Consider the following 1,153,433-nt stretch of genomic DNA (forward strand, 5'->3'; position numbering starts at 1 on the left):
TCCGGTTGGATTGGGCACAAGATGTGCTCCAGCAGGGAAGGACGGAACTCAAAAGGTACTAAAACAGCAGCAGCTAATGAAGCATCTATAGAGGAATCGACCACACGTCAAGTGTCCAGTGTCCTAAAGAAAGTGATTCTACTGCTTTCTCAACTTCCTTGGCTGCGCAATGAAACTCATCATGACAGGATCGAACAAATCTTTTGAAGATGTCCTCCTCGAGGACTCAGAAAACGAGGCATACGCAACCGTGGTAGTAATTCTGGATTTGACTATGGTCCAGTTTCTGCAGTTAAATCTCAACCATTATAAGGCCGCTTCAGCGGCACTAAAGGTCCTTCTGATGGCAGGAGAATTTGACGTGGATCTTTTCCAGGAACCATGGTTGTGTGGATGACTGAGAATTCCTGAATTTAAGCTATTCAAGGGTACAGGAAATGGGAGACACAGAGCCTGTATTCTTTCAAAAACTAGTCTACATTTTGAAAAAGATTCAGATTAGCCAGCCTTAAAAAATATATGTCTCATTGCAGGCTGGCTCCCTTATATATGGCACAAGATTCGAAGATACCACCTTCAAGCCTAAAGTTAACGGTTGAAGCCGCTTCTGCTGGGAAAAAAATGCCTCATTGTAGGAAGTGATACTGATACACATCAACAGATATGGGGAAGTTCGGCTATCAACGAAGGGGGTGAGCTGTTTATCGAACATATATTATTTACAATTTGGCGTTTTCTAACAAAGAAAATAAACCGTCCTTTTTTTACCAGGAACAGGCAGGAGGTACTAGATGTTACTTGTTTATTGGAGCATATAAGCGGAAGGATATGCGACTCGGAAGGGCTGGATAACAACAGAATCAATGAAATTTTCACTAAAGACAAAACTTCAATGAAATTTTCTCTAAAGACAAAATTTCAATGAAATTTTCTCTAAAGACAAAATTTTAATGATATCTTCTCTAAAGACATAATTTTAATGAAATTTTCTCTAAAGACAAAATTTTAATGAAATTTTCTCTAAAGACAAAATTTTAATGAAATCTTCTCTAAAGACAAAATTTTAATGAAATTTCCTCTAAACACAATGCAATCTTCTCTTATGACAAAATTACAAAGCAATTTTCTCTAAGGACAAAATTTTATGAAATTTTCTCTAAAGACAGAATTTCTAAAATATTTCTAAAGACAAAATTTCAATGATATCTTCTCTAAAGACAAAATTTAATGAAATGTTCTTCAAAGGCATAACATCAATGAAATTTCCTCTAAAGACAAAATTTAAATGAAATTTACTCTAAGGACAAAATTTCAATATGTCTAAAGACATAATTTCAACGAAATTTCCTCTAAAGACAAAATGTTAATTTTCCGTTAAGACAAAATTTCTGTGAAATTTTCCCTAAATTGCATTAAAATTTTGTCTGTCTTTAGAAAGAATTTCATTAACATTTTGTCTTTAGAAAAAATTGCATTGAACCTTGTCATAAGAGAAGATTGCATTGACATTTTGTCTTTCGAGTAAATTTCGTTAAAATTTTGTCTTTAGAGAATTTCATTGAAATTTTGTCTTTAGAGAAGATTTAACTAAAGTTTTGTCTTTTGAGAAAATTGCATTGAAATTTTGTCTTAAGAGAATATTGTATTTCATTAAAGTTTTGTCTTAGAGAAAATTTCATTGAAATTTTGTCTTAAGAGAAAATTATAATAGAAAATTATAATAATAAAATTATAATATAAAATATAAACCGATCACGCGATTTGAATTCAAGAGACTTTAGAGGACGCAATTAGTGTCTGATGTGGCCGAAATTTTTAAAGTAGTTTTTTCCCCATAACTTGATAGAGCTCCAATATATTTGAAAAAGTAATCCAAAGCACTCATCGCATGCGAGCCATGGTGGAGGCTATATAAGTTTCCACCCGGCGGAACTTAATGCTCTTTTACTTAAATTGCACCCTGAAGCTCTACAAGAAGATGGGTTTATTTACAAGATTTTTAACTCTTTCGGACCACTTTGACTAAAATTTCGGCTTAAGAAGTTAATTCGGAAATCATTTTATGGGAGATCAATTTCCGAATTTAGAGCAGAAAACTTCATTCCATCAAAAGAATAAAGCATTGTGTTAACATGTCATGGGTGTAAAAAAAAAGACATTAAAGCGTATTACAAAGGACTACGTTAGTGCACCCCCTCCCTTCTTCTTGATGCTGCCATCCAGTATTCTATTTATTTAGAACGCCTATAAGAGGTTGAGACACAAAACACAAGATGTTCCCATGAAACATATTTTTGATTGCCACGCTACTTTTTGATACTTGTATCTAAACATTTACATACTTCATATATCGATTACGCAAGTGCCAAGGTCGAAAACCAGGCTAATTAAATTCACTGTCACCGAAATGAAACTTTGCTCAACCACGCTCATTAAATAATTTCATGAAACACCCACAGTGGCGCTGGGGAGTTTGTTAGGTTTTTTTACAGTAATGAGTAGTCTTTTGGCAAACTGCTTAGCAATCTCGCTAGCTTCAATAAGAGTACTTTATTTACTACAGATATCCCTCTACGAATGTTCCACTTGTACAATGCATACCATTCGGTTATTAGTATCAATAATATATTAATTTGTTCTAAAATTTTTATTGATATACGGAATATTATTTTGTACAATCTTCTAATTTTATAGACAATTACCAATTTGTAGAAAGAGAAGCAAATAGGAACAAATTCTAGATAATGGTGATAGAAATACTGCCAGCAAGATAGTGGGATCAAGTTTTTTATACCCACCACTATAAGATAGGCGGTATACTATTGTAGTCATTTCGTTTATAACACCTCGATATATATACATCTGGTACCCCATGAAGTATACATATTCTTGATCGTCGTGACATTCTTAGTCCATCTAGCCATGTCCGTCCGTCTGTGGAGATCATGATAACGGTCTAACGAATAAAGATACCCGCTTATTTTTGCAAACATACGTTTTATTATTCTACGTCGTTGGAGATTTCAAATGAGTCATATCTGTTCATGTTTTGATATAGCTCCCATACATATTGGTTCTTCTAGTTGACTTCTTTAATGTCTAAAAGCTGCAATTATTATTGGATTCGTGTTCTGTGACATCTTCAAATGATCGTGCCTAGTATGGTCCAAATCGGTATATAACCTGATATAGCTCCCGTATAAGCCAATCTCTCTATTTGACTTCTTGTTTGTTTGTTTGTTTGTTTATAGAGAGTAACATCAGAATAACAAGGTCATATCGGATATGTTAAAGTGTTGACTCGCAATAGAGTACATAATACATTGAATACTATCTTAAATGTAATATTAACCAATATTATATATGTTTAATATCTTAAATTAAAATTCGTTGTACATACATAGGACGTAAACTTGTGTTTCACTTGAAGAATTAAATGGCTCATTTTAAAAAGAAATGGAATTGCTTATGTTCTGTATGTTGGGTGGTAGGTTGTTCCAGAGACGTACACTATGCACAATGTATTGGCGTTCTGAGATTTGAGTGTCAAGTCAAGGTCACGGTTAGATCTGGCTAATTTCAGATGTAAGATATTCTGGTGTTCTGTTACGACTTCCAAGTATGGCTCAAATAGCTCTATAACCTGTTTTAGGTCCCATATTAACCGATCCCCCGACATGACTTCTTGATCCCTGACAAGCCGCAATCGTTGGCTGATTAGGCTAAAATTTGCACGTTGTGTTTTGTTTTGACATCTAGCATTCATAGTAGGTATTGTCCAAATCAGTCGGTAATCTGATTTAGATCCCACATAAACCCATCACCTTGTTAGCCTTCTACTGCTTCTAAATGATTTAAATGTTGTCTGGTTTAGCAGAAGTTTTGAAAGTTACGCCCTATAGAGACTCAATAAGTAAAATCGCAAAATCGGTTCACTAGGGAGCTATATCAGGTTATGGACCGATTGGGAATATATTTGACACGTATGTTGAAGGTCAAATTTTGTGCAAAATTACAGCTAAATCAGGCAATAATTGCGCCATCAGGTGGCTCAATAAGTGCAATCGGGAGATCGGTTTATATTAGGAGCTATATCAGTTTAGGACAGATTCAGACCATGCTAGGATGGAGACCATAGAAGAAGTCGTTGTACAAAATATCAGCGAAATCGGGTAAGGAATGCGCCTTCTAGAGGCTTAAGAATTATAATCGGGAGATCATGCAAAATGTCAGGCAAATCGGATAAGAAATGCGCAATCTAGTGGCGCAAGAAGTCAAGAGATCGGTTTATATGACAGCTATATCAAAACATAGACCGATATGGAGAAATAAGTGTGCAAAATTTTATGCGCCTAGCTTTACTCCTTCGAAAGTTAGCGTGCTTTCGACAGGCAGACAATCGGACATGGCTAGATCGACGTATAATGTCCTGACGAACAAGAATATGTATACTTTAGATTAATATTTCGAGGTGTTACAAACGGAATGTAGAAATTGGTATGCCCCCATCCTATGGTGGAAGTAAAAATATTCTAATATCTGTATGTATCTGTGTAAGAAGCTAGTTTCTTATATGCAATAATTCTGTGTACGAAAGAACGCATATAAGAAAAAAAAGTTGGATTTTTTTGGACTTTCTTATATCCGTCGTCTACTGTCAGTCTAGTTATATTCGTCCGTCCGTTAAACAGAAACACCTGAAATCACGATAGCGTTCGAATGAATGAGGCTATCCGCATAAAATTTTTCATGGAAAATTCTCATTGATGTAGGTCGTCGGCTGTTGCAATTGTGCCATTTGCTCACAATTGATCTAATTTAAATTTTAAACTGTTCCACACTGAGCTTATTTAAAATAAGTAAGAGCGTGCTAAGTTCGGCCGGGCCGAATCTTATATACCCTCCACCATGGATTGCATTTGTCGAGTTCTATGCGTAGTATCTCTTTTTAGGAAAACAAAGAATATTGAATAAGAACTGTTAGGCTATTGGAGCTATATCAAGTTATAGTCCGATTCGGACCACAAATGAATGCTGAACATTGTAGAAGTCATTGTATAATATTTCAGTTCATTCGGATAAGAATTGCGCCTTGTAGGGGCTCAAGAAGCAAAATCGGGATATAGGTTTATATGGGAGCTGTATCAAGCTATTGAACGATTCAGACCATATTAGACACGTATGTTAAAGGTCATGAGAGAAGCCGTTGTACAAAATTTCTGCCAAATCGGATGACAATTGCGCCCTCTAGAGGCTCAAGAAGTCGAAATCCCAGATCGGTTTATACGTCAGCTATCAGGTTATGTACCCGTTTGCGCCATACTTAGCACAGTTATTGGAAGTCATACCAAAACACCTCATGCAAAATTTCAGCCTAATCGGATGAGAATTGCACCCTCTAGAGGCCTAAAAAGCCAAGATCCCAGAACGGTTTATATTGCAGCATATCAGGTTATGTACCGATTTGCGCCTTACTTAGCACAGTTATTGGAAGTCAAAACAAAACATCTCATGTAAAATTTGAAACAAATCGGATGAGAATTGAGCGCTCTATAGGCTCAAGAAGTCAAGACCCAATATCGGTTTATATGGCAGCTATATCAAAACATGGACCGATTAGAACCATACTTAACGCAGTTGTTGTATACCAGTGATACCAAAACACCACGTGCAAAATTTCAGTCAAATCGGATAAGAATTGCGCCTTCTAAAAGCTCAAGAAGTTAAGACCCAAGATCGGTTTATATGGCAGCTATATCAGGCTATGAACCGATTTTGACCATACTTAACACACTGGTTGGAAATAATATCAAAATACTACGTGCACTTTCAACATTTGTGCGAAGTATGGTCCAAATCGGTCCATAAACTGGCATAGGTGCACTACAAACTGATATTGGATCTTGACTTTTTGAGCCACTAGAGGGCGTAATTCTTACTCGATTTGGCTGAAATTTTGCATGAGGTGTTTTATTATGACTTACAACAACTCTGCCGAGTATGGTTGAAATCGGTTCATAACCTGATATGGCTGCCATATAAGCCGATCTTGGGTCTTGACTTCTTGAGTTTTTAGAAGGCGCAATTCTTATCCGATTTGGCTGTAATTTTGGAAGTGGTGTTTTGGTATCACTTTCATCATTTGTTCGAAGTATTATTCCAATTCGGAGTGTTATTCCACATATAACCTGGTATATGTGCCATATAAACCGATCTTGGATCTTGACTTCTTGAGCCGCTAGAGGGCGCAATTATCGATTTGGCTAAAATTTTGCAATTTTTCAATTCAATCTTTCTGTTTCTTCATTTAATTTATTTCAACATACAAGAAATATCCCAGCAAAAACTTGTAGACGTCATTATTTTTGGCATGTAAAATAATGGATAACTCATTACCCTAAGATTTACAAGCTGCTAAAATATAACGAGTTATCAACAAGAATACCATCTGTGTTACCGGTAGTACAAATGTCGTTACATACAACATTCGATGAAGCTCAAGAATAAGCACTTATTTGTAATAATAGAAAACAAGTAAAAAGGCGTTAAGTTCGGCCGGGCCGAACTTTGGATACCCACCACCTCGGGTATATATGTAAACCACCTTTCATCAAAATTCGGTGAAAATTTCATACCATATACTCATATACCTCATACCGATCTGAACTATATACGACACGGATGTCGAAAAGCCGGACATAAGTCACTGTGTAAAATTTCAGTGAAATCGGATTATAAATGCGCCTTTTATGGGGCCAAGACTTTAAATCGAGATATCGGTCTACATGGCAGCTATATCCAAATCTGGACCGATTTGCGCCAAGTTGCATAAACATGTCGAAGAGCCTAACACTAAGCACTGTCCCAAATTTCGGCGAAATCGGACAATAAATGCCTCTTTTATGGGCCCTAAACCTTAAATCCAGAGATCGGTCTATATGGCAGCTATATTCAAATCTGGACCGATCTGGGCAAACTTAAAGAAGGACGTCGAAGAGCCTAACCAAACTCACTGTCTCAAATTTCAGCGACATCGGACAATAAATGCGTCTTTTATGGCCCCAAAACCTAAAACCTAGATATCGGCCCAAAACCATAAATCAAGAAATCGGTCTATATGGCAGCTATATCCAAATTTGAACCGATCTGGACCAAATTGAAGAAATATGTCAAAGGGCCTAAGACAACTCACTGACCCAAATTTCAGCGAAATCGGACCATAAATGTGGCTTTTATGGGCCTTAGACCCTAAATCGGAGGATCGGTCTATATGGCAGCTATATCCCAATCTGGACCGATCTGAGCCAAAATGACGAAGGATGTCGAAGGGCCTAACACAACTCACTGTCCCAATTTTCAACAAAATCGGATAATAAATATGGCTTTTATGGGCCTACGACCCTAAATCGGCGGATCAGTCTATATGGGGGCTATATCAAGATATAGTCCGATATAGCCCATCTTCGAACTTAACCTGCTTATGGACAAAAAAAGAATCTGTGCAAAATTTCAGCTCAATATCTCTATTTTTAAAGACTGTAGCGTGATTTCAACAGACAGACGGACGGACATGGCTAGATCGTCTTAGATTTTTACGCTGATCAAGAATATATATACTTTATAGGGTCGGAAATGGATATTTCGATGTGTTGCAAACGGAATGACAAAATGAATATACCCCCATCCTTCGGTGGTGGGTATAACAAGTAAAAGCGTGCAAAGTTCGGCCGGGCCGAATCTTATATACCCTCCACCGTGGATCGCATTTGTCGAGTTCTTTTCCCGGCATCTCTTCTTAGGCAAAAACAAGTAAAAGCGTGCTAAGTTCGGCCGGGCCGAATCTTATATACCCTCCACCATGGATCGCATTTGTCGAGTTCTTTTCCCAGCATCTCTTTTTAGGCAAAAAAGGATATAAGAAAAGAGTTGCTCTGCTATTAAAACGATATCAAGATATGGTCCGGTTCGGACCACAATTAAATTATATGTTGGAGACCTGTGTAAAATTTCAGCCAATTCGTATAAGAATTGCGCCCATTGGGGCTCACGAAGTAAAATAGAGAGAACAATTTATATGGGATCTGTATCGGGCTATAGACCGATTCAGACCATAATAAACACGTTTGTTGATGGTCATGAGAGGATCCGTCGTACAAAATTTCAGGCATATCGGATAATAATTGCGACCTCTAGGGGTCAAGAAGTCAAGATCCCAGATCGGTTAATATGGCAGCTATATCAGGTTATGAACCGATTTGAACCTTATTTGACACAGTTGTTGAAAGTAAAAATAAAATACGTCATGCAAAATTTCAGCCAAATCGGATAGGAATTACGCCCTCCAGAAGCTCAAGAAATCAAATCCCCAGATCTGTTTATATGACAGCTATATCAGGTTATGAACCGATTTGAACCATACTTGGCACAGTTGTTGGATATCATAACGAAATACTTCGTGCAAAAATTCATTCACATCGGATAAGAATTGTACCCTCTAGAGGGTCAAGAAGTCAAGACCCAAGATCGGTTTATATGGCAGCTATATCAGGTTATGGACCGATTTGAACCATACTTGGCACAGTTCTTGGCTATCATAACAAAACACGTCGTGCGAAATTCCATTCCAATCGGATAAGAATTGCGCCCTCTAGGGGGTCAAGAAGTCAAGACCCAAGATCGGTTTATATGGTAGCTATATCAGGTTATGGACCGATTTGAACCATACTTGGCACTGTTGTTGGATATAATAACAAAACACGACGTGCAAAATTTCATCCCAATCGGATAAGAATTGCGCACTCTAGAGGCTCAAGAAGTCAAGACCCAAGATCGGTTTATATGGCAGCTATATCAGGTTATGGACCGATTTGAACCATACTTGGTACAGTTGTTGGATATCATAACAAAACACGTCGTGCAAAATTTCATTCCTATCGGATAAGAATTGCGCACTCTAGAGGGTCAAGAAGTCAAGACCCAAGATCGGTTTATATGGCAGCTATATCAGGTTATGGACCGATTTGAACCATACTTGGCACAGTTGTTGGATATCATAACAAAACACGTCGTGCAAAATTTCATTCCTATCGGATAAGAATTGCGCACTCTAGAGGGTCAAGAAGTCAAGACCCAAGATCGGTTTATATGGCAGCTATATCAGGTTATGGACCGATTTGAACCATACTTGGTACAGTTGTTGGATATAATAACAAAACACGACGTGCAAAATTTCATTCAAATCGGGTAAGAATTGCGCACGCTAGAGGCTCAAGAAGGCAAGACCCAAGATCGGTTTATATGGCAGCTATATCAGGTTATGGACCGATTTGAACCATACTTGGTACAGTTGTTGGATATAATAACAAAACACGTCGTGCAAAATTTCATTCCTATCGGATAAGAATTGCGCCCTCTAGGGGGTCAAGAAGTCAAGACCCAAGATCGGTTTATATGGTAGCTATATCAGGTTATGGACCGATTTGAACCATACTTGGCACTGTTGTTGGATATAATAACAAAACACGACGTGCAAAATTTTATCCCAATCGGATAAGAATTGCGCACTCTAGAGGCTCAAGAAGTCAAGACCCAAGATCGGTTTATATGGCAGCTATATCAGGTTATGGACCGATTTGAACCATACTTGGTACAGTTGTTGGATATCATAACAAAACACGTCGTGCAAAATTTCATTCCTATCGGATAAGAATTGCGCACTCTAGAGGGTCAAGAAGTCAAGACCCAAGATCGGTTTATATGGCAGCTATATCAGGTTATGGACCGATTTGAACCATACTTGGCACTGTTGTTGGATATAATAACAAAACACGACGTGCAAAATTTCATCCCAATCGGATAAGAATTGCGCACGCTAGAGGGTCAAGAAGTCAAGACCCAAGATCGGTTTATATGGCAGCTATATCAGGTTATGGACCGATTTGAACCATACTTGGCACAGTTGTTGGATATCATAACAAAACACGTCGTGCAAAATTTCATTCCTATCGGATAAGAATTGCGCACTCTAGAGGGTCAAGAATTCAAGACCCAAGATCGGTTTATATGGCAGCTATATCAGGTTATGGACCGATTTGAACCATACTTGGTACAGTTGTTGGATATCATAACAAAACACGTCGTGCAAAATTTCATTCCTATCAGATAAGAATTGCGCACTCTAGAGGGTCAAGAAGTCAAGACCCAAGATCGATTTATATGGGAGCTGTATCGGGCTATAGACCGATTCAGACCATAATAAACAGGTATGTTAATGGTAATGAGAGAATCGTACAAAAGTTGTACAAAATTTCAGGCAAATGGGATAATAATTGCGACCTCTAGAGGCTCAAGAAGTCAAGACACCAGATCGGTTTATATGGCAGCTATATCAGGTTATGAACAGACTTGTACTTTTTTGGACATAGTTGTTGAAAATAACAATAAAAAAAGTCTTGCGAAATTTCAGGCAAATCGGATAGAAATTGCGCCCTCTAGAAGCTCAAGAAGTCAAGTCCCCAGATCTGTTTATATGACAGCTATATCAGGTTATGAACCGATTTGAACCATATTTGGCACAGTTGTTGGATATCATAACCAAATACTATGTGCCAAAATTCAAAGGCTCAAGAAGTCAAGACCCAAGATCGGTTTATATGACAGCTATATAAGGTTATAAACCGATTTGAGCCATACTTGGCACAGTTGTTGGATATCGTAACAAAACACTTCGTGCAAAAGTTCATTCTAATCGGATAAGAATTGCGCACTCTAGAGGCTCAAGAAGTCAAGACCCAAGATCGGTTTATATGGCAGCTATATCAGGTTATAAACCGATTGGAACCATACTTGGCACAGTTGTTGGATATCATAACAAAACACGTCGTGCAAAATTTCATCCCAATCGGTTAAGAATTGCGCACTCTAGAGGCTCAAGAAGTCAAGACCCAAGTTCGGTTTATATGGCAGCTATATCAAAACATGGACCGATATAGCCCATTTACAATACCAACCGACCTAATAAGAAGTATTTGTGCAACATTTCAAGCGGCTAGCTTTACTTTTTCCGAACTTAGCGTGCTTTCGACAGACAGACGGACGGACATGGCTAGATCGACATAAAATTTCACGACGATCAAGAATATATATACTTTATGGGGTCACAGACGAATATTTCGAGTAGTTACAATCAGAACGACGAAATTAGTATACCCCCCATCTTATGGTGGAGGGTATAAAAATCATTATCATAACCTTGGTATTGGTAAAAATGCCATTAACAAACTGCGGGCAAATTTATCTCATACCCACGAGTGCGGTCCGTTACAAGGTTAAGCTCGATGATAAGGGACCTCCATTTTAATGGCGAGTCCGAATGGTTTGACGCAAAGCCACACCACTTAATAGCATTAGGAGGGAAATGCTATGTCGCCATTAATATATAAAATATTTTTGAATTTTTCTACCTCCCCACAAATCCGTTGATTGTTCCGTATGCTGTAGGCGTATTTGTAAAGAAATAAAAAATTTTAAAATCATTTTGCCGAGATTCGAACTCGGGACCTTTGTAGTTTCTGAGGCACAAAACTACTAAAATCACTCCCATGTGTTAGAATATTGTGTCTATAAATAGAATATGTCAAACAAACACAAAAGCATGACCATCTTTAATGAAATAGAATCAAAGTGGATGAATGCGTAAATCATCTGCTTTGAAAACGGAAGGTTCTTGGTCCAACTCTCGGCTGGGATGAAGGTAAGGTTTTAATTGCATCTATAATTTGTATTATCCATATAAAATTTGTCTTCAAAGAAACTGAGTATTGAGAACGTGATGGTGGGGAAAGGCGCGAACCGGTTTATATCTAAGTAGTTATTTTTTAGCAACGTTCAACTAAAAAACTTCGTGCTGCAAGCTCTATGCATTCGACCGCTGTCGTGATTTCCACAGACGGACGGACGAGCATGGTTAAATCGACTTAGAATCTCAAGACGATCAAGAATATGTTTATATACTTTATGGGGTCGCATATCAGTATCTCGAGGTGTTCCAAACGGAATGACTAGATTATTATATCCTCCTTCCTATGGTGGTGTGTATAAACATTTTATAATGTGAAGTTCCATTTCATTCAATGATTTATTTTTAAACAATAGCACAGCAAAGAACTTTCCAAAGCAAGACAAAATATGTGGTGGTGCTTAAAAGTATTTGAACCCCTATCCGTATAGCGATTTCTGATTCGTCATGAATCTTCATCAGCAGATCATGAATCATGGTGCTTTACATACCAACCCAACCAGAGCAGGGTGTAAACATCGTTGTCCGAGCAAAATATTTCAAAAAACCTAACAAATTTCTTCCCACCGTATTACAATTGTAAACTAAATTAAAATACAATCAATCATTTTGTAACAGTTATTATTTAGTTAACAACATACGATACCGACCCGAACTTTATCCAAATTTTGTTTACATTTGTGAACAAAATAATTAATATATTGACCAAAACAACTCACTATTCGGTACTTTGCCAGTTTCGGGAAATAAAAAAATCGGGTAAAAAATACGACTTCTATGGGCTCAAAACCTCAATTGAGCAGATCGGTGTATATGGAAGCTATATTTAAATATAGTCCGATATTGATCATATTCGGTCCGAATGTCGGAGGTCCTTTCGCAACTTATTTGCAAAAGACTGGAACTATGTTCGTTTTTCGTCGAAACCCCACGTTTTTAGCGATTACTTTTTTCAAACACTATACAAATATCAATAATATAATAATACTTTTATTAAAATTTTACCATAAGTAATGAGAGAATGTCCCACAGAAGAAATCAGATATTTGTTTGCTTTAAAATCAATTGCTTAAAAAAGTAATCGCCGACAAATATCGCGAAAAGCGATTAAGACCTTTAATCGGCAGATCGGTCTGTGCGACAGCTATATTCACACAAAGTCTGATTAGGCCCAGTTTCGAACATAACCAGGCAAAATGGAAAAATATAGTTCTGTCCAAAATTTCAGATCAATATCTCAATGGCGGATTCTGGACGGACGGACGGAAAGACACAAGGACATCGCTAAATTGCCTTTGAATTTTACGACAATCAAGAATATAGGCAAACATTTTCTAGGGTCGCAAATGCATATTTCCATGTGTTGCAAACAGAATGACTAAATGAATATATATACTATTATGGTTGGTATAAAAATTAATTTTCGATCAAAATCGAAATGGGCCGTTCATCCGCTAACCCTTAAAATTGAAAGTAAATCCTACCATATATATCAATAATGAAAGGTTTTGTCAGGGTACAAAAAAAAACTGTATATTTGTCACAAATTCTGGCAAGAATTTATCGCAAACAGCTTGTACTTTTATCGTAAACAAAGTCTTACGTGTAGCATTAACGAAGTCTACCTGTCAAAAATTTCCTCTATGTGAAACGAATTATTTTTGTCGTGTAGGCTTATATGTGCCACTGTACTTCCTTCCTTATCTCGTTGATGAGGAGTGTCAAGTTTTTCACTTTAATAATAATGGCAAAGTAGGAAATCTGTACTCTATCATGTATGTACCGTGTAAATGTACAAGTTATATGGGGGCTGTCTGTTCACGCATTGCAACTCTCAACGTTATATAGTATCTGGTGTATTGGTTGCATGAATCGCCCTTTGAGAATGAAGTTGTTTGTGATCACTTCACCCACCACCAGAGCCCCAACAAGGGAAAAAGAACTCTCTCACTGTGAGCAGCAATCAGTCAGTTAAGTGTGAGTATGGGCCTTAATTGCACTGCTTCCCAAACAATGAAGAAGTGCGATAAGCGGAAAATTACACTCACGAAACGATAATGTGGACGATCAAACTGTAGAGACGAAAACAGGCATTACTGAGCGCTCCGTCTTCCCGACTTTTAGCGCTGCTTATTCAGTTGGAAATGTGGACGCATTAAGGTGTGATCGTCTGTCCGTTTGCTCGTCGCCACAGCGAAACATAAACAACCAAATGTAAATACAACGCCAAAGCTATTTAATGCCGAGTGATAAACTCGTCGGTCGCGCGCTATAAAACAAGCGAACGGGTAAACCACCATGAGTGCGGGGGGTACTTCTCGTTCAACAAAACAAAAACATAAATTCCCCATAATCGCGTGTCTCGGTGTGATAAAGTGTCATTTGGAAAGCCATCAACCCTTTTTATCGGTTGTTAGGCACAAACAAAGCAAATATGCGTTTATTGTCCGCAGAAGTGGCCTACGAAAATGCCAGACCTTTGAATGTGAAAACAATCTTAGCACGATCCCATTCGTCTATAATTTTACAGTGCTAGCTAGTGCTAATAACCACACATAAAAAACAAATATGATAGAAAATACTTATATGCACCTGGAGCAACAAAATTCTTTACAAATTGTTTTTGTATTTGATTACACAAAATTGCTCATTCATGTTCAATTCTTTTCCTAACGTTTCAAATGTTGTGTTGTGTGTTGTGCTACAGTATTTCTCAATTATCCTCGCCATGTGTTTTGTATTATAGGCCATCAAACCACAATTTTTGATTGCTCGTCTTTGTTCCGCAGACTGTAACTTCCCACCATTCGGAGTTAGTCTGGGAATAAGGTGTGGAAACCAACAGCCTGCTAGGTGTCACCGTGCTGTAATTAAGTCGGGGGTGTAGAAAGTTTCAACTTGAAACTTTCCAATACTTAGACCTATATTACAATTTTTTTGCAAGAACATTGTTTTATCATACAATAACCCAAAATGTCAATTTGGTTGAAATTGTTCAAAAACATTCGAAATAATTAAATCAGATGATATAATAGTATGGAGCGTTCACTCGAATCATTTTGAACCAACACTAGTTAAAATGAACTCAATTGCTGCAATATTAAACTTCATCAAAGACGTTCATAGGTTAGGTTGAAAAGAGGGTGCGCCCCATGCCGCTACGGACATACACCTTAGCCAGTAATCGGCTTGTTCTGCGCTCTAAAAACTATAAAGTAACCTTTAAAAAGAACATTTTAAGTTTGGAATTCCGTGCTACTTACAAAATCCTTAATTGTTTTCAATACCACTCCCCTAAGTTGGTTCATGTCTGGTATTGTGTGGCCCGTTGTCAAACGATGCAGATTTTGCCATCCTCAGAGAAGGCCTTAATCTCCTTCTTACACTGCAAGACTGTTCGTGACCTTACCGTCGTGGTTGTTATTGCCCTTATGGCAATTTTACTGTCGGTAAAGATGTTCACACTCGACGTCCACACCACCTCACGCATTCCGCCATCGCCCGGATCTCCGCCTGCAGGATCGTATTATGGTCAGGCAGACTAAAACAGATCGCAGTCCCAGGGTTCTGTTTTAGACGTTCATACTTTATTGTTTATGTTTGACATGTTCTACTTACAGACACAATGTCACACCAGTGAAAACCAAAGAGGGCGAAAAAGGAGAAGAGTTGGCATTAGGGCGAAATTCGGGATGGCCAGTGACAAAAGTTAAAGACACAACATGTTTGAATTGCTTACGACATTTCTTTGTTCCTTTTATTCCAACTTTCGGTTGAAAAGAAACAAATACGAACAAATGCCCGAATCAAAACAGGAAAATCTTCAAGTTTTTCAACCCTCCATGTGAATCCAATTGGAATACATCGAACAGGTTGTGTCCTTAAGAAGAAGCCTAAGCAGAAACCCACACTTCTTCTCTTTCACCCTCTTTGGTGAAAATAAGTTTAACATAAAATAACATTTTGGCATAAAATGGGTAGGAGCTTTGTGGCATAGAGCATGTGATTCTGCTTTTCCATACAATAGCTTTTTTCTGAGTGTACATCGATTGGTGGAGGAAACTATTTAAATTGTAGGCAATGAGATTTTCTAGCAGGTGGACCGAACTGCTAAATCAACTGGAAAAGCCCTAAAACCTTCAAAATATCCAAAATCAAACTGTACTAAAAATCAAAGCCCTCTTTGAATCAACTGCACAGGACAAAGTGACTTTATTCACCCTTTGAGCATCGTCGTACTATGGGCAGCGTTGTGTTGCTTAACCGTAACTTTCATGGTGTTTTTTCCAAAGAGAATTCGCGGAAGTGTATTCAGTTGAGTTATCATCGCTTTTGAAATTTCACAATTTCAAAACAAAGTTTTTATACCCTCCACCATAAGATGGGGGGTATACTAATTTCGTCATTCTGTTTGTAACTACTCGAAATATTCGTATGAGACCCCATAAAGTATATATATTCTTGATCGTCGTGACATTTTATGTCGATCTAGCCATGTCCGTCCGTCTGTCCGTCCGTCCGTCCGTCTGTCTGTCGAAAGCACGCTAACTTCCGAAGGAGTAAAGCTAGCCGCTTGAAATTTTGCACAAATACTTCTTATTAGTGTAGGTCGGTTGGTATTGTAAATGGGCCATATCGGTCCATGTTTTGATATAGCTGCCATATAAACCGATCTTGGGTCTTGACTTCTTGAGCCTCTAGAGTGCGCAATTCTTATCCGATTGGAATGAAATTTTGCACGACGTGTTTTGTTATTATATCCAACAACTGCGCCAAGTATAGTTCAAATCGGTCCATAACCTGATAAAGCTGCCATATAAACCGATCTTGGGTCTTGACTTCTTGAGCCTCTAGCGTGCGCAATTCTTATCCGATCAGAATGAAATTTTGCACGACGTGTTTTGCTATTATATCCAACAACTGTGCCAAGTATGGTTCAAATCGGTCCATAACCTGATATAGCTGCCATATAAACCGATCTTGGGTCTTGACTTCTTGAGCCTCTAGAGGGCGCAATTCTAATCCGAATGGAATGGAATTTTGCACGACGTGTTTTGTTATGATACCCAACAACTGTGCCAAGTATGGCTCCAATCGGTCCATAACCTGATATAGCTGCCATATAAACCGATCTTGGGTCTTGACTTCTTGAGCCTCTAGAGGGCACAATTCTTATCCGATTTGAATGAATTTTTGCACGAAGTATTTCGTAATGATATCCAACAACTGTGCCAAGTATGGTTGAAATCGGTTCATAACCTGATATAGCTGTCATATAAACAGATCTGGCGATTTGACTTCTTGAGCTTTTAGAGGGCGCAATTCCTGTCCGATTTGGCTGAAATTTTGCATGACGTATTTTATTTTTACTTTCAACAACTGTGTCAAATAAGGTTCAAATCGGTTCATAACCTGATATAGCTGCCATATAAACCGATCTGGGATCTTGACTTCTTGACCCATAGAGGTCGCAATTATTATCCGATATGCCTGAAATTTTGTACGACGGGTCCTCTCATGACCATCAACAAACGTGTTTATTATGGTCTGAATCGGTCTATAGCCCGATACAGATCCCATATAAATCGTTCTCTCTATTTTACTTCGTGAGCCCCAATGGGCGCAATTCTTATACGAATTGGCTGAAATTTTACACAGGTCTCCAACATATAATTTAATTGTGGTCCGAACCGGACCATATCTTGATATCGTTTTAATAGCAGAGCAACTCTTTTCTTATATCCTTTTTTGCCTAAGAAGAGATGCCGGGAAAAGAACTCGACAAATGCGATCCATGGTGGAGGGTATATAAGATTCGGCCCGGCCGAACTTAGCACGCTTTTACTTGTTCATGTTAAAACTTCTCTACCAAGTGGTTCCATTCCTTAATGGGATGTTCATGGGAAATGTTAGTAGTGCCGGCTTTAGTAGTTCGGCTAGTGCCGAAGAAATTTGCCACAATCGGTTCCAGATAGTATCAAACTTATTATTAAAAAAACAAATGAACAAAGAACAAATGCATTTGTTCTGGTCGCAAGCAACTGGGATATAAAAATAATAATGCAATTTTAAACATAACATGTAAAAGTTCAGCCGGGCCGAATCCTGCGAACCCAACACCATGGATTCTGCTGAAAAATTATTTCGTTTAATTTTGCGAACCCACCACCACAATTTTATTCTACATACCAGCAAAACTTAAAGCATCTAGGAAACGAATAAGGAAAATCCAGAGGTTGTAGACTGATTTGGACCGTATTTGGCACAGTTGTTGGAAGTGGTAACAGAACACCACATCCAAAATTTCAGCCAAATCTGACAAAAATTGGGGCTTGTATCTCAATAGTCCAATCGGCAGATCGGTTTATATGGGAGCTATACCAGGTTACAGACTTATTGTTGCAAGTCGTAACAGAAAACTATGGGCAACATTTTAGCTATATCGGACAAAAATTGCGGCTTGTAAGGGCTCAAGAAGTCTAGTCGGGAGATCGGTTTATATGGGAGGTATATATTTAAATATGGACCGATATGGCAACTCCTAACGATCCACATAAATACTAAGTATCTCTTCAAATTTCAAGCGGTTAGTTCTCGAGTTCCACTACACACATACTGCTATTATAGTATGACGGACGGACGGACATGGCTAGATCGACTTAAAATGACATGACGATCAAGAATATATATACCTTAAGGGATCTCAAATGCATATTTCGAGCTGTTACAAACAGAATGAGGGTGGGGGTATAAAAACATATGTAAATGTGTCTCCATGGATGTTTATAATCACCACTGAATGTATACTTCCATATACTTTTTTCTTTAAATTTAGGTACAAAAGCCCATGCCAAATATGTACACATTAGTAGAGCAATAGCAAAAAACGAGAGAAAGATATGTATACAATGGATGGATCAGGTAGCTTCGTTTTAGTAATATTCCACAAACTGAAACTATCTTTCCGACTTTCAAGAAAAAATTCTTTAAAAAAATAGCCTAAAGTAATAAAAGCAAGTAACAGGCAAACATAAAAAGTAGCATAACAATTTTTTTCAGCAGATTTTGTTTGCCGATTTGTTTGACATAAATGTTGCTGTAGTAAATATTTTTGCTGTTTTGAATAACAAATTTGGTTGAGTGTAGATTAGTATAACCATCCCATGGTGGTGGGTATACAAATATTCTTTTTTTTACAAACCGGTACAGGGTCGGATGTTTTGTTGGCATCACTAAAAATGAGCCCGGCTATTTTATTACAAAATCACAATTATTGCACAAATATCCAACGGAATATCTCAAACTGCAATATATTATGACCAGTTTAACGCTAGAACATCTCCTATTGGCTTATTCAACGCCTTTAACTAAGCCAATGATTTTTTAATGACTTCTATGTGTTGCAATAGATTTGCAATTAGCTGGTCCACACCGCACAAATAGATGGTAAACTCCAATTAAAATACTTTTTTTTTGTTTTTGACTTTTTCGGACTTTTGTGGTCATGTTTCGAAATGCATACACATGTCCGATCCAAATTCTTTCGATTTTTTTATACCCTCCACCATTGGATGGGGGTATACTAATGTCCTCATTCTGTTTGTAACTCCTCGAAATATTCGCCCCAGACCCAGATAAAGTATATATATTTTTGATCGTCATGACATTTTATATCGATCTAGCCATGTCCGTCCGTCTGTCCGTCGAAAGCACTCTAATTTTCGCAGGAATAAAGCTAACGGCTTGAAATTTTGCACAAATACTTCTTATAGGTGTAGGTCGATTGGGATTGTAAATGGGCCATATCGGTCCATGTTTTGATATAGCAGCCATAAAAACCGATCTTGGGTTTTGACTTTTTGAGCCAATAGAGGGCGCAATTTTTGCACGTGGTATTTTGGTATCACTTACAACGACTGTGCTAAGTATGGTTCAAATCCGTAACCTGATATAGCTGCCATATAAACCGATCTTGAATCTTGATTTCTTGAGCCACTAGAGAACGCAATTCTTATCTGATTAGGCTGACATTTTGCACGGGATGTTTTGTTATGATTTTCAACAAATGTGCCAAGTATGGGTAAAATCGGTGCATAACCTGATATAGCTGTCATATAATGCGATCAGGGGTGTTCTTAAGCCTTTAGAGGGCGCAAATCCTATCCGATTACGTTGAAATTTTACTTGACGTGTTTCGTTATGAGTTCCAACAACTGTGCATTTTACGGTTCAAATCGGCTCATAACCTGATACAGCTGCCATATAAACCGATCTGGGATCTTCACTTCTTAAGCCTTTATAGGGCGCAATTATTATATGATTTGGGTGTCAAATACGGTCTGAATCGGTCTATAACCTAATACAGCTCCCCTATTAAACGATTTCCCTATTTTACATTCCAAGCCCCTAAAGGGCGCAATTCTTATTCGATTTGACTGAATTTTTACACATTGACTTCTACTATGGTCTCCAACATTAATTTCATTATGGTCCGAATCTGACCATAACTTGTTTTAAAAGATTTTTATTAATAAATAATAAAAATATTTATCTGCATATCGTAAGGAGATAATTTTCGATGGTCTTTTAAAAACTCTTTTAGTTTTTCAACAGATTTTTATCGAAATACTATATTAGATAACATTAATATTTTGCTAGTATATGCAGATATTACAATAAGTGAGGTTCTTATTTTTAAACCCACCACTTTTTTTTTAATAAATAATAAAAATATTTATCTGCATATCGTAAGGAGATAATTTTCGATGGTCTTTTAAAAACTCTTTTAGTTTTTCAACAGATTTTTATCGAAATACTATATTAGATAACATTAATATTTTGCTAGTATATGCAGATATTACAATAAGTGAGGTTCTTATTTTTAAACCCACCACCGTAGGATAGAGGGTGTATTCAATTAGTCATTCCGTTTGCAACACATCGAAATATCAATTTCCGACCCTACAAAGTATATGTATAAGGGATTGTCGTAAAATTTTTCCGTGTGACTGTCCGTCTGTCCGTCCGTCTGTTGTAATCATTCTACAGGCTTCAAAAATTGAGATATTAGGCTGAAATTTGGCACACATACGTCTTTTTGATGCACGCTGGTTAAGTTCTTGTACGGGCCAAATCGGACAATATTTGGATATAGCTGCTATATAGACCGATTTTCCGATAAAGCGTCTGAAATTTGCTGAAATTTGAAACAGTGAGTTTTTCTGAACGATATTTGACCTTACTATGGTTCAGATCGGTTTTTAATATGATATATCTGCCAAAAAAACCAATATTTTGTTCTACAAAATTGAATAGTGGCATATATATTAGACCACTCAATGTCCGTGCTGAATTTGGGTGTTTAAGTTATCCAATTTTCCCTGCATTGTGATGAAATGGGGTTTACTTTTACTTTTTACTTATTTTTAAGTAGGCTAGAGCCTGCTATTGCTTGTGCTCATTGAAATAACCTCTTTCAAGCCCTCGATAGACTAAATAAACGAAATGAAGGATACTTCCTTATGTCAGGATATTCCGGTTCCTGACATAAGGAAGATTGTCAGTGATACATTATTTCCTAGGAACGCGAAACAATTAATTATCGATTGGTCAGTTGTCCGAACCTTGCATTACTGGATACCTGGTTTTTCCAACTAATGTTTTTCCCACCAACTTCGACCTCAAAAAATTTACAACGCATGGGAATAAACATTACTCCCACTACAACTTCTCGATATGACTTTCCGATTTTCTTATCGCATGGTGAACTGACTGTGAGGTTCTCATGCTAGGCATGGTGAACTGACTGTGAGATTCTCATGCTAGGCAATTGCAAACAAATAAGAGTACTTCGTATCGTGTCACAGCACACAGTGGGATAGAACCGAAAAAAACTAGTAGAACATATGCCGTATGAGAACGGGTAGAGATATCTCTTTGAATGAATTTGAATTTGGAATGGTTAAAGCTGTGGTGTTAGCCAAATCGAGTGCAAAATTTTAGCAATTTACGAAGTCATTTGTGGTTCGACTGATTATTCTTTATTAACAATATATATACCTTAAGTTTTTTTTTCTTTTTTTTTTTTGTGAAGAGGACATATTATAGATATGTTTTAAGTGAAATTTGAATAAGGTATGTCAACTTAAACTGGTGCTATATGTACTTCAAAATATGCAATTTTTTATTAAAAAATTGAAAAAAGATCCCACCAAACGAATCTCGGCTCAAATTTCAACAAATAAAAGTTAAAACTTATATATCCCCGAAACCAGTAGATATATTGTAGACTTCTTTGTAGCACTATCCAGCAAAAAAAGAATTTTGAAATTCGGACCACCAAAAGAATTTTGAAATTCGAACCACATCGGCGATCCACTTTAGAGGCCTACCGAAAGACGCCAGGACAACATAGGTACTAGAAATTACAACTACACACGATCTAACTAACACCTCAGCTCTAACCATTCCAAATTTCAAAGAGATATCTAAACCCGTTCTCCCACGGCATATATTTTACTAGTTTTTTTCGATTTTCTCCCACTGTGTGTTGGAGCATTTCCTATGCCATTGACCGGCTTTCGCGTCTAACAGACACCTGTACTTGGGTGGGGACACAATATCAGACATGAACCAACGTGTTAGGGAAAATAATTAAGGTTTTTGTAAGTAGCACAGATTTCCTAACATAGAAGTTCTTTTTCGAGCCAGCAGGCTTAGGTATATGTCCATAGCGACAATGGGGCGGATTAATATCCGCACCCTCTTTTCAACCTAACATAACCCATCCAAACGTCCCGCCGTTTCCATTTTCTTGGTTTCATTTTAGTTATTCCTTAGAGCTGTTTAAATTTGCCATATCACCAATAATCCAAACGCAATGAAGTACGTTTAATTTATATCAATCAGACTCTTAGCGAAATGTTTATCTGAGTTATAAATTATGAATGAAGCGGACACATACACACACGAGAGAGCAAACAAACATACATGTATACACGTGCAAACATACGTTTCGGTAGGCGAAGCACCGTGCTACATGTGACTATAACAACAGCAACAACAGTGTGAAGTGTAATTTTAAAGCAAACAAACAAAAGCGGAAAAGAGTAGATACTAAGCCGCTGTTAAGTATAAATTAAATAAAAATATACGATAAACGAAAACAACAACGAACCTACGGAAACCATCAGCAGTAGGAATGAGCAGCAACACGCAATCATGTCAAAGTACCAGAAATTAGCAAACAATGACTACAGCACGTCAACGCTAACGGACGATGAAAACTTTGCGATTTTTCCCCAAGGCAGCAGCGATGATCATCAGAACGATGACGACGCTTATCAGGTGGAAGATCTCATCCAGTACAACGACAAAAATGCCCTGCTGGAGCATAATACCAAAAACATAAACAGTAGCCCAAGCACCCCCGTTGTGGCATTTATGAATGGAGCGGACCCCAGGCTCCGCAGTGGCAACGTCAACGGCAACAGCAGCAATTTATTAATAACCACACATGATTTCGATGACAGCACAATGGAAATCCCACTACTGCAACGTGGGACCAGCAGCGACAACAACCACAATGGCAGCTACAACAACAAGGCAAGTGTATTTATAAATTCGATAGGGGTACTCATTTTAAATTTTAGTAGTAATATTTCCTTATTGGGTATCGCCAAACTCTACCCATAAATAGTAAGAGCAAATTAATTTCATGGAGAGAACCATAGCCAAAGTGGTGGAATTAATAATTCACTCAGAAGAATCATTTGTTGTCATGGTGATCGAGACAATAAGTAACTTGTAAAAGTCTACATACGTGTGTCTATCCGAATGTCCCTTGGTTACTACAAATGCCAATGTTACTGTAGGAAATGTCAATAGTAGTTCTATACTGACATACTAGTGACTTTGTCACCAGAACTACTAACAAATTATACCCACCCCCATGGTTTTTTCTATAGACATTTTATATGTGCTTGTCATTCAGAAGTCATAATTGGCATTGCCAATAGTAAGTCTTTAGGGAATTTATAGAGACAATGCGAGATATATGGGGCATTGTCAATAGTATGTCAGCATGGGCATTATATAGACATTTTTAATAATTTAGTGCGTAATTTTCTAAATTTTCACTCAATTTCAAAACTAGCTTCAGCTAGGGCACTAAAATTATTTTAAACTAATACATATTTATTTATTTGTTTAAAATATATATTTAATAATTTAATTTAAATGCTTTTTGCTATACTATTCTTTGAATAGAAAATATTAAACAATGGTCTAAAAACAGACAAACAGACAAACCGTACGAATGGCACGTCGAATGTGGTGTAGGTCATTGCCTATACACAAAACAGCACTGGCAGCATCAACCAATGCACAGTGTGATGAGAAAACAAGTAAAAAGGCGTTAAGTTCGGCCGGGCCGAACTTTGGATACCCACCACCTCGGGTATATATGTAAACCATCTTTCATCAAAATTCGGTGAAAATTTTATACCTTATGTCCCATATCAGTTATATCAAAATAAGTTCCGATTTGGACCATATACTAATAAGTACACTAGCTATATCTAAAAACAAGTCATTGTTCAATTATGTATAACAAAATTTTGGTCCTTTTAGCTATATCTAAAAATAAACCGATTTGAACCATATACAATATGGATGTCGAAAAGCCTAACATAAGTCAATGTGACAAATTTCAGTTAAATCGGATTATAAATGCGTCTTTTTTGGGGCCAAGACTTTAAATCGAGATATCGGTCTATATGGCAGCTATATCGAAATCTTGATCGACCTGAGTGAAATTGAAAAAGGATATCGAAGGGCCCAACACAACTCACTGTCCCAAATTGTGGCGACATCGGACAATAAACGCGCTTTTTCTGGCCCCAAAACCAAAAACCGAGAGATCGGTCTATATGGCAGCTATATCCAAATCTTGACCGATCTGTGCCATAATGCAGAATTATGTCAAGAGGTTGAATCTAACCCAATGTCCCAAATTTCGGCGACATCGGACAATAAATGCGCCTTTTATGGGCTTTAGACCCTAAATAGGAGGATCGGTCGACATGACAGCTATATCCAAATCTGGACCGATCTGAGCCAAATTGACAAAGGATGTCGAAGGGCCTAACACAACTCACTGTCCCAAATTGCAGCAAAATCGGATAATAAATGTGGCTTTTATGGGCCTAACACCCTAAATCGGAGGATCGGTCTATATGGCAGCTATATCCAAATCTGAACCGATCTAGACCAAATTTACGAAGGATGTCGAGGGGCCTTACACAACTAACTGTCTTAAATTTCAGTAAAATCGGATAATAAATGTGGCTTTTATGGGCCTAAGACCCTAAATGCGAAGATCGGTCTATATGGCAGCTATATCCAAATCTGGACCGATCTGGACTAAAAAGACGAACGATGTCAGAGAGCCTAATACAACTCACTATCCCAAATTGCAGCAAAATCGGATAATAAATGTGGCTTTTATGGGCCTAAGACCCCAAATCTGAGGATCGGTCTATATGGCAGCTATATCCAAATCTGGACCGATCTGGGCCAAATTGACGAAGGATGTCGAAGAGCCTAACACAACTCGCTGTGTCAAATTTCAGCAAAATCGGTTAATAAATGTGGCTTTTATGGGCCAAAGACCCTAAATCGGCGTATCGGTCTATATGGGGGCTATATCAAGATATGGTCCGATATAGCTCATCTTCGAACTTAACCTGCTTATGGACAAAAAAAGACTCTGTGCAAAATTTTAGCTTAACATCTCTATTTTTTAAGACTGTAGCGTGATTTCAACAGACAGACGGACGGACATGTCTAGATCGTCTTAGATTTTTAAGCTGATCAAGAATATATATACTTTATAAGGTCGGAAATGGATATTTCGATGTGTTGCAAACGGAATGACAAAATGAATATACCCCCATCCTTCGGTGGTGGGTATAAAAAACATGAATTTATCCAGTTCATATGCAAAATTTCAGGGCCATAGAAGTTCCAGGGGCCTTCAAAGTTGGTGTCATCTCGGCCCTATAAAATTTTGTTCGGGCTGTCAAAAACGAATTTATGGTCCGATTTTGAATTTTGGAACGTGCTTAAAAAGCTATAGAAAAACTAAATAAATGCAAGTGATATCTTTTATAGTGTCCAAGAAATTTGCGTAACTAATTTTTTTTTTTTTTTTGAAATTTTCGCAGAGGCAGTTCTCATATTTTATTGCTTGTGAAAACATATCTGAGTTAATTTCAAACTGATTTGGAAAGCTAATAAAATTTACTGTTTTTTTTTTTTTTGTTGCGATATATGCTAAGATCCGATTCTTCAGTCAAAAGTTATGCGAGTCACAAATCAAAAAATGTGAAAAAAGTCAATTTTTGTATGGGGGATTTTGGTTACTTTCATCAAGAAATGTGACCAAAATTTGTTCTCATTTTTTAAAAAGATATTCATCTACAAATTTGTAAAAAATTAGAACGATATCTTTAGTAGTTTTGGTTTTATGATGTTTTCAATTTGAGATTTATTTTTCACAAATTTGAAAATCAGACCATAAATGCGCTTTTGGCAGCACGAGCAACATTTTATGGGGCCAAGGTGACCAACTTTGAAGTGGCCTGAAATTGTCCATATAAACTAGATATAACGTCTGCTATAACTATGTAAAATTTCATGAAGATATCTCTATCCGTTCCAAAATGCCAGACTTATTCCACTTATTTTTTTCCCATCCCACTGCGCGTTGGGGGCGATCGCCCCCAGAACAAAAGAATTTTGCAAAAGATGTTTGTTGCTATTGGCGTCGTTGGATAAGTTAGATTTGAATAAGAGAAGTAAGATTTGATTTATTTTCTAATGCGCTTGTGAATCAAGTCGTCTTAAAGAGCCCTGTTAAGATGTGTTGGGATGGTTGTAAACACCATAATTAATTTGACATAGCCCGCTCATGATATTTCTTGGTCGAAATTGAAATCGCGATACGGGTAACCGGTCAAATGCTTCTAGCAACAAAACACTCTCGCAGACTTTTAAATGATTTTTACTATACTATTCTTTGAATAGAAAGCATTAAACAATGGTCTAATGCCGGACAATATCCTGCAATGGAATCTCAATATATTTAATAAAGAAAAAACTTTTATAAAATAAAACTTCTCAAAGTTTTAATAAAATTTTTGGTGATAAAAAAATTGTAACATTGACAAAAGTTTATAAGAATTTTTGTCACTTTTTGTAAATGTTAAAAAAAATGTTTCAATGAATTGTGGTAATGTTTTATCTATGTATATCAAGTTTTGAAAAAATTGTTTGTTAATGTGTAGCAATATTAAAAAATCTAATATAAATGTCTTGTTTCATTATAATTTTATAAATGGACCGTGCGGCAAATAAATTAGTAAATTAAATATTTTGTCAATATTTGATAAACATTTTGATCAACAATTTTTTTTTTTTGTTTTTTTATGTGTAGCTGCCAAATGATCAGTCAAAAATTGCTGTGTCCAAATACCTGATATCGGTTGCGTTCAGCATTATCTTCAAGAATTATATTCTTCAGCAATATCAATTTAGTACAAACAAAAATTGGTTACATATGGGTCAGCTTATGTTGCTAATTAGCATCACTTGCTAAAATTGATTTGCTTTTTTTCGAAAAGATTTATGAACATGAAAAATTATTTTCAACTAAAACAATTGAGAAAACGATTAAAAAACAAGTAAAAGCGTGCTAGGTTTGGCCGGTCGAATCTTATATACCATCTACCATGGAACGCATTTGTCACGTTCTTTGGCCGATATCTCTTTATAGACTAACAAAGCATAATGGGTAAGAATTGCTATGCCATGAACCGATTGGAGCTATACTTTGTTTGGCTGTTGGAGACCCAAGTGGAATTTGTTGTGCAAAATTTCAGCCAAATCGAAGAAGAATTGCGTCCTATAGCGAAATAAAATTGGGAGATCTGTTTATATGGGAGCTATATCAGGTTATGGGCCGATCCAGGCCATATTTCATACTAGAAGTTGTTGCGCAAAATTTCAGATAAGAATTGCTCCCTCTAGAGGCTCGAGAAATATAATCGGGAGATCGGTTTAATTGGAGTTGCATCAGGTTGTGAACTGAGTTGTGTCATACTTTGCACAGTTGTTGATGGTCAAACCAAAACAGTTCATGCAATATTTCAGCCAAATAGGATAATAATTTCGCCCTCTACCGGCTCACGAAGTCAAGATCCGAGATCGGTTTATATTGGAGCTGTATCAGGTTATGAACCGATATCCGGTTATGAGCAGAGTTGTTTGAAGTCATATTTAAAACAGTTGGTGAAATTTGTCATCCAAATTCTTATCCGACCTGCACTAATAAGAAGTATTTATACAAAATTTGAAGCATCTATCTTGAACATGGACAGACATGGCTAAATCGACTAAGAATGTCAAGACTATCAAGAATATATATTCTTTGTTGGGTCTCAGATCAATATTTCGATGTGTTACAAATGGAGTGACGAAATTAGTATAAACCCATCCTATGATGGAGAGTAAAAAAAAAAACAAAAAATATAGTTTGCCAACTGACAATAAAAACAATGTAGACAATTTTGTGACAATGTCACATACATTGTAGACTAAAAGTGTAAAGATTAGAAATTTTGAGTATTTTTCAATGCGCAGGTAAAGTTTTTGGATGTGCCAAATCGGACTCTATTTCAATTTAAATTAATAATGTTCCTTTGTACAAGGTTTTTATGCTTATTTCATTTTTATACCCAACACCGAAAGATGGGGGTATGTTTATTTTGTCATTCCGTTTGCAACACATTAAAATATTCATTTCCGACCCCATAAAGTATATTCATTCTTGATCTTCGTAAAAATCTAGAACGATATAAACCTGTCCGTCCGTCTGTCTGCTGAAATCACGAAACAGTGCACAGATTCTTTTTTTGTCCATAGTCAGGTTAAGTTCGAAGATGGGCTATATCTAACTATATCTTCACATAGCCACCATATTGACCGATCTGCCGATTTAAGGTCTTAGGCCCAAAGCCACATTTATTAAAATATTTTGCTTAAATTTGAGACATTGAATTTTGCAAAGCCACTCGACACCCTTCTTTAATTTGGCCCAGATTTCGATATAGCTCATATAGACATATCTCTCGATTTAAGGCCTTTGGTCCATAAATGGAAATGGAAGAACGCAATTCTTATACGATTTGGATAAAATCTGGTACAACGGTTTCTCCTACGACCTTCAACATAAGTGCCAAATATGATGTAGCTTCCCTATAAAGTATAAATTCATTGCCCAGTATCTTTTTATAGGCAAACAAATAATACTATGCTATTGGAGCTATATCAGGTTTTGGACCGATTAGAACCATACTTGGTACATTTGTTGGAGGTCATAGGAAAATTCATCGTGAAATTTCAGCCAAAACGGATAAGAGATCGGTTTATTTGGAAGCTATATCTAAATGTGGACCGATTTGACTAATGTACAGTCCCAACCGTTTTGATACCCACCACTGAAGGATGGGCATATATTCATTTTGTCTTTCCGTTTGCAACACATCGAAATATCCATTTCCGACCCTATAAAGTATATATATTCATGATCAGCATAAAAATTTTAAACCATCTAGCCATACCCTTCCGGCTGTCTGTTGAAATCACGCTACAGTCTTAAAAAATAGAGATATTGAGCTGAAACTTTGCACAGGTTCTTTTTTTGACCATAAGCATGTTAAGTTCGAAGATGGGCTATAATGAACTATATCTTGATATAGCCCCCATATAGACCAATCCGCCGATTTAGGGTCTTAGGCCCATAAAAGCCACATTTATTATCTGATTTTGCATGAAATTTGGTGCAGTGAGTTTTGTTAGGCCCTTCGAAATCTTTCTTTATTTGGCCCAGATCGGTTCAGATTTGGATATAGCTGCCATATAGACCGATCTCTCGACTCAAGGTCTTGGACCAATTGAAGGCGCATTTATTGTCCGATTTCGCCAAAATTTGGGACAGTGAGTTGTGTTAGGTCCTTCGACATCCTTCTTTAGTTTTAAGCTTTAAAGGCGCATTTATTGTCCGATTTCGACGAAATTTGGGACAGTGCGTTGTGTTAGTCTCTTCGATATTTTTCTGCAACTTGGCCCACATCGGTAAAGTTTTGGATATAGCTGCATATAGACCGCTATCTCGATTTAAAATCTTGGCCCCATAAAAGGCGCATTTATAATAATAATCGATTTAACTGAAATTTGACACAGTGACTTATGTTAGGCTTCTCGACATCCGTGTCGTATATGGTTCAGATCGGTTTATTTTTAGATATAGCTACTAAAAAGACCAATATTTTGTTATACACAATTGAACAATGACTGGTGGAGGCCACCGTTGCGCAGAGGTTAGCATGTCCGCCTATGACGCTGAACACCTGGGTTCGAATCCTGGCGAGACCATCAGAAACAAGTAAAAGCGTGATAAGTTCGGCCGGGCCGAATCTTACATACCCTCCACCATGGATCGCATTTGTCGAGTTTTTTTTTCCCCCGACATCTCTTCTTAGGCAAAACGGGATATAAGAAAAGATTTGCTCTGCTATTAGAGCGATATCAAGATATGGTATGGTAATATGTCAGCCAATTCGAATAAGAATTGCGCCCTTTGGGGGCTCAAGAAGTAAAATAGAGAGATCGATTTATATGGGAGCTGTATCGGCCTATAGACCGATTCAGACCATAATAAACACGTATGTTGATGGTCATGGGAGAATCCGTCGTACAAAATTTCAGGCAAATCGGATAATAATTGCGACTTCTAGAGGCTCAAGAAGTCAAGATCCCAGATCGGTTTATATGACAGCTATATCATGTTATAGACCGATTTGAATCATTCTTGGCATAGTTGTTGGATATCATAATGAAATACTTCGTGCAAAAATTCATTCAAATCGGACAAGAATTGCACACTCTAGAGGCTCAAGAAGTCAAGACCCAAGATTGGATTATATGGCAGCTATATCAGTTTATGGATTGATTTGAACCATACTTGGCACAGTTGTTGGACATCATAACAAAACACGTCGTGCAAAATTTCATTCAAATCGGATAAGAATTGCGCCCTCTAGAGGCTCAAGAAGTCAAGAAGTCAAGACCCAAGATCGGTTTATATGGCAGCTATATCAAAACATGGACCGATATGGCCCATTTACAATACCGACCTACACTAATAAAAAGTATTTGTGCAAAATTTCAAGCGGCTAGCTTTACTCCTTCGGAAGTTAACGTGCTTTCGACAGACAGACGGTCAGACGGACGGACGGACAGACGGACGGACAGACATGGCTAGATCGACATAAAATGTCACGACGATATATATACTTTATGGGGTTTCAGACGAATATTTCGAGTAGTTACAAACAGAATGACGAAATTAGTATACCCCCCCATCTTATGGTGGATGGGTATAAAAATGTTTAGCGGTGGCTTGCCATGACTTGACTTATGCGATGGAAAGGAGACTTATCACTGTGTAGTTGGCATTTACGTGTACTGTCTTTTCCATTCTTGTATACGTATCGTAGAATCCTAAGGTTCCATGCATCGGGTATGCTTTCTTCGCGTTATATGTTTAATTCTTTGGTAGTATTTTCTAACTTTATTCTGACTTCTGAACATCTCGATTCGCTCACTTTCACTTCTATCCATTTCTTCTTTCTTCCTACACAATAGACTTTTCTGCATTTCCTCCTTCTTTCTGCGGAAAAGTCGTTTCTTCTCCCTCATTTTCTCCCGATATCTCTCCTTTGCCTGACGCGTTTCTACAGAATATATGGTTTCCATGTACGCCGCATTCGCGGCTTCAGTAGCATTTCGATGGGCAATGATTAGCCATTGCTGCGCTATATCATGTGGGTGCGAGTTTTTGCTCCAACAAGGTAATGATCCGAACCCATGTTCGCTTTTCGGATCTTCTGACACATTTCCATCAATTAAAACGTGGCCAAATTGATTTTCTGCTTTTTTGATCGTGGGACAGCAATGTAGCCTAATGAATATTAGACTGTCAAAATCCGGTGTAGCATACTGCCATCCTTGCACTAAAACCTTGCAGCATGACTTTAATGACATTGTAAGTTAACTTTTAGCTCTCATGAAACATATATTTCGTCTATCTATCCTTGTCTTCTGTAGAATGTGTTCTAGTGTACGATTAACCACAAATCCACAGCCCAAATCATGTCACAGCTATAATACAATGGTCTCCTTTTCTTATTAGTGTTATTTCTCTCCCTTAAGGGACTTCGTGAAAGACCGTAGTTTCGGGCTTATCCCTTTCTTGTGCATTCGCCATTGCATATACTCGGACATTCCAGATGGAGACTCACAAATCATGGACAGGAAACAGCCTAGTATCAAATTAATTTCCAAAGTTACAAACAACTTCCTTTTCCATTTGCATCTCCGATCATTGAGCTCGTCTCGAAAGAGAAACAAAACAAAAGTTTTAAAATTTAATGATCTTCGACCTAACAGACAAAAAAAACTTGAAAAATTAAAAATTCGGCAGAGCCCGGCCAGGATTCGAACCTGGGCAAACTGAGCCAGGGCGAGAGCCATTGCTGTTGTCTAGCGTTCGAAGCCATCAATACAACTTCCAACAGATGCACAAAATCATGTGTAGTACGGAAGAAGTGTAATTTGCCACAGAAAGAATGTCTGTCATTACACAAAAATACATGCATTGGGAAAAAGTACAACTAATAGAAAGGGTTGTCGAGCGTGGTTAATGTGGTAATTATATCATAGATGCGTTTTCGTTAATAATACGATTCAAATGCAACATACCATCGCACTGCCCTTGAAGTCATCAAACCTAATATGGTTGAAAAGTCTTCTAACCGAAGACGAAACGCGTCCCATAGTGGTTGGTGTGTATTGCTATCCTTGGCTTTCCTTTTCCATTTGCATCTCCGATCATTGAATTCGTCTAGAAAGAGAAACAAAACAAACTTAATGCCTCCATATGCTAAGGAACAGGTGGATAAATTGTGTGTCCAATGGGATAAATATAAGGGAGAAAGTGGCACAGGTCACGCCACAGGGGGGCATTTTATCGCCATTACTATGGGTGACCACCATAAATGACCTATTACGGATGCTGACTGAGGAGGGATTTAAACCCGTCTGCTGCGCGGACGATGTTATAATACTTCTAAGAGGTAAGGATCCGAACGAGTTATGCAGAAGGGCCGAAAGGCTCTTGCATATGGCATATGACTGGGCTAGACCCAGAGGTCTCAATGTTAACCCAGAGAAGACTGAAAATGCCTGTTCACCAGGAAGACGATTTCGATATCTGACAAGGTCAAATACTTAGGTGTGATCTTGGACAGGAAACTGAATTGGAAGTGTCACATTCAGGAGCGTACTGAGAAGGCTCACAGATGTTGGGCACTATGTAGACGGGCCGTAGGCTCGTAGGCTCGGAGCGGAGCCCACTAGGGCACTGGAGACTATTCTAGATATCCGACCCATTGACATACCAATTAAGTGTGAGGCAGCCACTGCGGCTATGAGACTTACGGCGATGGGAGAATGGATTGAGAATGGGAGCAGCTCATACCATCGCGGTATAATCGAGGCGACGGTAGGAAAACTGGAAGGAAGTGAAGAGATTTCCGATCGGGTACATGAGATGAACCTTGAAGTCGAGTGCGACGCACTGCTGCCATCGTCACAGTCTTGGATTGACGGAACCCAAGTATTGCTATCTGGAAGATCATGTTACACGGATGGATCAAAGCTAGAGGACAGAGTGGGCCTGGGTGTTTATATTGAAAACCCAAGGACTGACATCAGTTTTAGACTGCCTGATCATAATACGGTCCTGCAGGCGGAGATCTGGGCGATCACGGAATACGTGGTGTGGTGCTAACGCGAGGACGTCGAGTCTGGACATCTTTACCGATAGTAAAATTGCCATAAGGGCAGTGACAACCAGGACGGTAAGGTCACGAACAGTCTTGCAGTGTAAGAAGGACGCCTTCTCTGAGGATGGGAAAATGCCCATCGTTTGGGTGCCGGGTCATAACGGAGTAAGGAGAAATGAAAGGGCAGACGATTTGGCGGTGAAGGCCAGAGGACTGCCGTCAATAAACTTGGTTAACCCGAAGCCTTTTGTGTCGACGCAGTCCGTGTTTAGGGAGTGGGCGACGAATCTGCATGCAACATTGTGGAACAGCGAAACGGTCGGTAGGACGACGAAAATCCTATGGGGGGATCCAGATCGCGAGAAGACGAGGCTATTACTGAAAGGAAGCAAGAAGAAGGTCAGTATTGCTATTGGTATCATAACGGGGCACATAGGGCTACGAGCTCACTTATATAAAATCGGTGCGGCAAGTGATAGCATGTGTAGGGCATGCGGGGAAGATAATGAGTCGTTGGAGCATTTCCTTTGCCATTGCCCGGCTTTCGCATCCAACAGATACCGGTACTTAGGTGGAGACACAATATCAGACATGAACCAACTTCGGGGACTGGCATAGAAAACAATTAAGGATTTTGTAAGTAGCACGGAATTCCCAATTTAATATTTTCTTTTTGAGGTTACTTTATAGTTTTTAAAGCGCACAACAGGCCGATTACTGGCTTAGGTGTATGTCCATAGTGGCATGGACGGATTAATATCTGCACCCTCTTTTTAACCTAACCTAACCTAATGCCTTCTCATAGTAAGTTCGGCCGGGCCGAACTTTGGATACCCACCACCTCGGGTATAGAGGTAAACCTCCTTTGGTCACAATCCGATGAAAATTGGGCGCATAGGTTACTATGCGCCCAAATTCGGCACGGACATTGAGTGGTCTTACAAATATAAGTCACTGTTGAATTTTGTATTGTATTTCAAATTTCAACAAAATCGGGTAATAAATAATGCTTTTATGAGCTTCAGACACTTAACCGGTATATCGGCCTATATGACAGCTATATCTAAATACAGTCCTATTTTTACCATATTTGGGTCGGATGGCGGGTGGCCTAAAACTACTCACTGTTTCAAATTTCAACGAAATCGGATAATAAGTAGGACTTTTATGGGCTGCAGACTCTTTTTCGATAAGTCGGTTAAAAAATAAAGCTTTTATGGCCTTAAGACCCTTTATCGGGAGATCGTTCTATATGGTAGCTATATCTAAATATAGTCCGATCTCAACCATACATGGGTCAGATGTCGGGAGGCCTAAAACTACTCTCTGTTTAAAATTTCAGCAAAATCGAATGAAAAATAAAGTTTTTTTGGGCATTAGACCCTTTATCGGAAAATCGGTCTATATAGCAGTTATATAGATCAAGAACTTAACCAGCGATCGGAAATTGATATTTCGATGTATTGCATCCTACGGTGGTGGGTATAAAAAAGTTCCAAATAACCTCATCTCTATTTGCGAAAGCTTAGTTATTATTGTTTATTCTTCATACAGCAGTTTTCTAAATGATGGTTTAGCGATTCCTTTTGATGCATACATTGCATTTATTCAGCATACTAACTAAAACTAAACACATTGTATTCAAATAATTACAATATTTGTTTTACTTTTGAGTATATATTATGCTATCCTTGCGGCTGTGTTTACATCCGTGTGTGGGTTTCAAATGATGTTTTCAAAACCAACGAAATTATTGTGGCAGATGTGCTGAAGCCCAAGTTATTCCAAATGCACCCGTCCGTTTATTTCTGACAATTGCGCCAATTAACAATGAATTGTTATTTGTATGCCTTCAAAAAATAAATGCATATGCAGGTAATATAATGAGATTTCTTTTATTTACGAAAGCTGTTCGGCATTGTAAACATTTATTTCAAATTGAATTAGAATTGAAATACTTCAAATAAAGTATTGATTTTTTTTTTCAACGAATGTTCATGTTCATTCGTCAACATAGTACAAGAACCTACACAACATCTCGTATGTAATTACAAGTATAAACTGTGTATTCCACGTGCAATGCTGCCTTTGGCCATGTTTTAACATTTGCCATCAACATGCCATAGTGTTTCAAAGTAATGAAGACGAAGTTGGCTTAACAAATGTTTTCGACTTTTCGCCAATCCCGAGCTACAAATTGATTGTTTTTTGTTAAGACATCCACCATTCAATATTTTTATACCCACCACCATAGGATGGGTGTATACTAATCTAGTCACTCCGTTTGTAACACCTCGAAATATTCGTCTAAGATCCCATAAAATAAATATTTTCTTGATCGACTCGACATTCTAAGTCGATCTAGCTATGTACGTCGGTCCGTCCGTCTGTCGAAATCACGATAGCGGTCGAACTCAAATTATTATGCCCTTCAAATAAATTTATTTTGTATAAATTGTTAGCAGAATTCATGGTGGTGGGTTCCCAAGGTTCGGCCCGGCCGAACTTAGCGCGCATTTACTTGTTTATTATAAAGTAATTAAAGCACAATTTAAAACTGACCCAGAAAATTGTACGCGGGTTAAAAATTTTACAAATCATATTCTAACCTGAGATGTTATTTTGAGTCACACGGTATTTCGGTAGCTGTAACTTTTGACGGTTTTATTCTTTGACATCTGACAAGTAGAACCTAAGCCATTTGCTGTGTTTTATTTTAGTCCTGGATAGAAGGACAAACAATAAAACGCAAAAAAGTTTCAAGCGGTAACGCAAACTGCCAAACTCTAAAAACAATGCAAGAAAAAAAAAAAAGAGTGAATATATTTGTAAAATTTATAAATAAAACCTGCAAAACATGTATGGGCATAGAAGTCAAATATAATGTTTGAAGAGTTGAACACGTAATTTTATGGATAATGAGTTTCAATTTTATTTTGCCATTCACAAACCAAATCAGGAATTTGCCGTTTGTAATTGATTGGCCAGTCGAGCGAACCGTGCATTACCGAGAAAATTAATTTTTCTCCCGAACCATTCTTATGTAGAATCGACTTCGGGCTAATGTCTTCGCCACCGACATTGACGTTCAGAAATTTAAGACGATTATCAATAAAAACATCTCCCTCTTTCCCCCCTTTGATGATTAACTTTTCAAATTTCCAACGCAATGAACTTTTAAGAACCTTTTATAGTTCGGATTGGACAACCCTTGCGTTGCAATCTGCTAACTGACAGCTCTATCGTTAAGTTTGACATTTTTGAGGTTTTGACATACGAGCGCTATTTATGTTATCTACAGTAACTTAAAAGATTCATCTCGTTCAAAAAATGGAATTAAATCGTGAACATTTTCGTACGATTATTTTTTACAACTTTCGACGTGTATTAACTCAATAACAGTGCATCGAGGAACTTGATTCAATTTTTAGCGATGAAGCTCCATCACTCCAAGACGAAGTTCGTGAAGGTCGTCCAGAATCAATTGTTATTCCAAAAATCGTTAATGTTGTGCGCCTGATATTGCAATATCATCATGTGACCTATCGTGAGATTGAGACAACCTTAGGCGTTAGTGGGACCAGCAAACAATCAAAGTTGCATGAACATTTGACCGCCAAAAAAATTTGTTCGCATTGGATCCCACACAATTTGTCAATCGCTCAAAAAAGGCTCTTGTCGATTGGTCGAAAAAAATGCTCCAAAAATACGAAACAACTGAATTTTTGAGCACTTAAAACATCGATTTGATGCATCATCGGCGGTATAGTCCTGATTTATTTTTATTCCCGTATGTAAAAAATAAAATGAGAGGACAACGTTTTTCGACACTTGAAGAAGCGGTTGATGCGTTCAGAATGCATGTTTTGGAGATACCTCGATCAGAATGACAAAAGCGCTTCGACAATAGGTTCAAACGCATGCAAAACTGCATAGATTTGAATGGCGGATATATTGAAAAACAATAAAGCGATTTTCGATGATTAATATTTGTTTTTGTGTTCTCTCATCCCGAAATATAAAAGGCAACACTCGTGTAGGGGACATTCCCTGCGTGTTGGATACGTGGAAAAAAATAATCTGGACCGATTTTGATAAAATTTAACAAAAATCTCAACTGTCATAAGATTTTGATTAGTGCTTGCAGTGATAATAAGGCGATACATATATATGGCAGCTTTATCTAAATCTGAACCACTTTCTATAAAATCAGAACCGCCTTCTATAAAATTGCTGAGAGTCATTAGAAAATTCTTCGTGCCAAATTTCGAGAAATCGGTTAACAAATGACCACATTATTACAATATTACTCAAAATCGGACGAACATATATATGGAATACAGGGACGTAGCCAGGATTGTCGCTACTGGGAGCAAGAACTGGCCCAGAGTTAGAGCTGACTTTGTACTGCTTGCCAACACACTATTTATAGGCCGATTCTAATCTATAAACCCTTCAAAATGTGGTTTTCTTTGCCAATATCTTAGTTTTGTGGGGATAGTTTTGGCGAATCAGCTTCAGCATTTTGCTGAAATTTTTTCTTTGCGCTCATATTAATTTGCTCTCAAACTAGTTTTACGATTTAAACAGATTATTGTTTGTATCGGTCCATTGGTGTTAAATGAATTTTTTCCATAAAATTTTACGCGAACAAATTGAAAAAATTAAGCAGCTATAAGTGTTTAATATTTCAAAAAAAAAAATTAACCATTAACTTCTCCTTCGAACTTTATCAAAATCGATCGAAACCCCCTTTTTTGTGGAAAATATGTCCGGTTACAATTGCATCCAACTATTGCCGTATATGGCTATAATTTGTATCATCTATTGTACAAAAATTAAATTGTTGCGCTTTGTTTGTTTGTCTGTTCTGTATAAATTCAAAAACGGCTGAACCGATTTTCATGAAATTTTCGCAGATGGAAGAGCTTGACCCCCTAATGAATACAGGGTACTTTATCTTTTGATATCTGGACCATCCCCCTTACCGCAATTTTCAAAAAGCCCAGATATTAGAGATAGGTGCACCGATTTAAGCAAAATTTTGTATGCCGCCTTATGGTAACCCAGAAACACAAATTGGTATACATCTTTTGGATCTTTGGTGAACGCCCCACCAAAAAACTCATCCAAACGGACATGTTTGCTGATTGGGACAATATGGGTATCAAATAAAAGGTATTTGAGAGTAGAGTACAACTTGATATAAAAATTTGACACCACCACCATTTTGTCGGGGGGCGCCCTACCCCCAAAAAACATTCAAAAATTTCATATTTACTAATTCGGGCAATATGAAAGTTAATTGGAGGTAGAGTAAGAATTTAGTATAAGAAATTGATCCAAGGTGTTTACGGGACCTCCCCAATCCAAAAACTCCCCAAAGCGGGTATTATGGGATTTAAAGGAAAGGTAGAGTACCAATCTGATATCTGGATTCTCCCCAATTTTCAAAAAACCTAGATTTCGGAGATGGGTTCACCGATTTAAGCAAAATTTTGAAAACTCACAAAATTGGTATACAACTTTAGGGCAAATAATCTGGGGGGATACCCCACCCAAAAACCCATCCACATGCACATGATTACGGATTGGGACAATATGGATATCAAATGAGGGCAAGTTCGAACTTTGTAAAAAAATGTTCCCCCAAGTTTCGAGGGCTACCAAACATTCATGTTGGCAGACCGGAGTAGAGTAAGAATTTGATATCCAAATTTAGGAAAATATACTATTTCTTGGGTTGGGCAGTCTCCCAAGAAAAAACAATAGGCGACCGGAAAAAAAAACCATCAACCCAATATATATGCCGTTCGGGACAAAAAAGGCAACAATAAGAGGTCCAGTTGTGCATATAACAAATACTATAAAAAATAATTGTGTTTCTCCTGACCGAAACTATCCAACAAGTAATATAAAAATATAAAAAAGGGGAACTATACCATCCACAAAAATTTTTCTTTAAAAAATTATGAATATATGAAATTTCATCCAATGGACAATGAAATCGAGGGTCAAGCGTAATGAGTTAAAATTTTATCATTTTTCAAGTTTTTTGCCTGTTAGGGCGAGATCATTCATTTTTTTTTTCTTTTTTAAGTCTTCTAACCAAAGACGAAACGTGTCCCACAGTGGTTGATGTGTGTTGCTATCTTTGGCTTTCCTTTTCTATTTGCATCTCCCATCATTGAGCTCGTCTCGAAAGATAAACAAACAAAAATTAAAATTTTATCTTAAAAAATATTTATTGAAAATTGTCTATAGAAAAAATTTAGGAAAATGTTTTCGTTTTGAAAAATGTTAATTATTGAAATTGAAATCTTATTGAAATCTTTCTATTATAAAAAATAATTTCGAGGATGCCCTGGCCTGAGCAACATATTGCCTTTAGACAATATTTCATTGAAACTGTGACTTTAGAAAAAAAATGTTTTTTTTTTAAATTTTTTCCTTTTATGGAAAATATTTCAATATGAGATTTTTCATTTTGTTATTGTTTCTATTTAGCAGAATAAAAAAAACTTTAGAAATGGTTAGCCTAATTGTACTGTTGCAAAATGTATTGAGCAGGCACAAAAAATTTTATTGAAAAATTGGCTTCAATACAACTTCGAACAGATGGACATAATCATGTTTACCACGGGAGTAGTGCAATTGTCACAGAAAAAAAAGTCTTTCATTACACAAAAGCACATGCATTGGGAAAAAGTACAACTAATGGGGAGGGTTGTCGAGCGTGGTTAATATGGTAATTGCATCATAGAGGCGTTTTCGCAATTAATACGATTCAAATACAACTTTAACGATTTCAAGCAACAGCAAACAACATTAATAACAAAATAAATTCAAAATTCATTTCAAGTTCAAAATTTATTTATTCAAAATTCAATTTCTGGTTTTGCTTAATTTTTTTAATTTTATTGAATTATTTTTTACACGGTTTTATTCTTTTATACTTTTCTCCTGATTTCAATTAAATTTTTTTCTAATTTGATCTGATTTTGATTTTAATAAAATTTGTTTGTCATATATTATGTGTAAAGCTTATATATTCTTAGTTAAATGTTTTATCTTTGAAAATGTCAAATATTCATTTAAAAGGATAAATAATTGTACACAATTCCTGTACTGTAACCATAAGACGCAAGTCTTGTTGTACAGGATAATAATATATACATAAATAAATTTATAACTGCCAAAATCATATTTTTGTCTTTAAACAAAAAACGTATGGCCAAAGATGTCAAAAATTAATATTAATGCTAGAATCATAATTTACGTAAATTTGACGCATTATTAACGCATAGTTCTAGGGTTAATGTATATGTATAGTTAATATTTCGAATATAATTTAACAAATCATTTATGGGTTCTTCCAAAAGTTGAAAAATTTTAATTCAGTTCATTGAGTTATGAACTCAACGAATTTTTTTATTTAAAATAACAAAAAATTTAAAACAAACTTTTTGATTAAAATGAGAGAATAAGCATGCTTGCTGCTTTGGCAAACATAGGGTTTGTTGCTTTAGCAAACATTTCTGTCTGCTATTTTATCTAACGTTGTTTAACTACAAAATCAGCTGCAATATTGAACATATATTGCTGCTGAAAAAAAAATTGTTGCTACAATACCCATTAAATTGCTCTGCTATATGAGAATATTTTGTTTGGTGTTCCAAGGGCCATTTCCGTCACAAAATTTGATAACTTTAAAAAGAATTATTTCTATTTTCAAAAATTTTTTTTTATAATATTTTTTTATGAAATTAAAATAAAAAGAAAGATTTTGTTACAACAGGTAAACTAATAAAGTTAATCCTATTAATACACAAAAAAGTGGCTGTAAATTGACTACGAAGACATGTACGAAATATGGATGGTTCCACTTGTCACACATGTAATGACGATGTTTATTGGCTGCCACCATTCTTTGATTCTATATCTAGGGTCGTTGCAAAAACATTAATCAATTAGCCCATTATAATTCAACATTTAAAAGATGAGATAAATAGGCATATAACGATATTTAAAGAAAATAACAACCCAAAATCATTGAAAATATGAGTCATATAATAGACGGGATGAAGATTTGTTTAAAAAAATCCACAGACTTTTAAATCTGTTTCCAATATAAAGCAAACAGTCTGCTGATAATAGCAGGCAGTGTTTGCTATTATCAGCAGACTTTTTCTATGAGTATAGGTGTTTGAAGATGAAAATTTTTTAGAAAAAATAATTTTTCGCTCTACTACCTCCATGTTCATGTCAGTCCGAATATTTTTAGTTTCGACTTGAATATTATAGCAAACTAAATATAAAATTGTACTAGAGAAATTTATTTAGTTTTTATGAACTTTTGTCCATTGGCCTTATATATACATCGCCGCCCACTGGAAAGCACATACTCAACAAATATAATAATCCTTATTTTTTTTTATTGTAGCAGAAAATGTTATAAAAGCACATCGTTATTTTTTTTTTTTTTTTTTTTTTTGTATACTTAAGGACAATACAACAAAAACAAAACAAGTTCATAAATTCAACTAAAATATTTGGACCATTTTTTTTATTTAATTCTAAAGATAATAAATACCCTTACAGACTAATAACATTTGAACAGAAAATTCAAGGATTTTATAAGTTTTTGATAAAAGTTATTAATGAACGTTCACGAAATTATAGTTTAGCCCAAAAAACTTAAAAGAAATCCATAAATAGCAAAATGGGACGAGCTATGTTCTTGTGTGTCAAAATAGGAGCGAAATTATGGGCTATAGCGAATATGGACTTCCACTTCACTATATAGCTAAAAAGGCAAAAGTCTAGGGTCGAAAGGTTATTGCTGATTTTTTAAGAGACGTCGAACACGATTTCGTGAATGGTAAAGTTCGATCCGAAATTGCGTTTATAAATCCTGACATAAGTACTATACCCAGACAAACCTAAAATATCCTTGATTTAGCTTTCCAAATCAAGCAAAATTTTAGCGCAAATTTCTGTTTATGGACAGCAAATGCTTTTTTATGGTGGCTCGCGTTTGAAACGAATATTAATAAATAATTAATCACCCCTAGATAATCTTTATTGCGATGGTCTTCGATTTCTTGTCTTGTCATGTGGACAAAATGGTGTTAACTGTTTATATTTTTTAACAAATATTACATTAAACGCACACTTTTGTAGAAAATGTGTTTACAGCACAAAAATGTACCTTTGCTCATGGCATTAGTAGTCAATTCTTGGATTTAACACCAACCTTTGGGGTCCTGTAGTGATCACCATATATTCCAGAAATAAATATTTTAGAAAGAGTATAGGGATTGATGGCAAATAAATTTTTCATGTCGGAAAAATTATTTTCTTAAAAAACAAAATTATTTGAGGGAAAAAAATCGAAAGCCGAAAAATCTTGGTTCTCTATTTAAAATATTGTAATAATAAAATCTGACTTCAACTTTTATGTCTATACTTATTTAAATTAGGACTTTCTATTCAAAAGAACCAAATATTTGACTTGAATTTATGACTTAGTTTTGTTTTTGTTGTATTGTCTTTAATTATTTATATAAAAGGGAACAGATTTTAGATATATTATTTTGAAAATAGACAGGTTTTAAAAAATAACTATTTACTAAACTACCATTTCCACAACAATTTAAAAGAAAATTAAGATTAGTGCATTTATTGAGCAAGTGCTATTCAAGTGAGTGGCAGTGTATGTGTTATTTTGTGAGCTTGGGCATAGTTGTGTAAGAGTATTAAAAGATTGTGGAACACACAACCGACACCCTATTACTTATATTTGCGTAAATGTGTGTGTGTGTGTGTGTGTGCGGGTGTGTGTGTGTGGGGGTGTGTGCGGGTGTGTGTGTGTGGGGGGGGGAGATGGTACCCAGGGAGACCCTACAACATTTTATGTTAACGTTACGCTTGTTGTAATCATATTTTTATTTGAATTGTTGAATAATTCCTTTGTTTTAATTTTGTTCTATTCCATAACAGGATGATTTGGAATATGGTTGCCTGTGCCAACAGAAAGGATTTGCATCCAACCTCAACTGCAATTCCGCAAAGACCGCTAAATCAAAAATCCTCTGGGCCGTCGGTATGTGTTGCATATTTATGGTAAGTGCTCCAAGCTCTTTGTTATGGAAGATCAACAACGATTCCATGCATGTATGTGTGTAATAAATATACACACATATATGACTGTAAAACTCTTGTATATTGTACTGAATCCACATCCGACAATGGTGTGTGTATGCGTAACACTATTTAAACACCCTCATCTATACAGAATTTACATTGGCCTACACATGCACTAAGGCGGACACCTAAATATTTCTGTGGTATTGACACAAACACCTTAAGTCGGTTTTTAGTTAAAAATTGGTAGGTTTGGTAAATGATTTTTTTTTCATCTAATAACATTAATTTTTGCTAAAGATAGACATATGAAACCAGCAGACATTGTTTGCAAAAAATTGTTGCATTCCCATTTCCATCAGACTATCTGTTATTATTCCAATTTTTTTTTAATTTCACTAACAAATTTCTCTGAGTATGGCCTTTCTGCAATATTGTACACAAACATTTGAAGCCAAGATGCAACCATGAACCCCAGAAGTCTAGATTATAAGTATAAAGAAATTTTTGTTTTGTGCATTTTAAAAGTGGGCGTACCAGATTTAGTAGCCTTTGCAAAGTAAGATGTTGCATAAAAGTGAAAGTAGGAAAATGTTGCAAGTAACCAAGAAAAATTTTTGAGTATAAATTGTACATTTGTTATCTTTTTATACCCACCACCGTAGGATTCCGTTTGAAACATATCTAAATATCCATTTCTGACTTTATTGCATTGTATATATATTCTTGATCGTCGTAAAAATCTAAGACGGTCTCAACATGTCCGTCGATCTGCCGGATAAATCACGCTACAGTCTTTAAAAATACAAATATTGGTCTTAGGCCCATTAAAGCCATATTTATAGTCCGATTCGGATGAACTCAGGAACCGTGAACCGTGTAAGACCTCTCGACATCCTTATTCAATTTACATATAGCTGCCATATAGACCGATCTCTCGTTTTAGTGTCTTGAGCCCATTAAAACCACATCTAATATCCGGTTTCGCAGAAATTTGGGACAGTAAGTTGTGTAAAGCCTCTTGATATATTTCTTCAATACGGCCAGATCAGTTCAGATTTAGATATAGCTGCCATATAGATCGATCTATCCATTTAAGGTCTTGGGCCAATAAATGGCGAATTTATTGTACGATTTCGTTAAAATTTTGGCCAGTAAGTTATGTAAATCCCCTCGACATCTTTGTTTAATTTCGCCCAGTTTGATCCAGATTTGGGTATGGCTGTCACATATGGTCCTGGGCGCATAATAGGGTCATTTATTGTCCAATTTCAGAGAAATTTGGTATAGCATGTTGTGTTAGGCTCCTCGACATCCCTCCTCTATACGGTCCAGATTTCGATATATCTGTCATATATACCGATATCCTGATCTAAGGTTTAAGGCTCATAAAAGGTGAATTAGTTAACCGATTTTTCTGAAATTGAGTACAATGGGTTCGTTGTAACTGAATGATCATTGAAATTAAAAGATCAGTCTAAATGGGACCGAACTTTCAATTTAAGGTGTTAGGCCCATAACAGATGTATTTATTGTAAGAATTCAATGAAATTTGTCAAAGCGAGTTGTGTTAGGCTCCTCAACATACCTTTTCAATACGGTCTACGTTTGGATATACCATTTACTGATTTTGCAGAAGTTTTGCACAATTAGTTCTGATAGACCCTTCGACATTCTTACCGAGTATGATATTTCGATATAGCTGCCATATATACCGATCTCCCGATTTAATTTCTTGGGACAATAAAAGTGCGTTCATAATTCGATTTCGCTGAAATTTGACATAATGGGCTGTGTTAGACTCTTTAATGTTCGTGTTCTATATGGTTCAGATCGGTCTATATTTGGATATAGCTGTCCTTAAGCCCATAATAGGTAAATTTTTTAACCAATAAATTTGGTACAAATATTTGTGTTAATTTTTTAATAGTTTTTGTTGAAATATAAAGCTGAGCAAAATGGTGGTTTAAGACACTCCGGGCTCAATATAGTAAATTTGCTCTTCTCTATTCGCCTAGTACCATATTGCAAAGTGGAGAAGGTTCAACATCATCAAAGCCTTGAAGACTCTTCATGACACATTAAAAACAGGGCTACCTATTGACCAACAAATCCAGAATGAAATCAATTGCAATTTATATTGAAAATTATAGTATATACATATTTTGAAACCCTATTAAAGCTCTACCAAGACTGCTGATCTTTATTGAGATTCAATGTTTTCAACACAAAATTCTGGGAGGGGTTTCATATTGGTATTATATATTGGTATTACTACAAAATCCGAACTAAATGAAAATCATACAATTTCAAACTGAATATCGTTGACTAACATTACACCCTTTCCACAATATTTTCAAAATTATTGTTGTCCACAATAAAATTTTCACTGTAGTCATTTTCCATTTTACTGTAGGCTTTTATAAGCCCATATTTTGAGTTTAACAAGTCTTATCATTTTGTACTCGTCTTTTATATTTTCATATATACTTTTTAATCATATTCTTCTGCACAAAAAAATGTTTAATTACCCGCTTTAGTACAAAAAGGCAGATAAGGAAAATGCAAACAACAAAATTTACAGCACGGCGAAACAAGACACATAATTCGGTAACAATGTCAATATAAACTACAACTATGGTTTCTTACTGGAAACTAATTCTAGAACAAAGAAAACTTCTAGGCATTTATACTGGTACAACGGTCAATATGTTGTTGTTTTATGGATCGTGATCTTGTTGGTCTTAACAACCTCCGTCCTTCTAGCCATGTCCGTCCGTTCGACTGTGGAAATCAAAAAAGCGATAGAACGAGTTTGCTGAGAATCTTTTTGTTAATTTTGGTCGTTGGGAATTGTAAACGGGCCAAATCGATCCATATTTGGATAGCGGTTCCATGGAGGCCACCGTAGTACAGAGGTAAGCATGTTAGCCTATGACACTAAAAGCCTTGGGTGTCACCGTAGCGCAGAGGTACGCATGTTAGCCAATGACGCTAAAAGCATTGGGTGTCACCTCCTAATGCTGGCGACATATCTAAAGAACTTTGCCATGTAAAAACTTCTCCCCAAAGAGGTGTGATCTGGTTGAGAGATATGCGACAGTTAAGGGCAGTTCGGAAATATGTTTCCCGCAAATTTAATGGCAGTCTGAAAAGATGCCATTTGTCGCACAGGTTTGTGTTTTTTCATTGCAAAATCATATATTGAATTTGAATATTTGAATATAGCTGTCTTATAGAGCAATGTCCAGATAAAAGGATTTAAGCCGATTAAAGGCGCATTCATTCATTCGAACTTGCTGAAATTTGGAAAAGAAAGTTGTATAAGGGCCCTAAACTTTCTCGCTGAGTATGGTTTACATCAGAACATATTTGAATACAGGTGCCAATAGATCGATCTTCCAATTGAAGAGTTGAGCCGATTAGGCGAATTTTTCATCCGATTTCACTGAATCTTTAAACTTTGTTTAAGACCCCATACTTAGACATCCTGGTTCAAAAACATCTCAACATTGACTATGTTAGGTTTGGTGTAGATATCTTTATCCGTTCATTCACAAGATTTTTCACTGTATTACATGTCATCCATATAATTTCTCAGCCCCTATTTTTTATTATACCCACCACCGAAGGATGGGGGTATATTCATTTTGTCATTCCGTTTGCAACACATCGAAATATCCATTTCCGACCCTATAAAGTATATATATTTTTAATCAGCGTAAACATCTAAAACGATCCAGCCATGTCCTTCCGTCTGTCTGTTGAAATCACGCTACAGTCTTCAAAAATAAAGATATTGAGCTGAAACTTTGCTCAGATTCTATTTTTGTCCATAAGCAGGTTAATTTCGAAGATGGGCTATATCGAACTATATCTTGATATAGTCCCCTTATTGACCGATCCGCCGATTTATGGTCTTAGGACCACAAAAGCCACATTTATTATCCGATTTTGCTGAAATTTGGGACAGTGAGTTGTGTTAGGCCACTCGACTTACTTCTACAATTCGGCCCCGATCGGTCCAGATTTGGATTTAGCTGCCATATAGGCCGATCTCTCGATTTGAGGTATTGGGCCCATAAAAGGCGCATTTATTGTCCGATGTCGCCGAAATTTGGGACAGTGAGTTGCATTGGTCCTCTCGACATCTCTTTACAATATGGATCAGATCGGCCCAGATTTGGATATAGCAACCATATATACCGATCGCTCGATACAAGGTATTGGGCCCATAAAAGGCGCATTTATTGTATAATTTGGCCAAAATTTGGGACAGTGAGTTGCGTTAGGTTCTTCGGGACAGTGAGTTGTGAAATTTGGGACTGTGAGTTGTGTTATGTCCTTCGTCAGCCCTCTTCAATATACCCAGATCGGTTCAGATTTGGATATCACATTTCGCTGAAATTTCACAGTGACTTATGTTAGGCTTTTCGACATCCTAGTCGTTTATGTTTCAGAAAGGTCTATATTAGGAAATGGCTAAAAAAATATTTTTCTAAGAATTGAACAATGACTTGTACTTAATAGACCACTCAATATCCGTGCCGAATTTAGTCAAAATCGGACCATATTTAGATAAAGCTGCCATGTGGGCATATATTATGAATTTTTTCATCGGATTATGACGAATAGTGGTTATCATGAATACCCGAGGAGGTGGATATCCAAAGTTCGGCCCTGTCCGAACTTAACGCCTTTTTACTTGTTTTTGCCTTAAGGCTGGTACTATGTTCGCTTTTCGCAATTACTTTCTTTAGATAAAAAGATTTTGAAGCAATAAAAATTGATGATTTCATTAAGGACATTCCCTATAACTTACGAAACAATTTTAATAAAAGTATAAAGTTATCATTGAGATTTAGTTATTTTTCAAAAAAGTAATAGCGAAAAGCATGTGTTTTCAAAAGTGAAAAACAAACTTAGTACCAGCCATTAAATGAAAATGGCTTGAGTGCGGGAAGCTAAACACAAATTTGCCCGTGAATATTCCATTAAGGAACAGAAGCAAACTTCTCAAATATATGTGCTGTTCTATTCAAGTTTAAGCTCAATGAACGAACGGCATGCTGCAGTTCTACACATCTTAAGGGAGAAGCTTTTACATGGCAAAGAACCTCTAAAAATTAAACATTTTATATGATGTTCTCGCCAGGATTCGAATCCAAGCGTTCAGCGTCATATGCGGACATGCTACCCCCTGCGCTACGGTCTCCACCGTGGTACAGTTCTTTTCATCAAATAGCGGCTCAGGTATGGTGTAATCCACATTGCCTGCAACATCTAAGTGTGCCGCCAAACTTTGCTTTGAGTTAACAGCATATGCGTCCTGACGTGGTTAAGGGTGCAAAACGAAATAAAACGCAAACAATTAACAAATTTATGAATATTTTTAATTTTGCTTCCTGACACGTCACTTATATTTTTTCGAATCAATCAAATTTTTCTGTACAATGAAAAGAAAATGGCAATCCAATGCCTACTCAATTTAACATATTTTTTAAAACTCATAAGTGTTATATAAACTAACAAGGAAAATGAAAACTTAACCTACCTTGTTAAAAAAATAAATAATTTAAACGATTGAGAATAATAAATGTGGATACACCACAGTACCCCCTCCCTAGTGAAAACGAAATTTATACTCCAGGAGCAAATGATACTTTCTTTCCGGATCGTAATTTCATTGTTGACGTTCCTTGTGAATTGCTTGAAGTATCCGGAACTTGAATTTATTCTGATTCATTTAAGAGATAGGCGGGTTTGAGTCGGTCGATAGATATAACCTTTTCATCCTGGCCTCGTCTAATTTTGAATATCTTACTATTCCGCGAAATTACTTGAAATGGGCCTTCGTAGGGAGGTTGTAGAGGTTTTCGAACTGCATCATTTCTTACAAAAACATGTGAGCATTTCAGTAGATCCATGGGTACAAAAATTGTATGCTTCCCATATCTTTTTCCAGAAGTTGGTCTTATATTTTGCATATTATTATGAAATTCATCGTTCCAATTGTCTGAATATTTGGAGTTGACGTTATCAAATATCTCACCAGGAAGTCTGAGGTTGGTACCAAAAACCATTTCAGCAGAAGAATAACCAACATCTTGAATAATTGCCGAGTGCAAACCCATCATAACTACAGGAAGAATTTCTACCCAATTCTGCGACTTGTATGACTTGAGAGCTGCCTTCATTGTTCTATGCCATCTTTCAATTTGGCCATTGCTTTGCGGATTGTATGGTGATGTATGGGTAACATTTACTCCTAATAACCGCGAAAATTCTCGAAAAAGAGCAGATTCAAATTGTCTTCCCTGATCGGTTGTAATAGATGACGGAACTCCATATCGGGAAACCCAGCCTGACAGAAATGCTGAAGCAACGGTTGTTGCTGTTATGTCTGTCAACGGTATAGCCTCGGTCCATCGGGTAAATCTGTCAATACAAGTGAGAACATACCTGAAATTTTGACATAGAGGTAGCGGACCAACCAAATCGATGCTGATGTTTTTAAAACGTTCCGTTGGTAACTCAAAATTTCCGAGAGGACTCTTGACGTGGCGATTAACCTTTGCCTTTTGACAGGATATACAACATTTGGTCCAAACATGCAGGTCCTTAGATATTGATGGCCAAACAAAACGAGTTTTAATCACGCTTGTTGTTGCTCGGATGCTTGGATGAGATATTCCATGTAGTGATTCAAAAAGAGGCTTGCGAAAATGTTTGGTTATATATGGTCGTATTGCTTTTGTTGACACATCACAATAAACTTTAACATTTGAGCCAGGGACAACAATTTTTTTAAAGATAAAAGATGTGTTAACTTTTAGTAATTGTTGTAATTCTATGTCGGACTCTTGCGAACGAGCCAATTCGTTGTAATCCAAAGGTGATGGTAATGATACTGCATCAAATCGAGATAATGCGTCTGCAACTGTGTTATCTTTTCCGGAAATATGTCTTATGTCGACAGTATGCTGCCCTATGTAATCAAGGTGTCGCAGTTGCCGTGGGGATGCCTTCTCCGGTTTCTGTTTAAATACATATATTAGGGGTTTGTGGTCTGGGCAAATAAAGAACTCTCTTCCTTCCAAAAAATATTGGAAGTGTTTAAGTGCTGAGTATGCTGCGAGAAGTTCTCTGTCATATGCACTATATTTCATTTGAGACGAGCTCAATTTCTTTGAGAAAAATGCTATGGGTTTCCACTCACCGCTAATAAATTGTTGTAAAACTCCACCCATTCCTGTATCCGATGCATCAATCCACAAAGATGTCGGAGCATTGAGTTTTGGATGAACAAGTAGAGCTGCATCAGCAAATGAGTTCTTGCATTCCTTGAAAGCTTCAAGTAAGTCCTCTGTCCATTGGATCTTTGCGTTCGTTCCCTTTTTATTTCCAGAACAGATTGCATGAAGTTTTGACTGTTGATGTGCTGCATTAGGAATAAATCGTCTATAAAAATTTATCATTCCTAAAAACCTTCGCAGCTCTTTTTCAGTTTCTGGCAACTTGTAGCCTTTGATTGCTTCTACGCGGGATGGCAGAGGTTTGATACCATCTAAATTGACTACATATCCTAAAAATTCGACTTTTGCAACTCCGAGCACCGACTTAGAATAATTAATAGTAACACCAAACTCTCGAAATCTTGAAAATAATTTCCTGAGATATTCCAAGTGCTCCTCTTTGTTGTTTGACGCAATAAGGATATCATCTATATAGGCGTAACAGAAATGAAACGCTGAAAAGACTGAGCTGCATTACAAAGTCCAAAGCTCATTCGAGGAAACTCAAATAACCCAAATGGAGTTATAATTGCAGTCTTAGCAATGTCAGATTCTTCAACTGGTATTTGATGATATGCTTTAACAAGGTTCACTTTACTAAATATTTGCTTGCCGCTCAACATGTGTCCAAAATCGTGTATGTGAGGAACAGGATAGCGGTCGGGAGTGGTAACAGCATTTAAACGGCGGTAGTCGCCACATAGACGCCACTCTCCATTTGACTTCGGGACTAAATGCAACGGACTTGCCCAGGAACTTTTCGAAGGACGACATATACCTTGTTGCAGCATCAAATCAAACTCACGCTTTACAATTTTGAGTTTCTCAGGGGACAATCTTCGTGCTTTTGCATGAACCGGTGGAACTTCAGTGTGGATAACATGCTTCACAGAATGCTTTGCTGGTGAAATACGATTGTCACTTTGCGTCAGTTCAGGAAAAAGCTTGCAAAATTCTGAGTTTTTTTAAATTGATTTTACAGAATTTAAAGATCCAGAAAATAACGTTGCTTTACTTTCTGACATGGACCTATTATCTATCAGACGATTGTTCTTAACATCAACCAATAACCCAAAATGGCTAAGAAAATCAGCGCACAGTGGGCCAAATGGCAAAAAAATTGGAAATAAGTCTACAACTTTTTATCTGTTGATTTTAGCCATACAAAATGTTCTAGACATTTGTAGAGGAGGACATAGGCTTTCAGAAAAGTGCTGTTGTTGGTCCATATCTTTAATACAGGGTGAGCTACAGGGTGTGAAAGTTGACCACTTTTGACTTCTCCAAGCTTCTGGGGGCCATAACTTTTGATCTACTCAACCGATTTACATGATTTAGGACTCTAGAGAAAGAGCTTGACAAGATCTAAAACTTATGCATAAAGTACCATGCCATCGTGTACTGTTAAGGAGTTATGAATTGTTTAATTTTAAAATATGAAAATTTGGCCTTGGTTTTTTTCAGTGTTTTTTAAATAACTCCGTCAATTTTAAAGCTATAAACTTCATACTTCACACAAATTATGCCAGCATATGTGTGCATAAAATACAAAAGGAATCACGTGAATATCTTTGGCGGTTTAAAAATGGCATCGTTTTCAATATGAAAAATATTTTTTTTGTCAAAAAATTGCAAAATTTTTCAAAAAAGATACTCCCATTTCCTTTAAGTTTTCGCAAACTTTGGCCATCAAAGCATTATCATTTCTTTCCATTTTCACAAAGTCGAGGTATTAAGAAAAGTTTTAAGTGCTAATTTGGCTAATTTCGATATCAAACAACACCGTTATCTTAAGACCAAAATGGCCAATTTTTTTACTAAACTTCAAAAGTTTCTCACTGGAAAAAAAGTTCCACGGGGATTTTTTCGCTTTTTTTGAACTTAAATGAAAGCTTAAAATGTTCCCAACATTTTAAGGTATGTCTCGCCATATCCTAGCCATAAATGAGATCGTAGCGATCAAAATACTGAAAAAAGTCAATTTTCAAGTAGTGCTATATTCATTGCTAAAAAACAAGTATTACGTCACATTTTATTGCAAAGATGTTAAATAAACTTTTATTTGGTAACACTTCTTCTACAAAACACAAAAAGAATCATGGAAATATCTCTATTCTATTCCATTTTATGGAACCGGCAATAAAAAAGTCAATTTTTCAAAAAAGTCGAATTTCCCAAATTTTGTTTTTGTTGTCCTAATTGCACATGACACACTATAGCCATATTTACGCAACATACCTTATCGTAAAGGAAATTTTCATACCTTTCCAACGATGTATAAAACATTTCTCAACTCGGATTCTATCTACTCTAAAATTCATTTACACTTCATTAAACTCTATATAAAAATGTCTATTTGTGAAATGGAACCTTATATGGGGCCTACACTAAAACATTGATAGATTTGCCCAGGGTTTACAATACAAATGTGTTAGAATAAAAAAAGGTCTCCTGCCAAAGTTTAAAAAAATTGGAATAAAAATATGTGTTTTAGAGCGAAAACACTTCGCATCGGCGTGCGTTTATATGTATATTAGCTACTCCCAAAATAAAAAAGCATTTTAGTTTTGTATTATTTGATTTTATTCTCTACCAAATAATCTAAGGTATCAAAATTTAAAAGCTCTTTAATTTGAATGGCATCGGGATCGTCCTTATCTATATCGTCACATATTTTTGGTAGCCATTTAGTTCTGATGCTGTATAGTACCGGATCAGACGATAACAATAAATATTGAAGTAAATCATAATTTTGGTTAAATTTGGTGCTCTTTCGGGTATTGAAAAGCCGGAACTGTTTAACATCTCTATTACGGGATTCCTGAGCTTCTTCTGTAAGTTCTCCTAACGGAAGTATGTTGTATTCCACAATTTCCTTGCCATGATGTAAGACTTTATGTACTGTCGGTGTTAAAGCTTTCCACGAATATAAATCAGATAAAATGTTTTTTGTGTCATTACTATAAGCTTCAAATTTGGTTGAATTTATCATCTTTTTGCTATTGATTACAGCCAAAATCACTTTGAATCGTCTTAGCAAGTGTTCATCAAGACCGGTTATTTTAGATGTCGATACGGGGTCCTCAAAAAACCGCCTTGCCGAGTTGCCATCATTTGTGCTTCCGTATCCGTAAAGAGGTTTATCTATTATAAGTCCCTTTTGTTTAAACTCCAACTGGATTCGATTCTTCTCTTCCTGCCTCATTTTGTGAAGATCTTGGTTGTTTCTAGCAGAGACATCGCGGTTTCCAGGGCTAGTCCGATATTTAAGGTCATACGATAAATGCAAACAATACTCCATGAATCGAATTCTACAGTGCAGGGGCGAAATACCGAAATTGAGCGCATTTTCGTTTACTATATTTTCATCAGACTTGTCCTCGAATTGCCCATTCTTCTTGCCACAAATATTGCATCTCCAATTGGACATAACGCCAGTTAATGCGTTTGCCACCTTTCCATCGATCATAGTGAGTTGTAGTTGAAACGAAACTTTTATATTTCTTCCCAATTGGTTTATAACAATCATGGGTAATGCAGCAATTTCTTCCTTTATTTCGTTCACCAAAGATCGTGTTGTGTTCCGGTCTTCCTTTGTATACTCAAACCGAATTGGGCGACATAAATATTTTGACCCAGGTGTTCTATTTATCCATATATCTTGAAATGCATTTTCTTTCGATGATGAAGATTGGTCCTTGTACAATCTCATTCTCAATGGTACTAATGATGCCATGAAAATTGATGCGAAGTTGGTATCTATTTCTGTTTGTTGCTTATATTCGGAAAATCCAGATGATCCATCACAACCCCATTTGCTGATCAAAACCACTTCGGAATTATTACATGTGTTCAACTGTTCTTCAGTAAAATTAGAAATAATTCTAACAGCTGTATTTTCAACAAGATCAGCAAGTTTCACTCTTGCTTTTAATTCGTCCACGTATATATTTGATGGCACCATTTTCGTCCTGGTGTTGTACAATTTATGTTTTGAGGGTAAACAACCCCATCCTTTTTCACGAAGAGCCTTCCTCATTGTTGAGTATTTGTTTCTTGAGAGGCCTAGGTTCAAAATCAGGGCCAGTGCATCTTCCTCCGTGAATTCTGTAGTCGATTTTGGAGTTGGAATACTTTCTACCATTCTCTTTACCCTTTTCGGAGATGCTAATGGTAAAACATCGACAATTCGTCCAACATTTTTTGGTTGTGTTTTTAACAATGCTGTTTTGAACGTATCTTTTATTAAATTTGGCGGATGTGCCGCCAATAGTTCCTCTTGTTTTTTCTTTTTGGTTTTCTCCGTAACTTCGTCGTATGCTTTGCTAGGCCGGCCGGGAATCAGCGGTTTAATTTCAATAAGTAGATCCGATTTCAGCCACTTCTCATACATTTTGAAAAACTTGATTTTTGCGAATGAACATTCTGGCAACCTTCTCTCAAATGATTTGTAGAATTTTTCAAGTTTGTCTAAAGCGTCTTTATTTAGCCTTATTCCATATATGTGGTCCAAAGTGTAAACAAGTTCCTTAAATGACTCCGTGTATGATTTGGAATCATTTTTGATGTCCCATACAATTTTCGAAAGAGTGGAATACTTCAGTATGACTTCCATAACTTATAAATGTCCTTTACGCCTCTACAAAATATAATGAAGAAAATTTGGATTTTGTTCAAATATTTATGCAATATATTCACAATTAATGACCCATTTCAGGTATCAGACGCAATCGTAAAAAGGGGTCCAAAGTGCCTCTTTTTACTTACTCTTCTATAATTATTTACCTGGACTCGAATTTGGTTAAAAAAAATGACAATGAATTTTTTATGGGTAGGTTTTTTCACATTCATTGATACGGTGGATTTCCTGGGAATTCGACATAGCGAAACAGGTAACATTTGTCTGCATCAAATCTTAACACAAATATATATATATATGCAGGTATATTTCTAGGTTACTTTTTATTCAAAAATCATCAGCTTACATTAAAAATAGATGTAGGTACTATACAAACGCACGCCGATGCGAAGTGTTTTCGCTCTAAAACACATATTTTTATTCCAATTTTTTTAAACTTTGGCAGGAGACCTTTTTTTATTCTAACACATTTGTATTGTAAACCCTGGGCAAATCTATCAATGTTTTAGTGTAGGCCCCATATAAGGTTCCATTTCACAAATAGACATTTTTATATAGAGTTTAATGAAGTGTAAATGAATTTTAGAGTAGATAGAATCCGAGTTGAGAAATGTTTTATACATCGTTGGAAAGGTATGAAAATTTCCTTTACGATAAGGTATGTTGCGTAAATATGGCTATAGTGTGTCATGTGCAATTAGGACAACAAAAACAAAATTTGGGAAATTCGACTTTTTTGAAAAATTGACTTTTTTATTGCCGGTTCCATAAAATGGAATAGAATAGAGATATTTCCATGATTCTTTTTGTGTTTTGTAGAAGAAGTGTTACCAAATAAAAGTTTATTTAACATCTTTGCAATAAAATGTGACGTAATACTTGTTTTTTAGCAATGAATATAGCACTACTTGAAAATTGACTTTTTTCAGTATTTTGATCGCTACGATCTCATTTATGGCTAGGATATGGCGAGACATACCTTAAAATGTTGGGAACATTTTAAGCTTTCATTTAAGTTCAAAAAAAGCGAAAAAATCCCCGTGGAACTTTTTTTCCAGTGAGAAACTTTTGAAGTTTAGTAAAAAAATTGGCCATTTTGGTCTTAAGATAACGGTGTTGTTTGATATCGAAATTAGCCAAATTAGCACTTAAAACTTTTCTTAATACCTCGACTTTGTGAAAATGGAAAGAAATGATAATGCTTTGATGGCCAAAGTTTGCGAAAACTTAAAGGAAATGGGAGTATCTTTTTTGAAAAATTTTGCAATTTTTTGACAAAAAAAATATTTTTCATATTGAAAACGATGCCATTTTTAAACCGCCAAAGATATTCACGTGATTCCTTTTGTATTTTATGCACACATATGCTGGCATAATTTGTGTGAAGTATGAAGTTTATAGCTTTAAAATTGACGGAGTTATTTAAAAAACACTGAAAAAAACCAAGGCCAAATTTTCATATTTTAAAATTAAACAATTCATAACTCCTTAACAGTACACGATGGCATGGTACTTTATGCATAAGTTTTTTAGATCTTGTCAAGCTCTTTCTCTAGAGTCCTAAATCATGTAAATCGGTTGAGTAGATCAAAAGTTATGGCCCCCAGAAGCTTGGAGAAGTCAAAAGTGGTCAACTTTCACACCCTGTAGCTCACCCTGTATTAAAGATATGGACCAACAACAGCACTTTTCTGAAAGCCTATGTCCTCCTCTACAAATGTCTAGAACATTTTGTATGGCTAAAATCAACAGATAAAAAGTTGTAGACTTATTTCCAATTTTTTTGCCATTTGGCCCACTGTGCAGCGCCAATTATTGGTCTGTTAACACTGGCAACGATAAAATTCCAGGTAAATTTTCGGTTGAGGCCAAGGCTTAAGGTAAGAGTTTTTATACCAAATGTTTTAATGGGGGACTCATTAGCAGCTATTAATTCAAGACTTGATGGATTTTGGCGTTTTTCAGTTGAGGTAGCCGGGAACACAGATACATCAGCCCCAGTATCGATGAGAAACTCATATTTGAGGTTTGCATCACGAACAAAAAGGCGACATATCTGTTGGCAATCCTCATCCGTCACCGAAGATGAGGAGCCTTTTAGTTTTCCGGAGAAAAATTTGGCACAAATGAGCAGGGCTGGACACATTTTTTAGCACGATCACCAAACTTATAATGATACCAACAAAAAGGTTTATCACGTAACTTACTATGTGACCTGCCTCTTGATTTTGAACGGCTTCTTGATTGATTTGCGAGTGCCTCGATTTTCTCGATTATTTCTTCATATTTGGCTGTTAAATCCCGAATTTGTGTCGACTCTGTCGGTTTTCTTGAGGATATAGCACTAACATCCCATGATCCCGCGGTTTCAGAAATCTTATCGGCCATAGCCGCCAAATTGCTTAAAGATTCATTGCTTACCGAAAAAATTGCTTGAGTTTGCTTCGGAAGTCGTTGCGTCCAGAGAGTTTTTAAAAGTTCATCCGAAACCTCACCAGAGGCTAAACAGATCATCTCACAAAGCAATGTTGATGGTTTTTTATCGCCAAGTTCCATTTCACGCAACAAACGCTTCAACCGACTTCCGCCTGTATCACATGTGGATACACCACATAATATATTGTCCCTCAGCGGACCTATCTTTGCAGATCTACAGATCAGAATTGTCCGTTATGCATAGTTTAGTAAGTAAGTTGTTAATAAACTTTCTTACAGCCTAGAAACTCCGAAGTCAATCATGAGGAAGATTGACTTCGGTGTTACATTATTCAAAGCACCCTCAATATCAAGATATGCTATGTACAATTATTCCTATATTCCTTGACAGTGAGAGAATCCCATATTAAGCCTTCTAAGTCGTGAATGGCTGCTTCAGTGGGTTAGCTCGTGCTATATACATACATGCTGTTGCCGAGACAGACAGGTGTTCTTCAGAGATCTTTGCCCTACGATATGTATCTATCAACCTCTCTAGAGTCTTTGCCAAAGGGGTTGACAGACTTATAGCCAGAAAATCTTTCGCTTTCGTGTTGGTAAAAATAAAAGGAATTAGATTTAGTTAGGCGGCCACTCTAAGGTGCATACATTCAAAATATTTTTAAGCATGTGTGTGAGTGGTTAAACGAGAATGTTGATAACATAACCAACCAACTACCTCCATTCCGCACACACTCATGACTATTACGTGTCTAGAGATCCACTCATGTTTATTGTTTTCGTTTTCAACAACAATTTCTTTTTCAATGTTTTCGGTTCGGTAGTTACCTTTTCATTTTTTTTTCTGTTCTGTTTTTGTTTCTCCCCCTCCATTTGCTGTTGCCGATGCCATTGCTGCCGTTCCTTCTGCTACTACTCCATGTAGATTGTTGAATTCCTGGGTGGCTACATAGCCGGAAGCTTAGCCATTATGACGGATGCCGCACATTTAGCATCAGATTGCATTAGTTTCGTTATTGGTCTGGTAGCCATCTGTTTGGGCAGTAGACCGCCGGATGCAAAAATGTCATTTGGATACAAACGTGTGGGTACGTATAACTTTACCATAATCGCCTCTAACCAACTAACAAATACAAGCAACACACACACACTACATTACCTTAACTTGTACATATCCACCTATACATATGTACAACGCTTTAGTAAAGCCATTGAACATTACTTAATTTTGAGTGCATTTTAGTAAATTCCTCGACCCAGGTGAGAGTATCTGTGTATTCTGGTTATGGATAAGGACCATAGCAACACAGTATCAGTCGATTTTGTGGCAAGCAGATTGGAAGAATAGAGAAAGTACTTCCACGATGGAAGCCATTTTGAAACAGAAATATACGATGCTTTATCGATGAAGTGGGAAAAAAGAAAAAAAGACACAAACATTTGAATTGATTGTGCGATATGCGCATATAGTATTTTATATGTAAGTGAAGACCACATTTAATTCGTGATTGCATGCCACATCCAAAACTATGGTTACAACTTTCGAGATACTTGTTGTTCATTCGTTAATATCCTATCAAAGAAATTCTATAGGGGTCATTGGCGTAGCGGGGGAGGGTGCTAGGGAAGCTAAGCACCCCCCAGCGAATCTGGAGCACCCCCCCAGAATGTTAGTTAGTATCAACTACTGTTAACTATTGGTTGTATTCTATTGTATTACAAACCTTCCGATCCTAAAAACAAGTAAAAAGGCGTTAAGTTTGGCCGGGCCGAACTTTGGATGCCCACCACCTCGGGTATATATGTAAACCACCTTTCGTCAAAATCCGGTGCAAAATGCATACCTTATGCCCCATAGGAGCTATATCAAATATGTTCCGATTTGGACCAAATGCTAATAGGTACAAGTCATTGTCCGATTGTGTATAATAAAATATTGGTCTTTTTAGTAGCTATATCCAAAAATAAAAATTTCGAAGAGCCTACCACAATTCACTGTCCAAAATTTCATTGACATCGGACAATAAATGCGCCTTTTATGGCCCCAAACCCTAAATCGAGAGATCAGTTTATATCGCAGCTATATTCAAATCTGAACCGATCTGGGCCAAATTAAAGAAGGTTGTCGAAGGCTCTAACACAACGCACTGTCCCAAATTTCGGCGACATCGGACACTAAATGCGCTTTTTATGGCCCAAAACCTCAAATTGAGAGATCGGTCTTTATGGCAGCTATATCCAAATCTGAACCGATCTGTGCCATATTGCAGAAGTATATTGAAGGGCTTAACTTAACTCACTGTCTAAAATTTTGGCGACATCGGACATTAAATGCGCCTTTAATGGACCCAAATCCTCAAATCGAGATATCGGTCTATATGGCAGCTATATCCAAATCTGGACCAATCTGGGCCAAATTGACGAAGGACGTCGAAGGGCCTAACACAACTCACTGTCCCAAATTTTGACGAAATCGGACAATAACTGCGTCTTTTATGGGCCCAAGACCTTCAATCGAAAGATCGGTCTATATAACACCTATATCCAAATCAAAGGGCCTAACACAACTCACTGTCCCAAATTTCAGCAAAATCGGATAATACATGTGGTTTTTATGGTCCTAAGACCCTAAATCGGAGGATCGGTATATATGATAGCTATATCCAAATCTGAACCGATCTGGACCAAATTGACAATTTGGTCCGATTTCAGCGAAATCGGATGATAAATGTGGGTTTTATTGGCCTAAGACCCTAAATCGGCGGATCGGTCTTTATGGGAGCTATATCAAGATATAGTGTATAGCCCATCTTAGAACTTAACCTCCTTATAGACACAAAAAAGAATCTGTGATTTAAACAGACAGGCGGGCAGACGGACAGACGGACGGACATGTCTAGATGGTCTTAGATTTTTACGCTGATCAAAAATATATATACTTTAGAGGTTCGGAAATGGATATTTCGACGTGTTGCAAACGGAATGACAAAATGAATATACCCCCATCCCTTGGTGGTGGGTATAATAAACCGTTAAGAAAAACTTTATTTGCTTACGAAAGTCATTAGCGTACTTTATTTGCAAAGCAATGGGGACGAATTGTGAATCTGCATTATTTACTGGAGTTCTTCTCCGTAGACATAATTAGGTACTATATTCTTATACTAAATACTCTGGCGAGTTACATATAATTTTACCTTTAAAGAGAAAATTTTGGGACCAAATTTCGAAAAGAAGCCTGCAGGTAAGTTGAAAAGCCAGCAAAAATTAAACAAAAACTCAATCCCCTCAATATTGTTATTTAAAAAAGTTATATTATAGAGTAAAATCACAATAAATCAAACACCGATTATGTGCAAATGCTTTGAACGCGTTCGAATCCTGGCGAGAACATCTGACTGAGCGGTATTTATCCCCTCTTAATGTTGGCGACATTTGCGAGGTACAATATCATGCATGGTCATTTAAAAAATTTTCCCCAAAGAGGTGTAACACTGCGGGAAGCCATTCAGACTCGGCTATAAAAGAGGTCCCTAACCATTGAGTTTAAACTTGAATCGGAAAGCACTCATATTCTTCCTTAGGGTAATGTTCTCATTAGGGAAGGAATGACACTTCAGACATTTCGACTTAAATATGGATATCAAATTCGTGCTGCACTTCCAAATCCCTTTAATTTGAGCCCCATATTGCCATGGCTGGTAAATACAAACCGTTTGGAGGGTATTTTGGGGCTGGAGCGGCCACCGGCACTTTGCACTGAAAACATATATCAAATTAGCTCTTCATTGCCAACGAAAATCCACTCCCTAATAACTTTCATTTGAGTCCCATATAGCCATGGTCAGCTAAAATGCCCATTTGGTGGAATTTGGGGTGGGCGACGTCCCATTACTTGGACCTAATGTTTTATGCCATATTTGTAATCAACCGCCCAATACTTTTCATTTGAGTCCCATATTGGCATTCGAATATATCTGTTTAGAAGAGTTTTGGGGTTGGAGGTTGCCCTTTGGGTATTTGGACCCAAATTTTTATACCATATTCTTTTTCTGGTCTCCAATACCTTTCATTTGATACCCTTATTGTGCCCATCGGGCAATTTTCGGATATGTGTGGCGTTTTTGTGGTAAGGGGGTGGGTCCGCCTCCACCATATATCTAAAAATTATACAGCCTACGTTTCCTTCCAGACAACCGTGCACAATCTTTGAAAATGTTAAGAAAATCGGTTCAGCCAAGTATCATCATAGTCATAATGGGTCTAATAGCGTTTTTGAGAGGCGGCGTGATCCCCATATACTACGATCTGAATTTGTATGCCAGATTTGAAATCTACTCCCGAAGACCTTTCATTTGAGCCCAATGTTGAAATGAACGTCCAATATGTCCGCTTGGGGGAGTTTTGGGTTTAAGGCGGCCCGATGGGTACTTAGACTTAAATTTTAATATCATATTCGTATTCTACTCTCCAGTGCCTTTCATTTGATACCTTTGTTGTCCCGATCGGTCCACTTTTGATTTTGGGTTGTGTTTTTGGCATAAGGGGAGGGTTCGTCCCCCTTCCGATACCGAAAAATTATATGGCCTGGAAGGAACCATAGCTTCCAGACCAACCTACACAATATGCGAAAATTTCGAGAAAATCGGTTCTGCTGTTTTTCAGTCTCTACAGAACAAACAAACCGAGTCCCATATATCCGTGATTGGCTAATGTGTCCATTTTGGGCGTTTTTATGGAAGTGGAGTGACCGCGTATACTTCGACATGAATATGTATGCCAGATTCGTTGTCTACTTCCGCATACTTTTCTTTTTACACCCTATTGTCCTTATCTCACTTTTGATTTTGGGTGGTGTTTTTGGCGTAACGTATAAATTATAAAGCCTATTCCTACTTTCGGACCATATTCGTAATCTACACCTGAATACCTTTCATTTGAGTCCCATATTGTCATGATCATCAAATAAAACTACCTTAAGCGATTTTTGGGCTGGGGCGGCCCCCAGGTACATTGACCCAACTTTTATTATGAAATTCGTAGTCTACTCTTGAATTCAGTTAAATCCCATATTGTCCCGATCGGTTCACTTTTATTTTTGGGTAGTACTTTTGGGGTAAGGGGGAGGTTCCGCCCCCCTCCCGATATCAAAAAATTATATGGCCCATGTTTCCTTCCAGACCAACCTACACAATCTGTGAAAATTTCAAGGTAATCGGTTCAGCCGTTTTTGAGTCTATGCGGAACAAACAAACAAACACAAATTGAATTTTATTTATAAGAAAGATTGCTTTACTTATTCATTCGCTCTTTGCTAATTATTCACATCTAATTCCCTGATGCTGTAATAGCAAGATGAGTGCAATTTTGAAACTTAAACCTTACTGCTGAAAACTCTATAGCTGGCTGAAAATACCAGCTTGCCTTCCAAGCAGAACTTCAAAAATATTTAAAAAGAAAATTCGCAAAATCAGAAAGTATAATGCAATTCAAGGGACATTTTGAAATTGAAGATGAACGTGAAAATAGTTCGATTGTTTAAGCAGATTAGTAGGATAGAGAAAGTAACATTTCGGCATTTTTTTCCAAAGCGAGTCAAATATTATGCCGAAAGAGATGATTTTTATTTGTGGAATATTGCTGCAAAGAAATGAACTGATCAACAGCTTCCTTGTACACATGAATTCGCATCCAATGTTTTAAATGTCGAAAAGTGGCTAAACTCGTTTACAATTTTTTGCTATGCTAATTTGATAATGACTGTCATGGCTACATATTTCTAAATTTTATGAAAGAAGGCTATGGAATTTAAACATCAACTGAGACATACATTTCCATTTGCCTACTGGTCAACATCTCAGTCATGAAACCTTCTGAAATCTACCTCTGCTCTCATTGCATTGACCGCAACGTCTACTGGCACACATATCTCCGTTTGCTTTCTGAAAAATATCTCATTATAAAACTTCAAATCCCAAATCTTCCTGTGACAACATTTATTCGAATTATGGTCTACCTATGTATGTAGGAGTATTACATTGACTTCCACAACATAATTTGTCCCTTGTTTAATATCCATTGCTTATAAAGGGTGATTTTTTTGAGGTTAGGATTTTCATGCATTAGTATTTGACAGATCACGTGGGATTTCAGACATGGTGTCAAAGAGAAAGATGCTCAGTATGCTTTGACATTTCATCATGAATAGACTTACTAACGAGCAACGCTTGCAAATCATTGAATTTTATTACCAAAATCAGTGTTCGGTTCGAAATGTGTTCAAATTGGTCTTAGATGGTCTTAGATTTTTACGCTGATCAAAAATATATATACTTTAGAGGTTCGGAAATGGATATTTCGACGTGTTGCAAACGGAATGACAAAATGAATATACCCCCATCCCTTGGTGGTGGGTATAATAAACCGTTAAGAAAAACTTTATTTGCTTACGAAAGTCATTAGCGTACTTTATTTGCAAAGCAATGGGGACGAATTGTGAATCTGCATTATTTACTGGAGTTCTTCTCCGTAGACATAATTAGGTACTATATTCTTATACTAAATACTCTGGCGAGTTACATATAATTTTACCTTTAAAGAGAAAAGCCAGCAAAAATTAAACAAAAACTCAATCCCCTCAATATTGTTATTTAAAAAAGTTATATTATAGAGTAAAATCACAATAAATCAAACACCGATTATGTGCAAATGCTTTGAACGCGTTCGAATCCTGGCGAGAACATCTGACTGAGCGGTATTTATCCCCTCTTAATGTTGGCGACATTTGCGAGGTACAATATCATGCATGGTCATTTAAAAAATTTTCCCCAAAGAGGTGTAACACTGCGGGAAGCCATTCAGACTCGGCTATAAAAGAGGTCCCTAACCATTGAGTTTAAACTTGAATCGGAAAGCACTCATATTCTTCCTTAGGGTAATGTTCTCATTAGGGAAGGAATGACACTTCAGACATTTCGACTTAAATATGGATATCAAATTCGTGCTGCACTTCCAAATCCCTTTAATTTGAGCCCCATATTGCCATGGCTGGTAAATACGAACCGTTTGGAGGGTATTTTGGGGCTGGAGCGGCCACCGGCACTTTGCACTGAAAACATATATCAAATTAGCTCTTCATTGCCAACGAAAATCCACTCCCTAATAACTTTCATTTGAGTCCCATATAGCCATGGTCAGCTAAAATGCCCATTTGGTGGAATTTGGGGTGGGCGACGTCCCATTACTTGGACCTAATGTTTTATGCCATATTTGTAATCAACCGCCCAATACTTTTCATTTGAGTCCCATATTGGCATTCGAATATATCTGTTTAGAAGAGTTTTGGGGTTGGAGGTTGCCCTTTGGGTATTTGGACCCAAATTTTTATACCATATTCTTTTTCTGGTCTCCAATACCTTTCATTTGATACCCTTATTGTGCCCATCGGGCAATTTTCGGATATGTGTGGCGTTTTTGTGGTAAGGGGGTGGGTCCGCCTCCACCATATATCTAAAAATTATACAGCCTACGTTTCCTTCCAGACAACCGTGCACAATCTTTGAAAATGTTAAGAAAATCGGTTCAGCCAAGTATCATCATAGTCATAATGGGTCTAATAGCGTTTTTGAGAGGCGGCGTGATCCCCATATACTATGATCTGAATTTGTATGCCAGATTTGAAATCTACTCCCGAAGACCTTTCATTTGAGCCCAATGTTGAAATGAACGTCCAATATGTCCGCTTGGGGGAGTTTTGGGTTTAAGGCGGCCCGATGGGTACTTAGACTTAAATTTTAATATCATATTCGTATTCTACTCTCCAGTGCCTTTCATTTGATACCTTTGTTGTCCCGATCGGTCCACTTTTGATTTTGGGTTGTGTTTTTGGCATAAGGGGAGGGTTCGTCCCCCTTCCGATACCGAAAAATTATATGGCCTGGAAGGAACCATAGCTTCCAGACCAACCTACACAATATGCGAAAATTTCGAGAAAATCGGTTCTGCTGTTTTTCAGTCTCTACAGAACAAACAAACCGAGTCCCATATATCCGTGATTGGCTAATGTGTCCATTTTGGGCGTTTTTATGGAAGTGGAGTGACCGCGTATACTTCGACATGAATATGTATGCCAGATTCGTTGTCTACTTCCGCATACTTTTCTTTTTACACCCTATTGTCCTTATCTCACTTTTGATTTTGGGTGGTGTTTTTGGCGTAACGTATAAATTATAAAGCCTATTCCTACTTTCGGACCATATTCGTAATCTACACCTGAATACCTTTCATTTGAGTCCCATATTGTCATGATCATCAAATAAAACTACCTTAAGCGATTTTTGGGCTGGGGCGGCCCCCAGGTACATTGACCCAACTTTTATTATGAAATTCGTAGTCTACTCTTGAATTCAGTTAAATCCCATATTGTCCCGATCGGTTCACTTTTATTTTTGGGTAGTACTTTTGGGGTAAGGGGGAGGTTCCGCCCCCCTCCCGATATCAAAAAATTATATGGCCCATGTTTCCTTCCAGACCAACCTACACAATCTGTGAAAATTTCAAGGTAATCGGTTCAGCCGTTTTTGAGTCTATGCGGAACAAACAAACAAACACAAATTGAATTTTATTTATAAGAAAGATTGCTTTACTTATTCATTCGCTCTTTGCTAATTATTCACATCTAATTCCCTGATGCTGTAATAGCAAGATGAGTGCAATTTTGAAACTTAAACCTTACTGCTGAAAACTCTATAGCTAGCTGAAAATACCAGCTTGCCTTCCAAGCAGAACTTCAAAAATATTTAAAAAGAAAATTCGCAAAATCAGAAAGTATAATGCAATTCAAGGGACATTTTGAAATTGAAGATGAACGTGAAAATAGTTCGATTGTTTAAGCAGATTAGTAGGATAGAGAAAGTAACATTTCGGCATTTTTTTCCAAAGCGAGTCAAATATTATGCCGAAAGAGATGATTTTTATTTGTGGAATATTGCTGCAAAGAAATGAACTGATCAACAGCTTCCTTGTACACATGAATTCGCATCCAATGTTTTAAATGTCGAAAAGTGGCTAAACTCGTTTACAATTTTTTGCTATGCTAATTTGATAATGACTGTCATGGCTACATATTTCTAAATTTTATGAAAGAAGGCTATGGAATTTAAACATCAACTGAGACATACATTTCCATTTGCCTACTGGTCAACATCTCAGTCATGAAACCTTCTGAAATCTACCTCTGCTCTCATTGCATTGACCGCAACGTCTACTGGCACACATATCTCCGTTTGCTTTCTGAAAAATATCTCATTATAAAACTTCAAATCCCAAATCTTCCTGTGACAACATTTATTCGAATTATGGTCTACCTATGTATGTAGGAGTATTACATTGACTTCCACAACATAATTTGTCCCTTGTTTAATATCCATTGCTTATAAAGGGTGATTTTTTTGAGGTTAGGATTTTCATGCATTAGTATTTGACAGATCACGTGGGATTTCAGACATGGTGTCAAAGAGAAAGATGCTCAGTATGCTTTGACATTTCATCATGAATAGACTTACTAACGAGCAACGCTTGCAAATCATTGAATTTTATTACCAAAATCAGTGTTCGGTTCGAAATGTGTTCAAATTGGTCTTAGATGGTCTTAGATTTTTACGCTGATCAAAAATATATATACTTTAGAGGTTCGGAAATGGATATTTCGACGTGTTGCAAACGGAATGACAAAATGAATATACCCCCATCCCTTGGTGGTGGGTATAATAAACCGTTAAGAAAAACTTTATTTGCTTACGAAAGTCATTAGCGTACTTTATTTGCAAAGCAATGGGGACGAATTGTGAATCTGCATTATTTACTGGAGTTCTTCTCCGTAGACATAATTAGGTACTATATTCTTATACTAAATACTCTGGCGAGTTACATATAATTTTACCTTTAAAGAGAAAAGCCAGCAAAAATTAAACAAAAACTCAATCCCCTCAATATTGTTATTTAAAAAAGTTATATTATAGAGTAAAATCACAATAAATCAAACACCGATTATGTGCAAATGCTTTGAACGCGTTCGAATCCTGGCGAGAACATCTGACTGAGCGGTATTTATCCCCTCTTAATGTTGGCGACATTTGCGAGGTACAATATCATGCATGGTCATTTAAAAAATTTTCCCCAAAGAGGTGTAACACTGCGGGAAGCCATTCAGACTCGGCTATAAAAGAGGTCCCTAACCATTGGGTTTAAACTTGAATCGGAAAGCACTCATATTCTTCCTTAGGGTAATGTTCTCATTAGGGAAGGAATGACACTTCAGACATTTCGACTTAAATATGGATATCAAATTCGTGCTGCACTTCCAAATCCCTTTAATTTGAGCCCCATATTGCCATGGCTGGTAAATACGAACCGTTTGGAGGGTATTTTGGGGCTGGAGCGGCCACCGGCACTTTGCACTGAAAACATATATCAAATTAGCTCTTCATTGCCAACGAAAATCCACTCCCTAATAACTTTCATTTGAGTCCCATATAGCCATGGTCAGCTAAAATGCCCATTTGGTGGAATTTGGGGTGGGCGACGTCCCATTACTTGGACCTAATGTTTTATGCCATATTTGTAATCAACCGCCCAATACTTTTCATTTGAGTCCCATATTGGCATTCGAATATATCTGTTTAGAAGAGTTTTGGGGTTGGAGGTTGCCCTTTGGGTATTTGGACCCAAATTTTTATACCATATTCTTTTTCTGGTCTCCAATACCTTTCATTTGATACCCTTATTGTGCCCATCGGGCAATTTTCGGATATGTGTGGCGTTTTTGTGGTAAGGGGGTGGGTCCGCCTCCACCATATATCTAAAAATTATACAGCCTACGTTTCCTTCCAGACAACCGTGCACAATCTTTGAAAATGTTAAGAAAATCGGTTCAGCCAAGTATCATCATAGTCATAATGGGTCTAATAGCGTTTTTGAGAGGCGGCGTGATCCCCATATACTACGATCTGAATTTGTATGCCAGATTTGAAATCTACTCCCGAAGACCTTTCATTTGAGCCCAATGTTGAAATGAACGTCCAATATGTCCGCTTGGGGGAGTTTTGGGTTTAAGGCGGCCCGATGGGTACTTAGACTTAAATTTTAATATCATATTCGTATTCTACTCTCCAGTGCCTTTCATTTGATACCTTTGTTGTCCCGATCGGTCCACTTTTGATTTTGGGTTGTGTTTTTGGCATAAGGGGAGGGTTCGTCCCCCTTCCGATACCGAAAAATTATATGGCCTGGAAGGAACCATAGCTTCCAGACCAACCTACACAATATGCGAAAATTTCGAGAAAATCGGTTCTGCTGTTTTTCAGTCTCTACAGAACAAACAAACCGAGTCCCATATATCCGTGATTGGCTAATGTGTCCATTTTGGGCGTTTTTATGGAAGTGGAGTGACCGCGTATACTTCGACATGAATATGTATGCCAGATTCGTTGTCTACTTCCGCATACTTTTCTTTTTACACCCTATTGTCCTTATCTCACTTTTGATTTTGGGTGGTGTTTTTGGCGTAACGTATAAATTATAAAGCCTATTCCTACTTTCGGACCATATTCGTAATCTACACCTGAATACCTTTCATTTGAGTCCCATATTGTCATGATCATCAAATAAAACTACCTTAAGCGATTTTTGGGCTGGGGCGGCCCCCAGGTACATTGACCCAACTTTTATTATGAAATTCGTAGTCTACTCTTGAATTCAGTTAAATCCCATATTGTCCCGATCGGTTCACTTTTATTTTTGGGTAGTACTTTTGGGGTAAGGGGGAGGTTCCGCCCCCCTCCCGATATCAAAAAATTATATGGCCCATGTTTCCTTCCAGACCAACCTACACAATCTGTGAAAATTTCAAGGTAATCGGTTCAGCCGTTTTTGAGTCTATGCGGAACAAACAAACAAACATAAATTGAATTTTATTTATAAGAAAGATTGCTTTACTTATTCATTCGCTCTTTGCTAATTATTCACATCTAATTCCCTGATGCTGTAATAGCAAGATGAGTGCAATTTTGAAACTTAAACCTTACTGCTGAAAACTCTATAGCTGGCTGAAAATACCAGCTTGCCTTCCAAGCAGAACTTCAAAAATATTTAAAAAGAAAATTCGCAAAATCAGAAAGTATAATGCAATTCAAGGGACATTTTGAAATTGAAGATGAACGTGAAAATAGTTCGATTGTTTAAGCAGATTAGTAGGATAGAGAAAGTAACATTTCGGCATTTTTTTCCAAAGCGAGTCAAATATTATGCCGAAAGAGATGATTTTTATTTGTGGAATATTGCTGCAAAGAAATGAACTGATCAACAGCTTCCTTGTACACATGAATTCGCATCCAATGTTTTAAATGTCGAAAAGTGGCTAAACTCGTTTACAATTTTTTGCTATGCTAATTTGATAATGACTGTCATGGCTACATATTTCTAAATTTTATGAAAGAAGGCTATGGAATTTAAACATCAACTGAGACATACATTTCCATTTGCCTACTGGTCAACATCTCAGTCATGAAACCTTCTGAAATCTACCTCTGCTCTCATTGCATTGACCGCAACGTCTACTGGCACACATATCTCCGTTTGCTTTCTGAAAAATATCTCATTATAAAACTTCAAATCCCAAATCTTCCTGTGACAACATTTATTCGAATTATGGTCTACCTATGTATGTAGGAGTATTACATTGACTTCCACAACATAATTTGTCCCTTGTTTAATATCCATTGCTTATAAAGGGTGATTTTTTTGAGGTTAGGATTTTCATGCATTAGTATTTGACAGATCACGTGGGATTTCAGACATGGTGTCAAAGAGAAAGATGCTCAGTATGCTTTGACATTTCATCATGAATAGACTTACTAACGAGCAACGCTTGCAAATCATTGAATTTTATTACCAAAATCAGTGTTCGGTTCGAAATGTGTTCAAATTTTGACAAATTTTGTTCAGCGATGAGGCTCATTTCTGGTTGAATGGCTACGTAAATAAGCAAAATTGCCGCATTTGGAGTGAAGAGCAACCAGAAGCCGTTCAAGAACTGCCCATGCATCCCGAAAAATGCACTGTTTGGTGTGGTTTGTACGCTGGTGGAATCATTGGACCGTATTTTTTCAAAGATGCTGTTGGACGCAACGTTACGGTGAATGAACACATTTCGAACCGAACACTGATTTTGGTAATAAAATTCAATGATTTGCAAGCGTTGCTCGTTAGTAAGTCTATTCATGATGAAATGTCAAAGCATACTGAGCATCTTTCTCTTTGACACCATGTCTGAAATCCCACGTGATCTGTCAAATACTAATGCATGAAAATCCTAACCTCAAAAAAATCACCCTTTATTAGCCACAACAACATCATCATATCACTGTGTGCAACGCAGCAACAAAATTCCATCCCTTTCTGAATATCCATTATTGTTGCATGATATTGTTTCTCATTTGAAAATCATGTGTGCATTGCAACAACAACATTCTGTTACTCGTTCTCTATCCATTGCTGTTGGATGTATTTAAATGATTGTTACTTGAAACCACATATATTTATTGCTGTCTTACTTTAAAACTCAACAATATTACTTTAATGTTTCGTTTGTGTCGCAGACCACGCGTGATCTGTGGAAAGTTATGCTATTATTCATGTTTGCCCGTTATGTGTTTTGATTATCGATCGGGCAATTTTTCTGATTTTCGTTCTAAAAATTAAAACCTTCTCTTTCAATTTATTATATTTTGATTTACACTCCTTCTAATAACACTATCATAAACTATGTAACAGTAATTTTCAGCAAACAGCTGACTTTCAGGCTTTAAATAAAATTAAAAAATTAAATATGGACTAAAGTCCACCTTTTCATACCCATCCTCTTAGAATACACAGAAGTTCTGAAAAACACACATACACATATAAAGGTATGACTTTCGGGAGAATTATAAGTGTTGGAGCTGTGTGTATATAAACCGATTAAATTTAGCGATGTCATAAATCATAAATAAGTACGATATGCCAGATTTTTTAAATAAAGGTCGAAAAATCTTCACATAATTTCCATATTTGTTCAAATAGGAGGAACATACAATATGGGACTATATCCATATTTGGACAGATTTTGACCAAAATTACCAGTTACAGTAGAAGTCATAAAAAAAAATCGTTCAAAATTTAGAACCGATCGGTTGATAAAAGGGATTGGTATGTCCTAAAAAATGAATTTCGGGGCTATACTAAATCTGAAACGAATCACCAATCATATCAAGAATCATAAGAGCATATTATATGCCGAACTTCGTGAAGATTGGATTAAAAAATCTTCAAATTATTGGAATATTAGTAAAAATCGAGGGAACAAAAGAAAGAAAAATATATTTAAATCTGAGCAGATAGCATCCATTTCAATAGCCTTCCAAACTCAAATGACCAAATCGAATCAAGAAGTGATTCTGAGTCGTTCGCTATACTTAAAATGAATTCATGTATTTTGCCTTTGATGGTTACAAACATATTCACTATCTTATAATATTCCGCATCACAGGAGTGGTATAGGGAATAAAAATAGTTATATACAGCGGTCAAAAAAAGTATTCATCATTCAATGTTTTTTTTTAATAAGTCTACAAAACACAATTGGAATAAAAACATATTAAACTAATGATGCAGTAGTGCTTGTGTGATATATATGTACACAATTTCATTGTTTTTAAAGAAAAAAATAGTATTTATTGGAACAAAAAGGGCCATTTTACAGCTGAACACAAAAAATTAAACAAAAAAAGTATTCATCATTGCAAAAAAACAAAAAAATAAATAACATAATTTAAAAAAATTAATACTTTGTTATTCGACCACCGCGTCTTATAACTTCTTTTAAACGGTTTGACATCGATTGGACTAATTTAGCGGTTATATTTTGGTCTATATTAGTCCATTCCTCCATTATCACCTGTTGCATTTGACTCTTGCTCGAAAAATTGCGCGTTCTCAATTTGCGTTCGAGATGTTCCCAAAGATGTTCAATTGGGTTCAAGTCGGGACTTTGAGGAGGAGTTTTAATGACTTTGGGGCAGTTATACAGCATCCACATCTTGGTATTTAAAGCAGAATGTTTGGGGTCATTATCTTGATAATATTGAAAGTTATTACCAAGCCCAAGTTTTACAGCACTATCTTTTAAATTCCTCTTTAAAATGTCAATGTAATACTTATGATCCATTACTCCATTAATAATTTCAAGATTTCCCGCTCCTGAAGCCGCCATACACCCCCAAACCATTAAACCACCTCCACCATGTTTTACAGTAGCAACTGTGTTTCGTTCTTCAAGCTCTGTATTTGGTTTTCTGTACACTATGACCTTTCCATCGCACCCAAAAAGATTAAACTTGCTCTCGTCTGCAAAAATGACTGTTTTGCAAAATGATTCGGGCTGTTTTACATACATTTTTGCGAAGTTTAGCCTTTTCACTCGGTTTATTTTATTTATAAAGGGCTTCTTACGTGCAGTTCTTCCTCTGTAACTATGCCTTTTGAGTGTATTTCGAATTGTTTGTGTAGTAACTTCCTTCCCTAAATATTCCATAGTGTTTTTACGAAGAATGGTCGCATTTGTCTTCGGAGTTTTCTGAACTTGCCGCACTAGCCAACGCACATCTCCAACTGAAAGTGCTTTTGGTCGACCAGATCTTGGTTTATTGTCAACAGTTTTCGTTTCTGTCCACTTTCTGATGATGGATTGTATAGTAGATCGTGGTCTATTTAATATTTCACTGATAGTTTTTTGAGTTAAACCATTCCTGTGGTGTTTTATTATCAAAACTTTTACCTCATCAGAAACCTCGTTTTGCTTACGACCCATTTTGACAAAAACTATATTTTCAATGAAATTAAATATTTGCTGTCAAGGGCAAAGCCTCCTTTACTAAATAAAACAGAAAAGGGGGATTCCCAAATAATATTTGAATTTGACTTTGATGATAGCACATCAATGATGAATACTTTTTTTGTTCTGTTTTTGGTGTTATTATATAAAATTGCATTTTTTGCGCTAATTAAATTTATTTTTTGAATTTATTTTAAAACATATTACGAAAAATAAACTATTGCATAAAACTGCATTATTTGTTTACTTTAAATTTTCTTCAATTACCCAAAATAAGTGAATTTATTATCAATTTTGCTAATGATGAATACTTTTTTTGACCGCTGTACGTTCGTAAAAAGAATAATTTTTGGTCACATACATATTTTTCTAAAATTTAAGCGATTCTGCGAAACAATTTATTCTGCATTCAGATATCCCAGAAAACCAAATATTGTAAATTGCTTTCGATGTTCGACATGCTATGGGATGTTCGATATGCTCTAATAAAGGGTGATTTTTTTGAGGTTAGGATTTTCATGCATTAGTATTTGACAGATCACGTGGGATTTCAGACATGGTTTCAAAGAGAAAGATGCTCAGTATGCTTTGACATTTCATCATGAATAGACTTACTAACGAGCAACGCTTGCTGTGTTCGGTTCGAAATGTGTTCATTCACCGTTCAGCGATGAGGCTCATTTCTGGTTGAATGGCTACGTAAATAAGCAAAATTGCCGCATTTGGAGTGAAGAGCAACCAGAAGCCGTTCAAGAACTGCCCATGCATCCCGAAAAATGCACTGTTTGGTGTGGTTTGTACGCTGGTGGAATCATTGGACCGTATTTTTTCAAAGATGCTGTTGGACGCAACGTTACGGTGAATGAACACATTTCGAACGGAACACTGATTTTGGTAATAAAATTCAATGATTTGCAAGCGTTGCTCGTTAGTAAGTATTCATGATGAAATGTCAAAGCATACTGAGCATCTTTCTCTTTGACACCATGTCTGAAATCCCACGTGATCTGTCAAATACTAATGCATGAAAATCCTAACCTCAAAAAAATCACCCTTTATTAGCCACAACAACATCATCATATCACTGTGTGCAACGCAGCAACAAAATTCCATCCCTTTCTGAATATCCATTATTGTTGCATGATATTGTTTCTCAAACAATTTATTCTGCATTCAGATATCCCAGAAAACCAAATATTGTAAATTGCTTTCGATGTTCGACATGCTATGGGATGTTCGATATGCTCTAATAAAGGGTGATTTTTTTGAGGTTAGGATTTTCATGCATTAGTATTTGACAGATCACGTGGGATTTCAGACATGGTTTCAAAGAGAAAGATGCTCAGTATGCTTTGACATTTCATCATGAATAGACTTACTAACGAGCAACGCTTGCTGTGTTCGGTTCGAAATGTGTTCATTCACCGTTCAGCGATGAGGCTCATTTCTGGTTGAATGGCTACGTAAATAAGCAAAATTGCCGCATTTGGAGTGAAGAGCAACCAGAAGCCGTTCAAGAACTGCCCATGCATCCCGAAAAATGCACTGTTTGGTGTGGTTTGTACGCTGGTGGAATCATTGGACCGTATTTTTTCAAAGATGCTGTTGGACGCAACGTTACGGTGAATGAACACATTTCGAACGGAACACTGATTTTGGTAATAAAATTCAATGATTTGCAAGCGTTGCTCGTTAGTAAGTATTCATGATGAAATGTCAAAGCATACTGAGCATCTTTCTCTTTGACACCATGTCTGAAATCCCACGTGATCTGTCAAATACTAATGCATGAAAATCCTAACCTCAAAAAAATCACCCTTTATTAGCCACAACAACATCATCATATCACTGTGTGCAACGCAGCAACAAAATTCCATCCCTTTCTGAATATCCATTATTGTTGCATGATATTGTTTCTCATTTGAAAATCATGTGTGCATTGCAACAACAACATTCTGTTCCTCGTTCTCTATCCATTGCTGTTGGATGTATTTAAATGATTGTTACTTGAAACCACATATATTTATTGCTGTCTTACTTTAAAACTCAACAATATTACTTTAATGTTTCGTTTGTGTCGCAGACCACGCGTGATCTGTGGAAAGTTATGCTATTATTCATGTTTGCCCGTTATGTGTTTTGATTATCGATCGGGCAATTTTTCTGATTTTCGTTCTAAAAATTAAAACCTTCTCTTTCAATTTATTATATTTTGATTTACACTCCTTCTAATAACACCATCATAAACTATGTAACAGTAATTTTCAGCAAACAGCTGACTTTCAGGCTTTAAATAAAATTAAAAAATTAAATATTGACTAAAGTCCACCTTTTCATACCCATCCTCTTAGAATACACAGAAGTTCTGAAAAACACACATACACATATAAAGGTATGACTTTCGGGAGAATTATAAGTGTTGGAGCTGTGTGTATATAAACCGATTAAATTTAGCGATGTCATAAATCATAAATAAGTACGATATGCCAGATTTTTTAAATAAAGGTCGAAAAATCTTCACATAATTTCCATATTTGTTCAAATAGGAGGAACATACAATATGGGACTATATCCATATTTGGACAGATTTTGACCAAAATTACCAGTTACAGTAGAAGTCATAAAAAAAATCGTTCAAAATTTAGAACCGATCGGTTGATAAAAGGGATTGGTATGTCCTAAAAATGAATTTCGGGGCTATACTAAATCTGAAACGAATCACCAATCATATCAAGAATCATAAGAGCATATTATATGCCGAACTTCGTGAAGATTGGATTAAAAAATCTTCAAATCATTGGAATATTAGTAAAAATCGAGGGAACAAAAGAAAGAAAAATATATTTAAATCTGAGCAGATAGCATCCATTTCAATAGCCTTCCAAACTCAAATGACCAAATCGAATCAAGAAGTGATTCTGAGTCGTTCGCTATACTTAAAATGAATTCATGTATTTTGCCTTTGATGGTTACAAACATATTCACTATCTTATAATATTCCGCATCACAGGAGTGGTATAGGGAATAAAAATAGTTATATACGTTCGTAAAAAGAATAATTTTTGGTCACATACATATTTTTCTAAAATTTAAGCGATTCTGCGAAACAATTTATTCTGCATTCAGATATCCCAGAAAACCAAATATTGTAAATTGCTTTCGATGTTCGACATGCTATGGGATGTTCGATATGCTCTAATACAAAAAATTCGACAATTTACCATTATATCGTTAATTAAAAGTTTTTTATCTCATAGCTTTGAACGAGACAGAAAGGAAGAGTACATAAAACTTTCTAGAATTGCTCTCAATCATTAAAAATAAATATGAGATACTAAATGAAAACAAGTTCTTTGCTTTGCATCGCTTCATAGGCATACAAAGCATAACAGCGTAATGGATAAAAATTGATATGCTATTGGAGGTATACGTAAATCAGGTTACAGACCGATTCGGGTCATATATTTTTTAGATTTTGGAAACCATAGTAGAAGTCATTGCGTAAAATTTGATCCAAATCGGATATGAATTGCGCCATATATGGCGGAAGATTGGTTTATATGTGAGCTTTATCAGGTTATTAACCGATTCTGACCCTATATAACATGCATGTTGCATTCATAGAATAAATTTCAGCCAAATCAGAAAAAAACTCCACTCTCTAGGGAATACAAATAGTAACATGGTTATGTGGGAGCTACACAGAAGAAATATTGACCTATTTATGACCAATTAAATACGGTATTGACTTATAAAAAAAGTTTCAAATAAGGTGTTAATAGCTTTAATAATTTTTGACATAGGTTAGGAAAGGTTTAAGTGGCAGTCTGCCATCAGACTTACTTTGACATTTTCGTCAATTATGATACCACAGGGACAGAAGAAGGAATATGGCTTCTAGTTCCTACCGCTGAACAATCCACATCGCCTTAAAAAGCCTAACAACTTGCGAATGTTCACATCCGCTAAATCAGATATGTTCTCAAATAAATTAAAACCTAAAGTGGAACTCTTTCGGACTGCTAGTGTAGGACACACACACAGCGAACATCTGCTGTTATAGTCCCTTCTTCTTCGATGTCCTCACCGCTTTTGCAAATGTCCTTACTACCTTCAGCCTGTCAGTACATTTCCGATTAGACAATGACCTGTCATGACGGACACAATGACTGAGACGTCTGCTCTGGCCAATGACAGCAAAGCGGTACACCTCTTTTAATCCAGATTAGGCCACATAGTTTTGGAATGCTCACATTCCCCTCTTAGTGACCACCTATCACTTGATGTCCTTCGGGCCTGGGCCTGAAAACTTAGCTCACATGTCGCTAAAGGCATATCCAGAGATTCCAGTTTTTCTGGAATGTATAAGGTTTTTCTTAGTATCGCAAGATCATCCGCTTTACAATTGCCTGGGATATCTCTGTGGCCGGCACCCAGAACAGGTAAATTTTGAACTGTTCAGCTATCTCTTTGAGAAATCTGCGCAAATAGAGGGCGGATTTTGTGTTCAGAAATACGTTCTCCAGGGGTTTAATGGCTGCCTGAGAAGATATTTATGCCAATCGTCGTTATGATATTATATTTTAGCCAATCCACGACTTCTTTGATTGCAAAGATCTCCGCTTGGTACACACTGCAGAGGTCGGTTAACCTTCGCGATATGACCAGTTCTAGATTTTCAAAATTCACTCCAAAGCCCACCTGGTCGTTTAGTTTGGATCCGTATAGAAATAGTTTACCATCCGTATAGAAATCCATGAAGGAATAGTGGTACAGTACTTTTTATCAAAAAGCGACTCAGTTAGGGTGTAATCCACACTGCCTGCAACATCGGACATTGTATCAAGGATAACACTGTGTCCGTAGCCGCCATATGACCAAAGATAAAGCGGAAAAATTTAGGATATGCACAATTAAAGTATACAACTTCCAAACGCAACAAATTGTGGGAAATTGTATTATGCAAACGTGGTATATATGACATATGTATAAATATTATTTATATTATCTTATTTTAATAGTTAATTATCCATATAGAGATATATTGACTTGAAAAATGGCGCTGAGAGCAGAAGAAAACATATGTGGATCTAGATTTACTGGTACTGTACCCTAATGGTTCGATTAGTATTTATTACAATTCATTGTCAATACGGATATAAACTTATTTGTTTATAACACTCTTAAAAGACGCTGTCCCCGTCATTGAAGAGAGGTTCATAACGGAAACGAAAATTTTTATTCTTTTTCCGCAGCATGGGAGTATTAAACAAAAAAAATATTTTTATTTTTAAGCTACATATATCTTGTTTTATCTGCAATTTAATCCAATGATATAAAAAGTTTTTTATTCATGTGAAAAATATCAATTATTTGTTCCTATTACCAAATTGTTCCAAAAAACCAAATTGCAAAATTGTTAACCATAACTCAAATTCCTTCATATGACAGATTTCAGCAAATTTTTTTAGTTTAATGTAAAAATTTCTTAATTGAATCTAGACATGAGGTTTTAGACCGATTCAGACCTTACTTAGCATGTACGATAAGAATTACAAGAAGTATACAAATATTGACTCGTCAAATAAAAGCAATTTTATAATGCGCAAACATTCTAAGACGAACTGTTTGGGGTTTTGTAAGAGTTATTTGTTCAGAAACCTTTATGATTTGGTCCGGAATCAGAATCACTTAGATCTTTAGCCCATTGTAATACCACTGGAACAAGTTCGGATGTGAGAAGACGAGGTCATTTCTGGGAGGAAGCAGGGAGATGATCAGTAGTGCTTTCGATGTCACTACAGGTCACAAAAGAAGGCGCACTTTTGTATACTAAGTGCAGTAAGTAATATCGTGTGCAGGTCATGTGGAAAAGATAATAAGAAGTTGCCAATGCCAACTGATTTCGGCACTTGGGTGCGGATACGATGACAGATTTGAACCAGCTTAGCGACAAAGAATGAATAACAATTAAGGATTTCGTGGGCAGTACGGAAATCCCCACTTAAATTTCTTCGGGAATAAGTTTCGGATTAAGAGCGCACATTAGGCCGATTACTGGCTTAGTTGTATGTCCATACTGGCATAGAATGGATTAGAATCCGCACCATGTTTTCATCCTTGCCTAACCTATTCCAGTAGTTGTAAGATTTTATGTCTCACATTCCCAGTACCATTGAGAAGTTTAAATTAGAAGTGCACAAAATGAAAATTTCCTTTCTGCCAACATTCATGCCCAGTTCACACCTGCATTTATGCTCTTTGTTTCAGTCATTGTTGAGATAGCAACGAACAAACGGATTTATTTCTACTATTATTTTACAAATTAATGTCTTTTACTGATTTAATGCTATAAAGGAATTACAACTATTGAAGATTCCTTAATATTATGTTTATGATTAAAGACCCTCAAACGATCTGTCTAATAAACTAATCTCTACTGATCTATAACAATTTGAAGAGGATTTCTTCTCACACATGTACAGAAAAAAGTTGGCTAAAAGATTTTTCCTTGATTGAAGGATTTTAGGAATGATTACGAGCCAAAGAATCAAAACTTCTAAATAGAGATTTTTTCGTAAAATTTAAGTTGCTATATACTAACGGCCACAACCGTTCCTTTCGAATCTCGATAGCTGATTGATTATCATTTTACTTCCCACATGACTGTTGTTTTAAACTTACTGTCTTTATTTAAAAAAACTTAATAGTTAAAGCCGCTCCTATTGGTAAGGTTGTTCTATGTCTTTAACAAAGGTAAAATATTGTCTTTCCTCAAGTCAATTTTCTAACATTCAACGACATTTTTACCTTTATTGCAAAATTTGTGTCTTAAATCGCAAGACACAAAGTTACAGATCTATTTAACTAACAAACCCCATAAGACGGAAAATCCTTAACATCAAGCAAGAAATCTTTGAACAAATGAAAACTGTAGAAATATGACAAAAATACTTAAAATAGCCTACAAAACTTTTCGAACTTCTGGGTTCAAATCCTGGCGAGAACACAAGAAACACTTTCAGCGGTGATTATCTCCTCCCAATGCTGGCGATATTTGTAAGGTACATTGCCGTGTAAAAACTTCTCTACACAGAGATGTCACCCAGCGGCACGCCGTTTGGACACGGTTATAAAAAGGAGGTCCCTTTTCGTTGTTGCTTGTTCTTAAATGCAAGTAATGCTATTTTTCTATTTATATAAACAAAAATTTTTGTAAGCCTTATTTTAAAATTTGTAATTTCGGCACTAAAAAACGGTTTGTCCTTATTCTAAAGATTTGAGGCAAAGATTAGCAAACTTTATGAAAAGATGATCAATTTTCCAATATTTTAAGGAAACATTCCCTTTGGTGAAAAATATTTTCTTGCATACTAAGGAGTTCTAATTCCAAATGGTAGGTTAAAAAAATCCTTAACTTTCCGTCTTGTTATTAACGACAAAAATTTAAATGAAGGTCAAAATATCGAAATTGACCTTGGACAAGACACTAATGAATCGTAGTTAAATATCCTTACAAATGGCCTTACAAATAGGAGCGTCTTTAAATGCTTAATTTTTTAGGTTAAAATGCTTAGTTAGAAAAGAAAGAATATATCAAAAACAAAAACAAGTAAAAAGGCGTTAAGTTCGGCCGGGCCAAACTTTGGATACTCACCACCTCGGGTATATATGTAAACCACCTTTCGTCAAAATCCGGTCAAAAAATCATATATTATGCCCCATAACAGCTATATTGAAATATGTTACGATTTGGACCAAACACTAATAAGTACAAGTCAATTGTGTATAACAAAATATTGGTCATTTTAGTAGCTATATCCAAAAATAAACCGATCTGAACCATATACGAAACGGATGTCGAAAAGCCTAACATAAGTCACTGTGTCATATTGGGTTGCCCAAAAAGTAATTGGGGATTTTTTAAAAGAAAGTAAATGCATTTTTAATAAAGCTTAGAATAAACTTTAATCAAATATACTTTTTTACACTTTTTTTCTAAAGCAAGCTAAAAGTAACAGCGGATAACTGACAGAAGAAAGAATGCAATTACAGAGTCACAAGCTGTGAAAAAATTTGTCAACGCCGACTATATGAAAAATCCGCAATTACTTTTTGGGCTACCCAATATTTCAGTGAAATCGGACTATAAATGGGCCTTATATGGACCCAAAACCTTAAATCGAGAGAAAGGTCTATATGGCATCTATACCCAAACCTGAACCGATCTGTGCCATATTGCAGAAGTATGTCGAGGGGCTTAACTTAACTCACTTTCCCAAATTTCGGCGACATCGGACAATAAATGCGCCTTTTATGGGCCCAAGACCTTAAATCGAGAGATCGGTCTATATGCGAGCTATATCCAACTCTGGACCGATCTGGGTCAAATTGAAGAAGGATGACGAGGGGCATAACACAACTCACTGTCCAAATTTCAGCAAAATCGGATAATAAATGTGGCTTTTATGGGCCTAAGACCATAAATCAGAGGAACGGTATACATAACAACTATATCCAAATTTGAACCGATCTGGGCCAAATTGACGAAGGATGTCGAAGGGTCTAATACAACTCACTGTCTTAAATTCCAACAAAATCGGATAATAAATGTGGCTTTTATGGGCATAAGACCATAAATCAGAGGAACGGTATATATAACAACTATATCCAAATTTGAACCGATCTGGGCCAAATTGACGAAGGTTGTCGAAGGGTCTAATACAACTCACCGTCATAAATTTCAACAAAATCGGATAATAAATGTGGCTTTTAGGGGCATAAGACCCTAAATCGGCCGATCGGTCTATATGGGGGCTATATCAAGATATAGTCCGATTTAGCCCATCTTCGAACTTAACCTGTTTATGGACAAAAAAGGAACCTGTGGAAAATTTCAGCTCAATATCTCTATTTTTAAAGACTGTAGCGTGATTTCAACAGACAGATGGACGGACATGTCTAGATCGTCTTAAATTTTTACGCTGATCAAGAATATATATACTTTATAGGGTCGGAAATGGATATTTCGATGTGTTGCAAACGGAATGACCAAATGAATATACCCCCATCCTTCGATGGTGGGTATAGTAATTGGACAGTCATCTTTGAAGTAAAATAAGAATCAACAAGCGATCAAAATTTTAAACGGATAGTCATGTCCGTTAATAATTAGGAAATTAAATTTAAATATAGCATATTTATTTTAAAGTTTTGATTGTTTGGCTCGTTTTTATTACTAAAATCCTACGACGAAGGAAAAATCCTTAATTTTGTCATATTTCCACAGAAATGTTGGAAAATTTGTCATCTATAAATTAGTTTGGATCTAAGGTTCAAATCTTCAGAATTAGGACAATTTTTTCAGTGTGGTCAGTTTTATTTTCACGTTGTACAACATTAGTTTAAATTCATCCTAGGTGTGAGACCCCCCCATAGTTCTTTAGGATGTCCAACCTCAATTCCTCCTGTCATGACTAGGACCTTTAAATTCTCCGTGGAGGACAAACAAATAATGTTGTATTGGGTTGCCCAAAACGTAATTGCGGATTTTTCATATAGTCGGCGTTGACAAATTTTTTCACAGCTTGTGACTCTGTAATTGCATTCTTTCTTCTGTCAGTTATCAGCTGTTACTTTTAGTTTGCTTTAGAAAAAAAGCGTAAAAAAAGTATATTTGATTAAAGTTCATTCTAAGTTTTATTAAAAATTCATTTACTCTCTTTTAAAAAATCCGCAATTACTTTTTGGGCAACCGATACATTACCACTGTTATGGTATTAGCCTCATCACCAGTATCTCGCGGGAATGCATCTTCATAAGACTCTTTTGGTCTTGTTATGATGAGTTTCTTTACTCATCCAGTTAATAAACTTTATGCGTTCCTAAATCAACCAAATGAATTAGGGCTTGTCTTGTCCAGTCTCGGAGACTTCAACTCCTCTTCCGATCGGAAAAGAGTTGTTTCCCGTTTTCACAAATCCGGTAGATTTTATTAATTTGGATGAAAGTTCACTCGACAAGTTTTCTTCAACAACTGATTAGTCGTCACTTGATTCCCCAACCCCACCACTTCTATTGACAAACCGAACTCCGTGTTAATACAACGATCCAGAACTGCTTTAGATGACGAAAATTTCTTTCGGAAATTCCGATCTTAAGCAGCTTTTATTCGTTGGGATACTTATGGATGATTGTGTGCATTTGTGTTCCATATATGTACATGTGTATATTTGTGTAATGAGAATTTTCTAAAATTTCTATTTTACATTCCTATTTATTTATATTTGCAGAGGTTATGGGCGCACTAGCATCCATACTTGGCATTTGGATTCTAACCGCAACTCTGGTTCTGGTTGCTATACAACGCATGTATGCCAATGACTATGATCTCAGTGCAGACACCATGATGGTCATCTCTGCCATTGGAATTTTAATTAATATCATGTAAGTGTGAATATGCTGCAAAACGTACATTTACTTATGCTTATATTTCAATGGCAATGGCCTCATCGCTATTACAAATGATAAAAAAGCACAATTCGCATATTCAGCATTCTATATCACTACTTTTTTTGTTTTAAATTAAGTGAATATTCATTTTACTCCCATTTCCTACTGAACAGGCGATCTGAAATTGATTCATTATTTACAACAAGTATCTTTATGTAGGGCATCGCTAAAGAAAACATTTGTTCCTACTTTAAGGACAAATTACATTTAAAGATGATAATTCTCCAATCTATAAAGGAAAAATTTCCTTCGATGGACGATATTAAATTTAAAGCACAAAACTTTTTTGCTTGAATTGCATATGCACAAACAAATTTCATATTATATGTAATTGCCCTTGTCTTAGGATAATAACGTAATGCTGATTGTGTCCTTAAAAACATAAATTTCTACAGTAATTCCTCGATTTACGTCGTCTCGGTTAATACTGTTTCGATTTATGTCGTTAAAAAAAATGTGTCCCTAGTAACTTCGATTTCTGTCGTCTCATTAGTCTCAAAGAAGAAACCGGTCAATGTGCTTTGTCGGTAGTACTCGTTGTTTACTTCGAGGAATTCCAAAGTTGGTAAATTTGCGTGTCTCGTTATAGTCGTTCATTATTTGTTTTGTGAATTTTAGCCGACGTACTTGTTTGCTTATTTGGTAAAAAGGCTCATAATATAATCAAGACATTAGGCTTGCCAAGTACAGTTTACGTGTAAAATCGAAATAAAAAATTCATTTTTTGAAAAAAGTAAAATGTTTAACGACAAAAATCACAAATTAAACGAGTCCTTAAACTCACCAAAAAATACGATTCTGATGCTGGTTCGGAAGCGTAAAAAATTTGTAAGACCCCGCTGCCTCAGGATTAGGTTAGGTTGAAAAGACGGTGCGGATATTAATCCGCCCCATGCCACTATGGACATACACCTAAGCCAGCAATCGGCTGCTTGTGCTCTCTGAATATTAACAAGTAAAAAGGCGTTAAGTTTGGCCGTGCCGAACTTTGGATAGCCACGACCTCGGGAATATATGTAAACCACCTTTCATCTAAATCCGATGAAAATTGCATACCTTATGTCCCATAGCAGTTATATAGAAATATTGGGTTGCCCAAAAAGTAATTACGAATTTTTCATATAGTCGGCGTTGACAAATTTTTTCACAGCTTGTGACTCTGTAATTGCATTTTTTCTTCTGCCAGTTATCAGCTGTTACTTTTAGCTTGCTTTAGAAAAAAAGTTTTAAAAAAAGTATATTTGATTAAAGTTCATTCTAAGTTTTATTAAAAATGCATTTACTTTCTTTTACAAAATCCGCAATTACTTTTTGGGCAACCAATATCTTCCGATTTGGACGAAATACTAATAAGTACAAGTCATTGTTCAATTGTGTATAACAAAATCTTGGTCTTTTTAGTAGATATATCTAAAAATAAACCGATCTGAACTATATACGACATGGATATCGAAAGGCCTAACATAAGTCACTGTGTCAAAATTCAGAAATATATGGAGGGGCTTAACTTATCTCTCTGTCCCAATTTTCGGCAACATCGGACAATAAATGTGCCTTCTATGGGCCCAAAACATTAAATTGAGAGATCGGTCTATATGACAGCTATATCCAAATCTGAACCGTTCTGAGTGAAATTGAAGAAGTATGTTGAAGGGCCTAACACAACTCACTATCCCAAATTTCGGCGACATCGGACAATAAATACGCTTTTTATGGCCCCAATACCTAAAACCGAGAGATCGGTCTATATGGCAGCTATATCCAAATCTGGACCGATATGTGCCATATTGCAGCAGTATGTCAAGGGGGTTAATTTAACTCACTATCCCAAATTTTGGTGACATCGGAAAACAAATGCCTATTTTTTAGCTATATGGCACCTATATCCAAATCTGATCCGATCAGTAGTAAATGTGGCTTTTATGGGCCTAAGACCCTAAATCGGAGGATCGATCTATATGGCAGCTATATCCAAATCTGGACCGATCTGGGCCAAATTGACGAAGGATATCGTAGGGCCTAACACAACTCACTGTCTCAAATTTCAGCAAACTAGTGTAATAAATGTAGCTTTTATGGGCCTAAAACCCTAAATCGGCCGATCGGTCTATATGGGGGCTATATCAAGATATTGTCCGATTTAGCCCATCTTCGAACTTAACCTTATGCTTATGGACAAGAAAAGAATCTGTGCAAAGTTTCGGCTCAATATCTCTATTTTTAAAGACTGTAGCGTGATTTCAACAGACAGACGGACGGGCATGTCATGATCGTCTTAGTTTTTTTACGCTGATCAAGAATTTATATTCTTTATGGGGTCGGAAATGGATATTTCGATGTGTTGCAAACGGAATGACAAAATGAATATACTCCCATCCTTCGGTGGTGGGTTTAGAAAAGTAGCCTCGAAAAAGAAAATCTAAATTAGGAATTTCGTGCTACTTACAAAATCTTTAATTGTTTTCCATGCTACGCTCCTAAGTTGGTTCATGTCTGGTATTGTGTCCCCATCTAAGTGCCGGTATCTGTTAGACGCAAAAGCCGGAAAATAACATAGAAAATGCAATAACATAGATCACACCTAAGTATTTGATCTTTCGATATCTGACAAGGTCAAATACTTAGGTGTGATCTTGAACAGGAAACTGAATTGGAAGTGTCACATTCAGGAGCGTACTGAGAAGGCTCACAGATGTTGGGCACTGTGTAGACGGGCCGTAGGCTCGAAATGGGGCCTGAATCCGAGCGTAATCCACAGGCTCTACAGGAGCGTGATTAGAACAATCCTTACTTACGCCTCAGTAGTTTGGTGGATTGCTATGGAGAAAAAGTGCAACATAAGGACCACACAACAGGTTCAGAGAACATGTTGTCTTGGCATAGGCGGAGCGATGAGGACCACGCCCACTAGGGCACTGGAAACTATTCTAGATATCCGACCCATTGACATACAGATTAAGAATGAGCCCTGCGGCTATGAGACTTAAGGCGATGGGAGAATGGATTGGGAATGGGAGCAGCTCATACCATCGCGTTATAATCGAGGCGACAATAGGAAGCCTGGAAAGAAGGGAAGAGGTTTCCGATCAGATGCCTAAGACGAACATTGAAGTCGGGTGGGAGGCTCTGCTGCCATCGGCACATCCATCTGGAAGATCATGTTACTCGGATGAATTAAAGCTAGATGACAGAGTGGGCTTGGGGGTATACATTAAGAACCTAGGGACTGAGATCTGTTTAGACTGCCTGACCATAATACGGTCCTGCAGGCGGAGATCCGGGCCATCACGGAATGCGTGAGTGGCGTGGTGCTAACGCGAAGACGTCGAGTGTGAACATCTTTTCCGACAGTAAAATTGCCATAAGGGCAATAACAACCAGGACGGTAAGGTCACGAGCAGTCTTGCAGAGTAAGAAGGAGATTAACGCCTTCTCTGAGGATGCCAAAATCCGCATCGTTTGGGTGCCGGGCCATAACGGAGTAAGGAGAAATGAAAGGGCAGACGATTTGGCGGTGAAGGCCAGAGGACTGCCGTCAATAAACTTGGTTAAGCCGAAGCTTTTCGGGACGACGCAGTCCGAGTTAAGGGAGTGGGCGACGAATATGCATGCAACATTGTGGAACAGCGAAACGGTCTGTAGGACGGCGAAAATCCTATCCTATCCAGATCGTGAGAAGACGAGGCTATTACTGAAATGAAGCAAGAAGGAGGTCAGTATAGCTATTGGTATCATAACGGGACACATAGGACTACCAGCTCACTTATGTAAAATCGGTGCGGCAAGTGATAGCATGTGTAGGCCATGCGGGGAAGTTGGTGAGACGTTGAAGCATTTCCTTTGTCATTCGCGTCCAACAGATACCGGCATTTAGGTGGAGACACAATACCAGACATGAACCAACTTAGGGGAGTGGTATTGAAAACAATTATGGATTTTGTAAGTAGCACGGAATTCCTAACTTAAAATTTTGTTTTTTGAGGTTACTTTATAGATCTTAGAGCGCACAACAAGCCCATTGCTGGCTTAGGTGTATGTCCATAGTGGCATGGGGCGGATTAATATATGCACCCTCTTTTCAACCTAACCTAACCTACTCTTTCAAAAGCAGGAGATGGTCAACTTTTACAACTCGTATATTTATAATGATAAGACGATTAAAGTTTACTTTTGCGAAAGCAATGAAAGCAACGAAATGTCCTTTAGCAACGAGTACTACAACCCAAGTTATCAAGCTTATTTCGCGAGAGAAGGCTTGTGCATTCCAATACGCAAGCTTCTGGCCATTACGATTGAATGTATATTGCATTCCATTTGATTCGAAAAGTAAATATTTATCTTGTTATATTTATTTTCAATATTTCCAGCATGATTTTTATTTTACACACTTCGTCTGCTGAGCTGCCAGAAGGTGGTATAGGTGCTTCCCATGGCCACAGTCATAGTCACAACCATGGCCACAATCATAGCCATAATCAACATCATGGTCATAGTCATCATCACAGCTCACCGCAGTCTCATTCGCCTCATTTTCAGCGTCGCCATCTCCGACATAGTTTGGAGAGCAGCCATCTGCACTTGGAACATTCAGCGCAGTCAATCGTTACATCGAGTACCATTTTGGCCACTTCTGGCCATGATGGTAGATGTGGAAACACCTTGCCTGTTGACACTAGCAAAGCAACATCACCAGAGCTGTCGCCTGGGCCACTTGTAGAAAATGGCTTGATACAGCAAAGGTCTCATTCACCCCATTTTCAGCGAAACCATCTCCGGCACAATTCTGATAGCAACCATCCGCACTTGGAGCGTTCAACGGGGTCAATCGTTACGTCGAGCATAACGTCTGCCTCTGGTGGCCACACTGGTGAAGGTGACACCAGCGTAGCAACAGCACTGGAGCTGTCGCCCAGCCCGCTGGTTGTCGGCGGAAATGGCTTGAAACACCAACAAGATGGGTAAGAATTTATTGAAATAAAATTGCTTGCGGCTATTTATTTAAATGTCGACATTTGAATGCGATAAAAATAAAAGAGAACAGTTTTTCCAATGCCCACTCAGTCCTTTTAAAGAGAGGAGGTCTATGCAACTATGGCATTCACTTTAAATTAAGGTCACGTGCGAGCGAAGCGTAACAATGTGAAAAATGCTACATTCGCTTTAATTCTCTATTAACCAGAGTAGCTTTGGCGTAAAGTCTTTATTGCAAAATATCCACTGCATTAAGGTGTTGACCATCTCGTGACGCACAGTACTCGATATTCAATTTGTAAAGATCGACGTTTGGGAAAATTTATCAATTTGCTACAGGCCATACCCAGAGAAATTAGTCAGCTGATATACAAGCAAACATTCTCTGCGAATATTAAATCAAAAATTTTAAACTTTTGAATGAATTCATTAAAAAATTTTTAACTAAACTAAACAATGTAGGCATTTGCTATATATTAAAAAAAAAAACTGGGCATTTTAAGCGTTAATAATTTGTAATATAATATGAGTAGTTATTCTGTCTGCTGTTTTGTAAATTCGTTTAAAATTTAGTAAATTGTAGATAATTAAAAAACATTTACGTGATATGCTTGTAAAATTGAAAAATATGATGAAATATAAAAATTTTTGGAATATTTGTGACATATTTTTTTAACTTTTTGCCATTTGAAAACAGCAGAAAATGTTTGCTTTTTAAGCAAGAAATTACTGTTTCTCATTTTATAAAAACTTTTGATGTGAATTTTTGTATCACGAAATGAATTTGTTTCGGCATAATTTTTGTTACATTTCACAAATTTCAGGAAACACAAAAACTTGAATCTACGGGCAGCAATGATACACGTTATTGGCGATCTCGTTCAAAGCTGTGGAGTTTTCATCGCTTCAATATTCATTAAAATTTATGTAAGTATTTTGCATTGGTCTACACAGCAACTTTATCCAAATATTTTCCTATCTGGAATATAATTCACTCAGATGTCGAGGAATCTTCATTTAAGTTTCCAATTTTCAAGGAAATCGTGTAATAAATGCGTGTGTCTTGGGGTCTTATCCCTCAATCGGGAGATCGGTCTATATGGCAGCTGTATCCAAATATGATCCGATCTGGACCATATTTAACATGGAAGTTCAGGGGCCTAAAAATACGCGTTTTAAATGCTCAAAACGGTTAACCATCCTGTTTACATGGGTGCTTTAGATAGATAGAGCTTGTCAATGCCCCATGTTCACACTGAACTTTTTGCTTTTCGTCAGATTTTGTTGTAATATATTTAATATACTTCAATTATTAATTAAGGACATGAATATATATATTTATAGAAAGATACAGTCCGATATAGCATATTGAGAAAATTCACTTCCTTCTTACATTCGAAAAGGCCAAATTGAAAATTTGTTTGCCTCATTTTTATTAAAATCTCAATATAAAAGTAAAAAATTTCGACGAGGTCCCAAGGGACCTCATCTTGCACTAATACAGGAAAATTATAAAAGTTTTTTAAAATCGCCTCAAACAAATGAATCGGCCCAATCCAAGTTTTAGCCATAAAGTTTTATTGTTTTGCGTCAAAAACTAAGAAGCTATAGCCAAATAATGTTGGAAAACGTACCTAGGAACTTCATCGTACACCAAAGGGTTAAGAGTAACAGCAATTCTTGAATGGACAGTGCAATAATAATAAGGGGTTTTTATGGCCTAGTCCGGGAGCACCCGAGAGCTAATACTAAAAGAATTTTGTCAGAAAAATAATATACAATACTCTTACAATCTAACAAAATATTGCCCAACGCACTGTGAGATGGAATTGAAAAAACTAATAAAATTTCAAATTTCGCTTAAAACGCATTATTACAAAATAAAGGAAAACAAGTAAGAAGGCATTAAGTTCGGCCGGACCGAAATTGGATACCCATAACTTCGGCCTTATATCTTAAACACCTTTCATCATAATCAGATGAAAATTGCTTCAATAATGAACCCATAGCAGCTATACCGAAATACGGTCCTATCTGGACCAAACTCGGCACTGACATGGATATAGTCCGATCTCCATCATATTCTGGAAAAATATGAAAGGGTCGACTAATTAAGACCTTAAATCGGTCTATATGGCAGCTATATCCAAATATAAACCAATATGGACCATATTGAACACGGACGTCGAAAAGCCTAAAACAGTTCACTGTGCGAAATTTCGGCCAAATCTGTTAACAAATACGTCTTAAGAGCCCAAGAATTTAAGTCGGGAGATCGATATTAACTATACCCGGTACGAATGTCGAGGGTCCCAACACAACTCATTGGGCTAAATTTCAGCAAAGTCGGAAATTAAATAGGACTTTTAGGAGCCCAAGATATTCTTCTGGTTAACGGAATTTGGTTTTCTGTCACAGCTGTTTTTTTGTTTACCAATTGCTGCGTAATATAAGGTGTATTCGCGTACTTATCCAATAACAATTTGCCACTAAAAATTTGCAGGAGACTAAGAAACTTCTGCTGGGGGAAAAACCGTCAGCACAAATTTGCAACCACTAATTTACAAAATTCTCCAAATGCTTTTCACTCTCACACTCTCTTTTATTGGGAAAAGGAACGACTTTCCGTAAACGTTTGTGCACATTTTTGAGTACGCGAACACTCTAATTGCTGATGAGCGGACTGAAATGGCTAGATAGCCATAAGTTTTTACAACGATAAACTTAATGAATGATGTATACTTTAAAAGGTCTCAAATTGATGTTTGGACGTGTTGACAAAATGAATATACGCCACCCTTCGATGGTGGGTATAAAAATTAAGGTGTTAAAGCAAGTTTTGTCAGTAAAGACATTTTTCGGCAAAAAAGGTTCAAGATATCTTAATTGATACAAATGTTTTTGCCAATTAAAATCCAGCATCAAAATGAAAATTGAACCTCAAAAGCCTTCGGATATCGCAAAATACGAAGCGAGTCTTGCCAAAAATTTTCAAAACATGTAAATTAAAAGTCGATGTCATCCCACTGTGCAACGTAATCTGAGTTTAAAATTTCTAAAAGACCAATTGTTTAAATTTTTTTTCATTTATATGAGAAAAACGGATTGGAATAGCACAACCACAACGCTCTTTAAGAAATTCTACAAACAAACTTTTTATGGATTTAAGTATAGTTAGTGGTTGAACAAGTTTTGAAAGTTTTCTAAATTTTAGTAAGCCTTAATTCCTGTTTTCTTAGAGATATTCTTATATATCTCATCCTCGTTGGCTGTAATGCTAATCCTAACCTGGCTGTAGTTCTAGGTATGATAGCATTTGATGTAATTTTCACGCTGACATTAACCGGGCCATCCTATTCGTATGGATAAAAATTCAAAGAAACTTGACGAGTGATTTTGAGTATATATGGACAGACAGACAAACAAACATACTACAAAATAAGAAAAAGCATGCCAAGTTCGGCCGGACCGAATCTTGGAAGCTCACTACCATGGATTCTGTCAAAAATTTACAGAAAATAAATTATAATTTTATTCTTCATACAAACTTCTGTCAAACCAGCAAACATTAAAGCTTCTAGGAACCGAATAAGGATAATCGAGAGAACGGTTTATTTGGGAGCTATATCAGATTATATACTGATTTGGACTGCACTTGGCACAGTTGTTGGAACTCGTCACAGAATATCTTTTGCAAAATTTTAGCTAAATCAGACAAAAATTGCGGCTTGTAAGGGCTCAAAAACTCATATTGGGAGACCGGTTTATATGGGAACTATATCAGGTTATAAACCGACTTGAACCGTATTTGCCACAGTTTTTGGAAGTAAGAAAGTCTCTACAAGAGACTTGACCAACAAATTATTGAAATTTTGTAAACTTTGAACAAATTATTTAGTTGCGGTAGGTGTTAAAATAGGCGTACTGCCATGTAGAGCACAAAACTCCATTCACGACTTGCAACCACAGGTTCGAGTTCCCAGGTTAAAACAAATTTAATTTTTTTTTCATTCAACTTATTTTTGGAAATTCGGCATACAAATATGAACTTCGTAATCGGAGAAAAAAATTTAAGGCCGTTTGTACCTTTTTTATACCCTCCACCCTAGGATGAGGGTTTACTATTTTCATCATTCTGTCTGCTAAGCATAAATCGAATTGGTCTACGTTTTAATTAGCTGTCATATAAACCGATCTTGAATCTTGACTTCTTGAGCCCTTACAAGCCGCAATTTTTGTCCGATTTGGTTGAAATTTGGAAAAGATGTTTTGTTATGACCTTAACCAACTGTGCCAAGTACGGTCTAAATCGGTCTATAACCTGATATAGCTGCCATATAAACCGATTTTGATTTCTTGAGCCTCTAGAGAGCGCAATTGTTAACCTATTTGGCTAAGATTTTGTACAACGGCTTCTCCGATGACCCTCAACATACGTGTCAAATATGACCTGAAGCGGTCTATAGCCTTATAGGGCTCCCATATTAACCGTTCTCCCTATTTTACTTCTTGATCCCCTAAATGGCGCAATTCTTATTAGAATTAGGTGAAAATTTACACAATGAATTCTACTATGGTCTCCAATTTTTAATCCAATTATGGTCCGACCATAACTTGATATAGCTCCAATAGCATAGCAATTATTTTCTTTTATCCCTTGTTTGTCTAAAAAGATATACCGGGAAAAGAACTCCACAAGTGCGATCCATGGTGAAAGTTATATAAGATTCGGCCCAGCCGAACTTAGCACGCTTTTACTTGTTTTTATACCCTCCACTATAGGATGGGGGTATACTTATTTCGTCATTCTGTTTGTAACACGTCGAAATATGCGCCTGAGACCCCATAGTGTATATATATTCTTGATCGTCATGTCATTTTAAGTCGATCTAGCCATGTCCGTCCGTCTGTCTGTCGAAATCACGCTTACCTTCGAAGGAGTAAAGTTAGCCGCTTGAAATTTTGCACAAATACCTTTGAGTAGTCTAGGTGGGTTGGGATTGTAAATGGTCAAAATCTGTTCATGTTTTGACATAGATCTAGCCGATCTTAGATCTTGACTTCTTGAGCCTCTAGAGAGCGCAATTCTCGTCCGATTTGACTGAAATTTTGCACATTTTGGTATCACTCCCAACAACAGCATTAAGTATGATTCAAATCGATTCATAATCTGCTATAGCTGTCATATAAACCGATCTTGTGTCTAATATGGTCTGAATCGATCAATACCTTAATACAGCTCCCATATAAACCGATCTCCCGATTTTGCTTCTTGAGCCCCTACAAGACGCAATTCTTATCCGAATGAACTGAAATATTACACAATGACTTCTACAATGTTCAGCATTCATTTTTGGCCCGAATCGAACTATAACTTGATATAGCTCCAATAGCATAACAGTTCTTATTCAATATTTTTTGTTTGCCTAAAAAGAGATACGGCGCATAGAACTCGACAAATGCGATCCATGGTGGAGGGTATATAAGATTCGGCCCGGCCGAATTTAGCACGCTCTTACTTGTTAAATTTAATTAATTGAGACACTTGTTACTTTGCAGGTGTACTTGTTGAGTAACTTCATCGTCAAGAAGATGATGTCGGTAGGCTAGTAGATGCGTGCAAGACTACCAAACATAAGACCATGAGTTTAATCTTCTTCTGCGGCACCAAAATTACTAAAATTTGTTTTTAAAGGAAATAGTAGAGAGAGCGACAGAGAAAACACCGAGAGCAGCAGTAAAACGAACGAGACAAAGCTGGGCGAGCCGAATAAAGAAAATAGAAACACCACCACTCAAAGCAAAGCAAATGCGGCATGCTGGTAGCTGGTTTTTATACACTAATTTCGTCATTCTGTTTCCAACACCTCGAAATATGCGTCTAATTGTATATATATTCATGATCGTCATGACATTTTAAATCGATCTAGCCATGTCCGTCCTTCCGTCCGCCTGTCTGTCAAAAACATGCTAACTTTCGAAGGAGTAAAGGTAGGCGATTGCAATTTTGCACAAATACTTTTTATTAGCGTAGGTCGGTTGGGATTATAAATAAGCCAAATGGGTCTATGTTTTGATATAGCTGCCATATTGACCGATCTGGGATCTTAACTTCTTGAGCCTCCAGAGAGCGCCATTCTTATCCGATTTGACTGAAATTTTGCACGTAGTCTTTTGATATCACTTCCAACAACTGTGCTTGGTATGGTCAAAATCGGTTCATTGCCTGATATATATAAACCGATTTGGGTCTTGACTTCTTGAGTTTTTAGAAGGCGCAATTCTTATCCGATTTGGCTGTAATTTCGTATGATGTGTTTTATTATGACTTCCAACAACTGTGCCGAGTTTGGTCAAAATCGGTACATAGCCTGATATAGCTGCCATGTAAACCGATATTGGGTCTTGATTTCTTGAGCTTTTAGAAGGCTCAATTCTTATCCGATTTGGCTGAAATGAGGTGTTTTGGTATCAGATCGAGAGACATCTCGCTACTACTATACAGTAATTCGAATCAATATTTGCTCCTCTGATCGATCGTACGACTGTCTAACAAGGATCATTACGTGATTAATCTTCTTTGTCGTCGTTTGACGGGGGGACAACCATTTGGGCTTGTGAATGTTCTGATGGTGAAATCTTCTATGTCCGTTTTAACAGACTTGTAAACATTTATCATAAACTCTATTTTTTTATTTATTAACTAAGCCAATGTTTCATGTTTATTGAATGATTGCAGCCGAGGGCAGTTATCCTGGATCCATTATGTACGTTATTATTTTCCATCATTGTTATAATGACAACGCTCAACCTTTTCAAAGAATCAATACACATACTTATGGATTCAGTTCCTAATGGCATTTCTCTTGAAGAGCTCGAAATGGAATTGCTCGACATTGAGGGAGTCAAGTAAGTATTGTATAACTCCTCTACGACGAATAAGAACTAAATGCTTGCAACTATTTTATGCAGATCTGTCCATCATCTAAACGTTTGGAATCACACTTCAAACCACAGTGTGCTAATGGCCCATTTAGTCATAGGTAGACACTACAAATCAAATTCACCAAAGGTCATATCGTTTTGTTTTGAACCAACTAACCACACCTTACCACATGTTTCATTTCAGACTTTCTTGCCGATAGCAACAATATTCTAATGCATGCCACTCAGATAGCCAGCAGCCCTAAGTACAATGTGAAACACAGTACCATACAAATAGAACGTGCTGCCTTATAAATTGCCAAGGAACCAACAATCACAACATCATATTGGTCGTAAATTGCATTGTAAATTGTACATGGAACAATAGCAGTAGACTTCGTTGTTGTGCTGTGAGAAGTAGCTATCAATAGCTGTTTCATATTACAAAGAAATTGTTAAAAAATTCTGCCTTAAATTAAGTGCAAAAGGAGTACCATAACTCGTTAACTTTTAGTTTTTACGCAAAAATCACGAGATGTGTATATCGTCAGCCTAATGCTATCTTGTTTCATACGCCATTATGTGCAATCGAGAAAAAAACACTTTAAGTTGGAGTCTCAATTACTTAAAACTGGGCCGTAAATGTGTTTTTTTAACGTTACCATGTTCATGCATTTCTAAACAATATGCCCTTAAACGTTTAATATTTTTCGGCCAGAAATAAACGTTATGTAGCCCATTTTTCGAAAATAGTTAATTGTTGTTTTGTTCCATATCCAAATTTTGTTTACATTTTTTAGAATTTTGTTTTACGTGTAACATAATGTGTACCAATATAGCATTGAATTAACATAAGGTGTTCCACCTCCAATTGAGAATATTTTTATTAAAAAAAAAATAATAATAATCTTTTCATTTTAATGCGGTTTTACTATGAAACAAATTGGATTTTTCTTAGAAAATATATAACAAGAAAAAACTAGCCCATATAGCACTCGCCACGCTAGAAACGTATGCCGAAGGCGTGTTGTCTGTGATCAAATCCATCTGTTATCTGGCAATTTCTTTTCAATAATCAATTAAAATCCTTCAATTTCTGGTCATATTCAATCTCATGATCATTAGCTCTACTCACTCCCTTTGGGTGAAATAATGTAAAAAGTATGGATAATGGAAATGGATATTTCGATATGTTCCAAATGGAATTACAAAGAGGATATTCAAATATAGATCTACCAAGCCTTCTCTTGGTAGATCTAAATTTGATAACAACTCTATAAGATGATGTGACCAATTATCTCCAAATATGTTGAATGGTTGTCGACAAATGAATGTATGCAATTGATTTCTTCTATATTAGAGTAGTCACGCTCAAAAAATATTTCTAATATTTTCAATAGAGACTACAGAAATATTTGATTGCGGTACTGGTTTTTTGATTGCAATTTTATGGTACGCAAGAATGCATGTTGAAATTCGGCATTAGCTTAGTCACACTTCGCATTCAGTAAATCCAATAACATTCATTCAGTGGGACTACTTCTGGACTCAAAGCCACGTTATTTTCCCCTTTCATTGGTTTCAAACCCGTATGGTAAATCTCAAATTAAGATTTTAGGAATTTAAAAGTTGTTTTTAGTTATATATTTAAATAATTTGAGTAAAAATTGAGCACGTGAAACATGGTAGCACTATCAATTTGATTTGTCAAAAATATATATAATTTTGAATATGAAACAAAACCCAGGATTTAATAAAAGTGGATATGGAGCAAACTTAATCTCAATATCTCAAAAACTAAGCGAGATACGAAAAAATTTATTGAAAATTCTGAAAGTTCGTACCTTGAAACGATCCTAACTAAAAGGATCGAAAATGGCTTATGGAGCAAGTTAGCATTTGATCGAATATATTTATAGCGAAAAATTTACTTATCATACCTTTTAAACAAGATTCTAATCAAATATGACCAAAGAGCCTAAGTAAAGCTTAAATGTATTAAAAATGTATTAGACCATCTTAAATAAAGTTTTAGAATAATTACAGAATTTTAAAATTCAGAATCAACTCTTCTTTTATTTATAAGCTGTTGTCATTTTTTCGGTATGACTTAATGGCTTGTTAAGAATATTCATAATCTTTCATATTTTCGTCCGATTAGACTTACTATGTTTAGTTAGTCATAAGAGAATTATTCAAATTATTATTATATTATCAACCAACACCAATATAACATACGCGTCAATAGGTGTGCTTTATTTTAGTACAATATAGTGAAGTGCAATGAAATTTTTATGAATATGACCTTTATCCAGGACAACAAAGTTCTGGATAAATTACCAGTGCAGGTTTGTGTAGATCATCTGTTTTCAAGATCGCCATGATATGTTTTTCACAACTAAGTGTGGCCATTTGCAGAAGTACCTCTTATTTGGATAGTAATATAAAATGAAAACCGATTACTTATACAATTGCGTACACAAATCTTAATAAAATATAATTGACTGCTTTGTCCTCACATTTTTTGCCAATTTTAGCTATAAATTTTAGAAATATTCTCACTTTTCTCCTCGTATTGTTTTGACAGGTTGGCAAATGGCGTATACTAATTTCGTCATTCTGTTTGTAACTACTCGAAATATTTGTCTGAGACCCCATAAAGTATATATATTCTTGATGGTCGTGACATTTTATGTCGATCTAGGCATGTCCGTCCGTCCGTCTGTCTGTCGAAAGCACACTAACTTCCGAAGGAGTAAAGCTAGCCGCTTGAAATACTTCTTATTAGTGTAGGTCAGTTGGTATTGTAAATGGGCCATATCGGTCCATGTTTTGATATAGCTGTCATATAAACCAATCTTGGGTCTTGACTTCTTGAGCCTCTAGAGTCCGCATTTCTTATCCGATTGGAATGAAATTTTGCACGACGTGTTTTGTTATGATATCCAATAATTGTGCCAAGTATGGTTTGAATCGGTCCATAACCTGATATAGCTGTCATATAAACCGATCTTGTGTCTTGAATTCTTGAGTCTCTAGAGTGCGCAATTCTTATCCGATTGGAATGAAATTTTGCACGACGTGTTTTGTTATGATATCCAACAACTGTGTCAAGTATGGTTCAAATCGGTCCATAACCTGATTTAGCTGCCATATAAACAGACCTTGGGTCTTGACTTCTTGAGCCTCTAGAGGGCGCAATTCTTATCCGATTTGAATGAATTTTGGCACGACGTGTTTTGTTATGATATCCAACAACTATGCCAAGTATGGTTCAAATCGATTCATAACCTGATATAGCTGTCATATAAACCGATCTGGGATCTTGAATTTTTGAGCCTGTAGAGGTCGCAATTATTATCCGATTTCCCTGAAATTTTGTACGACGGATTCTCTCATGACCATAAACACACGTGTTTATTATGGTCTGAATCGGTCTATAGCCCGATACAGCTCCCATATAAATCGATCTCTTTATTTTATTTTCTTATTCGAATTGGCTGACATTTTACACAGGTCTAAAAAATATAATTTAATTGTGGTCCAAACCGGACCATATCTTGATATCGCTCTAATAGCAGAGCAAATCTTTTCATATATTCTGTTTTGCCTAAGAAGAGATGCCAGGAAAAGAACTCGACAAATGCGATCCATGATGGAGGGTATATAAGATTCGGCCCGGCCGAACTTAGCACGCTTTTACTTGTCTATTCTTATATATAAAAATCAATTTGTGTTTGTTTGTATGTTTGTGTGTTCCTTATAGACTCAGAAACGGCTGAACCGATTTTCTTTCTTCTTTTCACAAATGGTGCATACTGACCCCGTGGTGAAAATAGGGTACTACATTTTTTGATATCTGAAGGGGGGGCGGACCCTCCCCCTTACCCTAATTTTCAGAAATGCCAGATCTCGAAGATGGGTGGAGTGATTTAAGCCAAATTTTGTGTGCTCTCATATAGTACCCTAAAAATAAAAATTTGGTATCCAAATTTCGGATGGGCTACCCAGGGGGGCTGCCCCACCCTAAAGCCTACCAACCATATATTTATACCAATCACAACAATATGGGACTCAAATGAAAGGTAATTAGGATGAGAAAACTTATCTGATATCCAATTGTCGGACCATGTACTAGGTAGAACAACCCAAGCCCTAAAACACCCCTAAATCGGACATATTTACCGACAATGGCAATTTGGGACTCAAATGAAAGATATTTGCGAGTAGAATACGAATCTGATATCCAAATGTGGGACTACGATTCTGGGGGTCCACCCCTTCCCTAAAACACTCCGAAACTGGACTTATTTACTGACCATGGGAATATGGGGCTTGAATAGAAGGTATTTGAATTTAGAATACGAATCTGATATCCAAATATGGGTCCAAGAGTTTGGGGGCCGCCTTCCACCAAAAACATCCCCCAAAGGGGACAAATTTACGACCATAGCAATATGGCGCTCAAATGAAAGCTCTTTGGGAGTAAAGCACGAATTTAATATCAATGTTCGGAAAAAGTGTTTATGGGGCCACGCCACCTTCACAAGACCACCCAAATAGTAAGTATTTGCTGACTATTGCAATATAAGGCTCAAATAAGAGGGATTTTCGAGTATAACACGAATCCGATATATATTTTCAAGGCCAACTCACTGAGTAGCCGCCCATCCCCAAAAACACCCCCTAAGCCGGTCATGTTTGCCGACATTTGGAAGTAGACCACGTATCTGATATCAACATTAGGGACGAACTCTATAGGGGACGTCCCATAACCATAACAACCCCCAAATAGGGCGTATTTACTCACCAAGACAATTTGGGGAGTAAAGAGAGTGGAACTAAATATCTTTAATTTTTAGGGCCAAAACCCCTAACCGTACATATTTGCTGGCATTTGCAATAAGGAGTTTAAATGAGATTAGAAAACGATTTTGATATCAATTTTTGAGGCCAATTGCAATACGTTTCAAATAAATGATATATAGATATATGAGAATAGACCACATTGCTGATATATGTATTTTCAGGGCTTAATGTTGGGGGACCATCTTGGATAATGTTGGAGGCCACCGTAGCGCAGAGGTTAGCATGTCCGCCTATGACGCTGAACGCCTGGGTTCGAATCCTGGCGAGACCATCGGAAAAAATTTTCAACTGTGGTTTTCTCCACCTTATGCTGGCAACATTTATGAAGTACTATGCCATGTAAAACTTCTCTCCCAAGAGGTGTCGCACTGCGGCACGCCGTTTGTACTTGACTATAAAAAGGAGGCCCCTTATCATTGAGTTTTAAAACTTGAATCGGACTCCACTCATTGATATGTGAGAAGTTTGCCGCTGTTCCTTAGTGGAATGTGCAAAAATGGGCAAAATTTGCATTTGCAATGTGGGGCGACCACCCATATCCCCACAACACCCCTAAATCGGGCATATTTACCAACCATGTCTATGTGGAGCTTAAATACAAGGTATTGAGGGGTAGAGCAAGAATTGATACCCAATTCTTTGGGGGTCTATTCCTTTCCTAAAATACCCCACAAACAGTAATTTTGTACTGACCATCACAATATGGGACTCAAATGATAGTATATAGGACCATGTATTAAGGGCATCACCCCTTCCCCAAAACACCCCTCAAAGGGTAAAAATTTTTCGACCATTCCAATATGTGGCTCAAATGAAAGGTATTTGAGATTTCTGGGCCATGTGTTTGGGGGACGCCTCATCGTGTAAACTCCCCTTAAAGCAATGGCAATATGTGGTTTAAATAAATGGTATTTGAGAAATTTTCCCGGGAAATTCTACAACGGACAACGTGGCGCCAGAAGAGGTTGTCACTGATACGTATTCATCGGAGGCCATTAGGGAAACTCTGTCTGAGCGGAAAATTCTCTGGGCGATAAGAAGTTTCGACTCCTTTTAGTCGACAGGCTCTGATGATGTATCACCGGTTGAATTACAAGCTGTGTCTGATAGACTGGTTCCCTGGTCTATATATACCTGTGGGATGCAGGGACACGGTAATTTTTAATTCCGGTAATTTTTATTCCGAAAGCAGGAAAACCTTACCACACGAGTCGAAAGATTTTCGTCCTAAAAGTCTGTCATCCTTTATAATGAAGACTCTTGAGAGGTTAATAGAAACATATCTTAGGGCAAAGATCCCTGGAGATCGCCAGTCGCGGCAGCAGCATGCAAATAGTAAAGGCAAATCGACTGAAACAGCCCTTCACGACCTAGTCTGCTACATAGAGGGTTCTCTCGCTGTCAACGAATAGGCAATGGTAGCATTTCTTGACATTGAAGGTGGTTTCAATAATGTATAACCGACGTCAATCATGAAGGGGTTGGAGTTTCTAGGCATCAACTCTACCGTAAGAAAGTTAATTAATAACTTACGTTCTAAAAGATGTATTACGGCAGGCTTGAGATCTGTGGATCTAGAAAGATGGGTTAGAAGAGGAACAAAGAGATGTACTGTCTCCTCTACTTTTGAATATAGCCATTAACAACATATTATTGTCTCTGGAAGGAAAAGACGTAAAAGTGGTCGCGTATGCTGACGACGTGGCAATTACGGTTAGGGGAAAGTTTCCCAGCACTCTAAGAGATATACTTCAAAAAGCTCTACGTCCAACAGCAAAGAGGGCTACCGAAAGTGGTCTGTGTGTAAATCCGTGCAAGACAGAAGTAGTTTTTTCAGCACGATATACAAGTTGCCTACAGTGGAACTTGTGTGGAGAGAATGTTCCATTTACAGAAAGCGCAAAATACCTGGGTGTTTTGCTGGACAGGAAATTAAACTTCAAATCCAACATTTTGGAAAGGGCAAGAAAGGCCACTCTTGCCCTATACACCTGCAAGAGAACCATTGGCAAAATCTGGGGATTTAGAACGCGTATCATGAATTGGGTATATACTGCAGTTGTCAGACCTACAATATTATGGTATATGGTGTTGTGGTCTGGTGGACTGCGCTTCAAAAATACACCTACTGCTTAACACTTAAGATCGGTTTATATAGGAGCTATATCTAAATCTGAACCTATATGGTCAATGTGCAATACCCAACAACCTTCATCGATATAAAGTATATGTGCAAAATTTCAAGCGAAATTTCGACTGACTGGCGAACACAGATAGATCGACTCAGAACGTCGAGACGATCATGAATATATATACTTTATGGGGTCTTAGACGAATATTTCGAAGTTTTACAAACGGAATGACTAGATTAGTATACGACCGCTATCGTGATTTCGGCAGACTAACTGGCAAACACGGATAGATCGACTCAGAACATCGAGACGATCAGAATACATATACTTTATGGGGTCTTAGACGAATATTTCGAAGTTTTACAAACGGAATGACTAGATTAATATACCCCCATCCTATGGTGGTGGATATTAAAATAACGAACGAATGGTGAGGGACAAAATACACCATGTTTAAATTTCAACAGTATCATGGTTAAATTTTAACATAGTATGTACTAAAATTGACTATTCATATTGCATGAAAACTAAAAAAAACTATGGTTAAATTTCGCAATCTTATTTAATTAATTAGCATTGCAGTTTGACCAAATATATTGTAGAATATTTCGTATTATATAATAAAAATTGACAATATACTTAAAGTATATATTATGCTGCCCAAATATGGTTATGTCAACCATATTTTATTTCTCTGCGTGTAGGACGGTTGGTATTGCAAATGTGCCAAATCGGCTGACGTTTAGATATAGCTCCCATATAAACCGAATATACCTCTTAAGCCTCTAGAGGGCGCGATTCTTATCCGATTTAGCTGAAATATTGAACGAGAACCTTTCCTATCATCTCCAACAGGTGTATCGAATATGGTTCTAATCGATCAAAACCCTGATATAGCTCTCATATAAAGCGCTCTCCTGAATATTCTTTTTAAGCCACTAGAGGTCGCAATTCTTATTCGATTTGGCTGAAATATTGCATGAGGTTCTAATCGGATCAAAACCTGACAAAACCGAATATTCTTTTTGAGTCTCCAAACGGCGCAATTCTTATCCAATATTCAAAAAAATCCATGGGGATTTCTTGTTCTAATCATTCATTAGTTTCCGCCTATAAAGATAAACCGTCGAAAGAACTTGACAAATGCGATCCACGGAGAAGGGTATTTAAGATTCGGCCTAGCCGAACTTATCACCCTTTTACTTGTGTTTTTTTATACCCTCCGCCATAGGATGAGGGTATGCTAATTTCGTCATTCTGTTTGTAACTACTCGAAATACTCGTCTGAGATCCCATAAAGTATATATACTCTTAATCGTTGTGACATTTTATTGTCGATCTAGCCATGTCCGTCTGTCGAAAGCACGCTGACTTTTGAAGGAGTAAAGCTAGCCACTTGAAATTTTGCACAAATACTTCTTATTAGTGTAGGTCGGTTGGGATTGTAAATGGGCCATATCGGCCCATTACAGCTGCCATATAAACCGATCTTGGATCTTGACTTCTTGAGTCTCTAGAGTGAGCACTTCTTATCCGATTGGACGACGTGTTTTATTGAACCTCTAGAGGTCGCAATTGTTATCCGATTTGCCTGAAATTTTGTACGACGGATCCTCTCATGACCATCAACATATGTTTTATTATGGCCTGAATCGGTCTATAGCCCGATACAGCTCCCATATAAATCGATCTCTCTATTTTACTTCTTGAGCCCCAAAGGGCGCAATTCTTATACGAATTGGCTGACATTTTACACAGGTCTCCAACATATAATTTAATTGTGGTCCAAGCCGGACCATATCTTGTTATCGCTCCAATAGCAGAGCAAATCTTTTCTTATATCCTTTTTTTGCCTAAGACGAAATGCCGGGAAAAGAACTCAACAAATGCGATCCATGGTGGAGGGTATATAAGATTCGGCCCGGCCGATCTTAGCACGCTTTTACTTGTTTAATTCTAGTAAATACCGATTGCAATATCCGATTAAAATCACAATTCAATTTTCGATTTTTATGCCACATCATAATATTGACCCGGGATCCTATAAAGAACTTTTAGTCTTGATTCTCTGAACATTCTAGCGGTCGAACGAATAAAGACATTAGCTTGAAATTTTGAGCACATACTATTTATTGATGAAGGTGGCTGGAGATATTAAATTGACAATATCGGCTGAGATTTAGATAAAGCTCCCTTATATAATGGCCTTTCAACTTGACTGCCTGACCCCCAGAAGATGCAATTATTATCCGATTGAATTAAAATTTTCAACATAGTGTTCTGTTACGACATCCAACGATCGTATAGTTCAAACAGGTGTATAACCGTATATAGCTTCCAAATCAGTCTAAAATCTCTTATAGCACCCATATGAACCCATCTCCCAATTAGCCTTCTACTGCTTCAATTTTTGCCTGGTTTGACAGAAACTTGGTATGTAGAGTAAAATTATACCCTTAATTTAAGTTCAATGGTTGAGAAGTACCTAGATTGTTTAAAAATCCAATCCAGTTCATCGGTAGCTAATTCCTCGGACAAAAGAAGGCCGATATTCCCTCTCGATAATTTTTAAATTCCTAAAGCAATTTATATCAGCAATACTACTCGTATGCCGCTAATTATCATAAGCCGGGGTTATGCAACGTTTAAAGCTTGAGTAATCTGAAATTGCTTAAATTTTCTTCTGAAGAATTACAATTAATTACATACTCTTTTTATTTTTCACATAAGCCAAATGTGTTGTCGAGAATTATCGCAGAGGTCCTTGCCTATCACAAGTATGCTCCCACACATGTCCACAGGTTCGAGAAGCCAAACAGCAGCAGCAAAAATGCATAATGCCTGTATCAGTCAGTAATCCACTTCAATGCCAATTCTGTCAAGCGCTATACCACAGCTCCTTCTTTATGGCAACGTTTAGCATTCGCAATCCAACGTGGCGAAATGCGAACATGGAAATTGTCGACGACGCACTTCACACACAATACGCTTGCATTATCAATGTTCGGTAATTGCAAACACAGTTAACTAACAAATATTATAAAAGCAGTATACATTTTTATCTGAATTCATGCTCCGTTTCGAAAGGAAAAACAGAAAACCCAGAAAGTACTGGAAGTTTTCAAAAACAAAATCATTTGCTAAATTTTTGGACATCTTCACTATATGGAATTTGTACCAAATTTCGAAAAATATAATTATTTTTATAGCAATTTTCGTTTAAATTACTTTTACGATTTGCCACTGTTTAATAAATACAGTTTCGGTTTGAATACATGTACTGCTTTAGTTGAAAGTCATAAAGAAATGCATATAGAAGTATTTTTTATTCGAATAGATCAAGAGTTCTGGTTATATGTATATAAACCGATTCAAACCAAATTTGATATAGAAGCTGCGGGGTAATAAAAGAATGTTAATTACAAAATTTAAGTCATATCAAACATAAAGTGTTCAAGATGTCAAATCGTAAGATCGGTTTATATAGCAGCTATATTAGAGCACCGTGGAGCAGAGGTTAGCATATCCGCCTATGACACCGAACGCCTGGCTTCAATTCCCAGAGTGAGCATCACTGCTTATCCCTTTACTTAACTTACTTTACTGGCTACATTTGTGAGGTATCCTGCAATGTCGCTATGCTTAGCAATGTCTCTACCAAGTGAATAACTGAATTGTTTCGCAATTTCTTTGAGATAAATACAACCTAGCAATGTACGACCTTTGAAGCCATCACACATAAAGAACTCTGATGACAACCCCCCTTACCAAGGGCTCAAAACGCGTCAAATGGTGTGGTGTATCTATGGTTTCTTTTATTTTTCCATTGTACAGAATTTCCGTTCATTACGCTCATCTCGAAAGAGAAATTATCACTGAATTATTGGATGTTGACGCATAGTGCAGCAAAGTCTTTGTACATTTTTTCACCTTTCACATTTCAAAATCAAAAAACCTTCGAAAATTGCAAAATACAAAGCCAATATCGATAACACCTCAGCTTTAACCATTTAAAATTTCAAAGAGTTATCTCTATCCGTTCTCAAATGGCATATTTTCTTTACGGTCCAAATCGGTCTATAATGTTATGTAGCTCCCATATAAACCGATCTCCCGATTTGAATTCTTAAGCTCTTATAAGCCGCAATTTTCGTCCGATTTCGTTCTTTTGTGACTTTCAATTACTGTGACAAGTAAGGTTTAAATCGGTCTATAACCTATTATAGCTCCCCTATATACCGATCTACGGATTTGACATCTTTAGCCCCAGAAAGCCGCAATTTTCGTCCGATTTAGGTAAAACTTTGCTCATTGTATTCTGTTATGACCTTCAAAAACTGTACCAAGTACGGTCCAAATAGGTCTATAGTTCCCATATAAACCGATCTCCCGATTTGACTTCTTGAGCCCTTGGCAGCCTCAATTTTTGTCCGATTTGACTGAAATTTTGCATGTAGTGTTCCGTTCCGACTTTTAACAACTGTGTCAAGTACGGTTCGAATCGGTCTATATCAGGTTATAGACCATTAGCTTCAATATAAACTGATCGCCCTATTTGACTTCTTGAGCCCTTAAAGCCGGAACTTTTGTCCGATTCGTTTTGTTTTTTTTTTGGGGCTTATGCCCATTTTTATACCCTCCACCATAGGATGGGGGGTACACTAATTTCGTCATTCTGTTTGTAACTACTCATAAAGTATATATATTCTTGATCGTCGCGACATTTTATGTCGATCTAGCCATGTCCGTCCGTCTGTCCGTCCGTCCGTCTGTCTGTCGAAAGCTAGCTAACTTCCGAAGGAGTAAAGCTAGCCGCTTGAAATTTTGCATAAATACTTCATATTGGTGTAGGTCGTTTGGTATTGTAAATGGGCCATATCGGTCCATGTTTTGATATAGCTGTCATATAAACCGATCTTGGGTCTTGACTTCTGGAGCCTCTAGAGTGCGCAAGTCTTATCCGATTGGAATGAAATTATGGACGACGTGTTTTGTTATGATATCCAAAAACTATGGCAAGTATGATTCAAATCGGTTCATAACCTGATATAGCTGTCATATAAACCGATCTTGGGTCTTGACTTCTTGAGCCTCTATAGTGCGCAATTCTTATCCGATTGGAATAAAATTTTGCACGACGTGTTTTGTTATGATATATAATTACTGTGTCAAGTATGGTTCAAATCGACCATTACCTGATATAGCTGTCATATAAACCGATCTTGAGTCTTGAATTCTGGAGCCTCTAGAGTGCGCAATTCTTATCCGATTGGAATGAAATTTTGCACGACGTGTTTTGATATGATATCCAACAACTGTGCCAAGTATGGTTCAAATCGGTTCATAACCTGATATAGCTGTCATATAAACCGATCTGGGATCTTGACTTCTTGAGCCTCTAGAGGTCGCAATTATTATCCGATATGCCTGAAATTTTGTGCGACGGATCCTCTCATGACCATCAACATACGTGTTTATTATGGTCTGAATCGGTCTATAGCCCGATACAGCTCCCATATAAATCGATCTCTCTATTTTACTTCTTGAGCACCCAAAGGGCGCAATTCTTATTCGAATTGGTTGACATTTTACACAGGTCTCCAACATATAATTTAACTGTGGTCCAAACCGGACCATAACTTGATATCGCTCTAATAGCAGAGCAAATCTTTTCTTATATCCTTTTTTGCCTAAGAAGAGATGCCGGGAAAAGAACTCGAGAAATGCGATCCATGGTGGAGGGTATATAAGATTCGGCCCGGCCGAACTTAGCACGCTTTTACTTGTTATAAGCTTGGTTTTAGCTATATTTATTTTCAGGCCGACTTTAGTTGCGTTTTCAGTCAAGCGTTCCAGCTTTGCTTCTATGTAATTAGAACTGTGCGAATTTTGCTGAAAACAAGAAATATTTAAAATTTTGGGTTGGGGTTCTATAACTTTTCTGGGGATGCTTAGCCCACACCCCAAATGCTTTTCTACGCTAATGGTCAAAAGAGAAACCTTCGTGCCAAATTTCGTGAAGATTGGATTTTTACCCACACTTTCTTTTTCAGTAGGGTATCTCAATGGGCCAGACTGGCCTCCAAGAAACCCCACGTTTCAAAGTGGGCTACCCATACAACCAAAATCTTAACCTTCTGATTTGTGGTGGAAGTTTAAATGATGGGTGATTACTTTAGCTCGTTGTTCCAGATTCTGATTTCGGGGCATTGCCCACATTAAATGATTTTATGGAAATCAATATATCCTCAGTACTAAAGGATTTCTGTTGATGTCATCGAGTAGATTATCTCTTCCTTTACTGGTAAACTCATTATGATAACTGCTTTTTCGAGGTGTTTCTTTCATGCTTTCATTTGTTGCCTTTTATCCATAAGGAAGTCGTTGGTTGAAGGCGACGCCAACGCACATCGATCTATGGTGTAGCAAGAATACAACCGAAAGAGGTGAGTCACTTCACTGCATCTATGGAAACACCCCAATGTTTTACAACCAGAGAACAAGTTATAGACATAACGCTTGTAACGAATAGTGACTTGGTTGAAGTTTTGACCTTTTCGGATGGCTACAGAATAGGTTTTCAGGTAAGGGCACTAGGGAAAAGGAAGAAAGTCCTATAGGAATCCAAGGATGGCAATTTGGGATAGATTCAGGGAACATATGTGGAGGATTGATCTCTTGGGACCTATATCGGACGCCCCAAGGCGGGAAAGATAAACTAGAGCATAATAGGCTAATTAGACTGTCATCGTGTTTACTTAAAACACTGGAAATACTGGTTGACGTTGAGGTAAGGGAGGGACAACAACGGAGAATTTCAGAGTCGCACAACATTTATACTACAAAGAAAGTTCGGTAGAAACGGCATTACATGAAGTGGCATGTGAGGTCGAGATGTTTCTCAACAGAAGGCGGTGGCGGCCTTCCTCGATATTGAGTGGTAATATAATAACAAGAAGATAAGGTCGATAGTTCCCGCCTGGACCATACGGAGGCCCACATGAGTGTCTCCTAGTGGACGGATTACATGCTTCGCGGCAGGATTATTAGTGAAGACTTGGGAGAGAGTGTGGTCAGAAGGCGGGTGAATAGAGGAACGCCTAAAGAAGCGGGGGCTGTGACGCTAAAGTAGCGCTTAGGATTGGCATGCTGGGAGAAGGCATACACTGCCACTGCACCACTCTGAAGGCTATGGACGCCGGAGGTAAGCTAAGTTTGATGGGATCTAAAATCCGTTCTAAAAATGCGTGTATGATTCATATTCTACTATCAAAGTCCCTTATGGTGATTTCGATTCTGGAAAAAATGTTGCACTCATAAGAAACAACAAATTTGGAAATGTCGCCCCAATCCTGTCAAAGTGTTGCACTTTTTACATTTTCAATCGAACATGTTTCTATGCAGAACTTAACAATTATAAATGTGCTAAGTTCGGCCGGGCTGAATCTTGGGAACCCACCACCATGGATTCTGCTAAGTACAGTCCGAATCGGTCAAGAACATGATATAGCTCCCATATAAACCGATTGCCCGATTTAACTTCTTGAGCCCTTACAAGCCGAGATTTTCATCCGTTTTGGTTGAAATTTTATGCTATGCGTCTCAACAACTGTGCCAAGTATGGTCCAAATCGGTCTATAACCAGATATGACTCCCATATTTTAGCAGAATCCATGGAGGTGGGCTCCCAAAATTCGGCCCGGCCGAACTTAGCACGCTTTTACTCGTTTGAATTCCAATTAGCTTTTTATCTTCTTTATACAATTTTCAAATAAACCAATTTTAAAGATGCGCTTAGTTGTGATAATATCGGTGTTAACATTGTCCCGATTGTCATTCATGTCCGTTAAATGGAACAAGGGCAGCTTGTGGCTGCCCTTGTTCCCAAATTCGAATATCAGATTCGTATATTACCCCCAAAGTCATTTTATTTAAATCCTACATTGTCCCAGTCGATCCGCATGAGCGTTTGGTGGATATTTGGAATATCTCAGACACTTGTTCTTTAATATTCAGAGTTGGTTTTTTTTCTCATCAGACACTTGGTATATAAAATTAATATCTGATTTGTATTCCACTGCCAATGACATCTTATATGAGTCCCATATTGTGTCAATCGGCCCACATGTTCACTAAAATATTATTAACTCTACGTTTGAATTTTCGGGAGGGCGGAACGGCCCACCTGTCTCCACATTTTGATACATATTTTGAATTATCCTCTCAAATGCCATTTAAAAAAAAAAAATTTTAGCTTTGGTTATCCCTTCCTAATGCTGGCGACATTTGTAAAGTACTTTGCCCTGTAGAAGCTTCTCCCCAAATAAGCGTCGCACTGCGGCACGTCGTTATAAAAAGGAGGCCTCTCATCATTGAGCTTAAACTTGAATCGGACAGCACTCGTTGATGTGTGGGAAGCTTGCCTTTATTCTTTAATGGAATGTTATTGGGCAAATTTGCATTTGCAACAATCCGAAAATAAATGCTGCCCGAATTTTTTAACAGAAATACCCATTTTGGGCAGAGTTGATTTCTAAATTGGCATTTTAAATACATTTGCTGTGGTGGCTGCAAATATTGTTTGGTGCTAAAAAATTTTTGCATGGATTTATGAAGTAAAAAAACATAAGCCCAAATAGGGGATCTAAGCTTTGCATTTTGAGCACAAGAGGGATTTTTAAATCTTTTAATAAAAAATTGCCTATTTTCAAGTACATGTAGCACCCGTTTAAGTTGACATATCTTGTTCAAACTTCACTTAAAACGCATTTAAAGTATGTCCTCTTCGGGAAAAAACCAGTGGAGAAAGGCAAAAGTCAGGCGGAGCCCTACACCACCGAGTCTGCATACTACTTTTAATACATGGAAGGATATATATCGGAGCTATATCTAAATCTGATCCGATTTCTTTTAAAATCAATTTTGTCCTTGGACTAAAAAAGTGACTTGTGCAACAAATGCGTCCTGTACCTTGAATGCAAGAATACATGGACAGACCGACCGACGGACAAAGATAAATCGAATCAGGAAGTGATTCCAAGCTGATCGGTATACTTATCAGTGGGTCTACCACATCTACTTCCTAGCGTTGCAAAGAAATGCTCAAACTTTCAATACCCTGTACCACAGTGGTGATGTAGGTCATAAAAATTAAGGAATTTGAGCAAGTTTTAAAGAAAATAATTTTTTTAACCAAAAAATGCAGACGAAGATTTTCCAGCCCGAACAATTTTGCCTAACCTAACCTTATATATCTCTTTCCGCTCTCAAATGAAATATTTTGACCTGCGTAATAAATCATAAAAATAAGGATTATATATTTTTCCCAGAGTTATCAACGTCGGATGCAACAGTTATGAGATAGTTCTTCTCTGGCAATCGCTACATCGCTACCAAAAAATGCAGATGAAGATTTTCCAGCCCGAACAATTTTGCCTAACCTAACTTTATATTACTCTTTCCGCTCTCAAATGAAATATTTTGACCTGCGTAATAAATCATAAAAATAAGGATTATATATTTTTCCCAGAGTTATCAACGTCGGATGCAACAGTTATGAGATAGTTCTTCTCTGGCAATCGCTACATTAGGATTAGAATAGCTCGGCCAGCATCGAATCCGATAACCTTCCGTAAAAGTTGAAATCCAACATGATAAAATTCGGAAGACTATTCAGAAGAAGATTTGTGCAAGATAATTTAGATTATCTAAGCATAGAAGACATAGACGTCAATGTCAACAGGACTACAAATAGAGAAATAAACAAGATAATTAGAGCGGCAAAACGTGCCTCCTGGAAGTGTTTCTGCGACCATAGGACGATAGCTTTAATGACACCGCCAAGATGAAAATGTTTCTCTCAAAAAATCATGTCCAAACTGAAACGTTAGTAAAACGTGGGAGCGAGAGCAGAGACAATGTAGGACATTTTGAGATTTGAATTTTCCACATGATTCGACAGGACTCAAGGAGATACCGGAATCTTCGAATAGTGAGATTGATCGAAGGCTTATCATTACAGAAGTTATGGTAATGGAAGCCTTGAGGAGGTTCAAATCATTTAAGTCACCCGGACCTTATGGAATATTTCCGGCGCAACTACAAAAGGAGGGCGACTATCTGGCGCCCTTAAATACAAACAACAAGCCTATGTCAATGGAAGGTCGGTGGAGGCTGTCCAGCACGAGGTTATGCATAAAATAGAAGAATCTTTCGATGGGCTTTTAACAGTGTGCGTACCGACGCACTGATACTATCCTTAGACCAGTTCCGGGTAGTAAGGAACTGGATAAACCATATGCTAAGGTGGATAAATTGTGGGAGAAAGTGAAGAGGACTGAGGAGGAATTTGAACCCCACGATGTTACAATACTTCTAAGAGGCTAGGATCTGAACCAGCCATGCAGCGGGGCCGAAAATGTCTTGCAAATGGCATGCAACTGGGCTAGACCTGGGGTCTCAATGTTGTTGTGCCTATTCACGGGGAAGACGAATGTGGATCAATTTGACGCACCACGTTTCCTCAATAGAACGACTTCGATATATGACAGGGTCAAAGTGTGAAGTGATCTTGGATAGGAAACTGAATTGGAAGTGTCAAATTCAGGAGCGTACCGAAAAAACTCACAGGTGTTGGACACTATGTAGTATAGTCCACTGGCTCTACAGAAACGTGATTGGACCAATACTTACTAACGCCTCAGTAGTTCGGAGGACTGCGATGGAGAAAAGTTCAACGAAAGAATAATTCAACAAGTTCAGAGAACATGTTGCCTTGGCATATGCCGAGCGATAAAAACAACCCACACTAGGACCGTGGAGACTATTCTAGATATCTGACCTATTGATATACATAGTAAGTGTAAGGCTGCCACTGCGGCTATGAGATTTAAAGCTATAAGAAAATTGACGGAGGAAAGAAGATCGTCACATCATAATGGTATAATCGAGACGACCATATGAAACCGGGAAGAAATGGAAGAGGTTTCCGATCGGATACCTGAGATAACACTTGAAGTTAAATGCGAACCACTGCTGACAGCGGCACAGTCTTGGGTTGATGGAAATCTGGTATTGTCATCTGGAAATCACGATACACAGATGGATCAAAACTAGAAGACATAGTGCGCCTGGGGGTCTACATTGAGAACCCAGGGACTGCCTAACCATAATAAGGTTCTGTAGGCAGAAATCACGGAATATATAAGGTCGTGTGGTGTTAACACGAGCACATCGAGTGTCAACATCATTACTGCCGGCAAACTGCCCATTTAGGACAATAACAACCAGTATGGTAAGGCCACGAACAGACTTGGAGTGTAAGAAGGAGATTAACGCCTTCTCAGAGAACGGCACGATCCTCAACGTTAGGGTGGCGGGTCATAACGGAGCAAGGGGAATGAAAAAACAGACGAATTGGCAGTGAAGCCCACAGACTGACGTCAAGCTTTCGGTGTCATAACAGGATATATAGCTCTACGATCTCACTTTGGCAAAATAGGTGCTGCAAGTGATAGCATGTGGGGAAGATAATGAGACGTTGGAGCATTTCCTACGTCATTGCCCGGCTTTCGCGGCTAACAGACACCGGGACTTAGGTGATGACACGACTTAGAGGCGCCGTATGGAAAACAATTTAGGTTTTTTTATGTATCACGGAATTCCTAACCCAGATTTCGTTTTTCGAGTTTACTTTTTATTATTTAGAGCGCACAACAAGCCGAGTACTGGCGTAGGTATATGGACATAGTGGCATGGGGCTGATTAATATCCGCACACTCTTTTCAATCTAACCTTACACTACTGATTCTATGACGTAAACTTAATAAGAAGATGCAAATACAGCGAAAAAATTAAAATGGTCGATAATTCATATCAAAAAATTTTACGTACATTAAAAGCATAAAACTATTTTGATAAATGCCAACTAAAAACAAATGACGCACATAGAGAACATTAAGAACTATGAAGAAACAGATCAGCAAAACAAGTAAAAGATTGCTAAGTTCGGCCGGGCCAAATCTTATATACCCTCCACCATAGATCGCATTTGTCAAGTTCTCTGAATTTTTTTTTAAATACATATGAGCTATATGAAGTTATTGACCGATATGGACCGTGTCATGCCGAACAAATCATAGAAAAATATTGCATCGAAAATTTCGGGCAAATTGAATATTAATTGGGCTCTCAAGAGGCTCAGAAAGTCAAATTGGGAGATCGGTTTATATGGCAGCTATATCAGGTTATCAATCGATGAGATCGTACTTTGCACAGTTGTTAGAAGTCATACTAAAACGACATATGCAAATCTTCAGCCATATTATATATGCCAAGAAGTCAAATCAAGAGATCGGTCTATATGGCAGTTTTTTATTACAAAACACATCATGCAAAATTTTAGACAAATCGGATAAGAATTGCGCCCTCTAGAAGCTCAAGAAGTCAAGACCCAAGATTGGTTTATATGGTAGCTATATCAAAACATGGACATGGATTTGGCGCATTTACAATTCCAACTGACCTACACTAATAAGAATTATTTGTGCAAAATTTATATTACGGGCATGACTAGATCGACTTTAAATGTCATAACGTTCAAGAATCTTATATTTAAAAATCAATTTGTGTTTGTTTATTTGTTCCGTATAGACTCAAAAACGGGTGAACCGACTAGCTTGAAATTTTTACAGATTGTGTAGGTTGGTCTGGAAGGAAACACAGGCTATATAATTTTTTTGGTATCGTGAGGAGGCCGGACCCTCCCCTTACCCCAAAAATAATGCCAAAAAATAAAAGTGCACCCATCGGGACAATATGGGATTCAAATGAAAGGTATTCAAGAGTAGAGTAAGTAAGCCCCATATGTACCTGAGGGGCCGCCCCAGCCCCAAAACCCCTTAAAATAGGTTTATTTAACGATAATGACAAAATGGGACTCAAATAAAAGGTATTGGGGAGTACATAGATAACGAATCTTGCATACAAATTCATGTCGAAGTATAGGGGGTCACCCCACCCCACCCCCACAAAAACGCCAAAAATGGGCACCTTAGCCAATTACGGATATATGGGACTCGGTTTGTTTGTTCCGTATAAATTAAAAAACAGCAGAAGCGATTTTCTCGAAATTTTAGCATATTGTGTATGTTGGTCTGGAAGGAAACATAGGCTATATAACTTTTCGATAACGGAAGAATGACGGCCCTGCCCCTTATGCCAAAAACACAACCCAAAATTAAAAGTGGATCGATCGGGACAATATAGGTATCAAATGAGAGGTATTGGAGAGTAGAATACGAATATGGTATTAAAATTTAAGTCTTAGTACACATCGGGCCGCCCCAGCGCCAAAATTCTCCCAAACAGACATATGGGGCTCAAATGAAAAGTATTCGGAAGTAGACTTCGAATCTGGCATACAAAATCTGATCGAAGTATAGGGGGTCACGCGACCCCCCAAAAACGTTATTGGGCCCCTTATGACTATATGATATTTGGCTGAACCGATTTTCCTAAAATTTCCATAGATTTTTTAAATTTTAGATATCGGTTGGAGGCGGACCCTCCCCCTTACTCAAAAAACGCCACCCATATCCGAAAGTGGTCCGATGGGCACAATAAGAGTATCAAATGAAAGGTATTGGAGACAAGAAAACGAATATGGTATTAAAATTTGCACGGTCCATGCACGAATTTAATATCCATATTTGAGTCGAAATGTCTGAGGTGCCATCCCTCCCCTAATGAGAACATTACACTAAGGAAGAACATTACCAACAGGAAGCGATAAAGGGCAAATTCTCACACATCAATGAGTGCTTTCCGATTCAAGTTTAAACTTAATGATAAGGGTCCTTTTTCATAGCCGAGTCCGAACGGCATCCCGAATTGCGACACCTCTTTGCGGAAAATTTTTTAAATGACCGTATATGGCATTGCACCTCGTAAATGTCGCATGCATGCGTGACATGCATGTTTTAACGTAGAAATGCTTATATATTTTAAGTATTAGGCATTTTGCTAACAAAGTTTCCAATTTAAAAACGTGAGATATTTTGTAATGTTTTAAAATTTTAATGATATCTGATTGTTGGTGTTTACAATTGGTAATATGTGATATATCGGAGTTTTATTTCTAAATGTAATATGGTTACAGAATGTAAAGTATTAAAAATATTTTTTATATATATTTAATTACATTTGCACATTCCGCAAATTAAAGGTTTTTTTAAAGACGCTTTTTGCTAACAATTTATTATGAGATTCAAAAGAAATAGGAGATGTTGCCCATAATATTGCACACATTGCTTCAAATTTCATCGAAATCGAATGAAAAATGCTCCTTTTGTGGACTCAATACCCTATTTCGGGAGATCGGTCTATATGGCAACTATATCCAAATATGGTCCGATCTGGAATACATTCAACAAAAGGTGTAAGGATCTACCAAAACTCATTGTTCCAAATTTCATCGGAATCGGAAAAAACTGCTTCTTTAATGGGCTCAATACTCAAAGCGTGAACGATATGTTGAGAGTGAGTGCAACCCAAACACAAAGAGCAAGAGTAAACCTAAATTCATACCCACTTTCCAAGAGTACGCAAAAAAAAAAAAAAAAGCAAAAGCGTGCTAAGTTCGACCGGGCCAAGTTTAAAAATGTATACAAAATTAATCAAGTTGAAGGGCATTGTTTGAAACAGTTTTTAGAAGTCGTAACAGAACACCATATGCCAAATTTCGAACAAATCGGACAAATATTGCTGCTTGTAAGGACCTTATGGGAGCTATATCAGGTTATAGACCGATTTGGACAGTACTCGACACAGTTGTTGGAAGTCATAACAAAACACTACATGCTCAATTTCAACCAAATCGGAAAAATTTGGGGCTTGTAAAGGCTCAAGAAGTCAAATCGGGTGATCGGTTTATATGGGAGCTATATCAGGTTATAAACTGATTCAGAACGTATTTGGTACAGTTGTTGGAAGTCCTAACAGAACACCACATGTACAATTTCAGCCAAATCGGACAAAATTTGCGGCTTTTAAGGGCTCAAGAAGTCAAATATGGAGATCGGTTCATATGGGAGCTATATCTAGATCTAAACCGATATTGCCCATTTGCAATCCCCAACGACCTACATCGTTGTTAAGTATCTGTGCAAAATTTCGGGGTGGGTTACCAATTAAACCAAACCCTAAGACCCCTTCACTTCACTATTTGTTCCCAACAAGTTATATATACGAGTATTAATCGATTTCTTTACACTTAAATACAGTTCTGCATATACTACAACGTCATTTAAAAAATGTTCGACGTTTCTTCTTCTGCACGATATAGTTGGATTTCACGCTATGCTTAAGATCCACTTCTTATAATATAAAATCCCAGTTAATTTGTATACCCTCCGCCCTAGGATTAGGGGTAAACTAATTTCGTCAATTCGTTTATAACACCTCGAAATATGCGTCTAGCCATGTCCGTCCGTCTGTCGAAAGCACGCTAAATTTCGATAGAGTAAAGCTAGCTTGAAATTTTGCACAAATACTTCTTATTAGTGTAGGTCGGTTAGGATTGTAAATGAGCCAAATCGGTTCATGTTTTGATATAGCTGCAATACAAACCCATCTTGGGTCTTGACTTCTAAAGCTTCTAGAGTGCACAATTCTCATCCGATTTGGCTGAAATTTTGCATGACATGTTTCGTTATGACTTTCGAGAACTATGCTATGTATGGTTTAAATTGGTATTTAACCTGATATAGCTGCCATGATAAACTGATAGGGACGCAATTCTTATACGATTTGGCGAAATTTTGCATGAAGTGTTTAATTTTGACTTCGCACAAATGTATCAAGTATGGTCTTAATCAGTCCATATCCTGATATAGCCACCATATAATCCGATCTCCCGATAAGACTTCTTGGGGTTCTACAGGGCGCAATTCTTATCCAATATAGTAGAAATTTTGCATATGTCGTTTTGGTATGACTTCCAACAACTGTTCTAAGTGTGGTCTAAATCGGTATATAAACTGATAATGCTGCTATATAAACCGATCTCCAAGTTTGACTTTATGAGACTCTATAGGCCTCAATTATTACTCGATTTGCCTGAAATTTTGTAGGTGGTATTTTTCTATATCTGTCGTTTTTATACCCACCACCGTAGGATGAAGGTACATTCATTTTGTCATTCCGTTTGCAACACATCGAAATATCCATTTCCGGACCTATAAAGTATATATATTCTTGATCAGCTTAAAAATCGAAGACGATCTAGCCATGTCTGTCCGTCTGTCTGTTGAAATCCCGCTACAGTCTTTAAAAATAAAGATATTGAGCTGAAACTTTGCACAGATTCTTTTTTTGTTCATAAGCATGTTAAGTTCGAAGGTGGGATATATCGGACTATATGTTGATATAGCCCCCATATAGACCGATCCGCCGATTTAGGGTCTTAGACACATAAAAGCCACATTTATTATCCGAATTTACTGCAATTTGGGAAGTGAGTTGTGTTAGACCCTTCGAAATCTTTCTTCAATTTGGCTCCGATCGGTCCAGATTTGGATATAGCTGCCATATAGATCGATCTCTCGATTTAAGGTTTTGGGCCCATTAAAGGCGCATTTATTGTCCGATGTCGCCGAAATTTGGGACGTTGAGTTGTACTAGGCTTTTCGACATTTTTCTGCAACTTGGCCCAAATTGGTCCAGATTTGGATATAGCTGCCAAAAAGACAGATATCTCGATTTAAAGTCTTGGCCCCATAAAAGGCGCATTTATAGTCCGATTTCACTTAAATTTGACACAGTGACTTATGTTAGGCCTTTCGACATCCGTATCATATATGGTTCAGTTTATTTTTAAATATATATAGAAAAGATCAATGTTTTGTTATACGCAATTTAACAATGACTTGTACTTATTAGTATTTGGTTGTTACTTACTACTTACTAGTTATCGTGACTTGTACTTATTAGTATTTGGTCGTACTTATTAGTATGGGGCATAAGGTATGCATTTTTGTCCGGATTTTGACGAAAGGTGGTTTACATATATAACCGAAGTGCTGGGTTTCCAAAGTTCGGCCCGGCCGAACTAAAAACCTTTTTACTGGTTCTCTTTGAAAATGTCATTCAAGGAACTAGAAAAATGCGATCCATGGTGGAGGGTATATAAGATTTGGCTCGACCGAACTTGTTGAGTTGGTTTTTTGCAATGCTAGAGATAATTGTAAGTGTAGTAACTATGGGGCAGCATCCAGCATTCTTTTATTAGATGTTCAGAAAAAAATTGACATTCAGCAGATAAATCAAATCGACGTAAAATGTCATGGTATTGCAAAGTATTGCATAAGTAGTACTTTATGGGAACAAAATGATGAACATAGAATAATTGTATCGCTGATTGAAGGTGTTAACAAGGGGTTAAGAATGGGATCTATTATTAGGCGAATGTATTTAAATGAATGAAAAGTTCAAAACTAGATAGACACTAGACGTAAAACTTTTTCGCGGTTTCTATTTTCATATTCGTCGAATATAGACTTATCTCACTTTGACTTCAGCCGACCGAAATTTGCAATGAGCATTCAGCAGTTGGTTGAGTATTTTGTAATTGAATTGTTAAGTATTTGCAAGAGTAAATAATATTTTATGAGTGCTTTTGTGTATGACTCGATTTCGGTCTTTGGTCACATTGCAGTTATCCTCGTTTCGATGATTTATGTTGTTCCATTAATAGCAATTACACCACAATTGATATGAAGTATAATGAGATTTTGACTTTAACCAGGATAACAAGGATACTTTTAAAAGAGCAAAAGCGTATTAATAAGAAAAAAACTGTACATGTGTTTAAAGTTAAATGCCATGATTAAATTGTTCAATTCTTGCAAAATAACTATAGATTTAAAATTATGCAAATGATTTTTTGAATTTGATAGCCACAGTGGGAAATTGCTCCTGCGAAAAGGAATCAGCAATACTAGAAGTTCAAACACACCCTTGAAAAGAAAAATACATGAAAAATATAACCGCCTTGCAACATGTGCGACAAATAGCAAAAAGCTCAAAATAACATTCAGATGTTGTGTGCAGAAGATCCATTCTCCACACGGTAGTACATACTCAGAAGTCAGAGAACAGGAGCCGAATTACGGCATATGTGATAGAGAACGCTTTTGTATCGAATGAAATTTCATCTTGTATTTAAAAGGTGTTATACCATTTGTATATAAATTTCCATGGCAAATTTTTTATAAATAATAATCGAATCAAACTTGTGCGTTCTTAAATTTCGAAAATTCACGTTCAGTAAAGAGATATACAATTCACAATAGAGAGATTTCAAACTATTTTACTCGTTTACGTATGCGATAATTCGGCCCTAGGTTGGCAATATATGTAGCGCCGCCGGAAGAGATTGTCACTGAAATGCGTTCGTTGGGGATTGTTGAAACCCAGGCCAGGTCCTGATATGGTGCCACCAGTTAAAATACAAGCTTTGTCGGACTAAGGACGATATATTCTGCTTGTAAAGTCAGGACTCAACGATAATTTTTATTATAGAAACAGAAAAACCATACAACACGGAAAATAGATATTCGTCCAATTAATCTATTGGGTTGCCAAAAAGTAATTGCGGATTTTTTAAAAGAAAGTAAATGCATTTTTAATAAAACTTAGAATGAACTTTAATCAAATATACTCTTTTACACTTTTTTTCTAAAGCAAGCTAAAAGTAACAGCTGATAACTAACAGAAGAAAGAATGCAATTACAGAGTCACAAGTTGTGAAAAAATTTGTCAACGCCGACTATATGAAAAATCCGCAATTACTTTTTGGGCAACCCAATATAATACTTTATGTAAAAGACTCTAACGTTACCGTTGTGACCCTAAGGGCACTTTGACCCTTAATTGAGACCTTGACCCTTTGATTGTATTCCCACTTTTTCCCTTTATCGTTTTTGCTTCCGTCTTTGTTAACACCTTTGGTAATATGCCCTAGGCTTGTTAGATCCACCATTTAAAGATAAATGCGGATATATAAAATAATATCTAGGACGATCTAGTCAATATCCGTACGTATATCTGTTAAAATCACGCTACCTCTATGCACAGATTCTTTTTTTGTCCATAGGCAGGTTTGGTTAGGTTAGGTTGAAAAGAGGGTGCAGATATTAATCTGCCCCATGCCACTATAGACATACACTAAAGCCAGTAATCGAATTGTTGTGCGCTTAAAAAACTAAAAAGTAACCTCAAAAAAGAAATTTTCATGGTAGGACTTCCGTGCTACTTACAAAATCCTTAATTGTTTTCCATACCACTCCCCTAAGTTGATTCATGTCTGGTATCGTGTCCCCACCTAAGTACACACCTTGCCGCACCGAATTTGCATAAGTGAGCTCGTAGTCTTATGTGTCCCGTTATGACACCAAAAGCTATACAGACTTCTTTCTTACATCCTTTCAGTAATAGCCTCGTCCTCTCACGATTCGGCTCACCCCAAACAATTTTCGCCGTCCTACCTTTTATGTACCCATTTTGCAGATTATCTCGCTTATTTTGTATGGAGAAAAATGCTTACTTAGCGCCTAAGCTTCTTCTTTTATATCTGTTTATTATATCTGTTTATTAATGGCATTTTAATTGTTTTATTTACCCATCTGGTAGATTCACTAGCTTATGGACAAATCATACGTTCTCCCCGCTAAATGCATAGTATTTAAACGTTGACCAACACTAACACTCATCCGAAAGCAACAACACCCAAACGAAAATATCAAACAACAAAACAAACAAAAATTTAATTTTAATCATAAAATGTTTCTCGAATTTCATAATTGTTATTTCAATAAAATTGTTCTAAATACAAGTAAAAAGGCATTAAGTTCGGACGGGCCGAACTTTGGATACCCACCACCTCGGTTATATATATTGAAAACCTTTCGTCATAATACAGTAAAAAATGCATAATTTATGATCCCATAGCAGCTATATATAAATATGGTCTGATCTCCACCATTTTCTAGAAGGCTTTGTAAAGCTAACACAACTTATTGTACCGCATTCATCGGTTAAAAAATGCACCTTTTATGGGCCTAAGAACTTAAATCGGGAGATCGGTATATGTATATGACAACTACATCCAACTGTAGACGGATCGGAACTATATAGAACACTAATGTCGATAAGCTTAACAAAATCGTGTAACAAACGTGCTTTTATAGTCCCAAGAACTTAAATCGGGAAATCGGAACATATGGCAGCTATATCCAAATCTGGTCTGATCGTATTGAATAGGTATGTCGAGGAGCCTAACACAACTCCATATACAAAATTTCTGGGAAATCGAAAAATAAATCAGACCATTTTGGACCCAAAAACTTAAATCGAGATATCCGTCTATATGACAGCTATATCTAACCCTGGAGCGATCTTGACCAAATTAAACAGGATCTTGAGAGGCCAAAAACAACTTACTGTCCCAAAATTCAGGGGAATCGGATAATAAATGTAAGTTTAATGGCACTCAGACCTTTAATCGGCAGATCGGTCTATATGGGGGCTTTATCAAGAAATATTTCCATATAGCCAATTTTCGAATTTAACCTGTCTATGGACAAAAAACGAATCTGTGCATAGTTTCAGCTCAATATCTGTATTTTTATACCCACCACCGAGGGATAGGGGTATATTCATTTTGTCATTCCGTTTGCAACTCATCGAAATATCCGTTTCCGACCCTATAAAGTATATATATATTCTTGATCTGCGCAAAAATCTTAGACGATCTAGACATGTCCATCCGTCTTTCCGTCTGTCTGTTGAAATCACGCTACAGTCTTTAAAAATAAAGATATTGAGCTGAAATTTTGCACAAATTCTTTTTTGTCCATAAACAGGTTAAGTTCGAAGATGGGCTATATCGATCGGACTATATCAAGATATAGTCCGATCGGCCAATTTAGGGTCTTGGATTTTGGGATTTTGCTGAAATTTAAGACAGTGAGTTGCATTAGGCCCTTCGACATCCTTCATCAATTTGGCACAGATCGGTCAAGATTTGAATATAGCTGCCAAATATATCCCGATCGTCCGATTTATGGTCTTAGGCCCATAAAAGCAAATTTAAAATGCAAAGCATTTAGCGGGATGAGCGTTTTCCTAGTTCATAAGCTGCGAATCCGCTAGATTGGTAAATAAAACGACCCAACTATTTGATAAAATTTACTAAAAATGTAAATTTGCTCATGAGGCTAAAGCATTAAGTGGTGTGAAAAGTGTTTGCATTTAAATAGAGATAACAATATTTTGGTTAACTTATATCGTCGCCACATGAATGACCTAGGTTTAAGTAATAAAGAGATAGATGCAATTAATACCATTGTTTGAAAGTGAGCTAGAAGTCTCAGTTTAAGTGCGATTCCAATGCAATTTGTAAAAGAGAATATTATTACTCTTCTACACATTTATGCTAAATTTCGTCCATATCCGACCATATTTGAACATAGCTGCCTTATAGACCGATCTCCCGATTTGTGATGTAGTTTGCATACTGGAATCAAAAGGAAAAAATGGAGGGTATACATTTCTCTATTTCAAAACAAATGTTTCTCCTTTAAAGCATGGGACGGTATAATGTGCACTTTCCCACTGAATGGCTGAGTGGCCGTTACTCAATGAAAAACAAGTAAAAAAGCGTTAAATTCGGCTTGGCCGAACTTTGGATAACCACCACCTCGGGTATGTATGTAAACCATCTTTCGTCAAAATCCGGTGCAAAATTCATATCTTATGCACCATAGCAGCTATATCAATATATGTTGGACGATTTGGGCCAAATACTAATAAGTAAAAGTCATTGTTCAATTGTATATAACAAAATATTGTTTTTTTTTAGTAGTTATATCTAAAAACAAACCGATCTGAACTATATAAGAAACGGATATCGAAAAGCATAATATAAGTCAGTATGTAAAGTTTCAGTGTAATCGGATTAAAAATGCGCCTTTTATGGGGCCAAGACTTTAAATCGAGAGATCGTTCTATATGGCAGCTGTATCCACATCTTGATCGATCTAGACAAAATTGCAGAAATATGTGGAGGGGCTTAACTTAACTCTCTGTCCAAAATTTCTGCAACATCGAAAAATAAATGAGCCTTTTATGGGCCTAAAACATTAAATCGAGAGATCGGTCTTTATGGCTATATAGCTATATCCAAATCTGGACCGATCGCAGTGAAATGGAAGAAGGATGTCAAAGGGCCTGACACAACTCACTGTCCTAAATTGCGGCGACATCGGACAATAAATGCGTTTTTTATGGCCCCAAAACCTAAAACCGAGAGATCGGTCTATATGGCAGCTATATCCAAATCTGGACCGATCTGTGCCATAATGCAGAAGTATGTCAAGGGGCCTATCTTAACTCACTGTCCCAAATTTCGGCGACATCGGACAATAAATGCGCCTCTTATAGGCCTAAAATCCTAAATCGGAGGATCGGTCTATATGGCAACTACATCCAAATCTGGACCGATCTGAGCCAAATTGGCGAAGGATATCGAAGGGCCTGACGCAACTCACTGTCCCAAATTTCAGCAAAATCGGATAATAAAGGTGGCTTTTACGGGCCTAAGACCCAAAATAGGAGGATCGGTCTATATGGCAGCTATATTCAAATCTGAGCCAAATTTACGAAGGATGAGGAAGGGTCCAACACAACAAACTGTCTCAAATTTCAGCAAAATCGGATAATAAATGTGGCTTTTATGGGATTAAGACCCAAAATAGGAGGATCGGTCTATATGGCAGCTATATCCAAATCTGGACCGATCTGAGCCAAATTTACGAAGGATGTCGAAAGGGCCCAAATCAACTCACTGTCTCAAATTTCAGCAAAATCGGACAATAAATCCTAAATCGGAGGATCGGTCTATATGGCAGCTATATCCAAATCTGGACCGATCTGAGCCACATTTACGAAGTATGTCGGTGGGCCCAACACAACTCACTGTCCCAAATTTCAGCAAAATCGGATAATAAATGTGGCTTTTATGGGCCTAAGACCCAAAATAGGAGGATCGGTCTATATGGCAGCTATATCCAAATCTGGACCGATCTGAGCCACATTTACGAAGTATGTCGGTGGGCCCAACACAACTCACTGTCCCAAATTTCAGCAAAATCGGATAATAAATGTGGCTTTTATGGGCCTAAGACCCAAAATAGGAGGATCGGTCTATATAGAAGCTATATCCAAATCTGGACCGATTTGGGCCAAATTTACGAAAGATGTCGAAGGGCCTGACGCAACTCACTGTCCCAAATTTTAGCAAAATCGGATAATAAATGTGGCTTTTATGGGCCTAAGACCCAAAATCGGCGGATAGGTCTATATGGGGTCTATATCAAGATATAGTCCGATATAGCCCATTTTCCAACTTAACCTTCTTATGGACGAAAAAAGATTCTGTGCAAAGTTTCAGCTCAATATCTCTATTTTTGAAGACTGTAGCGTGAATTCAACAGACAGACGGACAGACGGACGGACACGTCTAGATCGTCTTATATTTTTACGCTGATCAAGAATATATATACTTTATAGGGTCGGAAATGGATATTTCGATGTGTTGCAAACGGAATGACAAAATGAATGTACCCCCATCCTTTGGTGGTGGGTATAAACATCTTTTGAACGTCTTCCTACGACTTCGAGCTCATACTCTTTGCCAAATGGAAGAAACACAAAATAAAAATATATAAACGAATCAATTTCATGTGTAACATGGCATCTATCGACGTAAGCGAACCATTTGTGGCTTAATCAAATTTTTAAATTTACGAGTAAAAGTCCAATTCTTTCCCACAAACGAAGTCGCTGAATGTTTTACCACTCACAAAATGACTCTAACATCAAACTGTGCTTTCTAGTACTTCCCCAACAAAACAGGTTTTTTTGTTCTAAAAATATTCCAACCGTTTTATTTTTTGCGTGTATATTATATACCCTTCCTATGTGGGTGGGTATATAAATGGATATATGGTATTTTTGAATACAAAATCCATCTTTGATTGCCACAGATCTCTCAGCGAGATGAACAGTTTAGAATTAACCTGTAGGGGGTGCCGGGCCTATGAGATATCTCAGGTGACAACTAGCAAACTAAGGCACTATCTGAAACACTTTCCAGAGAAATTGGAATCAATTGGTATGCCCATGGCGACAAGTATTCTTCTTCGAGATGAGGCCCAAAGATCAACGGATAACAGATGGTCCAGCTTTTCCTTGAAGTGGTCTACCTTCCTTGTCTTTGGGTAGAATAGAAGTTCCACTCATTGTGTTCGTCATGTTTGATTGAAAATGTTTGATTGAAAAAAATGCTCATAGGCTATACAATGCTATTGACGATTTCTGTAGAAACTCCGAGGAGGAAGACGTGAATGAAAGGGAAACCATTGAACATCTGCTTTTTTAATGCTTTGAGCTTTTTTAATGCGATTTGTCTGGTTCAAAGGTAGAAGTATCTTCCTTCTTCTGTTCCTGTGATATCACAAAGGATTTTTGATGTCACACAATCTGACCTGCCGAAATTGGATATGAATACTATAATTTCTCTTGTCTTGTTTGGTCTTTCTATATACGAAAATTTTAGGAATGCTGCGATAATAGCAGCCAAATGGGACGCTAAGTAGCCCACCTCCTTCTATAGTAATGCCGGAAATATTCCATTTGCCTACGGAATATTTTTGATTGCAAAAGTGTTTCGTTAGCCGCAAATGGTTATTCATTATTATTCCTATTAGAAAGAAAGGGTCAGTTTTTGAGCGCATAGACCAGTGATGGGTAAAAATACTCACACTATTGCACAATACTATGTACGTACACAAGAAAATAGTCCCAAGCAAGCACATGAGCATGCACAGTATTGCAATTGTGTGCTCGTCACTGTCAAAGACACATTCTCAAAAACAATTTTTTTTTCCTTTTTTGTTTTGACTGAGCAAGGAGTCAGTATATTTTGCGGCTCGGTCGAGTGCTGATTGCAAACTCGGAAAGTGACAACTTTTAAAGTTTCGCCTTAGGAAAAAATACGCTAGTATGTCTAATGCCAAAAATCATTTGAGCAACAGACACATGGCTGCTAGGTACAAGAAAACACGACAAAATTTTTTAAGGAACATTTATGCGATAAAGAAATGTCCATCCCAAAGTAGGCTTTTAAATTTGCGAAAACAACAACTCATATAAGTATTTACATACCCTCCACCATAGTGTGGAGGTGCACTAATTTCGTCATTCCGTTTGTAACACCTCGAATTATTCGTCTAAGACCCCATTAAGCATATATATTCTTTATCATAATTAAAGGGTGATTTTTTTGAGGTTAGGAATTTCATGCATTAGTATTTGACAGATCACGTGGGATTTCAGACATGGTGTCAAAGAGAAAGATGCTCAGTATGCTTTGACATTTCATCATGAATAGACTTACTAACGAGCAACGCTTGCAAATCATTGAATTTTATTACCAAAATCAGTGTTCGGTTCGAAATGTGTTCATTCACCGTAACGTTGCGTCCAACAGCATCTTTGAAAAAATACGGTCCAATGATTCCACCAGCGTACAAACCACACCAAACAGTGCATTTTTCGGGATGCATGGGCAGTTCTTGAACGGCTTCTGGTTGCTCTTCACTCCAAATGCGGCAATTTTGCTTATTTACGTAGCCATTCAACCAGAAATGAGCCTCATCGCTGAACAAAATTTTTCGATAAAAAAGCGGATTTTCTGCCAACTTTTCTAGGGCCCATTCACTGAAAATGATTTGCAAGCGTTGCTCGTTAGTAAGTCTATTCATGATGAAATGTCAAAGCATACTGAGCATCTTTCTCTTTGACACCATGTCTGAAATCCCACGTGATCTGTCAAATACTAATGCATGAAAATCCTAACCTCAAAAAAATCACCCTTTACATTTTAAGTCGATCTAGCCATGTCCGTCCGTCCGCCTGTCGAAAGCACGCTAAAATTTTAAGAAGTACAGATAGGCGCTTCAAATTTTGGACAAATACTTCTTATCAGAGTAGGGTGGGTTGGGATTGTAAATGGACCAAATCGGTTGATGTTTTGTTATAGCTCCATATAAACAAATCATGGGTCTTGACTTCTTGAGCCACTAGAGGGCGTAATTCTCATCCGATTTGGCAAAAATTTTGACTGAAATGTGTTTTTTATGACTTTCAACAACTGTGCTTAGTATGTTTCAAATCGGTTTATAACCTGATGTAGCTGTATAAACCGATCTTGGGTCTTGACTAGAGGGCGCAAATCTCATCCGATTTGGCTTAAACGGCTTCTCCAATGACATTAAACATATGTGTCCAATATGGTCTGAATCGATCTATCGCTCGATACAGCTCCCATATTAACCGATCTTCCGATTAAGCTTCTTGAGCTCCTACAAGGCGCAATTCTCCTCCGAATGGACTGAAATATTACCCAATGATGGTCTTCAACATTAAATTAATTTATGGTCCAAATCGGACTATAACTTGATATATTTAGCTCCAATAGCATATCAATTCTTATCAATTATTCTTTGTTTTCCCAAAACAGAGATACCGCGCAAATAACTCGACAAATGCGATCCACGGACCCCCCAACGTTGACCCCCCCAACGAAAAAAGGGCCATGATTTGCGGATCTGACCTGGAATGTCCGCACTCTTTATAGAGAAGGTGCAGTATACGCGCTGGCGGATGTATTAGAGAAGTACAAGGCGGATATTACCGCCTTACAGGAAGTGCGATGAACTGGGTATGGCGACAATACAACACTTAACGGTGGCGAACTATAATATAGCTGCCATGAATATGGCTATGGATTTGTCGTTAGTCGGAGACTAAAACACCTTGTCTCCAGCTTTACTCCAATGGATGAGAGGTTAGCCACAATCCTCATAAAAGCCAAATTCTTCAACATCAGCCTTATTTGTGCCCATGGCCCGACGAAAGACAAAGACGAGCAGACCAAGGATATTTTCTACCAGCGCCTAGAGAGAAAATATGACAGCTGCCCCGCCCATGATATTAAAATCGTTCTGGGAGATTTTAATGCGAAGGTAGGGAAGGAAGACATTTTTGGACCAACAGTCGGAATGTTTAGTCTCCTCAAGATAACGTCCTGTAATGGGTTGAGGCCAACAGATTTCGCGGCGTCAAAAAACTTGGTAGCTAGTAGCACCAGATTTCAACATAAAAATATTCACAAAGCCATATAGCTGTATCCCCGATCAAAACATGAGGCGACACGCTGATAAGGCGTATGCATCAGCTTATCTGCGCAATATGGCTAGAAGAACGCATATCCGATGATTGGAACCTCAGCATACTATGTCTCGTACACAAGAAAGGAGACAATATGGAATGAGCCAACTACAGAGGAATAAGCCTGCTAGCCATCGCATACAAGATACTCTCGAGCGTACTATGTGAACGAATAAAACCTAAAGTCAATAAGATAATTGGGCCTTATCAATGCGGCTTAAGGCCGGTAAATCCACCATGGACCAGATATTCACACTGCGCCAAATTCTGGAAAAGACCTGAGAAGGACAAATCAACACCTACCATCTCTTTGTTGACTACAAAGCCGCCTTCGATACTCCTTTGCGTTCAAAGGTATTTCAAGCCATATCTGAGTTTGGTATCACTGCAAAATTAATAAGACTCTGCAGGATGACACTTGCTGATACGCGTTCCTCCGTAAGAATAGGAAAGAATCTCTCCGAACCATTTAATACCAAACGAGGTTTCAGACAAGGAGACAGCCTATCGTGTGAACTCTTTAATATCCTGTTGGAGAAAATTATACGAGATGCAGATATGGCACATTACTCACAAGAAAACACATACTACTCGCCTATGCCGACGACATCGAAATCATAGGTCGGTCGTCGGAAGTAGTAACTGCTGCCAGTTAATGGAGATAAGACGAAAAGGATGGTTTCAACTCCTAAAACGTCTTGTACAACCGAACAGATAAAGAAAATGGAGAAAATTGGGAACACAACTACCTAGGCACCGCCGTAGTCGAAACGAATGACACCAGTTTTAAGATAAAGCGAAAAATAATACTGGCAAACAAATGCTACTTTGGACTTAGTAAGCAGTTTAGAAACAAGGCCACCTCTCGACAGACGAAGATAACACTATACAAGAGACTGATACTACTCGTGTTGTTATATGGTTCTGAAGCATGGGTACTTGTGAAAGCAGATAAGGCAGTGCTTGGAGTATTTGAGAGAAAGATTCTTCGTAAAATATATGGACCAGTTTGCGATAATGGAGAATATTGGCGACGTATGAACCACGAGCTGTATGAGCTGTATGACGACGATAGCATTGTTACACCCATCAAAATACAACGGCTGCGTTATGTCAGAATAGATGAAGAAGCTTCAGCAAAGAAGTCTTTTGTAGGCAAACACGGTGGTACACTCAAACCGGGAATACCTTTTGGTCCGATGGAAAGATCAAGTTGTGAGAGACACCTCGAAACTTGCTGTTAGAGATTTTAGAATGAGGGCAGAAGACCGAGGCGCTTCTGTCATAGTTAATTAAAGCAAAGTAAACCAAACTTCGTTTTAAGCATATTATTAAGCATTATATGAGTAAAGTTTCCAATGTTCGGGTGGAACTTACTCGTGGTTCTAAATTAATTTGTCAAAGTGACAGTTTACATGACCAAAATGATGCAAATCGCGTAGAAGTTTTCTATAACTTTCATTGATGCACGCAGAGTTTTCTTTCATGAAACACAAGCACATTTAAGTGATAGGGAATTTACCCACCACCGAAGGGTGGGTGTATATTCATTTTGTCATTCCGTTTGCAATACATCAAAATATCCTTTTCCGAACCTATAAAGTATATATATTCTTGATCAGCGTAAAAATCTAAGACGATCTAGGCATGTCCGTCCGTCTGTCTGTTGAAACCAAGCTACAGTCTTTAAAAATAGAGATATTGAGCTGAAACTTTAGACAGATTATTTTTTTTTTGTCCATAAGCAGGTTAAGTTCGAAGATGGACTATATTGGACCTTATTTTGATATAGCCCCCATATAGACCGATCCTCCGATTTAGGGACTTAGGCCCATAAAAGCCACATTTATAATCCGATTTTGCTGAAATTTGAGACAGTGAGTTGTGTTAGGCCCTTCCACATCCTTCGTCAATTTGGCCCAAATCGGTCCAGATTTGGATATAGCTGCCATATAGATCGATCCTCCGATTTAGGGTCTTAGGCCCATAAAAGCCACATTTATTACCCGATTTTGCTGAAATTTGGGACAGTGAGTTATGTTAGGCCCTTCGACATCTTTCTTCAATTTGGCCCTGATTGATTCAGATTTGGATATAGCTGCCATATAGACCGATTTCTCGATTTAAGGTTTTGGGCCCATAAAAGGCGCGTTTATTGCCCGATATCGCCGAAATTTGGGAGGGTGAGTTATGTTATGTTTGGGTATCATAACATTCGGCCCGGCCGAACTTAACGTCTTTTTACTTGTTTTCACAAGCAACGTTGCTCATCAATGATGCAAAATTCATGAGAAATCGCCACTATACAGTGTAGGTGTCCGAACTTGCTTTTAAGCGCACATGCTTAACTGTTTAATGTAAGAAAATGTTTAATGTTGTAAAATCCACTAAAATATTACTAATTATAAATGTTGCATTAAAAAGTTGTACTGACTACTTCCAATTTAATATGAACTAGTGTTATAAGCCACAAACTCATAACTAATCGATTTTATTATTAGTTTTATATGTTTTTCATATTTTGTTATTATGAGGTATTAAGTTATTATTGAATGCGATTGACATGTAAAAACACTCTCCTGATAGCTTGGATTTTTTTTTGCCTGTGCAAATATCTCTGCTAAAAGTTCATCTGTTGTGTGAATGTTAAACAATTGAAAAACGTATGGCAATGATTCACGCTCCAAGGGTTTTTTTGTTCTTGAAATTTTTTATTGCGGGCCTACAGGTATCGTTATTGTCGTTTTTTCATTACTGTTATACAACAAAATATATAAAACAAGCAACTCATTCAATGGATAAACAAGTAAAAAGGCGTTAAGTTCGGCCGGGCCGAACTTTGGATACCCACCACCTCGGGTATATATGTAAACCACCTTTCATCAAAATTCGGTAAAAATTTCATACCTTATACTCATATACCTCATACCGATCTGAACTATATACGACACGCATGTCGAAAAGCCGAACATAAGACACTGTGTCAAATTTCAGTGAAATCGGATTATAAATGCGCCTTTTATGGGGCCAAGACTTTAAATCGAGCTATCGGCCTACATGGCAGCTATATCCAAATCTGGACCGATTTGGGCCAAGTTGCATAAACATGTCGAAGAGCCTAACACTAAGCACTGTCCCAAATTTCGGCGAAATCGGACAATAAATGCCTCTTTTATGGGCCCTAAACCTTAAATCCAGAGATCGGTCTATATGGCAGCTATATTCAAATCTGGACCGATCTGGGCAAAATTGACGAAGGACGTCGAAGAGCCTAACCAAACTCACTGTCTCAAATTTCAGCGACATCGGACGATAAATGCGTCTTTTATGTCCCCAAAACCTAAAACCTAGATATCGGTCTATATGACAGCTATATCCAAATCTGGACCGATCTGTGCGATATTGCAGAAGTATGTCAAGGGGCTTAACGTAACTCACTGTTCCAAATTTCGGCGACATCGGGCAATAAATGAGCATTTTATGGGCCCAAAACCATAAATCAAGAAATCGGTCTATATGGCAGCTATATCCAAATTTGAACCGATCTGGACCAAACTGAAGAAATATGTCAAAGGGCCTAACACAACTCACTGTCCCAAATTTCAGCAAAATCGGATAATGAATGTGGATTTTATGGGCCTTACACCATAAATCGGAAGATCGGTCTATATGGCAGCTATATCCAAATCTGAACCGATCTGGACCAAATTAAAGAAATATGTCAAAGGGCCTAACACAACTCACTGTCCCAAATTTCAGCGAAATCGGACAATAAATGTGGCTTTTATGGGCCTTAGACCATAAATCGGAGGATCGGTCTATATGGCAGCTATATCCAAATCTGGACCGATCTGAGCCAAATTGACAAAGGATGTCGAAGGGCCTAACACAACTCACTGTCCCAAATTTCAACAAAATCGGATAATAAATGTAGCTTTTATGGGCCTAAGACCCTAAATCGGCGGATCGGTCTATATGGGGGCTATATCAAGATATAGTCCGATATAGCCCATCTTCGAACTTAACCTGCTTATGAACAAAATAAGAATCTGTGCAAAATTTCAGCTCAATATCTCTATTTTTAAAGACTGTAGCGTGATTTCAACAGACAGACGGACAGACGGACAGACGGACGGACATGGCTAGATCGTCTTAGATTTTCACGCTGATCAAGAATATATATACTTTATAGGGTCGGAAATGGATATTTCGATGTGTTGCAAACGGAATGACAAAATGAATATACCCCCATCCTTCGGTGGTGGGTATAAAAAAAGAGAACAAGTGAGAAAAGTCAATAATAATATTTTATAAAATAACGTAAATATTGACTTCCGAATTGGGAGGCTGTAACACGATGTAATAAACCTTTATAAATAAGTATTTAAAGGCAAATAACCGTGTATATGTAACTAGCTCAGAATAAATTAATCAAAATGACCATTGGCTACGGCAATCCTTCTGAAAATAATACAAGAAAATTAAAGGGTTTTTATTTATGAAAAATACAAAATATATATGGATTCTATCACAGAACTTCTGATATTCAGAAACAAATCGCAACTTCAGTTCATATATTGAGTACGATAGATTATTGCAATATATTCTATTCAAATATAGATGTATGTCATTTGCTGAACCTGAGGATGGATACCATCCCACATTGACTGTTGAACTTTAGTTGCGGAGTGGTTTGGTTAAAGATGTTCCATTAAAGGGCACGGGATTTGGATTTAATTTTGGCGGTGTCAACTTTGATCTGTTGCGATCGACTTTATTCGTCATTGGGGTTGGGGTTCTGATTGCGACATGGTTTTGCGAAATTCGTCTCTTTATAATGTGCTGAATTATGCTCTGTTCCCACTGTGAGGCCTAATTCTGAAAGGGAACCAGCATGGTCTACCCCGTACCTTGGAAGTTTAGTAATGTTAAAAGTTAACTTTTTAAGAAATTTAAGATATGCAATACTTCATTGAATTATACCAATTATTCGAGAGTGAGGACTCACTACAACACTGAGAATATGAGTTTTATTCTGATTATCTTGCCAGGATGAGGAGTTGTCTTTACAGTACTCCTAGTGGCTTGAGTGGGTTGAATTGCAATATTTCCAAGGGGTTATTCTAACTGAGCATGAGGTGCTGAATGATTTCAAGTCATTGAAGTGTTCCACGACTCCAGAGCCGGATGGTGTTCCGGCGTATATTCTTCAATATTGTGCTAGATTTCTATAGGCCACTTATGGCTTTATTCAATGATTCACTATCTTCAGGATGTATTCCTCATTCCTGGAAGTTGAGTTATATAATTCCTTTACATAAAAATTGTTGCAGATGTATTATTAAGAATTATAGGGGTATTGCGAAATTAAATGCAATATCAAAGCTGTTTGAACTGCAGTTTTCTCAAAGGATATCTCATTTTGTCAAACCAATTATTTCACCCTACCAACACGACATTGTTAGGGTTAGGGGGAGGTCGACCTTGACCAATCCATTGGAACTGACATGTCATGCATATGATGATTTTGTAAACAGATTTCAAACAGATGTAATTGAATTGTAGTTAGGCTTTTGATACTATGATGGATGATTAATGACTGTTTAAACTAGACATCTCATCTCTTTTGAATTGGATAGCTTCTTATTTACAAGACCGTTCACAGATAGTTTACTTCAATGATATAGCTGCTTATTCTGTTATTCCACAGGGCAGCAATTTGGGTCCATTGCTGTTCGTTCTTTACTTAAATGATCTTCCATCTCTTATTTAGTCTTCAAGGATTTTAGTGTTCCCAGATGTTGTGAAACTGTTTTGTAATTTGGATTCTCCGAATCGGTCACTGTGCTTGCAGAGCGATATGCACTCTCTGGTTGACTGGTGCAGTGTTAATGGCATGGCGCTTAATCTGAAGAAGTGCAAACAGTTGTCTGTGACTGTGACCTGTCCCAGGTGTCTATTATATAGGTTCTTATAAGTTGGATAATGTTGATTCGCTTACTGATATTAGTGTTATTTTGGAAAGTAGATTACGTTTTGATTGCACATTGACTCGTGCATCAATAAAGCAAAGTCGATGTTGGGTTTTATAAAATGGTGGTTCAAGGTGTTTGATGATCCTTATGCTTAATCCGGCATACATTGGAATACTCTTGTGTGATTTGGAATCCATTCAACAGGTGTTTCTCAGGTGGAATTAACTCAGTCCAACTTTTTCTTTTTGCGCCTAGGGGCTTTCCATGGAATTCAACTGATCTCCGTGGGAACTTGATGGCCATTGGTTATTTAATTGCGCCAATAACTCGTCTTGTTATATTGAGCATCATTGACACTCGGTATTTAAACAAGAGCCGTACCTACCGGCCTCTCACTGAGACTCTGCGCTTGATACCACTGATTGCCTACAACTGCAGTTGCAGATACTCCCTATGAAGCACTCAACTATCCGCAACCCGTGGCCGTGCCCGGTAGCTCTCAGCTAAGCTTCTCATTATAACGATGAATACCATACAGATCCCATTGCGGGTATCAGAAGGGTAAATATTGGGTTGCCTAAAAAGTAATTGCGGATTTTTTAAAAGAAAGTAAATGCATTTTTAATAAAACTGAGAATGAACTTTAATCAAATATATAATTGCCATTTTGTTCGACAACCTTTTGCCATCTTCCTGGCAAATTTAGTATTCCACGCTCATAGAACTTCTGGCCTTTATCTGCAAAAAACTGAACCAAGTGCGATTTTATAGCCTCATCATTGCCGAAAGTATTACCATTTAAGGAGTTCTGCAAAGATCGAAATAAATGGTAGTCTGATGGTGCAAGGTCAGGGCTATATGGTGGATGCATCAAAAGTTCCCAGCCAAGCTCACTCAGTTTTTGGCGAGTGACCAAAGATGTGTGCGGTCTAGCGTTGTCCTGGTGGAATATGACACCTTTACGATTGACCAATTCTGGTCGCTTCTCCTTGATGGCTGTATTCAATTTGTCCAATTGTTGACAATAAACATCCGAATTAATCGTTTGGTTCATTGGAAGAAACGGGACGATTTGAAACAGGCTATCATTAAAAAAATTTCTTAATACCACTGCTTTATGAAAATTAAAATATATTGCAATTCTATGGTGGTAAAAGTTTGCGAAAACTTGAACAGAATGGGAGTATTTTTTTTTAATATATGTGTGGAATTGTCAGTGCATAGATTAAAAATTGGCGGAGATATTAAGAAAACAAAAAAAAAACCAAGCCAAAATTTTGATATTTGAAAATAAGGTTAAATTAGACGTTTTCATCCATTGTGAAACCACAGGAACAAAAGATGATAGATGCCTTCTAGTTCCTAATGCTGAACCAACCAAAAAAAAGCCCAATAACTTACGAATTTTCCATTTCTCAAAGAAAATGAACTCCTTCTGACAGCCAGTGCGAAACATACATACAGCAGATGTTCTATCATCACTGGCAACCTTCAGTCTGTCAGCATGTTTTCCGATCAGACAGTGACCTGTCACGACGCACACAATGACTGCGACGTCTGTCCTAGCCAGTGACAGCAAAGCGGTAGACAGACCTCTTCAAGTCTAGATTAGGTCACATAATTTTGGAATGCTCACTGCGCCCCCCTTTGTGTCCGTCTAGCATTCGTTGGCCTTCGGGTCTGATCCTGAAAACTTACCTTACATGTCGCTAGAGGCATACGAACAGATTCCAGTTCCCAAAGAATATGTACGGTAGTTCCTAGTCTCACAAGCACATCCGGTTTACAATTCTTTGGGACATCTCTGTGGCTCGGCACCCAGAACAGGTAAATTTGGAACTGTTCAGCTGGCTCGTTGACAGATACGCTCTCCAGGGAGCCCCAATCGATTCTATCAGGAATACTGGAATAGTACTTCTTATCAAAAAGCGGCTCAGGTAGGGTGTTATTTGAATTGACAGTACGGTTGATATTATTTAAAGTTTGAAGATTATTCATGCAAACGTTGACCGAAACTACGCCTCAAATGGTTTATCCGTTTAGTTCAATTTTGGCATACTCTTTCTAACCTTTCGGCCGCTATCTCTCGAATAAATCTCTCAATGTTGTCTTCCAATGCATCAATTGATAGCGCTCACCATTCACATTTACGTTACGATTCGCATCATCTTTGAAGAAGTACGGTCCAATGATGCCACCAGCCCACAAACCTTACCAAACTTTGAGCTTTTCTGGATACATTAGTAGCTCTTACAATGCTTCTGACTGACCTTCACTTCAAAATCGACAATTCTGCTTATTAACGTACCCATTGAGCCAAAAATTAACTTAATCGCTGAACACAATTTGAATACGATGAACTTTCTTAGCAGAGGACCCATTTTGATAATAAAATTCAATAATTTGCAAGCGTTGTTCGTTCGTAAGACGATTCTTGGTTAAATTTTAGACCAAACTGAAGATGTTTGACAGTCAAACAAAACACGAAACGTGGGTGAGCTGTTTAAACCAGTGTTGCCAAAAAGATAATCGCAAAAAATCACCTTTTAGTAGGCTTATCGCCATAAATTTATTTTTTCATATAGAATCCACCAAGTGCGACGAGACACTAAAGCAGTTTCAAAAATCTCATTCCTAAGAATTTTGAGAAATTTTTTTGTTTGATTTTTTCGATATAAAAAATAGCCGACTTTCGACAATATGACGGAATATTTTTGTACCCTTCACCACCACCGTGGTACATGGTATTATAACTTGGTGCATTTTTTGTAACATCTAAAAGGAAAAGAGATAGACCGATTGATAAGTATACCGATTGACTCAGAATCGGTTTCTGATTCTTTTTAGCTATGTCCGTCTGTCCACTTGTGTACAAACTGCAGGTTCCAATTTTCATCCGATCGTCTTCAAAATTGGTACTGGCTTGTACTACTGTTACTGTTTTGGCCAAGAGGCGAAACCTATTGAAATTGGAAAAAGTCGGTTCAGATTTCCATACAGCTTCTATACATATGTTCTTCCGATTTGGCAGGAAGGTATATCTCTTGTTTCTCGACATTTCTGATGAATTTCATAGAAATCGATTCAGATTTAAATACAGAGTCTCTGCAAGCTCATTTATTGACCAAGCCTCTCAAAAAATTTTGCAATGCTTTCCTCAACGATTACCACAATATCTAACAAGTAAAAGCGTGCTAAGTTCGGCCGGGCCGAATCTTATATACCCTCCACCATGGATCGCATTTGTCGAGTTCTTTTCCCGGCATCTCTTCTTATGCAAAAAAGGATATAAGAAAAGAGTTGCTCTGCTATTAAAACGATATCAAGATATGGTCCGGTTCGGACCACAATTAAATTATATGTTGGAGACCTGTGTAAAATTTCAGCCAATTCGTATAAGAATTGCGCCCATTGGGGCTCACGAAGTAAAATAGAGAGAACGATTTATATGGGATCTGTATCGGGCTATAGACCGATTCAGACCATAATAAACACGTTTGTTGATGGTCATGAGAGGACCCGTCGTACAAAATTTCAGCCATATCGGATAATAATTGCGACCTCTAGGGGTCAAGAAGTCAAGATCCCAGATCGGTTTATATGGCAGCTATATTAGGTTATGAACCGATTTGAACCTTATTTGACACAGTTGTTGAAAGTAAAAATAAAATACATCATGCAAAATTTCAGCCAAATTGGACAGGAATTGCGCCCTCTAAAAGCTCAAGAAGTCAAATCGCCAGATCTGTTTATATGACAGCTATATCAGGTTATGAACTGATTTCAACCATACTTGGCACAGTTGTTGGATATCATTACGAAAAACTTCGTGCAAAAATTCATTCAAATCGGATAAGAATTGTGCCCTCTAGAGGCTCAAGAGGTCAAGACCTAAGATCGATTTATATGGCAGCTATATCAGGTTATGGACCGATTTAAACCATACTTGGCACAGTTGTTTGGTATCATAACAAAACACGTCGTGCGAAACTCCATTCCATTCGGATTAGAATTGCGCCCTCTAGAGGCTCAAGAAGTCAAGACCCAAGATCGGTTTATATGGTAGCTATGTCAGGTTATGGACCGATTTGAACCATATTTGGCAAAGTTGTTGGATATAATAACAAAACACGTCGTGCAAAATTTCATTTCAATCGGATAATAATTGCGCACTCTAGAGGCTCAAGAAGTCAAGACCCAAGATCGGTTTATATGGCAGCTATATCAGGTTATGAACCGATTTGAACTATACTTGGCGCAGTTGTTGGATATCATAACAAAACACGTCGTGCGAAATTCCATTCCATTCGGATAAGAATTGCGCACTCTAGAGGCTCAAGAAGTCAAGACCCAAGATCGGTTTATATGGCAGCTATATCAGGTTATGAACCGATTTGAACTATACTTGGCGCAGTTGTTGGATATCATAACAAAACACGTCGTGCAAAATTTCATTCTAATCGGATAAGAATTGCGCACGCTAGATGCTCAAGAAGTCAAGACCCAAGATCGGTTTATATGGCAGCTATATCAGGTTATGAACCGATTTGAACTATACTTGGCGCAGTTGTTGGATATCATAACGAAATACTTCGTGCAAAAATTTATTCAAATCGGATAAGAATTGTGCCCTCTAGAGGCTCAAGAAGTCAAGACCCAAGATCGGTTTATATGGCAGCTATATCAGGTTATGAACCGATTTAAACCATACTTGGCACAGTTGTTGGGTATCATAACAAAACACGTCGTGCGAAATTCCATTCCATTCGGATAAGAATTGCGCCCTCTAGAGGCTCAAGAAGTCAAGACCTAAGATCGGTTTATATGGCAGCTATATCAGGTTATGAACCGATTTGAACTATACTTGGCGCAGTTGTTGGATATCATAACAAAACACGTCGTGCAAAATTTCATTCTAATCGGATAAGAATTGCGCACTCTAGAGGCTCAAGAAGTCAAGACCCAAGATCGGTTTATATGGCAGCTATATCAAAACATGGACCGATATGGCCCATTTACAATACCAACCGACCTACACTAATAAGAAGTATTTGTGCAAAATTTCAAGCGGCTAGCTTTACTCCTTCGGAAGTTAGCGTGCTTTCGACAGACAGACGGACGGACGGACGGACAGACAGACGGACATGGCTAGATCGACATAAAATGTCACGACGATCAAGAATATATATACTTTATGGGGTCTCATACAAATATTTCGAGTAGTTACAAACAGAATGACGAAATAAGTATACCCCCCATCTTATGGTGGAGGGTATAAAAATGTTGCTCGAAATTGGTTCAGATTTAGATATAAATAGCTCCCATATATATGTTTGTCAGATTTTGGGAATTTTGCAATAATATTGTCATATCTCAACCGTAGTTATTACAGTTTAAACATATTTGCTCGAATTTTTATACGGATAGTTTAATAACCTACCTGAAAACCTCCGCCGAGTTTTATCAAAATTGTATATAGCACCCACTTTGGAGTAAGTATAGAATATTATACAGTCGTCACCGAATCAATTTAGATTTTTTTATTGATTTTTAACAAGTTTCTTTCGTCCACTTTACGCCAATACAAATTTCAATAGGATACCTCTTTTCTTACTCGATTTAGAATTTTTCTTAGACATCACTATTTTTGCGTATTTTTCTACTCATACGTCATTAATGGGTTAAGCTGGACGTCGACAAGCAATGGCAATGTCATACTCTACTCGACTGACCCAAATACTGGAAAGCACTTCTTTTTCCATAATATTATCAGAAGCATTTCCAAAGAAACTTATGGTGCGATCAGGAGTAGGAAAATGCTAATGAAGCCAAGAATATGGTATGCAGAGCACTCCTGCACAGGTATACCAACTTATACATCTCTAAACAAGGTGTTAGAAATTTAGGAAGAAGCGCAAACGATTGTGGCATGGAAAGCATCTTGCATTTTTTTTTAATTAAACACAAACCATTTTAATATGACGTTTAATCTCTTGATGTATGACATATGTAGTTATATTTATTTATTTGGCATCGACAACACTACAAGGATTAAAGAACAAACATTTTATATAAGAAAACTATTCGAAATGTGTATTCCCATCTTAGATGAAGATAGAGAGTAAGTCATTCAATCCCATCAATAATCGAATTAGCTATAAAATCTCTTGTTGTACATTAACTTACAGCTGCTATTTTAAGCAAAGTTGCTCTATATCAATCCTTAACCCTTTCGTTTTTCTACCGACAAAGAAACATAATTTAATAGCTCCATTTATTAGTAACGCTGTAAAGCAAATCGTCCGTTTAAATCTTATGGTATATTTTAATTATTAACATTAATCATTCTGTATAAAGCAATTTTACTCAATCCAGTAACTACGAGTATAAATTATTAGCCAAATTAAGACAAAGCTACCAAAAAGGACAAAGCCAAAGGCAAGTGCACCGATTGTCCCCAGAGACTATATGCGTTGTGTACAAAGAAAAATAACCTCAAATTATAAAACCATTTAAAAGTGTATGCCAACAAAATTTATTAATATATCGGTTATTAAAAATCAATCAGATTATTGCGTAAGGAGAAAACATTAAATTTTTCAGGAGAAGTACATCTTCCAGTACGCAGTGACCCGCAAAGAAAAAAAAACATACATGCAACAAAATATTTCATTAAACAAAACCGAAATTTTTGACAAGCAAACTTCTTTTGTAAAACACAAAGGAAATATATTTTCAATACATTTCCTTGCCATCCTCTTAAATGCCAAGACATTGGTTGTTATAGGCCCGATGGTCAGTTTACTGCCCGTAAAAATGTTCACACTCGACGTCCTCGCGTTAAAACTATACCACCTCCGAGTCTTTCATCGGCAAGGGCTGCCGCCTCAGTGTACAACACACTGCAACAACAACAACAACCACCTGCACGCAAAAAATAATTCATTTCACAAACAAACGTTGACTTTGTTTACTATAAAAATATTTTCTTTTGCGTTGTGACAAATATAAAGGTTATTTTGCTCTGACAATAGCTTTTATTCTTGATATATAGAACACGTTATTGGGGACTAGTTTTTCTTTATTTTTAATTTAGTTTAAATTATGTATGATATTTGTTATACCCACCACCATAAGATGAGAGTACACTAATCTAGTCATTCCGTTTGTAACACCTCGATATATTGATCTAGGACCCCATAATGTATATATATTCTTGATCGTCTCGAAATTCTGATTCGAACTAGCCATGTCCGTCCGTCCGTTTGTCGAAATCACGATAGCTAGCCGCTAGAAATTTTAGCACAGATACTTTATATTGATGTAGGACATCTTCCGATTTGACTTCTTGAGCCCCTGGAAGCCGCAACTTTGTTCGATCTGGCTGAAATTTTGCACATATTGTTCTGTTATGACTTCCAACCACTGTGACAAGTACGGTTTAAATCTGTGTATAACCTGATATAGATCCCATATAATATATGACTTCTTGAGCCCCCGGAGCCGCATCCGATTTGGCTGAAATTTTGTAAATGGTGTTCTGTTATGATTCCCAACAACTGTGCCAAGTACGGTTCGATTCGGTCAAGAATATGATATAGCTCCACATATAAACCGATCTCCCGATTTGACTTCTTGCCTCGATTTTTATCCGATTTGGTTGAAAATTTTATATAGTGTTCTGTTATGACTCTCAACAACTGCGCCAAGTACAGTCCAATTCAGTCTATAACAAGATATAGCTCCCATATTTTAGCAGAATCCTTCGTGGTGGTTCCCAAGAATCGGTCCGGTCGAACTTAGCACGCTTTTACTTGTTTAATTTTAAAATGGTGAGGAAATAGGTCCTATTTGCGGGTGGGACGTCGGTTAGACAGTTGGTCCCGAATGTTGATATCACATTCGCAGTCTACTCCCAATTACCTTTCATGAGCCCCATGTGTCCATAGTCGGGAAAAATGACCGTTTTAGGGGCTGTTTTTTGAGGGATGGGGTGGCCACTCAGTAACTTGGCCTTGAAAATATATACCAGATTCTTATTTTATTCTAAAATACCTCTTATTTGAGCCCCATATTACAATGGTCAGCAAATACGTCCTTATGGGTGGTTTTATGGGGTTGGGGTGGCCCAGAAACACTTTTCCCGAATATTGATATCAGATTCGTGCTTTACTCCCAAAGACTTTTCATTTGAGCCCTATATTGCTATGATCGTAAATTTGTTCCCTTTGGGGGGTGTTTTGGGGAAGGGGTGGACCCCAGTAGGGTAAGTTGGACTGTTTAAATTCACATTAATTATGCATGGAGAGTTAATTACTTCTTAATTACTTCTTTATTACTTCTTAATTACTTCTTTAATGGGGTCAAATCATGTTGTTATAAAACTGTCATTGATATGGAAATTATGTAGCCCTTTTTTGTTAGGGGATCCTCATTGTACATTGATATCTATGCTATGTCACCCTTTCTTGTTGTGGGATCCTCATTATGTTGTTATAAAACTGTCATTGATATAGAAATTATGTAGCCCTTTTTTGTTAGGGGATCCTCATTGTACATTGATCTCTATGTATGCTAGGGAGGGTTCGGCCTAGCCCTTTTTGTTGTGGGATCCTCATCATGTTGTTATAAAACTGTCATTGATATGGAAACTATGTAGCTCTTTTTTATAAGGGGAATGGGGGATTCGAACTTGTGCAAGCTGCTTTTTCGATTAGGAATTTGGGATCCTACATTTTTAGTTCTGGGTGTTATTTTTAATTAGGGATGGTGTTGATTTAACTGATAAGTGGGATTGAAACTATTTGGTTCGTCAATTATTGAGTTATAAAAATTCATTGAATGTGACCCTCACTGTATGCTATGAATGCTGTGGGTCTTGCTCATTTGGGATTGGGATGTTAGAGATTGATGGCGGTAACTGATAAGTGGGATTGATTCTTTTTGGGTCGTAAATCATGGTGTTATAAAAATGTCATTGATATGGAAGCTATGTAACCCTTTGTTTATTGTGGGATTCATCGTCATTATATATTGGTTTTCATTGTGCTTCTATAAAAGTGTGAGAAGAAAGCCACATCTTGAATAGTATTGAAAGTGCAAACTTAGCGTCATGTCTGATAATTTGGAATTGATAAGTAAATTTAATAACAAAAATCTAAAACCAATTTTAAATGTGAAGGATATGGTACTGCATCATGAATACGTTATTGATGGTTGTTATCGGACCACAACCAAATACGGAGATGCGGTAGTGCTGAGCTTGGAGGGACATACGTTATATTTGCCTAAACGTTTTAATGCTTTGGATGATATAACCATACGATGCATCAACGAAGGATCCTTTTCTATTTCCAAACAGCCTTTATTAGATGATGAGGATAAATCCCTGAGCAGATTGGAACTGAAGCAGCAAATAACTGCATGCGCCTTTTACAGTCCATATTTAAATGTTTAAAATACCTTTTATAAATATCGAGAATAATTTTAAGAAAAGTAAATAAAAATAATAAATTAAAACAACATAGTCTTTTTATTTGTTTATTTAACATTTTATTTCATCATATATTATTTCATCAAAAGAATTGATTGCATTACTTTCAATAAATACAAACATTTTATATAAATTATTAACAGCACACTTAAACTTTTGATCCTTATGAATTGGGCAATTAGTGAAATAATTTCTCATTTTTCTGAAACTTGTTTTATATTCTATGTTTACAATATTTGTACTTAGATATTTTTCTAAAAATTCCTTTTTAATTTGTCCAATCACCAAAACGTAATTGTAACTGTTCAATGGACATAAAATATCCCCAACGCAGTTGTAATTTATGCTTCCATCAGACCAGTCCAAGCCGTGTACATACTTCTTACAGTATGCGTTTTTTCTTCTTCCCTCCTTCAGTAGTTCTCTGCTGTCGAAAGGAGACCTAAACAAACAATAGTTTGGTACTACTGAAAACCCACTCATATAGGCAAATTCTTTAATATATATACTATTGTCATTTCCATGACAATATTGAAAATCAACCAGTACAAAATTGGGTAGATTAAAATTTGACATTTCGGTGGAAGGTTTGAAAAAGACTAAATCTCAAGAATCTCAACATGCCCTTATATTCGAAAAATTATTGGGAGAAGGCGTTAGTATATTTTAAAACGTCACTAAGAATGGATCAGGAAAGTAAAAAGGAAAACTCACATTTCCAAACTCGTGAAGTTGTTTTCGAGATGGAATATTTCGTCGACCTGAATTTGAAAGTAACTTGCGGCTTTTCTATCATGCTTTTCGAACCTATAATATGGTTACAGAAAAGGAAAAACTATATTGGACTGACACGGGAATTGTGGCTACATCTAATTACGTACAGAGCCTACATTCAAGCTTGTTTGGATCAATATGATTTTTTCCTTGACTCATTTAAATTGTTGGATGACCAAAGAAATGAACACATTCAATTGGATTTTGTGAATAAAAATGGCAGATCATATCTTGTTTTAATTCAAGGCAAAAACAAAATAAAACTGGATAGCGAGGCCTGGAGGTCTATATGCCGGAATGGCATATTTCTAACATCTTTCATTTGCTGGAACAATATATTGAGGAAACAAATTGCTCATTTCTACAACAATTACTACATACCAACATGCGCAGCACTAAAAAAGACAAATGTTCTGGTTTCTGAAATACCTGGGTTCAATGAGCCGGACATTGAAATTGATTTGTTACGTCTGTGTTATGAGTTTAGTAAAAAAATGCCTCATATTATAAAACAAGATATTAAAATTTACAATCTAATACAAAGAATGGAAAATAAATAATATATGCATTATATTTAAATAAAAAAAAAACCAAGATGTCTTTTCATTTTAATATTATTTGGAATTTTATTGTTTATATTGGAGTAAAAATTTTAAACATAAGTGACCGCAATTAAAAGAATCAAAATTTTGTTTTCTATTATAATTGTATTTTATATCGCTACCTAAATATTTTATTATTTCTATTGGTGGTTGAAGATTTCCAAAACTATCAAAGTATTCCACTAGGTCTCCATTTTTATAATAAGCAACCCAATGAGTTCCAGATCCTTTATATGAATCAAGGTTTACTATTCCACATTCGTTATGGTGAACATTTTTTGGAAGTTTATCTCTCATAAAAACTCCTCTAAAATTTGAAATATGTTTTCGTGCAAATAATTTTATATCCAAATCAGTTAGAGGTCGATTAGGTACATAGCTGCTTCAAAAGTTTTTTGAAATGTTACTCTTATTACATATGATTCCCATTCCATTTTTAAATGGTTTAAGGTATAGTCCCTTTCCCATTGCTATGGACTCCATACTTTTGTCGTGTCTGATGTTTTCTTCCAGTTGCTTTTTAGCATTATTCGCAGAGCTAACTAACTTGGCTATTGAAGATACACCTGAAGTTAGTCCACCTAAAGCGCCGAGTGCTGTTATAATTGGTACTAATGGCAAAAACCCACCAATTTTGGGTACTCTTATAACTCTTGGGATAATTACATCTCCTTTATTCTTTTTAAGCATTTTATGAATAGCTTTCCTTGCTATTTTAATGGCGGAGCTAATGTCTTGGGGTTTTTCTTTCCTTAAAATTGTTGTCGTTTTCTTTATTGCGTTCGAAAAAGTTTTTTGTCCTGCCGCTTTCTTATATTTTTTCTTCTCCACACCCATACCAAATTTGACTTTAGCCTTCATCGCGTTGGTGACCAAATACGGGTTAATTTTTTCTCCTAAAGTACTATCGTTTGCTTTAAACCGTTCCCATGCCCTTTCAGCTAGCTCTCGATCAGCTTTATTTCGTTCTTCTATATCACTGGTTTTCGAATACGCTATATCATGAGTTTTACATGCGGCGTCAAGACCATTTATGCCTTTGTCTCCTCGTTTCAAACGTTTCTCGAGCTTAGTACCAGGTCCGCAGAATTGATATCCGGGTAAATGAAGTTCGAAAGGTAGGGAATTAATAAATCTGTTTAATAGTCCTCTTCCTTGAATGGATCTTTTGCGACTAACTTTATTTTGATTGAATATGAGCATTTTATACTTGTCGGTTTTTTTTTTTTCTACAATAAATAAATTGGTTTAGCAAAAAATTTAGTTAGTTAACAAAATGCGATTAGTTAAGCAAGATACAAAAATTTATGTGCGAAATTTAGACTTCGTTCATAATCATCCAAAAACTATAAAACTGTCTACTACCGAATTCCATAAGGGCTTTAATAGTGGGACCATCGAATTGTGGAAAGACTAACGTTATGGTTAGTTTAATTGAAAGCCCTAACGGATTAAAATTTGAGAATATTTATTTATACTCAAAATCTTTATATCAACCCAAGTACGAGTATCTAAGACAACTTATAACACCTATAAAGGGAATGGGATATTTTACATTTAATAATAATGAGAAGGTTATTTCATCAGACATGGCGAAACCTAACTCAATTATGATATTTGATGATGTTGCGTGTGAAAAGCAGAATAACATAAGAGACTATTTTACTATGGGGCGACATAAAAATATTGATTCATTTTATTTATGTCAAACATATACGCATATACCTAAACATTTGGTTCGTGACAATGCAAATTTTATAATTATGTTCAAGCAGGATGGAATGAATATGAAACACATTTATAATGATCATGTGAGAGGTGATATGACGTTCCAAGAATTTGAGAGGATTTGTCAGGAATGTTGGCAAGATAAATATGGATTTATAATAATTAATAAGGATAATGAAATCACATGTGGCCGATATAGAAAAGGGTTTGATACATACATTTACATTTAGTAATAAATATATTTCCGATTGATGAAGACGTAAGCTTGTAAAATTAACTCCAAAACCACAAATATATCTAGACAGAGAGCAAAGCTATACAAAAAAAAATTATGATGAATACCAATCTTTTAAAGGAATTGGTTAAAACTAGAAAAATTTTAAAAAGAAAATTTCAAAGCATAATATTGGGTGAAGAGGAGACTTTGCAGAATTTGCGTCGCACATTCGATCCAGTCACACAACCAATTAATAAAATATTGAAACTATCTAAAGACAAAATTAAACAATCAAATGCAAAGACTGAATCGTTGAAAATGGAAAATACCGATTTTAATGAAGAAAATAAGAAGTTAAAAACTAAACTTGATAATGGAAAGGAAGATATTGATGATGCCATAGAGGATGGTAATGATGGCGAAGAGGAAGAGGAATTCTTTTCCCAGTCAGAAGACGAAGATGGTGTGGACTTATCAAAATTACATAGAGATAAAAAACTAGACACCGTTTTTGGACCACATAAAGATTCGAATGGAGTTTGGAAATTTGGAGATTCCATAATAGATATTAACGAAGATAAAATCATTGTTGGAAATCATTCATGGGCGTATACGCCGGGCTTATTTCAGTTGCTTTTTTATAAAAAGCCACACAACTATGATGCATTGGAATTGGATATATATAAAAAAATATTAATAGATACAAACGCACATAAGAGGAATTATAATCCGAACGAGCGGATTAAAGGGAATAAGGGTTATAAATATAAAAACATTATTCAAAAGCTGTTTGATACTACTTACATAGGTAAAGGATTAATGACTACAATTTCAGAAAAATCCAACTATATATACTGGGATCCCAATGAGCTAGTAGATCGTCTTAAGCTCCTAATAGCATCAAAACAAGCTGGTCATACGAATCAAAACAATGAAATTATTTCTATTATTGAAGAACTCAAGGAAGCGGATATAATATATTGGCAATAGTAAACCTCAATTAATCATAAAATGAGTGTCGATAAGTTCGGTCATTTTTCAAATTCAACACATTATAAAAAAAAATGTTTCAAAAATATTTGGAATTTTTATTGACAGGCATAATAACATCGATATCCAATATAAAAAGATTAAAAATTTTGATCCTCCGGCGGAAGATACAGACGCAGTCAACAAAGCTTATCTTCAAAAACAAATCTACCACTCTAGAGACATTTTAAAAAGAGATTTAAATATTGAAGTTAACAACATTCGACAGGAAATAACACAAATGAAGATAAGTCTGAGTCAGTTATTTGAATTAATTTCTACTATGCCTGAAAACCCTACCATTATCTACAATAATCATAACTAAGCTATGGAAAAAAGAGACGTTGCTAACGAAATTCACACCCAAGCTCGTAAAAACTTTCCACGTCGCAGAGTTATTATGAGGGGTATTGATGACCTCTGGCAAGCTGATTTAGTCGAAATGGGAAACTATTCCACAATAAACAAAGGTTATAAATATCTATTGACTGTAATAGACACATTTTCCAAATATGCTTGGGCAGAAGCAACTAAATCGAAAAAGGCTTGTGATGTTTCAAAAGCGTTTCAAAAAATTCTTAGTATGGGGAGGATACCAAAAAATTTACAAACAGATGATGGAAAAGAATTTTTTAATTCAGACTTTAAAAAACTTATGGAAAAGTATTCAATTAATCACTACTCAACCTATAGCGTAATTAAGGCGTCGATTGTGGAACGTTTTAATCGAACATTAAAATCGCAAATGTTTCGAGAATTTTCTTTTAATGGCACGTACCATTGGATCGATATGTATAAAGCTTTAATAGATAAATATAATCGACAAAAACATAGAACAATAAAAATGGCTCCAGTCGAAGTAAATTCCAAAAATGAACAAAATCTATTAAAAACCGTATATAGTCACTTGAAAATACATAAAATCTCCCAATATCATTTGGGAGACTACGTCCGCATAAGTAAATATAAGAGCATATTTGAAAAAGGATATACTCCAAATTTTAGTACAGAGATTTTTCGTATAAGACGTATACAAAACACAAACCCCACCACATATCTACTTGAAGACTATCAGGGAAATCCCATAAAAGGAGCTTTTTATAAGGAAGAGATTTTACTCACAAAACACCCTGATGTATATCTCGTTGAGAAGATTTTAAAAACAAAGGGAGAAATGGCTTATGTTAAATGGTTAGGATTTTCTAATGAACATAACTCTTGGATAAATAAAAATGAAATATTATAATTTTTTTTTTTTTTGTTTTGAATGAACAAATAAATAAAAACTAATGAAACTAAAAACGTGTTTCCATTCATCAATTACTCATCATCATGTCAATTACGTTAGCATTAACCGGGAGATCTCCAATTTTGACTGCTTCGTACTTTCCTCCCATTCAATTAAATGACGATTACGAATGTGCTTTAGTTGACTTTCATTCATATAATACAATTCCTAACATTGATTATGATAATAATTTGTTTCATATTGGTGATAGTGTTATTGAAATTCCAGTTGGATCGTACGAACTCGAAGATATTGTAGACTTTATAAAAAGCGCTTATAGAAAGGATAACGCGCTTAATACTCTGGATATAGAAGCAAATAACAATACACTTCAAATCGAAATTTTTTCTTCGGAACATGTTATAAATTTCCATCAAGATCGGTCTATTGGTCCGTTGTTTGGATTTGAAGATCGAGTTTTAGTCCCTAACATAAAGCATACGTCTCACATGCCAGTAAACATCATGAAAGTAAATGCAATTCAAATTTGTTGTAATATTACAACTGGAGCATATATGAATAATTCTCCAGCACATATTATCCATGAGTTCGCAATAAACGTGTCTCCAGGATATAAATTAGACGAAATTCCCAGGAACCTTATTTATTTACCAGTAAACGTTAACGAAATAAGTCGCATAAAAGTTTGGATTGTTGATCAAGAAACGCGTCTGATTAATTTTAGAGGGGAAGAAATAACACTTCGATTACATCTTAAACCTAAATCAAAATGATTATTTTTAATAAATATAATAATAAAAGGACCAAACATAACATTCCGATTCGAGCTGTCAACATTAAAAGACGGCTTTTAACTCAAGAAAATAAATTGTTTTTAAAATCCTTAAAATTAAAATTAAAAAGCCATGTCTGAAATTTTAAATGTACTAGAGAAACCATACTCTGATGATAATATTGTTAAAAAGGACTATCATAGCTACGTACCATATATTCAATCCTTCAAAAATAATGACGAAATTAGAATAACAATTCAAAATCAAGATTTATATATCCTACCTAGCGAAAGCTACCTATATATAGAGGGTTCCATTACACTGGAAGATGGAAAAAGTACACTTAATGGACGATTGCGAAATAACTGTGTTGCGTATATGTTCGATGAAATTCGCTATGAAATTAATGGTGTAGAAATAGATAGAACACGATATTTGGGTATTTCTAAAAACTACATTTCAATAAATAGTATTGAAAATAATATGATGCTGAATGCTGGCTGGAGCAAAGAAACCGATTTGAACAAGCAGAAGTTCAATTTTTATGTGCCACTAAATAAGTTATTGGGATTTTCTGAGGATTTCACGAAAGTTGTTTTAAATTGTAAACATGACCTTATACTCCTACGAAGTTCCACTGATTTGAATGCCTGCTATTCAACTACCCAAACGGAAAAAGTTAAAATTAATATAACGAATATAACATGGAGAATTCCCCATGTTCATATCTCAGATGAAACGAAGCTAAAAATAATGAAAACAATTAAAGATGGAAAGACTATACCAATCACGTTTCGTAGCTGGGATTGTCATTTTAATCCTACATTTCCCGGTGCAGTCAAGTGCAATTGGAACGTTAAACTTTCTGTAAATAGGGAGAGACCACGTTTTTTAGTATTTGCATTTGAAAATAACAAAAAATTTATCCATTGTAACTTAACAAATTTCAAAGTACATTTAAACTCAGATATTTACCCATACGATGATCTTAATATAAAATTTGATGATAATCGTTATGCAGTTCTTTATGATATGTATGCAAGATTTCAACAAAGCTTTTATATGAAGGAACCGCAACCTCTCCTGTCATGTGATGAATTCAAAGAAACCCCTATAACTGTAATTGATGTTAGTCATCAAAATGAGACAATAAAAGCCGGGCCTATTGATGTTAAAATTGAATTCGAAACCAGCCAATCCATTCCTGAAAATACGTCGGCATATTGTTCGATCGTTTCATCGAATACACACCTTTGACTGGAACTGTTCGAAAAATCATTTAATAAACAAACACATTTTATTGAAAATATTTTTTTTTTTTTTATTTTATTTAATTTTAATTTTCTTATCAAGTATTTAATAATTAAAATAAATAAGCCTTAAAGGTAAATTATAAAATTGTAGTTTTTTTTTTACATATTAAGGTAGTCAAGCAGGTCCATTAAATCGTTATCACTATAAGATTCGATATTGTCTGCATCCATTTCCGTTGTATAATCTATACTTATGCTCTGTAAGTTGTTTTCGGTTGCCATTTTATAATGGCCCCATGCATATGTATTAATTTTATCTTCCCTGATTTTTCTTTTTGTGTCTAAGGGACTTAAAACTACTTTGGTTAACTTATCCGTATAAATATTATGAAGTTTAGATCGGAATGACAACATGCTGCCAGTAGGTTTTATGCCGTTCAAAAGACATTCCTTATAATTTTCAAGAGAATAACCCTCTATGACACATTTTTTCACCCCTTTGGCCTTATTTATTTCGCTACCTTCATCTAATTTGTACGAATACATTTTCGGTCCTAGGCCAACAAATTCTGACATCAATGTACCTCCATTTTCTTCTTTCATGTAACCCATTTCTTTTTTATTTTTTAGAGGAAATCCAAACGGATTATTTGCATCATAATTTGAAGTATCGAAATATTTCTCTACATCGTCTTTTATTTCTGCATAGAAATCCTCGGAAGAAATAGTGTAAATAAAGGAATCAGTATCCATATAATTTAACTGACACCTTTCACCAAATTTCTTTTTCATGTAATTATAGTGAAAATCATACATGATTAATTTTGCTATTTCTAATATACAAAATCCAACGTATATTGGCTTATCATAGATTACTTTAGTGCGGTCCATTTGAACAGCCCAAAATTCATTTGAAAATTGAGACAAACTATTAAAGTTTGGTTTGGATATAAGTCTTTCCAAACCAATTTTTTTCTTATTTGAATACTCCCATTCGGTTACAAGTTTTACGTCTTTTCTATTATCGACGTTTTCCATCGTTTTGCCGTATACCGAGTTATTCAGTAGCTTGAAAAAATCTTTTTCAAACGAATTCGTTGCTTTTTTCCTCTCATCTGTGTTAGTGTTAACAAATGGAGCAAGCCACGGTTCTTGTCTAAATTCTAAAACTCGGTGGACCTTTTTTAAAATTAAACCATTCTCAAGGCATTGCTTCAATACCAAATAATGAGTCGTATAATTTCGCTTTGGTGTAAGATCGGCAACCAGCTTTTTGTATTTAGCTCCACCGATTTTTTTATTTTCCGCAGCAAAAGGTAGATCATTATGATGATCATGTAAGTGATCTGGATAATCCAAATCAACTTCATAAATGTAACCTATGGGGGAGTCATCAACAAAGTCCAGAATTCTTTGTACATCACTAATAATTTCATTTCCCTTAAGCCATTTAAAGTCGCCACATGGGAGAAAACGCATCATAGCGGCCCCATATAGATTGTTGACATCAAAATACATAAGGAAAGTAGAAAGAAGTAATGGATTGAAATCGCTTAGGTACCTATTATTTGCTTTCGTATGTCTTCTAGAACACTGAGTTATTCCTCCTCGAATAGCATTCTTAATAAAATTGTACATATCTAAATCGGTAAACAGCTCTAAGCTTATGTTAGTGTTCCGAAGTATAGCATCAAAAGATAGACCTGGTGCTGTATAGTACTGGCATGGATCTAATTTGTGGACTTTTTTACACAAACGTCGGAAATTTTCAAAAACATCAGTAAGTAGTAGAACATCTGTTTTTAAATACAATTCCATATAGTCCTGTAAAGTACCACAATTAAATGTATGCCATACTTCTTTGGCATGCGTATAATCTTCGCTGCTACATTTTTTGTTATACAATTTGCTAAAGAAAGCCTCAATGGGAGGAAGTCGTGTTTCGGCTAGTTTATCAAACGAAGTCAGGTATTCGTAGCAAAATACGCCCTTTTTCCTCATTAAATTAAATTCCCTATCGCTTGGAAAATGTGACCTAACTGACTTCATAGTATCTCCCGCCAGATTGTTTGCTAGAGAATCTAAACTTGCCGCCATAAACCTGAGGGAGTCTAAAAATCTATACTCTAAAATTTTTCCGCCACCTAAATATACTTTATGGGATAGGGCAATGTATCGCTCCTTATTTTCTGGCAGTACTGTTGTATTACCAGGAATATTTTTAAGGAGGTCTTTCACAAATAAGTGACAATCATAAGCCGAAAAGTTGTGAAAGAAAATGGGTATAAATGTTGGTACAGTGTGATCTAAATTACATTTATTATGGGCAGGTCCTCTGTATTTTCCAGTAATGTGACAGTGATCACGAACCCTATCACTACCTAATAATTTCTCACATACATGGCAGTTTTGAGCTACTTGAAAATTGAACTCCTCAGAGGGTGATAATGATGTCATAGGGGTATTTAGACTTAAATAATTTTCGTAAATAAACCTACACTCCTGATCGATGCTTTTAACAAAAACCTCGGCAGCATCTTCTCCCGTATAAATATTAAATTTGTCTAACCTATCATCAAAACTACATTTAATATTATAACTAAAAGCACATGGAATGTGCTTACTTAGGGATTTACTATTACTGTCGTTAACATTTTCAAGTACACATTCAAAATCTGCGTAAATTGAAAATGGAACGTCCATTGTCTTTTTAGAGTTGGAAAACTCCATAAACTTGTTGGCTTCCTCAGGGAGATATGTTACAACTCTTCCACATTCTCGCTTATGATGATCCATCATGTTGGGGTTCCTGGTGTGCTGGAAACACTGGTTGAAGAAGTACAATTTATTTGCGTTTGATGTAACCTGCCTATGTAAAAGTCTGTAAAAAAAAAAAAAAAAATAGTCATTTAATTAATTACACATTGTATTATTGGTTTTATTACCTTGACGTGTCTCTTACTAACACATAATGCTCTCTCTCATTATTTTCCAGCAACAACAAGTTCACGTGGGTCTCCTTTTCCATTTGGGTAATGTAGTACGGCCCAACAACATGATCTGTTTTGACTTCATATCCCAAAACATTTACACTTATATTTGGGTTGTTTTTTTCGAATATGATTATGTCTCTAAGGGCCATGGGAAAATTCAATCCATTGAAGTTGAGACATACACCGTTTGTCAAAGTTATTATATTCTGTTTGATATGCACGGGGTACGAGGATGTTCTTGTTGGGTTTCTTGGCTTTGGTGTTGTTAAGGCTGCTACCATACACCACTTAAAGCAAAATTCATCGTCATTAAGAATATTGCAGCAAGCGCGTCTATCTGCTAATTTTTTCGGTGTTTTTATATGTTGGGAGCCTCTTAAAACTGTACATTTATTTATGTTAATGTAGAGTTTTTCAATATTGACTAAAGCCCATCCAGAATCTCTTTCCTGGAACTCTGACATTTTAGTTTTAATTTCCTCTACATGGCAGCTCAATAGAGTCGCTTCTTGTTATTTGCGACATTTTGGAGGTGTGATGCATAATTGTTTTTTTCCATTCATCACTGCAAAGTTTGGTATATTGTGCTTGTAATTGAAAATTAAATTTCACGCAAATATGCTCCGCTAAACTTTCCATAATAAGATTCTCTATGCAATCTATACCTCCGGAGAGAAAATTGTTAATATTCAGAGTTTCTTTAATGGTTGAATATTCATATTTAGCCAACCGATTTTTAAAATCGCTGCTGGTTTGTTTTATGAATTGAGCTCTCATCGCAATGCTATTACGTTTATGGGCATTGGTTTTCAAGTGGGTATACCACTTTCTAACGGGTACTCCAATATTGCAGCATTTACAAACTTTGTCTTGGGCAGCTCTCGATCTTGATGGTATATCTTCATTCAAATCTTGTTGTTGGGCCTGTGGTTGAATAGGTTGATTTCCTAGGAACTGCTGTTCCTGATGTTGTTGTTGTAGAGCAGCTCTCGAAGTCGAAGGAACATTTCCATTGAAAATATGTTGTTGGATCAGTGCTTGTTGTTCTTCTCTCTGGTTTTCTGGATGTAGTTTACTTAGAATTTGATCTAATTCATTCAAGTAGTAAGCCATCTCATCCAGATCCAAGTCATTTTCGATTTGTTCGCTTCGAGGAATATTTTGCTCGTGATGTTTAACCAGCTCTTCTTGTTGTTCTCGTTGTTGTTGTTCTTGAACTTGTTGTTGTCGTTGATGTTGTTGATGATGATGATGTTGTTGTTGATGATGTTGTTGTAGATGATGTTGTTGTTGATGATTTTGTTGTTGATGATGTTGTTGTTGATGATGTTGTTGTTCATGATGTTGTTGTTGATGATGTTGTTGTTGAAAAGCGTCCGACGTTGAATACATATTAACAAACTGGTGTTGGGCCTGTGCCTGTTTCCATTGTTTATCTTCTTTCTGCATATTTTCTTTGAATTTTCCACCGTTTTGTTGTTTCCGCACTATCTTTAGTTGGGATTTTTTTCCACCAACATTTTTTTCTTTATTGTGTGCTACTAGCATGTGGAAATTAAGCGCATGCCTACTTAGTTGCACAACGCCACACATACTACACTGCCTATGTGCTTCTTTTACGTGAATTTTTAAATTCAAAACGGAGACGAAATTTTCTTGGCAAATTTCGCAAGTGTATAAAGCCATTTTTGTTTTGTTTTGTTTGTTTTTTTTTTTTTTTGTTATTATATTTAAATGTTTTCTTTTGGTTGTTGTTTTTTTTTTTGCTTTATTTACCACTGCACTGAATGTTTGTTTAGCGTATTTAAATAAACGCACTTTGCAAATTAGGCAAAAATCACAAAAAATTTTTAACGATGGTACTTTGGCGCGTTAAAAATTCACTTGGAATTTTGTTTAAATGTTTATATTTTGAGGGAAAAATTCAATTCGAAAATTTTTAATAATGGTACTTCGACGGATTAAAAACAATTCTATGTTCGTTCAATGGCGAGTTAGATGGAACTGAAATCGAAATTCCAATGTTTGTGGTTGAATTTCAAAATTGGAATCCATTCGTCTTACATTTCTACTACAATAGATAAGAGTTCTTCCAATTTTTTTTTTTTTTTTTAAACCTTTTATTTTTCTATCCAAACTCCTTTGCATTCCAACACTTTTACAACATCAACGAACATAAGTATCACGACTAGTTTATCAATACAATCTAAATAGCTTCTAATGAAATGTACACCATACAACGACACTAACATGTTTGTGTCTGACCAATAAAATCTCTAAGTGGATAGAAACAAACCAAAATCAACCCCAAAACCACGAAACCCCTTCCCCCACCCAAAAAAAAGGAACACATAGTTTTTAATTGTTTTTTTTTTTTTTTGTTTTATTTATATAAATTTCTCTTAAAATTCATTTATAATTCTTTATACTTTTACAGGAAATGTATAAAAACCTTTCTAAAATACTAAAAATAGCTGGATCCATTTCTGTATTCCAGTCCGCTTCAACTTTTCTTAACTCTTGGTCCAATACGGACTCTTTCTCCTCTTCCGATTTCCGCAACATATCGTCTTCGACCGATCCAGGTATAGGCTGGCTGTTTGGGTCGAAATGGTTTGGGAACAATCTCCATGGAAATATTTCCTGGGTAGAATTTCCATCATCTTGCTCATCATCAGTCTCAGGAATACATTCCTCATCGTCACTTATGAGTTGTTGACTTTGTGAGGCCTCACATTGTTGTAAAATTTTTTGGGAAAAATCCAAAAATACTTCTTTGCTCTCCTGCGAAAATAGATTTTGGCTAAGTTGGACAGAAATAGCAACAGGTTCATTAATTGAATTATGAAAATTGTTGCTCTCATTCTGTATTTTTTGATTCTCATCCTGTTGGGAAAACAAAGTCTGGCTCATTTGGAAATGTTGGTTTGCCATCTTATTCTTCAGATAGAAATCTTAGAAATGATAGGTTTTTTCAAATTCTTTCGTGTTTTTATTAGAAATCACACAGATAATATTCCTTACTACCTAGTCGCATTTAACAACACAATGAAGCGTTTATAGATACCACTCACTGGCAACATATAGAGACCAAAAAAATTAAAAACTCAGAGTTAGAAAACGACCATCAACCCCTTAATAAACATATCCTACACACTTTACAACACACACACACACAAGAAATGCGCAAGTGCCACAGCATTCATAAAATGCAGTGACGGTCACACTTTAAGTGGAAAAAAGTCAACATTAATCCCCAACTAAGGCACCCATGAAAACAATTATTAGATAATAACCAAACCAAACATTCCCTTTTTTCTGCCTTACCGCAGTTTACATTTTTACAACACACAAAAAATGAGCAAGACCCACAGCATTCATAGCATACAGTGAGGGTCACATTCAATGAATTTTTATAATTCAATAATTGACGAACCAAATAGTTTCAATCCCACTTATCAGTTAAATCAACACCATCCCTAATTAAAAATAACACCCAGAACTAAAAATGTAGGATCCCAAATTCCTAATCGAAAAAGCAGCTTGCACAAGTGCGAATCCCCCATTCCCCTTACAAAAAAGAGCTACATAGTTTCCATATCAATGACAGTTTTATAACAACATAATGAGGATCCCCTAACAAAAAAGGGCTACATTATTTCCATATCAATGACAGTTTTAAAACAACATAATGAGGATCCCACAACAAGAAAGGGTGACATAGCATAGAGATCAATGTACAATGAGGATCCCCTTTAAAAAAAGGGCTACATAATTTCCATATCAATGACAGTTTTATAACAACATAATGAGGATCCCACAACAAGAAAGGGTGACATAGCATAGAGATCAATGTACAATGAGGATCCCCTAACAAAAAAGGGCTACATAATTTCCATATCAATGACAGTTTTATAACAACATGATTTGACCCCATTAAAGAAGTAATTAAGAAGTAATAAAGAAGTAATTAAGAAGTAATTAACTCTCCATGCATAATTAATGTGAATTTAAACAGTCCAACTTACCCTACTGACCCCCAGAAACTTGGTCCCACATTTAGATATCAAATTCCTAATCTACTCGCAAATACAATTCATTTGAGTCCTATATTGCCATTTTCGATATATATGTCCGATTAAGGAGGGTTTTGGGGGTTGGGTGATCCCCCAAATACTTGATCCGACAATTGGATATCTGATACGTTTTCTACTCTAAAATACCTTTCATTTGTGTCCCATATTGTCGTGATTGGACTATATATATATTTGGTAGGTTTCGGGGGTTGGGCGTCCCCCTAGGCAGCCCATCCGAGATTTGGATACCAATTTTTTGTTTGTAGGTTACTGTAAGAGAGCACACAAAATTTCTGTTAAATCGCACCACCCATATCCAAGATCTGGCGTTTCTTATAATTAGGGTAAAGAGGAGGGTCCGCCCACCCTTCAGATATCAAAAAATATAGTACCCTATTTTCACTACATGAACATTATACACCATCTGTTTAAATTTCAAGAAAATCGGTTCGGCCGTTTCTGAATCTATAAGGAACACACAAACAAACCTACAAACAAAAACAAATTGATAAGGAGGATATCTAATTAAGACACCTCTCCAAATATCAGAGCATTTATAATGGGAGCAATATATAATCTGAACCGCTTTTGATGAAAATAGGTAAAATTTGTGTAGATAAATAAAAATCCAATCCTCACAAAATTTCGTACAGATCGGTCGTATATTGTATAACGTATTGTATAATAATATATGCGCAAAATTTTAAGAGGATCGCTTTGTAAATGCCCTTACAAAGGTTCTAGAAATAAAAAGCAGCTGAAACAGTTATATGGGAGCTATATCCAAATCTTATCCGATTTTTATGAAGTTTACCAGTAATCTTATGAGTCATAAGAAAATCTTTTCGTGAAGATCAGTTGACACATGACCACATTAAAAATGTTTTAGCAAACGTACTATACCAAATTTGAACGGCCTATTATGACCATATCAAAAGATATTCAATAAAAACCGCCATCTATAAAATTAGGTTTTTGTCGCATAAGCAATTTTCGCGGGAAGGGCACGATATGTTAGTTAGCTTGTCTGTAGCAAAATGTCCATTGAAGCCAACGAAAAATTAACAACGAATCTATTTTAAGAGAGCAAAGCAAATGGCTTCAAATTTTGCAGTCATAACAAAACCCTGCGTGCAAAATGTCAGCTCAATCAAATTATAAGAGCGGCTTTTAGGGGCTCAAGATGTCAAATTTGGAGTTCAGTTTATATGGGAGTTATATCAGGTTATAGATCGACTCAGACCTTGGCTACTTGGCACGATTGTTGGAAGTCGTAACGGAACACTTTGTGCATAATTTGAGCCCAATCGGTTAATAATTGTAGCTTCTAGGAACTCAAGAAGTCAAGTTGAGGGTCTACTTCATGTGAGAGCTATATCCAAATCTGAACCTATATGGCCCATTTGCAATCCCCAATGACCTTCATCAATAAGAAGTATTTGTACAAAATTTCATGCAGCTAGCTCTACGCGTTTGACCGTTATCACGATTTCTACAGATAGTGGGACATGAGGACATACACACGGACGAACATGGCGTAATCGACTTAAAATGTCAAAACCATCAAGAATATATATACTTAACGGGGTCGCAGATCAATATTTTGGGGTGTTACAAACGGAATGACATGATAAGTATAACCCCCATTCTATGGTGGTGTGTATAATAACAGAATAAAATAAAAAGCAACATAATTTGTTATACAAAATACCAAAAATGTCTGCTAAAACAACAGTTTTTGTTTCCCAAAGATGGGAAAGCAGACATTAATTCTATTTCAGCTAGCTTAAGGCTGGTGTTCTAGCAAATATTTTCGTCCGCTTTTTACAAAATCTGCTAAAATATTCTCTATATTTCAGTGAACTTGGCCTTACTGTTAGCATGCTGCTGGCGAGACAGGTTATCTCCAGGGATCTTTGCTCTAAGATATGTTTCTAACAACCTCTCTGGAGTCTTTAGTACAAAGGCTGACATACTAACAGGAAGAAAATCTTTCGGCTTCATGTGGTTAGGTTTTCCTGCTTTCGGAATGGAAGTGACCTTTGTGCCCCTCTATCCCAAAGGTATACACGATATGCTGATACAAGCAGAGTATATCTCCCTAAGCCAAACCAACTACTCTAGGCACAAAGTAATTCACCAGGTGATACATCATCAGGGCCTGGCGCCTTAAAGGAGTCGATGCTTCTTATCGCCCAAAGGATTTTCGGCGCATACACAATTTCCCCAATAATCTCCGACAAATACATATCAGTGCCAACCTCTTCTGGAGCTACATTGTCCGTTGGAGAGTTCGAAGGGGAATGTATATCAACGAGTAGTTCTAGTGTTTCCTCACTAGACATTGTCCATACCTTCTCGGACTTCTGAATGTATCATACCGTAAAAGGTTTCGAGGATTGGATCTTCCTTAGCCCTTCTCAGCTCGTTCTTGTATTTTGTTTAAGAGCTTTCTGCAACCCTTCCTTAGACTAACTAGTTCTGGGGTCCACCATGGCGGGCGCTGTTTGCTCCTTGGTTTGGCTGTAGGACATGCTGACACACGCGAGTCATTTACAGCCTTCCTGATCCGCTGGACCATTACGTCTCTGTCCTCCGCAGTTTCCGCTTACCTTATAAGTCTGGAGGGGATAGTCGTGCAGAATGTGTGCCGAAGTTTATTTCATTGCACCTTTCTTCTGTTTAGCATAAAAAAAGTTTGCTGAAAATAGCAAACACTGTCTGCTGAATATTAGTAGTTAATTTTGCTACAATTACAGTTCCAGAATATTACCGAAAAGAAATTACCTGATCAACAGATCCTTGTTCACATGACATCGCATGCATTTGGCATACATTTCGAAAGGTGCCTAAACTCGCTACTCAATTGATTGCTCCGTTAATATACACATGACTGCACTCAACGAAATTTGTTATTTAAAAAAGCAAAAATGTTTGCTAAAACAACAAGTTTGTTTAAAAGATGAAGCAGACATTGCTGCAGTTTCAGCAAACTGCTAGTGCTGCTATTTTAACAAACATTACGTACTTCTATTTCAGCTAACAAAACCTGTTGTTTTAAAGACAAAAAACTGCTTAAATATTGAAAAAAATTTGGTGAAATGCTATTATTTATGATTACCTGCCATGTGTTTTGATTACTTTGGGCATTTATTCTACCAGCTAATGACCATGACAAAGTATGTTGGAAAAGAAGTTTTCAATTTGCGTAATATTTATGAAAGATAATTACCTGATCAACAGATTATTGTTCACTACGCCATTGCTGTCATTGGTATGCAGGTGGCGAAAAGTCCCTCGTCAATTTTATTTATCTGCTAATGCCCACACTGTCGTGGCTACTAGCTTTATAGCTCATTTTTGCTTATATTGTTATTATATGAAAAATCCGTATGGAGTGTAAAAAAACCTCTGAGACACACATATCAATTTGCCTATTGGTCAATATCTCATTCAAAAACTGCATTAAATCTGGTTGTCTCATTTTTGTTTTTTGGTCTATCTATGAATGCAAAGTGTTGTCCTTTCTTACTTTTCGCTTCTGCGAGGAAACCCATTTGTCTGGTTTTTCTGATATTTTGCCTTTATACTTTTCTCGTATGTGATGAACAACAGTCACAAGGTATTTTAAACAAGGAAATGCCGCATGAGTGCTTCGTACCAACTTGATGCTTATAATGCATGTGCACTGTGTATTGTCTACAATAACGATGACGGTTTTTTATATGCCACAAAACGCATGTAGACTGTCTGCGCACAAAATTCTTTTACAAACAGCGTGTGCAATGAACAATAAAACAGCAGAGTGAGTGTGCGACCCCAAATTATTTGACATGTGATCATTCTCTTTCATTTTATTTCTCTTAACAAACCCATCATAAATTAAGCATCAGTTATTTTCAGCTAACAGCACATATTTAAGCTTTAAGCCTGTTGTTCTGAAATAGCAGAACTACTGCTATAATTGCAGAACTATTGTAGCCAAGATCCACTGAAACACACATTTTCATTGGCCTCCTTAAAGTTCTATCCCTGGCTTTCTATACCCTGCTGTTGAATGTTTCATCACTTGAATGTTGTTTTGACCACGCGTTATCTGTTGAATGTTATGCTATTATTTATGTTTGTCTTTTGCGAAGATGGGGGGTATACTAATTTCGTCATTCTGATTGTAACTACTCGAAATATTCGTCCATAAAGTATATATATTCTTGATCGTCGTGAAATTTTATGTCGATCTAGCCATGTCCGTCCATCTGTCTGTCGAAAGCACGCTAACTTCCGAAGGAGTAAAGCTAGCCGCTTGAAATTTTGCACAAATACTTCTTATTAGTGTAGGTCGGTTGGTATTGTAAATGGGCCATTTCGATCCATGGGTCTTGACTTCTTGAGCCTCTAGAGTGCGCATTTCTTATCCGATTGGAATGAAATTTTGCACGACGTGTTTTGTTATGATATCCAACAACTGTGCCAAGTATGGTTAAAATCGGTCCATAACCTGATATAGCTGCCATATAAACCGATCTGGGGTCTTGACTTCTTGAGCCTCTAGAGTGCGCAATTCTTATCCGATTGGAATGAAATTTTGCACGACGTGTTTTGTTACGATATCCAACAACTGTGCCAAGTATGGTTCAAATCAGTCCATAACCTTATATAGCTGTCATATATACCGATCTTGGGTCTTGATTTCTTGTGCCTCTAGAGGGCGCAATTCCTATCCGATTTGAATGAATTTTGGCACGTAGTATTTTGTTATGATATCCAACCACTGTGCCAAATATGGTTCAAATCGGTTCATTAGCTGATATAGATGTCATATAAACAGATCTGGGGACTTGACTTCTTGACCCCTAGAGGTCGCAATTCCTATCCGATTTGGCTGAAATTTCGCAAGACGTTTTTTATTGTTACTTTCAACAATTATGTCAAATAAAGTACAAGTCGGTTCATAACTGGGATCTTGACTTCTTGAGCCTCCAGAGGTCGCAATTATTATCCGATTTGCCTGAAATTTTGTACGATGGATTCTTTCATGACCATCAACATACGTGTTTATTATGGTCTGAATCGGTCCATAGCCCCATACAGCTCCCATATAAATCGATCTCTCTATTTTACTTTTTGAGATCACAAAGAGCGCAATTCTTATTCGAATTGGCTGACATTTTACACAGGTCTCCAACATATAATTTAATTGTGGTCCAAACAGGACCATATCTTGATATCGCTCTAATAGCAGAGCAAATCTTTTCTTATATCCTTTTTTTTTTGCCTAAGAAGAGATGCCGGGAAAAGAACTCGACAAATGCGATCCATGGTGGAGGGTATATAAGATTCGGCCCGGCCGAACTTAGCACGCTTTTACTTGTTATTATATCACATATTTTTTTCTGGCAACGATCAGGTATTTTCCCTCCTTTCAAAAAATTAAAACCTTTTCTTTCATTTGATTTTATTTTATTCTTTTTTCAACAACCCATCATATTTTGAGCAGCAGTCATTTTTAACAAGCAGCAGACTTTTCAGCAGTAAATTGCAGACATTTAGCTCTAAAGCAGTTCTACTGCTGTAATACTCGTAAAATTAACTACTAACAGTCAGCAGATAGTGTTTGCTATTATCAGCTGTCATATGGGTGTACAAACCCAGAAACGGAGTTCTCTAATGATAACATTTAATTCGCAAGTAATAAATTCGATAAACCCAAAACATATTTTAATAAATTGCTAAAATGTACTTAACAATTATTCAATGTCCAGTTCTCATGGACGAAGTATTACAACAATAATTTTTATCAGTTCTTACATTAAAACTTTTGTATGTGTACCCAAAAAGGCCACAAAAAATTAATTTACTTGGTAATTTTACGATTTGTTTGATTAGTCTGGTTTTCAAGCTAATCCGATTTGTATGAATGCGCCTTAAAGGCATTATAGTCCATCTAAATGGATGTTGAGGTTAAGTTTAATTAGCTGGCCCACACATTGGAACAGAAATGTTAAAATATCCGGTGACGCACACAAAAACACAGCAAAAGGATTTGTACTCTTTTTGGAAGACACATGCAATCAGGCATATCGAAGATTTATATCTATTGTCATGCTTGAGTTAGCTTTAGAAATATTTTAGAGATTCACTCAATCATTTATATCCGACTATTCTTAAAGAATATTCGACCAATAATTAATGGACTCTTGGGTAATGAAATGGTTATCCTAAACCGAACGCATACAAAATATCTGTAGCAGGCAAAACATATTTTAATAATCCAAAAAGTTTGATGTTGTGTGAATTCTGGTAATCTCTACAGAGCATTGAATATTTAATACGGCTTATGCATATGGGAAAACTAAACGTCAGATATTTTTGAGTCGTCGAGTTAAGTCTACGCAATACAAATTTATTGAAGATAATCATATTTTGGGATACAATGAAATAATATTGACATCATATTACACACAAGTCTTAATGTAAAAGATAAAGTAATTGGGAAGAATATCAATTAATATAAAACAATAGAATGTGAAGCAAAAATTTTTAGATGTCAAAGATGTTTGCCTCTGTTCCTTAAGGGAATGTTCATGGACAAATTTCCATTTGCAAAGAAAAATAAGGCAATACAAAATAAAGGACATCATGGAATATCTTAAAGATGAGAACAAACAAACTTTGGCCATTACAAACGCATAGGTGGATATTGGACAACACATACGTATACATGTACAGTGGAGGGCAAAAAATGCATACTTTTGCACCTTATTGTGTACTACGTGCACAAAAACATAAGCCGATGGGGCTTGAAATATTTGAAACATATATTAGTGTGCCAACCACTGTATAAGAGGCATGTGTGATGACTTTCACAATAAAAAATATTTCCGTTATGATTTAAAGTAGTCAACTTTTACAAACCTCTAGTCTAGTTCCCAACTCTTAATAGCCGATTTTATCAGCAATTATTAACGAAGTCAACACGTGAACAAAAATTTTATTTTCCAAACTTCTGGTAATTTATGTCTACTGTTTTGGATAAGCAGTTAACTTAATGTGAGTTTTCTTAAATATTCCGCGTTCTAACTATAGATAATATAGAATCATCTAAAATAGACAATTTCTCTCTTAATGAACAAAACACACTAATGGTAGTATCGGGCTGAGTTGGAATAGATTAGATTGAAAACAGTGTGTTGATATTAAACCGCCCATGCCACTATGGACGTACATATAAACCAGTAATCGGCTTGTTTTGCTCTCTTAATAACAAAAAGTAACCTCGAAAAAGAACAAAATCCCTAATCGTTTTCCATACCGCGCCCCTTAGTTGGTTTATGTCTGGTATTGTGTCCCACCTAATCACCGGTGTCTGTTAGCCACGAAAGCCGGGCAATGACATGGGATATGCTCCAAAGTTTCATCGATTCACATACATGCCCTACACATGATGTACCTTGCCGCACCGATTTTCCATAAGTGAGCCCGTAGCCTTATGTGTCCTGTTATGATACCGAAAGCTTTACTTACCTCTAGCTGACTTACACTCAGTAAGAGCCTCGATCTCCCCATAGGATTTTCCTCTTCCTACCGACAGTTTCGCTATTCCACAGAATCACATGTGCGATAAGGTACACGCTCTTAACTAGGACTTAACAACTGTGTACGTTGTGATTTAGGTTAAAGGAAAATAAATTATTTGTGGCAACCACATTAAATGAATGTGGTGGCACAACTATAGAAACGTGGTTGCATCCACATATGATTTTTTTATTGTCAAAAAATCTAAATTGTTTTGATGGGCTTCGATTCGCGTTTTTCTCAGCATCGAGACTTAATACTTGTTTAAAACAAGGTACAAAATATGAATTTTAAATTTAATTACATATACAGTCGGAATGTTTGTATCTATAGCTACAATTAAAAACACTAATTTTAAGGTTCGAAACAAAATTCAAAGCTCTCTTTTTGTTTTGTATAAAGGATTATTCCTTTAAAGGGGATCGAAAACGAAAAAGGAGCTAAGGAACTAAAAAAAGAAACTAGTTCCTTTTGTGGAACGGAACTAAAACGATCGAAAATGAAAAAGGATCTAAGGAACTAAGAAAAGGAACTAGTTCCTTTTGTGGAACGGAACTAAAAGGAGCCATCACTAAAAGGAACTAAAATTCCCCCTTACTCCGTTAACACAACAGTGGTGAAAGTTCTGAATCCTGACTATGGTCCGGTTACTACAGATAAATCTCCACCATTGTAAGGCCGCTTCGGCGGCACTAAAGGTCCTCCTGATGGCTGGGGGATTTAACGTGGTTCTTATCCATGAACCATGGGTGTGTAGAGGAATGGTACGTGGACCAAGAATTCCGGGATTTAAACTTCTCAAGGGTACGGGGAATGGGAGACACAGAGCCTGTATTCTTGCAAAGTGTAGTCTAAATGTTTTTCTTCTTCCGTCGCCAAGCACTGAAGATTTAGTAGTAGCCAGCCTTGAAATAAACAAGTCTTATTACTGACTGGCTTCCCTATATATGGCACACGATTCAGAGATGCTGCCTTCAAACCTTAAGTCGCTGGTAGGAAGTGATGCTAATGCACATCACCAGATATGGGGAAGTTTGGATGTCAACGAAAGTGGTGAGCTGCCTGTCGAATATATTATAAGTTTCATTCAGGCGAGTTGTAATAAAATGGATAAACAGACCTTTTTTACCAGGAACAGGTAGGAGGCACTAAATATAACCGTTGTGTCGGAAGATATAAGTGAAAAAATTTGCGACTGGGATGACCACAGCTTCTCTGATCATCGTTATATTAGTTTTAGCCTTGGAAAAAACATTGAAGTAGTGGTCCCTCGGCTAAACAGAAGAAAGGCGAATTGGGATAAATTTCGTCACAAATTCTGCACCACTATCCCTTCTAGACTAGAAAAGGAAGTAGAAACTACGGAGAATGACTCGCTTGTGTCACCATGCTCTAGTGCCAAGCCAAGGGGCAAACAGCGACCGCCATGGTGGACCCCAGAGCTGGTTGGTCTAAGAAAGGACTATAGAAAACTCTTTTACAGAGCAAAAGCCACAAGAGCACCACACGATTGGGACTTCTATAAGGCACAGCTAAGAAAATATAAGGGCGAGCTGAGAAAGGCTCAGAAAAAATCCTGGGTAGAATTCTGCAGCTCCATGGAGGATACATCTGAGGCCTCTAGGCTAAGGAAGATTCTGCCTTTAAGTCCCAGGCCCTGATGATGTATTACCAGTTGAATTACAAGCTGTGTCTGATAGACTGGATCCCTGGCTTGGGGAGATATGCTCTGCTTGTATCAGAATGTCATATATACTTGTGGGATGGACACGAAGGTCATTTTCATTCTGAAAGCAGGAAAACCCTACCACACGAAGGCGAAAGATTTGCGTAATATTAGTCAGTCATCCTTTATGCTGAAGACTCTTGAGAGGTTGATAGAAACATATCTTAGGGCAAAGATCCCTGGAGATCGTCTGTCATGGCAGCAGCTTGCATATAGTTTAGGCAAATCCACTGAAACAGCCCTTTACGACCTAATCGGCTACATAGAGGGTTCTCTCGCTGTCAAGGAATATACAGTGGAAGCATTTCTTGACATTGAAGGTGCTTTCAATAACGTAAAACCGGCGTCAATCATAAAGGAGTTGGAGTTTCTAGGCATCAACTCTACCCTAAGAAAGTTTATTAATAACTTACTTACTAAAAGATGCATTACGGCAGGCTTGGGATCTGTGGATCTAAAAAGATGGGTCAGTAGAGAAAAGGCGTAAAAGTGATCGCGTATGCTGATCACGTGGCAATTGCGGTTAGGGGGAAGTTTCCCAGTACTCTAAAGTTTCCCGAACTTTGTTTACCCACCCCCTCGGGAATATATGTAAACTCTCTTTCGTCACAAACCGGTGAAGGTTTACAGTTTCAAATTTTAGCGAAATCGGTTAAAAAATAAAGCTTTTATGGTCTTCAGACACTTTTAGGGCAGATCGGTCTATGTGACAGCTGTATCTAAATATAGTCCTATCTGTACCATATTTGGGTTGGAAGTTGGGAGGCTTAAAACTGCGCACTTTTCCAAATTTCAGCGAAATCGGACAAAAAAAAGCTTTTATGGCCTTCAGACCCTTTATCGGGAGATTGGTCTATATGGCAGCTATATCTAAATATAGTTCGATCTGAACCATATTTAGATCAGATGTCGGAAGGCTAAAAATAACTCACTGTTTCAAATTTCACCGGGTAATTATTAAAGCTTTTATGATCTTCAGACCCTTTATCGGGAGGTCGGTCTATATGGCAGCTATATCTAAATGTAGTCCGATTTGAACTATATTTAGGTCAGATATCGGGAGTTTTAAAAAAACCCACTGTTTTAATTTTCAACGAAATCGGGTAATAAATAAAGCTCTTATGGGCTTCAGACCCTTTATAGGGAGATCGGTCTATATGGTAGCTATATCTAAATATAGCCCGATCTGTACCATTTTTGGGTCAGTTGTCAGGAAGCCTTAAACCACTCATTGATTCAAATTTGAGCAAAATCGGATGAAAAATAAAGTTTTACTGGGCATAAGACCCTTTATCGTAAAATGGGACTATATAGCAGCTATATCCAAATATGATCCGATTTGGCCCGTTCAAGAACTTAACCAGCGTGCGTCAAAAAGACGTATTTGTGCCAAATTTCAGCTCAATATCTAAATTTTTGAAGCCTGTAGAGTGATGACAACAGACGGACGGACAGACACACGGACATCGTTAAATCGTCTTAGAATTTTACGACGATCCGAAATATATATACTTTGTAGGGTCGGAAATTGATGTTTGATGCGTTGCAAATGGAATGACTAAATGAATATACTAGGGGATATATCCTACGGTGGTGGGTATAAAAATATGGTACCGCACCTTTAAATCCGCATCTGAGAGATCCATATGAAACAAAACATCTTGTAAAAGAACGCACATCTTTTCTTCTTCCGTTCCCACAGCACCACAATGTGTTATATGAGCAAAGTGAATTTAACTGTAGGTTAACACCATAACCTAATATAAGTGAAGACATTCCTATAAAGTATTTTCTTCGAATAATTTTTGAAACGCCTCAAGCGAAATACATAACAGACTAATTGCACAGCATATCTCCACATTTTCAAGTTTAACTCTTAAATTGCAATCGATGCTTTGGCCACATACATACAAAATTATTTTTGATTTTCCTGCTGTATCACACACCATCACTTTTCCTTTAAATCTGTGAAAAAGGGAATACTTGTTAATTAAAATTTCCAGCAAATTTGCTATCAGCGCATGAGGTCAAGAACATGCTGTCGAGCATGAACACTTAAGGCTTTTCGATTGGTAACCTTCTGAAAATACAACCATCCTGCCATCCTTTTATTCCGATGTTGTGAAAACTTTTTCCAATTTGCAACGTAAAAAAGTTTATTGAAACCATCGCCTATATATGAAAACAGTGTTGCCAGAATTTGGCAACCCTCCACCATAGATCGCATTTGTCGAGTTCTTTTCCCGGCATCTCTTCTTAGGCAAAAAAGGGATAAAAGAAAAGATTTGCTCTGCTGTTAGAGCGATATCACGATATGGTCCGGTACGGACGACAAATTAATTATATGTTGGAGACCTGTGTAAAATATCAGCCAATTCGAATAAGAATTTGGGGCCTCAAGAAGTGAAAGAGAGAGATCGATTTCTATGGGAGCTGTATCTGGCTATAGACGGATTCAGACTATAATAAACACGTATGTTGATGGTCATGGTCAAAAATGGAGATAAGATGAAATGGATGGTTTAAACTCCCAAAAAGCCTTATACAACCGAGCAGATAAAGAACATGGAGAAAGTTGGGAATCACAAGTTTGAGATAATCAGTAACTTTATCTACCTCGGCACCGCCGTAACCGAAACGAATGACACCAGTTTTGCCATAAAGCAAAGAATAATACTGGCAAACAGATGCTACTTTGGACTAAGTAAGCAGTTTAGAAACAAGGCCATCTCTCGACAGACGAAGACTACACTTTACAAGACACTGATACTACCCGTGCTGTTATATGGTTCTGAAGCATGGGTACTTATGAAAGCAGATGAGGCAGTGCTTGGAGTATTTGAGAGAAAGATTCTTCGTAAAATATATGAACCAGTTTGCGTTAACGGAGAATATAGGCGACGTATGAACCACGAGCTGTATGACGACGATAGCATAGTTACACGCATCAAAATACAACGGCTCCGTTGGCTAGGTCATGTTGTCAGAATGGATGAAGAAGCTCCAGCAAAGAAGTCTTTTGAAGGCAAACACGGTGGTACACGCAAACTGGGAAGACCAAAAGCCCGATGGAAAGATCAAGTTGTGGGAGACACCTCGAAACTTGGTGTCAGAGATTTTAGAATGAGCGCAGAAGGTCGAGGCGCTTGGAACGCTATTCTACGTTCGGCTAGTGGAACAAATATTCTGTCATAGCCAATTAAAGTAAGTAAAGTTGATGGCCATGAGGAGATCCGTCGAACAAAATTTCAGACAAATCGGATAATAATTGCGACCTCTAGAGTCTCAAGAAGTCAAGATCCCAGATCGGTTTATTTTGGCAGCTATAGCAGGTTATGGACCGATTTAAACCTTATTCGGCACAGTTGTGGAAAGTCATAATAAAATACTTTATGCAAAATTTCAGCCAAATCGAATAAGAGATCAAGTCCCCAGATCTGTTTATATGACAGCTATATAAGGTTATGGACCGATTTGAACCATACTTGGCACAGTTGTTGGCAGTCATAGCGAAACACGTCGTGCAAAATTCCATTCCAATCGGATAAGAATTGCGCCCTCTAAAGGCTCTAGAAATCAAGATCCGAAATGGGTTTATATGGCAGCTATATCAAAACATAGACCGATATGGCCCATTTACAATCCCAACCGACCTACACTAATAAGAAATATTTGTGTAAAATTTCAAGAGGCTAGCTTTACTCCTTCGAAAGTTAGCGTGCTTTCGACAGACAGACGGACAGATGTTCATCAGAGGAATTTTGTTGGAAATTTGTTGCACAAATAAGGCTTTTTCGGAACACATTTTTTCTTTAGATTTATTTCTTTCCTACTACAAAATTTTCTTATGCATGCGTACGAGTATGTACATCTATATGTTTCTGCATATCTGTTTGTCGAAATAAGACTAGTCTCGGTATCCTTGCCCGACCGTGCCCTCATACCGTTATGTTTGTAATGATGTTGTTCATTTGTAATGGTGTTGCCTACACAGAGTGCAAAAATGTTTACACCGTGACAAGTCTACGGTGTAGACTTTCATAGTAAACTACACCACAATAGTTGCGTACACTGAATATCAGGATATTCGGATATAAATATAGGTAAACTTCACGCTGATTGCCGTCATTAAAGCAATTTTGTTTGAATATTTGGAAATATTTATTTTGTCTGCGTCCTCAGTTTTACGTAAAAATTTAATACCGGTATTCACAAAGCTCCTGCTCCTTAATGGAATGTTCATGGGCAAATTTGCATTTGCATTCACAAAGCTTAATGCAGCTTTGAATAAATTATTATTTGACATTTCTATAAGGAAATAAAAAGTTAACTGGGCTTAAAACCATATTAATTTTTTTATACCCTCCACCATAAGATGGGGGGTATACTAATTTCGTCATTCTGTTTGTAACTACTCGAAATATTCGTCTGAGACCCTGAAAATGTTGGGGGTTAGCTCTGGAGGAAAGTGGATGGTTTAATCACTGGAGTCGTGGAAAATATTTCTCGGAGTAGAAATATTTTCCTCGCAAGGTGAGTTTGGGGAGAATAGGAAAAAAATGAAAACACAGGTGGGTTAGAAATTGGGAATTTACAATTATCTCTTTATTGGATGGAAAAGAAAGCTCTGAATTGGAGATTGAACGAAACTCTTACCAGGAAGAACAGCAGTGGTTGAAGCCCAGATAATAAGTAAGTTTGAAATAGGAAAAAGAAAAGGAAAAGGCCGACGGAGTACACAAGGCTGCTGAAAGCGAGACATCTTTAGTACAAAGAGAGACACACACACACACACATATAAAGTATGAGGTATGTGGGTGTATGCAAATGCAAATAGCTGCGAAACTTAGAAAGTAGATTAGGGGGACCAGGTAGGAACAAGGTTTGGCATTAACATTACCGGCCCCCTTGCAGTACACCTGCAATAAAAAAAAGGAAAAATGCAACTGTGTGTACTCGCACCAGCTTACAATTACTCGCACGGAATATAATTGAAAACTCTATGAAAACGGACGTTATGAATCTAATTACTCTAGTTATGAATTTAATTACTCTAGTAAGGAAAGGAAATGTTGACATAATAGTTGTATAGCTCCGTAGAATAGCCAAAGGATCACTCCATCATCAGGATCCAGCTGGTACATGGAAAAGGCAAGCTTGTCAGTAGTGGACATCCTTCTATGAATCAAACCGCTCAATGGACCTGTTTAAAAGATAGAGCTTGTGCTTCGCTAGTAAAGTAAAAATCAACAGTGCATTTCATAACTCTTTTATTCAGTTTGGATTAAATTCATTGATACCGAAGAATAATGAGAACGCTGTAGTGCGCTCAGTGCGAACAGACACCATAGATCACCCAACCAAAAATAGTACTTTGTGCCGTAGGCAAACCATTCTGGGCGTATACACCCTCTGCGATGACCCTGGGATAAAGATCGACACCAATTACAATATCCACCGGGGCCGATTTGAAAAATTTCGAATCCGCAAAGAATAAGTGGGGGAAATGTCTTTTAAATGATTCCGGAAGCGATTCAGCTGGCGTCACCGTTGAAATGCGGTTACTCACACGAAATGTGCCTTCAATGGTTACCGTTTCGTCGAATCTGGAGGTCAGGCGAAGTGGGCATATGGTCTCCTCTTTCAGGCTCAATGTCGTGAGCGCCAACGAATCTACCAATCTCTTGGAGATCCTGCTCACCGGAGACCCCGAGTCGAGAAGGCACCGGGCTGTGGATCGTTCAGACTTGCCTTTTACCTTAACGAGCACCGTAGGAAGCAACACAATGCTGTTCTGTCGAAGAATAGCCGAAAGAGATGTCCTCTGCTTAGAAGACGGTGATGGCGAAAAATCCCTCGGTGGGCACGAATCCTTTGACTTCCGCTCAGGAGTGTTGGGACGCGATTGCTTCCGATCGCTCTTAAGAAGGGCATCCCGTAGTTTCGGATCGACGTGGAGGAGGGTATGATGGCTCTTTTTGCAGTGGTGACACCGGTGACTGCTAGAGCAGGATACCACCAAGTGGTCATGAGCCAGACAGTTGAAGCAGTAACTATGCCTTCGAACTGCTTCCAAACGATCTGCCATTTTCATTTCCAAAAACCTTTGGCAAGATCGTAGGGCATGAGACCGGTGACAGATACGGCAATCGTATTTTTCCTTCTTGTAGGGAACCGCGGATGACTTCCTTTGTGTCTCTTTGGTATACTTGGGCATGATAATCTATGGTGGCAAAACAAACAATAGGGAAGTGATGGGAAAGAATAGAAAATCTGTGTTTAATTCGGAGAGGAAATGACGACAAGCTTGGTAATGGGTCGCGTAATGGTGCCCTTCTGAGTCACCACGTCAGCAACCCGAACTCTGCGATCAGTGCCGAAATACGTCTTGCAAACTCTGCCTAGACGCCAAACATTTGGTGGAAGGTTGTCATCTTGAATAACGACTAGTGTGTTCTCTTCTATATTCTTTTCTGAACTTTGCCATTTAACTCGCTTTTGTAGTTCTCGTAAATATTCGTTCTTCCATCGAACGCAAAAACTCTGATGAATAGCCTTAAGTCTCTGCCATCGGTTCAAAATCGATACAGGACTCTCCTCAATGCGTGGATCGATCGGAGCAAGAATGGGAGTACCAATCAAGAAATGACCTGGAGTTAAGGCAGCGAAATCGTTAGGATCACTGGATATAGGAGACAACGGGCGCGAATTGAGGCATGCTTCAATTCTCGACAGGATTGTCGAGAACTCTTCAAATGTAAATTTGAAGGAACCAGCAAATTTTCGAAAATGGGACTTAAAACTCTTTACTCCCGCTTCCCAGAGTCCTCCCATATGAGGAGCTCCAGGCGGGATGAAATGCCAACTCAAAGACTGGTGCGCATAGTTCGACTCAGTTCCAGCACGAGCAGCATGAATAAATTCTCTCTCTAAGATCCTGGAAGCTCCGACGAAAGTTGTACCGTTATCGGAATATAGATGCAACGGACAACCCCGCCGAGAAACAAAACGATGGAAAGCCGCTAAGAACGTGGGAGTGGACAAATCGGACGTCGCCTCTAAGTGTATCGCCTTTGTGGAGAAGCACACGAAAACGCAGACGTAGCCTTTCGTAATACGACAGGCCCGCCCACTGTAACTCTTTATGTCGAAAGGACCCGCGAAATCCAAACCCGTTCGAGTGAATGGACGAGTGAACTCGGTGCGCTCTGGCGGCAAAGCCGCCATGAGCTGCTGCTGACAACGCCTCTTGTAGAGAATGCAAGGCTTGCACTTATTGATGGTCGTTTTGATTAAATTCTTGACCTTCGGGATCCAGTACTGTGATCTGACCATACGAAGTACAAGCTGATTCCCACCGTGGATAGTAAGTTGGTGGATGAACTTCACGAGCAGCCTGGAATATTGACAACCGTAGGGCATTATTATCGGGTGTCTCTCATTGTACGGAAGGCCGACTGACGATTCCAGCCGGCCACATGAACGAATTAGCCCCTCAGCGTCCAGGAACGGGTTTAAGTTCAGAATAGAACTTGATTTCGAAATTTGCTCTTGTGACGACAAACACTTGTACTCATTTGGAAAACACGCTTTTTGACACACTCGAATCAATCCATCTCTAACCAGTACAAGCTCAGAACTTGTGATCAAAGTGGACTGCTTTGAAAAGCTGGAACGAAATCTTGGATGAGTACGATAGAAGAATCGATACACATAAGCCAGTACACGTAGCGCTCGTGGATAGGAAGAAAAACGTTCAAGAACGTCCTGGTAGTTCTGAAAGTAAGTATGATGAACCTTTATGGCTTTACGCTCCAAATCTATCTCGGGAATAGTGGATTGAACAGAATTAGGCCAACACTCAGGGGAGTCGCGGAGCCACTCAGGTCCCGACCACCACAACTCATTTGCGACGATATCCTGAGGCAGGAGACCTCGGCTAGCGAGGTCGGCAGGATTCGTCTCTGAAGGAACATGACCGAACTTGGAGGGGTCAACCACTTGAACTATACTTGAAATTCGGTTTGCAACAAATGTTGCCCAACAACACGGAGGTTTCGAAAGCCAGGAAAGGACAATAGTGGAGTCTGTCCAACAGAAAAGAGAATACTTGGGAATGTTAAGTGTCGGAAGTAATGTATCTAACATCTCTGCCAATAGAACAGCCCCACAAAGCTCTAACCTCGGAATGGACAATGTCTTAACAGGAGCCACTCTTGTCTTTGAATAGACCAAATGTGTGGAGACCGAAGTAGTTGTAGCTATTCGCACATACAAAGCTGCTGCGTATGCCCTTTCTGAAGCATCACAGAAGCCATGGAATTGAATATCGGCGGAAGGAACATAATGAAGCCACCTCGGAATTCGAACTTCATTTATAGCCGAATAACACGTCTGAAACTCTTTCCACTTTGCAAGTGTGCCAGGGGTAACGACCTCGTCCCAGCCCGTACCCTCTGACCATATCCTCTGCATAAGAATCTTTGCTACCACAATACATGGCGATAGCCAACCAGCAGGATCGAAAAGCTTTGAAATCTGGGAAAGGAGTTCTCTTTTAGTATCTCTGGATGAATCTGGGAATGGCTTGGTAGTGAAATAGAACGAATCGGATCGAGCATTCCAACGAATTCCTAGCATTTTTGCTGTGCTACTGTCGTCGAAGTCCAAAAAATCTTCACACAGCAAATGATCGGAAGGAAGACCTGCTAGAATATCCTTTGAATTTGCTGTCCATTTTCTCAGGAGGAAGCCGGCCGAAGCCAAAGCGGATATCAACTGCTCCTTAGACTGCATTGCCTTCTGCAGCGAATGTGCACCCACTAGGGCATCATCCACGTACATAGAACTGCGAAGTATTTCACTGGCAATAGGATGACTGGATTGAACGTCATCAGCAAGTTGGAAAAGAGTGCGAATAGCTAAGTATGGAGCACAATTCACACCGAAAGTGACAGTCTTCAACTCGAAATCTTGAACGTCGTCACTTGGATCTCTTCGAAATAGAACTCTTTGGAACGGTGTGTGATTGGGATGAACTCTAATCTGCCGGTACATCTTTTGAATGTCGGCATTGAACACATACCGAAAGAATCGCCACTTGAGAATCAACACAGTCAGATCACTCTGCAACACAGGACCTGTATGCAAAGTGTCATTAAGACTCACGCCATTAGAGGAAGGTGAAGAAGCATTGAAAACCACCCGAACTTTGGTGGTAGTGCTCTCTGGTTTTATAACCGCATGGTGCGGCAGGTAGTAATGAGACGCACTTCCCATAGAACTAGAAGTCTCAACTTGACACATGTGGCTTAAATTCGCGTACTCTTGGATAACGGAATCATACTCATCCTTGAACGCAAGATTGCGAAGGAGGCGGACTTCATTTCTCAAAAATTGGGCCATAGCACTTGTCCGTGAATTACCTAGAGATATACTCTTGGGAAAATCTCTTTTGAACGGAAGATGAACAACGTACCTTCCATCTTCATCCCTCTTAGTAGTTGAAACGAACAATTCCTCACAAAATCTATCAGCTGCTGACACAAAGTTCTTCCTTGGAAGATTCTCCACCTCCCAAAATCTCGAAATCTCTTTGTCCAAAGAGATTTCACAAAAGTTGGAAATAATTCTGGAATATGGAGATGGAGATTGGATCGGAATGGGGCCAGTCAAAATCCATCCAAAGATGGTATTTTGGCCCATCAAGGAACCACAAATATCATGCTTCACGCCGGACCGCATGATGGAAGGAAGGAAGTCACCACCAATCAGAATATCAATACTGGAACTCCTGTGAAATAGTGGATCTGCCAGCTCGAATTGGGGCAGCTGAGAGAAGATGGAGGGGGGTATTGAATGAGATGGAAGGGCACCAGATAAATTAGTAATAACGAAGGCCTTAACCGAAATTTGAGCATCTGCATATCTCGAACATAGAAGCAGAGTACATTCCTTTCGAACGGAAGCAGCCATGGAATCATTCAGACCAGAAATCTGAGCATTGACTTTTCTATATGGGAGCTGCAATCTATTGAAAAGTCTCTCTGAAATGAATGTACCCTGCGACCCAGAATCCAAAAGCACTCGTGCCTGGTACGTAACACCCAAGTGCAACACATCAACCAAAGCAGTCCCCAGCAAAACGCCACGAGAACTGGAAGAGAAATAGGTTTGAACGACTCCCGTACCAGAACTAGTGGACTGTATAGGACTAGGAGCGAAAGGTGAGGAGTTTGCATTCAAACCTGAATTTGTATTTGCCGGAGTCTGCACTCTTGAGTTACTGGCCTCTGGATTAGCGGAACTCTCATGAAGCAAAGTATTATGCTTCCTCTGGCACTGGAAACAAGTGTTCTTGCTTGTACAATTTCGAACGTGATGAGTTTTAGAAAAACAGTTCAAACACAGACCTTGCTTCCTTATCTCGGACTTTCTCTGATTAATGTCCATTGCTATGAACTTAGGACACTTCCTAATCACATGGAACTCTCTTGGACATAAAGGACATTGTGGACCCGAAACTCTCACTTGGAATGAATTAATATTTCTCGAACTCTTAGTATTCGTGCTATTGGATTTTGAATCTTGATCCCTTGCATTGGGATTGGCACGCATTTCAGAAACGGACTCCAGTGTCCGGTATCTATTCGTAAGAAAGGAGTCAAGGTCAGACCACTTAGGAATTGCAGTCTTATCTGCGAGACCCTGCTCCCATAAGGTAAGTGTGGACTCTGGAAGACGATTCGAACAGAGAAATACGAATAGAGGGTCCCAACCTCTGACATCAATGTCATACAACTCTAGGGCCGAGATACAAGAAGTAAGGTCGCGCTGCAACTGTTTAAGTGCACTGGCGGACTCTTTGGAAATGGAAGGAAGATTGAACAAAACCTTTAGCTGCCCGTTAACAAGGATTCGTCTATTCTCATAACGAGCGCATAGATTTTTCCATGCCAAATGGAAACCATCATTCGTCAAAGGGCTCCTCTGAACAATGTCACGAGCCTCGCCTCGCGTTTTTTGCGTCAAGTGAAACAGACGCTCGACAAAACTAAGTCTGGAATTCTTTATGTACACTGCCGTAAACATGTCTCTGAAAGTAGGCCAGGACATGTAATCACCGTGGAAAACCTCTGTATCACATGGCGGGAGATGAAAGGAATAATCAGTCCTTCCCGTAGAAGACGGAGTGTCTTGAAATTCTGGATGACCTTCGGAAACAGGTGGATTTGCGACAAGACGTTGGCTTGGAGAAATCTTAGTTGCCGGCAACTGAAACTCCTCCGCGAGCTGTGACAATGTCGCCAAGCAGTTGCAGTAAGTCACATAAGAACTCTTAAACTTGGCTCGGAAGGTCTCCAGCTCGGATGCATTTACGGAATCGTCTGCTCCGCCCTCGTCTTCGTCTTGCTCACTATCACGATCAGCCATGAATGTATCGAAAGTGGACTTAATGTCGCTCCATAATGACTTCAGCTCTGTCATGTGTATATTAATTAAGTGAATCGATGAGAGCGGAAGCGTATTATCACCTATATCAGCATTGAATGCGACAAGGCGATCAGCTAAGCGAATGAACGACTCTAAAGACATATTCGAACTTGAAAGAAAAAAGTAGAATTAGCTCTGAACCAGACGCACTTAACTCTCTTAAATAGGTTAGGGAAAAAACCTATCTAAATGAACAGTAAATCCGAAAAAATGGAACTGGTATCGAAAAAAAAACGTTGAAAATGACGTAGGCGTATGCGTAATATTTCCGGAAAACAGAAGAATGAACAGTTGCGCCGGTTGAAATAAGTTCGAAATGCCTCTATAGTATTGAAACACTTAAAATCAGCAGAGGAAAAAAAATTCTCTTGAAAATTATGAAAATTCGAACTTTTTGGATCCAAAAGTCGACCTTGGCTCACTGTAGGGTGCAAATACGATTTTTGCTTTACACGAACACCAAACGAAAACAGTCTCGTGAAGAAAATCAGAAAAAAATTTACTTTTCGAAAAAATCAAAGTTTTGTACCAAAAGTCGACTATGACCGGCTGTAGGGTGCACTATATATATCTCTGACCGATCAGGGTATCACACAAATGCATATATATGCCAATGGAACCAAAATATAAGGTATGTCTCAAACGCCCCGAGTCGCGACCACACAAACGGAATGACTGTAGGGTGCACGGCAAACAAAGAGTATATAAGAGCGAATGAACAAATTCAAAGCAACACAGAAGTCTCTTATTCTCTTCGCAGTAGCAATGTCACCCGCAACGAAACTCAATAGAAGCGAATAACAAGAAATGTTTGTATGTACGTTCAGTTGTGTGTATATATGGATGTATGTATATTGGATGTTAGTTATGGAGATCAACGTTGGTTAGTTCTAAAAAAAAAACAATAACAACAATCACTGTGCTTGTAGGAAAGGCTGTGGAAGTGCGAGAACTATTAACAACGACGAAATAATGCTATGGGCAGCGCGACTGCAGCATATGAAAGAGGGCAAAGATCACTTTCAATGCACCACGATTGAAAAAGAAAAGAAACCAAAGGAACACACTGCCGCGACACCGATTGAAATATAAAATCTTATGTTATTTTTTTGCAAATTAATGGCAATTCTTACAGAGGCAAAGCACACTGTTACTTAAATTTCTCTATGGAATTTAATGAAATTCACTTCCACCAAATTTTAAGAAAATTAATAACCGAATAGTTGGAAAAAAAATTTTTTCAGTACGGTTTTTGAAAAATTTTATTTCGAAGCACTGTTTAGGAAATGTCGAAATGCCGTCGGCAAAACACAACTGAAGCACAATGAATATTTGGAAAAAAGCACTATTGTTTTCACTTTTTATGGAATAGAACAAAGCACAAACTCACCTTTTTTTCTATGATGACGATGATGATATGTATGTTGGATGAAATGGTGATGAAGGGATGATTTCCAGTAATAAATCCGGCTCGAAGGACCACAATGAAAATGTTGGGGGTTAGCTCTGGAGGAAAGTGGATGGTTTAATCACTGGAGTCGTGGAAAATATTTCTCGGAGTAGAAATATTTTCCTCGCAAGGTGAGTTTGGGGAGAATAGGAAAAAAATGAAAACACAGGTGGGTTAGAAATTGGGAATTTACAATTATCTCTTTATTGGATGGAAAAGAAAGCTCTGAATTGGAGATTGAACGAAACTCTTACCAGGAAGAACAGCAGTGGTTGAAGCCCAGATAATAAGTAAGTTTGAAATAGGAAAAAGAAAAGGAAAAGGCCGACGGAGTACACAAGGCTGCTGAAAGCGAGACATCTTTAGTACAAAGAGAGACACACACACACACACATATAAAGTATGAGGTATGTGGGTGTATGCAAATGCAAATAGCTGCGAAACTTAGAAAGTAGATTAGGGGGACCAGGTAGGAACAAGGTTTGGCATTAACAGACCCCATAAAGTATATATATTCTTGATCGTCGTGACATTTTATGTCGATCTAGCCATGTCCGTCGGTCTGTCCGTCCGTCCGTCCGTCTGTCTGTCGAAAGCACGCTAACTTCCGAAGGAGTAAAGCTAACCGCTTGAAATTTTGCACAAATACTTGCTATTAGTGTAGGTCAGTTGGTATTGTAAATGGGCCATATCGGTCCATGTTTTGATATAGCTGCCATATAAACCGATCCTGGGTCTTGACTTCTTGAGCCTCTAGAGTGCGCAATTCTTATCCGATTAGAATGAAATTTTGCACGACGTGTTTTGTTATGATATCCAACAACTGCGCCAAGTATAGTTCAAATCGGTTCATAACCTGATATAGCTGCCATATAAACCGATCTTGGGTCTTGACTTCTTGAGCATCTAGCGTGCGCAATTCTTATCCGATTAGAATGAAATTTTGCACGACGTGTTTTGTTATGATGTCCAACAACTGTGCCAAGTATGGTTCAAATCGGTCCATAACCTGATATAGCTGCCATATAAACCGATCTTAGGTCTTGACTTCTTGAGCCTCTAGAGGGCGCAATTCTTATCCGAATGGAATGGAATTTCGCACGACGTGTTTTGTTATGATACCCAACAACTGTGCCAAGTATGGTTTAAATCGGTTCATAACTTGATATAGCTGCCATATAAACCGATCTTGGGTCTTGACTTCTTGAGCCTCTAGAGGGCACAATTCTTATCCGATTTGAATAAATTTTTGCACGAAGTATTTCGTTATGATATCCAACAACTGTGCCAAGTATGAAATCGGTCCATAACCTGATATAGCTGTCATTTAAACAGATCTGGGGATTTGACTTCTTGAGCTTTTAGAGGGCGCAATTCTTATCCGATTTGGCTGAAATTTTGCATGACGTATTTTATTTTTACTTTCAACAACTGTGTCAAATAAGGTTCAAATCGGTTCATAACCTGATATAGCTGCCATATAAACCGATCTGGGATCTTGACTTCATGACCCATAGAGGTCGCAATTATTATCCGATATGCCTGAAATTTTGTACGACGGATCCTCTCATGACCATCAACAAACGTGTTTATTATGGTCTGAATCGGTCTATAGCCCGATACAGATCCCATATAAATCGTTCTCCCTATTTTACTTCGTGAGCCCCAATGGGCGCAATTCTTATACGAATTGGCTGAAATTTTACACAGGTCTCCAACATATAATTTAATTGTGGTCCGAACCGGACCATATCTTGATATCGTTTTAATAGCAGAGCAACTCTTTTCTTATATCCTTTTTTGCCTAAGAAGAGATGCCGGGAAAAGAACTCGACAAATGCGATCCATGGTGGAGGGTATATAAGATTCGGCCCGGCCGAACTTAGCACGCTTTTACTTGTTTTTTCTTTTTAAGTTCCGCATATGAACTTGTTCGCTTAAACATCTAACTCGGCTCTGCCGCAACCGAAACAAATGACACCAGTTTTGAAATATAACGAAGGATAAATTTACAGATGCTACTTTGAGCAAGCAGATGAGGAGCAAAGCCACCTCTCGACACACGAAAATTACACTTTACAAGACTCTGATACTACCCTGTTGTTGTATGGCTCCGAAGAATGGGTACTTGCAAAAGCTGATGAGGCGCTACTTGGAGTGTTAGAGAGAAAAATCCTCCGTAAAATAAATAGACCAGTCCGCGTTAATGGAGAATATAGGCGTCGTACAAACCATGAACTGTATGACGACGATAGCATAGCTTAAGGCATCAAAATACAACGGCTGCGTTGGCTCGGTCATATTGTCAGAATAGATGAAGATGCTCCTGCAAAGAAGTTCTTTGAAGGCGACGAAAAAGGGGAAGACAAAAACTCCGATGAAGAGACCAAGTGTCAGAGAATGGAGAAGGAGCGCAGAAGATCAAGGCGCTGCTTGGACATCTATTCTACGCTCGGTTGAGGAATAAATTTCCGTAACGGCCAATTAAAGTAAAATGTCGTCTTCTGATTATGAAGAGGATAGTAACTCTGGTGTATTTCTAGAGAAATTATTTTTAAAAGTGATCCAATGTCATTGCCGAATAATGCGTTAATAATCTATATAAACCAATTTATGTTATATGTAAAATATTATTTAGATTTACAGGACAGTTGGCACAAAGTGTTAAGAATTCAAACGACTAAATTTGTTTGTGGAAATTGGTTTTTGTTGATGCAATTCTCATATATATGTGGACATTTTATAAATTTCAGAATCCATATTTTTGCTCGATATGATCACCTTTTTCCTCGACTTTTGCTCTGAGTCGGTAAAAAAGGGTTGCAAGCTATTTGGCCCTTTCGATCGTTTCGCTGTTTCACAATGTTGCATGCGCATTCGTCGCCCACTCCCTTAACTCGGACTGCGTCGACCCGAAAGGCTTCGGGTTTACCTAGTTTATTGACGGCAGTCCCCCGGCCTTCACCGCCAAATCGTTAATCTCCTTCTTACACTGCAAGACAGTTCGTGACCTTACCGTCCCGGTTGTTATTGCCCTTATGGCAATTTACTGTCGGTAAAGATGTTAACACTCGACATCCTCGCGTTAGCACCATACCACTTCACGCATTCCGTGATCGTCCGGATCTCCGCCTGCAGGATCGTACTATGGCCAGGCAATCTAAAACAGATTTCAGTCGCTGGGTTCCCAATGTGGACCCCAGGCCCACTCTGTCCTCTACCTTTTATCCAACCGTGTTACATGATCTTCCGGATGGCAATACTAGAGTTTCGTCAATCCAAGATGGTGCCGATGGCAGCAGTGCATCGCACTCGACTTCAAGGTTCATCTCAGGTATTCGATAGGAAACCTCTCCCCTTCCTTCCAGGTTTCCTATCGTCGCCTCGATTATACCGCGATGGTATGAGCAGCTCCCATCCTCAATCCATTCTCCCATCGCCTTAAGTCTCATAGCCGCAGTGGCTGCCTCACACTTAATCTGTATGTCAATGTATAATTTAATTTTAATTGTAATTTATTTATTTACACCCGCACAACAAGAATATAAAATTCTTATAATTGAAGTGCGGGTAATATCTCCATGATTGTACATAGTAAACACTTAAAACTAAGAATCTATAGCTATACAATACATCACAGATTTTGAATGAATAACTTACTAACGGAAAAAACAAACATTTGTGGCTTTGTAGATTTGAATTTAAAAGAAAAAAAAAAAACAAAAGTGAATTTATCAATTAAAGAGGAATTAATAGACTTAGTTGATTCGAAAAAAAAGAAATTAAGGTTAGTATAAAAGAATAAAAATAAATATATAAATGAGTCTTAACATTCATCAACTTAATGCAGTAAAATGTTTCCAAAGTCTGGTTTTAAATGTTGCCGAGTTACTGAGTAATTGCAGATAGTTAGGAAGTGAATTCCAGAGACGTACAGCGAATATGAACATATGCCATTTAGAAACAAGCCTCCGATACATTTTGGGAATGATTTTTTTTCCTCTAGTAGAACTGGCGAAATCAATAAATCCATACAGATATTGTGGTGCTTGCGTGTAGATCAGTTTATGCAGGAAAGTAAGCGATCTTAGGAACAACAAGTGCTGTAAGGAGACGCCATACAGAGATAAAGAGTATTCAGAGATGGGATCGCGCCGTCTCAAGCCAAATACATAACGAGTAACGCTATTAAAAAAGGTGTTTAGCTTACGTATACTTACCGAATCGCAATTAGCAAACAACTCACAGCCGTAGAGAATGCCAGGAACAAGATAAGTCTTTGCCAAGAGAGACCTAACCCTCAGCGGAGTAACCGACTGAGTGGCCCAGAGAGCACGCAATTTTGAATATCCCTGACCAACGACAGAGTCGATATGATTACTCCAAGTCAGAGTGCTGTTAATACAACGCCCAAGTTCTTTGCATGAGGAACGATTTCCAATCTAGAGTCGTTAATGAATATACCGACATCACATGAAAAACGAGGCAGCCTGTTTCTGATAACCACACTTTGGACTTTACAGGGTTGAGACACAGGCCATTGGCTTTCGCCCACGTGCTGACTCTTGACAGATCATGATTAAGCAGACGTATGTTTTCAGCAATCTCATCCCTCGGACTGCCGATATATATTTGTACATCGTCAGCGTACATATGTCCCTCAATAAGACAATTGACCCGCCTAGTCGTTACTGCACAATGAAAAGAGGACTCAGAATTGATCCTTGAGGAACACCTTTTAAAACAAGCAGAGGTGCCGGTAGAGAAGACTTATAACTGACGGACTGAGTGCGGTGTGACAGGTACGACAAAATAAGACGAACGGACGTAGAAGAAAAATTTTAAAGATGTCTCATCTTATCACATAACAAGGAATGATCCACAGTGTCAAATGCCTTAGAATGGTCAAGAAGAACAAGGAAATTTATCTTGTCATTCTCCAAATTGGCCCTGATCCTATCAGTGACCTCTGCCAAGGCAGTTACGCAGCTGTGGTTAGGTCGAAACCCCGACTGTCTCACATATAACAAAGAGTTCTCGTTGACAAAAGACGACATTTGCAAATACAAAAATTTCTCAAAGACCTTTGACAAGTAGCAAAGAATCGAAATTGGTCTATATTCCTTGGAATTTTTAGGCAGTGGGATGACTTTGGCATGTTTCCACGCTAATGGAAAGTAACTCGTGGTCAAAATCCTATTGAAAACAAAGGTTGCATGAGGAATAATAAGGGGGAGCAAGAGTCTTACAAATCTAGGATCAATGCCATCAAATCCGACAGCGTTAGACTTTACAGTCGCGACGCACTCAAGGACAACTTATTGACATGGTCTCTTGCTGAGCGAAAGGCATCATGTAACTCAGGCGTCCTGAAACGTCTCCACCTGTGATGCGATATATTCCTCACGTGAATAGCCGAATGAATATCCCGGGAGAACCACGGTTTCGATCTGGAGGACACTTCTCTAGTCTTGAGTGGAGCCGTAAGTTCCTGTAGGTCACGGATATTCCTCTGTAGAAAGTCAGTTTGTTCATCGATAGTTTCCATACGAAATATCAGATCCCAGTCGATAAGCACAGCACTCGAAAGCAAAAAATCATGGTCGAGACGGGCAAAGTCTCTTTATGAATAAGTTTCCCTAGTCCTGGTGTGCTCAAATTCATAACATAAAAAGATCAAGTCATGGTTCGAAAAACATGAGGCTGACAGTTGGTCGTATAGGAGGACTTTAGAAGTGTCACTAACAATGTACAGTTCGAGAAGCGTGCTGGAGGATGCGGAAAATGCGTAGGAATTGTTGAATTGACAGACAAAAGCCCCAAGGAAGACATTTCAAACGTCAAGCCCGTGTCCTGTAAAATGTTAGAGTTGAAGTCCCCAGCAACCACAATGTCTGAGTAAGCAAGAGAGAGAGGTTCAAGGACAGAGAAAAAATCTCGCGTATCCGTACGGTTGTTCGGTCTATAAACGCACCCCACTAGGAGCTTAGTATCGGCAGCAGACACCTCAACAAAAACATATTTAATTGGGCCATCTGGGTTACACTTTGTACATAACTGAGTATTCAGGTAGTTTCTCACATACAGAGCGGTGCCGCCCCCACGACGTAATCTATCAGCTCTATGCACGCTATATCCTGAAAGATCAATAAACGCATTAGGTGTTGATTGATTCAGCCACGTCTTCGATACACACACTATATCAATATCAGAGTTCTCAAAAATCATCTTGAATTCGTCAAGCTTGTTATTCAGGCTTTGGGCATGAATATGACAGATATTTAATCCCTTATGTTGCCTAGACAATATCCTGATCATATTCTCCGTTGTATCTCTAGTATTAGTTGTAGCAGTCATATTTAAAGAAGTAAAACGATTTAATTAAATTTGTTATGGGTGAAGATAAATTAATTTTGATGAATGATAAGATACTATAATAAAAATGTAAGAAATGCATGGCAAAAGAACTAAATATAGGATAACATGAATGACATGAGATTAGTTGAGGTTTATGAGATGATGTTAGTAGTAGGATTTTGTGTGTGATTAGTATGACGAAACCCATTTAAAGCATCAGAATTTTCAATGCATACCGGAACGTCGCTGGGATCACGCTTCACATACTCTAGTCCTTTGAAAGTGTAAGCTGAGTGTAAAAGTTTCTTTCTTTTTAGGGAGAGTGCATCTTGTAAGATTCTATAGTTTGAATTCGAAATATTTTCATTTATATAGAACTGACAAGTTGAGTCAAATCCAATCAGGTTGAGAGATAAGGTGGTATTGTTTCTCTTCCGAAATTCAGATAGTCTTTTCAAAAGGATATTTTTGTCATACGGAGACGTCAATGTAGCAATAATTACTCCATCCGGTGAATTTCTTTCTTTAGTGTTGTTTCTGTTTCTTAGCCGGTGTATAGATTTGAGTTTTGGAGTCGGAATATTACAGCTTGTGCAGATTTTTGTGAAAATGTTGTTTAGGTTTTCATTATCATTGAAAGGGATTCCATTTATACGAAGATTTGCAGCAACCATTTATACGAAGATTTGCAGTTTGATCTCTTTTAATTCCAGTTTGAGCACATCGATTTCACATACTGCAGTCTCTAGTTTCGTGACTCTATCACTGATATCAGCAATGTCTGCACGTAACTCACATAATCTTTTGTCCAGTTCATTAAAGATTCGGTTTTCAGATTCTTTTAACAATGACTTCATACGATCTTCGATTCTATCGCTTAGCTTCTCAAAACGGTCATCAAATATCTGCATCAAGCGAAGTGGGTAGTCAGAGAGCCTTGGTGTCTTTGTGATGTTACCAACCAATGTGCGGTGTAACATGCTATCACGGTTCCTCTTGACTGCCTTGGAATCCATGCTGATGCTTTCATTAGGGTCGAGGGGCCGTGCAAAATCGGCTGGATTCGAAGATTGGGATGACATTGTTGGGGTATTCATCTTTTTTTTTCTCGGTGTAAGTATTGAATACAGTGAAGAAAGTTGTTCTTATTGGGGTTGAGCAATTCCGTGATAGGTGTTACCAGGTTTGAGTTTTAATTATAAAGACCCAACAACATAACCGAACGATAGAAGGTAAACAATAATTTCGCTTTGACCCACTGTATTTAAATTTAACGGTCAAATTTACTATTGTGAATTATGTTTAAGCGACTTCGCAATTTATATTTGACGTTTCGCTTGACACTTCTCTTTTATTCTCACAGTCAGTTCTCTAAGTGTTTTAGCTTCTCACTCGTTGTTGTTCTTGTAATGTTACTTGTTTGTAATTTCGGCTTTGCTTTTTCTTTTACACAAAAATAAATTGCAAATGCTTGTAACACATAACACTTTCTGTTACTCGAATATGATTATTATTGAACACAGGGTGTACCACTTGTTGAATTTGCTTTTATTTGTATCTTTTTGTGGTTTATGAACAGAGTATGGAGTGTTTTATCAGGAGCTCAAATGAACACGTCTACACGCTACAAGTGATCTTCGTTTAATCTAGAATAGTCTCCAGTGACATAGTAGGCGTTGTCCTCATTGCTCCGCCTATGCCAAGACAACATGTTCTCTGAACCTGTTGTATGGTCCTTATGTTGCACTTTTTCTCCATAGCAGTCCACCAAACAACTGAGGCGTAAGTAAGTATTGTTTTAGTCACGCTCCCGTAGTGCCAGTGGGCTATCCTAGGATTCAGGCCACATTTCGAGCCTACGGCCCGTCTACATAGTGCCCAACTCCTGTGAGCCTGTGGGTTAACATTAAGACCTCTGGGTCTAGCCCAGTCATATGCCATATGCAAGACCCTTTCGGCCCTTCTGCATAGCTCGTTCGGATCCTTACCTCTTAGAAGTATTATAACATCGTACGTGTAGCAGACGGGTTCAAATCCCTCCTTAGTCAGCATCCGTAATAGGTCACCCATAGTAGTGGCGATAAAATGCCCCCCTGTGGCGTGCCCTGTGCCACTTTCTCCCTTATATTTATGCCATTGGACACACAATTTATCCACCAGTTGCTTAGCATATGGTTTATCCAGTCCCTATGGACCGGGTCTACCCGGTACTGATCTAAGGATTGGATCAGTGTGTCGCTCCGCACTTTGTTAAAAGCCCCGTCGATGTCAATGCATACCGCCAGCGTGTACGTTTTGGCATCGAACAATTCTTCTATTTTATGCACAACCTCATGCAGGGCAGTCTCCACCGACCTTACCTTGACATAGGCATGCTGTTTGTATCTAAGCAGTTCGCTGGATGTCATACTCTTTATCATGGTGTCCACAACACGTTCCATGGTTTTGGGTTGGAATAAAATTATGCGTGACTGAATATGAATACATGACAACATACATGTACGTACACACATTGTTATATTAAACTATTTTCCTATTGGTCAACAGCTCCCCATATTGTATATTTTTTACTCAACCTTAGATTTAAGAATTTATTGTTAGAATAAGATTTTCTCATACTAATTGTGACGAAAATAAAGAAAATCAGACTGGTCTTGAAGTCTGACACACAACATCGCTCTATATTTATTACGTAGCGATCCTGCCAGCTATATCCATATATATAGAGTCTCTATATCGGGAGATTGGTCTAAATGGCAGCTATATCCAAATCTGGACCACATTTCACAGCAATGGGTAGGGGTCTTCCAAAACTGACTGTGCCAAATTTCATCAAAATCGGATGAAACATGTGCCATTTATAGGCCCAATACCAGAGATTCGGAGCTGAGCAGACCCAATTATGACGGAGCGGGAGCGGAGGGGTTTTCAATCTCAAAACCCGCTCCGCTCCGACGAAATAAAAATCTTTTAAATAAGCTTTTTTATGCCCATCACCATAGGAATGGCAGTCATTCTGTTTGCAACACATTGAAATACAAATTTCCTACCCTATTTCGTTGTCTGTCTATCCGTCTTTTCGTCAATGTGTCCGTCTGTTGTAATGTAACAGTCTTCAAAAATTGAGATATTGAACTGAAATTTGGCACAGATTCGTATTTTTCTCATACACAGCTTCTCCTGTGGGTTCTTCTAAGCTCCTCGACATACTTGCCAAAAATTATGCCGATCGGACTATATTTAGGTTTATCTGCAATATAGACCGATCTGCCGGAATAGGGTCTTAAGGCCATAACATGCGCAATTATGACCCGATTTCACTAAAATTTTAAACAGTTATTTGTATTAGGCCTTCCTTAATCCAAAACAAGCAGGGTCTAGATCGGACTATATTTGGATACATCTGCCAAATAGAACGATATCGTGATTTTCATTGAAATTCTGAACAGTGAGTTGTGGGCTTTTGACACCCACATCAAATATAGTCTCGAACAGACAATATTTATATATGACTGCCATATAGACCGATTTTTAGGTATAGGGTCTTAATGCTATAACATGCGCACTTTTAACTCGAACTCGTGGAAAATTGGAAAATTGAGTTACACTACGCTTTCCGATATACGGACTGAGTATGGTCCATATTAGGGCTCCGGAGTCGAGCAATTTTTACTAGACTTCGACTTGGGGAAGATTGCTCGTTTTCGACCCCAATTGCGAGCATTTTTTTAATATTTTTCCAACAAAAATTAAATTAAAAAAATAAAAATATAAATTTTTATTCTCTAAGCAATATGTTTTTCTAGCAAAAAAAAATATTTTCTTAATATTTTGTGACCACATAGCGAAGAGAGTTGGATTTAATTGACTTCGACTGCACCTGCTTTCATAAGTAGTAAACTTGTCGACAATAATTTAATTTTTTAGCATAGAAACCTTCAAATGCAACAACACTCTAAATTGGTTTCCAGAAATCTCAATCCAAAAATATGTTGAGAAAATTTTTTGAGCTATAAAAATTGCCGACTTTCGACAAGCGATTTTCCCCCAAAACATTACCTTGTAATAATTCGGCCGGGCCGAATCTTATATACCCTCCACCATGGAGCGCATTTGTCGAGTTCTTTTCCCGGCATCTCTTCTTAGGCAAAAAAGGATATAAAAAAAAATTTGCTTTGCTATTAGAGCTATATCAAGATATGGTCCGGTTCGGACCACAATTAAATTATATGTTGGAGACCTGTGTAAAATTTCAGCCAATTCGAATAAGAATTGCGCCCATTGGGGGCTCAAGAAGTAAAATAGAGAGAACGATTTATATGGGAGCTGTATTGGGCAATAGACCGATTCAGACCATAATAAACACGTTTGTTGATGGTCATGAGAGGATCCATCTTACAAAATTTCAGGCATATCGATTAATAATTGCGACCTCTAGAGGCTCAAGAAGTCAAGACCCAAGATCGGTTTATATGACAGCTATATAAGGTTATTGACCGATTTGAACCATACTTGGCCAGTTGTTGGATATCATAATAAAACACGTCGTGCAAAATTTCATTCCAATCGGATAGGAACTGCGCACTCTAGAGGCTCAAGAAGTCAAGACCCCAGATCGGCTTATATGGCAGCTATATCAGGTTATGGACCGATTTAAACCATACTTGGCACAATTGTTGGATATAATAACGAAACACGTCGTGCAAAATTTCATTCCAATCGGATAAGAATTGCGCACTCTAGAGGCTCAAGAAGTCAAGACCCAAGATCGGTTTATATGGCAGCTTTATCAGGTTATGGACCGATTTGAACTATACTTGGCACAGTTATTGAATATCATAACAAAACACGTCGTGCAAAATTTCATTCCTATCGGATAAGAATTGCGCACTCTAGAGGCTCAAGAAGTCAAGACCCAAGATCGGTTTATATGGCAGCTATATCAAAACATGGACCGATATGGCCTATTTACAATACCAACCGACCTACACTAATAAGAAGTATTTGTGCAAAATTTCAAGCGGCTAGCTTTACTCCTTCGGAAGTTAGCGTGCTTTCGACAGACAGACGGACGGACGGACGGACATGGCTAGATCGACATAAAATTTCACGACGATCAAGAATATATATACTTTATAGAGTCTCAGACGAATATTTCGAGTAGTTACAATCAGAATGACGAAATTAGTATACCCCCATCTTATGGTGGAGGGTATAAAAATGTTTTAACTGGTTTCATTCATTCATTTTCATTACATTACCTCTTTCGTAACTCGAGCAAGAATTTTTTTAAGACTGTTCTATTTTTGAGTATTTTTCTAAACATTAGTCGTTAATGGGTAAAGTTATTCTTTCCATATTCGACCATCTATTCGGTGGCCGTTGCAAATAAGTCATTTGGTTCAGGTTGATTTTAGTTTATAATAATAAACAATTTTAAAATACTTACAAATTAATTCGTACTACTTTTCTGAGTACTGACTTTCAAACTGTTCGAAAACTGAGCTTATTCAAAAATTGGCTGGAAGTTTTTAACATTTTTATAACCTACCACCGTGGAGACCACCGTAGCGTAGAGGTTAGTATGTCCGCCTGTGACGTTGAATGCCCGGGTTCGAATCCTGGCGTGAACATCAGAATAAATTTGTCAGCCTTGGTTATCCTCTCCTAATGCAGGCGACATTTGTGAGGTACTTTGCCAACCTGTTTAGATTTGGATAATGCTCCCATATATATGTTCGTCCGATTTGGACTAATATTGCAATAATATCATCATTTGTCAACCGATCCTCTCGATATAAGACACAGAAGTTTCTTCTATGACTCTTCTTATCACTAGTGAATTCCATAGAAATCGGTTCGGATTTAGATATAGAACCCAAGTATGTGTGTCGTCCGACATTCACTTCTTGAGCATTGTGGATTTATCAACCGATCTTCTCAAAATCTTGCACAACTATTTCCTCTATGACTCTTACAATATGTACGGATTTTGGTCGAAATTCAACAAAGAGACATTTTAAACAAAATTTTCCATTTTCTTTTTAAAATTTTTCTTAGACGTAAAATTTTATTGAAATTTTTTCTAATGCATAAAATTTTAATAAAATTATTTCCAAATATAAAATTTTTACAAATATTTTTCCAAATGCTAAATTAAAATTTTTTTAAACAAAATTTCAATGCATATTGTTCCTTAAACAAAAGGTTATTGCAATTTTTTCTAAAAAAAATTTCAATAACAAATTTTTGATAGTCAAATTTTCAATAAAGAAATTTTTCAAATTTTTTAAGACCAAATTTAAATATTTTTTTTTTAAATCTTACTAAAGACAAAATTTCCATGCAATTCTCTCTAAAAACAAAGGTTAGGTTAGGATTAAGTGGCAGTCTGCCATTAGACTCACTTAGACGTTTTCATTGTGATACCACAGGAACAGAAGAACGAAGATCCCTTCTAGTTCATACCGTTGAACCATCCAGATCGACTTTAAAAGCCCAATAACTTGCCAATGTTCACATCCGCTAAATGAGACAGGTTCTCAAAGAAATGAGAACCCGAAATTGAACTCCTTCTGACTGCTAGTGCGGGACACACGCATAGAAGGTATTCTATACTCTCATCTTCTTCGATGTCCTCACAGCTTCTGCAAAAGACGTTGCTGGCAACCTTCAGTCTGTCAGCATGTTTTCTGATTAGATAGTGACCTGTCATGACGGACACAGTATCCCTGGAATGTGTAGGGTAGTTCCTAGTCACGCAAGCTCATCCGCTTTTCAATTCCCTGGGATACCTCTGTGGCCCGGCACCCAGGACAGGTGAATTTTGAGCCTTTCAGCCAAATAGTTGAGAGATCTGCGACAGTCGAGGGCGGTTTTTGTGTTCTCTAGAGATTTAATCGCTGCTTAGCTGTCTGAGAAGATATTTATGCCAACCGTCGTAATGATATGATATCTTAGCCATTCCACCACTTCCTTAATTGCAAGGATCTCTGCTTGATACACACTGCAGTGGTCGGGTAGCCTTTTCGGTATGACCAGTTCTAGACCTTTAGAGAACACCCCAAAGCCCACCTGGCTTTGGGGTATGTAACTTCTGTTAGGGATATCTTAGTTCTAATCGGTTCTATCAGGAATAGTGGTACAGTACTTTTTATCAAAAAGCGGCTCAGGTAGGGTGTACTCCACACTGCCTGGAACATCGGATATTGTATCGAGGATAACACAATGTCCGTAGCCGCCACATAACCAATGAGAAAGCTCCCTTAACCTCACGGCAGTGTTAGCTGCAATTTGGGTAGCCACAATGTCAAGAGGCATAAGATGGTGTCGTACTCAGTGCGGCTGGGATGCACAAACAAGCCATCCTTTGGATCCGTTAGGTATTGAGTAGTTGAGTAGATCACAACACCATATAGAATAATAGATCTGACAACCGCAGTATATACCCAATGCATTACACTCTGTCTAAGCCCCCAATTTAGTCATGCGAAGAAAGAATAGGTTCGGCCTTGTTCTTAAGATTCGAACCAGTTGTCTTCGTCAAAAGCCCCTGCCGACCAGTCGTCCGTCGGCTAATGGAGCCTGGAGCATCAACTCCACCAGTCGAGGTTTCAGTAGCAGACAACATGCTACGGCCTGACACCACCACCGCAGCTGTTGGGTCATTGGAGTCCATTCCAAGCCTACTCCCGGGCTTTACATCTGCCGCTCCACTGGAAACAGACGCAGATCATCAACCGCCTAATGTATAATTTCATCGCAGCTTTCCTTGAATGACTTCAAATGTTTTCTTCCAAAAATAATGATCTATTTCGACCAACAGGAAAATTCTTGCGGAGCGAAAGAACAAAACGTCCGCTCCACTCAACGGTTTAAACAAGACTCTCTAAAAACAAAATTTCAATGCATTTTTTTTTATTTTTTTTTTTTCAAAAAACAGCATTTAAATTTTTTTTCTAAAGACAAAATTTTAACTACCTTTTTTAAGACAAAATTTAATGATTTTTTTTAAGAAAATATGTTAATAAAACTTAAATTTTTAAATTTAAATGAAATTTTTGTGAAAAAAATTATTGAAAGTTTCTTTAAAAACAAAACATCAATAACATTTTCTCTAAAAACAAAATTTCGACAAAACTTTCTCTCAGAAAAACATCCCTGAAAAATTGATTGTTTATTTTTTTTAAATTAATATTATATTTTTTAGTAATAATAATAAAATACTTCAATGAAAATTTCGCCCTCTAGTGGCTTAGGAAGGCAAGACTCTAGATCGGTTTCTGTGGCAGCTATATCAGGTTATGAACCGATGAGGACCATACTTAGCACAGTTATTGGAAGTCATACCAAAACACTTCATGCAAAATGTCAGCCAAATCGGCTCGGCTCATAATTGCGCTCTCTAAAAACATAAGAAGTCACGAAGAAGTGAACCGTACGTAGCACATTTGTTGAAAGTCATAACATAACACTTCATGCCAAATTTCTGCCAAATCGGATGTGAATTGCGTTCTCAAGTGGCTCAAGAAGTCAAGATCCAAGATCGGTTTATTTGGCAGCTATATCAGATTATGAACCAATTTAAACTATACTTAGCACAGTTTTTGGAAGTGATACCAAAACACCATGTGCCAAATTTCTCTAGATGCTCAAAGTTAGCGCGCTTTCGCCAGGTGGATGGATATGGCTAGATCGACTTAAAATGTCATGACTTTCATATTTCTAGATGTTACAAACGGAATGGCAAAATTAGTATGCCCCCATCCAATGGTGGAGAGTATAACAAGTAAAAGCGTGCTAAGTTCGGCCGGGCCGAATCTTATATACTCTCCACCATGGATCGCATTTGTCGAGTTCCTTTCCCGGCATCTCTTCTTAGGCAAAAAAAAGGATATAAGAAAAGATTTGCTCTGCTATTAGAGCGATATCAAGATATGGTCCGGTTTGGACCACAATTAAATTATATGTTGGAGACCTGTGTAAAATGTCATCCAATTCGAATAAGAATTGCGCCCTTTAGGGACTCAAGAAGTAAAATAGAGAGATCGATTTATATGGGAGCTGTATCGGGCTATAGACCGATTCAGACCATAATAAACACGTATGTTAATGGTCATGAGAGAATACGTCGTACAAAATTTCAGGCAAATCGGATAATAATTGCGACCTCTAGAGGCTCAAGAAGTCAAGATCCCAGATCCGTTTATATGGCAGCTATATTAGGTTATGAACCGACTTGTACTTTATTTGACATAGTTGTTGAAAGTAACAATAAAAAACGTCTTGCGAAATTTCAGCCAAGTCGGATAGAAATTGCGCCCTCTAGAAGCTCAAGAAGTCAAGTCCTCAGATCTGTTTATATGACAGCTATATCAGGTTATGGACCGATTTGAACCATACTTGGCATAGTTGTTGGATATCACAACAAAACACGTCGTGCGAAATTTCTTTCCAATCGGATAAGAATTGCGCACTCTACAGGCTCAAGAAGTCAAGACCCAAGATCGGTTTATATGGCAGCTATATCAAGTTATAAACCGATTTGAACCATACTTGGTACAGTTGTTAGATATCATAACAAAACACGTCGTGCAAAATTTCATCCCAATCGGATAAGAATTGCGCACTCTAGAGGCTCAAGAAGTCAAGACCCAAGATCGGTTTATATGGCAGCTATATCAAAACATGGACCGATATGGCCCATTTACAATACCAACCGACCTACACTAATAAGAAGTATTTGTGCAAAATTTCAAGCGGCTAGCTTTACTCCTTCGGAATTTAGCGTGCTTTCGACGGACGGACATGGCTAGATCGACATAGAATTTCACGACGATCAAGAATATATATACTTTATGGGGTCTCAAACGAATATTTCGAGTAGTTACAATCAGAATGACGAAATTAGTATACCCCCCATCTTATGGTGGAGGGTATAAAAATAAATTTATGGCGATAAGCCTACTACTTTTTATAACAGGTGCCATTTTATGCCAAACTCATTAAAATCCATTTTTCTTCTAAATGGTCATAAAATTTAAAGAAAATAATTTTTGTTGTTGTAAAAATATAGTTGCGTACGATAAAAGAATTTTTTTTCCAAAAATTTTTAACTCTAAATACTGAAGATACAAAATTTAATCAAAATCAGACAAGGGAATCGAGATGGAGAAATGGGGCTTCTATCGGATGTGGTCTGTATTTGGAAATAATATGAATCTCAGGGTAATATAAGCACTCGACTATAAGGATGATAACTAATGAATTTGATGCTCGAAATTGGACCACAAATTTCACCAATATGCAACGAAAAAGAGGATATATGATAATACAAAAAAAAAAAAAAATATTAGTTCAATAAATATTCAATGGTATTAGGGTGACTTGTGGCAATACAAGTTGGTAGAAGTTAGGTTATCTTACTGAAATCGGATGATTTTTATAAGGTAGCAATATTAGGTTAGAGACGGATTCAGAACATACTTTTCATGTTTTTTCAGCCAAATTGAATATGAATTGTGCCCTATAGAGGCTTAGGAAGTAAAATCGGAAGGTTAGAGTTTTATTAGCTTATAGACTTGTTAAGACCATGTTGGATGATGGAGGTCGTATGAGAAATTTTGCAAAGTTTTACCCATATCGGATAAGAATTGATCCCTCTAGGGAAATTAAAAGATAGAATATGGGAATATGGGAATATGGGCCCAAATTGAATCATATTCGACAAAATGTGTAGAGGTCTACCATAACTAAATGTGTCAAATTTCATCGAAATCGGATGAAAAATGCTCCTTTTATAGGCTCAATACTCCATATCGGGTGATCGGTCTATATGGCAGCTATATCCAAATATGGTCCGATCTGCACCGCTGCTATATCCAATATAGTCCGATCTGGACCGTAATTCACAGGAATGGGTAGAGGGTCTAGCAGAACTCACTGTGCAAAATAGAATATCGGATGAAAAATAAGCTACTTTTTGCCGCAAGACTTTTAGTCGGCTATATATAAATAAAGTCAAACTTTATGAGACCAGGAAGCCAGATTTATATACAAAGAATACAAAATAATTAAATATTGTTTGCAAAATGTTTTATGCAGCCAAAATATCTGCAATACCCGTGTATTTACCAAATTTTCTGGGTAAATAGCCATCTCTAGCAATGACGAAAAATTTTACTTGTTTGCACATGCGGTAATTCGGCCCCTGTATTGTAAGCAGAGGAGAAATATACATATAAAATAGTTATAAAATTTTAAGATTATGAACTTAAATTTATTTATTTCGTATTTTTAATACGTATGTTTGCAATAGAATACATCACTAAATATGGCGAATATGCTCATCCCAAGTCAAATTTGACTATAAGTTAAATTGTATAAATATAAAAAAATGTGTGTTCTTCTTCAGGCATATAGCATTATATATGGTCAGACCTGTAATACTATATAGTGTGGTGTACTGGTGAACTGCTATTCAAAATTCCACCTACTGGCTATGCTGAACCTAATTCCTCTCGATATTGTGGCTAGACATATGATGCAATCACTGCTGTGAGAATATGGCAGCTTTTACTTTGGTTTGATACAATGTCGGATGTTCCAGGCAATGTGAAGGCGCTTTTCTATAAAAAGTACTGAACCACTATTTCTGATCGAAACGATTGGAACTGCGATATCAATGTGGGTGTAAGGTGTTAAAATATGTACTAAAATATAAACTAAATGCTACAAACTAGACTATCTTGAAAGTACTTTGAATTCATATAATAAAAAACTGCAAAGAAAAAAATTGCAAAAATAAACTTTATTGAACAACAGTCTGAATTAAACCAAACTCCACTGCAACTTCAATATCATCTTTCGCTGCAACATCAACACAACCAACATCTGCAATATTGGCACCATCCAGCATCGTCATTGACTTCTCTAACTCACTCGTCCAGTCCGGCATCAGCGAGGGATCTTGCAGCGGGCCAGTAGACCGTTTTTATTGCCACTTTGCTTTTGTTTGACCGATACGCTCTCATTTAGATCCTAAAATAACAATGGAAGAAACATTAGTTAATCAACTATTATCACGCATTAGTATACGAATTTGAGATGGGTAAGAAGGAAAACTAGGTAATGCTGAATTAATGAGGCATCACTTGACGTTCGAGAGCAACATTTCTTTAAATCAACCTTATCCGAATATAACAATCTCGTAGGAAACGAGCGGCATAAGCTTTAAGTTACATATAGTAAAGAAATCGGTCTCCCGATTAGTCTTCTACGGACCCTAGAAGCTTTAATTTTAACCTGGTTTGACGGAAGTCTAGTACTTAAAGTGCAACTATGCCCTTAAACTTAGTTCATTTTGTGTAAACTTTTAGCAAAATCCATGGTGGTAGGTACCCAAAATTCGGCCCGGTTGAACTTGTAAATTTTGTTTTTCGTTTTTCATTAAATGAAAAGAAGAAAAAGCGTGCTAAGTTCGGTCGGACCGAAACTTATATACTCTCCACCATGGATCACATTTGTCAAGTTCTTTGTCCGATATCTCTTTATTGGCAAACAAAGCATAATGGATAAGAATTGCTATGCTATTGGAGCTATACCAAGTTATGAACTGATCGGAACCATACTTGGTTTGGCTGTTGGAGACCGAAGTTGAAGTCATTATGCAAAATTTCAAGCAGATCGGAGAAGAATCGCGGCCAATACTGGCTCAAGAAATAAAATCGGAAGATCTGTTTATATTCGAACTATAGACCATGGTCTAAATTTAGACCAGTAGTTCCTAGTCTCGCAGGCTCGTCCGCTTTAAAATTTCCTGGAATATCTCTGTGGTCCGGCACCCAGAACAGGTTAATTTTGCCCTGTTCCGCCATGTCGTTGAGAGATCTGCGATGTTGAAAGGCGGTGCTTCCGTATAGAAGTCTATGTAACTTCTATTACCAAGGATATCGTAGTTCCAATCGGTTCTATCAGAAATAGTAGTACAGTACTTTATATCAAAAAGCGGCTCAGGTAGGGTGTAATCCACACTGCCTGGAACATCAGACGTTGTATGAAGGATAAAGTAATATCCGTAGCCGCCACATGACCAAAGAGAAAGCTCCCTTAACCTCAGGGCAGTGGTCGCAGCAATTTTTCTAGCCACAATGTCCAGAGTCATTAGATGTAGAATTAAATTCAGTTCATCAGATGGTATCATCTACATTGCGGGTGTGATGCACAAACAAGCCATCCTTTGGATCCGGAGTCTATTGAACAGTAGCGCCGTCCATCAGACCACAATACCATATAGCATTATAGGTCTGACAACTGCAGTATATACCCAGTGCATGAAGCGCGGTATAAACCCCCAACTTTTGCCAATGGTGTATAGAGCAAGAGTTGCCTTTCTTGCTCTTTCCAAAGCGTTAGATTTGAAGTTCAATTTCCTGTCCAACAAAACTCCCAGGTATTTTGCGCTGTCTGTAAATGGAACATTCTCTCCTCCTGCTGTATCTCCTGCTGAAAAGAACTACTTCTTTCTTGCACCGATTTACGCCTAGACCATTTTCCGTAACCCACTTCGCTGTTGCACATAAGCTTCCTGAAGTATATCTCTAAGAGTGTTGGGAAACTCTCCTAGCCGCAATTGCCACGTTTTCAGCGTACGCGACGACTTTTTCGTCTTTTTCTTCCAGAGACAGTAATATGTTGTTAATGGCTATATTCCAAATAGGGGACATAGTACACCTCCTTGAGGTGTTCCACTGCTGACCCATCTTTTTAGATCCACAGATCCCAAGCCTGCCGTAATGAATCTTTTAGTAAGTAAGTTATTAATAAACTATCTTACGGTAGAGTTGATGCCTAGAAACTCCAACTCCTTCATAATTTACGTCGGCTTTAAATTGTTGAGAGCACCTTCAATGTCAAGAAATACTACCATTGTAGCATTATAGCGAAAGAACCCTCTATGTAGTCGACTAAGTCGCGAAGGGCTGCTTCGATGGATTTGACTTTAATATATGCATGCTGCTGCCGAGACAGGCGATCTCCAGGGATTTTTAGCCTAAGGAATGTTTTTATCAACCTCTCAAGAGTCTTCAGCATAAAGGATAACAGACTAATAGGACGAATATTTTTCGCCTCCGTATTGTAAGGTTTTCTTGCTTTCGGAATTAATATGACCTTCGTTTCCCTCCATCCAACTGCTATAAATGACCAGCTGATAAAAGCAGAGTATATATCTCTAAGTCAAGGGACCAGTCTATCAGATACAGCTTCTAATTCAGCCGGTAATACTATATAATAATATAATAATAATTATAGCATTATAGCGAAAGAACCCTCTATGTAGTCGACTAAGTCGCGAAGGGCTGCTTCGATGGATTTGACTTTAATATATGCATGCTGCTGCCGAGACAGGCGATCTCCAGGGATTTTTAGCCTAAGGAATGTTTTTATCAACCTCTCAAGAGTCTTCAGCATAAAGGATAACAGACTAATAGGACGAATATTTTTCGCCTTTTGCTTTGGCTTTTGCTCTGTTGAAGAGTTTTCTGCAGTCCTTCCTTAGACCAACCAGCTCTGGACCTTCGTGCAAAACAGACGGGCAGAATTTGTGCCGAAATTTATCCCAATCCGCCTTCCTTCTGTTTAGCCGAGGGACCACTTCTGCAGCATTTTCTCCAAGGCTGAAAATAATATGACGATGATCATAGAAGCTGTGGTAATCCAACAGATCCCGATACAAAAATAATATTTAGTACCTCCTGCTTGTTACTGGTAATAAAGGTCGATTTATCAACTTTTTTACAAATCGCTAGATTTTAAAACACATTCGATAAGCAGCTCAACCCTTTGGTTGACATCCGAATTCCCCATATCTGGTGATGTGCATTAGCATCACTTCCTACAATGAGGCTCTCCTTCCCTACAGAAGCGGCTTCAATCAGCAACTTAAGTTTTGAAGGTTGGCTACTACAAAGTGCTTAACGACGGAAAAAGAAAAACATTTAGACTACTCTTTGCAAGAATTTAGGCTCTGTGTATCCCATGTGTAACCCGGAATTCTTAGTCCACGAACCATTCCTCCACACACCCATGGTTCCTGGATAAGAACCACGTTTAATCCCCGTGCCACCAGGAGGACTTTTAGTGCCGCCGAAGCGGCTGATGGAGATTTATTTGTAGAAAACGGACCATAGTCAGGATTCATAACTTCCATCACTGTTAGCCTCGTCTTCTGAATCCGCCAGAAGATTCGTTAGATCTTGTCAGATGAGCTTCTGTACGCATCCAGGGGCAGGTGAGAAAGCAGTGGAACCACTCTTCCTCAGGACACTGGGCACTTGCAGTGTGAACGATTCTTTCTTAGATGCTTCACTAGTACGAAGTACTTTTTGAGTTCCGTGCTTCCTCGCTGGCGCACATCTTACGCCCAGTCCAACCGGATGACCCACCCAGACAAGGCTTTTAGGGCCCCGTTCCGGTGCCTTCCCCTCCTGTCTCGATTGTGGCAGAAGGATTTTTAGTCTCCTCTAGTCCGCCAGACAATAGCGATATAGTCGGTAGTTCCTAAGGCAAGTGTTCAGCAGCAACTGCTGAGTGGTCTTCTGATTCCCCAACCCCACCGCTTCCTTAGACCTTCAGTTTCAACTTATTGAATCCGTAGGATACAACTCCTTCAGACTTGTTGAGGTCTGCGAGTCAGCCGGAGTTTAGTACTAATGCTGCATGTCCCAGGTCACCACCAGCCTCATCCTATCTACCAGACGCTGGTTGAAAGATTTGGATTACATTCCCTTAGTCTTCCAAGTATGGATTCAGGATCTGAGAGAATCCTTGGTAAACAAGCATGCGCCATTGGTTGAGAAGGAATACCTTCCTTCTTGACTAAATCTATGCTGCACCAAGCCAGATCTCACCAATCTTTTTTAGAGCGCAACGATACATTTCAATTGAGCGTAGATCCCCGAAGGCAACTCGTCTGTATCGGCCCCGATACCAGCCTGCATCGCCACAAGCTGGAGGAAATCCAGGAAATTCCAATTATTCCTAGGTAGACTGCCTTGTTCTTCTCCCTTGTCGACAACTGTCATTACCAAACTGTCCCTAACGACATTAGCAAAGGTTCTTGGACCCATCTTACTATTGTTCGCCCTAGTTCTTTTAGGCATGGAATGCCATGGAGATGACAGCAGCCTGTTGGCTGATTGCAGTTTCCCGAGCCCCATTTTGGGAGTCTCTCTCCATATTAGCGAGAGTTTTAGGATCATTCGCACCTAATCCCGAGAGCGATGTGCCATCTATTATTCCAACCTCTTAAAGAGCATGTTGGTTTGCCGGGGAAGGCCGATGGCCTAGGCAAATTATAGACGTGCGAAGATAGAATAGGTTCGGCCTTTTCTTTAAGACTCGAACCAGGTGTCTTCGTCAAAAGCCGCTGCTGACCAGTTGCTGTCGGCTAGTGGAGCCTGAAGCAGCAGCTCCACCAGTCAAGGTTTCAGTAGCAGACAACAAACGGCCTGGTACCACCACCGCGGCTGTTGGGTTTTTGAAGTCCATTCTAAGCCTACTCCCGGGCTCTGGATCTGCCGCTCCACTGAAAACAGAAGCAGATCATCAACCGGCTAATGGATAACACTATCGTAGCCAACCTTGAGTGACTTAAATTTTTTTTTCCAAAAATAATGACCTATTACGAGTTACAGAAAAATTCTTGCGGAACGAAATAACAAAACATCATCTCCACTCAACGGTTTAAACAAAAATCAAACAATTTATGGGCCAAGTATGGGCCCAGTTGTTAGAAGGCATAACAAAACACTTCATGCTAAATTTCAAAATTTCAGCCAAATCGGATAATAATTGCGCGCTTTAGCGGCTCAATAAGTCAAGTTCCGAGATCGGTTTATATGGAAGCTATATCAGGCTTTTAACGAATTTAGACTATACTTCGCACAGTTATTGAAAGTTAAAAGAAACACTTCATGCCAAATTTTATCCAAGTCTGATAATAATGGCGACCTCTAGAAGCTCAAAAATGCAAGATCCAGGATGGAATTATATGGCAGCTATATCAAAACATGGACCTCTTTAGCCTATTTACAACTTCAACCGACCTACACTAATGGAAGTATTTGTGCAAAATTATTAGCTTATTCCTTCGAAAGTTAGCGTGCTTCCGACAAACGGACGAACAGGGCTAAATCGACTTAGAATGTGAAGTCATATTACGTCTCAGATGAATATTTCGAGGTGTTACAAACGGAATGATGAAAATAAGTGTACCCCCCATCCTATGGTTAATGTAACTCTATTACATACACTACGTTATTAAGATTGATGAATTCTGAAAGTTCTCACGTACAAAGGCAGAAGGAGCCTAGTAGACCTGGCCACTTATCAGGAGTTGATATGAAATTGCCCCAACATGAACATATTGTCCAACTTAGACGCGTGAAGAAGGAACAGGAGGTGATCAGTTTATCAGTTTGGAAGTCATAACAAAACGCCAAGTACAAAATTGAAATCAAATCGGGTGATAACTACGCTTTCTAGAGGAGATCGGTCTATATGGCAGCTTGTCTTGTGCAAATTTTGTAAAGATCGGACCAAAATTATGCCTACTAGAGCCTAAAAATGTCATTTCGGGTGAAATATATTTATCGCAGCTATATCAAAATCTGAACCGATTTTGATAATATTATTCACACATTTGGAACATGTAAGAGAACGTCTTGTGAAAATTGAAAATTTTGTAAAGATCGGACCAAAATTATGGCTACTTGAGCCAAAAAATGTCATATCGGATAAAAAATATTTATGGAAGCTATATACAAAACCGAACCCATTTTGATAATATTATGCTCACATATTGGAACATTAAATGAAAATTTTGTAAAGATCGGACCAAAACTATAGCTACTACAGCCTTAAAATACCATATCGGATGAAAGATGTAAATGGGAGCTATATCAAAATATAAACCGAGTTTGTTCAAAATCAATAGCGTTCGTCCTTGGACCAAAAAAGTGTCTTGTGCAAAATTTTATGATAATCGAACAACAAATGCGACCTCTACCTTGATCACAAAAATTTCAAATATCGATCGTTGAAAGATCAGGAAAAAAATTTTGAAGTCCAGAGGCGCGGATTAGGATTTTATTTTAAATACATGGTTTCTTCAGATAAACTTCTTAGAATTGTATGTAGTTTAGGTTTTTGATATACGATTTTTTTTCTTCCATACAAAGCAACCCGCCTTAATATATATACTAATGTATATGGGGTCTCAGACGAATATTTGAAGGTTATACAAACGGAATGACGAAATTAGTATATCCCTATCCTATGGTGGAGGGTATAAAAAGCGGGTACCCACTACCAAGAATGCCGCTCAAAATTAACCCTTTTAACTTATTGGGTTGCCCAAAAAGTAATTGCGGATTTTTTAAAAGAAAGTAAATGCATTTTTAATAAAACTTAGAATGAACTTTAATCAAATATACTTTTTTACACTTTTTTTTCTAAAACAAGCTAAAAGTAACAGCTGATAACTGACAGAAGAAAGAATGCAATTACAGAGTCACAAGCTGTGAAAAAATTTGTCAACGCCGACTATATGAAAAATCCGCAATTACTTTTTGGGCAACCCAATAGTTTGTTTGGGTATAACAAGAACAATGTAGACATAATATAACACAATTCCTGAAAATGTCGACAAATTTGTTTATAGTTCTTAGCATGATTTAAAATCTTTGGGGCATATTTTTAGGCACCACAAATAAAAATGATGCAGCAGAAAAGTGTCATTGTAAATTCAAGTAAATTTCTTATATTGGATTCGTACATCCACTACGCAATGCATAGATTAGTTTTCACAATGAAACTCCATATAACAAAATAAGTAAAACCACCACCATAGATTCGATGTAAAATTGACACAAAATAAAATTAGTTTAAAAACATACATTAATAAAGATCTACATTAATAAAGATCGGACCAAAATTATGGTTACTACAGCCTTAAAATACCATATCGGATGAAAGATATATATGGGAGCTATATCTACATATAAACCGAGTTTGTTCAAAATCAATAGCGTTCGTCCTTGGACCAAAAAAGTGTCTTGTGCAAAATTTTATGATTATCGAACAACAAATTCGACCTCTACCTTGATCACAAAAATTTCAAATATCGATCGTCGAAAGATCAGGACAAAATTTATGAAGTTTAGAGGCGCGGATTAAGATTTTATTTTAAATACATGGTTTCTTCAGAGAAACTTCTTAGAATTGTATGTGGTTTAGGTTTTTGATATACGATTTTTTTTCATCCATACAAAGCAACCCGCCTTTATATATATACTAATGTATATGGGGTCTCAGACGAATATTTGAAGGTTATACAAACGGAATGACGAAATTAGTATATCCCTATCCTATGGTGGAGGGTATAAAAAGCGGGTACCCACTACCAAGAATGCCGCTCAAAATTAACCCTTTTAACTTAGTTTGTTTGGGTAGAACAAAAACAATGTAGACACAATATAACACAATTCGTGAAAATTCCGACAAATTTGTTTACAGTTCTTAGCATGATTTACAACTTTTGGGGCATATTTTTAGGCACCACAAATAAAAATTATGCAGCAGAAAAGTGTCATTCTAAATTCAAATAAATTTCTTATATTGGATTCGTACATCCACTACGCAATACATAGATTAGTTTTCACAATGAAACTCCATAAAACAAAACTAAAGGGTGATTTTTTTTGAGGTTAGGATTTTCATGCATTAGTATTTGACAGATCACGTGGGATTTCAGACATGGTGTCAAAGAGAAAGATGCTCAGTATGCTTTGACATTTCATCATGAATAGACTTACTAACGAGCAACGCTTGCAAATCATTGAATTTTATTACCAAAATCAGTGTTCGGTTCGAAATGTGTTCAAATTTTGACAAAATTTGTTCAGCGATGAGGCTCATTTCTGGTTGAATGGCTACGTAAATAAGCAAAATTGCCGCATTTGAAGTGAAGAGCAACCAGAAGCCGTTCAAGAACTGCCCATGCATCCCGAAAAATGCACTGTTTGGTGTGGTTTGTACGCTGGTGGAATCATTGGACCGTATTTTTTCAAAGATGCTGTTGGACGCAACGTTACGGTGAATGAACACATTTCGAACCGAACACTGACTTTGGTAATAAAATTCAATGATTTGCAAGCGTTGCTCGTTAGTAAGTCTATTCATGATGAAATGTCAAAGCATACTGAACATCTTTCTCTTTGACACCATGTCTGAAATCCCACGTGATCTGTCAAATACTAATGCATGAAAATCCTAACCTCAAAAAAATCACCCTTTAGTAAAACCACCACCAAGGATTCGGTGTAAAATTGACACAAAATAAAATTAGTTTAAAGACATAATTTTACTCTACGTACCAAATTTCTGCCAAACCAGGCAAAAATGGAAGCTTCTAGGAACCGAACAAAAATAATCGAGAGATCGGTTTATATGGGAGCATCATCAGTTAAAGAACGATTTAGACTGTTCTGGCACAGTTGTTGGAAGTCGTAACAGAACACCGCATGCAAAATTTCAGCCAAATCGGACAAAAATTGTGACTTCCAGGGGAAAAGATGTAAAATCAAGAGATCGGTTTATATGGGAGCTATTTCGGGTAAAAAACCGATTTCAACCGTATTTTGCATAATTGTTGGTAGTCGTAACAGAACACTACATGAATTTCAGTTCAATCGGATAACAATTGCGGCTTCTAGGGGCTCAATATGTCAAATCGGGAGATTGATTTATATGGGAGCTATATCCAAATCTGAACCGATATGGCCCATTTGCAATCTTCGAAGACCTACATTAATAAGACATATCAGTGCAAAATTTCAAGCGGATAGCTTTATGAGTTCGACCCCTATCGTGATTTCGCCAGACGGACGGATGTGGCTAGATCGACTCAAAACGTTCAGACGATGAAAAATATATAAACTTTATGGTCCGCAGATCAATATTTCGAGGTCTTACAAACGAAATAACTAGGATAGTTTACCCCCCATCCAATGGTGGTGGGTATAACTAGTGAAAAAAATCTGTGAAAACATTTTCATTTACTAAGTTCTACACTGAGTGGACATTCTTTCAACTTGCTTATAAGAATTTTCGTCGCATTTGCGTTCATAAGCTTTTAAATAAATAACAATTATTGGCATATATAGCTCTTTCACGTTTATTTTTTGTGGTAACATATATTATGGGGTTGTCTATATGTCTCTGTAATAGCAAAAAGTGTCTTTTTGAGAATTAATACAATAAGTGAAACAATGTTTTGTGGAAACTTTCCACAGTGAACGAACTTAATGCCTACCTTAAAGGTAAAAAATCCTTTATGAACACCAAAACAAGTAAAAAGGCGTTAAGTTCGGCCACACCAATTTTGACCAAATTCGCCATGGACATTGAGTGGTCTAATAAGCAAAAGTCATTGTTCAATTTTGTAGAAGAAAATATTGGCCTTTTTGGTAGCTACATCCAAATAAAGACCGATCTTAACCACAAACGACACGGATGTCGAAAAGCCGAATAAAACATAAGTCACTGTCCCAAATTTCAGCGAAATCGGATTACAAATGCGCCTTTTATGGGCCCAAAACTTTAAATCGAGAGATCGGTCTATATGGCAGCTATTTCCATATCTAGACCGATCGGAACCAAATGGAAGAAGGACGTCGAAGGGCCTAACACAACTCACTGTCCCAAATTTCGGCGACATCGGACAATAAATGCACCTTTTATGGGCTCAGGACTTTAAATCGAGAGATCGGTCTATATGGCAGCTATATCCAAATCTAGACCGATGGGAACCAAATTGAAGAAAAATGTCGAAGGCCGTAACACAATTCACTGTCCCAAATTTCGACCACATCGAACAATAAATGCGTTTTTTATGGGTTCAAGACCTTAAATCGAAAGATCGATCTATATGGCAGCTATATCCAAATCTTAATCGATCTGGGCCAAATTGCAGAAAGATGTCGAGGGCCATAACGCAACTCACTGTCCCAAATTATGGGGAAATCGGACACTAAATGCGCCTTTCATAGCGTCAAGACTTTAAATAGAGATATCGGTCTATATGGCAGATATATCCTAATCTGAACCGATCTGGTCAAATTGCAAAAAGATGTCGAGGGGTCTTACACAACTCATTGTCCCAAATTTCGGCGACAACGGAAAATAAATGCGCCTATTATGGGCCCAAGACTTTAAATCGAGAGGTCAGTCTAAATGACAGTTATATCCAGATCTGGACCGATCCGAACCAAATTGAAGAAAAATGTCGAAGGTCGTAACACAACTCACTGTCCCAAATTTCGGCGACGTCGGACAATAAATGCGCCTTTAAGGGGTCCAATACCATAAATCGAGAGATCGGTCTATATGACAGCTATGTCCAGATCTGGGTCAAATTGAAGAGGGATGTCGAAGGGCCTAGAACAACTCACTGTCCCAAATTATGGCTAAATCGGACACTAATTGCGAATTTTATGGGCCCAAGAACTTAAATCGAGAGATCGGTCTTTATGTCAGCTATATTCAAAACTGAATCGATCTGCGCCAAATTGCAGAAAAATGTCAAGGGGCCTAACACTACTCACTGACCCAAATTTCAGCAAAATCGGATAATAAGACCCCATACCGGCGGATCGGCCTATATGGGATCTATATCAAGACATAGTCCGATATAGCCCATCTTCGAATTTAACCTGCTTATAGACAAAAAAAAATAATCTGTAGCGTGATTTCAACAGACAGATAGATCAACATATATAGATCGTATTAGATTTTTATGAGGATCAAGAATATTTATAGGGTCGGAAATGGATTTTTGGATGTGTTGCAAACGGAATGACAAAATAAATATACCCCCATCCTTTGGTGGTGGTTATAAAAAACATTTTATTATTCGCTACTGTGCTACAGTGTACTGTTATTATAGCCTCCATCATAGGATGGGGGTATACTAATTTCTTCATTCTGTTTGTAACTCCTCGAAATATTTGTCTAAGACCCCATAAAGTATATATTCATGATCGTCATTTTACATTTTACAACATTTTAATCGTCCGTCCGTCTGTCTATCGAAATCACGCTAACTTCCGAAGGAGTAAAGCTAGCCGCATGAAATTTTGCACAAATACTTCCTATTAGTGTAGGTCGATTGGGATTGTAAATGGGGTATATCGGTCCACGTTTTGAAATAGCTGCCATATTAACCGATGTGGGATCTTGAATTCTTGAGCCGCTAGAGGGCACAATTCTTATCCGATTTGGCTGAAATTTTGAATGAGGTGTTATATTATGACTTCCAATAACTGTGCTGAGTATGGTTGAAGTCGGTCGATAAACTGATATAGCCGTCATATAAACCTATCTGGGGTCTTGACTTCTTGAGTGTCTAGAGTTCGCAATTCCTCTCCGATTTTGCACGACGTGTTTTGTAATGACTTCCAACAACTGTGCTAAGAATAGTTCAAATCGGTCCATAACCTGATATAGCTGCCATATAAACCAATCTGGGGTCTCGAATTCTTGAACCTCTATAGGAAGCAATTCCTATCCGTTTTGGCTGAAATATTGCATGACGTGTTTTTATATGATTTCCAACAACTGTATTAAAAATGGTTCAAATCGGTCCATAACCTGATATAGCTCTCATATAAACCGATCTGGGGTCTTGACTTCTTGAGCCAATTATTATCCGATTTAGCTAAAATTTTGCATGAGGTTTTTTCAATAACTGTGCTAAGAATAGTTCAAATCGGTTCATGACCTGATATAGCTGCCATATAAACCGATATGGGATCTTGACTTCTTGAGCTTCTAAAGGGCGCAAGTATTATCCGATTTGGCCGAAATTTTGTACAACGATTTCTCTCATGACCTTTAACATACGTGTCGAATATGACATGAATCGGTTTATAGCCTAATACAGCTCCCCTATAAACCGATCTCCCTATTTTACTTCTCCAGCCCCTAAAGTTCGCAATTCTTACTAGATTAGGCTGAAATTTTACACAATGACTTCTACTATGGTCTCCAATATTCGGATCAATAATGGTCCGAAATGAACCATCACTTGATATTGTTCCAATAACATAGCAATTCTTTTGTTTTGTCCTTTTTTTTGCCTAAAAAGAGATACCGTGGCAAGAGCTCGACAAATGCGATCCAAGGTGGAGGGTATTTAAGATTCGGCCCGGCCGAACATATCACGCTTTTACTTGTTTTATTCATATGTTAGCAACGGTTAGAAAGAGACGCTAGACCCATTGTTAAATATACCGATCGGCTTCGAATTACTTCCTGATTCAAGGTTTTTTAACCATATTTTTGCGAAATTTAATCGAAATCGGTTCAGATTTAGATATATCTCACGCATACATATGATAGCCACTATGCATTTTTATTATCGCTGTGGCCAAAATTTGGTTTGGTTCTAACAAATTTTGCAAGAGTTTCTATTCGATTCTGGATCAGAATCTGACCTGAGTATATTCATATATAGCTTTCATTTAATATGCTGTTGAATTTGCATAAAAGTAGTACCTATACGTATTGGTTAAGGAAATCATATAGTCGGCTCCAGTCGTCTTTTGTCTTAATTTTCTGTTTATTTTCGATTTACCTTTTTTATTAATTTTATAATAACATCATTTTCAGTTGCGTCAAGGGTTCGTGGTTTCCTGTAACCCTAATGTACTAAAATATCTCCTCCTTTACACTTCCTTTATGTGTTTTAAGTAAGCGACCTTCCACGAATTTGGTTGCAAGTAACTAAAGTCTGTGTTTATCATATCAAAACGAAAGTAAAATAATTGTTTTGTATAGACGGGAATAATAAATAAATCCCGTACCTCCCCCCCCCCCCCCCCCATCGATGCACAATTCCCCAAGTGTGTTAACATACATGTGTATTTTCACACGCACACGCATGTTTGGCATCACATTTATATAAAAGCGATTATATAAAATGATGTTTGCATTATATTTTCAATTATTTCCCCACTCCAAGTTGGCCACCGGCACTCGTACCACAAAAAGAATAGCAGCGGGGAAACTTATTTCAGGTAAATTAATTAAATTTTCCAATTAATATTGCCGATACAGAGTTTCACCAGTTACTGTGGAGTTCAATGACAACATTAATCCCATGGCTAATGCCGGAAGGAATTAAAACATAGAAACAATATGCTGGTCACATTTCAATTGTAGAACAGGTGCGAGAGGGCAACGGGCGGTATTAAGGTTATACTAGCAAAAAAAAAACCAAAGCCATGTAATATTATTTCTTCATTTCTATGTCAGATATTTCTTTAGAAAAGGGTATAGATATTATTTCTAGGAGAAATTGTGTTGATGTTGCAACAGTTGTAATCTAATTTGTTTGTATTTTTTATACAGGGCATACTCTTTCAACAGTAACGGTTTATTTTGCCTACACGCAAAAAAATAAAACTTTTGGGACTTGTTTACGACAAACAAAATACTTTTGTCACAAAGTTTTTCTTTTACTGTAACCGTTTAACGTTGCACTGATTTTGTTGTTCGCTGTTGATTTCCTTCGCATTGTCATCACTAAGTCTATTTTTGAATTCAATCGAATTTCCACTTTTATAGGTCTATCTAGTGTCATCTTTGGCAATGACCCTGAAGGTCTGCATCAGAAATATCAGAAAAAAAATTTCAGCAGTGGTTATCCCTTCAATAATAGTTGCGACAATTGTGAATAATAACGCCGTGTAAGACTTCAGTACAATAACTTAGTGCTTATCGGCACGCCACTTGATCTCAGCTATAAAAAGGGGGCTTCAGCTAAAATTTCAATTAAACCCGCTGCACTACATATCAAACTGTAGCCGTAAACATAGCATTGTTGAACATAACTGATTTTGTTTACTGTAAACCCTTTAGCTACTTCGCCTAAGTTAAAACGAACTTTTTTTTGTTGTAAAACAAAAAACTTTTTAATTACAAAAGAACTTCGATAGCCGTAAACGATTGTTCATGTACTGGACCAATAAATATCCTCTTGTGTCTCTCCTAATAGAGAGAAAGGTTGAGTATTTGAGGGTATAGACGAGTGGTTAGCAAAAATACTCACACTATTGCAAGCATATAAGAAAATAATGCCAAGCAGGCACATGGGATCGCGAATAATTGCAATTGTGTGCTGGTCGTCACTGGTATAGACACATTCTCACACAAACATACATAGGATAGGGAGTATATTCATTTAGTCATTCCGTTTGCAACACATCGAAATATCAATTTCCGACTCTACAAAGTATATATATTTTGGATCGTTGCAAAATTCTAAGACGATTTAACTATGTCCGTGTCTGTCCGTCCGTCTGTTGTAATCACTCTAGAACCTTCAAAAATTGAGATATTGAGCTGAAATTTGGCACAGTTGATGCACGTTCTTGAACGGGCCAAATCGGACCATATTTGGATTTAGATGCTTTATAGACCGATTTTCCGATAAAGGTCTAATGCCCATAAAAACTTTATTTTTCATCCGATTTTGCTGAAATTTGAAACAGTGAGTAGTTTAAGGTTTGCCGACAACTGACCCAAACATGGTTCAGATAGCACTATATTTAGATATAGCTCCCGTATAGACCGATAAAGAGTCTGAAGACCATAAAAGCTTTATTTATTACCTGATTTCGTTGAAATTTGCAACAGTGAGTTATTTTAAGCCTCCCGACATCTGACCTAAATATGGATTATATCGGACCATATTTAGATATAGCTGTTATATAGACCGATCTCCCGATAAAGGGTTTGAAGATCATAAAAGCTTTATTTATTACTCGATTTGGCTGAAATTTAAAACAGTGGGTTATTTTAAGCCTCCCGACATCTGACCTAAATATGGATTAGATCGGTCCATATTTAGATATAGCAGCCATATAGACCGATCTCCAGATAAAGGGTCTGAAGCCAATAAAAGCTTAATTTTTAACCGATTTCGCTGAAATTTAAAACAGTGGGTTATTTTAAGCCTCCCGACAACTGACCTAAATATGGATTAGATCGGTCCATATTTAGATATAGCTGCCATATAGACCGATCTCCAAATAAAGGGTCTGAAGCCAATAAAAGCTTTATTTTTTAACCGATTTCGCTGAAATGTGAAACAGTGGGTAGTTTTACGCCTCCCAACATAGGACCCAAATATGGTTCAGATCGGACTATATTCAGATATTGCTGCGATATTGACCGATCTGCCGATAAAGGGTCTGAAGCCCATAAAAGCTATATTTTTTACCCGATTTCGTTGAAATTTTAAACAGTGGGTAGTTTTAGGTCTCCCGACGTTTGTCCCAAATATGGTTTGTATCGGACAATATTTAGCCCATAAAAGCTATATTTTTTACCCGATTTCGTTAAAACTTTAAACAGTGGGTAGTTTTAGGTCTCCCGACGTTTGTCCCAAATATGGTTTGTATCGGACAATATTTAGATATAGCTTCCATACAGAGCGTTCTGCCGATAAAGGGTCTGAAGCCCATAAAAGCTTTATTTTTTATCCGATTTCGTTGAAATTTTAAATACAAAATTCAACAGTTACTTATTTTTATTAGACCACTCAATGTCCGTGCCGAATTTGGGTGCATAAGTTATCCAATTTTCACTAGATTGTAGCGAAAGGGGGTTTACATATACCCCCGAGGTGGTGGGTATCCAAAGATCGACCCGGCAGAACTTAATGCCTTTTTAATTGTTTGTTTTGACTATGCAAAGATCAGTCGGTATGTTGAGCAGCTTGGTCGATTGCGGTTGTTAAACTCGAAAAAAATATCTGATAAGTCCAATGATAAAAATCATAAGAGCAACAATGGCTGTCATGTACAAAACTACACAACAAGAATTTTAAAGCCACATACATTGTTTGGCAATATTTAAGCGATGGAGAAATATCCATCCTAAGGTAGGTATTTAAATGTACAAAAACAACCACTGCCATAGGTAATTTTTATTTATAGAAAAATAAAGAAAAAAACAAAACTATGGCGGAATTGTACGAAAATTAAAGGCTTTTAATTTGTAATTTTGTAATTACTGAAAAAATCGCAGGGGATAACACAAAATTAATTCACTTCTTGTCGTTTCTGCATATTCGTCAAGAGCGCAGAACAAAACCATGCATGTCGAGAGATCAAATGCTGTTACAAGGTGTCTCACGGTTTCAAATTTCGGTAAAAAGGGCGTAAGTTCTGATATGGGCTGTAAATGGTACGAGTATTAAGGGATCTCTTTCAAATTTCGTAAATTCTAGGTAGGAAATGCAGCTTTGAGCCTCCAATCGTCAGGTCTATGTAGCAGCCGCATACAAAGATGTTGAGGGATTCAGGCAATTCACTATAACGACGCAAATTGGTAGTAAAAGCGCATATCTGGGCCCAGACATTAAAGTCGGGAGATAGCATTATCCAAACTTGGCACGGTTGTTCATTGAAATCACGGCAGAAATACGGGTATAAAGGGTGTCATATCAAGATATGGGCCTTCATTGAACGTAAGGCTATGGAGTGATTTCAACAAACAAATAGACGGACATGGCTAGGTCCTTTACGAATAACTACGGTACTATATCGTTTGTAGCGTAGAAAATCTATAAGTTGATGTATTTAAAATGGAATGGCAAAATGGCCTAGTCTCCGGTGGCGGGTATAAAAACATATACCCCATTTTCGGCTTGTACAACATTTGGTGGGTTTTGGTTTAGTTCGGTGGGATTTTTCTTAAATTTTGGTAGGAAATAATTTTCTTGAGTGGCAGCACTGGTCATAACATAGAAATAAATACAAATAAACTCTGAAAAAGTTTTAATTACCAATTGAGAACTGCTTATAATTGCTAACATATTGAGTTTGAATTATGTTACAATTTATTGATCGTGGCATGTTTTTCAATATGCACAATCTATTTTAAAATAAAGAAGAAGAATGTACAAAGGCACAAAGTTCCTTTAATATATAAATAAAGAAAAACTAGTTGAAATCCCAGGAAAAAAACTTTATATTCGTCATAAATTCTTGCAAGAATTCATCGCACCAGTGTACTTTTATTGTAAACAAAGTCCAACGTGTTTCGGAAAAGAATTTTACTGGGCGAAAATTTCCATTACGTGAAAGGAACTTTTTTTGCGTGTACATATGGGAGCATCCGCCTGATTATTGCTGCGCTTTATCAAAGTCCTATCCAGTACAAGATAGATGTCCTGGACAAAATATCAGTGCAAAGTTGTACTGGTAAGTTATCGATAATAATGATTAATCGCGATTCGCACTACAGTGTGATTTTTTAGCTATAATCTTTTTGGCAACACTGGTTTAAACGACTCACCCACGTTTCGTGTTTTGTTTCACTGTCAAACTTCTTCAGTTTGGCCTATTATTTAACCATGAATCGTCTTACAAATGTACAACGCTTACAAATGATTGAATTTTATTATCAAAATGCGTGCTCTGTTAAGAAATTTCATATCGCGCTTCTTTCTTTTTACGACGAAGCTCATTTTTGGCTCAATGGGTAGGCAAATAAGCAGAATTGTCGACTTTGGAGTGAAGATCAGTCAGAAGCATTGCAAAAGCTACTTATGCATCCAGAAAAAGTCATAGATTGGTGCGGTTTATGGCCTGGTGGCATCATTGGTCCGTACTTCTTCAAAGATGATGCGAATCGTTATGTAACTGTGAATGGTGAGAGCTACCGTGGGATGATATCCAACTTTTGTTTGTCCAAAATGCAATAGCTTGACTTTCATTACATGTGGTTTCAACAGGACGGTGCCACATGCCACACAAAGACGTTGTGAGAGGGAAGTTCGGTGAACATTTTATTTGACGTTCAGGACCCGTCAATTGACCGCCTAGATCATACGATTTATAGCCTTTAGATTATTTTTTTGTGGGGCTATTTTAAAGTTCATGTCTATACAGACAAGCCCTCTTCAATTGACGCATTGGAAGACAACATTGTAGCATTTATTCTTGAGATACCGACGGAAATGTTGGAAAGAGTACGCCAAAATTGGACTAAGCGAATGGACCATTTGAGATGCAGTCACGGTCAACATTTGCCTGAAATAGTCTTCAAACATTAACTTTTATGGACCGCACTATAGATTCAAGTAGAGATTTCATGTATTTTTCTGAATTTTATGTGTTAATTTTTTTTAACTTTCCTATAGCTCTTAAAAACCCACCCTTTATATACTTTGTCACAGATAAATTTTTCAAAGTGTTACAAACGAAATGGCTAGATTTGCATATCCCCATTCTATGGTGTTAGTATAAAAACATAGCATTCTTAGGTGCTCCGGCTTCGGAGTCATTTTCCTGCTGTCGGAGTTGGAGTCGAGTCAATATTGTTCGACTCCGCAGCCTTGCCTTGAACCACAGTGGTGATATGGTATTCTTAAACTCCATGTAAATCGATGCACCGGTTTGATTTGGACGAATTCCGTTATGACCCTTAATACTCAGGCCAAGACCTCACACAAAATACACATAGTGCCCATACACACCTATATCGGTGGCAAACTATCGTTAGTAACTTCATTCGACAGTTATGTTTCTTTTGTCAAAGATATACAAGATATTAAACAAAATCCATATTTTCAAAAACAAAAACTTCAGTATTCATCACTGTATAATCCGTTAACATATTTTCGTCATCACATTAGAACACCGGGGAAATTTGAAAGAGTTTTGCTATATTCAACCATCCCACAACTCCAACTACTTTCTTAATAAACAAAAAAAAGGTTATATAAAATATGTAGCTCAAAATGATATCTTACCTTATCTCAAAATAACCAATGCTTACCAATGAATAATCTATTTAAAATTAATAAATCATTAATTAATTTGAGCTTTATTAAAATGCAATATTTTAGATAACTAAAAAATTCTTAATCTATTTGGTAATTTAATTCTATAAATGAACAGTAATATCTTAGTGTTATTGTTTTAGATTTTTCAGATATATTATATTCTTTCAAGTCTGAAAATAACTTAGTTTAACATCTTAACAAAATTGGCAACTGAACCTTTACCGAAGGAAAAGATAACGATTTTAAAGGCAGCGTGATATGTATGTATAGTCTTTATCCGTCCGTCTGTCTTCGAAATCACGCTACAGAAATCACGGCATCGGATTGTATCATATTCCAGCTTTCTCTCATAATAGGCGTAGTGTTGATCCGATTTTGCTGAAATCAAAAACAATTTTTATATTGGACCACTTTACACTCGCGCTGATTTTGCTGAAATGTGTTACAGTAAATTGAATTCGACAATACAACATTCTTTTCGAATCTGGATCAATCCGTACCATAAGAGGCGAATTTATTACCCGATTGCAATGAAATCTGGAACAGTGAGTTGTATTAGATGCCTCGACTTGCTCGGAGAGTACAGTTAATAAAGATAGTACCATAATTGGATAAAATTGCCCAATAAGCCAGCCTTCCCATTTACGACTAGTAGAGCCTATAAAAGGATTTAAGGGTGATTTACCAAATATACAAGAAAAAATTTGCTTCAATCACGAAACTAATTGATCCAAGTAATTTTTTATTGATCCACAAAAAGAATAATATCTATCACAGTTTTTGATTCCAAACATTTTCAATTGAAGCAAGTAAAAGCGTGCTAAGATCGGCTGGGCCGAACTTTATATACCCATGCATCACATTTGTCAATTTCTTTGGACGGATTTTCTTAACAGGCAGAAACTAAAAAAGGATAATGGGAGATCATTACAAGAAATCCCCATGAAGTTTTATATCTAGTTGCGCCCTCTAGAGGCTTATATGAGAGCTTTATCAAGTTTTGATGCGATGGAAACCATACATGGTACAAAACTTCAGTCAATAGTCAATAAGAGTTGCGTCCTCTTGAGGCTCAAGATTTAAATTCAGGAGATCTGTTTATATGGGAGCTATATAAGGTTTTAGAGCTGTTAGAAACCTATATGTACATCTGTTGGAGGTTGTAGGAAAAGTTATAGTGCAAATTTACAAATAGGATAACAATTGCTCTCTCTGAAGGCTCAAGACATATAATTTAAAGATCAGTGTACAGTGCCGGTCAAAATAATAGCACCATAACGATTACCAACAACTGATCTACAATATACACCTTAAATCATTTTTTATTGCTTTCAGCATTATGTGGAAGTTAGATAAATGTGTTATCTATAGGAAACGCATGCATTTGTCCAGCATATTAAACTTGTTTTCTAGTTCTATGCGGTATTACAGGTTGGAGTCAATATTACCGCAATCAAAATAATAGTACCGAATGACGTTTCTCTCATAAATCTCGTTATTTTTATTGTATGAATAGACAAATTTGAAAATATTATGGTAGTTGCTAGCGTTAAATATAAATCATTTAATTTTCAAGTCTTTTTGCCTGTTAGAGCGAAGATCATTTAATTTTACAATTTTTGATTGTTTCTCTTTCGGGACGAGCTCAATTATCTCATTTGGTTAGAATAACTCATCGGTAGAGATGGGCGACGGGTATTTACCCATTTATACCCAAAAGCTGGGTATTTATAATTTTGCAGATATTTTGGGTATAAAATCATTTTTCAAAAAATGATTTCGTATTCTTTGTATGTAAACCCGACCTTCTGATCTCATAAAATCGGATTAAAGTATATGTAGCCGCTATATAGACCAATCTCCAGACTTAAAGTCTTGTGGCAATAAATTGGTCATTTTTCATCCGATTTCGATGAAATTTGGCACAGTGAGTTCTGGTAGACCCTTATTTATTTCTGTGAAGCTATTCCCATCCTCAATCCATTCTCCCATCTCATAGCCGCAGTGCCTGCCTCACACTTAATATGTATGTCAATGGGCCGGATATCTAGAATAGTCTCCAGTGCCCTAGTGGGCGTGGTCCTCATCGCTCCGCCTATGCAAAGACAACATATTCTCTGAACCTGTTGTATGGTCCTTATGTTGCACTTTTTCTCCATAGCAGTCCACCAAACTACTGAGGCGTAAGTAAGTATTGGTCTAATCACGCTCCTGTAGAAATTAAAAACGGCAGAATATGTTTGCTATTTTAGCAAATAATTATTGCTAGCGCATTTTCAACAGACTTTTTGCTGCTTCAGCAAACTTTATTAGCTTTTTTTACTAACAAACTTCTTTGAGTACACGTTAACATATAAATGCTCAAATAAAATATTTAAAAAATGCAAAAAAAATTAAAAAAAGAACAAGAGCGAAGCAGCTAGAATCCGAAAAAATGACTCTTACGGGCCTATATTAATAGAACGAGAATTGATATATATTTTATTGGGTCTAAGATCATATTTCAATATAAAAAAATCGATTCTATTAAAAAAATGATTGAAAGAACTAGTTATCCAATAGAAAATAATAAAATGTTCAAGTACATTTTTATTGAAAATATGTTCAGATTCAGTTAAAAAATTATTGAATCAAATAATTTTTTAATTGAAAATTGCATACATTTTAATTACGATAGTAATATTTTTAAATAAATTTTTTTATAGAAAAAGTTTTTGTGATATTTTTTCTTTCTGTGTATGATAGAACGACACCGGAGCAGACAATTTAAAATTTTTAGATAAAAGAACTTCCTGAAATTTATTATTTTTTAATTGATTTCTTAAAAGCAGACGAAGTTTGATTCTTAATTTTAGTTAAATCGTTGCAGACAAAACAAGCGTGCAAAGTTCGGCCGGGTCGAATCTTATATACCCTCCACCATGGATCGCATTTGTCGAGTTCTTTTCCCGGCATCTCTTCTTAGGCAAAAAAGGATATAAGAAAAGAGTTGCTCTGCTATTAAAACGATATCAAGATATGGTCCGGTTTGGACCACCATTAAATTATATGTTGGAGACCTGTGTAAAATGTCAGCCAATTCGAATAAGAATTGCGCCCTTTGGGGGCTCAAGAAGTAAAATAGAGAGATGATTGATATGGGAGCTGAATCGGGCTATAGACCGATTCAGACCATAATAAACACGTATGTTGATGGTCATGAGAGGATCCGTCGTACAAAATTTCAGGCAAATCGGATAATAATTGCGCCCTCTAGAGGCTCAAGAAGTCAAGACCCAAAATCGGTTTATATGGCAGCTATACCAGGATATGGACCGATTCGAACCATACTTGGCACAGTTGTTGGATATTATAACAAAATACTTGGTGCAAAAATTCATTAAAATCTGGCAGGAATTGCGCCCTCTAGAGGCTCAAGAAGTCAAGACCCAAGATCGGTTTATATAACAGCTATATCAGGTTATTGACCGATTTGAACCATACTTGGCACAGTTGTTGGATATCATAACAAAACAAGTCGTGCGAAATTTCATTTTAATCGGATAAGAATTGCGCACTCTAGAGGCTTAAGAAGTCAAGACCCAAGATCAGTTTATATGGCAGCTATATCAAAACATGGACCGATATGGCCCATTTACAATACCAACCGACCTACACTAATACTAAGTATCTGTGCAAAATTTCAAGTGGCTAGCTTTACTCCTTCGGAAGTTAGCGTGCTTTCGACAGATAGACGGACGGACATGGCTAGATCGACATAAAATGTCGCGACGATCAAGGATATATATACTTTATGAGGTCTCAGACGAATATTTCGAGTAGTTACAAACAGAATGACGAAATTAGTATACCCCCCATCCTATGGTGGAGGGTATAAAAACATACACATTTATTTTTGATGTTTTGAAAAGTTTCAAATCATTAACGGATAATTTTATGGAATATATTCACATCTAGAGCGTAACAATTTGCATTGTATAGAAAAAATTGTTGGATCTCTAAATGGCAACATCATGAACACTCTCCACACATTCGTTAATGTTTTCAACAAGGGCGAACACCCCTATGTACTAATAGTTGACCTTCACATCTTAAAACATGTAAGAACATGTACAGAGTTAGGAGTAGGGCTGCAAGCAAAAATTGCTCGACTCCGGGAAGATTGCTCGTCTTCCACACAGACTCCGGAGGCGACTACAAGCACCAGAGCTGGTTGGTCTAGGAAGGACTGCAGAAAACTCTTCAACAGATCAAAAGCCACAAGACCACCACATGATTGGGACATCTATAAGTCTGAGCTAAGAAAATATAAGGGCGAGCTGAGAAAGGCTCAGAACAAATCCAGGGTAGAATTCTGCAGCTCCGTCGAAGATACATCTGAGGCCTTTAGACTAAGGAAGATTCTGTCCTCGAGATCTATTACGGTGGAGTTTGTTCTGAAGCCAGAGCATGTATGGACAATGTCTAGTGAGGAAACACTACTACTCGTTGATTCATATTTCCCCGGAAATTCTACAATTAACAACGTGAAGCCAGAAGAGGTTGTCACTGGTATGCATTCGTCGGAGGTTATTAGGGAAATTGTGCCAATCCTTTGGGAAGAAGTGTCGACTCCTTTAAGTCGTCAGATCCTGATGATGAATTACCGGTTGAATTAAAAGCTGTATCTGATAGACTGGTTCCCTGGCTTAAGGAGAAATACTCTGCTTGTATCAGAATGGCATATATACCTGTGGGATGGAGGGACACGAAGGTAATTTTTGTTCCAAAAGCAGGAAAAACTTACAACACGAAGGCGAAAGATTTTCATCCTATATGTCTGTCATCCTTTATGCTGAAGACTCTTGTGAGGTTGATAGAAACATATCTAAGGGCAAAGATACCTGGAGATCGCTTGTCGCACCAGAAGCATGCATATAGTTAAGGCAAATCCACTGAAATCCACCTGGGTGTTTTGCTGGACATGACATTGAACGTCAAATCCAACATTTTGGAAAGGGCATGAAAAGCCACTTTTGCCCTATACACCTGTAAAAGAGCCATGGGCAAAAATTGGGAGTTTAGAAAGCGTGTCATGCATTGGGTGTATGCTGCAATTGTCAGACCTATAATGCTATATGGCGTTGTGGTCTGGTGGACGGCGTTTCAAAACTCCACCTAGAGCTGGTTGGTCTAGGAAGGACTGCAGAAAACTCTTCAACAGATCAAAAGCCACAAGACCACCACATGATTGGGACATCTATAAGTCTGAGCTAAGAAAATATAAGGGCGAGCTGAGAAAGGCTCAGAACAAATCCAGGGTAGAATTCTGCAGCTCCGTCGAAGATACATCTGAGGCCTTTAGACTAAGGAAGATTCTGTCCTCGAGATCTATTACGGTGGAGTTTGTTCTGAAGCCAGAGCATGTATGGACAATGTCTAGTGAGGAAACACTACTACTCGTTGATTCATATTTCCCCGGAAATTCTACAACTAACAACGTGAAGCCAGAAGAGGTTGTCACTGGTATGCATTCGTCGGAGGTTATTAGGGAAATTGTGCCAATCCTTTGGGAAGAAGTGTCGACTCCTTTAAGTCGTCAGATCCTGATGATGAATTACCGGTTGAATTAAAAGCTGTATCTGATAGACTGGTTCCCTGGCTTAAGGAGAAATACTCTGCTTGTATCAGAATGGCATATATACCTGTGGGATGGAGGGACACGAAGGTAATTTTTGTTCCAAAAGCAGGAAAAACTTACAACACGAAGGCGAAAGATTTTCATCCTATATGTCTGTCATCCTTTATGCTGAAGACTCTTGTGAGGTTGATAGAAACATATCTAAGGGCAAAGATACCTGGAGATCGCTTGTCGCACCAGAAGCATGCATATAGTTAAGGCAAATCCACTGAAATCCACCTGGGTGTTTTGCTGGACATGACATTGAACGTCAAATCCAACATTTTGGAAAGGGCATGAAAAGCCACTTTTGCCCTATACACCTGCAAAAGAGCCATGGGCAAAAATTGGGAGTTTAGAAAGCGTGTCATGCATTGGGTGTATGCTGCAATTGTCAGACCTATAATGCTATATGGCGTTGTGGTCTGGTGGACGGCGTTTCAAAACTCCACCTACTGCTCAATACTTAACCGGATTCTACGATATCCCTGGTAACGGAAGTTACATAGACTTCTATACGGATAGTTTCAAACTAAACGACCAGGTGGGCTTTGGGCTGTACCCTGAAGATCTAGAACGGGTCATATTGAAAAGGTTACCCGACCACCGCAGTGTATATCAAGCGGAAATACTTGCAATTAAGGAAGTGGTGGAATGGCTAAGATATAATGCCATAACGACGATTGGCATAAATATCTTCGCAGATAGCCAGACAGTCATTAAATTTCTGTAGAACTAATTTCTGAACACAAAAACCGCCCTCGACTGCCGCAGATCTCTTAACGAGATGGCTGAACAGTTTAAAATTCATCTGTTCTGGGTGCCGGGCCACAGTGATATCCCAGGGAATTCTAAAGCAGACGAGCTTGCGAGACTAGGAACTTCCCTACACATTACAGGGATAATGGAATCTGTTATGCCTATAGCGACATGCAAGCTAAGTTTTCAGGACCAGGACCGAATGGCAACGAATGATAGATGGTCACAAAGAGGGGCTGTGAGCATTCCAAAACTATGTGGCCTAATCTAGACTTGAAGAGATTTGCAACTTTGCTGTCACTGGCTAGAACAGACGTCTCAGTCATTGCATGTCATGACATGTCACTGTGTAAACGGAAAACATGCTGACAGACTGAAGGTTGCCAGCAACCACTTTTGCAGAAGCTGTGAGGACATCGAAGAAGAAGAAGAAACTATAGAACACCTGCTGTGTGTGTGTCCCGCACTAGCAGTCAGAAGGAGTTCCATTTTAGGTTCTCATTTCTTTGAGAACTTGTCTGACTAAGGGGATGTGACCATTCGGTAGTTGTTGGGCTTTTTAAAGCAATCTGGATGGTCCAACAGTAGGAACTAGAATGCATCTTCCTTCTCCTGTTCGTGCGATATCGCAAAACGTCTAAGTGAATCTGATGGCAGAGTGTCACTTAAACCTAACCTAAACTTGGCTTAAAATTTCGTGAGAATCGGTTGACAAAAGACAATATAATTGCAGTCCAAATCGGACGAACATATATGGGACCTATATCCAAATCTGAACCTTTTTTTTAATAGGCTTCGTCTCTAGGCCAAAAAAGATGAACGTGACAAATTTGAAGACGATCGGATGAAAATTGCGAATTGTACTTTGTTCACAATTTAACATGAACAGACAGACGGAAATAGCTAAATCGAATAAGGAAATGATTCTGAGTCGATCGGTGTACTTGTCAATGGGTCTAGCTCTCTTCCTTCTGGATGTTGAAAACAAATTCACTAAGTTATAATACTCTGTACCACAGTAGTGTGTAGCTGACAAAATATTTTTTATTATTTCAAAGTTAACAAATGTGGGGAAATAACCTACATTTTTGAACCATTCACTTTTGCTCGATATGACCACATTTTGCCTTAACTTTTGATCTGATTTGTTAAGAAACAAATTGGAAATTGCACGAATGTAATCTGTCGGTATATCAGGCGTATATTTTAGGCCTTATCTTGCTCTCAAAAGTGGCCCAAATATAAAATTCCGTGGGATTGGCATCAGGCGATTTGGTGCTGAACATGATTATTGAAGCCATTCTTGGTTCACAAGAGTCTTGTTGGCACGTCTATGGTCTACGACCGAAATATATGCTTGCCCACGGCTCCAAAACAGCTTCCAACATGTTTTCCCGATAATAAATTGCATTTATTTTGACTGATTTGAATTGGTTTGAGCTAAAATTCAAAGGGCTCATGTCTACCGCAGTACCACCAAAGCTGTAATTGACTGTTTCTTACATTTCTCCAAGATTTGGCACCATTCCATCTAAGATGTTGCCTTCTCTTGGCTACAATTTGTCAACCTATTTTTGCCAAATTCGGGTGGTCATGAATTGTCGCCCATTTATTTTCTGCAGATTAGACCTAAATACCCAAAAATTACACTCAAATAACTACGTTTTAACTTTTTTAAGCTAATTACTTCAAGTAACTATTCTATTCGATGCTCCTGAGCTCACGAGTGAATTTCGAATAGCTGATACTCAATTATACTTCCGTTAACGAATACGGTAATGCCAAAACAAAAATTTTCGAACAATAAACACGTTTACGTATGCGGTAATTCGGCTCCAGTATTGCCTTATTCATGCATAGGAATAAAATTTGATTAACCATAAGTTAATATAAAATTAAGGCAAAGCCGTCTAATCAGACTATTATACTGATAAAAAAAAAAGTTTCTCTCCTAACAATATTAGTTATTCGGTCTCAGCTCAAACTCCATATAAGTTCGCATGTCTTTTCACGCATTTGAAACAAGACGTTTTAATAATTCAGTTAAATGATCTCAAATCTTACAATGAAACCATCTCCCACCTAAGGGGAGTTTTGCAGCATAAAGCGCTGCTAAACTTAAGAGATTAAATGCTCGTGTAAGACTGAAATTAAAATATACATCGTAAATGTTACTAAAAGATATTTCAAAGGTATGTAATAAACTTTGATACGTTACTGTAATAAAAATAATTAAGAAAAGTTGTGTACTTGAAATATATAAATATATATATGATGTTTGTACATAAAAATGATAAAGGCACATCTCATTTGATACAATCTAAATTTTACTGAAGTTGCATCGAAATCATTCAGTAGTTTTAGTTTAAACAGAAACAAATAAGATCGGAACGATTCTCATAATATATATGTTCAGTTTATATGCAGTTAACTGAAACTGTTGGTTTCATTGAGCTCATTCCCAGATATATTGAGGTATAAGAATAATCAAATAGTAATGATCTCAAATGCTAACGTTATGGTCAGCAAGTATGACATTACCTCTCTCGAAAGAGGAGTATTGCAGCATAAAGCACTTAAATGGTGGAGCTCTATGATCGTGTAAAAGTGAAATTACAAATCTACATCTTAGGTGTTACTCAAGGTTATTTCAAAGGTATGCCACTAATTTAAATGAGTTATTGGAATAATAATAGTTAAAATATAATAGGGTGATTTTTTGCTCTTATCTTTTTGGCAACACTAGTTTAAACAACTCACATACGTTTCGAGTTTTGTTTCATTGTCAATAATCTTTTTACTTTAATTGGCTATGACAGAATATTTGTTCCACTAGCCGAACGTAGAATAGCGTTCCAAGCGCCTCGATCTTCTGCGCTCATTCTAAAATCTCTGACAACAACTTTCGGGAGTCTCCCACAACTTGATCTTTCCATCGGGCTTTTGGTCTACCCGGTTTGCGTGTACCCCCTTTTTTGCCTCCAAAAGACTTCTTTGCTGAAGCTTCTTCATCCATTCTGACAACATGACCTAGACAACGCAGCCGTTGTATTTTGATGCGTCTAACTATGCTATCGTCGTCATATAGCACGTGGTTCATACGTCGCCTTTATTCTCCGTTAACGCAAACTGGTCCATATATTTTACGAAGAATCTTTCTCTCAAATACTCCAAGCACTGCCTCATCTGCTTTCACAAGTACCCATGCTTCAGAACAATATAACAGCACGGGTAGTATCAGTGTCTTGTATAGTGTAATCTTCGTCTGTTGAGAAGTGGCCTTGTTTCTAAACTGCTTACTTACTCCAAAGTAGCATCTGTTTGCCAGTATTATTCTTCGCTTAACCTCAAAACTGGTAGATAAAGTTACTGACTATCTCAAAGTTGTGGTTCCCAACTTTCTCCATTTTCTTTATCTGCTTGGTTGTACAAGGCTTCTTGGGAGTTGAAACCATTCATTTCGTCTTATCTCCAATTACTGCCAGACCAATTTTTACTGACTCTCTTTCGATTCTTTCAAAGGCTGCAGTTACTACTTCCGGTGACCGACCTATGATATCGATGTCGTCGGCATAGGCGAGTAGCATGTGCTCTCTTGTGATTAGTGTGCCATATATTTATTCACATCTGCATGTCGTATTATCTTCTCCAACAGGATATTAAAGAGATCACACGTTAGGATGTCTCCTTGTCTGAAACCTCGCTTGGTATTAAATGGCTCCGAGAGATTCTTTCCTGTTCTTACTGAGGAACGCGTATCAGCAAGTGTCATACTGCAGAATCTTATTAATTTGCAGGGATAGCAAACTCAGACATGGCTTGAAATACCTTTGAACGTAAAGGAGAATCGAAGGCGGCTTTGTAGTTGTAGTTGATTTGTCCTTCCCGTCTCTCTTCCAGGATTTGGCGCAGAGTGAATATCTGGTCCAGGGTGGATTTACCATGTCTAAAGCCCCATTGATAGGGCCCAATCTCATTGACTTTAGATTTTAATCTTTCACACAGTGCACTCGAGAGTATCTTGTATTCGATGGGGAGGAGACTTATTCCTCTGTAGTTTGCACATTCCGTCTTGTCTTCTTTCTTGTGTACGGGGCGTAGTATGCTGAGGTTCCAATCATCGGGTATGCGTTCCATCATCAGGGATTGGTTCTGCGGTATCCTCTTCGCCGCTAACGTCGAACACTAGCAGTTGGGTAAAATGTTCTTTCCATATCCTCAGCATGTTATCTGTGTCAGTTACCAGATTTCCTTCTTTGTTTCTGCAAGAGGATGTGCCTGCACCAAAGCCATCGGTTTGATGTTTAATTCTTTAGTAGAATTTCCGGACTTCATTCTGACTCCTGTACATCTCAATTCGCACACACTCACGTCTTTCGATTTCCTTTTTCTTTCTGCGGAATAGACGTTTCTCCTCTCTCCTTTTCTCCCGATGCCTCTCCGTGGCTTTACGTAGAACTGCCAACAGTTGGAGAACTATTAATAACACTACATCGTATCGAAATCATTGAATTGTAAGACGAGCTAGAACAAATAAAATCGACACGATTTTGCATGACATATAGCATAGTTATTGTGCAGTTAATAGATTTAAGAAAAAGCGCAGAAGATCGACGCGCTTTGAATGCTAGTCTAAGTTCGGCAAATGGGGCAAATGGGACAATTGTTCTGCCATAGCCAATGAAAGTAAGTAATACTGAGTTAATTAAAACTGTTAGTTGTATCCTTTATATTAGCTCTAATAGTTTAACTTCAACAATCTCCTAATCTTACTTGATTAACGTACATTTAAGTGATAAGATGATAATAATATTATAAAGCTATTATCCACACTTACAAGGATGTCATATAGAACAGCAATGATCTAAAATGCTAATGTAATGGTATGAAATTATGAAATTACCATTCTCGAAAATATAGTTTTGCAGCATAAAGCGCTGCTTAAGTTTAGAGCTCTATGCTCGTGTAAAAATGAAATTACAAATCTACATCTTAAATGTTACCAAAGGGTGTTAGTGGAATAATCGTTGGTAAAATAATAACAGTTAATAAATAACTTCAAGTATTTTTATATGTCAATTACGTATACACACGTGCTGAAGACAAGTCTCAATTTTACTCAATTTTAAGTTTGCAAAAATAATACCTATGCATTACTGGTTTGCTTGATTTGCATCACAAAGTTGGAATCCAGCGAAATGTAGGCGTTTGGAGAACTATCAGCAACAAATCATTGAGTAATAAGACTTGAATTGGAACAAATTAAATCAAATAGATTCTACATAAAATATATGTGAGTTACGCCATGTGAGTTACAAATACAAATACAAATACAATATAAATGGGATCTCATATAAAATAGTCATGATCGCAAATGCCAAGGTTATGCTAAGCAATTATAAAATTACACCTCCAAAGTAGGTGTTTTGCAGCATAAAGTGCTGCAAATATGTAAAGCTCTTTGCCTGTGTTGAAGTGAAACACAAATCGACAGCTTAAATAATCAGGGCTATATAAAATTCATGCAAACATTTAAATGTTTTTGGAATAATTATACCGAACATAATTACATATTTTCAAACAATAAATATGAAAAATATTTGTACATACATAAAAGCCTCGATTGGTTTAAATAAGAGTAGCAGTCTATTTAATAGATTTATTTAGACAACATTGACTATTTTCCGGAAGCCTAAGCCATAATATAATCATCCTCATTGTGGCTGGGTATTGCGGCACTACGAAATAACCCCCAATGAAATAAACCCCAAAGGGAAAAATGAAATAAGCTCCAAATCAAAATAATGAAATAAACCCCAAATTTTTGGAAATAATGCCCAAAAAAGAAATGAAATAAAGCTCAATGTTTTGGATTATTTAATTGTGAAATAATCCCTAAATAAAAAATAATTATGAAAAAACTGGCAATGCATTTTTTCTGCATGGTGAGCTAATGCGTCCGTCTGCAACTTTAGTGGTGACTGGTCATAAGGAAAGTGAAAAAGTTCAACTTGATGGTCGTCGCTTTTAAGCTGATGCGACGTTTTCAGACGCTTCTGTCTGTCGTTATAAGCCTTCGGCGGGTGAGAAGGTCCCTGGGGTCCCTTTTCCAAACTAAAATTACTCCTTGATGGTCCATGGGAAGTATATCCGACCCCCACATGTATTCTAAGAAAATGTTGTCTAAAATCGTTAAAAAAATTCTGACCGATCCGACCAACAGTTTAGTTTCTATTGAGATTTGAAAAGGTACGTTTGCACTGAAATTTGTTTGTTTTCCGGGATCAGTAAGAACAATATATGATCCCTTTACCGTATTCCGCTCGCTCATCGCCGAAGACATGACGTTCATCATAATTCGCAAATCAAATCGAAAATGCAGGGAAGTGAACTCTCCATGGAATTTAGCAAATCCAACTAACACAAAGGAATGGAAACCAATCACCTTGAAAGATTTCGATGCTTTTTTTTGGCTATTTTTTTCTTTTTTTTTTTTTGTATGCTGGACTCACCAAATCGAATAGTGAACCTGTTGATTAGTTATGGGGCCCAACGGGCTGAAGTGCATTAGATCGTATGCATGCATTAGATCGTATGAAGTGCATTAAACAATGCCTTAGATTGTACAATGGAAATATGCGACAGCAGCGACTAATCAACAGCAAAACTGCGGCTATTGATAATATTTGTTGCAGTTTTAATTGACAGCAGCTTACACACCGCACGATGAAGTGACCGTTGATGAGCAGTTATTCCCATACAGAGTCTGCACCCGCTTCACACAATACGTTCCATCGAAGCCTGCCAAGTACGGAACAAAGATATGGTGCTTGTGCAACTCAAAATCATTTTATCCTGTCAAAGGAATTATTTACTCAGGGAAATTGCCTGACCAGGCACGAGAGATGAATCAAGGGCAGAATGTTGTACTTCAACATTCGAAGAAATATTTGAATACATGCCGCACAATTTTTTCACAACTTTGGATTTGGTGCGTACTTTGGTCAGGAAGAAAACCGCATATGTTGGAACAGTGCGCTCGAATTCCAAAAAAATCATATGCGTCCTGTCAACAGCACATTGTTCGGTAATTTTGCTTTCGACACAACATTACAACGCAGGATCAGGCAAATCAGGCGTTGATACAATGGACCAAATGCCTGGCACATATACACGTAAGCGCTCAACAAACCGGTGGCCATTGGCTATGTTCTATAATATGGTGGACATTGCTGCATTTATTTCATACAAGAAGATGAAGCAAATAAAAGAGATGTGATATACGACGGTCATTCCTACTGAGCTGACAAAACAATTGGCATTGCTAAACATAGAGGAACTAGCGCTAAACAACTGCATATCCAACACTCATAGAAAAAATTATGGTGAAAATAGAAAACACCGTCTGCTGAATATTAGTAGTAAATTTTGCTGCTATTGCAGCAGTAGTTCTGCTATTAAAGCAATAGTACTGCAATTTCGTAGTAGTAGGCTTACTGCTGAAAAGTCTGTTGTTTGCTGAAAATGACTGCTGCTTTATTATAAAGGGGATGTTAAAAGAAAAAAAATAGAACACATATGGAAATGTGTGTCTCAGTGGATGTTTATAATCACCATTGAATGTATACTTTCCATTACTTTTTTTCTTAAAATTTAGATACAAAAGGCCATGCTAGTCATGCGCACATTGGCAGAGCAATAACAAAAAATGCGAGCTAGCTGATCTGCATTTCGAAATGTATAACAATGGATGAATTAAGTAATATCCCACAAATTAAAATCATCTCTTCCATCAAAATTTCTAAAAAAAAAATGACTAAAGGTATCAAAACTAGTAACAGGCAACCATAAAAAGTAGGATAAAATTTTTTTTCAGCAGACTTGTGTACTCAGACAGCAGATTTTTTTAGTTGAAATAGCAGTATGAAAGCAACCCTAAGTTTGAAACAGTAATGTCTGCTTTCCCATTTTCAGCAGACAAAAACTGCTGTTTTAGCAAATATTTTTGCTGTTTTGAATAACAAATTTTGTTGAGTGAAGAACACGGAACGCAATAGAAGTATTTGATGTAAAGGTACGAAAAAACAATAGTAATGTTCAAAAGCAGAATAACTACATAATTTTGTTCGTTTGCGCCTAGAACGAACAGACTGTCATGGCTTGTTCTGAGTACGGACGGCACTGGAAAACAATGGCCTTTTTCCATTCCTGTCACGATTCAGTTTGTGCAGAGCATTCAACACTAATGCATCGATGCACCTGCACAGATAATATGTTGGACGAGGGACAATCTACACAACAATAGTTTTTTAGGCTTTTTTCATATAAAACTAATAACAAATTAATTATGTTTTATATAAAAAAAAAAAACATTTTTTCTAACATTCATTTTACATGTATAATTAGTAAATAATAATAAATCAAAACAAAAAATATGTAAAAAAATAGTTTTCATACAAAATTCCAAACTGTGGAGCTTGTACTTCGTATAAGGATGTGTTTTTTATATACATAAATTATACCATTATCAATACAAATAAGATATACAACATTAATAGTCTCAAATGCTAACGTAACTGTGAGCAATTGTAAAATCCTATGTCGAAAAGATAGTTTTGCAGCATAAAGCGCTGCTTAAGTTTAGAGCTCTATGCTCGTGTAAAAATGAAATTACAAATCTACATCTTAAATGTAACTGAAAGGTGTTACTGGAATAATCGTTGTTAAAATAATAATAGCTTATATAGAACTTGAAATATTTAAATATGTCAATTACTTATACACACGTGCTGAAGACACGTCTAAATATTAGACAATTTTAAATTTGCAAAAATAATACCAACGCATTACTGATTTCTTTGATTTGTATCACAAAGTTGGAATCCAGCGCAATGTATGCGTTTCGAGGACCATCAACAACAAATCATTGAGTAATAAGACTTGATTTGGAACAAATGAAATCACATAGATTCTACATAAAATATATGTGAGTTGGAGCAGTTTATATGCAGTTAAATTTAGCTGTTGCTAACATCCACTATAAAGCTAGTTTCAATGCAAATAGGATATAATATAAAATGGTCATGATCGCAAAAGCCAAAGTTATGCTAAGCAATTATGAAATTACACCTCCAAAGAAGGTGTTTTGCAGCATAAAGCGCTGCAAAAATGTAGAGCTCTTTGTCTGTGTTGAAGTGAAACACAAATCTACATGTTAAATAATCAGGGCTATGTAAAATTCATACAATCATTTAAATGTTTTTGGAATAATTATACCGAACATAATTACATATGAAAAATATTTGTACATACATAAATGCCAAGATTGGTTTAAATAAGAGTTGCAGTCTATTATTTACTTAGACAGTATTGACAATTTTCCGGAAACCTTAGTCATAAGCTCGATATATAATCATCCTCATTGTGGCTGGGTATGTCGGCACTACGAAATAACAATGAAATAAACCCCAAAGGGAAAAACGAAATAATAATCAAAATAATGAAATAAACCCCAAACTTTTGAAAATTATGCCCAGAAATGAAATAAAGCTCAATGTTTTGGATTATTTCATTGTGAAATAATCCCTAAATTAAAAATAATTATGAAAAATACCCAAAAAGAAAAAATGAAACAAAGTCAAAATTTTAATTCAATTTAATGCATAAAAGCAACAAAATTTCTAATTTTAATCAGTAAAAAATTATGAAAAGATTTGCAATGTGTCATCAACTACTTGACGAAACTGGCAATGAATTTTTTCTGCATGGTCAGCTAATGCGTTCGTCTGCAACTTTAGTGGTGACTGGTTATAACAAAAGTGAAAAAGTTCAAATTGATGGTCGTCGCTTTTAAGTTGATGCAACGTTTTCAGACGCTTCTGCCTGTGGTTATAAGCTATCGGCGGGTGGGAAGGTCCCTGGGGTCCATTTTCCAAAATATAAAATTACTCCTTGATGGTCCATGGGAAGTATATCCGACCCCCACATGTATTCCACAAAAATTTTGTCTAGAATCGTTTAAAAAAGAATTCAAAGCGATCCGACCAACAGTTTAGTTTCTATTGAGATTTGAAAAGTCCGCTTGCACTGAAATTTGTTTGATTTCCGAGACCAGTAAGAACAACATATAATCCCTTTACCATATTCCGCTCGCTCATCACCGAAGGCATGGCGTATTTGTACATACATAAATGCCTGGCTTGTTTTAAATAAGAGTAGCAACCTGTTTAATAGATTTACTTAGAAAACATTGACTATTTCCGAAAACCTAAACCATAAGCTCGATATATAACCAACCTCATTCTGGCTGGCAATGGCGGCACTACGAAATAAGCCCCAATGAAATAAGCCCCAAAGCGAAAAATGAAAAACCCCTAATGAAATAATCCCTAACATTAACGAAATAAGCGCCAAATCAAAATAATAAAATAAAGCCCAAAATGTTGGATATTAAATAAAGCTCAATGTTTTGGTTTATTTTATTGAGAAATAAACCCAGGCCCAAATTTGTATTCAATTGACTGCATAAAAAGCAAAATTATAATAAGACTTGCAATGTATCACCAACTACTTGACGAAACGGACATGGTGAGTTAATGCGTCCGCCTGCTATTTTAGTGGTAACCGGTCATAACGCTCAAATAAGTGAAAAGTTTAACTAGATGTTCGTCGCTTTTAATTTGTTGCAACATTATCAGTCACTGTGGTTATAAGCAGTTGCTTAAACTCCTGACATATTTTGGATATGGGAAACATTAACGTTATAAAAACTATGCAGGAATTAAAGAATAAATAAGAGATAAGCGTATAGAAGTAGGGAGCGCCGCAACCGATTTTTTTTTGTTTATTTAAAATCGCGCCAGCGTATTTAAATTGAATATCTGCATAATATTAATTTATTATTATTTTCCTAATTTTATATGCTTCATTTTCGGTACATTTAATTTTCTTTAATCATTTTGAAACAAACTCGAATTTTGAACTTTTTCCCATACCACATATTATACTTTTTTTCTTAATGTGCAAATTTTGTAGCATATAATTGCACTTCACTGGGAATATATAACAATTTGCTGTTTCTGCATCTACCGGCAATGATTTCGAATTCCATAATCATTTTCTTCGCTTCTGTTTTAACTTTGAATAGATAATAATAGGCAGAAACATTAATCCAATGATTTTTACTACAATCAAAAACAAATTGAACCGGTATTGCTAGTAATAAGTTTTGTAATATCTCGATAAAAATTCAATGTTTAATCACATGGAGTAAGCCGCCAAAAAATAATTTTTTTTTGGAGTTTGTTTCATTTCCTTATTAGGGAATTGTTTCATAATGAAATAATAGGGTGTGTTCTATGTTTCACCTTACTTTCACTTTTCGAAAACTTTTCACTTTACCTGTTCTGTGACAGCGGGGAAAAGCAATTTTTCTGATTCCCGTTCAAAAAAATGGAAACATGATTTTTTTTTTTCGCAAAGCCATATGATTTGCAGATTGTAATGTAACCAAACAATGCCTTTAACCGCAGCAGGGGATTTTTTTTTTTTCAAAACAAAAAAAATGAGAGGAAATAATTACCAGCAGTTAAAATATTACCCCTAAAACCAAACATCCAAATGTTAAATAAAATTGATTTAATTTGATGTAAAGGTGATGTTATTGTAAAAATATAGCTGAAATAAATAATAAACATGCCAACAATTGATAATTAAGTGTTTATTTGTTTTTACATATGTTTTTTTCATCGTAAATTAAAACAATTGTGTTTGTATTTCCTGTCAAAAAATGTGTGAAAATTTTTCACATTTTTCAGGGGAGAAAAGGGCCACGGAACAACTCAAAGTTTAAAGTTTTCGTTCCACTAGCTAATGTGAGTTTTAGAACACAAGCGAATATCCAAACAGTATCGACGAAATAAAACCAAATAAAAGATGAAATATTCCCCAAATTACTTTTGGGGTTATTTTTTTTTTTCTTTTTTGTTTGGATGTTATTTCATTGGAGATTTTCGAATTTCGAAATTATTACAAAATGGCACTATTTTTTACATTTTTGGCATCACGTAAGTCTTCAGGATCAGGCCCGAAGCGCAACGAATGATAGGTGTTGTGAACATCCTTAAATTATGCGACTTAATCTAGACTTGAAAAGGTCTACCGTTTTTCTGTCTAGAACAGAGGTCTTATTCAATGTGTCCGTCATGACCGCACTGTCTGATCGCAAATCGTGCTGACAGACTAAAGGTAGCCAGTAACGACATTTGCAGAAGCTGTTAGAACGTCGAGGAAGAAAATATTATAGAAAATCTGCTCTGCGTGTGTGTATCCCGAACTGGCAATCAGAAGAAGTTCAACTTTGGGTTCTCATTTATTTTATTTAATAACTTGTCCTGTTTCTGTGGTATCACCAAGGACAAGAGGCAGACTGCCTCTTGAACCTAACCTAACCTATCGCCAATAATTTATTTGTATACCCTACACCACCACTGTGGTACAGGTTATTATAACTTAGTGCATTTGTTTGTAACGCCCAGAAGGAAGAGAGAAAGACCTATTGATAAGTATACCGATTGACTCAGAATCACTTTCTGTTTTGATTTAGCGATGGCAACAACAGCTGAATCGTCTTCTTATTTCTCAACCCCACCGCTTCTATAGACCATTGGCTTCATTTTGTTTAGTCCGTAGGATACAACTCCTTCAGACTTGTTGAGATCAGTGAAACAGCCGCAGTTTAGTACGAATACTGCATATCGCCGGTCGCCATACATCAGCCACATCCAATATACCAATCTTCTTATAAATTTAGGATCTGAGGGAATTCTTAGTATCCAAGCGTGTGACATTGGTTAAAAAGTAATTTCTTCCTTCTTGACTAAAACCAGTGCTGCGCCTGGCCAGAACTTGTCGGTCTTTCCTAGTGCGCAATGATGCATTAGTTTGTAACGGCCCCGTTACCAGACTGCATCGTTACAAACTGGAGTTGGCCCAGGCAATTCCACAAGGACACCGGAGTAAACAGATGAAAGTCCATTGGCTATCCCACTCCAAATGTTCCTAGGTAGGCAACCCACTTCTTCTCCCTTGTCGGCAACTACCTCCAAAATGTCAGTAGAGACATTAGCAAAGGTTTTTTGGACCCATATTACAATTGTTCGCCTTAGTTCTAATGAGCATGGAATGTCCTCCAGGTAATCCCATCATTTTGGCTGGCTGTTCCCCAACCTAGCCGTATAACCTTCGAGAAAGCCTATGCAGTGAATCTCCGAGCCCAATGAAGAGAGCCTCTCTCCTTATCAGCGAGCCTCTCTATAAGTCTAAGCCAAATTATAGGCATGTAAAGATAAAATAGGTTCGGCCTTGTCCTGAAGACTCGAGCCAGTTTTCTTCGCCAAAACCACCTCTTGTCGCCTGTCGGCTAGTGGTCGAGGTCTCAGTAGCAGACAATAAGCTTTGACGTCTCTGGAGTCCATTCTAAGCCTACTCCCTGGCTCTAGATATACCGCTCCACTAGAAACAGACGCAGCTTTCGAAGCCATTAATACAACTTCGAAAAGATGCAAAAATAACATGTATACGAGTCCCACAGTGGTTGGTGCGTTGAGATCTCTGGTTTTCCTTAACCATTTGAAAAAAATGCCCTCGAAAGGGAAACAAACAAAAAACAAGTAAAAAAAGCGTTAAGTTTGGCCAGGCCGAACTTTGGATACCCACCACCTCGAGTTTATATGTAAACCACCTTTCGTCAAAATCCGGGGGAAAATGCATACCTTATGCCCCATAGCAGCTATATCGAAATATGTTCCGATTTGGACCAAATACTAATAATAATAAGTACAAGTCATTGTTCAATAAACCGATCTGAACCATATACGACACGGATGTCGAAAAGCCTAACTTAAGTCACTGTGTCAAATTTCAGTGAAATCGGATTATATTAAATGCGCCTTTTATGTGCCCAAGACTTTAATCGAGATATCGGACTATATGGTAGCTATATCCAAATCTGCACCGCTTTAGGCCAAGTTGCAGAAAAATGTCGAAGAGCCTAACACAACTCACTGTCCCAAATTTCGGTGAAATCGGATAAATGCGCCTTTTATGGCCCCAAAACCTTTAATCGAGAGATCGGTCTATATGGCAGATATATCCAAACAGATCTAAGCCAAATTGAAGAAGAATGTCGAAGGGCCCAACACAACTCACTGTCTCAAACTTTGGCGACATCGGACAATCAATGCGCGTTGTATTGGACCAAAACCATAAATCTAGAGATCGGTCTATATGGCAGCTATATCCAAATTTATACCGATTTGGTCCAAATTGAAGAAGGATGTTGAGTGGCCTAACAAAACTCATTGTCCCAAATTTCAGCAAAATTGGATAATAAATGTGGCTTTTATGGGCATAAGACCCTAAATCGTCGGATCGGTCTATATGGCAGTTATATCCAAATCTGGGCCAAATTGAGGAAGGATGTCGAAGGTCCTAATACAACTCACTGTTGCAAATTTCAGCAAAATTCAAGTTCAACAAAAATGAATCTATGCAAAAGTTTTCTATTTTTAAAGACTGTAGCGTGATTTCAATAGACAAACGGACATGGCTAGATCGTCTTAGATTTTTACGCTGATCAAGAATATATATACTTTATAGGATCGGAAATGGATATTTCGATGTGTTGCAAACGGAATAACATAATAAATATACCCCCATCCTTCGGTGGTGAGTATAATAATTTATTTATCATTAAACATAAGTTTTTCCAAATGGTACCCCAAATTATATGGCCAACACTACACGTAACTCCATGATTTTCAATTTTGGGGCCCTTGCAAGTGCGTTTATCAATCGATCTTCTCAAAATTTTGCACAACGTCCTTCTCTATGACTCCCATAATATGATCGGATTTTGGTCAAAATTGTTTTTACAAAATTTATGTAATTTTAAATGTCGACAATTTCGAAGGTGCCGCAACACTTACGTACAATAAAATGAATACGGCAGTTGGGTTGGAAAAAAGTCCGTGTTAATAAAAAAAGTATTCATGCATATTGTGATGCGCTGCTATTAACTTGAACTATTTGATGCTAACGGAACTTTTCGGCCAATTTTACAACTTCTACATTTGGCGTTGCTTTCTTCGTATTTCATAGTACGGAATTAACGCTATGACTTTTTACTTGTAAACAAAATACCGTCAAGTAACAAGGCAAAGAAAGTTATTTTCAAAACAAAAGTTTTAAATTAATTGATGGTAAACAACTGGCTTTGATAAATAATTCGATGACTTACTTCTAATATCAGAAGTTTAGAAGAGTGCAAACATAGCGAGTTTGAAAACATAAGAGAAGTCAAAGGGAGCAATGTTTGGTGTGGTTGACCTGAAGCTTCTCTACGTTACTTCCAATTTTGGAAATTCATGGCTTTGTGGTATTTCTTATTGCCACTTTTTGAAAAATTTTATGTAAATCAGACGAGTTAGAATTTTATTTTATAATAATTTTAAACATACATATATATGTATATCAATTAGATATCCTAAAAGAACTTTCATCATCATAGAATTTTATATTGGGCTTGTGGTCGATAACAACAACCACAAAGACAATCATAAGGTTCATTGCTGCTAACACATTTTTTTGGGGTTTTTCACATCTTTGCCGCTGATGTCGGAGCGAATAATGTTAATTTATATTTCACACTGAATAATAAATCTAACTTAGTCTAATATTGTGTGCTGAATAAATTATATAAATTTGTGAACATTGATACAAAAATAGTCCATGCACGCTTCATTCTTACAAGGTGGCTGTAAAACGTATAATTTAGAGGTTACATCAATGTCGAAAAATACAATGCTTATGGTCAGTGTATTGATAATCAAACATGATGATTTAAAAAAAGACTTAATGTAATTTTCTAATTCTTACAACTATGTACTTTTAATAATGAAAAAATTTTAAATATTTCCACTTGCTATCTAAACTCGTATAAGTGAAATTATTTATAATCCTCAATAAAATGTTACAATAAGAAGTCTTCAGTATATAAAAGTATATGACAACTCTTGGACAGGTTATGCTATTTCGGATAAAAAGACATTTTTTACTTAATATCCTAGTACCTATGTTAATAGGGTTTTTGGTTTGTCCCGGAAAAAAGGAAGTACGGATTATCACAATCCAAAGAATCAATAGTGAGAAAGAATTGAGAACTAAGAAAAAGTTTAACTCATTTTTAACGATTGTTAGGAAATAACATAAAAGTGTTTTCAGATTCTTCTTATCTTGTTTTTCGGCTAAAAGCATTTTTGTTTTAAGTTTTGATGCTATTGGGCAGAATTTTTTTGGGTAAATTACATCTGTACAATTCACGATATCAAAGCTTGTCATTTAAATAGTTTTGTGTCGTGCCGGACTGCATAGTTCCCTTAATGGAACGTGCCTTTCACGTTTTAAGATCCATAGTTCCTTTCCATTTGAAATTTCATTTTCAATTTCGTTTCATTGGGTTTAAGCAACACTTTCAACTGTTTCGACATTCAAGATATCGGCAACTGTTTTGATATTTAAGTTCTCAATAGCATTTACTTGATTAGTTTCTATATAATTTCATTAATTAGTCCTTATTGAAGAAACTTGCTTAAATACCTTAATTTTTTGTTTTCATTTTGCAAAGAGGACGTATACATTGTACTAAATATGTGTTTTAAGTAAAATTTAAACAAAATATGTCGACTAAATCACTGTATGTGCTATATGTACTTCAAAATAGTCAATATTATTGTTGGATTTACTTGTCCAGCTGAAACCAATGTAGGATTTGTTTTACTTCTATTGAAAATAGAAAGCAAAAAATAAAAAATCCAACAACAAAATGAAACAACAAAAATAAAGTAGCGTAAAACAAGGTGAATAGCCAATATTTTATAAAAAAAAAATTAGAAAACCTTTGAGTTCTCAAACGACAAAACACAGACCTCCATTTGGGTTTATGTATTTTTACTTCATAGTATGTCCCCTAAACGATACCAATGCAAATTGCAAATTTTACCCATGAACATTCCACTAAGGAACAGGGGCAAACTTCTCACATATCAATGAGTGCAGTCCGATTCAAGTTTAAACTCAATTATAAGGGGCCTCCTTTTTATAGCCGAGTCCGAACGGCGTGCCGCAGTACGACACCTCTTTGGAGAGAAGTTTTACTTCTGATGGTCACGCCAGGATTCGAACCCAGGCGTTCAGCGTCATAGGCGGGTATGCTAATCTGTGTGCTACGGTGGTCTCCCCTAAACTATACCAATTTACCAAAAATGCCGATTTGAACTTTGGTCGAAATGGGTGAAGATGTTTTCCAAATCGGGCATTATTTTCTTGTTATTTTTTAAGCTATTATCCGCAAAATTTTCAAAACAATTTTTTCTTAATAATTTTACCAATTTTCACCAAAATGTAATATTTCCTTATTTTATTTATTGACTTCAAGTTTTTACGCAGTCATTAATTTTACACACTCATTCCTCAGACTTCCAATTTTTTTTTCGAAAGGAATTCTGAACTATTTCAGGAGTTCTTGTCTGATCGTCTTGTCGTATATTTTTTTTAATTTTTTCTTCCGACGCAACGGAAAGAATTCTGAACTATTTGTCTGTAGGAATTCTTGTTCCGATAGTTCTGAAAGAACTCTGAACGATGTCTCAACGTCCTGTCGTATGGTTTTTTTTTAAATTTTTTTGCGACAGTAGGAATCGGTAGGAATTCTGAACGATGTCTGAACTGTGTGTCGGATGTTTTTGACTTTTGTACTTGCTTTTTCACATATTTATTTGTTTGAACCGTTAGGAATTTTTGTGCTTCCGTTTTTATGGCACATTTTTTACCGGTAGAAAATTTCCCGACAGTTCGGTAGGAATTATGAACGGAGTCTGAACTTGTTGTCGAATCTTTTTCTTTTTTTGTGCTTGTTTGTTTCCATATATTTGTTCGGGTTAGCATGCTCGCCTATGTCAAAACTTCTCCCGTTCGGACTCGGCTATAAAAAGGAGATTCTTAATGGAATGTTCAAGAGCAAATTTACAATTCGAACCGCCGAAAAACACATTCGAATACTGTAAGAATTCTTTCAGAATTGGTTAGAATTCGATAAGGCAAGTCGGAAATTCTTTCCGAATTCTACAAATATTTATTCCAGAATTTGGTAAGAAATTGAATATGATATGATTGATATGATAATATACTTTCTGCCAGAAATCGATAAGACAAGTCAGAAAACACATCCGTTTCATTAAAACTCAACTCGAATTTCCCATAGTTTTGGTTCAGAATTCTGTCAGAAACATCAGATTTCCCTCCGATGTTTCGTTCCGAAGTCGTGCCAACCACTCCATATATTGTTCGTTAACAATTCAGATAGGACTTCGAATCCGAATTCGGATAAATTTTGTGACTTTCGTACAGACTTCTGACCGAATTCTGAACGTTGGGTTCACTAGGTTCTTACATTGGCATATCAGGTTGTGGTCCAATGCACACCATACTTGGTATAAATGTTGGTGGTCGAACGAAGTCGTGTAAAATTTCAGCCTTATCGAATTGCACCCTTTAGGGGCTCAATTAATACAATCGGGAGATTGGTCTATATGAAATTATAAAATTTATTCGTTGAAGTAAATATTTTATTTTTATTCATTTATTTTATTATACCCACCAGCATAGGATGGTGGAAATCACGATACTAACTAAATATACCTGAACATTCTATTAAGGAACAGGGGATACTTCTCTCATATCAATGAGTGCAGTCCGATTAAAGTTTAAGTTCAATGATACGGGGCCTTCTTTTTTATGGAAAGTCCGAATGGCGTGCCGCATACCGACGCCACTTGGTGAAGAAGATTTAACATGGCAACATACCTCACAAATGTTGCCAGCATTTGTAAGGGGAAAACCACCGCCGAAAAATTTTCTGATGTTCACTCCGGGATAGCGATAGCGGTCGATCGAATCAAGATATCCACTTTGCAATTTTGCAGTTAAGCTTTGGCCCTTATCGTTTCATATAAACCGATCTCACGATTTGGCTGTAATTTTTTTACGGAATGTTCTTTAAGGACTTCTAATAACCGTGTTAAATGCGGTCCAAATCGGCTATTAGCATGATATAGCTCCCAAATAAACTGATCTCCCGATTTGGTATCTTAAGTCTCTGGAAGCCGCAATTGTTACACAATTTTGGTGAAATTTTATCCTAGGGATAATATTGAGTTGCCCAAAAAGTAATTGCGGATTTTTTAAAAGAAAGTAAATGCATTTTTAATAAAACTTAGAATGAACTTTAATCAAATATACTTTTTTACACTTTTTTTCTAAAGCAAGCTAAAAGTAACAGCTGATAACTGACAGAAGAAAGAATGCAATTACAGAGTCACAAGCTGTGAAAAAATTTGTCAACGCCGACTATATGAAAAATCCGCAATTACTTTTTGGGCAACCCAATATATGAAAAATACTTGGAACTTTCACAACAAATACCGAAAAAAATCCTAAAAACTTTTTGTTTTGGTTGTATTGTACCTTAATCTATTCTCAACCAAAAAAAATATATATAAGCAAAACCAGCTCCCCATAATTCTATCCATTGCCTAACCACCCGACTTTTAATAGACTTCCCGCCAGGGAATAACTATCAGCACCACACGGGTTAGAACTCTGAGCTCCGACATGTGTTCATCGTCATTACGAATTCAGTTGGAAGCTACCGCGTACATAGGTTGCGGAGAGTGGAATGCTCTGTGGAGAGTCTCAGTGAGAGTCCGACCAGCACCGGTTTTTGCCTATAGTACTCGACATGACAAGACGAGTTATTGGCGCTTTACGGCGATCGGTCCGAAACAATCTGGATCACCTATGGAGTTTGACGATAGCTATCTCCACATATATATGTAGTTATAAAACAACTTCTTATCCTATGAGCATCGAAAATTCATCGATCACAAAAAACCCCTGTTTTTATTTGGCAACAAGCAGTTCATGCCCCCTACATGCAGTGCATTGTGTTGGTGACTGATAGTTCAAAAATGGGTAGGAGGAAAGAGGAGGCAGTAGTGTTTATTGAAATTCGATTTAAATCTTTGGATGTTATATTTGGTGACAAAGGCTTTAGCCCAAAGTTCATTAAGGAACTGCGAGGATACTTCTCACTAATGTGATTTCTGTCCAATGCAAGTTTAAGCTCAATACTTATAATCGAGATTAAACATGTATCGGACCTCCTTTTTATTGCCGAGCCCGAACTATTAGGCCGGAGTTCAGTTCGGAGTTGAGTACGCTTTCCCCGACTCCGAACTGCTCTCCAACTCCGGCTTAATATCTCCACTCCAATTCAATCAGTCAATAGTCAAAAGAGTGAGAATTCCAGGAAAGTCTTATATTTTCGACATATATCATTATGTAAGGAATTAGAAGGCGTATAACCTGTGCTCCACGGATTATTAATTACAGTACTGGAATAATGGACACTGTCGATTAGCTGCAAGGATGTTTTGGGAGCACCTGCTCAAACATGAGAATAAAATTCCATTTCGGCCTATTACAAGCAATATTGATATTGAGAAGATTCGATGGAGTTATGTAGTTTTTGCACCGCTAAAACAGCCCTCACAAATAAAAATAATTTTGAAAAACAACAACTTTGGTCGAAAAAACAACTACGAAAATTGTTAATTTTCCTGCAACAATTTTTTTCGATTCTCAACGACCCAATGTACAAACTTGTTGTTGAAAGGCACTCTTTGCAAACCAACATATAACAACGACAACTTATTTATTGACCGATTTTCGCTGCAATTGGGGTAGTGAGTTGTGTTATGCCCTTCAACATATTTTTTTTTCAATTTGGCCCAGATCGGTCTAGATTTGCCAGATTTCCCTGAAATTTAGGACAGTGAGTTGTGTTAGGCCCCTCGATGTCCGTCTTGGAGACGGTCCAGATCGGTCCACCGTGGTTATGGTTGCCATATAGACCGATCTCTCGATTTAAGGTCTTGGCCCCATAAAAGTCGTATTTATTATCCGATTTGGCTGAAATTGAAGACTGTGACTTATGTTAGCCTTTTCTAGATCCGTGTCCTATTCGGTCTATATTTGGATATAGCTATCGAAAAGACCGAAACTGTGTTAAAACAAAATTGAACAGTGACTTGTATTTATTAGCCCACTCAATGTCCATGACTAATTTGGTCCAAATCGGACCATATTTCGATATAGGGCGCATAAATAATGCATAGTTAATTGGATTGGGACGAAATGTGGTTTACATATATACCCGAGGTGATGGGTATCCAAAGTTCGGCTCAGCAAAACTTAATGCTTCTTTACATGGTCTGTATCAAAATAAGCGAGAAAATCGGCTTATTGGGAAAATAAAACAAACCTAAAGTTATCGAGTCTCCACATAAAGATTCTTTGTAGAGTAATGCTAGGTCTCGTTTCCAACTGAAACTGAAATAGATGATATGGATTTTTTTTTTTAATTTTTGTCGACAGTTTGCCAAAGGTGCTAACATTGTGACCTAGCTTGAATATGGCCCTCAAATGAATAGAAGAACTTTTTATTGAAATAGGGGGAAAATAAAAATGTAAGACGAAGGTTGTAAGAGATAAGACTTTAAAGATAAAGCAAATACCTCGTGGGGCACAAATTAGGTCATAAAGCAAATATATTTGTTACTTAGGGTTTCACGCATACTATGGACGTAAAGTGCTTCAAATAAGTTCGGTTTTTTTTGCCACCATAAAAGGAGCTCACATACATTTTACAGTAACCAAATATTTAATTTTTATGCAATGTTTCTATTGAACCCAAACAATAAACGACGGTTTGTGTCTTCTACTTTCGAAAGAAATATGTAATGTGAGAGAAAATGTACTCACTGGGGAAAAACGTCACTTTCTTTATGGTTGAGTGCACTATCAGTTCATATAGAAATGCTGAATGAAAAACAAGTAAATATTTAAAAATATGTACAACAAAAAATCAAACTTCCACCCAAACAGATTGCTAGAGATTGTCAGTATGGCAAAAAGAGTTAGTAAAAAGTAGTTGATTGATGAGGAAAATTTAATTGTTGTTTTTTTTTTTTATTTTTAAAATAACCAATTAGTAACTTCGTGTCCTTAGAAATGAATGCTTAAGTGTTAATGGATGAAAACGAACTTAAAACTAATGCCACTTGAAGTCATACAAAAAAATACGAGTAGAGTAACTTAAGGGTACATTTTTTTTGCTTCACATAGGGGACAAAATAATAAGGATCCCAACAATAGGGGGAAAATAACAAAACAGGATATAGCTCAAAGAAATAAAAAAAAAAAAACACAAAATTACATATAAATAAATAAAATGAGAGAAAAAAAATAAAACAATGCTTGAAAATACAAAAAGAGTCTTCTTAAACTTAAATACAATTCTTAACAATATTTATGTACTTGTGTGTTTGTTATATCAGTATAAAATGATGTAGGACCGGGTGCAAGTTTATCTGTATTCGTGTGTAGGTGCATTAGGGTGAACCGAGATGGGTTAAAAATATATTTCTTGTTAAATGGAAAATTTCTTTCGAAGTAGTAAAGGAAAATTTGCATATAACGACAAGCTGGGTTCAATTTGATCAATAGGGTTCAATTTTAATATTCTGGAGTCGTATCCCATAAAAATATCAGACGAAGTAGGAAACAGATTGCTTTTCAACATGAACATTTTGTCCTTGGATTGTCATTCAATGTAGGTAAGGTGATTTAATTGTATAGTCCAACAACTGGGATAACTAGATTTTAATGCATTCCATTTAATTTCGACCATGTTCCGCATTATGAATTTTCTTCTTATCCTAAAGAATTATAAGCTTTGTTTTATGTGAGCACTATCCACCGATGAACTCCATAGATTTCCAGAGAATATTTCTAAAGTCTTTGATCTCAAGCGATAACAGCCGATAAGCTTGCTCAGGCCCACAATCAACAGGGAAATCGGCCTAATATATTTCAAATATTTAAAAACTTTCATCCATATAGGCAATAGACCTAAATATGGATGTGAATCAATGTGGAGCGTATTCTGCCTGGAATCTTAGACATCAAGTTCAACTTATGCGCTTTCTGTCATCTTAAAGAAATGTTTCGAAAATCTGACTTTTTAGGAGCATTATCAAGATGTGAGACGTGAAAGACCATATTAAAAAAAGCTATCGTATAACTCACCCTGTTCTTAATTCCCAGGTGAAAAATACGACTTATATGAGCTCAAGATTTCTATTTCAGATATTGATGAATGTGTAGTTCTATTAAAACAAAGTACCGATTTCAACTATATTAAGCATTGGTGTTTGAAGATCAAATATACACTAAATTCATTAAAATCAGGTGAGAAATGGACATAATATGTACATAAATTTTTTCATTTTGAACTTCCAGCCAAAATGTACCACCTACAAATAGTGGAAAGTGATGATTTTGCAAAAAATTACTTCTTTCTCTTCTTCACCAATTTTCTTGTTGTATATGGAACATTCTTACTTCCTCATTTCCCCAAGTACTGATTCACTGTAGCCGCAGTATGCTTGGGCTTGTTTTTTTTTATTGAAATATTCAATGAGCTGCAAGGTCTTACTGCCTGTGTTAAGTTTGGGTCCAATATGCATGACCTAAATTTTGTAAGATGAGCGTCTATGAAATTTTTTTTCAAGCAATGGCCTATCAATAAAACGGTGGGAATCTGACACCGCCCTTAAAACCGATAATTTTATTTGAACCATAAAGCACGATGCACAATGTTGACAGATCGAAAAATCTTGGTAATAATTTTAGAACTTTTGATCGGATAAAGATATGTACACGAAACTTAACATAGACAATGTTGAGATGTTTTCCAATAAACACCTATTTAAAAGATGGAGCCCGTAAAACCCTTAAAAAAATGCTAAAATGTCTGGATCTCTAACGATTTATGAGTTATAGGACATATAACCATTTTTTTATATTTTAGTCAAGGTGTAGTCGGTATTTTTGAAGTTGTGTTACTATTTGTAAACAGATTGCAAATTTTATTACACCGTTGGAAATTTTTCAAATTCTACGAGTATTCAATGGAAAACTGGTGCAGATTGGCCATTTTCGGAAGAATCAGAATTTTGCATTTTTTTCCAAATAAAATAACTTTAATATTTTTCATTGCTTTCTTTACTTCCTGGTGCTATTTTCCTTTCAATGTTTAGAAGACTACTTAATGAAGTTGCGATACCTTGCATACTTATTGGAAAACAGCTCAACATTGACTATATTGACATTCAAAAGTTCTAAAATTATTTTCAAAATTTTTCGATTTGGCAACACTATGCGGTGTTGGCAATGTAATAATATAGAGTCGTTTGGTGATGGAAATTGGCAATTCATGGTATAATGAGTCAACATCTTTCATAAAACATGCTGTAAGTTCTCGTTCAGCATTAGGTTCACAGCTTGGACCTTAAAGCTTAAAGAACATTCCAAGAAAACAAAAAGCATAAGCGCCCTGCAGGTTCAGTGATGGAATGACGGCTTTACTCATACTGCAGGGCAACTGATCTGTCTCTCTCTCTCACACACACACTTTCTATAATCAGGCCAGAGGCGATGGTATTTTTTTTTTTTAGTTCTCTACATGAAATTAAATTAAATAATGCTACAGCGTATTTAAGAAGTATTTATATGAAATACTTTGGCAAAAATTGGCTAACTTCTTGAAAAGTTTACATATTATGTGTGCTTGTCTATCTTAACTTTTGTCTTGATGATTCATTAGTTTTTTTAGTTTACTTTTACACTTGCAAAATACATTAAAACTGAATAATTATAAAATAACTTCAACCTATAAATTTAAAAAGTGTAATCATACCAATGACTGACATAAGCTGTCAAATGCAACTCATTGTTTTAGAATGTTAAGAAAGTCTAATAAATAAACTAAGAATGCGGTTTTTACAGAAATAGGGGAAAAGACGGATCATAAAATTATTCTACTCTACATTTTATAGGCATGATTATTACAATGATACACGGTTTATAAATGAACTTATGTTTACATTGAATTAAAAGTATAATTTAGTTTTTGGATTTACAGTAAATTTTAGAACAAGTCAACACACAATAAAGCAAGTTTGGGTAGTCTCGGAAACTCATATGAAATTTCTGAGACGAAAGGAAACTACGCACTGAAAATGTGTACTTCAAAAAGGTTATCTGTCTGTAAAAATAGTAGCCCTACGATTCTTGGCTGTATATTTGAAGAATTTTACATAAACTTCAATATAAATTCACATCAATCCAGTAATTCATCAACAAAAGCAATAATGGAATATTTTGTTGTACAAAGTCGGCAATACAAACAATGCTCTTAAAAATTGAACGAGTACGTTGTGAAAAGTAAGTTGTAAACAATAATTCGAATGAAAATTTGTTTTTGAAATAAAATATTGTTGTTTTTAATTCAAGCTCGAGGTCTTTCTGGTTTTTTCTCTTTTATTTATTATTTATGCATGGATATTTCGCATTTCAATGAAATGCATTTTCATGATATGATATATCGAAATGAAAAACAAAAACTTCATAGTTATGCGACCGTCTTCAAAAGTCGTTGTCTGCTTTACTACCCTGTTGAAGACGGTCGCATAACTACGAAGTTTGATATATCATATCATGAAAATGCGTTTCATTGATATGCGAAATATCTATGCATAAATAATAAAGAGAAGAGAAAAAACCAAAAAGACCTCGAGCTTGAATTTAAAACAACAATATTGGATAAATAAGGTAGAGTTAAAAATTTTTGAGATACTTTAAAATCGGGTCCAGGCTACCGAAAGTAAATTCTATGAACCAGCGCAGGCTCAAGTTGCTTTTCTACCAAAAAGGCATTGGAGATAGTTCTCCGCAAGTTACTATTCTGACGATTTGAGATTTACTTGTGCAGCAATCAAACTCAACATAATTCCAAATATATACTTTTCAAAATTAACTCGTTTTTTATTATTATTATTAGTCTATAGATATAAGACTAATAATAATTGTTATACTCTTTCAAATAACCGCCGAATCATTCCAAACCTTTTTGTTTCACTTCGAACAGCAACCATTTAATTGCTTAAAAGGTCTGTTGTTATTTTGAAACATATATGATATTCCGTAGTGCCATGATGCTATTTTTGCCATTCTCAAAACATAAGAATGTAAAAAAATAGAGGTCCTTGTTTAAGCAAATGATTTTCGGTACACCCTAGAATGTAAGCTCCTACATTAGAAGAAGCACAAAGCACAAATAAAAACACAAAGGAACGAATGAAAAAAAAAAACAGTATGGGAACTAAGGATTAAACATAACATGTCCATGTCCTTGTACATCTCTATGTTTCCGAGAGTGTACGTGCATGTGTGCATGTGAGTGAGTTCAGCTTAAGTGTAAGAGGTCTATGGTATATGGCAGTAGTTAAAGTAACACATACTCTCGTCATACAGGGCTGTTACAGTTGTTGTTTTTGTCGTTGTGTGGTTATTTTGTTATTATTTTTGTTTTTTGTTGTTTATGTTGATGTCGTAGTTACTGAAAGTTGTACAAAAAACCACGAACCTTGGTGACGATGACTATGGGGTTCCGGATTCCCACGTTCACTGGTGCTGACTCGTCTCTGCTGTCCTCGGCGGCGATATGGGAAGGGGTTTGAAGAGGAGCAAATGTAAGTACTTTGTAGGGCCCTGTCGCATACAGCATGTGGGGAGTGTATATAGTTACACTGATGTGGATGTTGTTACTGCTGCTGTTGGCGGTTTGTAGTGCAGGTTGGATGGTTGGTGGCGGAGCAGTCGTCGTGGCAATGGTAGCAGTGGCGGTGGTGGTGGTGGTGGCAGTCGTGGTGTTTTCTCATAAAATATAAATAAATTACAGAATATCATCTCATAAATATCTACGATGTATCCTTTTTTGGGGGGATACTATACTTGTGTCACCATAAACTAAGGAATCATTTCCAGGCGATAAACTGCCAACACTCTCCGGGCTACCACGATTGGCTGTAATGAAAGAAGAGACAAGACAATACAATACAAATACAAATAGAAATATATATGTCCATCTATATGTTTGTATATGTATGTAAACTTTTACACACACACACACACACACACACAGATACACACAATAATAAAGATAAAAAGATATGCATAAAGCGAAAAAGATGTTGTACTGCGCCTTAAATCCTTGCCCCCAGCCTCAAGCTCAGAATGGTTTGATACACATGGTTACTGTCATGTGAAAGGCGGCCTTAGAGTGTACAGTGGCTCCCTGCATGGAAAATTTTATTATAATGCGTTCATCCAAATGTAGACAATTGTCTATTTTTGATGCCTATTTTCCACTTGAAGGAGCGAATCCTATACATTAACCATAGGCTGAAAAAAGTCCATGGGTAACATATAAATCGCTCCACAAACTCCAAGTCTATAATAATTTTAGAAAGTAATAATTTCATTTCATTTATTATTTATTAGTAATACCAGTACAACAAGATCATTATCTCATAAATTACAGTACTGGAAAAATATTGAGATGGCACATTTCTAAAACCTAACGGCCTTATTCACAAAACTTAATGTAGATTTGAAATAGGTTTATTTGACATATTTCCTTTGTAGAACTGTCCAACAAACCCATTTTAAGGCTTCATAAAGTTTTGTGAATTTTAGGTTGTGACAGAAATATACCTGTAATTTTTTTTATTCTGTTCATTAGTTCACAAGTTATGTTATTTCTACACTGACTTGCTTTTCTCCACTGGTTTTGGGAGCACCTCAACCGTTCACACCAATTGAGCATTTGATTGTGAGAAAGCTGTCTTTAAAATGGATACCGCATTTTTGCACAATTGACCAAAAACCACAGAGAATTTTGCTAAAACAGCCAACATATTCTATTGTTTTCAGATGGCAAAATGGTGACGGTAGCCTTCAAATTACACAAAATCTTTAAAAAGCTTAAGTTTAGCTTGGCCGAATCTTTTTTATCCTTCACTAAAGATCTTTCGGTGTGGAGGAACTATGATGAAATAATATGAGGACTCTGCGGATGGATTTATATTTTTATTTAGATACGGATTGTGACCTGTAAACACTTATGGCTGCGCCAAATCCTGGAAAAGACGCGAGAAGGACAAATCAACATCTACCATCTGTTTGTTGACTGCAAAGCCGCCTTCGATACTCCTTTACGTTCAAAGGTATTTCAAGTCATGTCTGAGTTTGTTATCCCTGCAAAATTGATAAGACTCTGCAGGATGACACTTGCTGATATGCGTTCCTCAGTAAGAATAGGAAAGAATCTCTCGGTACCATTTAATACCAAACGAGGTTCCAGACAAGGAGACAGCCCATCGTGTGATCTCTTTAATATCCTGTTGGAGAAGATTATACGAGATGCAGATGTGAATAGATATGGCACACTAATTACAAGAGAAAACATGCTACTCGCCCATGCCGACGACATCGATATCATAGGCCGGTTACCGGAAGTAGTAACTGCAGTCTTTGAAAGAATCGAAAGAGAGTCAGTGAAAATGGGTCTGGCAGTAAATGGAGATAAGACGAAATGGATGGTTTCAACTCCCAAAAAGCCTTGTACAACCGAGCAGATTAAGAAAATGGAGACAGTTGGGAACCACAACTTGGACACAGTCAGTAACTTTATCTACCTCGGTACCACCGTAACCGAAACGAATGACACCAGTTTTAAGATTAAGCGAAGAATAATACTGGCGAGCAGATGCTACTTTGGACTAAGTAAACAGTTTAGGAACAAGGCCACCTCTCGACAGACGAAGATTACACTATACAAGACACTGATACTACCCGTGCTGATATATGGTTCTGAAGCATAGGTACTTGTGAAAGCAGATGAGGCAGTGCTTGGAGTATTTGCGAGAAAGATTCTTCGTAAAATATATGAACCAGTTTGCGATAATGGCGATATATGGAGACTTATAAACCACGAGCTGTATGACGATAGCATAGTTACACGCATCAAAATACAACGGCTGCGTTGGCTAGGTCATGTTGGAAGCCCGATGGAAAGATCAAGGTGTGGGAGACACCTCGAAACTTGGTGTCAGAGATTTTAGAATGAGCGCAGAAGATTGAGGCGCTTGGAAAGCTATTCTACGTTCGGCTAGTGGAACAAATATTCTATCACAGCCAAGTAAAGTAAGTAAGTAAACACTCATGGCTACGGCTAAGTCATAATGCAACCCCACATGCATTATTTCTACCATCTTATCTTCCCAGCAAAAACTTGTTAAGTACATGTCATTATTTTTGGCATGAAAAATAATGGATAACTCATTATCCTTAGATTTGCTAGCTGCTCAAATATAACGAGTTATCAACAGGAATACCATCTGTGTTACCGGCAGTACAAATTGCATTGCTTACAACATTCGATGAAGTTCAAGAATAAGCACTTATTTGTTACAATAGAAAAAAATCATTATTATAACCTTGGTATTGATAAAAATGCCATTAAGAAACTGCGGGAATAATTATCTCATAACAACAGCATGTGTGCTGTCCTTTACAACGTTAAGATCAACAATATGGGACCTCCATTTTATTGGCGAGTCTGAATGGCGACACGACATAGTAGCACTCCCGGCACGGGATAGCTGTGAGCACCACACAGGCTGGAACAGTGAGTTCCGTCAGTGTAGTGTTCATTGCTGTTACGAGAAGCTTAGTTGCGAGCTACCGGGCGGGTCCACAGGACAATCAGCGGTGTCGAGCGGAGAGTCTCAGTGAGAGGTCGGGCGGCACCGGCTCTTGCACCAATAATGAGTGCCTATGATGTTCGATATGACACGGTGAGTTATTGGCGCCTTTCAATAACAAATGACCATACTGTTCCCGCGGCAATCGGTCCTTTGGACCGGAAAGAGCTTGCTCCCCTATAGGAGCTTGACGAGTATCGCTACCTCCACATGAAAATGTGGCTACAACGACGACGACTTAGTAGCACTAGGAGGGAAATATTGTGACGTTATTATAATAAATATTTTTAATTTTTTCTACCTCCCCACAAATCCATTAATTGTTCCGCATGATGTGGGCGTAATATTAAGGAAATAAAATACTTAAAAATCATTTTGCTAGTCTGTGATTCGGACTCGGGACCTTTGTATTGTAAATCTTCTGATGTACGCTCTATGCCACATAACTACTAAAATCACTCCCATGTGTTAGAATATTGTGTCTTTATATTAAATATGTTAAACATAAACACAAAAGCATGGCCATCTTTGATAAAATAGAATTAAAGTTAGCTTTTATGTTGTCAGCAAATATTGAAAGGAGAAAATAGTGTTTTATTCACACAATGGTAATGTGGATGAATGCGTTGAGCGTCTGCTTTGAAAACCGAAAGTTCTTGGTTCAACTCTCAGCTGCGATGAAGGTAAAGTTTTAATTTCATTTATGATTTGAATTATTCACATAAAATTTGTCTTCTTCAAAGAAACTGAGCATTGAGAACGTGGTGGTGGAGAAGGGCGCAAACGTTCGCAACGTTTGCAACGTTCAACTAAGATAATATGTCATTATTTTTTGACAACTTGTATGCTTAAGGACAAGTACTAATTTTTGAACTATTGGTATGCTTGTGCGGAAGGACTTTCCTCCTAGGACATCGCCGTGTAAAAGTTATTACAAACGATGCGTAAAAATAAATAGTTATTAGTTATTGAATGAGCTTACCTTTCTGGTTTTTTGGTAATGAGAGTTTTTGCTGGGTTATAATAAAGTGTACATTTTTTAATTTTGTCCAATTTAATAAATTCTTGACATAACAGCAGGCAAAATATTTATTAAATATTAAAAAAAATGCCTATAAAATGACCAAAAATGTATATTTGTATATTTGCGAATTCGAATGAATTATTGGGTTGCCCAAAAAGTAATTGCGGATTTTTCATATAGTCGGCGTTGACAAATTTTTTTCACAGCTTGTGACTCTGTAATTGCATTCTTTCTTCTGTCAGTTATCAGCTGTTACTTTTAGCTTGCTTTAGAAAAAAGTGTAAAAAAAGTATATTTGATTAAAGTTCTTTCTAAGCTTTATTTAAAATGCATTTACTTTCTTTTAAAAAATCCGCAATTACTTTTTGGGCAACCCAATAAATTGAAAAGTACACGCAACAAAATAATTCATTAGCCATAAACTAAATTTTATATATGTAAGCTTCTTTTACGAAAAACGTTGGGACCTTGTTTACCATTTAATTGGAAGAATTTCTGAAGAATAGTTTTGGTTAGGTTAAAAAGAAGGTGCCGATATTAATCCGGCCCCTATGGACATACACATAAGTTAGTAATAGGCTTTTTGTACGCTCTAAATACTTAAAAGTAATCACAAACAGAAAATCTAAGTTAGGAATTCGGTGCTACTTATAAAATCTTTTATTGTTTTCTATGCTATGCCACTCATTTAAGTGGGTTTATGTCCGGTATTGTGTCTACGCCTAAGTGCCGGTGTCTGTTATTGTGTGATTGCCCGGATCTCTGCCTGCAGGGCCGTGTTATGGTCAGCCAGTCGGAAACAGATCTCCATCCGTGTAGCATGATATTCCAGATGGCAATACCAGAGTTCCGTCAATCGAAGATTGTGCCGCTGACAGTAATGTCTCGCACTCGACCTCAAGTGTCATCTCAGGTATCCGATCGGAAACCTGTTTCATTTCTTCCAGGTTTTCGTCGCATTACTATATCGCGACGGTGTGACTTGCTTCTGTCCTCGATTCAGGATCCAAAAACTCTTCTATTTTGATTACTTTACACTTATTCTTCATCGCAGTCCATCAAACTACTAAAACGTAAATGAGTATTGGTCTTATCATGCCGACAATACTCAGATTCAGGCCCTATTTCGATCTTACTGTCAGTTTACATAGCGCCCAACATCTGTGAGCCTTCTCGGTACGCTCATGAATGTGACACTTTCAATTCAGTTTCCCGTCCATGATCAGACACCAAAATCGTTCTGTTGAGGAAACGTGGGGCATCAAATTGGTCCACCTTCGTCAACCTCGTGAATCAGATTTCAGTCTTCTTGGGGTTAGCATTGAGACCTCTAGAGCTAGCAAAAACGTATGTCATCTCAACTATATCCTTCCTCAACCATAAAGGTGATGATGAAATAGCGCCTTTTTCCACTTTTTCCCTTATATATATGTCATGGGACCCATAGTACATGATTTATCCAGTCTCTAAAGACACTTCCTACCCAGTACTGGTCAAAAGATTGGATCAATATGTCTCGATCCACACATTGTTAAAAACGCCCTGTCTAGATCGCCTTAGATTTTTACGCTGATCAAGAATATATATACTTTATAGGATCGGAAATGGATATTTCGATGTGTTGCAAACGGAATGACAAAATAAATATACCCCCATCCTTCGGTGGTGGGTATAAAAATAAATCAACCTCCAATATTTTTGACTAACATTATAGTGGTCTTCCACCATTCGAAAATCGCACAATTTAATTGATTTAGGCTTATTTAAGAGTGTGACAATTTTTTCAAAATTTTTTGACGATTTTTTCATTGTACATTTTGGAATAGAAATAGCCTATAAATTATTTTTTTGATTCAATTACACTAAAATTTAATTGTTATTGTATATTATTTGTTATACTATGCCTTAATTAATGCTTTTGAGTTAAAGTTTTGGACAACGGACTGAAATTTATCTTTTACGATAGGACAAAAACTCGCACAAAAACAAAAAAGTTAATGAGTTGTAAGAGAATGCTGGGAGCCACTGTGTATTTAAGAGCTTGCAGCATGAGCCGAAGGTAATCATTTCACAAAATACCCATGAGCCCATATGAAAGGTAGCCCGGACATATAATGGATCTCATTATGATGTCATATAAATATTGAAATAAATAAATATTCAAATATACATCCATCTTTTCATGTTCATGTTCAGCATAGAGGCAGTGAGCAAAGGAATGAAACGGCACATCCAATGACGAATATGGTACACTTTTGATAAAAAATTAAACTAATGTTTGTTAGCGTTGGCCCATGAGATAGTCCAAATATAAAAATTTTAATGTAAATACATGAATACAGAGGTGAATAAGCATGGCGATACGATAAAAACGTTCGAAACTTACCAAATGGAGAGCGCATACTTTGAGGGGAAGGACTCATGGGTGAACCTGAGCTGCTGCTCTGTGAGAACTGCGATTTGTTTTTCATTGAAGTTGAAAAAACTGCAAGATATAAAATAAGGTACAAAATATTTATATTAACATATTACTCTTCAAAAGAAAAAACAAACAAAGCGCGGGAATATTTCATTTAGATATAATCAACCGATTAGTAATTAGACGTTTTTCTTCAGGCCAAAAAATATTCTTATATATAAAAATCAATTTGTATTTGTTTGTAGGTTTGATTGTTTGTTTGTTTGAATGTTCGTGTGTTCCTTATAGTCTCAGAAACGGCTGAACCGATTTTCTTGAAATTTTCACAGATGGTACATAATGATCCCGTGGTGAAAATAGGGTACATTTTTTGATATCGGACCCTCCCCTTACCCAAATTTTCAGAAACGCCAAATCTCGGAGATGGGTGGTGCGATTTAAGCGAAATTTTGTGTGCTCTCATATAGTACCTACCAAACATATATTTAGACCAATCACGACAATATGGGTCTCAAATGAAAGGTATTTAGGATAAGAAAACGTATCTGATATCCATTTGTCGAACCAAGTGCTAGGGGGACCACCCCAACCCCCAAAACACCTCTAAATCGGACATATTTACCGATCATGGCAATATGGGACTCAAGTGAAAGGTATTTGCGAGACGAATAAGAATCTGATATCCAAATGTGGGACCACGTTTCTGGGGGTCCACCCCTCCCCCAAAACACCCTCCAAATAGGACTTATCTACTGACCATGGGAATATGGGGCTTAAAAATGTATTTGAGTGTAGAATTAGAATCTGATATCCAAATATGGAACAAAGTGTTTGGGGGCCGCCTTTCCCCAAAAACATCCCCCAAAGGGGACAAATTTACGACCATAGTCATATGGGGCTCAAATGAAAGGTCTTTGGGAGTAAATCACGAATCTGATATCAATATTCGGGAAAAGTGTCTATGGAGCCACCCCACCCCCACAACACCACCCAAATAGTAAGTATTTACTGAATTTTGCAATATGAGGCTCAAATAAGAGGGTTTTTAAAGTGGAACACGAATCCGATGTATATTTTCAAGTCCAACTCACAGAGTGGCCATCCCATTCCCCCAAACTCCCCCAAGCTGGACATGTTTGCCGACTATGGAAATATGGGGCTCAAATTAAAGGTATTTGAAATGAGATTTGAAAACGAATTTGATATCCATTTTTGAGGCCAATGGCAATATGGGGTTCAAATAAATGATATATAGATATATGAGAATAGAGCACGTTGCTGATATTCGGCCATATATACCGACCTAGCAATGTGGAGCTAAAATGATAGGTATTGGGGGTAGAGCAAGAATTGATAACCACTTTTGGGACCAATTTTCTTGGGTCAACCCCTTTCCCAAAATATGGGGTTCAAATAAATGATATATAGATATATGAGAATAGAGCACGTTGCTGATATATTTTCCGGGCTTCGTGCTTGGGCGACCACCCCGATCCCCAAAACACCCCTAAATCGGCCATATATACCAACCATGTCAATGTGGAGCTTAAATGAAAGGTATTGGGGGCAGAGCAAGAATTGATACCCACTTTCGGGACCAATTTTCTGAGGGTCAACCCCTTTCCCAAAATACTCACAAGCAGCAATTTTTTAGTGACCATAGCAAAATGGGGCTCAAATAAAGGTATTTGGGAGTAGAATACGAATTTGATATCTAAATGTACGACCATGTATTAAGGGCATCACCCCTTCCCCAAAACACCCCGCAAAGGGTAAAAATTTTTCGACCATGCCAATTTAAGATTAGAAAACGAATTTGATAACCTATTTTGGGCCATGTATTTGGCGGACGCCTCATCGTGTAAACTCCCCTAAACCAATGGCAATTTGGGGTTTAAATAAAAGGTTTTTGAAAGAAGAGCACGATACTGATATTTTTCAGAGCCGAGTGCCTGGGGGACCACCTCAACCCCTAAAACACCCCTAAATCAGATATCATGAGAGTAGCGGGCTGAAACAAAGTATTTTAAGAATGGAGTACACCTAATATCCAAACTTAAATTCGTAGACCAATAAAGATCATATAGGATTCGGAAATAGGCACTTATATTGTTAAACAATTAGTCAAGCGATATACGATTTTCGTAGCATAGTATTTCACTAAAAGCTCTTTAATTGTTGAAAATAAATATTCCAAGAAAACTTTTGTTTCATTTAAAGTAAAAGAAGGCGCAGCGGAGCGGGCCCGGGTCAGCTAGTATATTTATATAGCAATGCCTATTACAACTTCACCTTTCCCCAGCGCCCAAGTTTTGTAAGGTGTTTTGTGGACTATGGTAGATAAAAATGTTGCCGGCATTAGATGTCGTCAGTCAAAGAAAGATTTATTCACCCAACATAAGTACACATAAATAAGCACTTTTTGGGCCCAAAATACATTCCATGGAGTGTAGTAAATCTTATATGTAACAAGTAAAAGCGTGCTAAGTTCGGCCGGGCCGAATCATATATACCCTTCACCATGGATCGCATCTGTCTAGTTCTTTTCCCGGTATCTCTTTTTTAGGCAAACATATGACAATAGAAAAAAATTGCTATGATATTGGAGCTATATAAACGTATGGTCCGATGGTCCGGACCATAATTAAACTGAATGTAAAAGTCGTTGTGTAAAATGTCAGCCAATTCGAATAAAAATTGCGCCCTTTTGAGGATCAAGAAGTAAAATAGGGAGATCGGTTTATATGGGAGCTGTATCAGGCTATAGACCGATTCAGACCATAATTGACACGTTGAAGGTCATAAGAGAAGTCGTTGTACAAAATTTCAGCCAAATCGGATTAAAACTGCGACTTCTAGAAGCTCCAAAAGTCAAGATCCCAGATCGGTTTATATGGCAGCTATATTAGGTTATGAGCCCATTTGAACCATACTTGATACAGTTATTAGATATCATAACAAAACACGTCGTGCAAAATTTCTTTGCCTTTAATGTAACTGAAGGTTCATTAATTTCAACTAATAAATATAAAAGTCGAAGAGAAGTAAAAGCAATAAATAATAAAATAATTGCAGGAAGAATTGTTCAAATAATTTCAATTGTTTGATCGTGAAGTAAAAATCGATTAACATAATGATTATTAAAGGAATTTGTTTTTCTAAATATATGCTTATTGCTTAACTTTACCCGGCAAATGGGTGCCAGTTAGTGACTTATCGTCCCGATAAATACAGTTGTGTTTTTTTTTTTTTTTTTTTTTTTTGCTTACCAATTGCTAATTTCAGGTGTGTTCGCGTACTTATCCAGTAACAATATGCCAGTAAAAAATTACAGGAGAGTAGGTTAGGTTAGGTTGAAAAGAGGGTGCAAATATTAATCTGCACCATGCCACATGCCTCGAAAAAAATTTAAGTTAGGAATTCTGTGCTATTCATATAATCCTTAATTGTTTTCCATACCACTCCCCTATGTTGGTTCATGTCTGGAATCGTGTCCCCGCCTAAGTACCGGTGTCTGTTAGCCGCGAAAGCCGGGCAGTGAAATAGGAAATGCTCCTTGCCGCACCGATTTTTCATAAGTGAGCTCGCAGTCCTATGTGTCCCGTTATGTTACCAAAAGCAAACAGTATAATGGCCATAAGGGCAATAACAACCAGAACAGAAGGAAGGATTGGGCCGCCTTCTCTGAGGATGGCCCAACCCGCATCGTTTGGGTGCCGGGCCATAACGGAGTAAGGGGGAATGAAAAGGCAGACGATTTAGCGGTGAAGGCCAGCGAACTGCCGTCGATAGACTTGGTTAACCCGAAGCCTTTCGGGTTGATGGATCACCCCATAGGTCTGGATCATCCCATAGGACGGCGAAAATCCTATGGGATGATCCAGACCGTGAGATGACGAGGCTGTTACTGAAAGGAAGTGCAGGAGAGTTAGAAACTTCTGATGGGGAAAAACCTCCAGCAGAAATTTGTAACCTCTCATTTACAAAACTCCCCAAATTTTGTTCACTCTCACACTCTCTCTATCTCTCTCATTGGAAAAAGGAATGACTTTCCGTAAACGTTTGTGCAAACTTATGAGTACGCGAACAGTCCAATTGCTGATTGCTGCGTAATGTTGCCATATCTTCTAGTTACCTTTAAAGTACAATATATGAGAAAACCAAATTTAATAATAGGAGGTTTATCCCCACAATCAGGTTAGCTAACACGAACTTTATGTTTTCTACGTGTAACCCGCCCAAAGTTTTGAAATGTAAGCATATTGCAGCCTACACCACTACAGTAGATGCAAATCAGGCCGTCAGTAAGTAAGTTTTAGTTGGATTTTAAAAATTAAAAATCTAGAGAGCCAATTTGGTTTTCAATTTAAATGTAGTTTGCGAACTTCTACAATCCTTAAATGTGGTTGTTAAAGGAGACATCAAATGACACTTTTTGTATATTCAGTTGGCAAAAAAAATCCTTGGTGTCTGATGTTAAGAGAATAACTTTGTTGTTTTTATTTTCCATACATCCCATATCCTAAAATCAAAGTGTATGCATCACATAACACAAGCCCTGCGTAAAAAGGAGTAGTTGTGAAGTAGTTAATGAGCAAACAAATTAACTTCAATTTATGAATGTATTCTCACCCCTCCATACCTAAATTTGCGGGTATTTTCGTTGCCGTAAATAAGAATGTAATTAAAATCAAAACCCATCAGCTTTGTGCCCGACTAAGTAAATATTTGATGATACTTTATTATTTAACCTACTGAGTAGCGAGGATGGTGGTGGAGGTGGTGGTCCGTGGCTACATATCCTTTTTGGAATTTATGAAGTTGAGGCTGCAAACAAATCCCATCATCCTGAGGGGACAACCTACGCCACAGACTTTAATAAGTTATTGTGGCCAAGTCCGTGAGAAGGATGTGTCATTAAACTATTTTCAACCACAATAATGATACCACGCCAGGATTTGACTGCTGCTCACCACCGAACCAGTCTAAAGGGGACGGATGTTTATGGTTCACAGTTTACAGCCATCAAAAATAGCTTAGCAAAATTTGTTATATGAGAGTAAATAAATAGCGCAGTGCAGGCAAACATATGTGGGCATCAGGTACTCATTCTTAATAATGGGGTGAAATGTAAAAAATTAAAGTAAAATAAAATTAAGAAAAAGCGCGTTAAGTTTAGCTAGGCTCAATCTAAACTACTCCCAACCAAGAATTGTATTTGTCAAGTTTTTTGTAAAGCCCCTCCCCTTACCATAATTTTCAGAAACGCCAGATCACGGAGATGGGTGGCGCGATTTAAACGAAATTTTGTGTGCTCTTTTTTGGTAACCTAAAACTAAAAATTTGGCATCCAAATTTCGGATGGGGTACCTAGGGGGCCACCCCACCCCCAAAACCCACCAAATATATTTATAGACCAATCACGACAATGAAGGGTATTTGCGAGTAGAATACGAATCTATTACCCAAATGTGGGACCAAGTGTTTGGGGGATCACCGCAACTCACAAAACACCCCAAAATCGGACATAATTAGCGGCCATGGTAATATGGGGCTTAAATAAAAGGTATTTGAGTGTAGCATACGAATCTGATGTCCAAATGTGATACCAAGGGTTTGGGACCGTCCCTCACCAAAGACATCCCCCAAAAAGGAGAAATTTACAATCATGGTAAAATGGGGCTCAAATGAAAGGTCTTTGGGAGTAAAGCACGAATCTGATATCAATATTCGGGAAAAGGTGTCTATGGGGCCACCCACTCACACAACACCACCCAAATAGGAATTTTTTGCTGACCACTGCAATATGGACAGAAATGAGAGGTATTAGGGAGTAGACCACGAATCTGATATCAACATTCGGGACCAACTGTGTAGGGGACGTCGCACCACCAAATTGGACTTATTTGCTCACCAAGACAATTTGAGTCCTCAAGACAGTGGAGCTTGATATTGATAGTTTTTAGAGCCTATACCACAAACCGGACATATTTGTGACTTTTGCTATAAGGGGTTTAAATAAAAGGTATTTAAGTTAGAAAACGAATATGATATCCAATTTCGAGGCCAATGACAATATGGTGTTCAAATAAGTGATAAATAGATATATGAGAATAGAGCACAATGCTGATATATTTTCAGGGCTAAGTGTTTGGGGAACCACCCCGATCCCAAAACACCACTAAATCGGGCATATTTACCGACCATGTCAATGTGGGGCTCAAATGAAAGGTATTGTGGAATAGAGCCCGAAATTGATACCCACTTTCGTGACCAATTTTCTGGGGGTTTCCCCTTTCCCAAAACACCCCACAAAAAGGAATTATTTACTGACCATCGCAATATGGGGCTCAAATAAGGGCATTTGGGAGTAGAATACGAATCCGATATCCAAATATGGGACCATGTATTTGGGGCACAACCCCTTTCCACAAATGTATTTAATTGTTGTATTGTATTTCATTGTTGTAGTGGATGAACAGGTCAAAACCAAGAAAATTTCTATCAGCGTGGAGGATTAATTTAGCGGTCTAACTTTGTTTTTCCAGCAAATATTCTCAAATAGTTAGGTTAGGTATCTAACAAATGTTGGATACTATCTTGACGGTCTGTAGGTTCGAAATGGGTATTGAATTCGGATATTGTCTACCGGTTCTACAGAAGTGTGATTAAACTAACGCTCACTTACGCCTTGGTAGTTTGGTGGACTGCAATGGAGAAAAAGTGCAACGTAATAATACAAAATGTTCAGAGAACATGTCTTGGCATAGACGGATTGATGTGAACCAAGCCGACTAGGGCACTGGAGACTATTCTACATATTCGACCCATAGACCTACAGATTAATGTGAGGCAGCCACTGCGGCTATGAGACTTAAGGCGATGCAAGAATGGATAGTTGAGGCCACGATGGCGACCCTGGAAGGAATGGAAAATATTTTCTATCGGATACCTGAGACGACACTTGAGATCGAGTGCGAGCCATTGCGCAAGTGGCACAATCTTGGATTAACGGAACTCTGGTATTGCCATCTGAAAGTTCATGCTACACGGATGGATCGAAACTAGAGAACAGAGTGGGCCTGGAGTCTACAATGAGAACCCAGTGACTGACATTTGTTTCCGGCTGCCTGACCACAATACCGACGTCGAGTGTAAGCGTCTTTATAGATAGTAAACTGGTCATCGGGGCAATATCAACCAGGACGTTAAGATTACGAACAGTCTTGTAGTGTAAGAAGGAGATTAACACCTTCTCTGAGAATCCCACGACCCGAAATGAATGGAACAGAAAACTATTTGGCAGTAAAGGCCCGAAGAATGTCGCGTAGAGAAAATCGAAAAAAAAGAACTTGTAAAAAATATGCAGCGTGAAAACGGGCAAAAATATCTTTTTGAAATTCGGACGGTTAGAGATGCGGTGCTAGCGAGATCGTGTGCAAAATTGCAAGGCCCTAGTTTATCCAGGTGCCATTTGGCAGGCCTCTTAAGTTGGTCACCTCGGTATATCAAAAATTTGTCGGGGCTGCTAAATCTTCGTTTGTGATCCGATTCCCAATTTTGTTGCTGGATAGTGCACAAAAATCCCTACAAAAGCTCCGCTTGAGCTTTACAATATCTCGTCTTGTTTTGAGGATAATCGACCCATAATGTATCTGCTTTGAAATTTTTATCAAGACCTGATTCGTATTTTGTAATTTACGAAGACATTTTCAGATTTACGCATGATTTGGATTTGTGATAAAATTTAAAACGACCATGCCGCGAAAAGTCTCCACATTTGATTATTCGGTTGAAAGTTATACAGCTTGGATATCGACAAATGTGAAAAAGTGTATTTTCTGCATATGTCCAATAAACCCGTAGATTTTCGATATTTCGAGCCTCCACAGCAAATTAGCTAAAAAAATACGATTTTGAACCATCTTTGCCCAAAAGGGGAATTTTGTACAAAAATCGGGCAGAATTTTTTAAGGAAGAGTTACTAAGATATCTCGATTCGTTTTTTTTTTTTTTCTTAGAAAACGTTTCGACGTCTTCACAACTTCTGCAGAAATCATTACAACCTTCTGTCTATCAGCGTGTATTCCGATCAGACAATTACCTGTCACGAGGAAAATAATAACGTCTCTTCAGCCAACAACAGCAAAACGGTAGACCACTTTAAGTCCAGATTGGACCTCAGAGTTCACAACCCGCACTTTGTAACCACATGTCTTCCGTTGCACTTCGGACCTCATCCTGAAGTCTTAGCTTACATGTCGCATACCCACAGATTTTAGTTACCCTATAAAGTGTAGGAAGTTCAGAGTCTAACAATCTCACCTGCTCTACAATTCTCTGGGATATGTTTGTGATCTGGCACTCAGTATAGGTAAATTTTGAACTGCTCAATTATCTCGTTGACAAATCTGCGATAGGCCAAGGCGGTTTTTGAACTCTAAAATACGTTCTGCAAAAGATTTTATGGCTGCTTGGAAGTCTGAGATTACATTTATTATTGAGCTCTTCCACCACTTCTTTAATTGCAAGGGTCTTCGCATAATACACACTACAGTGGTAGGGATACCTTCTCCATATGGCCAATCCTAGTTCTTCAAAATTTTCCCCAAAGCCCAGCTGGACTTCTAGTTTGGAATACCGGAAAATCCGCATACCTTCTATTCTTTATCAAATAGAGGCTACGGCAACGTGTTATCCGCAGTGCCTTATATTGTACATCGGGATTACACAGCGTCCGTAGTCGTCGCATGACCAAAGAGAAAGCCCTTACACTTCACAACAGTGGTCGCATTAATTTGTTAAGCCACAATATCCAGAGCCAAGGGATAACAATGAGCACCACACGGGCTCGAACAGCTTAGCTGGGAGCTAACGGGCGCATCATCGGGTTGCTGTTAGTGGAATGCTCCATACGGACTAACTGCAATTGACTGCAATTGCAGTTAGTCCGTATGGAGCAATCGGCGGTATCAAGTAGAGAATCTCAGTGAGAGGCCGGACGTCACCGAGTGCCTAAATAATGAGTGCCTTTGATGCTCGATATAACAGGGCGTGTTATTGGCTCCTTTAACCCATTTGAGACCACTACCCTTTCTTGTGATGCAATCCCTTCAAACATTACATGTAAGAAGCTTTCGGTTGCCTGATAAATTTAGTACAGTACTGATTTATGTAGTATAGTTCCCGAGAAATCGGGGTTGGAAAAAAGATAGGATAGACACTATCTGTCCAATGGACCAGCTCCCTGGAAAGTTTCCCTTAAACGAAATAGCCAAGTCATCATAATACGCGACCACAATTACACCTTTTTCTGTCAGAGACAATTATATATTGCTAATGGCTATATTCCAAAGTAGGGTAGTTAGTACACCTCCTTGAGGTATTGCTCAGGCTTGCCGTAATACATGTGTTTGTACTATCTTAGGGTTGTTTAAAAGCTAAGAAATTGGTAATACTTAGAAATTGTTTAAATGAATCGCAAACTTCGGTATCGCCCAATACATATACAAATAACTTAGGTACATTTACAGTCAGGTGTAAATATGCTCTCATTTGAAAGTGTACACACATATTTGGAAAGGCACAGAATCCACAACTCTTCCACCCTTTTCTCAAGACCCTTTATTTGAGTAATTAATTTGCATTTAACCTCAAATGACTTTATAAGAGAACTTCTAGGAAAAACTCAAAAAGAATCAGCAGGACCTTCCTAGTCAGCCCATCCCATGCCATCAGATCATGACTGAGAAACACCCACTGCCTGCTGCTGGTGGCTCACTGACTCACCGGATGCTAAATGCTCTTGTGCAGGTCGGTAGCTGTGGGTTCGGTTGGAAGTAATTAAAATGTGGGTTACACGCTAATGAATTTAAAGCACACCGAGATTGTAATGCTCAGACAAATCCAAATGCCGCCTCACCGCTCGCCCAGCATCTCTCGCTTGAACTCTGGCAACGGAGCGGCACAATGCGAAAAAAGAAACCCAACTAAACACGTTGATACACTGCCACTATAGACAACAGGCTCAAATAATCCCGAGCAAAGGACAAAAAACCCAAACCATGTAAAAAAAGAGGCAAAAAGGCATGCAAAGGTGTGTTCTCTGCTCCGTTGGTTGTCTTGTCGAGTGTTGCTCGTTATCAATAAATCTAAAACATCGGAGGCAGGATGGTATCGCCCGATACGACAGCCTATGATGCCATAACAAAAAATGGCACCCGCGCCATACTCCGTGAGTGGCACGAGAAAGTGGCTAAAGATGGCAGCATGGCGATAATAATGATGATGCTCACCCACTCGTTTGTGCTTCTTTGTATGCATCGAGTCTGACGATGAGTGTGAGGTTGTGTTCCTTAACCACTTTATGAAAGTTGCATTTGCAATACTGTTTGTATGTTTGTATATGGGGCAGAGATGACTTGATGCATGTCAAGCTCCCGACGAAGTTCCTAATCAATTATCTCTAGAGAATGAACCGATTTAAACTGACTTGTCTGAAGAGTCAGTTGAGCGGAGCGGAACATTTTAAAGTGGGCCCATATCGAAACGTGAGGCAGGCATCTTTAAACGCTTCAATAATAAATTTGAAATTTTATTTGTTAAATACAAAAAAAAAACAAAATGGTTACAAGCAAGCGAAAAGGCTACCGAGGAAAACAACGAAAATGTAAATATTTGCTATATCTGATGTCCAATATTTACCTTAGCACATCAAACAGCCAATGTTCATTGCCGAAATGTCATTGTGTCCTTGATTAGTGACTTTGTTTATTTGCCATTTGACATTCCTTTAGGGTTTGCAAATGGTATATTTTTGGTCACAATTAAATAATTCAAATGTTAACAATCAAAACACTTTTGTAATATTTTGGATTTTATGCACTTTTCCTTAGACAAGTTGTTAAGCTACTGTTCGGGATGATATAAGCGCGTAACCTATTAGCCGGCAGATATCTGGATGTAAAATGATAACTGTACTAAACTGTGAAAATTTTTACTACAATAGTGGCTACTGTTGACATTCCTACACGCAAAAAAATAATTCGTTTCACATAAAAGAAATTTTCGGCAAGTAAACCTCTTATCTGCTGAACGTTGGATTTTGTTTACGATAAAAGTACACGTTTTTATACCCTCCACCATAAGATGGGGGATATACTAATTTCGTCATTCTGATTGTAACTACTCGAAATATTCATCTGAGACCCCATAAAGTATATATATTCTTGATCGTCGTGAAATTTAATGTCGATCTAGCCATGTCCGTCCGTCCGTCCGTCTGTCTATCGAAAGCACGCTAACTTCCGAAGGAGTAAAGCTAGCCGCTTGACATTTTGCACAAATACTTCTTATTAGTGTAGGTCGGTTGGTATTGTAAATGGAGCCTCTAGAGTGCGCAATTCTTATCCGATTGGGATGAAATTTTGCACGACGTGTTTTGTTATGATATCCAACAACTGTGCCAAGTATGGTTTAAATCGGTTTATAACCTGATATAGCTTCCATATAAACCGATCTTGGGTCTTGACTTCTTGAGCCTCTAGAGTGCGCAATTCTTATCCGATTGGAATGAAATTTTGCACGACGTGTTTTGTTATTATATCCAACTACTGTGCCAAATATGGTTCAAATCGGTCCATAACCTTATATAGCTGCCATATAAACCGATCTTGGGTCTTGACTTCTTGAGCCTCTAGAGGGCGCAATTCTTTTCCAATTTGAATGAATTTTGGCACGTAGTATTTTGTTATGATATCCAACAACTGTGTCAAATAAAGTACAAGTCGGTTCATAACCTGATATAGCTGGCATATAAACCGATCTGGGATCTTGATTTCTTGAGCCTCTAGAGGTCGCAATTATTATCTGATTTGCCTGAAATTTTGTACGACGGATTCTCTCATGACCATTAACATACGTGTTTATTATGGTCTGAATGGGTCTATAGGCTGATACAGCTCCCATATAAATCGATCTCTCTATTTTACTTCTTGAGCCCACAAAGCGCGCAATTCTTATTCGAATTGGCTGACATTTTACACAGGTCTCCAACATATAATTTAATTGTGGTCCAAACCGGACCATATCTTGATATCGCTCTAATAGCAGAGCAAATCTTTTCTTATATCCTTTTTTTTGCCTAAGAAGAGATGCCGGGAAAAGAACTCGACAAATGTGATCCATGGTGGAGGGTATATAAGATTCTCCCCGGCCGAACTTAGCACGCTTTTACTTGTTTACAATAAATTCTTGCAAAGATTTGTGACAAATATAGTTTTTGCTTACACTAACAACACCGTTCATTCTTGATTTATAAAATGTTATCCGGAGTTTCAACTAGTTTTTCTTTACTTAAAAATTAATTTGATGTCATGCTTATATACGGGTATAAGCACTTTCTTTTTAATTATAGGATGGGGGTATACTAATTTCGTCACTCTGAAAATATTCATCTGAGACCCCATAAAGTATATATATTCTTGATCGTTGTGACATTTTATGTCGCTCTAGCCATGTCCGTCCGTCTGTCTGTCGAAAGCACGCTAACTTGCGAATGAGTAAAGCTAGCCGTTTGAAATTTTGCACAAATACTTCTTATCAGTGTAGGTCAGTTGGGACAAATCGGTCCATGTTTTGATATAGCTGCCATATAAACCGATCTTGGGTCTTGACTTCTTGAGCCACTAGAGGGAGCAATTCTTATCCGATTTAGCTGAAATTCTCGAAGTGTTTTGTTGTGACTTCCAAAAGCTGTGCTAAGTACGATTTAAATCGGTCCATAACCTGATATAGCTGCCATATAAACCGATCTTGGGTCTTGACTTCTTGAGCCACTAGAGGGAGCAATTCTTATCCGATTTGGCTGAAATTCTCGAAGTGTTTTGTTATGACTTCCAAAAGCTGTGCTAATCACGGTTTAAATCGGTCCATAACCTGATATAGCTGCCATATAAACCCATCTTGGGTCTTGACTTCTTGAGCCACTAGAGGGAGCAATTCTTATCCGATTTGGTTGAAATTCGCGAAGCGTTTTGTTATGACTTCCAAAAGCTGTGCTAATCACGGTTTAAATCGGTCCATAACCTGAAATAGCTGCAATATATATCGATCTTGGGTCTTGACTTCTTGAGCAAATATAGGGCGTAATTCTCATCCGATTTGGCTGCAATTCTGCATGAAGTTGTTTGTTATTACTTCCAACAAATATGGTCCAAATCGATACATAACCTGATATAGCTGCCATATAAGCCGGCCTGGGATCTTGACTTCTTAAACATTTAGAGGGCGCAATTTTTATCATACGTGTCAAATGTGGTCTTAATCGATCTATAGTCTGATACAGCTCCCATATAAACCGATCTCCCGAGTATGCTTCCTGAGCTCGTACAAGGTGCAATTCTTATCGGAATTGACTGAAATATTATCTCCAATAGCATAACAATTCTTATCCAATATTCTTTTTTGCCTAAAAAGAGATACCGCGCAAAGAACTTGGCCAATGCGATCCATGGTGGAGGGTATTCAAGGTTCTGCCCGGCCGAATTTAGCACGCTTTTACTTGTTCTTTACTTTAAATATCTTCCATCAGTTATTCAGTCTTCAAGGATTTTAATGTTCGCACACGATATGAAGCTGTTTTGTTATTTGGATTCCCCAGATCGGTCACTGTGCGCTTTTACTTGTGATTTAGTTAAATGATATTCCATCAGTTATTCAGTCTTCAAGGATTTTAATGTTCGCATTTTCGATTCGATTTTAATGAAGCTGTTTTGTACTGTTTTGCACTCTTTGGTGTTAATGGCATGGCGCTTTATCTTAAAAAGTGTAAGAAGTTATCTCTTTTCAGGTTTAGACCTATTCTAGGTGACTATTATATATTGGGTTGCCCAAAAAGTAATTGCGGATTTTTTAAAAGAAAGTAAATGCATTTTTAATAAAACTTAGAATGAACTTTAATCAAATATCCTTTTTTTACACTTTTTTCTAAAGCAAGCTAAAAGTAACAGCTGATAACTGACAGAAGAAAGAATGCAATTACAGAGTCACAAGCTGTGAAAAAATTTGTCAACGCCGACTATATGAAAAATCCGCAATTACTTTTTGGGCAACCCAATACGTTCTTATAAATTCCCATTCTACAAGTGCTACTCAGATACGGTTGAATCAGTCCAGGTATAATTTCTTCGTCTTGCGCTTAGGGGCTTGCCATGGAATTCGACTGAATTTCTTTCTCCCTACGAGAACCGCTTGAAACTTATTGACTTACTAACACTCGAGAGGAGGATCTTGATGCTTAGTGCCGTATTTATTGTGGAATTATTGCGTGGTCAGATTGATTCCCAATTCCCAACTGGCGAATTAAATTTTAATATTCCTCTTTGAAATACTCGAAAGTATATATCCTAGACTACCTTTAGTGAGATCTAATTACAAATTAAACAATCCTTTTCGCTCTTTGTGTAATGTGGGTAACAAATTGTATAGTAGTATATCCTTCATCGATCCTATTCATGTAATAAAGAATTCTATCTTTCGTGTGTAGTTTGTTGTAAAGGTTGCCAGAGAAGACTGTTCATCTTATTGTCCTTTCATTGTTGTGTTATATCTATGTTGCTTGAGATGTTGATCAAACTATAGTGTTTAACTGGCTTTAAGATTTCTGTAGCCAATATTACCTTAACCCTCTACTAACCCTCCATAGTTCGGACTATGGGGTGTACGCATCCCCACGTAATTAGGAGGTGGCCCCTTCGGTCGGGAGGTTGTGAGTGGCGTGGGAACGAACCAAAAGGAAAAACTTCGTAATAAAAGTTTTCTGTTTCGCGTAAAAATGTCTTCAACGTTTTATTTTTTGGGTGTACAAATATTCTAAAAAACTGCTCTAGCTCCTTCTGTAGTGTTCGCTCAATATTGTGCACTGAATGCCTACCGAAACAGGTCTCAAATTACCTTTCTAATTTGACTAAACATGTAAAATTTAGAAATTATGTTTCCAAAACTATTGATGTATGATCTAGAGTTGAATTGCAGTTGATCCTCGAATATCCGGGCTTCTATTAACCGGTTACCGCTGTTAAACGGTATGTTTTGCTATAATAATTATCCCTCTATTAAACGTGCTTACCTCTATTATTATTTTAATGTAAAATTATGGGATGCCTCTTTTTATTTTGTATTAAAATTAAGTATCAAATTACAGTAAGTCTGTAATTGAAAGTTGACTAGTCAAGGTGTTTGTTCGAAAATGGCTCTAACAACAAAAGAGCACGTAAATTACTTTGATTTAGAGGAAAATTATAATTGATTAAAAATCACTGTAAAAACATGTCCGTTAGTTTGACGTCAGAAAAATGTGATGAAGCCAAACAAACTTTACGCGATTTAATAAAAAAAGAAGAAAACTATTAAAAAAATATATGACTTATGAAGGGAATCTATGGACGGTTTAAAAACGAGCCAAAATTAAGATAACATCTACAAAACATTGGCTTGGATAAGGAGTGCAAAGTGCTTTTGCTTTTAGATAAATGTAAGCACAACCAAATATAAATGTTCTGATATTTGAAAAAGTTACAGCAACATTTCTTTCACCGAATTACACATGCTTTACTTATCCTATGGATCAAGGTGCAATCCGAAGCTTCAAATACTGTAAAAAAACTTTTGGCTTCAGTTAGCAAACATGATTTCACCAAGTCTTTGAATATCAAGTGAAGCTTTGTGAACAGCTGCTATATCTTGGGACAAAAAAACGCCACAAGTTTGATGTAACGTTTACAAGAACCTGCTGTCTCAAGATAACAAAAGGCGAATTATGCTGCTGTTATACAAACATTGTAATAGCGCCTGGATATTAAATTTATGACCTCTCAAAGCGGAGTCGAGTGCGATGATGTTGTAACGTCCTGTACTTTTATACCAAAGCTAACCGAGACTGATGGAAACTCTGAAGAAGCAATAGAGGTATACAGTGTTCAATCGGAATTTCTTGAAAACAATAGTGGTCTAGAATTGTTAGAGCCAGATGTAATGCAGGTACATTGCATTCAAACTAATCAAAAAATACAAGGGCAAAAGCAAACAACATTGCATCAGTACTTTAAATAGTGATGTACATATGCTTTGAGAACGTATCTATATACCAAATTAAATTAAATCATAGAAACTCTGTATGGCATTATGAAATATAATAAAAATCAAAACCTCTATTAACTGTGTATTAGATTTTTCGTGTTAAGCTCGTTCCCGAGTGAGCCGGATAATCAAGGTTCAACTGTATATATATTTTATCATATTATTTTTTAATGATATTATTATATTATTTTTTAATGATCGCCCCGATTGATTAACTTTTTAAAGCCATACAATTTACAATAATATAGATTATCAGACTTTGACCGCTTTGACGACTGGTGCGACACATGAGTACATAGATTTATAAGTAAGATAATCTTATTATAAATTACTTCATAAAAGGGTTCTGTTTAGTCATGGATTTGGCTTCTTGTTAGACCAAATCTAAACTTTCGACCACATGTATCTTTCACGATCAATAAAGCGTTTGATTTCAAATCACTATAGGTGATATCACCGTGATATTTATCACAGACTGCTTGGAACTCAAACTCAGATCATATACTCTGTTAACTGCCACAAATGAAAACGAATCGTAACATAACTGTGAATGATGAGCGCTACCGTAAATGATATAAAACTTTTTTGCATGATATGATTAGTCATGTTGGAAAGAGTATGCCAGAGTATAAGCGGATGGACCATTTGAGGCGCAGTCAAGGTCAACATTTGCATGAAATTATCTTCAAACTCATTTTTCAAGTTTTTTGTCTGTTAGGGCGAAGATCATTAAATTTTACAATTTTTGTTATGATAGGAGATGCAAATGGAAAAGGAAAGCCAAATATAGCAACATACACCAACAACTAAGGGACGCGTTTCGTCGTTGGTTAGAAGACTTTTCAACCATATTAGGTGTGATGGCTTCAAGGGCCGTGCGATGGTATGTTGTATTTAAATCGTATTAACAGTGAAAACGCATCTATGATACCTATGATATGATAACCCTGTCTATAAGCTGTACTTTTTCCCAATACATGTATTTTTGTGTAATGACAGACATTCTTTCTGTGGCAAATTACACTTCTTCCGTAATATACATGATTTTGTGCAATTGTTGGAAGTTGTATTGAAGGCTTCGAACGTTAGACAACGGCAAAAAACTTGAAAAATGAAAAGAATTTGGCAGAGCTCGGCCGGGATTCGAACCTGGGCACACGGAGCAACAGCGAGAGCCCTTGCCGTTGACTAGCGTTCGAAGCCATCAATACAAATTTCAATTCAGATTCACAAAATCATATACAGTACGGAAGAAGAACAATCCAATTTCAAATCTACATTAAGTTTGTGAATAAGGCCTTAAAAGCCCACCTTAAATTTTGGCCTTGGCAAGCCAATTATATTGAAAATGGCTTATGGACCGACAGATATTTTACAAGAATTACATGTTTTCAACAGCTCTTTGATATTACATAAAATAAAGGGAAATGGCATCTAATCGTGTGTATCCCTTAGCAGAGCTCGATCTCAAACTACGAAATTAAACGATGAAACTGCTTTTTAAGTATTTCCTTGCAATTATTTTAGCTACTGAAATGTGGACTATGCAAACATGAAACTGCAAATCTCTAAATACTTAGGCGTTCTAATTTGTCTATGAATTACTTTTTTGTTTATCTTTTTAGGAATTATACAATAGATGTACATTTTACCTTCAAAATAAATATATGCCAAAAAGTCAAAAACAGATGTTTACTCTTTTATTTGCCTTTGGGGACAAATGGGACATGTATGTCCCATCAGTGTAGCAAATGTAAAACCAAAAGTATACTCGGATCATCAAATCAATTAATGTAAAAAGTTACTATTTTGACTTAAAGTTTATATCCATACGATCAGGTCATCGATGTAGAAAATTTTTAAGTTATTGAAAAAATAATGCAAATTTTTGCGTTTGACATCTCACCCAACAAAACCAGAAAAAAATAATATTCAACGTTTAGAGTGAAATTGCATACCCATTAAATGCTAATTTTACAAAATCTATTAATAACTGTGGATTTTAGCAAAAATACAAAATGCGATATATGTATATGGGATTGTGCCTATCAAAAGCAATCTGAATCGGATTAGATATTTATAAATTTTCCACACTTAATGGGATATGAAAGAAAAGAACATGTCGTAAAAAATTTGGTAAAGAACGGACCACAATTTATTTTGGGAGCTATTTATTTATTTATTTCATCATGCCACTAAACAACTGGGTAAACCATACAAATAAAATTTACAGTACAACTATAACATCCTTTAAGTATAATAACGAAGAAATAAATAAACAAAAAATGGTATATACATGAATCCAAATAAACTCGCATTCGCTCGTAGAAATTGGCAAAACTCTGTTCAATATGGGGTATACTAATTTCGTCGTTCTGTGTGTAACTCCTCGAAATATTCTTCGATTTGGCTATGTCAGTCCGTCTGTCTGTCTGTCGAAAATACGCTAACTTTCGAAGGAGTAAAGCTATCCGCTTAAAATTTTGCACAAATTTTGCACCTACCTATACTAATTATAGGTAGGTTGGGATTGTAAATGGGCCACATCGGTCCATGTTTTGATACAGCTGCCATATAAACCGATCGTGAATCTTGACTTATTATTGAGCCACTAGATCGCAAATTATTTTTTTTTTTTGCTTTTTTTTCTTTCAGAATTTATTTAGAAATACTTCAATGTTATGATAAACAATTATACAATCGGATATTGTCCGACTGCAGACCATAGGGTAATCTGTTTCTATTATAAATAGAACACAAAAAAAAAAGTTTTTTAAAGTTAGGCAGATAAAAGTGTTTTTTGCTTTGTAATGGCATTTGACTCAAATACTCACTTTGTCCCTCTAGTAGGAGAAAGAGAATAATTATTTGTCCGGTAAACAAATAATCTTTTGCGGTTATCACAACACTTCTGGCACTAAAAATTTTTCGTTTTACAAAAAAGAAAAGTCATTTTACCGTTGGAGAAGCTGTTAATCCTTTAGCAATATACAAAGTTAGTTACGTTCAATAATGCTACGTTTATGGCTAATGTTTGATATGTTGAGGCGTTACACAGTTCCAACAAAAGAAAAACTTCATAATAGAAGAAATTTGTTTGTCGTAAAAATGTCCCAAGCGTTTAACCATTGTAACATTGTTTTTTTTTTCGGACTGAAATAACGACTACTGCAGCCATTAAAACTCATATCGGAAGAAAAAGGGTGATTTTTTAAGCTATTATCTCTTTGGCAACACTGGTTTAAACATTAATCGTCTTACAAACGAACAACGCTTGCAAGTTATTGAGTTTTATTATCAAAAGATCATCTGTTAAGAAAGATCATCGCGCGATTCTTCCATTTTGCGACGAAGCTCATTTTTGGCTCAATGGGTACGTAAATAAGCAAAATTGTCGATTTTGGAGTGAAGATTAGCCAGAAGCATTGTAAAAGCTACCATACATCCAGAAAAAGACATAGTTTGGTTCAGTTTATGGACTGGTGGCATCATTGGACTGTAATTCTTCATAGATGATGCGAACTGTAACGTAACTGTGAATGGTGAGCGCTACCGTCAGATGATATCCAATTTTTTTGTCCAAAATGCAAGAGCTTGACTTGGATGACATGTGGTGTCCACATAGCACGCGTAACGATGGACTTATTGAGAGGCGAGTTCGGTGAAAATTTTATTTCACGTTCTGGAGCGGTCAATTGGCCAACTAGATCGGTCAATTTTACGCCTTTAGATTATTTTTGTGGGGCTATGTTCAAGCTCATGTCACGGTCATCTTTTTCATGAAACAATTTTCAAACAAACGACCGTACTATCGATTCAAATTAAGAATCCATGCATTTTTCTGAATTGTATGTGTTTTTTTTACCTTTCCTATAGCTCTTAAAAAAGCACCTTTATATCTAAATCTGATTCGATTATCGCCAAAAGCTTTCATCCTTGGGTCAAAAAATATGACATGTGCAAAATTTTATGAAAATCTGAAATTAAGTGCGACATGTACCTGAGATACACGAACACATAGGCGCAAATCGAATTATGAAGTGATTCTAACTCGAAACGTATACTAAACAATGGGTAAAGCTCTTCAACTTCGTAGCGTTGCAAACAAATGCCCAAATACTTACATTAAAAGTTGGCATGTACCCTTTTAATTGAAATTGGAAACGGAGAACTGGCTTAGGGAGTTATCCGTCCATGAACACAAAACTATCTCTATCGGTCACAAATACGAATGTTTGGTTAAAAAAAAATTGTTTTTTAACACGGTGCGGCGTTTACATGCTATCATAAAAACTATTTTAGTTAAAACAGTTAATTTAAAACGATTTTAGCCAAGGTTGAACGGAGCCGACTAAATAATACCCTACACTTTTGCTATAGTTGAACATTGGGCGATATCAACATATGCACTATATATATAATACTGGCCCGATTTGGATGGACAAAGTGAAATTCATAGAATAATAAAAGTTGAGAAGATCGATTGATAAATGCACTTTTAAAAGCTCTAGAAGTAAAAAATCGGTCTAAACATATATGAAATCGGTCAATAGTTCCAATTGTTCTAAGAAAATCGTTCGTGCTAAATTTTGTAAGGAATAGTTGAACGAACAGTTATGGGAGTTATATCCAAGTCTAAAGAGATTTCTTCCAAATTCAATGGCCTTCGTCTCGAGGCCGAAAAAATGTCGACCTTTAAAAATTACGACCTTTACTTTCTATACAAAGTAACATGGATAGACAGATAGACTTATCTAAATCTTATCAGAAAGTGATTCTGAGTCGATCCGATTACTTATAAATGGGTCTACTTGCATAAGGTCTATAATTAACTTTAGGCAATTCAGCCAATTGGTGAGTGTGAAGAAAAAATATCAAATTGATGCATTGCCGAGAACACACTTACCTTTTACCAGAGTAGATTTTTAAGGCGCTACATGTATACTTCTGGTGTCCCTTCATAGTAAGGCCTGACTGGACCACCACACTGTTATGTGTGTCAGGAATGTTACATCGGTGTTCCAACTAAAACTAAGAGAGCAGGAACACAGCTGTGAAAACAATTTCTAGTAAATGTGCTCTCCTGTAACTGTTGTGAACAGAACTTTAAAAACGATTTTAAAACACAAATATCTCGAGGGCTAAAACAAGCAAAAAGCTACAGCCAAATTGGGAGTGGAGTCAAGCGAAAAGGTGAATGAATGCCTGCACACCAGCTCAACTCAATTTGCTTGCTTGTTTGTATCGTTAACAGGAAGTTGCATATTATGTGTGTCACATGCAATTTCCGCCTGAAGCCAGCATCAACAGAAACGTAGGAGTACCATATCTGTGTGGTTGTATATGCGACAAGGTTTTGTGCATGAGTTTGTGTGACACAAGCACACAGAGTCAGGGCAAAATATCAGAATTCCGAACGAACTAAGCCATTTGCTCTTTGTAGTCATTACAATGCAACGTTCATAACATGGACGCTGCTTATACACGCACAAAAGCTCATACATACTTCTTTAGCCCATTTCTTCCGAAATTGAGAAACACACAACAACAACAACAACACACACGCACTCAAATGCACGAACAGAAATAGATATGGTATGGCACCACTAATTTGTGGCTTATTTAAGTATTGACTAGAAATACCACTTACAACAGGGCCAAGATAAGACCAAAAGCAGCGCAGCCAACAACTCCCAGGGAAAACAATGTTGAACTTTAACTTGAACGAGCCATCATCAAACTGCCGGACAAAATGATGGAGCTGAAAGTGCTAGACGACGAAGACTGAAGCACAGTGTAAACCTAGCTACTAAATTTGGAGTGGTTATAAAATCTCTTTTAGCACAAGCCCCGGGTCAGCTGTGATTCGCTTGTAATAACTAACTTTCAAAGAAGCCTTAAGATTTTTTTTTTCATATATCGCAGAATTGAAACCTGTAACTCTTTTAATAAAATCAAGTAGAAACGAGTTAAGTTCGCCTGTGCCGAATCTCTCTCAACCATGGATGACGTTTGTTAAGTTTTTGGGACGGTTTCGTTTCATTAGCAAAAACTAAAAATCTTAGCCAAATGGGATAAGACTTTCACCCTCCAGCTGCAAAATATGTCATATCGGAAGGTCGGTTTAACATATGCATGTGACAGCCATTCAAATTTAAAACAGGTCTCTGTATATACCTATCCCCTTACCCTTATATTAAAGCCAGAAATAAGTAAATACAAACGTTAAAGCACATTTATAGGTGAAAGTTGTACTTTTTCTAAGTGGATGGAGTCACACGCAAGCATAGTCTATCCCAACCAAACATCTTAATTTGTAATTAATTAATTTTGAAACGTAAATAAACTATACCAAGGGCTAAGCAAATACTTAAAGTACTGCACTCGTACTATCATGACGAAATTATTATTTAAGTTCAAATTTGCTCATCGACAAAAATCCCATAATTTCTGTTCAACTATATATATTTTTGTTCTTAAAGAAAAACAAGTTAAAGCGTGCCAAGTTCGGCCGGGCCGAATCTTATATACCCTCCACCAAGGATCGCATTTGTCGGGTTCTTTTCCCGGTATCTTTCTTCAGGCAAACATATGATAAGAGGAAAGAATTGCTATGATATTGGAGCTATAATATCAAGTTAGCGTCCGATTCGGACCATAACTGAACTGAATGTTGGAGACCACAGTTGAAGTCGTTGTGTAAAATTTCAGCCAATTCGAATAAAAACTCAAGAAGTAAAATAGCGAGATCGATTTATATGGGTGCTGTATCAGGCTATAGACCACTTCAAACCATAATTGACACGTATGTTGAAGTTCATGAGAGAAGTCGTTGTACTAAATTTCAGCCAAATCGGATAATAATTGCGACCTCTAGATGCTCAAGAAGTCAAGATCCCAGATCGGTTTATATGGCAGCTATATCCGGTTATGGACTGATTTGAACCGTACTTAGCACAGTTGTTGGACCCTCATGCAAAATTTCAGCCAAGTCGGATTAGAATTGCGCCCTATTTATAGAGGATGAAGAAGTCAAGGCCCCATATCGGTGTATATGACAGCTACATCAGGTTGTGGACCGATTTAAACCGCACTTAACACAGTAGTTGAAAATCATAACAAAACACCTTATCGGATACGAATTGCGCCCTCTAACGACTCAAAAAGTTAAGATCCGAAATCGGTTTATAGGGCAGCTATATCAAAACATGGACCGATATGGCCCATTTAAGAAGTATTCGTGCAAAATTTCAAGCGGTTAGCTTTGCTCCTTTGAAAGTTAGCGTGTTTTCGACAGACGGACGGGCAGGCGGGCGGACATTACCAGATCGACTTAAAATGACATGACAATCAAGAATATATATACTTTATGCGGTCTCAGAGGAATATTTCTAGGAGTTACAAACAGAATGACAAAATTAGTATATCCCCCCATATATATATATATGCATCAGACACCATCTGATGTACAGAATTTAATGTTACACTTAATGCCTTAGCGCACTAGACAAATTGCTGCGACTACTGCTGTGAGGCTAGGGGAACTTTCCCTTTCGTCAAGATATAATGCCATAATGACGATTGGCATAGATATCTTCTTCGATGCCCAGGCAGCCACTAAATATCTGAAGGGACGTATTCCTGAGTTCAAAAAAGCTCTCGACTATCGGAAAACTCTCAACCAGATGGCTGAACAGTTAAAAATGTCCCTGTTCTGGATGCCGAGCAAGAAATAACCCAGGTTATTCTAGAACGTAGTTGCGAGACTAGAAAATGTCTTATGCATTTCAGGGTAACTGGCATCTTCAGGTATTGGTCTAGTATCGATGTTTTTTTTTTCATTAGAAATATAAAATGTTTCGATTATCAGTAGTTTAAGAGGTAAAGAATGAGGCCCAAATGACAATGCGTGAAGGCTTCAAAATGATGTGCCCAATCTAGAATTAAAAAGGTCTGCCGTTTTTTTGTCGCCGGCTAGAACAGGCGTCTCATTGATTGTGTCCCTCCTGCTAGGTTATTATCAGATCGGAAACCATGCTGAAAGACTGACAGATAAGCAGAGCAAAGAACATCTGTTGTGTGAGTTTGTTCCGGAATGGCAAGCAGAAGGGATTCCATTTTAGGTCCTCATTTCTTTGAGGACTTGTCTGAATTAGCGCATGTGAATATTCGTAAGTTGATGGGATTTTTAAATTGGTTCTACCAGGTTCAGGCTCAGGCAATGTGTAATCCACACTGCCTTGAACATCGGGCATTGTATCAAGGATAACATAGTGCCCGTAGGTGCCGCATGACCAAAGAGAAAGCTCCCTTAGCCTCACAGCAGTGGTTGAAGCAATTTGTCTGGCCACAATATTCAAAGGCATTGGGTGTAGCATTACATTCAATGCATCAAATGACTACGTTGTCAGTGCGGCTGTTATGCACAAACAAGGCATCCCTTGTATCCGACTGAGTATAGAACAGACCATAACACCATACAGCATTGAAGGTCTGACAACTGCAGTAAATATCCAGTGCATGACACGTGGTTTTAACCCTCAATTTTTGCAGGTGTATAGGGCAAGAGTTGCCTTTCTTTCCCTCTCCAAAATGTTGGATTTGAAGTTAAATTTCCTGTTCAGCAAAACCATCACAGAACTTTCACTAAATGCTCTCTTCACCCAAGAAGACAGGTGCCACTGTAGGCTAGTTGCATCTTCTGCTGAAAAAAACTACTTCTGTCTCGCACGGATTTACACCTAGACCACTTTCGGCAGCCCAATTCGCTGTTGCACGTAGAGCTTCCTGAAGTATATCTCAAAGAGCGCTGGGAAACTTTTCCCTAACCTCAATAGCCACGTAATCAGCATATGCGAACACTTTTACACAACTCTCTTCCAGAGATATTATTGGCTATATTCCAAAGTAGAGAAGACAGTACACTTCCTTGAGGTGTTCCTCTTATGACCCACCTTTTTAGATCTACAGATCCCAAGCTTTCAGTAATGGATCGTTGAGTACGGAAGTAATTAATATACTTTCTTACGGATAGTACTGATGCCTAGAAACGCCACCTCCTACATAATTGACGTGGGTTTTACATTATTGAACGCACCTTCAATGTCAAGAAATGCTACCATTGTATATTCCTTGACAGCGAGAGAACCCGAGGTCTGTTTCAGTGATCACGAGGAATCTTTGCCCTTAGATATGTTTTTATCAACCCTTCAAGAGTTTTCAGCACAAACGATGACAGAGTAATAGGACGAAAATCTTTCGCCTTCGTGCGGTAAGGTTTTCCTGCTTTTGTCTCCCATTCCCCGCACCCATAAGTAGGTTAAGCCAAGAATTCTAAGTCCAAGCACGATTCCTCCGCACACCCATGGTTCCTGGATAAGAACCATGTCAAATTCTCCTACCATCAGAAGGACCTTTAGTTATGACAAAGCGGCATTACAATGGTGGTGATTTAACCGGACCATAGTAAGATCATAGTAAGGATTCAGAATTTAAATCACTGTTGCGTTAGCATCGTCTTCTGAGTCCGCCAGGAGTTCATCCTCACAAGATTCCTTCCATCTTGTCATGTTGTGTTTCCTTACGCATCCAGGGCAGTTGAGAAAGCAGTGGAATCACTCTTCCTCAGAACACCGGACACTTGCGGCGTGGACGATTCCTCCTTAGATGCATAACTAGCTTTTGAGTTCCGTCCTTCCCCGCTAGCGCACACCTTGAGCCCAATCCAACCGGATGACCCACCCACACAGGTCTGGTCGGGTGCCGTTTCGACGCCTTCCCCTCCTGGTATCCCCGAAGGCGTTGTCCCCCGAAGGCAATTAGTTTATATCGGCCCCGATACCAACCTGCTTCGCCGCAGACTGGAAGAGGCCCAGGTAATTCCACAAGGACATCGGAGTATACAGATGACAGTCCATTATCTATCCCACTCCAATTGTTCCTAGGTATGCAGCCCTGTTTTTTTCCCTTGTCGACAACTTCCATTATCAAGATGCCCTTAGCGACAATAGCAAAGGTTCTTTTAGGTGGTTGCGGTGCCGTTTCCGAACCTTTGGGATATCCTGTGCAGGGAATCTCCGAGACCAAGGGAGACTTCTTCCTTATCGGTGAATGTTTTAGAGTTATTCGCACTAAGCCTCTCATAAACCTGAGGTGCGCCCTTTATTATCCCAATTAACGCAGATATCTCTACTCGAAGCACATAAATATAATACATTGATCAGTTTCAGCAGATAATGAAAATCTCTCCTAATAGTGTCATATGTGTAAACAAGGAGTAATTTATAAACCACTTTGCTGTTGAAAAATGCACCCATGGTGCGGCATCGACCAAAACATCTACTGTGACGATGATGATGATGAATTATGACAACGTCACAACTTTCCCGGATGTAAAGATTGGGTGTGCTCTTTCCTCTTGAAATGTGTTTCCTTCCGGAAAGCCATAAAGATTACGGATGATGGAAAACATGACGAAAATACCAATACACGCATTATTTTTATTGAGATGAAACATAAACTAATTGAAAGGAAAACTCTGGCGAAAAGTTGGCGACAGGCTTCGCCAATGGACAAGAGCAGGCCTATGAAGCTGAAAACATTCAGCCGCCAAAGATGGACCAAAGGGTAGAGAGGTGAAAGATGACAACAAAAACTTCAATAAATTAAACGCCCATCATCAGTCGCAACAAAAAAAGCGATGAAGCAGGATATCAGCGATAACTCGGTCGCATGGACATACTTTTCGACCATAACCGTCAGCCAGCCAACCAGCCAGTGTGAAGCATCCAGCACCTCCTTTGTTTTTTGATACGGAAGCTTTCCTTTGTATTCCAAGAGTATTAAGGAAATACAAGAAAACAACTGCCTATGAACAACAAAAAGAAAACAAAAGCAGTAAAATGAACAAAAATTCGCCTGTTCAAGCTAAGAAAGCCGTATTATTTTGAGTTGCCTTGAATGAGTTCAAACAATTTAAATGAAGCGGTACGAAAGAAAGACCAAATTTCACAAAAGGAAAAATGGGAAAACGAATGCAGACATCTCGCAAGTTTGACGTCCGCCATCAGGTAAATTTATTTATTATTGAAAAAATTACCTACAACACTGCCGATTTTAAATGGTCATGTGGAGAATCCCCAAGGACTCGACCCATTATACGTTTATGAAAAATATATCATAAATAAATTACGCATACTTAAGCGAAACTTTCCTTTGCATTTGTTTTTTCTCATGAAAAGTAGTTTAGTTCACATCCGGTTAAGCAGACAAGTTCTCAAAGAAATGCGAATCTAAAGTGGAACTTTTTTTTGACTGCCAGTACGGGAACACTCGCAGCAGATGTTATATAATCTTTTCTTTCACGACGTCCTCACAGCTTCAGCAAAAGTCGTTTCTTGCAATCTTCAGTCTGTCAGCAAGTTTCCCGATCAGACAGTGACCTGCCATGACACAATGACTGAGACGTCTATTCTAGTCAGCGACAGCATTTGTTGCCTTTTGGAACTGATCCTGAAGACTTAGTTTATATGTCGCTCGAGGCTTACCCACAGATTCCAGTTGCAAGCTCATCTGCTCTATAATTCCCTGGGATATCTCTGTGGCCAGGCACCCAAAATTGGTGAAATCTCCATGAGAGATCTGCAATTGTCGAGGACGGTTTTTGAATTCAGAAATATGTTTCCCAGAGATTTAACGGTTGTCTGAGAAGATATTTATGTAAATCGTCGTTATCGGCTTAACTTCCTCTTTATTATCAAATAAACATCCGATCAAAATATATCAAATCAAAACAGTAAATCAGCTGAAAAGTCTGGTATTTGCTGAAAATCACTGCTACTCAATTTATGATTGGATTGTTAGAAGGAGATAAAATGAAAGAGAAGATTTTAATTTTTGGAAAGAAAATGAGTAGACAGAAAAAATACGTAAAATATAACAGCCAAACATAAATGATAGCAAACAATCCACAGTTCACACATGGTTTGTGAAATAAAATAACATTCTAATGATACTGTTGTTGTAAACAACAATTAGTCGTCAGACTTATTAATAAGGAAGAGACGGATAAACCAGAGGGATGCACAGTTCGTCGCCTGCCTTTCAGACAGCGACGGTGTCATTGAAACAGTCATCGCAGCCGAATCGTGAGATGAGGGCAGCGGGATGACGGCAGAAGTGAGCGATGGCTTTGCTAAGCTCACAAACAAACCGAGAAAGTGATCGTGGGCACGCCGAAGGAGACAGTCACTTACGCCGCAGTGGCAAGGAAGCACACCACAGAGATGAGATGACGTATGCAGTCACCACATCTTAATGCTGCGCTCTGCGTCAACCGAATGTATTGATACCGTCAAATAGCTCGTTGGAATTATTCACACTCCCTGGAGCGTAAAGCTCGACCTTGTGAGAAAGATGGACATCCCACAACTCACAAAGCGACGGTCTTCATCAAGGATGTGGGCGGCGAAATCGCGCCAGAACGCATTATGGAAGTCTTAAACAGGCAAAACCAAGATTTGGTCGTAGAAAAATTGGAGGTTTTCTACAGGGAGGAGAAGAAGGAAGAAACTTTCTTGTGGTGGGCATTGATCATGTCTCCGTGACAAGTTTGGCTAATACTAAAGGCATGGCGTACTACGGGGCCAAGGCCGTCTTTTTCAAAACCATCAGAACCATCAGGCAGTGCAGTGGCGGGACACTCTACAACGCCTAACAGACAGGGGGCAGAGGACGAGAATCACCGACTCTCTTAATATTGGATAAACAAAGATCCTAACTCAGGCAGTGCAGGGGTGAGCGACCCAACACAGCCTAACGAACAGGGACCCAACAATATCCAAACATTGATATTGAATACAAACGACCTAAAAACACTTAATATTGGTAACTTCGCTACCTTTATTAATAGGATTGAGGAGGAAGTTTTAGATGTGACGCTATGTTCGGAAAATCTAATCGACGAGCTTCAGGATTGGGGGGTCTCCATGGAGCATTCCTTCTCAGACCATCGTTACATTAGGGTTTAGAATGGCCGTGCTATTCGCCGAATCCGATAAGCTTCCGGAATAAGTTGAAAACAAACTGGATAAAATTTGGAAGGCTTCTCAGAAGAAGACTTGGGCAAGATAATTTAGATTGTCCAAGCATAGAAGATATTGAGGAAAATGTCAACAGGATTACGACTGCACTAATGGAGTCTTTCGAAGATAATTATCCTCTTCGGGAAAGGAAATCAGCCCAAGAAAAATCCTGTATGACCGGTGAGATTCGCAACATTGGGAAATAGGTCCGCAGACTTTATAACAGAGCTTGACGTAAAAAAGCGGAAGTTTACTGGGATGTGTATTACACTCAAAGATTACAATAAGATTACCAGAGCGGCAAAACATACCTCATGGAAGCTTTTCTGCGAGCAGGTCGATAGCGTGATAGATAGTGACGCCGCCAAGATGAAAAACTTTCTTTAAAAAATCCATGTCCAAACTGAAACGTAAATAAACGACATGGGAGTGAGTGCAGAGACAAAGGACGACATGTTGAGGCTTTTGATGAAAACGCATTTCCCAAGAATACGACGAAACTCACCGAGACACCGGAATCTTGGAATAATAAGACTGACCGAAGGTTTATCATAACGGAATTTATGGTCAAGGAAGCCTTGAGGAGCTTTAAACCATTTAAGTCACCCGAATCTGAGTGAATATTTGCGGCGTTACCATAAAAGGAGGCAGGCGTATTGTGGATGCCATGATAAAGAGTAAGACATCCAGCGAACCTCTTATTAATAAGGAAGAGACGGATAAACCAGAGGGATGCACAGTTCGTCGCCTGCCTTTCAGACAGCGACGGTGTCATTGAAACAGTTATCGCAGCCGAATCGTGAGATGAGGGCAGCGGGATGACGGCAGAAGTGAGCGATGGCTTTGCTAAGCTCACAAACAAACCGAGAAAGTGATCGTGGGCACGCCGAAGGAGACAGAGGAACAGCAATGAAGGAAGCACGCATGGCCCCTGTGTCTACATGGACGACTGTGACTTCCAAAAAGATGCCACAGCCATCACAGAAGGGGAATATGGTCGCTGAAAAGGTAAGGAGCCGTCACTTACGCCGCAGTGGCAAGGAAGCACACCACAGAGATGAGATGACGTATGCAGTCACCACATCTTAATGCTGCGCTCTGCGTCAACCGAATGTATTGATACCGTCAAATAGCTCGTTGGAATTATTCACACTCCCTGGAGCGTAAAGCTCGACCTTGTGAGAAAGATGGACATCCCACAACTCACAAAGCGACGGTCTTCATCAAGGATGTGGGCGGCGAAATCGCGCCAGAACGCATGATGGAAGTCTTAAACAGGCAAAACCAAGATTTGGTCGTAGAAAAATTGGAGGTTTTCTACAGGGAGGAGAAGAAGGAAGAAACTTTCTTGTGGTGGGCATTGATCATGTCTCCGTGACAAGTTTGGCTAATACTAAAGGCATGGCGTACTACGGGGCCAAGGCCGTCTTTTTCAAAACCATCAGAACCATCAGGCAGTGCAGTGGCGGGACACTCTACAACGCCTAACAGACAGGGGGCTGAGGACGAGAATCACCGACTCTCTTAATATTGGATAAACAAAGATCCTAACTCAGGCAGTGCAGGGGTGAGCGACCCAACACAGCCTAACGAACAGGGACCCAACAATATCCAAACATTGATATTGAATACAAACGACCTAAAAACACTTAATATTGGTAACTTCGCTACCTTTATTAATAGGATTGAGGAGGAAGTTTTAGATGTGACGCTATGTTCGGAAAATCTAATCGACGAGCTTCAGGATTGGGGGGTCTCCATGGAGCATTCCTTCTCAGACCATCGTTACATTAGGGTTTAGAATGGCCGTGCTATTCGCCGAATCCGATAAGCTTCCGGAATAAGTTGAAAACAAACTGGATAAAATTTGGAAGGCTTCTCAGAAGAAGACTTGGGCAAGATAATTTAGATTGTCCAAGCATAGAAGATATTGAGGAAAATGTCAACAGGATTACGACTGCACTAATGGAGTCTTTCGAAGATAATTATCCTCTTCGGGAAAGGAAATCAGCCCAAGAAAAATCCTGTATGACCGGTGAGATTCGCAACATTGGGAAATAGGTCCGCAGACTTTATAACAGAGCTTGACGTAAAAAAGCGGAAGTTTACTGGGATGTGTATTACACTCAAAGATTACAATAAGATTACCAGAGCGGCAAAACATACCTCATGGAAGCTTTTCTGCGAGCAGGTCGATAGCGTGATAGATAGTGACGCCGCCAAGATGAAAAACTTTCTTTAAAAAATCCATGTCCAAACTGAAACGTAAATAAACGACATGGGAGTGAGTGCAGAGACAAAGGACGACATGTTGAGGCTTTTGATGAAAACGCATTTTCCCAAGAATACGACGAAACTCACCGAGACACCGGAATCTTGGAATAATAAGACTGACCGAAGGTTTATCATAACGGAATTTATGGTCAAGGAAGCCTTGAGGAGCTTTAAACCATTTAAGTCACCCGAATCTGAGTGAATATTTGCGGCGTTACCATAAAAGGAGGCAGGCGTATTGTGGATGCCATGATAAAGAGTAAGACATCCAGCGAACCTCTTTAAATACAAACAGTATGCCCATGTCAAAGGATGGTCGGTGGAGACTGCCCTGCACGAGGTTGTGCATAAAATAGAAGAATCCTTCGATACCAAGACGTAAATATTGGCGGTTCACATAGACGTCAATGGAGCGTTTAATAACCAGTACCGGGTGAACCGGGTCGCAAGAGACTGGATATACCATATGCAAAGGGTCCCATGACATAAATATAAGAGAGAAAGTTGCACAGGGCACGCCACAAGGGGGCATTTTATCGAAACTCCTTCGGGTGAAGACCATAAATAACTTATTGCGGACGATGACTGAGGAGGGATTTGAACCCGTCTGCTACGCAGACGATATTATAATACTTCTATGCAGAAGGGCCGAAAGGGTCTTTCATATGGCATAACAAAGAAAAGACAGAAATATGCCTGTTCGCGAGGAAGACGAAGGTGGGCCAATTTGACGCACCACGTTTCCTCAATAAAACGATTTCGATATCTGACAAGGTCAAATACTTAGGAGTGATCTTAGATAGGAAATTTAATTGGAGTTGTCACATTCAGGAGCGTATTGAATCCAAGGATAGTCCACTTGCTCTACAAAAGCGTGATTAGATCAATACTTACTGACGCCTCAGTAGTTAAGTGGACTGCTATGGAGAAAAAGTGCAATTTAAGGACCATACAACAAGTACAGAGAACATGTTTCCCACTAGGGCACTGGGGAGTATTCTAGATATGCGACCCATTGACATGCAGATTAAATGTGAGGCAGCCACTGCGACTATGAGACCTAAGGCGACGAGAGAATGGATTGAGGATGGGAGCAGCTCATACCATCACGGTAAAATCGAGGCGAAGATAGAAAACCTGGAAGGAAGAGAAGGTTTTCCGATCGGATACCTGAGCAGCACAGTCTTGGATTGACGGAACCCTAGCATTGTAATCTGAAATATCATGTTAAACGTATGGATAAAAGCTAGGGGACAGAGTGGGCCTGGGGTTCATTGAGAACCCAGAGACTGAGATCTATTTTAGACTCCCTGACCATAATACGGTCTTGCGGAGAAGATCCGGGCGATCGCGGAATGCGTGAGATGGTGTGGTACTAACGCGAGAACGTCGAGTGTGAACATCTTTACGGACAGTAAAATGGCGATATGGGCAATAACGACCAGAAGGGTGAGCCCACAAACAGTCTTGGAGTGTAAGAAGGAGATTATCACCTTCTCATAGAATGGCACGATCAGCATCGATAGGTTGCCGGGTCATAACGTAGTATGGGGGAATGAAAAAGCAGACGATTTGGCAGTGAATTCTGAGGACTGCCGTCAATAAACAATAACCCGAAGCCTTTCGGGGCGACGAAGTCCGAATTAAGTGCGTGGGCGACGAACGCTAGGACAGCGAAAATCCGGATCGTGAAACAACGAGGCTCCTACTGAAAGGAAGTAAGAAGGTGGTCGCTATAGCTTTCGGTGGCATAACAGGACATACAGCACTACGAGCTCACTTAGGCAAAATCGGTGCGGCAAGTGATAGCATGTGGGGAAGAAGATGAGACTTTGGAGCATTTCCTTTATCATTTCGCGGCTAACAGACACCGGTAATTAGGTGAGGGCCCGAAACCAGACATGAACAAACTTAAGGGTGTGGTATGGAAAACAATTAAGGATTTTGTAAGTAACACGGAATCCCTAACTTAAAAGTTTCTTTTTCGAGATTAGTTTCGAGAGCGCACAACAAGCCTATTGCTGGCTTAGGTATATGTCCACAGTGGCAGAGGGCAGATTAATATCTGCACCCTCTTTTCAACCTAACCTAACCTTACACTAAAATTGATCCGAAAAAATAAAATACCAAAAAAACAAAAAAATTTATCTTTTTAATTATAAATAAATGTCCCTCTGACTTCATAATTACGATTTTATTTGATTTCTTAAAATCATTGAATAAATACAATGTTTTCCTCCTCTTTTGCTATTCGTCATTCAGTCTGTATGATGACACTATGTGCTTTCTATTACACGCTTAACAACAATGTAATCTTTAATTGGACGTATGGTAAGTATGCCGGAGTGGGTCTTTATCCCTTATGATATCGGTTTAACTACACTTGATATATCATAGCCTAGATTTTTTTTAATCGTCTTGGGGCAACGGAATAAAAATGTTTACAGAAAATTCTTTTGTCAAAAAGACAAAGCTAAGCGCATCGAGCCAGCTAGTAGATTTATAAAATCGTCATTTGATTTTGAATTCCATCATAAGCAGTTTACTTACGAGCTCGGGAACAAACTTTTTTGAGAAATTTCGGTTGTGAGAGATAAATATCTATTCTCTGGTGCACAACATGAATGAAAAAACATGCCAGATGTTGTAGTTTTAATGAAGACTACTGCAAAAACTGAACAATCAACAACCACAGTTGATATAGTTGCACTTGGAGGAATATACGTAAAATATTAAGCCAAAACTGTTTTTCGCAATCAACCACCGTTGTAAGAGTTTGGGGAACTTTCTAGAATTTCTAAGTCAATTTAATATCTTATTCAACATTCAAAGACACATGCATATCAGACGTCCTCATTACCCATGGATTCCTCAGAATGCATGCATGCAGACTCTTAGTTGGTCACAAAAAGTCCATTCACAGCAAGCGTGATTAATGTATTGTTTCTTTAAATTTAGCATTGTGCTAATGACTTCATGTTTCCCGTTTACATTGTCCTGCTGTTGCTGTTGGCGCTGCTTTTTGGACTTTTCTCGTGGTGGGAGCATAAACAAAAAGTTTAAAAAGAATAAAAAGCATTTGTGTTGGTAACTCCGGAAGGAACAAACGCTGAGCAACAAGGAACAAAAGGAATCCATCTTAGGAAGTAGAAGCGAAAACAAAGCCACTCACACCCCCACATACACATGGGAATAGGATAGAGAAAAACAAGAAGAAAATGGCGCCATGTGGAAAATAATTAGCGATAATTAAACATATTTTTAAAGTGTCCCTTAAAGACCAACTAAAACGATGTCGTCGTTTTATTGGGCCATTGTTGCTGTTACCAAGACCAGCAACAGTAGAATGTTATACACAATGGCAACGATGTACAGTGTGAAGAACTCGGACAAAAAGAAAAATGAGATTTATGAACCTCCAACATGTTTCTCAAAGATGAAAAAATGACAAAATAAAGGTACACGTGAAATTGAAGTGCTTTCTAGGAACTAAAAAAGTTTGAAGTCAAATAACCGGTAATCACAGTAGCGGAAAAGTTAGCATGAACGCCTTTGACGCTGAACGCCTGGGTTAAAATTTCGGGCTAGGACATCGAAAAAATGTTTCAACAATGCACAGTGGGATAGAATTGAAATTTTTTTTACAAAATCCCCCATTTCAGAAAGGGTACACGCAAAAAAATAAAGCGTTTGGAATGTCTTTGCAACAAAAGGATCACTTTAATTGGAGAAATAATATTTTTTGACGCCAGGCTCGATGAAAATGATTGAAGGGCTGTCATCGGCGGTCACAGATGCTTATACAGCGGTCAAAAAAAGTATTCATCATTAGCAAAATTGATAATAAATCACTTATTTTGGGTAATTGAAGAAAATTTAAAGTAAACAAATAATGCAGTTTTATGCAATAGTTTATTTTTCGTAATATGTTTTAAAATAAATTCAAAAAATAAATTTAATTAGCGCAAAAAATGCAATTTTTTTATAATAACACCAAAAACAGAACAAAAAAAGTATTCATCATTGATGTGCTATCATCAAAGTCAAATTCAAATATTATTTGGGAATCCCCCTTTTCTGTTTTATTTAGTAAAGGAGGCTTTTCCCTTGACAGCAAATATTTAATTTCATTGAAAATATAGTTTTTGTCAAAATGGGTCGTAAGCAAAACGAGGTTTCTGATGAGGTAAAAGTTTTGATAATAAAACACCACAGGAATGGTTTAACTCAAAAAACTATCAGTGAAATATTAAATAGACCACGATCTACTATACAATCCATCATCAGAAAGTGGACAGAAACGAAAACTGTTGACAATAAACCAAGATCTGGTCGACTAAAAGCACTTTCAGTTGGAGATGTGCGTTGGCTAGTGCGGCAAGTTCAGAAAACTCCGAAGACAAATGCGACCATTCTTCGTAAAAACACTATGGAATATTTAGGGAAGGAAGTTACTACACAAACAATTCGAAATACACTCAAAAGGCATAGTTACAGAGGAAGAACTGCACGTAAATAAAATAAACCGAGTGAAAAGGCTAAACTTCGCAAAAATGTATGTAAAACAGCCCGAATCATTTTGGAAAACAGTCATTTTTGCAGACGAGAGCAAGTTTAATCTTTTTGGGTGCGATGGAAAGGTCATAGTGTACAGAAAACCAAATACAGAGCTTGAAGAACGAAACACAGTTGCTACTGTAAAACATGGTGGAGGTGGTTTAATGGTTTGGGGGTGTATGGCGGCTTCAGGAGCGGGAAATCTTGAAATTATTAATGGAGTAATGGATCATAAGTATTACATTGACATTTTAAAGAGGAATTTAAAAGATAGTGCTGTAAAACTTGGGCTTGGTAATAACTTTCAATATTATCAAGAGAATGACCCCAAACATTCTGCTTTAAATACCAAGATGTGGATGCTGTATAACTGCCCCAAAGTCATTAAAACTCCTCCTCAAAGTCCCGACTTGAACCCAATTGAACATCTTTGGGAACATCTCGAACGTAAATTGAGAACGCGCAATTTTTCGAGCAAGAGTCAAATGCAACAGGTGATAATGGAGGAATGGACTAATATAGACCAAAATATAACCGCTAAATTAGTCCAATCGATGTCAAACCGTTTAAAAGAAGTTATAAGACGCGGTGGTCGAATAACAAAGTAGTAATTTTTTTAAATTATGTTATTTATTTTTTTGTTTTTTTGCAATGATGAATACTTTTTTTGTTTAATTTTTTGTGTTCAGCTGTAAAATGGCCCTTTTTGTTCCAATAAATACTATTTTTTTCTTTAAAAACAATGAAATTGTGTACATATATATCACACAAGCACTAATGCATCATTAGTTTAATATGTTTTTATTCCAATTGTCTTTTGTAGACTTATTAAAAAAAAAACATTGAATGATGAATACTTTTTTTGACCGCTGTACATCACTTTAGATGGAAAATTACCGTTAGTAGGCTCAAATCATAGTACGTGCGTCCGATAAAACACGTTTGTGAAAACGCAGCAACTGCTTTGCTCTTTCGAGACTATCTTTTTTTTGTTTTGATTTAAGATCGTGTGCCTTTTTGAACTTGTAAGCCTTTAACTTGAGCTCCTTTTTCAATACGAGGACAGCTATATAAATTTGCGGCCTAATAAAGAAATAGCAAATTTTTATCGAAAAAAAAATGGTTCTTTTTCCACTCCGGTGACGAAAATTGTTGGCAACGCATTTTTATCTTAATGTATGGGAGAAAAAGAAGTCGCTGGGTGCGTCAGTCAGGATTGTATCATCAATCTACCCTCAATTCTACGTTTTGGCCAGTCAACCAGCTTTTGACCCGCTCGCGTTATCATGTTGAACAATCGTCTTCTCTTGTTCATTTTTCGAATTTATCCTAAGACTTCAGGCAATCACACTGCACGGCATCAATGTTCGCTGATACAACGATATTCTAAGGACGACCTTCAAGGAATTCGACTTTGTGCGAGCGTCGGCCATGACAGAATTCATTAAACCAGTTTTTCACATTGCTATAAACATAACATATCACGAAAATTGTTTCAATTAAAAATTTAATTGCAAATAACAAACTTTTCAATAAATAAGTTAAATGAGTCAATCGTTTTTTAGTTGAACAAATATTTTTTTTTATTTAAATTTAGGCATTTTTCAATTAAAAAATTAAATGAATCAATCGTTTTTTAGTTGAACCCAGATTTTTTCAGACACGATCATGATTGAAATTTAGCCAATTTTAAATTAAAAAGTTATTGATTCAATCATTTTTCTAATTGAATCCAAACATTTTTTCAATTACGATCGTAATTGAAATTTTCAATTAAAATAATTAATTTATTCAATCATTCGTAAATAAAATCTTAAAAAATTTCATATATAAAATGTCATTGAAAGTTTTATCTTTTTTTATGAAACAGTAACGGCCTAGATAACAATTCAATAAAAAAAACTGATTTCATAGAGGGAGAGCAGCTGTTTTCATTGAATGAAAACATGAACATGAATGAATCGAGTGACAAGAAGAAAAAAATTTTTTAGTGGTCTAGGCTGTAAGTTTTTTTTTATCATTTTTAATTGAGTCAGAATTTTTTTGTACCTGGGAGCACTGTTATGACTGTCCACTTTTGTAAAAATCTAGCCGCTCAAAACTTTGATAAATACTTTCCATATAAAGAAGATAAAACTCCCCACAAAAAGTTTTTCGAATACCATTTTAAATTTCTCGACGCAACTTTAATCTCTTTTATGATCAAAATATGCATATTAACGGCCTAACGGCTTCTTTAGCATCGTTCTAATTACAACATATTCCAAATAAATGTTTTTCTGCTAGGTTTATTGCCCACATGAATACTATTTATGAAATTATTACTCCGCTACTCTTTTCTTTATAATTCGGGAAATGATATATTTCCAATTTGGAAAATCTCCCGGTGGTTTTTTGTTTCTAAAGAGATATCATGGCCTAAGCATAAACCTCAAACTCGGGTTCCAGGAGTTTTACACATGTGAATCATCGAAGTCGAAAGAGGGTGCCCCTCGCGCTTTTCTCAAATATTTTATTATATCATCAAAATTATTGTGCTTGGATATTTCGAAAATTTTAATTATTATTATTATTTAATCAATTAAAAATTTAACTTGACGTTTCAAAAATGTTTAATCATTTTTTTAATTGAATATGAAATTTTTTTTTTAGAAATTTTTTTCAAAAACTATAATTGATATTTTCATTTTCGTGATTGAAGCAGTTTCAATAAAAACATTAATTGGATCTATTAATTTCATGATTGAACGCAATTTTTATTTTTTCTGTGTAGGGTGGTAATTCATCGCCATACAAACATTTAGTTAATCAATGCACTTTTGTCGTAATAATTCACATCGAAAGATGTGAAAAATGTTCACACCATAGACAGCACAAATGATGTTCATAAGTCAAAGCGTTCTGAGTGCGATTATGCTATAAAATTACAAACTTTCCAATGAAAATGTTAGATTGCACCTGGCAAATCACTTGTATATGTTGCAGCCTTTCACAGTATATTTTCAAATCTTTAGCAACTTTTCGTTGAATTCGACCCTTCACAATATAATGCCTGTAAACAATATAATGAGATCTCAATGAAATAAATATCATGTAGCTGTCATTTCTAGTTTGACAGATATAACAGTGAGAACTTAGTCACACTTCGTGTCAGCAACTTTGACAGGCAATTTTGATAAAAATTAAACATTCTAGCGGCTAAAGAAGTTGCATTCCAAACATCTGGATAAAGTCAAGCAGATGACTTTTTCCCCAATCTATCGGCAATTTGCTAGACTCATTGTAAGAGAAAATTTTCAATATTCAGCATTAACTTAATAATGAACACATGTCATGAAGATGCTGAGGCCGTAGATCAATATGCTCCAACGCCGACATTTCAATGTTTTGATTAAAAAACGCGACACTGTGTGACACACTAGTGGTCGCAGTCTTACCATCGTCATCGTAACAACAACAATGCCTCAAACTAGGACACTGAAATAAATTTTACTCCATTTGTAGTTTTGGTTAAGAAGATTGATTATCGGACTTAATTGGAGGATTTAGAAGAAGTGAACGCTTTTAAGCAAAAAATAAATAAACAAAGAGGAAGTCATGGGCAAAAAGGGATCAGAAAACAAAAAAAAACATCAACAACACTTGCTTGGCGGCGGCATATGGCTCGCTGTACACTTTTATTGGTCACAGTGCCACCAAAGTGAAGCAGACAAAAGAAATTAAGCTAAAAAAACAAAAACTGAGAATAAATAATGGCTTTTATGGTAAAAGGAAGCAAGGAAAACCAACGTAAACACTTTGAACTAAATGAACAAGAAGAGTGCCCTCACCGACGAAAAATGCTAAATGAAATGTGCCAAAAAGATTCAGCATAAGAAAAATAACAAATAAAGACTCTAATAAACATTCTGAGCAATTGTCAACTGTTGGGATGCAAAAAAAAACTTTCGTTTCTGTGGATTTATATTGAAAGATGGTGTGTTTACTAGATTTGGGTGTCACTGTAGCGCATAGGGTAAGCTAATCAGAGAAACAAAAGAAAAGTCAAAAGAATCCGATTTGTTCTGAACTGTCGCATTTATATTTTATTTTTGTTATATACTGTTAGACGACTTAGCGATGCTACAGACCTCAAAAACTAGGTAAACAAACTGAAACTTGGTGTAAATGAGGTTCCCATTTCCCATTTCCCATTCACTTGAATAAAATCTTAAAAGGTTATATAGGCTCTTACTTTTCTGCACCAATATAATATTAGGTTTATGCTAAGGTCGAATAACTCATATCTCAATTTGACTACTATGAGTCGTGTTAGTTTTAAGGAAATTCCCTGCCTTAACTTTACATAGAGGTCCTATTTTCGCTACAGCCGTAGAAAATCTATCTCATGAAAATAAGTACCTGTTGAATGCTGTGTTGTTTATTTTTTTCAGTTTGATGCGCTATAGGAACTATTGGGTTGCCCAAAAAGTAATTGCGCATTTTTCATATAGTCGGCGCTGACAAATTTTTTCACAGCTTGTGACTCTGTACTTGCATTCTTTCTCCTGTCAGTTATCAGCTGTTACTTTTATCTTGCTTTAGAAAAAAAGTGTGAAAAAAGTATATTTGATTAAAGTTCATTCTAAGTTCTATTAAAAATGCAATTACTTTCTTTTAAAAAATCCGCAATTACTTTTTGGGCAACCCAATATATTGTAGAGCTATATTGAAGAACATAAATGCATTTTTCATACATACCTTATTTTAGGTAGCTCGAAAATTTTTCCATTTAATGGTTCAAGAAGTCAAATTGAGGAATCGATCATATAGATCCTATATTTAAAATTACTAACCCTTCCAATCTTTTCGAAATCTCCAACGGTCATCCTACTCGTACATTAATAAGAAATATGTGTAAAAATTTTGTATATAATATCGCTGTAGGGATTCCACATGACGGATTTGGAGGATTTGGAACGGAATGACTTTTATAACCTGAGATTTCAGCTAGATATAATATAGGTAATTTTTATCATCCTTGATATATATCCTCGATTAAGATAGACTGGAGAGAGATATGGATCATCTTTTTTCAACCTAATTTTTTCTCCTAAAACCATCATCGATCCATCGGCATAGAAAATCATTCCTTCTTATCCGTTACAGTATACATATATAGACTACATTTCGAATCATGAGACCTTAATTTATCCCTAACATTGAGCTAAGATTCAACACAGTTCGTTCTTTTTATCTGTATGAGTCGACTCAGCGTATTAGGATTAAATATTGTCCACATCGGTCTATTACCTGACACAGCTCCCAAATAAACGGATCTATATGTTCACTACCTTAGCACATAGAGGTGAAATTCTTTTAAACATGACCAGAAGTTTGCGTTTGATGTTCTGTTATGATTTCCAAAATCGCTGTTAGATATGGTCGGAATGGGTTCATAAATTTGTTTTTATATAAACCGATCTTCCAGTTTGAATTCTTGAACTCTTCGTTCATTCTTGATGGAATGCCTAATGTGATAGGCAGTGCGACATAAGCAATGTCCGCTATTTGATAATAAATACGATTGGAACTAAAGGGTGAGCTATAGGAAAATTTAAAAAAAAAAAACACATAAAATTCAGAAAAAGGCATGAAATCTTTATTTGAATCCATATAGTACGATCCATATAATTCAATGGTTGAAATTACTTCATGCAAATGTTGACCGTGACTGCGACGGTCCAATGATGCCACCAGCCCATAAATTACACCAAACAGTGAATTTTTCTGGATGCATTGGTAGCTCTTGCAATGCTTCTGGATGATCTTGACTCCAAAATCGACAATTTTGCCACCCATTGAGCCAAAAATGAGCTTCGTCGCTGAACACAATTTTGCGATTTCGATTCGCGGTGAACTTTCTTAACAGAGCACGCATTTTGAGAATAACATTTAATAATTTGCAAGTGTTGTTCGTTTGTGAGACGATTCATGGTTAAATTATAGACCAAACTGAAGTGACAGTGAAACAAAATACGAAACATGCGTGGCAAAGCGGCCAAACAATATTTCAAAATTCAAAACACGATCTTGAAAGACTTCTGGTCCGTGCCAGGATGGAAGAGAGCCCGGACCCTTTTTCTGTTCCGTTTGCCACAACCGCCTCCAGCATCGTTCGGTGTAGGATCAGAGGATCACAAGAGTCGTCGCCTTCATCGGAATATGTTACCCCTCCGACTTCTCCCGTACGGGAATATTCGCAACAGCTAGACCCCAGTCCCAATATTGCCTGGCCAGTGCCGACAAAATTTCAGACTTAATGAGTCGCAGAACACAATGGTTGCAACGATCCAGGAGACAAAACTGATCAACACCCGCAGTCTGCAAAGTTGTCACGGATACAATGTGTAAGTGAGGATTGCATACGGAATGGAGGTGGAGGATCGAACTTCGTGATGCAACATTCCGTGCAGAAGCAGTACACACCCATCTCGCCTGCACCTGGCGCTAGTGACCCCAACATGTAGTGCATGGCGGTAGCAGTCAGATCCGGTACTGCCAAGATAGACCTAAACAATCTACATTCTCGCCTAAGTAACGACGAGCGGGGCATAGCTTTGGCAGAGCAGATTTTGCACGGTGAAAGAGGACGTCCCCACTAGGATTACGAAAAGGTGCAGCAGTTCGCCAGACATTTCTTTTGAATTCCCTGATCTTCTGAGTGACATATCTGTGCAAGACGTAAATTCTCTGGGATCAAATCATCTTCCCATAATAATCATCAACCGGCCCACCAGATTTCGTAATTTCTGAGCGCCGAAGATTTATCAAATGCAACAGCCGCCTGCTTTATACCAGGCTCGAATACCCCAAGTGTGACCCAATTTCTCGTCTCAAGCAGCGGTATTCGTAGATGAGCGAGGATTCGTTGTACTGAACCCATTAACCACAGGATCAGCGAGCTGAATCTGGATATTAACAGGGTTGTCAACGAACATAAGCAAAATATGTGGCCGGAACATTAGGAGCAATGTAACTAAGCTACCGGTTAAGGTGAGCTGTGGTCTAATATTAAGTCACTCTCGAAACCCGGAAGAAGGGATGACAGGTCATCAGTCCTGTGACTGACCTGAAGAGATGCGCCAGGTTATTCAACCACCCTTTACTGTGTATCCCAAATTTGACAATGCTAGGAGGAGAGCCATCCATCATATACATGGTCTCCGAGCCGATGTATAGGCATCATAATTTACCGTGGACGAAGTTACGAACGCCATTCTTGGCGCCAAGCCATCCAATGCGCTGGGCCCCACGCAATCTCTATACTGATGACGAAGAATTTGCATCTACCTGGACTCGAGTACCTTACGACTCAACCTGTCTTTGAACACTCTTATAGTACCCGATGTCTGGAAGATGAGCACAGTGATCCCGCTACTGAAAACCAGAAAGAACCCGAACTAAGGGGTATCGTACAGAACGATCATCCTTTTCTCACCAGCAGCAAACACGCTTAAGGGACTACTCCTTCAATGCCAGCAGCGCACGCATTTGTCGTGGCTTCAATCAGCCTAGGCCATGTTATAGGACGAGCCTTATGACTCTGGACCTATTAAAACCATTCAACACAGTCAGCAATGCCAAACTCTTTGAGGACATCGCCACACTCTAGCCAGGCCTGAAAAATTGTTTTGTGGAATTGAGAGATAAGTCAAAACCCTGTAGAGTGAAACAAGGATCTTCTCTCTACCTATTCTCCATTCCACCCCCTCCAGACGGCATTGAGATCGTATCATATGAGTACTATTGTATGATCACGGCACCGGGTCCCACACAATCGAAGGCATCTGCGATAGGTTAAACGTCTAACTCACCGATCTTGCCGCCTATTCCCTGCAAGGCAGATATTTATTGGGTTGCCCAAAAAGTAATTGCGGATTTTTTAACAGAAAGTAATGCATTTTTAATAAAACTTAGAATGAACTTTAATCAAATATATAATTGCCATTTTGTTCGATAACCTTTTGCCAACTTCCTGGCAAATTTAGTATTCCGCGCTCATAGAACTTCTGGCCTTTATCTGCAAAAAACTGAACCAAGTGCGATTTTATAGCTTCATCATTGCCGAAAGTTTTACCATTTAAGGAATTCTGCAAAGATCGAAATAAATAGCAGTCTGATGGTGCAAGGTTAGGGCTATATGGTGGATGCATTAAAAGTTCCCAGCCAAGCTCACTCAGTTTTTGGCGAGTGACCAAAGATGTGTGCGGTCTAGCGTTGTCCTGGTGGAATATGACACCTTTACGATTGACCAATTCTGGTCGCTTCTCCTTGATGGATGTATTCAATTTGTCCAATTGTTGAGAGTAAACATCCGAATTTATCGTTTGGTTCCTTGGAAGCAGCTCAAAATATACCACACCCTTCCAATCCCACCAAACAGACAGCATAACCTTCTTTTGGTGGATATCAGCCTTTGAAGTGGTTTGAGCTGGTTCACCATGCTTGGACCATGATCGTTTTCGACTAACGTTGTTGTAAACAATCCATTTTTCATCTCCAGTTATGATTCGTTTTAAAAACGGATCGAATTCATTGCGTTTAAGGTGCATACCAGAAGCGTTGATTCGGTTTGTTAAATGAATTTCTTAAATTAAAATTGACGCCAAACAAACAAATGTAAACAAAATTTCGCGCACTTTTTTTCTAAAGCAAGCTAAAAGTAACAGCTGATAATTGACAGAAGAAAGAATGCAATTACAGAGTCACAAGCCGTTGAAAAAATTTGTCAACGCCGACTATATTACTACTATATTACCGACAATTACCACAGCTTTAGACTCATTGCACACTACATACACGCATGTGGTGAAAAATAAAATGAATGTGAAAATCGATGGAGTAACAATTTCCCAATGTCCCAATATACTTGGTGTTACATTTGACAGATCATACACATTCTCCGCATAAAATTTGCGACAAGGTCAGAAGTAGAAACAAGCTCCTGAAGTCACTTGCCGGCCGCACTTGAGTGCTAACATAGAAACTTTGTTGACCACGTACAAAGCAAATGGCCGGTCTTTGATATGTTATGCGGCACCAGTGTGGTCTCGTTAACTACGAGACCACACTGATCACGCCATGTATTATGAGGGTGTAGACCAGTGCTGCGAAGCCGATCAAATTTGACTCGACTTTGACTCCGGACAAAATTGCTTTTTTATACCCACCACTACGAGTTTTTGGCGGTCTAGGTGGGTGCGCCCTATAAAGTGCATTTTTCCCTAAATCTCGTCATTTCATTTGTAACACCTCGAAACATTTATATTCGACCCTACAAAGTAAAAATATTCTCAATCGTCTGAATATTCAAAGTAATCTAGCCATATCCATCCGTCCGTTCAAAAGGTATTTGAAATCACGATACCGGCTATCCATACATATTTTAAAAAACCACACACAAAAAGTCGTTTCACACAAAAGAAATTTTTATTCTGAAAAACGTTGGATTTTGTTTACGATAAAAGTACATGGGTTTTGCGATAAATACTTGGTAGAATTTGTGATAAATATAAAGTTTTTGTTTTTACACTTTCATTCTTGATATATGCAGTCAGGATCAAAAATTTGTTCTGCTTTACCACATGTTTTTAAGTAAAAAATATGTATGGCTTTTCAGTTTATGGAATAACATCAATCTGTGATGGTTTTTTTAATATTTGTTATAATTTTTAATAGAAAAAATAAAATAAAATCAAAAAATTAATGGTTTAATGCTAAATGAAAAAAAAAATATGAATCACAAGTAGAACTCTCCAAAAAGTCTCATAGTATAAAAGAAGTATGTATAGCACGATGCACTTATGAGGTGAGGTCATGCGAACAGCTGAGAATTTTTTTTTTTTTTTTTTTGATTTAGTACTGATTTTGCAATGCTAGGATCTTAAACCGATGTTTTATTTTATCCGATATTCCACACATAAACAAAAAACGGTGCTATAATGATAAAAATATAACTTTAAATCACATTTGAAGATCATACATTGTAAAACAAAGTTTATTCCTAAAACCACTTTGACATGTACATTTACGGCATTTGCCAATCAAGGTAGTTTTGTTGGGGGTAGCTTCTTGTTGTTGTGCTAATGACGCTACCTTTAAATTTATTTTTGAGCGAATTATATCATCATCAGATTCATCTGAATTATTTTCCTCTTGAATCTTTTAATTCCATCACGCGACAAAATAGCGAATTGAGATGCATATAATCATACCTAACTCATCTCTTTATTTCCTCAGTGCTAAAATCGTTCATTACATATAAAGCTCCATGCTCGATCGGATGAACTAAGAAAATGCAATTCGGTGGAAAAAATTTTACAATAACATTTTCAGGTTTGTAATCATTTACGTCTGGATGAGCCAGTTGTATATCAGCAGACGGATCATGGTTAAGAAAAATTTTCTTTCATTCTATAATTTTAGGAACAAAATGATTCTTATATTGTCTTTATAAATAATTGGATGGTCGTGAACATTCTTTAACACTTTTGGCCGAGTTCTTTTTCCAATAACTAATGCCTTGCACTGGTGTCCATAATGATGCAGTTGGTCTCTCTTTGACACCTAATGCCCATCTACATGGCATACCAAACGGCTTTCAGGCAGTATCGTTTCGTAAAACTGGAGCCACCGTAGCTCAGAAGTGACGATGAACGTCTGGGTTTGAATCCTGGCGAGAAAAAATTAGCGGTGGTTATCCCCTGCTAATGCTGGCGACATTTGAGAGATAGCAGCCATGTAAAAACTCCTTATCAAAAAGGTGTATCACCTCGTCATGCCGTTCCGACTCTCCTACAAAAAGTAGGTCCTTTATCATTGAGCATAAACTTGAATTGAACAGCACTCTTGATAAATAAGAAGTTTTCCCCTGTTACATGGGAAAATTTGTAAACTTGCAATTGTAAAATGTGCATCTAATCCCGCATAATAGAGTTAATCACGGATAATCGATTTGATCGAAAAAAGACAAAAATATCTTTTCCATCCCGGGTAATGTAGGTTTCCGAATAATCGATTCCCGGATAATCGACTGTCCGACTGTAATTTACTTATATATTAATTTAACGTCATGCTTATGCATATTTATATTCACTTTAATTTTAAAATAGATTGTGCAAATTGAAAAGGCTACCAAGTTCAATTTAATGTTGTAACGCAATTCTAACTCAAATTTTTACCAATTATAAGCAGATCTAAGTTGGTAATTCAAACTCCTTCAGAATATATTTGGATTTATTTCCATGTTATGATATACAATTATATTAAAATCCTTCCATGTTGCTCTAATGATTTTTGTCATTGGACCTACCTATGACGAAACTTGAAAAATTTTCTATTCTAGATTTTACCATCTGCTCATCTCTTTTTATCCATCACTGGTCTATGCGGTTAAATATTCACCCTCTCTCTCGCTCTAGTAGAAAAGACACAAGAGAATAATTATTTATCCGGTAAACAAATAATGTTTGCGGCTATCGAAACACTTTTGTCATTAAAGAGTTTTCAGTTTTACAACAAAAGAAAGGTTCATTTACCGTAGGCGAAGTTGATGAAGAGGTTACGGTAAATTAATGGCTAACGTTTGATATGTTGAAGCTAAACGTTACATAGTTACAATAAACGAAAAACTTCGTAATAAAAGTATTTTGTTTCTCGTAAAAATGTCTCAAAGGTTTTTTTTTGCGTGTTTGTACGAGATCATGTCTATAGCAGGCTACTCTGTTTCTAGTTGTGAAAATATCTTAATTTAATTAAAAATATTTACGGCAAATTTTCTGCACCAACACAATCCTGTCATCATATTACACTAGGATTAATTGTGCCGAGTTGCTACTTTTGAGTCATAACCCCCAAAAATCCTTTTAATTTTTCACACATTTTTCATTTATATGGAGTTTGACAGTTGTTTACGGGAAAACCAGAATATAGTACCAACCCTATACTTTCAAATATTATTTCTCTCTCCCTATCCCTATCTCTAGTAGGAGAGACACAAGAAAATAATTATTTGTCTGGCTATCGTAACACGTTTGGCATTAAAGAATTTCTGATTTTACCATGGAAGAAAAATTCGCTTTACAGTGTTCAAAGTTGCTAAAGGGTTAACAACAAACAAAGTTACTTAGTTTAATAATTCTTCATTTATGGCTAATGTTCGATATGATGGAGCGAAACGTTACACATTGCACAATTAAAATAAAACTTCGTTAAAAGTGTTTTGTTTGTCGTAAATACGTTCCAAGCGTTTTATTTTCTTGCGTATGGGAGAATGTAGTATGAGATATGGACATATTCAACATTGATATAAATAAACTTATTTTCATATTAAACAAAAATTTAAGGGGATTTGGACAGGGCTAAAGAGCCGGTGATATAGGCCCAATATATTTTTATATTATTTTAAATTTTTAATCAGCTTAACGCATTGTTGTTGTTATTGTTTCATATCGACCATTTAATTATTTTTGAGTAGATATGTATTTAAAATCAATATCAATTGTTCAAGTGCTCTGTGCATAGAACACAAACACTTTAAAAATGTTTAAAATGTCATTTATTGAAGAGATCATGAACTCTGTCTAAGAGGACCCCACTCGAATTCCCTTAAAGCACTTGCCTTCCTACGAAATACCACCAAAGAAAAAAAAATCATGTTTAGACGTTTATTAACAGGCCTTCCGATGTGGGTTGTGAATTTTTAAACTGTGAATTTTTCTATTTCAATCATTTGGAAGCCACCAACTTTACAACTCCCAGATTATTTACGACAATCTGCACAAGTATCATGAGCAAATTAAAAATTAAAAAGGAACTCATTTCCACTTCCTATGCCTGCCGCACACATTCCTTCTTGACGATGCTCCGCATCCGTCATAACTTATTTGCGACATTCTGCTACACGGATCAGCGATTACAAAATGTCATATCGAAAAACACATTTCCCATAGACACTCCGGAAATAGGAATATTTCATACTCTGCAACAGAGGGATTAATACGCCAACCGAATGCGACAGAATAGGGTTTGGACGAACTTGAAGAAGGCTCTGTTTGAAAATGAATGGAAAGAAAAAAAAAAACGCTCAGCAGAATAAGTAAATACGAATAAAGGATATTTTCTGCTCCTAGCAGAAATTCAGCAACTAATTTTCAATTACATATTTCAATTATTCAAATAAAAACAACAAAACAAAAAAACGCCTTTTCGACTTTTAACTGGTATTTATGTTGCTTTTAACTTTAACATCTCAATTTAATTGTTTTGCAAGTCAACCATCCACATGACCTCGAAGCAATTCTAAGCACTCATCCTTTACAATTTCCTTTGCCGCACCGCCAAATAGGACTCGATGTGACAGCGGAATTAATTTAGAAAATTGTTTTGTCTTTGCCTCCTTCGTCTTTTTGGAAACAGGACAACGACAAAGATGATGACGATGATAATGCCGATGGTGGTGGTGGCGGTGGCGATGAGCATCGTTGAACGTTTAAATGTTGGCACAATGTATAAACGGTTTCGGCCCTCATCTCACATCATAATGTTCGATCAACGGGGAAAGGGTCAAGAGCATAGATAAACAGAAGAACACTTCCTGTTATTTAGAATAATAAAACCCCCCAAAAAGTAAAATATTTCTCATTGAAGAGACAATCCAAGGCAGCAGTGAAAAATATGTCAAGCACATTTTCCATTCTTCTTTTCGTATTGCATATACAACCCGCGGGTATGAGATAAATATTTTCAAATGAAATGAATAAGCACAGCAATGAGGCTTCATTGTATCCACTGAAAGACATAGACGCAGTAAAATTCTAAAATGCATTCGGAAAAAAATACAGGTCACTAATGTTAATCATTTGACAGATGACCTATACTTGGTCGTTGTGGAATCACGATATCCATAACCCTTTAATAAATTTTTCAACGGCTGATTGTTTTTTTTTTTTTTTAGTTTTATACAACAGGTTTTTTTGCTTTTCTCTTTTGAATAGAAACAAAACAAATACCGTTGGATTTAAAACTGAACGATCTCCATGTTCAAATTAGGTTAGGTTAAATAGAGGGTGCAGATATTTATACGCCTCATGGCACTATGGACATACACCTAAGCCAGTAATCGGCTTGTTGTGCGCTCTAAAAACTATAAAGTAACCTCTAAAAAGAAAAATTTAAGAATTCCATGCTACTTACAAAATCATTAATTGTTTTCAATACCACTCCCCTTAGTTGGTTCATGTCTGATATCGTGTCTTCACCTAAGTACCGGTATCTGTTGGATGCGAAAGCCGTGCAATGACAAAGGAAATGCTCCAACGTCTCATCATCTTCCCCACATGCCCTACACATGCTATCACTTGCCGCACCGACTTTACATAAGTGGGCTCATAGTCCTATGTGTCCCGTTACGATACCAATAGCTATACTGACCTCCTTCTTGCTTCAAGCTATACTGACCTCCTTCTTGCTTCATGTTCAAACTATAAAACTATTTTGAAACCGAATAACTGAAAGCGCAAAAACAAAACAAAAAAGCATATGTGCGGCCGGTCTGAAGTTTCGATACCCACCATGATGGTTAAATTTCAAAGCATATATAATAACTAGCAGACCCCGGCCTGCTCCGCTGCGCCTTCTTTTACTTTATATGGAACAAAAGTTTTCTTGGAATATTTATTTTTGACAATTAAAGAGCTTTTAGTGAAATACCATGCTACGAAAATAGTATATCGCTTGACTCACAGTTTAACAATATAAGTGCCTTTATCTGAATCCCAAATGATCTTTATTGGTCTACGAATTTAAGTTTAAGTTTGTAAGGTGTACTCCATTCTTAAAATACTTAATTACAGCCCGATATTCAGATGATATCTGATTTAGGGGTGTTTTCGCGGGTGAGGTGGTCCCCCAGGCACTTGACCCTGAAAAAATATCAGCATCGTGCTCTTCTTTCAAAAACCATTTATTTAAACCCCATATTGCCATTGGTTTAGGGGAGTTTACGAGATGAGGCGTCCCCCAAACACATGGCCCCAAAATTTGATATCAAATTCGTTTCAAATACCATTCATTTGAGCCACATATTGGCATGGTCGAAAATTTTTTACCCTTTGGTGGTGTTTTGGGAAAGGGGTAATGCAATAAATACATGGTCCTACATTTGGATATCAAATTCGTATTCTACTCCCAAATACCTTTGAGCCCCATATTGCTATGGTCAGTAAAAAATTACTGTTTGTGGGGTATTTTGGGAAAGGGGTAGACCCCCAGAAAATTGGTCCAGAAAGTGGGAATCAATTCTTGCTCTTACCCCAATACCTTTCATTTAAGCTCCACATTAACATGGTCGGAAAATATACCCGATTTGGGGTGTTTTTGGGGAATGGGGTGGTCCCCCAAACACTAAGCAACGTGCTCTATTCTCATATATCCATATATCATTTATTTGAACCCCATATGGCCATTGGCCTCAAAATTGGATATCAAATTCGTTTGAAATCTCATTTAAACTCCTTATTGCAAAAGTCAGCAAATAAGTCCGGTTTGGGGTATTGGCCCTTAAAACTATAAATATTTAGTTCCACTCTCTTTAAAACCCAAATTGTCTTAGTGAGCAAATACGTCCTACTTGGGAGGTTGTTATGGTGGTGGGACGTCCCCTAGACAGTTGGTCCCGAATGTTGATGTCAGATTCATGGTCTACTCGCAAATACCCTTCATTTGAGCTCCATTTTTCCATAGTGCGCAAACATGACCGGTTTGGGGGAGGGGGTGTTTTGGAGGATGGAGCGGCCACTCAGTGACTTGGCATTAAAAATATATCTGATTTGTGTTCTACTCCAAAAACCCTCTTATTTGAGCCTCATATTGCAATGGTCACCAATACTTCTAATTTGGGTGATGTTATGGGGGTGGGGTGATCCCATAGACACGTTCCCCGAACATTGATATCAGATTCGTGCTTTACTTTCAAAGACCTTTCGTTTGAGACGCATATTGCTATGGTCGTAAATTTGTCTTCTTTGGGGGATGTTCTCGGGGATGGGCGGGCCCTCAAACACTTGGTCCCACATCTGGATATCAGATTCGTGTTCTACACTCAAATACCTTTTATTTAAGCCCCATTTTGCCATGGTCAGTAAATAAAAGGGAAAGGGGTGGACAAATTTGAATATTAGATTCGTATTTTATTTGCAAATACCTTTCATTTGAGTCCCATTTTGCCATGGTCGGTAAATATGTCCGATTTAGGGGTGTTTTTCGGGGTTGGAATGGTCCCCCAAACACTTGGTCCGACAATTGGATATCAGATACGTTTTCTAATCTTAAATACCTTTCATTTGAGTCGCATATTGTCGTGATTGGTGTATATATATATTTGCTAGGTTTTGGGGTGAGGCGCTCCCCTAGGTACCCCATCCCAAATTTGGATACCAACTTTTTGTTTGTAGGTTACGATAAGAGAGCACACAAATTTTCGCTTAAATCGCTCCACCCATCTCCGATATCTGGCGTTTCTGAAAATAACGGTAAGGGGGAGGGTCCGCTCCCCCTTCAGATATCAAAAAATTTTGTACCCTATTTTTACCATGGGATCATTATGCGCCATCCGTGATTTCAAATTTCAAGAAAATCGGTTCAGCCGTTTCTGAGTCTATATTCTAGGAACACACAAACAAACACAAATTGATTTTTATATATAAGAAAATATGAGCAAAACTAGCTACCCAATGTGAATACATTAGTGATTTCCTTATATATTCATGACAAATTACTTATCAGGAAGACTTAAAAGACGGGAAAATCAGTCAACCATTTTTGAACGAATAGAAATATATCTATGACATTTTAACGAATGGATAGGGTATAAGATAGATTTATAGTTGTTGGCCCTCAGTTTAAGTCATCACCTATACATTTTTGCTTGCACTGTGATATGCTCGTTTATGGTTCGAGTTCCAAAATTTTTTTAGTTTTTGGAAAATGTTTCTCAAGACCTATAAAAATCATCATATTTGGTGTCAAATATCCCTTACCGTTAGGAGATATTCGAAATTATTTTCACCGAGGCTCACTTAGTATTTTGTGATTTGCGAAGATATTTTTAAAAAGATGTTTATATTGATGTACAGATTTAGATATTTTGCAAAATTTACAATAATTTTGATGCATTTATCATTTTTTATTAGCTTTCCAAATCAGTTAAACAATTTAAAATCGATGCTGAAAACCCTTACAAATAACAAAAAAAATTTTTGAATTTCTTGGACACTATAGGACATATCCGTTTTTTTAATAGGCTTTTTGAGCTCTTTCCAGCAAATAAAAAATGTTGAAAATCCGACTATAAATGAGCTTTTGGCAGCAAGAACAAAATTTTTTAGAGCCGAGGTGACCAACTTTGAATGCCCACTAATAGGTCTTCGGGCGCTCTAGGGATGTTTTGCACATATTCAGGCTAACGACTCCGCTGTAACCATGTAAGATTTCATGATGATATCTTTATCCGTTCAAATATGACAGACTTATTTTCACTAATTTCCATCCCACTGTGTGTCAGTGTAAAGTGGTCATTATGATACAAAATTCATTTGAATTTGGCATCTTTTAGATATGCACAATCTATTTTAAGATTAACACTTAAAAACACGCTAAGTTTGGCCTGACAGATCCTTGGATACCCACCACCTCGGATATACATATTAACCTCATTACGTCAAGTTCGGTGAAAAATACATCATTTATAAACCTAAGCAGCTATATCGAAACATGATACGGTCTGGACCAAAATCGTCTGGGGCGACGAAGGGTTTAACACAATCCTAGACCAAACAAGTAAAAGCGTGCTAAGTTCGGCCGGGCGGAATCTTTGGAACCCACCACCATGGATTCCGCTAAAAATATATACAAAATAAATTTTGTACAATGGCATAACTTTACTTTACATACCAAACTTCTGCCAAACGAGCAAACGTTAAAGCTTCTAGGAGCCGAACAAGGATAATCGAGAGACCGGTTTACATGGGAGCTATATCGGGTTATAGGCTGACCGCATTTGGCACAGTTGTTGGAAGTCGTAACAGAACACCGCATGCAAAATTTCAGCCAAATTGGACAAAACTTGCGGCTTGTAAGGACTCAAGAAATCAAATCGGGAGATCGATTTATATGGGAACTATATCAGGTTATAGACTGATTTGGACCATACTTGGCACAGTTGTTGGAAGTCATAACAGTAAACTATATGCAACAATTTTAGCTAAATCGGACGAAAATTGCGGCTTGTAAGATCTCCCAAATCAAATCAGGAGATCGGTTATATGGGAGCTATATCAGGTTATAGACCGATTTGGACTGTACTAGGAGCAGTTGTTGGACGTCATAATGGAAAAAAAGGCAAAATTTCAGCCACATCGGAAAAAAATTTCGGCTTCTAAGGGTTCAAGAAGTTCAATCGGGAGATCGGTTTATATGGGAGCTATATCTAAATTTGAACCGATATGGCCCATTTGCAATCCCCGATGACCTACATCAATATTAAATATCTGTGCAGAATTTCAAGCGGCTAGCTTTACGCGTTTGACCGCTATCTCGATTTCGAAAGACGGACTGACGGACATGGCTGGATAGACTCAGAACGTCGAGACGATCAAGAATATATATACTTTATGGGGTCTTAGACGAATATTTCGAGGTGTTTCAAACGGAATGACTAGATAAGTATACCCCCATTCTATGGTGGTGGGTATAAATTTGGTGAATAGCTACCGGGTGAATGTGGTTCTTCAAGAACGACCGCCCCCATTGCACCTGAAGAAATTGACCTCCCCCGGCAAACCGGAGTAGTTCTGGCTCAAATACGATCCGACAGATGTGGCCGCCTAAATTCTTACAGAGCAAGGATTGATGCCAACGTGCACGTGCAGAGTTCCTGAATGCACACTGCTGCAACAACACCAAAAAACGGGAGATTGGTTCATATGGCAGCTATATCCAAATGACGTTCCATCTACATCATATTCAGGATGTATAGGGGTCTAATACAACTCGTTGTATCAAAATTCAGCGAAATCAGGTAATAAAAACGCTTTAATGGCTACAACTCAAATCGGGAGATTGGTATATGTATACGACAATTATATCCAAATATAGACCGATCTGGACCATACTTGACAAGGATGTCACTGTGCCAAGTTTTAGCGAAATCGCGTTTTATGGTTTCAAGAACTTTAATCGGGAGATGGGTATATATGGCAGCTATATCCAAATAAAGAACGATCTGGATCATATTCGATTCGAACGCAGAGGCCCCTACACACATATCACATCTACGCCTACACGCATCTGAAATTTCAGCGAAATCGGATAACTTATGGGCCCAAAACCATAAATCGGGAGTTCGGTCTATACGGGGACTACATCTAGATATAGTCCGATATAAACCATCTTAGAATTCAACCTGTCTATGGACCAAATGAAGAATTTGTGCAAAGTTTCAGCTCAATATCTCATTTTTTAAAGACTGTAGCTCGATTTTAACAGATGGATGGGCGGACATGGCTAGATGGTCTTAGATTTTTACTATGACGAAGAATATCAGGCCTGTCCGATAACCACAACTGCAAGTTTTTCGAATTCAAGTTTAATTTATGTTCCGGTAATCGAAAATCGTCGAAAGAGTATGGAATCTACTTTTATATGATATTTTTATTTACCACAATATTTTTGTATTATCATACTATCGAAGGCGAATTAATTACAGAATATCATGAAATGTAAAATTCGACTTCGACTACTGCCGTCGATTTCACCTTCGACAATAAGGAATAAGGGTGAATATTCCATTTATATGCATTTTTATACCCTCCACCATAGGATGGGGGTATACTAATTTCGACATTATGTTTGTAACACTTCGAAATATGCGTCTGAGACTCCATAAAGTATATAAATTCTTGATCGTCATGTCATTTGAAGTCGATCTAGACATGTCCGTCTGCAAAATTTCGAAGGAATAAAGCTAGGCGCTTGAAATTTTGCACAAATACTTTTTATTAGCGTTGGTCGGTTGGAATTGTAAATGGGACAAATCGGTCCATGTTTTGATATAGCTGCCATATAAACCGATCCTGGGTCTAGACTTCTTGAGCCTCTAGAGGGCGCAATTCTTGTCCGATTTGACTTGACGAAGGAATAAAGCTAGGCGCTTGAAATTTTGCACAAATACTTTTTATTAGCGTTGGTCGGTTGGAATTGTAAATGGGACAAATCGGTCCATGTTTTGATATAGCTGCCATATAAACCGATCCTGGGTCTAGACTTCTTGAGCCTCTAGAGGGCGCAATTCTTGTCCGATTTGACTGAAATCGATCTATAGCTTGATACAGCTCCCATATAAACCGATCTCCCGATTTTGCTTCTTAAACCCCTACAAGGCGGAATTCGTATCCGAATGGACTGAAATATTACGGAATGAATTCTAAAATTTTCAGCATTCAATTCATTTATGGTCCGAATCGGACTTGATATAGCTCCAATAGCATAACAGTTCTAACTCATTGCCTAAAAAGAGATACCGCGCAAAGAACTCGACAAATGCGATCCATGGTGGAGGGTATATAAGATTCGAACCGGCCAAACTTAGCAAGCTCTTACTTGTTTATGTAGAATTTTGACATACTCGTATTTAACAACACTTCAAATTCAACGCTTTCGCTGTTGATATAGTTTGCGAATTCTTGCAAAACACTGGAAAAATAGCAGCTCTCACAAAATGTTGCTAAATACGCCAGTAAAATGTAAACCAGTATAGAAGGGCAAAAGTCGGGCGGTGCCGACTGTATAATACCCTACACCTACCCTATAAGTACAACGTGGGACCTATATCCAATTCTGAACCATATTTGATTGACCTCGGCGAACAAAAATATGTTCAAACTGTAATAACTACGGTTGACGAATGACAACATTATTGCAAATTACCCAAAAGCTGACGAACATATATATGGGAGCTATAACTAATACTGAAACGATTTCCATGAAAATAACCAGTAATGTCGATAGAAAATCCTTCCTGCCAAATTTCGAGATAATCGGAAAACAAATTACCATTTTATTGCAGTAATACTGCAAATCGGACGAACATATATGTGGGAGCTATATCCAAATCTGAACCGATTTCTGTGAAATTCACCTGCAATGTCGGGAGTCATAAGAAAATCCTTCCTGCCAAATTTCGAGAAAGTCGGCGAACAAATGACCATTTTATTGCAGTATTACTGCAAATCGGACGAACATATACATGGGAGCTATATCCAAATCTGAACCGATTTTTTTCTAATTTCAATAGGCTTCGTCTCTAGGACGAAAAAAACACGCCCATACTAAATTTGAAGACAATCGGATTAAAATTGTGAACAGTAGTTTGTACACAAATTAACATGGACGGACGGACAGACAGACGGGCATACCTAAATCGAATCAGAAAGTGATTCTGAGTCGATCGGTATACTTATCAATGGGTGTTACAAACTAATTTACTAAGTTACAATACCCTGTACCACAGTAGTGATGTAGGGTATAAAAATATGAACGATTATTAGATTAACAGCATAATTATGCTGGTATTCTATTCATATAAATGCTTTGCAAGACGTTTTCTATTGAATTTAGCAAATTTTGGTCTGCGGCTGTGTGTTCTTGGCATTTTTAACAGCTGCCAAAAATGAGCGTGCACCGAACTGTGCACGTTAGAGTAACAAACGGTGGTGTGGAAAAATAGGGGTTTAGCTTTGCATTTTAACATCATACGATTCCAAAACCAAATAAAAACAATCAATTATTGTTAATGCAGTATAAAAATTTTGTACTTCTAAATTCTTCCAAAGCAGATAAAAAGTATTTCATACAAATATACGTATGGCGTATGTAATAAGGCAACACAATAGACTCATTTCCGATACATCGATTATGTCTTGCCAACTAAGTGTAATGTAAACGAAATGAAAATCGCACGAAAACCGGAGGACTAACCTATGCATAGTACGAATTTATTACGATTTGTATTCGGAAGCTTTCGAGGAAATAAAAACAGGACTGTATACATATTTTATAGGGTCGGATATGGATATTTCGATGTGTTGCAAACGGAATGACAAAATTAATATACCCCCACCATCCTTCGGTGGTGGGTATAAAAGAATATTTTTACTTACTTGCAGTTGAAACCCCAAATAAAGACTATATTTATCGAGAATGAAAGGCATTATTTGGGCAAATATATGTTTATTTGTCACATATACTTTTCGTTACAAAGACCCATCATTTTTCACAAAAAAGGAGTTTATTTGTGGAAAATATCCTTTATGGAAAACGAATTTCGATCATCTTTTGGTTGTTGGCACCGAAGAAAATGCGTTTCCATATATGCAAAAAAACCATATACTTACGGCAAGTATAATATATAAACACCCCAATAAATGTTAAAAAAAAAATTTGTCTACATATCATTTGGCTGCAAATGATGTCTCAGATTCCCCACTCCACTTTTTATTTTTATACAACTGAAACATTTTCTGTTCGAAATGATTACATTCCATAACATCAATATCTTGTAACTACGCACGCACTTTTAAATGTATACTCGTATAAGAATAATAGAAGAAAGGGCGCCAAATGAAACTTTGTTCCAAAAAAGGCGCTTCGTTAATGCCACTGCTCTTATTTCAAGTTTGATAATTCAGAAACACTGCCAAAGGACCAAATTACCCTCGTTGAGTTTTTGTTGAAGGTGTGTTTTTGTTATCGCGAATAAACTCCGAGCAGAAAGTTTTCGATTTGGTTGGCTCAGTCAGCACCCACCACCTTTAGTTGCATGCAACACAAAGAGGCAAATTTCATAGTTTTCTTATTAAGTTCGAAGGAAAAGAACTAAAGTCGCTATAAAATATTAAAAGGAATACTTTCTTCTACCCACTTTTTTGGCTTATCACTTTTTGAAAGTTGACGCTGAATCAAATCAAGCCAAGCGCTGCCTTAGCTACGGCTGCAACTGCCTTCGAACAGCGGTGCTCTAAAAAATAGAAAACAAATATAATACAAAGAAGGGGACAAGTATAGAAGGGCTAAAGTCGGGTGAAGCCAAACTTGTTAAACCCTATATCAAAAGTGATTATAGATAGAGTTCAAGAAAACACAAATTTCAAACGATGTTAGCAGACGATGTTATAATACTTCTAAGGGGTAAGGATCCGAACGAGCTATGCAGAAGGGCCGAAAGGGTCTTGCATATGGCATATGACTGGGCAAGATCCAGAGTTCTTAATGTTAACCCAGAGAAGACTGAAATATGCCTGTTCACGAGGAAGACGAAGGTGGGCCAATTTTACGCACCACGTTTCCTCAATAAGACGTTTTCGAGATCTGACAAGGTCAAATACTTAGGTGTGATCTTGGACAGGAAACCTAACTGGAAGTGTCAAGCGTACTGAGAAGGCTCACAGATGTTGGGCACTATGTAGACGGGCCGTAGGCTCGAAATGGGGCCTGAATCCTAGGATAGTACACTGTCTCTACAGGAGCGTGATAAGACCAATACTTATTTACGCCTTAGTAGTTTGGTGGACAGCTATGGAGAAAAAGTGCAACATAAGGACCATACAACAGGTTCAGAGAACATGTTTTATTAGCATAGGCGGAGCGATGAGGACCACGCCCACTAGGGCACTGGAGACTATTCTAGATATTCGACCAATTTACATACAGATTAAGTGTGAGGCGGCCACTGCGGCTATGAGACTTAAGGCGATGGAAGAATGGATTGAGGATGGGAGCAGCTCATACCATCGCGGTATTGTCGAGGCGACGATAGGAAACCTGGAAGGAAGGTTTCCGATCGGATACCTTAGATGAACCTTGAAGTCGAGTGCGACGCACTGCTGCCATCGGCACAGTCTTGGATTGACGGAACCCTAGTATTGCCATCTGGAAGATCATGATACACGGATGGATCAAAGCTAGAGGACAGAGTGGGCCTGGGGGTTTACATTGAGAACTCAGGGACTAAGATCTGTTTTAGACTACTGGACCATAATACGGTCATGCAGGTGGAGATCCAGGCGATCACGGTATGCTTAAAGTGGTGTGAAGCCAACGCGAGGACGTCGAGTGTGAACATCTTTACCGACAGTAAAATTGCCATAAGGGCAATAACAACCAGGACGGTAAGGTCACGAACAGTCTTGCAGTATAAGGAGACTTCTCTGTGGATGGCAAAATCCGCATCGTTTGGGTACCAGGCCATAACGGAGTAAGGGGAAAAAAGGGCTGATGATTTGACGGTGAAGGCCAGAGTACTGCCGTCAATAAACTTGGTTAACCCGAAGCCTTTTGGGGTCGTAGCAGCCCGAGTAAAGGGCGTGGGCGACGAATGCGCATGCAACATTGTAAAACAGCGAAGCGGTCGGTAGAACGGCGAAAATCCAATGTGGGGATCCAGATCGTGACAAGACGAGGCTATTACTGAAAGGAAGCAAGAAGGAACGGGACACATAGGACTATGAGCCCACTTATGTAAAGTCGGTGCGGCAAGTGATAGCAGGTGTAGGGCATGTGGGGAAGATGATGAGAAGTTGGAGCATTTACTTTATCATTGCCCGGCTTTCGCGTCCAACAGATACCGGTACTTAGGTGGAGACACAATATCAGACATGAACGAACTTAGGGGAGTGGTATTGAAAACAATTAAGGATTTTGTAAGTAGCACGGAATAAATAACTTAAATTTTCTTTTTATACGCTCCACCATAGGATGGGGGGGTATACTAATTTCGTCAATTTCGTCTGTTTGTAACTACTCGAAATATTCGCCTGAGACCCCACAAAGTATATGTATTCTTGATCGTCGCGACATTTTATGTCGATCTAGCCATGTCCGCCCGTCTGTCCGTCCGTCCGTCTGTCTATCTGCCGAAAGCACGGTATCTTCCGAAGGAGTAAAGCTAGCCGCTTGAAATTTTAGTGTAGGTCGGTACTTCTTATTAGTGTAGGTCGGTTGGTATTGTAAATGGGCCATATCGGTCCATGTTTTGATATAGCTGCCATATAAACCGATCTTGGGTCTTGACTTCTTGTGCCTCTAGAGTGCGCAATTTTTATCCGATTGGAATGAAATTTTGCACGACGTGTTCTGTTATGATATCCAACAACTGTGCCAAGTATGGTTCAAATCGGTTCATAACCTGATATAGCTGCCATATAAACCGATCTCTGGTCTTGACTTCTTGAGCCTCTAGAGTGCGCAATTCTTATCCGATTGGAATGAAATTTCGCATGACGTATTTTATTCTTACTTTTAACAACTGTATCAAATAAGGTTCAAATCGGTTCATAACCCGATATAGCTGCCATTAAAGCCAATTTGGGATCTTGACTTCTTGAGCCTCTAAAGGTCGCAATTATTATCCGATTTGCCTGAAATTTTGTACGACGGATTCTCCCATGACCATCAACATACGTGTTTATTATGGTCTGAATCGGTCTATAGCCCGATACAGCTCCCATATAAATCGATCTCTCTATTTTACTTCTTGAGCCCCCAAAGGGCGCAATTCTTATTGAATTGACCGACATTTTACACAGATCTCCAACATATAATTTAATTGTGGTCCAAACCGGACTATATCTTGATATAGCAGAGCAAATCTTTTCTTATATCCAGTTTTGCCTAAGAAGAGATGCCGGGAAAAGAACTCGACAAATGCGATCCATGGTGGAGGGTATATAAGATTCGGCCCGGCCGAACTTAGCACGCTTTTACTTGTAAGAGTTTACCTTATAGTTTTTTAGAGCGCACAACAAGCCGATTACTGACTTAGGTGAATGTCCATAATGGCAAGGGTCGGATTAATATCTGCACCCTCTTTTCAACCTAACCTAACCTAACCTTGTCTGCTGATACTCAATAAAAAATTTTTAACTTTTGTATCCGCTATCATCATTGCACAGCTCACTAATTAGTGAGTAGTTGGAAACAAGCAATCTTTTAGAGGGCTTAGCATACGGATGATATAGCTTTGGCCAGCTTCGAAATCGCGATCTCCATAGCCTGTCCATTGCATTTATAGCACACCACACATGCCTTAACTTTTTAAAAAGGTTTTCACATTGCTTGCTATTCTAAATGGAGGAAAGGGAAATCCAACAGTAAAATGAAACCACCAAAATGAAGAGTAGCGCAAAAACAAAAACATTATCAAATTATAGAAAATTCGAAAAACTTTTATTCTATTGGGTTGCCCAAAAAGTAATTGCGGTTTTTTAAAAGAAAGTAAATGCATTTTTAATAAAACTTAGAATGAACTTTAATCAAATATACATTTTTTACACTTTTTTTCTAAAGCAAGCTAAAAGTAACAGCTGATAACTGACAGAAGAAAGAATGCAATTACAGAGTCACAAGCTGTGAAAAAAATTGTCAACATCGACTATATGAAAAATCCGCAATTACTTTTTAGGCAACCCAATATATGCCCCTAAAATTAAAAGATAAGACGGCATTTTCAACTCTTTTCTTAAGGCTATTTTCAACGTTTTACCATCTAAAAACAGCAGAAAAAGCACTTCGTGCCGGACAAAAATTGTGCCTTCTACAGTCTTAATAGGTTAAATCGGATGAATGTTATATAACAGCTATAATCCCTCGAACTTGATAGTAAACATGGTCGTTAAAATTGTATTTGGCCGACGGCCATAAAATAGTTCCGCTGGCGATTTAATTGTATATGTGTTTGGCGTTGATCTGTATGTTTCCAAGCACTTGTATAAGCCGTGTTCATAATATGGTTGTTCTTTAAATATCTTGTTAAAAGCTGGCTTGAAGGTTCGAACGAAACAGCTGAACGTCCATTTAAAGCTGAATGAAGTGGATTTGTTGTCATATGTTCAATAGCGTTTGCTTGTTAATTTCGATGACGTGTATTGTGTACCATTATCACAGTTAAGTTCAAATCGTATAGTTGATCGATCCCTAATGTATATTTACATTCGTGCGCGAACGTACCATTTACGTCGATGTCATTGACACCTAGCGAGTAACTAAGCCACCTTCCCCGTCCTGATCGTTTGTTTGTTTTTAAGTTGGCACTCGTTCAAAAGACGGCGATCTACCAACATCGAATTGTTCAAAACTAATACTGTTTACTACAATAAATAGCCAAAAGCTACGTTCAGATTAGTCACATATTTGAACCAATTTTTTTGTTGTGCGATCAGTTCATCTTTTGAAAATGACAGCGAGACGCTTTCATATGACTCAGTGTACTGCGAGAAATTTCTCATATCTCACTGTAGCGGCGATGAATTCGAGATCAAAGTACTCCCAATCACTGAATGTTGGTTTTTTTTCAAAAATTATCTACTCGGCATCAACTTGTTCGTTTTACCCTATTTTCAGTGTCTCGCACTTCAGTGGTCTTGAAATACATCATGTGGATCAGCGTTCACGAAATCAGCAAAAACAGTTACCAATGAATGGTTTTGTGCAGGCCTTCCAGTAGTCCAGGCCACTAGTTCCACTTTTGTTAACATTCATTTCAACTGGTGAATTTGTCATTAGAGTAACCAGTTGACCCTGGAACTAGTACTTCTGCTAATTCCAACAAACTGGTTCCGTAATTGATTTCTTTTGACATTTATCAATGTTTGATAATATTTTTTTATTTATCTGCTTGCTCTCGGGTTTTTCTTCATCACTAGTCCTTATTAAAAAATGTTGTTACTTTTGTCAGTGGTCGACGAGGAGATTTGAACTCATTACCTTATGTTTGGTAGTCTTCTACGCATCCTCTAGCATACCGACATCACTTTGTTAATGATGGAATAACGCAATAAGCATAACCGCACAGCTATAAACTTCTCAATAAAATTAAATTTAAACAAGTTATAGTCCGATTCAGACCATAAATGAATGCTGAATATTGTAGAAGTCATTGTGTAATATTTCAGTTCATTCGGATAAGAATTGCGCCTTGTAGGGGCTCAAGAAGCAAAATCGGGAGATAGGTGTATATGGGAGCTGTGTCAAGCTATTGATCGATTCAGACCATATTAGACACGTATGTTGAAGGTCATGAGAAAAGCCGTTGTACAATATTTCTGCCAAATCGGGTGACAATTGCGCCCCCGAGATCGGTTTATATGGCAGTTATATCAGTTTATCAACCGATTTCAATCATACTACACACAGCTGTTGGAAGTTATACCAAAACACTACGTGCAAAATTTCAGTCAAATCGGACGAGAATTACGCCCTCCAGAGGCTCAAGAAGTCAATACCCATGATCGGTTTATATCAAAACATGGACCGGCAGCTATATCAAAACATGGACCGATTTGACCCATTTACAATCCCAACTGACCTACACTAATAAAAAGTATTTGTGCAAAATTTCAAGCGCCTAGCTTTACTCCTTCGAAAGTTAGCGTGCTTTCGACAGACAGACGGACGTACATGGCTAGATCGACTTAAAATGACATGACGACCAAGAATATATATACTTTATGGGGTCTCAGACGCATATTTCGAGGTGTTACAAACAGAATGACGAAATTAGTATACCCCCATCCTATGGCGGAGGGTATACAAAATTGTAGAAATCACTTAAACATTTTTTTTTTTAATGTGGTATACATAAAAAAAACAACATATCTTAAAATTTTGCGTAATTAGGAACTTCAGAGACAAAATTTAGCTTTTAAAGTTAGCTACTGAACTAGATGACGGTGCCACCTGGTTATTAGCTGGACAACTGGGCTTTGATGGATATGTTTGAAGACTATACATAAAGGGTTAAGAATTTTCCTCTCATACAAAGTTTTTTAAAACCATTGAAATTTTATGACAGCTAGGGTATATTCGCTACATTCATTTTAAGTAACTCTTTATCCAAGTGGCCTTAATTTATTTTCCAGCTGAATTTGTTGTTTGTTAAATCTTCTTTCAAAAGTTCATATATAGTTTAAATGGAATTTTCAATTTTGCGAATATATATGCGGTGATTTTTACTTGCTCTTGTAACAGACACGCGTGTTCTTATAAATTAGTTTGTAGAAAAGTTTTGGGATTTTCGTTTTCCTTTCCTTTCAGTAGAAGCTTCATTTTTTTTTTTTGTTTATTATCGCGTTAAATTGATGTTACTCAGTGTTGTTTGCTCTTTTTAACCTTGTGGAAGGGAGCGGCGCTACACCGATGAGGACGAAGCAAGTTGATAATTGTGGGAGGATGAAAAGCAGAGAAGAAGCATTGAACTCGAGTCATAAATAAAAATTTTTCTGTGACCCCAAACGTACACACGTTGCTGGTCGTATACGTTATGGGTATTAACTTGATGGCTTGCTATTGGTGGTTGTTGGTGGTATGTACTAATGGAGCCACGATTTGTTTGGTGTTGTTTCAGCAACACCAACTTTGCCCACGCACAAACATCAATACAGGCACTTTTCCATTAGCATCGGCGGCTTTGCATAGTAGTTCGAATGAGGGATTTTAATGCCGGATATTTCCTTAACGCCCCTATGTTCACAGCATAACAGCAAAGCATTAGGCAGTTTTATTAGTTCTCTTAAATAGCTTAAATAGTCTAATTAGTAAATTATAGGATTTGTAGAGCTGTAAGCCCCCTGGCACCTAAGCATTAAAAAAGCTTAAAATATATGAAATTAGATACGTGTCATTATCGTAATGCATCTGTGCTATTAGAACATTGCACAATCGACAAGGTAGAAGCATTTCAACAATGACAACATCGACATTTTATCATGTTTTTGCCTTGGAGTTCATACAGAATGGGAAAAAGTGGAACCTTCTGTAGGCACAACAAGAAATTCATCTAGAGGGGAATTATAACTCAATCCATCAAGTCAAAATATTAGTCCTATGTACCATCAGGATGCCAATTTAAAATATCGCTCAATATGGGAATAATTGTGTGTGGCTTGTGGGCCGTCCTGTTGGAAGCACATGTCCTCCAAGTCCATATCATTCAATTGGGTCCAAAAATATTCTGTTACCATTGAACGGTAGCGATTCTAATTCACAGTAACGTTCCGGTCTTGATCATCACTGAAGAAGTACGGCCCAACAACGCCGCCAGCCCATAAGCCACGACAAACGGTAATTTTTTCGGGATGCAATGATGACTCATGGCGTACGTGTAGATTGCTGTTCGACCAATAGCGCATATTTTGCTTATTGATGAAGCCATTCAACCAGAAATGCTCCTTATCGCCGAAGATGATTTTTCGACGAAAACCATGAGGCCTCATAATTTCCGTAGTGAATGTTAATAATTTCGACTCGATGTTGGCTTATACATCTTTCCAAGAAATTGCAAACCTTACTGAAGAGAAGTGTCAAAAGAGCGGCAAAAAATATGGCTATCTACTTTTGTAGCGTCCCTGCAAAAAGCCCAGTTTATAGGTTATATATAGGTCCCATATCAAGGTATTATAAACGAAATGACGAAAATAGTATACCCCCAACCAATGGTGCAGGGTATAATAAAAAATTTAATTGTGTAGCTAATGAAAAAACAATACGAATAGGGACATAATTCCACCGGGTAAATAACCAATGGGCGGTAAGCACCTCAAACGAAATTTTCGTTGCCATAAGAAATGCATTGACATATCCTAAGTGAAATTTTCGGTTTGCTTTGTGTTGCAGTGTGACTTTGAAAGCATTGGATATATATATATATATATTTTTTTTTTTTACTGTAAGAAAACTATTGCTATGATAATTTTTTGCACCATGTAATGGATTCATTTCTACAAAATAACGCTTAATTTTGATAAAGGCGTCGTTTATCAGCAAGAAAGTGTGGCTTAATGATTTCGTAAATATCGAACTTACAACTAAGTATTCGTATTTTGAGCTTTGTTCGACTTGAGGCACAATCCGGAGTGGCTATTCCGTTTGCTGTTGGTCCATGTAGCGTTTGAAGCAAAATCTGGACTCGAAATGTATAAATCACAGGTCCGTTTCAGTGCATGGAGTGGTGCACTTTTGGACATACTCTGGCTTAGACATGATTTGAGAGTTTAGTTCTACTGACTATGTTGCTGAATGCTGCGCCAACGTAATCGGAATTGGGTTACATTTGACTATGGCTTTTTGATGTCTCCCATGCGCCCAGACATGACATATTGCGGTGCGAGATGGGGTGGAATAGCTTCCAGCAGAGCAGATAGAAGTTTCGGAACATCTATGAAGATAATTCCACCTGATTTATGGGTGATTGGACCATTGGATGAGGGGTGATTATTGCCATTGAATGAGGGGGGTCTGGTAAACGAAATATCCTCTTGCCGTATCTTCCATCTTCCGCACCAAACGATGCGGATTGTGTCACCCTCAGAGAAGGCATTAATTTCCTTGTCACACTCCAAGATTGTTCGTGACCTGGTTGTTATTGCCCTGATGCCCAGTTTACTGTCCGTAAAGTTGTTCACACTCGACGTCACTCACGCATTCCGTGAGCTCTGCCCGCAGGATAGTATTATAATCAGGCAGTCGGAACACATCTCAGTTCCAAGGTAGACTCCCAGGTGAATGTATTTACAAGCGTGATAATAGGTAATTTTTCAATGACTTTGAATAACTGCAAACAAAACATCTGCTAAATTATTTTCTGCGCTTTTTAATAACAATATACACCCAAAATTACCACATATGCGTTACAATATCTAATTTCTATACAGACTCACGTATTACTATTTTTGGTCAATTGTGATATCACAGAAACCATAGACCTGGCCTCTGGGTGGAATCGAACCCACGACCCCAGACTGGTAATCCGAGTTGGCTACCAACTATACTACCTGGTGGTTTAAAGCATTAGGTTAGGTTGAAAAGAGGGTGTGGATATAAATCCGCCCCATGCAACTATGGACATACACCTAAGCCAGTAATCGGCTTGTTGTACGCTCTAAATACTTAAAGAAAAACAAAGTTACCTCGAAAAAGAAAATCTAAGTTGGAAATGCTTAATTGTTTTCCATTTAAATCATTATAGAAAATAAATTTCAAATAATTTTTTGTATAATTAGCAATATGCAATCACTGTGCCCCACAATCGTTTTCTGTGAACGTGTTTTAAGCGATGCGAATAAGGAAACTACCAAAAATGAAAAACTTATACCAACAATCTAACGTGGTTGCTATGAACACAACCAAATGTAAAAGGGAAACGGAAACCAAACTTTTAAAATCTAGCCAAAAATATTACAACAGTTTTGAGTTGTGATTATTCCCACTTTCATTTTATATGAGTAGGTAAAGTCGGCGAAGTAGTTTCGTTAAAAAAGAAAGCAAAGATTGCCTTGCTTTTTGTTTCTTTCTTTTCTCAGTTCAAAAAATAAAGTTTAGATCTTGTGGGGAAATTGCTAATTAAACTCTACTTACCGTCTGGGTTAATTTTAGTAGTGCCACTTGAAGGATTCAAATACAAATAGACTGAAATGGAATAAAAAAATAGAGAGTAGAAGTATAAGTTGAAACGATTTAAAAAATAAAAGAATATAATGACATTGACAAGTATAACTGAAACCTCGTACTTTTTCACCCACTACCATAGGTAGCACATCGAAATATTGATTTGGTACCTCATAGCCATGTCCGTCGATCTGTTGAAATCACGACTGCGGTCGAACGAATAAAGATAACCAATTGAAACTTTGCACACAACTCGAACAACTGGGTGCTGAACTGGTTTTACCGAAGTTTAGTAGTATGCTACGTTCAACTTCTGACCACCATAAGGCTGCTGCATGCCTTATACTACTAATGCCCTATTGGACTCCCCTATTGAAATCGTCGAATAAGTGTTTGTATTGAAATCATTAAAACCTAATACGGCGCCTGGCGATGATGGCATTCTATAAGTAGGCGCCCGCCAGTTTTGTAAGGGAAATCCTATACACAAAGATATTTTTGAATGAACAAATCCTCCCTAATCCTCTATCGATTTAGCTACCACTTTTTAAAAAAGTTTCGTTATCCGACCCATTTCCAGTAAGTTCAGTATTGTTTTCGCTTTATTTGAATGATTTCCAGGCGGTTGTAATATTGCAGGGACAAACATAAAAATATTATTATATTCAGATGATATAGTATTACTATCAGACTCCCCATGCGAAATACAAACTATAATTAACTACCCATATAAGTATTGTCTAACCTGGCATTTGAATGTTAATCAAGAAAAATTGAAAATAATGATTTTTCGCACTGGTACTAGAGTCTCAAAAACCATTCCTGGGATTATGGTAAGGACTTATGGAAATAGTAAACAGCTACAAATATCTTGGAGTTGAGCTAACCTACACCATATCGTTTATAAAATATTTGAAAAACAAATAAAACACTGCAAAACTTGCTACAAACTCGACTTGGTTCAATTACACAAGATATTCGAAAGCGATGACCAGAAGTTCAAAGTTCCATGATTTGTACCCTGAACTCGACTACGATACAGCGCCCACTCTTATTGATCAGCTTTCATCGCAAGCAACAAGCCAATTAATCACAGCAAGAGGTGGTCATTTTGCACTGTATGCAATTTGGATTCTGATGAAAATACTTATTATTTTATCGGTATCTGTCCCATTTACAGCCAATTTAAATTTAAATATCTCGGAAAACTTTTTCTTAGTATGGACGAAGTGATCGTATTATTAAATGGTCTAAATTTTCCATCTCTATACAATTATATCGAAGCATCGCTCAATTATAGACAACTTATTGTAAATTAATTTATGATTGAATAATAAGTAAACTAGAAATATCCACTGTTCTCCAATTTAGGATCCTAACGCCATAAAAAACGGATGTGTTACCTGATTTCGCTGAAACAGTGATTTGTATAAGAGTTCACGGCACCTGAATCATATATGATTCAGACTATCTTATATTTGGATATAACTACGGATATGGCAGCGGAGTGTTAATGACATAAGAAATATATTTGGTGGTGGGTATCCAAAGTTCGGCACGATCGACCAAATTTGTTATTCAAAACAGCAAAAATGTTTGCTAAAACAGCAGTTTTTGTCTGCTGAAAATGTTAAAGCAGACATTATTGCTGTTTCAGCAAATATAGGCCTGCTGTATTAGCAAACATTTTCTACTGCTATTTCAACTAACAATTTAGAAAAGTGATTTGTGTTGAGTACACAAGTCTGCTGAAAAAATTTGAGTGCAACTTTTTATGGTTGCCTGTTACTTGTTTTTATTAGAATTTTTTTTTAGATATTTTTTGGAAGAGATCTTAATTTGTGATCTAATTTGTATCTAATTTGTGAAATATTACTGTAAAGAAGCTACCTGATCCATCTATTGGTATACATTTCGAAATTTGGCTATGCTAGCTCACATTTTTTGTTATTGTACTACCAATGTGCACATGACTGGCATTGCCTTTTGTATTTAAATTTAAAGAAAAAAGGTTATGGAAAAAAGTATACATTCAGTGGTGATTATAAACATCCACTGAGACACACATTTACATATGTGTTTTATTTTTTATTCTAACATTCCCTTCATAATTAAGCAGCAGTCATTTTCAGCAAACAAAAGACTTTTCAACTGTCCGCCTGCTACTCTGAAATTGCAGTACTACTGCTGTAATAGCAGAACTAATGTTATAGTAGCGGCAAAATTTACTACTTATATTCATCAGACGGAGTTTGCTATTTTCAGCAAACTTTATTCTATGAGTTTTGGGTTTTTTGTTGGACCTTCGTTTAAGCTAGCTTTCTACACCAGGAGAAAAAATTAATTATTCCCAGGATATAATCGCTGATGATTGATTCCTTGGCGATAAGTGTAGAATTACACTAGTATAGATAATATTTATTACACTCATAGACATTTTTTAGTAAAAACAGCACAAATATTTATTGGAGAAGTGGTGTGGAATTCATTGTGCCGAATTTCAGACAAATCGGATAAGAAACGCAGCCTATAGTGGCTCAACAAATAAAATCGGAAAATCTGTTTATATGGGTCACATACAAATACACTGGGAAAATTGGTTGAGTGTATGTTAACAAGGTGCAATTTTTAGATATGTTTTTGCACATTCGTAATCTACTCGACAATACCTTTCATTTGATGATAGGTCCTTAAAATGGCATCGCTAAATAAAGTAGCATAATTTTTCTAAAAACGTGGCACACGCTATATAAGCGTAAAGTTCGGCTAAGCCGATTCGTATATGCCCTCCACTATGAACTCCAAGTTCTCTGGACGATTCCTCTCAATTTGGTGACCATGCCATGCTTATTAAAGGCCATAATGGTACATCATATGGACAATTTCAGCCAAATTAAATAACGATTTGGTCTCCAGCAGCTCAAGACTTAAACCGCTCTCTAGCGGCTCATGAAGTCAAGATCCCAGATCGGTTTATGTGGCACCTATATCCGGTTATGGACTATACATTGCACAGTTATTGGCAGTCATAACAAAACACGTCAGGCTAAATTACAGCCAAATCGCATAAGAATTCAAATAATTTTCCAGATGTAAGACCTTTTTATTTAAAGTTGGTTCAGGCGCACAGTGTGGTTCAAGTGGTGTTCAACCGGTGTATTTTTTAATTGCTGTCGGGATTCTGCCTAAATTCGTTTTGTCACCATTGGTACTTGTAAGGCTTCACGTTGAGCTCGTTTTTCAATATATGTTGCATCCTTTCGCAGTATATTTTCGGAACTTTTCTTATTTGATTGCCACTACTGGGTCATTTTGTTGAATTCAATCGCCAGACAATTTCAGATATTGTTGCAGTTTTTTGTACCACCACCACCATGGCGTTTGGAAGCATTACCAGTATCATTATAACGATTTATGGTGTAGCGTTACCATTTTGTTCACCTTGAGGTGGTTGAAATCATCAGCAATAGCGCGTTGTCATTTTCAGCCATAAAAAAGGCAATCGCACTATTGGGGTCAATCACGAACAATATAGCTTAAACAGCTTAAACAATTTAATGAGCTATCAATGAAACAAATTTCTTGTAGCTGTTCTTTCTAATTTGACAAATGCACAAGTCTGAACTTTGTTACACTTCGTATCAGCTAACCTTAGCTATGGTCCTTTTTCCTCTAAAAGTAATAGCATGTATTAGTTGACCAAGAATCATTGTTGAAAATGGAAATTTTTTCCCAATAGGTTTTACTATTAGCAGGTAAGGTGTGACACTCTAAACTAAAACTGACTGGTATTCCATTAAGTACCTAATGTTTGTTCTGGGAACTACATCTGTGATATAATCAGTTATTTCAACTTACTCTTTTGATTTTGGGCATTGATAATTAAGTCAAGCAGAATATTTCAGAAGGTAACCCACACCAATATTCTCAGAACCCAATTCAATTGGTATGAGCAGCGCATATTCCCACCTTCACGCAACAGAAATCACAACAGGAATAAATCGAGTTGGTGTCTCCTAATGCAAAGTTTATAACCCCAATACCAAATTCCAATAAAGATATCGATAGTTTATAAATCTTTTTCTATTTCCACCTCCAGCATCCAACCACCGCATCCTTTGCTCTCCGTGATAGCATTTCGATTACAAAACAAACAAGGGTCCTTTATCAAATTTGTGGCAAACTAAACATTTCACCATATCCAAATACTACGTCAACTATTTGTTTAATCCTTTCTTTGCTATGCAAAATTAATGCCCTAAAGCTATCTTTAGTCCATAACCACCATCGCAGGCCAACAAACCACACACACACACACATACCCACACCCGAACCCCACAGTAAAATGGGGGAAGGACAATAGATGCAAGAAATAAAACGGTGTGGGCAGACGTATATTACCAAAAATGACAATGTGAATACGTGTAACGGACCGTAAATTGATACAGGTTAACAGGTCCTAATAAAATGCAACCTCATCCCTCGAGTTTATGTATGTGCGAAGGCAAAGACATGCCAGCAATATTTTCCAAAGTACATACATACATACGTGCGATAAGAAGCGAAACCACATACATAGTAGCACATTTATTATTCCATCGGAATGAAAGATAAATAAATATACATTTGAATATTAAAAATATCAAGAAAATCAAAATCACCCCAAAGGCATTCGAGTGAAACTAAATCTGCTCCATGCAAAGCTGCACTGAGGCTGCGGCAGCGACAGTTACACTAGGTGGGATTAGGGCATACGATAAAGCAATTACGATAAGTCAAGTCTATATATTGGGTTGCCCAAAAAGTAATTGCGGATTTTTCATATAGTCGGCGTTGACAAATTTTTTCACAGCTTGTGACTCTGTAATTGCATTCTTTCTTCTGTCAGTTATCAGCTGTTACTTTTAGCTTGCTTTAGAAAAAAAGTGTAAAAAAAGTATATTTGATTAAAGTTCATTCTAAGTATTATTAAAAATGCATTTACTTTCTTTTAAAAAATCCGCAATTACTTTTTGGGCAACCCAATAGTTGCGAACAAACGTTAACGTTACGTTAGTTCAAATTTATATATCTTTCTGAGACAATTGATAAATAAATTCGGTTAAAAAGTTGTCATTTTAACACCCACAGCCGGAGGAATAAAGTGCGATCTACTTTATATTCTTCTTGGTGTAAAATCCAGGGTACTGAAACTGCCTATGTTTATTCCAAATTTTCCACATCTTTTAAAAAATGTACATACTCTCTCTCTCTTATCTATCAACAAGATTCCAAGTGTGGTGCATGAATTTTTCTAAAACCTCCAATTGATTTTGGAAGTGTATTTTTAAAAGCCACCACCTTAGGATATATTAGTCTAGTCATTCTGTTTGTAACACTGCGAAATATCGATTTGCGACTCCATAAAGTGTATGCAGTGGGATGCCAAACCAAGTGGATATTTCACTTTTTGCACTTCTTTCGAATATTAAAAATTAAAAATAGAGCAAAACCAATGACATTTTTATACCCTCCACCATAGATGGGGGTATACTAATTTCGTCATTCTGTTTGTAACTACTCGAAATATTCATCTGAGACCCCATAAAGTGTATATGTTCTTGATCGTCGTGACATTTTATGTCGATCTAGCAATGTCTGTCCGTCAGTCTGTCCGTCCGTCTGTCTGTCGAAAGCACGCTAACTTTCGAAGGAGTAAAGCTAGCCCCTTGAAATTTTTCACAAATACTTTTTATTAGTGTAGGTCGGTTAGGATTGTAACTGGGCCATATCGGTCCATGTTTTCATATAGCTGCCATATAAACAGATCTTGGGTCTTAACTTCTTGAGCCTCTAGAAGACGCAATTCTTATCCGATGGGAATGTAATTTTGCACGACGTGTTTTGTTGTGATATCCAACAACTGTGTCAAGTGTAGTTCAAATCGGTTCATAACCTGATATAGCTGTCATATAAACTGATCTGGGGACTTGACTTCTTGAGCTTCTAGAGGGCGCAATTCTTATCCCATTTGGCTGAATTTTTGTTCGACGGATTCTCTCATGACCATCAACATACGTGTTTATTATGGTCTGAATCGGTCTATAGCTTGATACAGCTCCCATATAAATCGATCTCTCTATTTTACTTCTTGAGCCCCCAAAGGGCGTAATTCTTATTCGAATAGGCTGATATTTTACACAGGTCTCCAATATAAAATTTAATTGTGGTACAAACCGGACCATAATTTGATATCGCTCTAAGCAAATCTTTTCTTTTATCATTTTTTGCCTAAGAAGAGATGCCGGGAAAAGAACTCGACAAATGCGATCCGTGGTGGAGGGTATAAAATTCGGCCCGGCTGAACTTAGCACGCTTTTACTTGCTTAGTTTCATAACTTGACATGTGCTGACCTGTTTTCCATCAATCTCAGAGTTATTTTCTTGGAATTGAATTAGTTTTACTGCTAAAATTTTGTATGTTAAACATTAAACTTAACACGAACTGCTGCAGGCATTTTGAAGGGACCATATGCAATATATTACGATAATTTAGTTGCAAATAGGATCCACATTTTTCACAAAATTTATTAAATATTAAAATATTTGTTTTTGTAAACAAAATGAATTTTTTGGTTGAGGTACCAAAAATAGAATAAAATCTTAAAGAGGACATAATTAACAGCACATTTTTCAACGTAAGCTGACACAGACATAAACATTAGGGTGATGACTTTTTTACAACCTCATACCACTGTATTATATTTTCATGAGTTTTTATCAGATAAGATCAGATAAAATCTCATATATAATTGAACACAAGCTTTAGAGCCACATATTCATATATATGTAACACTAGACGAACCGCGCCCGCTCCGCTGCTCCTTCTTTAACACTCTAATATCTTTTTAGGGTGGGTGGGGACACTTCGCCCTAAATGCGGATATCGAATTCGTGCCATTGTAGCCTATGACGCTGAACGCGTTCGAATCCTGGCGAGAACATCGGACAAAGCGGTGTTTATCCCCGCTTAATGTTGGCGACGTTTGCGAGGTACAATGCCATGCATGGGCATTTAAAAAACGTTCCCCAAAAAAAGTTCCCATATCATTGAGTTTAAACTTGAATCGGAAAGCACTCATTGATGTGTGAGAATTTGCCCCTTCTCGGTTCCTGGTGGTAATGTTCTTCCTTAGGGTAATGTTCTCATTAGGGGAGGGATGGCACCTCAGACATTTCGACTCAAATATGGATATCAAATTCGTGCTGCACTTCCGGCTATTGCAATATGGGGCTCAAATTAAAGAGATTTAATTTGAGCCCCATATTGCAATGGCCGGTAAATATGAACTATTTGGAGGGTGTTTTGGGGCTTGGGCGGCCACCGGCACTTTGCACTGAAAATAGATTTCAAATTCGTTCATTATTCCCAACGGAAATGAAGTTCAGTTTAGGGGGTGCTTTAGGGCGTACCCCACAACACTTGCCTCCGAAATTGGATATCAAATTCGTTTTCTACTCTCAAATACCCATATTGTCATAATAGGTCAAATAATCCATTTGACGTATCTTTAAGAGGAAAAGCGCCACCTAGTAATATTCGTAATCTACTCCCTAAGTCTTCTAACCAAAGACAAAACGCGTCCCATAGTGGTTGGTGTGTGTTGCTACCTTTTCCATTTGCATCTCCGATCATTGAACTCGTCTCGAAAGAGGAACAAACAAAAATTTTAAAATCTAATGATCTCGCCCTAACAGGCAAAAAAAAAAAACATGACAAATTTTTGCTAAATGATAAAAAAGTTATTTAATGTATTTCGCGGGATAAAAAACTTAATATTTTATTAAATTATCGAAATAATAATGTAATTAAATACGCTAGTTAAAAAATCCATTCCAAATAGATTGTTGAGAAATGTATTCTATTAACCGAATTATATAATGCTTTCTTCGAACATGTAAAAATAGTCTATTCTATTTTAAGGACATTAGGAATTAGGTTTTCTGGAATCACGAAGCCATAGAGGCCATCGATTACCTTCCCATAAACAATTGATTACCTTTTCCCACTGGGAGTCTAAACCAAAGGCTACACATCCAGATTCGGAAACGTCACCGCAGTTAACCAACAGGCGCGGTCACCTGGAGCGCATCGCATGCCTAAAAGAACTAAGGCGAACAATTGTAATAATGGGTCGAAGAACCCAAAGCAACAGTTTGGTGATGGCAGTTGTCGACAAGGGAGAAGAACAGGGCTGCTTATCTAGGAACAATTGGAGTGGGATAGCTAATGGCCTATCATCTGTATACTGACGATCCAGGTTGGTATCGGGGCCGATACAGACTAATTGCCTTCGAGAATCAACGCCCAATTGAAATATATTGTTGGACCCTAACAAAGATTGGCGAGAGCTGGCGCTGGATTTAGTGAAGACACACGATTCGATACCAGGCATTCCCTCGGATTCTTAATCAATACTTGGGAGACTAAGGTACTGTAATCTGAATCTATCCACCACAGACAGGAAAATTGGTAGATTAGATGAGGCTGATGGCGATCGGGACATGCAGCATTCGTACTAAACTCCGGTTGTCTCGGTGACCTCAACAAGTCTAAAGAAGTTGGATCTTCTGAAGGGGTATAGAAGCGTTGGTTTTGGGGAATAAGGAGACGACTAAGCAGTTGTTGCTGAACACTTGTGGACTAAATCTCTAAAGTCTGGCGGATTCCAGGAGACTGAAAATCCTCTTGCCAAGATTAAAACTGAGGGGAGGGCGCCGAGACGGGACCTGACAAGCCTAGTGCGGATGGGTCATCCGGTTGGATTAGGCTCAAGATGTGCGCCAGCGGGGAAGGACGGAACTCAAAAAGTACTTCGACAGCAGCAGCTAGCAGCATCTAAGGATGTATCGTCCACACCGCAAGTGTCCAGTGTCCTGAGGAAGAGTGGTGCCACAGCTTTCTTATCTGCCTCTGGATACGTAAGGAAACTCATCATGACAAGATCGAACGAATCTTGTGATGATGAACTCCTGGTGGACTCAGAAGACGAGATTATAGCAACAATGGTGGAAATTCGGAATCCAGACTATGGTCCGGTTTCTGCAGATAAATACTGGCTAGATACTGGCTGGCTTCACGGTATAGGGCACACGTTTCAAGCCTTAAGTTGCTGGATGAAGCCGCTTCTGCAGCGAATAGGAGCCTCATTGTAGGAAGTGATGTTAATGGACATTACCAGATATGAGACAATTCGATGGCAGCCGGTTGTACGTACTGGATTGACCCGATGAAGTCCTTCATCGGCAAGGACTAACAACAACCAGATATGAGGAATTTCAGATATCAACGAAAGGGGTAAGCTGCTTATCGAATATATTATAAGTTGCAATCTGGCAATTTGTAATAAAGGGGATAAACCGGCCTTTATTACCAGGAATAGGCAGGTGGTGCTGGGAAGATATAAGGGAAAGAATATGCGACTGGGAAGTGTTGGATGACCACAGCCTCTCTGATCATCGTTGTATTAGTTTCAGCCTTGAAGAAAATACTGCAGGAGTGGTCCCTCGGCATAATAAAGTAAAGGCTGACTGGGATAAATATCGGCACAAATTTTGCACGTTCATCCCTTCCAGACCAGTGGAAACTGCGAAGGATATAGACATAATGGTCAAGTGGATCACAAAGGCCCTGAATGACAGCATGTCCTAGTGCTAAGCCAAGAGCAAAACAGCGACCGGCATGGTGGAGCCCAGAGCTTGTTGGTCGAAGAAAAGGTTGCGGAAAACTCTTCAACAGGACAAAGACCACAAGGGCACCACACATTGTCTATAAGGATGAGCTAAGAACATAGAAGAGCGAGCTGAGAAACGTTAAAAACAAATCCTGGGTGGAATTCTGCAGCTCCTTGGAGGATACATCTGAGGCCTCTAGGCTAAGGAAGATTCTGTCCTCGAGACCTACGGTGGGGTATATTCTGGAGTCAGAGAATGTATGGACAATGCCTAGTGAGGAAACACTATAACTACTCGTTGATACACATTTCCCGGGAAATTCACCAACGAACAACGCGGCGCCAGAAGAGGTTGTCACTGGTATGCATCCGTCGGAGGTTATTAGGGAAATTGTGACTGAGCCGAAAATCCTTTGACCGATAAAAAGTTTCGACTCCTTTAAATCGCCAGGCCGTGATGATGTTTAACCGGTTCAATTACAAGCTGTGTCTGATAGACTGATTCCTTGGCTTAGCGTGATATACTCTGCTTGTATCAGCAGGTCATATATACCTGTGGGATGGAGGGACACGAAAGCCATTTCGTCCTATAAGTCTGTCATCCTTTACGCTGAATATTCTAGAGAGATTGATAGAAACATATCTTAGAGCAAAGATCCCTGGAGATCGCCTGTCGTGACAACTACAAGCAAAGGGCAAGTCCACTGAAACAACCATTGACGAACTAGTCGCCTACATAGAGGGTTCTCTCTCGTAAATCCGTCTAGGACAGAAGTAGTTCTTTTCAGCAGAAGATAAAAGCAAAATACCTGGGTGGTTTTATCATTATGATTTATTATCAAATCCAACATTTTGGAAAAGGCAAGAAAGGCAACTCTTACCCTATACATGTATGTACACTAGATGTATACTGCAGTTGTCAGACTTTTAATGCAATATGGTGTTGTAGTCCGACGGACGGTGCTTCCGAAGTCCAACTACTGTTAAATACTCAGCAGGATTCAAAGTATGGCTTGTTTGTGTATCACAGACGCATTGAGGATAACATCATCTGATGAACTGAATTTAATGCTACACCTAATGCCTCTGCACATTGTGGCTAGACAAACTGCTGCGACCACTGCTGAGAGGTTAAGGGAGCTTTATCTTTGGCCATGTGGCGGCTACGGACTCTGTGTTATCCTTGATACAATAACCGATGTTCCAGGCAGCGTGGACTACACAATGCCTTAGCCGCTTTTGATCGAAAGTATTGTACACGAAGACCAACCACGCTTTGGGGTGTACCCTGAAGAACTAGCACTGGTCATATCGAGAAGGTGATCCGAGCACTGTAGTGTGTATAAAGCGGAAAACCTTGCAATTAAAGAAGTGGTGGAATGGCTAAGATATAATGTCATAACGACGATTGGCATAAATATCTTCTCCGACAGACAGGCAACCATTAAATCTCTGGGAAACATAGTTTTGAATTAAAAAACTGCCCTGGTACGTCGACCCAGATATATCCCAGAGAATTGTAAAGCAGAAGAGCTTGTGAGACTAGGAACTACCTTACATGATCCAGGGAAACTTAATCTGTGGGTATGCCTAAGGCATATAAGAAAGGTCTTCAGGAGCAGGCTCGAAGGGCAACGAATGACAGTCGGTCCAACCTAGACTTGAAGAGGTCTACCGCTTTGCTGTCGCTGGCTAGAACCGATGTCTCAATCATTGTATCCGTCATCACAAGTCACTGTCTGGTCGATAAATATGCTGACAGACTGAAGGTTGTAAGTAACGACTTATGCAGAAGCTGTGAGGACGTCGAGGAAAAAGAGACTATAGAACATCTGTTGTATGTGTGTCCCGCACTGGCAGCCAGATGCAGTTCCACTTTAGGTTCTCATTTCTGAACTTGTCTGATTACCGGATATGAACATTCGCAAGTTTTTGGGCTTTTTAAAGTGATCTGGATGGTTCAACGGTAGGAACTAGAAGGCATCTTCCTTCTCCTATTTCTGTGATATGACTGATGGCGGACTGCCACTTAAACCTAAACTATCTACCTTGAACTTATTTCCCCATAAGTCTTACTTCACCTCATAAGTCGTACAATACCATATATGTGTAGCAGTTTTCAAGTATTAAAACACCTCCGAAATTCTAAAACAATCGGCTTAAGAACAAATATGAAAAATATTGCCAATACTTACGCCATACAGTGGCAGCCAGGATAACAATGGCTACCACAATTAAGCCAATGTTTGATAATAACTTAACCATAAAGGCCGATGATGTGTTAAACGGTTTGCTAGAGCACTTCTGCAGCGTTGTCGAGCCAAGGACGGGTATCTGAAATGAAATGCATTGAAAAAGGAATTTAAAAATGAATGATAAATAAGCAGGAAATGCACAAACACATACACACACTTAACATAATGTATATACTGCAATGTAAATACGAATAAAATTAAGTCTCCTGCTCTGCCACAGCACTAGGGCGAAGGAAATGAAGAAGAAGAAGAAAGCCATTATGATATATTGCCCCACAAACAAGAAAAACTCTTTTGGCTATAATCGAAAAGTATAGCAACAAACGGGTATTAAGCAAAAAGACACGGAGTTAACTTATTTCTCTCTGATCGTATAAATTTATGTCATCGATTAAATAAACTTCCGCTCTGTATTGTCCATTTGTTCACCGTCTTTGTTTTTGTTCGTAGTGTGTCCTTGTTTTTATTGTGGCAACACAAATTGCATGCTTCCGTTTCCGCCGTCGATTGGGCCAAAAACAGCAATGAGAGAACATGCACAAAGGCAGCGCAAGAAATAAACATTGGTAATAACAAAGAGACACTTGTAAACAGACAAACACACACACACACACACACATACACACTGGAATGCACCGAGACTTCTCTGGCATGCTGCAGGGCAAAAGCACCCTGTAAGTGCAATACAATAAAAGCGAGACGATTGCAACCCCAAATACGGACACAGAGGCACACTTCCATACACTACGAAATGCAGCCAGTGCAAGGAGATCAATAAAAGGCAAAAGTCGAACACTACCACACACAGACATACATCACATATGTATAAGAATAAATGCAAACCAGTAACGACTCTGTGGCTGGTAACATTATTCTCGAAGTGGCCAAAAATAAAGGCATGCCTAAAGAAGTTTATACCCATAATGAGTGTATGCTGCATTACAACTCAGCCAGGATGAAAGTTGGCATAAATGTTTGCAGAGACTTAAGCTCTTCCCCCAAAGACCCTAAAGAAGCAACACCAGCACCCATTTTTTACCAGTTCCGTTCTTACTTTCCAAGGGGACCATTAGCCTACAATGTTTGCGAATTTAAATTTAAAACTTATAAAGGTCGTTACTTGCTACCTTCAGTCAACCTAGTCTCGCAAGCTCGTCAACTCTACAATTCCCTGGGATATCTCTGTGGCCAGGCACCCACAAAGATGTCTTCTGAACTGTTAAGCGAACTATTTTTTGAGAGATCTGCGACAGTCGGGGCGGTTTTTCAATTTAGAAATACGTTTCCCAGCGTAGCTTAGAAGATGAAATGTCCGCCGCTGTCGCAAAACGCCTGTGTTCGAATCCTGGCGAGAACATCAGAAAAAATTTTCAACGGTGGTATTAGCCTTCTAGTGCTGGCGATGTCACTTGTGACATATTTACCTTAGGTAATCAGCAGTGTAAACTTCTATATTAAACATTAAGGGCACTTCTATCTGCAAAACGCAGATAGTCATTGAAATATCCATTAATTTTTTTTCTTACAGTTTTTCCAATTTAAGTATTCGTTAAAAAAATCTTACTTCGTGCGCATGAATTTTTTATTTATTTTAAAATCTCTTCACAGGATATTTTAGTGTTTTGATTATTCTTATCTATAAACATTACAAATTCAAAATCTCTACTAATTTCATCCATATGTAAATTAGAGTTATATGAATGGGAATATATCATATCGCTTCTGTTAATAAAGTCATAAAAAAGTTTCTAATTGAATTTTTTATAAAGGGTGATTTTTTTGAGGTTAGGATTTTCATGCATTAGTATTTGACAGATCACGTGGGATTTCAGACATGGTGTCAAAGAGAAAGATGCTCAGTATGCTTTGACATTTCATCATGAATAGACTTACTAACGAGCAACGCTTGCAAATCATTGAATTTTATTACCAAATGCATGAAAATCCTAACCTCAAAAAAATCACCCTTTATGAGTGTTTAGAGAGACCTACCGATCTGAGCGATATACACTCAATTGTACAAATGAAAGGACGATGCTCCGATGGAATCTCGTAATCCAAAGTGTTGATTCTAATTGGAAGCGTCGGATTACTTAGGATCAAGTCGATTGTGGAAGCGGTGCTGCTCCTACGGTGAGGGTAAAGAGGATGCGGACAATCAGGATGCTAAACGAAAAAGTTGTATGACTATTGTAGCGAATTCAAAGCAAGGCCAGCGGAATTATTAATAGGCCAATTCCAAGAAAAGTGTTTGGCGTTCAGGTCGCCTAAAAGAATAAATTCTCTACTATCTTCGGTAAGAGCAATGACGTAATTACAATACTCTGTTATTAACTTGGATTTCCGTAGATAAGTTTTTAATGCTTGAAGTTTTAGTAATTGGGAGTATAGTGTGATGAAGAGATCTTTTAATAAGAAGAGCTGCTCCTCCCCCTCTTGAATCGCTTCTATCGTTTCTATGCACGATATAATTCTGAAAAAATTAGTTGTGCTTTGGTATGTTGAAGAAAGTTTCATTCAGTGAGGCTATGTCGATATTGTGTTTCTAGTTTTCTAAGTTTTCTAACTGCCTCACAATGAGTAATTAGAAATTCTATTAACATTCCAATGAAAAAGTCTTAGGTTTGTAAGTTTGTAGGTGTGTAACGCCATAAATGTACATCAGATACCATATTATGACTTTTATTATTAGTATGTTTGAGGGTTGGGACCCCCAAACTACCCACCCTGAATAATATCATATTCGTTAGCATTTTAACGAAACCCAGAAATCACATTACAAATTCAAATATATAGCAGTCGACAGACAGAAATGGAAATTCTACGTAAATAGCCTATATTATGATGGTCGATATACATATATCATGAGTATTTATCTTTAAATTAGGGTTTCGGAACTGAAGTGCGGATTGGAATTGACCAAATCTGCCTTGACTCCGTACCGGGCAAACTTTCCCTCTCGCTTACCGACTGCCAAACGCCGACTCCGGACGACTACGCATCCTCAGTTACAAAATGCAAGTAAACAACAAGTAAAAGCGTGCGAAGTTCGACCGGGCCGAAGCTTATAAACCGACCACCATGGATTGAAATTGTCAAGTTATCTGCCCGGTATCTCTTTATAGGCAACCAGCCGAACCGGGCCCACACCGCAGCACCTTCTTTAACGCTCTTATATATCTTATACCTATATCGTCATGATGCTAATGGCGTGAGAATATTGGAAAATTTTTAAGTAGTGGCTATCCTCTTCTAATGTTGGCGACATTTGTGAGGTACTATGACATTCATAGAAGTGATGTAAAAACTTCTCCCCATAGAGGTGTCGCATTGCGGAGACTTGGACATAAAAAGGAAATCCTTCATCATTGAGCTTGAACTTGAATCGGACAGCACTCATTGATATGTGAGATGTTTGCCCCTGTTCTTTAATAAAATGTTCATGGGAAAATTGTAGCTCCTCCTCCCTTATACATTTCTTCGGACTCCTATATTGTAGTGGGTAAATATGTCCGGTTTGGGGTGTACTTTCGGAGTGAGGTGGCCACCCAGACACTTGGTCCTTAAAGTAAATATAAGTTTCGTGCTTTACTCTCAAATACTTTTTCAGCCCCATATTACCATAGTCGGTAAATAAGTCTTGTTTCATTTGAGCACTATATTGTCGTGATTGATCTATATAACCATTTGACGGAGAGTGCTTTTTTGGGATGAGATGGTACCTTAGACATTTCACCAAATATGTTTGTCAAATTCATGCTCTAATTATCAAATTCCTTACCATTTCCATTCCTTACTCCTAAAAACCTTTCATTTGAGGCCCATATTTATATGTTCAGAAAATAATTTCAGTTTAGGGGGTGCTTTGGGGCTTACCCACAAACACTTTGCTCCAAACCTGGATTTCTTTTCTACTCCCAAATACCTTTTATTTGAGTCCCATATTGTCATGATGGGTCAAATAATCTATTTGAGGTGTTTTAAGAAGTTTAAACGCCACCTAGGTATTTTAACACAAAAATTGTCATTTTTCAAATCTACTCCCAAATTGTTTTCGTAATCTACTCCCGAATGCCTTTCATTTGAGTCCCATATTGTCATGAACGTTCAATATGTCTGTTTTGGGAAGTTTTTGGGTTGAAGCAGCTCGGTCGATACTAAGACTCAAATTTTAACACCATATTCGTATTCTACTCTTCAATACCTTTAATTTAATATGATTTTGGGTGGAGTTTTTGAGTAAAGAGTGAGGGCGACCCCTATACATAGACTTGATTTTGTATGCCAGATTCGTAATCTGCTCCCGAATAATCAAACTAAATTATATTGCCTATGTTTCCTTCCAGACCAACCTACACAATCTGTGAAAATTTCATGGTAATCGGTTTAGCCGTTTTTGAGTCTCAACGGAACAAACAAACACAAATTGATTTTTATATATATGTAAGAAAGAAGACTAGATCCGAATATATCGGAGCTTTATCAGGTTATAGACCGATTTGGACCATTCTTACTTACCATCCATGGTAAAAGTCATAATAACACTACGGGCAAAATTTAAATTTCCAAATCGGACAAAACTGCGGCTTCCGGAGACCTAAAGATGTCAAATTGGGAGATCGGTTTATATTGGAACTATATCATGTTATTGGCAGATTTGAACCTTTCTCATCAGTTGTTGCAAGCCATAACAAAATACTTCGCGCAAAGTTTCAGCCAAATCTACAAAATTTCGGCTTCCAGGGGCTCAATATGTCAAATCGGGAGATCAATTTTATGGGAGCTATATCAGGATATAGACCGATTTGAACCGCACTTAGAACGGTTATTTGAAGTCATAACAAAACATTACGTGCAAAATTCCAGCGAAAATTGTGGCTTTCAGGTGCTCAAGATGGTAAATCGGGAGATCTGTTTATATGGGAGCTATATCCAAATCAGAACCAATATGGCCCATTTGCAATCCCCAACGACCTCGTCAATCACTAATAAGAAGTATGTGTGCAAAATTTCAAGCGGAAATCTTTATTTGTTGGAACATATCGTGATTTCGACTGACGGACGGACATTGCTAGATCGATTCAAAATGTCAAGAATGTATATATTTTATAGGGTCCCAGATCACTATTCCGAGGTGTTACAAACGGAATGACTAGATTTGTCATTCTGTTTGCTATGATATGGGAACTGAATCAGGTTATGGAGTGATTCGGATAATACTTGGTTTAATTGTTGGCGAACATAGTAGAAGTCATTGTGCAAAATTTCATCCACAATGAGATAAGAAATGAGCCATCTAGAAGCTCAGAAAGTAAAAACGGGAGATCAGTTTTTATTGAAGTTATATCAGAGTTTGTACCGATTCAGAACATATTTGGCACTCATTTTGGAAGTTATAGGAGAAGTCATTTTGCAAAATTTCCTCAAACTTGGATAGGAATTGCGATCTCTAGAGGTTCAATAATTATAACCAGGACATCATATAAACGGGAGCTATATGTAAACATGGAACGATTTGGCCCATTTAAGTCCCAACTGACCCACATTAATAAGAAGTATTTGCGAAAAATTTCAAACGGACGGACTTAAAATGTCATGACGAAGAAGAAAACATATACGTTATGAGGGCCTTAGACGAATGTTTCTAAAGATTACAAACGGAATGGCGAAATTTGTATACCAATATCCTATGGTGGAGGTAAACAAAAGAACAAAATAATTTTTCTCAAAAGAAAAAAACAAAACAAGTAAAAACGCATTAAGTTCGGTCGGGCCGAACTTTGGATACGCACCACCACCGGCGTCAGTGAAATCAAATAGTTCATGAGCCTTTAATGGACCCAAGATTTTAGGATATAAGGATAATGTTTTCCACGAACGCCAAGGGCCCACACATTGTTCCAAATAATTGGGAGATCGGCCAAATATGGTCCAACCTGAACCATATTGTGCAATGAATTTCAGTGGTCAAACACAAGTGATTGTGCCAAATATCCGCGAAATCGGATAATAAATGTATTTTTTATCGACCCAAGTGCAAAAATCGAAAGATTGATATATACATACACACATACACATATAGTCGGATGTCGACCATGCTCGGATATGATGTCGAGGGGCATAATGCAATATTTGTAGAAGTTTTCAGCAAAGTTGGATAATAAGTGGTCTTTATTGGGGCCATATCAAGACATAGGACGATATAGACCATCTTCGAAGTTAATCTTCTCATAGTAAAAAAGAAGTTATCTGTACAAATTTCAAAATCTTCCATTTTAAAAACTGTATACGGACATACGGATATCGCTAGATCGTCTTAGTAACGGAATGAAAAAATGGATGTTTTTAAAAAAACAGGTACTAACTACCGACTTAGACTTTTTTAAATATTTGCTGTTATTCATCGCAACTTTTGATAGTTGTCTACAATAAGCTACTGCTAGTAGAATAAATTTACCAACACATCATTCCTTTCTGAAAACAAAGTTACCAAGAAAAAAAGTACCTGAAAATAAATATATGTCAAGGGTGGAACTGTATTGAATCACACAAAAATCACAATGGCAATACCTGCCGTCGAGGTAACGAAAACCGTCTCCGCTACTTCCCATCTCAGCTCAGAATGCGGTTAACTTCGTTAATCGAATTTGTATACCCTCCACCATAGGAATGGGGGAATACTAACTTCGTCATTTCGTTTATAACACATCGAAATATTGGTCAAAGACCCCAGGAAGTATATATGTTCTTGATGGCCAGGAGTGAAGCTAGGTGCTTGAAATTTTGCACAAATACCTCCTATCACTGCAGATCGGTTGTGATTGTGAATGGCCCATATCGGTCCATTTTTGATATATCTCCCATAAAAACCGATCTTCCGGTTAAACTTCTTGAACCATTGGAGAGCGCAATACTTATCCGATTTGGCTTAAATTTTGTACTATGACATTCAACATATGTGCCACATATGACCTAAATCGGTTTAAAACCTGATATACCTACCATATGCAGCCACAGTAGCGAAGAGGTTAGCATGTCAGCATTTGACGCTTAACGCTTGGGTTCGAATTCTGGCGAGACCATCAGAAAAAAATTGTCAGCGATGGTTTTCCCCTCCTAATGCTGGCGACATTTGTGAGGTACTATGCCATGTAAAACTTCTTTCCAAAGAGGTGTCGCTCTGCGGCATGCCGTTCGGACTCGGCTATAAAAAGGAGGCCCCTTATGATTGAGCTTAAACTTGAATCGGACATCACTCATTGATATGTGACAAGTTTGCCCCTGTTTGAAAAATCTTCTTGGGCTAATTTACATTTGCTTACCTACCATATATAATTATTTAGCTCCAATAGGGCGCAATTCTTAACCAATTTGACTGAAATTGAGCACAATAACTTCTCCTATGACCCACAACTTGTGTTAAGTATGGTCTGAATCGATCAAAAACATGATACAGCTCCCATGTAGACTGACCTGATTTTACTTCTTGTGGCCCTATAGGGCGAAATTCATATCAGATTTGACTGACAGTGCGGTTTCCAGCATCCAAACCAAGTATTTCCCGAATCGGTCCTTAACCAGATATAGCTCCTATGGCATAGCAATTCTTCACCTATAAAGAGATACCGGGCAAATAACTTGACAAAGGCAATCCAAGCTGGAGGGTATATAAGATTCGCCTCGACCGAACTTAGCATTTGTTTCGCAACCCTTTTTGGTGGTTATTGTAACAATGGATGCTGTTGTTGTAACTGAGCGAAACAAAAACAAACCAAATTACACAATATTGATGAGATGTTGCCGGAACATGGTCGGTGGACAAACAAAATGTGAATAAAATGGATTTATGCCATTATAGCACCAGTAGCTATCCGTGGTCACTGCAGTTACTGCAACAGCAGCAACATTACTCCTTCTCTTTGCCCTCTTCAGCATGTTCTTGTAGCAGGACATTAAGGTTGCTACTGTCGCTTCTGTTGGTTGGTCTTGGTTGCATGCAGCAAATGTCGTTCAGGGACATATTTTGTTCGAATCAGTGAAATCCTTTGATTGTCTTTTCATAATAAAGTTCCCTTTGTTGGTCTTCCATCTCAATTCGTCCCTGTGCCGGGAAAGTCTTTGCAATTACATTTCATTCCATTGCACTTCATAGATTTGGAAAATGGTCAGCAATCGTTAGGAAAGACGAAACGAACGAGTATCTTTCGTTTTGTGACTGAGAAATTTGCTACCATATTTCCTTGAACTCAAAGGAAAGAAAGAGGAATAAAAAGCAAGAGCAGGAAAAAAAATGAAGAGTTCAATTTATAGCACAAGCCAACAACCATATCTCCGATAGGCAAGTAGTGGTGCGTCACAAGTTATGCGTTTTGTCTGTGTCCTTCCTGCAGCTATCTCCCTTGTCTATCGATCATGTTCCAATTAAATTTAAATTGAATCCTTTTTGTATGGTAATTGCAATATTTAGCAAAAAATATTGTCGCACAGTCAGTTTGAGGATTTCCAAGAAACACACTCACAGCAATATTTTCATTGCAACAGATTTCAAAAATTATCACGTACATGCGACAAAGACCAATTTCAGATATTTTGAAATTTAATAACACCTGACAGGTGGGGGACTTTTGATGAATTGGGAGTTAAGTGGCCTAATTAGGATAGCTTGCAAGCAAAGCTCCAAAAATTAATAACTTGCATTAAAACAGATACAAAGGGTGACTAAAAAGTTTGATCTAAAAAGGCCAAACAAGAAGCCTATGTTTACAAAATGACAGCAATTTTATCGATATCTTTTAAAATCAGTCAAACCCAACGGAAATTTTCTGATTCAATACAATATGAAATACAGATAAACTGACACGAATTGGAAGCCAACGTAGCGCACAGGTTAGCATCACCGCCTATGAAGCTGAACGTCTGGCGAGACCGTTAGAAAAAAATTGCGGTGGTTATCCCCTCCTAATGCTGGCGACTTTTGAGAGGTACTATGCCACTTTTGTGAGGTACTAAAGCCAAGTCCGTATGGCGGACATGGCTTATCATTGAGCATAAACTTGGTTCCAACCCTCTCCTTTCCAAACCGAAAATTTTTCAAAATCCTTCTTTCTGAATGTGTGAAATGGATAAGATATTACCAATTTGTTCTCGGAAATTTGTGGGCGCTACTGCTTCAGAAACTGACCCATCAGCGATGGCATTTGGTAAAAAGTGAGAGCTAAACTTTGAAGATTACACCAATTTAATAGAATGCTACACTATATGTCTACGAATGCTTACAAACTTTTCCGTAAACGCGATAGCCACGTTATTAGCACACTCTACCACTTTTAAATCTTTTTCACAACACAGTTGAAACCGGATAAGTTAAACGGTAAAAATGCGCCTATTTTGTTTCACTTATCCGTAATTTTGAGTTAAGCATGGTTCGGATAAGTGCAAATCCTTTTCAGCTAGGCGATAAAACATAATAAAAAGCAAATTTTGACGTCACAGCACTAATTTTGTATGAAATCAGTAAAAAGATGTTAAGTCGGGACGGACCGAACTTTGGATACCCACCACCTCGGGTAAATATGTAAATCACCTTTCGTCAAAATCCGGTGAAGAGGCATATAGCAATGCCCTTTAGCAGCTATATCGAAATATGTTCCGATTTGGACCAAATACCAATAAGTACAAGTCATTGTTCAATTGTGTATAGCAACATTTTGATCTTTTTAGTAGCTGTATCTAAAAATAAACCGATTTGAACCAAATACGACACGGATATCGAAAAGCCCAACATAAGTCACTGTGTCAAATTTCAGTGAAATCGGATTATAAATGCGAATTTTATGGGACCAAGACTTTAAAGCGAGATATTGGTCTATATGGCAACTATATTCAAATCTGAACCGATTTTGGGCCAAGTTGCAAAAAAATTTCCAAGAGCCTAACACAACTCACTGTCCTAAATTTCGGCGAAATCAAACAATAAATGCGCCTTTTATGGCCCCACAACCTTAAATCGAGAGTTCGGTCTATATGGCAGATATATACAAATACGGACCGATCTGAGCCAAATTGCAGAAAGTTGTCAAAGAGCCTGATATAACTCCCTGTCCCAAATTTCGGCGACATCGGACATTAAATGCGCCTCTTATTGGCCCAAAACCTAAAATCAAGAGATCGGTCTATATGGCAGCTATATTCAAATCTAGATCGATTTTGGCCAAATTGATAGAGGATGTCGAGGGGCTTTACTTAACTCACTGTCCCAAATTTCGGCGACATCGGACAATAAATGCGCCTTTTATGGGCCCAAAACCTTAAATCGAGAGATCGGTCTATATGGCAGCTATATTCAAATCTGGATCGATTTTGACCAAATTGATGGAGGATGTCGAGGGCCTTTACCTTTTATGGGCCCAAAACCTTAAATCGAGAGATCGGTTTATATGGCAGCTATATTCAAATCTGGATCGATTTTGACCAAATTAATGGAGGATGTCGAGGGCCTTTACTTAACTCACTGTCCCAAATTTCGTCGACATTGGACAATAAATGAGCCTTTTATGGGCCCAAAACCATAAATCGAGAGATCAGTCTATATGACAGCTATATCCAAATTTGGACCGATCTGGACTAAATTAAGAAGGATGTCAAAGGTCCTAACACAACTCACAGTCCCAAATTTTAGCAAAATCGGACAATAAATGCGCCTTTTATGGGCCTAAGACTCTAAATCGGCGGATCGGTCTATATGGCAACTATATCCAAATCTGGACCGATCTATGCCAAATTGCAAAAAGATAGTCTAATGTAGCCCATCTTCGAACTTAACCTGCTTATGGCCAAAAAATGTATCTGTGCAAAGTTTCAGCTCGATACCTCTATTTTTAAAGACTGTAGCGTGATTTCAACGGACAGACGGCCGGACATGGCCAGATCTTCTTAGATTTTTACGCTGATCAAGAATATATATACTTTATGGGGTCGGAGGCCACCGTAGCCCAGAGGTTTGTATGTTCGCCCCCGTTTCTTAGTGGAATGTTCATGGGCCAAATTTGCAATTTGCATAGGATCGGAAATGGATATTTCCATGTGTTTGCTAACGGAATGACGTAATCCTTCGGTGGTGGGTATAAAAACTGGAGTTGAAAAAGTGCAATGTTCAGTGGCAATCTTGAAAAAGTCAGAGATAACTATTACTGAAATGACAAATTAAGGTTTTGCAAATTTTATTGGTGACGAAAATTTTGGATAATCCCAGATAGTTTCTGATATAAATGCCTTTTTTCACTTATGCGACTTTAGTTTAACATAAAAATCGATTTCAATTACATTGAATAATACCAAAAAAATAATGGTTCTTCTTATCAAGTTCAACATAAGCGGGATTTTTCACTAAAAACTTATGCGGTTTCGACAGTTACATATTGTTAATGGCTACACTCAGAAAATGCTTATAGTATATATGAGTTGATGGGCGCCCCGGTAGCCGACTTGGTAGCGTGCTTGGGTTACCAGTGCAGGGGTCGTGGGTTTGATTCCCGCAAGAAGCCTTGGTGTGTCGCTAATGTGGTTTCACAGTGGACTTGAAATTGTCTAAGTGAGTTTGTAAAAGGACTGCCATTCTTACCTAACCTATATATGAGTTGATTACATAATACACTTTAGTTCATGATCTATACTCACGGTTTGTTAAAAATTCGTAAGAGGTTAGAAAATTATTATTATTATTTCTTTTTTTTTTGTTGTTGCCTGTTTAGGCGAAGGTCATAATTTTATAATTCTCTTTTTATTTCTCTTTCTAGACGATCTTTTTGACTTTGACTTTGTCACCTTTAAACAAATAAAACTAACTTTTCATAAGTATAGACGAACTAGTTAAAAACTCCGGTGGTGTTAGTAATTTAAACTAAACTAATTTCTCTGGAATAAGCAAGCACTTTACCAAACATGGATAAAAGTATATTATTGTCGTCGACTAAAATTCTTCTGAAACTTATTAGTGAATGAATTATTTAAAGAAATTTAGAATTTTAGTTCAATATATGCAACTAAAATGTTAACAATTTCTATTTCTTGAGTTCACAAAAACATGCTCGGAAGTAAGCATAATTCAATAACAGTTATTTAGTGTTGAACTCAAATTGAATTTTCGCTGACTCTGGCATTATTAACTCCACAAAAACAAATTTTTTTTGGCCGTAAAAAACCCCCGGAATAATGTGGGGCATTATTTAAAATTATGAAATAATTTTGCTGGTCCGAGATTAGAACTACAGATGACAAACTATCGATAATCGCAACAATCAATATTTTCAATGTTTCTAACAATAAATATAGATAGTATCGATACTATCTCTAATTTCCCATCACCCATGTTTCAAACGAAAATGAGAAGCAAAATCGATCGAGATCGATTTATAAAGAAGCAATGCCAGTGTACAGACCGAATAAAACCAAATTTAATAAGTCAGTTGTAAGTCATGAGAGAAATCTTTATACAACATTTTAGCCCAATTGGATGACAACTGCCACCTCTATCGGCGCAACGTATCGGATCGTTAATTTTTGTTTAATTTTGCAAAAAAGTTAACTTTACCGATGGTGTCGCTAGGAAGACAAAAAAAATGTCGATAGTCCCGATATTTTGCCAGCCATAATTTGAACTCAGGACCTCTGTATTTAAATGCAGAATCACATACTTTGTTCCAAAAAGTTAAATTAATTTGTTAATTTGTGCCGAAATGTATCCCAATCAGCCTTACTTCTGTTTAGCCGAGGGACCACTTCCGCAGTATTTTCTGCAAGGATCAAACAAATATAACGATGATCAGAGAAGCTGTGGTCATCCAACACATCCCAAACTTATACCTTTCGATACAAAGGTAATATCTAGTACCTCCTGCCTGTTCCTGGTAATAAAGGTCGGTTTATCCCCTTAATTACATATCGCCAGATTGCAACTTAGAATATATTCAATAAGCAGCTTACCCCTTTCGTTGACATCCGAACTTCCTTATATCTGGTGATGTGCATTAGCATCACTTCCTACAATCAGGCTCTTCTTCCCTACAGCAACTTAAGGTTTGAAGGCGGCATCTCTAATAGTTTGTCATACATAGAGAAGCCTGCCAGTGATGAGACTTGTTTATTTCAAGGCTGGCTACTACTAAATATTCAGTGCTTATCGACGGAAGAAGAAACACATTTTGACTACTCTTTGCAAGAATACAGGCTCTGTGTCTCCTATTCCCCGTACCCTTGAGTAGTTTAAATCCCGGAATTCTTAGTCCACGAAACATTCCTCCACACTCCCATGGTTCCTGGATAAGAACCATGTCAAATCAGTCTGCCATCAGGAGGACCTTTAGTGCCGCCGAAGCGGCCTTACAACGGTGATGATTTATGTAAAGAAACCGGATCATAGTAAGGATTCAGAACTTCCAACAATGTTGTGCTACCTTGTCTTCTGATTCCACCAGCAGTTCATTCTTACAAGATTCGTTAGGGGCAGGTGAGAAAGCTGTGGAACCACTCTTTCTCAGGACACTGGACACTTGCGGTGTGCACGATTCCTCCTTAGATGTTTCACTAGCTGCTGCGTTCTAAGTACTTTTTGAGTTCCGTGATCCCCCACTAACGCACAACTTGAGCCCAGTCCAGCTGGATAACCCACCCACACAAAACTTGTGGGGCCCCTTCCCCCGATGCCATCTGCTCCAGTCTCGATTGTGGCAGGGGAATTTTCTGTCTCCTGCAGTCCGTCAGACTTTAGCGATGTGGTCGATAGTTCCTCAGGGAAGTGTTCACCAACAACTGCTGAGTTGTCTCCAAATTCCCCAAACCCACCGCTTCTATAGTCCCTTAGTTTCAACTTGTTGAATCCGTAGGATACAACCCCTTCAGACTTGTTGAGGTCTGCGAGACAGCCGAAGTTTAGTACGAATTCTGCATGTTTCCGATCACCATCAGCCTCATCCAATCTAATAATCTTCCAGTCGGTGGTTGAAAGATTAGGATTACATTTCCTTAGTCATCCAAGCATCGATTCAGAATCTGAGGGAATCCTTGGTATCCAAGCATGCGCCATTGGTCAAGAAGGAATATCTTCCTTCTTGACTAAATCCAGTGCTGCACCTGGCCAGATCTCACCAATTTTTTGAGCATTGATCCCCGAAGGCAATTAGTCTGTATCGGCCCCGATACCAGCCTGCATCTTGCAAGGACATCGGAGTATACTGATGATAGTCCATTGACTATCCCACTCCAATAATTCCTAGGTATGCAGCCCTGTTCCTCTCCCTTGTCGACAACTGCCTTCACCAAACTGTCCCTAGCGACATTAGCAATGGATATTGGACCCATCTTACTGTGGTTCGCCATAGTTCTTTTAGACATGGTGACCGCAGCCTTTTGGCTGACTATGGTGCAGTTTTGGAATCTAGATGTGAAGTCTTTGTTGTAGCCTGTGCAGCGAATACCATTCAGCAGCCCATTCAGGGAGTCACTCTGCCTATTAGTGAGAGTCTTAGGATCATTCTCACCAACTTGAGAGCGATGCGTCTTCTATTATTCCTACCTCTTAAAGAGAGCACGTTGGATTGCTGGGAAAGGCCGATGGCCTAGGCAAATCATAGGCACGCGAAGATAGAATAGGTTCGTCCTTGTCCTTAAGACTCGAACCAGGTGACTTCGTCAAAAGCTCCTGCTGACCAGTCGTCAGTCGGTTAGTGGAGCCGGGAGCAGCCGCTCCACCAGTCAAGGTTTCAGTAGCGGACAACATGCTACGGCCTGATACCACCACCGCAGCTGTTGGCCTAATGGATAACTCTCTATCGTAGCTATCCTTGAATGACTTAAATGTTTCTTCTAAAAATAATGACCCATTACGAGTTAAAGGAAAATTCTTGCGGAGCGAAATAACAAAACACCTGCTCTACTCAACGATTCAAGCAAGAAAAGTATTCAAGCAGTTACCTTAATGACATTTCAACTTCCCTAATAGTTGAAGCCTTTGGGATGGGGCTTCGCCCTCCTTTGAAGAGGAGTGAAAAATACACTAAATAGCTGTGCGAGTTGTTAACCGCATCTGTATTTACTTGTGGTTATTTTTGCTGTTCTTGGAACAAAGTTTCTATGAATTCCATAAGAGAACTTATTTTAATTAAATTTTCGATATATTGTGAGTGTGCGATATGTGTTCACACGAAAACTAGTACAGTATCTCCAACAAGAACAACAACAAAAACCACCATCAAACAAAAGCAAAAAGAGTTAAAAACTTTATGAAAAACAAATTTCAAATAGAAAAACTATTTAAATTAATCCACTAGATTACAATATTAAAACAATAATAAACATACTTCCACACTCACACTCACACCCGCACACAAACGCACTCGAATACATAGAGTAGGGGGTATACCGATATTGGACTACCATTTAGAGATACTCCCTTACTCGTATACGTGTACATCGAACTAACCACGGGCATGCAAATTTGCCATGTCATGCACTTCGGGGCCTCCACAAATCGAAAATAATAGCCAACCAAATGCATGATGCAGTTGCTCTTTAAACAATCGTACATATATACCGCGAACATCACAGTAGGGAGCAACTAGTGGAAATCTCTTAAGAAAAAGTCCGCATTTCAAGTTTAGTTAAATGACGAGGGACCTCCGTTTAAGAACAAATTTCGTTGCCAATATTGTTCACCCTTTCATCTCAAAATTGGGGTTATTCCATTCAGTTAAGTAATAGCCATTAAATTCCACAGCCTAAATTGAGTCTTCTAGAGGTCTCGTACATCTATAACGACTCACGAAGACTATTAAGCCCTTCTGCTTTCTATCATTGAACCAGCGAAACCTTGTATCCGTCAATTCAGACGATGATATTAACCTAAAATAGAACTTTTTCTGATTGTCAACGTCTGATTGTTTCCACGTTCTCCAACTAGACAATGACGTATCATAATGACCATGAGCCAGTTTTCAGCTCTAGTAAAAAAATGTCAGCGGTTATGCCCTCTTAAAAAAATGTCAGCGGTTATTGGACATTAATGAGGTTCTTTGCCATGTAAAAACTCCAAATATGTGTAGCTTTCGTTTCTGAAACCAACTACAGTTAATAAACTTCAAAATTAAAATATATATTTTGCAACAATATGGCTAATCGTTTTGTCAGATCTACCAAATAGGCCTTATAGAATGTTGGTGGGCCCCTTCTTTAAACTAGTTTTCTTTCTCCCCGATATGTACGTATTCCAAATCTTATCTGAATTCACATATTTGAACATAAAGAACAAATTAAAGAAAATTACGCACAACTAAAACATACACTTACTGCAAGCCTAAAAATACAAAGAAATAATGCACTAACACCGACGGTTATCACACTCACTGATAATCATGCACACATGAACTAACACTTGCACACTCTCGAAGATAATTTTAAAATTGTTTGTATCATCTAGCAATCCGTATGCGCCCAAGCCCTAATATCCAAGCATTAGGCTCAACTGTACCATTATTGAAGTCCTAACCCTTGATTTAATCAAAAACTCACCACTTTTCAAATGGAAATCAGTGCGTGGGGACAAGACTTGAAAAATAAACTTTTTCATGATTACATGGAGAGCAACGAAAACAGTCGAAAACAAAGAGGTCTACAAAATTATTGAAGATTATCCTAATAAATCTAAATCATCCCTTATAAAAAACTAGCCGAACCGGGCCCGCTCCGCTGCGCCTTCTTTAACCTTCTAATATCTGTTTAGGGTGGGGACACTTCGCCCTGAATGCGGATATCGAATTCGTGCCATTGTAGCCTATGACTCTGAGCGCGTTCGAATCCTGGCTAGAACATCGGACAAAGCGGTGTTTATCCCCGCTTAATGTTGGCGACATTTGCGAGATACAATGCCATGCATGGTCATTTAAAAAATTTTCCCCAAAAAGGTGTCGCACTGCGGGACGCTTTTCGGACTCGGCTATAAAAAAAAAGGTCTCTTGTCATTTAGTTTAGATTTGAATCGGAAAGCACTCATTGATGTGTGAGAATTTGCTCCTTCTCGGTTCCTGGTGGCAATATTCTTCCTTAGGGTAATGTTCTCATTAGCGGAGGTATGGTACCTCAGACATTTCGGCTCAAATATGGATATCAAATTCGTGATGCACTTCCAAATCCCTTTAATTTGAGCCCCATATTGCCATGGCCGGTATATACGAACCGTTTGGAGTTTGGAGGGTCTTTTGGGGCTGGGGCGGCCACCGGCACTTTACACTGAAAATAGATATCAAATTCGTCCATTGTTCCCAACGGAAATTAAGTTCAATTTAGGGGGTGCTTTAGGGCGCACCCCAAAACACTTGGATCCAACATTGGATATCAAATTGATTTTCTACTCTAAAATACCTTTCATTTGAGTCCCATATGGTCATAATGGGTCAAATAACCCATTTGACGTATTTTAAGAAGGAGCCTAATACTTTTCATTTGAGTCCCATATTGACATGAACTTCGAATATATCTGTTTCATGGGGTTCATGGACCCAAATTTTAATACGATATTCGTTTTCTGGTCTTCAATACCTTTTACTTGATACACTTATTATGTCCATCGGACCACTTTCGGATATGGGTGGTGTTTTTTGGGTAAGGGGGAGGGTCCGCCTCCACCCGATATCAAAAAATTATATAGCTTATGTTTCCTTCCGGATAAACGTACACAATCTATGAAAATTTTACGAAAATCATTTCAGCCAAGTATCATATAGTCATAATGGGTCTAAATACGAGGGGTGGCGTGACCCCTATACTTCGATCTGATTTTGTATGCCAGATTCGAAATCTACTCCCGAATACCTTTCATTTGAGCCCCATATTGAAATGCACGTCCAATATGTCTGTTTGGGGGAATTTAGCCCGATGGGTACTCAAACTCAAATGTTAATACCATATTCGTATTCTACTCTCCAATACCTTTCATTTGATACCTATATTGTTCCGATCGGTCCACTTATGATTTTGGGTTGGGTTTTTGGCATAAGAGGGATGGTCCGTACTCCTTCCGATAATGAAAAATTATATAGCCTATGTTTTTTTCCAAACCAACCTACACAATATGCGAAAATTTCGAGAAAATCGGTTCTCCCGTTTTTCAGTCTATACGGAGCAAACAAAACAAGTCCCAAATATCCTTGATTGGCTAATGTGCCCAATTTGAGCGTTTTTGTGGGGATGGGGAGACCCCCTATACTTCGACATGAATTTGTATGCCAGATTCGTTATCTACTCCCGCATACTTTTCATTTGATACCCATATTGTCCTTATCGGTACACTTTTGATTTTGGGTGATGTTTTTGGGGTAACGGTGGAGGAAGCCTATTCCTACTTCCTGACCGTATTCGTAATCTACTCCCGAATACCTTTCATTTGAGTCCCATATTGTCACGATCGTCAAATAAACCTATTTTAAGGGGTTTAGGGGCTGGGGCGGCCCCCAGGTACTTGGACCCAACTTTTATTATGAAATTCGTAGTCTTGAATACCTCTCATTTTTATCCCATATTGTCCCGATCGGTTCACTTTAATTTTTGGGTAATACTTTTGGGGTAAGGGAGAGGGTCCGCCCCCTCCCGATATCAAAAAATTACATAGCCTATGTTTCCTTCCAGACCAACCTACATAATCTGCGAAAAATTCAAGGAAATCGGTTCAGCCGTTTTGATAACCAATTTTGTCTATCCAGTACTAAGAAAAAACACAGCAAATAAATTTACGAGCTCATCAATTATTGCAAAATACTGCATCCTATCCTCTACCTGTTTAAACTGTCCAGCAACTATTTCGTTCATGGGTGCATAGTATAGCCACAAAATTAGTTACTTTGACTGAGCTAAATCATTCATAACCGGCTATCTTTTTAAGTTGCACTTCTTTGTTTGAATGCAATAAGTCCCACCTGCTGCACACGACCTGTACTGTAGTTACAAAATTTTTTGTCTTGTGTAGGCTCCCAATAGCCATACATACAAACAACAACAAAATTGCACATGTAACACAAAGCCGAGTCTTTAGAAATTGTCTGACCTATATGTCAAGTAGGGCCACGCACATCACAACCGCACAACAGCCTCACCAAAATAGTGATACTCTTTCTCTCGCACATCTACCCGTTGCTTCTCTTACCACTAATACTTCCACATATAGTGCGAATGCTTTAGAAAAAACCAACAACAATTTGTTGTGTTTATGCTTCTTCTTTCATTGGAAATTAATTCCTCATTTTCATAGATTTTTTTGTAAAGAAAATTAATTTTCATAGATATTCGTCGCTACTCTGAAAAAATATCTTTCGATTTCATTCAATTTGGTCGAATATGTACCGCAAAATCGCCTTTATAAAACCTTTGCCGTTTAATAATATAAATTTTCCATATAGGGTACATTGACTTGGAAAACGGACCTGAGGACGGAAGATAACATATTTGGGGATGATGTGAACGGGTTTATCATAGCTCACTCTACTTTATTTCAACAAAATCGGGGAATAAATGCGATATACAACCTTCAACCGAGGGATGGATTTATATGGGGGCTTTACCCAAATAAAGTCTAAACCATACACGACACCGACGTCGAAGAAACGAACGCAGCTCACGGTGTTATATTTCAGAGAAATCAGGCAATATGGGCGGCTGTTATTGGCCTGAGACTTTAAATCAGGAGATCGGTTTATACGGGAGCTATATTAAATTACAGTGTATAAATACAATTGTTGAAAACATATCCAACTTAATCTAGTATTACTGTTACAAAATTTAATTAAAAATAAATAGAGAAAAAAAAATAATTCATGAAATACCAAAAGTGAATTGATTAAAATTGCTTGGCAGATTTTTAATTAGAAATGTGACAAAATTAAATATGTTATGTAGAAAGGTTATTTGATTACATTTGTGCAATGTTCTAAAAAAAACAATATAAGTTTATTTTTGAAGGCAAGTACGTTGCTGATACCTTCTGATTCGTAAGGAAGAATATTCCAACTCTGTAAACCGCAAAAGCCGGGCAATGACATAGGAAATGCTCCAACGTCTCATCATCTTCCCTACATGGTATCACTTGCAACGCCGATTTTGCACAAGTGGACTCGTAGTCCTATGTGTCCCGTTATGACACCAAAAGCTATACTGACCTCCTTCTTACTTCCTTTCATCACCCCATAGGATTTTCGCCGTCCTGTTTGTCGCCCACGCCCTTAAATCGGACTGCATCGACCCGAAAGGCTTCGGGTTAACCAAGTTTATCGACGGCAGTTCTCTGGCCTTTACCGCCAAATCGTCTCCCCTTTTATTTCCCCTTACTCCGGCCCGGCACCCAAACGATGCGGATTGTGCCATCCTCAGAGGAGGCGTTAATCTCCTTCTTACACTGCCAAACTGCTCGTAACCTTGTTGTTATTGCCCTTATGGCAATTTTACTGTCGGTAAAGATGTTCACACTCGACGTCCTCGAGTTAGCACCCACCACCTCACACATTCCTTGATCGTCCGGATCTCCGTCTGCAGAACCCGTATTATGGTCAGGCAGCCGAAAACAGATCCCAGTCCCTGGGTTCTCAATGTAGTCCTCCAGGCCCACTCTGTCCCCTAGCTTTGATCCATCTGTGCAACATGATCTTCCAGACGGCAATACTAGCGTTCCGTCAATCCAAGAATGTGCCGCTGCCAGCAGTGTCTCGTACTCGACCTCAAATGTCGTTCACAATGTAGACCTCCAGGCCCACTCTGTCCCCTAGCTTTGATCAATCCGTGTAACATGATCTTCCAGACGGCAATACTAGCGTTCCGTCAATCCAAGACTGGGCTGCTGCCAGCAGTGCTTCGTACTCGACCTCAAGTGTCCTTGCTGGTATCTGATCGGAAACCTCTTCTCTTCCGTCCAGGTTTCCTATCGTCGACTCGATTATACCGCGATAGTGTGAGCTGCTCCCATCCTCAATCCATTCTCTCATCGCCTTAAGTCTCATGGCCGCAGTGGTATATCAGTCCAGGAACCATAAAAGGACTGGAATACTAGGGGGAGTAAACGAGTGAGTAAGTCACAAAGCACGTCATTTTGAAAAAATTTGACTAACAACTACATTTACATGATCTGTCCAACTTAATGACCTGTTAAATCCCACACCCCAAATTTTAGCACTCGAAACTAAGGCAATTTTCTCCAGAAGAACAAAAATGCCAGTATTTGGCAACGAGAATCATTTATTCTTATAAACAACAAGATACTTCGGTTTCTGGGGATTCAGAAGTAAACCATTCGCTCTTGCCCATCTACATACACATTGAAGATCGTCACTAAGTCTACGGATGTTCCGATCAACGTCCTTCTCTGAGCTGCTTAGATAAATTTATATCTATTTATATTTATTAAAAATCGATGAGGAAGGTCATTCACATACATAGAGAAAAGTAGGGGGCCTATGATAGAACCCTGTGGTTTCCTTAGCTTCTGTCAATAGTTCAGATCCCATGTTTTCAGAATAAACCGATTGGGAACGGTTAGACAATGAGACTACATGCCATGTGTCAGTAAAATTTAAAAACAGGCGAAGTTTCAAACACAAATATGAACCTCAGACACTAAATCGGGATCTCGGTCTATATGGAATCGTGGATCTTAGCACAAATCATTGTGCCAAATTGTAGCTAAATTGGATTATAAATACAGCTTTTATGAGCGAAAACCCCCTAAATCGGGAGATTGGCCCATATAGAGGCTATATCAAGATATAGTCCGATGTGGCCATTTTCGAACTTAACCTGCCTATGAACAAAAACGGAATCTGTGCAAAGTTTCAGCTCAATATCTCCGTTTTTAAAGACTGTAGCTTGATTTAAACAGCCAGACGGACATGGCTAGATCGTCTTAGATTTGTACTAGGACCAAGCATGTATATACTTTATAGGTTCGAAAATTAATATTTCAATGTGTTACAAACGGAATGACAAAACGAGTTTACCCCTATTCCTGCTGTGGTGGGTATAAAAACAAACAAAATGTGGATAACATTATGAATTTCTACAAGTCTTCAGGCCCATATATATTGTGACCTGTCTACAATTCATCATTATTTGAAGATAAATTAAATTGCTTAATCCTTTTTTTAAAGCATTTTTTCTGTTTATTATTCCGGTATCATGTGTACAGAACATTCCAGAAGATCTTCCATAGCGCCTAGTACAATTGGTATGCTTCGTTGTATCCTAATATGTGAAATTGCCATTCATGCCTGGTCTGGTTGAAAACTATGTCCATTTGTGGGTTTAGTGCGAATCGAAATACATAGGATATGTACACGTTGCTTCGATTCACACACAAAACCAAGAACTACTACACATTTCGTACAAAAAGCAATGATAAGAGAGAAAATTTGCTTTTCATACAAGTAATTGATAAAATTCTAACTACTTCAAGTAATTGCCAATGGTCATGTTTCACAGTACTTCAATCTTGTTAAATTCACAGAATCACAAAAAGATAGGGAAGTAATTCCCAATCTTAATTTCTCAAGTATTCTTCAGCATTTTGATCAAAAATATAATATTTGATTATTTTAATTACAGGTCGGTATTCTGTTCAGCGTTGGAATGCGAATGAAAACCAAAAGCACTACCAAACTACATTTGTGCTGGACCTTAATGTAAAATCATATCTTCATTTTTCAATTTGGGCCATATTTTCTTGAGACTGTGACGTCCTTTGGGACCACTGTCACTTAAAACTCCTTCTCGTAGGATTCTGAAAATTTTTCCCATATCTCAGGCTTTCGTATATGCTAGCCTGATTGGAAAAGCACATACGTCTTCTCCAGTTTTTATGTATCAAAAGCTTTGTCGTATTGCAGTTTATGCTCGATGCCATGAAAATGCTGTATCACTTTAAGAAATTGTATGGAATCGAAACACAGTCCGATGGTAAGTTTAACAAGAGTTAGAGAGTAGAAAGCAGAAATAGTTCGAAATAAATTTAAATTAAAGTTGTTAACAAAAATGTTTATAATAAACTTTTTTCGAGTTATACGGATAAAACTATGAAAACTTTCGAAAGGATATTTGCATCGATGTATGCATATACTATACGAGAGTGTATATGTAAGGACTTGCATATACACACGCACACTGCACATATCTACTGCACAAAAACACAAACAAGTACTCCGCATGTCTTGTACATAACTTCGACGAAAATGCATGAGCATCTATGCATGTGTATGTATACAGGATTCGACAGATATTGCATGTTATTGTACTATGTACAGACACACATATACACAAATTTGCACATTGAATAAAAAGCAGGTCCTCCTGCTTCATAACTAGCAACAACAACCCGGGGACAGCATTAACTGTATAGCTTAAATACTTAAAATAAAAATTAAACAAGTATACAACAAATTTCAGCTCATAAAGTTGTTATCTTTGTTTGAACAAAAACTATTGAAAGCCAACGCGAAAGGAGGTGGTCTGTGTCAGGACGATGGATTAACGTTCTCGAAACGGAGAAATTGTTGAGCAGACCGAACGAAATTCCATATTCAATTAAATTCTACCAATAAGAAAATTTCATGTATTTAACGCAAGGCACATAGTTTCAATTTTAAGTTAAATTCCATTTAAAGTGCTCGTGTGTGCCCATATCGAGACCTTATTTCAAAAAGTTTTATAATACCATAATTTGAATGAAATCGATAATGGCCTTTATTATGTTTGTCGTATTTTAATATTCGACTTCGACTGCCGAAAATTCGTCTGTATATTTCTTCAGTATTATGAACAAAATTGAAGTTATTGTTTAAGGAAAAGATGCCGCTTGCAGACAGATGTCTATTACAAAACCAATCAACTCGATTTTTTACATAATACAGAAATAAAATTGAAATTTCAACATTTATTGTCGAACACTTGATATATCTAAAAAGGATGAAAATTACAGCATGTTCATCACTAATCCATACAATTATGATGTTATATAATATGCAAGTTTTCCATTCCCTTTGTCTTTAAGTTAAGGTGAATTCATTAAAAACCTTTCATGTAAATTTTGAATGTTACTACTAACTTTTTGTTTGTCGGTATGGAGATGAGCCGCATTTAAAGAGAGATTTTAATATAAAATTTTAGTTATTGCATTTAAGCTGGTAAATTGACTTACATATACTTTTTCACACAAAATCAAAAGAAAAGAAAACAAAAAAAAAATAATAGTACAAGTGCTAAGATCGGCTGGTTTGAATTTTATTTACACACAAAAAAGAAAATTTGATTTTAATCACGAAACTAATAGATCGAGTTAATTTTTTAATTGAAACTTCTTCAATCACGGAAATCAAAATATCAATCACAGTTTTTTAAAAAGGCCGTGCCCAACTTGGTATACCCACAACCAAGGATGTAATAATCATAAGATTTTTTCCTTTGTAGTTTAGACATTCCGTCTTGTCTCCTTTCTTGTGTACAGGACATAGTATGCTGAAGTTCCCATCATCGGGTATGCGTTCTTTTAGCCGCGCAGACAAGCTGATGCATACGCCTTATCAAAGTGTTGCCTCTGGTCTTAAATATTTCAGCGGGCAACCCGTCGGATCCCGGATTGCTTCTGCGGTATCCTCTTCACCGCCAACGTCGGACGCCAGCAACTCGCTAAAATGTTCTTTCCATATACTCAGCACTCTATGTGAATCAGTTAGCAGATTTCCTTCTTTTTCTCTGTAGGAGGATGTGCCTGTACCAAAGCCATCGGTTTGATGTTCGATTCTGTGGTAGAATTTCCGGATTTCACTTTTACTCCTGTACAGCGCAATTCGCTCACACTCACGTCTTCCCATTTTCTTTTTCTTTGTGCGGAAAAGTGTGCTCTCCTCTTCTCCCGATACCTCGCCTTACTTCTGATCGTAGGGTTGCTCTGTATGCCGCACTTTTTGCTTCAGCAGCATCTCGACACTCTTGGTCGTACCATGGGTTTCCTGGGGGAGGCTTCCGGTACCCAAGTACGGATTTCGCGGAATTTTACATGGAGTGGTCAATGGGTTGCCACTGTGCCGTTATGTCATCGGGGCAAAGAGTGCTTTTGCAAGCAGTTGGGTCAGTCGAGTGGAATTTGCCATTGCCATCTGTTTTGTTTGCACTTTTCAATGTCTAGCTTCCGTGCAGTGTCAGATGGCACTTTTCTCGCAATACTCAAACGGGTGGGAACCTTTGCTGCAACAAGGTAATGATCTGGATCTACATTTGCTCCGCGGACCGATCATCTAACACAATCTAACTCATCCTAATCTACCAATGAAAAAATTACCCAAACAATATGACATTGCAATTCATGAGGGAGGGTTTATAACTTAACGCACTCTTATGTGGCTTTAATTTGGTGTGTCACTAAGCTTGGAATAGAATCTTCAAAATCTAGAAACTTCAGACCAAATCTAATACGACAATGATCTGATGATTTTATAAAGGGTGATTTTTTTGAGGTTAGGATTTTCATGCATTAGTATTTGACAGATCACGTGGGATTTCAGACATGGTGTCAAAGAGAAAGATGCTCAGTATGCTTTGACATTTCATCATGAATAGACTTACTAACGAGCAACGCTTGCAAATCATTGAATTTTATTACCAAAATCAGTGTTCGGTTCGAAATGTGTTCATTCACCGTAACGTTGCGTCCAACAGCATCTTTGAAAAAATACGGTCCAATGATTCCACCAGCGTACAAACCACACCAAACAGTGCATTTTTCGGGATGCATGGGCAGTTCTTGAACGGCTTCTGGTTGCTCTTCACTCCAAATGCGGCAATTTTGCTTATTTACGTAGCCATTCAACCAGAAATGAGCCTCATCGCTGAACAAAATTTGTCAAAATTTGAACACATTTCGAACCGAACACTGATTTTGGTAATAAAATTCAATGATTTGCAAGCGTTGCTCGTTAGTAAGTCTATTCATGATGAAATGTCAAAGCATACTGAGCATCTTTCTCTTTGACACCATGTCTGAAATCCCACGTGATCTGTCAAATACTAATGCATGAAAATCCTAACCTCAAAAAAATCACCCTTTACTCTTTGACCCATATATGAATTTCTAGTGTTGCACGGCTCAATAGGCTTACTAAAACAAAGCAATGTTAAAAAATTTACTTACTTGAATATCTTGCATGGTTGATGGTGAAATTACATGAACAAAAATCTGTTCATCCAGGGGTAGTTGCTTCAGCATTACAATTTTGTATTGAATGGTACCATGGGCCTTGGTGTGTGTTGAAATTTTTAAATAGTTAGCATCTGATGGCTTAACCTAAAATTAAAATAGAGAAAGAAATTCTCATTAACATGTCAGAAAAACTAGAAAAGAAAAAGGGGAGCAATATCGACATGAGGATCCATGAATGCCATACTTGGCACAAACGCACCTCCAGTGCACTCTCAAAAGGTGGAGGATATACCGAAAAGCGAACTTTGCGGCTGTATGCTTTGCACATATATGGGACGAGCATACTTAGCACACAGCTTCAAAATAATGACAAAAACACTCAACGATAAAAATTATGCTATCAGTGACCTTAACAAACCAAATCTATGCATGCATATTTGAACTTTAACCATTGACAAAGAATCCAATATGTACACATTAACAAAAGTTTGTCGAGAATTTAAGATTTTTTCTTATTCGTAGGATTTTTGCAATGAAAGCGAACCAAAAACCCAAAACTATAAAATAAAGATGCTATCTTTAAATTTAATTTCAGCTTCGTGATTTTTCGAACATCTTCCAGCTTGAGATCAATTTCAATGCCTTTTTTTCAAAGAATAGACTATTAAGTTCGATGTAGTGCACGCTTTTGTTTTGAAATAGGGCTCAATAAGTCCTCTAACTCTCCTTAGCGCAGCAAGAGAGAGGAAGCTTTCTTTCCACTTTTCCGATGATTAGTTTGTATCATCAATGCTAAGAACAACAAACACATCAAAATTGTCAAACTTTTTTTGTTCCTATTCAATAACGGACACGATCATTCGTTTTAAATTTTGATCGCTGATTGACTCTTATTTTACTTCACGGATGACTGTCCAATTATTAATTTTTGAAAAATTAATTTTTCAATAATCATCTTAACCTAAAACAAATAAAGGGGCCGAACTTTGGATATCCACCACCTCGGGTGTATATAAAACACCTTTCATCAAAATCCGGTGAAAATTGCATACTTTATGTCCATAGCAATGTATAACGAAATATGATCCGATTTGGACCAAATACTAATAAGCACAAGTCATTGTTCAATTATGTATAACAACATATTGGTCTTTTTAGTAGCTATATCTAAAAGTAAACCGATCTGAATCATACACAAAATGGATGTCGAAAAGCCTAACATAAGTCAATGTAACAAATTTCAGTTTAATCGGATTATAAATGCGCCTGTTTTGGGTCAAAGACTTTAAATCGAGATATCGGTCTAAAACAGCTATATGCAAATCCTGATCGAACTAGACCAAATTGCAGAAATATGTGGAGGGGCTAAACTTAACTCTCTGTCCCTCTGCTCCTTTTATGGGCCCATAATATTAAATCGAGAGATCGGTCTATATGACAGCTATATCCAAATCTGGACCGATCTGAGTGAAATTGAAGAAGGATGTCGAAGGGCCTAACACAACTCACTGTCCCAAATTGCGGCAACATCGGACAATAAATGCGCCTTTTATGGCCCCAAAACCTAAAACCGAGAGATCGGTCTATATGGCAGTTATATTCAAATCTGGACCGATCTGTGCCATAAATCAGAAGTATGTCACAAGGTTTAACTTAACTCACTGTCCCAAATTTCGGCAACATCGGACAATTAATGCGCCTTTTATGGGCCTACGACCCTAAATCGGAGGATCGGTCTATATGGCAGCTATATCCAAATCTGGACCGATCAGAGCCAAATTAACGAAGAATGTCGAAGGACCGAACACAACTCACTGTCCCAAACTTAAGCAAAATCGGATAATAAATGTGGCTTTTATGGGCCAAAGACCCTAAATCGGAGCATCGGTCTATATGGCAGCTATATCCAAATCTGGACCAACCTGAGCCAAATTGAAGAAGAATGTTGAAGGGCCGAACACAACTCCACGTCCCAAATTTCAGCAAAATCGGATAATAAATGTGGCTTTTATGGGCCAAAGACCTTAAATCGGAGCATCGGTCTATATGGTAGCTATATCCAAATCTGGACCCATCTGGGCCAAATTGACGAAGGAAGTCGAAGGGCCTAACACAACTCACTGTGTCAAATTTCAGCAAAATCGGATAATAAATGTGGATTTTATGGGCTTAAGACCCTAAATTGGAGGATCGGTCTATATGGCAGCTATATCCAAATCTGAACCGATCTCAGTCAAATTAACGAAGGATGTCGATGGACCTAACACCACTCATTGTCCTAAATTTCAGCAAAATCGGATAATAAATGTGTCTTTTATGGGCCTAAGACCCTAAATCGGAGCATCGGTCTATATGGTAGCTATATCCAAATCTGGACCCATCTGGGCCAAATTGACGAAGGATGTCGAAGGGCCGAACACAACTCCACGTCCCAAATTTCAGCAAAATTGGATAATAAATGTGGCTTTTATGGGCCAAAGACCCTAAATCGGAGCATCGGTCTATATGGCAGCTATATCCAAATCTGGACCAATCTGAGCCAAATTGACGAAGAATGTTGAAGGGCCGAACACAACTCCACGTCCCAAATTTCAGCAAAATCGGATAATAAATGTGGCTTTTATGGGCCAAAGACCTTAAATCGGAGCATCGGTCTATATGGTAGCTATATCCAAATCTGGACCCATCTGGGCCAAATTGACGAAGGAAGTCGAAGGGCCTAACACAACTCACTGTGTCAAATTTCAGCAAAATCGGATAATAAATGTGGATTTTATGGGCTTAAGACCCTAAATTGGAGGATCGGTCTATATGGCAGCTATATCCAAATCTGAACCGATCTCGGTCAAATTGACGAAGAATGTCGAAGGGCCGAACACAACTCCACGTCCCAAATTTCAGCAAAATCGGATAATAAATGTGGCTTTTGTGGGCCAAAGACCCTAAATCGGAGCATCGGTCTATATGGTAGCTATATTAAAATCTGGACCGATCTGAGCCAAATTAAAGAAGGATGTCGAAGGGCTTAACAGAACTCACTGTCTCAAATTTCAGCAAAATCGGATAATAAATGTGGATTTTATTGGCCTAAGACCCTAAATCGGTGAATCGGTCTATATGGGGGTTATATCAAGATATAGTCCCATCTTCGAACTTAACCTGCTTATGGACAAAAAAAGAATCTGTGACAAAAAAAGACTAGCGTGATTTCAACAGACAGACGGACGGACATGTCTAGATCGTCTTAGATTTTTACACTGATCAAGAATATATATACTTTATAGGGTCGGAAATAAATATTTCGATGTGTTGCAAACGGAATGACAAAATGAATATACCCCCATCCTTCGGTGGTGGGTATAAAAACTAAACATTTAAAGACGCTCCTATTTGTAAAGCTATTTTGCGTCTTTAACGAAGGTACACTGTTATCTGGTCCCAAAGTCAATTTTCATTAATCTTTTAAAGACGTAATATTCTTCAATTCAAGGATACATTTCATTGAATCAAAGAAAATTAATGATGATTTTATTCTAAAACAAGTAAAAACGTCCTAAGATCGGCCGGGCCGAATCGTGAGAACCCGCTCATGGATACTGCTGAAAATGTATACAAACAAAACTTAGGCGAAGGACACATGGGCACTTTACGTACTTAATGTCTGGCAAATTAAGCCAACATTTTAACTTTTAGGAGCCGTTGAAGTCTTGGAAACGAACTTGGTTGATGGAAGTCTTAATAAAACACACACGCAAAAGCTAAGCCAAAATCGGACAATAATTGCGGCTTTCTGTATATGGGAGCTAAGCTATATCCCAATCTGAACCGATATCGACCATTTATAATCCCCAACATTTGGTATCAGAATAAGTATATGTGTAAAATTTCAAGCGGATATCTTTATTCGATCAACCGCTATCGTAATTGCCACAGAGGGACAGACAGATAGGACAGACATGGCTAGACCGTCTTAGAATGTCAAGACCATTATTCAGAGGTAAGCATGTCCGCCTTTAGGAACAAAATTTTCGGCGGTGGTTATCGAGGGACGGACAGACATGGCTAGACCATTATTCAGAGGAAAGCATGTCCGCCTTTGAGGCTGAATGCCTGGGTTCAAATCCCAGCGAGAGAATTGGACAAAATTTTCGTCGGTGGTTATCGCCTCCTAGTGCTGGCGACACTTGTGAGGAAATCAGCCGTGTAAACTTCTCTACTTCTGCTCTGTTGCAACCCGTTCTTACTCGGAAATAAAAGGAGGTTCCTTAACGGTACTGAGCTTAAACTTGTATCGGATAGCATTCATTGATATGATACACTCATATAAATAAAAGCTATTACAGCAGTAGTTCAGCTATTACAGCAGAAGCTCTGCAATTTCAGAACAGCAGTCTGACTGCGTAAAAGTCTGTTGTTTGCTTAAAATGACTGCTGCTTAATTTATGACTAGTTTGTTAACAGAAATAAAATTCAAGAGAAAATTTTTGGAAAGGCAATGAGAAAAAAGGTTCAGCTCACACACCCACACTGATGTTATCCTTTTGTTATTGCTGTTTTTTGCAAACGTTGTTTGTACTCGTAAAAGAGTTTTGAGCACAGGCGCATGTGCACTTTATGACATAGTAAAAAGGGCCGAACTTTGGATACCCACCACCTCGCATATAAAGGGTGATATTTTAAATATTATCTTTTTGGCAACAATGGTTTAAGCAGCTTACGCAAGTTTCGTTTCACTGTCAAACATCTTCAGTTTGGACTATAATTTATCCATGAAGCGTCTTACAAACGAACAACGCTTGCAAATAATTGAATTTTTTTTATCAAAATGCGTGTTCTGTTAAGAAAGTTCAACGCGCGCTTCTTCCACTTTATGGTCAGTGTAATCGACCCACTGAAGCGTATGTAAATAAGCAGAATTGTCGATTTTGGAGTAAAGATCAATCAGAAGCATTGCAAGTGTTACCGATGCATCCAGAATTTGGTGCGGTTTATGGGCTGGTGGCATCATTGGACTGTATTTCTTCAAAAATGATGCGAATCGTAACGTAACTGTGAATAGCTACCGTGAGATGATATCAAACTTTTTTTATTGCCCAATATGCAAGAGCTTGGTTTCAACAAGACGGTTCCACATGACACACAGCACGCGTAAGAATGGACTTATTGAGAGGCGAGATCGGTGAACAGTTTTTTTCATGTTCAGGACCGGTCAATTGGCCGCCCAGATCGTGCGATGTAACGGCTTAAGACTATTTATTGTGGGGCTATGTTAAAGCTCTTGTCTATACAGACAAGCCCGCTTCAATTGACACATTGGACGACAACATTGAAGTATTTATTCGTGAGATACCGGCCGAAATGTTGGAAAGAATACGCCAAAATTGGACTAAGTGGATGGTGCTTTAATTGACCCAAGAACTTTAATTAAGAGATCGGTCTATATGGCAGTTATATCGATATATATAGAACAATCTTAACCATACTCGGTACGAGGGACGTAACGCAACCCATAGTTCCTAATTTCAGCAAAATCGGTTAATAAATTCACCTTTCATGGTCCTAAACCCTTAAATCGGGAGATCAGTATATATGACAGCTATATCCAAATCTGGACCGATCTGTGCTGAATTGAACAGGAATGTCGAGGAGCCTAACACAACTCGCTATGCCAAATTTCTGCGAAATCGGACAGTAAATGCACCTACTAGTATGGCCCAAGACATTTAATAGAGAGATCGGTCCATATGGCAGCTATATCCAAATCTGGGCCGATCTTGGCCAAATTTTAAAAGGAATGTCGAGGAGCCTAACATAGCTTACTGTTCCAAATTTTAGCGAAATCGCACAAACTATGCGCCTTTTCTGGGTCCAAGACCCTAAATCGAGAGATCGGTTTATATGGCAGCTATATCTATATCTGGACTGATCTGGGTCGTAATGAACACGGATGTCGAGAGGCTTAACACAATTCACTGTCCCAAATTTCAGCGAAATCGGGTAATGAAGTTGATTTAATGGGCCTAAGACCTGAAATCGGCAGATCGGTATGTATGGGGTCTATATCAGATATAGTCCGATAAAGCCCATCTTCGAACTTAACCTGCCTATGGGCAAAGTTTCAGCTCACCGACGGACGAACATGGCTAGATCGTCTTAGAAGACGACCAAGATTACATAACCTTATAGGGTCGGAGATGGATGGTTATCGTTATTGTAAACAAAAACAGCACACCTCGTCATAACCATCAAGTAGGTATGAAAGCTTCATAATGAAGCGCCTATGCGACATTCCCGTTTTTAAAATACCTTTTTACTGTTTACTGGATTGTTGTTGCGTTAGAAGGCAAAATATCAAAAAAACCAAACAAATGGGTTTCCTCGCAGTAATGGAGAATAAGAAGGGACAATATGTAAGTAGCCCAAAAAGAAATGGCGGCACAAGCAGATTTAAGAAAGTTTCTTGAGAGAGATATTGACCAGTAGGAGTGTCTCAGTGGCTGTTTACATTCCAGAAAATGCTTTTCATTTCAGCCTATATTTCAATATTTAAGCAGATTTTTGTACTTAAAATAGCAGATTTTGTTTGTTTGCTAAAACAACAGCACTATTTTTGTTGAAATAGCAGTAATGTCTGCTACCTTTTTTAGCAAACAAAAACTGTTTTTTTAGCAAACATTTTTGCTGCTTTGAATAACAAGCGTCGTTGAGTGTAGAAGTATTTTCGCTGATCATTTGTGGAAGGTTCATGGGCAAATTTGTATTTTGTTTGTATTTGTATTAGAGCTGGCAAACTATTGCAACATTTGATATTTTTAAAATTAATATTAATTAACTTTAATTAACATTAATTTCCTCGAAATTTTGCACAAATACTTCCCATTGATGTAGGTCAGTTGGGATTGTAAATGGATCAAGTCGATATTGCTCCCATATATATACTATACTTCTTGAGTCTTTAGAGGATGCAATTCTAATTCCATGTAGCGGAAATTTGATGACTCTCTTAAAACCTCTAACATCGGTGCCAAAAGTGATCAGAGTCGGCAATGTAGCTCCCACATAAACCGATCTGCTGATTTGACTTCTCCCGATAGAGGGCGACAGTTTTGCATAATGACCTTTCTTATGACGTCCACCCTCTTTGCTTAGTATGAAGCGCATCGGTCTGTTCATTGATAAAGCTCCCTTACAACCGATCAGACAATTTGAGATCTTGAGCACTTACAGAAAGTAATTCTTATCCAAATAAAGGGTATTCCAGTAGGGACGTGACTTATTTAATATTTGACTTATTTATTGAGTAAACACAACATTTTTACTATGGTAAATTACCAAAACGAACAATGTCTGCAAATCAAAAAAAGTTGCTACCGAAATTCGGAGTCGGTGACTTAATGCTACTTTAAGAGCGTTAACAACAAATTTTTTTGGCTCAAAGATTTCGATGTAAGAAAAATATGCGTTATTGGTCAGGTGAAAATACGCATGTGCTTCACGAATCAACACTTCATCCACAAAAACAAATGTTTGATCGGTTTGCATGCCGGCGGCGTCATTGGGCCATAATTCTTCCGTCGACGATGCCAATCATTACGTTACTGTGAATGGACAGTGATACTGATTATTTTTGATCTGAATTGGTAGATATGGACTTGGGCGACATGTGGTTTCAACAAGGCGGTGCAATGTGAAGAGTTTGATGAGCGTGATATCTCAAGGAATGGCCCAGCCGCTTGACCGCCTCGTTCATATGATTTGACGCCTCCTAGACTTTTTTGTTTGGGCTATGTTGGTCTATGCCAACAAACCGACGACGTTGGAAGAGCTCAGAGCCAACATTGAACGGATTACAGCGACCGTTTCGGCTGAAATGTGAGGCCGAGTCATAGAAAATTGGGTCTTACGCATTGACAGATGATAAACGACGTCGAGTTCCATTCATAAATGTTTTGATTGTACTTCAGGCCGATATAAAGTTTTTGAAATATCTCCAATGGTTTGCGTTTTATGAAAAAATAAGTTGTAGAGCCCATATTAGAAAACCCAACATATAAGAATCCCTGGGTATTCCTTGTTAGGACCTCGCATTATCTTTATTTAGCTTTTGCCTGTAAGGAGAAACCGTGCAAGGAACTTGGCGAAAGTGATCAATGGTTGAGGGTGTATAAGATTTGGTTCAGCCGAAGTTAGCACGCTTTCACCTATTTTTCAATTTTCCAAGTAGCAGAACTTTGTCGATAACATCGATGGAAAAAATCTCGATAAATATTCAGCCAAAAAATAAAATACCGATAGTACCATCGATATTTTGCCAACTGTAATTCGTACAGGGTCGCAGATCAACGGAATGGCTATATTTGTATACCCCCATCCTATGGCGGTGAAACTATAATAAAATTTTAATTTTGAAGTCTTGTCTCTTTGGATCGAAAACTTTCGACCTATGACAAAAAAAAATGCTAATTTGATGTAATAGCTTTTGATTGCATATTAAAAGGGGATATTTTATCATTGCCAAAAATAAGGACCACATTGTGCATTATCACCGCAAATAAGACTTCTAAGACAGATGTTCAGTAAAAAAAAAAGAGTGGCGCGACCATTTTGTGATTGAACCAATAACTATATTCAATTCTTTGTGTAAAAAAAATCTTGTTGGATAACAGATTAAAATTGAGTTCCATCATTGCATACCATCCAATAAATGAAAGTAGAATAAAACCAAAATAAAGGACAATATTTTGCTGCGATTTTTACGTTGTTTTTCATCCTTTGCCAGTTGCATTTCATTTTAATCATAAAACTTAATTTTCAATATTGAATGGAGTTGATTTGTTAAAGTTCATGCAATTAAAATGGTCGACTTTTTTCGAACAGGACAATCATATTGGAAATCCTTATTATTTAAATATGCATGCAAAACAAAACAAAGCTGCAGAAAACAGACGGCATCATAAAGTGATGCCATTAAATTAGTCCGATGGCAAAACAAATAAAAAACAAGGACAAAAAAGCTGAACACACAATTGGCTGGCCACAACTGGTCAACAGAGTGATTCCATTTGGATCGTTTCAAACGGAACTCAAATGTATACCACAACAATTAGCGGGGAGAGGACATGGTTGAGTCCGAGGACAGATGGCTCTTTGGAAAGAGCGAGCGACCGACCACCAACATTTATATTTTATTTTCAATCAAGTGTTCAATGCCAACAAGGAAACAACGATGAAAAAGCGGAGGCCCCACCGCAAAACACAATGGCGGAGGAGGGTTTGTGTTTAGCCATCAGTGAGGATTAGTTTTCATAGCTCTTAAATGCCATTTAATATTTATTTAAAACATAGGCAAATTGTTATATTTAATTAACACTGCATTGTCAAAATACCTAATTTGAATAGTGGTGGCCAATTTTTTTTAGGATTATCATTTTCGGTTTTGTTTTTTTTTCAATTTGAAGTAAGTTCTACGAGTGAAAAGTTGCTTACTGGGTCTTATGACGCCAGCAGCAGCATAAAAAGTATCACATTATTTTTGTCAACAGCAGAATGTCTTCCACCACTTGATCTTTCCATCGGGCTTTTGGTCTTCCCGGTTTGCGTGTACCACCGTGTTTGCCTTCAAAAGACTTCTTTGCTGGAGCTTCTTTATCCATTCTGACAACATGACCTAGCCAACGCAGCCGTCGTATTTTGATGCGTGTAACTATGCCATCGTCGTCATACAGCTCGTGGTTCATACGTCGCCTATATTCTCCTTTAACGCAAACTGGTCCATATATTTTACGAAGAATCTTTCTCTCAAATACTCCAAGCACTGCCTCATCCGCTTTCACAAGTACCCATGCTTCAGAACCATATAACAGCACGGGTAGTATCAGTGTCTTGTATAGTGTAATCTTCGTCTGTCGAGAGGTGGCCTTGTTTCTAAACTGCTTACTTAATCCAAAGTAGCATCTGTTTGCCAATATTGTTCTTCGCTTTATCTCAAAACTGGTGTCATTAGTTTCGGTTATGGCGGTGCCGAGGTAGATAAAGTAGCTGACTATCTCAAAGTTGTGGTTCCAAACTTTCTCCATTTTCTTTATCTGCTCGGTTGTGCAAGGCTTTTTGGGAGTTTAAACCATCCATTTCGTCTTATCTCCATTTATTGCCAGACCCATTTTCACTGACTCTCTTTCGATTCATTCAAATGCTGCAGTTACTACTTCCGGTGACCGACCTATGATATCGATGTCGTCGGCAAAGGCGAGTAGCATGTGTTCTCTTGTGATTAGTGTGCCATATATATTCACATCTGCATCTCGTATAATCTTCTCCACCAGGATATTAAAGAGATCACACGATAGGCTGTCTCCTTGTGTGAAACCTCGTTTGGTATTAAATGGTTCGGAGAGATTCTTTCCTATTCTTGAATAGGAATATTCGCAGTGTGAATATCTGGTGCAGGAAGCTTCTAATTATAACTTACACCACTACTGTGGTTTGGGTAAAGTAAAGGTCGCAATTTTTATCCGATCGTCTTAGCATTTGCCACAGGTATTTTCTTTGACCTAGAGACTAAGCCTATTGAAATTGGAAATTATCGGTTCAGATTTGATTGAAGCACCCACATATTTTCGGCCGATTTGGCATGTAGTCATTTGTTATGACTTCCACCTCTACCGATTATTTTTAGAAATCGGTTAAGACTTAACTATTTCCCTCATATGTATTTCCCGATTTCAAAATTGTAAAATTTCTTCCTTTAAGACTTTCACTACAATTTAGTCGAAATCGGTTCAGATTTAGATACACATATCTCCCATACACGTAAATGTTCCATAAAGGACATTTTCGTCAAGTAAACATCATTTGTGAAAAATGTTGGGACTTTGTTACAAATCATGAACTTTCATGATTTTTAAACCCACCACCATAGAATGGGGGTATACTAATTTAATCATTCCGTTTCAACCACCTCGAAATATTGATCTGCGACGTCATAAACTATTCTTGATCGTCTTGACATTCGTCAATGGTCAATCAATCCATATCTCTCCCCTTTGGGAGATTAATGAGAGATAAAAAATATTTTTGAAATTATTTTTTTTTTATGATGATAAAAAAATAGATTTTTGTCCTGTGAAATTGAAACCAGAACGACCATGTATCGGTAAATTGGAGGAGTATATGATAACTACATCAGATTGGGACCGAACTTATTTGACGCAGCTGTTGGAAGTCGTAAACAGAACATCACATGCCAAATCTTGGTTGAATCGGATAAGAATTGTGCCTTCTAGACGCCCAGGAAGTCAAGTGTCTTCAGCGACAATAAGGGCATGACCACTACGTAAAAATATTGTCTTAGGCTCTCGCCAGAATACGAAGCCATCTTTTAGCATTTTTGGAGGCCATGCTCACCTTTGCGGCGCTATGGTTTAATGGCCGATACTGGGTCGATTTATTAGTCCTTAAGTAGTTAACCATCATTTAATTTGTAGTTAAGGCAGGCTTCTGTAAAGGATTTTTGCAAAATTTGATTTATTCGAATATGATTAATACCACACTACTCGACATTTTAAACGCAGGCAAAGTCTCAAAGCATCGTTTTTTTTCAATTCCAAAAAGTAGAAAGCTAAAGTCCGAAGTAACAAGCTCTTGCACTAAGTATTAACTTTTAATTCATGTGTCTATCAAAGGGATTGGCATGACATGCAACCACACACCATGGTGGCCAATAGTCGAAGCACACCAACGCGCAAACGATAAAAATGCACTTTTCTATTATTCATAGTATTTGTGCTGATCCATTTTTATCAACGGAAAGCTATGACAGATTTAATGCATTGGCTTACAGAAAATAATGGCAAATGTCCATCATGACGAACTGAAAAGACACATTCACATATGTACGTTCACAACTATCAGCATGAAAATGTGTGTTCACAAGCCTGGCAACTTATGCGTGTGTGTGTGTGTGTGTAAATTCTCTGAAGCGAATGCCGATGCTTCTACAACTCGGGGCCTTCCAGAAGCACCCGCATTACAAAATATCAAATTTCAACTCCATGGCTTTAAGCAGAATTTATGCGCCAGCTAAGTTTCATCCTAATTTAATTTCAGCTCCAAATATTTCTTCAGTTGCTACTCTATTCGGCTTTTCGCGTGAACAACTGTCAAACGTTGTAAAAAACGTTTAAGCTAAAAACATGTGTTACAAATAAATGCCTTTTCTTGAGCCAATAGCTATAAAGGAGTCTTTTAAACTTTAATCCTAGTGCAATATAAATGTAAGAGGTAGCGCAGAGGTTAGCATGTCCGCCTATGACGCTGAACGCCTGGGTTCCAATCCTGGCGAGACCATCAGAAAAATTTTCAGCGGTGGTTTTCCCATTCTAATGCTGGCAACATTTGTGAGGTACTATGCCATGTAAAACTTCTCTCCAAAGAGGTGTCGCACTTCGGCACGCCGTTCGGACTCGGTCATAAAAAGGAGGCCCCCTATCATTGAGCTTAAAACTTGAATCGGACTGCACTCATTGATATGTGAGAAGTTTATCCCGTTCCTCAGTGGAATGTTCAAAATTTGCAATTTGCATTATGAATGAAGATTGAGTTAGCACAAAAAAAATTAATGTGGTTATGTTTAAAAAAATTATGCTATTTTCTTAAGGTTTTGTGCAACAATTCCAAAAGTCAGGAATTGTTTCTCAAGGCAATAAAAACGTAGCGCTTCAAAATTTTTTTGTCTAATGTGAAGAATTAGAGTTGATTGCTTTGTGTTATCTATTTAATGTGCTCGAATACTGCAACTGAACCTCATGAAAGTCAGGAAATATTTTTGTACAAAAAAGGCCCCTTATTATTGCGGTCAAATTTAATCTAAAACTCTGTCAAATGGGAGAAATTACCTCCTGTTCTTTAATGGAAAAACACTAATACAAAAAAATTTATTGAGTTTACTAAAACTTCTGTGGATGATTGCACGTTTTCATCATCATCCCCACCGCACAGTGATGTAGGAAAGAATAGCATTTAAAAATTCAATATCGATATAGAATAAAATCAAACAAATAATAACGAATTAAGTGCCCAGAGAAGACTGAAATATGTCTGTTCACGAGGAAGACGAAGGTGGGGCAATTTAACGTACCACGATTCCTCAAAAAGACGATTTCGATATCTGACAAGGTCAAATATTTAGGTGTGATCTTGGACAGGAAACTGAATTGGAAGTGTCACATTCAGGAGCGTACTGAGTAGGCTCACAGATGTTTGGCACTATGTAGACGGGCCGTAAGCTCGAAATGGGGCCTGAATCCTGGTCTAATCACTGGCTCTGCAGGAGCGTGATTAGACCAATACTAACTACGCCTCAGTAGTTTGGTGGACTGCTATAGAGAAAAAGTGCAACATAAGGACCATACAACATGTTGTCTTGGCATAGGCGGAGCGATGAGGACCACATCCACTAGGGCACTGGAGACTATTCTATATATCCGAACCATTGACATACAGATTAAGTGTGAGGCAGACACTGCTGCTATGAGACTTGAGGCGATGGGAGAATGGATTGAGGATGGGAGCAGCTCATACCATCGCGGTATAATCGAGGCGACGATAGGAAACCTGAAATCGAGTGCAGTCTTGGATTGACGGAACCCTGTTATTGGCATCTGAAAGATCATGTTACGCGGATGGATTAAAGCTAGAGGACAGAGAGCCTGGGGGTTTACATTGAGAATCCAGGGACTGAGATCTGTTTTAGACTGCCTGGCCATAATAGGGTCCTGCAGGCGGAGATCCGGGCGATCGCGGAATGCGTGAAGTGGTGTGGTGCTAACGCTAACTGTGAACATCTTTATTGACAGTAATATTACCGTAAGGGCAATTACAACCAAGACGGTGAGGTCACGAACAGTCTTGCAGTGTAAAAAGAAGATTAACGCCTTCTCTGAGGATGGGAAAATCTGCATCCTTTGGATGCCGGGCCATAACGGAGCAAGGGCAGACGATTTGGCGGCGAAGGCCAGAGGACTGCCGTCAATAAACTTGGTTAACCCGAAGCCTTTCGGGTCGACGCAGTCCGAGTTAAAGGAGTGGGCAACGAATGCGCATGCAACATTATGGAACAGCGAATCGGTCGGTAGGAAGGCGAAAATCCTATGACAACGAGCTCACTTATGTAAAATCAGTGCGGCAAGTGATAGCATGTGTAGGGCATGCGGGGAAGATGATGCGACATACTGGCTTTGGGTGTATGCCCAAAGTGGCATGGGCGGATTAATATCTTTTCAACCTAACCTAAGTGCGGTCATGCCGAACTTTGGATGCCCACCATTTAACGTATCATTTATTCATAACTATCTACTACATACATAATTTTTTGATTTGGAAGTCGAAGGGCCTTATACAAGTCGCGGACTCAAAATAGGGAGATCGTTTTATATGGCAGCTATATTTAAATATGTGTTGATATGGATTATATTTGCAACGGATATGGGGGCAGCATCATAACTCGTCATTCCAAATGTCAACTAAATCTTTTTGAGCTTAAAACCCTAAAATGTATTTGGCACCTATATATCCAAGTATAATCTGATCTGGATCGTATTCGTTTCCGACATCGATGGGTCTAGAGCCACTCAATTTTTAAAATTTGAGCGAAATGGGGTAATATATGCGGTAATATATGAGGCTAAGGGAGCCTTCTCTTTGGTCATGTGGCAGCTTTGGACACTGTGTTATCCTTGATACAATGTCCCATGTTCCAGGTAGACTTTTTTGAAAAAAAGTATTGTACCACTATTTCTGATGGACCGATTGGGACTACGATATCTTGATAACAGAAGTTACATAGACTTCTATACGGATGGTTCCAAACTAAACAACCAGGTGGGCTTTGGGGTGAACTCTAAAGATCTAGAAGTGGTCATATCGAGATGGTTACACGACCAATGCAGTGTGTATCAGGCGGAGATCCTTGCAATCAAAGAAGTGTTGGAATGGCTAAGATATAATGTCATAACGACAACTGATATAAATGTCTTCTCATTAAATCCCTGAAGAACGTATTTATGAACACAAAAACTGCCCTCGCACTGTCGCAGATCTCTCAACGAGATGGGTGCACATTTCAAAATTCATCTGTTCTTGATGTCGGGCCACAAAGATATCCTAGAGAAGTGTAAAGCGAACGAGCTTACGAAATTAGGAACTACCTTACACATTCTGGGGGAATTGGGATCTGTGGGTATGCCTCTAGCGACATGTAAGTCAAGTCTTCACGACCAGGCCCGAAGGGCAATGCCCTACTCGAAAAGCTTTTTCGAGTAGGGCAACACCTTCAATCAAATCGGTGCGGTAGGTCGAAAGTTATGTGCATTTAGGTATTAAAGAAATAACTAGACGTCAACTATATCCCAGAATAGCACAGCCTATATTATAAACAGGTAGCCAAATTCAAGAATTTTCTGGAAGCTTATATCCTCTACTTCAAATGGTTGGAAGATTGCAAAACGGTCAGCATTCTAGTTTCAACCAATTAATTTGCCTTTTATTTGTAGTTGTAACGCGAGAAAAATTGAGGTATCTTCTGGCTTTATTTTCCATTGCAAATTCATAAAGCTCGTCTCGAAAGAGAAATATAACGAGGATTATGTTTAAAACCGAAATTCTTGGTTTTTCGAAAAATAAAATTAAATCAAAAAGTATGTAATGTAAGGTTAAGATAATCCGTACCGCAGAGGTTAGCATGTTCGCTTATGACGCCGAAACTTATGGGTTGGATCCCTGGCGAGAACATCAGAAAAAAATTTCAGCAATGGTTTTCCCCTCGTAATATTGGCGACATTTGTGAGGTACTTACCATGTAAAACCTTCTCCTCAAAGAGGTGTCGCACTGCGGCACGCTGTTCGGACTCGGCTATAAAAAGACGGCCCCTTATAATTGAGCTTAAAACTTGAATCGGACAGCACTCATTGATATGTGAGAAGTAGGCCCCTGTTCCTTAATGGAATGTTCATGGGCAAATTAAGTTTAGGACAATCGGATATTGCTCGGCTGCACACCATAGGGTAATCTGTTTCTATTACAAGTAGAAAACAAAACAAAAAAACGTAAGAAAAAAGTGTTTCTTTCGCTCTGTAATAGCATTTGTTTTCCGTAACACGCCTCTAAGTCGGTTCATATCTGGAATTGTGTCCCCGATGTAAGTACCGATGTCTTTTAGCCGCGGAAGCCGAGCAGTTACATAAGAAATGCTCCAACGTCTCATCATCTTCCCCGCATGCCTTATACATGCTATCACATGCTGCACCGATTCTGCATAAGTGAGCTCGTAGTCCTATGTGTCCCGTTATGAAACCTAAAGCTATACTGACTTCCTTCTTACTTCCTTTCAGTAATAGCCTCGTCTTCTCACGATCCGGATCTCCCCACAGGATTTTGGCCTTCTTACCGACTGTTTCGCTGTTTCACGTTCATCGACCACGCCCTTAACTCGAACTGCGTCGTAAGGCTTCGCTTTGTGATACTATTGTCAAAATAAATTGTTGCTTTCGTTTTGCACAGCACTGTACATCGCCTGCATCATTCGCAAATATTTAACACAAGTTTCAATTGGGAAATGATGGTGGAAGCTAGAAAGGATAGGTGGTGATGATGATGATAATGTTTTTGCAGTTCTACGTTTGGGCGTTGTATGATTTTGGATTTAATTTTGCTATAAATACAGATTTTCAGCTCCATGCTGTTGCATCGTGCATCACCAGAAATGCAAGTAAGTGTTCAGGTTGGGGATCCTATAGCCAATTCAATGTGCACTAAACTGGAATCAAATTCTCTCTCTCCCTCTCTCCTCTCTCACCATCCAAACTAACGTTAAAATGGAATTGTTTTTCCATTTTATGTTTGGTTTTTAGAATGTGACATAATCTCTAAATGGCTTTTTGCAACATTAATTCCAATCGAAAAACTTTTAACCCTTTCTCTTCTCCACCAAAACGCTGTTATCCACTAAATAAGGGATGTGTGTGCCAGCAATAGAAAATATATAAAATGGTGAAAAGTATTAAAAGCGGTTACACCAATTTTGCACATGTTTTTTTTTTGAGCATCAACTGCTGGTTGCTTCCACAGGTACTGTTTGCACTAGCAGTTTCATAAAAATAAAGCGGCGTAGAAGCAAATGAAGGTATATGAATGGCTTTAATGCGTAATTTACGAAGCCCCATGACGACAAGCTCCTCCTAAAAAAGTCGAATAATCGATTATTCGAAAGTCCATTTTTACTTCCACAATCGATCATCGCTTGTACGAAGATTGTTGGGGGGAGTGGACCAAACATTGCACCTGTAGAGCAAAAACCTAAAATTTCTAAATGGAGCAAAATTTCCCGATTTTGTAAAATTTGGGTCAGTGGTTTGCAAAAAAACCCTTGACATCTTTATTGAGGATAAGGAATATTCTCTAAAGAATTTCTTACATTTTTTGTTAAAAAAAAAATGATTTTCTAATAGAGGAAAAAGTAGTAAAGACGACTCTTCTATAGTCGAATAAAGACGAAAAATCCATTTTTCTGCAATCGAAAAAGTCGAAAGGTCTAAAAGTCTACTTTTCTATAATCTAAACAAGTCAAAATCAAGAAGTCGTTTAAATAGACTTTTTTTTGGTAAGGAACCACCTTTTAATAGCCATGTCCGAATGGCGTTCCGTAGGGCAACTCCTCTTGGAGCAGAAGTTTCATATATGACAAATGTGGCAAGCGTTAGAATGGAAAACCGCCTCTGAAATTCTCTGAGTAATTTTGATAGATCTTAAAGCATTTAACAAGTAAACACGAGTGACGTTCGGCCGGGCCAAATCTTTTGTACCAACCAGCATGATTCTGACAAAAATGTTCACAAATTAACTCAGTTTATATATGGACTATTTTTAAGAAACCAAGTGGTTGAACTGGTTATCCTTTCTTCTCCTTCACCTATATCGAATACGAACGGACGGACGGACATAGCTAGACTGACTTAGAATATCAATATATACATTCTGAAGTATTGCAAGCGAAATAAAGGGTCTAGTATACCCCCAATTTGGGTAATGGGCAAAAAAAAATCGTGTCTATAAAAACACAATATTAGGCAAATCTCTATTGGGATAAAGTAACCCGCAAATTACAGTGTACTGCCGACTATGGAAATATGGGGCTCAAATGAAAGGTATTTAGAAGTAGAGGGCTAAGTGGTTGGGGGTCCATCCCTCTCCCCGAAACACACCTAAAGCGAACATATTTACCGACCACTTCAGTGTGGGGCTCAAATAAAAGGTATTGAGGAGTAGAGTATGAAATTAATACCCACTTTCGAAACCAAATTTCTGGGGGTCTACCCCTTCCCCAAAACACACAGCAATTATTTACTTGCCATAGCAATATGGGACTTAAATAAACGTATTTAATTAAATGTCAGACCATGTATTTGGGGCACAGCCCCTTCCCCAAAGTACCCAACAAGAAGTACAAATTTACCGACCATGGCAATATGTAGCTCAAATACTTGGCTCTACTTTTGGACCATGTGTTGGGGGGACGCCTCATCCTATAAACTCTCCTTAAACCAATAGCAATATGGGGTTTTAATAAATGGTATGGTATATTCCGAAAAAACAGCTAAATCAGACATACGTATTTACCGATCATGGCAATATGGGACGCAAATGAAAGGCATTTGGGAGTAGAGCACGAAATTCATACCCACTTTTGGGATCACGTTTCTGGTACTGAAATGCTTGACATTATGAGGCTCAAACAAAACCATGTTCAAGCAGTATGATGATATTATTTAACTCCCTTTAAACAGACCATGTTTGCCTACTATGGCAATTAATAATAGGTATTTGATAGTAGAAAACAAATTTGATATCCAATTTGAGGCCAAGTGTTTGGGTGTCGTCTCACCCCATACACTCCCCAAACTAATGACAATTAGGGCTTAAATAAAAGAAATTTGAGAGTAGAGCACGATGCTGATATTTTTCAAGTGCGTGGGTGACCACCCCACCCTACATACTCCCAAACTGGACATATTTGTGGATTATGGCAAAAATGGGTTCAAATCTGACATCGGTTTTATAGCTTAGTGTTTCAGCGAGGCCTTACCTCATAAACACCCCCTAAACGAGACATATATACCGACTATAGCAATATGTAGCTCAAATGTAGTTTTTGGAGAAGGATATGAATCTGATACCCACTTTCGGAGCAAAGGGTTTGGCTACTCCAATCCACCATCACTTTGATGGGCGGACCCTCCCTATACCCTCTTTTTCTAAAATGCCAGGTCTTGAAGATGGGTGGGGCAATTTAAACGAAACTTGTAATAACTACAAACATTTTCGTATCCTTATTTAAGGTGAGATATCTAGGGGGTCGCGCCACCTCCTAAACCCGTTAAATGGATATATAAAACAAATAGAGCACGAATCTGATATATCGGCGTTCATCTCGCCCCCAAAAATACTCCCATGCCGGATATATTTATCTACCCAGGGTGGTCGGCTTAAATGAAAGGTGTTTGGGAATAGAGCACAAAACTGATATCCACATTGGGGCGAAATATTTGAAAGGCTGTACCAGCACCCCAAAAACAGGACTATGCCCTGACCATGCCAGTATAGGGCTCAGATAAATTACGAGAGGGAGAAAGAAGGCGCAGCGGAGCGGGCCCTGTCCAGCTAGTTTGTTTTATAAATTTCACAAATATATTCACTTTTTTTCCTTGTATTGTTTTGACAGGTTGGCAAATGGCGTTACCATCTCATGACAACCAAACTTTTTTGCGACGGAAACTTTTTTTACGTTTTTTTTTTTTTTTTTGCCCTTTATGGCTTGTCTATCCAGTACTAAAATAAAACACAGCATTTGCTACGTTAGAGCACGACTTCAGAAATCTTCAAGAAACATTTGACATATCTCATATCGCAAATATGATCTATTTAAATGCATTCACATAACTTCAAATCCGTGTATCTCAAATTTAATAACAAGAAAGCTTTACACGGACGATAAGCCCTTTGAAATTTTGTACATTTGTGAAAATAGTAAAAGTTTACCATATTAGAACTTATGATCACAATCCTAAGCAAATTAAATTAAATTGAATCATGATATCGCATTCCTATTTATGCTTGGTTAACTTCGTTTACTGGCATTCACTCACGCATTGTGATAATTGTATTTATATAGACTTCAATTGATGATAAACGACAGATTATTTTGATTTCTTAGTCATTTCGTATATTTGTGTAAAATAGTTTAAAAGTAGGTAAAGTCTCATCCAATTAGAAATATTCCCAATTATTTTTCAAATGCAAGAAAACGTTTGAGGTTTTCAATATTCTCTCCAGTGTTTATTTGTATGGATGTTGCAAAAATTTTAGTGAAACAATGATATTCACCACATTTGAAATTTCAAATACCAAAACACAGACAGAATGCCTTCACAGTGGCGGAATTATATGGATTTGCTAAATGTTCGCGTCCAGATCTCCGGATTTTGTTATAAACGTTTAAAATGCTTAACAAGCATTGGGTACTTTATAGGATTTTCCAATAAGAGATTTTAATTTGGAATTTCAAGAAAAATTATTTTTTTGACATAAATGATATGATGTTTAAAAAATATTATCTAAATGGCTACCACGTCCTCGTTTACAGGGCCATATCCTTTTCATAAAATTTTCCATAACCAAAACGCAAAGTGGCTATCCTATGTCCTCGAAGGCTTAACGACTAATATCTTTGAGGTTTTGTATCGATGCAGAACTGTTGGCGAAAACCTTATTCTTCACGTAACCCCAAAGGAAGAAGTCGCAAGGTGTTAAATCACAAGGTCCCGGTGGCCAATTACGATCATCTCTTTCAAAGATAACACGGCCCGGAAACTTTTCGCGTAAAAGAGCAATGGTTTTGTTACTTATGTGGAACGTAGCGCCGTCTGGTTGTCCAGATCAATACCATGCAACTCCGCCCACAAAAAATCATGAATCATCTCTCGATAGCGCAATTCATTCAACGTAACTGTTGATCCAAGCTTATTTTCGAAAATATAAGGTGCAATAACACAGTCGGACCAAACCAAATAGCTAGAAACAGTCACACGTTGAAGATAAGGAGGCTTCTCAACAGTAACTTTTAGGTTTTTCGAGCCCCACAAGCGACAATTTTGCTATATTGCGGTTCGACAAGTTGCTTGAAGACGACTCAAAAATATTTTAGTTTTGCGAACTGTGACTGCAAGTTTTTAACCATTTTTGTAGTGAATTAAAATAATTTCAATGCGTTGTTGAAACATGTATCGTTCCATTTGTATACCCTACACCACCACTGTGTTACAGGGTGTTATAAGTTTGTGCATTTGTTTGCAACGCTAAGAAGAAGAGCTAGACCCGCTTATAAGTATACCGATCGGCGCAGAATCACTTTTGGTTCGATTTAGTCATGTACGTCTGTTAGTCCATGTATTTTTGTAATCTAGGTACAGGTCGTATTTGTTATCCAATGTATATATGTATCGCCCGATTTGCACTTTAATGGCTATAGTAACTTCAATTTTCAACCGATCTGCACAAAACTTGGCATGGATTGTTGTGTTGCTGATCACAACATATCAAATAGGATCCGATTTGGATATAGCTCCCATACATATATATCGCCCGATTTGCACTTAAATAACAGTAGAAACTACAAATTTCAAACGATTTGTCTACAATTTGGCACTGATTGTTTCTTTACTGATCTTAACCTATTTGCTAGATTTTATCAAAATCGGTTCAGGTTTGGATATAGCTCCCATATATATGTATCGTCCGATTTGCACTTTAATGGCCGTAGTAACTATAATTTTCAACCGATCTGCCAACAATTCAGCACTGATTGTTTTTTTACTGATCTTAACCTAGGTGCAAGATTTCATCCAAATCGGTTCAGATTTGGATATATATATAAATGACCGCAGTTACTACAATTTCAACCGATCTGCACAAAATTTGGGGCGGATTCTTTTCCTACTGATCTTAAGCTATCTGCAAGATTTCATCAAAATCAGTTCAGATTTAGATATAGCTCCCATATATATATGTATCGCCCGATTTGCACCTTAATGGCTATAGTAACTACAATTTTCAACCGATCTGCACAAAATTTGGCATGAATTGTTTTGCTATTGATCTTGGCATTTCTGCAAGATTTCATCAACATCGGTTCAGATTTAGGTATAGCTCCCATATATATGTGTTGCGCTATATCAGAATGAGGTCCAAGTATCAGTGACCCGACTGAAGAGCAACAAGGCAGCGGGAACCGACGGGTTATCCGCAGAACTATCTAAGACCGGAGGCGACACGCTGATAAGGCGTATGCATCAGCTTATCTACGCAATCTGGCTAGAAGAACGCATATCCGATGATTGGAACCTAAGCATACTATGTCCCGTACACAAGAAAGCAGACAAGATTGAATATGCCAACTGCAGAGGAATAAGTCTCCTCCCCATCGCATACAAGAAACTCCCGAGCGTACTATGTGAAAGATTAAAACCTAAAGTCAATGTGATAATTGGGCCCTATCGATGTGGCTTTAGATTTGGTAAATCCACCCTGGACCAAATATTCACACTGCACCAAATCTTGGAAAAGACTCAAGAAGGACAAATCAACACCTACCATCTTTTTGTTGACTACAAAGTCGCTTTCGATACCCATTTACGTTCAAAGGTATTTAAGCCATGTCTGAGTTAGTATGACACTTGCTGATACGCGTTCCTCAGTAAGAGTAGGAAAGAATCTCTCCGAACCATTTAATACCAAACGAGGTTTCAAACAAGGAGACAGCCTATCGTGTGATCTCTTTAATATCCTAATGGAGAATATTGTACAAGATGCAGATGTGAATAGATATGGCACACTAATCACAAGAGAACACATGCTACTTGCCTTTGCCGGCGACATCGATGTCATAGGTCGGTCAACGAAAGTAGTAACTGCAGCCTTTGAAGGAATCGAAAGAGAGTAAGTCAAAATGGGTCAGGCACTAAAAGTAGATAAGATGAAGTGAATGTTTTCAACTCACAAAACACCTTGTACAACCGAGCAGATAAAGAGACTGGAGAAAGTTGGAAACCACGACATTGAGACAGCCAGTAACGTTATCTACCTCGGCACTGTCGTAACCGAAACGAATGACACCAGTTTTGAGAAAAAGCGAAGAATAATACTGGCAATCAGATGCTACTTTGGATTAGGTAAACAGTTTTGAAACAAGGCCACCTCTTAACAGACGAAGATTACAATATACAAGACACTGAAACTACCCGTGTTGTTATATGGTTCTGAGGCATGGATACTTGTGAAAGCAGATGAGGCAGTGCTTGGAGTATTTGAGAGAAATACTCTTCGTAAAATATATGGACCAGTTTGCGTTAATGGAGAATATAGGCGACGTATAAACCACGAGCTGTATGACGACGATAGCATAGTTACACGTGCCAAAATTCAACGGCTGCGTTGTCTAGGTCATGTTGTGAGAATGGAGGAAGAAGTTCCAGCAAAGAAGTCTTTTGAAGGCAAGCACGGTGGTACACGAAAACCAAAAGCCCAATTGAAAGATTAAGACACCTCGATTATAAAATGAGCACAGTAGATCGAGGCGCTTGGAACGATGTTCTACGTTCGGATAGTGGAACAAATATTCTGTCATGACAATTCGAGTAAGTAACTAATGGTATCTATCTTAAAAATACTTACAAAGTATACTCATCCTTATCGAACTGTTCCAGGACATATTTGTATTTGTATTTGTATTTCATTGGGCAACTTTTGATGCGTTAAACCTTTTCACAAAGAAGTTCCGAATTTTTCCTTCGGATTTTTTGTCAGGCGACTTGAATAACGCGCTAAGGCTTAAATTTATTATTCGGTTTTGCTATGGCCATCTCATTTTTGAAATTATACCACACCATATCTATTGCACTAAGGTCCGACGACTATACAAGTCATTCCATTAAAACGTTATTAGATTCTTCAAACCACCATACTGCCAAAAGACTGGTATACTTCGGGTCATAAGACATAAGTTTACAAGATAAAGACATTTCAACCTCCGCACATGGGAGCTTAATTTTTTGAAGTTCTTCAATGCATTTGGTATCATTTATGATATTTCCGATGCTATATAGGACCAGTACCTTAGTAAGAAAAACGTCCCGGAACCATTGCATTTGATCCTTCATGTTTTACGGCCTTAGTGGTCTATCGAGGATTATATTGGGTTGCCCAAAAAGTAATTGCGGATTTTTCACATAGTCGGCGTTAACAAATTTTTTTCACAGCTTGTGACTCTGTAATTGCATTCTTTCTTCTGTCAGTTATCAGCTGTTACTTTTAGCTTGCTTTAGAAAAAAGTGTAAAAAAAGTATATTTGATTAAAGTTCATTCTAAGTTGTATTAGAAATTGTAGAGGCAGCTTTTATATAAATCACATTGAAGATAATTATATTTTTGATATTATACGTAATGCACTTTAATTTTATTTGAACTTAGATTTTTGCTTGAGTGTAACCAATTTCTCTTTAACGTTAAATATTAAAACACTCTTTTGAGTTTTGATGTATACCATTGATATTTTTACCATTTGTAACATTAACTTATACCATTGATTTATATACCATGGATTTATTCTCTCATTTGCAATTTTACACTCGAATCATTATCACTCACCTAATAGCATTTGTCTCTTTCTTTATTATACGTTTTGTCATATGATCTATAGTGAGTACTCTCACTCTCGTTTGTATAACATGTTTTCTTTTGTTTTGAGTGTATAACAGATTAAGTTTGTCAAACACTTGTAGGCTTAGTCTTAAACTTTGTTAAAAATAAAATTCTTCTTCTAATAGCATTCAACGAAGACAGTTGTCTCATTATTTAAAGCGGAAGAAACTCATAGGAGGACAAGTTAGGACTTTTAAGTCTGACTTGGCCCGTAAAATAAATATAAAATTAAACTGAACATTATCCAGCTAGGACGTTTCGTCTGGTTAGGATTTGTTCATAAAATTCATAATTTAATGAAATATAAAACCACTAGGGTTGGACCCTTAATCTTGCCCTCAAAACTGCTAGGGTTGGACCCTTCATCCTGCCCTTAATATATCCTAGGGTTGGACCCTTCATCCATTCCCTACAATTGGCGCCCAACAAAGACTTAAGTTTCCTGAAAATTAATAAGATTTTTACTATTTCTGTGGTTTCAACGTGGTGCTGACGTCATCAAACATTTGTCCGACCATACTGCTCTGATTATTCTTGGAGTATTGTTGTTGTTGTCCAGCATTGGTTTGGTTTCAGTGCATTATTGCGTTCTTGCTGATACTCAATTGCATTAGTCGTCAAATCCCACCAGTGTTGTTGTTGCAAATCATCACCACGATCATCATTTCTGTTGCTTCTGTAGTTGTTGTTGCATATCTTCAGCATAACCATTATTTCATTTGCTTCTGTTGTTATTGCAATTCATCATCTCAGTCATCGGTTTGACCATTCGTTGTTGTCGTTGCAAAGAAGGCTTGCGTTGTTGCTTTGAATTTGAGTGATATTCCATATAAAGAGAGGTGATATTGCTATAGGCAGCGAGGTTGAAGAAGATTCTCTTAAACAGGGTTCCCCTATTTTGAAAATATATTTTACCCTATATGGCTGTAAGGCGAAGCCCACGTTCAACGTCATCTTTAACTGATACCCTAAACAGTGGATTAGCAATGGAGTTGGACCGCACTCAGAATGTTGCCAAGGCAAATTCAAATACTAGTTCTAGTACAAGTGCAAGTACAAGCGCTAGTACAAAAGGTTCTTCTGGAACCACAAGCGAGGCTTCACGAAATATGGTCTTAAGCGATGCCCAATTCAGAACACTCATAAGTGGTTTAAGCGTCAGACAAGAAGTCAAATCGACATTTAGTAACTGCACAGCTCGTTTTCATGGCAACCGAAATTCGACAAACGTAGAAGATTTTTTAGCTACAATTTTAGTCTATAAAGAAGCCGAAAATATTTCAGACTTTCTGGCACTCACTAGTCTTCCCCTATTATTAGAAGGCTACGCTTCCAGTTGGTGGCAAGGAGTCAAGGATGAAGCGAAGACATTCAATGATGCTGTAGATCTTTTACGAGGAGCCTTTGCACCTCCAAAACCAGATTGGCGAATATTCAGTGAGATTGCGCAAGAAAAACAAAAGTTGTTTGAGACTACAGACAGTTTCATTTGTAGAAAGCGACGACTTTTCGCACAACTATCAGAAAAACTTTCAGAAAATACTATGCTTAACATGATATTTAGCCAGCTTAGTTTGAAAATCCGAGAAAGAATTCAAAGAGAAAGCGTAACATCTTTTCATGATCTCCTATGTAAGGCAAGGGAAATTGAAATGCTTGTTGCTGAGAATAGGCAAGATAAGGTGGAAGAAAAGTCAAAGCCAGCCGAAAATCAGGGAAAATCTGTCCTAAGATGCACTTTCTGCAGAAAACGAAACCATTTGGCAGAAAATTGTTTCAAGAAAATTGAAGCAGAAAAGCACAAAAATGCTAAGGAAAGGCCAGAAACAAATTTGAACTGTTACGGATGTGGAGCAGCAGGATACTACCGCTCAAATTGCCCATTCTGTAATAAAACAAATTCGAATACTGATCCAAGAGATGGTCACCTTGATTTTAATTCCATGCATTCTACAGTAGTGGGACGTAACGTCCCAGTGGTGGACATAAATGTAAATGGTTTACAGGGAGAGGCATATTTTGACACCGCAGCTCGAACTAGCGTTGCTGGTTACCATCTTTATCAAAAGCTAATTCAAAAAGAGGTACCATTCCAAAAAGTATGCGCTGAGATTATACTGGCAGATGGTATTGCTAGAAATGAGACCGTATACTCTACAGTAGTGGATATTATAATTGGAAAACGCTTTAAGAAAATACGTTTCATTTGTTTGCCCAAGGCTATAGGAAACAGAACCCTACTAGGAATAGATTTCCTTGAAGAAAATAATATTGTTCTGGACCTAGCCCAACGTATATGGCATTTTAAAGATGATCCGTCAACAAATTTTAGCTTCAAACTTCATCAACCTGGTATACTAAATAGTATTTCTTCGATTAAAAAGGTGAATGAGACACCAGACGATGTAAAAGACTTTTTGTCCTGGTTCGAGAATGGCAATAATGATTACTCGCCAAAAAGTATAAACAAAATCTTTAAAGACTCAGTTTCAGAAAATACCGAAATCCAATCTGTTTCAAGTCTTTTTCCACCTCCAAAGAAAGTAAAATACGATGAGTATTGCGATGAAATATTCACACCAATTGAATTAAATTCAATTGATATAAAGCTCCGTCGAAGTGAAGGTCCACATTTGACCGAAAAAGAAAGAAAATCACTTGAAGAATTACTGGTAGCTGAAAAGGAAATATTTGAGGACATTGATATTCCAGCACCTCATGTAGAACACTATATAAAAACAGGATCACATGAACCCATAGCTAACGCCCCATACAGGATTTCGCCAAAAATGAAAACTGTTTTAAAAGCTGAGCTAGATAAAATGTTGGAAAAAGGCATCATACAAGAAGAAGAATCTCCATGGGCATTCCCAGTTGTTCTGATTCCTAAAAAAGATGGTTCAATTAGACTATGCGTTGACTATCGTCGCCTAAATGCGATAACTACTGCAGATACATATCCTTTACCAAGGATCGATGATCTTTTACACTCAGCGAAAACCACGCCATTCATGTCGACCTTAGACTTGCGTTCCGGTTACTGGCAGATAAAAGTTGCGGAAAAGGATAGAAAGAAGACTGCCTTCACAACACCGTTTGGTATATATGTGTTTAATAGAATGCCTTTTGGCTTAAAAAATGCCCCAACTACGTTCCAACGTCTTATTGATAAGTTTCGCAATGGCCTACCGAATATATTAATCCTGGCGTATTTGGATGACATCATTATTTGTTCAAAAGATTTGGGTTCACATATATCCGATTTAAAACAAATATTTGAACGACTTAAAATGTTCGGATTTCATCTCAACCGAGAAAAATGTTTCTTTTGCAAGCCAGTCATCAAATACCTTGGGCATATTCTTACTACCAAAGGACTCAAACCCGATCCAGAAAAGACAAAAGCTATAATGGAAAGGCCTAAACCAAGAAATCCAAAAGAAGTTTTGTCATTTTTACAAACGTGCTCATGGTACAGGCGTTTCATTCCTTCTTTTGCCAACGTTTCTAAACCTTTATCAGATTTAATCAAGAAAAACGCTATTTGGCGATGGTCAGAAAGAGAGCAGTCAGCTTTTGATACCATGAAAAACCTTCTGTCCTCTCCACCGATTTTAAAACAAGTTGACGAAAATTTGCCATTCATATTGAAAACTGATGCAAGCAACTATGCTTTGGGGGCTGTTTTAGTCCAGGGGGAGAAGGAGGAAGAGCATATAATCGAATATGCGAGTCGATTATTATTGGTAGCCGAGAAAAACTACTCTACGACAGAAAGAGAAGCCTTGGCGGTAGTATGGGCAGTTCAAAAATTTAGGGGTTATATCGAAGGTTCTGAAGTTTTGGTGCTCACTGATCATCAGCCCTTAAAATGGCTATTTAGCCTAAAAAGCCCAACAGGTCGTCTAGCAAGATGGGCTCTACAACTCCAGACATTTAACATTCGATTTGAATATACCCCTGGTCGCCAAAATATTGTGGCAGACACCCTTTCAAGACCACCTTGCTTGCTGGAGAGCCACAATGAGCTAAAGTGCGAATGTATGGCCATTGAAATCGATTTTCCACACAAAGGAGCTGAAGACTTCAGAGAGGCACAAATAAAAGACCCAGCATTGAAAGCCATAATTGATTCATTCGAAAATGATGACGAAAATGTGTCTAAATACACAGGCAGAGGTTATATCATGTTAGATGGTGTTCTATATAGATTTTGCTCTGAGGAAGAATCAGAAAATGGACAATTGGTAGTTCCTGAGTCAATGCGTAGCATGATTCTTTATAACTTTCATGACGTCTCTACCGCTGGTCACTATGGAATCGATAGAACAATCAGTCGAATATCGCCACATTATTATTGGCCAGGTATGAGAAAACAGATCACAAACTATGTCAGATGCTGCATTGAGTGTCAACGCTATAAGCCCTCAAACTTAAAACCTGCTGGTCTTCTGAAAACTGTTAGCAGCAATCAGAGATTCGAAATAATAGCAATTGATTTGTTTGGACCACTGCCACGCACCCCACAAGGCCACCAGTGGATATTGATTGTAGAGGATTTATGTAGCCGTTGGACTGAGTTATTTCCTTTAAAAACTGCTTCAGCTGAGAACTGTGCATTAATTTTATTAAACGAAGTCTTTTTGCGATATGGAATTCCAAGAAGAGTCCATTCAGATAATGGCACACAATTTATTTCGAGCGTAATGCAAAAACTCACTTACTGCTTAGGCATTGTGCAGTCATTTACACCGGTGTATCATCCGGAAGCCAACCCGGTGGAACGAAAGAACCGTGACTTAAAAGTGCAGCTGTCAATCTACGTTGGTCAAGATCATACCACCTGGGATGTTAATTTGCCATCCATAAGATTTGCCATGAATACTGCGAAATGTGCATCCACTGGATATACTGCCGCATATTTGACATTTGGGCGTGAATTGAGGACACCGATGCAAGTTCAAACAGATCTAAAAGCTATAGTAAAAGCAGAAAATTTCGTACCTCAAATAACACCTCACCTTCTTCGACTTGCTGATAGCCTTTCCCTTGCAATGGAGTGCCAAGAAAAGATGCAAGACAGAAACAAACTATATGCAGATTTAAAACGCAGACCGCAGCAAAACTTTGAAATTGGTGACAGAGTGCTTATTTCAACGCACATTCTTAGTAAGAAAGATAATAATCTCACTTCAAAACTGGTACCTCGGCGTGATGGACCATATATAATATTGAACAAAAAGGGAACCTCGTGTTACATTGTAGCTTCAATGGATCAACCCAGTGTTCCAATAGCAACTTATCACTCATCAGACCTAACCTTATATGAAGGAAATACTGATAAACCTCTTTATAAACTCAAACGTAGAGGTCGGCCTAGGAAAGCCTCTTCAACAGACAACACAGAGCAATTTGAAAATGCAACTGCGACGAACAAGAATGCAACTACTACAAAGCCGATACTCAAGCCTAAAAACGTTACACCCAATGACACAACACACATAATGCAACAACCCATCGAAAATATACCACCTTCAACAAATGCCACAGAAGGTAATACTACAATGAACAGAAGGTCCTACCGCAACCGACGACAGCCACACAGATACGGGAATGTCCTGCCACATCATCGGGACGATTTCTGAGGCAGAGGGGGAGCATGTAGAGGCAGCTTTTATATAAATCACATTGAAGATAATTATATTTTTGATATTATACGTAATGCACTTTAATTTTATTTGAACTTAGATTTTTGCTTGAGTGTAACCAATTTCTCTTTAACGTTAAATATTAAAACACTCTTTTGAGTTTTGATGTATACCATTGATATTTTTACCATTTGTAACATTAACTTATACCATTGATTTATATACCATGGATTTATTCTCTCATTTGCAATTTTACACTCGAATCATTATCACTCACCTAATAGCATTTGTCTCTTTCTTTATTATACGTTTTGTCATATGATCTATAGTGAGTACTCTCACTCTCGTTTGTATAACATGTTTTCTTTTGTTTTGAGTGTATAACAGATTAAGTTTGTCAAACACTTGTAGGCTTAGTCTTAAACTTTGTTAAAAATAAAATTCTTCTTCTAATAGCATTCAACGAAGACAGTTGTCTCATTATTTAAAGCGGAAGAAACTCATAGGAGGACAAGTTAGGACTTTTAAGTCTGACTTGGCCCGTAAAATAAATATAAAATTAAACTGAACATTATCCAGCTAGGACGTTTCGTCTGGTTAGGATTTGTTCATAAAATTCATAATTTAATGAAATATAAAACCACTAGGGTTGGACCCTTAATCTTGCCCTCAAAACTGCTAGGGTTGGACCCTTCATCCTGCCCTTAATATATCCTAGGGTTGGACCCTTCATCCATTCCCTACAAAATGCATTTACTTCCTTTTAAAAAATCCGCAATTACTTTTTGGGCAACCCAACATTATCATTTCTACCACCGTTTTGCATGTTTTCAGGACAGATAACCACTCCACAATACAATTTGTCATTCATCTGCCCACAGGATTTTAATATCTGTAATCTCTTTGCACTATATCTTTTTTGCAATAGTGTTAATTTTCTGGACTTTGGGCATAAAAATTATTGTCAAGCGAACAATTTCCATGCTAACGGACGAAAAAATACCGTCTCTAATTATAGTGACAGTCACTAAGGGCTTTATGGTGCTTACATTTTTAATCGTGGGCTTAATTGCATGCTTCGTTAATGATTTTCTATATCTTGTTATCACTTTCAATTTGCATAAAAATTCGTTTCCCATCATTTTTGCAAAACAATTCAATAAATTTAAACTTCTCTCTAAGTTGTTACTTCAGTTATTATATTTTTTTTGTCCAACGATAGGTGACCCCATTTCGAAGATTTCCACGGCCAAATTTATTCCAAATTATAACAACATTATTAACCAAAAATGTCACACGAGGTGCTCTCTTACCGATCCATTTTAATTTCGATTGAAAATATTGATATTTGCTGAGTTTTTCCAAATTCTTTTGTCAATTCTATACATTAAACAATTATACCAAAATTATTGCATATTCCGTTTTGCTCTGATATACTATAACGGTAAATGCAGTAGTCGAATTGGAAGAAAGTCTATTTTTTTCCTACACTGCTATTATTTTGATCGCAACTGTATATGGGAGCTATTTCTAAATATGAGCCGATTTTAACCAAAATCATACATAGCACAAAATTTTGAGAAAAACCGAGATATTTTGAGATATTTGATGACAAAACCTCTTAAGAGTGAAAATTGGTTATTACATATAAAAAGTTGTAATATTAGTCTAAATCAGACGATATATTTGGGTATATGAGAGCTACATCCAATACTTAACCGATTTCGACCAAAATCAATCCGATAGTCGTGGAAGAAAGCGTATAAATAAAAACATTACAACTTAAAAATTCATCTAAAACACAAAACAAAAACAAGTTCGGACAGGATAAATCTTATATACCCTCCACCAAGGAACGCATTTGTCAAGTGATTTGCCCTGTATGCCTTTTTAGCAGTGTTAGGCACATGTGCTAATGTTCACAATATTTCCATGCCCATGGGCTTATGTTCTTATTTGCGTACACAAATGTGTATAATAGTGTGTGTTTGCATTTGACCGACACTGCTTTATAGTCAAACAAAGAATAATGGAAAGGAATTGCTACGCTATTGGAGCTATATCAAATTATCGACCGATTCGGGACATACTTGCGTTGGATGTTGCGACCATAGTAGAAGCATTGTGCAAAATTTCACTCAAATTGGATAATTGTGCCCCAAAAGGGGATCAAGAAGCTAAAGACGGGAGCTATACCAAGTTAATAACCGTTAAAGGAGAAGCCATTGTGGAAAATGTCAGTCAAATCGGCTAAGAATTGCGCCCTCTAGAGGTTCAAGATGTACAATATAATCAGCAGATGGGAGCTATATCAGGTTTTTAACCCATTCGGACCATATTTGACACATTTATTGAACATTTTAACACATTATTGTCATGGTACAAAATTTCAGCCAAATCGTTTAAGAATTACGCGCTCTGGAGGATCAAGAAATATAATCGGGAAATCGGTTTAAATGGGTGCCATGTCAGATTTTAGACCGATTCGAATCATACTTGGCAAATCTTGTGCATGTCAAAATGTGACAGCAATTTCAGCCAAATAGGATAAAAATTGCGCTCTTTAGATGCTCAAGAAGTATATATTAGGATTTCGGTTTATATGGAACATATATCAGATATGGTCTATTTACAATCCCAACCGGCCTACACTTATTTGTGTCTAACTTTACTTCTTCGATCTACGTAACCGTTGCATTTTGATACGTCTATGACAACGTCGCCCCGTGGACCAAACGGCAAAAAAATGGAAATAAGTCCACAACCTACAGATAGGTCCATATCTTTAACACAGGGTGAGAAACGGGGTGTTAAAATTGCCCACTTTTGACTTCTCAAGCCTTCTACGGCCATAACTTTTGATCTACTGAATCGATTTGCATGATTTAGGACTCTAGAGAAAGAGCTCGACGAGGTCTTCATATGACAAATGCATCATACCATCGTGTACCACAATCGAGGGATGAATAAAAAATTTTAGACTCATTTCCATTTTTTGCCGTTTGGACCACAGTGTGTCGTCATACAGCTCATACAGTTCGTGGTTCATACGACGCCGATACTCTCCATCAATGCAAGCTGGTCCATAAATTTTGCGAATAATCTTTTTCTCAAACACTCCAACTACTGTCTTGTCTGCTTTCATAAATACCCACGCCTCGGAACCATATAACAACACGAGAGGTGGCCTTGTGTCTAAACTGCTTACTTAATCCAAAGTAGCTTCTTTTTGCCAGTATTATTCTTCACTTTATTTCAAAACTGGTGTCATTCGTGTCGGTTTCGACGGTGCCGAGGTTGATAAAGTTGCTGACTATCTCAAAGTTGTGATTCCCAACATTCTCCTTTTTCTTTATCCGATCCGATCCGATACCATCAATTTATGCCTAGCTTTACTTCTTCGAAAGTTAGCGTGCTTACCACCGACAGACATGTCATGACATTCAGGAATTTATAGACTTTATGGCGTCTTGGACAAATATTTCGATTTGTTACAAACAGAATGACGAAGTAAGTATACCCCCATGCTATGGCGGAGGGTATACAAATAAAATCTGTTCTTTAGGCCCTTGAAAAAACAAATGTTTAAAATTGTATGCCGCAATAGAATTAAAATTCATCGATTGTCATCTAGAGATTTAAAATTAATCCAAGCCAATGCGGCCGCAAATATTTTTTTGTAGTATGCTTTTTTTAAAATATTTTGTTTTAACTGAATGAGAGCAAATAAACAAATCGCACAATTTCCTGCATAATTTCATTACCATTTAAAGGCTTAAATCATTGTTTGTCCGCTTTTCCAGTCGCTTGATCTCGATATCACTTTATGTTATTAAATTAATAAATTAATAATCAATTCTCGGGATATGCAATATTTTTTCAATGTTTGCAGGTGGCATAATTTAGCAGACAAGGCAAATGTTGTTGATATGTCTGTCAGTGTTGACAATGTACGGCATCTCCCAGCCACAGCAAAAAAGCACAACTGCAAGCGCAAATGCCTTACTGCGAATTTTATAATATTAATTTTTATAAAACAACAATCAATCGCACCTCCACTCACTCCCCTTTCTGTGGCATATGAATTGAAAAAATTATAAAAAGCCTGACTGCGAGAATAAAAAATGTGACGGGCATTTAAAAGTGCTTTGTAGGCATAATTCATGTTGATGATGAATGCAAAGGGCATAATGGCCTCCGGCGCTAGTTTCATTTGCTGAAGTGGTCATTTTTTCTGCGGTTACCTCCGTTGCATCCATAAACAAATTATAGGCCTCTGTCGTGCACTTTGAAAGCTGAAATGTGTGTCATTATTATTTGCCTGCGACAAAAAAATTGCAGAAATCAATGAGGCAATATGAGAAAAATCTTCGCATTCAATTTTGATTTCGTTGATATTTGTTTGTGTAACACTCACAAACGAACAAACACGCACGAATTTCGCGGTGAATACTCGCATGCATGTTGGTGAGAAATACCAAAGGCCAAATTGGCCCTTCGACATCGAGGGAAATTCGAGAAAATCAATACGAGTTCAATTGCATGGAATTTTGCGAATCGTCGAACAGAGTAGACGTATCTTTAATTCGCTCTAAAATGTAATTTTGTTCACATCGCGTAATATGTAAGTCGACTATAGATGGCATTATCTAAAACTTTTCATTATGAACATATTGAAAAGTTGACAATAAATAATTACTACACATCGGAAATAGCGATAAAATTTTATTTGGTATTCATAGCATGAGTTGGCAAGTTAAATAACGTGCATATTTATATTCTTCTAATATGTATCTATAAGGGCTTGGTGTCAAAAAATTCATTTCGTTTGATGACAATTATTATTTTACGCAATCACTTAGCGCTTACCCGCTTTATTGTTATATGTTTGAACAGCTATGCACAGATACCAAGCAAAGGTTCTGAGTGGTTTGATCTTGGCAAAGTTCCGACCTATCTTGGTTCCTCCCATCTCAATTCTGGACACATAACTTATAATGGGGTCGCTCCTGGGGTTGCTGCCTCTAGCACATACCAAACCATGTTGTCACCTGGGGTATAGAGCTGGACTAAATATCCATTGATATTTTTCCGATGGATGCTATCGCAAAAGTATTTGTTTTGAAAAACTAAACAAAAATAAGCAGTCCGACACTGAATGTATCCCTTAATATACATTGCGCCTATAAAGGGCGCAATTTTTTATCCGATTAGGCTAACATGTTGTACAATGATTTCTCTCATGACTCATGACTAACTGACTTTATTAACCTTGGTTTCATTTGATCTATGTATTGATATTATTTAAAGCAATCTCCTGATTTTTACTTCTCATTTTCGTTTGTAATATAGGTGATGGGAAATTAACGATAGTATCGATATTTATTATTAAAACTATCGAAAAAATCGAATGTTGCGATAATCGATAGTTTGCCAGTTCTACTGGGGTAGCTGTCTCTAACACCCTTCAAACATAGTTAGCTGACATGTTTATATTATAGTTTATAAATATAGCAATAAATACCATCAACACAACTTGGAATTGTTTCTTATCAAAACCGAATTTGTTCACAAAAACAAAATGGAAACTCTTCCAATTTGTACCAAACAGTTTTTGACTTAAGTATTACTTGAACATTCCATTCCCTTATGAATTAAAATAGGTAGCAGTAAAAAAAGTTTATTTTAGTTTTTTTGTTTTCTGTTCATCTGGTTTTTCTCATAGTTCTTTCTTTAGTCTAGGCGTTCAAGATCGGTTATTTTGGCTGTCATTTACAAGAGGGGTAACTACCAAGCCAATAGTTTTCCAACTTATTTATTAGATGACAACCGTGGGTGACTTTATTTATTTCTAAAATTCTCATTTGGTTCGAAATCAAAAATATTTTTAAAAAACACTATTGCTCATAACTTCGAAAAAAACTGTCAGTAAAAATTTTGAAAACAATCCTGTGGCAAATGCTAGCTAAAAATAACTGATCTTGAACGCATAGACTACAGAAAATACTATAGTTTTTTTTTATTTCATTTAGGTATGGGTATGTTAAAAAAATAATACTTCATATTGATTTAAATGAAAAAAACTTCGTTTTCAATTAAAAAAAATTATCGATTCAATAATTTTTTAATTGAAAAAATTTTTTTTTTTCAATTACAGTCGCGATTGGAAGTTTTGCCATTTTCAATTAAAAAAACTAACTGAATCAATCAATTTCAATTTCTTAAAATCACATCGTGATTGAAAATTTTATAATTTTCAATTAAAAATTTAATTGAATCAACATTTTTTTTTAATCGAATCTGAAAACTGTTCAAGCATCGTGCTTCAGTGAATTCAATTAAAGGCTATTTTGTCCTTCCCTAATATAAAGGGAAGGAGATTTCAAAATTTCAAATCTATAGCAGTACCATAGCAGTCAATTATTAACCCGATGGAGTCTGCATCGGCCAAGTCCTGCCGCCTCAGTGCACAACACACTGCTGCCGCAACAACAACAAATCTATAGGTCAACTCTACCCGACAACCGAAATTTGTTGGAGAACCCCCACGGGGATGTTTGTTATACGGGTGGCCACGGATCTTGAACCAAACAACGCTCCTAAAGTTCATGTTTCAGCTACACATCTATGTATCAAATATAGAAATTAATTTTAATTTTCAAAAAATTTCAATAATATTTTAATCGGACCAATAAAAATATTAATAGAAAATTTTAACAATTTCTATTATTTTTTTAATTGATCAATTTAAAAAATTAATTAAAAATTTCAATCACTTTTTAATTGAATATGCAATTTTTTGCCATATAAACCGATCTTCCAATTTGAATTCTTGAGCTTATAGAGGACGCAATTCTTAACCGACTTGGCTGACTGCTTCATGTAGCGTTTTTTTTAGACTTTCAATAATTGTGCCAAGTATGGTCCAAATCGGTTGATAACCTGATATAGCTGCCATATTATCCGATAACCCAATTTGACTTCCTGAGCCTCTGGAGAGTGACTTGCGTCAAATTTCGGAGTTGGTGTTTTTCTATGACTTCCAACAGCCGTGATATAGCTCTTATAAAGGGTAATTTTTTAGCTATTATCTTTTTGGCAACACTGGTTTAAACAGCTCGCGCACATTTCGTGTTTTGTTTCACTGTCAAACATATTCAGTTTGGTCTATAATTTAACCATGCATCATCTTACAAAAGAACAAAGCTTGCAAATTATTGAATTTTATTATCAAAATGCGTGCTCTGTTAGGAAAGTTCATCACGCGCTTGAGCGAATAGTCGATTTTGGAGTGAAGATCAGCCAGAAGCATTGCAAGAGCTAACAATTCATCCAGAAAAAGTCGTGGATGCATTGGTGTCATCATTGGACCGTACTTCTTTAAAGATGATGCGAATCGTAACCTAACTCTGAATGGTGAGTGCTACCGTGAGATCATATCCATCTTTTGTTTTGCACAAAATACAAGAGCTTGACATGCATGACATATGATTTCAACAAGACGGTGCCACATGCCACACAGCGCGCGTAACAATGGACTTAATGAGTGGCGAGTTCGGTGAACATTTTATTTCACGTTCAGGACCATTCAATTGCCCGCTTAGATCGTGTGATCTAACGCCTTTAGACTATTTTTGTGGGGCTATGCTAATGCTCATGTCTATACAGACAAGCAGGTTTCGACTGACGCACTGGATGACAATATTGAAGCATTTTTCGTGAGATACCGGCCGAAACTTTGGCAAGAGCATGTCAAAATTGGACTAAGCGGATGGACTATTTGAGGCGCAGTCACGGTCAACATTTGCATGAAATAATCTTCAAAGATTTAATTATATGGATCGTACTATTGATTCAAATAAAGATTTCATGCACTTTTCTGAATTTTGGGTTTTGGGTTTTTTTGGAAAACTTTCCTATAGCTCTTAGTAGATTACAATTTATATATTATAAAAAGTCATTCAAAGAATTGGTCCCATGCGATTCCTGTTGGACGGTATATAAGCTTATCTACTAACAATAGCATATATCATTGATCTTGGAATAGAGCTGGCAAACTATCGATGATCGTAGCATTCGATATTTTCGATAGTTTTAATAATAAATATCGATCGTATCGATACTATCGTTAAGTACCCATCACCTATATTTCAAATGCAAATGATAAGTAAAAATCAGAAGATCGATTTATATAGAAGCAATATCAATGCACAAACCAAATAAAAACAAGTTTAAAAAAGTCAGTTGGAAATCATTGTACAAAATCTTAGCCTAATCGGATGAAAATTGCGCCCTCTATAGGCGCAATGTATTTTAAAGTAGGCATTCGGTGCCGGATTGCTTAATTTTGCAAAAAAAATTTAAGTTTTGCGATAGTATCCAGTACTAAATACTACAGCGGTCAAAAAAAGTATTCATCATTCAATGTTTTTTTTTAATAAGTCTACAAAAGACAATTGGAATAAAAACATATTAAACTAATGATGCAGTAGTGCTTGTGTGATATATATGTACACAATTTCATTGTTTTTAAAAAAAAAATAGTATTTATTGGAACAAAAAGGGCCATTTTACAGCTGAACACAAAAAATTAAACAAAAAAAGTATTCATCATTGCAAAAAAACAAAAAAATAAATAACATAATTTAAAAAAATTAATACTTTGTTATTCGACCACCGCGTCTTATAACTTCTTTTAAACGGTTTGACATCGATTGGACTAATTTAGCGGTTATATTTTGGTCTATATTAGTCCATTCCTCCATTATCACCTGTTGCATTTGACTCTTGCTCGAAAAATTGCGCGTTCTCAATTTGCGTTCGAGATGTTCCCAAAGATGTTCAATTGGGTTCAAGTCGGGACTTTGAGGAGGAGTTTTAATGACTTTGGGGCAGTTATACAGCATCCACATCTTGGTATTTAAAGCAGAATGTTTGGGGTCATTATCTTGATAATATTGAAAGTTATTACCAAGCCCAAGTTTAACAGCACTATCTTTTAAATTCCTCTTTAAAATGTCAATGTAATACTTATGATCCATTACTCCATTAATAATTTCAAGATTTCCCGCTCCTGAAGCCGCCATACACCCCCAAACCATTAAACCACCTCCACCATGTTTTACAGTAGCAACTGTGTTTCGTTCTTCAAGCTCTGTATTTGGTTTTCTGTACACTATGACCTTTCCATCGCACCCAAAAAGATTAAACTTGCTCTCGTCTGCAAAAATGACTGTTTTCCAAAATGATTCGGGCTGTTTTACATACATTTTTGCGAAGTTTAGCCTTTTCACTCGGTTTATTTTATTTATAAAGGGCTTCTTACGTGCAGTTCTTCCTCTGTAACTATGCCTTTTGAGTGTATGTCGAATTGTTTGTGTAGTAACTTCCTTCCCTAAATATTCCATAGTGTTTTTACGAAGAATGGTCGCATTTGTCTTCGGAGTTTTCTGAACTTGCCGCACTAGCCAACGCACATCTCCAACTGAAAGTGCTTTTGGTCGACCAGATCTTGGTTTATTGTCAACAGTTTTCGTTTCTGTCCACTTTCTGATGATGGATTGTATAGTAGATCGTGGTCTATTTAATATTTCACTGATAGTTTTTTGAGTTAAACCATTCCTGTGGTGTTTTATTATCAAAACTTTTACCTCATCAGAAACCTCGTTTTGCTTACGACCCATTTTGACAAAAACTATATTTTCAATGAAATTAAATATTTGCTGTCAAGGGCAAAGCCTCCTTTACTAAATAAAACAGAAAAGGGGGATTCCCAAATAATATTTGAATTTGACTTTGATGATAGCACATCAATGATGAATACTTTTTTTGTTCTGTTTTTGGTGTTATTATATAAAATTGCATTTTTTGCGCTAATAAAATTTATTTTTTGAATTTATTTTAAAACATATCACGAAAAATAAACTATTGCATAAAACTGCATTATTTGTTTACTTTAAATTTTCTTCAATTACCCAAAATAAGTGAATTTATTATCAATTTTGCTAATGATGAATACTTTTTTTGACCGCTGTATATACAGTTCACTATAAAGGTAGATTTACATACTATGCGAGGGCATTAAAAATAAAAACAAAAATCTACAAGCAAATCCCACAAAAGCATAGGCGCTTTGCACTATACACTACCTCACGTATGGTACACAGAATGACGCTCGAGTTCTATCGTCACGATACGACTTTACTAGTTCGATGTGAGCTGTTAGGAATAAACTTTATTTTTACATCCAAACGCCACTAAAAGTCGGTGTGTCACTTCGGATGTTTGGAAAAAAAACACTCAAAAAAGGTCCATGTCCATACAGCATCCAGTGACCAAGAGGTGACCAAATAACCCCTCAGCAGCGGATGTATGCAAACGGAAAAAAAACTGTTGACCTTAAGCCAGGCTGATACTATTACGATAATGGTATCTCATCCTTGATGGAATTTCCCATTTGATTGCTGGCCATTCGTCCATTCAACGATCAAGTATAAACAAGTGAAGCAAACTCTTCAGCATTCTCATGAAATTTCGAATTATTTCACAATTTCCCCTTACAGCATCCACAGCTAAGTGGATCAAAAACTATTTCGCTAAACTTCAGAGTGAATGAATGTTACCTTACGCTTCCACCAGCAATAGACTCATGGCCAGTCAGGCAATAAAGGAAATAAATGTTAAACTTTTTACAAAGGACCGAAAGGAAGTGGAATAACAAGTATTTGTGAATATTATTGAAACTTATCATATTGGTATTTGCCCAAACACTTTTTGTCTACTTCGCCTGCTCCTCAAAAGGCAATTCTACTTGAAATAGCCATATCCTGACAGTGGAGTGAGCCTTCGACACATAAAGAGAAAACTTAAACGATATACATTTGAGCAATGACAGCAGGAACAACAACTTAATAGGGAAACTGGGCACACGAAACTAACGACTTTGCCAACGATAATGATGAAAATGACGATGATGGAAATGAAGATACCACACACACACAGATGGCTGACTGGCGAACGGAATGGATGGGTGTATGTGATGGCTGACCAAGCAGCGGAAGGAAACATCCGTAAATCGATGGCATTCTCTTTAATGTGAATGTGGAGGATATTGCCAACTCAGATGTGGAAAGCTAACTGAGTAGATGGTTGGTCCCTTGGTATGCGGTGGGATTTCAGCCATCATTGATTGACGAATTTCAAAGAGATGGACATTCTAAACTTTTATCGTAGAATAAGAATGAAATTGAAGGATGAATCAGGAAATCATTCAAATGTGAATCGGAGATAACGTTCCACAGGCAGATCACTCACACATATTGGTTACACATGGAGATAGCAAAGTGGATTTTATGAGCTAAGCCAATGGTACTGCTGCTGCGCCAACTTGATTGTGAATCTTCCTATATTGTGTATCGTTAAATGTGCATTGCTTTTAAAAGGACACTCAAGAGAAAACTACTTCAAAAAGTGTTGAAACAGGAAAGTGGCGAATACGGCAGTCTAAGAATATCCCAATGAATTACTAACAATACCAACCACCAATGGGGTTCAGTCACCTATTGGAGCACAACAGCTTCAGATCAAACACTAATTAAGGCTTGATTGCTTGACATTTTGACGCATATACGTGTAAATATGTGTAAACAAAGAATGAAATAATGGTAACAACGTTAGTGAGATACGTTATGGAAATCAAATCCCCGATATACAGACATAGCTAACATTCAAATGATAGAGTATGGAATTTACAGAAAACAATTAAAAACTTTGAAAATAACAATGAGTACAGGAATTAGTCTTTGTTATCGGTAGGATGGCGAACATCCTAAAGGGAGATCCGGATCGTGAGAAGACGAGGCTATTACTGCAAGAAACTAAGAAAAAGGTCAGTAAAGCTTTCGGTAACATAACGGGACACAAAGGACTACGAGCTCACATATGCAAAATCGGTGCGGCAAGTGACAGCATGTGTAGGGTATGGGTGGAAGATTATGAGATGTTGGAGCATTTCTTGTGTCATTGCCAGGCTTTCGCAGCTAACAGACACCGGTACTTAGGTGGGGACACAATATCAGAAATGAACCAACTTAGGGGCGAGGTAAGTAAAAACAAGTAAAAATTTTGTACGCAGCAAGGAATTCCTAACATTTCATTACTTTAATTGGCTATGACAGACCATTTGTTCCACTAGCCGAATCTTTTGCGCTCATTTTATAATCTCTGACATCAAGTTTCGAGGTGTCTCCCACCACTTGATCTTTCCTTCGGGCTTTTGTTCTTCCCGGTTTGCGTGTACCACCGTGTTTGTTTATAGATAAAGTTACGACTGTCTCAAAGTTGTGGTTCCCAACTTTTTCCATTTTCTTTATCTGCTCGGTTGTGCAAGGCTTCTTTGGAGTTGAAACCATCCATTTCGTCATATCTCCATTTAATGCCAGACCCATTTTCACTGATTCTCTTTCGATTCTTTCAAAGGCTGCAGTTACTACTTCCGGTGACCGACCTATGATATCGATGTCGTCGGCAAAGGCGAGTAGCATGTGTTCTCTTGTGATTAGTGTGCCATATCTGTTCACATCTGCATCTCGTATAATCGTCTCCACCAGGATATTAAAGAGATCACACGATAAGCTGTCTTCTTGTCTGAAACCTCGTTTGGTATTAAATGGTTCGGAGAGATTCTTTCCTATTCTTACTGAGGAACGCGTATCAGCAAGTGTCATCCTGCAGAGTCTTATTAATTTTGCAGGGATACCAAACTCAGACATGGCTTGAAATACCTTTGAACGTAAAGCAGTATCGAAGGCGGCTTTGTAGTCAACAAACAGATGGTAGATGTTGATTTGTCCTTCTCATCTCTTTTTCAGGATTTGGCGCAGTGTGAATATCTGGTCCAGGGTGGATTTACCATGTCTAAAGCCGCATTGATAGGGCCCAATTATCTCATTGACTTTAGGTTTTAATATAGTATGCTGAGGTTCCAATCATCGGGTATGCGATCTTCTAGCCAGAGTGTGCAGATAAGCTGATGCATACGTCTTATCAGCGTATCGCCTCCGGTCTTAAATAGTTAAGCGGGTAACGCGTCGGCTCCTGCTGCCTTGTTGTTCTTTCGTCGGGTCACTGCTACCTGGACCTAGTCAGAATGAGGTCCAGGTAGCAGTGACCCTATACCATTATCATTGATTGGTACTGCGGTATCCTCTTCGTCGAGTTCCTAACATAGTTTTTCTTTTTCGAGGATACTGGCTTGGGTGTATGTCCATAGTGGCATGACGCGGATTAATATTGCACCCTTTTTTCAACCTTACCTAATTTAACAGCAATTTCCTTGCAAGGTTCATTAGAGGGGTTTTATATCAATCCTTATCAAACATAAATCTGTACTGATTTTGATAAAATTTAACAAAAATGTCACCAGTCAAATGACAAATGACCACAATATTGTAAATTACTCAAAGTCGGACGAACATATACATGGGAGCTAAATGTAAATCTGAGCCGATTTCAACCGAACTCTTTAATTATCGTGGTCGTCGTCGAGAAAGGCGTTGTGCATAAGAAAATTGTTTTGTCAGATTTCGACTGAATCGTTTAACAAATACCACATAATTGCAATTTAAGTCCAAATCGGATCAACACATGTTGTCAATCAAAAAAACTTACATACTCATCGTTTATTCAATAAAAAAAACCAACTACAAATGCTTATGATGAAAAATTTCCTAATATGACTTATTTTAATATGGTGAATCACATATTCATCTTGCCAATACCTATAACTAAAATTCAGATATCACTCTTATTTGCACCCCAATATCTACGAAAAAGAAAAAAAGCTGGAAAAAATTAAAAAAAAGTTTACGTACACAACCCACATCTCTATACATTTTCGCTATTTTGTATGAATTTAGAGGAATAATATGAACTTGACAGTGTCCGTAAATAGTATAGTAGAGGTTAGGACCATTCTAAACATTTTCTTCACAAATTCAATTTATAGTACTTAGGTATAGCTGAAAATAAATATACGAAAGTTCAATATTATAGTATACTAGCCGAAACGGGCCCGCTCCGCTGCGCATTCTTTAGCTCTGTAATATCTTTTTAGGGTGGGGACACTTCGCACTGAATTTGAATATCGATTTCGTGCCACTTTAGGAGGCCGCCGTAGCGCTGAGGTTAGCATAGCCTTTGTCCGTCTATGACGCTGAACGCCTGCGTTCGAATCCTGGCGAGAACATCGAAAAAAATTTAAGGCGGTGGTTATCCCCTCTTAATGGTGGCACCATTTGCGAGGTACCACACCATGCATGTAAACAAAAGTGGTGTCGTTCTGCGGCAAGCCGTTCGGACTCGACTATAAAAAAGTATGAGAAGTTTGCCCCTTCTCAGTTCCTGGACCTCCAAATGCCTAGCTTTTGAGTCCTATATTACCGTATTGGTAAATATTTCCGATTTAGAGGGTATTTAGAAGGTGGGGTGGTCACCCAGACACTTGGCCTTTAAAGTAAATATAAGCTTCGTGCTCTACTTTCTAATACATTTTATATGAGCCCCATATTGGCGTGATCGGTAAATAAGTTCTGTTTGACGTTGGAATGGACCGTCTTGTCCCGAAAATAAGTATTAATTTTCCGAAGATTAATCAGTTCCCACCCAAAAAACCTTTAATATTAACCACATATTACCATTGTCGGTGGAGCGGCTCCTCAAACACATCGCCCTTCAATTGGATATCAAATTCGTGATTTTCGTTCTTCACTCCCAAATACCGTTTATATTGCCATGGTCGGAAATGAAGTTCAATTTAGCGGGTGCTTTGGGCGTACCCCTAAACACTTGGCTACAAAATTCGATATCAAATTAATTATCTACTCACAAATACCTTCCATTTGAGTTCCAATTTGATGTATTTTAGGACGAAAAGCGCCACATAGACTTGAACGCAAAACCATAATCTACTTCCAAATACCTTTCATTTGAGTCCTATATAGCCACGGTCTGCTAATATGCCCATTTGGGGGTTTTTTGGGGTGGGGCGAATATATCTGTTTAGAGGAGTTTTAGGGTTGGAACGCCCCACTGGGTATTTGGACCCAAATTTTAATACGATATTCGTTTTCTAGTATCCAATACCTTTCATTTGATAGCTATATTGTGCCAATCGGTCCACTTTTGGGTTTGGGTGGAGTTTTTGGGGTAAGGGGTAGTATCCGCCCCCATTCGATATCAATATTTTTACACAATCTGTGACAATTTTAAAAAAAATCGTTTTAGCCGTTTTTGATTCTACGAAACAAACAAACCAAGTACCATATAGTCATGATTGGTTCATATACTTCGATCTGATTGTGTATGCCAGATTCGTAATCTACCCCCGAATACCTTGAACCCCATATTGACATGAAAGTTCAATATGTCTGTTTGGGGGAGTTTTGGGGTTTGGGGCGGCACGATGGGTATTTGGACTTATGAACCGATTAAAACCATACTTGGCACAATTGTTGGAAGTAGTACCAAAACATCATGTGCAAAATTTCAGACACACCGGATAAGAACTGCGCCCTCTAGAAGCTCAAAAAGTCAAGACCCAAGATCACTTTATATGGCAGCTGTATCAAAACATGCACCGTTTTGGCCCATTTACAATCCTAACCGACCTGCACAAATAAGAAGTATTTGTGCAAAATTCAAAATCAAGTGCCTAGCTTTAAGCTTTCGACAGACAGATGGGCTAGATTGTCTTAAAATGCCATGACGATCCAGAATGTATATACTTTATGACGCATATTTCGAAATGTTACAACAGGAATGGCGAAATCAGTATACCCCTATTCTATGGTGGAGGGTATACAAATTATTTCACAGTTAAACCATGACTAGCTCAGTATGGTTTGGGATGCCCTGGCTTTGGTAAACTAGTTTTTATTGTTCAAAAAATGGATAAACACATACCTATTCTGACTTATTCAGTAGTAATTTGGGACCAAGTGTGGAAAAAACGTGGCAAAGTTCAAGCAAATCTTAATTTCGACCAACCGTTGATCTAACAAATATGGCTTAAAGAGTTCGAGAATGATAATGAATTGTTAAGAGTTTTCTACACCCGTAAAAGCATCTCACATTAATACAATAGACAAAATGTGAGAATTACTCGAAAAAGTATCCAAAAACACAAGATTTTATCTAAAGAAGGCCTAAACCTACTTGATGAAAAGAGTGTGTCCATACAGGGAAAATCGACACCCAAATTCTGGCTAAAAGCGTGAATCGCCTATTGGCGATTGGGGTAAGGGCCGCATATAAAGAAGGACCCTCGAAATACAAAAATCATTTTAAGTTTTTAAAAAATAGTTATGTGCTTTTTAATGTACGTAAAATTCTTTGATATAAATTTCCGATCATTTTTATATTTGTACCTTCTCATGAATCTTAAGTCGTGGAAACCGGTGGGAATATGAAAATTTTATTTGCTAGACACATGTGTAGGTAAAATTTATTGAGCCACTGTATGTGAGAGCTATATCCAAATCTGAACCGATTCCCCTCTACTGTCCGCACGTCCGCTCGGTCGGCAAGGTGGGAATAGTTGTACAAGAAATTCGGATACACTTTGATCCATCTTTGTAGCATGATCTCCCAGATGGCAATACCAAAGTTCCGTCAATCCAAGACTGTGCCTCTGGCAGCAGTGTCTCGCACTCGACCATAAGTGTCATCTCAGGTATCCGATCGGAAAACTCTCCCTAAGTTTCCTAGCCGCAGTGGCTGCCTCACACTTAATCTATATGTCTATGGATCGGATATCTAGAATAGTTTGCAGTGCCCTAGTGGGCGAGGTCCTCATCGCTCTCTGAACCTTTTATAGTGTCCAACATCTATGATCAGTAAGCTCCTGAATGTGACACTTCTAATTTAGTTTCCTGATGATCACTCCTAAGTATTTGAACTACTCTGATATCGAAATTGTTCTATTGAGGATACGTGGTGCGTCAAATTGGCCCACCTTCGACTTTCTTGTGAACAAGCAGATTACAGTCTTCTCTGGGTTAACATTGCGACACCTAGGTCTGGCTCAGTCGTATGTCATCTGCAAAGCCCTTTCTGACCTTCTGCGTAGCTGATTGTGATATTTACCCATTAGAAGTATTGTAACATCGTAGCAGACACGATCAAATCCCTTTTCAGTAAGCATCCATAAAAGGTAGGCTGCAGCAATGGCCGATGAAGGAATACTTCGGGTCAATCCTGTACGGGTCAATCCTCTTATCTCTTTGGGTCGTTTGGGAGTGTAAACGGACCAAATCGCTTAATATTTAAATAAAGCTCCCATGTAAACCAATATCCCTTCCCCTTTGACCTCAAACATCAATGCCGAATATGGGATATAAACCGCTTTCCCGATTGTACTTCTAGAACCTCAAGATGGCGCAGTTCGTTTCCAAGTGCATAAAAGTTCAATGGGTTTTTGGTTTGACATAACTTCATCCCTTTTAGTGTCTGCTATAGAGAAACCGGACAAAGAACTTGCAAATGCGGCAAGGACGAACATAGCAGTTTTTACTTGTTTTAAACTTGCGAGTCCTGGCCTTTCATATATATCATATTAGGTTATGGGCCAATTCAGATCCTATTTGACTCGTATATTAGCTGTGCATTTTCAGCCAAATTACATAAGAATAACGCCTTCCAGAGGCCCAAAAATTATCTAAATATGGTCCATTTGCAATCCCAACCGACCTACACTAAAAAGGAAGTTTTTGTGTAAATTTCGAGCGTCTAGATTTACTCTTTTGAAAGTTAGCGTGCTTTCCACAAACAAACAGACGGACACGGCTAGATCGACTTAAAATGTCATGGCGATCAAGAATTTATAGACTTTAAGGGGTCTTGGACAAATATTTCGATTTGTTACAAACGGATATCAGTATACCCCATCCAATGGTGGAGGGTATAAAAAACATAAACCCAAATGGAGTGTTGGTACTTTGCGTTCTGAAAACTCCAAAGGTTATTACATTTTAAGAAAAAATGCATATGAAAATACATTTTTCGCAAGCAATGCATATAATCCATTTTTTTATTTCCAATCTGTATAACTATTATCTGAATAATCGAATGTGGATGCTCTTTGCAACAAAATCGTTGCAAATTTTGTCAGCAATTTAAATCAAAATCTCCGTTAAGACCAAAACTCAAACAAAATAATTAAAAGTCGAATATCCCTAAAAACACAAGAGATATCGTTGATCTCGAGTGGACTTTTTTGCAGGGATTTTTGAGCACTACCCAGAAAATCGGAAAATGGAAATCGGACTACAATATAGATTTGGCAACCTGAAAAATAAATTTAGAGGCCTGCCAAGAGCCGTTCGGAAAACCTAGGACGATTAAATTTGGCATATGATCTCGTTAACATCTCATCTCCAACCGTATACAATTTCGAAGTTATTTCTAACCGTTCTCAAGCCGTATATACATTACCAGCTTTTATTTTTGTTTCTATCCATATCGTTTCCAATTTTTTTCTTCATTGCTTCTCAAAAAAATAGTTTTTCGCGGTAAAAGCCTGAATTTTAAAAGGTTTGATGACATGAAAATGATGTATGTATTTACCGGTTACTGATTTAACTCCATATTTTAAAAACGCTGCGAATGTATTGTAAGTCCATAAACCAGGTTTAAGTGATTAGTACTCACAGATTACCCTACATACTAGGTGCTACAGTGATCGATCTAAAGGTTTAATGAGCAAAATAATAATCAAATGTATGTGATTCTGTGCACTTTTATTCAGATATCATTATGTATGTTCTCAAGGGACATAACTGTCCTTCTTAAAATAAAGGATTGCAATGATTATCATGCAAATCCTGTCAATTCTCAATAACATCCTCATTTTCTTTGTCTTGATCACAGTTTAACTCTATTTTTATTTGAAATATTTTCTAGTTCTTTTTCAGTTTAATTATAATGATAAGATGGAGTTTGCTTGGCTTGAACTCCTCTTGCCTCAGAAGAAGTACCAATGGATTATGAACTATTTGCAACTTGAACGAATCCGAAATCACCCTACCTTTTATAGGCATCTATCTGTACAATATACCATGAATTATGAGTAATTTATTTCAATCTATACTGTACCGTAGCGCAGAGGTTAGAATGTCCCCCTATGACGCTGAACGTCTGATTTCGAATCCTGGGGAGACCATCACAAACTATTTTTAGCGGTGGTTTTTCCCTCCTAATGCTGGCAACATTTGTGAGGTACTATGCGATGTAAAACTTCTCTCCAAAGAGGTGTCGCACTGCGGCACGCCGTTCGGACTCGGCTATAAAAAAGTGTCCCCTTATCATTGAGCCTTAAACTTAAATCGGACTGCACTAATGGATATGTGAGAAGTTTGCTCTGTTCCTTAGTGGAATGTTCATGGGCAAAATTTGCAATTTGCAATACTATACTAAACGAAACTGAAGTCATATATATACAAAATGATAAAAATTTGACGGACTAAATTGTTTAAACCGACACTTCACAAAAAAAACCTGTTTGTTTGTATCGTTGTTGTTCATGTGGAGGTGGCGATCCTCGTCAACCTCCTGTAGCAAGCTCGTTCGAGTCCAAAGGACCGATCGCCGCGGGAACAGGGTGACCATTGGTTATTTAAAGACGCCAATAACTCGCCTTATCATATCGAGCACCATAGGCACTTTGTATTTATACAAGAGCCGGTGGCATCCGACCGATTTCCCGCGACTATCGTTGCAGCTACTCCGTATGGAGCATTCCACTATCCGCAACCCGTGAACGCGCCCGGATACCCACCACTGCAGATATATATGTATATTAACCAATCGGTCTATATGACAGCTATATCCAAATATAGCCTGATCATGACCATAATCGGTACGTACGTTGAGGGCCCTAACGGTACACGACTTATCAAATTTAAGCGAAATCGGATAATAAATGAGGCTTTAATGCGCCTAAGACCTGAAATCGGCACATCGGTATATAGGGGTGCTATGTCAAGATATAGTCCGATATGGTCCATCTTCGAATTTAACCTGCCTATGGCCGAAAAGGAATCTGTGCAAAGTTTCAGCTCAATATCTCTATTTTTAAAGACTGTAGTGTGATTTCAACAGACAGACGGACGGACATGGTTAGATCGTTTTAGATTTTTAAGACAATCAAGAATATATATACTTTATAGGATCGGAAATGAGTACTTTATACCCACCTTCTTTCGGTGGTGGTATAAAAACATAATGCTAGGATTTGTGTTGTTTAGTAAAATTAAGAGCTTATTTTGAAATGTCGTTTTGCCCTGTGACTACACGGTGAGGCCCCAAGAAAAGCCTGCTTTACCCTGAGTAATGTCGAAAGTTTGCAAAAATTAGTTGGGGTCCCTCGTCTCATTTTGTTGACACGAATATAAAAATTTTGGCAACAGCTTTTGTCCATCATTGTTGATGTCTGTCTATAACATGTTTACTTCAGACAACAACAGCAGCAAAACATTGACAAAGTTCTCTGAAGAAGAAGAAGTAAGAAAGGTGGTGACCAACACCACCAACGAGTAACTTCATCACGCGGCAGCAAACATTATTTTTCCTCGTCTACTTTTCAAACACATAGCGCAAAAAGTTTTATTTTTACTGTCAAGGAGTAGTAGACCCATGAAAATTGAGTGCACTTCGGCTGTGTTGTTATGTTGTGGTGTTCTGGAGTCATTCCTTATGCTGCGAATTCGAGTCCTTACAACATTACAATATGTACTTGCACTAGTGCTTATACTACTTTTCAAGTGGAAGTCATGCTTTTCGTTCCATCGTACTCCACTCCTTACAATTGGAGCACTACATCGAAAACAATTAATAACACATCCATGGATTTTCATAGTCCATCGGCAACAGAAGAGACAAAAAATCGATCGATTATCCTCCTACCGCCGCCTACGAAGGATTGTCAATATTTCACTCCTTATGAAGTGAGAAGCGACACAAACTTCCAATGTAAAACAATGACATAACAAATTCTTAACTACGGAATAAATGGATGGCTCACTGACTAAGGGACTGGTTGGAAATGGATTGGGTGAACGAATGCTTTATGATGAGGACGTAAGGCATAGGGAAACTTAAAGGGGAATGTTTAAACTATTTATCGGCATCTTGGCTAACAGAAAGAAAAGGATCGCAAATGCATATGTGTAAGCCGAGAATTTTCATATCCAAATCTGTTCCTTTCTTCGGTGATTCATAACTAATTTTTTTTTCACTACTTTGTAGGTTGGCACTGTTTGGGATTTGTCATCCAAAAATGGTATTTGGATATGGTACGATGAAATGCGTACTTTTAAGTCCTCTATTTAGCATTTAGGGCGCACAAGCCGATTATTGGCTTAGGTGTATGCCCATAGTCGCATGGGGCGGATTAATGCACGCACCCTCTTTTTGAACATAACCTAAGTACTATATCCTATCGATAGTTTTGAGTTCCAAATGGACTTCCTGGATCAATCGAAATAAACTTTGGATGAAGGATTCGTTCTCTTCTCTCAAAGATCCTTTATTTTATCTCAAACTAAAAAAAATGTTTGCTGAAACAACAAAAAGTCTGCTGAAAACGAGACAGCAGTAATTTTTTGCTGAAATAGCAAAAAAAAAATTCAAATGACTGAAATTTTGTTTATTAACATACAGAAAATGCTCCAAATATTGTTTTGAAGTTCAAAAATTTGAGAATGTTTCCTTCAGTAGTTAAACAATTTTAATTTAAAACAAGTAAAAACGTCCTAAGTTCGACCGGGCCGAAACTCATATACCCTCCACCATGGATCGCATTTTTCATGTTCTTTGAATGACTTTTTCAATACATAATTGAGCAACACCAACTTATTGACCGATATGGACCGTACTTGTCATGGCTGTTAGAATTCAAAGAAAAATACCAAATCCAAAATTTCAAGAATTGCGACTTCTATGAGGAAGTCATTCCTCAACAATATGTGCAAAATTTCAGCCAAATCGGATATGAAATGCGCCCTCGAGAAGCCTGATCGGGAGATTGGTTTATGTGACGGCTATATCACTTTATGGACTGATGTAGACCAAAAGATAAGAATTGAGCCCTCTAGAGACTCAAGAAGTTAAGACCCAAGATCGGTTCATATGGCAGCTATATCAAAACATGGACCGATTTGGCCCATTTACAATCCCGACCTACACTAATAAGAAGTACTTGTGCAAAATTTCAAGTGCCTAGCTTTTCTCCTTCGAAAGTTAGCGTGCCTTCGACAGACGGACGGACATGGCTAGATCGATTTAAAATGTCATGACGATCAAGAATATATATACTTTATGGGGTCTTAGACGCATATTTTGAGGTGTTACAAACGGAATGACGAAATTAGTATATACTCATCCTACGGTGGAGGGTATAATTAGCAGACAGTGTTTGCAGATGTCAGCAAATTTATATCTAGGGGCACACTTTAGCCTAAATTTGGATATCAGATTCGTGGTATACCCTAAAAATTCGTTTCGCATGTTCATTTTGGGTAATTTTTGACCGCTCAAAACACTTGGTACCTACACCCACAGAAATCAGTCTGCTGGTATCAGCAAATAAAAAAAAAAAGTTAAATTAAAAAGTGAATCCAGCTCATTACAGGACACATTTTGGAAGATGCCAATATGGATGCGCTGAAAGCCATTGTGCGGCAATGGTCCAAAATACCGGCAGATTTCTTTCGGCTTTGTTTGAATTCTAGTCAGACGGAACTGGTCTTGATCATAAGGCAGAAGGATTCCGGAGTTCGAACTACCTTGGCGATATTCTTGATAGTAAATTGGATTAGAACTTGAATAGATCCACCCGGGTAAAGAAGGCCTTTGCTTTTTTTTACTCCTGTCAGAAGCTTACAGGAAGTGAGTAGGGTCTACGACCTAGGTTGATGCACTGGCTGCCCAAAGGGACCAATGTGCGCGATCTAAACAGGGTAATAGGGTTTCCTTGAGATTCATGACTGGGACTATGAGTTCTACTGCGACAAGGTCCCTAGAGGTTATGATGAGAATCCAGCCCATTGATTTGTTTATAAAGGGGTCGGCAGAACAGAGTCCTCTGTTTACACTATCACAGCTTGACATGCTTAGGAATTAGGAAAACTCCAGTTAGGCATGCCCATTAACTGGACAGCACATTGAAAAACCTGCAGACGGGCTTACAAGTATGAACAGAAATAGTACACTGCCGATTATATATTAGGATTCCGACTCAGGCGGAATGGCTAATAGGTCGAATTAGGTTAACGGATATTAATATATTTACAGATGGATTTAGGGTGGAAAACGGGACCGGTTGCATATATTGCGGTGAACTTGATATCAGTGCCTCTTTGCGATTGCGTGATGACTGCAGCATATTCAAGGCGGAGGTCTTTGCGATAACTAGGGCGGCAGAGATTGTCCTATCCAGGGGTATAGATTGATCTTACATCTGTATATACAGCGATAGTCAAGCAGCATTGAAGGCCTTAACTGGCACGAGTACAAGTTCTAAAGTTTTGGGTCGCTGTCGAGAGATCTTAAATTGCCTTCAGAAGAATAATTATCTGGTAGGCTTGGTTCTCGGACAGAAGGCTATTATAGGAAATCAGTCGCCAGATATGCTTTCAAGATTAGGTGTAAGCCTTGCTCTTGTGTCAATATTGGATGTATACCTACCACTATCGAAAATTTTCTATGGAATTAAGGAGCGTTATAAAGGTACATGGTTAAATCGCTGGGATTCACCAGCCGGATGTGAACAAACAAAGCTTCTGAGGAATGAACGAAATCGAACATAAATAGTATGCTGTCAATGGAAAAGGCAAATTTGAGTATGGTTATCGGAATTATAATAGAAAATAACAAGCTAAGTAAACATATGTCTCGTAGTGGCATGATGACATCTGTCTTCGCCTCGGAGTACAGTTTTCACTTTCTCTGTCAATACCCTGCTTCAAAGTATAAACAGGATACTGGGTTCTTTTTTCTTTCAGGCACTAGAAGAACTGAGAGGCGTCAATCCGTGCAGGACCAAGGCGTTTACTTTTCATCTGAGAGGTTCCAGAAAGTTAACGGACGGTTTGCTTTGGAAGGAGAAGAGGGAAGATGAGGATTCACAATGGGCCTTAATCTGACAAATGTGGATGTCTAGACGACTAAGGTCTTGGCATCATTCTAACCTAAAATAACATTCGTGCAACTTGCATTTTTTTTTTTTTTTTTTTTGACCGACTCAGAGCAAGCTGCTCATTGTCAGTAAATGTTAATGGATTCTAAAATGTACATTGTTTCCACACATATTTGTCATTCGAATCAATAAACATATTTTCACATTTTCAGTAGGGTAAGTAAGAAGAATCTTCGGATATCGAGTTTTCAACGTAAAATTTTTTTGAATATTTAACAAATCTTAGAAACTGAAGTTAGAAACTGTCATGGAAAACCATTATATCTGATTTGCATATACTTGTTCCAAAATACATAAATTCCTATTCGAAAATCACCCTAACCATAGAAAGGCTTTTTTGTTCTATTTCTCCTAGTTTTTTTTCGACAATCACTGTAACGACCAGTTGTAATTTAATTGTCGTACAGGAGTGCAACGAATTCCAAACATTTTCATTGCATCCATAAAGCATCATGGATCATTAATTGTCAACAACATTTCCGTTGAACATCATAGCACTTATACAGTCACACACACACACTCGCATAGAAATATCTAACTCCATACGATACATAGCCTTGATAGTATGACCGTTGCTGAAAATGTTCAAATAAATATAAATCCACAAAGAAACTCTCCCGGGGAGGGAAGAGCTATGAACATGGACTAGAAATGCAGAACAAGAGCTTGCTACCACAGGGACATTACCAATGGACTTGAATTTCCCCAATGGATGAACAAACGAAGGAAAACGTCCAGCACTGCTGCCACAATGGCAACAAAGCAAAGTTGTTCCATAACCAAGCGCAAAGAGGAAACGGAAATGGAAATGGAATAAAGTGGAAAAAGAGTGAACATAAAAATAATACAAAGCCATTCAATCTAAAATAGTTTCATTGTCATCTAACATTGAGCAAAATGAATTGATGTTGTTGCTAATGCCAGTGCTGGTGCTATTCCCGCCAAACACCAACACTATTCCTAATGACAGCCAGCCGAGAATGGGATACAATTGTTGTCCTCCGCCGTTGCCATTACAACGCATAATCACTGAACAACAAATGACGACGACACAGCAAAAAGAAAAGAAGGAGCAAAGAACACAGGAGAAAACAAGCTCAGTTAATAGATAAATTGTTGTCGGTGAGCTAGCTATCCACTTAAAGGAGAGCGAAGAAGGGGCAGAAGGTCACCTCACCGATTTGCCAGAGTGGCGAGCAATGCTCCACTAAAGAACAAGAAGTAGTATATTAAAATTACTACTCCTCAAAGGGAAGCGGGGGCAAGGGCGATCATCCAAGAGAGAGGAGCTTGTCAAGAATCTCGACAACAATTGCATGCCAAAAGCGAAACAAGAACGAACAACAGGTCATTTACAGAGTCATTTCCCCTGCATAAAAGTTCACACAATGGCAGCCGAATAGGGTGGAATGGATTATGTGATTTTATGGTCATTTCGTACTCGTAACATTCATCCGCTCATTCATTGAGTCCTCGTCATCCGTTTACTTGGCCACAAAGGGAAACTCAATCATGACAAATGTTTGCCGGAACCATTACAAGGCGATGGCAATCGTTTCATATTCTCTAATACACGGCATAATTTAACGCTGCACTTTTGCACTAAGGATACAATCAAAGGGGAATAATCGTAGCAAAGTGATTACCGACCGTGGGGTCCAAAATTCCCAGAGCAAAAATTTTTTGATTTTCAGATTTGATAATTTGTGGTGCGGTGGAATAAAAAAAAAACAAAATCATGCAATGACCAGGTAAAAAAAATGTAAGAAAATTCCAAGAAACAATTTTAGACATTTAGAGAGAATTATTCTGTCAGAGATATTTAAACATAATGTTAATTAAGTACTGACTTTCTCATGTTGCAAAAAGTTATTTTCATTGTTTCGTCTTTAGACGAGCAGATTTTTTTTAACAGTTTGTGTCTATTCTTCACCAAGAAAAGTGCTCATCGTAAAAATGAACTAATTACCTAATACAAGTTAGTTCATAGTCCTATCTTAAGTTCAATTAAAAATCCTTAAAGTTTTAAAAAATTCACTTTGCAAAAATTCACCTAACTTATGGTGACTAAAGATGAAATAGTTAATTACAGAATAAACTAATTAAAGAAATTTAGATTTTTAATTCAATATAAGTAAAATGTTTACGATTTTCATTTCTTGAGTTCACATGATACAAGTTCGAAATGAAGAACAATTTAATAACTATAAGTGAGTGTTGAACTAAAAAAAGAAAATCCGAAAACTACCAATACATTATTTATTCCAAAATATATTTTATTTTTAGTTTTTGAATTTATATCAGCCGTGTTTAATTTTAAATAATTCCTCTTCAAAACAGCTGAGCGTTTCAGTACGTGGGTAGGACTGAATGTCCTTTTTATACCCTCCACCTCTTAGTCGATTTAGCCATGTCCGTCCGTCTGTCGGTCTATCGAAAGAACGCTAACATTCAAAGGAGTAAAGCTAGGCGCATGAAAATTCACACAAATACTCCCTAGTAGTGTAGTAGGTCAGTAGGGATTGTAAATGGACCAAGTTTTGATATAGCTTCCATATAAACCAATCTCGGATCTTGACTTCCTGAGCCCCTAGATGGCATAATTCTTATCCAATTGAGATGAAATTTCGTACTGTTCTGACTTTTAATAAGTGTGCCAAGAATGGTCCAAATCGGTTTATAACCTGATGTAGCCGGTCTTCAGATTGGACTTCTTGAGCCCCTCAATTATCCCTTCTTGAGGCTCAATTACCAGCCGAAATTTTGCACGTAAAGTTTTGCTATGGGTTCTATCAGCCGTGCCAAGTATTGTCTAAATTGGTTCATAACCTGATATAGCTCCCATAGAAACCGATCGATCGATTAGACTATTTGACCCTCTAGGGGCGCAATTAATTGGCTGAAATTTAAAACATGGTATTTTTTATAACTTTTGGCAGTCGTAACAAGAAAAGTCCATCTTATCGGTAGATCTATATCCTATATATTTGAAAAAATTACTCAAAGAACATGTCAAATGCGATTCAACTCGGCCAAACTTAACGCCCTTTTACTTATTTTTTCATTATTTTATCCTTCCAGTTTCATATTTGCTATGAGTTCATATTTTACTTGTGGGAAGTAAAAAGTTACGAAAAACATAAGGAGCAATATGAAGTTCAATATTCCTCAAATTCAGTTCAGAGTTTTTATAAAGTTAACATGTATTTTCCGACGAGCCGTACCGAAAATATCGTTCGGAATTCTTTCAGAACTATTGGAAAAAAAAAATTCTGGCGGGCAATAGACAGACTGATACCGTATACACGGACTTCAGTAAAGTGTTTGATAAGGTTAATCTTACATTTCTGCTGATGTAATTAGATTTATATGGTTTCAGTAATTCGGTGTTATTCATATCTGATTGGCCGTACACAAAATGTGAAATTTGGTAATGCTATTTCTAAAACCATCATTGTTTCCTCTGGTGTTCAGCAAGGTACCCAACTCGGCCCGATCTTGTTTGGTTTTTTCATTAATGATTTACTCACATAATAAAGCATCCTAATATTTTGATGTTTGTCGATGATGTGAAAGTATTTAGATCTTTTAATGACCCTGATGATCAGTATTATCTCCAGTACGATCTTGATCTCTTTTATAAATGGTGCAAAATTAACGTTATGCAGTGGAATATTTCTAAACGCAAAATACTGCGTTTTTCAAGACGAAGTCCTTTTATCACAAATTTTTTTATCGGATTCAGTCGATTCATTGAAAGACCTTTGTCTACCTATGGATCCACGTTTAAACTTTCGTAACCATATCATTATGGTAGTTGGTAAAGCTTACGTCGCCTTTGGATTTATGAAACGTTGGAGCTGAGAATTTAGTGATACTTCTGTGACTACAAATTTATACATTTCTTTAGTACGTTGTAACCAGTGTTCCTACCAAAATTGGTAGGTTTTTATTTTCTTGGTAGGTTGGTAGGCTGACCCACATAAAGTTACTATTTCAAGTTTCAGGAAAAATGCGTAAGTTCTGATATTGACTGTAACTGGTGTGAGTGTTAAGGGATATCTTAGAAATTTTCTAAAATCGGGGTAAGAAATGCGATTTTTGTACGTTAAATGCCTTCAATCCGAAAAAGGGGCTATATGGCAGCTGGATACAATGGTCAGATTTGGCTCCAATGTTGAGGGGTCCATGCGATTCACTGCAACGGGGAAAATGAGTAGTAAAGGGCATTTCTGGGTAGTAGCGCATTTCGCTTTAACCAAATTCGGCACGGTTGTTCACAAGGCGGATTCTGAAAAGGTGGTATGGTTCTTTATGGTTCTTTGTTTACTTTCACAACAAACCACTCCATTTTTCTTTTTTTGCACGTTCTCTCTCTCTCTCTGTCATATTTCGGGCAAACGTACACACACGCACGAGCGCAAGTTTTTTTGGTTGTGTTGAGGACAATGTCGAGTCAGTAAATCAGCTTGATGTCAATATGTCGGATCAAATCACGTTTACACTCGATCCCAAATCCAAAACCACCGATAGTAACCGGAATTCAATACGAAAGCAGTGTTGCTTTTGAATTTCGAAGGAGATTTGCTGCAAATCTCCTCAAATAAGTAAATTTGCTCACACTGAAAATGTATGTGTAGGCTGTAGAGTGATTTCAACAAACAAACGGACGGACATGTAGAGATCGTCTATGAATATAACAACCATAGACGACATACTTTGTAGGGTTGAAAATGTATAAATTGATGTATGAAAGATGGAATAACAAAATGACCAACTCTTCGCTAGTGGATATAAATGCATACTTCATTTTTGGTTTGTAGAACATTTGGTAGGCTTTGGTCGAATTTTTTTGGGGTTTTCTTAAAATTTGGTAGGAAATAATTTTCTTGAGTGACAACACTGGTTGCAACCTTGAATACGGATCTATAGTAGTGGATCCTTACTGTACTCTTCACTCCAATCTGATCAAATCTGCTCAAAAGCAATTCCTTTTGTGTTGCCTCCAAGGACGTGAGTGGGTTTGGCAGTCTCTACCTTCATACGAGTTTAGACTAGACCTTATTAAACTACCTGCATTGTCAAGCCGGAGAGCTATGTTGAATGCCAATTTTGTATTGAATATCATCCATGGAGAAATTGAGTCAGAACTTCTTCTAAGTAGAAATTTTTCAATGTCCCGGTCAGACCTACCACAAATTGTGAATTATTACCTATAACATATTGTACAACAAATTTTGCAAACAATGATCCCTTTCGTCGTATATGCTAACAATTTAACAAGTTCTATAATATCATAAACCTATTTGAGAATCGAGAAAAATTAAAAAGAAATATTATATTGCATTAACTATTAGATTTTATATTACGTTATATATTTTCATTTTATGTTATATTGTATAACAGGATTTATATATGTTAATAGTAGTCTGAAAGGATATTTGTTATCTATAGATTTAATATAAAAATAAGAGAAGAGAAGATGAAACATTGGGAATCACAAAATGTCGACAGAAACTTTTTATTGGTTCAAAAGAATCCATTCGACAACTATTTGGAAAGAACTCGGTACGATCGGAGGAGTTAAGAATTTGTGCAGAAGTGTTTGAAATATGGAATTGGGAGCTATGCTTAACTGACATATTACAGAGGTAATGATATGAATAAAAACATCTCAACGCAATTTTGTTAGTTCTGTTAAATGGCAGTCTGCCATCAGGCTTATGGTGATTACGATTGTCCAAAAAACTATAGCATTTTTTCGACATGTCGCACCGAATTCGAAATTTTGTGTTCGTTTGACAAAAAAATGTAACCCCACCACCATTTTTTCCATTGTGATTCCACAGAAACAGGGCAAGAAAGATGCCTTTTAGTTCCTCCCGTTGAACCATCCAAATCGCTTTGAACAACCAACCAACTCATAATTTTGGAGTGTTCACAACACCCACTTAGTGACCATATGACATTCGTTTAATTTTGAAGTGTTCAACCATTTCGTTGAGAGATCTGATACAACCGAGGGCGGTTTTCAAATTCAGAAAAACGTTCCTCAGAGATTAAATGGCTGTCTGAGAAGAAATTTAAGCCTGTCGTCGCTATGACATTATAGCATAGCCATTCCATCACTTCTTTAATTGCAAGGATCTCCGCTGCATACACACCACAGTGTTGGGTAACCTTCTCGACATGGCGAGTCCTAGTTCGTCAGAGCACACCAAAGCCTACCTGGTAGTCTATTTGGGAACCATTCGTCTATATCTTTTTTCAGGGAGATTGTGGTTTCAATCAATTCTATCTATCCAGTGGTTGCAGCAATTTGTCTAGCCACAATGTCCAGAGGCATTATGTGTAGCATAAAATTTAGTGCATCAGATGTTGTCGTATTCAGTACGGCGCCCATCCACCAGATCACAACACCGCATAGCATTAATCCCATGGCAGCCTGTTGTACGTAACGGATTGGCGCGATGGATCCTTTCGTCGGCAAGGGCTTCCGCCTAAGTGTACAACACACTGCTACAACAACAACAATCATATATCATCATAGGTCTGACAACTGCAGTATATACATTTTTTTTAAATATCTGCTCAAAATAACAGCCATTAGCGTTCGTACCTGGACCAAAGAAGAGACATGTGCAATGTTTGAAGACAATCGAACAACTAATGTTGTCTGTATCTTGATCTCAAGAATACGTTTAAAGGCAGGCGTACATGAATAAATCAACTCAGAGAGTGATTCTAAGTCGATCGTCATAGTTTATATACTCCTTATAGGGACGACGAAAACAAATATTGTAAACTAGTTTCTACTTTTTTCCACATATAGTCCAATTACACAGAAAACAATAACTTAATGATTTTGTATATGAAAAAGTTAATTCTCTACGAATTTTAGCATAAAATTGAAGACATTCATTGTTGAAGTAGGTTAGTAGAGACTCGACAGACAAGATAATTGAATTTGTGTGTATTTTCATCTATTGTTGAGTTAGTTGTTACAATACGCGTACTATCATGTACCACACAAACTCTTATGCCATTAAGAATTTTTGTAAACACAGGTTCAAATCCTCCGGCCGGTTAAAAAAAATTATTTTGATATTTTTTCTTTAAACTTATTTTAGAACAAGATATGACAAGACAGGCTATTAGCGCCTTTAAATAACCAATGGATATCATGTTCCCGCGGCGATCGGTCGCATGCACTATCTCAACCTCATTTCTCTCAAATAAAATCAAGGTGGCAACTATGTGTATATATTTCTGAAAGCTCTTGTAAGTACCTTTAATATCGGGTCTAACTTTTTATATAACTAGTTTTAAAGTATGTAATTTATCAAAGCAAAGAAGAGCAAATATTTCGTCATGTAAAAGGCAGAAATCTGTAAAAAACTATTCAAATTCAACCTATCCTGACTGATAATTTGTTATTTTTTTAATAAAAACTGTTATTTCTCTCCTTTGGATGTGTTTTCTATTGGAATAAACCAAAAATATGTCAAAAATATATTTTTACCTTTGGCCAAAAAAATGGGTCATTGGGACCATAGTGGTATGGACCGGAATATGGTTGCTCATCTATAAGAGCCTGACATGGACCGTCACCTCCTCATGCAAATGTGACTACATTAACAAGCACATAGAAGGGGTTGATCTTGCGGGCATGCTGCTTGAATTGTACAAAATCAACTACCACTTAAATAAATGGAACATGCGAATAGTGTACTGCTGCATACATTCGAGTTTATTAAACAGTTGGTTGTTGTACCGCAGAGACATCACACATACAGATGAACCATATGCCGCTCATAAATTTCCAATTGGATGTTGATACCGAGCTTTGGAACGCAATTCAAACCAAAGTTGTCGCAAAAAAAGAGGTCGTCCATCATCACTCCTTTAGACAATGAGTTCGGAAGCTTTATCATCTTCTCCATCACCTCCCACATCTATCATCGCCAGTTCTTTTTACGGGTTCTGAAGTAAACACTTATTAAGGAACATATGTTGAAGAGACTGCCAAATCCATACGATTTGATGGTTACAATCATTGGTCGGAATGGGGAAAAAGAGGCAGATGTAGGTTATATAACTTTGGGTTTCCAAGCGGTAAATGCAGCACATGCAATGGTCACTTATGCTCCTATCCTTAAAAAAATTGTTTTGTACCCTCCCTCGAAACAAATCGTTGCAGAAAAACTAAAAAATATTGTTGTTTTTTTTCGACAAAAGTTGTTGGTCTTCAAAATTATTTTAATCTGTGTACCATATTATTTTAATAAACATATGTCCGTCTTTTATTCTCGCAGCACTTACTAATCATTTGTTCATGCTATAGGAAGCAATACCATTAGGTAATTTATGGCCAGGACTGTTGTGCTTCAAATAGTACCCCCTTGTGAGATTTAGTATAGACATTCGCCACTTCTTTTTTGTGCTGTTGTTGACAAATAGTTGGCGATAACTCCTATAAGTCGCATATGTCAAGTGGCAGCAATGAGTGTCTAAGGTGTATAATTAAATTACAATTTGCAATCTACGAAGTTGGGTACTTTCCCATCATAACATGTTGTAATTAATAATAGTTATCAAATTGTTATTCGTGTTGCCACAAAACAAAACTGTTTCGCCATTGTGGCTAACTCAAAAGCAATCGAGTAAAATTGTATGAATATCTTAACGATAAATCGAGTTTTTATTAAAATATAGAAGTAAAATAATGCATGTTTGCATGGATGGAGCGTAGACTAAACTAATAATTGCGTTTATAACACCTCGAAGTATAGATTTGCGACTTTTTTGACTTTTTGAGTTTTTTCTCAAAAATTATTTCCTATTGCACGAATTAATGAAATTTTGTCTATTAAATACTAAAATGGCACATTTCCATTAAAAAATTAAGAAAGGTGAATTGACATCCCCCTCAAATATGCTAGTTGCCGAGAGGAAATTCCGAGACATCATTAACGCAGCAGCCTCTCGGTCGTATAGGCTTAAGTACTCGCAGACGCGATTGGATTCGTCGTACGGACCTCACTAATCCCAGAATCAGCAAGCTGAATCTGCAAATAAACGGGGTAGTCGACGAACATAAGCAGAATATGTGGCTGGAAGACTTGTAGCAATGTAACATAAGTACCAGTTTAGGCAAGCTGTGGTCTACTGTTAAGTCAATGGGTGACTGGTTGGAAGAAGAATGGATGACAGGACTTCAGTCATTTTTGGCGATGTAACTGTGACTGATCCGAAGAGATGCGCCAGGTTGTTCAACCGTCAATTTATTGTGACATGGCTTGGAGGAGAGCCATCCGTCGTATCCGTGGTCTCCGAGCCGATGGACAGCCATTACAATTTGCCCGGGAAGAAGTTTCGAATGTCATCCGTTGCGCCAAGTCATCCAAGGCGTTGGGCTCCACGGAATCTCTACACCGATGCTGAGAATCTGGATCTACATGGTGTCAAGCACCTTGCAACTGTCATCAACTTGTCTTTGAACACTCTTGCAGGAAAGGGAGACTCGTATAGACCGACCTCTCTCTGATATCTCCGGCACTGTTTAACCTCTACTTGTCCTCCGTTCCAGACCCTCCAGACGGCATTGAGATCGTAGCACATGAGGACGATTGTTCAATTATAAAATCAGGCCCCACTCATTGTTGATATCCGCGATAGGTTAAACGTCAACTTCAACGAACTCGCCGCTTATTTCGATACGGAAGATTTGAAGAAGCCACCATATCATATAAATACCCGTGAGGTGAATAACGAGCTGAATATGAAAGTCAGTGGAGTAACGATTCCGACCATCAAGTGTCCTGATGGTCGGAATCGCATTTGACAGCTCATACACATACTCCTAACAAGCCACTTCAACTTGCGATAAGGTCTGAAGTAGTCACAAGGTTCTAAAGTCACTTGCAAGGAAAAACTCTTGTTGACCACGTACAAAGCAATTAACAGGTCTGCGGTAAGTTATGAATCGCCAGTTGGTTACACTAGCTATGTGACACGCAGTGCAATAATATTCAGATCCGTCTGTCTGCGACGGGCGTCGCCTCAGTTCTCACGTGGACCATTCCCATCAGGAAACAAAGATCCTGATCGTCCCAAGATATAACTACATGCTGTTTAAGCAATACCTTCTGGGCTGTTATCGCAGAGACCATCCAAAACATCATCTTGTGTATACTTTTCCACCGCCTAGAGGCCCCAAGGTGGATCTTCATGATCTTAAGCGAGAGATTCAGCGCTACAAGAGAGAATCTCTAGATCAAGCAACATATCAAGCGGGTCTAGACAACATTCATGCAAACAGGGTAGCAGATTCGGTGAATGACCGACACCCATCGAACCTGAGGAAATTTACCTCCCCCGGCAAACTACAGTAGTATAGTTCTGGCTCAATTACGATGCAGCCGCCAGAACTCTTACGGAAGGAAGATTGATACGAACGTGCGGGATATGTGCTCCGATTGTGACCTTGGACCTCACGACACATGCTACCTGTTTAAGTGCCCAGCCAGTCCCACCCGATTAAGATTCTTTACTTTTTTTTATTCTATCCCACAGTGCGACAACCGAAAAAATTAATCACGGTTAAAAAAACCATTCTTGCGTAAGTCTCATTTAATAAAATTTTTGTTGTTGTCGTAGACACATTTGCATGTGGAGGTGGCAATCCTTGCCAAGCTCTTTAGGCGAGCAAGCTCGTTCCGGTCTATACAACCGATCGCCGCGGGAACAAGATGTCCCTTGGTTATTTAAAGACGCCTATTACTCGCCTTGTCATATCGAGAATCATAGGCACTCAGTACTTATGCAAGAACCGGTGCCGTCCAGACTCTCACTGAGACTCTCCATTCGATACTGCTGATTGTCAGCGACTGCAATTGCAGCTACTCCGTATGGTCCATTCCACTATCCGCAACCCGTGGACGCGCCGGGAGCTACGCGTGGTAGCTCCCAGCTAAGCTTCTCGTGGTAACGAAGAACACCACACAGATTGGAGCTAAAAGTTTCAGCCTGAGTGATGCTCATAGTTATCAGTTTTTTTTTTCAATTGGTGATAAATGAACAGTGACACGGCTAGGTCCATACTTTTGTAATCGAAGATAATAAATTGTCTCTATTAAAAACAAAAAGAGACAAAATCCTTTTGCTGCTCAAATAAAACACGCTTAATATGCAATATTGTCCATGTATACGGCAGCAATTGCATTTGTATGAGGTGTTCAGTAAAGCCCGTAACATATCGATACAAGCTAGAGAAAAATTCGAAAATAAAAGGCACCATTCAAGCCATAAAATGATATTTGTCCAAAAAAAGGCAAAAATACCTGGCAACATTGCAAAATAATTCATTCTTTGTAATGCCTTCGTCACAATAAAAAGTTTCTTCAAATGCCTTAAAATTTGATTTCAAAAGATTTTTGACATGAGTGCTTTTTTTTGTTATTGTGGTTGTGTTTTCTTTAGGAATATGAGGAAAATATACTTGGGCTGTCATTCACGTAGATTTCAATCAACATTCAGTGCCCGCATGCAATTGTTCGTTCATATTTGTGCGAAGCACTTTCCATGCCAAAAGTTACATCGAAACCTCAAATGGCCTAATTACAAGTCGGAAGAAGGTAAACCGACCACAAACCACAGGGCTCCCCATGGATTTTTCCCATTAGAATAAATCGAAATTACTCCAGGCGAAGCAAAACAAGAGAAGAAAATAGAGAAGCAGAACGAACAAAAACAAATGCAACAAATACAACGTGTCCTGTTCTGGGCACAACATTGCAGTCCCCGGTGATGGTTAAATGACAATAGCTCTTTGCTTAAACAAAAACTATACGAACAAACAACAAAAAGTAAAAGCAAAAGAAAAAAATATTACAACTAAAATAAAGAAACTTTTCATGTATTGCTTCAATCAATCTTTCAATGCACAAAAAGTTCCAGAGAGTTCCAGCAATGGCCTAGCCCGTTAGCCAGGCCAAGAACTGCAAATGTAAGAGCACATCGGGGGGGAGGGAGCGATTTTGTGGGAGGAGCATTCATTCATTTATTCAGTAAGTCATTCATTCATACATTAGTCCTGGCACTACGCCTCCCTTTCCGATTTCTAGCCTTTGGTGTTGGTTGCAATTGCATTTTTATGCAGACGTGTAAACTTTTTCCGTTGGCCTGGGGATGGCAAAAAATAAAAAACAAAATAAAGAAAGCCAAGGGTCATTCCATGCATATGGCTTTAAATGCACGACACCACAAAGTGGTACAACCTCCCAACCTCTTCTCACCATCTCACCATCTGTGGCACTTGGTCTGACTATGCAGGAAAATGGCCAAGTCAGTTATGTGGGCACACACAATACGGGCCCAAGCGACTTACGTACCAAAGTCCCAAATAGATAACGAACAAACTGTGAAATGACTGACTGTCAAGGCAAGCTGACAGTTACAAGAATCAAGTTGAATGCAATTGTGGACATAATGGTCAATTGCTGTTCCATGCACTTGCCTATTCACCGAAAGAAGGACAGACGAACAAAAGCACAGACAAACTCCACCAACTTTTCTTTCTAGGCTTGAAGGAATTGAGATCAAAAGATGGTGGCCAAGTAAGCGAGAGAGAGAGAGAGAGCGAGGAGGGCCAGATGGAATCTACTGTTGTGCATACCTAACAAAGTTCTGTAAATAAAATGGATTTCAAGTTTTAAGTTATTCCAAACTATTTTTCATACCAGTTTTGGCTCTGCTCTTTTCGGCATGGAAGTTTATAAAAAGTAAATACTTATAATAAACTTGGTGAAACGAATACGAAAATAAGACAAACAGCCAAGTGAACCACCAAAGACCAACAACACCACAAAATAAAGTCATTTATTTTATTTTTTAATATTCCAAGTTGTATCAAGGGAAATATGTAAATAAAAAAGTTTAGCTTGTTGTAATCATCACCATTGCACTGTGGTCAAGCGGACTCATTTTTATGATGTGAATCGTGCATTTTATGTGCATGTCTGCTGTTAATCGCTTCACAAAAGCTGCACAAATGCAGAGAATGGTGTGAATATTCCCTACGCTGAATGAAATATCGAACATTACTTCCATGTGGATATTAATATCACTCTCAGATACGTATTCAATTGATATTTTATTCTTTTTCTTTGCACTACTATGAAAAGTCGGAGACACCATAGCTCAGAGGCAAACATGTCCGCCTTTGACGCTGACCGCCGGGGTTCAAGTCCCGACGAAGACATCAAAAAAATTTCCGTGGTGGTAGTCCCCTCTTAGTTCTAGCCATACTTGTGAGGTATGCACCCAAGGTTACACTGTTCAACCGCTAATATGGACCATGAGAAATTGCAAATGGGGAGGAAAGTACTAGGCCAGTAGAGCAAAATTCAAAGGGGCTTAAGGTTCTCAAGTCAAACTTTTTTGAAGCTCCTTTTTATACAGAGAAGAGTACGACTATCATACGAAAAAAGATAAGTGTCAAGGGGGCCGCCCTCCTCCAAAAATGACCCCCAAAACCGTCCTAAATGGACATATATACAGATCAGTACAATATAGGACTAAAATAGGAGGTATGTGATATTTGAATACGAATCTGATATTTAAACATGAGTCCAAGTATTTGTGTTGATCGGTAAACATGCCGGTTTCAGTGGATTTTGGGTTTTTTGGGTTTGGTAGAGGGGACCTTCTAGGTACTTGATACCAAATTTAAAGTTAAGATTTGTATTTGGGTTCGGTCCACCAATCTCTGATATATCTCGAATATATCGTGAAATATAACCTTCAGTGAAGGTTATAAAAAAAGCGCTATAAAAAAATTTAATCGAAGATCTCAAAACTCTTTGCTCTACTGACTTAGTACTTTTATATCCATTTTGAATTTACAATGCCTGAGCTCATGGCCCTAAAAAGTGTAAACTTCTATACTAAAGTGGTGTCTCTTATAATTGAGCTTAAACTTGTATCTGACAACATTCATTGATATCAATGAGAGAAGCATCCAATACTCTAAATAGTCATCGAATAATTAGCGAATAGTTCGAATGGTTTCTTCTTTTTAGTGTTTCACCTTTCATTTTGTTAATTAACATGTAAACGGCAGCAAAAACAAAGTGCGTTAGAAGCAATCATTAAAACCAATGAATGGCAATATCAGCAGATGCTGTTGTTGAATGAATACAATCCAAAATCAATGCCACTTATAAATGCATAATGAAAGTGAATGATTTCATTCTGTTCTCCGGTACATTCATTAATGTCATTCAATAGTAAACACAGATATCAGAAATGGTAATTTGTTATTGTTTAAAGGCCTGGTTATGCTCTTCTAAATGTAGAACAAATGTATCGTAAATGTAAAGAGGCAATTATGCTTATTATTCTCTTCAAGCTCGTTCCGGGTTCCGATCGCCGCGGAAACGTTATGGCCATTGGTTATTAAAAAGACGCCAATAGACGTTGTCACATCGAGTATCAAAGGCACACAGTATTTAAGCAAGAGCCGTTGCCGCCTGACCTCTGACGGATATTATCCCATCGATACAGCTGATTGTCCGCGACTTCAATTGCAGCTACTCCGTATACAAAGCCTTTCGCTAATCGCAACCTGTGTAGCTCTCAGCTGGGCTTTTCGTAATGACGATGAACTCCAAACAAATTGGAGCTCAGAGTTTCAACTGATGTAGTGCTTATAATCATCGCGTGCCGGTTCGAAATCAATATGTTTGAATGGCGGCCCTCAAGGCCGTGGGTTCTAGAACAGTGAGGTCGAAATGTTTTACGACATAGTGATAACATGTTTTACGACATAGTGATAACATGGATTAGCGGATACGACAGCGCCGTATTGGCGCTTACCCCTACTTTCTTCTTATAATTTCTTGTTATCACATATGTCTCACTTTTCTCAAAACCTTTACTTTTCAGAACAGGTCAGACTGACCACCTTTTCATGGTGGACTCTACAATTAACTTTTATTATTAACAATAAATTATAATAAATGCCAAAAAGAAATAGAATAGGAGTATAGCAGTTTTCATGCACAGATTTCTAAAAGAGGAAAGTGGTTACCATTACCTTTTTATTTATTTTTCGGAAACAGGTTACTTTTCGCGGCCGTTACCTTGATCATAAGCGACCTCTATTGACTGAATTTCGCTCATATGATTATTTCCGGCCTTTCCCATATCCAATATTTTACTTATTCCATATTTGAAACTCATAACTTTGACATTTTCTTAACTATTGGGTTGCCCAAAAAGTAATTGCGGATTTTTTAAAAGAAAGTAAATGCATTTTTAATAAAACTTAGAATGAACTTTAATCAAATATACTTTTTTTACACTTTTTTCTAAAGCAAGCTAAAAGTAACAGCTGATAACTGACAGAAGAAAGAATGCAATTACAGAGTCACAAGCTGTGAAAAAATTTGTCAACGCCGACTATATGAAAAATCCGCAATTACTTTTTGGGCAACCCAATAATATTAAGCTTATGTGCCATCCATTCCATGTCTTTTATTCCATTTGTTACGAAATTCCAGAGACAACATAAGAAGCATGCTAGATATTTTTACTAACCGAAATACTGGTCTGAATATTGTCCATATAAATGCACAAAGTCTGAACAATAAAATGAATGAACTTTGTTACAAATTTACAAACACTGTCATAGACATCATATGCGTATCTGAAACCTGGTTCCACCCTGACGTAAAATATACACTTTACAAACTTCCTAGTTTCATGAATTACGAGCCGACCGTTATTCAATCGGCGGAGGAGTCGCAATTTATCAATATTAACAACAACAAAATGTTAATCGGCTGCTTCTACCACCCAAGCACTGAATGGTAATTATTTTTCAAAATTATCTTCTCAACAGCAACTTGTGTGTTTTACTGTCTCTTCAGTGTCTTCAAATACAACATCATATAGGTTCAGCGTTCACGAGTTCAGCGAAAACAGTCACCAATAAATGATTTTGTGCAGGCCTTTGGTTTCTAGATAAAAGAAAACGCTATGCAACCGTTAGATATAAAAGTTTCTCCCTGCTCTTCTTAGTATTACGAAATAAGAAACATGTATATATAATGCCTATATAGACGTAGCAACAGAATTTCTTTAAACTTCATATTTGAAATAAATACGCTTAAAATATGCTACAATTGAAAATATGTGGTGTTTGTTTGATAATGTCAGCTTATAAACTGATATTGCTGATAGTCAGGGTGCTACCAAAAATCATTTCCATGGATTTATACTATGATAATAATGGCAGGAGGGCTGTTTTAAGTATACGAACACCTTAAAACCTATCCTAATAGAACATTGCTGATTTATACCATCTTTTCTTTCCCATATCTCTCTATCTCATTTATCCTTTACTAGCACGCATATTCTCATTAGTTTAGAGTATCGCGAATTGGAAAAAGTGTACTGAAAGCAATTAACCCACCCATTCCGACAAGCGTGCTAATGCTTCACAGTCTTTATAACTCAACCTGCCTAGTAATCACCTTCTACACTCTGCGATATTACATATGTAAACTAAACTTTATGAGATTGTTGCGGTATTTTATTGTCTCAAATTTAAAAATGAACATTATTTTCGATAATTTTAATAAAATTAAAATAAAAAAAATCGGTATTTCGGGCCAACAAAAACTTGTCACTGAAAACCTCTGGAGATGCTTAGAAGATTTGCAAGTGATTAAATTAACACAAAATGTAGTGCGCGGGACCACTGTGCATTGCGAGTACTGGGCACAAAAAACTACAAATCGAACTTAAAGACGCGTGAACTGTTCTAAATGAAAACCATGGAAATAAAATAAATTTTGTATGTTTATTATGTAATCTGTTGTAACAGTAACAGGGTGTGTATAGTTTTAACAAGTAAAAGATTGTTAAGTTCGGCTAGGCCGAATCTTATATATCCTTCACCATGGACCGCATTTGTCAAGTTCTTTGGACGATTTCTCTTTTTAGGCAGAAATAAAAATGGGCAATGGGATGGCATAGCGAGAAATCAGCATGCATTTGTTTATGCTTGGATAAGAATTACGCCCTCTAGAGGATCAAAAGGTATATTTGGGAGATCCGGTTACGGGAGCTACATCAGGTTTAGAACCGATTGTAACCATACCTGGCACATCTGTTGAAGGTCATAGGAAAAGTCTTGATGCTAAATTTTAGCAAGGTGGAATAAGAATTGTGCCCTCTAGAGGCTCAAGAAGTACGTTCGGGAGATTGGTTTAAATGGAGCTACATCAGGTTTTGAACCGATTCGTACATCTGTTAAAGGTCATGAAAGAGGTCATCGTGTAAAATTGCAGCCAAATCAGATTCAGGAATTGCGCTCTCTAAAGGCTCAAGATGTATAATCTGGAGATAGGTTTATATGGGAGCTTTATCTAAATGTGGACCGATTTAGCCCATTTACAATCCCAACCGACCCACATTAATAAGAAGAATTTGTGCAAAATTTCAAGCGCCTTCGAAAGTTAGCGTGCTTTGGACAGATCGGTTTGGCTTGTTTAGATCGACTTAAATTGTCATGACAAACAAAAATATACATATATACTTTATGGGGCCTTATACGAATATCTTAAGGTGTTACAAAGGAAACGACGAAATTAATATACCCCCTATGGTGGAGGGTACACAAATGAAGCGTTCTACCCGATTTTTTGTTCATAAACGAATCCCCATTGCTTTTGATCATGGACATATTAACATCTGTTGCATATGAATCGTTATCTTAAAACTACTGGTACACAGAAACAAAAAAGAAATCGGTTTCATTCATCCAATGGTTGCGGGTAGTGGAAAGTTTTATAAATTTGCGGAATAGCTACAAATGCAGCCGCGTCTCTTCCTAGGTGGGGGCAACGCGTCTTGAAGCAAGCGGCTCGAGACATATAGGAATACATACACCGAAAGAAAAATAGATATCGTATCGTATCAATGGTATTGTTAGTGAAGCAATACCGTGAATTAATAACAGAACAATGCAGGATGGTGTGTATAACTACTTACATCATTCATACCATACGGTGTTGGTTTAGTAATAATTCACTATCAATTATTTGTTCAGTGTATGCAATCTCACATAACCCATTGGTTTGGGCGCTGGGATAGTAACCGGCCCTCGTGAAACGAATTCAATTACTCAGAAAAAACGAATGAATATATTAATGGACTCCCCTAACGTTGACGACCCACGCAAACGAATTAAGGTCCATATCCCGCTTATCTGCACCTGGAATGTCCGAAGGTACAGTATACGCACTGGCGGATATATTCGAAAAGGACAAGGCAGATAATACGGCCTTACAGGAACTGCGATGGATTTGCAGGAGCGTTACAACAACACCGAAGGATGACACGCTGTACTATAGTTGCCACTATACAAGACAAGAAATTGGCTGTAGATATGTGGTTGGTCTGAGACTGAAACACCTGGCCTCCAGATTTACTCTGCTAGATGAGAGACTAGCCACAATCCTTATACAAGTCAAATTCTCTTATATGTATAAGTTTTATCTGTGCTCATGCACCGACAGAAGACAAGGAAGAACATACAAAGAATACGATTGCATTGGCTAGGTCATGCCAAAGAAGAAGCTGTAGCGATGAAGTAATTTTTAAAAACTATTTTTGCGGATTACCTTGAAACTTCAGAATAAAATTGTAATAATAACCTATTCAAAAGTTGCTTGCGGTATTTCTATTATAATTTTTCGTAAAAAAATCCAAGATAAAATACCATTTCGAAAAATTTTAAAATTGTAATCCTATTATTTTGATGAAAAAATGAGAAATATGTCATAATAACAATTTTAGTGCATCGCAAGGGATAGTAGAAAAGGGAAAAATCATACATTTTTAATTTATTTTTGGTATTATATATAGTGCTTATTTTATCTCTCTTTTTCAACCTCCATTTCTCGGAAAATAGCTATACAACATAAAAACAACGAGTTTAGTTTTTATTTTATCAGGAAACCCAAATAAAAATTTTATAAATTTTTTATATAAAATTTTAAAGCGCTTGCACAACAATGTGTAGTGTTCTAAAACCGGCTACATTCTTTCCCGTTCTGTTTTCATTAATCTCCTTAAACTTCGCTTACTTATAGTTGCCTTTTTTCGACGTTCACCTTTTAAAATATTAAACACGAATAAGATGATTTTTCAGCGTGAATGGGTCATTGATCATTCGAGCTTGTTTTTTGCATGAGTGACGGGATCATCCACATATGACCCATAGGAAAAAATTCGGATTGTTCACTTACAGTGCGTTAGGGAAATTGGACACTAAAGGGGCATAGAAAAACAGTAACGAATTGAATAGAAGTTTATACAGGATTGTGAATAAAAGCCTTTATCACAGGAAAAAAAGGTACTCTCCAGAACATTACGGTGGAGAAATGGTTAACGAATAAGTGATACCAATTTCTGCCATAAGTAGTAAATGTAATTTATACTGATTTTAGTAAGGCTTTCGATACTGTGGTGCATGATTTGTTACTGTTTAAACTTGACATGATGGGTTCCCCTCTGTTCTTTTGAATTGGATAGCTTCTTATTTACAAGACCGTACTTATTCTAGTGTTCCACAGGGCAGCCATTTAGGTCCATTGAGTCTTCAAGGATTTTAATATTCGCAGATGATGTGAAGCTGTTTTGTAATTTGGATTCTCCAGATCAGCCACTGTGCTTGCAGAGCGATCTACAATCTCTGGTGTACTGGTGCAGTATTAATGGGATGGCGCTTAATCTTAAGAAGTGCAAGAAGTTATCTCTTTTCAGGGTTAGACCTATTCTAGGTGACTATTATATAGGTTCTTATAAATTGAATAACGTAGATTGCTTTACTGATTTTAGTGTTATTTTGGATGGTAGATTATGTTTTAATAAAAATCGTTGTTGGGTTTTATAAAACGGTGGTACAAGAAGTTTGATGATCCTTATTTGACCAAGCTTTTTTAACAACCTTAGTCCGGCCTACATTGGTATACGGTTGTGTGGTTTGGAACCCATTCTACAAGAGCTACATATATAGGATTGAATCAGTCCTGGTACAATTTCTTCTTTTTGCGCTCAGGGGCTTACCATGGAATTCGGCTGAATTTGTCCCCCCTACGAGAACTACTTGAAACTTATTGATTTACCAGCGCTCGAAAGGAGGCGCTTGAAGCTTAGGGCCGTATTTATTGTGAAATTATTGCGTGGTGAGATTGATTCCCAATTCTTAACTGGCGAATTAAATTTTAATTTTCCTTTCCGAAATACCTGGCATTACATACCTCTTAGACTACCTTAAGTGAGATCTATTTATGAATTAAACAATACGCCTCGCTCTTTGTGTGATGTATATAACAAATTGTATAGTAGTACTAGCTGACCCGGGCCCGCTCCTCTGCGTCTTCTTTTACTTTATATGGAACAAAAGTTTCCTTTGAATATTTATTTTCGAAGATCTTTTAGTGAAATACCATGATAACTTGACTAAGAGTTTAACAATATAAGTGCCTTTATCTGAATCCCATATGATCTTTATTGGACTACGAATTTAAGTTTGGATGTATGGGGTACTCCATTCTTGAAATACTTCATTTCTGCCCGATATTCTCATGGTTTCTGATTTAGTGGTGTTTTCGGGGTTGAGGTGGTCCTCCAGATACTTGGCCCTGAAAAAATATCAGCATCGTGCTCTTCTCTCAAATACCATTTATTTAAACCCATTGCCATTGCCATTGGCCATTCGATTTCTAATCTCAAGTACCTTTCATTTGAGCCACATATTGGCATGGTCGAAACATTTTTTCTCTTTGGGGGTGTTTTGGGAAATGGGTGATGCCCTAAATACATGGTCCTACATTTGGATATCAAAATTCGTATTCTACTCCCAAATACCTTTATTTGAGCTCCATATTGCGATGGTCACTAAAAAATTGCTGTTTGTGGGGTATTTTGGGAAAGGGGTAGATCCCCAGAAAATTGGTCTCAAAAATGGGTATCAATTCTTGCTCTACAACCCAATACCTTTCATTTAAGCTCCACATTGACATGGTTGGTATATATGGCCGATTTAGGGGTGTTTTGGGGATTGGGGTGGTCCCCAAACACTAAGCCCGGAAAATATATCAGCAACGTGCTCTATTCTCATATATCTATATATCATTTATTTAAACCCCACATTGCCATTACCCTCAAAATTGGATATCAAATTCGTTTTCTAATCTCATGTAAACTCCTTATTGCAAAAGTCAGCAAATATGTCCGGTTTGGGGTATTGGCCCTAAAAACTATGAATATTTAGTTCCACTCTCTTTAAGACCCAAATTGTCTTGGTGAGCAAATATGTCCTATTTGGGGTTTTTATAGTGATGGGATGTCCGCTAGACAGTTGGCCCCTAATGTTGATATCAGATACGTGGTCTACTCTCACATACCTTTAATTTGAGCCCCATATTTCCATAGTCGGCAAACATGACCGGCTTGGGGGGTGTTTTGTGGGATGGGCGGCCACTCTGTGAGTTGGCCTTGAAAATATATATCGGATTCCAGATCAGCCACTGTGCTTGCAGAGCGATCTACAATCTCTGGTGTACTGGTGCAGTATTAATGGGATGGCGCTTAATCTTAAGAAGTGCAAGAAGTTATCTCTTTTCAGGGTTAGACCTATTCTAGGTGACTATTATATAGGTTCTTATAAATTGAATAACGTAGATTTCTTTACTGATTTTAGTGTTATTTTGGATGGTAGATTATGTTTTAATAAAAATCGTTGTTGGGTTTTATAAAACGGTGGTACAAGAAGTTTGATGATCCTTATTTGACCAAGCTTTTTTAACAACCTTAGTCCGGCCTACATTGGTATACGGTTGTGTGGTTTGGAACCCATTCTACAAGAGCTACATATATAGGATTGAATCAGTCCTGGTACAATTTCTTCTTTTTGCGCTCAGGGGCTTACCATGGAATTCGGCTGAATTTGTCCCCCCTACGAGAACTACTTGAAACTTATTGATTTACCAGCGCTCGAAAGGAGGCGCTTGAAGCTTAGGGCCGTATTTATTGTGAAATTATTGCGTGGTGAGATTGATTCCCAATTCTTAACTGGCGAATTAAATTTTAATTTTCCTTTCCGAAATACCTGGCATTACATACCTCTTAGACTACCTTAAGTGAGATCTATTTATGAATTAAACAATACGCCTCGCTCTTTGTGTGATGTATATAACAAATTGTATAGTAGTACTAGCTGACCCGGGCCCGCTCCTCTGCGTCTTCTTTTACTTTATATGGAACAAAAGTTTCCTTTGAATATTTATTTTCGAAGATCTTTTAGTGAAATACCATGATAACTTGACTAAGAGTTTAACAATATAAGTGCCTTTATCTGAATCCCATATGATCTTTATTGGACTACGAATTTAAGTTTGGATGTATGGTGTACTCCATTCTTAAAATACTTCATTTCTGCCCGATATTCTCATGGTTTCTGATTTAGTGGTGTTTTCGGAGTTGAGGTGGTCCTCCAGATACTTGGCCCTGAAAAAATATCAGCATCGTGCTCTTCTCTCAAATACCATTTATTTAAACCCATTGCCATTGTCATTGGCCATTCGATTTCTAATCTCAAGTACCTTTCATTTGAGCCACATATTGGCATGGTCGAAACATTTTTTCCCTTTGGGGGTGTTTTGGGAAATGGGTGATGCCCTAAATACATGGTCCTACATTTGGATATCAAAATTCGTATTCTACTCCCAAATACCTTTATTTGAGCTCCATATTGCGATGGTCACTAAAAAATTGCTGTTTGTGGGGTATTTTGGGAAAGGGGTAGATCCCCAGAAAATTGGTCTCAAAAATGGGTATCAATTCTTGCTCTACAACCCAATACCTTTCATTTAAGCTCCACATTGACATGGCTGGTATATATGGCCGATTTAGGGGTGTTTTGGGGATTGGGGTGGTCCCCAAACACTAAGCCCGGAAAATATATCAGCAACGTGCTCTATTCTCATATATCTATATATCATTTATTTAAACCCCACATTGCCATTACCCTCAAAATTGGATATCAAATTCGTTTTCTAATCTCATGTAAACTCCTTATTGCAAAAGTCAGCAAATATGTCCGGTTTGGGGTATTGGCCCTAAAAACTATGAATATTTAGTTCCACTCTCTTTAAGACCCAAATTGTCTTGGTGAGCAAATATGTCCTATTTGGGGATTTTATAGTGATGGGATGTCCGCTAGACAGTTGGCCCCTAATGTTGATATCAGATACGTGGTCTACTCCCACATACCTTTAATTTGAGCCCCATATTTCCATAGTCGGCAAACATGACCGGCTTGGGGGGTGTTTTGTGGGATGGGCGGCCACTCTGTGAGTTGGCCTTGAAAATATATATCGGATTCGTGTTTAACTTTAAAAACCCTCTTTTTTGATCCTCATATTGCAATAGTCAGAAAATACCTACTATTGTATTTGGGTGGGGTGGCCCCTTAGACACTTTTTCCGAATATTGATATCAAATTCGCGCTTTGGATATCAGATTCGTATTCTGCATTGAAATACCTTTTATTTAATCCCCATATTCCCATGGTCAGTAAATAAGTCCAGTTTGGGATGTGTTTTGGGGAAGGGGTGGACCCCCAGAAACGTGGTCCCACATTTGGATATCAGATTCGTATTCTACTCGCAAATACCTTTCATTTGAGTCCCACATTGCCATGGTAAATATGTCCAATTTAGGGATGTTTTGGGGTTTGGGGTGGTCCCCCTAGCACTTGGTCCGACAATTGGATATCAGATACGTTTTCTTATCCTAAATACCTTTCATTGGAGTCCCATATTGTCGTGATTGGCCTAAATATATGTTTGGTAGGTTTTAGGATGGGGCAGCCCCCCTATCCCCCTATCCGAAATTTGGATACCAATTTTTTATTTTTAGGGTACTGTATGAGAGCACACAAAATTGCGCTTAAATCGCACCACCCATCTCCGAGATCTGGCGTTTCTGAAAATTAGGGTATAGGGGAGGGTCTGCCCCCCCCCCTTCAGATATCAAAAAATGTAGTACCCTATTTTCACCACAGTGTCATTCTGCACCATCCATTTCAAGAAAATCGGTTCAGCCGTTTCTGAGTCTATAAGGAACACACAAACATACAAACAAACCCACAAACAAACTCAAATCGATTTTTATATATCTTATATATAAAAATCAATCCTTCACCAATCCTATTAATTTAATAAAGAATTCTATCCTTCGTCTGTATTTTGTTGTAGAAGTTGCCAGAGAAAACTGTTCATCTTATTGTCCTTTCAATATATATGTTGCTGGAGATGTTGATCTAACTATAGTGTTTAACTGGCTGTGAAATTTCTGTAGCCAGTATTACCCTAACCCTTCATAGTTCGGACTATGGGGTGTACGCACCCATACGTAATAGGAGGTGGCCCTCTCGGTCGGCAGGAGCTAGTATGAGTGGCGTAAGAATGAACGAAGTAGTATCTACGAGAGGTTAAGCAAAGAGAAAGGAATCGCGTAGCACACCACAAGTATGCCTATCCTTTGTGGAAATGGATAATTTTTGTACCACTGGGAAAGTGCACACACTAGCTCTCTTCGTGCGTATCACACTTAACGCAACATTCATTTATGTTTCTTTACACTCAACAATTGGCCACGGCAATATTGCCTAACTATTGATTGCAATGAGATGTAGACTTGTGCAGTTTTCTAATATGAGAAATAACTTGTTGCACACTGAGTCATAAGCGTTTCGCCGCCATTTTCAAAAGATGAACTGGTCACACAAATCGTTGTTTTGTCTCTCTCATATAAAAAAATTACGAGTGCATGTGTGTGTTTACCCATACTTTTGTCAAATCAATCACGTTGCCTTCGTACGAATTCCGTACCACGAAAGCAGACGACAAGAAAAATACTTTGTCCGAAGCAAAATGTCATGTACATTGTACAATGTGCACTCACTGAAACCTGTATTAATCTCTGTTTGCATTCACTCATCTCGTTGTCTTTGTGTCTTGTTATCTGCTTAACTCGGTTCTCAATTGTCTCATACAATGATGTATTTTTAAACGAAGAGTTCAGTTCTTGAAGTACTCTATGGTTGTTGGTGGGTCTTGAAAGCAGAAATGAATGGTCTTGTGCAGACTTTTGATTTACGAAAGCATAACCAAACCTTTGTTTGAAAACGGTACAATTCAATCAAATTTTCAATTCAAATACACTTTAGAGGCTATTTAAAAATGATTGTTGTGAATTTCTTCTCTCCATTCGGCTGGATTGTATTATCCAAATTATTTGCATGGATCTTATTTGCCAAGTTCTTTGCACGTTTCCTCTTTTTTGTTAGTTTCTGCCATTAGTCAAGCAATAACTTTTCTGCAAATCGGGAATGGTTTATATTGAAACTTTATCAGGTTATGAACTGGTTTAAACCAATCTTGGTTGAGATGTTGTAGGTCAATCTTATGCAAATGGGACAAGAATTTTGATCTCTCTAAACTCAAGAAGTAAAATCGGGAGATTAGTTTATATGGGCCGATTCTGACTATTCTTAGTTTGGATGTTGCATAGCAGAATAGCGAATCCTAAATAGAAAAAAAACTCGAAAGAAATTTTAATTTAAGATTAAATTGAAAATAAAAATGTATTCAATTAAAAAATTAATTGATTCAATAAAATGTTTTAATTGAAACTTACATTGTTTACGGTCAAAAATGTGATTGAAAATTGTATCTTTGCAAATACATTAATGATTAGTCATGGGTGATCTAAACATGACCAAATGAAGAATATTTTATTCGATAAAATTTGGAGTCTTCAAAAAATATCTTCGGCATCTGTTTGAAACCTATTTCCTGATTTTTATTTAAAATTTTAGGCACATTTTGTATTCGTTATCGTTGTGGTGTTGTTTAAGTACATTTTCTTTAACTATTGATTTATGTTTTTGCGTTTTTAGTCTTGTTAGAAATGGTTCTGTTCAATAAAAAATTCAAATAGACACTGTGCAAATTTGTTTGCCTTGTTCGAGCTGTTTCCGAAAAATTAAAAACTTTTTCATAAGACTCGGATTACTTGGTAATGCTTTTGCGGAACTACCTTATACAAAATTGGGATACTTTTAATTCACTCGATATATCCTTGCATTTTTTGTATAAATAAAATTCGATCATGATTAACGAGATTTTTTACTTATCATTGTCAATAGTTTGCGTTTATATCCGTTTCTAACGAATAATGGACTTACCTCAACTTTTTGCAACACTTTGTCTAAGCCGGTAATTGTCAAGTCCTGTTCAGGAGCATCGTCCGAGACAAATGCTTCGGGCGAGACTTTAATACCAGGAACAAATTTCAGAGAAACGTTATCTGTTAGGCCATTTGGCAAAGACACCTGTAAAGCAAAACCAACCATTTTAATTAAAACTCTCTTACGGCAATTGTAGCTCGTCTCGACTACATCGCCAACTTACCTCCAATTCCAAGTGAATGTCATTGGTTTTGACAATACTAAGGATCTCATTGAAGTTTGTTTTCAAATCTATTTGGCATGCATAACGTCCACTTTCTGCCTGAAACACTGGTGTGACCTTGTAGTGTTCTAGAAGCTTTTGGCCTAACGATTGCTTGCTTTTGAGCACACATGTAAACAGTTTAACAGGAATTTTATCTAAAACACTGGAGCACTTGGATATGTTTCTGGCCACCTACAGACAAAACACAAAAATGAGAAAAAAAACAAAATGAATGGATGCAGGATACAAATCACAACATTAAATCAATTTACGGTCGATTTAAAAATTTGTCATAAAACTCAGTCAGTCCGGTTTTATTGCAGTCGTTAAATCATTGAAAAACGTCATAAAGGAAACTTAAAATGCATCGAACAGTCATAAAGTCCTATCGGAGGCAATGGCAGCAAGAAAGGAAAGATGAAGTAGAGGAGTAGACACTCGACCATTAAAATAGTCCAGAGTCTTGCTTACTTACCAAATTTGTAAATTTATCCACTTGCAAGTGATTGCGTACAACAAAATGTCCTCGGTACAAGGACCCACTAAATATGTCATAGGATTTCTCAAATTGTATCTGTAAAGAGGCAAAAGACGACGAATGAATGGATGTTTACTCCTCCACTTTAACGACGAACACAATCTTAACAACTAAATAAAGTATAATGCGAAATCCACTCAAACACACACACACACGCTTATTGTACTTGAACAACATTAAACTGAAAGGCAGGAACCAGGTGCCCCACATATCCTTTCCCAAAAAATGTACTATGGTGGTTCGAAGAAGAAAAAACATTTGTTATACACTTCAGTTCTTTTAAATTAATCATCGAATTTTTGCAACAATTGCACAAAGTTCATACTCAGGGCAATGAAACATGGCCAATATCTTCAACAGATGCCAGTTTTCGTTCCACAATGCCAAATATTGACTTTGACCAACCAAACCATATTCTTTGATTGGCAAGTTTCCCCGGCCAAAGGATAATGCAATAAAAAAAAACGATTAACAACTGCAAAACTGAAGGATATTTGGGGGGGAGTTGGCGGCATTGCTAAAGGAAAACTTGTTTCGCAATTGAATACAAATAAAAAGGCATAAGCCAGAATTGTAATGAAAAAGAACGTTGAAATTGCAATAGTCGAAGTTTTTGCATACGAAAAAATATAAAAACCTGTTAAGGCAACAGTTGTGGCCATACAAAGAGTTATTCCTCATCCAAAATTGGTCCTGTTCTGCATATAAGAAAACGACGAGAATAGAGTCACTCAGTGGAAAAATCTAAGATAAGAAAATGAAAGTGGCGCGCTTTGTAAGTTTGTTTGCGCGGAGAAGTGGTCGGACCCTCCCCTTTACCCCAATTTTCAAAAACAACAAATCTCATAAATGGATGCAGCGATTTAAGATTTATACCCTTTAACCCAAAAAACACAAAATTGGCATAAAACTTTGGGGTAAAATATCGGTACCAAATATGGGTACCTACGAAGTGTATTTGGAAGTTAAGAGGAACACTCTTATTAAAAATCTGGTCCAAGGGTTTCTTGGAGCCCGCCCACCCCCAAAAAAGCCATGTGTGCCCATCAGTGAAGTGCCTTAATGAGAAGAACACGAATCTGGTATAAATATGTTAGATACATTTTTTGGGGGGTCACCGCACCACAAAATAGAGCCCCAACCCGAAGACCATCAGAAAAACATTTTCTTCAGTGGTTATCCCCTCTTAATGCTAGCCACATTTGTGAGGTACTATGCCATGTAAAATATTTCTACCCGAATAGGTGGTGTCGCAGTGCGACACGACGTTCGGCCTCGGCTATAGAAAGGAGTAACCTTATCATTGAGGTTAAACTTGAATCGGACAGCAGCCATTGATACGTGAGAAGTTTTCTCCGGTTCCTTAACGGAATGTTCATTAGACAAATTAAATGTAATCGGGTAATAAAAGAGGCTTTTATGGTTTAAGGCCTTAAATTGGCAGATCAATCTATATAACAGCTGTATCTAAATATAGTCGGGTCTTATAAAACTCACTGTTTCAAATTTCAGCGATATCTGGGAATAAATGCGCTTTTTATGTAAAGGGTGATTTTTTTGAGGTTAGGATTTTCATGCATTAGTATTTGACAGATCACGTGGGATTTCAGACATGGTGTCAAAGAGAAAGATGCTCAGTATGCTTTGACATTTCATCATGAATAGACTTACTAACGAGCAACGCTTGCAAATCATTGAATTTTATTACCAAAATCAGTGTTCGGTTCGAAATGTGTTCATTCACCGTAACGTTGCGTCCAACAGCATCTTTGAAAAAATACGGTCCAATGATTCCACCAGCGTACAAACCACACCAAACAGTGCATTTTTCGGGATGCATGGGCAGTTCTTGAACGGCTTCTGGTTGCTCTTCACTCCAAATGCGGCAATTTTGCTTATTTACGTAGCCATTCAACCAGAAATGAGCCTCATCGCTGAACAAAATTTGTCAAAATTTGAACACATTTCGAACCGAACACTGATTTTGGTAATAAAATTCAATGATTTGCAAGCGTTGCTCGTTAGTAAGTCTATTCATGATGAAATGTCAAAGCATACTGAGCATCTTTCTCTTTGACACCATGTCTGAAATCCCACGTGATCTGTCAAATACTAATGCATGAAAATCCTAACCTCAAAAAAATCACCCTTTACGTAAGTCCCAGAATCAGCAGAGCGGTAAATGATGTTGGCAGCCTTACTGAAACTCCGTGTACCAAATTTAAGCGAAATTGGATAATAAATGCGCCTGTTGTGGGCTTTAGACCCAAAGTAGGTAGATCGGTCTACTTGGCAACTACTTCCAACTATGGTACGATCTGTTCATACTTGGCTAAATCGGGTAATAAATGAGTCTTTTATTAAAGACCCTTAGTCAGCAGATCGGACTTTGCGGAAGCTATATATGTATCAGGAGACATGTTAGAACTCGCTGTCCCATATTTCAGCGTAATCGAACAACAAATGCGGCTTTTATGGGCTTACGACACTAAATAAGCATTGGCGGAAACTTGGCACAAATAGTTTGTTTTTTGCCTTAGACATATTAAGTGGATAGAGTCCCCCATATCAACCGGCAGGTGTTCCGATGAATTTTTGTTGGCGTTTTTAGTCTATTTTTTACCCTATTTGAAATAGTGAGTTTTATTATACCACTTGATAAACGTGCCGACAACATTCCAAATAGTACGTAATTTGGACAAAGTTGTCATTGTTGTCTCGTTTTATTTTTTACGTGCTGGAATAAAAAGAAGCCATTCGGTGCCAAGTCAGCACTAAACGGCGGATGACTCATTAAATCGATGTTTTAAGTGCTCAAAAATGCTGTTGTTTAAGCCGATGTGTGAGAGCTTGCATTATTGTGGTGAAGAGTGATCCGTCTTCGCCGGTTGGTTGTTCTGATTTCTTGGAAGACAACTGCCAACAAACGCGTAAATCCACGGTTCATCACCTGTCACGATGTCATAGACGTGTTTCGAAGCACCGCGATCGTATTCTTGGAGCATTTCTTTCGATCAATCGACACGAGCTTTTTTTGTGTGATTGACAAATTGTGTGGGATCCAACGCGAACAAATATTTTTGACGGTCAAATGTTTATTCAATATTGAATATATGCTGGTCCCACTAATGCCTAAGGTTGCCTCAATCTCAAGATAGATCATATGACAATCTTTCAATATCATTTGACGCACAGCATCAATGGTTTTTGGAACAACAATAACAATTTCGGACGACCTTCACGAAATAAGTCTTGGAGTGAGCTACGACCTCAGTTGAATTCACCATACCATCAATAAACACTGGTCCTTAATGTAGCTTCATCGCCAACAATTGAATTAAGTTCGTCGATGCACTGTTGTCGAGTTAATCCACGTCGAAAGTTGTAAAAAATAATCGCACGAAAATGTTCACGATATAATTCCAATTTCTGGGCGAGATGAAGAAAACTCAAACAAAGAAACGACTATCCTTGGCTAAATGATCAAATTATTAAGTTTTGTGATGTGAGAAAAACTATACTATACCAAAGCTTTAAGAAAAATAAAAATAATACACAGAAAGAAAAAAATCCAAATACTTGTAATAATCAATTAAATCAAATCATAAATCACGCAAAAAATGAATATAGAAGAAAAGAATTTGCGAAAAATAGGAACAATATAAGAGGAACTTGGTGTTTAATAAACGTTATAATTGGGAACAAGACTGATGATGTAGACCATGTTATAAAGGAAAACTTTAAATCAATAGATCGGCAAACCATATCGGAAATCTTCGCAATTAAATTTAAGGAAAATGTAAATATTATCCATAAATGCTATGTAAAAACAGTAACACAAACTCCACGTTTGTTCAAAATTAAATTTTTCTTGAAAATACTGAAGTAGAAATTTCCAACATTGTCAGAGCATTAAATGCTGTAATAACCTCACTTTTTAACTCAAGTATCGATGAAGGAATAGTTCCGTCCGATCTTAAAGCGTCAATAGTCAGACATATTTACAAATCCGGCACAAAATCAGACTATAATAATTACAGGCCTATTTCAATATTTCCATTATTTGAAAAAATCTTAGAAGAAATAATCGTGAGAAGATTAAACGGCTTTATTGAGTCATCTGCCGTCTAGTGCTAAATAAATATGGCATAATCAACAGACAACAGTATGGTTTTCAAAAAGGCAAAAATATAAACTGTTGGGCCATTTCACATCTTACATAAATCAACTACTGGATATTAATATGAACTGTCTAGTTTTGTTTATAGACTTTAGTAAGGCATTCGATACACTACCCCATTCAAACCTTTTAAATGTGTTGGAAAGAAATGGAATGCGAGGACAATGCTAAAAGTGGTTCAATGATTATTTACAACGAAGAACTTACAAGGTTAAAATTGATGCCAATTATAGTAATGAAATACAATATGATTATGGTGTGCCACAGGGTTCTAAACTTGGACCGATATTGTATTTAATAGATGCAAATGAATTAATAAATGTCATGACAAAAAGTGAACCATTGGCATATGCAGATGGTACAGCCATTGTTGTGAGCCACAAAGACCCAAATGAGGCAATCTGAACTAAACGTTATAACAAGATGGTGTCACGATGATGGTCTGATAATCAATGCAAACAAGTCTGAAGTTATGCATATTCCCCAACCACATCAAAAATCTTTAAATATATTAATAAAATTTCATAAATCAAATCAAAATCAACATATAAAATGTGTAATGGAAAATGAGACCACTTTATCGAAATTGTGGACACATATAAATACTTAGGTGTAACGGTTGACAAAAATTTCAACTGGAAGACACACATAGACTAGCTTAACAATAAACTTCGTTCAACATCTTATATATTGTACCATTTGAATAACTGCGCACCACTCTCCACAACTAAACAAGTATTCTTTACGCTGGGTGAATCACACATCAGACATGGTATAACAGCCTTTGGAACCTCAAGTCACATCAAAATATACCAAAAACACAAAAAAGACTGATAAAACTTTAATGAGAAACAGATCGCACACAGAAAACAGCAATATCCCGGACCCTCCTTCTTACCCTAATTTTCAAAACGCCAGATCTCGGAGATGGGTGGTGCGATTTAAGCGAAATTTTGTGTGCTCTTATAGTACCCTAAAAATAAAAATTTGGTAGCCAAATTTGGGACAGGGTATCGAGGGGGCCCGCTCCACCCTAACACCAACCAAACCAATATTTCGACCACTCACGACAATATGGGACTGAAATGAAAGGTATTTATGATAAGAAAACGTATCTGATATCAAACTGTCGGACCGAGTGTTAGGGGGACCACCCCAACCCCCAAAACACACCCAAATCGGACATATTTATCGACCATGGCAATATGGGACTCAAATGAAAGGTATTTGCGAGTAGAATACGAATCTAATATCTAAATGTGGGACCACGTCTCTGGGAGTCCATCCCTTCCCCAAAACTCCCCCCAAACAGGAGCTATCTACTGACCATAGGAACATGGGGCTCAAATAAAAGGTATTTAAGTGTAGAATTCGATATGATATCCAAATATGGGACCAAAAGTTTAGAGGGCCGCCTCTCCCCTAAAACATCCCCCAAGGGGACAAATTTACGACTATAGCAATATGGGGCTCAAATGAAAGGTCTTTGGGAGTAAAGCACGAATCGCATATTAATATTCGGGAAAAGTGTCCATGGGGCCACCACCCATCCGCACAACACAAATAGGAAGTATTTGCTGACCATTGCAATATGAGGCTCAAATACGAGGGTTTTTAGAGTAGAACACGAATCCGATATATATTTTCAAGACCAACTCACTGAGTGGCCGCCCATCCCCCAAGCCGGTCATGTTTGTAGACAATGGAAATATCTGATATCAACATTTGGGAACAACTGTCTAGGGAACGACCCACCACCATAAAAACCCCCAAATAGGTCGTATTTGCTCACTAAGACAATTTGAGTCTTAAAGAGAGAGGAACTATATATTTATAGTTTTTAGGGTCAATACCCCAAACTGGACATATTTGCTGACTTTTGCAATAAGGAGTTAAAATAAGATTAGAAAACGAATTTTATATCCAGTTTTGAGGCCAATGGCAATATGGGGTCCAAATAACTGATATATAGTTATTGGGTTGCCCAAAAAGTAATTGCGGATTTTTCATATAGTCGGCGTTGACAAATTTTTTCACAGCTTGTAACTCTGTAATTGCATTCTTTCTTCTGTCAGTTATCAGCTGTTACTTTTAGCTTGCTTTAGAAAAAAAAAATGTAAAAAAGTATATTTGATTCAAGTTCATTCTAAGTTTTATTAAAAATGCATTTACTTTCTTTTCAAAAATCCGCAATTACTTACAATATATGAGAATAGAGCACGCTGCTGATATATTCTCCGAGTTTAGTGTTTGGGGACCACCACAATCCACAAAACACCTCTAAATCGGGCATATTTACCGACCATGTCAATGTGGAGCTTGAATGAAAGGTGTTGGGGGTAGAGTAAGAATTGATACCCACTTTCGGGACCAATTTTCTGGGGGTCTACCCCTTTCCCAAAATACGCCGCAAACAGCAATTTTTTATTGACCATCACAATATGGGGCTCAAATAAAGGTATTTGGGAGTAGAATACGAATTTGATATCCAAATCACCCCTTCCCCAAAACACCCCCCATAGGGTAAAAATTTTTCGACCATGCCAATATGTGGCTCTTATGAAAGGTATTTGAGATTAGAACAAGAATTTGATAACCTATTTTGAGGCCATGTGTTTGGGGGACGCCTCATCGTGTAAACTCCCCTAAACCAATGGCAATATAGGGTTTAAATAAATGGTATTTGAAAGAAGAGCACGATGCTGATATTTTTTCAGGGCTAAGTACCTGGGGGACCACCTCACTCCCGAAAAAAAAAACTAAATCAGACATCATGAGAATATCGGGCTGAAATAAAGTATTTTAAGAACGGAGTACATCTTACATCCAAACTTAAATTCGTAGACCAATAGAGATCATATGGGATTCAGATAAAGGCACTTATATTGTTAAACTGTTAGTCAAGCGATATACTATTTTCGTAGCTTGGTATTTCTCTTAAAGCTCATTAATTGTCGAAAATAAAGGAAAATTCTGTTCCATATAAAGTAAAAGAAGGCACAGCGGAGCGGGCCCGGGTCAGCTAGTTTTTTAATAATTTATATTTTTACAAATATTTAATAATGCGACTTCTTACATACATAAGTATACATATTTTTTTCTCGTCCTTGCAAACAAGCTCAACTTCGCGAGGAGAAATTATTATATTTAATACGAATTATGAATTTACAATAATAAAATGATAAATTAAATAAAAAAATACAAATTGTTTTTAATATCTGTATAAAATTGGGATTAAAGCGCAAATAAATTTTCCTTAAAATAATGTTCAAAACATGCTGAAATTGAGATCAGATGTCGCAACTTCTTGAAAATTGCAACTATACCTAACATAAGAAATTTTGTATACCAAACGGGACAAAAAAAAATTTAAGCGCCATATCATAGTCAATTATACTACCATATAGTTAAATTTTCATTCATTTGGGGTTCACTTATTTTAGTGTAATCAAGAAATCACATTTTAAAGTGATGACAATTTAAAACACAAAGCTACAATTCTATTCAAACGAATGGAATTCTGAATTTTGTCATAGATTAGGTTAGGTTTAAGTGGCAGTCTGCCATCAGACTCACTTAGACGTATTCGTCCATTGTGATACCACAGAAACAGGAGAAGGAAGATTCTTTCTAGTTCCTACTGTTGAAACATTCAGATCGCTTAAAAAAGCCGAACAACTTGTGAATGTTCTCATCCGCTGAATCAGACAAGATCTCAAAGAACACACACACTGCAGATGTTCCGTAGTCTCTTCTTCCTCGACTTGCTCACAGCTTCTGCAGAAGTCTTTGCTTGCAACTTTCAGTCTCAATTTCGTCATAAGTCAAATGAGAGGAATTACGAAGTTTGAATTCTATTTCAGTTAAAAACCAAATAGAAAATGGAGAGTCGCTAATTTGAAACTCTAAATGGAACGACCGGTACTAGTTCCTTTCCTTTCACTCTTATAGTTCAATCATTCCTTTTCTCTTTTAATTTCGTTGGTTTTCATTGATTTTATTGGACTCTTTCAGATGTTTCGACATTTAAGTTATCGATATCATTTACTAGTCATTTTATTGACAAGTCTTTATTCGAAAAACTTGCCTTTGTGTTTTGTAACGAGGACATATAGTAGAAATGGGTGCTATATGTACTTCAAAATAAGCAATTTTTTTATCAAATTGAAAAACGTTCGGGAATAAACCCCCGAGTTCTCAAAACGCAAAGCCCGAATCCCATATGAGTTCAATTTATTTGTTATGCCCACTACTATAGGATGGAGAGTGTACCGATCTAGTCATTCCGTTTGTAACAGCTCGAAATACCTTCTTTGCATTCTGAATAGATTTTTAGCGGTCGAACGAATAAAACTAGCCACTAAGAATTTGGCACAAATACAAATTGATTGCATTTGTGCCAAATTCTGAACCAATATGGGATTGCAAATCGTCCATATTGGTTCAGATTTAGATATAGCTTCCATATAAACCGATCCTCGGATTTGACTTCTTAATCTCCTAGAAGCCTAAATTTTCATCCGATTTGGCTGAAATTTGTTACAAGGATTTTGTTTGGACTTCCAACATTCGTGTTAAATATGATCTGAATCGGTCTATTAACTGATATAGCTGCATATAAACCAATCCTGGGATTTGACTTCTTGACCCCCTAGAAGCTTCAATTTGGCAGAAATTTAGCACAAGCATATAACCGGTCCTCGGATTTGATTGAAACTTGGTACCTAGAGTATGCCTATGACCTTCAAAACTCATGCTAAATCCCAAACAGGTTCAATAATATATAGCCCCCATATAAACCCAATGAATGGAAAAGGATCGATTCGTTCGATAAACGAATTTGCCCAAGACTACTTGAAATACACGAAACAATTCACTTTGGCTTAATTGACTCATAGCAAAAATTCACCTGTTAAAAGTAAATATTTATATATCATCAAAATAACTCTGGAATTGAAGGCAGACATTTTGCAAAACTGAGCAAATGCAGTATTTGTACCTGATAATAAGGTTTTGTTCTTTTTTCCGCGAAAAAACCTTACATTGTAACCTTGTTAGTAGGCCAACGCAAAATGTAACAACTACTCATTGTTAGGCATGCCTTTAAATAACTTTTACATGGCGATGTCCTGGGAAGTAAGTACTTACACGCACGTTTACTGTGTCTCACTTACATGCGTGGACAACACATTCAAAAATTTCGTCGTTCTAATTTATTCTCATACTCTCTCTCTATCTCACTCTCTAAATTCTTTTGTATTACTCGGTTACTCGAAATACCCGAGGTAGTGCTATGAATAAGTCACTATTTTTAAGCCACAGGTAATACTGAGAGTAATGATTTATCTGTGAATGGTTATGTCACAAATAATGACATGTGTTTACTCAGGTTTTGCTGCAAAATACAGATATTGAAACATTTGCGCGGTAGGTTGAAGCTTGGGACATTTTTGGATTTCATTTTGATATCCATGACTGTATTTCCACCGCACATGATGAAATGTGGAAAACAACAAGAATTACCAATAGGTTGCTGCTTTCCCCTTTGCATGGTTCACAAATGGTGCGCAAAACGGAAGTCACACACCCAAACGTCCATACTGCATGGACCCAGCATGTAAGCAATTCGCAGAAGAATGAAATGAAAGGTATTACTTACCACATCGGCATCACGAACTTCAACATCATATTTTATAAAATTGCCGCTTGCCTTATCGCCATTGGTAACGAGCACTTTTTCGCCCAATTTATACCGATTTCCAAGTACTCTGCCAACTCCTGTAATAACGGGGAGAAAAAGTTCAGAGCCAGGCCCAGAACACAGCAGAATAGTTTAGTTAGTAAGTGCTATAAGAGAGGAAATCTGCAAACGAAAAAAATAACAAATACAGCTCCAACTACCACAATAACATCAACAACATTTAAATGGAAAAATAGTGAAAAGTGTTATTTGCAATGGACGTTATATGCCTCTTGCCAGTACTTCTAGTATAGAATAACACGGCGTAGTACACGTAGAAAAACTACAAAGCAAATATTCGATCACAAGGTTTCTCAGACCAGTACCGGGTGGCCCAGGTCCTTAGAGACTGGATAAATCATATGCTAAGGAGCACGCGGATAAATTGTGGGTGCCATTACATAAAGATAAGCAGCCATAACCATACCATACCATAAATGACCTATTAGGGATCCTGACTGAGGAGGGATTTGAACCAGTCTGCCACGCGGACAATGTTATAATACTTCTTAGGGGTAGGCATCCGTTTCAGCTATGTACATAGAAAGGCCGAAGGGATCTGGGCTAGACATTGGGATCTGAATGTTAACCCAGAGAAAACATAAATCTGGCTGTTCACAAAGAGGACAAAGGTGGCCCAATTTGCCGCCCCACTTTTCCTCAATAGATCGATTTCAATAAACGACAAAGTCAAATACTTAAGAGAACTCTTAAACCGGAAATTGAATTAAAAGTGTCTCACTCGGGGGAGTACCCAGAAGACTCACAAATATTGGGCACTGTGTAGAAGGGCCGTAGTGTCGAAACGGGTCCTCAATTCGAGGACCAATACTTACTAACGCCTCTGTAGTTTGGTGGGCTGCGATGGAGAAAAAATTGCAACACAAGGATAATACAACAGGTTCAGAGAACGTGTTGTCTTGACAAAGGCGGAGCGATGGAACATTGGAGAATATTCTAGATATCCGATTCATAGACATACAGATTAAGTATGAGGCAGTATGAGCATCAAAGCTAGATGATAGTGTGGGCTTGGGAGTCATTGAGGATCTGAGATCTGTTTTTGACTGCCTGACCTTAACACGTTCCTTCAGGCGGAGATCTGGACGATCACAAATTGCAAGAGGTGGAATGGTATAAAAGCAAGTGCGTTGAAAGTGAACAACATAACGGAGAGTTTACAAACGGGTTTGGAATGTAAAATTGCAAATTTGCTGTGGAAATAAACTCTTTGTAAAATATACTTGTGAGAACAAAAACATGTTTCCCACGGGAATTGAATTTGTATTTTTTTTAGTCGTTGTAATCTCTGTCAATAAATATTAAATACATTTTACTTTCCAATGATTCAATTGATAAGACGTCTTTCTATTTTTTGCTTTACTAAAATTCGCCCAAGAACATTCCATTAAGGAAGAGGGGCAAACTTCTCACATGTCAATGAGTGCTGTCCGATTCAAGTTTTTTCTAGGTGGGGATAATCAACGCTGACAAAATTTTTCTGATGTTCTCGCCACGATTCTGACCAAGGTGTTCAGCGTCATTGGCTTATGTGCTAATCTCTGCGCTACGTTGGTTTAGGAATATAAGAAGGACATTAACGCCTTCTATTAAAATGACACGATCCGCATCATTTGGCCATAGCGGAGTAAGGGTTAATGAAAGGGCAAGCGATTTTGCCGTTAAGGATTACCAACTTGGCTAATCCGGGGTTTTTAGGGGCAACACAGACCGAGTTAAGGTCATTGGCTTTGAACGTGCATGTAGCATTGTGAAACAGTGAAAAGGTGGGTAGGACGACAAAAATCCTATGGGATCCACTGGATCGTTAGAAGATGAGACCAGGTTAGGTTAGATTTATGTGGTAGTCTGCCATCAGACGTCGGAGAAGGAAGATGGCTTCTAGCTCCTACCGTTGAACCATCTAGATAGCTTTAAAAACCCAACAACTAGCGAATGGTCACATCCGCTAAATCAGATAAGTTTTCAAAGAAATGATGACGTACAGTAGAAAGAAATGATGACGTACAGTAGAAAGAAATGATGACGTACAGTAGAACTCCTTCTGACTGCGGGACACACACAGCAGATGTTCTAAAGTCTCTTCTTCCTCGACGTCCTCACAGCATCTGCAGAAACTTTTACTTGCAACCTTCAGTGCGTCAGCATGTTTACCGATCAGACAATGACCTGTCATTATAAAGACGTTTGTTCTTGCCAGCGACAGCAATGCGGTAGACCTTTTAAAGTCTAGATTGGGCTCCAAAATTTTAAAGTGTACACAACCCTTACTGCATTACCATCTGTTATTCGTTGCCTTTTGGTCGTGATCCTAAATACGTAGCGTACCAGTTTCCCTGTAATGTGTGAGGTAGTTCCTAGTCTCGCAAGATCGTCTGCTCTACAACTCTCAGGATATCTCTGTGGCACGGCACCCAGAATAGGTGTTTTGAACTGTTCAGATATCTTGTTGAGCGATCTACGACAGTCGAGGGCGGTTTTTGAATTTAGAAATATGATCCGCAGAGATTTAATAGCTGCCTAGCTGTCAGAGAAGATATTAATGTCAATCGTCTTTGTGACGTCATAGCTCAGCCAATCCACCAATTCTTTAATTGCTACGATCGCCGCTTGGTATACACTACAGTAGTCGGTATCCTTCTGAATATGACCAGTCCTAATTCTTCAGAGTACACCCCAAAGCCCATCTGATCGCCTACTTTGGAACCATCCGTATAGACGTTTATGTAACTTCTGTTAGTAAGGATATCGTAGTTCTATCGTTTCTTTCAGGAACACTGTGTTATTCTTGATACAATTCCCGATGTTCCAGGCGGTATGTACTTAGCTGCTTTTGATAAAAAAATATCAATAGTACTTTTTATTAAAATGTGGTCCAGGCAGCTAGTATGTAATTCATTATATCAAGGATAAAACAGTGTCCGTAGCCGCCCCATGATTAAAAAGAAAGCTCCCCAAGCCTCACAACAGTGGCCGCATCAATTTGTCTAGGCACAATGTCCTGAGGCATTAGGTGTAACATTAATTCAGCGCATCAGATAATGTCGTCCTCAGGGGACTAATACTGAGAGGAAGTAATAAGGAGATCAGTTTTCGGTATATGGCGAACAGACTCCGGCACTTGGGTAGGGACATAACATCAGACTTGAACCAACTTAGGTTTTTGGAATGGGGAACAACTAGGAATATTGTGAGTAGAACAGAATTCCTGACTAAGATTTTTTTCGATATTACTTTTTCGAACTAGTGAAGATGTCCGCTTGCAATTTTACACACATACATCTTATTTATGTAAGTCGATGGGGGCTGTCAATAGGACACATCGGTTTGGATTTGCTTACAGCTTCCCATGAAAGCTTCCTTAATATAATAGTCCTTCGACTTCTTAAACCCCTAAAAGCCGCAATTGTAAACTGATTTTACTGAAATTTTGCATGTACTCTGAGTGTTCTGTTACAACTTCTAACAACAATGACAGGAATGGTCCAAATCGGTCTATATCCTGATATAGCTCCCATATAAACCGATCACCTGAGTTGATGTATTGAGCCCCTGAAAGCCGTAATTATAATCCGATTTGGCTTAAATTTGGCACTGAGTGGTTTATTATGACTTCAAAGCACAGTGCCAAGTACCGTTCAAATCGGTCTATAACCGGATATGGCTCCCATAGAAACAGATCTCCGGATTAGTTCTCTACAACTCAAAGAGGTTTAAACTTTTACCAAATTTGGCAGAAATTTGATATGTACGGTACACGTATGCCTCTCTCTTTGCTTAAATTTTTAGCAAAATTCATAATGGTGGGTTCCCAAGATTCGACCCGGTCCAACTTGCACATTTTTAATTATTGTTTTTTGAGACACTCTAATGTCCATGGTGGCATTGGACGGATTTATATCTGCACCCCCTTTTCATCTTTACCTTACTTAGCAACAAATTACTGCTGTCCCATTTTCAGCGTACGTTGCCGACTTTATAATACCCTACACCTACCATATAAGTACAATGTGGGAGCTATATCCAATTCTGAACCAATTTTGATGGACTTCAGCGGATGTTTTCAGATGGGATATTAAACAATACGTATCACATTTCAAGAAAATATTTTCAAGCTGTAATAACTACGGTTGACAAATGACAACATCATTGCAAACTACCCAAAATCTGAAGAATATATATATGGGAGCCAGATCTAAATCTGAACCGATTTTGGAGCAAACTACTCAGATGCTGTGGTAGTCGTCGAGAAAAGCATTGCACAAAATTTTGGCAAGATTGGTCAATAAATGCGTTTGCAATGGCTCTTGAAGTGAAAATCGGGCGATATACATTTGACAGCTATATCTAAATCTGGACCGACTTCTATCAAATTCACCAGCAATATTAAGTCATCAGAAAATCGAAGAATCGGTTAACAAATGATTTTATTGCAATATTTCTCAAAATCGGACCAACATTTATATAAATCTAAATCTATATCTAAATCTGAATCAATATCTAAATCTGAACCGATTTCGTCCAAACTGTATAGAGTTTGTACAAAATGTTGGCAAAATTGGTCAGTAAATGCGCCTGCTGTAACTATAGAAGTTAAAATCGGGCGATATATAAATATGGCAGCTATATATAAATCTGAACGGATTTCTGTGAAATTCACCAGTAATGTCGAGAGGCAAGAAAAAATTATTTCTGCCAAATTTCGGGAGAATTGGTTAACAGATGACCATTTTATTGCATTATTACTGCAAATCGGACGAACATATACTATATGGGTGCTATATCCAAACCTGAACCGATTTTTCCCAAATTCAATAGACTTCGTCTCTAGGCCGAAAAACATGATTAAGACGATCGGACGAAAATTGCGACCTGTAGTTTGTTCACAAATCAACATGGACAGAAAGTGATTCTGAGTCAATCGGTATACTTATCAATGGGTCTATCTCTCTTCCTTCTGCGTGTTACCAACAAATACACTAAGTTATAATACCCTGTACCACAATAGTAGTGTAGGGTACAAAAATCCACCATTCAGTTGCCAATCCTAATACTAAAATTAGTTCATATCGTTCTCGAAAACCAGTGGCTTCGCAAATTTTACTTGGCTAGAAGAAATTATGGTCCCTATTTAACACAGATTTTATGTAGCTATTGCTTATGGCTTAAATGTTTAAAGTTCCTCACTAAGGTAACCCCATTGCATTGGGGAATTAAAAAAAAAAAATTACAGCCTTAAGCTTTAATGCGCCAAAGAAGAAAGAATTTCGAAGAATGACAACTTCTTTGGCAGAAAATGTCAACGCGGAATTGTTGTACCGCATCATGACGTTAAGGTTGATAACAAGGCTTGGTCTGATCATATGCCCATAATAATAAATATAGCAGTCAAAGGAGTTACCCCCAAAACAAAAACCATGAATCTTTTACCAAAAATTCAATGGATGGATAACCGGAAAAGGGAATATCAAGAAAGATTGTCGATTGAGACAAACAAAATTGGAAACATGGAATGTATAAAGTTAAGCGACTTAACGGAAGTGATAAAGGCTTCGGTTGGGAAAGCTGAGCGGCCTTCGAAGAATTATGTCCCGAAACAACAGTGGTATGATTCAAGATGCAACAAAGCACGAGAAAAGTGCTTTAGGTTGTTAAACGCATATAGAAAAACTGGTGAGATTGAAGAAAAAAACAAATATTTAGAGGCTCAAAAACATTATAAGATTATTTGTAAAAATAGCCAAGAAAACTATTTTCATAATGTGATTGAAAAGATTCACACGGCAAATAACTCGAAAGAATGGTGGCGTTGGATAAGGGAAGTCCGAAATCAAAAATTTCAAATTGGCAGTAACGTAACGGCAGATGAATTTAAAAACTACTTTATGCACCTATTAAATCCAATTCAAGTTGTTGCCCCTATTCAATATGCACCTCCCTTTAGATTAAACCAATATTTAGATGAACCTATATCAATAGCTGAGTTAAGAGAAACACTGCGTAAGATGAAAAACAACAAAGCTCCAGGCGAGGATAGAGTGCCATATGAGTTCTTTGTGAATGCAACGGATGAATTCCAGAATATATTGTTAACAAAGTATAATAAGATACTAGATGGTGAAAGCGTTGATGAGTCATTTAGTAAATCTATTATATTTCCAATATATAAAAAAGGGAATTGTGAACAACCCAATAATTACAGAGGAATTGCTTTCTCAAACTGTATTGCAAAGATAATGATGGGGATTCTTAACGAGCGTTTATGGAAATGGGTAGAATCTGAGAATGTTTTGAATGAATTTCAAGCAGGATTTAGACGAGGCTACTCCTCATACGATAATATATACAACTTGTCTGCAATAGTAAGTCTTAAACTAGACGAAAAGAAGAAAGTCTATGCATATTTTGTAGACTTTTCCGCTGCTTTTGACAATGTGTCCAGACAAGCCCTAATTTATAAATTATTTGAACTGGGTGTCTCGTATAAATTTGCTAAGCTTGTAGAGAACTTATACGCTAATACACAGTACGCTGTATGGACGGGGGAGGAAATGTCCGCATATTTTCAAACTAAGGCTGGCGTAAAACAGGGATGTTTGCTCTCACCCTTATTATTTGCTTTATACATCAACGATTTGCATGATAGCCTGGAGGGAGGACTGCAGTGTAATGGTATTAATCTGAGGATTTTACTATACGCAGATGATATTGTGATTATCTCTGATGATATAGAAACAATGCAAAGCATGATTTACAACTTAGAAATCTATTGCAAAAAATGGAACCTTTCAGTCAATATGGCAAAATCGCAGATGCTAATTTTTAGAAGAGGTGGAAGATTAAGCTCTCTCGAAAAGTGGTGGTATAAAGGGGAAGAAATTAAAATTACCTCTGAATTTAATTATTTGGGAGTAATTTTTACTCCAAAGCTGAGTTTTCAAAAACATGTAGAAAAGAGAAATTTGCAAGCAAAGATTGCTCTTAATACGACCTGGAATCACATAATGAAGGAGAACCGAATCAGTCTACGTATGAAATGGAAGGTGTACTTAGCCGTTTGTAGAGCAATACAGAGCTATGCATCTCAAATATGGGGCTTTAGACATTTTGATGAAGTAGACAAACTGCAACGCTTTTTTATGAAAAAAATTTTACGGCTGCCGAAAAATACGCCAAATTATGTACTGATGTTGGAAACTGCTGCTGAAGAAAGCCATATATATACGATGGGATTACATTTGAAATATATAAATAACGTTTTACTACATTACCATGATAATCGGTTGCCAAAGATGCTAACGAGAGCATTAATAGAAAGGAATTCGTTTTGGGTGAAAGATTTGAGAAATATAGCAAGAGATCTAAACATCAATTGGCCTGAATTGCCGAATATTTTCGTCCAATGGAAAACTTTCAGCATTGAACTGCTAACGGCTTTAAAATTGAGAAACATCTATGGTAATATTCGAAATAAAAACTCAACAGAACGGTTTTACAAACATCTGGACTATAATAAGGGGCTTTCATATATAACAGATGAGAATCCTTTAGATAACATCATATGGATTCTAAAGGCGCGAGGTGGAATGCTTAACTTAAACGGCAATTTATATGGTGTGGAAGATAACCATAAATTATGTAACCTTTGCAATATGCGGGCTATCGAAAATATCCAACATTTCGTAGGTGTATGCCCAGTGCTAAAAGAATTTCGAATTTTGTACTTTGGCAAAATAGTACTAGCTGATCATGAAATGATCAATATATTGAATGGACAACGACAGGATGATTGGAGCAATTTGATTAAATACATAAAATGTGCAATGAATTATAGGCACTATTTGATACAAGAATTAAACTAAACACAAATGTGACAGACGTTTAATGCAAAAAGAAAACATTGTCTAAGTTTAACTATCTTTATTAAAGTTAATCAAAAAAAAAAAAAATACAAGCAATGAATATTATACTTATATAGTTGAATTTTGTTTAATAAAGATCTAATCTAATCTAATCTCTAAATCATGACGTTATGCCACTGTCAAACTATTTCTTAACATGTACGAGAATGGGTAAAGCAAAGGATAAAGTGAACTTTTTTGTGCAAGAGGGAGTCTCTCAAGAGGTTTGGCTGATTGTACGGTGCCTCCACAACTTAGGGATGTCTGAAATCGACTCCATTGAGCGAAAGAATGGTTTTTAATATTTGCCATTAGTTTGCGTTGGATTTGTGGTAAATTTTTTATGCATTACTCCCATGAAGCTAATACCACCAAAAACGGGTACTAAGCAAAACTTATCGTAGCACACAGAAGGAAGGAAGACGTTAGGGGCACTATCACCCCCTACCATCAACCTATTAGCAGTGCGCAAGCAAATGTAGTGCGTCTGAATGTTTTGACACAGCATTTTGCTGATGGGCTTGTTTCCAGGTTCGGAGCATGACGATGATGATGTGATGATGCATGTCGATGTTAACGCGAGCCGAACACAACATCGACAAATGCAACAGAACAGCGGTAAGGATAGGAAAAGACTTGAATGTAAAAGTTAGTAATTGGGCCTTTTTTGGTGTATTAATAAGCACTTGTTATGATGTGCTTAGTTCGGATATGCAAAAAAAAATAGCAACGCATAAAAACTGGGGTTCTTCGAACCAACAGCGTATCTAATAAAAAAATGTAGTTTGAAGTTTATAGCCACCACATTAAAAAGCAAAATCCGGAGCGAAAGGCGAATGTCCATGCCATGTATCCTATTCAAGGGAGCTGCAACAATGGTCTTCATTTGGGGAAAACTTTTCAAATATCTTGAAACCCTTGAACCATGGGCCCAATAAAAGAAGCATAAACTAGTTAATCAAAGTTTCATATTTCGAAAAGTTTTATCGTTAATTTATACCAAAAATATTTAAGGAATGAAACATTAAACAAATGCGTAGAGCCTTATTTTTGGCTTAAATAGACATTGGCCACACAGTCTAATCATGATGTGAGGAAATAATTACAAGCGATTAGTGCCAAATTAGGCTTGTTTAAGCGACATTCTGAGTGCTTAAATTAGCCCATAGTTACTTCTACTGTTTCTCCTTATTTCTTAAGAAACATTTGGCATTCTGAGTTGCCCTCTTAGTTTCAACTAAAAGCAATGTGCCTACGTTAGCAAAAATTTGCAAGGCTTAAAAACACCAAGCGGTTGGCAAAATCGCAATCTGCGACAAATTCTAAGAATTATTCCACAAGAAACCATGGGTCTTCTTGCAATTATTTTGCTCTATTTGCAATCCATTTTCGTTAAAACATTTAGCAAATACTTTTTTGGTTGTTTTGGCTCGAGGTCATGAAAAAATAATTAAAAACCCATGTTTAAGTTTTTGAAAATTGTTTTATTTTGAAAGCTCCAAAATTTCGAACACCGCCGGTGTTATTCTTCTGGGAAATTCACAGAAAATTTGACATTTCACATAAAAAATACAGGCAGAAAACTATTTTATAAAATAATTAAATTTTTAACTATTACAAATGACTTCTTATACTAAAAGCTTTCTCTCTCTATTGGATTTTGGCGCAAGGAAACAAAAATAAACGAAGATACATGCTTGAAATGCTTCACATTATTGATACACCCGCTGACGAACGAATGCATTTTAAGACTGACACAGACCACTGCGCACAGATTTATAGGAGTTTAGTAAATAAATATAGGCAAGTGAGAGGGAAAGCTTTTGGTATTCTTTTCACATCGTCATAAGAAAGTCATTGTAATTGTTAAAAATTTAATTATTTTATAAAATGGGGGCCACCATAGCTCAGAGGTTAGCATGTCCGCCTATGACGCCGAACGCCTGGGTTCGAATCCTGGCAAGACCATCAGAAAAATTTTCAGCGGTGGTTTTCTACTCCTAATGCTGGCAGCATTTGTGAGGGACTATGCCATGTAAAACTTCTCTCCAAAGAGGTGTCGCACTGCGGCACGCCGTTCGGACTCGGCTATAAAAAGGAGGCCCCTTATCATTGAGCCTAAACTTGAATCAGACTGCACTCATTGGTATGTGAGAAGTTTGCCCTTGTTCCTTAGTGGAATGTTCATGGTCAAAATTTACATTTTTATTTTATAAAATAGCTTTCTGTTTGTATTTTTTATGTAAAATTTCAAATTTTCAGTGAAGTTCCCAGAAGAATAACATTGGAGTTTTCAAAATAAAACAATTTCCAAAAACTTAAAAATAGGTTTTTAATTATTATTTCATGACCTTGAGCCAAAACAACCAAAAAAGTATAAAATGAAAAAGGTCAACTAAACACAACAAAACACATTAAGCAAAATTAAAAACATATTTACACCCAGAGAAATTAGTCTGCTAATATATGCTAACATTGCTGATATTAAAAATGTCAAGCGTTTAATTGAATCCATACAAAAATTTTAAACTTCTAAACAAAAATTGAGTCATTTGTTATAAAGGGTGATTTTTTAGCTATTATGTCTTTGGCAACACTGGTTTAAACAGCTCTAGCACGTTTCGTGTTTTGTTTCACTGTCAAACATCTTCAGTTTGGTCTATAATTTAACCATGAATCGTCTTATAAACGAATAACGCTTGCAAATTATTGTTCTGTTAAGAAAGTTCATCGCGCACTTCTTCCATTCCATCGACAAAGCTCATTTTTGGCTCAATGAGTACGTAATTAAACAGAATTGTCGATTTTTGGGTGAAGATCCGCAAGGAGCAATACAAGGCTACCAATGCATCCGGAAAAAGTCACAGCTTGTTGGGGGTTATTGGCTGGTGGCATCGTTGGGCCGTACTTCTTCAAACATGATGCGAATCGTAACGTAACTGTAAATGGCGAGCGCTATCGTGAGATGATATTCAACTTTTTTTGCTCACAATCCAAGAGCTTGACTTGCATGACATGTGGTTTCAACAAGACGGCGCCACATGCCACACAGCACGCATAACAATGGTCTTATTCCGGTGTGACCATGGTTTCGACAAAACTAGTTTTCCCTTTTCACATTCGTTTCACCAAATAAATATTTAGGTAACCGTCAATTCACACGAAATAATTTTTTCGAAGTCACAGTTTGAAAAATCAAAACATAGCAAAGGTAAACAAAAGATAGAAAGAAGAAGAAAACCTTGGACTTGTAATTTGTTTTAAAATTTTTGGAAATTACGAAATGCCTGCGGCTTTGTTGTTGGCTGTGCAGGCAGTGAGACAAAAAGTGTTTTCCGAGCAACTCATCAGGAGATGCTATTTGCGGGATTCAACAAACCCCAGGAATCTTCCAAGCTCATGGTAAACGAGAATTGTAATGAAGTGTATTTGATACGTTCTGGATGTTATTTTTTTAGTTTTGTGCAGAGATGGTCCGTAAGACGATTTTTTAGGTTTCCGACTGTCAAAAAGTTGTAAAAGTCGAAAACGTCGTATACTTCTATAAAACGTAGAAAAAGTCGCAAACGTCATAAACTTTAATAACTCAGTGTAAAAGTTTGATTTTTAACAAATATTATTGTCACTTATTTGCTGTATATAGAAGAGTTTATTTGTAAAAAAAAATTCGCAATAAAAGAAATATTAAGTTTTTTTTTTTTAATTTTTGCATTTACATTTTTCACACAATAAATTGGAAATATACGCAAATTTCAAGTCAATTTATAAAGTAACGTTTAAGGATTTTTTTGTGAAGCAAAAAATCAATAAATTATCAGTTTTCATCAATTATATTTAGAAATTGCAATTATTTTGTATCCTTTTGCAAAATTATGTGCTTCTCCCGTTTTAATTTGCTTTTTGAAAGCTGTTGTAAACGACATATGTTAAAAATGCATGACATCTGAGGAAGTGTCAAGTGAAATGGTACATGGAGTGTTAATACTTATGCCAAAATTTTTAGTTAATCAGATCAAAAATTCGACATATTTTCGTTCGAATTTTTTTTTCTGTCAGAAACCTAGTTTTTGGGCTAGGTTTACGACGTTTTCGACGTATGTAATATACGTCGGAAATGTATGTCATATACGTCACTGTTTCTGACAGGCCATCTCTGGTTTTGTGTCTTTCTTTAGGTTAAATAACGAAGGCTTTGCCCTGATTCTTCACACAATCTGCCTACATCTTGACAGTTGTGCTATACCATCACCAATTCAATTAGCAGCTGCTTTAAGATTTTTGGCAGTAGCCTCCTTCCAAGGAGTCCTACCCAACGATGTATATTTAAATATGGGACGGACAACATTTGGTCCTTCACGACTGCTCGTTTGCACACAAAGATATCGGCGCCGTTGATATATTTTGACTGGCTTGGTAAATCGAGCAGCAGCACAAGATATATTCATTTACAGGTAGTGGCAGTTGCCCAACAACAAAATATTGAGTGCACTATCTGCCAAAGTCAGTGTTAGTGCAACTCTGATTTTGTGTATGTTACTATTGGGATGCCCAAAAAGTAATTGCGGATTTTTCATATAGTCGGCGTTGACAAATTTTTTCAACGGCTTGTGACTCTGTAATTGCATTCTTTCTTCTGTCAGTTATCAGCTGTTACTTTTAGCTTGCTTTAGAAAAGAAGTGTAAAAAAAGTATATTTGATTAAAGCTCATTCTAAGTTTTATTAAAAATGCATTTACTTTCTTTTAAAAAATCCGCAATTACTTTTTGGGCAACCCAATAGTTCGCGCCATTTTTCGTTGTTTGGGTGTGTCACGGTTTTTAGCTATAATACAGATACACAAGCAGAACTCGTAGACAGATAGTGCACTTTGCGAGAAAAAATTTTACTCCGCTGTTTACGGTACACTACGTGGTAATTATGTCATGCAACAGCAACAACATTTTCGAACATAGCAGATCAGCTGATAAAATCAATCCCAACATTTTTAACAACAAGTGAAGAAAAAATTTGAGACCAAATTTTAGATGTTTTTTTTAAATCTCAATTTAGCGCACACTGAAGTGATTTTTTAACCTAAAAACTAATGACACAAATAAAAAATGACCCAAAAGTGGTTATGCAACAGTTTTTTGTGATTTTAAGGTGTATTTTCAATATAAGGAGGAATTCACATTGCTTTCACCATAAAATTTTTATTGAAATGGTTTCACATTTTTTTTTTGGTGAAATCTCATACGTGTGACCTTATTTCACAAATATTTCACATCAGCCTGCGAAACGAAACCAAGGTCATACCCGAATGAGAGGCGAGTTCAGTAAACATTTTATTTCACGTTCAGAAGCGCGTAGATCGTGCGATTTAACGCCTTTAGACTATTTTTTGTGGGCCTATGTTAAAACTCATGTCTATACAGACAAACACGTTTCAATTGACGCATTGGAAGATAATATTGATGCATTTATTCGTGAGATATCGGCCGCAATGTTGGAAAGAGTATGCCAAAATTGGACTAAGAGGATGGAAATAGTCTTCAACAAAATTATATGGACCGTACTATCGATTCAAATAATGATTTCATGAATTTTTCTTTGGAATTTTTTTAGAAAAAATATCCTGTAGCTCTTAAAAAATCACCGAAACAAGGACATTTTCTTTAGATCTTCCAAGGATCTGCCCTTATGAAATCACTTAAATCAGTTTATGAGTTTAAAAGTTATAGCCCTTAGAATGTAGGAGAGTTGATGGGCGGTCAAATGTGGCACCTTGTCTTGCACCCTGTATACGTGATAAAAGAGACTTTACATATATTTACTGCAAGCCTTTGTTCTCATTCGTAGAGAAACATTTTGTACCGCTTAGATCAATAGATTAAAAGTTGTGGCATTATAATTACTGAAGGGTTAAAAATTTTACGAATATTGGCAACGCTATCGAAGATCTTAATAGATTAATAACAGAAGCTACATGTATTTCGACCCCTGCAGATAAGAGAAACAGTGCATCTTTTGCAAAAATTTTCACAGAAACAAGGAAACTTATCAGAGAAGAGCATTACTCTTAAATCGAGGTAACCAGCAGACATAATAAACTTTAACAAGGGATCTAATTAATTACAACAAAACGTACAAAAAATTAAAGACGACTCAACTGGTACATTTTTAAATAGTCTAAGTCCAACTTAAAACGACGAACATCTCTCTGGAATGCTACAAAATATATTTCGTGGTCTACGAAATGTGCCAATTAAAGGCCAAACTAGATTGTAGTGTAGGACAGATGAGAGCAAAGTCGTGGAATTCAAGGAATACATTGAAGAGACATTTACACCTCTCCCATTATCTAATGGATTAGGTGTATGTCCATGCCTCTATGGACATACACCTAATCCAGTAATCGGCTTTTTGTGCGCTGTAAAAACTATAAAGTAACCTCAAAAAAGAAAACTTTAAGGCAGGAATTCCGTGCTATTTACAAAATCCTTAATTGTTTTCCATGCCACTCCTCTTAGTTGGTTCACATATGGTATAGTGTCCCCATCTATGTGTCGATATCAGTTAGACGCGAAAGCCGGGCAATGACAAAGGAAATGCTCCAACGTCTCATCATCTTCCCCGCATGTCCTACACATGTTATCACTTGCCGCACCGATTTTACATAAGTGAGCTCGTAGTTATGATACTAATAGCTATACTGACCTCCGTCTTGCTCCTTTCAGTAATAGCCTCGTCCCCATAGGATTTTCGCCGTCCTACCGATCGTTTCGCTGTTCTCCCGTCCTGATTGTTATTGCCCTTATGGCAATTTTACTGTCGGTAAAGATGTTCACACTCGACGTCCTCGCGTTACCACCACACCACTTCACGCATTCCGCGATCGCCCGGATCTCCGCCTGCAGGACCGTATTATGGTCAGGCAGTCTAAAACAGATCACGGTCCCTGGGTTCTCAATGTAGACCCCAGGCCCATTCTTTCCTCTAGCTTTGATCCATCCGTTTAACATGATCATCCAGATGGCAATACTAGGCATCCGTCAATTCAAGACTATACCGATGGCAGTAGTGCCTCGCACTCGACTTCCAGGTTCATCTCAGGTATCCGATCGGAAACCTCTTCCCACCCTTCCAAGTTTCCTATCGTCGCCTCGATTATACCGCGATGGTATAGCTGCACCCATCCTCAATCCATTCTCCCATCGCCTTAAGTTTCATAGCCGCAGTGGCAGCCTCACACTTAATCTGTATGCCAATGGGTTGGATATCTAGAATAGTCTCCAGTGCCCTAGTGGATGTGGTCCTCATCGCTGCGCCTATGCCAAAACAACATGTTGTCTGAACCTGTTGTATAATCCTAACGTTGCACTATTTCTCCATAGCAGTCCACCAAACTACTGAGGCGTAAGTATGTATTGGTCTATTCACGCTCCTGTGGAGTCAGTGGACTATCCTCGGATTCAGGCCCCATTTCGAGCCTACGGCACGTCTACATAGTGCCCAACATCTGTGATGAGCACTATGTGTTAAATATCGTGATATGGACCTATCTGAACCACATTTCTGCGTGGTTGTCAGAGGGCATTAATGTACTCTGCATACGAAATTCAGCCAAATCGGCCAAAAAGTGAGGCTTCCAGAAATCAACTCTGGGTACTGGATTATAGGGAGTCCTTATGTTTTTATAGTCCTCTATAAAGGATATGGAAGGCATAAACTTACATGACATACCAGTGGGTATGTCTTTGGGGGGGAAGTTTTTTCTGACCGCTGACCATTTTTTCTGATGTTCTCGCTAGGATTCGAACCCAGCCTAGTTACCCACATGTTAAGATCTGCGCACAAGGTAACATCTGCGCTACGGTGGCCTCCAATTCCCAACGACCTACATCAATAAGAAGTATCTGAGGGAAATTTCAAATGGATATCCCTATTCGTTCAACCCGTGGTTTGGAAAGTCAAGACGATAAGAAATATTTATATGCAAAATTTCGATGGAGCGACAAGATTGGTATACGCACACATCTTATCGTGGTGGGCATAATGAACATGCAACATATTATGTTTGCCATACTGCTGATTGCTTTGTCGACTTTTGCATGTCCTTTCATACATGTTGGGTAAACTTCCACATCAATGACTATCAACTATGACCCACTTAAAGGATTCTTCCGTGCGCTTTCACTTAAATTTGCCGGAATGGGATTAATTTTCTTTCTCCGGTTTAAATTTAAATTGACAGATGCTGTTGGGGGGAGCAAAGTGGCAGATGGCAGGACATTTGTTGAAAATGTCATCATTTTCTCAGTTTTGTAAATGTCCAATAAATTCATCGTTTATTTGTTGTGGTTGTAGACGGTAGGTAGGTACATCATTCGTTGTGGTGGTAATTTACAATTTTATGGTGCATTTCCGGAAATGTGCTCATTCATTTGTATGACTGGATGGTATGTAAATGTCATTTTTAATGAGGATTGAGCCATTATTTTCCTGGCAATGTGTGGGTATGTCCGTCCGTCCGCCTGCATTTTTTTTTTGTAATCTATTGTTGTTAACAAAGTAAATTATGATGACTTTTCTCTCGGACGACGATAAACAGTAGAGGAGTCAAATACAAACAACGTACATGAATGCATTCGCAATTTAGCGCAATTTGATTCTACGTCCAACTCTCTACTCACCCCCAGTATACACCTCGGCGTTGGGCTTTTGCAAAAATTAATCCATATAAAAGAATTCCACTGTTACATTCATGCATTCATCACTGAAGCCTGTTTTATGAGCAAACAAAAAATTGTCATCACCCAAAATAAAGGCAAACAAGAGCAGCAGCCATGGCAGCAGCAGAGGCCCACAAAACACCGCTGTGTTGAACATACGAAAACAAAGCACGCACGAGATTCAGCGCATAATTGTTGTGGGAGTTGTTGATCCACAAGATGGATACAATAGCATTAGCAGAGGCAATAGCAATAAATGTATCACCACACACACCAGCTACCACGCATATCCACACATGTCTACAGAATCCCGGTCGCGGAGAGAGGCTTAATTTGGGCATTATTGCAGGCCTGAAAACTTGCATAGTTCTCTCTAAAAGAAATTCTAAATTTTGAAGCCGCTCATATCTTGCTTTGGAAAAAATTTCATGTATGGGGTCGTCCACTAAGCCTCTCGTTTGATGACAACAACTGAGCTTATTGAATTTTTGTTCGCAAACAACTTCGCAATTAGGCGGATGATTTGAACAGATGGCATAGTAAGGCTTGTTTGGGAAAAAAAATTCATTAAATTATTTGGAATAGTTTTTTGTTTGGTGCGCTATTAAATACAGAATGTCGAAAACACGACTCCCCTGGATTCGAATTGACGTTTTCAGCGTCATAGGCGCCACCGTTCCCTCCAAAGTACATGTGTACATAGTTTTTTCAATGTTATATCTACAATAGGTTGCCATAATGAATTCTAGCCTAGTTAAAACTCATTAATATTTTAGACTTCCATTGTTTTATGTAAAAAGTCTCATAAAGGGTGATTTTTTATGAGTTCGATTTTTGGGGGGACACCACTGGTTGATAACTTAATTTATGAAAGTGAAAGTTGTTCAGTATACTCTGCCATTTCATCGTAGAGAAACTCACAAACGAGCAACGATTGCAAATACAGTTGAACCTCGATTTTCCGGGCCTCTATTAACCGGTTAACCCTGTTAACCGGCATGCTTTGCTTTTGGTTTTGGACCCAATTAACACTGGTTTACCTCCATTATGCGTGCTTCAATAATGCTCCCTCTATTATCCGTACACCATACACTTTATTTATTTAATTTTTTTTTATGAAATTTCTAGGATTGGCTTTTGATTTTGAGTTGAAGTTAAGTATCAAATTACATATAGTTTGTAATGGCAAGTTGTCTGATCAAGGTACTTGTTCGAAAATAGTACCAACAACAAATGAGAAAGCTCGTTAAGTTCTTACCTTTAGGGAAAAATTATAATTGATTAAAGATCAGAGTAAAAACATGACTTTTAGTTTTATATATAGGCAAACAAACTTTACGCGATTTAATAAAAAAAAAGAAAAGTGAATCTATGAATGGGTTGAAAACGAGCCAGAAGTCAGACAAGTTTTTCAAAATATTGACTTCGATAATGAGTGTAAAGTATTTTTGCTTCTAGATAAGTGTAAGCACAACCAGATGTCATTGGTCAATGTGCACAACCAGATGCCAGATGATCAATGGGATTGCACATTGGCTTGAGATAGCAGATATGATTTCGCCAAGCCTTTTTTAATATAAAGGAATCTTTGTGGACATTTGCTATATCTTGGGACATTGCAACACTACAAGTTAAACGTAATGTTTGGAACAACCTGATGTCCCAAGATAGGATAGGTTAGGTTAGATTAGGTAAGAGTGGCAGTCCTTTACAGACTCACTTAGACAATTTTAAGTCCGTTGTGATGCCACAGTAGAGACAGACCAAGGCTTCTAATGGGAATCGAACCCACGACCTCTGCACTGGTAATCCAAGCACGCTACCAACTCGGCTAACGGGGGCCCAAGATAACAAAAAAGCAAATTTTGTTTATTGTTTCTGTTATATAATTTAACATTTTAATGTTCAACATTTTAACATTTTTGCTATCAATTAAGTCGAATTCGACTAACATATTTTACGAAAACGATCATTTAAATAGTTAATTGCACTCTAAAGTACCTCACGCCTGTTTGTTGAAGGAGTATGGGGCCAGCTGATTGCAATAACGTCTGGGCATTCAATTTATGACCTATCAGAATAGATTGTTTCCGATGCCACAATACATATAGCTAACCAAAGAATACCGAAGAGTCAAACGAAAGAAAGACCCAGAAATCCCCCATTTGCTCAAGCAATGGAGCCATACAGTGTTCTATTGGAGTTTTTTTTGAAATTAGTCCACAAATGTCAGAGCCAGTTGTAAATCAGGTAGATTGCATAAAAACTAACAAAACAAAAAAAACGGGCATAGTTCGACCGGGCCGAATCTTATATACCCTCCAGCATGGTTCGCATTTGTCGAGTTCTTTGGCCGATATCTCTTTATAGACAAACAAACGACAATGGATAAGAATTGCTACGATATTTCAGCTATATCAAGTTATGAACCCATTGGGGCCATATTCAGTTTGGCTGTTGGAGACTAAAGTGGGATAAGGGAGATCTGCTTATATGGGAGCTTATCAGATTATGGACCGATTAACACCATATTTGATACGTATGTAAAAGGTCATACGAGAAGTCGTGCAAAATTTCAGACAAATCGGGTGAGAATTGCTGCCTCTAGAGCCTCTAGAAGTATAATCGGAACTATATCAGGTTGTGAACCGATTTGGGCCATGCTTGGCGCAGTTGTCGATGGTCAAACCAAGACAATTCATGCAAAATAAATCATACTTTGCAGAGTTGTTGCGAGTCAAAACAATACATTTGATGCAAAATTTCAACCAAATCGGATAAATTGCGTCCTCTAGAGGCTCAAAAAGTCAGCTATACCAAAACACAGACCGATTTGGCCCATTTACAATCCCAACCGACCAGCACTGATAAGAAGTTTTTATGCAAAATTTGAACCACCTAGCTTAACTTCTTCGAAAGTTAGCGTACTTTCGACAGACGGACGGATATGACTAAATCGACTAAGAATGTCAAAACGATCAGTAAATATGGATCATACTTTGCAGAGTTTTTACGAGTCAGAACAAAACATTTGGTGCAAAATTTCAATCAAATCGGATAAGAATTGCGCCCTCTAGAGGCTCAAGAAGTCAAGATCTGATATCGGTTTATATGGCAGCTGTACCAAAACAAAGACCGATTGGCCCATTTACAATAAAAACCGACCAGCACTGATAACAAGTTTTTATGCAAAATTTGAAACATCTAGCTTTACTTCTTCGAAAGTAAGCGTGCTTTCGACAGGCGGACATGGCTAAATCGACTATGAATGTCAAGACGATCAAAAATAGATATGCTTTGTTGGAACTCAGATCAATATTTCGTCGTTTCAAATGGAATGACGAAATTAGAATAATTATTTATATGTATTTTAAAATCTATCTATATACCAATTTAGATGAAATCATAGAAATTTTGTATGGTTTTAAGAGAAATTAATAAAAATGCATAAAAATTAAATTTAAGAAAAAATCTATATTAACCGTGTTTTCGATTTTTCTTGCTATGCTCGGTCCCAAGCGAGCTAGATAATCGAGGTTCAAGTGTAGTTCAAATCAAAGTTCGTTCTCTGTGACAACTGTCCGCCTTTTGTTACGATCTTGTAATTGTCGTTATAATCGATGAGCCTCATTGTTGGACACGCAAATAAGAAAAACTGGCGCAACTGGGGTGAATAATAGCTCTATGCCGTACAATAGTTACCAACGCATCCCGAAAACACCGAAATTCTCGAAAAAGTGATGCAAACTTGGACCTTACGAATGAACCGAAGCTTCAGGCAAAATTTAAATAGGTTAGGTTAACCTAACATTTATATAAAGTTGTTTTTAAAAAGTAAATGACAAAGACCAATTTATCTATTCCAATAACAATTTTGAATATATTAGGCAAATTTGGTTATTTGATTTAAAAAAATACACTTAAAAAAATTGATTTGAAAAATAATTGTAGGCCCTTTGCCTTAATGCCCACTTAGACAAGCAACTGAAAATCGGTGTACTTAGTTACATACTCAATATACTATACATAATGATTGAGCATCACAGAAGCCCAATACATCGCAAGAAAACCAATGACAACAAAAGTGCTAAAAAGTCACTGCAAAACTTTATTGCCATTTAATCTCATAAATTACTGTGGGATTTGCCATAGATGCTCGTTTATCAAGGTATCACATGTAACACTAGTTTACGACCTTAAATAGGCAAGTGATCATCGCTATAAATTAGTGCAAATAAAAACGCATATCAGTGGACTAGAGAAGATTATGTTATGATTTCGATGTGACTGAAAGTTATCTTGGAATCGATTTAACTATGCCCATAGGTTAGTCTGTACTTTTACTGTTCAAATGGACTTATTTGGATACGTTTCGGATCGTTTATAATGATTATAATGTACTAAGGGTTTAGTTTTAAGCATGTTTATGTTGTGTATTTATCATTTGCTACATTTACGTCAATTCGTATTACTTTTATATGTACAACCATAGACCGTGGTTGAAATTGTAAATGCAAATTTGCCCGGGAACATTCCATTAAGGAACAGGAGGGGCACACTTCTCACATATCAATGAGGGCTGTCCGATTCAAGTTAGAGGTCAATGATAGGTTAGGTTAGGTTGAATAGTGGGTGCGGATGTTAATTCGTCCCATGCCACTATGGACATACACCTAAGACAGTAATTTATATTGCCTGAGCCGCTTTTTGATAAAAATTACTGTACTACTATTCCTGATAGAACCGATTGGAACTACGATATCCCTGGTAACAGAAGTTACATAGACTTCTATACGGATGGTTCCAAACTAAACGGGTGTTCTCTAAAGATCTAGAACTGGTCATATCGAAGAAGTTACCCGACCTCTGTAGTATGTATCAAGCAGAGATCCTTGCAATTAGGGAAGTGGTGGTATGGCTAACCGCCCTCGACTGTCGCAGATCTCTCAACGAGATGGCTGAACAGTTCAAAACTCACATGTTCTGGGTGCCGGGCCACAGAGATATCCCAGGGAATTCTAAAGCAGACGAGCTTGCGAGACTAGGAACTACCTTATACATTCCAAGGATACTGGAATCTGTGGGTATGCCTCTAGCGACATTTAAGAAAAGTTTTCAGGACCAGGTCCGAAGTGCAACAAATGATAGATGGTCACGAAGAGCAGACTGTGAGCATTCCAAAACTATGTGGCCTCATATAGACTTCTAGAGGTCTACCGCTTTGCAGTCATTAGCTAGAACAGACGTCTTAGTCATTGTGTCTATCATGACAGGTCACTGTTTAATAGGAAAACATGCTGACAAAATGAATGTTGCCAGCAACGACTTTTGCAGAAGCTGTGAGGACATCGAAGAAGAAGAGACTATAGAACACCTTCTGTGTATGTGTCCCGCACTAGCATTTAGAAGGAGTTCCACTTCAGGTTCTCATATCTTTGAGAACCTGTCTGATTTAGCGGATGTGAATATTCGCAAGTTACTGGGCTTTTTAAAGGGATCTGGATGGTTCAACGGTAGGAACTAGATGGCATCTTCCTTCTCCTGTTCCTTTGGTATCACAATGGACGAAAACGTCTAAGTGAGTCTGATGGCAGACTGTCACTAAAACCTAAACTAACCAAACATAAAAAGGTGTATAAAAGATAAGTTCGCTCAATCCGAATCATAGATTCCCTTCACCGTAAATCAATCCTAGAGTCGAGACTTTTTATAACCAAAAAGCCAAATTCAAATTTGGACGGACGAAAGGACTTCGTAAAATAGATCTACGATCTACAGAACATGTTTTATAGGTTTTAGAATAAATGATTTGACGAGTGGCGGTGGTGGGTATTTAAATACTTAAGTGATTTATTTCATAAATATAAACAACCTTCTTTATACCCTCCACCATAGGATGAGGGTATACTAATTTTGTAATTCTGTTTGTAACACCTCGAAATATGCGTCTGAGACTCCATAAAGTATGTATATTCTTGGTCGTCATGTCATTTTAAGTCGATCTAGCCATGCGGAAGCACGTTTACTTTCGAAGGAGTAAAGCTAACCGCTTCAAATTTTGCACAAACACTTTTTATTGGTGTAGGTCGGTTGGGATTGTGAATAGGCCAAATCAGTCCATGTTTTGATATAGCTGCCATATAAACCGATCTTGGGTCGTGAGCCTCTAGAGGGCGCAATTTTGTTCGCCTAAAAAGAGATACCGCGCATAGAACTCGATAAATGCGATCCATGATGGACGGTATATAAGATTCGCTCCGGCCGAACTTAGCACACTCTTACTTGTTTTTATTTTGTCCAGTTACTCTCGTTCAGCTCCAAAAATTTAAATTTGAAATTTTTCGAAAAATTTAACATTTATCTGCGATTTGTTGGACGACAAACAATAGATAATCGCTACACAGTTGTATTTTTGAACAAGTGGCACAAATAGAGGCAAAAGTATGGCATTTAGTATCAAAATAAAAAAGTAACACACAGGTGCCATCGTCCAAAAAGTGTCAAATTTGATAGTAAGGTGGCACAACGGTAACGCTGTATATCAAACCATTCTGTTATGCGATAGCCGTGCGAAAAACAAAAGAGTTTTGCAAAAGATGTTTGTGTTTGTTGCTATTGCCATCGTTGAATAAGTTGGATTTGAATAAGGGAAGTATGTTCAAATTCAGATTTGTACTTTACAACCTACTCTAGTTGGGATTCATTTGACATCGTCCGCTGATGATTTTTCCTGGTCGAAAATGAAATCGCGATACGGATAGCCAGTCAAATGCTTCTGGCAATAACATACTTTGCTGACTTTTAAATGTTTTCTGCTATGCTATTCTTTGAATAAAAAGTATTAAACAATGTTCTAAAGCTAGACAATGTTCTGCAATGGAATCTCAGTAGTCTGGATCCTTAACAGATTTTGCCCAGAAAATTATTTTTTTCCAAGACTTTTTTACTCTATGTTATATTCAAACAGCGATCGATAGATGTAGTGCAGTTGCAGAGTGTATTTATATCCGACATCAACATTAGGAGTATTTTCCGGTTAGGAGTATTTTCCGGTAGTTTTAGAAAAAATCGTTGGAATTGTCTTCAAATTGCGCAAATCCTCAAACTTGTGCTGCATATGTTTCGATAGATCTGCAAACTGCAATATAGATTTTCCATTTCATCTGTAAACTAATTTTGCCTAGTTTTAAAACATTTTTCCATATGTAATTGACAGTTTTTTTCGCTTTTTAAATTGATTTTTTTACTTGGCTTTTGAAAGTTAGTTTTGGTTTAAAAATTGCTCCCAAATCAAATCATCAACAATGTCTAATTCCTGGCCTTTGTAGTACCACTTTTCCTGGGTGGACAATCTTCCCCCGTTCCAAAAGACCATAATTTTCGATTTGCTCCTATTGACATCCATGTTTTACATATTACATTATTCCTCCAGCTAAGGAATCATACTTTGTAAAAATTTTATTCCTTCAGCCATGATGACAATATCATCCGCATACATAAGGATTCTAATATTTTTCTTCTGTATTACAATACCGCCTTTAAGTATTCGTGGAGGTCATTAATATATAGAGCAAAGAGCTAAGGCGATAGAAGACATCCTGTTTTAACGTCTGATGTGGTCTCGAAGAATGTAGAGAGTTCTTGTCCATTGCAATCTGCTGATCTCGTACTTTCGTATAAGCTTTCTATCATTCTGACAAACTTAGATTAAGAGATTTTCTAGACACATTACCAATTGTGACTCTAAAATCTACAAAAAAAAAAATGCATTAGCTTTTTTGACATTACCGTTAGACTAACATTTTCAAAATAAAAATTTTATAATTTTAATAAATCATAAACCGTTATGGATATTCCAGACTATTCAGCATGATTATTGTAGGCTACCAGTTCTATCTGTGAAAAAAAAATCAAGCCAATAGACCCACAAATCTAACTCTGAACCCACTGGAATCCCCAAATTTTGCATACTTATTGGAAACACACTCAGCATAGACTATGTTAAGTTTCGTGTACACACAGCTAAAAATAGACCGAAATTTGACTTGTAAAAAAACTTTTCAACCAGGTGTTAGTTGCTTTAAATATTTTTGACATAGAAATTCGACTTTTTTTGTATCACAAAAGTGATTGGTAAAGAAGGCATACGTTGAACATATTTTTAATTGTTCGAATTAAATTGTTATTTAATGATATAAATTATGCAATGGTCAAGATTATATTGTGTTCTCTTTCACATATACACTCTCGGACAAAATAAAGTACGGTTGTGTACCCTTCTTCATTAATCCTCAATATTTTTTATCTACGTGTATTATTTTCTTTTTTTATTATCCCGTTATTTGTAGGAGTGCCTCAATTATTTCCATAAACATTTGAAATTTTTGAACTCGTTCGTTAAGGTTTCTGATGTAAAAGTATTGAAGTGTAAAAAAAGTCTTCGCAACATAGTAAAGTACGTTTTTTTATAAATCGTGGAATTTATAATACATTTCTGATTTTTTTTACAAAAATTTGTGGTAAGTTATTAAAAAAGAATAATTTGTAGAAAAGTACCCAACTTCTTCATTAATTATTACTTAAATATATAGAAAATAAGCATGGACCATTACTTTTTCGAAATGAAGCCCTTAATCGAAACTCAAAAAATTAAGTTGGGATAAAATCGCGAAAATAAGAGAACATTTAGAGCTTTGAGTTCCAAGCGTAAAATATTAGAATCTGGGGTCAGAAAAACTATTGCTTTGTATAAAATAAGGAAGTCAAATAAAGGTTTGAAAAAATTATGTGGCAGAAAACGTAAAACGACGAAGCTTGAGGATGATCATGCTGCAATTCTAGCAAAGAGAAATTTTTTACGGCAGTCAGAGATATAAAAGAGAAGCTAGAATTAAATATTTCGACTCGAACTATCCAAAGAAGACTTAATGAAAGGGATTTCAAAGGGAAACTGCCTTCGCCAAGAAAAACCTCTCCTACGAGCAGCTAATAGAAAAAAAATTATTGGCTTTTGCAAAAAAGTATATAAATATGCCTGAATCATTTTGGAACAAAGTTATTTGAACAGACGAGTCAAAATATGAACTCAAAAATTGCAAAAATCGGAAAAGAGTGTGGTGTAAACCAATATAAAGGATAAAACCAAAAAACCTTATACATACTGTAAAAGATGGTGGAGGAAGCCTCATGGCGTGGGTATGTTTTTATTCTCTAGGAGTTGGTAGGCTCGTAAAAATTTACTCCAAAATGACTGGAGAGCACTATGTAAATATTTTAAAAGAACAACTTTATAGCAGTGTAGAGGACATGGGCTTTGGGGAGTTTATCTTTCAACAAGACAACGACACCTAGCGCACGAGTAAGGTCGCTAAAAATATGTTGAAGAAAATAACGTTGAAAAATTAGAATGGCCTGCTCAAAGCACTGATCTAAACTCCTAAGAGCATCATTGGGCTATCCTATATGACAAAATCCCGATGGAATCCATATCAAATCTTCAAACATTTTGGGAAAAAATGTAAAGTGAATTTAGGGCAATTCCAACAAATACTTTGAAGAACCTTACTTTAAGTATGCCGAAAAGATTGAGAGAAGTCATAAATAACAAAGGAGGAGCAACTTCGTACTAAATTTTAAAGTTATTTAATTTTTTATAATATTTATTAGAGAAGTCGTACTTTATTTTGTCATTTGAAATTCCTTATGTGCTATATAATTTGTATTATAAATAGGAAATATAAAGTAAGAATTCATTACTAGATAAACTATTAACCGAATTAAAAATAAAACAAAACATAAACATTTGAAAACAACCAACATGTGTTTCAATCAAAAAATTAAAAAATGTTTAAAACCGCATTTCATTTTGTCCGACAGTGTATGTACTGCGAAAAGAAGTGCGAATGAGTGAAATATGCGTTATAGGTTAGCCAAAAAATATATCTAGAAATATAGTGTGATTTTTTATCTCTCCATAAAATGTTTTTGATAATTATAATTTCTAAGTAAAATAAATTTGTTGTTAAAAATGTTACCCTGAAAAAGTGTAAAGCAAAAAAAATCAGGATGTGAACAAATAGAATGGACAAATTCCAAACGCAACTAATCGGAGGATGTAAACGTGGTATATGTTATTATCACAATTTTAATTTTTTTATTATCGATTGGAATTTAAAACGGCTCTGGGGACGAAAGGCAACACATGTGGATGTAGATTTCGTAGTATTGTGCGTAAAATGCAAAGATTGGTATTTCTTACACCCTACCAAATTTTATTATTCAAATCAGCAAAAATGTTTGCTAATGATTTTAATTTGTTGTTGTTGTTGTTGTTGTTGTAGCAGTTTATTGTGTACTATCTTTCGTCTGCTTGATTCTGTTGAGTGTCAAGACCCAGGAACTCCGCGACTAAGATGGGGTGCGTCCACAGGGATCTGGGTCTGAGTCGAGTGGGTCTGGCCGGGCAGTTAAACAGGTGACGTGTATCGTGCGGTCCCTGGTTACAATCGGGACATACATCTTGCATGTCGGCATCAATCCTAGCTCTGTGGGAATTGAGGCGGCTGCATCTGCCGGAACGTAATTGAGCCAGAACCACTCTGGTTTGCCGGGGGAGGTCGATTTCTTCGGGTGCAATGGGTGGCGGTCGTTCTCCAAGGACTACATTCACCCGGTAGCCAATTAACGCGTCTGCTACCGTGTCTGCATGAATGTTGTTCAGACCCGCTTGATATGCCGCTTGATCTAGAGGTTCTCTCTTGTAGCGCTGGACCTCACGCTCTAGATCGTGTAGATCAACCTTAAGGCTTCTGGGCGGTGGGTATCTATCCACAAGATGATGATTTGGATGATTTCTGCGATAACAGCCCAAAAGGTATTGCTTAGACAGCATGTAGTTATGTCTTCGCACTGGTAGGATCTTTGCCTCCTGATGGAGGTGGTCCACATGAGAACTAAGGAGACAGCCCGTCGCAGTTCGGAGGGCGGCATTCTGACAGATCTGAATATTATTCCACTGCGTGTCACAAAGTTGACGTGACCACACTGGCGCTGCATAACTTACCACAGACCGGCCAATTGCTTCGTACGTGGTCAACAAGGTTTCTTTGTCTGCACCCCAAGTGCTGCCAGCGAGTGACTTGAGGACCTTGTTTCTACTTTTGACTTTATTGCAGATTCCTGTGGCATGTGAGGAGAAAGTGTAGGAGCTGTCAAATGTGACGCCAAGTATTTTGGGACACTTGATGGTCGGAATCATTTCTCCATCGACCATCACAGTCAGCTCAGAATTCACCTCACGCGTATTTGTAGTGAACAGTGTGGCTGAAGATTTGGTGGGGATATCTTCAGATTTCTTGCAGCGAAATATGAGGCAAGCTCGTTGAGGTAGACGTTCAACCTATCGCAGATGTCATCAATGGGTGGGGGGCCTGATGCCATGATCGTACAGTCGTCCGCATATGATATGATCTCTATGCCGTCTGGAGGAGGTGGGATGGAGGATAGGTAGAGGTTAAACAGAGCCGGAGATATCACCCCACCTTGGGGAATTCCCTGTTTCACTCTACGGTGTTTTGACTTCTTATCCCTAAATTCCACAAATGACTGGCGGCCACACAGATAATTTGCGACCCAACGTTTCAGGCCTGGCTGGAGGGACGTGTTGGCGATGTCCTCAAATAATTTGGCTTGGCTGACCGTGTCGAATGCCTTCGATAGGTCCAGTGCCACGAGGACCGTCCTATCACATGGCCTGGGTTGATTGAAGCCACGGCAAATGTGTGTGGTGATGGCATGCAAAGCTGTTGTTGTGCTGTGCAGTCTCCGAAATCCGTGTTGATGCTCGGCGAATGGAAATTCTCCTACGAGGCTCGGGAGGAGTAATGCCTCAAGCGTCTTAGCCACTGGTGAGAGAAGGGAGATCGGTCTGTACGACTCCCCCAAACTCGGGTCTTTACCAGGCTTCAGTAGCGGGATCACTCTGCCCATTTTCCAGACATCGGGAACTATAAGAGTGTTCAATGACAGGTTAAGGACAGTGGTAAGGTACTCAACTCCAGGTAAATCCAGATTCTTCAGCATCAATGTAGAGATTCCGTCGGGGCCCAACGCCTTGGAAGGTTTGGCGCCACGGATGACATTCGTAACTTCGCCCACGGTAAATTGTGATGGCTGTTCATCGGCTCGGAGACCACGAATACGGCGAATGGCTCTCCTCCTTGCCCTGTCTCTCTCGGGATGCACAATAAATTGACGGTTGAACAACCTGGCGCATCTCTTCGGATCAGTCACGGTTAACTCGCCAAAAGTGACTGAGGTCCTGTCGTCCCGTCTACCGGGGTTCGAGAGAGACTTAACAGTGGCCCACAATTTGCCTGCACCGGTGCCTAAGTTACATTGCTCCAAGTGTTTCAGCCACAAATTCCGCTTATGTTCGTTGACTACCCTGTTTATTTCCAGATTCAGCTCGCTGATTCTGGGGTTAGCGGGGTCCATAGCACGAATCCCATCACGCTCGTCTGCGAGTACCACTGCTTGCGCCGGGAAATTGGGTCGCACTTGCGGTATTCGCCCGGCTGGTATAAAGCGAGCGGCTGCTGCGTTGATGATGTCTCGGAATTTCCTCTCGGCCACAAGCACATCAGAGGGAGGTGGCAGTTCATTGAAGCGGCGATTGGTGTACTCTCTGAAGCCAGTCCAATTGGCCTTCTTGTAATTGATGAACGTCCGGCGCTCAGAGGTTATGAAGTCGGGTGGTCGGTCGATGGTGAGGATTATGGGGAGGTGGTCTGACCCCAAAGAGATTACGGCTTGCCAGGATACGATCGGGACACAGCTACCAACCGGCGGTATATACACGTTGTATATCTCTATCTCGGCAGTACCAGACCTGACTGCTACCCCCATACATTCCATGTATGGGTCACTAGCGTCAAGCGCAGGCGAGATAGGTCTATACTGCACGGAATGGTGTATAACGAAGGCCAATCCCCCACCTCCATTCCTTGAGCGATCCTTACGTAGCACATTGTAGCCGTGACAACTGTGCAAGCTGCAGGTGTTAGTCAGCTTTGTCTCCTGGATCGCTGCGACCGATATGCTCTTCCGACTCATAAAATCTACAATCTCATCAATCTTGCCTCGCAGTCCATTGCAGTTTAACTGCAAGAACGATACATTTCCCGACACTGGCCTGGCAATAGTAGGGCTAGGGTGCTGTCGTTGCATAAATTGCCGTACGGGAGAGGTCGGGGGGTCACATAGTCCGACGACGAGGACGCCGAAGGCGACGACGGCGACGCTTGTGACCCACTGCTGGCTATGTTCGCACAGCACCTAGCGACATAGCCAGTATGACTATACTCCCGCAGCGAAGTTAGGCCAGAGCAAGAACGGAAATGTACCCACTCCAAGCACCGGTTACACCTCACCGACACTGACCGATGATGAAGGCGGTTCTGGCAATTTGTAGAATATTACTGTAAAGAAGCTACGTGATTCATCCATTGGTATATTAACTACTAATATTCAGCAGAAAGTATTTTCTATTTTCAGCAAACTTTTTTCTTTGAGTGTAGACTGGAACACGCAAGGACATCGTAGGAGAGTACGCCTGAAACACACATGGATCCGCTGTACGAATAGAGAGTTGGCATCAACCCATATATCGTGGAATCAAGCCAAGGATTTGGCCAACGATAGAGCTCGATGAAGAGGGCTTGTCGATGCCCTATTATACACTGAACATATTTAATATACTCCACGACTATATGAAAAATCCGCAATTACTTTTTGGGGAACCCAATATAATCAGAATACTACTATTTCGTTCATTGTTCTCCTACATTTTGCAGATGTTTGCAAAAAAAATTATTATTAGCTTCATGGAATAAGTTTTTAGTGAGTCGTGATTTTTACGTGCTCACGTGAGTCGATATAATAAGTCGTGCGTGAATAGTTTTTTTGTCTCACGAACTTTAATATGGATTCTCGGCATCTAAACGAAATATAATTGAAATCAATATAACTAAGGATATAGTGGATTTATAATAAAATAGGATAATAAATTTACCTATGGCGGTGGGTATCCACAAGTTTCATTTTTTCAAACGAACTGCATGAAGTGCGATTACCAATAACAAGGAATGGATGTTTCAGCATCAGCAGTTATTGCTGTTGTTGATGCAATGCATTTTAAAAGTTATGAACTAGACTTAAGGGCTAGTTTTATACCCGGCTTCTATTAAATTGAACTCTCATTCTATTGTATTTAGTGAGAAAACACAACAATCGCTGCTCTTCTGCGAAATGTGATTGCTAACATTGTTGTGAACGAGCAGAGCATAAGCGATCTTCTTATGCTGGCTGTAGCATTTTGTACATCTTAAAAATCAAATCAAACATAACATACCCTGCCTTTCTCTTAGTATTGAATCAATGTATCTCTTTGTAAATCACATTCTGCTATCGCAACTTAGAAATCTAACTCTCAAGCATTATCAATTTCTATTATCCACAAATGGTGATTGTAGTCCACTTAGTGGGGGTACTTGAATTAGAATAATAAAACTCAAAAATCACCAATTCAAATAAATATTGTTGTTGATGTTGTAGTTGTTGTTGTTATAAAATGGAAGGACAATTCACTGCTTGCAAAGCAGCAACGTGCGAAGATGGATATACATAAATGAGGTGACAAACACTTACCTGTTCGACTGTCGATGGAGATAATTTGTTCATCCGAACTCAACCAGACCGATGACAATGGTAATGGAGAATCAAAGCAGATAATGTCACCGACGGAGAAAATTGTCTAAAGTAAACATTTCATCAAGGACCCACCAGCCGAGCGCGCATCCACACACAGTGAACATAACAACGACACCAACACCAGCACAAGAATCAATAAAACAGCATCAAGTGGCACCAGAGTCATTGGAAATCCATTGTAGTAGCATTTACAGGACCAACGTCGAGAATTAGCATCGCCCAGCGCCACCCGCAAACCAACATCATTTGAGGTATTATCATCATTGACGTCGTATGTCGTCATTGTCATTGTCGTCGTTGGCATTGTTGGGAATATAAAATCAACATGTTGATTATTCGATGGCATTGCGGACGGAGAACATTGAAAAATCATCATCATATGCAGCGACATCAAAGGCGTCATCCGCAGCATCAGCATTCGTCGTCGTAGAAGTAGTAGAAATCAGGATGTATAGTTGTAGTTGTTGTTACATAACAGGATGCATTTTAGTTTCAACAGCAGTTGACATCGAGCATTTCGAGTTCGAGTTACACGTTATGATGTTGCACCATGGCGTAGTGAGCAAGAAATAGATGGTGTGATGACGATGATGACGGCGTCGATGATGATGACAATGACAATGTTAACACCAGTGCATATATTGTCAGCCAGTCAACCAACCATTCAAGAAAAACATGTGCGAAAAAATTTGCAAAATAGAAAAATCAGGTTAGTATACATTACGGTGAAAAGCTGAAAATCGAAGTGAACGCAAAAGATAGAAGGGATAAAATGGAAAATGAAAAACATATACTGCCGCATACGAACATACACAGACACAGAACCATCGCAAATGTTTGACTTTGAATAATGGTGGCAATGGTGGTTGTTCTTTAGCAAATTTAATGAAAATCCTACACGGCTGCCAAAATATAATTTGTACTCATTTTGTAGCACCAAAGCGAAACTCGCGCATATTTATCATTCGCTTACCTGCCATGCAATTGGTTCTTAAGTATAAAATTCAGCCACCCATTTCACATATCCTCAGATATTTGGATCGATGAGCATATAACGGTAAATCAAATCCATAAAAAAAACATTCATCCTCATACCGGTCTCTAATTTTACATTTCGTGGTATTATGTAACTTAATTGCCTTCGACAGTTTGGCAATAGAAACAAGTAAACAGGCGCTAACTTTGGACACCCACCACCTCGGTTGATATGTAAACCACATTTCGTCAAAATCCGGTGAAATATGCATACCTTATGCCTCATAGCAGCTATATCGAAATATGGTCCGATTTAGACCAAATACTAATAAGTACAAGTCATTGATCAATTGTGTATAACAAAATGTTGTCTTTTCTAGCTATATCTAAAAATAAACCGATCTGAACCATATACGACATGGGTGTCGAAAAGCCTAACATAAGACACTAAGTTAAATTTCAGTGAAATTGGATTATAAATGCGGACTTTTATGGCCCCATCGAAAGATCGGTCTATATGGCAGCTGTATTCCAATCTGAACCAATCTAGACCAAATTGAAGAAGGATGTCGAAGGGCCTAACACAACTCACTCTCCCAAATTTTGACAAAATCGGACAATAAATGCGACTTTTAAGGGCCCAAAAACTTATATCGATAGATCGCACTATAGACAGCTATATCCCAATCTGGACCGATCTGGACCAAATTTAAGAAGGATGTAGAAGGGCCTGACACAACTCACTGTCCCAAATTTCACCAAAATCGGATAATAAATGTGGCTTTTATGGGCCTAGAATCCTTAACCAGCGGATCGGTCTATAAGGGGGCTATAGTCCGATATAGCCCATCTTCGAACTTAACCTGCTAATGGACAAAAACAGAATCTGTGCTAAGTTTCAGCTCAATATCTCTATTTTCAAAGACTGTAGCGTGATTTCAACAGACAGACGGACGAACATGGCTAGATTTTTACGCTGATCAAGAATATATATACATATGTAAAACAGCCCGAATCATTTTGGAAAACAGTCATTTTTGCAGACGAGAGCAAGTTTAATCTTTTTGGGTGCGATGGAAAGGTCATAGTGTACAGAAAACCAAATACAGAGCTTGAAGAACGAAACACAGTTGCTACTGTAAAACATGGTGGAGGTGGTTTAATGGTTTGGGGGTGTATGGCGGCTTCAGGAGCGGGAAATCTTGAAATTATTAATGGAGTAATGGATCATAAGTATTACATTGACATTTTAAAGAGGAATTTAAAAGATAGTGCTGTAAAACTTGGGCTTGGTAATAACTTTCAATATTATCAAGATAATGACCCCAAACATTCTGCTTTAAATACCAAGATGTGGATGCTGTATAACTGCCCCAAAGTCATTAAAACTCCTCCTCAAAGTCCCGACTTGAACCCAATTGAACATCTTTGGGAACATCTCGAACGCAAATTGAGAACGCGCAATTTTTCGAGCAAGAGTCAAATGCAACAGGTGATAATGGAGGAATGGACTAATATAGACCAAAATATAACCGCTAAATTAGTCCAATCGATGTCAAACCGTTTAAAAGAAGTTATAAGACGCGGTGGTCGAATAACAAAGTATTAATTTTTTTAAATTATGTTATTTATTTTTTTGTTTTTTTGCAATGATGAATACTTTTTTTGTTTAATTTTTTGTGTTCAGCTGTAAAATGGCCCTTTTTGTTCCAATAAATACTATTTTTTTCTTTAAAAACAATGAAATTGTGTTCATATATATCACACAAGCACTACTGCATCATTAGTTTAATATGTTTTTATTCCAATTGTCTTTTGTAGACTTATTAAAAAAAAACATTGAATGATGAATACTTTTTTTGACCGCTGTACTTTATGGAGTCGGAAATGGATATTTCGATGTGTTGCAAACGGAATGACAAAGGGATAATACCGCTGACGTGGTTAAGGGAGCAAAACGAAATAAAACGCAAACAATTAACAAATTTATGAATATTTTTAATTTTGCTTCCTGACACGTCACTTATATTTTTTCGAATGAATCAAATTTTTCTGTACAATGAAAAGAAAATGACAATCCAATGCCTACTCAATTAAACATTTTTTTTTAAACTCAAAAGTGTTATATAAACTAACAAAGAAAATAAAAACTTTACCTACTTTGTTAAAAATAAATAATTTAAACGATTGAGAATAACAAATGTGGATACACCACACCCCCATCCTTCGGTGGTGGGTATAAAAAATTGTAGTAAATTACAAAACGATTTAATAGTAGGCTCGGCCCCATACTCTTTCAACAAACAGACGCGATTGACTTCAGAATGCAAATAGCTTATGTACGAGTATTGATCGTTTTCGCCATACTTGATACTCGAATTCGACTTACGTGATACAAAAAATGTTTAAGATTTTTAAGGTTTTTCAACTTCGACAACCATAATACCACATTCAAAAATTGTCGAAATTCGACTACGGCTTGGGCAACCGGAATAAGGTGGACTATTTTATTTTTGTGTCAATGTATGAGAAACAATACCAGCCCTGCAGGATGTTTAGGGTAATTTCACCCCTATTTACACAAATTCACCCTTATTACGATTGTCAAAGGCATAGTCGGCACTTTTACAAAAGGGTATTATGGTTGTCAAAGACGAACAATGTATTACGTATGTCGAATTCGATTATCAAATTTGAAAAAAAAAAAACTACGATCGGAATTTTCTTTACGCCCAGTTTTAAAAGAGCATAGTGCCTACTTCAAATCATGCACTGACGTTAGTAGTTAACATGGGATTGTGTCGCAGACCTCATATCTTTGAAAACAAAAAAAAAAAGACATGTTTTTTGAATTTAAGAAAAATAAATGTTAGTCAAATTCTGTACACAGAATTTCAGCGGACTTGGGTAAAAATAAACATTTTATGAGCTCATTAAATTTATTCCAACTATGATCCGATGTGGATCGTTTTAAGCATGGAAGTAGAAGGTTCCAATCCAAGTGAATCCAAGTAAAATATGTTTATATTATGGCTGAACATCGGGAGATCGCTCTATACGAAACTATATCAATCTATATTTCTTGCATATAGATCCACCCTTGAACTTAAACTGCCAATGGTTAAAAAATAATATAAACCAACTTTCAACTCGATAGCTTTAAATTTAAAGATTGAAGAGTGAGTGCGGCTAGTGGAACAAATGTTCTGTCATAGCCAACTAAAGTAAAGTAAGAATGATTGCAACCGACAGACTGTATAGGGCCGACGGTGTAGGTGTATTCAACTTTATATTTGACTCTGCTGATTACGAATTCTTTCCGTGTTGTTGTATCCACATTTTCATGTGGAGGTGGCGATCCTCGTCAATCTCCTGTAGCAAGCAAGTTCCAGTCCAAAGGATCGATCGCCACGGGAACAGGCTGGCCATTGATTATTTAAAGGCACCAATTACTCGCCTTCTCAGAGACTCTCCGCCCGATACCGCTGATTGTCCGCGAATGCCTTTGCAGCTACTCCGTATGGAGCATACCACTATCGGCAACCTGTGGACGCACGCGGTTTCGTGACAGCAATGAACACCACGCAGATCGGACCTAAATGTTGCAGCCTGTGTGGTGCCCATAGCTATCCCGTGCCGGGAATTCCTTCCGTAATCAGTCCTTATCAATACAAAAATATACAAAAAAAATGTTTTCGCGTGCACTATTTGACAGCTGGAGAGAGCGTAAGTATTTTGTTATTGAAACGTTCCGAATTCTTACAGGAGGGGTTTTCCTAGCAGTAATTAGCAACCCACGAACTTATTTTTATTAAAAACAGCAGTTTTATAACAAACGAGAGTAAAGGTTCTTACTCGCCTGCAAATTTTTTCTGGAAAACATGACGAACACATTTACTGCCCATATGTTTTTTTGTTTTGATTGACTGGACATTCTTTTACACTTCTACTACTAAAGTTATTGCCATGAAATGTGAAATTCCCTTCCAACTACGACTGTTGTTGATTTTCACCTTCCACAATCGGAATGAGGGTGATTATAAATTTCCTAATGCCTCTTTATATTGTGGCTAAACAAATTACTGCGACGAGATATGACGGATACCGCAAAAAAAAATATACGAGGCGAACCAAAAAGTTAGCACAAGCAGGGGGTATCCCGCTTGCACGGATACGAATGCAATTGGACCGTGCAATAGGGACCACAGCGGATGAGCCAAAGGAATGGCCAATTATGGCGCTCGCAAATCTTCAAAGAATTTACCTAGAGGGTCACTTGCAGCCCCAACACTATCCGCCATCCATCTAAAAAAACGATTACAGAATCATCAAAAAAGGGAACTACAACCCCCCGAAGACGACCTACCGATCCAAAACACGGTTTATTATTGGAACATGGAACGTCAGAACTCCCTCAGAATCATTAAGACTTTACCAAGTCCAGATCGAGATGTCAACCTACCGCCTAAACATCATCGGTTTAAGTGAAGTACGATGGCCGAAATTTAGAACTGTGGATCTTCAAGGTGTCTACCACTTCATTTTTTTAGGCAATGAAATCCACATAATAAATGGAGTCTGCCTTTTATTGTCGCCGAAAGCAAAGCGAGCTCTTCTATCATAGGTTAGGTTTAAGTGGCAGTCTGCCATCAGACTCACGTAGACGTTTTCGTCCATTGTGATACCACAGGAACATAAGAAGGAAGATGCCTTCTAGTTCCTACGGTTTAACCATCCAGATCGCTTTAAAAAGCCCAATAACTTGCGAATGTTCACATCCGCTAAATCAGAAAGGTTCTCAAATAAATGAGAACCTAAAGTGGAACTCCTTTTAACTGCTAGAGCGGGACACACACACACAGAAGGTATTCTATAGTCTCTTCTTCTTCGATGTCCTCACAGCTTCTGTAAACGACATTGCTGGCAACCTTCAGTCTGTCAGCATGTTTTCCGATTATACAGTGACCTGTCATGACGGACACAATGACTGAGACGTCTGTTCTAGCCAATGACATCAAAGCAGTAGATCTCTTCAAGTCTAGATTGGGCCACATTCGTCGTCCTTCGAATCCAGAAACTTTAGCTTACATGTCGCTAAAGGCGTACCCACAGATTCCAGTGTTCCTGGAATGTGTAGGGTAGTTCCTAGCCTCGCAAGCTCATCCGCTTTACAATTCCCTGGGATATATCTGTGGCCCGGCACCCAGAGCAGGTGAATTTTGAACTGTTCAGCCATCTCGTTGAGAGATCTGCGACAGTCGAGGGCGGTTTTTGTGTTCAGAGATACGTTCTCAAGGGATTTAATGGCTGTCTGAGAAGGTATTTATGCCAATCGTCGTAATGACATTATACTTTGATACACTATGCTTAATACACACTGCAGTGGTCGGGTAACCTTTTCGATATGACCAGTTCTAAATCTTTAGAGATCCCAAAGCCCATCTGGTCGTCTAGTTTAGAACCATCCGTATAGAAGTCTATGTAACTTCTGTTACCAGGGATATCGTAGTTCCAATCGGTTCTATCAGGAATAGTGGTACAGTAATTTTTATCAAAAATCTCTTCTATCATACAATGTCATATCTGAACGCAATATAAGGCAAAATAAAAGATGAGGATGGGTCGGAATTAACAACATCCGAACAGCAATAAGAGCGTTAGCGCGGATTATTCAAAGCCGAACTGTTGCGGTATGGGGCACCCCCTTAGCTAAAGCGATCGTCCCAATAATCAGAAAGGCCTGGGATATAAACAGATATTCTGGAGATTTCTCATATATATATATAAGTTTATGACAAAGGACAAGGTTTTTAATATTTAGGAAATCTTTTAGCTTTATGTCAAAAAGACTTTCCGAGTAAGGTGCACGAGTCTCATACCCCTTAAATCCATGAACATATCTAACGATTGCATTATGGGCAATCTTTAGTTGTCTGGTACTCCTCGAATCTTCATAGAGGCGAACAGGAAGTAAATATGATTTAGCCAAGAGGAGTCGAATAGGCTCTGGTGTGAATGATTGAGTCTGATAGAGTGTCCTAAGCATCCTGAAAACTTTTCCTGAAGCAGCAATTATGTGATCATTCAACATGCGAGATTATTTCATCTCTTGATCGCCAACTAAAATGCTTGCCTCAGAACTGATGTTTCGTGTTCGGTTAGAGATTAGCAGACAATTTGAATTGTTTTGATTTTTTGATGGCTACTATCAAGAGGCCACAATAGTGCATAGGTTAGCATGTCCGCCTATGATGCTGAACGCCTAGGTTAGAATCTTGGCGAAACCATCACAGAAATTTTCAGCGGTGGCTATCCCCTCCCAATGCTGTGGACATTTGTGAGGTGATATGCCATGCAAAAACTTCTCTCCAAAGAGGTGTTGCACTGCGACACGCCGTTCGGACTCGGCTATAAAAAGGAGGCCCCTTATCATTGAGCTTAACTTTGAGTCGGACTGCACTCATTGATATGTTAGAGGTTTTCCCCTGTTCCTTAATGGAATTTTCATGCAATTTACAATTATCAAGAGCCCAGGTGTTTATGGCTTCCAAGTTTTCATTTATTTTGGAAAATGCGTCGTGTATTTGCGACTTGGGACTGCTTAAATAAAGTTGTACATCATCGGCATATATGTGTATTACAGTGTGTTTAACACGAGACAGGTGATCATTAATATACAATGAAAAAAGCAGCAGACTCAAAATCGAACCTTGTGAAAGACGTCTGTTAAGCTGCAAAGGTTGGGACGTTACATTTCCAATTACAACAGATTGCGTACGTTCCCGGAGGTAGTTGGAAAGCAAAGAAATAACAGCGAACGAAAATTTAATGAAACGATTTAACTTATAGCATAGGTTTTCATAATTAACACCATAAAACGCTTTGGTACGATCCAGAAGTATTAAACATGTAACCATTCCATCAACTATATTGGATCTTATGTCATCTATGACATCAAGCAGGGCAGTAACGCAGCTGTGCTTCGGTCTAAATCCAGAGTGCTTATTCGAGAGAAACCTACGTTCATTAAGCCTTTGAAAAAAAGGAAGAATTCATTTCCATTCTTGGATTTGGGAACTGGTACAACATTTGAGTTTTTCCATGCAGACGGATAATGACTAGCTGTTTATATGGAGTTGAAAATATGAGCAAGATGTTGATATAGGGCAAAATTGCTTTGATAAACTTAGGTGTAAATTGTCTAGCCCAACAGCATTGGATTTTATCATTGTGCAGCTTTTGTATACATCATCAGGTCGGACGCACGAAAATTCAAAATTGGAAAGTTCGGCGGATTGTATATTCGTGGATGGTTAGATTCAGCTCTTGATGGGATATTTAAAAATGCATAATTCAACTGATCAGGGTTTGCATAAATAGTTAATTGGGTTTACGCCGATTCTTATTTCACGAATGCTTCTCCATTTACTTTTCGCTGTTTGTATGGCCTTGTTCACATCTTTTCTTAGAGCCCGAAATTCGCAATGAAATATTTCAGTTTTGAACCTTTTCCATGGACTATATGCTAAGTCAATCTCTTTGAGTTATTAATTCTTTGATTGATCTACTAAACCAGCAATTTCTTTACTTATGTTGTTGTGTGCATAGGGCACAGACCTATTAAAAAGATACACTCGATGTTCATTTACAAAGTTTAGTTGATCGTCAATTGATTGTATATAATAGATTAGATTCCAATCAATACTTTGAAACTCGCATTCAAGAGTCCGAAAGTTAAGTCTATTAAAGTTTTAATACTATGATTGCTGCAATTCCTTTGAAAACTTTGTTTGACATTAAAAAAAAAGTCAAGTAGACTATTTCAAGTTGTCGTAAAATGAGTTGGAGTTTCAAAATGTACACTGTGTAGACCAACAGAATTCACGGAGTCCAAAAAATGTCTTTCATTGAGAGTATTGGAATTGTAATCCCGGGCAATAATGTTGTTATTGTTGTAGCAGTGTTTTGTATACTGAGGTGGCAGCCCTTGCCGATGAAGGACTTCATCGGGTCAATCCGGTACATACAACTGGCTGCCCGGCAATAATAACATCATCATAGTGTACAGTTATGTTTGAACAAACGAGTGGTAAGGAATATTACGGATTGGTCTTTATGGTAGAGAAATACCTTACACATTCATGGGGAACTGAAGTCTGTGGATATGCTTCTAGCGACATTTAATCTAAGTCTTCAGGATCAGGGCAACTAATGATAGATGGTCATAATGTGGAGGTTGTGAATATTCCAAAATTATGTGGCCTAATCTACACTTGAAGAGGTCTACCTCTTTGTTGTCGCTGGCTAGAACAGACGTCTCGGTCACTGTGTCCGTCATGACAAGCTACTATCTGATCGGAAAACATGCTGACAGATTAAAGTAGGCAAGAAACGACTTCTCCAGAAAAAAATTATAATCTTAATAATGATCTCGTTAAACTCAGCTCTAACTATTAAAAAGTTCAAAAAGATATATCTACCCGTTTTCCAACGACAGATTTTTTACAAATTTTATTCGATTCTATCTCACTGTGTGTTAAATCATGAACTTTACTCAAGTTTAGTTAAAAATTATTAAAGGGTTAGAAAATTATCTTTGTACAAATAAAACTGACTTATCCTGAGTATAGATGAAATAATTTATAACTCTTCTTTGGAATAAACAAGCACTTTACTAAACATGGATAAAAAAATTATGATAGTTGAGTATTACTTTTCTGCACTGAATTATTGAATGAGGTTAGGTTAGGTTTAGATAAGATTAGTTCGATATAATTAGACTTTTCAATCACCCTTATTCCGGTTGTCGAAATCGAAAATCTACAGCAGTATGACTAATATCTCGATTCTGGTATGTTTTTGCTTTCGACTCTTTTAGTAATAGAACCATAATAGAAAAAATGTAAAAGAATGTTTATCCATGAAAACAAAGCCATAGGTTTTCAAAAGGGCAGAAGGTGTGCTCTCATTGTTTTCCAGTAAAAACTTTGCAGGAGAGCAAGTATCTTTACTCTCGTTTGTTATTTGTTTTGAAAAAATGAAACTGTTGTTTTCTTAAAAATATATTCAAGGCTGCAAATAACCTCCAGAAGAAACTGGGAACTTCTCAATAAAAAAACTCACGCTCTCTGCTGTTGGCAAATAATGTAAGCGAAAATGCTTAGTGCCATCAAAAAAATTGAGAAAAGAAATCATATTGTTAAAGATAAATAATTCAATAAATGTTTGGTTTGTAATGATATATTCTTGGTTGGAATTGGAAAAAATTCATCAGCAGTGTCAATTTTGACAAAATGTCCACCACCATTTACGACTGAAATTTGTAAACAGCCAAAATATTCACCGTCGGCCATATAAAGTAAAATTGTCTCGAAAATCAAAGAAGACTTATTGATGTTTGTGTGACTGTCCGTTGTAATCACACTACAATCTTCAAATATTAAGCAACCGAGATTAAAATTGTTTGCCCATAAGCAGTTTAAGTACTTATATTCCATAGGAATATACATTGACATACCCACTTATAGAGCATCTCCCGATCGCTGAAGGCGATTATCGTCATCCATGCTTAATACGGCCCCAAACCGGTTAATAGTTAGATAAAGTTGCCATAAGGACCGATCTTCCGAAAGAACTTATTAAGCTCATAACAAAAAATGCCTATTTTAAAGAGTTCGCTGAAATTTAGAACTGCACAGAAAATATATCGACCTAAAATTGACTAATTAATCATGGTATTGACTTATAAAAAACTTTTCAAACAAGGTGTTAATTGCTTTAATTATCTTTGATATAGAAATTCGATACTTTTTGTACAACAGCAAGTGATTGGTAAATAAGGCATACGTTGAAAATATTTTTAATTGTACATACGTTAAAAATATTTTTAATTGTTATTTAATACTACAAATTGTGTGTTGACCAAGATTTTATTGCATTCACTTTCACACATATGTGAAGCTAAAATAGGTGCGAATCAAATACATTGGGTTGCCTAAAAAGTAATTGCGGATTTTTTAAAAGAAAGTAAATGCATTTTTAATAAAACTTAGAATGAACTTTAATAAAATATATAATTGCCATTTTGTTCGATAACCTTTTGCCATCTTCCAGGCAAATTTTGTATTCCACCCTCATAGAACTTCTGGCCTTTATCTGCAAAAAACTGAGCCAAGTGCGATTTTGTAGCTTTATCATTGCCGAAAGTTTTACCATTTAAGGAGTTCTGCAAAGATCGAAATAAATGGTAGTCTGATGGTGCAAGGTCAGGGCTATATGGTGGATGCATTAAAAGTTCCCAACCAAGCTCACTCAGTTTTTTGCGAGTGACCAAAGATGTGTGCGGTCTAGCGTGGTCCTTGTGGAATATGACACCTTTACGATTGACCAATTCTGGTCGCTTCTCCTTGATGGCTGTATTCAATTTGTCCAATTGTTGACAGTAAACATCCGAATTAATCGTTTGGTTCCTTGGATGCAGCTTAAAATATACCACACCCTTCCAATCCCACCAAACAGACAGCATAACCTTCTTTTGGTGGATATCAGCCTTTGAAGTGGTTTGAGCTGGTTCACCATGCTTTTACCATGATCGTTTTCGACTAACGTTGTTTTAAACAACCCATTTTTCATCTCCAGTTATGATTCGTTTTAAAACCGGATCGAATTCATTGCGTTTAAGGTGCATATCACAAGCGTTGATTCGGTTTGTTAAATGAATTTCTTTCAATACATGTGGTACCCATATTAAAATTGACACCAAACAAACAAATGTAAACAAAATTTCGCGCACTTTTTTTCTAAAGCAAGCTAAAAGTAACAGCTGATAACTGACAGAAGAAAGAATCCAATTACAGAGTCACAAGCCGTTGAAAAAATTTGTCAACGCCGACTATATTACCGACAATTACTTTTTGGGCAACCCAATACATACGTTGAACATATTTTTAATTGTTATTTAATACTACAAATTGTGTGTTGACAAAGATTTTATTGCATTCCCTTTCACACATATGTGAAGCTAAAATAGGCGAATCAAATATATGTCTAGCTTGTATGACATACGGAAAAAAGTAGCCTGGCTAGACAAAAAAAATCAAATCAAAAATTACTTTTTTGTTATAATTTTAGAGTTACACAAATTATTAGTATCAATTATTTACTTTTATTAAAACAGTAAAAAGTTAATTAGAAGAAATGGCAAATTTAAAATGAATGGTTTATTGAGTCTATAACCATTTTAATTAGAATTTTGAACTTGCCATAAATCCAATCAATTGTTAATCAATAATACAAACTCCTTTATATGTCCGATTTTAGCAAAGTTTTTAATTGGATGTACAAATTTCTTAATTGAACATAATTTTTTTCGTATTTATTTGAAAAACAAAAATAACCATTTGAACCAATTATTTTTCCTTGCAGATTAGTACTTTCGTTAAAAAACAATTTGCCGTAAAACAATTCGGTAGTTGAATGTTGAAAAATTCATAAGTAATCCATTTTGAAAGCCTGTGTGAAGGACACTGAATATTGTATAAATGGGAGGTAGTCGGATTTGAAGCGTTTATCAGCACATGAACAGATTTTGCCCATCTAAAGACCTAGCCGACCTCAACAAGAGGTATTGTTGTACAATTTGAAGAGCGTAAGTTCACTCGTTTGACGTCATAAGTCGCCATTTCTTTAAACCCCCATCTTAATACCCTTCAAAATATGAACATGCAAAAATAGTGATTAAGAAAAGATCAACTGGAAAAAAGAGACGTCAGAGTAAGGTACAAAGCAAAAATATGTAGTCCGAGTCAAAATCCAATATCTCGATTTCATCTCATTGTAACTTTGTTTTTAATTTTAATTCAAATTTAAATATCCTACAAATTAAAAAAAAAGAACAAACTGTTACTCTACACCCTATTTCAAATATAAGGTAACACCGGCTCATTAGAAATTCTAATAATGTTCAATGTGCTACAGTAAACAAAAAACGGGAGCAACCCTCAAAACGTCCAACCGCATCTGACTTGGCGCCCTTCACCTCCTTAGAGCTGGTTATTAAAATTCGTTTACTTTTTTCCCAAATCGTTATGGTTATAGCTCTTTTTGGATCGTTTGTAGAGCATAAAATTTGATTGCATTTGCAATGCATTTTCTTTATCGTTAGGTAGCAGCACAAACTTTCCAATATAATGAAATTGTATAGAAATTTGTCGTCTGTCATCATTATTCCCCATTTGCATTTAGTCCATGAACCAAATGTGCATTCGTCTTATTGTAGGAAGACTCTATTGGATTTATTGGGCCATGCATTGAACTGTATGTAGCTCAGTTGTGCTTTAATAATTTTCACCCAATCTGGTTTTTGCAAATTCATATTCAACAGCACATCATCATATCGTTCCAAAAGGACATACGATAACTGAACCACACTAAAACGTAGTCCCTTGCATCCTATGGTTATCTGCAAGCAGTAGCAGCAGTCAGTCTTATGGTTAAAAATGTCTTTAAGTTTATTAAATAATGAAAACTAGCATGTTTAGCAAAACTATCACGTATGCCTGGGAAAGATTTAATCTCTTGAAATGATACTTTTATTCAAGTTGTTGCTGTTATTGTTGTTTGTTATTTGTTGTTGTTCAGCTCCTCGGTGCTTATCAAAATGTCAATAGAACCCCAGCATGTTTATAAATGGACAAACTAAATAACGGCCATCAGGGTGGCCGTAAGAGAATGGAGCTAGAACGAAATAAACTCTCCACACGGGCATGCCAACGCCAGCCAAGAAGGATACCAATTCCTTCTTTTTGTTTCTTCCTTGAAACAGGGTGGCGTGTAGTCTCTGCGGAGGGTTTGATGTCGTCAACATAAAACGTTTTCTACTTTGACAATAATATGCAATATTTGAACACACACACACAATAACCAGGGAAGTTAAAGGATGCACTACAGCTTAAAGAGAATGGCTACGAGGGTAGTTAAAAAATTTAATTCTGTGTTGAATTCTAAAGTCAGAAATGTTCGAATGAAGGGAAACGTTGTGACATCTATATATGATGGTGTCTCTACTCATGTTCTACACGGAATTTTCTGCAAATTTGCCACTGAACATTGCATTAAGGAACAGGAGTAAACTTTAGCCCTGAGTGCTGTTGTTGTTGTCGTAGCAGTGTGTTGTACACTGAGGCGGCAGCCCTTGCCGATGAAGGACTTCATCGGGTCAATCCGGTTCGTACAAATGGCTACCATGGGATTGATCACTGACTGCTGTCCGATTCAAGTTTAAAATGAATTATAAGGGACATCCTTTCTATAGCCAAGTTCGAACGGCGTGACGAAGTACGACACCTCTTTAGGGATTTATCTAATTCTGTAAAAGCCTTTTGTAGATAAGAGCCAAAGCTTGGGAATATTTGTAAAGCAACTTAGAAAAACATGACTGAATTTCGATTTTTGTTAATTAACTTAGTTATTAACCCTTTACGGGCGATTGGGACATATATGTCCCATTTTGTATTTTTGCTTTAAAATCCACATTTATTTACGTATTTTTGCAATTGTGACATTTAACCGATAGAGAACCAACGAGGATATAAAATTCCGTCACAAATGCTAGATATATTTTTACCGTTTAATTTTGGTAAGATATCAAACACTAAAAAATTCCATTATATTCTTTATACATTGTCACCCGGCGTATCATATTTTTTACTAATTCAAAATTGCTAAACTGAATTTTAAGTATTATTTTTACATAAATTGATTGGGTGACATACTTCTCCTTTCACGCTTACTATACTGATGGGACATTTATGTCTCATTCGCCCTCAAAGGTAAATATAAGGGTAAAAATCTATTTTGGACTTTTACGATATATTGTATGTACATTTTATAATTCATTAAAGCACAAACGATGACAGCAATTCATAGATAAAGCAATAAAATCACCTAAATTAGATCGCGTAAGTGTAAATCCAATCAATTGTTAATCAATAAATAAAAAGGTGCATTTTCCTTTTGGAATAGTTATTATTTCAGTAACTAACATAACTGCGACCGAAACTCTTTAAAGGCAGTATCAGCGTTACATTTCGGAGTTTGAGAGCGAGTTGTGCAAAGGATTGCGCATGCTAAAATGTCGTTTTCCTTCATTATATTTAAGAGCATAATAAAGCTATTAAATATCAAACACCCCCAAAATCACCATCTCAACGAGTCGCATGGATGATTTTGAGGTGTTTTCATTTCTGGCAATCTAAACAGAGCATATGATCTGATTTATTTTGAATTCTGAGCAATACTCGAAAACACTTTTCTAATCCAAAAATTTACCCTTGAGGACGAACAGGAAATATATGTCTCATGAATTTTTTCATAGAAGGAGCAACATTTTGGAGATACTTTACTTAAATAGGACATTTCTAAGTATGATTATACAATAAAATCAACACTGTATCGAGCCGTGAATTCTCCGTTCTCAAAGGGATAAGCGTGAATTATTTGGCCATGGTTAGGTTAGGTTTAAGTGGCAGTCTGCCATCAAACTCACTTAGACGTTTTCGTCCATTGTCATACCAAAGGAACAGGAGAATGAAGATGCCTTCTAGTTCCTACCGTTGAACCATCCAGATCGCTTCAAAAAGCCCAACAACTTGCGAATGTTCACATCCGCTAAATTAGACAGTTTCTCAAAGAAATGAAAACCTAAAGTGGAACTCCTTCTAACTGCTAGTGCGGGACACACACACACGCAAGATATTCTATAGTATCTTCTTCTTCGATGTCCTCACAGCTTCTGCAAAAGTCGTTACTGGCAACCTTCAGTCTGTCAGCATGTTTTGCGATTAGACAGTGATCTGTCTTGACGGACACAATGACGGAGACGGTCTAGATTAGGCCACATAGTTTTGGAATGCTCACAGTCCGCTCTTTGTGACCATCTATCATGCGTCGTCCTTAGGGCCGGACCCTGAAAACTTAGCTTACATGTCGCTAGAGGCATACCCACAGATTCCAATTTCTCTGGAATGTGTAAGGTAGTTCATAATCTCGCAACATCTCGAACATAGGACTTTGTATCAAGGATAACACAGTGTACGTAGCCGCCACATGACCAAAGAGAAAGCTACCTTAGCCTCACGGCAGTAATCGCTGCGATTTGTCTAGCCACAATGTCCAGATGCATTAGATGTAGCATTAAATTCAGTGCATCAGATGGTGTCGTCCTCTGTGCGGGTGTGATACACAATATATTCTTCGAAATATTCTTCGTAAAATTTGGAGGAGAAAGACATCTCGAAACTAGGTGTCAAATATTGCAGAAGGTAAGCAGCAGACCTAGGCACATGCAAATTTCTGTGATCGGCGTGTGATGCAACCTTCTGTGGGAGAAAGAGCTTCATTGTAGGAAGTGATGCTAATGCACATCACCAGATGTGGGGAAGTTCGGATATCAACGAAAGGGGTCAGCTGCCTATCGAATATATTACAAGTTGCAATCTGGCGGTTTGTAATAAAGGGAATAAACCTTTATTACCAGGAACAGGCAAGAGGTACTTAATGTTACCTGTGCATCGAAGAATATAAGCGGAAGGATATGCGACTGAGAGGTGCTAGATAAACACTGCTTCTCTGATCACTGTTACATTATTTTCAGCCTTAGAGAGGATACTGCGGTAATGGCTAAACAGAAGAAAGGTGGATTGGGAAATTTTTCGCCACACATTCTGCACGACTATTCCTTCCAAACCAGAAAAAGATGTGGAAACTGCGGAGGACATAGAGATAATAGTCCAGTGGATCACGAATGCCTGAAGATCTCGCTTATGTCGACATGTCCAAGAGCCAAGGGGCCAACAGCAACCGCCAGGGTGGACCCCAGAATTGGTTGGTTTAAGAAAGGGTTGCAGAAAACACTTCAACAGGGCAAAAGCCATAAGGGCACCACACGATTGCGGCATTTATAAGGCTGAGCTAAGATAATACAAGGACCAAGTGAAAAAGGCTCAGAACAAATCCTGGGTAGAATTCTGCAGCTCCGTGGATGATACATCTGAGGCCACTAGGCATATGAAGATCCTATCTTCGAAACAAATTACTGTAGGATATATTCGAAGTCGGAGAATGTATGGACATTGTCTAGTGAGGAAACAGTAAATCTACTCCTTGGTATACATTTTCCAGGAAACTCTCCAATGGACAACGTGGTGCCAGAAGAGGTTGTCACTGGTATGCATTCGTCGGTTATTGGGGATGATACATTATCCGTCGCCAGGCACGGTTGAATTACAAGCTTTGTGCGATAGACAAGCTCCTTGGCTCGGGAAGATATATTCTGTTTGTATCAGCATGTCCTATATACCGGTGGTTTAGAGGGAAACAAATGTCATTTTCTTTCCAAAAGCAGGAAAACCTTACCACACGAAGGCGAAAGATTTTCGTCCTAATAGTCTGTCATCCGTTATGCTAAAGACTCTAGAGAGGTTGATAGAAACATATCTTAGGGCAAAGATCCCTGGAAATCGCCTGTCTCGAGAACAGCATATAGCACCTGTCTCCTTGGAAGGAGAGAAGGTTTCATTCACTGAAAGCGCAAAATACTTGGGTGTTCTGCTGGATAGGAAATTCAACTTATAATTGAACTCTTGCCCTTTATACCTGCAAGAGAGTCATTGGCAAAAGTTAGGGGTTTAAACCGCGTGTCATGCACTGGGTATATACTGCAGTTGTCAGACCTATAATGCTATAAGGGGTTGTAATCTGGTAAACAGCGATTGAAAATCCACCTACTGTTCTATACTCAGCCGGATCTAAACGATGGCTTGTTTGTCCATCGCAGTCGCACTGAGGACGACACTATCTGATGCACTAAATTTAATGCTACACCTAATGCCTCTGAACTTTGTAGCTAGAGAAATTGCTGCGAAATGCTAGAGAAATTGAAAGAAATGCTTGTAACTGCGTATCCCTGGTAATAGAAGTTATATAGACTTCTACATGGGTGGTTCCAAACTAGATGAACAGGTGGGCTTTGAAGTGTACTGAAGAACTAGGACTGGTCATATCGAGAAGTTAACGCACATATTCAAGTGCACATGTGCACTTGAATGATTTTTCACACACGCTCACGAAACGAAAAAACGCAAACTCACGAGACAAATATTTTACTCACGCACGACTCACGAAAACTTGCGAATCACGCTTGGAAAACTATTTTCCATGAAACGAATATTAATTTTTTTTGTAAACGTTGGAGAAATGTTGGAGAAAAATAGGCGAAAACGTAGTAGAGAGGAAAATGACATAAAAAATTATTCTGGGTGCCGGGCCACAGAGATTTCCCAGGGAATTGGAGAGCAGAGCAGGCGGGCTTGCAAGATTAGGAACTACCTTACACATTCCAGTGGAACTGGAATCTGAGGGTAAAACTCTAGCGACTTGTAAGCTAAGTATTCAGGATCAGGCCCGCAGGGCAACTAATGACAGGAGGCCACAAAGTGGATGTTGTGAACACTCCAAAACTGTGTGTCCGAAACTTGACTTGAAGAAGCCTACCGTTTTGCTGTCGCTGACTAGAATAGACGTCTCAGTTACTTAGTCAGTCCTGACTGGTTACTTGCTGATCGGAAAACATGCTGACAGAAGGTTTCAGGTAACGATTTTTTCAGAGGCTGTCAAGACGTCGACGAAAAAGAGCATTCGACCGTCTAAAGCGATCTGGATGGGTCGAGGGTGGGAACTAGAAGGCCTCATTCTTCTCCTCACGCTCCTGTGGTATCACAATGGACGAAAAGGCCTAAGTGAATCTGATGGCAGACCGCCAATAAAATCTAACCCAACCATATGCGCTTCCGACGCTGTTTTTTAGTGCATAGAATTCTAAACCCCACTAATGAGTTTGTACATATACATACGTTGACTTTAAACTCAATAAAGGAAAAATTCCCATAAACTGCACCGTCGCACAGTGGGAAAGAATCGAAAAAAAGTAGTTAAATATATGTTATTTGAGAAGAGATAAAAATAACTTTGAAATTTCCCACTTCGACGCACAGTGGCAGTTTATTACCGAGAGACGAAAATTAAATCGTGAGACTTCGCATAACCCTTATTAACCCTCTCATGCTCGAAATAAAATGGGCGAAACTAAAATTTTTTTTGGTCAGAGATATGTGATAGACTTAACCTCAATATCAACTGAAAAATTTTAAATGTCCTAGGTGCCCTGGTTCAAGAGCTACAGGATGTTGCGTACGTATACGCAACATTGGGAAATGGTGTTAAATTTTAAAAATACAAGCAGATTTTTTTTTCAGTTGCGATTATTTACTTTGCTATTTTAACTTATGTATGGTAGGATAACAAACAATTTTTTTGAGTATTGGAGCACAAGTGCATATTGCATTTTCTGCATTTATGGCTTGGAAACCTAGTGTTGCATACTTCATCTGCCCCTTTTTCCCCATTCCGGCCAATGATTATTACCATCAAATCGTATGGATTTTGTAGGCTCTTCACCAGTACACTATGGACGTTATAGGAGGCCACCGTAGCGCAGAGGTTAGCATGTCCGCCTATTACGCTGAACGCCTGGGTTCAAGCCCTGGCGAGAACATCAGAATACAAGTAAAAGCGAATCTTATATACCCTCCACCATGGATCACATTTGATACGTTGTATGAATGACTTTTCCCAATATATAGGAAATACATCTACAGATACAGATGGACAGTATTTGTAATAATTAGGAGAAGTCATAATAAATACCACGTATAAAATTTCAGAAAAATAATTGAGCCCCCTAGAGGCCCAAGAAGTCAAATCGGGCGATCGTTTTATATGGGAGCTATATAAGATTATAAACCAATTTGGACCATACTCGACACACAGTAATAGCTAAACGTAACGTGCAACATTTCAGTCAAATCGGATAAGAATAGTGCACTCGAGAGGTTAAACAAGTCAAGATCCGAGTTCGAGTTATATGGCCTATACCATTTTGACCATTCTTAGCACAATTATTGGATCATAAAACCTCATGCAAAATTTTAATCAAATCGGATAAGAAATGCGCCCTCTAGGGGCTTAAGAAGTTTTTATTTTTCGTAAGTTTTTATTTTTCGAAAATTACCTCAACAGCCCAATGTTGCATATACGCAACACTACATTTACAAAGTTTTTGCAGGCGAACTAAATATTTTCACATTTTAAGTTTTTTGCCTGTTAGAGCAAATATAATTTAATTACACAATTTTTTGTTTGTTTCTCTTTCGAGACGAGCTCAATGATCGGAGATTTTCTTTGCAAATGGATAGTTTTCACGCCTGGCTTTCTTTATTAATTACTCATTTAACTCTCTTAATTAAGTTGTTGAACTTGGTTTTAGGATGAATTAATTATATTCATGTTTTTTAATGCTATAAAATAACGTTTTTTTTTTTTTTTTTGGAAAAACGAATTTGTCAACTTTGCTCTCGGAGTTCAACAAATTTTCATACATTTCATCCGTATTAATATACAAATAAAAAAATTAAAATTGACCTGTTAGTTTCCCTTTTCAATCACACCCGAGTTTACTTCAACATAAAAAGTTTAATAAAAATTGGTGCATATATATTTTTTGGATAAATTAGTTGGATCGAATTGTAGCCCAATGCAGTATAAAACAGAAAGATTTTAAGACTTACTTTTGCTTCTAAAGGGTGATTTTTTTGAGGTTAGGATTTTCATGCATTAGTATTTGACAGATCACGTGGGATTTCAGACATGGTGTCAAAGAGAAAGATGCTCAGTATGCTTTGACATTTCATCATGAATAGACTTACTAACGAGCAACGCTTGCAAATCATTGAATTTTATTACCAAAATCAGTGTTCGGTTCGAAATGTGTTCATTCACCGTAACGTTGCGTCCAACAGCATCTTTGAAAAAATACGGTCCAATGATTCCACCAGCGTACAAACCACACCAAACAGTGCATTTTTCGGGATGCATGGGCAGTTCTTGAACGGCTTCTGGTTGCTCTTCACTCCAAATGCGGCAATTTTGCTTATTTACGTAGCCATTCAACCAGAAATGAGCCTCATCGCTGAACAAAATTTGTCAAAATTTGAACACATTTCGAACCGAACACTGATTTTGGTAATAAAATTCAATGATTTGCAAGCGTTGCTCGTTAGTAAGTCTATTCATGATGAAATGTCAAAGCATACTGAGCATCTTTCTCTTTGACACCATGTCTGAAATCCCACGTGATCTGTCAAATACTAATGCATGAAAATCCTAACCTCAAAAAAATCACCCTTTAGTAGAAATCATTCAGAGGTTTGGTATGTTACACTGATCACAACAATCCTCGTCACATATCTAATGATGAGCTGCAGCGTAAGAATGTTTTATTCCGGTATTAGGAATAAAGCAAAACAGACTCATCGTATTACACAAATAAATCAATGACAAGATTGTTTGGCTTTTTTTTTTGTTCCAAGAAAACGACGACAATGTTATAGCGGTGTGTGTTTGTGCAAGCGATAGTTTCGAAGAGCGGCACAGCGGTGCAAAAAAGAAAATTAAGTAGCTCTAAGGCCTTTGGTTTGAGATATAACTATAAAACACATCCAAGGAAGGGTTTACAGAATTAAACGCTGCAAAACCAAATGATAACAAATCCAAGACTTAGAATCTACTTAAAATGTGGGTTATCATTTTGGCAACTTGTAGTATTAAAACTTTATGATAAAAGGTCTCACTTTGACTTTTATGGTTGGTACCAAAGCCCTGCACAAATGCATTCTTTGGTGACTGTTTTGGCTGAACTCGTGAACACTGAACCCACATGATGTTGTGGTTGTAGCCACATTTTTATGTGGAGGTGTTGTATTTAAAGACTACTGTAGAGCGAGACACTAAAGATAGAGTTAAAGAAACAAGTTGCTGTTGAGTAGTTACTTGGCGTCTTCTTTATCTGTTTTACTCAGTTCTCAATTGTCTCAAACAATGTTGTATCTTTAACAAAGATTTCAGTTCTTGAAATACTCTATGATTGTTAGTGTGTCTTGAAAGCAGAAATGAATGGTCTTGTGCAGGTCTTTGGTTGGTACTATGTTCGCTTTTCTCGCGATTACCTTTCTTAGGTAATAGATTTTTAAGCAAGCAAACAAACTTCGTTATTTCATTCAGTAGGACATTCCCCCATAACTTATGAAAAAATTTTAATAAAAGTATTATGTTATCATTGAGATTTTTGCAGTGTTTCAAAAAAGTAAAACGATCATAGTACCATACTTTACCTCTAAAAGCCGGTTTCTCACTTTCCGGTTACAATTAATCGTATGGATTTTCTTCTTGTTCACAGAATTAGTTTTTCTGAACATATGCTCATTGCTTATTCTATCGATAAACTTTAACCGGCAGATGGGTCCCGGTTATCGACTTGACTAAATTCAAATATTCCAGCAACTGTTTTTTGTTTACCGATTATTGAATCACACTTTCATCTATTCACGTTTAACTAGATTTTAGAACTATTCCAAAAGTTTTCTTTGCAAAATCAATTTATACAGCCTAATTCTGAATACTCCTGGGAATAAACTTCCAGAGAATTAATTTCACCCTCGAATAAAATCCTCCTATTCTGATTAAATGGGGAAAAGGAATTTCGAATTTTCGAAAACAGCTGTTTTTTTTTTGCTTAACATTTGACTATTATTTCTTTGAAAAAAAAAAGAGAGCAAAGGTTGATAAAAAAAGTTTACAAATATGTTAAGTGCTGCTTTGGTAATGTTTGTTTTACTTTTTGTATTTTAATAAGCACAATTATGGCCTACAGCTTGTCACGATATTTCTTGGTTGTGATAATAACTTTCCGTCGTCATTCAACAATCGTAAAATGAGATGCTTACAAAGTGGTCTGGTGGACAGACAAATGGATTAATTGTATCGTGTTGTCTCTTGTTACATGCGGGGTACATTACTCACTAAAGTATCCTAGTACACTACTCTCTAGAGCAGTTTAGAGGTTTGTTTCTACTTCGTCGAAACATTGTTGTGGTGATCTGCCTAATACGTTGCTTTATCTAAAGACTTGCTTTTATGGAGCTATAACTTGAAGATCTAATCAATATTTCCGCGCGGTGCCCGCTTTTCTTGGTGTTTGGGACAGCTGCTGGACATAGTGCTGCCGAAAAGGGACTTATGGATTTATTCCTACTCCTATGGAGTAAATGCTGCCAAATGTGGCATCAAGTACTTTTGAATAATTGATGGTCTGAAGCGCAATGCTGCAAATTTGGCCACAATCATTCCATGGAGTTTTCTCCTAACTCCATTTTCGATCATTTTTAGTTTTTTCGCTATATTTTTATCTTTTCATGAATTTAGCATTGTACAAACCGGTTACATATGTAATGATTAATATGCCAATGAGATTGAGTGACAAAAAAAATCAAATATCTTTATATTAATGGTGAGAATGTTAGACACAATTGTACGTTAACTTTATTGAACAACTGTATGTATATTAGATTGTCCCAAAAAACAAAAAGGTATTTTTTGAAACGCATACTATATTTTTGATTTTTGATCCCCATAAAAAAATACGAAATATTATGGCGATCGGTAAACGATAACCCATGCCGCCACGACGTCTAAGGAATCTAGTTGAGTATTCCAGGCCCTAGTATTAAATTGGTAAACTATCCTTGCACCACTATTATGGCTGTGATAAAATGTATAGTTCGACTCATAAATTCCTGCTGATTCGGCTTAGTCCGTCTGTCCGCACATTCTTTCTGTGCTGATAGTCCGTCTGTTGTTATACCCGCCACCGAAGGATGGGGGTATATTCATTTTGTCTTTCCGTTTGCAACACATCGAAATATCCATTTCCGACCCTATAAAGTAAAAATCAGAGTAAAAACCTAAGACGATCTAGCCATGTCCGTCCGTCTGTCCGTCTGTCTGTTGAAATCGCGCTACAGTCTTTAAAAATAGAGATATTGAGCTGAAATTTTGCACAGATTCTTTTTTTGTCCATAAGCAGGTTAAGTTCGAAGATGGGCTATATCGGACTATATCTTGATATAGCCCCCATATATACCGATTCGCCGATTTAGGGTCTTAGGCCCATAAAAGCCACATTTATTATCCGATTTTTTGAAATTTGGGACAGTGAGTTGTGTTAGGCCCTTTGACATGTTTCTTTAATTTGGTCCAGATCGGTTCAGATTTGGATATAGCTGTCATATAGACCGATCTTAGGCCCACAAAGCCACATTTATTATCCGATTTTGATGAAATTCGGGGCAGTGAATTGTGTAAGGCCCATCGACATCCTTCGTTAATTTGGCTCAGATCGGTCCAGATTTGGATATAGCTGCCATATAGATCGATCCTCCGATTTATGGTGTAAGGCCCATAATAGCCACATTCATTATCCGATTTTGCTGAAATTTGGGACAGTGAGATGTGTTAGGCCCTTTGACATATTTCTTCAATTTGATCCAGATCGGTTCAAATTTGGATATAGGCGCCATATAGACCGATTTCTTGATTTATAGTTTTGGGCTTATAAAATGTTCATTTATTGCCCGATGTCCCCGAAATTTGGAACAGTGAGTTAAGTTAAGCCCCTTGACATACTTCTGCAATATCGCACAGATCGGTCCAGATTTGGATATAGCTGCCATATAGACCGATATCTAGGTTTTAGGTTTTGGGGCCATAAAAGACGCATTTATTGTCCGATGTCGCTGAAATTTGAGACAGTGAGTTTGGTTAGACTCTTCGACGTCCTTCTTAAATTTTGCCCAGATCGGTCCAGATTTGAATATAGCTGCCATATAGACCGATCTCTGGATTTAAGGTTTAGGGCCCATAAAAGAGGCATTTATTGTCCGATTTCGCCGAAATTTGGGACAGTGCTTAGTGTTAGGCTCTTCGACATGTTTATACATCTTGGCTCAAATTGGTCCAGATTTGGATATAGCTGCCATGTAGACCGATATCTCGATTTAAAGTCTTGGCGCCATAAAAGGCGCATTTATAATCCGATTTCACTGAAATTTGACACAGTGACCTATGTTCGGCTTTTCGACATCCGTGTCGTATATAGTTCAGATCGGTATGAGGTACTCATATACCTCATACCGATCTGAACTAAAGGTATGAAATTTTCACCGAATTTTGATGAAAGGTGGTTTACATATATACCCGAGGTGGTGGGTATCCGGCCGGGCCGAACTTAACGCCTTTTTAATTGTTTTTTGTTACTAAGGGGAAGATCATATTTGTTATACAATAATCACGAATTCGTATATCAATTTTTTAGCCCGAAAACAAACGCTATCAATTTTTTTAAAAAGTGGTTCAGATTTAGATATAGCTCACATATATATGTATCGCTCGATTTTCAGTCTAGAGACTTTGGAAGTCTATTTATCAACAGCTCTTCTCAAAAATTTGCAATACGGTTTCTTTTTCGACACTTCTACAGTTGAATTTCGTAGAAAAAACCGATTTTCACTTTTAGAGCCTTTGTCAGCGTATTTCTTAATAGATGTAAGGGCTGAAAGGCCAATCTAGTGGTTTCTCGGATTCTTAAAACCGAAATTGAACTTTGATCACCACGCTAGTTGCAAGACAAAATGATTTTTTAAATGAAATAGCGAACATTTTAGGTGCTTTTTGACAACTAAGATATCGAAAAATTGATTTTAGTAGTAGATTGAATTTAGTACATATTTGCAATGTTGACAGATTAATTACGTTTCGATGATTTAGGTTGTGGCGACAACAATAGAATTTCCCAAAATTATGCACAATGTCTTTTTAATGAGTTTTACTATTATTTAACTTATACTGCAATACTCGGCACAAAGCTTTCTCTTATGACTATTCTGATCACTGGTGAATTTTATAGCAATCGGTTCAGATTTAGATATTATAGCTCACATATCTCCCGATTTTTACATTTAAGGCCGTTGCAAACGCATTTATAAACCGATCTTCTCAAAATCTACAAAAACTTATTTATACAACCAGATATTCCAAATATATCGATTCCAATAGAATGTCCGGTAGGCTCGAATTTGCAAAAACCAAGGCCTGGAATTCTATCCAAATTCAAATGAAATTTTGATTCGAGGGAAAAATACCGCCATTAAAAAGTATTTCATGCCATGTGTGCTTGTGCAAATTCAAGCCTAGTTCCGTGTCCAAAGGCATTGTATTTAACTCTAATGCGTCTCTTGCCCATACTCGTAATGTGGTGTGTGATAGTCGTCTTATTATTCCCTTTGTATTTCGTTTGCCAGCGAACAGGACTACGCATTACAGAGAGAATATTTTTTTCGCCCGAACCTTTCGTATATGGAATCGACTTTCGCCTAATTTGTTTTCCACCCACTAATGACATCCAGAGACAAATGTCAATAGACAGTACTCCGTATTCCCCTCCTCCAATTCCGTAAACGCCGTTCACCAACGTAATGCACTGCTTTCATAGGAGACATCCCCTACGTGTTGGTTAATATAAAAACAAGTTATGGTTCATTTTGGACCACAATTGAATTGAATATTGAAGACCATAATATAAGTCATTATGTAAAATTTCAGCCAAATCTAGTAAGAATTGCGCACTTTAGGGGCTGAAGAAATAAAATAGGGAGATCGGTTTATAGGGGAGCAGTATTAGGCTATAACCCGATTCATACCATATGCGACAAGTATGTTAAAGTTCATGAGAGAAGCCGCTGTACAAAATGTTAGCCAAATCGATAATACTTCCGCCCTTTAGAGGCTCAAGAAGTCAAGATCCCATATCGGTTTATATGGCAGCTTTATCAGGTTATGAACCGATTTGAACCATTCTTAATGCAGTTGCTGGAAGTTATAACAGAACACGTCATGCAAAATTTCAGCCAAATGGGATGGGAATTGCTCCCTGTAGAGGCTCAAGAAATCAAGACCCCAGATCGGTTTATATGGCAGCTATTCCAGGATATAAACCGATTTGAATCATACATAGCACATCTGTTGATAGTCATAAAAAAACACCTCAGACAAAATTTCAGCTAAATCGGATAACAATTGTGGCCACTAGTGGCTCAAGAAGTCAAGACCCCAGATAGGTTTATATAACAGCTATATCAGGTTATAGACCGATTTGAACCATACTCAGCACAGTTGTTGGAAATTATAATAAAACACCTCGTGCAACATTGCAGCCAAATCGGATAAGAATTGTGCCCTCTAGCGGCTCAAGAAGTCAAGATCCCAGATCGGTTTATATGGCAGCTATATCAAAACGTGGTCCGATATAGCCCATTTACAATTCCAACCGACCTACACTAATAAGAAGTTTTTTTTGCAAAATTTCAAGCAGCTAGCTTTACTCCTTCGAAAGTTAGCGTGCTTTCGACAGACAGACGGACGGACATGGCTAGATCGACTTAAAATGTCATAACGATCAAGAATTTATATACTTAATGGGGTCTTAGACGAATATTTCGAGGAGTTACAAACAGAATGACGAAATTAGTATACCCCTATCCTATGGTGGAGGGTATAACAAGTTAAAACGCATTACCACCATTGGTATATTTATCATTCTTTATATCCATATTAGTATTCAAATATAGGCCGATATGGATCGTATTTGGTTTAGGTGTCGAGAAGCCTTATACAAGTCAAATATCAAATTTCTGCGAAATCGGATTATAGAAAGGACTTTCATGTACCTTATGTTCAAACTCGGCAAATTGGTCTATATGGTAGCTACATCCAAATATGGTATGATCTTGTCGTCGGAATGCGTCTTCAGTATAGTCCCTAAAACCTGACCAGTATGCCTTATTCTAGATAACGTATGTTCGGCGTTCGAAGATTATGATGTCATGGGAATGATGAAGTTCTATGATAATTAGAACGTGGTCTTGTCTCATGTCGCCAGGTCTATCAGATTTTGGGACACATGATTTTGGAGGGTTAACAATCCGCTCTTTATGACCATATATCTTTCGTTGCCTTTCGGGCCACATACTAAAGACTTAACTAACATGTCGCTAGAAGTAGTTTCGCAAACACGACTGCTCTACATATTCCTGCGGCCCGTCACCCAGAAAATATGTATGCCAATTGTCAAATAGACACTATATCTCCGCCATTCCACCACTTCCTTAATTGCAAGGATATCCGCTTGATACACACTACAGTGGTCGGGTAACTTTCTCGAAAAGACCAGTCCTAATTCTACGGAATATATAGAAGCCTTTGCACCTTTAAATATCATGGTTTCAACTAGAATATCGAAGGGCCTAAGAAAAAGTAGTGTTCCAAAATTTCAGCGAAATCCTGTTATAAGTGTTGATCACAAGATGTGTCTTTATCACAGCCATATTCAACCCAGATGTCAAGAGAGCTATTACAATTTACAAATGAGGATTTCTGCAAAATTTCATCGCAATGTCGGAAGCGTTGTTACAACAGACGGGCGGACAGATAGACAGACACACGAGCATGGAAAGATCATCTTAGAATTGTAGGGCGATCAATAATACGCTTTCGGATTCGGAAATGATTATTTCGATGAGTGTGATTTTTTAAGAGTTTTTTTTTTTTAATAAAAATATAAATACATGTTTATCGGAATCGATAAATTGGTCGTTGGGTGTTTTCCTAGATGAGAGTTTTGCTGCTTTACGTATACATTTAAACAGAAATGAGCCTAATCACTGAACAAAATTTTTCGAAAAAGCAGTGGATTTCCATCTAGCTGTTGGCACAGAGCATGAATTTTGATAATAAATCTCAACAAATTCCATGCGTTGCTCGTTCATTAGTTTCTCCAAGATGAAATGGCAGAGAATACTAAAGACTTTTCACTTTGCACACAATTATCATCCAGTACTGCCGCCCCAAAAAACCTACTTTGTTGTTTGAAATAATTTCCCTTAAAAAAAGTTCTTCACAACATTCCCGCCCTTTTAAAAAACAACTATTGTACTGTTTTACTTAAAATTTTATCAGCTTTTATATGGGGCAAAATCAGGGCCCTTCACTTTTAAGCCTTGTAAACTGCAAAACTTAGGAGTTTGGTGAATGTGCGACAGTATGCGGGTGCATGCTATTTTCTCTAAATGTAGTTTTTTCAATTTAAATGCAATATGTTGAGCATTGTTATACTACAACGATGAGGACGACTACTTACCTTTGTGGGATAAATATGCTTGGAATCACCAACTGACAGTTTGATATAATCCTCAGCGTGCTTTATTCCTGTAGCATCCCTTAAACTTATGGCAATCATGTTGTTCGTTTCACGTGGCAGATTTATCTGAAATGTACACAACGGAGCATTAAACAACAGCAACAACAAAACTACATACAAATATGATTTACTATAATTTAAGTAAAACAACAACCACAGTATCAGCATCGTACATCTAACAAATAACACTGCCAAATCCTCTATAGATATTAAAAAACATTTATTGTACCAAGCACAAGAGATATCCCCAAGGGAATGAATTCTAGTCGTCGTCGTTATCATCCTGCCACTGCCACATGAAATGTCGTTCTTTAATACGATGTCGCTTTAAAGGAGCTACCATAAAACAATCTGATATGCTGCCCAGCTCCCATGGTCTATGTTCGAGTTTAGAAGTTAGTAGTGTTCGAAAAAGCAACTGACCACCAACTACACGAATCATGTCGACGCCCACTCGCCACCCAAATGCATGGCAATAGGAAGAAACGAAAATAAGAAAACGTAGCCAAACGGGATTATGTAGCAACATAACGCATTGCATTTTTATATTGCCTGGCATGAATAGTCAAAGTGACAACATCATCGTTACCGACCGGACACCCGCCCAACAATGGTATTTCCCATAAATAGGGCGAGCTAGATGTACTACGGCACCACCGCAATCTTCTCAAGCGGTATACCCCCATTATTACCGGAACCAACAAACAACGAGCCAAACAAATATTTTTCACCTAGTAAAAATACCTGCCACAATATGGGGCACTCTTCGCAAACGAAACCACCGTGGTGAATAGATGACACACTTCTCCCCAATCAAGGAATCGCCCATATAATGGAGTGTCCAAGATAGTGGCATGTCGAAACCATTGTGTCATAGTAGAGAAAATAAAAACCATTACAACAAAGGTATCCATGACTGAGATTCTAAGACGCTTATTGCGGAACTTGGTTTTTTTTCTGTGCCCCCTCTTTTTCTTTTTTGTTGTGTGGTAAAGTTTCTTTGCACAAGTTTGCTTTTTTAAGACCAGGTTTACGTGCGGTCAGTACAGTTGAAAACTTGTGGCCAAAATACGGTCACTGCACTGTATATGATGCTACACGGACGTTTGCACACAACGGAATGTGCAGTTGGTTTAAAGGAAATATTTGACAAATAACAAATGAAGGTTATGGAAAATTAAACAGTAATACCCGATAAATAAGCTAAACACATTGAGGATAGCCAAAATTGACCTAATAATCATGTCGGTATTGCACCAATGTGTAGAAAAAGTATCTGCCAAAATCAGTTTAAGGAACCATTTGGGGAAATTTCTGATATACTACAAGTGGGCTGAGAACAATGCGCTTGGAGTGAAGCTGTCCGAAAGTGAAGTTGATCTTTTCATTTTCCAACGTTTAATAGTTAGGTAAGGTTAGATAGTACTTTACTTTAATTGTCTATGATAGAGCATTTGTCCCATTAGTCAAACTTATAATAGATATCCAAGCTCCTCGACCTTCTGCGCTCCTTCTTCAATCTCTGACACCAAGTTTGAAGATGTATTAGTAGTAGTATTATCTCTATTCATCAATTCATTATAAATGATGCATCATACATTGTATATAAGATTATGAAATAAGATATATACGACTTTATGTCGTCCGCCGGAAAAACCATACATTTGAGATTCCATAAATAGAACATTATATTTCAATTTCATGTAGGGTTAGGTTAGGAATGATAACTGCGCTCACTGATCACCTACATTTAATCAACCGTACCAAATATAAATAAAAGGGAACACAAGGTTAGGCAAGGTTAGGTTGAAAAGAGGGTGTAGATGTTAAACCGCCCCATGCCACTGTGGACATACACCTAAGTGCGCTCTAAAACCTATAAAGACTATAAAGTAACCTCTAATTTCATGTAAACTCAGTTATAAGTAATTTTCTATACAATATTACTTATAACTGCAGTATATTGACTTTCATTGCGGTATATCATATCACAACTCGCCTTTAAACTCCAGGTTATATCATCCTCACTGTAGCGATCGGAGATATATACGGGGACCCTCGTATAGTCCAAATGTTTATAAATTCTTTCGTTACTTTGTCTGGCCTTTCTTTAGTTTTTAGAGCGCACAACAAGCCGATTACTGGCTAAAGTGTATGTCCACAGTGGCATGGGGCGGATTAACATCTGCACCCTCTTTTCAACCTAACCTAGCCTAACCTTGTGTTCCCTTTTATTTATATTTGGTACGGTTGATTAAATGTAGGTGATCAGTGAGCGCAGTTATCATTCCATTTCAGCGATTTTCATTAATGTAAGCATCTATACGGAAAATGTTATATAATTCACTTTTCAAGGTTTTTGCCTGTTAGGGCGAGATCATTAAATTTTCCAATTTTTGTTTGTTTCTCTTTCGAGACGAGCTCAATGATCGGAGATGCAAAATGGATAAGGAAAGCCAACGATACCAACACACACCAACCACTATGGGACGCGTTTCGTCTTTGGTTTGAAGACTTTTCAACCATATTAGGTGTGATGGCTTCAAGGGTCGTGCGTTGGTATGTTGTATTTGAATCGTATTTAATTGCGAAAATGCATCTATGATACAATTACCACATTAACCAAGCTCGACAACCCTGCTTATTAGCTGTACTTTTTCCAATGCATTAATTTTTGTGTAATGGCAGACATTCTGTCTGTGGTAAATTACACTTCTTCTTTGACTTTTGATATGTTTTTGGAAGGTTTTGTCGCCCGCGTATAGTAATTCTCTTATGTTCAACCACTCTTTATCTAAGCCTGCTCCCAGGCTATCACGTAAGTCGTCGACATAAAGGGCAAATAGTAGTGAAAATAATCCGATAGTTCGTCTCCTGTCCATAAAGCTGAATGAGTATTTTGATAGATATTTTCTACTATTGTAACAAATTTATTTCATATGCCAATTTCGTGCAATTTGTATATAAGTAGGCTTCGGGATATCTTGTGAAATGCGGCTTTGAAGTCCACAAAAATATTCGTATACTTTTTCTTTTTTTTTCAGCTTAATGTAAACTGTAGACGAAAGATTGTAAATATTATCTGTAGTTGAGTACTTTTTTCGGAAGCCTGCCTGTTAATCGACTAAAATATTTCTTTCCTCTATCCACAGTTGCAGCTTTTGGTTTATCCACTATTCCATTTGTATACATTATGTTGTACACAAGTAAGAAAAGGCAAAAGTCGGGCGGTGGCGACTTTATAATACCCCACACCTATATCCTATATAAAGTGGGAACTATATCTAATTCTGAACCAATTTTGATGAACCTCGGCGGGTGTTTTCAGATGGGTTATTAAACAATACGTATCAAATTTCGAGCAAATATGTTCATACTGTAATAAATATGTTTGACAAATGAAACATTATTGCAAATTTGCCAAATTCTAGCGAACATGTATATGGGAGCTACATTTAAATCTGTACCGATTTTGACCAAACTTCTTAGATATTGTGGTACGCATCGAGGAAAGAGTTGTGCAAAATTTTGGGAATAATATTCGATAAATGCGCTTGCAGTGACCCCAGAAGTGAAAATTAAACGAAATACGTATATGGCAGCTATATATAAATCTGAACCGATTTCTATAGAATATAAAAAAGACATAAGAAAATCCTTCCTGCCAAATTTTTAGAGAATCGGTTAACAAATGAGCACTTTATTGCAATATTAGTCCAAATCGGACAAACATATATATGGGAGCTATATCTAAATCTGAACCTATTTCGAATAAACTTAATAGATATTGTGGAAGTCGTCGAGGAAAGCGTTGTACCAAGTTTTGGGAAGAGAGTCATAAGAATATCCTTCCTGCTAAATTTCGAGAGAATCGGTTAACAAATGACCATTTTATTACATTATTACTGTAAATCAGACGAAAATATTTATAGGAGCTATATCTAAATCTGAACCGATTTTCCAATTTCAATTGGGTTCGTCTCTAGGCTAAAAAACATGTCTGTACCAAATTTTAAGACGATCGGATGAAAACTGCGACCTTTAGTTTGAACAGAAATTAACATGGACAGACGGACATTGCTAAATCGAATCAGAAAGTGATTCTGAGTCGATCGGTATACTCTTCAATGGGTCTATCTCTTTTCCTTCTGGTATTAGGTTAGGTCATAAAAATTCATAGGGAATCGTGTCTTTCCCTGGCGCCTTATTTAGTTTAAAGTTTTGTACCACTTTTTTAACCTTCGACTGTTATTTCTTTGGCTAATAAATGTACTGTGCTGAATACCCGAGCGTATAGGATATTCGAGTTGGCTGATCTGGATTGATTAGTTTTGTGAAATAGTCTCAAACGTTGAAGCAGATATATTCGATTTTATATTAAAATAGTTATTGTTAATCTCCCTTACTACCATTCCTAACTGTTGCTTATATTTTTTTTTTAATTTTTCGCTAATTTTATTATAGTGAACCTTTTTTCTTGTTAAACATATCAACTTATATTTCCTTTTTGCTTTTAAGTACTGTTGTTTGTTAGATTCATTGCTAGTTTTTAATGTCTTGTCTTGTCCACTTGACCTTTCCATCGGAATTTTGGTCGGCCCGATTTGCATATACCACAGTGCTTGCCTTCAAAAGATAGTAACCTAGTAAAAAAAATGTATTTTTAACTTGAGTGCATTTATAATTTTGACGAAACAGTGACTCTCGGAAATTCGAATTCTCACAAAATCGAACTCTTATAAAATTAAACTCTCACTAATTCGAATTATCCAGAAATTATGACAAGCCTTTTTTATTACAAGGAACTTTCTGAAATTAGAACTTCTGTTTCAAACACCTGCTATGGGCGGTTGTACGTACCGGATTGACCCGAAGAAGTCCTTTCATGGGCCTGCCGCCCAGTGTATGTGTTCCTCCTTTTTTCGTCATGGGAGACGCACACTTCGGAGTGGCTTCGCCACACGCTTCTGGTCCGTGTCGAGATTGAAAAGTACCCCGGACCTTGGTTCTCGTGAAGAGTAGCCAGTGCATGGAGTGGGTGCATTTCTGATCTTGCCCTGGCCCTACGTCATTACTGGCGCATAGTCGTACTGAAAAAGTCGTATAGACAGATGAGTGTCACAAGCGTCGTCGTCGTCGGACTATGTGACCTCTCCGACCTTTACATATCGCTGGTTGGTTGTTGTGTCCCGATGAATGGCCAAGCTTACAACTCCGACATAAGTGGGTTAATATCTGGCCACAATTGGCACAGAGCAGATTGAAGACTCCACGTTTTCCACGCCCGTAGAATACCCCAAGTGCGGCACAATTTATTTGCGCAGGCAGTAGTACTCGCAGATGGGCGTGATGGTATTCGTTGCACAGACCCCACTAAAACCAGAATCAGCGAGCTGAATCTGAAAATAAACAGGGTATTCGACGAACATAGGCGGAATTTGTGACTGGAACACTTGGAGCAATTTAACTAAGGTATCGGTGTAGGCTAGCTTTGATCTACAGTTAACCCTGCTCGAGAAATACATCTAATCGATCCCATTTTATGCGCGCGAACACATTCGTCACTCGAAAAGTGCGTCCAAGAGCCCATAAGGTATATATATTCTTCATCGTCATGACATTTTAAGTCGATCTAGCCATGTCCGTCCGTCCATCTGTCGAAAGCTAGGCGCTTGAAATGTTGCACAAATACTTTTTATTAGTGTAAGTGGGTTGGGATTTTGAATGGTCCATGTTTGATATAGCTGCCATATAAACCGATTTTGGGTCTTGACTTCTTGAGCCACTGGAGGACGCAATTCTCATCCGATTTGGCATACATTTTCCATGAGGTGTTTTGATATCACTTCCAACAACTGTGCTTAGTATGGCGCAAATCGGTATACAACCTGATACAGCTGTCATATAAACCGATCTGGGATCTTGACTTTTTGAGCCTCTAGAGGTGGCAATGTTCATCATTCAATTCATTTATGGTCCGAATCGGAGTATAACTTGATATAGCTCCAATTGCATAACAGTTCTTATTCATGATATGATTTATGATTTTTTTATGGTTATTATATTGTTTACTATCCTATTAACACATTTGAACTTCATAAAGTAGATTTACAATGAAATTAAATATAAAATATTACATATATTAGAAAAAATCAAGTTTTTAAGTTTTATCAACTATTTATAAATTTTTCCCAAAAATTGAAAACATGTTCAGCACAAATTAAATTTAAAAACTTCACATGGCGCAGCAAGAAGATTTTTGTTATTTTTTGTGTGCAGATGTAGCATTGGCCTCGTTTTTATATCCTTGGTAAATGGCGAATCTGCGACCAAACCTTGGTTTTGCTTGCCCAGAAGAATCCCAAGATATGTTCCGTCGCAAATTTACTGACCCATCCGCTGATAAAGACCGTTGCCTTTGTGAGCTGGGGGATGTCCGTCTTTCTCACCTGGTCGAGCTTTGCGCCCCAGGGAGTGTGGATACTTCCAACGAGCTTTTTGAAGGTATCAATACATACCGCTGATGCAAAGCGCAGCGTTAAGATGTCTCCTCTATACTCACAGCTCATAATTCGTTGTTGGCCCCCTTCAATAAATGTTCGATAACCCGATTGTTTACCAAGTGCCTCACCCGGGACCGGAGATCTGGTGGAATTCTACCGGATGCACAGCCGATATCGATGACTGCATAAGTCATCTCATCTCTGTTGTGCTTCCTTGCCACTCCGGCGTAAGAGGGTTGGCTCCTTACCTTTCTCAGCGACCATCTTCCCCTTTTGTGATGGCTGTGGCATCCTTTTGGAAGTCACAGTCCGCCATGGAGACTCAGGGGCCGTTCGCGCTTCCTTCGTTCCTGTTCTGACTTTGTCTCCCTCCACAGGACACTGTCTGGTATCTTCATTACGAGGGTGCTGGCTTGGTCTTCCCAGATTACTTGGAAGCGTGGAGCTCTTTTTCTTCAGTGCAGTGTTATGCTCTTCGGGAGATCTGATTCTCTTTCCATCTTCCGTTGTTGCTTGGAATGTCAGTTTTATCCCTTCCAGCATCCGGCGCTTTCGCCCAATTGCGCTGCCGGTACACACTCCTCTGTTTCCTTCCTCGTGTCCGGGATTGCTTTCGCGGTCTTCTTGTGAGCTTAGCAAAGTCATCGCTCACTTCTGCCTTCATCTCTCGATTTGGCTGTGATGACTGTTTCATTGACACTTTCGCTGTCTGAATCCGAGACGGAAACACCATCTTAACTTAGAGGCTGGGGACGTCTCTTCCTTATTTATTAGTCTGACGACTAGTTGTACGCTTGAAGCATCACTCTCAACTACAGATGCCAAGGCACCCACACCTATAGGAGAGGAGGACAACATGCGGTCTGATGCCACCACCACAGCTGTTGTGTCTTTGGAGTCCATTTTGAGCCTACTCCAAAAAGGCTTTACAAATGTTCGTAATAGGTAGTACCTATTCCGAGATACGGATATTTTTCTTTGAGGGGCGAAATGAAAACACGTCCGATCCACTCAACGGCTACTTAAACGATCAATATTATGGTACGTTTTAAAATTTTTCCAATAAGGGAACAACGCAATGAACGTCACGAATGCACTCAACGCACTAACAGCAAACATGTTACAAAATAGTGTCATTGGCCACCGATTGACTTTTCGTTTGCATGTGTACGAGGCCACTATTTGATCTATAGTATCAACTCCACTCTTGGTTTTGTTGTAGCCTTCAATGATGTTAGGATTCTTCTTTTCACTATTCTTATTTAGAGTGAGAATCGCACACCATATAAATTCGTCATGTTCAAAATAATATTCTCAACCGGTCCAAGGAACATGTGAAATGTAAACGAAACATCAACTATATTAGCACCTGCTAATGCTTTTGGACCTCAATTATAACAAAAATTAAACATATAATGAAAATGAACCCATAAAAGGTTAGATTTTTATCTGAAGTGAAATTTTCTGCACGTCGAAATTAATTTCTTCGATTTACTTCAGATGGTAGCGATAAATATTCAATTTCCCTTTTTTGAAAAATATTTATTATTAGGATTTTCTGCAATTTATTTTTCAAAATTTTGCTCGTGTTTCTGATAATGCCAGGCTCGTTTTCCAAATCCATTTCTAGTTCATCTCGCTGCCTTTTATCACGTAAAGTTTTATCCATTTTTTATCAAATGCTTCGAAAGACAACCAAAATTTAAATAAGTGCCCAGAACAACTTCACGTGTGTTCAAGAACAAACTGAATTTCATAAAACGAAAAAATAAGAGCGTGCTATAAATCCACACAAAAAAAAAGCGGCAATTTCAGGTACCTGTTTATCTGTATGCGCGCACACACACAGGGTCTGATTCGTTCAGGCAAAATAATTTTACGTTGCAAAATACAGGGCATATAAGGGACCGATGAGGGTTAAGTCACTCTCGAATCCCAGAAGAAGGGATGACAGGACCTCAGTCACTTGTTGGTCGTTACTATGACTGACTCGAAGAGATGCACCAGGTTGTTCGATCGTCAATATATTGAGCATCCCGAGAGTGACAAGGCTTGAAGGAGAGCAATTCATCAAATCCGTGGTCTCCGAGCCGATGGATAACCATCACAATTTACCGTGGACGAAATTACGAATGTCATCCGTGGCGTCAAGTCATCCAGGGCGTTGGGCCTGACGGAATCTCTAAACCGGTGCTGAAGAATCTGGATCTACCTGGAGTCGAGTACTTTAAAACTGTCCTCCAATTGCTGTCAACACTCTTATAGTGCCCGATATCTGGAAGATGGCAGAGTGATCCCGCTAAAGAAGCCTGGAAAGACCCGAGTAAGGGCAGTCGTACAGATCGGCATCCATCATTGCAGAATTTTCATTCGTTGAACATCAGCATGGTTTTTGTACACTGTACAGCACAATAACTGCTTTGCGTACATACACAGGGGCCGATTCTTTCAGGCAAAATAATTCTACTTTGCAAAATACAAGGTCATTCCGCTAAACCGTTTTTATTTTATTCAAGGTTAAAGAGCCATCACAATTTACCGATTGACAGCCATCACAATTTACCGCGGAAACTCAACACCGATGCTGAAGAATATATTGGGTTGCTCAAAAAGTAATTGAGGATTTTTTAAAAGAAAGTAAATGCATTTTTAACAAAACTTAGAATGAACTCTAATCAAATATATAATTGCCATTTTGTTCGATAACCTTTTGCCATCTTTCTGGCAAATTTAGTATTCCACCCTCATAGAACTTCTGGCCTTTATCTGCAAAAAACTGAACCAAGTGCGATTTTATAGCCTCATCATTGCTGAAAGTTTTACCATTTAAGGAGTTCTGCAAAGATCGAAATAAATGGTTGTCTGATGGTGCAAGGTCAGGGCTATATGGTGGATGCATCAAAAGTTCCCAGCCAAGCTCACTCAGTTTTTGGCGAGTGACCAAAGATGTGTGGTTCACCATGCTTGGACCATGATCGTTTTCGACTAACGTTGTTGTAAACAATCCATTTTTCATCTCCAGTTATGATTCGTTTTAAAAACGGATCGAATTCATTGCGTTTAAGGTGCATATCACAAGCGTTGATTCGGTTTGGTAAATGAATTTCTTTCAATACATGTGGTACCCATATTAAAATTGACGCCAAACAAACAAATGTAAACAAAATTTCGCGCACTTTTTTTCTAAAGCAAACTGAAAGTAGCAGCTGATAACTGACAGAAGAAAGAATGCAATTACAGAGTCACAAGCCGTTGAAAAAATTTGTCAACGCCGACTATATTACTACTATATTACCGACAATTACTTTTTGGGCAACCAATAGATCTACCCGTAGTCGAGTACTTTACAACTGTTCTCCACCTGCTTTCAACACGCTTATAGTGCCCGATATCTGAAAGATGGGCAGAGTTATCCCGCTCATGAAGCCTGGAAAGGACTCGAGTAAGGGGGAGTCGTACAGACCGAAATCTCTTATCTCACCAGTAGCCAAGACGCTTGAACCTCGTTGCAGAATTTCCATTCGTCGAGCATCAGCATGGATTTCGTAGACTGCGCAGCACAATAACTGCTTTACATGCCATCACCGCAATTTCCGTCAAATCAAAATAGCATTGACAGACAGACGGACATAGCTTAATCGAATCGAAGTGATTCTGAGTCGATAGGTATGCTTATCAATGGGTCTAGCTCTCTTTCATCTGGGTGTTACAACTAAATGCATTTATTTATAATACCCTGTACTACAGTAGTGGTGTAGGGTAGTGGTATCTGTCCGCCAGTCTGTCTGTCTGTCCGCCCATGTTAATTGGCAATTTACAGTTTACAAGTCGCAATTTTCTCTACGTCGTCTTCATACTGGAACAAATCGGATCAGATGCAAATGCAAATTTGTCAACGAAAATTCCAATAAGAAACGGGAAAACTGGATAAGCTCCTATAGACATGTTAGTCCGACTTAAACTAATGCTACAATAATATCGTAATTTTTCAACCGATTTTCACGAAATTTTGCGTAAATGTTACTTCTACGACTCTAGGTGAATTTCATAAAAATCGGTTCATATATAGATATAGCTCGCATATACATATACATATGTGTCACTCGTTGTGTTGCTTTTCCAGCGTATTTCTTAACATATTTTCTCAAAAATTTCTACAATGTCTTCTTTTATGACTTTTACTACGTGTGCCCATTCTGGACGAAATCGGTGCAGATTTAGATAAAGCTCCCATATATATTTTCGTCCGTTTTTGAGTAATACTGCAATAATTTGGTCATTTGTTAACTGATCCTCACGAAATATGTCTCGAAAGTTTCTTTTATGCTTCTTATATACACGGAGTTTTATCGAAATCGAGTTGGATTTAGACATAGATCCCATATATGTATATGTATCTCCCGATTTTCACGTTAAGAGCCTTTCCACACGGGAAGTGTTGGATGACCACAGGTATATTAGGTTTAACCTTGGTGAAAATACTGTAGGAATGGTCCCTTGGCTAAACAGAAAAAAGGCGGATTGGGAGAGATTTCGGGGTTTTATTCGTTGATAGACATACAGGCTAACAAACAACAGTGGGATTAAGAATTCGAAGAAATTTTGTGGAATGTTGCCGACTCCATTCAAATCTCACTGTAATCTTCGACAATATAAAATATAGCCCGCTTAAGCCAGGGTCTGGCAGTAAATGGTAATAAAACAATAATGAAGCCATGAACATTCGAAATATCCTGGAAATAAGCCAGAATACCCAATGTGGCGGAGGGTACCAAAGTGCGGCCTTGCCGATCCGCCGATTTAGGGTCTTAGGCCCATAAAAGCCACATTTATTATCCGATTTTGCTGAAATTTAGGACAGTGAGTTGTGTTAGGCCCTTTGCCATCCTTCGTCTATTTGGCCCACATCGGTCCAGATTTGGATATAGCTGTCATATAGACCGATCCTCCGATTTAGGGTCTTAGGCCCATAAAAGCCACATTTATTATCCCATTTCGCTGAAATTTGGGACAGTGAGTTGTGTTAGGCCCTACGACATCCTTCGTCAATTTGGCCCACATCGGTCCAGATTTGGATATAGCTGTCATATAGACCGATCCTCCGATTTAGGGTCTTAGGCCCATAAAAGCCACATTTATTATCCCATTTCGCTGAAATTTGAGACAGTGAGTTGTGTTAGGCCCTTCGACATCCTTTGTCAATTTGGCCCAGATCGGTCCAAATTTGAATATAGCTGTCATATAGACCGATCCTCCGAGTTAGGGTCTAAGGCCCATAAAAGCCACATTTATTATCCGATTTTACTAAAATTTGGACAGTGAGTTGTCTTAGGCCCTTCCACATCTTTCTTTAATTTGGCCCTGATCGGTTCAGATTTGGATAAAGCTGCCATATAGACCGATCTCTCAATTTAAGGTTTTGGGCCCATAAAAGCCGCATTTATTATCCCATTTCGCTGAAATTAGAATCAGTTAGTTGCTTCGTCTCCCGTCATTCGACCTGAAAATGGTTTACATCCGACCAAGTTTAGATATATCTTTCATTTAGACCGATCTGCTGGCAAGGGGTCAAAAGCCCGTAAAAGTCGCATTTATTATCCGAAGATACTAAATAGTATCTTAGCAAGGCCTGGCGCCACCCGGAATCTTACTGAGATTCTCCACTCGATACCGCTGATTGTTCTCGACTGCAATTGCAGCTACGATGCATCAGCAACCTGTGAACGCATCTGGTAGCACTCAGCTGAGTTCTCGGTTTCGACCTGTGTGGTGCTCATAGTCATCCCATACTGGGCTTCCAAATCACCATCTTGTGGATAGACAACCATTGCCCAGAGACATTAGGTTGGATCTTTATGATCTAGAGTGAGAGGTTCAGTGCTGCAAAAGGTAGATCAGGCAGCATATTAAGCAGTTCCAAAAAGTAGTCTAGAGAATATGGTAGTGGAAGCGGTTCATAGCTACCGAGAGAATGCAGTTTGCACGGTCCATATGGTCTGCCCCCATTGCACGGTCTATATGGCAGCTATAACCAAACATTGTCCGATCTGGACTATATTTGGCGAAACCATCGAAGATTTTTTACGCGTTTTTTCTAGGTTTAACACGAATTTTAAAAAAAATTTACACGAATTCCAAAAAACAATAAAAAAAAATGTTTATGATTTTCTACAGTGTCTTCCAGGATATCATCCTTATGGCAACTCTTCTACACAGCATGTTTACTTTAAAGTAAATACTCTTTTTTAACATATCAGTTTGTTGATGACACAAAACAATGTAATTTCAAAGTTGTTAAAGTTAATGTTTAAGTTAATATTTTTTATAAATAGGTGAAATCTTCAAATCGGAATCGTTAAAAACTTTTCAAAAGGTAACATAGTGTTAGATTGTTATCTTAGAAAATTGCGAAAAGCAATTTAATTTAATTTAATTTTTGCAGTGCCCTTATTAGTTCTAAACAACTGCATTTTTCAGAGAGAAAAACAAATTTCATTAGAAAGGAAAATAAAAATCCTAGACTGGCTTAGAAGCTGTGAAGTTTCAACATCTGTTGCCAAAGATTTTGGTTTAAACGAAGCGACATAAGAACGATTTAAAAAAAGCCATGGCAGCCGTTTGTATGTACCGGATTGACCCGATGGATTCCTTCATCGGCAAGGGCCGCTACCTCAGTGTGCAACACACTGCTACAACAACAACAACTAAGGACCATGATTTCCGAAATCTTTATAGATAAGGTGCATTATACGCACTGGCGGATGTATTGGAGGAGTACAAGGCAGATGTAACCGCCTTACAGGAAGTGCGATGAACCGGGAATCGCGTCACAACAATACAAAACGGTAACGATCCATACTATAGCTGCCATGACCAGAGGCCTGAATTTGGCTGTGGATTTTTGGTTAGTCGGAGACTGAAACACCTTGTCTCCAGGTTTACTCCAGTGGATGAGAGGCTAGCCACGATCCGCATAAAAGCCAAATTTTTTAACATCAGCCTTATTTGTGGGCATGCCCGTTGGGGACGAACAGACAAACGATATTACGTACGAGCACCTAGAGAGAGAATACGACCGCTTTCCCGTCCATGATATAAAAATCGTTCTGGGATATTTTAATGCGAAGATAGGGAAGGATAATATCTTTGGTCCAACAGTCGGAAAATTACCTTCCACGAGATAACATCCTAGAATGGATTGAGGCTCGGCAAAAAACATGGTAGTTAACAGCATCAGATTTCAACATAACAAAATTCACAAAGCCGCATGGTTGTCCCCAGATCATAAAGTAAGAAACCGAATTGATCACGTTGTTATAGATGGAAGGCATTCACCAGCGTTACGATCGATCCGTGGAGCGAATATAGACTTCGATCATTACCTTGTTGCAGCAAAAATACGAGAAAATACGGTCTGAAACTGCATGGAAGCTGGTCATTGAAAAGCTGCAAACACAAAAGATGGCAACGGCATATTCCACTGGACTGACTCAATAGCCTTGTCCCGATGATATAACGGCACAGTGGCAAATTATTGCCTAGAAACCCATGATTCGACCAAGAGTGTGGAAATGCCTTTTAAGCCAAGAATGCGACATACAGATCAACGACAGCTTATCGTGTGATCTCTTTACTATTCTTCTCCAGCAGAGATTTAACGAGATACAGATGTGAATCGGTGTGGCACACCACAAGTAACCTTTGAAAGAATCGAAATAGAGGTTATCAACTCCCAAAACGATTTCCACATCCGAGAAAATGGAGAAAGTTGGGAACCACAACTTTGAGATAGTCAGCAACTTTATCTACCTCGGCGCCGCCGTTACCGAAACGAATGAAACTAGTTTTGAAATAAAGCGAAGAATAATATTGGCAAACAGAAGCTAGTTTGGATAAAGCAAGCAGTTTAAAAACAAGGCCACCTCTGCTTGATTATGTTGAGTATACAGATCCAGGTATTCTGCGTTTAAGATGAGGAGCGTCCAGAGTGGTCTGGGTCTGAGTCGAGTGGGTCTGGCTGGGCAGTTAAACAGGTGACGTGTGAAATTGTTGGTGCTGAGTTGTAATGGAGGTCATGTGCATAATTAAGACCGGGCAGCGCTTGGTAGGCGCCTTAAGTTGGCCACCTCGTTATTCCGAAAATTTGTTCGGGTTGCCAAATCTTCATCTGTGGCCTGATTTTCAAATTTTTTTTTGCTGGATAGTAAATTTGGAGTAAAGGTAAATGAGGAGTTGTTTGGTGCAAAAAAATGTTTGCATATGTTTTTGGGACATATGAAGTAAATAGCCCAAATTGCATTTTGAGAACTCGACGGGGTTTTCCAATTTTTTATAAATAATTGCATATTTTGAAGTGCATATTGCATCCGTAAATGCGTCTTTTATGGTTTCAAGATCCTAAATCGTGAGATTGAAGTATACGGCCGCTATAATCAAATATTTTTCATCTGGATCATATACAACAATAATGGCATAATACAAGTCATGGCTCCAATTTTCGAAATCGATTCATAAAAACGCTTTTTATAATCTCTATAATAAGACCCTAAATCAGGAGATCGCTCTATATGGCAGCTATATACGAATATGATCCGACTTAGCCTGTTCCATAACTTAGGTTAGGTAAGGTTGAAAAAAGGGTGCTGATAAAGGGTGATTTTTTTGAGGTTAGGATTTTCATGCATTAGTATTTGACAGATCACGTGGGATTTAAGACATGGTGTCAAAGAGAAAGATGCTCAGTATGCTTTGACATTTCATCATGAATAGACTTACTAACGAGCAACGCTTGCAAATCATGAATTTTATTACCAAAATCAGTGTTCGGTTCGAAATGTGTTCAAATTTTGACAAATTTTGTTCAGCGATGAGGCTCATTTCTGGTTGAATGGCTACGTAAATAAGCAAAATTGCCGCATTTGGAGTGAAGAGCAACCAGAAGCCGTTCAAGAACTGCCCATGCATCCCGAAAAATGCACTGTTTGGTGTGGTTTGTACGCTGGTGGAATCATTGGACCGTATTTTTTCATAGATGCTGTTGGACGCAACGTTACGGTGAATGAACACATTTCGAACCGAACACTGATTTTGGTTATAAAATTCAATGATTTGCAAGCGTTGCTCGTTAGTAAGTCTATTCATGATGAAATGTCAAAGCATACTGAGCATCTTTCTCTTTGACACCATGTCTGAAATCCCACGTGATCTGTCAAATACTAATGCATGAAAATCCTAACCTCAAAAAAATCACCCTTTATTAATTTGGGCGCTTTAAAGCTCTCTTTGGTCATGTGGCGCCTACGGACACTGTGTTATACTTGATACAATATCCGATGTTCCAGGCAGTGTGGATTACACCCTACCTGAGCCGCTTTTTGATAAAAAGAAATTCGCCACTGTTCCTGGAACTACGATATTCCCGGTAATAGAAGTTTCGTAGACTTCTATACGGATGGTTCCAAACAAGACGACTAAGTGGGCTTTGGGGTGCACTCTAAAGATCTAGAACTGGACATATCAAAAGACTACCCGACCACAGCAGTGTGTATCAAGAGGAGGTCCTTGCAATTAAGGAAATGGTGAAACGGCTGAGATATAAAGTCATAACGACTATTGGCATAAATATCTTCTCAGAAGGCCTTTAAATCCTTGGAGAACGTATTTCTGAACACTAAAACCGCCCTCGATTGTCGCAGAACTCTCAACGAGATGGCTGAACAGTTCAAAATTCACCTGTTCTGGATGCCGGACCACAGCGGTATCCCAGGGAATTGAAAAGCGGACGAGCTTACGAGACTAGGAACTACCTTACACATTCCAGGGATACTGGAATCTGTGGGTATGCCTCTAGCGACATGTAAGTTAAGTTTAGGACCAGACCCGAAGGACAACGAATGATAGATGGCCACAAAGAGGGGGCTGTGAGCATTCCAAAACTATTGCTGTCACTGGCTCGAAGGTCACTGTCTAATCGGAAAATATGCTGACAAACTGAACGTTTCCAGCAACGTCTTTTGCGGAAGCTGTGAGGACATCGATGAATAACAGACTATAGAACACCTTCTGTGTGTGTGTCCCGGACAAGCAGTCAGAAGCAGTTCCACTTTAGCTTCTAATTTCTTTGAGAATCTGTCTGATGTAGGAGATTTGAACATTCGCAAGTTGTTGGGCTATTTAAAGCGATCTGGATGGTTCAATGGTAGGAACTAGAAGACATCTTCCTTCTTCTGTTCCTGTGGTATCACAATGGACGAAAACGTCTAAGTGAGTCTGATGGCAGACTCCCACTAAAACCTAACCTAACTGGGTTAGGTGTTTGTCCATAGTAAAACTTAACTTGCGTATGGGAAAACATGAAATTATGCCACATTTCAGCTTAATATTTCAATGTTTAACAACTGGCGGACAGACAGGTACACAGACATCGTTATAACGTCTTGGAATTTTGCAATGATCGATAATATACATATATGATATGTAGGATCGGAAATGGATATTTCGAAGAAACTTAAAATGAAGGCAATTCAGTGGTGGAAACCCCGCACATAAATATTCCATTAAGGAACAGAGGGCAAATTTTCCACATATCAATGAGCGCTGTCCGATTCAAGTTTAAACTCAATGATAAGAGAGAGGTCGAGTCCGAATGGGGTGCCGCAGTGCGACACCTCTTTGTGGAAAAGTTTTTACATGGTATAGTACCTCACAAATGTCGCCAGCATTAGAAGGGGAAAACCACCGAACAATACCTTTAGGGCTGTTATCGTAGAGACCATCCAAATCATCGTCTTGTCGATAGATATCCACCGCCTAGAAGCCTTGAGGTAGATCTACATGATCTAGAACGTGAGGTTCAGCGCTACAAGAGAGAACGTCTAGATTAAGGGGCATATCAAGCAGGTCTAGACAACATTCATGCAGACACAGTAGCAGATGCGGTAAATGGCTACCGGGTGAATGTAGTCCTTGGAGAACGACCGCCTCCCATTACACCTCAAGAAATTGACCTCCACACGCAAACCAGAGAAGTTCTGGCTCAATTACGTTCCCGCAGATGCAGCCGCCTCAACTCCTACAGAGCAAGGATTGATGCCGACGTGCAAGATGTATGTCCCGATTGTAACCAGGGACCGCACGATACACATCACCTGTTTAACTGCCTGGCCAGATCTACTTGACTCAGACCCAGATCCCTGTGGACGCACCCCGTCTTAGTCGCAGAGTTCCTGGGTGTTGACACTCAACAGAATCAAGCAGACGAAAGATAGAACACAATAAACTGCTACAACAACAACAACAACCACAGATGAAAGTTTATTGTATGATGTCCTCGCCAGGATTCCAATCCCAGGCATTCAGCGTCATAGGCGGATATGCTACCTTAAACCCCTTAGTACCTTAAACCCCTTGGAACTGATCCTAACTCAAAAATGGGGTATGGAACAAGATTTCATTAGACCGACGGTTTGTCATTTTAAATTGCAAACAAGGTTGCAAAAACGAGATTTTGTGGGCAGAAAATGGGAAAGCAGACTAACAGCTGTTGTTTTAGCTCTGCTATTTTAACTAACAAAATCTGCTACATTATATTAATGTCGTGCACTTTGTGATTTTTTATTCAGCATAATCGATAATTTTCTAAGAAAATTATGTAGCTAAATATGGCACAAGGCATAAGGAAATAAAATTGTCAACAGAAAAACTAATTAGAACTTTGTTTTCCGTTGGGAAATTGTCTCGTTTCGAACAAGGGAAAACTATATGAAAACATACAGTACAACTTACCGCAACCGTTAAATTATTGGCTATCTGCACATCCACAATGTCCTTGTGGGATAAGTCATATTTCAAGCCATTCACATCGTCAATGTTGTGCGAGAATTCATTGCCCAAATTGTCGTGCAACGAAACTTTCAGAATGAAATTCATGCCACGTGGTATTTTGTCCTCAGTGTGTTTCAACTTTATAGTGGAGTACTCCAATGAAGCCATTACGTATTGAACATTCTTAACTTCAATACCGATGGCCAAAGTTTGATCAAATGTTTTAGCCTTTTTTATGTCGCAACATGAAAAGAAAATGGTAACAAAGCAACAAATGCCCAGGTGTGAGTCAGGTCAGTGTTGGTTTGAGTGTTTGTTCAAGTGCATATACATACTATGACTAAATCTCTGCCCAGTGTCTCTTGAGTGCGTACAATACCATCTGGTGTCACTTTAACAATTGAATTGCTATCGCTCGATAGTCTATACAGGACATCATCCAAGTTCGCCTTCAATTGAATGGAGCTACGTGGTGCCAGCAAAATAGTGTCAGTGGTTATGTGTTTTGGGGATTCCAGTTCAAGTATTTTGAAAACTAAATTGAAAAATAAAATCAAAATAACAATAGGAATAGAGATAGAGATAGAAATAGAAGCCGGACAATGGCGATAGACTATTACAATGTTGTTTATCTCTATTTGCACTTACCAACCACTTCAACAAACGTGGAAATTTTCTGACCTCCGGGTAATTTGACTGTAGCCTGAATTTTTGCTTTGCCAGGATTTAAAGCCTTAACTCGAACAGAAATTAGGTCGGTATCCGAATATTCAATGCCTATAAAAGATAAAAGTTATAAAAAATGTTACAATACCGTATAGAAGCAAACTAAACTGAAAATTAAATAATAGTTTTACTTTTGTAGCAGACAATTTTAGGTCCTTTTGCAATCATAGGAGGTCAGAAAAAAAATTGCGCGGATTTTTTTTTAGTATTTAGAGCGCACAACAAGCCGATTAAAGGCTTACGTGTATGTCTATACTGGCATGGGGCGGATTAATATCAGCACCCTCTTTTCAACATATCCTACTGCTTTTGCAGTAGGAAACATATAATTGCACCTGTGCACAGATAGATTTTTTGGCGCTGTATAGTTTACATCTGACCGTCCAATAACGTTATATGAGGTCTACGAGACTTCTTTGTCTGCTGATGAGGAACTTATGTTTATTTTTGATTTTGTCACAAATTGCATAGTGGCTGTCTGCCATCAGACTCATTTAGACGGTTTCTTCCATCGTTCTACAGGAGAAGGAAGATGCCTTCTAGTTCCTAACGTTGAACCATCCAGATCGCTTTAAAGAAGCCCAACAACTTGCGAATAGCCGCATACGCTAAATCAGACAAGTTCTCAAAGAAATGAAAAGCTAAAGTTGAACTCCTTCTGACTGCCAGTGCGGGACACACACACAGTAGATGTTCTATAGTCTCTTCTTCTTCGACATCCTCACAGCTACGGCAAAAGTCGTTACAACCTTCAGTCTGTCAGCATGTTTTTCGATCAGACAGTGACCTGTCATGACGGACACAATGACTAAGACGTCTATTTTAGCCAGCGACATCAAAGTGATAGATCTCTTCAAGTCTAGATCGGCATCTGTTAAGCAGAGGGACCACCTCTGCAGTATTTTCCCCAAGGCAAGCTAATATTACGATGATCAGAGAAGCTGTGATCACCCGACCTTTGCAGTCACATATCCTTCCGCTTAGATATTCCGGTACAAAGGTAACATCTAGTACTTCCTGGCTGGTCCTGGTAACAAAGGTCGATTTATTCCATTTATTAGAAATCGCCAGATTGCAGCTCACCCCTTTCGTTAATATCCGAACTTCCTCATATGTGGTGATATGCATTAGCATCATTTCCTGCAATGAGGCTCTTCCTTCCTGCAGAAGCGGGTTCAACCAGTAACTTAAGTCTTGAAGATTTAGATTTTAGATTTATTTGGTTGTTTTCACATACAACAAGATAACAATGATCTTATGTTGTTGTTGTTTTTGTTGTAGCAGTGAGTTGTGTTCTATCTTTCGTCTGCTTGATTCTGTTGAGTGTCAAGACCCAGGAACTCTACGACTAAGGGATCTGAGTCTAAGTTGTTGTTGTTGTAGTAGCAGTGTGTGGTACACTGAGGCGGCAGCCCTTGCCGATGAAGGAATTCATCGGGTCAATCCGGTACATACAACCGGCGGCCATGGGATTGTGGGTCTAAGTCGAGTGGGTCTGGCTGGACAGTTAAACAGGTGACGTGTATCGTGCGGTCCCTGGCTACAATCAACTCTGTAGGAGTTGAGGTGGCTGCATCTGCCGGAACATAATTGAGCCAGAACTACTCTGGTTTGTCGGGGGAGGTCGATTTCTTCAGGTGCAATGAGAGGCGGTCGTTCTCCAAGGACTACATTCATCCTGTAGCCATTTACCGCATCTGCTACCGTGCCTGCATGAATGTTGTTTAGACCCGCTTGATAAGCCGCTTGATCTGCTGCTTGTAGGTTCTCTCTTGTAGCGCTGAACCTCACGCTCAAGATCGTGTAGATCTACCTTAAGGCTTCTGGGCGGTGGATATCTATCCACAAGATGATGATTTGGATGGTCTCTGCGATAACAGCCCAAAAGGTATTGCTTGGACAGCATGTAGTTATGTCGCACTGGTAGGATATTTGTCTCCTGATGGAGGTGGTCCACATGAGAACTGAGGAGACAGCCCATCACAGTTTGGAGGCGGCATTCTGACAGATCTGAATATTATTCCACTGGTCTCCGAACCGATAGACAGCCATCACAATTTACCGTGGGCGAAGTAACGAATGTCATCCGTGGCGCTAAATCATCCAAGGCGTTGTGTCCCCGACTGAATCTCTATATTGATGTTGAAGCATCTGGATTTGAACTGTGCTTCAACATCAATGTAGAGATTCAATCGGGGCCCAACGCTTTGGATGATTTGGCGCCACGGATGACATTCGTTACTTCGCCCACGGTAAATTGTGATGGCTGTCCATCGGCTCGGAGACCACGGATACGGCGAATGGCTTTCCTTCTTGCCCTGTCACTCTCGGGATGCACAATAATTTGACGGTTGAACAACTTGGCGCATCTCTCGGATCAGTCACGGTTACTTCGTCAAAAGTGATTGAGGTCATGTCATCCCGTCTACCGGGGTTCGAGAGTGACTTAACAGTAGACCACAGCTTGCGTAAACCGGTGCCTAAGTTACATTGCTCGAAGTGTTCCAGCCACAAATTCCGCTTAGGTTCGTTGACTCCCTGTTTATTTCCAGATTCAGCACGCTGATTCTGGGGATAGTGGCGTCCATACAACGAATTCCATCACGCTCGTCTGCAAGTACCACTGCCTGTGTCGGGAAATTGGGCCGCACTTGGGGTATTCACCCGGCTAGTATAAAGCGAGCGGCTGCTGCTTTAATTATGTCTCGGAATTTCCTCACGGTAACTAGTACATCCGAGGGGGGTGGCAGTTCACTGAAGCGGCGATTGGTATACTCCCAATAGGCCTTCTTCTGATTGACAAACGTCCGACGCTCAGAGGTTATGAAGTCGGATAGTCGGTCGATGGTGAGAATTATGGGGAGTTGGTCTGACTCCATGGAGATGACGGCTTGCCACGATACGTCACTCAGGAGATCAGGGGATGCAGTGGAAATGTCTGGCGAGCTGCTGCACCTCTCGTAATCCTTGAGGAGTTATCCTCATTCATCATGCAAAACGTGGAGCATCAATCTGCAATGCCAAAGCTATGCCACGCTGGTTGTTACCTAGGGGAGAATGCCATGAAGTGCGATGCGCATTAAAGTTCCCTAGAACCAGACGATTATGGCCAATACCCACTTTTGTCGGGGTTGTAAGCTTGGCCATTAATTGGGACACAGCTACCAACCGGCGGCATGTACAGGTTGTATAGCTCTATCTCGGCAGTACCGGACCCGACTGCTATCCCCATGCACTCCATGTAGGGGTCACTAGCGCCAGCCGCAGGCGGGATGAGTCTATATTGCACGGAATGGTGTGTCACGAAGGCCAATCCTCTACCTCCATTCCTAGAGCGATCATTGCGTAGCACATTTTATCTGTGACAACTGTGCTATATCAATTGAAGTAACCCTACAATCTTTGAAGCGAGTTCTGCAGAATCATATTAAATGCAGCGAAAAAGTCAGCAAAGAACGCATACGTTACCTACTTTATCTGATAGTTAATGTGGAGATACCGGGAGAAAAGGAGAGAGGAGAAACGCAAAGCTCCAGCAAAGAAGTCTTTTGAAGGTAAACACGGTTGTACACGCAAACCGGGAAGACCAAAAGCCCGATGGAAAGATCAAGTGGTGGGAGACACCTCGAAACTTGGTGTCAGAGATTTTAGAATGAGGGCAGAAGATCGAGGCGCTTGGAACGCTACGTTCGTTCGGCTAGTGGAACAAATGTTTTGTCATAGCCAATTAAAGTAAAGTATCACGTAGCAATAAAGCCCTATATTTAGATAAACCGTTAGTTGTCCTCTTCTTGTGAGTAGGAATAAATTCAGAGAGAAGCAAATCCCGCCCTGGAAACGGCTAATAAAGCCATTATAAAGTACATTTTCGGCCTAAGGAGGTACGATAGCTGTTCACGATTTTGAAAGAGCCTTCACAACGTAGCGTTTGGGGATTTTATATATATAAAATTAAACTGCCCAGGGTTTTATAAAGGCAATTTTGTGGTACATATTACGGCCAAACGGCTGAATGGATTTTAATGAACTTGGCATCTATCGAAACATATTTTTCCAGAGAAGACGAATTTTCCTTAAAAAAGGCCTTGAAAATGAGGAATTAATTTTCAATAAAAGAAGAAGAAGCATAAACACAGCAAATTTTTTTTTTCCTGAAGCATTCGTTATGGGTGTGAATGCAAAGCCATAGGGGGGAGTATTGGTTGTGAGAGTGCCGACTGGTATGTGCGAGAGAAAGGGTATTCTAAAAGAGATCACTATTGTGGTGCGGGTGTGTGGTGGTGCGATGTGTATGGCCCTACTTGGTCTTCTTTGGCATGATGGTCAGTCAGTAGCTTAATATGTTGGCAACGGTTAAATACAACTTTGGCAACGCACTTATTTAAACATTGAAGTAAACATTAAAAGGAATCAAAGTAACTTATTGTCGACCCACACTATGTACTTAATGAATGAAATAGTTGGCGGAGGGTTAAAACAAGTAAAGCATGAGTCCCATATGTTTTAAGTTAAAAAATCAATATCTTTTTGTATATTTCTATGTTCGTATAGACTTAGATTTACTTGAAATATTCAGATAGTTTAAAATGATTATGTGATGAAAATAGTGTACTTTATATTTCATTGTCCGGAGAGGGTTGTGTGAGGGATTGCCCTGCCGCTGAACAACTCAAAGCGGCATGTAGCACGATCTGATAATATGGGATCTTGAATGGAAGGCAGAACGAATCAGACTTAAAAATATGCCGTCAAGTGTTTGGGTGTCATCCTTTTTCCTTAAACCACCTATCATGACAATGAGGGTTTTACTAGTAAAGTACAAACCTCGCTTTGAAATATGGATTCAACTTTCAGAGAGCTTTACATTAACTATGACAATATGGGGCTAAAATTCAATGAGAATAGAGTTGGAGTTTGACATCGACATTTTGGGCCAACAATCTCAAGGCCCTCCAAACATGCTCGAAAGGAAATGTTGCCCATTTAAAAGATATTGGGTCTAAATGAGGGGGTTTAAGGAGTAGAGTACGAAAGTAACACTCACACATTTAACAATTGGCTGATAATAAGTCCTATACCTAAATTGACATATAGCCCAATATGGCAATATGATAAATATGATTTTCAAATGTAGGATGTATGAAATTTGTTTCGTCCAAATGTTAAAGCTCTAAACAGTAATAATGCTAAGCACCTAAAATAGCTATATACATCCAAGTTTCTATCGCTCGATCCTCCGCCAACATACATACATATAACTCAAAAATAACAATATGGGGCATAAATTAAGAAAGAGGGATACGAATACTTCAAAAAATAAATAAAAATGAAAAAAATGGGTCTATGCGGATGCACAATCTTAACTTTTTGAAATATGCACTGCATTCAACCGAATGGTATTGGCAAGTTGTGTACGGGTATGCCAATAATGTGGAGTATGTTTGAAGTCAAGGTAAACCTGAGGTCTAGAAGTTTAAATTTTAAATATAAGTAAATTTTAATATTGTGTATTGTATTAGGCATATTAACTTCCTGTTCTCCTCTATGGAAATGAACTACTATTTAGTACACGTGATTCCAGGAGAACAAGATGACTAGAGACTACCCATGATGCAATTGTTAGAAATTTTCGTGGATTAAAACCGCATGGGAGTTCTGCACCTTACTCGGAAAGTCTTTTTGATATGAAGCTTAGAGATTTCCTCAATATTAAAAGCCTTGTCCTTTTATAAAATTATATATGAAAAAACTCCAGAATATCTGTTCCACAAAATACAATTTGGAAGAACAAACCGGAGGATTCTAGTAGTCCAGCCTCGTTATCGCCTCCTAATATCAAAATGGCAATTCGTTACTGCAATCCGATTACGGAACTCACTACCACCATCGATTCAATATGCCGGCAGTGCAAAACACCTCAAAAAATCTAAATATTTTTATACCCACCACCATAGGATATTCATTTAGTAGTTCCGTTTGCAACACATATGTATATTTCGGATCGTCGTAAAATTCGATGACTATTTAACGACGTCCGTGTGCCTGTCCGTCCGTCTGTTGTAATCACTCTACAGCCTTCAAACGTCCTTTTATGCAAGCTAGATAAGTTCTTGAACGGGCCAAATCGGACCTTATTTATTTATAGCTGCTATATAGACCGAACTGCCGATAAAGGGTCTAATGCCCATAAATGCTTTATTTAATACCCGATTTCGCTGAAATTTGAAAAATTGGGTTATTTTAGGCCTACCGACATCCGAACTAAATAGAGTTCTGATCGGACTATATTTAGATTTAGTTGCCTTATAGACCGATCTGCCGATAAGGTGTCTGAAGCTCATAAAAGCTTTATTTAATACACGATTTCGCTGAAATTTGAAACAGTGAGTTGGTTAAAGCCTCCCAACATCCGAACTAAATAGGGTTCTGATCGGACTATATTTAGATATAGTTGCCTTATAGACCGATCTGCCGATAAGGTGTCTGAAGTCCATATAAGCTTTATTTATTATTGAGCCTCCCGATATCCGGGGTGATCCAGATCGTGAAAAGACGAAGCTATTACTGAAAGGAAGTAAGAAGGAGGTCAGTATAGCTATTGGTATCATAACGGGACACATAGGTCTACGAGCTAACTTATGCAAAATCAGTGCGGCAAGTGATAGGATGTGTAGGGCATGTGGGGAAGACGATGAGACGTTGGAGCATTTTCTATGCCTTTGCCCGACTTCGCGGCTAAAAGACACCGGTACTTAGGTGGGAACACAATACCAGACATGAATCTAATTAGAGGAGTGGAAAAGATTTAAGGATTTTGTAAGTAGCACGGAATTCCTAACTTACAATTTTCTTTTTCGAGGTTACTATTTTCTTTTTAGAGCGCACAACAAGCCAGGTGTATGTCCATAGTGGCATGGGGCGGATTAATATCCGTCACCTCTTTTCAATCTAACCTAACAATTTGATTTTATCTGTGTTGCTATTCTATTGTATCCTTTATCTCAAATACCAGTGTAAGTCACATACTCTAATTAAAAGAGGTATATCTTGTTGTATGTGAATCTATTAAAGGATGAGAAAGTAAATTCCCAAAAAACTACTCAGGCGTTGAAACCCTGGGATATATGAGATAAGTATCCCCGCTGTTTCTAGCACAATGTGTTTCTAGTAGAATGGTTCAAAATAATTCAACATATGAAAACCATAAAATTGTTCGCTATATTGCTTCCGTATCTGTGCCTGAAATGAAGCTCGCCCATTCAGGCTCATCGAAGAAGACATTGCTATATGAACCGTTTGTGAGCATTATAGGATTATTTCTCCTTTAATAACACTGTATCGTGGTTCACTATAACTCTGCAAATAAAGCGCCATCAGCGAAAATGACACTGTAATTGAAGTTTACTTACCAGCATCAGCAAAAATACTGTAGATATTGATTACATCGGGCTGATTTGTTGACCATGTTATATGCATATTTTCCAAAGTTCCCAAAACCATTGGCGACAAATCGGACACTCCTAAAATGTTTTTTTTTTATTTTCTCGATTCCTTTTTGTGTACAATGAGCAAGGTACTTACCCCAAATATATGCTGGCATGACAGCACCGCTACGTATGCGCACCAGCGGTGTCTTTATTTGTATATTCACCAAAGGTACGACATGCACCTCAACAGTATCCTCGGAAACTACCACCTCCTTGCCATTAATTGGATTTGTCATAATGCACTTTCCGGTGATTTTGGTGTCACCCAATTTAAAAGCGGTTACAATGGCTGATTCCATAGCTACAATTATGTCATATTCATAAGAGAATTAAGGAGTCACACAAAGGCCAAGCAATACATACATATAACTTTTTGATCATGAACATGGTAGACAATATTAACATCGGGATGCGGTCCACCATGGTAGTATATTTGCACACTTGAACCTACCACAAGAGTAGTATTGCGGGGGTACAATCGCAAAGCAGGAAATACCTACAAAGTATGCTATTTTATTTGCCTCCATATCCTCTATATATAACACTGTAATGGACTTACTTGAACATTGATAGGTTCACTGGATACCAACATGTCACCGCTGCCAGTATTGAAAACTATTTTTGTTTCGCCCAAGTAGTTTCCGGTAATGATGTATCTAAAATGGAATGATTATAAAGTGAGTCAAACCCTGTTTTGCAAATTTTGTTTTTTGTTGACACATCTTGATCCAGAAAATGGAAAAGGCAATTTATAGGTTAGGTCGCACAACAATAATCTTCTCTCTGATACCTTTCATTAAACTACTTTAATACAAAAAGTCAGTATTTAACATTTCAAACACCTACATATTTTATACATTCGATGCTCATGCGCACTAGATAACTCCATACGGAGTAGCTCAATTGTGGCCTCGGAGAGACTCATTAAGAGGTCGGGCGGCACGGTCTGTTACTTAAATACTGAGTGCTATGATGCTCTATATAGCAAGGCGAGTTATTGGCGCCATTAAATAGTCAATGGTCCCCACGTTCCTGCGATGATCGGTTCTATGGACCGGAGCGAGCTTGCTCACCCATAGGAGCTTGACCAGGATCCCTACCCTCCACATGCAAATGTGGCTATTACAACAACAACCTTCCGATCTCAGTTCCTTACATTCGTGGTTTCCTAGCCGATGACCAAGAATTACAAGCAACTACTACTACTAAATTTCCCATTAGGGAACAGGGGACACTTGACACATAACAATGGTTCACTCCGATTTATGTTTAAGTTCAATGATAAGGAGCCTCCTATTATATACCGAGTCTGAACGGCGTGCCGCATAGCGACACCACTTGCTAGAGAAGTTTTAACATGGGAGGCTTTCACAAATGTAACCGGCACAAATGTAACTTTTGGGTTCCAACAAAGAAGCCTATTTGACTATAAACAAGGCAGTTGATCGGCCAGTGAAAACTATGCAACACCCTTGTGGATTCGCCTGCTGAGCCATATGCAGTGAAATAAAATACACTGTCATGTCCGAACGTCGTTCTAGGAACTGAGAAAGGTTGTCTCCTAAATTCTCCGTATCACATGGAAATTTAGGAAACAAGATCCTTTCTGCGCAAAGACACAATTTTATGTGGTCTAAGCTAGAGGTGTGCACATGAGTCGTGAGAAGTCGTGTCACGTGTGAGTTACGTGATTCGTGAGTAAGATCCAAATCTAATCACGTGAGCATGTTTGAATTAAAATTCTTCGTGCGTGAGCATGAATCACGACTCACGAGCAAATAACGAATCACGAGATATCACGACTCATAAGAAAATCACGACTTATTCTATTCTGCTTTTGGAAAAGTTGCTAAAGTTTTTTAATAATTTCGCGAGCGAAATTTAACAGCTGTCAAATGCTTTTGGTTCCAAACCAAAACACGTTGTTTTATCGGCACCTATTGTTTTCAATATTTATTTTTTTTGGAAATAAGTTGGAAAATACCATTTGGAAATAACCATTCAAACAATAAATTAAACAATAAAACAAAAAAAATTATGCCGGCAATGAATGCCATAATGATTTCAAGGGTTGCGAATATATTTTTTTTTATGACATGTTCCTCACTATTAGAAGAGTACTACTTTTTCGCCTAATATAATCCTACCTTTCGCCGACGTTTTTAAAAAAAAATTATTATTCACTTCATGGAAAAATTTTGTCAACCGTGATTTTTCTCGTGAGTCGTGCGTGAGCGTGAGTAAGAAATCACTCACTTGCACATCTCTAGTCTAACCATTATTTGCCAGTCTGTTATCGCAGCATCCGTCGAAATCGCCAATTTGCGGATAGACAACATTCATCACCCAAAAACATCAGGTTGGATGTTCATGATTCAGAGCAGGAGATTCAGCGCTACAAAAGACATTCTAAAGATCAACCATATTATCAGGTCTGTTCAAATAGTTGTCAGGAGTTTCGGTAGCAGACGATTTGGCAGAGAAGGACAGACGGCTGCCGTCTACAAACTTGGTTAACCCGAAGCCGTTCGGGTCGACGCAGTCCGAGTTAGGAGCGTGGGCGACAAACTCGCATGTAACGCTTTGGAACAGCGAAACCGTCGGTAGGATGGCGAAAATCCTATGAGGTTATCCGGATCGTGAGAGGACGAGGAAATTACTGAAAGGAAGTAAGAAGGAGGTCAGTATAGCTTTTGGTGTCCTAATGGGGCACATAGGACTAAGAGCTCACTTATGCAAAATCGGTGCGGCAAGTGATGGCATGTGTAGGGCATATGGGGAAGACGATGAGACGTTAGAGCATTTCCTATGTCATTTTCCGGCTTTCGCGGCTAACAGACACCGGTACTTAGGTGGGGACACGATACCAGACTTTAACCAAATGGGAGAGGTATGGAATACAATTAGGGATTTTGTAAATAGCACGGAATTCCTAACATAAAATTTTCTTTTTCGACGTCACTTTTTAGTTTTTAGAGCCGTTTACTGGCTTAGGTGTATGTCCATAGTGGCATGGGGCAGATTAATATCTGCGCCCTATTTTCGACCTAACATTACCTAATTAGCTGGCCCGGTGTGCTTTTCTACTCCCTTAAGTGTTTGCGGCTTCTTGCGACATGGTCTAAATTTGAATTTTGGAAATTTATATTTATATTTGACTCTCAAATACCTTCTATTAGAATACCATATTGTCCCGGTTGGTATACATGTCCATTTAGGGTAGGGTGGCCCTCGGAAACTGACCCAATTTTTTGTATAAATTTTGTATTTTACTCTCAGAAACCTTTCGTTCGAGTCCCATATTGTTCCGTTCGTTGTACATGTTCATTTGGGGCATAATTTTGGGGTGTGGCGACACTACTGGGAATAGACCCCAAATTTTTAAAAAAGTTTCATATTCTACTCTCAAGTGACTTTCGTTTGAGTCCCATACTGTCCCTATCAGCCTACATGTTCACAGTATTCTACATGTTGAGAGTATTCTACTGCCAATTACCTTTCATTTAATACCCATATTGCCCTACTCGGTAAACTTGTCATATTTGGGGGGTGGGGCGGGCCCCGACACTTGGGTTTGAATTGCTATATCAAGTGCGTACTCTACTCCTAAATACCTTTCATTTGATACCTATATTGTCGCAATCGGTAAACATGTCCGTTTGGGTGTTGGGTTACCATAAGTGAGTTAAATTGGTCCACCCACCTCCAATTTTGGCGTTTTTGAATATTGGGGTAAGGGGAGGGTCCGCTCCGCATTCGGACATCAAAAAAGTGGAGTACCCTATGTCCAGTACGTACCGGATTGAGCCGATGGAGTCTTTCATCGAGAAGGGATGCCGCCTCAGTGTACAACATACTGCTACAACAACCATCCGCCGCAGTCGCCCCAATTTCGTTTGATCTAGGATTAGTGCCAGTGTGTTATATGTATGCCCCTATTAATTGATTGCAAATTATGCCGCATGCTATTTGGACGACATTAAACAAACAAAAGTTGTTGTTGTTGTTGTAGCAGTTTATTGTGTACTATCTTTCGTCTGCTTGATTCTGTTGAGTGTCAAGACCCAGGAACTCCGCGACTAAGATGGGGTGCGTCCACAGGGATCTGGGTCTGAGTCGAGTGGGTCTGGCCGGGCAGTTAAACAGGTGACGTGTATCGTGCGGTCCCTGGTTACAGTCGGGACATACATCTTGCACGTCGGCATCAATCCTAGCTCTGTGGGAATTGAGGCGGCTGCATCTGCCGGAACGTAATTGAGCCAGAATCACTCTGGTTTGCCGGGGGAGGTCGATTTCTTCGGGTGCAATGGGTGGCGGTCGTACTCCAAGGACTACATTCACCCGGTAGCCAGTTAACGCGTCTGCTACCGTGTCTGCATGAATGTTGTTCAGACCCGCTTGATATGCCGCTTGATCTAGAGGTTCTCTCTTATAGCGCTGGACCTCACGCTCTAGATCATGTAGATCTACCTTAAGGCTTCTGGGCGGTGGGTATCTATCCACAAGATGATGATTTGGATGATTTCTGCGATAACAGCCCAAAAGGTATTGCTTAGACAGCATGTAGTTATGTCTTCGCACTGGTAGGATCTTTGTCTCCTGGTGGAGGTGGTCCACATGAGAACTAAGGAGGCAGCCCGTCGCAGTTCGGAGGGCGGCATTCTGACAGATCTGAATATTATTCCACTGCGTGTCACAAAGCTGACGTGACCACACTGGCGCTGCATAACTTACCACAGACCGGCCAATTGCTTTGTACGTGGTCAACAAGGTTTCTTTGTCTGCACCCCAAGTGCTGCCAGCGAGTGACTTGAGGACCTTGTTTCTACTTTTGACTTTATTGCAGATTGCTGTGGCATGTGGGGAGAAAGTGTAGGAGCTGTCAAATGTGACGCCAAGTATTTTGGGACACTTGATGGTCGGAATCAATTCTCCATCGACCATCACAGTCAGCTCAGAATTCACCTCACGCGTATTTGTAGTGAACAGTGTGGCTGAAGATTTGGTGGCGGATATCTTCAGATTTCTTGCAGCGAAATATGAGGCAAGCTCGTTGAGGTAGACGTTCAACCTATCGCAGATGTCATCAATGGGTGGGGGGCCTGATGCCAGGATCGTACAGTCGTCCGCATATGATACGATCTCTATGCCGTCTGGAGGAGGTGGGATGGAGGAAAGGTAGAGGTTAAACAGAGCCGGAGATATCACCCCGCCTTGGGGAACTCCCTGTTTCGCTCTACGGTGTTTTGACTTCTTATCCCTAAATTCCACAAATGACTGGCGGCCACACAGATAATTCGCGACCCAACGTTTAAGGCCTGGCTGGAGGGACGTGTTGGCGATGTCCTCAAATAATTTGGCATGGCTGACCGTGTCGAATGCCTTCGATAGGTCCAATGCCACGAGGACCGTCCTATCACATGGCCTGGGTTGATTGAAGCCACGGCAAATGTGTGTGGTGATGGCATGCAAAGCTGTTGTTGTGCTGTGCAGTCTCCGAAATCCGTGTTGATGCTCGGCGAATGGAAATTCTCCTACGAGGCTCGGGAGGAGTAATGCCTCAAGCGTCTTGGCCACTGGTGAGAGAAGGGAGATCGGTCTGTACGACTCCCCCAAACTCGGGTCTTTACCAGGCTTCAGTAGCGGGATCACTCTGCCCATTTTCCAGACATCGGGAACTATAAGAGTGTTCAATGACAGGTTAAGGACAGTGGTAAGGTACTCAACTCCAGGTAAATCCAGATTCTTCAGCATCAATGTAGAGATTCCGTCGGGGCCCAACGCCTTGGAAGATTTGGCGCCACGGATGACATTCGTAACTTCGCCCACGGTAAATTGTGATGGCTGTTCATCGGCTCGGAGACCACGAATACGGCGAATGGCTCTCCTCCTTGCCCTGTCTCTCTCGGGATGCACGATAAATTGACGGTTGAACAACCTGGCGCATCTCTTCGGATCAGTCACGGTTAACTCGCCAAAAGTGACTGAGGTCCTGTCGTCCCGTCTACCGGGGTTCGAGAGAGACTTAACAGTGGCCCACAATTTGCCTGCGCCGGTGCCTAAGTTACATTGCTCCAAGTGTTCCAGCCACAAATTCCGCTTATGTTCGTTGACTACCCTGTTTATTTCCAGATTCAGCTCGCTGATTCTGGGGTTAGCGGGGTCCATAGCACGAATCCCATCACGCTCGTCTGCGAGTACCACTGCTTGCGCCGGGAAATTGGGTCGCACTTGCGGTATTCGACCGGCTGGTATAAAGCGAGCGGCTGCTGCGTTGATGATGTCTCGGAATTTCCTCTCGGCCACAAGCACATCAGAGGGGGGTGGCAGTTCATTGAAGCGGCGATTGGTATACTCTCTGAAGCCAGTCCAATTGGCCTTCTTATAGTTGATGAACGTTCGGCGCTCAGAGGTTATGAAGTCGGGTGGTCGGTCGATGGTGAGGATTATGGGGAGGTGGTCTGACCCCAAAGAGATGACGGCTTGCCAGGATACGTCACTCAGGAGATCAGGGGATGCGATTGAGATGTCTGGCGAGCTGCTGCACCTCCTCGTAATCCTAGTGGGGGCATCCTCATTCACCGTGCAAAACGTGGAGCTATCTATCTGCTCTGCCAAAGCTATGCCACGCTGGTCGTTGCCTAGGGGAGAATGCCATGACGAGTGATGTGCATTGAAATCCCCCAGAACCAGACGACTATGGCCAGATAGCAACCCACTTATGTCGGGGCTGTAGGCCTGGCCATTAATCGGGACACAGCTGCCAACCGGCGGTATATACACGTTGTATATCTCTATCTCGGCAGTACCAGACTTGACTGCTACCCCCATACATTCCATGTATGGGTCACTAGCGTCAAGCGCAGGCGAGATAGGTCTATACTGCACGGAATGGTGTATAACGAAGGCCAATCCCCCACCTCCATTCCTTGAGCGATCCTTACGTAGCACATTGTAGCCGTGACAACTGTGCAAGCTGCAGGTGTTAGTCAGCTTTGTCTCCTGGATCGCTGCGACCGATATGCTCTTCCGACTCATAATATCCACAATCTCATCAATCTTGCCTCGCAGTCCATTGCAGTTTAACTGCAGGAACGATACATTTCCCGACACTGGCCTGGCAATAGTAGGGCTAGGGTGCTGTCTTTGCATAAATTGCCGTACGGGAGAGGTCGGGGGGGTCACATAGTCCGACGACGAGGACGCCGAAGGCGACGACGGCGACGCTTGTGACCCACTGCTGGCTGTGTTCGCACAGCACCTAGCGACATAGCCAGTATGACTATACTCCCGTAGCGAAGTTAGGCCAGAGCAAGAACGGAAATGTACCCACTCCAAGCACCTGTTACACCTCACCGATACTGACCGATGATGAAGGCGGTTCTGGCAAACGGAACAGGACCAGGGTCCGGGGTTCTTTTCAATCCCGGCACGGACCAAAAGCATACGGAGAAGGCACTCCGGGATGTGCCTCTCCCATGACGAAAAAAGACGAACACGTACACTGAGGCGGCAGCCCTTGCCGATGAAGATTCCATCGGGTCAATCCGGTACGTACAACCGGCTGCCATGGGATTGCAAACAAAAGTCGTACAACAGCACACAACAAAAACAACAGCATTGAAACAGAGTTGTTTCTGGCCCTGTTCGAGAACAATTATTTGCTGTTGCAATATGTTAGTAACGCAGCGACTGTCTCTGCTATTTTGCTCATAGAACTTAGAACCATTTCCACAAAATGTGTTCGCATTTTCTCCGTCAGCATTTCTTATAATGCTTTTTGGCAGATGTTTGGGCGATATGGATACATGGACAGCCCTGTTATCTGTTTTACGCTATCAACTTTCTTACTATTAGCAGAGATACTTATTGAACGTTACAATAGTTACATTCCTATTAGATCTTATTATTACTCGAGTTTAGGGCCTGTGGAATTCCTTAAAAAAAAAAAAATTTAGCTTGAAGCTAAAAAAAAAAAAAAAAAAAAAAAAAAAAAAAAAAAAAAAAAAAAAAAAAAAAAAAAAAAAAATCGTATGATTTATTTTGTTATGTGTCTTACCTTATTTCACCAACTCCTATATCAAATTGGTCACCAAGTTGGACACTCAAAATGTTCGTATTGAAAACTTCTTCGGACAACTCATAGATGTTAAGATTAAAGGGATCAACGTGTAAAAGGTTATCCTGAGAATCATAGAGTTTAACAATGGCTTCAATGGACTTCGTACGCTCCACTCTGTCGGCAGCCTCAACCCGAATGGCTCCAATGTTCACAACCGAAATGGATAGATGTGCGGGTTCATTCATCAAACACCGATCAATTAACTCAAGTCTTGTCTATGAATAAAAAGAAGAATTTTGTTTTGTGCAACGAATAAAACAAATGTTAAGCAAGAACATACATGACCAATGCGAAGCGGTGATACAATCAGCTCCTTATCTTTGTTATCAAAGCCCACCTTGACAATACCGGACTCGGACAGTTGGAAATCATAAAATCCACTACCCTGCGCCATGGGAATACGTTCCCGGCTTCCTTTTGCTAAAAATATGCTAATGTGATCAGAGGGGAAAAATGTGCTGTTGACCGTCATGAATCGGATTTCGTTTTCGATTACCGGCGTGATGGTCTCCCCGGTTCTGGGCTGTAATTTCGACTATGTAGTAAAATGAGCATTTAATAGAGTTTCGAATTACTTACATTCTTGATGCCAAATGGAGGTTCTTCGCCATAAATATTTTGCTTTCTTAAAACTGCACTATCATACTTTGTGACTACGCCCTTTATGCGGAAATTTTGGGCCACTTCGTTGAGCGTTGTCACCAACACATCTTTGCCTGGCAAACGTATGCCTTCTAGAAATTCTTCCTCGGACTGGCGGTGATGCATAATGGCACCACTGTGATAGCGTTGCTCACCTGTGGCAAATTCCCAGTCGATAAAAAGCGATGTTATGTTCATCAATTTGCGATTCTTGGCGTCCTGAACTTCAATTTCTATTTCGAATTTATCATCATGGTCCTTGAGTTGCAACAAGGCATTTCTCATTTCCAGAGGACAGGAGGAACGTAGCTGCTCCGTGGTGTACAAATTTAAGAATCTTGGCTTAACGCAATAGATGTTTGTCTCTATAGTAGATACATAGGGTTGGAAGTTTGGAGTCAACAAAGTGTTAAATACATTGAAAACCAGAGAGGATTCGCCAACTTCACGGCACAATATATTGAAGGCGTACAAATTGTTTTGTGTATCAAATTCTATTTCGGACACTCGAGCGATATTGTGGTTGTAGTCGGTCCCTTTAGTCAACTCTGCCTCCAAGGTATAGATCCTCTGGGGTCCATTGGTGTATATGACATTGCGTGACGATCCCACTGGCAAGACGACATGATTTTCATGCGGGTTCAAAATTGTCAATGGCTCAAAAACACTGAGTGTTGCTTCGTCCCTCAAGATCTTGTCCTGGAATTTATAGGACAATTTCAGATGGGTCAGACCAACAGCTGTGCTACGCAAGTGAACTATTTGGCAGGCATCCGGCGCCATTTCTATCCCCGCATCGACATTATAATCCACTTGGAATATTTGGTTAGTAAACTCGAAATCAAATACTAGATTTTCACATTTCGTTAGCGGCATTAGGGTCTTGTTTACATAGGCATAGATGGCCACATGCAGTTGCACGTAGTCCTTGAGTGCAGTTTCAAAATTGTATTTGATGATCTCCAGTTTAACCGGAGGTACAAAGTAAATATCGGCATGTCGTGTTATTTTCTGGTTCTTTGCCAGCGCAACCTTGACATGAGCATGACCAGTCAGCAGAGTTCCAGTCGATGCATCATATGTGTCATAGCCGCTTTTAGTATTTGTGTCCCTTATGACGGTAGTTGCTAACCCGTTTTGATTTATGTGCAAGACACGTGGATGGTGTGACATCCATACATATGAACCATCACCGCCCTTAGCTTGAAATTGGATTTTTTGCGTTTTAATCACATTTGGATCGAATGGCAATATGACTTTTGATGGCGTCAAATTGAGTTCGCTGTAGATTTGCAACTCAGCTTGAGCAGTCAACTGGCAAGAGATATAAAAATTAAATTAGATTTCTTCACTGATTACACCCGCATTAGTTTACCTCTTTGAATGAACCATACACTGGTGTCACACCTTCTCTAATTGCTTCGCCATATAAACGTGAACCATTCTTGCTGCGTTTCTGAACAAGGAAAAGCAATTCGTCTAGCTCCGAACTGACTGAGTAACGAGATCCCAGGGTAATTTTATGATCATCACTGTAAATAGGTAATAAAAAAAGTTTTAAAAATGGAAAAGAAACGTAAATCGTTTTCAGTTGAGTTTAAAATTTCACTTCATTTGTTAAATATTTACTAGACCTCTGAAGAATGATTTTTCTTCCGATTTTTTTGGATGTTCATATCCAGAGTAGCGACTGAACCGATGAGATGAGCGATGTTATTCAACTACAGTTTAATGGGCATCCCGAGGGCTGTTGTTGTTGTTGTAGCAGTTTATTGTGTACTATCTTTCGTCTGCTTGATTCTGTTGAGTGTCAAGACCCAGGAACTCCGCGACTAAGATGGGGTGCGTCCACAGGGATCTGGGTCTGAGTCGAGTGGGTCTGGCCGGGCAGTTAAACAGGTGACGTGTATCGTGCGGTCCCTGGTTACAGTCGGGACATACATCTTGCACGTCGGCATCAATCCTAGCTCCGTGGGAATTGAGGCGACTGCATCTGCCGGAACGTAATTGAGCCAGAATCACTCTGGTTTGCCGGGGGAGGTCGATTTCTTCGCGTGCAATGGGTGGCGGTCGTTCTCCAAGGACTACATTCACTCGGTAGCCAGTTAACGCGTCTGCTACCGTGTCTGCATGAATGTTGTTCAGACCCGCTTGATATGCCGCTTGATCTAGAGGTTCTCTCTTGTAGCGCTGGACCTCACGCTCTAGATCATGTAGATCTACCTTAAGGCTTCTGGGCGGTGGGTATCTATCCACAAGATGATGATTTGGATGATTTCTGCGATAACAGCCCAAAAGGTATTGCTTAGACAGCATGTAGTTATGTCTTCGCACTGGTAGGATCTTTGTCTCCTGGTGGAGGTGGTCCACATGAGAACTAAGGAGGCAGCCCGTCGCAGTTCGGAGGGCGGCATTCTGACAGATCTGAATATTATTCCACTGCGTGTCACAAAGCTGACGTGACCACACTGGCGCTGCATAACTTACCACAGACCGGCCAATTGCTTTGTACGTGGTCAACAAGGTTTCTTTGTCTGCACCCCAAGTGCTGCCAGCAAGTGACTTGAGGACCTTGTTTCTACTTTTGACTTTATTGCAGATTGCTGTGGCATGTGGGGAGAAAGTGTAGGAGCTGTCAAATGTGACGCCAAGTATTTTGGGACACTTGATGGTCGGAATCAATTCTCCATCGACCATCACAGTCAGCTCAGAATTCACCTCACGCGTATTTGTAGTGAACAGTGTGGCTGAAGATTTGGTGGCGGATATCTTCAGATTTCTTGCAGCGAAATATGAGGCAAGCTCGTTGAGGTAGACGTTCAACCTATCGCAGATGTCATCAATGGGTGGGGGCCTGATGCCAAGATCGTACAGTCGTCCGCATATGATACGATCTCTATGCCGTCTGGAGGAGGTGGGATGGAGGATAGGTAGAGGTTAAACAGAGCCGGAGATATCACCCCGCCTTGGGGAACTCCCTGTTTCACTCTACGGTGTTTTGACTTCTTATCCCTAAATTCCACAAATGACTGGCGGCCACACAGATAATTCGCGACCCAACGTTTAAGGCCTGGCTGGAGGGACGTGTTGGCGATGTCCTCAAATAATTTGGCATGGCTGACCGTGTCGAATGCCTTCGATAGGTCCAATGCCACGAGGACCGTCCTATCACATGGCCTGGGTTGATTGAAGCCACGGCAAATGTGTGTGGCGATGGCATGCAAAGCTGTTGTTGTGCTGTGCAGTCTCCGAAATCCGTGTTGATGCTCGGCGAATGGAAATTCTCCTACGAGGCTCGGGAGGAGTAATGCCTCAAGCGTCTTAGCCACTGGTGAGAGAAGGGAGATCGGTCTGTACGACTCCCCCAAACTCGGGTCTTTACCAGGCTTCAGTAGCGGGATCACTCTGCCCATTTTCCAGACATCGAGAACTATAAGAGTGTTCAATGACAGGTTAAGGACAGTGGTAAGGTACTCAACTCCAGGTAAATCCAGATTCTTCAGCATCAATGTAGAGATTCCGTCGGGGCCCAACGCCTTGGAAGATTTGGCGCCACGGATGACATTCGTAACTTCGCCCACGGTAAATTGTGATGGCTGTTCATCGGCTCGGAGACCACGAATACGGCGAATGGCTCTCCTCCTTGCCCTGTCTCTCTCGGGATGCACGATAAATTGACGGTTGAACAACCTGGCGCATCTCTTCGGATCAGTCACGGTTAACTCGCCAAAAGTGACTGAGGTCCTGTCGTCCCGTCTACCGGGGTTCGAGAAAGACTTAACAGTGGCCCACAATTTGCCTGCACCGGTGCCTAAGTTACATTGCTCCAAGTGTTCCAGCCACAAATTCCGCTTATGTTCGTTGACTACCCTGTTTATTTCCAGATTCAGCTCGCTGATTCTGGGGTTAGCGGGGTCCATAGCACGAATCCCATCACGTTCGTCTGCGAGTACCACTGCTTGCGCCGGGAAATTGGGTCGCACTTGCGGTATTCGACCGGCTGGTATAAAGCGAGCGGCTGCTGCGTTGATGATGTCTCGGAATTTCCTCTCGGCCACAAGCACATCAGAGGGGGGTGGCAGTTCATTGAAGCGGCGATTGGTATACTCTCTGAAGCCAGTCCAATTGGCCTTCTTGTAGTTGATGAACGTTCGGCGCTCAGAGGTTATGAAGTCGGGTGGTCGGTCGATGGTGAGGATTATGGGGAGGTGGTCTGACCCCAAAGAGATGACGGCTTGCCAGGATACGCCACTCAGGAGATCAGGGGATGCGATTGAGATGTCTGGCGAGCTGCTGCACCTCCTCGTAATCCTAGTGGGGGCATCCTCATTCACCGTGCAAAACGTGGAGCTATCTATCTGCTCTGCCAAAGCTATGCCACGCTGGTCGTTGCCTAGGGGAGAATGCCATGACGAGTGATGTGCATTGAAATCCCCCAGAACCAGACGACCATGGCCAGATAGCAACCCACTTATGTCGGGGCTGTAGGCCTGGCCATTAATCGGGGCACAGCTGCCAACCGGCGGTATATACACGTTGTATATCTCTATCTCGGCAGTACCAGACCTGACTGCTACCCCCATACATTCCATGTATGGGTCACTAGCGTCAAGCGCAGGCGAGATAGGTCTATACTGCACGGAATGGTGTATAACGAAGGCCAATCCCCCACCTCCATTCCTTGAGCGATCCTTACGTAGCACATTGTAGCCGTGACAACTGTGCAAGCTGCAGGTGTTAGTCAGCTTTGTCTCCTGGATCGCTGCGACCGATATGCTCTTCCGACTCATAAAATCTACAATCTCATCAATCTTGCCTCGCAGTCCATTGCAGTTTAACTGCAGGAACTATACATTTCCCGACACTGGCCTGGCAATAGTAGGGCTAGGGTGCTGTCTTTGCATAAATTGCCGTACGGGAGAGGTCGGGGGGGTCACATAGTCCGACGACGAGGACGCCGAAGGCGACGACGGCGACGCTTGTGACCCACTGCTGGCTATGTTCGCACAGCACCTAGCGACATAGCCAGTATGACTATACTCCCGTAGCGAAGTTAGGCCAGAGCAAGAACGGAAATGTACCCACTCCAAGCACCTGTTACACCTCACCGACACTGACCGATGATGAAGGCGATTCTGGCAAACGGAACAGAACCAGGGTCCGGGGTTCTTTTCAATCCCGGCACGGACCAAAAGCATACGGAGAAGGCACTCCGGGATGTGCCTCTCCCATGACGAAAAAAGACGAACACGTACACTGAGGCGGCAGCCCTTGCCGAAGAAGACAACCGGCTGCCATGGGATTGATCCCGAGGGTGATAGATCGGAGCAGATAATTATTTAATTTATAGATTGATTTTAACTTAAAATTCAAGAATAACATTTCATAAAGTTATTAAATACAATTTATGTTAGGCTTAACAAAAATGCTGTTAGCCGTAGTACAATGCTTCTTACTATATTGTTATATGTTTCCATGTGGTTTTTTCATGGCAGATAATTATTTGTCGCATCTCTGGTCTCCGAGACGATGAACAACAATCAGAAATTCCGCAGCGCCAAGTTTTGTTGTAGCCCAATTTGCATGTGGCGAGATGAGTAAGCTTGTTCTGGTCCATTGCTCCGATCGCTTTGGGAATGTTATAGCCATTGGTTGTTAAAAGGCGCATATTAATCGCTTTGTCACATCAAATGTCACAGGAACTCAGTATGTGGGCAAGTGCCGGTGCCGGTGCCGGGCAAGCTCTCATTAAGTCTAGCCGCTCGATATCGTTGATCGTCCGCGACTGCAGTGGCACCTGTTAGCTCTCAGCCGAAAGCTACAGGTATGGTGTTCTACACAAAACGGATCCCAAAGTTGCAACCTGCTCATCGTAATCTGCGCTTAGTCGTCTGAGGCAATGAGACCGACAAAATCTCTACACAGATGCTCAAAATCCTGGATGTTCCGAAAGTCAAGTACCAAATTCAGTTCCTCAACCCGCCTCTGGCACGAACATAGCTTCTGAGTGGTAGGATTCCAAAACGGTAAACTTTGCCACAATGTTTGAGGACGCAACACGCCCCTACTGCCTACTTACAACGTTGGATTGCAAGATATGTTTGTGGTTACTTGTTGTTTGGAAATTCAGGAATAAAAAGACAAAGCCAAATACAAAATGGATTTGCCCATGAACATTCCAGAAAAAGAGGTAAACTTCTCACATACTCGTATCATTGAGTGCTGTCCGATTCAAGTTCAATGATAAGAGATCTCTTGTTTCTAGCACGACACCACTTTGGAAGTTTTTACATAGCATAGTACCTCACAAATATTTGCCTCCTAATGGCAAAACCACCGAGTAAAAGCATGATTATACCACTGGCATTGATCAACTTCTATCGTTTATTTCACCCCAGTGTTATTTTAATGACCTGGTATTACGGTAGCAGTAATTTTTGAAGCTTTTATTGCGCCATTACTAAAAATGGAACGATTTACGCTTCAACAACGTATTGAAATTACATATTAAAATTCAATACAAACTGCAGTCGCAGTTCGCATCGAAATCGAAAAAGAAAAAGCGTGCTAAGTTCGACCCTCAGCCGTGGATCGCATTTGTCAAGTTCTTTATAGGCAAACATAGGATAATGAATAAAAATTGCTATGATATGCTATTGGAGCTACATATATATATCAACTTATGGACCGATTCGGGCCAAACTTGGCTTGGATGTTGGAGACCATAGTAGATACAATTTCAAATAAATCGGATAAGAATTGCGCCCTTAGGGGCTCAAAAAGTAAAATCGGGTGATCGGTTTATATGGGAGCTATATCAGGTTATGCACCAATTCAGGCCATATTTTGCAGGTATGTTAGATTTCAGCAAAATGGGATAAGAATTAGAATAATGTATAGTATTGATCTGGATAACAAGACAGCTCTACGTGCCACATAAGCAACGGGAGAATTTTCTGAGGCGTGTTATCTCTGCAAGAGGTCATCACAATTGGCCACCGAAATCTTGTGATTTAACAACGACATCTTCCTTTGTGGAAGATAAGGTGTACGCCAACAGTCCAGCGTCGATACAAGACCTCAAAAATAGAATTCGATTGGTTGTGGAAAATTTCATGAAAAGGATGTGGTCGTGTAAGCGTGATCATGGTGACCACTCGGCTTATGTTCTTTTTCATTATAAACGACATATCTTCGCTTTACTACGAAGTAAACATACTTGGAATACTAAATTAAAACCTCCTATTTGAAAACCCTATAGTATATGCGGACGATTGTACCATCATAGCACGTTAATGCGAAGAGGGAAAATGTATGTGATGCCACCCCAATAGCCACAAAAAAAAATCAATTTAGATATTTCACAGATATTTCTTCGGGCACATTGTTCACTTCATACACGAGCTGACACCAAGTATTTTGCCCAAAAATACTTGGTGTCACTTTTGACATCTTTAACTCGTTCTTCTCACTTGCCGCTGCAATTTGCGATTAGGTCAGAAGTAGAAACGAGGTCCTCGAGTCACTTGCTGGCAGCACTTGGGGTACTGAAAAAGAAACCTTGTTGACGAAGTACAAAACAGTTGACCAGTCTATGGTAAGTTATGCAGCGCCAGTGTGGTCTCGTCAGCTATGTGACACGCAGTGGAAAAATATTCAGATCTGTCAGAATGCTGCTCTTAGAATTGCCACGGCTTGTGTTCTCAGTTCTCACGTGGACTACCTACATCAGGAGACAAAGATCATACCCGTGCGAAGACATAACTACATGCTGTCTAAGCATTACCTTCTGGGCTGCTATCGAGGGGAGCAGTCAAATCATCATCTTGTCGATAGGCATGCATCGCCCAGATGCCTACAAGAGAGAACCTCTTGATCAAGCGGGTCTAGGCAACATTCATGCAGACACCGTAGCAGATGCGGTGAACAACTACGGGGCGAATGTTGTCCTTGGAGAACAAGCGCCACCCCCGGAAAACAAGAGTAGTTCTAGCTCAATTACGATGCGGCAGATGCAGTCGCATCAACTCCTATAGAGCAAGATTATGACCAGGGACCACACGTCACCTGTCACCAGCCAGACTCTCACGACTCAGACCCAGATTCCTGTGTACGCAGATTTCCTGGATCTGAATATTCAACAGAAACAAGCAGACAAAATATATATCGAACACAACACACTGCTACAACAAAAACATTAGTTTTGAGAACAAAAGGATAATAATATGGACGTCTTGAATTATTCGAGATGCAAATTTTTCATAAAATATATGCATCGATATGAGTTAAGTAAGACTCCATTTTGTTTGAACCATCAGTGGCATAAGCTTTACGCTGACATTCACTGAGCTAAAAAAGAACACCTTCGTATGGTAACATTATGAGAATTGAAGAAGATACACCAAGGTTTATATAGACATTGAGGGCTTATAAATTGATGCAAATGCAAATTTGCCCACGAACATTTCATTAAGGAACAGGGGCAAACTTCTCACACATCAATGAGTGCTGTCCGTTCAAGTTTAAACTCAATAATATGGAGCCGCCTTTTTATAGCCGAATCCGATCGACGTACCGTAGTGCGACCCCTCTTTGGGGAGAAATCTTTACATGGCTGCCATTCCATTTTTTCAAATGGCATAGTACCCCACAAATGTCGCCAGCGTTGCGAGGTGAAAATCGCAGCTTAAATTTTTTTCTGATGTTTTCGCCACACAGGAAAAAATACCACGAAAATTAATTGAAGCAGTCATTTTTTTAATTGACATGAAAATGTGACTTTAATTGCAACAATAACAACGCATCAAATCATGGTTGGTGTGGTTTATCCCCTGTGGTTCTCATTTTTTCATTGCAAAAAATGTTCGATCATACAGCTCATCTCGAAAGTAAAAATAAGTAACACTTGATTAGATAATCGCTAGAACCTATAATTTTAATAGAAATAGCCAACTCGAATGGTTGGTTGTTTGATCGGTTTAACCACCACCAGTCTGCATTTTACCACGTGTATGTGGATTTTTTAAACTCTTGCGAAGGAAAGCATCATATCTGTATCATAAAAACAAAATAATTGCCCGCCTATAGCAATGTTCAATGTGCAAATGGTCATCTCCTTGAAATGTGTGACAAAATAATAAAAAATTAAAAAATTTAAAGTTCGCAATATTAGTTTTAAAACCCTTAACCAAAATAAATAATAAAATGTATGCACATACTTTGTATACAAATCGACGGCGATTTCATGCTTTTCTCCTTCGACGGTTATCCAATTGTTATGAGGTAGTAAACTAAGGCCTAGTTTTTTTGGACTGGCTACAGTAAGGCGTGCACTGGGAACAGTATTCTTGAGTACCCCATTGTCGCCACTATTTGAAGCATCATCATTACGAACATTACGATCACGTAAAACTACCATTGTTGTTCCAGCTTTAAGACCGGTTGCAGCTACTCCCTTCATGTTGGCCACGGACTCGTCTTCAATTTCCAAAAAGTATTGGTTGTTGAGGGAAATTTCTTGTAGACGGCCTGTTTTTAATTGTAATATCCGGAAGTTTATGGTATCGCCGGGGAGCACGTATACATCTGATGGTTCCAAAATTATATTGGCCAAAACATTGATGTAGACAACAATAGATTGCACGTAGCTGTACTCCGGATAAGGTAGATTCACGGTGACCTAAAAACAAAACAAAAAAGAACAATGCAAAACATATGCAAAATTCAAATTGGCTTACCTTGGCTGTGCCTGTATTTATTCCTTCCAGTAGTAGCATATAACCCTTTAGACCCTGTGCTTCAAATTTTTCAAGGGGCTTGGGTACTTCGTGGTATGGACTTTCGGTGAATGTTAAAAATCGGAGGGCGGGTGACCAATTTTTGCTATCTTTATTTAAAGAAGAAATTACCCAACTAAATTCTACTCCCTCCAAGGTGGTAAATACATTTCCTTGTGTATCTTCAGCATGCAAAACAAATGTCTCCGGAGCTTCCTCCAAGTATAATTGGCGTGTGGTCGTTTCCACTCCAAGCCTATCTATCACGTCCAAAATAACATCGCAGCGTAGCGAATCCCCCGTAGCAACATTCTCAGCCAAGACTATGGCTGTATTGCGCCTTCTCTCCCTTGTTAGAACAGTGACCGTAGCCTCAAAGGAGCACTCATTGTCAGCGTCTTCATATAACGGCGTTATTAGTATCAAATCTTGTCTGGATGAAGTCCTGCAAGAGAAACATAAATATCACTTGAATCCTGCTTCCCTGAATTATAATTCAGCACATTCCATTGGACTTTGCCAATAGGTGTCTTTAGCACTCATAACAAATTCATCATATTACAAAGGTTAGCGGCAATCGGCATGCCAAACCTCTATACAAGCCAAAAACTCACCATTTGTAGCATCCCTTCTCACTCACTTGCAGAGTAAAATTAATGGAAATTTTATCGAAAATCGGCAAAAGAACTCTGGGAAAGTTTAATTTTGTGGCCTCTGTATACTTCTGACCAAATAAAGTTAAAATAATTAACAACTTAAAAATTGCCAATTTATCCATTGCGCGCGTTCTCTGCTCCTCATGCGAACGTTAAACGATTGACGTTTGGCACGTTATTAGCTGAGACATTTGCACAATACCGGCAGAGTTGCTTCACATATTAGTAAGTAACCCAACAGACTTATTGAAAAGACTGCAAAGTTGCTTTCAGATGGTCAAGGTAAATCAATAGAAGGTAGGAAAAGTGCGCGTGCATGCATGTTTGTAGGAATAAGTAAAATTATTGGGTTGCCCAAAAAGTAATTGCGGATTTTTCATAAAGTCGGCATTGACAAATTTTTTCACAGCTTGTGACTCTGTAATTGCATTCTTTCTTCTGTCAGTTATCAGCTGCTACTTTTGCTTGCTTTAGAAAAAAAGTGTAAAAAAAGTATATTTGATTAAAGTTCATTCTAAGCTGTATTAAAAATGCATTTACTTTCTTTTAGAAAATTCGCAATTACTTTTTGGGCAACCCAATAGTTTGGATTGTATTGTGTGGTTACACAACAAACGCACACATCTGACGGAATAAATCAATCAACTTTTAACTTTAAGTGTGTTTCAGGGAGCAAATAAGATAAATATGAAAAATGATTTCATTTCAATCATATTAAAGAACAATATAAACAATTTTCATTGAAATTAATGTTGGAATTTTTTAAAAATGCGTATGCAGTAAAGAGCGCGTGGTATGCAACTCAATTCAATGAACGCATGTGGGCGCATTTGATTGTTTAAGTACACTTGAGTGTTGCGCGTGGTATATAACTCTAGCGTCAACTTTGAACTCTTTTCAGGGTGCGAAACATATGATTTGGATTTGTTTACTGTTCAAAAATTGTTTTATAATCTTTAAATTAGACGAGTTATTTTTTTTTTAAATCAACTTTTTTGAAAGACTACAGAAATATCAATGATAAAATAATGCAAATTTTAACATTTGTAGTGTGCGGCCTAATGTGCGACCCTAGCGACATCTGTTAGCGGATAGAAGACCGCCAGCGCCATCTGATGGTTTTAATTCGCCTCTGTCAACGAAAGAGACAGCCAGCTGACACCAATTGACAATTATGGCTACCACCATATGTTTTGTTGGTGCCCGCTGGAAGTCAAATTTGATGATGGAGGCGAATCCAAGCCAAGCCGGCCGGTGACCCAAGGAAGCTTCTTTCTTTTTCGATTGGGACTTGGCAGCGTACGGAGGTGGAGTGATCAACAAGAAAAATACGTAAAAGAAAAGACCAGAAATAAATTTGGTAAATGTGTTTTATTTAAATTCATATGAATGTGAAAAAAACGGATTTAAACAAAATAAAAAGGACAGTTTTTTAAAAAAAAAAAAAAGAAATAGAAAATTTGAAATGCCTGAAAAGTGAAGAGACGATACATAAAGAGCCAATTGAAATGGTAACGTAAAAAAAAAGAGAAGAAAAACTTTGTCAAAAATCTGAAATGAAATGAACGTTAAATACCGGAAAAAAGGAATATATTAAAAACCTGAAAAGAAATAGAAATTAAAATTAAAATAAACAAGTGGACATTTCAAAACTAAAAGTCAAAAACATAAAAATCAAAATCCACGCCTCCTCCACCTCCACTGCCGCACAAAGAAGAAGGCTTCCATCACCAACCGCTGCATCAACAACCGCCACATCGGCTACCGACACCCTGGTCACCGCCACACTGGTCACCGCCACATCCGCAACGCACACCATCCACCAGCGAGGGATCCAGACGCTGTTGCATTCCCCAGCGTTCCTAAGGTACTCTTTTTAGTTTCTCCAGACTAGCAAACCAAACTGCTTTACTGACGTTCGACCCTTGGACTGCTTTATTTTTGTTTAAAAAAGGGTTTTTTTGTATTAAAGTATACAATCGAAATAGATTAGGTAGGGGCAACATTAGTGCTTTTTTTTTACTCACCCGTTGTTTGGGTTACAGGCTATAACCAAACATGAGCTCATGGTTAGGTTAGGTAGCAACGCAGTTAAAGGACATTTTCGTCCTCCAATCAGCCGATGTTGGTCCTACGGTGCTAAAAAGGTAGCACAACAAAAAAAAAGACCCTAAAAGAAACATAGAATACTTTTTTAGACAAGAAAAACAGACTGCGACAAATACACTTAAAACTTGACAATACTCACCGAAAACCAGACGGACGGACCGACGAGAACTTGAAGAGACCTTATTGGCCGCAGAGGCCCGCATCAAGGCCGCAGTACCGTTTTGGCGATTCTTGGTCATCCATCTAGAGCTGACGAGGCGACCGACCCATTCTTCTGAAAATAGAGAAAAATTTCAAGATTGTTAATATTGTCTTTGTGAATGGCAATGTGTAGAAGCAGTGTTAACGTTTGCCTTCAAAATCTAATATATTTCATGTTTGCTTGAAAACGATTCTTTATATTCTAAATCTTGTTTTTTTTTGTAATTGAATTTTGCCTTTTTGATTATTTGTTTTTTTTTTTTACATTATTTACCATGTGAATATTCTTTTACTTACTCAATAAAATACTGAAATCTGTACAAGAATGATTATCAAAAACACTTGCCTTGGTGATTTCTAAAGGATGATGGAAGGCTAAAGCATCGGAATATGGGGTAAGTGACTGAGCAGCGGCAAAGATAGACAGGTGATGGATTACGGGGTACCCTTAATATTACAGGACGAGGGGTGCCATGGTTGGGGTGGGCAAAGTCCTGAGGCGCCATGAAGGATTTTAGGCGCCAGGCAATTCCACAGCCGTAATGTCCTCCAGTTCGTTCCAGTGGGTGTTTTGTTAATGTTCTATTGTCGTCCGTTTCGTACCACCGACAGCTGGTTGTTTATTTTGTTTTTTTTGTCACCTTGCCAGAGGGTTGGATTGGCAAAGAACCGCGCCCCAAAGACTGAGCCAAAAGCCGGTGCTCGAATGCCAGCGACCAGCGCCCGCCAGTCCGACTCCTCACTCCAACGGCAACGTGGACCCTTGGGTCCACGACACATTCCATTAAGGAACAGGATTTAAAGGTGGTCTCACGCGTGTTAAGATGTCAGATTTTTCTTGCATTCTTTTTGTTGTTATCTTTTTTCTCGCACACGTATACACACCCTCATACAAATTTCTTTGTTGGTATTGGCTACACATCCATCAGCTTGATGGCAAGGTGGCGGATTGCACCATTTGATTTGTGGTTGTTGTACAAATGAGACCACCTTTAATTGTTTCGCCATGAGCTGGGCAAGTGAGCCAACCGAAATATGTACCAGGGTTTTCAATGGTGAAAAACGAGTACAGCTGAGTACAATTTTTTCTCGCGAAGTGCACTATCTGTCAACGAGTTTTGGTTGAGTGTGTATTATAGTTAAGAACTAGAACACATAAACAACGAAAATGAGCGCGAAGTAGTAACATACTCAAAATCAGAGTTGCACTAATCATTGATTTTGACAGATAGTGCACTCAAAATTTTGTTGTTGGGCAACTGCCACTACCTGTATATTAATATATCTTGACTGAAAGTGATACGTACAAAAAATTTTATATGAAAAATGGGTTTTGGAATAAATATGCAAGTTTCTCGATTATATCGAGCTTTTATTTCATCGAACATACATGAAGCTATATGTCTATAAAAAACTTGCAATACACATGAGAATGCATGTCGAATAGAGCGCGTTGCATCCTTGTCATCCTTCTCAGACCATTTTCCAATTAAATTGTCCCTGCGTATGGATCAAACAGAGCTTCTTATGAGAACCCCTCGCATCTTTACATCATATAAGGATACAAATTGGAGCAATTTTAAGCAAGACATGGATTCAGCGTCTTGCCGCATCATGCCCTCGTCTATTATGAACCTGGAAAACACACAAATAGACGCGTTAATAAAGGATTTTAACTCATCATTTAATACTATTCACGATAATCACACAAAACGGATACAAATCCAGGACAATAAGTTTCTTCTCTCAGAAAGAACAAAAAAACTATATAAAATCAAGCACCTCTGGCAAAAGGAACTCAAAAAAAGATATTCCACCGGAAAGGCAATAGAACATCTAGTGAGTACAAGCTTTTATCTAACCAGTTACAATTGCTTAAAACAATTATAAAAGAAAGCATCAACATTGAGCAAGCAGATTACTTCAATAAAAGGCTGCAAGAAATTAAACCTAGTCCATCCGCTTTTAAAAAAATTTATCAAATCACAGGGAAAACTAAGTCTCCATTTTGCCAGCAAATTGTCCGAAATAACGATATAATTACCAATAGCTCTGATATAGCTCATCAGTTCCACGAGTTTTACTCAAATACTTTCCGCGAAAGCTTGCCTCCACGTCCGATTGAAGATTTCCACTCAAGAATATCAAACACCATAAATGTCATCCTTCGTACTATTTTCACACTTGATGCTGAATTTAATGCCTTTCAGAATGCAGATAGCCTCCATTTCATCGACCCTGCAAAAGTTAAATCCATTATTAAGCTAATGAATAATAAAAAATACAGTGGCTTAGATGGAATCTCCAACTTTGTTGTAAAAAAGTTCCCTGATTCCACCGTGAATTTATTTACTTGCATATTTAATCACTGCATAAATAATGGGTACTTTCCGGCTGAGTGGAAGGTAGCAAAAATACTTCCAATAAAAAAAACACCGAATCCATTAGCCCATCCGATTTTCGTCCAATATCCTTATTGTCTAACATCGGGAAGATATTTGAGCAAGTCCTGAAACAGAAGATAGAAAATGGATTCCTTATTGAACCAATAACAAGTTACCAGTTTGGATTCAGAAAAGCGCACTCCACGCAGCATGCATTGTTAAAATTCCATAACGACATTCAGGGTACCTTATCCGATTCTGGTTCCGTTTGTAGTGGTGTGCCACAAGGAAGTGTGTTGGCACCGCATCTTTTTAATTACTTCCTGCATGACTTTCCCCATGTTGCACAAAATTCCCAAGCAATTTTATATGCCGATGATTGTTTAATATATGCACATGACACCTCACCAGAAATTGCTCTCAGGAAAGCAGCGCAGCACCTTAATATCATAAATAATTACTATAACACTTGAGGCATACAAATTAATGCAGGGAAATCAAAGGCAATCTGCATAAGAAACGCATCTGGGAAATGCCCAAAATATGTGGTTCCTCAAAACAAATCTCTGGAACTTATACTCAACGGCGTTAACATCCCAATTGAATCCAGCATCAAATATCTTGGCATCACGTTTGATAAGCTGATGAAATTCAACTCCCACGCACGGACAACTCTGAAGAAGTCAAAAAGAATTCTAGGAGCATTTTCTTACATTTTAAACAACAAACACTTACCCCAATCCACAAAGTTGTTGCTATACAAGGTGGCCATCAGACCAGTGCTTATCTACGGCTTTCCCATCTGGTTTACTGTCTCCCCGACAGTAGCCAAAGAACTGGAAATTTTTGAGCGCAAAATTCTTCGCAGATGCATAAACAAAAATTATCAAAATCGCACAAAAAAATATTCTAATAACTTCATCTACGACAATTCTGGAATTGAACCCCTGTGTTCTTACGCGTTCAAGCTCCAGAAAACATTTGTGCAAAAGTTGGCCACTCATGATAACGAATTGATTAAAGAAATCTTTGAATTGCAAGAACATACATCTTGGGCTGATTCTGTTTATCTATCCCCTGTTGCCATCATAAATGAAGCCAACGACAATGGATCAATCCGCAATAACACACCAATTTTTCTCCAAACAACAACATCTGGCTCTCATAGAGGATGAGGATGTACATATATATGTACATATTAATTTATTAAATCATAGGAATTTATTATTATTACAATTTTACTCACCCTGCAATATATTCTAATAGCAAAACGAAAATGTGATATATCTTGCCTTATATATGTATTTGAACGTTCGATAGTTCATACACACGATCTGTGATACTTTACTACATTTATTATTTGGTTAAACCATTCCGATCTGTTCGATATAGTGATTAACAGACTTATTGTTATTTCGTTTTAGATGTTTTTTAATTTTAAGATTATTTATTATTTAACAGACAATCAAGCTCTGTTAGAGACAGTGAGGACCGGGAGCAAGTCTTCTATTTACAAAATTCATTTGTTATGATTTTTCATTCATATACACAACTTCATGTTAAGCAAGTAGCAAATAAGACAAATAATCGTGTATTAGAACCAAACAACAATAGTTCTTAGTATATTATATTGTTATCGATAAGTACATTCCAGTATTCCAATGTAATCGAAAAAGAAAAGACTCAATAAATACTACTACTACTACTACTACTCGGCAAGGGCTGCCGCCTCAGTGTCAGGGATGGAAAATATTTTTTTAGAAATAGTACTAAATGGGTACTTTTTTGACCGAAAGAGTAGTTTTTGTCTTCTAGATAGATTTCAAAATTCTAAATTTTTGTATGCCGGTTGGCGCAACGATCATTTCACGTATGTTCATTTCCCTGGAGAATTACTGCCTTAAAGACTACTCAGTATAACAACCAATCAGAGCTGTGGGATATTCCAAGTTATAGTGGTGGAAATGTTGAAACAAACTCCCGAAAGGATTTTCTGGACAAACAGGTTCTTTATATGTAACCCTACACTCATAGAAAAAAGCTGAAAATAGCAAACACTTTCTGCTGAATATTACAATAGTAGTTAATTTTGCTACTATTGTAGCAGTAGTACTGGAATTTCAGAGTAGCAGGCTTACTGCTGAAAAATCTGTTGTTTGCTGAAAATGACTGCTGCTTAATTATGAAGGGAATGTTAGAATAAAAAATAAAACACATATGTAAATGTGTGTCTCAGTGGATGTTTATAATCACCACTGAATGTATACTTGGCATAACTTTTTTTCTTTAAATTTATTATTATTACTATAAATTATTATTGGTAATATTAGTTAAATTTATGAGATTAACTATTTTGGAGTAATTTTTAATCCCTGATTTATTTTTGACTTTTATGAATTGTTCAGTTGTAGTGGTTTAGTCATATATGGTCTAACGACTTGACTGATAAATGAGCAAATTAAATTAAATTAAAAAGGTCATGCCATTCATGTGCACAGCAGTAGAGCAATATCAAAAAATGCGAACTTGCTCAGCCACATTCCGAAATGCATATCAATGGATTTCTTCTTTACAGTAATATCCACAAATTGAAATCATCTCTTTCAACAAAATTTCTAAAAAAAAACTCAAAAAATGCCTAAAGTAATCAAAACAAGTAACAGGCAACCATGAAAAGTAGCATACAAATTTTTTTTCTGTAGACTTGTGTACTCTAATCAGCAGATTTTGTTAGTTGAAATAGAAGAAAGTAATGTTGGCTAATACAGCAGCCCTATGTTTGCTGAAACAGCAGTAACGTCTGCTTTCCCATTTTCAGCAGACAAAAACTGCTGTTTTAGCAAACATTTTTGTTGCTTTAAGTAACAAATTTAGTTGAGTGTAACCGAGGACAAAGCATCCCCATCTTTTGCATACATATATCCGATGAAATTTATGATAGTACATTGATAATTAAAATTTATCCCCAAAGTGGTGTCTGTGGCACGCCGTTCGGCCTCGACTATAAAAAAGAATGCCCTTATCATTGAGCTTAAACTTTGAATCGGACAGCACTCACTTTGACTTATAAGGTGAGGTCATGCAAACGACTAAGTCCAATTTTTTATTTTTTTTTTTATTGTTTTGTAGTAATTCTAAATGTCAAAGGCGTGATAACACAGCTGTGATTTTTTCTAAAATCTTACAAAAATTTACTATTTGATCCGATTTTCCATATATAAGCAACAGTTTTATGATGATGAAAATACAAATATAAAACACATTTGAAGAAGATAAGTTGTAAAACAAAGTTTATTTCTTGGGATAGATTTTTGTTGTTGTGCTAATTGTACCATGCAAAGATCTACCTCCAACGAAACTACCTTGATTAGCAAATCCCGTAAATTTAAATGTCAAAGTGGTTTTAGAAATAAACGTTCTTTTACAATGTATCTTCTTCAAATGTAATGGCGAAACAAAGCATTTGTACAGCTTGTAATTAACAAGCATTTGTACAACAACCACAAATCATATGGTGCAATCCTCCATCTTGTCACCTATCTGTGTGCGAACATGAGCAGAGAATATGCGAGAAAGAAAAAAACAGCAAAGAGAATGTGAACAAAAATCTGAAATCTTAATACCGTCAAAGCTGGCCGGATGTTAGCAGCTTGAGACCACCTTCTTTGATCCGTCTTGCTCAAATGTGTTTTATATTTGTATTTTTATCATTATTACACGTGTTTGTTGCTTCTGTGTGGAATACCGGGTCCAATAAAACATCTTTTAAAGATTCTAGGGAAAATTCACAGCTATATTAACAATCAAAACAATAATAAAAAAATTTTACTCAGCTGTTCGCAAGACCTGACCTTATAAGTGCTTCCTGGGTCTATCTTCTAACTTGCTGAAAAAACGCGTATAGAATAGATAAGTAACCGTTTGCAGCGAAATATCATTCCCTATTGATTAACTCACTTTGCTAAAGAAAGAAGAGGAATCAAATTATTTTGTTTTGCAATTTGTAGAAAAATAAAACTACTTTGATGGTCATAAACATTTTAAAACAAATAAGTAGTTTGAGTCAAAGTGATATTTTAATAAAGTTGGATTTATCAAATGAAGTTGTGTAGAAAAATTGGAATATTTCCGACAAAATAATATCGTCCCTTCCAAAAAGGCTAATTTGTACAACACAGGAAGTGATGAGAGTTTAGGAGCCTGATTCTGCCTTCATCGCATCACTTGGAATTTAAACCGGTAGGTTCAAAGCGCTGTATTTTTGGGTCAAGCATCTCGAAGGGATATATTTTATTTGTTAATATTCCAATAGTTAACCCGTTCTTGGAACCTTAACTCTCAGTGCCGGACAAAAGTTTTTCGCTATACTTAAACATCCCTAGTTCTTACATTATCCTCGATACTGATCTCTTATCGATAACCTATGCAGGTTTTTATTTGATTAAGGTATAGAAGTGCCAAGATCTTTAAAGCGTATGCCGGTCATTGCTTTGTATGTAATTGTATAAAATTACTCACATGGAATACGAAAATTCATACTCTTTAGTTTCTCAAAGTGGATATGGGCTCTTCAATAACTTGGGCTCATGAATAGGTGACATGTTTTGTAACAAGAGCGACACACGGCTAGGGCTATGATCGAGGTGTCACTGCAAATGATGGACTATTATTGAGCAAAAACTACCCTGGTTTGCCCATGGGAGGAATACTTCTTCAGTTTCTATGGGCGGCGCATGTTTATCAAAAACGGTATTCATTCAGCTCTTCACTGCTTCCGCTACCATGTCCTCGTAAATACTATTTATACCTTCCTGATATGTGGCTCAACTTTTGTAGCGCTGAACCTCTTGCTATAGATCAGTGCTGGGAAATTATCTGTGGGTGTGTGTTGAGCGTATGGATTGGATTTGAAAGTACATCCCATGTTTGCGGCGGTGGTTTGGCAGATTTTCATCTATGGCTTGCTGATGTGACATCGGGCTCTACACAACTGTTCCCAGGATGATGGAGAATACAGGTTAGCGCGTCGCTGCTTTACTCTGGAGTAAGGACGAATGCCCCGAGAGAGGCACCAAATGTCGTGCTCAATCTATAGGGATTATGTATCTGGGCTGTGGGTACTCCGCCTTTTCTTTTTAGTTGGTATCCGATAATGGGTGTTACTTTTCATATTAGAATTTAATTAATTATTAATTTATTTTTTGAAGGAGAAGTTTTTATACATGCTGTATATTGTGATTGTTAATTGTCCACTTGGGAGGCCACCGTAGCGCAGAGGTTAGCCTGTCCAACTATGATTCTGAACGCCTGGGTTCGAATCCTGGCGAGACCATCAGAAAAAATTGTCACCGGTGGTTTTCCCCTCCTAATGCCGGTAACATTTGTGAGGTACTATGTCATATAAAACTTCTCTCCAAAGAGGTGTCGCATTGCGGTATGCCGTTCGGTCTCGGCTACAAAAAGCAGGCCCTTTATCATTGAGCTTAAACTTGAATCGGACTGCAGTCATTGATATGTGAGAAGTTTGCCACTTGTGGCTTTTAATTGCATAAAAAATAAATAAAGTTAATTAGATGGGGGCACCGGTCAGGATTTTTTATTGAGTTCCTTGATATCAGGGAAGCATATAGACTTTTGAACAGATGAAGCTTTTTTCTGACGGATGTCTTCGTCCCCCAAAGCCACTCGAAGCAGAAACAGATGTTCGATCGGACTGTCACGATATACGTGGGAATTGCTGTCAGGCCAGGCTGGGTCCCGGACCATGAATGGGTGGCGGAGAAAGAAGCGGCCGTCGAGCTATTGGTCGCAGATCGTGCTGCGGAATCATTGAACACTCCTCAGTGCGAACTGCTTTGTATAGTGGAAGTTTTCTATCGATTGCAGGTTGGTAACGACTCTGTGGCCGAGTATTTCACAGAACAAGATGTCACTTATCCTGTGCCTGGGGAAGCTTGGCCTCGACCTTCTGATAGAAGTCGAGGTATTTGAAGTCACATTGAACACAGTGTGAGACGGACTTCTGTAGGTTGTTGGATGACGAGTTGGAGTTTGAGACGGTCGAGCAACTATAGTGCCATAATTGGGAGGAAAACCCACAAGTTAAGGAAGAAAACCTCTTTCCGTGCCAAGACTCCCTCAAGACGGCTAATTCTCTCCTCATTCTGCTCTCACCGGTGGGAGCCTCCTGGACCTCCTGTTTCCCCAATTTTTTATCATAGGTGTTGGTTAAATTTTTCATTCGTTTATCGTTACTAAAGTGTACCGTAGCGCAGAGGTTAATATGTCCGCCTACGACACTGAACGCCTGGGTTCGAATCCTGGCGAGGCCATAAAAATAAAATTTCAGCGGTGGTTTTCTCCTCCTAATGCTGGCAACATTCGTGAGGTACTATGCTATGTAAACTTCTCTCCAAAGAGGTGTCGCACTGCGGCACGCCGTTCGGACTCGGATATAAAAAGGAGGCCCCTTATCATTGAGCTTAAACTTGAATCGGACTCTACTCATTGATATGTGAGAAGTTTGCCCTGCTCCTAAGTGGAAAGTTCATGGGCAAATTTTGTAATTTCCAAGGTGTACCTCTACCTGAACCGTACTGTGGTGCAGCTCACTCTGCTTTTCTTTAACTTATTCCATTGAAGCGGCTAGCAAACCAGGAAAACGGACAAGAAAATATTTTCGAACGACGTGTCTCTGCGCGACACCTGGCTGATATGCCATTTTTATGGCATTAGGATAACCACTGCTGATAATATTTCTGAATGTTCTCGCCAGGATTCGAACCTTGGCGTCATAGACGGACATGTTAACCGAGCCACGGTGCCATGTGTCATGCTATGCATTTTTTTTTTTATGCTCGTCACATGGAAGTTCTTCAACAAGGCTCGGGCAAAGTGAAAGTAGTTCAGCAGATCCACATTGTTCATCAGAAGACTCTTCTCTCTGTCGAGAATCTCTGTCGAGATTCTTATAAAATTTACTCTTGAGCAACCTGGCGCATCTCTTCGGATCAACCAAAATTGTCTGAGGTTCTATCATGTCTTCTGCCGCGGTTCCATTATAAGTGTCTTTGTCTGAATCCCATATGATCTTTATTGGTATGCGAATTTTAGTTTGGATGTAAGTGGATGGTGGATGGTGTTTTAGGGAAGGGGTGATGCCCTAAATTTGGATATCAAATTCGTATTCTACTCCCAAATACCTTTATTTGAGCCCCATTTTGCGATGGTCACTAAAAAATTGCTGCCTGTGGGGTATTTTGGGAAAGGGGTTGACCCCCAGAAAATTGGTCCCGAAAGTGGGTATCAATTCTTGCTCTACCCCCCAATACCTTTCATTTAATCTCCACATCGACATGGTCGGTAAATATGGCCGATTTAGGGGTGTTTTGGGGATTGGGGTGGTCCCCCAAACACTAAGCCCGGAAAATATATCAGCAACGTGTTCTATTCTCATATATCTATATATCATTTATTTGAACCCCATATTGCCATTGGCCTCAAAATTGGATATCCAAAAGTCAGCAAATATGTCCGATTTGGGGTATTGGGTCTAAAAACTATAAATATTTAGTTCCACTCTCTTTGCGACCCAAATTGTCTTGGTGAGCAAATACGGCCTATTTGGGGGTTGTTATGGTGGGGGGACGTCCCCTAGACAGTTGGTCCCTAATGTTGATATCAGATACGTGGTCTACTCCCAAATACCTTTAATTTGAGTCCCATATTTCCATAGTCGGCAAATATGACCGGCTTCGGGGGTGTTTTGGATGGGCGGCCACTCAGTGAGTTGGCCTTCGGATTCGTGTTCCACTCTAAAAACCCTCTTATTTGAGCCTCATATTGCAAAATCAGCAAATACTTACTATTTGGGTGGTGTTGTCGGGGTGGGGTGGCCCTATAGACACCTTTCCCAAATATTGATATCATATTCGTGCATTACTCCCAAAGACCTTTCATTTGAGCCCCATATGGCTATGGTCGTAAATTTGTCCTCTTTGGGGGATGTTTTTGGGGAGAGCCGGCCCCCCAAACACTTGGTCCCATATTTGGGTATCAGATTCTAATTCTACTCTCAAATACCTTCTATTTAAGCCCCATATTCCCATGGTCAGTAAATAAGTCCTGTTTGGGGGGTGTTTTGGGGAAGGGGTGGACCCCCAGAAACGTGGTCCCACATTTGGATATCAAATTCGTATTCTACTCGCAAATACTTTTCATTTGAGTCCCATATTGCCATGGTCGGTAAATATGTCCGATTTAGGGGTGTTTTGAGGCTTGGGGTATCAGATACGTTTTCTTATCCTAATACCTTTCATTTGAGTCCCATATTGTCGTGATTGGTCTAAATATATGTTTGGTAGGTTTTAGGGTGGGGCAGCCCCCCTAGGTACCCCATCCGAAATTTGGATACCAAAATTTTATTTTTAGGGTACTATATGAGAGCAAAAAAAATTTCGCTTAAATCGCACCACCCATCTCCGAGATCTGGCGTTTCTGAAAATTAGGGTAAGGGGAAGGGTCCGCCCTCCCTTCAGATATCAAAAAATGTAGTACCCTTTTTTCATCACGGGATCATTATGCACCATCTGTGAAAATTTCAAGAAAATCGGTTCAGCCGTTTCTGAGTCTATAAGGAACACACAAACATACAAACAAACAAACCTACAAACAAACACAAATTGATTTTTATATATAAGATTTAACCGCAGCTCAATGTTCGCTGCCCAATTATTGATTTGCAAATTTAGTTCCCTGTATCTTGTGTTTCTTCTGTTTATGTGTTTGTGGCTTTCGTGTCAGATTGATTGACTCATTAAAAATTTTGATGGAAGAATTATAATTACATGGCAATATTTAGGTACGTCCAGTCCAAAAAATTGTCCTGCGTCTTATTTCCACATAAAACGACTCCCACGGCTATTTCTTTTGAACATGCGCTCTTAGGTCTGCTTCATTTACATCTGATATGCATATCATTTTGGTGTTGCTGTGATGACTTTCCCATTCCATTCATTACAAGCAGTAGTTCCTGAAATTTTCGCCAGGTTGTCAACTTTCGGAAGTAGTTTTTTAAAGATCTCGTTCCTTTTCGACATTTTGCTACCAAAAAGGGGCTAACATTAACCATACCAGGGTATACCTGAAGTTGTTAAGAATTACTGTTATAAAACTGATCGCTCTATTTTTCCAAGCTTTTTTTAAGTACTCATATAGACACTTAAATCAATAAAACTAAGCTGGGAACACTCGTTCCTTTTTTATTAGTTTTCTGTTTATTTTTTACAGAAAGAAGCGAGTTTTATTGACTGCTTGTGCTATTGTTAAACATGTCAAATAGCGATTCTGAAAATACGGAAAATGAGGAAAAATCATCAAAAGCAAAAAAATTCCATCTGAAAAAAATCGATAAAATCAAAGACATGCATGTGGACCAATTGCACGAGTACATTGAAAACCTCCATTCCTTAATTAAACAGCACGAGAAAAGGCTCAAGAAATACAAAGAGAAAATTCGCAAATTGGTATGAAAATTTAATCAACTATCGTTTTCCATTTCATAAATAAAAATTGTTTTTCAGTTGCAACAGCAAATTGAAAGTAAAAAGGAAGTCCCTGAGAACCAGAGCAAAACACCTTCCGCCTCCAAAGACATAGAAAACAGTTCAAATCAGAATCAGGAATCGAATGAGACAGATGGCAGTAAGTAAATTTGAATGGGCGGGCTTAGATGTTTAAGCGAATTTATTTACAAAACAATTTATTGTCGCGACTGGCAACTGCAGCCACCAGAGCTGCACCTCTTCCCGATCCGTCTTCGGAAAGCATTAAATCAAAATTCACGTTGCTTCTGACCAGCTTCTGCATTGTCTCCCTCATATATGCATCAAACTTGGGATGGCAGCGATACACAGATCCGTCAACACCAACAACTACTTTCCGCTCATTGATTCTATTTATAAGACCACTCAACGCCACAGCCACTAGATAAGCTGCTCTTCTTGACACACATTCGCATATATATTGCAATTTTTGACAATCTTCAACAGAAGCCTTTTCCACACCAAAAAGTTGTTTAATGACGCCGCGTGTTTTTCTGCATTCTGGAAATTTATCGGCCTCAATGTCAGATATCATACTCGTCTCGAAACAAGCATTGGACGATAACTTTTGTATATACTCGTTCTTATTTTGCGACAATACAAAAATCAAGTTCTTTTTAAGGGCATCGATCAGGAGATGTTGCACAAGTTCACCCAAGTACATGCCTGCAATTAAAAAGTAGTACAAAGTCATTAAATGTATTCAAAAATGTAACACAGGGTATGGATGTTCAAACATACAGTAGAACCTGCTTAACTAAATACAGCAAAATAACAGAAATCTGTTGTAATTGTCTAATATTTTCAATTAGGTGGAGTTGATGTAATTGAAATGTGATTTTTATCAACACAATGTGTATTTCAGGTGGTCCAAACCCATACGAAAAAAGAAAGAACGAAGTGTAGTTCCTTAGTGAAGGGCGTTAAAAGTTGGTCACCTTGGGTGTGTTAAACTTTAAACTGCTTGGCAACACGGCAATTAGACAGTGATGACATCAAGTAAAAAGATTACGAGGGCGGTCCCAAAAATGACCGACCTAACAAAGAAAACACAACAAATTTGGAAGAATTTTATCTGTGTCCCAACATAATTTCCTTTTAGCTCGAATCCCTTTTTCCAGCGTTTTTTTCGAATATCCTGTATGCAGTAAAAATTCTTGCCCCTTAAAATATCCATTAACCGCACCTTCCACCTCTTCATTACTGGCAAATATTTTTCCCCCGAGTAAATTTTGTAAGTTTGGAAGCACAAAATAATCCACATTTCAAATGGCATAGTACCTCAGTAATGGCAGCATCATTAGGAGGGGTTAACCATCTCAGAATATTTTTTTTCGAATGCTCTTGCCAGTATGGGAACCCAGGCGTACGGCTTTATATGCGGACATGTTAACCTCTGCGCTACGTTTGCAACCAAGAGGGTGATACCAAGACGCCGTCTTGATATCCGCTGAGGCCTTCGTGTGGGTCTTGTGATTCCTTCATCTACTCTGCGCGGCACGACTTTAAGCAATACACAGGTTGGAACTCTGAGCTCCAATCTGTGCTTCTCAAAACAAAAAGCTCATCTGAGAGCTACCGGGCACGTCCACGGGTTGCGGTTAGTGGGTTGCTTCGTAAACGGAGTAGCTGCAACTGTAGTTCGCGGAAAATTAGGGGTATCAAGTGAAGAGTCTCAATTGCTTTAATACTGTGTGCCTGTGATACTCAATATGACAAGGCGAGTTATTGGCGCCTTTGAATAAGCAATGACCATAACATTCCCACGGCGATCGGTCCAAAATCCCGGATCACGCTTGCTCACCTATGGAGCATCGCTTCCTTTATTTACACAAAGTGGCTGCAACAACAACGACACAAACCAATATGACAAGCAGCAGGCACGGCACGGGATAGCTGTGAGCACCACACAGGCTGGAACATTGAGCCCAATTTGTGTGGTGTTCATTGCTGTTACGAGAAACATAGCTGTAAGCACAATTCACCAAGGTGTGCACATTGGTTGGTAATTTTGGGGAATAAAATATCTCACATGCATACGAATAACACATCTTTGGAAAGTCAATACTTAACAGTTGGCTTCGATTACATGTTTCAATAAATAAATCTTTCACTTAGATTAAGTGAAATGAAAATGTAAACCCTTGGCAGTTTAATTTATTTAAACACCACAAAAAGATGCTATTAACGAACTGGGAATCCTTTTCTCATGTCAATGAGTGTAGTCCGATTCATGTTCTAGCTCAATGACAAAGGATCCCAAGGCAGCCGGTTGTACGTACCGGATTGACGCGATGAAGTCCTTCATCGGCAAGGTCTGCCGCCTCAGTGTACAACACACTGCTACAACAACAACCTTCTTTTTAATGCCGAGTCCGAATGGCGCGCCAGCATTAGTGGGGTTATAAGCAGTGCTGCAAATTTTTTGGATGGTGGTCTCGCCTGACCTGAAGAAGGTACCAAAAAATTGATAAAATTTTAATTTATTTTTCAATAAAATCCCCTTTTAGCTCGTTACACTTTGTTCAGCGACTTTCAATAGGTTCAAAATTAGTGATTTCGATCCTTTGGGCACCGTAAGGTTCATTTCTGAGCCCATATTTCATTGTGAATGTTAAATTTTATTCTTCCATTATATTTTTGTTTTTATCGCCGTTGTTGTGTATATTGGATATCGGATCATATTTCATTGCTTCCATGTCCAAAATCGAGATCATTGTTTTTGTAAGAAATGATACATGGAAGTAGCACAAACCAGCAAGCACATCGATTTTGTACAACATAAGGATGAAAGAAAAACTCGACAATCTAAAGGCCAATATCTTAAAAGACAAACTCAACGTCATGGTTGGGACGGCTGCAATAATATGTTCTTTCTAGGCTCTAGAAAAAGCAGACTGTATTTTGGTCAAAAGTATGTTTTTAAGTATTTTTCCTAATCGCATGTTTAACTCGTAAAGATAGTTTTTGGTGTTAGTTTGAACATTTTTATTATCACTTCACCAATTGGCACTTCAGTTATTTACCATTTGAGTCTTTCGTAGTTATCATAACGTTTAATAATCAATTCCAAATGGATGAGATAAGGCACATTATTTATGTTTTGCTATCAATGTCGCTTATGCGCGGAATGATATTGTGCGTTTGGTACTCTACGCCGTCAATCGAAATCATTTGACAAACATAGTTTAATGACATGCCGCTTTCAAACATATTAACTTGAATTGAAAAAATATAATCTTTGTGACCAAATAATGGTCGAGCAATCTTCCCTCTAGTTAGGTTAGGTTAGGTTGAAAAAATGTTGCGGTTTCTAATCTGCCCCATGCCACTTTGGTCATTCACCTAAGGTAATAATCGGCTTATCGTGCGCTTTAAATCCGAAAAATATTTCCGAAGAGATATTTTATCTTTTACTTTAATTGGCTACGACAGAATATTTTTCCCATTAGCCGAACGTAGAATAGCTTTCCAAGCGCCTAGATTTTCTGCGCTCCTTCTAGCACCTTTGACACTAAGTGTCGAGGTATTTGGTGAGAGACACCTCGATCTTTCTACCGGGCTTTTGGCCGTCCCGGTTTGCGTGTAGCACTGTGAACGCCTTTGCGGGAGCTTCATTTCATTCATTCTGACGACATGGCCTAGCCAACGCAGCCGTTGTATTTTGTTACGTGTAACTATGCTAACGTCGTCATATAGCTTATACAGTTTGTGGTTCATACGCCGCCGATACTCTCTATTAATGCAAACTGGTCCAAAGATTTTATTAATAATCTTCCTCTCAAACACTCCAAGCACTGTCTCGTCTGCTTTCACAAGTACCCAAGCCTCAGAACCATATAACAACAGGGTAGTATCAGTGTCTTGTATAGTGTAATCTTAATCTGTTAAGAGGTGGCCTCGTTTTTAAACCGCTTACTCAATCCAAAGTAGCATCTGTTTGCCAGTATTATTCTTCGATTTATTTCTAAACTGGTGTCATTCGTTTTCGGCTACGGCGGTGCCGAGGTAGATAAAGTTACTGACTATCTCAAAGTTGTGGTTCCCAACTTTCTACATTTTCTTTATCTGCTCCGATGTACAAGGCGTTTTGAGCGTTGAAAACATTCATTTTGTCTTATCTCAATTTACTGCCAGACCTATTTTCACTGATTCTCGTTCGATTCTTTCAAAGGCTGCTGTTACTACTTCCGGTGACCGACTCATGATATCTATATTGTCGGCATAGGCGAGTAGCTGTTCTCTTGTAAGTAGTGTGCCATTTCTATTCACATCTGCATCTTGTATTATCTTCTTCAGCAGGTTATTAAAGAGATTACAGGATAAGCTATCTTCTCGTCTGAAACCTCGTTTGGTGTTCAGTGGTTCGGAGAGATTCTTTCATATTCTTACTGAGGAACGTGTATCAGCAAGTGTTATCTTGATACCAAACTCAGATATGGCTTGAAGTACCTTTGAACTAATAGGGCTATCGATAGCGGCTCTATAGCCAATAAAGAGGCGATAGGTGTTGATTTGTCCTTCTCGGGTGTTTTCTAGGATTTGGCGCAGTCTGAATATCTGGGCTGTTGTGGATTTACCAGGCCTAAAGCTGCATTGATAGGGCCTAATTCTCCCATTGACTTTAGATTTTAATCTTTCACACAGTACGCACAGACTTGTTCCTCTGCAGTTGGCACATTCTGTCTTGTCTCCTTTCTTGTGCACGGGACATGCTGAGGTTCCAATCATCGGGAATGGGTTCTTCTACAAGCTGATGCATACGCCTTATCAGCGTGTCGCCTCAGGTTTTAAATAGTTCAGCGAGTAACCCGTCGGCTCCTGCTGCTTTGTTGTTCTTCAGACGGGTCGCAGCTACTTAGACCTCATTCTGAATAGGAGGTACCCATTCTATACCTATCATCAGGGATTGGTTCTGCAGTATCCTCTTTGCTAGCATCGTCGGACACTAGCAGCTGGGTAAAATGTTCTTTCCATATCTTCAGCACACTATCTGTGTCTGTTACCAGATTTATTTCTTTGTCTCTGCAGGAGGATGTGCCTGCACCAAAGCCATCGGTTTGATTCTTTGGTAGAATTCCTGGACTTCATTCTGATTCCTGTACATCTCAATTCGTTCACGTCTTTCCATTTCCTTTTTCTTCTTGTGGAGTAAACGTTTCTTCCTCTTCTTTTATCCCGATACCTCTCCTTCATCTGTTGTTATTGCGTTGCGTTGCTTTTGATTGCAGGATCGCTCTATATGCTGCATTATTGGCTGCAGTAGCAATTCGACACTATTGGTCATAGCATGTTTTTTTGGGAAGGCTTCCTTCCTACCCAAGTACGAAGTTCTTGGCATTTTCCATGGAGGGGGCTATGGATTGCCACTGCACCGTTATATCATCGGGACAAGGAGTGCTTTCATCAAGCAGTTGGGTCAGTCGAGTTGAGTATGCCGTTGCCATTTTTTGTGTTTCTCGATGTCCGTGTAAGTCGATAAAAAGTCGCATTTACTTTGACGACAGGCTCGATCGACACTTCAAAGTAAATGCGACTTTTTATCGGGAAAATATTTTGGAAGCAGTTTTGGAGTCGTGGATGCACAAACAAAACTCGGCAACGTCACTTTAAGCAGGTGTGAATTAAAAATGGCTAAAAATCCTGTTCCGAACTTCATTTAGTTGACCAGATGCCAAACCGATAAATGTTGTTGTAGCCACATTTTCATGTGGAGGTGGCGATTCTATATTTTAGAAGGCAAAGTAAGGATAAGAAAATATGCGCCGAGCAAAGCCATTGTACTGGAATAGGCCAAAATCGTTTTTGCACCGATTCCGAGTAAAAGTCAAGAAAAAAGTTGTTATATCGAGCAAATGTTTATGGATTCTGAAATTTAGATTGCTAAACAAAGAAAAGCATGCTAAGTTCAGCCGGGCCGAATTTTATATACCCACCATGGATCGTATTTGTTAAGTTCTTTGCTCAGTATCTACAGGCAAACAAAGGATAATGGATAAAACTTGATATTAAAGATTATCAGGTTATGGACCGATTCGGATATTGGAGACCCTAGTAGAAGTCATTGTGCGAACTGTCAGCCAAATCGAATAAAAGTTCCCTCCAAAGGGGCTCAATAAGTAATATCGGGAGATGTGTTTATATTGGAGCCATAAGCGTAGAAAGGCCTCTGGAGGATGGCCTAAGCACCCCACAGAAAAGTTTTCATCCAATTCAGAATTTAAAAAAAAAATCTATTGTTTTCGGCAAAATTTATTGACCGATTCAGACCATATTTGGCCCGCATGTTTAAGGTCATAGAAGAAGTCATTGTACAAAATCGGAGAAAAAGTCAAATCAAGATCCAAGAAGAAGACATGGACCGATATGGCCCATTTACAATCCCAACTCACGTGAGACCAGTTTATATGGGAGCTATAAAAGGTTATGAGATTTGTACCAAACTTTGCATAGATGTTGAAAGTCGAAACAAAACACCTCATACAAATTTTCAGTCAAATCGGATAAGAATCGAAACATGGGCCGATATGGCCCATTTACAATCCCAACTCACCTACACTAAAAGAAAGTATTTGTGCAAAATTTCAACCGCTTAGCTTCACTCCTTCGAAAGTTAGCGTGCTTTCCACAGACGGACGGACATGGCTAGATCGACTGAAAATGTCAGCGATCAAGAATATATACACTTTATGGGGTCTTAGACCAATATTTCGATCATTTTCAAACTACTATAACTTTAAAACAAATGAATGGTCCTAAAAACGCCCAACGAGTTTTTCCTGCAGAATTTCCATAGTTTTAAAACTATGTAATTTTTTTGGTTTTTTTCAAAGTTTTAACTACCTTATATAGGTCTAGGTATAAATCCGTGCAAGACAGAAGTAGTTCTTTTCAGCAGGAGATATAAGTTGCCTACAGTGGAACCTGTCTCCTTGTGTGGAGAGAATGTTCCATTTGCAGAATGTCTTGCTGGACAGGAAACTGAACTTCAAATCCAACATTTTGGCAACGACAAGAAAGGCCACTCTTGCCCTATACACCTGCAAGAGAGCCATTGGGGGTTTAGACCGCGTGTCATGCATTGGGTATATACTGCAGTTGTCAGACCTATAATGCTATATGGTGTTGTGGTCTGGTGGACGGCGCTTCAAAAGTCCACCTACTGTTCAATACTTAACCACTGAGGACGACACCGTCTGATGCACTGAATTTAATGCTACATGTTATGCCTCTGGACATTGTGTCTACCCAAATTGCAGCGACCACTGCCGTGAGGTTAAGGGAGCTTTCTTTGATACAATATCCGATGTTCCAGGCAGTATGGATTATACCCTACCTGAGTCGCTTTTGATAAAAATTACTGTACCACTATTTCTGATAGAACCGATTGGAACTACGATATCCCTGGTAACAGAAGTTACATAGACTTCTAAACGGATGGTTCCAAACTAAACGACCAGGTGGGCTTTGGGGTGTATTCTAAAGATCTATAACTGGTCATATCGAAAAGGTTACCCGACAACTCCAGTGTGTATCAAGCAGAGATCCTTGCAATTATGGAAGTGGTGGAATGGCTAAGATATAATGTCATTACGACTCTGACAGCCATTAAATCCCCGGAGAACGTATTTCTGGATCTCAGATCTCACAACGAGATGGCTGAACAGTTCAAAATTCACCTGTTCTGGGTGGCGGCATGGATTTGGATTCGATTTTGGTATGGATTTTTTTTGGGCTAGAGAAGAAGCCTATTGAAATGGAAATAAATAGGTTCAGATTTGGATATAGCTGCCTTGCCTATTTTAGTCCTATTTTGACGGATTTTGGTCGAAATCAGTTCCGATTCAGAGAGAGCTCCCATTTATATTTTCGTCCGATTTTGGGTAATATTGCAATAATGTGGTGAATTGTCTACCAATCCTCACGAAAATAGGTACATATAATTCTTTTATGACTGTTGCAGACGATGCAGATTCCTTATACATATGTACCTCGCCATATTTATTACAATTTTAAAATAATTTGCTCGAAATTTTATGCGGATTATTTAAAAACCCATCCAAAAACCTCCGCTGAAGTTCATCAAAATCGGTTCAGAATTTTATATAACGCCCAATTTCCACTTATGTGGTAGGTGTAGGGTATTATATAGTTGGCACCGCGCGAATTTTGCTGTTCCTAACTTTTTTTATGCATTTTTACGTTTTGTTCTCTTTCGGAGCCAGCCTAGCGATATAAGTTATCGATCAATATTGCTGTTATTTTGGATATCGTTATAAAAGGAAAACATTAAACTTTAGTCGCATAACTCTACAAACAAAATTCACCGACTTGGCCTGATATATAAATTTTCCTATGAACATTCCGGTTATGAAAAGGGAATATTTTTCTCATATCAGTGAGTACAGTTCGATTTATGTTTTAGCTCAATAACAAGGAAACTAATTTTAATCAACACCACATTATAGACTCAGAAAAATGCTTATCGTAAATATGATTTGATTACATATTACTGGTTAGTTCATGATCTTTACTCACGTTTAATTAAAAATTCGTAAGGGGTTAGAAAATTAACTTTGTATAAATAAACTCTTCATAGGTATAGATGAAATAGTTAAAAACTCAGGTTGTGTTAGTAATTTTACTTAAACTTAGCTCTTTGGAATAGGCAAGCATTTAACCAGGCCTGAGCGAAGTCATACTATCGCCGACGATAACTTTTCTGAAACTGATTACTGAATGAGCTACTCAGAGAAATTTGGAATTTTAGTCCAATATATGTAACTAAAATGTTGACAATTGTTGTTACTTGAGTTCACAATTACCTTCCGAGGATGTTAAGGATAATTTAATAACTGTTTGTTAGAGTTGCAGCGTCTGCTTTGTAAAAGGAAGGTTTGTGGTTCAACACTCGGCTACGAAAAAAGGTAAAGTTTTTTTTATACCCTCCACCATAAGATGGGGGGTATACTAATTTCGTCATTCTGTTTGTAACTACTCGAAATATTCGTCTGAGGCCCCATAAAGTATATATATTATTGATCGTCGTGACATTTTATGTCGATCTAGCCATGTCCGTCCGTCTGTCCGTCCGTCCGTCCGTCCGTCTGTCTGTCGAAAGCACGCTAACTTCCGAAGGAGTAAAGCTAGCCGCTTGAAATTTTGCACAAATACTTCTTATTAGTGTAGGTCGGTTGGTATTGTAAATGGGCCATATCGGTCCATGTTTTGATATAGCTGCCATATAAACCGATCTCGGGTCTTGACTTCTTGAGCCTCTAGAGTGCGCAATTCTTATCCGATTGGAATGAAATTTTGCACGACGTGTTTTGTTTTGACATCCAACAACTGCGCTAAGTATGGTTCAAATCGGTCCATAACCTGATATAGCTGCAATATAAACCGATCTTGGGTCTTGACTTCTTGAGCCTCTAGAGTGCGCAATTCTTATCCGATTAAAATGAAATTTTGCACGACGTGTTTTGTTATTATATTCAACAACTGTGCCAAGTATGGTTCAATTCGGTCCATAACCTGATATAGCTGCCATATAAACCGATCTTGGGTCTTGACTTCTTGAGCCTCTAGAGGGCGCAATTCTTATCCAAATGGAATGGAATTTCGCACGACGTGTTTTGTTATGATACCCAACAACTGTGCCAAGTATGGTTCAAATCGGTTCATAACCTGATATAGCTGCCATATAAACCGATCTGGGGTCTTGACTTCTTGAGCCTCTAGAGGGCACAATTCTTATCCAATTTGAATGAATTTTTGCACGAAGTATTTCGTTATGATATCCAACAACTGTGCCAAGTATGGTTGAAATCGGTCCATAACCTGATATAGCTGTCATATAAACAGATCTGGTGATTTGACTTCTTGAGCTTCTAGAGGGCGCAATTCCTATTCGATATGGCTGAAATTTTGCATGACGTATTTTATTTTTACTTTGAACAACTGTGTCAAATAAGGTTCAAATCGGTTCATAACCTGATATAGCTGCCATATAAACCGACCTGGTATCTTGACTTCTTGACCCCTAGAGGTCGCAATTATTATCCGATTTGCCTGAAATTTTGTACGACGGATCCTCTCATGACCATCAACAAACGTGTTTATTATGGTCTGAATCGGTCTATAGCCCGATACAGATCCCATATAAATCGTTCTCTCTATTTTACTTCGTGAGCCCCAATGGGCCCAATTCTTATACGAATTGGCTGAAATTTTACACAGGTCTCCAACATATAATTTAATTGCGGTCCGAACCGGACCATATCTTGATATCGTTTTAATAGCAGAGCAACTCTTTTCTTATATCCTTTTTTGCCTAAGAAGAGATGCCGGGAAAAGAACTCGACAAATGCGATCCATGGTGGAGGGTATATAAAATTCGGCCCGGCCGAACTTAGCACGCTTTTACTTGTTTTTTTTTTTTAAATTAATATTTGCAATGTTTCGTATTAAATTTGTCTTCTTCAAAACAGCTGATAGCGCGGGGTTGGGAGACAGGCAAAACTGGGTTATGTTATTATGATTTGTCCGCCAATGTCCAATTAGAAGCTTCGTAGAGTTCGGAAATAGCGATTTTTTTTCAATAATTCTACCTTTCAGTTTCAATGCTCGTTAGTTCATATTTTTCCAGTGGGAAGTAAATAGTGAAATAGTATGTAAAAACAATTTCGTAACTGTTATGAAATTATTATACTTGTAGCAAGCACATAATTCTTTAGAGCCAGAGGAAATTCAATATTTCCTAAAGTTGGTTGATTTTAACTAGTGTTGAGGCTCAAAAATTGTTGAGTGTAGAGACGTTTTAATATGGCTGAATGGATTCCTCTAAAACGTACCCAATAAGTGTCGCCTGACCTTAAGTAGATACCAAAAAATTGGTAAAATTTTACATTATTTCTCTCTCTCTCCTTATTTATTCCATCAGATTTTGTATCTAGCTATTTATCAGCTAATTGTTAAATTTCCTTCTTTATTGAACAATTCTTCTGCCAATGAAAGCTTTTGGTAGCCATGATGAGGTTTGCTAAATGCAAAGTTGGAATGTCTCGGTCATTTTGTCGGCGTCTACCTTTAAAGAAAGTTTCAAAAGTCCCCTCGTTCAATCGAGAAATACTTTCTAATTTTTCTACGGTAAGAACTTAACCTTCTAATTTTTTTTTGAAAATTATATCAATTTTTTTTTATTCGATTATTTTCGACCGACCTAGAAAATTTGGTATTTAGCGAAAATTAAAATACCCTGAAATTTGTTGTGGATCTTTTTGTTAAATTCCATCGAGATTCTTATGAATTGGCACTAAATCAGTAGCTAGCAACTAGCTAGACACACTCAGGCCATAGCCATATGAAGGAAAAAGACAGAAGCATATAAATCTACACTATTTCGCTACACCTCCAAATTTGGGTACCCACTCTCACTGATCGCCAACAGCAACTCATTAACTCGTGGTTTTTGCTTTGATGTGTGATCTAAGACGAAAGAATTGTCTCCAGAAAAATTTATAGAAAAAAAAAATGAAAAATGACAGAAGATTTTGGCACGAAAATTATTGAAGAGTTGATCAAATGTATAAAATCCTGTGTTATATGAAGCCCAGTACACAAAGTTTCATGTGAAATGATAAATTTGCCGAAAATTCAAGAAGCCAATCAGCCAGAATAGATTAAAACAACAAAAACCTTATGTGAAGAAATACCGTTGGAGGAATGGTCAAAATGATGCTGCTAAAAAAATTTGTTTTAGAAAAGAAATAATTAAGTATAGAAGCAAATTTTGAAGTTTATAAAAAAAAAAATGTGCTAAAATTTTAAAGTGATCGAATTGCTAAATTTGGGGAAAATTTTTAAAAAAATTCTGTTTTAGTGAAAATTTACTTTAAAAAAAAAAAAAAAACAAACATCAGTGCCTGCAAGAAATGTGCATGGTTCAATTTCTAATTTGGTAAAATTTAAAGGAAAATGTGAATTTTGTAATTCGGTTGCTTAAAAAAATTGTAGCACAGTGTATTCCTTATTTTATGTTCATACTTTATTTTGCCTTAGATGTACATTTGTTGCCCATCTGCGCTGTTAAACACACAACTGGTAAACAATCATTTATACATACAAGTTTATTACATACAAACATCATGCAAAACAGAAATAGTGGGTTGTGTGCTTAGCTAAATGTTAATGGATCATTGCCAGCAAGCGTCCTAGCTCTAAGCGATTAATGATAAGCGTGTTGCAGATACTCTTGTTGCCCGGTGCTTAGCAACATTGTTGATGAGAGAATATACCAACAGCCAAGCCAATGAAGGTACCATCAATCTCTTTTCCACCTACACTTTTCAGCTATTCTCTTCGAAAGGCCTTTCGTCGTGGGAGCAAACAAACTGAGTAAGTGGGGACTTAATTTTTTTTAGTCTCTCTTTTGATTTACATTTAAATTTGATTTACATGAGGTTGGCTCTGTTTTGATACTCTCTGTCTGCAATGTCAAAGCAGGTTCTATCTCTATGGTATTTTTTTATATCTCTATTGTGTTTATTTTTTTTATTTCTTTTGGGTACTCCAATGAGATACATTAGAGTGGGTAACACAATTAATAGTTTAATTTGATATATGCAGTTTTCGACTTTTTTTACGATTTAATACTAATTGCGACTCCAATCTATTTGAGAACCAATGTCGGTACTAGATTACGACATGTTACGGTCACTTTTATTTGATTTTTTTTTTGAATTACCCATCTATTATAAGATTCATAAATGAAATTAGGCTTAAACTATTTTAAGGAAATGATGAATTTGTTAATTAATAAAATTATAATGTATCGCTTCGAGTGAAAAGGTTTTATGTTTGATTCCATGGTAAAGTAGGGTAGACGAGCTACATAAGGAGTAGGGATTACAGCAGAATGAGCCTAAGGATGAAAAAGCTGTGATCAGGATGGGTGGGCATTGTGGACGCATTAACATCTAGTTGTCCAATATTGATATAAGGCCTCAAAGGAAATCCTCTACCTATCTGCCGTCTTTTTTTTTCTGTTTTCTTTTGACCTGAGCACGTAAAATAAGGTAATTTTGTGTAGCTGAAGAAAGGGCATATAAGTTATGAACCCCCCCCAATTCGACGAGTTATAAGGCCGGTTGCTAACGTGCTCCAACTTCTGCCAAATGCTCTTAAGTCCATCTTCTTCCAATATAAGCGTTGTATGCTACATTATAAATTATTTTTGGCGCCCAACGTGGGGCCCGAACAATGATTTTACAAAAAATACCATCTTTGAATATTATGCCTAGTCATAATTTCACATATTTTGTTCGGTTTCCTACACCAGTTTCCAAACTTTTTTCCATCTTTTATTTTCATCTCTTTTTACCTTCCATCAGAGAATTTTTTTCGAAGGTATGGAATTTTGAAGGATCATGATTCTTTGTTCTCAGTTTTTCATGACCGACTTTCGGTGAAATCTCCCTCCAGTGTCTTCTTAGATGTTATTATTTTTGTTCTTAGTCTGATTGGAATGCAGATTCTGGTGGTCTACGCTGGCTCTGACCGCAGGATAAGCCAAAATTAATAGCATCAATCTTCACAGGATTGGACATTTGGGGCAAATTTTGCTTCCATTCCGTCTTGTGGCAATGTCTTTCTCCCTAGACTATTTTTTTTTTATTTTCCACTTTTCTTTGAGGTCTGTTCTCTCCGAGTAGCAAGTTACCTGAATACTATGGAATCAAACAGCTATCACTACCACTTGGTATTATCAAAAAAAAAATATTTTTTTTGCTTTGTTTTTGTTTCATACATAATCTATAAAGTAGTAATAACAATTAAAATTACGAAATTAAGTAAAAAAAAAAAAAACAAATAAGAAAAGAAATAAGAATAAATTTCTAAATATTTATTTTAGTCTTGAAAATCATTTAAGGGAAAGCGAATTTCTTTTAAAAGTTTCATTCAAAAAACACCTCATATATTTAGTTTGGATAGCGAAATTTAATATATTCCTTTGTTTGGCTTGCCAAATTTTTCACTTTTTTTTTACTAAATATCTTACTTTATCTTATTCTTATTATTAATTGAAACAGATAGGTTAGAATTAGGAAGTGTAAAATATATATTATTAGAGAAGATTTTTTTTTGAATTTTACGATTTTGCTTTGGCTTATGTTGTTTTATTCTGGCAAATTTTTTTGATTGATTTTGCGCTAGTTTAAAGAGAGATTTGTTAATTGATCTTACTAGGATTCTATGCTTCTATGCTCTTTCAGTTAGTTTTGGATTCTCAATAAAGTGTATCCATCGAAATTTTTTTCCCTTCTGGGTTCTTTCTTCTCTACATCGAAGTGTTCTTGTGTTAGCTTGTCTACGATTTATGTAGGATGGCTACCAGCGCTGGTGACCAGACTGCCACTGCTGAGGGTGATTGTCACCCTGAGTGTAATGCGTGTTGTAAACCTATATCTTCAAAGGCACAATTGCAAAGAATCGCTTGTAACCACATCTTTCATAAAGCTTGTTTAAATGTTTCTCTAAAGACTAGACCCTTTTGTCCCATTTGCAATGCCAGAATAGGAGCTGATCCTCCATCTTTAGATGCCCCTCAGGTTATGACGAGATCTCAATTGAAGCAGTCAACTGTTGCAACTGCCTCAGGGAATGTTAGTACGGCTGCGACTGCAGCCAATGTCTCTGGAACTGCACCAGGTAGTGATGCGATCTCTGTTGATAGGATTCAGGAAATAGTTACAGATATTGTCACCGTTCAGCAGGCCCAATTTTTCGCTTCACTCACCTCGCGAATGACCCAACTCATTGAGACTAATATTGCTGAAGGTATGTCTAGGCTTATGGCAAGTAATTCGCCTCGCAATCCACCTCAACCACCCGTTACTTCTCCTCAACAGATGCAGACGCTTCCAGCTGTAGAAGGTCGTACATTTAGAGAATTGTTTGGTATAACCCCTCACTCTGAACAGGGTAATGTGGCTCAGAATAGGCCCCCTTCGAATCATGTTAATTAAATTTCTGGTTATGGTTCAAATTCTGCTTCTGATCTTCAGTCACGTCCGGATAAGGTTTTACAAATTATGTCCAATTGAAAATTAAAATTCAATGGCGGGCAGAATGGTTTATCTGTTGATAATTTTATATACAGGGTTGAAGCCTTGACTGCACAGACCTTACAAGGAAATTTTGATATCTTGTGTGGCAGCGCCAGTTCGCTTTTCGACGGGAAGGCGAACGATTGGTTTTGGCGGTACCACCGCTCTGTGAGTTCCATTTGTTGGAATGATATGTGTAGGGCTCTAAGAGAGCAGTACCAGGATTCTCGCACAGACATTGACATACGTGAGTTAATTAGGGAAAGGAAACAGAAGCCAAACGAATCATTTGATAGCTTTTATGACTCTATCGTTGCTTTGACAGATCGTCTTCAAACCCCTCTTTCGGATACCGACTTGGTTGAAATCCTTCGAAGAAATCTTCTCCCTGAGATACAGCACGAGATTCTAAATCTCGAAATTAGGTCCTTGCAATTTTTAAGAGATACCTGCAGACGGCGTGAATTCTTCATGCAGGATGTTCGACGTAGGCATGGATTTGCATTGACTAGGCCTGCCCCAATGGGCAAAAGAATTTCGGAGATAGATATGAATGTGGACGTGACTCAAGTTTGCCAAGAGGTCCAACCTTCTGATGAAATATCAGCCCTTACTTTAGTGCGTTGGAACTGCAATAAAGCAGGTCATCGGTATCAAGATTGCGTTTCTGATCGCACCATCTTTTGTTACGGTTGTGGTGCCGCTGATACATATAAACCTAATTGCCCTAAGTGCAATTCAAAAAACTCCAGATCGAATGCACCAAAGAGTGCACCAACACCAATGCCAACCAAGACCAGATCAATAGATCTGGAATAACCATCCTCAAAAGACCTTCAATAACTACAACCGGCTTTGACAAACCCCATGACATGAATATGAATTTAACCCATTTGGAACCTTCCCCTGTTGTTAGCATGCAAGACCCTTTTCGTTTTAAACCTCTTCATGTACGCGTAGTGGAATATAAAATTGCTCGTGATAGGATTTTCAGTGAAGAAGGCGGTAAGAAGTCCAGATCAGCTCGCCGCATTTCGTCTTTTTGGAGGAAAGTAAGGAGCTTGAGATATAAGATTACCTGTTCCCTTCTAGATAACCCTTCAGACGTTAGACCTTATGCTGAGGTAATTTTATTTGGAGTTAAAATGTTGGGACTTCTCGATACAGGAGCTTCCATAAGTTGTATAGGAGCTGAGGCAGCTAAGAAGTTTTTAGACTCCAAACAACCATTCAAAAGATTAAAATCAACAGTCCAAACTGCTGACGGTAAGGGACAGGAAGTAGTGGGTTTCGTGGAAACGGAAATTACTTTTAAGGTGAGCAAAATGCCGATTTGTATTTTTATAATCCCCAGTTTGGGTAAAGACCTTTTTCTAGGTATAGATTTTTGGGAGAAATTTGATTTATTACCTCCTGAATTCCGCCGCTCTAATCGGTTATCACATGGTGTTTCAGAGATTTCTGACCAAATTCCTCTTTCCGCAATACAAAGGCAACGTCTTAATCAGGTCGTTAGTATGTTTCCCTCTTACGCTAAACAAGGTCTAGGGCGCACAGATGTTCTCTGCCATACAATAGATACGGGTGAAGCTAGGCCCATAAAGCAGCGCCATTTCCCGGTCTCGCCCGCGATAGAGAAATTGATATATGAGGAAATAGATAGAATGATAGCTCTTGATGTAATTGAGGAGTCCAACAGCGCATGGTCTTCTCCTGTCGTTCTGCATAGGAAACCAGGGAAAAACAGGCTGTGCTTAGACAGCAGAAAGTTAAACTCTGTCACTGTAGGAGATGCGTATCCCTTGCCTCAGATTGACGGCATACTTAGTAGGCTTCCAAAAGCTGAATATATTACTAGCTTAGACCTGAAGGATGCCTTTTGGCAGATTCCTTTAGACCAGAAGAGTCGGGAAAAGACAGCATTCACCGTCCCTGGGAGGCCGCTGTATCACTTTAAGGTAATGCCATTTGGGTTATGCAATGCCCCGCAGACTATGTCTCGCCTAATGGATAAAGTGATACCTCCGGAGCTCAGGGCGGAAGTCTTCGTCTATCTTGACGATCTTCTGGTCATATCGGAATCTTTCGATAGACATCTGGAAGTGCTTAGATGTGTTGCTAGAAAAATTCATGAATCTGGTCTTACGATTAATGTAGAAAAAAGCCATTTTTGTGTCCCAGAAGTCAAATATTTAGGCCATGTGGTTGGGAATGGGGTCATTCGTACAGATCCAGAAAAAGTGTCCGCCATCACAGAATTTCCTGCTCCGCGATCGGTGAAACAAATTCGCAGGTTCTTAGGTATGACAGGATGGTACAGGAAGTTTATTAGGGATTATGCTTCCATTACCACTCCTATCACTGATTTATTACAAGGAAAGAAAAAATTTGTATGGTCCGATGAAGCCCAAAAGGCTTTTGAAGTTTTGAAATCTCACTTGAGTACAGCCCCTGTTTTACACAGCCCAAATTTTTCACAGCCGTTTTATATACACTGTGATGCTAGTAAAACAGGTATGGGAAGTGTATTGGTGCAGAAGAATGCGGAGGGTGAAGAAGTTCTTATCGCCTTTATGTCGAAGAAACTCAACAAAGCCCAACGCAACTATTCAGTCACCGAACAAGAATGCTTAGCAGCAATGCTAAGTGTTAAAAAGTTTAGACCATACGTCGAAGGACATGAGTTCACTATCATCACTGACCATGCGTCATTGAAGTGGCTCATGTCCCAGACTGATCTTAGTACAAGGCTTGCTCGGTGGGCTTTAAAACTGCAGGGATACAAATTTAATATTCTGCATAGAAGTGGTAGTTTGAACATTGTCCCTGATACTCTTTCTAGAGCCAATACTGACGACGTGTCCGGTCTTTGTCTCAATAGTCTGTCCGCAGTTGAAAATGACAGTGGGTTATTCGTAGACTTGAGTTCTACCCATTTTCAATCGGAGGAATACCTTCAACTTTTGGACAGAATTGGGAAAAATATTGATAAGATGCCTGACCTTAGAATAATAGACGGGTACCTTTACCGACGGACAGAACATGCCACAGGAGACCAGATTCACGACGATTTAGCTTGGAAGTTGTGGGTGCCACGGCAATTAGTGCCAGATGTCTTGAAACGAGCCCATGATCACCCCTTATCATCACATTGTGGTATTAATAAAACCCTGGCTAGGATACGCAAATTTTATTTTTGGCCAAATTTGGTAGTGGATGTGAAGGAATACGTCAATAATTGCGAGATTTGCAAGTCCACCAAACACCCTAACATTGTCCTTAGGCCCCCTATGCAAAAAACTTCAGGAACTTGTAGATTCTTTCAAAAACTGTATGTGGATTTCCTTGGCCCATACCCACGATCAAGGTCTGGCCACATAGGAATATTTATCGTGCTCGATCACTTTTCAAAATTCCCATTTTTAAAGCCGGTAAAGAAATTTACAGCTGACGTAGTTACGAGTTATACGGAGAATGATCTTTTTCACACCTTTGGGGTCCCTGAAACTGTGGTGTCAGATAATGGCTCACAGTTTCGATCGAACATTTTCAACCAACTGCTTAAGCGCTATGGCATTCAGCATGTATACACCGCTGTTCACGCTCCCCAATCAAACGCATCGGTGAGGGTAAACAGATCTGTATTAGCCGCTATTAAATCTTACGTTAAGCCTGACCAGAAGAATTGGGACAAGCTCCTTAGTAGCATATGTTGTTCATTACGCTCCTCCGTTCATTCGGCTATTGGTACTAGTCCGTATTATCTTACCTTTGGACAGAATATGATAACGAATGGGGCTACATATTCGCTTCTTAGGCAGTTAGAGATGCTGGAGGATCGCGCTGTACGGTTTGATAGAAACGACTCTAGAGACATAATGGCAAAACGGGCTTCGGATCTTATGCAAAGGCAATTCAGCAGAAATGAAGAGGCTTACAATTTACGATCCAGGGAAGTGACTTATAATGTTGGTCAGGAAGTGTATAGGCGCAACTTCAAACAAAGTAGTTTTGAGCATGGCTATAATGCCAAGTTGGCCCCTACATTTTTGAAAGCTCGTATAAAGAAGAAAATTGGAAATTCGTATTACGAACTTGAGGACATAAAAGGGAATTTAGTTGGAACTTATCATGCCAAGGATATTCGCCAGTGAGTGTTCAATGATATTTCGATTTTTTTTTTTTTTTTTTTGCAAGCTTTATCAGCCTCGAGTATGTAAAGCATCCCCGAAGTCTGATTTTGGTGGGGGGGAATGTAGAGTGGTGCTTGCCATGATTGAATTGTTTTTTCTTAAGATATCGTTTTCACTGATGCACCAGCCAATAGACATCTGCCAGTTCTCAGCGCCATCTATATCTGACAGCTTCAGATTTTGTATCTAGCTATTTATCAGCTAATTGTTAAATTTCCTTCTTTATTGAACAATTCTTCTGCCAATGAAAGCTTTTGGTAGCCATGATGAGGTTTGCTAAATGCAAAATTGGAATGTCTCGGTCATTTTGTCGGCGTCTACCTTTAAAGAAAGTTTCAAAAGTCCCCTCGTTCAATCGAGAAATACTTTCTAATTTTTCTACGGTAAGAACTTAACCTTCTAATTTTTTTTTTGAAAATTATATCAATTTTTTTTTATTCGATTATTTTCGACCGACCTAGAAAATTTGGTATTTAGCGAAAATTAAAATACCCTGAAATTTGTTGTGGATCTTTTTGTTAAATTCCATCGAGATTCTTATGAATTGGCACTAAATCAGTAGCTAGCAACTAGCTAGACACACTCAGGCCATAGCCATATGAAGGAAAAAGACAGAAGCATATAAATCTACACTATTTCGCTACACCTCCAAATTTGGGTACCCACTCTCACTGATCGCCAACAGCAACTCATTAACTCGTGGTTTTTGCTTTGATGTGTGATCTAAGACGAAAGAATTGTCTCCAGAAAAATTTATAGAAAAAAAATGAAAAATGACAGAAGATTTTGGCACGAAATTTATTGAAGAGTTGATCAAATGTATAAAATCCTGTGTTATATGAAGCCCAGTACACAAAGTTTCATGTGAAATGATAAATTTGCCGAAAATTCAAGAAGCCAATCAGCCAGAATAGATTAAAACAACAAAAACCTTATGTGAAGAAATACCGTTGGAGGAATGGTCAAAATGATGCTGCTAAAAAAATTTGTTTTAGAAAAGAAATAATTAAGTATAGAAGCAAATTTTGAAGTTTATAAAAAAAAAATGTGCTAAAATTTTAAAGTGATCGAATTACTAAATTTGGGGAAAATTTTTAAAAAAATTCTGTTTTAGTGAAAATTTACTTTAAAAAAAAAAAAACAAACATCAGTGCCTGCAAGAAATGTGCATGGTTCAATTTCTAATTTGGTAAAATTTAAAGGAAAATGTGAATTTTGTAATTCGGTTGCTTAAAAAAATTGTAGCACAGTGTATTCCTTATTTTATGTTCATACTTTATTTTGCCTTAGATGTACATTTGTTGCCCATCTGCGCTGTTAAACACACAACTGGTAAACAATCATTTATACATACAAGTTTATTACATACAAACATCATGCAAAACAGAAATAGTGGGTTGTGTGCTTAGCTAAATGTTGATGGATCATTGCCAGCAAGCGTCCTAGCTCTAAGCGATTAATGATAAGCGTGTTGCAGATACTCTTGTTGCCCGGTGCTTAGCAACATTGTTGATGAGAGAATATACCAACAGCCAAGCCAATGAAGGTACCATCAATCTCTTTTCCACCTACACTTTTCAGCTATTCTCTTCGAAAGGCCTTTCGTCGTGGGAGCAAACAAACTGAGTAAGTGGGGACTTAATTTTTTTTTAGTCTCTCTTTTGATTTACATTTAAATTTGATTTACATGAGGTTGGCTCTGTTTTGATACTCTCTGTCTGCAATGTCAAAGCAGGTTCTATCTCTATGGTATTTTTTTATATCTCTATTGTGTTTATTTTTTTTATTTCTTTTGGGTACTCCAATGAGATACATTAGAGTGGGTAACACAATTAATAGTTTAATTTGATATATGCAGTTTTCGACTTTTTTTACGATTTAATACTAATTGCGACTCCAATCTATTTGAGAACCAATGTCGGTACTAGATTACGACATGTTACGGTCACTTTTATTTGATTTTTTTTTTTGAATTACCCATCTATTATAAGATTCATAAATGAAATTAGGCTTAAACTATTTTAAGGAAATGATGAATTTGTTAATTAATAAAATTATAATGTATCGCTTCGAGTGAAAAGGTTTTATGTTTGATTCCATGGTAAAGTAGGGTAGACGAGCTACATAAGGAGTAGGGATTACAGCAGAATGAGCCTAAGGATGAAAAAGCTGTGATCAGGATGGGTGGGCATTGTGGACGCATTAAGATCTAGTTGTCCAATATTGATATAAGGCCTCAAAGGAAATCCTCTACCTATCTGCCGTCTTTTTTTTCTGTTTTCTTTTGACCTGAGCACGTAAAATAAGGTAATTTTGTGTAGCTGAAGAAAGGGCATAGAAGTTATGAACCCCCCCCCAATTCGACGAGTTATAAGGCCGGTTGCTAACGTGCTCCAACTTCTGCCAAATGCTCTTAAGTCCATCTTCTTCCAATATAAGCGTTGTATGCTACATATTTTTGCATTTATCAGCCCTATTAAGCATATCGTTGCCGAATTTTTGATTTCGACTGCCAACAATTTAAAAATATTAAACATGCAATAAAATAAATTGAACTTTCGGCAGTTGTATTTGAATATTCAAAGTCGTCACGTATTCACAATAAAGGCCAATATCTCAAAATACAAATTCAATGTCATGGTTGGGGCAGCGATATCATGCCCTTTCTATGCTCTAAAAAAGAGGGGAAATTATTTTTGATCAAAAGTGTGTTGGCAAATACTTTTCGTAATCGCATGTTTAACCCATACATTTTTTTTCGTGTTTGCTAATTTCTATTATCAGTCCATCATTTGGCACTTCAGTTATTTACCATTTAAATCTTTCTTAGTAACCATAAAGTTTAACAATCCATAGGTTTTCCAATTAGAGGTGTTATTTTGGTATTCAATGAAAAATGTAATTTTTTGAGATTAATGGTCGGATTTTCATATCGTAAGGAGGAAGATATGCATTTAAAGAAAAAGAACATCAGCCAAATGACCACCACGACCACGCTTACAGGACCATGGTGGATGATTCAAAATAACACCTCTTATTGATAAACCCTATATTTAAAATGGAGAAGATAAGGCACATAAATTATTTTTGGTATCATTATCGTTGAATGGTATTGTACACGTTTGGTACTCTACGCCCTCATTCAAATTCATTTTGCAAACTTAGTTTAATGGCGTGTCGCCTTCACACACTAAAAGCCTTAATTTCTAACATATTTAATTATTGATTTCCAACATAAAATTCTAAATTTCATTAAATTTTAAATTTAATGTTTAAAGTTTAAAGCAACAGAACAATCTTTTTTGACTAAACAATGTTCAAGTAATCATACCTCTGGTTAGGTGAGGTAAGGTTGCGGAGTCTAATCCGAACTGTGCCACTATGGATAAGGGTGATGAATTTACAGTTTCTTCCCCAAACTGGTTTTCGAACGATTTAAAAAATTTCATTTTTTAAGAAACCATTAAACCGATTATATCTTATTTAATTTTAATTTATTTTAACAAACTGCGACAACAATAGTAAAATTTTTCTTAAGAAAAAATGTTGCTGAAATTTCCCTAAAAATTTCGATTAAAATTTATTTGTACAGACCTGTAACGTACGAATTTTGCGAATTCAACTTTAATTTAATCGGAAATCGAAAAGTTTTTCTCGTTTTAAATCGATCAGACTTGCCTCTGCGATATGATAACAAATGCAGTGATTTCTTTATAGTTATGAAATATTTTTTTTTAAAATTGTTATACACAGTGCATTACTGCATATTTAAAGAATTTAATCAGATCTTGATAATCCATTTTTATACATTTTTGACAAAAAGTTTTGATATATTTATAAACACTCCATTCACCGCTGTCGCAGTTGGTATATTTTGCGAATTCATTGTAAAACACAGGAAAATAAACAGCTGTTAATATTTTCCTATAAAAAATTGCAAAATACGCTAGTAAAATCTAAAAATATAAACGCTTATTAAAAACATATTTCAGCATTTTTATACCCAGCACCCTAGGATGGGGGGCATATTCATTTAGTCATTCCGTTTACAACTCATCGAAATATCCATTTTCGACCCTACAAAAATCGATTTAACGATGTCTGTCCGTCCTTTACAGCCTTAAACATGTAAAAGCGTGCTAAGTTCGGCCGGGCCGAATTTTATATACCCTCCATCATGGATCGCATTTGTCGAGTTCTTTCCCCGGCATCTTCTCTTTGACAAAAAAAGGATAAAAGAAATGATTAGCTCTGCTATTAAAGCGATATCAAAATATGGTCCGGTTTGGACCACAATTAAATTATATGTTGGAGACCTGTGTAAAATGTCACCTAATTCGAATAAGAATTGCGCCCTTTGGGGGCTCAAGAAGTAAAATAGAGAGATCGATTTATATGGGAGCTGTATCAGGCTACCGATTAGTGTAGGTCGATTGGGATTATTAGTGTAGGTCGATTGGGATTGTAAATGGTCCATATCGGTCCATGTTTTGATATAGCTGCCATATAAACCGATCTTGGGTCTTGACCATTATGGTATGGACCATTTACAATCCCAATCGACCTACACTAATAAGAAGTATTTGTGCAAAATTTCAAGCGGCTAGCTTTACTCCTTCGAAAGTTAGCGTGCTTTCGACAGACAGACGGACAAACGGAAGGACATTGCTAGATCGACATAAAATGTCACGACGATCAAGAATATATATATATATATACTTTATGGGGTCTCATACGAATATTTTGAGTAGTTACAAATAGAATGACGAAATTAGTATACCCCCATCCTATGGTGGAGGGTATAAAAATTTAAATATTGAGCTGAATTTTGTCACAGAAACGTTCTGTTGCTGCACCTTAAGTTCTTGAACGGGCCAAATCGGACCATATTTTCGTATAGCTGCCATATAGACCGATCTGCCGATTAAGGGTCTAGAACCTATAAAAGCTGCATTTATTGCCATATTTCGCTGAAATTTGAATCAGTAAGTTGTTTAAAGCCTCCCGACTTCCGAACCAAGAGCTTCCAATCATTTAATTCACCCGGACCTGATCGAATTTTTTTCTACTACAGTAGAAGGCCGACTATCTGACGCCCCATCTAGCCACTATATTCACAGCCTGTGTAGGACTTGCATATACTCCGAAAGCCCGTCAGAAGGCAAGGGTGGTATTTAAATTGGAAGTGCCACATTCAGTAGCGTACCGAGAAGGTTCACAGATGTTGGCTACTATGTCAAAATGTGGCCTGAATCCGAGGATAGTTCACTGGCTTTACAGGAGCGTGATTAGACCAATACTTGCTTTCGCCTCAGTAGTTTGGTGGGCTGCGATGGAAAAAAGTGCAACGTAAAGATGATACAACAGGTTCAGAGAACATGTTGTCATGGCATAGGTGGAGTGATGAGGACCACGCCCACTAGTGCCCTGGAGTCTATTCTAGATATCCGACCCATAGATATACAAGGCAAGGTGTAAGGCAGCCATTGCGAATACCAGACTTAAGGTGATGGGATAGAGGATATGAGTAGTGTACAGCACACTGCTACGACAACAACAAAAACTTGAGATCGGTTTATATGGCAGCTATATCAGGTTATAATAATAATCATACCAAATTTCAGACAAATCGGATAAGAATTGCACCATCTTGAAGTTCAAAAAGTCAAGATCCGAAATCGGTTTATATAAACTGAAAGGAAAATGCTTCATCGCATCAATGAATGCGTTTCATTATTGTGTTTTCATTAACTCAATGAAAATTTTCATTAATACAAAGAACTTTTTCATTATTGCCAAGAAAATTTCCATTACCGTAAATTTTGTCATTTCATGGTTTCATTAAATGAATGAAACGAAGTTCATTGATGGAATGAAAATATTTGTCTAAAATAAAAGTAAGTTATGCGAATTATGCAATAATGATATAGTATATTACTATGCATGCTAAAGCAGTATAGAATAAATTAACAAAAAAAAAAGTAAAAATGTAATGCTTTTAATTGGACAGTAAATCAATAAAAAAGGATTTCATTATCTCAATGACGAATTTCATTACATAATTCGCATGCCATTCAGTACAGTACTGGGAAGCCCAGGTTCGAATCCACCGGCCAGTCCAAAAATTATTTAATTTTTGTAAATTGAATTAATTTGAGACATTTATTATGACTGCACATACTTATTAAGTTATTTTATCATAAAGAAGACTACCAAACATGAGATCATGAGTTCAAATCACGCCGGCGGCAAAATTTCTAGGGTATTAGTAGAGAGAGTGACAGAAAAAAAACGAGAGCAATTATTAAACGAACGAAAACAAACAGCGCGAGCCGATCAAAGAACATAAATTATTATTAGAAAACAGGAACGTTATTAGAAGAAAACAATTTATTTGGTATTGATTGAATGAAGCTTGTTTCAATAAAGCATTCAAGCTCTACGTCGGTTCCAAAACAATGACAAATTTCATTGCATTAATGTAAGATTTTATTCCGGATTTTCTTTCAATGTAGCAGATATATCAAAACAAAGAGCGATATGACCCATTTACAAACCTAACCTATCTACACGGATAGGAAGTATTTGTGCCAAATTTCAAGCGACTAGCTTTATTCCTTCGAAAGTAAGGGAGCTTTTGACAGACAGAGGGACGGACATGGTTAAAACGACTAAGAATATCAAGACGATCAAGAATATATATTCCTTGCTGGGTCTCAGATCATTATTTCGATGTGTTACAAATGGAATGATGAAATTAGTATACCTCCAGCTATACGATCAGAAGTATGACTTGCCTTTCTCAGCACTACACTCCCACTCACTTGAATAGGACATACTCAAATAATACACTAATCTTAATTATTTTCTCAAAATTGTAGTAGAGACTAGTAGTAAAGAATATCGGTATCTTTTAAAACCGATATTCTTTATTTTCAAAATAAATTATTAAAAATCTTTCATTTTTTCAACATATTCCATACTTGGTACATTTATCCTTTTTAAGAATAATTACTTTATCCTTTTTGATGTAAAATCTTATAACTTCCTTGAAAAATCGACTATTACGCTGAACCAGGATTGTATTTTCCATCAAAGAGTTATGTTTTTTAAAGAAGACTGTTTTTCGGACTTGCAAAATTTATGTGCCAATGGTTAGGTTAGGTTGAAATGGGGGTGCAGATATTAATCCGCCCCATGCCACTATGGACATACACCTAAACCAGAAATCGGCTTGTTGTACGTTCTAAAAACTATATGCAAAATTGCAAATTTTGCCCATGACCATTCCACTAAGGAACAGGGGCAAACTTCTCACATATCAATGAGTGCAGTCCGATTCAAGTTTTAAGCTCAATGATAAGGGGCATTCTTTTTATAGCCGAGTCCGAACGGCGTGACGCAGTGCGACACCTCTTTGGAGAGAAGTTTTACATGGCATAGTTACTCACAAATGTTGCCAGAATTAGGAGGGGAAAACCACCGCTGAAAATTTTTTCTGATGGTCTCGCCAGGATTTGAACCCAGACGTTCAGCGTCATAGGCGGACATGCTAACCTCTGCACTACGGTGGCCTCTTACAGTAACCTATAAAAAGAAAGTTAGGTTAGGAATTTCGTGCCACTTGCAAAATCTCTAAGTGTTTTCAATACCACTCCCCTAAGTTAGTTCATGTCTGGTATTGTGTCCCCGCCTAAGTGCCGGTATCTGTTAGACGCAAAAGCCGGGCAATGATAAAGGAAATGCTCCAACGTCTCATTTTACATAAGTGAGCTCGTAGTCCTATGTGTTCAGTTATGATACCAATAGCTATACTGACCTCCTTCTTACTTCCTTTCAATAATAGCCTCGTCTTCTCACGATCTGGATCCCCTTTTGGATTTTCGCCGTCCAACCGACCGTTTCGCTGTTCCACAATGTTGCATGCGCATTCGTCGCCCACTCTCTTATGTGCCAATAATTTATATATATCTAAGTCCGGAGAATTCAGCCAAATCGGACAAAAATTGCAGCTTGTAAGGATTCAAGAAGTGAAATCGGCAGACCGTTTACATGGGAGCTTTATCAGGTTATAGGCCGATTTGGACTTTACTTAGTACAGTTGTTGAAAATCATATCAGAACACTACACGCAAAATATCAGCCAAATCGGGAAAATGTGGGTTTTAAGGGCTCAAGAAGTCAAATCGGGAGATCGGTTTATATGGTAGCTATATCAGGTTAAAAACCGATTTGGATCGTACTTGGCACAGTTGTCTGAAGTCGAACAGAACACTTCGTGCAAAATTTTAACGAAATAGGAGAAAAATTTCGGCTTCCAGGGGTTTAAGAAGTCAAATCGGGAGATCGGTTTATATGGGAGCTATATCCAAACCTGAATCGATATGGGCCATTTGCAATCTCCAACGACCGCTATTGTGATTTCGACAGACGGACATGGCTAGATCGACATAGAATGTCGAGACGATCCAGAATATATATACTTTATCAGGTCTTAGATCAATATTTCGAAGTGTTACAAACGGGATGACTAGATTAGTATACCCCCATTCTATGGCGGTGGGTATAAAAAGTTATTCCATAGAGCCTCTTAGATTTTCTTTTTCGAGGTTACTTTTTTAGTATTTAGAGCACACAACAAGCTGATTACTGTCTTAGGTGTATGTCCATTGTGGCATGGGGCGGATTAATATTCGCGCCCCCTTCTCAACCTAACCTAACTTTCCTTTCTCTAAATCATTTGAAAAGACAAAAAATCGAAGACGATCGCAGCAAAGATGATCTAGGGATGATTTCTCATTTATTTACATTCGGTTCAAATGCGACCCATCAGAAAAAAACATTTGCTGTCAATATACATAAATTTGTACTTAAATTTAGCTTGATTTCGGGAGATAAATCAAGGATATTTAAGGCTTGTCTAAGAATAGTGTATAATCGCGTTTTCGGCTCTAATTCGTCTCTTAAAATTTAAGCAATAATGTTCAATCTCAGATTGCCCTTTTTAGCTATATAGTGAATTTAAAGTCCAAAATCGTTTTAGGCCATAATTTGGCTCCTTCGTTAACATTCAAGGACATAGCTCGATCCATTTTGATATTTTTGGGTTTCTTTTAATTTGCTTTTGTTTGAACAAAAAATGATAAATTTAAAATTTTATTTGCACGTTAGGGCGAAGATCATTTTTCTAACGATGTGTTAATTCCTTTTTCGAGATAAGCTTAATGATCGAAAATTTTATACAATGGTAAATTGAAATCACAGGAGATGCACCACACCAACCATGATTTGGCGGTTTTCGAACCGTTGGTAAGGAGGGGGTCATCATCAGCAATCTTTAGGTGTGAGAGCTTCAAAGGTCGTGCATTGGTGGGTTGTATTTCGAAGAAACTGCGAAAGAAGCACTATGAAATGCATACAACGCATTAACCAATCCCGACACTTTGTTCTATTCAAATGACCCAAATATTAAAGGGAATAGATTTTAATTAAGTTAATGAAGTATGTTCTATTTAAGTGAGTGACAGTGCATTTCTTATATATCCTGCCTCGCACATACCGGAACAAAATAATACACTTGCCTGCGAAATACAAAACGTAGTTTGAAGTAGAATATATGATATTTATTCAACTGATGATCATTTGAGAGAAAATCGTCTCCACTGCACCTGTTTACACACCACATCCTCGAAAGGCCCAGCATTTTTGGTTTGGTGAGTCAAGACATAAAAGAGATTTGGCTTATAGACGATGGAAATGTTTTGAATCTCCCATACTCCATTAGGAATCTCGAAAACTTAGAACTGATGTCAATAAGGAAGTTTATCGTGAGAGAAGAGAAATTGGCATCGCAGTCCTCTAGTCCTCTAGTAGACTTTGAAGCAAATCGTGATGAAGTGAACGCAAACTTCCCAAACAGCACACTATTTTTGAATTTTTATGTGTTCGGTCTACTTATGTTATGAGGGTTCCATGTCTATAAAGTCAAATGCGGCTTGGGTTACCTACATCCAAAATTCGCTTTACCGTATATATGTATCGTAAATACTGCCATATTCGAATGCTGCTATATGAGTTTCTGGGCAACACCGAGTGTTGCCAGGTTCAATCTGACATTTCCATTGCAAATTTTGACATTTTGTAACACAATCGTATTCAACACGTTTTGACGTACGATTATCATTTGGGTTGCTTACAGTGACTTGAAAAAATTATTTTGACAAAAAACTGAAATTAACTCGTGAAGATTTTCATGCGACCATTTTGCACAACTTTCGGCGTCAAGACAACCAAGACAATAGTGCATTGATGAACTTAAATATTGGGTTGCCCAAAAAGTAATTGCGGATTTTTCATATAGTCGGCGTTGACAAATTTTTTCACAGCTTGTGACTCTGTAATTGCATTCTTTCTTCTGTCAGTTATCAGCTGTTACTTTTAGCTTGCTTTATAAAAAAAGTGTAAAAAAAGTATATTTGATTAAAGTTCATTCTAAGTTTTATTAAAAATGCATTTACTTTCTTTTAAAAAATCCGCAATTACTTTTTGGGCAACCCAATATTTTTATCGTCCAAAAACGTACGTTGCATCAGAGAACGTTGATGCCGTGCTTATAATGCAATATCATCATTTGACATACCATGAGGAAGAAGCATCCTTGAGCATTTCTTTCCCACCACACATTCGCCGTACAATTTGACAATCGCCCAAAAAAGGCTCATGTCGATTACTGCGATGAATGTTAAAAATTACGATCATGGTGTTTCAAAATACGCTTATCGACAGACTGGGTCTTCGAAGACGAGCCAAATTTTTCGTGGAAGAAGCAATTTGAGGCATATGGACGCCTGTTTATTCGGCAAAACTGGTCATTAGACGACTGTTCCGCTTGAGCAAAGTAAGACGGTCAATTATGAGTGGTACATCACAATTTGATTACCTTAAGTCTTGAGAGATATTCGAAAAACGAACAAGAGAAGACCGACTAAAAGGTAGAGTTGACGGGTCATCCGTCGTACAGCCCTGACTTGGCACCCAGTGACTTCTTTTTATTCCCACATATTAAGATAAATATGCGTGTCAATGGTTTTCATTGCCAGCATATGCTGTTGAAGTGTTCAATAACCATGTTTTTTAGTTGTCCCAATCGGGTTAGAATGAGTGCTTCGACAATTTGTTTAAGCGCATTCAAACGTGTTAAAATCATGCTAGAGGATGATATGATGAAAAAAATTTACATTTTTATTATTAGGCCACCGTAGCGCAGAGGTAAGCATGTTCGCCTATGACGTTAAACGCCTGGGTTCGAATCCTGGTGAGACCATCAAAAAAAATTTCCAGCGGTGGTTTTCCCCTCCTAATGCTGGCAACATTTGTGAGGTACTATACCATGTAAAACTTCTCTCCAAAGAGGTGTCGCACTGGGGCACGCCGTTCGGACTCGGCCCCTTGTCATTGAGCTTAAACTTGATATGTGAGAGTTTGCTTCTGTTCCTTAGTGGAATGTTCATGGGCAAAATGTGCATTTGCAACTATGGTCTGTATCGGTCTTTAATCTGTTATATCTCCCGTATAAAGCGATCTCCCGTGCAACATTTCAACCGATTTGGTTGAAATGTTGCACAATGACTTTTGCTATGGTTTACAACATCCAAACTAAGTATGGTCCGAATCGGTCCATAACGTGATATGTCTTCAATAGCATGACAACTTTTATCCATTATCCTTTGTTTGTCTATAAACAGATACTGGGCAAATAACTTGACAAATGAGATACATGGTGGAGGGCATATAAGATTCGACCCGGCCGAATTAAGCACGCTTTTACTTGTTAATGTTTACATATTCGTAATCTACTCGCTAATACCTTTCATTTGATACCCATATTGCCTAGGTTGGAGCTCCTCACCCCCCATTCTTTAGTTGTGGGTATGAAACATAGCAATTTTAAGTGGCCGGAGTCCAGAGTCGGAATCGAACTATTTGCCTGCAGTTGGAGTCGAGTTAAAATTACTAGACTCCGCAGCCCTGGTCACTAAAAACTATTTGTAAATTATTTACACCTTGTAAATTTAGCTATCATGGAAAATCTGTAAAAAATCTCAATATTGTTAATGCCACCAGAAACTATTTGTTTATTTTTTTTTATTTAGTTTTACTGCTATTATATATTTATCTGTGTTAAACTGTGTTAAATTTCATTGATATCTCACATAGTGTAGTTATAAGATCATTGTTGTTTTGTTGCATCCGAAAACAAACAAATAAATCTAAATCTAATCTAATTCTAATCCACTAACCTGTGGTACTCCAACATTCATCGAACCCATACAACTTTTTGCCTCATTTGTACAAACTGACTCCTGTACTGTGTTATATTGTCTTTAAATAATAAAATTTCCCTTTTACCCCATAATATTTTAATTTCCGAATTAAAATATCGTTATCAATTAGATCAAAAGCCTTGGTTAGATTAAAATATATACAAATTGTTCGGGTATCATTTCCCACCGCATTAACTGTACTAGATCCCTTCCGTAATCCAAACTGCATGTCGTAGAGTAAATTATTTTCTTGGAAATAATCCGCCAGCTTATTAAACAAAACATGTTCTTTTATCTATTATCGACAAAACAGCAACTGGTCGATAATCGTAGCATTTTTATCTTTGGCATAGGCATAACCCTGTGAATTTTTAAACAGTTTAAACATAGAAAAAAACAGAGACATTTTTTGATTTTTTGTAGGCTTATACAAAAAAGGTTTGACGAGCGAAAAGCGATCCAAAAGCGTGACCATCCAGAAAACTAGCACCATCTGACACCATCACTTTGTACTTTTTTCATTTCATCTATCAACTTCCCTCCAAACATTATTTCTATTAAGATCTCTTTCCATAGATCAAGACAACTTTTATCATAAGTACTAACCAGATATCATCTTCTCAAAGAGCTGTGTTCCAACGTTCAGAGAATTTCTATCGATGACTTTGTCATACTCGGTGCGCACGAAATCTAATGTGCCGCTGTCACCAAATGCACCCCACTCTGTGTTGATGAGCACATATTTCTTGTTGGTTTTAAGTTCCTCTTCTAGTTGATCGACATCTTCAACCCGCTCCACATAGCAGGCATTACAGCCTGTGCCAATTATAACACCGACGCGACATTCAGGATTGCGATGGGCACATGACATAAGAGTGCCTGTGGTATCATTTAAAATTGCCATTACATGAATTTCTAAGCCACCATGACGGACAATTGCCTCTTTCAGCAGACGTCCAACGTCTTCCTGTTCAACGCCGGCACATTGAAAACCTTTGGTCCAACGAACCAATAGTGCCTTGGTTAGGCCCAGCTGAACACATGGAAAGGAGAATGTAAAACCCAGAGGCAAATATTCCGCACCCACTTTGTGGCTCTCCACGAATGTCGCCAGACATTGGGCAATGTGATCGAAAAGTTGCACACCAGTTCCCAACATTACTTCCTTTGGTACTGCATAGATTTCCGACTCTACAACTGCTTCATGGTGGCCCTTAAGTGTAACCAAGAGAACACGAAAATTTGTTCCTCCCAAATCCAATGCCAGGTACTTTCCCACTTCATCACCAGTGGGTAGATCCTGGACATAGGTTACGAAGCACTTGGTGTCGGCCTGGCTGTGTGTGTTTTTGTCCAATCCTTTTGATATCTCATTACAGAATCGTTTGTAGACTTCATTCAACTGTGAGTCGGTCAACACAAGTGGTTTAAGAAAATCCTTTAGGCGTTCATCGTGCATTATGAAGGTGGCAGTGTTTGCGTTACTCTTGTTACTGTTGTGGTTACTTATAACTTTTAAGGCCAAAATCGTCTTGAGTTGACTCTTTCACTTATTCACTTATCGGTAAGAACACGGACAACCCTTCTATTTCGCTATCAAATTGCAACTAATTAAACTTTTGCTACGAACATAAACTTGGAAAAGCAACGGTGAAGTTCTGCTCAGAATTGATTGCTGGACGATTGTGTCTCGGTGTGTTAGAGGGATGGATTAGATTGCTTTCCGTTTTGCGAAAATATTTCTAGTGTGCCGCGTATTCATCTGCCAAAGCTATTTTTGATAAGAATTTAGAATTGAAATGCTTACACTCTTACATTTAAAGGTGTTATTGTTTTATTGCAGGTTGTTATAGTTTATTGTATTTTTTTATGTTTTACAAAGATACTAAGTTTTGTCTGGTAAGCATACAAATACCATTGCCCTGTTTTATTTTCAACATATTTTGTTTTTTTCTTTCGAATTTGATAACATACTGATTTAACATCCCAGCAAATAGAACAGATGCTCTTTTTCGGATATAGATCCAGCTTTTCTTGCGATCGGATAGCTTAACCATTAATATGGTTATGGTAATGCATATGATATTATTGTTCAATACAGATTAGTTCAGAGAAAATTATTTCACAAATATCTTCGCTTCTGCTTGAGTTAAGAGTCCATGCTTTATATCTCCTTTTTGGAGATTATTTCTGAACTTTAATTTCGATCTTGTTTTACTAATTTCAAATAACAGCAAACAAAATACTACTAAAATCATACATTTGCTTTTAAAAAAGAAGAAATGAAATACCTTTCACTTGAGCCCTATATTGTGGCGATACCTCACACAAAATTTACGGTAAGAAGGAAAGTCCGTTTTCCCTTCAGGTATTGAAAAATTAAGTACCCTATTTTCACTACATGTCCATTCTACACCATGTGTGAACATAAAAAGAAAATCGCCTTTGAGTCTATGCGGATCGAACAAACAAACACAAATTAATTTTTATAAAAAGGTTGGTTTAATTTTAAGGCCCGATTTTGAATGTGAACCAAGCCACCCTTTATAAAAAGGAAACCGCTTTAGTTATCGTTTAAAAGTTCACAAATTTGGAACGGTTTCCTTCAAAAACTAAAACAAGTAAAAAGGCGTTAAGTTCGGCCGGCTCGAATTTTGGACACCCACCACCTCGGGTGGGTGTCCATCCGTAGAAAAATGGATCATTTATGAACCCTTTGCAGCTATATCGAAATGTTGTCCGATTTTGACCAAACTCAGCACAGACGTCACTGTTCAGGTTGTTAAAACAGAATATTGACCAATAGGGCAACTATATGAAAATATAGACCGATGGGTGCCATATTGAACGCGGATGTCGTAGGTCCTAACAAAGACCACTGTGTCACATTTCAGCGAAATCGGGTAATTAACGCTGCTTTTATGGCTCAAGGACTAAAATCGGGAGATCGGTATATATGACAGCTATATCTAACTATAGACCGATCTGAACCATATAGTGCACAAATGTCGAAAAGCCTTGCATGAGTCACTGTGCCAAATTTCAGCGAAATCGGATAATAAATGCGACTTTTATGGGCTCAAGACCTTAGATCGGGAGATCGGTCTTTATGGCAGCTATGTCGAAATATAGACCGATGAGGCCATATTAAACACGAATTTTGAAGGTCTAACATAGCTTACTGTCCCAAATTAATGCGGAATCGATTTATAAATGCTCCTTTATGGGCCCAAGGCCATAAATCGGGAGATCGGTATATACGGTAGCTATATCCAAATACGGATCGATCTGAATTATCTAAGTCACTGATATCGAAAAATCTAACATAGGACCTTGTGCCAAATTTCAGCCTTTTGTGGGCTCAAGACCCTAAGTCGGGAGATCAGTCTATATGGCAGCTATGTATAAATATAGCCCGATCTTGACAATACTCAATACGAATGTCGAGAAGTTTAACAGAAATTTGCTAAATATCAGCGAAATCGGATAATAAATGTGGCTTTAAATCAGCAGATCGATCTATATGGGGGTTATATAAAGATATACTCTGATATAGCCCATCTTCGAACTTAACTCGCCTATGGACAAAAAAATAATCTTGCAAAGTTTCTTCGGTTTTAAAGCCTGTAGCGTGATTTCAACAGACAGACGGACGTACAAACAGACGGACGGACATGGCTAGATCGTCTTAGATTTTTACGATGAACAAGAATATATACGAGGGTTGCCTTTTATATTTCGGTATAATCGGTTCGTCGAAATTCGCTTTATTGCTTTTCAAAATATTCCCCTTTTTATCTGATTGAGGTATCTCCAAAACATGCATTCTGAACGCATCATCCGCTTCTTCAGGTGTCGAAAAACGTTGACCTCTCTTCTTATTTTTTACGTACGCGAATGAAAAACGCCATTCTGTGGCACGTAAGGACTATACGGTGGATGACTCATCAAATCGATGTTTTGAGTGCTCAAAAATGCAGTTGTTTCAGCCGATGTGTGAGAGCTCACATTGTCGTAGTGAAGATTGATCTATCTTGGAACACAACTGGCAATCAAATGGTTGTGTACCACTCAGAATTGACTGTTCTGCGTTGTTCCAGTGGTACGATTGCGACATGTCCATTTGGATTTACGTCGCAATCTTTTGGGACCAACCACAACGTAAAACGAGGTTTCACTGTATCAGCAAACCTTGTCTGCTCATTTTAAATTTCCCTTTTTTACTCACCACCGAAGGATGGGTGTATATTAATTTTGTCATTCCGTTTGCAACAAATTCTAAAATTCTTTAAAATTCTAAAATTCCGACCGTTGAAATAAAATGAGCTGCAACTTTGCACAGATTCTTTTTTTTGTCCATAGGCAGGTTAAGTTTGAAGATGTATAGTACATCTTCAAACTTAACGGACTATGTCTTTATATAGCCCCCATATAGACCGATCTGTCGATTTATTTTATTATCCGATTTTGCAGAAATTTGAGACAGTGAATTGTGTTAGGCCACTTGACATTCATCTACAGTTTGGCCCATATCGGCCCAGATTTGGATTTAGCTGTCATTTAGTCCGATCTCTCAATTTAAGTTCTTGGGCCCATAAAAAGCGCATTTTTGTCCAATTTCGCTGAAATGTAGCATAGCGAGTTATTTTAGGCCCTTGATATCCTTCTTGAAGACGACCCAGATCGGTTCAGATTTGGATATTGCTGCCATCTAGGCCGATCTCTTGATTTAAGGACTTGGTCCCATAAAAGGCGCATTTATAATCCGATTCCGCTGAAATTTGACACAGTGACTTATGTTAGGCTTTTCGACATCTGTGTCCTATATGGTTCAGATCGGTCTATATTTGAATATAGCTGCCAAAAAGACCAATACGGAACCAAAATTTAACAGTGACATGTATTTATAAGTCCACTCAATGTCCGTGTCTTATTTGGTCCAAATCGGGCCATATTTAGATATAGCTGCTATGGATGCATAAATAAAGCGGCCTGGCCACATTTAAAGTTTTTTTTTACTTGTTTCTGTTATATATAATGGTAATATCAGCCAATCTGTTATATATATGGGTAATATCAACCATTTTGGATTGTCAGTCTATTTCTGGCAGATTAAATGTTTGGTCGTGTTTTGGTGTGCCCTTAAATTTTTTTAATATTTGAAAAAATGGATCGAAAGTTTTGTGTAAAAAACGAATTTAAATGCGCAAGGACATTTGAAATGTCGACTGTGGCGTTTGGCGAATACAGTCTCTACTGTGGTATAACCGGTTTAAAGAAGGCCGAGAAGATGTGAATAACGATGCTCGTCCTGGTCGCCCCAGCACGTCAATAACCGATGAAAACATTGAAGCAGTGAAGAAAATGATTTTGAATAATCGTCGATTCACAAACAGAGAGGTTGTTCGGTCGTTCGGCTCATTCAAAGCATGCAAAAACATGCATGGACGTCGCTCAGGCAACAGCACCTGACATCGTCAACGACGATCCAGATTACCTCAAAAAGGTCATAACTGGTGAGGATTCATTGATGTATGGCTATGACATTGAAAGCAAGGCCCAATCATCCCTATGGAAACGTTCAGAAGACCGAAAAAAGCACGCCAATATCGGTCAAATGATAAGGTTTTGCGCGCTGTTTTCTTTGACTGCAATCGCGTGGTGCGTCATGCCTATTCAGACCATATTTTGCGCGTACGTTGAAGGTCATAGGCGAAGTCTATCTTCAGCCAAATCGGATAAGAATTGTGCTTTTTAGACGCTCAAGAAGTTTAATCTGGAGGTCGGTTCATATGGTAGATATGTAAGGTTATGAATCGAATTAGATCATACTTGGCATAGTTGTTGAAAGTCAAAGTAGAACACTTCATGCTAATTTTCAACCAAGTCGGATAATAAATGCGCCATCTAGATGCGCAAGAAATCAAGATCAGACATTGGTTAATATGGCGCTATATCAAAACATGGACCGTATGGCCCACTTACAATCCTAACTGACCTACACCAATAGGAAATATTTGTGGCACTTTTTGAGCGCCTAGCTTTATTCCTTCAAAAGTAAGCGTGCTTTCTACAAACAGACAGACAGACGGACAGGTCTAAATTGACTTGGAATGTCCATACGATCAAGAATATACGTATCAAAATGTTGATGTTTTACAAGCGGAATGACACTCCTGCTAAGGTGGAGTGTATAAATACTTATGAGAGTCGTTGTTTTCTTTATCGAGTAAATATTACCAAACAATGTATGTGCCTTAGAAATTCTTATTGTGTTTTCTTCTATCTGGCAGCCAATTGTCCGTTGCTCTAATGATTTTTGTCATTGAACTTACCAGCATTTTTGTACATAGGGCGAAACTTTAATAATTATATTTTTCCGAGTTTACCATCCGCACCCGACCCAGCTGATCAACATAGTGACTGCTCTTCGTTCATTCAAAATAAAAAAGGAAAAAATTTTGTGTGTGAGGATGTGTCTATACCAGCGACGAGCATATAATTGCATTCATGCGCATGCCCATGGGCTTGCTTGGCATTATTTTCTTGTCTACGTCCACAGTGTGAGAATTTTTGCTCGTCAGTGGTCTACACACTCAAATTCTCATCCTTTCTCTCTAATGGGAGAGGCCCAACAGAATGATTATTTGTCCAGTAAACGAAAAAAAGTTTGCGCCCATCAAAACACTTTTGCCATTAAAAAGTTTTTGGTTTAACAACAAAAGTATGGAGAAGCTGCTAAAGGGTTAACAATAAAAAAAGTTAGTTACATTCAACTATGCTACGTTTATAGCTAATATTTGATGTGTTAAAGCGAAACGTTACACGGTTACAATAGAGGAAAAACTTCGTAATAAAAGTATTTTGTTTGTCATAAAATTGTCCCAAACTTTTTATTTTTTAGCGTGCAAGTGTCGTCAGTACAAGAAGAGATTAACCATCGTTGAAAATTTCTTCTGATGTTCTCGCCAATATTTAAACCCTGACATGCTAACCTCTGAGCTACGGTGGTCTCGTTACGTTTGTAACACGTACGCATACTTTTCATGCAACATTTTCGAATGTTTATTCGAGGATGCCAATTTATACCTCCATCTAGTTTGAAATTATTGCATGATGATTGTATAAGTCTTGGAAATCATAACGGCTTCTATTCGCTTGGCTTTTTGTCGACATGAAGTGTTCATTAACTGAAACTGATGTTCACAAATGCGATTTGTACCGTTGATAGTATTATCTTTATGACATGTTATATACCATGCTAAGGTCACCTTTTAAAACATTGAATGAAGTTGCAAAAAGATTGGGACTCACTTATTGCAATATTCTTGAAGGTGAGAAGGTGAGTCGAGAGCAGATTTGTCCGCCATTCGGCGCATACTATAGTAGGAGATAAAAAAGTGGAAATAAGTCTGTTAGTTTGAACGGAGAAATTTGGGAGTATTTAGAAGATGGGCAAACTATCTCTGGGTAGGGTAGGGTGTAAAATTCAAAGTTGCCCATGAACATTCCATTAAAAATAGGGTCAAATTTCTCACATATCATTAGCTGTAGTCCGATTCAAGTTGAAGCCCTATAATAAGGAACCTCCTTTTTATAACCGAGTCCGAGCGGTATGCTGTATTGCGACACCTCTTTGGGAAGAAGTTTTTACATGGCAAAGTACCTCACAAATGTCGTCAGCATTAAGAGGGGATAACCACCTCTGAAAAATTGTTTCTGTTCTCACCAGGATTCGAACCCAGGCGGTCAGCGTCGTAAGCAGACATCTCAACTTCTGAGCTACGCTGGCTCCCAAGGGTCCGAAATTGGTCGTCTCTACGATACGAATAAAAATATAAGTTCCGCCATTTTAAATTTCATAAAGATCACTCGATCCGTTTAAAAATGCCACATATATTCCTACTTCTTTTACAAGTATCTCATCTCTGTGTAAGTTTTGTCAAAACTGTACCGAAAAATCACCGAGGTATGCACATTTAGTACAAATTTGGCTCAACATCTTCTATATAAAATCGATCTTTACAAGATTTTTCGATAGAGAAAATTTCGAGCAAATCGGTAAACTGTTGTGTCCATTGAAATGTAGTGGAGACCACAAGCGACCAACTTTAACCTAGCGTGGCAAACCCTGTATTGCAACAGAGTGACCCCGAAATCATTTGTCTGAAATCTATTGTTTACTTATACAAACCGTTAGAACATTCAAGGCTACAACGATTACAAATAAAACGCAGAAATAGTTTTGGGCAGAGAAGAGCGGTTGAAGACCATAGTGCATAGGCCGATTTTAAGAGAAACCTTCTGACAGGGTTTAGTGGTCACGAGAAATTTTATTCTGTCTCACAACGATTCGCTGGTTTTATACCCTCCACCATAGGATGGGGGTATACCAATTTCGTTATTCTGTTTGTAACTCCTCGAAATATTCGACTAAGACCCCATAAAGTATATATATTCTTGTTCCTCATGACATTTTAAGTCGATTTAGCCATGTCCGTCCGTCCGTCTGTCTGTCCAAAGCACGCTAACTTTCGAAGGAGTGAAGCTAGCCGCTTTACATTTACACAGATCTTTAGCCTCCAGAGGGCGTAATTGCGGATTTTTCATATAGTCGGTGTTGACAAATTTTTTCACAGCTTGTGACTCTGTAATTGCATTCTTTCTTCTGTCAGTTATCAGCTGTTACTTTTAGCTTGCTTTAGAAAAAAAAAAGTATATTTGATTAGAGTTCATTCTAAGTTTTATTAAAAATGCATTTACTTTCTTTTAAAAAATCCGCAATTACTTTTTGGGCAACCCAATAGATATACCAACCCAGTGTTAGTGGGTTAAAGATAGTACAAATACAGGCGAATCTGCTTAATTGAAAACAGCGAAAGTTCTTCGACTATTGGTTTGAGCGCATGCAAAAGTGTATAAATCATGCTGGACAATGCTTTGAAAACAATAAAACCAATTTTGATGAGAAGTATTTACATTTTCAAAATTAGGCCAGATATATTTGGAGCAGCCCTCGTATAGAGAGCATTGATCTTATCCTGCAAATGGAAAAAAATGTATCTGTACCAAGTATTTGCTTGATTGTTTTATTAATTTAATAGTAATACGTTTTCATGCTATAGTAGGGTAATAATTACATATCTGTATTTCCCGTTACGTCGAGAAAAAACAATATAGAAATAGATGCATTAGTGCAGCAAATAATTTGTAATTCCGCATTTAATCTCTCTCGTTCGACATATTTGTCAATAAAGTTATTGTTTTTTTATTCTCTGCGAACGGACTGAAAATAGCACCTTGGGTGATAGGTATGATGTTTTCATCGCGTGCTTTCCCGCGTGTTTTCTACTATCAGATCTAATTCTATTGCAACTGCTGATTACAACTTAAAATTATGCCTTATCGCCAGCTTTAGTCTAGAGGTGCGCAATTTTATTTTCCTACACCTACAGAAGTGTTTGATGAACACAAAATCTCTATTCGTTACTTGATTAGACTATTCTCTGAAGATAATTTCTGTTAATGAACTGTTATTTTTTCCTTGTGTATTTTCAGTTTCCGCTGTGGATGCATTCAGTTTTGTCAATGAAATGCGACAGGCCGCGCAACAGGCTGAAAACATTAGCAATTTTGTCTACGAACCAACTTCGGGATTGTACTACGACAAAAAATCGGGCTATTATTACAATGCGGTAATTTAAATTTAATTAATCAAGAATACATTTTTTCACGAAGCATTTAATTTAAACGAAAAATGGATTCAATGGTGACCATAAAATAAATCATTCCCATACAGATAAAAAGATGACTCCAAATTTGAGATTTTTCCTTGCTCGAAGGAATTTAGAAATGATAACGAGCCAAAAATCCAAAACTTAAAATAGAGGCACTCTCTTAAGATTTAATTTCCCCAAACTCAATTTTCTTAGCTTCAACAAAATTTTTACCTTCATTAAAAGATTTATGTCCTTAATAACAAGGGGCAAAGTCAAGAATCTTTTAAACTGCATTTAGATAAAAAAAAATCCTTAATATCAGCTAAAAAAAGATAAAAAAAAATTCTTAAAAAAAAGGAATATTTCAATGAATTTACAATCTGTACTTAAATAAATTCAAAATTTTTAGATTCTCCTATATGTAAGGCAATTCTGTGTCTTACACTAAGGTACAACATTGCCTTTCCCCAAACTCAATTTTATTAGCTTCAACAACATGTTTACCTTCATTAAAAGATTTGTGTCCTTAATAACAAGGCGCAAAGTCAATAATCTTTTAAACTGCCAGTTAGACAAAAATAATCCTTAATATCAGGTAAAAAAAGATAAAAAATAATATAAAAAAATTATATTAAGCTCGTGGTCTTGGCTCAACTCCATAAAACTAGGACAACAAATTTTTCAGTGTGTACTCGATGTGTACGCCTTTTTAAAATGTTTTGTTCTTGAAAGGACCACTTGGCTTCAGTTAGGATTTGGATGAATCCCCTACATACGTATCGGCCAAACCCTAAGCACCCCCTCAATGCACTGAAAAAAACGTTTACCGATAATTTAAGATTTTTCCTTATTCGTAGGATTTTAGCAATGAAAACGAGCCAAAGAACCAAAACTTGACCAATTGTGATCGCTGATTGTTTCTGATTTTACTCCAAAGATGACTGTCCAATAGTTATTTTTTGAAAAATTCTTTTATTAAGCTAAATATCTTTACCTAAAAAAACGTAACGCTTAAAGACGCTCCTATTTGTAAGGCTATTTTACGTCTTTAACTACGGTTCACTATTATGTTGTCCCAAAATCAATTTCCTAACATTCAACGATAATTTCAGATCCTTGTCTTTAATAACAAGACGCAAATTAAGGAATTATTATCCTACCACTCAAAATAGAGAATCCTTAATATCAAGGAAAATATCTTTAACCAAAGGGAGTGTTCCCTTAATCTAATTTGCTAATCTTTGGCTCCAATTTTTACAATTAGGACAACCCTTTTTCAGTCTACATTTTTAAATTGATAATTTTTTTAAGAAAAAAAAGTTATTAAAATCTTTTTTATTTTTGTTTTATTTATATCTTTTTTATTGAAAACACAAACGTTAGTTAGGTTAGGTTGAATATATATTAATCTGCCCCATGACACTATGGACATACACCTAAGCCAGTAATCGGTTTGTTGTGCGCCCTGAATACTAAATCTAAGTTAGGAATTCCATGCTACTTACAAAAACCTTACTTGTGTTCTATGCCACGTCGCTAAGTTGGATCATGTCTGGTATTGTGTCCCCACCTCAGTGCTGGTATCTGTTAGCCGCGAAAGTCAGGCAATGACATAGGAAATGATCTAAACTTCTCATCATGCCGCACCGATTTTGCATAAGTGAGCTCGTAGCCCTATGCGTGCCGTATTGATACCGAAAGCTATGCAGACCTCCTGCTTGCTTCCTTTCAGTAACAGCCTCATCGTCTTACAATCCGGATATCCTTGTGGGATTTTCTTTGTCCTGCCCACCGTTCCACAGTGTTACATGCGCGTTCGTAGCCCACGCTCTTAACTCGGACTGCGTCGACCCGAAAAGCTTCGTTTTTTCATGCTCCTTACTCGGCTTTGGCCCGGCACCCAAACGATGCGGATCGTGCCATTTTTAGAGAAGTCGCCAATCCCCTTCTTACATTCGAAGACTGTTCGTGGCCTAACCATCCTCGCGTTAGCACCACACCACTTCACGCATTCGTCCGGACTTCCGCCTGCGAACCTTATTATGGTCAGGCAGTCTAAAACAGATCTTAGTCCGTGGGTTCTCAATGTAGACCCCCAGGCCCACTTTGTTCTCTAGCTTTGATCTATCCGCGTAACATGATATTACAGATGACATTACGTCAATCTGAAACTGGGCCGCTGGCAGCAGTGCCTCGCACTCGACCTCAAGTGTCGTCTCAGGTATCCGAGCGGAACTTAAGGAATATAGAATTAATAAAAAAATTTGAAATTCAAAACACATTTTAAGTCGCAAATATAAGCGGACAAAACTAAAGCACCCCCAATTAAAGGTAAAAAAAAAACTATTTAAATCAGAATTTCATTGCGAATTTGTTATTATGTATGGCACATAGAGGATAGAATAGAGGATATTAAATTATAAATTATTTCGGGTGATATTGCTTCCCAGGCTATTTTTTCGGCTGGTTTTTGAAATTTTTAGGTTGAATTTTCCAAGGGTTCCAAAGGGATTAAAGTCCGTTGATTGTGGTGGCCATTGCATTACATTATTAAGATTTTCCGCAAAGCAAAATCGCAGGGCCTTCGATTGGCCGGGGGGCCTTCAAATTAACCCCTACAAAACTTGTTCGGACTACGAAAAGAATATTTGTGGCCCGAGTTGTAAAATTGATACCTTGTTTGAAAGTGTTTATAATACCGTACAAACACTTTCAAACAAGGTAACGAATTTAAAATTCGGACCACAAATACGCTTTTTGCAGCCCGATCAAATTTTGTAGGAGTCAATTTGAAGAACCCGTGTATCCAAAGGACCTAAAAGTTTTGGTTTACTGACAAGTTAATAAATTAATGCAATGACCACCTCAACCACCGGAGTTTAATCGAATTGGAACCTTTGGAAAATTGGAAAAACCAATCTAGGAAATTTAGAAACAAAATAAAATTTATTTGAAGGCGGAAAAACAGCTCGATGCGCAATATCACCCGAAATAATTAATAATTTAATATTCTCTCTACCCAAAAGATGTGCGTTTTCCCTCCATAATGAAGAATTCGCAATGAAATATTGATTTCAAAAGTTCCTTTTTGGACCTTAAATTGGGGGTGCTTTAGTTTTGTCTGCTTATTTTTGCGATGTAAAATGTGTTTTGAATTTTAAGGATGAAAATTGCCACCTGCACTTTGTACACAAATTAACATGGAAAGGCAGACAGCCAGACGGACATAGCTTAATCGAGTCAAAAAGCGATTCTGGGTCGATCGGTACTCTGCCTTCAAACTAATTCACAAAGTTATAATACCCTGTACCACAGTAGTGGTGTAGGGTATAATTAAAGATCTTTCCCTTGATCGTAGGAGTTTGGTAACAATTTCTTTATAAAGAAGTTGCCAAACTATCATTTCGAATGTCGATCGCTGGCTGAATCTTATTTCACTTCACAAAAGATTACATAATTCTCTTTTTCTCTTTACCATTATAATATACTACAATATCTATAAAATTTCATATTTGTAAGGGTGTCTCTAAGTAGGATACAGTGTTGTCCTTTTCCCAGAGTCAGATTCCGAATATATCTTTGAAGATATTTTTAACTTCATTAAAAGTTTTTTGTCTTAAAAAATAAGACTCAAAACGATGTTAAGATCTTTTATAATACCATTTAAGATAAAACATCCGTTATAGTAAAACACCTTTCATGAATAGAAATGTTTACTTAAAAAGTTGAAAATTGGTCTTTAAAGTTAGGACAGACATTTTTCGATTTGGTCTTCTTTTATAACTTTTAATATCGGTTGAGATAAAATTAAGAAAGTCTTGCTTTCCATTGACTTCTTAAAACTACTTTGTGCTTAGATTTACTATGATTTAGGGAATACAAAGTGGCCTTTAGTACATACTTACTTGTTTTCATTCATCATTGTTTTTTCACATTTAAACAATCGCTGATGTTTTGACAATAATATTTTGAACACATTTTAATATAATCAGTTATTGTTCGTGTTTTGTGGGTTATGTTTGTGTGACTTGTTATCTAATTTATTTATGCCTTATGGAAAATATTGAATATATTAATCATGAGGGATCGAATTCTATGGTGTTTATTTTCAGGAATATGGCCTATACTATGATGGGAATACGGGTTGCTACTACAACTACAACCAAGAGAAGAATTGCTATGAATTTCATTCGCAAGTTCAAGTGCAGGCATCTTCAAAGACAACAACTGTAAGTGTTTTTCTGCATTAAATATTTTTGTTTAAATAAATAAGTCATATATCAACCATCCAAAGTAGATTTATAGCAATGCAAATTTGCATATGAAAATTCCGTTAAAGAAACTGCAAACTTCTCATATATCAGTGAGTGCTATCCGATTCAAATTTCAGCACAATGATAAGGAACCTCCTTTTTATAACCGAGTCCGAACGGTGTGCCACAGTGCGACATCTCTTTGGGGAGAAGTTTTTACATGGCAAGGTACCTCACAAATGTTGCCAGCATTAGGAGAATAAGAAAGATAACCAAAAAAATTGAAAGACGCGTGACACGCGTGATTCTAATAAATTCCAGGCCATTTAGGGCGAACGCTATTTTGTAGACTTCTGGATACAGCTTTCATATATGTCTTTCATTCGATAAATAATAATTAATAAATACAGGGTAGCTGGCACGAAGTGTCAAACGCCCAAATATGTTTTGTTGATACAAATGACAAAAATATATGGAAGTAATCCTTATTTCAGAATACATTCACTTTTGCTCGACCTGACCATCTGAGTCGACCAAAAAACGATGTGCAAACTGCACGAATATAATCTGTCGGTATTTGGTCCATTCTCGCGCAATGGTTTTCTTCAGCGTATCCATACTTGCATATTTTTTGGTTTTTACCTTGCTCTATAAAATGGTCCGTCGGACTGGCAACTGGCGAGCTTTCTCTTTGGCCATGCGGCGGTAATATAAGTTACATAGATTTCTATACAGTTACATAGATTTCTAGGGTGGAATCGCTATGATGTAATGTCATCACAACGATTCGCATATATATCTTCTCAGACAGCCAAGCAGCCATTAAATCCGTGAAGAATGTATTTCCGAATTTAAAAACCGCCCTCGACTGTCGCAGATCTCTTAACGAGATGGCTGAACAGTTCAAATTCACCTTTTCTGGGTGCTGGGGTACAGAGATTATCCCAGGTAATTGTATAGCAGACGAGCTTGCGAGACTAGGAACTACCTTTCCCATTCCAAGGGAACTGGAATCTGTGGGTATGCGTCTACCGACGTGGAAGCTAAATCTTCTGGATCAGGCCCGAAGCCGAAGGGCAACGAATGACTAGAACAGACGTCTCAGTCATTGTGTCCGTCATGACAGGTCGCTGTCTGATCGGAAAACATGCTGACAGACTGAATGTTGTGAGTAACGACCTTTGCCAAAGCTGTGAGGACATCGAGGAAGAAGTGACTAGGGAACATCTGTTGTGTGTGTGTCCCGCACTGGCAGTTAGAAGGAGTTCAAATTTAAGTTCTCATTTCTTTGAGAACTTGTCTGATTTAGCAGATGTAAACATTCTCAAGTTTTAAACCGACATGGTTGGTTCAATGATAGGAACTAGAAGGCATTTTCCTTCTCCTGTGGTATCAGGACGAAAACGTCAATGTGAGTAATCCCGTGGCTGTCGATTGTACGTATTGAATTGACAATACACTGCTACAACAACAACGTCTATGTTAGGTTGATGGTAGACTGCCACTTAACCTTACCCCTCTGGGCAAAAAGCAAGGTGAATTTAAAATTCGCGAGCTTAACGCTTTGGCATAGTTTTTGTTCTTTTTTGTTGGGAGAACTGTTAACAACATCTGGGCCAAATATTATTTCAATGTCATTAACAGTTATAATTTACGCTTGCGTTTGCATTGTTTGATATACAATATCTGATTTAATTGAGCAGAGAAGTGCCATCAAATTTTGTTTGCGGAATCAAATTTCGGCTGCGGAATTCCGGTTGAAAATGGTGCGTAAGGCCTTTGGTGATTCTACCATGTCGCAGAAAGATGTTTAGAAGTTGTACAAAGACTTCTATAAACGACTATGTCATTGAAGACGTTACAACTTTTCCTATATGGGCAGCAAAATGACAAAGGACGGAGAATCAGAGGCAGACATACGCGTACGTATCAACAGGGCTAGAAGCGCCTTTCTTAAACTCAACAGAGTGACAATGTGACTGCAAAGGAAATGCAGTGACATCTCACATAATACAAAAGTCGGAATCTTCAACTGTAGTGTGAAATTTATGTTATTGTATGGCTGCACAAGTTGGAGCTTGAAACAAGCGACTACCCGCTAAGTCCAAGTTTTTATGAATTCCTGCCTACGACAAATATTTCGAATTTTCTGGCCAAACCGTATTTCAAATGAAAAATTGCAAATAAGAACTAATACTTCCCCGGTCGGTGTAGAAGCCCGGAAGAGAAAATGGACTTGATTGGGTCATATCCTACGCCGGCCGCGCGATTATATAGCGAGAAATGTCCTAGACTGGAACCCGCAAGGGCAGCGAAGGAGGGGTTGCCCGAAAAACACATGCATCCGCTGTACGACAAGAGAGTTGGAATCAACCCATAAATCGTGGAATCAAGCCAAGGCTTTGGCCAATGATAGAGCTCGGTGGGGAGAGCTGGTTGAAGCCGTATGCTCACACTGAACAGTTTATTCTTGGTCATATTTTTATTGTAATATATTTAATATATACTCCAATTGTAAATACTGGACTTTTATATGCAAAAACTTCAAAGGGGTTAGAGAACGTGTTGATGTCTTTGGGCGCTCCGGAGCACCATCGACGTCAACAGATGACCAGCACGTTAATGAAATGAAGGAATAAGTGCTCAAAAGTCGTCCGTTGACTGTTTGAGACCTTACTGATGTGACCGGAAGATCAGAAGGATCTGTGAAAACTATTGTGAAAGACCATTAGGGCCTACGCCTAAAAGCCAAATTTCGTTTGGTATCGAAAACGCTCAATTTCTTTCAAATTCTTGCAAAAAAAAATACAAACAAACTCGATGTATATCGTTTCGCAACCACCGTATTCGCCTGATTTGGATCCGTGTGGCTTCTGACTATTCTCAAAACTCAAGAAACTACTCTAGGGAACACGTTTCGAGTCGATTGAGGAGATAAAAACCGTATTGAAGAAGGAGATATAACGGAAAGGGGCTATTTGGCATGTTTCGAGGATTGGAAAAAACGGTGGCATCATCTTTTACTGGGAGGGGATTACTTTGAAGGGGATGAAATTGATTGAGAAGAATAAGAAAAGATTTTTTATTTTACAAAGAAAATCACCTTACTTCTTATCCACAGTGTAAGTCGCATTGCTCGATGAAAACGGTTAGAGAGCGGCCAAAGCCGATGACCCTGAAAGTATTGAACTGGTGGGCATTAAATTAATTAAAACAACCCGGTTTTCAAAAAGTCCTCATAGGTTGTTGTATGTTGCAGTACAAAGAATTTCACTGGTCAACAAAATACGCGATATTTCCAAATCCGGCAACAGTTTTCCTCCAACAGGTCTAGTTTTTGAAATAAAGCTTATGGTCATAATTTACGATTTGTAACCAGACTTTTTGTTGTTTTGAGCAGTAAAAAATATTTTATAGCTGTTTTTTGATATGAATTCCCAAAAAAGGTGTTGTGTGCTTGATCCCAAAAGTTTTTGTGATATTGCGGGATGTATATTTGAAAAAGTCAAAATTGAAGTATTTTAAAAAAAGAATGACGTTATCTGGATAAGTCATGTGTTCCTCAGAAAGGGATGCCATAGAGTCCGTTGCATCTATGACTTAGTAACTTCAGTTGCAAATAATTTTTGCCAAGTATTTATATAAATATAAAAAATTAGTGAACAGGGTGTCGTATGACGTACGGCACATGTGGTTATAATTATTAAAAAGTAATCATACGCACCAATGTGTAATACATGCAGTAAAGAAAATATTTTGTTGTTGTTGTTGTCGCTGTAACAGTGAGTTGAAAACTGATGTGGGCAGCCCTTGCCGAAGAAGGAATCCATCGGATCAATCCGGTACGTACAACCGGCTGCCATGGGATTGAGAAACTATTTTAAATGATTGGTGCCGTGTCATAGGTGTTCCGAACTTAGTGTCATCTCTTCGTACATTGTATCATAACAGTGGACATACCTCATGTCCTAAAATTTATTTTAAAGTGATGCTGATACGGAATTTGGACAAAGTTCTATATAAAGCTTTCTAAAGGATTCAAATACATATTCACCACAAATACAGCAAAAACTATTGGATCAAGCGCATAACACTTTCTTTGCGAAATTATATCGAAAAATACCAATAAAATATTTTTTAGTGCCCAAAAAACCGAAAATCTGGATAAAAATCCAAAATTATGGCCCTAAGTTGTATCTTAAAAGCAAGGGGTTTTGAGATATAACCGACAATGGAAAACCTGTTGCCGGATTTGGAAATAACGGGGCAATATGAACCATAAAAAATCAGAGGAAACAAAAGTCAAGTTAACCAGTGTTATCAATGGTGGATGATATCCACTTGTTACTTGCTTTCCTAACGGGGCATCCACAATTTCACTACTTAATACACACACATAAACTATTTTATAACTTTTGTAATATTATTTTTGTTGTTGGTATTCCTTTAGTACAATAAATGTTTTATAAACTTATGATATTATTTTTCCCCCATGAAACTCCGATATTTTTAGGGTGCCAAACAAGAAGACTACAATGAGACACACGTAAATAATTCGTTTTTAGATCGTTTTTCAAACCTTTATATAGACCGAATGCGTAGAAATGCATTAGGTAAGAGTTAAAGACCAGAATTGTCGATGAAAACGCGGATTTCTTTTCTACTGTTGCAGGATGGTCAGTTGGATGACAATGATGATGATGATGACGCTGGTGAAGTAATATTTGATGAGTTTGGTGTAGTTACGGATCGCGAAAAACTTAAACGCTTGCGTCAAGAAAAGGAACGTGAACGCATGGACAAAACGAATAAACACAAAAAGAAAACATCCCATGCTCGGGAAGATGAGAAAGTGTCCAAGCGCAAATCACATAAGAAACGAAAACGTTCGAAAAAGGAAAAATCCCATTCACATAGTGATTCGGACGATAATGCTGAAAAGAAAAGAAGGGAATCCAAAGGCAATATCGAAGAGGGGGAAATTTCTTCTTCAAGTACAAGTAGTTCTTCGCATTCGTCGGAAAGTGAATCGGAAGAAATGCGTAAGGTTCAAATTTTCAAAAGTGTTGGACGTTTTCAAGGTAGGCTCGTTCCTTTTTTAATTTTTTTTTTGAAAAGAAATTCGCGTTCTTCTGCAAGTCCATATCATAAAATGTAATCAATAAATGTGTTCATTTTATTTCTCCAAAGACATTGCCAAAAAGTATCCTCCATCTTTGAGAATTGTGGTCCAGGAATCTAGTTTGGAAGGTCTTAAAGTTGGGAGCCTCAGTTTAATAACCTTCAAAGGAGGTTCCTTGGGACGAGAAGGAAATCACGACGTCATTATACCGGATGTAAACGTTTCAAAGGTAATTCTTTAGATTATTTATGCTATACTCGTATGATGTTCAATAAAAATTTTTGATAAATTAGTAACATTTTTTTTTTACTTTTAATACCGCCATCGTGGTACATTCACACAGTATGGGTCTATGTATATCGTCTTTTTTGTTCGATTGCCATCAAGTTGCATAACAGAGATGGCTATTCCGATTTCAGTGAATTTTTGTTTTTCTCCGTTATTATAAAACAAAAACACAAATCACAAAAAGTGTGATTTTTTAAAAACTATAGAAAAATTTTTCAAAAAAAAAAAAAAACATAAAATTCAGAAAAATTCATGAAATCTTTATTTGAATTGATAGTATGGTCCATCCGGTTAGTCCAATTTAAGCATACTCTAACATTTCGGCCGGTTTTTCACGAATAAATGCTTCAATGTTGTCTTCCAATGCGACAATTAAAGCGGGCTTGTCTGTTTAGACATGAGCTTTAACATAGCCCCACAAAAAATATATAAAGGCGTTAAATCGCACGATCCAGGCCGGTCCCGAACTTGAAATAAAATGTTCACCGAACCCGCATGTGGCACCGTCTTGTTAAACCACATGTCATGCAAGTCAAACTTTTGCATTTTGGGCAAACAAAAAGTTGGATATCATCTCACCATAGCGCTCACCATTCACAGATCGTAACAGATTCGCATTGTCTTTGAAGAAGTAGGGTCCAATGATGCCACCAGCCCATAAACCGTACCAAAGTGTGACTTTTTCTGGATGCATTGGTAGCTCTTGCCATGCTTCTGGCTGATCATCAATCCAAAATCGACAATTCTGCTTATTTACGTACCCATTGAGGCAAAAATTAGCTTCGTCATAATGGAAGAAGCGCGGGAAGAACTTTCTTAACAGTGCACGCGTGTTGATGATAAAATTCAATAATTTGCAAGCGTTGTGTGTTTGTAAGACGATTCATGGTTAAAATATAGACCAAACTTAAGATGTTTGATAGTGAAACAAAACCCGAAACGTGCGTGAGCTGTTCAAGCCCGTGTTACCAAAAAAGATAATAGCGCAAAAAATTGCCCGTCTCTTCCGAAAAATCCTCCAAACGGGCATATAGACCGATCGGTACTATATGGGCTTTAAACGAAAGGTATTTTGGAGTAAAAGACTAATCTGATATAAAAATCTGGGGTCAAGTTTCAAGATTTTTACATTATCGCACTTAGATCAAAAATAATTGCAAGTAGAATACGTACTATCAGATTTGTACTTTACTACCAAATACACCCATGTACCGATTGGTTTATCTGCACGCTTGAAGCATGCCCCTAGGTACTTAAACCGAAATTATAATATGCGATTTTTATTTATGGCTTACAACGAGTGTAAAAACAAAAACTAAAAAAAAGTTTGGCCTGCAAGTTGAATGTAGTTTTGGGATTTTGCTCTAATGACGTAATACTTTCTAACCCTTTTGGAATTTCTCACCCCCAGACCATGATTTGGCACGGGATAACTATGAGCATCACACAGGCTGGAATTTTGAGCTCCAATCTGTGAGGTGTTCTTCGAAGTTTAGCTGGGAGTTACCGGGCGCGTCCACAGGTTGCGAATAGTGGAATGCTCCATACGGAGTAGCTGCAACGGCGGTCGCGGACAATCTGCGGTATCTAGTGGGAGTTCTCAGTGAGATCCAAAATATTTTCAATCACATTATTAATTGAAACAAGTAAAAGCGTGCTAGATTCGGCCGGGCCGAATCTTATATACCCTCCACCATGGAGCGCATTTGTCGAGTTTTTTTCCCGACATCTCTTCTTAGGCAAAAAATGATATAAGAAAAGAGTTGCTCTGCTATTAAAACGATATCAAGATATGGTCCGGTTCGGACCACAATTATATTATATGTTGGAGACCTGTGTAAAATTTCAGTAAATTGGTATAAGAATTGCGCCCATTGGGGCTCACGAAGTAAAATAGAGAGAACGATTTATATGGGATCTGTATCGGGCTATAGACCGATTCAGACCATAATAAAAACGTTTGTTGATGGTCATGAGAGGATCCATCGTACAAAATTTCAGGCATATCGGATAATAATTGCGACCTCTAGGGGTCAAGAAGTCAAGATTCCAGATGGGTTTATATGGCAGCTATATCAGGTTATGAACCGATTTGAACCTTATTTGACACAGTTGTTCAAAGTAAAAATAAAATACGTCATGCAAAATTTCAGCCAAATCGGATAGGAATTGCGCCCTCTAGAAGCTCAAGAAGTCAAATCCCCAGATCTGTTTATATGACAGCTATATCAGGTTATGGACCGATTTCAACCATACATGGCACAGTTGTTGGATATCATAACGACATACTTCGTGCGAAATTCCATTCTAATCGGATAAGAATTGTGCCCTCTAGAGGCTCAAGTAGTCAAGACCCAAGATCGGTTTATATGGCAGCTATATCTGGTTATGGACCGATTTGAACCATACTTAACACAGTTGTTGGATATCATAACAAAACACGTCGTGCAGAATTTCATTCTGATCGGATAAGAATTGCGCACGCTAGAGGCTCAAGAAGTCAAGACCCAAGATCGGTTTATATGGCAGAGTTGTTGGACATCATAACAAAACACGTCGTGGAGAATTTCATTCTGATCGGATAAGAATTGCGCACGCTAGAGGCTCAAGAAGTCAAGACCCAAGATCGGTTTATATGGCCGCTATATCAGGTTATGGACCGATTTGAACCATACTTGGCACAGTTGTTGGATATGATAGCAAAACACGTCGTGCAAAATTTCATTCCAATCGGATAAGAATTGCGCACTCTGGAGGCTCAAGAAGTCGAGACCCAAGATCGGTTTATATGGCAGCTATATCAAAACATGGACCGATATGGCCCATTTACAATACCAACCGACCTACACTAATAAGAAGTATTTGTGCAAAATTTCAAGCGGCTAGCTTTACTCCTTCGAAAGTTAGCGTGCTTTCGATAGACAGACGGACGGACGGACGGACATGGCTAGATCGACATAAAATGTCGCGACGATCAAGAATATATATACTTTATGGGGTCTCAGACGAATATTTCGAGTAGTTACAAACAGAATGACAAAATTAGTATACCCCCCATCTTATGGTGGAGGGTATAAAAATATCAGGTTGACAATGATTGCATCAATTAATTGTTTTGTTCAATCCATTCGTATTTTCAATTAAAATTTTGAATGAAACATTTTTCGTGACATATATTTCTGAGTACTGCATATCAATTTTGAAATTTCTTTTCATAGAAAACTAGGGATTTATATCTGTTTCATTTCTCCTTAGTTCCACCTGAAATTTACATATGACACGAAAAGACAACTTTACAAATGTATCGATTTGGGATCACGCAACGGTACCATATTGAATGGTATGCGAATGTCAGTTTCGAAAACGGAGAGCGAAGCATACGACTTGGTTCATGGCAGTGTCTTACAAATCGGACAAACAAAGCTTTTGTGCCATATACACGAGGGTAATAGCACGTGTGGCCTTTGCGAGCCCGGCCTTCTTATCGAAGCACCCCGAGAAGTGACCCCAGGTACGGCGCTATCTCACAAGGAACAACTGAAAAAACTTCAAAAGAAGTATGGTCTGAAAAATGAAAGTACGTAGCAATAGTTACAAATAAATTGTGGCAATGTGCATGGATGTTATAAATCTTTACCTTTTTAGAATTCATTGATGGTCAACAGAGTACAGTGGGCGGAGGTAGTTATCAGGACCGAGCAGCATCCAGACGTCTAGAAGTTGGCAGCAGTTCAGACAAGGAGAAAACTCAATTTGCTTCTGTGGACACGTATAACTACCATAAAACGAACGTCTGTACCCTAATATTTTATTGGATCACATATGACTTTTATTGCAGGGCTATATCGAGTGATAACAAAGGTTTCAAAATGCTCTCAAAACTGGGATGGAGTAAGGGCGAATCATTGGGCAAAACGCAGGCAGGGGGTCTCTTGGAACCGGTACGCTTATACATTTATACATATATAATAAAATATTTATTTGAATGCATTTCTTTTGGGCATAGATCAACGTAGAATCAAACATCGGTACCAAAGGCTTGGGTTGTGATGATCCATCCGCCAGTATAACATTAGCACCATCCGTAAAAAGGAAAATGGAACTGATGCAAAAGACTAAAGAACGGTATCAAAAAGCTGATATATTCAGCATTAGTGATGATAGCAATTAGATAAACTGACTCATAAAATTATAGGCATTTTTACATAAATATGTAGCTGATTGCACCTGAACTAATGAACAATGAAATCACAATAAACAACGGTTATATTAAACTTTTTCATTACCGAGCATTAATTAAATGTTTCTGAAAGCATATAAGAATTCAATTATTTTTTAAATCATGGTTTGTATCTGGGAAACACTTACAAAAATATGCATAGTAAGGAGGTCCGTACAGCGAGCTACGAGCTCACTTATGCAAAATCGATCCTCAGAGATTAACGCCTTCTCTGAGGATGGCACAATCCGCATCGTTTGGGTACCGGGCTATAACAGAATAAGGGGGAATGAAATGGCAGACGATTTGGCAGCGAAGGCCAGGGAACTACCGTCGATAAACTTGGTCAACCCGAAGCCTTTCGGGCAGACGCAGTCAGATTTAAGGGAGTGGGCAACCAACGTGGAACATCTAAACAGTCCGTAGGACGGCGAAAATCGTATGGGGTGATGCGGATTTTTTTTTTTCTTAAGTCTATAGATACATGTATCTTTACAGACTAATAAAGGGTGATTTTTTTGAGGTTAGGATTTTCATGCATTAGTATTTGACAGATCACGTGGGATTTCAGACATGGTGTCAAAGAGAAAGATGCTCAGTATGCTATGACATTTCATCATGAATAGACTTACTAACGAGCAACGCTTGCAAATCATTGAATTTTATTACCAAAATCAGTGTTCGGTTCGAAATGTGTTTATTCACCGTAACGTTGCGTCCAACAGCATCTTTGAAAAAATACGGTCCAATGATTCCACCAGCGTACAAACCACACCAAACAGTGCATTTTTCGGGATGCATGGGCAGTTCTTGAACGGCTTCTGGTTGCTCTTCACTCCAAATGCGGCAATTTTGGTTATTTACGTAGCCATTCAACCAGAAATGAGCCTCATCGCTGAACGGTGAATGAACACATTTCGAACCGAACACTGATTTTGGTAATAAAATTCAATGATTTGCAAGCGTTGCTCGTTAGTAAGTCTATTCATGATGAAATGTCAAAGCATACTGAGCATCTTTCTCTTTGACACCATGTCTGAAATCCCACGTGATCTGTCAAATACTAATGCATGAAAATCCTAACCTCAAAAAAATCACCCTTTATAAATATACGTACAGCGGTCAAAAAAAGTATTCATCATTCAATGTTTTTTTTTAATCAGTCTACAAAAGACAATTGGAATAAAAACATATTAAACTAATGATGCAGTAGTGCTTGTGTGATATACATATATGTACACAATTTCATTGTTTTTAAAGAAAAAAATAGTATTTATTGGAACAAAAAGGGCCATTTTACAGCTGAACACAAAAAATTAAACAAAAAAAGTATTCATCATTGCAAAAAAACAAAAAAATAAATAACATAATTTAAAAAAATATACTTTGTTATTCGACCACCGCGTCTTATAACTTCTTTTAAACGGTTTGACATCGATTGGACTAATTTAGCGGTTATATTTTGGTCTATATTAGTCCATTCCTCCATTATCACCTGTTGCATTTGACTCTTGCTCGAAAAATTGCGCGTTCTCAATTTGCGTTCGAGATGTTCCCAAAGATGTTCAATTGGGTTCAAGTCGGGACTTTGAGGAGGAGTTTTAATGACTTTGGGGCAGTTATACAGCATCCACATCTTGGTATTTAAAGCAGAATGTTTGGGGTCATTATCTTGATAATATTGAAAGTTATTACCAAGCCCAAGTTTTACAGCACTATCTTTTAAATTCCTCTTTAAAATGTCAATGTAATACTTATGATCCATTACTCCATTAATAATTTTAAGATTTCCCGCTCCTGAAGCCGCCATACACCCCCAAACCATTAAACCACCTCCACCATGTTTTACAGTAGCAACTGTGTTTCGTTCTTCAAGCTCTGTATTTGGTTTTCTGTACACTATGACCTTTCCATCGCACCCAAAAAGATTAAACTTGCTCTCGTCTGCAAAAATGACTGTTTTCCAAAATGATTCGGGCTGTTTTACATACATTTTTGCGAAGTTTAGCCTTTTCACTCGGTTTATTTTATTTATAAAGGGCTTCTTACGTGCAGTTCTTCCTCTGTAACTATGCCTTTTGAGTGTATTTCGAATTGTTTGTGTAGTAACTTCCTTCCCTAAATATTCCATAGTGTTTTTACGAAGAATGGTCGCATTTGTCTTCGGAGTTTTCTGAACTTGCCGCACTAGCCAACGCACATCTCCAACTGAAAGTGCTTTTGGTCGACCAGATCTTGGTTTATTGTCAACAGTTTTCGTTTCTGTCCACTTTCTGATGATGGATTGTATAGTAGATCGTGGTCTATTTAATATTTCACTGATAGTTTTTTGAGTTAAACCATTCCTGTGGTGTTTTATTATCAAAACTTTTACCTCATCAGAAACCTCGTTTTGCTTACGACCCATTTTGACAAAAACTATATTTTCAATGAAATTAAATATTTGCTGTCAAGGGCAAAGCCTCCTTTACTAAATAAAACAGAAAAGGGGGATTCCCAAATAATATTTGAATTTGACTTTGATGATAGCACATCAATGATGAATACTTTTTTTGTTCTGTTTTTGGTGTTATTATATAAAATTGCATTTTTTGCGCTAATTAAATTTATTTTTTGAATTTATTTTAAAACATATTACGAAAAATAAACTATTGCATAAAACTGCATTATTTGTTTACTTTAAATTTTCTTCAATTACCCAAAATAAGTGAATTTATTATCAATTTTGCTAATGATGAATACTTTTTTTGAACGCTGTATATACAAACAACATTGATATTTAACTAGGATTTAAGAATAGTATAATTTTTCTTTTTAATGAGTACCTATCCGCAGTAATATCAAAAAGATGATAATATTTATTAAAATCTGAACAAATCGACGAAAAGGATCATTATTTCCAAAATCGCTTTGATGATATTGAATATTAAGCAGTTGAAAATTTCTCGATGGTCTTGAAGGACTGATAATATTAAGCCGGCTCAACAAAAAATCGGACTTTAAATTCCCGTGTAAAACATTTGAGATGAAAGTGATGTTCAACATTTTCCTACTGAGGCTATTGATAGTAGAGAGCTTTATTAAATTTAATCTAACCGTATAGGAAGGAAGTGTTTGTTAATTCCAACCACGATTACGAAGGTAAAATGGAAGAAATCGTTTCTGTACTGACTCAATTTTATTTCTGTGAATAGTGAAAACCGTATCCCAAATAACGGATTCATATTCAAGTGTACTTCAGACAGTGTACTTCACTTTAGTGTACTTCAGACAAGAGAAATACATAAGTTCTTAGTAACTGAAGGATTTTCAAATTCTTTACTCCATCTTTTCATAAATTCAAGAGAGCTAAAAGATTTATTCACCATCATAGAAATATGTTGTCTAAAATTTAATTTACGATCTAAGAGGATGCTAAGATCTAGAAAAGTTTCTTCTACGTCAATTTTACGACCGTTTAGATGATAACTTTTTGACAAGTGTTGCGTTCTATAGAAAGACATTAATTTACATTTCGAGATATTTAGTTCCTTTAAATTTAAATTACACCACAAACAAAAGTTATTAAGATTGTGTTGTAACAAATCCTGCTCAGAAGGAACACAGAGCGATTGGAAAATTTTGACGTCATTAGCATACATTAAGATTGAAGAATTTTTAATAACACAAGGTAAATCATTTATAAACAGATTAAAAAGAATTGGTAGTACACGCAAACCGGGAACACCAAAAGCCCGATGGAAAGATCAAGTTGTGGGAGACACCTCGAAACTTAGTGTCAGAGATTTTAGAATGAGCGCAGAAGATCGAGGCGCTTGGAACGCTATTCTACGTTCGGCTAGTGGAACAAATATTCTGTCAGCCAATTAAAGTAAGTAAAGTAAGTAAGTAAAAAGAATTGGACCCAGAATTGGACTGCCCTGTGGAACACTGGATTTCACAATAATTGACTTAGAAAAAGAATCGTCAAAGTGTACATTCTGAACACGCCCAGATTAGTAAAAACTTACCCAATTTAATAATACAGGAAAAACCCCGATTTTAACGAGCTTAAACAAAAGAAGGGCATGTTTGACTTTATCGAACGCCTTACTAAAGTCGGTATATGAAGCATCAGTCTGTTTCCTCTGCCTATATCCATCATTGACCAAGCTTCAAGAGTTACTAACTGTAAAACATTTGTAACGGTTGATCGAGTCCCTTGTTGCGCATCTGAATAAATTGAAGAAACTTGATGGGAGATGTCAGATGTATCAGTCATAATCTTTTCAAGAAGTATTGGTATAGTACTAAACTTTGTAATGCCTCTGTAATTTGATACATCGAACCCACTTTTAGATTTAAATAGGGGAATAATATAGGATTTCTTCCATAGTTCAGGTACAAGGTCTAACTTTATAGATCTATTGAAAATCACGGTTAAAGGAAATTTAAGGTGATCATCGCAAAATTTAAGTACACTAGCGGGTAAATGAGCGTTTTAGAGATTTCAAGTTCTATCAATAGTTATTCGAGGCATACTTATTAAAGAGGATTGAAGAATTTCGTAAGGATATTCAGAATGATATCATACATTTTATCAGAATATGTCAAGGCAAAAAAGTTTGCAAACATGTTATATATTCCTTTATTTCCTTCGGCGATTAGTGAACCTTGTTTAAGGGTGTTAGGAAAAGTGCAACATCTTCGCTTTGAATTAACCAATTTATAAAATTTTTTCGAATCTTATTTTACCCGTTGCTTCATGGAGCATAAATATTATTATTTTCGGTATTATATTCCGACCTAGAAATTAAATACATGGAAAAATCCGTAGAAAAACCGGACATTTTATATTTTTAAAAAACTTATTTTTTCTATTCTTAAGTTTGGTATGTTTAGGAGTATTCCAAAGAGGTCCAGTCAATGTCCGTTCTGAGATTTTGGGAATAGAACTAGAAAAACAGTAAAATTATTAGATTTTAATACATCCTCCCAAACGATATTGGATATTGAGAGGCGAGGCTATTACTGAAAGGAAATAAGAAGGAGGTCAGTATAGCTTTTGGCGTCATAACGGGACTCATGGGACTGGGAGCCTATTTAAACAATATGCATTATGCATCGGTGCTGCAAGTGGTGGCATGTGTAGGGCATGTGGGGAAGATGATGAGACGTTGGAAGATTTCCTAAAGATTATGTTAGTAGCAAGGAATTCCTTATTTAAAACTCTTTTTCGAGATTACTTTTTAGTATTTAGAGCGCACAACAAGCCGATTACTGGCTTAGGTGTATGTTTGTAGTTGCATCTGCACCGTCTTTTCCGTCTTACCTAACCAAATGCGGCAAGTGATAGCATATGTAGGTCATATGGGAAAGATGATGAAATGTTGGAGCATTTCCAATGTCATTGCCCGCCTTTCGCGGCTTACACACACAATATCAGACATAAACCAACGTCGGGGTGTGGTATGGAAAATAATTAAGTGGCACGGAATTCCTGACATAGATTTTCTTTTTCGGGATTTCTTTTTAATATTTAGAGCCTGTTGTACGTACCGGATTGATTGATGGAGTCCTTCATCGACAAGGGCTGCCGCCTCAGTGTTCGACATACTGCTACAACAAGAAATCTTGGGGTTGGAAAATACCAAATGGGTATGAAATTACTAAGTCTGTAGAGTTAAACCCTAAAAGGGGTTTGAGTTCCCAGGCCAAACTGTTTTTTAGGGCCCACCTAATATTGGCCCTGTGTGGTCGTCCGTTTTAATCACGCTACAGCCTTAAATTATTTCTTGCATACACAAATTATGTTCTTAACCGGGCAAAATCGGACCATATTTAGATATAGCTGTCATATAGACCTATCCCACTGCTATATAGCCGATCCATCCCATCCCATTGTGTTATGTACAATAGGTAAGAATAAAATAGCTCAATGATTAAAATTTTAGCGAATTCTGACAATAAATGCCGGCAGAACGGTCTGTTTGGTAGCAATACCTTTATATATAATCCGATCGGGGCCATATTTGGCAAGAATGTTCAGGGGGTCAACACAACTCACAGTTCCAAATTTCAGCAATCGGATAAAATCGCGCCCGTATGGCTCTAAATGGCAGCTATATCTAAATATGGTCCGATTTTGACACGGGATAACTATGAGCTGCGCATGGGTTTTATGCGTTCCCACAAAACCCATGCGGTTGGGGCGCTGGGCCAATAACCCGCCCCCGGAAAACTATTAGAAACAAAGGAATAGTAACAAGTGAAAACGTACTAAGTTCGACAGGGCCGAATCTTATATACATATATATATATATATATAGATTCAGACCATAATTAACAAGTATTTTGATGGCCATTAAAGGATCCGTTGTACAAAATTTCAGACAAATCGGATAATAATTGCGACATCTAGAGGCTCAAGAAGTCAACATCCCAGATCGGTTTAAATGACAGCTATATTAGGTTATAGACTAATTTGAGCCATATTTGGCACAGCTGTTGGAAATCATAACAAACTACGTCATGCAGCCAAATCGGCGCGCTTGTTGGCTCAAGAAGTCAAGATTCAAGATCGGTTTATATGGCAGCTATATTAGGTTTTGGGCCGATATGGCCCATTTACAATCCCAACCGATCTACACTAATAAGAAGTATTTGTGCAAGATTTCAAGCGGCTATATTTACTCCTTCGAAAGCACATGTTTAGATCGACTTAAAATGTCATGACTATACTTTATGGGGTCTCAGACGGTCTCTCTCTATAGAGAAGGCGGATGTTTTGGAGAAGTACAAGGCTGATAAAACCGCCTTACAGGAAGGGCGAAGAACCAGGAATGGCGTCACAACAACACCAAACGGTAACGAGCTATACTATAGCTGCCATAACATGAGGCATGAATTTGGCTGTGGATTTGTGGTTAGTCGGATGAGAGGCTAGTCACAACCCGCATAAAAGCCAAATTCTTCAACATCAACCATATTTGTGCCCATTGTGTTGTGATATTAAAATCGTTCTGGGAGATTTTAATGCGTAGAAAGGGAAGGAAGACATTTTTGTCCAACAGGTTGAGGCTGATAGATTTCGCCGCGGCAAAAAACATGGTAGTTAAAAGCACCAGATTTCAACATAAAAATATTCACAAAGCCACATGGCTGTCACCCGATCAAAACACGAAGAACCAAATTGGTCACGTTGTGATAGATGGAAGGCATTCATTCAGCATGTTAGATGTACGATCGATCCGTGGAGCGAATCATCCAAAGCGTTGGGCCGCGGCGGAATCTCTACATTGATATTGAAGAATCTGGATTTACCTGGAGTTGAGTACCTTACTACTGTCCTCAAACTGTCTTTGAACACTCTTATAGTTACCGATGTCTGGAAAATGGACAGAGTGATCTCGCTACTGATGCCTGGAAAGGACCCGAGTTTGGGGGAGTCGTGCAGACCGATCTCCCTTCTCTCACCAGTATCAAACACGCATGAGGCATTACTCCTCCCGAGCATAGTAGGAGAATTTCCATTCGCCGAGCATCAACATGGATTTCAAAGACTGCATATTACAACAACTGCTTTGCATGCCATCACCGCACACATTTGACGTGGCTTCAATCAGCCCAGACCATGTGATTGGACGGTCCTTGTGGCACTGGACCTATCAAAGGCATTTGACACGGTCAGTCATGGCAAACTACTTGAGGACATCGCCAACACGTCTTTCCAGCCAGGCCTGAAACGATGGGTCGCGAATTATCTGTGTGGTCGCCAGTAATTTGTGGAATTTAGGGAAAAGAAGTCGAGGCACCGTAGAGTGAAACAGGCGGGTTGATATCTCCGGCACTGTTTAACCTCTACCTATCTATCCTCCATCCACCCCCTCCAGACGACATAGAGATCATGGCATCAGGCCCCCACCCATGAACTTGCCTTATATTTCGCTGCAAGAAATCTGAAAATATCTGCATAATATTCAGATCTGTCAGAATGCCACCCTCCGAACTGCGACGGGCTGTCTCCTCAGTGCTCATGTAGACCACCTCCATCAGGAGACAAAGATCCAGTGCGAAGACATAACTACATGTTCTCTAAGCAATACCTTTTGGGCTGTTATCGCAGAGACCATCCAAATCATCATCTTGTGGATAGATATCCACCACCCAGAAGCCTAAAGGTAGATCTACATGATCTTGACCCTCTAGATCACGGAGGTCTAGACAATATTAATGCAGCCACGGTAGCAGACCATAGCGGTAAATGGCTACCGGGTGAATGTAGTCCTTAGAGGGCGACCGGCTCCCATTGCACCTGAAGAAATTCACCCCCCCTGCAAACCAGAGTAGTTCTGGCTCAATTACGTTCCGGCAGATGCAGCCACCTCAACTCCTACAGAGCAAGGATTGATGCCGACATGCAAGATGTATGTCCCGATTGTAACCAGAGACCACACATTATACGTCACCTGTTTAACTGCGCAGCCAGACCCACTCGACACAGACCCAGATCCCTGTGGACGCACCCCATCGTAATCGCAGAGTTCCTGGGTCTTGACACTCAACAGAAACAAGCAGAAGAAAGAACACAACAAACTGCTACAACAAAAACAAAATAATTAGGTTTCCAGTGTTCTTATTTATTATACCCACCACCGACGGATGGGGGTATATTCATTTTGTCATTCCGTTTGCAACACATCGAAATATCCATTTCCGATCCTATAAAGTATATATATTCTTGATCAGCGTAAAAATCTAAGACGATCTAGCCATGTCCTCCGTCTGTCCGTGTGTCTGTTGAAATCACGCTACAGTCTATAAAAATAGAGATATTGAGCTGAAACTTTGCACAGATTCTTTTTTTGGTCCATAAGCAGGTTAAGTTCGAAGATGGGCTATATCGGACTCTTGATATAGCCTCCATATAGACCGATCCGCCGAATTATGGTCTTAGGCCCATGAAAACCACATTTATTATCCGATTTTGCCGTAATTTCGGACAGTTAGTTATGTTAGATCGGTCCAGATTTGGATATAGCTGCCATATAGACCGATATCTTGATTTAAAGTCATGGGCCCAAAAGAGGCGCATTTATAATCCGATTTCACTGAAATTTGACACAGAGACTTATGCTATGGTTTTCGACATCCGTGTCGTATATGGTACAGATCGGTTTATTTATATATATATATATATATATATATATATATATAAGTTAACAGTTACTAAATTTCTGTTTTTATTAATTTGAGTGCTTTTACAGAACTAAATCAAAAATCTTAAACTTAGGTTGAAGTTGGTTGGTGCTGCTGTTGGCGCTGCTGCTGTTGGTTGGTGCTGTTGCTGGTGCTGCTATTGGTTTTTTGCTGATTGACGATTTTGTTATTGTTGTCGTCATGAGGTGTCAGGTTACCCGCTTTGCTGTGTTTGCTGTTGATCTGCGGTACTGGTGGATACGGATTGTTGACCCTTGCGTTAGCTGTAGAAATGCTTACATTTCATTACCATTACCATTTCATATTGTTGCTTACAAATCATGATGGTTCACTGTTTGTTGTTGCAGGCGGACAATGTTGACTGACAGCGGTCAATGAATTAATCAATAGAATCAGCAATTTTTTGGTATCGAAATCCAATATAAAGAATTTTTTGTTTGGCTGACATCCCAGCAAACATCTTTGATGTTAACACCTCCCCTCTTAGTTACGAGCGTCCTCGATCGTAATACCGTTAGAAGTAAGGTATCTGAGATAATCTTGGTACGTCTCTTGGAAAGTTTGTTGAATTCGATGTCGGAACTGATAGTTGATTGGGAGGTGCTAGATTAACGGTTTCAATCAATGGGCGCTGCTTTCTTCTTATCAAGAACAATACCAGAATGAGAGCTGCAGCTATTGTGAGTAAATGCACGGCCGCACTCCATTTGTTTTTAATGTTCAACAGTTCTATCGCTTTTGTATTGTTTAGATGGATCCTTTTTACAAATTCCAAAGTGGTTACTTCTTCTATTTTTGATCCAGGAGATCTAGGTTGTAGGATTGCAGGTAATGGTTCGGCATACGTTGTTTGGAAATAGTTGTATGTCTCGTTGTCAATTGTTATGGAAGCGTTTTGAAACTTGATTATGAAGGTTCCCGTAAGATTGTACTGCTCGTCGTTGATGAGAATGGTACCATCGAATTGATTTAGTAGAATCATCCCAGGCAAGACTTCCTCTACTGTAGGGGTGGTGCTATGTCTCAATAAAGTACAGTTTGCTTCTACGCTTTTTAAAAGATTTAACAAACAATTTTCTTTTTCTATTCTTTTGACATTATTTAAATTACAAACAGTCAGATTATTGAAAGATTTACATGGTTTAAGGATCCCATAGGATTCATTTTTACAAACTAGTATTTCATTATAATCAATTTTATTAATAAGATCCCCACTCTTAGTGGGTTTAATCAAGAGTTTACTGCAGGAATCTAAATTCGTAGTCGGTACATTGACGATATAAATAAGTGATTTTTCATTTGATGCAATTTTTACTTCAGAGAATTCGAATATTTCTTCTATGTTTACAAAGGGAATTGAATCTTTCTCGAAAAGCTCTTTTGCAATATTCACTTCAGTGTTCGACAATACAAATGAATTTATTATGCCGGACTTTGCCCAGTGAATGGCATAATTTACATTAACAATTTCTTCCTTTAAAAGGTCAATTTTCATTTTGAGCATGGTTATAAAATTTTCATTGGTTTTTACAATTTTTATAATTTTGTTGGTATTTTCTGTGAGTTCATCTATTTTTTTTAGAGACAGATTATTTATTACAACCTGCCTATTATTGCTTGACAAAACATTGTTAATTTTTTGCTCTATTATCTCGAAATCGTCGTGATCTGGATTTCCGGCGATCCATTTCCAACTTTTCTTAATTCTATTGATTTTTCTATTTCCTGAAGTTACAATTTTTAAATTCTTTAATTATTCACCAAAATTTTTTTCTCTACCAGAGTTTTCACATTTTTTTCACTTTCGTACTTAAATTCTTCTTAATTATTAAATCTAACTTTTTCCAACTTTTCTTAATTCTATTGATTTTTCTATTTCCTGAAGTTACAATTTTTAAATTCTTTAATTATTCACCAAAATTTTTTTCTCTACCAGAGTTTTCACATTTTTTTCACTTTCGTACTTAAATTCTTCTTAATTATTAAATCTAACTTTTTCCAACTTTTCTTAATTCTATTGATTTTTCTATTTCCTGAAGTTACAATTTTTAAATTCTTTAATTATTCACCAAAATTTTTTTCTCTACCAGAGTTTTCACATTTTTTTCACTTTTGTACTTAAATTCTTCTTAATTATTAAATCTACGATTCACAAATTTTTTTTTTGTGTTCACTGCCTACTTACAAATGTATCCCTATAAAGATTTTCCATACGTCCATGGAGGCGATTTCGTTGTCCTTTCGTTAAATCTACTTGGAGAATCGTCCGCTTACTTGTTGACGTGTGTTGAGCCGGTAGTTGTAGCTACAGCCTCTGTGGTCTTCTAGGGTGTTTTTTTGGTCCTTGGTCACAGCCTCCGGGTGCGTTGATGGATTGTTGGGCGCCAGTTAACAATTACTACATTTCTGTTTTTATTAATTTGAGTGCTTTTACAGAACTAAATCAAAAATCTTAAACTTAGGTTGAAGTTGGTTGGTGCTGCTGTTGGCGCTGCTGCTGTTGGTTGGTGCTGTTGCTGGTGCTGCTATTGGTTTTTTGCTGATTGACGATTTTGTTATTGTTGTCGTCATGAGGTGTCAGGTTACCCGCTTTGCTGTGTTTGCTGTTGATCTGCGGTACTGGTGGATACGGATTGTTGACCCTTGCGTTAGCTGTAGAAATGCTTACATTTCATTACCATTACCATTTCATATTGTTGCTTACAAATCATGATGGTTCACTGTTTGTTGTTGCAGGCGGACAATGTTGACTGACAGCGGTCAATGAATTAATCAATAGAATCAGCAATTTTTTGGTATCGAAATCCAATATAAAGAATTTTTTGTTTGGCTGACATCCCAGCAAACATCTTTGATGTTAACATATATATAGCTATTAAAAAGATCAATATTTTGTTATACATGATTGAAGAATGATTTGTACTTATTAGTATTTTGTCCAAATCGGAACATATTTCGATATAGCTTCGATATCCGTTTTCAATTTGGGCCAGATCGGTCCTGATTTGGATATAGCCCCCATATAGACCGATCCGCCGATTTAGGGTTTTAGGTTTAGGTTAAACCACATTTATTATCGGATTTTGCTGAACTTTGGGAGAGTGAGTTGCGTTAGGCCACTTGACATCCTTGTTTAATTTGGCTCAGATCGGTCCAGATTTCGATATAACTGCCATGTAGACCAATCTCTCGATTTGAAGTCCCATAAAAGGCTCATTTATTGTCCGATTTTGCCAAAATTTGGGAAAGTGAGTTTTGTTAGGCCCTTCGAAATTTCTTTGGAACTTGGTCCAAATCGGTCCAGATTTGGATATAGCTGCCATATAGACCGATATCTTGATTTAAAGTCATGGCCCCAAAAGAGGCGCATTTATAATCCGATTTCACTGAAATTTGACACAGAGACTTATGCTATGGTTTTCGACATCCGTGTCGTATATGGTACAGATCAGATCGTATATGGTACAGATATATATATATATATATATATATATATATATATACATATAGCTATTAAAAAGATCAATATTTTGTTATACATGATTGAAGAATGATTTGTACTTATTAGTATTTTGTCCAAATCGGAACATATTTCGATATAGCTGCTATGGGGTATAAGGTATGTATTTTTCACTGGATTTTGACTATAGGTGGTTTACATATATACCCGAGGTGGTGGGTATCCAAACTTCGGCCCGGCCAAACTTAACGTCTTTTTACTTACTTTTTGAAAATAATTTGGTGTTTTGAATTAAATCCTTTTTTGTAATCAATGGAAATAAAACCACATCCTTTTGACAGACATTCATGATGTTGAAATTTTATTATATGAAGTTTCATTTTAAATTAGCATATAAATATGTGTGTAAACGAACTTTTAACAAATAATAATTATAATATTAATAATAATAATAAATTTCGTACTAGGCATTCATTATTCGCTTCACTGCGCTGTTCTTTGCTGTGCTTATGGATTTCTGCTACACTATCAGTCAATAGAAAATAAATGTAATCGCCTTAATTTATGTATTATATCTGTGGCTGTGTCTGTGTAAGTGTGTGGCTAATTGAAGGAGATTTAATATGGTCCACAATATGTGTGGTATGCATATGTGTGCACGAATAGAGAACAAAAGCTCGCAAAACTAACAATAACTAGTAGCCTTCTTTGCTATTTACTTGCGCAGCAAATACACGTGTGTATGGGTTGTATACGGATGTGAAACAATATGAAAATATTATTCTTAAAATTGAATATTTGGGTGTATGTTTGTGTTTATGTATGTGTGTATAAGAGGTGTGGCGGTTGGTGTTGGGTGAAATACAGATTGAGTCACATTTGTTAAGCCTCTTAAGATATGTTGCATGTGAATTTGTCACATTCTAAGTTTTCGTCATAATAATTAAGCACATCTATTAAGTAAACACATATATATGTTATGTATGTATGAACGAACGTACATTTAATGCATACTTGCTGTTATATGCTCTATATAATTTTATTTAATATGTTTAAATCATTTTATATTTTCATTATTTTTAAATACGAATATTTTTGGTGGGGGAGGATGTGGTCAGAATGAATTCTTCCGACAATAATTTAAAATTAAAACATTGAATTGGCTAATATTTTTGGGGGTTGTTTTTCTTTTTTTGTATTGTCAATTTCCAGCAGAAAAATCTTTCTCCGAATGACGGCTGCGGTTTTAATTCCTGTATCTTGGTAATTTTAAATACAGGAGACTTTTATAATGTGTTAATCGGCTTATTTTTCCGACAACTTAAAGAAGCGGCTTAGATTCATTTCACATATCACACAAAATAAAAAATTGCCTCAAAATTTAAGATCTTTTTTTGCTTGAAAGATTTAAGCAATGATTACTAGCCAAAGAACCAACATTTCTAAATAAAGATGCTATCATCAAATTTTAGTTGTTATTTACTTACGGACACCACCATCCGTTTCGAATTTCGATTGCTCATTTATTATCATTTTACTTCACAGATGATATATTTTGAAAAAATCATTTTGTTAACTTAGCATCTTAACCTAAAAAGTAAAACATTCAAAGACTCTATCATATGTAAGGCTATTTTGTGTCTTCAACTAAGGTACACTCTTGTTATCTAACTTCCAACGATATTTTGACATTCATTTTAGATTTTTGGTTATAATAACAAGATGCAAAGTTAAGGATCTACTAACCTTCCATTTAAAATAAAAATTCTTAATATCAAGAAAAATAACTTACACAAGGGAAAAGTTTCCTTAAAAAGTTGGAAATTTGATCATCTTTAAATTAAGTTTGCTTAACTTTGACTCGAATCTTTAAAATTAGGACAATAATTTTTTCAGTGTAAATTTTGAAAAGATATTGCTGCACATGCGAATTTGCCCTTGAACATTCCATTAAGGAACCGGGGCAAACTTCTCACATATAAATGAGTGGTATCCGATTCAAGTTTAAGCTCAATGATAAGGGGCCTCCTTTTTTGTCCGAGTCCGAACGGCATGCTGCAGTGCGACACCTCTTTGGGGAGAACTTTTAACATGGTATAGTACCTCACAAATTTCGTCAGCAATGGGAGGAAATAACCACCGCTGAAAACAAAATGTCTTTTGTTCTCGCCAGGACTTGAACCCAGGCGTTCAGCGTCATAGGCGGACATGGTAATCTTTACGCAACGGTAACCTCCCTACGTATAGCTATAAAGATATAACTTTCCATTTAAAAAAGATAGACTTTTACACTTTTTTCCTCTAGCTCTTTATATCGATGGAAGAAAGTGCATATGATCATTGTAAGTTAAATAGTTTCAGATTTTGTTTCCGAAAACTTCTTTTAGTTTAATTCAAAGAGGTGATCTCAACAAGGCTATATTACAGAAGCCTCTTTAATATTTTCAATGAAACGCTTTGCCGACAAATATTTTTTTGCCTTCAATAGGAATTGTTCTGCTGGAAATCTTTTAAATGTGCCCCTAATATATTTAAGTGAGGGTTTGGGTTAATGATTCCACATTTCCTTGGATTAACTTTTAATGGGAGTTATTTTGCTACTTAATAAATTCTAACAAACAACTACAGACAATTTTAGACTTAACGTATGACCTTTGACATGTTGCTGATGTTTAATGACAATTGCCAGGATATTTCACATCAATATAGAATCCTGTGGAGCACGAATCCTTACGCATCTCACACCATGAGTTGTAGGTACGGTTGTTGACACCACAGATTTTTTCCTCTTCCAAACGGAGGGTCTGTAAAAAATACAAGAACATAAAGAAATCGTTAAATATTTGCAATTGTTTTAACTAATTTCTTAAAGTAGCGTTGCTCGTTAGTAAGTCTATTCATGATGAAATGTCAAAGCATACTGAGCATCTTTCTCTTTGACACCATGTCTGAAATCCCACGTGATCTGTCAAATACTAATGCATGAAAATCCTAACCTCAAAAAAATCACCCTTTATTTCAATAAACAAGTGTTTAAGTAGGCCGGTTTAACTCGATGAGAGAGACGTTTTTACACTTTGGATAACAATTGAATCATATTCGATTCAGGTGGCCAGAACTCTTACACTCACAGAAAAAAGTTTGCTGAAAATAGCAAACACTGTCTGCTTTATATTAGTAGTTCATTTTGCTTCTAAAGCAGTAGTTCTGCAATTTTACAGCAGCAAGCTTACTGCTTAAAAGTCTGTTGCTTAATTATGAAGGAGATGTTAGAAGAATAAATAAAATACAAATGTACAATAAATGTGTGTCTCAGTGGATGTTTATAATTACCACTGAATGTATACTTTCCATAATCTTTTTATACCCACCACCGAAGGATGGGGGTATATTCATTTTGTCATATCGTTTGCAAAACATCGAAATATCCATTTCCGACCCTATAAGGTATATATATTCTTGATCAGTGTAAAAATCTAAGACCATCTAGCCATGTCCGTTCGTCTGTCTGTTAAAATCACGCTACAGTCCTTAAAAATAGAGATAATGAGATGAAATTCCTTTTTTGTCCATAAGCAGGTTAAGTTCGAAGATGGGATATATCGGAATATATCTTGATATAACTGTCATATAGACCGATCCGCCGATTTTGGGTCCGATTTTGCTGAAATTTGGGACAGTGAGTTGTGTTAGGCCCTTCAACATCTTTCTTCAATTTGGCCCAGATCGGTACAGCTTTGGATATATCTGCCATATAGACCGATCCGCCGATTTAGGGTCTTAGGCCCATAAAAAGCGCGTTTATTGTTCGATTTTGCCAAAATTTGGGACAGTGAGATGTGTTAGGCCCTTTGACATCTGTTTTTCAATTTGGCAGAGATCGCTCCAGATTTAAATATAGCTGCCATATAGACCGATCACTCGATTTAAGGTTTTGGGCCAATAAAAAGCGCACTTATTTTCCGATTTCGCCGAAATTTGGGACAATGCTTTGTGTTAGGCTCTTCGACATTTTTCTGCAACTTGGCCCAAATCGGTCCAGATTTGGATATAGCTGCCATGTGGACCGATATCTCGATTTAAAATCTTGGCCCCATAAAAGGCGCATTTATTATCCGATTTCACTGAAATTTGACATAGTAACTTATGTTAGGCTTTTCGACATCCGTATCGTATATGGTTCAGATCAGTTTATTTTTAGATATAACTACTGTATTTGGTCTAAATCGGAAATATTTCGATATAACTGCTATAGGACATAGGGTATCCAATTTTCATCGCATTGTGACGAAAGGGGATTTACATATATACCCGAGGTGGTGGGTATCCAAAATTCGGCCCGGCCGAACTTAACGCCTTTTTACTTGTTTTAATTGAGAATACAATATCCCATTTTTTTCATGCAGTCTGGAAAATGGTTGTTGAATATGTTTGAAAAAATCAAATCGTGCAGTGATTGACTCTTCTTGGTACCCCAAGAGTCAAGTCGAGGGATCGATTTTTATGGGGGCTAGATCTATTTATGGTATCAACTTTCGGAACGTCCTGTACACCCGACCAAAAAAGGAAGTTGGAAATTATAACTCGGAGAAATCAGCAATTTCATCTACCTTGCCACCTGCGTGAACGCAACGAATGATACCAATTTTAAAATATGAATAGAAAGAACCATTAAACATAAAAAAAGACTGCCTACCCCAAGTCGGAGTCCATCTGTTCCAAATTTCATCTAGACTCCGCTAAATTCGGTGCAAAAATCTCTATTTGTGAAACGTAACCTTGTATAGGAGCTACTATTAAATATTGTTCGATTCGTCCGAGAAAAGTTGCTTACAAAATTTTAGGCAAAATGTGGGTTTCAGAGCAAAAATACTGAAAATTGGGGGTACGTTAATATGGGACCTACACCCAAAGATGGACTGATATGGATCATATTCGATATATTCGCTAAAGCTTATAAGCTAAAGATGTTTAATCTGGAGATCGATCTATATGGAAGCTAAGTCAAAATATGGACTGGGATGAGTAAACTTTACTTTACTTTAATTGGCCACTATAGAAAATTTGTTACTCTAGCCGAACGTAGAAGATGCCCAAGCGTATAGATCTTCTGCGCTTCTCCTCCAATTTCTGACTCCTAGTTTCAAGATTTCGCTCTCCACTTGGTCACTCCATTGAAGTTTTGTGCCCCCCCTTTTGCAGTTTCTTTTATGGTCGCCTTCAAAAGTCTTATTTGCTGGAAATTCTTCATCCATTCTGACAACATAACGTAGCCAACGCAAACGTTGTACAACGTTTTGATGGGTTTTACTATTCTATCGTCGTCGTACAGCTCGTGGTTCATACGACGTCTAGTATATTAAAACAAATTTTTCAAACTTAAGCAAAGTCGGACATTGAATACGCCTTTTGGGAGCTGAAGATTTCAAATCTGGAGTCCAGTCTATACGGGAGCAATGAAAAGATGTAGTCCTATACAGCCCATCCCTGAACATAAGGGCTACTATTACATTTGTACCAAAATTTAGCTTCCATAAACATAAAACTATTGAGATGAATCTTAGACTTATAATGCCATAATCCCAAAATTGTCTTGGATATGCACAAACTTTGGCATGAGTTAATTATGACAACACGAGTAAATCAAATAGTAATGAGTCGTAAAATTGGAAACAGTTCTTATCTAGCAACTTAGCAGCAATATTATAAAAACCAAACTTGTATATCTGTGCAGCTTTTTTCGACTATTCGACTTCAAAATCGATTATTCGACTTTTTAATCATTAAAAGTCGACTTCGATTTTTCGATTAGTCGACTTTGGGATCCCTAATTCCACTACTCCAACCTAAATCATGCTAATTGGTTCAGTAGATGTTATGTTAAGTTATGTTTCTTATAGTGACCATAGAAACCAGATTTGAGGATCGGTTCATGTGAATGCTATAATAATTTAAGGAATATCTAATCGGGATTTGGTGTGAGTGTAGCTACTATAGACAGATCGCCAGATCTAATGTACATCAAAATAATGAAAATTTGAACAGTGAATTCCAATAGGCCCCTCGACATCCAATTAAGATTGTTAACGGAACAAGCAATTGCTTGATTTGATAAATGTAACATAAAAGGATGGGTAAACAATGATGTAGACATAGATTATGAAGGTATTTAAAACTTTGTTAAGATAAGGAATGTAAATCTTTTGAATTAAAGTTTCCATTCATTTGAAGACCAATATGATGCTATGTTGTATTTGTTCAGGATCGTGGCTTAAGCTGATTGGTCTAATTTTAAAGTCAATTTTAGCGAGGGTTTGTTTAGGCTTGCCCGGGTTGGTCACCTCAAATTTAAGATTGGGAGAGGAAGAATACTTGCATAAAGAATTATAATCGTATAAAAATTATCAGTAAATTATTCAGTATAAAATAATACTCAAATAGTGCGATTCGGGAGCCGTAAATTCCGATATTTATGAAATTCGCGCAGTATGTTTTCTTGGACCCCTCAAAACCTTGCCCAATATGGTCCAGATAGGACTATTTTTGAATGCATCTGTATACCAAATCTTGACGATAGTGATGGTTTTTGGGGTAATACATGTGTAGTTCTACATGTAAAAAAACTTACCGATGGTTTCCTTTTACGCGAGCACTTGTAGCGGCAAGGTGTACATCGGGGTTGGTGTGTGAGCAAGTCGATGAGACAAATTTGTTTGGGCCCACAATTAATGTCATCGCAGGACACTTGACTACCTGCAATTAGAAAAAAGAAAAGTCCCCGATCGATTATAACTATTGCAAATTGATTTTTGCTTCCTTTTATTTTTGGTGGTAAAAATAGAAAATATAGACTTATGTTGGGTAAAGCCCTGCTTTTGATAACCTAGGATATTAATATAAGAACCATGTAGGCTAAATAAAGTCAGTTAAATGCAATACATATAAAGAATTGTCTTTAAATGCGAAAATAGGCGATACATATACAGTGGCTCAGATAAGTCTACATTTCCTTTCGTAAATGGCGCTTACGTAACCTGGCAGTAGGATATGATTTGACCCAACCAATTTTAACATATTTTTATAGTGATAGCCAAACTCAAACAAAAAAGTGAGCCAATGGTTGAGTGGAAATAAACTATTTTTGAATATAGTTAAACTTCATATAGTGCTAGACATTTTTATTCGTTTTTAGCTAATGCAGATCTAAAAAAATTACATCAAATGTTCTTCGTTATGGTTCAAAGTTAACTAAATTGAACTAAATTATTCTTTATTCGTTGCATATGATGAACAATCCTGAAAAACAATTTAAACTGAACTGAAACAATTAATGGAATAAAATATTCGACATTTCAACTGTGTGTTAATACATCTGTACAAACTTTTTGCAAAATCTCTGTTTATATTCCGTTCAACTTTAACTAATATGCATGAAATAATTCATTCAATTGAAGATGAACTGTTTATTCTCATATTAATCGTTTGTTTTATTTGAATAATGCATATCAAATTTACAATTTTCAAATATATATTTCGCACTTTAAGTTTTCAATGGCGTTGGAAAATTCCCAACAGTAAATAAGTCGCAAAGGAGTAAGCACTACATGTTCTCAAAAGTTCCGTGACGCAACATTCACATTATTTTGTTAACTAAATTGAACTAAATTATTCTTTATTCAGTGCATATGATAAACAATCCTGAAAGACCATTTAAACTGAACTCAATTAATGTAATAAAATGTTCGACATTTCAACTGTGTGTTAATATATCTGTACGAACTTTTTGCAAAATCTCTGCTTATATTCCGTTCAACTTTAAGTAATGAACTATTTATTCTCATATTAATCGTTTGCTTTATTTGAATAATACATTTCAAATTTACAATTTTCAAATACATATTTCACACTTTAAGTTTGCAATAGCGTTGGAAAATTCCCAACTGAAAATAAGTCGCAAAGGAGTAAGCACTACATGTTCACAAAAGTTCCGTGACGCAACATCCACATTATTTTGGAGACTGTTGAAAAAGAAATTAAAGTGCTAGGTACAGATATATGGTTTTTTTTCAGTCTAATACTTACCAAGAAAAGTCAACGTCCGTCTATCCGTTGAAATATACCATCGCTCTATAAATTGTGGTTCGCATTTCAATTTTAAAAGTTTCCACAAACATAGTTTGATAAAGAACAATAAAATAACAGAATAACTTTTAATTTCTATTGCTTGCCAAAATGTTGGGCCGTGCCAAGCTTCATGCTGTATGTTCGGGCTATTTTGAGCAGTAGAGATAATAAATAATTTCTGCTGTAGAACTTATTTCACTCTTTTTTCATTTTTTAATTTTTTCACTTTTTCATTTTTGCTTGTTACAGTTCACGTCTTCTTTCGGAGAATGCGTACATCATACTGAGCGTTGTAATGACTATTTGTCCGACACGGGTTTGGCTTATAGCTGTTGCGTTTTGTGGATATTACCGCACCAAGTTGCTCTGAGTGGTTTATGACCCTGCGCATGATGCTTAACTGCATATGCACATTTGTTGTTTTATTATGAACACATAAATTTTTTCTTACTGAAAATGTATCCAGAGCACTGATTGTCCCATATAAGGAGAAAATGGGGATTATTCTTTTTTCATAAGTAATAAATATTTGTCTACAGTAGGAGTTTAAAAAGTAATTCGTTGTTTAAAAAGGAATCTTATTTAAGGTTTCTAATATGGATCTACCATCTTATACAAAGTGACATCACAAATCACTGACTACAGATGAGTAAAACTTACTAAAAAATTGCAATTTTTCCTTTTTTTAATCAAAATTTAACCAAAATGAATTAAACTTGGCTACATTTTTGAATTAAGTATTTTATTTTGCGCTCATTTGAAATAAGTTTTTTATTTTACGTTCCATTTCACATTCTACATTTGCCAGAAAAACTTTTTCATAACAAAAATTCTCTTTGAAAGACGTGTTTGTTCAGTGAGGAATGCTTACTTTTTAGTGCCACTGTATGTTGCAGCTATAACTAATTCTAACCGGAAAGTCTCAAGAGACCAGACTAGATCGGTTGACAAATGTTCACATAATTGAAACTTAATTCCTAATAGGGCTAACATAATTATTGGAGCTATATCCAGTGGATATCATCCACATTGAAAGTGATTTTGACCAACTTCTGTTGAAAGAGATTGCGCAATATTTTGAACGTTCGATTGATAAGTGCATGTGGAAAATTTATCTAAATATGACAGATTTTTTTTTACCAAATTAGCGGAAGAAAGTATAGTGTAGAATTTACAAAAATGCTAACAAAGGCTACAAATTTGACAGTCACAGGAGAATACTGTCTGCTAAATTTCGTGAAAATAAGTTGACAAATGATTACATTAGTGCAATATTTAGCTAATTCGGACGAATATAAATATTATACTGGCTGAACAGGACCCGCTCCACTGGGCCTTCTTTCACTCTCTTATACCTTTTATTTGATCCATATATTACCATGGTCGGTGAATAAGTCCTATTTGCTTGCGGATGATTTGGTGGTTGGACAGCCTCTCCGACATTTGGCCAGAATGGGAAACTTTTTCGTGATCAACTCCCAAATATTGCCATGGTCGGTAAATATGTTCGGTGAAGTGGTGCTTTGGGGTGGTGTAGACACCAGATTCGTGCTCTACTCTTAAATACCTTTTATTTGAGTGTCATATTGTACTGATAGGTATATATTTCGGTTTGGTGAGTTTCGGAGATCAGGCGGCTCCCTATACACTTGATCTAAAAATTCGCTTGATTCTCCCTATTCATCTCCGAGATACGGCGTTTATAAAAGTGAGGGTAAGGTTCCATCCCTCTCCTTCAGTTATCAAAAAATTAAGTACCCAATTTTCACTACGTGACCATTCTGCACCATCTATGAAATATTCGTTTTAGCAGTTTTTGAGTCTATACGATAATTGGGAGCAAGGAGTCGTCCGATGATTCTGAAATTGCGGATGTGTTTGCCGACTATTTCCAGTTCTCGTATTCTCAGAACACTTTACATGGCCATTATGATTATAAATTGCGGAATTTTAACCATTTTCCTCGCATTATCTTGATGGAAGAGGAGGTTTTATCAGGTACACGGACTCTACGTACCTTATTTGGCGCTGGAATTGATCCCACTCTATTGTTATCCCCTTCATAAGTCCGCTAATAGATGTTTTGTAGATAATGATCGGTGTATTGAGTGTCATTCCCAAGCTTACCGAATTATTGTTGCTCTGACCGAATCAAATCAGTGGCCTCAATTGTTATCCATCGAAATTACTCCAGACTTATAGAAGTCTTTTACTGTTAATTAATCTTCCGACACTTTTTTTATTATTAGATCACTACTGGGTCTAGTCGATTCTTCATTCCTGACAACCGAGATATCATTTAATCCCCCCTCTCGGAGAACTCGCTATTTTGAACCCTTTGGGTTGTCGCTCGCGGGAACTAAATATGAGATGAGTAACCCATTGAGGACCTCTTTTATACCCTCCACCATAGGATGGGCAGTATACTAATTTCGTCATTCCGTTTGTAACACCACGAAATATTGGTCTAAGACCCCATAAAGTATATATATTCTTGATCGTCATAATATAGCCATGTCCGTCTGTCTGTCCGACTGTCGAAAGCACGCTAACTTTCGATGGAGTTAAGCTAGGCGCTTGAAATTTTGCTTTGATTGTAAATGGGCCAAATTGGTCAAGCTGCCATTTAAATCGACCTTAGGTCTTGACTTCTTGAGCATCTAGGGGACGCAATTCTTATCCGATTTGACTGGAATTTATTAGAAGTGTTTTGGTACCACCTCCAACAAGTGGGCTAAGTATGGTTTAAATCGGTACATATCCTGATCTGGGATCTTGGCTTCTTAAGCCTCTAGATGTTGCAATTATTTTCCGATTTGGCTGAAGTTTTGCACAACGGCTTTTCCCACGACCTTTAACATATGTGTCCAATATGGTCTGAATCGATCTATAGCTTGTTACAGCTCCCATATACCGAACTCCCGATTATGCTTCTTCAGCCCCTATAAGGCGTAATTCTTATCAGAATTGATTGAAATATAATCCAATGATTTCTACTATGGTCTTCAACATTCAATTCACTTATGGTACGAATCGGACTATAACTTGATATATCTTCAATAGCATAACAATTCTCATCCATTATTTTTTGTTTGCCTAAAAAGAGGTACCGCGCAAAGATCTCGACAAATGCGATCCATGGGTATATAAGATTCGGCCTGGCCGAACTTAGCACGCTCTTACTTGTTTTATTTTATAATTCGAATCATTATCCTAATTATTAATCATTTTGTAGTTAATTGTTAATTTGTTTCACTTTTCTAGGCTCAATATTTATGGCATCATATTCTACGACTTCCTCCGCGAAACACTAGAACTTGGCCTTTGAACAATAGTTTTCAGTTTTTGGGAATCGTGCCCATTATTTATTTGCCTCTCACATGGGCTCTGGCACTTTATCTGCAACTCCCTCTGCGGACCAGTAGAACTTTTCCTATTGATTGTCTGGCACCTAGTCGACAACTGCCTATACGGACCAGTAGAACGCTGCTAATGAACGGCTATCACTGTTTATACGTTGTTTTGGAAGAATTTGTATGTATGTATGCTTTACTCATTACTGGCTGAGGTACTATCTGTAGCCGGTACTATGAAACCACGACCGAACCGCCACATTCTGGAATTTGGTGTGTACGTGCTCTCCACGCATGGGGAGGCGCCCATCGGTCGCAGGGTGGGGTGTGAAGAGGCGTGGGAACCAACGAACGATACATACAAACAAACAAAAATTGGTTTTTATACATAAGACAGACAGATGGGAATGACAAAATAGAATCAGAATGTGGTATTGTGTCGATCAGTACATATATCAATGGGTTTATCCCTCATCTTTTAAGTGTTACAAACTAATGCACTAACTATAATAAAGACACGTAGTGACAAAGGGTTTTGATATTTCGAAAGGGACGAAGTGACTTATTTTGAAGTTCCAGCAAAAGAATATACATATAAGATACAAAAACTTTGGTAAAAACGTCACTTCTATACATTCTAAATTTCATAAAAGTATTTCTATAATTTTAAAAAAGTTGTTTTATTTTCACTTTTTATACCCTCCACCATAGGATGGGGGTATACCAATTTCGTCATATATTCTTGATCGTCATGACATTTTAAGTCGAACTAGCCATGTCCGTCCGTCCATCTGTCTGCCGAAAGCATGCTAACTTTCGAAGGAGTAACGCTAGCCGCTTGAAATTTCAAATTATGACTTCCAATAACTGGGCTGAGTATGGTTGAAATCAGTTCATAACCTGATATAGCTGTCATATAAACCTATCTGGGGTCTTGACTTCTTGAGCGTCTAGAGTGCGCAACTCCTATCCAATTTGGTTGAAATTTTGCACTACGTGTTTTGTTGTGACTTCCAAAAACTGTGTTAAGATCAGTTCAAATCGGTACATACCTGATATAGCAGCCATATAAACCGATCTGGGGTCTTGACTTTTTGAGCCACTAGAGGGCGCAATTATTATCCGATTTAGCTAAAATTTTGCATGAGGTGTTTTGTTATAACTTTCAACAACTGTGCTAAGAATAGTTCAAATCGGTACATAACCTGATATAGCTGCCTTTTAACCGATCTTGACTTCTTGAGCCTCTAAAGGGCGCATGTATTAACCGATTTGTCTGAAATTTTGTACAACGGCTTTTCATGACCTTTAACATGCGTGTCGAATATGGCATGATTCGGTTTATAGCCTAATACAGCTCCCCTATAATCCGATCTCCCTATTTTACTTCTTCAGTTCCTAAAGTGCGCAATTCTTACTAGATTTGGTCTCCAATATTCAGTTCAATTATGGTCCGAAATGAACCATAACTTGATATTGTTCCAATAACTTAGCAATTCTTGTCTTTTATCCTTTGTTTGCCTAAGAAGACATACCGTGGCAAGAGATCGACAAATGCGATCCATGGTGGAGGGTATATAAGATTCGGCCCGGTCGAACTTAGCACGCTTCTACTTGTTTTCTCTCATCCCAGTGTGGTTATTATCCAACCAAACGGTCCTGCATACACATAGGGAAACGATGTCAAGTCGAATTCATCCAGTACAATGTTTAATGAAACTAGTTTGCCTTCCCAGTTTTAGATATTGGAAAACAAATTCGCTCTGATAATGAAGCAAACGAGTGTGTTTCATGCCATAACCATTAATTATTGAAATCAGCAACTACTGGTATTGAAAAATGTAAGTTTGTCCAATAAAATGAAATGCCATCCATAATCATTGGAAGGAAATGCTTCAGCGATCACTGCCAACCTATATCCCGAAGTAAAGTTGGAAATTACAGCAATAAAAATGCAATTACACTCAACTCTTAAATTGCCACAAATCGCTGTACAAGATTAAATTTTAAAAGGTACGCCTTTGGTTGCGGATGTCCAGAGATACCAATGCGGTTGGAAAATGATTATGTTTGTATATGTGTTCAATTGCCTAATCACATATACGCCAAGCACAATTACAATCGTACATGTATGGATAGTGTATTTAAGCACAAATTCCGACGATCTTCTTTACCTTGGAGTTCTCATGTCGTGTTTGTATCTTCGATTGTCGTGTTATTTTCGAATTCGGAATAGTTTTTCGAAAACAATCTTTTTTTCGAATTTTACCTAGATTCGATTTTTTGGACTCAAATATTTTTTATCTTTGTTTTTCCAACAGGATTTTTCAAAGGAGATGTTATGTGCTGGGTTCAATGTGTTAAATATATATGTATTTAATGAAAACCTTCATCGGACATATAAACAATTGAGTAGTAGCACTTTACTCTTTGCCTATGTGCGTTCAAGATCATTTGTTTTTGGTTGCCCAACTCATTTATTAGTTGGAAACCGTGGGTGATTCTATTATATTGTATTTATCACTAGCTTAGGAGTGATCTTGGATAGGAAACTTAATTGGAAGTGTCATATTCAGGAGCGTACTGAGAAGGCTCACATATGTTGGGCACTATGTAGACGGGCCGTAGGCTCGAAATGGGGCCTGAATCCGAGGATAACAAAAAGTTCAGAGAACATTTTGTCTTGGCATAGGCGGAGCGATGAGGACCACGCTCAACAGGGGAACTGGAGACTATTCTAGATATCCGACCCATTGACATACAGATTAAATGTGAGGCAGCCACTGCGTCTATGAGACTTTAGAAGATGGGAGAATGGATAGTGGATGGAAGCAGCTCATACCATCGCGGTATAATCGAGGCGAAGATAGGAAACCTGGAAGAAAGGGACTTGAGGTCGAGTGCGAGGCACTGCTGTCAGCGGCATAGTCTTGGACTGACAGAACCCTATTATTGCCGTCTGAAAGATCATGTTACACGGATGGACCAAAGCAAGGGAAAAAAGTGGGCCTGGGAGTCTAGGGTGGCTGATGAAAGCCGCTACCAAAAAAAAATGTAATAACTTTTTTTCTATTTAATAATAATAATTTAATAATTAATTTAATTAATTAATTAATTAATTTAATTAATAATAATTTAATAATTAATTTAATAATTTAATTTAACATGAATAAAAGAAAAATGTATTCCATACACCGAAAAAAAAATGTAGCAATATTCATCATTGTAGCAATATTCATCAGCCACCCTGTACATTAAGAACCTAGGGACTGAGAACTGTTTTAGACTGCTTGACCATCCTGCAGGCAGAGATCCGGGCGATGACGGAATGCGGCACCGCATCGTTTGGTTGCCGGCCATAACGGAGTAAGGGGGAATAAAAGAGCAGACGATTTGGCAGTGAAAACTAGGGAGCTTTCGTCGATAAACTTGGTTAACACGAAGCCTTTCGATCGACGCAGTCCGATTTAAGGGCGTGGACGACAAACATTGTTGAACAGCGAAACCGTCGGTAGGATGGCGAAAATCCTATGGGGTGATCCGGATCGTGAAAGGACGAGGCAATTACTGAAAGGAAGTAAGAAGTAGGTCAGTATAGCTTTTGGTGTCAAAATGGAACACATAGGACTACGAGCACACTTATGCAAAATCGATGCGGCAAGTGATAGCATGTGTAGGCATGTGGGGCAGATGATGGGACGTTGGATCATTTCCTATGTCATTACCCGGCTTTTGCGGCTAACAGACGCGATACTAGACTTTAACCCATTGGAAAAGGTATGGGAAACAATTAAGGATTTTGTAAATATCACGAAATTCCTAACATAAAATTTTCCTTTTCGAGATCCCTTTTTAGGTTTTAGAGCGCACATCAAACCGATTAATGGCTTAGTTGTGTGTCAATAGTGGCATAGGGCAGATTAATATCTGCACTCTCTTTTCGACCTAACCTAACCAAACTAGCTGGCCCGGTGTGCTTCTCTACACCCTTTAGTGTTTGTGGCTTCTTTCGACATGGTCCAAATTTGAAACTAATTTGTATTTGTATTTGACTCTCGAATACCTTCTATTAGAATATCATATTGTCCCAGTTGGTATACATGTCCATTTAGGGTAGGGTGGCCCTCGGAAACTGACCCAATTTTTTGTATAAATTTTGTATTTTACTCTCAGAAACCTTTCGTTCGAGTCCCATATTGTTCCGTTCGTTGTACATGTTCATTTGGGACATAATTTTGGGGTGTGGTGACCCGACTGGGAATAGACCCCCAATTTTTATAAATGTTTCATATTCTACTCTCAAGTAACTTTCGTTTGAGTCCCATATTGTCCCGATAGCTTACATGTTCATTTGGGGATGATTTTTGGAGTGGGTCGACCCCCTGAGACTTGACCCCGCCGCTCCGCATTCGGACATCAAAAAAGTGGAGTACCCTATATCCAGTACATACCACGCATTTATAGGTATTTATTACTAATAGCGCAATAACTATTTGGTTTAGTCACACAACATCTTCCTTGCGATTTTATATCGAAAAAAGAACAAAAATATCTTTAGTGTTAGAAAAACAAAAATCTAGATAAAAATTGTCAACTGAAGGCCTAAGCTAATATATATAAACAAGTTAAATAAAGCTCTAGGTCTAATCACATATACCCACCACGATGGATCACTTTTAGCACGTTCCATGAATATTTTTTTTTTTCAAATATATACGAGATACATACAAGAATACGACGTTTAAAATTTCAACAATATCGGTCAATATTTGCGCCCCCTAGAAGCTCAAGAAGTCAAATCGGGCTGTTGGTTTTTATAAGAGGTTCATAAGATTATAGACCAATTTGGACATACTTGGCACGGCTGTTGGAAGTCACAGCAAAACTTTACGAGCAAAATTTCAGCCAAATCGGGTGATAATTGCGACTTCTAGAGGCTCAAAAGCCCACATAGGAAGATTGCTATATATATATCAGGTATATCAGATTATGTACGGATTGGGAAAGAACTTGGCACTATCGTTAGAAGGCAAAACAAAACACGTCAGGCAAATCAGATAAGAATTACGCACTCTAGAGGCTCAAGAGGGCAAATCGGATGATTGGCGAATATGGGTGCTATATCAAGTTATAGTCCAATTTGAAACATACTTTACACGGCTTTTGGAACTCTAAAAAAACACCTCATTCATTATTTCAGCGAAATCGGATAGGAATTGCGCCTACCGGATGTTCAAGATGTCAAGATCCGAGATCGGTTAAAATGATAGATATACCAAAACAGGAACCGATTTGGCCCATTTACAATCCTAAACGACCTGCACTTATTAGAAGTATTTTTTCAAAGATGTGCGAAGAGATCGGTTAATATGGCAGCTATACCAAACCATGGACCGATATGACCCATTAAACATCTCAACTGACCTACACTAAAAGGAAGTAAAGGGTGATTTTTTTGAGGTTAGGATTTTCATGCATTAGTATTTGACAGATCACGTGGGATTTCAGACATGGTGTCAAAGAGAAAGATGCTCAGTATGCTTTGACATTTCATCATGAATAGACTTACTAACGAGCAACGCTTGCAAATCATTGAATTTTATTACCAAAATCAGTGTTCGGTTCGAAATGTGTTCATTCGCCGTAACGTTGCGTCCAACAGCATCTTTGAAAAAATACGGTCCAATGATTCCACCAGCGTACAAACCACACCAAACAGTGCATTTTTCGGGATGCATGGGCAGTTCTTGAACGGCTTCTGGTTGCTCTTCACTCCAAATGCGGCAATTTTGCTTATTTACGTAGCCATTCAACCAGAAATGAGCCTCATCGCTGAACAAAATTTGTCAAAATTTGAACACATTTCGAACCGAACACTGATTTTGGTAATAAAATTCAATGATTTGCAAGCGTTGCTCGTTAGTAAGTCTATTCATGATGAAATGTCAAAGCATACTGAGCATCTTTCTCTTTGACACCATGTCTCAAATCCCACGTGATCTGTCAAATACTAATGCATGAAAATCCTAACCTCAAAAAAATCACCCTTTATTTCCTCAAAATTTCAAGCACTTAGCTTTATTCATTTGAATGTTAGAATGCTTTCGATAAACAGACGGACACAAGGACGGATATGGCTAAATCGACTCAGAATATGAAGACGATCAGTAATATATACAACGATCAGTAATATATATATTGTTGGATCTCAGATTGATGTGTAATAAACGGAATGATGAAATTAATATATTCTTATCCTATGGTGGAGGGTATAAAAATCCAAACATGGGTTGTGCCGACTCAACCCTACCTTACACCTATATTATAAGTGTTAATTGGGTGGTATCATTTTATCTTTATTCAGATGGACAATAAAATAAATGCGTACTAAATTATGAGCAAATTCAAATTATAGTGAATGCGGCCTTGATTAGAATGCATTCACTGTTGCTCGATATCAAGTGCCGATTTTTTTTTGCCGTTCTTGGTTTACACGTGCTTTATGTGGTGGTGCCGATTCTTCACGATATTTCGTTGATTTACGACCGATTTTTTTAATTCCATTGTTTACTTTATTAAAGACAAATTTATCTTATTTACTATTCTACGATATTTACTATTGTTGTGTGCCCACGACTCCAAAGCAGTATTTACTTAGACGCTAGGCTCGAAACGAATGGAGTGCGACCATCGGCGATGGCGGTCACTTTACCCGAGTAAAGCCTACCATACAGCACTTTGGCTATGTCGTCGAAAGTAAATTTTTTTTAGATTACGTTAGTTTAGGTTGAAAAGAGGATGCGGATATTAATCCGCCCCATGCTACTGTGGACATACACCTAAGCCAGTCATCGGCTTGTTGTGCGCTCTAAATACTAAAAAGTTACCTCGAAAAAGCAAATCGAAGTCAGGAATTCCGTGCAACTTACAAAATCCCTAATTGTTTTATGCCCCTAAGTTGGTTCATGTCTGGACTTGTGTCATCACCTAAGTGTCGGTGTCTGTTAACCGCGAAAGCCGGGCAATGACATAGGAAATGCTCCAACGTCCCATCATCTTCCCCCACATGCCCTGCACATGCTATCGCTTGCAGCACCGATATTGCATTAGTGAGCTCGTACTCCTATATGTCACGTTATGATACCGAAAGCTGTACTGACTTCCTTCAATCATATAATAGCCTCGTCTTCTCACAATCAGTGCCTACCCATAGGATTTTCATCGTCCTCCCGACCTGTTTCGGGAGGACTCGGGCCGCCTCAACCCGAAAGTCTTCGGGTTAACCATGTTTATTGACGGCAGTCCTTTGGCCTTCACTGCCGAATTATCTATGTTAATCTGGGCCATCCGGGCGGAATGTTTACTGTCCGTAAAGATGTTCACACTCGACGTCCTCGCGTTCACACCACACCACCTCATGCATTCCGTGATCGCCTAGTTCTCCGTCTGCAGGACCGTATTATGGTCAGGCAGTCAAACAGCAGTGCCTCCCACTCGACCTCAAATGTCGTCCCAGGTGTCCGATCGGAAACCTCCAATTCATTCCAGGTTTTCTATTCATGCTCCCATCGCCTTAAGTCTCATAGTCGCAGTTGCTGCCTATGGTTCGGATATCTAGAATAGTATCCAGTGCCCTAGTGGGTGTGGTCTTCATCGCTCCACAAACTACTGAGGTGAAGTAAGTATTGGTGTAAACATGCTCTTATAGAGCTCGGATTCAGGCCCCATTTCGAGCCTACGGCCCGTCTACATGGTGCACATAGTTTTCTCGGTATCCTCCTGAATGTGACACATCCAATTCAGTTTCCTTTCCAAGATCACTCTTAAGTATTTGACCTTGTCCGATATCGACATCGTTCTGTTGAGGAAACGTGGTGGTATGTCATCTGCAAGACCCTTTCGGCCCTTCTACATATCTGATTCTGATGATTACCCCTTAGAAGTATTATAACATCGTCTGTGGCATGCCCTCTTGCACCTTCTCCCTTATATTTATGTCATGAGACCCACAATTTATTCACCTGTTCCTTAGCATATTATTTATCCAGTCTCTAAGAACCCGGTTAACCCCGGGTTAACATTGTCGAAAGCCCCTCGATGTCAATGCATTCTGACAATGGGTACGTCTTGGCATATAACGATTTTCTATTTTGCGCACAACCTGATCCAGGACAGCTTGTACTAGTTGTTAGTAGAATTTCGACCAAAATCCGAACATATTGTGGGAATCAAAGAGGAAATCGCTGTGCAAAATGTTGAAAAGATCGGTTGACAAATGAGCTTGTAAAGGCCCTAGAAGTGAAAATTGGCTGTTAAATGTATATGTGAGCTATATCTAAATCTGAGTTTATAAAAAATTCACGAGTGATTTCAAGAGACATACGAGAATCTTTTGTGCCATATATTGTGAGGATCGATTAACAAATTTACAAATTATTGCAGAGTTTATCAAAATCGGACGACAATTTTTAATGGAATCTATATCTAAATGTGATCAGATTTCAACAAAAAACGGCACACGTAGTAAAAGTCATTAAATAAGACATTGTGGAAAATTTTTAAATCAGTCGATAAATGGGCTTGCAAAAATACTCTATAAGTAACAAGTAAAAGCGTGTTAAGTTCGGCCGGGCCGAATCTTATATACCCTCCACCATTGATCGCATTTGTCGAGTTTTATGCGCGGTAGCTCTTTTTAGACAAACATAGAATATTGAATAAGATCTGTTATGCTATTGGAGCTATATCAAGTTATAGTCCGATTCGGACCATAAATGAATGTTGTACATTATAGAAGTCATTGTGTAATATTTCAGTTCATTCGGATAAGAATTGCGCCTTTTAGGGGCTCAAGCAAATCGGAAGCAAAATCGGGAGATATGTTTATATGGGAGCTGTATCAAGCTATTGATCGATTTGGACCATATAAGACACGTAGGTCATGTTGAAGGTCATGAGAGAAACCGTTGTACAAAATTTCTGCAAAATCGGATGAGAATTGCGCCCTATAGAGGCTCAAGAAGTCAAGACCCAATATCGGTTTATATGACAGCTATATCAAAACATGAACCGATTTGACTCGTTTACAATACCAACCTATCTACACTACTAAAAAGTATTTGTGCAAAATTTCAAGCTTTACTCCTTCGAAAGTTAGCGTGCTTTCGACAGACAGACGGACGGACATGGCTAGATCGACTTAAAATTACATGACGATCAAGAATATATATACTTAGACGTATATTTCGAGGTGTTACAAACAGAATGACGAAATTAGTGTACCCCCACCCTGTGGTGGACGGTATAAAAATCGGGCGATGCGTGAATATGGGAGCTATATCTAAATCTGAAACGATTTCTATCAAATTCACTAGTGGCATAAAAGTAAAAGAGAATACCTTGTGCAAACTTTTGTGAGAATCACTTAGGTTAGGTTGAAAAGAGGGTGTGGATATTAATGCGCCCCATGCCACTATGGACATACACCAGAAATCGGCTTGCTGTTTGCTCTAAATACTAAAAAGTAATCTCGAAAAAGAAAATATATGTTGGGAATTCCGTACTTACAAAATCCTTAATTGTTTTCCATGCCACGCCTCATGTCTGGTATTGTGTCTCCACATAAGTACCGTTGTCGCGAAAGTCGGGAAATGACATAGGAAATGCTCCAACGTCTCATCATCTTTCCTACTTGCCCTACACATGCTATCACTTGCCACACCGATTTTGCATAAGTGAGCTTGTAATTCTATGTATCCTGTTATGATACCAAAAGCTATACGGACCTCCTTCTTGCTTTCTTTCAGTAATTGCCTCGTCCTCTCACGATCCTGATCACCCCATTGGATTTTCGCCGTCCTACTGACTATTTCGCTGTTCCAAAGTGTTACATGCACGTTCGTCGCCGACGCTTTTAACTCGAACTGCGTCGACTCAAAAGGCTTCGGGTTAACCAAGTTTATTGACGGTAGACCTTCACCGCCAAATCGTCTGCTCTTTCTTTCCCAGCTACTTCGTTGTGGCCCGGCACCCAAACTATGCCATCCTCAGAGAAGGCGTTAATGTCCTTCTTACATTCCAAGATTGTTCGTGATCTTACCGTCCTGTTTGTTATTACCCTTATAGCTATGTTACTGTCCGTAAAGATGTTCACACTCGACGTCCTCGCGTTAGTACCACACCATCTCATGCATTTCATGATCGCCCGGATTTTCGTCTGGAGGACTGTATTATTGTCTAATACAGATCTCAGCCCCTGGGTTCTCAATATAGACCCCCAGGCCCACTCTGTCCCCTAGCTTTGATCCGTCCGTTTAACATGATCTCAGGTATCTCGATCGGAAACCTCTTCCCTTCTTGACAGGTTTCCTATTGTCGCCTCGATTATACCATTCTCCCATCTTCTTAAGTCTCTTAGCCGCAGTGGCTGCCTCACACTTAATCTGTATGTCAATGGGTCGGATATCTAGAATAGACTCGAGTGCCCTAGTGGGCCTGGTCTTCATCGCTCCGCCTATGCCAAGACAATATGTTCTCTGTTCCGTGGTTTTGAGTAGAAAGGACGTAAGGCTTATAAGTCTGTAGGCCTTTGGTGCCGCATAACTTGCCTTGCTAGGCTTGGGTATAGAGACCACCCTTGCATCCTGCCAGGCTTTCGGAATATTTGCAAGTCCTAGGCAATCTGTGAAAATATTGGCTGGATGAGGCGCCAGAAACTCGGCCTTCATTTGTAGTAACGCAGAAAATATTGCTACAAGTCTGGGGTGATTTAAATGGTTTGAAGCTTCTCAAGGCTTCCTTGACCAGAATCACTTAACAAATGAAGTTGTAATTGCAATATTAATCCCTATGATATATGGGAACATATATATGGGAGCCATATGTAAATCTAAACCGATTTCTTCCAAGTTTGTGTCAAGACCAAATAAATGTTTGTGCCAAATTTGAAGACGATCGAATGAAAATTTCGATCTGTGCTTTGTATACCATTTTACATAGACATACAGACTGACGGATATAGCTAAATCGAGTCAGAAAGTGATTCCGAGTCGATTCCTATATTTATCAATGGGTTTATCTCTCTTCCTTCTGGGTATAACAAACAAATGCACTACGTTATAATACCCTGTACTTCAGTAGTGGGGTAAGGTATAACTGCTTCGGGTGGCTGTTCGTGCGCATGGTTAAGTAAACACTATCATTTTGGGAGTTTACGAATTGCTCACTTCGGAAGAGCGACTTTGTCGTGTAAGATTGTGTGTATTTTGGAACTTGTAAGGCTTTACCTTGAACTCGGCTTTCAATATTTTTTGCATCCGTTTAAGGAATATTTTAATATCTTTTACCAATTGTTTGCCCGCGCAGCGTAGATTTCGGTGAATTTGACCCTTCACTCGCAATTTAAGGATTTTTTGCAGTTTTTTTGGACTACCACCAAGGCGTTTGGCAACACTACGGGTATAATTATAACGATTTATGGTGCGATGCACAAACATTTTGTTAACTTTGAGGTTTTTAAGTTACGCTTTAACTATGACGATAACCCTTGTTTTTAAACAAAGTCAGAAGTAGATGCTTTTGGTGGCTTGCTAACAAAATAATGAACTAATTATCAAGTCTTTGCCTATTACGACGAAGATCATTTATTTCATAATTTTTTGTTTACCTCGCTTTCGAAACGATCGGAGATTTTCTGCAATGTAAGAGAAAACCAGAGGCCACAACACCCAAACAACATAATTGAGAAATCTATCCTAAGGGGTCCACTGCAAATACAATGAGGCAGTGTATACATCATTGGCCAAGACCAGGGCTTAGAAAGAATGAAGCTTACATAGAACGCGAATTACACTTACTCTCTCCGGCGACCACACCAGGTGTTGTTCAGATAGGTCCATAAATAGGTTTAGCTCTAATATGAACCGATCGTAATTAGACTTAATTTGTACCCGATTGGGCTTAATTGTGGTTCATATACAATTATGACATATTGTTCAGATAGACCGTCGTGGCGCAGCGATTAGTATGTCCGCCTATGACGCCAAATGCCTGGGCTCAAATCCCGGTGTGAAGATTAGAAACAGTTTTTTCGGCTGTAGTTATCCCCTTACAATTGCTGGCGACATTTGTAAGGTATGCAGCCATTTCTTATTGTTCTCCAGATTACAATTTCTCCAACAAAATGTCAATAGGCAGCATGCTATTCGGACTCGGGATAAAAAAGAGGTCCCATATCAATGATCTAAAACTTGAATAGGACTGCACTCCTTGATATGAGAGAAGTGTCCCCTGTTTCTAAATGGAATGTTCTTGGCAAAATATGTAGGCTCATAAACAGAGATCTACGAGTATACATGCATATTAATTCATCGACTTATCTTCTTGAGCTACATGGACAGTATTTTTTTTACAACATCAACACTAAATGTTGTCCCGATAAACATATGTGTAAACAAACGGCGTGTAACCAATTTTCGGCCTGGCCGAACTTGAAAAGTTTCTACTTGTTTCTTTTTCATAATTTTTAGCAAGTATAGCAAGATTGTTGTTCTGTGTTTGTTACAAAAACACGACTTATGTCATATTTTGGCATTGAATTAAAACAACGTCTCTTTGGATGGAAGGAACCTGACAGAGAACTAGTCATCCTGTTTATGTTGAAAAGAGTAAACACAATTGCAACGTAATGTATTAAAAGCACGCGTTCTCCCCTCTGGCGAGATTAGTTCGACCAGCAGATTGAGTTACAGTATGACCGAGTCACAAATTACGAAGGTACGAATGGAATAATGGGGAGATGGGCGACCGGAATCACAATTTTGTGTAAGACTAGTAGCTTGCCTGCAACCTCTCAGCGATCGTAAATATAAAATAAAAAAATGTATCCATTCCTCTGCTATTAATGCTTTTAATATTGCCTTTTATTTTTATACCCTCCACCATAAGATTGGGGGTATACTAATTTCGTCATTCTGTTTGTAACTACTCGAAATATTCGTCTGAGACCCCATAAAGTATATATATTCTTGATCGTCGTGACATTTTATGTCGATCTAGCCATGTCCGTCCGTCCGTCCGTCTGTCTGTCGAAAGCACGCTAACTTCCGAAGGAGTAAAGCTAGCCGCTTGAAATTTTGCACAAATACTTCTTGTTAATGTAGGTCGGTTGGTATTGTAAATGGGCCATATCGGTCCATGTTTTGATATAGCTGCCATATAAACCGATCTAGGGTCTTGACTTCTTGAGCCTCTAGAGTGCGCAATTCTTATCCGATTGGAATGAAATTTTGCACGACGTGTTTTGTTATGATATCCAACAACTGTGCCAAGTATGGTTCAAATCGGTCCATAACCTGATATAGCTGCCATATAAACCGATCTTGGGTCTTGAATTTTTGAGCCTCTAGCGTGCGCAATTCTTATCCGATTGAAATGAAATTTTGCACGACGTGTTCTGTTATTACATCCAACAACTGTACCAAGTATGGTTCAAATCGGTCCATAACCTGATATAGCTGCCATATAAACCGATCTTGGGTCTTGACTTCTTGAGCCTCTAGAGTGCGCAATTCTTATCCGATTGAAATGAAATTTTGCACGACGTGTTTTGTTATTATATCCAACAACTGTGCCAAGTATGGTTAAAATCGGCCCATAACCTGATATAGCTGCCATATAAACCGATCTTGGGTCTTGACTTCTTGAGCCTCTAGAGTGCGCAATTCTTATCCGATTGGAATGGAATTTCGCACGACGTGTTTTGTTATGATACCCAACAACTGTGCCAAGTATGGTTTAAATCGGTTCATAACCTGACATAGCTGCCATATAAACCGATCTTGGGTCTTGACTTTTTGAGCCTCTAGAGGGCACAATTCTTATCCGATTTGAATGAATTTTTGCACGAAGTATTTCGTTATGATATCCAATAACTGTGCCAAGTATGGTTGAAATCGGTCCATAACCTGATATAGCTGTCATATAAACAGATCTGGGGATTTGACTTCTTGAGCTTTTAGAGGGCGCAATTCCTATCCGATTTGGCTGAAATTTTGCATGACGTATTTTATTTTTACTTTCAACAACTGTGTCAAATAAGGTTCAAATCGGTTCATAACCTGATATAGCTGCCATATAAAACGATCTGGGATCTTGACTTCTTGACCCCTAGAGGTAGCAATTATTATCCGATATGCCTGAAATTTTGTACGACGGATCCTCTCATGACCATCAACAAACGTGTTTATTATGGTCTGAATCGGTCTATAGCCCGATACAGATCCCATATAAATCGTTCTCTCTATTTTACTTCGTGAGCCCCAATGGGCGCAATTCTTATACGAATTGGCTGAAATTTTACACAGGTCTCCAACATATAATTTAATTGTGGTCCGAACCGGACCATATCTTGATATCGTTTTAATAGCAGAGCAACTCTTCTCTTATATCCTTTTTTGCCTAAGAAGAGATGCCGGGAAAAGAACTCGAAAAATGCGATCCATGGTGGAGGGTATATAAGATTCGGCCCGGCCGAACTTAGCACGCTTTTACTTGTTAACTCTTTAATATTCTCATACTCATCATGAACAATATTTTACTGCACCATAGTTGAATTGCAATAAAAAGGAAGGAGCGCAAACAATTATGGACAAAAGTGTGATGTCAGCTGGAAAAGAATGTCTTTTATGCTTAATCGGCTATGATATTAATATCTATGGCGCTTTATTTTTTTTTTTTATTTATTAAGTCTACAGATAACAAATATCCTTACAGACTATTATATATATGTATATTGTATTCTGTAAGGATATTTGTCATCTATAAACTTAATACATAATAAAAAGTCTTATTATATGTAACGTAAAACGGAATATATAACATAAGAAAAAATATTTTGCAAAATTTGCCCATGAAAATTCCACTAAGAAACAGGGGCAAACTTCTCACATATCAATGAGTGCTGTCCGTCCGATTCAAGTTTAAGCTCAATGATAACGGGCCTCCTTTTTATAACCGAGTCCGAACGGCGTGCCACTCCTCTTTGGAGAGAAGTTTTACATGACATAGCACCTCACAAATGTTGCCACTTGGAACTTTATGAGAAATTTCCAGCTGCGAATTAATCCAGCAAAGACTGAATACTATTATAACCGATCACGGATTTCCTAACTTAGATTCTCTTTTTCGAGGTAATTTTATAGTATTTAGTCGATATGTTGGTGATAACGATGTTTGTGTCATTATGATAGGCACAAATGAAATACCGGGATTTAAAATGCAAATTTGCCCATGACCATTCCATTAAGGAATAAGGCAAACATCCCACTTATCAAAGAGTGTAGTCCGATTTAAGTCGCTAGAGGCATACCCCCAGATTCCAGTTCCACTGGGATGTGGGGCTGGGTTAACTCTGTTAGCCGGCACCCAGAACAGTTGAATTTTGAACTGCTCCGCCATTTCATTGAGAGATTTGTGACAGTCGAGGGCGGTTTTTGTGTTCAGAAATACGTTCTTCAGGGATTTAATGGCGGCCTGGCTGTCTGAGAAGATATTTATGACAATCGTCGTAATGACATTATATCTTAGCCATTCCACCACTTTCTTTATTGCAGGGATCTCACACTGCAGTGGTCGGGTAACCTTCTGATATGACAAGTTCTAGATCTTTAGAGTATACCCCAAAGCCCACCTGGACGTTTAGTTTGGAACCATCCGTATAGAAGTCTATGTAACTTCTATTACTAGTTATATCGTAGTTCCAATCGGTTTTGTCAGGAATAGTGGTACAGATCTTTTTATCAAAAAACGGCTCAGGCACGGTGTAACACAGGTCCGTAGTCGCCGCATAGCTAAAGAGAAAGCTCTCCCTAGCCTCACAGCAGTGGTCGCTGCAATTTGTCAAGCCATGATGTCCAGAGGCATTAGGTGCAGCATTAATTTCACTGCCACAGTAAAGAGTTTTCAGTAAATGGAATATTCTCTCCCCCCAAGGAGAATTCTGTCTTATACGGATTTACGCCTAGACCATTTTCGGTAGCCCACTTCGTTGTAGCATGTAGAACTTCCTGAAGTACCGGGTGCTCCAGAGAAACTCACTTATTTGAAAGGTCAATAAATACAAAAGCACTTCAGTTATTGTTTGAATTAATTTTTATTTGAGAATACAATATCCCAATATTTGTTCTTGCAATCTTGAAAATATCATCGGGTATATGGCGACCTCCATCGCGCATACAATGGTGAAGTCGATTTTTGAAATTCGTGTCCCCTCTTTGCAGCATACCAATTGGTATGTTGGCAATGGCGGTGAGAATGTTGTTCTTGAGGCGTGCTATGGTATGTAGTCGATCGACATAAACTAGGGATTTCAAATATCTGCATAAAAAGAAATCAAATCTGGAGGGCGTTTCGGCCATTGGAGATCGCCTCTAAGAGATATGAGGAGGTCCATCGTGCTGCAACCACACGTTTCTAAAGTTCATTTCTTAGAGGCTCGGAGGAAAATATTCCTCGATCATGTTCTTTTAACGAGATGCATTCATGGTAACTGCGCGTTCTTTTTCTTCAAAAAAAATAAGGATCAATTATTCCCTTTACCGACATCGCACGTCTGGTGAAGTTCACGCGAATTTACACCACTGTAAGGAGGAATTTTAAAGAGAGCGCCGAAGGCACGTTGCGTAGCAAAAAGTGAGCTACTATTACAAAAGAAGCTCTCAATGGCAAAGGTCCGCTGCTCCTTAGACCAGAGCATGATGGTAACTGGCTGGAGTTAGAAACAAACTTAGGGACTTTTGCTTCCACATGCGCCACCTCTCTACCCACTCCCCAACCAAATTGCTGCTTGAGAGTTTTTTCAAATAAGTTAGTTTCTCTAGCGCTCCCCCTATATCTCTAAGAGTGCTGGGAAACTTTCTCCTAACCACAATAGCGACGCAAGCATCAGCATAGGCGACTACTTTTTCACTTTTTTTCAGAGACGATGATATATTGTTAAAGACAGTACACCTCCTTGAGGAGTTCCTCTGCTGACCTATCTTTTTGGATCTGCAGGTCTCAAGCCTGCCGTAGTGCATCGTTTAGTAAGTTATCAATGAAAAACTCCAGCTCTTTCATGACTGACGTCAGTTTTACATTATTGAAAGCATCTTCAATGCCACCAAATGCTATACAATGGTAGCATTTCTTCATTGAAAGCGAGAGAACCCTCTATGTAGCCGACTAGGCCGTGCACGGCTGTTTCAGTGGATTTGCCTTTACTATATGCATGCTGCTGCCTCGACAGGCGATCTCCAGGGATCTTTGCCCTAAGATATGTTTCTATCAACCTTTCAAGAGTCTTCAGCATAAAGGATGACAGACTAATAGGACGAAAATCTTTCGCTTTCGTGTGGTAGGGTTTTCCTGCTTTCGGAATGAAAATGACCTTCGTGTCCCTCCATTCCACAGGTATATATGACATTCTGATACAAGCAGAGTATATGTCACTAAGCCAGGGAACCAGTCTAGCAGACACAGCTTGCAATTCAACCGGTGATACATCATCAGGGTTTGGCGTTTAAAGGAGTCGAAACTTCTTAACGCCCAAAGGATTTTCGGCTCAGACATAATTTCCCTAATAACCTCCGATGAATGCATACCAGAGACAACCTCTTCTGGCGCCACCTTGTCCGTTGGAGTATTTCCCGGGAAATGTGTATCAACGAGTAGTTCTAGTGTATCCTCACTAGAAATTGTCCATACATTCTCTGACTTCTGAATATACTCCATCGTAATAGGTCTCGACGGCAGAATCTTCCTTAGCCTAGAGGCCTCAGATGTATTCTCCACGGAGCTACAGAATTCTACTCAGGATTTGTTCTGAGCCTTTTTCAGATCGCCCTTAATAAAGGTCGGTTTATCCCCTTTATTACAAATCGCCAGATTGCAACCTATAATAAAGGGTGATTTTTTTGAGGTTAGGATTTTCATGCATTAGTATTTGACAGATCACGTGGGATTTCAGACATGGTGTCAAAGAGAAAGATGCTCAGTATGCTTTGACATTTCATCATGAATAGACTTACTAACGAGCAACGCTTGCAAATCATTGAATTTTATTACCAAAATCAGTGTTCGGTTCGAAATTTTGACAAATTTTGTTCAGCGATGAGGCTCATTTCTGGTTGAATGGCTACGTAAATAAGCAAAATTGCCGCATTTGGAGTGAAGAGCAACCAGAAGCCGTTCAAGAACTGCCCATGCATCCCGAAAAATGCACTGTTTGGTGTGGCTTGTACGCTGGTGGAATCATTGGACTGTATTTTTTCAAAGATGCTGTTGGACGCAACGTTACGGTGAATGAACACATTTCGAACCGAACACTGATTTTGGTAATAAAATTCAATGATTTGCAAGTGTTGCTCGTTAGTAAGTCTATTCATGATGAAATGTCAAAGCATACTGAGCATCTTTCTCTTTGACACCATGTCTGAAATCCCACGTGATCTGTCAAATACTAATGCATGAAAATCCTAACCTCAAAAAAATCACCCTTTATATTCGATAAGCAGCTCACCACTATTGTTGGCATCCGAACTTCCCCATATCTGGTGATATGCATTAGCATCACTTCCTACAATGAGGCTCTTCTTGACCGCAGAAGCGGCTTCAAACAGCAACTTAAGGTTTGAAGGCGGCTTTCTGAATCGTGTGTCATATGTAGGGAAGCCAGCCAGTAATGAAATTTATTTATTTCAAGGCTGGCTGCTACTGAATCTTCAGTGGTTAGCGACAGAAGAAGAAAAACGTTTAGACTACTCTTTGCAAGAATACAGGATCTGTGTCTCCCATTCCCGTAACCTTGAGTAATTCAAATCTCAGAATTCTTAGTTCACGAACCCCTCCCATGGTTTCTGGATAAGAATCACATCAAGTCTCCCTACCAACAGGAGGACCTTTAGTGCCGCCGAAGCGGCCTTACAATGGTGGAGATTTATCTGCAAAAACTGAAGCATTTCATCCTCAGAAGATTCGTTAGATCTTGTCATGATGAGCTTCCGTACGCATCCAGGGAAAGATGCGTATGGAAGCAGTGGAACCACTCTTCCTCAGGACACTGGACACTTGCGGACGATTCTTCCTTATATGCTTCACTAGTGGACGAAGTACTTTTGGAGTTCCGCTCTTTCCCGCTGGCGCACACCTTGAGCCCAGTCCAACCGGATGATCAACCCACAAGGGCCGTTTCGATTCAGGGGGATTTTCAGTCCCACAATCCGCCAGACCTTAGCGATGTGGTCGATAGTTCCTCGGACAAATGTTCAACAACAACTGCTGAGCCGTCTTCTGATTCCCCAACCTCACCGTTTCTATAGACCTTTAGTTTCAACTTTTTGAATCCGTAGGACACAACTCCTTCAGACTCGTTGAGGTCTGCGAAATCCGTAGGACACAACTCCTTCAGACTCGTTAAGTTCTGCGAAACAGCCGGAGTTTAGTACGAATACTGTAAGTCTCCGCTCACCATCAGCCTCATCCAATCTACCAATCTTCCACTCGGTGGTTGAAAGATAGGGATTACATTCCCTTAGTCTTCCAAGTATCGATTCAGGATCTGAGGGAATCCTTGGAATCCAAGCATGCGCCATTAGTCGAGAAGGAATATCTTCCTTCTTGACTAAATCTAGTGCTGCACTTGGTCAGATCTCACCAATCTTTAATATCTTTATCTCACCGTATAAGACTTCTCATGGAATTATAGGTTGATTTCTGTGTTCAGCAGCATACTTTTACCATATGCTGTAACTATTGATTTTAACATCGACCATTATTATTTTAAACTCTTATACTAATTTCTAATAAGTTGGAATTTTATGTCAAACACTATTTTTGGACGAATGTTCGCTGGTGTCTGCATTAAACGAATTTTAGCAGGTCGTATAATTGGCTATATAAAATCTAATCAACTTAAGTGCCCATTTTCCAATGGCAGTAATTCATACAGCATAGCTCAAAGTGTTTGTTTGGGTGTATTGAATGAAATAATGATGGGTAGGTTTGTGTTGTGTCAGTTGAGTGGTGCATGTAGTTTGTTTCAGGTTGTATACTTTGCTTCTTCAGGAGGCAAATTCTATTGCCTGAGTCTATGTGGTATATTTAGTAGTTGGCTTTCGAGTGGATCAGGAAGTTGTTGTTCAAGTAAATTTGCTAATTTCATCTTGAGAATCTAATGCTGAAATAATCAAGTTATGATAAGCGATACATTGGTTGCCAGTAGGCAAAAGCAAAAAGTCAGTCAGTCTAATACCTGATGTCGAAAATTACGAGAAGGCAGTTAGACTTCAATACTTCAATAATGGTTCCAGGCTAGACCACTGTGTGGGATTTGGCTTGTACTCAGAAGAACTAGCACCGGGTACATCGAAAAAGTTACCCGATCACTGTAATGTCTATGGACATTAACCGAACTGAAATAGCGTTCTAAGCGTCTCGATCTTCTGCACTCCTTCTAAAATCGCTGATCTTTCTTTTGGGCTTTTGGTCCATCTCCCCAACCGCATGGGTTATGTGAGAACGCGACCTAGATTTAGCTAGCCACTTGCTCCGACGCTCGCCTCCAGCCGCCCCTGGGAACAGACGCTGATGTTGTCCATTGGTTAGTTGAAGGCGCCAACAAGTATAACAAGTCGGAGCGCCAATGATACTGTACATTGGCGCTCAGAATATAAGTAAGAGTCAGTGACACCTGACCCCACACTGAGACTCTTCTCTCGAAATTGCTGAATGCCCGGATCGCTTTTGCAGCTACTCTGCATAAATATGAATTTTTCCACCATCCACAACTTGTGGCTAAGCTTCCCGTGATAACGATGAACACCACACAAGTTGACGCTCAAAGTTCCAGCCCGAGTGGTGCTGACAGTAATCCCGTGTCGGCCGAGCAAGGCTAATATATAATGTATTAATCGCTGTGTCTTATTTTAGTACTGGATAGACAAGCCGTGAAGGACAAACATAAAACGCAAAAAAAGTTTCCAGTTCAAGTATGTTTTTTTTGCCATTTGCCAACGTGTTAAAACAATTTGAGGGAAAATGTCAATATATTTGTAAAATTTAGAAATAATTTTGGAAAAAAAATTAGGGTCATTAAAGTCACATAGTTTTTAAGATTTTTGCGCGTACATTTTTAAAGTTTACCATAAGCATTCGACGGAGCTTTTAGCATACCAACTACTCTTTGCTCAGTCATAACAAAAAAGGCAAAAATGTGTGTGAGAATATGTTTATACCGGAGACGAGCACACTATTGCATTTATTTGCAAGCCCATGGGGATGCTTGGCAGTTTTGGGTATTGTCTATGCCCATCACTGGTCTATACACACAAAAACCCACCCTTTCTCTCAGGTAGGATAAACTCAAGGGAACAATTATTGGCCCGGTAGACGAATTATCGTTTGCGGCTATCGTAACACTTTGCCATTAAAAAGTTTTTGGGGTACAACAAAAGAAAGGTCATTTTGCAGTAGGAGAAGCTGCTAAAAGTTTACAATAAAGTAAAAGTTAGTTACGGTTAATAATGCTACATTTATGGTTGACGTTGGATATGTTGAAGCATAAAGAGTATTTTTTCTGTCCTGAAAAATTCAGTGTTGTAAAAGATGTAAAAAATCTTGAAGTATTTTTTAATAGTTGCCTTACATGGCACGACCACATAAAAATTGCTACAGGCTAAAAGATTGGAATGATTCTGAGCATTTTATGATTCTGAGCATATCAGAACACTGTTAGCAAAAACATACCATACATTCATCCTGCAATTACTGTACGGATGCGATATATTTGTATCTTGCGACAAAACAAATCATCATCGATTATACGTGGTTTACAACACCAGCCTTAGATACGCTTACCCCCTGCAACGTCAAGATAGCTCATCCCAGTATTCAAATGATTATATGGAGTTAGTTTCGATAATCTTTTTTTAATTCAAAATTCTAACATTCCTTCACAAAGTCATATATACTATGCAGCCGATGCATCTTTTTGCTTGCTACAATTTCCACCAGAGGAAAACATCATACCACGGCACCGCGCCAAGGTTTTTGAATGGCAATTTTTCATATGCTTAAGTTAGGTTAGATTTAAGTGGAAGTCTACCATCAGACTCACTTAGATGTTATCGCCCATTGTTATATCACAGGAACAGGTGAAGGAAAATACCTTCTAGTTCCTCTAGTTCCATCCATATCGCTTTAAAAAGCTTACCATCTTGCCAAAGTTCACATCCGCTAAGTCAGACAAGTTCTAAAAGAAATGAGAACCTAAAGTGGAACTTCTTCTGACTGCCAGTGTGGGACGCACACAGCAGCTGTCAGCTATCAGACAGGTACCTATCTATCTATCTATCTATTCTAGCCATCGATAGCAAAGCGGCAAACCTTTTCAAGTCTAGATTTGGCCACATAGTTTTAGAATGTTCACAATCCCCCTTGGTGACCATTCGTTGCCTTTCGAGTCAGATCCTAGCTTAAATATTGCTAGAGGCATACCACAGATTCCAGTTTCCTTGGAATGTGTCAGGTAGTTTCTAGTCTTGCGAGTTTATTTGCTTTACAATTCCCTGGGATACCTCTGTGAGCCGCAACCCAGAACAGGTGATTTTTGAACCGTTTAGCCATCTCATTGAGAGATCTACGACAGTCGAGGGCGGTTTTTGAATGCGGCAATATGTTCTCCAGGGATTTAATGGTTGCCTGGCTGTCTGAGAAGATATTTATGTCAGTTGTCGTTATGACATTGTATTTAAGCCATTCCCACGCTTCTTTTTATACCCACCACCGAAGGATGGGAGTATATTTCATTCCGTTTGCAATATCCATTTCCGACCCTATAAAGTATATATATTCTTGATCAGCATAAAAATCTAAGACGATCTAGCCATGTCCGTCCGTCTGTCTGTTGAAATCATGCTACAGTCTTTAAAAATATGCAAATATGCAAAATTTCAACTCAATATCTCGAGCTGAAATTTTGCACAGATTCTTTTTTTGTTCATAATCAGGTTAAGATCGAAGATAGGCTATATCGGACTATATCTTAATATAGCCCCTATATTGACTGATCCGCCGATTTAGGGTTTTAGGCCCATAAAAGCCACACTTATTATCAGATTTTGCCGAAATTTGAGACAGTGAGTTGTGTTAGGCCCTTCGACATCGTTCTTTAGTTTGGCCTAGATCGGTCCAGATTTGGATATAGCTGCCACATAGACCGATCTTTCGATTTAAGGTTTTGGGTCCAAAAAAGGTGCATTTATTGTCCGATATCGCCGAAATTTAGGACAGTGAGTCGTGTTAGGCTCTTCGAAATTTTTCTGCAACTTGGCCCAAATCAATCCAGATTTGGATATAGCTGCCATATACACCGATATCTCGTTTTAAAGTCTTGTCCCCATAAAAAGCGCATTTATAATCCGATTTCACTGAAATTTGATACAGTGACTTATGTTAGGCTTTTCGAAATCCGTGTCGTATATGGTTCAGATCGGTTTGTTTTTAGATATAGCTACTAAAAAGATCGCTATTTTATTATACACATATGAACAATGACTTGTACTTATTAGTATTTGGTCCAAATCGGAACATATTTCGATATAGCTGCTATGGGGCATAATGTATGCATTTTTCACAGGATTTTGAGGATATATACCCGAGGTGGTGGGTATCCAAAGCTCGGCCCGGCTTAACTTAACGCCTTTTTACTTGTTTCCTTTTTTGTTATGACTGAGCAAAGAGCAGTCAATACATAAGCTAGCTAGAAAAGTAAAAATTTTAAAAAGTCCAAAAAACCAATAAAAAAATAATTGCTGCCAGGTTCAAAAAAACACAACAAGAATTTCTAAGATACATTGTTTGGTTACATTTACGCGATAAAAAATATCCATCCCAATGTAGGTATTTAAATGTGCGCAAACAAATAACAAATAGCATAACGAATACAGCAGTTCATAATAACAACCATAATAAAGTTGTGCGAAAATTGAAAGCTTTTAATATAATTGTGTATCATAACATAGAAATAAATCCAACTCTGAAAGAATTTAAATTACTAACTGAGATCTGCTTATAATAGGTGAAACATAGAGTTTGAATTGTATTGCAACATGAAATTGAACTTGGCATTTTTTCAATAAGCACAATATATTTTAAAATTAATAAGTAAAAGCGTGCTAAGTTCGGCCGGGCTGAATCTTATATACCCTCCACCATAGATCGAGTTCTTTTCCCGGCATCTGTTCTTAGGCAAAAAAAGGATATAAGAAAAGATTTACTCTGCTATTAGAGCGACATCAAAATTTGGTCCGGTTTGGACCACAATTAAATTATATGTTGGAGACCTGTATAAAATGTCAGCCAATTCGAATAAGAATTGCGCCCTTTGGGGGCTCAAGAAGTAAAATAGAGAGATCGATTTATATGGGAGCTATATCGGGCTATAGACCGATTCAGACCATAATAAGCACTTATGTTGATGGTCATCAGAGGATCCGTCGTACAAAATTTCAGGCAAATCGGATAATAATTGCGACCTCTAGAGGCTCAAGAAGTCAAGATCCCAGATCGGTTTATATGGCAGCTATATCAGGTTATGAACAGATTGGAACCATACTTGGCACAGTTATTGGATATCATAACAAAACACGTCGTGCAAAATTTCATTCCAATCGGATAAGAATTGCAAACTCTAGAGGCTCAAGAAGTCAAGACCCAAGATCGGTTTATATGGCAGCTATATCAGGTTATGGACCGATTTGAACCATACTTGGCACAGTTGTTGGATATCATAACAAAACACGTCGTGCTAAAATTTCATTCCAATCGAATAAGAATTGCACACTCTAGAGGTTCAAAAAATCAAGACCCAAGATCGGTTTATATGGCAGTTATATGAAAACATGGACCGATATGGCCCATTTACAATACCAACCGACCTACACTAATAAGAAGTATTTGTGCAAAATTTCAAGCGGCTAGCTTTACTCCTTCGGAAGTTAGCATGCTTTCGACAGACAGGCGGACGGACGGACATGGCTAGATCGACATAAAATGTCGCGACGTTCAAGAATATATATACTTTATGGGGTCTCAGACGAATATTTCGAGTAGTTACAAACATAATCGCGAAATTAGTATGCCCCCCATCCTATGGTGGAGTGTATAAAAATAATATACGTATGCATGACGTTAAATTAATTTATAAATAAAGAAAAACTAGCTGAAATATCGAATACATGTTCTATATATCAAGAATGACAGGTATTGTTAAGGTAAAAAAACTTTATATATGTCACAAACTCTTGCAAGAATTTATCGCAAAAAAACATGTACTTTTGTCGTAAACAAAGTCTAACGTTTTGCAGAAAGGAAGTTAAATTGGTTAAAATTTTCTTTATGTGAAACGAATTATTTTTTTGCGTGTATGAGAGCTTAATCTAAATCTGAACCAAATTTTTTACCAAAATAGCGTTCATCTTTGGGTTTAAACTATGAAGACTTTCTGATGATTAAGTAACAAATGGCTATCGACAGCTTAATCACTACGCGGGCTGCTATATAAGTTCTTGGTCTAATAATGAAAATACAGCAGCATCTTCTGGTGACGACAATCTTTCACCACACATTTTTTCTTCATGTGCGGGAATAAAAAGAAGTCCGCCCGGACATGGGGGCGGATGACCCATCAACTCGACGTTTTGCCCTTATAAAAGGGCGCAGGTTTGAGCCGATGTGTGCGAGCTCGCATTGTCATAGTGAATAATGGTTTGTCCTCCACTTTTTCGAAATTTGAGGCAAACAAATTGTGATGTATTATCGTCCTGTGTTGCTCAAGCGGAACAGTCGGAACATGTTTCGGGCTCATACGCATATATTCACCAATTGTGCGGGGTCCAGCGAGAATAAATCTTTTTTACGCCTAGGTGTTCATGCAATATCGAATGCATGTTGATGGAAGAAATGCCCAAGGAAGCCTCTATCTCCCGGTATGTCACATGTCGATTTTGCATTATAAGTTCCTGCACGGCATCAATGTTCTCTGGTAAAGTGGTAGTTTTTGGACTACATTCACGAAATTCGACTTGGAGGAATCGTCGGCCACGATAAAATTAGTTAAACCAGTTTTTCACAGTGATATAGGATGGCGCTTCATCGCTTTACAATGATTAAAATTCAACAATGCACCTTTGTCCTGAAAATCCACGTCGAAAGTTGTGAAAAATGATCGAGAGAAAATTTTTTAACTCATGAACATTCCATATTTTTTGTCAAACTAATTTTTTATACACTCCACCATAGGATGGGAGACTGTGGTAGAATCGGACCATAACTTGATATAGCTCCAATAGCATACCAATTCTTTTCTTTTATACTTTGTTTGCCTACAAATAGATTGTTGAAGTCTAATTTTTCAACATAAATGAAAGTCCTACGTCAAAATGTTCTGAGTACGATTATGCTAGAAAATGTCAAATTTTCCAATGGAAATGTCAGATTGCACCTGGCTACACTTAGTGTTGCAAACTTACATAGCAACCCTCGTTAAAAACGACAGATGGAGAAACGACACAGAAAAGATACGCGGAAAGACGGACATGCATAGACAAAATCAGGAAGAATTTCTGAGTAGAACAGTACACTGCATCATTGACACAGTAGTGGCGCAGGGTAAACTGCTAGTTTTAACCTTAAGCCTAGTACTGAATCATTCGCAGCTAAAATGCCTATTTAATTATTGCGAAATCCGACGGACTCTATTCTTTGCCAGAACACAAATAAACGTCAAACAACATCACACAACAAAGACAACAGCAGTGAAGCAGAGTTAAATGGTGCCCATTTCGTGAGCATTTAATTACATTTGCAATTAATTGAAGCGAAATTTATACTGCCGCAGCGACATGCCGCTACTATTTTGCTTATAGAACTCCAAGGCGGATTTAAAAAGGTGGTCCCATGCGAACAGCTGTTAACAGTTAACAGCCAGCCAGGTTTGACGGTATTAAGACATCAGATTTTTGTTTGCATTCTCTTTGTTGTTATCTTCTTTCTCGCATATTTTCTGCTATTGTACACACACGCACTCAAATTTCTTTCTTTCTTCCATTTTTTTTATAATGCGTTTTGACACACCTCATTAAGCTGAGGATTTTGTTCAGCTTTTCATGCGGAATGCTGTCAAACTCCATATAAAAAAAACGTCGGCGAAACATTGACTAAAAATAGGCGAAAAATTAGTACTCTGCTTATAGCGAGGAAAACGACAAAAAACTATTATAGTGGCAACACTTGAAACTATTTTCAGCATCATTATACCCTACACCACTACTGTGGTACAGGGTATTAGTGAATTTGTTTGAAACACCCAAAAGAAAGAGTGATAGACCCATTGATAAGTATACCGATCGACTTAGAATCACTTTCTCATTCGATTTAGCTATGTCCGTCTGTCGGTCTGTCCGTCCGTCCATGTTAATTTATGTACAAAGTACAGGTCACAGTTTACATCCGATCGTCTTAAAATTTGGTACACACATGTTTTTCGGCCTAGAGACGAAGTCTATCGAAAAAATCAGTTCAGATTTGGATATAGCTCCTATATATATGTTCGTCCGATTTTCAGTAATAATGCAATAAAATTGTCATTTGTTAACCAATTCTCTCGAAATTTGGCTGGAAGTATTTTTTTATGACTCTCGACATTACTGGTGAATTTCATGGAAATCGGTTCATATTTAGATATAGCCCTCATATATATATATATATACATATATATCGCCCGATTTTCTCTCCTAGAGCCTCTGCAAGCGCATTTAATGACCAATCTTCCCAAAACTTCGTACAACGCTTTCCTTGACGACTGTCACAGTATGCGAGAAGTTTGCTCGAAATCAGTTCAGATTAAGATATAGCTCCCATATATACGTTCGTCCGATTTGCAGTAATATTGCAATAAAATGGTCTTTTGTATACCGATTCTCTCAAAATTTGGCAGGAAGGATTTTCTTTTGACTCTCGACATAACTGGTGAATTTCATGGAAATTCCTTCAGATTTATATATAGCTCTCATATATACATATATATTGCCTGATTTCAACTTCTGGAGTCACAGCATGCGCATTTATTGACCCATCTTGCCAAAATTTTGCAAAACGCTTTCCTCGAGGACTGCAACAGTGTCTGAGAAGTTTGCTCGAAATCGGTACAGCTATACCTAAATAGCTCCCATATATATGTTCGTCTGATTTTGAGAAATATTGCAAGAAAGAGCTCAGTTTTAAATGAACTCTTTCGAAATTTTGCAGGAAGGGTTTTTTTTATGATTGTCGATATTACTGGTGAATTTCATAGAAATCGGCTCAGATTTAGATATAGCTGTCATATATGTATATCGACAGATTTTCGCCCTAAGAGCTACTGCAAGGGCATTGTTTGACCAATCTTGCCAAAATTTTGCACAACGCTTTCCTCAATGACTACCACATTATCTGAGAAGTTTGTTTGAAATCAGCTCAGAATTAGATATAGCTCCTATATGTTCATCAGACTTTGGGCAACTTGAAACATTTTGTCATTTGTCAACCGCAGTTATTACAGTTTGAACATACTTGCTCGCCGAGGTCCGAGAATTGGATATAGGTCCCACATTGTACTTATAGGGTAGGTGTAGCGTAATACACAGTCGGCATCGCCCGACTTTTGTCCTTCCCTACTGGTTTTTGTTTGATTTATTGGTTTCGTTGGTTCATTTTTCCTTATTTATTTGAGAAAAAGTATAGAAAATAGAGAAAACAATAAGTGCAGATAAAACAAGTAAAAACGTGCTAAGTTCGGCCGGGCCGAATCTTATATACCCTCCACCATGGATCGCATTTGTCGAATTATTTTCCCGGCATCTCTTCTTAGGCAAAAAAGGATATAAGAAAAGATTTGCTCTGCAATTAGAGCGATATCAAGATATGGTCCGGTTCGAAACACAATTACATGTTGGAGACCTGTGTAAAATGTCAGCCAATTCCAATAAGAATTGCGCCCTTTGGGGGCTCAAGAAGTAAAACAGAGAGATTGATTTATATGCACAAAATTTCAGGCAAATCGGATAATAATTGCGACCTCTAGAGGCTCAAGAAATCAAGATCCCAGATTGGTTTATATGGCAGCTATATCAGGTTATGAACCGATTTGAACCTTATTTGAAATAGTTGTTGAAAGTAAGAATAAAATACGTCTTGCAAGATTTCAGCCAAATCGGATAGGAATTACGCCCTCTAGAAGCTCAAGAAGTCAAGTCCCCAGATCTGTTTATATGACAGCTATATTAGGTTATGAACCGATTTGAACCATACTTGGCACAGTTGTTGGATATCATAACAAAATACTACGTGCAAAATTTCATTCAAATCGGATAAGAATTGCAAACTCTAGAGGCTCAAGAAGTCAAGACCCAAGATCGGTTTATATGGCAGCTATATCAGGTTATTGACCGATTTAAACCATACTTGGTACAGTTTTTGGATATCATAACAAAACACGTCGTGCAAAAATCGGATAAGAATTGCGAACTCTAGAGGCTCAAGAAGTCAAGACCCAAGATCGGTTTATATGGCAGCTATATCAAAACATGGACCGATATGGCCCATTTACAATACCAACCGACCTACACTAATAAGAAGTATTTGTGCAAAATTTCAAGCGGCTAGCTTTACTCCTTCGTTAGTTAGCGTGCTTTCGACAGACAGACGGACGGACATGGCTAGTTCGACTAAAAATGTCATGACGATCAAGAATATATATACTTTATGGGGAATGATGAAATTTGTATACCCCCATCCTATGGTGGAGGGTATAAAAACAATAAGTCCAGATAGAGAAAAGTTCTTGGAAACAAAAACAATTGATTGCTGTCAAATTTCGCTCGCGAATAAATTAAGAATTTCAGCGGCTATTCTGAAAGCAGAATAGAATACCAACCCTTACTGGCGTCATTCTGTGTTGCCATATGTGAAATAGTAAACTAAAACTTTTTCGCCGTTTACGCGACACATGTAATAAGTAGAAGCGTGCTCATTCTAAAGGATGATTTTTTTGAGGTTAGGATTTTCATGCATTAGTATTTGACAGATCACGTGGGATTTCAGACATGGTGTCAAAGAGAAAGATGCTCAGTATGCTTTGACATTTCATCATGAATAGACTTACTAACGAGCAACGCTTGCAAATCATTGAATTTTATTACCAAAATCAGTGTTCGGTTCGAAATGTGTTCATTCATGTGTTCAGCGATGAGGCTCATTTCTGGTTGAATGGCTACGTAAATAAGCAAAATTGCCGCATTTGGAGTGAAGAGCAACCAGAAGCCGTTCAAGAACTGCCCATGCATCCCGAAAAATGCACTGTTTGGTGTGGTTTGTACGCTGGTGGAATCATTGGACCGTATTTTTTCAAAGATGCTGTTGGACGCAACGTTACGGTGAATGAACACATTTCGAACCGAACACTGATTTTGGTAATAAAATTCAATGATTTGCAAGCGTTGCTCGTTAGTAAGTCTATTCATGATGAAATGTCAAAGCATACTGAGCATCTTTCTCTTTGACACCATGTCTGAAATCCCACGTGATCTGTCAAATACTAATGCATGAAAATCCTAACCTCAAAAAAATCACCCTTTATTTCGGCCTTTATTTAATGTATTCACAAGGAAATATTTCGATGGTTGCTGTGTTGAATAATGCCATCTCATTGCTACCTTAGAAATACATGTTATTTTCTGGCTTTTTTTAGCATTGTTTGTGCTGGCCTAATAAACTCCACCTCTGGAAAGGAAGAACGCGCCTGCATGCATGTCTGTCTACCGTGCCGTCTGTACCTGGACACTGTGTCTGCAACATATTTGTGTCTGTAATGAATACACATGTTTTAAATACGAGTGTTGTTTATTTTGTTTGCTGGCTCAATGGCCGGGTTTAGCGGCAGGCAGGCAGGCTGGATTCGGCCGTCGCATAAAAAATTACCTGTCGAGCTTAGTGGTGTGCAGTCTTAAATATTTTGTTTGGTCTGGCATGCTACGGACATACTACATAAGTGCATTGTTATCAACGTGGACGAAGCGTTTTTTATGTTGTTCTTCTTTGTTGTTGTCGTCTGGTCGCGATGCGATGCGATGCTTGCCGTCAGACGAGTGCAGCAAAGTTAAAGCTGCTGCGTGGCGGAAAATGCCACGAGTGAGCATACGCATGCGCAACACAGTAGCCATAAAGAATTGATGTTGCAGACAGCAACGACAACAACAAATGAATGTGTCTACAATTTCGTTTGCTGTTAATCCATATTATGTGGATTCTTTGCGCCGTCCTCGTGTTGCCTGGGCGAAGCTGCCACAATGAGCACGTTGCCGCTTCTGTTGTTGTTTATGTGCTTCGGTTTTATTTTCATTCAGTGAGCTTGTGGCCATGGATGGCTACATCCCCTGGGCTTGGCTGGCTGCCACTCTGCACAACGTTATGAAAGATGTTTGTGCTGAAACATTGTTGCAAATACAATCACCTTTAACCGAGACACTATCTTGGCGAACGCAAAAAAATACAGATGTGCACATGTAGCGGTCGACATGGCCGTGCATGAGCCATAGTATGTCCCATTGAGAAATCACCATTGGCGTTCACGGCAGAGGTTACCAGACAGCTGCTGCCGCAACGTACTCTTGCAAGCGTGGCTGCAGTGGTAGTATAAATTGCAATTTATTCCAATGTCCAGTATGCTAATTAATTACACCTTGCTCCAGGGAAAGCTGGAGAATTTTGGTATCGCTCAGATATTTGCACTGATTGCTCCTGAAATGCCCTCTTAGCCAGAACTTCTCCACGATTGTGATCTTATTGCTGTACTTCATTGCATCAATGTTGCATGCAATAATAACCCATTTGTCTGTGTCACATGTTAAGTCCCAATGTCGGTAAATGGTTGATGTTAACAGACTTATTTAATGCCAGAGCAGTAGCACCGTTTATATTTCACTAAATACTACACACACACACACACACACACACAATTGTACTTAATTGGATTCGAAATTGGGCTTATACAAGTTATCGAAAAATTTTAATTAATTTCCTATTAAAATAGTGAGCTTCCTTTTAATTCGCTCGGTGAGAAAGTTACTTGTAAAACGTTCAATATTTCGTCATTGTTTTATCCAGTTACTCGGGATAACTACTGAGAGTACTATCTTTTAAGTGTTCGCTGGTCTGTGCTTTACTGGAGTCCGGTAGTAGGCTTAGGCTTGATATGCAATCGTATAAAGCCATATATATCAGGGATTCGGAGTGGGCATGAAGCGGAGCGTCGTAAACATATTTTTGCTAAACGGGGGCGAAATTTTTTTAACCCGGAGCGGAGCGGGATTGGAAAGGTTTCCAATCTCAAAATACGCTCCGCTCCGACAAAATAAAAATATATTAAATTCACATTTATGTATCCAACACCATGAGATAGGTGGTGGTTTAAAAAGCGATTCAACGATGCCCGTGTGTCTGTTTAATCATTCCATCTGTTTAATCATGCTAAAGCCTTAAAAAATTTAGATATAAAGGGTGATTTTTTTGAGGTTAGGATTTTCATGCATTAGTATTTGACAGATCACGTGGGATTTCAGACATGGTGTCAAAGAGAAAGATGCTCAGTATGCTTTGACATTTCATGAATAGACTTACTAACGAGCAACGCTTGCAAATCATTGAATTTTATTACCAAAATCAGTGTTCGGTTCGAAATGTGTTCATTCACCGTAACGTTGCGTCCAACAGCATCTTTGAAAAAATACGGTCCAATGATTCCACCAGCGTACAAACCACACCAAACAGTGCATTTTTCGGGATGCATGGGCAGTTCTTGAACGGCTTCTGGTTGCTCTTCACTCCAAATGCGGCAATTTTGCTTATTTACGTAGCCATTCAACCAGAAATGAGCCTCATCGCTGAACAAAATTTGTCAAAATTTGAACACATTTCGAACCGATCACTGATTTTGGTAATAAAATTCAATAATTTGCAAGCGTTGCTCGTTAGTAAGTCTATTCATGATGAAATGTCAAAGCATACTGAGCATCTTTCTCTTTGACACCATGTCTGAAATCCCACGTGATCTGTCAAATACTAATGCATGAAAATCCTAACCTCAAAAAAATCACCCTTTATTTAGTTGAAATTTGAAACAGATTCGCATTTCATACATATACAGGCTAAGATCTTAACAAGGCCAAATCGGAAAATAACTGGATATAGCTGTCGCATAGTCAATTTCCCGATTTAGGGTATTGAGTCCATAAAAGCGCTTTTATTATCCGATTTTGCTGAAATTTTCAAATTCTGGATATTACCCGATCGGACCGTATTCAGGTAAAGCTGTAATATAGACCGTTGGGTCTTTGGGCCATATCATGCACAATTATAACCCTATTTCACTAAAATTAGGAAAAGTGAGTTGTGGTTCAGATCGTACTAAATTTGGATATTGTTGCCAAATTTGGCGATTTTGGGTCTTAAGCCTTTAAAAGTCCTATGCATTACCCGATTTCGTTGAAATTCGGAAAAATGAGTTCTGCTAGAACCGTTGACATATATGCCAAATATGGTCTCGATGTGACTATATAAGTATAAAAGCCATATATAACGATTTCCGGGCATACGGTCGTAGGCCATAATAGTCGCACTTATTGCCCAATTTCACTGCAATGTGAAAAAGTGAGTTGCTCCAGGTCTCTCGATATACGGACCGAGTATGAACCGCATACGACTTTAGTTCGATATATCTGCCATATAGGCTGATCTATCAAATAAGGGTCTTAAGCTCGTAAAAAGCGCACTTATTAACCGATTTCGCTGAGACTTGGAACCGTGAGTTCTTTGACATCCGTGTCAAATATGGTATTGATCAGACTTAAATATCGTTTACATCTGCCATATAGAACGATACCATGATATTGGTTCTTATACCTATAACAGGCTCATATATAACGCGATTTCTTTGAAATTGGAAACAGTGAGTTGTACAAAGCCTTCCGACATACAAACCGAACATCGTAGCTGCCATTTAGAATGATCTGCCAATTTATGGTCTTAGCCCATTACAGGCGCTTTTGACATGTATAAAGGCTCTCGGCATCTTAACCTAATATGATCCAAATCGGTCCATATTCGAATATAGCTATGGATAGTTAAGCTAGTGGAGTGGAGTAATAAAAATTGATAATAAATCTATCCGGAGGCTACCGTAGCGCAGAGGTTAGCATGTCCGCCTATGACGCTGAACGCCTGCGTTTGAATCCGGCGAGACCATCAGAAAAAACAAATCAGCGGTGGTTTTCCCCTCTAAATGCTAGCAACATTTGTAAGGTACTATGCCATGTAAAAATTATCTCAAAAGAGGTGTCGTGCGATTATTTTTTACAACTTTCGACGTGGATTAACTTAACAACAGTGCATCGATGTATTCAATTTTTTGACGATGAAGCTCCATTAAGGACCAGTGTTTATCGATGGTATGGTGAATTCAAGACGAATTTCGTGAAGGTCATCCAAAATCAGTAGTTGTTCCAAAAACCATTGATGCTGATATTGCAAAATCGTTATGTGACCTATCGTGAGATTGAGAGAACCTTAGGCATTAGTGGGACCAGCATACTTTCAATATTGCATGAGCATTTGACCGTCAAAAAAATTTGTTCGCGTTGGATCCCACACAATTTGTCAATCGTTAAAAAAAGAGGCTGGTGTCGATTGGTCGAAAGAAATGCTTCAAAAATACGATCGCGGTGCTTCGAAACACGTCTATGACATCGTGACAGGGGATGATTCGTGGACTTACGCGTATGTGTCCGAAAGTGATCAGCAGTCGACTGTATGGGTGTTTGAAGATGGGCCAAATCCAACAAAAGTTGCTCGCGCACGAAGAACTTCCAAGCAAATGATCGCCTGCGTTTTCGGAAAAACTGGACATGTCGCAACCTTACCACTAGAACAACGCAGGAAAACCAACCGCCGAAGACAAATCACTATTCACCACGACAATGCGAGCTCTCACACACCGGCCCAAGCAACTGCATTTTTGGGCACTCAAAACATCGATTTGACGGGTCATCCACCTTGTAGTCATGACTTGGCACCGATTGACTTCTTTTTATTCCCGTACGTAAAAAATAAAATGAGAGGTTAACTGGTAATACCTTAATCAGAGTGGCAAAAGTGCTTCGACAATTGGTTCCAACGCATACAAAAGTGTACAGATCATAATGGGGAATATTTTGAAAAACAATTAAGCGATTTTCGATGATTAATTTATTTTGTAAAAATTCTGAGCAGAAACCATGGTGGTGAGTTCCCAAGATTCGGCCCGGCCGAACTTAGCACGCTTTTACTTGTTATAATTAATCTTTTAAATACCAACACGGAAGATATTGAGCTGAAACTTTGCATAGATTCTTTTTTTTTTTGTCGATAGGCAGGTTAAGTTCGAAGATGGGCTATATCGGACTATATCTTGCTATAGCCCCCATATAGACCGATCTGCCGACTTAAGGTTTTAGGCCCATAAAAGCCACATATTTTATCAGATTTTGCTGAAACTTGGGACAGGGATTTGTGTTGGGCCCTTAGACACCTTTTTTTTCTTTGGCTCAGATCGGACCAGATTTGGATATAGCTGCCATATGGTCCGATCTCTCGATTATGGTCTTGGGCTCATAAAACGCGCATGATTTGTCGGATTTCGCTGAAATTTAGGACAGTGAGTTGAGTTAGGCCCCTCGATATCCTTTTCGAAGACGGCCCAGATCGGTCCAGATTTGGATATAGCTGCCGTATAGACCGATCTCTCAATTTAAGGTCTTGGCGCCATAAGAGGTGCATTTATAATCCGATTTGACACATTGACTAATGTAAGGCTTTTCGACATTCGTCTTCTATATGATTCAGATCGGTCTGTATTTGATATAGCTGCCGAAATGAACCAAATTTGAATTGTGAGTTGTATTTATTAGACCACCTAATGCCCGTGCCGAATTTGGTCCAAATCGGACCATATTTCGATATAGTTACTATGGGTGGATAAATATTGCGCTCTTCACCGGATTATGACGAAAGGTGGTTTACATATGTACCCAAGGTCGTGGGTATCCAAAGTTCGTCCCAGCCGAACTTAATGCCTTCTCACTTGTTTTCTTTTCTTTTCTAGAATTTGTAGCTTAGGGCGACTGTTCTTACGCAAATCGCGTGTAGCTACCAGTGATTTTATTCCTTTTACCATAGACAAAGGAAATCTGTAGACTCATAACCATTTATTCAAAAAAGCTTTAACAGATCGAAGAAATGTCAAATTCTTAGTCGTTTATATGTAAGTCCGAAAAGAATCAAGGCGATGCAGACTGGAGTGCTTTCGAATTGTTTAATTAAGATTTTGAGTTTCAAAGTCTATACCTTTCCGTTGTCTATGCTTTACTGGATTCTCTTCAGGAAGTTTGAGCATGGTTTCGGGAAAAAGAACAACACTCCAATTATGTATATGACACGGATTACCCTCGCATGAAATTGACCTCCGCCATCAATATTTTTCGGGAGGCTGGAATGGTATTGGTCTTCTAGGCAAATTGAAGTATGCTTAAAAAAAACAGAACACACAACGCAAGGCTTAAAATTTATTCCACCCTTTCACTAAATCAGTATAAGGACTTACTTATTAACTTGACATAAAGTTTTGCATAATAAGCCACTGAAGACACTGCAAATGCTGCGCCCGCGGGCAGTCAGCGATTTTCGAGAGGAGAGTCTCAGTGAGGAGTCAGGTGGCACTGGCTCTTAATTAAATACTGAGTGCCAATGATACTCCAGATGACAAGGCGAGTTATTGGCGCCTTCAAATAACCAATGGCCAACATCAGCGTCTGTTCCCAGGTTAGGGGCGGCTGGCGGCGAACGTCGGATCTTGGAGCAAGTGGCTCGCCACAACGAGGGATACGTGTGCAATCCCACAAAACCCATGCGGTTGGGGCACTGGGCCAGTAACCCGCCCCCGGAAAACTAAGAACTACTATGAGAAACAAAGGAATAGTAAAAACGGACCCCCCCACGCAAACGAAAAAAGGACCATGAGTTGCGGATCTGCACCTGGAATGTCCGCACTCTTTATAGAGAAGGTGCAGTATACTCGCTGGCGGATGTATTAGAGAAGTACAAGGCAGATATTACCGCCTTACAGGAAGTGCGATGGACTGGGAATGGCGTCACTACAACACCAAACGGTGACGAACTATACTATAGCTGCCATAACACGAGGCATGAATTTGGTTGTGGATTTGTGGTTAGTCGGAGAGTGAAACACCTTGTCTCCAGCTTTACTCCGGTGGATGAGAGGCTAGCCACAATCCGCATAAAAGACAAATTCTTTAACATCATCCCTATTTGTGCCCATGCCCTGACGGAAGACAAAGACGAGCAGACGAAGAATATTTTCTACGAACGCCTAGAGAGAGATAATGAGCGATGCCTCGCCCATGATATTAAAATTGTTCTGGGAGATTTTAATGAGAAATGATATAATGGTGCAGTGGCAAACTATTGCCCATGGAACTATTGCCCATGGAAAATGCCGCGAAATCCGTACTTGGGTACCGGGAGCCTCCTCCAAGAAACCCATGGTACGACAAAGAGTGTCGAGATGCTAATGAAGCCAAGAATGCGGCATATAGAGCAACCCTGCAATCAGTAGCAACGCGCCAGATGAAGGAGAGGTATCGGGAGAAAAAGAGAGAGGAGAAACGTCTATTCCGCAGCAAGAAAAAGGAAATGGAAAGACGTGAGAGTGAGCGAATTGAGATATACAGGAGTCAGAATGAAGTCCGGAAATTCTACCAAAGAATTAAACATCAAACCGATGGCTTTCGTGCAGGCATATCCTCCTGCAGTGACAAAGAAGGAAATCTGGTAACTGACACAGATAACATGCTGAGGATATGGAAAGAACATTTTACCCAACTGCTAGTGTCCGAAAGATTGAAACCTAAAGTCAGTGAGATAATTGGGCCCTATCAATGCGGCTTTAGACCTGGTAAATCCACCCTAGACCAGATATACACACTGCGCCAAATCCTGGAAAGGACCCGAGAAGGACAAATTAAAACCTTCCATCAAAACCTTTACATTCAAAGGCATTTCAAGCCATGTCTGAGTTTGGTATCCCTGCAAAATTAATAAGACTCTGCAGGATGACGCTTGCTGATACGCGTTCCTCAGTAAGAATAGGAAATAATCTCTCCAAACCATTTAATACCAAACGAGGTTTCAGACAAGGAGACAGCCTATAGTGTGATCTCTTTAACATCCTGCAGGAAAAGATCATACGAGATGCAGATGTGAATAGATATGGCACACTAATCACAAGAGAACACATGCTACTCGCCTATGCCGACGATATCGATATCATAGGTCGGTCACCGGAAGTAGTTACTGCAGCCTTTGAAAGAATCGAAAGAGAGTCAGATCAAATGGGTCTGGCAGTAAATGAAGATAAGACGAAATGGATGGTTTCAGCTCCCAAAAAGCATTGCACAACCGAGCTGATAAAGAAAATGGAGAAAGTTGGGAACCACAACTTTGAGGCAGTCAGTAACTTTATCTACCTCGGCACCGCCGTAACCGAAACGAATGGCACTAGTTTTGAGATTAAGCGAAGAATAATACTAGCAAACCGATGCTACTTTAGACTAAGTAAGCAGTTTAGAAACAAGGCCACCTCTCGACAGACGAAGACTACACGTTACAAGACACTGATACTACCCGTGCTGTTATATGTTTCTGAAGCATGGGTACTTGTGAAAGCAGATGAGGCAGTGCTTGGAGTATTTGAGAAAAAGATTTTTCGTAAAATATATGGACCAGTTTGCATTAACGGAGAATATATGTATGAGCTGTATGACGACGATAGCATAGTTACACGCATCAAAATGCAACGGCTGCGTTGGCTAGGTCATGTTGTCAGAATGGATGAAGAAGCTCCAGCAAAGAAGTCTTTTAAAGGCAAACACGGTGGTACACGCAAACCAGGAAGACCGAAAGCCCGATGGAAAGATCAAGTTGTGGGAGACACCTCGAAACTTGGGGTCAGAGATTTTAGAATGAGCGCAGAAGATCGAGGCGCTTGGAACGCTTTTCTACCTTCGGGTAGTGGAACAAATAAATATTCTGTCGTAGCCAATTAAAGTAAAGTAAAGTAAGGCACTGAAGTCGTTGCAAAACAAATAAAGAATATGATTCACAATTGTTTCTCGGGGTTTTAGCTAAATTTGTCAAAATTTCCTTGGTTGGTATCTTAGAACGCGGAATTTCTTTTCAGTAACCCTGCGTTTTGTTTGTTTATTAATGGCATTAATGGCACTAGTACAATAAGATTTAGAATCTTATAATTGACTGTACTAAATTTATAATATCGGCTTTATTCACAAAACTTTATGAAACCTATTCCAAATCTACATTAAGTTTTGTAATTAAAGCCGTAAGGAAAAAATGGATTATTACAAAAAATATGATTTGAAAGTTATATAATAGTAATTATTAAGAAAAAAACTCAGTTTTTAAAGCGGAAGCACTGCTTAACAGTTGTAAATAATTAGGGAGCGAGTTCCAAAGACGTGAAGTGTTAATGCAGAATTGCCGTTCTGAACAGTCTTTTAAATCTCGGTAGTATGTTTTTCTTGCCTCTTCTGGATCTGGGGAATTACAAACGAGTCATTTACTTTCCAGCATTCGTTTTTTCTTCTTCTGGCCTTAAATCTGACCCTAAGGAAAAATCGCAGAGATACAACGCTCTTCAATTACATCACTCCTCCACTAATCGCGTCCTATAGAAATTTTGTAGTGGCAACACTTTTGCCAATCCCCTTGGCACCATGTAACGTTTCCACCTAATTTTTCAAATGCCGGTATCTGCGCACATTGTACGCGGAGAATTGCCGCTGCCCACCAATTAATTATTAAAAAAATATATAAGACCGCATGCAGCAGAACTGATAAATAGTTTACCACACATAGATATTGAAAAAAAGAACAGAAATTTTCATAGAAAATTAAATCAAATTCTGATAAAAGTTTCGCCTTTCGAAGCTCATCGGGAGATGGGGAACCATATGAGGTATGGGCCGATTAGCAACATACTTAGAGCGTGTCTCTCAACTCGACTCGTAACAGAATGTCAAATGAAAGGATCCAGCCAAAAAAAGAATCGAGTTCTTCAGAGGCGCACAAAGACAAATATCATATATGATTTCAATTAATACTGTGGCCGAAGCTGTAATAAAGATATTACAAATTTCAATTTGCATGTATGGCAGAAGAAGACTTTAAAGGATTTGAGAAAACATGTCCATAATCGTAGTCGCTGATAGGATATTGTGTTGATCTTTCCATAAATACCATAATTTTTCCGTCGCTATTACTGCTTAAAATGTTTCATTTGTATCGGACAATGTGTATAACTTTTACATATGCTAAATTTGACATGTCATATTACATATTACATATCGTGCAATACCAGCTTTAACAGGAGTAACAAAAAAGCTGAAGGATTGATTATTTTATGATTGCGATTACGTTGCGGCTTCTTTATTCCCTCCTTTTTGTCCTTCTGACCTCTTTGTTTTTAGACCCTCCACCATAGGATGGATTATACTAATCTAATCATTCTGTATGTAACACCTCGAAATATTGACCCCATAAAGTATAAATATTCTTGATCGTCTCGACGTTCTGAGTCGGTCTAGCCATGTCGGTCCGTCTCTCGAAATGCAGATAGCGGTCGAACGTGCAAGGCTAGCCGCTTGAAATTTTGAATAGATACCTAATACTGATGCAGGGGATTGGGGATTGCAAATGGGCCATATCGGTTTAGATATGGATATAGCTTCCATACAAACCGATCTCCCTAATTGACTTCTTGAGCCTCTGGAGCAGCAATTTTTGTCCGATATAGCTAAAATTTTGCACATAGTGTTCGGTATGACTTCCAACAACTGCGCAAAGTAACGTCTAAATCGGTCAAGAACCTGATATAGCTCCCATATAAACTGGTTTGACTTCTTGAGCCCTAAGAAGCCGCGATTTTTATCTGATTTGGCTGAAATTTTGCATATAGTGTTGTGTTATGACTTTCAACAACTGTGCCAAGTACTGTCCAAATCGGTGTATAACCACAAATAGCTACCATATTTTAGCAGAATCCGTGGTGGTAAGTTCCCAAAATTCGGTCCGGATGAACTTAACACGCTGTTAAATTTAATTATGTCCGACTGCACATGGTAGTAGCCCGTAACAGTCAAGTACAATAATTGATTGAACTCCTGTCGAGCAAATATTGACAATATGAAGTTTGTACATGTATTGAAGCCAATTTATGCAGCTTAGGTTTACTCAACGCGAGTTGCTACTGTGAAGCTTTATTGACGCAACACATGTGTTCGTGCCGCAATTATTTTATTGCATATGGGCCACAATCAACACCATGCTTCCGCACGAAGTGTTCGTGATGATGGTAGAACTCTCCCCACGAATTTTATACAAAGATTTACCCTTTTCGAAGGCTTATGTGTGTCGTTGTGCACTTGTTGATTTTGATGAATTTCTGTAGAGTGATACGCTGCAGGGCAGCACCTAGGCTGGGCCCAATAGAAAACATCTGAGGTAATTTGCTTTTTGCAGTTTAATGGAGACCGTTGTGCTCACGCGTGTCTGCAACAGTCAATGAGTTCCCCTGACTCACAAGTGCAACCGCATTCCTGAATACCCAGACTTATTGGCTTGCGCCTTTACATTTGATTGTTCCATTGCATTAGTAGATGAGCTTTTAACGATGGCTTTTGACCACTGCGGAGATGGAATAGCCAAAGGTTAAATTCGTATTAACAAGTAAGGAAAAGCAAAACTAGAAGATCCCAATAACATAATATCCTACATCTACCCCAGAGGTGTAAATTGGGCAGTATCATATATGGATACTATATATAATTCAGAAATTATCTGATGGACTTTGGCATAGATGTTTAGTAATAAAATAATAAATAGGCAAATCCATGCAAAACTATAGTAACTTCGGCTCTATAAGTGCAAATCTTGCGATGCATAAATGTATATGAGAGCTATATCTTAACCTGCACCGGTTTTCATAAAATTTCCTAGAAATATCACCAGTCATAGGAGTGACACATTATTGCAATATTACTCAAAATCGAAAAAAAACATATATACATGGGATCTTTACTACAACTCATTCGATATCGACCAAATTCAAAACACCTAGTGGATGCCGTAGAAGAAGTCACAGTGCAAAATAAATGCGCCTGCTAAGGCTCCAAAAGATAAAATCTGGTGATACATTTCTATGGTAGCTACATCTAAATCTCTAATCTAAAGAGTCACAAGAGAGTCCTTTTTGACGATTCTGTGAGGTTCGGATAACAAGTGCCCACATTAATGCAATAGGGGTCCAAATTGAACGAACCTATAAAAGTAGGTATATCAAAATCTCAACCGATTTCTTCAATTTTCAATAGGCATCGTGTCCAGATCAAAAAAAGTGTGTGCGAAATTTGAAGATTATTGGATAAAAATTGTCATCTGTACATTGTACACGTGCAGAGAGGGACCGACATAAAAATGTATTCTTTGTTGGGTCTCATATCAATATTTTTGTGTGTTACTAATGGAATGGCGAAATAAGTATATCCCCATCTTACGGTGCAGCGTATAAAAAGCATAAAACCGTATACTTTGAGAAACGAAGAAAAATTACTATTCGCTTGATGAATGTGTTGTGTTTTTTGTTATTTTTTTTACCGTCAGTTTTAAATTTTCCCGTGAGTCGTTTCGTGAGTGTCTCATAAGTCGAGATTATGATTAGTTTTGTGAATTTATATAGCTGTAACTTGGCAATAACTTTGATATATATATATACTCGTATTAATTTGTGGTTTTTCCAGTCTCCAAACTTAAAGTGATAAGTCTTCTTTGCCAAGAGACGAAACGTGTTAAGTGCGGATTTTTGTGAAGATTGGTTGATACGAACATACCCTGGGATCAACCATGATTGAACCACTGAAAGTAGTAGTAGTAGTAATTCTTCCTTTATTTTAAATAACAGTATACATGTTCTTCAATTACAATTTTTCGGATTAAAGTATCGAGTTATTCAAATGAAAGAATGAATACGGCTATGACAATATTGTCGTCTGCCGAAATATTGACTGAAGGGAGTATCTTATCTAAAGATGGGGGAGAACACTAGGATTTTATTTTATACACTTTACGAAAGGGATGACTTGCTCCAAGTTCTATATAAAGGTATTATTCCGACTTTTATGGCGTAAATTCAGAATATTTGCTGATTTAAAATTGATCACTAGGATACAAACACATTAAGCCATTGCCTACCTACTAGGGAGTACATTTATTTGTATTTGTAGATTAATGAATTAATCGTTTATTTGAAACATCTGGTTCGACGATTAATCGAACAAAACCGTTACAAGAGCTACAACTCGATTCTTTTATGAAAAAACATCACCACTGGACGAACACCTCGAAATTATTTTTTAAAGGCAAACTTTTTTAAAATTTTTCTAAAGACAACATTTTTATAAAAACAAGTAAAAGCGTGCTAAGTTCGGCCGGGCCGAATCTTATATACCCTCCACCATGCATCGCATTTTTCGAGTTCTTTTCCCGGCATCTCTTCTTAGGCAAAAAAGGATATAAGAGAAGAGTTGCTCTGCTATTAAAACGATATCAAGATATGGTCCGGTTCGGACCACAATTAATTTATATGTTGGAGACCTGTGTAAAATTTCAGCCAATTCGTATAAGAATTGCGCCCATTGGGGCTCACGAAGTAAAATAGAGAGAACGATTTATATGGGATCTGTATCGGGCTATAGACCGATTCAGACCATAAAAAACACGTTTGTTGATGGTCATGAGAGGATCCGTCGTACAAAATTTCAGGCATATCTGATAATAATTGCGACTTCTAGGGGTCAAGAAGTCAAGATTCCAGATCGTTTTATATGGCAGCTATATCAGGTTATGAACCGATTTGAACCTTATTTGACACAGTTGTTGAAAGTAAAAATAAAATAGGTCGGTTGGTATTGTAAATGGGCCATATCGGTCCATAACCTGATATAGCTGCCATATAAACCGTTCTTGGGTCTTGACTTCTTGAGCCTCTAGAAGGCGCAATTCTTATCCGATTGGAATGGAATTTCGCACGACGTGTTTTGTTATGATACCCAACAACTGTGCCAAGTATGGTTTAAATCGGTTCATAACCTGACATAGCTGCCATATAAACCGATCTTGGGTCTTGACTTCTTGAGCCTCTAGAGGGCACAATTCTTATCCGATTTGAATGAAATTTTGCATGAAGTATTTCGATATGATATCCAATAACTGTGCCAAGTATGGTTGAAATCGGTCCTTAACCTGATATAGCTGTGATATAAACAGATCTGGGGATTTGACTTCTTGAGCTTCTAGAGGGCGCAATTCCTATCCGATTTGGCTGAAATTTTGCATGACGTATTTTATTTTTACTTCCAACAACTGTGTCAAATAAGGTTCAAATCGGTTCATAACCTGATATAGCTGCCATATAAACCGATCTGGGATCTTGACTTCTTGACCCCTAGAGGTCGCAATTATTATCCGATATGTCTGAAATTTTGTACGACGGGTCCTCTCATGACCATCAACAAACGTGTTTATTATGGTCTGAATCGGTCTATAGCCCGATACAGATCCTATAAATCGTTCTCTCTATTTTACTTCGTGAGCCCCAATGGGCGCAATTCTTATACGAAATGGCTGAAATTTTACACAGGTCTCCAAAATATAATTAGTTGTGGTCCGAACCGGTCCATATCTTGATATCGTTTTAATAGCAGAGCAACTCTTTTCTTATATCCTTTTTTGCCTAAGAAGAGATGCCGGGAAAAGAACTCGACAAATGCGATCGATGGTGGAGGGTATATAAGATTCGGCCCGGCCGAACTTAGCACGCTTTTACTTGTTTGGAATATTTTAAATTTTAAAAATTTTTGGAATAAATCGTTTTTATTTCCTAAGGCCCTACAACAAAAAATCATTTTCTTAATATTTTATGACCATTTGACGAAAAAAGCTGGGTTTAATGATTTTGGCATTAAATCGCACCTGCTGTCAAAAGAAGTAGGATTCTTGCCATAAAATTATTTTTTTAATATAGAAACCATCAAGTGTAACAATTGTTGCAATTTGGTTCAATCGTCCACTTTACGCTAATTTAAATTTTATTACGATACTTTTTTCGACGATGCAAATTATAATCGTATACGGCAATAGTTAGATTAAATTTACCGTACATCTTATCCATCAAAAACGGATTGTCGGTCGATTTTAATAAAGTTCTAAGAAGAAATAGCCGCATCATTTAAGCAGAATGGAGATAGTTCTTCGTAAAAAAATTGGTCAAAATTTATTTTTTTGAAATATTTTACATTTATATTTGCTTAATTTTTTCAATTTGATTGGGTAAAATTTTGTGGAAATAAAAGTCATTTAAAATAGAGTTGGGTAGTTCCGGATGGAACTAGTTCATTGGAACTTATCCAAGTAAGGAACTGCTGGAACTAGTTCCATCTTTTTCCTTCTTATAGTTCCATAGTTCCTTTTATTTGTACGTACACTTTTCTTTTGCTCCCTTTGAGATGCCATATTTTTCAGCTTCATACAACAACTAAATAAAAGCGTCAATTTTTTCAATAGGCAACAACGTTGTTCGTTGTGATTTAGGTGAATGGAAAATAAAGGATTTGTGGCAACTACATTAAATGAATGTGGAGGCACAAATATGGAAACGTGGTGGCATCCACATATGATTTTTTTATTGTCAAAAAATGTAAATTGTTTTGGTGGGCTTCGATTCGTGTTTTTTTCAGCATCGAGACTTAATATACTTGTTTAAAACAAAACACGAATTTTAAATTCAATTACATATACAGACGGAATGTTTGTATCTATAGGTACAATTGAAAACATTGTATAAAGGAATAAATAAAGAGGATCGAAAATGAAAAAGGAGCTAAGGAACTAGTTCCTTTTGTGAAACGGAACTAAAAGGTACTAAAATGCCCACCTTTAATTTAAAACCAATTGATCGACACAAACAATAACCTGTTAAAGTCATAAAACTAGTTTGAGAGCAAAAAAAAAAAACGCAAATGGAAAAATTTCATCAAAATGCTGAAGCATATTCGCTGAAACTTTCACTATAAAACTAAGTTATTCGCAAAGACAACCACACGTTGATGGATTTGAAAGATTAGGATCGGCCTATTAATAATGTGTTGGCAATTAGTAAAGGGTGATTTTTTTGAGGTTAGGATTTTCATGCATTAGTATTTGACAGATCACGTGGGATTTCAGACATGGTGTCAAAGAGAAAGATGCTCAGTATGCTTTGACATTTCATCATGAATAGACTTACTAACGAGCAACGCTTGCAAATCATTGAATTTTATTACCAAAATCAGTGTTCGGTTCGAAATGTATTCATTCACCGTAACGTTGCGTCCAACAGCATCTTTGAAAAAATACGGTCCAATGATTCCACCAGCGTACAAACCACACCAAACAGTGCATTTTTCGGGATGCATGGGCAGTTCTTGAACGGCTTCTGGTTGCTCTTCACTCCAAATGCGGCAATTTTGCTTATTTACGTAGCCATTCAACCAGAAATGAGCCTCATCGCTGAACAAAATTTGTCAAAATTTCGAACCGAACACTGATTTTGGTAATAAAATTCAATGATTTGCAAGCGTTGCTCGTTAGTAAGTCTATTCATGATGAAATGTCAAAGCATACTGAGCATCTTTCTCTTTGACACCATGTCTGAAATCCCACGTGATCTGTCAAATACTAATGCATGAAAATCCTAACCTCAAAAAAATCATCCTTTACATAATTCAGCTCTAACTCTGTCGCCGCCAATGGATCAGCTCCTGCTCCCAATAGCGACCACAATTTTCGAAATTGTATCTTTGCCAATTTAACAGTAATAGCAGAATTTTGGTAATTTTCGGATTTGAAATTATGTGGGGTGGGTGCCACTCCCCAAAATAAATTCCTGGCAACGTCCCCGATGGGAACTATATCCCAAACTGAAACGATTTTGACAAAATTTAGCAGAGGCTTTCAGATGAGTAATGCATCATTCCCTACCAAATTTCATGCAAATCTGTTAAAAATTTTAGTAACTACGCCCTAATAAGCGTAAATCGGGCGATCTAAATATATGAGAGCTATATCTTTATCTGAACCGATTTGGGCTAAAGAGATGATATATGCAAATTTTAGTGATGATTGGATAAGAAATGCAATCTCTACCTTAGTTATAACAAGTAAAAAGGCGTTAAGTTCGGCCGGGCCAAACTTTGGATACCCACCACCTCGGGTATATATGTAAACCACCTTTCATCAAAATTCGGTGAAAATTTCATACCTTATGTCCCATATCAGTTATATCAAAATAGGTTTCGATTTGGACCAAATACTAATAAGTATACTAACTAAATCTAAAAATAAACCGATCTGAACTATATACGACACGGATGCCGAAAAGCCTAATGTAAGACACTGTGTCAAACTTCAGTGAAATCGGATTATTAATGCGCCTTTTATGGGGCCAAGACTTTAAATAGAGATATTGCTCTACATTGCAGCTATATCCAAATCTGGACCGATTTGGGACAAGTTGCATAAAAATGTCGAAGAACCTAATACAAAGCACTGTCCCAAATTTTGGCGAAATCGGACAATAAATGCGCCTTTTATGGGCCAAAAACATTAAATCGAAAGATCGGTCTATATGGCAGCTACATCCAAATCTGGACCGATCTGTGCGATATTGCAGAAGTATGTCAAGGCCCTTAACCTAACTTACTGTCCCAAATTTCGGCGACATCGGACAATAAATGAGCATTTTATGGGCCCAAAACCATAAATCAAGAAATCGGTCTATATGGCAGCTATATCCAAATCTGAACCGATCTGTACCAAATTGAAGAAAGATGTCGAAGGGGCTAACACAACTCATTGTCCCAAATTTTAGCAAAATCGGATAATAAATGTGGGTTTTATGGGCCTAACACCATAAATCGGAGGATCGGTCTATATGGCAGCTATATCCAAATCTGGACCGATCTGAGCCAAATTGACGGAGGATGTCGATGGGCCTAATGCAATACACTGTCCCGAATTTCATCAAAATCGGATAATAAATGTGGCTTTTGTGGGCCTAAGACCCCAAATCGGAGGATCGATCTATATGGCAGCTATATCCAAATCTGAACCGATCTGGGCCAAGTTTCAGCTCAATATCTCTATTTTAACTGTAGCGTGATTTCAACAGACAGACGGACGGACATGTCTAGATCGTCTTAGATTTTTACGCTGATCAAGAATATATATACTTTATAGGGTCGGAAATTAATATTTCGATGTGTTGCAAACGGAATGACAAAATGAATATACCCCCATCCTTCGGTGATGGGTATAAAAAGAACGACAGGCGGACTATCAGCACAAAAAGGGTATGCGATACGACGGACATCTCTGAATCGAGCTACACAGTTGATTGCAGCCACAGTACTGATGCAGGGTACAGTTTATCGTTTTGAAATAATTCCGTATTAATGTGTACTTAGTTTACCGATTTCATGCTAGGACCTAAAATACTCTACTATATTCCATAGAAAGCACTACATTCAACTTTCGTCATCGTGTCGGTCGGGTTATCGTTAACCGATCGCCACGATCGTATTTTGCTAATTGGGATCAAAAGGAAAAAAATGGAGGGTATGCTTCTCTCTATTTGCAAAAAACAAAAAAAAAAAAAAAATAGGCAAAAAAGGACATGAGAAAAGATTTTCTCTGCAATTAGAGCGATATCAAGATAAGGTCCGGTTTGGACCACAATTAAATTATATGTTAGAGACCTGTGTAAAATGTCAGCCAATTCGAATAAGAATTGCGCCCTTTGGGGGCTCAAGAAGTAAAATGGAGAGATCGATTTATATGGGAGCTGTATCGGGCTATAGACCGATTCAGACCATAATAAACACGTATGTTGATGGTCATGAGAGGATCCGTCGTACAAAATTTCATTCAAATCGGATAAGTGTTGCGCCCTCTAGAGGCTCAAGAAGTTAAGACCGAAGATCGGTTTATATGACAGCTATATCAGGTCATGGACCGATTTGAACCATTAGCACAGTTGTTGGATATCATAACAAAACACGTCGTGCAAAATTTCATTCCAATCGGATAAGAATTGCGCACTATAGAGGCTCAAGAAGTCAAGACCCAAGATCGGTTTATATGGCAGCTATATCAAAACATGGACCGATATGGCCCATTTACAATACCAACCGACCTACACTAATAAGAAGTATTTGTGTAAAATTTCAAGCGGCTAGCTTTACTCCTTCGGAAGTTAGCGTGCATTCGACTGACAGACGGACGGACGGACGGACGGACGGACGGACGGACGGACAGACGGACTGAAATGGCTATATCGACATAAAATGTCGCGACGATCAAGAATATATGTACTTTATGGGGTCTCAGACGAATATTTCGAGTAGTTACAAACAGAATGACGAAATTAGTATACCCCCCATCCTATGGTGGAGGGTATAAAAATCTATCTAATAGCATAGGACGGTCTAATGTATTGTACATACACAATTCCAGGCCTTAAGGCCAGAAATTAAATTATTCGCGAAGCTTCAAATTTGTGCGATTCTTTAGCTAAAATTAAGGATTTGGCAGCAGTTATTGAAAGTAAATCCACCGTTTGGTATAATTATTATGAGTACTAGTCATCTGCAGTGTCGAAAACTAAAGAAAACACCACCATTTAAAGCATTGCCATGACGTCTCCTTCTATACAGTTCAAAAATATACGAGGAAAAAGGAAAATAAAATCAAGAACTGAATAAAAATTAACAGAAATTCATATGGCTCATTCCGCTGTTGCTTTATGAACTGTTTGACTCTGTTGTTGTAGGGAGCCTATGGACATTCCTGACTTGAAAGAAACATTTAAAATATATTTGTTCCATTATTAACCGTTATTAAAAAAAAGCAAATTGACTAAAAACTATTTATGCACCTCTTTTTATAGCAATTTTAAAATACAACTTTTCCGTGGATCACCCTGGGCCGTTTGCCAGAACTTAAATCAGTTTTCAATTCTATATATATTCAGTAGATCGAACTGCATATGAAACACAAGGTGAACATGATTTTTATAGTTTTAAGTTCTCTTGTCCCCCAATAAGATAAAATGCAATGATACTTTTCATTTTCCATCCCTGTCTGCTTGAGATTAGGTACAAAAACAGGAGCATGAGCCCAAGTAAAGTGTTTTACAGATGGAGGTAAACACCAGCGGTTATACTGGTTTTGTGGTTTTATTGGTTGTTTTCTTCCTTTTTTACAATTCCTAAACACAGACTTACAATGGCGTAATAGGATCGTAAATACCGTCATTATAACCATTGTCTGCGGCCAGAGCTGTTGATGCAACATTGTTTTAAGACAGCAAATGGCATGGCTAATGACTTTTTGAAGGGACACAATGTATGCAAATTGGCGAGCGACTGCCACCATTAAAACGATGGACTTTTAATCGGTTAATTGGTTAAGTTTATTGGGTCGAATTGTTAGCCGCACAAAAATCCATTAGAGCTGCAGCGATGGGCTTTAATTTGCAATGTATTGATGGAGATACATTTCGATGGGTTGAATAGAAGAAATTTTCTGAGACGTCGGGCAAAGATACCCTTACCTAGTTAAAAACAAGTAAGAAAATACAAAGTCGGGGTTTACCCATTAAATAATTTCCTAAAACTACTCTATAACTAGCAATATCTGTATATGGATACAGAATATATTTTGATGGACTTTACTCTTTCTTGCTACTGTTACGACATACTATTTATAGGCCAATACTAATCCTTAAAATCTTTCAAAATGTGCTTGTCTTTGCGAATATCTTGGTTTTATGGTGATAGTTTCGGTGAACCAGTTTCAGTATCTTAATGAAATTTTTTCTCTTCTTCTCATTTCAATTTGCTTTCAAACTAGTTATACCCTCCACCATAGGATGGGGGGTATACTAATTTCGTCATTCTGTTTGTAACTACTCGAAATATTGGTCTGAGACCCCATAAAGTATATATATTCTTGATCGTCGCCTATATATATTCTTGATCCGTCCTTCCGTCCGTCCTTCCGTCCGTCCTTCCGTCCGTCCTTCCGTCCGTCCTTCCGTCCGTCCTTCCGTCCGTCCTTCCGTCCGTCCTTCCGTCCGTCCTTCCGTCCGTCCTTCCGTCCGTCCTTCCGTCCGTCCTTCCGTCCGTCCTTCCTTCCGTCCGTCCTTCCGTCCGTCCTTCCGTCCGTCCTTCCGTCCGTCCTTCCGTCCGTCCTTCCGTCCGTCCTTCCGTCCGTCCTTCCGTCCGTCCTTCCGTCCGTCCTTCCGTCCGTCCTTCCGTCCGTCCTTCCGTCCGTCCTTCCGTCCGTCCTTCCGTCCGTCCTTCCGTCCGTCCTTCCGTCCGTCCTTCCGTCCGTCCTTCCGTCCGTCCTTCCGTCCGTCCTTCCGTCCGTCCTTCCGTCCGTCCTTCCGTCCGTCCTTCCGTCCGTCCTTCCGTCCGTCCTTCCGTCCGTCCTTCCGTCCGTCCTTCCGTCCGTCCTTCCGTCCGTCCTTCCGTCCGTCCTTCCGTCCTTCCGTCCGTCCTTCCGTCCGTCCTTCCGTCCGTCCTTCCGTCCGTCCTTCCGTCCGTCCTTCCGTCCGTCCTTCCGTCCGTCCTTCCGTCCGTCCTTCCGTCCGTCCTTCCGTCCGTCCTTCCGTCCGTCCTTCCGTCCGTCCTTCCGTCCGTCCTTCCGTCCGTCCTTCCGTCCGTCCTTCCGTCCGTCCTTCCGTCCGTCCTTCCGTCCGTCCTTCCGTCCGTCCTTCCGTCCGTCCGTCCTTCCGTCCGTCCTTCCGTCCGTCCTTCCGTCCGTCCTTCCGTCCGTCCTTCCGTCCGTCCTTCCGTCCGTCCTTCCGTCCGTCCTTCCGTCCGTCCTTCCGTCCGTCCTTCCGTCCGTCCTTCCGTCCGTCCTTCCGTCCGTCCTTCCGTCCGTCCTTCCGTCCGTCCTTCCGTCCGTCCTTCCGTCCGTCCTTCCGTCCGTCCTTCCGTCCGTCCTTCCGTCCGTCCTTCCGTCCGTCCTTCCGTCCGTCCTTCCGTCCGTCCATCCGTCCGTCCTTCCGTCCGTCCTTCCGTCCGTCCTTCCGTCCGTCCTTCCGTCCGTCCTTCCGTCCGTCCATCCGTCCGTCCTTCCGTCCGTCCTTCCGTCCGTCCTTCCGTCCGTCCTTCCGTCCGTCCTTCCGTCCGTCCTTCCGTCCGTCCTTCCGTCCGTCCTTCCGTCCGTCCTTCCGTCCGTCCGTCCTTCCGTCCGTCCTTCCGTCCGTCCGTCCTTCCGTCCGTCCTTCCGTCCGTCCGTCCTTCCGTCCGTCCTTCCGTCCGTCCGTCCTTCCGTCCGTCCGTCCTTCCGTCCGTCCTTCCGTCCGTCCTTCCGTCCGTCCTTCCGTCCGTCCTTCCGTCCGTCCTTCCGTCCGTCCTTCCGTCCGTCCTTCCGTCCGTCCTTCCGTCCGTCCTTCCGTCCGTCCTTCCGTCCGTCCGTCCTTCCGTCCGTCCGTCCGTCCGTCCTTCCGTCCGTCCGTCCGTCCGTCCTTCCGTCCGTCCTTCCGTCCGTCCTTCCGTCCTTTTTTAATTACTTTTATTTTCATAAAATTTTGTGCAAACAAACTGAAAACATTAAGCACTATAATAGTTAAATACTTAAAAATAAAAATGTTGACCAAAATTTACGTAGAGGCATCAACATTCTGCTTAAATGATGTTGCTAAATTCTCCTTCGAACTTTCGAAAAATCGATCGAAAATCAGTTTTTGATGGAAAGGATGTATTGTTAAAGTTGCATCATTATATGCTCATAATTTGCATCATGTCTAAAGATTTCTTTATTTATTGGAGATAAAATAAGAAAAGGAGTCAAAAGTAACTTTTAAGTTCGGCCGGGCCGAATCTTGGGTTCCCACCACCATACATTCTGCTAAAAATTTATACAAGATAAATCAAGTTGTAGGGCATAATTTTATCCTACATACCAAACTTCTGTCAAATCAGCAAATTAAATACATACAAACATTAAAGCTTTTAGGAACCAAACAAGGATGATCGATAAATAGATAGACGTATTGTAAAGGGTCAAATCGGGAGATCGGTTTATAAGGCAGCTATATCAGGTTATAGACCGATTTGGACCGTACTTAACACAGTTGTTGAAATGTAAGGGCTCAGGAATATAAAGGCTCAGGAAGTCAAATCGGGCGATCGGTTTATACGGGCGCTTTACCAGGTTATAGACCGATTCGGACCGTACTTGGCACAGTTGTTGGAAGTCGTAACAGAACACCAAGTGCAAAGTTTCAGCTAAATCGGCTACATTGTTTTGAGACAGCAAGTGACAAAATTTGCGGTTTCCAGGGGCTCAAGAAGTCAAATCGGGTGATCGGTTTATATGGGAGCTATATCTAAATCTGAACCGATATGGCCCATTTGCAATCCATAATGATCTACATTGATATAAAGTGTCTGTGCAAAATTTCAAGCGGCTAGCTTTACGCGTTCAACCTTTATCGTGATTTCCGTCCGTCCTTCCGTCCGTCCTTCCGTCCGTCCTTCCGTCCGTCCTTCCGTCCGTCCTTCCGTCCGTCCTTCCGTCCGTCCGTCCTTCCGTCCGTCCGTCCGTCCGTCCTTCCGTCCGTCCTTCCGTCCGTCCTTCCGTCCTTTTTTAATTACTTTTATTTTCATAAAATTTTGTGCAAACAAACTGAAAACATTAAGCACTATAATAGTTAAATACTTAAAAATAAAAATGTTGACCAAAATTTACGTAGAGGCATCAACATTCTGCTTAAATGATGTTGCTAAATTCTCCTTCGAACTTTCGAAAAATCGATCGAAAATCAGTTTTTGATGGAAAGGATGTATTGTTAAAGTTGCATCATTATATGCTCATAATTTGCATCATGTCTAAAGATTTCTTTATTTATTGGAGATAAAATAAGAAAAGGAGTCAAAAGTAACTTTTAAGTTCGGCCGGGCCGAATCTTGGGTTCCCACCACCATACATTCTGCTAAAAATTTATACAAGATAAATCAAGTTGTAGGGCATAATTTTATCCTACATACCAAACTTCTGTCAAATCAGCAAATTAAATACATACAAACATTAAAGCTTTTAGGAACCAAACAAGGATGATCGATAAATAGATAGACGTATTGTAAAGGGTCAAATCGGGAGATCGGTTTATAAGGCAGCTATATCAGGTTATAGACCGATTTGGACCGTACTTAACACAGTTGTTGAAATGTAAGGGCTCAGGAATATAAAGGCTCAGGAAGTCAAATCGGGCGATCGGTTTATACGGGCGCTTTACCAGGTTATAGACCGATTCGGACCGTACTTGGCACAGTTGTTGGAAGTCGTAACAGAACACCAAGTGCAAAGTTTCAGCTAAATCGGCTACATTGTTTTGAGACAGCAAGTGACAAAATTTGCGGTTTCCAGGGGCTCAAGAAGTCAAATCGGGTGATCGGTTTATATGGGAGCTATATCTAAATCTGAACCGATATGGCCCATTTGCAATCCATAATGATCTACATTGATATAAAGTGTCTGTGCAAAATTTCAAGCGGCTAGCTTTACGCGTTCAACCTTTATCGTGATTTCGACAGACAGATGGACATGGCTGGATCGATTCTGAACGACGAGACGATCAACAATATATCTTAGACGAATATTTCGTAATAAATAATCTATTACGGATGCTGCCTGAAGAGGGATTTGAATCCGTCTGCTATGCAGACGATGATATTATAGTTCTAAGGAATAAGGATCCGAACCAACTATGCAGAAGGGTCTAAAGGGTCTTGCATATGGCATATGACTGGGCTCGATTCAGAGATGCCATTGTTAACCCAGAGAAGACTGTAATATGCCTGTGTACCAGGGAGATAAAGGTGGGCCAATTTAACGCACCACGTTTCCTCAATAAGACGAGTTCGAAATCTGATAAGGTCTAGTACTAAGGTGTGATCTTGGACAGGAAACTGAATTGCAAGTGTCACATTCAGGAGCGTATTGAGAAGGTAGGCTTAAAATGGGGCCAAAATTCGGATAGTCCACCGCTTTTACAGAAGCGTGATTAGACCAATATTTACTTACACCTCAGTAGTTTGGTGGACTGCTGTGGAGAGAAAAGTGCAACATAAGGACCACACAACAGGTTCAGAGGACATGTTGGCGGAAGGATGAGAACCACGCTCACTAGGACACTGGAAACTATTCTAGATATTCGGCCCATTGACATATAAATTAAGTGTGAGGCAACCACTGCAGCTATGAAACTAAAGGCGATGGGAAATGGCACTGGTGTCTGCGCAAAATCTTGGATTGACGGAACCCTGGAATTGCCATCTGGAAAATCATTTTACACGGATGGATTAAAGCTAGAGAACAGAGTGGGCCTGGGGGTCTGCATTGAGAACCCAGGGAGTGAGATCTGTTTTAGACTGCCTGCACATAATACGGTCCTACAGGCGGAGATCCGGCCGATCACGGAATATGTGAGGTGGTGTGATGCTTACGCGAGGACATCGAGTGTGAACATCATTATGGACTGAAAATTAGCCCAAAGGGCAATAACTACTAGGACGGTAAGAAGGAGATTAACGCCTTTTCTGAGGATGGCACGATCCGCATCGTTTGGGTGCCCGTCCAGAGAGGAGTAAGGGGGAATGAAAGAGCAGACGATTTAGCTGTGAAGGCCAGAGGACTGCCGTCAATAAACTACAATAGGTTAACCCGAAGTCTTTCGGGTCGACGCACTCAGAGTTAAGGCCGTGGGCTACGAACGCGCATTTAACTCTGTGGAACAGCGAAACGGTTGGTAGGACGATACGAGTACGGTCGGGCTAAAAGACACCGGTACTTAGGTGGGGACTCAATGCCAGACATGAATCAACTTAGGGGAGTGGTATGGAAAACAATTAAGGATTTTGTAAGTAGCACGAAATTCCTAACTTGAAATTTTCTTTTTCGAGGTTACTTTTTAGTTTTTAGAGCGCACATCAAGCCGACTACTCGCTTAGGTGTATGTCCGTAATGGCATTGGGCGGAATAATATCCGCAACCTCTTTTTAACCTAACATCAGTAAATCAAAATCTTTTCACATTTTGCAAAAAATATTTCACTGTGCCCAAGTCTACAGTCAAAGCCAGCAAACTTATAAATTTCTAAGGGAATCAACGCATGGTGTGATAAAATGAAAAAAAAAAAATTTTAAAGAAAAATGTCATTTGAGATCGGTTAGAGATGACATTTTGAAATTTTAAATAACTTGAGCTGAGGCGTTATCAAATCATATGCAAATTTTCAAGCCCCTTTATTTGGTAACCTCGGTATTCGACTTAATTTTTTATATTTTTTGAAATTTTGGCTGAGGTATTGAAAAAACTTTCATAAATACCTTATTTTTTTTTTATAAAGAGAACATATTGTAGAAGCGCTTTAAATGGAGTTTGAATAAGTTATGTCGAGGCATCTGTACTTAGGTAGGGACACAATGCCAGACATGAATTATTTTGTAAATAGCACAGCACGAGGTCACTTTTAAGAATTAAGAGAGCACAACAAGCCGATTACTGGCTTAGGTGTATACCTATAGTGGAATGGGGCGGATTAATATCCGCACCCTCTTTTCAACCTAACCTAACCTCACAAATGTGCCCAAATTTAGGAGAGGTAACAACTGCTGGAAAATTTTCGGATGTTCTCGCAAGGATTCGAATCCAGGCGTTCAGCGTCATAAGGGGGGTCATTCTAACCTCTGCGCTATGGTGGCCTCCAACACAGCACACTTTACGATCGATTTACTAAAGAGTAAATTGGATGAGCGTGTTATCTCTAGAAAAGGCCCGGTCGGTTGGTCACCCCGTTCGTGTGGTTTGACGCCTCTAGACTATTTTCTTTGGGGGTACGTCAAGTCATTGGTCTATGCCAACAAGCCGACAACGTTGAAAGTGCTCAGAGCCAACATTGAACGGGAAATAGCGACCTTATCGGCTGAAATGTCTGATGCAAAGGTGCCCGCGATGGCCATTTGAAATAAGTCGAGTTCCAATCATAATTGTTTTGATTGTACTTCAAGCCGATAATAAAGTTTTTGAAATATCTCAAATGAATGGCGTTTTATTAAGTTTAGCGTTACCAAGGTGGTGGTGTAGGGTATAAAAATCGAGTTCTTATACGAGGTCAGAGTGTCGTTTGTGTGACAACTAACGGCAATGTGTCTTCAGTGCTTTAAAATCCACTGTGTTCATTCGATCCAATCGCGACGACCAGCAAGTCCCGACAGAGTTTCATATCCATAATACGTATCTTGACTTCGATTTCCCAAATACTACGCCTATGGTCGAGTGAGCATGAATGACAGAGACTGTTGTTATCCGCGAATGAGTAATTTGGATTATAAGTCTGACTCAATAGATTGTTAATGAAAATAAGAACAGGTAAAAGCGTGCTAAGTTCGGCCGGGCTGAATCTTATATACCCTCCACCATGGATCGCATTTGTCGAGCGCTTTCTACGGTATCTCTTTTTAGGCAAACAAAGGTTAAAAGAATATTGAATATTGGAGACCATAGTAGAAGTCATTGTGTAAAATTTCAGCCAAATCTAGAAAGAATTGCGCGCTTAATGGGCTGAAGAAGCAAAATAGGGAGATCGGTTTATAGGGTAGCTGTATTAGGATATAAACCGATTCATGCCATATTCGATACGTAAGCCCTTCATGGGCGAAGCCGTTGTACAAAATTTCAGCCAAATCGGATAATAATTACGCCCTCTTGAGGCCCAAGAAGTCAAGATCCCATATCTGTTTATATGGCAGCTATATCAGGTTATGTACCGATTTGAACAATTCTTAGCACAGTTGTTGAGTGTCATAACAAAACATTTCATGCAAAATTTCAGCTAAATCGAATAATAATTGCGCCCTGTAGTGGCTCAAGAAGTCAAGACCCCAGATCGGTTTATATGGCAGTTATATCAGGTTATGGACCGATTTGAACCATTTTTAATACTATTGTTGGAAACAGTAACAAAACACGTCGTACGAAATTTCAGCCAAAACGGATAGAAATTGCTCGCTGTAGAGGCTGAAGAAGTCAAGACCCCAGATCGGTTTATATGGCAACTATATCAGGTTATGGATCGATTTGAACTATTCTTAGCACAGTTGTTGAAAGTCATAACAAAACACCTCATGCAAAATTTCAGCTAAATCGGATAATAATTGCGTCCTCTAGTGTCTCAAGAAGTCAAGACACCAGATCGTTTTATATGGCAGCTATATCGGGTTATGGACCGATTTGAACTATTCTTAACACAGTTGTTGGAAGTCATAATAAAACACGTCGTGCAAAATTTCAGCCAAATCGGATAGGAACTGCGCACTCTAGACGCTCAAGAAGTCAAGACCCCAGATAGGTTCATATGAAAGCTATATCAACCATACTCATCACAGTTGTTGGAAGTCATAATAAAACACCTCATGCAAATGTTCAGCCAAATCGGATAAGAATTGTGACCTCTAGAGGCTTAAGAAGTCAAGATCCCAGATCGGTTTATATGGCAGCTATATCAAAACGAGAACCGATATAGCCCATTTACAATCCCAACCGACCTACACTAATAAGAAGTATTGGTGCAAAATTTAAAGCGGCTAGCCTTACTCCTTCGAAATTAGCGTGCTTTGGACAGACAGACGGACGGACATGGCTAGTTCGACTTAAAATGTTATGAAGATCAAGAATATATATACTTTAGAATGGGGAAATGAATGAAGAAATGGGGAAATGGCAGAGCCTGCCATTAACTTTTATTCGTCGGATGAGAACCCATCTACAACCACTTGTACAGTGCGCTTCCCAAGAAAGCTCGTTATAAATCGAAAGAAGTAATTGCCGACTCCAAATGCGTTTAGCTTTGATGTAAGTGCGCAGTGCCAGACCCTTCCAAATGCCTTGGAGATATCCAGTGACGCAAACTTACTTCACCGAACTAGTGCAGAGAGCGACAAAAATGTTATAAGGTCTCCCGTGGAGCGATTTCTGCGGAAATCATAAGGCTTATCGCTGTGAAGGCCATTAAACTCAAGATACTTCCCAAGAAGGTGGTATACCATTGTCTACATAGCCTTGGAAAGCACGGAGAGCATATCGCCATTGGTCGGTAATTCGTAGGCTTGTTCGCCTCGCCTTTCTTGGGTATCGGCTGAACTTTCACTTTCCTGACACCCGCATGGTAAGCAAGATTGAAAGGTTACGTGGTTGAAAAGCAAGCGTCGAAGAATACTTGCACAAAAAAAAATATATATCTGAGGCATCGAACTCTATACGTTATCGATAGCAGGGAATGGTCTAGTGCTTTCCGGCTTGGAAGAGTTCCCCGCGAACATTTCAGCCGGGTAAGAGAATATTTGCACATCTTTAACAAGAGTTGGGATAGCAGATGGATTGCTTTTAAAAATTTTTACAAAAGATCAGAAGTTCTAGCTTTCCTTCGGAGAAGAAATAACTTTGGCACGTAGTCTTGCGCGTGTAGTCACTTCTCACGTTTGTTTGCGCAGCTGTTTATTTCAACACCAGTTTCTGAAAGCCTCCTCTATCGATCTGACCGCATCTCTGCATGCCACGTTGGTTTAACCAATTTTTGTCCTTAGTCCTAATCGATATCGTTTTAGTTGGGATGAATGACTTCATTCCAAAGAAAATTGTTTTTTATATAAAGATTAAACGCTTCAGTATTTGGGAGGAACGGTACGCAGTGATTAGAATTATTACTGGACGCAACAACGAGTTTTACTTTTATTTTTACTGATTTCTGGGGTTGGTGCATTGTAGAACAAAAATATTTCTCTAAGTGTTATCAATTGATAATTCTGTAGTTCATGAGCGTTGAAAGGCGCCTAATGACAGGGTACTTATCATACCTGGATTTAAAAAACCACCTAGTTTTCGACAAATTTTGCTTCTTTTAAAAATTTTGTAATGGGTTTAGCCCTCCCCTCTCGCAGGAAAAATTAACTAGTTACGCTAACGCAGGTGTTTCAAGGGGTTGAGTCAGACACCTCTTATTTTTAGAAGTGAAAAAAAAAATACGGCAACAAGCTCGGAAGTTGTTTTACTGCAACATTTTGTAAAATCTATGATCTAGTTTTTCCACTTTTTTTTTTTTTTTTTGTGGGAAATCGATGCAATCGTAATTGAATACCAGAGTGGATTTCCTATTCAAGACTTACAACTGTTGTCGACATCATCTGTCAAAATTTTGTTATGATGTCTGGCATGACAGTTGCGGTGGTGTCTTATTGGTAAATGAATTAGAATTGGAGTAGACATCTATGCATGTACAGCGGTCAAAAAAAGTATTCATCATTAGCAAAATTGATAATAAATTCCCTTTTTTTGGGTAATTGAAGAAAATTTAAAGTAAACAAATAATGCAGTTTTATGCAATAGTTTATTTTTCGTAATATGTTTTAAAATAAATTCAAAAAATAAATTTAATTAGCGCAAAAAATGCAATTTTATATAATAACACCAAAAACAGAACAAAAAAAGTATTCATCATTGATGTGCTATCATCAAAGTCAAATTCAAATATTATTTGGGAATCCCCCTTTTCTGTTTTATTTAGTAAAGGAGGCTTCGCCCTTGACAGCAAATATTTAATTTCATTGAAAATATAGTTTTTGTCAAAATGGGTCGTAAGCAAAACGAGGTTTCTGATGAGGTAAAAGTTTTGATAATAAAACACCACAGGAATGGTTTAACTCAAAAAACTATCAGTGAAATATTAAATAGACCACGATCTACTATACAATCCATCATCAGAAAGTGGACAGAAACGAAAACTGTTGACAATAAACCAAGATCTGGTCGACCAAAAGCACTTTCAGTTGGAGATGTGCGTTGGCTAGTGCGGCAAGTTCAGAAAACTCCGAAGACAAATGCGACCATTCTTCGTAAAAACACTATGGAATATTTAGGGAAGGAAGTTACTACACAAACAATTCGAAATACACTCAAAAGGCATAGTTACAGAGGAAGAATTGCACGTAAGAAGCCCTTTATAAATAAAATAAACCGAGTGAAAAGGCTAAACTTCGCAAAAATGTATGTAAAACAGCCCGAATCATTTTGGAAAACAGTCATTTTTGCAGACGAGAGCAAGTTTAATCTTTTTGGGTGCGATGGAAAGGTCATAGTGTACAGAAAACCAAATACAGAGCTTGAAGAACGAAACACAGTTGCTACTGTAAAACATGGTGGAGGTGGTTTAATGGTTTGGGGGTGTATGGCGGCTTCAGGAGCGGGAAATCTTGAAATTATTAATGGAGTAATGGATCATAAGTATTACATTGACATTTTAAAGAGGAATTTAAAAGATAGTGCTGTAAAACTTGGGCTTGGTAATAACTTTCAATATTATCAAGATAATGACCCCAAACATTCTGCTTTAAATACCAAGATGTGGATGCTGTATAACTGCCCCAAAGTCATTAAAACTCCTCCTCAAAGTCCCGACTTGAACCCAATTGAACATCTTTGGGAACATCTCGAACGCAAATTGAGAACGCGCAATTTTTCGAGCAAGAGTCAAATGCAACAGGTGATAATGGAGGAATGGACTAATATAGACCAAAATATAACCGCTAAATTAGTCCAATCGATGTCAAACCGTTTAAAAGAAGTTATAAGACGCGGTGGTCGAATAACAATGTATTAATTTTTTTAAATTATGTTATTTATTTTTTTGTTTTTTTGCAATGATGAATACATTTTTTGTTTAATTTTTTGTGTTCAGCTGTAAAATGGCCCTTTTTGTTCCAATAAATACTATTTTTTTCTTTAAAAACAATGAAATTGTGTACATATATATCACACAAGCACTACTGCATCATTAGTTTAATATGTTTTTATTCCAATTGTCTTTTTTAGACTTATTAAAAAAAAAACATTGAATGATGAATACTTTTTTTGACCGCTGTACATATTAAGAGCACCGGGTATAATGAATGAATCAATGAATTTTTATGCTCGCAAGAGTAGTCACACAATAGGTCAACCCACAGCCAGCCAATCAATCCCTTGCAAGATTGCAATATCAAAGTTGGGGCCAAAGTGACAATGGTGATGTCGACAACAATGTGCATGGGATGACAACATTGTCGAGCTTTGCTTGGATTTGTTGCGGTTGATTGACTTTCTTCTACGGTGCAGCAGTCAATGAGCTTTCAGTCTGTTTATGTATGTGCCGTAATTCAATCCGGAGCAATTAATTGGAAACTTGAGAAAGACAATTCTATTGCTGCTCCTCATTGCTCGCTGGCTAACAAAGCTGAGGCTGATGACGACCACTCGTGCACAGCATATCCGATTTGTTGAGCAATGCTGTCAGCAAGAAGATGGTCAGGCATGTTTTGATTGCAGACGAAATGAAAATGCATTTGCAAATCATCAGTAGGCGCAAAAGTGTGTATGTGTATGTGTGTGAGAGATTTATATCGTTTTGATGTGGTGCATGAATACAACTACATACATACATACGTATGTATGTATACAGAAAGCGGTCTAAAGCGCATCACAGCATTCCAATCTTTATGGGGTGGTTCTGAAAAAAATTTCATTTCAAATTTTTCGAAAAAAGATGGATAAATATTTTTCAACAATTTTGCCTTCCCTGAGATGCTCCAATATTTCGGTTAATGATGCTATATGCTGCAGTGACAGTCGCTCATTCTGCCGACCATTTTCGTTTCTTGGCCGCTATAGCTGTAATGTAGACATCCTTCTCGTATTGCAAGTCATAGATCGATCGAAAAATATTAAAAAGCAACCTCTAGATGGGCCACCCTTTCGATATCAAACATTGCAGCATTACGACATATCAATCACAGTTGGATCCTGGCCGTTTGTTTGTTGCTTGAATGCAGAAAAGGGGAACGATTGGTTGGTATTTGGCCTTTGTGGTGAACGACGATACACGATAATTGTGTACACTGTAATGAACGGAATGTCCTCCCTGGAAAACTCAAAATACGGATGCCCAAGAATTGAGCATTCAACTCAATTCAATTGCATTGCTTTCTCCATTCCAGCACAGTGTACAATAGACCAGATAATTTAGTTATGAAAGCACAACCAAATGCAAATTGCCACAATAAGGAATTCAAATGTTTTCAATATTTTACTAGGTGTCGTCAAATTAAATAAAACCCACTAAAAAGGGCTTGAGGTTGGGCAGGGCCTAACTAACGCCCTGACGCTGAACTAAAATCGGGCAAGGTTGACCCTCCGATACCCTAGCATATCCCTAAGGGTTAGAATTGTATATGGCCTTAGGGGAGACACCAAAACCAAGCAGACTTTTTGGTAGGGACTTTTGAGCATTATCCAGCAAAAAAAAAAAAAAATAATATTGGAAATCGGGCCCAAATGAAGATTTGGCAGCCCAAATTTTCGAAATGTCCAGGTGACTAACTTTAGGGCCTTACCATAAGGTGGAACACCTACGGCCTCCGCTCTAACCATTTCAAAAGGCATATTTTTTAAAGTTTCTTTTTTGACTCTATCCCACTGAGCGACGATAGAAAGCCACGGTGGAATGGAATAGGTTTGGGATCGGATACTTGAGACGACACTTAAGATCGATTGCGAGGCATTGCTGCTAGGGGCACAGTCTTGGATTGACGAACTTCAGGTATTACCATCTTGAAGTTCATGCTTCACGGATGGATGAAAGCTAGCGGACAGAGTGGGTCTGAAGTCGTCTACATTGATTATCCAGGTATTGTGATCTGTTCCCCATTGTCCGACTATAATACGATCCCTTAGGTGGAGATTCGGGCGAATGCGTGTTAAAATGAGTTCGTCGAGTGTGAATATCTTTACGGACAGTAAACTGACCACCAGGGCTATAAAAACCAAACCAATGGCCTCCGGGCCAGCGCCTGTACCACTGTGGAACTGATGGGTGGGAGGATGAGGATCCGGATCGTGAGAAGACGAGGCTTTTACTGAGAAGAGGTAGAAAGGAGGATGGTAAAAGGTATATTTACGGTATACATGGGGCTACGGGTTGACTTATGCAGAATAGGTGCGCCAAGTGACTTCGTGTGCAGAGCAAGATGGGAAGATGACGAGATGTTTTCTGTTTCGATGCTCAGCTTTCGCGACTAATAAAGGCCGGCACTTAGGTGCACATGCCAATTTGATGCACCACGTTTCCTCAATAAAACGATTTCGAAATCTGACAAGGTCAAATATTTAGGTGTGATCATGGACAGGAAATTGAATTGGAAGTGTCACATTCAGGAGCGTAACGCGAAGGATCACAGATGTTGGGCACTATGTAGACGGGCCGTACACTCGAATTGGGCCTGAACCCGAGGATAGTCCACTGGCTATAAAGGAGCGTGATTAGCCCAATACTTACTTACGTCTCAGTAGTTTGGTGGACTGGGATGGGAAAAAAGTGCAACGTTAGGACTATAAAACATATTCAGAGTACATGTTGTCATGGCATAGGCGGAGAAATTAGGATCAGTCCTACAAGGCACTGGAGACTATTCTAGATATCCGACCCATTGACATAGAGATTAAGTGTGAGGCAGTTGTTGGGGCTATGAGACTTCAGGCGATGGGAAAATGAAAAGAGGATAGGAGCAGGTCATACCATCGCGGTAAAATTGAGGCGACTATAGGAAACCTGGAAGGAATGGAGGAGGTTTTCGATAGGATTCCTGAGACGACACTTGAGGTCGAGTGCGAGGCACTGCTGCCAGCCGCACAGTCTTGGATTGACGTGACGTGTAACATGATCTGGAGGACCATGACATAGGAAATGTCTTATCATTTTCCCCACATGCCCTACAAATGCTGATTTTGCGTGAGTTAGCTTGTAGTCCTATGTGTCCCGTTATAATATCAAAAGCTATACTGACCTCCTTTCAGTAATATCTCCGCCGTTCATCGCCCACGCACTTAACTCAGACTGCGGCGCCCCGAAAGGCTTCGCATTAAGCAAGTTTATTGACGGCTTTCCTCCGACCAAATCGCCTGCTCTTTATTTCCCCTTATTCCGATGTGGGAAGGCACACAAACAATGCGTATCGTGCCATCCTCTTATAAGGCGTTATTCTCCTTTTTACACTCCAAAATTTTTCATGACTTTATCGTCTTGGTTGTTATTGTCCTGATGGCCAGTTTACTGTCCGTAAAGATGTTTACACTCAACGTCCTCGCGTTAACACCACATCACCTCATGCATTCTGTGATCGCCCGGATCTCCGCCTGCAGGGCTATGTATTGTGGTCACGATAACAGATTTCAGTGCCTGTTTTCTCAATGTAGAACCCCAGGCCCACTCTGTCCTCTACCTATGATCCGTCTGTGTAGCCTCTTCTATTCCATCCAGGTTTCCTATCGTTACCTCTATTATACCGATGGTATGACCTGCCCTTATCGTATATCCATTCTCCCATCGCCTTAAGTCTCATAGCCGCAGTGGCTGCTTCATACTTAATCAGTATGTTTATGGGTTGGATATCTGTAATAGTCCTCATCGCTCTGCCTATGCCAAGACAACATGTTCTCTGAACCTTTTGTGCTATCGGTATGTTCCACTTCGGTTGAAAAGATTTAAAAAAATTGTTTGAAAATTCGACCCTTGAACATTAAAAAAAAAATTATAAGTAGGTTAGTTTTAAGTGGCAGTCTGCTGTCAAACGTACTTAGCCGATTTCGTCTTCTGGTCTTCCTCGACGTCTTCTCAGCTTCTGCAGAAGTCGTTACTTGTAACCTGCGGTGTGTCAGTATGTTTATCTACCAGACAGGTTTGATGGCACAATGACCGAGACGTCAGTTCTAGCCAGCGAGCCTTCAAGTCTGGATTGGCCAACTTTATTTTGAAGTGTTCAGAATACCCACTTTATGACCATCTGACATTCGTGGGCCTTCGACCTTGATACAGAAGGCTTAGCTTACATGCCACAGATTCCAGCCTAGTAAACTCGTCAACTCTACAATACGCCGGGATATAGTTATGCCTGGGAACCATAACAGGTGAATTTTGAACTGTTCAGCCTTGAATTTAGAAATAGGCTCCACAGAGGTTTATTGGCTGCTTGGCAGTCTGAGAAGATATTTATAGATATATTTAGCGCCGTCCACCAGACTACAACACCATATAGTATTATCGGTCTGATAACTGCATTATATACCCAGCGCACGACACATGGTTTAAGCCCCCAACTTTTGTTAATTTTCCGGGTATATATGGCAAGAGTTGGCTTTCTTACCCTTTCCAAAATGTTCGATTTAATGTTCATTTTCAGTCCGATTTAAAGTTCATTTTCTGTCTTGCACGCGCAAAGTTCCTATCTGTTTTGCTGGTCAAGCAATCAAACCTCAAATCAAACATTGTAGAAAGTGCAAGAAAGACAACTCTTGCCCTATACACCTGGAAGAGAGCCATTGCCGAAAGGTGAGGCCTTAAACCGCGTTATATGCACTGGGTATATACTGTAGCTGTCAGACCTTTAATGTCTTATGGTGTTGTGGTCTGGTGTACGGCGCTTCAAATTTCACCTACAGTTCAATACTCAGCCCGATTCAAAGGGTAGGTTGTTTTTGAATCACAGCCGCGCTGAGGACGATACCATCAGTTGCTAGGCAAATTGCTGCGTCCACTGCTGTGAGGCTAAGAGCGCTTTCCCTTGGTCAAGCGGCGGATACTTGCACTGTGTTATCCTTAGTACCAGCGCGATGTTCCAGGCAGTGTGGATTACACATTTCCTGAGCCGCTTTTTGATAAACTACGATATCTCTGCTACTAGACGACCAGATGGGCTTTGGGGTGTATTCTGAAGAATAATGGTTACAAACCATTTTAGTGTGTATAAACTAGAGATCCTTGCAATGAAAGAAGTAGTGAAATGGCAAAGATGTCATGTCATAACAACGAATGGCATATATATCTTCTGTGACAGCCAGGTAGCCATTAAATCTCTGGGGAAATCTTTGAATTCAAAAACCACCCTCAACTGTCACAGATTTCTCAACGAGATGGATGTACAGTTCAAAATTCTGGGTGCTGGGCCGCAGAGATAACCCAGGGAATTGTAGAGCAGACGAGCTGGCGAGACTAAAAACTACCTAACACATTCCAGGGGAACCGTTCAAAGTTAAATTTGTTTAATTAAATATTAGCAGACTAATTTCTCTAGGTGTGGGCATGCCTCTGGTAATATATAAATTAAGTCTTCGTGATAAGGCTTGAAGGCCAACGTATGACAGATGGTCTCAAAGTGGGGTTTGTGAACACTCTAAAATTATGTGGCCCTATCAAGATTTGAAGAGGTCTACCGCTTTACTGTCGCTGGCTAGAATAGACGTTTCAGTCGTAGTGTTCGTCATTGCAGGTCATTGTCTGGTCGCTAAACATTCTGACAGACTGAAGATTGCAAGTAGAGGCTTCTGCAAAAGCTGTGAGGACGTCGAAAAAGAAGAAACGGTAGAACATCTGCAGTGTGCGTGGCCCTCAATGGAAGGCAGGAGGAATTCCACTTGAGAACTTGTCTGATTTAGCGGATGTGAAAACTCGCAAGTTGTTGGCTGTTTCAATCGATCATAATTTCGGCTGTTAGTTCAGCAATATATTTTTAATATTTCAGTTGATTTTTGAATTTAAAACAGCTGCTGCTATAAGTTGAAATAGCGGTCCAAAATGTTTGCTGGAACAGCAGATCTATGTTTGCTAAAACAGCAGTAATGTTTGCTTTCCCATTTTCAGCATAGCAAACGAAATTGAATAACAAATTGCGATGAGTATAAAAAATTGTATATTTACATATAGCAAATGCTTTAATAGTTGTTTTGAAATTTATAAATTTGGGATTTTAAATTGCGATTTAAAATGAGCAGACAGTATTTGCCGATATCAGCAAACTTCTTTGGGTGTACCAAATTTCTGTTAAATCAGGTAAATATATAAGCTTTTAGGTACTTACAACAGATATTAGAAGACATAACAATCCGTCAAAAATTTCTGTCGAATCGGACAACAACCAGGAGCTCAAGACGTCAAGTTGAGGTACTACATAATTTGAGATGTTTATGTTGTTTAAAATGGCTCATATGCTAGGACCATGAATAAGAAGTATTAAAGTGTGCGAAATTTCAAAGGGATATCTTTATTTGCTCACCACTAGATCGACTTACAATGGGGTCGCAGATCAATATTTCAAGGTGTTACAAACGGAATGACTAAATTAGTAAATCCTCCACCTTATGGTGGTAAGTAAAATAAAAATGGAGCAGAAATATATCCAAAAAGGCCCTAAATACACCTGAATTCACAACCCATCCTTACAGGCCTGCATGGGGATATAGCATGCCAGCATAGTTTGATCTGGCCATACGCGTTTGTAAATGCACACAACGTTGATGCCCATCCGAAAATTACAAGTGCATAGATTGAGTTCATGTACTCAACACACGCGGTCGTATCGTCATAGTTGTCATCAATATCGTTATCAGCATCTCTTACAACCATTCCAATCATGCAGCGAGATCTTAAAATAATTGCAGATGACAGAAAGGTTACTGATGACATCGATGTGAGCAAGTGCACCATGAATGCTTTGCATTCAAGACAAATGTTGTACAACAGTCGCAATACCGCTACTTAAATGTGGTATTGCGATTTATGTAGATAAAGCATTTTGCAACATTATACGGACGAATTGAATCTTATTATTTTAGTGAAAAATGTACTCGGAAACGAATTTTGATTCTATTGGCCGAATAATCACATACGTGATAACGTACACTATCACTTCATATGGATAAATATGTTGTTGCATGCGCCTTGTCATTTTTATATCCACCATATAATCTAGTAATTCCGTTTGTAACACCTCGAAATATTGATCTTCGGCCCCACAATGTATATATATTCTTGATCATCATTACATTCTGAGTTGAACTAGCCAAGTCCGTCTGTCCGTGCGTCTGTCGAAATCACGATAGAAGTCGAACTCGTAAAGCTAGCCGCTTGAAATTTTGCACATATACTTAATATCGATGTAGGTCGTTGGTGATTTCAAATGAGCCAAATCGGTTCAGATTTAGATATAGCTCTCATTCCTTCCAACAACCATGCCAAGTACGATCCAAATCGGTCTATAACCTGATATAGCTCTCATATAAACCGATCTGCCGATTTGACTCCGATTTCGCTGAAATTTTGCACACGGTGTTCTGTTAAAACTTTCAACAACTGTGCCAAGTTCGGACAAAAACCTGATATAGCTCCCATTTAAACCGATCTCACGAATTGATTTCTTGAGGCATTACAAGCCGCGATTTTTATCCGATTTGGCTGAAATTTTGCATATAGTGTTCTGTTGTGACTTTCAACAACTGTGCCAAGCGCGGTCCAAATCGGTCTATAACCACATATAGCTACTATATTGGAGCAGAATCCATGGTGGTGGGTTCCCAAGATTCAGCCCGGCCGAATTTAGCACACTTTTACTTGTCTTTTTATACCCACCACCGAAAGATGGGGGTATACTCATTTTGTCATTCAATTTGCAACACATAGAAATATCTATTTCCGACCCAATAGAGTATATTTTTGATCAGCGTAAAAATTTAAGACCATCTAGCAAAGTCCGTCCGTCTTTCCGGCTGTCTGTTCATCACGCTACAGTCTTTAAAAATAAAGATATTGAGCTGAAACTTTGCACAAATTCTTTTTTTTTGTCCAAAAGCAGGTTAAGTTCGAAGATGGGCTCTATCGGGCTATATTTAGATATAGCCTCCATATAGACCGATCCGTCGATTTAGGGTCTAAGGCCCAAAAAACCCACATTTATTATCTGATTATGCTGAAATTTGGGTCAGTGAGTTGTGTCAGGCCAGTCAACATCCTTCTTCAGATCGGCCCAGATTTGGATATAGCTGCCATATAGACCGATCTCTCAATTTAATGTCTTAGGTCCATAAAAGTCGCATTTATTGTCCGAATTAGCCAAAATTTGGGACGGTGAGTTGTGCTAGACCCTTCGATGTCTTTCTTCAATTTGGCTTAGATCGGTCCGGATTTGGATATAGCTGCCATATAGACCGATTTCTCTATTTAAGGTTTCGGGCCCATGAAAAGCGTATTTATTGTCTGATTTCGCCAAAATTGGGGACAGATCTGGATATAGCTGCCTTACAGACCGATCTCTCGATTTAAGGCTTTGGTCCCATAAAAGACCCATTTATTGTCCGATGTCGCCGAAGTTTGGGACAGTGAGTTGTATAAGGCCCCTCAATATCCTTCTTCAATTTGGCCCAGATCGGTACAGGTTTTATTATAGCTCTCGAATTAAGGTTTTGGGCTCATAAAATGCGCATTTATAGTCCAATGTCGCTGAAATTTGTCACAGTGAGTTGTGTTTGGGCCTTCGACATCCTTCTTTAATTTGATCTCTCTGTTGTGCCTCATAAAAGGCACATTTACAATATAATCCGATTTCGCTCCAATTTGACACAGTGACTTATGTTAGGCTTTTCGACATCCGTGTCGTATATGGTTCACATCGGTCTATATTTGGATATGGCTACCAAAAAGACCAATATTTTGTTTTGCCAAATTGAACAATGGCTTGTTTTAATCCGACCATATTTCAATAAAGTTGCTATGGGGGCATAAATTATGCATTTTTCAACGGATTATGACGAAAGGTGGTTTACATATATACCCGAGGTGGTGGGTATCCAAAGTTCTGCAATTCGGCCGAACTTAATGCCTTTTTACTTGTTTATTCATGTCAATATTTTTACAAATTATGCAGATTTTACACATGCCTTCAAAAATACTCATTTAATATATTGTAGAAAGAAGTAATACAAAATCTAAAACTTGTAAAGATTTTCCACTCATGCAGTAATACTGCAGTATGTATGCCCTAAAGATTAGGAATTGTTACAGTTTTTGGTGGTTGGGTGGCCCCCAGACTAAAACTGGCAAACAATCGATATTAGCTCCATTCGATTGTTTCGATATTTTTCTTCGTTACCATCGGAAAATTTGCAAAAAATGCATATTCTCCAAGAAAACACGTAAAAACGTCTAAATTCGACAATAGCCAATCAGCTATACTGGAGATATATTCGAGAGGTTGGTTGACCCGTCTCCATCCAAGGTTGTATTAAAAGCGCCTTACAAATGTTTGGTCTGAATACTGTAAACTCTTCCTGGGCTTTGCGCTTCTAATCTATACTATCGCCCAAAATTGCAATTTCCCACACTTAAGACCATGACCGAGAAATTGTGTTTTAGCTCAGTTTACATGATTTTTATTAACAAAGTAAATTTGTCTTAATTTTGAAGGTTTGCTATTAAAAAGCCAATGTTTGGCTTATTATGGAATTGTTGGTTAACCCAATAATTTTTAGTAATAAAGGTTACATTTCGACAGTGCCGTGGATTATTTGCCAGCTTTACTCCAGACTCTCGGATTCAAACATAGAATCAGATTCATACTCTATTCCTTTAACTTGAGTATCATGTTACCATAGACCCATATTGTCTCTATCGACCTAAGTGACGATTTGGGATTAAGGCAGTTCGCAGATACATATAGCCAAAGTTGGAAAAGAATGCAGACAAATGTGCCAAACTCTACGCCCTTGTGAAAATGTCAGGAAAATCGGTTCAGCTGTTTTTTTAAGTCAATACGCCGCAAACTATAAACAAAGTGCAACACTTAGACTTTTATGTACAAACACATGTTATAATAATAAGATGGTTTTAAATATCAATGTACGAGTATATATATATATACGAAGGATGCAATCAATTTATGTAGATTCATCATAATTGTCGCCGCAAAGAAAATCGTTAAGGCAACATATAATTTTATGGTGTTATGTGGTGTTAGGTGCATTTTTCTCGCTCTGTATATTTGATATGCAAAGAAGAAAAACGGAAAATGCAATTTTTCTTTATTGAACATATTACTATTATTGTTTTTCTAGCAATGTGAACTGACAAGTGCTGCGCTCTAAAATCCAGTCAACATCTTGACACTATAATTATAAGGATTCCTTTGGTATGCTCAAGTAGTTGCACCATGTGCGGTTGCTAGCTTGTTATTGCAGCATTAAAGGTGGAGCAAACAAAAACTTGCAACCAATGATTATAGACCACATCAATTACGGGACAACACAAAATTGTGGTAGCACCGTTGGTCGGTGCTACCGCAATAAAATTTTGCATAACTACAAGGTAAGACAATTAGCGCAAATGCTTGGATGCACTGTGAGAAATGTTTCCAAGGTCCTTCAGAATTTCACTTTTTATTAAAAAATAAAAAAACAGAGCTAGAATGAACTTAATTAAAATGCTTAGTTTGATTTAAAATCGAATAAGAATTAATGTATACACACTAGAGTGTCCCATAAGACGAACATTTTTATACAATTCCTTTGATTTCAATAAGCTAAATACGAATTATTATGACGATCGGTTACCGATAAGACGTGCCACGGCGTTCAAAGTTGGAAAAATAACACTTTTTAGGATCAATTGGAGGATTGTATGTCTTAGCACTTAATTTTAGAACAGAGTAAACATTTATATGGCACTTATTGTTAATTAAACACAAGTTACACCTAGAACCACTAATAGTTTACCGATTGACTGAGAATTACTTCCCAGTTTGATCTAGCCATGTCCGTCTGGCCACGAATCCGTTTTTATACCCTCCACCATAAGATGGGGGGTATACTAATTTCGTCATTCTGATTGTAACTACTCGAAATATTCGTCTGAGACCCCATAAAGTATATATATTCTTGATCGTCGTGACATTTTATGTCGATCTAGCCATGTCCGTCCGTCTGTCTGTCGAAAGCACGCTAACTTCCGAAGGAGTAAAGCTAGCCGCTTGAAATTTTGCACAAATACTTCTTATTAGTGTAGGTCGGTTGGTATTTTAAATGGGCCATATCGGTCCATGTTTTGATGTAGCTGCCAAAAAAAACCGATCTTGGGTCTTGACTTCTTGAGCCTCTAGAGTGCGCATTTCTTATCCGATTGGAATGAAATTTTGCACGTAGTATTTTGTTATGATATCCAAAACTGTGCCAAATATGGTTCAAATCGGTCCATAACCTGATATAGCTGTCATATAAACAGATCTGGGGACTTGACTTCTTGAGCTTCTAGAGGACGCAATTCCTATCAGATTTGCCTGAAATTTTGTACGACTATGTCAAATAAAGTACAAGTCGGTTCATAACCTGTTATAGCTGCCATATAAACCGATCTGGGATCTTGACTTCTTGAGCCTCTAGAGGGCGCAATTATTATCCGATTTGCCTGAAATTTTGTACGACGGATTCTTTCATGACCATCAACATACGTGTTTATTATGGTCTGAATCGGTCCATAGCCCGATACAGCTCCCATATAAATCGATCTCTCTATTTTACTTTTTGAGCTCACAATGAGCGCAATTCTTATTCGAGTTGGCTGACATTTTACACAGGTCTCCAACATATAATTTAATTGTGGTCCAAACCGGACCATATCTTGATATCGCTCTAATAGCAGAGCAAATCTTTTCTTATATCCTGTTGTGCCTAAGAAGAGATGGCGGGAAAAGAACTTGACAAATGCGATCCATGGTGGAGGGTATATAAGATTCGGCCCGGCTGAACTTAGCACGCTTTTACTTGTTTGTTATCATTTGTCGCATTTGTTTTCCAATCATCGCGAAATTGGTTGAGGTTTTGATATAGCACCCGGTGTTTACCTATTTGAACGAAATTTGGTATGGGGTGGCCTTTTACCCATCTGAAAACCTCCCTTGAATTTCATCTAAATCAGTTCAGATTTTGGATATGCAAATGCAAATCTGCCCTTGAACATTCCATTAAGGAATTCACATATCAATGAGTGCTGTTGAATTCAATTTTAAGCTCAATAATAAGCGATCTTCTCTTTATAGCCGAGTCCAAACGACGTGCCGCAGTGCGACACATTGTTGGAAAAAAGGGTTTGGATATAGTTCCCCTATACAATCGAATTCGCTTAATTGAACAACTTTTAATTGAAAAAAATTATGTAATTAAAAAACAACTCTTGAACTTATTGATTTCAAGGACTGTGTAACACATCCGGTTAATTGCGAAATCGCTTAATTAAAATACAAATGTATGCCAAAAAAATTCAATTCAAATATATAAACTCCGCCTAATTGAAAATATTAATTTTAATATTTTTACATTCGTTTAAAGTTACGATTTACCCATTACCGACTTTATAAAGAGTCAGAACACTGGACTAGGCAAAGAACCTTAAACGATGACATCAGGCAGTGCAGTGACAGGAAATGCAATGCAGTCTAAAGAACAGGGAGCAGACGATGAGATCATTACCTACTCCCAAGATGCCCATTTACTGGAGGACAAATGATTGAGGTAATCTAAACCTCCAACGGAGCAAGACTGCTATACACGCTCTGATGGAGAAAATCAGCAAGGGCAAGATCCATATTGTCTTAATTCAGGATACATAAACGATCCATGGAGACGGTGGAGCTTTCGGAATAAGTTGAAAACCAACTGGAAAAAATTCGGAAGGCTACTCAGAGGAATTTAGATTGTCCAATAATTAGGGGCCCTTCGAAGATAGTTGTCCTCTTCGGGAAAGGAAATCAGCCCCAGAAAAACCTTGGATGACCGGGGAGATTCGCAATATTGGGAAAGAGGTCCGCAGACTTTTTAACAGAGCACGTCGTAAAAAAGCGGAAGTTTATTGGGATGTGTATTACACTCGGCTTAAGGAATACAAGAAGATTACCAGAGCGGCAAAACGTGCCTCCTGGAAGCTTTTCGTTAATGACGCCGCCAAGATAAAAAAGCTTCTCTCTAAAATCCATGTCCAAACTCAAACTTTAGTAGACGACATAGGAGTGAGAGCAAAGACAACGGAGGACATGTTGAGGCTTTTGATGAAAACCCATTTTCCACAGGATACGACGGGACTCACGGAGACACCGGAATCTTGGAATAATGACGTTGATGGAAGGTTTATAATAATGGAATTTATGGTAAAGGAATCCTTGAGGAGCTTCAAACTATTTAAGTCACCCGGACTCGGAAATGGCACAAGGCACGCCACAGAGCGCCATTTTATCGCCACTCCTATGGGTGACCATAATAAATGACCTATTGCGGATGCTGACTGAGAAGGAATGACCTATTACGGATGCTGACTGGTGAACTGCTATGGAGAAAAAGTGCAACACAATGACCATAAAACAGGTTCAGAGAACATGTTGTCTTGTCATAGGCGGAGCAATGACGACCACGCCCAATAGGGCACTGGAAACTAGATATCCGACCCATTGACATACATATTAAGTGTGACATACAGATTAAGGCGATGGGAGAAAGGATTGAGAATGGGATCAGTTTATACCATCGCGGTATAATCGAGACGACGATAGGAAACCTGGAAGGAAGGGAAGAGGTTTCTGATCGGATACCTGAGATGAACCTTGAAGTCGAGTGCGAGGCACAGTCTTGGATTGTCGGAACCCCAGCATTGCCATCTGGAAGATCATGTTACACGGATGGATCAAAGCTAGAGGACAGAGTAGGCCTGGGGGTCTACGCTGAGAACCCAGGGACTGAGATCTATTTTAGACTGTCTGACCATAATACGGTCCAGCAGGTGTGAACATCTTTACCAACGAATGTGAACATCTTTACCAACAGTAAAATTGCCATAACGGCAATAACAACCAGGACAATAAGGTCACGAACAGTCAGTCTTACAGTCTAAGAAGGAGATTAACGCCTTCTCTGAGGATGGCAAAATCCGCATCGTTTGGGTGCCGGGACATAACGGAGTAAGGGGAAATGAAAGGGCAGACGATTTGGCGGTGAAGGCCAGAGGACTGCCGTCAATAAAATTGGTTAACCCGTAGCTTTTCGGGTCGACGCATTCCAAGTTAAGGGAGTGGCGAGGCTATTATTGAAAGGAAGTAAGAAGGAGGTCAGTATAGCTATTGGTATCATAACGGGACAGATGGGACTACGAGCTCACTTATGTAAAATCGGTGCGGCAAGTGATAGTATGTGTAGGGCATGCGGTGAAGATGATGAGACGTTGGAGCATTTCCTATGTAATTGCCCGGCTTTCGTGTCCAACAGATACCGGCACTAGGTGGAGACACAATATCAGACATGAACCAACTTAGGGGAGTGGTATTGAAAGCAATAAAGGATTTTGTAAATAGCACGGAATTCTTAACATAAAAATTTTCTTTTAGAGATTACTTTATAGTTTTTAGAGCACACAACAAGCCGATTACTCGCTTAGGTTATGTCCATAGTGGCATGGGCGGATTTATATTTGCACCCTCTTTTCAACCTAACCCTACCTAACTAATTGCACTAGTACTACCTAACTAATTGCACTAATATTTTTATAATTACAGATCGTTTAATTACATAGCCTTTAACTTGTCTGAAGTTCTGCCAATGGAAAACATAGTCTATAACCTGATATAGCTGCCATATAAACCGATCTTGGGTCTTGGCTTCTTGAGCTTCTAGCGAGAGCAATTCTTATCCGATTTGGCTGAAGTTTTGCACATATAGATTTGGTATGACTTCCAACAATTGTGTCAAATATAGTTTAAATCAATCGTCAACCTGATGAAGCTGCCATATTAATAAATCTCCCGATTAGACTTCTTGAGCCTTTAGAGGTTCAAATGGGTTCATTTGATATAGGTGCCATATACATAAACCGATCTCCCAAATTGACTTTCTAAGCCTTTTAAAGGCGCAATTATTACTCGATTTGCATGAAATTTTGGTGTTGAGATTTTGATATGACTTGTACGGCATGACAGCTACGTTCCATATTGGTCAATAACTCGATATAGCTCATATATATTTGAAAAATCAATCAAAGAACTTGACAAATGCGATCCATGGTGGAGGGTATAAAAGATTCGGCCCGGCCGAACTTAGCACACTTTTACTTGTTTTAAAAAAACTTCGAATTTATTTTTTACTGGGATGAGAAATGAAGTTTTATTATTGAAGCAACAATCGGGGCGCTTGGACATAACGTTGATTTTTCGATAAGTAAATCAAACATTCAGAGAAATATTTCTTTTAAAAATGTATAACATCTTATTGTCGTGCCGAAATTGGAAAACTCTTCTGTCAACTCTTCTGTCGTCAACAAGCCCAATCGATTGTTGATTGGAATCTTGACAAGTAGCAAATTCTTTGTTGCGATTCAACTACATCCAATACAGGTCGTATTAATAGCGCTTGCGTCCTTATTGAACGGAAACTTGATCATGGTTTATTGATTTTCCATGTAGTCAACAGGTTTTGAATTGGTTTTAAAGTAGTATTTAAGGGAAAGGTCACGAAAATAACCACTAGTCCGGAAAATTATCTATTCAAAAGGTTTGAGAAAGCTAAAAAAGATTTATCCTGAAAAAATACAGAGTTGCGGAGAAACTTTATCCAGTGTTAGTGCTGCAGATATTGAGAGACTGATCGAATTTTACCAACTTGATCTTTCGATAATATTTGTTGGTGGAAACTTTCAACATTCGATCACCAGGTGTCATGCATCAGTCGAGGTGGATGGCAAGAGCAATTTTCTTTGTATACCCTCCACCATAGAATGGGGGTCATTCCGTTTGCAACACTTTGAAATATTGGTATAAGACCATATAAAGTATATACTCTTGATCGCCATGACATGTCCGTCCGTCTGTCTGTCTGTGGAAAGCATGCTAAGTTGCGGAGGAATAGGCGCTTGAAATTTTGCAAAAATACTTTCTATTGTTGTGGGTCTGTTGTGATTGTAAGTGCGCCATATCCGTCCATTTTTAGATGTAGCTGTCATATAACCTGATCGGATCTAAACTTCTAGTTCCTCTAGAGAGCGCAATTCTTTCCCGATTTGGCTGAAATATTGTACAAAGACTTCCAACAGATGTGCTATGTATGGTCTGTATCGATATGTAACCTTATATAGCTCCCATATAAACCGGTCGGAAATTTTGCACAATGGCAATCCGATTTGGCTGAAATGTTGTACTATGACGTTTTCTATGACATTCAACAGATGTGCTATGTATGGTCTGAGTCGGTAGGAAACCTAATATAGCTCCCATATAAACCGATTTTCCGATTATACTTTTGAGCATCCAGAGGACGTAATTCCCATCTGATTTGCATAGTGAGTTTTTCTATGACCTCTAATATACGTGCCAAATATGTTATGAATCAGTCTACAACTGATATAGCTCCCATATAAAGCGATCTCCCGATAATATCTTTTGAGCCTCTAGGGGGCGCCATTCTTATCCGATTTGGCCGAAATTTTGCACAATGGCATGGCATTCAAAATCAAAGTCAAGCATTGTCCGAATCGGTCCATAACCTGATACATCTCCTTTAGCAAAGCAATTCTTATCCATTCTACTTTGTTTGCCCTTAAAGAGATACCGGACAAAGAACTTGACAAATGCGATTCTTGGTGGAGGATATATACTTAGCACGCCTTTACTTATTAAAAATACCGCTACTGAGTTCCCAATTCCAAATTACTGAGTTCTCAATTCATAATTACAGGCACGGAACTTGAACTTTTTGAAGAATGAAGGCTTACAAAAAAATCGAAAGGATATTTCGAGAGCGGCTTTACCAGGAGCAGTTAATTTAATGATCGACTTGGTTTAGTTGCAGTTGAACAGGATCAGAAGCAGTTCTTATTATGTTATGTGTAGGATTACCGGTTTATATGTCTTGATTGCAACAAGAAAATTTTAAAAAATAATTTCATTAATCGTGTTACATTAATAATAAATACCAAAACAAATTTGTAAATAATTTTTAGCAAAATATCGGTCGAATGTTGTAGTAACGAGCTTGTAAGTTTAAATCGGGCGTTACGTATATATGTGAGCTATATGCGCAACTGAACCTTTTTTGATAAAATTAAGCAGAGATGTCTAGACATTTAAAAAAACAATAGTTACCAAATTTCGTGAAGATCAAATGTTGTAGCTACTTCGGCCATAAATATGTATGGAAGCTACATCTTAATGGATCAAAGCTAGAAAAAAGAGTGGGCCTGGGATTCTTCATTGAGAACCCAGGGACTGAGATCTGTTTTAGACTGCCTGAACATAAGATGGTCCTACAGGCGGAGATCCGTGCGATCACGGAATGGGTGAGGTGGTGTGGTGTTAACGCGAGGACGTCGAGAATGAACATCTTTACGGATAGTAAATAGGTCATGAGGGCAATAACAACCAAAACGGTAGGGTCACTGAGGATGGCACGATCCGCATCGTTTGGGTGCCGGGCCATAACGGAGTAGGGGGGATGAAAGGGCAGACGATTTGGCGATGAAGGCCACGCGATGGTTTAACAACCGCACGCTCTTTTCAAACTATCTTAACCTAACCTATCTCTAAATCTGTATCAATTTGGATGAAATTTAACAGAGGTTTTCCGATGGGTAAAACGCCACAGCTACGAAATTCGGTACGAATCGGCTAAATTTTTTTGATTTTTTTTACATTTAAATGTTGTTGTTTTTTATTAAACTCTTTTTTCCAGTTTTCCAGATTAGTGCTACCTTTACTTTTTGCCGCCAGTGGGGTTTGAACATGGGTCCTCTCGTTTGCTAGTCAGGTGCGCTAACAACTCAGCCAACCACTTGCTTATAATGTGCGCGGCTAAAGGTAAACAAATGATATTGGTCTATGTTTGTTTTTTTATACCCTCCACCATAAGATGGGGGGTATACTAATTTCGTCATTCTGTTTGTAACTACTCGAAATATTCGTCTGAGACCCCATAAAGTATATATATTCTTGATCGTCGTGACATTTTATGTCGATCTAGCCATGTACGTCCGTCTGTCCGTCCGTCCGTCCGTCCGTCTGTCTGTCGAAAGCACGCTAACTTCCGAAGGAGTAAAGCTAGCCGCTTGAAATTTTGCACAAATACTTCTTGTTAATGTAGGTCGGTTGGTATTGTAAATGGGCCATATCGCTCCATGTTTTGATATAGCTGCCATATAAACCGATCTTGGGTCTTGACTTCTTGAGCCTCTAGAGTGCGCAATTCTTATCCGATTGGAATGAAATTTTGCACGACGTGTTTTGTTATGATATCCAACAACTGTGCCAAGTATGGTTCAAATCGGTCCATAACCTGATATAGCTGCCATATAAACCGATCTTGGGTCTTGACTTCTTGAGCCTCTAGAGTGCGCAATTCTTATCCGATTGGAATGAAATTTTGCACGACGTGTTTTGTTATGATATCCAACAACTGTGCCAAGTATGGTTCAAATCGGTCCATAACCTGATATAGCTGCCATATAAACCGATCTTGGGTCTTGAATTTTTGAGCCTCTAGCGTGCGCAATTCTTATCCGATTGGAATGAAATTTTGCACGACGTGTTTTGTTATTACATCCAATAACTGTACCAAGTATGGTTCAAATCGGTCCATAACCTGATATAGCTGCCATATAAACCGATCTTGGGTCTTGACTTCTTGAGCCTCTAGAGTGCGCAATTCTTATCCGATTGAAATGAAATTTTGCACGACGTGTTTTGTTATTATATCCAACAACTGTGCCAAGTATGGTTTAAATCGGCCCATAACCTGATATAGCTGCCATATAAACCGATCTTGGGTCTTGACTTCTTGAGCCTCTAGAGGGCGCAATTCTTATCCGATTGGAATGGAATTTCGCACGACGTGTTTTGTTATGATACCCAACAACTGTGCCAAGTATGGTTTAAATCGGTTCATAACCTGACATAGCTGCCATATAAACCGATCTTGGGTCTTGATTTCTTGAGCCTCTAGAGGGCAGAATTCTTATCCGATTTTAATGAATTTTTGCACGAAGTATTTCGTTATGATATCCAATAACTGTGCCAAGTATGGTTGAAATCGGTCCATAACCTGATATAGCTGTCATATAAACAGATCTGGGGATTTGACTTCTTGAGCTTTTAGAGGGCGCAATTTCTATCCGATTTGGCTGAAATTTTGCATGACGTATTTTATTTTTACTTTCAACAACTGTGTCAAATAAGGTTCAAATCGGTTCATAACCTGATATAGCTGCCATATAAAACGATCTGGGATCTTGACTTCTTGACCCCTAGAGGTCGCAATTATTATCCGATATGCCTGAAATTTTGTACGACGGATCCTCTCATGACCATCAACAAACGTGTTTATTATGGTCTGAATCGGTCTATAGCCCGATACAGATCCCATATAAATCGTTCTCTCTATTTTACTTCGTGAGCCCCAATGGGCGCAATTCTTATACGAATTGGCTGAAATTTTACACAGGTCTCCAACATATAAATTAATTGTGGTCCGAACCGGACCATATCTTGATATCGTTTTAATAGCAGAGCAACTCTTCTCTTATATCCTTTTTTGCCTAAGAAGAGATGCCGGGAAAAGAACTCGAAAAATGCGATCCATGGTGGAGGGTATATAAGATTCGGCCCGGCCGAACTTAGCACGCTTTTACTTGTTTTTTCCTACTCTTGGAAATTTGAATCCAGTCCATAAAAGGAGCATTTCGAAGACGAATGTGGTCGCATCACATTTGGATATAGCTGCCATTTAGACCGATCTCCCGAAATTGAGCATTTTTCATTCGATTTAGATCAAATTCGAAACAGTGAGTTTTTGTAGATCTCTTTTGTTCAGGTCGGACCATATTTGGATATAGCCACGATTTAGACCGATCTCCCGAAATTGAGTCTTGCGCCAATAAAAGGAGTATTTTTCATACGATTTCGATGAAATTTGAAGCAGTGAGTGAAACGTCATTTGCTGTGGTCCTTAATGGGTAACATGTGCTGTTCCTTTTGAATCTTATAATGAAAAATTAAGTATCCAAATTCCGAATGGGCGGACGTCCCACCCCCAAAACCTACCAAATTTACATAAATCACGACAATATGGGACTCAAATGAAAGGTACTTAAGATTAGAAATTGTCGGAACAAATGTTTTGGGTACCACCCCAACCCCAAAATGCCCCCAAGAAAGGATTTATTTATTGTCCATGGCAATATGGGGCTCAAATAAAAGGTGTGTGAGTGTAGAATACGAATGCGATATCCAAATGTGGGACCAATTCTTTAGGGGGCCACCCGTTTCCAAAAACACCGCCCAAAGAGGACAAATATACGACCATAGCAATATGGGGCTCAAATGAAAGGTATTTGGGAGTAAAGCACAAATCTTATATCAATGTTCGGGAAAAGTGTTTATGGCGCCATCCCACCCCCATAACACCACCGAAAAACGGCGTATTTGCTGACCCTTACAATATGGGGTGGAAGAGGTATTTTAGATTGGAACACGAATCTGATATATATTATCAGGGTCACTGAGTGGCCGCCTCACTCCCCAAAACATCTCCCAAACCGACTATGCAGACTATGGGAATATGGGGCTCAAATGAAAGGTATTTGATAATAGACCACGAGGGTCTACTACCACTGTCCAAAGGACGACACACCCTCATAGTAACCCCCAAATTGGACGTATTTGATCACCATGACAATTTGGGCCTTAAAGAGAGTGGAGTTCGATATTGATAGCTTTTAGGGCCCACACCTCAAGCCGGACATATTTGCTGAATTTTGCAATAAGAAGTTTAAGAAAGGTACTTGAGATTAGAAGACAAATTTGATACCCAATTTTGAGGCCAATGGCAATATGGGGTTCAAATAAATGATATATCAGAGTAGAGCACGATGCTGATATATTTTAAGGGCTAAGTGTTTGGGGGACACCCCTCTCCCCAAAACACTCCTAAATCGGACATATTTACCGACCATGTCAAAAGAGGGGCTCCAATGAAAGGTATTGGGGATTAGAGCAAGAAATTACAATAATAACCACTTTCGAGACCAATTTTTCCCCACAAATAGCAATTATTTACTGACAATCGCAATATGGGGCTAAAAAAAAGGTATTTGGGAGTAGAATACGAATCTGACATCCAAATGTGGGACCATGTATTTGGCGCAGAGCTCCTTCTCAAAACGCCCTCCAAAGAGTACAAATTTACCGACCATGGCAATATGTGGCTCAAATGAAAGGTTTTTGAGATTAGAAAACGAATTTGATAAACAATATTGGAGCCAAGTGTTTGCGGGACGCCTCATCCAATAAACTCCACTTAAACCAATGATAATAAGGGGTTTAAATAAATGATACTTGAAAGTAGAGCACAATGCTTATATTTTTTTCAGGGCTAACCCCAGTCAATTAGCCCAGCTCACCACCGGAAACACCTCTAATTCGCACATACATATTTACAGATCATGGCAATATGGGGCTCAAGTGAGAGGTATTAGGGAGTAGAGCACGAAATTCATACCCACTTCTGGGAGTCCACACTACCCCCTAAACCCAACAACCACCATCCTGGGGACTTCCCACTTCCAAAATCCACATGGGAATATCGTGGTCAATTAAAATCTTTTAAGTGTGGAGTACATCTAACATTCAAACTTAAGTGAACCTAAAACATTCGAGCGAATTTGTAGACCAATAATGATAATATGGGAATCAGATAAAGGCATTTATTTTGTTATGCTATTAGTCAAGCGATATACATATTCTATTTTTCGTAGCATGGTATTTTACTAAAAGCTCTTTAATTGTCGAAAATAAATTTGCAAAGGATAGCTTTGTTCCATATAAAGTAAAAGAAGGCGCAGCGGAGCGGGCCCGGGTCAGCTAGTTTAAATTAAAATATAAGCTTTCTACGTTAAAACGCTGAAAGAACAAAATTCCGTTATTTGCAGCGCAAGAAAGATAGGCCAGATATAATTATATATAGTATATCTCTTTGGATATAATTATATATGGCAGATATAATTATATCTGGTCCCACGTCCAATTATATCTACAACCAGATACAATTCGATATAGCAGATCTATTTGGATTTAATAAGATCCAACTTTATCATATTCCAGATATATTTGGGATCTGACCGTATAATTTTTTTACTCGGGATTTTATTTATTAATTAAATACAAAAAAAAAAAAAATAACATTTTGGACGTTGTATCCTCTTATTCCAGTACCTTATGACTGCGGTCGGACTAGCTCGACTACGCCCAATTTCTTTTTGAACCTTATAGCCAAATAAAACTTTGCCTGTGTGACCCTTGGACGTTATGACAGAAAATTCCCTTGCAAATTCCTCACAAGCAACATTTTTGTAATTTCTGCACACATGAATCAAAACAATTTTTTTTCGTTGTAGTTTCGTATAAAATTTTGGAATATATGGCCTGTTTAGGAGACAATTGAGTGCATTTGAAACAGTTTACCATTTCATATGTGGCGCTGCGAAATTATTTGTCTTTAGTGCACGCATTGAATCTTCACAAAATGTGACTTCTCTTTACTCTCCGTGGATTGTGAAAACACCATGTAAATAGAGTTTAATCATTGGAATTTGCCAACGGATAGGAGAAATAAATTTGTTGGCATGTATATTAGAATAAGACTTCTTCTCTTGGCAACATGAACGATGAACGAACGCTTTGGTAATGCCTATTCACATTCTATCATCAATTTTGTTTGTGTCTACTTACCCCGACAAGGTCCAGGATATGCTACGCCAATTGATCGACCAATTTTGCAAATTATACGATTTATCTCGCACATGCTTTTGTATGTTTTGCCATCAGCGCCACAAACTGCTCTGGACGCGTCCACAACATTATTGCCATTATCATAATCGTCCAGTGGGCATTCTATTTTACATGCTATGCAGTGTGGCATGGTGTACTGATCCTCAACACATGTTAATCCTTCCAGGCATTTGACTCCGTTGCATGTTGCTGCAGTCGCATAATGACCGCCATGGAGAGAGGAATAGATAAGGAAACACATAAAATCATTGCATTACAAATAAATTTTTTTTTATTCTTATTCTACTATAAATAAATTCTCTTATTCTACCACACTTAACACACTTAACTTTTCCCTTGATCCAAGCCCAGTGAAATGATTAAAGTATCGATAGGGTGCAAACGCAACAGCATACGCCAACCACACATATGTATATATCTGGATTGTGGAACGTGCCACAATTGCTGCATACGTATCCAACAAATAATACACTACATTTACAGTTTATGAGCAGTCAAATTTATCATTTAATGTTGGCGCCATCTATGACACTACGAAATGACAATCCTGTTCCCAAAGAAAATTATGCTTCAATGCCAAGTCAGTGACAGTGCAGTATTTTTCAAAGAATTCTAACACCTGCCTGCCTATAATTTTCGGCATCGCAATTCGTAGTTGTAGTGTATAAATCTGTACACCAACGTATTTTTGTGCAACCGATTGATAGCAGCGTAAAGTGTACATGTTGTTTCAATTCATGGATCATTGGGATCAAACATTCAATAACTCAGAGAATTGGCCCTATATCTAAGGCATATCGATACTTTTTCTGCATCCCCTACAATCTTTAGTTGATTTGTACATCCCCTAATAATTCAAAATAGTTTTTTCAAAAACAACCGTGGGGTAGAGGTTAGCATGCTCGACAATGACGCCAAACGTCTGGGTTCAAATCCCGTCGTGAACCTCAAAGAAATGTTAAGCGGCGGTTTTCCCCCTACTAATGCTGGCTACAAGTGGTGTCGCTTTGTGGCGTGTCGTTCGGACTCGGCAATGAAATCATTGAGCTTAAACATTAATCGCTCTCATTGATATGAGGGAAGTATCCCCTGCTCCTTACTGGAATGTTCATGGGACATTTGGTAGTAGTAGTAGTAGTAGTTTTTCACAAACCTTATAAATGTATTAGATAAAGTAAACTAAACAGGCTAGAAAAAAGTATTTTTCGTACTTACTTTTACAGTGTCCTCGATATGCTATCTGCAGATGAGGGTTATCGGTACGACAAGCTCGCTTTCGTAGTTGACATTTTGTATTGTAGGTACGTCCATCCGTGCCGCATACTGGATTGGAGGATCTTATGCTATCTGTTATCTTGTGATAGATTTAAGAAAGAAAGAAAATGTAAAATGAACATATTTATTATTAAAAAGTGGTTATATTTCTTATGGTTTTTATCTTTCAAGAATTATGCGTTCAATCAAGCTTGAATTATATAAGGCAAAGTAACGATACAAATGATACCTATATCTTTTAGATCGAACGATTAATGTGAGAATGAACTCCTAGCGGACTCAGAAGACGAGGCTAACGCAACAGTGGTGGAAATTCTGAATCCTGATTATGGTCAGGTTTCTGCAGATAAATTTGTAAAGCCGCTTTGGCGGTCGTTCTTCTGGCGGAGGCAGGAGGATTTGCGTTGTTCGTGTACAGCAACCATGGGCGAGTGGAGGAATGGTTCGTTGAATAAGAATTCCTGGATTCAAACTACTCAAGTAATAAGTCATTAATGATTGGCTTCCCTATATATGGCACACGATTCAAACGCTTCACGCTTCAAGCGTAATGTTGCTGGTTGAAGCCGCTTATACGGGGAAAAAGAGCCTCATTGTAGGAAGTGATGCTAATACACATCACCAGATATCGAAAATATTAAAAATTTGCAATCTGGCAATGTGTAACAAAGGCAATAGACCGACCTTTATCACCACTAAGTATGAAAACGAGCCAAAAGCCAAAACTTTAAAATAGAGATGCTATCTTTAAATTTATTTTAATACCCTCCACCATAAGATGGGGGGTATACTAATTTCGTCATTCTGTTTGTAACTACTCGAAATATTCGTCTGAGACCCCATAAAGTATATATATTCTTGATCGTCGTGACATTTTATGTCGATCTAGCCATGTCCGTCCGTCTGTCCGTCCGTCCGTCCGTCTGTCTGTCGAAAGCACGCTAACTTCCGAAGGAGTAAAGCTAGCCGCTTGAAATTTTGCACAAATACTTCTTGTTAGTGTAGGTCGGTTGGTATTGTAAATGGGCCATATCGCTCCATGTTTTGATATAGCTGCCATATAAACCGATCTAGGGTCTTGACTTCTTGAGCCTCTAGAGTGCGCAATTCTTATCCGATTGGAATGAAATTTTGCACGACGTGTTTTGTTATGATATCCAACAACTGTGCCAAGTATGGTTCAAATCGGTTCATAACCTGATATAGCTGCCATATAAACCGATCTTGGGTCTTGACTTCTTGAGCCTCTAGCGTGCGCAATTCTTATCCGATTGGAATGAAATTTTGCACGACGTGTTTTGTTATGATATCCAACAACTGTGCCAAGTATGGTTCAAATCGGTTCATAACCTGATATAGCTGCCATATAAACCGATCTTGGGTCTTGACTTCTTGAGCCTCTAGAGGGCGCAATTCTTATCCGATTGGAATGGAATTTCGCACGACGTGTTTTGTTATGATACCCAACAACTGTGCCAAGTATGGTTTAAATCGGTTCATAACCTGACATAGCTGCCATATAAACCGATCTTGGGTCTTGACTTCTTGAGCCTCTAGAGGGCACAATTCTTATCCGATTTGAATGAATTTTTGCACGAAGTATTTCGTTATGATATCCAATAACTGTGCCAAGTATGGTTGAAATCGGTCCATTACCTGATATAGCTGTCATATAAACAGATCTGGGGATTTGACTTCTTGAGCTTTTAGAGGGCGCAATTCCTATCCGATTTGGCTGAAATTTTGCATGACGTATTTTATTTTTACTTTCAACAACTGTGTCAAATAAGGTTCAAATCGGTTCATAACCTGATATAGCTGCCATATAAAACGATCTGGGATCTTGACTTCTTGGCCCCTAGAGGTCGCAATTATTATCCGATATGCCTGAAATTTTGTACGACGGATCCTCTCATGACCATCAACAAACGTGTTTATTATGGTCTGAATCTGTCTATAGCCCGATACAGATCCCATATAAATCGTTCTCTCTATTTTACTTCGTGAGCCCCAATGGGCGCAATTCTTATACGAATTGGCTGAATTTTTACACAGGTCTCCAACATATAAATTAATTGTGGTCCGAACCGGACCATATCTTGATATCGTTTTAATAGCAGAGCAACTCTTCTCTTATATCCTTTTTTGCCTAAGAAGAGATGCCGGGAAAAGAACTCGAAAAATGCGATCCATGGTGGAGGGTATATAAGATTCGGCACGCTTTTACTTGCTATTAAACTGGGTGTGTTTTTTTTTGTCGATCAGATGACTGCATGTCACACCTGCATCGTTGCCACAAACTGCAAGATGCATAAAACTCGTATTTACAAGCGTGCAACATATAACGTATAGATTTACCAAAGAAAATAAATAAAGTTGATTCTATGAAATTAGACAGTCACAGCAATAGTCATAAAGCAATCATACACTGTGTTAACAACAATTAAGCATTAATTATATATAAATTTGTTTCGTAATTACTAATGAATTAATAAGCCTTGCTGAAGTATTTGTTGTTTTTAAGCCCATGTGAAATACTAAAGGTGTATAAAGTCTCTTTTTGAAGTACTAAGCATTGTTTAATGAGCATATGCCTTGATTAGAATCGTCGGTGTCATGCGAGGTAACCTATGAACGGACATCAGGCCCCTCGACCTCTTTCTTACCGAACTCCTCGCCATATATACTAGAGATCCCAAAGTCAACTTTCGACTGGTCGAATTTTTGTGTAAAATACAATAGTTAAAAAGTCGTAGTCGACTTTCAATGATTGCAAGTGCAAATTTTGTCCATGAACATTCCACTAAGGAACAGAAGCAAACTTCTCACATATCAATGAGTGCAGTCCGATTGAAGTTTAAGCTCAATGATAAGGGGCCTCCTTTTTATAGCCGAGTCCGAACGGCATTTGTCGAGTTCTTTTCCCGGCATCTCTTCTTAGGCAAAAAATGATCGATATCAAGATATGATCCAGTTTAGACCACAATTAAATTATATGTTTGAGACCTGTGTAAAATGTCAGCCGAATAAAAATTGCGCCCTTTGGGGGCTCAAGAAGTAAAATAGAGAGATAGATTTATATGGGAGCTGTATCGGGCTATAGACCAATTCAGACCATAATAAACACGTATGTTGATGGTCATGAGAGGATCCGTCGTACAAAATTTCAGGCAAATCGGATAATAATGGCGACCTCTAAAGACTCAAGAAGTCAAGGTCCCAGATCGGTTTATATGGCAGCTATATCAGGTTATGGACCGATCTGAACCATACTTGGCACAGTTGTTGGATATCATAACAAAATACGTGGTGCAAAATTTCATTCTAATCGGATAAGAATTGCGCACTCTAGAGGCTCAAGAAGTCAAGACCCAAGATCGGTTTATATGGCAGCTATATCAAAACATGGACCGATTTGAACCATACTTGGTAAAGTTGTTGTTTATCATAAAAAAGCACGTCGTGTAAAATTTTATTCCAATCGGATAAGAATTGCGCCTTCTAGAGGCTCATGAAGTCAAGACCCAAGATCGGTTTATATGGCAGCTATATTAAAACATGGACCGATATGGCCCATTTACAATTCCAACCGACCTACACTAATGGGAAGTATTTGTGCAAAATTTCTAGCGGCTACCTTTACTCCTTCGAAAGTTAGCGTGCTTTCGACAGACAGACGGACGGACGGACAGGTGGACGTACATGGCTTGATCGACATAAAATGTCACGACGATCAAGAATATATACATTTTATGGAGCCTCAGACCAATATTTTGAGTAGTTAGAAACAGAATGACGAAATTAGTATACCCCCATCCCATGGTGGAGGGTATAATAAAACTTTACAGTGTAAGTAACCCAATCAGAACTTTTTCTTTCTTACTTAAACTACTGCCGCCCGAAGTAAGTATTTCTCCATTCGAAGGCATCTCAACTTAGATCATTTTGTTTGATAATCGGAACCTATATTCCTTTATTGGTTTAGACACCTCCGTTTAGGAAGCCTAGACGAATATGCACACTGAAAAACAAAGTTGTCTTAACTTTAAAGATTCGAGTCAAAGACGCAGAATTTAATTTAAAGATGCCTAATTTTCCTTTTAAGGAGACAAATCTTTGGGCTTAAGCTTTTTTTTAACCAATTGCTATCTTAAATGGTGGTTTAATATATCCATAAATTTGCAGAAATCGTGTAATGAAGGTCAATATATCGTCGCAAGATAAGCAAACTGAATTTAAAGATGGTCAGTTTTCCAACTTTTAAAGGAAACATTTCCTTTGGTGAAAAATATTTTCCTTGATATTAAGGACTTTTTTTTTAAATGGTAGGTTAGATTAGGTGTAAGTGGCAGTCTGCCAGCAGACTTACTTATAGTTTTCGTCCATTATAATACCACAGGATCAGGAGAGGGAAGGAAGATTCCTTCTTATCAAACCGTTGAACCATCCAGATCGCTTGAAAAAGTCCAATCAAAGAAATGAGAACCTAAAGTGGAACTCCTTCTAAATTCTAGCGCGGGACACACACAGAAGGTGTTCTATAGTCTCTTCATCCTCGATGTCCCTACAGCTTCTGCGGAATTCGTTGCCCTTCGTGCCTGGTCCTAAAAACTTAGCTTACATGTCGCTAGAGGCATACCCACAGATTCCAGTATCCCTGGAATGTGTAGGGTAGTCCCTAGTCTCACAAGCTCGTCCGCTTTACAATTCCCTGGGATATCTTTGTGGCTCAGCAACCAGAACAGGTTAATTTTAAACTGTTCAGCCATCTCGTTGAGAGATCTGCGACAGGTAGGGTGTAATCCAAACTGCCTGGAACATCGAATATTGTATCAAGGATAACACAGTGGCCATAGCCGCCACATGACCAATGATAAAACTCCCTTAACCTCACGGCAGTGGTCGCTGCAATTTGGGTGGCCACAATGTCCAGAGGCATAAGATGTAGCATTAAATTCAGTGCATCAGATGGTGTCGTCCTCAGTGCGGCTGTGGTGCACAAACAAGCCATCCACAGCATAATAGGTCTGACAAATGCAGTCTATACCCAATGCATGACACGCGGTCTAAATCCCCAACTTTTGCCAATGGCTCTCTTGCAGGTGTAAAGGGCAAGAGTGGCTTTTCTTGCCCTTTCCAAAATGTTGGATTTGAATTTCAATATCCAGTCCAACAAAACACCCAGGTATTTTGTGCTTGGAACATTCTCTCCACCAAAGGAGACAGGTTATATTTCTTAACAGCGAGAAAACCCTCTATGTAGGCGACCCTACCGGTGATACATCATGAGAGCCAGGCGACTTAAAGAAATCGAAGCTTTTCATTGACCAAAGGATTTTCGATTCAGTCACAATTTCCCCAATAACCTCTGACGAATTCATTCCTGTACAAACTTTTGTGGCGCCACGTTTTCCGTTGGAAGGTTTACCGAGAAATGTTTATCAACGAGTAGTTCTAGTGTTTCCTCACTAGACATTGTCCATACATTCTCTGACTTCTGAATATACCCCACCGTAATAGGTATCGAGAACAGAATCTTCCTTAGCGTAGATGCCTCAGATGTATCCTCCATGGAGCTGCAGATTTCTACCCAGGATTTGTTCTGAGCCTTTCTTAGCTCGTCCTTATATTTGCTTAGCCCAGCCTTATGGATGTCCCAATCGTGTGGTGCTCTGGTGGCTTTCGCTCAGTTGAAGAGTCTGCTGTCCTTCAAGACCTTCGTGATCCGCTAGACCACTATGTCTATATCCGCCGTAGTTTTCACTTCCTTTTCTGGTCTAAAAGGGCAGAATTTGTGCCGAAATTTATCCCAATGCGCATTTCTTCTGTTTAACCGAGGGACCACTTCTGCAGCATTTTCGCCAAGTCTGAAACTAATAATGATGATCAAAGAAGCTGTGGTCATCCAACACTATCCAGTCGCATATCCTTCCGCTTATATCTTCCGATACAAAGGTAACCTCCTGCTTGTTCCTGGTAACAAAGGTCGGTTTATCCCCTTTATTACAAATCGCCGCCTTACAATATATTCGATAAGCAGCTTACCCCTTTTCTTAAATAAAGGTCCAAATATCGTTGAGTGTTAGAAAGCTGACTTTGGGACAAGACAGCAACAACAACATTTGCAAATTTGAGCGTCTTTAAATGCTTGTTTTTAGGTTAAAATTTTAAGTTTACAAATGGAATTTTTCAAAAAGGCTTGATATACAGTCATCTGTGAAGTAAAATAAGAATCAATCAGCGATCGAAATATGAAATGGATGGTCGTGTCCGTTAGTCAATAGAAAATTAAATTTAAAGATAGCATCTCTATTTTAAAAATTTGGTTCTTGGCTCGTTTTCATTGCAAAAATCTTACAAACAACAAGGAAAGATCTTAGATTTTGGGGAAATTTTTTTCTGTGTTCAAATTTGAAATTAAAGATGCCAAGTTGATTATTTGGATTTTTCAAAAAATAAGAAATTGAGAGTTATCTGTTAGGTAAAATTAGAAACATTTTAATCGGATGGTTGTGTCAGTTAGTATTTGGCTACTACTTTAGTTTAAAAGCATTATCTTTGTTTGAAGATTCGTTTCAGTCATTACCAAAATCCTTAGATTGGCCGGTTCAAAAAACGTAACAAGTACGGACAGACGGACGGACGTGCAGAAAGTTCTTTTGAGTCAATCGGTTACTAAACAAAGGATCTATAAATCTTCCTCTTGGCCATTACAACGTAATCAATAAGTTATTATGTCCTTTGCCACAGTATTGATGCTGGCTGGATGTGTTCAAGTGCTTGTTCATTTACCTACCGTTACTGCATGTTGACGACTTGGAAATCCATGCAAGTCGAACTGATCGAAGTAGCTGTCAAAGGAGACAGAGTCGAAATGATGGGACGTCGAAATTGTGTTGTCGTTATCGCCAATATGGCTGTTGATTGCTGCTGTAGATGAGGGCTCAAAAGTGTCTGGCATTGTCACAACATTGCCACCGTGGTCACCATGGGGGTATAGAGGCAGTTGTGTAGCTTTAGCACCCTCGCCGCCTCTGCCATTGATCACGGTAGCAAATGAGGAAGAAGTTGAGTATTTGGAGGTGGCTGAAGAGGATGTAGAGGCAGCTGCTGCGGGCATTGTCTCAGAAGTGATCTGCACATGTGGATGAATTGATGCTGCCACCGTTGTGGGTCCAGACAACGACGACGATGACGACGCCGGTGTGTATAATGGTAATGAGGATGACGGAGTCATTTTACTTCCGTGATTGGTTAAGCGACGTTGATCTGAAGCAACAGCAGCAGGCAGTGTGAAATTCACGGGTGTGGTTGACATCAACATCAGTTGGGGCGTCGTGGCGGCCAAGGCAGTCGTTTGAATAAATGATCTGTTGGCACTCGATTGGACTTCGCCGGAGTTGCTGCTTGCTGCAGAGGCTATGACGGTCGCTGATGTAGTACTTGTTGTTATGATGGAGCTATAATCCTTCTGATTCTGTTCCTTGTCGTAGTGCTGTCTGTGGTGTTTGCGGCGTCCGCCCATACCCGAATGTTGTTGGCGGTTGTGGTGATGGTTATGATTGTGGTGTTGTCCATGTCGATCGTCTTTGGAACGATGACGATGTTTGTGCTTGTGGTGTTGTTGCTGCTGGTGTTGGCGGTGATTGCTATTTGGTGAATGGTCGCCATGCCGTGCGCCTTTCTGAGGGTGTCTGACGCGGTTATTGCCATTTTTGCTTGGGCTTAAGTTCTGATCTCGCTGCTGCGCTGTGGTTGTTTCGAAATCATGATTATTTTTGTTAGTTTTGGTCTTATGTCTAGACTGGTTTCCAAATCTCGTTGCATCATCATCATCATCATCCTCCTCCTCGTGGTTGTTACTGCTGCTGCCGCTGGCGAAATTAAAACCACTGTTGAAGATGATGCCCCTGCGTCGCTCGCCATCATCACCCTCGCCATCCTCATCGTCATAGTCGTCTTCTTCATATTCTTCTGAGAGATCAGTGTCCTCATGCTGGCCATTGCCTCTGTTTTCGTTGGTGCGCTGTCTAGCGTATGTGTTCCTGACATTGCTAAAGAGTTGTATTCGCCTAGTGGTGGGCTTCTCCGTATGCTCCTCAACATTGGCGGTAATCAAAAGGCGGCGATTGCCTTTGCGCTGCTGTTTCTTGCGTTTGGTTTGTTGCAGTGGTGGCGGCGACGGCGGTGGTGCCTCCTGTTGGTGGGCATAGTCATGTTGCATATGAATGTGGATTAATTTTCTTTGGTTTTGATTTCCCGAACCTCGGTTTTTTTTTGTAATTTCACTACTTAAACTAGTATGGGTGTCGCGTGATTGCCGCGACCTCTTCATGTCGGCCAAGGCTGGCCCGGTTCTGTGGCTGTCGTCCGAAAAAAGACTAAGATGTTGGTGAATTAGTTGCCGCTCGCGCTGCAGTCGCCTGCGACGAGTGGCCCCGCACTCAGGTGCGCAAACGCATTTTGGACGTCCTTTGCGTTTGACACATTTCTTATTTGGTCCACACTGAACATTGCGACAGCTTTCTGAAATGAAAAGTACATTGGAATGGATTAGGTTCCGATATGTCGTCATAATGGTGCCGTCAGTCGGTCGTTTGGTCTGTCATTCCCTTTGGAATTTAATTTGTTGCATCTTTTAATCAAATTCCAATCAAATGTTTCGTCTCGTTTGTTATGTTGTTGTACTGGCACAAGTATTTGTCGTTATTTTTGGTGTTGTTTTTTTGGTAGCTACCTAAGCACGGTGTGCATTCCATGCCGCCTCCAATTGCTGTAGCAAAGAAGTACTCGACATTCGTTGGCTCACGATCGGTGTAGGCGAATTCTTGATTGGCGCCACAACAGTCACTCTTACTGACGTTGAACGAGAAGACTTCGTTGCATTTGCCGTTGCCTAAGACCGTCTGCCAGCAGGCTCCAGCTGAAAATAGCATCAATTGAAGATATAATGAAAGCATTAGTTAACATTCGCACATTTGCATTCCTGGAGAGTGCAGCAATAATGCCAAGAGTTTATATTAATAGGGATTTGGATTTTTGAAGTTAGAAGACATTGAATTTGTATCTTGAATGTTAATTCTCTCCTGCAGACGTCAAAAGATGACACAATCTAATATCCTTTAAAAGTATGGACTGCACATGTAAATTCCTAGCCATGGGACTAGATGGGACCTACATAAAGTATGTTTACATTGGCCACTAAGGCCTTTTCGAGATTTAAGTGCTAAATCCTGCCATTTTTGCAGGTTTTACTATGCAAAAATAAATCCTACTACATACATACTATGCTGGATTTATTTTTAAATCCCAAATAAACCCGATTATATGGCTGAATAATCGATAAAGTACCAAAATTTGCAACTGTTTTCAAGATGTGTATATGGATGTGTGCAATATGCACATTCATGCATACGCACATACGCTTGTATATGTCACTTGAATCCCCAAAAACACAGTGTAAACCGTCATGATTTGTTTTTGGATTTAGTTAAATCCACATCATAGAATTTTTAATGTAAACGTGCTTCTAGTTGTTAAGTAAAGTCAACAATGTGTTGCCCTTCGAACGCACAGCTATCCCGGCTCAAACATAAAAAAAAAATCATTCCCTCATTCAGACTCGGCGAAAAATCATTGAGCTAAAACTTTAATCGCTTTGCAATCTGACATGGGAGAGGTAATAAAAAGGACGAATATAACGCTCCCTGGGATTTCGGTGAAAAATTCAAATTCTTAGAAAGCTTCAAGTAGTAGAAGAGAATCCACTTATCACTTTTTCGCTTGGCACTACGTGATACCGTTTCGGGTTTTGCGTGAACTAAAGGGCGCCAAATCTAGTGCGAAATCACTAAATAGGCATCCATTTTTGCAACATATCGAAATGGCCATTTATGATCCTACAAAGGATATATACTGTTGGTCCTCGTAAAATTCGAAGACACCGTTAGACCGTCTCTCGATGTCTCTCCGGCTGGCCCAGATCTAAAGCTTATAGGACAACAGCTATCCAATGACTGCTTATCATGCCTGCCATTTGAATAGGCCTTTTCTGGTAAAAACTGAGGTTACTCGAAGAAGAGGTATAAAAGGGGGTTCATTGGAGGGCTTGGTGCGACACATCCTAAGTTTCTAACCAATAAAGAGAAAGAAGAACTTCTTTGTTGGGCTAGGGAAAAAATAGGTGGCCAAATTACATCGGACGGTCCAGCAGTCATCCAAAAATTTGACCGCGGTAACGTTAAAGCGATTAGAGTGTGCACCTGAGTTGTCGTTTCACGCGTGAGTCACGTGATTTGTGTGTGAAGTCCAAATTCAATCACATGATCGTGAGTGACCGTAATTGAATTAAAATTCCTCGTGCGTGAGTCTGTCTATGAGAATTTCTGTCTACAGATGCTTATTTATTTTATTCATTAATATTCGTACGTTTAAATGCTGTATAAATGTGCAATAAGTAACAATGTGCTAAGTTCGGTCGGGTCGAATCTTAGGTACCCCCCACAATGGATTCTGTTAAAAATTTGAATTTATTAACTCAGTTCATATTTGAACTATTTTACAATAATCAAATAGGGAACTTGTTGCGGCTGCATTGATCGTAAGTAGTCATATCGGAGAATCGGTATATAAGGGGCCAATATCAGAATAAAGTCCGAATCGGATCATACTTGGCACGGACGCTGAAAGTCATATCAAATGTTTTTGTGTCAAATTTCAGCCAAATTAGTTGAAAACTGGTGCCTCCAGGAGCTCAAGAAATCAAATCCGGGGACTGGCTTTTATGCGGGCTATATCAGTATATTGACCGATTCGGATCATACTTGGCATGGATGTTTGTGAGAATTAAATGAGAATTGAGGCTCAAGAAAAAATGTTCTTGGGGGTTGTTAGCCCACCCTAAGCCTTTCTATGGTTATGATCCAGTTTATTGACCGATTCGGTTCATACTCGGCAATGAAGTTGGAAGTCAGAACGTATGTCTTTGTGCCAACTTTCGGCCAAATCTGACGAAAATAGAGGTATCTAGGGGCTCAAGAAGTCAACCCTGAAGAATAAAAAGAGCTCCCCGCTTTCGAGAACTCTGGGAAGACCAATCCAGCCCTCATGCAATGGGAACTCCAGGCAGTGTCTTGCGGAGGAAGACAAAGTCGGAACAGGAACTAAGGAAGGACGCACGGTAGGAGCCGCCCTGTTAAGCCAGAATGGCAAGGAAGCACAACAGAGATGAGATGATTTATGTAGTCATCGATATCGGCAGTGCATCCGGTAGGATTCCACCAGATCATCGGTCCCAAGTGAAGCATCTGGCAAACGAACGGGTTTTCGGTCGTGTGTTGAACTCTGAATGGGTTCCACCCATACGGATTATGAGCTGTGAGAATACAGGGGACTTCTTTACACTGAACTTTGCGTTAGTGAAATGTATTGATACCCTCAAAAAGCTCGTTGGAAGATCTAAGCTCCCTGGGAGGGAGCAAAGCTCGACCTTGTGAAAGATCGCCATCCCCCAGCTCACAAAGGCGACGGTTTTCATCAAAGATGAGGGTGGCGAATTCGTGACGAACCCATGATGGAAATCTTAAATAAGCTGGACCAAGAATTGGCCGTGGAGAAATGGGAGGTCTTCCATAGGGAGGAGAAGGAGGAAGGAACTCTCCTTGTGGTGGGCTAAGACTAAAGGCATGGCGTACTACGCACATCCCCACATTGAGCCGTCCGAGCCGACGATGGAGCCATCACCTATTCCCAAGAAGCCCATTTACTTAGGATTTGGAAGACTAAGATAGGCAAAGATCCTCGTATTGAAACATTAGACAGTACAGGGACGGGAAACTCAATACAGCCTAACGAACTGGGACCCGACGATGGAACCATTATCGACTTTATAAAGATTATCCTAGGGCAAAGAACCTAATACGAAAACATAAGGCAGTGTAGTGATGAGACCATCACCCACTACCAAGAGGCACATCTAATGGAGCATCAATGACTGAGGTCATCAAGATAAACCTCCACCGGAGCGAAACAGGTATTTACGCTCTGATGGAGAAAATCAGCAAGGGCAAGATTTATATTGCCTTAATTGATTGAGGAACCATGGACGACCCTGAACAAAGTTTTTGGACTGAACCATATTAACTACAAATTATTCTATGCTAATACTGGTACTCGGACGAGGACCTGCCTAATTTGTCATAAAAATTTAAATTATGTATTTTCCCCAAAGTTGACAACGTCGGATGCAACAGTGCTGAGACAGGGCGGTGGTACACGATGGTACCTGGTACACTTTACTTGCCGTTCGACTCTCCGGCACCGCCAACCACGTCGGGGCTGCAACGGTTGGTGACGAAAGTAATACAGACAGGAAATTAAGTACTAAGAGGGTGCGATGCGAACTCTCGCAACATTTCGTGGGGTAGTACCTGCCTCCTGGAAACTTGTCTACGACCAGGTAGATAGGGTTAATGACGCCGCTAAGATGAAAAAGTTTCTCTCAAAAACCCAGGTCCAAACTGAAATTTAAGTAGACGACAACGGAGGACATGTTGAGGCTTTTGATGAAAACGATTTTCCACAGAATACGACGGGACTTACGTAGACACCGGAATCTTGGAATCTTATAACTACAGAATTTATGGTAACGGAACCCTTGAGAAGCTTCAAACCATTTAAGTCACCCGGACCTGATGAAATATTTCGGCCGTTACTACAGAAGGAGACGGACTATCTGGCGCCCCACTTGTCCAAGGACTTGCATATGCTCCGAATGCCTGGCAGTAGGCAAGGATGATATTTATACCCAAGCCCGGCAAGGCAAGTAATGCGGCACCAAAGGCCTACAGGCCTATAATCCTTACGTCCCTTCTACTCATGGAACGCATTGTGGACATCATGATAAATAGTAGGACATCTCGCGAACTGCTCGAATACAAACATCATGCTTATGTTGTTGTGCACAAAATATAAGAATCCTTCGATGCGAAGATGTACACACTGACGATACGCCTTAACATCGAGGAGGCTTTTAACAATGTGCTGACCGACACACTGATTCAATCCTAAGACCAGTACCGGGTCCTTAGAGACTGGATAAATCATATACTAAGGAACATGAATGGATGGATAAATTGCGTGTCCCATGACATAAATATAAGGGAGAAAGTGGCACAGGGCACGCCATAGGGGGGCATTTTATCGCCACTCCTTTGGGTGACCACCATAAATAACCTATTACCGATGCTGACTGAGGAGGGATTTGAACCCTTCTGCTATGCAGACGATGTTATAATATTTCTAAGGAGTAAGGATTCTAACCAGCTATGCAGATGGGACCTAGACCTAGAGGTCTCAATGTTAACCCAGAGATATCTGACGAGGTCAAATTCTTAGGAGAGATCTTGGGTAGGAAACTTAATTGGAGGTTTCACATTCAGAAGCGTACTGAGAAGGCTCATATAGCTTGAAGGCTCATATAGGTAGGCTTGAAATGGTGCTTGAATCCGAGGATAGACCACTGGCTCTACAGGAGCGTGATTAGACCGATACTTACCGATAGTTTGGTGGACTGGTATGGAGAAAAAGTGCAGCATAATGACCATACAACAGCTTCAGAGGACATGTTGTCTTGGTATAGGCGGAGCGATGAGGACAACGCTCACTTGTGGACTGGAGACTTTTCTAGATATCCGACACATTGACATACAAATTAAGTGTGAGGCATGAGAGAATGGATAGAAGATGTGAGCAGCTCATACCATCGCTGTATAATCGAGGCGACGAAGGAATGAAAGGGGTTTCTAAACGGATACCTGAGACGACACTTGAGGTAGAGTGCTATGCACTGCTGCCAGGGGCACAGTTTTGGACTGACGGAACCCTATGATTGCCATCTGGAAAATCATGCTACACGGATGGATCAAAGCAGTCGAGTGTAAACATCTGTATGGACAGTACGCTGGCCATAAAGGCAATAACTACTAGGACGGTCTTGGAGTATAAGAAGGAGATTAACGCCTTCCCTGAGAATGGCACCATCCGCATCGTTTGTGTGCCGGGCCATAGCCGAGTAAGGGGGAATGAAAAAGCGGACGATTTGGCAGTGAAGGCCAGAGGATTGCCGTCAACAAACTTGGTTTACTCGAAGCCTTTCGGGTCGAGCAGTCCGAGTTAAGAGCGTGGACTACGAACGAGCATGTAACACTTGGAAACAGCTAAACGGTTGGTAGGATGACGAAAATTTTATCGGAAGGTTCGGATTGTGAGAAGACGAGGCAATTACTGAAAGGTAGCAAGCAGGAGGTTAGTAAAACTTTCGGTATCATAACAGGACACATAGGATCAGTGATAGCATGTGTAGGGCATGTGGAGAAGATGATGAGACGTTGGAGCATTTCCAATGTCATTGCCCGGTTTTCGCGGCTAACAGACACAGGCACTTAGATGGGGACACAATACCAAACATAAGCAAACTAAGGGGCGTGGTATGGAAAACCTACGGACTCCTAACTTTTTTCAAGGTTACTTTTTTGTATCAAGAGCACATAACAAGCCGACTACTGGCTTAGGTGTATGTCTATAGTGGCATCGTGTGGATTACTATCCTCTTTTCAACCTAACCTAACCTGATGTCGAGAGTCATAAAAAATCCATCCTGCCAAATTTTGTGTAAATCGGTTAAGAAATGACGATGTTAATGCAAGATTAGACCAAGACGGACGAGCATATATATCGGAGCTGTATGCAAATCTGATCTGATTTTTTGCAATTTGAATAGCATTCGTCTCTAAGCCGAAGAACATGTCTGTACCAAATTGGAAGATGATCAAATGAAAATTGCGACCTGTTCTTTGTATACAAATAACATGGACAGACTGACGAGCATAGCCAAATCGAATCAGAAATTGATTCTAAGTCGATCAGTATACTTATCAATGGGTCTAGCTCTCTCCCTTCTGGGTGTTACAAACTAAATTACAATTCCCTGTACCACTGCTGATAAGAAATAAAATCTCGTCAGTGCCATCGAGCCAGCTCCAGTATGGACTGTCATCTGTATATACCGTTCTTACGGAATTGCGAGAACCTCCTCTAGATTGTGACGACGCAGACTAGATGCCGATTCAAACAAATATATTTTAGGGATCAATGCAATACGTACTGTTGCAATATGGAAAGGATTAGTGGGAGTGGGACCAGGAGCAGCACTTGATTTGGTCAAGTAGGATCATATCCCTTCTCCAATAAGAGAGGCTAAGAGATTGAAATTCATATCTTTTATCCATTGACTGCAAGACTGGTAGATATGATGAGACTGTTGGAAACCGGAGACATGACGTACTTGTAATTTACTATTTGCGAACTGTCTTACGGTAGTATTTGCGCTTAGGGTTTCCAGCTCCTTCACGATTGATGTAATTTTTAAAATGGGGGTATATTAATTTTATTAATCCGTTTGCAACACATCGAAATATCCATTTCCGACCCTATAAAGTATATATGTATATTCTTGATCAGCGTAAAAATCTAAGACGATCTAGCCATGTCCGTCCGTCTGTCTGTTGAAATCACTATACAGTCTTTAGAAAAAGAGATATTGAGCTGAAACTTTCCACAGATTCTTTTTTTTTTTTGTCCATAAGCAGGTTAAGTTCGAAGATGGGCTATATCGGACTAAAGCTTGATAAAGCTCCCATATAGACCGATCCGCCGATTTTGGGTCTTTGGCCCATAAAATCCACATTTATTCGCCGATTTTGCTGAAATTTGGACAGTGGCTTGTGCTAGGCCCCTCGACATCCCACTTCAATTTGACTCAGATCGGTCCAGATTTAGATATAGCTGCCATATAGACCGATCTCTCGATTTAAGGTCTTGGGCTGATAAAAGACGCATTTATTGTCCGATTTCGCCGAAATTTGGGACAGTGAGTTGTGCTGGGCCATTTTTTTTATAATTTAGCCCAGATCAGTCCAGATTTGGATATAGCTGGGTTATAGACCGATTGAAATTTGGGACAGTGACTTGTGTTAGACTCTTCAACATTTTTATGCAATTTGGCCCAGATCGGCCCAGATTTGGATATAGCTGCCATATAGACCGATCTCTCGATGTTATGTCTTGGCCCCATAAAAATCACATTCATAATCCGATTTCGCTGAAATCTGACGCAGTGACTTATGTTAGGCTTTTCGACATCCGTGTCGTATATGGTTTATATCGGTCCATATTTTGATATGGCTACCAAAAAGACCAATAATTTGTTTTAAAAAACCGAACAATGACTTGTACTTATTATGCCTCTCAATATCCGTGTCGAATTTGGTAAAAATCGGACCATATTTCGATAAAACTCATATGGGGGCATAGATTATGTATTCTGTACCGGATTTTGTTGAAAGTTGGTTTACATATATACCCGAGGTGGTGGGTATTCAAAGTTCGGCCCGGCCTAACTTAATGCTACCAAGGTATAATCTTTGACTGTAAGATAGCCTTCTATGTACCCGACTAGTTCATCTAGGGCTGTTTCTGTGGACTTGACCGTGCTATTGACATGATGTTGTCGACATAAGTAATAGCCGAATTTAGCGACACCAAGTTTACCGCGCTACGCTATTTGGAGAGTTTACCAGGAAATGTGTTTCCAAGGAAGTTATACTTTTCCTTAATAGAAAATGTCCATACATTCTCAAACTTCTGATACCGTAATAGATGTGGAGAATAGGGTCTTCTGTAGCATAGCAACCCTGGGTGTGTTCCAGAATTCCATCCAAGATTTGTTGTGAACCCTTTGTAGCTCTTCCTCTTATATAAGCAGCTTTCGTATTCCAAAGTCCAACCAGGAACCAGGGAAACCAAAGCTAAAAGTATTCAACGTAAACGGCGAACGGTCCACGGTATATGTTGTATTCAAACATGCAATGCTATTGCTTGGGGAATTGTCAAGCATTTTATTTTGTCACTTATTTTCTGTAAACCGACCACTGTTCGAAAAATCTAATAGTTATTATCTTATCTATCGTTTTGTTTATTCATGTTTCGGACCTCATATGCACTTATATTTAATTTTACAAATTTGGTCAAAGCAAAATGTAATTTTGTAAAATAACTTTTACAAAATTTCAAAAAAAACGAAATATATTTTGTGTGCTACATACATTTTCAGGCATCAAAGTGGAAATAAATCAAAAGTGTAGTCAGCCGCACAGAAATCCTTTGATGTATCATATCAAGAGTCGGTTTATAAATGAATGACATATGCATTTATAATTTGGTCAGTGAACAATATTTATTGCATGCGTGAATATCAGGGTTGAACTGCTGCACAGAAATGACTAGCTGCCCCGATGCGCTGCGCTACACTCTGACATGGCTTTTGCCCCAAAATAACGTTAAGTTCGTTAAAATTTCATTTCAGGCTCATATCGTCCCCTTTGGTGTACATTTCCTATTTGTGGGGTTTTGGGGTGTCCACACTCTTGGTCCCAAATAATAATTTCAGATTCATACTCTTCACTCAAAGTCCTTTCACTTTGGTACTATATTATCCCGATCAGCCTATATAACCTTTTGGGGATTTGTGGGTGCGTGGGCCACCACTCTCATGGTCCCAAGTAATAGTTTCAAATGCGTATTCCACTCTGAATGATTTTTCAATTCGTCCTCATGTTTTTATTTTGGGGAAAGGGCCCGCAGGGCACTTGGGCCAGATTTTTTTTATCATGTTAGCTCAACCGATCCCGTTTCCCAAAAGTAGGCGACCTGACATGTAGATGGGCGGCAGTAGTATGAACAAGTTCGGCCGGGCCGAGTCTTATATACCCTCCACCATGGATCGCATTTGTCAAGTTCTTTTCTCGCCATCTCTTCTTAGCCAGAAAAGGATATAAGAATAGATTTGCTCTGCTATTAGAGCGATATCAAGATATGGTCCGGTTTGGACCACAAATAAATTATATGTTGGAGACCTGTGTAAAATGTCAGTCAATTCGAATAAGAATTGCGCCCTTTGGGGGCTCAAGAAGTAAAATAGAGAGATCGATGTATATGGGAGATGTATCGGGCTATAGACCGATTCAGACCATAATAAACACGTATGTTGATGGTCATGAGAGAATCCTAACACAGTTGTTGGATATCATAACAAAACAAGTCGTGCAAAATTTCATTCCAATCGGATAAGAATTGCGCACTCTAGAGGCTCAAGAAGTCAAGACCCAAGATCGGTTTATATGACAGCTATATCAGGTTATGAACCGATTTGAATCATACTTGGTACAGTTATAGTATATTATAACAAAACACGTCGTGCAAAATTTCATTCCAATCGGATAAGAATTTCGCACTCTAGAGGCTCAAGAAGTCAAGACCCAAGATCGGTTTATATGGCAGCTATATCAGGTTATGGACCGATTTGAATCATACTTGGTACAGTTATAGTATATTATAACAAAACACGTCGTTTAAAATTTCATTCCAATCGGATAAGAATTTCGCACTCTAGAGGCTCAAGAAGTCAAGACCCAAGATCGGTTTATATGGCAGCTATATCAGGTTATGAACCGATTTGAATCATACTTAACACAGTTGTTGGATATCATAACAAAACACGTCGTGCATAATTTTATTCCAATCGGATAAGAATTGCGCCCTCTAGAGACTCAAGAAGTCAAGACCCAAGATCGGTTTATATGAAAGCTATATCAGGTTATTAACCGATTTGAATCATACTTGGCACAATTGTTGGATATCATAACAAAACATGTCGTGCAAAATTTCATTTCAATCGGATGAGAAGTGCGCACTCTAGAGGCTCAAGAAGTCAAGACCCAAGATCGGTTTATATGGCAGCTATATCAAAACATGGACCGATATGGCCCATTTACTATACCAACCGACCTACACTAATAAAAAGTATTTGTGAAAAATTTCAAGCGGCTAGCTTTACTCCTTCGGAAGTTAGCGTGCTTTCGATAGACAGACGGACGGACGGACAGACGGACGGACATGGCTAGATCGACATAAAATGTCGCGACGATCAAGAATATATATACTTTATGGGGTCTCAGACGAATATCTCGAGTAGTTACAAACAGAATGGCGAAATTAGTATACCCCCCATCCTATGGTGGAGGGTATAAAAACAAGTAAGTTCGACCGGACCGGACAACTGGAAACGAAATGTTCTAATGATACGATTGTGACATGTCCAGTTTTTCCGAAAAACAGGCGATCATTAGCTTGGAAGTGCTTCGTGCGCGAGCAACTTTTGTTGGATTTGGCTCATCTTGAAACACCCATATAGTCTATTTTCGGGCTCATAAGCGTAAATCCACGATTCATCACCTGTAACGATATCATAGATGTGCTTCGAAGCACCGTGATCGTTTTTTTTTTTTTGATTATTTCTTTCGACCAATCGACACGAGCCTTTTTTTGAGCGATTGACAAATTGTGTGGGATCCAACGCGAAAAAATTTTTTTGAGGTCTAATGTTCGTTTAATATTGAATGTATGCTGGTCCCACAAATGCCTAAGGTTCTCTCAATTTCACGATAGGTCACATGACGATCTGGCAATATCAGTTGGCGCACAGCATCAACGTTTTTTGGAACAACAACTGATTTTGGACGACCTTCATAAAATTCGTCTTGGAGTGAATTACAACCTCGGTTGAATTCACCATACCATCGATAAACACTGGTCCTTGATGGAGCTTCATCGCCAAAAATTGAATTAAGTTGATCGATGCACTGTTGTTGAGTTTATCCACGTCGAAAGTTGTAAAAAATAATCGCACGGAAATGTTCACGATTTAATTCCATTTTTTGAGTGAGATGAATTTTTTACGTTACTGTAAACAACACAATTAGCCTTCGTATGTCAAAACGTTCCGAGTGAGTTGGCAGTTTGCAAAACAAGGGTTGTCCAATCCCGCAATATAAAAGGCAACCCCCGTATACCCTCCACCATGGCCACCATGGATCGTATTAATCGATTTCTTTTCCCGATTTCTCATTTTAGGCAAACAAATGATAAAAGAAAATAATTGCATGATATTGGAGCTATATTATGGTCCGATTCTGACCATACTTGAACTAAATATTTTAAAGCATAGTAGAAGTCATTGTGTAAAATTTCAGCCAATTCGAATAAATATTGCGCCATCTAGAGGCCTAAGAAGTCAAGATCCCAGATCGGTTTATATGGGATCTGTATCGGGCTATAGACTGTTTGAGACCATAATGAGAGAAGCCATTGTACAAAATTTCAGCCAAATCGGATAATAATTGCGACATCTGGAGACTCAAGAAGTCAAAATTCCAGATTGGTTTATATGTTAGCTATATCAGGTTATGGACCAATTTGAAACATATTAAGCACAGTTGTTGGAAGTCATTGCGGAATACTTCGTTCAAAATTTCAGCCCAAACAGATAGGAATTGCGCCCTCTAGAGGTACAAGAATCTGGACCCAGATTGGTCTATATGACAGCTTTATCAGATTATGGACCGATTTCAACCACTATTAGCACAGTTGTTGGAAGTCATAACAAAACACCCCGTGCAAAATTTCAGGCTAATCGATAAGAATTGCGCCCTCTAGTGACTCAAGAAGTCAAGATTTAAGATCTGTTTATATGGAACTTATATCAAAACAAGGACCGATATGGTCCATTACAATCCCAACCGACCTACACTGATAAGAAGTATTTGTCAAGCGCCTAGCTTTAATCCTTCGAAAGTTAGCGTGGTTTCGACAAACGGACGGACGGACGGAAATGGCTAGATCGACTTAGAATGTCATAACGATCAAGAATATATGGTGTCTCAGAGAAATATTTCGAGGAGTTACAAACAGAATGACGAAATTAGTATATCCCCATCCTTTGGTTGAGGATATAAAAATCCATATTCATCTGTCCGCGTATCAAATCCGTCTGCGAATACATTAAATTGAATACCGCATTTTCATGATATGTGTGTTTGTTTATTTATATTCTACTTCCAAAGACCTTTCATTTGAATACCTTGACAAGGTTGGTTGGTCTACATGTTCGATGTGGGGGGTGGGGCGACCCGAAACACTTGACCTCTAAAGTGGATATCAGACTCATGTTTTACATCCAAACACGTTTCACTTGTTCCCATTAGTGCCATGGCCGGTACATACAGTAGGGAGCAAAACCGAGTGGATGTTTTACCTTTTGCATTTCTTCAGAATATCAATGCTCTTAAACAAATATCTATCGCCTAAAATTGAAAATTGTATATACCCACCACCATAGAGTGGTGGTATACTAATCTAGTCATTCCGTTGTAACAGCTCGAAATATTCGTCTAAGACCCCATAAAGTATATATATTCTTGAACGTCTCGACTTTCTGTCCGTCCGTCTGTCGAAATCACGATAGAGGTCGAACACGTAAAGCTAGCCGCTTGAAATTTTGCACAGATACTTAATATCGATGTAGGTCGTTGGAGATTGCAAATGGGCCATATCGGTTAAGATTGAGATATAGCTCCCATATAAACCGATCTCCGGATTTGACTTCTTGAGCTCTTACAAGCCACAATTTTTGTCCGATTTGGCTGAAATTTCGCATGCGGTGTTTTGTTAATACTTCCAACAAACGTGTCAAATAAGGTCCAAATCAGTCTATAACCTGATATAGCTCCCAGTCTATCGATCATCCTTGTTCGGTTCCTAGAAGTTTTAATTTTTGCTGGTTTGGCGGGATGTAGAATAAAATTATGCCCTAAAACTAAATTTATTTCGCATAAATTTTTAGCAGAATCCATGGTGGTATGTTCGCAAGATTCGGCCCGGCCGAACTAAAACGCTTTTACTTGTTTACTTATATATTTCAAATGCCTCAATTGTTGTTTGGAAGTTAAAACATTTTGCAGGGATTCATTCAGACAGTGTTTGCTGATATCAGCAGACTTATTTCTCTGGGTGTACTGTGTCGATCATTATTTGACTTTTTCTCTCCTTTTTACACTCTCCACCATAGGAAGGGGGTATACTTATTTCGTCTTTCCGTTTGTAACACGTCGAAATATTCGTCTGAGACCCCATAATGTCCGTCCCTCTGTCTGTCTGCCGAAAGCACGCGAAGGAGTAATGCTAGGCGCTTGAAATTTTGGACAATTGGACAGTGTAGGTCGGCTGGGATTGTAAATGGGCCATATCGGTCATTGTTTTGATATAGCAGCCATATAAACCTATCTTGGATTTTGACTTTTTGAGCCACTAGAGGGTGCAATTCTTTTCCGATTTGGCGGCAATTTTGCATGAAGTGTTTTGTTATGACTTCCAACAACTGTGCTGAGTATGGTTCAAATCGGTTTATAACCCGATTTAGCTGCCATACAAATCGATCTTGAATCATGACTTCTTGAGCCACTAGAGGGCGCAATGCTCATCCTATTTGCCTGAAATTTATATGCAAAATTTCAGTCATTTCAGTGTTCTGTTGTGACTTGCAATAAGTGTGCTAAGTATGGTTTACATCAGTACATAACCTGATAAAGCTGTCATATAAATCGATCTGGGATCTTGACTTCTCGGCCCGGCCGAATTTAGCACGCACTTACTTCTTTAATCTACAGCTGAAGCAACAGATAGATTGCTGAAAATGGAACAGCAGTAATTATTTGTTGAAGGAGCAAATATTTTCTGCTGTTTTCAGATGGTTTAAAGTTTAAACTAGCCTAAAATTTAAAAAATTACTTCAAAAATGTGTGTGTTGAATTTATTTTTATCCTCCACCATAGGATGGGGGTTTACTAATTTCGTCATTCTGTTTGTGAAACATTGAAATATTTATCTGAGACCCAACAAAGTATATATATTCTTGATCGTCTTGACATTCTGTGTAGATTTAGACATGTCCGTCCGAAGAAGTAAAGCTAATCACTTGAAATTTTGCAAAAATGCTTCCTACTAGTGTAGGTCGGTTGGGATTGTAAATGGGCCATATCGGTCCATGTTCTGATATATCTTCCATATAAACCGATCTTCCGATTATACTTGTTAAGCCTCTAGAGAGCGCAATTTTTATCCGATTTGGCTGAAATTTTCCACAATAACTTTCCCTATGACTTCCAATCGATGTATTGAGTATGTTTTTTAAATCGGTTCAAAACTTCATATAGCTCGTATATATATATTATATTTTATATAATATATTTCATGGGCCTCTAGAGGGCGCAATTCTTGTCCGAATTTTCCACAACGACATCAATTATGTTCTTTAACATCCCAGCAATGTATGGCCCGAATCAGTCTATATCCCGATATAACTCCAATAGCATCGAAATTCGTATCTATTGTCCTTTCTTTGCACATAGAGAGATACCGGGCAAAGAACTTGACAATTGCGATCCATGGTGGAGGATATATAATATTCGACGCGGATGAACATAGCACACTCTTCTTTTTTATTATTAGAGGTAGATAACGTGCATTTTGTTTTAATTTCATACAATTTGATCACTTTACAACGATTTGAAAAAAAAAAAACAGCAGACGACATATTTATGCTTTATTAAAATCAGCAGACATTGTTACCTGTTATCAGCAAACTTATTTCTATGGGTACTACAAATTGTTCGAATTTAAATCAAATAAAATTTTGGAATCGGCATCAAAAGCGGCGGCCCCATCAGGCCATATTGACCGAAATATGGACTTTCAATTATTGATCTAAGCACTCCGAAATGTTCCGCGCAATTAGCGAGGACATTTTAAGAAAGTGGCACTTGCGGGACTTTGCTATCAAACTGAACTGTAGGCCGGTCATACGGACGAATATGATCCACGATGATGTTGAAAATGTTTACCTAACCAATAATTAAAACGATTTATCTGAAAAACTGTAATTTTTTTTTTTCTTCAAAGCTTATTTAAATAATTTCCCCTTTGTGCGTAACACTCGATGTGTCATTCAGCTCGACTTAAAACACGCGAAAACATGAACTAATTCACACGATCCAGGTGTAAAAGCCAAAAACAAACTGAAAACAAATTTGACGACTTTTGACCTCATCAAACTTTTTATGGCGTTAACTTTTTATCTTCATCTTCGGCCGGGTCAAAGCTTATACAGCCCACCCATGGATCGCTATTGCCAAGTGTTTTTATGGATTTTTTCAATTTAGGGACTCACGGAGTAAAATCCTGGTTAAGGACTGATTTAGACCAAACTCGGTACAAATTTCATTGGAGTGATTAAAAAACATTACATGAAAAATTTCCGCCAAATCGGTTAAAAATTGCGGCCTCAAGAAGTCAGACCGAAAGGTCGATTATGTGGCAGTTACATCAAAATATGGACCGTTACAATCCTCATTGACCTACACTAATAAGAAGTGTTTTCGGAAGTTAGCGTGGTTTCGACATACAAACGGACATGGCTCAATCAATTGACTTGGAATGTCAAGACGATTAATAAAATATACGTATTTAGGGGTCTAAGATCAATAGTTATTATATTAGTTATTGGAAGTTAGAATATCCCTCATCCCATGGCGAAGGATATAAATATAGTACCCTTCAAATCTTTGATCTCATAATTGTATTAAATTGAAAAATTTATTGAAGAAGTTGGAAATAAGTAAAAATAGAGAAAAATCTTACCCGCAGTAGTGCGAACTCCGATAGCAAACGCAATGAACAAAGTCAGGAAGAGCGACATTGTTGGATTGGTTTTGCTGGTGCCGTTGCCAGCAATGATGTATTGTTGCTCAACCAATTGACAGTTGTTCGCATGCGCATTGGCCAAAATGCTGATGTTGTTGTCCATGTCGATGTAGTCGTGTCCATCATTGACGCACTGGTGCATCGTTCGAAGCAATGAGTTTGCTGGCATTTCTGGCCGATTCATGTCTCTGGGATGATGAAAAGTAGTTGTGAAACATCGGCCCGTTGCCATCATTGGTGCTAAGGAGGGACACATCTGCTTCGGAGTTGTTGAAGTTTGCTGTTGTTGCTGGTGATGTCTGCGGTACTTTAATGGTGGCGATGATGTGATTGTTGACACTTTGTCATAATTGCCGTGTTGATAGTGCCATTCGTCGCCAATACCACGGCAGGGTCTGGCATTGAGGTGGTTACAGCCATCCTCGATGTTGGTGTCTTCATTAGCATCTTTATGGGCATTATTTTGACGTCTTATACCATCGCAAACATCATCGTCTGTGTAATTTTCTCTTGACTGTGAAGACAATGCGCGTTTTGAAATGGCAGCATTCTTCCGCAAAAGAGGTCCCGCCGACAAGCTTCTGTAGTCTGCTGGCTCTATAATTGGTAATGTTGTGGTTGTTGGTGTCGATCGCTTGATTATAATAAATATTCTTGGGAATTTGCTAAGTTTTCTTGTACACAGGGACATTTTCCTTACAATTCTATGATTTGATACTTTTTCCACAAACAGCGAATGTGGAGAGGGTGTTTGCTGACGCCGACACCTACCATTACAACGCTTTTCAAGGATGGTGCATCTTCGTTTGTATTTGTAGTTGGATTTTAAAAATGTGATTATATTCATTTTGTGCTGATACTTTTTGGTATGATTCCTCTTTACGTCTCGATTTATTGCCACGACGCGTATGTGTTTCATATTGGCAATATCTTTACTTTTCCCGTTATTCAAGAGTGTGATCTCTTAGGAGATACTCGCTATCGTAGTGTCAAATCTGAAAAGAATAATTTTGAAACATATCAAAGTTTCCGCATATACTTGTTATAATGGGTATTTTGAAAAGATCGCATAAGAAGTTGAATTTTTTTATTAAGGTTGCAACAAAGTAGTTTACTGATAAACAATTGCGGTACAAGCCTATAATTTGTCCGAAAACCCTTGCTTTGGACATCGGAATCTAGCTACGACTAGAAAGTCACAAAATACCAGATCCTGGAAAAGCCCCGGACAATCAGATCCACGGATTCCATTTTATTGCATCTATTAACTTTGTAGGAAAAACTCGATCGTCAATTAAATTATTGCAATGTTTATTGTCTAATGAGTTAATGAGCAAAGAGAAACTCGTAGACGGTATTGCAAACTTTTTAATACAACGCCAGGGAGAGTCATACGAAGCGCGGATTCTCGCTTGATTCTCGACACTATATCATAGATCTATAAAAGCTATTAATAACAACTCGTTTTGGAAAAGTTAAAATTGGCAAAGATGTGTCTGACAATACAGGGAGATAAAACCAAATTATTTAAGTCCCAGGTTACAACTATGCTCAAACCAACGCCGGAGAATAAACTTAAACAAACTCTGATAGACGTATCCATTCAAATATTAAATTTAACAATAATAACTCTAAATTAGGCACAGATATCAGTTGTAGGTTTTAAATAAGAAGTTCACATAGCCCAGTGGCAGAGAATCGAAAAAAGCCAGCCATTTGAAAATGGATGAAGATAACTTTTTGAAAATCGAGATCCTATCGAGATCATTTGCAAAATGTCAAGACTCTTGGTAATCCAGGAGCACCTTGGCAGAGTCTACTTTTGTGAAAAATATTGCGCAGTATTTCTTTTGTGTTTTTCGGACACTCTTATCTGCAAAACTCAAAAATAATTATTAAAATATTTCCAATCGTTTCTTTCTTGAAAATTTTTCAATTTGAATTTTCGTTTTCTGAAAATTGCAAATTGGCTTGCATGTGATTCCGAAAAGATATCAGCTCCAACCATTTAAAATTGCAAACAGTTATTTCTATCCGTTCTCAAAAGACAGATCGTTGTATGGACCAAAAGCGCCGACGTTGACATTAGGTTTTAGTGGCAATATATACAATCAGACTCATTTGGAAGACAAGGCTAACGCAACAGTGGTGAAAATTCTGAAGCCTGGCTAAAGTAGAGTTACTTCTAATGACAGGTGGAGTTGAAGTGGTTTTTAGAGGATTGGTTCGAGCACTAAGTATTCCTAGATTTAAACTACTCAAGGGAACAATGAATGGGGACACAAATGCCGTAAAGAGTAATCTAAAAGTTTTTCTTCTTCCGTCGCTAAGCGCTGAAGATTCAGTAGTAGCCGGCCTTGAAATTAAAAAGTCTCAGTACTGGCTGGCTTCCCTACATATGGCACTCAATTTAGAGATGCCGCCTTCAAACCTTAAGTCGCTGGTTGAAGCCGCTCCAGTAGGGAAGAAAAGCCTCATTATAGGAAGTGATGCTAATGCATATTACCAGATATGGGGAAGTTCGGATATCAACGAAAGGGGTGAGCTGCTTATCGAATATATTATAAGTTGCAATATCGCGAATTGTAATAAAAAGAATAAACCGACCTTTATTACCAGGAAGACGCAGGAAGTGCTAAAAGTTAGCTTTGTGTCGTAGGATACAAGCGGAAGGATATGGGACTGGGAAGTATTGGATGACCCTGGTCCCTCGGCTTAACAGAAGAAAGTCTAATTGGGAAAAATTTTACGGAAACTACATAGACATAATGTTCGAGCGGATCGCGTGTATCAGCATGTCCTAGTGTCAGACCAAAGGGCAAGCAGCGAGCGCCATGGTGGACCCACGAACTGGTTGGTATAAGGAAGGGCTGCAGAAAACTCTTCAACAGGGCGGAAACTAAAAGTGCACCCCACAACAGGGACGTCTTTAAGATTTAGCTAAGAAAATACAAGGGCGAGCTGAGAAAAGCTCTGAACAAGTCCTGGTTGGAATTCTGCAGCTCCGTGGAGGATAAACCTGAGGCCTCCAGGCTAAGGAATATCCTATCCCCGAAACCTGTTACGGTTGGATATATTCAGAAGTCGGAGAATGCATGGACAACACACTTACCGTGCAACTCTCCAACGAACAACGCGGCTCTAGAAGAAGTTGTCACTGGTATGCATTTGTCGGAAGTTATTAGGAAAATTGTGTCTGAGTCAAAAACTCTTTTGGCGGCCCTGACGATATATCGCTGGTTGAATTACACGCTGTGTCCGAAAGACTGACACAAGTCATCAAAGGATGACTTGTTTGTGCATCACACCCACACTGAGGACTATGCCATTTGGTGCACTAAATTTAATGCTACACCTTATGTCCCTAGACATTGTGGGTAGACAAATTGCAGCGACCACTGCTGTGAGGCTAAGGGAACTTTCTTTCTGTCCTGTGGCGGCTACGGGCACTGTGCATTGTGGATTACACTTTACTTCAGCTGCTTTTTGATAAAAAGTACTTCCTGAATGAACCCAATGGAACAATATCGCTGGTAATATAAGTAGACGAACAGACGAACTAGAACTGATCATATCGAGAAAATTATCCGACGATTTGCATAAATATATTCTCAGACAGCCAGTCAGTCATCAAATCCCTGGTTAATATTCAATCTGTTTTGGGTGCCGGGCGACAAAAATATCCCAGAAATTGTAGAGCAGAGGGCTTGCGAGACTTGGAACCACGCTACTCATTCCTGGGAAACTGGAATCTGTGGGTAAGCATCTTGCGACATGTAAATGTAGTCTTTAGGATCAGGCCCTAAGGGCAACGAATGACAGATGGTCACAAAGGGGTGGTTGTGAACAATCTAAATTTATTTGGCCTCATCTCAACTTGAAGATGTCTACCGCTCTGCTGTCGCTGGCTAGAAAGGATGTCTCAGTCATGACAGGAAAACATGCTAAAAGACGGACTTCGAGGAAGAAGAGAGTATAGAAAATCTCCTGTTTGTGTGTCCCGTACTGGCAGTCAGAAGAAGTTCAACTTTAGGTTCTCATCTCATTGAAAATTGATTTAGCGGATGTGAACATTCGCAAGTTGTTTGTTTTAAAGCGATCTTAATGGTTCAACGGTAGGAACTAGAAGGCATTAGGGGTTACCCAAGTTTATTGACGGCAGTCCTCTGGTCTTCATTGCCAAATCGTCTGCTCTTCATTCCCCCTTCCTCCGCTAGGACCTGACACCGTAACAATGCGGATTGCGCCATCCTCAGACAAGGCGTTAATCTCCTTCTTACTCTGCAAAACTGTTCGTAACCTTACCCTTTTGATTGTTATTGCCCTGATGGCCGGTTTACTGTTTGTAAAGATGTTCACACTAGACGTTTTCGCGTGAACACCACACCATCTCACACATTCCGTGATTGCCCGGATCTCTGCCTGCAGAACCGTAATATGGTCAAGCAGTCGAAAACAGACCTCAGTCCCCGTGTTCTCAATGGCCCGTGTTCTCAATTCCCTTTCACAGGAATTTATTGCGAAAAGATTTTCAATTCAAAATATGTCCAACATATGTTTTCTTTACCAACCACTTGCCGTGATACAAAAAAATCGTATTTTTATCTTAAAAACAAGTAAAAGCGTGCTAAGTTCGGCCGGGCCGAATCTTATGTACCCTCCACCATGGATCACATTTGTCGAATTCTTTTCCTGGCATCTCTTCTTAGGCAAAAAAGGATATAAGAAAAGATTTGCTTTGCTATTAGAGCAATATGAAGATATGGTCCGGTTTGGACCACAATTAAATTATATATTGGAGACCTGTGTAAAATGTCAGCCAATTCGAATAAGAATTGTGCCCTTTGGGGGCTCAAGAAGTTAAATAGAGAGATCGATTTATATGGGAGCTGTATCGGGCTATACACCGATTCAGACCATAATAACCACGTATGTTGATGGTCATGAGAGAATCCGTCGTACAAAATTTCGGGCAAATCGGATAATAATTGCGACCTCTACAGACTCAAGAAGTCAAGATCCCAGATCGGTTTATATGGCAGTTATATCAGGTTATGAACCGATTTGAACCTTATTTGACACAGTAGTTGAAAGTAAGAATAAAATACGTCATGCAAAATTTCAGCCAAATCGGATAGGAATGGCGCCCTCTAGAAGCTCAAGAAGTTAAGTCCCCATATCTGTTTATATGACAGCTATTTCAGGTTATAAACCGATTTCAACCATACTTGGCACAGTTGTTGGATATCATAACAAAACACGTCGTGCAAAATTTCATTCCAATCGGATAAGAATTGCGCACTCTAGAGGCTCAAGAAGTCAAGACTCAAGATCGGTTTATATGGCAGCTATATCAGGTTATGGAGCGATATGGCACATTTACAATACCAAATTTAAAGCGGCTAGCTTTACTCCTTCGGAAGTTAGCGTGCTTTCGACAGACAGACGGACGGACGGACATGGCTAGATCGACATTAAATGTTACGACGATCAAGAATATATATACTTTATGGGGTCTCAGACGAATATTTCGAGTAGTTATAAATAGAATGACGAAATTAGTATACCGCCCATCCTATGGTGGAGGGTATAATAATTAAAGCAATTAAAACCTTGTTTGGAAGTCATTTGGATAAGTCAATTCTATTAATCGGAATGGAAATGGAATTTTTCAAAAAGAAAGGTTTGAGAGTCATTTGTAATGTCAAATAAGATTCACTCAGATTCGAAGGGAAGGGTTGTGTCCAATTCAAGTGAGCCAATTGAGGGAGCAATTCTCATCCGATTTGGCTGAAATTTTGCATGAGGTGTTTTGTTATGACTTCCAATAACTGTGCTAAGTATGGCGTAAATCGATATAGAACCTGATATAGCTGCCATAAAAACCGATCTGGGATCTTGACTTCTTGAACCTCTAGATGGCGCAATTCGAATCCGATTTGGCTGAAATTTTGTACAAGGGCTTCTCCCATGACCTTCAATATACGTGTCTAGTATGGTCTGAATCGATCAATAGCTTGATACAGCTCTTATATAAACCTATCTCCCGATTTTGCTTCTTGAGCCCCTACAAGGCGCAATTCTTATCCGAATGAACCGAAATATTACACAATGACTTCTGCAATGTCAATCTGCATTCATTTATGGTCCGAATCGGACTATAACTTGATATAGCTCCAATAGGATAACAGTTCTTATTCAATATTCTATGTTTGTCTAAAAAGAGATACCGCGCATAGAACTCGACAAATGCGATCAATGGTGGAGGGTATATAAGATTCGCCCCGGTCGAACTTAGCACGCTCTTACTTGTTTATTTTGTCAGAAGGTATACCTGAAAGGTTGCTCTTAATATTCAAGTCTAACTTGTATTACTCTAATATTGAACTCGTACAATTGCTCAAATCTATTACTGAGTTCGGAAAACTCAAAGATTCAATAAATCCCAAATTTAATGTTTTAAGACCATTTTTTGCATGATTCCAATTGTTATTACTACAAGATTGGAATATTCTCTTTAAAGTTGTCATAACATATTTTAACAATTGTCATTGTCTGGCATTGTTTTAATGCTTGATTTTACAACAAACTGTTGCATTCGCCCAAAAGCCCTCGAATGAAGTGCACTCCAACAAGTGGCAGACAATGTACTTCATGCTATATTTGTTGCTGTCGGCGGTGGATGTCCTTCTCGCAGATGATGCTGCAATTGAGATGTCGGCTTCTTGAATTTCAGCAATCTACAACATCGAGCGTAGAGCAAACAAAATCAAACAGTCAATTAACTAAGAGCTAGACAGCAAAGATTAACATTCTTTGTATTGTTAAATTTATGTTATATTTTATAAAACTGCGATATTAATATATAAGAGATCGAGGATTTTTTGATTGATCGCCTTTGATTATGCTATAGCATATTGATATTGAATCAAGCAATAAAGATAGTTCAAGAACGAAATAATGCTAAAAGCTATCAAATACATTTAGGCATCAATTATGAGTGATTCAACAAACCAATGACATCAATTATCCGAGGTCGGATAACGAAAGGAAAATATTTTTATTTTAATTCATTAACTGTGATTGCAAAAAAAAAACGTCAAGGCAAAATGCCATTAACGCACTTAAAGCCTGGTTCTTAATTCATTGACACCGAAATTGTCTATTAATTGATTGCAAAATCGACGAACTGTGCCGTCACCTTCTAGAATTTCTGATACTCGGTAATGTCTTCGCTCCTTGTTCTTTCCATTCGAATTTTTGGTCATCCCCTTCTGCATTTACCATCAGATCTATTTGCAAAGGACTTCTGAGCTGACAACATGACCTAATCAACGCAATCATTTTGTTTTAGCTCGTTTGACTATGCCTACGTTGTCGTAAAGCTCCTGGAACAGCGGTAATACTTCTCTCTTAACACTGAGTGCTGTCCGATACATGTTTAAAATCAATGATAAGGGACCTCCTTGCCACAGAGCGACACCACATAGTAGAGAAATTTACTCGGCTATTTACCTAAGAATAACGTGTCACATGTGTCGCCAGCAACAGAAGGGGATAACCACCGCTGACAATTTTTTATGACGTTATCGACAGACATACTAAACTTTTAGCTACTTATGATTTTTTATAACGCACTTATTGAGCGGGTTGAGGAGGATGGTATATAAGATTCGGTCCGCCAGAATTTTGCATGCTTTTTGGATTGGATTCTGTTGACAATAACCACCGCTGAAAATGTTTCTGATTCCCATGCCGGAAATCAGAAACAGGTGTTCGGCATCATAAGCGGACATGCTAACCTCTGCGCCACGGTTCCCTCCAGGGACAACATTTACTAAGAGTAATATTGAACGAAAAGAGTAGGGAGCATGGTTACTTGTGTTGAAGGTTACTACTCATTTACATGCCTTATTGCAATATTCGTTTGGTAAATTAGAGCATAGCTCCTAAAAATGGTTCGCGTTTACACAACTGAAGAAGGAAGTAGTCAAATCTTTTTTTATGCCTCAGAGGTTTTCATTACGGTTTAGTTTTCATGATAGCGATTTACTCGGCTATTTACCTAAGAATAACGTGTCACATGTGCCATGCCGGAAATCAGAAACAGGTGTTCGGCATCATAAGCGGACATGCTAACCTCTGCGCCACGGTTCCCTCCAGGGACAACATTTACTAAGAGTAATGTTGAACGAAAAGAGTAGGGAGAATGGTTACTTGTGTTGAAGGTTACTACTCATTTACATGCCTTATTGCAATATTCGTTTGGTAAATTAGAGCATAGCTCCTAAAAATGGTTCGCGTTTGCACAACTGAAGAAGGAAGTAGTCAAATCTTTTTTTATGCCTCAGAGGTTTTCATTACGGTTTAGTTTTCATGATAGCGATAGGCCTTCCAAACTCGGAACGGAAAACTCTTGGAACTAGAATTCCGCCAGTCTGAAAGAGAGCTTTGTGTCGTCTACATTAATTGTCACTTAAGTTTCATTTTTTCCTCGGTAAATGGAACCTTTTTATTCCATTAACTATCATCGTAATCCACAACACACATGTGGTCCTTAATCCGGAAAATGGGATACGGAACAGATTCAGAAATAACAAATCATCTATGAGACGCCACCACGTTTCACGGTCTTCAAGGAGTGCGTAAAATCACCATAACGAGCAACCTGGAATTAAATGGAATTTAATATCAAATTGAATTTCACGGTTCAAAATTCAATACGTTTACTAAATCAGGTTTTGCCTTCAACAGTAGTAACCATGTATTCTTACTCTTTTCGTTCAATATTATTCTCAGTTAGTGCTAAGCACCCCCAGCGAATCTCTAGCACCCCCAAGAATTTTCGTTAGTATTAACTACTGTTAGGGCGCCCCGGTAGCCGAGTTGGTAGCGTGATTGGATTGCCAGTGCAGGGGTCGTGGGTTCGATTGCCGCCAATCGACAACCTTCGTCTGTCGCTACTCTGGTATCACAATGGACCTAACTCTCTTACCCAACCTAAACTAACTACTGTTAACTATCGATTGTATTCCCTGTGTCTCAAACCTTCCGTTATTTGTTTAAGAAAACAAAAAAGTTTTTGAGGCGCTGCCACCTGGCCTTTCATACTCATAGTTGTTCCGTACCGGATTTTAACGAAATGTTATTTATATACATACACAGGAGGTTGTAGGTATCAGACGTTCGGCCCGAACTTAATGCCCTTTTTACTTTTTTTTAATTTTTTTGGTTAGACTGGAGCACTCCAAATTTTTACTTGCTTAAATTTTTTGTTGTTCTTTTTTTGTTTGGACTGCAGCACCCCCCAGAAAAAATGTCTAGCTACGCCGATGCCAATAGGAAAAAGTTCAGTGTGAGCATAGTGTTGAAGCGAGTTCAACAAACAACTATATTAATCATTGAATATCAATTTGCATTCTGAATTTAAAATGAATTACAAGATACTTTTCTCACAAACTCATAATCTATTCATCGAAGATGGCAACCCTTTATCTAATCCCTGTAAAAGGGCTAATATCTTTCACTCAACGGATAAAGGGCAGCCGTATTACCATGAATTCCATTTCGCCTTAGTACATTTTACCTTACTTGTGCAGCAATCTTCTAGCGGTAAGGAGCAGCAATAAAACTACCAACTGAATACCGAAAACTCAAACTGTCTTTTTTTTTTATAATTGCTTTACTTCATTACATTTCTGGGAGATACATTCAACCCTATACAGTCCATTACTTACGGACTCAACAAGGTCTCTCTATCTAACTCTATCGTAGGCCAAAGCCTTGGGTTTATTCCACTATATATGGATTGATTCCAACTCTCTTTGCGTGCAGCGGATCCATATGTTTCTTCGGCGTCCTCTCCTTTGCTGTCCTTGGGGATTCTAGTCTAGGACATTTCTCGCTAGATTATCCCGCGGTCAGCGTAGGATATGTCCCAATCAAGTCCATTTTCTCTTTCGGATTTCTACACGGACAGGTTAATGTTTGTTCGGTTTGACCCGAAACTTCGAAGAATTTGTCGCAGGGAGCGATTTATAAAAACTTGGATTTTGCAGATAGTCGCTTGTGCCAAGCTCCAAGTTGTAAAGCCATATAATAAAAAAGAGTTCACACTACTGTTAAAGATTCTGACTTTTTTCTTATATGAGATGTCTTGGCATCTCCAAACTTTGTTGAGTTTAAGAAAGGCTCTTCTAGCCTAGTTGATACGTTCGCGGATGTCTGCTTCTGATCCTTCTGCCTTAGTAATTACGCTGCCAAGATAGGAAAAGTAGTCAACATCTTCAATGCCATGGCCGTTTACAATTGGTGGTGTCGGATTTTTTGTTCCCATCCTCATCAATTTGGTCTTAGTTATGGTTAATTTCAGGCCTACTGTGGCGCGTTTTCATCCAAGTATTCCAATATCATCCGCGCAGTCGATGTCTCCGAGGATGTCGAAATGACGGCTTCGTTTTCCTTTGAAAAGGACTGAAACTTCAGCATTTCTATACAGCTCCTTAATTAGCGTCACGATGTTTTTGGGAAGCCTTTATCCAACAGCATGCTTCACACAGAGCTTCGATAAACTATATCAAAAGCACGCTCGAGGTCGATGAATAAAAGGTGTATTAAATTCTGTAGGCTATTCAATGATTATACGCAAGGAAAATACCTGTTCCTTCTGTAAAATGCTTTTAAGTGCATGCGAAATTATACTAAATGTTATTAATTAAAAATGTTATTTAAAATAAAAATATTTTCAATTAAAAAATTAATTGATTCAATCATTTTTTTCATTGAATTTCAAATTTTATCAATTACGATCGTGATTGAAATTTTTATAATTTTCAATTAAAGAATTAATTAATTCAATAATTTTTTTTATTAAATCTGAACTTTTTTAAGTAGTAAGTATCGTGATTAAATTTTTTGCCATTTCAATAAAAAAATTAATAGACTCAATAATTTTTTAATTGAGTTTGAACTTTTTAATGATTAAATATTTTTTTGAATAGAATTTGAAACATTTTTTTAAAAATAATATGATTGAAAGAGTAATCTTTTACAATTAAATTATTTCAATCATTTTTTAATTCAATAATTTAATAAATTTAAATAATAGTTTTAAATCTCTAGACCCAATTCTTATCTCATTTATGATTAAAATATGCATATTAAAAAATTAATTGAAAATTTCAGAACTTTCAATAATTTTTTTAATTGAATATGGATTAACCATTATTTAAATGGTTTACTGTAATGTATTAAAACAAAGTATTCCCATAGATGGTTATCGTTATGGTTATAAATTGAACCTAACATCAACAACAGACATAATATCATAGCATCATACCATTCTATTTTCCGATACATCCCAATATTCAGACACATCTAAACAAAAAATTAAAAAAAGAAAATGCATACATTTGTTGCTAAAAATAGACTAAGAAAACCTGTTGCTGATGTTAAATATTTTTTCAGAAACATTAGAAAAGCTAAAGGCATTGAAGAACAAGTAAAAGCATGCTAAGTTCGGCAGGGCAGAATCTTCTATACCCTCCACCATGGATCGCATTTGTCAAGTGCTTTGAATACCTTTTTCAATTATACATAAGCTATATGAAGTTATTGACCGATATGGACCGTACTTGTCATGCCGTACAAGTCATAGAAAAATATCACCTCTAAAATTTCAGGCAAATTGAATCAGGTTATGAATCGATTTAGATCATCCGTGGCACAGTTGTTGGAAGTCATACCAAAACGATATATGCAAAATTGTTAAAGAACAGCGCCATCTAGGACTCAAGAAGTCAAATCAGGAGCTCGGTTTATATGGCAGATGTACAAGGATAGGCCAAGGATAAGATCGGTTTATATGGGAGATCGGTTTATATGGCAGCTTTATCAGGTTATGAACTGACCATACTTAGCACAGTTGTTGGAAGTTAAAACAAAACCCTTCATGCAAAATTTCAGCCAAATCAGATAAGAATTGCGCACTCTAGAAGCTCAAGTCAAGGCTCAAGATCGGCTTATATGGCTGCTATATCAAAACATGGACCGATCTGGCCCATTTGTAACCCAACCGACCTACACTAATAAGAAGTAAAAAATGCAAATTTTGCCTATGAACATTCCACTAAGGAACAGGGGCAAACTTCTTACATATCAATGAGTACAGTCCGATTCAAGTTTAAGCTTAATGATAAGGGGCCTCCTTTTTAAGCCGAGTCCGAACGGCGTGCCGCAGTGCGACACTTCTTTGGAGAGAAGTTTTACATGACATAGTACCTCTCAAATGTTGCCAACATTAGGAGGGGAAAACCACCGCTGAAAATTTGTTCTGATGGTCTCGCCAGGATTCGAACCCAGACGTTCAGCGACGGACATGCTAACCTCTGCGCTACGGTGGCCTAATAAGAAGTATTTGTGCAAAACTGCAAGCTCCTAGCTTTACTCCTTCGAAAGTTAGCGTGTTTTCGATAGACAAACGGACGAACATGACTAGATTGATTTGTCATGACGATCAAGAATATATATGTTTTATGGGGTCATAGACGGATATTTTGAGGTGTTACAAACTGAATGACGAAATTAGTTTACCCACATCCTATGGTAGAGGGTATAAAAATTCAACGATGAAAAATAGGAAAAAATTACGAAATATGAGACTTTACTCAGACTTGTTTTGTCCTAAAATTTCCTCCATTGCAAACATGGTGCATCCGCGAATGAGTTAACATTGTCTGCGGTACTCTGTTCTGGTGACATAAAACGTGCATGCAATTAAATAACCGGTTCTTAAAACCCGTATAGTGGAATCATAAATGCCCACCATAATTTGTACTTTTTTGAAAAACTAAAAAAATAAATTTGCCTAATTAATAGTATCATGTACATATATGGAAACTTTTTCACAAGTGTCATTATTAAAGATTTGATAGAAACATGCAATACAATATAATACAATGTGTACAGGATTAACATATCCTAGAAAATCTTAAGTATGACTTTGTTTAATATCTGCTGGAGTTTATTAGATTTATTTTATGTTTTTACGTACATAAAGTGGATGACTTGAGGATGCTGGAAAACAAGCAACGGTTCTGATTGATTTTGACTTGGCAAAATCCAGGCTTATTTTGGCCTTCCTTCTTCTCAAATGTGGACACAAACCACCCCGCGGTATCACCTGGGTAGCTACCGTTAACATCCAATAAAGGTAGTATACTAAAATAAAATGCGTCACAAGTTCACCCGTAGAATAATAAACAGATGGGTTGGGGCTTCGGGTTAGTAGCCCATCCTGCGGAAAACTTGAAGAAATTACTATGAAGAAACGAAGAAGGTTAAAAACGGATCCCCCTATGTTGACGACTCCCGTAAACGTTTGCGTATCTGCAGTTGGAATGTCCGCACTCTTTATAGAGAGGGTGCAGTACACGCACTGGCGAATGTATTGGAGAAATACAGGATACACAAAACTGGCATACAGTAAGTGCGATGGTACGGGAAGGGCTCCATAACAACACCGAAATGTGACGCTGCCGTGAAACGAGGCATGAATTTAGCTGCAGATTTGTGGTTAGTCGGAGACTGAAACACCTTGTCTCCAGGTTTACTCCAGTGGATGAGAGCCTAGCCACAATCCACATAAAGGCAATCAACCTGTGTGTTAGATGTACCATCGATACGGGGGGAGAACATCGAACATCAGTCATCGGAAGAAGCAATTGCAGCCTTTGAAAGTATCGAAAGAAAATCAACGAAAATGGGTTTGGCAGTAAATGAAGATAAAACAAAGTGGATGATATCAAGTCCTGCAAGCCGGAGCAGATAAAGAAAATGGAGAAAGTTGGGAACCACAACTTTGAGATAGTCAGCAACTTAATGTACCTCGGCACCGCCGTAACCGAAACGAATGACACCAGTTTTGAGATAAAGCGAAAAACAAGATTGGCAAACAGAAGCTACTTTGGATTGAGCAAGCAGCCGAGGAGCAAAGCCACCTCTCGGCAGACGAAAATTATACTATTCAACACGTTGCTACTACCCGTGCTGTTGTATAGCTCCGAAGCATGGGTACTTGTAAAAGAAGATGAGGAGGTGCTTGTGTTTGAGAGAAAAATCCTTAGTAAAATATATGGACCAGTTTATGTTAATGGAAAATATGGGTGTCGTTTGAACCGCGAGCTGTATGGCGACGATAGCATAGTTAAACGCATCAAAATAAAACGGTTGCGTTTTCTAGGTCATGTTATCATAATGGATGAAGAAGCCCCAGTAAAGGGGTCTTTTGAAGGCGATCACGGTGGTACAAGCAAACTGGGACGACCGAGAGCCCGATGGAAAGAGCAAGTGGTGGGAGACACCTTGAAACTTGGTACCAGAGATTTTCGAAGAAGCGCAGAAGATCGAGGCTATGGGGCACATGTTCTGTCATATCAAATTTAGGTAAGTAAGTACATGTTGATTAGGGTGGGTCGATTTGAACATCTTAAGGGGCCCTTCGCGTTCCTGATTCTTGGGATTGTACTGAGCAAAAAAGTCCACTAGGTCATACGTCTGCGGTGAGAGTCGAGCCTCCAGTTTTTGTCTTGCAGTTTTTTCTCAGACTTTTGCACCTTTTTTGATATTTTGGTCTATAACAGCCAAACCATTGACATTTTCGACCCAACACTAAGACAAAAATTGTAGCCAAGACTCTCTAGTCAATTGGAAAAGCATTAAAACGCTCCTTCAGGCAGCGAAGAATGAGACGCGCAAGAACACATAGATTCGCTGTACTAAAATAGAGTTGGAGTCAACCCATATATCGTTGAATCAAGTGAAGGCTTTGGCCAACGATAGGGTTAGATGGAGAGAGCTTGTTGATGCCCTATGTTCACGCTGAACAGTTTACTATTGGTCCTATTTGTTTTTTGGAATATACATAATATATATTCGCAGGGGGACGGACATGGCATCTAGACTTAGAATGTCAAGGCGATCAAGAATATAGTCTGGGCCCAATATTCAAGGTGGTACGAAGGGAATGACATCTTATGGTCCAGCGAATTTTATTTTACCAGGGTGGCTACTTTGCTATAATGGAATAAATAAGGTAATTAACATTTCTTTAAGAAGGTTTTCGTTACAAACATTTATTAAATCCCCTTTAAGGCGTCTGCATTAAAATGCATTGCTTTTGAGTGCATTTACGATAAATGTTTCTTTTTTCAAACTAATGCAAAATCAAACCGCATGTTATTTGCGTTTTCGGGTTTTCCACAACATTTTTTAGCATCAGCGATTGCATGTCTGTTGAAGTCTGTGCCTGCGTCAGTGCAGGGGTAACATGTTGTCGATAATAGGCAGCAGACAACATGCCAGACGTACTACGTGCAACACTGTTGTTAGAAATGCTGTTGTTGTTGTTATTATTTTCTCAATGGTTCGTTGGCTGGATAAAGAGACATAGATCCAAATCCGAGACTTGCCAAATGCAGTGACAGACGGAATACTCGTAGCAGCGAGCCATAGCAAATTGAACGTGACTCAAGTTATTTCTGTTATTGCATAAAACGTTCAACAAAAATGACTTTTATGTCTTTTATGGTTTGGAAACAGACGCAACAACGTCCTTGAGATGTGTTCCCATAACTACGACAAACCCTCGGAGTTGTCGATGTGCTAATGCTTCTTTTGGCTGCAGGTAGACATGCTAGTCACTGTCGGAGCATTATAGAACGGAATTACTTCTGCTCGGCGCTCTGCCTTATTGTTGTGTTACTACTGTTATTGTCAATCAGCAGCAAATTAATGTTGCCAGATGTTTTGGGTTTGCTTTACAATAACAAGATATTCTCAACGATTAAAAATGATATAAGCTCACCAAGGCAGAACTTTGGATACCGACCGCCGTTGATGTATTGCTTATGCTAGGAAATTTTTATAAAATTATTCCCCTTAGGGATGCTTGTTAAGAGTCGAAAAATGTAAGTTGGGGGATTGGTCCATGTGGCAGGGAGCAATCTGTATGACTTCGATTTTGCAATGGGTGTCGAATGGGTCTATTAACCCTTTGAGGGCGAATGGGACATATATGTCCCATTTTGTATTTTTTGCTTTAAAGTGCACATTTATTAATAGATTTTTGAAAAATTGGGTTTAGTCGATAGAGAACCAATAATGGTATAAAACTCCGTCGTAAACGTTGCAAAAATTTTTCTCTTTTCGTTTTGGTACGACCAAAAAATTTGCATTATTTTTATACCCACCACCGTAGGATAGGGGGTAAAGTCATTCCGTTTGCAACACATCGAAATATCAATTTCCGACTCTACAAAGTATATATATTTCGGATCGTTGTAAAATTCTAAGACGATTTAAGGATGACCGTGTGTCTGTCCGTCCTGTATGTATTCTACAGTATTTTCGCCAAGGCTTAAACTAATATAACGACGATCAGAGAGGCTGTGGTCGTCGAATATTTCACATTCGCTTACTCTTCCGCTTTTATCCTCTGATACTTAGACTTATTAATTTCAAGGCTGGCTACTATTGAATCTTCAGTGCTTAGTGATGGAGGAAGAAAAGCATTTGGACTATTCTTTGCAAGAATTCAGAATCTGTGTAGTTTACTTGCAGGAATTCTTAGTCCACGAACCATACCTCGGCAAACCCATGGACTTGGACAAGAACCACGTCAATTCCTGCTGCCAACAGAAGGACATTTAGTGCCTCCGAAGCGGCCTTAGAATGGTGGAGATTTATCTGCAGACCATAGCCAGGATTTTGATTTCCACCACCGCTGCGTTAGGTTCATCTTCGGAGTCCCCCATGAGTTCATCCTCCCAAGAATCGTTCGATCTTGTCATGATGAGTTTCCTCACGCATCCAGAGGCAGTTCGGAAGGCACTTTTGATGTGGACAATTCCTCCTTATAGGAAAAAAGTAAATCATTATTAAATATTGATTTTTAGTTTTTACCACTACTGTACAGATCCCTGCTAGGATTTTGAACTGCCATAGACTGTATGTAAGTGAAGCTCTCAAATATGTAAACAGGTTGGTCGACAATCACATCATCTGTCAGATATTGTGCTTTAGAAATGATAAATGAGGCTGGCAAAATGGTATTAAAATCTAGTTAAAATATTCTATTTGTAGAAAAAAGACTTCTCATATCACATTTAAAAAAATGTCGTTCAAAGACAAACAACGGGTAATACATGTTAAAATTGAGAGAGAAATAAAATGGAAGAGTTCAGGTCAGTCCGAGCGTTCATAACGTACATTTACATTGGCCACGAAAATACCTTTAAAGAACACGGGGGATTCTTCTCTCATGTCAATGAGTACAGACTGATTCAAGTTTTTAACCCACATTTCGACGAAGCCACATGTACACCAAACTCTAGATTTTACTTCTTGGGGGTGTGTTATTCATCCCATTTCGATATAGTAATGACTTATATTAGCTCCTCCTATTCATGTTCCGCTTTGTATAACCAAATGTGGCTAGTAATTCACGATAGCCATCGAACGAATAAGGCTTGCCGCTTGAAATTTCGCCCAGGTACTTGATATTGATGTAGACGTTGGGGATTGCAAATGGGCCATATCGGTTCAGATTCAGATATTGCTTCCATATAAACCAATCTCCCGATTTGACTTCTTGAGCCCTTGGAAGCTTCAATTTTCATTCGATTTGGCTGAAATTTTGCATGTATGGTCCAAATCAGTCTATGACCTGATATAGTTCCTATATAAACGGCTCGCCCGGTTATCCTAGAATCTTTAATTTTTGCTGGTTTGACAGGAGTTTATTTTGTGTAAATTTTTAGCATAATCCATGGTGGTGGGTTCCCAAGATTCGGCCCGGCCGAACTTAGTATGCTTTTACAACTTGTTATCGTTGAGGTCAGAAAAAGAAGAGTTTGGGACCAAGTTATTGCAATACATCTTTTTTGACCAATATTCATGGTCATGTGATGAACAAAAAAATAGCTATATATTCATTACCAATAATGTGGATATTAAAATTTTTATTCTTCGATTTATTTAATTTAAATTTCTAATGCTAAAACTGCATTATAATAATATATTTAATTTTAATCATTTAATAATTTCTGTTATTTTAAATTCAAATTTTTGTTAACTTTTGCAATAAGATACAAGAATTGTATACACATTCGTAAGACCAACACTGCCACATATAAGATTATATCTTGTTGTGTTGGTATCACAAATAAATTGATATTGATATTTTTTAATTATTATCACTCGACGCGTAAAAATTTATGCATTACCCGACTTTAGTCTTTCTATACTTGTTTAGTTTCTTCTTCTTTTATTGCAAATCCGTCATTCGGATATAAGAGATCGATCAATACATCATATCAGTTAAGTTAATATTTTATTTCATACATGAATAAAGTTTTGTTATATTCAAGGGTATGCTATATCAGTAAATGCAATTCCCGGTCTCTCGGTACATATAAAAGTGTATTTTCCTCGAATATGTCCATTATTGGATTTACTTCAGCCATGGCATTTCTCCTTTACCTCTGGTGCGATTACCAAACATTTAACTTTCGAAGGTGTTAAGCTAGGCGCTTGAAATTTTGCACAAATACGCCATATTGGTGTAGGTCGGTTGGATTTGTAAATTGGTCATATCCGTCCATGTTTTGGTATAGCTGCCATATAAACTGATCTCGGATCTTGACTTCTTGAGCCTCTACAGGGCACAATTCCTATCTAATTAAATCGGACAAGAATTGTACTGATCTTGGATCTAGACTTCTTGAGCTTCTGGTTTTGCTTTGCACTAGGTGTTTTCTTTTGACTTCCAATAACTTTGCCAAGAATGGCCTAAATCGGTTCATAACCTGATATGGCTGCCATATTAACCGATCTCGCATCTTTACTTCTTGAGCAACTATAGGGCACAAATACCACCAAATTTGATTGTAATTTCGCACGTAAAGTTTTGGTGTGGCTTCTAATAGCCATGCCAAGCATGGTCCAAATAGATTTATAAGCTGATATAGCTGACATATTAACCGATCGACAGCAATTATTTCGCTGAAAATTTAAACGTGGTATTTTTATAAGACTTCTAATTATCATTCAAATACGGCCCATCTGTATCTGTAGATGTGTGTCAAATGCGATCCATGATGGAGGGTATATAAGATTTGGCTAGGCCGAATTTAACGCATTTGTATTCTACACCACTACTGTGTTAAAGGGTATTATAGTTTAGTGCATTTGTTTGTAACACCTAGAAGGAAGATAGTTAGACACATTGAGCATTTGTTTGTAACACCTAGAAGGAAGATTGTTAGACACATTGATTAATTATATCGATTGACTCAGAATCACTTTCTGTCTTTAAATTTGGCTTAGCCATTTTATAGCCAAGAGACGAAGCCTATTGAATTTGGAATATATCGGTTCAGATTTGGAATAGCTCCCCTATATATATGATATCCGATTTGGACTTATCTTGCTATAATGTGGTAATTTGTTAACCGATTCACTCGGAATTTGGCAGGAAGGATTTCCTTATGACTTATGACTGGTGAATTTCATGGAAATGGGTTACAATTTGGATATTGCTTCCATGTATATATATATATATATATATATTCCGATTTTCACTTCAGGAACCACTGCAATCACATTTCTTAGTCAATCTTCCCAACATTTTCCCCTTTCCCCTATACCTACCACAATGTCTAAAGAGCTTGGTCGAAATCGGTTCAGATGTAGATATAGCTGTAATATATGGGCAGATCCCAGAAACAGATTACCTTCTACCAAATTTTCAAAAAAATCCAAATGAATTTTTTGGTTAACTCAATGTTAGGGTAGATATTGAATTTTACAAATTTATAAAAAGATTTGGACTTTGATGATATTTAATATTGAAATCATATCGAAATGCCACCCTTCCGTAGGTCCCATAGTAATATTAAAAAAAATTAAAAATTTTTATGTGTTTCTATATTACAGTAAAGTTAAGAAAGATGGATCAAACTATTTAAACATTTAATCCCCCTAGGATAGGTTAGGTTTAAATCGCAGTCTGCCATCAGACTCACTTAGACGTTCTCGTTCATTGTGATACCACAGGAACAGAAGAAGGAAGATGCCTTATAGTTCCTACCGTTGAACAATCCAGATCGCTTTAAAAAGCACTATAACTTGCGAATGTTCACATCAGCTAAATCAGACAGGTTCTCAAAGAAATGAGAACCTAATGTGGAACTCCTTCTGACTGCTAGTGCGGGACACACACACAGAAGGTGTTCTATATTCTCTTCTTCTTCGATGTCCTCACAGCTTCCGCAAAAGTCGTTGCTGGCAACATTCAGTCTGTCAGCATGTTTTCCGATTAGACAGTGACCTGTCATGACGGACACAATGACTGAGACGTCTATTCCAGCCAACGACAGCAAAGCGGTAGACCTCTTCAAGTCTAGATTAGGCCACATAGTTTTGGAATGCTCACAGCCCCCTCTTTGAGACCATCTATCATTCGTTGTCCTTCGGGCCTGGTCCTGTAAACTTAGCTTACATGTGGCTAGAGGCATATCCACATATTCACGTATCCCTGGAATGTGTAGGGTAGTTCCTAGTCTCGCAAGCTCATCCGCTTTACAATTTCCGGGGATATCTCTGTGGCCCGGCACCCAGAACAGGTGAATTTTGAACTATTCAGCCATCTCGTTGAGAGATCAGCGACAGTCGAGGGCGGTTTTTGTGTTCAGAAATATGTTTTCCAGTGATTTAATGGCTGCCTAGCTGTCTGAGTAGATATGTATGTCAATAGTCGTAATGACATTATTTCGTATCCATTCCATCACTTCCTTAATTGCAAGGATCTCTGCTCGATACACACTGCAGTGGTCGGGTAGCCTTTTCGATATGACCAGTTCTAAATCTTTAGAGTACACCCCAAAGCCCACCTGGTCCAATGCATATTGTATTAAGGATAACACAGTGTCTTTAGCCGCCACGTGACCAATGAGAAAGCTCCCAAATTGCAGCTCACGGCAGTGGTCGCTGCAATTTGGGTACCCACAATGTCAGAGGCATATGATGTAGCATTTAATTCAGTGCATCAGATGGTGTCGTCCTCAGTGATGCACAAACAAAGATAAGTATTGAGCAGTAGGTGGACTTTTGAAGCGCCGTCCACCAGACCACAGCACCATATAGCGTTATAGGTTTGACAACTGCAGTATATACCCAATGGATGACACGCGGTCTAAACCCCCAACTTTTGCCAATGGGAAAGAGTAAGAGATCCTACGAATAGTCTTCAGTTTTAGTAAAAAAATAAATAAGTTTATTATTTTAGAAACATAAATATTAGACATGCAAAGTCAGGTCCATGCGTTATAGCGTGCGTCACAAAAAATAGGTTGATTTTATTTTTTGATTGCAAAAAATTTTTTTTCCAAATCTTATTTTGTTCTACATCATGCTTCGAGTGCTCCTTTATGTAAATAAAACATGAAAATTCTACAATGCACTGAAAAACCTAATAGCAGAATAATTTCTGGTGGTGGGTATCCGAAGATCGGCACGGCAGAGGAAAATGTTGTTTTATTTTCTTTTCAACAATAGCAACTTCAAGTTAGGTTAGGTTGAAAAGAGGAAGCAGATATATTTATCCGCCCCATGCCACTATGGACATACACCTGAGCGAGTAATCGGCTTGTTGTGCGCTCTAAAAACTATAAAGTTACCTCTAAAAAGAAAATTCTAAGTTAGGAATTCCGTGCTACTTACAAAATCCTTAATTGTTTTCTATACCACTCCCCTAAGTTGGTTGGAATGTGGTATCTTCGAATACTCGTATTTAATACGACCTGAAAAAGTCCAAGTCCATGTAACTGCCATATATGCATATATTTGAATTTTTCCTATTTAACCCATAAATGTCAAAATTTTTACCTAATTTGGCTGAAATTTTGTATTCAAAGCACTTTGACGCCTCCCAATACTCATACCAAATACGGTTCTGATGGCTTTTTAATTAAATATAGCAAATATAATAAAATTCATATATAATTGAATATTAATTCATAAATTGATCTAAAAGCAAAAAATCTCTCTTAAGTGTTGTTTACAAACTCAAAAAAGTTCGAACCTCAACACTAGTTAAAATGAACTAAATTTGGGAAATATTGGACTTCCTATGGCGCTAAAGAATATTGTGCTCGCTACGAGTTCAATAATTTCATAATTGTTTCGAAATTGTTTTTACATACTATGAACTAATAATAATAATAAACTAATAATTTTTACTTCCCGCTGGTAAAATATGAACTAACGAGTATTGAAACTGAAAAAATTTCTATTTCCGAATTCTTCGAAGCATCTAATCGTAACTGGAGATTGGCAGACACATTCTAATAACAGAAACCAGTTCCGCCTGTCCTCCCACCCCTACGATATCAATCGCTCAGCTGTTTTGAAGACGACAGATTTAATAAGAAACATTCATTTATAAATTAAATAAACTTTTCCTTTTGTCGCAGCCGAGTGTTTAACCAAGAACCTTCCGTTTACAAAGCAGACGCTCTATGGATTCATCGACACCATTATTATCTGAGTCTTCGACTATTTTCTTCTTTCTAAGATTTGGAGCTCAAACTTTGCAAATGTTCTTTTTTTGTTCATAAGCAGGTAAGGTTCAAAGAGGGGCTATATCGGACTATATCTTGATATAGCAACTATATAGACCGATCCGCCGATTTAGGGTCTTAGGCCCCTAAAAGCCAAATTTATTATCCAATTTGAAATTCGGGACAGTGAGATGTGTTAGGCCAGTCGTCAACTTTTTTCCAATTTGGCCCAGATCGGTCCGGATTTGGATATAGCTGGCATATAGACCGATCTCTCGATTTAAGGTCTCGGGCCCATAAAGGTCGCATGTATTGTCTGATGTCGCCAAAATTTGGGACAGTGAGTTGCATTAGGCCCTTCGACATTCTTCTTCAATTTGGCTCAGATCGCTCCGGATTTGAATATAACAGCCATATAGACCGATCTTTCGATTTAAGGTTTTGGGCCCATAAAATGCGCATTTATTGTCCGATTTCGCCGACATTTGGGTCGGTGAGTTACGTTAGGCTCTTCACCAACTTTCTGCAATTTGGCCCAGATCTCTCGATATAAGATCTTGGGTCCATAAAAGTCGCATTTATTGGCCGATTTCGCCAAAATTTGGGACATTGAATTGTGTTAGGCCCTTCGACATTCTTCTTCAATTTGGCTCAGATCGGTCAAGATTTGGATATAGCTGCCATATGGACTGATCTCTCGATTTTAAATCTTGGCCCCATAAAAAGCACATTCATAATCCGATTTCGCTGAAATTTGGCACATTGACTTATGTTAGGCTTTTCGGCATCCGTGTCGTATATGGTTCAGATCTATATATTGATATGGCTGGGGAACAATGACTTGTACTTATTAGATCTCTCAATATCCGTGTCGAATTTGGTCCATAGTTCGATAAAGCTGCTATGGGGCAAATATTATGCATTTTTCACCGGATTATGACGAAAGGTGGTTTAAATATATACCCGAGGTGCTGGGTATCAAAAGTTCGGTCCGGTCGAACTCAACGCCTTTTTACTTGTTCTAAAATACATGGGAGACATTTTTTTTCATTCCAAAGTATCTTTAAATTCTTTAAATCACTATAAGTGGATTAAAGAAAATTTATTCACATCACAAAAGAAATCAAAAATCGAGCAAAGCTTTCATATTTTGAGTGAAATTGCAATTATGTGGTCATTTGTTAACCGATTCACTGAAAATTTGACAGGAAGTATTTTCTTATGACTTTCGACATTACTGGCGAATTTCAAAGATATTGGTTTCCACTTCTAGAGCAACTGCAAGCACATTGGCAAATGCAAATTTTGCCCATGAACATTCCATTAAGAAACAGGGGCAAACTTCTCACATATCAATGAGTGCAGTCCGATTCAAGTTTAAGCTCAATGATAAGGGGCCTCCTTTTTATAGCCGAGTCCGAACGGCATGCCGCAGTGCGACACCTCTTCGGAGAGAAGTTTTACATGGCATAGTACCTCACAAATGTTACCAACATTGGGAGGGGAAAACCACCGCTGAAAATTTGTTCTGATGGTCTCGCCAGGATTCGAACCCAGGCGTTCAGCGGCTTAGGCGGACATGCAAACCTCTGCTCTACGGTGGCATCCAAGCACATTTAGTTATAAAAATTTAGCACAACGCTTTTCACGACGACTTTCACCATACCTTTAAAATTTTTCATATATATATATATATATATATATATATATATGTACGTCCAACTTTGTGTAATTTGTAATACAATTTGTTAAATTTTATCGAACTGCTCAAAGCCGCAGTTATTATAACCTTGAACATATTTGCTCTAAATTTGAAACGGCTTGTTTTATAAACCTCCCAAATCATCCACTGAAGTCCATCAAATTCGGTTCAGAATTAAATATATGTATCTCCCAATTACCATTTACGGGGTAAGTGTAGGGTATTATATAGTGGGCAACGCGACTTTTGCATTTACTTAGTGCATTTGTTTATAACACCCAAAAGAAAGAGAGATATACCCATTGATAAGTATACCGATCGACTCAGAATCACTTTCTGATTGTCTGTCTGTCCATGTTAATTTGAGTACAAACTACAGGTCGCAATTTTCATCCGATCCTCATCAAATTTGGTATGGGAATGTTTTTCGGGCTAGAGACGAAGCCTATTGAAATTGGAAAAAATCGGTTCAGATTTGCATATAGCTCCCACATATATGTACTTCCGATTTGCAGAAATACAGCAATAAAATGGTCATTTGTAAACCGATTCTCTCGAAATTTGGCAGGAACGAGTTTTTAATGATCCTCGATATTAGTGGCGAATTTCATAGAAATCGGTTCAGATTTGGATTAAGCTCCCATATATATGTTCGTCCGATTACAAATAATACAGCAATAAAATAGTCATTTGTTAACCGATTCTCTCCAAATTTGGCAGGAAGGATTTTCTTACGACCCTCGATATTAGTGGTGAATTTCATAGAAATCGGCTCTCATATATATATATATATATATATATATGTATATATATATATATATATATATATATATATATCGCCCGATTTCCACTCCTAGACCCACTGCAAGCGCATTTATTGACCAATCCTTCCAAAATTTTCTACAACGCATTCCTCGACGACTTCCACAATACCCATAAAGTTTGATCGAAATCGGCTAAGGTTTAGTAACTCCCATCTATATGTTCGTCACATTTTGGGTAATTTTTTGTCATTTGTCAACCGTAATTATAGCATTTTGAACATATTTGCTTTGCTCGAAATTTGATACAGTAGTTTTTATAAGCTATCTGAATACAAAATTGGTTCAGAATTAGATATAGTCCCACTTTAGTATTTATAGGGTAGGTGGAGGACATAATAAAGTCGGCACCGCCTGACTTTTGCCTTTCTTTACTGGTTTTATTGTAATATTGTGTTAGACGAGCACTTTGGTGTTTTTAAGAAAAACGCTTTTTGCAATTTTGATCCGGGTTTTAATTTCTTTTGAAATGTCTCATTGGCCTCTTGATAACAACTCCCAGGGTTTTAAAGGTTTTCATTCGATCAATTTCAATATCAGATACATTCAGTGAGGTAGGCATTCTTCTTACTGCCAACCACATATTTTATCTTGTTCATATGAATTTTAAGTCCATGTGATGGGCTTGCGCGAATTAGTTTTTCATCAGTTTCTGCATACCAGCTACTGTTAATAGTGTGGCGTCATCAGCATGTCTTTTATTATTTATCAAATCCCATTTATTTTGATTCCCATTTGTTCACCTTTGAAAGCTGCTGCAAATATTTTTTCACAGTATACACTGATAAGTAATGGAGATACGATGCAGCCTTGTCTCACTCCTTCGATATAAAAATATTCTCTGTCATATCCCCATCGACATCAATTGTTGCTGTTTTGCTGTTGCAGTTTAAGTAGCAAAGTTCCTTTCCATTGATTCATATAGAATTTAATATGCCCATTTGTTTGTCGTTTAGCTGCAATGTGGTTCAATAATTTGGTCGAGAAGCATACGAGAATTAGTGTACGTGCACTTCGTTGGTGAATTAGTGCTGTCTTCGGTGATTGTGACCCACTTGTTTTCATTTGGAAAATAATGTATAGAGTCACCTCAATGCACTTAAGTCCAATAGTATGACAGGACGTTCCAATGGGTAGAAAGATGTGCAGTCAACGGGCATTACACATGCCAATGCGTGTTACAAAAATAAGGAATGGGAGAAAATGCTGGAAATGGTTGCCAGTGGCATGGTGTTGACTGCATTCCAGAAATGCTAAAAATAAGTACGGCTATAATTGTACTTTCGTAGCATGCAAGCATTCATCCTACGCTTGGTTTGTTCAGCCTCCTATTTTTAGCCACAATCAATTTTACTTTTATTTTCCACTAGTTTTTCTTTCCATGATTTTAATCACAACAACATCATAGCATTATATTTGAAATTGAATCTTCATATTTGATCGGCTTAGTGCTTGGAGGATATCCAGTTTTTTGGGTTTCGGTTGCCAGTTTGAAGCAATTGTGAAAAGCCAATAGTAGTTCGAAACTGGAAATATGAGATCATTGTAGTCTTTGAAAAAATATACTATTATAGAACATACTTGTCTCGTAGACTCAGAGACTGATTGGATGTAATTTGATATTTGTTATTGGAAGGTATTCTAGGCGAGCACTTCAAAAAAGTTCCTTTCATAAGGTGTCGTTTCTTATTTCGGAACCAAAATTTTCCCACGAAAATCGCATTTAGAAACAGCGTAGAGACTCTATTTGTAGCCGAGTTGAGCAAGGCCGAATTATTGGGTGGGTGAGATGAAAGTGTCAAATTGTCCACCTTTGACCTCCCTACCATTCGGTAGATTGTTACTTTTAGACTGCTGAAAGGATTTACATAATTCTTTTTGAGAAATAAAGCGATTGGCATTGTGTACAGTTTGCGAGACATACATAGTCTCCATAAACCGAGTCTCCATTAGCGGATTTTTCAGAACGGCCAAATGAAGTTGATGGTGACCAAATCATAGCATTAATCGAATTGGATCGTCATGTAACTGAGCGTGAGATAGGAGAGAAGTTAAATATACCAAAATCAAATCATTTCAAAATCATTTAACAAACCGAATCAACGCTTGTGATATGCACCTTAAACGCAATGAATTCGATCCGTTTTTAAAACGAATCATAACTGGGGATGAAAAATGGACTGTTTACAACAACGTTAGTCGAAAACGATCATAGTCCAAGCATGGTGAACCAGCTCATACCATTTCAAAGGCTGATATCCACAAAAAGAATGTTATGCTGTCTGTTTGGTGGGATTGGAAGGGTGTGGTATATTTTGAGCTGCTTCCAAGGAACCAAATGATTAATTCGGATGTTTACTGTCAACAATTGGACAAATTGAATACAGCCATCAAGGAGAAGCGACCAGAAAGGTGTCATATTCCACCAGGACAACGCTAGACCGCACACATCTTTGGTCACTCGCCAAAAACTGAGTGAGCTTGGCTGGGAACTTTTGATGCATCCACCATATAGCCCTGACCTTGCACCATCAGACTACCATTATTTCGATCTTTGCAGAACTCCTTAAATGGTAAAACTTTCGGCAATGATGAGGCTATAAAATCGCACTTGGTTCAGTTTTTTGCAGATAAAGGCCAGAAGTTCTATGAGCGTGGAATACTAAATTTGCCAGGAAGATGGCAAAAGGTTATCGAACAAAATGGCAATTATATATTTGATTAAAGTTCATTCTAAGATTTATTAAAAATGCATTTACTTTCTTTTAAAAAATCCGCAATTACTTTTTGGGCAACCCAATACTTAAGTCTTGGTGATAAATCAAATTCAGTTTGGCCATGTCTATTTCTAATGTTTTAATTTTGACAATGGTTGTGGATTCATCTTAATCTTTGTAATTTGGATATTCGAAAAGACACCAAAAAATTCTTGAATTTCTTGCTGCAGAAATATGTCCATAAATATACTTTCTGTCTATTTCTTTCTATAGCACTAAAATGCAACTATGATTCGGTTCGTATGAAATAGATAAAAATAATACCATCACTTTGCTTGCACATTTAAACTTTTGAGACCCTCCTACTACTGCTCCTTACAACTTAGACTACGACGGCTCCTTTTACATTCGTGGTAATTTTCATAATGATATCAATATGTTATGCATGTGTTGGTTGACATAGAACTCTTAGGAGTGTATCTTAGTTCCGCTTGTATTACCAAATATCTGATACTTTACTGGCTAATACTTCTTCACCTTTATTGAAAACTTGAAAACGGCCAGCTGCCAGGCATTCCATGAAATGTTATTGTCTCTTAACTTCAAAACAATCTAGAATTGTGAGGGCGTTTCAAGAAATGCAGCTTTTTCATCGCTCAGCTCCTTTTTCTGCGTCTGTCTTTATACAAAAATTGTCTTAGGTTATGTTTTATGCAATGCCAGAAGCATTCCCCTCAGTCAAGACGAATGGATGGACAGCCAAAGTCGCAGACAGACAACTCATAGCAATGAAAACAATTATTCGAGCAAATAAATTCAATTGCCATGCGAATGACTAACGACCGAATCTTGTTTTACACAGACGCCCAGTACGGACTCGTACCTCGTTCACCCAATTCAATTGTAAGCAAAAATGATCGTTTATCGGCTCGATTATGGCCATAGAAGGAGGCTCTTAAGGTCGTCTGTTGTTTACTCTGCTTGCATCGCTGGTTTGGTTGGTGTGGCAAATATTTGTGCAATGTTTACGTTTGTTTACTGAAATATTTCCGAAGCGTGTTACCCGAGATCATGCAGACGAAACGGAGTGTCAGCAACCTTTGGCGATTGTTTTCGAACCCACTGCAAATGCGAACGACATCAGTCAGTCTACCAGGAATGAAATGGGAAACGTGAGTTTGCATCTGGAATTTAAAGCACTTTGTCGTAACATTCTTTCTGTGGTCTGACTACGAACCGGTATTGTAACATTTGAAAAACATTTCCAAAGATAAAAAAAATCTAATGAATGAATAGATGGATCATAATTCATTGTTATTAGCATAATGGAACAATGAGAAATTAATTCATTTAATCGTAAGATATTTATTGAAGATACATACAGTTGTGCTCAAAATAGTACGAGTGTGCTCCCTAAAAAAACAAATCTTATATATAAAAATCAATTTGTGTTTGTTTGTATGTTTGTGCGTTGCTTATAGACTCAGAAACGGCTGAACCGATTTTCTTGAATTTTTCACAGATGGTGCATAATGACGTCGTGGTGAAAATAGGGTACCACATTTTTTGATATCTGAGGGGGGGTGGGGGCGGACCCTCCACCTAACCCTAATTTTCAGCAACGCCAGATCTCGGAGATGGGTGGTGCGATTTAAGCGAAGTTTTGTGTGCTCTTATATAGTACCTTAAGAATAAAAATTTGGTATCCAAATTTCGGATTGGGTACCTAGGGGGGCTGCCCCACCCTAAAACCTACCAAACATATATTTAGACTAATCACGACAATATGGGACTCAAATGAAAGGTATTTAGGATAAGAAAGCGTATCTGATATCCAATTCTTGGTCCAAGTGCTAGGGGGACCACCCCAAGCCCCAAAACACCCGTAAATCGGACATATTTACCGACCATGGCATTATGGTACTCAAATTAAAGGTATTTGCTAGTAAAAGACAAATCTGATATCCAAATGTGGGACCACGTTTCTGGGGTCCACGCCTTCACCAAAACACCCCCCAAACAGGACTTTTTTTTCTGACCATGGGAATATGGGGCTTAAATAAAAGGTATTTGAATGAATTATACGAATCTGATATCCAAATATGAGACCAAGTGTTTGGGGGGCCGTCTCTCACCAAAAACATCCCCCAAAGGGGACAAATTTACGACCATAGCAATATGGGGCTCAAATGAAAGATCTTTGGGAGTAAAGCACGAATATGATATCAATATTCGGGAAAAGTGTCTATGGGTCCACCCCACCCCCACGACACGACTCAAATAGTAAGTATTTTCTGACTATTGCAATATGAGGCTCAAATAAGAGGGTTTTTAAAGTGGAACACTAATCCGATATATATTTTCAAGGCCAACTCACTGAGTGGCCGCCCATCCCCCAAAACACCCCCAAGCCAGTCATGTTTGCCGACTATAGAAATTGGGCTCAAATTAAAGGTATGTGGGAGTAGACCACGTATCTAATATCAACATTAGGGGCCAACTGTCTAGCGAATGTCCCACCACCATAACAACCCCCAAATAGGACGTATTTGCTCACCAAGACATTTTGGGTTTTAAAAAAGAGTGGAACTAAATATTCACTGCTTTTAGGGCCAATACCCCAAACCGGACATATTTGCTGACTTTTGCAATAAGGAGTTTAAATGAGATTAGAAAATGAATTTGATATCCAATTTTGAGGGCAATGGCAATATGGGGTTCAAATAAATGATATGTAGATATATGAGAATAGAGCACGTTGCCGATATATTTTCACGGCTTAGAATTTGGGGGACCACCCCACTCCCCAAAACACCCCTAAATCGGGCATATTTATCGACCATGAAAATGTGGGGCTTAAATGGGTATAGAGCAAGAATTGATACCCATTTTCGGGACCAATTTTCTGGGGGTCTACCCCTTTCCCAAAATACCCCACAAACAGCAATTTTTTACTGACCATCGCAATATGGGGCTCAAATAAAGGTTTTTGGGAGTAGAATACGAATTTAATATCCAAATGTAGGACCATGTATTTTGGGCATCACCCCTTTCCCAAAACACCCCCAAAGGGAAAAATTTTTCGACCATGCCAATATGTGGCTCAAATGGAAGGTATTTGAGATTAGAAAATGTATTTGACAACCTGTTTTGGAGCCATGTGTTTTGGGGGACGCCTCATCCTGTAAACTCCTCTTAAGCCAATGGCAATATGGGGTTTAAATAAATAGTATTTGAGAGAAGAGGACGATGCTGATATTTTTCAGGGCCAAGTATCTGGGGGACCACCTCTCCCCCGAAAACACCACTAAATCAGACATCATGAGAATATCGGACTGAAATTAAGTATTTTAAGAATCAGGTACACCTTACATCCAAACTTAAATTCGTAGACCAATAAAGATCATATGAGATTCAGATAAAGGCACTTAAATTGTTAAACTGTTAGTCAAGCGATATACTATTTTCTTACAAAATATCTTTAATTGTCGAAAATAAATATTCCAAGGAAACTTTTGTTCCATATAAAGTAAAAGAAGGCGCAGCGGAGCGGGCCCCGGTTAGCTAGTTTTAAAGTAATTGCGGATTTTTTAAAAGAAAGTAAATGCATTTTTAATAAAACTTAGAATGAACTTTAATCAAATATATAATTGCCATTTTGTTCGATAAGTAGTCTGATGGTGCAAGGTCAGGGCTATAATGTGGATGCATCAAAAGTTCCCAGCCAAGCTCACTCAGTTTTTGGCGAGTGACCAAAGATGTGTGCGGTCTAGCGTTGTCCTGGTGGAATATGACACCTTTACGATTGACCAATTCTGGTCGCTTCTCCTTGATGGCGGTATTCAATTTGTCCAATTGTTGACAGTAAACATCCGAATTAATCGCTTGGTTCCTTGGAAGCAGCTCAAAATCCCACCAAACACACACCCTTCCAATCCCACCAAACAGACAGCATAACCTTCTTTTGGTGGATATCAGCCTTTGAAGTGGTTTGAGCTGGTTCACCATGCTTGGACCATGATCGTTTTCGACTAACGTTTTGTAAACAAAATTTCGCGCACTTTTTTTCTAAAGCAAGCTTAAAGTAACAGCTGATAACTGACAAAAGAAAGAATGCAATTACAGAGTCACAAGTCGCTGAAAAAAATTGTGAACGCCGACTATATTACTACTATATTACCGACAATTACTTTTTGGGCAACCCAATATATTTTATAAATATGCATTTTTATACCCTCCACCATAAGATGGGGGGTATACTAATTTCGTCATTCTGTTTGTAACTACTCGAAATATTCGTCTGAGACCCCATAAAGTATATATATTCTTGATCGTCGTGACATTTTATGTCGATCTAGCCATGTCCGTCCGTCTGTCCGTCCGTCCGTCCGTCCGTCCGTCTGTCTGTCGAAAGCACGCTAACTTCCGAAGGAGTAAAGCTAGCCGCTTGAAATTTTGCACAAATACTTTTTATTAGTGTAGGTCGGTTGGTATTGTAAATGGGCCATATCGGTCCATGTTTTGATATAGCTGCCATATAAACCGATCTTGGGTCTTGACTTCTTGAGCCTCTAGAGTGCGCAATTCTTATCCGATTGGAATAAAATTTTGCACGACGTGTTTTGTTATTATATGCAACAACTGTGCCAAGTATAGTTCAAATCGGTCTATAACCTGATATAGCTGCCATATAAACCGATCTTGGGTCTTGACTTCTTGAGCCTCTACAGGGCGCAATTCTTATCCGATTGGAATGAAATTTTGCACGACGTGTTTTGTTATGATATCCAACAACTGTGCCAAGTATAGTTCAAATCGGTCTATAACCTGATATAGCTGCCATATAAACCGATCTTGGGTCTTGACTTCTTGAGCCTCTAGCGTGCGCAATTCTTATCCGATTGGAATGAAATTTTGCACGACGTGTTTTGTTATGATATCCAACAACTGTGCCAAGTATGGTTTAAATCGGTCCATAACCTGATATAGCTGCCATATAAACCGATCTTAGGTCTTGACTTCTTGAGCCTCTAGAGGGCACAATTCTTATCCGATTTGAATGAATTTTTGCACGAAGTATTTCGTTATGATATCCAACGGCTGTGTCAAATAAGGTTCAAATCGGTTCATAACCTGATATAGCTGCCATATAAACCGATCTGGGATCTTGACTTCTTGACCCTAGAGGTTGTAATGTGCCTTGGTTAGGAATGCATAATTTTTATTAAAATTATCATGTTTTCATTTCCAGCAGAATATTGTTCAATAGAACGGAGTAGGATGTGGGAGTTCTGGTCAGCTAGCAAAAGCAGTCGGCTGGGGGGTTCGTGTCCTTTCCTTTCTATATACGGTTAACCACTACAATAATAAATTAACTCCCTTTTTTTTTTTTTTTTTAAAGAAAAATGCATTACTTTATCCACAAAATTATTAAAACCAAGTCGTCAAACAAAAAAAAAAAAAACAAGCCCCAGATATTAACGACTCGAATTGAAATCTAACACAAGCTATATTGGTTTGGCCTGGGTCACGAAAATATTCTGACTACTAAAGGATGTTAATGAGAGAGTCACGCCTCGTTACCCTTCCCTTTCCGATGTCCTTATGGCAGTTAATTAGATTACAGGACCCCATAACGAAACCTTTAATTACCCCATTATACCATCAGTTCCGTCGTCATCATAGAGAAACTCTAAAGATTTCGTTTATTCCATCTCTATGTATTTGTATTCATAAACAAGAATTTCTTTTGGTATTCATATGAGAAAAATGTTTCAATCTAATACAAAAATTTCAATATCTTAAACTAATGCTAACGCGTGATAAAAATAAATATATGAAAACAAATTACTGGATATAATGATAAATGATGCATGTAGCATAGTAGGCGTGTAGGGTGCCTTATATGAAATAAATAAAAACTTCATTAGCACTTGATAATGATGTTACCCATTAATAATTAAAATATCTATAAAGGAATAACAAAAAATTACTATGTACATGGGTATACCAAAACAAAAGTAAAAGACTTTACCATTGCATCTTATAATCAAAACAAAAATAAAATAGATTATTTTTCTTTCATCTTCGGGTGAGAAGAGTTTCTCTGAATCTGAATGAAAAATGACAGAGCTCACAACATCAAAACTGCATAAAGCAATCAAGTACTGCGATCAAAGAGACAAAAAAAAATTATGAGAGCAGCTTTACCGCCCACGCAAACTCTTCCTAGCTGTATTCTCTTTCTTTAAGAGATTTAAGAGACAAGAGTACAAAAAATAAAGAGAAAATCAAGAGACTTACCGAACGTGATGATGTTGAGAAGGCCTTTTCAATATCAGCTCCGTTGGTTTATGCTGCAAGCTAAAATAAATTTATGGGTGCGATTTTGTACCCACTCTCGTCTTATCCATTATCGGGGCTTTTATATGAGCTATGTCAATTTCAATTGGGCATCTAGCTTAATGGTAATATCTGCTATGGTATATATACACTCGAAAAATTTAATCAGTTAATTTAGAATAACATGGTGAATATGATAGAAAGTGAGGATTTCTATTATTAACTAGCAAATCAAAAACAAATTTTTATACTGGAACTAATTTTTAAATTATTCTTTTTTTTTATTTTTTATGGGGTTTCGAAAGTTTAATAATAATGTAGCACATTTCTTTACTAGTTTTTTTTTTTTTTTTTTTTTTAATTTTAAAAGATATCATTCGATTAAACTATAGAAAAAAAATTTTTTTTCTTTGTTTATTTTTGGTACCTCATGTTTAATTCACACACTTTTTATCATATACACATTGTTTTCTCCGTTTCGGCTGGATGTGTCGAAAAAATTCCTTTACGATAAAATTAATTAAATTTCAAAATAAATTTTACTCTTTTAACTTTTAATTCTTAAACGAGCTGCGACTTTGATCTTCATTGATGTCGTTTCCCATCTGTCTTTCGATGTTTTGCCTGAGTACCGTATGGTGATTAGACATAGGCTCGTGTATGGGACTATGACATAAAACGGCAAAACTACATTTATGAAATGACCCAAACTGGTTGTGTTTTCGTCCTCTTTATTTTATTTTCTCTGTTTCCAAGTAGACCAATGGACAGTGGCGGGGTAAAAATAGTCAATCTTTGAGACTTCCAAAGCACTGTAATATACTAGGGTTTCAGCCCTCTAGATGAAATTAAACGTTTATGCTCTCCACGGAAAATATTGCGATGCCAATATTTCTTTTGGGTCTCAAAGAGAATGGACACTGCTAAAGCAGATTCCCGTGTTGATTCCCAAAAATTCGTTGCCAGACGGAACTTTAAGCCAAGCCTACCATGCGTTCATGGTATTCCATGGGTGACGAGATTCACCCCAGAAATCTTGTGCGTAAGATTTAAGCACCGTCTGGGACTTTAGAAGTTTTGGGTGAACACGTCTTTCAGAGTACGTCTGAATAAAATATTATCCTATAACGTGGCTTTATACTTTCGAAACACTTATAAAACCTTATCAAAACCAATTGAGCCAGAATAAATAATCTCCACCTTCACTTCAAAATATTTCGTGGATTGATGAGATTAAGGGAGATATCTTTTCCACTTAGATCTTCTTCACTTGGCTGGTCGAATCGAAAGAGGAAGTCTTCTCTATTCCTCGAGTATAGGAAGTCGGTACTAGCTACCAAGTAGTCACAAATATGGATTACTTAATGAAACACATGGCCTTTTCAGCAAGCATTTTGCTTGTTGTTATAGCCCAATTGCTGTCACACCATATGACACAAAAGAATCGCATGCGGTAAAAATGACAAGTAAACAAAGCAGAAACCGTTGCAGTTCAAAATGCACATTCAAGTACAACAAGTCCATTACAAGGTCGCAATTATTATCCGATATGCCTGAAATTTTGTACGACGGATCCTCTTATGACCATCAACAAACGTGTTTATTATGGTCTGAATCGGTCTATAGCCCTATACAGATCCCATATAAATCGTTCTCTCTATTTTACTTCGTGAGCCCCAATGGGCGCAATTCTTATTCGAATTGGCTGAAATTTTACACAGGTCTCCAAATATAATTTAATTGTGGTCCGAACCGGACCATATCTTGATATCGTTTTAATAGCAGAGCAATTCTTTTCTTATATCCTTTTTTGCCTAAGAAGAGATGCCGGGAAAGAACTCGACAAATGCGATCCATGGTGGAGGGTATATAAGATTCGGCCCGGCCGAACTTAGCACGCTTTTACTTGTTTATTAAAACTTTTTTTGCCTAAGATTAATAACTTATCAATTCTTTTAATTGTAAAACAATAAAATATTTTATAAAACCTAAAAAAAAATTGATATTGAATATTTTTTTCCCAAAATTTGTTGTTTAAAATAAGAGGAGGATCGATACATAACTCAGTGGTTAGAGTAATAACCATGTTTTGATGACTCCGGCACATACGAAGTCTCAATAAGATCCTGATATCACAAGGTATTACAAGGTGATCTTGTGGTGGCCTTAAACGGTTTTTGTGCCAGGCATTGCGCACTGCGGTCCATAGCTCTTTCGCATTTGACAGTCGATTATCTTTAACATTATTTCAGTGTTTCTTCATAAATGTTCTATGGAATTGGACCTAAATGTTCTATGGAATTTGACACGAAACCACCCCTATTCCAACTTACTTGAATGTTGCCGGTCATTTTCTTGTTAGAATACTAACAGTCAGTTTGTCTATCTAGAAATAAATTATTCGCGTTGTGTTTTTTTAACTGAAATTCACAAATAAATACTAAAAACCGTTATATAGAAGAATTTTGATCGGAACAAGAAGCCCAAGACGAACGAAAAACAACCGTTAGACATTGCCAAACAGGCTATAAATTCAGAAGCATATTTTAGTTTGCATGGTTTGCACTACATGATCCGAAATTTTAACATATCCATGATGTACCTTACTTCGTTATTCGACCTATATTGTTGTTGTACAAAAAGCTGCCACTCATCAATACTTTTGCCTCACCATATTTGACTGTCTTTTTTGCAAATATGATTTATATAATATATAAGATAGGCAGGCAGGCGGATGCTTTCTGAACCTTCTTGCACCAAATAATAAAATTTAACACTCGTCGATCCACATTTTTCAATCGGCCAATCGATATGACCTTTAGCGAACTTAGAGCGTGCAACTACTCTAGCTTTTAGCTCTGCAATAGTACCGTTCTTGGATTTTTTTGCGAATTAGTTATTTTCCAACAATCGTTTGCGAATAGCGGGGCCGATCGCAAATGCATTAAGTCGCTCTTGAATCTTTTATGAAAACTCAGTAGGGTTCCCTTTGCTATAACACAAAATCGACGGTCATCGACAGTGGATGTTTTACATTCCAGTCCATATATTTCGTTTTTTTATACCCACCACCGAAGGATGGGGGTATATTCATTTTGTCATTCCTTTTGCAACACATCGAAATATCCATTTCCGACCCTATAAAGTATATATATTCTTGATCAGCGTAAAAATCTAAGACGATCTAGCCATGTCCGTCCGTCTGTCCGTCTGTCTGTTGAAATCACGCTACAGTCTTTAAAAAAAGAGATATTGAGCTGAAATTTTGCACAGATTCTTTTTTTTGTCCATAAGCAGGTTAAGTTCGAAGATGGGCTATATCGGACTATATCTTGATATAGCCCCCATATAGACCGATCCGCCGATTTAGGGTCTTAGGCCCATAAAAGCCACATTTATTATCCGATTTTGTTGAAATTTGGGACAGTGAGTTGTGTTAGGCCCTTCGACATCCTTTGTCAATTTGGCTCAGATCGGTCCAGATTTAGATATAGCTGCCATATAGACCGATCCTCCGATTTAGGGTCTAAGGCCCATAAAAGCCACATTTATGGTTCGATTTCGCTGAAATTTGGGACAATGAGTTGTCTTAGGTCCTTTGACATGTTTCTTTAGTTTGGCCTAGATCGGTCCAGATTTGGATATAGCTGCCATATAGACCGATCCTCCGGTTTAGGGTCTTTGGCCCACAAAAGCCACATTTATTATCCGATTTTGATGAAATTCGGGGCAGTGAGATGTGTTAGGCCCATCGACATCCTTCATTAATTTGGCTCAGATCGGTCCAGATTTAGATATAGCTGCCATATAGATCGATCCTCCGATTTATGGTGTAAGGCCCATAATAGCCACATTCATTATCCGATTTTGCTGACATTTGGGACAGAGAGATGTGTTAGGCCCTTTGACATACTTTTTCAATTTGGTCCAGATCGGTTCAAATTTGGATATAGCTGCCATATAGACCGATTTCTTGATTTATGGTTTTGGGCCCATAAAATGCTCATTTATTGCCCGATGTCCCCGAAATTTGGAACAGTGAGTTAAGTTAAGCCCCTTGACATACTTCTGCAATATCGCACAGATCGGTCCAGATTTGGATATAGCTGCCATATAAACCGATATCTAGGTTTTAGGTTTTGGGGCCATAAAAGACGCATTTATTGTCCGATGTCGCTGAAATTTGAGACAGTGAGTTTGGTTAGACTCTTCGTTGTCCTTCTTCAATTTTGCCCAGATCGGTCCAGACTTGAATATAGCTGCCATATAGACCGATCTCTGGATTTAAGGTTTAGGGCCCATAAAATAGGCATTTATTGTCCGATTTCGCCGAAATTTGGGACAGTGCTTAGTGTTAGGCTCTTCGACATGTTTATGCAACTCGGCCCAAATCGGTCCAGATTTGGATATAGCTGCCATGTAGACCGATATCTCGATTTAAAGTCTTGGCCCCATAAAAGGCGCATTTATAATCCGATTTCACTGAAATTTGACACAGTGACTTATGTTCGGCTTTTCGACATCCGTGTCGTATATAGTTCAGATCGGTATGAGGTATATGAGTATAAGGTATGAAATTTTCACCGAATTTTGATGAAAGGTGGTTTACATATATACCCGAGGTGGTGGGTATCCAAAGTTCGGCCCGGCCGAACTTAACGCCTTTTTACTTGTTTTTATATACACAGAAAAATATAGACCTAAATTTGGCCGATTAAGCATAGTATTGACTTATAAAAATCTATTCAAACAAGGTGTTACCTGCATTAATAATCTTTTTTTTTTAAAAAATTGACATTTTTTATCACGGCAGGTGATTGCTAAACATGGCATACGTTGAACATATTTTTAATTGTACGAAATAAATTTTTATTTGACTGTGTTCCGTTTCAAACATGTGTAAAAGAAGTGCAAATGGGTCAAATATATGCTTAGTTTCTATCGCATACAGAAACAAAGTTATGTGGCTAGACAAAAACAACTAAAAAAGTGCTAAGTTCGGCTTATATAGTAGCTACAACAAGTTCTTGACCGATTTGGACGGTACTCTGCATAGTTCATGAAAGTTATAACAGAACACTGTGTGCAAAATTTCAGCCAAATAGGACAAAAATTGTGGCTTCCAGGAGCTCAAGAAGTCCAATAGGGAGTTTATATGAGAGCTATATCCAAATCTGAACCGATATAGCCCATTTGCGATACCCAACGATCTGCATCAATTTTAAATATCTGAGCAAAATTTGAAGCGGCTAGCTTTGCGCGTTCAACCGCTTTCGTCATTTCGATAAACTGACGGACAGACATGGCTAGACCGACTCAGGATGTGGAGACGATCAAGAATATATATACTTTATGGGGTCTTAGAAGAATATTTCGAGGTGTTACAAGCGGAATGACTAGATTGTATACCCCCATCCTATGGTGGTGGGTATTCATAACCTGATATAATTGCCATACAAACACACATTGGGTCTTGACTTCTAGAGCTCTAGAGGGCGCAATTCTTATCCGATTTTGCTGAAATTTTGCCCAAAACAGTGAGAACATTGAGACTTCCAACAACTGTGCTAAGTATGGTCTAAATAAGTCCATAACCTGATATAGCCGAAGTATAAACCGATCTCCTGTTTAGAATTCTTGAACCTCTAGAGGGCGCAGTTTCTATTAGATTTGGCTGAAATTTTGCATGACATGTTTCGTTATGACTTCCAACAACTGTGTTGAGAATAATTCAAATCCGTCCATAACCTGATATAGCTGTCATATAAACCGATCTTGGGTCTTGACTTCATGAGCTTCTAGAGGGCACAATTCTTAGTTAATTTGGCCAAAATTTTGCATGAAGTTTTTTATTTTGACTACCAATAACTTAAGATATAGCCGCCATATAAACCGATCTCCCGATTAGACTACTTGGGTTTCTAGAGGGCGCAATTCTTTTCCTATATGGTTGAAATTTTGCATATGTCGTTTTGGTATAACTTCCAACAACTGTTCCAAGAATGGTCTAAATCGGTATATAACCTGATATAGCTGCCATATTAACCGGTCTCCCAGTTTAACTTTTAAGCCTCTGGAGCGCGCAATTATTGTTCGATTTGCCTGAAAATGTGGAAGTGGTGTTTTTCTCCTAGCATCCTACTATTACTTAAATTATTTTGTATATTATTCATAGTATTTTTTTTGTTCACGCATGCAGTGGTGTAAAGGACCCATGTGATGGAAATGTACAAAATTACCAGCATGTGTGAACTTATGACCGTCCCTTGGGCGTTGTTTGTCGCCTTTGGTAAATTGCCCACCTCTGACAACAGGTATGTCAGAATAGTTCAACTCGCAAAAGAGAGTTGATATGATCCACCACTACGATCGGAGTTATCATCATAAAAAGTTCAAAGGCAGCTGAAGCTATTATTATAAGGTGTAAATATATCAAGAAGAAGTTTGAATTGAAGTTGTATAAATGAAGGTAATGAAAGAGATTTATTGACTTGACTTGACTTGATCTAGCGTGTTTTTTGTGTGCTCCTGGTGAAGCAGGTGAAGGTGATCGACCACCACAATTTTATCTCGGTTGTTGCTGATTCTCTCTAGTTGTTTAAAATAAGGCCGGAGCATTGGGAACAGACCCCAAAAATTTTGATAGATAGTATTTTCGTTGTTTTGGGTTAATTCTCGGCTTTCTCAGTGCTTTCTAGGTCCAACTTTTATAAATATTATTGTTAAAAATTAATTAAAAACAATTCAAACAGGATAATTGCCACTTTTCTATACTCAATTTTCACTTCTTTTATTTAATTTTCTAACAAGTATTTCATACTCCTATTTTTTTGAACAACACGATTCAAAGACCAAACGAGAAAACAATCCATGACATCAAAATTATTAAATTTATTATGAGCTTATATATGTTATTTTTCTTCTTTCAGGCCAATCTTAATACCCTGAGAATATACCTTAAGTTGGATGTTGATATACCACAAAATTTGAATTTTTAATATATAATTTAGCAGCACACCTATTATTTTGAACATAGCTGTACCTCTACATTTATAATTGAAAACGGGGATGAATTTATAAAAACCAATATATAAAAGAGTTTTTCTGTCAAAAATTGATTAACTGATTTTCTTGAAAATTTCGGCGAAAATAAGATATTTAATTTTTTGTATCCGTAAGCGACAGTAGTGGACATCCATCTTAACACAATCTTCAAAAATACAAGATCTCTGAGATGGGTGAACCGTTATATAGGAAATTTTGTTTGCATCCTAAATGGAACCAAGAAATACGGGTGTGATAACAAAATTGGTCAAGAATTTTCGCGGATACCACACCTCCAAAGCCACCAACATAACTTATAGCAAGATCAGGACAATTTAAAAAGAAATAAAAATATTGAGCACTACGATTGCGCATAACCATCTGCCAACAAACGAAACGAAAAACAAACGAAACAGGGGAAGAAACATGCACACAAAAAATAAAAGGTTTGGAATTTTTTTGCGATACACTAATATGATTTTTGGTCGGTGCGTTCGCTAGACACTATGTCATATTTTGTCCCAAATGGCTTACATGTCCGTTTGATGTTTGTATTTTTAAAGCGGACGGTCCATACCTTTCATTAGTCCTGGTCGAACCGTATGTCTCTTTGGGTTCGGCCACCAATTCACATGTCCTAAAATTGAGTAACAGATTCGAACTCAAGTCCCATAGACGTTCCATGAGAGTGCAACATATCGCCGGTCGGCCGACATAACCTTTTGGTGTTATTTTTATTGGAAGGGCAGACACTTAGACCCAAATCATAATATCAAATTGGTACTCTGTTTTCAAAGAACTTTTATTTGAGTCTCTCATTGTCTCGATCTACACGTCTTGTTGTAGGGTAGGAATTATCCATATACATTGTCCCTACTATTAATATCAGATTTGTTCTCAACTGTCAAAGACCTTTCATATAAGTCCCATATTGTCTTGATCGGCCTACATGTCCTGTTGGAAGGTTTTTTGGGGGTGGGGCGTTATACCAGATTCATAGTCTTTCTCTTAATACATTGAATTTGATACTCTTTTTATGTCGGTGTACATATGTATTTACATGTCCGTTTTCGGAAATGGCACAGCTCCTTAATAACTTTCATTAGATACCCATATTGTCCCAATCGATAAATATGTCCGTTTGGGGATTTTTGGAGAGTGAGGTGGCTTCCAGACACCTGGAGCTAAAATTTTGTATTTGGTTCGTTCTGTACTTCCAAATATCTTTCATTTGCCCCATACCCATTTTGCCCCAGTTGGTAAATGTAAAGGAGGCGGTAGATCCCCAAACACAGCCCTGAAAACATATCAACATCGTGCTCTACTCTCAAATATAATTTATTTCTTGCCATTGGGTTCAAAATAGGATATCAAATTCGTTTTTTAATCCCATTATTGCAAAAGTCAGGCAATATTTTCGGAGGGGCGGCACCCCAAACACTTTGTTTCACATTCGGATATCAGATTCGTATTCAACTCTCAAATATATTTTATTGGAACCACCCATTGCCATGGTCAGTAAATATGTCCTGTTTGGGGTGTTTTGAGGAAGGGGATAACATATTCGTATTCTCCTCGCAAATACTTTGCATTTGAGTCCCATATTGCCTTGGTCAGTAAGTTTGTCCGATTTAGCGGTCTTTTGGGGGATGGTGCAACGGGGATTGGTGCGACGATTTGTTATCAGATATGTTTTCTAACGTTTAATACCTTTCATTTGAATCCCATATTGTCGTGATTGGACTATATAAATTTGTAGGTTTTGGGGGTTAATTATTGAATTTTATTATCATAATGCGTGCTCTGTTAATAAAGTTCATCGCTCCTTCATTTTACAGTTTGGTGCGGTTTATTTCATATTCAGGATTGGCCGCCTAGATCGTGCGATTTAACGCCTTTAGACTATTTTTTGTGGGACTATGTTAAAGCTCATGTCTATGCCATGTCTCATGCCCGCTTTAATAGACGCATTGGAAGACAAAATTGAAGCATTTATTCGTGAGATACTGGCCGAAATGTTAGAAAGAGTTGCCAAAATTGGACTAAGCGGATGGACCATTTGACGCGCAATCACGGTCAACATTTGCATGAAATAATCTTCAAACATTAAATTATATGGACCGTACTATAGATTCAAATAAAGATTTCATGCATTTTTATGAATATTATGTCACCCACGATTGCCAACTTATAAATAAATTGGGTACCCATTGTTTTGGTAGGTATCCCTGTGGTATATGCCAACTTAAACAAGTAAGGAAGGAAAAGTCGGCCGGTGCCGACTATATAATTACCTTAAAGTGGTGCTACAATATATCTAGTTCTAGTTTGATGGACTCCTGCGGATGTTTTTATATGGGTTATACAACAATCATTATCAAGTTTCGAGCAAATCTGTGTAAGATTGTAGTAACTATGGCTCTATGAGTGCAAATAGGGAGATGTATATTGAAGCTACAGATTGATTTGAACTGATTTTGATGGAATTTAACAAAAATTTCAACCTTTAACAAATTTCCTTTATTGTAACTGTGTCATGTTTCGCTTCAACATAAAAGCTTAGCTTACGGTAAAATCACGTTTATTTTATTTACTTTTAAAAACTCTTAAAAATGTTTCAATTGTCGCAATTGTATATAGATTCATATTTCCTCAAAAATACATAAAATGTTGGACTTAAAACCTATCATTAGTAGGGGAGGCTTACGAGGGTTGCCTTTTATATTTCGGGATTAGAGAACAAAACAAAAATTATTCATCGAAAATCACGTCATAGTTTTTCAAAATAATCCCCATTAATATCTATACACTTTTGCATGCGGTTGAACCAATTGTCGAAGCACTTTTGCCACTCTGATTGCGATATCTCCAAAGCATGCATTCTGAACGCATCCACCGCTTCATCAGGTGTCGAAAAACGTTGACCTCTCATTTCATTTTTTACGAACGGGAATAAAAAGAAGTCAATCGGTGCCAAGTCATGACTATAAGGTGGATGACTCGTCAAAACGATGTTTTGAGTGCTCAAAGAAGAAATAATCGCACGAGCATGTTCACGACTTAATTCCATTTTTTGGGCGAAATGAGTCTTTTTCAGTAACTGTAAACAACACAAATAGCGCTCGTATGTCAAAACGTTTTGAGTATGTATAATCTCAAAAATGTCGAGCTTTACGATAGAGCTGTCAGTTGGCAGATTGCAATACAAGGGAAGTTCAATCCTGAATTATAAAAGGCAACCCTCGTATTTGGAGTAGTTATATAGAATTCTGCAGTAGTTCAATTGGCAACGTAACGTTGTCCTGAGCTGGGAATAGTTTTTTCAATAAGTTGCAAGCCTTGTTGGATACAAACGTTTTATCAATTTATGAATATTTTTTTTTTTTGAAATATATGAATATTTTTTATTTTTGAAAGAATTTTCTCAAAGTTGATTGTTCTGCGAGAAGGGAAATCTGGCTCCTTCAAACCATTCACCTGTATAATGTTTTGCCAATATTCACACCAATTTGCTAACATTCACTTTGTTGACACATTATGGCGAAATGATGCAATTCCCTCTGCACTGATCCCTCGGAAGTGTATGCAAATAGAATGCAATTGAATATTATGATTGAATCTGAAAGAAATTCAAATGAAATGCATTTATTTGACAATCTTAGATCATCGCCTAGCTTGGTTTGGACGGAGTTCCTGCTGTGTGCTTTTGTGGTCGTGTTTATTCATTTGCGATGGATCTCGAATTGCTTATTTGTTTATGCCGCCAGGGTAGCTGGACGTTTGAGCAAATAAATCAAATTCGAGTGCGAATAAATCCCAGTATTTATGCCAGCCACAACTATTTCACGTTCCTTCGCCAATCAAAACAAGAAAATATTTGCAAAATGCGAGCTATGGCTGCAACAAAGTACTCTGACTGGAGCAATGAACGTCAGATGTGATTGGGGATGTTGCATGAGTCGATGACAAACGGCCAGGATGGACGGATGACTTTCGTTTGAGAAAATGTCATAAATATTTGCGAGGTACAGTGTGACCAATGCACTGTGGCCAAACCTACCACAAATACGGTACATTAAAGTGACTTATCATGTTTCCCAATGCAAAAAATATTCCTTAAACATTTAACAGGTTCATATTTTATATATGTACTGTAATATTCCCACCACCACAGGCTATTTGGTGGGTATAAATCCCAAACCATACAGAGTAAATATAATCTACATTTGCCCGATATTCTATTAGGTCGTCCTTAAAAGGTGATTCCGATTCTAGAAAAAATATATTGCACTAATACGGGACAACATCTTGTAAATATCGCTGCAATCCTTTCAAAGTGTTGTGCATTTCGCATTTTCAATTTAATTTATATTTGTACCCTCCACCATAAGATGGGGGGTATACTAATTTCGTCATTCTGTTTGTAACTACTCGAAATATTCGTCTGAGACCCCATAAAGTATATATATTCTTGATCGTCGTGACATTTTATGTCGATCTAGCCATGTCCGTCCGTCTGTCTGTCGAAAGCACGCTAACTTCCGAAGGAGTAAAGCTAGCCGCTTGAAATTTTGCACAAATACTTCTTATTAGTGTAGGTCGGTTGGTATTGTAAATGGGCCATATCGGTCCATGTTTTGATATAGCTGCCATATAAACCGATCTCAGGTCTTGACTTCTTGAGCCTCTAGAGTGCGCAATTCTTATCCGATTGGAAGGAAATTTTGCACGACGTGTTTTGTTATGACATCCAACAACTGCGCTAAGTATGGTTCAAATCGGTCCATAACCTGATATAGCTGCAATATAAACCGATCTTGGGTCTTGACTTCTTGAGCCTCTAGAGTGCGCAATTCTTATCCGATTAAAATGAAATTTTGCACGACGTGTTTTGTTATTATATCCAACAACTGTGCCAAGTATGGTTCAAATCGGTCCATAACCTGATATAGCTGCCATATAAACCGATCTTGGGTCTTGACTTCTTGAGCCTCTAGAGGGCGCAATTCTTATCCGAATGGAATGGAATTTCGCACGACGTGTTTTGTTATGATACCCAACAACTGTGCCAAGTATGGTTTAAATCGGTTCATAACCTGATATAGCTGCCATATAAACCGATCTGGGGTCTTGACTTCTTGAGCCTCTAGAAGGCACAATTCTTATCCGATTTGAATGAATTTTTGCACGAAGTATTTCGTTATGATATCCAACAACTGTGCCAAGTATGGTTGAAATCGGTCCATAACCTGATATAGCTGTCATATAAACAGATCTGGTGATTTGACTTCTTGAGCTTCTAGAGGGCGCAATTCCTATTCGATTTGGCTGAAATTTTGCATGACGTATTTTATTTTTACTTTCAACAACTGTGTCAAATAAGGTTCAAATCGGTTCATAACCTGATATAGCTGCCATATAAACCGATCTGGTATCTTGACTTCTTGACCCCTAGAGGTCGCAATTATTATCCGATTTGCCTGAAATTTTGTACGACGGAACCTCTCATGACCATCAACAAACGTGTTTATTATGGTCTGAATCGGTCTATAGCCCGATACAGATCCCATATAAATCGTTCTCTCTATTTTACTTCGTGAGCCCCAATGGGCGCAATTCTTATACGAATTGGCTGAAATTTTACACAGGTCTCCAACATATAATTTAATTGCGGTCCGAACCGGACCATATCTTGATATCGTTTTAATAGCAGAGCAACTCTTTTCTTATATCCTTTTTTGCCTAAGAAGAGATGCCGGGAAAAGAACTCGACAAATGCGATCCAGATTCGGCCCGGCCGAACTTAGCACGCTTTTACTTGTTTGCATATAAAACCAAGGCTACGGTGTTGAGCTTCCATGTACACCGGTCCGCCGATTTGGGTGTGAAGCCCTTAAATACCGCACCTATTAACCAATTTCCAGAAATAAACCCAGCTAAATAAGTTTGCTGATATCAGCAAATACCAATTTTGTAACTATTGAAGGAAACCTTTTCAAATTTATAAACTTTAGAGCAATAATTAACACATTTCTTGTGACTATACATTTTTGCTTATTTCAGAGGTAAATTTTTTGTTTAATAGCATAAATATGAATTAAGAAAATATGTTAGTAAAAGAAAACAATTAAAAAAGCGTTAAGTTCGGCCGGGAACTTTTGATACCCACCACCTCGGGTATATACGTAAACCACCTTTCGTCGAATATCGAAATATGTTCCGATTTGGACCAAATACTAATAAATACAAGTCATTGTTCAATTGTTTATAACAAAATATTGATCTTTTAGTAGCTATATCTAAAAATAAACCGATCTGAACCATATACGACATGGAAGTCGAAAAGTCTAACATAAGTCACGGTGTCAAATTTCAATGAAATCGAATTATAAATGCGCCTTTTATGTGGCCAAGACTTTAAATCGAGATATCGGTCTATATGGCAGCTATATCCAAATTTGGACCGCTTTGGCAGAAAAATGTGGCAGAAAAATGTCGAAGAGCCTAACTAACTCACTATGCCAAATTTCGTCGAAATCGGTCAATTAATGCGCCTTTTATGGCCCCAAAACCCTAAATCGAGAGATCGGTATATATAGCAGCTATATCCAAATCTGGACCGATCTAAGCCAAATTGAAGAAGAATGTCGAGGGGCCCAACACAACCTACTGTCCCAAATTTCGGCGACATCGGACAACAAATGCGCCTTTTGTGGGCTTAAAACTTTAAATCGAGAGATCGGTCTATATGGCAGCTATATCCAAATCTGGACCGATCTGTGCCATATTGCAGAAATATAGCGAGGGCTTAACATTAACAATTCCGACGAAATCGGACAATAAATGCGCCTTTTATGGGCCCAAAGCCTTTAATCGAGAGATCAGTCTATATGGCAGCTATATCCAAATCTGGACCGATTTGTCATTTGTATCATATTGCAAAAAATTGTCGAAGAGCCTTACGCAGTTCAATGTCCCGAATTTCGGCGACATCGGACAAAAAATGCGCATTTTATGGGCCCAAAACCTGTTATCGAGAGATCAGTCTATATCGAGAGGCAGCTATATCCAAATCTAGACCGATCAGAGCCGAATTGAGGAAGGATGTTGATGGGCCTAACACATCACCCTGTCCCAAATTTCAGCAAAATTGGATAGTAAATGTGGCTTTTATGGGCCTAAGACCCTAAATCGGCTGATCGGTCTATATGGCAGCTTTATCCAAATCTGGAACGATCTGGGCCAAATTGAGAAACGATGTTGAAGGGCCTAACACAACTCACTGTCCCAAATTTCAACAAAATCTAATAATAAATGTGGCTTTTATGGGCCTAAGACCCTAAATGGGCGGATCGATCTATATGGGGGCTATATGAAGATATAGTCCGATATAGCCTATTTTCGAACTTAACCTGCTTATGGATAAAAAAAGAATCTGTGCAAAATTTCAGCTCAATATCTCTATTTTAAAAAGACTGTAGCGTGATTTCAACGGACGGACATTGCTAGATTGTCTTATATTTTTACGCTGATCAAGAATATATATTCTTTATAGGGTTGTACAATATATCTGCCAAATCGGATGAGAATTGCGCCCTCAAGAGGCTCAAGAAGTAAAGATCCCAGATTGATTTATATGGCAGCTATATCAAAACATGGACCGATTTGACCCATTTATAATCCCAACCGACCTAAACTACTAAAAAGCGCCTAGCTTTACTCCTTCGAAAATTAGCGTGCTTTCGACGGACAAACGGATGGACATGGCTAAATCGAGTTAAAATGACATGGCGATCAATAATATATAGACTTTATGGGGTATTTCGAGGTGTGACAAACATAATGACGAAAATAGTATACCCACATCCTATGGTGGAGGTATAAAAATGACTACGTCAATATAAACGCTCTTAAGTATAAAAATATGAAATTTCATCCAAATTGGATAACAGAGTCGAGGGTCAAGCGTATGGGTTAAAATTTTTTTTTTTAAATATTTATTGAAATTGTCTATAGAAAACATTTTAGTAGGCTTAAACCAATGTTGCAAAAAGATAACAGCTAAAAAATCACCCTTTAAATGTCCTCCGATTTTCACAATTTTATGGGCTTTGCAAACACATTTATCATCCAATCCAGAGTATCGAATGGCACGACTTTGGCCCGTACTTACTTGTTTCAGTATAAGTTAGTAATATACATGTAAATATTCGTCAACTTAGGTGTGATTTTTAACAGTTCATTAATTTGGTCAAATCATATACATAAATGCTGTTGCCGGGCAGATATATGCAAAGCTGCGTGCACTGTGGATAAAACACTCTTATACACCAATCGAAATTCGAATTCTGTAAGCAAAGACATATCTAATTCCTAGTCTAGTCTATGGGTGTGAACTTTTTTCAAGCTGCGATTCACTAAGCCAACGAAAATTAAATGTAGTATTCAACAGCATTATAAGGTATGTCTATGGTATAAGAAGGACTCAACATGTTTCTTACTTGGCTACTTCCCTTTGTGGCTGTAGCTTCGCCGATCTACTCAGAACTATATCTCTACTATTTTTAAATTAAATTATTTGGAAGCAAACACCTAAATACCTCTATGACAAATTAATATTTGCCCGATCTTGAAGAGGTAGAAAACTTGTCCCTTTTAGAAGAAGGATCTTAGTATCTGGAAATTTTATACGAGTACCAAACGTCTTTGGAATACTCTTCCTCACAATATCCAAAACATCAGCAACGCGTCAATTTTTAAAAAACGACTTTCAATTTTTCTTCGAAATAAGCTGCTTTCAATTGCATATTCTTCTTTTTAACAATAATATTTTCTGACCTATTCTAAAGTTTATTTTAACTATTTCACAAAATTCTAAAGTTAATTTACTCCCTTAAAAATTGTTTTAATATTTCTAAAGACTGTTCCTATAAGCCTGCACTATAACTATAAAATTTAATCTTGTTGTGTAGGTATTCATTAAATAATTAAATAAAAAAATAAAAGCGCAATGCGTTAAGGACCTCAACTGGCTTACTTAGAAAGTACTATTCCGAAATTTGGAGGTCGTGTCGGTTGAAAAAATACAATTGCTTTCAATCACATTTTTGTTCTTAGACCTTTTTAAGCAATACGTAACCAAACTGAAACATGTTTACAACGGAGGATGTAAATTTCTTTTTTGTGCAATAAATTATCATCAATGACAAATTACAAATTCATTTTAAAACTGCGAGAAAAGGTTTGCATTACACAACAAGTGCAATGAATTTCTATCAGCAATGGAAAATAAATAATCGCATTCAGAAATACAAATCGGGATGTGATCAAGCAGCAACGAGAAAGAAGATATGTCTATTGGTTCCACTCGTTAGCAGAAAAGATATTTGTAAAAACCCTTTAGATTGCTGATAAGCATATCTGCTAATTCATACTCATCCCTAATCTTTGTTTTTTGACATATGAAGTTCAAGATTAACAAATAAACTTAAACTTATTTTGCAAAATTATGTGGCCTAGTCCAGACTTGAAGAGGTCTACCGCTTTGCTGAAACTGGCTAGAATAGAAGTCTCAGTCATTGTGTATATCACGATCGTCTGATCGGAAAACATTCTGACAAACTGTACGTTGCCAGTAACGACTTTTGTGACTGTGAGGACATCGAGGAAGGAGAGACTATAGAACATATGCTGTGTGCTTATCCGGCAATGGCAGTCAGAAGGAGTTCCACATTAGGTTCTCATTTCTTTGAGAACTTGTCTAAAGCGATCTGGACTGTTCAACGGTAGGAACTAGAAGGCATCTTCCTTCTGCTAATCCTGTGGTATCACAATGGACCAAAACGTCTATGTGAGTCTGATGGCAGACCGCCACTTTAACCTAACCGATTCAAGATGGAGTAATCTTTGATGGGCGATGTGAAGGTAACAGAGGGGCGAATATACGTTCTGGGTTCAACTGTGAAAGATTACGCTATAGGTTCCACGGTTATTTCAGAGTTGTTAGATTGGAGGAAATGCGCAGAATGTAGGTACTGTTGGATGAATCTTTGTAACAGAAAAAGGCTTGCATTATACAATGCTGAGTTTGAAAAATTGAGTAGTGTTAAGAATTAATTAGTCGGGTTTTTGGGAACTCACGAATAAATTGAAGGACACACCACCTACGACGGGTAATAATTAAGTCCTAATTCATTTCGCGAATATTTCAGTGGTTTATTATCATGCAGTTCTCAAGCTAGATGTATAGAATGAGTGCTTCCATGCCTGATAGACTCGTTTTTCGAGCGCCCTTTGATATGCATGAACCATTATTTGTATTCGGAAATGGTAAGGATAATAAAGACCAGTTTTTTGATAGAATCCGGTTCTAGTTCCATAAATATGCTGTTGATTTTTCTGCCACATTCGAAATGGTGCTGCGGAAATGGTGCTGTTCTATAAAACATTCGAAATGGTGCTGTTCTATAAAATGCCCACAATGGGACTTTCTACAAAGATGATTAATATATAGCTCTTGATCTATAGTGACACTATAAGTCAGGTGTGGGATAGTTCGACCCTGGCTGCACCTTTTGAGGCTACTCAGTCTGTTGCTGTTTTTTTTTTTATCTGTACGACGTACACGGGCGTGTGGATTGGAGAGATCCATATTAGGGTGCTTGTGTATGCCGATGGTATTGATCTCTTATCGGACTCTCCTAGGGGACTGCAGTCGATGATAGATGCTCTGCATGATTATTGCTCTCTATGGGGTCCAAGTTTGAATCTGACCAAATCTGAGATTGTCGTCTTTAGAAAGGGACCTAGGATCAGTAACAGTCAGTCTTGGTTTTACGGCAATCGGCCCATAGAGGTCGTAAATGATTACAAATGTCTCTGCATAAATTTAGCGTATAACCTGTCCGTTGGGACAGGCTTCAATCTGCTAAGAGTGTCATAAACTCGACATGGCTAAGCTTCATCCACAACGGAAGAACTCGGATATCGAAAAAAATGGTTATTTTAATATAGCTGCGAAGTTCTTTACGGTGCATTGGTGTGGGGAAATGATGGATATGAGCAAGCAGAAAATTTTTTAGGTTCTTTGTCAAAAAATGCTTTACTTTCCCAGTGATACACCCAACTATATGTTGTCTATCGAAACAGGACTCCCTAGTATGTACTCGGAGATGCTGAAACTAAACTACACTTTAATATTAAAAAAAGTTCTCACGATGCCAGTTGACAGACTACCTCGTTTGCTCGCGGAGAATACAATAAGCACTGGCGTTAACTGGACAAAGACTTGATTTTGGTCTTAGAGGTAGAGAACTAGTTGTGTTGCACAGGTCTATGCTGCTCGACTTTGTACGACGTAATAGAATGTTGAACAAGGAAGGGGCTTCACAATTCCACGACCCCTACCCATATCTTGAATATAATATTTCTCTATATTTAGTGCAAATTAATTCCCCGAAACTAATCAGCTTGATCTTTCGTACCAGGGGTGGTCTCCTCAACCTCAATTCGAAAGCCTTCAAGAATGATAAGAACGGAAATTGCTCTATTTGCAATTTACAAGTGCCTGAAACCTATATTTGCATACGGAAGAAGACAAAGTTTTGGGAAAAGCCCAAAGACTTTAAATGGGTGTTTGTTATATTAAATGGAGAAAAGTTTTCACTCCTCGGTATTTTTTTAATGAATTCTGTGAATTACCATCAACAAAGTATACATGTGCGATCCCACAAAACCCATGCCGTTGGGGCGCAGGGCTAGTAACTAAGAATTACTCTAAGAAACAAAGGAAGAGTAAAAACGGATCCCCTAACGTTGACGACCCACGCCATCGAAATAAGGACCACGATTTGCTGATCTGCACCTAGAATGTATGAACTCTGTATAAAGAAGGCGCAGTATACGCGCTGGCGGATGTATTGGAGAAATACAAGGCCGAAATACATTACCGTTTAACAGGAAGTGCGATGGACCGGGAATGGCGTCAGAACAACACCAATCGGTGACGATCTATACTATAGCGAGGCATGAATTTGGCTGTTGATTTGTGGGTAGTCGGAGACTGAAACACCTCGTCTCAAGCTTTACTCAGCCGGCCATAATCCGCATAAAAGCCAAATTGATCAACATCAACCTTATTTGTGCCTATGCCCCGACGGAAGACAAGGATGAGCAGACCAACGATATTTTCTACGAGCACTTAAAGAGAGAATATGACAGCTGCCCCGCCCATGATATTAACCCAGTTTAGTCCACTACTCCTTCTTGTTATGTAATCGGTTCCCTGATAAATAAGGAGTACACTCGGTGTTTTGATGTAGTATAGATCCCGAGAAATCGGGGTTGAAAAAAAAAGATGGTACAGACATTATATTTAATATCAAAAATAAATATTGTTTTCCTTTTTGTTTTAATTTTTCCTATCTTCTGGTGGACTTCGTTCGCCAAGTCATTGATGCGAAAACGCAACACCTATCGAAAATGGGTTAAACTCGTTCTGGGAGATTTTAATGTGAAGATAAGGAAGGAAGTCATCTTTAGTCCAACCGTCGCAAAGTTTAGCCTCCACGAGATAACGGCCGATAATGGGATGTGGCTAATAGATTTCGCCGCAGCAAAAAACATGGTATGGGTTGCCCAAAAAGTAATTGCGGATTTTTCATATAGTCGGCGTTGACAAATTTTTTCACAGCTTGTGACTCTGTAATTGCATTCTATCTTCTGTCAGTTATCAGCTGTTACTTTTAGCGTGCTTTAGAAAAAAAGTGTAAAAAAAGTATATTTGATTAAAGTTCATTCTAAGTTTTATTAAAAATGCATTTACTTTCTTTTAAAAAATCCACAATTACTTTTTGGGCAACCCAATAGTTAGCTGCACCAGATTTCAACATAAAAATATTCACAAAGCCACATGGCTGTCAACCAATCAAAACACGAGGAACCAAATTGATCACGTTGTGATAGATGTAAGGCATTTATACAACGTGTTAGATATACAATCGATCCGTGGAGCGAATTACACTCGGATCATTACCTTGTAGCAGCAAAGGTTCACACCCATTTAAGCATGGCGAGGAATGTACGTATAACACTGCACGGAAGCTGGACATTGAAAAGCTGAAAATACAACAGATGTCAACGCCATACCCCACTCGACTGACCAAACTGCTTGATGAAAGCACTCCTTGTTCCGACGATATAATGGCGCAGTAACAAATTATTGTCCACTCCATGGAAAATGCCGCGAAATCCGTACTTGGGTACCGAAAGTCTTCCTCAACAAACCCATGTTACTACCAAGAGTGTCGAGATGCTTTGAGCAGCCTTTGAAAGAATAGAAACGGAGTCAGATAAAACGAAATGGATGGTGTCAACTCCCAAAAGAACTACATCTTTAAGATAGTTAGCAACTTTATCCAAGATAAAGAAGAATAACAATACTGGCAAACAGATGCTACTTTGGATTAAGTAAGCAGTTTAGAAACAAGGGCATCTCTCGACAGTCGAAGTTTACACTATACAAGATACTGATATTACCCGTGTTGTTGTATGTTTCTGATGCTTGGGTACTTGTGAAAGCAACGAGGTAGTGCTTGGAGTGTTTGAGAGAAAGATTCTTAACAAAAAATATGTAACAGTTTGCGTTAATGAACCACGTCGTATGAACCACGAGCTGTATAACGACGACAGCATAGTTACACATATCAAAATACAACCACTGCGTTGGCAAGGTCATGTTGTCAGAATGTATTAAGAAGCTCGAACAAAGAAGTCTTTTGAAGGTAAACAAACCGGGACGACCAAAAACGCGATGAAACAATCAAGTGGCGGGAGACACATCGAAACTTGATGTCGAAGATTATAAAATGAGGGCAGAAGATCGAGGCGTCTGAAACGCCAATGTACGTTCGGCTAGTGGCTAATTAATGTAATGTATGTATTTGTATTCATTTATGTATTTGTAATCATTGACATGAACTTCGAATATATCTGTTTAGAGGAGCTTTGGGGTTGAAGGTTCCCGTTGGGTACTTGGACCCAAATTTTAATTCCATATTCGTTTCGAAAATTGATTCTAAATGAATTTGATCAATGGAAAAAATACCTGAAGCAAAGCCTGAAGGGGCCCGCTGGGTACTTGGACCAACATTTTAGTACCATATTCGTTTCAAAAATTGATTCTAAATGATCATTGGAAAAAGTACCTGAAACAAAACAAATCAATAAAATATTTACATAGCTAATTGAATAACTAAATAGTCCACATTTGTTTTTTTTTTCACCTTTCGCCAATCTGACACACTCCATAAATGTTATGCCAAATTATATTTTCATTAAGAAATTGCTACGATATATATATATTGCAAATGAATTATAAACAAAAAATTTCCTAACCATAATGTTACAGAAATCCGCACTTCGTTACTATAATGGAGTTTGAACCAGAGAATTCCACAGTTAGTCTGAATATAAATAAATACTGGCAGACAATTAATGAAAAATGCCATGCATAAAAGGACCTGACGTTATTAGTCGCTGGAGGAGAAAGAAACCTAAAATATAGAATGATACTGACTACTTAACGCATTCAAGTTCCTTACAGAAATTTAGATTGACAAATCGATCAAGAGGACAAAGAGATTCCTAGAAAGCAACTCTATCGTTGATTTTATAAATCTTTAAATTGATGGTCCGGTCTCGAAAACGGGTCCGCTCTTTGTAAAATCTGAGTCTGAGTTAACAGCTTGAAAATTGTACACTAATGCTCTGAATGAACCACATCAAGCACTGTACAGTTAGGGTCCCAAAAAACTGGTCCGGAGATTAGAAGCCTATTTGGTTATATTGACTCCTAAAAAGGTCTACAAATAGAAAATAGTCGTCACATATAATACTTAAATTTTTTTCGGGTTTGTCGGAAATTTAGTATATACAGTACACTTATGATCTTTTTAATATTCACGAGTATATAGATCCGGTAAAAACAAAAAAAAAGCTATGGTGGTGAGTTACCAAGATTTGGCCCAGCCGAACTAAGCGTGATTTTACTTGGTTCGTATTCCTTCATATAGTTTGATGTTCGTAGAATTACGAAATGTTATTTTATTATACCGTTAAATAAGGGTAAAGCCAATAATAAATTTTTTAAATTAAAAATTAGTTTACTAAAGGAAGAAAGGTTTGTTTATAAAAATTTTTATTGAAATTTGTTTATAGAAAAAATAGTTTGGGACAGATTTTAAAGAAATTTTGTCTTAATTTGTGATTACAGAAGGCGCGACATTCCATTATCGAAAAGATCATAAGATAATTGATTTGATGTTAGGCACGAAATCAATGGATTTCGAGTGGTCCACCAGCGTAAACATTCTAAAGAAGCTTAATGTGCATTTTTAAAGAATTCGGCATCCTAAATATTGATAAAATGAATTTTAAAATTTTTAGTTATTTCATGAAATTAAGTTTCTAATGTTAGAATTAAGCATGAATCCATATGATATTAAAGGGTTTTTAAAACTGTGTTAATTTATTGAAGAGACGGCAATTTATGTAGCTTGATTCCAATCAGATCAAATACAACAAATAGAAAAGGCAAATCAAACACGAGCTTTGAAATCGATCGTATCGTTCTGTAGAATCATTCAATAAAAAAACTGTTTTTTTTATATTTTAAGTGGATTTGTTTTACAAATCATATATTGCTCGACATCACGCTTTGAGTTCTCCTTCATGTATTGTAAATAAAATATGAAAATTTTGTAATACGTTGAAAAAAAGTTATTGCAATTTGCAAATCACCATCATTTTAATTTCAAAACTTTAAAATTCCTTTTATACCCTCCACCATAGGATGGTCATTTCTGTTTAGAACTCCCCGAAATATTCGTCTAAAACCCCATAAAGTATATATACTCTTGATCGCCATGACATTTTAAGACGATCTTGCCATATCCGTACGTCTGTCTGTCGAAAGCACGCTTACATTCGAAAGAGTAAAGCTAGGCGCTTGAAATTTTGCATAAATTCTTCCCATTAGGGTAGGTCGGTTGGAATTGTGAATGGACCAAATCGGTCTATGTTTTAATATAGCTGCCATTTAAACCGATTTTGGGTCTTGACTTTTTGAGCTTCTTATCTGATTTGGCTAAAATTTAGCACGAAATGTTTTGTTACGACTTCCTACGACTGTGCTTAGTATGGTATAAATCAGTTAATAACCTGATATAGCTGGCATATAAATCGATCTCCCGATAAGACTACTTGAGTTTCTAGAGGGCTCAATTTTTATCCGATTTGGCTGAAATTTTGCACAAAACGTTGAGAAACGATTTCCAACAACTGAGCTACGTTTGTTCTAAACCAGTCCATAACCTGATATAGCTGCCAAATAATCCGATTTCCCGATTAGACATCTTGAGATTTTAGAGGGCGCAAATCGTATCCGATTTTGCTGAAATTTTGCACATATGATTATGCTATGACTTTCAACAACTGTGTTAAATCTAAATCAGTCCATAACCTGATAAAGCTGCCATATAAACCGATCTACCGATTTGACTTCTTTGACTTCTGGCGCAATTCTATTCCTTGATCAAAATCAGTCCATATCCTGATATAGCTGCTATATAAACCAATCTCCTGATTTGATTTCTTGAGTCCTAGATGCATATGCATATGTCGTTGTGGTATGACTTCCAACAACTGTGCGAAGTATGATCTAAATCGGTTCATAACCTGATATAGCTTTCATATAAACCGATCTCTCAATTTGATTTTCTGAGCCTCTTGAGGTCGTAATTATTCAATTTGTCTGAAATTTTCGAGGTAATATTTTTCTATGACTTGTACGGCATGACAAGCTCATATATCTTTGAAAAAGTCATTCAAAGAACTTGAGATATGCGATCCATGGTGAAGGGTATATATGATTCGGTGTGGTCGAACTTAACACTATTTTTCTTGTTCATTATAAGCTACTGGAAAAAATGCTGCGTTCGTCACGTAGCGTGCGTCACATAGATTTCAAGGCTTTAGACAAAAAATTGTAAAAGTTGGGTTCTTAAGATACAAACTTAAAATTGTTGTTTGTTCATCTTTAAATCATTGAATATCATTTTTTTTAACTGCGCAAAATTAGCTTGAAACGGCCAAAATATACACTAACCTCGAAGAACACATTTTTTGTAGAGCGCCTCACACATTTTTGTAACCATTTTTTTTACAATATATGGTAATTTTTTTTTCATTCGAAAGCATTTTGAAATCGTTTAATTCACTATGAGTAGAATACAGAAATTTTGTTCTCATAAAAAAAAAAAAATAAAAAAATAAACATTTCAATCAAAAATTGCGTTCGTTTCACCTGGATTCCCCCACATATCACATTAATCACCAAAAAATTGAAAATTGTTGGCTCTTTAGCTCCTTAAACTTTAATTTTTACTAATGCACATATAAATATTGTCTATCGAAATTTAAAACATCCACAGAAATTAGGTATAGCGGTACTTTGGGTGAAGTTGAAACAGGGAATAGGCTATGGAATGGCAAAGTGTTCAAAGTAGTGAACATTATGTCGTTTAATTGTTGTTCTGTTACTGGTCTCATGGAAACAGCATTCAGATCGAAGACGGTAAAATTTTGTTTGCAACAATAATTATTTGTTAAATATTTGCTGGTTTAGCTGAAAGGTGCTGCATTTCGTTTTGTGTAAATATTCTGATGTTTTAGAAAAAAGTGTTTTCTATTTCTTACTGAAAACAAAAAAATCTAGATGAATCTCGATGATCTGAGATCATAGATGGTCCACTCGCGGCTTGGATGTACACCTTGCACTTCTCAGTAAGCTCCCAGTGCACATAGATGAATTTAGAGTGTAAAGTCCCTCACATATGCTGTTTTCTATCTGTTCTTATTGTGAAATCGTTGTTTGTACCTGTAGAATAGCGAACATTTTACCATTACAAATTCTTTGTGCAGAAGGGCATCGCAAATGCATACATACTCAAATACAAATGTTAGAATATTGCGGTATTGCAAACTGATTACTTGAAAAATAATAAAAAAATTTTCATAAATATTATTCAAATCACTTAATCGATAGTTGTTGTTGGCTGCACTAGTCTTTATTGCAATTGTCTTTGAGCAGATGGCACACAAGTGTGGAATGATGTTGTGGGCGCTGCCCTCAAGCCCATTAACTTCTGCAAATCGATCAATAGTCAGGTGTTCTTGACTTCGTTTGCAAAGAAAACAAAACTAAATTTTTGCTGAAATGGAAAAACCTACCTTTTCACCATTCTCTTGCCTTGTATCGAATATCAGTTTATAATAAGAAGAGGGCGTCTGCCATCCGCATTGCAGGGCCCTTTGGGAGGGGGAGGTCACTTTCGATTGTTTGCTTGCTTTGCTTCACTCTTTGTTGGTTTGAATATTTTTGTTATTCGGAAAATATTGGCAAAACGCTTAGCGCGCGCGACAAGCTCTGTGAACTACTGCGGCCAATGAGCGACGGCAACAATAACGAAAATAACAACACCCACAGGTTTTCAAAACACTCTTGCTGTCGTTTAATTATTTTGCTTGATTTAATTTTATTTTTATTGCCTTTCTCTAAGCGATTTGATTTTCTTCTTTTGATTTTGCACAATTTGTAAACGAATGCGCGACCAAGAGCTATTGCATTCGGCCACACTTCCACAATAAAAGCGCAACGAAGAAAAAATTACAACACTCGGCACTTTTCGCTTTCTTTTGGATTTAAGTTCTAGTCGGTGGTGTTGCCTTGAGTAAATATTCAAAACTTAAGATTGTCGATAGTTTTTGTTTTGTTTTGTCTTTTTTTTTTAATTGTATTTGCAAGTAAAAAATCGTTGGTTTCTGTTTTTTAGCGATTGAGATTTTTGTTTTTGGAGTTTGCACTCTTCACAGTGCCAAGACGATGCAGACTGCAACACTTCTAACATCGGTGTTGCTGGTGCATTTTGCTCGATGCGAGAGACGTTCTTCGGTGTTGCGTGCACTAGCGCCAAACCCGTTCGGTGCATTTGGTAGTCGAATACAAACTGAATTTTCAAAAACCAAAATTCTTATTTACGTAAGAAAAAGGCAAATTTCCATCCATCCATCCATGCACTCGGTACGTACGTACGTCGTGCTAACGTATCCATCCATCCATCCACTCACACAACAGCCAGCTAAAGCTGCTCAGCTCGGCTGGGAGTACCAAGCAGCAGCAACAGCAACAGCAACAGCCAGTCAGTCAGCCACAGTCAATGTTGAGGTGGCTAGGGCCACATGCATGTTGCCCGAGTGCCGGTTAAAACGGCATAACTGGATGACAGACTGGCGGCTTGGAGTGGGAAGACGAAGTAAGTTGTTGATTTGACTGAGTGCTGCGTGTGTTGTTTGGTCGACCATTGGATGCCTATGGAATGTGGAGGGGAGACAATGCAAGCAACTTGTGCATCGAACGAGCAACAGTTGGGCCAACAACCAAACTGTCAAGTAACATGAGTCTGGCAACATTTCTTATTTTGCCGCACCGCCCGCAGGCAGGGAGCCGGCTTGATGTACTCTTTGAAGAATTTTATGGCGGGAAATACACTTCCGGCAGTGATTCATTGACTGTTTACATTGCAATGTTGCAAGTAAACTGCAATGTTTGGCAACATGTTTAATATACAGCACGTGTCGCTACTCTCTTGCTCACTCTCTGGTTTTGTTGATTGCAATTGATTTTAGGTGGAAAAGTGAGTGTGTGAGTGTTTATATGACGATGCATCGACATGTTTATTATCCAGCCACACGAGTGTGCGAATATTAGCTCGTGCTCATGTGTTTGTCTGTGGGTGGAGGCAGCGGCTGGTTGCCTTTAGACCAAGGGGCAGCACTGTGTGAATCCAAAGACCCCCATACATTGTAAGGAGATTATGGCCAATTATTTGGTAAAACGACAGCGCCTAAACAAAATAAAATGCAAAAACAATACAGCAAAGCACAACTGCAACAACGAACAATGATTTTAGTCAGTCTAAGCAGCTCGTTAATCATTGATTGTCCCAATTCCAGTTCAATTCTATTCTATTCGAACGACTTTGGTGGTATTAATTCAGTCACTCTGTATGACATTATTGTCAAGTGGGCCATCGCTTCGGATTTCACTGGCCTCCCCCACAAGACAGTCAAGACAATGCAATACGTATCAATAAAATTTAGCCGAGGTAAATTGCGGAGGGAAAACAACATTACCTGCATTGGAAATAATCGAGGTGGTCAATCTGTTGCTGTTTTAGTTTCGATGCGGCGGATATCCTCTACATGCATTATGCATGTACTCAATGATTCAGCCGTTACATACAAATTAAAAATGGACATAATAAGTCAGAAGCGCCAACTCTCCATATGATTTACGCAAAGTCTTATCCAACTGTTGCAAATTAGCCCAATATCCAATTAGTCATCTAAAATATATTAACTGAAAACTGTGGCACTTTGACCATAGGAAAAGGGTCACATTCATTTTTATACCCTGCACCACGGGATGAGTGTATACAAACTACGTCATTCCGTTTGCAACACCTTGAAATATTGACCTAAGACCTTATAAGGTATATATGTACATTTGCGATCGGTATGACATTTTAATTCAATCTAATCATGTCCGTTCACCTGCCGAAAGCGCCAACTTCCCAACCAGTTAAGGTTGCTGATTGAAATTTTACACAAATACTCCTTATTGAGAATGCGCAGAGGATAGCATATCGGCCAATGACGCTGAATGCCTGGTTTCTAATCCTGGCGAGATCATTCCTTCCCATTACTGACGACTTTTGTGAGGTACTATGCCATGTATAAACTTCTCCTTGAAGAGGTGTTGCACTGCGGCATGCCGTTCAGACTCGGCTATAAAGAGATGGTCCCTTATGATTAAGCTTAAACTTGAATCGGACAGCAGTCATTGATATGTGAATAGTTTGCCCTGTTCCTAAATGGAATGTTCATGGTAAATTTTTGCATTACTTCTCATTGATGAAGGTCGGCTGCGATTGTAAATAGACTTGATTTTTTGAGCCGCTAGATATTATACATGATTGCTAAGTTGCTGCATGCTAATGCAGCCGCCTAAAAATAATCTTACCAGGATTAAATTTATGTCAGGCCATGTAAATATTTGAATTGACCTAATTGAATGACATTAGGATAAAGCTCCTACATTGGTTTATCATCAAAATTTACACCAACATGACATTAAATTTGCGAGCCCACTGATATTTTGCGTTTCGTCGACGGTCTCTGACACCTGATTTCGAAATGGCTTTCTTCACTTGGATTTTCCATCTGAGTGCCGGTCTTTCTCATCTGCGTAGACCGTACACCCAGAGTAAACTCGATACTTAATGTGCTCATTTCAGTACTATACGTTATTGATTGTGAAGCAACACCGTATGGTTCAAAAACAATATAGGATGGTATGGATGAAACATAAAATGACTAGTACCGTTTGGTACTAGCCTTTTTATCGCAGTGTTATTCCACCCCCTAATGAACCAAAAACCATTGAAAATAATTTTAATCTAATTTTATTTTGATTACTTATGCTAATAATAACAAAAAGTAATGTTACACCGTGACCAACCTCAATTCTCTTATTCAGTAATTGATTTCATTTGCATTATTGTTGTTGTTCTTGGAGCAGTGTGTTATACACTGAGGCGACAGCCCTAGCCGATCGGATCAATGCTCCATCGTACAACCGGCTGCCATCCAATGGTTCATATGCATTGATTCCCAGAAGTGGTTTTCATATGTATACATCAACACACCATCGTTTTCCACACAAGAGACTATCATGTGTTTAATGTAGAATGTTCTTAAAATGTATACTATTTTCATTTTCACCGTCTTCGGTGAAAACATTTTATTATTATTATTATTAATATTTAAAGCACAAAGCTCAAAAACACTACAAGCGCGATACAAATGTAACACCATCAATTTATAATAGCCTCCACTGTCTGGTATAGAATTGATACCAAACGGTATTAAAAATCTTGCCAATGACGCGAACAAAATAATACCAGGCCGTATTGGAAAAGACAGTCGTTTTTTATCAGTGTAAAGCTCTTATTCAAATGACATTTTGACAACATACGACGCTGATATTCTGAATCCATGCAGATTGGTTCATAAATTATTCGAAGAATTGTTCTCTTAAACACGCCACGTACCACTTCATTTGCTTTCCTAAAGTGTCCATGATTAAAACAATACATATAACAACGCGGGTTCTTTCACTGTCTTGTATAGTGCAAATGTTGTTTGTTCATAGGAGGCTTTTTCGAAATTGCCTACTTAATCCAAAATTGTATCTGCTACACTGGTCAACAGTTTTTCTCCAGCAGCTCTATTTTTTTTAAATAAAGCTCAGACTTTCGTTTTTTTTTATAGTAACAAGTATTTTATAATGGGTAATTTTTTAAGATCTATCTGAAAGTTTTCAAAAAAAAGCACATAAAATTCAGAAAAATGCATAAAATCTTTATTTGAATCGGTAGTAAGGTCTGTATAAATTAGCGTTTGAAGATTATTTCATGCAAATGTTGACTGTGACTGTGCCTCAAATGGTCCATGCTCTTAGTTCAATGTTGGCATAATTTTTCCTAACATTTCGGCCGGTATCTCAGGAATAAATGATTGATTGTTGTCTTCAATGCGCCAATTGAAGCCCCACAAAAAATAGTCTAAAGGAGTTGAGTTACGTTAAGATTCGCATTATCATTGAAGAAGTACAGTCCAATGATGCCACCAGCCTAAAACCCGCACCAAACTGTTAATTTTTCTGGATGCATCAGTAGTCCTTGCAATGCTTCAGGCCGATCTTCACTCCAAAATCGACAATTCTGCTTATTTACGTACCAATTGAGCCAAAAATGAGGTTCGTCGCTGACCACAATGAAAATGGAAGAAGCAATGAACTTTCTTAACCGACAACGCATTTTGATAGTAGAATTCAATAATTTGCAATCGTTGTTCGTTTGTAAGACGATTCGTGGTTTAATTATAGATCAAACTGAAGATGTTTGATAGTGAAACAAAACAAGAAATGTTCGTGAGTTGTTTAAATCAGTGTTGCCAAAAAGATATTACTTAAAAATCATCCTAGTTGTATTTCGATAAGTATTCGCAAATAAGGTGTTTGCTTGATCCTATTAGTTTTTGCTATATTTGTGGTGAATATATATATAGAGCGTGCTAGGTTCGGCCGGGCCCAATCTTATATACCCTCCACCAAGGTTTGCATCTGTCGAGTTCTTTGCGCAGTATCTCTTTTTAGTCAAACAAAAAATAATGAATAAGAACGGAAGAGGAGCTATATCCAGTTATAGTCCGATTTGGGGCTCAAGAAGCAAAATCGGGAGATCGGTTCATATGGGAGCGGTATCAAGCAATAGATCGATTCAGACCATTTTGCACACATATGTTAAAGGCCATGGGAGAAGCCGTTGTACAAAATTTGTGCCAAATCGGATGAGAATTGCGCTCTCTAGAGGCTCAAGAAGTCAAGATCCCAGATCAGTTTATATGACAGCTATATAAGGTTATTTACCGATTTGCGCCATACTTATCACAGTTTTTGGAAGTCCTATCAAAACACCTCATGCAAAATTTTAGCCAAATCGTATGAGAATTGCGTCTTCTAAAAGCTCAAGAAGTTAAGACCCAAGATCGGTTTATATAGCACCTATTCCAGGTTATGAACCGATTTGGACGATACTTCGCACTAATGTTGGAAGTGATCAAGAAGTCAAGACCCATGATCGGTTTATATGGCAGCTATATCAAAACATGGACCAATTTGGCCCATTCACAATTCCAAACGATATACACTAACAAGAAGTATTTGTGCAAAATTTCAAGCGTCAAGCTTTACTCCTTCAAAAGTTAGCGTGCTTTCGACAGACAGACGGACGGACGGACATGGCTAGATTGACTTTAAATATCACGACGATCAAGAATATATATACTTTATGGGGTCGCATATTTCGAGGTATAACAAACAGAATGACGAAATTAGTATACCCCCATCCTATGGTGGAGGGTATGAAAATATAAAAACTTATATCGGACTTTGTCAAAATCAGGGGTCCTGAGCGGTCATATTTTTCCGCTCCGCTAAAAAAAATTTTCGGATCCGCTCAGGTGAATTTTTTTTTCGTTCCGCTTTTCTTCCGCTCCTTTATAATTAAATTGACTATTTTTTTCATCTACCTTCATAGGTTGGGGTACACTAATCTAACCATTTTCTTCGTACGTGTTAAGCCAGCCGTTTGAAATTTTGCAAACTTACTTCTTAATGGTATATGACGTTGGTGATTGCAAATAGGTCTTGTCGGTTCACATTTGGATATTGCTCTCTTGTAAACTGATCTGATCCATTAAGCTGAAATTTTGCTATGGCTTTTAACAAATCGGTGCATAGTCCGGTTGGGCTGACATTTTGTACGGAATGATCTGTTACCATCGTGCCTTGTACAGTCTAAATCGACCTATAACCTGATATAGATACCAAATTTTGCTCGTAGTGTTTTGATACGACTTCTAATAGCCATGGTGAGTATTGTCCAAATCGGTTTACAACCTTCTACGGATCCTAGAAGTTTAAATTTTTGCTTGATTTGGCAGAAATTTGGTACGTAATTTTAAACGGAGTCCATTGTGGTGGGTGCCCAAGATTCGGCCCAGCCAAATTTAGTTTTTTTTTTATTTGTTTTTAAATTTTTTTCTTATACACACCATTATAGGATTTGTATCTTAATTTTGTCATTACTTTTCTAACATCTAGCAATATTCAACTTTGATTATATGTTTTCTTGATCTTCGTCTGTATCGGACTATATCTTAATAAGGCGCCCATATATACCGATCCTTCTATTTACCGTCTCGAGCTCATAAAAGGCACATTGTTTAACACGCTACCATCGAATGTTGTTACACTAATTTAGTAATTTAGTTTACAACACCTCAAAATGATATCTGCTACCCTATAAAGTTTACTCATTTTTGATCGTCATGCCATCTTAAATCGATGTAGCCATATCCGACCATCCTTCCGTCCCTCTATCTGTCTGTGAAAAACACGATAGTGTCCCAACTAATAAAGTGAATTGCTTGAAATTTTTTTCCAATGCTTCCTATCGATGTAGGTCGTTGGGGCTAAATCGGCTAATGTTTATATATAACGCCCATATAAACAGTTATCCTTATTTTGCTTCTTGAGCCCCTAGAGGAAGCAATTATTGTCGAATTTGGCTGATATTTTCATACCCTCCACCATTGGATGGGGGTATACTAATTTCGTCATTCAGTTTGTAACTCCTCGAAATAATCGTCTCAGACCCATAAAGTATATATATCTTTGATCGTCATGACATTTTAAGTTGATCTAGCCTATACGTCCGCCCGTCTGTCTGTCGAAAGCACACTTACTTTCGAAGGAGTTAACTTAGCCGCTTGAAATGCTGCATAAATACTTCTTATAGGAATCGGTCGGTTGATATTGTAAATGGACCATATAGGTCCATGTTTTGATATCGCTGCCACATAAACCGATCTTGGGTCTTGACTTCTTGAGCCTCTATAGGGCGCAATTCCTATCCGATTTGGCTGTAATTTTGCACGACGTGTTTCCTCATGACTTCCAACAACTGTGCCAAGTATGGTTTAAACCTGATATAGCTGCCATATAAACCGATTTTGAATCTTGATTTCTTGAGCCACTAGAGGACGCAATTCTTATCCGATTTGGCTGAAATTTTGCATGAGGTGTTTCCAACAATTGTGCAAAGTACGGGTGAAATCGATGCGTAACCTAATATAGCTGCCTTATAAACCGATCTGGGGTCTTGACTTCTTGAGCCTTTAGAGGGCGTAAATCCTATCCGATTTTGCTACAATTTTGAACGACGTGTTTCGTTATGACTTTCAACTACTATGCAAAGTATGGTTCAAATTAGTCAATAACCTGATAAAGCTGCCATATAAACTGATCTGAAATCTTGACCTCAATTGGGCGCAATTATTATCTGATTTGGGTGAAATTTTGTTGACTTTCAACATACGTGTCAAATATGGTCTGAATCGGTCTATAACCTAATACAGCTCCTCTATAAAACTATCTCCCTATTTTACTTTTTGAGTCCCTAAAGGGCGAAATCCTGAATCCCAACATTCATGCCATTATGGTCCGAATCGGACCATAACTTCATAGCTCCAATAGCATAGCAAGTCTTTTCTTTCCTTTGTTTACCTAAAAAGAGATACCGGGAAAAGAACTCGACAAATGCGATCCATGGTGGAGGGTATGAGATTCGGCCCGGCCGAACTTAGCACACCTTTACTTGTTTATAGTAATTTATGCTATGACCTCCAAGATCCATGCAAGTATGGTTTGAATCCGTCTCTAACCTGAAATTGCTCCTATATAAACGGATTGTTCTGTTTTTTCTTCTCAAGCATATACCGGAAGCAATTCTGAGCCAATTTTATAAAAACCTCGTGGAGTTTGTTGCTTGATTCTTTTTAGTTTCTGCCTTTAAAAGAAATCCGTGCAGAGAACTTGATAAATGCGATCCAAGGTGGAGGGTACACAAGGTTCGGCCCGACCGAACTCAAAACGTTTTAATTTGACTTAATGATGAAACCTTTTAAAATTGGTAGATATCGGTTCACTAATATCTTGCCGAAAACGGTTTGACGGGAGCTATCTTGAAAGTTATCTCGTATTAAATTAAATTATTGGTTCAATTCGCCAAAATAGCAATGTCGTAAATCAAAAAATATATATTTGAAATTTTCGCTCAGCTCCCCTCCCTCTCCAGTAAAATTAAGCTTTCTCCCAATCACTGGTCAAAATTGGATATTAAAGGTATTTTTAAAATAGAATTATATCATCAGAACAAGCCTTTTCATTCAGTAAGTTAGAAATGCGTGTTATATTGACAGTGATAAAACAGATGCCATAAGATCTGTAGCAGCCATGATTTGGCGATTTGATTTGGAAATAATTTATGCCAAGTATATTTATATGGAAAATGGTAGAACTATGTAGCGTAGGAATTATGGCGTATGAGGGCATAATTACAAAAATTTCAATTACGCAAACATGGAAGTTACGAACTGTAAGATACCATGTTTTGGACTGGAACATAACTATCGATATATCACGCATTACTGATCCTAAAGATGTGGAAGTTGTACTTATAACCTAATTCTATTTTAAAGTAGTGCTGATATTCAAAATTTGCAAATTTAGCTACCGATTTTTTTATATTTTTCAAATATGTACTAACCACAAATATATGTACATAGATAAACTATTTGGATTAAGCTCACAAATTCTTCATTGCGAATTCATATTGAAAAACATTTCGAAAACGGGCTGTAAATTCTTCATAATTGTGTACATTGTCTACGTTTCCCATGCTAGAATCTAAAATCCTGGGTTAGGGTTAGGTCCTAGGCATTGGTCAACAATAACAACAAAATTAAAAGAAGCAAAAATACAACAATTTCGGCCCTGTCAAACTTTGGATGACTACCATCTCGGGTACGGGATGACTATATGCATGATAGGCCGGGCGGCACCGGCTTAAATGCTCGATATGTCATTGCGAGTTTTTGGCGCCTTTACATGATCCGTAGCCATAATGTTCCCGCAACGATCGATCCTATGGAAAGGAACGTGCTTGCTCGCCATTGGAGCTTGGAGAATCGCTATCTCTACATTCAATTAGGACTCCAACAACAACATTCATTGAAAAATTTTCCATTATAAACCTGCAACAGCTATATCGATATTTGGTCCGATCTGGATCAAACTTGTCACAAAATCGGGTTATAGGGGGTTCTTATCGATCGATATATATGGCAGCCATTGGCGTAGCTAGAAGAGTGCCGGGGGTGCTAAGCACCCCTTAGTGCAGCAGTAGCACTATCCAGAATTTTCGTTAGTATTCACTAGTGTAAATTTTTCTGATTCTTAATATATACAGTTGAGGGAAACTTTATTTGTTAACGAAAGTCGTTCATGCATTTCATTTGTAACGCAGCGCGAATATAGTTTATTGGAGGTTTTTCCACAAGCATATTTAAGCCAAACATTTATTTAGTAAATAGGAAAAAGTACATTTGGATGCCTTTTAAATAAATTCGTAGCTGTAGTGTATAATAGTGGACCTTTCGCCATAAATGTATTTTTTTTATACCAACCACCGAAGGACGGGTGTATATTCATTTTACATTCATTTCCGAGAAATCTAAGAAAAACTTACCATGCGAATGGACATCGGTCTGTTGAAATCATGCTACAGTCTTTTACAATAAAGATATTGAGAGGAAGCTTTGCGCAGATTCTACATTAGACCATAGGCAAGTTAAGTTCGATGATGGACTGTATCTTGATACAGTCCATTAGATCGATTTTTTGATTAAAAATCTTAGGCCAATAAAATCCGTATTTATTACCTGATTTGGCTGAAATACAGAACCTCGACATCCGTGCTGAATATGGTTCAAATCGGCCTATCTGATAATATAGCCTCCATATGGACCGACTTGAGGCCTCTAAATGCCGCATTTATTTCCGTATTTCAGAGAAATTTGATGCATTGAGTTTTGTTAAGACCAGGGCTGCGGAGTATACCGGAGTCGAACTCAGTGTCGGACTATTGAGCCGGAGTCGGAGTTTGGCTCGGAGTTGAGCACTTTAGACTTAATACTCCGACTCCAACTTAAACTCCGGCCTGGGGTCAGAGTCGAAGGCCAGACTCCGCAGCCCTGGTTAAGGCTCCCGAAATTCGTACCGAATATAGTCTAAATTGGACTATATCTTAATATAACCGCATATATACCAATCCCCAAATTTAAATTCTTGGGCATATAAGAGCCGCATATTTTATGTGCAGTTAAGTACGGTGAGCTAAATGTAAATTCCTTTACATTTATGGTAAAGGATTTCTCGATTTATGGCATTGACATCAAAAAGACCCATTTATTACCTGATTTTGATGAAATTTGATAGAATCGGTTCAAAAACAATTTCTACTATTTTGTCTCCGTCGAAATGGGTGGGACAGAAGTTCATTACCTTCGTATGAGTACCGATTAAATCTTATAAAGCTTCCTACATTAAAATGTCGTAGAACCATGTTAAACATTCATTGTCAAATAGATTCCTGCTTTCTTTTGAGTCGAATTTTCTTTAACGTTCCTATCAGACCTACCGACTATGCCAATAATGATCCTTTTCGACACCTATGTTATCAATTCAATCAACTGAAAGATATAATAGACCTATCTGAGAATCGAAAAAGTTAAAAAAGGAAAATTATATTATTTTTAAATTCTTAGGTTAATACATTTGTAAATATAATGTTATTAATCTGTAAGGGTATTTATCATCTATAGACTTAAATAAAAAAAATTTAACAGTGAATTGAAGCGAGTTTGGTCCAGATCGGACCATATTTCGATATACGTTAGTGACCAAGCATTCGCAACCACCACATTTTAAACAATTACAAAAATTATAAGAAATTGTAATATAAATATATTTATTGTTTCTTACGTAAAAAGGAATTTCACAATGCATAAAATATATTAAATTATTGAAATTTGATTGGCACTTTCATATTTTATTTATTTACATCGACTCGAGGGTACCACAATGGGCCAAACTGGTCTCCGAGTGAACTCACCTTTGGTGGGCGACCCATTCAACCTAACCTAACATCGACTCTTCCACAATTTGTTCGGGCTGTGAATGTCTCATTTGTGGTCTGACTTTTAAATTATTGTTGTTCCTAGTTTGCCCTGACAACATAAAGTATATATATTCTTGATCGTCGTGAAATTTTATGTCGATCTTGCCATGTCCGTCCGTCTGTCCGTCCGTCCGTCAGTCCGTCTGTCAGTCGAATGTACGCTAACTTTTGTACGACGGATTCTCTTATGACCATTAACATACGTGTTTATTATGGTCTGAATTGGTCTATAGGCCGATACAGCTCCCATATAAATCGATCTCTCTATTTTACTTCTTGAGCCCACAAAGGGCGCAATTCTTATTCGAATTGGCTGACATTTTACACAGGTCTCCAACATATAATTTAATTGTGGTCCAAACCGGACCATATCTTGATATCGCTCTAATAGCAGAGCAAATCTTTTCTTATATCCTTTTTTTTGCCTAAGAAGAGATGCCGGGAAAAGAAGTCGACAAATGCGATGCATGGTGGAGGGTATATAAGATTCGGCCCGGCCGAACTTACCACGCTTTTACTTGTTTTAGTTTTTGGTAGGGCTGTAGCACTCCCCTAGCTATATCCAAATGTTATCCAATTTGCATGATATACGGGGAGGATATGTAGGGTTTTAATATAGCTCGCTGTACTTAATTCCATCAAAATGGGGTAGTAAATACGTTATTTATGCGTGAAAGACCTTCATTCCTTGACAGAGAACCCTCTTGTAGCCGACTAGGTCTTTTAAGGGCTGTTTCAGTGGACTTGCCCTTACCATATGCATAATGTTGCCGAGACAGGGAACTTTGCTCTAAGATATGTTTCTATCGACCTCTCTAAGTATTCAGCATAAAGGATGACAGACTAATAAGACGAAAATCTTTTGCATTCCCGTGATAAGGTTTCTTTGCTTTGCTGGGAATGGGTATACGAGTTACGACATGCTGCTACAAGCAGAGTATATCTCCCTAAGCCAAGGAGCTAGTTTATTAGACACAGCTTCTAATTTAACCGGTGATACATTATTAGGGCCTGGTGACTCAAATGAGTCGAATCTTTTTAATACCCAAAGGATTTTCGACTCAGACATTTTTCCCAATAACCACCGCCGAATGCATATCAGTGACGACCTCTTCGGGCGCCACGTTGTCCGTTGAAGAGTTTCTCGGAAAATGTGCGTCAACGAGTAGTTCTAGTGTTTCCTCACTAAACATTGTCATACATTATCCGACTTCTGAATATAAAGGTTTCAAGGATTGGATCTTCCTTATTCTTTAGGCCTCTGATGTATCTTCCACGAAGCTGCTTAATTCCAGCCAGGATTTGTTCTAAGCCTTTTTCTGCTTATAGACGTCCCATTCATATAGTGCCCTTGTGACTTTCACCGCAGAGTTTTCTGCAGTCCATTTCTGCAGTATTTTCGCCAAGGCTGAAATTAATGTAACGATGATCAGGGAAGCTGTGGTCATCCAACACTTCCCAGTCACATATCCTTACGCTTATATCTTCCGATACAAAGATCATAACTGGTACCTCCTGCCTGTTCTTGGTGAAAAGACCCCTTAATACAATTAGCCAGATTGCAACTTTCAACTTTCTACTGCTGAATCTTCATTCCTTAGCCATAGAAGAAGAAACATATTTAGATTTCTCTTCGCAAGATTACAGGCTCTGTGTCTCCCATTTTCCCTAACCTTGAGTAGCTTAAATGTAAAAATTTAGCCGAACCATTCCTGCGCACATATGATGAGTTTCTTTACCCGTCCAGAGGCAGTTTTGAAAGTTGTGGAACCACTCTTCCCTAGTACACTGGACACTTGCGGTGTGGAAGATTCAGTAGTTTGCTGCTGTCGAAGTACCTTTTGAGTTATGTACTTTTCCGTTGGCGCACAATTTGAGCCAGCGCTGCAGAGTCGAGCAAGTTTAAGTCGACCCCAACTCCAGGAAAATTGCTCGACTCTGAAATTTTTTTGGTAAAGTTTTTCCTTAAGGATACATTTAAATAATATTTTTTTTTTTAAGACAAAAATTTAATAAAATTTTTCATTAAAACAAAATTTTATGGATGTATTTTCTAGGGCAAAGTTTGAATGCAATTTTTCATTATTTTTATAACTTCAATGACATTTTGTGTGAAAATATATTCATGAAAGATTGTTTAGAGACAACACGTCATTAACATTTTCACTAAAACAATATTTCGATAAAAGTTTCTCTTAGAAATATTTTACTGAAATTATGACATTTTTATTTTTTAATTTTGCTGATTTTCATGCAAAATCGGTGTCTTTCCGTTTTTTATTTACTTTATTTATCAATTTTTTTGCATTTAAATGAAATGCATTTTAAGGAAATCAGGAACAAAACACGATTTCCATATAAGAATTATCGAGCTTGAATTAAACAGCAAAATTTAATACAACATTAAAAAAAAACTATATTAAAATTTAATTTTTTTCATTCTATAAAAATTTAGAAACTTTTTTTTCTTTTTTTGCGTAGTCGGTGTCTAGATAATTTTCTCAACCCTTCCCCTCTCATTTAGGTCGTGGAGGGGGATTTTCAATCTCCGTTACTTTAAAGATGTGGTCGATGGTTCTTCAGACAAGTGTTCAACAACAACTGCTGAGTCGTCTCCTGATTCCCCAACCCAGTCTTTTTGGGGTCTGCAAGAGAGTTTAGTACGAATACTGCATGTCTTCGGTCGCCATCAGCCTCATTCACTCTACCAATCTTAAAGATTAGGACTGGAGTCCCTTAGTCTCCCAAGTATGGATTCAGGATCTCAGGGAATCCTTGGTATCCAAGCGTGTGCCATTGGTCGAAGAAGGAATATTTGTCTTCTTGACTAGATCCAGTGCTACGCCGTCCAGATCTCGCCTATATTTTTTGGAGCGCAACCATACATTTCAGTTGAGTGTTGATCCCCGAAGTCATTTCGAATCGGTCCCGATACCAGCCTGAGAAATAGAGATTCGAGAAGGCCCAGGCAATTCCACAAGGACGTCGCAGTATACGGATGACAGTCCATTCAGCCATGTTCTTCTTCCTTGTCGACAACTATAATCACCAAGCTGTCCTTAGCGACATAAGCAGATATTTTTGGACCCATATACTGCTGTTCGCGATTAGTATTAGTTAAAAAAAAAACTTTTTGTTGTTTGGAACCCTTTTGCATACATAGATCGTCTTCACTTATTTCATTTTGCTTATATGAAATATAGATCTAATTGCGCTGGCCCTTTTTCAGTGTAAGAGCAAAATCTTTTATTATTAAGAGTGTATATTCTTCAAGTGAATATATTTAACCTGTCGCATGGCTGAAACTCTTGCTGGATGCACAGCATGCAGCAACGTAATGAGGTAATGGTTATTATTATTTTGAATTCACTGCCAATAATAAAAAAATACGTATAAAAGTAGGTAGAAACAAATGCCAACTGTTTTCTCCAAAGTCAAAATCATGCCCTGGCCATAACATAAATTCTTCTTTAATGTGTCTATTGTTTGTGAGCAAACATGTCCAGATGAATCAGCCAACCAACGATCGCAGTCAAGATGTGGCATTCAACACATCCCCCCAATTCTCTTAACCATTAGACATCAAAGAAAAATATCTTCTAGAGGAGATTTCATTGTACCCAGAGAGTCATGTATTTTCTTAACCGCTCCAACACGGTCGTAATTTTGATGTAAATTTCCGATAAATAATCGAGGTAACAACTGCAGCAACAGAATGGTAACTTTAGGTAATCATACGCTGTATAAGAATTCTTTTCTAATTGCAGCATTTAAAGATTCAAAGTGAATTTCATAAGAAATTAGATTTGCATGCAAGAATTTGTGATGAATGTAATACTTCGGGCAATTGTTAAAGAGTAATAACAATGGCTCTTTAAGTATAAATGGGGCGATGCATATATTTGTGAACTATATCATTATCTGAACCGATTGTGATAAAATCTTCCAAAGTATCCATCAGTCGTAAGAAAAAGCCAAAAGATTATTTCGAGTTCCGTGAGGATCAAAGGCTTTAGATTGTGTTAGATTAGGTTGAAAAGAGGGTCCGAATTTAAACCTGCCAACGCTCTACACATGCTATCACTTGCTGCACCCATTTTGCCTTCGTAGTCCAACGCGCAAAAACATAAAACGTCTGAGACATTTTTACGAGATACAAAATACTTTTAAAGGGTGATTTTTTTGAGGTTAGGATTTTCATGCATTAGTATTTGACAGATCACGTGGGATTTCAGACATGGTGTCAAAGAGAAAGATGCTCAGTATGCTTTGACATTTCATCATGAATAGACTTACTAACGAGCAACGCTTGCAAATCATTGAATTTTATTACCAAAATCAGTGTTCGGTTCGAAATGTGTTCATTCACCGTTCAGCGATGAGGCTCATTTCTGGTTGAATGGCTACGTAAATAAGCAAAATTGCCGCATTTGGAGTGAAGAGCAACCAGAAGCCGTTCAAGAACTGCCCATGCATCCCGAAAAATGCACTGTTTGGTGTGGTTTGTACGCTGGTGGAATCATTGGACCGTATTTTTTCAAAGATGCTGTTGGACGCAACGTTACGGTGAATGAACACATTTCGAACCGAACACTGATTTTGGAAATAAAATTCAATGATTTGCAAGCGTTGCTCGTTAGTAAGTCTATTCATGATGAAATGTCAAAGCATACTGAGCATCTTTCTCTTTGACACCATGTCTGAAATCCCACGTGATCTGTCAAATACTAATGCATGAAAATCCTAACCTCAAAAAAAACCCTTTATTACGAAGTTTTGCCTTTATTGTTCCAATGTAACGTTTCGCTTCATGATATTAAACATAAACATAGACATAAACGTAGAATTATAGAATGTAACTAACTTTGTTCACTGTAAGCCCTTGAGCAACTTCGCCTACGTCAAAAGAACCTTTCGTTGTAAAACAAAAAACTCCTTAATGACAACAAATAAGAGCGTGCTAAGTTCGGCCGGGCCGAATCTTATATACCCTCCACCATGGATCGCATTTGTCGAGTTCTTTTCCCGGCATCTCTTCTTAGGCAAAAAAGGATTTAAGAAAAGATTTGCTCTGCTCTGAGAGCGATATCAAGATACGGTCTGTGTAAAATGTCAGCCAATTCGAATAAGAATTGTGCCCTTTGGGGGCTCAAGAAGTTAAATAGAGAGATCGATTTATATGGGAGCTGTATCGGGCTATACACCGATTCAGACCATATTAAACACGTATGTTGATAGTCATGAGAGGATCCGTTGTACAAAATTTCAGGCAAATCGGATAATAATTGCGACCTCTAGAAGATCAAGAAATCAAGATCCCATATCGGTTTATATGGCAGCTATATCAGGTTATGAACCGATTTGAACCTTATTTGACACAGTTGTTGAATGTAAGAATAAAATACGTCATGCAAAATTTCAGCCAAATCGAATAGGAATTGCGCCCTCTGAAGCTCAAGAAGTCAAGACCCAAGATTGGTTTATATGACAGCTATATCTGGCTATAAACCGATTTGAACCATACTTGGCACAGTTGTTGGATATTATAACAATATGGCAGCTATATCAAAACATGGACCGATATGGCCCATTTACAATCCCAACCGACCTACACTAATAAGAAGTATTTGTGCAAAATTTCAAGCGGCTAGCTTTACTCCTTCGGAAGTTAACGTGCTTTCGACAGACAGACAGACGGACGGACAGACGGACGGACATGGCTAGATCTACATAAAATGTCGCGACGATCAAGAATATATATACTTTATGGGGTCTCAGACGAATATTTCGAGTAGTTACAAACCGAATAACGAAATTAGTATACCCCATCCTATGGTGGAGGGTATAAAAATGGTTCGATAGCTGCAAACGATAATCCGTTTAAAGGATCAATAATTATTCTCTTGTGTCTTTCGTACTAGAGAGAGAAAGAGAGAGAGAAAAGGTGTGAATATTTAAGCGTATAGAACAGAGATGGACAAAAAGTGATGGGCGAAAAATAAACTCTGAAATTTAAAAATTTTTAAAGTTTTGCTAGAAATACGTCCAATAAAATAAACCATTAGAGCAACATGGAAAGCTTTGAAGTGTATCATAACACCGAAATACATCCCTATATTATGGAAGAGTTTGAATTACCAACTAAGATCTGCTTATAATAAGTAAAAATTTGGGTCGTCATTCTGTTTGTAACTATTCGAAATTTTCATCTTAGACCCCATAAAGTACATATATTCTCGATCGTCATGACAATTTAAGTCGATCTAGCCATGTCCGTCCGTATGTCCGTCCTTCCGTCTGTCGAAAGCACGCTAACTTTCGAAGCAGTAAAGCTAGCCGCTTGAAATTTTGCACAAATATTTCTTATTGGTGTAGGTCGGTTGGGATTGTAAATGGGCTACATCGGTCCATATGTCGCTGCAATTTTACATGAGGTGTTTTATTATGTTGGAAGTCATAATAAAACACCTCATGTAACAAACAACTGTGCTGAGTATGGTTAAAATCGGTTCATAACCGCATATAGCTGTCTTATAAACCTATCTGGAGTCTTGACTTCTTGAGTGTCTAGAGGGCGCAATTTCTATTCGATTTGGCTGAAATTTCTCATGACGTGTTTTGTTAATAAATGTGCCAAATATGGTTCAAATCGATCCATAACCTGCCATATAAACGACCTTCAACATACGTGTTTAATATTGTTCGAATCGGTCTATAACCCGATACAGCTCCTATATAAAGCGATCTCTCTATTTTACTTCTTTAGCCCATAAAGGGCGCAATTCTTACTCGAATTGGCTGAAGTTTAACACAATGACTTCTACTACGATCTCTAACAATCAAATCAATTATGGTCCGAATTGGACCATAACTTGACATAGCGCCAATATTAAAGCAATTCTGTTATTTTAAACTTCGTTTGCCTAAAAAGAGATATCGGGAAAAGAACTCGACAAATGCTATCTATGGTGGAGGGTATATAAGATTCGACCCGGCCGAACTTAGCACGCTTTTACTTGTTAATCTATTTTAAAATTAAAATGAATATACATATAATACATAAGCATGACGTAATATATAAGTAAATTAAAACTAGTTGAAACTCCGAATAATATTTTATATATCAATGATGAAGGGTATTGTCAGTGTAAAAAACCTTCATATTTGTCACAATTTATTGAAAGAATTCATAGCAAAAAACATGTACTTTTATCGTTTACAAAATCGAATGTTTATCAGAAATGAAGTTTACTTGGCAAAAGTTTCTTTTATGTGAAACGAATTATTTTTTTTGCGTGTATGTATCCAGTTATGATGCCAAAAGGTTTGCTAAGCTTCTTTTTATTTCCTTTTAGCAATAGTCACGTCTTCTCACTATCCGATTCTCCCCATAGGACTTTTGTCGTTCTACCAACCCTTTCGCTGTCCCACAATGTTATACGTGCGTTCGTCGACCACGCCATTAACTCGAACTACATCGAGCCGAGAGGCTTCGGGTTAACCAAGTTTATTGGCGGCAGTACTCTGTGTTTCACTGCCAAATCATCTTCTCTTTCATTCGCCCTTAATGCGTTATGACCCGGCATCCTAACAATGCGGATCATGTCATCGTCTGATAAAACGTTAATCTCCTTCTCCAAGTCGAATAGACTGACCTTACCGCTCTTGATGGCAATAACCTATCCGTGAAGATGTTCACACTCGACGTCCTCGAGTTAACACCACACCACCTCACGTACTCCGTGATATCCGCCTGCAGGACCGTATTATGGTCAGGCAGACGAAACAGATCTCAGTACCTGGGTTTTCAATGTAGACCCACAGGCCTACTTTGTCTTCTAGCTTTGATACATCTGTGGCAGTACCAGAGTACCGTCAATCCAAGACTGTGCCATCGGCATCAGTGCCTCCACCTCAAGTGTTATCTCAGGCATCCGATCGGAGGCCTTTTCCATTATCATTGCCTCAATTATGCCGTGATGGTATGACCTGCTTATTTCATCAAAACATTCCCTCATCGCCTTAAGTCAGTGGCTGCCTCACACTTAACGGGTTCAAATCCCTCCTCAGTCAGCATCCGTAATAGGTTATTTATGGTGATCATCCATAGAAGTGGCGATAAAATGCCCCCTGTCATGGCACCCACAATTCATGCACCTGCTCGTTAGCATATGGTTTATCCAGTCTCTAAGGACCCTGCTACTGTTATGAGGGTGGAATCAGTGTGTCGGTCCCCAAAATAAATTCCGCCTATGTGTATATCTTAGCATCGAAAGATTATTTTCTTTTATGCCATCCTCGTGCATTGCAGTCTCCACCAATCTTTCCTTGACATGGAAATGCTGCTTGTTTTCCAGCAGATCGCTGGATGCCACATTCTTATCATGGTATCCACTATACGTTCCATGGTTTTGAGCAGAAAGGACGTAAGGTTTATAGGTCCATAGGCCTTTGTTGTATCATAACTTGCCTTGCCGCGCTTGGTTATGAACACCACCCTTGCCTCTTGCCAGGCTTTCAAAGTATTAAGTAATTTTTTACCTATTATCTTTTGGTCTATAATTTAACTATGAATCGTCTTACAAACGAACAACGCTTGTAAATTATTGGATTTTATTATCAAAATGCGCGCAATGTTAAGAAAGTCCTTCTCACGCTTCTTCCATTTTTCGACGAAGGTATTTGGCTTAATAGGTACATAATTAAGCAGAATTGCCGATTTTAGAGTGAAGATCAGCCAGAAGCATTGGTTTCAACAAGACGGTGCTACATGCCACACAGCAAGCGTAACAATGAACTAATTGAGGGGCGATGAACATTTAATTTCACGTTCGGGACCGGTCAATTGGCGGCTTAGATCGATCAATTAGATCGATCGCTTAGACTATGTTAAAGCTCATGTCTATGCAGTCCAGGCCGCTTCAATTGACGCATTGGAAGACAACATTGAACATTTATTCGTGCGATACCGAGCGAAATGATGGAAAGTGTATGCCAAAATTGGACTAAGCGGATGGACCGTTTGAGGCGCGGTCACGATCAACATTGGCATCAAATAATCTTCAAACATTAAATTATATGGACCGTACTATCGATTCAAATAAAGATTTCATGCATCTTTCTGAATTTTTTGTGTCATTTTTTTGAAAACCTTTCCTGTCTTAAAAAATCACCCTTTATAAGCAAATTCTAGGAAAGCAGTGAAAATAGTGGCTAAATGGGGCGCCAGATAGTCGGCCTCCTTCTGTAGTAGCGCCAGAAATATTCCACCAGGTCCGGTTGAAAGCTGTTCAAGGCTTCCTTCACCTTAAATTCTGTCACGATATTGGGTGGTACCCAACAAAATCGCGATAAAGGAAACCAATAAAATGCTATTACACATTTTCATGTCTAACTTAAAAACAAGGATTTTTATACCCTCCACGGTAGGATAGGGGGTATACTAATCTCGTCATTCTGTTTGTAACTACTCGAAATATTCGTCTGAGACCCCATAAAGTATATATATTCTTGATCGTCGTGACATTTAATTTCGATCTAGCCATGTCCGTCCGTCTGTCCGTCCGTCCATCCGCCCGTCCGTCTGCCTGTCGAAAGCACGCTAACTTCCGAAGGAGTAAAGCCAGCCGCTTGAAATTTTGCACAAATACTTCCTATTAGTGTAGGTCAGTTGATAATGTAAATGGGCCATATCGGTTCATGTTTTGATATAGCTGCCATATAAACCGATCTTGGGTCTTGACTTCTTGAGCCTCTAGAGTGCGTAATTCTTATCCGATTGGAATGAAATTTTGCACGACGTGTTTTGTTATTATATCCAATAACTGTGCCAAGTATGGTTCAAATCGGTTCATAACCTGATATAGCTGCCATATAAACCGATCTGGGATCTTGACTTCTTGACCTTCAAGAGGTCGCAATTATTATCCGATTTGCCTGAAATTTTGTACAACGGATTCTCTCATGACCATCAACATACGTGTTTATTATTGTCTGAATCGGTGTATAGCCCGATACAGCTCCCATATAAATCGATCTCTCTATTTTACTTCTTTAGCCCCCAAGGGCGCAATTCTAATTCGAATTGGCTGACATTTTACACAGGTCTCCAACATATAATTTAATTGTGGTCTAAACCGGACCATATCTTGATATCGCTCTAAGAGCAGAGAAAATCTTTTCTTATATCATTTTTTTGCCTAAGAAGAGATGTCGGGAAAAGAACTCGACAAATGCCATCCATGGTAGAGGTTATATAAGATTCGGCCCGACCGAGCATAGCACGCTTTTACTTGTTTTTTATTTGTAATGTAAACAGATTACCCCATGGTCCACAGCCTGACAATATCCGATTGTAAAAGAATATATATTAAAAAAATATATATTAGAAAAATTCAATTTGAAAAATTTTTAAGATAAAAACTAACAGCAGGTACTGTATAGTAATGAAGAACAAAGAGGTAAGTTTGTCATATAATCGCAAAACTAAGTGTTTTTCCATTGAACTATGTTTTAATTTTTACACAGTTCTTACCAAAAATCATATTCCAATATTAATTGGAATTTGAATCCTTGTTTCAGATGTTGGTTACTTATCTTACTTTTCTCCAACTGTATATATTTATTTAAATCTCTATAACATATGTAACGAAGAAATAGTGTCACGACTTTTGCAACAATTTAACATAAATAAGCGCGCATTTAAAGGTCATGTCACAACAAACGCATTGTGGCGTGAAAAACATGACCAAAGCGCGTAATATGTTGGTGGCCACTTGTGAATGGTTCTTTCGAACAGTTCGATGTAACAACACGAAAGCCTATTGCAAATTATGTTCCTTCTCGAATGCGACCCAAGAAGGTCAGTCAAAGCACAAAGTCCATTTTGTAGGACAGTGCACCCACCTCAAGAGCCCAAGCGAAAGAAAGACGGAGATGTGTCTAATCTGCCCGGGCTGGCATATAGACTTCATTTACCTTTCAATTGTCGATTGCTCTTTCGGCCACATTCTTGCCCAATTGAAATTTGTTGAAAACATTGACAGTATCAATGAGTTCCGTGTGAATATCTCGACTGTCGTGGCCTGTGGTAGCAGCAGACGGACTGTAATCCTTTTGTTTACCTTAATCAAGCAACTTAACCGTGTGCTGTTACGCTAAGTAGCGTTAACCATATTGCTTATGTCTTGTATGTGCAACACAATGCGGTGGCAGTGTTCACCCACGTTGCTGTTCATGTACACACTCGCGTATGATGGACGTCGAGCACCAATGGGTCTAAAACGATATAATCCGGTGAAACCATCTAATTTAAGTTATTTTTGTTAACCTCGAGCTACTTTTTGGTTTCATAGTTAATAACAATCTTTTTTTTATCGCACCTAATGAGCCAATTCCGTGAAATCCGCTACGAAATGTATCAAGCGGAAGTACCGAGCTGGTAGTACTAGTGAAAAATTACCTTAGACGAGAGCTCATACACATGCACACTCAACCTATAGAATTTTTTACTAGAAGGCCTTAAACACTACATTTTGCCAGCCATTGAAAGAGCCACTAGTCATTCCATGACAGCTTGTCTGATTATGGGTAAATGCAAGAAATGTAAAACATTCAACTTTTTAGTTTGTTTTTAAGCCTCCAGATGTTGATCAGAAAATGGCATATGGTATGAAATTTAAACTTTCTGAATCTATCTATTGAAATCGAACAATCATTTGTATATAAATAAGGCTTGATTTATTCTCTAAGTCGATCAAGCCATATCCGTGTAGGTTAGGTTAGTTTAGAGGTAAGAAGGATGATGCCTTCAAGTTGAACCCTACTACCGTTGAACCATCGGGATCGCTTTAAAAAGCTCAACAACTTGCGAATGTTCACATCCGCTGAATCAGACAAATTCTCAAAGAAATGAGAACCCAAATGGAACCCCTTCTGACTGCAGCCGATCTATAGTCCCTTCTTCCTTGACGTCCTCACAGCTTCGGCAAAAGTCGTTATCGGCAACCTTCAGTCTGTCAACATATTTTCCGATAAGACAGTGATCTGTCATGACGAACACAATGACTGAGACATCTGTTCTAGCATCGCCGACGAAGCGGGAGACCTCTTCAAATATAAATTTGGTCACATCATATTGAGATGTTCACATCCCCCTTTGTGACCATCTATCATTCGTTGGGTTTCAGCCTGATCCTGAAAACTTAGCTTACATTTCGCTAGAGGTTCCTAGTCCCGCAAACTCATCTGCTGTGCAATTCCCTGGGATATCTCTGTGACTCGGCACCCAAAACAAGGGAATTTTAAACTGTTCAGCCATCTCGTTGAGAGATCTGCGGCAGCCGAGGGCGGTTTTTAAATTCAGAAATAGATTCTCCACGGATTTAAAGGCTGCCTGGCCAGTTGTCGTTATGACATTGTATCTAAGCCATTCCGCCACTTCTCTGATAGCAAGGATCTCCGCTTGGTACACACTACAGTGGTCAGGTAACCTTTTTTATATGACCAGCCCTAGTTTTTCAGAATACACACCAAAGCCCATCTGGTCGTTTAGTTTGTAACCATCCATATATTTAGAAGTCTTTGTAACTTACAGCGGTCAAAAAAAGTATTCATCATTCAATGTTTTTTTTTTAATAAGTCTACAAAAGACAATTGGAATAAAAACATATTAAACTAATGATGCAGTAGTGCTTGTGTGATATATATGTACACAATTTCATTGTTTTTAAAGAAAAAAATAGTATTTATTGGAACAAAAAGGGCCATTTTGCAGCTGAAAACAAAAAATTAAACAAAAAAAGTATTCATCATTGCAAAAAAACAAAAAAATAAATAACATAATTTAAAAAAATTAATACTTTGTTATTCGACCACCGCGTCTTATAACTTCTTTTAAACGGTTTGACATCGATTGGACTAATTTAGCGGTTATATTTTGGTCTATATTAGTCCATTCCTCCATTATCACCTGTTGCATTTGACTCTTGCTCGAAAAATTTCGCGTTCTCAATTTGCGTTCGAGATGTTCCCAAAGATGTTCAATTGGGTTCAAGTCGGGACTTTGAGGAGGAGTTTTAATGACTTTGGGGCAGTTATACAGCATCCACATCTTGGTATTTAAAGCAGAATGTTTGTGGTCATTATCTTGATAATATTGAAAGTTATTACCAAGCCCAAGTTTTACAGCACTATCTTTTAAATTCCTCTTTAAAATGTCAATGTAATACTTATGATCCATTACTCCATTAATAATTTCAAGATTTCCCGCTCCTGAAGCCGCCATACACCCCAAACCATTAAACCACCTCCACCATGTTTGACAGTAGCAACTGTGTTTCGTTCTTCAAGCTCTGTATTTGGTTTTCTGTACACTATGACCTTTCCATCGCACCCAAAGAGATTAAACTTGCTCTCGTCTGCAAAAATGACTGTTTTCCAAAATGATTCGGGCTGTTTTACATACATTTTTGCGAAGTTTAGCCTTTTCACTCGGTTTATTTTATTTATAAAGGGCTTCTTACGTGCAGTTCTTCCTCTGTAACTATGCCTTTTGAGTGTATTTCGAATTGTTTGTGTAGTAACTTCCTTCCCTAAATATTCCATAGTGTTTTTACGAAGAATGGTCGCATTTGTCTTCGGAGTTTTCTGAACTTGCCGCACTAGCCAACGCACATCTCCAACTGAAAGTGCTTTTGGTCGACCAGATCTTGGTTTATTGTCAACAGTTTTCGTTTCTGTCCACTTTCTGATGATGGATTGTATAGTAGATCGTGGTCTATTTAATATTTCACTGATAGTTTTTTGAGTTAAACCATTCCTGTGGTGTTTTATTATCAAAACTTTTACCTCATCAGAAACCTCGTTTTGCTTACGACCCATTTTGACAAAAACTATATTTTCAATGAAATTAAATATTTGCTGTCAAGGGCAAAGCCTCCTTTACTAAAAAAAACAGAAAAGGGGGATTCCCAAATAATATTTGAATTTGACTTTGATGATAGCACATCAATGATGAATACTTTTATACCCTCCACCATAAGATGGGGGGTATACTAATTTCGTCATTCTGTTTGTAACTACTCGAAATATTCGTCTGAGACCCCATAAAGTATATATATTCTTGATCGTCGTGACATTTTATGTCGATCTAGCCATGTCCGTCCGTCTGTCCGTCCGTCCGTCCGTCCGTCCGTCCGTCCGTCCGTCCGTCCGTCCGTCCGTCCGTCCGTCCGTCCGTCCGTCTGTCTGTCGAAAGCACGCTAACTTCCGAAGGAGTAAAGCTAGCCGCTTGAAATTTTGCACAAATACTTCTTATTAGTGTAGGTCGGTTGGTATTGTAAATGGGCCATATCGGTCCATGTTTTGATATAGCTGCCATATAAACCGATCTTGGGTCTTGACTTCTTGAGCCTCTAGAGTGCGCAATTCTTATCCGATTGGAATGAAATTTTGCACGACGTGTTTTGCTATGATATCCAACAACTGTGCCAAATATAGTTCAAATCGGTTCATAACCTGATATAGCTGCCATATAAACCGATCTTGGGTCTTGACTTCTTGAGCCTCTAGAGGGCGCAATTCTTATCCGATTGGAATGAAATTTTGCACGACGTGTTTTGCTATGATATTAAACAACTGCGCCAAGTATAGTTGAAATCGGTCTATAACCTGATATAGCTGCCATATAAACCGATCTTGGGTCTTGACTTCTTGAGCCTCTAGCGTGCGCAATTCTTATCCGATTGGAATGAAATTTTGCACGACGTGTTTTGCTATGATATCCAACAACTGTGCCAAATATAGTTCAAATCGGTTCATAACCTGATATAGCTGCCATATAAACCGATCTTGGGTCTTGACTTCTTGAGCCTCTAGAGTGCGCAATTCTTATCCGATTGAAATGAAATTTTGCACGACGTGTTTTGTTGTTATATCCAACAATTGTGCCAAGTATGGTTCAAATCGGTCTATAACCTGATATAGCTGCCATATAAACCGATCTTGGGTCTTGACTTCTTGAGCCTCTAGAGTGCGCAATTCTTATCCGATTGGAATGGAATTTCGCACGACGTGTTTTGTTATGATACCCAACAACTGTGCCAAGTATGGTTCAAATCGGTTCATAACCTGATATAGCTGCCATATAAACCGATCTTGGGTCTTGACTTCTTGAGCCTCTAGAGGGCGCAATTCTTATCCGATTGGAATGAAATTTTGCACGACGTGTTTTGCTATGATATTAAACAACTGCGCCAAGTATAGTTGAAATCGGTCCATAACCTGATATAGCTGCCATATAAACCGATCTTGGGTCTTGACTTCTTGAGCCTCTAGCGTGCGCAATTCTTATCCGATTGGAATGAAATTTTGCACGACGTGTTTTGCTATGATATCCAACAACTGTGCCAAATATAGTTCAAATCGGTTCATAACCTGATATAGCTGTCATATAAACCGATCTTGGGTCTTGACTTCTTGAGCCTCTAGAGTGCGCAATTCTTATCCGATTGAAATGAAATTTTGCACGACGTGTTTTGTTGTTATATCCAACAATTGTGCCATGTATGGTTCAAATCGGTCTATAACCTGATATAGCTGCCATATAAACCGATCTTGGGTCTTGACTTCTTGAGCCTCTAGAGGGCGCAATTCTTATCCGATTGGAATGGAATTTCGCACGACGTGTTTTGTTATGATACCCAACAACTGTGCCAAGTATGGTTCAAATCGGTTCATAACCTGATATAGCTGCCATATAAACCGATCTGGGATCTTGACTTCTTGAGCCTCTAGAGGTCGCAATTATTATCCGATTTGCCTGAAATTTTGTACGACGGATTCTCTCATGACCATTAATATACGTGTTTATTATGGTCTGAATCGATCTATAGGCCGATACAGCTCCCATATAAATCGATCTCTCTATTTTACTTCTTGAGCCCACAAAGGGCGCAATTCTTATTCGAATTGGCTGACATTTTACACAGGTCTCCAACACATAATTTAATTGTGGTCCAAACCGGACCATATCTTGATATCGCTCTAACTGCAGAGCAAATCTTTTCTTACATCCTTTTTTTTGTCTAAGAAGAGATGCCGGGAAAATAACTCGACAAATGCGATCCATGGTGGAGGGTATATAAGATTCGGCCCGGCCGAACTTAGCACGCTTTTACTTGTTTTGTTCTGTTTTTGGTGTTATTATATAAAATTGCATTTTTTGCGCTAATTAAATTTATTTTTTGAATTTATTTTAAAACATATTACGATTTTAAAACATAAACTATTGCATAAAACTGCATTATTTGTTTACTTTAAATTTTCTTCAATTACCCAAAATAAGTGAATTTATTATCAATTTTGCTAATGATGAATACTTTTTTTGACCGCTGTATGTTACCAGCGATATTATGGTTCCAATGGGTTCTATCAGGAAAAGTGGTACAGTACTTTTTATAAAAAAGCCGCTCAGGCAGTGTTATATCCACACAACACTGCCTGGAACATCCGTCATTGTATCAACGATTACACATGGCCGTTGCCGCCGCATGACCAAAGAGAGCTCCCCTAGCCTCAAATCACTGGTCGCAGAAATTTGTCTAGTCACAATGTGCAGATGCAGTAGGTGTAGCATATCAAATTCAGTGTATCAGATGGTGTAGTCCACAGTGCGGCTGTCATGCACAAACAATACATTCATTGGATCCGTCTGAGTATTAAATAGTAGGTAGACTTTTGAAGCCTAGTCCACCAGACCATAACACCATATAGCACTATAGGTCTGACAACTTGTGTATATACCCAGTTTATGACATGTAGTTTAAACCCCAACGTTTGCCAATGGCTCTTTTGCTGGTGTATGCCAAGTTGTCTTGCCAAGGCCAAAGTTGTCTTTTTTGCCATTTCCAAAATGTTGAATTTTAAGTTCAATTTCCTGTCCAGAAAAACACACAGGAATTTTGCGTTTTCAATAAATGGAACATTCTCTCCTCCCATGGAGACAGGTGACACTGTAGGCAACTTGTGTCTTCTGCTGAAAAGAACTACTTCTGTCTTGCACGGATTTACACCTTGACTACTTTCGGTAGCCCACTTTGCTGTTGCACGTAGAGCTTTCTGAAGTATATCTCTTATGGTGCTAGGAAACTTTCCTTAACCGCAACTAACACGTCATCAATATACGCGACCACTTTTACGCCTTTTTACACCTTCTTGAGATGTTCCTCTGCTAACTCATCTTTTTAGATCTACAGATCCCAGGCCTGACGTAATGCATCTTTTATTAAGTAAGTTGTTGATAAACTATGGTAGTGTTGATGCCTAGAAACTCCATCCTCTTCATAATTGACGTCGGTTTCACATTATTGAAAACATCTTCAATGTCAAGAAATGCTACCATTATATATTTCTTCACTGCGAGTGAACCCTCTATGTAGTAGACAAGGTCGTGAGGGCTGTTTCAGTGGACTTGCCCTTACTGTATGTATGTTGTTGCCGAAATAGGCGATCTCCAGGGATCTTTGCCCTAAGACAGGTTTCTTTCAAGGATAGCATAAAGGATGCCACACTAATAGGACGAAATTCGTTCGCCTTCGTGTCATAAGATTATCCTGCTTTTGACCTTTGTGTCCATCCATCACACAGGTAGATATGACATACTGATGCAAGCAAGGTAAATTTCCCCAAGTCAGACACAGCTTGTAATTCAACCGGCGACACATCATCAGGGCCTGATGGCCACGTTGTTTGTTGGAGAGTTTCACGGGAAGAATGTATCAAAGAGTAGTTCCAGTGTTTCCTCACTAGACATTGTCCATGCATTATGTGAATTCTGAATATAACCCACTGTAATAGGCCTCGAGGATAGGGTTTTTCTTGGCGTACTGTGGAGCTGCAGCATTCCGCCCAGGATTTGTTCTGAGTCTTCCTCCACTTGCGCGTGTATGTTCTTAGCTCAGCCTTATAGACATCCCAATCGTTTGGTGCCTTCGCCTTGTGGAAGAGTTTTCTGCAGCTCTTCCCTAGACAAACCAGTTCGGGATCCACCATGGCGGTCGCTGTTTGCCCCTTGGCTTGGCTCTAGGACATGCTGACACAAGCGAGCTATTCAGTGCCTTCGTGATCCACTATTATATCCTTGTCCTCCGCAGTTTCAGCTTCCTTTTCTGATCTAGAAGGGATAGTAGTGCAGAATGTATGCCAAAATTTATTGCCATCCGCCTTTCTTAGCTGAGGGACCACTTCCGCAGCATTTTCTCCAAGGCTGAAACTAATATAACGATAATCAGGGAAGCTGTGGTCATCATACACTTCCCAGTCGCATATTCTTGAGCTTATATCTTCTGATACAAAGACAACATTTAGTACCTGTTGCCTGTTCCGTATCCTTGTAGGTAAGGTTAAATTTAAGTGGCAATCTGCCATCAGACTCACACATTTTCGTCCATGTGTCAACGTTGGATGCAACAGTGGTGAGACAGGGAGACAGTGGAGCTTACTTGGCATCACTTTATCTGCCTTTCGACTCTCCGACACCGTCATCTACGTCGGAGATGCAACGTCTGGTGACGAAACAAAACAGACAGGAAACAAGGTACTAAAAGGGTGCGATGCGAACTCTCGACAAATTTCGTGCGGTAGTACCAAGAGTAATAAGTGGGGCCAAGCCCTGGCAGAGTTCTTGAATATTAACGACCTAATAACATTTAATATTGGTAACACCGATACCTTTGTTAATAGGACTAGGGAGGAGGTATTAGATGTGACGGTTAGTTCGGAAAATCTAATCGATGAGGTTTAGGATTAGAGGGTCTTCATAGAACACTCTTTTTCTGACCATTGCTACATTAGGTTTAGAATCGCACGGCCAGCGCCGAATCCGATAAGCATCTGGAATAAGTTGAAAGCCATCCGATTGAAATTCGGAAGACTACTTAGAAGAAGATAGTTTCGATTGTCCAAGCAAAGAGTCATTGGATTTGTATTACAAACGACTCAAGGAATACAATCAAATTACCAGTGCGTCAAAACGTGTCACCTGCTGCGAACAAGTCGATAGCGTTAATGAAGCCGCCAATATAAAAAAGTTTCTCTCAAAAACCCATGTCCAAACTGAAACTTTAGTAGACGACGTGAGAGTGAGAGCAGAGACAACGGAGGACATGTTGAGGCTTTTGATGAAAAACCATTTTCCCCAGAATACGACGGGACTTACGGAGACAACGGAGTCTTAGAATAATGATGTTGATCGAAGGTTTATAATAACGGAATTTATGGTGAAGGAACCCTTGAGGGGCTTGAAACCATTTAAGTAACCCGAACCTGAGGGAATATTTTCGGCGTTACTACAAAAACAGGCAGACTATCTGGCGCCCCACCTGGCCAATATTTTCACAGCGTGCCTGGGACTTGCATATACTCCGAAAGCCTCGCTTTAGGCAAGGGTGGTATTTATACCCAAGTCCGGCAAGGCAAATTGTGCGACACCAAAGGCCTACAAGCCATACTTGCTTCCTATGTCAAGGGAAGGTTGGTAGAGACTGCCCTTCACGAGGTTGTGCATAAAATAGAAGAATCCTTCGATGTCAAAACATTCACACTGGCGGTATGCATTAACATCGAGGGGTTTTTAACAATGTGCGGACCGACATACTGATCCAATCCTTAGACCAGTTCAGGGGAATCCGGTCCTTAGAGACTTGATAAAGCATATGCTAAGGAACAGGTGAATAAATTGTGTGTCCTATGACATAAATATAAGGGAGAAGGTGGCACAACGCACGGCACAGGGGGCATTTTATCGCCACTTCTAAGGGTGACCACTAGCTTATGTATATGTCTATAGTGGCTGATTATAGATCAGATTAATATCTGCACCCTCTTTTCAACCTAACCTAACCTAAGGGTGACCACCATAAATGACCTATTAAGGATGCTGACTGAGGAGGTCTTTGAACACGTCTTCTACGCCGATGATGTTATAATACTTCTAAGGGGTAAGGATCCGAACCAGCTATGCATATGCGCCGAAAGGGTCTTGCATATGGCATATGACTTTGCTAGAACTAGGGGTCTCAATGTTAACCCAAAGAAGACTGAAATCTGCCTGTTCACGAGGAAGACGAAGGTGGGCCAATTTGACTCACCACGGTTTCTCAATAAAACGATTTCGATATCTGACAAGGTCAAATACTTAGGTGTGATCTTGAACAGGAAACTGAATTGAAAGGCTCACAGATGGTGGGCACTATGTAGACGGGCCGTAAGCTCGAAATGGGGCCTGAACCCAAGGATAGTCCGCTGGCTCTACAGGAGCGTCATTAGTCCGATACTTACTCACGCCTCAGTAGTTTGGTCGACTGCAATGGAGAAAAAGTGCAACGTAAGCATATTACAACAGGTTCAGAGATCATGCTGTCTTGGAATAGGCGGATCGATGAGAACCAAGCTCACTAGGGCACTGAAGACTATTCTGGATATCCGACCCATTGACATACAGATTAAGTGCGAGCCAGCCACTGCGTCTAAGACTTTAAGAAGATGGGAGAATGAATTGAGGATAAAAGCAGGTTACCCCATCGCGATGTAATCAAGGCGAATATAGGAAACCTGGAAGGAGGGGAAGAGGTTGCGGACGGGAGACCTGAGGCAACACGTCAGATCGAGTGCGTGTCACTGCTGCCAGCGGCACAGTCTTGGATTGACGGAACCCTAGTATTGCCATCTGGTAGGTCATGTTAAACGGATGGATCAAAACCAGAAGACAGAGTGAGCCTGGGGGTCTACATTAAGAACCCAGGGACTGAGATCATTTTTAGACTGCCTGACCATATTACTATCCTGCAGGCGGAGATCCGTGCGATCACGGAATGCGTGAGATGCTGGGGTGATAATGAGAGGCCATAAAGGCGGTAATAGCGGAGTAACTGGAAATAAAAAGGCACACGATTTGGAAGTGAAGGCCAGAGAACTGCCGTCAATAAACTTGGTTAACCCGATGCCTTTCGGGTCGACGCAGTCCGAGTAAATTGCATGGGCGACGAGTGCACATGTGGAACAGCGAAATGGTCGGTAGGACGGTATTCCTAACTAAGATTTTTATACCCTCCACCATATGATGGGGGTATACTAATTTCGTCATACTGTTCGTAACGCCTGTAAATATGCGTCTGAGACCCCATAAAGTATATATATTATTGGTCGTCATGTCATTTTAAGTCGATCTAGCCATGTCCGTCCGTCTGTCTGTCGAAAGCACGCTAACTTTCGAAGGAGTAAAGCTAGGCGCTTGAAATTTTGCACAAATACTTTTCATTAGTTTAGGTCGGTTGGGATAGGTAATGGGCCAAATAGGTCCATGTTTTGGTATAACTGCCATATAAACCGATCTTGGGTCTTGATTTCTTGAGCCTCTAGAGGGCGCAATTCTCGTCCAATTTGATTGAAATTTTTCACGTGGTGTTTTGGTATCACTTCTTGAGCCAATAGGGCGCGCAATTCTCATCCGATTTGGCTGAAATTTTGCATGAGGTGTTTTGTTATGACTTCCAATAAGTGTGGTGCAAATCGCAAATTGCTTCTTGAGCAACTACAAGGCGAAATTTTTGTCCGAATGAATTGAAATATTACACAATGACTTCTAAAATATTCAGCATTCATTTATGGTCTGAAAGAGTTTAAAGAAATCGGGAAATAAATAGATCCTGAAAAAATACAGCGATGCTCAAAAACTTTATCCAGTGTTAATGCTGCAGATATTCAGAGACTGATCAAATATTACCGGCTTGAATTTATCAAAGAAATTACAAGAGGGGCTATCAAGAATTAATTGAACTTTCGATAATACATTCAAGATTTGCCAATAGGTGCAAGAGCATTTTACTCTTTAAAAATTTCACTACTAAGCTCTGAGTTCGAGATTACTGACACAGATAAAGCTGCTCTATTGGACATCTGGCTATTCATCGCAACATCTTGCGCCAAAGCTTGGTTACAATGCCATTTGGCAGTAAAAGCACCCTACAAAGATTTGAACTTTTTGAAGAACATAAAGCCTTATGAAAACCCGAAAAAGATGTCTCAAGAGTAGCTTTACACAGTTTTAACCGACATTTATAGTATTTGACAGATAATGGTCAATATCTTTGTGATGATAATGTGGTGCAGTTTCACTCACTGCAATTCCTATGAAAGAGGAACTCCTCGGGTAACTAGAGTAAATTAGACAAGTATATTTATTTATTGTGTATTTCTCATATACGAATATTCTTTCATTTTTAATTTCAGAAGAAAATGCCATCTGAGTATTGATAAAAGTTTTCTTACCGAATTTCCTAGTACCTGGCCGAATAATATATCTTTTCAAAATGCAAAGAAAGGTGGCACTGAAAGCCTTTAAAGATACTGCTGAAAATGAGCTAAATTAATTACAGACTTTCATGATTTACTTACGTTGAAGAGGAACAGAAGTAGTACTTATTACATGGTTTTCAGGATCGCCAACAGATATATCTTGCACGAAATAAAAGAAAACTTTTGAGACAAAAAATACTTTGATTACGAAGTTTTTCTTTTATTGTAATTACGTAAGGTTTCGCTTCAACATATCAAAAGTAGCATTATTGAATATATTATGTAGCATTATGGAATGTGTGTTGTTTATTGTAAACCCTTTATCAAATTCGCCTACGGTAAAATTACCTTTCTTATGTTGTAAAACCAGAAACTCTTTAATGGCAAAAGTGTTTCGATAGCCGCAAACGATTATTCGTTTAATGGAACAATAATTATTCTTTTTGTCTCTCCTATTAGAAAGAGAGGGTGAGTATTTAAGCGTCTAGACCTGTAATGGATAAAAAGGGATGCAAATGCAAATTCAAATTTGCCCAAGAACATTCTATTAAGGAACAAGAGCAAACTATAAATAACAAGTAAAAGCGTGCTAAGTTCGGCCGGGCCGAATCTTATATAACCTCCACCATGGATCGCATTTGTCGAGTTCTTTTCCCGGCATCTCTTCTTAGGCAAAAAAGGATATAAGAAAAGAGTTGCTCTGCTATTAAAACGATATCAAGATATGGTCCGGTTCGGACCACAATTAAATTATATGTTGGAGACCTGTGTAAAATTTCAGCCAATTCGTATAAGAATTGCGCCCATTGGGGCTAAGAAGTAAAATAGAGAGAATGATTTATATGGGATCTGTATCGGGCTATAGACCGATTCAGACCATAATAAACACGTTTGTTGATGGTCATGAGAGGACCCGTCGTACAAAATTTCAGGCATATCGGATAATAATTGCGATCTCTAGGGGTCAAGAAGTCAAGATCCCAGATCGGTTTATATGGCAGCTATATCAGGTTATGAACCGATTTGAACCTTATTTGACACAGTTGTTGAAAGTAAAAATAAAATACGTCATGCAAAATTTCAGCCAAATCGGATAGGAACTGCGCCCTCTAAAAGCTCAAGAAATCAAATCGCCAGATCTGTTTATATGACAGCTATATCAGGTTATGGACCGATTTCAACCATACTTGGCACAGTTGTTGGATATCATTACGAAATACTTCGTGCAAAAATTCATTAAAATCGGATAAGAATTGTGCCCTCTAGAGGCTCAAGAGGTCAAGACCCAAGATCGGTTTATATGGCAGCTATATCAGGGTATGGACCGATTTGAACCATACTTGGCACAGTTGTTGGGTATCATAACAAAACACGTCGTGCGAAATTCCATTCCATTCGGATTAGAATTGCGCCCTCTAGAGGCTCAAGAAGTCAAGACCCAAGATCGGTTTATATGGCAGCTATATCAGGTTATGGACCGATTTGAACCATACTTGGCACAGTTCTTGGATATAATAACAAAACACGTCGTGCAAAATTTCATTTCAATCGGATAATAATTGCGCACTCTAGAGGCTCAAGAAATCAAGACCCAAGATCGGTTTATATGGCAGCTATATCAGGTTATGGACCGATTTGAACCATACTTGGCACAGTTGTTGGATATAATAACAAAACACGTCGTGCAAAATTTCATTCTGATAGGATAAGAATTGCGCACGCTAGAGGCTCAAGAAGTCAAGACCCAAGATCGGTTTATATGGCAGCTATATCAGGTTATGGACCGATTTGAACTATACTTGGCGCAGTTGTTGGATATCATAACAAAACATATCGTGCAAAATTTCATTCCAATCGGATAAGAATTGCGCACTCTAGAGGCTCAAGAAGTCAAGACCCAAGATCGGTTTATATGGCAGCTATATCAAAACATGGACCGATATGGCCCATTTACAATACCAACCGACCTACACTAATAAGAAGTATTTGTGCAAAATTTCAAGCGGCTAGCTTTACTCCTTCGGAAGTTAGCGTGCTTTCGACAGACAGACGGACGGACATGGCTAGATCGACATAAAATGTCACGACGATCAAGAATATATATACTTTATGGGGTCTCATACGAATATTTCGAGTAGTTACAAACAGAATGACGAAATTAGTATACCCCCCATCTTATGGTGGAGGGTATAAAAAGGATATAAGAAAAGATTTGCTCTGCTATTAGAGCGATATCACGATATGGTCCGGTTTGGACCACAATTAAATTATATGTTGGAGACCTATGTTAAATGTCAGCCAATTCGAATAAGAAGTAAAATAGAGAGATCGATTTATATGGGCGCTGTATCGGGCTATAGACCGATTCAGACCATAAAAAACAAGTATGTTGATGGTCATGAGAGAATCCGTCGTACAAAATTTCAGCCAAATCGGATAGGAATTTCGACCTCTAGAAGCTCAAGAAGTCAAGTCCCCAGATCTGTTTATATGACAGCTATATCAGGGTATGAACCGATGTGAACCATACTTGGCACAGTTGTTGGATATCATAACAAAATACTACAAATTACACAAACAAACAAATTTCATTCTAATCGAATACGAATTGCGCACTCTAGAGGCTCAAGAAGTCAAGACCCAAGATCGGTTTATATGACAGTTTTATCAGGTTATAGACCGATTTCAATTCCAATTAAATAGCAAAACACCTCGTGCAAAATTTCATTCCAATCGGATAAGAATTGCGCACTTTAGAGGCTCAAGAAGTCAAGACCCAAGACGGACGGACGAACGGACGGACATGGCTAGATCGACATAAAATGTCGCGACGATAAAGAATATTTATACTTAATGGAGTCTCAGACGAATATTTCGAGTAGCTACAAACAGAATGACGAAATTAGTATACCCCCATTACAATCCCAACCGAGCTAGACTAATAAGGAATATCTGTGTAAAATTTCAAGCGACTAGCTCTACTTCTTCGAAAGTTAGCGTGCTTTCGACAGACAGACGGACGGACATGGTTAGATCTACATAAAATGTCGTTACGATCAAGAATATATATGCTTTATGGGATCTCAGAAGATTATTTCGAGTAGTTACAAACAGAATGACGAAATTAGTATACTATGGTGGAGGGTATAAAAAGTGATGGGCGGATGGCAAACTCGTAACTTTAAAATTTTTAAAGCTTCGCCATAGATACGTCCAACGTCGAAATAAATCCAAATATATTGTGGAAGAGGAATATATCTAGAATGAAAGCTGTTGTCAGTGTTGAAAAAGTTTTATATATAAATAACAAGCTCACCAACTATCCTACTGCCATCGTATCATGTCTAAGCAGCTGATAATGTTTGGCAATGGCCCGCTTGATGGCGCTTTGAGGGACATTAAGGCGCAAGCCATAAACCCAGCCATCCTTAAAATATCACTGTCGTCGGATGGGAGGGGAAAAACATCCAGATTCCTAATATATTTCTGCCCTGACATCCGCTAAATCAGACAGGTTCTCAAAGAAACTAGAATCTAAAGTGGAACTCCTTCTGACTTCCAATGAGGGACACACACACACAGAAGGTTTTCTATAGTCTCTTCTTCTTCGATGTCCTCACAGCTTCTGCAAAAGTCGTTGCTGGCAACCTTCAGTCTGTCACCAGACTACAAAAACATAAAGCATTATAGGTCTGATAACTGCAGTATATACCCAATGCATGACAAGCGGCCCAAACCCCAACTTTTGCCAATGGCTGCAAGAGGTGTATAGGGCAAGAGTTGCCTTGCTTGTCCTTTTGAAATGTTCAATTTCCTGTCCGGCAAAACACACAGGTATTTTGCGCTTTCTGTAAATGGAACATTCTCTCCTGTAGCAACTGTAGGCAACTTGTGTCTCCTGCACGAAAATTTTTCCTAACCGGAATAAACACGACATAAGCATACGCGACCACTTTTACACCTTCTTCTTCCAGAGACAATAATATCTTGTTAATGGCTATATTCCAAAGTAGAGGAGACAGTACACCTCCTTGAGGTATTCCTCTGCTGACCCATATTTTCAGATCCACAGATCATAAACCTGCCGTAATGCATCTTTTAGTAAGTAAGTTTTTATTTAACTTTCTTACGGTAGTGTTGATGCCTAGAAACTTCAGCGCCAGCACCTTCAATGTCAAGAAATGCTACCATTGTATATTACTTGACATCGAGAGAATCCTCTATGTAGCCGACTAGGTCGTGAAGGGCTGTTTCAGTAGATTTGCTTTTACTATATGTCTTCAGCATAAAGGATGACAGACTAATAGGACGAAAATCTTTCGCTTTCGTGTGGAAGGGGTTTTCCTGCTTTCGGAATGAAAATGACGGTCGTGTCCCTTCATCCCACAGGTATATTTGACATGCTGATAAAAGCAGAGTATATCTCCCTAAGCCAAGGAACCATCAGACACAGCTTGTAATTCGACCGGCGATACATCATCAGGGCCTGGCGACTTAAAGGAGTTGAAACTTCTTATCGCCCAAAGGATACCAGTGACAACCTCTTCTGGCGCCGCGTTGTCCGTTGGAGAATTTTCCGGGAAATGTGTATCAACAAGTAGTTCTGGTGTTTCCTCACTAGACATTGTCCATACATTCTCTGACTTCTGAATATACCCCACCGTAATAGGTCTCGAGGACAGAATCTTCCTTAGCGTAGAGGCCTCAGATGTATCCTCCACGGAGCTGCAGAGCTCTACCGAGGTTTTGGTCTGAACCTTTCTCAGCTAGCCCTTAAATTTTCCTAGGTCAGCCTTATAAAGGGTGATTTTTTTGAGGTTAGGATTTTCATGCATTAGTATTTGACAGATCACGTGGGATTTCAGACATGGTGTCAAAGAGAAAGATGCTCAGTATGCTTTGACATTTCATCATGAATAGACTTACTAACGAGCAACGCTTGCAAATCATTGAATTTTATTACCAAAATCAGTGTTCGGTTCGAAATGTGTTCATTCACCGTAACGTTGCGTCCAACAGCATCTTTGAAAAAATACGGTCCAATGATTCCACCAGCGTACAAACCACACCAAACAGTGCATTTTTCGGGATGCATGGGCAGTTCTTGAACGGCTTCTGGTTGCTCTTCACTCCAAATGCGGCAATTTTGCTTATTTACGTAGCCATTCAACCAGAAATGAGCCTCATCGCTGAACAAAATTTGTCAAAATTTGAACACATTTCGAACCGAACACTGATTTTGGTAATAAAATTCAATGATTTGCAAGCGTTGCTCGTTAGTAAGTCTATTCATGATGAAATGTCAAAGCATACTGAGCATCTTTCTCTTTGACACCATGTCTGAAATCCCACGTGATCTGTCAAATACTAATGCATGAAAATCCTAACCTCATAAAAATCACCCTTTAGATGTCCCAATCGTGTGGTGCTCTTATGGCTTTTGCTCTAATGAAGAGTTTCTGCAGTCCTTTCTTAGACCAACCAGCTCTGGGGTCCACCATGGCGGTCGCTGTTTGCCCCTTGGCTTGGCTCTAGGACATGCTGACACAAGCGAGTCACTCAGGGCCGTCGTGATCCGCTTGACCATTATGTCTATATCCTCCGCAGTTTCCATGCAGGATAGACATGCAGAATTTGTGGCTAAATTTATTTTAATCCGCCTCTCTTCTGTTTAACCGAGGAACCACTATCTTCAGTATTTTCTAAAAGGCTGAAACTAATATAACGATTATCAGAGAAGCTGTGTTCATCCAACAATTCCCAGTCGCATATTCTTCCAGTTATATCTTACGATACAAAGGTAAGATCTAGTACCTCCAGCTTGTTCCTGGTAATAAATATCGGTTTATCCCCTTTATTACAAATCGCCATATTGCAACTTATAATATATACGATAAGCAGTTCAACCCTTTTGTTGTAATCCGAATTTCCCCATATCTGGTGATGTGCATTAGCATCATTTTCTACAATGAGGCTCTTCTTCCCTACAGAAGCGGCTTCAATCAGCAACTTAAGGTTTGAAGGCGGTATCTCTGAATCGTGTGCCATATATAGGAAAGCCAGCCAGTAATGAGACTTCTTTATTTCAAGGCTGGCTACTACTAAATCTTCAGTGCTTAGCGACGGAAGAAGAAAAACACTTAGACTACCCTTTGTTAGAATACGGGCTCTGTGTCTCACATTCTCCGTACCCTTGAGTAGTTTAAATACCGTAATTCTTAGTCCACGAACCATTTCTCCACACACCTATGGTTCCTGGATAAGAACCACGTCAAATCCCCCTGCCTACTAACTTTCCACGTGTCCGCGAAAATTATTAAAAATTTTTTTTTTAATTTTAATTGCCAATCATGATAATAATTCAAAAGTTATTCAATAAAAGCCGTCTTTTATAATATTTTGATTTTGTCGTTTACATCATCGATATACATAATCTTCTCCAGCTGGATATTAAAAATATCATACGATTAGCTCTGTCCCTATCTGAATCATCATTTGTTATTATTCGGTTCGGTTATGTTCTTTCCCAATTTAATTCCTCAGGAACATGCGACGGCTAGCATAATTTTACAATTCAAATCTTTTGCTCAACATAGTTTTTTTTTTTGAGTTAAAATTCTACTTAAAATTGGTAGACGAGAAATGGTGTGAGCTGCTGTTAAACTTAAAATATGTTTGATTTTTGGCATGCCGTTAAAAGTCGGATGCAGAAAATCACTTTAATCGTCGCCAGGCTGGTTAATTGTAAAAACGGCCAGTTACGCCTCCTTTAAAGGCTACACAATTTGCAAATTGCACCTTGCCACATTGCTGAATGTTTCTCAAATATTGACGAGATTTTATTGAGTATTCGCGTGCTACCGTCATATTAAAGTGCAATGAGTTTTGTCGATAGAATTTTCCAACTGTATGCCGCACTTCTTTTCGAAACAAACTCAATGAACTGGCCATCACGTACATTCATTCAGTGGCAACAGACAGAAGCTATGCGACCAATCTACAACTGCTATTCCATGGAGCGTTTGCTTGGACCTCGTTTGTGTGCCAAAGATATTCAGCAATTCATTCATCCAACAACCGACTTGATTGTTCCATTACATGGAAATACCAATGGCCAACAGACTAGCCAACTGCAGTAGTTTGGAAAATTTCGTGCAATATTTGATGCACTTACGTTTAGCTAATGATACTGGCAACATAGATTTAATGAATGAATCTGCCTGTTTCCACGAGATTTATTGAAGAATCCATCTAATGAGATATCCACACTACACCATCATGCCACAACACCGTCTGCCAGCCAAAGCGACAGAAAAGCTTCCGAAGTATGTCTCTGATTATGCCAGTTCTCACCACGTTTGTGTTGCAAGTAATTGCAGAAACTCCTTTAAGTTCATTTACAATGGGTTGGATCTTTTTCGAAATGTTGTTTCTGCATCAGTAATTGGAAAATTAAGTAATGAACTTGGAAAATATAGATAGGCCCAGACGATACCATGTCATCGCCACTACTATTCTTTTAGTAAATAATAGTTTAACACGTGCCTGCTTTAAGTTGTCAAGAAGCCGTGAGCTACATAAATTTGGTTTTAGATTGATTCGGGCCATACTTGGCATAAATGTTGAAGGGCCATTGTGCAAAATCTCATTTTTGCTTCATTCATGCTATCGCGATTTCCACAGACGGACGGATTGAGCGATCGACGTAGCGGATTATAATATTTTATAATTTACGCGTTTTTATACCCTCCACCATAAGATGGGGGGTATACTAATTTCGTCATTCTGTTTGTTATACCTCGAAATATGCGACCCCATAAAGTATATATATTCTTGATCGTCGTGATATTTAAAGTCAATCTAGCCATGTCCGTCCGTCCGTCTGTCTGTCGAAAGCACGCTAACTTTTGAAGGAGTAAAGCTTGACGCTTGAAATTTTGCACAAATACTTCTTGTTAATGTAGGTGGGTTGGTATTGTAAATGGGCCATATCGGTCCATGTTTTGATATAGCTGCCATATAAACCGATCTAGGGTCTTGACTTCTTGAGCCTCTAGAGTGCGCAATTCTTATCCGATTGGAATGAAATATTGCACGACGTGTTTCGTTATGATATCCAACAACTGTGCCAAGTATGGTTCAAATCGGTCCATAACCTGATATAGCTGCCATATAAACCGATCTTAGGTCTTGAATTTTTGAGCCTCTAGCGTGCGCAATTCTTATCCGATTGGAATGAAATTTTGCACGACGTGTTTTGTTATTACATCCAACAACTGTGCCAAGTATGGTTCAAATCGGTCCATAACCTGATATAGCTGCCATATAAACCGATCTTGGGTCTTGACTTCTTGAGCCTCTAGAGTGCGCAATTCTTATCCGATTGAAATGAAATTTTGCACGACGTGTTTTGTTATTATATCCAACAACTGTGCCAAGTATGGTTAAAATCGGTCCATAACCTGATATAGCTGCCATATAAACCGATCTTGGGTCTTGACTTCTTGAGCCTCTAGAGGGCGCAATTCTTATCCGATTGGAATGGAATTTCGCACGACGTGTTTTGTTATGATACCCAACAACTGCGCTAAGTATGGTTTAAATCGGTTCATAACCTGACATAGCTGCCATATAAACCGATCTTGGGTCTTGACTTCTTGAGCCTCTAGAGGGCACAATTCTTATCCGATTTTAATGAATTTTTGCACGAAGTATTTCGTTATGATATCCAATAACTGTGCCAAGTATGATTGAAATCGGTCCATAACCTGATATAGCTGTCATATAAACAGATCTGGGGATTTGACTTCTTGAGCTTTTAGAGGGCGCAATTCCTATCCGATTTGGCTGAAATTTTGCATGACGTATTTTATTTTTACTTTCAACAACTGTGTCAAATAAGGTTCAAATCGGTTCATAACCTGATATAGCTGCCATATAAAACGATCTGGGATCTTGACTTCTTGGCCCCTAGAGGTCGCAATTATTATCCGATATGCCTGAAATTTTGTACGACGGATCCTCTCATGACCATCAACAAACGTGTTTATTATGGTCTGAATCTGTCTATAGCCCGATACAGATCCCATATAAATCGTTCTCTCTATTTTACTTCGTGAGCCCCAATGGGCGCAATTCTTATACGAATTGGCTGAATTTTTACACAGGTCTCCAACATATAAATTAATTGTGGTCCGAACCGGACCATATCTTGATATCGTTTTAATAGCAGAGCAACTCTTCTCTTATATCCTTTTTTGCCTAAGAAGAGATGCCGGGAAAAGAACTCGAAAAATGCGATCCATGGTGGAGGGTATATAAGATTCGGCCCGGCCGAACTTAGCACGCTTTTACTTGTTATTATTTTAGTTTTCTTACCGGTTGAACTTTTGAAAATAAATTAAAATTTTATTTTTAACATTTGGTAAGAAACAATTCTAGGGAAATTTCCTTAATCCTTCCAATTAGGGTAACCAATTACATTTAATTCTTTAATAGGATATATTATAATATAAAAGCAAATTTTCTTGAAATGAATTAATATTATTATAAATACCATTTTAACGTTTTTGCTTCAAATCACAACTATTCTCAGTTGTGTACGTATATAACTCCACCCTAATACACATATATAAGTAAGGTGCCATGATTGCATTCCATGCCAGGCGAAAATAACTTAGAAAAAGCACTTCTGCAGTGGATGGCTGGCTCGATATCGTTACAACTGAAAGTGGAATGCGCGCTACAAGAGAGAGGTGAAACTGAAAGAAAATCACACAAGTTATAAAATGCATTCATTTCACGAGCGTCCGTTCGTCCGTCTCCTGGAGCTTTCATTTAATAGCCTTTTTGTTAAACAAAATATCGAGCATTATTTAGAAGTACACGATTCCAATCTGAAATGGGGATACACGTGCATGTATGCCGTGCCTGTTTTCTCCTCATTAGTTATAGGACATGCAAGGCAACTAAATCCATTCTTCGAATCCAATCAGAACAATTTCATCGATACTAAATTGAATTTATTGATCGCAAACCAAAACTAGAGCATAACAACTGTGGAACCCTAAACACATGGGTAGCATGCTTTTGAAAATTAACAGTCATTATACCAGAAACTCTAAAAGTTTTGTTTATTGGAGAAGGTTAAAAGGTCATTAGGCCAAAGTGCCTGAAGTAGCCATGTCCTTCTATGACTCTTAAGTGATAGGTGCGAACCCTACCAAAATATCAAAAACATTTTTTCAGAGGTGTTTTAATGGTATATGTTTATCTCTGCCCTACGTAGCGAGAATCAAGAAGGGAGGATATACTTTAATATCCATATATTTATGGAGTTTTTTGTACCCTCCACCATAGGATCGGGGTATACTAATTTCGTTATTCTGTTTGCAACATCTCGAAATATGTGTCTAATACCCCATAAGGTATATACAATCTTGACCGTCATGTCTTTTTAAGTCGAAGCCATGTCCGTCCGTCTGTCTGTCGAAAGCACGCTAACTTTCGAAGGAGTAAAGATTGGCGCTTCAAATTTTGCACAAATACTTTTTATTAGTGTAGGTCGGCTAGGATTGTAAATGGGTCAAATCGGTCCATGTATTGATATAGCTGCCATATAAACCGATCTTGGGTATTGACTTCTTGAGATTCTAGAGAGCGCAATTCTTATACGATTTGGCTGAAGTTTTGCACGTGGTGTTTTGGTATCACTTTCGACTGTGCCAGGTATGGTATAAATCGGTTGATAACTTGATATAGCTGCCATATACAACGATCTTGGGTCTTGACTTCTTCAGCTTTTTTAGAGAGCGCAACTCTTATCCGATTTGGCTGTCATTTTGCACGTGGTGTTCTTGACTTCTTGAGCCGCTGGAGGGCGCAATTCTCATCCAATTTGGTTGAAATTTTTCATGAGGTGTTTTGTTATGACTTTTAATAACTGTGTATAGTATGGCGCATAACCTGATATAGCTGCTGTATAAACCGATTTGGAATCTTGACTTCTTGAGCCTCTAGAGGGCTCAATTGTCATCCGATTTGGCAGAAATTTTGTACAACGGCTTCTCCCATGTCCTTCAACATACGTGTCTCTTATGGTCTCAATAAATCTATAGCTTGATACAGCTCCCATATAAACCGACCTCCCGATTTTGCTTCTTGAGCCCCCACAAGGCGGAATTCTTATGCGAATGGTAGGATTCGGACTATGTCTTGATAAAGCTCCAATAGCATAACAGTTCTTATTCATTTTTCTTTGTTTGCCTAAAAAAGATACCGCGAAAAGAACTCGACTCGGAATATAAGATTCGGCCCGGCAGAACTTAGCACGCTTTTACTTGTTTTAGAATATTTTATTATTTCTTATTGTTTTTTTTTTTTTTTTGTAGTTTGTTTTCTTTCATTAAAAATTATAGAACGAGTATGCGAGTATCCAATGTTTTTCTATATGAAGTCAAAGTTCCTCATCCTATAAAATCGGACCATATTTACACATATATATAGATGCCATATAGACCGTTATTGCGATTTAGGATCTCAAGCCCTTAAAAAGCGCAGTTATTATATGATTTTGCTGAAATTGGAAGCAGTGAGTTGTATTAAACCTTGCGACATTCGCACCTAATATCCCCAGAGAGGAGCTTAGTAGAACGCGCCATTCCAAATTTCTGTGAAATCGGAAATAGATCGGTCTTTAAGACAGCTATGTGGAAATATGATCCGATTTTTTCCGTTAGAGAACAAATCCAGCGCATGGAAAAAAATACGAGTACTTGCCAAATTCAGCTCAATATCTTAATATTTAAAGGTTGTATCGTGATTGCAACTGACGAATGGACAGACGCACGGATTGGCACACGGACTTCGTTAATTTGTCTTAGAATTTTACGATGATAAAGAATGTACATATATACATTTTAGGTTCGAAAATGGATATTCCGATATGATGCAAACGGAAGAACTAAATGAATGCGTCCCCTATTCTATATTTATGGGTTTTAAGTTAATTACTTTTTCGCAAGCAAGTAAAAATTGCTCAATTCCGTAGCCCTGGTCATAACAACGTCTTTAAAGTCAGAGGTTAAAATCTAGCGATTACAAATTATCAAAACGCAAAAATCGTCAAAGTCGAATCTAAACGATCATCTAATCGGTGTCAGAATACAAAAACAAATAGATTTGCAGTTTGTTGGGACAGATAGCGTTTTTAAAACTATTTCCATCTTCGAAATTGATTTAATTTTCATGTGAACAAATATTCCAAAACCTTATTCCCAATTTGTTCTCAAAAATGTCATTATCAATTTTGTTCATAAACATCCGTGAGTTCGTTACACTTTTTATGTGTAGTATAACCTCCTACCAAGGATAACGTTTATTATATTCTTTCGACTCATCTATTTCCACACCCCCAAAAACACCACACAACAGGACACATTTACCGCTTTGGGCAATATATACTTAGTAAATGAAAGGTATTTAAAAGTAGAGTACACTTGGTGTCTGAGGGGCCTCCCCGGTTGTAATTACCAATGGACCGCCAGCTCTCGGAGATGGATGGTGCGACTTAAGCGAAATTTGGTGTGCCCTCCTATAGTAACCTAAAAACCAAAATTTGGTATCCAAAAATCGATGGGGTGCCTACTCCGAAACCCACCTAATATATATACAGGCCACTCACAATAATATGGGACTCAAATGAAGAGTAGAAAACGTATACGATATCCAATTTTAGGACCATGTGTTTGGGGGACCACCCTATCCCCAAAGCACCCCTAAATCGGACATATTGACCGACCATGGGAATATGAGGCTCAAATGAAAGGTATTGGGGGTTAGAGTACAAAATTGATACCCACTTTTGGGACCAAGTTTCTGGGGGTCAACCCCTCAACACCCCCCAAAGTGGACAAGTTTACCCACCATGGCAATTTGGTGCTCAAATGAAAGGTATTTGAGATTAGAAAACGTATTTGATATCCAATAGGGCCTCATCCCATAAACTCCCCTTAAGCTAATGGCAATATAGGGTTTAAATAAATGGTACTTGAGAGTAGTGTCGGGGGACTAAGCCACCCCCAAAAACACCCCTAAATCGGACATACATTTGTACCGACCATGACAATATGGGGCTCAAATGAAAGGTATTTGGGAGTAGAGCAATTGATACCCACATTCGGGAGCACGTTTCTGGAGTCCATACCACCCCCTAAACCCACCTGCGGCTCTTCCCCCTGTCAAAATCCCCATGAGAACATCGTGTTCTAATAAATAAAGAATGGAGTACATATAACATCCAAACTTAAATGACACTTAACCCTCGGGGAGAATTTATATACCACTAAAGATCATATGGAATTCGCATAAAGGCATTTATGTTGTTATACTCTAAATCAAGCGACACTAAAGCTCTTTAATCGTTGCACTAAACGTTCTTTAATTGTTGCAAATAAATTTTCAAAGGATAATTTTTTCCATATATTGTAAAAGAAGGCGCAGCGAAGCGGGCGCCGTAAAGCTAGTATATTTATAAGCTCATACTAAAATGAAGGACTCCATCGGGTGAATCCGGTACGTTCAACCGGCTTTCATGGGATTCGATCGTGCGATTTACCGCCTGTCTCAATTGATGCATTTGAAGACAACATTGCCGCATTTATTCGTGAGATACCGGACGGAACGTTGGAAAGAGTATGCCAAAATTGGACTAAGCGGATGGACCATTTGAGGCGCAGTCACGGTAATCATTTGCGTGGAATAATCTTCAAACTTTAATTTATGTGGACCGTTATAGAAAACGTGATAGCAAAAATTTTAAACTAAATCGGATAGGAATTGCACCCTCAAGAAGTCAAAATCCGAGATTGGTTTATAAGGTAGCTATGACAAAATATAGACCGATATGGTCGATTTATAATACCAACCGACCTACACCATTAAGAAGTATTTGTTCACAATATCAAGCGTCTAGCTTCACTCCTTCGAAAATAAGCGTGCTTTCAACAGACAGATGGACGGACATTGCTATATTGACGTAGAATGTAATGATGACGTAGAATATATAAACTTTATGTGGCACGAGCCACATCCACAATTATTTTGTTTTAAGGAAAATATAAAATTAATTTTATTCTAATAACAAAATTTCACTAAAATGAATTGTTACTAAAAACTAAATTTTGATAACAAAATTACAGCGTAACATTCTCTAACGACGAAACTTCAATCTGGCCCTTTCGAAATTATTTTTTAAAAACAAAATTTCATTAAACATTTTCTAAAGACAAAATTTTCATCTGTTTGTCTTTTTACAGCCGGTCATTCAAATCAATTTCTGTTTCATTGATTTTCATGTCGAGCCTAATCACTAAGCGAATGCAACACACACAAGAGAGATTGTTGAATGAGTTTTGGGAAAAAGAAGTTGCCAGTTCTTCAAACAAGGCGGGGCACATATCACCCCACTGGTGAACGCGTTTCGATAATTGGGTTTCTTTATCTCATCTGCACCATCGTGAACTATGTCCATTCGTCTAACCGGCCTACAGTTCAAAGCCTGTTGTTCGTAGTACTTATAGTTGAAATTATAAGCACAAACCCTATGTGAAATCTCAAAATTTTCATAAAGTTTTTACTAAAGATAAAATTTCAATAAAATATCGTATAAAGACCAAGTTTTAATGAATTTTTTCTAAAGGCTAAAATTCAGGAAAACACATGCGTTGGTAAAACTGTAGCCAATAGACAGGGTTGTCAAGCGTGGTTAATGTGGTATTTGTATCATAGAGGCGTTTTCGCATTAAATACGATACAAATGCAACATACCAACGTATGGCCCTTGAAGCCGTCACGCTTATATCGTTGAAAAGTTTTCTAACCAAAGACATAACGCGTCCCATAGTGGCTGGTATGTATTGCGATCTCTGACTTTCCTTTTTCATTTGCAAAGAAAATCTCCGATCATTAAGCTCGTCTCAGCTTTCGGAATAGTGGCGAAAAACTTTAACCAAATATCAAAATTTTTTTAAACATAATTACATGTAGTTTTTTTTTTTAACAGCTCTATCTTACAATCATATTTCGTTAGGATTAATTTGAAGTGCTCCTTTTAAGCCATTAGCATTAAAAACGCATACATATATTGCAAAATATTTTGATTAGGTATAAATAAATAAATGTTCTCTGCAATTTATTACTTAAACATTTTTCTCAAAATTTGCAAGTTTACGGATTGAATAGTACTTATCGACTGAAAAGAGAAAACAAACAAAGCCTGTATACAAAATAATAATTGCGTGCAAGCCGTTGCAGGGTTTTAAAAAAACAAACAAAAAAAAAACTTGAATGCACAAATATGATCACGTGCACAATGTGCAGAGATTCTGAAAACAAACTCAGCTGATGCTCGGAAATACTAAACAATAAATTCCCTTACGGAGTATGTGCAGAATATTTACAAATTTTTGGTCATAACTACAATAAATGTGAAAAATTATCGAAAGTCATCTGACCGCAACTCGAATGAAATAAAAAAAATATCAGAAAACTTCGGATAAAAATCTTAACCCAGACCGCTCGGCAAAAATTGTTTCCTGGGTTGCTTTGTAGATGTAGTTGTAAAGTTGTAGATAATTCAAAAAAATCTGGAGTGGAGTGGAGACGAAATTGAATAAATCTATTTCTCATCAGGCTTCCTCATTGCTCTCTTCTTGTCAACACGAATTCAGGTAAGCACGCAACCATAACAAATCTGTTGGAATTTACATCTGTTGGCCGTACACGAAATTTGAAATTTGGTAATGCGATCTCTAAAATCAGCATTATTTCCTCCGGTAATCCCTAAGGTAGCCATTTCGGTCCGATCTTGTTTTGTCTTTTTATTAATGATTTGCTTAACTTAATAAACTTTCTAATATTTCGATGTTTGCCGATGATGTGAACGTTTTTATGTCTTCTAATGGCCTTTTTTATGAATGGTTCAAAATTAATGGTATGCAACGGAATATTTCCAAGACGAAATCCTTTTAACACGAATTATTTGATCGGATCCGATGAGCTTGAATTAATCGATTCATTTAAAGACCTTGTACTACTTATTGATCCACGTTTAAACTTTCGTAATCATATCTCTATGGCAGTAAAGCTTACAGCGCTATTGGATTTATGAAACGTTAGAGCAGAGGATTAAATGATACTTCTGTGGCAAAAAATTTATACACTTCTTTAGTACGTTCACTCTAATCTGATTGAATCTGTTCAAAAGCAATTCTTTTTGTTTCGCCTCCGATGACGTGGGTGGGATCGGCAGTCTCTACCTTCATATGAGTTTAGACTGGACCTTATAAAACTACCTACATTGTCAAGTCGGAAAGTTATGTTGAATATTAATTTTGTTATGAATACCATCCATGAAAAAATTGAGTCAGAACTTCTTCTAAGTAGAATTTTTTCAATGTCCCGATCAGATCTACTAAAAATTTTGAACTATTACGTATAACCCTTTCTTCGTATATGCTATCAATTTAACAAGTTCTATAATATCATAAACCCATCTCAGAATCGAGACACATTAAAAAGAAATATTATACTGCATGTAAACAGTTCGATGTTATTTTACGTTATATATATTTTTATATCCTACACCACCACTGTGGTACAGGGTATTATAGATTTAGGCATTAGTTTGCAACACTAAGAAGGAGAAGAGCTAGACCCATCAATAAGTATACGAATATGCTTAGAATCACTTCCTGATTCGATTTAGCTATGTCTGTCTGTCCATGTATTCTTATAATCAAGGTACAGGTCGCATTTGTTGCCCGATTTTCACAAAATTTTGCATAAGTTTCTTTTTTGGTCCAAGGATGAACGCCATTGATTTTGAATAAAATCGGATCAGATTTAGATATAGCTCCCATATATATCTTTCATCCGATATGCCCTTCTAAAGCTGTAATAGCCACAATTTTGGCCCACCCTTACAAAATTTTAAAGGAGATGTTTTATTTGACGTCGCCCTTAATACAAAAAATGTCATCGAAATCGAGCCAGATTTAGGTAAATTCCCATATACTTCTTTTAATCGTTTCGACTTTTAAGGCTGTAGTAGCTAAAATTTTGGTCCGATCTCTACAAAATTCTTCATGAGATGTTTTAATTGACATCCTAATACGTGTCCAAAATTTCATCAAAATCTCATCAGATTTAGATAAAACTCGCATATATAATTTTTTTTGCGTTTCGACTTTCAAGGCGGTAGAAGCCACAATTTACGTACCATCGTAAGAAAATCGTAGAAGGTTCTATTCGAAATTTCAATAGACATGCAAAATTGAAGTCTGACTACATTTGGATATAAGTGCTATATACTAAAAGTATTACGTAGACTCGGTGGTGTAGGGTATTATATAGTCGGCTGCGCTCGACTTTTGCCTTTCCTTACTGTTTTTATATTATATATTCTTTTATGTTATATAATAATATTTATATGAGTAAATAGAAATCTGAAGGGATATTTGTTATCTATAGGCTTAATAAAAACAATTAAAAGCATGCTAAGTTCGGCCGGCCCGAATCTTATATAACCTCCACTATAGATCGCATTTGTCGAGTTCTTTTCCCAATATCTCTTTTTAGGCAAACAAAGAATAAAATAAAATAATTGCTATAATATTGGATTTATATGAAGTTATGGTCCGATTCGGACCATATTTACTTGAATATTGGAGAACATAGTAGAAGTCATTCAGCCAATTCGAATAAGAATTGCGCCCTTAAGGGCTTAAGAAGTTAAAAAGAGAGATCAGTTTATATTGGAGCTGTATCGGGTTATATACCGGTTCGGACAATATTTAATACGTATGTTGAAGGTCATGAGAGAAGCCGTTGTACAAAATTTCAAGAAGTCAAGACCCTGGATAGGTTTATATGACAGCTATATCAGGTTATGGATCGATTTGATCCATATTTGGTACGTCAATACGTCATGCGAAATTTCAGCCAAATCGGATAAGAATTGCCCCCTCTAGTGGCTTAAGAAGTCAAGATTCAAGATCGGTTTATATGGCACCTTTATTAGGTTATGGACCGATTGAGACCATACTTAGCACAGCCAAAATGGATAGGAATTGCGCCCTCAAGACCCCAGATAGGTTAATATGACAGCTATACCCGGTTATGAACGTATTTCAATCACACTCAGCACAGTTGCTAGAAGTCATAATAAAATACCTCAAAATTTCAGCTAAATCGGATAAGAATTGTGCCCTCTAGTGGCTCAAGAAGTCAAGATCCAAGATCGGTTTATATGGCAGCTATATTAAAACATGGGCCAATATAGCCCATTTACAATCCCAACCGACCTACACTAATACGAAGTATTTGTGCAAAATATCAAGCACCTTGCTTTACTCCTTCGAAAGTTAGCGTGCTTTCGACAGACAGATGGACGGACATGGCTAGATCGACTTAAAATGTCATGACGATCAAGAATATATATACTCTATGGGGTCTAAGACGAATACTTTGAGGAGTTACAAACAGAATGACGAAATTAGTATACCCCCATCCTATGGTGGAGGGTATAAAAAGATGAATGAATGTATTCGAATCAGCGATGGGCACACTAATACAGTTGAAAATATTAAATTGTGTTTGCATGAGGGGCGGTATGTAAAATAAAAAAACTACGCCGACCGAGCGATTCCACACGAAGTGGCTTACACTGTACGTATGTTACTGTTCGTTTTTCCTATTCAAACGAGTGTAGGGATTCATATGCAGTTGTTTGTTGTTGCCCATCTGTGATTTGAATAGTAGCAAGTTTTCAAGGAGGTTCATAAACACGAAAAATGTATGCACAGAACATATTCGTAAGACCAGTGCATTACAAAAATCAAATGCGATTCATCAATCTGTTCGGTCGCCAATCGTTAAGTCTTAAACTTTTCCGTTCGACATATGACGAAGGCAATCATTGGAGGCAAAACAATTGCATGACAGCTACCTACTAACTAATTAATATGGACAATACCTGAGTCGGACCATACGCAATGCCCATTGCCACTCTTTACCTATCTAGCGATTATTGTGATGATTCAGCAGAAGCTGCTACGGCAACAACAACAACACGAAATTAAAGCCCAATGGAAATCGGATTAATTCCCTCCTAGTATGCCCATGCATACTTTCAGAGACTTTAATTGTGGCTACAAATCTCGCCGGCTGATGTATAAACCGTAAGAAAGGCATACCGCAAGAGCTGATAATAATTCTAACTGATGCCATACAATCGAAGCAATCCCAAGCTTTGCTCATGCATGCTATAAACGAGGTATCATAGGCCAAACTAATACTTCAATATGTGCGAGCACGGGTGGCGAATGTGTTGTCAAATCGCTGACAGTTCAACAAGTAAACAAAAGAGAACCATTTGTAAAATACCTACACTGTCAACTGTCGAAAATACCACTCCTTTGATGAAAATATAAATGCAAAAAGTATGGCAGATATACATAATTTTACATAGATCTGGTCATGTTATTATAGCCGCCCAAAAGCTTATGTGGACTTAATTCGATCATCTTTAAATATTAATCGATTGTGCTCACATATAGGGAAGCTGACGCGAATTGTAACGATATAATATTGGTTGCCTGAGCGTAAACCGTACGGTCCGATCTGCTATGATGAATACCGTAGTGGTCGAACTGTTATGATGTTCATGGTTAAAACAAATGGTTAAACAAAAATCACAAAAAGGTATTGAATGACCGTCGATTGAAAGTCCACGAACTAGCTGAAGTCACAGTCATTTCAAACAGTACTTTACATTCTAAATTGACAGAAAATTTTAAAGCTGTTCATAGGTGAGGTGTTTGCTCCTCCTCAAAACGAAGGAGCAATCAAAGCAGCGAACTGAAATGGGAGAATCTTGCCCAAAGAAGGCAAAACATGTTCCAGTTTAGTTAAATACTTTTTATTAGTGCAAGTCCGATCAGATTTAAATGGGCTAAATTGGATCGATCCTAGCTTGGTTTGAACGGGTACAAAACCGGATAAAGATCGCATGTAAACCGATCCCCGATTAGGCTTCTTGCACACCTTAGTGGCGCAATTTTGATTAAATTTCGCTTAAATTTTTCATGTGCAATTCCGATATGAGACTTAAAATCTTTGCGGAGTTTGATCTGATTCGGTACTTAACCCGATATAGCTCCCATATAACCGTTTTCCCATTTTTGTTTTAATTTGTCGATTTGTCAATAAAGACCAGCCGAACTAAACGAAATTCAACTTGTTTGTCTGATTTTTTAATCATCTATGATTGAAATCAAAAACTCTCTTTATCATTAAGAACAATCATTTTGCTGTAATGTTAAACATTATTTCCCTTAAAATATATGTTTCAGTGAGTGAGTCACCCGGATCACCCGTATTGGTCAACAACGTATATACAATTCTTTGGTAAGGAGAAGGTTAATGGAATGATCATGCGCAAATTTGTATTTGCAAGCAGCTCACCCCTTTCGTTGATTTTCGCACTTTCCCGTTTCTGGTGATGTGCATCAGCATCACTTATCACAGTGAGTCTCTTTTTCCCTGCAGAAGAGGCTTCAACCAGCAACTTAAGGCAGCCAGTAATGAGAGTTATAAATTTAAAGGCTGGCTACTACTGAATCTGCAGTGCTTAGCGACTGAAGAAGAAAAATGTTTAGACTACTCTTTACAGGAATACAGGCTCTGTGTCTCTTCTTCCCCGTACCCTTGATTAGTTTAACTACAGGAATACTTAGTTCACCATTCCTTTATAAGTGAGCTCACTGTCCTATGTGCCCCGTTATGATAATAACGATCCGGATCTCGTAGTCCATGCGCGTTCATAGCCCACACCCCTCACTCGGACTGCGTCGACCCGAAAAGATTCGGGTGAACCAAGCTTATTGAAGGCAATTCTCTGGCCTTTACTGCCAAATCGTCTGCTTTTCATTCCCCCTAACTCTGCTATGGCCCGGCACCCAAAAGATGCGGATCGTGCCATCCTCAGAGAAGACGTTAATTTCCTTCTTACACTCCAAGACTGTTCGTGACCTTACCGCGCCGGTTGTCATTATCCTGATGGCTAGTTTACTGTCCGTAAAGATGTTGAGCCCAATCCATCCGAATAACCCACCCACACAGGGCTTTCGTTTCGCATTAAGTTCATAATATTAATCGAAGTGATTTAGGCTATCAAAATGTGGGCTTTTTTTCGATTTTATCTTGTAATGTACTTTTTGAACTAAAATCTCTGGAGTAGAAAAGGATGTTTCTAGCTTTCCACATTTTTTTTTTTTTTTGTTTAATTTTTTTTTATATATATGCCACAAATTTCATTAAATTTCACAAACATAACAATCATAGTATTTACATTTTCTTCTTAAAAAACATGATTTTTCGCGAAGCCATTTCGACTTGCTTGTGAGATAAAATGCTCAGCCAAGCTGTAAATTTTATTTCAGATTGTTTTACTGAAACTGTAATATTTAATAAAAAACAAGTAAAAGTGTGCTAAGTTCGGCCGGGCCGAATCTTATATACCCTTCACCATAGATCGCCTTTGTCGAGTTCTTTTCCCGATATCTCTTTTTAGGCAAACAAAGGATAAAAGAAAATAATTGCTATAATATCGGAGCTATATGAAGTTATGGTTCGATTCGGACCATAATTGAACTGAATGTTGGATACCATAGTAGAAGTCACTGTGTAAAATTTCAGTCAATTCGAGTATGAATTGCACCCTTTAGGGTCTCAAGAAGTAAAATAAAGAGATCGGTTTATAGGGGAGCTGTATCAGGCTATAGACCGATTCGGACCATATTTGACACGTATATTGAAGGTCATGGGAGAAGCCGTTGTACAAAATTCCAGCCAAACCGGATAGGAAGTGCGCCCTCTATACCCTCAAGAATTCAAGTCCCCAGATTGGTTTATATGACAGCAATATCAGGTTATGAACCGATTCCAACTATTCTCAGCACAGTTATTGGAAGTCATAATAAAACACATCACGCAAAATTTCGGCCAAATCGTATAAGAATTGTGCCCTCTAGTGACTCAGGAAGTCAAGATTCAAGACCGGTTTATACGGCAGCTATATAAAAACATGCACCGATATAGCCCATTTACAATCCCAACCGACCTACACTAATAAGAAGCTTTGCTCCTTCGAAAATGAGCATGCTTTCGACAGACAGACGAACGGACATGGCTAGATCGACTTTAAATATCATGACATTCAAAAATATATATACTTATTGGGGTCTTAGACTAATATTTCGAGCAGTTACAAACAGAATGACGAAATTAGTATACCCCATCCTATGGTGGAGGGTATAAAAAGGTCTCGATGTTAACCCAGAGACGGCTGAAATATGCTAGTTAACGAAGAAGACGAAGGTGGGCCAATTTAACGCGCCACGTTTCCTCAATAAGACGATTTCGATATCTGACAAGGTCAAATACTTAGGTGTTATCTTGGATGGGAAACTGAATTGGAAGTGTCACTTTAAGGTGCGTACTGAGAAGGCTCAAATATGTTGGGAATTATGTAGACGGGCTGTAGGCTCGAAATAAGGCCTGAATCCGAGGATAGGTATAATCGAGGCGATGATAGGAAACCTGGAAGGAAGGGAAGAGGTTTCCGATGGGAAGTGTCACTTTAAGGTGCGTACTGAGAAGGCTCAAATTTGTTGGACATTATGTAAACGGGCTGTAGGCTCGAAATGCGACCTGAATGCGAGGATAGGTATAATCGAGGCGATGATAGGAAACCAGGAAGGAAGGGAAGAGGTTTCCAATGGAAAACCTGAGATGAACCCTTAAATCGAGTGCGAGGCACTGCTGCCATCGGCACAGTCTTGGATTGGCGGAACTCTAGTTTTGACCACTGGAAGATCATGTTACACGGATGGATCAAAGCTAGAGGACAGAGTGGGCCTAGGGGTTTACATTGAGAACCCAGGGACTGAGATGTTTTTTAGACTGCCTGACCATAAGCATCGTTTGGTTGCCGGGCCATAAAGGAGTAAGAGGCAATGAAATGACTGCTTTCGGGTCGACGCAGTTCGAGTTAAGGGAGTGGGCGACGAATTCGCATGCAACATTGTGGAGCAGCGAAACGGTCGGTAGGACGGCGAAAATCCTATAGGAGGATCCAGATTGTGAGAAGACGAGGCTATTACTGAAAGGAAGTAAGAAGGAGGTCAGTATAGTTATTGGTATCATAACGGGACACATATGACTTCGAGCTCACTTATGTAAGATCAGTGCGGCAAGTGATAGCATGTGTAGGGCATGCGGGAAGATGATGAGACGTTGGAGCATTTCCTTTGTCATTGCCCGGCTTTCTTGTCTAACAGATACTGGCACTTAGGTGGAGACACAATACCACACATGAACCAACTTAGGGAAGTGGTATTGAAAACAATTAAGGATTTTGTAAGTAGCACGGAGTTCCTAACTTAAAATTTTCTTTTTAGAGAAAAAACATTTATTTAGAAACATTTTATTATTTGTTTGATAACAAGAATTTTCTGATCATTTTGCTCCTCATTACATTATTATTTGTATTTAATATTGGGTTGCCCAAAAAGTAATTTTTTAAAAGAAAGTAAATGCATTTTTAATAAAACTTAGAATGAACTTTAATCAAATATACTTTTTTTTACACTTTTTTTCTAAAGCAAGCTAAAAGTAACAGCTGATAACTGACAGAAGAAAGAATGCAATTACAGAGTCACCAGCTGTGAAAAAATTTGTCAACGCCGACTATATGAAAAATCCGCAATTACTTTTTGGGCAACCAATATATGTATCGGTAAATTATTAAGAAATGTTGGTAGAGTTATTTCCAATGAGAGTTTGCCGAAGTCGTTGTTCTGTCTCCGTATATGGTATTTACAACAGTGTTTGCTCATATGTTGATATGTTGTAAAAATTCTGAATTGTAAAATTCTTGGGAAATTGTCGCGTTATATATACCATCTATGTTAAGTATTCGGAGAGTTTTATATAGGATATATTCTCTTGATGTGTTTGCTTTTTATCTTGTGTATTGTAGATTGGTTTGTAGTGGTTTGTTGTTTTTGTAAAGCAATTTAATGAGTCGATTTTGATTTGCCTCAACCTGTAATACCATGTCGTAATTGTGATTCTATCAGTGAAAAATAAGCTTGTTTTAATACAAAAAATGGTGAGCAGTAACTTAGGTGGTATAATGCGATCACAGATTTTCGTAACTGACGAGCTGATGAATAGTAATATTCCAAAGATTATTCATTTTGATTTATCTCTGCAACCACCTTTGTCTTGGTACACTAGAACTGATTGCAGCTGCTCTAGGAGTCAATATAAATTTAACTGTTATTCGATACCACATTTGCTTAGCTATTCAAATCTATTTGCAAAGGCTATAAACTTTGAACTCACTGCTGTGGGGAGAACAAACAACAAACATGTTTGTTCAATTGGGATTATGAGTATATATACATTCAAAAAGAATAAATTTGTGCCCTCGTACGCATTTTCGACCCGAAGATTCACGGCGTAAGCATTACATGGGCCATAAGAACTTACATATGTCCATTCACTTGGCCATTAAACAAAAGAGCAGTCAGTCACTAACTTGTTGGGCATCCATATGATATGTCATCTAAGAAAAGAATTTACAACTATTTGAGCTCATTACAGCCTATTAGCTAAAAATCGAAGTTACAAACAGGGACAGAGACACAATGAGCCAATGAGAGTGGGAACCACAGCAACACAACAAGCAGACATGCAGCACATGTGACTGAAGCAACGTGCGGAAGGTACAATTCAAAGGCCTTTTATTAGTAAGTTTAGTTTAAAACAATTAAAAGCGTGCTAAGTTCGGCCGGGACGAATCTTGGGAATCCACCACCATGGATTCTGCTTAAAATTTATACAAACTAAATTTAGTTAAAGGACATTAATTTATTCTACATACCAAATTTCTCCAAACTTGGCACAGTTGTTGGAAATCGAACAGAACATCAAATGCAAAGTTTCAACTAAATCGGACACAAATTGTGGCTTGAAAGAGCTCAAGAAGTCAAATCGGGAGATCGATTTATATGGGAGCTATATCATGTTATAGACCGATTAACACCGCACTTGGAAAGTTATTGGAAATCATAACAGAATACTATGCGCAAAAAAAAGAATTTTGTCTCTCTATAAGAATGAAATTTGTATACTATTAATCTAACTATTAATTATAAAATCAATGGGGCCCCCATAATTGATTTTTCACATTCGTTCATTTTACACATTAATTTTTCTGACATTCAATCCAAATTTATAAGAAAAATTTAAATTTTTTTAACAACGAAAGTTAATATATAAAAATTTTTAAGAAATTAAGGGTATAGAGATTTCTTCATAATTTTGCAGATAAAAGTGTTATAAACAAAAACAAAAAACCAATACTGCTCGAATATTCAAATCGGCATTTTTAGTAATTTAGCTATGGAGGCTACAAATATTGTTTGGTGCAAAAACATTTTTAAATGAGCTTAGGGGACAAATGAAGGAAAAAACATATGCCTAAATGGGGGATCTGAAAATTCCCTATTTTGTATTGGGTTGCCCAAAAAGTAATTGCGGATTTTTTAAAAGAAAGAAATGCATTTTTAATAATACTTAGAATGAACTTTAATCAAATATACTTTTTTTACTCTTTTTTTCTAAAGCAAGCTAAAAGTAACAGCTGATAACTGACAGAAGAAAGAATGCAATTACAGAGTCACAAGCTGTGAAAAAATTTGTCAACGCCGACTATATGAAAAATCCGCAATTACTTTTTGGGCAACCCAATAGGACATATAAAACCCCTTTTAAACCGTTTGTTTTTCCTTTAAAGGAAAACCTTTAAAAATGTTATAATAAACCTTAGAGTAAGTCGAAAGTTGAGTTTAGGTTAGGAAAACAATTTTTGAGAAGGCGAAATTTTGAATGAAATGTTCTCTGAAGACAAAATTTCAATGAAATTTTCTAAAACCAAAATAACAATAAAACTTTGTATAGGGGCAAATTTTAAGGAAATTTTCTCTTAAGACAACATTTCATTAAAAAAATATCTTAAGTTAAAATATTGCTCGCATTTTTTGCTGTTTTTTTAAATTTCCAATGAAGATTTTGATAATATTTTTCTTAAAAATTTTTTTTAAGAAACGAAAAAAAAGTCGGTAAAAATTTCCAAGAAATTTCCAATAAATTCTCATTAAATGTTCTATAGAGACAAAAATTCTATAACAAAAATGCTTTATGGACAAAATATCGATAAAATTTTCCCTAAAATCATTTCGATAATGTTTTTAAGACTTTTCCTCTAAAGTTCAAACCCAAAGGAAGTATTAAAATATAAACAAATTCAGTGAATTAAAAGTGCTTACTAATAGGAAATCGGGTTATTAGCAAACAAGAAACAGCAAAAATCTTTGCTGTAACAGCGGAAAGTCTACTGAAAATTAGACAGCCGCTATTTTCTGCTAAAACTTCAAACATTTTCTGCTGTTTTCAAATGGTAAAAAGTAAAAAAAAAGCTCAACAAGTTGATCAATACAGAAACTTACTCATTTAAAAGGCCAAGGAAAACAAAAGTACTTCAGTTACTGTTTTCATTCTGTTTTATTTGAAAATATGTCGTGAAAATGGCGACTCCCATTGCCCACACACTGATTAAGTCGATTTTTGAAATTGTTTTTTTTTTTGTTTGCAACATATCAATCGGTATTTTCAATGGCGTCGCTATTGTTGTTCTTGAGGTGTGCTATGGTCCGTGGACGCTGGACATAAACCAGGGATTTCAAATAACCCCATAAAAGAAATCACACGGACTTAAATTTGGAGAGCGTGCGTGTGGCGTCCGCCTCAAACGCCGGGGTAAACGCACAACTGACTGACACTTTTTCGATATTTTCCTGAGTTTTGATGGTCCGTTGACGTCCATTTCTGAGTTTAGTGACACTTCCACATTTCCGAAATGAGTAAAGCCACGACAGAATCGAATTACAGTAGGAACGAGTCTGTGAGGAGGAATTTCAAGGCGAGCGCAGTTCGTTCATCAAGTGAGCGACCGTTAAAAAAGAAGCTCTCGGCGGCAAAGGCCCGTTGCTCCCTACATGAGGTATTCCAGTGCTGATGAAACAGACACTGTCTGCTGGTTGTAAGCAGTTAATTTTGCTTATATTACAGCAGTAGTTCTGCTGTCATAGCAAAACGTTTGTAATTTCATATCAGCAAGCCGCCTGCTATAAAATCGGTTGTTTGCTAAAAATGTTTGCTGCTCCATTTATGAAGGATTAGTTAGGGGGACTAAAGTAAATAAAATAAAATAAACACCCAAAAAATAACATAAAATAAACACAAACCAGTAAATAAAGGCGGAGCCAACTATACAAAATCCTACACCACCGAGTCTACATACTACTTTTAATATATATATATAACCAATTTCTAAATCTAATCAGATTTTAATACTAAATGCTTACTGAAACATCGAATAGAATCATGCAAGATTTTCTTACAAAAAGGGCTACTTCAGCCTTAAACGCTTATATCGCCTTAAATACATATATAAATGGGAATGATATGCACATTTGCACCGATTTTGATGAAATTGTGCTCATATGTTGGGACGTCAAATGAAATACCTCATGCAAAATTTTGTAAAGACCGGGCAGGACGCCTAAAATTCCATATCGGTTCAAAGATATATATGGGAGCTAAATTAAATCTCGATCGATCTTCACGAAATTTTGCACACATATTGGGACGTCATATATTGTAAAACACTTCATACTTCGTTTTTTAAAGATAAGACCAAAATTGTGGTTTATACAACCTTGAAAGATATACCTGTGAGCTATATCTGATTCTGATCCGATTCATATGAAATTCATCCGAAATATCGAAAGCCATTAGAGAATCCATTGTGCCAAATTTTGTTATGATCGGTTAACAAATCAATACTTTATTGCATTACTACTGCAAATCGGATGAACTAATATTTGTGAGCTATACGCAAATCACAACCAATTTTGAGCTTAAATCGGACATGTTGTGCTAGTCGCAATGAAAAGTGTTTTGAAAAATTTTGAGAAGATCGGTTGGTAAATGCGCTTACAAAGGCTCTAAAAGTGGAAATCGGACGATTCATATATGTATATGGGAGCTATACCTAAATCTGAACAGATTCATTTGAAATTTCGAAAGACATAAGAGAAAGAGACATTACTGCAAGTCGGATATATATATATATATATATATATATATATATATATATATATATATATATATATATATATATATATATATATATATATATATATATACATATATATATATATATATATATATATATATATATATATATATATATATATATATATATGATGAAAGGCTTCGTCTCTACGCCAAAAATAAAAATGTATGTGCCAAATTTTAAGACAATCGGATGAAAATTGTGACCTTTAATTTGTACACAAAAGAAAATGGACATAGCTAAATCGAATCAGATAGTGTTTCTGATTCGATCGGGTGTTACAAACAAATGCACTAAGTTATAATACACTGTACCACAGTGGTGGTGAAGGGTATAAAAAAAAATGACAAAAAGTGTTAAAAATGAAACAAAATTAAATGGGAGAGAAACAAAATTTAAATTTTCAAATAAAAATAATAATAATAATAACAGAATTAATAACTACTACTATTACATTATGATTTTAAACAAAAAGTTAACGATTAAAATTGGCAAAATTTTTTATTAATCTATAGCAAATGCCTCAATTGTGCCTAGAAGTTCAAAAATTTTGTATGGATTCTTCAAAAGTTTAGAATTTTTAATTTAATACCAAAAGACAGTTGTTGTTGTTGTAGCAGTGTGTTGTACACTGAAGTGGCAGCCCTTGCCGATAAAAGACTCCATCTGGCCAACCGGCTGCCATTTGATTGAGCAGACAATGTTTGTTGATGTCAGCAGACTAATCTCTCTTGGTGTACTGATGGGCCGTATGCATCAGTTCATCTGCACGACCTGTGTGGGAAGACGTAAAACTGATGATTGTATACTCCTTTCCTTTCACTATACTTTCGAACGTGCTGTGTGGAGATGAAAATCTAAAGTTAACTAGACAATATACCTTATCAATGTGGCTGTAGACCTGGTAAATCCACCATAGGCCAGATATTCACATTGCTCCAAATCTTGGAAAAGATCCAAGAGAAACACACTTGTCATGTTTTCATTGACGCCAAGTTCGCCTTCGATAACGCTTAATGTTGAAAGGTATTTGAAGCCATGTCCGGGGTTGGTATCTTTGCCAAATTGCAAACCGCTCAATACGAAACGAGGTTTCAGACAGGGAGACTGCTTACCTCGTAATCTCTTTAAAAAGGATGGACGGGATATACTCTCGCAACGCCATGCACACCTGGAAAAAAAGCGAAAATTAGGAACTATTACTTGGACTTCCTCGGCATCGCCATAAACGGAACGAACAGCACCAGTTTTGAAATAAAACGAATCAAAAAATATGTAGCTACTTTGGAATAAGAAGGCTGATCAGAAGCAAAGCCACATCTCGAAAGACAAAAAATTCACTATTCAAGGCCTAATATCACTGGCGTTTTTAATATGGTTCCGATGCATTTACTCTTGCGAAAACAGACTTGGAGTGCTTGAGAGAAAGATTCTTCGTAAAATTTAATGCAAAAAGTCGGTGCCGTATGAAAAACGTCCTGTGTGGTGACATTGGCATGGTTAAATGTATCAAAATACGATTCAACTACTATGATCTCATTGATTTGGGTATGGTGTTTCCAATATAGTTACACTCGTTGCAGTTCCCTGATTGACAAAACACTGAAAACAAACATACTAATGTCCAACTTTACAGCGTCTTGAATAGTCAAGGCCTTGACAATTCCACCCTCGATGTACTTTCAAACTGCATGTCTTCTTTCACCTTATCTTCTCCGGTCAGATATGAGCAAACTTAGGTCGCCACGTTTAGGAGTTTTCAATTTGTTTATGTGTATGTGCTGAAATCGTGTACATATGTGGAGAGTTAAAACCTATCGGTATCAAATATCAAATAAAATGGATGACAAAACAAAACCGATTATTAGCAAACATCAAAGTGACAACTTATTTGTTCATTTGTAAGAAGCAATTGTAACGCAACAACATTTATGTGTATTCAGACTAACATATGTGTGTTTAAACGTATCCAGGTTTGATAAAGTAAACGTTTGAGTACATTTTTTTCCTTCTGTTACTCAGACGTCCTGCCAAGATTTCTTACCAATGAAAATAAAAAAACCCCTTAAATAGGGCCCGTCCGAGATTTAGATATACAAAGGTTGATTTTTTAGCTATTATCTTTTTGGTAACACGAGTTAACAACGTTTGGTCTAAAATTTAACCATAAATCGTCTTAAAAAAACAACGCTTGCAAATTATTGAATTTTATTATCAAAGATCAGCCAGAAGCATTGCAAGAGCTATCAATGGCATCATTGGACCGCACTTCTTCAATGATGATGCGTATCGTAAAGTAACTGTGAATGGTGAGATGATATCCAACTTTTTTTTTGTTGACTTGCATGACATGTGGTTTCAACAAGACGGTGCCACACAGCACGCGTAACAACTTATTAAGATGTGAGTTCGGTGAACATTTTATTTCGGGGACCGCTCAATTGGCCGTCTAGATGGTGCGATTTGACGCCTTTAGACTATTTTTTGTGAGGCCATGTTAAAGCACATGTCTATACAGACAAGCCCGCTTCAAATGACGCATTGGAAGACAACATTGATGCATTTATTCCTGAGATACTGGCCGAAATGTTGGAAGGAGTACTCTAAAATTAGACTTAGCGGATGGACCATTTGAGGCGCAGTCACGGTCAACATATGCATGCAACTATTTACAAACATTAAATTATATGGACTGTACTGTCGATTCAAATAGAGGTCACTGTAGCGCAGAGGTTAGCATATCCACCCATGACGCTGAACGCCTGGGTTCGAATCCTGGCAGGAACATCAGAAAATTTTTCAGCGGTGGTTATCCCCTCCAAATGCTGGCGACATTTGTGAGGTACTATGAAGTTAAAACTTCTCCCCAAAGAGGTGTCGCTCTGCGGCACGCCGTTCCGACTCGGCTATAAAATGGAGGTCCCTTATCATTGAGCTTAAAATTCAATCGGGCAGCACTCATTGATATGTCAGAAGTTTGCCCCAGTTCCTTAATGGAATGTTCATGGGCAAATTTGCATTTGCATTACTGTCGATTCAAATAAAGATTTAAATTTAATTTTTTTTCTGAAAAACTTTCCTTTAGCTCTTGAAAAATTACCCTTTATATCTTATCCAAATTTTTTCTCAATCGGGTAGTAAATACGCTTTATATGAGTCCACGATTCTTAATCGGTCTATAAGGCTTCTTTATACAAATGTGATCCGATCAAGACCATATTAGTCAGGAATGCCACCGAGGGGTACAAAACAACTCACTGTTCAATATTTCATTGCAATAGAACTAGAAACGTCAATTCTATGGTCCACGACCCTAAATAGAAGTCTTATGGTCTGATCTGAATAATCAGGCCATATAGAAAACATAGAACTTAGTTTCTGGTCGTGTTCTTATAATCGTAAAACGTAAATTCAATCAGACATGTACTCGTGAATTCTATATAAAGCATTAATTGCATGTTAGTTGTCATTCGTACTTGCATAGAACTATACAATATATTTTGTTACATATCTAAGGAGTCTGTTTATGCTGTAACCAATCGCTTAAATGCATTTATCTGTGTGATACGTGTCCTGATTTCCACAAACCAGTTGGAAAAAAAGAAAAGTACTTTAAATACATTTATTTATAAAGGGTGATTTTTTTGAGGTTAGGATTTTCATGCATTAGTATTTGACAGATCACGTGGGATTTCAGACATGGTGTCAAAGAGAAAGATGCTCAGTATGCTTTGACATTTCATCATGAATAGACTTACTAACGAGCAACGCTTGCAAATCATTGAATTTTATTACCAAAATCAGTGTTCGGTTCGAAATGTGTTCAAATTTTGACAAATTTTGTTCAGCGATGAGGCTCATTTCTGGTTGAAATATATATGATATATATGAAATGATATTGTGTTTATTTACTTATTTTTGTTAAAAGTACGTTACAAATGAATTTATGTGATTTCAAATTTATTTTGCAATACGAAAATTTGCTGACACGAAAAAGTAAATCTAACGTTTTAAGTTGAATTCGAAAATGAAAAATTTTTGTGAAAACCGTCAGATCCGAATGTATCCCAAGAAGAAAGTTGGATCAAAAACTTCATACTTTTTCAAATTTCATTGAATATGGTAATAAATGGGATTTTAATGAACAGAAGAACCTATATTAGAAGACTGGTCTATTATCTTTAGGGGCAGATAATAGACCAGTCGTCTAATATGTCATGTCCGCTAATGGGCTAACAAATATGCTGATCTCTCGATTGAGAATCCTGTGTTCATTCAAGATTCTTAATCGGGTGGTCGTGTATATGACACACTGTTTCGTAAAATTTGGATGAAAAATGCGCTTTATCACCTAATCGAATAAGAAAAATTCAATTTATAAGTTTAAGGCGTTAAATCAGGATATGGCCCATTTTCGAACTTAACCCGCCTATGGACTAAAAAGATGATTTTTTGGATTTTTTGGATGTGTAACCAGAATAACAAAATTAGAACACCCCCATCCTATGTGCATAATTAGATTAATTTGTGTGTTGTTTGTTTCGTATAGACTCGACTACCGCTAAATCGATTTTCTTAAAAAATGTTATAGATCTTTCATAAACAGTAGGCTATATATAAAATTCGTTATCTTCATTTAAAAAAATTCATCGTCATGGCGAAGTTCTTATGAACTGGAACGAGCTAGGCCTCCTATTGGACCTTGACAAGGATCGATATTCCCACATGCAAATGTTGCTACAAATTTGAGACAGTCAGTAACTTTATCTAACTTTATCCGAAACGAATGACACCAGTTTTGAGATTAAGCGAAGAATAATACTGGCAAACAGATGCTACTTTGGACTAAGCGGTTTAGAAACAAGGCCACCTCTCGACAGACGAAGACTACACTTTACAAGACACTGATACTACCAGTGCTGTTATATGGTTCTGAAGCAGGGGTACTTGTGAAAGTAGATGAGGCAGTGCTTGGAGTATTCGAGAGAAAGATTCTTTGTAAAATATATGGACCATGTGGACCAGTATGCGTATGAGAATGTAGGCGACGTATGAACCACGAGCTGCATGACGACGATAACATAGTTAAACGCATCAAAATACTATGGATGCGTTGGCTAGGTCATGTTGTCAGAATGGATGAAGAAGCTCCAGCAAAGAAGACTTTTGAAGGCAAATCCGGTGGTACACGCAAACCGGGAAGACCAAAAGCCCGATGGAAAGACCAAGTTGTGGGAGACACCTCGAAACTTGGTGTCAGAGATTTTAGAATGAGCGCAGAAGATCGAAGCGCTTGGAACGCTATTCTACGTTCGGCTAGTGGAACAAATATTCTGTCATAGCCAATTAAAGTAAGTAAGTAAATGTTGCTATTTACAATAAAAAGCACAAGATTTTGAATTTTTAATTTTCTTCCTTCAAATTTCTTTTATGATTTTCTTTTTCGTTTTCTTATTTTTGCAAAGAGCAATTTTGGGAACGATGATTTTCTTTAAAGTTATAAATTCGCAAAATTTTGAAAAAAACCAAAACTTCCTAATAGGAAGGTGTGTTAAAGTAGGTCAGATTTAGATTACACTTAAGCAGTCAGCAGGCTTTTATTATAACAGTAGTTTCTATACTTATCTAAGGTTTGAGTGATCGATTAGTGGAAAATTGGACTACACAATTTTCAAGAAAATATTAAATGAAATTAAAAAAAAAAAGATACGAACAATATAGTTTTGTAGCAAGAAATGTGAAAGAAGAAAATGACTTACCTCCAACAGGTATAACAAGGGTTCTTCCAGGAATGTTTGATGGCGCGGCTGCAGTCCCAAATATTAACTGTTAATACAGCTTCGTCTATGGGAGGCCACAGTAGCGCAGAAGTTAGCATGTCCGCCTATGACGCTGAATGCCTGGGTTCGCATTCTGCAAGAACATCAGAAAAAAATTTCAGCGGTGGTTAACCCCTCCTAATGCTGGCGATATTTGTGAGGTACTATGAAGTTAAAACTTCTCCCCAAAGAGATGTCTTACTACGACACGCCGTTCGGACTCGGCTATACAAAGGAGGCCCCTTATCATTGAGCTTAAATTTTGAATCGGGCAGCACTCAGTGATATGTGAGAAGTCTGCCCCAGCACCTTAGTGGAATGCAGGAACGAAGACACCCGATTCGAGTCTTAAGGACAAGGCCGAACCTATTTTATCCTCCCATGGCTATAATTTGCCTATGCCATTGGCCTTCGCTCGCAGACCAATACGCCCTTTAAGGGGTTGGAATAGTAAAAGGCGCATGCAGTCAGCCAAAATGCTGCGATCACTTGGAGGCCATGCCATGACCGAAAGAACTAAGGCGAACAATAATAATGTGGGTCCAAGAACCTTTGCTAATGTCGCCAAGAACAGCTTGGTGATGTTAGTTGCCGACAAGAGAGAAGAACAGAGCTGCATACACAGGAACAATTGAAATGGGGTAGTAAATGGCCTGTCATCTGTTCCGATACATCCTTGCGGAATTGCCTGGGCCTTCTCCAGTGTGTCGCCAAGGAGGCTGGTATCGGGGACGATCCAAATTAATTGCTTTCGGGATCAATGCTTAGTTGAGAAGTTCGTTCGATCGATCGTTGTGCCCTAAAAAAGATTAGCGACATTTGCCCAGGCACAGCACTGGATTTTGTCAAGAAGGAAGATATTCCTTCTCGGCTAATGGCACACGCTTTGATACCAAGAAATCCATACTTGGGGGACTAAATCTTTCAACCAGCGACTGGAAGATCAGTAGATTGGATGACGCTGACAGCGACCGGAACCATGCATAATTTGTACCAAACTCCGATTGTCTCGCAGACCTCAACAAGTTTGAAGGAGTTGTATCATACGGATTCAACAAGATGAGACTGAAGGTAGGAGTTGGTACGAATCAGGAGACGACTCAGCAGATTTTGCTGCAAACTTGTCTGAGGAACTGTTGACCATATCTCTAAAGTCTAGTGGATTGCAGGAGACTGAAAGCCACCCAGGAGGGGAAGGCGTCGAAACAGGGACGAATCGCCCACATAGCAAGTGTCAAGGGTCCTGAAAAAGTGTGGTTCCACTGCTCCTGGTTGAGCAAGGAAACTCATAATGACAAGATCGAACGAATGTTTTGAGGAGTAACTCCTAGTGGACTCAGAAGATGAGGCCAACTCAACAGTGGTGGAAATTCTTAATCCTGACTATGGTCCGTTTTCTGCCGGTAAATCTCCACCATTGTAAGGCCACTTCGGAGGCAACAAAAACCCTTCTAATGACAGAAGGATTTGTCGTTGTTCTTGTCCAGGAACCATGGATGTGAGGAGGAATAGTTCGTGGAAAGCCTTAAATTGCTTGTTGAAGCTGCTTCTGCAGGGCAAATGAACCTCATTGTAGGAAGTGGTGTTTATGCACATCACTTGATATGGGGAAGTTCGGATATCAACGAAAGGGGTGAGTTGCGAAAGCCGCAAATGCACCACACGGTTAGGACGACTTTAAAGGCCAAAACAGAATGAGCGCGCTGAGATTAATTCTTAAGCGTCGAGTTGAATAATGCATAACGACTTAAATCGTGCCTTATTCTATATTGCCATGCGATAAGTAGTGTAAGGCGTAAAAATAAAAAATTATTTAACTTTTGCGCGTTGCTTTTGTGGGTTTTGTTAGCAGAGTTACATTTTTTAACGCAACGCTCAAGAAAAACGATTCATTCTGTTTTGGACTTATGTCTGAACTAATAAAATAGCGAGCTGAGAAAGGCGCAGATCAAATTCTGGGTGGGATTCCGCAGCTCAGTGGTGGATATATCTGAGACTAAGGAAGCGAGACCTATTACTGAGGGATATATTCAGATGTCAGAGAATGTATGGGCCTTGTCTAGTGAGGTAACACTGGAACTATTCGTTGATACACATTTCCCTGTTCTAATAAACAACTTGGCGCCAGCAGAGGTTGTCACGGACATGCGTTCGTCGGAGGTTATTGGAGAAATTGTGGCTGAGTCGAAAATCCTATGGGCTATAAAAAGTATCGACTCCTTTAAGTCTCCAAGCCCTTATGATGTATCACCGGTTGACTGGCTCTTTGCCTTAGGCAGATATACTATGCTTGTCAGCATGTCATATATACTTGTGGGATGGAAGGGCACAAAGTTGATTTTATCGCAACCCATATCTTACCCGCTATTTTACAATAAAATATCTCCATGCTTACGCCAATAGGAGATTGGTTGTTTTAAATTTCGTTCACGGTAAATTTATTCTATTTTCCATAAGTAAGCAATTTTTCTCAATATATATGTAAAACTTCATCAAAATCGGTCCATATTTAGATATGTAGGGCACCTTAATCAATTTGACAAAAGTGCTGATGAAGTTACATGGTGTAACAAAAGACGCCAAAGAGTTATGAATAACAACACACACTTGCTCAACTTTTAAAAGTTCTTTGCTATGACATTCTTTGAATAGAATGCATTGAATATGATCTCGAGCTAGAAGATGTTCGAAAAATTCCAAACGAAACAAATTTGAGGACATGGAGGACAGTAGACGAGATATTTATAAATATTATTTTATTTTAATATATTATTATCCCTTTAGAGACAATATTGGCAAGTTTCTTAATTGAACCATGTTTTTAATTGTTTCTGTGTATAGCAGTAAAACGGTCTCCAAAAATCTTACTCCTAAAAATGTTTGATTATTTTGGATATAAAAAGTTGCCGACTTTCGATAAGCCAATTTACCCCCAAAATATGACCTTATATGACGGGAATAATATATTTCAACTAGTTTTATTCGTTTACTTTACGCCACTCGAGTTAGACTTTTTTGTCAGACAGCAGCTTCTCTTCTTTTTATATTCCTGAGAATTTTTCTACCCATTCATCGTTAAAATCCTTTTTACAGTATACATTTGCACATAGATGGCATTTATGGGCCCGAATGATCGGTTTATGGACCATATTTAAAACGGATTTAAAACGAGTTAAGCGGGCCGAATCTTATATAAACTCAACCATGAATCGCATTTGCCAAGTTTTTTGCCTAGTACTGCTTTTGTAGACAAACAAAGGATAACAATTGCTATGGTATTGAAGCAATATTAGGTTATGGACCGATTCAGATCATACTTGGCTTGGATGTTGGAGACCATAATAGATGCCATTGAGCAAAATTTCACACAAATCAGAGAAGAATTGCGGCTTATGGGGGCTCGAGAAGTAAAGTCTGGAGATCGGTTGATATGGCAGCCAAATGAGGTTAATGGAGGAGAAGTCGTTGTACAAAATTTCAACCAAATCGGATAAGAATTGCGCCCTTTCGAGGCTCAAGAAGTGTAATCGGGAGATCTGTTGATATGGGAGCTATATCAAGTTATGCGCCTATTTAGATCATACTTGGCAGAGTTGTTGGAAGCCAAAGCAAAACACTTCGTGCAAAAACACTTCACCCAAATCGGATAACAATTGCTCCCTCTGGAGGCGCAAGTCAAGAAGTCAAGATCCAAGATCGGTTTATATGACAGCTATACAAAAACCTGGTCCGATATGGTCCACTTACAATTCCAAACGACGTGCACCTACCAAACATATATTTAAACCAATCACGACAATATGGGACTCAAATGAAAGGTATTTAGGATAAGAAAGCGTATCTGATATCCAATTCTTGGTCCAAGCGCTAGGGGGACCACCCCAAGCCCCAAAACACCCCTAAATCGGACATATTTACCGACCATGGCAATATGGGACTCAAATGAAAGGTATTTGCGAGTAGAATACGAATCTAATATCAAAATGTGGGACCACGTTTCTGGGGGTCCACCCCTCCCCCAAAACACCCCCCAAACAGGACTTATTTACTGACCATACCAATATGGGGCTTAAATAAAAGGTATTTGAATGTAGAATACTAATCTGATATCCAAATATGGGACCAAGTGTTTGGGGGTCCGCCTCTCACCAAAAACATCCCCCAAAGGGGAAAAATTTACGACCATAGCAATATGGGGCTCAAATGAAAGGTCATTGGGTGTAAAGCACGAATTTGATATCAATATTCGGGAAAAGTGTCTATGGGGCCACCCCACCCCACAACACCACCCAAATAGGAAGTATTTTCTGTCTATTGCAATATGAGGGCCAAAACACCCCCAAGCCGGTCATGTTTGCCGACTATGGAAATGTGGGGCTCAAATGAAAGATTTGGGAGAAAACTACGAATCTGATATCAACATTCGGGACCAACTATCTAGCGGACGTCCCACCCCCATAACAACCATCAAATAGAACGTATTTGCTCACCATGACTATTTGGTTCTTAAAGAGAGTGGAGCTCGATATTGATAGTTTTTAGGGTCCATACCTCAAACCGGACATAAGCGCTGACTTTTGAAATAATGGGTTTAAATGAAAGCAATTTGAGATTAGAAAACTAATTTTAAATACAATTTTAAGGCCATTGACAATACGGGGTTTAAATAAATGATATTTGAGAGTAGAGCAAGATGCTGATACATTTTCAGAGTTAAGTGTTTGGGGTACCACCCCACTCCCGAAAACACGGACATATTTACCGATCATGTCCATGTGGGGCTCAAATGAAAGGTATTGGGGAGTAGAGCAAGAAATTGACACTTTCCGGACCAATATTCTTCTCTTCCCCAAAAAAGCCTCAATTATTTACTGACCATTCCAACATGTTGCTCAAATGAAAGTTATTTGAGAATAGAAAACTTATTTGATAACCAATTTTGAGCCCAAGTGTTTGGGGGACACCTCACCCCATAAACCACTCGCAATATGGGGTTTAAAAAAATGGTATTTGAGAGTAGAGCACGATGCTGATATATTTTCAGCGCTAAGTGTCTAAGGGACCACCGCACCGCCGAAAACACCCCTAAATCGGTCATTCATATTTACCGATCATAGCAATGTGGAGCTCAAATGAAAGGTATTTGGGAATGGAGCACAAAATTCAAACCCACTTTCTGGACCACGTTTCGGGGGGTCCACACCACCCTCTAAGCTCACAATGTACCACCCTGGGGGCCTTCTTAAATTGTATTCTTAAATTCAATGTGGCATTTTAGTAGCAAAAGGTACCATTTGGTTCGGAAAGTTCTCCCCGTGCCATATCAACGGCCCTATATGTCATGCCTGATTTTCTCTTTTACACAAAACATTTTACAACACTCTTTCATGCAGTCCTCTGTTAGCTTCGTTGTGTGACTTTGTCCAATAGCCTCCTCCTATTGTTCTTTACTGATGATACCAATTGAGGTGGTCGTAAACAATTAATATTTTGTGCCTCATACGCACTAACGCAAACGCAAACTGACAAATAGATGTGTGTAGCGGGTGAGTAGCCATTTGCTGCTGACTGTTGGAAGGTTGCAAACAATGGTTAATCGAAACGAACTTTTGTTGCCGGTAATTGTCTGCCCTTAACAATGGCTAATGCAATTTCGCAATACTTTTGTCACTTTGTGTTGACCGCCAGTCTGACTCCCAAACTTCCGGTACCAATGTCGTGCTGTTGTGACTTCGTTTGAGTGCAGCCAGTCAAGGGGATCAATTACCCGCCAGACACTTTAATCCTTCCTTATATTTGGTTAATCCACCTCAAAAGTAAATGTCCTACAGAGGTATTATTTACATGGGCACGTTTTCGCAAGCCCTCTCATGGCTGACAGAGCGCCCAGCTATTTCTGAGCAAACATGTTATTTGACGCTTCTCCTTCCTTTCTCTTATAGAAATTCCAAACGATTTCAATTGTTGATTTCAAAGAGGTTTACGTCGTTAAATGCTCAAAATATTTACACTGATAATCATTCGAAAGTAGTTAAAAAGTAGGCGCTTTTGTCTTTGTTGCACTAGACTCCCACATCAGAGGAAGGGGCGAATAGACGAGTTCAGCAACATTTGCTTTGAAAATTTGAGAATATCTAGCAGAATCGTATAACACTGACTGCGCCAAGAATACTATGCAGTGGCTAGACAAGGTCTTAAATTGACTTTTGCTGAAAGCATTGAGCAATTATGTATGAGACTAGTTAAAAAAAAAATAATAGTTTAATGTCTGACGCTCTGTTCGATTACAAAGGACATTTTTCACAAATCTAGTTTCATTTCTTGTTTGAATGGGGTGAAGCGATTTATTTTATCAAATTTTGTTATTGGCGTGAATAAGTTAACTACAAGATATGTTTGAAGGATGAATTTGGATATTTATCAGCCACGGATGCTTGTGGGTTTTTGTTTTGTCACTTAGAATGCTAAAAATAAATAAACCTATAGTCAAAGATTTAAACGATTTTTTATTTTATCTCGTTCTGTAACGATTACTAGTAAAACTAGTAAAAATCTGCTATTTGAGAAAGCACAGTGTTTCCAAATCGAAAAATATTGGAAACAATTTTGGAACTTTTAAACGGATACAGATATATACGCGAAACTTAACATAGCCAATAAATAGATGTTTTCCAATATGCAAAATTTGAGAACCTAATGGATCCAGAGGCTGATCCATGGGGCTTGAAAGTTGGTCAACTCGAGCAAGTCAAATTTTGAATTGCTTGCCAAATATTGTAGTTGTTTATGGGCCAATCGCTTCAATTTTTTCGAAGATAGAACTCGTAGGTTAGGTTAGGTTTAGGTGGCAGTCTGCCATCAGACTCACTTAGACGTTTTCGCCCATTGTGATTCCACAGGAACAGAAGAAGGAAGATACATTCTAGTTCCTACCGTTGAGCCATTCAGATCGAATTTAAAACCCCCAATAACTTGGGAATGTTCACATCTGCTAAATCAGACAGGTTCTCAAAGAAATTTGAAGCTAAAGTGGAACTCCTTCTGACTTCTAGTGCGGGACACACACACAAATGGTGTTCTATAGTCGTTTCTTCTTCGATGTCCTCACAGCTTCTGCAAAAGTCGTTGTTGGCAAGCTTCAGTCTATTAGACCTGTTATGATGGACACAATGACTGAAATACGTTCTCCAGGGATTTAATGGCTGCCTAGCTGTCTAAGAAGATGATATTTATGCCAATCGTCGGAATGACATTATATCTTAGCCATTCCTACACTTCCTTACACTTGATCTCCGCTTGACACACACTGAAGTGGTCGGGTAATCTCTTCGATATGAGCAGTTCTAGATCTTTAGAGAACACCCCACAGCCCATCTGGTCGTCTAGTTTGGAACCATCCGTATAGAAATTTATGTAACTTCTGTTACCAGGGATATCGTAGTTTCAATCGGTTCTATTAGTAATAGTGGTACAGTTCTACTTTCTTGCCCTTTGATTTAATTTATTCAAGTTCCTGTCCAGCAAAACACCAAGGTAATTTGCGCTTTCTGTAAATGGAACACTCTCTCCTCCCAAGAAGACAGGATCCACTGTAAGCAACTTGTATCTCCTGCCGAAAAAAAATACTTCTGTATTACACGGATTTATACGTAGACCACTTTCGGTAGCCCACTTCGCTGTCGTACGTAGAGCTTCCTGAAGTATATCTCTAGAGTGCTGGGAAACTTTCACCTAACCGCAATTGCCTCGTCATCGGCATAGGCGCATCTTTTAGTAAATGAGTTATTAATAAACTTTCTTATGGTAGAGTCGATGCATAGAAACTCCAACTCCTTTATGATTGACATCGGTTTTACCTTCAATGTCAAGAAATGCTACCAATGTATATACCTTGACAGCGAGAGAATCCTCTATGTAGCCGACTAGGTCGTAAAGGGCTGTTTCAGCGGATTTGCCTTTACTATATGCATGCTGCTGCTGAGACAGGAGATCTCCAGGGATTTTTGCCCTAAGATATGTTTCTATCAACCTCTCAAGAGTCTTCCACATAAAGGATGACAGATTAATAGGACGAAAGTCTTTCTCTTTCGTGTGGTAGGGGTTTCCTGCTTTCGGAATGAAAATGACCTTCGTGTCCCTCCATCACACAGGTACATGACATTCTGATACAAGCAGAGTATATTGGGTTGCCCAAAAAGTAATTGTCGGTAATATAGTCGGCGTTGACAATTTTTTTCAACGGCTTGTGACTCTGTAATTGCATTCTTTTTTCTGTCAGTTATCAGCTGTTACTTTTAGCTTGCTTTAGAAAAAAAGTGCGCGAAATTTTGTTTCCATTTGTTTGTTTGGCGTCAATTTTAATATGGGTACCACATGTATTGAAAGAAATTCATTTAACAAACCGAATCAACGCTTGTGATATGCACCTTAAACGCAATGAATTCGATCCGTTTTTAAAACGAATCGTAACTGGAGATGAAAAATGGATTGTTTACAATAACGTTAGTCGAAAACGATCATGGTCCAAGCATGGTGAACCAGCTCAAACCACTTCAAAGGCTGATATCCACCAAAAGAAGGTTATGCTGTCTGTTTGGTGGGATTGGAAGGGTGTGTGTTTGGTGGGATTTTGAGCTGCTTCCAAGGAACCAAACGATTAATTCGGATGTTTACTGTCAATAATTGGACAAATTTAATACAGCCATCAAGGAAAAGCGACCAGTATTGGTCAATCGTAAAGGTGTCATATTCCACCAGGACAACGCCAGACCGCACACATCTTTGGTCACTCGACAAAAACTGAGTGAGCTTGGCTGGGAACTTTTGATGCATCCACCATATAGCCCTGACCTTGCACCATCAGACTACCATTTATTTCGATCTTTGCAGAACTCCTTAAATGGTAAAACTTTCGGCAACGATGAGGCTATAAAATCGCACTTGGTTCAGTTTTTTGCAGATAAAGGCCAGAAGTTCTATGAGCTTGGAATACTAAATTTGCCAGAAAGATGGCAGAAGGTTATCGAACAAAATGGCAATTATATATTTGATTAAAGATCTTTCTAAGTTTTATTAAAAATGCATTTACTTTCTTTTAAAAAATCCGCAATTACTTTTTAGGCAACCCAATATATACCTAAGCCAGGGAACCTCTCAGACACAGCTTGTAAGTCAACCGGTAATACATCATCAGGGCCTGGCGACTTAAAGAAGTTGAAATTTCTTATCGCCCAATGGATTTTCGGCTCAGAGACAATTTCCCTAATAGCCTCTGACGAATGCATACCAGTGACAGGAGCAAAGCTACCTTTTTCTAAATTTACTTAGGTTACAATAAAATGCAAATTTGCCCATTTACATTAGGGAACAGGGGCAAACTTCTCACAAAGCAATAAGTGCTGTACGACTCTAAAGGGTGATTTTATAAGAGCTATAGGAAAGTTTTTCAAAAAAACACATAAACACATAAATGTTCGCCGAACTCGTCTTTCAATAAGTCCATTGTTATGCGTGCTGTGTGGAATGTGGCACCGTCTTGTTGAAACCAAATGTCATGTAAGTCAAGCTCTTGCATTTTGGCGAAAAAAATTGGATATTATCTTACGGTAGCGCTCACCATTCACAGCTACGTTACGATTCGCATCATCTTTGAAGAAGTACGGTTCAATGATACCACCAGCACATAAACCGCACGAAACTGTGACTTTTTCTGGATGTATTGCCAGCTCTTGCAACGCTTCTGGTTGATCTTCTCTCCAAAGTCGACAATTCTGCGTATTTTCGTATCAATTGAGTCAAAATTAACCTTCGTATTTTCATTGTTCATTGCGCGCGATGAACATTCTTAACAGAGCACGCATTTTGATAATAAAATTCAACAATTTGCAAGCGTTGTTCGTTTGAAAGACAACTCATGGTCAAATTATAGACCAAACTGAAGATATTTGACTGTTTATCCAGTGTTGCCAAAAAGATAATGACTATAAAATCATTCTTTAGTTTAAGCTTAACGATCGGAGTGTCGCAGTGTCACCTTTTGGAGAAAGGTTTTATTCATGACATGGTCGCCAGCATTAGGAGGGAGACAACAACCACCACTAAAATTTTTTTCAGATGTTCTCGCAAGGAACTTCCTCCCTATTTTACTTCCTGAGCCCCTAAAGGGGGCAATTTTTTCCGATTTCGCTGAAATTTTGCACAGTGACTTCTCGAACATCCAAACCAAGAATTGTCCGAATTGGGCCAAACCCTGATACAGCTCCAATGGCATAGCTTTTCTTATCAATTATCCTTTGTTTGCATATAAACATATAAAAAATAAAAAACATGACAAATGCGATAAAAAACATGACAAATGCGGAGAGTATATAAGATTCGTCCCGGCCGAACTTAACACGCTTTTACTAGTTTAACTAAACATAGTCAAAAAACTTAATTGGACAAAACATTAGCAACTATAACAAATTCCTCAATACCAATTGACTCCTACAAAATTTGTTCGGGCTGTGAAAGGCACATTTGTGTTTGTATTTTTAAATTTATTCCTTGTTCCTTTCGAGACGAGCTCAGTGATGGGAGATGCAAATGGAAAAGAAAAGCCAGAGATAGCAACACACACCAACCACTATGGGACGCATTTCGTCTTTGGTAAGAAGACTTTTCAAAAATTACCACATTAACCAAGCCCGACAGCCCTGCTTATTACCTGTACTTTTCCCAATGCATGTATTTTTGTGTAATGACAGACATTCTTTCTATGACAAATTACACTTCTTCCGTACTACACTGATTTTTGTTCATCTGTTGGAAGTTGTATTGATGGCTTCGAACGCTAAGACAACGGCAATGGCTCTCACTGTTGCTCCGTGTGCCCAGGTTCGAATCATGGCCGCTCCTTGTTTGATAGTGTTTCTTACAAAGGAATGCCTCATGTAAGGGGACATATATTATAGTTGCAAATTTTTGTGTAATTGATTTTTTGACAATGTTTAGAAAATTAAAGAAAAAAATCTAAATTGCAATAATTTTTTTAAGCATTGTGAAGTTCCTTATTACCTGTATGTTGCAATCCCTTACAAAATTTTATTTTTAAAAATTTTCTGGTGATTGCTAAACATCATTCTCCCAAAATGAAAAATTTTGGGTGAACTTGACGCCAATTCACCAAGTATATTGCACATTAAAAATGTGCTTTCAAGTTTTACCGACTACTGGTGTTTGTAAGGTTTATGTATATTCAAAGACCTATAGAAAAAATTCGCTTCTTTGTAGAACATTTTGATAAGCTACATTCTTACTTTATCCTATTAACGTGTATGTTGGCGTTGGAATTTTTAAAATTTTTTAATATATTTTTTATAAATAAGCAAAAAAAAATTTTGTTATTTTAAGCCAATTTGTTTTCGCTCCACAAAAAAACAAATTTTTTGAGCTCAAAAAAAAATTATCGACTTTCGACAAGCCAGTGTTCCCATAAAACATGACCTTAGGTAAGGACGCTTTCATGCATGGTGATACTATAAGATTAGGAGGAGGAAGGTGACTTCTAATTCCTATCCTTGAACTATCCAGATCTAGCCACATCTTCCAGATGCATTAGGTATACCATCAAATTCAGTGCATCAGTCCTCATTTCGGCAGTGATGTACAAACAAACTATCCTTTGGGCCCGGCTGAGTATTGACCAACACCATGTAGAATTAAAGGACCTACAACACACAACTTTGACCATTGGCGCTCTTGCAGTTGTATAGTGCAAGTGCAACGCTTTCAGTAAATGGAACATTCCCCACAAGGAGACGGATTTAAGCCTAGTGGAATTTAAGCGCAGACCACTTACGGCAGCCCACTTCGCCCAATTCCTGCAATATGTCACTAAGAGTGCTTGGAAACTTTCCCCTAACCGCCATAGAAATTCAACAATTAAAAGCGAGCAAAGTTTGGTCGGGCCGAATCTTGGGAACCCACCATCATGGATTCTGCTATAAATTTAAACAAAATAGATTTAGTTGAAGGTTACAATTTTATTCTACTTACCAAACTTCTGTCAAAGCATCAAAAACAAGGATGATCGAGAGACCGGTTAACATGGGTGCTATAACAAGTTCTTGACCGATTTGGACTGTACTCTGCACAATTCTTGGAAGTCATAACAAAACATCATGTGCAAAATTTGAGCCAAATGGGACAAAAATTGCGGCTCCCAAGGGCTCAAGAAGTCAAATCGGGAGAGCGGTCTATATGGGAGCTATTTCAGGTTTTAGATCGATTTGAGACGTACTTGACAAAGTTATTGAAATTCATAACAGATATCGATTTATATGGGAGCTATATCTAAATCTGAACCGATATGGCCGGTTTGCTATCCCCAACGATCTTCATCAATATTAAGTATCTGTGCAAAGTTTCAAGCGGCTAGCTCTACGCGTTCGACCGCTTTCGTGATTTCGACAGACGGACGGACGTGGCTAGATCGACTCAGAATGTCGAGACGATCTAGAATATATATACTTTATGAGGACCTAGATCAATATTTCAAGGTGTTACCAACGGAATGACTAAGTTAGTATACCCCCATCCTGGGTATAAAAAGGTGAAGGAATAAAGTTTTTATTTTTTGTCATTGGGGGTTTTTAAAATATTTATTTAATAAATCGTTAATAATCTGTTAATTCTTTGGTAATCATAAATGTTACCAGTAGCAACTTTTGCCGAAGCTATGAGGACATTGAAGAAGAAGAGACTAGAAAACATCTGCTGTGTGTGTGTCCCGCACTGGTAGTCAGAAGGAGTTCCACTTTAGGTTCTCATTACATTGAGAACATGCCTGATTTCGCGAATGTGAATATTCGCAAGTTATCGGGCTTTTTACAACGATCTGGATGGTTCAATGGTAGGAACTAGAAGGCATCTGTCTTCCTTCTCCTGTTTGTGTGAGTCTGATGGCAGATTGCCACTTAAACCCAAATAATTAAAAAAAAAATTACACTACTAATTACATGCTCGCAACACTGGCGGAAGTAGTAACAAGCTTCTTGGTTTCAAACTGTGGGAATGTATGTTTATACTCGAATACATTTGCCTTGCCTGTGAGATAGCTAACGGTTTTTGCCCAAGATATGAAAAATTTCTTTTACAATAGTCACCCTGTGAAAGTTGTCACATATTGGCCACACTTGTGGTTTGTGCATACGATTATTGTGTTTAACGTAGATAATTTATATACTAACAAAGAAATATTAAATATAGTTCGCACCTGGACTGTTGGTGGCGCTCATGAATATAGATAGATGAGAATACATACCGCAAGCAGAATTCTGTTCTCAATGGCATGCAGTTCGCGCAAAGAGGATTGAAATAACAGAGAAATTTGTGAGCTCTCAAAATTTTACATCAAATGTCAACATAGATAAGAATTTGAACTTCGCACATAGACTAGTTGGTGGCGGTTGTAAGTATAGATAAATAAGAAATATCTAAGAACATGTCGCAAACAGAATTCTGCCCTCAATGGTATGCCGAAACCCTATATACGTGCATTGCGCCATAGTTTCCTTCGCGGGAAAGGAATTAATGCATATTTAGAAAATGCGAACGACGCAAACTGTATGGTATTGAAAGCAGAATTCTGCTTGCGACATGTTCTTAGAAAATTCTCATTTATCGTTATTCACAAACGGAAACGATAATCGTATGCACAAACCACAAGATGTACAGTGTGGCCACGATAGCGCTCGCCATTCACAATAAAGTTACGATTCGCATCATCTTTGAAGATATATGGTCCAATGATGCCACCAGCCCATAAACCGCAACAAACTGTGACTTTTCATTGGCAGCTCTTGCAATGATTCTGTCTGGTCTTCATTCCAAAATCGACAATTCTGCTTATTTACGTATCCATTGAGCCAAAAATGAGCTTCGTCCTAAAATGGACGATAATATAAATTCAATGATTACAATAAAATTCAATAATTTGCAAGCGTTCTTCGGTTGTGAGACGAAATTACAGACCAACCTGAATATGTTTGACAGTGAAAGAAAACACAAAACATGTGTGAGCTGTTAAAACCAGTGTTGCCAATAAGATAATAGCAACAAAATTAACCCTTTATATAGTGCAGTACAATGAAATTTGTATGAAAATGACATCTATCCAGGGCAACGGAGTTCTAGAAAAATTACCAGTGCAGGCTTAAGTAGTGCATCGGGATTGCTATGACATGCTTCTCTCAAATTAGTGTGGCCACTTGCAGAAATACATCTATTGTGAATGGTAAAATAAAATTAAAACCATTTATTTATACAATTGCGCTGACAAATCTTGATAAATTTTCTTTGACTGCTATGTCCACACATGTTTTCCAAATTTTAGTTTTAAATTTTACAAATATTCTTACCTTTTTCCTCGTATTGTTTGGACGGGTTGGCAATGGCGTTACCATCTCATGACAAAACAAACTTGCACTGGAAACATTTTTAGCGTTTTATTTTTGCTCTTCACGGCTAGTCTGTCACGTACTAAAATAGAAAACAGAAATTGTTGGCATACACAACTTGCCAATACCTTTCGGTTGAATGCAGTTCATATTTCAAAAAGTTAAGATTGTGCAGCCGCACAGGCACTTAGCCCAAAATGTTTTATTATACACACCACCATATGATGGGGGTATACTAAGCAAGTCATTCCGTTTGTAACACATCGAAATAATCGTCTAAGACCCCATATAAATATATATATATTCTTGATCGTCTCGATGCTCTGAGTCGATCTAACCATGTCCGTCCGTCTGTCGAAATCACGATAGCGGTCGAACGCGTGATTTGAGCCTCTTTAAATTTTGCACAGATACCACATATTGATGTAGGTCGTTGGGGATTATAAATATTGGGTTGCCCAAAAAGTAATTGCGGATTTTTCATATAGTCGGCGTTGACAAATTTTTTCACAGCTTGTGACTCTGTAATTGCATTCTTTCTTCTGTCAGTTATCAGCTGTTACTTTTAGCTTGCTTTAGAAAAAAAGTGTAAAAAAAGTATATGTGATTAAAGTTCATTCTAAGTTTTATTAAAAATGCATTTACTTTCTTTTAAAAAATCTGCAATTACTTTTTGGCTTCTCGAGCCCTTAAAAGCAGCAATTGTCGTTCGATTTGACTGAGTTCCATCATTCGATTTTCTGTTAGGACTTCCAACAACTATGCCAAGTACAGTCAAAATCGGTCTATAACCTGATAGAACTCATATATAAACCGATGACCCGATTTGACTTCTTGAGCCCTTACAAGCCTCAATTTTTGTCTAATTTGGTTGAAATTTGCCTGCGGTGTTCTGTTACGACTTCCAACAACTGTAACTGAAATCAGTCTATAACCTGACATAGCTCCCATGTAAACCGGTCTCTCTATCATCCTTGTTCGGTTCCTAGAAGCTTACATTTTTGGCCGGTTTGACAGAAGTTTGTAAAAATTAAAATTATGCCCTTCAGCTAAATTTATTTTGTATGAATTTTTATCAGAAGATTCAGCCCGGCCAAACTTAGCACATTTATTATTTGTAAGATTTTTACCCATCTTCTTTAATTTATGCCCAATATTGTTGACATCGGGTTATATGTCCGTTCGGTGGGAATTGAAGGAGGGTCGATAGCTAGAAACTTGACTTTATATAGTCATTTCAGGTGCATACCATACTTACTGTTTAAAGCTTTTACATGTGAACGGAACAAGTGTTTACCCCACTGCAATATACCCTTCATTTGAATATCATATTGCCCGTGAATGCGGCGGTGGTTGGCGACATTTGCGAGGTACAATAATATGCATGGTCATTTAAAACATTTTCCCCAAAGAGGTGTCGCACTGCGGGACGCCGTTCGGACTCGGCTATAAACAAAGCTCCCATATCATTGAGCTTAAACTTTAATCGGAAAGCATTCATTGATATGTGAGAAGCTTGCTTCTGCTCGGTTCCTGGTGTTCTAAAAAAATAGGGTTATGAGAAGTGCTTTTTAGGAGAGGGATGGCAGCTCAGACATTTCGACTCAAATACGGATATTAAATTCGTGCTGCACTTCCAAATCCCCTTAATTTAAGCCCTTATTGCCATGGCCGGTAAATATGAACCGTTTGGAAGGTGTTTTAGGGCTGCGGCGGCCACCGGCACTTTTCACTGAAAATAGATATCAAATTTGTTCTTTATTCCCAACGGAAATGAAGTTCAGTTTAGGGGGTGCTTTAGGGCGTACCCCAAAACACTTGGCTTCAAAATTTGATATCAAATCCGTTTTCTACATTTAAATACCTTTCATTTGATTCACATATTTTCACAATAGGTCAAATATCCCATAAGACGTATCTTTAGAAGGAAAAGCGCCACCTAGACTTGAACGCTAATTTTAATGCCATATTCGTAATCTACTCCCAAATACCTTTTGTTTAAGTCCCCTATAGCCATGGTCGGCTAATATGTCCATTCGGAGGTATTTGGGGTGGGCGACCTCCCATTACTTGGACCTTATGTTTTATGTAATATTTGTAATCTACTGCCTAATGCTTTTCATTTGAGGAGTTTTGGGGTTTGGGGGGGGGGGGTCCGCTGGGTACTTGGATTTTGGATTTTGTATGCCAGATTCGAAATCCACCCCGGAATACCTTTAATTTGAGCCCAATATTGATACGAACGTCCAAAATGTCAGTTTGGGGGAGTTTTGATGTTGGAGCGGTCCGATGGGTACTTAGACTCAAATTTTAATACCATATTCGTATTCTACTCTCCAATACTTTTCAATTTATACCTGTATTGTCTCGATCGATCCACTTTTGATTTTGCGTTGTGTTTTTGGCATAAGGGGGAGGGTCCGTCCCCCGTCCGATATTAAAAAGCAATATAGCTTATGTTTCCTTCCAGACAACATACACAATATGCGAAAATTTCGAGAGAATCGGTTCTGCCGTTTTTCAGTCTATACAGAACAAACAGAGTCCCATATATGTCTGTGATTGGCTAATGTGCCCATTTTGGGCGTTTTTGTGTGGGTGTGGTGATGCCAGATTCGTTATTTACTACCGCATACTTTTGATACCCATATTGTCCGTATCGTCCCACTTTTTAATTATTCCACTCGTTTTTGGATATATATTTTCTGCAAAAAGCAATAGTTACATGTAGTTTTAACTTCCGCATAGAATGTCTAAATGAAAGAAACACCAGTATGGAAAGGCAAAAGTCGGGCAGTGCCAACTGCGCGCAAAAAATAATTGGTCTCACATAAAGAAAAATTTTGCCAAGTAAACTTCTTTTCCGAAAAAACGTTGGACTTCGTTTACAATAAAAGAACATTTCTTCCGGATAAATTCATGCAAGAGTTTGTGACAAATATAATGTTTTTGTACCCTGACAATACCTTTCATTCTTGATATATAGATCATGTTATTCGGGATTTCAGTCCGTTTTTCTTTATTTAAAAATTAAGTGAAGGGCAAGCTTATGTATAGGTATATTTTGTTATCCCCTTCACCATAGGATGTGGGTATACTAATTTCGTCATTCCGTTTGTAACTCCTCGAAATATTCGTCTAAGACCCCATAAAGTATATATATTCTTGATCGTCATGACATTTCAAATCGAACTAGCCATGTCCGATCGTCTGTCTGTCGAAAGCACGCTAACTTTCGAAGGAGTAAAGCTAGCCGCTTGAAATTTTGCTCAAATACTTTTTATTAGTGTAGGTCGGTTGGGATTGTAAATGGGCTACATCGGTCCACGTTTTGATATAGCTGCCATATAAACCGATCTGGGACCTTGAATTCTTGAGCCGCTAGAGGGCAGAATTCTTATCCGACTTGGCTTAAATTTTGTGTGAGGTGTTTTATTACGACTGTGCTGAGTATGGTTGAAATCGGTCCATAATCTGATATAGCTGCCATATAAACCGATATGGGGTCTTGACTTCTTGAGCCTCTAGAGGACGCAATTATTATCTGATTTGGCAGAAATTTTGCATGAGGTGTTTGGTTATGACTTTTAGCAACTATTCTAAGAATAGTTCAAATCGGTTCATAACCTGATATAGCTGCCATATAAACAGATCTGGGGTCTTGACTTCTTGAGCCACTAAATGGCGCAATTATTATCCGATTTAGCTGAAATTACAATGTACAAAGGCTTCTCTTATAAACTTTAGCATACGTGTCGAAAATGGCATGAATCGGTTTATAGCCTAATATAAACCAATCCCTTATAAACCAATCTCCTCATTTTACTTCTTCAGCCCCTAAAGTGCGCAATTCTTACTAGATTTGTCTGAAATTTCACACAATGACATCTACTATGGTTTCCAATATTCAGTTCCATTATGGTCAGAAATGAACCATAACTGGAATTTGTTCCAATAACATAGCAATTCTGTTTTTTATCCTTTGTTTGCCTAAAAAGGGATACCGTGGCAAGAGCTCGACAAAGACATGGCAGAATTTTTGCACTTAAGGCAAAATTTTAAAAAAATTCACTTTCCGAGCATACCATCCGCACTCTACTAGTCAAAACAAACAAGTAAAAGCGTGCTTAGTTCAGCCGGGCTGACTCTTGGGAACCCACCACCTGCTAAAAATTTATACAAAATAAATTAAGTTGAAGGGCATAATCTAATTCTACATAACAAACTTCTGTCAAACTAGCAAAAATTTATGCTTCTAGGAAGCGAACTAGGATGATCGAGAGACGGTTTTACATGCGAGCTATCTCAGGTTATAGCCTGATTTGGACCGTACTTGACACGGTTGTTGGAAGTCGTAACAGAACACCGCATGCAAAAATTTAACCAAACCAAAAATTGCGGGTTGTAAGGGCTCAAGAAAACAAATCGGGAGATCGGTCTATATGGGAGCTATATCAGGATATAGATCGATTTGGACCGTACTTGGCACAGATGTTGGAAGTCATAGCGGAACATTACATGCAAAATTTCAGCCAAAACAAACAAAAATAGCGGCTTCCAGGGGCTAAAGAAGTAAAATTTGCAATCCCAATGATCTAATACATCGATATAAAGTATCTGTGCAATATATAATGCGGCTAGCTGTACGCGTTCGACCTCTATCGTGATTTCGACAGAATGACGGACGTACGGACATGGCTGGATCGATTCAGAACATCGAGACGATCAACAATATATATACTTTAAGGGGTCTTAGACGAATATTTCGAGGTGTTACAAACGGAATGACTAGATTAGTATACCCGCATCCTATGGTGGGTATAAAAAGGAAAAATGTTGTGTGTGGGAATCTTAATACACCAGTGACGTGCACAAAACTGCAATTATTTGGAAGGCCGTGGGTCCGATTGGGATTTTTTGTATACGTACAAAGTAATGTGCAATATTGTGAGTATTGTTGCTATCACTGGTCTATACGCTCAAATACTCACTCTTTCTCTCTAGTAGGAGAGACACAAGATAATAATTATTGTGTCCGGTACACGAATAATCATTGGCAACCGTAACACTTTTGCAATGAAAAAGTTTTTGGTTTTACAACAAAAGAAAGGTCCTTTTATCGTAGGTGAAGTTGCTAAAGGGTTTACAATAAACAAAGTGAGTTAAGTTCAATAATGCTATGTTTATGGCTAACGTTATAGATAAATAAAACGTTTTTTCCGCTAATTGCTAAATGTTGGCAGCACTGACATACATACAAAATAATCGAATATCAACAAAATAATTCATTTTAATTTTAAATAAATTTTTCTCGGAGTTCATAGAAATGATTTTAATGAAATCCTAAGCAATTTTTGCATTCGAGAACGTTAAATCATTGAATAAACATGTAGTTTTCTGCCTCCTTTAGTTTTGTCATTCAGATTGAATGATGACACCACATGACTTAATAAACGGCGATAGGATTAGCTTAGCTAATCAGGGATAAAATTTTTTATAAATTAAAGGTGCAACAAACTGATTTAGGCAAGAAACCAGATATGTGCACTCAAAATAATTCTGATTTTCCTGGCAAAACGAGCAATACCTATTATGTAGTCTCCATGACTTTGATATAAAATTTGTTTGCAAATCGCTTGACATTGTAAAGCAACGATTTCTTCTATTGCGAAGTTGCCGTCTATTGTTCTACACAAAAATATATGTTTCCATTTCCACAGTTGAACTGTTATTGGCAATAAACCATTCAATACTTTGACATTTACATCAGCACACTTAGTCTTGGCGAGAATCAATGACATGACTCACTACACCACATATTTATTCGAAGACATTATATTTTACTATTTGCCAATAACAGTGGAATAAGAGTAGAATGCTTTAAGTGTTAAATGTAAGACGGGTTGATTAGTATGGACGAAAAACAAAAATAAAAATTGTATATCATAAACTTAATCTACATTGAATTCTAAGAAAATTCTCCGAAGAAACCATGTATTTAAAATAAAATTCTAATCCGCGTCTCTCGACTTGAAAAAAGCTATTATTTCTAGCATTTATGTTTTGCAGTCAAGGTACAGGTCGTATTTGTTATTCAATCATCACGAAATTTTACACATACTACTTTTTTAGACTAGCGACAAACGCTATGAATTTTGGTGAAAATCGGTACAGGTCTTTACTTTGAGGGATACCACTCTTTTTTTCAAAATTGAAAAATTTCCAAAATTCTTCTGCTACTGTGAAATTGGCAAAGATATCTCACATTTTTTATTGAAATTTGTGGTTGCTAATGGTTGCAGGAACTGACCCATCGGCGGTGACGTTTGGTAATAAAGTCAAATCTAAATTTTAAACAAAATTTCCTTATCTTTGCGAATATCTAAGCTTCAGTATTGTAATGAATTTTTTTCTTTTGCGCTTATTTTAATTTGCTCATGAACTATTGTAGTTTTAAATTACTTTTTTTTCCATAACACTGAAAACATTAAGCAATTATAATTTCTATATATGTATTTCAACAAAAATTAATATTGACCAATTTTTAGGAAGAATCATCTACACCTTCTGCTTAAAATATATCGCTATATTCTCCTTTGAACTTTATTAAAATTAATCGAAAATCCATTTTTGATGGAAATTATGTCCGGTAAAAATTACATCAAACTATTGCCGTATACGCTTATAATTTGCATTATGGAGATAAAATAAGAAAAGGTAGTCGAACTAAAATTGCAGTTGTAAACTTTTTTTCTTTCTTTGAAAAATGGTTCAAATACTTGATTAATCTAAACGTACCTTTAGTATCTGGAATTTTTCATTACTACTCAAAGACGAGTCGCACTGTGGCACGCCTTTCGGACTTGAATATAGAAAGGAGGTCACTTTCCATTGGGGTTAAATTTAAATCATACAGAGCTCATTGATATGCAAGAAGTTTGCCTTGTTCATTAATGAAATGGCCATGGTCAAATTTGCATTTGCAAGTATTCATAAAGTCATGCGAAAAAGTTCAAGGCCCTAACGGATCCGGGCGGTTTTTATTTCATTTGTGTCTCGATTTTCATTTTGGTGCATGTTTGATGTAATTTTTTTGTTTGATTTAATTGAAATATTTCCCTTGGGTTTGAACTTTGAAAATTGAAAATTTGTTATTTGAAATTTGTATCGAAATTTTGTCCTAAAAATATTAACGAAATCTCATTTCATTCAAAATATCGTCTTCTCAAAAAATTTCATAAAATTTTTTTCTTAATCTAAATTTAACATTCAATCTAATCTAAGATTTATTTTCAAATTTTAAAAGGATTCCTTTTTCAAGAAAAAATAACCGGTTTAAAAATCTTAAAAAATCAAACTGGTTTTTTGAAAAAAAAAATATAATTTTTCGAATAGTTTGAAAACCGGTTTAAAGGACAAGGTTTATTGACCACCCTATAAAATTTACAATTACTTGCCGCAGATTGTCCACATTCGATCATTTAGTTGAAAGTCAAAAAATGGACAAAAACTGAATTATTGGGTGCTATATGTCCTACAAAATAGGGAATTTACTAAAAAATGCCGATTTGGAAATTCAGTGTTTTTGCGAAAAAATTCGGGCAGTATTTATTGTTTGTTTTTTAAGGACACTTATCTATAATCTCCATTTATTTATTTTAAATATTAATTTTCGGTGTCAAAAATTGCAATTTTTTCATTAATTTGGAATGAATGTCAGAGAAGTGAATTTTTAAACTGAAAGAATATGAAAAGTCAATAATAGGGGTCCCATTCATTTTCTAATTAACAGTTAGATTAAAAGTATATGACAAATTTCATTCTTATAAAACAACAAAAAAAAAATTTTTTTTGGTTGGGTCGAAAATCTTAATCTGAACCGATTTTCACCAAAATTCATAACGTTTGTCTCTAGGCTAAAGTGATATGTGCAAAATTTTGTGATGATTGCATATAAACGTTAGAAATAAATGTTTTTTTTAAGTCGAAAGGGCGGATTAGGATTTCATTTTAGATACATGGTTTCTTCGGAGAATTTCATTAAATCCCGTCCCAATATACAGTCTTATTCACAAACATTTAAAACAGCTCTATAAACCATAAATAGATAAAATGCTCTTTTTATACTCACCACCGTAGGATAGGGGAGGCGACCGTAGGGCAGAGGTTAGCATGTCCGCCTATGACGCTGAACGCCTGGGTTCGATTCCTGGCAAGACCATCAGAAAAAATTTTCAGCGGTGGCTTTCCCCTCCCAGTGCTGGCAACATTTGTGAGGTACTATGCCATGTTAAACTTCTCTCCAAAGAGGTGTAGCACTGCGGCACGCCGTTCGGACTCGGCTAAAAAAAGGAGGCCCCTTATTATTGAGCTTAAACTTGAACCGGACTGCACTCATTGATATGTGAGAAGTTTGCCTCTGTTCCTTAGTGGAATGTTCATGGGCAAAATTTGCAATTTTACCGTAGGATAGGGGTATATTCAATTAGTCATTCCGTTTGCAACACATCGAAATATCATTTCCGACCCTACAAAGTATATATATTTCGGGTCGTTGTAAAATTCTAAGACGATTTAACGATGTCCGTGTGTCCGCCGTCGGTGTGATGCAATCACCCTACAGCCTTCAAAATTTGGCACGGATATGTCTTTTTGATGCATGCTGGTTAAGTTCTTGAACGGGCCAAATCGGACCATACTTGGATATAGCTGCTATATAGGTTAAGGCTTCTCAACATCTGACCCAGACATGGTTCAGTTTGGACTATTTTTGGATATAGCTGCTATATAGACCGATATGCCGGTAAAGGGTCTAATGCCCATAAATGCTTTATTTATTATCCGATTTCACTGAAATTTGAAACAGTGATTAGGTCAAGGTATCTCGATATCTGACCCAAATAATTCATATCGGACTATATTTAGATGTAGCTGCCATAAAGACAGATCTGCCGTTAAAGAGTCTGAAGCCCACAAAACCTTTATTTATTACCCGATTTCACTGAAATTTGAAACAGAGAGTTATTTTAAGCCTTCCGACATTTGACCTAAATATGTTTTAGATCAGACTATATTTAGATATAGCTGCCATATAGACCGATCTCCCGATAAAGGGTCTGAAGCCCATTAAAGCTTTATTTTTTAACCGATTTAGCTGAAATTTGAAACCATGAGTATTTTAAGGCCTCCTAACATAGGACCTAAATATGGCATTTATCGGACTATATTTAGCTATAGCTGTCATAACGACCGATCTTTTATATAGCTGCCAAAAAGACCAATATTTTGTTCTACAAAATTGAACAGTGACTAATATTTATTAAACCACTCAATGTCCGTGCCGAATTTGGGTGCTTAAGTTATCTAATTTTCACCGGATTGTGACGAAAGGGGGTTTACATATATACCCGAGGTGGTGGGTATCCACAGACGGTGTACAAATACTGTATGTCTCCGATTGCCGTCAGCCTCATCCAACCCATCTTCCAGTCGGTGGTTGAAAGATTATGATTACAGTCCCTTCATCTGCCTAGTATAGAATTAGGATCTGAGGTAATCCTTGGATTTGGAGAAGGAATAATTTCCTTCTTTACTAAATTCAGTGCTGCGCTTGGCCAGATCTCGCCAATCTTTTGTAGGGCGCAACGACACATATCAATTGAGCTTTGATCTTCGAAAGCAATTAATTTGTATCGGCCCCGATACCATCCTGCATCGTTACAAACTGGAGGAGGCCCAGGCAATTCCGCAAGGACGTCGGAGTATACAAATGACAGTCCATTCACTATCCTATTCCAATTGTACGTATTTACGGAGCTCTGTTCTCTTCCCTTGTCGACAACCACCATCACCAAGCTGCCCTCACGGAAAAAATTAAAAACATTGTTCAATTAAGAAATTTTGTACATGCAATGAAATCCGATTTTTTTTTTGTATCATGGCAAGTGATTGGTATAGAATGCATACGTTAAACATATTTTCAATTGTACGAATTAAATTGTTATTTAATAATACAAACTGTGATTATCTATTTCTGCGCTCTGTTGTGTCCTTTTTCAAACATATAAAGGGTGATTTTTTTGAGGTTAGGATTTTCATGCATTAGTATTTGACAGATCACGTGGGATTTCAGACATGGTGTCAAAGAGAAAGATGCTCAGTATGCTTTGACATTTCATCATGAATAGACTTACTAACGAGCAACGCTTGCAAATCATTGAATTTTATTACCAAAATCAGTGTTCGGTTCGAAATGTGTTCAAATTTTGACAAATTTTGTTCAGCGATGAGGCTCATTTCTGGTTGAATGGCTACGTAAATAAGCAAAATTGCCGCATTTGGAGTGAAGAGCAACCAGAAGCCGTTCAATAACTGCCCATGCATCCCGAAAAATGCACTGTTTGGTGTGGTTTGTACGCTGGTGGAATCATTGGACCGTATTTTTTCAAAGATGCTGTTGGACGCAACGTTACGGTGAATGAACACATTTCGAACCGAACACTGATTTTGGTAATAAAATTCAATGATTTGCAAGCGTTGCTCGTTAGTAAGTCTATTCATGATGAAATGTCAAAGCATACTGAGCATCTTTCTCTTTGACACCATGTCTGAAATCCCACGTGATCTGTCAAATACTAATGCATGAAAATCCTAACCTCAAAAAAATCACCCTTTATATGTTTGAAAAAGGACACAACAGAGCGCAGAAATAGATAATCACAGTTTGTATTATTAAATAACAATTTAATTCGTACAATTGAAAATATGTTTAACGTATGCATTCTATACCAATCACTTGCCATGATACAAAAAAAAATCGGATTTCAATATCAAAAATAATTAAAGCAATTAACAGTTTATTTGAAAATTTTTTTATAAGTCAATACCATGTTTAATAGGACAAATTTAGCTCCATATTTTTTCTGTGCTCCAAGTGACAGCAGCCTTTTGGCTGACTGTGGTGCCGTTTTCGAATCCCGTGCAGCGAATTGCCGAGCTCAATTAAAGGAGCCTCCTTCCTTATCGGGGAGAGCTTTACGATCATTCGCAGCTTGTATTTTTTCAACCTCTTAAAGAGAATATTTGGTTGCCGGAGGAGGCTGATGGCCATTCTATGCCTACTCCCGGATTCTCCATCTGCCCCTCTACTTTAAACAGACACAGATCATCAACCTCCTAATGGAAATTTTTGTCCAAAATAACTAGTACGAGTTACAAAACATTTTTGCGAAGCGAAACAACAAAACGTCTGCTCCACTCAACGGCCCAACATAATTTGTATAAAATTTAACTATTTGAAGTTTGGCTCAAAGTACGCGTTTTTTCTATTAATTTAATCTTTTTTTTATCATATGGAGAATTTAGTGAATGGGATTTCTGCCATAGATTATTTTATTTTTTAATTATTCTTATTGTGGAGGCCAACGCTTGGGTACAAATTTCGACAAGAAGATCGGAAAAATTGTTCAGCGGTAGTTATCCCCTCACTAATACTGGCTACATTTGCGAGGTATCCAGCCAAGTAAAACATATTATTCTTCATAACAGGGGAATTATGAGCCACAGTATGTATTTTTTACATGTCATTCAAGTATAACTGCAGTCTTCATATATTTTCAGATGCTGATCGCGTTTAACTTACGATTGAAAATACACTCTAAGACTACTTCTCTCCAATATTAACCGTCAAATGGACAAGGAAAATAGATTGATAACAATTGCATGGAAATAATAAATTCCATTCGGAACAATTACCATAAACTTGCTCTTGTGTTCAAAAATGGGTTCCCACATACTTCAATTGTCTATAAGACAATGCTATCATAAATATTAATACATTTTATACGTTAATGTTAATTTATTTATATTTACACGAGTATAAGTTTAAATAATTTGTTCAAACTAAAATTGGCCTGTACCAAATTACCCTTGGTTTCTTCAAGATATTCATTGAATCAACAAACAAGAGTTATTTAACAATATTAAGTTTTCTCAAAACAGCAGGGTTTGTTTGAGTCAGTTTTTTAAACGTTTATTGTTTCAACTCACAAATATTTATATGGACAAATGGGACTTCTCTCCTCCTACATTAAATTAGCTATTAGTATTAGTGTCAGTCCTTTGGATGTCACCGTAGCGCAGAGTGTCGGTGCTCGAATTGTAGATAGAACAACAGACAAATAATTTTCAGCAGTGGTTATCCTATTGCTGGTGATGTTTGTGGTTTACTATGCCATGTAAAAACTTCCCCCCCAAAGAGGTGGCGCTCTGTGGCACGCCGTTCGCACTCGGCTATGAAAAGGAGATCCCTTACCACTAATCTTAATATTTGAATCGGACAGCAATCATTTATATGTGAGAAGTTTTCCCCAGTTCCTTAACGGAATGTTCATTGGGCAAATATGTATTTTTATACCCACCACCGAAGGATGGAGGTATATTCATTTTGTCATTCCGTTTGCAACACATCGAAATATCCATTTCCGACCCTATAAAGTATATATATTCTTGATAAGTGTAAAAATTTAAGACGATCTGTTGAAATTACGCTACAGTCTTTAAAAATAGAGATATTGAGGTGAAATTTTGCACAGATTCTTTTTTGTCCATAAGCAGAATATGTTCGAAGATGGGCTATATCGGACTATATCTTGATATAGCTGCCATATAGACCGATCTGCCGATTTGGGGTTTTAGGCCCATAAAGGGCGATTTTGCCAAAATTTGGGACAGTGAGTTGTGTAAGGCCCTTCGACATCCTTCTTTAATTTGTCCCAGATCGGCCCAGATTTGGATATAGCTGCCATATAGCCCGATCTCTCGATTTAATGTCTTGGGCCCATAAAAGGCGCATTTATTGCCTGATGTCGACGAAATTTGGGACAGTTAGTTGTGTTAGGCCCTTCGACATTGTTCTTCAATTTGGCTCAGATCGGTCCAGATTTGGATATAGCTGCCACATAGACCGATCTCTCGAATTAAGGTTTTGGGGCCATAAAAAGCGTATTTATTGTCGGATTTCGCCGAAATCTGGGACAGTGAGTTGTGTTAGGCTTTTCGAAATATTTCTGCAACTAGGCCCAAATCGGTCCAGATTTGGATATAGCTGCCATATAGACCGATATCTCGATTTAAAGTCTTGGCTCCAGAAAAGGCGCATTTATAATCCGATTTCATTGAATTCGACATAGTGACTTATGTAAGGCTTTTCGACATCCGTGTCGTATATGGTTCAGATCGGTTTATTTTTAGATATTGCTACAAAAAGACCAATATATATGTTATACATAATTGGACAATGACTTGTACTTATTAGTATTTGGTCCAAATCGGAACATATTTCGATTTAGCTGCTATAGGGCATAAGGTATGCATTTTTCACCGGATTTTGACGAAAGGTGGTTTATACATATACTCGAGGTGGTGGGTATCCAAAGTTCGGCCCGGCTGAACTTAACGCCTTTTTACTTGTTCAGGCTGTTATTAGTTATCTGTCTTTCTTTTCCCAGCAGTAATTTGGTACCAAAAGAAAAACAAAATTCCAAATTGCAGAAGTGTGAAATTTTGTCATTGTCATCCTTTTTGCTTATTTTTACCCAAAATAAGAAAACTGTTTGTATACTTAAAAATTCAAAAATATGATACAATAGTTGGTAAAAGTTTGTTGAGTTCAGACACTGTTGTTTTAATGTAAAATTTACATTAAATTTGTAAATTGATGATCAATATTTACATGATAAATATTAGTGTTTTGCTGGACAGGATATTTAACTCCGATTTGGAAAGGGCAGGAAAGGCAACTTTAGCCCTATACACCTGCAAGAGAGCCATTGGCAAATTTTTGGGGTTTAAGCCATGTGTCATGCTCTGGGTATATACCACTGTTGTTACACCTAAAATGCTATATGGTGTAGTGGTTTGGTGGACGGCGCTTAAAAAGTCCATATACTGTTCGATACTTAGCGGGATCTAAAGGGTGACTTGTTTATGTTCACAGCCGCTCTGGCAACTGCATCATCTGATGAAAAGATTTTAAAGATACACCTTATGGCTCTGGACATAGTGGCTTGACAAGTTTTCTGCTGTAAGGTTGAGGAAGATTTGGCCATGCGGCGATTTCTGACACTGTGTTATCCTTGATACAATGCCCGATATTCCAAGCAGAAGGGATTACGCAATTCCTGATTGAATCGATTGGAACTAAGATATCCCTGGTTGTTGTTGTTGTAGCAGTGTGTAATAGCTGACCAGGTGGGCCTTGGGGTGTACACTAAATGCTGGGGTTGGTCATATCGAGAATGTTAACTGTTCTGCACGTGTATGGTCAGTGTCCAAGACTTGTAATTACAGATGTGGTGGAATGGCTAAGATATAACGTCACAACGATGATTGAAATAAATATTTTTTTATTCAAAAGCCATTCTCGATTGCCGCAGACATCTCAACGAAATGGCTGAACAGTTAAAAATTCACCTTGCAATTGTACATATAAGCTAAGTCATCAGTCAATTTCAATACAAAATCTCTGGTCTTAAGGAGTAAAGTCGATCTTTCAATTTACCTACAAGTTGAACAACACATTAACAACCATGATTCGAAATTTCAGCGGTAATGGTTATATATTCCTTATTTAGCTGATTTTGACATGGATGTTGAAAGTCATTCTGGTCCATTGTAATCACATCGTATGAGAATGGCCGTCTAGGGGCTAAATAAGTCAAATTATGAAACTACATCACTAAGATACATTTGGTTGCAGATGATATGGAGAAATTTGTTATTTTCTTGGGCAAAACCAAGAATTAGCTTACATTTTATTTTTGTTGCTCGCCATTGTTCAGAACATATTTATGTTACAAATCATCTTGTACCAAATTGTAGGAAACTTAAATAAATATATTGGATTTAGAGTGTTAAACCCAATATTAAATAAAATCCAATATAAAATAAAAGTGCTGCAAAGCAGAGAAATTTCGACTCGATTCCGGGAAAATTGTTCGACTCCGGCACCGGAGTCAACCCCTTGCATTTCAGTGGAAAGTATACACGAAATATCGTTAAATAATTAAAGTAAAAAAACAAAAAAAAAAACTCTAGGTTGGAAAAATTACGAAATTTAATACAACAGGCTAAGATAAAAATATCAACATTTTATTTATTTTTTCGACTGTTTTTGTAGGTGACCACTGTGGTCGGTTTTAATTTCTTACGTTATTTTTGCGGCTTGTTAGGGTCAGTCTTCTGTTGCAAGAGGTTAGAGAGTAAACATAGTCCAGTGATATTAATTTTTCGCTGCAATGTTTTACTCTTTACTTATTTTTTATTCATTTTAAATGTATCGTGATGTCCAGTTTTAAGTGAATTAAGAGAAAAATGCAAATGTAAACATATATTTCATTAAATAAACTCTTTAAAAGCCGGAAAACCCCGACGAAACGTCGAGAAGAGTTGAAATAAACTAACAACCCGCAAAAATCAAGTAAAACATTTTTTTTTTTTATTCAAAAAAAAAATTGGTTTTTTTTCTACGTTGTCCATAATTGGAGTCGACTCCTCAGCCCTGGTGGTGACATAACCGTCCACTTGGCTTTGCTGCGAACGCTTCTCTTCTTATTTGGCAGACAAATTAATATTCAGACTCCTCGAAGAGTTTTAAAAAAAGATCTAACAGACGAATGAAAAATCGAATTATCTACCGTTTATATGCGAGTGTCCAAATAACCAGACACAAATGAATTATTTTATAAACGATTAAGATAAAAAGTCTATACATTCATTTGTTCGTGGGTTTACTTCCAACTTGTGTTTTAAATTTGGCATGAAGAGGTTATTAAATGAAGATTTCATTTAAGAGACTAAAAGATTGCGAAATCGCTCTCACTACTATGGTAACCATATAGATATTTTTTTCCATATCACTAACTTGAACTGTGAAATCACTGTGGCTTGATTTTACTCTAAGGCGAATATGAGTTAATATTTTGATGAATTTGCCCTTTCGCTGTCAATCATGACTTAACAAAAATGGCAAACGTGTGGAGTGCCAAATAACAATTGATAAATTTGACTATTTGTTGATTTTTGATTGGTGTTATATGTGGTAGGATTTTCTATTTGGTTTTCTGTGTGAATTTTGCATTTTTTTGCCTGACTTTAAAGTATACCCACATACCCATATAAAACATAATGGATTAGAGCGGACCGAAAATAATTGATATAGTCTATCGTATTCAACGTACGTTATATCTTTTTTTTGTGACAATGTTAGATGATGAAATTACAATGTTTGTGCTAATATTACTGTTCGTTGTAATTCAAATGGAGGCCACCGTAGCGCAGAGGTTAGCATGTCCGCCTATCATTCTAAACGCCTGGCGAGACCATCAGAAAAAATTTTCAGCGGAGGTTTTCCCCTCCTAATGCTGGCAACATTTGTGAGGTACTATGCTATGTAAAACTTCTCTCGAAATAGATGTCGCACTGCGGCACGCCGTTCGTACTCGGCTATAAAAATGAGGCCCCTTATCACTGAGCTTAAAACTTAAATCAGACTGAACTCATTGATATGTGAGAAGTTTGCCCCAGTTCCTTAGTGGAATGTTCATGGGCAAAATTTGCATTTTGTAATTCAAATGTGCAACTGATTTCGTTCAAGTCTTCATAGAGATTTTTTAGTAAAAAAAGGAAAACTTTTTGTTGTAAAAACAGACATACTGCTGCAAATGGGAAAGCGGTATTGTTTGTTTTGCTAAAAACGGAAATATTTTCTGATATTTGTAGACGATCAAAAGTTGAAATTCGCTTTCAAACTTCACAAATACTAAAAAATATTTTATATTGATTCTTGTCTTTTAATTTGAAGGTAAAAAGTTAACAGTTTAAATCTTTTTCCTTCTCAAGAGAAAAAAATTGTTTCAAATCAACAGACAGTGTTTGTTGATATCAGAAAGCAGTTTTTCTAGGTTGGTATAACTTTAGATCCCAAACTTCCTAGTTTTACGCACATATCCTGTGTCATTGCGACGGTAATTCTATGTGACCTTTATAAACGCCGAAGTAAGTAGTTACTCTCAACTCGGTGGGCAGGAGCTGGGCATTTAGCACAGCATCCAGTGGACCGTGGATTTACACTGCTGTGGTTAAACCGATTCGCACCTATGCACAATGGTCGCTGCCATTGGCTAAAATTAAAAAAAAAAAACAGTAAGGAAAGGCGGAGCCAGCTATATAATACCCTACACCTACAATAATAATAATAAATTCGGGCAATATATAAATATATATATACATATGAGAGCTAAATCTGAACCGACTTTTAAACAGATCGTTTGAAAACTGTTGTTACTACGGCCATATACGTGCAAATCCGGCGATAAATATGTATGGGTGCTACATACAAATCTGAACCTATTTTGATGAAATCTTGCAGATATTTTAAGATCAGTAACAAAACAATCCGTGCCAAATTTTGTCCAGATCGGTTGAAATTTGTTTATACTACGGCCATTTAAGTGCAAATAGGGTGATACATATATATATGGGAGCTTTAACTAAATCTTAACCGATTTTTACCAAAATCAATAGCGTTCGTCCTAGGGCCAAACAATTGACATGTGCAAAATTTCGTGATGATTGGACAACAAATACATAGACGGACGCCTTCTCTGAGGATGGCACGATCCGCATCGCTTGGGCGCCGCTCCATAGCCAAGTTAGGGGGAATGAGAAAGCAGACGATTTAGCAGAGAAGGCCAGAGAACTGTTGTCAATAAACTTGGTTAACTCAAAGCCTTTCGGGTCGACGCAGTTCGAGTTACGGCGTGGACATGTAACACTGTGGAATAGCGAAACAGTCGGTAGGACGGCGAAAATCCTATGGGAAGATCCGAATCATGAGAAGACGAGGCTATTACTGAAAGGAAGTAAGAAGGAGGTCAGTATAGCTTTTGGCATCATAACAGTACACATGGGACTACGAACTCACTCCATGGATCTGACATAAAATGTTCACCAAACTCGCCTCTAAACAAGTCTATTGTTACGCATGCTGTGTGGCATGTGCCTCCGTCTTGTTGAAACCAGATGTCATGCAAGTCAAGCTCTAGCATTTGGGGCAAAAACAGTGGGATATCAACCCACGGTAGCGCTCACCATTCACAGTTACGTTACGATTCGCATCATCTTTGAAGAAATACGGTCAAAAGATGCCACCAGCCCATACATCGCACCGAACTGCGAGTTTTTCAGGATGCATTTTATTTGTTTGATCTCATTGTTTCTAGCTGATCTCCCTCCAAAATTGGCAATTCTGCTTTTTACGTACCTATTGAGCCAAAAATGAAATTCGTCCATAATACCATTTTGATAATAAAATTCAATCATTTGCAAGTGTTGTTCGTTTGTAAGACGATTCATGGTTAAATTATAGACCGAACTGAAGATGTTTGACAGTGAAACGAAACACGAAATGTGTCCGAGCTGTTTAAACGAGTGTTGCCAAAAAGATAACAGCTAAAAAGTCGGCCTTTACTCTTTAAACCTCTAGAGGGCACAATTCATTTCTGATTTTACTTTTCGTATGACCTTTAACAGATTTATCGGTTTAAAACCTGATAAAGTTCTTCCGAATATATCGATAACCGCTCTCCCGAATATATCGATAACCGCTCTCCCGAATATACTTCTTGAGCCCCTAGTCTGATTTGGCTGAAATTTTGCACAACGACTTCTCCTCTGACCTGCAACATAGGTGCTAAATTTTATCTGAACCTGAACTTCTTGAGCGCTTATAAGGCACAAGTTTTATCCGATTTGGCTGAAATTTGACAATGACTTCTTCCAAGTTTGGGCGGTATCGGTTCATAACCTGTTATTGCTCCAATAACATAGCAATTCGTATGCAATATTCTTTGTTTGCCTATAAAAAGATATGAGGCAAAGACTTTGACAAATAATATCGGTAGTGGAGGGATTCGGCCCGTCCGATCTTTTGCTTGTTTTCCAGTATTTTTTCATATATATACATGGTTCTAATCATAACATATGGGATTACTAATGAAAAATAATGTTTTTATCATTTAAATTATATAAAAAGTAAATTTTTCGAAATGAAAAACTGTGTCCCTAATTAAATGGCCTCCACTATATATGACACGAGATTCGCAATTTATCTTTCTGTTGCAGAGCTTGTGTGTTTTGCAAAATCTTAGGGCATCAATGGATTTCTATTGATTTCACCATCTCACGTAGGATAGTTTCTATTGACCTCTCTTTAATATAGGCATTGTTAGGCAACGCTCACTCCTAATATTATAAACTTAGCAATTCATGATGTGGACCAAGTTGCATGTGAAATAATCTCCGGCGGACTCCAATGGGTATTGGTATTCTCAAGCTAGAATCATGGCGCATAAATATATAGCCTACACTCTTTGCCTCGAACTATCACCAATAGGCAAATTCTATTAGAATATTCAATTATCTTGTATAGTGAGGTGGTGGACCATATGGGGTACAAAATTCCCTCCCACTGACAACAGTACAAACGCCCAAATAGTCGGAGCACCCAATTTTCTAAGGCTGTCCCTTATTAGACATGGTCTTATTTATTACCTCTTCTGACTGTTGCCATCGTTCCCCTTAAGAAAAAGGGACTTATCTATTCATTTTGATATAATATTTAGTATTTGTAAAGGTTTTAAACTTAAGAAACGGTCTACGTATGTAACTTAGAAAGATCAATATATGACTAGAGACAAAACAAAAGCAGAAAAAGGGTCGATAAAAACAAAAGTATTTCAGTTTTAATTCCTTTTTTTTCATGCAGTCTTGGAAATGGTATCGAGTACATGGTGACCCCCAATGCACATATATTGATTAAGTAGAGTTTTGAAATTCGTGTCCACTCTTTGCAGCATATACATCGGAATGTTGGCAATGGTATCGCGAATTTTCTATAAGTCGCGCTCCGTGGTCGATCGATATAAACCAGGGATTTCAAATAAAACATGTTTTGCTTGTTAACGCAGCCGGAAATGAGAAAGTGAGCCTCGTCATGGGAAAAACTACCGCGTCTTCAGGCAGGTTGTCAAGCAGCATTTTACATGCATTTTGACGGGCAACAAAATGATGATCCATTGATGTCCATTTCTGGGTTTAGCGACTCTTCCACACTCCGGAATAAGTTAACTCACGACAGAATCGAATTACGGCCAGGGACAAGTCAAGTCGAGTCGAAGATTTCAAAGCGAGTGCGGAAGGCAGGTTGAGTAGCAACAAGTTAGCGACCTTTAGAAAACAAGCTCTCGATGGCTAAGATCTACTGTTTAGAGCTAGCAAACTATCGATAATAGCAACATATATCGATATTTTACATATTTCTTATAGTAAACTATCTGTACCCAACCCGCTCTGCTACGCCTTCATTAGCACCACGCGAAAAATAAGTTTCTTACCTACCAGTACAATTTGTTTATCTACTACCAAATACCTTTTATTGAACCCTGTATAGCCACGATTGACAAATATTCACATTTTGGGAGTGTTTTGGGGGATAGGCACCCTCCTATCACTTGAAACGAATTTCTAATACCATATTTTTAATCTACTCCTGAATGCAATTTATTTGAGTCCCATATTTTCAAGATCGTCTAATACGCCTACTTGAAACGGTTTTGGTTTTGAGGCGGCCCCCTTGGTAATTACATCCAATTTTTAATATTCGATAATCATATTCATACTCTATTCCCGAATACCTTTCATTGGAGTCCTATATTGTCCTGATCGGTCCACTTTTTATTTTGGGCGATACTCTTTGGTCGACGTCGTAGTTATTTGGATCCAATTTTTGATTCCATATTCGTATTCTACTCCCGAAAATCTTTCATTTGAGTCCCATATTGTCCCGATCGCGCGGTTTTGAGCTTTGGACGGCTCCCTAGCTATTGGACCCAATTTTGGTTTTGAGCTTTGGACGGCTCCCTAGCTATTGGACACAATTTTAAATATCATATTTGTACTCTACTTCCAAATACCTTTCATTTAAGTCCCATATTGGCCCGATCGGCCCATTTTTGATATTGGGCGCTACTTTTGGGCCTGGGCGGCCTTTTTGGTGCATGGAAACAATTTTTAATGCCATATTTGTATTTAATTTAAAAATACCTTTCATTTGAGTCCCAATCGGTAAAAATGTCCTGATGGGGGGTTGTGAGGGGTGGGAAGAGCCCTCACACATCAAGGAATTAATTAGGTGGCCAGATTTCTACTGTACTCTCTTCCACTCTACCATATTGTCCAAAGCGGTAAAAGTGTCCTGTTGGGAGGTTTTTATGGGAGTGGGGGACCCCCCAACACACAGGGTGACATTTTTGGATACATTCAGTGTAGGATCGCTTATTTTTTTTCCATTTTGCAGAAAATTTAACTTTGCAGATACGAAAATTATCAATCGATATTCAGACAAAAAATAAAATATCGATCTCAACTGCTCTTAGACCAGAACATAACGGCAACTGACTAGAGAGAGAAACCAATTCCAGATGCGCCCCCTCTCTACCCTCTACCCACCTAATTCCTCGATCGGGAGTTTTTATACCTTACACCACCATTGACATTACTGGTGAATTTTATTTTCATTTCATAGAAATGGGTTCAGATTTAGATGTAGCTCTGATATATATAGAACCAATGCAAGCACATTTATTGACCAATCTTCCTAAAATTTTGTACAACGCTTTCCTCGACGACTGCCACAGTATCTTAGAAGTTTTCTCGAAATCGGTTCAGATTTAGATATGGCTCCTATACCGAGTTTGAGAAATATTGCAATAAAGTGCTCAATTATGAACCGATTCTATATAAATTTGGCTGGAAGGATTTTCTTATGACTCTTAGTATTACTTGTGAACTTCATAGAAATCGGTTCAGGGTTAGACATAGCTGCCATATGTGTATTTCGCCCGATTTTCCCTTTTAGAGCCACTACAAGCGCATTTATTGACCAAACTTGCCAAAATTTTGCACAACGCTTTCCTCGACGACTACCACAATATCAAAGAAGTTTGCTCGAAATCGGTTCAGATTTATACATAGCTCCCATATATAGGTTCGCTCGATTTTGGGTAATTTGTAATAATGTTGTCATTTGTCAACCGTTTGAACATATTTGCTTTGCCCGAAATTTGATACGGTTTATTTAATAACCCATCTGAAAACATCCGCCGAAGTCCATCAAAATTGGTTCAGAATAAGATATAGCTCCCACTTTGTACTTATAGGATAGGTATAGGGTACTATGCAGACGGCACCGCCCGACTTTTGTCTTCCCTTACTGGTATTATATTGGTCAAATAAAAAGTTATAGCCATTTAAAGGTTGAAGAAGGAGAAAGTGGTCAACTTTGATACCCTGTATTAAAGACTTCATGTATTAAATACTTAGGCCAACAACGCCATGTTTCTAAGTGCCTATGTCCTTGCGAACGTTGCGAAAGTTGAAAGTTGCGGACTTATATCCAATATTTGCGCCGTTTGGCCCAGTGCGATGTTTAGAGAAGGAGTACTGCGTGGAGAATTTTCAATCAGGAACCTCATCGATTAGATCAGATAGGGCACCAGATAGTCTGTCTCTTTCTGTAGTAACGCCAAAATATTCCATCAAATCTGGGTGATTTAAATGGGTAGAAGCTCCTCAAGGATTTCTTTACAATAAATTCCATAACAATAATCCTTCGATCCACCTCATTATTCCAGGATTCTGGTGTCGGAAAATCGTAAGGCACATAAACTGATGCCAGGTATGATGCATCTCCCCGTCTTATCACTGTTGCATCCGGCGTTGAAAACTCTGGGAATAATTAAAATGTTTATGATAGATAACGCAGGTCTGTGGCCAGTACCAGTGTTAGCATAGAATAATTGGTAGTTGATATGGTTCAGCCTAGAAACTTTGTTCCGTGTAGTCCATGGCTCCTGAATAAAGGCCATATGAATTTGGTCTTACTGATTGTCACCATCAGAGCGTGTGTAGCTGTCTCGCTCCGGTGGAGGTTTATATGGAGGGCCTCACTCATTGGTCCTCCAGTAAATGAGCTTCTTGGCAGTGGGTGATGATCTCATCGTCTGCTCCCAGTTCTTTGGTCAGCATTGAGTTGCCTGTCACTGTCTTCCTAGTCTTGCGAATCTTGAGAAAGTCGGTAATGGTTTCATCGTAGGATTCCTGTTCGTTAGGCTATGTTCAGTCTCTAGTCTCTGAATTGCCTGATGTTTTAATATTAGGATCTTTGCTTATCCTAGTTTTACCATTAATGTGAAAATTGGTGATGATCAAATCGTCGGTCCCTGTTCATTAGGCGGTATGAAGTCTGCTGCCACTGTACTATCTGACGTCCCACAATGAGGATTTTTCCTATCCTAGTCTTTCCAATCTTGAAAATGGCAACTTTACTCTTGTAGAACGCTATTCCTTTAGCCTTGCCAAACTTGACACGGGGACTTGATCAATGCCTACCACAAGGAGAGTTCCTTCCTCCTTCTCCTCCCTGTGGAAGACCTCCCATTTCACCCAAACCAAACATTGGTTTTAATTGCATAAGTAACCCATTATGTGCTTTGTCAAGAAGTTCCCTCTATACTCGCAGCTCATTATTTGTATGGATGGACCCTCTTCAGAGTGCCCCACATGTTCAAATATCCGCTCGTTAGCCAGATCCTTCACTTGTGGCCGATGGTCTATGTTTCTTTGCCACTCTGGTATAAGAGGGCTGCTCCTTATGTTTTCAGCGACCATTTTCACCTTCTGTGATGGCTTTGGCGTCCCTCTGGAAGTCACAGTTCTTCATGAAGACTCAGGGGCCGTGGCCGCTTCCTTCGTTCCTGTTCCGACTTTGTCTACCTCCACGGAATACTATCTGGAGTCTCCATTGGTCTTCCCAAAGTACTTGAATGCGGGGAAAACGTGTCTAATGCCACCACCGCAGCTGTTGAGTCTTTGGAGTCCATTTTGAGCCTACTCCTGAGAGGCTTTAAAAATTTTGCGTAGTTGGTGCTACCTATTCCGAGATACAGACATTTTTGCTTGAGGAGCGAAATGAAAATACTACCGCTTTACTCAACGGTTACTTTTTGTATCTGTGCACTAAATGCGCCATGGTTTTGCTTAGGAATAACATCAGGCTACTCGGTCCCTCAACCTATGACATTGGATAACTTGTCTCATTGAACTTTTGTACTACTCTTGTCTCTTGCCATCCATTTGATGCACGTTTTACTCTCTAACCATGCTGTGAATATGACGGCTAAATGGGGAGTTAGCCATGGGCGAAGTCCATACTTTATCATAAAATTAAGAAGCACTCACTGGAACAATATACCAATATGCCAAAAAATTGAGAATATCGATGACTCAGAGACCTTTTGGAACTTTTTCGTCGATATAAAAATGATTTGTTCACTCGTCATGTGACAGTGGATGGAACATGGTAACACCACCACAAACCGGAGTCAAAAAAAAAAAGAGTCATGGAGACCGTAGCTGATGAACCACAGCCAAAATCACGATAGTCATCATACCATCATGCGTTGTGGGTCTATTGGAAGAAAGAATTTGTTGAGAAAAACCCTATATGCAAAAGCAAGAGGTACTCTTTTATCAAGAGAATGTTCAGTGTCATAAATCACTTGCCACCATGGCTAAACTGCACGAACAACGTTTCGAATTCGTTTCGCACCACCCGTGTTGACCAGGTTTGGTCTCCAACGACAACTTCCAGTTTGCAAACCTGAGAAAATGCCCCAAGGAAAGAGATTTGTGTCCAATAGCGTGGTGATTGCTGAAGTTAAATTCTATTTTGGGAACAGAGAAAAATCGTACTACAAAAAATGCACTATAACGTTAGAGAAACGCTGCAATCATTGAATCGACCTCAAAGGAAACAATTTCGATAAATAAAGTAAAAATTTCATATATTTTCAAATATTTCATCAGGCCCTGCTGATTTAAATGGGGGAACATTTTTTCACTTCCCCGACAATTATGTCCATAGCACTTTACTAGAATCACTGACCGGGTACCTCTGTTCTTCTTATATGATGGTTTATAAATATATATGAGTTTCGGGGGCAAGTAAGTATTTCTGTTAGCAGAATAGTTTGTATTCCTGTTTCTACCACAGAATTAATCGATTTCTTAGCACACGAATTTCTTGGACTGATTTCTCATCTCGACGCGATTAACTCACTTCGAATGACCTTACTATATAATTATAGTAATTGTACTATATAGTAATTACTATGTATTTATAGTTTTGTCGAAGTTCGTCCATATAGTCTTCTTATTATTTCGAAAGTCAGAGCCAAACCGGTCGAGCAATCTTAAATCTTATATATCGAAGAGTCTGTAGTGTAGTGTTCCATAGAGACTATGCAGTCATCTGCTACATAAATTTTATTTTTCTGAACACATCATTATCATACATAATATATGATATCACTGTTTGTTTCCAATTTGTGCAACGAACTGAAAAATATTTAAAATATGCACCTCCACTGTATTTTCGTTACTGAGAAGCGATCCGCCCTAATACCTGCCTATCTTATTTATTAAATTCAATTTGTGTTTGTGTGTTGGTTTGTTTATTTGTTCCGTATAGACTCAAAAACGGCTGAACCGATTACTTTGAAATTTTCACAGATTGTGTAGGCTGGTCTGGAACGAAACATAGGCTATATAATTTTTTTGATATTGGGAGGGGGGCGGACCCTTCCCCTTATCTCAAAAGTACTACCTAAAAATAAAAGTGGACCGATCCGGACAATATAGGATTCAAATGAAAGGTATTCAAGAGTAGAGTACGAATTTTATAATAAAGGTTGGGTCCAAGTGCAAGGGGGGCCGCCCCAGCCCCAAAATCCCTTTAAATAGGTTTATTTGATGATTATGACAATATCTGCTCAAATGAAAGGTATTTGGGAGTAGATTACGAATATGGTCAGGAATTGGTAATAGGCTTTATAATTTCGATAAGGACAATATGGGTATCAAATGAAAAGTTTGTAGAAGTAGATATCGTATCTAGCATACAAATTCATGTAGAAGTATAAGGAGTCGGCCCACCCACACGAAAACGCCCAAAATGGGCACATTAGCCAATCACGGATATATGGGACTCGGTTTTTTGTTCCGTATAGACTGAAAAATGGCAGAACCGATTTTCTCGAAATTTTCGCATGTTGTGTAGGTTGGTCTGGAAGGAAACATAGGCTATATAATTCATGCCGAAAACATAACCCAAAATCAAATCGGGAGTAGAATATGAAATTTGTATCTAAGTACCCATCGGGCCGCCCCAACCACAAAACTGCCCCAAACCGACATATTGGCCATTCATTTCAATATGGGGCTCAAATGAAAGGTATTCGGGAGTAGATTTTAAATATGGCATACAAAATCAGATCGAAGTATAGAAGTCCGCCACCCCTCAAAAACGCCATTAGACCCATTATGACTATATGATACTTGGCTGAACCAATTTTCTTAAAATTTTCATAGTTTGTGTATGTTTATCTGTACTGGAAGGAAACATAGGTTTTATCATTTTAGATATCAGGGGAGGGGGACTCTCCCCCTTACCGCAAAAAGTGGTTCGATGGGCACAATAAGGGTATCAAATGAAAGGTATTGGAGACCAGAAAATGAATATGGTATTAACATTTGGGTACGAGTACCCAGGTGCCATCCCTCACCTAATGAGAACATGGCATTGTGCCTGGCAAATGTCGCCATCATTAAAAGGGGATAAACATCGCTTTGCCCGATGTTCTCGCCAGGATTCGAACGCGTTCAGGCTACAATGGCACGAATTCGACATCCGCATTCACGGAGAAGTATCCCCACCTTAAAAAGATATTAGGAAGTTAAAGAAGGCGCAGCGGAGCGGGCCCGGTTCGGCTAGTTCAATATAAAATGGCTAAAAATTTTATCTACAAAATTCACGAAACTACCAATGGCGCAAATTTTGACACTACGAATGGCATGTTCCATATACACACCAAAAATTTGTTGCGAAATGATACTTTGAAATCCATTAAGCTGCCGTCGAGATTTCTGTTTTTATAATTCATTTTTCTCCGAAGGGCAGATCATTTGGTTCTTACACCTAATATCCTGATCCTGTCTGTCCATTCAATGTATACAAATTGTGGTCATTTAACCCTTTTAGTGAAAACTCACTCCTCATTTCATAGTAATCCATGCAATTATTTTGAGGAAAAATTACCAATGACCACAGGGATCGTGGCTACATTATGTGCTTGCTACTCATATTCGCTGACTGCTCTGGGCTAGTGTTTCTGTGAAAGTGTTTTATTAGGGTGTGAATGGGCGACTTGGCTGACCATCCGCCCTGCTTTATGTTCTCCTTTTTATTGCTGGCTTCATTGATGATTTGCTGAACGTTGGGTTTTTTCCCGGTTCACTTTCAATTATGATTTATGAGTCTGCCTGCAATGTGAGCCAGACGGACATTCGAAGCCGCATTTAGCCTTTACCATTTGCCAATGGTGTTTGTGTGCGCCTGGGTTTATGGAAGGCGTTTATTTTTTGCCATGCTGCGAGGAGTTGCTTTTAATGATTTAATTTAAATTGGTTTTTGACATTTGGGATGACAGTAACAACTGAAACTGACTACCTGATTGATAATTGCAGTGCCCGCCTATCTACAACACAATAGCCGATGGTATAGCCATCGACCACAATTTATTGGATTTAGGTAGCATTTGGAGCGAATGATATTATTAAATGGATATCGGTACGTAACATAAATGGCTTGACGGAGTAGACTTTATATTAGCATTAAAGAAATAAAATTTTCCAATGCAATATAGCAAATGACATAGCAGTGTTCAATTTAGACGTTATGGTGACACCGTGCTTCATTGGGTTGCTTTTAAAATATGTGATTTATTGGGTTGCCCATAAAGTAATTGCGGATTTTTCATATAGTCGGCGTTGACAAATTTTTTCACAGCTTGTGACTCTGTAATTGCATTCTTTCTTCTGTCAGTTATCAGCTGTTACTTTTAGCTTGCTTTAGAAAAAAAGTGTAAAAAATGTATATTTGATTAGAGTCCATTCTAAGTTTTATTAAAAATGCATTTACTTTCTTTTAAAAAATCCGCAATTACGTATTTCGCGAATGAGATATGACATATGACTATGACAGTCTGCAATTTTCATGAATGAAGATCTGTCAATAGAACAAATATCATGTAGTTGTTCTTTCTAGTTTGACAGATACATCAGTGTAAAGATGGAAACACTTCGTATCAGCCACCATGTTATGTTGGGGAACAATATCCATTAGTTTTCAAATATTTCACTATCTAAAATTTGAACTTTTCAAGAAGCAACCGGAGGCAATTGATATCATGTTATTATGGATTTATATGCCACAAGTAGCACTGTTCGTTAAACATTATCTCTTAACTTGTAAACATTCGAACAAAATATTCCCGGCGTTTTTCTCATCAACGCATAATGTTCTAATGGGACCACCATAATAGCACATATCGCTAAAGGGCACAACAATAGATGATCATCATATTTCATAAGTGCCCAACCGACAATCCACATTCCTGCGGACAGACGTGCACCCATCAAGCATACACTCTGCTAATTTAGTTATGTTCAAATACAATTGAATTAGTAAATGCTCCGACGACGACGTTGAAGTACCCATTAGGTCATAGAACATTTTCAAAAGTCACGAACGAGTTCATCAACTTGAACTGGTTATGCTCTTGTGCATATAATGACAATTCTAAATCTTAGAGTAGCCCATTTGGAAGGCATTCCAACTAGAATGAGAATAACAACAGACATTATGGTGCATTCAGATGACCAGATAGCAAACCCTTTGGGATTGCAATGGAAAGACAACAAAAATTAATAATGGCATCGCATTAAACTCTACTTACTCCAAGGCACAATTGCATCTGACAACAATTTGTTCTTTGTTAGAGATTGAAGATCTCATAGCAGAGCAGCTGATATCAAATGGATTGCTATGGGAGCGATGGGTGACATGACAATGTTAAATTTATGTACCATTAAAATTGATAAGACCACAATGCACATACCTACAGTCAATTCCGTCCCACAAAAAATTCTTAAAGGCATAGCAACTTTTCTACAAAGTGTTCACAATCGGACAGTGTCTTGCGCTGGAATTTGATTAAGTGATCAATAAGAAGGTGCTGGTAAAACTTTTTCTAGAGGAAAAATTTCAATTACATTTTCTTCTAAAGACAAAGTTTCAATAAAATTTTTTCTAAAGAAAATATTTCTGTGATCATTTTTTTAAACAAAATTTTTCTTGAAACAAAATTTTTCTAAATGCAAAGTTTCGATTATAAGTTTATAGACATTATTTTAATAAAAATTTTTGTTTCAATACAAAATCCTTTCAAAGTCTAAATTTTATCGAAGATAATATTTCGATAAAACTTTTTCTAAACGCAAAAAATTTTATGGAATTTTTTCTAAAGACCAAACGAATAAACTTTTTTCTAGAGATAAAATATTTGAGTTTTGGTTTTAAATTTCATAATGTTTTATGTCTAAAAAAATTTGTTTGCAAATCTGGAAAATTTCAACTAATAATGAATTTGGTTGGTAAATAGTTACATTAGTAATATGAAATAAAAAACTATTACCAATAATAGGTAACCTTAGGTTAGGTTGAAAAGAGAGTGAGGATATCAATCCGCACCATGCCACTAAGAACATACACCTAAGCCTGTAATCGGTTTGTTGTGCGCTCTAAATACTAAAAAATAACCTCGAAAAGAAAATCTAAATAAGAAATTCCGTGCTACTTACAACATCCTTAATTGTTTTCCATACCACGCCTCTAAGTTGATTCATGTCTGGTAATGTGTCGCCACCTAAGTACCGCTGTCTGTTAGCCGCGAAAGCCGGGAAATGACACCGAAAATGCCCAAAGTCTCATCATCCTCCCCCCATGCCCTACACATGCTATTAATTGCCAAACCGGTTTTGCATAAGTGAGCTCGCAGTCCTATGTGTGTCATGATACCGAAAGCTATACTGACTGCTTACTACCTTTCAGTAACAGCCTCGTTTTCTCACGATCTCTCCATGGGATTATCGTCAATCTTACGACTTTTTTGTTGTTCCACAGTGTTACGTTCGTCGCTCACGCCCTTATGTCAAACTTTATGACCCCGAAAGGCTTCGGGTTAACCAAGTTTATTAACGGCAGTCCTCTGGCTACCACTGCCAAATCGTCTGCTCTTTTGTTCCCCTTACTCCGCTATGGCCTGGCACCCGAACAATGCAGATCTTGTCATCCTCAGAGAAGGCGTTAATCTCCTTCTTACTTTCCAAGACTGTTTGCGATTTTACAGTCCTGGTTGTTATTGCCTTTATGGCCAGTTAACTGTCCGTAAAGATGTTCATACTCAACGTCCTCGTGTTAACACAACAACAAGTCACGTATTATGTGATCGCCTGGATCTCCGCCCGTATTATGGTCAGATAGTCTAAAACAGATCTCAGTCCCTGGGTTGTCAATGTAGACCCTCGGGCTCTGTCCTCTAGCTTTGATCCATCCGTGTATCTGTGCCGCTGGCAGCAGTGTCTCGCACTCGACCTCAAGTGTTGTAAAATCCATTTCTCGATTTTACCGCAATTGTATGAGCTGCTCCCATCCTCAATCCATTCTCCCATCGCCTTAAGTCTCATACACTTAATCTGTATGTCAATGGGTGAGAAATCTAGAATAGTCTCCAGTGCCCTAGTTGGCATGGTTCTCATTGCTCCCCCTATGCAGGGACAACATGTTTTCTAAATCTGTTGTATTATCCTTACGTTGAACTTTTTCTCGTAGTCGACCAAACTATTGAGGCGGAAGTAAGTCTAATCACGCTTCTGTAGAGCCAGTGAACTATCCTCGGACTCAGGCCCCATTTCGAGCCTACGGTCCATGTACATAGTGTCCAACATCTGTGAATGTGACACTTCCAGCTTCCTGTTTAAGATCACTCTTAAGTATATAACCTTGTTAAGCATCAAAATCGGTCTACTGAGAAAACGTGGTGCATCAAATTGGGCTACCTTTGTCATTCTTGTAAACAGTCAGATTTAAGTCTTCTCTGGGTTGACATTGGGGCCCCTAAGTCCAGTTGTATGCCGTCTGCAGGACCGTTTAGGACCTTTTGGATATCTGATTCGAATCCTTACTCCTTATAAATATTATAACATCGTCTGCGTAGCAGACGGTTTCAATTCACTCCTCAGTCAGCATCCGTAATAGGTTATTTTATGAGCTCACCATAGGAGCGGGGACAAAATGCCCGCCTGTGGCGTGTCCTGTGCCACCTGCTCCCTTATATTTTCGTCATGGAACACACAATTTATGTACCTGTTACTTAGCATATGGTTTACCCAGTCTCTAGGACCGGGTCCATTCGATACTGGTCTAAGTATTAGATCAGTGTGTCGGTCAGCATATTATTAAACGACCCCTCGATGTCAATGCATACCGCCAATGTGTACGTTTTGGCATCGAAGGATTATACTGTTTTATGCACAACCTGCGCAGTCTCCACCAAACTTCCATTGACATATGTAGGCATGCTGTTCGTACTGGAGGATGCTGCTGTTCGCAGGATTTCCTACTCTTTATCATGGTATCCACAATACGTTCCATGGTTTTAAGTAGAAAAAGAACGTAAGGCTTGCAAGACTTGTGTATAAATACCACCCTTGCCTCCTGTCAGGCTTTCCAAGAATATGTAAGTCTTAGGTACGCTGTAAAAATAGTTGCCAGATGGGGCGCCAGATAGTCGGCCTCCTCTAATAAAGGTGGTTTCAACAAGACCGTGCCGCATGCCACACAGCACGGGTGACAATAGACTTATTGGGAGACGAGTTTGGTGAACATTTTATTTCACGTTCGGGACCGGTCAATTGGCCGCCTTGAACGTGCGATTTAACGGTTTTAGACTATTTTTTGTGGGGCTATATTAAAGCTCATGTCAATACAGACAAGCCTGCTTGAATTGACGCCTTGGAAGATACCGGCCGAAACGTTGGAAAGAGTATGCCAAAATTGGACTAAGCGGATGGACCATTTGAGGCGCAGTCGCGGCCAACATTTGCCTGAAATAATCTTCAAAAATTAAATTATATGGACCGTACTATTGATTCAAATAAAGATTTCATGCATTTTTCTGAAATTTATGTGTTGTATTTTTTTTTTTGAAAAACTTTCCTATAGCTCTTAAAAAATCACCCTTTATAAATTCCCTTAAGATAAGCCTTCGATCAACGTTATTATTCCAAGATTGTGGTGTCCCCGTCAGTGCCGTCGTAAACTGTGGAAAATAAGTTTTATCAAAAGCCTCAATATGTTCTCCGTTGTTTCTGCTCTCACTCCCTTGTCGTCTACTGAGGTGTCAGCTGGACATCGGGTTTTGAAAGAAACTTTTTCATCTGTTATAAAGTCTGCGGACCTCTTTCCCAATGTTGCGAATCTCCTCGGTCATTCATGGTTATTCTTGGGCTGATTTCCTTTCTCGAGGAGGACAGCTATCTTCGAAAGATCCCTCTATTGCAGTCGCAATCCTGTTGATATTGTCGTCAATGTCGTCTATGCTTGGACAATCTAGATTATCTTGTCCAAGTCTTCTTCTGATTAGTTTTTCGAATTTTGTCCAGTTGGATTTAAACTTTTTACGAAAGCTTATCTGCTTCGGCGCTGGCAGTGCTATTTTAAACCTAATGTAGCGATGGTCTGAGAAGGAGTGCTCCTTGAAGACCCTCCAATGCTGTATCTAATCGACTAGGTTTCCGATCATATTGTCACATCTAATATCTTTTCTGAAATACTACTAACAAAGGTGGAGTTGTTACCAATATTAAATGTTATTAATTAATACTGACTAAATTTCTCATTCCATTTAGGAACAAGGATCACTTCTCTCATATCTATGAGTGCAGTTCGATTAAAGTTTAAACTCGATGATATGGGGCCTCATTTCTAATGTCGAGTCCGAACGGCGTGCCACACATCGACACGATTTGATAGAGAAGTTTTAACATGGCAGGATACCTCAATAACCACTGATGAACAATTTTCTGATATTCGCACCGGGATTTGAATACAGGCTCGGCGTCATAGCGGACATGCTAACCTCTGCGCCACAATGGCCTCCCAATTATTAGTGTGTTATTATGTCATTAGTATTCAAAAATTTTGACATTGGTTTGTCCTTCATATTAATGTTGGTACTACCCCCCACGAACTGTGGTGAGAGTTTGCACCCTGTTAATACCTCATTTCCTGTATGTTTTACCTTCCTCACCAGCCGTTTCTGCTCCAACGTCGGTGACGGTGTCGGACAATCATAAGGCAAATAAAGTAATTCCAGATATGCTCCACAATCTCCCTCTGAAGACAATCTGTAATTCAAATATTTATGATAAATTACGCAAGTCCTCGGCCGAGTACCAGTATTAGCATAGAATAATTGGTAGTTGATATGGTTCAATCCAGAAACTTTGATCCGGGTCGTCCATGGCTCCAGAATTAAGGCAATATGCATCTTGTTTATTTTCTCCATCACAGCGTGAGTAGCTGTCTGTTCCAATGGAGGTTTATCTAGATGACCAGTGGTGCTCCAGTGGGCTTCTTGGGAGTGGATGGTGGTCTCATCGTCTGCTTCTTGTTCCTTAGGCTGCATTGAGTTTCTCGTCACTGCACTGCCTGATGTTTCAATATTAGGATATTTGCGTATACTTGTTTATTGAATCTTGAGAGAGTCGGTTATTGTTCCATCGTCGAGTCCCTGTTCGTTAGTCTCTCCGTCGATCTCATCGTTGTCTTCCTGCTCTTTAGGCTGCATGGAGTTGCCTGTAACTGCACTACCTGATGCTTCAATATTAGAATCTTCGCATTTACAAGTCGTTCGAATCTTGAGAGAGTCGGTTATAGTTACATCGTCGGGTTTCCGTTTATTAGACTGCATTGCGTTTCCTGTCACTGCACTGCCTGATGTCTTAATGTGAGAATCATTGCCTATTCTAGTATTTCGAATCTTGAGAGAGTCGGTGATGGTTCCATAGTCGGCCTCCTGTTTGTTAGGAGGTATTGAATCTCCTCCCACTGCACTGCCTGATGTGTCAATGTGAGAATCTTTGCCTGTCTTAGTCTTCCCAATCTTGAAAAAGGCATTTTTCCTGTAGAACGCCATTCCTTTAGTATTAGATAAACTTGTCATGAAGACTTGGTCAAAGCCCACCACAAAGAGAGTTCCTTCCTCCTTCTCCTCCCTATGGAAGACCACTCATTTCTCAGCGACCTAACCTTGGTTTTGTTTGCCTAGTAATCCCGACTAGCGTTCCGTCGCGAATTTGCTACCTCATCCCTTGTTGAAGACCGTTGCCTTTGTAAGCTAGGGGATGTCCATATTTCTCACCAGGTCTAGCTTTGCGCCCCAGGGAGTGTGGATACTACCTACGAGCTTGTTGACGATATCAGAACGAATATATATACGAAGTACTTTGTGTATGTACTTTTTAGGGTCAGAAATGGATATTTCGGTGAAAAAAATGTATGTTTTACCCAGGATTAAGTATAATAGGCAGCAATTTATACATATTTAAATCGAACAAGTAAAAAAACATTAAGTTTGGCTGAACCGAACCTTGGATACTCAATTCCTCGGGTATATAAGTAAACTATATTTCGTCATAATACGGTGAAAATGCATAATTTATGCACCCATATCGAAATATGGTCCAATTTGGACCAAACTCGGCACTGACATTGAGTAGTCTAATAAATACAAGTCACTGTTCAGTTTGTCTTTTCGGCAGCTATATCCAAATATAGACCGATCTGAACCATAGGATAAAGGATACGGATATCAAAAAGCCTAATATAAGTCACTGTGTCAAATTTCAGCGAAATCTGATAATAAATGCGCCATTTATCGGCAAATTGGTATATATCGCAGCTATATCCAAATCTGGACTGATCTGAACCAAATTGAAAGAAAAAAAATGTCGAAGGGCCTAACACAACTCACTGTGTCAATTTTCGGCGAAGTCGGACAATAAATGCGCCTTTAATGGGCACAAAAACTTAAATCGAGAGATCGGTCTATGTGACAGCTATATCCAAATCTGAATCAATCTGGGCCAATTTGAAGAAGGATATCGACTGGCCTAACATGTGCCTTTTATTGGCCTAAGACCTTAAATCAGCAGATCGACCTAAATGTGGGCTATATCAAGATATCGTCCGATATAGCTCATCTTTCAGCTCAATATCTCTATTTGTAAAGACTGTAGCGTGATTTCAACAAACAGACGGACGGACATAGCTAGATCGTCTTAGATTTTTACGACGATTAAGAATATATATACTTTATAGGGTCTGTAAAGGATATTTCGATGTATCGCAAACAATGAAAAGATGAATATACCCCCATTCTTCGGTGGTAGGTATGAAAATTGATTTTTTACCCTACACCACTACTCTGTTACAATATATTATAACCTAAACATACAATCATATCGATTCAATTTAGCTTCGAAATGTTCGTCTGCAATTTTAATTTGTGAACAAAGAACAGGTTGGAATTTTCTTCTTCAAATATGGCACAGGCATCTTTTTGGCCTAAAGGCTATTGAAATTGGAAGAAATCGGATCAGATTTGGATAAAGTTCTCACATGTACATATGTTCGTCCGATTTGGACTAACATTGTAATAATATGGTTATTTGTCAACCTATTCTCACAATACATGGAGGATTCTTATATGACACTCGACATTACTAATGAATGTGGTAGAAATTGGTTCAGATTAAGATATAGCCCCACATATATATATATATATATATATATATATATATATATATATCGTACGATTTTGACTTTTAGAGTCTTTGCAAGCGCATTTATCAATCGATCTTCTCAATATTTTCAGAACGCGTTTCTTTCTAACTCCCGTAATGCCTCCATTGGACGGGATTTCACATTTGTCATCCCGGCCTTAACCGGTGCTAGGTTTGTTTTTCACAGTTGAAAACAGATGTAATACTCGATTTTTTTTCTAAGATTTTGGTTTGAAAATTTATTCTGAAGCGCTGTATGCACCTCTGGTGTAATTTTTTTACCATAAGAAATGCATTGAAAATTTTCGGTTACGGTACGGGTACGCTTGCACGTATGCAGTTCGAACGAAATTTTCTTTACGTAACAGGGTGACATTATAGGCATTCGTGAATTTTTTTTTGCAACTACGAATGAAAATGTATGTTTTAATAGTTTCATGCAATATAAAATTATATTATTTGCAAATAAAAACGGGTAATAATGACACGTATGTACTTTATTAGCCAAAAATTATTAAAATTTGGCCAAAATTATAAATCGATGTTTGTCGCCATCTTGTATTCTACACAAATATTTTTCAGTGTTTGCATATATTTCATGGCTGCAACCGAGAATTTCGCTAGATGTGCATACTCAGCTTAACTATTTGCCAAGTTCGACAAAAGGGGGTACTCACGCATGGACGAGCAACACAAATGTTTTAGATGCCATGCCCTTCGCAGCGATGGACCGTTGTTGTGGTTGCTTCTTCAATACTATTTTTAGAACACATTCCGTGATGCACACTGTCACTATGACTGCAGATGATTATGTTTTCATTGTGGAACATAACAATTGTCTCCACGATGGTGCCCACTCATCCATGGCGGCATACACTGCACTGATGTGTGTATCGACATGCAGGCGGGCGGGCATTTGTTGCTTTCATTAACTTTGGTACATTGTGCTGCAGTATTTTACCGCACAAGGCACTGAATTCGAATTGAGCGTTTCTTCAATGCATTTCTTGGGAAACAAACCCCTTTTTCAAAAACAAATGCAATGCGGCGACGATTATGCACTTCTTCATATTCGCGTTTAGAGCTTTCTTGGAGTATAAACACCAAATGGGAAGGCTGCGTTGTATACGATATGAACGATTTCATTCTTCGAATGAAGATTTTATAATATTTTTTCTTAATTTTACTCACATCATATTTTGAAAAACAACCAAGACCGATAAGAAAAAAAAATGGGCTAATGTGGTAGTTATCAATCAGACTCACTTACACTTTGTGAGTTAAACCGGCAAGATTTTGGAAGTAGAACAACCAACCATTTGCTTAAAATAAGAAAGTTTTAACTTGTTGCATTCTTAGCAAGCGTTTTCTGCTGTTTTTAGAATATTAACGATTTCAAATAACAGTGGGCAAAATAACACGAAATTTGTGATTCTAAATAATAGAAAATAGCAACAACAGTTTTTGGCTGCTGATAATGGGGAAACAGGTAATACAGCACATTGTTCGCTGTGCTATCGAATGGAGCATGTTGTTTTATCAACAAACCACATTTGCTACGATAGCAAACAAATTATTCGGCTATTAAAACATACATAGTTTGTTGTTTTACAAAAATCAAAAAATGTCTTTAAAAGAGTAGTATATTACCATAAATTTTTGTTTTAATGTGTAATAAATTCAACCGTGGTAAGGATCTTTACGTATTAAGATTGCTGAAGTCTTCTACACAAAAATGGCCTATCAAATCATACATCTTGATAACTTTTTTGGTAAGCGTACATAATCAATCGATTACATACATCAAAAATAATTCAGGTTAGGTGGCAGTCTGCCATCAGACACACTTAGACGCTTTCATCCATTGTGATACCACAGAAACAGGAGAAGGAAGACGCATTCTAGTTCCTACCGTTGAACCATCCAGATCGCTTTAAAAAGCCCAGTAACTTGCGAATGTTCACATTCGCTTAATCAGATAAGTTCTCAAAGAAATGGGAAAATAAAGTGGAACTCCTTCTGACTATCAATGCAGGACACACAAATAGCCGATGTTCTATAGTCTCTTCTTCCTCGACGTCCTTACAGCTTCTGCAAAAGTCGTTACTGGCAACCTTCAGTCTGTCAGCATGTTTTCATATCAGGCAATGACCTGTCATGATGAACACAATGACAGACACGTCCGTTGTAGTCAGCGGCAGTAAAGCGGTAGACCTTGTCAACTCTACACCTGGCCACATAATTTTGGAATGCCCACAATCCCCCCTTTGTGCACATTTATCATCCATTACTCTTCGGGCCTGATTCTAAAGACATAGCTTACATGTTGCTAGAGGCACACCCACAGATTCCAGTTCCCCTGGAATGTGTAAGCTTGTTCCTAGTCTCGCAAGCCCGTCTGCTCTAAAACTCTCTGGGATATCTCCGTGTCCCGGCACCTAGAACAGGTGAATTCGGAATGGTTCATCCATCTCGTTGAGAGATCTGCGACAGTCGAGGGCGGGTTTTGAATTCCAAAATACGTTCTACAGTGATTTAATGGCTGCCTGACTGTCTGAGAAGATATTTATGCCAGTTGTCGCTATGACATAATATCATAGCGATTCCACGTTAACTACAAGGATCTCCGCTTGATACACACAACAGTAGTCCGGTAACCTTCTCGATATGACCAGTTCTAGTTTTTAAGAGTACACCCCAAAGCCTGGGGTGGAACCATCCGTATAGAAGTCTATGTAAATTCAATGAAAAGGGATATCGTAGTTCCAATTGATTCTATCAGGAATAGTGGTAGAGTACTTTTTATCAAAAAGTGGCTCAGGTAGGGTGTAATCCACACTGCCTAGAACATCGTATATTGCATCAATGTCCGTAGCCGCCACATCACCAAACAGAAAGCTCTTTTAGCATCACAGCAGTGATCGCAGCATGAGTGCGGCTGTGATGTACAAACAAGTTATCCATTGGATCTGGTTGAGCATTGAACAGTAGGTGGTCTTTTGAAGCGCCGTCCACCAGACCACAACACCATATATCATTATGGGTCTAACAACTGCAGTATATACCCAGTGCATGACACGCGGTTAAAACCCCCCAACTTTTGCCAATAGCACTCTTGCAGGGGTAAAGGGCATGAGTTGCCTTTCTTGTCCTTCCATAATGATAGATTTGAAGTTCAATTTCCTGACCAGTAAAACACCCAGGTATTTTGCGCTTTCGGTAAATGGATCATTATCTCCTCTCAAGGAGACATGTGTCTCTTTAGGTAACTTGCATCTTCTTCTGAGAAGAACTACTGCTGTCTTGAACGGATTTACACCAAGACCACTTTCGGTAGCCACTTTGCTGTTGCAAGCAGAGCTTCCAGAAGTATATCTCCAAGATGATTGGAAACTTTCCCCAAACCGCAATAGCCACGTCATCAGCATACGCGACCACTTTAGGTGCATTTCAAACTATTGTGTGCTGTGAACACTTACGACTGGTTTAACCGATGAAATTTGTCATATTTTCTTCTTTTTGACCTTAGGTTATTTGTACACTCCTTCTAACAATTATAAATTAAGCAGTAGCCGATTTTAGCAAACAACAGAATTTTCAGCAGTAAAAATGCAAACATTTACAATAGTTATGACAGCAGAACTACAGCTGTAATAGCAGCAAATTTAACTACTAACAGCAGGCTTTTTTTATGAGTGCACATATAAACATACACTTTGGACAATTTTGCAAATTGAGGTTGAAAGGCGAACACATAAACTTAGTTGAATTTTAAAGAATTATCAAAATTTTAGAATACTAGATAACAATACTCTACTTGCCTTTAAAATGAAGTATGAAAAGCAACTACCATATGAAAAGATCAGCAAATATTTGTTTTTGTAGCAGCCAACATTTCTGTTTTTTTAATTTCTATACTAATTTATGCGATAATGATATTTATTCTATATGGAAATCTAAGTTTGCAAGTAGAAACAAATTTCAGGATTGTCACGTCAGCAAAACCCAACACAAGAAATACGGCATTCAGTGGAGATGTTTCAGAAATTTCCCATATTAAATAACTAGATGAACTCATTCAAAAGGTTTCTCTCCCGTATTATGAATCTTCCACTTGAAACGATTGTTTTATTCGAATTGGGGATTTGTCTCAAAGTCGCCAGCAGTACATAGTTGACGGAAGTTAATGATTCATTGTTTCTGTTTATTGTGCTCCCCTTTTGCAATAAGACAAAAGATGCAAAACCCTGTTTTGAGTGCTCAACGATAATCCATTAATTGCAATCATCAGAGTCCGCAATGGACGTAATTTCGCTTGTATTCGATCCAAGCAGGATTGTTTATCTGCAAAGTGTAATCACTTTGAAGTGTTTTCGCCTACATGAAGCAATCTGCATTTGCCTCCTTGGGCAAAGTTTAGTATTCCATGTTGGATTTACCACAGTAGGCCGCATAAGAGAAGTGAAATGCTTCCGTTTGTGGCAGTCACGTAGTTGACGTTTCGGTGTAGTTGACGTTGTTTGTTCGCACCAAGTCAAGTAACGATTGCACAGTCAGTGTGGTCTCCCTCCCCGTACCACAGTGTCACCATTAGATTCTAAGTTAATGGTTTTAAATCGACTTGGGCTTTTGAATGGGTAGTAGATTTGTCTAAAATACCAATATTTGTTCATTTGTTTAGACCGTATTTGTCGATACCGTCGATGCAGGTGTTTCACATCGTTTAAAAATGGCTTAGTAAACCACATGGATGGTTCTGGCGACAATTGGCCGTAATAGTGGGTAATGACAGGTATGTCATGAGTACGTGACTGTAATGAAAGTTGAGAGAGCTTTTCATATCCGAAAATAATAAATTAGTTCGACATTAACTGTTTATTGGTCTAGGTTTGTAATGGTAGCTTACGAAATTTTCGAAGCCCTCATTTTGGGACGTGCAAATATTAGAACGTATGGTAAAAAAAGTCACTTGTTTATTTGTACATCATCACAAAAAAGCGCCCTCACTCTTTTTTAAAAAGCGAAACCAGATATTTGAGACTGAGTTGCAATACTCTATTAATGAAACGGTTTCATTTTCAGTTTGTTTACAGGTACGAGGTCAATTGTAGATATCAACAGAACAATTAACGAAGATTCAGCGTAAGTATAAACTCAAAACTAGGTTCCCCAAATTGAGATAAAGACTAAATTAATCCAAAAGGGTCATGACATGGCGCCTATGAATTGTTTCCCTCTTTTGGTTTACACAATTTCTCATTCCACCCATATGTAATTGAACTAAAATCTGGTTAAAATTTTTCATAAGTAAAAGCGTGCTAAGTTCGACCGGGCTTAATCTTGCGAACCGACCACCATGGATTCGGCTTAAAATTTATACAAAATAAATTTAGTTGAAGGCCATAATCATATTCTATATACCAAACTTCTGCCAAACCAGCAAAAATTAAAGCTTCTAGGAACCGATGAACGAGAGAACGGTTTACATGGGAGCTATATCACGTTATAGACTGATTTAGACCGTATTTGGCACAATTGTTGGAAGTCGTAATACAAATCTGCATGCAAAATTTCAGCCAAATCGGACAAATATTGCGGCTTGTATAAGCTCAAGAAGGCAAATCGAGAGATCGGTTTATATGGGAGCTTTAGCAGGTTATAGGCCGATTTGTACCATACTTGGCTCAGTTGTTGGAAGCCTTAATATAACATTACATGCAATATTTCATTCAAATCGGACTAATGCGGCTTCCAGGGACTCAAGAAGTAAACGCGGGAGAACGGTTTGTATGAAAGCTATATCTAAATTTTAATCGCTACGGCCCATTTACAATGCACAACGACCTACATCAATATTAAGTATGTATCTGTGCAAAATTTCAAGCGGCTAGCTTTACGCGTTCGCCCGCTATCGTGATTTCGAATGACGAATGTAACGACGAACGGACATGGCTATACCGACTTAGAACGTCGAGACGATCAAGAATATATGTACTTTAAGGGGCCTTAGACGAACATTTCGAGGTGTTACTCCTGTTAAAACTTGGAGCAATTCCTATATCATTGTCCGGCTTCCGCGGCTTACAGAGCCCGGCACTTTGGTGGTAACACAATACCACACATGAACTTTGGACTGTGGTATGGAAAACAATTAAGGATTTTATATGCAGCACGGAATTCCTAACTAAGATTTTCTTTTTCGAGGTTACTATTTAGCATTTATAGCGCACAGCAAGCCGATTAGTGGCATGGGGCGGAATAATATCCGATCCTTCTTTTCAACCTAACCTATTACTTTTTTTGATTGAAGAGAGAGAGAAACATTTCCATATAGTAAAGCGTTTTCTCCACTTTGAATGCATTTTAATACGAAAAAGTAATTTTCCCAAGGACAATCCCCAACAACAAATCTTTCGTTTGAAAAATTGAAATAATATGTATGCTTACTCAGAAGGTCTATAATCGGTAATCGCTTTTTATCTGTCATGATATCTATAACTTACCAGCACAACTTTCCTCTGATATTCTAAGCAGAACATCTGATTTGCACATAATCTCTCAATACAACTGTAAAATCTGATATAGATGGTACAGATTTAGTTCATTTGCAACTTTATTGAAATTGTAAAGGTAATATAACAAAACATAAGACCAAACACTCCTCCCCAAAATAATTCACAATCTTTGTTGCGAGTCCTTACCTAAGTTAAAATTTTCATCCCCATTAAAAAAATCTCCAATTTGGAAAGAAATCCCCGATTTGGAGAGAAATATCCAATTTGAAGAGAAATTCCCATGTAACGACTACTGCAGAAGTTGTGAGGACGCCGAAGAAGATGAGACAATAGAACACCTGCTGGATCTCTGCTTAAAATTGTCTTTTGTTTGTGAACTTGTCTAAATTGACAGATGTGAACATTAGGCTTTTTAAAGCGATCTGGGTGGTTAGGTAGGAACTAAATAGGAGGCATCTTCATGTTCCTGTTTCTGTAGTATTACAATCGACGAAACCGTCTTAGCGAGTGCAGTGAAGATGACCTAATTTTACCGGAATGGGAGTAATATTTTTGAACCCGAGCGGTTTTCAATGTCAAGATCTGCTCCGCTCCGACAAAATAAAAATCTTTTAAAAACGCATGTTTATGGGGGTATATTCATTTCGTTTGCCCACACCGAAATATAAATTTCCGACCCAACAATGTATACATGATCTTGATCTTTGTAAATTCTAATGCGATTTAATTATGTCGGTGTGTCTGTCCGTCCGTCTCTTCATCTTTGTGTCTATGTGTTGTAATCACGCTACAGTCTTCAAAAACTTCGATATTGAGCTGAAATTTGACATAGATTCGTATATCTTCCTTACGCAGGTTCTTCGGTAGGTTCATCTAAGCTCCTCGGCATACTTGCCAAATCTACTATTTGGCGATCCTACTATATTCAGGTCATATACACCGATCTTCTGATATAGGGCTTTGAGGCATAACATATACACCGATCTGTCAATTTAGGGTCTTAATCCCATAACAGGCGCATTTGATACCAGTTTTCGCTGAAAGTTTAAACTGGGATATAGGAATCTAAACCGAATGTGATCCTAATTGGTCCATATTTGAATATAGTGATGCACATAGTGGATAATAAATTTATATATGGTGGTGGGTATTCAAAGTACGGCACGGCCGTACTAAATACGTTTTTACTTGTTTTGGTTTAAGAACTTGTAGTTTTGGTGAAAGTTAATAGGATCAGGCAAGGAATGGCTTCCGGGGTATGCTTAAGAATTATTATCGGATAATCCGTTTTTATATGGGAGCAACATCAGGTTAGAGACGGACTCAGACCATACCTGGCATGTATTTACAGCCAAATTTAATAAGAATTGCTCGCAATAGAGGCTTAGGGGAAAAAATCGGGACAATGGCGTTTTATCAGGTTATAGACCGGTTCAGACCATATTTTGCAAAGATGTTGGAGGTAAGAGATATCATGCAAAATTTCATCCAAATCAGATAAGAATTATGCCCTCAAGGGGATCAAAAAGTACAATCGGGAGATCGGTTTATATGGGAGCTAAATACGGTTATGGACCGATTGAGACTATGCTTGACAAGAAGTTTGAAGGTCATAAAAGAAACCGGGTTGCAAAATTTCAGCCAAATCGAATGGGAATTGCGTCCTCTTAAATCTCATGAAGTCAATTCGGGATAACGTTTTATATGGGGGCTTTATAAAGATATTGTTCGCGATCAAGAATACATTTAATCGGAATTAATATTGCTTTATGTTGCTGAAGCGGAAAAATGGTACCCGATTCGGATCCCTGGTTAAAACCAGTAAGGAAAGGCAAAAGTCCGATTTGAATTCGATCCGATTTTCACCAAACTTCTTCGATATTGTGGTAGGCATAGAGGAAAGCTTTGTGCACAATTTTGGCAAGATTGGTCAATTAATGCGCTTGCAGTCTTTGAGTGTAAGGTGATTAACTCATTCTCTGTGAATGACACAATCCGTATCGTTTGGGTTCCGGGTCATAGCGGAGTAAGGGGGAATGAAATAACATGCGATTTTACAGTGAAGGCCTTTCGGGCCGACGCAGTCCGAGTTAAAGGCGTGCTCGATGAACGCTATGGAACAGCGAAGCGGTCGGTAGGACGGCGAAAATCCTATGTGGAGTTCCGGATCGTGAGAAGACGAGGCTATTACTGAAAGAAAGAAAGAAGGAAGTCAGTATAGCTTTCGGTATCATAACGGTACACATAGGACTACAAACTCACTTATGCAAAATCGGTGCGGCAAGTGATAACATGTGTAGGGGATGTGGGGATGATGATGAGACGTCGGAGCATTTCCTATGTCTTTCCCGGCTAATAGACACCGGTACTTAGGTGGGGACGCAATACCAGACATGGACCAACTTAGGGGCGTGGTATAGAAAATAATTAAGGATTTTGTAAGAAGCACGGAATTCCTAACTTAGAGTTCTTTTGTATTTGAGCAGTTCGCAGGATGTCCTATTCTTTATCATGGCTATTTCAACCTAACCTAACCTAGTTTGTTATTTAAAATATTAAGCGATTAAATACGAAAGAAAGAAGAAATTGTAAAATATGCCTCTAGAAGTGAATCAATCGATGGTTTGAGAAAAACCATAAATAAGATAACATCTAAAAAACATTGGCTTCAATAAGGAGTGCAAGAGTAGGCACACTTAAATGTAAATGGTTTAATATATGAAGAAGTTACATATACATTTCTTCCACCGAATTTCAAATTCTTAATTCAGCCTATGGATCAAGGCTCAATCAAATACCGTAAATTAAACGTCCACCACATGTTTTAATCTTGGAAACTCCTAATTGTATTAACCTATTAACGACGAATCGGTTGTAAAACACTCAAGAATATAGTTGTCTTAGACTACTACTAGCGCGAGATAGGAAAGAAATGTGGATTAGTGTTAAGTGGACGAATGAAACTAATTAAAACAAGTAAGAGCGTGCTAAGTTCGGACCGGCCGAATCTTATATACCCTCCACCATGGATAGTATTTGTTCACTTCTTTGCGCGTTATATCTATTTAGGCAAACAAAGCAAAATCCGTAAATGAATTGAATGCTAAACACACGTTGTACAAAATTTCAGCCAAATTGGATGAGAATTGCGACCTCTAGCGGCTCATGAAGTCAAGATCCAAGTTCGTTTTATAAAGCACCTATATCAAAATATGGACCGATTTGGCCCATTTACCATCCCAACCGACCTACACTAATAAAAAGTATTTGCGCAAAATTCTAAGCGTCTAGCTTTGCTCCTTTGAACATTAGCGTGCTTTCGACAGACAGACGGACGGAAGGACATTGCTAGATCGACTTAAAATGCATGACGATCAAGAAATTATATACTTTATGGGTTCTTAACGCATATTTCGAGGTGCTACAAACATAATGACCAAATTAGTATACCCCATCCTATGGTGGAGGGTATACAAATTTTACCCGTCCTATAAAGTCATGTCTTGGGAGGAAATTGGCTTGTCAATAGTCTCCACTTTTTTTGCCCAAAAAATCAAACAAAAAATTTCTCAAATTTTTAGCAATGGTGAAAGTTTCACCATTTAAATGGTGAAAGTTTCCACTTTTGACAGCCACTGCTACTTCTAACAGCAGGTGCGATCAAAGTCATTCAAATCCACTTTTCTTCGCCAAATGGTCATAATATATTAAGAAAATGATTTCTTGTTGTTGTAAAAACATAGTGACATCAATAAGCTTTCTCCATCAACCTCCGTCGTTGGCCAAAGCCTTGGCTTGATTCCACGATATATGGGTTAATTCCAACTCTCTCTTCGCACAGCGGGAGTTCCCTTCCTCGCTGACCTTGTGGGTCCCAGTCTAGGACATTCTTCGCTATATCATCGCGCGGTCGGCGTATATTATCCAGCCAAGTCCATTTTCTCTTCCGGATTTCTACATCGAGGGGGGAAGTGGTTGTTCTTATTTGCAATTCTTCATTTGAAATACGGTTTGGCCAGAAAATTCGAAGTATTTGTCGTAGGCAGCGATTTATGTAAACTTGGACATTACGGATAGTCGCTTGTGTCAAGCTCCAAGTTTTACAACCATTTAATAAAATAGAATTTACACTACTGTTGAAGATCCTGACTTTTGTGTTATGTGAGATGTTACTGCATCTCCAAACATTGTTGAATTTAAGAATGGCGCTTCTAGCCTTGTTGACACGCACGCGTTGTCTGTCTCTGATCCTCCATCCTTTGTTATTTCGCTGCCAAAATATGATAAGTTGTCAACGCCTTCAATGATACGCTCGTTTATAGTGGGCGACGTCAGATTCGATATTCCTATCCTCATCAATTTGGTATTTGCTTTGTTTATTCTCAGGCCTACTTTGGCAGCATTTTCATTCAATCGTTCCAGTTGTGCCTATATGTGCTATATGCGCAGGAAGTTAATGTGATCGGCACATGAACGTCCTGGCCGAAAACCTGCCTGTTCCATCGTCAAAATGCTGTAAAGTGCAGGCGAAATACGCTGCAGAAGAAGGCTTGCCATCACTTTATTTATTGCGTAAACCCCCTCCAGTTCTTACACCTTCTTTGGGATTGTAACCATGATCCCTTTCCTCCGTCCGTGGGCACAGCGTTGGTATCCCAGGCCTCCATGATTATGGGGGTGATTTAAGTTACACTTGATTTTGCACAAAGCAGAGGGTTGCGTAGACGCTTCCGGTGTTTTATTTTCTCTATGGTTTCCATCCTTAACCATGATTTTTGGGATCGTCGAGCAATACCTATGATAGAGGTGCCGTCTCCGTATACCTATGATAGAGGTGCCGTCTCCGTATATGCTGTGTTGTGTTGGCCCATGTATGGGTGTTATTTTGCAGCTTCTCCGTTAATTTTGCCTCGTATTCCCACGCTGTTTAAGGATGTTCAACTTTGTGCTTTTTGTTTGAGTCCTTTCACTACGGCTGGGCGTAGACGTAGAGTGGCCACTAAGAGCATGTGGTCACTATCGATGTCGGCTCCTCGACTAATTTTCACATCCAACATTGCGGGTGTTTCCATCTGCTGATTCCGAAGTATATATGTGTGTATCTGTTTGTGGGGGAATTTTGTGCCTTCAATAAAGAGCCGGTTTCTTGCGCAGAAATCAATCAATCTGACGCCATTGTCATTCCTGGTATCGCCAAGTCCTTGCATTCCCATAATTGATTGTAGATTATTGTTGTTGTTGTCTACCTTGGCATTAAAATCTCCCATAAAAAGTTTAATATCTCCTTTTGGTAGAGAGCGTGTAACTTCGTCGAGTTGGGAATAGAATTGATCATTTGTTTCTTCGTCATCGATTCGGTTGGCGCGTAGCATTGTACAATGGATATTTTGCGAAATTTCGATTTAATATTGCAGTCATGATGCGTTCAGATATAGCATTATATGATCGAGGAGCTCGCCTTGCTTTCGGCAACAGGAAAAAATCGACCCCATTTAGTCAGTGGATTTCATTGCCTGAATAAATAAAGTGATAGCCATATTGAAGATCCGTAGTTCCGGATTTCGGCCATCGTACTTCACTTAAGCCGAGGATGTCTAGGTTGTAATATGACATCTCGATCTGGACTTGGAAAAGTCTTGATGCTTCTGAGAGAGTTCTGACGTTCCATGTTCTAATCATAAACCGTGCTCTAAATCAATACGTCGTCATCGGGTGGTTGCCAGTTCCATTATTTCTTGTTGATTCTTATAGATGGATAGCGGATAGGGCCATCGCATCGGCACCTCGTGCTAGGGCTGCCAGCGACCCTCTAGACGGGGCTTTCTTGATGGTGAATCTTCTGAATATCTGCGAGCGCTAACGTTGGCTATTTCCTTGTCTTATACGCTGCCCACCCTACTGCACGGACTTATCGTGATCGTATTCGTGCAAGCGGGATACTGAGCGGGACTGATGAGTTTTCCCCAATCCACCACCTGGGGAGGCGTTTGATGAGAGAAGAGAGCTCTAATTAATAAATATATGAAATTTCTTTAAAATCGGCAAGGAAATCGAAGGTCAGACGTTAATAGAAATCAATAAAAATACATAAATATTGAAATTTAAGATAAAACCTCTATTAACCGTGTTTTCGATTTGCCGTTCTAAGCTCGGTAACGAGCGAACCGTATAATCGAGTTCAACTGTACATACGCCTTAATTTTTCAGATAATTGCAAAGGATAAAACTTTCATAGTATGTATCAGTACTGGAATTGTTGGAAGTAGTCTAGCGACACACAGTGGTAGAAAATGAAAAAAAGCTATTAAAAATTTGCCGTGTGAAAACAAATTCTGCCCGCATTTTTTTACGAAAATCCCCAAAATACCCCTTTCGGGCACAGATGGTTTCAAAATCAGTATTTTATAGTAAACTTGCTGTGGAACCTATAAATATTGTTAGGCGCAAACATTTTTTTGCATCGGCTTAGGGGACATTTGGAGTAAGGAAACATGTGCCAAATTGGGGATCTGGGCTTGGATAATATGAACTCGAGAGGTTTTCCAATTTTTTGTTATAAAAAATTGCATATTTTGAAGTGCATAAAGGACATGTATAAATTGGCATATCTTGTTTAAATTGCACTTAAACAGCAACTACAATATGTCCGCTTTACAAGATATTTAGGCAATTTTTTCAATAATGACTAATCAATGAAAATATTTTTTTTTTGACAAAAAAGGCAAAAAATAAAAACACATTTTTTGACTTCCAAGCTGCATAACTTTTAACTGAATAGTCAGATGAGGACACTTTTAGCGGCAAAGTTGTTGTAAATTTTGTCACAAAAATCATTTATAGAAACGAAAATGGAATTACAAATGCTTTCGTGAATTTCAAAAAACAAAGCCAATCTCGGCCAAAATTTCATCAAATCCCCGAAACCATTGGAGATATTGTACACTCCAAGGGGACTTTTTGTAGGGATTTTTGAGCACTATCCAACAAAAGCAGAATTTTGAAAATCGGATCACAAATGAATTGGCAGCGCGGAACAACTTTTCGAAATGCCGAGGTGACTAACTGTGGGGGCCTACCAAACGGCGCTCGGACCACTTAGGACCTTGAAACAGCTTAGCTCTAACCATTTTAAAATCCTCACACGTCATATTTTTTTCCATTTTTTTTTATTTTCTCCCACTGTGCAACATGCAATATATTGTTTTCTGGCATAGGAGTCAAAACATCACTAATAACGAATGCTAAACGGACACGATGAGGAACCGCTGCTGATTGAAAAACATGCTAAATGCGCATCACTGCACTAAAGTCATAGTTTCTCCCCTCGGTCCTGTGAAATCACAATGACCTATGTTTAGTTCTGTAATACAAAAAGTTGCGAGGACGAATTTGTGGCACATACAAACAAATTTTATTTAACGATAATCCAAAACGTTTGTCAGAAAATGCTATATCTAATGGCCTCTATTGCGAACCACTTAAGGCTTTATCAAGTGTTATAATATATATGTATGTACGTCAAAATAATTGAAATTGATATAATGTATTAATTTCATCATCACCATTTCCATAATGGAGGCAATTCATGTAATTTTCACTCTGATTGCATTTCAATTTGAAAACGCTCGCGTATGTGCAACCTCTTTCATAGCCTCTTAACAGCCTAACTGAGCACAGTCACAGTCAAATTTACTCCTACAGAGTTTTACCGAAAAATGTAAAACCTTTTCTCAAATAAAATTTTATTACAACAATATAGGGGGCCTGTTCTTGGTTTCACTTTTTTTTTGCCGTCGAGAAACAACTTGATATTTGAACGTCAAGGAAATATTATAAAACAAAACAAATTTTCCTCCATAAGATTTAAAATTTGACTATTGGTTTGCTTGATATTGTCAAATTGCTGCTTTTGAAACAACAAACGTTAACCCAAGAGCCCAAAAACTTTGTATGTAAACTTCTGCATCCCACTCTAAGCTGCGTTTGAATTTCTCTTAAGGTGCTATTACACGTAGATGTCTTATGACATGCCACTTTTTACATTCAAATGTAATTAAAATATTTGTCAAAATTGTCACACCTGTATGTTATTTTCGTATGACATAATCTAAAAATTTGAGCAAAAGCTGATTTTTGTATGCCTAAAAATTGTTGTGGGAAAGCTGCTTAAATCATAAATTTGTAAAAACAATTTAATTTGGCCATTCGACTGACAACAAAAACGGCTGATTTCTTTGTGTTTTTGTCAGAAGGTATAGAGCAAGCTCTAATCGAAAAAAATTACATGTGCTATTTTGAAATGTGATTTTCATATGTTAGTTTCGCTTGTATCACTCGAGATGTACAACTCAGCATGTGCTAAATTTGACACGTCATAAGACAACTAGATGCCGTGTAATAGAGCCTTTAGACTGAGTAGGCATACAGCGGTCAAAAAAAGTATTCATCATTAGCAAAATTGATAATAAATTCACTTATTTTGGGTAATTGAAGAAAATTTAAAGTAAACAAATAATGCAGTTTTATGCAATAGTTTATTTTTCGTAATATGTTTTAAAATAAATTCAAAAAATAAATTTAATTAGCGCAAAAAATGCAATTTTATATAATAACACCAAAAACAGAACAAAAAAAGTATTCATCATTGATGTGCTATCATCAAAGTCAAATTCAAATATTATTTGGGAATCCCCCTTTTCTGTTTTATTTAGTAAAGGAGGCTTTGCCCTTGACAGCAAATATTTAATTTCATTGAAAATATAGTTTTTGTCAAAATGGGTCGTAAGCAAAACGAGGTTTCTGATGAGGTAAAAGTTTTGATAATAAAACACCACAGGAATGGTTTAACTCAAAAAACTATCAGTGAAATATTAAATAGACCACGATCTACTATACAATCCATCATCAGAAAGTGGACAGAAACGAAAACTGTTGACAATAAACGAAGATCTGGTCGACCAAAAGCACTTTCAGTTGGAGATGTGCGTTGGCTAGTGCGGCAAGTTCAGAAAACTCCGAAGACAAATGCGACCATTCTTCGTAAAAACACTATGGAATATTTAGGGAAGGAAGTTACTACACAAACAATTCGAAATACACTCAAAAGGCATAGTTACAGAGGAAGAACTGCACGTAAGAAGCCCTTTATAAATAAAATAAACCGAATGAAAAGGCTAAACTTCGCAAAAATGTATGTAAAACAGCCCGAATCATTTTGGAAAACAGTCATTTTTGCAGACGAGAGCAAGTTTAATCTTTTTGGGTGCGATGGAAAGGTCATAGTGTACAGAAAACCAAATACAGAGCTTGAAGAACGAAACACAGTTGCTACTGTAAAACATGGTGGAGGTGGTTTAATGGTTTGGGGGTGTATGGCGGCTTCAGGAGCGGGAAATCTTGAAATTATTAATGGAGTAATGGATCATAAGTATTACATTGACATTTTAAAGAGGAATTTAAAAGATAGTGCTGTAAAACTTGGGCTTGGTAATAACTTTCAATATTATCAAGATAATGACCCCAAACATTCTGCTTTAAATACCAAGATGTGGATGCTGTATAACTGCCCCAAAGTCATTAAAACTCCTCCTCAAAGTCCCGACTTGAACCCAATTGAACATCTTTGGGAACATCTCGAACGCAAATTGAGAACGCGCAATTTTTCGAGCAAGAGTCAAATGCAACAGGTGATAATGGAGGAATGGACTAATATAGACCAAAATATAACCGCTAAATTAGTCCAATCGATGTCAAACCGTTTAAAAGAAGTTATAAGACGCGGTGGTCGAATAACAAAGTATTAATTTTTTTAAATTATGTTATTTATTTTTTTGTTTTTTTGCAATGATGAATACTTTTTTTGTTTAATTTTTTGTGTTCAGCTGTAAAATGGCCCTTTTTGTTCCAATAAATACTATTTTTTTCTTTAAAAACAATGAAATTGTGTACATATATATCACACAAGCACTACTGCATCATTAGTTTAATATGTTTTTATTCCAATTGTCTTTTGTAGACTTATTAAAAAAAAAACATTGAATGATGAATACTTTTTTTGACCGCTGTACATGTAAACAAATTGACGATCCTCATCATGAGAGCCATCTTACCTCTTTCCAAACTTTTGCTACATTATAATCAGAGCAACCACGAGTAACAACAATGTATTCGTGCTATCGCCACAGTTGAGAGCGCCGTTTTATGTTGTGCTTCATTCATAGACATAGGGTGTTGCTTACAACCACTCTGATGGCGCGTTTCCAAAGTACATATCCCATAGAGTGTCTACTCACGCCGTTCTATGTAGATCTGGATCTGACTTCTTTGGACCATGTTGTCGGTTGGCATGTGCTACTGATTCCCTCGTCCACTGGGATATAATATGTGCAATAGCGTCCAAGTGTAATATGTTAAGTGCACTAGTGGAGGACATGGTAGCCAGTACGCAAAGTTCAAATTGAGGCAAAAAACACGATATTGGCATGCGTGAGTACATGTACTTAGCCGCCACCATATTTGCCCACACACACGAGCACGATTTTATCCTTAAATACCAAATACTGCAGAGAATGCAGTGAATGCATGATAGCAAAGATGGTGGGTGTGAGTATGCGTAAGTTTTGTTTAAATTATTGTGGTTGCAGCGCCGACGATAGTATATAAGCTAATGACCCGTATTATCGAATGCACATAAGTTGCATGCCCATCAAATCCATCCATCCCGTAATTAAAGAACAGCAGTGTGCATGCTTATGAACGGCAGCTAAAACTGCAGTCGCGTTTTCATGTGTGTGTCTGTACTTATTGTATACCATAGGGTGTATCGAATGGTTATAATTTGTATGCGTTCTCGTCGACGGAAACCGGAATCCAATATTAAAGCCAACGTCCAACTTTTAGTAGGTCGGACATATCGCACATTAAAAAATGGTACCTAGCGAACATCGATCAATAGAGTGGCTACGCCAGGCTCCACTAGCTGACAAGCTATTGCGATGCAATGGTTCTGGCGAAGACATCATCACAAAACTTATTGAAGCCTTAAAATAGGTTTATTTGACAGTTCTATAAAGGAAATCTGTCAAATAAACCTATTTCAAATCTACATTAAGTTTTGTGAATACCGGTGTTAGTGTCTGGCCTTTAGAGGAAATGTTTTACAAAAATGTATCGAAATTCAATTTGTTGCGGAAAATTCCATCAACATTTATAAAGAATATTTTATTGAATATTTGTCTTTATAGAGAAATTTAATTTAAATTTGCTCCTTGGTCATTTGAGAAAATTTGTCTTAAACAATTTGTTAAAAAGTTTTACATGGCAATTTGAAGAAAAATTGTTTATAATAGATTTGATCGAAATTTTGTCTTAAGAGAAAATTTAATCTTTTCAAAATATTTGATAAAAATCTTTTCTTCAGAAAAAATTAAGCGACATTTCTATTTTCTAGAAAACATTTTATTTGCTCCTGATCAAAGCGTAGCCAACACGCAGTGATGTTTTGATCAAATTCTGCCAGTACCAGCACTTCATTGGACATGGTCAAGAAGGAGGATATCCCTTCTGCACTAATTGTGTGCGTATATTTACCAAGGAATGCTTCAGATCCCGAATACCTATATGGAAGATCGAACTGAAGACAAGCAGTATTCTAACTAAACTCACGCTACTTAAAACACCTACAAGTCTTAAGAAGATGTGTTCTTCGAATTCAGCAAGGTAAGGCTCGAGTGCAATTGTCCAGCGTCCAAAGGAAAAGTGGTATGACTGCTTTTTCAATTTAATGAACTGAATGCGTAAGCAAACTCATCATTATAACATCTAACGAGTTTTGTGCGGAGAAGTCTTGGCGGAGACTAACGCGGAAATTTTGAAGAATGGTCGAATTCTGAATCTCGAGTATTGTAAATCCGCCTCGGCGACTTTGATGTTCTTCCCGATGGTAGAAGGAGTTGAGATTTTTCTTACCCAGGAAGCATCAACTAATGGGCGTGGACCAAGAATTGCGCGATTTGAACTACTTAATGGTGCGGGGAATGGGAGACAAACAATGTGTATTCTTGCAAGGAGTAGTGTTAATATGTATCTTTCTTCGTCGTTAAGCACAAACGATTTAGTGCCAGACAGCCTAGAGGTTTCCAAATCAAACTACTTACAAGTTTTCCTCTATATGGCAAAATATTCATAGTATCCCATTTTCAAACCTAAAATTGATTGCATAAGCCGCTTCTGCAGGAAAGAACAACCTCGGTAGTGATGATTATGGACATCACAATATATGAGGATTGATTTGAAATGATTTTAAACGAATGAACTATTGTATATATCCAATATGTCATTAACTTCAGCTTTTGTTAAAATACTACCGAAGTGGTCCTTCGGATAAACAGAAGGAAGACAGATCGGGATAAGTTTCGGCACGTATTATATAGTGTTATCCCTTGTTGGCCTGGGAAGGAAGTGGAAATTGTGCCCCACATTGATCTACACTACACTGACAAGAAGATAAAGTTCCTTTTAAATTCTTATTTCTTAGAGGACTTGTCTGAATTAGTGGTATAAGACTGTTTAAAGCCATCTGGCTGGTTCAACGGTAGCACCGTGTGCATAAGGTTTGACTTTTTTACAACCTCATATCTCTGTAGGAGGCCACCGTAGCGCAGAGGTTAGCATTTCCGCCTATGACGCTGAACGCCTGGGTTCGAAACCTAAAATCAGAAAAAATGTTCAAAGGTGGTTTTCCCCTCCTAATGCTGGCAACATTTGTGAGGTACTATGCCATGTAAAACTTCTCTCCAAAGAGGTGTCGCACTGCGGCACGCCGTGCGTACTCGAATATAAAAAGGAGGCTCCTTATCATTGAGCTTAAAACTTGAATCGGACTGCACTCATTGATATGGGAGAACTTTGCCACTGTTCCTTAGTGGAATATTCATGGGCAAAATTTGCATTTGCATATCGCTGTATCATATTTGGATGAGCTTACATTTAACATTAAATAAAATCTTCCTTATAAGGTGATTGTATGAAAAAAACCTCAAGCACAAAATGATTTTAAAATTTTTATTGCAGCATTTTGAGCTATTTTTTCAAGTCATTGTAAGCAGTTATATAATTAAAGACTAGTTTTAGACCCACATTTATAAAACGTTATATACACACAAAAAATGATTCGTTTCACATAAAAGAAATTGTCGCCAAGTAAACTTTTTTTCTAAAAAAATTAAATTATGTTTACGATAAAAGTACATGTTTTTTTACAACAAATTCTTATAAGAATTTGTGAAAAAAATATAGTTATTTGTATTTGTGGCAAATATAGTTATTATTCGGGGTTCCAACTAGTTTTTCTTAACTTATAAATTAATTTAACGTCATGCTTATGTATATTCTTTTTAATTTTAAAACAGATTGTGCATATTGAAAAGTCTACCAAGTTCAATTTAATGTTGTAACATATTTCTAACTCAAACTTTTACCAATCATAAGCAGATCTAAATTGGTAATTCAAACTCTTTCAGAGTATATTTGGATTTATTTCGATGTTATGATATACAATTATATTAAAATCTCCAATTTCGCTCTAAAGATTTTTCTCATTAGACGTACCTACGGCGAAACTTTAAAAATTGTCAATTTCGGAGTTTACAAGTGATGGGTGCACTATTTATTCATCACTGGTCAATACATTTAAATACTCACACTCTCCCACTCTCTAGTTACAGAGGCATAACATAATAATTATTGGCCCGGTAAACGAATAATCGTTTCCGGCTTCTAAACACTTTTGTCATTAAAGAGTTTTTGGGTTTACAACAAAAGAGAGGTACTTTTATCGTAAGCAAAGCAGCTAAACGGCTTACAATGAACAAAGTTAGTTAGATTCAATAATGCTACGTTTATGGCTACCGTTTGATATGCTGAGGCGAAACATTTCATAGTTACAATAAAAAAAACTTTGTAATAAAAGTATTTTGTTTCCTTAATTTCAGTTTTACCATTGCTTAAGGCTGCTTTTAATTGGTCATGATTTCTCTTAAAATCCTGCCCAAAGAAGTGCTTGATGTTTGGTGATTTAGTCGACCCATGAAGCTGATGGCAATACCAAGAACGCGATCCAGAGCACGGTGCTGGCAATTGATGAACTTGGATGGGAGGTGACCTTTCTCATCGAACATTTGCTGCAGTCGAACTACAACGTCTGTCTTTTTGGCGGTATTCATGCTTGTTGAATCAGCAACAATCATCACAATTGATGCCTATAGAATGAGCTCATCTGATACCTTCTGGAGTCCTTCTGAAATAATGTTCTCGAGATGTACGTCGTCAAAGTGCTTGCTCCACTTCTCCGTGCTTGTCAAGCAGTCCTTCACCCGAGTGGTTTTCTTTTAGATAGCGTTGTGGATTCCTGGCTGACATCGGTTTTCAATGCCCCCAGAGAAAAACTGATGGCACACCGTTGCTGGCCATTGGGACGACAGCGTTGAGCATTTCATTGTATTGTCTGTTATATATCTATGGAAATGGTGATCCATTCTTTGAGTATTCTTACTTTTAGAATACCATGAAAAACGAACCCCATACCCATTATTGCCTCCATCAGGTCTTATGGCCTTTAAAATATAATGAGGTCAAGTCAAATAAGAAACTTGACCCTCAGTTTACCTTAAAGGCTATAAATCCTGATGGAGCCAACATAATGGGTATGGGTTGCTTTTTCTTGGTATGCTGTGGTTCCTAAAAGTAAGAATACTCAAAGAATGGATCACCATATTTTCATTGTATTTTGTGGTTCTTAAACGTAAGAAAACTCAAAGTATAGATCACCATTTCCATACAACGGAGAAAGTTCATGCACTCCCATCACCCTAATAGGGATATATTCTTAGTATCAGCATGAACATTAAAGAGGCTTATTGATTAGGTTAGGATTAGGAGAACTATAACTGTTGAGAATACTTTAATATTATCTTTAAAAATATAAATAATCAAAAATATAAATAGACTCTTTGTCCGCCCTTGTATACGTAAGAATGTAACATAATTTTGTTGGTGCTGCATTTGTTTTCGTTAATCACATGTTGAGGTAGGTAATGCTGCAAATTGGAAACCAACCCACAAAAACAATACTGATAAGGCATCCGAAAGCGGAACAGTGGCTGGATGGGTGACGGCGTAAGACTGACGGACGGCTTTTATTGAGTCTCCTTACTGATGCCCTCCTCAACGATTGCTGTCTGTCTGCCTGTCAAGCAAAGCAACTCAACCGTGTTTAAATCCGGGGTTGGTTTTCCATTAACTTTATTTTGGTGGAGTTATTTATTTGAATGGTGAATTTGTTTATGAGTGTGTGTGTGTGCGCGCGTATGTTTCCTTTCGAGACTCCTACAGACATCAAATCACATGAATGCACACTTATGCGTTTTTATATTTGGGGTGAATGCGGACCCACATTGGAATTGTTTACTCGTCGTTATGTGCACACATAAGTTGTATCAATTATGCTTATAAAAACCCAAACAAATGACGAAAAGAATAGAAAAAAGTTCAAGACAGACGATGCGGAGGAAAGCCATAAAGTGTTCAAGTTTTCATTATTTATTTACTCAGTTTCGGGCAAAAACGATATTCGAATATAAATGAATTTCTTTTGAAAAAGAAAACGAACGATTTTCCGAAGACTCCCTCTCAATTGGGGATTACTTATGTGTTTGATATTATTCTCACTCACCAACTCTCTATCGGTCTCCGTTACAAGCACAGAACGTGGTTTGTGTCAAAAGTTATGCATTTGATTGTGTTCGGAGTTGAATGGATGCACACACGCAGAGCGCTATGGCTGCTATTGTCGGCGCCGCTTATACTTTGAAATATGGATATTTCCATAGATCTGTCTGTGTTTGGCACAAGTGTTTGGTAAAAAGATTGGACTAGAGTTGGTTAGTTCCTGATGGAACTAGTTCATTGGAACCTATCCAAGTAAGGAACTGCTGGAACTAGTTCCATCTCATTGTTTCTAATAGTTCCATAGTTCCTTTTTATTTGATGTACACTTTTCTTCTTCTTCCTTTTGTTAATTTTTAGACCAGCTGATAGACTGGCCACATTTTTCAGCTTCATACAACAACTAAATAAAAAAAAAAACGTTTTTATCTCATTTTAAGGTTCAAAACTTATTTAAAGGTTCAAAACAAAATACAAAGTTTTGTTTGCTATGAAGGAAAGAAACAGGGGATCCCAAACGAAAGAAGAACTACGAAAAGGAACTAGTTCCTTTTGTGGAACGCAACTAAAAGGAGCGATCCCTAAAAGGAAATAAAATGGCCACCTCTAGATTGGACCCAACAATATGATAAAGTAGTTCTGCAGTGATAGAAAGTTCGAATATAAAAAGGGAATCCAAAAGAAGTTGTAAATTACGTATGGTTCATGGCTATGAGATTGAAGGTGCTTAGCTGAATGAAATGTGATTTTAATCTTGAGTTTAACACCCCATCTTTGTTGTAGAAACTGGATGCTTTTGTTGAAACCAATAGCCCAAATTCCTGAAAAGACAAATTTTTTTCTGTGTCATCTAAAATGCGTTAATTTCGTCCCCTTGTATTTTAAAACCCTGCTGGTGTTATAATGGGGGATACCTACTTCAAAGTACATGTCTTAAAGCCACAAAATCTGTTCCTAACTCCAAAAAGTCGAAAATTGGGTATGGACCAATATAGCATTAAGCCGACGATGTATTTTAATTAAATTGAATAAAACCAAATTAAGCATTTCATAATAATAAGAATTTATTGCAGGAGGGTATATATTGGGTATATAGCATTTATTTTGTTTTTCGGTTTTTTTCCAAAGGCAGATAAACTAGTGAATTTGAAAAATGAATTGCGCCTAGAAGCAGCTGTAGAAGTCAAATTATAACTTTATCAGATGCAATATATATTCTTATTATCTGGTGGTAGATATAATTGAATATGGGACCAGATATAATTATATCTGCTAATTAACCATATCTGGCCTTGAATGTTATTATATCGATTTAAATAAATATTTCATGCATTTTATGATTTTTGTTTTTTTCTTTTTTTTAATTTTCACTTTTCGATGTGGCTATATTTTTTGGTTTGGCCGGTCCAAAATGCGATGGTTTGACCCAATCTGTGAGGGCTCGTATTGTCATGGTGAACAATGATCGTTTTCTCTGGTTCGTTTTTCGAATTTCTCCCACGACTTCAGGTTCTCCAGTTTCTCCAGCAGAACAATCGCCACATGACCAGTTTAACTGAGGAAATAGGTGACCATTTGCTTCAAAGTACTTCTTCCACGAACAACTTTCGTTGGATTTGGCTTGACTTCGAAGATCCACACCGTCGATTGTTGTTTTGTTTCGGGTTCATACGCATAGATCCACGATTCGGCACCTGTGGCAATCTTATAAAAGTATTTTGTAGCACCGCGATCGTATTTTTATACGTACCACCGATGGATGGCGTATATTCATTTTGTCATTCCGTTTGCAACACATCGAAATATCTATTTCCGACCCTATAAAGTATTGTATATATTCTTGATCAACGTAAAAATCTAAGACAATCTAGCCATGTCCGTCCGTCTGTCTGTTGAAATCACTCTACAGTCTTTAAAAATAGAGATATCGAGCTGAAACTTAACACAGATTCTTTTTCCTCAAAAGCAGGTTAAGTTCGAAGATGAGCTATATCGGACTATATCTTGATTGAGCAGATTTAGGGCCTTAGGTCCATAAAAACCACATTTATTATCCTCCCATTGAGCATATTTATAGTCTTAGGCCCATAAAAGCCACATTTATTATCCGATTTTCCTAAAATTTGGGATAGTGAGTTGTGATAGGCCAGTCGATATCCTTTTATTTATTCCCCGATTTCGCCGAAATTTGGTACAGTGAGTAAAGTTAGGCCCCTCGACATATTTCTTTGATTTGACTCAGATAGGTTAAGATTTTAATATACCTGCCATATAGACAGATCTCTCGATTTAAGGTTTTTGCCCCATAAAAGGCGCATTTATTTTCCGATTTCGCCGAAATTTGGGACAGTGAGTTGCGTTAGTCTCTTCGACAACTTTCCGCAATTTGGCTCAGGTTGGTCCAGATTTGGATATAGCTGCCATATAGACCGATCTCTCGATTTAAAATCTTGGGCTCACAAAAAGCACATATATAATCCGATTTCACGGATATTTGAAATAGTGACTAAGGTTAGACTTTTCGACATTCGTGTCGTATATGGTTAAGATCGGTATTATTTTGTTCTACAAAATTGAACAATGACTTATACTTTTCACACCACTCAATGTGCGTGTTAAATTTGGTCCAAATCGCACCATATTTCGATATAGCTGCTACGGGGGCATAAATTATGAATTTTTCATCGGATTATGATGAAAAGTGGTTTACATATCTACCCGAGGGGTTGGGTATCCAAAGTTCGGCTGGCCGAACTTAATGCCCTTTTACTTGTTTCAATATTTCTTTGCACCAATCGACACGAGCCTTTTTTTAAGCGGTAGTCAAATTGTACGAAGTCCAACGGGAATGAACCTTTTTTACGATAAGGTGTTCATGGAATATCGAAAGTATGCTTGTGGAAGAAATGCCGAAGGATGCTTCTTTCTCACGGTTTGTCACATGACGATATTGCATTATAAGTTCTCGCACGGCATCAATGTTTTCTGGTCACGGAATTCGACTTTGAGCGAGCGTCGGCCATGTTGTAGAATGGTGGTTCATCGCCATACAAAGATTTAATTCATCCATGCACTCTTGTCGTGAACACACCACGTATGAAAATGTTTACGAACTAATTCAATATCTCTGTCAAATAATTTTTTCAAGTCACTGTAAATAACACGTTCTGAGTACAATTATGCTTGAAAATATCAATCTTTCCAATGGTAATGCCAGACTGCACGTGGCAATACTTAATGTTGCCTAGGGCAGAAATTTATATAGCAGTCCTCGTAATGTACTTCCAGAATGCATAATATTACAAATATATTTAGTATTTTGAATTACATTTGCACCTTCCGTCATTTTATGTTTGTTTATTATTTCTAGTCCAAAGTTATTTGTTCCATGCACGCTTTTTACTAAAAATACATTATGAGATTCAAAAGGAAATGCAGATGTTGGCCATAAAGGAACCCAGCGCCTCACATATACACATAGATATAGTAATTGAAGTACATTGTGCCTCCTACATAGGTAGCCATATAATGAGAGCATATGTTAAACAAAAAGAAATCATAGTGAATTTTCTTCTAATATAAAGTTTTTGTAGTAAATCATTGAGGAAAATAACTTATAATATTCAATGCTGATAGAATTCATGTGGCAAATTGTTAGTGTTGGTATTAAACAAATCAGAATTCAATAATACATATCTGAAAATCAGAAATTGATCGTGTCATTTTTGAGAAAGATTGTAGTGGTCGTTGACATAGGAAATGTCATTTCTCGTTTTTCGGATACTGAAAATAGGGTACTTAATTTTCAAAGACGCTAGATCTCAACGAAATTTTGTTTACACTCTTATAATCTAAAAACATAAATTTGGTATTCTAGGGGGGCCGCCCCACCCCCAAAGTCCGACAATTCGATATATACACCAATCAAGACAATATGGAACTCAAATGAAAGTAATTTAAGAGTAGAAATCGAATATGATGTCCAAATGTGATGTCGAGTTTTTGGGCAGTTGCTCAGCTCCAAAAAACACCAGCCAAATCGGACATATTTAAATGGACGGTCTTTGGGAGATGAGCTCAGAATTGATATCCTCTTTTGGGACCAAGTGTCTGGGGGTCCGACCCATCCCCACAACCCGCCCAAAATGGATATATTCCGATCAGCACAATATGGGGCTCAAATGAAAGATATTTGAAAAAAGAGAACGAATCTGTTATCTACTTTTGGGAATAAGTGTCAGGTGAGCCGCCTCTCCCCCATAACACTACCCAAATAGGACTTAATACTGAACATGGCAATATAAAGATCCAAAATAGGTATTTGGGGGAAGAGTAAGAGTTTTACATCCCACTTGGGACGAAATGTCTGGAAGGGTCATCCCACTCCCAAAAAATCCCTACAAATAATTCATTTACCAACCATGACAATGTAGGGCTCCAATAACAGGTGTTAGAGAGCAGAAGAAGGCGACGCGGAGCGGGCCCGGTACTGCAAGAATTTTAAAAATAGGCATGTTTTCAAGGAAATCGCATAAATTCGACCGGGCCGATCTTTAAATAACCACTACGTACCTGGATGCCTCTAAAACAGCCAATCAGCTATACTCGAGCTGCATAGTTATATTAAAAGCGCCTTACAAATGTTTGGTCTGAGACCTCTATACCTTTTTTGAGCTTTGCCTTTCTGACCTAATACTATCATCCAAAATTGTAATTTCCCACCAGAAACTGTTCCACAGAGCTATTAGCTTTGTTTACATGGTGATTATTACTAAGAAGTAAATCGGCCTTTGATTATTTCTATAGGGTTTCAAGGAGTCAAACCGCGGGTTTGGAAGGAACGCACAAAATTTCAGCTGTATGATACATGCGCAAAAACACAAACTTTCAAAATTGTCGTACTATACAAAAGTGAAAATATCGACGGATGCTGCAAAATGAGCAAATATAGGACAAAGTTTTATCATATTGTTAATTTGTTTTAATTTTTAAGGCTATCCATTGAAAAACTATCGTTTGGCTTATAAATTATGGAGTGGGTTTTCCAATGATTTTTATTAAAAAAAGAGAACATTTCAACCAACATTAAAAACTATCGATATTGACGCCAAAGTCGAACTAACGATAATGCCATCGATAGTTTGCCAGCTTAAGCTTCTGCACGTATGTGCACCAAAGGTATCGATGGCAAATTATCAATAGCACTTTCGATGGTTTACACTTTTCTTTTTTCGATAGTTTTTAGCATTACCGATAGTATCGGAAAAATTTAGTTTTTTGTTGCAAAAATGCAAAATTATCCATCAACATTCCACTCAAGAACTCAAAAGTTAGCGTGCTTTGGACAAACAGACAGAGGGACGGATATGGCTTAAACGGCTTGGAATGTCAAGACAATCAAGAATATATATACATTGTTAGTTCTCAGATAAATATTTCGATATGTTACAAACGGAATGAAGAAATTAGTTTACCCCCATCCTATGGTGGAGGATAAAACAAGTAAAAGCGTGCTAAGTTCGGCCGGGCCGAATCTTATATACCCTCCACCATGGATCGCATTTGTCGAGTTCTTTTCCCGGCATCTCTTTTAAGGCAAAAAAGGATATAAGAAAAGATTTGATCAGCTATTAGAGCGATATCAAGATATGGTCCGGTTCGGACCACAATTAAATTGTATGTTGGAGACCTGTGTAAAATTTCAGCCAATTCGTATAAGAATAGAGAGAACGATTTATATGTGATCTGTATCGGACCGATTCAGACCAATATAAACACGTTTGTTGATGGTCATGAGAGGATCCGTCGTACAAAATTTCAGGCATATCGGATAATAATTGCAACCTCTAGGGGTCAAGAAGTCAAGATCCCAGATCGGTTTATATGACAGCTATATCAGGTTATGAACCGATTTGAACCTTATTTGACACAGTTGTTGAAAGTAAAAATAAAATACGTCATGCAAAATTTCAGCCAATTCGGATAGGAATTGCGCCCTCTAGAAGCTCAAATCCCCAGATCTGTTTATATGACAGCTATATCAGGTTATGGACCGATTTCAACCATACTTGGCACAGTTGTTGGATATCATAACGAAATACTTCGTGCAAAAATTCATTCAAATCGGATAAGAATTGTGCCCTCTAGAGGCTCAAGAGGTCAAGACCCCAGATCGGTTTATATGGCAGCTATATCAGGTTATGGACCGATTTAAACCATACTTGGCACAGTTGTTGGGTATCATAACAAAACACGTCGTGCGAAATTTCATTCCATTCGGATAAGAATTGCGCCCTCTAGAGGCTCAAGAAGTCAAGACCCAAGATCGGTTTATATGGCAGCTATATCAGGTTATAGACCGATTTAAACCATACTTGGCACAGTTGTTGGATATAATAACAAAACACGTCGTGCAAAATTTAATTTCAATCGGATAAGAATTGCGCCCTCTAGAGGCTCAAGAAGTCAAGACCCAAGATCGGTTTATATGGCAGCTATATCAGGTTATGGACCGATTTGAACCATACTGGGCACAGTTATTGGATATCATAACAAAACACGTCGTGCAAAATTTCATTCTGATCGGATAAGAATTGCGCACGCTAGAGCCTCAAGAAGTGAAGACCCAAGATCGGTTTATATGGCAGCTATATCAGGTTATGAACCGATTTAAACCATACTTGGCACAGTTGTTGGGTATCGTAACAAAACACGTCGTGCGAAATTTCATTCCATTCGGATAAGAATTGCGCCCTCTAGAGGCTCAAGAAATCAAGACCCAAGATCGGTTTATATGACAGCTATATCAAAACATGGACCGATATGGCCCTTTTACAATACCAACCGACCTACACTAATAAGAAGTATTTGTGCAAAATTTTAAGCGGCTAGCTGTACTCCTTCGGAAGTTAGCGTGCTTTCGACAGACAGACGGACGGACGGACATGGCTAGATCGACATAAAATGTCACGACGATCAAGAATATATATACTTTATGGGGTCTCAGACGAATATTTCGAGTAGTTACAAACAGAATGACGAAATTAGTATACCCCCCATCTTATGGTGGAGGGTATAAAAAGGACCGTATATGTTGAGTACCAGGTATCTAGTTGATGTTCGTAGCTCGTCCCGGTCGAATGTAATCGTTGTTTCGTGTTTTCTTTGGAATTATAATATAATATTGTATAATATCGACAGTTTTAAAGAAAAAAATCGAAACAATCGAATGGACCGAATATCGTTAGTTTGCCAGCTCTAAAAAAGGTCTACACAATAGATCTATGTACCGATTTGCATCAATTGATATCAAATGACACTAATAAATTTTTTACCAATTGGTTTATGTACTGTCCTTATTCCGTCAGACTAATCGTCAGTATGAGATACAAATATTTGGAGTTGAATACATTTCCATTAGTATACAAACCAAATCATAAACACTTGCTGTAATGTATATTCGAGTATAATATTCACCCTTTGTTGATGCAGCACTTCTAACTTTGATTTAAATGTGCAATGATACGTAGCCATCCAAATTTGTGTTTTTCCAATTGGATCTCTTATTTGGTCAGCCACTAGGAAAAAATCGAAATCATACACTTCTATCGCTCCTTTGATTGATATCTGTGGAAAGCTTCGACAAAACAAAGCAGTGAACATAAACATGGACGTGTTTATGTTTCGACATATAATTTACCCTCCTTGAAGTGTTTCCCAAATGTTATGAAACATGAATACACAGACCGGCTATGTGAAAGTAATGCTCTCACGGAGCAGCCCATAAGCTCAACCACTCTCTCGTCGTCGACGTTTGGTGCTCCATAAAACTATCTGTTGCTGTGTAAATGCAGCATACATATTGTAGAACTCAAAGACTTTGCACAGTGGGATGCATTATAAAAATCGGAAATTGTGGAACCCCTTTAATTTGGGCAAAGTACTCCATGATTGCTATAAAATAAGACAATTTGTTAGAAGAAGGAAATTAGTAATTGTTTTTGCTAAAGCAAGTATTGGTTTCCACTGTTTTAGATGTTAAAAATGTTACACAAACGTTTGCACCAATAACTGAGAAAAAACTTTTAACTGTATTTCCAAAATTGCATATAAGCCTATGAATGTTGTATTAAGGTATTGCGGGGATACTTATCTGATATCTAAGAGTGTTGTTCGAATCAAGTTTAAACTCAATGATACTGCGTGCGGATCGACAGCAACGTTTGGAGAAGTTTAACTTGGCTGAATACCTCATAAGTTGGTATGTTCTCACTAAGTGTCTCAACCAATAGGGTTTGCTAACATCACCACGGGTTAGCCAAGTTTATTCACAACAGTGCTCTGGCCTTCACTGCCAAATCGTCTGCTTTCTCATTTCCAATTACATCCGCTATGGCCCGGAGCCTAAATGATGTGGATCGTGCCATCTTCAGAGAAGGCGTTTAGAAGGGGATTGCCTTCTTACATTCCATGACCTTACCGTCCTGGTTGTTATTGCTCTTATGGCAATTTTACTGTCCGTAAAGATGTTCATACTCGACGTCCTCGTGATAAGACAACACCACCTCACGCATTCCGTGTTTGCCCTATCTCTGCCTGCAGGTTCGTTTTATGGTCAGGCAGTCTAAAACAGATCTCAGTCCCTGGATTCTCAATGTAAACCCTCTCCTCTAGCTTTGATCCATCCGTATGACATTCCAGATGGCAATGCTAGGGTTTCGTAAATCCAAGACTGTGCCGCTGGCGGCAGTGCCTCAAGTGTCGTCTCAGATATATTCGATCGGAAACCTCTTCCATTCCTTCAAGGTTCGCTATCGTCGTCTCGTTTACACCGCGATGATATGAGCTTCTACTATCCTCAATCCATTCTCCCATCGCTTTAAGTCTCATAGCCGCAGTGGCTACTTCGCACTTAATCTGTATGCCTATGGGTCGAATATCTAGAATAGTCTCCAGTGCTCTAGAGGGCTGGGCCTCAACGTTCCGCCTATGCCAAGACAACATGTTCTCTGACCCTGTTGTATGGTCCTTATGATGCACTTTTTCTCCATAGCAGTCCACCAAACTACTAAGGCGTAAGTAAGTATCGGTCTAATCACGCTCCTGTAGAGCCAATGGTCTATCTTCGGATTCAGGCCCTATTTCGAGCCTACGGCCCGTTTACATTGTGATCAACGTCTTTGAGCCTTCTCAGTACGCTCCTGAATGTGACACTTCAAATTCAGTTTGCTGTCCAAGATCACACCTAGATATTTGACCTTATCTGATATCGAAATGGTTCTATTTAGGAAGCGTGGTGCGTCAAATTGGCAAACCTGCGTCTTCCTCGTGAACAGGCAGATTTCAGTCTTCTCTGGGTTAATATTGAGACCCCTAGGTCTAGCCCAGTCGTGTGCCATCTTCAAGATCTTTGGCCATTCTGCTTAGCTGGCTCGGATCCTAACTCCTTAGAAGTATTATAACATCGTCTGCGTAGCAGGCCGGTTAAATTTTCTCCGTAATAGGTAATTTATGGTAGTCATCCATAGGAGTGGCGATAAAATGGCCACCACATTGTGCCACATTCTCTCTCATATTTATGTCATGGTATCCACAATTTATCCACCTGCTCCTTAGCATATGCTTTATCCAGTCTCTAAGGACCCGATCCACCTGGTACTGGGCTAAGGATTCGATCAGTTTGTCGGTCAGCATATTGTTAAACGCCCCCTCGATGTCAATGCCAATGTGAACATGTTGGCATCGAAGGATTTTACTGTTGTATGCATAACCTCGTGCTGGGCAGTCTCCACCAAACTTCCATTGATATAGGCATGCTGTTTGCATCTGAGCAGTTCGCTAGATGTACTACTCTTTATCAAGATATCCACAAAACGTTCCATGGTTTTGAGTACAAAGGACGTTGATGTCGCATAACTTGTCTTGCTGGGCTTGGGTATAAATACTACCCTTGCCTTCTGCCAGGCTTTCGGAGTATATGCAAGTCCCAGGCACGCTGTGAAGATATTGGCCAGGTGGGGTGCCAAATAGTCTTGCTCCTACTGAAGTCACGCGCAAGTATTCCATCAGGTCTGGGTGCCTTATATGGTTTGAAGCTCCTCAAGGATTATTTTGCCATACATTCTGAAATGAAAAACCTTCGATCAACATGATGATTCCAAGATTCCGATGTCTCCGTGAGTCCCGTCGTATCTTGTCGGAAATGGGTTTTCATTAAAAGCCTAGCATGTCCTTCGCTGTCTCCGCTCTCACTCCTTGTCTTCTACTAACATTTCAGTTTGGACGTTGATTTTCGAGATAAACTTTTTTTATCTTGGCGCCGTCATTAACGCTTTCGACCTGTTCACAGAAATGCTTTTTGGAGGCACGTTTTGCCGCTCTGGTAATTCTATTGCATTCCTTGACCGTGTGTAATACACATCCCAATATACTGCCGCTTTTTTTACGACGTGCTCTATCAAAAAGTCGGTGGACCTCTTCCCCAATATCATCCAGGTTTTTTCTTGGGCTGATGTCATTTCCGAAGAGAACAACTATCTTCTCAAGACCCCACCAGTGCAGCCGAAATCCTGTTGACATTGTCGTCAATGTCCTTTATGCTTGGACAATCTAAATTATCTTATCCAAGTCTTCTTCTCAGTAGTCTTCCGAATTTTGGTCAGTTGGCTATCAACTTAAATATAACGGAGGCTTATCGGATTCGGCTCTGGCCGTGCGATTCTAAACCTAATGTAGCGATGGTCAGAGAATGAGTGTTCCATGGAGACCCTCCAATCCTGTACCTCATTGATTAGATTTTCCGAACCTATCGTCACATCTTAAACCTCCTCCCTAATCCTATTAATAAAGGTAGCGGTGTTACCAATATTAAGTGTTATTAGTGTTCGTACTACCCCACGACATATGGTGAAAGTTCGCATCACACCCTATTAGTACCTCGTTTCCTATATGTTTTGCTTTCCTCACCAACCGTTGCAGCTCTGACTTGAGTGGCTGTGTCGGAGAGTCGAAAGGCAAATAAAGTGATGCCAGGTATGCTCCACCGTTTACCTGTCTCATCACTGTTGCATCCGACGTTGACAACTCTGGGGAGAACATGTTATTTAAATTTCCATAACAAATAACGCAGGTCATCTGACGAGTACCAGTGATAGCATGGAATAATTGTTGGTTAATACGGTACAATCCAGAAACTTTGTTCCGGGTTGTCCATGGCTCCTGAAGTAAGGCAATGTGAATCTTGCCCTAGCTGATTTTCTCCATCAGAGCGTGTGTAGCCGTTTCGCTCCTGTGGAGGTTTATCTGGATAACCGCCTTCAGTAAATGGATTTCACAATTATTATACTAGCATATTTTAGGTTCAACCATATAAAAAAAATAACTTAGACAATGACGACTATATTATTTTGTAAACTATTGACAATATTCTGAAATTTTGTAGTTTTTTGTTGTTTTACATATTCAAAAATTATTTTCCATAAAATAAATTGCAATATATATTATTACCATGACCATGGTATTATCGCACCAGCAATTTAACACATAAAATCATATAATCAAATTTAATATATGAAGTCAAAAGGTTTATGTTCTGTCGAAACCATACAACTGTAATACGATTTAGTGAAAAATCCTACTAAAGTGAAACTTCAAGGAAACAACCTGTCATTTTTGATGTTATTCAATGGTTTTGAAATCGCTTGAATGAATAATAACTTATTTTGTTTTAAAGTTTCTACACCCCAAAACTGGCTTTTATATGAATTTTAAATCGGATAAGCAAAAAAAAAAGATTTTGATGGGAAATCATATGGAAATTTAAAATTCGCATCGTAAATACAATTCGCAAAAACATGTATTGATAAATCGCTAATTATTGTATCTGATTTTTAAAATGTTTTACTGAGCATTGCTCTTTTCAACTAAAGTTATTTCATTCACATTGGTACCTTGACTTCAAAACTCTCTTAAACTTATACTTATATTGCATAGCAGGAAACTAATTTCACTTATCCGAACTACGCTAAAATTTCTTATCTGCTTTCGACTGTGTATGAAACCTAAATTCGTTTTGGCTAATCATTAAAACCTGTTTTAATGACTCAATAATCTGTTTTCCCTTAAATCCGGCTGTAATTAGCAGTGTAGACGGGGTTTAACCCTATTTTTTGCAGGTAGCTCAATATCAAAAACTCCCAATCCCAATTTTAAAGTACCGTGGAATAATTGTTGGAGTACAGTAGTTTCGATTTATCTGACAATTAAAAAAGTTAATTTCTTCTCAATTTTGAATTCAAATAGCGGAGTAACTGGGAACTGCCGTCAATAAACTTGATTAACCCGAAGCCTTTCGGATCGACGTAGACCGATTTAAGGGCGAGGGCGACGAATGCGCATGCAACATTGTGGAACAGCGAAACGGTCGGTAGGACGGCGAAAATCCTATCAGGAGCATCCAGATCGTGAGAAGACGAGGCTATTACTGAAAGGAAAGCAAGAAGGAGGTCAGTATAGCAATTGGTTTCATAATGGGACACAAAGGAATACGAGCTCACTTATGTAAAATCATTGTGGCAAGTGATAGCATGTGTAGAGCATGCAGGGAAGATGATGAGACGTTGGAGCATTTCCATTGCCATTGTCCGGCTTTCGCGTCTAGCAGATACCGGCACTTAGGTGGAGACAGAATACGAGACATGAACCAACTTATGAGAGTGGTATTGAAAACAATTAATGATTTTGTAAGTAACTTAACATTTTCTTTTTAGAGGTTAGTTTATAGTTTTTAGAGCGCACAACAAGCCGGTTACTGGCTTAGGTATATGTCCATAGTGTCATGGGGCGGATTAATATCTGCACCCTCTTTTCAACCTAACCTAACCCTGTGGAACCGCGAAACGGTCGATAGGACGGCGAAAATCCTATGGGGAGATCCATATCGTGAGAAGACGAGGCTATTGCTGTAAGGAAGTAGGATGGAGGTCAGTATTAGAGATGGCAAAATATCGATTACACTGTGGATATTTAATTTTTTGACTGAATATCAATTGATATATTTCCGATGGATATTATTGCAAAAGTAAATTTTTTGCAAAACAACAAAAATAAGCAATCCGACACTGAATGTATCCCTTAAGATACATTGCGCCTATAGAGGGTGCAATTTTTTTATCCGATTAGGCTTGCATTTTGTACAATGCTTTCTCTCATGATTTCCAACTGACTTATTAATCTTGGTTTTATTTGGTCTATGCACTGATATTGCTTCTATATAAATCGATTTCCTGATTTTTATCCCCTTCACCATAGGATGGAGGTATACTAATTTCGTCATTCTGTTTGTAACTCCTCGAAATATACTCTAAGATCCCATAAAGTATATATGTTCTTGATCGTCATGATATTTTAAGTCGATCTAGCCATGTCCGTCCGTCTGTCTGTCGAAAGCACGCTTACTTTTGAAGGAGTAAAGCTATCCGCTTGAAATTTTGGACAAATACTTCTTATAAGGTTGGGTTGGCATTGTAAATGGGCCATACCGGTCCATGTTTTGATATAGCTGCCATATAAACCGATCTTGGATCTTGACTTCTTGAGCATCAGATGTTTTGTTATGACTTCTAACAACTGTGCCAAATATGGTCCAAATCGGTCCATAACCTGATATAAACCGATCTGGGATCTAGAATTCTTGAGCCTCAAGAGGGCGTAATTATTATCTAATTTGGCTGAAATTTTGAACAACGGCTTATCCCATGACCTTCAATATACGCGTCAAATATGGTCTGAATTGGTCTTCAGCCCGATAGAGCTCCCCTATAAACCGATCTCTCTATTTTATTTTGGAGCCCCTAAAAGGCCCAATTCTTATTCGATTTCGCTAAAATTTTACACATATGCTTCTACTGTGGTCTCCAACACTCAATTCAATTAGCATAGCAATTCTTTTCTTTTATCCTTTGTTTGTCTTTAAAGAGATACCGGGAAAGAACTCGACAAATGCGATCAATGGTGGAGGGTATATAAGATTCGGCCCGGCCAAACTTAGCACGCTTTTACTTGTTACTTCTCTTTTTCGTTTGAAATATAGGTGATGGGAAATTAACGATAGTATCGATACTATCGATATTTATAATTAAAACTATCGAAAATATCGAATGTTTCGATTATCGATAGTATAGCAGGCAGCTCTAGTCAGTATAGCTTTCGGTATCCGCACTCCCTTTTCAACATAACCTAACCTAATCCAATTCAAATTCAAACGGCCAATCGTTTAAGTGCAAATATTTTTAACCAACAATATTTGAAAGTTGCGATAGTTTTGATTTACCTGACAATCCCTAGGGTTAAGTTGAATAGAGGGTGCGGATTAATATATTTTTTAATCTCTTTTGTAAAGTAAATTTCTTTAAAAATTTTTTAAATCGTTGAAGGTCTATTTTATTTAACGGCTACCAATATTTGGAATGATATCACCTTTTTCACTATGAGTTTTTATTTACCAGCCACAATAAAAAAAAAACTAGAAATAAGTCTTGCGAAGGCTGTCAATTTTTTTTTCGTGCGAAATAGAAGAAATCTGGGCTTCTTTTTAATACATTTAAAAAATTAAGAAAGACGTGATTGAATATTACGCTTAAGTATCAATTTTGTGGTAGGTAGCCGAAGCAACAACAGTAATATTTGACCGTTAAACACTTTACGATACACAAAATGAGTGCAAAACATATTTTAGCGTGTTAGTCAAAACTACTGTATCACCATTTTCATTGGGGCCGTTGCCAAAGAAACATTCGCTCTGAACTGGTTTTGTTTCTCATGCATTCGCAAATAATGTAATACAATGTCTATATTGATCGTTCTATGCTGATCAATCCGATTGGAAGATATCTTAAAAATATGAAATATGAAACTGAATTTTATACTTAAGAGCCTATTGTGTGGAAGCTAAACGAATTTGAAAACTTCGATTTTTTGCCGTTAAACACATAAAATATGATACGAATTCCGATATGGTGCAAAACCTGAGTTCAAAACTTGCAATGACATCTAAGTCGAAATTGCTGTATATTTTAAACCATCGCAATTACAAATATATACTATTTAAAGAACCATCCCACTGTGCATGATAAAAACACTCGCATCCGTGTGTGTGCAAGCAAGCAGGCCGCACATCCACCAACACACTGGCACTTTGCCATGCCATCCAGACAACCGGCTATGTGGCGGCATCGGCAATGGGCAACGGTAAAGAGCAATATAAGCGCAGCTTAGGGCCCTTTCTGTCGCTGACAAGGCGATTGGTCTTTATTTTGATTTCGGTTGCCGGCGAAGCAAGAAGCAGTAGCGCTATAGTGCGGAAACGGGCGGGTGCGCGTGTGACGAAAGACGACAACTAACTACAATCACTACTCCATGCAGAACGCAACAGCAACGAAAAAAAAAATAAGAACAAGATAAATCTATATTAATAACATTGTACACACACACAAACGCACACAGCGTGTGGAAAAGGCATCTGAAAGATACGCCAGCTAAATAGGAGTGAATATTAACACAAATAACACAGCAGCAAAACACATCGAGCAGCAGTAGTTGCGTTCTACGGCGACATATAACAACAACAACAACGACGATACTTAATAAAATACCCAACTAAATTGTAAAATAAGAATATAATAATCCACATCCGATTCGAGTTTGAGAAAAGCAAAAAAAGCAAAAATAATTCCATATCATACGACAAATACGCGAAACAAAGAACGACCCGGTGCCGATCGAGTAGACGCAGAAACGCATCAAAAGTGTTTTCCATATCCAAATGTGACAAAGTGATGAAGAGTGCAACATGGAAGGCAAAACATCGTTCCTTCCACGGCGACAACAACAACAAATGTAGCCCCAACAAGTGAATTGGATAGTGCGCGATAAATAATTGAAGAAGCAAGAAACCCCAGGAGGGGAAAATAAGTGTGCTGATCAGAAAAGAAAAAATTCAAGAGTTCTAAAGTCCAGTGCAAAGCATACATACATCGCAACAAGGCAGTCACTTAGCCAACCAATCAGTGGGGATAGAAAGTGAAATAGAAAGTAAATTAAATAAAAATACACATATACACACGCACAAGTTCATACATAACAAATAAATAAATATAAATAAGCACATATACAGCTATCCGTCCCTTGAGGACTGTTTGCATTCCTTATCGTTAAGCAAACTCTAACGCATACAATTGCCCAGTTAGAAATCAATCAATGGCAATGTCTTCCCAAATATTGCCAGTGCAGTGTCTAGTGTTAAGTGCCCTCTTTGGGAGTTTATTAACCCCCGTTCTCTGCTTTAACTTTGCCCCCAAGCCACAAGTGGTCATAGGAGCGCCACAGCTGAAGTTCTTCAAGTCTCACGTGAGGAGCTCCTACTTTGGATATGCCATGGTTATACGCCCCACCAGGTAAGCATTGAAAACGGCCATGTTGATAAGTGTTTTATTTGTTTGTTAAACCCCCTCCATAAACTGAAACTTCAGTTCAATTAGCGCCAATGATAACTCCCTGTTTCGGTTACCTAGTTTGCATTCAAACAAAGTATTTAACATGTCGTAAAATTCAAATAAATCCATTAGCAAGACAATTGTACTTGAAGCAGCAAAAGAACGCCTTAAACAAATTTTTATCACTGCGGGAAATGTGTCTGAGACATTGGTTGACACTCAGAGTTAAGTGTAGACAACAGACACCACCTACATTCAATGTATTTTCCCCCAAAGCATAGGAAAAATATCAAATAGGTTGATGCATTTTAAAAAGCTCTTACCAAGAGCGTTTCTGCATTCAGTTGAAGTCATCTTGACGCTTAAGGCCCGGATTCCAGTCCTCAAACTTGAATCGGACAGCATGCATTGATATCATAGAAGAAACCTCCTTGTTCCTTTATGTAATGTTCATGGCCGATTTTTTAATATATGCCACATCTTTAGAAATGTTGTTTTAAATTTAGCTATTATCTGCCCTATTCTGAATAACTGTTCCCTGGGAGTTTTTCCCTACACCCTAACAAATTCCTGGGAGTTTTTCCCTACTTTATAACAAATTCCTGGGAGGTTTTTTCCTACTAACCTTTCCATTATTCTAAATAAATGTCGAAAAGGGGAAATATCTCCCAGGAAAAGAAGTAGGGTTCTGAATCGAAAGAAAGGGAGAACCTGGGAAAATTTTCCCAAAAAATTGAAAGGGAGTTAGGAGGAAAAATTATATTATTTAATTGTTTTTATAAAAATACTTTTCTACTATTGGGTTGCCCAAAAAGTAATTGCTGATTTTTTAAAAGAAAGTAAATGCATTTTTAATAAAGCTTAAAATGAACTTTAATCAAATATACTTTTTTTACACTTTTTTTCTAAAGCAAGCTAAAAGTAACAGCTGATAACTGACAGAAGAAAGAATGCAATTACAGAGTCACAAGCTGTGAAAAAATTTGTCAACGCCGACTATATAAAAAAACGCAATTACTTTTTGGGCAAGTTTTATTAAAAATGCATTTATTTTCTTTTAAAAAATCCGCAATTACTTTTTGGGCAACCCAATAAAAGGAGGTCCCTTATAATTGAGCTTGAAGCCGAATCAGGCAGCACTTGTTGATATGCAAGAAAACCCTCAATGCAATGTTGATAGGCAAATGTGCAACATTGCACTTCAGACCATCAATTAAACGAAAATACGTGGTGTAGCAGGAAAAAAATCCATAAAAGTAGACCTTTAGATAAGGCAGCGTTTCAGGCAAACGCATGACGACGAAGTACTTCTCACTTAAGTAGTTCTGTCCATTCAGCCACCTAAACTTTTTTTTGGCAAGGGAAAACGCAAACATGCAGGAGGTGTGCCACGCATGCAACCAGGGACGGCACGACACAATTATATATATGTCCACCGGACCACTCTGAAAGAATCGCATTTTAGCCAATGATTGTTGGATTAAGACGGAAAGTTGTTATCACAACAAAGAAATATCTTGAGACGCTGTAGCCCATAGTTGTAAAGTAAAGCATTAAAAAAGCAACACTAAACATGTTTGCAAACTTCTTTATTAATCTTTAGTATAACTTCTTTTTGCTTACTCTTCCATTCAATGTTCTTTCTTCCAAAATATAATAGTCAAGATAATACAGTTGCTTTCGAAAAGTCGATATCCCCTCTTCCAAATTTTTTTCTCTCCCCATTCAATCAGAATAGGAGGATTTTATTTAAGGGAGAAATTAAATCCCTGGGAGTTTATTGCCAGGGAGTTTTCGGTATTGGGCTGTATATGTTTTTGATATTAGTAGGTTTGAAGTTACAAGATCAGATCGAAATGTTTGCGAAAACACAAGTCACATTAATCCCAAGGGGATTAGTTCTTCCTCGGAACTGATTTCCCACTAGTTCAAAAGAAAACTTTGAAAATGGTATATAAACAATCGGTTTCTTCTAAATACGTAAAAAGAAAAGTGTAGATGATTGGTGCATTTAATCCAGGTAACTTGAGCTATAAATGGTCGGTATCTTTATAGAGCAACAATGGAATTCGAATGGGGTGTTCAAATGATAATTGAACAATCCATGCTAAGCATTATTTTATTTAGAACGTATTAAAGTTGCACTTAAAACCATCTAATAATTTTAAATCTGGGTATTACGAGCTATTTCCATATCCACATCTATTTTGACGAAATTTTGCAGAAATGTCGATCGGTAACAAAGCAATCTGTAACTAACTTGCAGATCGTTTGAAAATTGTCGTTATTACAACAACCCACCTTCCACCATAGACTGGAGGTATACTAATTTCGTCATTCTATTTGTAACACCTCGAAATATGCGTCTAAGACCTCATAAAGTATATATTCTTGATTGTCATGACATTTTAAGTCGATTTAGCCATGTCCGTCCGTCCGTGTGTCTGTCGAAAGCACGCTAACTTTCGAAGAAGTAAAGCAAGGCGCTTGAAATTTTGCACAAATTCTTTTTATTATGAATGAATTTGGCGAAAATTTAAAATGTTTGTCAACAAAAGTTGTATGCTTGTGTTAATATTGCCTCTTGAGAAATAAAGCCCTTAATGATTTAACTTGAATAAATTTGAATATTCCAAAATATTTGAAAGTTTGATTAACTTAAATTTCACTTTTAACTGATCATGATTAATCGATTCATTAACAAAACAAATAGTTAACCGCATTGACCATTTTTATTCAGATTGTGCAAATTGTAATGGCCGTAAATTAAGTTTAGTCGATGTACACTCAAAGAAAAAAGTTTGCTAAAAATAGCAAACACTGTCTGTTGAATATATGTAGTTAATTTTGCTGTTATTATAGCAGTAGTTCTGCTATTATATCAGTATTTCTGCGATTTCAGAGCAGCAAGCTTTAATTTAGAAACAAAAGGCCTACACATTAGAAGAGCAATAACAAATAATGCGAGCGAGCTCAGCCACATTTCGATATGAATACCAATGGATGGATCAGGTAGCTTCTTTACACTAATATTTCAAAAATTAAAATCATCTCTTTCAACAAAATTTCTTTAAAAAAAAGCCTAAAGTAATCAAAACAAGTAACAGGCAAACATACAAAATTTCATATATTTTCCAGCAGGTTTTTGTACTTAAAACAGCAGATTTTGTTTGCTGATTTATTTGACCGAAATGTTTGCGAAAGCAGCCCCGCAAACATGCAGGAGGTGTGCCACGCATGCAACCAGGGACGGCACGACACAATTATATATATGTCCACCGGACCACTCTGAAAGAATCGCATTTTAGCCAATGATTGTTGGATTAAGACGGAAAGTTGTTATCACAACAAAGAAATATCTTGAGACGCTGTAGCCCATAGTTGTAAAGTAAAGCATTAAAAAAGCAACACTAAACATGTTTGCAAACTTCTTTATTAATCTTTAGTATAACTTCTTTTTGCTTACTCTTCCATTCAATGTTCTTTCTTCCAAAATATAATAGTCAAGATAATACAGTTGCTTTCGAAAAGTCGATATCCCCTCTTCCAAATTTTTTTCTCTCCCCATTCAATCAGAATAGGAGGATTTTATTTAAGGGAGAAATTAAATCCCTGGGAGTTTATTGCCAGGGAATTTTCGGTATTGGGCTGTATATGTTTTTGATATTAGTAGGTTTGAAGTTACAAGATCAGATCGAAATGTTTGCGAAAACACAAGTCACATTAATCCCAAGGGGATTAGTTCTTCCTCGGAACTGATTTCCCACTAGTTCAAAAGAAAACTTTGAAAATGGTATATAAACAATCGGTTTCTTCTAAATACGTAAAAAGAAAAGTGTAGATGATTGGTGCATTTAATCCAGGTAACTTGAGCTATAAATGGTCGGTATCTTTATAGAGCAACAATGGAATTCGAATGGGGTGTTCAAATGATAATTGAACAATCCATGCTAAGCATTATTTTATTTAGAACGTATTAAAGTTGCACTTAAAACCATCTAATAATTTTAAATCTGGGTATTACGAGCTATTTCCATATCCACATCTATTTTGACGAAATTTTGCAGAAATGTCGATCGGTAACAAAGCAATCTGTAACTAACTTGCAGATCGTTTGAAAATTGTCGTTATTACAACAACCCACCTTCCACCATAGACTGGAGGTATACTAATTTCGTCATTCTATTTGTAACACCTCGAAATATGCGTCTAAGACCTCATAAAGTATATATTCTTGATTGTCATGACATTTTAAGTCGATTTAGCCATGACGGCCGTCCGTTTGCTAAAAATAGCAAACACTGTCTGTTGAATATATGTAGTTAATTTTGCTGTTATTATAGCAGTAGTTCTGCTATTATATCAGTATTTCTGCGATTTCAGAGCAGCAAGCTTTAATTTAGAAACAAAAGGCCTACACATTAGAAGAGCAATAACAAATAATGCGAGCGAGCTCAGCCACATTTCGATATGAATACCAATGGATGGATCAGGTAGCTTCTTTACACTAATATTTCAAAAATTAAAATCATCTCTTTCAACAAAATTTCTTTAAAAAAAAGCCTAAAGTAATCAAAACAAGTAACAGGCAAACATACAAAATTTCATATATTTTTCCAGCAGGTTTTTGTACTTAAAACAGCAGATTTTGTTTGCTGATTTATTTGACCGAAATGTTTGCGAAAGCAGCCCCCTTATGTTTGTTGAAACAGCAGCAATGTCTGCTTTCCGATTTTCATCAGGCAAAAACTGCTGTTTAAACAATATCAAATTTGTTTCGAATAACAAATTTGGTTGAGTGTACACTATGCAGCAAAATGGTTGGAATTTAATTGTTTTACAGAAACAACTCAAAGTCAATAATATATTAAAATATTATTTCAAACATATGAGAATGGTTTAATTTACGGGACAGACTATGGTAGCCTTAGTACAAATCACAGTCTAAAATATCAGTGAAATCAGATAATAAATTGGCTTTTTGGGGCTTTAGTCCCAAAATCAAACTATCTAATTTCAGCGCAATATGTCAATATTTAAAGGCTATGGAGTGTTTACCACACACAGACGGTCAGATGAACATCGTTTAAGAATAAATAAATTTTTATTTTGATTTCTTGGTTTGTCTGGTTTGGTATTGGTAGATTCTGCACCCAGAAAAATTTGCCAGCTGATATCAGCAAACACTGTCTGCTGATATCAAATTAAAAATTTTAAACTATTGAATAAATCTAATTTAAATTTTTGGACTTCTAAACAACTATTGGGACATTTGCAATATATTAATAAAATTTTGATAATTTTAGGCGTTAATTTTTTGTTTAAATCGTAAATATATTGGTAGTAGTTTTTTTCTCTGCTGTTATTTAAATTCATTAAAAAATTTGGAAATTGTGGAAATTTGAAAAACAAATACTTTATATTCTTGTAGAACTGAAAAATAAGATGAATTAAATTTTTTTTATTTATAACACTTTTTAACATATTTTAACTTTAAAATTCGAAAACAGCAGAAAATGATTGCTGGTTTAGCAACAAACTACTGCAAATGCAAATTTTGCACACGAACATTCCACTAAGGAACAGTGGTAACAAACTACTGCTGACCCATTTTCAGCAGACTCTCTGCTGTTACAGTAAACATTGTTTTTACTAAAAAATTTCTCTGGTGTGCCTTTTTCTTTGAAAACCAATAGAAATTGACAAGTGCGATTCGGTTAGTTCTAAGTTTGCATGACCATCATCAGTGTTCGAACTTGGAAGATTAAACTGTTTTAGATATGATTAAACTGCTGATAATTTTAATGTAACTTGTTCCTGATTAAAGTTTGCTTTTTTTATTTTCAAAATTAGTTTAATATAGAAACAAGTAAAAGCGTGCTAAGTTCGGCCGGGCCGAATCTTAGTTCTTTGCGTGGTATCTCTTCTTAGGCAAAAAAGGATATAAGAAAAGATTTGCTCTGCTATTAGAGCGATATCAAGGTATGGTCCGGTTTCGACCACAATAAAATTATATGCTGGAGACCTGTGTAAAATGTCAGCCAATTCGAATAAGAATTTACATTGGAGCTGTATCCGGCTATAGACCGATTCAGACCATAATACATACGTATGTTGATGAGGCTCTAGAGGCTCAAGAAGTCAAGATCCCAGATCAGTTTATATGACAGCTATATCAGGTTATGAACCGATTTGAACCTTGTTTGGCACAGTTGTTGAAAGTCATAATAAAATACGTCATACCAAATTTCAGCCAAATCGGATAGAAATTGCGCCCTCTAGAAGGTCAAGAAGTCAAGACCCCAGATATATTAATATGACAGCTATATCAGGTTACAAACCGATTTGAACCGTACTTGGCACAGTTGTTGGACATTATAACAAAACACGTCGTGCAAAATTTCATTCCAATCGGATAAGAATTGCACACTCTAGAGACTCAAGAAGTCAAGACCCAAGATCGGTTTATATGGCAGCTATATCAAAACATGGACCGATATGGCCCATTTACAATCTCAACCGACCTACACTAACAAGAAGTATTTGTGCAAAATGTCAATCGTTTAGCTTTACTCCTTCGAAAGTTAGCGTGCTTTCGACAGACAGACGGACGGACGGACAGACGGACGGACATGGCTAGATCGACATAAAATGTCACAACGATCGAGTATATATATACTTTATGGGGTCTCAGACGAATATTTCGAGTAGTTACAAACAGAATGACGAAATTAGTATACCCCCATCCTATGGTTGAGGGTATAACAATGTCCAATTATTTTACTGGATTCCGATAAAATCAATAGGTAATAATTTAGTTTTTTCTTTTTAAGTCATATCTTCACAGTAATACTCGTAATGTAGCTATTTCAACAGATTTGGCAAAACGCATGAGAAAATCGATGACACATTTAATGATGCAAAAACAAGGGTAACAAATTTGCAGGCTTGTATTACAAAAACTGCACTTTTTAATAACAAATTTACCTCCATCTATGTAGTTGATATTTGAGCCGAAGGATATGGTCGGTCAGTCAGTCAACGCAATTTAACCCCCGAAGCAACATATCCGGTGTGCATAAACTATGGTGCCATATATAGACCATGCAATTGAGTGCTCACACTCCCACCCTAAGGCGGAGGGTGTACTATGAATTTAAAACATCCCTCTGTTTTGGTTTCGGGCATATAAAATTGGAACCACAGTGCTGTGCCATGTGTTGCTGGGGATACCGAAAACTAAGAACTTTTTTGGTGCACGTTCATGCTCCCTTTTGAAATAAACAAACAATGCAAACGGGAACCGCCGTTGCCACCACCACCACGGGTATCGCCGCCAACACCACCATGTCTGATTGCCAAAGGAAAAAATGTTGCCCAAATACTTAGACTGCTAGTCAGTATGGCAGTCGAAACTCTTCATGTTGGCTTCCCATAAAGACAATCCACAATCCATTAACAAACGAAATTTTTAAATAAATATTCACTTTTCTTGTTGAAATTTGGAGAATACCGGCCGGTTGGCGGACAGGCTTGAGGCCTGCCTGCTGGCATTATGGCGCGGTGGAACCATCGATTGGCCACAAATGCCCTTCTCTTTTTCTCGAGGAAAAATAACAACAATAACAATGCAATTAATTGTTTTTAAATTTGATTACACTTTATTGCGACATGCGTTGGTAGTGGCTCCGTTCGTCCGCTTGTTGTTTATCTTTTGATGTTCTGCCGGGTGATTCTTGCCTTTTCTGCCTTAATTTTCCATTTTTTTATTCAATTAACGTTGCATACGCTTGCCAAGGGGTGTCCACGAGGGACTGAGGAGCGGTGGTGTACTTTTGCTGAATTAACATTAATAAACATAATTAACCACACCAAATACGCTGGTGTGTGCTTTCATGAAACCTCCAATTAATTATAATAAATAAAAAAACCTATTGAAAAAAACAGATTGCAAAAAATCTGTCACTTTATGTGAATGAAATCATGGTGAAAAGCTTTCAAATAGAAAAAAAAAACAACCACTTGCGGAAGTTGTTAAACATGTAGACAATTTTACTATATGACCACGGGTACAACTGCTATGCTGTTGTATCTGCTGTGCTGCAAACAACAAAGAGAATTAAAAAAAAATAATAATAATACAGATAATAATAACGTTGAAAAAGTCACCTCTCCCAGCTATGTGATTTACTTACAACTATTTATATTGTGTACAGAATGTATTGAAAAAATATATGTTTGTATTATAAATGCAAAGGTTAGGGATGTCGGGTGAACCCATCTGAAGATGCTATCATATTGGTTACCCGGAAAATATTTGCAAAAATATGGAAACTAAACCGCTTCTTCCATTCTGTTGATATTCATTCTAAAAGTATATTCATCAAATATTTGATCCATCTTGTTTTGTTATAATTGCCCAAAATATGTAAAATTCGTACATTCTTGATTTTGTATGTGAATACACAAGACACAATTATTTTACACAGTTGGTTTGTTCAAAAACAAATCAAAAAGCGTTAACCATTATATCAAAAAAGGCTTTTTATTTGTTCTTCTTTCGATAGCAGGATTGCATCCTGTCAACCAGGCTATTTTTAATTTTTATTAGACTCCGTATTAGAAGCAACTAATGCTGAGGCACCCTATGGCATACGCTGGGGTATTAACGACTTCCTCGGAGACATCGACTACGCGGATGATATATGTCACTTTACACACCGCTTCGAGCACATAAAGGCTTAACTATAACGACAGAATGAAAATGCTGTCAAAGTAGGCCTGAGGATTAACATAGCAAAGACCAAATTGATGAGGATAGAAACATCAAATCTGACATCGCTCACTATAAACGACCATATCATTGAAGATGTTGACAACTTATCATATTTTGGCAGCAAAATATCAAATGATGGGGGATCAGAGACAGACATACGCGTACGTGTCATCAAGGCTAGAAGCGCTATTCTTAAATTCAACAAAGTTTGGAGATGCAGTAACATCTCACATAATACAAAAGTCAGTAGTGTGAAATCTATTTTATTACATGGTTATACAACTTGGAGCTTGACACAAGCGACTACCCGTAAAGTCCAAATTTTCCATAAATTGCTGCCTACGACAAATACTTCGAATTTTCTGGCCAAACCGTATTGCAAAAATAAGAATTGCAAATAAGAACAAACACTTCCCCTGTCGATGTAGAAATCCGGGAGAGAAAATGGACTTGGATGGGTCGTATCCTACTCCGACAGTGCGATGATATAGCGAGAAGTGTCCTAGACTGGAAACCGCACGGACAGCGAGGGAGGGGACGACCGAAAAACACATTGATCCGCTGTACGCAAACAGAGTTGGAATCAACGTATATATCGTGGAATCAAGCCATGGCTATTACTATTGGCCATATGTTATTGTAATATATTTAATATGCTCCAATTGTTAATAAAGGACATGTATACATTCGATAGCATGTAAAATGTATGTTTATTTGTTGATCTTACCAGTTTTTTGTTAAATCAAACAAGGAAACACAAATTTGAAATGCAATCAAATGTAGGGCAAATAAAAGCCTTTTTTTCTAATGATTAACGCTTTTTAATTTATTTTTAAACAAACAAAATGTGTAAAATAAAAGTGTCTAATGGGAATACAAAATCAAGAATTTTAGAATTTGACACATTTTGTACAAAATTAACAAAACAAGATGGATCAAATATTTGATTAATCTAAAAGTACCTTAAGAGTCATACAGCTCGACTCGGTTTCCCTTCTTGAAGAAAAATAATGTATTGGGTTGTCCAAAAAGTAATTGTCGGTAATATAGTAGTAATATAGTCGGCGTTGACAAATTTTTTCAACGGCATTATTGCATAATTGCATTATTTCTTCAGTCAGTTATCAGCTGTTACTTTTAGCTTGCTTTAAAAAAAAAGTGCGCGAAATTTTGTTTACATTTGTTTGTTTGGCGTCAATTTTAATATGGGTACCACGTGCATTGATAGAAATTCATTTAACAAACCGAATCAACGCTTGTGATATGCACCTTAAACGCAATGAATTCGATCCGTTTTTAAAACGAATCATAACTGGAGATGAAAAATGGATTGTTTACAACAACGTTAGTCGAAAACGATCATGGTCCAACCAGCTCAAACCACTTCAATAGCTGATATCCACCAAAAGAAGGTTATGCTGTCTGTTTGGTGGGATTGGAAGGGTGTGGTATATTTTGAGCTGCTTCCAAGGAACCAAACGATTAATTCGGATGTTTACTGTCAACAATTGGACAAATTGAATACAGCCATTAAGGAGAAGCGACCAGAATTGGTCAATCGTAAAGGTGTCATATTCCACCAGGTCAACGCTAGACCGCACACATCTTTGGTCACTCGCCAAAAACTGAGTGAGCTTGGCCACCATATAGCCCTGACCTTGCACCATCAGACTACCATTTATTTCGATCTTTGCAGAACTCCTTAAATGGCAAAACTTTCGGCAATGATGAGGCTATAAAATCGCACTTGGTTCAGTTTTTTGCAGATAAAGGCCAGAAGTTCTATGAGCGTGGAATACTAAATTTGCCAGGAAGATGGCAAAAGGTTATCGAACAAAATGGCAATTATATATTTGATTAAAGTTCATTCTAAGTTTTATTAAAAATGCATCTACTTTCTTTTAAAAAATCCGCAATTACTTTTTAGGCAACCCAATAAATGAATACAAAACAAGTAAAAATGCGTTATGTTCGGCCGAGCCGAACTTTGAGTACCCACCACCTCGGGTATATATGTTTACATATATTCGTTAGCACATTTCATCATGATCCGGTGAAAAATGTATAATTTATGCCCCCATAGCAGCGAAATATGGTCCAATGTAGACCAAATTCGACACTGATATTGAGAGGTCTAATAAGTACAGGTCATTGTTCAATTTTGTAGGACATAATAGTGGTCTTTTTGGTAGCCATGGCCAAATATAGATCGATCTAAACCATATACTACAAGGATGTTGAAAAGCCTAACATAAGTCACTTTTTCCAATTTCACCGAAAATGGATTATAAATGTGCTTTTTATGGAGCCAAGACTTTAAATAGAGAGATCGATCTATATGGCAGCTATATCAGGTTATGAACCGATTTTTACCAAACTCAGCACATTTATTGGAAGTCATAATAAAACACCTCATACAAAATTACAGCCAAATCGGATAAGAATTGCGCCTTCTAAAAGCTCAAGAGGTGAAGACCCAAGATCGGTTAATATGGCAGCTATATCAGGCTATGAACTGATTTTGACCATACTTCGCAAAGTTGTTGGAACTGATATCAAAACACTACGTGCAAAATTTCAGTCAAATTGGAGGAGAATTACGCACTCTAGAGGCTCAAGAAGTCAAGACCCAACATCGGTTTATATGGCAGCTATATCAAAACATGGACCGATTTGGCCCATTTACAATCCCAACCGACATACGTAAGAAGTATTTGTGCAAAATTTCAAGCGGCTAGCTTTACTCCTTGAAAAGTGCGTGTTTTCGACAGACAGACGGACGGACGGACATGGCTAGTTCGACTTAAAATGTCTCGACGATCAAGAATATATATACTTTATGGGGTCTTAGACGCATATTTCGAGGTGTTACAAACAGAATGACGAAATTAGTATACCCCCATCCTATGGTAAAGGGTATAAACATTTTTTCTTAAAAGAAAATCAAAAAATCTAAAAATTTTAATTGTTTGTCTAAATCTAAATCCTTCGATAAATTTTTTAATCAATTTTTTATTGATTAAATATCATTAAAATGTTAACTTTATCTTTTTTTGTGATTTTGTAATCTTATAATTTTTTTTTAACAAAATAAGATTATATTACATTTTGGTCTTTAAAGAGAATTTCATTAAAATTTGATTCAAATTTTATCTTATAAAAAACATCATTTAGTTTAGTCTTTAAAAAATCCTTATTAAGATGTTGTAGTAAGAAAAATAATGTTGAGGCTCAAGCCTGGGCACAGTTTTATCTTGGGACAATTTGTTGGAAAAAAAATCACTGAAATTTTATCCTAAAAAAATATTTCATCGAAATTTAGTTGAAAAAAGATAATTAAAATTTTTTCTTAATTTTCGAGGTATTATATACAGAAAGTGCATTAAGTTTTGTTTTAAGTGAAATTTTGTCTTTTTTTTCTGAAATTTGAAATGAGGCTGAAATTAAGCACAACGACTAATCAGAAATGTATGCCATGTACGTCAGAGTTTCTCACAGACCATCGTTGTTGCCAGTCATTGCAAAATATTACCTACACAATTTCAGATGAATGGATCAAAACTTGCGCCCTGTAAAGGTAAAGAAGTCAAAGTCAAATTGTCATTTAAATTCTAAGCGACTAACATCATCCAGAAGAATTGTGCAAAATTGTTATAGGTTAGCTTTACTCGACGGAAGGCCATTGCTTATTCTGTTACTAAATGTCATGACGATCAAAATATGCACACTTGTATACTTTATAGGGCTTTGTTGCACACGAAATGAAGAAATTAGAATACCTATAAAAAGAAATATGTCGCTATAATTGTAAACCTCAAGCTGCTGTAGTTTCCAATAGATGACTTCTACTTTGATTTTACAAAGTTTTCTTCACATTTTACTAATCACTAGATCAACACATTGGGATCTATTTCTTTGATCAAATGTTAAAATTTGATGTATTAAACAGTTCTTTTGAAAAAAAATTATCTTCATCCACCTAAACCAAATTTTATGGATATATGTGATGACTACACTCAGAGTAATTTGTTGGTGAAAACAGAAAAAATGTTTGCTGTAAAAGCAAAAAGACTGCTAAAAATAGGTCAGCAGTAGTTTTTTGCAATAATTTGAATTTTTTGAAAAATTTTCTATGCATTCATTCAAAAGTTAAAAAATGTTTAATTTGATATTAACAGACAGAGTTTGCTGATATCGGCAGACCAATTCAGTTTGTTATATATTTTTCTTAAATACAGAAAAAATTAAAGCCAAAATTGAGAGTTGTCTTGCAAACGAAAGATCTCAGTTCCAAAATTTAAGTTCACAGGAAAGAGTGTATATTTGTGTATTTCTTCATTTGACACAAGTCTCACCACAAGACATAAAGGGGTCAGTGCACGCCAAACATCAACTTTCATCCTGAAAAAGACGATTTAGATTTATGCATGTAATTGTTTTCCTTTCTATAGAACACAACTTGTCGAATGTCATCATGCTGACCGTTGACATGTCTGTTAGATCTGTACCAAGCAGAAAACGTTGTCCGCATGTTCCGATCAATTGAATTGATTTAAGAAACGAATCTTCCATATACACAGTGTATGCACCACATAAACATGATGCTCATCATGGGCCCTTTGAGTTTTCATCTCCCCCATATGTAGCCGATTTACACTCCATCTATCTTAACGAGGGGGGATGAAATATCCAAGAAATTTTTAAATATTTTCCAACTTGGGACAAACAATAAACAAGGCAGCCACGTTGTTTTTATTGCCTCTGACACAACTCATGTTCCATCAAATCGACAAACACATATGCACTTGGATGCATGACAAGCACACGCATGTTTTATAGTCCCATACATCCCATCTGTGTGTTTTTTGTTTGGTTGTTAAACTCCAGTGTCTGGTGACGCCTAGTCGGTGCATCGTGTCAACTTTTGGAGGGGAAGAATATTCAGACAAACGTGGACAAATCGATTTTGGGGAATATGAAAAGAATTGCCCTCAAATTGGTGGAGTTTAACCGAAAATAATTCCGTGGATTTCCAATAGGGAAATTTAAATTTGAAATGAGTCCAACGCATTAGCAGACCCTTCAGCAGATGCCATTTCATAAATCAGAAATGCATGCCTATATGTACGTATGCGTTTATGTGTGCATATCGATATGTATAAATAAATAATGTTTGGGTAAAGTTAGAAGAAATATTTATTTTTTGTATTCATAGGGAAAAACATTGTTGCTGGACCCAAATTCTTCTGCACATAACATCCAGCATTTTTATGTAATGTCTTTTGAAAATATTTGTTTTTTGTCTTGGATTTAGTGAACAAAGGTGCAACACAAATTTCACTAGAAAAAAATAATAGCGAAGTGTACCGTCATTCTCGTTGCAACTCTTTAAAATATTGCACAAAACTCCATAAAGTAACTACACTGTGCATATGTGTAGTTACTTTATGGAAACCACAAAAAGGATAATGAGAAGTCAAGCAACAAACGGATAAGAATTCCAACCCCTAGGCGCTCAGGAAGTAAAATCGATGAAAAGATTTATGTGGGAGCTATGGGCCGATTCAGATTTTACTTAGCATGGATTTTAGGTTATAGCAGAAATCGTTGTGTGAATCAGATTGGGAATTGCTTACTCCGTTTGAAAGCTTTATGTCTAGTAGGTCTACCAGAAATCCGCAAATAGTAATTCCACTTATTAGGAATTCTATTAATATGAAGTCGTTTGCAGTTAGTTTTGCTCGTTGCTGAAATTATTTGCCTCTATCCCTACGCATTTTCTCTCAGAGTAACGGTGCCCATTAATTACAATTCACATTTCAATATACGTTCATTTTTCCATAGTCGGCAAACATGATCGGTTTGGGGCGGCCAGTCACTGACTTGAAAATATATATCAGATTCATCATGTACTCTAAAATAATTCTTATTTGATCCCTATATTGCAATTGTCAGCAAATACGTCGTATTTGCGTGGTGTTATGGGAGTGGGGTGGATCCATAGACACTTTTTCCCCAATATTGATATCAGATTCGTGCTTTATTCCAAAAGACCTTCCATTAGAGTCCCATATTGCTATGATCGTAAATATATCCTCTTTCGTATTCTACACTCAAAAAAGCTTTAATTTGAGCCCCATATTGCCATGGTCAGTAAATAAGTCCTGTTTGGGGGTGTTTTGTGAAAGGGGTGGACCCCCAGAAACTTGGTCCAACATTTTGATATCAGATTTGTATTCTACTCGCAAATACCTTTCATTTGAGTCCCATATTGCCATGGTCGGTAAATATGTCCGATTTAGGGGTGTTTTGGGGGTTGAGATAGCCCCCAAACACTTGATCCGACAATTGGATATCAGACACGTTTTCTAATCTTAAATACCTTTCACTTGCGTCCCATATTGTCCTGATTGTTCTATTTATATATTTGGTAGGTTTTGGGGTAAAGGCGGCCCCCCTTCGGAAATTTGGAAAAAAGAAAATTTTTGTTTTCAGGTTATAATAAGCGAACACACAAAATTTCGCTTACATCGCACCACCCATCTCCGAAATCTGTCCCTTCTGAAAATTAGTGTAAGGGGCAGGGTCATGAATAATATGAAGGTTAAGTTACTTAGCTGAAACTGAAAGTGGAAAGGCACCATAAACGTTATGGTTGCCAAAATGTTTGGATTAAAATTAACGCAAATAGGAGAACACATAAACAAAAAATGAACGTAAAAAGAGAAAAAGCTGACATTATCAATGGCCAGTACAATCAAAAATAAAAAAAAAATATATCGGCTTATAGCTTTCCCCGACGTTTTTTCAGGGATTCCTGCTTGGGGCTCTAAACGTATAATAGAGAAATCGGTTTAAAGAAGGATTTCTGCAATATTTCTAGCGGTAGGCTTTACTTGTTCGTGAGTTAGCGTGCTCTCAGACATAGGTATTGACACGGCTTAAACGACGTTAAATGTCCGGACTATCAATAATATATAAACTTCATGGAGTCTCAGACCAATACGGAATAAGATGTTAGTATACCCCTATCCTGCGGTGAAGGGCTTAAAAATATATTGGATTTTTATATAAATCTCAATCGATATCCAGACTATTTAAGGCGAAAAGTGATTTAATTAAAAATACTCAAGGTTAACATTTCTTACAATGAAAACGAGCAAACCATATATTCAGTGGAAGAATTCTAAGAATAGTTTCCTAGAACCATGTGTCTTTTTAACAAGTAAAAATGTGCTAAGTTCGGCCGGGCCGAATCTTATATACCCTCCACCATGGATTGCATTTGTCGAGTTTTTTGTGCGGTATCTCTTTTAAGGCAAACAAAGAATAATGACTAAGAACTGTTATGTAAGTGGAGCTATATCAAGTTATAGTCTGATTCGGACCATAAGTGAATTGAATGCTGCAGAAATCATTGTGTAATATTCAGTCCATTCGGATAAGAATTGCGCCTTGTAGGGGCTCAAGAAGTAAAATCGGAAGATCGGTTTATATGGGAGCTGTATCAAGCTATGGATCGATTTAGACCATATAAGACTCGTATGCTGTGCCAAATCGGATGAGAATTGCGCCCTGTAGTGGCTAAAGAAATAAAATTCCAATATCGGTTTGCATGGCAGCTATACCACGTTATTCACCGATTCGCACATACTAAGCGCAGTTGTTGAAAATCGTAACAAACTATCTCATGCAAAATTTCAGCCAAATCGGATGAGAATTGCGCCCTCCAGCGGCTCAAGAAGTCAAGGTCCAAGATCAGCTTATAAGGCAGCTATATCAGGTTATGAACCGAGTAAGACCATGCTTAGCATAGTTGTTGGAAGTAATACCAAAACACCGCGTGCAAAATTTCAGTCAAATCGGACGAGAATTGTGCCCTATAGAGGCTCAAGAAATCAAGACTCAACATCGGTTTAAATGGGAGCTATACCAGATTATGCACCGATTTTCGCCATACTAAGCACAGTTGTTGGAAGTCATACCAAAACACCGTGTTCAAAATTTTTGTCAAATCTGACGAGAATTGCGCCCTCTAGAGGCTCAAGAAGTCGAGACTCAAGATCGGTTTATATGACAGCTATATCAAAACGTTGACCGATTTGGCCCATTTACAATCCCAACCGACCTACACTAATAAAAATTATTTGTGCAAAATTTCAAGCGCCTAGCTTTCATCCTTTGAAAGTTAGCGTGCTTTCGACAGACAGACGGGCGGACATGGCTAGATCGACTAAGAATGTCATGACCATCAAAAATATATATACTTAATGGTGTCTTAAATGCCTATTTCGAGGTGTTACAAACAGAATGATGAAATTAGTATACCCCCATTCTATGGTGGAGGGTATAAAAATCCAATTATCGGTTTTTAGCAGTTTCGTTACTGTTTGATTGAACACTTAAAAATAAAACGGCTGAAGCCAAACAAAACTACTAACTGATGTTGGTATGATATGAGATAGGACTAAGTTTTGTGAAATTCATACTATAAGTGTGCGAAAAATATTAAAAACTACTTAATGCCAATCCATCAGTAAACCAAAGGGCTAAGGAAACTTTATCTGCCTTTATCTTAAATTAATTAAATGGTAATCAGTGTAATTAGTTTGCTGATAGCAGCAAACACTGTATGCTGATGTCAAATTATACATTTTTACTTTTTGAAGGAAACTATTCAGCATTTTTATACCCTCCACCATAGGATGAAGGTATACTATTTCGCCATTCCGTTTGAACCACCTCGAAAAATGCGTCTAAGACCCCATAAAGTGTATGTTTATTAAGCCGATCTAGCCATGTCCGTCCGTCTTTCTGCCTGTCGAAAGCACGTTTACTTTCGAAGGAGTAAAGCAAAGCGCATATATTTTTGTACAAGTACAATACTTCTTATTTGTGTAGGTCTGTTAGGATTGTAAATGGGCCAAAACCAATCTTGGATCTTGACTTCTTAAGGACGCAATTCTTATTCGATTTGGCTGAATTTTTTTCATGTAATATTTTGATATCACTTCAAACTATTGTGCTAAGTACGGTTAAAATCGGTTCAAAACCTCATAAAGCTGCCAATAAACCGATCTCCCGATTACATTCCTTGAGCCTCTAGAGAGCGAAATCCTTATCCGATTGGTATGAAATTTTCACATATCGTTTTGCCAAGTATGGTCTGAATCAGTATATAACCTGATATAGCCGCCATATAAACCGATATCCCTATTACACTTCTTGGGTTTCTGAAGGGCGCAGTTTTATATCCAATTTGGTTGAAATTTTGATATGTCGTTTTGGTATAACATTCAACAAATGGTCCTGGAAGTCGCTTGTGTCAAGCTCCAAGTTGTACAGCTAAATAATAAAATAGATTTCACACTACTGTTGAAGATTCAGACTTTTGTATTATGTGAGATGTCACTGCATCTCCCTAAACTTTATTGAATAAAAGAAATGCACTTCTATCCTTTTTGATACGTTAGCGGATGTCTGCTTCCGAACTTCCGTCCAGGTAATTTTGCTGTCAAGATAGCAAAATTTGTCACCTTCTTCAATGACATGGCCGTTTATAGTGAGCTGTGTCCGTTTTTTTGTTCCTATCCTTATCAAGCGCTCCAATTTTGATTTTGTGTGCTCAAAGTAATGTGCAAAGAGGCAAATATCATCCGTGTAGTCGATGTATTCAAGAAAGTCGTTTATACCTCAACGAATACCATAGGGTGCCTCAGCATATGTCACCTCCAAGACGAAATCGCCTTTTATGGGCCCGCTCTATAAGACTCTATATGGCAGCTATATCCAAATGCAGACCGATCTGTACTATATAGGAAACGGATATCAGAAAGCCTAACACAGGTCCTTGTGCAAAATTTCGGCCAAATCGGGTAATAAAGGCGCGTTTTATGGGCACAAGACCTTAGATCAGGAGATCGGTCTACATGGCAGCTATGTCGAACCACAAGCCGATGAGGGCCATATTCAATACTGATGTTGAAGGGTCTAGGTTAGGATAGGTTTAAGTAGCAGTGACAGTGTCAGATATCAGACTCACTTAGACGTTTTCGTTCATTGTGATACCACAGGAACAGAAGAAGGAAGATCCCTTCAAGTACAGTTGAAGCATCCAGATCGCTTTAAAAAGCCCAACAACTTGCGAATCTTCACATCCGTTAAATCAGACAGGTTCTCAAAGAAATGAGACACACACACACAAGAGGTGTTCTATAATCTCTTCTTCTTCGATGTCCTCACAGCTTCTGCAAAATTCGTTGCTGGCAACCTTGTTTTCCGATTAGACAGTGACCTGCCATGACGGACAAATTGACAGAGACGTCTTTTCTAGCCTGTGACAACAAAGCGGTATACCTCTTCAAGTCTAGATTAGGCCACATAGTTTTGGAATGCTCACAGACCCTCTTTGTGACCATCTATCATTCGTTGTCTTTCGAGGCTAGTCCTGAAAACTTATCTTATACAAAGGTAATATCTAGTACCTTCTGCCTGTTCCTGGTAATAAAGGTCGGTTTATCCCCTTTATTACAAATCGCCATATTGCAACTTATAATATATTCGATAAGCAGCTCCCCCCTTTCGTTGACATCCGAATTTCCCTATATCTGGTGATGTGCATTAGCTTTTCTTCCCTGCAGAAGCGACTTCAACCAGGAACTTAAGATCTGAAGGCGACATCTCTGAATCGTGTGCCATATATAAGAAAGCCAGCCAGTAATGAGATTGTTTATTTCAAGGCTGGCTACTACTAAATCTTTAGTGCTTAGCGACGGAAGAAGAAAAACATTTAGACTACTCTTTGCAAGAATACATTCTCTGTGTCTCCCATTCCCCGTATCCTTGGGTAGTTTAAATCCCAAAATTCTCAGTCAACGAACCATTCCTCCACACACCCATGGTTCCTGGATAAGAACCGCATCAAATCCCCCAGGCACCATTAGGATCTAACTGGCAACTTTATAGTATTTAAAGCTCACACCAAGCCGAATACTGGCTAAGGTGTATGCCAATAGTGGCATGGGGCGAACTTGACAAATGCGATCCATGATGGAGGGTATATAAGATTCGGCTCGGCCGAACTTAGCAGGCTTTTACTTGTTTCCCCGTAACATCCCTTTTATAATTAACCAGCACTCAATTTCAGCAAACAACAGACTTTTCAGCAGTCAGCCTGCTGCTCTGGAATTGTAGAACCACTGATGTAATAGCAGAACTACTGGTATAATAGTAGCAAAACTAAAAATTCAGCAGACAGTGGTTGCTATTTACAGCAAATTTTTTTTCTATGAGTTTTCTTTTATGGGTCCAAGACCTTAACCCATTTTGGGTTAACTAAAACCGAGATTTCTGCGAAGCTAGACACAGCAAAAAGTACTGGTTGATACTTTGTAAATATATAGAATGATTTCTGTGATTTAATATCCACCACTCTCCTAAGAACATCCGAGCTCCCACCATCCCCTCATAAAACTATAAACTGTCCAAAAGGACATGTTTTGAATTAAATATTACAATTGTGATATCACTTCAATTTGATAAACTGATTATATATATATATATATATATATATATATATATATATATATATATATATATATATATATATATATATATATATATATATATATATATATATATATATATATATATATATATATATATATATATATATATATATATATATATATATATATATATATATATATATATATATATATATATATATATATATATATATATATATATATTTATTTATTACAATACTGCACTACAGACAGTTTATCAAATTGAAGTGATATCACAATTCCTATCTCATATCATACCAACAAATGCGATCCATGATGGAGGGTATATAAGATTCGGCTCGGCCGAACTTAGCAGGCTTTTACTTGTTTCCCCGTAACATCCCTTTTATAATTAAGCAGCACTCAATTTCAGCAAACAACAGACTTTTCAGCAGTCAGCCTGCTGCTCTGAAATTGCAGAACTACTGATGTAATAGCAGAACTACTGGTATAATAGTAGCAAAACTAAAATTTCAGCAGACAGTGGTTGCTATTTACAGTAAATTTTTTTTCTATGAGTTTTCTTTTATGGGTCCAAGACCTTAACCAATTTTGGGTTAACCGAGATTTCTGCGAAGCTAGACACAGCAAAAAGTACTGGTTGATACTTTGTAAATATATAGAATGATTTCTGTGATTTAATATCCACCACTCTCCTAAGAACATCCGAGCTCCCACCATCCCCTCATAAAACTATAAACTGCCCAAAAGGACAAGTTTTGAATTAAATATTACAATTGTGATATCACTTCAATTTGATAAACTGTCTGTAGTGCAGTATTGTAATATATATATATATATATATATATATATATATATATATATATATATATATATATATATATATATATATATATATATTGTTATTATTAGTTTTACGCGTATGCAATGGCCCAAGGGGTAGAAAACAACCCACGCCATATCTCGGAAACCAATTGAGATAACTCAAAGATGTATATCAAAAATCATGCAAAAATTCCAACGGGTAGCGGGCCGAAATGGGTTAAATCGGGAGATTGGTATAAATGGCAGCTAATCCAAATATAGACCGATCTGAACCACATAGGGAACGGATGTCGGAAACCCTAGCATAGATCCTTGTGCCAAATATCAGCGAATTCAGCGCAGTTTGTGAGCCCAAGACCCGTAAATCTAAAAAAAAGATATAGTCCGATAAGAATCTGTGCAAAGTTTTAGCAAATTATCTTAATTTTTAAAGCCTGTAGCGTGATATCAACAGACAGAGGGACGGACGGACTAAGCTAGGTCGTCTTAGATTTTTACGACGATCAAGAATATATAAATACTTTATAGGGTCGGAAATGGATATATCGATGAGTTGCAAACGGAATGACAAAATGAATATACCCCCATCCTTCGGTGGTGGGTATTAAAAGAGCGTCGGTAATAGGATGCACCCCTGCTTCACTCCTTTATCGATCCCGAAAAAACTGCTCTCTTTTCCATTGCATCTCACTGAAATCGCAACCTAATTAGCGTCGCGATCTCTTCTGGGATGCCGTTGCCATTATTCAACAGGGTACTCCACGTTGAGCTTCACGAAACTCCTTCCTGATATTACAGAGTAAAATGGGCCAAGCATGCGGCAATACTTATCTACCATATTTGGTACTAAAATTCAATGTTTTTTAAAATAAATTTTTTTGACAAAACTTTATTCGCTTTTTTTAGAAAAAGCTAAATTTGTAGAAACCTTGTTGTACCCTTCGTTTGATATCGGTGGGATGAAATCTTTTACGATTAGGTAACATTTGGAATTGTTATGCTAATCGCTATGTGGCACCGTATTATTATTGCAGTTTAAGCTCAATAATAAGGGACCCTTTTTATAGTCCGAACGGCGTACCGCAGTGCGACACCTCTCTGGAGAGAAGTTTTACATGGCATAGTACTTCATAAATGTTACCAGCTTTAGGAGGGGGAAACCACCGCAGAATTTTTTTTCTGATGGTCTCGCCAGGATTCGAACCCAGGCGCTCAGCGTTATAGGCGGACATGCTAACCTCTGCGCTACGGTGTCCTCCCTTAAACCTAGCATAAACTTGAATCGGACTGCACTCATTGATACGTGAGAAGTTTGGCCCTGTTCCTTAGTGGAATGTTCATGGGCAAAAATTTGCAATTTTTTCCTTGTTGCATTATTGTGTGGTGAAGGGATAGTTTTTAGCAAATTTATCGAAATTTGTCTTTAAGCTAAATTCCATCAACATTTTGCTTATAAATAAATTTTTACTGAATTTTGGTCATTTTTGGAAATTTTATTGAAGACTCTGGCGAGAACATCAAACAAATTTTCAGCGGTGGTTATCCCCTCCTCACAAATGTCGCCAGCTACATTTGTGAGGTACTTTGCTATGTGAAAACTTCTCAACAAAGAGGTACCGCACTGTGGCACGTCGTTCGGTCTCGGCTATCAAAAGGAGGCCCCTTATCATTGAGCTTAAATTTGAATCGGACACCACTCATAGATATGTGAGAAGTTTGCCCCTGTTCCTTAATGGAATATTCATGGACAAATTTGCATTTGCATAGAAAATTTAATAATTATTTCCTTAAAATATGTTATAGCGTTTTTTGTTGGAGTAAGTTTTAAAAATTTATTTAAAAAGAAGTAAAAAGGCTTTATGTTCGGTCGGGCCGAACTTTGGTACCCACCACCTCGGATATATATGTAAATTAACTTTCAACAAAATCCGGTGAAGAAAGCATAATTTATGCCCCCATTGCAGCTTTATCGAAATACGGTCTGATTTGTACCAAATTCGACACGGATATTGAGATGTATAATAAGTACAAGTCATTGTTCAATATTGTAGAACAAAATATTGGGTTTTTTGGTACCCATATCCAAATATAGACCGATCTGAACCATATACGACACGGATGTCGAAAAGCCTAACATAAATCATAGTGTCAAATTTCAGCGAAATCGGATTATAAATGCGTCTTTTATCAGCCCAAGACCTTAAATAGAGAGATCGGACTATATGGCAGCTATGTCCATATCTGGACCGATCTGGACCAAATTGCAAAAATATTGCAAGGGAATTTGGGACAACTCATTGTCCCAAATTTTGGCAAAATGGGGCAATAATTGCGCCTCTTATGAGCCCAAGACCTTAAATCAAGAGATCGGTCTATATGGCATCTATATCCAAATTTGGACCGATCTGGGCCAAATTAAAGTGGGATGTCGAGTGGCCTAACACAACTCACTGTCCCAAATTTCGGATAATAAATGTGGCTTTTATGGGCCTAAGACTCTAAATCGGCGAGTCGGTCTATATGGGGGCTATATCAAGATATAGTCCGATATAGCCCATCTTCGAACTTAACCTGCTTATGGAAAAAAAATCTGTGCAAAGTTTCAGCTCAATATCTCTATTTTTAAAGGCTGTAGGGTGATTTCAAAAGACAGAAGGAGAGACGGACGGGCATGGCTAGATCGCCTTAGAATTTTACGCTGAATGAGAATATATATACTTTATAGGGTCGGAAATGGATATATCGATGTGTTGCAAACGGAATGACTAAATGATTATACCCCCATCCTTCGGTGGTGGGTATAAAAATTGAGATTAAAATTTGAATCGGCCAGAACTAATTGAAACATTAGAAGTCACTTTATGGAATGTTCAGGGGCAATTTTCAAATGTAGATTAAAAAAAATTGCCTTAGAAAAAACTTGTTTAAGAAAAATTTCATCAAAATTTGTAAGTAAATAGGATCATTATTTTATCTTAAGGGGATTTTTTATTGAAATTTTGCCTCAGGATAAATTTTCCTTTCAATTTTCCCTTTCAGAAAATTTCACTGAAATTTTGGCATTTCAGAAAATTCCATTGAATTTTTGTCCTTAGAGAACATTTCATTCAAAATTTCGTCTTCTTAGAAACGCCTGTTTATTTGTAGCCTTTTTAGTTTAACATTTTGCAATGTCCTGTTTTAGTCGTTATTGAATTAAAATATCCTTTGCCATTCCGAGCGCGTGTCCCACTATTTTCCGTCGTAGATATCACACGACCATTCAAATATAATCTATAAGCGCATATTTCAAGCAAATTTCTGGTACATTGAATTTTAGCAGCATTTGAGAATAAACATTGAAGAAATATGATTTTGAATCCAAAATCCACAGTCCATCCATATATTTGAAAAAATTGAATGACAGAATTTCTGCCATCAAAGTTTGATGACCTCTAAAAGAGAAAAAAGATTTCAAAACAAACGGTGAACTGTGATAGATGGTCTCCGTCTACACGTATCAACACGAAACGAAATGTGTTAATTTTTTTTACGATTTTTTTATCGGTAGCCACAAAAAAAATTTGGTGTACTTTGCTTTGTTCAAATCTGCAGAATGCGAAAAATAAAAAAGAGAGCAATGGGGAAATGTTTTTCACTGTCAACATCGCCAAGAAATTGTTTCAGAAAGAACTTCCGTTAAAATAATATTTCACGACTGTCAATGATGGATGCAACGACTTATCCATGAGACGCGGTAGTGGAAACTTCTTTGGCCCAGAGTGGCGGTGAATCATGCATTTGGTACGAGGACTGCAATCTGCAGTGCAAGTTGATCCACTTATACTTTGCCAAAGTTTCCGATAACACAAGAGTTTTTCTGTAGGGAAACATGCAGAACTTCACATATCCGTCCGTCCTTTTATAGTATGTGAGTGCGTAGATAGTTTTGGAAGATTATGGAATAACAGAGTGCCAAAAGATGTCAGCCCTTATGATTTAAAGCGGCCACACAAAGAACTGCTTTCGAAATACGAGGCGATGACTCAAAATCTTATTTTTGGACAAAACCAAATACAAACCGGTCGTGTATGTTTGCTGAGAAAGTGCGGGCACTTGGAAGTGGCACCGTTCGTTGATTTTAACCTCTTCGATTCTCAATGGCTGTTGTTTGAGGATGAGATTGGTTTTGCTTTGTTCACAAAACAAAAGACATGAACACAAAGCCTTGCCGGGCTACTCGTGCCATAATTACTTGCGGTGGTCAGAAAATGCCAAAAGTGAAGCAAAATCGCCTCATTGAGTCAACAAACAATTGTGATTTTTGCAAGCAACAACCACCTCTGCTGTACGAGGTTTGTATGGAATGTCGAACGGGAGCTGATTGAGGCCAGCCGAGAGATAAGGCGTATAATATTTTCCTACGTTTAGGACAAAATTATTTCGAGATACTTTGGCAAAATCCTAAAAGAAAAACGTTCTTCACTCACCCTTGGTGACAACAGACTTAACTATATGTATCTAAAGCTGCGTTCATATTAGTCAAATATTTGATCCAATTTGTTTTATCATATTTGAACAAATAATGTAAAATTCCTACATTCCTGATTAGATAAATTTTTTTTTGTCCAAAAACAAATCAAATAGCGTCAACCATTAGATCTAAACATGCCATACATACACGATGAATGATTGGGCTTGCCAACACTAACCAATCTCAACCAAAAAGCCAAAAAGGCATTTATTCTTCAGAACTCGGTTGCCGACTCGATCCAACCATGCCTGCGAATGTTCGTAGATGACCAAAAAGTATATATGTTATGTATATATTACTAGCTGGACCGGGCCCGCTCCGCTGCGCCTTCTTTTACTTTATATGGAACAACATTTTCCTTGGAATACTTATTTTCGGCAATGAAAGAGCTTTTAGTGAAATACCATGCTACGAAAATAGTATATCGCTTGACAAACAGTTTGACAATATAATTATCTGAAACCCATATGATCTTTATTAGTCTACGAATTTAAGTTTGAATGTAAGGTGTACTCTTTTCTTAAAATACTTTATTTCAGCCCGATATTCTCATGATGTCTGATTAAGGGGTGTTTTCGGGGGTGATGTGGTCCCCCAGACACTTGGCCTTGTAGAAAGAATTTCATAGCTGTTAAGGAATTGTCGAACTCATAAGAAGCATATAATTCTTTGGCACTATGTGAAGTCGAAAATTGATCATTTAAAAAGCGTTGAAGCTAAACATTTGTCGAGCGTAGCTCTTCCTTTTCATTGCAAGCTATCTTAGATAATTAAGCTGGTCTCTAAAGAGAAATAAACCAAAAAAGATAAATCTTAAGTGAATGAGTATGCCTTAAAATAGTATATAGTATAATTTAACAAGTAAAAGAGTTCTAAGTTCGGTCGGGCCGAATCTTATATGCTCTCCACCATTGATCGCTTTGTCAAGTTCTTTGCCCGGTTATGGACAGATTCGGGGTGTACTTGGTTTGGATGTTGAAGACCATAGTAAAGGTATTGTAAAATATCAGCAAAATCTTATAAGAATTGCGCCCTATAGGGTCTTAAGAAATGTAATCGTGAGATCGGTTTATATGGAAGCTATGCCAGGTTTTGAAGCGATTCGAACCATACTTAACATAGAAAAAGTCATGTTATAAAATTTCAACCAAATCGGATAAGAATTGCGCCCTTTAAAGGCTCAAGAAGTCAAGTTCCAAGATAAGTTTATATGGGAGCTATATCGACATATGAAACGATATGCCCATTTACACTCCCAACCGACCTTTTCTAATAGCAAGTATTTGTACAACCTATTGTGAAGGGTATAAATAGGACGTTTTTCTTTTTATGGTGGAAAAATAAATCCTTTTGCATTTTTATTGAAATAAGAAAATTTTAGATATTATCCCGTTGTCATACCAATGCGTAAAGGCGAAACACTACAAAAACCTCAATGATAACATAAAACTTTTATTCAAATTTTAATATGAAATGAGGGAATTTCCTTCTGAATGAAATCAGCAAAATCTAATTTCTAAAAAGATAGTGGTGAAAAACATCGAAATATTGATTATAATACTTGCGACAAGCGAACATACTTACAGCCGTTATGCGACACCAAAGGCCAGCAGACCTATAAGCCTTACGTTGTTTCTACTCAAAACCATGGAACGTATATAGGACATCCAGCGAACTGCTCAAATACAAACAGCATGCCTATGTCAAGGGAAGGTCGGTGGAAGCTGCTCTGCATGAAGTTGTGCATAGAATAGAAGTAACCTTTGATGCCAAGACGTACACATTGGAGGTATGCATTGACGTCGAGGCTTTTATCGATGGTCCTTAGACCAGTACCGGGTAGTTTGAACTTGACCTATGGGTCTCAATGTTAACCCAGAGAAGACTGAAATCTGCTTGTTCACAAGAAAGACGAAGGTGGTCCAATTTGATGCACTATGTGTCCTCAATAGAACGATTTCGACATCTGACAAGATCAAATACTTAGTTGAGGTTAGGTTAGGTTGAAAATAGGGTGCAGATATAAATCCGCCCCATGCCACTGTGGACATACACCTAAGCCAGTAATCGGCTTGTTGTGCACTCAAAAAACTATAAAGTAACCTCTAAAAAGAAAATGTTATGTTAGGAATTCCGTGCTACTTACAAAATCCTTAATTGTTTTCAATACCATTCCCCTAAGTTGGTTCATGTATGGTATTGTATCTCCACCTAAGAAAACCGGGCAATAACATAGGAAATGCTCCAACGCTTCATCATATTCCCCACATGGCATCATTTGCTTCACATGGCATCACTTGCTGCAGCGAATTTGCATAAGTGAGCTATAGTCCTATGTGTCCCGATATGATACCGAAAGCTATATTGAACTCCTTCTTACTTCCTTTCAGAAATAGCCTCGTCTTCGCACGATCCGGATAACCCCATAGGATTTTCGCCGTCCTACCGACCATTTTACTGCTGGTATGGAAAACAATTAGTAGCTCGAAATTCGTAACTTAGATTTTCTTTTTCAAGGTTACTTTTTAATATTAAGAGCACACAACAAGCCGATTACTGGCTTATGTGTATGTCCATAGTGGCATGGGGCGGATTAATATCCGCTTCTTTTTTTCGACCTTAGCTACAGCCTTTACTTACATTCCTTCCCTCGAAAATACACACACGTTTTTGTGCATTAAATTAAACCGAAATTTTAAATGTTTCCATATGATTTTGTCTGAGTACTCACATGAACGACATGACTCACTAAAGACGTCGCCGTCGTTGTTGTCTCTGTTGTAAAGATTTTGTAAAGTATTCCCCTCTTTTGTTAAAAAGCTAAAGAGCCAGACTGCTTTTGGCTGACAAAGCGAACATGTTAGTTGAAGTTGCAGCATAGCTACGACACTGAATGTACTGCATCTCTTTGTTGTCGTAGCAATAAAAATGTGAATCTTAAATAAAGGGTGATTTTTTTGAGGTTAGGATTTTCATGCATTAGTATTTGACAGATCACGTGGGATTTCAGACATGGTGTCAAAGAGAAAGATGCTCAGTATGCTTTGACATTTCATCATGAATAGACTTACTAACGAGCAACGCTTGCAAATCATTGAATTTTATTACCAAAATCAGTGTTCGGTTCGAAATGTGTTCATTCACCGTAACGTTGCGTCCAACAGCATCTTTGAAAAAATACGGTCCAATGATTCCACCAGCGTACAAACCACACCAAACAGTGCATTTTTCGGGATGCATGGGCAGTTCTTGAACGGCTTCTGGTTGCTCTTCACTCCAAATGCGGCAATTTTGCTTATTTCCGTAGCCATTCAACCAGAAATGAGCCTCATCGCTGAACAAAATTTGTCAAAATTTGAACACATTTCGAACCGAACACTGATTTTGGTAATAAAATTCAATGATTTGCAAGCGTTGCTCGTTAGTAAGTCTATTCATGATGAAATGTCAAAGCATACTGAGCATCTTTCTCTTTGACACCATGTCTGAAATCCCACGTGATCTGTCAAATACTAATGCATGAAAATCCTAACCTCAAAAAAATCACCCTTTACAACACCAATCATGAGCAATCGTCAGCCAGTCAGTACAGAAAAAAGTTTCGATCTTTAATAAGCTTTAAATATGCGCCAAAAGATGAGGGGATAGACAGCTGAACGGACAAATAGACGGGCGTTGCATTCAATTATTATTATTTTTTTTTTTCTTTTTGTTTGCGTCGTTTTTATCTCGCGTTAATGGACTTATCTTGCCTAGCTCCATTCGCCATCTCTATGTATAGCTGCTACAAAGAACTCCTAGAAGTTATTAAATTTTCAGTTGAGATGTTGGAGACATTGGACCTTGAAATGTCTGAGGTTATTGGTCATGGCAAGAGATTTTTTTCATTAATTAATTTTCTTCGACAAGTCAAGCTTACGAATAGCAAATTAATTGAAAGCTGTTTGGAAGACCAGCAAATATTTTGTAGCATAAAATGATTCAATTGTCAAGTTGATGTTAGGTTATAGTGGCAGTTTAAAATCAGACTCACCTGGACATAGTTGTCCATTGTGATACCACTGTAGCGCCAGGCCGTGGTAGTCCGCTCTCCCTATCAACTAAGCAACATGGTAGCGCAATGACCAGTTTAACTGGCCTCTAAAATTGGAGACTGTCATGAAAAGCTTGAAACTTTACAAAATTACCAGAAAATTTTTTGGATGTGTTTATTTTATTGCCCCACCAATGTAATTTTTGATTTTCAACCTAGTAAGAGTTCTCTTCGATTAGGTACGGATATCGCTGAGGCAACGGTATTCAAACTCGGCTAGGAAATGGAGCTCAATTATAATTAAACTTAAACTTTTCTGTTCAGAGACAATGAAGGCGGAAAAAGAAAAATGTTCAAGTTGCACAGACTATTCATGATTTATATTACTTACATACATACCAACATGCATACAATAAATTCCGTCAATGTTTTTTCCATATATGTCCAAGCCAGGCGAGTTTTATTGAAAGGGGTTCGGGATACCCACCACCGAAGGATAGGGGTATATTAATTTTGTCATTCCGTTTGCAACACATCGAAATAGCCATTTCCCACCTTATAAAGTATATATATATTCTTGATCGTCGTAAAAATATAAGACGATCTAGCCCTGTCCGTCTTTCTGTTGACATCACGTTACAGTCTTTAAAAATAGAGACAATGATCTGATACTTTACTCAGATTCTTTTTGTCCATAAACAGGTTAAGTTCGGTATATATGGGGGCTATATCAAGAAATAGCTCGGTGTAGCCTCCATTTATACGGATCTCCCAATTTAAGGTCTCTGAAATTTGGCACATAGGCTATATAACCCCAAAAGTACTACCCAAATATAAAAGTGAACCAATCGGGACAATATGGGATTCAAATGAAAGGTATTCCAGAGTAGAGTACGAATTTCATAATAAAAGTTGGGTCCAAGTACCTGGGGGGTCGCCCCAGCTCCAAAACCCCTTAAAATAGGTTTATTTGACGATCATGACAATATGCGTCTCAAATAAAAGGTATTTGGGAGTAGATTACGAAAATGGCAGGAAATAAAAAATAGGCTTTATAATTTATTGATAACGGAAGGGGGCGCACCCTCCACCTTTACCCCAAAATCAAGATTGGACCGATAAGGACAATATGGGTATCAAATGAAAAGTATGCGGGAGCAAATAACGAATCTGGCATACAAATTCATGTCGAAGTGTAGGGGTCACCCCACCCCCACAAAAACGCCCAAAATGGGCACATTAGCCAATCACGGATATATGGCACTTCAAATTTGCCGGCCATGGCAATATGGGGCTCAAATTAAAGGGATTTGGAAGTGCAGCACGAATTTGATAACCATATTTGAGTCGAAATGTCTGAGGTGCCATCTTTCCCCTAAAAATCACTTCTCATTACTCTAATATTTAAAAACACCAAGAACCGAGCAGGGGCAAACTTCTCACACATCGATAAGTGCTTTCCGAATCAAGTTTAACATCAATGTTTAAATATTTTTATAGCCGAGTCCGAACGGCGTCCCGCAGTGCGACACCTCTTTGGGGAAAATTTTTTAAATGACCATGCATGGCATTGTACCTAGCAAATGTCGCTAACATTAAGGGGGATAACTACCGCTTTGTCCGATGTTCTCGCCAGGATTCGAACGCCTTCAGCGTCATAGGCTACAATGGCTCGAGTTCGATATCCACATTCAGGGCGAAGTGTCTATACTCTAAAAAGATATAAGAGAATTAAAGAAGGCGCATCGAAGCGGGCCCGGTTCGGCTAGTCTGCCATATAGACCGATCTCCCGAATTAAGGTATTGGGCCCGTAAAAGACGCATTTATTATCCCATTTTGCTGAAATTTAGTACAGTGAACTATGCTAGGTTTTTCGATATCCATACCCTATATGGTTGAGATTGGACTATATTTGGATACAGCTGCATATAGACCGATCTCCCGATTTAAGATCTTCGATCCATAAAAAGTGTATTTGTTACTCGATTTCGCTGAAATTTGACGCAATATATTGTGTAAAGCTCTTGGACATTCGTTCCCAGTATGGACAAGATCAGGCTGTATTTGGATATAGCTGCCATATAGAACGATATCCCGATTTAAGGTCTTGGACAAGTGACCTATGTTAGTCCTTTCGACATCCGTGGGTTAATATTGTTCTCATCGGTTTATATTTGGATATAGTTGCCATATAAACCAATCTGCCGATTTAAGTCTTTGGGCCTCTAAAAAAAAAATTATTATCCAATTTCGCTGAAATTTGACACAGTGTACTGTATAAGGCCCTTCGACATCCGCGTTCAATATGGCTATACTATATTTGAATATAGCTGCCTTAGAGCCCGATCTCCAGATTTAAGATCTTACACGTTTCGCTGAAATTTGGTATAGTGCCCTTTGTTAGATTTTTCGACATCCGTGCCACATATGTTTTAGATCGATCTATATTTCGATATAGCTGCATAAAATACCAATATTTCGCTTAAAAAACTTGAACAGTGAATTTTATTTACTAGACCACTCGACGTGCCTAGTTTTGTCCAAATCAGACCCTATTTCTATAAAGTTGCTATGGATTGGGTATCCCAATGCATTTTGCTTGTTCTTTGTATGAAAACCACGAAGGAGGTAATAAGTGTTTTTTTTGGAGTTGCTTACAAAGTTGGGTAAAACGACTGAATGCCGGATATTGTAAAGAGTTTAATATAATGATTGAATAATTAGCTGAATATTTCGAAATGACAAAGCTGATGGCAATTTTTTTTATAATTTAAGTATGATAATAATATACAAAAATCTTTAGAAGACCATTTAACACAGAAGAAATTGTTTAGAGGACCAATTAGCACTCAAAAGCAAATGATTTCAATCAAACTTCTTTCAACGAAAATTGTTTCGCGTATACAAACTACTACTGAAAATACTTTATTATGTTCCCAATATGTCTCTATAAATCTGGTAGCTGACAAGGTGTTACTTTGCTACATCCAAAGAATTACTTTTTAATGAGGCCTTTTTGAAATATTTTAAAGATGGCGAGGGTAAAAGATAAATTTGTACGTCATTTCACGAATGGAAATAGATGAGAAACATTGGATTTGTTTCCAAGTCCAATGCCATCACTAATTGTTTTTCCACCTCTGACATAGATGAGATAAATGAAAATTTTCTAATAATTAATACTGTGGCACCTGTCACCAATCTTTATTCGTATATTTCTACAGCACAAGTTCTAAAAGTTTTCCCACCACAAAGTCTGACGCAATTAGATCATGTAACACACATTTTTAACAACATCCTTACAAAGTCAACGTTCCCAACAGACTGAAAATTGGCAAAAATTTTAAACAATGTGTATTGTGGCCCCATAGAGGCCTAGGGTCTTCACTCCGATTTTGATTCTCGAATTCCTACTCTACACGGAAAAAATAAAATATTTGGAATATCTTTGCGACAAACTAATCTGTTTCATTGGGGAAGTACTATTTTAATAGTAACTGTGCAACACTTCATCCACTGTTGAACGTTAGTTGTGTATTGGCCATATTTTGATGTTAAAGTCACTCGGTTGCAGTAAAACTTTTATGACTCTCTTACGCAAAAATTTAAAACTTCTTTAAAGCCGAAAAAGCTTCGTTTACAGCAAAACACTATTTGTTACACGAAAATATGTTTCCTTTGGTATTTATACCCACCACCACCGGATAACACCTCGAAATATTCGTCTAAGACCCCGTAAAGTATATATATTCTTGATCGTCTCGACGTTTTAAGTCATTCTAGCTATGTCCGTCCATCTGTCGAAATCGTGATACCCAATTGAAATTTTGAACAAATACTTAATACTCATGTCGTTCGTTGGGGGTTGCAAATAGGGCATATCGATTCAGATTCGATTTATCGAAATATTCGTCTAAGACCCCGTAAAGTACATATATTCTTGATGTCCGCCCGTCTGACGAAATCACGATAGCCAATTGAAATTTTGAACAGATACTTAATATTGATGTCGGTCGTTGGGGATTACAAATGGGCTATATTGGTTCAGATTTAGACATAGCTCCCTTATAAACCGATCTCCAGATTTGACTTTTTAACCCTTACAAGCCGCAATTTTGCCCAATTTGGCTGAAATTGAGAACATAGTGTTCTGTTAAGACTTTACAACTGTGTCAAATACGGTTCAAATCGGTATATAACCTGATATTGCTCCCATATAAACCCATCTCCCGATTTGACCTCTTGAGCCATTACAAGCCGCAATTTTGGTTCGATTTGCCTGAAATTTTGCATGCGGTGTTCTGTTACGACTTTCAACAACTGTGTCAAATACGTTCCAATTTGATACCTAACCTGATATAGCTCCCATATAAACCGGTTTCCAAAATTGATGTCTTGATCCCTTACAAGCCGCAATTTTTATCTTATTTGGATGAAATTTTGCATGCGGTATTCTGTTTCGACTTGCAACAATTGTGTCAAATAACCTGATGTAGCTCTCATGTTCATGTTCCTAGAAGCCATCTTTGTTCGGTTCCTAGAAGCTTTAATTTTTGCTGGTTTGACAGAAGTTTGGTATGTAGATTAAAATTATGCCCTTCAACTAAATTTATTTTGTATAAATTTGTAGCAGAATCAATGGTGGTGGTGGGTGGTGGATTCCCAAGATTTGGCCCGGCGGAACTTAGCTCGCTTTTACTTTTTTTTAAGTATCTTGCGTCGCTTCCATTGGCAGGGAGTGTAGCTAAAAAAGACTCATTTTAGTTTTTATACCCTCCATCATAGGATGGGGTACACGAATTCCATCATTCTGTTTGTAACACATTGAAAAATTTATCTGAGACCCAAAGGAATTTATATTCTTCATCGTCTTGATATTCTAAGTCGATTAATGTCCGTCCGAAATCTGTCGAAAGTGTGCTAGGCGCTTCAAATATTGCACAATTATTTCCTTCTAATGGAGGTCAGTTGGGATTGTAAATATGACATATTGGTCCATGTTTTGATATGGCAGCTCCATATTAACCGATCATGGATCTTGACTTCTTGAGCTTCTAGTGGGCGCAATTATTATTCGATGTGGCTGAAATTTTGGATACGGAATTCCGAACTTAGATTTTCTTTTTCGAGGTTACTTTTTTTTTTGTATTTAGAGCGCACAACATGCCGATTACTGACTTTGGTGTATGTCCATAGAGGCATGGGGCGGATTAATATCTGCACCCTATTTTTCAACCCAACCTATTCGTCAGAAATTCTTCCTTACTTATATAAAAGTTCGTTTATGGCTAATGAATTATTTTGTTGTATGTATATACATTTTCAATATAATTCATTTGAATTCGCGTACCATACCTTGTTAGAAATTCCATGATACTTTACCCCATATTTGGATCCCCGATTCGTAATCTAGTCTCAAACACCTTTTGTTTGAGTCATTTATTTTCTCTATCACCTACCACGACCCTTCGTCCTTTGCATATTATTATAGGAGAACAAACCAAATATCGAAATTGTGGTTTTTTATACCCTACACCACTACTGTGTAGAGTATAAAAAACGGGGTATTATAACTTAGTGAATTTGTTTGTAACACCCAAAAGGAAGAGAGATAAGTATATCGATCGACTCAGAATCACTTTCTGATTCGATTTAGCTATGTCCGTCTGTCTGTCCGTCCATGTTAAATTTTGTACAAAGTACAGGTCGCAGTTTTCATCCGATCGTCTTCAAATTTGGTACCGGCATGTTTTTTGGCCTAGAGACGAAACCTAATGAAATCGCCTCAGATCTGGATATAGTCCGATTTTCACTAATAATGCAATAAAATGGTCATTTACTAACCAATTCTCTCGAAATTTGGCACGAAGGATTTTTTACGACATTATTGGTGAATTTCATGGAAATCGGTTCAGATTTAGATATAGCTCTCATATATATACATATCGCCCGATTTTCACTCCTAGAGTCACTGCAATCGCATTTATTGACCAATCTTGCCAAAATATTACACAACGCTTTTCTCGACGACTACCACAATATACATAGAGTTTGGTCAAAATTGGTTCAGATTTAGATATAGCTCCCATATATATGTTCGTCCGATTAGTAGTAATATTGCCTTTTGTTAACCGATTCCCTCGAAATTTGGCACGAAGGATTTTTTAAGACTCTCGGCATTACTGGTGAATTTCATGGAAATAGGATCAGATTTAGATATAGCTCTGATATATATATATCGCCCGATTTTCACTCCTAGAGCCACTGCAATCGCATTTATTGACCAATCTTGCCAACATATTGCACAACGCTTTCCTCGAAGACTACCACAATATTCATAGAGTTTGGTCAAAATCGGTTCAGATTTAGATAAAGCTCTCATGTATATTTCGCCCGATTTTCACTCCTAGGGCCACTGCAATCGAATTTATTGACCAATCTTGTGCAATATCAACTCTTTCCTCGACGACTATCAAAATTGGTTCAGATTTAGATATAGCTCACATATATATGCTCGTCAGATTTGCAGTAATATTGCAATAAAATGGTCTTTGTTAACCGAATCCCTCGAAATTAGGCAGGAAAGATTTTCTCTTGACTCTCGACATTACTTGTGAATTTCATGAATCGGTTTAGATTTAGATATAGTTCTCATATTGTATACCGCCCGACTTTAATTTCTAGAGTCACAGCAAGCGCATTTATTGATCCATCTTGCCATAATTGTGCAAAACGCTTTCCTCGACGCGTGCTACAGTATCTGAAGAATTTGCTCGAAACCGGTTCAGATTTTGGTATATATATATATATAAAAATATTGCACTAAAGTGCTCATTTTTGTAGACCGATTCTTTCGAAATTTTGCCGGAATGATTTTCTTATGAATCTCAATAAAGTTGGTGAATTTCATAGAAATCGTCCCAGATTTAGATATAGCTGCCATATATGTATATCGCTAGATTTTCACCCCAAGAGCCACTGAAAGCGCATTGTTTGACCAATATTGCCAAAATTTTGCACAGAGCTTTCCTCGACGACTACCACATTATCTGAGAAGTTTGCTTGAAACCTTTCCAAAATTCGATATAGGTCCTACATATATATATATGTTCGTCAGATTTTGGGTTATTTGCCATAATTTTGTCATTCGTCAACCGTAGTTATTACAGTTTGAACGTATTTGCTCGCCGAGGTCCATCATTTTAGGGTAGATGTAGGGTATTATACAATCGGCACCGCCCGACTTTTGCCCTTCCTTACCGGTTTTTAAGTACGAAATGGGAGGGTCACCTTCAGATACCAATGTATAGAGTAGTCAATTGGGCTTTGTAAAGGTGTTGGGACGTTGTAGGACATTGTTGTGGTATACCTCTGTCACTCTCCAACCGAAAAATTTTAACTGTTATATTTTTATCTTATTGAGGGACCTGCGACAGTTCAGGGCGATTCTTGATATTGCCCTTCTATAGACTTATATTTGAATGTTGTATTCAAGGTTGATATGGAACATCATCCAGTGCACACATTGTCTTAAACTTGCTGTTGCTGTTGTGGTGGCTCTAAATCAGAGGTGCACAAAATTAAAATTTTCTTTACGCTAGCGTTGATGTCAATTCACAAATATTTTTGACATCAGTTGTTGTTGAAACAGCAACGAATGAACACACGCATGGGCGTACGCTTCATTTTTCTGTTTTCAATCTTAAAAGTTATTTAATTTTCATTATATTATGTTTACTTAAAAAAAAACTTCATTGGTTCTTTCAAACTTTTCATACCCTCCATCATAGGATGGGGGTATACTAATTTCGTGATTCTGTTTGTAACACCTCGAAATATGCGTCGAAGACCACATAAAGTATATAAATTCTTGATCGTCGTGACATTTTAAGTCGAACTAGCTATGTGCGTCCGTCTGTCTGTCGAAAGCACGCTAACTTTTGAAGGAGTAGAGCCAGCCGCTTGAAATTTTGCACAAATACTTCTTATTAGTGTAGGTCGGTTGGGATTGTAAATGGGCCACATCGGTCCATGTTTTGATATAGCTGCCATATAAACCGATTTTGGGTCTTGACTTCTTGAGCCTCTAGAGGGCGCAATTCTCGTTCGATTTGGCTGAAATTTTGCACATAGTATTTTGATATTACTTCCAACGCTGAGTATGGTTCAAATCCGTCCATAACCAGATATAGCTGCTATATAAACCGATCTTGGGTCTTGACTTCTTGAGCTTTTAGAGGCGCAATTCCTATCCGATTTGGCTGTAATTTTGCACGTGGTGTTTTGGTATCACTTCCAACATTTATGCGAAGTATGGTCCAAATCGGTCCATACCCTGATATAGCTGCCATGTAAACCGATCTGGGATCTTGAGTTCATGAGCCTCTAGAGAGCGCAATTCTCATCTTATTTGTCACAGATTTTGTACAACGGCTTCTCCCATGGTTTTCAACATACGTGTGCAATATGGTTTGAATCGATCTATAGCTTGACACAGCTCCCATATAAACCGATCTCCCGATTTTGCTTCTTGAGCCCTGAATCGGACTATAACTTGATATAGCTCCACCTCCTCCTCCGTCCATATTCATTATTCTTTGTTTGCCTAAAAAGATACTGCGCAAAGAACTCGACAGATGCGATCCATGGTGGAGGGTGTATAAGATTCGGCCCGCCCGAACTTACCACGCTCTTACTTGTTAAATTTCAGTCATGTAGAGAACTAAAAAATTTTAGAGAGTAAGTCGCGCATTTCTTCTCTGTTCTAAAACATTCAGCGTATCTCCAATTTATTTTAGTTTTTATCTTCTTTCAAAATACTTCACTTTAATTTTATGGATTATGATTTGAATACACATATAAAAAAATTACTTCATATCCACACACTATGATTTGAAGTAGTCAGGTGACACCAACCTCCAGCATTAGGAAGGGAAAACCACCGCTGAAAATTTTTTCTGATGGTCCCGCCAGGATTCGAACCCAGGCGTTTAGCATCATAGGCGGACATTCTAACCTCTGCGCTACGGTGGCCAGAAATCAGTAATGCAAACAATATTAAGTCATTAAGTTCTTTCCCTAACTTCTGGTGATTTGTCTCTACTATTTTCGGTAAAAAGTTTATGAAATGGCTCAGCGAGAATGTATATGGGAGTCAATTGGATTCCTCCAATGACAAGCCCATGTTAAATTTGCCAGTCTTTGACATTAAAAGTGGATTGCCCGGGTTCTTAGCCGTATTTCCAGTACGAGGATTGCGGGTGTCGATTACAACCAGGCGACGCCACTCTAACCTAACTTCCAATTACTTTGGCATTAGCATTTCTACTGTTTCATTATAAGTCTCATTTCTTAACGGGCCTGCTTAATTTGACTTGAACATTTGAGTGTAGTAGTTTTATGTTTTAATTTTCTTGGAATTTTCTTGGCTCGTCCCCATTTCATTGTGTTTTTTCATCACATTGATTCAATAAATACAATTCTAAAGAATGTTCCTCTCATACTGGGAGTCTGGTGATGGGTCAAAAGTCATACATATATGCATATCTGCAGATCATATGGGAAAATAAAGTATGTTGTGTATTAGAGTGTGAGTTGGGTTTTTAGAAACCTGTGTAATGTTGCGAATTCACTTAGTTAAGAATACATTTTAAAATTAAAGCACTAGAATAGAAGCATGAAGTTTGAATATTTGCTGCAATTGCTTAAAGAAATTCTATATAATACAAGTGAAAATATCAAAAAGGTGCATTATCGTATAAAAAATTTATAAAAAATCTGGTGATATTGGAGTATTTCTATAACTTTTTCTACCTCTTTGTTTTTCTATTCGAATAAATCATTCTTTCCAATTAATCAAGCTCAACGACCACGAAAATATTATTAGGAAGCGGCGATTGTTTAAGAAAGAGTTTAAGAAAGCAAGCTGCCAGCTTCAGACAATCGGGACAAAGATATCACACCGTTGGCAGATATTTCTGGGGGTGGTATGCCCGGGGTGGTATGCCCGGGGTGGTATGCCCGGGGTGGTATGCCCGGGGTGGTATGCCCGGGGTGGTATGCCCGGGGTGGTATGCCCGGGGTGGTATGTCCGGGGTGGTATGCCCGTCATCAGAACCTCAGAACCGTTCGTCTGACCGGCCCACAGTCGTATGTCGTATTTTAGATTATTTCCATCAAGTCTCTGTGAAATCCATGAACACCAATCAACAACAAACTATTCATGGCAAGTCAGTTTAGTTCAGCAATATCTTCCCATTCAACTCCAAAACCAATGCTTACTCTATCTTCATTATAAGAAGATGTGGCTACGCGGTACGCTTTGCGGACTTGAGTCATATAAAAGAACTAGCTGAACCGAGCCCGCTCCGTTGCGCCTTCTTTTACTTTATATGGACCAAAATTATCCTTTGAATATTTATTTTCGGCAATTAAAGAGCTTTCAGTGAAATATCATGCAACGAAAATAGTATATCGCTTGACTAACAGTTTTACAATATAAGTGCCTTTATCTTAATTCCGTATGATCTTTATTGGACCACAAATTCGCTCGGAGGATTTAATGCCATTAATCGGCGTCCCCCAAACACTTTGCCCCAAAATTGGTTTTCAAATTAGTTTTCTAATCTGAAATACCTTCCATTTAAGCCATATATTGGCATGGTCGGCAAATTTTTACCCTTTGGGGGGTTTTTGAGGAAAGAACCGTGCCCCAAATATATGGTCCCGCATTTGGATATTCCTATTCTACTCCCAAATACCTTTATTTGAGCCCCATATTGCGATGGTCAGTAAATACTTTCTACATGGGTGGTGTTTTGGGGGCGGTGTGGCCCCATTGACATTTTCCCGAATTTTGATATCAGATTCGAGCTTTACTTCAAAAGACTTTTCATTTGAGCCCCAAATTGCTATGGTCGTAAATTTGTCCTCTTTGGAGGGTGTTCTCGGGGGTGGGCGGCCCCCGAACGCTTGGTACCATATTTGAATATCAGATTTGTATTCTACACTCAAATATCTTTTATTTAAGCCCCATATTACCATGGTCAGTAAATAAGTCCTGTTTGGGGGGTGTTTTGGGGAAGGGGTGGACCCCCAGAAATTTGGATATCAGATTCGTATTTTACTCGCAAATACCTTTCATTTGAGTTCTATATTGCCATGGTCGGTAAATATGTCACACTTGGTCCGACAATTGGATATCAGATACGTTTTCTAATCTTATATACCTTTCCTTTGAGTCCCATATTGTAGTGATTGGTGTATATATATATTTGGTAGGTAGGTTTTTCGGCCTAGAAACGAAGCCTATTAAAATTGGAAACAAGTAAAAAGGCGTTAAGTTCGGCCGGGCCGAACTTTGTATACCCACCACCTCGGGTATATATGTAAACCACCTTTCATCAAAATTCGGTGAAAATTTCATACCTTATACTCATATACCTCATACCGATCTGAACTATATACGACACGGATGTCGAAAAGCCGAACATAAGTCACTGTGTCAAATTTCAGTGAAATCGGATTATAAATGCGCCTTTTATGGGGCTAAGACTTTAAATCGAGATATCGGTCTACATGGCAGCTATATCCAAATCTGGACCGATTTGGGCCAAGTTGCATAAACATGTCGAGGAGCCTAACACTAAGCACTGTCCCAAATTTCGGTGAAATCGGTCAATAAATGCCTATTTTATGGGCCCTAAAACTTAAATCCAGAGATCGATCTATATGGCAGCTATATTCAAATCTGGACCGATCTGGGCAAAATTAAAGAAGGACGTCGGAGAGCCTAACCAAACTCACTGTCTCAAATTTCAGCGACATCGGACAATAAATGCGTCTTTTATGGCCCCAAAACCTAAAACCTAGATATCGGTCTATATGGCAGCTATATCCAAATCTGGACCGATCTGTGCGATATTGCAGAAGTATGTCAAGGGGCTTAACTTAACTCACTGTTCCAAATTTCGGGGATATCGGGCAATAAATGAGTATTTTATGGGCCCAAGACATTAAATCGAGAGATCGGGATATATGGCAGCTATATCCAAATTTGAACCGATCTGAACCAAATTGAAGAAATATGTCAAAGGGCCTAACACATCTCACCGTCCCAAATTTCAGCAAAATCGGATAATGAATGTGGCTATTATGGGCCTTACACCATAAATCGGAGGATCGATCTATATGGCAGCTATATCCAAATCTGGACCGATCTGAGCCAAAATAACCAAGGATGTCGATGGGCCTTACACAATTCACTGCCCCGAATTTCATCAAAATCGGATAATAAATGTGGCTTTTGTGGGCCTAAGACCCTAAACCGGAGGATCGGTTTGGCAGCTATATCCAAATCTGAACCGATCTGGACCAAATTAAAGAAACATGTCAAAGGGCCTAAGACAACTCACTGACCCAAATTTCAGCGAAATCGGACCATAAATGTGGCTTTTATGGGACTTAGACCCTAAATCGGAGCTATATCCAAATCTGGACCGATCTGAGCCAAATTGACGAAGGGTGTCGAAGGGCCTAACACAAGTCACTGTCCCAAATTTCAACATAATCGGATAATAAATGTGGCTTTTATGGGCCTAAGACCCTAAATCGGCGGATCGGTCTATATGGGGGCTATATCAAGATATAGTCCGATATAGCCCATCTTCGAACTTAACCTGCTCATGGACAAAAAAAGAATATGTGCAAAATTTCAGCTCAATATCTCTATTTTTAAAGACTGTAGCGTGATTTCAACTGACAGACGGACAGACGGATGGACATGGCTAGATCGTCTTAGATTTTTACGCTGATCAAGAATATATATACTTTATAGGGTCGGAAATCGATATTTCGATGTGTTGCAAACGGAATGACAAAATGTACCCCCATCCTTCGGTGGTGGGTATAAAAATCGGTTCAGATTTGGATATAGCTCCCATATACATGTTCGTCCGATTTGCAGTAATACAGCAATAAAATGGTCATTTGTTAACCGATTCTCTCGAAATTTGTTAGGAAAGATTTTCTTATGACTCTCGATATTACTGGTAAATTTCATAGAAATCGGTTCAGATTTGGATATAGCTCACATATATATGTTCGTCCGATTTGCAGTAATACAGCAATAAAAAGATAATTTGTTAACCGCTTCTCTCGAAATTTGGCAGGAAGGATTTTCTTATGACTCTCGATATTATTTGTGAATTTCACGGCAATCGGTTCAGATTTAGATAAAGCTCTGATATATATATATATATATATATATATATATATATATATCGCCCGATTTCCACTCCTAGATCCACTGCCAGCGCATTTATTGACCAATCTTTCCAAAATTTTTTACAACGCTTTCCTCGACGACTTCCACAATAAAGTTTGGTCGAAATCGCTTCAGATTGACAGGTTCCCATGTATATGTGTGGAGGCCACCGTAGCGTAGAGGTTAGCCTGGGTTCGAATCCTGGCGACACCATCAGAAGAACTTTTCAACGGTGGTTTTTCGCTCCTAGCGCTGGAAATATATGTGAGGTACTATGCCATGTAAAACTTCTCTCCAAAGAGGTGTCGCACTGCGTCATCCCGTTCGAACTCGGCTATACAAAGGAGGCTCCTTATCATTGAGCTTAAAACTTGAATCGGACTGCACTCATTGATATGTGAGAAGTTTGCCCCTGTTCCTTAGTGGAATGTTCATGTGCATTATTCCCATGTATATGTTCGTCAGATTTTGGGCAATTTGTTGTCATTTATCAACCGTAGTTGTTACATTTTGAACATATTTGCTTTGCACGAAATTTGATACATGAATTTTAATAACCTATCTGAATACATCCGCCGAGGTCCATCAAATTTGGTTCAGAATTAGATATAGCCCCCTTTTTGAATTTATAGGGTAGTTGTAGGGTATTATAAAGACGGCACCGCCCGACTTTTGCCTTTCCTTACTGGTTTTAATTCAATCAATGGAAGGGCATTTATTACTCAAAATATTATTTCCAATTCACTATTATATGCATGTGGAGTCAATATTTACGAATGAAAAATGATTTTTTATTGAAACTCTTTTTCTGGCTGTTTCGCTGGCGAAATTTTTCATATTATATTTGTTTGTATAAAAGTATAACTCGTTAAACATGAATTCTATGGTAATTGGTGAGGATTCTGCATTTAAGTAGTCAAAAAGTAATTGTTTATTTTTGAGTCTCGTATACCACAACAAAATACATTTCGTATGTCTCAACAACATATACAGGTATAATTAACCACCATACCTTAATGTCATTGAGTGAGTGAGTTTTCAAGATCACCCCATATGTGATCACAGTCGAGTATGTATATTCACTTACCATTTAGATCATAAGTAATTGTATCACAATACACACTTTGTACATCAGTATGTAAGATTGAAAGAAATTGTAGTCGAGATTGGGCTTTTTCGATTTGGAGTGTTCAGTTTTGTTATTTTAACACGAATAGGTTTGTATGACATCAGCAAGATTGTATTCTTGTACAATTAATGTACAGACTTTGAATCACACTTTCAAAAAATTGAAATAATAATGCCGTGTTTGAGTGTCTGCAGTGCTAATTTAGAAAAAATATCAGAATGTGTGTCAAGTGCTGGCTTCAAATTTGCTATGAGGACGTACCGCAGGTTAATTTCCAAGAGAACAAGAAACAATTTGTGTGTTGAAATTAAAGAAATGAATTAAATTATGCATGAAATTGTGGCAAATGTAATTACGGACTTTCAGAGAGAAACTCAACAAACAACGACAAACACATGCGTGTTCATATTTATGTACAGAACTGTTGTACCTTTGAGCATCAGTTCAAGCTAATGATATGAATTTACGCAACATTAACGCTCAGCTAAATAGCACACAACACATATTCTAATAAGTCACCATATTTAGTTAATCACAAAATTAAAAGGTCATTTGGTTACAGCCTATAAATTTATCCGAAGTTTTTGGCCCTAAGAGGTTAGACCAGTTTAATGAAGGTAAAAACTATTTTTCATTTAATTATAAATAAATGCCATTAAAATGAGCTACAGAGCCGGGAGCCACGACAATCATGTGGACATTAACAGAGCGATGGTATTGAACAATAATGTTTACGCAAGGATCTGTTGACCAGGCAATTTCTTTCAATAATCGAATATTCCTTCCTAACATAATTCTCATGTTCAGTCACATTCTCTTCGGAGGGACAAAAATAGTCAAAAACAAGTTCTTTAAATAACTTTTTTAAATAAACAATACAAAAATTTCGGACAAATCGAGTAATAATTGCCCCCTCCAGAGGTTCAAAACGTCAAACTGGGAAGTCGGTTTATATGACAGATACATCAGGCTATATACCGATTTAGACCATACTTGGAACAGTAGTTGGAAGTCATACCAAAACGACATATTCAAAATTTCAACCGTATTGGATAAGAATTGCGCCCTCTAGAAGCCCATGAAGTCTAATCGGGAGATCGGTTTATATGGCGGCTATATCAGGTTATGGACTGATTTAGACTATACTTGACAAAGTTGTTGGAAATCAAAATAAAACACTTCATTAAAAAAATTCGGCCAAATCGGATAAGACTTGCGCTCTCTAGAAGCTCAAGAATTCAAGACCCAAGATCGGTTTATATGCCAGCTAGGCCGATTAAGGCCATACATGGCACAGTTTTTGGAAAAGATGCCAAAACACTGCGTGCAAAGATCGGTTTATATGGCAGCTATGTCAAAACATGGACCGATTTGGCCCATTTACAATCCCAACCGACTTACACAAATAAGAAGTATTTGTGCAAAATTTCAAGCGGCTAGTTTTACTACTTCGAAAGTGAGCGTGTTTCGACAGACAGACGGACGGACATGGCTTGATCGATTTGAAATGTCATGACGATCAAGAATATATATACTTCAAGAATATATATATACTTTTTGATGCATATTTCGAGGTGTTACAAGCGGAATGACGAAATTAGTATATCCCCATCCTATGGTGGGGGGTATAACAAGTATTTTACATCAGCAGTCACCGTTTGTTGACAACAAAAACAAATCATTTCTTTGATTGTACATAAATACCAAATGCTTCGATTTGTATTTACGAGTAAACAGAATATACTTTTAGGAAATTTTTCAGAAGATATTATTGGATCCCCCACACCCATATATATATTTTCTAAACGTATATGTTAATTATCAGTGAGACAAATGCTCTATACATTTTATTAATGCTACGTGTTTTCTTACATTAGGTAAAGGTATCTTCAGATTAACCAAATATTTCACGCAACTTATTTTATCGTTTTTGGCCAATACATTAGAAACATTTATTTATCAAAAAGAAGTAAAAAGGCGTTAAGTTCCGCCGGGCCGCACTTTGGATACCCACCACCTCGGGTTTAAGTAAACCACTTTTTCGCCAAAATCCGGTGAAAAATGCATGGCAGCTATACCGAAATATATTCCGATTTGGACCAAATACTAAAAAGTACAAGTCGTTGTTCAATTGTGTATTATAAATTGTAGCTATATCTGAAAATAAAACGACACGGATGTCTAAAAACCTAACATAAGTCACTGTGTCAAATTTCAGTGAAATCGGATTATTAATGTTCATTTTATGGGGCCAAGACTTTAAATCAAAATATCGGTCTATATGGCAGCTATATCCAATTCTTGGCCGATTTGAGCCAAGTTTCAGAAAAATTTTGAAAAGCCTAACACAACTTACTGTGCCAAATTTCGGCGAAATCGGACAATAACAGCGGCACCAAAACCTTAAATCGAAAGATCGGTCTATATGGTAGCTATATCTTAATCTGGATCGATTTGAGCCAAATCGAAGAAGAATGTCGAAGGGCCTAACACAACTCACTGTCACAAATTTCGACGACATCGGACAATAAATGCCCTTTTATGGGTCCAAAACCTTAAATAAACCGATTTTGGATCTTGACTTCTTGAGCCACTACAGGGCGCAATTTTTATCCGATTTAGTTCAAATTTTGCACGACGTGTTTCGTCATGACTTCCAACAACTGCGCCAAGCATGGTTCAAATCGGGCCATAACCTGATAATGCTGCCATATTAACCCATCTTGAATCTTGACTTCCTTAGCCACTAGAGGACGCAATTCTTATCCTATTTGGCTGAAATTTTGCATAACGTGTTTCGTTATGACTGTCAACAACTGTGCAAAGTATGGTTCAAATCGGCCAATAACCTGATATAGCTGCCATATAAACCGATCTGGGATCTTGACTTCTTGAGCCTCTATAGGGCGCAAATATTGTCTGATTTGGGTGATTTTTGACAACGGTTTATCCCATGACCTTGAACATACGTATAAAATATGGTCTGAATCGGTCTATACCCTAATACAGCTCCCCTATAAAAGGATCTCCCTATTTTACTTTACTTTAGATCTCCCCTATTTACACCGGAAAAAGAATTCGACAAATGCGATCCACGGTGGAGGGTATATAAGATTCGGCCAGGCCGAACTTAGCACGCTTTTACTTGTTTTGGTTTGTTATTACTCACGCATGTATCCATGGGATCGTACTTCAAACAAAGTTGTTTCACTAGACCACATACATACATTTCTATAGATGTCTGATTAAATACTTCTAACTATTTAAAAACTGGTTTGGGGAAATTGTACATTTTAGATGGCTTATAGCAAAATTTCGGAGCTTTCTTTCGAGTTCAATTATTTGAGTCGCCTGCCGATGACTCATTTGCTTTGTATTGAATGAAGTAAATAATAACTTATTTTCCCCGTTTGCCTTAGTTCTTTATGCCCTAACGTTTCAAGCTTTTTTTCTCACCTCATTATTTCGCTAAACGAAGAAATTATGACCTGAAATGTGGTGAGCAAAACCCGTTTAATTGAAATCACACACTCATCTGCAACTTTCATTTTGCCATTGCAAATCAAATAGTCAAAATTGTTTATCATTTGTCATTGGCATAGTTTTTATTTAGCTGTCTTTCCATTTGGCCCCTGGCTAAGCCTTCAGCATTTGTATAAGACTTAATTCAAATTTTGTCTGTTGAATGGGGATGTAATAGAAGCGCAAGCAGTACCTCGTCATCCTGATTGCAATCAAGACTCACTTTCTCCCAATGGCTGTACTTCCGAGTAGTAATTTTTTTTGGCAATCTTTCATTTTTAATTTTAATTGAAATTTCTCAGGAGTGATGCTGTTTCCTTCACCCAAAATACAGTATCTTGTTTGCACTACTATAACTGTTACAATTTCTATTTCTACTGTTCTACGAGTATGTCTTTAAAAGCTTTAGAATTACTAGATACATAATTTATATGTCGGTTTGCTTTTGCGCAAACGAAGGCCGTTGATATTAAAAGGACCAAGTGGAAAATTGTTTAAGAACTCAAACAAGTGAGAACGCGTTAAGTTCGGACTGGACTAATATTATATACACTTCCATTTCCGTCTTCTTGTCTATCAATATTAGTTTGCCATCAAAGTACATATTGACGTTTTCAAAGAAATCAGATAGAAATCATATTAGATTTTGATATAGTCCGCACATACAATAAATATGTTCGGCCGATGGGGACTGATATTACAATATTATAGAGTTCTGTTAGCCTACATTTTCAAAATTTCAAAAAATGGGAATATCTTAAGATTTTTGAAGTTGCTGGTGAATGTTCTAAAACTCGATTAAAATTTTGGATTTAGCTCTCATATTCAAAGATCTCTCGAGTTTCTGGTCATATCTACCCCATTTCTCAAAATTTTGAGCAATGATTTTCTCTGTATTTTCTACTTTGCGTAATGAATTGGGTTGGAGTCGCAATAGTAAGCATGATTTTATTCGAAATATACTTAAATAACGCCTCTAACAAAACACGGTGATTCTCTTACACAACATCATGGGAAGGATTGGATATATTAACGCTCAATATAGTCATGCAAGTTTTTCTAATGAAAGATTTGGAAAATGTTTGGATCGAATGAGAGTCCAATTTAATGCAAACCATAAAGAAATCATTAATTTTGTCAATTCCAAATGAAAGGTACAAGACTTCCTAACACCCCTAAATATTTATTTGTTGATTTTTTTTCGTAAGATACATCGTCCAACATTAGCCCGTCCTTATTTGTTTTTAATTTAAAATTTGCTATTTTTAAAGGTAAGTAACCACATTTTTGAACTTCTTAACACGACACCCGGTATCCCACCTGTTCAAATACCAATAAAATTTTGTATTGCTCAGATCTAAAATTTAAAAGTTATGGGATTTTGATTTATATTTCCATTAGATTGCCCCTATCATATGTGCTCCAGACTAGATCATATTCTTATGTATGTAGAAACAACTTCTCACGTTGCATTCTTAATAATGTATGTGAGCTCGTTTTACATCAGATTCAGCTGCAGTTTGGTTGGTCGCGTTTTGCTGTCTAACATTTCAAATTATTATTTTAGCGACCATTAAGCATATACAGTGGTCGTATTTGAAGATTCCATAAAAACTGTACTGGTGGCCGCCGTGGCGCAGTGGTTAGCATGTCCGCCTATGACGCCGAACGCCATTTGTGAAGAATCCTGCCATTTTAAAACTTCTCTACCAAGTGGTGTTGCTATGCGGCGGCATACCTTTTGGAGGGAAGGAGGCTCCTTATCATGGAGCGTAAACTTTAATCGGACTACACCCATTGATATGAAGAGATGTATCCCCTGTTCCTTAATAGAATGTTTATGGGAAATTTAATTAGTAAAAACTGTACTACTTTATATAAACATTTTAATGGTTCGGTTCCCAGCCGAACTCATCAACGCTGCAATAAGCGGCTGCTAGCAATTAGAGAAAATGGTTATGTTTTTAAGCTTAACATAGTTTAAGCTTGTATAATTTTTTTTTTTTCAAATCTTATAGGTGTTTTAGTAGCCACAACGTAATCGTTGTTTATGTTTGCGGTAAGAAATGCTGTGTTCGCTTGCCGTAATCATTGTAATTGGTTTTTGTTTACAAAGTTTGTTCAGCCAATCGCTTTCGTGTTCCCCAAGTATCACTTTGAGGAGTAAAGCGATCGATTGGCCATTCGTAATAAATATGTTTAAAGAAAATTTATCTTTTAATTGCATACCCGTTACGAGGAAGTCATTCGTCGCTGACCAGACGACTAGGGGTCATTATCAATCACACAATGATGGTTTTGTTTTCTTCTTTGAGCGATTTTTCTTATAAAATGCGAAAATAAAATTGGCTTGCCAAAAAGATGGATAAACAAACGGAGATAATCACACGAACTTTATGGCCTTAATCATTTGCGGCCATCATGAACAGGGGCTTTTGTCTTATTTTTCACACATTGGAACAATGCTATTGAGGTCAACTTCAGGGGCGATCCCCCATAGATTTTACATAATTTCTTTACTTGTGCCTTTTGTTTTGGCCAATCAAAACATTCGTCAACAATTAAAACCAGAGTCAACTAAATGGTCAGACACACGCTCACACTGATGTGAATTTGTGTCGGATATTTTAAATATAACGTCACCCAACCTACTGCAGAATAAAGAAGAAGCAGCAGAAGATGTCGGTGATTCATGCCAAGTTCCCGGTACGCGTGCATGAGAAATCTGGCAAAAAGCAAAATAAAAGCAAACACAGCAATACAAAAAAAAGCCAAGAGAGACTGCGGCACTTGTAAACAAAAGCAATAAACCCCAAACACCCATCACTTCTCGGCTGCCTGTCTTCAAGATTGAACAGCTGTGGCTTTTTGGTTTGTGTCTTTTGGGGAGGGCGGGTGAGGGTGGACGACGATCATGGGATTGAGTGAGGGCTTAAATCTCATTTGGTCTCGTGTGAGTGTGAATAATAACCTCAAGTGACACAATCGAATATCAGTCAATCGGGAGCCACTACGAGTGTGCATGTGTGCGCTGAGAGTACCGTAAAAACGGCCGGTGTTACCGGTTTTTTGAGCTTTGGCTGTAACAAGAAGCCCAGTCTCTGTGAAGTGTTAGTCACGCATTTATACTTGTTACTCATACGACCGAGAGCTCTTACACTGAGAGTGAGAGACAACCAACGACCTGACAGTCATGTCTACGGTCAAACGGTGTGAGCATATGGCTCAGCATCTTTAGTCTGTTTTACGCGATTCATGGGTTGGGTTTGTCTAGAACGCTTGGCGGATTAAAACCACCACTAACGGTCAGCGGTAAAATTCGAACAAAGTTATTGAACACGCTTAACCGTGCTTGTAATTGTTTTTTGTTTGTGTATGCGTGTTGTCGTGTTAGCGAGTGCTTCAGTTGTGTAACAAAACGCTAAGATCATAAAATTAAACCAATGAAGAAATTGAAAATGGGGCCGCCAAAAACCCGCTCACTATTGTTAATTGGTACCGCGAGTGTGTTCCTAGCGCTGTTGTGCAACAGCAGTGTAAAGTGTTATAACTTGTCGCCCAAACCAAATGCCATCATCAACGATCCTCAGATGCCAACGTTTATGCCAAAACATGAGGCATCCTATTTTGGATTTACAGTGAATTTAAGAAAACTTGGGTGAGTCCCAGTCACATCATGGGCCAATGACGAAGTTATTACTGGTTTCTGATAAGTGTCGAGCTACAGCTGGAATTAGTCATAACAAATGTAGATATTTAACTTGAGCTTAGTCAGCAGAAAGCGTGGCTTAAGCAGCAAATGTCACAAATGGGGGATGGAATGTGGCACAATGCTTTATTCTAGGCCCTATACGCCCCATTGAATGTGTTTACGAATTAATTATAAATATGGAATAGACATCGTCCTTTTCGCAAGAGTATATAACCGGATTGCCTATAGCTCAGTTGCCTGAGGCGTAGCACTTGTTTTTTCTTGAAAGGAGCGTGTTTTGAGTATTAATCAGTGAGACGTTCATAAATATCGTTTTTAAACAGTTTTTGAATCCATAATTTAACGCTGAACAAAAGTGAATTTTCACCGTCAATCATTAAGAATGGACAAAATTTGTCACCATATTGTTTTAACGTTTTCTTGCTGCAGTATGTGACTGAATTTCACGACATTTTCGTGCTTTAGTCACTCACATATATATGTGAAAAATTATTATCTTAAGATTTTAAAGTGGCAAATGGTTTCGAGCTGCACTTTGTTTTAATTAATTAATTTAATTAATATTTTCGCAACCCAGAGCAAGCCAACAAATCAAATTTATTCTCAACAACGAAGTTTGTATATATTTTGTTGAGCGCTAAACATTACAAAATATTTGGTGGTGGGTCATAGCTTTGCTATTTAACAAACACATTTGTTGAATAGCACCAAAATTGGTATGTCGTCAATTAAAAAAAAAATTCCCTTGGCACGCAACAAATAACTCAAAAAACAAATTTGTTGAAAATACTTACAACTTTAAAGTTTTCTCTGTCAAGTACCAATGGACACACTTCAACAACTGAAATTTAATTAAATCAATGACCAAAATTCTTGAACATCAACTCTTTTCACATACAAGTAGATAGTTGAATTTTTCTTGCATTGATTTTTTGTGTGTAGGGAATTTATCATATTGTTGGCTATTAAAAAAATACCTCGTGTTTTTTATACCCTACACCACAACTGTGGAGTAGGGTATTACAACTTTGTACATTTGTTTGCAACACTGAGAAGGAGACGATCTAGACCCATTGTTAAGTACACCGATTGGCTTAGAATTACTTCCTGATTCGATTTAGCTATGTCCATCCGTCTGTCTGTCTGTCCATGTATTCTTATAATCAAGGACAGGTCGCATTTGTTGTCAGATTACCATCAAATATTGCATATGCAATTTCTTTGGCTCGAGAACAAACACTATTGATTTTGGAAAAAATCGGTCCAGATTTAGATGTAGCTCCCACATATGTCTTTTTTCCGATGTGAGCTATTATGTCTGTAGCAGCCACAGTTTTGGTCCAATGTTTACAAAACTTTGCACGAGGTGTTTGATTTGACGTTTCGATTTGTCCGCAAAATTTCTTCCAAATCGGTCTAGTTTTAAATATAGCTCCCATATATATCTTTCATCCCATCTTATTAGTAAGGCTGTAATAGCCACAATTTTAGTACGATATTTACAAAGTTTCATCATTTCATCAAAATCGGTCCACATTTATATATAGCTCCTATATATATCTTTCATCCGGTGTGAGCTATTATGTCAGTAGCAGCCGCAGTTTTGGTCCCATCTTTACAAAATTTTGCACGAGGTGTTTGATTTAACGTCTCAACTTTTTCACAAAATTTCATCAAAATAGGTTAATTTTTAGATACAGCTCCCATATATATCTTTCATCCGATATGATTTTATTCCTATCTTTACAAAATTTTGCACGAGGTGTTTGATTTAAGGTTCGTTCATTTCATAAAAATTGGTCCAGGTTAACAAATATCGAGGGGCGCCCCGGTAGCCGAGATGGTAGCGTTCTAGGATTACCAGTGGGTCGTGGGTTCGATTCCCGCCAGAAGCCTTGGTCTGTCGCTACTGTGGTATCACAACGGATTTAAATTTATCTAAGTGAGTCTGTATAGGACTGCCACTCTTACCTAATCTAACATATAGCTTCCATATACATCTTTCATCAGATATGCACTTTTATGGCAATAGTAGTCATATATTGTTGGGATTGTTATGAAATTTTACTACTCTCGCATTTGCTTAATAGTAGTAGGTAGACTCGGTGGTGTAGGGTATTATATATAATTGGCTCCGCCCGACTTTTGCCTTTCCATATAGGATGGGGGTATACTAATTTCGTCATTCTGTCTGTACCTTCTTGAAATATTCATCTAAGACCCCATTAAGAATATATATTCTTGATCGTCATAACATTTTAGGTCGAACTAGTCATGTCCGTCCGTCTGTCCTTCCGTCTCACTGTCGAATGCACGCTAACTTTCAAAGGGGTAAAGCTAGGCGCTTGAAATTTTGCAGCTCGAGCTGTTAAAGTGGTATCCTTATGAAATTTGGATTGGAGTAACGTAGTGGAATGAACTTTTATATGAGGTCATGTTTTGGGAACAATTGGCTTGTCGAAAGTCGGCAATTTGTATATCGAAAAAATCAAGCAAAAATTTTTCTCAAAATTCTTAGCAGTGAGATTTCTGAAAACCGTTTAAGTATCTTGTTGATAGGTTTTGTACTAATTTATGGCTATTAGCTTACTACTTGTGACGGCAGTTGCGATTTTATGTCAAAGTCATTAAAATCCACTTTTCTTTTTTTTTTGTAAAAACATTGGAAATAAAAATAATAAATATTTTTTTTTAGTTTTCCTAATAATGAATAAATGAAATTTCATCAAAGTTGGACAAGGGAATCGAGAGTTAAGTTAAGTTTAATTGAAAAGCTTACTGTCATACAGTTTAGAGAATTGATTAATAATTTATTTTACGTTAAAAATTTTAGTAAGAAAATGCATGAGTGTGAAAGGTGGAATGAGTTGGTCTAATTTGACCGAGGAAATCAACATCACTAGAGATGAAAGGTTTTTATTGATTGATGGAATTGCCAGACAACAGATTGGATTTGATCACGTCTATAATCATCAGTACAATAGTGCTGCTCTCCATTCTCCCGTCTGTCGGGCCTACAATTCTTAGCATGTTATTTTGTAGCCTTGAATTTAAATCTAGCATGCAATCTATTGGTGTCATCGCAAGCTGATGTGACCCCTGGCAAATGCCAACATCGCGATCCTTGCAGCCCGCCCCCAAAACGTTTAACTCAACACTCTTGCTGAGACTCTTTAAAGGGTGTTTGTTAGTTTGCTTTTCTCTTTGAAATAGAAGCAAGAAATGAAAACACATTTGTTGAAGCTGGTTAATCCAACAACAAAATCAAACCATTTTTGTGACCAAACTAAAGAAGTGCAAAAACGAATTAAATCTGCATCCTAATTTGGAATATGGAAACTTAGTTTTGCTACCACAAGCTTATCCCTTCAGTCGATGTATATCTTTTTATGTGTCAACACTGCTTTTTATTTCACAGTGATTTCATTGTTATTTTCTTCGAATTGGCTGGCTTTTTTACAGCTTCATAATGTGATGGTTCATATACATCAACAATGTTGATGACTTCGAAGCCGCTGTTGTTGTTCCCCACTTTTTTTTCCAAAGATTCTTTAAATTTTTTAAAGAAAACATGTGGTCGCTACCACCTTTCGATTATCTTGTTAAAAATTTCGGCGAATTAGCTTAAATATTTTGATGATGATTTCTTTATTTTTAGTTAACATTCCAAACAATTTTTATTTTGCGTTTATTTTAATTTTTTCTCTACTTGTTTTATGATTTCACCATAATATTGTCCAGATTAAGATAAATAACAGTTTGCTTAAGGTAATAAAATATATCTTTTGCTCTCTCTTCTACTTAATTTACTTTTTTTTGGAATTTTTCGACAAAAAATCTGGAAAAGATTGCAATTTCCTGAAAGCTAAAATTCAGATTAAACATTTAAAAGCATGCTATTGCAATCTATTTTGTTGATACACTCTAAACTATTTTCACAATGATAATAATAGGCACGAAGATGCCGGTGAAATTAGTTTGTCCCTAAATTTACCAATAATGCATGGATCTTATAAAACAAAAATGTTTGACTTCCAACAGATGAACAAAATCATGTGTAGTACGGAAGAAGTGTAATTTGTCACAGAAAGAATGTCTGTCATTACACAAAAATTAATGCATTGGGAAAAGCACAGCTAATAAGCAGGGTTGTCGAGCTTGGTTAATGTGGTAATTGTATCACAATTCTTAGCATTTATTAATACGATTCGCTATTAATACGATTCAAATACAACATACCAACGCACGGGCCTTGAAGCCATCACACCTAATATGGTTGAAAAGTCTTCTAACCAAGGACGAAACGCATCCCATAGTGGTTGGTGAGTGTTGCTATCTTTGGTTTTCCTTTTCCATTTTGCATATCCGAACATTGAGCTCGTCTCGAAAGAGAAACAAACATAAATACTTCGTTCGAAAACTGCCTTGGCCAAAATTCCAAAAAAAAAATAAATAAATAAGTCTAAAATCGCCTGAGGTCAGAAGGCCACACCACATTTCACATCTATTCTAAATTGAAACAAAAAGCTGTTGATCTAAGCTGCAAAGAAAACTGTAAAAATTTGCTTAGAAAAAATGCAAAAATTCAAAAGTTGTGAAGTTTGAATTTTTTTTTAATGTGTCACTGAGCCACAATTCACAATTTCCTATGAGAGCCAAAGTTGCTCAATATTGAATGATAGACTAAGATCCTGGAGCACTTTAAATCAGCTTTAAAAAACGTTTTTTCGGGTTCTTAAATGTTTTTATTTTTATTTTGCATTCAGAAAAAGTCACAGTTTGGTTCGGTTTATGGGCTGGTGGTATCATTGGAACGTACTTCTTCAAAGATGATGCGAATCATAACGTAACTGTGAATGGTGGGCGCTGTCGTGAGATGATATCCAATTTTTTTTTTATCCAATATGCAAAAGTTTGACTTGGTTTGTAAGTCTGTAATATTTAAGTTAAAGTGTGATTTGTTAAAAGCTAAAGGAAAGTTTTTCAAAAAAAAAAAAAAAAAAAAAAAACAAACAAAATCCAGAAAACTGTATGAAATCTTAATTTGAATCGATAGTACGGTTCATATAATTTCATGGAAATGTAGACCGTGATAGCGCCTAAAATTGTCCATCCGCTTAGTCTAATTTTGACATACTCTTTCCAACATTTCGTCCGGTATTTCACAAATAAATGCTTCAATTTTGTCTTTCAATCCCTCAATTGAAGCGGGCATATCTGTATAGACATGAGTTTTACCATTGCCCCATAATTCCATGAAATAATCTTCAAACATGAAATTATATGGACCGTGCTATCGATTCAAATAAAGATTTCATGCAGTTGGTTTTTTTGGTGTGTTTTTTTTTTATTGGAAAACTTTTCTATAGTTCTTAAAAAATCAAACTTTAATTAAAGTATTTCAGTCTTACAAACCAAGTATTTTATATTATTTTTAGATACTTTTGTCTAGAGATCCAATTTTAATGAAATGCAAATTGACAAAATATTGAATTGAGCTTGGAGAAAAAATTTTGTTCAAAAAAATTTTTTTTTTTTTGAAATTTCATTAAAATATTGCTTTTGAAAGAAATTTAATGCAATATTTTCTTTAGAATTTTGTTTGAAATACTGACTTTGAAAGAATTTTGTTTGAAATACTGACTTTGGAAGAATTTTTATCGAAAATTTTTCTAAGGAAAATATATTTTTTTAAATGAAATGTTGTTTTTAAATTGTCATTGAAATTTGGTTGGTAAGAAAAATGTTATTGAAATTTTGCCAGCAGAGTTTGATTGTCATTGATATGCATCCGTCGGAGAATATTGGCGTAATTCTGTTTGAGTCTAAAATCCTTTGGGTGACAAAGAGTTTTGACTCCCAGGCCCTGATGATGTTGTATTACAAACAGTGTCCGACAGACTAACACAGGCGAAGGCATTTCCTTTTATTCGTTAGTCACCCTTTATACTGAAGATTCTAGATAGGTTGATAGAAACATATCTTAGGGCAAAGATCCCTAGAGATTGCTTGTCTAGGCAACAGCATGCATATTGTGAGGGCAAGGCCATTGAAACAGCCTTTCACGACCAAGTAGTCTACATAAAAGGTTCCTTCACTGTCAAGGAATATACAAATGAAAAATTTGCCAGCAAACATTCCATTAAAGAACAGGGGCAAACTTCTCACATATTAATGAGTGCTGTCCGATCCAAGTTTATGCTCAACAATAAAGGGCCTCCTTTTTATAGCCGGGTCCGAACGGCATGCTGCTGTGCGCAACCTCTTTGAGGAGACATTTTTACATGACTGCCGTACCATTTTTTTTCAAATGGTTCCTCAAAAATGTCGCCAGCATTAGGAGAGGATAACCACCACCGAACATCTTTTCTGATGTTCTCGCCAGAATTCGAAGGAGGCGTTCAGCGTCATAGGAATATAGCTCATCAAGGAATATAGAATGGTAGCGTTTCTGGAATATACAATGCTAGCATTTCTGGACATTGAGGGTGCTTTCAATAATGAAAAACCGATGTCAATAATGAATGAGCTGAAGATTCTAGGCATCAATACTACCGCAAGAAAGTTTATTATTGACTTACTTACTAAAAGATCCATTACGGCAGGCTTAGGATATGAAAATCTGAAAAGATGGGATCAGCGGAGGTGTACTGTGTCTACTACTCTGGAATATTGCAATATATTATTGTTTCTGGAAGAAAAAGATGTAGATGTGGACACGTATGCTCAGCACTGTTAGAGATATACTTCCGGAAGTTGTAAGTCTGACAGCGAAGCGGTCTTTCGAACGTGGTCTAGGCGTACATAGTAGTTCTTCTCAGCAGGTGATACAAGTTATCTACAGTGGCACCAGTCTCCTGTTACCTACAGTGGCAACTGATCCTTGGGAGGAGAGAATGTTCCATTTACTGAGACCTGGGTGTTTTGCAGGACAAGAAATTGAACTTCAAATCAAACATTTTGGAAAGTGCTAAAAGGACAACTCTTGCTCTATACACCTGCAAGTAAGAAACTGTGCTTCGTCATGGCTTCGTCGGTGGCTCTCATATAGACCGATCTCAGAATGAAAATTTTTCAGCCATAAATCTCGTATTTATTCCCCGGTTTTGCTGAAATGAACTACAGTGAGCTATGTTAAATCTTGTTTGGATATATTTAGATCAGTGCAACTGGCCAAAAATCTGATATAGCTCTCATATTAACTAAACTCTAGATTTCACAAATTTTTAAATGAGAATTTTTTATGGGTATCAACATGCAGTTCCAATACCTCCAGTTCTTTAAACTAATCTTAGCTAAGGAATGCCACTTATAATCTTTGAAGCTGATTATTATACCCCATCACCGAAGGATGGGATATATTCATGTTGTCATTCCGTTTGCAACACATCGAAATATCCATTTGAGTCTCTATAAAGTGAATATGTATATTCTTGATTCTAGCCATGTCCGTCCGTCTATATGTTGAAATCGCGCTACAGTCTATAAAATTAGACAAATTGAGCGGAAACCTTGCACAAATTCTCTGTTTATGAACAAACAGGCTAAGTTCGTAGATGGCTATATCGAACTATATCTTAATATAAAGCCCCCATAACGACCGATCTGCCGGTTTAATGTCCTGCACATTAAAGCCACATTTATTATCCGATTTCGCTGAAATTTTAGGCGGTGGGTTGTGTTGGGCTTCTCAACATTCTAATCTCATACGGCCAAGATCGGTCTAGATTTGGATGTAAATTTTGCAAATTTTGCCCATGAACATTCCACTAAGAAACAGGGACAAACTTCTCACATATCAATGAGTGCAGTCCGATTCAAGTTTAAGCCTCCTTCTTATAGCCGAGTCCGCACGGCGTGCCGCAGTGCGACACCTCTTGGAGAGAAGTTTTACATGGCATTGTACCTCACAAATGTTGCCAGCATTAGGAGGGGAAAAGCACCGCTGAAATTTTTTTTCTGATGGTCTCGCCAGGATACGAACCCTGGCTTTCAGCGTCAAAGACGGACATGCTAACCTCTGCGCTACGGTGGCCTCCCTAGATTTGGATGTAGCTGCTATATATAACGATCTCCCGATCTAAGGTTTTAGACCCATAAAAGGTGAATTAATTAACCAATTTCACTGAAATTTAGCACGATGAGTTCTGTAAGGGCTTACGACATTAGTTTCAAGATCGGGCTATATTTGGATATAGCTGTTATGTATGCCGATCTCCCGATTGAAGTTCTTCGGACCATTAAAGCACGTCTATTACTCTATTTCGCCGAAATTTGATATTGTGGGCTGATCAAAATGGCCGAGATCGGTCTCTACTTAGATATAGCTGCGATATAGACCAATCTTGCGATTTAAGGTCTTGGCCCTATATAAGGCGCTCTTCGACATACTCGCCCTACATGGTTCAGATCGGTCTATATAAGCTGCTTTATACATATAGCGATCTCCCAATAAAAGTTCTCATACCCATAAAAGTTGAATTTTTTAACCGATGAATTTGGTACAAAGAGTTGTGTTAGGCCCTTACATCGCTTTCCTGCATATGGTGGAGATCGGACTATATTCAGATATAGCTACTATTGGTTCATAAACGATCCATTTTTCATCGTACTATTACGAAATGTGGTTAATATATATAAACATAAAAAATCGAGGTGATGGGCATCCAAAGTTCGACCCGTCCGAACTAAATGCCTTTTTTCCTTGTTTTTTATTTCCAAAAGTCAAGTTGTGCCCTTAACTCAACAATGAAGCTTCTTTAAGGCATAACTATAATATATATAGTAAAGTATTTCTAATATACTGCCCCGAATTTTTGGAGTTAAGAAAAATGATATTCTTACGGATATTTGTAATGTGGCAGAAAATGTTTTCAATATGCGAAAAATCTCGGTTTCCAACTCTGTATTGCCTGTATATTTCAGATATACTTAGGATGTCTCTTCCCTGTTTTGGTGTATCAATTACAAAAGTCCCCATTGAAAAAAAGTTCGAAATAGATATTAAGATCAGTTTAAAATATGTATACTGTCACAAGTGTGATTGGAAATAGAACCGCGCGAACACATAGCTTCCCAAACCACTAATACGCATTCATGTGATTATGGCTAGCGAAATGCTATATTGATCATCATTGAAATTATTTATAAATACGTCATGAGTACGTTGGAAAGCAAAATAAGGGTTGTTTTGAATAAAAGCGACATTCAGATACCTCACAAATCTTCAATATTTTTCGAAATTAAAACAACAGCAAGAATAACTAACAAGGACCTCCTGGTAAATTATCAGTAGTGTAGGGTTATTATACCCTGCACCATAGGATAGGGGTATACTAACTTCGTCATTATGTTTGTAACTACTTGAAATATTCGTCTGAGACTCTATAAAGTATATATATTCTTGATCGTCATGACATTTTAAGTCGATCTAGCCATGTCCGTTCATCTGTCCATCCGTCCGTCTATCTGTCGAAAGTACGGTAACTTTCGAAGGAATAAAGCTAGCCGATTGAAATTTTGCGCAAATACTTCTTATAAGTGTAGGTCGGTTGGGATTGTAAATGGGCGATATCGGTCCATGTTTTGTTATAGCTGCCTTATAAACCGACCTTGGATCTTGACTTCTTGAGCCTCTAGAGGACGCAATTCTTATCCGATTGCAAAGAATGTTTTAAATTAGTCGATAACCTGATATAGCTGACATATAAACCGATCTGGGATCTTGACTTCTGAGCCTCTAGAGGTCGCAATTTTTATCCGATTTGCCTGAAATTTTGTACGACCGATTCTCTCATGACCATCAACATACGTGTTTATTATGGTCTGAATCGGTCTATAGCCCGATACAGCTTCCATATAAATCAATCTCTTTATTTTACTTCTTGAGCCCCCAAAGGGCGCAATTCTTATTCAAATTGGCTGAAATTTTACACAGGTCTCCAACATTTAATTTTATTGTGGTCCGATTCTGACCATAACTTGACATCAGAGCAAATCTTTTCTTTTATCCTTTTAATACCCACCGCAATAGAATGGGGGTATACTAATCTAGTCATTCCGTTTGTAATATCTCGAAATATTGATCTGCGACCCCATAAAGTACATATATTCTGGATTCTCTCGATATTCTGATTCCATCTAGCCATGTCCGTCTGTCGAAATCACCATAGCGTTCGAATGCGTAAAGCTACCTGCTTGAAATTTTGCACAGATACTGAATGTTGAAATAGGTCTTTGGGGAATGCAAATGGACCATATCGGTTCAGATTTGGATATAGCTCCCATGTAAACCAATTTCCCGATTTAACTCCATGAGTCCCGGGAATGCACAATTTTTGTCCAATGTGGCTGAAATTTTGCACATTGTGTTCTCTTATGACTTCCAATAAATGTGTTAAAATCGGTTTCGATCTCCCGATTTGATTTCTTGAGCCCCTATAAGCCTCAATTTTCATCCGATTTGGCTTGAATTTTGCACATAGTGTTGTCTTATTATTTTTACAACTGTGCCAAACAACGTCCAAATCGGTCTATTATTTGATATAGCTCCCATATAAACCGATCTCGCGATTTGATTTCTTGGGCCCCTGAAAGCCACAATTTATGTCCGATTAGGCTGAAATTTTTATGCGGTGTACTGTTTTGACTTTTAACAACTGTGCCAAGTACGGTCCAAATCGATCTACCTGATATAGCTCCCATATAAACCGGTCTCTCGATTATCCTTCTTCGGTTCCTAGAAGCTTTAATTTTGCTGGTTTGGCAGAGGTTTGGTTTGTAGCATAAAATTATGCCTTTCTACTAAATTTTGTTTGTATAAATTTTAAGCAGAATCCCGACCGAACTTAGCACCCTTTTACTTGTTTTGCCTAAGAAGAGATGCCGGGAAAAGAACTTGACAAATTGCGATCCATGGTGGAGGGTATATAAGATTCGGCCCGGCCGAACATAGCACGCTCTTACTTGTTTTTCATATAGGGTTATTGCATTCATATTAGGACAATTATAAAATAATGAAATTTTCTTTATATTCTTGCAGTATAATCGTTGGAGCGCCGCGGGCTCAATCAACTCTGGAATCCCAAAGGCATATCAATGAAACTGGCGCCATTTACCGATGTTCCTTTAAGGGCACCCCCAATTGTCGCCCGTATGTGTTCGAAAAACGTGGCAATATAAATATTGAGCACAGCGAGTATTCCTATGACTCGGAGAAACGAGACTACCAGTGGCTGGGAGCAGCCATGGATGGCGGTACCGAGGACACTGACAAGCTGATTGTGTGTGCCCCCAGGTTTCTGACACCTTCAATTTCCGATTACTTGATGCATGGCAAGTGCTATTGGATCAATAACACCTTGTCCGATATGCCCAGTGATGTGATACCGATATCACCATTACGAGGGGTACATGATCAGATCAGAGATTATGAAGATGGCGAGAGGGTTTACTACTACATGTTGGCTGAACAAGGTCTTAGTGTTCACGTAACTCCCGACAACGAGCAATTTCTTATTGGTGCTCCTGGTATTCATACGTGGAAGGGCTCAGTGATACGCTATCGAAGAAAGGAATTGAATGATGAGCCGAGTCTTAGTCGTCGGGACACGAGTGGTTCTCCACGCATTCCTAGGCAAACTCGAGTGATTTATGAGACTGATATTCCAAATCCGAGGAACTTCAAGCAGCCCAGTGATTCCTACTTTGGTTATTCAGTTAGTTCGGGCTACTTTGATTCCAATAACCGCAAAAGGCTTATGTATGTGGGCTCGGCTCCACAGGCCGATGAACAGTCGGGAGAGGTAAGTGCAATATTTCTTAGTTTTATATGCGATTGCCTCTGTATTACATTCCTCCTCTTGTAGGCTTACGTATTTGACTATGTAACTAAATACAAAATAACGAAACACTATGTTTGCCGCGGACTCCAATTTGGAGAATATTTCGGCTATGCTGTATTAGCGGAGGACATAAATGGAGATGGCCTGACCGATGTTATTGTGTCAGCACCACAATACACTATCAGTGGTTACTTTGATGATGGTGCCATCTATGTTTTCATCAACCAAGGCAGAGTAAGAAAGAAGGCATTTGTTTTACATGGCATTAGCACTAATCTTTAATTCTTATTTCAGTTTAATTTTGAACGCAAGTTGCTTACTTCTCCGATCCATGGCAAGGCCAGGTTTGGAACGACTCTTACAAAACTGGGTGACATTAATAGCGATGGCTTCAACGACATTGCAGTGGGGGCTCCGTTTGCTGGAGATGGCGCCGTATTTGTTTATATGGGCAGTGCCAATGGCTTACGCGAGCAACCCAGCCAGCGTTTGGACTATCCAAAGGTCAACGAATCTCCCTACGGCTCAGCTATGTTTGGTCATGGTCTGTCAAAGGGTTCCGACATTGACGACAACGGCTTCAATGATTTTGCTATAGGGGCTCCAAATGCCGAGACAGTCTTTGTTTACCATTCTTATCCGGTGGTTACAATTAAGGCCACAATTTCCTCCCAAACACGAGAAATAAAACCAGGACAGACATCGTTCCCAGTGACAGTTTGCTACAGCATTGCCACAAATTCGCATAAGGTGAGGGCGCAGGATTTGGCCTTGCATGTCATTATAGATCCCCAAGTGAAGAGAGTGCGAATAGCGTCGACAAACAGCAATGAATTACAGTTTAACGCCACAGCTTCGACTCAGATGCAATGCCGAGTTCTGGAATGCAATGTGCGTTTTAGTGAGGCCGATATCTTCAAGCCAGTTGAGTTGGAGCTGCATTATCAGCTGGTCCATGGAATACCCGATTCCGAAGGTATGTGTATGAAATTTAATCACTCTGCATTAGAGTATCCAAATGTTTTACCTGCTCTGCAGTGTTCTGTGAAACTTGCGCCGCGGTGGATCCCGTTGAGCCGAAGATATACTCTGAAAAAATCATCTTCAGCACAGGTTGCGCTACAGAAATTTGCGTAGCTGATTTGCAAGTAACCAGTAAATTGGAGTAAGTTTGCAGAGAGATTTTGCCCGAACTTGTTCATAAATTTCGTCTTCTTCCTGTTTATTCTTTAGTCGCACATTCGTTTTGGGAAGCAGTCGAACTTTCAAGGTTACCTACGAAGTCATAAACAGAGGTGAGACTGCCTACTTACCCCAAATCAATATCACCTCCTCGAATCGCATGCCATTCGCCAAGATACCTTCGAATTGCAAGCACAACAACCAGGATTCTATGCTCCTGTGTGATCTCAACCAAGGTCAACCAATGCAGGAAGGCTCTTCAGATGCAATCACCATTATCTACGATACCAGCAGCATATCGGGTGAGAACATGCAAGTAATGGCCAAAGTTTTTAGTACCGGCAAGGAGTCAACGGCTAGCGATAACGTTGCTGCTGACATTATAATGCTCACGGAATTTACTGAAATTGCCGCTGTTGGGTAAGTAAGAAGAGGATTTTGTCTCAGCCCTTTTTTTAACGGTCCGCATCCTCACTACAGAGAACCAAGAACAAAACACATAAATTTGGAGGAAATTTCGAACACGGCCGAAGTTATCAATTTTTATGAGGTAAGTCATAGTGGTAATTTTCAGTAACTTAAAGTCCGTTTTGTATATTCCATGTTATACAAACTGAAGCTGGACGCTCCAAGCGTCTCTTTTACAAAACAGCAAACAAATGTTTTAGTCGCATACTAGACTCATTGAATTGGCCTATAGGGTAGGATATATAGGTCAATACAGCTTGCGATACTTCGCAATTATTCAAAATGCAGGATCTCACGAAGTAAGGAGCTTTAAAAGCAAACACTGTTTCTTTCAAACGACAAGAAAAAAATCGAGTCACACTACTTTTAGTAAAGATTGATCAAATGTTGGGGTTACTAGGGCTGTATAATGAAAATCGGGCGATACATATATACTAAAATCTTATTCGATTTTAACCAAATTCCGTAGTAAAAATGCTTTAGTTTAGCTAACCCATAACATAGATATAGATTTTATGACAACGTTGTTAAGATTTGTGAACCCATGAAGTTTTTCCGGGGACACGCTCTTTATCGGGTAAGGATATTGAGGCTACCTAAAGTACCCACTATTTTAAATTTTGTCAGTATTGGGTAATAACAGTGGCTTTAATGAGCTCTTGTTTGAATTTCTTCGAAATACGTTAAAATATGACACTTTTATGGACTCAAGACTCTTAAACGGAAGATTGATCCATATGTCATCAAAATCACAATATGATCCGATCCCGACCATACACCACACGGATATCAAGAAATCATATAAAACTTTTCAACATGTTAAATTTCTTAACGAAAGAAACGTTGGGACTTTGTTTACGATAAAATTGCAAGAATTTGTGACGAATACAAAGAATGAATATTTCTTGGTGGCGCAAAAATTTTGCAAACAATCTATGAGCTGTAGAAATCGTTGTTGCCTCCAGCCAATCATCATATCGTGTTACAACTCGTATTATGCTGTAAACGAAGAATTTTTGGCTTAAAAGAGGTTTTGAATTTTTGCGTAAAAGAGCCACCCTTTACCACAGACGAAGTTGATTAAAGTTTTACCATAACTGAATTGACTTAAACATCAACATGTGGCAAATTTTTGACGAATGTTCAATGGTGGGGGAAAATGTTGCAGAGTTAGTATTCAAAAGACAAATAAAGACATTGCAAACGTTTATTTTTTTGCGTGTATGGGTTCGAGACCTTAAGTCGAGAGATGTGCAAAATTTTAGCTCGACATCTTCATTTTTAAAGGCTCTACCGGAAGGATTTTCATAAGATAATGTAATTGTCAAATTTACATTAGGATTTCTTTCAATTTCAATTGACAAAAAATGTACAACATTCTGTTAAGGAACAGGAAATACTTCTCTCATATCAATGAGCGTAGTCCGTTTAAGATTAAGCTGAATGATAAGGGTCCCCTTCTTCATACCGAGTCCCAACGGCGATCCGCTAAGCGATATCAATTCGTAGAGAAGTTTAATTAGGCTGGATACCTCAGAAAAGTTGCCAGGCCAACAACTTGCGAATGCTCACATCCGCTTAATCAGCCAAGTTCGCAAAGAAATGAGAACCTAAATTGGAACTTCATCTGACTACCAGTGCGGGACACACATACAGCAGATGTTCTATAGTCTCTTGCAACGTTTTCCGATCAGGCAGTAAACTGTCATGACGGACAAAATGTCTAAGAAGCCTGTTCTAGCCGACAGCAAAGCGGTAAACCTCTTCAGGTCTAGATAAGACCACAATACTTTGTAGTGTTCACAGCCCCCCTTGTGAACATTTGTCATTCGTTGCCCTTCGGGCCTGATCCTGAAAACTATGATTACGTGTCGTCTGCTCTACTATATCCTGGGATATTTTTGCGGCCTGGCACCCAGAACAGGTGAATTTTGAACTGTTCAGCCATCTCGTATGCGGCAGTCGAGGGTGATTTTTGTGTGCAGAAATACGTTATCCAGGGATTTAATGGCTGCCTGGCTGTCTGAGAAGATATTTATGCCAATCTTCGTTATGACGTTATTTCCATTACGTCACAACAACTTAACTTCTATTACCAGGGATATCGTAGTTCCAATCGGTTCTATCTGCAATAGTGGTGAAGTACTTTTTATCAAAAAGCGGTTCAGACAATGTGAATTCCGGATTTTCTGAGCCTTTTTAGCTCGCCCTTTATTAGCTCAGCCCAACCTGATCTATGGTCCACCATGGCTGTCGCTGTGTACCCCTTGTTGACACAAGCGAGTCGTTCATGATTCTGTTGACCATTATGTCGTTTTGTCAGTTTCCACTTCCTTTCAGGTCTAGAGTGATAAGTCGTGCAGAATAACTATAATAAGATGAGTATCTTTTACAGTTGTGGTAAAGGCCTCGTAAAATCGATTTTCTGATGTCTCCATATGCAAAAATCAATCTCATAAAAAAGGAATTTCTCATCCGATTTCCATGAAATTTGAAGCGGTGTATGTTATTAGCCCGGTACAACAGGTCAAGTTTCAAATGACGACCAAACAAATTTCCGAGAGGCCAACTGATAAACATCTTGGAAAGGCCAAGAAACGCAAATCTTGCCCTGTACACCTTTTGCAGGCCATTGGCTAAATTTGGGGATTAAAACCGTGTGCGAAATATTGGCTGTATACTGCAGGTGTTAGACCTGTAATGCTATATCGTGTTGTGCGCTGGCAAGCGTCGCTTAAAAATTCCACCCGCAAACAATACTCAGTCGGTCCCAAAAGCTGGTTGTTGGTATCAAAGCGGCACTAAGGAAAACACTATCTGATGAATTGACTTAAATGACTTAGGAGGAGGCCCGAAGCGCAACGAAAGGCAGATGGTCACAAAGCGCGAGTTGTGGACCCTCCAAGACTTGAAGAGTTATACGGCCTTGCTGTCGTTGCCTAAAACAGAGGCTTCAGTTATAGTGTTTATTTGTGGTTTTTTAAGGACACTTTTGTGGGCAAAATTCCAAAAGAATTATTGAGATACATTTATTAACTTTTCGTATTCAGAAAAATTGTAAATCTTGTCACCAATCCAAATGAAAATCGAACTACAAATGACTTCGTAAATCGCAAAATTCAAAGCCAATCTCGGCAAAAATTTCAAAACTTAAAAATTAAAAGTCGAATATTCCCAAACCCAGTAGATTTATCGCGAACCTCAGGAGGACTTTAGATAGATATTGCAAACCTCAAGAGGATTTTTAGATTGTAGGAATTTTTTTTAACACAATCCAGAAGAAAAAGAATCGAACCACAAACGAACAATTTTTCGAAATGCCGAGGTGACCAAATTAAGAGGCGACCAGACTACATAGGGCCTTGAAATTTTGCACATCTCGATAACATCTCTGCTCTAACCATTTCAATCAGTTATCTTTATCCGTTCTCATATGGCATATTTTTTACTCTATCCCACTGCGCCTCGTCTAGCCGTTTTTAAGAACTTTAATGGTATTTTTTAACTGTCCACTGTCAACAAGCAAAAAATTTAATTGATTTTTTTTCTTCCCTCTATCCGATTAATTTTTCCCTTTGAAACATTTACGAGTTATCTCTCTTTTGATTTACTTTCAGATCAAGAGCAATGGACCCAGCACAGTTCGTGCTATACAACTTGTTTTCGATATACCCGTGGCCTATACAATTCCTGGCACCTCTAAAACCATACCCATTATTGATATGAGCAACATCACGATGCACGCAAAGTATGATTCGCAAATAAAGGACGTGACCTTCTATCAAAACAATACCCAGATACTTATGAACGCAATAGAGAAAATGTCCAGTTTCTCCAGCCAATTCACAAAGAAAGTCATGACCGAAAGCAGCAGTTCACATTTTAAGACAATGGAAGTGCATCAGGGAGGCGAGTTCACCGTAAAGGAAGAGTCTTTCGGAGGTATGGCAATGATGAGTTAGAGCCTTAGACGTTTCAATTTAAAATCGGGTATTTTGTTTTACAATTTTTCAGAATCTGTAATGGCTTCCACCATGTCCAGCGGAAGAAGACGTAGGGAGGCTGCCGCATTGACAGCAAATAAGGAACAATACGCCTTAATTGCCAACACCAAATCGTATGACTTGCTGAGCGAGGACTTAAAGGGCACTCTGCCAGTCAATCGAACAATTGTTTTTAATTGCAACGACCCGGCAATGACTTTGTGTGTTCGCGCTGTAATTCCCCTTTATGATTTCAAGCCGAACAAACCCGTCACTGTGACCATGAAATATCATGTTGACCTGCAGGAGGTAAATCAGATTTTAATAGAACCATGGGAGTTCTTTGTAATATTGGTTGGGGTAAGCGTTCAGAAGCCCACCGACCCCACAGGGTCGACCTTGGCCGTAATCAAAAAGATCGAGTACAACATCATATCCAAGCATCAGCTTTATGGCACTCCGATATGGGTCATCATTCTGGCCATTATTGGCGGTCTGTTGGCCTTGGCCCTCATAACCTATGGCATGTACAAAGCTGGATTCTTCAAGCGTGCCACCAAGGAGGAAATGGACAAATTGGTGCACCAGGCCCAACTGTCGAACGATGGAGTCACCGAAGCATCAAACTTAAACTCGGAGCACAACTGATGTCTCAAGTATCAGGAAACAATATCAGCCATTATCCTTGTGATCTTGTCTCGAGTCCAAAAAAGCTGTGAATACACCTCCCGCCAATTTTGCTTCATGAAAATGGCAAAACTTGTTTTAGTTTCCTTTATTTTTTTTTTTTTGTTTAATTTTGTTTATTAATTTGTTTGAAACAAATGTTAAAGTGCGTATAAACATGAGCAGAAACACCAACAGGCAACCCATTGGCGAGTAGGTTGACAATCAACAATGCAGCTCGCCGTGAGGGTGGGTCGCTTAGTAGGTTAAGAACGATTTCGATACCAAATGTTACTATTTTGTGTGTGCATATAATTAAGTTAATTTATTTGTTTTAGGTTTCTACCCCTGTAGTTTGTTTAACCTTATGTGTATTTTCTATGTTTTATTTTTTTTTTACTATTTTTAGTCTCCTGCATAGAACTGTGTGCAGAAGTAAGTTAATATTTTAGTTGCCATGTGTAAATAACATTTTAAGAAAGGACAAAGACACACTCCATTGTGAATTTGTTGTGTATTTTTACTTGTAAATTTTATTGAACGATAAGTCGCTGCATTTCGTATTTTTTTATTCAAAAAAAAAAAAAAACACAAAAAGCGACGATATGCAAGCCAGTAATTTTAAGATTTTATAAGTATTACTTTTTATATGAGATATAAATAAAAACCCAATACAATAAAAATTACAACATAGTCGTTAGTATTTAGAGAAGTCAAATCGGAACTACCTCAACAAGTAAACGTAGACCTTAGTCAACAGTGCTCTGAAAGGATGTACAACTATCAGACTTGTAAAAAATATACGCCAAAACTTCCTTTAGTGCATATAAGGGTAGCAAAAAAAAAAAATAATGTAAAATAAGTGTTGTTAGACCACATACGAGCCTTTCATTCTCATTTAGCACGTCTGAAGGCGGCGGCTGTTCTTTAATCCTACATACAAAGAAATAACATTGCTTTTGGAGCTATATCAAGTTATAGTCCGATTCGGACCAGAAATGAATTGAATGCAGAACATTGTGTAACATTTCAGTCCATTCGGATAAGAATTGCACCTTGTAGGGGCTCAAGAAGCAAAATCGACAGATCGGTTGATATGGGAGCTGTATCAAGCTATAGATCGATTCAGACCATATTGCACACGTATATTGAAGGCCATGAGAGAAGCCGTTGTACAAAATTTGTGCTAAATCGGATGAGAATTGCTGTCTCTAGAAGCCCAAGAAGGCAAGATGTCAGATCGGTTAATATGGCAGCAATATCAGGTTATGTACCGATTTGCAACATACTTCGCACAAATGTTGGAAGTGATACCAAAACATCACGTGCAAAATAACAGCCAAATCGGATATGAATTGCACCTTCTAAAAGCTCAAGAAGTCAAGGCCTAAGATCGGTTTATATGGCAGCCATATCAGGTCATGAACCGATTTTGACCAAACTCAGCACAGTTGTTGAAAGTCATACCAAAACACCTTATACAAAATTACAGCCAAATCGGACAAGAATTGCGCCATCTAAAAGCTCAAGAAGTTGTTGAGAGTCATAACAGAACACTAAATGCAAAATTTCAGCCAAATCGGATAAAAATCGCGGCTTGTAAGGGCTCAAGAATTCAAATCGGGAGATCGGTTTATATAGAGGGTATATCATGTTCTTGACCGATTTAAACCGTACTTGGCACAGTTGTTAGAAATTATATTAGAACTCTGTTTCCAAAATTTCAGCCAAATCGGACAAAAATTCTGACTTCCATGGGCTGCAGAAGTCAAATCGGGAAATCGGTTTATATGGGAGCTACATCAGATTCTTGACCGATTTAGACCGTACATGGCTCAATTGTTGGAAGTCTTTACAGAATACTATGTGCAAATTTCAGCCAAATTGGAAAAAAATTGTGGATTTCATGGGCTAAAGAAAACAAATCGGTAGATCGGTTTTTATGGGAGCTATATAAGTTTCTTAAACGATTTTGGCAGCACTCGGCTCGGTTATTGGGAGTCATTACAGAATACTATGTGCAGAATTTCAGCCAAATCGGATTAAAATTGAGGCTTCCAGGGGCTCAAGAAGTCAAATCGGAAGACCGGTTTTATGGGAGCTATATATCGAAATCTGAACCGATATGGCCCATTTCCAATTCCCAACGACCCACATCAATATAAAGTATCTGTGCAGAATCTCAAGCGTCTAACTTTACGCGTTCGACCGCTATCGTGGTTTCCACAAACAGACCGACGGACATGGCTAGTTCGAATCAGGTTTTCGAGACGATCAAGAATATATATACTTTATGGGGGCCTATATTAATGCTTTGGGGTGTTACAAAGGGAATGACTAGATTAGTATACCCCCATCCTATGGTGATGGGAATAAAAATGTCTTTGAAATGATTTGGTAGTTTGTCTGAAAAACTTTTCCAAAGAATAATTAGTAATATTTAATTACAAATTATTTTAATTACATCAGCAATGAAATGAAAAATTTTAAGGACCCGGAAACACAATTTTAAACTCTGAAATAATCACCCAGATTAATTTACATTACAAAATAATTATTTGAAATAAAACCAATTCGTTTTTTTCTTGGAATTCCACAATTCATAACACAGTATTTAAGGCAACTGATATGGAGCTCGTAGTGATTAACAGACGAAAACTTCAGTAGAAATTTGTTAGTTCTGTTGGTTTTGACCGTAGATTTGAGCGCAGTGAGTTATTATTTAAAACATTTAAAAAATTTTTAAATCTTTTTACAATTAAAAGATTTTGCAAATGAACATTTCCTTATTTGTTATGAACGAAAATCTTTAATGAGATTCGACGAGTCAAATTGCATATTTACAACAATGTGGGTGTTAAGTTTGTGTTTCACAGTGAAATACCCATGTTTTTCGCGATTACTTTTTTGAAAAACTACAAAAATATCACTGATAACATAATACTTTTATTAAAATTGTATCATCAACAATGGGAATGAACTAATGAAAACTCGTAAAAAATAATAGTTTTCACTGTGAAAACTTCCCCACTTTAAGTGAGGAAGTGTTAAAATAATATTAGTCAGCAGACATTTATCTATGAGAGCAAGTTTTATATAACACTTATGCTAGACGCTGGGTCCTTTGACATCTATTGGTGGACAAAGAAAATAAAACGATTTTCGATCGCTTTTAATAAAATTCAAAGAAGAAATTAGCAACATCATTTAAGCAGAATGTAGATGGTTCTTTGCAAAAATTGGTCAAAATTTATTTTTTGAAATATTTAACAAAATATTGTGTATAACAAAATATTGATCTTTTTAGTAGCTATATCTAAAAATAAACCGCTCTGAACCATATACGACACGGATGTCGAAAAGCTTAATATAACTTTGTTAAATTTCATTGAAATCGGATTATAATTGCGCCTTTTATGTAGCCAAAACTTTAAATCGCGATATCGGTCCGAATCTGGACCGATCTGGGCCAAATAGAAGAAGAATGTCGAAGGTCCTAACACAACTCAATGTACCAAATTTTGACGACATCGGACAATAAATGCGCCTTTTATGGGCCCAAAGCCTTAAATCGAGAGATCGGTCTATATCCAAATCTGGACCGAAATAGGCCAAATTGACGAAGGATGTCGAAGGGCCTAACACAACTCACTGCCCAAAATTTTGGCAAAATCGGATAATAAATGTGGCTTTTATGAGCCTAAGATCCTAAATCGGCGGATCTGTCTATATGGGGGCTATATGAAGATATAGTCCGATATAGCCCATCTTCGAACTCAATCTGCTTATGGACAAAAAATTAATCTGTGCAAAATTTCAGCTCAACATCTCCATTTTTAAAACTGTAGCGTGATTTCAACTGACAGACGGATATTTCGATGTGTTGTAAACGAAATGACAAAATGATTATACCCCCATCCTTCGGTGGTGGGTATAAAAATGAGCGCAAGTGAAAAAATTTCATCAATATACTGACGCCGAAACTTTCACAATAAAACTAAGATATTCACAGATCGGCCTATAAATACTACAAAATTCAGCTTTGACGTTATGACCAAATGTTACAGCCTGCACCCAAAAGCGACCACAATTTTCAACAAGTAAAAGCGTGCTAAGTTCGGCCGGGCCGAATCTTATATACCCTACACCATGGATCGCATTTGTCAAGTTCTGTTCTCGGCATCTCTTCTTAGGCAAAAAAGGATATAAGAAAATATTTGCTCTGCTATTAGAGCGATATCAAGATATGGTTCGATTCGGACTACAATTAAATTATATGTTGGAGACCTGTGTAAAATGTCAGCCAATTCGAATAAGAATTGCGCCCTTTGGGGGCTCAAGAGGTAAAATAGAGAGACGAATTATATGGGAGCTGTATCAGGCTATACGCCGATTCAGACCATTATAAACACGTATGTTGATGGTCATGAGAAGATCAGTCGTACAAAATTTCAGGCAAATCGTATAATAATTGCGCCCTCTAGAGGCTCAAGAAGTCAAGACCCAAGATCTGTTTATATGACAGCTATATCAGGTTATGGACCGATTTGAACCATACTTGGCACAGTTGTTGGATATTATAACAGAACACGTCGTGCACAATTTCATTCCAATCTGATAAGAATTGCGCACTCTAGAAGCTCAAGAAATCAAGACCCCAGATCGGTTTATATGGCAGCTATATCAAAACATGGACCAATATGGCCCATTTACAATGCCAATCGACCTACACTAATAAGAAGTATTTGTGCTAAATTTCCAGCGGCTAGCTTTACTCCTTCGGAAGTTAGCGTGCTTGACAGATGGACGGACGGACATGGCTAGATCGACATAAAATTTCGCGACGATCAAGAATATATATACTTTATGGGGTCTCAGACGAATATTTCGAGTAGTTACGAACAGAATGACGAAATTAGTATACCGCCCATCCTATGGTGGAGGGTGTAAAAAAACACATTTTAGGTATTTTTACCAATTTCACAGTTACAGAAGAATTTTGGCAATTTTCTATTTGGAACTCCTGACTCCCATATAAACCGGTCTCTTGATTATTCTTGCTCGGTTCCTAGAAGCTTTATTTTTGCTGGTTTGACAGAAGTAGAGTACAGTCAAATGATGACTTTTTACTAAATTTAGTTTGCATAAATTTTTAGCAGAGTCCATGGTGGTGACTTCCCAAGATTCGCCCCGGCTGAACTTAATACGCTTTTACTTGTTTTTTTTATTGATTTGGTAGAAACTTTATGATTTTACGGAATTTTTAACATGAACGAATGGCAATGAATTAAACTATTTTATATACCCCTCATGTCATATCTTTCTTTCAATATTTCCTTAATATAGTCCATATACACTCTTGTGAGACTCATACACTTTGTGTGAGCATCGACATCCATGGTAGTTGCTATCCACCGGCCTTTCAGAGTTTGATTTAGCTGTTCTATGTATCGGTTTTGGGACCTTTTTTGTTTATACTCCATATAAAGTTTAGTATTATGTTGTTATGGCCGGAAAGCAAATTAAAATGAATAACGGCTTAAACTCGTCAATATTTTATTTTGTAAGTTTTTATTTCTTTTTTCTATTTACATTTAAAAAATGTCGAAAATCTTACTGCCTCCTGGAGTATGTCGCTTCAATATCCGAACACTCGGCCCATAGTGCACTGTGCTTCTACACCACGTATTATTTTTATATTTATCGAATTTGCCGTTTAAGCTGCAAGCTCATCTGTATTTTAGTCACAATTTCTGCTTGTGGTAATTAATCATACTTGCGACCACAGGCTCTTAGTTTTCTTACAATCAGACGGCTGTGCGTGTTCATTTCAGCCATTCAGTTAGTTCAACGCGGTCTATCATTGAGGATCGTAGGGTTCTCCTGGCTAAAAGTGGAAGTCTTATGAATTAAGTGGAAATATAATAAATTAAAACAAGAAAAAAAATATTAAAATGAGAACCACGAAAGAAAGACAAAAAATAACCTTCCTTCGGTTGATTAGTACACCGATAGTGTTTTTAATATTGTGGTCCGTCATTGAAGTTGAGAGTTTCAACCTATCACCCAAACCCAATATTATCATCAAGGATCCTCAATTGGCAACATATTTGCCTAAATATAGAGCATCATATTTTGGCTACACATTGAATTTAAGAAAACTGGGGTGAGTTCAACCCACAAACCACACCAAATCACAACGAACTCAATATATTAGTATACAATAATGGGTTTGGTTTTTGGAGGCAAATCAAAATGTAATAGATCGCGATGACACAATTATGGTTGAATTGCGGTAGAGTCTGGTGTGCGGGGTTTAAAAAAGCAGCAGAAAAAATATTTATAATTTTCAAAGCAAAGCTTATGAAAAGTGATTTTGTATGCGGAATGTTATCTTGTTCAGTAAACTCTGTAATTTAATCATGGCTAAAATTTGGAAACAGTTGACATTTGTTATCGAAATTCGCAAAATTAAATGCAAACGTTTCCAAGCAAAGCTGCCGCATCTGCAGTGAAGAACAACAAAATGCTGCACAGGAGTTACCAATCAATCCCGAAAGAACGTCATCATAAACCAATTTTATTTCAACGACGACCGTGGAAGGAACGTTGCCGTTAACGGCAACGCGCCGCCTCTTCCCCAGCCCCGAAGCGGTCAATTTTTGTATACGAAAGAGCACGTTGGGCTGAGCTCAACGAATTTTTCCAGAATTTTAATTGGAAACTTTGTTTTCTAAACGGTGACGTAAATGCTGCTGCCGAAATGGTGCAGGAAGTAATATTAATAGGAATGAGATCGTTTATTCCGACTAAGAATTTATCGGTTAAGCCAAAAGATAAAATTTGGTTTAACCGAGCATGCAGAGATGCTGTCAGATCAAAAGAGGATACATTTAGGACTTGGCGTCTGAACAAAAATGCCAATACCGAAATGCTGCGCAAACAGGCAAGAACTTCGTGTGCCAGAGTACTTAGACGCGAAAAGTTTCTTTACGAACAGCGTCTTCGTGCCAAAGTTATTGCTTCTCCGAGGGGAAGCAAGGGCTTTTGGTCATTCGTAAAAAGAATAAAGGGCAACCCATCGGCAATCCCAACTCTTGTTAAGGATGATCAAGTATTCACTGACCCGGTTGATAAGGCTAATCTACTGGCTATTATGTTTGCCGGAAATTCTTCCTTGTCGTTTAGCAATCAACCACTCCCCGTGATTGATAGCGTGCCTAGTTCGATACCTCAGATATTCTTTCGAACACGTGAAGTTAGAAGGGTCCTTGCGGATCTCGACGTTAATAAAACTCCGGGCCCGGACGGTATATCAGCACCTGTCCTTTGTAAGTGCTCTTCGACGCTTGCTCGTCCACTACGCAACCATTTCAACCTATCTTACCGTGCGGGAGTTTTCCCGCCCATCCCCAAAAAAGGTGGGGCGAACAACCCCGCGAATTATCGGCCAATTGCGATATGCTCCGTGCTCTCCAAGGTTATGGAGAGTATGGTTAACCATCATCAGATACTTAGAGTCCAATAGCCTTCTTAGCGACAGACAGTATGGGGTCCACAAAAATCGCTCTACGGGAGATCTAATGAGACGATGACAGTAGTCTGTGTCATTCATATTCAGTCGGCCATAGGCCCAATCCTCAAGATATTGAGGCGCATTATGGATGAGACGCTCTCCCAGGATTTGTTGGCCATTTCCGAGTGGGGTAGAATGAACAGAGTTGACTTTAATGCACAGAAGTCGCAGTGCTGTTTCCTGTCTCACAAGCGATCCACTTCAATCAGTGATATATATCGACGTTATAGATATTGAACAGTCAGATGCTCTTGATGTTCTGGTCATGAAGATACAATGTGATGTACGTTGGTCAAAACACGTGTTCGAAGTGTCGAAAGAAGCATTCACGTGTTTGGGATTTCTTCCGACCTTCTCAATATCTTTACTACCTACATCAGGTCGAGGTTGGAATATAACTCTCATATATGGGCAGGAGCTTCAAAATCATCCTTGGAGCTACATGACCGGGTTCAACAGAGAGCGATGGTGTTGATTGGTGACAGTAGGGTATCCAACATTTGCTTCTCTTGAACACAGTCGGAATGTGGGTAGCGTTATCTTGCTCTATCGTTATTTTCATGGCGTGTGTTCTAGGGATATTCGTCTACTTATCCCTGACGATAGGATGTTCTCCAGGAATACAAGACTTGATAGAAACTCAAACCCATTTGTAATTGATTGGCCAGTCGACCGAGCCATGCATTACCGAGAAAATTAATTTTTCGCCCGAACCATTTGTATGTGGAATCGACTTCCGACTAACGCCTTTCCCACCGACATTGACGTTAAAAAATTTAAGACTAAAATCATTAAACACTACACCCTCTTTACCCCCTCCAACCCCTATATTTCCCAATTGCCAACGCAATGCACTGAATATATAGGGGACATCCCTAGCGTGTTGGTTACGTGAAAAAAAAAAATAGTACAAAACATGGCCTTACGGATAGGTCGTTTACCCGTCTATTGAATATTTTGAATATATGATGCAGATTTTCTGACCACGCCAAAAAATTATCCATTACAAAACCTATTTACAATGCGGCTCTACAAAATAATTCCACAATGGGATTGAAATAAATGTCTAACCCACTAACCACTTTTCCGACTTTGTTGTCTGTGATCAGTCCGTCTGTTGGCTGGCAAGCTCTTTTAGTGAATGAAATCCCTCATTTATACTTGGAGAAATAAAGTAGAGATATATAATTTCATTGATATATAACAGGCAAACATAAGAACAAAATCAGTTTTTATACCCTCCACCATTGGATACCCTATTATATATCCTTGATCGCTATGACATTTTAAGTTGATCTAGCCATGTCCGTCCGTCCGTCTGGCTGTCGAAAGCACGCTAATTTTCGAAGGAGTTAAACTAGCCGATTGAAATTTTGCACAAATATTTCTTATTAGTGTAGGTCGGATGGGATTGTAAATGGACCATATCGGTCCATATTTTGATATAGCTGTCATATAAGCCAATCTTGGATCTTGAGCCACTAGAGGACGCAATTCCCATCCGATTTGGCTGAAATTTTGCACGACGTGTATCGTTATAACTTCCAACAACTGTGTTAAGTATGGTTTGAATCAGTCCACCTGATATAGCTGCCATATAAACCGATCTTGAAACTTGACCTCTTGAGCCACTAGAGCGCGCAATTCTTATCCAAATTGGCTGAAATTTAGCATGACGAGTATTGTTATGATTTCCAAAAACTGTGCCAAATATGGTTCAAATTAGTCTGTAACCTGATATATCTGCCATATAAACCGATCTGGGATCTTGACATCTTGAGCCTCTAGAGGTCGTAATTATTATCCGATTTGTCTGTTAATTGTGGTCTGCATAGCCTGATACAGCTCCCATACAAACCGATCTCTCTATTTTACTTCTTGAGCCCCCAAATGGCGCAATAGTTATTCGAATTGGCTGAAATTTTACACAAGTCTCCAACAGTTAATTTCATTATAGGACGAATCGGACCATATCTTGATACGGCTCTTATATCAGAGCAAATCTTTCCTCCTATCATTTTCTTTTTGCCTAGGAAGAGATGCCAGGAAAAGAACTCACCACCAAAGAACGATTCATGCTGGAGGGTATATAAAAATCGGCCCGGCCGAACTTAGCACGCTTTTACTTGTTTTTCATAAACTGGTAAACGGGATGGATATCACTAGCGAGAAGCAGTGATTATAGCTAGATTTCGATTTGTTTTGGTAAAAACGACGATTGACATAAATATCTTCTCAGACAGGCAGGCAGCCATTAAATCCCTGTAGAACGTATTTCTGAACACAAAAACCGCATGTCGATCAACGAGATGGCTGAACAGTTCCAAATTCAACTGCTCTGAGTACCGGGCTAGTTCTCAAGGAACTGTAAAGCGGACGAGCTTGCGAGACTAGGAACTACCCTACACATTCCAGGGATACTGGAATCAGTGGATATGCCTCTAGCGGAATGTAAGCTAAGTTTTTAGGAACAGGCCCGATGGACAACGAAGCTGGTCACAAAAAGATGGGATGTGAGCATTCCAAATATTTAATATACACTTGAAGAGGTCTACCGCTTTGCTGTCATTGACTAGAACAGACGTCTCAGTCATTGTGTCCGTCATGACAGGTCACTGTCTAATCGGGAAACATGCTGACAGATTAAATGCTTCCAGTAACGACTTTTGCAAAAGCTGTGAGGACATCAAAGAATAAGAGACTATAGAACAAATTCTGTGTGTGTATCCCGCACTAGCAGTCAGAAGGAGTTCCACTTTAGGTTCTTATTTCTTTGAGAAACCGTCTGATTTAGCGAATGTGAACATTCGCAAGTTATTGGGCTTTTTAAAGCGATCTGGACGGTCCAACATTGGGAACTAGAAGGCATATTTCTTCTTCTGTTCCTGTAGTATCACAATGGACGAAAACGTCTAAGTGAGTCTGATGGCAGACTGCCACTTAAACTAACCTAACCTTAGTATCATGTGTTTTGATAAAAAATTATTGAACAAAAACAACTTCTGTGTTATGTCCCAACTAAATGCTTGCATTCAGGAATCAACTTGAAGAAGGCCTTGGAAGTTTGGTTTCCGTTTTTCAGGAGCAATAGCTTCTCTCAAATTACACTGTGATACAAAATCTGAGAAAAAAATATGCAGGGGTTCTAGTGAACCAATTTTGTTTTGTTGGAGTCTATGGAAAACGAAAATACCTTTGATTTTTCTGGGTCACTTCGTTGAGTGATTTTATTATGTTAAATATAGAGAAAAACGCGTTTTTATACCTTCCACCATAAGATGGGGGGTATACTAATTTCGTCATTCTGATTGTAACTACTCGAAATATTCGTCTGAGACCCCATAAAGTATATATATTCTTGATCGTCGTGAAATTTTATGTCGATCTAGCCATGTCCGTCCGTCCGTCCGTCCGTCTGTCTGTCGAAAGCACGCTAACTTCCGAAGGAGTAAAGCTAGCCGCTTGAAATTTTGCACAAATACTTCTTATTAGTGTAGGTCGGTTGGTATTGTAAATGGGCCATATCGGTCCATGTTTTGATATACCTGCCATATAAACCGATCTTGGGTCTTGACTTCTTGAGCATCTAGAGTGCGCAATTCTTATCCGATTGGGATGAAATTTTGCACGACGTGTTTTGTTATGATATCCAACAACTGTGCCAAGTATGGTTCAAATCGGTTTATAACCTGATATAGCTGCCATATAAACCGATCTTGGGTCGTGACTTCCTGAGCCTCTAGAGTGTACAATTCTTATCCGATTGGAATGAAATTTTGCACGACGTGTTTTGTTACGATAACCAACATCTGTGCCGAGTATGGGTTAAATCGGTCCATAACATTATATAGCTGGCATATAAACCGATCTTGGGTCTTGACTTCTTGAGCCTCTAGAGGGCGCAATTCTTATCCAATTTGAATGAATTTTGGCACGTATTATTTTGTTATGATATCCAACAACTGTGCCAAGTATGGTTAAAATCGGTTCATAACCTGATATAGCTGCCATATAAACCGATCTGGGGTCTTGACTTCTTGAGCCTCTAGAGTGAGCAATTTTTATCCGATTGGAATGAAATTTTGCACGACGTATTTTGTTACGATATCCAACATCTGTGCCAAGTATGGGTTAAATCGGTCCATAACCTTATATAGCTGTCATATAAACCGATCTTGGGTCTTGACTTCTTGAGCCTCTAGAGGGCGCAATTCTTATCCAATTTGAATGAATTTTGGCACGTAGTATTTTGTTATGATATCCAACAATTGTGCCAAATATGGTTCCAATCGGTTCATAACCTGATATAGCTGTCATATAAACAGATCTGGGGACTTGACTTCTTGAGCTTCTAGAGGGCTCAATTTCTATCCGATTTGGCTGAAATTTCGCAAGACGTTTTTTATTGTTACTTTTAACAACTATGTCAAATAAAGTATAAGTCGGTTCATAACCTGATATAGCTGCCATATAAACCGATCTGGGATCTTGACTTCTTGAGCCTCTAGAGGTAGCAATTATTATCCGATTTGCCAGAAATTTTGTACGACGGATTCTCTCATGACCATTAACATACGTGTTTATTATGGTCTGAATCGGTCTATAGGCCGATCCAGCTTCCATATAAATCGATCTCTCTATTTTACTTCTTGAGCCCACAAAGGGCGCAATTCTTATTCGAATTGGCTGACATTTTACACAGGTCTCCAACATATAATTTAATTGTGGTCCAAACCGGACCATATCTTGATATCGCTCTAACAGCAGAGCGAATCTTTTCTTATATCCTTTTTTTGCCTAAGAAGAGATGCCGGGAAAAGAACTCGACAAATACTAACCATGGTGGAGGGTATATAAGATTCGGCCCGGCCGAACTTAGCACGCTTTTACTTGGTTTGGTTTGTTTGTTTGTTTGTTTATTGAGTGTAACACCAGCACAACAAGATTATATCTTATTGTAGATTGAAACGGGCATATTTTTTTTTGATTTACAACGGATTTCTCTGATACTTATATCACAACACAACATTATCTTTCAAATAGAGTATATTTTCTTTTAATCGGCCAACACATCCCTCATATACACTGGTAGATATATGAAAAAAAACGCGACAACGTCTCTATTCTGTTTAAATGGTACCAAACAATATATATATTTACTACTGTGAAAAAGGAAATTAAATAAGCATTCCAAAATGGGTAACAACAATAATAATCGGTAAAAAAAATGGATGACTTATGTAATTTTTGTGTTTTAACTTTTATTCTTTACTAGCTGACCCGGGCCCGCTCCGCTGCGTCTTCTTTTACTTTATATGGAACAAAAGTTTCCTTGGAATAATTATTTTCGACAATTAAAGATCTTTTAGTGAAAAACCATGCTACGAAAATAGTATATCGCTTGACTAACAGTTTAACAATATAAGTGCCTTTATCTGAATCCCATATGATCTTTATTGATCTACGAATTTAAGTTTGGATGTAAGGTGTACTCCATTCTTAAAATACTTCATATCAGCCCGATATTCTCATGATGTTTGATTTAATGGTGTTTTAAGGTGAGAGGTGGTCCCCCAGATACTTGGCCCTGTAAAAATATTAACATCGTGCTCTTCTCTCAAATACCATTTATTTAAACTCCATATTGCCATTGGCTTAAGAGGAGTTTACAGGATGAGGCGTCCCCCAAACATATGGCTCCAAAATAGGTTATCAAATTCGTTTTCTAATCTCAAATACCTTTCATTTGAGCCACATATTGGCATGGTTGAAAATTGCCCTAAATACATGGTCCTAAATTTGGATATCAAATTCGTATTCTACTCTCAAATACCTTTATTTGAGCCTCATATTGCGATGGTTAGTAAAAAATTGCTGTTTGTGGGGTATTTTGGGAAATTTGTCCAGAAAGTATGTATCAATTCTTGCTCTACCTCCCAATACCTTTCATTTAAGCTCCACATTGACATGGTCGGTAAATATGGCCGATTTAGGGGTGTTTTGGGGATTGGGGTGGTCCCACAAGCACTAAGCCCGGAAAATATATCAGCAACGTGCTCTATTCTCATATATCTATATATCATTTATTTGAACCCCATATTGCCATTGCCCTCAAAATTGGATATCAAATTCGTTTTCTAATCTCATTTAAACTCCTTATTGCAAAAGTCAGCAAATATGTCCGGTTTGGGGTATTGGCCCTAAAAAGTATTATTATTTAGTTCCACTCTCTTTAAGACCCTTATTGTCTTGGTGAGCAAATACGTCCTATTTGGGGGTTGTAATGGTGGTGGGACGTCCCCTAGACAGTTGGTCCCTAATGTTGATATCAGATACGTGGTCTACTCCCACATACCTTTAATTTGAGCCCCATTTTTCCATAGTCGGCAAACATGACCGGCTTAGGGGGTGTTTTGGGGGATGGGCGGCCACTCAGTGAGTTAGCCTTGAAAATATATATCGGATTCATGTTCCACTTTAAAACCCCTCTTATTTCAGCCTCATATTGCAATTGTCAGCAAATACTTACTATTTGGGAGGTGTTGTAAGGGTGGGGTGGCCCCATAGACACTTTTCCCGAATATTGTTATCAAATTCGTGCTTTACTCCCGAAGTCCTTTTATTTGAGCTCCATATTGCTATGGTTGTAAATTTGTCTCCTTTGGGGGATGTTTTTGGTGAGAGGCGGCCCCCCAACCACTTGGTCTCTATTTGGATATAAGATTCGTATTCTACATCAAAATACCTTTTATTTAAGCCCCATATTCCCATGGTCAGTAAAAATGAAATTTTGCACGACGTGTTTTGTTACGATATCCAACATCTGTGCCAAGTATGGGTTAAATCGGTCCATAACCTTATATAGCTGTCATATAAACCGATCTTGGGTCTTGACTTCTTGAGCCTCTAGAGGGCGCAATTCTTATCCAATTTGAATGAATTTTGGCACGTAGTATTTTGTTATGATATCCAACAACTGTGCCAAATATGGTTCCAATCGGTTCATAACCTGATATAGCTGTCATATAAACAGATCTGGGGACTTGACTTCTTGAGCTTCTAGAGGGCTCAATTTCTATCCGATTTGGCTGAAATTTCGTGGGAAAGTCGGTATCAATTCTTGCTCTACCTCCCAATACCTTTCATTTAAGCTCCACATTGACATGGTCGGTAAATATGGCCGATTTAGGGGTGTTTTGGGGATTGGGGTGGTCCCCCAAGCACTAAGCCCGGAAAATATATCAGCAACATGCTCTATTCTCATATATCTATATATCATTTATTTGAACCCCATATTGCCATTGCCCTCAAAATTGGATATCAAATTCGTTTTCTAATCTCATTTAAACTCCTTATTGCAAAAGTCAGCAAATATGTCCGGTTTGGGGTATTGGCCCTAAAAAGTATTATTATTTAGTTCCACTCTCTTTAAGACCCTTATTGTCTTGGTGAGCAAATACGTCCTATTTGGGGGTTGTAATGGTGGTGGGACGTCCCCTAGACAGTTGGTCCCTAATGTTGATATCAGATACGTGGTCTACTCCCACATACCTTTAATTTGAGCCCCATTTTTCCATAGTCGGCAAACATGACCGGCTTAGGGGGTGTTTTGGGGGATGGGCGCCCACTCAGTGAGTTGGCCTTGAAAATATATATCGGATTCATGTTCCACTTTAAAAACCCTCTTATTTCAGCCTCATATTGCAATTGTCAGCAAATACTTACTATTTGGGTGGTGTTGTAAGGGTGGGGTGGCCCCATAGACACTTTTCCCGAATATTGTTATCAAATTCGTGCTTTACTCCCGAAGTCCTTTTATTTGAGCTCCATATTGCTATGGTCGTAAATTAGTCTCCTTTGGGGGATGTTTTTGGTGAGAGGCGGCCCCCCAACCACTTGGTCTCTATTTGGATATAAGATTCGTATTCTACATCAAAATACCTTTTAGTTAAGCCCCATATTCCCATGGTCAGTAAAAAAGTCCTGTTTGGGGGGTGTTTTGGGAAAAGGGTGGACTCCCAGAAACGTGATCCCACATTTGGATATCAGATTCGTATTCTACATTCTAATACCTTTCATTTGAGCCCCATATTACCATGGTCGGTAAATATGTCCGATTTAGGGGTGTTTTGGGGCTTGGGTGGTCCCCCTAGCACTTGGTCCGACAATTGGATAACAGATACGTTTTCTGATCGTAAATACCTTTCATTTGAGTCCCATATTGTCGTGATTGGTCTAAATATATGTTTGGTAAGTTTTAGGGTGGGGCGTAACCCCTAGGTACCCCATCCGAAATTTGTATACCAAATTCTTATTTTTAGGGTACTATATGAGAGCACACAAAATTTCGCTTAAATCGCGCCACCCATCTCCGAGATCTGGCGTTTCTGAAAATTAGGGTACGGGGGAGGGTCCGCCCTCCTTCAGATATCAAAAAATGTAGTACCCTATTTCAAGAAAATCGTTTTAGCCGTTTCTGAGTCTATAACGAACACACAAACAAACAAACAAATCTACAAACAAACACAAATTGATTTTAATATATAAGATTTAGAAATTTCTTCAAATAAATGACTTATGTATGAATGAAAACATGGGAAAACATGCTAATTTTTTTGAACACCCACCAACAACGAGCATGCTTTGGCCTAAAAAGTCGAACTAACCCAATAATGACCATTGTACCTGACTGCGTACAGTAGAGGGAATGGGTCAAAAAAGTGTTTCATTCAGTAATTTTTATGGATTTTTATGGGTTAAACAGGTAAACGTTAATGCGTTAAATAGATAATGGATATAAAGGAACCAAACTTGTGGTTGCAAAACTGATACATTATAATTTCTGTAAGTGAACAATAAACATCAGAGTAATAGAAAGTCTTATTATAAAAATTTACCAAATATCGAAAATATTAGCTGGGAACTCGAAAGTTTTTGCAAATGTGCACAAATTTTTACTGGAAGTCGTTAGCGTACTTTATTTGCCAGCAGAAGAGAGCGCGAGAGAGAGCAAATTTTGACAGTTAGAAAATAGAGAACCTGCAAATTTCTACTGGAACTTTTTATGCCAGCAGAAATTCGCAACTTTGAACAGATGTTTTGTAAAGGTCAGCTGTTTTATGAAAAGCAGACGTTAAATGAAAATACAAAAGCAAACGGCAAAATGGATCAAAGAGGCAGAGGTAAGTAAAAAATATAATTTTTACTTACCTAAGGAAAATACCTCAAAATATCGCCAGCATTTTTTTTAATAAAATTGTTTTCCAAGCAAACAAATAAAAAACTAACCAAAACCAACATCAACTGTTTTTCTGCAAATGTTCACTGGAAATCGTTCGCGTACGTATGCTTCCAAATTTTTAAAGAGAGTTAAATAGCTCTTACTCTCCTGCCAATTTTTACTGGAAAGGAAAGCGAACAGACCTATTATCAAATTACATAAAAATGTGTATGATATGGATTGAATGTGGAAAAACGACATAAAATAGATGTGTCGATAAAGAAGCATATTATTTCCCTCCTGGGCACCTCAGTGAAAATTTATTGCCAAAATATTTCCTAACATAGTAAGCATAGCTTTTTTATAATTTGCTTTAATCAACAATAAATGCAATTGTACATTTTATTTTTAAGTAGGCTATGATTTTTCCTTATTATGTGATGTGTTCCAGCTAAAGAAATTTTTTAATCATGTCAGCTTTGATATTTTCTTTTGCTTATTGTAACCAAGTAAGCCTTGACTTTTTGTCTTATATATGTGACATCACGTTTGAACTTTTTAGTCAGTCATCTCTTAAACTTTGTCAAATAAACATTAAATTGTTCTTTTTATAAAAAAAAAATAATTGTGGTGTGTTTTAATGAAAATTAAACATTAAAAAGTATGACGACGCAGGATACAATTCTCCAACACCAATGGAAGTTTCTAGCGTAGCGATTAAAGCCCCACCATTTTGGCTTGCGGATCCTTTGCTCTGTTTAAGCAAATAGAGTCAATGTTTTTAATGGCAGGCGTAACGCAAGACGAAATTCCATACGATTGTTGCATCAATTGAGAGCTGGTTCATGACATCAATGCCCCAGCTGTGAATATGTATGGCACATTAAAGGATTGGTATGCTGTTTTGCCGATTCCGAAGAAAAACGAGAAACTCCTGACAAGAATTGAGCTTGGAGACAAGAAGCCGTCCGAGTTATTGAGCGGAATGCGAAATTTGGCTCAAGGTAAGGTATCGAACGAGATTTTAAAGCAACTTTGGATGCAGCGTCTTCCGACAAAATTTCCGATTGTGCCGATTCAGAAGTGTGTGCTATTACTCCTTCCGACAGCCGTCTTGAGGATATAGAGAAAAGCTAGAGAATCTTTGTGCAAAGATAGATTCATTTGGTCAGCGTCAGAAACATGTAGTCGATCTAAATTTTCAAAGAGAGATATTTCTGGGAGAAAGCGAAGAAGTGTGTTTCCGTGGAATTACCATGCCTCGGAAAACTAAGTGACGCACCGTCCTTTGTGACAGACGGTTGCAGCCAAGAGATTTGTTGCCTGTTTGTTCGAGATGTAAAAAATAACACGTAAAAGCGTGCTAAGTTCGACCGGGCCGTATCTCTATACCCTCCACTATGGATCGCAATTGTCGAGTTCTTTGCGCGGTATCTCTTCTTAGGCAAAAACGGATATAAGAAAAGATTTGATCTGCTATTAGAGCGATATCAAGATATGGTCCGGTTTCGACCACAATAAAATTATATATTGGAGACCTGTGTAAAATGTCAGCCAATTCGAATAAGAATTGCGCCATTCAAATCGGATAATAATTGCGCCCTCTAGAGGTTCAAGAAGTCAAGACCCAAGATCGGTTTATATGGCAGCTATATCAGGTTATGGATCGATTTCAACCATACTTGGCACAGTTGTTGGATATTATAACAGAACACGTCGTGCAAAATTTCATTCCAATCGGATAACAATTGCACACTCTAGAGGCTCAAGAGTCAAGACCCAAGATCAGTTTATATAGCAGCTATATCAAAACATGGACCGATATGGCCCATTTACAATCCCAACCGACCTACACTAACATGAAGTATTTGTGCAAAATTTCAAGCGGCTAGCTTTACTCCTTCGAAAGTAATCGTGCTTTCGACAGACAGACGGATAAAATGTCGCGACGATCAATAATATATACACTTTATGGGGTCTCAGACGAATATTTCGAGTAGTTACAAACAGAATGACGAAATTTGTGTACCCCCATCCTATGGTGGAGGGTATAAAAATTTATCCTGTTTCAAAGTCCCAGCGCAGGCAACCTCCACATAGTCTCGTATTATATGCTGCTAATAAAACACCTATTCAAACATTTGGAACAAAAACGTTAACCGTAGATTTAATTGTAAGGTGTTGTAATTTTGAGAATTTCTCTATTATTCGCCGCACTCTTTATGAAGAATATATTAACCGTCCCTTAGTATATAAAAATAGTATACATCATTGCTTTGCTATTCGTCTTGTTATTCAACGCAAAGATCCTGGAGAAAATTTTCACGTTGTTCTTCTGAATTGCCGTTTCTTGAATCGGTTAATTGGCTTCCATTACCTGTGCATAAAAAAATATTGCGGAAGGAAAACGACGCTGATCTGAAAGTCATTAACGGAGTATAATCAGATTTAACTGACTTTAAACCATCTCCAAGCAATGTTTTTATCTCCGAATCAGAATATACCTCTTCTCAAGGAGAATTTATATAACAACATTTTATATCCCAAGGAGAATTTCATGATCGGGGGTTCGGGACTTAGAATTGTCGAAAAAACAAACGGAACTTCTAGGTGCCAGATTTAAGCAATGGACTTATTTGCAAGAAAATGTAAACATTACGTTTCGCAAGACCGTAGAAACTAGTATATTTGGATCACTTTTCAACGAAAGAACTGCAAATAGTAATTTGGCCTACTGCAACGATGTGAACGTGTTGTTTGAACAACTTGCATATAGCCATGATCAAGAAGATTGTCGATAATTTATTGAAGGTTCAACGAAAAGTAATATAGGCATTTTTATATAGTTTCCTATATTTTATATACATATGCATATCTTCTATTTCTATTTTGCATAATCATGGATCGCTTCCTTCGGTACCACTGGCTTACGCTACATACAATCATGTGACAGTATGTCTCTAATACTTAATGCTATAGGATATACTACATATAATTGGCTAATTGTGGCTGATTTGAAAGTACTAACAATTTAGAATTGCTTGCAAGGTGGAACACACAAAGTATTCTTGCCAAAGAGACTGGAAATTGCGTTCAACAGCTATGAGTGGTGAAAAAATAGCATAAATATCCCGTTAGTCAATCCAAAAGACATCATTTTACCTCTATTGCACATAAAATTGGGCTTAATAAAGCAATTCGTGAAATCACTTGGTAAAAACGGAGCAACATTCAGATACTTTGAACAGGTTTTTCCACGAATTACGGGCGGAAAATTAAAAGAAGATAAAACATTTATACAATAGTATTATATTTACATTAATAAAAGCAATTTAATTATAAATCAACAGGTTAATTTATTGGTCCTCAAATACGGAAATTGGTAAAATATGACAAATTCATACAACAAATGAAACCTGAAGAAAAACAGACATGGGATGGTTTTGTGTTTTTCTTGGAAACACAAAAAGTGAAAATATTGAGCAACATGCTGTCGGCTTCCCATGCAATGGGTTGACAATTTCAATAAAATTAGACAATCTGCAATTTGGAACGATTTTCATTAAGTTTAGGACAGTTGAGTGATGAGCAAGGTGGAAGAATTCACCAGAAAATATCTAAAATTGAACAACGTTTTATTGCAAAAAATAAAATCAGTAATTACTGCTGGTCCTTAAAGCGCAATACTCTCAGCAAAGTTTATAAAAACACACAGAAATACAAAATATTTTTAAATAATAACCAAAACGTTAAACACAAAAAAATTGCATAAGTCATCTATTTTTTAAGCGATTTTATTGTTATTACCTATTTTGAAAATCTTATTCAATTTCTTTTTTCACAGTAGTAAACATATATTGTTTGGTACCTATTAAGAAGAATAGAGATCGAGAAAAATGTTGTTTTGTCTTTTTAATGCGTTTTTATACCACCATAGGATGGGTGTATACCCTAGGATGGGTGTATACTAATTTCGTCTAAGACCCCATAAAGTATATATATTCTTGATCGTCATGACATTTTAAGTCGAACTAGCCATGTCCGTCCGTCCGTCTGTCTGTCGAAAGCACGCTAACTTTCGAAGGAGTAAAGCTAGCCGCTTTGCACAAATACTTCTTATTAGTGTAGGTCAGTTGCGATTGTAAATGGGCGGTATCTGTCCACGTTTTGATATAGCTGCCATATAAACCGATCTGGGATCTTGAATACTTGAGCCGCTAGAGGGCACAATTCTTATCCGATTTTATTGATATTTTGCACGTAGTGTTTTGGTATCACTTCCAACAACTACGCTAAGTATGGTTTAAAGCGGTCCATGTTTTGATATAGCTGCCATATAAACCGATCTGGGGTCTTTACTTCTTGAGCCTCTAGAGGGCGCAATTATTATCCAATTTAGCTGAAATTTTGCATGAGGTGTTTTGTTCTAACTTTCAACAACTGCGCTAAGAATAGTTCGAGTCGGTCCATAACCTGATATAGCTGCCACATAAACCAATGTGGGATCTTGACTTCTTGAGCCTCTAAAGGGCGCAAGCATTATCCGATTTGACTGAAATTTTGCACAACTTCTTCTCTAATGATCTTTAACATACGTGTCGAATATGGCATGAATCGGTTTATGGCCTAATACAGCTACCCTAATACTGATCTCCCTATTTTACTTCTTTAGCCTCTAAAGTGTGCAATTCTTACTAGATTTGGCTGGAATTTTACACAATGACTTCTGCTATGGTCTCCAATATTCAGTTCATTTATGGTCCGAAATGGACCATTACTTGATATTGTTCCAACAACATAGCAATTCTTTTATTTCATCCTTTGTTTGTCAAAAAAGAGATACCGTGGCAAGAGCTCGACAAATGCTATCCATGGTGGAGGGTATATAAGATTCGGCCCGGCCGAACTTAGCACGCTTTTACTTGTTTTATATATCAGCCACTGTAACTTAGCAATTTGTTTGCCAATTTAAAAGTAATGTACCTCATTTGAAAGAAACTGTTGTGACCTTCAAAAAAAAGTGAGATTCATAGAAAACCGTTGTCAATCAAAAAAGTTATGCTCGTGTTAAACCGAAAATCCGCAAAAACGCGCTTTTCTCTACATTTGGAGTCATAAAATCACTTAACGAAGTGACCCAAAAAATTAAAGGTATTTTCATTTTCCATGGACTCCGACAAAACAGAATCGGGACATTAGAACCCCTGCATAGTGTTTGCACAGTGTTATTTTCAAATCATTCATCGTTTCATATCGTACACTATAGAGTGGAGTGATACCAATTTCACCGCTCTGTTCGTAACATCCGACTGTTGAAGGCACGTTATCTTGCGAGCGAATCTGTTCCAAATTTTACACAAATATTTCTTATTGGGAAAGCTTCAATGGCCGTAAGTTGGAAGGTTGTACATATTTCGGATCCATTGCGAAGACCGCTCGGTCCATTCTAATGACTGTATAAATTAGACTGACCCAAGCTATAAACGGGAATTTGTTCCGTAAATAGGGAAATGGATACCATTCAATTTTTTGTCTTTATACCCTAATAAGCAAATTACGAATATTTCGACTTCTATTTTACAATAACTTTATGTAAAAATAGCAAAACAAAAAAAAACAAGTAATTGCGTGATAAGTTCAGCGAGGCCGAATATTATATATCCTCCACCATGGATCGAATTTGTCGAATTCTTTCCCGGTACCTTCTTTTAGGCAAACAAATGATAATAACAGGGCTCGACACGGCCCGTTTACAATCCCAACCTACCAATACTAATAAGAAGTATTTGGAAGTCATAACAAAACAACTCATGCAAAATTTCATCCAAATCAGGTAATAATTACACCCTCTAGCGGCTTAAGAAGTCAAGGTCCGACATCGGTTCATATGGCAGCTTTATCAGATTATGGACCGATTTAAATCTTACTTAGCACAATTGTTAGAAGTAATAATAAAACAACTCAAGCTAAGTTTCAACCAAATCAGGTAATAATTGCGCTCTCTAGTGGCTCAAGAAGTCAAGGTCCGAGATCGATTTATATGACAGGTATATCAGATTATGGACCTATTTAGACCATACTTAGCTCAGTTGTAGGAAGTCACAACTAAACACATCATGCATTTCAGCCAAATCGGATAAGAATGGCGCCCTCTAGAAGCTCAAGAGGTCAACATCCAAGATCGGTTTATAAGGCGTCTATACCAAAACATGGACTAATATGGCCCATTCACAATCGCAACTGATCTACACTAATAAGAAGTATTTGTGCAAAATTTCATGCGCTTAGCTTTACTCTTTCGAAAGTTTGTGTACTTTCGACAAATAGACGGACGGACGGCTAGATCGACTTAGAATGTCATGACGAACAAGGATATATATACTCTATAGGGTCTTAGACGAATATTACGAGGTGATACAAACGGAATGACGAAATAAGTATACCCCCATCCTATGGTGGAAGGTATGCAAATGGAGTGTATGCGTTTCAATAAAAATTCTTTTTATGTCTTGTGACACACCGTTTTTTTTTGCAGAATAATTATTGGTGCACCTAGAGCTCAGTCCACCTTGCCACATCAACGGCAAATCAACGAAACGGGAGCTATATATCGTTGTACTTTAAATGACCCAACCAATTGTAGTCCATATGTATTCGAAGAACGTGGCAATATTCTGCTTGACAAAAATGCAACACACTATTTGTCCGAATTGAGAGAATTTCAATGGATGGGAGCATCAATGGATGGTGGCAGCAGGGATAGTGACAGGCTCATTGTTTGTGCTCCTCGACTTTTGTCCCCATCAACGAATAACTACCATATGTGGGGTTTATGTTATTGGATCAGTGACACCTTAGCCGATTCACCCATTAATGTTATGACAGTGGCAGAATTGCGATCCGTAGATAACCAAATTCGAAGTTATGAGGACGGTGAAAGAGCCTATCATTACATGATCGCTGAGCAAGGCCTTAGTGTCCATGGCACCCCAGACAATAGGGAATTTGTCATTGGCGCTCCTGGCATAAGTAATTGGAGAGGGTCAGTCATACGCCACCGCATTGTGAGTGGTGGAAATGATATACCAAATCCGAAAAACTTCAAACAGCCCATTGACTCCTACTTGGGCTACTCTGTTAGCTCGGGATATTTCGATTCAACTAGACCCAAAAGATTGATGTATGTAGCGTCTGCACCGCAAGCTGATTTACAATCTGGAGAGGTAACCGTAGTGGTGTCCATGTTGTTGTTTTTTATTACCAATTTCCTCTTAGGCCTATATTTTCGACTACAGTGGCTTTAAGATAGTAAAGAGCTATGTGTGCCGCGGCTATCAATTTGGAGAGTACTTCGGATATGCTGTTCTCGCTGAAGACGTAAATGGTGATGGTCTTAGTGATGTTATAGTATCGGCGCCTTATTACGCTATAGGCGAATCGTACGAGGATGGCGCGATCTACATTTTTATTAACCAAGGCAATGTAAGTAGATGTCAACATTTCCTATTATATTTTATGGGACTCATTGGGAACATCTCTTATTGTTTACAGTTTAACTTTGAGAAGAAATTGATCATTTCGCCCGTTCAGGGTAAGGGCAAATTTGGCACAACTCTCACTAAACTAGGCGACATTAATCTGGATGGTTTCAATGATATCGCTGTTGGAGCTCCATTTGATGGTAATGGCACAGTTTTTATTTATATGGGAAGTAAAAATGGCCTAAGCGACCAACCCAGTCAACGATTGCATTATCCTGTGATTAGTGACTCGCCCTATGGCAGTGCAATGTTTGGGCATGGTCTGTCCAAAGGTTCCGACATTGATGATAATGGCTATAACGATTTTGCCATTGGTGCTCCCAATGCGGAGGCTGCCTTCCTTTATCGATCCTACCCCGTTGTAAGCATTGAAGCTACCATTGTTTTGCAGACGCGAGAAATCAAACCTAGGCAGTCCTCATTTCCCGTAAAGGTGTGCTACCGAATTGTTACAAAGTCGCCTAAGATGAAAAGTCAAGATATAAGTATAGTATTGCTTATTGATCAACAAGCTAGGCGTGTTCGAATATCATCCACGAATAGTGGATATGAGTGGACATTGAGAGCCGCAGCTACCAGAGAAACGAAATGCGAAACCCTAAACTGTGAGGTACGATTTAATCAGGCCGAAGTCTATAAACCAATACCATTAGAATTGAGCTACAAACTCGTTAATAATGTTCCCGATTCCAAGGGTAAATAATGGCGGCATATGTTGAAGTCTATAATAAAACCAACCATTTTAATTTACAGACTTCTGTGATGATTGTGCGGCTATTGATCCTTTGGCACCCAAAACCTATTCCGAAAAAATAATTTTCAACACAGGCTGCGCCTCAGATGTTTGCGTTGCAGATTTACAATTGACTAGTAAACTAAAGTAAGTTCTATAGTTTTGACCTTGGAATCTCTCATAGCATGGTATTTTCCTATAGTCACACCTATGTCGTGGGAAGTAGCTCAACCTTTAATATCACTTATGAAGTAGGAAACCGCGGTGAAATCGCCTACTTACCTCAAATCAATATTGCCTCGTCCAACCGCATGCCGTTTGCCAAAGTTCCGTCGAATTGCAAACACAACAAACAGGAAGCAATAATGCTGTGTGATCTGAATCATGGTCAACCAATGTTACAAGGCATGACGGATAGCATAACAATTATGTATGATGTCAGCAGCATATCGGGAGATAGCATGCAAGTTAGAGCCAAAGTTGTAAGCACGGGCAAGGAGTTGAGTTATGGTGATAATGAAGTAACTGACACCATACAGTTGGTGCAATTAGCGGAAATCGTCGCGTCTGGGTATGTGTGAATCCGTTAGGGCACTTTAAATTATTGAATTGTTTAAATCCCCTCATTACAGAGAGTCCAAAAAGACAAACATCAATTTGGAAGATCCAAGTGATACAGAATTTGTCAATGTCTATGCGGTAAGTAAATGTTTCGAATTGTAAAATGTCGAAGTCTTTTTTTTTTTTTATTTATTTGTCTATAGATATTATAATCCTTACAGACTAGCCTATATACAATATACACAAACTAAGCTTAATAACTACGAATTCAGCAAAATAATAATCTTTTTCTTTAAAGAATATTTGTTTTCGCACAGATCTATATTATTGTAAAATTTATTAAATTCAACACATAAACGCCTAAATGGGTCATTGTTCGCAAAATTCGTACGATAGTATTCAACATGAAGAAGATTAAAATTTCGTGAAGGTCTCAGCGGCACGTTCAAGTAGATGTGGTCCAACAGAAACTCCGATGTTAAATTCCGTTTAGTATATTTAACATGAAATTCAGATTAAGCATTGAACGCCGACTTTCCAACGAAGGCAATTTGATCAAATTTAATCTTTCTTTATAAGATGGTAAAGTATTAAATGTCCAGTTACGTCTACATTAGCAGAATAACACAAACTGTTTTTGCACAGACTCAATTGAATTGCAGTGGATTTTATAATTTGGGCACCATAATATAGAACCATACTCCAGTATCGGTTGAACAAGGGATGTGTATAGATTTCTTGTGACGATTGGATCAACAAACTCTTTGCTCCAACGCTTAACAAATCCTAAAGAACCATAGGCTTTATTGATCGTCAAAGATATATGTGATCTATAGTTTAACCTTTGATCTAACAAGAAGCCAAGATCCATGATTGATTCCACAGTTTCTAGGGGCGAACCGTTTATAGAGTAAATTGTTGTTAGATGATTTGATCTGTAAAACGATATATGTTTACATTTTTTTATGTTCAATTCCATTAGATTCAGTTGACACCAATCTTATAATCGGTCAAGGTCGGATTGTAGTTTCAGTTGATCTGTGCCATTTTGAATGGTTTTGAAAAGTTTAACCTCGTCTGCATACATAAGTACTCGAGAGAAAGTGGCAGTGGATGGTAGATCATTAATAAATAATGAAAACAAAATAGGCCCAAGATGACTACCTTGTGGGACTCCAGATAAAACATCAATAGTTTTAGAAACAGAATCATTAAATTTTACAGTTTGAGTACGATTAGACAGGTAATTTGATATCCATGCTAGCAACGAGTCTGAAAACCCCAGGAGGTCTAGCTTGTGTAATAGAAGACTATGATTTACCTTATCAAAAGCCTTGCTAAAATCAGTATATATAACGTCAGTTTGCAAACGATTTCTAAATCCTTCGTTTACAATTGTAGTTAATTCCAAAACATTTGTTACAGTTGAGTACAATTTACAAAATCCCTGCTGATATCGTGATTACAGTGAAGAAACTTGATGAGACAGTGAGTCAGTGATGATTTTTTCAAGAAGTTTCGGAATAGCGCTAAGCTTTGCGATTCCTCTGTAGTTGGTGACTTCAGATTTACATCCACTTTTAAACAGAGGTATAATGAAAGAATTTTTCCATAATGGAGGGAAATATTGTTTCCGTAAAGATTCATTAAACAATATTGAGAGAACACCGGACAGGGAATTTGCGCAGTGCTTAAGAATATTGCTAGGGATACCATCTGGACCTGGATTGTAGGAACATTTCATATTCCTCAAATAATGCTGTACAGTATCAGATGTTGTTAGTGGAACAGATATCGTGCTATTTCCGTAGAAGCTTTGGGAGGGCTCATTAGTTATATTATATGTTTTCCGGGAATAAGTAGTGGCAAAGAAGTCTGCAAACATATTGCTGATGGAAAGGTCATCATCCGCTTCGATGGCTCCAAATTTCAAAACTTTTGGAAAAGTATTCGACCGACGTTTAGAGTTTACAAATTTATAAAAAGACTTAGGGTTTACTTGTAGTTGACTTTTTATATTCGACAAATAAGTGTTGTATGAGATCTTATTGCAGATGTTATATTCAGAACGAACAACAGAGTATTTGGAAAAGTCCATAGCAGTACCAGTTTTCTTATACTTTTTATATATGTAGTTTATTTTTTATATTCTTCAAGTTGCGCAGTTTCATAGGTTCAGTGGTAAATAGTAAATCCAACATCTTATCATTAGCGTTGAAAATTCTATTAATTTGGCATAAACCAGCATTCAAAATTGTTTCAATAAATTCCACAACATGACCATTTTTTGTGACGGGTAATAAATAGTTTGTATCAGTATTTTCCTTCCAATGAATAGATGGTAAATTGAAATCTCCAGTTACAATTAGTGAGTCCATTGGTTTAGAATGACTTAGCACAGATTGGATAGCAGCTAAGTGTGCTTTATAGATTTCAGTAGTAGATCCAGGAGGAATATATGAACAAGTCAAAAATAAAAAGTTATTTCCATATTTTAATTTAACAGCCAGGAATTCGATGGATGGATCAATAAATACATCTATGATAAATGCACTGTATTCAGTCGAGACAGCAATTAGGACGCCTCCACCAGATTTTTTTATACCAATTGTACGATCACGTCTAAAAACTTGATATCTATCACATAAAATTTCAGTATTTAAAATGTTTCCATGAAGCCAGGTTTCAGTGAAAATTATTACATCGTATTCGAATCCAAAACTATCAGTATACAGACCAGATAACTTGGTATTTAGTCCCCTAACATTCTGATAAACCAGAAACAGTTGTTTATCAGATGATGGGCTCCTTAGTTTTTTGGTAAATCTTCAGAACGTGCAGGCAAATGCGCAATATTTGTACGAATCCTTTCTTTGTATATATATTCCTGTACTAAAGCCCTCGGTGGCCAAAAGTCAGGACTAACCACGGTTTCAAAAACAGAGTCAGGTACCATAATTCGAAATGATGCCGTGTTGCGTGTGTCTCTGTACTGTACTACATATGCGGTATTTCGTTTCCCGCCATCCATTGCAAGTCATATGTAAGACGCGATATGCTTCGCATGGTACTTCAATAGAGCACTGCTATTAGTCAGAAACAGAATGCTCTTTCCTTTTCGTTTCATTTACATCACAGTTTAATTTAGTCTCAATTTACCCCGATCTCTAATTTTACTTCTTACCATTGAAAACGGTAACTTTTTAACCAATTTCGCTGAAAATTGGACAGAAGTTATCATATTTTATTAAATTATGGATTGTGTGTTGTGTTATGCTCTCTGAAGCTATCCACATGAAAGATGGGTCCACGGCTTAATAAGCTTCCAGGGAACACTTTATTATAATACCAACCACACACGAACAAGGGTATTTGGTTTTGTCATTGCATTTCCAACATATCGAAGTATGAATTTCTAAGGGTGCGAACAGAGTGGGCGTTGACAGCCGAGCCGAGATTGTCAACGCGATAAAGATTGTGAGTGCGAGAAAACTGGTTACATACAAATCAATACCAATAAGTTTGTGCATAACATAGTGAACTTCGAGCAGAGCAAAGAACAAAGCTAATTAAGCGGGAGAAAAGAGTTACAAAGAGTTTTTCGCGCTTGTTTGCTTTTCAGCGTGCAGTCATGTTTTTTAATGTTTTAAAAATGAACAAGTAAAAGCGGACTAAGATCGGCCGGGCCGAATCTTATATACCTTCCCCCATAGATCGCATTTGTCCAGTCCTTTCCCTGCTTTTTTTAGGCAAATAAAAGATAAAGGAAAATAATTGATTTAATATTGGAACTATATCAAGTTATACTCTTCACCATAGGATGGGGTAATACTAATTTCGTCACTCTTTTTGTAACTACTTGAAATATTCGTCCGAGACCCCATAAAGTATATATATATTTTTGATCGTCATGACATTTTAAGTCGATCTAGTCTAGTCCGTCCGCCCATCTGTCAAAAGCACGCAAAGTTTGGACCGAGTAAAGCTAGCCGCTTGAAATTTTACACAAATACTTCTTATTAGTGTAGGTCAGTTGGGATTGTAAATGTTCCATATCGATTCATCTTTTGATATAGCTGCCATATAAACCGATCTTGATCTTGATTTCGTGAGCCACTAGAGGGCGCAATTCTTATCCGATTTACCCGAAATTCTGCATGACGTGTTTTGTTATGATTTCCAACAACTGTGATAAGTATGGTTCATATCGGTCCATAACCTGATACAGTAGTCATATAAACCGATTTGGGGTCTTGACTTCTTGAGCGACTAGATGACGCAATTCTTATGCGATCTGGCTGAAATTTTGCACGACGTGTTTCGCTTCCAACAACTGACCTAAGTTTGTATCAACCTCTTAAGAGTCCCTAGAGATCGCCTGTCGCCGTGAAGTAATCTTGGTAGTTTCACAGTCAACACTCATAGTATGATGTTTTGTGAATGTCTAAATTTAAAAGCGCAATGGAGAAAATTTTTTTGAGCATTGTTAACAGAGGTCAAAGTATTCTACTCGGGACGGTCTATCGCCCAAATAGCCGAGTTAATATTGACCCACTCATAGGGAAAATTAAGACCCCTCTCTTTATCTTTTAAGGAAATTATTATAAGTGGTGATTTTAACTCAAATCTTTTAACTGAGAGGAGTTTAATCAGCGAGTTTAATGCAATAGGTTTGTACTCTGCTAATGAAGATATTTCTTCATATTATTGTGGTACATGTAACACACTACTCGATTTATTCCTTGTGTTGTCTCCTGAGAGATTTATGGGTTATGATCAGTTGACGTCCTTCTTATTTTTAAAGCATGATATTATTTTTCTGTCCTACGATTTCTCAGTACAACATTATACGGAAACGTTCATGTTTAGAGATTTCAGCAACATCTGTTACAGTGAGCTTATATCTGATTTGAATGATTTTTCATAGAGTGACTTATGTATCTCTTGAATGACATTGATGAAAAACTAGACTATTTGAATTTAATCTAGCGGCTCTGTATGAGAAATAAGTGATTTTAAAAACTAGAGTGGTTAAATAATGTGGGCAACTTTGGTTCAACAATGCTATAAAGGACTTGATAGCCAGGCGGGACGAGTCATACAAGAGGTGGAAACGCTTTAAAACTTCCAGGCTACATGATGATTTTTGATATCTAAGGAGAGAAGTGGTGAGAACAGTTAGAGTGGCGAAAACCCAATATTTTTCGAAGGAAATGGCAGGAAGTAAAGAATATTGACATAGGAAGGACAGAGAATGCTACCCATTGCGATCTGAAATCCGGACAAGCTAAATTCTCATTTTGCTAATAACGACATACCTCAAGTGAATAGACAAGTGGATGACTCATTTTCACCTAGTTGTGATACAACTTTTAATTTTACATGTGTTTCTCAAAATGACACACTTCAGTCAATTGAGGGCATTGAATCGAATGCCACAGGCTTGGACGATGTCGATCCACGATTTTTGAAACTGCTATTACCGTTTTTACTACCATTTATAACACAAATATTTAACTGTGCATTAACAACGTCCTCTTTTCCTTCTAGTTGGAAAAACGCAAAACTAATCCCGATACCTAAATCGAAAGGAGAATATAGACCGATTTCCATTCTTCCATATTTTTCAAGGTCTTTAGAAATATAATGTTTAAACAAATTAATGCTTACATTTCACGTCATGATCTTCTGACTGACGAACAATCTGCACCACGGTGTTGCTTGATATTGTAGAGGAATTGAGACACAACAATTATGACAACAAGTGCTGGTTTTTGATAGATTTAGACCATTCGAAAGCTTTTGATACGGTGTGTCACGAAATTTAGTTCAAAAAATTGAGGTATATGTATGGCTTTGATGACACAGCTAGTAATATGATGTTGTTTTATTTGAATGCAAGAGAACAGAAAGTACTTTCCAAGGAGACATATTCACAACCATTTAGTTTATCATGACGAGCACCGCAGGGGTCTGTTTTAGGTCCATTGCTCTTCTCACTATACATTAATGACGAAGTCGGGGTACCTAGTGGATATGATATTCATATATATGCTGATGATGTTCAGCTATGCTTCTCATGCAATATTTACGATACTTTTCCTTGTATTGAAAACATCAACCTGAATATAATGAGAATAAACAGATGGGCTTAGGTCAATGGTCTTCATTTAAACCCCAATAAAAGTAAGTGTTCGGTTATATCCAGGAACAGATAGCATTAGTCTTCCATCAGTGAAGATAAAAGAATGTGATATTGAGTACATACCATTTACTAGAAATTTTGGGGTCATTTTCGAAAATAATCTGTAGTGGAATAACCATATTGACAACACAACTAGTATAATGTGCGGAATGCTCCGTTCCCTATGTTCCATTCAGTTTTTTGCACGTTGGAGATTCGAAGTATGATTGCTATGGCGTAATTGTTGTCAAGGGTTCTATGCTGTTGCGAAATTTATGCTTATTGTGACTCTGAACACGTGAGGAAATTTCGAATTGCCACAAATGACATTGCTAGATTTGTATACGGAGTAAATCGATTTAAAAGTATTTCACCTTGCGTGAAACAACTGTATGACATGCATTTTAATAGACTTTTTTAACTTGCTGAGCCGAAATACCTTTTTGCAAACGAACTTTCTCCCGCTCATAGCGCTTAAATTGTATTGAACCATTCAGAACCAGATACTTACTTTCAGTCTTTAACGTTTTGATTTTCAATGTTTATATGCCTAAAAAGTTGTACTGCAATATTTTTATATTTTATACACTACCCCACCACTGTGGTACAGGGTATTATAACTATGTGGATTTGTTGGCAACGCTAAAAAGGAGAAGGGCTAGACCCATTGCTAAGTATACCGATCGGCTTAGAATCGCTTCCTGATTCGATTTAGCTTTGTCCGTCTGTCTGTCCATGTATTTTTGTGATCATAGTACAGGTCACATTCATTTTCCGATTGTCATGAAAATGTCACTTCTTTGGCCCAAGGACGAACGCTATTGATTTTGAAAAAGATCGGTTCAGATTTAGATGTAGCTCTCATATATATCATTCGTCCGATATGGACTCTTAAGGCTGTAGAAGCCAGAAATTTGGTCCGATCTTTACCAAATGTAGCAGGAGATGTTTTATTTAACGTCTATGTAATTTTAAGGCTGTAGCAGCCACAATTTTGGTCCCATCTCCACAACATTTAGTACAAAGTATTTTATTTGACGTTCTAATATGTGTGCAAAATTTCATGAAAATTGGTCCAGATTTACAGATACCCCCAAATATATATAAATATATATTTAACCGATATGGCCTTTTAAGGCTGTAGAAGCCACATTTTTAATTCGATCTTAAAAAGATTTTGCACGAGGTGTTTCATTTGTGTAAAAATTTATAAAAACCGGTCCAGATATATGTATGTATATATATATATATATATATATATATATATATATATATATATATATATATATATATATATATATATATATATATATACATATCTTTATATACATATATAAGGCGACTTTTAAGGCGGTAGAAGTCTCTACAATATTGGGCGTGATATATTATATTTGACGTCCCAGATTTAAATATTATTCCCATATATATATTTTATCCGATATGGCCTTTTAAGGCTCTAGAAATCCACAATTTTTGTTATAACGTAAAAAAATCTTAAAAGGTGCTATTCGATATTTCAGTAGGTATGTAAAATTGAAGTCTGTCTACATTTGGAGATAGGTTCTATATATTAAAAGTAGTACGTAGACTAGGTGGTGTATTATATAGTCGGCTCCACCCGACTTTTGCCTTTCCTTTCGGTTTTTGTCTTAGTATTGGATCGAAAATCGCATGGTTTGGCTGTTATAGTCCTTTGACGTATGGTCTAGTGGACTTTTTTGCTCCGTTCAACCCAAAAATCAGAAACGCGAAAAGCCTTTAAAATGTTTTTTCTTCCATTCCAATCGCCCCACCCTGGTACACAGTAATGTAAAATAGTGTGAGTATTTTCGCCCATTATTTGTACGCTCAAATACTCATTTAATCATTCAATCTGGTAGGAGAGTCGCAAGAGAATAATTATTAGTCCAGTAAACGAATATTCGTTTGCAGCTATCGAAACACTTTTACCATTAAAGAGTTTTTGGCTTTACAACAAAACAAAGTTCATTTCACCGTAGGCGAAACCGCTAAAGAGTTTACAATAAACAAAGTTAGTTATGTTTAATAATGCTACGTTTACGGCATACATTTGATATATTGAAGCGAAACATTACACAGTTACAAGAAAAGAATAAAATAATGATAGTAATAAAAGTATTTTGTTTGTCCCAAAATTGTGTTTTATTTTAATGTGGGAGCATGCGTCGTTATACGGTCACGACCTCATGCCCTCTGCCAAATGAAAGAGACACAAAACATATACAAGGCAAACGAATAACCTTTTCGTGTTAAATAATCATCCGTTGCTATAAACGAAACGATTTTGCCTAATTGCGATGGGCAAATTTCCAAAAGATTTTACCATTTACGAATGGCTTTTACGTCAAAAAGTCCCAAATTTATGACTAAGGTTCGGAACTATATATAAATACATATTTGTTTTCCTTCGTCTAAATAAAGAGACAATAATATATCTTTAGAATCAACAAGTAAAAGCGTGCTACGTTCGGCCGGGCCGAATTTTATATACCCTCCAGCATTGATAGCATTTGTCGAGTTCTTTTCCTGGCATCTCTTAGGTAAAAAAGGATAAAAGAAAAGATTTGCTCTGCTATTAGAGCGATATCAAGTTATGGTCCGAATCGGACCTGTGTAAAATTTCAGCTAATTCGAATAAGAATTACGACCTTTGGGGGCTCAAGAAGTAAAATAGAGAGATCGGTTTATATGGGAGCTGTATCAGGCTATAGACCGATTCAGACCACAATGAACACGTACGTTGATGATCATGAGAGGATTCGTTGTACAAAATTTCAGACAAATGATTGCAACCTCTAGAGGCTCAAAAAGTTAAGATCGCAGATCGGTTTATATCGCAGCTATATAAGGTTATAGCTGCAAAATTTCGAGCAAATCGTATAAGAATTGCGCGCTCTAGTGGCTCAAGAAGTCAAGATTCAAGATCGGTTTATATGGCAGCTACAGGGTGGCTGATGAATATTGCTACAATGATGAATATTGCTACATTTTTTTTTCGGTGTATGGAATACATTTTTCTTTTATTCATGTTAAATTAAATTATTAAATTAATTATTAAATTATTATTAATTAAATTAATTAATTAATTAATTAAATTAATTATTAAATTATTATTATTAAATAGAAAAAAAGTTATTACATTTTTTTTTGGTAGCGGCTTTCATCAGCCACCCTGTATATCCGGCTATTGACTGATTTGAACCATACTTAGCACAGTTGTTGAATCGAAACACGTTGTGCAAAATTTCAATTTCGGATAAAAATTGCGTCCTCTAGAGGCTCAAGAAGTCAAGGCCCCAGATCGGTTTATATGACTACTATATCAGGTTATGGGCCGATATAAACTATACCTAGCACATTTGTTGGAAATCATAACAAAACACGTCATGCACAATTTCAGGCAAATCGGATAAGAGTTTCGCCCTTTAGTGGCTCAAGAAGTCAAGATCTAAGATCGGTTTAAATGGCAGCTATATCAAAACATGGACCGATATGGTCCATTCACAATCCCAACCGACCTATAAGACTAATAAGAAGTATTTTTACTCCTTTGAAAGTTTGCGTGCTGTCGACAGACAGACGGACGGATATTGCTATATCGACTTAAAATATGACGATCAAGAATGTATATACTTTATGGTGTCTCAGACAAATATTTCGGGTAGTTACAAACAGAATGACGAAATTCGAATACCATCATCCTATGGTTGAGGGTATAAAAACAGGAGATTAAAATGACATTGATTTGTTGGCGCATATTTCACTGTAAATACATATATTTGCATATCTGCCAAAAACATTTGGCAGAATATGGTGCTCCAATCTAGGCAATATGGATATCAAATGGAAGTTATTAGTGAACAAGACAAAATTGAAACGAATTTCTTTTCTTAAAATATTTTTGTTTTATTTCGTCCAGATCGAAGTCAAGGTAATTTTCTCGACTCCGGGAAAAACTGCTCGACTCCGCACCCCTGATCGGCAAAGACGTAGATTGGCCTAACACAGCTCACTGTATTAAATTTTAGCGAATAGGAACCCAAGAGCATAAATCAAGATATCGGCCTATATGGGGGCTGTATTAACCCTGCGGGAAATGGGACAGGTCCCAAACCTGTCACGGGATATGTCGTCTTGTGATAGGGATCGGTCCCAGTTCTCGTTCCCCTTACATGAATAAAACCATCACTTTTATTAAGGTTTTTCACTAGAGGGTTAGGGTAATACTGGCTACAGAAACTTCACAGCCATTTAAATACTATAGTTAGATCAACATCTAAAGCAACATAGATATTACACAACAATGAAAGGACAATAAGATGAACAGTCTTCTCTGGCAACGTCTACAACAAACTACAGACGAAGGATATAATTATTTATTACATGAATAGGATCGGTGAAGTATATACTACTTTACAATTTGTAATATACATAACCAAAAGATCGAAACGGATTGTTAAATTCGTAATTAAATCTCTCTAAAGGTAGTCTAAGAGGTATTTAATGTCGTGTATTTCGGATAGGAATATTAAAATTTAATTCGCCTGTTAAGAATTGGGAATAAATGTGACCACGTAATAATTTAACAATAAATACGGCCTTAAGCACCAAGCGCCTCCTTTCGAGCGTTGGTAAGTCAATAAGTTTCAAGCGGTTCTCGTTCGGGGGAAAAAATTCAGCCGAATTCCATGTTAAGCCCCTAAGCGCAAAAAGAAGAAATTGTATCTGGACGGATTCAATCCTATCTGAGTAGCATTTGTAGAATGGGTTCCAAACCACACAACCATATTCCAATGTAGGCCGGACTAAGCTTAGCTAACAGTAATAAAGCGACTTTTTAAAAAATAATTAAGAATCATAAGTTATGACAATTGAAACTTGTTATTCCCTGTAGGGAATGTCCTGTGACAGGTAACTACCTCTCCAGTTTATGACCGGCATATTTAGGGCTATTGACTGCACATTTCCCGTAGGGAACTTATCGACAAATTCGAAACATATCCGGCACGAGCCAAATCGCGTAATATGTGCGTTTTTGTGGATTTAAGGCCTAAAATCGAGAGATCTGTCTGTGTATACGGGAGCTCTATGAAAATATAGTTTGATATAGCCCATCTTTGAACTTAGTGTGACTGAGTACAAAAAAAAGAATCTGTGAAAAGTTTCTGCTCAACATCTTAATTTTTAAAGACTGTAGACACACAGACGGACAGGCATGGCTAGACCAAGCATATATGTACAAGAAACAAGTAAGAGTTGTACAAAATTTAAACCAAATTGGATAATAACTGCGTCCTCTAGAGGCTCAAGAAGTCAAGATCCCAGATCGGTTTATATGGCAACTATATCAGGTTATGTACCGATTTGCGCCAAACTAAACACAGTTGTTGGAAGTCATAACAAAACAGCTCATGCAAAATTTCAGGAAAATCGAATGGGAATTAAGCCCTCTAGCGGCTCAAGAAGTCAAGATCCAAGATCGGTTTATATGGCAGCTATACCAGGTTATTAACCGATTTTGACCGTACTTAGCACAGTGGTTGTAAGTGACACCACAACACCACATGGAAAATCACAGCCAAATCGGATAAGAATTACGCCTTCTAAAAGCTGAAGAAGTCAAGACCCAAGATCGGTTTATATGACAGCTATATCAGGTTATGAACCGATTTGAGCCATACTTAGCCCAGCTGTTGGAAGTGATATCAAAACACTACTTCCAAATTTCAGTCAAATCGAACGAGAATTGCGCCCTCAAGAGGCTTAAGAAGTCAAGACCCCAGTCGGTTTATATGGCAGCTATATCAAAACATGGACCGAATTGGCCCATTTACAATCCCAACCGACCTACACTTATGAAAAGTATTGGTGCAAAATTTCAAGCGCCTAGCTTTATTCCTTCGAAAGTTAGCGTGCTTTAGACAGACAGACGGCCGGACGGACGGACATGCTTAGATCGATTTATAATGTCATGACAGTATGACGAAATTAGTAGACCCCCATCCTATGGTGGAGGGTATAAAAATGCATAGGTTAGGTTGAAAGAGAGTGCATATATTAATCTGCCCCATGCCACTATGGACATACATCTAAGCCAATAATCGGCTTGTTGTGCGCTCTAGAAAAAGAAAATCTATGTTAGGAGTTCAGTGCTACAAAATCCATAATTGTTTTCAATGCCACTCCACTAAGCTGGTTCATGTCTGGTATAGTGTCCCCACCCAAGTGCCGGTATATGTTAGACGCGAAAGCTGAGCTATGACAAAGGAAATGCTTTAACGTCTCATCATCTTTCCCGCATGCCCTACACATGCTATCACAGAAAAAATGTATACTATACATAGTTTTTGTATTGGTATTTGGTATAAGTAATAAATAAATATGCATAAAATTTTTAAGTGTATATTTTGCGCATATGACGGTCTTTGTTAGTACATAGAACTCCGAAGCCATTGGCGTTAAAAGTTACACAGTTACAATAAAAACCAAACTCCCCAACAAAAGAGATTTGTTTGTCGTAAAGACATACCAAATGTTTTATTTTTTTTTTACGTACCTATTGGAGGCCACCGTGGTGCAGAGTTTAGCATGTCCGCCTATGACGCTGAACGCCTGGGTTCGAGTGCTGGCGAGACCATCAGAAAAAAACGTTCAGCGGTGGTTTTCCCCTCCTAATGCTGGAACGCACTGCGGCACGCCGTTCGGATTTGGCTATAAAAAGAAGGGCTTAAACTTGAGTCGAACTGCACTCATTGATATGTGAGAAGTTTGCCCCTGTTCCTTAGTTGAATGTTCATGGGCAAAATTTGCATTTGCATTGATTTATCGATTTTCTATTACCTTTTGTCAAAATAGCGAATAAAATGAAAGTAAGTGGTGGTTTCAAGGCTCAGCGCCCCTTAAAAGTAGGTTATTGTCGTAATCTATATGTACCTAGGGCACTTGGAGCGAAATGTTAATATCTGATCCAATCTTCACTCCCAAATACTTTTTATTGCAATCCAATATTTACGTGATTGACATTTATATCCGTATGAGGAATTTGACCCTGCATATTTTTGGCCTAGTCTGAAAATCATGCGGCTTTTTACAGCTAATCCAAATTTAAATCCTTGTTTATTTATTGTTTTATATTTCAGATAACGAGCAATGGGCCTAGTACAGTTGAGGCTATGCAAGTCGTTATGGACATACCTGTGAACTACACAATTCCCGGATCTGGAGAGCGAGTTCAGATTGTTGATATGAATAGCATTGTTATGCATGCCATTTACGATATGCAAATGAAGGACGTTAATTTCTTTAAAAACAATACGCAGATCTTCATATCGAACCCATTGGCATCCTCAGAGGAAGATGACCACAGTGAGACAACACCAAATAGCGGTAATATTTGGAGATTATTGAATTTTGCATTCCCTAAGAATAAATTATTTTTCCAGCACCTGAGATGAGCCTTTCATATCTGCGAAGGCGTCGGGACATTGATTCTGGTCTCGATAAAGACGATCGAAAAGACCTCGCCGGGAACTCCACTCTCGATTACGTGCTAGGTGAGGACTTGAAAGGATCTTTACCACTTAATCGCACTGTAGTGCTCAACTGCAATAGTACAGCTAAAACACAGTGCATCCGTGCTGTCATTACTCTGTACGATTTCAAGCCAAACCTGCCATTAACAGTGGCAATGAAATATGACGTTGACATGGGAGTAATCAACAAAGTTCTGCAAAATCGTTTGGAATTCCTTGCAATACAGGTGGGCGTGGACGTGCTGAAGTTAGGAAATCCCTTGAGCTCTACTTTTGTCGTTACCAAAAAGATCCAATTCAACATTGTATCGAAGCATCAGCTGTATGGCACATCCATTTGGGTTTACATTCTGGCTGCCCTTGGTGGTTTATTGGTATTGGCTTTAATAACATACATTCTGTACAAAATTGGCTTCTTTAAACGCACCAAAAAGGAAGAAATGGAAAGGCTGGTTCAACAGGCTAAACGTGGCAAAAGTGCTAAAACAGATGCAACAAGTTCAGATGAAGAAAACTGATCATTTTTGCAATGAAAATATTAATATATAGTTTAAATTTACTTACGCTTGAAATTATATTCATTTAATTTATTCAAATACGATTATTAATCTAAGGTGAATAAGTTCCTCACAAAAAAATCTCCTATTATATCAATAAACATTAAAATTTGTAGATAATGTTATACAAATCAAGACTATATTCATGTGTATGCATATTCTCTTTACTCTTTTAAGACGATTCTTGTTTGATCTATCGAGTAGAGCGGATGTGTTTTTGATTCGTTCCACAGGAAAATCTCCGCACCTTGTAATTAGCAGTTTTTTACTTGGATATTTTTCAGTCACTTAGGATAGCTGCAACAGTATTATCTCCTAAGCGGTTGAAGATCTGCGTCTGTTTCCAGTAGATCTAGTGATCCAAAACTCTATAGTAGGCTTAGAATGGACTTTTCAACGATCCAACAGATACAATGGTGGTATCAAGCTTAAGCATGTTTTATGCTACTGAAACCTCTACTCTACAGGCGACTGTTCTGCAGAGGCTTCTAAAGAGGAAACTTGATTTGGGTCTTAAAGACATAAAAGATTCAATCTCATCGAGGCATGTTTGCCATTAGCCTTGGTCATAGACGTTTTTTGGCAAAACCGTAGGCCCCTAGAAGTGAAGGAAGAAGAAAAATAGGGGCCCTCCTCCTTACTTGGAAAAAAAACGATAAAAAAATTTCAACTACAAATTTTTATGGAAAATAAAAGCGTTTTCAATAAATAATTCTATCATTTGATAATTGATTCTATCATTTTTATACTCACCACCGGAGGATGGGGGTATATTAATTTTGTCATTCCGTTTGCATCTCATCGAAATATCCATTTCCGATCCTATAAAGTACATATATATGTTTTCGATCGTCGTAAAAATCTAAGACGATCTAGACATGTCCGTCCGTCTGTCTGTTGAAACCACGCTACAGTCTTTAAAAATATAGATATTGAACTGAAACTTTGCACAGATTTCTTTTTTGTCCATAAGCAGGTTAAGTTCGAATCCGCTGATTTGGGGCCAAAGGCCCATAATTATTTATTATCCGATTTTGCTGAAATTCGGGACAGTGAGTTGTGTTAGCCCCTTCCATAAAAGGCGCATTTATTGTCCGATGTCGCCGAAATTTGGAACAGTGATAACTGTCATATTGACCGATACCCTATTTAAAGTCTTGGCTCTATAAAAGGCACATTTATAATCCGATTTCGCTGAAATTTGACACAGTGCCTTATCTTAGGCTAATCTGTCTATATTTGGATATAGTTACCAAAAGGACTTGTACTAATTAGAGCACTCAATGTCCGTGTCGAATTTGGTCCAAATCGGACCATATTTCAATATAGCTTCTATGAGGGAATAAATTATGCATTTTTCACCGGATTATGATGAAAGGTGGTTTACATATATACCCGAGGTGGTGGGTATCAGCCCGTCCGAACTTAACCGCTTTTTTACTTGATTTAATTGAATATGAGTTTTGTAAATACAGTTATGATTTAAATTTTTGCAATTTTCATTTAAAAAAAAATTGATTCATATAATATTTAAATTGAATCTGAAAGAATTTTCAATTACAATCGTGATTGTTTTTTTTTATTTTCAATCAAAGAATGAATTTTATCAATCATTTTTTAATTGAACCATAATTCAAATGTTTGAATTACAAATAGGTGTTTTACCATTTTATATTACCTGCAATATAGCTTTCAATTAATTTAACTTAAGCACCATTTTACATATCATCCCCTACGATATAACTGGAAGGAGGTTTCAGAGATCCATACACTCTACATTTCGTAAATGTATAGCAATGCCATGGCAGCCGATTCTACAAAGCGGATTTTTTAAAAAAGTTTCAAAGAAATTTCTTTAATTGAATAAATTAATTTCGTTATTGAAACCGATGTTTATGTTTTTTTTCTAGATAATGGAGAACCTAAGCTCTTAAGATGCTCTCTAATAACGTCCGATGTCCTTGAGTAATTTTTAGGATCTTCTTTAGACTGTGGCGATGATAGTTAGTATAGCAAATAACAAGAGATACTCTTCCCATTTCATTTAGTGCAGTTTTAACTCAGTTAATAAAGTTAATTAAGTGTAGAGACACGTTTTATATGGCGAATAGCTCTCAAAATGTCTACCTTCGTTCATTTTCCATTTGTAACACATCGAAATATTGGTATAAGAGGCCTGCACAAGACGACACTAGTATGCAGAAAAATCTCTTTTGTTGTTTTGTTCAAATTTCATTCATAAATATTGAGTGTGATAAGAGCGCAAAGAAGTAAGACGTGTGTGTGTGAGTGTGGTCTTTTCAAATCAGCGATGTCTAAAATGAAAATAGTGAATGAGTGTGTGAAATACTCTCTTAAAGTATTTTAAATTCTCTCAATATGTAAAAAATGAGTTTTGGGATTTAATGATTCGTGTTTTGCAAAAATAAACATAAAATAAGACCGATACGGGATAACGATGAGCACCACACAGGCTGGAACTTTGAGCTTCGACTTAAGTGGCGTCCATCGTTATCACGGTAAGCTTAGCTGAAAGCTACCGGGCGCATCCACAGGTTGCGGATGGTGGATAGCTCCGTTTTTATGCGGAGTAGCTGCAAATGTGGCCGCGGACAGCCAGCGATTTTCGAGAGAAGAGTCTCAGTGAGGAGTCAGGTGGAACTAGCTCTTAATTAAATACTGAGTGCCAATGATACTCGAGATAACAAGGCGAGTTATTAGCGCCTTCAAATAACCAATGGCCAATATGAGCGTCTGTTCCCCGGTTAGGGGCGGCTGGAGGCGAGCGTCGGATCTTGGAGCAAGCGGCTGGCCACAACGAGGGATACGTGTGCAATCCCACAAAACCCATGTGGTTGGGAGGCTGGGCCAGTAACCCGCCCCCGGAAAACTATGAGAAACAAAGGAATAGTAAAAACGGACCGCCCCAACGTTGATGACCCTCACAAACGAAAAAATGACCATGATTTGCGGATCTGCAACTGGAATGTCCGCACTCTTTATAGAGAAAGTGCAGTATACGCGCTGCCGGATGTATTAGAGAAGTACAAGGCAGATATTACCGCCTTACAGGAAGTGCGATGGACTGGCGTCACTAGAACACCAAACGGTGACGAACTATACTGTAGCTGTCATAACACGAGGCTTGAATTTGGTTGCGGATTTGTGGTTAGACTGGAGACTGAAACACCTTGTCTCCAGCTTTACTCCGGTGGATGAGAGGCCAGCCACAATCCGCATAAAACCCAAATTCTTCAACATCAGCCTTATTTGTGCCCATGCCCCGGTGGAAGACAAAGACGAGCAGACCAAGGATATTTTCAACGAGCGCCTAGAGAGAGAATATGACCACTGCTCCGCCCATGATATTAAAATTGTTCTGGGAGATTTTAATGCGAAGATAGGGAAGGAAGATATTTTTGGACCAACAGTCGGAAAGTTAAGCCTCCACGAGATAACGTCCAGTAATGGGTTGAGGCTGATAGATTTCGCCGCGGCAAAAAACATGGTAGTTAGTAGCACCAGATTTCAACATAAAAATATTCCCAAACCACATGGCTGTCACCCGATCAAAACACAAGAAACCAAATTGATCACGTTGCGATAGATGAAAGGCATTCATCCAGCATGTTAGATGTACGATCGATCCGTGGATCCGAGGATCATTACCTTGTTGCAGCAAAGGTTCGCACCCGTTTGAACATGGCGAGGAAAGTACGATCTAACACTGCACGGAAGCTGGACATTGAAAAGCAAAACACAACAAATGGCAGCGCCATACTCCACTCGACTGATCCAACTGCTTCATGAAAGCACTCCTTGTTCCGATGATATAATGGTGCAGTGGCAAACTATTGCCCGCTCCATGGAAAATGCCGCGAAATCCGTACTTGGGTACCGCAAGCCTCCTCCAAGAAACCTATGGTACGACCAAAAGTGTGTAGAGATGCTACTGAAGCCAAAAATGCGGCATATAGAGCAACCCTGCAATCAGCAGCAACGCTCTCCAGATGAAGGAGAGGTATCGGGAGAAAAGGAGAGAGGAGAAAAGTCTATACCGCAGAAAGAAAAAGGAAATGGAAAGACGTTAGTGTGAGCGAATTGAGATGTAAAGGAGTCAAAATGAAGTCCGGATATTCTATTGGGGTGCCCAAAAAGTAATTGCGGATTTTTCAAAAGAAAGTAAATGCATTTTTAATAAAACTTAGAATGAACTTTAATCAAATATATAATTGCCATTTTGTTCGATAACCTTTTGCCATCTTCCTGGCAAATTTAGTATTCCACGCTCACAGAACTTCTGGCCTTTATCTGCAAAAAACTGAACCAAGTGCGATTTTATATCCTCATCATTGCCGAAAGTTTTACCATTTAAGGAGTTCTGCAAAGATCGAAATAAATGGTAGTCTGATGGTGCAAGGTCAGGGCTATATGGTGGATGCATTAAAAGTTCCCAGACAAGCTCACTCAGTTTTTGGCGAGTGACCAAAGATGTGTGCGGTCTAGCGTTGACCTGGTGGAATATGACACCTTTACGATTGACCAATTCTGGTCGCTTCTCCTTAATGGCTGTATTCAATTTGTCCAATTGTTGACAGTAAACATCCGAATTAATCGTTTGGTTCCTTGAAAGCAGCTCAAAATATACCACACCCTTCCAATCCCACCAAACAGACAGCATAACCTTCTTTTGGTGGATATCAGCCTTTGAAGTGGTTTGAGCTGGTTAACCATGCTTGGACCGTGATCGTTTTCGACTAACGTTGTTGTAAACAATCCATTTTTCATCTCCAGTTATGATTCGTTTTAAAAACGGGTCGAATTCATTGCGTTTAAGGTGCATATCACAAGCGTTGATTCGGTTTGTTAAATGAATTTCTTTCAATACATGTGGTACCCAAATATCAAGCTTTTTCACCAGTCCAAGACTTTTTATGTGATAATGAACGGTTGATTTTGGTATATTTAACTTCTCTCCTATCTCACGCTCAGTTACATGACGATCCAATTCGATTAACGCTTTGATTTGGTCATCATCAACTTCATTTGGCCGACCTGAAAAATCCGCAATTACTCTTTGGGTTGCCCAAAAACAAAAGAATTAAAATTTCGTGGATAGTTCGGCTTAAGGTCATGTACAATTATTAAAAAACAGATGTCGGTGTTTTTTTTTTATTAATTGTTTTATTTTAAATTTTTCTAATATTTCGATTACCGCCGGTAATCTTCACCAGGGAATGGATAAACTTTAAAACAAGTGAACTTATTTCTTACACCACACAAGAATGACCCATTCATGTGTGGTGTAAGAAACGTACATGACCTCAAGCCGAACTATCCACGAAATTATAATAAAAAAGGGTCAACAATACACAATATAAAAGAATTAAACATCAAAACGATGGCTTTGGTGCAGGCACATCCTCCCGCAAAGACAAAGAAGGAAATCTAGTAACTGACACATATAACATGCTGAGGATATGGAAATAACATTGTACCCAACTGCTAGTGTCCGATGTTGGCGGCGAAGAGGATACCGCAAAACTAATCCCTGATGATGGTATAGAATGTTTACCTCCTAGTCAGAATGAGGTCCAAGCAGCAGTGACACGACTAAAGAACAACAAGGCAGCAGGAGCCAAAGGGTTACCCGCCGAACTATTTAAGACCGGAGGCGACACGCTGATAAGGCGTATGCATCAGCTTATCTGCGCAATCTGGCTAGAAGAACTCATACCCGATGACTTCAGCATACTATGTCCCGTACACAAGAAAGGAGACCAGACGGAATGTGCCAACTACAGAGGAATAAGTCTCCTCCCCATCGCATACAAGATACTTTCGAGCGTACTGTATGAAAGATTAAAACCTAAAGTCAATGAGACAATTGGGTCCTATCAAAGCGGCTTTAGGCCTGCTAAATCCACGCTAGACTAGATATTCACACTGCGCCAAATCCTGGAAAAGACCCGAGAAGGACAAATCAACACCTAAAATCTCTTTGTTGACTACAAAGCCGCCTTCAATACTCCTTTACATTCAAAAGTATTTCAAGCCATATCTCAGTTTGGTATCCCTGCAAAATTTATAAGACTCTGCAGGATGACACTTGCGGATACGCGTTGCTCAGTAAAAATAGGAAAGAATCTCTCGGTACCATTTAATACCAAACGAGGTTTCAGACAACGAGACAGCCGATTGTGTGGTCTCTTTAATATCCCGTTGGAGAAGATTATACGAGATGCAGATGTGAATAGATATGGCACACTAATCACAAGAGAACACATGCTACTCGCCTATGCCGACGACATCGATATCATAGGTCGGGCACTGGAAGTAGTAACTGCAGCCTTTGAAAGAATCGAAAGAGAGTCAGTGAAAATGGGTCTGGCAGTATATGGATATAAGACGAAATGGATGGTTTCAATTCCCAAAAAGCCTTCCATAACCGAGAAGATAAAGAAACTGGAGAAAGTTGGGAACCACAACTTTGGGACAGTCAGTAATTTTATCTACTTCGGCACCGCCGTAAACGAAACGAATAACACCAGTTTTGAGATTAAGCGAAGAATAATACTGCAAACAGATGCTACTTTGGAAGGTAAGCAGTTTAGAGACAAGGCCACCTCTCGACAGGCGAAGATTACACTATACAAAACACTGATACTACCCTTGCTGTTATTTGGTTTTGGAGCATGGGTACTTGTGAAAGCAGATGAGGCAGTGCTTGGAGTATTTGAGAGAAAGATTCTTCGGAAAATATAGTGACCAGTTTGCGTTAATGGAGAATATAGGCGACGTATGAACCACTAGCTGTATGACGACGATAGCATAGTTACACGCATCAAAATGCAACGGCTGCGTTGGCTAGGTCATTTTGTCAGAATAGATGAAGAAGCTCCAGCAAAGAAGTCTTTTGAAGGCAAACACGGTGGTACACGTAAACCGGGAAGACCAAAAGCCCGTTGGACAGATCAAGTGCAGGGAGACACCTCGAAACATGGTGTCAGAGATTTTAGAATGAGAGCAGAAGATTGAGGCGCTTGGAACGCTATTTTACGTTCGGCTAGTGGAACAAATATTCTGTCATAGCCAATTAAAGTTAAGTAAAGTAAAACATAAAATAAGAAAACTTCAATTCGTTTTTAGACCTTCCAAGCGATTTATCAATATAAATCATTACTTTGAAAATAAAAATGCGATACGATACGTTAACCTCTGCACATGTTCATTCGTTGCTGTCTCAACAACGACTGAAACAAAGAGAATACTTTTGACTTGCCATCAACGCTACCGTAAAGGGATGGGCATCACTGTTTCAAATTATCGAAACAGATAGTTTGATCGTATAGACACCCCCTAACACCAAAAGCACCACCCAAAAAAAAGGGGACCGATCGAGACAATATAGGACTCAAAAGAAAGATACTCGGAAGTAGATTGCGAAAATAGTCTTTAAAATGTGGGGTCCAAAAACCTGGGGCCATTCTACCACCAAAAACAAGGCTTTAAAATGCAAACTTTATTTCTCTTTAAAAAGTTTAGTTTTTTATTTGTTTTGGGGGCGGGACAGCTCCCGAAACACACGAATTTTTGGTGGGGGGGGGGGGGCGACTCCCCATTACTTGGACCTTATTTTGTACACCATATTCGTAATCTACTTATTTAAGTTCTATATCAAAATGGAAGTCCCATATGCCTTTTCGGTGGAGTTTTTAAGTAGGGTGGTTCCCTGGGCAGTTTGAGTCAATTTTTAATACCATATTTGTATTCAACTCTCCAGTACCTTCCATTTGCTACCCGTATTGGTCCCCTTTTTGTTTTGGGGTAAGGAGGACTGTCCAAACAATAAATGCGCCTTTTATGGGCCCAATACCTTAAATCGAGAGATCGGTCTAAATGGTTGCTACATCCAAATCTGGACCGAACTGGCCCAAATTGAAGAAGGATGTTGAGAGGCATAATACAACTCACTGTCCCAAATTTAAGCAAAATCGGAAAATAAATGTGGTTTTTATGGGTCTAACATTTTAAATCGGCATATCGGTCTATATGGGGACTATATCAAGATATAGTCCGATACAGCCCATCTTCGAACTGAAACTGCCTATGGTCAAAACAAGAATTTGTACAAAGTTTTAGCTCAATATCTCAAACACAATTTTATTTTTTTACCCACCACCATAGGATGGGGGTATACTAACCTAGTCATTTCGTTTGTAACACCTCGAAATATTCATCGAAGACGCCATAAAGCATATATATTCTTGATCGTCTCGAAGTTTTGAGTCAATCTAACCATGTCTGTCCGTCCATGCGCAATGCCTATCCGAGTTGGTTGAAATTTTGCACGACGTGTTTTGTTATGATTTCAACAAATGCATTAAGAATGGTTCAAATCGGTCCATAACCTGATATAGCTGCCATATAAACCGATCTGGGGTCTTGACTTCCGATTTAGCTGAAATTTTGCATGAGGTGTTTTGTTATAACTTTTAACAACTTAAAATAGTTCAAATCGGTCCATAACCTGATATATAAACCGATATGGGATCTTGACTTCTTGAGCCTCCAAGTATTATCCGCTCTTCTTGAGCGCAAGTAACATCAGATTTGGCTGAAATTTTGTACAAAGACTTCTCTCAAAAGAACTAAATATATGTGCCGAATATGGCATGAATCGTTTTATAGCCTAATACAGCTCCCCTATAAACCGATCTCCCTCTTTTACTTCTTCAGTCCCTAAAGTGCGCAATTCTTACTAGATTTGGCTGAAATTTTACACAATGACTTCTACTATGGTCTCCAATGTTCAGTTCGATTATGGTCCGAAATGACCCATAACTTGATATTGTTCCAATACCATAGCAATAACATTGCCTAAAAAGAGATACCGTGGCAAGAGCTCGACAAATGCGATCCATGGTGGAGGGTATATAAGATTCGGGCCGGCCGAACTTAGCACGAGAAATTAATCAATGGTAAAAAAAATATAATATTTATGGTAAAATCATATTTGTTATTCTACTTCTTTTATACCCTTCTAAGGGTATTTGACTTTTCAAAATATGAAGAGGTAGCACTCCTATTATTTTGAACACAGCTGTACGTGGAAAGAAATCCACGTGGTAATCAAACAAACACACATGCATTGGAAAAGTGACACAGCTAGCAGGACAAAGTGTCGAGATTGGTTATCGTGTTGTATGCATTTCGTAGAGGTTCTTCCCAATTTCTACGATACAAATACAATCTACAAATAAACTACCTTTGAAACCTTCACACCTAAAGATTACTGATGATGACCCCTATTACGCGAAACGTGTCAAATCATGGTTGGTGCTTTTAATTTTTTGTTGCATGAAATTTTCGATCATTTAACTCATTTCGAAGAGAAATTAAAACATCATTAAAAAGATGATCTTCGCCCCAACGGGCAAGCAAAATTAAAATCTTTTATTGTTCTCCATTCCACTCTCCTAAGTCGGTTTGAATCTGACAAAAGTGTCCCACTTAAGTGACAGCGTATGTACGCATAGAAAGCCGGGCAATGACATATGAAATGTTCCAATGTCACATCATATTCCCCACAGGCCCAACAGATGCTTTCACTTGGCTCATCTATTCTCCAAAAATGAGCTCGTAGTTCTATGCGTCCCGTCATGATACCGATAAGTATACTGACCCCCTTCTTACTTCCTCTCAGTAATAGGCTCGTCTTGTCATGATACGGATCGCCCTATAGGATTTTCGTCGTCCTACCGACCGCTACGCTGTTCCACAGTCCTAAATGGGCGTTCGACGCCTACGCCCGTTCTCCCATATTTATGTCATGTAGCCACAATGGCTGCCTTACATATAATCTATATGTCAATGGGTGGGATATCTGGAATAGTCTCCAGACTAATGGTCATGGTCCTTATCGCCCCGCATATGCGAAGACAACATGTTCTCTGAACCTGTTGTATTATCCCTATGTTGCATTTTATCTCAACTGCTGTCCCCCAAACAACTAAGGTATGAGTAAGTATTGGTCTAATGGCGCTCCTGTAGAGCCAGTATGAGAGCCTTTTCAGTACACTCCAGAAAGTGACACTTACAGTTCAGCTTCCTGTCCAAGATGACTCCTAAGTATATGACTTTGTCAGATATCGAAACCGTTTTGTTGAGCAAAAGTGGTGCGTTCAGTCTTCTCTGCGTAAACATTGAGACCCCAAGTAATCACCAAGATACTTTCGGCCTTATTGCATAGCTGATAGCGTATGGTTTATCCAGTCTCTAAGGACCGGGACCATCCGGTACTGGTCTACGGATTGAATCAATGTGTTGGCCCTCACAATGTTAAAAGCCATTTCGATATCAATACGTGCCGACAATGTGTACGTCCTGGTATCGAAAAACTTTGTGCATTTGTTTGTAAACTCCAAGAGGAAGAGGGCTTGATCCATTGATAAGCTATGTCCATCTATCTGTTCGTCCGTCTGTTTGTCTGTCTGCCTATATTAATTTGTGTGCAAATTACAGGCCGTAATTTTCATCTACCATCTTCAAATTTGGCCTAGAGACAAAGCCTATTGGATTTGGAAAAAAATGTTTCAGATTTGGATAAAGCTCCCATATATATGTTCGTCCGATTTAAACTCAATCGTCAATTATGAACCGATTTTCACTAAATTTGGCACAAGGGAGTCCCTCGACATTACTGGTGAATTTGATAAGAATCGGTTCACATTCAGATGTAGCTCCCATACACAATGACGCAATGACATTTACCAACCGATCTTCTTAAAACTTTGCACTACACTTTCTTCTATGACTACCACATAACGTGCTGATTTTGGCCGAAGTCGTTTCAGATTTGGATATAGCTTCGATATATACGTTCGTCCGATTTGGAATAATATTACAATTTCCTTATTACTGGAGACATTGCAGTTAAGTTTTATAGAAATCTATGATTTTAACTATGTATGCCTAGAAGGCATCTTCCTTCTTCTGTTCCTATGGTATCACAATGGGCGAAAACGTCTAAGTGAGTCTGATGGCAGACTGCCACTTAAACCTAACCTAAGATATAGTTCTAATATATATTTTCGTCCGATTTTGACTAACATTGCAATGGTGATCCTCACAAAATTTGTCACTAAGGTTTCTCTTTTGACTCTCCTGATCACTGGTTAGTTTCATAGAAGTTTGTTAAGATTTAAATTTTTTTAAAGCTTTTAGAAGTTTTTCTCAAAAAAAAAGACATACAATTGAGAAAAATTTATGAAATCTTTATTTGAATCGATAGTACGCTTTATATATTTTAATTTTTGAAGATTATTTCATGGAAATGTTAAGGCGCAGGCACCCCCAAATAGTCCAAACGCTAAGTCCATTTTTGGCATACTCTTTCTAACATTTCTGCCGGTTTCTCAAGAATAAATGCTTCAATGTTGCCTTCCAATGGGTCAATTGAAGCGGGCTTGTCTATATTGACATGAGCTTTAACATAGCCCCCAAAAAATAGTCTAAAGGCGTTAAATCGCACCATCAAGGCGGCCAATTGAGCGGTCCCAAACGTGAAATAAAATGTTAATTGAACTCGCCAATCAAAAAGTTCATTGTCACGCATGCTGTGTGGCATGTGGCAACGTCTAGTTGAAGCAACATGTCATGCAAGTCGAGCTCTTGCATTGTACCGTACTTGAAGAAGTACGGTCAAATGATGCCACCAGCCCATAAACCGCACCAAACTGTGACTTATTCTGGATGTATTTGTAGCTCTCGCAATACTTCTGGCTGATCTTTACTCCAAAATCGACAGTACTACTTCTTTACGTTCCCATTCAGCCAAACCTGAGCTTCGGCGCTCAATGGAAAAGGCGCGCGATGAACTTTCTGAACAGAACACGCATTTGGATAATAAAATTTAATAATTTTCAAGGGTTGTTCGTTTGTAAGATGATTCATGGTTAAATTATAGACCAAACTGAAGATGTTTGACAGTAAAATAAAAAACGAAACGTGCGTGAGTTGTTTAAACTAGTGTTGCCAAAAAGATAATAGCTAAAAATTCACCCTTTAGCTCAGATATAAAGGCAAATCCCGATTTTCTCTTTTTCGGCCTTTGTTAACACATTTATCGTTTGTACTTGAACAGTTCGCTGGATGTCCTACTCTCTATCATGGGCCGCATAATGTGTATATAATCCTTAATCGTCATTATATTTTAAGTCTATCTAGCCAAAATGCACAAATACTTACTATTGATGTAGGTCGGTTAAGATTGTAAACGAGCAAAATTGGTACAAGTTTATGATTTCTCCAATGATCTTCGTCAGCTACACCAAGATTGGTCCGAATCGGTAGATATCATGTTAAAGCTCCTATACATGCTACAAACATTTTCAACATCAACAGGCAGCAATTTTTATCCAAATACGTAAAAAGTCAATGGGAATTCTTTCTTCCGTCTTTAGTTTCTAACTGTAAAGAGAAAAGTGCAATGAAAGGCGATTCATGGTAGAGGGTAACGGACACGAACGGACAGACGAACATGGCTTGATCGACGTAACTGTCACAACAATTAAGAGATATGTATACTCTTTCGTATAGGTATACTCCACCCTATGGTGATGCGTTAGATTCTGTGAAAGAGAGTGAGAGAGAACTGGGTTCGTTGATAACATTTCCGTGGATGGCTTTCCGTTTACTTGTGGTGTAGTTACGACATTGCTCGTACGATACAATGCCGAGAGACTTAAAATGTTAATGCGATTTGAACAACGGAATTGGCATTTACAGTTAGTTTTTATTCAACGGCCGTGCGAACAGAACGTCTAGTACGACTTACGCCACCCACAAGTGGGGTAGTAGGAAACGATTTCATCTACAAGCGATCGGAAATTTAAACGATTAGCGGAAAAAAAGTGTCACAGGTGTTTGTGTTTTAAGAAAATAAAGAAAACATAATCAAAAAGTTGCCAGCATAAAATAATGCTGCTATCAAACATAAAAATGTCAATCTTTGGCTATCTGATAGTCATATTGTGTTGTAGCATCGATGTTGAAAGCTTCAATATTTCGCCGAAACCAAATGTTATCATCAAAGATCCTGGCTTTGTCACAGATATGAAGAAATACGAATCCTCTTACTTTGGTTTTGCCATGAATTTAAGGCCTTTGGGGTGAGTAGTCATAATTCTTGCCACTTGCAATTAGTCTTCCTGTGGATGAGCAAAACGGAACTGCGTTTATGAATCATAACAGTTGCAATATCGGAAAATAATTTGTCATCAATGCAGGGTGCGATCACAATGAAATACCTTTTGTTCAAAAAAAAAAAAAAAAAACATTCAATATCGCTGAAGGTACAAATAGAATGAAGTCATCCAAAGGTAGATTGACATAACGACAAACGAGCATATCTTGATGTCTTTATCTTTCGCCCATATGTGTTGTGTATCGTTGTGTTCGGGTTTGATAACATATGCACATGTGTATGTTTAAATAGGCGAATAAATGGCTTGCGATAATGGCAGCAAATATTAAAAAAAAAAAAAAATTGAAAATATATCCACAATATCGCTTTTTAGCCTATATTTGATGAAGCTATATATTTCGCACAGAGTTTGAAAAAAACAACATTAGAATTTTTAGTTTACCGTTTAACATTGATTCAGCTTTTACTGAGTTGGTGTAAGTTTAGCAGCATAAAGCGATTGTTAACAAGGAATGCCATACAAAAAATAACCATTTGCGAAATTTAACCAAAGTTCTATGGACGTTGTGACTAACTTTACTACAAAATTGGTTTTAAAATATGTTTGCCATTAAAATCCCTTAAATGTCAAATCGAAAGATATGGCAGCATTGCAGCAAAATGAAATATTCACTCAACCAAATTTGTTATTCAAAACAGCAAAAATGTCTGCTAAAACAGCAGTTTTTTGTCTGCTGAAAATGGGAAAGGCTGGTGTATTAGCAAACATTACTTACTGTTATTTCAACAAACAAAATCTGCTGTTTTGAGTACACAAATCTTCTGAAAAAAAATTATGCTACTTTTTATGATTGCCTGTTACTTGTTTTAATTACTTTACGCATTTGGTTAGAAATTTTGATAAGGGAAAATGGTTTTAATATGTGCAACATTACTGTAAAGAAGCTACCTGATGCATCCATTGGTATACATTTCGAAATGTGGCTGCGCTAGCTCGGATTTTTTGTTAATGCTCTTCTAATGTGCACATGACTGGCATGGCCTTTTGTATTTAAATTTGAAGAAAAAAGGTTATGGAAAGTATGCATTCAGAGGTGATTATTCATTTTTTTCCTCTAGCGTCCCCTTCATAATTAAGCAGCTTTCATTTTCAGGAAAAACACACTTTTCAGCAATAAGCCTGCTTCTCTGAAATTGCAGTACTACTGCTCTCTAGCTAAAACATTCTTGATCGTCGTGACATTTTGTGTCGATCTAGCCATGTCCGTACGTCTGTCTGTCGAAAGTACGCTGACTATCGAAGGAGTAAAGCTAGCCGCTTGAAATTTTGCACATATACTTCTTATTAGTGTAGGTCGGTTGGGATTGTAAATGGACCATATTGATCCATGTTTTGATATAGCTGCCATAAAAACCGATCTTGGGTCTTGACTTCTTGACCCTCTAGAGGGCGCAATTGTTATCCGATTGGAATATTTCGCTATTACTTGCAACAACTGTGCTAAGTATGGATCAAATCGGTCAATAATCTGACATAGCTGCCATATAAACCGATCTTGGGTTTTGACTTCCTGAGCCTCTAGAGTGCGCAATTCTTATCCGATTTGAATGAAATTTTGCACGAAGTATTTTGCTACGATATCTAACAACTATGCAGAGTATGGTTGAAATCGGTCCATAACCTGATATAGCTGCCATATAAACCGTTCTGGGATCTTGACTTCTTGAGCCTCTAGAGGTCGCAATTATTATCCGAGTTGCATGAAATTTTATACGACGGATCCTCTCATGACCATCAACATACATGTTAATTATGGTCTGAATCAATCTACAGCCTGATACAGCTCCCATATAAACCGATCTCTCTATTTTACTTCTTGAGCCCCCCTAGTACTGAAATTGCAGTACTACTGCTATAATAGCAGAACTACTGCTACAACAGTATACTAGTATTCAGCAATTTTTTTATGAGTCTTGCACCACTTATGCCATACTTGCTATGGTGCTGCTATGATATTTTTAATAACACAAAATTGAACCTTCTAGGTGATCTAAATACAATATTTAGGTACAGTTAACAGATAATTGATAATTGACTTATGACCCCTTCTAATTTAATTGCAAGAACCACAAAATTAGTAAAGATAGGCTCACAATTATCATGGTGTTCCTAAAACTAGCCAACCTGGCACACAACAAAAAAGCAAAAAGGAAGATCGGTTTAAATAGGAGCCATCGGTTTAAACCAAACTTGGTAGCATAAAAATTGGAATAAAACTCTCGAGGGCTCAAGGAGTCATATTAGCATGATGGTTTTAGAGGAGCTTGGCAGATTATCGGCTGATTCGGAACATTCTTGTCATGAATCTTGGAATACAGTAGTTTTGATTTACCTACCAATCGTTTAAGTGCGAATTTGTTATTTCTACAAAAAAAAAAACAATTATCTATACAATTACTCTTTTAATGGCCAATCGCTTAAGTGCGAATTTCATTTAACGACCAACGATATTTGCACTTTGCACAGAAACTGGAACTGCGGATTATTTGACATTTTATTTGACTTCCCTGTACTGAGATGCCTAATCTGAATCCATAACTGTGGGTTCGGCGATTGCTTAATAGTATTTTGCCTATCTCTATGGGTGAATGTGAGTTTACTTGTATTGATGTTTTTGCCTTTTTTTCGTTTGATAGCAATATCTTCGTGAATGAAAAATTTTTATTTGTGTGGTTTACCCAGATGTCATTAGCTGATGCAATAAATGAGTAAATAAAAGGTAAAAAATATATGACAGAAAATTATGCCTAAGAGCCATTTTTGTGGCAGGTAGGCGAATCGGGTAACAGTCAATTTTTGGCCTTCAAACACATTAAAGACATGTGCGAAAATCCCTTTGCTGCCACAAAATGAGTGCAAAACTTGTTTTGTGGCAAAAAGTAAAAACCCCTGTAACTAAATATCGAAAGTCATGACAGAAGTCAGCGAGCAGAATATCAGCCAAAACGAAAAAAAATTGTGTTCTTTAGAGGATCAAGAAGAGATCGATCAATGGCACAACATTTTGCCTAAATCGGATAAGAACTGCACCTTCTGTGAGCTCAAGAAGTCAAATCGGGATAACGATTTATACAGGATATATATCTAAATGTGTGCTGGTTCGGCCTATTTACAATTCCTACCGACTTGTATCAACAAGACGCTACTATTTTAAATACAGATTTAAATTTGTGGAATGCTACTAGGTGGCCACCGTAGCGCAGAGGTTAGTATGTCCGCCTATGACGCTGAACGCCTGGGTTCGAGTCCTGGCGAGACCATCAGAAAAAAATGTTCAGCAGTGGTTTTCCCCTCCTAATGCTGGCAACATTTGTGGTACTATGCCATGTAAAACTTCTTTTCAAAGAGGTGTCGCACTGTGGCACTCCGTTCGGACTCGGCTATAAAAAGGAGGCCCCTTATCATTGAGCTAAAACTTGAATCAGACTGCACTCATTGATATGTGAGAAGTTTGCCCCTGTTCCCTAGTAGAAAGTTTATGGGCAAAATTTGCAATTTTTTGTTACTAAAAAAAATACCATATCAACAGACTCCTTGCATCTTTTTATATATAAAAGTCAATTTGTGTTTGTTTGTCAGTTTATTTTTTGGTTTGTGTGTTCTTTATAGACTCACAAAACGGCTGAACCGATTTTCTTGAAATGTTCACAGATGGTGCATAAATAACCCGTGGTAAAATAGGGTACTAAATTTTTTGATATCTGAAGGGGGAGAGGACCCTCCCCCTTCCCAAATTTTCAGAAACGCCAGATCTTGGAGATGGGTGGTGCGATTTAAGCGAAATTTTGTGTGCTCTCTTATAGTAACCTAAAAACAAAAATTTGGCATCCAAATTTCGGATGGGGTACATGGGGGCCGCCCCACTCCCAAAACCTACAAAATATATATTAAATAGGTATTAAAGGTTAGAAAACGTATCTGATATCCAATTGTCGGACTAAGTGTTTGGGAGACGACCCCAACCCTTAAAATGACCCCTAAGTCGGACATATTTACCCTCAATGGCAATATGGGACTCAAATGAAAGATATTTAGGAGTAAAATACGAATTTGATAGTCGAATGTGGGACCAAGTTTCTGGGGGTCCACTCCTTCCCCAAAACACCCCCCAAACATGAGTTATTTACTGACCATGGCAATATGGGGCTTAAATAAATGGTATTTGAGTGTAAAGCGCGAATCTGATATCCAAATGTGGGACCAAGTGTTTGGTCTCACGAGGACAAATTTACGACCATATCAATATGGGGCTCAAATGAAAGGTCTTTGGGACTTAAGCACGAATCTGATATCAATATTCGGGAAAAACTTTCTATGGTGTCTTCAAGACAATGGAGCTCAATAAATCTTAAATCTTAACAATTGTTTTGGAAGCCCATACCCCAAACCGGACATATTTGGTGACTTTTGCAATAAGGGGCTTAAATAAAAGGTGTTTGAGATTAGAAAACGAATTTGGTATCTAATTTCGAGGCCAAGGCCAATATGGGGTTCAAATAAATGATATATAGATACATGAGAATGGAGCACGTAGCTGATATTTTTTCAGGGCTTAGTGTTTGGGGTACCACCCCTCTCCCCAAAACACCCCTAAATCGGGTATATTTGCCGACCATATCAATTTGGGGCTCATATGAAATTGATACCCACTTTCGGGACCAATTTTCTGGGAGTCCACCCCTTTCCCAAAATAGACCACAAACAGCAATTATTTACTCACCATCGCAATATGGGGCTCAAATGAAGGTATTTTGGAGTTGAATACGAAAATCCAACTGTGGGACTATGTATTTTGGGCACCGCTCTTTCCCCAAAAACCCCCCAAAGGGTAAAAATTTGCCCACAATGCCATTATGTGGCTCAAATGAAGGGTATTTGAGATTGGAAAACTAAGTTGATAACCAATTTTGGGGCCAAATGTTTGGGGGACGCCTCATCCTACATACTCTACTTAAACCAATGGCAATATGGGGTTTAAATAAATGGTATTTGAGACAAGAGCACGATGCTGATATTTTTTCAGGGCCAAGTTTCTAGGGGACCACCTCACCCCCGTAAACACTCCTAAATCAGACATCATCAGATAATCGGGCGGAAATAAAGTCTTTTTAGAATGGCATTAAACCCTCCGAGCGAATTCGTAGTCCAATAAAGATCATATGGAATTCAGATAAAAGCACTTATATTGTTAGTCCAGCGATATGCATATACTTTTTTCGTAGCATGGCATTTCAATAAAAGCTCTTTTATTGTCGAAAATAAATATTCAAAGGATAATTTTGTGCCATATAAAGTAAAAGAAGGCGCAGCGGAGCAGGCCCGGTTCAGCTAGTATATAATAAAAATAATAAAAAAAAAATTATATATATATAATAGACAACATGTTAGACATCTAGCAAAAACAAATAAATCTTAACAATAGTATATTACAATATAACATTTGTGTTGTAGTGATGAAAAATAAAATTTCCAAAACATATCAACTAGTGTGAACGGTTGAGATGTTTTCCAAAACGACTTAAGCAAAACGAGTCAATGTAGACATGGCATTAGACTAATATTTCGATGTGTTATAAACGAAATGACGAAGTCATTTTGTACCCATTACCATCCTTTGGTGATGGGTATAAAAATAGCGGAACTTTCGAATGATGTGAAAATCTATAGTTTTCCAGCTCTACTTAATCGGTCTATCGACTTTACTTCCTGAGCACCTAAGCCAACTAACAATTTTAAGAAAGGTGAAAATTGGGATGGGGTTTAAGCTCTTCCCTTTCGATTCCAAATACCTACCATCATTTAAATGTGTTCGCTAGCTCATAAGGATTACCTTCCATAAGAAAACACTGAGAGTAATTTGAAGGAAAAGATGTATTTTTGTTGTTGGATTCATCCAGCTTAGACCAATGGTATTTATTTATTTGCTTTTATAGAAAAGCAAAACAACAAAAACGCTTCAAAATCGCAATGATCGCGATTTCGTCCTTTGCCAGAGGGCTCATCAGATTGCTATGCCATCAAAAGATTACATGCTTCCACCTACTCACTAATTAGTGAGCAGTGCAATGGTAGCAGCATGCCCTTCGAATGAGACTTTGAGTCTTATTAGTTGAACCTTTCTTATTCGCAGTAAGAAAACAATCAACAGCCAACATCTCTTCAAAAAGATCAACAACACATACAAAGCCAAAAATTGTTATTCAGACAATCGTTTATTGCCATAGAATAACTATTCATATGAGCATATGGCAAGTACCTATTTGTCCAATAAACAATATGCTACGTTCCAGCAAAAATTCGTAATAGATGTTTTGATCCAACTGCTAAGCCCAAAGAAATCTAGTTTTCATTAAATTTTGTAATCCGCATTATTTACAACGATTCATGTACTCATAGAGCCCTCAGTTTAAATTGTTGAGCTCAAAAAAGCAATCAGCTAGGCCTCCATTAGGTACTATTTTAAAAATTTTTAGTAATTTTTGATACGAGAATTACTCATCCTCACAATTTTGTAGGTTAGCCAAAAGAAACCAAACGGCAAACTTTCCCATGTATTATTCGTGACTGTACATAAGAAAAGCGAAAAGTGACTAACAAAAAATTATAGAGACTATATGGACGATAATCGATGCACCATAAATGAATTTTGTAACAATACTTTGAGTCAATAAACTCTTGTCGTTTTGTGCACTTACCTTTCCTGTGAAAATCAGTGAATTTCTTATCAAAGGAAACGTACCAACCCGCCTGTTTGCTATAAATAAACATATATACCGTCATTCTTGTTATTTTTACTGGCTATTTCATTTCATGGGACTAGTTTCATTAGCAACTATTCCCATTTGGTTAATTCACTATCATGATATTATCCGCTCAACACCACTTGTCTTGTTGCCAAGTGGACATCTATGTAAAGCGGGAGTTATGAACTAAAAGATATTTCCTTCTTTTTCCGTGGTATCACAGTTGGCTAAAATGCCTACACACAGAGAAATTAGTCTCCTGATACTAAATTTAAAATTCTAAACTTTTGAATGAATCCATAAAAAATTGTTCAACTTCTAAACAACTATTGAGCAATTTGCTATATTAGTAGAAGTCATTGTGTAAAATGTCAGCCAAATCTAGTAAGAATTGCGCACTTTAGAGGCTAAAGAATTAAAAACAAGTATGTTGATGGTCATGAAAGAATCCGTCGTACAAAATTTCAGGCAAATCGGATAATAATTGCGACCTCTAGAGGCTCAAGAAGTCATGATCCCAGATTAGTTTATATGGCAGCTATATCAGGTTATGGATCGATTTGAACCTTATTTGACACAGTTGTTGAAAGTAAGAATAAAATACGTTGGATATTATAACAAAATACTTCGTGCAAAAATTCATTCAAATCGGATAAGAATTGCGCCCTCCGGAGGCTCAAGAAGTCAAGACCCAAGATCGGTTTATATGACAGCTATATCAGGTTATGGACCAATTTGTACCTTTGTTGGATATCATAGCAAAACACGCTGTGCAAAATTTTATTCCAATCGGATAAGAATTCCGCTCTCTAGAGGCTCAAGAAGTCAAGACCCAAGATCGATTTATATGGCAGCTATATCAGGTTATGGACTGATTTGAACCAAACTTGACACAATTGTTGGATATCATAACAAAAATCGTGCAAAATTTCAGCTAAATCGGATAAGAATTGCGCCCTCTAGAGGCTCAAGAAGCCAAGACCCAGATCTGTTTATATGACAGCTATATCTGGTTATGGACCAATTTGAATCATACTCGGCACAGTTATTTGGAAATCATAACAGAAGACGTCGTGCAAAAACAAAATACTTCGTGCAAAAATTCATTCAAATCGGATAAGAATTGCGCACTCTAGAGGCTCAAGAAGTCAAGACCCAAGATCGGTTTATATGGCAGCTATATCAAAACATGAACCGATATAGCCCATTTACAATACCAACAGACCTACACTAATAAAAAGTATTTTTGCAAAATTTCAAGCGGCTAGCTTTACTCCTTCGGAAGTTAGCGTGCTTTCGACAGACAGACGGCCGGACAGACGGACGGACGGACATGGCTAGATCGACATAAAATGTCGCGACGATCAAGAATATATATACTTTATGGGGTCTCGGACGAATATTTCGAGTAGTTACAAACAGAATGACAAAATTAGTATACCCCCTATCTTATGGTGGAGGGTATAAAAAGGGAGATCGGTTTATAGGGGAGCTGTATTCGGCTATAAAGCGATTCATGCCATATTCGACACGTATATTAAAGATCATTAGAGAAGCCGTTGTGCAAAATTTCAGCCATATCGGATAATACTTGCGCCCTTTAGAGGCTCAAGAATTCAAGATCCCATATCGGTTTATATGGCAGCTATATCAGTTTATGGACCGATTTGAACTATTCTTAACACAGTTGTTGGAAGTCATAATAAAACACATCGTACAAAATTTCAGCCAAATCGGATAGGAATTGCGCCCTATAGAGGCTCAAGAAGTCAAAACCCCAGATCGTTAGATGGCAGCTATATGAGGTTATGGACCGATTTGAACCATTCTTAATACAGTTGTTGGAAGTCATAACAAAACACATCGTACAAAATTTCAGCCAAATCGGATAGGAATTGCGCCCTCTAGAGGCTCAAGAAGTCAAGACCCCAGATCGGTATATGGCATCTATATGAGTTTATGGACCGATTTGAACCATTCTTTGGATGTCATAACAAAACACGTCATGCAATATTTCAGCCAAGTCGGATAGGAATTGCGCCCTCAAGAGGCTCAAGAAGTCAAGGCCCCAGATCGGTATTATGGACCGATTTGAACCATTCTTAATACAGCTGTTGGAAGTCATAACAAAACACGTCGTGCAAAATTTTAGTCAAATCGGATAAGAATTCTGCCCTCTAGAGGCTCAAGAAGTCAAAACTCCAGATCGGTTTATATGACAGCTATATCAAAACGTGGATCGATATAGACCATTTACAATCCCAACCGACCTACACTAATAAGAAGTATATGCGCATTTTAAGCGGCTATTTGTACTCCTTCGAAAGTTTGCGTGCTTTCGACAGACAGACGGATGGACGGACGGACATGGCTAGTTCGACTTAAAATGTCATGAAGATCAAGAATATATATTCCTTTTGGGGTCTTAGACGAATATTTCGAGGAGTGACAAACAGAATGACGAAATTAGTATACCCCCATCCTATGGTGGAGGGTATAAAAACTATCAATTTTCATTCATTTCATTAATTTTTTTTTTCAAAAGCATATACAGTCGAACATGGGTTATCGGGAAATTGATTTTTCGGTAACTTTCTTTATCCGGGATAGACAAGATATTTTTGAGTTTTTGCCATTGCTTCAATTACCTCCATTATCTGGGGGTACAACCACACTTTGCCATTAAATTTGAATAACAAAATGAAAATAAATCGATGATGGGGAATGCCTCTGTTTGCGGGTATTAAAATTTAAAGCCTTGGATATGACAGATGACCTGAAAAGTTGAAGTCTTCCACTTTAAGTTGAAGATAAGTTCGAAATGTGAATATTCTAACGGCAAAAGTTTAAAAAGCGAAATGAAATTCAAAAGCATAACGCTGAAGGAGGAAAAGCCACAATTGACTTTGTAGTTGCCAAAAAGTTTGTGGAAAATTGAATAAATTTATTACAAGGAAAAAACTATGTTGAAAAGATGTTGCGGATATTAATCCACCCCATGCCACTGTGGAAATACACCTAAGGAAAAACTAAGCAATAAGACAAATTTATAACGGAGATCCATTTTGCAAACACTTCAAAACCATTTTTGAAGTGTTTGCAACAAAGCAGTTTGTTATGCCATGATGAAGGAGTAATAGAGGAAGCTAACGAGAGGATTACTGCAGTATTGTGTGCTAATGCGGCTGGTACTGTCAAGTGCAAACTTTCCGTTACTTTTTAACAAACTTTCCGTTATATATGAAGCCATTAAAAAAGCTTAGGTAACTCAACAAATATTTTTAGAATGGTTTTACAAACATTTTGTTCCCGAAATATAAGCCGTAGTTTTAAGAAGTTAGTAGAATTCGTCTGCAAATAGACAACTGTCCGACACATCCAGACGTTAAATTCAAGATTAAATTCAGCTGATGGACCAGGGTTATCAAAAAATATATTAACTCGTGTTTCAGGTTTAGAAATGACATATAACATAAATCCGGCAATGCAACAGAAATATTTAATGTAACGAACGATTTTACCATAAAGGATAGCGAAAGACCCCTCTGGTGCAATAATGGTTCTCAATTTGCTGTTTTGTCCGATGGTGATTTAACATATGCCACAGATAAGACTCAGAAGGAAAATAGTTCAGATATAACTGCAATTCAAAGCAATTTAAATATTTTTAAAAGAAGCTGTAAATGTTTCCACAATTTTTTTTTTTACTTCTTGGAGAGTCCTGGCTTAAAAATATGTGTAAAATCTGATTACTCCATTATACGGGAAAATCGATTATCCGTAATGCCTCCGATCCCGAGAATCCTGGATAATCCAGACCCGACTGTGTATAGTGTCGGTATTTATTTTCTCTGCTATTATTTGAATTCTTTCAAAATTGTCAAAATGTAGAATTGAAAGATAAGATGGAATATGAAAACTTTTGAAATATGTATGACGTTTTTGAACTTTTTACCATTTGAAATCAGCAGAAAGTGTTTGTTGTTTTAGCAAAAAATTTACTGTTTTCCCTTTTCAGCAGACTTTCTGCTGCTACTATCTTTCCCTATGTGAATGTAGGTCTTTGCCGATTGCCGATATTTAAACATGGAGCGATTTAGCCCATTTACAATGATAATGATAAAGTAAATATAACAAAAATTGAGCTGATGGCGTCCTTGGTCAATACTATTTTCTTCTACTTAGGTAAGGTTAGGTGGACCAAGAGGATGCAGATATTAATCGGCCCCATCCCACTTTGGACATACAACTAAGCCAGTAATCGAATTGTTGTGCACTCTAGACACTAAAAAAAGTAACTTCGAAAAAAAATCAAAGTTAGGAATTCCGTACTACTTACAAAATCCTTCAATGTTTTCCCTATAACGCCCCTAAGTTGCTTCCCGTCTGGTATTGTATCCCCAACTAAGTACCGGTGTCAGTAAGCCCCAAAATCCGGCAATGACATTGGAAATACTCCAACGCGCAGTGGGAGAAAGTCGAAAAAAAACTAAAAACTTTGCGGTGTGAGAACGGGTAGAGATATCTCTTGAAGTTTTGAATGGTTAGAGTTGCGGTAAGGCGAGATCGTGTACAAAATTTCAAGGTCCTAGGTGCTGCGGGCGCCGCTTGGCAGGCCCCTAAAGTTGGTCACCCCGGCATTTCGAAAAATTGTTCTGGCTGCCAAATCTTCATTTATGGTCCGATTTTCAAAATTCTTTTCTTGCGGTATGGTGCTCAAATCAATAGAAAAAAGACCACTTGAGGTGTACAATATCTCCACTGGTTTCGGAGATAAACGAGTTTTATTATACACTCTACCATAGGATGGGGGTATTCTAATTTCGTTTTCTGTTTGTAACTCCTCCAAATATTCGTCTCAGACCCCATAAAGTATACGTATTCTTGATCGTCTTGATATGTCGATCTAGCCATGTTCGTCCATCTGTCCATCCGTTCGTCCGTCCGTCTGTCGAAAGCACGCTAACTTTTAAGTGAGTAACACTATCCGCTTGAAATTTTGCCCAAATAGGTGTAGGGCCATATCGGTCCATATTTTGATATATTGTACCTGCCATATAAACCGATCTAGGATCTTGACTTCTTGCGCCATTACAGGGCGCAATTTTTATCCGATTAATCTGAAATTTTGCATGAGGTGTTTTGTTATGATATCCAACAACTGTGCTAAGTATGATTGAAATCGGTTCATAACCTGGGCAGATATGCTCAAATAAAGCCCGATCTGAACAATATGCATTTAGAACGTCGAAAGGCTTAGCGCAGCTCATTGTGCCAACTTTCAGGGAAAACGGTTTATAAATGTGGCTTTAATGGCCAAAGGTATAGTCCGATATAGCCTATCTTTGAATTTAACCTGCCTGAGGACACAAAAAGAATCTGCGCAAAGTTTCACATCAATATTTATATTCTTAAAAGCTCAAGGGTGATTTTAACATTCAGACAAATCGGATAATAACTGCGCTCTTTAGAGGCTCAAGAAGTCAAGACCCCAAGCGGTATATACTTAAAACAGATGTTGGAAGTCATAACAAAACACGTCATGCAAAATTTCAGGCAAATCGGATAAGAATTGCACCCTCTAGTGGCTCAAGAAATCAAAATTCAAGATCGGTTTATATGGCAGCTGTATCAGGCTATGAACCGATTTGAATCATACTTAGCACAGTTGTTGGAAGTCAAAAATCGGATAGGAATTGCGCCCTTTAAAGTCTCAAGATCGGTTTATATAACAGCATTGTCAGGTTATGAACCAATTTCAACCACACTTATCACAGTTGTTTGTAACCATAACAAAACGCCTCGTACACAATTTCAGCCAAATCTGATAAGAATTGCGCCCTCGATTGGCTCAAGATATCAAGAACCAAGATCGGTTTATATGGGAGCTATATCAAACCATGGACCGATATGGCTTATTTACAATCATAACCGACTTACACTAATAGGAAATATTTGTGCAAAATTTCAAGCGCCTAGCTTTACTCCTTTGTACCTACTGCTCAATACTTAACCGGATCCAAAGGTGTCGTCGTCAGCCGCACTGAGGACTACACCATCTGATGCACTGTATTTATTGCTACATCTTATGCCTCTGGACATTGTGGCTACCCAAATTGCAGCGACCACTGCCATGAGGTTAAGGGTTCTTTCTCATTGGTCATGTGGCGGCTACGGACACTGTGTTATCCTTGATACAATATCCTATGTTCAAGCCCGTGTGGATTTCACCCTACCTGAGCCGCTTTATGATACTGTACTGTACCACTATTCCTGATAGAACCGATTGGAACTACGATATCTCTTGTAACAGAAGTTACATAGACTTCTATACGGATGATTCCAAACTAAACGACCAGGTGGGCTTTGGGGCGTACTTAAACTGGTCATATCGTAGAAGTTACCAAACCACTGCAGCGTGTATCAAGCAGAGATCCTTGCAATCAACGAAGAGGTGGAATGGCTAAGATATAATGTCATTACGACGATTGGCAGATAGCCAGGCAGCCATTAAATCCCTGGAGAACATATTTCTGAACACAAAAACCGACCTCGCAAATCTTTCAACGAGATGGCTGAACAGTTCAAAATTCACCTGTTCTGGGTCCCGGGCCACAGAGATATCCCAGTGAATTCTAAAGCAGACAAGCTTGCGAGACCAGGAACTACCTTACACATTCCAGGGACACTGGAATCTGTGGGTATGCCACTAGCGACATGTAAGCTGAGATTTCAGGACCAGGCCCGAAGGGCAACGAATGATAGATGATCACAAAGAGGGGGCTGTGAGCATTCCAAATCTATGTGGCCTCATCTAGACTTGAAGAGGTCCACTGCTTTGCTGTCATTGGCTAGAACAGACGTCTCAATCATTGTGTCCGTCAAGACAGATCACTGTCTAATCGAAAAACATGCTGACAGACTGAAGGTTGCCAGCAACGACTTTTGCAGAAGCTGTGGGGACATAGAGGAAGAAGAGACTATAGAACACCTTCTGTGTGTGTGTCCCGCACTAGTAGTTAGAAGGAGTTCCACTTCAGGTTCTAATTTTTTTGAGAACCTATCTGATTTAGCGAATGTGAACATTCGCAAGTTACTGGGCTTTTTAAAGCGATCTGGATGGTTCAACGGTAGGAACTAAAAGGCATCTTCCTTCTTCTGTTCATGTGGTATCACAATGGACGAAAACGTCTAAGTGAGTCTGATGACAGACTGCCACTTAAACCTAACCTAACCTACTCCTTCGAAAGTTAGCGTGTTTTCGAAAGACGGACGGACATGGTTGGATCGACCTAAAATGTCATGACGATCAAGAATGTATATACTCTATGGGGTTTTAGATGAATATTTCGAGGTGTTATAAACGGAATTACGAAATTAGTATACACCCATCTTATGGTGGAGGGAGTAAAAATTTGAAGTCGAGAGGCTCGGATTAGGATTTTATTTTAGTTACATGTTTTTTTGGCGCAACTTCTTAGAATAGTATGTAGTTTACGTTTTTGCTATGCGATTTTTAATTTTTTTTTTTTTTTTTTTCATCCCTACAAATCCACCCGGCCAAGTATACATACTTTATAGGGCCAGAAATGTATATTTTGTGTTGCAAAAAAAAAAAAAAAACAAAATGACAAAATGAATATACCACCCATATAAAAAAAATGATGCTTAAAATCTAAAGCTTTGAAAAAGATTTCTCTTATTTGTGTAATAAGCTACTTCCACTTCCATCTATTGAAACACGTAATTTATTGCCCGTGAGAAATAGGCGTATTTGACCAACCTTTTCCTTAATGCGAAATATGATTGTCTGACAGTTGAGTGAATACATTTCCATTTGGCACTGCACTTATTAATAAAAATTCTAATTAATAACAAATAAGGTTCAAATGCATTCAATTCCGGCCGCATTCCAATTAGCAAACCCAAAACTCAGATGCTTAGTTGCATTTTTCAGAAACACTGGTAGCTTCTCTATTTACGTGCAAATGAACGTGACCGACGACATTCATATTAAGCCATCAATCGCATAAGTGTCTCATTTCAATAATTTAACCCTGTTCGAGTAAGCACCCAAATGGCCAATTAAAAATTATCATATAAGTCCAGACCACAATAACAAAAAAACCAAAGCAAGACGAATGCCACTGGGAAAAGGTTACAACTTGATGATTAATGACAATGTGTACCTCTGTCAAGGTAACGACAACCCATACTTTGAGAGGGTGTCATTTACTCTTGTCAGCTTTTAAACAAAAATAAATTAACCAAATATTGCAATCTTATCAAACTTCCCAATGGAAGATAAAAATATGATTGAACAAAGCACATAGTGCTATAAAAAATGAAAATACGTTAGTTCGGTCAGGCCTAACTTTGGAAGCCATCATAATGGGAATAGAATCATATAAAGCTTGAAACTACAACTATATGTACAATACATAACATTATCCGCGCAGGACAGTTACGAGGGTTGCCTTTTATATTTCCGGATTGGACAACCTTTGTGTTGCAATCTGCCAATTGACATCTCTATAGTAAGGCAGAACGTTTGACATGCGAGCGATATTTGTGTTGTTTACAGTGAATTAAAAGACTCATCTCGCCCAAAAAATGGAAAATTTCGTACGATTATTTTTATACCCTACACCACTACTGTCATACAGGGTATTATAACTTAGTGCATTTGTTTGTAACACCCAAAAGGAAGAGACCCATTGATAAGTATACCGATCGACTGAGAATCACTTTCTGATTCGATTTAGCTATGTTCGTCTGTCTGTCTATGTTAATTTGTGTACAAAGTACAGGTCGCAATTTTCATCCGATCGTCTTTAAATTTGGTATGGGCATGTTTTTTGGCCTAGAAATGAAGCCTATTGAAATTGGAAAAAATCGGTTCAGATTTGGATATAGCTTCCATATATATGTTCGTCCGATTTGCAGTAATAATGCAATAAAATTATCATTTGGTAACCGATTCTCTCGAAATCTGGCAGGAAGCCTTTTCTTATAACTCTTATTATTACTGATCAATATCATAGAAATCGGTTCAGGTTTAGATATAGGTCTCATATATATATATCGCCCGATTTTCACTCCTAGACCCACTGCAAGCGCATTTATTGACCAATCTTCCCAAAATTTTGTACCACGGTTTCCTCGACGACTTCCACAATATCCATAGAGTTTGGTCGAAATCGGCTCAGATTTAGATGTAACTCCCATGTATATGTTCCTCAGATTTTGGGTAATTTGTTGTCATTTGTCAACCGTAGTTATAACATTTTGAACATATTTGGTTTACTCGAAATTCGATACAGGAATTTTAATAACCTATCTGGATACATCCGCCGAGGTCCATCAAAATTGGATCAGAGTTAGATGTAGCCCCCTTTTGTTTTTATAGGGTAGGTGTAGGCCTTTATAAAGTCGGCACCGACTTTTGCCTTTCCTTACTGGTTTACAACTTTCGACGTGGATTAACTCAACAACAAATTTATTAAATTTTTGGCGATGAAGCTCCATCAAGGACCACTGTTTATCGATGGTATGGTGTATTCAACCGAGGTCGTAGTTCATTCCAAGACAAGAATCGTGAAGGTCGTCAAAAATCAATTGTTATTCCATGAACCATTGGTGCTGTGCGCCAACTGATATTGCAAGATCGTCATGTGACCTATCGTGAGATTGAGACAACCTTAGTGGGACCAGCATAGATTCAAAATTGCATGAACAATTTATCGTCAAAAAAATTTGTTCGCGTTGGATCCCACACAATTTGACAATCGCTCAAAAAAAGGCTCGTATCGTTTGGTCGAAAAAAATGCTCCAAAAATATAAAACAACTGAATTTTTGAGCACTCAAAACATCGATTTGATGGCCGAATGACTTCTTTTTAATGTCAACGTTTTTCAACATCTGAAGAAGCGGTTGATGCGTTCAGAATGCTTGTTTTGGAGAGTGGCAAAAGTGCTTCGACAATTGGTTCGAATGCCTTGCAGCAGTGTATAGATATTGAAGAATATTTGAAAAACAAAAAGCGATTTTCGATGATTATTATTTGTTTTTGTGTTCTCTAATCCCCAAATATAAAAGGCCACCCTCGTATAAACAAATATTTAAGGCTTGAATGGTATTTGTCATGGCTTTTCAGAGGTCTGCTACAGTTCACCGTTCCATATTTATTCGATAAATAGGGAAGCTTAATCGAGATTTGTTACAATGTTATGAGTGAGCTTAGGAAGTTCTATCAAGGACGTAACATAACCTAACATTTCCCAATGTGGACATATATGAGCGATTCTTCTGACCAGGAAGCACACCAATTGTTTTTTGATATAAAAGCCAATTTCCAACAGTCTAAACGGGGAGTTTACCTTTCCATGGTTGAATTTGAAAAGTTGAAAGTTCATATAATTACCCCAGACAATTAATTATATGTGGATTGTGCAAAATTGCACTAAAAAATTAAAATTATTTTTTTAACATTTCCTTTTTTGTTTTTGTTTGTTTATTTATTATGTATTATCACATAAAATTTCAAGTTTCAAAGCATTTGAAGTTTTTCTGATAGGAAAAAAGATTATTTCAAAATTTGTTTCACTTAAATTTTATATATCTCATAATATAGTGTTACTAGCCGAACCTGGCGAGAACATTGGAAACATTTTAAGTGGTGGTTATCCCCTCCTAATGTTGGCAACATTTGTGAGGTACTATGCCATGCATAGAAGTCATGTAAAAAAGAGGTCATTTATCATTGAGCTTATGCTTGAATCAGACCTTGGCCCCTGTTCTTTAATGAAATGTTCATGGGCATATTTTTGCTCTACTCCCATATACCTTTCTTTGGACTCCTATATTGTACGGTTTGGGGTGTACTTTGCGAGTGACACCCAGACACTTCGCCTGTTTCATTTCAGCCCTATATTGTCGTGATTGGTCTTTCTATCCATTTGACAGGGAATGCTTTTTGGTGTGGGATAGTACCTTACCAAATATGGATGTCAAACTCGTGCCTACCCCCAAATAACTTTAATTCAAGCCCAAAATTGCCATGGTCGATAAATATGTTCGAATTGGAGGAGTTTTGGGGTTGGAGCTGGCACTCCGCTATTTTCTCCTAAAATAGATATCAAATTCGTTCTTTACTAACAAAAACCTTTTATTTGAGCCCCATATTAATATGTTCGAAAATGAGTGCTTTGGGGCTTACCTACAACTGGATTCCTTTTCTACTCTCAAATACCTTTCAAGTCCTATACAAGACACTGATACGAACCGTGTTGTTATATGCAGTTGAGGCATGGGTAAGTGTGAAAGCAGACGAGGTAGTGCTTGGAGTGATTGAGAGAAAGATTATTTGTAAAATGTATGGACGAGTTTGGGTTAATGGAGAATATAAGCTTTGTATGAACCAGGAGCTGTATTGCGACGATAGCATAGTTATACGTATTAAAAAACGATGTCTGGGTTGGCTAGGTCATTTTGTCAGAATGGATGAAGAAACTCCAGCAAAGAAGACTTTTGAAGGCAAACACGGTGGTATACGTAAACCGGGAAGACCAAAAGCCTAATGGAAAGATCAGTGGTGGGAGACACCTCGAAACTTGGTGTCAGAAATTATAAATTGTACGCTGAAGATCGAGGCGAGTGGAACGCAATTCTACGTTCGGCTGGTGGGACTAATGTTGTAATAGTCAATTAGAATAAAGTAATTCCTATGTTAACACATTACCTTACTAAGGAAGCTTGGTATTTTTGTAAACATGACTCGTTAAATTTTATTAAAATTTTTCCTGCGTCATCTCTATTGTGAATAGCATAATAAAGTTTAAACTAATGATTTATAAAATTGCGTCCACAAATCTTGACAAGTTTAACAAATATTTGCACTTTTTTCTCGTATTGTATTGACAGGTAGCATTACCACTTCATGGCAAACAAATTGACTTGCACTGGAAACTTTTTTGCGTTTTATTTTTGCCCTTATACCTTTCATTTGAGTTCCATATTGACATGAACGTCCATTATGTCTGTCTAGGGAAGTTTTGGTGTTGGAGCGGCCCACTGGCTACTTAGACTCGAATTTTAATACCATATTCGTATTCTATTTTCCAATAACTTTGCATTTGATACCCATATTGTTTCGATCGGTCAACTTTAGATTTTGGGTGTCGTTTTTGGAGTAAGCGGTGGGTACGCCCCACTTCCGATATCGAAAAATTATATAGCCTATCTTTCCTTCCAGACCATAATCTGTGAAAATTTCGAGAAAATCGGTTCTGCCGTTTTTAAGTCTATACGGAACAAACAAACAAATCGAGTCCCATATAGTCGTGATTGGCTAATATGCCCATTTGGGGGGTTTTTGGGGGGTGGGGTGACCCCCTATACTTCGACCTGATTTTCTATGCCAGATTTGTAATCTACTCCCTAATACCTTTCATTTGAGCCCCATGTTAATAGGAACATTCAATTTGTCTGCTTGGAGGAGTTTCGGGCGACTTCCTGGGTACTTGGATCCAATTTTTAATGGCATATTCATCAGGCGTAGTTCGAAGAAGAATAGATTTATTGAACAAATTGACTTATATTAAAATTCCTAAAACAAATAAACATAAAATATAATAGAGAATAAATGCAAACATTCACACCGTACTCTATAGTATGGAATCCACTAGTTATTCATAGAAAATTGTAATGGCTGAGAACTGCGTATGAACCAACAAAAAAATATGCCGACTAAAAATGGCGAAAATTTAGAGACGCTTCTTGACATTTAATTAGTTTCGTTAACTTAATGGTAATATATTACTCACTAATTTCGTGTATTTGCCAGATCGACAGAATAGTCAGGCGATTTTTTGGGTTGCGTTAACAGAGAGATAAAAAACTACACTTTCTATTTTTCGTATTTTTTTTTTTGTCTAGCCTCGCGACTTTGTGTCTGAAGCGAGACATATTTGACTCATTCGCACATCTTTTCGCATTAAATATGTGTGAAATGGAACACAATATTATTTTGATCAATGCTATTGATCGAAGGCTTATCATTTCAGAATTTATGGTGAAGGAATCCTTATTTAGCTTCAAACCATTTAAGTCACCCGGACCTGATGGAATATTTCTGGTGTTACTACAGAAAGAGGCAGACCATCTGGCGCCTCATCTGGCAACTATTTTTATAGAGTGCCTAAGACTTGCATTTGCGCCGAAACCCTGGCAGGAGGCAAGGGTAGTATTTATACCCACCCCTCGACTAGGCAAGTTATGCGACACCAAAGGCCTACAGACCTATAAGCCTTACCTCCTTTCTACTCAAAACCATGGAACGCATTGTGGTTACCATGATAAAGAGTTGTACATCCTTCTTAGTGCTCAAATACAAACAACATGCCTATGTCAAGGGAAAGTCGGTGGAGACTGCCCTGCACGAGTTTTTGTATAAAATAGAAGAATCCTTCGATGCCAAACCGCACACACGACCAGTATCGGGTGGACCCGGCCTTAAGGGACAGGACAACACATATGCTAAGGAACTGGTGGGTAAATTGTGTGTCCTATGAAATAAATCTAAGGAAGAAAGTGGCACAGGGCACGCCACAGGGGGCATTTTATCGCCACTCTTTGGGATGACCACCATAAATAACCTATTGCGGATGCTGGCTGAGGAGGGATTTTAACCTGTCTGCTATGCAGACGATGTTATAATACTTCTTAGCTTTACCCCTAAGAAGTATTATAACATCCGAACCATATGGCATATAACTCGGCTAGACCTAGGGGTCTTAATGTTAACCCAGAGAAGACTGAAATCTGCCTATTCAAGAGGAAGCCGAAGGTGGGTCAAGTTGACGCACCACTTTTCCTCAATAGAACAATTTTGATATTTGACAAGGTCAAATACTTACGTGTGATCTTGGACAGGAAACTGAATTGGAAGTGTCTAATTCGGGAGCGTACCGAGTATGCTCACAAATGTTGGGCACTATGTAGACGGGCCGCAGACTCGAAATGGGGCCTAAATCCGAGGATAGTCCACTAGCTCTACTGGAGGGTGACTAGATACCACACCCGATACTTACTTTCGCCTCAGTAGTTTGGTGGACTGCGATGGAAAAAAAGTACAACATAACAGAACATGTTGTCTTGGCATAATTGGAACGATGAATACCACATCCACTTGAGCACTGGAAACTTTTCTAGATATACGTACCATAGATATACAGATTAGTTGTTAGCCCGCTACTGCGGCTTTGAGACCTAATGCGATGGGAGAATGGATTGAGAAGAGGAGCAGCTCATACCATCGCGGAATAGAGGCGACAGTAGGAATCATGAAAGGAATGGAAGAGGTTTCCGATCGGATAATTCAGACGGCACAGACTTAGATTAACGGAACCCTAGTATTGCCATTTGGAAGATCACGTTACACGGATGGATCAAAGCTAGAGGGCAGAGCCTGGGGGGTTTAAATTGAGAACCCAGGGACTGAGATCTGTTTAGGCTGCCTGACCAGAATACGCTCCTGCAGACAGAGATCCGAGCGAAAACGGGATGCGTGAGCTGATGTGTGTTAACGCGACTGGTGGCCATAAGGGCAATAACAAACAGGACTGTAAGATCACGAACAGTCTTGGAATGTAAGAATGAGATTACCGCCTTCTATGAGGATGGCATGATCCACGTCGTTTGGGTGCCAGGGCATAGCGGAGTAACCGGGAATGAGAAGGCAGACGATTTGGCAATGATGGCCAGAGGCAGCTCTCTGGCCACCACTATCAATATACGTCTTTCATAAAACTATCATCAATAAAGCCTTTCGGGTCGACGCAGTCCATGTTAAGAGTGTGGGCGACAAATGCGCATGTAACCCTGTGGAACAGCGTAACTGTCGGTAGGACAGCGAAAATCCTATGGCAATATCCAGGCCGTGAGAAGACGAGGCTACTGCTGAAAGGTAGTAAGAAGGAGGTCAGTATAGCTTTCGGTATCATAATGGGACACATAGGACTACGAGTTCAGTTATGTAAAATCGGTGCCGCAACTGATAGTAAATATGTGTAGGGCATGTGGGGAAGAATATGAGACATTGCAGCATTTCCTATGTCTGGCTTTCGCGGCTAAAACACACCGGGACTTAGGTGAGGACACAATACCAGACATGAATCAACTTAGAGTAGTGGTATGGAAAACAATTAAGTATTTTGTAAGTAGCACGGAATTTCCAACTTAATAGTTTCTTCTTCGAAGTTACTTCTTAGTATTTAGAGTGCACAACAAGCCATTACTGGCTTAACGGAGAATAAAGTCTTATGTATAAATAGAAACTAGTTAAGTAAATTCATGAACACCATACAGCCGATTAGATATCGTTCCTTGAACGATTAAAGTATTCTTAAATGAATATAACAGCTCAATCAAGCAATGAGCACATATGAGTCAATTACTTAAAACTACCAAGTATTTGAAATTGTTGTGTCATCATAACAATTGACTTATGTTTCTCTATTTTTTTTTTCTTTTGTTAACAGAATTATTGTTGGTGCACCCCGTGCTCAATCGACCTTGGAGTCACAACGTACAATCAATGAGACGGGTGCAATATATCGTTGCCCCATCTTTGGAACGACTCAATGTAATACATATGTTTTCGAAGATCGTGGTAACTTCGATCTACCTTCGGGCGACTATTCTTACGATTCTGAAAAGCGTGATTTCCAATGGCTGGGGGCAGCCATAGATGGTGGGCCGACGGACTCGGATAAGCTAATAGTTTGCGCACCACGTTTCATAACTCCTATACCAACTGAGTATTTAATGCATGGTGTCTGCTATTGGATCAAGAACACACTAGCCGAAAATCCTCAGAATGTAACAAAAATATCTCCACTGCGAGGTACAAAGGACCAAGTTGTATATGAGAATGGAGAACGCATTTACAACTACATATTGGCCGAACAGGGTCTAAGTGTGCACATCACACCCGACAACGAGGAGTTTCTAATTGGTGCCCCGGGCATTCACACATGGAAAGGCTCGATTATACGCTATCGAAAATCAGTGGAGACCGATGAGCCCAGTTTAAGTCGTCGCGATACCAGTCGAGTTTCACGCATCAATCGGCAGGCAGATGTTGAACCTGGTCCAATGACAAAGTACGAAACAGATGTTCCGAATCCCTACAAATTCGGCCAACCTGATGACTCATATTTTGGTTATTCGGTTAGTTCGGGATATTTTGATTCGAACAATAACAAAAAACTGTTGTATGTAGCCACAGCACCACAAGCCAATCACCAGGCTGGAGAGGTAAAGTATTGTACTTTGTGTGTTACGAAGATGCAACCATCAAAATATAATAACTAAACACTTTGATTTGCAAATCCCTCAGGCTTATATTTTTGATCTGGCCGGAGAAAAGTTAACAAAGCTATTTGTATTTCGCGGCACCGAATTTGGGGAATATTTTGGCTATGCAGTTCTAGCAGAGGATATCAACGGTGACGGCCTGACAGATGTCATTGTTTCGGCGCCGCAGCATAGTATCTCAGGAATGTTCGATGATGGCGCAATCTACGTTTTTCTCAATCAAGGAAATGTAAGTCCTACTAATTGCCGCTGAGTTGAATTGAGTTATATTCGTTTTCATTGAATAGTTAAACTTCGATCGGAAGATAATGGTCTCACCGGTAAGGGGGAAGGCAAGATTCGGCACCACACTCACTTCTTTGGGTGATATCAATCACGATGGATTTAATGACATTGCCGTTGGTGCACCATTTGCAAACGATGGCTCCGTTTTTGTATACCTTGGTGGGGAACGTGGCTTACGCGATCACCACAGCCAACATTTTCCTTTCACGGGAACTGCGAATCCTGCTTATGGATCAGCTATGTTTGGCCATGGCATTGCCAAGGGCTCGGACATCGATGGCAATGGGTTCAATGATTTCGCCATTGGAGCTCCCAATGCCGAAACAGTATTTGTGTATCGCTCGTATCCGGTAGTTTCTATCAAGGCAACCATATCGTCGCAAACGCGTGAGATTAAGCCCGAGCAGACCTCATTCCCGGTGACTGTGTGCTACAGCATTGCAACTACATCGACCAAAATGAAATCGCAGGACTTGGCCATGCATGTGGTGCTCGATTCCCAAGTGAAACGAGTTACAATCGCTTCTACGAGCAGCAATGAAATGCAATTCAACGTCACTGCCACCACCCAGACCCAATGCAAGGTATTCGATTGCAATGTGCGCTTTAGCGTTGGCGATATCTTCAAGCCCATTGAAATGGAACTGCATTATGGACTGATTAAGGGAGTACCCAATTCTGAAGGTAATGTCGACCAGATTCATCCTATTGCCGGTAAATTATGTAGTGTTGTCATTTACAGTATTCTGTGAGAGTTGTGCTGCCGTAGATCCCGCAGAACCCAAATCAACCACTGAAAAAATAATCTTCAGCACCGGATGTGCCACTGCGATATGTGTAGCTGATTTGCAAGTCAAAAGCAATCTGGAGTAAGTAACTTTGTTTAACATCCAATGGTTAATTTTGTGTATTCACAATGATGCTTTTTGGTAGCCACACCTTCATCTTGGGCAGTAGTCGCACCTTCAGTGTCTCATACGAAGTGGCTAACAATGGCGAAACTGCCTATTTACCCCAAATCAATATCACTTCCTCCAACCATATGCCGTTTGCAAAAATACCATCAAATTGCAAACTAAATCAACAGGACTCATCTCTGCTCTGCGATCTGAACCGTGGCCAACCTATGGGAAAAGGCTCCAAGGACTCTATCAACGTTATCTTCGACACTAGCAGCATAACTGGGCAGAGTATGACTTTAATGGCAAAAGTCTTCAGTACTGGCAAAGAACTGAATGCATCCGATAATGTTGCTTCAGATGTGATTGCTCTAAAGGAGTATACAGAAATCGACGCTGTTGGGTATGAGATAATGAGAATCAAATACTTATTGGATTCTCTTCTTATGCGTTTTTTTTTTTTTTTCAATTTTAGAAAACCATCGACGGAACCTATTAATCTGGAAAAAATGACGGGTTCTGCAGAAGTTATTAATGTTTACGATGTAAGTAAAATGTGAAAATATTGACCTAGATATTGCGAATTAAATGCGGCATAAAAAAGATTGAGGCAACGCATAGTGTGGTATTTGGCTTGCAAAATGGGGATTCATTCAGGGAAGCATGCATCGTCAAGCGGGAATTGGCACAAATGTCTTTTATGGCTTAGAGATGAAGCCTTCATACAAGTTCATTTTATGTTGCTATTGGAGTGATCTTCACCAAATTCAAGGTACTATCAATAAATCGCCCGCCAAATACCCCTCGCTGCAACTTTAAAATATTTCTTGCCATAGAAATTTGATTTTCTTTTGTATTACCACACTTGATTGGTGAATAAGTGGAACAAATTTCCTTTTTTTTCGTACTCACGCCTTAAAATGATTACTGACAAATAGGGTTTAAAGTAAAGGTGAGCACGTGAGTTATCGTGTCACGTGTGAATCACGTATATCATTAGAGAGATACAAATCAAATCGCGTGAGCGTGAGTGATCTTTATGAAATCAAAATTATTCTTACGTGAACCTGAGTGAGTGAAATCCTGCTCACGACTGTGACTTTTTACCGTGAGTCGTAAGTTTTTCGAGAGTCATGGTTTTTCTCGTGGGTCGTGATTAGTTTTGTGAGTGTCTCGTGAGTCATGATTTCTCTTGAGTTGAATGTGAATCGACATTTCAGTTCATTATCACCACAACATTTTAAGTCAATCTAGCAATGTCCGTCCGTCTGTCTGCCTAAAGTACATAAACTTTCGAATGAGTAAAGCTACCACAAAATTGAGCAGAACTAACTCGAAAGCTCTTGTTTGAACCCTTGAGTGGAGCGGACGTTTTGTTATTTCACTCCGCAAGAATTTTCCTGTAACTTGTAATAGGTCATTATTTTTGGAAGAAAAATTGAAGTCACTCAAGGATAGCTGCGATAGAGGTATCCATTAGGCGGCTGATGATCTGCGTCTGTTTCCAGTGAAGCGGCAGATCTAGAGCCCGGGAGTATGCTTAGAATGGACTCCAAAGACCCAACAGCTGCGGTGGTGGTATCAGACGTGGAATTCAGCAAAGTGTTTTAACGAAATTCGTCTAGTTAAAAAGCGATAACAGACACGTTAACGAATTTGGTATTCAGTAGCCACTTTTAACGATAATCGACATCATTTAAATCAGCTGTTTCGCTAACGAGTGAAAATTCGTTAACTAAACGGCAGGTAGTTAGTTGATGTTTACTTTAACGACGAGAAAAAAAAATCATTAATTACAGTGGCTATAAAGTATTTTTCTTTTGTTTTTCTTAAAAAAATTCAGATACGTCTGCAAATAGTTAATTAGAGCGTAAGAGTGCTTTTAATATGAGAAAAATGTTCGCAGAATTGCGGTACAGGCCGTAGCACATTGTCCGCTACTGAAACCCCGACTGGTGGAGCGGCTGCACCAGACTCCACTAGCCGACAGACGGCTGCTTAACAGGGGCTTTAGACGAAGACACCTGGTTCGAGTCTTAAGGACAAGGCCGAACCTATTCTTTCTTCGCATGCCTATAATTTGCCTAGGCCACCGGCCTTCCCTGGCAAACCAACACTCTCTTTAAGAGGATGGAATAATAGACGACGCATCACTTTCAGGTTTATTGAGAGGCTTGGTGCGAATGATCCCAAGACTCTCACTAATAGGGACCCCAAAGACTACATGTCTGGATTCGGAAACTGTAACGCAGTCAGCCGAAAGGCTGCGGTCACCTAGAGAGCATCCCATGCCTAAAGGAATTAGGGCGAACAACAGTAAGATGGGTCCAAGAACCTTTGCCAATGTCGCTAGGGATAGTTTAGTGATGGCAGTTGTCGACAAGGGAGAAGAACAGGGCTGCATACCTAGGAATAATTGGAGTGGGATAGTCAATGGACTGTCATCAGTACACTCTGATGCCCTTTCGGAATTTCCTGGGTCTCCTCCAGTTTTTGACGATGCAGGCTGGTATCGAGACCGATACAGGCTAATTGCCTTCGGGTATCAACGCTCAATTGAAATATATCGTTGTGCGCTAAAAAGGATTGGTCAGATCTAGCCAGGTGCAGCACTAGATTTAATCAAGAAGGAAGATGTTCCTTCTCAACCAATGCTTGGATACCAAGAATTCTCTTTGCTAATGTCGCTAGGGATAGTTGAGTGATGGCAGTTGTCGACAAGGGAGAAGAACAGGGCCGTATACCTAGGAATAATTGGAGTGGGATAGTTAATGGACTGTCATCAGTACACTCTGATGCCCTTTCGGAATTTCCTGGGTCTCCTCCAGTTTTTGACGATGCTGGCTGGTATCGAGACCGATACAGACTAATTGCCTTCGGGTATCAACGCTCAATTGAAATATATCGTTGTGCGCTAAAAAAGATTGGTCAGATCTAGCCAGGTACAGCACTAGATTTAATCAAGAAGGAAGATGTTCCTTCTCAACCAATGCTTGGATACCAAGAATTCTCTCAGATCCTGAAGATTGGTAGATTGGATGAGGCTGATGGTGAGCGGAGACATGCAGTATTCGTACTAAACTCCGGCTGTCTCGCAGACCTCAACAAGTTTGAAGGGGTTGTATCTTACGGATTCAACAAGTTGAAACAGAAGGTCTATAGAAGCGGTAGGGTTGGGGAATCAGGAGACGACTCAGCAGTTGTTGCTGAACACTTGCCTGAGGAGCTATCGCTAAGCACTGAAGATTTAGCTGTAGCCAGCCTTGAAATAAACAAGTCTCATAACTGGTTGGCTTCCCTATATATGGCACACGATTCAGAGATGCCGCCTTCAAACCTGAAGCCGCTTATGTAGGGAAGAAAGCCTCATTGTAGAAAGTGATGCTAATGCACATCACCAGATATGGGGAAGTTCGGATGTCAACGAAATGGGGGGAGCTGGTTATTGAATATGTTATAAGGTGCAATCTGGCGATTTGTAATAAAGGAACAGGCAGGAGATACTACATATTACCTTTTTATCGGCAGATATAGGTGGAAAAATTTGCGACTGGGAAGTGTTGGATAACCACAGCTTTTCTATCACCGTTATATTAGTTTCAGCATTGATGAAAATACTGAAGTAGTGGTTCCACGGCCAAACAGATGAAAGGCGGAATGGAATAATTTTCGGCACAAATTCTACACCACTATCCCTTCTAGACCAGAAAAGGAAGTGGAAACTACTGAGGATATAGACACAGTGGTCAAGCGGATCACGAAGGCCCTGAATGAATGATGTGTCAGCAAGCCCTAGTGCAAAGCCAAGAGGCAAACACCAATCGCCATGGTGGACCCCAGAGCTGGTTAGTCTAAGGAAGGACTGCAGAAAACTCTTCAACAGAGCAAAAGCCACAAGTACCACACGATTGGGACATCTATAAGGCTGTGCTAAGAAAATATAAGGGTGAGCTGAGAAAAGCTCAGAATTTTGCAGCTCCGTGGAGGATACATCTGATGCCTCCAGGCTAAGGAAGATTCTGTCCTCGAGACTTATTACGGTGGGGTATATCCAGAAGTCAGAAAATGTATGGACATATGTCTAGTGAGGAAACACTAGAACTACTCGTTGATACACATTTCCGGGAAAATCCTCCAATGGACAACGTGACGCCAGAAGAGATTGACACTAGTATGCATTCGTCGGAGGCTATTATGGAAATTATGTCTGAGCCGAAAACCCTTTGGGCGATAAGAAGTTTCGATTCCTTTAAGTCGCCAGGCCCTGATGATGTATTACCGGTAGAATCACAAGCTGTTTCTGATAAACTGGTTCCCTGGCTTAGGGTGACATATTCTGCTTGTTTCAGAATGTCATATATGCCTGTGGAAAGGAGGCACACGAAGGTCATTTTCATTCCGAAAGCAGGAAAACCCTACCACATGAAGGCGAGAGATTTTCGTCCTATTAATCTGTCATCCTTTATGTGGAAGACTCTTGAGAGGTTGATAGAAATATATCTTAGGGCAAAGATCCCTGGAGATCGCCTGTCGCGGCAGCAGCATGCATATAGTAAAGGTAAATCCACTGAAACAGCCCTTCACGACCTAGTCGGCTGCATAGAGGGTTCTTTTGCTGTCAAGGAATATACAATGGTAGCATTTCTTAACATTGACAAGGTGCTTTCAATAATGTAAAACCGACGTCAATCATGAAGGAGTTTGAGTTTCTAGGCATCAACTCTGCCGAAAGAAAGCTTATTAATAACTTACTTACTAAAGTATGCATTACGGCAGGCTTGGGATCTGTGGATCTGAAAAGATGGGTCAGCAGACGAACTCCTCAGGGAGGTGTACTGTCTCCTCTACTTTGAAATATAGCCATTAAAATATATTATTGTCTTTGGAAGAAAAAGGTGTAAAAGTGTTCGCGTATGCTGATGACGTGGCAATTGCGGTTAGGCGAAAGTTTCCCAGCACTCTAAGAGATGTACTACAGGAAGCTCTACGTGCAACAGCAAAGTGGGCTACCGAAAGTGGTCTGGGTATAAATCCGTGAAAGACAGAAGTAGTTCATTTCAGCAGGAGAATTAACACAGTGAGTTGTGTTATGTGTTCATGTCGAGTATGGTTTAGGTTGGATCATTTTTGGTATAGCCTCCATAAAGGTTGATCTCCCGATTAAAGGCCTTTCACCCTTAAGTAACGAATTTTTACCCGATTACGCTGAAATTAAGAACAGTGTGCAATTTGAAACCCACTAGCTCTAACCTCCCCGATTATGATGCTGATCGGATCACATGTGGGTATAATTGCCATATATATCGATCCCCCAGATTGACGGTCTTAAACCCACAAAAGACCCCTTTATTACCCGATTTTGTTGATATTTTGAAGAGTGATTTGTGGCGAGTTGGGTCCAATTCGGATCGAATGTCGATGTAGCTACTGCAGGTACATAATGGTGCATTTGCGGCAATTAAATGTGGAGATAGCGATTCTCGTCAAGCTCAAGAGGCCGTTCTGGTCCATAGGACCGACAACCGCTGGAAGATTATTGCCATTGGTTATTTTAAGGTGCCGATAACTCGCCTACTCATATCAAGTATCATAGGTACTGAGATTTTAAGCTGGTGCCGTCTGGCTTTCCCGTACCGGATTTAAACGAAATGTTGTTTATATATGCCCAAGGAAGTAGGTTTTCAAAACTTCATCCCGACCGAGGTTAGTGCTTTTTTACTTGATTTAGTTTTTTCCAGTTGTTTTTTTATACCCTCCACCATAGGATGGGAGTATACTAATTTCGTCATTCTGTTTGTAACTCCTTGAAATATTCGTCTAAGACCCCATAAAGTATATATATACTTGTTCGTCATGACATTTTAAGTCGAACTAGCCATGTTTGTCCGTTCGTCCGTCTGTTTGTCGAAAGCACGCTAACTTTCGAAGGAGTAAAGCTAGCCGCATGAAATTTTGCAGAAATACTTCTTATTAGTGTAGGTCGGTTGGGATTGTAAATGGGCTATATCGGTCCACGTTTTGATATAGCTGTCATATAAACCGATCTGGGGTCTTGACTTCTTGAGCCACTAGAGGGGGCAATTATTATCCGATTTAGCTGAAATTTTGTACAACGGCTTCTCTTATGACCTTTAACATGCGTGTCGAATATGGCATGAATCGGTTTATAGACTAATGCAGCTCCCCTGTAAACCGATCTTCCCATTTTATTTTTTAGCCCATAAAGTATGCAATTCTTACTAGATTTGGCTGAAATTTTATACAATGACTTCTACTATGGTTTCCAATATTCAGTTCAATTATTGTCCGAAATGGACCATAACTTGATATTGTTCCAATAACATAGCAATTCTTTTCTTTTATCTTTTATTGTTTGCCTAAAAGAGATACCTTGACATGAGCTCGACAAATGCGACCCATGGTGTAGGGTATATAAGATTGGGCCCGGACGAACTTAGCACGCTCTTACTTGTTTTTTTTTTTATATCTATATCTATGTATAACTTTTGTAATAGTGTTCAGTGTTCTCGTTTCTTAAGCCCGGTGCTCCTTCGTGCTTATACGCTCGACAGTAAATAAAAGTGTCCTAGCAGTTCGGCACATGTACAGATTTCCACCTCGTCACCCTGCGTTCTACTGCGTTCAATATTTCGACATATGACACCTAATGCAAAACCGGCCCAAAATTTGCACAAATATTTCTTATCGATGTAGGGGCGTTCATTTACAGGCTGCTTATTTTATGTGTGCTTTTCAGTGGATAGAATAATTCAATAACTGGAATGAAAAGTTTGCTTTAATTGGAAAGATTATGAACTAAATCAGTCTACACATTGTGCTTTAACTCTTATACGCTTTTTAATTCTTTAATTCGTTTTAGGTGAAAAGTATTGGACCCAGCACGATGGGCTCTATTCGCATTGTCTTTGATATACCTGTGGCCTACACCATACCCGGAAGTACCAAAAATGTCCAAATTATTGATATGAACAACATCACCATGCAAGCTGTGCACGATTCCCAAATCAAAGATGTCCAATTCTTCCAAAACTCCACACAAATCTTGACGAACGCTGTAGAGAAGACTGCCAGTTTCTCAACGCAATTCACTACAAAATTGTCAAAAGATGGTGGCAGCAATGGTATGCATTATAACGCCATTAATATGGGTCATGTGAATGAGTTTAACGTTAAGGAGGAGTCCTTGGGAAGTATGTCTTGCATATATAAAACAATTTGATCAGTCCTTCATCTGATTATCCTTTTCCAGATTCCGTGATGGCCAGTGTGGCGTCCTACCGTCGTAGACGTCGCGATGCCACAGCTTTTACAGCGAACAAAGAAAACTACGCCCGCATTGCAAACACCAAATCATACGAATTACTCAGCGACGATTTGAAAGGTACTCTTCCGGTTAACCGCACGATTGTTTTCAACTGCAATGATCCAGAAACGACTTTGTGCGTTCGTGCTGTTGTTTCACTGTACGATTTTAAGCCCAACAAACCATTGACGGTGACAATGAAATATCACGTGGATCTTAATGAAGTTAATCAGATCCTTATCGAACCTTGGGAGTTCTTTGTGATCGTTGTAGGACTTGATGTTCAAAAGAGTGGCGATCCTTTGGCCACAACATTTGTAGTAAACAAAAACATCAAATACAATATCATTTCGAAGCATCAACTGTATGGCACACCCATATGGGTTATAGTTTTGGCAGTCCTTGGCGGTTTACTGGCCTTAGCTCTTATCACATATGCCATGTACAGGGCTGGATTCTTTAAACGAGCTACCAAGGAAGAAATGGACAAGTTAATGCACCAAGCTGAATTATCGACTGATGGTGTTACAGAGGCATCGAATTTAAATACATAGGACAATCAAGGATCATAAACTGTATGACCTGTCCGTAGCAGTAATTGCTTAAGCCTTGTGCCATTTTTGCCAATATCCATCATTCACTTAGTCTTACTCTTGCACTTTTTTGTTCTGTTCCTTATATGCTTGTAAGCAATTTTACACATCACTTATGACGAAATTGAAGTTGCCAGGTATTCCAAAATACCCAAATTAAAAGTGCTAGTTTTAGATTTTGTTTAGTTATTTATTTGTTCAGTATTATAAGGAATTCTTCAACGACTATGTATATACCTATTTTAAAAAATTAAACATTTAAAATATGTTTTAATCACAATTAAATCGTATTCTAAGGTTGTAACTATCTGAAATTTTAATGGCAGCTCAGGTTGTGTCTTCCTTTACATACTCATAAACGCACTTTACTATATATCTAAAGTCTCTGCTTCTTAGCGCATTATTCAGCTGAAATGACATATGATGTACTCTATTATAATATTTTTTTATATAATTTAAATAAACTGTGTTTTTTACGAAAATTTTTAAACTTTGCTTGTAACCAAATCAAAAAATTTTAGAGAAAGCACGGGGTACCGCTTTCTTCCAATCCAAAAACCGCTTCACTCCGACAAAATAAAAAAAAAGAATTAGGGGTCCAATATGGATTGTCGCTCAACTATAGTCGCATCGCCAGGAGATACAACCATGAGGACATCGCCAACACATTCCTCCAGCCAGGCCTGAAACGCTGGATCGCGAATTATCTGTGTGGTCGCCAGTCATTTGTGGAATTTGGGGATAAGAAGTCGAAGTACCGTAGAGTGAAACCGGGAGTTCCCCAAGGTGGGGTGATATCATCGGCACTGTTCAACCTCTACCTATCCACCATTCCACCCCATCCAGACGGCATAGAGACCGTATCATATGCGAACGATTGTACGATCATGGCATCAGACCCCCCCCCCCCCTCATTATTGACATCTGCGATAGGTTAAGCGTCTACCTCAACGAACTTGCCTCATATTTCGCTGCAAGAAATCTGAAGATATCTGCGCCCAAATCTTCAGCCACATTGTTCACTACAAATACGCGTGAGGTGAATATTGAGCTGACTGTGATGGTCGATGGAGAAATGATTCCGACCATCAAGTGTCCCAAAATACTTGGCGTCACATTTGACAGCTCTTACACATTCTCCACCTATGAGACGGCAATTTGAGATAAAGTCAAAAGTAGAAACAAGGTCCTCAAGCCACTGGCTGGCAGCACTTTGGGTGCATACAAAGAACCCTTGTTGACCACGTACAAAGCAATTGGGCGGTCTGTGGTAAGTTATGCAGCGCCAGTGTGATCTCGTCGACTTTGTGACACACAGTGGAATTTATTCAGATCTGTCAGAATGCCGCCCTCCGAACTGCGAAGGGCTGTCTCCTCAGTTCTCATGTGGACCAACTCCATCATGAGACAAAGATCCTACCAGTGCGAGGACATAACTACATGCTGTCTAAGCAATACCTTTTGGGCTGTTACCGTAGAAACCATCGAAATCATCATCTTGTCGATAGATATCCACCGCCCAGAAATCTTAAGGTAGATCTACATGATCTAGAGCGTGAGGTTCAGCGCTATAAGAGAGAACCTCTAGATCAAGCGGCATATCAAGCAGGTCTAGACAACATTCATGCAGACACGGTAGAAGATGTAGTAAATTGCTACCTGGATCTACATGATCTAGAGCGTGAGGTTCAGCGCTACAAGAGAGAACCTCTAGATCAAGCGGCATATCAAGCAGGTCTAGACAACATTCATGCAGACACGGTAGAAGATGCAGTAAATTGGTACCTGGTGAAGTAGTCCTTGGAGAACGACCGCCTCCCATTGCACCTGAAGAAATTGACGTCTCCCGGCAAACCAGAGTAGTTCTGGCTCAATTACGTTCCGGCAGATGCAGCCGCCTCAATTCCTACAGAGCAAGGATTGATGCCGACGTGCAAGATGTATGTCCAGATTGTAACCAGGGACCGCACGATACACGTCACCTGAGTAACTGCCCGGCCAGACCCACTCGACTCAGACCTAGATCCCTGTGGACGTACCCCATCTTAGTCGCAGAGTTCCTGGCTCTTGACTTTCAAAAGAATCAAGCAGACGAAAGATAGAACACAATAAACTGCCACAACAACAACAACCATGAAATGAAAATCAGTACAAACTTTCCTTATAGTTTCATTCAATTTATTGTATGATTTCAATTCAATTTCCGTTCTCCCTCTATGGAAATCGGGATAGCGGTAAGCGAACGCGTAAAGCTGGCCGCTCGAAAATTTGCACAGATACTTCTTATTGATATAGGTCGTTGAGGATTGTTGGTGATTCTGTATCGTTTCAAATTTGGTTATAGCTCCTATATTAAGTGGTCCTTCGACTTGATTTCTTGAACACCTAGAAGTTGTAATTATTATCCGATTGAGCTGAAATTTTGCACATAGTGTTCTGTCCATGATGCAAATCGTTATATAACCTTCTATAGCTCTTATATAAATCTATATCCTGTAATATAATGTAATGCTATGACCTCCAACGTCCGTGGTTAGTATGGTCTAAATCGGTCTATAAACTGATATAGCTCCCAAAAAACCGGCCTCCCGATTAGCTTTCGACGGATGAATTAAGCACATTTTCAATTGTTTTGGTTTACGAACTTGAAAAGGTTTCGTTTTTACGTCAAAGCAAGTAAAAAGTGCTAATTTCGATCGGGCCGAATATTGTATACCCTTCAGCATTGATTTAGTTTGTCAATTTTTTTGGAAAGTTATTCCAAGTTTTTTTTTTAATAATAATGATAATCCGTTTATATGGGAGCAATAAAAGGTTAGAGACGGAGTCAGGTCATACTTGGTATGAAAGTTGGAGCTCATAGGAAGAATAATTACTAATTTAAATGGGGAGATCGGCTTATATGGGCGCTATATATAAACCCGAACCGATTTAGCTTATTTACAATGTCTAACAAACTAGATTGACAGAAAAATGTTTGCTTTTTTATAAGAATCAGGCATTGCAGGGACGAGAGACTTAACACAGCCTAACGAACAAGGACCGGACGATGAAACCATCAATGTCTTTGTCAAGATTCAGACGACTAGGATAGGTTAAGATCTTTATATTGGAACATCAGGCAGTGCAGTGACGGGAAACTCAATGCAGCCTAACGAACAGGGAGCCAACCTGCTCCCAACACTCCTATTTACTTAAGATTTAGAAAACTAGAAGAGGCAAAGGTCCTTATATTAGAACATCAGGAAGTGCAGAGATGGGAAACTCAATACAGCCTAACGAACAGGACTTTCTAAAGATTCGGAAGACTAAGATAGGCGAAGAGGCGGCCATCTAATGGAGGACCAACAATTAACCAGATAAACCTACACTGGACAAGACAGCTACACGCACTCTGATGGAGAAAATCAGCAAAGGCAAGACTCATATTGCCCTGGACGACCCGAAACAAAGTTTCTGGACTTAACCAGGGGCTAATCTGTCATCTGTGCTGTGCGGACGTATTTTTCAATCGCTCTAATAGAAGTACAAAGTTGTAAACATTTTTGCAATCGATAAGTTGTAAAGCCTCATCTGGTTGTTGTACTTGCTACAAGTTGAATCGTGAAACAAAGAAATCAATTTGGTTGCGATATTCGCTAAACTATTACTTTATAAGAACACCCGTGTAGCCATAGAATCTAAAACTTAAAAATTAATTGCTCTTAAATCAACTGCAAAAATCCCGATGTTTCGATAGGTCTTGTTTAATCTTATTTAGATCAGTTCATTGAAACACCATTTGACTCACTTCGCAAAAGAAAAAAGCCGATTGATGCTACCTATGTCAAAACAACCAATGAAGAGAGTGTTCAATCAATTTCACAACCATTGCCATCAATTAATATTCAGGAAACTCCGTCTGAAAATTACATCTACCGAAAAATCAAATCAATTGAAAATAGAGATCTCTCTAACGAACTAACACTGACCGAATTTAGAGCATTTTTTCTCTTCTCAAGTCACCCCTAATTTACCTGTCTCACCTATCCCACAAACCTGAAAGCGGTTGTACCTAAACGCACTATATTTGCCGCCCGATTTGCTGCTGAGACGATAGTAGAAGATATCTTTTCTTAAATTAAAAGCAAAGCCAACACTGCCGCTGAAATAAAAGTCTTCAAATTTTAATATACCGAAAGACGAAGTAAGGCCTCTTTTAAAAATATTGTTTCTGAAGTTATTTTTGAAACTATTATTAATCCTTCTTTTTGGCCATCGAAAGCCATTATACACGAATATATATATGGAATGTTCCCAGATCTGATATAGTTTATGTACTCAATAAAAAAAAATAATTTCTATACCTTCTGTTGGTACCTTAAATCTAAATTATCAGCCTTATATATTGAGAGTTACGATTTTAGTTACAATGTTATAGAATTTACTGAAGCCTGGCTTCAAGTAGAGGCGGTTGTGTCCTGCTAGGTGTTTCTTCTTAATTACCTACTGAAGAAATGTTGTTTCCCACACCGGTTGATATTGAAATTGTCGCTTTTAAGATCGGTCTTAGATATTTATCCATATTTATAACCTGTTCATACATTCCTCCGTGTTCAAGCATTGAAACGTACAAGAAACACATTTCATTTATTCTATATGCCTTTCAGTCTGCAAGATCAAACGATTTATTAATCACTCTTGGTGACTTAAATCTGCCAGATATTAAATGGATTAATATTAACGATTTATTACCCACTGAAATGAATGAGAGTACTGGAAAATGCATTGGTTCTTTCATAAGTTTTGATCTGTCGCAAATAAATAATGTCAATAACTCATTTGGAAGACTCGTTGACCTCATACTCTTAAGTCATCCCTGCGATATATTGCTTTTTCCTTCGGACCCCATTACCCGTCCGAAGGGTAAATATCACCAAACAATAAACCTTCAGATTCCTCTATCATTTCTTTCTACATGCCCTAGGAAATCATATCAAAACATGTCTGTATATTGCTTCTCAAATACAGATTACGTTAAATTAAATTCACTTCTAAGTTCAATGGACTGGAATACTTGTCATTCAATGAATTCTTTAGATGCAATGCTACAAATGTTCTAACGTACTCTAGAACACTATGTATCAGAAACTGTTCCAAAGAATGTTGGTCTTCCGTGGAATAAACCTGCGTTGTCGAAATTGAAGAACAGAGAGAATGAACTCTATAGAAAATTCCAAAGAAGTGGTTCACATGTTGATTATACGAATTATTCAGTAGCACGGTCGAAATACACGATTATGAATAAACAACTTTATGGCAAGTACATAACAAAGATGAAGAATGAGATGATGTCGAATCCTAAATTCTTTTATGGTTTTATTAACAATAAACGTCGATGTAATGGTTTCCCAAAGACTTTGCAATTTTGAAAAGTTGCAGCGGATGATGATGCTGGAATCTCAAATATCTTTGCATAATTTTTTTGAACCACTTATTCCACCAAATCGCACGAGGAAACTTTTCGAAATTCCTACCCGATTTCTGAATTCTCATCTATACACATAGAGGTCCATAGTTTTGATGTTTCTACTGTGTTGGAAAACTTAAGATGCCTCAAGAGTATGACAGCTCCTAATGGAATCCCAGCATGCATACTGAAACATTGTGCGGAAAATCTTGCACTTCCTCTTTTCATACCCTTAAAAAAATCTTTATAATATGGGTATTTTCCTGAAATGCGGAAGGAATCTTACATTATTCCTTTATTTTCATTACACTTACATTATTCCTTTATATTTGAGAAACTTTTTATGGATTCAGTATCATTCCAAATATCGATATTTTCGAAAACATCGCTCAACATAAACGAATATTAAAGAGTTCACTACGGTTGTGAACAATGGATTTAGATGGGTTCTTAGAGACTGCATAAACCATATGCTAAAAAACAGGTAAATAAATTGTGGGTCCCATGACATAAAATGGCACAGGGCACGCCACAGGGGGCGTTTTGTCGCCTCTCCCATGGGTGACCACCATAAATCAGTCCCACGGCAGCCAGTTGTGCATACCGGCTCGACCCGATAAATTCCATCGTCGGCAAGTGTAAAACACACTGCTACAACAACAACACCATAAATAATCTATTACTGATTCTGACTGAGGAGGGAATTGATCCCGTCTGCTATGCGGACGATGTTATAATACTTCTATGAGGTAAGGATCCGAGTCAACAATGAAAAAGAGCCGAAAGGGTCTTACAGATGGCAAACGACTGGGCTAGATGCAGGGGTCTCAATAATACCCAGATAAGCTGGAATCTACCTATTCATGAGGAGGACTAAGGTGGGCCAATTTGACGCACCTTTCTTCCTCAAGAGAACGATATCGATCAAATACTTAAGGTTGAACTTGGACAGGAATTGGAAGCGTCACGTTCAGAAGCGTACCCAGAAGGCTCATACATGTTGGGCACAATGTAGATATGAATGGATAGAGAAGTGGAGCAGCACATAACAACGCGGTATCATCGAGGCGACGTTAGAAAACCTGAAATTAATAAAAGAGGATACCTGAGACGAGACTTGAGGTCGAGTGCCAGGCACTGCTGCCAGCGGCACAGTCTTGGATTGAAGAAACCCTGGTATTGTGCTACACAGATTGACAGTGGGGCCCCAGGGGTATAAATTCGTGCAAACGATATTACGAGTTTTGTATATCCCCCATTATATTCTTCAGAGGATTTTACATAAATTATGTCTATTTTTACACCCTTCACCATAGGATGGGGGTATATTAATTTCGTGATTTTGTTTGTAACTCCCCGAAATATTCGTCTAAGACCCCATAAAGTATATATATTCTTGATCGTCATGACATTTTATGTCGATCTAGCCATGTCCGTCCGTCCGTCTGTACGTCCGTCTGTCTGTCGAAAGCACGCTAACTTTCGAAGGAGTAAAGCTAGCCGCTTGAAATTTGCATAAATACTTCTTATTAGTGTAGGTCGGTTGGGATTGTAAATGGGCTATATCGGTCCATGTTTTGATATAGCTGTCATATAAACCGATCTGGGATTTTGATTTCTTGAGCCACTAGAGGGCTCAATTATTATCCGATTTAGCTGAAATTTTGCATAAGCTGTTTTGATATAACTTCCAACAACTGCGCTAAGAATAGTTCAAATATATATATATACTAGCTGACCCGGGCCCGCTCCGCTGCGCCCTCTTTTACTTTATATGGAACAAAATTTTCCTTGGAATATTTATTTTCGACAATTAAAGATCTTTTAGTGAAATACCATGCAAACTTGACTAACAGTTTAACAATATAAGTGAGTTTATCTGAATCCCATATGATATTTATTGGTCTACGAATTTAAGTTTGGATGTAAGGTGTACTCTATTCTTAAATTACTTCATTTCAGCTTGATATTCTCATGATGTCTGATTTAGTGGTGTTTTCGGGGGAGAGGTGGTCCCCCAGATACTTGGCCCTGAAAAAATATCAGCATCGTGCTCTTCTCTCAAATACCATTTATTTAACCCCATATTGCCATTGGCTTAAGAGGAGTTTACAGGATGAGGCGTCCCCCAAACACATGGTCCCAAAATTGGTTATCAAATTCCTTTTCTAAACTCAAATACCTTTCATTTGACCCACATGTTGGCATGGTCGAAAAATTGTTTTCCTGTGGGGGTGTTTTGGGAAAGGGGTCTACGAATTTAAGTCCTACATTTGGATATCAAATTCGTATTCTACTCCCAAATACCTTTATTTGAGCCCCATATTGCGATGGTCACTAAAAAATTGCTGTTTTTGGGGTACTTTGGGAAAGGGGGTAGACCCCCAGATAATTGGTCCCGAAAATGGGTATCAATTCTTGCTCTACCGCACAATTCCTTTCATTTAAGTTCCACATTGACATGGTAGGTAAATATGGCCGATTTAGGGGTGTTTTGGGGATTGGGGTGGTCCCCCAAACACTAAGCCCGGAAAATATATCAGCAACGTGCTCTACTCTCATATATCTATTTATCATTTATTTGAACCCCATATTGCCATTGCCCTCAACATTGAATATCATATTCGTTTTCTAATCTCATTTAAACTCATTTTTTTATTGGCCCTAAAAACTATGAATATTTAGTTCCCCTCTCTTTAAGACCCAAATTGTCTTGGTGAGCAAATATGTCCTATTTGGGGGTTGTTATGGTGGTGGGACGTCCTTTGGACAGTTGGCCCCTAATGTTGATATCAGATACGTGGTCTACTACCACATACCTTTAATTTGAGCCCCATATTTTCATAGTCGGGAAACATAACCGGCTTGGGGGTGTTTTGTGGGATGGGCGGCCACTCAGTGAGTTGGCCTTGAAAATATATATCGGACTTGGACCCTCTTATTTGAGCCTTATATTGCAATAGTCAGAAAATACTTACTATCTGGGTGGTGTTGGGGTGGGGTGACCCCACATAAACTTTTTCCAGAATATTGATATCAGATACGTGCTTAACTCCCAAAGACCTTTCATTTGAGCCCCATATTGCTATGGACGTAAATTTGTCCCCTTTGGGGTATGTTTTTGGGGAGAGATGGCCCCCCAAACACTTGGTCCCATATTTTGATATAAGATTCGTATTCTACATTCAAATACCTTTTATTTAAGCCCCATATTGCCATGGTCAGTAAATAAGTCCTGTTTGGGGAGTGTTTTGGGAAAGGGGTGGACCCCCAGAAACGTGGTCCCACATTTGGTTATCAGATTCGTATTCTACTGGCAAATACCTTTCATTTGAGACCCATATTGCCATGGTCGGTAAATATGTCCAATTTAGGGTGTTTTGGGGCTTGGGGTGGTCCCCTTAGCACTTTGTCCGACAATTGGATATCAGATACGTTTTCTGATCGTAAATACCTTTCATTTTAGTCCCATATTGTCGTGATTGGTCTTAATATATGTTTGGTAGGTTTTAGAGTGGGGCAGCCCCCCTAGGTACCCCATCCGAAATTTGGATACAAAATTTTAATTTTTAGGGTACTATATGAGAGCACACAAAATTTCGCTTAAATCGCACCACCTATCTCCGAGATGTGGCGTTTCTGAAAATTAGGGTAAGGGGGAGGGTCCGCCCCCCCTTCAGATATCAAAAAATGTAGTACCCTATTTTCACCACGTCATTATGCACCATCGGTGAAATTTTCAAGAAAATCTGTTCAGCCGTTTCTGAGTCTATAAGGAATACACAAACATACAAACAAACCTACAAACAAACACAAATTGATTTTTATATATAAGATAACCTGATATAGCTGTGGTCTCCAATATTCAGTTCAATTATGGTCCGAAATGAACCATAAGTTGATATGGTTCCAATAACGTAGCAATTCTTTTATTTTATCCTTTGTTTTCCTAAAGAGAGATACCGTGGCAAGAGCTCGACAAATGCGATCCATGGTGGAGGGTATATATTGGGTTGCCCAAAAAGTAATTGCGGGTTTTTTAAAAGAAAGTAAATGCATTTTTAATAAAACTTAGAATGAACTTTAATCAAATATACTTTTTTACACTTTTTTTCTAAAGCAAGCTAAAAGTAACAGATGATAACTGACAGAAGAAAGAATGCAATTACAGAGTCACAAGCTGCGAAAAAATTTGTCAACGCCGACTATATGAAAAATCCGCAATTACTTTTTGGGCAACCCAATAAGATTCGGCCCGACCGAACTTAGCACGCTTTTAGAAGTTTTTCTTAGAATTCTTTCAAATTAAATTTTCGTTTTCACAAAAATTTTATTTTTACCATATTTTTTCTTTTACAAAAATTGCTCATTGAAAATCTTCTACAAGTCTAGATCCTTTCAACGATATATAATTTGTATATATTTAAAATATTTTATACCCTGCGCCAAAATCACTACCTAATGAGCACACCTCTATGATTTTATCACCCATCCGGTAGAGTGTAATTGTGTAGAATATTTGAATAAAAGCCGAAAGTGGGGTTTTTCTCTAATTAGTGAATTACAATATCAAAATACTGACTGAAGCCAAGTATTGGCCCAAGTATATCCTTCACATTTTTGAGAACTATCCAGCAAGCAAATTTTAAAATCGGACCACAAATGAAGATTTGGCAGCCCTAACACTTTTTCGGATTACTGAGGTAACCAACTTTAGGGGCCTGCCAAGATGCTCCCGGACCACCTAGGGCCTCAGCCCTAACCATTCCAAATTTCAAAGAGATATCTTTATCCGTTCGCACACAACATATTTTTTATTAGTTTTTTCGATTTTTTCCGACTGGTCCACACTTATCATCTTCCCCGCATGACCTACACATGCTATCACTTTCCGCACCGATTTTGCATAAGTGAGCTCGTAGTTCTAAGTGCCCCGTTATGATACCAAAAGCTATACTGGCCTTCCTTTCAGTAAAAGCCTTGTCCCCTCACGATCCGGGTCATACCATTGGATTTTCGCCGTCCTGCCTTACTGAATTTCACCATACACAGTCATAATAAAACTAAATTTAAATTATTTTTACTGGTATATGTTTTCATTCATAAGCGCTCGGTTTGGTACTTAGGCCGAAACAGTTTGGTATTAAAAACAATACCTGATTAGCAATACATCTAACACCAAACGGTACTTACCATTTAATATTTTATCCATACCAGCCTGTATTGCGTTCATACCACTTCACGATCAATACCGTATGGTGTCGAAATAAACACGTTTGATAGCAAATTTTCTAAAAGTGTAGATACAGAGCATCAAATCGCATCTGTTGTTCATTTGCTGTGACGTGCGACTACAGAACGGACACTTGATGTGATCAACTTTTGGACACGTGAGACAGTAAACTTTATGTGTACACCTCACATCGCCTTCTATTGAGTTAAATCAACTGTAACCCGTGCCAATGAAAGTCTAGCTTATGTCAATTTTAAAATGCCTTTATTAAAATCTCGATTAAAATCTTAACGAAAATAAAGTGACGGTTTTGACGAGATTTGAGTTTCAATATAGTTTACTGCATTTAACATTGAATACAATTTACGTAAATACACCTGGACTCGGTAGTCTGCATATAATATTTATTTATAATTAACTGTTATGTCTATGAAGTATTACAAACATATTAATTAAGAGTTCATATACACTTGAGATGGTGTTATTTTATTGGCCTTACAAGGCCATTTCATTATCCTTTGCGATAATCTAAGCTTATTTATTTAACAATTGATGCAATAAAATTTTGTTTCATATTTTTGCTTTTGTATTTGATAACAACTATCTAAAAAATTCTAAAAAATACAGATTTCCTAATAATTTGTTCGTTTACTTTTTGATTTTAAGTTACAGCGATCGAGAAAGAGAGAGAGAGAGAGAGGAAGTGAGGTATGACTTTGTTCTCATGCAGGATTTCATTAAGATATGTGGTACAAGTTTTTTTTTAATATTTTAATATTTTTTAATTGTGCTGTGCTAACTATTTGTTTATGTTAATCAAATATGGATCTATTGATGTTTTTTTGTACGCTAACCAAACAACAGCTGTTATTTTAAAATAAAAAAACAAAAGAAAAAGGTGCCAACAAACCATATGCAAACAGCCTTCAATTTTAGGTGTACCCATGTCAGGCGATGTTAAGCCGAAACGAAAAAGTCATGGTGTATTCAAAAAGTTGGAAAATTCTACTTCAATGAAACAAAGACGCTTGGCGACGCTTCCACTTATTTACTGTTTGGTGGTTGTGCATGTATTGTCAAAACTTCAACTATTTGATTATTCATAATTTGCTTATTTTAATCGATTGTAAATGGCACTACGCTCTACATTTTTATACACTCTACCATAGCATGGGGGTATACTAATTTCGTCATTCTGTATGTAACTCCTGGATATATGCGTCTAAGA

The 1,153,433-nt window shown here is 38.0% G+C and overlaps 9 protein-coding genes and 3 long non-coding RNA genes across 30 annotated transcripts; 5 read left to right on the forward strand and 7 right to left on the reverse strand.

Annotated features, from left to right (window-relative positions):
• The first annotated feature begins 13,942 nt into the window (after window positions 1-13,942).
• On the forward strand, window positions 13,943-98,679 carry LOC106094346 (proton-coupled zinc antiporter SLC30A8). Of its 4 annotated transcripts, XM_059369397.1 has the most exons (11): window positions 13,943-14,085; window positions 14,544-14,923; window positions 22,626-23,401; window positions 43,768-43,890; window positions 59,207-59,369; window positions 84,502-84,655; window positions 89,089-89,679; window positions 90,517-90,619; window positions 96,432-96,601; window positions 96,665-96,735; window positions 96,822-98,679. In XM_059369397.1, exons 3-11 carry the CDS (start codon window positions 23,018-23,020, stop codon window positions 96,929-96,931), a joined length of 1,869 nt encoding a protein of 622 aa, XP_059225380.1. In that variant the 5' UTR covers window positions 13,943-14,085; window positions 14,544-14,923; window positions 22,626-23,017; the 3' UTR covers window positions 96,932-98,679. The 4 variants fall into 4 exon arrangements, with proteins under 4 accessions (XP_059225380.1, XP_059225381.1, XP_059225383.1 ...); XM_059369398.1 differs by lacking the exon at window positions 14,544-14,923; XM_059369400.1 differs by lacking the exon at window positions 14,544-14,923 and having other exon boundaries at window positions 22,637-23,401.
• A 76,328-nt stretch (window positions 98,680-175,007) lies between these two features.
• LOC131997833 (uncharacterized) lies at window positions 175,008-183,862 on the reverse strand. Of its 2 annotated transcripts, none has more exons than XM_059369588.1 (2): window positions 183,629-183,862; window positions 175,008-176,654 (listed from the first exon to the last, which is right to left on the reverse strand). In XM_059369588.1, the coding sequence occupies exon 2, from the start codon at window positions 176,646-176,648 to the stop codon at window positions 175,761-175,763; it is 888 nt and encodes a 295-aa protein (XP_059225571.1). In that variant the 5' UTR covers window positions 176,649-176,654; window positions 183,629-183,862; the 3' UTR covers window positions 175,008-175,760. The 2 variants fall into 2 exon arrangements, with proteins under 2 accessions (XP_059225571.1, XP_059225570.1); XM_059369587.1 differs by having other exon boundaries at window positions 183,315-183,862.
• Window positions 183,863-201,521: 17,659 nt separating this feature from the next.
• LOC106089124 (nuclear pore membrane glycoprotein 210) lies at window positions 201,522-565,414 on the reverse strand. 4 transcript variants are annotated; one of them, XR_001221554.2, is made up of 26 exons: window positions 565,207-565,414; window positions 564,554-565,037; window positions 564,035-564,495; window positions 556,192-556,348; window positions 554,754-556,130; window positions 554,455-554,697; window positions 554,112-554,389; window positions 546,612-546,708; window positions 546,416-546,548; window positions 546,147-546,353; window positions 545,975-546,085; window positions 538,488-538,616; window positions 538,175-538,374; window positions 537,801-538,067; window positions 519,454-519,579; window positions 490,215-490,320; window positions 458,794-458,912; window positions 448,892-448,990; window positions 448,375-448,608; window positions 448,149-448,295; window positions 367,108-367,260; window positions 340,845-340,983; window positions 328,907-328,957; window positions 260,322-260,420; window positions 253,731-254,170; window positions 201,522-201,770 (listed from the first exon to the last, which is right to left on the reverse strand). XR_001221554.2 is itself a non-coding variant. In XM_013254900.2 (25 exons), exons 1-25 carry the CDS (start codon window positions 565,368-565,370, stop codon window positions 254,055-254,057), a joined length of 5,697 nt encoding a protein of 1,898 aa, XP_013110354.2. In that variant the 5' UTR covers window positions 565,371-565,414; the 3' UTR covers window positions 245,016-254,054. The 4 variants fall into 4 exon arrangements, 1 of the variants encoding a protein (XP_013110354.2); XR_001221552.2 differs by lacking the exon at window positions 201,522-201,770 and adding an exon at window positions 220,750-221,025; XR_001221555.2 differs by lacking the exon at window positions 201,522-201,770 and adding an exon at window positions 236,278-236,507.
• Window positions 565,415-566,600: 1,186 nt separating this feature from the next.
• On the reverse strand, window positions 566,601-567,815 carry LOC131998129 (uncharacterized). The gene is made up of 3 exons (XR_009398593.1): window positions 567,497-567,815; window positions 567,276-567,418; window positions 566,601-567,181 (listed from the first exon to the last, which is right to left on the reverse strand). It is a non-coding gene; the product is annotated as an uncharacterized LOC131998129 (long non-coding RNA).
• A 1,070-nt stretch (window positions 567,816-568,885) lies between these two features.
• On the reverse strand, window positions 568,886-571,641 carry LOC131997784 (uncharacterized). The gene is made up of 4 exons (XR_009398418.1): window positions 571,189-571,641; window positions 569,912-570,067; window positions 569,603-569,796; window positions 568,886-569,193 (listed from the first exon to the last, which is right to left on the reverse strand). It is a non-coding gene; the product is annotated as an uncharacterized LOC131997784 (long non-coding RNA).
• A 1,702-nt stretch (window positions 571,642-573,343) lies between these two features.
• On the forward strand, window positions 573,344-634,849 carry LOC106092420 (angiogenic factor with G patch and FHA domains 1). 8 transcript variants are annotated; one of them, XM_059368956.1, is made up of 12 exons: window positions 573,345-574,181; window positions 579,210-579,466; window positions 579,524-579,644; window positions 620,725-620,861; window positions 624,998-625,114; window positions 629,652-629,684; window positions 629,811-630,219; window positions 630,329-630,489; window positions 633,804-634,125; window positions 634,194-634,317; window positions 634,387-634,489; window positions 634,555-634,849. In XM_059368956.1, exons 2-12 carry the CDS (start codon window positions 579,272-579,274, stop codon window positions 634,717-634,719), a joined length of 1,887 nt encoding a protein of 628 aa, XP_059224939.1. In that variant the 5' UTR covers window positions 573,345-574,181; window positions 579,210-579,271; the 3' UTR covers window positions 634,720-634,849. The 8 variants fall into 8 exon arrangements, with proteins under 8 accessions (XP_059224936.1, XP_059224937.1, XP_059224941.1 ...); XM_059368953.1 differs by having other exon boundaries at window positions 573,344-574,181; window positions 634,194-634,489; XM_059368954.1 differs by having other exon boundaries at window positions 573,344-574,181; window positions 579,231-579,466; window positions 634,194-634,489.
• Window positions 579,650-612,829, reverse strand: LOC106089125 (hexokinase type 2). The gene is made up of 2 exons (XM_059368961.1): window positions 611,773-612,829; window positions 579,650-580,210 (listed from the first exon to the last, which is right to left on the reverse strand). The coding sequence occupies exons 1-2, from the start codon at window positions 612,623-612,625 to the stop codon at window positions 579,687-579,689; spliced, it is 1,377 nt and encodes a 458-aa protein (XP_059224944.1). The 5' UTR covers window positions 612,626-612,829; the 3' UTR covers window positions 579,650-579,686.
• Window positions 634,850-647,757: 12,908 nt separating the features above from the next.
• Window positions 647,758-830,345, reverse strand: LOC106092422 (uncharacterized). 3 transcript variants are annotated; one of them, XM_059369420.1, is made up of 8 exons: window positions 829,543-830,343; window positions 769,950-771,007; window positions 754,039-754,224; window positions 752,098-753,827; window positions 745,242-745,380; window positions 743,967-744,215; window positions 654,054-654,178; window positions 647,758-650,229 (listed from the first exon to the last, which is right to left on the reverse strand). In XM_059369420.1, exons 2-8 carry the CDS (start codon window positions 770,929-770,931, stop codon window positions 650,098-650,100), a joined length of 3,543 nt encoding a protein of 1,180 aa, XP_059225403.1. In that variant the 5' UTR covers window positions 770,932-771,007; window positions 829,543-830,343; the 3' UTR covers window positions 647,758-650,097. The 3 variants fall into 3 exon arrangements, with proteins under 3 accessions (XP_059225403.1, XP_059225405.1, XP_059225404.1); XM_059369422.1 differs by lacking the exons at window positions 647,758-650,229; window positions 654,054-654,178; window positions 743,967-744,215 and having other exon boundaries at window positions 745,282-745,373; window positions 829,543-830,345; XM_059369421.1 differs by lacking the exons at window positions 647,758-650,229; window positions 654,054-654,178; window positions 743,967-744,215; window positions 745,242-745,380 and adding an exon at window positions 751,061-751,515 and having other exon boundaries at window positions 829,543-830,345.
• A 155,153-nt stretch (window positions 830,346-985,498) lies between these two features.
• Window positions 985,499-1,056,780, forward strand: LOC106091014 (integrin alpha-PS3). 2 transcript variants are annotated; one of them, XM_013257405.2, is made up of 9 exons: window positions 985,499-986,624; window positions 1,049,008-1,049,770; window positions 1,049,834-1,050,043; window positions 1,050,104-1,050,785; window positions 1,050,848-1,050,974; window positions 1,051,043-1,051,411; window positions 1,051,472-1,051,541; window positions 1,055,077-1,055,401; window positions 1,055,474-1,056,780. In XM_013257405.2, the coding sequence occupies exons 1-9, from the start codon at window positions 986,428-986,430 to the stop codon at window positions 1,056,088-1,056,090; spliced, it is 3,360 nt and encodes a 1,119-aa protein (XP_013112859.2). In that variant the 5' UTR covers window positions 985,499-986,427; the 3' UTR covers window positions 1,056,091-1,056,780. The 2 variants fall into 2 exon arrangements, with proteins under 2 accessions (XP_013112859.2, XP_013112858.2); XM_013257404.2 differs by lacking the exon at window positions 985,499-986,624 and adding an exon at window positions 1,037,358-1,037,912 and having other exon boundaries at window positions 1,055,474-1,056,779.
• LOC131997760 (uncharacterized) lies at window positions 1,013,738-1,015,041 on the reverse strand. Of its 2 annotated transcripts, XR_009398400.1 has the most exons (4): window positions 1,014,946-1,015,041; window positions 1,014,452-1,014,762; window positions 1,013,890-1,014,396; window positions 1,013,738-1,013,821 (listed from the first exon to the last, which is right to left on the reverse strand). It is a non-coding gene; the product is annotated as an uncharacterized LOC131997760 (long non-coding RNA). The 2 variants fall into 2 exon arrangements; XR_009398399.1 differs by lacking the exon at window positions 1,014,452-1,014,762 and having other exon boundaries at window positions 1,013,890-1,014,271.
• Window positions 1,056,781-1,061,955: 5,175 nt separating the features above from the next.
• LOC106091013 (integrin alpha-PS3) lies at window positions 1,061,956-1,096,125 on the forward strand. The gene is made up of 9 exons (XM_059370267.1): window positions 1,061,956-1,062,274; window positions 1,079,440-1,080,127; window positions 1,080,180-1,080,386; window positions 1,080,456-1,081,140; window positions 1,081,199-1,081,325; window positions 1,081,381-1,081,749; window positions 1,081,811-1,081,877; window positions 1,095,084-1,095,330; window positions 1,095,387-1,096,125. Exons 1-9 carry the CDS (start codon window positions 1,062,063-1,062,065, stop codon window positions 1,095,992-1,095,994), a joined length of 3,210 nt encoding a protein of 1,069 aa, XP_059226250.1. The 5' UTR covers window positions 1,061,956-1,062,062; the 3' UTR covers window positions 1,095,995-1,096,125.
• Window positions 1,096,126-1,108,829: 12,704 nt separating this feature from the next.
• LOC106088762 (integrin alpha-PS3) lies at window positions 1,108,830-1,142,005 on the forward strand. Its single transcript, XM_013254431.2, has 9 exons — window positions 1,108,830-1,109,205; window positions 1,131,585-1,132,362; window positions 1,132,445-1,132,651; window positions 1,132,710-1,133,391; window positions 1,133,450-1,133,576; window positions 1,133,641-1,134,009; window positions 1,134,082-1,134,151; window positions 1,140,487-1,140,817; window positions 1,140,877-1,142,005. The coding sequence occupies exons 1-9, from the start codon at window positions 1,109,015-1,109,017 to the stop codon at window positions 1,141,482-1,141,484; spliced, it is 3,363 nt and encodes a 1,120-aa protein (XP_013109885.2). The 5' UTR covers window positions 1,108,830-1,109,014; the 3' UTR covers window positions 1,141,485-1,142,005.
• The last annotated feature ends 11,428 nt before the right edge of the window (window positions 1,142,006-1,153,433 follow it).

This window comes from Stomoxys calcitrans, chromosome 5 (assembly GCF_963082655.1).
Source record: "Stomoxys calcitrans chromosome 5, idStoCalc2.1, whole genome shotgun sequence".
Lineage (NCBI taxonomy): Eukaryota > Metazoa > Arthropoda > Insecta > Diptera > Muscidae > Stomoxys > Stomoxys calcitrans.

Bases quoted from the DNA above. Each gene is read 5' to 3' on its own strand.
- LOC106094346 (XM_059369397.1), top strand. From the start codon at position 23,018: ATGTCAAAGTACCAGAAATTAGCAAACAATGACTACAGCACGTCAACG. The intron at 43,891-59,206 runs GTAAGTGCTCCA...TACTCCATGTAG, and splicing joins GTATGTGTTGCATATTTATG to ATTGTTGAATTCCTGGGTGG. The intron at 90,620-96,431 runs GTAAGTATTTTG...GAATGATTGCAG, and splicing joins CAATATTCATTAAAATTTAT to CCGAGGGCAGTTATCCTGGA.
- LOC131997833 (XM_059369588.1), bottom strand. From the start codon at position 176,648: ATGCCCAAGTATACCAAAGAGACACAAAGGAAGTCATCCGCGGTTCCC.
- LOC106089124 (XM_013254900.2), bottom strand. From the start codon at position 565,370: ATGGATAAATTGGCAATTTTTAAGTTGTTAATTATTTTAACTTTATTT. The intron at 538,068-538,174 runs GTATGTATATGC...GACATAAAAAAG, and splicing joins TGGGCAGAGATTTAGTCATA to GCTAAAACATTTGATCAAAC. The intron at 448,609-448,891 runs GTAAGTAAGCAA...TTTTGTCTGTAG, and splicing joins TGGATAAATTTACAAATTTG to GTGGCCAGAAACATATCCAA.
- LOC106092420 (XM_059368953.1), top strand. From the start codon at position 579,272: ATGTCAAATAGCGATTCTGAAAATACGGAAAATGAGGAAAAATCATCA. The intron at 629,685-629,810 runs GTAAATAATTCG...CTACTGTTGCAG, and splicing joins AAGACTACAATGAGACACAC to GATGGTCAGTTGGATGACAA. The intron at 634,490-634,554 runs GTACGCTTATAC...TTTTGGGCATAG, and splicing joins CAGGGGGTCTCTTGGAACCG to ATCAACGTAGAATCAAACAT.
- LOC106089125 (XM_059368961.1), bottom strand. From the start codon at position 612,625: ATGCACGATGAACGCCTAAAGGATTTTCTTAAACCACTTGTGTTGACC. The intron at 580,211-611,772 runs GTTAGTACTTAT...TTTTAATTGCAG, and splicing joins CTTTGAGAAGATGATATCTG to GCATGTACTTGGGTGAACTT.
- LOC106092422 (XM_059369420.1), bottom strand. From the start codon at position 770,931: ATGAAACACATACGCGTCGTGGCAATAAATCGAGACGTAAAGAGGAAT. The intron at 753,828-754,038 runs GTAGCTACCAAA...TTTTCATTTCAG, and splicing joins GGAATGCACACCGTGCTTAG to AAAGCTGTCGCAATGTTCAG. The intron at 654,179-743,966 runs GTAAGTAGACAC...TTCTAATTGCAG, and splicing joins ATATCCTGGACCTTGTCGGG to GTAGTCAAGTGTCCTGCGAT.
- LOC106091014 (XM_013257404.2), top strand. From the start codon at position 1,037,698: ATGAAGAAATTGAAAATGGGGCCGCCAAAAACCCGCTCACTATTGTTA. The intron at 1,037,913-1,049,007 runs GTGAGTCCCAGT...ATATTCTTGCAG, and splicing joins GTGAATTTAAGAAAACTTGG to TATAATCGTTGGAGCGCCGC. The intron at 1,051,542-1,055,076 runs GTAAGTCATAGT...ATTTACTTTCAG, and splicing joins AAGTTATCAATTTTTATGAG to ATCAAGAGCAATGGACCCAG.
- LOC106091013 (XM_059370267.1), top strand. From the start codon at position 1,062,063: ATGAGAACCACGAAAGAAAGACAAAAAATAACCTTCCTTCGGTTGATT. The intron at 1,081,141-1,081,198 runs GTAAATAATGGC...TTTAATTTACAG, and splicing joins TAATGTTCCCGATTCCAAGG to ACTTCTGTGATGATTGTGCG. The intron at 1,081,750-1,081,810 runs GTATGTGTGAAT...CCCTCATTACAG, and splicing joins GCGGAAATCGTCGCGTCTGG to AGAGTCCAAAAAGACAAACA.
- LOC106088762 (XM_013254431.2), top strand. From the start codon at position 1,109,015: ATGCTGCTATCAAACATAAAAATGTCAATCTTTGGCTATCTGATAGTC. The intron at 1,132,652-1,132,709 runs GTAAGTCCTACT...TTCATTGAATAG, and splicing joins TTTTTCTCAATCAAGGAAAT to TTAAACTTCGATCGGAAGAT. The intron at 1,134,152-1,140,486 runs GTAAGTAAAATG...AATTCGTTTTAG, and splicing joins AAGTTATTAATGTTTACGAT to GTGAAAAGTATTGGACCCAG.